We start from the raw sequence: 1,153,433 nt of genomic DNA, 5'->3' as shown, positions 1-1,153,433 counted from the left end.
TTTTTCTTTATTTATCTGACAGAGATCACAAGTAGGCAGAGAGGCAGGCAGAGAGAGAGGAGGAAGCAGGCTACCTGCAGAGCAGAAAGCCCGATGTGGGACTCGATCCCAGGACCCTGGGATCATGACCTGAGCCGAAGACAGAGGCTTAACCCACTGAGCCACCCAGGTGCCCCTGGATTAAGATTTTGCTTCACAACTTTTATATTCCAGCCAGCCCTGCCTTATTCAGATTTTTTTCAGGCTTTCCATTTCTTCTGTTTTTACTTTTTTTTTCCTTGACCCCATGGTTTTTTTTTTTTTTTTTCATAATTTCAACTTTCTACTTAGACATTTCTCAATGCAAGAATATTGATTTTCTTACAATGTCTTTATAATTTCATTTTGTTTTTAAATCTTTCAGTTATTGATAATCAATTTTGTATGGTATGAGGAAGGATGTACACTTTTTCCTAAATTGTCTTAAATGAATAATTATTGATTTCTGTTACATATTCTTAATCTTTTGTACATTCAACCATCTCCAGAAAGAATGGAGGGGAAAAAAATGCTGAGAGATAACTTATTTTTATGAGCTGAGGATAACATTGTACGGAAGTGATTGCATCTATTATTGTGTTATTGAGATGTTGAGAAAGTTGGTTGATACCACCTCTGGCTCTAATTTGTCTATATAAAGTAGCATAATTAACTCTGTATTGCTGACTTTTTTTTTTTTTACTAATTAATTATTTCTATAACTAACTCATGCTCAATGCAAATATTCAAGGAAGTCTAAATGCTTTAATGCCCAGTCAGGTTGCACTAGTAAGAGTTAACTTTCTGTTACCCAGTTTTCTGTCTTAGGTCATATTGTGAAATCCCAAGAATAAAGACCTTATTATAAGGTTTCCTAACTTGAGTTTGGTTGATTAGAAATGACACTGGAAATTGATCTGTGTGGGAGTATAGAAAAATCTATCACAGAATAAAAATAGTAATGGTGAAGGAACAAAAAAATCAAACCACAGACCATCATCAGGTTTTCAACATCATTAGTTATATAGTCTGGGTTTAGAATGAGATTTTGGTTCAATTTCAGGATATTTTGATACTGAATTCACTTTGAATTTGGCTTCTTTTTCTGATATCTTAAGAGGGGATTATCATTCAATATTTCAATAATAGTTTTGTGTGCTAATGAGAGTTTTATACTATATTAGAAAGAAAAAGATTCAATTCTGAATCTAGCAGGAATAAGCAAGTTGGGATTGACTTTTCCTTTTTCAGGGTATTTGTGAAGACTGAACATCAGCAAATAGGGCAAATAAAGACTTTACAGAGTTGAAAGGTATTCAGATATATGCTCTTCAAATATTTTGCAGCTGATGATGGGAAGGGAAGTAAATATCTTTTTTATATATCTTAATCTGTGATCCTATTTCATATAATATGTGGAATCGATTGATTATAATTTATGGGAAATTTAATACTGTGTAAATGTTTACTATTTTTAAAATTTGGAATTTTTGAAAAAGAAAGTCAAAATATGAGATGTTAATTTTTTTAAACAAGGTAACAGAATATTCTAGAATATAATTTTGGGATTCATAACTTTACTTTTCTTTCTTCATGTAGCGAACAGCATTAGATAGTATTAACAATAGACCATGTGTGCATGTAAATCCTCATCAACAATGTTCTCATGGACAATTGTGTGTGTATTTTTTATTTTGTATATGTGTGTATATACAAAATAAAATATACACAAATATATATACACACACATATATATACAAAATAAAAAATATACATATATATATTGCAACCATCACCATCATTATCTCAAGAATTTTCCATCTTCTCAAAGTGCAACTCTCTAATCATTAAACAGTAACTCCTCATTCATCCCCAGCCCTGGTAACCATTATTCTACTTTCTGTCTCCAATAATTTGACTATTCCAGGCATTGCACATAAGTAGGATCATATAATATTTGTCCTTTTGTGTCTGGTTTATTTTATATAGCATGATGGCCTCAAGGCTCATCCACATTGTAGCATGTTTCCCAATTGAATGGATTTGGTATCCTGACTGAAGATCATTTGACCATATATGCATGGGTTTCTCTCTGGGATTTAAATTCCATTGAACTACCATTTGTTTTTAGGGCATTATGATTCCCATCTGATCACTGCAGATTTGTAGTAAGTTTGAAATCATGAAGCATGAGACTTCCAACTTGTTCATTTTTTAAGATTGTTTAAGCTAGTGATATAGAATCCTTTGAGATTCTGTATGAATTTAGGCTAGATTTTTCTAATTTGGGGGGGGGGATTTTGATAGGGATTACATTAAACCTGTGGATCACTTTGGGTGGTATTGATGTCTTTAAAATTTTCAGCCTTCCAATCCATGAACAAGGCATGTCTTTCTAGTTGTTTATGTCCTTGACTTCTTTCAGCAACATTTTATAGACTTCAAAATATAAGCCTTTCATCTTCTTAGTTATATTTATATTCTGAGTATTTTATTCTTTATGATGCTATTATAAATAAGACTTCTTTCTTTTTAAGATCTACTTACTTATTTGAGAGAATGGGGAAGGGGCAGAGGGAGAGAATCTTTCAAGCAGACTTCCCACTGAATGTGGAGCTGAACATGGGGCTCAATCTCAGGACCCTGAGAACATGACTTGAGCCAAAAACAAGAGTAAGATGCTCAACTGACTGAGCCATCTAGGCACCATTCATAAATAAGTTTTCTTAACATCTTTTTTAGATTATTTATTGTTAATATATAGAAACTCTACTGATATTTGTGTGCTGATTTTGTATCTTACAACTTTGTTGAATTCACTTATTCTAACAGTTTCTTTGTGGAATTTCCAAGGTTTTCTATGTGTATAAGGTCATGTGATCTGCAGACAGAACAAAAATTTACCTCTTCCTTTACAATTTTGATACCCTCATTATTATTATTATTTTCTTATTTAGTGCTCTGGCTAGGACTCCAAGCACCTATGTTGAACAGAATACCATTTCTTTTCTTTTCTTTTCTTCTTCTTCTTCTTCTTCTTCTTTTTTTTTTTTTTTTATAAAGGCCTGAGTCAGTGTGGCCAAAGGAACTGGAGGCTACAGTAGAATTTTAAAAGTACCTGACAAGTGTTATACAAGAAAAGTGTTACATATAAGGACAGATTTTCAACACTGATGAGACCAGCTTGTTTCACAAGGACCTTGGCAAACAAACCTATGTAACACATATTGTGTTTCAGTTGATGAAAATGTTTTGACCAGAGACTCACAGAAACTTAACCCTATATTCTGTGACCCACACCACAAAGTAATAGCTCAGTGTTCCCTAATTCAGTGCTCACAAGTTTAAAGTATATAACTACCATGAATAGTGAGAATTTATTATGCTCTCCAATATTATTGCCTTAGGGTCTCCATTTCCACTGCACTATTTGCGGTTGCCTGTAAATGCTTTTCCTGGTGTTCTTGCCCTCTCCTCTTCATCTAAACACCTAGATTCAACCATTAAACCTAGGCAACATATGAAATAATAGAAAATATATATATTGGCCTCTGGCCCTGGTTACTGGCAGAGAGTTCCTGAAACCGTTATAATTTCCCAAGAGATAGGAGCTTTATCTAGGAGCATTTGTTCTAATATCTGGTCTTTGACACTGGTTCCTTACACAGAGCTCCTAAATCCTTTGGAATTTTCTAGCTCCTGGATGACAACTGGTTGCCAGGAATATGCTTGGAACTTTTAGCCCAAGCCCCAACCCCAAGGAACAGAAGAGGGGCTAGAAATTGAGTTAACAATTAATCATACCTATGTGATGAAGTCTCGATAAAAATCCCAAAGGTATGGGATTCAGGGAGCTTCCAGGTTGGTGTACACAACCACATGTTGGGAGAGTACTCAACTCCACAGGGATAGAAGCTCCTGTGCTTAGGACCATGCCAGACCTTGTCTTATGGAGCTCTTCATCTGGTTCCTCATCTACATCCTTAATCATATACTGTATTTATAATAAACACAATAAATGCAAGTAAGAGTTTTCTTGAGTTTAGTGAGTTTTTCTAGGAAATAATTGAATTCAGGGGGGGAGGGGAAATCATGGGAACCTCTGATTTGTAGCTAAGTTATGGGTAACCTGGGGACCTATTACTTGCAATTGACAAGTTGAAGTTGGGTGCAGTCTTGTGGAACTGAGCTCTTAACTTGTGGGGTCTGCATTAATTCCAACTAGTATTAAAATTGAACTAAGCTTTAGAATACCCAACAGGCATTGCAGAGAATTGCTTGGTTTGGGAAACACACACACACACACACACACACACATACTCACACACATCTGGTATCAGAAGTGCTGTTAGTACATTAGTAGAGTAATGAGAGAGAAGCAGCACACAGAAGGAGTGTTGTTTTATTCTCCACACTCTGTAATGGCCAGGGAGTCTCTCTCTCTGGACACCCAACCCTAGTGTACCTGAGGTATTCTTCTTCTTGTTAACACACCGTGTGTACACCTCTCTCTCAGCATTTATCACAGCAATCTATTTGTTGATTTGTCTGTTTTCCCCATCCATTTTTAAGCTGTTAGATGCAAGTTCCATATATATGTCTCTCTATATATCAGATAAAATAGTTTTATCTGATATATTTATTTATTTATAAAATAGTTTCTGATATATATATATAAGGTAAAATAGGTTTAACATATTAAATTAAGTATTTCTCCTTAAATATTTTAATAATTCCTCTACCCCTCTTTCTTTTTAATTTGAGCTATCTATAATAAAATTTTGCTGAACATAAATAAACTGCAGCTTAATCCAAATGGAATAATTAGAAATTTGGAACAAGCTATCTGAAATAATGTGTTTCTACTGTTCTCAGAATAATTCTAGAATATTAGAGCCAGAAGGAATCCTAACTTAGTTACACACTTGCTAATTAGCTCTTCCAGGTTATCTAAGAAGATAGGAAGGATAAAGATCTGAAACAGCTATCTGGGGCCGGAAAGGAAGGTCATGTGAGGAGAGTGCCATGTCCAGCCTCTGACAGTAGCTCTGTGATTAAACAACTCCTAGCTGTCTTCTCATGAACAGGCATACACTGCTGCCAGAGCTGGAACTACTGTTATAGAGCCACTGCTCTAGGGGCTACCTATTCCCAGCTTGTCGTAAGTCATTATTTCTATCACTACTCTCTCTGCCTACTTTATGCTCCTGTCTAGAAGTGCAAGTGTTGATGTTCTCTACAAGCCTAAAACTCAAACCAAACAAAATTTCACAGGATCAGGTTTCTTTAGATAGCTACTCTCCTTCCTGCTGCATGGAGATCTTGTGCATGCCCACCTACTAAGATGCTGGTCACCCTATAAATTAGTTGCCTTTTGGACAAGCACTTCCTTGATGAGTTATAATGATGAGAAGGTATGATCCAGCTTCTTAGAAATCCTAAGAGTGTGAAATGACCACAAGTTACACCACTGGGAGCTCCTCCTCCTTCATTGAACAGAGGCAGAAAGTGAAACCTAAAAAGGTAGTGGATCAGTGCAAGAAGGGTTCCATTCAAAGCCTTCCCTGAAGTACATCATCTCCTCATAATAAGAAACTGTCTCTTTGGCTCAGTCATTTTGACCTATTCCAAATGTTTGGGTTAAGCCCACAAGGGCTGAATTAACAGACACATCAGGTTTATGGAATGTGTAAACATATTGTCAATGTATGTTTTATTAGAATTATTTAGGCTTAAAAATTAAGGGTGTTTATGGTTTCTGGATTGGTATGTAAGGACATTAGAGGGTCACCACTTTATCTTAACAACAGATACAAAACTGAACAAACTGAAAAATCAACAGTTTTTTGGTTTTTGGTTTTTCTGTTTTGTTTTGTTCTTTTTTTTTTTTTTTTTTTTTTCCTTTAAGAGGATTAAGGTCTTAGGGCAAACTGTTTCCAACAAAATTGGACAGATAGAGAATTACAATATATTGGAGTAGAAACCTCCCCAGGAACCAGTTATAGGGTCAGAAAATCTGAGTGTATTGGTAAATTGCTGGAGGCTAGGCCTGTACAAATCTGAGAATTAAAGGCTTTAGGGGAAACGAGTCATAGGGGACGACCACACTTTTGTGACCTTACTGTCAGGAGCTTGACTGGTGCTCACAGGAAATATCACAGTGAATTCCCTTCATGTTTCTGGCAGGGAGAGGGAAAAGGAGTCATTTGGAAATATGCCAGAACACTCTACTCTTCTTAACATGGTCTATCTTTGGGAAAAACTAGTTAATCAGAGCCTAACCTGCTGGGATTTTCTCTGAGCCTATCTGGCCTAAGGAGGAAAATACCCAATTTCAGCCTTTGTGGAGTTAAAAAATAAAATAAAAAATAAAAAACAGAATCAGTTGTGAAGCTCACAGTCCAGAGGCACAAGCACACTAAAAGACTGAGACCTAACCACTGCACTAGAGAATGCTTCCCTCTCACTAGAACTACAACTACATTACCAAAGGCCTACTTACTATTGTTCATTTCCCCTAACACATCATATCCAGTAATCAAGAGAAAATTACAAGGCATATTAAAGGCAATAAACACAGTTTGAAGAGAAAGAGCAAGCACCAGAACTGGACACGACAGGGATGTTGGAATTTTCAGACAGGGAACTTAAAACAACGAGGATTGGACATCAGGAAAGAGAGCAGAGTAGGAAGTTCTTAACCTAACCCTTCATCCCCTGGACACAACTAGAAAACACCAACATCAGTGTAAATAATCCATAAAATGACCTGAAGACTAGCAAAAGCTAGTCCCCACAGCTAAATGTAGAGATGAGCCCACATTCAAGACAATAGGAAGGCCAGAGACATAGTTGGAAGCCAAATGGAACTGTGAGACTGTCTGCAGGAGGGAGGGATGTTGTGGGCTCAGTGGGGGAGAGGAACAGACCCCACACCAGGCATCCCAGGCATGGGAGATCCAGACTGGGCAAACAAATCAGCAGAATATTTGGCTTTGAAAACCAGAGTGGGCAAACAATCAGTTCGACCTGGAACTTTAAAAATCAGCAGCTTGGTTCTAGGAGAGCCATAGATAGCACAACAAACACTGCTCCTGAGACACAGCACAGAAGTAGCAGTTTGAAAAATGCCTAGAGTACACAGGAAGATTGATTGATTGGCTGATTTCTTAATCTCAGAGTATGTGCTGGAGGGCAAGGATTTTTGGGAGACTTCACCAAGAAAAAAAAACTGGCAGGTACCATTTTGCTCCCCTGCACCCCAGCCTAAATACAGGGACACCTGAGGGAACTAGCACAGCATTAATACTCTAAACCTAGCTTGCAAACAGTATGACTTGTCCACACACAATTCTGTGAAACCATACCTTCCATCCCAACCTGACTCCCCAGTTTTCCCAGGAAGCTGCAGGTCCTGTCCCGCAGCAAGCCAGCTCTAACCTTGCTGGCACCATGTGTCCTGCCCCCACATTCTGCAGACATGCTTCTACCAATACACCCTTGGCTGGAGACCATCAAAAGCAGTGTTACAAGCCGAGCTGTGTGCAAGGAGCCCAACAAGCAGCCAGCACCTCTCTAAAGTGATTCCTCCCCTGGGAAGAGGAGAAGATAACCACACACACCAGTTACACTCTGGACCCAGCAATGAGGTAAGGGCAGACATCTGGTATGACTGCAGGCCCCATCCACCAATGAAAACTTCTCAGGGAAAAACACAGGCAAAGCACCCTGCAGTTTGGTGTTACTGCATCTTTAGCAAATGCCTGGTCTGAAAACATGATTTTAAGGTGATTCCCCACTAGCCCACTAACAGAGGGACCACTCACTGCACACAACAGGCAAAGAGAACCATTACAAAAAACTGGACTGAAGGCAAACATGGCTCAGCCACATCAAAAGGGTACATACAACACACATAGGAGAAAATCCTAAAGTGCTAGTTTTTGGTGAATAAGGAACAGAGCACTACAGGACATGACAGGACCTCTTCTTCATAAGGCCACTACTTTCAAGAGCAAGAGATGTAGCTGACTTTTGTAATACCTGGAAACAGACACAGAGAGTTAGACAAAATGAAGAAACAGGAAAAAAAATGTTCCAAATGAAAAAACATGACAAAATCACAGAAAGAGAGCTAAACAAAGTGGAGATTAGTAATACACCTGATACAGAATTTAAAGTAATGGTCATAAAAAGAGAAAAGAATGGAGGACCTCAAGGAGGTCCTTGAAAAAGAAATAGAATGCATAAAAAAGAAGAAGTAAGAGATGAGCATCTTAAGTAAAGTTAAAAATATGCTAGGGAATAAATAGTACACTAGAGGAAGTAGAAGAATGGATCAGTGATCTAGAGGGCAAAATAATAGAAAGGAATGAAGCTGAAAAGGAGAGAGAAAAAAGAATTATAATAAATGAAAATAGACGAAGGGAAATAAGTGACACCATCAAGTGTAATAGCATTAGCATTACAGAAGTTCCGGAAGGAGAAGAGAGAGAAAAGAGAGCAGAAAGTTTATCTGAAGAAATAATAGCTCAAAGCTTCCTGAATATGGGGAAGGAAATAGATATCCAGATCATGGAGGCACAGAGGGCCACCAACATAATCAACCCAAGGAGGTCTACACCAAGACACATAGTAATTGAAATAATAAAAAGTAGTAACAAAGAGAGAATTTTTAAAGCAGTGAGAGAAAAGAGTTATGGACAAGAAAATCCCATAAGACTATCAGCTGATTGTTCAGCAGAAATTTTATAGACCAGAAGAAAGTGGCATCATATATTCAAAGTGCTGATGGGGAAAAAACCTGCAATCAAAAATACTTTATCCAGAAGATGGCGGAGAAGAAGCAGGCTGAGACTACTTCAACTAGCCGGAGATCAGCTAGATAGCTTATCTAAAGATTGCAAACACCTGAAAATCCATCGGCAGATCAAAGAGAAGAAGAACAGCAATTCTGGAAACAGAAAAACAACCACTTTCTGAAAGGTAGGACCGGCAGAGAAGTGAATCCAAAGCCATGGGAAGATAGACCCCGGGGGGAGGGGCCGGCTCCCGGCAAGCAGCGGAGCAAAAGAGCACAAAATGAGGACTTTTAAAAGTCTGTTCCGCTAAGGGACATCGCTCCAGAGGCTACCCGGGGCGAAGCCCACGCGGGGTCAGCGTGGCCTCAGATCCCGCAGGGTCACAGAAGGATCGGGGGTGTCTGAGTGTTGCAGAGCTTGCGGGTATTGGAACGGGAAAGACGGCTACAGAGACAGAGCCAACAGTAAGCTCACAGCTCGGATTTACCTTGAACCGGTCCCAGGCTCGGTGAGCTCGGAGCGCGGCTGGAGGTCAGGCAGACGGGAGTAACTGGGCGCTGTTCTCTGAGGGCGCACTGAGGAGTGGGGCCCTGGGCTCTCGGCTCCTCCGGGCAGGAGACCAGGAGGCCGCCATTTGTATTCCGGTCCTCCGGAACTCTACGGAAAGCACTCAGGGAACAAAAGCTCCTGAAAGCAAACCGGAGCAGATTACTCACGCCGGCCCCTGGTAAGGGCGGTGCAATTCCGCCTGGGGCAAAGACACTTGAGAATCACTACACCAGGCCCCTCCCCCATAAGATCAACAAGAAATCCAGCCGAGACCAAGTTCACCTACCAAGGAGAGCAGCAGAATTCCAGAGGAGGAGAAAGCAACGCACGGAACTCATGGCTTTTCCCTGTGATTTTTTTCAGTCTTGCAGTTAACTTAATTTTTTTCTTTTTCATTTTTTGTTTTTTTTCTCGCCTTCTGGTAAATTTTTTTTTAACTTTTACCTTTTTCTTTTTTAACGTTTTTTAACTAGTTTATCCAATATATATTTTTTTCCTTTTTATATTTTTCTTATTTCTTTTCTTTTTCTTAATTCTTTTCTTTTCTTTTTGTTCTTTCTTTCTTCCTTTTTGAACCTCTTTTTATCCCCTTTCTCACACCTCACGATTTGGGATCTCTTCTAATTTGGTTAAAGCATATTTTCCTGGGGTTGTTGCCACCTTTTAGTTTTTTACTTGCTCCTTCATATACTCTTATCTGGACAAAATGACAAGACAGAAAAATTCAACACACAAAAAAAGAACAAGAGGCAGTACCGAAGGCTAGGGAACTAATCAATACAGACATTGGTAATATGTCAGATCTAGGGTTCAGAATGACAATTCTCAAGGTTCTAGCTAGGCTCGAAAAAGGCATGGAAGATATTAGAGAAACCCTCTCGGGAGATATAAAAGCCCTTTCTGGAGAAATAAAAGAACTAAAATCTAACCAAGTTGAAATCAAAAAAGCTATTAATGAGGTGCAATCAAAAATGGAGGCTCTCACTGCTAGGGTAAATGAGGCAGAAGAAAGAATTAGTGATATACAAGACCAAATGACAGAGAATAAAGAAGCTGAGCAAAAGAGGGACAAACAGCTAGTGGACCATGAGGGGAGAATTTGAGAGATAAGTGACACCATAAGACAAAACATTAGAATAATTGGGATTCCAGAAGAAGAAGAAAGAGAGAGGGGAGCAGAAGGTATACTGGAGAGAATTATTGGGGAGAATTTCCCCAATATGGCAAAGGGAACGAGCATCAAAATTCAGGAGGTTCAGAGGACGCCCCTCAAAATCAATAAGAATAGGCCCACACCAGGTCACCTAATAGTAAAATTTACAATTCTCAGTGACAAAGAGAAAATCCTGAAAGCAGCCCAGGAAAAGAAGTCTGTAACATACAATGGTAAAAATATTAGATTGGCAGCTGACTTATCCACAGAGACCTAGCAAGCCAGAAAGAGCTGGCATGATATTTTCAGAGCACTAAATGAAAAAAACATGCAGCCAAGAATACTATATCCAGCTAGGCTATCATTGAAAATAGATGGAGAGATTAAAAGTTTCCAGGACAAACAAAAACTGAAAGAATTTGCAAACACCAAACGAGCTCTATAGGAAATATTGAAAGGGGTCCTCTAAGCAAAGAGAGAGCCTACAAGTGGTAGATCAGAAAGGAACAGAGACCATATATAGTAACAGTCACCTTACAGGCAATACAATGGCACTAAATTCATATCACTCAATAGTTACCCTGAATGTGAATGGGCTAAATGCCCCTGTCAAAAGACACAGGGTATCAGAATGGATAAAAAAACAAAACCCATCTATATGTTGCCTCCAAGAAACTCATTTTAAGCCCGAAGACACCTCCAGATTTAAAGTGAGGGGATGGAAAAGAATTTACCATGCTAATGGACATCAGAAGAAAGCAGGAGTGGCAATCCTTATATCAGATCAATTAGATTTTAAGCCAAAGACCATAATAAGAGATGACGAAGGACACTATATCATACTCAAAGGGTCTGTCCAACAAGAAGATTTAACAATTTTAAATATCAATGCCCCCAACGTGGGAGCAGCCAACTATATAAAACAATTAATAACAAAATCAAAGAAACACATCAACAATAATACAATAATAGTAGGGGACTTTAACACTCCCCTCACTGAAATGGACAGATCATCCAAGCAAAAGATCAGCAAGGAAATAAAGGCCTTAAACGACACACTGGACCAGATGGACATCACAGATATATTCAGAACATTTCATCCCAAAGCAACAGAATACACATTCTTCTCTAGTGCACATGGAACATTCTCCAGAATAGATCACATCCTCGGTCCTAAATCAGGACTCAACCGGTATCCAAAAGATTGGGATCATTCCCTGCATATTTTCAGACCACAATGCTGTAAAGCTAGAACTCAACCAAAAAAGGAAGTTTGAAAAGAACCCAAATACATGGAGACTAAACAGCATCCTTCTAAAGAATGAATGGGTCAACCGGGAAATTAAAGAAGAATTGAAAAAAATCATGGAAACAAATGATAATGAAAATACAACGGTTCAAAATCTGTGGGACACAACAAAGGCAGTCCTGAGAGGAAAATATATAGCGGTACAAGCCTTTCTCAAGAAACAAGAAAGGTCTCAGGTACACAACCTAACCCTACACCTAAAGGAGCTGGAGAAAGAACAAGAAAGAAACCCTTAGCCCAGCAGGAGAAGAGAAATCATAAGGATCAGAGCAGAAATCAATGAAATAGAAACAGAAAAAACAATAGAACAAATCAATGAAACTAGGAGCTGGTTCTTTGAAAGAATTAATAAAATTGATAACCCCTGGCCCAACTTATCAAAAAGAAAGGGAAAGGACCCAAATAAATAAAATCATGAATGAAAGAGGAGAGATCACAAGTAACACCAAAGAAATACAAACTATTAAAAGAACATACTATGAGCGACTCTATGCCAACAAATTTGACAATCTGGAAGAAATGGATGCATTCCTAGAAACATATAAACTACCACAACTGAACCAGGAAGAAACAGAAAGCCGGAACAGACCCATAACCAGTAAGGAGATTGAAACAGTCATTAAAAATCTCCAAACAAACAAAAGCCCAGGGCCAGACAGCTTCCCGGGGGAATTCTACCAAACATTTAAAGAAGAACTAATTCCTATTCTCCTGAAACTGTTCCAAAAAATAGAAAAGGAAGGAAAACTTCCAAACTCATTTTATGAGGCCAGCATCACCTTGATCCCAAAACCAGACAAGGATCCCATCAAAAAAGAGAGCTATAGACCAATAACCTTGATGAACACAGATGCAAAAATTCTCAACAAAATACTAGCCAATAGGATTCAACAGTACATTGAAAGGATTATTCACCACGACCAAGTGGGATTTATTCCAGGGCTGCAAGGTTGGTTCAACATCCGCAAATCAGTCAATGTGATACAACACATCAATAAAAGAAAGAACAAGAACCATATGATACCTCAATAGATGCTGAAAAAGCATTTGACAAAGTACAGCATCCCTTCCTGATCAAAACTCTTCAAAGTGTAGGGATAGAGGGCACATACCTCAATATCATCAAAGCCATCTATGAAAAACCCACCGCAAATATCATTCTCAATGGAGAAAAACTGAAAGCTTTTCCGCTAAGGTCAGGAACACGGCAGGGATGTCCATTATCACCACTGCTATTCAACATAGTACTAGAGGTCCTAGCCTCAGCAATCAGACAACAAAAGGAAATTAAAGGCATCCAAATCGGCAAAGAAGAAGTCAAATTATCACTCTTCGCAGATGATATGATACTATATGTGGAAAACCCAAAAGACTCCACTCAAAAACTGCTAGAACTTATACAGGAATTCAGGAAAGTGTCAGGATATAAAATCAATGCACAGAAATCAGTTGCATTTCTCTACACCAACAGCAAGACAGAAGAAAGAGAAATTAAGGAGTTAATCCCGTTTACAATTGCACCCCAAAACATAAGATATCTAGGAATAGATATCTATATCTATACTCAGAAACCTATAAAGTACTCATGAAAGAAATTGAGGAAGACACAAAGAAATGGAAAGATGTTCCATGCTCCTGGATTGGAAGAATAAATATTGTTAAAATGTCTATGCTACCTAAAGTAATCTACACATATAATGCAATTCCTATCAAAGTACCATTCATCTTTTTCAAAGAAATGGAACAAATAATCCTAAAATTTATATGGAACCAGAAAAGACCTCGAATAGCCAAAGGGATATTGAAAAAGCAAGCCAAAGTTGGTGGCATCACAATTCCAGACTTCAAGCTTTATTACAAAGCTGTCATCATCAAGACAGCATGGTACTGGCACAAAAACAGACACATAGATCAATGGAACAGAATAGAGAGCTCAGAAATAGACCTTCAACTCTATGGTCAACTAATCTTCGACAAAGCAGGAAAGAAAGTCCAATGGAAAAAAGACAGCCTCTTCAACAAATGGTGTTGGGAAAATTGGACAGCCACATGCAGAAAACTGAAATTGGACCATTTCCTTACACCACACATGAAAATAGACTCAAAATGGATGAAGGACCTCAATGTGCGAAAGGGATCCATCAAAATCCTTGAGAACACAGGCAGCAGCCTCTTTGACCTCAGCCGCAGAACATCTTCCTAGGTCATCGCCAAAGGCAAGGGAAGCAAGGGCAAAAATGAACTATTGGGATTTCATCAAGATCAAAAGCTTTTGCACAGCAAAGGAAATAGTTAACAAAACAAAGGACAACTAACAGAATGGGAGAAGATATTTGCAAACGACATATCAGATAAAGGACTAGTGTCCAAAATCTATAAAGAACTTAGCAAACTCAACACCCAAAGAACAAATAATCCAATCAAGAAATGGGCAGAGGACATGAACAGACATTTCTGCAAAGAAGACATCCAGATGGCCAACAGATACATGAAAAAGTGCTCCGTATCACTCGGCATCAGGGAAATACAAATCAAAACCACAATGAGATATCACCTCACACCAGTCAGAATGGCTAAAATCAACAAGTCAGGAAATGACAGATGCTGGCGAGGATGTGGAGAAAGGGGAACCCTCCTACACTGTTGGTGGGAATGCAAGCTGGTGCGACCTCTCTGGAAAACAGCATGGAGGTTCCTCAAAATGTTGAAAATGGAAAAATAGTATATAAGGCCAAAATTTATGAGGCAAAAACTGGTAGAAGTGCTAAGAGATATAGATGAATACATTATTATATTTGGAGACTTCAGCACCTCTTTATCAGAAATGGATAGATCTAGCAGGCAGAAAATCAGTAATGACCCAAATGAAATCAACATAGCTATTGATCACTTGGCTGTAATGGATATCCATGGACTATTTCATCTAACAGCAGATAAACATTCTTCTCAAGTTCATATGGAACATTAATCCATATAGACCACATGCTGGACCAAATACAAACTATGACCAAATGGGATTTATCACAGGTATGCAAGGTTGGTTTACCATCTGAAAATCAATTAATGTAATAGTTCACAGCAACAGGCTAAATAAAATCACATGATCATATCAAATCATATCAATAGATGCAAAAAAAAAGTATTTGACAAAATCCAATACCCATTCATGAATACCCATTCATGATAATCTAACTCCCTGTAAACTAGGAATAGAGGGGAATTTCCTTAACCTGATAAAGAATATCTATTAAAAAAAACTCTATAGTTAACATTATACTTAATGATGAGAAACTAGATGCTTTCCCACTAGGATTAGGAATAAGGCAGGGATATCCCCTCTCACCATTCTTTTTCAATACTGCACTAGAAGTATTAGCTAATGCAGTATAATAATGAAAGGAAATTAAAAGTATATAGACAGGGAAGGAAGAAATAAAAATGTCTTGTTTGGCATTATTATGTAAAAAATCCAAATGAATCTGTAAAAATATTCTGGAATTAATAAATGATTATTGTAAGGTTTTAAGATATAATATTGATGTACACAAGTCAATAGCTTTCCTATATATCAGCAGCAATCAACAGGTGAAATTTGAAACTGAAAATACAACATCATTTACATTACAAACCTCAAAAATGAAATATTTAGATATAAGTATATAAAAAGTACAAAATCTACATGAAGAAACAAAAAAATTCTGATGAAAGGAATCAAAGATGAAATAAAATTAATTTCTGGTCTATCTATGGAAGAGATTTTTGAGAGAATAAAAAAAGAAACTATACATTAAGAGAAAATATTTATAAAAGATAAACCTGATAAAGAGCTATTATTCAAAATATATAAAGAACTCTTTTTTAAAAAGTCTTAAAAATGAAGAGAATAATAAGTAAAAAAAAAAAAAAAAAAAAAAGGCACCGGGTGGCTCAGTGGGTTAAGCCTCTGCCTTCGGCTCAGGTCATGATCTCAGGGTCTTGTAATCAAGTCCCACATCAGGCCCTCTGCGTAGCAGGGAGCCTGCTTCCTCCTCTCTCTCTCTGCTTGCCTCTTGGCCTACTTGTGATCTCTCTCTGTAAAATGAATAAATAAAATCTTTAAAAAAAAAAAAAAAAGAGAGAGAGAGACTGAAAATAGACCAATGACCCCAGACACCTCACCAAAGAAAAGATATAAATGGCAAATAAACATGAAAAAAATGTTGCACATAATATGTCATCATAAAATGTGTATTATAACAATAAGATACCACTATACACCTATTAGAAAGGTCAAAATTTGGACCATTGACAACAGCAAAGGCTGGCAAGGCTGTGGAGCAACAGGAATTCTTTATTCTGGTGGGAATACAAAACAGTGGATTCACTTTGAATGACTATTGGTGTTTGTTTTTTGTTTTTTTTTTCAACTGAACATACTCTTACCACACAACCTAGTCATTACATTACTTGATATTTACTCAAAGCATTTGGAAACTTATACTCCCACAACCCTGTACTTAAATGTTTATAGCAACATTATTCATAATTACCAAAACTTAGAAGCAATCGAAATGTTCTTCAGTGGGTGAATGGATAAACTATGACACATCCTAACCATGGAATATTGTTCAGCACTAAAAAGAAATGAGCTATCAAGCTATGAAAGTCACAGAGGAAATTTAAACGCATATTACTAAGTGAAAAAAGCCAATATGAAAAAACTATACACTGTATGATTGTAAAGATATTCTGGATAAAGCAAAATTATGGAGACAGTAAAAAAGATCAGTGGTTGCCAGGAGTTGGGGGACAGATGAATACGTGAATTACCAGGATTTTAGGGTAGTGAAACAATGGTGTATGATACTACAGTGGTAAATACATGTCATTATACATTTGTCCAAACCCCCAGAATATACACCATGAGTGAACCCTGATGTAAACTGTGGACTTTGAGTGGTAATGATCTGGGGTCCTCAGTCCTCAGTTGTAACGAATGTACTAATCTGGGTGGGGGTATGTTGATAATGTGGGGAGGGCAAGGGGTAGAAGGGAAATCTCTGTACCTTTCTCTCATATTTGCTTTAAACCTAAAACTGCTCTAAAAATGGTCTTAAAGAAAATAAGAATGGCTGATATAATTGAAACACTGACTAAATGGGTCTATAACACATTATTTTCATTTGTCATTTCATTTGTTTTCATTAACTTTAATCTAAATAAATGAATTGGTGCCTAAAAATAAATGTCACACCACAAGGAAAACTGGTGTGAAACTTACCAGAACTGCCGTTATGTAAAGCTCTTAGTATTTCATTTAGAAGTTGGAAGCAAGGTAATATGGAAGGTAGAAATTCATTTAATTGATATTTATTGAGAACTAAGTATGTGTTGGACACTGTACTAAGCTTTGAAATCAGCAGTGAATAAGGAAGATACAGTCCCTGCTCTCATGTATCATAAATAATATATATTCAATAGACCCATTTTCCCTTTTTTTAGAATGAGGAATAGGGCAAATGATGGAATGAGGGTTTAAAACTAAGTCATACAGAGTACTCTAACACAATTTTCTAATTAAAGTATAAATGAATAACCTTAAGCAACCAAAATAGAAATCTGAACATTAAAAGTGACAATTTGTCTCCAATTTTAACCAAAATTGTGAGTCAGAATAATCCCATAGTTTGTTTTCAAAATTAATGACTCTGATGCTCATTAGGGTTTCTTCCTTTTCCTTCTCACTCTACTATCATTTCCCCTGATTAAAAAGAAAGTAAAACAAAACCAAAAATCTCTCAACAAATATTAGTAGTCAACATCTTAATTATTGGCTTGATTTTAAGCTTTCAAAACCTAGTGATGTAGAATTATAAATCTCAGACCTGGTAGCCTTGAGCAGTTACCAGTTTGCATCACTAAAGACTCATTATTTCCTCAGCGAGTGTCCATCCAAGTCATTCAGCACCAGGCCAATGGTAAAGAAGCTGTCTTAATTCCAGCTCTGATTTCCAGGAGATTCATTACTGCTCACAAAGAAGTTTCCTGAAACCCATTAAAACCCCAGAAGTATAGGCTCATGCATGGAGTGCTCCTTCCTGCTGTTAATCTCAGTACCAGAAAAGCCATGTTGCCAGCAGTGGAATATCAAGCAGAAGATTTCTGGAGAATAAGTCCAATATTCCTCCATGTTTACTCCTTCCCTGGAATTGAAAATGTCTGGATTCCTGGGGGAAGACACTGTTACTCAGAACTGTGAAACTCAGGTCAGGGTCAACAGATATGGACTACATCATTCCCCAAACAAAAGAATATTAGGCCCTAAAATCAAATCTCATACTGTGCTCATATTTAATATCACTTCACTTAAATTGGAGCACAAATATACATCTTTGAGCTGTCTCCCAACTCCATTTCGTATTCTTATATAGTTTGAATACTCTGCTTCCTCAACCAAAGACTCTCCCCATGCTTGGCCCCCCAACTATTACTCTATGTAATTAGTAGATATACCCTTGCCCTCCACTTCCACCTTAAATGCTCCCAATTTAGATGGTATTGCAATCCCAAAGAGCAAATGTGAGCACCCTGAGATATTGGGCCACAGAGTAGTTTCACTGGGAGAAGGACACTTCTGATCCCCTGTACTCCTGGAAAATGAAGCAGCAGTTAGATTCACCTGGAAGACACACAAGCTCAACTGCCTGCTAGACACTTCAATCTTGCACACTGACCGACTCACAGGAATACTTAAGTGTCTGGGCAGATTATGCCTGTTTCGGTAGAATGATTGTTGGATTCAGTTTCAGGATAACACATTTATTATGAAATGAAATGGAAATCTTGTCATATTAGTGAATTTATAAAACTAGGATAGATTTTTCTAAGGTCATATTCACTTTTATTATAATAATCTATCCTCATATTTAAAAATAATGTCAATTATTATTAAAATATGATGTGCTTCCATAGCTTATTGGTGCAGAAAAGTAAGCCCTCAGACAACTTAAAGCCCTCAGACAATAGTCATTTCAAGTCAACCAGGTGAGCTGAAGCTTACAGGTTTCTGTGACTCTTGAAATTAATTCATCAAGAAATTTGTTTCATTCTCTGGGTTTCCTTATGGTAATTTTGTGCATATAGATAAAACAATTTGGTTATCAAAACAAAGGCCATCTAGAAGGTCCAGAATATGCTGATCTCAATTTTTTGAGATGATTATCTAAACAAAACATTTAAAAACCTTTTTGAGACTTCTGGACTCATTGAAAATATAAGTATAGATCCTTGCAAATTTTGAGAATCTTTCCATAGTTTATTTCTGCACAAAAAATCAAGAGCTCCATCTGTCCTTGCCAGGATTGAGAGATTCCCATAAGATGTTGGAATGATCCACAATCTTGATTGGATGCATATGCTTACAAATCTTGCAATTACCAGCTATAAACTTTACAGAAACGTCTTTCTTCTGGCAGAATATGCTAATATTTAAAATATTACATAAAATACGGCCCCCTCTTTCTGATATTTAGCAATCCTACTCCCACCATCTATGTTAATCTATGTTACATTATAATTATAATTAAAATATAATAAAATCCAGTCATAAATTAACACTAAATAAATCAAAATCCCAGCAAGGTTTTCAAAAGGGAAGTTGATAATCTGACTATAAAATTTGTATGATATGCAAAAGGCCAAGAAATGACATTCTTAAAGAAGAATTAAATAAAAGAAAGAAGTATTATACAGATACCAAAACTTAATGTAAAGCTTTAAGAAGACAGTAAGAGTGAAACAAGAATAGAAAATAAACCAATAGAAAAGATGTGTCCAAAAACAGACCCATGCTTAAGAGGACACATCATCTATGACAAAAGAAGTACTAAAGATTAGTGATAAAAATTAGTGATGGTGCTAGGTCAATTGCACAACCATATGTAAAGGTAAATCTTGAGATCTGTCTTATACCACCTACAAAAATCTATTCCTGAAAGAATTAGCTTGGAATTGTAAAAAGTAAATGTTTCATAAGATAAATTATTTTTATGACCTTGAGGTAGGAGAGGTAGGAAATGATTTCTCCTTTTTTTTTTCTTTTTTAAGATTTATCTACTTATTTGAAAAAAGGGAGGGGCAGAGGGTGAGTAGACTTCCTATTAAGCATGTGGAACCCACACAGGGCTCAATCCCATGACCCCGAGATCATGACCTGAGCCAAAACCCAGCGTTGGATGCTTTTTTAAAAAAGATTTTATTTATTTTGAGAGAGAGAGAGAGAAAGAGAGGCATGAGGTGAGGAGGGGCAGAAGGAGAGAGAGAATTTCAAGCAGATCTAAAGTCTGAGTGCTGAGTGCAGAGTCCAATGCAGGGCTTGATCTTACAACCCTGAGACCATGACATAAACTGAATTCACGAGTTGGATACTTAAATAATTTAACCATCCAAGCACCCTACAAATGACTTCGTGAACAGATTATAAAAAGCAATAACTATAAAAGAGGAGATTGATAGATTAAACTACATTCAAATCAAGGATATTTTAATCAAAAAGACCATGGTGAGAGTGATGAGGCAAGTAACAGTGTGAGTAAATATATGCAACACATATACTGACAAAGGTCTCACATTCAGAATATGTAAAAACCTCCTAAAACTTAATAAGAAAAAGTCAAATGATCTAAGAGAAAAATGAATAGAACTGAGAGGGTAACTTACAAAAGAAAGTATGTAAGTGGAATTTACTTTCATTAATAAATATATCAGAGCAAATGAAAATTACCATAATGAGGCACCACCACAAATACGGCACTAGCTAAAATTGAAGAGATTGACAGGGAGACAAACCATAAGTGACTCTTAATCTCACAAAACAAACTAAGGGTTGCTGGGGGGAGGGGGTTTGGGAGAAGGGGGTGGGATTATGGACATTGGGGAGGGTATGTGCTTTGGTGAGTGCTGTGAAGTGTGTAAACCTGGTGATTCACAGACCTGTACCCCTGAGGATAAAAATATATGTTTATAAAAAATAAAAATTAAAAAAAATTGAAGAAATTGACAACCCCTCAGTATTTACATGGATGCAGAGCAACAACTCATTTGTGACAGGAGGAAGTGCACTGAGTTTGGTGGTGTATACTAGATCTAAAAATTAGCATACCCTGGGATAGCTGGGAAGATGACAAGTGTAGGAGGACCCTAAGCACACCTAAACCCATAGAAAATACTAAATAACAATGTAAATAGCCCAGAAAATGACTCTAAGACTGGCAAAACAAACCCCACTAAACTAAGTGTAGAAAAGAGGCCACGGGGTAGAGCATAGGAAGGGCAGAGACATAGTTCCTAAACAGTCCCTTGGGATTATCCACAGCTAAAAAGGATGTCACGGGTAAAGAGAGGAGAGAGAAACATGCCCTCACACTGGGGAACCTGAAAGGGCAAGACAAATCACCATAATATTTGGCTTTGAAAACCAGAGGGGCCAAATTTTATAAGTACTTATAATCAGTGGGACTTTAACATGGGATTTTAAAAAATCAGTGGGCTTGGCTCTGGGAGAGGTGGGAGGTCCATAGTAAAGAATCCCTACCCTTAAAGAGACAACACAACAAATAGTCCCACAAGATACAGTATAGAAATAGCAGCGTGAAAAACGTGTGAGGCATATGGGTGAGAGAGTTGTTTAGTCATCTTGGAGCATGTCCTAGAGGGATTAGGTCACTGGCAGAATCCTGCAGGAACAAAGGAAATGGCAGGCACCATTTCAGTCCCCATGTCTCCCAGCATAAACACACAGTCACCTCACTACCTAACTTGATTAACAATGTGTCCCACTCCCTCCATCCAGGTGGCCCTCTGTGCCAGCACTGCAGATACCCTCCCCTAGAAGACAAGTGTGAAGGCCTTGCAAATCAGCATGCATCCTGCTTCTGTGCACACTGCAGATCCATCTCCTCCAAAACGCTCTTGACTACAGACGAACCAAAGCAGTATCACAAAACTGGCAATGTGCAAGCAGCCTTGACAAGAGCCAGCACCACTCCATACTGAGTCTTGCCCAAGGGAGAGTGAAAGATAACTACACACAACAGTAAGACCACCCAACCCAGAAGTGGGCTGATAGCAAACAGCTGGTCTGAATGTAGCCCCACCCACCAGTGAAAGCTTCTCAGGGGAAAACACTCTGCAATTTCATGCTATTACTTCTCTGACAAACAACTGGGCTGACTCAACTTCAGCCCAAGGTGGTCCCAGACTAGCCTACTAACACCACAGGGACTGAAACCTGCCCACAACAAGCAAAGAGAGCTATTACAGATAACTGGACTAAAGGAAAAATGGACCAGCCATAACATCAAGGTACATGCAACACACATAGGAAACAAGACTGAAGTGCCAGGTTCTGGTGAACAAGGGACGGGACACTGCAGAGCATCATAGGGCCTCTTTTTCATAAGGACACTACTTTCAAGAGAAAGAGACATAGCTAACTTTCTTTCTTTCTTTCTTTCTTTCTTTCTTTCTTATGAACATATATTTTTATCCCCAGGGGTACAGGTCTGTGAATCGCCAGGTTTACACACTTCACAGCACTCACCAAAGCACATACCCTCCGCAATGTCCATAATCCCACCCCCTTCCCCAATCCCCCTCCCCCCAGCAACCCTCAGTTTGTTTGTGAGATTAAGAGTCACTTATGGTTTGTCTCCTTCCCAATCCCATCTTGTTTCATTTATTCTTCTCCTACCCACTTAAGCCCCCATGTTGCATCACCACTTCCTCATATCAGGGAGATCATATAATAGTTGTCTTTCACTGCTTCACTTATTTTGCTAAGCATGATACGCTCTAGTTCCATCCACATTGTCGCAAATGGCAAGATTTCATTTCTTTTGATGGCTGCATAGTATTCCATTGTGTATATATACCACTTCTTCTTGATCCATTCATCTGTTGATGGACATCTAGGTTCTTTCCATAGTTTGGCTATTGTGGACATTGTTGAATAAACATTCGGGTGCACGTGCCCCTTTGGATAACTACATTTGTATCTTTAGAGTAAATACCCAATAGTGTAATTGCTGGGTCATAAGGCAGTTCTATTTTCAACATTTTGAGGAACCTCCATGCTGTTTTCCAGAGTGGCTGCACCAGCTTGCATTCCCACCAACAGTGTAGGAGGGTGCCCCTTTCTCCACATCCTCGCCAGCATCCGTCATTTCCTGACTTGTTGATTTTAGTCATTCTGACTGATGTGAGGTGATATCTCATTGTGTTTTTGATTTGTATTTCCCTGATGCCGAGTGATATGGAGCATTTTTTCATGTGTCTGTTGGCCATCTGGATGTCTTCTTTGCAGAAATGTCTGTTCATGTCCTCTGCCCATTTCTTTATTGGATTATTTGTTCTTTGGGTGTTGAGTTTGCTAAGTTCTTTATAGACACTAGTCCTTTATCTGATATGTCGTTTGCAAAAATATTCTCCCATTCTGTCAGTTGTCTTTTGATTTTTGTGAACTGTTTCCTTTGCTGTGCAAAAGCTTTTGATCTTGATGAAATCCCAATAGTTCATTTTTGCCCTTGCTTCCCTTGCCTTTGGCGTTGTTCCTAGGAAGATGTTGCTGCGGCTGAGGTCGAAGAGGTTGCTGCCTGTGTTCTCCTCAAGGATTTTGATGGATTCCTTTCTCACATTGAGGTCCTTCATCCATTTTGAGTCTATTTTCATGTGTGGTGTAAGGAAATGGTCCAATTTCATTTTTCTGCATGTGGCTGTCGAATTTTCCCAGCACCATTTATTGAAGAGGCTGTCTTTTTTCCATTGGACATTCTTTACTGCTTGGTCGAAGATTAGTTGACCATAGAGTTGAGGGTCTATTTCTGAGCTCTCTATTCTGTTCCATTGATCTATGTGTCTGTTTTTGTGCCAGTACCATGCTGTCTTGATGATGACAGCTTTGTAATAGAGCTTGAAGTCCGGAATTGTGATGCCACTAACGTTGGCCTTCTTTTTCAATATACCTTTGGCTATTCGAGGTCTTTTCTGGTTCCATATAAATTTTAGAATTATTTGTTCCATTTCTTTGAAAAAGATGGATGGTACTTTGATAGGAATTGCATTAAATGTGTAGATTACTTTAGGTAGCATAGACATTTTCACAATATTTATTCTTCCAATCCAGGAGCATGGAACATTTTTCCATTTCTTTGTGTCTTCCTCAATTTCTTTCATGAGTACTTTATAGGTTTCTGAGTATAGATTCTGTGCCTCTTTGGTTAGGTTTATTCCTAGGTATCTCATGGTTTTGGGTGCAATTGTAAACGGGATGGACTCCTTAATTTCTCTTTCTTCTGTCTTGCTGTTGGTGTAGAGAAATGCAACTGATTTCTGTGCATTGATTTTATATCCTGACACTTTCCTGAATTCCTGTATAAGTTCTAGCAGTTTTTGAGTGGAGTCTTTTGGGTTTTCCACATATAGTATCATATCATCTGCGAAGAGTGATAATTTGACTTCTTCTTTGCCGATTTGGATGCCTTTAATTTCCTTTTGTTGTCTGATTGCTGAGGCTAGGACCTCTAGTACTATGTTGAATAGCAGTGGTGATAATGGACATCCCTGCCGTGTTCCTGACCTTAGCGGAAAAGCTTTCAGTTTTTCTCCATTGAGAATGATATTTGCGGTGGGTTTTTCATAGATGGCTTTGATGATATTGAGGTATGTGCCCTCTATCCCTACACTTTGAAGAGTTTTGATCAGGAAGAGATGCTGTACTTTGTCAAATGCTTTTTCAGCATCTATTGAGGTATCATATGGTTCTTGTTCTTTCTTTTATTGATGTGTTGTATCACATTGACTGATTTGCGGATGTTGAACCAACCTTGCAGCCCTGGAATAAATCCCACTTGGTCGTGGTGAATAATCCTTTCAATGTACTGTTGAATCCTATTGGCTAGTATTTTGTTGAGAATTTTTGCATCTGTGTTCATCAAGGTTATTGGTCTATAGCTCTCTTTTTTGATGGGATCCTTGTCTGGTTTTGGGATCAAGGTGATGCTGGCCTCATAAAATGAGTTTGGAAGTTTTCCTTCCTTTTCTATTTTTTGGAACAGTTTCAGGAGAATAGGAATTAGTTCTTCTTTAAATGTTTGGTAGAATTCCCCCGGGAAGCTGTCTGGCCCTGGGCTTTTGTTTGTTTGGAGATTTTTAATGACTGTTTCAATCTCCTTACTGGTTATGGGTCTGTTCCGGCTTTCTGTTTCTTCCTGGTTCAGTTGTGGTAGTTTATATGTTTCTAGGAATGCATCCATTTCTTCCAGATTGTCAAATTTGTTGGCATAGAGTCGCTCATAGTATGTTCTTTTAATAGTTTGTATTTCTTTGGTGTTACTTGTGATCTCTCCTCTTTCATTCATGATTTTATTTATTTGGGTCCTTTCCCTTTCTTTTTGATAAGTTGGGCCAGGGGTTATCAATTTTATTAATTCTTTCAAAGAACCAGCTCCTAGTTTCATTGATTTGTTCTATTGTTTTTTCTGTTTCTATTTCATTGATTTCTGCTCTGATCCTTATGATTTCTCTTCTCCTGCTGGGCTAAGGGTTTCTTTCTTGTTCTTTCTCCAGCTCCTTTAGGTGTAGGGTTAGGTTGTGTACCTGAGACCTTTCTTGTTTCTTGAGAAAGGCTTGTACCGCTATATATTTTCCTCTCAGGACTGCCTTTGTTGTGTCCCACAGATTTTGAACCGTTGTATTTTCATTATCATTTGTTTCCATGATTTTTTTCAATTCTTCTTTAATTTCCCGGTTGACCCATTCATTCTTTAGAAGGATGCTGTTTAGTCTCCATGTATTTGGGTTCTTTTCAAACTTCCTTTTTTGGTTGAGTTCTAGCTTTACAGCATTGTGGTCTGAAAATATGCAGGGAATGATCCCAATCTTTTGGATACCGGTTGAGTCCTGATTTAGGACCGAGGATGTGATCTATTCTGGAGAATGTTCCATGTGCACTAGAGAAGAATGTGTATTCTGTTGCTTTGGGATGAAATGTTCTGAATATATCTGTGATGTCCATCTGGTCCAGTGTGTCGTTTAAGGCCTTTATTTCCTTGCTGATCTTTTGCTTGGATGATCTGTCCATTTCAGTGAGGGGAGTGTTAAAGTCCCCTACTATTATTGTATTATTGTTGATGTGTTTCTTTGATTTTGTTATTAATTGTTTTATATAGTTGGCTGCTCCCACGTTGGGGGCATTGATATTTAAAATTGTTAAATCTTCTTGTTGGACAGACCCTTTGAGTATGATATAGTGTCCTTCGTCATCTCTTATTATGGTCTTTGGCTTAAAATCTAATTGATCTGATATAAGGATTGCCACTCCTGCTTTCTTCTGATGTCCATTAGCATGGTAAATTCTTTTCCATCCCCTCACTTTAAATCTGGAGGTGTCTTCGGGCTTAAAATGAGTTTCTTGGAGGCAACATATAGATGGGTTTTGTTTTTTTATCCATTCTGATACCCTGTGTCTTTTGACAGGGGCATTTAGCCCATTCACATTCAGGGTAACTATTGAGTGATATGAATTTAGTGCCATTGTATTGCCTGTAAGGTGACTGTTACTATATATGGTCTCTGTTCCTTTCTGATCTACCACTTGTAGGCTCTCTCTTTGCTTAGAGGACCCCTTTCAATATTTCCTATAGAGCTCGTTTGGTGTTTGCAAATTCTTTCAGTTTTTGTTTGTCCTGGAAACTTTTAATCTCTCCATCTATTTTCAATGATAGCCTAGCTGGATATAGTATTCTTGGCTGCATGTTTTTTTCATTTAGTGCTCTGAAAATATCATGCCAGCTCTTTCTGGCTTGCTAGGTCTCTGTGGATAAGTCAGCTGCCAATCTAATATTTTTACCATTGTATGTTACAGACTTCTTTTCCTGGGCTGCTTTCAGGATTTTCTCTTTGTCACTGAGAATTGTAAATTTTACTATTAGGTGACCTGGTGTGGGCCTATTCTTATTGATTTTGAGGGGCGTCCTCTGAACCTCCTGAATTTTGATGCTCGTTCCCTTTGCCATATTGGGGAAATTCTCCCCAATAATTCTCTCCAGTATACCTTCTGCTCCCCTCTCTCTTTCTTCTTCTTCTGGAATCCCAATTATTCTAATGTTGTTTCATCTTATGGTGTCACTTATCTCTCAAATTCTCCCCTGGTGGTTCAGTAGCTGTTTGTCCCTCTTTTGCTCAGCTTCTTTATTCTCTGTCATTTGGTCTTGTATATCACTAATTCTTTCTTCTGCCTCATTTACCCTAGCAGTGAGAGCCTCCATTTTTGATTGCACCTCATTAATAGCTTTTTTGATTTCAACTTGGTTAGATTTTAGTTCTTTTATTTCTCCAGAAAGGGCTTTTATATCTCCCAGGAGTGTCTCTCTAATATCTTCCATGCCTTTTTCGAGCCCGGCTAGAACCTTGAGAATTGTCATTCTGAACTCTAGATCTGACATATTACCAATGTCTGTATTGATTAGGTCCCTAGCCTTCGGTACTGCCTCTTGTTCTTTTTTTTTTTTGTGGTGAATTTTTCCGTCTTGTCATTTTGTTCAGATAGGAGTATATGAAGGAGCAAGTAAAATACTAAAAGGGTGGCAACAACCCCAGGAAAATATGCTTTAACTAAATCAAAAGAGATTCCAATCATGAGGGGAAGAAAGGGGATAAAAAGAGGTTCAAAAAGAAAGAAAGAAAAAAATTAAAAAAAAAAGAAAAGAATTTTAAAAAGGAAAACAAATAAAGAAATATATAAAAAAGAAAAATATATATATTAGATAAACTAGTTAAAAAACGTTAAAAAAGAAAAGAGTAAAAGTTAAAAAAAATTTTAGACGAAGAAGAGAAAAAAAATGAAAAAAAAATTTAAATTAAATGCAAGACTAAAAAAATTACAGGGAGAAAGCCATGAGTTCCGTGCTTTGCTTTCTTCTCCTCTGGAATTCTTTTGCTCTCCTTGGTATTGAAACCGCACTCCTTTGTAGTTGAACTTAGTCGTGGCTTGATTTCTTGTTGATCTTCTGGGGGAGGGGCCTGGTGTAGTGATTCTCAAGTGTTTTTGCCCCAGGCGGAATTGCACCGCCCTTACCAGGGGCTGAGTAATCTGCTCTGGTTTGCTTTCAGGGGCTTTTGTTCCCTGAGTGCTTTCTGTAGAGTTCCGGAGGACCGGAATACAAATGGCGGCCTCCTGGTCTCCGGCCCAGAGTAGCCTAGAACTCGGTGCCCCACTCCTCAGTGTGTCCTTAGAGAACAGTGCCCAGTTACTCCCATCTGCCTGACCTCCAGCCACGCTCTGAACTCACTGATCCTGCAACCGGTTCAAGGTAACCCCGAGCTGTGATCTTACTGTTGGCTCTGTCTCTGTAGCCGGTTTTCCTGTTCCAATACCTGCAAGCTCTGCGACACTTAGACACCCCCGATCCTTCTGTGACCCTGCGGGACCTGAGGCCACGCTGACCCAGGGTGGGCTTCACCCTGGTTTAGCCTCTGGAGCGATGTCCCTCAGCGGAACAGACTTTTAAAAATCCTGATTTTGTGCTCTGTTGCTCCGCTGCTTGCCGGGAGCCGGCCCCTCCCCCCGGGGTCTATCTTCCCATGGCTTTGGATTCACTTCTCTGCCAGCTCTACCTTTCAGAAAGTGGTTGTTTTTCTGTTTCCAGAATTGCTGTTCTTCTTCTCTTTGATCTGCCGATGGATTTGCAGGTGTTTGCAGTCTTTTGATAAGCTATCTAGCTGATCTCCGGCTAGCTGAATTAGTCTCAGCCTGCTACTTCTCCGCCATCTTGACTCCTCCCATAGCTAACTTTCTTAATACCTAGAAACATACAAAGAGAGTTAGACAAAATGTGGAGACAGAAAAAATACCAAGAAGAGGACAAAATCACAGCAAGAAAGCTAAAAACACCAAGAAGAGGACAAAATCACAGCAAGAGAGCTAAATGAAATAGGGATGAGTAATATGCCTGATAGAGAATTTAAAGTATTGATCGTGAAGATACTGGGTTTGAGAAAAGAGTGGAGGACATCAGTGAGACCCTCACCAAACAGATAAAGAAGAACCAATCAGAGATGAAGAGTACAATAAATGGAGTTCAAAGTACACTAGACAGGATAAATACCAGACTAGAGGAAGCAGAAGAATGAATTAATGGCCTCAGGACAGAGTGAGGAAAATAAGCAAACTGAGCAGGTGAAGAAAAAAAAAAAAAAAGAAATTAGGCAAAGTGAGAATAGAATTAGGGAATCCAGTGACACCTTGAAGCATAATGACATTGACATTATAGAGATCCCAAAAGGAGAAGAAAAAGAAAAAGGAGCAGAAGATTTATTTGAGGAAATAATAGCTGAAAACTTCCTGAATATGGGGAAGGAAATAGAAATCCAGACTGAGAAGGCACAGAGATGGCTCAATAAAATCAACCAAAAGAGGTCCACACCAAGACACACAGTAATTAAAACTGCTAAAAGGTGGTAGTAAAGAGAATTTTTTAAAGCAATGAGAGGAAACAGTCCCATACAATGGAAACCCTGTTATGTTGTCAGCCTGATTATTTTTAAAGAATTTATTTATTTATTTGAGAGAGATACATATAGTGAGAGGGAGTAGGAGTGGGGAGGGGAGAGAGAGAGAGAGAGATGTGGGCTCCCTGCTGAGCACGGAAACCAATGCAGGATTCCATCCCAGGACCCTGGGATCATGAACTTAGCTGAAGGCAGATGCTTAATGAATGACCCACCCAGGTGACCCTGTAAGCCTGATTTTTCAGCAGAAAATTTGCAAGCCAGAAATGAGTGGCATGATATATTCAAAATGCTGAAAAAAAAAAAAAAGCCACCTTGCAATTTAAAATAGTGTATCCAGCAAAGCTTTCATTCAGAATAAAAGGAGAAATAAAGAATTTCCCAGATAAAAATTGAATGAATTTATGACACTGAAACAATCCAACAAGAAATGTTGAAGGCGACTCTTCTAGTGGGAAGGAAAGGTCATAAGTTAAGAAAAGCAGGAAGCACAAAAGCAGTAAAAGTAAGCATATTTGTAAAAATTAATCAAAGGACTCACACACACACACAAAAAGGATGTAAAGTATGGCATTAAATACTTAAAACATGACAGGAAGATGAGGCAAAAATGAGTTCAAACTTATGCAAACATCAACTTAATATAGACTGCTATATGAAGATGTTATATACAAACCTCTTGGTAATGCAAAATCAAAGAACAGTAATAGATATACAAAAAGTAAGAAGAGAAAAATCCAAGTAAATCACTAAAGAGAGGCAAATTATTGTGATAGAAGAGAACAAGGAAGAAAGGAACAAAGATCTATAAAACCAACCATAAAACAAGCAACAAAATGGCAGTAATTACATACCTGCAAATAATTATTTTGAATGTAAATAAACTAAATGCATCAATCAAAAGACATAGAATGATGGAATGGATAACAAAGAAAAAAACACCTACATGCTGCCTACAAGAGACTCATTTCATATACCTAAAGATACACACCTATTGAAAGTAAAGGATGGACAAATATTCATCATGCAAATAAGTGTGAAAAGAAAGCAACAGTAGAGAATCTTACATTGAATGAAACAGACTTTAAAACAAAGATGATGGGGCGCCTGGGTGGCTCAGTGGGTTAAAGCCTCTGCCTTCGGCTCAGGTCATGATCCCAGAGTCCTGGGATCGAGCCCCGCATGGAGCTCTCTGCTCGGCAGGGAGCCTGCTTCCTCCTCTCTTTCTGCCTGCCTCTCTACCTATTTGTGATCTCTGTCTGTCAAATAAATAAATAAAATCTTTTTAAAAAATTAAAAAATAAAACAATGATGATAATAAAAGACAAAATAGGGCACTACTTGATAATATAGATGAAAACCCAATAAGAAGGTATAGCAGGGCGCCTGGGTGGCTCAGTGGGTTAAGCCCCTGCCTTCGGCTCAGGTCATGATCTCAGGGTCCTAGGATCGAGTCCCGCATCGGGCTCTCTGCTCGACAGGGAGCCTGCTTCCTTCCCTTCCTCTCTCTCTGCCTGCCTCTCTGCCTACTTGTGATCTCTCACTGTCAAATAAATAAAATCTTTAAAAAAAAAAGAAGGTATAGCAAATGAAAATATTTATGCACTCAACACAAGAATAAACAAATGCATAATATGATTAATAACAAACATAAAGGTAGTAATCAATAATAAAACGATTACAGTAGAGGGATTTAACACCCCACTTACATCACTGGAGAGGCCATCCAAACAGAAATTCAACATGGAAACAGGGAACTGAATCCCACATTGGACTGGTGGATTTAACAGATACACTCAGAACATTTCATGCTAAAACAGCAGAATATACATTCTTTTCAAGTGCACATAGAATATTCTCCAGAATATATCACATATTAGCCCACAAAATAAGTCTCAACAAATTCAAAAATATCCGTCATACCATGCATATTTCCTGACCATAATGCTATGAAACTAGAAATCAACCATTAGAAAAAAATCTAGAAAAAGCACAGACATATCAAGGTTAAATAACATGCTATGAAACAATGAATGAATCAACCAAGAAATCAAAGAGGAAATAAAAAATTACATGGAGACAAAGAAAATAAAAACACAGTGGTCCAAAATCTTTAGGATGCAGCAAAAGATGTTCTGAGAAGGAAGTTTATAGCAATACAAGCATACTTCAAGAAGCAAGAAAAATCTCAAATAAACAACCTAATTTTACAATCTAGAAAAAGAAGAACAAAATTGAAAACAAGTAGAAGAAAGGAAACTGTCAAGATTAGAACAGAAATCAACAAAATAGAACCTGAAAACAAACAAAACAATAGCAGAGATAAATGAAACCAGGAGCTGGTTCTTTGAAAAGTTCAACAAAATTGATAAAACTTTAGCCAGATTCATCACAAAAAAAAAAAAAAAAAAGAAAAAAGAAAGAAAGAAAGAGGGAGAGACAGAGACACAGAGAGATGAGAAAGAGAGAGAGTGAAAATCAGAATGAAAGAGAAGAAATAACAACCAACACAACAGAAATACAAAGGATTATAAGAGAATATTATGAAAAATTACATGCCTGGACATTGGACAACCTAGAAGAAGTGGGTAAATTTCTAGAAACATACAACCTCCTTAAACTGAATCAGGAAGAGATAGAAAATTGGAATAGATCAATTTCCAGCAATGAAAGAATAAGTAATTTAAAAACTTCCAACAAACAAAAGTTCAGAAGGGATTCATAAGTGAATTCATAAGTGAATTCAAATTTTTCAATACTTGCAAATCAAACAACATGATACATCACATCAATAAGAGAAAGAACACAAATCATATGATCAATTTAATAGATGCAGAAAAAAATTTGAAAAAATACATCCAATTATGATAGAAAGCTTGTAGGTTTAGAGGAAACATAATTAGAATGGTATAAAAGTCTTTAGGCAATAGTAAATTGTAATTTGTTGATGTTAATACTATTGCTATAAAAGCAGCTCAAGAAAATGATGGCCAGTGTTCTGTAAGACAAATGCAAATGAGAACTAATTCAAAACTTAAAAGCAACTCAGAAAATAAGATAGCAAATGCTTCCCTATTAAATACTTTTATTGCATTTATTTCTATAGAACCATCTCCCCTTTCCCATAAACATGGAAGAGAAAGGAAGAATAGGTGAAGGGAGAAGTACCTTGGGAAAAATAGTCCATTGTCTGAAGTTTCACCCAGCCTGTGGTAAATGACTGACTTGCAGCTAGGAATGGCTGGTGTTTTGTATCCCAATAGGCTCCTGTCAATTCTTTAAACTTAAGTTGAGCAGTTCTTTTAGATACAATGCTTTTGAATTCCATGAGTTGCTGGATACCTTAATTTGAGCTCCATGGAGAGAAGGCAACAATTTGCACACCTCCATCCTCTACTGCTCAAATTATGGGAGAGGGGAGATGGTTCTACAGAAATAAGTGTTTGAAGACTTCTATACCATTCCAATTAATTTTAGCCACAAATGACCATTTTTCAGACTGGGAAATAAATGCTTAGGGAAACTGAGGACCTTTTTGCAAATCACACAGCTGGCGAGTGACTGAGCTTATTCTGTGTAATTGTTCTCTCAACCTCAGTGCTATATGGTTTTCCTCGACTCAGTTCTGGAGGCCTCTAGAGTTCTGTTTTAAGGTTAATTATTATTGTGTCTCTCAAATGGACATTTCAAAGTCACATGAGAGATGAAACAATCAAATTGCCGTGTGTAGCAATTTTTAGTGTTCTTTGTGAATTAATTTGCCTGCAGTCCCCTAGGTTGTCCTCTGCACAGGCCAGACACAGTACAAATTCTACTTTGAAAATGTGGAAGAAAAATGCAGCTGTCCAGAGTGCTGGAAATGCTTACAGCATATAGAACTCCACACGGTTTAGCTTTAGAGTCCCTTTGGCACACAGGTTGGCCTTCTTGGTATTATAGCTTTAGCAGAAGCCTAATCCAGAACTAAAGCAGAGGACAGTGGCTAGAAAAATGGTCTCCTTCCTCCTCTCCTACTTCATAACAAAAATTTCTGTTGAACTAATTATCAAAAGTGGAATAATGTCAGGAGGATGAACATTTCATATTTTCTCAAATTCACTTATTATACTGGAAGATTCACCTTTCCCTATCCCAATTCTTTTCTATTAATATATAAATTAATTTATCCAGAAAATTAATATTTTGACTCTTGTGCAGATTTGAGGAGCTGGATATGTATAGAATATACACAAAAAGTATTTTTGTAAGTAATATATTTATTGGATAGCTACTATCTTCTTGCATGGTGTTAGAATAAGAAATATGAGTAAAATATTACTTGTCCTTCAAGAGCAAATATATTAGTTGGAGATTTATTCCCAAGCATTTGTTGAATTACCTTCAACTTCTAAGCACCAAGCAATAATAAAGAAGTATCTATTTACCTTTATTTGCTGAATGGTGGAGATAAGTGTGGATGAGGGACACTTGATCCATCCTGGGGGAGGAGAGAGTTTAGGGCTGGTGGGAAGTAGAGAAGGTGAGACATCCTACAGGACCCAAAAGAAGTGATGACTGAATGGTCTTCAAAGATGAGTGGAAGTTAGCTGGCTAAGGAAAGAGGGTAAGGCAGACCTTCAGAGTGCTGGCACTGAGAAAGACAACAGAGTATACATTTCAGGGGTATATTTCAGCAGTGAACACTGTGTATATGGTAAAAACAGCACTCCTTTCATTCAGAAAGGTAGAGCAGAAGAAATAAATTCTAAGCCATTGGAGCTTATAAATTCAGAAAGTCTACCTCACCACTTTGTGGGGTTACCTAAAACATAGACATTAATAAGAAGATTTCAAATGCATAAACTAAACTCTTTCCAGAAGATGTTCTGTAGAATATAAGATGTTTGGTATAGTAATAAAAACCACTTAATAAATAGGTCCCAAGGTCAAACCAGTTGGGAAAATGTAAATATTCATTGTGAATCTTAAGAAGGGACAAAGTGTACAGTTTTCCAGAAAGTTTGGATAATTTTTCACCTGAGCATATTGAGAAATTTGTTCTCACAATACACACTGAGAAATGACATGCCAGCACATGGATGCTACATGTGCTAGACCTAACTAGTCTAATAGATCCCGTTTGTCCTGAAGACAAGCTGACTCTCTGAGATCATTCAAGCTAGAAACAGGGTGGAGGGAGGCAGCTATAGATACAGTAATTATAGGAAGACCCCAAAATGCAGAGTGAAAGTTGTCTAGATAACTGGCTTTTTAATTTTTTAAGTGTATATTTATTTATTTATTTTAATTTATTTTCAGATTCAGTGTTTTTTGCACCACCCCAAGTGCTCTATGCAATCCGTGTCCTCTCCAATACCCACCACCTGGTTCCCCCAACCTCCCACCTCCCCCATCCCTTCAAAACCCTCAGACTGTTTTTCAAAGTCTATAGTCTCTCATGGTTCACCTCCCCTTCCAATTTCCCTCAAATCCCTTCTCCTCTCCATCTCCCCATGTCCTCCATGCTATTTGTTATGCTCTACAAATAAGTGAAACCATAGATAACTGGCTTTTGACTTAACTCACTGCTCCTCTGCTGTGTGCTATATATTAGGTCCTTCAGCTCTCCAAAGTGCCAGCTTTCTGGTATGGCCAAGAAACATTTCCTCTTGTCTTCTCTCACTTCTTTGTATTTTTCTGACCTCTTTAGGCGGTACAGTGACTCACATGGATATTAGAGTTAACACTTGTTTTTATAGCTAACCTATTAGTTGAGAGAAAGTAGGAATTCTAGGTAAGGATAGGAAAGGTTGATTGGGAAATAATTTGATCTATTTTGGTCCCTAGACACTTGAGAAAATTGTGCCCCCCCAAAAGTCCAGTTTTCAGAGTCAAAAGAAGGTAGCTAAAATTCTAAATGAAAGCTATGTAAGAGTTAGCACTCATCTATATTGGAGACATCAGGGTAATTGGCAAGGGCTGGTCACTTAGAGAGGATCTGACCTACTTTTGGACATCAAAGGGGAAAAAATAATAAATTTGTTCTGATTCCACAGAGCCTTTAGTTTTATATCACTTGCATAAAATAATTGCTCCATTTACTCTCCTGATGTCAGTATCTCCCAAGATACTCCCAAGTGTTAATTTCAATAGGCTATTCATATTTTTATTATGTTTATATATGTGTAAAATCCTATCTTTAAAAAGATCTTTACAGGTCACAGAGGATAGTGCACTCAGTTTGTATTCTTCTATTTCTTGTAGAGGCAGACTTTATTGTGCATCTATTAGGATGCAGAGGATCTACATATAAGAGGAGGAAATGGTAGAGATGGAGGCACTTGGGATATATTGAGGGGAGTAGTTCTTGTGTTTGCCTTTCTCTCATGATTGAACATGAACTCTGTGCCTTGTGGGACATGAGGTTAGGACAGTGCAGCAGTGATAGAGTGAGAACATTCACACAGGAAAATGTATAGAGAGCAAAATTTTATGTTAATTATGTTATGTCTACTTCACAACATTTGTGCTAGATGTCAGCTATGTCTAGCTTATACCGTTAGCATCATTTTTCATCCATATAGAAATTTATCATATAAATGCTTAACTTTTGAAAGTTCCATTGTGGGAGAGGAGACAAAGATCACAGAGTAGGGGACCCTAATTCAACCTGTCCCCTGAATTGAGCTGGATATCTGCCAGCCCACTCTGAAAACCCATAGAATCAGCCTGAGATGTAAGAAGATATATCCAGATCTCTATAAACAGAATACCTCTGGTGGTTGGTTTTGAGGTATAAAGCAGGGAGCCATGATTATGAGCTCAAATATTGTAAGATAAATGGAAGGGATAAGGAACCTCCAGGATCCAGCACCTCTGGAGCACGAAAGCCTCCCCTCCGGGGACCAGGCAGAAAGACCCATTAGCTAGTGGTGGGGAAAGGACTTTAGGGCAGCCCCCAGACTGAAACCTGGAGCTGTGGGGGCACACGTGCAAACAGGGGATGGCTGGCAGTTTTAGAAGCACAAAGGGCAGAGACTTGTCTGGACTTGGAAGTGAGCACTGGGAGTTGTGATATGGAGTGCACAACCCAGGATGTTGCCCCTTCTAGCAGCACAGACAAAAACAGAAACAGTGTGGCCTGGAGAGCTCACTGGAGAATAGAATGCAATTTCTCTGTTTTGAGACAGAAGTTTGGATATGGTCACTTCTGCTCTGACTCTTGGAAACATGCAGAAATTTGCCAGGGAAAACTGGCAGAGAAAAAAAGCCCTCCCAAGCCAGTATTCACTGAGCCTGTTCAACTCTGCCCAAACAGGGTTGCCTGAGTAATGGATTTCCTAGTTTCAGTCCCAGAAGAAGAGGCCTACAACCATAAAGTCCTTATAAAACAGGTGCATGTTGTTCAGGTTGTGGTCAATAATTTCAACTCTGTACATTAAACCTAACCCATGCATGAGAAGGGAAATAATTAAGATTAGAGCATAAATCAGTGAATTAGAAACCAGAAACACAGCAGAACACATCAATGAAACCAGAAACTGGTTCTTTGAAAGAATTAATAAGTTCAATAAACTACTGGTCAGACTTATATCCAAAAGAAAAGAGAAAGGACCCAAATTAATAAAATTATGAATGAAAGGGGAGAGATCATGACTAACACCAAAGAAATAGAAACTATTATCAAGAGGAAGAGTCAAGATGGCAGAGAAGTAGCAGGCTAAGACTACATCAGATAGCAGGAGATCAGCTAGATAGTTTATCAATCCATTGCGAACACGTACAAATCCAACAGGAGACTGAAGAAAAGAAGAGCAACAATTCTAGAAACAGAAATTTGACAACTTTCTGAAAGGTAGGACAGCGGAGAAGTGAATCCAAAGTGACAGTAAGGTAGACCACGAGGAGTAGGGGCCAGCTCCCAGAAAGAGGCAGAGCAACGGAGCACAAAATCAGGACTTTTAAAAGACTGTTCCATGGAGGGACATTGCTCCAGAGGCTAAACTGGGGTGAAGCCCTCATGGGGTCAACATGGCCCCAGGTACCATGGGGTCACAGAAGGATCGGGGGTGTCTGAATGCTGCAGAGCTTGCAGGTATTAGAGCGGAGAAGCCAGCTACAGAGTCAGAGCTGAGGAGTGAGCTCTCAGCTTGGGGTTACCTTGAACTGTTAGGCTGGGTGAGCTCAGAGTGCAGCCAGAGGCCAGGGAGATGGGAGTGATTGAGCACCTTTCTCTGAGGGTGCACTGAGGAGTGGGGCCCCGAACTCTTGGCTCCTCTGTGCTGGAGATTGGGAGGCCACCATTTTCATTCCCATCCTATGTAACTCTATGGAAAGCATTCAGGGAACAAAAGCTCTCAAAGGTGAACCCTAGCAGATTACTTAGCCCGGCCCCTGGTAAGGGTGGTGCAATTCCACCTCGGGCAAAGACATTTGAGAATCACTACAACAGGCCCCTCCCCCAGAAGATCAGCAAGAAATTCAGCCAAGAAAGACCAAGTTCACTTGCCAAGGAGAACAGTGGAAATCCAGAGGAGGGGAAAGCAAAGCATGGAATTCATGGCTTTCTCCCCATGATTGTTTCCTCTTGCAGTTAATTCATTTTTTAAATTTTTTTCCTTCTAAATTTTTTTTAACTTTTACCCTTTCTTCTTTTAACACTTTTAAACTAGTTTATCTTAAAAATACCTTTTCATTACAAAAAATAATATTTTTTGAACCTTTGTTATTATAGTCATATTTTATCCTTCATTCTATCTAACTTTATTTTTTGTGAAAATTTTATTTTTTGTATACACATGGGTTTTTTCCTTCTAAAAAGTTTGGGGTACAAGTTCTTCTAATAGATCAAAATATACCCTAAATCTAGCTCCAGGCTTGTTCTAGTCTCCAGCCCGAGCAAAATCTCTCCACTTCCTTTTTCCTTATTCTTCCAACTAATGTACTTTATCAACTCCTTTTGTAGAAATTAAAAAAAATTTTTTTCATCTTTATAGCCATGTTCCATCCCTTCATTGTGTTTACCCTTATATATGTTTTTCATTCTTTAAAATTTTGGGAGGTAGTTTCTTCTAAGAGACCAAAATACTCCCAAAATTAAGAGGGTTACCCTCTTCTAGTCACCTGTCTAATATATATATATATATTTTTTTTTCTTTTTATATTTTTAAAATTTGCTTTCTTTTTTTTTTTTAAATGTTTTTCCTGAACTTCTTTTTATCCCGTTCCTCTACACCCCATGATTTGGGGTCTCTTCTGACTTGGTTAAAGCACATTTTCCTAGGGTCTTTGCCACACTTTTAGTATTTTATTTACTCCTTCATATATTCTTATCTGAACAAAATGACAAGGCAGAAAAATTCACCCCAATAAAAAAGAACAAGAGGCAATAACAAAAGCTAGGGACCTAATCAATACAGACATTGGTAATATATCAGATCTAGAGTTCAGAATGACAATTCTCAAGGTTCTAGCCAGGCTCGAAAAAGGAGTGGAAGATATTAGAGAAACCCTCTCTGGAAAGATAAAAGCCCTTTCTGGAGAAATAAAAGAACTAAAATCTAACCAAGTTGAAATTTAAAAAGCTATTAATGAGGTGCAGTAAAAAATGGAGGCTCTTACTGTTAGGATAAATGAGGCAGAAGAAAGAATTAGTGATATAGAAGACCAAATGATAGAGAATAAAGAAGCTGGGCAACAGAGAGACAAACAAATACTGGATTACGAGGGGAGAATTCAAGAGATAAGTGACACCATAAGATGAAACATAAGAATAATTGGGATTCCAGAAGAAGAAGAAAGAGAGGGGGAGTAGAAGGTATATTGGAGAGAATTACTGTAGAGAATTTCCCTAATATGGCAAAGGGAATAAGCATCAAAATCCATGGAGTGCAGAGAACCCCCCTCAAAATCAATAAGAATAGGTTCACACCCCATCACCTATGAGTAAAATTTACAAGTCATAGCGACAAAGAGAAAATCCTGAAAGCAGTCCGGGAAAAGAAGTGTGTAACATACAAAGGCAAAAATACTAGTTTGGCAGCAGACTTATCCACAGAGACCTGGCAGGCCAGAAAGAACTGGCCTGATATATTCAGACCACTAAATGAGAAAAACATGCAGCCAAGAATACTATATCCAGCTAGGCAATCATTGAAAATAGAAGGAGAGATAAAAAGCTTCCAGGATAAACAAAAACTGAAAAAGAATTTGCAAATACCAAACCAGCTCTACAGGAAATATTGAAAGGGGACCTCTATGCAAAGAGGGACCCTAAAAGTAGTAGATCAGAAAGGAACAGAGACAATATACAGTAACACTCACCTTACAGGCCATACAATGGCACTAAATTCATATCTCTCAATAGTTACCCTGAATGTTAATGGGCTAAATGCCCCAATCAAAAGACACAGGGGATCAGAATGGATTAAAAAACAAAACCCATCTATATGTTGCCTCCAAGAAACTCATTTTAAGCCCGAAGACACCTCCAGATTTAAAGTGAGGGGGTGGAAAAGAATTTACCATGCTAATGGACATCAGAAGAAAGCAGGAGTGGCAATCCTTATATTAGATCAATTAAATTTTAAGCCAAAGACTATAATAAGAGATGAGAAAGGACACTATATCATACTCAAAGGGTCTGTCCAACAGAAAGATCTAACAATTTTAAATATCTATGCCCCCAATGTGGAAGTAGCCAACTATATAAACCAATTAATAACAAAATCAAAGAAACACATTGACAATAATACAATAATTGTAGGGGAATTTAATACTCTCCTCACTGAAATGGACAGATCATCCAAGCAAAAGATCAACAAGGAAATAAAGGCCTTAAATGAGACACTGGACCAGATGGACATCACAGATATATTCAGAACATTTCAACTCAAAGCAACAGAATACACATTCTTCTCTAGTGCACATCGAACATTCTCCAGAATAGATCACATCCTCGGTCATAAATCAGGTCTCAACTGATATCAAAAGATTGGGATCATTCCCTACATATTTTCAGACCACAATGCTCTGAAGCTGGAACTCAATTGCAAGAGGAAATTTGGAAAGAACCCAAATACATGGAGACTGAACAGCATCCTCCTAAAGAATGAATGGGTCAAAAAGAAATTAAAGAAGAATTGAAAAACTTCATGGAAACAAATGATAAACAAACACAACAGTTCAAAATCTGTGGGACATAGCAAAGGCAGTCCTCAGAGGAAAATATATAGCTATACAAACCTTTCTCAAGAAACAAGAAAGGTCTCAAATACACAACCTAACCCTACACCTAAAGGAGCTAGAAAAAGAACAAAGAAAACCTAAACCCAGCAGGAGAAGAGAAATCTTAAAGATCAGAGCAGAAATCAATGAAATAGAAACAAACAAAACAACAACAACAACAACAACAACAAAACCAAAAACAAACAACAATTAAAAAAATAGAACAATCAGTGAAACTAGGAGGTGGTTCTTTGAAAGAATTAATAAGATTGACAAACCCTGGCCAGACTTATCAAAAAGAAAAGAGAAAGGACCCAAATAAATAAAATCATGAATGAAAGAGGAGAGATCACAACCAATACCAAAGAAATACCAAACAATTATAAGAACATATTATGCCAACAAATTTGACAATCTGGAAGAAATGGATGCATTCCTAGAGACATATAAACTACAATAACTAAAACAGGAAGAAATAGAAAACCTGAACAGACCTATAACAAGTATGGAGATTGAAACAGTCATCAAAATTCTCCAAACAAACAAAAGACCAGGGTCAAATGGCTCCCCAGGGGAATTCTACCAAACATTTAAAGAAGAATTAATGCCTATTCTCCTGACACTGTTCCAAAAAGTAGAAATGGAAGGAAAACTTCAAAACTCGTTTTATGAAGTCAGCATCACCTTGATCCCAAAACCAGACAAGGCTCCCGTCGAAAAAGAGAATTAGAGACCAATATCCTTGAAGAACACAGATGCGAAAATTCTCACCAAAATACTAGCCAATAGGATCTAATATTACATTAAAAGGATTATTCACCACGACCACGTGGGATTTATTCCAGGGCTGCAAGATTGGTTCAACATCCACAAATCAATCAATGTGATACAACACATTAATAAAAAAAAGAAAAAGAACCATATGATACTCTCAACAGATGCTGAAAAAGCATTTGACAAAGTACAGCATCCCTTCCTGATCAAAACGATTCAAAGTGTAGAGATAGAGGGAACATACCTCAATACCATCAAAGCCATCTATGAAAAACCCACCGCAAATATTGAAAGACCCTTGATCCGCACCCAAGAAGCAGACACCAAGCCTCCACTGGATGCAAGTTGCAAGAGGTTTATTGGTTACACCGGCGCCTGCGGACGCATCAGCCCTTGTGGGCTGAGCGCGCCGGACTAAGTTGGGGAGCAGATTATATAGGGCAAGGTTGGGGTGGCGGGAAGCGAGCTTACAGAAGCAGATGCTTGGTTACAGGGATCTGATTGGTTAACTTAAATCAAGCATTGTCAGGCGCTGGGTTTAAGGCAAGGACACAATGGTTTGTTCTGGTGGGCCTTGGCTCAGCACTCTGGAAAGTCCCAGCTACACTCTATTCCTCATTTGTCTTTTCTCTTGACAGACTGGGTGATCACAGACAATAGACATCATGGTATGTGTTGCCATCGGCTATGGGAACAATCAAGCCTTCAGCAAGGGGATAGGGGGTGCTTTGGGGACATCAGGTTACTTAAACAAGCCTTTAGCAAGGGGAGAGGGGTCTTTCAATATCATTCTCAATAGAGAAAAACTGAGAGCTTTTCTGCTAAGGTCAGGAACATGGCAGGCATGTCCATTATCACGACTGCTATTCAACATAGTACTAGAAGTCCTAGCCTCAGCAATCAGACAACAAAAGGAAATTAAAGGCATCCAAATCAGCAAAGAAGTCAAATGATGACTCTTTGTAGATGATATGATGCTATATGTGGAAAACCCAAAAGGATCCACCCCAAAACTGCTAGAACTTGTACACGAATTCAGTAAAGTGTCAGGATATAAAATCAATGCACAGAAATCAGTTGCATTTCTTTACACCAACAACAAGACAGAAGAAAGAGAAATTAAGGAGTCAATCCCATTTACAATTGCACCCAAAACCATAAGATACCTAGGAATAAACCTAACCAAAGAGGCACAGAATCTATACTCAGAAAACTATAAAGAACTCATGAAAGAAATTGAGGAAGACACAAAGAAGTGGAAAAATGTTCCATGCTCCTGGATTGGAAGAATAAATATTGTGAAAATGTCTATGCTACCTAAAGCAATCTACACATTTAATGCAATTCCTATCAGAATACCAACCATTTTTTTCAAAGAAATGGAACAAATAATCCTAAAATTTATATGGAACCAGAAAAGACCTCGAATAGCCAAAGGGATATTGAAAAAGAAAGCCAAAGTTGGTGGCATCACAATTCTGGACTTTAAGCTCTATTACAAACCTGTCATCATCAAGACAGTATGGTACTGGCACAAAAACGGACACATAAATCAATGGAACAGAAGAGAGAGCCCAGAAATAGACCCTCAATTCTATGGTCAACTAATCTTCGACAAAGCAGGAGAGAATGTCCAATGGAAAAAAGACAGCCTCTTCAACAATTGGTGTTGGGAAAATTGGACAGCCACATGCAGAAAACTGAAATTGGACCATTTCCTTACACCACACATGAAAATAGACTCAAAATGGATGAAGGACCTCAATGTGAGAAAGGAATCCATCAAAATCCTTGAAGAGAACACAGGCAGCAACCTCTTCGACTTCAGCCGCAGCAACTTTTTCCTGGGAACATCGCCAAAGGCAAGGGAAGCAAGGGCAAAAATGAACTATTGGGATTTCATCAAGATCAAAAGCTTTTGCACAGCAAAGCAAACAGTTAACAAAATCAAAAGACAACTGACAGAATGGGAGAAGATATTTGCCAACGACATATCAGATAAAGGACTAGTGTCCAGAATCTATAAAGAACTTAGCAAACTCAACACCCAAAGAACAAAGAATCCAATCAAGAAATGGGCAGAGGACATGAACAGACATTTCTGCAAAGAAGACATCCAGATGGCCAACAGACACATGAAAAAGTGCTCCATATCACTCGGCATCAGGGAAATACAAATCAAAACCACAATGAGATATCACCTCACACTAGTCAGAATGGCTAAAATCAACAAGTCAGGAAATGACAGATGCTGGCGAGGATGCGGAGAAAGGGGAACACTCCTACACTGTTGGTGGGAATGCAAGCTGGTGCAACCTCTCTGGAAAACAGCATGGAGGTTCCTCAAAATGTTGAAAATAGAACTGCCCTATGACCCAGCAATTACACTATTGGGTATTTACCCTAAAGATACAAACGTAGTGATCCAAAGGGGCACGTGTACTCGAATGTTTATAGCAGCAATGTCCACAATAGCCAAACTATGGAAAGAACCTAGATGTCCATCAACAGATGAATGGATCAAGAAGATGTGGTATATATACACAATGGAATACTATGCAGCCATCAAAAGAAATGAAATCTTGCCATTTGCGACAACATGGATGGAACTAGAGCGTATCATGCTTAGCAAAATAAGTCAAGCGGAGAAAGACAACTATCATATGATCTCCCTGATATGAGGAAGTGGTGATGCAACATGGGGGCTTAAGTGGGTACGAGAAGAATCAATGAAACAAGATGGGATTGGGAGGGAGACAAACCATAAGTGACTCTTAATCTCACAAAACAAACTGAGGGTTGCTGGGGGGAGGGTGTTTGAGAGAAGGGGGTGGTATTATGGACATTGGGGAGGGTATGTGTTTTGGTGAGTGCTATGAAGTGTGTAAATCTGGTGATTCACAGACCTTTACCCCTGGGGATAAAAATATATGTTTATAAAAAATAAAAAATTACATTAAAAAAAAAAAAAGGACGACAAGAGAACAACAACAACAACAAAAAAAAAAACCCTACAGGAGAACATAAGCAGTAATCTCTTTGACATAGGCCACAGCATCTTTATTCGACACATCTCCAAAGGCAAGGGAAACAAAAGTGAAAATGAACTTTTGGGTCTTCATCAAGTTAAAAAAGCTTCTGCACAGCAAAGGAAACAGTCAACAAAACAAAATGCAACCTGTGGAATGAGAGAATATATTTACAAATGACACTACAAAGGACTGATATCCAAGTTCTATAAAGAACTTCTCAGACTCAACACCCAAAAAACAAATAATCAAGTTAGAAAATGAGCAGAAGACATGAACAGACACTTCTCCAAAGAAGACATATGGATAGCTAACAGACACATGAAAAAATGTTATTGGCAGAGATCTGGGAAATTCAAATCAAAACCGCATTAAGATACCACCTTACAGCAGTTAGAATGGCAAAAATTAACAAAAGAAGAAACAATAAATGTTGGCAAGGATGTGGAGAATGGGGAACCCCTTCCACTGTTGGTGGGAATGTAAGTTGTTAAAGCCACCTTGGAAAACAGTGTGGAAGTTCCTGAAAATATTACCCTATGGCCCAGTAATTGCACCAATGGTTATTTATCCCAAAGATATAGATGTAGTGAAAAGAAGGGCCATGTGCACCTCAATGTTCATAGCAGCAATGTCCACAATAACCAGACTGTAGAAAGAGATGAGATGCCCTTCAATAGAAGAATGGATAAAGAAGATGTGGTCCATATATACAATGGAATTTTACTCAGCCATCAGAAAGGATGAAGACCCAACTTTTGCATCAACATGTATGGGACTGGAGGAGACTATGCTAAGTGAAATAAGTCAAGCAGAGAAAGTAAATTATCATATGGTTTCACTTATTTGTGGAACCTAAGGAATAGCATGGAGGACATTAGGAGAAGGAAAGGAAAAATGAAGGGAAATCAGAGGGGGAGAAAAACCATGATAAATTATGGACTCCAGGAAACAAACTGCGGGTTTTGGAGGGGAAGAGGTGGGGGGATGGGTTAGCCTGGTGATGGGTATTAAGGCGGGCACATATTGCATGGACACTGGGTGTTATATGCAAATGATGAATTGTTGAACACTACATCAAAAACAAATGATGGGGGTGCCTGGGTGGCTCAGTGGGTTAAACCTCTGCCTTTGGCTCAGGTCATGATCCCAGGGTCCTGGGTTGGAGCCCCACATCAGGCTCTCTGCTCAGCAGGGAGCCTGCTTCCTCCTCTCTCTCTGCCTGCCTCTCTGCCTACTTGTGATCTCTGTCTCTCAAATAAATAAAATCTTTTAAAACAAACAAACAAAAAAGGAAAGATGTACTGTATGGTAATCAACATAACAAAATAATTAAAAAATGAAATTTACATTGTCTTGAAAACGAAATCTGGATGAATGTTGAAACCTTCAACTACCAACCCTTCCTCCCTTATCCCCTAAAATCTCTCATATATATTGAACTATCCTTGCGAATTGAAGTAATATTGTCCTGGAATTGGTAGTAAAGATTAATTAGATACTTCCTTGGTTGCGGAGATATGTGTATTAAGACACAAAAAAATAGAGCTACTCATCATTTATTGTGTAAAGAAATGTCTTGCATTACTTTTAAGTAACTTAGTGTTGAAGCATTGCAGTTTTTGGTGTCTCCCAGATGTGAAATAAAAGATCTGAAATATTCATTAGTTTTAATTGTGTCATTTACAGGGGAAGAACGTAGAGACTGCACTTAAGAGCGTGATAATTTACACATGTATTTCTGGCTTGTAATTTGAGGGGATGGAAATAATGTTTTTATTTAGGGCATGTATTTCTAAGAATAAGTACAATATGTTAACAAGGCAAGACAATCAGAATACTACGTTTTCCCTTTTCTCCAGAATAGGCTAATGACATCATTTAGGGCTACCTCCTTTGCATTATCCCCTCTTTGATAATCAGAGCCCCTCTTTGGTAGAGTAATAAAGATGTCACTTGAGTGCATCCACTCCTGAGATGCTGGCTCACATTCCCCATACAGGGTTCAGACACTGCAGTCGACCCCCTGAGCTCTGGTGTGTGCCAGGCTTCTGTCCTCTCAGATAGTCCCAGGTGGAGGGCACAGAGATTTCATTTAGCTTGAGACTTTTGAGCTTTTTCAAAAGTAGGACTGTTGATGAGGTCACTGAATAGTCTTGGAAGGGTCCTTGGCTGAAAATTTTGTGGTATGCTTTCTTTCTGCATGTGCTCTAGAACAAGGTGCAACCCTTTTGACATGGACTTTCCTCTCAAATATTTCTAATAGAGTGCCTGACATGTAATAAAGCTCAAGAAATAGTATTTTTTCCTCTTTTCCCTGCACAAAACTTATTAAAAAAAAAAAAAAAAAGAACTACAGAGAATTTTTAGGAAAGGGAGAGTCCGTGTCTACCTGAGGTGGGGATGAGAAATGTTTTGTGGATGAGGCTGATTTGAGCCAAGAACTGAAGAACAGGTTCACTTATTCATTTGACAGACATGAGAGCCTACTTATTACATTTCAAATGAGAATATGATGGTAACCAAAAACAAACACAAGAGATCAAAGTCTGAGGAGGGAAATAAACATTCATCAACTCAGCATATAGATAAACATGAATTTATATGGCAAGTGACCTAAATGCCCAAACTAATGCTGCAATCTAAATGTCAACCTAAATGGTGAAATAAATTATGTTCGACTTCATCTATGAAACCACGAAATTGTTTCAAATAATGTAAAATGATTACAATACACTGGATATTTAAAAATGGGACATAACTGGTACCAGGGTGACTCAGTCAGTTAAGCATCTGTCTTTGGCTCAGGTCATGATCCTGGTGTCCTGGGATCAAGCCCCGAGTTGGGCTCCCCGCTCATCAGGAAGTCTGCTTCTCTCTCCCTGCTCTTGTGCTCTTGCTATCTCTCTCGCCCACTCGCTCTCTCAAATCAAATCTTTAAAAATTTAAAGTGGGACATAAAAGTATAGAATACAATCCCTATTTTATAAAACAAATGCATGTTTGCCCATGCATAGGAAAGTTGATTTATACCACATGGAGATTTTGAAGCACAGAAGATGTTCTCATTGAAGAGTAATGTTTTGGAGCGCCTGGGTGGCTCAGACAGTTAAGCAGCTACCTTTGGCTCAGGTCATGATCTCGGGGTCCTGGGATTAAGCCCCACATCAGACTCCCTGCTGAGTGGAAGCCTGCTTTTCCCTCTGTTTGCTGCTGCCCCTGCTTGTACTTTCTTTCTCTCTGTGTCAAATGAATAAATTAAATATTTAAAAAACAAATAAAGAAAGAATAATGTTTTTTGCCAGGAGACAAGTAGACTTGGTTTTCCATTGTTTGAATTTGCATTTAGAGCCTTTGCATGCTTCAATGAGGAACTAAAGTTTTAACATATATTCTTTCTCTTTTGGTTGCTTCTTTTTGGTTTTGATGGGGTAGGGAGTAAGGTGAAGGTCCTTGAGAGAACAAACATTAAAGTTGTAAGTACAAATTCAAAGGAGTACATGCACCCCAATGTTTATAGCGGCATTATCAACAATATCCAGAAAGACGGGCAGATGCTCCCTAAGGAAGCCCAGTCCCTCAGTTGGTCATTTCCGAGCCTAAAACACAAGACATTGAGTGGGTCTGGAGATTGGGATTGTAGGTTTAAAAAAAAAAAAAAAAAAGGCTTCCAGGTTCTCAAATTTTGATAAAGAAGCAGCTAGTTTGTTGGTGTAACGTAGCTGACATTTGCCTTTTCCAGAGGGCTTGGGGGCCTTTTTCTCTGGTTGCCTCGTTCAGTTGGCTCATCGACTGGCACGTGGAAATGTAAGAATATCAAGGAGAGGGCAGGAAAAACCATGGATTAACAGAGCCATAGCCCAGAGCTCTTAAAAATGTTCCCTTTAGCTCTGACTTTCCAAACGCCCTCACAACACCTGGGGTCACTAAGTCCGCGTCCCTCCCACCCTGCTTGCTGCCTGGGGCCCCCAGATTCGCTGGCTGCTCCTGAATGTGTTACTTCAAGAGGTTTCTGCTTTTATCTTTGCCAAACTTCTGAGCCCCCGAGGGACTAGGAACTTCAACAGCTTTGCCCTGAACCAAACAAAACCAGGAAAAAACTCACGTCTGAGCCACATGACAGGCGTGTTCTAAGGAGTCTGGGCATGATTTTGGATCCATCCTCACTCTGGCGGGGTCAGTCTCCACGTGAGCACCTGAGCTACTTGAAGACACCACCCCCTTGGCCGTGGTCCCTAGAACAACAGCACAACCCTGAGTCATGGTCAGAAGGGGCAGGACAGTGCCAGGACTCGGGATCTCTGTGCTGTGTGACACAAGGCGATAAGTGACAATCTTCCAGTCCTGACCTCCACAACCTTAGAAAGTGTAGTGGTAATTTGTGTGCAAAGATTTGACATTTTAAAATTACCAAGTTCCTGAAATTCAATAAAATATGTTTACTAATTTAAAAAAATAGCCAATTTGTGGAAAGAAACCAAATGTCCATCTACTGATGGACAAGTCAATAAAAGGAGATGCAGCATATATATATATATATATATATATGTATATATATATATATATATATATATATGGAATATTACTCAGCCATCAAAAAGAATGAAATCTTGACATTTGTAATGATGTGGATGGAGCTAGAGTGTATTACACTAAGTGGAATATGTCAGTCAGAAGAAGATAAATACCACATGATCTCACTCACTTGTGGAATTTAAGAAAGAAAACAGATGAATACATGGGAAGGGGGAAAAGAAAAAATAGACAGGGACACCTGGGTGGATCAGTCAGTTAAGCATTTGCCTTTGGCTCAGATCATGATCCCAGGATCCTGGGATTGAGCTCTGCATTAGGCTCCCTGATTGGCAGGAGTCTGCTTCTCCCTTTTCTCCCCTCTCATGCTCTCTCTCACTATCTCTGTTTGTCTCTCTCTCTCTCAAATAAATAAATAAAATCTTTTTTTAAAAAAAAGAAAGAAATAAAAAATGGAGAGAGGAAAACAAGCCATAAATGACTCATAAGGACAGAAAACAAACTGAGGGTTGCTGGAGGGATGTGGGCAGGAGATGGGATAAATGGGTGATGGGTACTAAAGAGGGCACTTATTGTGAGGAGCACTTGGTGTTCTATATAAGTGATGAATCACTGAATTCTCCTCCAGAAACCAATATTTCACAGCATGTTAACTAACAAAATTTATATTAAAATAAATAAATAAAAAGAATTAATTAACAAATTTAATAAACTTGCAGGATACGAAATCAAGATTCAGACAAAAAAATCCTAAAAAATTTAAAAAATGAATTGTAAATAAAACATGCTTTCAGTGGTCTTATTTGTGTACTAATGAATTAATACATTATTACCTGGAATTTTGTCTGAGAAAACCAAGGAATGTCAGATTTTATCTTTGGAAGAAATCCAGCTTCAAGGAAATTCTATTGTGGTGAATTTTTCCTTGAACCTTGAATGGATATGACAGATACTACAAAGTTCTGGTTCCATTCTTCTTCTGGAGCACACTCAGGGGAACTGTTCTTTCCTGACTGCTTATAGTTAGGTGTGCCCCTGGGCCTAGTTCTGCCCAATGCTGAGGATCCTTTCTGATTAAGATTGTACAAAATGCCAGTAGGAAGCCCACCCACTCTGCTCATCCTTGTGAGGCAAATGTAGAAATATGTGCTGACATAAGGTTCCTTCGAGTGACTACTGAGCAGAGACTCTTCAACCCCTTCTACTGCCCCCACCTAACACCACCCCAGGACCATGTTGGACATTTTAACATAAGTGAAAAATACACCTTTGTTGTTTAAGCCACTGAGATTTGGAGCGTTCAGGGTTACCACAGTTAGCCTATCCTGAATGACAGGGACAGCAACTTGAACTCCTTACTGACACTGGCTTACCCAAAGATCAAAAGAGCCTTCTAAATATCCAAGTTTTCTATTATGACAGATTTCCATGATGTGGCCATTTTCAGTGGCTAGTGGAACTTTCTTTTAGAACAGTACACAATATTGTAGTAGAGAAGATTACATGAAAATGCCTGGAGAATGATTTCCTTCTGTGATTTCTAAAGAGCGTGTGTATTTAGTGCCAAATGCAAAATTGCCAGACAACAAATGAAAAACTCAATCAAACATCTATGTGTTCTCAAATAGTATCTGGATCCTTCATATCAGACAAAACATCTGGTTGACTGCTGAACTGGAACATTTTGCAGTGGATATTTAGCATTGTCCATAAATAGGACTAAAGTCAATAATGCAGTCCGAGTTTGGGCATAGAAATCCTCTGTTTGGTGAAGTGAACAAGAAATAGACATAAGCACAAGCATTAGATGTTTTGTTAAATGCTTTGTAGCTCTAGAAGTTGGGAGATTTGTTCTCCTGATAAAAGATATCTTTTAAAAAGTCCACTGTCAATAATAGACTAGTTTCTTTTTTTTTAAATAGATATTTTCTCTCTCTTAAAATGCAAATATGACAGAGGTGGTCACAACAATTTGTCAAATATACATGCAAAGGGGCGCCTGGGAGGCTCAGTGGGTTAAAGCCCCTGCGCTCGGCTCAGGTCAAGATCCCAGGGTCCTGGGATCAAACCCCACACTGGGCTCTCAGCTCAGCAGGGAGCCTGCTTCTCCCTCTCCCTCTAGCTGCTGCTTCCCCTGCTTGTGCTCTCTCTCCTCCATTCTCTGTGTCAAATAAATAAATAAAATTTTTAAAATACATACATGCAAATCATGGAAGGAAAATTGTCTGGATGTTTAGGCTAGAGTAAGCTGTAAACTAGGAAATGGGTAATTAGAGAAAAATATGAATAGGGAAAGCAATTTCAGGAAGTAAGCAAGAGCTCTTCAAATTAAGTGACACAGAAATTTCTCAAAGTTCTGTTTTTCCTACACAGACAAACACTTAATCTTTTTTCTCCTAAAATGAGATTTTCATATAAAATGTGCAAATGGATTCTGGAATTCCTGAGAGAGGCAGACACACACATAGATGCACGAAGACAGAGACAGAGACAAAGAGAGGAGAATTTTTTTCATAATTAAAGACACAGCATGTATGCTATGAACAAGAAAGTTGATAAACAGTACTTTTGGGGGGGAAAAAAAGCATTGATTTTCATATGTTTATTTGGGCCACTTTTCTACAATTAACTGTGTCTTAGTGCTAGCCAATGATTTCTACCTTTTAATGTACTGTTTTCCATAAATTGATACAGTTTAGAGAGGCAAGGAGTCCTGTTCTGCTTCATGACTGTGAGCCTTGTGTCTGCCTGATGTCAGTTACATTTGTTCTGGGAAATTTGCTGCTTCATTGCTGTTGGCCTCACAACAGGATCACAAAATACTTCAAGGTCATGTACAGTGTCCTCTGGAATGAAGTGGAGGAAACCCTATTTCCTGCTAGAATCAGTTGAGCTTCTGGTACAAAAGGTCACTATTGGCTACAACCTCTTGTGTGGCTCTGGAACTCTCTGAGGGAACTGGTCCAACCAGACATGGGTGTGGAGCAGGAATTGGCCTGTCGTTAATTTACTTGGCCTCATGCTGATGAATAATAATGACTTATATGTCATAGATTTTTATCTGATGGGAGCATAAAAGGTTTTAAATCCCCATACTCCCATCAACTCTTTTGCAACTAACTGAAACTTAAAACACTGGCATTTTTCCTCCCTATTGTTGCTTAAGATAGCTATTTAATAGAAAATACGTAGAAATGTCTGGATGGAGATAACACTTCAACTGACTTGATAATAATCAGATTCCTGCATCCCTTCCTTCAAATCACTGAGGACAATTGTTCAGATTGATAGTTTTACATTGTATGTCTCCGTGTAGTTAACCCAATCTCATCATTGTTATTAAGTATAAAAACTCCCCAAGACCCATTTCTCCACCTCCTCCTCTTCTCGCTTTGTTTTTCCTTGTGAGAAACCCACTGCTGCCTATAGACTTAATCGGGTAATAAATGTGTTGTTATAGCCAATAATCTTTTTTTTTTTTTTAAATATCCAGTGTCAGTATCAATTCCCCACCTTAGGTCATGAGTGTCCTATTACTTCTGACCTCCAAACTTCAGTGTGTTATCACCTATATTGATCATTTGGTTTTTTGCCTATGGGAGATAGTCTTATTTGAGTTTCTACATGTCTTAATGGTGAGCCAAGACTGCAAGTCTCTATTACCCAGGCCATCTCTGATGTTTGTTTATGCAGCTGGGAAGCTGCGAGATGAGGTAATATTTGGGCATAGAGCATAGTAGCTTGCTTCTTGCTAAAAAAGAAATGGATTCCTCAAGCTCCACTGATGCTTGCTGTGTTGCAAATAACAAAGTCATTTGTTTCTGACCGAAGATCTTGTGTCTTCTGCTAAGCACCTGGAAAACTGCTATAGGCTAAATTTATAGCCTATACATGGAATAAAACCAAATCCATATCCGCAGTCTATACCACCTTGATTGCTTTTATGTATGTGCTTTTGCCCCCAAATAGTAAGCCCTTCAAGATCAAGAGTCTGAGTCCTCTTTGCACTGCCTTTCATAAACTTCAATAAACATTCAGGAAGTGTTCAGTGGCTATGGTGATATCAACTTATATCATGAGGGGATGGAATTTTGATATCAACACAACAAGGATATCATTGTGGCAACTTGTAATGCCATAAGAGGATGCCACTCCTTGCTTTCCCCTTACTCACCCTAACTCATGGAGTAGATGATACCATATTGTGGAGAGATTTTTCTGCAGGAAACAGATGTGAGGAACTAGACTGTAATGGAAAGATGCTGGGAATATCACAGACAGGGTTACTCCACCCTTCTGTCCCCACCCTAGTAACAGAAAGCTTCAGCAGAACAGTCATTTGCCATGAAGAAGAAAAGCTCACTTCAGGAAAAAAACAAGACACAAAAAGAAAACAAAAAAGAAGAAGGAGGAGGAGGACAGGGAATGGAGCTGCTTCTTCTCTATATTAGTACAATAGCAAATCTTTGTCTCTCTCTGTACTGTTTACTGAGGAGGAACTGACAGCTTTCCTTGAACTGAAAACCATCATATGGCTTCCAAAGGAGTCCAGTAGGTGCGAAGATTCTCTGAGTAATAAGTTCCTTTATCTTTTTGAGGTGCAAAGTACTCATTTCCCTGTCAAGTAAATATATAAATTTCCTTCTCATTTAACCAGACATACTTGTTTATCTTTTTATTTTTTAAAGATTTTATTTACTTCTTTGACAAAGAGAAATAAGGAGAGAGGGAATATAAGCAGGGGGAGTGGGAGAGGGAGAATCAGGCTTCCCATTGAGCAGGGAGCCCCATGCAAAGCTTCATCCCAGAACCTTGGAATCACAACCTGAGCCAAAGGCAGACACGTAATGACTGAGTCACTCAGGTCCCCTGAACAGACATATTTGTAATGCTAAATGATGCACCGGTAAATGTGCTGTACTGATTCTATGCCTTGGAAGGTGTTCCCAGGAGAGTGGACTCTTTGGTGTGACCACCATAAGAATCCGTGTCTCATAACTCCCATGGCAGGAAGCATCACTGACCTAAAGCCCAGCCACCTTGCTTTGAAATCCATTTCTCCGTTTGTACAAAGCTCATGCTTCTCAGGCCTTGTTCTTGGACACTGAGTGTGGCAGGAATATTATAGCAGGCCCATTCCTTGGATGTGTGCTACTATTCTGATGGGTGACTTCTGTTCAAGATGTCCCAGCAACCTTGTGGAACTCCCCTTACAAGTGAACTTCTACATGACAGTCTTTCCTTGTTTCTGTTCTCTTGAGGTCAGACTTGCACCACAGTCTAATACCTCTCCTACCTTCCCCCAGCTCCCTCCATATTTTCTCCTTAGGGGCATTAGCCCTAATAAATTTCTAGCATGTTCAATCCTGTCTTGGTATTGGCCTCTCAAAAGATGGACTAACTAATGTGCCTTAGAAATTAACAATGCTATTTGTTGAAAGCATGGAGATTCTTACAGCGGTTTGAGATGAACATAATGTAATCTGAAATTATGAATATTGGGCTCATTTATAACAATAAAACTCTGAGAGTTCCAGGAATTTTGGAGGAAATTATAATAAAATACTATTTATGCTGTGTACTTAGTATTTCAGCAGTTATAAATTTTTTATTCTAACGTGGGTTATATTTATCAGGATAATGGTCTCTCAAATGCATCCTTGGTTTCTCAGACCATTCCTTTGGCTACAGAGGTTGTGTGCCCCAAATCCACTTGCTTTCTCTCCCTACAGTCTTCAACCCTTATTGTCTTATTTATCCTTTAAAATTGGTTCCGACTGTCTGTGAAGCCTTTGCAGCCTCTTCCCAAGCAGAGTGTTTCTCTGTGTTTTCCTTGCTTACAAAGGACTTTTATTTAGTATGTTATTGATTATAGTCACTACCTGTCATATTTGTTACATTACCATGAGATCCTTATGTTATCTCTCATGGTGGAAGTGTCTTTTGAGTGGGTTGCATTTTATGAATATGTGGGTCCCTCTCCTTTCAAGGGGAAAGATCAGGACACATTCTGTGCACACTTACAGATCTGAGTGTAACTACTATCTCAGTCATGGCTATTTAATAGGGAAGCACTTGAAAGTTTTGCAATTTAGATCCCACCACTGGGGACTGCTTTCATCTTTTTTGCCTGACTCTTGACTGCTGAAAAATAATGTTAATTATAAAGTTACATAATGTTCTGTACTGATAATTTTTAAAAAGACAATAATGATTTAAGACCAGTCCATCGAATCTTTTAATTTGAAATTATAACTACTTTCTACGAGCCGGCCAGATCTCACTTTTGACTTTTCTCTCTAATTGCTTCCAAAATGAATGCTCAACTCCATATTCTGTTATCCTCTTCAATATGTTGCAGCATTTTGGGGGGCACCTGGGTGGCTTAGTAAAGTGTCTAACTTAGGTCATGATCTCAGGGTCCTGAAATCAAGCTCTGAGTCCGACTCCCCAGCTCAGTGGGGAGTTTGTTTCAGTACTCTTTTTCTCTCTTCCTCTGTCTCTTTCTCTATCTCAAATAAATACATCTTTTTGAAAAATGGTACAGCAGGGGCGCCTGGGTGGCTCAGTGGGTTAAAGCCTCTGCCTTCAGCTCAGGTCATGATCCCAGGGTCCTGGGATCAAGCCCGGCATTGGGCTCTCTGCTCAGCAGGGATCCTGCTTCCTCCTCTCTCTTCCAGCTTCTCTGCCTACTTGTGATCTCTGTCTGTCAAATAAATAAATAAAATCTTTTTTAAAAAATGGTATAGCACTTTCTATATTATCTCAATATATTGCCCCTCATACTGGAGTTGTTAGGAGCCATCAGAATGATTTGTGTTTCTGTGGAGAAAATCACCTTCCTCCCCTGGGATTCTCATCAGTTTTCATGAGCCTTCTGCTAAAGGCCTGAGACTGTTAAAGATTTAACATCTGGATCCCTTTGAAGTCAGAACAGAGATCAGGTCCCATCCTTTCATCTGGACATCTATAAAGCTGGGATGTGAAGAGAGAGACTTCTGACTGTTGCCAAATTTTTGTTACTCTCCAGTCTCTTCCCTCTTTCCTACATCTGCCTGTAAAATTGCACTGGATACAGAAGATTAGAGAATTTATTTGCATATAACAGTCTCAAATGACCATTTTGTTTTATGGCTTTGTAAAAACATCACATGAAAATATTGGTGTTCTTTTAAAATATAATGATTTAACCCCCAGAGAGTGCATTCAATGGTATTTGGTTGGCAGCTATTGTAAAATAATTCAAATTGGGCTAATCTTCCAAATTAGAGAATGGTGAAATTTGGGAAGAAACTTTCAGCCATAAAGTGAAGCAAAGCAAAAAGAAACTTCACCTGTGTCTTCTCTATTCCCCAAAAATGCAATAGCTCTCTGTTGAATGTATAGAATTTTATTAGACATAATTGAATATGTTTTGAGCTTGATTTTTAAAATTCATTCATTGTAATAGAAACTCTATATTTTTAGGGTGATTTACAATGTTTCATGTAAGTAATTCAGCAGTAACCCAGGCACTGTGTAAGGGAGGTTCAGCAAATATTTCTGAAGTTCTCTGGCCCATATGTCTGTATATATATATGATAACCTATATAGTCATCTACTCTACTATTTTTCAGCATGAGAATGCATGAAACTTTCAGTGGATTCTGTAGTTATCATGAGTAGAAAGGGAGCAAGCATAATACTCATCCCTCTTATTTCAGACCCCCAAAATATAGAATTCTATCTCAATCTTGTTAGAAATTAGCCTGGAGGTGAGCATAGATTTCCTTTTTCTGAGACCCTTCATGATCTAAAATCTCATTAATCTCCCTACTCTATTGAGCTAGAAGCATTTTATCAAGTACAGGGAAATGGTGTACTATAGATGACAGGGAATGTAAGCTTTACCCAACTGAAACTTGCAATATTTTTTTCTTCTTTTTCATCTGAAACTAGTCTTCTGCACTACATAGTCAGAATTATTGCTTTCTTCCCTGTTTCCTTTATTACTCTTCCCAATTTAGAGCAATTATTAGTAGTCACTGAGCAGAGATGACTATGTGTCTTGGGGGAGTTCCTATAATAATCCACATGTCACCTTGCCTATGTTAAGATATAATCTTCAAAAATAAACAGGTAACTCATACCATGTGCAATTAATTCAAAACGAATCAACAACATAAATATAAGGGCTAAAACCATGAAAGTCTTAGAAGAAAATACAGTGTTAAATCTTCATGACCTTAGATTTTGACAATGGATTCTTAGATCTGATACCAAAAGCAATAAGAGAACAGTAAAAGGAAAAAATATGTAAATTGGATTTCATTGAAATTTTAAAAATTGTGCATGAAAATATATTATCAAAAAAGTGAAAAGATAACCTACAGAATGGGAGAAAATATTTACAAATAATTTATCTGGTAAGAGTTTAATATCCAGTGTATATAAAGAATTCCCAAAACTCAAGAGAAAAGAAAAAAATGATTAAAAATTGGCAAAGACTTGAATAGACATTTCTCCAAAGAATATTTACAAATGGGTAATAAACACATGAACAGATACTCAACATCACTAATCATTAGGGAAATACAAATCTTAATGAGATACCACACCACCTTACTAGGATATACTACCATAACTTCAAGAAAATGGAAAAAGAACAAGTGTTGGGGAAATTGTTGTTGATGATAATGTAAAATAGTGCAGCTTTCTGTGAAAAAGTCTAATACCTCCTCCAAAAGCTAGATACAGAATTATAAGACCCAGGAGTTATGCTCCTATGTATATACCTCACAATATTAAAACAGGGGCTCAAACAGATATTTGTATGCCAATGTCCATTGGAACATTATTCATGATAACTGAGTGGTAGAAACTATTCAAGTGTCCTATTAACAGATGAAAGGATAAACAAAATACAGTACATACCTATGATGAAATACTATTAAGCCATAAAAATGAATGAAGTTCTGATATATGCTACAGCATGGATGAACCTTAAAAATATTATGCTTAGTGACAAAAAGCAGATGGAGAAGGACAACTATTATATGACTCCACTTAACATGAAATATTGAGAATAAGCAAATTCATATACAGAAATTGGTCTAGGGTTTACCAGGATGTAGAAGGACAGGACACAGGGGAGTTATAACCTGATTATATAATCTCTATTTGGGGTGATGAAAAGGTTTTGGAAATAGACGATGGTGATAGTTGTGTAATATTGTGAATGTAACTAACACTGCTACATCATACACTTAAAAATGACTAAAATGGCAGCAAATAAATAAATACATGGCTTTGTTACCCTATACCAAGTAGACAAGCCAAATTTGGAAGATGAGTTTAAATATTAGTTTAAGGCTACTGAAAATTGATATTTATTCCCAGAAAGATAATTTAGAGTAGAAACAGCAGTGTTTCATAAGAACCATGAGAAAAAATAAGTATTTCACCCTTTGTTCAGAAGGTTTTCTGTTTGTGGAAGAGAATTCTCTGAAAGAGGGACAGAAGTTTCCTTAAACCTTGTTGTCATTGACATTTGATTAAGACAACCCACATTAGAGGCTATTTGGTTGGTGGAGTTTTCCATTAACTTCGTGTGAGTTTTAAATAATATTTTAAATAATAATTTTAAATAATATTTTTCCTTTAAAATTCTTATATATGCTTGTCTTAGTTACTAAATCTTGTAGTCTGTTACTATCAACAAAACATAAGAGCTCTCACTAAGGCAAGTCTTTAGTCAACTTGTCTTTCTTCTTATTTTTTTCCTGTATGAAATTAGTAATAGGATTTACTAATACTTTTAAATAATTACTTTATTTCTGCTTGGATGACCACCTGGATTAGGACTAAAACTTTCTAACTGCATAACACCTTTCTTCAGGGAAATCTTAAATCCTTGGACTTATTTCCATTCTAATTTGTTTTGTAACCTTAACCTTTTTGGAGGGTAAGAAAGATGGCAAGAAGTGAAGAGAAATAGTAAGAAGCAGCCAATACCTAACTTTTTATCCTCTTACATGGCAACTAACAACACATTAAAAAAAATTCCAAAATTGTGCTTCTTGATGCCAACATACCCTTAGTTTGGATTTGCAAAAAAATTTTTGCTGGAAGTCAAAAATTATTTGTAAGCTCAAGTTTGGGTAATCACATAAAAATATAATATAAATATAATATAAAGTGGTATCTAGAGATAAAAACACACATACAGAAACAAATATAGACACATCACAATCCCAGATTTTCTGGGATATGATAAGTCCCTGAGGGAAAGAGAGGGAGGGGGATATATTTTTAAACATAAAGAATACTTAACTAACTTAAGGATAAAGGATTTATGATGTCAGAAACTGGGTAGGATAAGTAGAATTCAGTGACATAAGGGGATATGATAAGGGCCTGAGGGGAAGAAAGGGAGGGGGAGATATATGTTAAACATGAAGGATACTTAAGTAACTTAAGGATAAAGTATTTATGATGTCAGAAATTGGGTAGGATAAACAGGGTTCAGTGACTTTGATTAATCCTAGAAAGAAAACAGCTATAGTGAGCAGAAAAGAAGGACGGATAAAGAAAGATGAGTCCAAAAAAAAAATGGGATTCTTGAAAGAAGTACATAAAATAAGTGGGAGTGGGGACACTGGTGACTTTCTCATTCACTTTCAAGGATGTTGCAGTGTTAGATTACCTGGGTCTTTTGCTTTTCAAGACTGTTTCTTCACTTTGTTACCCCCACATATTCGGGGGGTATAGGTGTTCATGTTTGTGTCCCTCTAGTTTCTGCTGTAAAATTGTTGAAAACCAGAATGAGGACTATATTCTAAGTGAAAAATTCCTCAGATACCTGGGGATACATAGCGTCTGTAGCAACTTAAACATTTCAGAAAAGATTTTAACTGTTACAATCAAAACAACTTCTCCATCAGAAGCAAATGACCAATTTGACCATTGCTTTATATGATCTTCTAATAAGACTGTTATGGGAATAGTGTTTTGTCATTGACTCATTCCTTGATTGATGCTACCATGCTGCTATACCTCACCTTATGAGTGCTTAACTAGTGCCTTTTTTTTTTTTTTTAAGTAGGCTCCACATTGAGTATGGAGTTCAATATGGGGCCCAAAGTCACAACCCTAAGATCAAAACCCAAGCTGAGATCAAGAGTCAGATGCTTGACTGACTGAGCCACCCAAGCATACCTAGTTAGTGACTTTTTGACATATCTTGGAAAGTTATACTACTTTTCAAACAAGGACCTTTTCCCCCCAGAATAGCACAATTTTCACCATGAAGCACACTGGATAAACATGCTCTTAAGAAGTGGTATTTGGGGGCACCTGGGTGGCTCAGTGGGTTAAAACCTCTGCCTTCGGCTCAGGTCATGATCCCAAGTCCTGGGATCAAGTTCCGCATTGGGTACTTTGCTTGACAGGGAGCCTGCTTCCCCCTCTCTCTCTCTCTGCCTGCCTCTCTGCCTACTTGAGATCTCTGTCTGTCAAATAAATAAAATCTTTAAAAAAAAAAGTGGTATTTTAACGTTGTGATTTCAGACAAAGACATGCTTATCAATTCATTCAAAACAAGTTTTTAGACAGAGTACAACATGTGGAACAAATTTAAATTGCACACTGTGAACGATGCACCCAAAATATTTTCCTCTGTGTACACAAGACAAGTGAAAGAGATGAGAACACAGCATCTTCAGCTAGTTACTCACATGGGTTATTTTGAAGTGTTCTGAAGTATTCTCATGGTTATTTAGTTTTTATTTTGCCCTAAAGGTATATTTCTGGGCTATAACTTTGAGTGTAGATTTGTGTGCTAGACAATGATGTACCTAAGAATGATTAAAAAATTGGCAAAGTGAATGATGAAGAACAGACCCTCCAAAGAATATGTTTCCTATACCCCTCCTCTAAAACCCACCACCCACTATGGTCTTTTATTACATTTTAAGTATAAACTATATTTACTTTAAGCTAGTTATTAATTACAATAAATTATTTTCTTATAATTCAATTCATATATTTTTCTAAGAAGATTGTTTGGGTATTTTTCCTTTGGTATTGATAAAGAACATCATAAATTTCCTTGTTAAATTTAATGTATTTTTATTGAATGGTCAAGTTGCTTCACTTCTCTGAGCCTTCCTTTCTTCATCAAAAAGAGGGTTAATACAGCCGCAGCAACATCTTCCTAGGAACATTGCCAAAGGCAAGGGAAGCAAGGAAAAAAATGAACTATTGGGATTTTATCAAGATCAAAAGCTTTTGCACAGCAAAGGAAATAGTTAACAAAACAAAAGACAACTGACAGAATGGGAGAAGATATTTGCAAATGACATATCAGATAAAGGACTAGTGTCCAAAATCTATAAAGAACTTAGCAAACTCAACACCCAAAGAACAAATAATCCAATCAAGAAATGGGCAGAGGACATGAACAGACATTTCTGCAAAGAAGACATCCAGATGGCCAACAGACACATGAAAAAATGCTCCATATCACTCGGCATCAGGGAAATACAAATCAAAACCACAATGCGATATCACCTAACACCAGTCAGAATGGCTAAAATTAACAAGTCAGGAAATGACAGATGCTGGCGAGGATGTGGAGAAAGGGGAACCCTCCTACACTGTTGGTGGGAATGCAAGCTGGTGCAACCACTCTTGAAAACAGCATGGAGGTTCCTCAAAATGTTGAAAATAGAACTGCCCTATGACCCAGCAATTGCACTACTGGGTATTTACCCTAAAGATACAGACGTAGTGATCTGAAGGGGCACGTGCACCCGAATGTTTATAGCAAAAATGTCCACAATAGCCAAACTATGGAAAGAACCTAGATGTCCATCAACAGATGAATGGATCAAGAAGAAGTGGTATATATACACAATGGAATACTATGCAGCCATCAAAAGAAATGAAATCTTGCCATTTGCGACAATGTGGATGGAACTAGAGCGTATCATGCTTAATGAAATAAGTCAAGTGGAGAGAGACAACTATCATATGATCTCCCTGATATGAGGAAGTGGTGATGCAACATGGGGGCTTAAGTGGGTAGGAGAAGAATCAATGAAACAAGATGGGATTGGGAGGGAGACAAACCATAAGTGACTCTTAATCTCACATAACAAACTGAGGGTTGCTTGCTGGAGGGGGGTTGGGAGAAGGGGGTGGGGTTATGGACATTGGGGAGGGTATGTGCTTTGGTGAGTGCTGTGAAGTGTGTAAACCTGGTGATTCACAGACCTGTACCCCTGGGGATAAAAATATATTATATGTTTATAAAAAATAAAAAATAAAAAAAAAAGACGGTTAATAAAACTGGTGCTAAGAGTGCTGTTGGGTTTTAAAATAAATAATTAATTAATTGGTTTTTTGAAATGTCATGAATAAATAGTTTCAAGCACTTTTGCAGCATTTATTTATTTACTGGTAAATGTTGTGCTACTAATAAATCACTCCTGGGGCATCTGGATGGCTCAGTCAGTTAGGCATCTGACTCTTGGTTTCAGCTCAGGTCATAATCTCATGGGTCATGGGATCGAGCTCCACATGGGGCTCTGTGACCAGTGGGGAGTCTGCTTGAGGATACTCTCCCTCTGCCCCTCCCCCTTAAAATAAATACATAAATCTTAAATAATAACAATAATAATAAATCACACTTATTTACACATTAAAATGTTATTAAGTACATGAGATATTCAAACTACATTCTTTGAAAATTAAAAAAGAAAAATTTAATGGATTTCTTTTTCATTTAATGGTTCTTCACATGGTGGCAGCATTTCACAAATGAAGTAAAATCATTAAGCAAGGGAATACACTGATGGAATAAAAGAGCTGAGTAAGTTATAGCCTCAGCCTTGAAGGAACTTGCACGTTTTTAGAGAAGATGAATAGATCTGTACTTAAGAATGTGCAAAATATAAAAGTTTATGTAAGTTATAAAGAAATAGGACCACATTTTTAAAAACAAATAAGCATATCTGAGTTTATACACCAAAACTACAGTTATCTCCTTTAAAAAGTTCCCCTGGAAAGTATACACTGTCATTTTTCTAAAACTTATTTGATTGAAAGATAAGTTATGATGATAAAGTAATGGGAATGGCATCACAGAGAAGCATTAGGATATAAAATGCCCAGAACATAGATAAGTGATTTTTCTAAAGGGGTGACTATTCTTAAGGATCTTTCCATGATCTATTCTCCTTTCAACATTTTCTTTTTTTTTTTTTTTTTTAAATACCACTGGCATTTTTCTTTTTTTTTAAGATTTTATTTATTTATTTGGCAGAGGGAAATCACAAGTAGATGGAGAGGCAGGCAGAGAGAGAGAGAGAGAAGCAGGCTCTCTGCCGAGCAGAGAGCCCGATGCGGGACCCGATCCCAGGACCCTGAGATCATGACCTGAGCCGAAGGCAGCGGCTTAAACCACTGAGCCACCCAGGCGCCCCAACATTTTCTTTATCTATCTATCTATCTATCTATCTATCTATCTATCTATCTATATTCTTAATATATATTATTTTTATATATATATATATATTTCTTAATTTTTTTTTAAGTAGACTCCATGCCCAACATGGGGCTTGAACTCATGACCCTGAGATCAAGAGTCACATGCTCTGCTGACTAAGCCAGCCAGGTGCCCCTCAACATTTTCTACATAAGACCATAACAAGGTTCAGAAGTGCTGATCGAAAGGAACATTCAATTGTTAAATTCCCATTCAGGAAAGTAGGTCAAGCTCGGATCCAACAGTGTGGACATTTTTGCAATGGGAGACAACCAACCACAAAAGGAACTGACTTTGAATACCAAGTGAATAGACTCATTCTAGAAGATACTCTTTTCCCTACTTAAAACTGTTGTCAGGAGGCAATGGTGGGAGTAAGTCGTAGTCTCATACCTTCCTATACAGCAGAAACAAGCATTTTCAGAGGATATTCGTGGACATACAAAAATATTCTAAAGGAGTTTATATGGCAAGAGAAATAAGGCTAGGGGCCCCTGGCAGGCTCAGTCAGTTAAGTCGCTGTCTTAGCTCAGGTCATGATCTCAGGATCCTGAGATCAAGCCCTAGGTCAGACTCCCTGCTCAGTGGGAAGTCTGCTTCTCACTCTCCCTCTGCTGCTCCCCCTGCTTATGTTCTCTCACTCTCATTCTCTCTCTCTCTGTCAAACAAATAAATAAAATCTTAAGGAAAAATAAGAGAGAAGTAAGGTTAATGAACTTTGTGTGTCTGAGAGGGGTCTGCAATATCAAACATAAGCATTGGTACATGTCAATGGGTACCCCATATGAAACAGGTCAAGATTCTAATTAAGTGAGATCAAGAATATCACTGAATCAGGACACAAAGGAGTTCCTGAAAGTCATTTTAAAAGCTTCTGACCAGGCTCTTCAGTGTGCCCTATGATAATGCTTCGGTAATAGCGTCATTGCCATCAAACCCACTTGTATATTTTGGTATGTTTATTCCATAATGTGGGTTCATTTGTGTTCAACCAATTCTTTTTTATCCCAAGTTTAAAAAAAAAAAAAAAGGTTTTATTAAGGGGGATTCTGAAACTGAAAGGACATTGTGTTTCTGATCCAAATGGACACTGTATACTCTTTACACCCTGATTTGCTCACAAGTAGATAGAGTAACAGTCCCATTATATAGTAAGCAGGGCCATTTGGTAAACATCCTTACATTAACCAAGGATTGTATGTGGTTAGTGTTTAAATTTGTTTCCCTCAAAATAGACATACAGAGGTTTCTTTAGTACTATACTGACATATACCTCTATGTCAACATTATCATCATTCCTAAATGGGTCACAGTGGAAGAACTCAGACTTTGTAAGGTCCCCACTGAGGCTGGTTATTCTGTGTGTGAGCCTCTTGTGATGAAGTTTTTGCTCTTCCCCATCCTGCTCCATGCCCCAAGAAGCTAACCTGGAAGTCTGCACTGTCCAGACTCATCTGCCCTCTGTCATTTAGTTAAGTTTGACAAATGCAATGCAGGAGATTAGAGAGGAAGAGGAGGAAGAGGTCAGGGATTTATTCCTGCTGCTCTCTGCCTGGTTCAGGAGCACCTGTGTTCCTTTACAGATGGCTTCAGTGCTCGTTGGGTGGCTTTCCTCCAAGGATTACAGCCCTTACCATGCTCCAGTAGTGCTCTCTTTTGGGACTTCCTGCTGTCTCCTCAACATCCTCTGTTCGTTCCTTGACAATCAGTCCCTACATCAAACCCTCTTTGATTTCCCCATTGGAATGGCTTCCTGCCTGAAACATATATCTTCCATGTATTATTTTCTTGTATATTATTTTTTCTCATTAACACAAATATTTATTAACACTATTTATACACCAAAAATAGGTTGAGTGTGAAGTTTGGATAACTTGAAGTCACCATTTGCTTTGCACAAAGGCATTTTCTTATTTATTGATGAACATTTTTCTTTGCCATCCTTAGTTTTTGTCCAGATATTGGCATCTGTCAAATATTTTAAAATTAGCTTAGTTTCTATTAAACAAAACTAAAAGTGATTCTGTGACAGTGACTATATGGTAACCAAATACAGCTGATGTCAAATATCATTTAAAATGTTTCTTGGGGGGGCGCCTGGGTGGCTCAGTGGGTTAAGCCGCTGCCTTCGGCTCAGGTCATGATCTCAGGGTCCTGGGATCGAGTCCCACATCGGGCTCTCTGCTCAGCGGGGAGCCTGCTTCCTCCTCTCTCTCTCTCTGCCTGCCTCTCTGCCTGCTTGTGATTTCTCTCTGTCAAATAAATAAATAAAATCTTTAAAAAAAAAATGTTTCTTGGGATGCCTGGATATCTCAGTCTGTTAAGCATCTGCCTTTGACCCATGCCATGATCTCAGGGTCTTGGGATCCAGTTCTGCATCAGGCTCCCTGGAGCCTGCTTCTCCCTCTGCCTGCCACTCCCCCTGCTTGTGCTTTCTTTTTCTGACAGATAAATAAATAAAATCTAAAAAAACACACACTCAAAAAGAAAACAAACAAAACAAAAAAACCAACTTAAAAAAACCCCACCAAAATTTAATAAACAAAAGATAAACCAACAGAAATGGAAAAAAAAACCCTGTTTCTTGATCATCTCTGTCAGTTTGTGCTACTTATGACAGAGAGGGATGGAATTTTATAAATTCCAAGCCTTATCTGAACAGTGTGCATATAAAAGTTGTCTTTTAGTTTAGTGAAGGGGTATCCATGAAGCTGTGGACCTCTGCATTTTTGCCCCTACTCGTCAATAACAGCCATCCTTCCAATTGTCCTCTTTCAGGCGACCACAGGTTGTAGGATCTGGCAAGGGTCCATGAATAGGTTGTGCAAGTTTACTGTGAGGCACTGGTAAACCCCCAGGAGAAGGGGAAGTGGGTATCTTCAAGCCACTTCTCACTGCGGTTGTTCCTGCAGATCTGGTTGAAGTAGGGCTATTGATATTGTTGGGAAGATTTGCTGGGACTGTGTACTCTGAGCCATGGGAGGGCCCGGCTGGGTAGGTGATTGGTATGAGGTGTTGTTTCTTTGGTACCTGGAGAACGAGAGCCATGGTTTCTTTTGGTACCTGGAGAACTAGAGCCATGGTTGCTAAGTGCTTTTACTGGTTGCTGGAAAGCCAAAGGGGAAGATACTGCAGGGAAGCAGAATTTGCCTGGAGAGGTATGACTGAAGCCTGAGGTTGCATATGAGGTATTTCTCCATTTGACACGTGAGAATTTAAGTCACTTCTGCTGCTTTTCACTGAGTCAACTTGCATGTTCGATGTTTAGGACTCTCATTCATTACTTAATATAATTTCCACAATGCCCCTGTTAGAAGTATCACTCTGAAGACCACCAAAACAGAATCACACTTACCACAAAGTTGTAACTTAGAAGTAAATCTACATTTGGCCAACTCTGAGCCTTTCTCCCTCCACTTCATACAGTTTCCTTCTAGAAGGTTTGCTAATACTTACTTAGCAAATCATCCGTAAATATGCTATTATTATTCCCATTTTGCAAATGGAAACTAAGAATCAAAACCATCTACTCATTCCACCTCACAAACATACTTGACTATTCACATTATCGTGATTTTACTTTGCCACTCTCTTTATCACAATGTCTTAACTATTGCAGGAAATTTTTGTCCAGAGAGATAAAAGTTAAAAATAACTTCAATGTTCCTTTCAGGAACTTCCTGAAAAAATCCATTTTTAATGAACATAAGATTGTTTGGCTTTTCAATAGATAGCATCAAATAATTCTTTGCTTTCTGATTTTTCCATACCTTTAGCTCAAAGCCCTCATTTTGCTGTACCCACAAATCCTAAAGCATTCTGCTGTGATCTTTACCCCATCCTAATTAAAAGCCATCCCTTGCCTTGAAAGACTTGCCTTAAACCAAATACCGAAACTTCATATTACAACTTTGCTCTCTTCCTTCCAAGATGCTACTAATTCATGGTCAAAGCAGTGTTCTCCCTTACTGAGGTAAGCAATAAATTCAGATGTATCTTTTCAACAGGTTATTTTGATGGAATTTTTGAGGATCCAGCATTTGGCAACACTAACACTTTAGGGACTTAAATAATCACCCAAGTTCAGCTAGATAGGAAGACATGGAGCTGAGATTCAAACTGAGGCCTTATGACCCTGGAGCCCTCCCATAAATAGCACACATTTTTGCCTCTAATAAGTTATATTATTAAAAGAAAATGTGACAAATCACTTAGCATAAATGTTACTAATTGGTCACTAGAATGTTTAACACAGTCCCTGATGGCTTTGTATAAGAGCACTATCTTTTCAGGTATTCAGAAAAATTTATTAAAAATTGGTCTTTTTTTTTATCATCTCCCAAAGCTTAACTTTTTAAGAATTTTGTTACTTAGGGGCGCCTGGGTGGCTCAGTGGATTAAGAATTTTGTTACTTAGATTCACAAATATATCAAGGTAATTAGCAAAAGTAATAGTATTTCTTTATATATCAACTTGTCATATGAAAATGTTGAGCTGTGTTTTATCACTACTTAAAAGTAAAAATGGGACTTGCCTTTACATGGCATTATGCATCAAAGTACTGATTTCTGAATTGTCTTCACTGTACAGCACTGATTATTTTATCATCTGAATGAAATAGAGCAGAATTTTACTTGTTCTAAAAAAGTAGTTATTACAATAAAAGTAGGCATTTCAATAAAACAGCATATAATTTTATTCTTGAGATACCAAAGGCAATAACTCAGAGAGACTTGAGTAAGAATTATCATTTTTAGATTACATATTTGAAAGCAATTATGAAAATAGGAACCAATGAATAAACCAAAGGAGTCAAGAAAATTCCTAGAAAATTCTGGAAATAGATTATCTCCCTCTTGTTTATTTTATTTTTCTGGTGACCTATGTCCTTTAGGAACTCTCAAGTAAATCTGATGCAAACAGAAGTTAATGTTTAATGTCATTTTAGTCTGATGATATGGGGAGCGACTCACTAAGGCTTCCACTGAGGGGACTCTCAGGATTAACAGACTCTCTACCCTCTCTCTGTGAATTATACTGGCTGATTCCCACAGCAAACTGACCCTCAGCACTGCCATACTAGCCCCCATTCTATCCTTGTACCTGTGCTCCCATCAGCTGAGTTGTATGCTTCCCTAGACTCAATTGTGTTTGATTTGAAACCTTGTCATTGTAATACTATAACAACTACATGTTAATACTTGACAACTACATACTACCCAAGATGACAGGTTGTAAAAGAAAAATGTTGCTGCTGTGAAAACTAAATTAAATACTTCAGAAAGCAAATTGCTTTTAAAAATGAGATTAAATCAAATAATTATAAAGAATTAGGGGAAAAAAAACTTTTAAGGCCTAGAAAAATTTTGCTTTTAGCTTTAAGATCTTGAAACACACTAGGAAATGTAGATGAATTATGTAGATGTATATGAAAATGTAGATGAATTATGAGTATAGTTTTGTGAAAAAGACTATCTGGAACACCAGTTACCAGATACATTAATTTAAAAAAAAAAAAAAAAAAAGCTTTGGGTCTACTATAAAAGGAAGGTAGGTAAGTAATATGTATTTATATGTTTGATGTAAAATTCAAAGTTCCAGTTTAATATGTATCTATTTTATGACTGTCTAATATGACTGACATTTCTTGATTAACCAATTGTGATGGTTAATTTTACATGTCAATTTGACTAGGCAATGATGTGCTCAGATATCTGGTCAAACACTATTCTGACTTTGTGAGGGTGTTTTTCGATGAGATTAATATCTGATTAGGTAAACTGCGTAAAGAGACTGCCCTTCCTAATGTGGGTGGACCTTATCAAGTTAGTTGAAGGCCTAAAGAGAACAAAATTCTGACTCTCCCATTAGTAAGAGGAAATTCCTCCTGCCTACTTGAGCTGGAATATCAGTTTTTTCCAAGCTTCGCACTCAAACTAAAACATCAAACTTCATTGTGTCTCAAGACTACCAGCTTTCAGACTAGAACTTACACCATCAGCTTTCCTGGACTCACATTGGAACTGTACCATAGACTCTTCTGGGTCTCCATCTTGTTTACTACAGATCTAGTGACTTGTACTTGAACATTTAAAGGTGATGGCAAAAAGAGGAAGAGCAAACGAGGAAGACTGAGGACCAGGTAAGGAAGTAAAAGGAAACCAGGAGAATGTGGGATCATTCAGCCCCTAAAAGAATTTCAAGGAGTAACCAGTTGTATTAAAGGCCAAAATATCAAGGAATATGAGGTCAAGGCAATCCCCAATGTATATAGCAATATAGTACAGTTTGTTGTGACCTTTATGGAAGAAATTTCACTGAAATGATAGGAATGAAGTCAGATTATAAGGACTGCAGAGAAAATTATAACTTTAGTTAATGAGGTCTATCAGACACAAGTGGTTACTTCTGTCCATTTTATAACACCATTGAAAAGATAGCAAAAGAAGTTTTTTCTAAAGAGTGATAAACCCAGAAAAATAATGATGAAATTCCAACAAGCTTTTGAAAGATGAGAAATGGACAGACTGTGGTTATGATGTAGCAATCTAGAAAAGGTAAATTGAAAGGATGAGGGGCAAGCAGACAAGGAACAAGATGATTCATGTCTCAGAACCCTGGAAGAACTTGGTAACTTTAAGTCTTAGGGATCTCTGAAAATCAGTTGGCAATTTGTTTATGAAACAGCTTTTCACATCTTCACCAGTCTTTAGCCAATTGGTACCCTGTCCTCATACTACAGAAGACTGGAACTTCCCTATCTATGAATATTGAAATCTTTCCCCAAACAATATGAAAATTCTCCCAGCTTCACTTGTACATAACCAGGTGGGAGAATAGAGAATCACTGTCAGGGAAAAATCTGCCAGTGGTGAAGAAAAAAAAAAAAACAAAAAACAAAAAACAGAGAAATGCTGATATTTGTGTGCCCTTCAATGAAAAATTCAGCTTATTGTTAAGTGATGTTCACCAGTGACTGATTCTGTTCATGCAAATAGAACTCTGAACATGAAATATAACAAGAAAAAAAATGCAAACAAACTATTTTTTTAAAAAATAGAAAATGTAGGGGCACGTGGGTGGATCAGTTGCATCTGTCTTCAGCTCAGGTCATGATCCCAGGGTCCTGGGATCAAGAGCCTTCTGCTGCTTCCCCTGCTTGTGCTCTCTGTCAAATAAATAAATAAAATCTTTAAAATAAAATAAATAAAATAGAAAACACAAGGAGGATCAAGAAACTTCAAAAGATATTTTAATAGGATCTTCACAGAAGTACAAGATGATATTGCATCCACAAACAAAAATAGAATGTTATTAAAAGGAATTACTAAGCCTAAGAATGGGCTTTGGACACCAAAAATATATGAGAACTAGAAGAATCAATAGGAGGTGTGAAAGGTTAAGTCAGGAAAATGTTTCTGAAAATGGATAAAAAGGAAATGGACAATAGATGAAAATTAAAACAAATTTAAAGATCTGTGCAGGAGGTCCAATATTTGAATGATATGAGTTCCAGAAAGAAATACAGAGGAAAGTATGAAAATGCCTTAAATCAGAAAAATTTCTAGAACTGAGGGACACAGTTTTCCAGATTAAAATGACTCACTAGGGGTGCCTAGGTGACTCAGTCAGTTACACATCTGACTCTTGATTTCTGCTCAAGTCATAATCTCAGGGTTGTGAGACTGAGCCCACATTAGGCTCTGCACTGGCCATCAAGTCTGCTTGAAATTCTCTCTCTTCCTGTCCCTCTGGCCCTCCCTTCCTCTCTCCACCACCCCCTCCCCCAAAAAAGAAAAGGAACAGTTAAAAGACCCGTTGAATTTGCAGCCATATGAATAAAGAAAGGCAAATAAGAACAAAAAAGAATCTTAAAAATATGAGAAAGAAAAAAAAAATCAAGTCCTATACAAAAGATAGATTCTGAATGTCATTCATAGGAATTCTGAGCAGCATCGAGAAGCCTTGTGATTTAAGGAAGAGCACATCCAATATAGAATTTCTAGATGACAGGGAAATCCCTTCATGGAGGCCATATAATAAGGAAAGAAAGGATGTGAAATGTGTCAGGAGTGTGTGTGTGTGTGTGTGTGTGTGTGTGTGTGTGTGAGGAGTCTTGATTGCTGTGAAACCTGAGGTATGCAGGATTAAAAGGCATGAAGAACTCATGACCGGCAATAGAATGGGCAATCAGCCTGGTCCTGATATAGCCCTTTGTATGGCGGGGCCTTGGCCAGCTGTTGTTTGTTCCTGTATCTCTACTGAGGCAGACAGAGGGGGACTCTGTGCTAATGAAAGTGCAAGCTCCAGCTATCCAGTGGAAATTATCCCCACCGGGAAATACAATCCTCTCTCGAGTCTTATTTTTGAAAGCTTTCTAATATGTGATTGCCAATGCCACCAAGAATTTCTTAAGGTGGAAAAATTCCCTCATAGGAACTATCTATTCCACAACTGCCTTTAGTCTCCATAATTACAGGTTACATGGATATTATACCTTATATGACATGGGATTTTCAAGCAATTGGTTATTTTCCTTTGTGACAAAGGCACACTTTTGAAGTCCTAGTGGAATTTATGTATTGGGCTTATTTTCTTAACAATTGGCACCAGTATGCCATTTGGGGAGGAAACTACCTTTGAGGAAATGACTTGATTAGCCACTGGGTATAAGGCGGGACCCTGTGGTGTGTGGTGTTCAGCAAAATGAAAGCCACAAAAGAGTCTGGTCAAATTGCTCTTAGGAGAATTATAGAGGAATTTCTTTTGTTTCTGAGAGGGAGAGGTGGGGAAGATAGGGAAGCAAAGAAGGGAGGGAGGAGAGCAGAGAGTAGAAAGAGGAAATTGTGATATGTGCTGCAGAATAGGAAGTAAAACAGCCAGTGGAAAAATTAAAGTGCCTGAAGGATTTTCTATGAAGACATATATTGAAGACTCAACATAAACTATCTGCATTTCTACACTAAAGACATTCCTTGGCTTGCCCATGCCACACTGTCTTAAGGCAAACACTCACAAATGGACTGACCAATTGGCTTGACGATAGAGATGATTTTTTTTCTTTTTTTAATAATTTTTTATTTTTTATAAACATATATTTTTATCCCCAGGGGTACAGGTCTGTGAATCACCAGGTTTACACACTTCACAGCACTCACCAAAGCACATACCCTCCCCAATGTCCATAATCCCACCACCTTCTCCCAAACCCCCTCCCCCCAGCAACCCTCAGTTTGTTTTGTGAGATTAAGAGTCACTTATGGTTTGTCTCCCTCCCAGTCCCATCTTGTGATAGAGATGATTTTTATGCCTCAGTCAACCTGATGTTAGAGACAGCAGATCCAGAAACAGATTTGACCTCCAGGAATGGGAAAACTTTGGATTTCCACACTGTGCAAAATGAGAGTTCAAGTCTAGACCTCTTTAGCTCCTAAGAGTAGAAGACTCCCGCTGATACGTAGATTATGTTCCTAGTAATGCCTCACTAACATGACAAAGTCTTAAATGTGACTTTCTTCTCTATAATGGCTGATTTCCTCTCATGTTATTTTGACCTAATGCATATTCAGTGCAAGCCACAGCTCGGTTTTCATTTAGTTACTTTCAGAAAACCCTGCGTGAAGTTAATTACATCTCATGAACGGTATGGGTGTGTGTGTGTGTGTGTGTGTGTGTCCTATGCTTTAAAAAAGGAGGCCAGGGGCGCCTGGGTGGCTCAGTGGGTTGAGCCGCTGCCTTCGGCTCGGGTCATGATCTCGGGGTCCTGGGGTCGAGTCCCGCGTCGGGCTCTCTGCTCAGCGGGGAGCCTGCTTCCTCCTCTCTCTCTCTCTGCCTGCCTCTCTGCCTGCTTGTGATCTCTCTCTGTCAAATAAATAAAATCTTTAAAAAAAAAAAAAAAAGGAGGCCAGTTTCTTATTAAATAAGGTTTTTGTGAAAAATCATTTCATTATTCACAGTTGTCCATTGTTTCCCTTATTTTGTGATGCTTAGTATTACTTTAAAAACCCTGTTACTATATTGCACTGATTTGTTCCACTGTCTGTCCCTTTCCCCCTCTCTGCATAGATGGATAGATAGAATTTTTTCCCCCTTTACCTGTGCATTATCCAGTTTCTCATCTTTGTAGCTAGGAATTTTGCCTCTTGGCATCTTGCCCTCATTAACAGAAGCGAAAGAAGAGCTTAACAGATCTTCCATTTCCTTTTCCTACTTGCTGTTCACTGTCATTTTTTTCTAACCAGATTAATTTTCTTTTTGCTGACCCTCACAAATTAATTTAAAAGGCTCCTCTGTGTTAGTTCAAAGATTTTTCATAGTTAACATTGCTCCCCTGTGCTTCTTATTAAATTGGTCTCCGTAATGAAACTCATCTCTGTTATAATTAGCTGATTTTTAAAGCTACCAGAGGTATTGTTTTATTTTCCTTTATCTCCAATATCAGGACACGTTCTTTTAACAAGTTGATACTTACTGCACTTACCAGAACATGCCTCTGATAAAAGACCTCATTTCTTCTAACCCACAATTTATTTGGAAGATACTTTTTTGAAAGCTAAACACACTGAATCCATTCCTAGAGTGTGATGTCAAGCATAATTTATAACCTGCTATTTCAAGGTTTAGTTCATTTGTAAATCAGGACACAAAAATCCTATCAGACCATCACCAGATTGTGTTGTTAAATAGTTAATTATTAGAATATGTGCATCATGGGGGTAATCGATGAGAAAGGATCAGGAAAAAGAATACTGCTACTTTTCTAGTTCTTGCATTGTCAACAATACCCATACTCTCTGTTTTCCTTTAAAAAATTGGAGCCACCAAAAGAAATACCCTCATTTTCCGACATGACCAGGCCTCTTCACTTGTCCTCTTCTCCTTGTTCCCAGATGCATTTCTTTCTTCAAGGTGTTTCCAGGTGTACCTGATATTCCATCCTGTCTCACTTTCTAAAAAAAATCTACTCTACTAGTTAGTTCCTCATCCTACGTTTTCTGGTTTGACCTATCTCATCAGCATTTAAATATGTCCTAACCTTTCCTATCTTAAAAAAAAAAAAATACAATTCTGCACTCTATTCCCACAACCATTTTAGCAGGTTTTTTCTCCTTTTTACAGCCAAACTTATCAAAAACGTTCTCTATGTTCACTGCCTCTGCTTTATCACATCCCCTTTGTCCCTCCACACTTTCCATCTGGCTTCCATTCCCCATGAGTCCAACCAAAATGACTCTAAAATCTCCAGAGACATTTTCTATTAAGATAAACTCACGGTCTGCTGCTTTCCTTCCACCTGGCTTCTTATTTGACACAGATTACCATGTTTTCTTCTGTATAACATGACACCTGGGGATTCCATCACTACCCACTCCTCTGATTTTCTACTTCTCTGGCCATTACTTCTCAACCTCCTTCTCTGGGTTTTTTTTTTTTTTTTTTCCTTCTCTTTCTTCTTCTTCTTCTTCTTCTTTTTTTTTTTTAAAATTTAAACTAGTCATGGCAGCTGCCCAGGGCTTGGTCCAATTACTTCCTCTCTTTTTAAAAATTTTTAAAAAGATCTTTATTTATTTATTTGAGAGAGAAAGAGAATACACACAAGTGGGAGGAGGGGCAGGGAGGGACAGAGGAGCAGGCTCTCTACTAAGCAGGGAGCCCGATGTGGGGCTCAATCCCAGGAGCCTGAGATCATGACCTGAGCTGAAGTCTAACACTCAACCCATTAAGCCACCCAGGCGCCCCACTTCTTCCTCTCCTAATCCTACACTCTTCCTCATGCATTCATATATTGGCAAAGGTTTTGCTTCCCATCTTTTCTCAAAAGATTAATTTAAATGCCAGTGAATAAAAGTAAGATTCTGGTGATTGCTATTTCTGGAAAGCCTTTCTCTTTCAAGTCAGGGAAACATTCACAGGAATGGGTATGTGCAGTAGCTGACATTTTGCAATCCCCACATTGACAAATAATCAACATAGGGATTTCTTCAACAGATCATGGGCTCTTTGGAGAATTTTGATAGATCCATCATTTTGTTTTTCCTCAGGTCTCAGTGTGATCACTCAGAGGATCACACTCAGAGGATCTTCGTTTTTAAAGTTCTTATTTTAGCTTCAAAAGACTATTTCTTACATTGGATCATTGCTAATTTCCACCCAAGGAGAGCACATTTTCCTAGGCTTTTGATAAAATGACCTATTTTTATTATCAGGATACTTGATAATCATCTTAGTTTTCTCAGACATAATCAAGGTTAGCTCTCTGTTGGAAGAACTATTTAAAACATTTACTGTAGAAAAATACCTTAAAACTTTTTTAGTGCAATGTAATATTTTGTAGCTGAATGGACTAAGTGGCATGGTTACTTCAATTAATTCAGAAAACTTTACCTAACTGGAAACTTTGTTTAAAATCCTGTGTATTTGAGTATTGAGAAATGCCAGCACAGTGAAAGAGTCCTTCTCTGTGGGAAATATTTGTTGCTGAATCTATCAGACTGAAAGTCCTAGTTTTATGATATGCTAACTATATATCTCATTTGATCCTTGGTGGGCAATTTCTTCAAGGAATATTGACTTCTTCAATTAACCAGTTTAAAATCTTTCATTATAACCAGCAATTATGTAGAATAGCAGAAAGGTGTGTACATTGGCACTAAGGCAGCCTAGGTTCAAATGCTGACTCAGCCACACATTACCTATAATATTTACTAGGAGATGATTTAACTTTCCTGATTCTCATTTTATTATCTATAAATTAGTTTAAGAACAGTTTTCAGAACTGTTTTACATTTACAACAAAACAAGGGAAGGTATGGAGATTTCCCATAAACAGTTTTTTCAGAACAGTTTTACATTTTTTTCAGAACAGTTTTACATTTACAACAAAACAAAGGAAGGTATGGAGATTTCCCATAAACAGTTTTTTCAGAACAGTTTTACATTTTTTTCAGAACAGTTTTACATTTACAACAAAACAAGGGAAGGTATGGAGATTTCCCATAAACCTCCTCCCCCTACACAAGCCTAGTGTCCCCCATTATTAACACCATTCATCAGAATGGTACATTTTGCCAAGGATGAACCTACATTGACACACCATAATAACCCAAAGCTCATAGTTTACTTTAAGGTTTCTTCCTGGTGTTATACATTCTGTGAATTTGGTCAAGTATATTACATATATAATATGATTACATATATCCATCATTACAATATCATATAGAGTATTTTTTTGCCCTAACAACCCTCTGTGCTTTGCCTATTCATTCTCTGTCTCTCTTCTGCCTCTACTCCTGGCAACCATTGATCCTTTTATTATCTCTATTGTTTTGTTTTTTCTAGAACATCATGTAGTTGAAATCAAAGAGTATGCATGAAACCTGTTCAGACTGGCTTCTTTCACTTAGTAATATGCATTTAAAGTTCTTCCATGTTTTTTCATGGCTTGATACCTATTTCTTTTTAGTGCTGAATAATATTTCACTGTTAATATTTCACAGATATATTACTATTTATCCATTCACCTACTGAAGATCAGCTGGGTTGTTTCCCAGTTTTGCCAACTATGAACAAAGCTGCTAGAATCAGCCATTGTACATTTGTATGTGTGTTTTCAATTCCTTTGGATAAATACCAAGGAATGTGATCACTGATCACACAGTAAGAATATGTTTAGTGTTGTGAGATGTTGCCAAACTCTCTAAAAAGTGCCATTCTGCACTCCCAGCAGCAATGTAAGAGAGCTCCTGTTACACCACCCCTTTGTCAGCCTTTGGTGTTGTCAGTGTTCTGGATTTTGGCCACTTTAATAAGTATAGAGTGATATCTCATTGTTGTTTTAATTTGCATTTCCCTGATGACATATGATGTGGAGCATCTTTTCATAAACTTATTTGCCATTTGTATATCATCTTTGGTGAAGTGTCTTTTAAGGACTTTGGCCCATTTTTAAATTAGGTAGTTTGTTCTTTTCCTCTTGAATTTTAAGGGTTCTTTCCCTACTTTATATAACAATCCTTTATCATATGTGTCTTTTGCAAAAATTTCCTTGCAGTAGGTAACTGTCTTCTAATTCTCTGAAAATTGTCTTTCATAGAGTAGAAGCTTTTGATTTTAATAAAGTCCAGCTTATCAATTATTTCTTTCATGGATTATGTCTTTGCTGCTATATCTAAAAACACATTAAAGTCATCTAGGTTTTCTCCTATGTTGTCTTCTAGAAACTTCATAATTTTTAATTTTATGGTTAGGTCTATGATTTATTTTGAGATAATGTTTGTGAAGGGTATAAAGGTTTGTGTCTAAGTAAATTTCTTTGTATGTAGATGTTCAGTTGTTCCAGCTTCATTTGTTAAAGAAACTTTCTCCATTGTATTGCCTTTGCTCCTTTGTCAAAGACAAGCTGATTTTATATTGGTGTATTTCTGGGATCTCTATTCTCTTCCATTGATGTATTTGCTTATTGTTTCACTAATACCAGATTGTCTTGATTATCAAAGCTTTAGAGTACCTATTGAAGTTGGGTAGCATCAGTCCTCCAAATATATTTTTATTTCCTTCAGTATTTGTGTTGGCTATTCTTGATCTTTTGCCTCTCCTTATAAACTTTAGATCATCAGTTTGTTGATGTCCATAAAGTAACTTGATAGGATTTTGAATGAGATTGCATTGAATCTGCAGATCAAGTTGGGTAGAACAAGCATTTTGTCAATGTTGAGTGTCTCCATTTATGAACATGAAATATCTCTGCATTTATTTAGCTTTTCTTTGATTGCTTTAATCAGAGTTTTATCATTTCCCTATACAGACATTGTACCTATTTAGTTAGTTTGGTACTAAAGTATTTCATTTTCTCAATAGTCAATATACATGGTGTTTTTAATTTCAAATTCTACTTGTTCATTTTTGGTATATAAGAATTCAGTTGAGCTTTGTATATTAACCTGGTATCCTACATCATGGCTTTAATAGTTTATTAGTTCCAGGAAAGTTTCATCAATTCTTTCAGATTTTCAACATATGACAATCATGTCATTTGTGGGCAACAATAGTTTTATGTCTTCCTTCCCAATCTATGTATGTTTTATTTCCTTTTCCTGCCTTATTATTTTAGTAAGAATTTTCAGTCTGAAGTTGAAAAGCAGTGATAAGAAGGGACATCCTTGCTTTGTAGCTGATATTAATTGGAAATCTAACTTCTCACCATTAAGTATAATGTTAGGTTTTGTGTAGATAGTCTTTGACAAGTTGAGAAAGTTCCTCTTTATTCCTAATTTACTGCGAGATTTTCAGGGTTTTTGTTGTTGTTTTTCTTTTTTATTTTTTTTCAGTCACTTAAGCATCTGACTCTTTTTTCTTTAAATTTTATCTTATTTTATTTTATTTTCAGTGTTCCAAAATTCATTGTTCATGCACCACACGCAGTGCTCCATGCAATATGTGCCTTCCATAATACCCATCACCAGGCTCACCCAACTCCTCAAACCCCTCCCCTCCAAAACCCTCAGTTTGTTTTTCAGAGTCCACAGTCTCTCATGGTTTATCTCACCCCCTGATTTCCCCCAAATCACATCTCCCCCATATTCTCCATGTTATTCCTTATGGTCCACAAGGAAGTAAAACCATACGACACTTGACTCTCTCTGCTTGACTTATTTCACTCAGCATAATCTCTTCTAGTCCCACCCATGTTGATATAAAAGTTGGGTCTTCATCATTTCTGATGGAGGCATAATATTCCATTGTATATATGGACCATATCTTCTTTATCCACTCGCTGGTTGAAGGGCTTCTTGGTTCTTTCCAGTTTGGCCACTATGGCCATTGCTGCTATGAACACAGGGGGTAGAGATGCCTCTTCTTTTCACTACATCTGTATCTTTGGGGTAAATACACAGTAGTGCAATTGCAGGGTCATAGGGTAGCTCTATGTTTAATTTCCTAAGGAATCTCCACACTGTTTTCCAAAGTGGCTATACCAACATGCATTCTCACCAACAGTGTAAGAGCACGCCCCTTGCTCCACAACCTCTCCAACACCTGTTGTTTACTGTCTTGTTAGTTTTGACCACTCTAACTGGAGTAAGGTGGTGTATCTTAATGTGGTTTTGATTTGAATCTCCCTGATGGCTAATGATAATGAACATTTTTTCATGTGTCTGTTAGCCATTTGTATGTCTTATTTGGAGAAGTGTCTGTTCATGTCTTCTGCCCAATTTTTTATATGATTATCTGTTTTGTGTGTGTTGAGTTTGAGGAGTTCTTTATAGATCTTGGATATCAGCCCTTTGTCTGTAGTGTCATTTGCGAATATCTTCTCACATTCTGTGGGTTGCTTCTTTGTTTTGCTGACTGATTCCTTTGCTCTGCAGGAGTTTTTGATCTTGATGAAGTCCCAAAAGTTCATTTTCACTTTTGTTTCCTTTGCCTTTGGAGACATGTCTTGAAAGAAGTTGCTGTGGCCAATGTCGAATATACATAGGCCAATACTGCCTATGTTCTCCTCTAGGATTCTGAGAGATTCCTGCCTCACATTGAGGTCCTTTATCCATTTTAAGTTTATCTTTATGTGTGGTATAAGAGAATGGTTGAGTTTCATTCTTCTACACACAGCTGTCCAATTTTCCCAACAACATTTATTGAAGAGACTGTCTTTTTTTCACTGTATATTTTTTCCTGCTTTGTTGAAGATTATTTGACCATATAGTTGAGAGTCCATATCTGGGCTCTCTACTCTATTCCACTGATCTATGTGTCTGCTTTTGTGCCAATACCATGCTGTCTTGGTGATCACAGATTTGTAGTCAAGCTTGAAATCAGGCAACATAATACTCCCAGTTTTTTTTTTTTTTTTTTTTCCTTTTTCAACATTTCCTTAGCAATTTGGGTCTCTTCTGGTTCCATACAAATTTTAGGACTGTTTGTTCCAGCTCTTTGAAAAATGCCAGTGGAATTTTGATCAGGATTGGCATTGAAAGTATAGATGGCTCTCGGCAGTATAGACATTTGAACAGTATTTATTCTTCTGATCCATGAGCATGGAATGTTCTTCCATCTTTTTTTGTCTTCTTCAGTTCCTTTCAAGAGTGTTCTGTAGTTCTTCCTGGTGAATATGGATGCCAAGATTCTCAAAAAGATCCTAGCTAATAGGATCCATCACTATTAAAAAGATTATCCACCATGACCAGATGGGATTTATCCATGAGATTCAAGGTTGGTTCAACACTTGCAAATCAATCAATGTGATAGAACAAATCAATAAGAACAGAGAGAAGAACAACATGTTCCTCTCAATTGAAGCAGAAAAAGCATTCGACAAGGCACAGCATCTGTTCCTGATTAAAATGATTAAAAGTATAGGGACAGAGGGAACATAACTCAATTTCATAAAATCTATCTATGAAAAACCCACAGTGAATATCATCCTCAATGGGGAAAAGCTGATAGCCTTCCCTTTGAGATCAGGAACATGACAAGGATGTCCACTCTCGCCACTGTTATTCAACATAGTACTAGAAGTCCTAGCAACAGCAGACAACAAAAAGAAATAAAAGGTATTCAGATTGGCAGAGAAGAAGTCAAACTCTCTCTCTTCACAGATGACATGATACTTTATATGGAGAACACAAAAGACTCCACCCCCAAACTACCAGAACTCATACAGTAATTCAGTAATGTGGCAGGATACAAAATCAGTGTACAGAAATCAGTTGCTTTTTTATACACTAAGAATGAAAATACAAATAGGGAAATGACAGAATTGATTCCATTTACTATAGCACCAAGAACCATAAGATACCTGGGAATAAACCTACCCCAAGAGGTAAAGGATCTGTACTCAAAGAACAACAGAAAACTCATTTTAATTGTTTTTAAAAATCATGAATGGGTACTGGGTTTTGTTAAATGCTTTTTCTGCATCTATTGATATGATCATGTGATTTTTCTTATTTAGTCCACTGATGTGGATTGCATTAATTGATTTTCAAATATTCAACCAGCCTTCCATATCTAGGATAAATTCCACTTTGTCATGGTATATAATTGTTTTCACATTTTTTTAGATTTCATTTGTTAATTTTTTTTAGGGATTTGTATATATGTTTACGAGAGCTTAGATCTGTAGTTTTCTATTGTACAATTTTGGTATTAAGGTAAGAGGCTGGGGGCGCCTAGGTGGCTCAGTGGGTTAAAGCCTCTGCCTTTGGTTCAGGTCATGATCCCAGGGTCCTGGGATTGACCCCTGCATCGGGCTCCTGCTTGGCAGGGAGCACGCTTACCCTCGCAACACCCACATGCCTCTATGCCTGCTTGTGATCTCTGTCAAATAAATAAATAAAATCTTAAAAAAAAAAAAGGTAAGAGGCTGGCTTCATAGCACGAGTCAGGAAAAATTCCCTCTGCCTCTACCTTCTGAAAGAGATTGTAGAGAATTGGTAAAATTTTTTCTTAACTGTTTAGTATATAATCCATTAGTGAAACTGTCTGGTCCTGATGGTTTCTGTTTTGGATAAATTGGCTTCAATTATGTTTATGCCATAGGGTTATTGTAACCATTAGATGAAATGATGTATGGAAAATAACTGGCAGTAATAATAATTATACTCCTAATAATTAAGTCCCCAGTCAGGATCGAAAGTTTCCTCTAGATATCTATGTGTTCCTGAAATGGACATATTTCCAGTTAGACATAATAATAATTAAAAGATGGACAAGATTTTGTGACTTTGTACATATATTATATAGTTTTATTCCTTAAAATAACCACCTGTTTGATGGACTTATCCCTATTTTGGATGAGGAGGTAGATTGTGGGAATTGCTAGATACTTTCTTCATAATTCTCTTCTTAGGTTAGTGCCAGAGGCAGGTGGTAAAATCATAGTCTCTCATTACCTTACAGTGTATTGACAGGGCTAGACTTCTGTAGACTGAAGTTAATTAATCTTAGAGAAAGTGTAATAATATTCAGCATGATGTGTTACACATAGTAAATGATTGTCAAATGAGTCCACCTAGAAATACTACAATGTGAGGCAGAAACCTAATACTTCTTTTACTTTTTTATTTATGATAGTCAAAATAATTAAATATTAAGCCTATTTGCAATACAAACTGAAGGAAAGCTGGAAGATAGAGTGTTAAATTATTTTTTTTAGAGTTGGTAATAAGTTATTTTAAGATAACCAAGAGTTTTATATTATGTCCCATGTGATGACTGTTTCAACCTAACTTTGCCTTTCTGACAACTCAGATGGAGGGTTTTAGAATTTTAATCATTGCAATATGCCAATTTCACATCCTACTCCTATGTTCTTACGTTAGTGTTTTTATTATTATTTTTTTTACTATTTTATTTATTTACTTGAGAGGAAGAGAGAGAGAGAGAGAGAGAGAGAGAGAGGAGGAATGGGGGAGAGACAGAGAGATTGGAAGAAGCAGACTCTCCCACTGAGCAGGAAGCCCCATGAAGGGCTCGATGCCAGGACCTGGGATCATGACTTGAGCCAAAGGAAGACACTTAACCACCTGAGCCAGCCAGGCACCCCCCTATTTTAGTGTTTTTAATACCAAGTGTGTAATCAATTTCTTAATTTTTACCCCCAGCAGGTGCACATATACACACACACACACACACAGACTTTAATTTCTCATTAACTACTTAGTGGAGCTTTAAACTTTTTGTTTAGTGCATAGTAAATGAGAACATAACTGAAATTAAAAGCTTTTTTTCACAAATTAATTACACTATTTTTAACTACTATTATAGTGTGATGAAAATAACACAAGTAGGAAAATTATTGGGTTCAGTTACTGTAATTTGGAATCACAGTTGTATAGTTGTGTTACAGAATATTTTTTTAAAGTGAAATCATGCTTTTCATAGAAATATAAAATGATTATAGGCCAAAGATTTTCTTATTAATTAAATGAGGAAAAAAAAAGATGTTACAACTAGTTTAAACATCAAAAAGCAGAGACAGTTAGGGATCAGGAATACTGAGTAACTGCAAATGGATGCAACACAGCCTTCCTCCCACTGCCCCCCACCCCACCCCACCCCTGCCCCTCTCTCATCTGGGAGTGGGGGTATGAGGGTGGGCCTTCCCTCCACTGGACAGAATTTCTTCCTATATTAATCACCACACTCTTATTAGTGTTTTATAATACAAAGTTGTAAAGTACCCTAAAGACAATGAAGGCCAAAGAGTGTCTATGGCCTCAGTCAGTTAACCCTGAAGATTGTGCTCTGAAGCCTTAAACTGTGCATAGTTTTCTGTTGAAGCATATGTTTTCCCTATTCTTAGAAAATGGTGATAGGACTTCCCACCTTATGAAACACTGCAGTCAGGTTTGAATAGTCTCTGTTTTAGTGTAGCTTACCTTGGGACAGAAATACTTGTTTACTTCTTAGAGCAAACCTGAGCATCAAAAGAATTCATGAGATTTCATATCAGCATGAGAGAATGGGCACAGGGTAACTTCTATGCTTCTGTTTTGACAAAGCCTCTGAAGAGTTAAATAAGCCATTTAGACCTTTGGACAACTTTTATGGTCTCTTCCAAATCTGTAATTCTAAGAATTTGTAGCAAAGAAATAATTTATTTGCCCCTCAACCCAGCCCAAATATACTGAATCAGTTTTTGCAAGATTAGTGAGAAGTTTCTAGAATTGGGCATTTTTCCAGCCCTCAAAGAGGAAGTGAGGTCCTAAAAAGTGTGTTCTAATTTGCACATTGCTCCCCGTTGTTCATAAATTTGATACAGAATCTCATCTTGAAACTCAGCAAGAGAACATGGCTTTGATTTTTAACAAGCTTAAGTGATTGGACCTGGTAATGCAGTGACCAGAGGTGTTCCAACATCAGGAACTGCTCACTGTTGGTGTAAAAATCCTCCTTAGCAGCCTTGTTTGCAACTGTGAGCCAGGGGGAAGGAAAACAAACATAAAAGGGAGAAGAAAAGGAAAATGGAGATTTGCTACTTTTTGGAATGTCTGTTATTTGAGGAATGTTGGTTCTTCATTTTTGAGAGCTTTCAAAATTGTTGAGTTTCTCACTGTGATCAATGTGCTTGAATAACGTAGTTTACACCATTTGATGGAGTTTGTATTTTTCTTTTAATGAGAATGAAGTTCTCCTTAGCATTAATGACAATTTCACATTGTTCTTGTGCCAATTTGCCAACTACCTTATTTCTTTTGGAAAATGGATATTTTCTTTCCATCACTCCTAAAACTTCTCTAGCCTTAAATATTTAGGCAGGTCTATTTATTTATTTATTTATTTATAACGGTTTTATTTATTTATTTATTTATTTGAGAGCGAGAGCATGAGATGGGGGAGGCGTGGTCAGAGGCAGGGTCAGAGGGAGAAACAGACTCCCTGCTAAGCAGGGAACCAGATGGGGGACTCAGTCCTGGGACTCCAGGATCATGGCTAGCCAAAGATAGTAGTAGCTTAACCCAATGAGCCACCCAGGCACCCTAATATTTAGGTGGATTTAAAGTGTGTTTCAAAGCCCATTCTTCTATAACTTCCAAATATTTGCAAGTTACATCTTCATGCAACTTAGTGAGCATATCATGGTAAATAAGTGATGGAAAGAAGTATTAAAATAAAAGTTTAATTTCTTTAGTGGGATGTTTAACACATTCTTCATTAAGAAAGAAATACACAGGGGTGCCTGAGTGGCTCAGTGGGTTGAACCTCTCCCTTCAGCTTGGGTCATGATCTCAGGGTCCTGGGATCAAGCCCTACATCCGGCTCTCTGCTCAGCAGGGAGTCTGCTTCCCCTCTCTCTGTCTCTGCCTGCCTCTCTGCCTACTTGTGATCTTTGTCTGTCAAATAAATAAATAAAATCTTTAAAAAAAAAAAGAAAGAAATACACATTTGCAACAAACTCCGTTTGTGTGTGTCTCTGTGTGTGCGCGCACATTTGTTTTCCTGCATCTGTTGTAGACTCCCAAGATTATTTTAGTATAAACTGTAATTGTCCATTTTTGGAAATCAATACAGTGTAATGAGGCATATTTCCTCTAGATAATAGTAATTCTTTAAATGGAAAGTACCTTTGGCCATTGTTTCATTTTTTAGAGGCTCAGATTATTTTAGTATGATTAATGAGAGCAGCGGTTCCCTGACATTCTTCATAACTGTATCCTGTTAGTTTAAGACCTCACTTTGCCCAATTTATGATTAAATGCTCCAATTATACTTGTAACACAAACAGTTCTTGTGTTTGACTATGGCAGAATTTGGAAACTATAGCTTTGATCAAACCAGTATCCTCATGGATATTAGAGAATATAAATAATTACTGTGGTCACCTTATTATCTTGCTGGTGCTTCAGCTTTATTGACTAATATGGAGTAATTTTCCAGTTTAGTTGAAACTCAAAGCCTACCATATAAATCAGTAATTGATGGAATCTCAAAATGTCCTAATAATACTGATTTCCTTAAAGACAATACCTCCCAAGGTCTTACTCCTGTGATCCTTGGTATTCTGAACATGGCAAACCCTTCTGAGGAGGAATAAAAAGAACCTGTTTGGTTCATAGCCAGGACCTTTGTGCTCTCTGTCCTTACTTGTCTCTGTGATTCTTATATTTGTGGAACCTTAGTTTGGTGATGCATTTAGAGTCACCTCTCTGGCCTTCTGGACTCAGCTTTGATTGTAGTTCTTCCCAAATTTCAAATAAGAAATTCTCTGTATTCCTGCAATGACATACATCTTGCCCCTGAATTATTGTGAAGACCAAAAGTAATCTTCAGTCTTGCAGTTCTCCATTATTTTCAATGAATCCAGAATAATCTTTCTTAAAACTCAAATTGCAGCCTATCATTCTCTGCCTTAGAGTCTTTAGTGATACTTCTTTCCCCTCAGCTCCTTTGGGAAGGAAAAGAAGCCAAATTTATGGCTCCAGTCATTGCTCATGCCTTGACTCACCACACACATTATGTTCTAGTCAAGGTATTTTTAGAATGGGATGCTCTGGCCAGTAGCACAGCACTACCTGGGAACTTGTCAGATAAGCAGATTCCTCAGGTTTCTACCCCACACCCACAGAATCAGAAACACTGGGATGGAGCCCAGTGATTAGTGTGTTAATTAAGCCCTCTAGGGGATTCTGAAGCAGGCTCAAGTTTGAGAACTACTGTTTTCATCCCAAACACTTGCAATTTTAAAGCACGATTTCTCTTTCACCTTTCCAGAATTAATTATCTGCCTCCCAACCCCCAAACTCAGTTCCCACTGCTCTACCCACCTCATCATTCATTCACTCTTCTATTTGTTCTTCAGTACAAGACAAAAACTGATCTGAGTGCTCTGTATCTTCCATACTAGGTCCCACATCCCTTCTTTGTGTCCCCATGCAAACTCTGCGCTATCTTTATGCAAGTCCTTGTCAGCTAATAGCCTGATATTTTGCCATCATGCTCCCTTCTCCTCTCAAGATCATAATTACTACAAAAGTAGGGCAGTAAGCTGATGGTTCATGAAATTTCTTTTTTCTCAGGTGAGTATAATGCCTGAAGCAAAATAGATCAGTAAGTATGAAACAAATGTTTACTGGATGAATATGTTAAAGCTCTTTGCTTTATATTAGCTTCTAATTGTCATTTAAAACGACTGATACCATGTCATACATATATATGAAATGTGTATGTTTCCTTAGTTTGATTTTAAGATTGAAAAAAATCCGCAAGTGTACAGGTCACTCTTTTGGTATGTCCTCCTTTTCTTTCATCAATACTAAAGCAATACCATCTGTACATGGAATTTTATTTCAAAGCATTACCTAAAATGGCATACCAGTAAATGCTTAAAATCACTGACTCTTGTCAGGAGGAGGATGAATGTGTAGCCAGGAAGATGTCTGTACCAGGACTAATTTTGAATGAGTCCTCATTATTCTTTTTTGTTCATGCATGTTCATGTATGTTGATTCACAGTATGGCAAAGTCTTCCGGAGTTTTCTTGGAATACTAGACTTATATATCTGGATTTTGAAAGTATGTTCTCCTATTGCCAAGCCTATAGTTTTTCATATAAATAATAACATTTATTCCAGAAAAAAGGCTGACAGATAATCAAGAGATAGTGAATTCCCTAAAATCACTGAATGACTTCTGCCGAGAAGTTCTATCTCAACTAGTACTTCCATGGGTAAGTAAAGGAGTAAACAGAGATATCGCTAAGGTATATCCTAATAATTTCCAGGTTCATCCTTAATAAAATCAGTGGATGAGTTGAGTCAGGGTCCCATCTTATGGAATAGCTTCTGAAATTCTACTCTACAAATGGTTAGTGAAGATAATTTAAAAAGTAATTCAAATATGGAATTGCTTGTAATGCCAACGCTGTCAAATATCACTAATCACTTAACTTGTATCTTAAAACAAATGAGAACTGAATATTGAATCATATTTCCTTATGTGATCCAGTGTCAGTCCCTGGAATACGGTGTTCAATGTATGAGAATAAACTTCTAAGAATATGGGTATTTTATTTTATTTTATTTTTTTTAAAGATTTTATTTATTTATTTGACAGAGAGAGATCACAAGCAGGCAGAGAGGCAGGCAGAGAGAGAGGAGGAAGCAGGCTCCCTGCTGAGCATAGAGCCCGATGTGGGACTCGATCCCAGCACCCTGAGATCATGACCTGAGCCGAAGGCAGCGGCTTAACCCACTGAGCCACCCAGGCGCCCAAGAATATGGGTATTTTAAAAGGATTAAAGGGTTTTACTCTCTTCTTTCTGGAAAGAATTATCTCCTTGCTAACATTTATAAACTACTTTTGAAGTTCATATGGTGTAAGATAAAGCTAACTTATTAAGATACTTCCTGGGAAGACACGTGCCCTGACTATTTCTAATTGGAAATATAGACTTTGTTGTATGGGTCAGATAATTAGCTATTCATTTTTAAGAATGGATTGTTTCTAAGTTTTTGTTCTTTTTTTTTAAAGATTATATTTATTTATTTGTAAAAGATATGGTGGGAGAGAGAGAGAGAGAGGAGAGGGAGGAGGATCAGAGGGAGAAGCAGTCTCTGGTCAGCAGGTCTCTATCCTAGGACTCTGAGATTATGATCTGAGTGAAAGGCAGAGGCTTAACTGACTGAGACACCCAGGAGCCCCTAAATTTTGTATAGATTCAGAAAGTCCCAAAGATGAGATGACTAAACCTCAGGATCATGAAATTGAACCATGGTCCTTCATACTTAAAATGAGAGTGTAGGACATCATGATCTCTAAGGATCCTTGATAGTTTTCTAAACAGGAGGATTGTCTAGTTAGAAAAGAGAGGCTTTGTGGTCAGGCAACCCTAAAGCTACCATCTGCTGGCTGTGATCCTAAAAAGTTTTTCGGTCTCTATGAGTCCCACTTTGTAGACCTGCAAACTGAGAACAATATGCCTATATCACAGAATTAAAGCACAATTTCATTCATGGTTAGTGAACCCAAAGTACACAGGACTGCACCTGGCATGGTGAAGATGCTCCTTCAGGAGACGTTATTAAGCAGGTATGCTTCCACCACAGTTAGCAATTATGTGTGTAACTTTAGGAAAGCCACTTAAACTCAAATTGCCACCATCAGCCAAACCTGGACTCTGAGGTCTAATAGGAACTGCAGTTGTGAGTCTCTCACATCTACAAAGAATCCTTGGGTGAGAATATCAACCATTTTCAGGCTGACCTATTCTCATGGGAAAAATATCCCATGGTTATTATTATTTTTGGGTGATTTACTGTTTAAAAATAGATTGCCTTGGGGTGGTGGGAGAAGTGGTGAAAGGATGCATTTTCACAAAATTTGAAAAACAGTTTCATGGCTCTACACACACCCCCTAAAGCAGTTTCTAAAAATGGTGCTTGGTGTTGTATTCCTTGGCACAGAACCTCTCATTCACTATGGGCACACTGAAAATAATACAGGAAATACTTTATTCGAGAGAAGTTAATTTATCCTTTCTTCAGACAGCCTCATCTGTGCCAGATCTAAACCACTCTTAAAGGTCTACATATGAAGCTGTACTGGTTGTGTTTTAAGTGAAAAGGAATATATTCCTTTGTTGCTGGGTTCTAAGATGCAAATGTATGCAGTTGAGTCAACAGTGCAACTAAAGTCCAAGCATGCCATCCCACTACTCAAAACCACCCAACAGCCTCCCAAACACGCAAATCCTCACTCTAGTGGACATAACCCAGCACAACTGGCCCTCTTTTCCCTGGGACCTCACCTACTGCCATTCTCTGCAATCACCAGCTCCAGCCACATCAGCCTTCCCCGATTTTCCTGCCTCAGGGCCTTGACACTTACTCCATCTCTGCTCAGAAGGCTTTTTGCCCAGATACTTACCTACCTTCCTTCTTTTCCCTCACACTTTCTTAAGGCTTTTACTGATGCTGTCATCCTCTCACTGTGGACTTCTCTGGCTACCCTGTTATTGCAACCCTATCATTTATGTATTTCTCCTTAGTAACTCTAAGTAATATTCTATACACTGTATTTATTTATCTTGCTAATTGCTTTCTCCACTACCTATGGGTTATAGTAAATTATAATGAGTTATGAGTTATAATAAGAGAACAGTTTTTTCCCCTCTATTCACTACTTATAAAGTATTTAAAATAGGACCTGGCCCAGGTTCCTAATACATTCTTATTGAATGAATGAGTAAATGAATGTTGGTAGCCTCACTGAGGAGAGATCATTCATCAGGACAAACCATCAGAGATCTTATGGCATAAACTCTCAAAGGAAAAAACTAAGTTTTGCTAATTGTCTGCTTCCTGAGAGCTTTGCGAAGCTCAGGCGTATGGTGAGAATACAATAAGTATTTATTTATGAATTAATTAACTTATTAATTAATGATGTAAGCCTAATTATCATCACAGAGTATTCTGAAATAAAACATCATGCTATGAGTAACTGGTTTCATATCATAATTTGGCTATCAATTTTGTTTTAGAAACAAGTAGATTCCTAATATTTTTGAGACTCAAAGTTCATATTTTTGGGAACAGTATCAATTTTTAGTGGAAGTATCTAAGAATTAGAATAGCTAGACTCTATACAATGTCTTATAGATAGTTATAAACACTATATATTATTTTTCTTTTAAAAAAATCACTGTAGCTCAAAGGTGATTCCTATGATACAATTTACATTTACATTGCTCTCTTTGAGAAAGAATTTAATATCTCAGCAACAACACAATCAACTGTAATAATAAAACAAATTGTAGATTCATATTCTCTTAAGTTCCTCCCTAAATTTCAAGTTACACCTGTACAGGAAGTATTATAGCACATAAACAAAGTCTTATTCATTGATTACCATAAAAAAAGCGGCGGCGGGGGGGGGGGGGGGGGGGGGGAAGGATCTACATCCACAGGAAATTCCAAGCACAAATTCTCACAGCTGCCTCTGTTCACTTGTTGTTACTGCTTTGACCATTGTTTTAACTAAGGCTCAAAAAGAGTGGTACTTTTACTGCTTAAAATAAAATACTATTATTACTCTCCAGCCTTGATGGTTGTAATACCTGCACTTATCAGCCAGCTGAATTAAGCTAGGCAAACTAGGAAGTGAAAGATTAAATTCTGGAAGTTAAATTTAGAGTGTAAAAATTTTTTATTCCATGTGCCATAAAGTGTGTATATAGTTCCTTCAATTGTAGCCCCAGAAATCAGTCTCTGTTGGAAGGCACACTTTATTAGCTTTCAGCTTCATAGGACTGGGGCTGACAAGAACATCATCTTATAAAATTAATAGTATTATGGTTATAATTTTCTTCTTATCATCAGGAGTAGAAAATTTATAAGAATAATTGTTTTAAGGGAAACTTGATAAGGGAACTAATATTATACTGCAGAGAGATTTCTAAATTTATCCCAATTGTGAACTTGCCCTATTTATCTAAATTCCTGGAATTTATTTTTGTTTTGTGCTGACCAGTCTTTGACTCATTCATCTCATTAGTCCTTCTTTGTTAAACTTTAAGCTCAAAGAGAGGCTATGGTTAGAAAACAGCACTGATTGCATGTGGTATAATTTATTGTCTGAGTTGGAAAAATTATCGGTTTTGACAATTTTGGGTCATTTTCTGACTTTTCAGAGTGGTTAAAACTTTAAACAAATATTTTTAAAAGTAAATCAGGCAAGTTAACAATTGGAATAAGTGTGGAAATTTTTTAGATATTATACATTTTGGGGGTAATTTGCTTGGAATATTAATAATATCTTAATATGATCTATAAAGATTGGCTTTGAAAGATTCTTAAATTCAAAGAGAAAGGCTCTCAGTTCCACCCAAATTAATTTTGAACTTAATGTTGGCTACTTTATATTGATTGCATGCTTTGGTCAAGACAATACATGGATTCTCCATCTCTATACAGATTATTATTTTTTTTTAAGATTTTATTTTTTTATTTGACAGACAGAGATCACAAGTAGGCAGAGAGAAAGAGGAGGAAGCAGGCTTCCCCACTGAGCAGAGAGCCCTATGCGGGGCTCGATCCCAGGACTCTGGGATCATGACCTGAGCCGAAGGCAGAGGCTTTAACCCACTAAGCCACCCAGGTGCCCCTCTATACAGATTCTTGATCCTCTTTTAGATGCAGTAGCGAAAACAACAGTTTTCACTCACTAGATTCTCTGGGTTGATTTTTTTTCCCCTCTGAATAGTCCTCTGGCTAACCAATGCTTTTAGAAGGAGGAAGATGTGATATTTAGAGGCTTATGGTTGAGGTAACATGTCTAATATTTTCATTTTTTTATACTACAAATATTTACTGAACATGGCTTTATTACCTATTGCTAAATAACAAACCACTTCAAAATAACAATAGCTCAAAAGAACAATCTCATTATTTTGTAATGATTATGTGTATTGGCTAGTGCTCAGCTAAGTAGTTATTTTGCTGATCTTGCTTGGGGTCTCACACATAAGCTTGCAGGGGTTGTATTACCAAGATGGATTCTTCACTCACTGGTTGGGAACCTTGGTGTTCTAACATGTGGCCTTTCTCTCCAGTGGGGCTGGCTAGATTTCTTACACAATGGCTCATGATTTTAAGAGGTAGTTAGTGGAAGCTTTCACACTCCTATAACCTGATCTCAAAGTCCAAGGATGTTACTTCCACTATGTTCTATTGGTCAATGCCAATCACAAGATAAAGCCATTTTCAAATGACTTTTAAAGGAGGGAAATGAGTCCTTCAGCTCAGATTAGAAAGCTGATAAAACATCTCTCCAAATTCCATGATAGGAAGAAAGGACAAACTACATACTACTGAAATTTTGTGAGCCCTTCTAAGAATTAAGGTCACTGGACGAAAACTACTTAAAATCTAGAGAGAGAGGCATGTGCAGGGTGAAATAAAATTTGGGCATTTGCTTACCTTGGACAGACCCCACCAAACACCATGTAAGCTGGTCTGAATATTCAGCTAGCAATGAATTGCTAAAGACCAAGTATGAACTTGAAGGAGAAAATGAAGCCCCTGGAGGCTACAGACATGCAGCAGGTGTTGGGAGGGGTGAGTGTTTCATCCTCTTGCAGCTTTTCCTTGCAAGAGCTCTTTCAGGTACTGACAGGGAAGACCAAAGATAATCCTCAGAAAACTTCCCTAAAGTACTGGTTTGGGCAGAGAGTAGCAGCCACAGCCACAGCTTTGTCCAGATTTATCTCCCTTATCTCCTTTATGGAACAAAAGTCTTAATCCATTAGGAAAAGGGCAACAAAAACTATAGCTCGAGGGTAGTGGTAGTAGCCCACTGTAGCTGGGAGAGGCAAATAAGAAAACAAAACAAAACAAAACACTTTTACCCCTGGTGGAGGGAAGGAATATGTGCTAGGTCCAACTTTACATATAAAGAAGATGCAGGAACATTGTGAAGGGCATATTCTCCTGCACTTGCATTCCATTGAGGCTTATTCAGAACACCAGAAAACAAGCCCTTTTCCCCACCATCACATTAACAACTGTTGAATACAATTAAAAGTGGAAGGTACAATGGGAAACCAATACAAAGGAAAGACCTTAGGCCAACCAGGGAGAAGGTTTTGAGAAACCCACTGGCAAATTAACCCTTACCCTAAACATAAGATATCATTAGAAGAATTTGGATCATTAGTGCACTGAGGGTAATCACAGCAACAACAAACTTAAAATCCTGCCTATCTCTGGCGATATTAACATAAAACTCCAGTTTATAAGCCTTACAGAAAAAAGAGGCATGCTTAACATTAAACTTAAAAAAAACTTACTTACTTCATTATCTAGTATTTTGTACAACATGACCAGATTCCAACAATAAAAAGTATGAGGTTTGCAAAAAGGCAAAGAAAACAAAGTCTGAAAAAATAAAGCAGTTCTCAGAACCAGACTCAGAATATGACAAAGATAATGGAATTATCAGATGGAGAAATTAGAATAACTATGATTAATTTGTTAAAGGCTCTAATAGAAAAGAAATATGCAAAATAAGACAGGCAATTGCAGCAGAGTGGGAAATTATAAGATAGAATCAAATGGAAATGCCAGAGGTAAAAAACATAGTAGCAGATATAAAGAGTGACTCTGATAAAGTGATTTTGACTTCATTGGTGGCCTTGACATAGCCTAGAAAAGAATCAGTGAACTGGAAGATAGGTCAATAGAAATTACTCAAGTTGAAAAACAAAAAGGAAAAACTAAAAAAAAAAAAAAAAATCAAAGATTACCCAATAGCTTGTGGAATAATATCAAATGGTATAACACATGCATAATTGGAATCTCAGAAGGAGAAGGAAAAGAGAATGGTACAAAAGAGGAATATTTTCAAAATATTGGAATATTTTCAAAATTAGTGTCAGACATCAAACCATAGATCTCAGAACCTCAGAAAACACAAAGAAGGGGCACCTGGGTGGCTCAGTGAGTTAAGCCTCTGTCTTTGGCTCAGGTCATGATCTTAGGGTCCTGGGATTGAGCCCCACATTGGGCTTTCTACTCAGCGGGGAGCCTGCCTCTCTCCCTACTTGTGATCTCTCTCTGTCAAGTAATTAAATAAAATCTTAAAAAAAAAAAAAAAACAAGAAGTAAAAACAAGCCTAGGTGCACATCCTATTCAAACTACTGGAAACTGAAAACCAAAAGAAAATTATAAGATCAGTCTTAAGAATACTCAGTGGGTTAAACCTTTGCCTTCGACCCAGGTCATGATCCTGGGGACCTTTGATTGATCCCCACATTGGGCAAATTGTTGGTGGAGAGCCTGCTTCCCCCTCTCTCTCTGCCTGCCTCTCTGTCTACTTGTGATCTCTCTCCCTCTGTCAAATATATAAATAAAATAAGTTAAAAAAAAAAGAATACTTACTTACAAAGGAACAGTAATAAGAGTTAACAAATTTCTTGTCAGAAACAATGTAAGAAAGATGAAAGTTGAGGACATCATTCAAATGTTAAAGGAAAATTCTATATCCAGTGAAAGCAGTCTTCAAAAGTGAAAGAAAAATAATGTCTTCCTTAAACAAAGGGAGAGGAGATAATTTCCACTCTTGATATAAAAAGCATCCTGTGCATATTAGGGAGAGAAGAAATTGGAGGATACCTTTGGAGATTAGCTATAGGCATCTACTGCATGCAAGTTAAGTTTATGCTTTTGGGCAAAGTCCATGTTAACTCATTAGAATTAGTTTTTCCTATCTATAAATTGCTGGTATTGATCTCTATGATTTCCATGATTTTTAAAAATTTTACTATTTATTTTTTCATGGTAGTTGTACATTGTTTTTCATTCTTTTATCGGTCTGGACATAGGCATTTTTGTGTGTAATATATAAAAATAGTCTATTTCAAAATTCATTAACATATCTAAAAAATTGTAGAATGATTGGCTACATATAGTAGCTATGACTGATTATAATCAATGTTTAGAAACAACTCTCTATACATAAGCTGAAGTCTACATGCTAATGATAATAACTGTATCAATCAGGAGTCAAATTGATTAACAATGGTCAGCAAAGATAATTTCAATTTTAGAATTATTTTTTATTAACATTATCTTTGACATTTCTCTTTTATCTTACGTTAATAAAGAAAGGCCCTGGATATTATAATTCAGTTTTGACAAATACAGATAGAGTCAATCTCTTCACTTTTTAAAAAAGATTTATCTACTTGTTTTAGAGAGAGAGTGTGTCAACATGAGCAGAAAGGACATAGGAAGAGGGAGAAAAATCTCAAAGAGACCCGGCATTGAGAGCAGAGCCTAATTCGGAGCTCAATCTCAGGACCCTGAAATCATGACCCGAGTCAAGACCAAGAATTGGATGCCCAAGTGACTGCACCACTCAGGTGCCCCAATCTCTTCACATTTAAAATACTAATAAAATTATTGGAATCAGTTATAGATTTGATACTCTTAAAATTATTTTACTGCCACTTAAAAGGATATTTGTGACATGATGTAAACTATGACTTAACACTACAACTTCCAGATAGTCTAAAGCTTAATACATTTGTGTATATTTGTTAATAAAAATATAATTAATGAGGCTTTTTAAGATAGTGAGGTAGACTTTATTCAGGACATTGTGATAGGTGTAGAGACCACTATAATGGGATTGCACAAGGTGGGAGAAAGAAGAGGCTCAATTCCAAATACAGCATGGGCATATGAGAATTTATAGCCAAAGAGCAGGGGGGTGGATCAGTGGATGGAAAATCACTAAGAGGAAACACCAGAAGTAAGGGGGTGGGGGTTGGGTAAATGAACCTAACAGGACTCTTGTTAAAGAGAGGCCAGAGTGATCAAACATCAACTGAGGGATGGAGAAAGAGGAGGAATCTGATCCTATATTGAAGATGATGGAGATATCAAAGATATAGGGTGTGGGTTAAGCCATTTGGCAGGGTTCTTACTAAAACTGGATTTTATATGGAAGTGCACAGATGAACCTAGGAGAAGTTTCAAGAACCTCACTAAAGTTTAGCCAAGCAAAGAATATTTGTCATAATATAACAATCATTATATGATAATATATATTAAAAGGTAGCACTGAATAAAGCAGTGATTCTCAAGTTTGAACAGGCATCAGAAGTACCAGGAAGGCTGGCTTAAAAAACAAAAACAAAAACAAAAAACAAAAAACAGATCGCTGAGCCCTATCTTTATAGCTGAATCAGTAGACCCTGAATAGGGCCTGGGAATCTGCATTTATAACAAGATTCTGGATAATGCTATTGTCTTTGATCAGAGAAGCACCCTTTGAAAACTCCTTGCATAGATGAACAAATTTATTTTCAGATCAGACACACTGGAATAAAACCAAGATTTGCTACCAATTCACTCTGAGAACTTGGGCACAACCTTAATGTTTTAATCTATAAAATGTAATACTGGGGTGCTTTAGTGGGTCAGTTGGTTAAGTGTCCAGCTCTGGATTTCAGCTCAGGTGATGATCTCAGGGTTGTGAGATCAAGCCCCATGCTGGGCTCCATGCTCAGCATGTGTCTGATCCTCTCCCTCTGCTCTTCTTCCCACTTGCTCTATCTCTGAAACAAACAAGCAAGTAGATAAAATGGAGTATTAATAGCTACTGTGTGTTTATTTCTAGAATCCCATGAAGTGTTTGCCACAGTGTCTAAATCACAGGATAAATCTAATACATTGAAGCTGTGAAACTATTTTGAGTGTTTGATAATGAAGGCATCATTGAAAGAGTATTATTGGCAATGAAGAAGTCAAACTCTCTCTCTTTGCAGATGACATAATACTTTATATGGAAAATCCAAAGACTCCACCCCCAAACTACTAGAACTCATATAGCAATTCAGTAATGTGGCAGGATACAAAATCAATGTACAGAAACCAGTTGCTTTCTTATACAATAACAATAAAAATATATAAAGGGAAATTAGTGAATCGATTCCATTTACTATAGCAGCAAGAACCATAAGATACCCTGGAATAAACCTAACCAAAGAGGTAAAGGATCTGTACTCGAGGAACTCTAGAACCCTCATGAAAGAAATTGAAGAAGACATAAAAGGACGGAAGAGCATTCCATGCTCATGGATCAGAAGAATAAACATTGTTAAAATGTCTATACTGCCAAGAGCTATCTATACTTTCAGTGTTAATCCTGATCAAAATTCCACTGGCATTTTTCAAAGAGCTGGAACAAACAATTTTAAAATTTGTATGGAACCAGAAGAGACCCGAAATTGCTAAGGAAATATTGAAAAAGAAAAACAAAACTGGGGGGAATCCCGTTGCCTGGTTTCAAGCTTGACTACAAAGCTGTGATCACTAAGACAGCATAGTACTGGCATAAAAACATATATATAGACCGATGGAACAGAGTAAAGAGTCCAGATATGCAACCTCAAGTCCATGGTCAAAAAGTCTTCAACAAAGCAGGAAAAAACATACAGTACAAAAAAGACAGACTCTTCAATAAATAGTGCTGGGCAAATTGGTCAGCTATGTGTAGAAGAATGAAACTTGACCATTCTCTTACACCATACACAAAGATAAACTCGAAATGGATCAAAGACTTCAACATGAGGCAGGAATCCATCAGAATCATAGAGGAGAACATAGGCAGTCATCTTCGACATTGACCACAGCAATGTCTTTTAAGACATGTCTCCAAAGGCAAAGGAAACAAAAATGAAAATGAACTTTTGGGACTTCATCAAGATCAAAAGCTTCTGCACAAGCAAAGGAAACAGTGAACAAAACAAAGAGACAACCCACAGAATGGGAGAAGATATTTGCAAATGACACCACAGACAAAGGATTGATATCCACGATCTGTAAAGAACTCCTTAAACTTAACACACAAACAATGGATAATCACATCAGAAAATGGGCAGAAGACATGAACAGACAATTCTCCAAAGAAGACACAGAAATGGCTAACAGACACATGAAAAAATGTTCATCAAAATTAGCCATCAGGGAGATTCAACTCAAAACCACATTGAGATACCACCTTACACCAGTTAGAATGGCCAAATTTAACAAGACAGTAAACAACAAACATGTGTTGGAGAGGGTGTGGAGAAAGGGGAGCGCTCTTACACTGTTGGTGGGAATGCAAGTTGGTACGGCCACTTTGGGAAACAGTGTGGAAATTCCTCAAAAAATAAAAAATAGAGCTACCTATGACCTGCAATAGCACTACTGCATATTTACCCCAAAGATATAGATGTAGTGGAAAGAAGAGCCATCTCTACCCCAACGTTCATAGCAGCAATGACCATTGTGGCCAAACCTTGGAAAGAACAAAGATGTCCTTCAACCAGTAAATGGATACTGAAGATATGGTCCATATATACAATGGAGTATGATGCCACCATAGGAGGCATAAAAGATAGGATGAAGACCTATATTTTATATCAACATGGATGGGACTAGAAGAGATTATGCTGAGTGAAATAAGTCAAGCAGAGAGAGTCAAGTATCATATGGTTTCACTTATATGTGGAGCATAAGAAATTACACAGAGGACACTGGGAAATGGAGAGGAAAAGTGAAATGCAGGAAATTGGAGGGGGAGACAAACCATGAGAGACTGTGGACACTGAGAAACAAACTGAGGGTCTTGGAGGGGAGGGGTTAGGGGGTTGGGTGAGCCTATAGGTGGGTATTATGAAAGGCACATATTGCATGGAGCACTGGGTGTGATGCATAAACAATTCATTTTGAAACACTGAAAAGAAATAAAATAAAATAAAATGGAAAAAAAAAGAGTGTTATGCTTTTCTCAATACATATATTTAATTCATATAGCAGAAACATTGAGCAAATTAAGTAAATAGATTGAATATTTTGATCCTGATAACATTAATAGGAAAACTACCTTTTGAATTAGAGGTGACTATTTCAATGCCATTTCTCAAGAGAGATTCCTGTTTTGCAAAAAAAAATTGATCAGTCAACCAATAATTACTGAGGACCTTTGTTCTCAGACAAAATACACTCTTTCACAGACATACTCATATATGCATATAAATTTTAAAGTGAATACAAATTGACTATTTTATTTTTCTTCTCTTCTCTTATGATATTGTCTATGGAATTGGTGCCTCTGTTTGTTGGTGGCATTCCTTTGCTTTGTGCCACCTCCCCCAAGCTTCAACAGACACATCTTGCATCAATTGAGTACCTACAGCAAAAGTGGCAAACAGATGTGTGGGCTCTGTTGTATTTGAGTATTGTAATTTCCTATTACTGGAAAAAAAAAAAATGAGAAGTGTCACCAAGGAATCCAGGGGCATTTCCTGACTAGCAATGCCTTTGAAGTTGAAGAATATTTTACAAGAGAGGGTTTAATTGTAAAGAATCTTAATCATGTAGAAAAAATATGCCTTTGAAATATTTTCCTTTGAACAGCACATTTACCAGTTCAGGAAGCTCATTTCTATGAAATGATATTTTAATTTTAATACACTTACTTTCCTTACATTGCATGTATCCATAAACCCACAATTTTATTCTTAGTCTTATTTACTACATTACAATGAAAATTAGGCTACTTGCCTTTAGCTATTCTGTATAAAAATTTTTATTCCCCAAACCCATTATTTTGGAGATGTAATTTTACCTTTAATTGAAGAAAACAGTATAAAGTGGCACAACTGAGATTTTCTGGGTTTATATCCCTGCCATTTCTGCAGGGGACTATTCTCCACTTGAAAAGTCTAAGCATTCCTACTAATGTTAATTCTGGTTATAAACTCATCAATGTGAAAGAAAAGAGATTTTATTTCTGATCCAACTTCCCTAACAAAGGTAATTTGCTTGAAATTTGACTAGACTAGACTTACCTTGACATAGAGATTTGATCATGCAAAAGCTGACACAAGGGGAATGAAAAGCTTATCATTTGTTTAAGATAGGAGATTGACTCTGTTCAGTTTATGTCAAAAACACATATTACCATAAATATTTCATTATTTCTTCCAATTAGAAGGTAAGATTATTTGCTTGTATTCCTATGTAGCATATATATCATGTAGTATATATATCATGATCAGGAACATATTTCATGTCTTGTCATAATAACACACACACACACACACACACCCAGGACCATTGAAATCCAAATGAGATGTCATTCATTAGGAAACCACACTGTTCTGAATTAACTGCGCTTCTGAAATGAAATAAATATTTTCAGTTCCTTTACTTAAAACACAGTCACTAATTACAAATGGATGTATTTATATCATCAACCTAGTCTGAATAAAATATCTACCATATTTGTAAATATACTAATAATTAGTATGTATGTATGTATATTAATATATCTTTTGCCCCAGTATCTCTCAAGATTTGGGTTGCAAATTTGATTTCTAGGTTGCTTGTTTTGTCTAGTTTTTGTCTTTAGTGGCGTCAGTATTGCCATTAATAAACTTGATTTTGACTTGAGGGAAGACCTACTATTATCTTCTTTTATCTTTTCCACAAATACTTATCAAGTTAAAACCTGTGGCTAACCAATAATATTTTCTCATAACAGAGGAAATGTAAGGCAAGGAAGACTATGCCAGGTAATGCAAGTCAGGTGAGGTCTCTTCAGAAGACCCTAGCAGCAGCCTTAAATTTGTGTAAAGGAAAGCTTATAGAAGATGAATCGAATAGGGAGTGAAAAGCTTGGGGAACCACCTAGAAGCTGAAATTAGACTGCACGTTTCACAAAGCTGAGGAAAAGTCAATGGAAAGTCACAAAGAATGGGGGTGGGGAACAGAACGTGTGGGGTAAGGTGGGGCTGGTGATAGGATGATGGAGATTATAGTTACAGTAAAGGTAATATAGAAAGAGGGTAAGAGGTATAAAAAGATTGGCAAATTTAAGTGTCAAGAACATTATTTTCTTCTTAACTAGGAGACTTCTGTGCTGAGCTAGTCAGTTTTTGAAAAATAAGAATTGTCTGGACTTCCCAAATATGCTTTCATCTCTGCTTTAGTGAGAAACCCAGAAAAAGACCTAAAGCAGTTTCATAAGACATCATTTTTGGCTAAAAACAAACAAGTACATTTTTAAAATCCCACATTCATCCATCTAAAAGTTTTCTTAGAGTCTAATAAAAATAGTGTTTCTTCTAAAATGAGCATTTAAAAAACCTTTCCTTCCCACAACATGAGCAATAACTCCTGGGAATACTGGTATACTGGAAATTTCTGATCAAAATCAAGGGCAAATTTTCCAGGGCATTTAATTTGACTACATTTTCCCTAAATTTTTTCTTAAAAAAGAAAAGCTTGCATTAGCTATTCTTCAAACATCTCAAAAGAAATTATCAGATATATTCTCCAATGCCTTTAAATTTTCAAAGACCATGTCAATCATAACAAAAATAGTGCTTTCTGTTTTAGCAGGTTATTTTGAATTCTAGAAAAGAAATATAAAGTGAAAAATACTTTGCTCTGTTCATAAAGATTAGGGATTAAGGTCAACATTAATAAGTAAATATCTTTCCTGTGGCAACAGTTAAGGCATAGTTTTAATTTAAAACACTATAAAAACATTTTACTTATAAATAGGCCAAATTTTGATCTTAAGATCTGAGGGAGGCCTGTGAGCATGAGCCCCACTGCTGCAGACCTTCTCAGCAGACAAAAGGGCTTCCAAGAACTGTTATGAACTAGAAGGTGTTATGCAGGATGTTATAGCTGACCGCAGATAGACCACCGGGACATGGGGTACATGCTACAAGCAACATCAACAGCAGCAGACGAGCAGCCTCACACGTACAGCAGACTGCAGATTAACCGCAAGCGCCCTTGACGCAGTGACTGAACTGGCATATAAGCAACACTGGCCCTCTGCTTGTCAGAGTGTGCTCTTGGGACACTCTCGCTCAGATCATCCTCCCGGTCGATGCATCCAAAAGGTGTGCTCCAGGGAGGGCATCGGTCACCTTCTCCGTCGATGCACCCAAACGGTGTGCTCCAGAGAAGGGGATCGGGCGGGAGTACCCTGGGTCCTCTCCCTAGCCCATGCGGCTAGAGTTGTCTGTCTTGTATTAGCTATTGTGTGGTATGCGCTAATAAACAGCTTTCGCTTTCAGTTATTGTGTGTGACCCGTTTGCTCCCACCATCGAACCGGCTCACTCCCCTGGGAGCTCCGTGAGCGGCAGAGAGCTCCCAAGATCTATGGTTGCAGACATAAGGTCTATGATTCTGACACCAATTCCAGTGTACATGTCTTTTCCCTCATCACCAAGTAAGTCTTGGGTACCAGCTCAATGTCCTACAATTCAACTCATTCTGATACTATCTAATTGAAGACAGTGTCTGGTCCCAGAGGTTAATTGCTCAGTCTTACAAGAACCCCCCAACCCCCACCTCAAGTCTAATCACAAGTCTAGGTTGTCTCCTGTGATTCTGACCTACAATAAATCGGAGCTTCCAAGGCCCTTCCTTCTCCTTGGGTTTCATTACTTTGCTAGAGCAGCTCACAGAACTCAGAGAAAGTTTTAGTGACTATATTATTCGTTTATTATAAAAGGATATAACTCAGAACAGCCAGATGGAAGTAATATACAGTGTAAGGTCCAGAGAAGGGGCACAACTTCTATGCTATCTCCAAGCATGCCACTCTCCCAGCGCTTCCAAGTGTTCAGCAACCCAGAAGCTGTCTGAACCCCACCTTTTGGGTTTTTATGGAGGCTTCATTATATAAGCACGTTTGATTTAATCATTAGCCATTGGCAAGACATTCAACTTCTAGACACTTTACCCTTCCAGGAAGGTCAGGAGGGTGGGATTGAAAGTTCTAGCCCTCCAATCACATGGCTGGTTCCCCTGGCAACCAGTCCTTTTTCTCAGGAGCTTTTCAAAAGTCACCTCATAAATATAAACTCAGGTGTGGTTGAAAAGGGTTCATTATGAATATCAAGACACCTTCATTGCACTTATCAATTAGGGAAACCATAAGATAGATTTAATGGAGCTCTCAAGTTTGCTTATCATTCTTTTTTTTTTTTTAAGATTTTATTTATTTATTGACAGAGAGAGACAGTGAGAGAGGGAACACAAGTAGGAGGAATGGGAGAGGGAGAAGCACGTTTCCCACAGAGCAGGGAGCCTGATGTGTGGCTCGATCCCAGGACCCTGGGATCATGACCTGAGCCAAAGGTAGACACTTAACAACTGAGCCACCCAGGCACCCTTTTGCTTATCATTCTTAATAAAAATCAAATCCCTGGAAATACCATAGAATTTTCAGATTCTCAACAAATCTTAAGTGTAGGGTAGCCATTTTTATTCATAACTGTTTCAGAGTCCAAACCATCTAGATTTATCCAATTTCAAGTACTCTATTTGTTGTGCCCTTATTTGTCTCAGAATTTCTGATTTTCTAATACAAAAAACAAAATTTCTTTATCTACTGACCTGAATGCTTTCTGATTCTGCTTCTCAGAAAATTTAAAATAAGAGTAGAAATAAGCCTCAGCTTATAAGGTCAATTAATCTACAGCAAAAAAGGCAAGAATATACAATCAGGAAAAGACAGTCTGTTCAATAAATGGTGCTTGGAAAACTGGACAGCTACATGCAAAAGAATGAAACTGGACCACCATACACAAAAATAAACTCAAAATAGACTATAGACCTAAATGAGACATGAAACCATAAAACTCCTAAAAGGAAATAGAGGCAGTAATCTCTTGGATATCAGCCTTAGCAATATTTTTCTGTAACTGTCTCCTCAGGCAAGGGAAATAAAAGCAAAAATAGAGCTTTTGCACAACAAAGGAAGTGGGTCCTCACCAGAATCTAACCATCCTGAACTTCCAGGCTCCAGAACAGTGTGAAAGAAGTTAAATCCAGTCCCTATTATTCCATAATGGCCAGAAGCAGACCCTAATTTTCCTATTACATTCTTTTTCAATTCACAAGTTTTTATTTAAATTCCAGTTTGAATACTGCCTATGTCAGATATTGAATTTCTACATATATTATATCTATTGACTATTCTCTGTTAAAGTAGCCTATTCATGTGCTAATATCATTCTTTTGATTATGGTGGCTTTATGTTAAGTTGTAATATTTGCAAGGCAAATCTCTCCCCTACTTTTCATACATCTTTTATTTACTGCTCCCAGATATTTTTTAATGATAGAAAGACTTTCCCTTTTTAGACTTTGTTATATGACCTCAAATAACTTCTAATTATATTCAACTAATTGGCACTTTATCCTTACTGTTAGAAATAAATCGAAGGTTTTTAACCACATTATAAATGGAACATATTTCATATTTCTGTTTATTGTTTATTATTCCCAATACAGAATATAGCTACTAATTGTTGCATGTTTATCTTTTAAAAAGGAATCAAACCTTCCTGTTAATAATACCATAAATCATTTAGCAAAAAGATAATCTCTTCTTTCAATATTTACCAATACAGACTTTACCATATTTAAGCCATTTATTTCAATGCTTTCTTAGAGTTTTTATTACAATTTTGGCTGCCTTTTATCAAGTGCTATTTCAGAATGTATTGAAATGATGAAAACAGTTTCTTCTTTAATGTGTTAATTAGGGAATTATGTTAATTGGGATATTCTGATGTTGAATTCCCTTCCATTCCTAAAATAAATCCTACTTGATAATTTTGATACAGTTATTATTATTAAAATTCTAAATATTATTAAATTCTATTATTAAATAGAATTCTATTATTAAAAGTCAGACACTATTAGATTGGATTGAAGAAAAGCCTAGAAATAGGTTGATTTCAAGAATTATTCTTAAAGCCAATAATAAAAAATACTGCATAGTGCAAAAGGGTGCAAGAACATAAAAATATAATTAATTATAGTGGGAATTTTGATATAGCTCTTTCAGAATCTGATAAAATGAGAAAACAAAAATTAATTAAAGATATCATGCAATTAAATAATCCATAAAATCTTAATTTTATGTATATATAATATAACACTCTATATTGAGAATAAGCTTTTTTTCCCACATGATCAGTGCACGACTTTTATAAAAAGTTTTATCACAAATAAGTTTGCCATAAATAAATACTGAGTGTAGGGACACCTTGGTGGCTCAGTTGGTTAAGCTGCTGCCTTTGGCTCAGGTCATGATCCCAGGGTCCTGGGATCAAGTATCCCATTGGGCTCCTTGCTCTGCAGGGAGCCTGCTTCTCTCCCTACCTCTGCCTGCTGTGTGTACTATTTCTCTCTCTGGCAAATAAATAAAATCAAGAAAAAAAATACTGAAGGTATTTTTTAAAGATTTATTTTTATTTATTTATTTTTTATCTGACAGAGATCACAAGTCGGCAGAGAGGCAGGCAGAAAGAGAGAGGAGGAAACAGGCTCCCTGCTGAGCAGAGAACCCCAATGTAGGGCATGATCCCAGGACCCTGGGATCTGAGCCTAAGGCAGAGGCTTTAACCCACTGAGCCACCCAGGCACCCTGAATGTATTTTTCAAAAGCAGAGATCACTAATTATCATTTTTTAAGAGTTAAAAATAAAGGGGCACCTGGGTGGCTCAGTGGGTTAAAGCCTTTGCCTTAGACTCAGGTCATGATCCCAGGGTCCTGGGATGGAGCCCCACATCTGACTCTCTGCTCAGCAGGGAGTCTGCTTCCTCCTCTCTCTCTGCCTGCCTCTCTGCCTACTTGTGATCTCTGTCTGTCAAATAAATAAATAAAATCTTAAAAAAAATATAAAATATATGATCCAAACTAGTGACTTGAAAATTAAAAAACACACTCCTAAATCACTTGGATCAAAGAAGAACTCAAAATAGAAATTACAAACTGCTAAGGAAGCAAGGTAAAGAAGAGGGTTAAAATTACTGAGATGTCAAAATCAAAACAAAACAAAACAAACAAACAAAAAAACTGTGCATAGGAAGATGTATAGCCTTAAATAGCTTCACCATTAAAGAAAAATTATCGATTGTATAGGATCTTAGTAATTATCTTAGGGAATGAGAAAAACAGCAGCAAGACAAATGTGAAGAAAATAAGAAAATAAAATTAATAAAGAGGTAAAAATAATTAAAGAGGAAAAAAATGTATAAAGAGTAGAAATTCCAAAAGCTAGATCAATTTACAGACCAGTAAAACAGAAAACCTCCTCACAAACCTGGTTAAGAAGAAAAGGACACAAAACAAATATATAAACTATTAGAAATAGGGGCACCTGGGTGGCTCAGTGGGTTAAAGCCTCTGCCTTAGGCTCAGGTCATGATCTCAAGGGTCCTGGGATGGAGCCCCACATGGGGCTCTCTGCTTAGTGGGGAGCCTGCTCCCCACCCCCTCTCTCTCTGCCTGCCTCTCTGCCTACTTGTGACCTCTGTCTGTCAAATAAATAAAATCTTTTAAAAATAAATAAATAAAATAAAATATAAGGAATAAAAAAGACACAACATTGATATAGAAGAGATTAAAATATGGCATTTTTGTATTCAATTATATGGCAATGAAATGAAAAGCTGGGGAGTAATAAAGATTATTGTGCAATGGGTCACCTGGGTGGCTCAGTGGGTTAAAGCCTCTGCCTTCAACTCAGGTCATGGTCCTGGGGTCTTGGGATAGAGCCCCGCATCGGGCTTTCTGCTCAGCAGGGAACCTGTTTCCTCTTTTCTCTCTGCCTGCCTCTTGCCTATTTGTGATCTCTGTCTGTCAAATAAATAAATAAAATCTTAAAAAAAAAAAGATTATTGTGCAAAATGTAAACTACCAAATTTTTTCACAAGAGACTATAAATAAATGTTGCAAGTTAGGTTAATCACTACTATTTAAATAGGGACTATAATTAGATGGGTTGACTTCCAGGCTCACATGTTTAATCCAGATAATTTCGATGTTATTTAAACTATTCCAGACCACAGATTTTTCTAGATGATTTCTCATTTATGGTAAGAATTCAGGTTAACTTTAATAATAAAACTTGTTAAGGAGAGCACAAAAAAAGAAAACTAGGCATCCAATGCTTTTATGAATATGGATGCACATATTGATGATCAAGTAGAACCCATTAAGTTGGCACCACATTTTAAAAAATAAAATATGATTCAAATGCATACAAATGTGAGAGGACAGAATGTAAGAGTTGAGAGAAATCTGCCTGGGATATGCATATTCCTTTCCAGCTTTTTCTTTTTCACTCTCCCCTCATTCCACAGACTACACATGTCAACCTGACCTCGGGTGCAGCTGCAGAGCACTTTCAAAGCAGCAGCCAAACATAAGAAGTGGGAATACACAGAACCTCCTAGGGCTTCGCAGTTGTTAAAGTGAGAAAATCCTCTCTGGCAGCTGTTGAGGGAATGTATGAATGAGATCCTGGAGCAATGAGACACTCTTCAGGGATCCAGATGTTTGACTTCCAAGAGAGGCCCACAGATCATTCTGGGTGGCAGCTGTGGCGAGTGTCCTAGAACTCAGAGTACTTCCTAAAATTCTGGCTCCTCCACTGGACATTGACTTTTCTCTCTTTTATAGATGATTTTGCAGTTGAAGCTGTTCTTGTCACCTCAAAGCTACTGTGCTTCTAATGGCAGGGATACATAGCCTTTTCCAGACCATCTGTGAATTCTGTGCCTTTGCAATCAAGGTGGGGCCAGATACTCTCCTCTTCTTCCCCATTTGTCCTTTATTTCTGCCTCATGTCTTCTGTCTTTCCAACTTTACCTTCTTGGTAAGACTTTCTCTATACCCTGTTCTCAGCTCAGTTTAGGTTGGAACGCAGTCCAGCACTTTGACAGTAGCTGCAGCTCACGCTGAAAGTCATGATTACTGAAGCTATGAAGTAGTTTCATAATGTTAGCAGCAATGGCTTGAAGTAATGGCAGCAGTGATTAGGTAGACTCAAAGGTGACGATTCTAATAGTTGCAAGTTGGGCAAAGGTGCCAGCAGTTTCCATAGTGATAATGTTGGTTTCAAGAGAAGCAACAATGAGTAATGGTCATGAACAGAAACTTTTCCAAGGTGAGTTACTAGCCTCCTCCCACCTGTCCTAAACATTGTAATTGCCTCTGTAGCATCCCCTTTACTCCTACTCCATTGGTTTTCATGAGATTGAACTCACCCTCAGTGCTAGGGATGACCTGGTTTGACCTAAGCCACTCATGACAACTTCTTGCTACACTAACTAGTTCAAGGAAAAGCAAAAATTCAGACCTAAGCCAATCAGTATACAGAATTCCTTCAGTCACATTAATTGCTGAAGAAATGAATCTGTACCATTAAAATGGCCCAATAAGAGGGTCACTTTGGTGGCTCAATTGGTGAAACATTGAACTCTTGATTTTGGCTCAGGTCATGATCTCAGGGTTGTAAGACAGAGCCCCATGTCATGTTGGGTGTGAGCCTGCTTAAGATTCTTTCTCTCCCTTTCCCTCTGCCCCTCCCCCACCCCTAAAAAATGTTCAATTAGACACAAAGTTCAGAACTTCTGTTAGAGGTTGTTTTTAAAAATCCATTGCTCAAGAAAAAAAAATACATTCCAAAACTTAGTGAATTAAAACATCAATATTTATTATTTTTCTTAATTTTGTGAGTAGACCACGTGAGTGTTTCTTCTTTTGGTCTTGCCTGAGCTCATTCATATGGTTGCAGTCATGTGACAGCTCACTTGCAACTAGAGTCCCAGATGGTATCACTCTCATGTCTTACAACTGATGATGACTGTTGGTTAAGGTACTTTGGCTCTTCTCCACGTGGCTTCCAATCCTATAGTAGGTTAATCTGGGCTTTTGTCTAGATGATGATCTCAGGTTTTCAAGATGGCAAAAATGGAAGTTACAAGTTCTTCCAAAGGCTTAATCTCTGGAACTTATAGATCATCACTTCTATCACATTCTTTTGGAAAAGGCAATTCACGACGTCAGTTAAGATTTAAGGTAGTGGGAAAAAAAGACTCTATCCCTTATGGGAGCAACCAAATTGTGAAATTACTAAATGATGTGGATATAGGGAATTCATTAAGGGGCATTAGGTACCTACAATGGTTGAATGAGGTCAGTTATGCTGTAAAATACCACATGTTGTGTAACCCACTATCTAGTATTATCTTTAAAAACTTATGTAGGGGTGCCTGGGTGTCTCAGTGAGTTAAAGCCACTGCCCTTGGCTCAGGTCATGATCTCAGGGTCCTGGGTTTGAGCCCTGCGTCAGGCTTTCTGCTACTTCCCCCTCTCTCTCTGCTTGCCTCTCTGCCTACTTGTGATCTCTCACTCTGTCAAACAAATAAACGAGATCTTAAAACAAAGAGCCACTTACTATTTTTAAAAAATTATATAAGCTCTTCCATCTAGTGTATTTCAGTTCCATAACTTTCCTCTTAGAACTGGTTATTTGTTCTACCACATCTTGTGTGTGTACACTTATTTAAGTGTATGTATACATGTCGTTAATCAAGATATGAAGTCACCACTAGTTTTCTCTTTTTGGTAATACAGACTTTTTTATTTAAATGTTCCACTGGTAGCAGTGTTACATAGAATTTGAAATTTGTATTTATAGATGGTACAAGATAATGGACAGAGGGTGTGTGTTTTTCCTTAATCCCTTCAACCCCCCTACCAACGTTCAGTAAGAGTAAAAGAAAACACCCATTGCCGCAAAGGGAATAAAATAGAAACATGAGCAGGAGAGAGATTTCAACACATTTATGAAAGGTAAAAAGAGGATGGAAGATTTTCAACAAAGAAAAAGAGAGTGAGGCAGGTGTAGAGCAGAAAATAGGAGAAGGTTGACCTAGAGGAAAGTTGGAGTGGGTAAAGGTGACAAGAGTGAGAAGGGTGGCATATCTGAGAAGGCTATTTGCACAGCAGCTTCATGTTTTCTCCCTGACATGCTCATTTCTTTGCTTCCCTTCTCTGTGTAAAAATCAAGCATCAGTCTCAGACTAAAAACACCTAAGGATTCTTCTCTAATAAGATGCAAGCATCGATATAGGCAGAATTGGAACTTTTGGTGCCAGCACCCCAGAATAAAGTTCTCCCATTTTGGCAGTTGGGACCTCCACAGCTAAAGACCTGTTACCTGCCTGTACCCATTAAATAATTCATCTCATTTAGACAAGTCCTAGACACCTACATAAAGGTCTCAGTAAATGTCTATTAATGAGAGAAACCAAGTAGAAAAACAAACCCACATAAATAGAGGAAACACATCCCTGCTACAGAGAGAAACAACCCCATTCCCTTTTCTTAATTGGAATGAATATACTGTCAACATCACAAAAGGACTGGATAAAAGAAAGACAAGACAAAAAAAAAAAAAAAAAAAAAAGAAAAAGAAAAAGAAAAAACCCCAAAAAGCAACAACAGAAAAATTGTTGCTAGAAGAAACAAAGAAATTTCAGAGAAAGATTTGAGAAGGTAGTACCCCCAAGTACAAGAGCAGAATGCTACAAGAAAGAACAGTCAAGGAACAAATTGGAACATTCATTATATATTTAATTATATGCCAAATGAAATATTTAAAGAAGGGTTAGAATATAATGTGAGTAGTTCTCGCACAACATAAAGAGAAAAACAAAGAGATTGAATGAGACAGAGGCAAAAACAACAAAACAAGGAGATTGAACACTTGAAATAGATAAGATATTCAGAGTATAATTCTAAGAGATCCAACTCAACTAACAGAATTTCCAGAAAAATGGGCATACATTAACAAAGGTAAAGAAATTTTAATTTTAATTTTAAATTTTAATTTTAAAAATTTCTATGCCTAGCATGGAGCTCAATGGGTTTGAACTCACAACCCTGAGATCAAGATCTGAGTTGAGATTAAGAGTCAGACATTTAACCAACTGAGCCACCCAGGTGCCCCACTAAGAGAAAGAAATTTTAAAGAAATACTACAAAAAAACTTTCCCAGAGGTCAGAAAACACTATTCTGTTTGAGCCTATCAAGTTTCTTGTAAATTAAGAGAAAATCCACATGTAAACGTATGCCTGAAATCTTTCTGTCAGAACACAAAAGAAAGAGAATTCCAAAAAACTTTCACATAGATAAAATAGGTCATCTACAAAGAATAGAGAGTCAAAGTCACACTGGACTTCTAATCACCAACACAACTGGTAAGAGAAAAATGAGCAATGGTATTTACAGTTCTAATGGATAATAATTCTGAAGCAAATGCATCATGGCAAAATAACTACATTTTAGATATCCTAGGACTCAGAAAATTTATATCTCATGTACTCTTCTAAAGGAAGTCATTTGAGATATAATCCAGTAAAATGGATGTAGATATCAAGTGTTGTCAGTTGAATTGTATGCCCCCAAAAGATTTTGTCATTCTAGTCCCCAGTACCTATGAATGTGACCTTCTTTGGAACAAAGTTTTTCAGATCAATTTAAGATGAGGTCATTAGGAGAGACCACAATCCAATATGACTGTGTCCTTCTAAAAAGGGAATAAAGACATGCACAGAAGAAAAACAGTGTGAGGACATGGAGAGAACACACCTACAAGCTAAGGAGTATCTAAGAATACCCAACAATAGGAGAGAGGGATGACCAGATTCTCCCTCACGGACCTTAGAAGAAATCAACCTTTTTAACCTCTTGATCTTATACTTTCAGCTTCCAGTACTGTGAGATGTTAAAACTTAGTTATGGTAGCCATAGAAAATGAATATACTAAGAGAAAAGACTCTGAAAAGAGAGATTGTGGAATTCACCTGAAGGCCTTGGAAGACCAATCCCAGGATGACTGTTTTTGATCAGGTACTTAATCAATCAGTCCAGTGTGGGAATGAAATCAAGGACTCCAAGAAGAATGAACAGAATAAAAACAAAACAGAGCAACAGATAGTACCTAAGGGGCTGGAGAATATTAATGATATAAAGGATATACTTCTTCTTTTCACAGAAAATTAGAATCTCTACCAAAAATAGAAAATAAAACCCAAACCTAACAGACTGTGTAATAAAGTCATGGTTCAGATATGAAAGAAACCGAATGTCATGTAGGTCTTTCAGCAATCGATAGTGTGTTATGAAACAGAATCCATTTAACCTAGAAGAGGTCCCTGAGTGTTATGAATTTGGACCTAAAGAGAAGGAAGTACAATTTTATTGTACTACTTATTTATGCAATGAGCATTATTTAAGTAGTCATATAATATATACACTGTTAATTGATTTTAAACTTTTAAAAAGAAACGTGGGTGTCTTAAATGTAGTTACAGAATACAAGATAAATATTATCAATCCTGACAGTACAAAACTAAAGATACTGATTAAAAGGTAAAGGTGGTAGGTGGTGAGTCAAAGAAAGAAAGGCAGAATTGTTAATAGTCTCATGTAATACAGTGGGTAGTCAGGAGACATTGCATAACTTTTCTGTAATAGGAAGGAGTATTTTAAGTGTGCTGCTTATTTACAGATGTTGCCAATATAAGAATTAAAACAACTATCAAAAATGGGCATACCCTCTCTCAACTTGATAAAGAACATCCTTGAAAACCTACAACTAATATCATACTTAATGATGAGCAACTAGATGCTTTCCCACTAAGATCAAGAATACGGCAAGGATACGTGCTCTCACCCTTCTATTTTATATTGTATTAAATCATAGCTAATGCAATAAAATAAGAAAAGAAAATTAAAAGTATACAGATTAGGAAGGAAGAAATAAAACTGTCCTTGCTGTAGGATGACATGACTGTCTATGTGGAAATCCAAAACAATAACAATACAAACCTCCTGTTACTAGTAAGTGATTAAAACAAGCTAGAAGGATACTAGGCTAAAATAAAAATCTAATTGCTTTCTTCTATACTAACAATGAATAATTAAAATTTGAAATAAAAAACACAAGACCATTTACTGGTAAACCTCATGTCCACACAAAAACCTGCACACTAAAGTTTATAGCAGCTTTGTTCTTATTTTTAGTACCAAAAATTATACTTAGGTATAATGTTAACAAAGTATATGTAATATCTATATAAGAAACATAATGAAACTCTGATGAAAGAAATCAATGAAGATCCAAATAAATGAAGAGATATTCTATGTTCATGGGTAGAAATATTCCATATTGTAAGTATGTCAGTTCTTTCTAACTTGATATATAGATTCAACATAATTCCAAACAAAATCTCAGCAAGCTAACTTGTGAATATTGAAAAAACTATTCTAAAGTTGATATGGAAAGGCAAAAGACCCAGAATAGTCAATTCGATATGACAAAGAACAAAGTCAGAGGAGTAACTTTAAGCCATAGTATAAATCTAGAGTAATCAATACAGTGTGGTACTGGGGAAAGAATAGACAAATAGATCAAGGAAAGAGAATAAAGAGTCCAGAAAAAGACCCACACAAACATTATCAATTGATCTTTGATAAAGGAGCAAAGGCAATTTAATAGAGAAAGGATAATCTTTTTATCAAATCATGCAGGAACAACTGGACAACCAATGCAAAAAAACAAACCAAAAAACCCCCACAAATCTAGACAAAGACCTTACACCCCTCAAAAATATTAACTCATGGATCATGGGTCTGAATGTAAAATGCAAAGCTAAACATCTGAGAAGACAACCTAAGAGAAAATCTGAGCGACTTTGGGTGTGACAATGATAAATCCAAACATATTTCGGATAGAGTGCCAAAAATGTGATCTATGAAAGAAAAACTTGATAAGTTGGACTTCATTAAAATCAAGATCTTCTCTGCCAAAAGACAACGTCAAAAGAATAAAAAGACGAGCCACAAACTGGGAGACATTATTTGCAAAAGACACATCTGATAAAAGGACTATTGTACAAGATATACAAATAGCTCTTATAGCTCAATAAAAAGAAAACAACCTAATTAAAAATGGACCAAAGACCTTAACAGACAGATTATGAAAGAGAATATACAGAAGACAAGTAAGCATATGAAAAGATATTCAGTCTTGTATGGCACTAGGGAATAAAACAACAATAGGATGCAACTACATACCAATTAGAATGGCCAAAATCCAAAATCCTGATACCGCCAAAGGGTGGTGAGGATGTGGAACAACAGGAATATTCGTTCACAGCTGATGGGAATAAAAAATGATACAGTCTCTTCAGAACAGTTTGGCAGAAATACACTTTCATCTTGTGATCCAGCAGTCATACTCCTTGGTATTTACTTGAAGGAGTTGAAATGTTCTATCTGTATAAAACCTGCCCAATAATGTTCATAGTAGCTTTCTTCCTAATTGCCAAAACTTGGAAACATTCAAGATGTCCTTCTACAGGTAAGTTGATAAGCTAGTACATCCTGATAATGGAATTTTATTCAGTGATAAAAAGAAATGAGCTATCAAGCCATGAAGAGAGATGGAGGAAACTTAAATGCAGATTGCTAAGTGGAAGAAGCTTGTCTGAAAATGTACATAATGTATGATTCCAACTATATGTCACTCTGTAAGAGACAAAACTACAGAGACAGTAAAAAGATCAGTAATTGCCAGGATGGGGGAACAGAGAGAGAAGCAAATACGTAGAGAGCAGGGCACTTTTAGAAATTATTTTCTGACCTGTAATGGTGGATATATGTCATCCATTTTTTTAAAAAAAGATTTGCTTATTTATTGAAGAGAAAGAGAGCAAAAGAGCATGGTGGAAGAGGCAGAGAGAGAGAGAGGCAGAGAAGCAGACTCCCCTCTTAGCACAGAGCCTGATGCAGGGCTCAATCTCTGGATCCTGAGATCATGACCTGAGCCAAAATCAAGTTAGACGCTTAACAGACTAAGCCACCCAGGCGCCCCTATATCATACATCTGTTAAAACACACAGAATGTGCAACACAAGGAGTGTATTCTAATGTAAACTATAGATTTTCATTAATAATAATTTATACATATTGTCTGATTAATTGTAGCAAGCGTGCCACACTAATGCAAGATGTTCACAATAAGAAAATCTGTGTTGGGAAGGTGGAATATAAGGGGGTTTACAGGAATTCTCTAGCCTAATACATTATATATCTGTTTTCAGTAAACTTGCTTTTCTGCTTTGGTAATGTGATTTCTTTCCTGAATTTATTATCATGTATTTCTTTCAGTTTTCCATGTTTGGTTTAGGAATAGTGTTTATTGATTTTAATTATGTGATTGCCACATTTCAGGGGAAATGAATGATACTTCTTTGAGAATATAAGAAATTTAATATTTGTAGTTTCTTCTTGTTCCTTAAACAGGCTCATAATTCACAGTGACAGTTATTTACATATACACCATTTTTCTCTGAGAAAATAAAAGGGTATCTATCTTGCCTTCTCCTGAAGAATGTTAGAGGAGAAGCAAAAAGCCAAGTCTAAACAAAGACCATTTATGTTTAGAGAGAATGATTAAAGAGTTCCAGTGCAATTCATTCATTCATTCATTTGACCAACAAATATATATTTAACAAGACTGTATGCCAGATTCTGGAGAAGCTGTGGTGACACTGTCTTTTCCTTGAAGATATTGTGGTCCGCTAAAGAATTCCATCAAGTGATCTGGCAATTATAATGAACGTAATGGATGCTATGATAAGGAAAAAGGACTGTGCTATGGATCTTGGCATTTAAGAATTCTGAAAGTACTCCTTCATGGCTGGGGTTCCTTTGCCAAGGTGGGAGTGGCATGAAATAAACCCTGAAAGGCTGGGTCATAAATGACATTTGCCTTTATCTTGAGGTATTTGAAGCAGATTCAAACCCTTCTTGTATTCCAGGAAAAACTCTCTTGACCTCTTCTCTTATTCTTGATGACCATGGATGCAGTTCCTCAAATGCTCTCACCAACTTCATACAGGAAGAATCTAAGAGTGCCTCACTCTTCTTGCTTCCTGACTCCAGTCTTATCTGTGCAAACCTCTAAGCATTCACGCAAGGGCACCATGCAAGTATAAAGTCCTATGAATGCCTTATGAGCAATCCTTGACCACCTGGGAATAGGAAATAATGAATAAATTCTTCCCTCTTTCTTCCCCCAGGATAGTTCTGAGATTATTTCATAAGACTACTCAGAAGGTCCTGTAGAAGAGAGCATCTAGTTTCCCACTGGAATGGTCAACTCTATTTTGTATTCTTGTATTGGTTTTCCCTTTTTCTCTGTTTCACTCTTTCTTCCCTAGAATCACATTACCATATATATTATCTTCATGTTAGCTATTGTCTCCTCTCTGCTTTCTAAGAAAACCAGGATAAGACACACAGGCAATGACATGAAAGACATATATTTTTTATAAATTACATATATATATTGATAATAATAAAATATTACATATATTATATACTTCATGTACATTTATATATATTAGAATGAAAACCTTGGAGGACACAGGAGAGGGTGTTAATAGAGGCAACAAGACAACCGGGTAGAAGTTTTTATGGGGAGGAGGGAAATAACGTATAGCTTGCAGTTTATGAGGTTGGAGAGGATTTTTAAAGGGAGCTAAGCAGGCAGATGGTACAATGTAAGAACGGTATTCTTCTGAGATTAACCATAGACAAAAACTGGCTGTTTATTTTGCAGGCATGGTTGTATAAGGACCTATTTAGCCAGAGTGGCTCCACCTTGGTAGAACAGCCATTTTGTTTTTTATGCAGTAAACTTAAACAGACCCAACCCCCACCCCCCTCAAGGGGAACTTACTTAAAAGGAAGTCCTGGGAACCAGTAAAATATGGTCAACCAGTTCCTGATAACAGAGCCCAAATACAAGGGCGGGTCAGGTCAGGTGGAGATAACAGAGCTTGAATGCAGGCATGAGTCGGGTCAAGTGGAGACATCCAATCAGTGGAGTACGTATGTTGTCTCCTAGCTACCAAGGAGTGTGGGCCCCACCTTTTGGGTGCCTTTTGGGTGCCGATTCTGACCAAGGAGATAGACTAGTTCAAATAGCTACTATGGGGTGAATTGTAATACAATTGGCCACCTGTGTGTGACCTAGCATGACTGTGCAGCTTTCTCTGTGTGTTGCAATCTCATTGGCCACCTGTGTGTGGCCACACTCAACCACATAGCCTTTGCTCTATAAAAGTTAGTCTGTGAGGCTGGGGGAGGCCGCCCTCTCTTTAAGAGGTGGCCCTGAACGATCGGTTTGATTCTCGATGCTTGGCGCGAAAAAAAGCTTTGTATGACTTTCTCTTTGTATCAGTCATGCTCCTTTGATTATGAACCTAACAGTTGTTTAAGTTTCCATAATGAGGAAAGTGATTATCCATTACATGTTAGATTATGGCTGTGAGGATGATTTAGGGTTGATCAAGCTAGTGTAGAAAGGACCACACTTTTAAGAACTTGAGAGTCTTGGGGGTCCTGGGTGGCTCAGTGGGTTGAGGCCTCTGCCTTCGGCTCGGGTCATGATCCCAGGGTCCTGGGATCGAGCCCCGCATAGGGCTCTCTGCTCAGCGGGGAGCCTGCTTCTTCCTCCCTCTTTCTTCTGCCTCTCTGCCTACTTGTGGTCTCTCTGTCAAATAAATGGATAAAATCTTAAAAAAAAAAAAAAAAAGAACTTGAGAATCTTCCTAAAGAAATTATATTCAAACATTTATTTAGTTTGCTATGCCATGAACATTGTATCTAAAATTAAAATATGGCTGTGAAACTATATTTGTTCTTTTAGGTAATACACATTCTAAAATCCTAAAGTAATAAGTATTTTTAGAATTATTTCTTGTCCAAGACTCTTCATTATGCTTTATACAGCTCCAACATACCTTTATTTTTGTACGAGTATAGTCTAGAATCATCTATCATAGGCTGGAGTAGTAAGGGAAATGCCAGAATCAATTTTACTTGTAAATAAAAAAGTCTAACTCCTAGAATTCTCTGTTTAGCAAGATGGCCGTGCAAAGAAGTGATCTTTCTTTCTTTTTTTTAGCCAGTGCTATTGTCTTTTAATGACTTCCACATCAATCTGATTTATTACTTCACCTGGGCAAACACTAGTACCAGAATGGCAGGCAAGCTAAAATGATCTCTATCATAAATAGAAGTTGGGAACTTTTTTTTTTTTTTTTTTAAAGAGACCATCTTGTATTCTTCTGTCCAGGAGTTGTTCTTCTCTAAGTCTGACCAAAGAAAACCTACTGTGCATTGTACTTTGGCTCTTTGAACCTCATAATAATAGATTCTAAACCAAACAGTACATGCATATGAAATAAACCTAATGGCTGGGCTAGTTTACCACTTAGCCTTTTCTCACTATCTTCTTTTTCCCCATCCCTTTTTTATTGGATGCTTCAACCTCATTAGTATTTCAGGAAAAAACTGGATCCTGTCCATCATTTTTGTTGTTGCTTTCCTTTTCCTGGCAGACAGAGCTTAAAGTTTCAATAAAGGAAGTGGGGAGGGATACAACACATTCAGAGTTTATGAAAGACTTTATTTACCATCAAAGTGAAGGTTTCCAGATACTCTGACCCTGTTTTCTTATGCTCTTAAGTCTTTGATAAGGAATTAAGAACTCCTGCCAGGGCTACAGAAGACACTGAGAGGTGCCTGGCAGAAGGCACTAACTACATGGTGTTCTGAAGCTATTCATTAATTATAAATGGTGTTGAGGAATAATACACCAAGGAACAGAAGAATGGGGAGAAACTGTTAATATCATAATAATTTCTACATGGGCACTTCTGAGAGACAATTGGATGTCTTCGATATTTTTCTGTTAACGTCCTTGCACTTTTTTTTTTTTCAAAGCATGCCTTGCAGCTTCTTTTTAACAGAATTACTTATATTTATAGCACTTTCCTACTCAATTACAATTCCTTAGGATGGTGGCTCTTAAATAGTAGTGGGGCTAAGAAAAATATGAAAACCCGTCAAAAGAGTTTAGGGTTTGCATCTCTGAGATTCTCATTCAATACATTTAGGATGAGGCCCAGAAATGTTTAACAAGACCTCCGTGTAATGGTCTGTGAAATACCTTCAGAAATATTTGCCTAGACATCAAGTCGCTGTGGTCCTCAGGCCATAGGTCTATGCAATGCACATAGAAGTACTCAATACATGTTTGTAGATTCAAGGCAAATGGTTTGGATAGGTAAAACCCCACTGGAGATTTAAGCTCAATATATTACTCTCAGAGATGAGGCTGAAGCTCTAGTGGGTTGTATATAAACTATTTTTGATAGAAGGATAATGGCATAAACAGCTCTCAAACTTGGGGGGAGTAATTGGTTAGAAATATATATATGTATTTATCTGTAAGAGTGCCTGAATGGAAAACGTGATTTGTTTAATTAATTTTTACATTGGAGAAGGGTAGATGTAAGAAGGAGGAAAAGCATTCATTCCTAGCTGCTTGTGGTACATTGTGAAAAAGCTAAACCATGTTTGATTTTCCCATTCATTGTTGGATGTGTATTTCCTTTGTCCTCCCCTTGTTTCTTTTGTTTATTGTTTACTAGGGGTTATGAGATCTGCTCTTTAAGGTTCCTCCTTTTTTGTGCTTCTGTCACAAGGTGTGAAGCCATTTGCTTATTTGTCCTTTGCTCAGAGCTACCTGTAGATAGGCATGCACAAAACAAAGGAAAATCATATCTTGTCCATCAGCTCCTCACACATTCAAAAGCTGTGCCCTTAATAAAAGAAGAATATTTCACTCCCTCTTTGCTCTTTGAGGGACGTAGGGATTCATCATGCTCTGAAAAGATATCTCTGATAATTATTTTAATGTAAGCAATGTGGAAAATATCTTTTATTTTTAGAGTTTTGCTAATGCTTTCCACTATTGGAAAAAATTAACATGCTACTTTCTTTCATCAAAACCATTCACTCTTCAATTTATTTAAATGTCATTAGTGTGGAGTGCTTCAAGTTCTAAGTAGGAAAAAAATGACACTGAAAAATCAATGTGGATAACATAAAGACAAAAGTATATATGGATTATTCTGCTTGGAATTGTAAATGTTCAGTGCTCATTAGCTTCTGATTCTGTATCCAAGTGAGAAAAGGCAATAAATATACACATTCCAATCAGGACATGCTCTGTGTTTCTCTCCTTTTTCAAATCCTAAGAATATATCTGTATTTATATACCTTTATGTGTATCTACATATCTTTTGATAACCACTCAATAAGAGCTTTAGACAAAGCTGCTCATTTAGTGACACTGTTAAATCATAGCAACTCTTAGAAACGAAATTGGCACAAGTATTTTTGCCTGTGATTGAATTTCATATTATCTTGCTATTGGAAAAAAGTCATAGGCATGCAAAGCATCCCTCCAAAACAGCACAGTGCAATGGGGATGCTCATTCTATCTGGAGTCTGTTGTTTGGGCCAGGGCTGTCACTTTCCCATAGTGTCTTCATTTATTATGCTAATTGACTTTCCAAGCGCAGGCGGGAGGGTATCTGCCTGGTGAATTATTCTCGGTTGGGGGTCTTTTAAAAGCAAACCTATTTTGTGCCCAAACAAAACCAAAAATCAATGTGTTTCGTTTCAAAGATGGGAGGGTCAATACCATGGTTGTTTTGTTCCCATCCAGTTATGTAATCGTGGGGACTTGTGTCTTTGCTTTCAGGATTTGTACAAAACACATTAAAGTTAAACAATAGGCGGGAGTCATAGAAGCAACCCTCGAGCTGTGTCTTGGAGTACGTCCTCCTAGGTTTGGGAATCTCCAATTAGTTCCAACTCAAGTGCTGACTCCGTGTGTGTGTGTGTGTGTGTGTGTTTAGTTAGCTGGCATGCAACACACTTCCCCAGGGTTGTTTCCTTTTTCCTGAGATTTGGCGAAGGGTAAAGGGTCGGAGTCACATGGATACAAAGCATTTGATTAATGTCCAAGTCACCGCTGTGGCTGTCGGAGCTGCCTCCCCGCCAGCCCCGGCCGCGTGAGGCCGCAGCCGCGGGGCTCGGCGTGCAGATCCCGGACCGGGGCCGCCTCTCCCGGGAGTTGTCTGCCCAGAGCCTCGCGCCTCCCGCGCCGGAGTTCCAGCGAGCGCCCTCTCCTCTCCCACCAACCCAGCCTCTCCCCAGCATGTAAAGTCGCCCGTACCTCCTCGGGCTTCTCGGAGGCAACAACTTTCCCCTCTGGCCAGCGCGGGGCCGGACACCGGTTGGCGCGCGGGATAGCGCGCAGCACAGCAGCCCTGCGTCCCGCCGCCCACCATGACCGACGAGAGCCGCGGGGACTGCAGAGCCGAGAGCGCCAAGGACCTGGAGAAACAGCTTCGCCTGCGCGTGTGCGTGCTCAGCGAGCTCCAGAAGACCGAGCGGGACTATGTGGGCACGCTGGAGTTCCTGGTGTCGGTGAGTGTGTCCCCGCGCGGCGACGCAGGGTGTGGCGGGCGGCGCGGGGCGCGGATCCCCGAGCGGCCGCGGGCGCGTGGCATTGTCTGCGGGGGGACGGGGCACCGCTCGGGGCACCGCTCCCGGCATCGCGGGACCATGAACCCGCGCACGGACACTCTGCTCGCCCGCGCGTGGACCCCGGGCGGGACTGTTTCACGCCTGGACACGGAATAAGTTTGCCAGGGCCTTGGACACATGCGGGCTTGAAAAGTTAGGTCCAATGGGAGAAGACTCTTGTCCCGGGAATCCCTGCGTACCGTACCCACCTTTCCTCACTCTTTCCCCCGTCCCCGGCTGCCTTGTGTAATTTTTTTTACCCTGTTCTCCTCTTCCCCTGGGATTTTAAGACTTTGGCTTGGTGATTAAACTCAGTCTACTACATTCAGGTACATTTAGTTAAAAGAAAAAAAAATCCTTGATTGTTTTGGAGCTTGAGTTCATTATTCAGATTAGATGGCAGCGAAGTCCCTTTAGTTATAATAATCTTTAAAACACAGGATTCTGGCGGCGGGTAGAGAACGAGCAGTGGGGTTATGATCTCTAGCAGCTGTTGGATATTAAAGCCACCTGTGGTGCTCACCCTGTTCTAGCCCTGCAGTCTCCTACCCCCCATCCTCCATCCCTGGTTTAAATTTGCCCCCCGCTCAGCTTCTGGATTCTCTGTTCACACTGAGCCCAGGAGAGCAGTATAATAAAACTAGTGTCAAAAAAACTTCAAGATTTCATAGAAAGAACTGGCAGGAACTTTGTTTCAAAGTTTCAGCTTGACGTATTGGAAGCCTGCTCTGGAAACGTTTCATTCATTTTAGAGCCAGAAGGGGCAAAGCTGAGTGAAAGAAACTTCTGAGACATCACTCAGAAATTGAATTTTTTTTCTATTCATTGTTGCAAAGACAAAAGAGTTTGAGCATTGGCTGCTTTCCACCCAGATGCCTGGGAGAGCATAGGACTGAGGAGCTCTTAGCCTTTGCAATCTAACTCACATCTTCAAACCTTCTGCTCCTTCCACCTCCGTGTTGCATGCCCTCCTGGTCCAAAGGGAAATGTTTCAAAGGCCAAAACTTCCAGCTCAGTGTTCTGTAAGATGTAAACTTTCTGCTTATAATTATGGTAGAGGAATTCACTTCCTCGCTGTGTCAAGAAGGAGAGAACAATGTTTCAACACAGACTGACTTCTGGTTGACTTCTCAAATTAAAATCAGTATACTCAGGTATACTGAGTGTACCTGGGGCCACATTCTTTGGAAATATTTAGATATTTGAGAATATATGGGTAATTGATGATAAATTGGATTGTTGTACACTTCCATGCAGCAATGTCAAAAAAGCATGGTTTTAAGATTTGACTTTTTTTTTTTTTACAAAGTTATTACAGTGTTATAGACTATATTCCCTATGTTGTATGTTTCTATGACTTATTTTATAATCAGAAGTGTGTACCTCTTAATCCTCTTCATCTGTTTCACTTATCCCCCCACCACCCTCCCTGCTGGCAACTACTTGTTTGTTCTCTGTATTTATGAATCTGTTTCTTTTTTTGTTATATGTTTGCTTGTTTTGTTTTTTAGATTCCACTGTAAATGAAATTATATGGTGTCTTTCTGTCTGACTTACTTCACTTGGCATAATACTGTCAATCTGTGTTGTCACAAATGGTCAGATTTAATGCTTTTTAATGGCTGAGTAATATTCCATTGTGAATTTCATATTCTATTCCATACTACATCTTCTAGATCAATTGATCTATAGATGGACGCTTAAGTTGCTTACATACTGTAAATAATGCTGCAACAAACATAGGTGTACATATATCTTTTTGAATTGGTGTTTTCATTTTCCTCAGACAAACGCCCAGAACTGGAGTTACGGATCATATGACACTTCTATTTTTAGTTATTTGAGGAACTTCCGTACTATTTTCCATAAGGGCCCCACAAATTTGCATTACCACCAACAGTGCATGAGGGTTTCCTTTCCTCCATGTCTTTATCAACACTTGTTATTTTTTGTTTTTATTTTTGGTTTTTTTTTGATACTAGCCATTCTGACTGATGTGAGGTGGAGATTTGACTTTTAATAGCTTCAGATTTGCCTTTCATGAAACTTCATTGGTAACAAAGTCCTTTGACTTTTGAAAAATCTGAGCCACTACTTAAACTGTATTAGTTACTTCTTTCTAGAGGTATTTGAAAAAAGTACTGTGCAGAGTCCTGAATTGTAGAAATAGCTAACCTAATCTACATCAAAAACCAATTTGTTGATCTTTATTTAATATATGAGTTGATTATTAAAATTTATTTAATATATGACTTGATTATTAAAGTTGAAAACTTATTGATAGAGTTGGGTAAAAAATTGTGGGAGGGGACACATGAGTGGCTCAGTTGGTTAAGCATCTGTCTTTGGTTCTGGTCATGATCCCAGGGTCCTGGGATTGTGCCCCACATTGGAGTCTTTGCTGAGCAGGGAGCCTGCTTCTCTCTCTGCCTGCTGCTTCTCCTGCTTGTGATCTTTCTCTCTGACAAATAAACAAATAAAATCTTAAAAAAAAAGAAAAAAAAAGAAATTGTGGGAGGTTAAAATAAATTATATGTACCTATTTACAAGTAGTTCATTTAATGATTTCATTCTTCTTATTTCATTCAGAAATTATGGACTCTTCCACTTTTATTTTTCTTTGCCCATTATTTTGTGCACATACGTCCCATACTTATGCACAAACTGTTCACACACACACAAACACACTAATTGGCCTGTCATCCTAAACAAAAGTTTACCCTGACTTCTTTTTATTTATTTATTTATTTATTTTTTAAATATTTTATTTATTTATTTGAGAGAGAGAGACAGTGAGAGAGAGCATGAGCGAGGAGAAGGTCCGAGGGAGAAGCAGACTCCCCATGCAGCTGGGAGCCCGATGCGGGACTCGATCCCAGGACTCCGGGATCATGACCTGAGCAGAAGGCAGTCGTCCAACCAACTGAGCCACCCAGGCGTCCCACCCTGACTTCTTTTTAATCATAATCATTGAAAGCCTCAGATCTACTTGTAATACACGTTTAGATTTTCTTTTCTGAGTATTTATTTTTTCATTATTATTTATAGTAACACTGAATACGCATGTATTATTACTTGGTCACCTTCTGTTGATGTAGTCAATCTAGTCCTAACTCTAGCATAAGCTAATAATATACCAAGCTTTAAAAATATTCAAACTCTTTGGCCTGGCAGTTCTTTTTCTAGGAGTCCCATCTTGAAGGACTGATAAGAAATGTAGACAAACCATAAAAGTGATTTTTAAAAAAAGTTAACACAAGTATTAAATAAGGGGCACATTTGTTGTAAAAAATCTGATAGTGCATTTCTAAGTCAAATATAAATATTTGTTAGATTAATCATTGTTTTAGAGTTCTGTCATTGTTTCAGCCATTAACACACATGAAGGGTAACTCTTATCTTTATTATGAAGAGATATAAAATGTATTTTTAGTTTTATCAAGAACATATTTTTTACTTCAAGCCCATAAATAATCAAACAAAATGGTATTTTTTCTCTTGATTAAATGATCATATGACCTGAAGGGAAAAACTTTTCATACTAAGATCTTTTATACTTCTTTTTCTTTTAAAGATTTTTAAAAATTTTATTTGAGAGAGAAAGAAAAAGATCACATGATCATGAACCAGGGGAGAGACAGAGGGAGGAGGAAAAGGAGAAGCAGACTCCCTGCTAGGGGGAGCCTGACTGGGGTTCGATTTTAGGACTCTGAGACTAAGACCTGAGCATTTAAGTCAGATGCTTAACTGACAGAGTCACCCAGGTACCCCTAAGATCTTTTCTACTTCTAATTCCTTTTTGTTCTCATTTCCAACCCTTTCATTTTTTAAAGCGAGAACAACTTTCCCCACTCCCACCCCACGGAGAGCTGGTATATAGAGTGATTCTCTCTTCCCATGGGATCTCTGGCTTCTTTTGTTTCTTGCTAGCCCTTCTATCCTTTTGTATTCTCACTGGGCTTTCAGGGCTCCGTTCCTTCAGGAAACTTCATAATCCTGTCCTCTCTGCTGCCCCCCCACCCCATCACAGTCAACAGTGCTCACTGCTTTGTAGTTTCTTCTTCCCTGCACCAAAGGAGGCTTATACATGTATGTGTTTACTTTGGTCTCATTCTATTAGAATGTAAGCTTCTTCAAGACAGGCCCATATTTTACTTGTCTGTTTTTCCCCAGAATTTTGTGCAGTGCTTGTGAAATCATAAGCCATACCAAGATCAGGATGTCTTCCCAGACCCATCTGAGTGAACAGAAGAAAAGCAGAGCAGGGCCAGCTTCATGGGTGTGCATGCTCTGCACTTTGCTCTGGGCTTCATGCTCAGAAGGACCTGGGACTTGGTTTAGAGCTCTGCTAGCACTGTCTTGAAATTTGTGCTCGTTTTATCTTTGAACTTGTGTTTTTACAAGTGAAGTCCATTAGGACAGTAGAGTGTGAGTAGAGCTAATATATGAAAGAAAGAGAAAAGCTTTATATTTCAGTACCTCTTTTATTTTTTTAAAGATTTTATTTATTTGACAGAGAGAGACAACGAGAGAGGGAACACAAGCATGAGGAGAGGGAGAGGGAGAAGCGGGCTTCCTGCTGAGCAGGGAGCCTGATGCGGGGCTCAATTCCCTGACCCTGGGATCATGATGTGAGCTGAAGGCAGAGGCTTAACCAACTGAGTCACCCAGGTGCCCCTATTTCGGTACCTTTAATAACACATTTCCCCCTGGTTTTTGAGCAAAAGGCCTCACACTTTTATTTTGCACTAGGCCTGGAAAATCTTGTAGACACATTTCACTATGGCATTGTGGCTGGATGGCTCTGAACATTTTTGTCTAAAATGGGACACTTCTGAGAGTGAAAGGGAGTGCTGTTAATAATTACACTGGAAAACAGATGTAACCCTGGGGTGTTCCTGGCAAATCAGAATGTGCTGTTCCTCCATGTTGCGGGCACATGAAGACAAAGACTTTGAGTTACATGTCTTGTCATAAACAAAAGATGTTGAAATTTGTTACCTGTCTAGGCATTGACCTCAGATAGCCCAGAATCTGAGTGCTGTTTCTAATATACTAGTTAACTTTGGACACATTCCTAAACTTTTCCAGCCCCATTTTCTTCATCTGTAAAATGGGGAAACAATAGCATTTCTCAAGGTTGCTATAAGGATGAGATGATGGATGCTTTGGGCTCTGCCCAGTCCCTGACTTACAGGAGTGCCCTATATATGGTTACTATTATTTCTTCTGATACTACCGTTGCTACACAGAGGTACCCATACTGGTCAGCCTTAGTGTCTAATTTTTGCACGTGTGATATTCCTCTTTACACTTTCTATCTCTGAGTCTCTTCTTTACTTCTTCCCCCGGTTTTTCCCTTTCTTTTCATGCAGTCCTTCTTCCCAAGATATTCTTATTTTTTAAAAGATTTTATTTATTTACTTGTCAGAGAGAGAGAGAGAGCGCGCAAATACACACACGAGCAGGGGGAACGGTAGGCAGAGGGAGAAGCAGACTCCCCGTGGAGCAGGGAACCCAGTGTGGGACTTGAACCCTGGAATCATGACCTGAGCCAAAGGCAGACGCTTAACCAATTGAGCCACCCAGGTGTGCCCTGTGATATTCTTATACATGCTCAGTTGACTTAAGACTGCGAGAACACTTTGCAGTCTACAAAACAACAACAATAGTTAGTATGCTATTTTACAGTTTACAGTAAACAATTGCATATTTATTATCTGATTTGGGTTAATATATGTGCCCCTTACTCTTTCAAATGGTGCTCTCTAGGGTTCCAGGGTTCTGTGGTTTGGCTTCAGGGTTCTGTGGTTTGTCCCTCATAGAGGGTGAGCAGGAACTGAATTGGATGGCTTCAGGCTTTCCACTGAACCTCTCCTAGCATAGCCCCACCTTCTTCTGATTTGTGCCTTTGCTAAAGCAGTTAGAAAAGCCTCTTACCTAGATAATAAACTCCAAGAGAACAGGAGTGGTGCATTTTTCTCTTAGGTACAATTTTCTTGGCCTAAATATAGTGGTGTGTAAATAGGTGCACAGGGAAACAAACAAATCAAACAAAAGCAAACACACAGTTTGAATGATTCCAAAAACAACTTCCTTCAGTCACGATCTAACTTTTTCCAGGCAAGGATAAACTAATTCAACACATTATGTTTAGGTTTGTGCGATTCTGGCTGAACTGTGTGACCGTCAAATTCATATACTGCCATCCTAACCCTCAATGCCATGTGGGCGAGGCAATGATAGAGTAATAAACAAAGTTGCATGGAGACATTAAGCGTCCCCTTCAGTGCGGGGTCAAGGGAAGCTTTGGGAAAAGCTTCCCTTTGGGAGGACTGGGAAGACAGCTAACTATCCACCCGGAAAGAGCAGTGTGTTCCGTGTGACCTTTATATGACATTTTGGGGCTGCTGGCATCACGTTGTGTAGGCGATGTTGACAATTCTCTGTTGATGGGAATTGATAGGTTCTATATCCTCTTTGGATACTTTTGGGTATTGGTAAGAGATGAAGTAAGTTCAGTCTAGTTTGAGAAGGATTGTATGTTTAAGAATTCTTTCTCCCTTTCTTTCTTTCTCTCTATTTTTATTATTCATTTGAGAGAGAGAATGAGAGGAGGAGAGAGAGAATGAGGAGGGGAGAAGCAGACTCCCTGCTGAGCAGAAGCCCGATGCTGGACTCAATCCTGGGACTCCATAATCATGACCTGAGCTGAAGACAGTTACTTAACAAGCTGAGCCACCCAGATGCCCCAAGAATTCTTTTTTTTTTTTTAATTTTTTTTTATTTTTAAAGATTTTTTTAATCTATGTAAAAGAGAGAGTGGGGGAGAGAACATGAGCAGGGGGAGGGACAGAGGGAGAAACAGACTCTCCACTGAGCATGACCTGAGCCAAAGGCAGACACTTAACTGAGTCACCCAGGCATCCCTATTTGAAGAATCCTGACTTGTGAGGGGACACCTACTGTCCTGTTAGTAATAAACAAATTTGAGACCGCCAAAGTTGGCACTAGAAAGGGATGTCTTGTGGGATAAAGTTACTAGGCCAACATTTCCTGAATCACTGTCTCTGAATTTCACCTGATTCCTTCTCTTCATTCCCTATGTCTACGACCTCTCTGGTCATCAGCAATCCACATAAGCATATGGAGAAGACCTTTCCTTGCTTCTCTTAATCTGGGACATGTTATAATCTTCAAAACATTATTCTTGAGTAGGGAAGAACAGAGGCCGGTAATCCTAGAAACAGCATGAAACACAAACATAATCCAACTTGTATAATACAGATTCCTGCTCCGAACAAAGTGATCTTTTAGGTCCCAGAGACTCAGACCTATTTTTATCCTAAGCCCCAAGGTAGTTACTCCTGGGCTGACTTGGGGGAGTGCTTTGTTTTCTAAACATTAACTTGAACATGTATGTATGAGGATGGCCTCAGGACTCTGCCCTTAGGATGTCTTGAGTCTCATAGTGAATACACCTTAGTTCATTCATAATTCAGATATTTGGAATATTAATCATTATGGCCAGAGCCTACTCCCTATACAGAGGAATGTATCTTTTGTCTTATGGTCTCATCTGCATAGCTGTACCTTATTATAATGCCATTAATATAAGAATAGTATCTACTGAGATAAGCTTTGTTTCTCAGCAAGAGAGTTCTGTCAGTAGGATTGAGGAATGAAGACTGGAGTCTGGTTACCCATTGGGAGCTTCTGCCATTGCATTGGTCCAGGTAAGAAATGTGGAATGTCTGATTTAAGACAGAAGCAATGAAGAAGATAAACAAATCAAAACAGAATAAAAACCAAACCAAACCACAAACAGGCAAACAAACACCCACCAACTAGGAGACATCCTTGGGTGGAACTTTTGGTATGTGTGTTCCTTCAGAAGTGGAAGTTTCTATAGAAGGGAGAACATTGTGTGGAACTTGAGCCTGTAGTTTGAAAACAAGACGGATACAAGGGGCAGAAGAGCATTGGGAGGAGGAAAAAGGTGAATTTGGTTTTGGACCTGCTGGGCTGCAAATTCTGCTGCTTTTTGAAGATATGTATATGAAAGTTAAGAAAGAATTTGGGGCAAAAATTAGAGTTATAGAAATTAACTTATATTTTTTGAAGTCATTAGGTGGATGAGATGCCCTAAGGGGAAGAACTTGAGGAAAAAAGCCATATAGACAGAGGGTAGGTTGTTGGAAAGCCAGCATTTGAAGGATAGAGAAAGAAATAGACTGCGCTGGTGACTCAGACTGAGCCATCAAGGGTTGAAACAAAGAACCAGGAGAGAGTGATCTCTTGAAATCCAAGGAAGGACCTACTACCCAGAAGAGAGTCTTCCTTAGAACTTTTGAGAAGTAGGTGTTGGGAAGACTGGAAAGGCCCCTGGATTTGTCAATTAAATGCCTGTCATTGGGCTTTAGTTCAGGAGTATGTGTGAGCAGAAGACTGACAGAGAATGAGCTGAGACCCCGTGGAAGCTGAGGGATGAAGACCAGTGGAAAAACTCTCCTGAGTCTTTGTCAGTAAATGCAAGGGGAGAAGTAGGTTAGTAACAGAAGCAGGTGATTTTTGTCCAGGGATGTTTGAGGAACTGCCATGTCACCAGGAGATAAAGAAGATCCTTGGCAAGATTCAATGCCACGAAACACCCACAACAACACATCGTTGCAGACTGTAACGCCAAGAGTGAGCCGGCTATCTTGGATACTTTTAAATTTCTGCTGCTTCTTTAGTGTAGCATGTGAGGAACTGCTGGGATGGCCCTTGTGCCTCCTTTTGCACACTCACCAGCGGCCCTGCTGGGACAGTAGGGTGCGGTGCATGGTACAGAGCATGGGTTTAGGGAATCTGAGGACCTGGGTTAAAGTTCTGGCACTGATACTTACAAACTGTGTGTAACTTGGGGCAAATTACATAGCCTCTTTATTCTTGGTTTCATATTTGGAAAACACATTTAATAATATCTCACAGGCTGGCGTCAAGTTCAAATCAGCTTCTGTAGGTAGGTACAGTCCTGATAGTAGTAAGGCTTTCCTCTTTTTCCTTTCTCTTCCTGCCTCACAGATAGAGTCTGGTGGTTGTTGAGGCCACCTAGCCTGCTTCTGTGCCCTTTCTCTTCCAGCCTGGAAGCATACTGGAGGTTTTAATAGATAAGTTTTAATAGAAAGGTCCTGAGGAGGCTGGAGGGGCCTTCAGGAATGCAGGGGAGGTGTGGTCTTAGAGGAGGAGAGGGAGTGGTAAGGGTGTGGGAGATGTGGTTGGGGGTATGTGTGCTGTGGAAGGTGCAGAGTAGTTTGCCTCTGGGAGGAACAAAGGATGCAATGCCCAGAGTTATTTTAGAGGAGAGGGGGATGGAGGTTTCTGCCCGATGACCTTTACTTTTCTATGAAATTGAACTATTGTTTTCTTTGTGTTCTGTTTTGTTTGTTTTTGCTGAGAGTAAGGCCTATGAAGACAATGATAAAGATTTGAAACATATACTTTCAAGAACAGTAAGGGGAACTGAACTCAGGTATCTGATGTTGGATGTCTGTCTTTGTGTAATCATTCTTTTATTTATTTTTATTATTATTTTAAAAGATTTTATTTATTTATTTATTTGAAAGCGTGGGGGAGAGAGAGCATGAGCAGAGTGGGGAGAGATAGATGGAGAGGGAGAAGTAGATTCTTCTACTAAGCAGGGAACTCAACGAGGTACAGGGGGGAATGACTCAATCCTAGGACCCTAGGATCATGGGATCATGACCTGAGCCAGAGCCGAAGGCAGAAGCTTTTAACTGAATGAACCACCCAAGCGCCCCATACGTATTCTTTTAAATGTGACTTTCTTAATGCAACATATCAATTTAGAAATCAAAATAGAGAAATGCCTTCACCTGATTTCTTATATTATGACTAGGTTCAAATCTTGGAAATAATGACATAATCATTTTTTTAAACCATGACACAAATTGTGTAGAACATCTATACTATTACATTTAAGGCACACAGCAATTACTGTGCATACTCTTTGAAAAGAAACATTGATTTATCTGACAACATTTTGATAACATTACATTTTTTCTCAGTACTGTCTTTTAGCATTGTTCTGTTGAGTGTTCTCTTATTATATTCCTGGTTTATCCTTTAATTCCAAATAAAATTGTTATGTTTGAGTTTTGAGTAAAATTAGTTTGACCTAAAAATAGTTGTTTCTGTTTACATGAATTCTTTAAAATTCTTATCTATAATACTTACTTTTCATAATAGATGAATTTTTATTCTCAGTGTATTATAATTGCATTAGCTATATTAAAACCAAGATTTCTTTGACTTATTATATTATTGCCTCAAACAATAACAAATTCAAAATCACCCCTTAATAAGTGTTTCTTTGCTTAAAACTATGGTTGGGTCACTTTTCAAATGGTGTTGAGATATTCATTCAAATCCTGAGACATCTTATAAAAACTTTTTTTCAATTTTTCCCATTCTCATGAATAATCATTGAATTTTATTCACAACCATTGAATTCAATGATTGTAATTTTAAGAAAATTGATATGTTAAGTTGAGGTTATGGTTTTTAAACATCTCTAGTTAGTATAGATGACTTCAGACTTTGATTCCATGCATAAATTTGTAGTAGTTTAGCCTTACCATATAGCTAAGCATACTGTATGGAAAAGGACCTGTGTTTTTAGAGAATAGCTAAGCCAAGGACATTATGTTCTGTCATCAATGTGAAATGAGTATTTTCCATTAAAAGACAACCCCTTCATTTGGAAAGGTTAAATGGTGTAATACTTAGAAATGACGGCATCTGGTTAAATTTAGAATACTGACATAAAAATATTCTCTGGGTTAATAGCAAAAATGCAGTAATATAGAATATGAATGAGTAAACATTTTTATTTATTAAAAAAATTTTTTTTAAATTTATTTGACAGAGATCACAAGTAGGCAGAGAGGCAGGAAAGCAGGCTCCCTGCTGAGCAGAGAGCCTGATGTGGGGCTCGTTCCCAGGACCCTGGGATCATGACCTGAGCCGAAAGCAGAGGCTTTAACCCACTGAGCCACCCAGGTGCCCCCATTTTTATTTATTTTAAAACTTTGTTTCTTTGAGAGAGTCGCCTAAGAGTTGATATCTGTGTTTGACTTTGCTTTGCTACTTTTGTTCTTTTAATTATCTATTTAAGTTGTCTTCTTGACAGTAGAAGAGGTTTTATAGAAGGTGACACATTTTCAGTGATTGTGCAAGAAATGCGGATGTTTTCCTTTGATGCCTTGTAATGGTTCACCTTGCCTCGTTCTCATGTTCCTTTGGTTTCTAGTTTTTTTCTTGTTTGAGACTATTGCCCCAAAGAAAGAAATCTTAGGATTCCAGAAATAACATCTCCCATTCCAAAGTTTTTTTTTCTGTTAGTAACACTTGGAGGAGAGCTATGGAAAGACATTTTATCACCTAGATGTTAGTCCCATACTTGCAGATTCCAAGATTGCTTTAATAATTCATTATTTCCCCAGAACTAAAATTATGGAAGCAAAGGGAATTTTCATTTTCTACACTGTGTATCTGTGTGTTGGATTTTGTGTGACTTTAATATATTTTTCTATGTTATTTAGGAATATTTTTGTATTCATATATTTATTCTCCTAAAAATTTTTGCATATTCTAAACACTCTATGCCAGGTTTTCTAGTATCTCTTGAATAATGAGATGTCTGGCAGAGATTTCTAATTGCTCCCAATGTCCAATATTCTTTTCTTCCATAGTGATAAAAGTTTTAGCTCAGGACACGATTATCTAACTTAAGATTGCATGTCTCAGCCTCCCTTGCAGTTAAGTGTGGGCCTATGAATATGGTCTGGGCAGTGGGTTGTGAGCAGAAGTGGCATGGGTAACTTCCAAGGTGTACCTTGATAATGGAGGAGTATGCACTCTCTCCCTTCTCCCTGGGTGGTGTGAGGGTGTGATGGTAGGAAATGAAGCAGCCATTTTGGACAATGATTTCATTGACATGGAGTCACATGTTGAGGATAATAGAACAACAAAATAGAAAGAGTCCATTTCTTTATTAAAACAGTCTAACTGGTATCCTGTCAAAAATGAGCCTGTAAAAATAAGTCAGTATTTACTTAACTCTGTCTTAACATCATCTTTTTTGACATTTTTACATTGTGCTTCCAATTTTTCACTGATTTATGCAAATTATTAATGAATTGGCAAACTTTAATATATTTTTCTGCCTTTGTCTTAACTGAGTAATCCTAACGTGTTAAATTTATCTCTAGCTTTTCTTTAATGAAAAGCTCACCAGCGATTTCCCTGGATTACACTAAAACTACACTCTCTTTTGCTCTTGGTAAACTTTCTTTTTTTTTTTTTTTAAAGATTTTATTTATTAATTTAACAGAGAGAAATCACAAGTAGATGGAGAGGCAGCCAGAGAGAGAGAGAGAGGGAAGCAGGCTCTCTGCTGAGCAGAGAGCCCGATGCGGGACTCGATCCCAGAACTCTGAGATCATGACCTGAGCCGAAGGCAGCGGCTTAACCCACTGAGCCACCCAGGCGCCCGGTAAACTTTCTTTTTTTGTTGTTAGAAAAAAAACAGTATTATTTTTAACCTATGCTTCTATATTTTTTTTCCTGAAGACCAGAATTTGTGTGTTCGTTATGTATATTTATAAGAACATTTGTTCAGCTGCTTTCACTGAGGTTAAACAACAGTAGTTTAAACAACACGGATTGTTTGTGACTCTGAAAGCCGTATGTAATCAACATGGCTTTTTTTGTGTGTGTTCTGTCTTGGAGCTCTGGTTATTTAATTTTTCAGTTCGATTGCCTAACAGTATTTCAGAGGAGTAAGCCGCTCGGCTCTATCAGGTCATTGAGTATCCTGTTCCTTCTATCTTATTGCTCCACCATCCCCTAGGACCCATTAAATCAAAATCTATAGGAGAGAGAGCCAGGCATCAGTATTTTATATAGTTTCTCCATGTGGTTCCAATGTGCAGAAGGTTGGAGAACCAATACACGAGGGTCTTCTTGTCCAGATGGTCGAAGCTGGCTTACAGACCCCTTTCTCATTTCAGCTCTAAGGGGACAGAGGCAAATTCCACACATCACTTTCACTCTCATCCCCTTGGCCAGAACGTCATTACATGGCTGAACCAGCTGTAAGGGAGACTGGAAATGTGCTATCTAGTTGGGTAGCCATGTGTACGCCTGAAATTTGGGGAGTTCTGCACTAATATAAAGAAGTAGAAAATAAATATTGAGGAGCAAGGTGTAATTTCTGCCACACTTTAGGCTCCAGTGAAACCTTAGGATTGGTTCTTTTTTTTTTTTTTGAAGACTTTATTTTTTTATTTGACAGAGACCCAGCAAGAGAGGGAGCACAAGCAGGAGGGACAGGACAGGGAGAAGCAGGCTTCCAGCTGAGCAGGGAACCTGATGTGGGGCTCAATCTTAGGACCCTGGGATCATGACCTGAGCCGAAGGCAGATGCTTAATGACTGAGCTACCCAGGTGCCCCTAGACTTGGATCTCAGAAAATCTTTTATATTAATTCTTGGGTTCCTTAACTATAAGAATCAGTTCTACTTAACATATAATTTGGATTATTTCCCCCTAAACTAATATATTCTTGTCCATATAGAAATCTATCTAATATTTATCTATCTTTTCACACATGTTTGTAAGAGCAACGTAAAGGGATTTTGTGTTTTTGTTTTTGTTTTTTGTTTGTTTTTGTTTGGTTTTTGTGTTTTTTATGCCCCCATTGGTTTTCACTACAGGAAGAATGAAAAGAGGGTTTGGAAATTTTGTGTAATTAAACTTTTTTTTTTTTTTCTGAAGTCTCAAACAAATGATAAAACTGTCCCAGGAAAATACGGACATCATTTAATATGTCTTTGTTCTATGTCAGGCACTGGATATTCATGTATAACTCACAACTCCTTTCAAGGCTTGTATCATTGTAACAAATACCTAAGTATACTCTGGTTAGTTCCTCAATGAGAGAGGGGGGATTCTGAGCTGATCCATTGTGCAGCTATTCCAAGAGGTTCTGCTGGTGATTTACTGGCCCAGGCATTTCTAGATTGTGGGAGCACTGTTATTAATCAGGACTCGGAAAACCAAGGCAGATGTTGGGATCAGGGCGCAGAACTTGTTGACTCCGGAAGTACACAGAAGCTAGAAGTCAGGAAGGAACAGTAGTTCATTTCAGGCAAAGGAACAAGAGCAAAGGAGCAACAAGAATCTCATGGTCAATCCAAGACAGGGGTCAGAGCCAGGCAAGCACTCAGGAGCCAACAATTACCCAGAAGTCAAGAGTTTCCAGGACAGAAATGAGGAAATGCAATGAATCATTTAAAAATAGACAACCTTAGTTCTACTGTTAGATATCTGTTAGTGTAGATCATTGCTAAGGGTGATTTCAATGTGGATACTTTTGGATCTCTATGTGCTTAATTACTTTCTACTTACTCTTGGTTTTATGTGTTGAAAGTGGCTCATGTGTGTCCTCTATATGATTAAATCATATGCTATTTGAAGCAGGGATTAAATACACACATGCACACGCACATACACACACATCCTCACTCTTCAAAATGTATGTATTGTTCTGCATTCAGTGGATATTGTATAATTGGCATTGGTAGAAAGCATTAATGTAATTAAAACACAGAGGAAGTGAACTATAATTCAAATGATTGTTATTCCTGGAAGTACTCTATTTGCCAGGACTACTTCTTTTGATAGGATAGACAAGGGAGAGGAACAGGCATTGTAGTAATCCCAGAATGACGTTTGATAAATAAGCCATGTTATATAGGTGGGGCCATTTTTCTTATTTTCTTATTCTAGCAAGGACAGTTAGCACAGCTGTGTAATCTTAGAGTCCAGAAGGGAATCATGCTATTGATAGATGAATATAGCTTTCAAGTAAAATATGAGAAGTTGATGTTTCTCATGTATATTTTGAAATAATAATTCTCACATATAAATTGTACCTTCTCTGTATGGTGAAATTTTCTGAGGATAGCAAATATTCTTTGGGCTTTAGGGCTGTTTTAAAAAAAATTATTTTACATTTAAAATTGACTTAATTATAAGGAATTTAATGAGTTAGGTTATCAGAAAATTTGAAAGTTTAGTTGACAACTTCATTTTAAACATTCACATTTCTATAGTTGAGTATTTGGTTCAGATTCAACTTTAATGGCATCAGAAAAATATACACAAACCTAAATGAGAGGTCCAGGAAGTCAGCCAGGATATTTGAATAAAATCTTAAAAATGAAAAAGTCTGCTAACTAGATTTATTTATTTTTTTATTTTATTTTTTTTTAAAGATTTTATTTATTTATTTGACAGAGAGAGTTCACAGTAGACAGATAGGCAGGCAGAGAGAGAGAGAGGGAAGCAGGCTCCCTGCTGAGCAGAGATCCCGATGCGGGACTCGATCCCAGGATCCTGAGATCATGACCTGAGCCAAAGGCAGCGGCTTAACCCACTGAGCCACCCAGGTGCCCCTGCTAACTAGATTTAAAGAGAAAATTATAGCTTTACTATATTGTATTATATATTCTTTCTACAAACCATTTCTTTTCCAGCTTGTCAGTATTAAAGTTCCAATTATTCTGTGATATTCTAGAATTTTCTTTTCTAGAATTTAATTTTTGCCAAGTGAAATCTGTAGTAATTTTGTAATAAGTAAAGACAGAACTAAGCAATCAGTTAAAACAAACAAACAAACAAACAAACAAAAATTACTACGGAATGGAATTGGAGTGATTTTTAAATTTATTTCAAAACCAACTTACATTTGAAAAACCTTTTAACAGTGCAATTTATGTCTCAGGTCAATTAAAAAAATACCTCTTTTTTATACTAAGCCTTATGATTTAGTCTCTTCAATAATTGTTTTGAAAGCACAAGATTCAGGTATTTTGATTCTTTTTTTTTTTTTTTAAAGATTTTATTTATTTATTTGACAGAGAGAAACACAGCAAAAGAAGGAAGAGAAGCAGGGGGAGTGGGAGAGGAAGAAGCAGGCTTCCCGCTGAGCAGGGAACCCCATGCGTCTCAGGGCAGATGCTTAAGGACTGAGCCACCTAGGCACTCCTGATTCCTTTTTTAAAGACTTATTTATTTATTTGAGAGAGAGAAAGAGAGAATCTTAAGCAGACTCCCCATTGAGCACGGAGCCTGATTCCAGGATCAGTGGAGACCACCCCTGCCGAAATGAAGAGTCAGATGCCTAAGCGACAGAGCCACCCAGGCACCCCCAGATATATTTTTTTAAGATTTTATTTATCCATCTGAGAGCGAGAAAAAGTGAGAGGGAGAGAGCATGAGCGGGGTGAGGAGCAAAGAGAGAAGCAGATTCCCAGCTGAGCAGGGAGCCCCCTGTGGGGCTTGATCCTGGGGCTCCAGAATCATGACCTGAGCTAAAGGCAGACACTTAGCCAACTGAGCCACACAGTTGCACCAGTTTTGATTCTTAATAATATTCATTAAGCACATATTGCATGCCAATCACTGTGCTAGGCTGGGAGGAGGAGTTAAAAATCCCCTGTTTCATGGAGCTCCCTTTCTAAAACAGTAGCTACCAGGTAAACGAGTGAAATGTTTGGTATATTAGCTAGTTTAAATGGCAATGAGAATGAGTGAAGCAGATGGAGAATAAAAATCTGTATATGTTTTTACATTTTATATAGGTTGGAAAGGCAGAAAGTCTCTCCTTTCTGCAAGGCTCTAAGAATATTTAAAAATAACTTTTTTTTTTTTTTTTTTTTTTAAAGATTTTATTTATTTATTTTACAGAGAGAGATCACAGTAGGAGAGAGGAAGGGAAGCAGGCCCCCTGCTGAGCAGAGTGCCCGATGTGGGACTCGATCCCAGGACCCTGAGATCATGACCTGAGCCGAAGGCAGCGGCTTAACCCACTGAGCCACCCAGGCGCCCCAAAAATAACTTTTTTATTTTTATTTTTTTACACTCTAACTCAGGCAGTACCTAAGAGGAAAGTGCTACTCAGGTTTCTTGTTCAGCTCTTTAGTATAATTATAATTTAATGATGAAATTAAACCCAGATATACATTGCTAATGAATTTAATGGAACAGATTAGCAATAGCTTAGTGAGTGTAAGACTTAAGGCTTTAACTTGAGGGTTGCCGGGGGGAGGGGGTTGGGGAGAAGGGGGTGGGATTATGGACATTGGGGAGGGTATGTGATTTGGTGAGTGCTGTGAAGTGTGTAAACCTGGTGATTCACAGACCTGGGGATAAAAATATATGTATATAAAAAATATATGTTTATAAAAAATTAAAAAAAAAAAAAAAAAAAAAAAGACTTAAGGCTTTAACTAGTTAATTCTTTAGCTGTCATTTCTCAGTACCCTGACTTTAATAGAGTAGGCATATGTTTTTTTGGAGGTTCAGCAAACTAACAATATACCTACCTCACCCTGTCACTGTTACATGTTTATGCCTTTGAGAAGCTTATTTTGTAGAGTGTCAATACGGTTTCACATCCTGGCAGCTTTGTGTCTAGTGGGAATTGCAGCCAGGGTTAGAATCCATCACTGGTGGGAACCAGCCAGCTGAGCAGTGCACCACCTCGGGGAGGCTTCTGCTGGAAATGAAGTGTCCTTCAGCTGCGAGTGAACTAAAGCATTAAGCAACGAGGGTGGGGGTGACAGGTTGAGGATCCTGAAGGTGCAGCAGGATCTCAAACCAGTTTTATAACTGTTACCTTAGATAATCCCAGATGAGTTAAAAGGTAAGGTATGGAATGCTTTCTTCCATTTTATCCATTAAGGTCTTCCCCTGAGAGGAAAAAGGAAGGGTAACGAGTGTACCTTGCAACCCCTCCCCATTCCTTGTTCTGATAGAATTAGCTCCCTTATGGCCTTGTAGAAGTGACTCCCTGGAGAAGTGTGGACAGCTGGAGGGTCCCTCTGTGGCCTATAAAGTGTCATTGGGAGCCACAGCCAGAGACTGTGGTGGAGGGAAAGGGTCACTTCAGGACTGTGGAAAACACTCCCTTTTCTCTCAGCATCCTGAGGCCTTGTTTCTTGCGTTATTGTTAATAGAGTCTGGGAGCTTAGATTCTGGTGCTGAAAATTTTTTCCGGGTTAGTTCTATAAATGATATTTTTAAAGCAACCTTTTGTGGAGTTTCATTCTTTAGTTCACTGAATTTGTAGCACAAAGGAATGGAAAGAGATTTATTGCTATCGTCATTACCAACTTCAGAATAGAAATTGGTGAGTAATTATACTTATATTAGACTTTAAAAAAGTATAACTGAGGGAAAGGGACTCAGCTGGCTGTATTTTTTGATAAGGTTCTGTGCTTTCCTCTTCCGTTTCTCTTTAGAGACCATTCTATGGCTAATACATCATAAACATGAAAAGGAAGTGCAAAAACAATTACCACAGAAAGTCGAAATCTCTTCCATTCACTTCTTTATGCTGTTTGTGACTTGTCTGCCTGATTGTTTCAAAGTAAGAAAAAGCTTGGGATTCTTATCTATCATTATCAGTGGTACTGGTTTTGAGTGTGTGGTATGGTTCTGACAAAACTGGGACAAAATCAACCTTCATGCTAGCAGCCATTGTACCAAACTAATCACAAGAATGTGTACAGAATACACACAGTGAGCTTTAAAGGCAAGTACATTTGTCTAATGAGATAATGCAAGATACAATGCAAGGAGGGAGATCAGATACAGAATGAACATTCCGTTAACTCTGTAGCAGAATGTTCAGTGCCATCGGTAGCTCTTCCATGAGGGCTTTGAGATTTTCTGCTCCACTCTGCTCAGTTTCTTAGTCCTCATCCAATCCTGAAGCCCCCAGAGGAGGAGCTGAGGGCTGATGGGGCTCCTTAATCAAGAATAGAGTGAATGTGGGTGAGGTGATCCCTGGGAAACAAGGCTGGGTTTAGAATTTGGTCTAAGATAACATCTGGACATTTCAGAGGTCCCAAAAGGATCTGGGGTCAAGGGTTAACACAGCTGAGGTCTGCAGTCTGTGACACAGAGGCAAGGAGCAGCTCCGGGGGATTTCCACCATCTTTTACACTTGAGAAATGTAGCTTCTACTCCTTAGCCCTTCCTGTGCCCTCTGGTCTAGTCATTCCCTCTCCCCATTCACTTTCAGGTTCCTCTAGCAGTTTTCCTAGACTGACCAGGTAGCTTTGAGTATGGGCTTTAGGCTTATGGTAACTTCTGAGGGATAGATAATCCCATAATGATAAAGATTAGGATCAATATTTGTAATCCAAGATGAGGTCGATTTTGACTGCTTCATTAAACTTATTTCATTAGATGATTAGAATAATCATTTAAACCATTTGGTTCATAGTTACTCCCTTAATGCATTTTTTTTTTTCACCTAGAAAGCTTTACTAATGTTTTATGATTCTTGTATAATTTTGAAGAATATTTATCAGACTTGAAGAACTTCCCTGATAGCTCGAGTCTGGTCTTAGCAACAAACTGTGTCATTTGGAAAAGCTTGAAAACTTTCCTGACCACTTGTTTGAGGTTTGCTGTTTATTTTGATCAACAGGTTCACTTGGCTACTCCTGTGGAAATGTTAGAAGGGTCTTCTTTCAGTTCATTTTTGGTCTCAGGTAGACACAGATGAAGTGAGTTGCTCCAAACAAAAGCAACAGAGTTAGAGAATCTTCCGCCTATCATCTGAGCCAGCCTTGTCTTAACATCTTACAATTCAAGTTTCTATGGCTTGATTTGTTCTAATTCCCAGGACCTGGAATATTTCTTCTCCTTTTTATTTATACCATTGCTATAATTTGTTTAGAAATTCAGGAAGTATGGAAGAAAAATTAAGAGAGAAATCAGTTATCTCCATTTTGGGAAACCAAAGAGCAAAGTGGTTTTGTTTATTAACTTGATGTTGTATGTTTGAGTAACAGTTGTTGAGAGGTTAAGGTCTTTTTCACAGAGTCATAATCTCTGAATTTCACATAAGACAGTATAAGGTCCAGATACAACTTAGTTTTCAAACTGCCACCCCAAACTGAAAACAAAAATGAGTAAAAAAAAACAAAACAAAAAAACCCCAAACCCCAAAACCTCAAATGAGAGCTATTCCTGTTCACATGAAGAAATACTGTAATGATCATCAGCCTTTCAACAACATGGGATTAATTATCCCAGTAAAAAGAACAATACCCCTAATCTGTTTTCACGCTTCTATGTCTCTGATGGAACCAATTTACAAATAAAGGCTGACATTTTACTTTGTAGTTCTCAGCCTTGCCAATCCCTCATGGCCATTGCGCTGGCCTGCCAGTTTGGGAAAATACACTAAAAATAACTCGGAGTTAAGAGTTCTCACACTAGTAGCTATAAACTCATGTTTTCTCGATCAGGAGGTAATCCTCTTTTGATTTCAGAGTAAGAAATGTGAAATGCATCAAGAGAAGACCATTCTCCTCTTCTAAGATTGTGATGCAATTGATGCAAGGATCCTCAGAACCTGCTAGACTAGAGCCTGGAGGGTCAGGACAGAGACCAATGGTTCAGGGTTCCCTTCCTCCACCTGTTGACTTAGTAGAGTTTCCACTGTCTGAAGGATTTATCAGTTATGTTCTTATACTAATTTACCTAATGCAAACAGATTCTCCTTCCTCTATCATGCTAGTGCCAAATAGGAAAGGCCTATGGTTTTTGATTAGATTATACTTTTGATGGAAGTTCCTGGAAAGACTGTCTTATTTTATGGTTTTGTTTTTGTAGAACAGTTATTAAAGTGGTCTGACCAAAGGATTGGTGTAAGGGAGTCGTGGGTGGTCAAGGTAGCCTAGGGTCAGATGGTTGAGTGGCCTTGAATGCCAGATTCATTTAGAGCTATTGGTAGACAGTGGAGAGGTAGGGAGTTTTTTGAGCAGAAGTCACAGAATTGGGCCTTGATTCAAGAAGGGTCATCTGGCAGAAAGTCTTTTAGCAATAGGTTGTAGGAATGGCTTCATTGGGCATAGGTAAGACTGGAAGAGACCAACCGATGAAGCCCAACAAACGTCAAAAGATTAAATGAGTGGAGAATATGCTGAGGCCCCCACTCCAGACCACCTTAATTAGAATCTTGGGATGGGGAGAGAGAGTGGAGAGTCAAGAATTAGTATTTTTAAAAGGCTTCATAGCTGATTTGAATGTGTAGGTAAGGTAGAAAAATAAAAGGAAATGAATAAAATAACATTAACAATATATAACAATCAGGGATTGAGATGAATAATTTATTTTCCAATATGCTGCTAAAAAGTTGATAAGTGTGGTTTAAGTTGTGGGAATGCTTTCTTGAAAAGAGAGAGAGCTCTGAGATGACAGAGGAAAGATGTTGAGTTGAGGACTGGTATGCATTATGGAGTAGTTTAAAAACCATCACCAGAAAGACATTATTGCGTTAGCCAAAATGATCAGAAATGGGGCAGAATGATCATAATCATGACCCAGAACAAGCTTTTTCTGCAGTTGAATTTGTTTAAGAATTTTGTTTCTCCCTTTTCATGCTTTGATCTATTTCTCCAGATACATGAATCTCGGGGGGGGGGGGGTAGTTTTTTGTTTGTTTGTTTTAAGTTTAAAGTACTGTGCAGTGGGATAGTTAAGTGAAATCTGACTTCTGGCCCTTCTGCTACTTATTAGGAAAAGGGAGAAAGTAATTGATGTGTGCCAAATAATTCCCATACAGTGGGAATTTATATACATTATCATTAACCTGCCCAATAGTCCTGTGATGTAGGGATTAACCTCCTAGTTTTACAGGAAATAAAAGGAGGCTCTAGCTTTCAAGAGAGCACACACCTGCTCTTGCTCCCAAGCCTGTGCTATTTCTTATTATCTGTACTGTCTCAGCAGACATGAGAAACAGTGGAGATAAACCATGAGTGCAAAGGTTAGTATTATTATTGTCATTTTCAGGTATTATAGAGATAACCCAGATGGATGGCTCATTCAAGGCTATGTGAAAGTAAATGACAAAGGAGAAGGTGTACGGAGGAAAGCAGAGTTCATGAGCATACCCAAAGAACAGAAGGAAGGTTTAGGCTGAAGAGGCAAGTAAATTCACTTCACTCTCCTCACATTTTCTTTTGAACCCAACCCTATGGGCTTTTATTTCATCACTCCACCAAATATATATTTATCCAAGTCACCAGTGCTATCCACGTTGCTAAATCCAGTGGCCATTGGCCAGTTTCTCAATCCTCTTTTTGCTTGACCTAACGGAATGTTGATCTTCTAATTGAAACACTTCCTTCCAGGACAGACTTTGTTTCTGACTCTGTGCTCCACAATCTCAGTGTCCTTTGCTGGTTGCTCATCTTCTCCATGATATGTAGCTGTTGGAGCCACATGGTATCTATCCTAGAGACACAGGATTCATTGTTCTGACCATTTTTCTTCTCCATGTACATTTATTCCTTTGGTGGTCACCCTGAACTTCAGTCTTGAATGTCTGTGTCTTCCATGAATGTCTAATATGTGTCTTAAACTTAACATGGCCAAAATCAAACTGCTTAACACCTCCCCTCACCTCATTCTACCTTCTCCCAGCCAAACCTCATCTTTCTGAGATCTTACTCTTGTCAGTAAACAACTTAATCTTTTCTCATTGATCACATTTAATAGTGGCAAATCCTTTTAGCTCTATTAAAAAAAAAAAAAGAAAATCCAGACTTTACATATGTTCATGATAAAAACCCTCAACAAAGTAGGCTTAGAGGGAACATACCTCAACATATGTGAAAAACCCACAGTTACCATCATTCTTAATGGGGAAAAACTGAGAGCTTTTCCACTAAGGTCAGGAACAAGACAAGGATGTTCACTTTCACCACTTTTATTCAACACGGTATTGGAAGTCCTAGCCACAGCAATCAGACAACAAAAAGAAATAAAAGACATCCAAATTGGTAAGGAAGAAGTATAACTTTCACTATTTGCAGATGGCACGATATTATATATAGAAAGCCCTCACGACTCCAACAAAAAACTGCTAGAATGAATAAGTGAATTCCATAAAGTTGCAGGATATAAATCAAAGTACAGAAATCTGTTGCATTTCTATAGTGAAGCAACTGAAAGAGAAAGCAAGACAACAATTCCATTTACAACTTCACCAAAAATTATAAGGTATCTAGTAATAAACCTATACTCTAAATACTGTAAAACACTGATGAAAGAAATTGAAGATGACCCAAAGATAGGGAAAGACAGTGCATCCTCATGGATTAGAACAAATACATTAAAATGTCTATGCTACCCAAAGCAATCTACACATTTAATGTAATCCCTATCAAAATACTAACAACATTTTTCAATGTAGAACAAACAATTCTAAAATTTTTATGGAACCACAAGACTTTGAATAGCCCTAGCAATCATGAAAATGTGAAACAATGCTGGAGGTATCATAATTCCAGATTTCAACCTATTTAAAAAGCTTATGTCATCAAAACAGTATGCTACTGGCACAAAAAATGGACACATAGATCAATGAAACAGGATGGAAAGCCCAAAAATTGGTCTATGAAAAAGGAGGCAACAATATGCAATAGGAAAAAGTCTCTACAACAAATGGTATTAGGAAAACTAGACAGCTACATGCAAAGAATAAAATTGGACCACTTTTTTTTTTTTAAGATTTTATTTATTTATTTAACAGAGAGAAACAGAGATCACAGGTAGGCGGAGAGGCAGGCAGAGAGGGAGGGGGAAGCATGTTTCCTGCTGAGCAGAGATCCAGACATGGGGCTTGATCCCAGGACCCTGAGATCATTACCTGAGCTGAAGGGAGAGGCTTAACCCGCTGAGCCACCCAGGTGCCTCTGGACCACTTTTTTATACCATACCCAAAAATCAACTAAAAGTTGAGGAAAGACTTTATTTGTGAGATACAAAACCATAAAAATCCTAGAAGAGAAGACAGGCAATAATTTCTCTGACATTGGCCATAGCAGCTTTTTTCTAGGTATGTCTCCTGAGGTAAGGGAAACAGAAGGAAAAATAAATTAGTGGGACTTACTCAAAATAAAATGCATCTAATTAAAGAGGGCACATATTGCATGGAACACTGGGTGTGGTACATAAACAATGAATCTTGGAACACTGAAAAAAAATAAAAAAGTAAAATCCAAGTACAGAAAAATAAAGGTCCATCACTGCTGTGGGTAATTTTTCAAAATGCAATGGAGAATATAAATGTAACTCCAAAGTAAAAATGATCGAACAATGTGTTAAACTACTATAAAAATCACAAAAATAAGTGTGAAAAGAATAATATTCTTTAAAAGCTTTTAAAAAATAAAATGTATCTGCACAACAAAGAAACCATAAAACTAAAAGACAACATCCTGGATGGAAAGAGATATTTGCAAATGACATATCTGATAAAGTCTTAGTATCCAAAATGTATTAAGAACTATACAACTCAATCCTAAAAACCAAATAATCTGATCAGAAATGGGCAGAAGACAGGAACAGACATTTCTCTAAAGAAGTTATCCACATTACCAACAGACATGAAAAAACGTTCAACATCACTCATCATCAGGGAAGTGCAAATTAAAATCAGAGTGGGATATCACCTCAGACCTTTCAGAATGGCTAAGATCAAAAACAGAAGAAACAGCAGGTGTTGGTGAGGATGTGGACAAAAAGGAAACTTCTTGCACTGTTGCTAGGGATGTAAGTGCTGCAGAGACTGTGGAAAACTGTACAGTGGTTCCTTAGAAAGTTAAAAATAAAACTACCCTATGATTCAGCAATCACACTACTGAGTATTTACCCAAAGAATAGAAAAACACTAATTCAAAAGGGATACACGTACCCCTATGTTTATAGCAGCATTGTTTACCAATGCCAGGATATGGAAGCAGCCCAAGTGTCTATTGGTTGATGAATGGATAAAGAAAAAGTGGTATATGCACACACACACACACACACAACACTGGAATATTAAAAAAAATTAAGTCTTGCCATTTGCAAGGACATGTATGGAGCAGAGAGTATTAATGCTAAACAAAATAAGTCAGGGAAAGGCAAATATTGTATGATTTCACTCACATGTGAAATTTAAGAAACAAATGAGCAAAAGGGCCTAAAAAAGAGAAAGAGAGACAAACCAAGAAATAGACATAACTATGGAGAACAAACTGTTGGTTACCAGAGGGGAAGTGGGGGGGCATCAGTGAAACAGGTGATGGGGATTAAGGAGTACAATTGCTATGATGAGCACTGGGCAGTGTAAGGAAGAGTTTATTTTTTAAAGATTTTATTTATTTATATGACAGAGAGAGCATAAGCAGGGGCAGTGACAGAGGGAGAGAGGGAGAAGTAGCCCCCCACCCCTACCCCACAGAGCAGAGAGCCCAATGCAGGGCTCAATCCCAAGACCCTGGGGTCATGGCCTGAATTGAAAGCAGATGCTTAACCAACTGAGTCACCCAGGCACCCTGACATATGGAAGTGTTGAATCACTTTAGTGGACACCTGAAACTAATATGACACTGTATGTTAACTAACTGGCATTAAAATAAGGACTTTAAAAAATTCACACTTTAACCATTTTTCACTACCTCTGTCCACTGCTGTTATCCTGACACAGCAGCTTCCTGCTTGGTTTCCCTGGATCCCTACAACCAGGGTAGCTGGGTAATTCTTTATGAGCATGTCAAATGATTTCACTCTTTTGGTTTAGGCCCTCCAAATACTTTTCATCTCCTTCAGAGTAAAAGCCATGTCCCTCTAATGGCCTGTGAGACCTTGTGATCTGCAGTCTTCTCTGTTACATCTCAATCTCATTTCCTGCTATTTTTCCAACTTGCCTTCCTCTGATCACAGTCACCCCTTTGCTGATCCTCAATAATGCTGGGCATGCTCCTGCGTCAGGAACTTTGCAGTATTGTTCTCTTGGCTTGGAATGCTCTTCCCCCAGGTACTCTCATGCCCACCCTGACCACTGTGTACCAAGTTGTATCTCTTCCCTTTTCAACCCAACATTCCTCACCCACCTTTACTGCTTTAATTTCTCTAAAGCACCTGCTGACCTACTAAATACCTCGGTTATCTTGTTTGTTCTTTTCCCACTAGGAAGAGAGTTCATTAGGAAAGGAAGGAGATCCATGAGTGCTTGTTTATGGCTATTCGCACAACCTCTAAAACAATGCTTAGCACATAGTAGGTGTTCATAAATGTTTTTTGAATCGATTGGTGTGACTCATACTCAATATCATATAAGACATATATATGTGTATATGTGTATGTGTGTGTATTTAAACCCTTTGTTAAGAAAACTTAAAACATACACAATGCATTGGAAAGGTATTAGAAATCTAGTAAAGGGTTACAAATTTGAGTCTGATCTATAAATTCTAAGAGTTTAACAAAGTAGATATTGATAATAAAATGGATGATGAGAAAGGATATGCTGACAAAATTAACTCATAAAACTAAGAGGCAAGTAAACATTGAAGAAGATGCTAAAGAGAAATGAAATTAGCTAAGGGGCTGCATTTATAAGGAGATGTCATTCAGTGATTACCCAATAATACTTTTTAAAATTACTGAGAAATACTGTAGTGGAGGAGATATTGTTAAACTTTCGATTTGTCTTAGAAAGCAGTCAACTGGGCGCCTGGGTGGCTCAGTGGGTTAAGCCGCTGCCTTCGGCTCAGGTCATGATCTCAGGGTCCTGGGATCGAGTCCCACATCGGGCTCTCTGCTCAGCAGGGAGCCTGCTTCCCTCTCGCTCTCTGCCTACCTCTCTGTGTACTTGTGATCTCTCTCTGTCAAATAAATAAATAAAATCTTTAAAAAAAAAAAAAAAAGAAAGCAGTCAACTAATTATTTTCCATGTCTCTGATCAGTGTAATAAGACAACAGTGATTAGTGGAAAGTACTTTTGGTGTGGGAAAGGAAGTATACTACTTTGGGAAATAAGGATGTTGTAGAAATTAATATTTTAAAGTCTTAAGAGGATTCCCATAGGAGGCTGATGTATTTTCCAAAGTCCTTTGTTGTGATGAAAAATGGAAGGTTATTTTCTAAGTGCCAATTTGTGAACATAAGCATATGTATGCCAAGGGAGATTTGAAATTCAAGAAACTGATTTATATGAAACCACTTGTTTGATGTGATGTCCTTAATGATTTGGTTTTATTTTCATCCAATCCCTATGTCTAAACACACAATTAAAGTTCACCATTGTGAGAGGCTCAGATGTCCTTTCTTTTGGCTGTAATAGTAGAAGTTTGATTTCCAGTTCTAGTAATTCTTATAAATGAAGTCTACTGGTGATCTCCACAGAATGTAGGCTATTACTATATATGAAGAGGCAGAAAAAGTGTAATTTTAGTTTATATCTTTCTATGGAAATACCTTACACTATCAGATTAGGTAGGTCTTTTGTGTTGAAAAATATGAGTGAAACCTCCTGTGGATTCCATTGCTTCTTGCAGCTGCTGTGGAAATTCTCTCGCAATGCTTTCAGACTCCTTTCAGACCACACTGTTGTACGTATTTACTGTTGCACTGACTGCTTTCTTGCCCTGTTTGAGGCCTTTCCCAACCTGGCTTTTTTTTTTTTTTTTAAATTTCACAGACAGAGATCACAAGTAGGCAGAGAGAGAGGAAGGAAAGCAGGCTCCCTGCTTAGTAGAGAGCCCGATGCGGGGCTTGATCCCAGGACCCTGTGACCATGACCCAAGCCAAAAGCAGAGGCTTAAACCCATTGAGCCACCCAGACGCCCCCCAACCTGGCTTCTTGACCCTTCTTTGCAGAAGAAAGACTCCTAACCTTTTCCCCATGACCATCTTTTAACCATATATTTTAACTCTGCCCTAGTAGGATCTCCTTTTGCTTCCCTGTGGCATTTGACATTGCTCATCAGTGTTGCTTTTTTGAAATTTCCTCCTTGGGTAGCATCCCTTGGGTTCACTGATGAAAGTCTATAATATCCCCCTTTGCTTTCAACTCTCGTTCTTGGCTTTTCCTTCCCTTTTTTATATAAATTTTATGTCTTTTTAATAAACTTATCAACTCATCATGGCCTCTACAATTACCTTTACATAAATAAAACTAAAGTCAAATATATCATTCCAGTTAAGATGTTGAGTCCTAAAGTCATGTCTTCTATATATGGGACATTGCACCATATGTTTCACTTTTGCCTCCAATTCTGTCATTATTTTTCCTCTCTTGGGCCCTACTACTTTCTTATAATTGGCATTTTCCAATTTCCTTAGACTGGAAGGCTCAGTGTCTTTTGGTCTTCTTGTTTTTTATCCCCTATTAAACCAGTCCCAATGCCCTATTGATTCCCTCTTCTGATTGTGTTTAGACATTTCTAAATGTGTCCAGGATGCTGCTACTTACATAATGAATTGATCTCCCTTTGTTCAGGGGAGATGTAACAATGACAGAGCGGGCAGAGTGATAACCATCCAACAAACATGCCCAGATTAGTTTTCCTAAAACACTATTTTCATCCATTTATTTATTCATTCATTCATTCATTCATTTATTTATTTAGCCAAAGACAGACCTCACCTCCTTGAGGCTCACACGTCCTAATTTCTCCAGTTGACATTCTAGAACCTTCACAAAAATCTCCTTACTGTATCTGTTCACACTTACCATGGCTACCCCTAACAAATCTCTCCTGTAGGGTTAGTTTGTTTCTTAAGTAATCTAATCAGTTATCTTGCTGACTTATCTGATTGTCTCTGCTCATGCTCTTCTTTCTGTTGGGATAAACTCTTCTCTCTTCTTGGATGTCCATATTCCACTTGCCTTGTAAGACTTGATTCAAATATCACATTTCTATAAAGATATCCCATACCAATCTTGCCTTTCAGCACCTCCCAATGTTTTGTTGTTCATATCACAAATTTCATCATTTCAATGCTGCTTTTCTTGCATCATCATTTGATGACATCATTTGATGATGTCTTGCATCATCATCATCATGTGGCTTCTGTAGTAATTATTTGTTTGGACATCACAGTTTACAAGTCATTATTGTATTTGTGCCTGATAATAAGGCAAATCAGTCATTTTACATTTGGGATCAATAATACTAGTAAGAATTTCAGAGCACACAGATAGTGAGAGTAAAATGTGAAATAGAAGTGCGATGTAAGGATTAATGCTAAATGCAGCACTTTTTCCATCGCTTTCAAAGTTTGTTCTTCCTTCCTTTCCTTTCTTCTCCTTTCTTTCTTCTCTTCTTTCTTTCTTTAAGATTTTATTTACTTATTTGACAGAAAGATACACAGAAAAGGAGGGAAAAAACACAAGCAGGGGAAGTGGGAGAGGAAGAAGCAGGCCTCCCACTGAGCAGAGAGAATGATGTGGGGCTCAATCCCAGGACCCTGGAATGATCTAAGTTCAAAGCAGATGCTTAACTACTGAGCCACCCAGGCGCCCCTCAAAGTGCTTGCACTTATTGTAAAACTTAACCCATTTTTTTCTTTATGCTTTCCACAGAACCTAGCTTATGCTGTTACCTAGTAGATGTTAAGTATCTTACTGGCTGATTGTAATATATGCAATAAGTAATCAAGAAAATGTTTTCTGAGTTCTAAAATTGCACTTAAAAATTTAGCTTTCTGCATTTAGGGAGAAGGAACAATTGGAGAAAAGGTCAAATATTACTAAAATTTGCTTTGCTGTGTTCTGATAAACAGCTTTCTTAAAATAATTCAAATTCTAAGAACCTCGTGTTTGAAAGCTCCTCTCTGAGAGTTGCTTTTGTAATACTACTCTGGACTTACATTGTTGAAATAGAATTTTCCTCATGTCTTGGTTAAGAAGAAAAAGCACGATTATTAGGTTGAAAAAGTAAAAGGTATACATTTTGAAGGTATAAATTTATGAGCATTTTTATGTTATGTTCTAAAAATATATTTAATATATCTCTCTATATAAATATATACACTTTATATTTTAATAAATGTATCTTAGAACATGGCATGAGACCAGTTAGCTTAAATATTACCCAGAAATATTCTATTTTATTAAGGTTTGGAGTTAATTTTCCCAAATAAGGAATAACAAAAGGATGAATGAAAGGGAGTTGATTTTTTAAATAATGTTTTTGTAGTAGGTTAAAATAGTGTGATTGGTCAACTGTGAGGTTGGCAAAATGTTCCCATTATTAATCATGCAAATTCTGAGAATTTGTTTGGGACTGGTTGTACAAAACTAATACAAAGAAGTGACTTAGCTTTACTACAGTGGGTAGTTATGCCTGTTCTAATCAGAGACAATATAATGATGCCATTTTAAAGATAATTGTTTCAAATCCATTTACTGCTTAGGTCTCTTTCAGTTTTACTCCCTGTTCATGTGAGGGTATAAACAATTGGATATTAATTTAGTTGTAGAAACAGGTACAAAAATGGACAGTTTTTGTGTTCAAGCCAGTCTCTATTGTATCCTAATTGCTATGTCTCAGAACCAGCACCTGATTTCTTTGTTCCTGGCTGTTTCTGCCACTCCCTGGTTTCCACGTTTGTTCCTCTTTCTGGAGCTCTCTGAACTGGTTTTTGCTTTTATTATCTCTCAATTTTTCCTTGCTAAGAAATTAAATTTCCTAATGAATGTACGGCTTTTACTTTATTCTTTTCTCTCTAAAAAATGTAAAAGAGCTCAGTGACTTACTGAGAACCAGTCCAAATTCATGGCCTCTTGTGGTTAGAGCCTCCTAGTCTTTTGAACAAATGAACTGGAGCACCTAGGTGGCTCAGTCGTTAAGCATCTGCTTTCAGCTTAGGTCATGATCCCAGGGTCCTGGGATTGAGCCCCACATCAGGCTCCCTGCTCAGCAGGAAGCCTGCTTCTCCCTCTTCCACTCTCCCTGCTTGTGTTCCCTCTCTCGCTATGTTTCCCTCTATCAAATAAATAAATAAAATCTTTAAAAAATAGCAACAACAAATGAACTGATAGATCTGGTCAACGTTATGAGTGCATAGCCTGTGCTTTTCTGTCTCTATGTCCTTTTCATTGTGTTTTCTCTATGTATCTTTAAGCAGAAACTGTGCCTTTCTCCTATTTTTATTTTCTATAATTAGTTCATAATGCACTGCCAATCCTATAGTGAACCTAGAGAATGAATGAATGACCAAATGCATTTAAAGTGAAACAAATAAATGTTAGTATACATCTTTTTAAAAAAATCTCTTACATTTCCAAGTACATGATAGTCTGAATAAACTAAATATAGGAAAAGATGAGGGCAATGGTGTTGAACAAAGTGTTCGATGGAGATTATCATCAATAAGTAGGGCAAGGAAGTAGTGCCTAAGTAAGTATTATATTTTAGCATGTAATTATCTTTTCAACCATATCTTATTCATTTAATGTTCCCAGTATTTATCAGGAATTCAGTAACTGGTTTTTGTGAAATGAATACATGAATTATGTCTCATATATTTTTAAGTATTTGCTTAAATAATAATGCATGGCCGCAGCTGATTTCCAAAGTTGTCTCCCCAAGGAACTTTACCTCCCAGTGGTCACACCTTCGTGGTATCCTTTCTTTGACTCTGAGTTGACCCTGTAAGTTGCTGTTGACCAAAGACTCCTAGATCTAGGTCTTAAGAAGCTGTGCAGCTTGAAGGAAGATTTGCTTTTGTGATGCTTCACCTCAAAGCCAGCCACCATGTAGAAGTATACCTATTCTGAGACTACTGTGCCATGAGAAGCTTGAGCCATGTTAAAATCACACAAAAGAGAAAACACAGTCAGTGTACTATACTGTAAAAATGTACCTGTAAGGAGAACCATGCAGTTAAACTCATGTTAAAGGTAAACTGTTTTGTGTCTCCTATTTTTCACATACTACTGTTAGTGTAATTTACCTGTAGTTTTTTAATTGCTACATTGTATCCCATTCTGTGAGTGTATCACAATTTATCCATTCTATTCTTGATGGACATTGGAGTAGTTTCCTCTTGTTGACTAATATGGATAGTTTTGCTGTTAGCATTCTTATAAATGTCTTTTATAAAAGTAGGTACCCCTTTCTGTTGGGTGGTTTTGAATTGTTTTATGGCTACTTTGCATTGCATTAGTTTTGTGTCTGCAAGTAGCCTATATGCCATTTTAGAGTGTAATGACTAGGGTGTATGTGTTTCTCTTTCTCATCATAATGCCTACCAAGCAGAGTTTATAGTTTAATTATTCAAGAAATATACATTGATTGTTCATTTAGAAATTTTAAAGCACATATGCTTGGCTTTTCAAAAAACGTTCTAAATTAATCATAGAGTTTGTACTCCAGTCTTTAAGGACAAAAAATAGGGAATATCTTTTTAATTAGACATTCCTGTTGAATAAATACAGTTTGTTGGAAAATATTTCATCTGCCCAGAGCTATTGTTTATTGTTTTACAAATAGCATGAGAAAGAAAATCACTTTTCTCATAATGATAAACAAAAGGATAGTAATAAACAACTGAAGTTTCTGTATACTATTATCATACCTTAGGGTTCTAAGCTTCAGTGAATCACTTGTTAGGATAGAGCTTATCAATTATCCATGTGTGTAACTTGAGAACAGTGTTAGAGTACATATTTTCTATTTGATGAGCTATGTTTTAGAGCTGCCTTAAATCATTTACTGTAATATAAATTAATGGGTACTAAAATTACAATATTTTTTCCTTCACAGCTAATCAACTTGAGGAATTTCCTTGTTCTTTGCCTCTTTGCCGTAACATTTGGATTATTTATTTTAAAAACTACAATGATAAAGCTATTCCAAATAGGCCAGGTCTGATTACTTTCCATCCCCAGCAAATTTACTTTAAGTGCCAATACCATATGGAAAAGTTTGACTTTGATATACCAGACTTTTTTTTTTTCTTTTTTGGTAAAGTGTAGCTCTTGAACAACAAAAAAGTGAGTGACATGGAGATTTAAATTAATTTCAGATGGTTCATAGTTTGTGCTTTGTGGTTGTTAACTCTAAAGAATCAGGATATATAAAAAGATTAAAGAATCTTTTCAACTACCAAGCTTAAAATATCCGTGTTTATGAACAAATGCCATGCATTTTCTATCTTAGTTTATCCTTGTTCCTTTCATTCCTATTTTTTTTTTTTTTTGAATACCATGATGTCTTTTGCATCTTCCTATTCATGTATTTATTCAGCAAACATTTACTGAGTGTTTTTCGTGAGGTAAACATTATTGTGGGCCTTCCATTTTCAGAGACTTGGCTCTTCCCTGGAGGAGATCAAGTGTACTGGGAATACCAGCTTTGACAGATACAATATAATATCAGTAAACCTGGGCAAAGTAGTATCAGAGCAACTCGTTCTGCCTAAGGGAGTCCAGGAAGTTGTTCACAGCAGATAACATTGGAAGGGAGATATGAAGAATGTATAGTAATTTGGGCAAAAAAGTGGAAGGAAAGATCTTCTGTGCAGAGAATAGTGTAATACAGAGGCACAGATATGAGAGAGGTTTGGCATGTTCAAGAAACAATAAGTGCCATTTTCTTAGAGCTTAAAGCACACTGGGATAAAGAAGAGGGGGAAGACTTGAGATGAAGAAGGTTACCATTTCCACTGCCAGACATGAAAAGCACAGCCTTCCCCCCAAATGACCCCCTCCTTTTTCTCTTGGAACAGAACAGTAATATGGGAACTGGTAACCCTTTGTACAATTGGCAGGAATTGAATAAAAGTAGGCTTTTGATCAGCAAAGAAAATAGGATTGAGTTTTCTAAAAAAAAGTGTAAAAAGGACAAATGAGAGTAAAACCCCAGCATAGTCTCAGAGCAATAAGTAATCAGTGGTCATTCCCAAAGTAGAGATGCTACAGATAAGAGGGAAGGAAGCCTCCGTTAGAGTGTCATAGAGCACTGTCATAGAGTACTTTATTTCTTCGTCTTCCTTCATCAACCTGGGTGAACCACAGAGGGCAACTGGATGGAATTAGGTAGACAGTAATGTGGTTGATAACAGAAATAGGCAACAGAATGATTATGATAGGGAGATGTGCTGGCCTGAGAGTGAGAAAGTAAAGTTTAAAGGCATAAATCCAAATTTCTGCAATTCTATAATTAGTGGGAAAGAGATGTTCTGTGTTTTAAACAAGCCCCTAAAAGAAGGGAACAGTATTAGAAGACTGTTAGGAAAGTAAATGTGGTCTTACCAGGAAGGTGTTGGTAAAGACAGGTGACACTGGATGGAGGTGTCACCTCCATCAGTGCATTTCCCTTTGTTCTGGAGGCCATATTTTTAGAGATAATTACAGAGAAGAGAATGGCCAGGGGAGGTAAACAGGGTAGCAAATGGTCTGGGAAGAATATTGCAGGCAAAAGAGACAACGGAACTGAAGCTGATCAACCCTCCCATTGAATAAAGGAGACAAGATAGTCAAAAGCAAGAATTGTCTAGAGGGAAGGCAACAACCACTAACTGGAAGTCCGAGGAGTAGATTTAGTTCTATGAAGAAATTTAGTTCTATGATCTTTCTTACGACTTTCATTGACAATAGGGAAATAAACAACTTTGGAATAAATACCTTCAAGATAATGAGTTCTCTGTGTATTGGGGGTGTTCAAGCTGTGATGGGTGCCAACTTGTCAGTAATGTTGTGATTTGTAGGCATTTTGACTAATGACCTTCAGTGTCATTAGAAGATGTCTGAGAATGTAAAATATGACACTCTTGATAGCCGTAAGATGTATGTGAACCAAATGGCCTCAGCTGGATGCATTTAGGAGCCCTGATGCCAGCGAGCCCTGGGCATGCGGTAGGGCTACATGTGAGCTTTCATTGGAGATATGACTGGTGGGAAATGACCTAGTTGCTAAATTGAGATGAAATAACAATTATAGCCATTAGGAAATGAATGCCTGCTAATGCCCAATTCTCAGCTGGGTACTTTATACACACTATCTGACTTAGTCATCACAACAAACTTGGGTGGTGGAGTTTATTATCTATACCTTCTTTTATCAATGAACAAAGAAAGGATTGACTAGAGTGAGTCCAGCTGCAACATTTGTCAGCTGTGTCACTTTGGAGATTTACGTGTCTCCATGCCTCCGTCCCCCCATTGAAAAGTGTGGATAGTAAGAGTGGCTGCCACATAGATGAGGGTTAAATGTGTTCAGTACATAGTAGATGCTTAGTACAGCTTTGCTATCATACTTTAATTTTTACTATGGCTCTAAAGCTCATGCTGTTTTCCCAGAGATGCAGTTGGTTGGGGGAATGTCACAGCTAAAGAAATTTGAAAAAATATTAGAATCTTCATTCTTTACAGGGGGGAAATATATATATATATATATATATCATTCTACTTGGGAGTTTGGGAGAGAGCCAGGTAGCAGTTGATGATTATTACATGAGTAGTCTCGTATATTTATGTATAAGAACGGTGTACAGTATGGGGCTATATATCCTTCTTCAGGTAAACAACCTCTCAACACCAATCCAAAATGCTACTTACGTTATAAAATTTTCCGATCCTCTAACTGGGATGGGATTATGTTTTCCTTTAACCGCCCACCCCTGCACACACACACACACCCACCCCGAATGTTCTTACTTGCTTATTATTCCCTGATTTATATCACGTACTCTCCAAAGAACCTGAAGCTCAGCTTTGGCCTGGCCTTTAGCATCTCCTCTGTGGTATTTCTTGGAATACCTCAGTTCTGGTATGCAGGTACTCCAGTCTTTATTTGAATTGAACCACATTATTAAGTTTTCATTTTTATCTTTTTTTTTTTTTTTTTTTTTACTGACCCCTTTAGACAATACTGAAAGGCATCCACAGAACATTTACTTTCTCTAGACCATAGAGTTTGTTTTTTTAAAGCAGATAGGCTAATTCCTAAAATTTTAAGTTTGTGTACTTTAAAAACAAACATTACTTTAATGAAAACAGATCCTGAATCTGGTATTTGCATACCAATGATTAGGAATCAGTGGGGGAGGAAAGAAACTGTTTCACTCTGGCCCCAAAGGGCTTTCATGCAAAAAGACTAAATGCTCCCTTTAACTGACTCAGTTGCACAGATGTGTGGATGCCTATGTCCCCCTTCAACACCCAGCCATGCTGGTGCAGTGCTGCTCAAATGTGCACACGCTTTGCAATACTTTCCACCTCTCCATCTTCACTGTCACTTCATTTAAATTCTTATACCTGAGTTATTGTACTAGCCTCCTCATTGAGGTGCTTGCCACCATTCTGGACTCAGGTAAGTCCCCACCCTCCATGATCGTGAACATTCTATGCACAGAGCTGACCATGCTCATGGACCTAGAATGCCACAGGAGTTTGAAGCAGTGAAGCTGGCCTCAGGGTCCTTCTGAGATCCCCCTCTCCCCACAACAGATTTCTAGCAGCAGTCTTTCCCTGTCCGTTTCCTTCTGCCAGACCCCTTGGATTTTATGCTTCAGAAATATAGGTAGTTTTTTGTTGTGTTATTCACTCTTTGATAACCCCTTAAATGTTATTGTAGTTATTAGGGATGTGGGCTCTACATTCAAATTTTATTTCCTTCAACTTTCATAACTGTAAGATAGGGATTATGTTAGTGCCTATTGTTATGAGGATTGAGTTAATATGTGTAAAGTAGTACATTAGTGTACCTCTGTGCTCTGTCCTGCTTTGGGAATGTGTGTCATCACGTCTTTATTTCTGTTCCTGCTGTTCTCTCTATTTTTTTTTTTTTTTAAGATTTTATTTACTTATTTGACAGAAAGAGCATACACATGAATGGGGGGGAGGAGGGGCAGAGAGAAGGGGAGAATCAGGCTTTCAACTGAGCAGGGAGCCCAATGCAGGACTTGATCCCAGGACCCTGAGATCATGGCCTGAGCGGAAGGCAGATGCTTAACCAATTTAGCCACTCAAGCACCCCTGCTGTTCCCACTATCTTAAGAGTTCTTCTCTATCTGAAGAATTTCTATCCATTTCTTTAGAACCCTCCTTTAAGACATCAGTCTCTTAGCCTTTTCATGTTACCCTTTATATGCTCAGAAAGATCTGATACTCCATCTACTTCTGAACCTTGAAAATAAATTTGCATGGAACATACTGTAATGCAAATATTTTTATATGTATCAGTTTTCTCTACTGGACCATCAACTCAACTCATGAAATCATTGTTGACTTATCATTGGTTCCTCAGAAGCTAGCTCAGTGTCAAACACATCATTTTTAATAAATAATCTTTGGACTTTTTTTTTTTTTTTTGACTGAACAGAGAAGCATTTTACGACAGAACGTAGTATTGAATTTCAAGATTTTGTTTGGACTTTGGTCCAGAGCATGGTGTTCTTGTGTGATTCTGATAGGTATAGATACATATCTGCATATGTGTACTTTTATTAGTGTATGCCTGATTAAATACAATCATTCCTTCCAGTTTGCATTTATTTAACTACTTCTGGTAGCTTATAAGAAATTAATCTTCTGACTTCCCATGTAAAAATGCAAGCCGGGAGTTGTGGTGATTCCGTGCCAAAGATCTGTTGCTGTTCACCTGGAAGACTGACGCGTCCTCTGGTTCAAGCTGTGCTTTAATAAACAGGAGCTCAAACACTTTGTGATGGGAAGTACAGCTGAGGACTCTTTCAAGTGCACAAGCGGATCATGCTGAATGCTTTTCTAGGTCATGTTCATTTCATAAAAACAGTCAATTCCCAGCCATCCCAGAAGAGGAAATGCTGAAGGTCCCTTGCTGCACTTCGGGGTTAGGAGGAAACCAAGGGCTGCGAGCGGGAGGGGCCCCACCGCCTGGCCTTTCCTTGGCTAGTAACTGGTGGGCATGGAGCCCGGTTGCACAGGTCCCCACACAGCAGCTTTCAGGCTAAATTTGTGCCGCTGTTTCAATGCAGAAGTTTTTTTGTTTGGTTTTGGCCCCCCCCCCCTTTCCTTTTGCAGCCACCACATAGTTCCAGGGACCAGAGCAACATGACACAGAAGCAGAGAAAACACACTAAGTTCTTGCCAGTTGCTAAGCAGAGAAAATGCTTTTGGATGTTTGAAGTATGCTTCCCATGTTGATTTCCTAATCATGACTTGTTTTCAAAGCCAAACACAATAGCATCCTGAATACTCATCAGCATTTGGCCAGCTTTGCCCACAAGCTAATTAACAGATTTTTATTTAGAGGGATGAGAATAAAGGCGATGCTTTTGTTAAAGAAGTACCATCGTGGGAAATTTGATTTTTCTCTTCTGTTCAAGGATTGTTATTTCTAATTTTTGGATATTATGTTGTAAATATTAATTCCACTGGCCATGTTTGCTTTAATTTGAATATACACAGTTTTCAGATTATACTGACCATTGATACTGACACATTTGTGTTGGATATTACCAAGTTATCTTTTTTAAAAGATATTATTTATTCATTTGAGAGAGAAACAGTGAGCAAGAGCATGAGAGAGGAGAAGGTTAGAGGGAGAAGTAGACTCCCTGTGGAGCTGAGAGCCAGATGCTGGACTTGATCCTGGGACTCCAGGATCATGACCTGAGCCAAAGGCAGTTGCTTAACCACTGAGCCATCCAGGCACCACCAAGTTATCTTTTTAAAAACTTGATGAGTTATTGAGAAGGTACCACTTTGGATCTAAATGCCAAGATCAGAGCAGCTGACAAGTAAGTCTACTTGTGTGCTGACAAAACTTATTTTTCCTTATTTTCAGGGATTAGAAAACAACGTTTTAGTCTGGAACAGCAGGCTTCTCACTGCTAAGCCGTGAAGCCCGAGAATCCCAAAACCAGAGGCAGAGAATCCTGTGGAGGGTGCTAAGTGTAGGGGGCTGAAGGGGAATCGGGAAGGAATCTCTCTTCTGTGGCATGACCACACATTTGGAAGGGAGAGGAGCAGCTAGGTCATTGGAGGCAATTTGAGTGCAATGTCCGGACAGGGCATTTGGGCTTGGCTAAGGTCCACAATTTATCTGGGGTGTGGAGCTACTCCAACCTCATACAACCAGTGCTTCCCACCAAAAATATCCAGAATGATGTCTCTTTAATTCTGTTATCAGGACCATGAGGTTTCTTGTAGGGAACAGCTCTGCTGGAGGCTTTCAGGAAGCTTGATGAATAAGAAGACTCATGTAGTGGTGGAAAGATCTCAGGCAGCTGTCACTTGGGAGATGGAAGTTCAAGGTTAATTTCACTTGGTTGGCAAACGTGTATTGAGAAAAAAGTTCATTTTCATAATGCTTCTTTTGGCTGGAGACAGGAGAAATGCAGGAAAGATTAACATTTTTTTGGCTCTCTTTTGGGCTAATCAGGTTATACTAATGACAATATTTTAGTGTGCAATACACAGTGTTAAGTGCAACATGTGTGTAAATTCTTTTAATTCTCACAGTAATCCCATGAGGTAGGTGCTCTTATTCTGCCTTTTTTACAGTTGGGACATTGAGGCACAGAGAGATTAAGTGATTGGCCCGGAATCACCCAGCTGATCAGTGGCACAGCTGGGATTTGAACCATGTCTTAGAGTTGAGCTTCTGCTCTTTGTCAGGACACTGTACTGCCTGAGCATGCAGGGAGCATATAGATACAATAGTTGGATTGGTCTCCGAGCTCTCTGTAACACTTCATGGAGCATTGATTTATCTCACTGGGTTTAAGCCATTGATTTCCATTTATATTACTTCTCTCCTTCCAAAGGCAGGGGTTTGACTTTGCAACCCTGGCACCAGCTTGTGTTCCTGGCACCTTAGGAAGTTTTGGAACATGATGCCAGCAACCTGGGGTCCAAGAAGAACAGCAAGGCTGGGAAATTCAAGTGACCCTATTAGAGATAATGTGTCAGAGTTTAGAAGTCACTGAAACCAAAGTTAAAGATGAATAGAATCACTGATTTGTGATGGGTTTATGTTTGCTCTCCTTTTATTATCAGTATCTTCATCTTTCCAGAACTATGTAAAGCTGGTCAGTGTTCCCCGGAAGGTAAGCTAGTGAGACCGTTAGCTAGCAATGCTAAATAGATCAATTCAGAGCCACTATTGACATTATAAAGCCCGATTCTTTTTCTCTGTCCTGGCTGGGCAACTTTAAGATATTTATTATTTCTTTCCAACCTGCTGTACTTCTGCAGGGATTCTGAGGTTATCTCTGGGGCAAGCTGTGTGCATTGGGAACAAAGATTCAGTTACTGAATGTGTCCAGAATTAAGTCGCAGACTGACAGTTCCTCTCCAGGTTTATTTCAAGTTCATCCGCCGCCTTGTTCCCCCAAGTCTCCATCTCGTGCACTGGACTGACTATTCCCACATAGATCTGGTAGCTGCTGCCCTTGGGTCTGGCCTCAGATTGTTGCCTTTTTGAGATACCCGATACCCCCATTTCTTCCTCTTTTTGGAAACCCTTCTTGGTCTATGATGTTCAAACTCCACTTTTTCTAAGCATCTGTCCAGAATCTCCCCACCTGCATTTGACTTCTTCCTTCCCTATTCTGATCATCCTTCTTTCTAGACTGTTCTTACTAAGACAAGCCTCATATTAGGTATTTGAATGTGTCTGTCTTTTTCATTAGGAATTTTGGAGGTCCAGAAATTGTGTGTGTGTGTGTGTGTGTGTGTGTGTGTGTGTGTGTGTGTACATGTGGTTACTCCCACGCACATAAATATACCCAATGTATTTGCTGTCCCATAAGGCAGAATAGCAGGTACTCAAAGATACTCTTTCCATTTGAATGACCACCCTCCATCTTCCTGTTTACCTTTTGCCTTCACACATCCTGGATGCCTCATTCTGATACCACAGAAAATATTTGAACACTTCTGTTTTCTAGTCATACAGTTTTTGGATTGTTTCTCTTCCCATTCTTTTAATTTCTAAAATGCTACAGAGTCCGCAGCCACCTAGCATCTGCCTGGCCTCAGTTCTAGCCAGGGCTCCTTCACTTCCCCCTGCAGTGGGACAAGGACTGGAATCAGAGCAGTAGGACTGATGATGATAGAGGTTTGGTGAAAGTCAATGCACTCCATAGCAGAATTCTCCTGGCAACCCTTCTGTCATTACTCCAGGAATGTTGCCTCCAAGGAGGAAACTGAAGCTCACGGAGATGGTGGAGTACAGCTGGGATTCAAAGCCAGATTTTGCTACCAAATCCAATGTTCTTTCGCCTACTACTCCCTATATCTCCTAAGCCCTGAATGTGCATGACACGGTGCACTCATCACCCTAGTGACTCTTCACTCAGAGAGAAATTGGTAGCCCATTATCCACAGAGGGCAAGCTCCACCCAAGGTCCCATCAATGATAGTGGGAGAGCCCATGATTCAAGCACAGATGTTCCCCACTCTTCTCTTTCCATTGAACCACACCATCTCCTGACACCCCAAAATATATATAGGAAACTTTGTGTGTCTTCTTTATTTCCGAGGCTTGTTGCCTGTCACTTGTTTTTTTGTCTTCCAGGCCCCTACCTTAGTTGTGGAGTCTTGTTCCTGAGTTAGGGGTCTCTTACTTGATTAGTTTATCCTTTTGTTGGAAACTCAGAAGCTTCCAGAGGTAAAGCAGTCAACGCACACATAACAAGCAGGTGGTGATAACTGGGTAGGTGGAGGGAGCCTGTGCCCCATCCAAAGGGGCAGCGATACTCACGTCCAGTCAACTGTTGCTAAAAACTGTGACCCCAATGTTCCAGGAGCCCCTTCTTTTCCAGAATAAGATGGAATTCTGGATTTTTATCTGAGTTTTCCAAATTTTTAAAATGCAGAAGAAGCAAACCAATCATGTGTATGGACCAGATTTCCAGGTTGCTGTTTTGTGGCCTCTGCCTGGGGACCTGACTGCCCGCCACTACTTTGCTGTTTTGTGTGATTTCCCTACCCTGTAGAGATCTGGGTTTGTGATCTTGTTTGGGGGAAAGGAGAAGGAAATTAGTACATGAGATACAGATATGGAAAAAAATTCAAAAAGTGTTAATATTTGATTTAAAAGATTCATGCTTAAATAAGAAGGGCACATTTAAATTTACATTTAAATACACATGGCATCCTAATTTAGTGACTACAAAGAATATTACATTTCCTCAAAATAGAGTTTTCCCCAAATTAGTTATCCCTCTACTTAAATTTTGCCTAAGAATGATCTTTAAATGTATCTTAAAAACATCTAAATCTTAGATATTTTAATAATTAAAATTTCCAGATCTAATTAAAGACTGCTAAAGAATAATACTAATATTTTATTTTCTATACATGTAGTTTGATAAGCATTTAAACTGTTTAGCCAAATTAGCATAGAACTTACATATATATTAGCAACATTTTAATAATGTTGCTCTATATTTCCTGCAAAACTATTGATGATTTTGTTCTTTTTAAGTAGAAAGCTATGACTTCTTTATAAAAATTTAAAGTTGTCTCACTATTAATTACAACTAGCTTTATATGTCAACCTTTAATTACTTAATGTGGTATTGCTAAATTCAGTCATTTTCTGAAGACTCAAAATTATTGTCCCTCAATCTGTGGAATGCACTTAAAACAGGCATTTAAAATCACTTGTGTGGGGATACTTGAAGAAATACCACATTTGTAAACAATGATCTTCCTATTTTTAAAAAATGTAACTCATTTAATCCAAAATGCAGACATGTTTACAAAATGAATATTTTCTGTCAAATGAATCAGTAATTTCTAGATTTTAATGCTTCCTAAGCTGCTCATTTTTTAAAATGTGAACCCCTGTCTTGTATCTTTCGAGAGTCCTAGACATGGCTGGAGAGGGCTGGTGCTCTCTCTGCCATGGAACAGTGGTTCTCAAGCCTGTCTGTACATTAGAATCACCTAGATCTGACTTGCTTGTTTTGGTGTAGGACTTGGGCATTGTTTTCTTTAGTTTTGAGACTCTCCGCAGGTGACTGTAAAGTATAGCTAGGTATAAGAATGGTCCCGGGACTTCGAGGAGAATGCCAGCCATAACTGATACAATGCACTGAGTTTCAACCTGGGTCCACCTCACTCAAGATCCCCAGCAGCCTACCCAGATTGTGCTACCGGGGCTGTGGCCGGTGTTCCCTTGGCCTAAGGCTAACAGCCTCCGAGGTTATAGCTCTATACACCTAATGCAGTGGGGCAAAGGGGGTTTAATCTAGCCCCACTCGTGTGTGTCTGTGTGTTTTCCTTAATAATAAGTACATTTATGGATTCACTGGGCTCTGTACTTGATGTCCAATTGTTATTTTTAATTTCCCCAACAACTTTATAAAGTAGTGAAAATTATTATAACTTTTCAAGGAGAAAACAAAAGATCAGGGAGAGGGAAAAAAGTAATACGCCCAGGGTCATACAACTAGGAAGTGTTGGGATTTAAATCCAGGTAGTCTAACTGCAGAGTTCACACACTTAAACCAAAGGGTTCGAATAAAATGCTCATGAGGTAAGGCAGGGAACAAAAATGGCCAAAGCTGATCAGGGGCAAACACTAGGGAGTGGTGAGGACTGGGGAGCGCAAGGAGGGCAGCACCCCTCTGCTCCAGCCAATTGCTGCCAGGCAGATGTGTGGCCCCAAGTATAGTTAGCACATCTGATGTTTTAAGAGGTACTCTAAAAAATCTAAAATTTTAATTTTTAAATTTTATTTATTTATTTAAAGATTTTATTTATTTATCAGAGAGAGATCACAAGTAGGCAGAGAAGCAGGCAGAGAGAGAGGAAGGGAAGCAGGCTCCCTGCTGAGCAGAGATCCTGATGCAGGGCTCAATCCCAGGACCCTGAGATCATGACGTGAGCCGAGGGCAGAGGCTTTAACCCACTGAGCCACCCAGGCGTCCCCCAAATCTGGAATTTTTAATATGAATCTTCCTCAACTTTTAAACTAGCAAACCTCTGTTATAAATTATGCTGTCTTCACTGTTCTTCATTCTCATTAAGGGACGCCCTAGTCACAGACAGAAATACTGAAAAGACAATATGAGCAATGCATTAAGCTCTGTGAAAAGAAGGCATGTACATTCTTTTGGGGGAGGGACTGGTCTTTCCACATACAGGACCTGCATTGATCTACATAAGCTCTTTGTGTTACTCTTCTGAAACTGGTATATACTGTTCTTTGTGACATTAAACTAAGCTGCAGGTACGGGAATGTCTTATTGATCTGAAGGTCATATCAAGGACATCTCTCCAGTTTCTTTGTCATCTCTGTGCTCTGTGGTTGAGCACAAGTGAGGGTATCATGATATCATAAACACAGGTGTTAAGATATAACCTGCCCCCATCAACTTAATATCCTAATTTTGCTTAATTTTCATGTATAAATTTCTCATTTTTGTGTATGTGCATTAATTAGACTCAGCTGAGAAGTATGATGAACATTTTCTTAGTATTTATTCATTCAACAAACATATAGGCTGAGAAGTATTTATGAACTTGGAAAAATAAAATGTTTTATAATTTAAGGAACATTGCTTTAAATCGGATTTGGTCAGATATTGAGCCTTTCTAAATAATACCTAAGATTAAGGAACATTAATTATAAGCAACTTTTGAGACATAGATTTCTCCTTAGTGTTCTAATATAGCACAGTAGTTCAGACATTCTTAAAACAGTGCAGAGTTTTGCAAGAAATGTTTTGCTAATGGCAGTATAACCATGGGACCAGAATGATAGCACTTTGATTTAGAAACAGTCAAAAGCTTATTTTTCATAGCCTCTATAGCAACGGTTTGGATTCCATTAGTTTGAGTTATTCATCTGAACATAATAGGAACTGTCTTCTTGTTAGAGGAACCAAACTGAGTTCTTTTAGAAGATGTAGGGGGTCATAACTGGTACCTTAGAAAAACAGGGGCAATGCAATTCGTTATTCTTAAGGAAAAACTTCAGATGAATTCATTTCTCTTGGAAAACCTAAGGTTATGAAAAAAATAGCACTGTTTATTTTAAAAAATAAGTTTTGAAGATTATGGATTGTTTATTTCAGAACTTGAACTGCTTAAAATTATCCTTGGCTTAAGTTTGTAAACAGATTTCAAAATATTCTGTTTATTTTTCTTTTAATGATGAGGAAATAATTATTAAAATTTGTTCTAGATTTATAAGTATTTAGAGATATGTGTTCTATTGTTTAAGAATTATGTTTCTTTTAAATTCAGGTAGATCCTCAAATTAATGCCATGCTTCAACTTGACTTTCTAACCATACAGCACATTTTATTGGACTGTGTTCTTTTTCCAGTAACATCCAGTAACATCCATTTGTAATCATATGATTGAAGATGAAATGTTCAATTTGTACATAAAATTCTAGTTTCTTAGAAAGAATACTATGTCTAACTTTTTGAAAATTTAGAATTACTACTTCAGTTTGGTAGCTACTTATTAAGTATTTTATCTAGTAATTCCATGGGTTATCTAATTAAGAAAAATAATATATGGGCCAAAGGATTGGAGGAAATCTTCTGGAAGGAAGTGGGCTTTGATCTAGGCCCTGGAGGATGGATTGAAACCTTCTTTCACCACTGCAATAGTGGCTGCAGTTCCTATCAATGACACTGGTGATTGAAGGGAAATGATTGGAATTAGAGTATGACTTTGAGACGAGGAAAGGCTGAGCAATAATATTTAAAAAGCTAAATGAAGTTCTGTACGAACGATTCATATAATTTTAAACTGATTATTGCTCATCTACTATCATCTGGTCCTGGGTGATTCCACTGGTAAAAGCATATATCTAGTGCAAGCCAGATCATGCTTGCAGCTTTTTCTTCTTCTTCTTCTTCTTTTTTTTTTTAAAGACTTCAGTTATTTGACAGACAGAGATCAGAAGGAGGCAGAGAGGCAGGCTGAGGGGGGATGGGGGGGCAGGCTCCCCGCTGAGCAGAGAGCCCAACGTGGGGCTCCATCCCAGCACCCTGGGATCAAACCTGAACTGAAGGGAGATGCTTTAACCCACTGAGCCACCCAAGTGCCCCTCGTGCTTGCTTCTGTTCCAAGGCTATAGACTACACTTATTATCTCAGAAACCTGCAGCTTGGGTCTTTAAGAAGGTGGCTATTGACAGACAACAGGAAAAAAAAACCTGCATTAGCCAGCCCAGGAATCTTCTCTTTGCCTTTGACAATTATTTGACATGGCATAGATACCAGAACAAAAATTCAGTTGGAGTTGCCTTAATATTGTCACTGAATGCATTATTCTAAGTTTTCTGGTAGAGAAGAGAGCAGATTCTTTCACTGTTTACAGCCCTTTGATGCTAATTGTTTCTCTTAAATCTTGAATGAAATATCTTCCTGTACTTGAAGAAGATAATACAGATAATTATGAGTTATTTACATATAATCATATATTAAGCAGCTGTTGGAAAATTGGAATTCAAAGAAGAACACTAGAGAAATGAAATCGCTATACCCGATGAATTTAACATGTTTTCGTTACTCATCTGTTATGAGTGAGATTCTGGGCTAGATTCTGCGAGAGAATCAGGGAAACAGATTTAATCCTGTCTTTAAGAATTTTATCAGTTACTACCATTGCTAACTCAGTATTCAGGAGCTGCTTCACCATGAAGTCCAGATAATGTGTTAACACATGTGTATGGAGCTTGTGCTACGTGTCAGTCAGTATAAAATCCAGGACACATTAAAAGTAAGAGCTATGCCTGGAGAGGACACAGGGCTTAGACCTTAGAAGACAGTTTATGCAAAGGAGATCTATACAATTTGAATATAATTCGATAGGTGTATAATTCTATCCTAAAACTAAATTTTTAAACATTTTGAGGGGAAGAATTATTTCATCTTTTCTCTTTTCTTTCCTTCTTCCTGTTCCATAGTTTTCTCCCTTCTTTTAGACAGTTTACTTAGTACACTCTTTATGTTGATTGCCCTCCATACATAATGATATATAATAAAGCTTTACAGATAGTGGAAGTATAAGTTTTAGAGTTATTGTAAATCTACCAAATAGAATACCATTCTCATGCTTAGATTCCTTATAATTAGTATAATGCATAACATTTTCTTATTTAGCCTTTTATTATGGTTTTTAATTTTTTTATTTTCACTGCTTATATATTACAGACAGGCTATGATATAAATTGCTCTCCTGAAGATGATTGAGAATTGGCACTTTAACTTATTTTTAGAGTGTCATTTGTAGTCCTAGATAAAACCACATTCTCCCCAACACTTGGTATTGTTAGTCTTTATAATTTTAGTTCCTGGTATTAGTGTATCTTATTTTCATTTTAACTTGATTGTTCCTGATATTGGATTGGATGATCCAAGCTGCTCTTTTAAGTGTTTATCAGCATTTTTGTATCTTCTTTCTGTTCAAATGTTTACCTGTTAAAAGATTGTAAAGTATTTCTTTTTTTATTATTGATTTTAAGTTTTTGTATATTCTACATAAGGAGCCTTTGTCAGGCATACATATTACAGATATTTTCCCCCAGTCTGTGGTTTGCCTATTAATTTCCCTAATTAATGGTGTTTCAATAGGGGCAAAACTTTGATTTAACATCATAAAAGGAACAGTTAGCTTTCTGGAGAATGAGTGCTTAGGATAATTATCATCATTATTAACTCCATTGGTCATCTTCAAAGGAGATTTTATGCTGTTTTGAATTCATTAGTACATTGTTTTGGATGTCTGAAGACTGATTCAGGGTTTCAGGGTTTGGGATGTATCCTATGTCCTAAACCCTTATAAGCTCCTGTATTTCTCTGTGTAGTAGTAATACAATAATTTTGGATGAAAACAATAAGTCTAAGTATCTAAATTCCTCAAATGGTGAAAGGCCATTTCCATTTGTAGGTGAAACTAGTGGGTAGTATGCTAACCAGGCAGACTTTGGTCTGCCCCTGGTAATTGCTGGAATTCGTTAGCTGAAAATAGGTACTCAAATGTATTGTGCTCTTTAATGTGGTCTTAACTTACATGCTATAATTAGGTTAAGAGGACAGGATTTTCAGAGAATTTTCTTCTGTAAGCAATATTCTGTTACAGATATAAGAGCTTACTCAAATTCTGTGCTTTTTATTCATTTCAGGAAAACGTCCCTACAATCAGATCAAGTAGCCTTCAACAGAAGCTTTCTGTGCTCAAAGATATGAGGGAGTGCCATCCTTTTCCAAAGCAGGGCTAGGAATTTTGGAAATCAAATTTAGAAACTGAACACAATTTGGTTTCTGTCTTAGCCTCTGCATGAGGTCTCCTGACTTAACTATTTTAATTTCCCTGTGGGGGAGTGTGGGTCTCATAATTCAGTGAACTATGGGAGAGTTGGTGCTGAGTCAAGCATGAATATAATCCAGGCTCCCTCATATCCTGGCTGCTTGACCTTGGAGAAGTTACTTCACTTCTTTGGGACTTAGTTTCTCCATTGTTAAAATTCAGCTAAGATTATATTCAAATTTACAGGATTATGGAAACATTAGTTGAGTTAATTTATATAACTGGTGAAAAAAAATGGACACTTTATTTATTAAATAATTAATAAATTAAATATTATTGCTCTATATGTGATAGAAATAGTAAGTTTGACCAGTAACCTTAATTATTCTGTACCTGCCTTTCTTTTTCTGTTCATGCGGCCATGGTTAATTATTTTATGTCCCTTTATTCATGTGTGTTTTTATTAATTAATTCTTTAGTGAATAGGCATCAAAGCAGTTATGTCTGTCTTTACTTAGCTAACTGAGAATTCAGAGTTGTTTATATTTCTTGCCACTGAGAAAAGGGCCATGTCAATTTATATGAAATACTCTTATTTTAGATTTTTTAGTTTAGTATTTAGGCAATTTACTTGTTGATTAAAATAATGTTTAATATTTTTCTTAAACAGTCACAATCCATATATGAAAATGTATATAACATTTCTCATTTCTGAACAAATATTTCAGCAAGTGTGGACTTTTGACCCGGGGAGTTCATCATTCATTTTTATCACTTTGGAATGAGAAAAGAACCCAGTATGGCCACATCCCATTTATTCTTAACTTAATGAAGTGATACATAAGAAAGCAATTGTTGACACTATAAGTAATATTTTTTGATGGCTTCCTTATTTCAGTCTACAGAACAGAAGGGAATATTTAAATGAAAAAGAGAAACAGAGAACAGAAGAAACAGCCATGCATCTATTCCTTAACTGGCATTTTAAATGATTTTGAGAAATAAAAAATGGAATTACTTGGCTCAGTGTTTATTAATGGAAATTGTGTATGTGTGTGTGTGCACGTGTGCATGTGTGTGAAAAACATTTGTAATTATGGAGGTACGAACAAAATTCATTTTAGTGAATGAGAGATGCAATAGCTTCATCACTCATCTTCCTGCTTCTGAGCTTGCATCTCATTTTTTATTATCAGAAAGCTACCAGACTCCATCTAAAACATAGGCCAAGTCCTGTCACTACTCAGTTCGAAACCTTCCCCATTGCACTTTGAGTAAAAGTCGAAGTTCTCATAATGGTCAACAAGGTCCTATACTCTCCCCTCTCCTTACCTCTCTGCTCTCATGCTCTACCTCTTTTCTTTCTCTATAAGGTGATACTATTTTTGGCCCCTGCTTACACGTGAAGAAACGGAGACCCAGAGATTTCTTAATCTAGCTTGCATTCAGTCCATTGTTCATTTCTGAAACATTGAATTTCTACTATGTGCAAAACAATGGCCTGCTATTTTGGGTATAAAGGCGGTTAAAATACTGTGTTAATCCCCATAAGCTTCAAGCTAGAGGGGGAGAGGGGTACATAAATTTAATGCAATCAAATAGTGCACAAGGTACAATCATGAGAAAGTGCACAGGGCATTCTGGAAGCCAGAAGAGCAGAACCAACTCCAACCTAGAGAATTAACGCAAGGCTACCTACAGAAGAGGACCCTGAACCACTGTTAGGGAGGAGTAGAAGCTGACTAAATTTGGAGTGGAGGAGGGCATTCCAGGGAGAGGGCATGGTGAGGACACAGGCACAGAGTACGAAACAAGGTGATAAATGGACACTGGGAGATGGCGGGTGTTTCAGGACCATAAACTTAACACAAAGCAACAAGCGATAAACAGACTGCATCACCTCTTCCACCCTGGGAAGCAGGATCTGGAATTAGTTTTACTGTCTCAGGTCCAGGGAACTGGACCTAATCCCTCAGTTTCAAGCTGATAACCCACCTCTACAGTGTGACTCGGCACTATAAAGTCACATGCTACTTCATTTCTGAATTTTATTCCAGTTCTTTATCAGCTTTAGGGTCCAAATCTAAATCCTATTGCATTTGGAAGAGGCCATGACAATAAAAATTATTCCCCGGTAGGTGCCATTTTCCCTTCCTCCCACCTCCTCTTCTCCCCACTCCACGTCAAGGAGCATCTGTATATTCGTATAACTTTCAGACCAATGACAGCGGGACACATGCTCCCATCTCCCTGAATATTATCATTGCTGCCTGAAGTCTTCTTGCTGGGGGCACTTAGGACTTCTAGACAAACCCCCAAATATTGGGTGTAGTTCTGATTAGATTTTAGTTTACTGTTTAGTTTGTTCTTTTTTTTTTTTTTTTTTTTTTTAAAGATTTTATTTATTTATTTGACAGAGAGAAATCACAAGTAGATGGAGAGGCAGGCAGAGAGAGAGGGAAGCAGGCTCCCGGCTGAGCAGAGAGCCCGATGCGGGACTCGATCCCAGGACCCTGAGATCATGACCTGAGCCGAAGGCAGCGGCTTAACCCACTGAGCCACCCAGGCACCCTAGTTTGTTCTTTATATTGTTTGCATTTCCAAGCTCTAAGCTCTGCAAATAATTGCCCTAACCCGTGTTAGTAATGTGCACTCAGCCTAGGGACAATTTCATCTACATCCTATTAAGGCTGCTTCTTGAGGATCTAGGATGATTTAAGTGTTCTGAAATAAAGAAAGTACTGGTATTAGAGGGTATTTGCTATTTTGGAGCTGTAAGCAAATCTGTTGCATCTTTGTGGTTATATAACAAAATTCATAAAGTTTTGAACGGACATTAGCTTTTTCTTTGTTATTTTACATAACCCAGGTCAGGAAAAAATACATAAATTTTTGTTGTTGTTATAATTGCTGTTTTTCCTGTAAGGGCAGTTTTCTCATTTACCTGCATCCAACTTGCTTCATGAATATTCAGCTGTTGATGGAGCTGCAAGCTAATATCTATGGAAATGAACACATTAATAGTATTTTCCTGGCTCCTACTTGGTTCATGAAGTATACAGACTATTTATGATACTCTCTATTTCATTTTCCTCTTGGCTTTTGAAACATAGTGGGATTGTTGATAATAATTGTTATCCCAGATTTTAAGTTACTTTTTCTCATATTTCTTGAGTGCATAAGCAAAATCTTTCAGATATTTGCCTTTTTAAAGATTGTTAATGTATTTTTACAAAGCAAATTATGAATAAAAATTATAAATGGCTTAAAGACAAAATAAAGATATTTTAGATATTTATACATATATGATGCTAATCCTGTTGTTAATGCATTGATTATCACATGTTGTATAAAAGACTGATTCTTCTTGAAGGTCTTCAGAGATTAAATGTACTGTCATTTAATGAGAATAACATCTGGCAAGTATATTTGGTGATATAAAATAAAATAGGAAAAAATAGTAGTTATAGCTAACAGTGATATAGTGGTTTTTGATGTAATTTTTGCTTCACAAATATTAATTTATTTAACCTTTGCCTGAAGGCTATAAGAAGAAATATCATATTATTCTCATTTTACAGATGTTGGGACTGCATCAGGGAGGTAAATTTACTGCTGAGATGTCTTCTATCTAGCATTTGGTAGACCTGGGGTTTGAATCCAGGCAGACTGGCTCCAGAATTCAAACTTTAAACCACTTCATGTTCTTTTCTTTTATGTTGACAAAGTCTGCAAACTGGACTGTTGTTTCAACACCTGTGCATTCCTTCCCCACTGATTTAAAGTACCACGTGCTTCACGGGGCATCTGGGTGGGTCAGTTGGTTAAGCCTCAGACTCTTGATTTTGGCTCAGGTCATGATCTCAAGGTTGTAAGATTGGGCTCCACGTGGGGCTGTGGGCCAGCATGGAGTCAACTTGAGGATTCTCGCTCTCCTCCTCCCTCTGCCCCTCTCTCCTCTCCCCTATGCATGCTTGCAAGTGCTCTCTTTCTCTATAATAAATAAATTAATTAAAAAAATAAAGTGCCACTGGTTTCAAATACGAAATTTCCTTCTACTCAGTGTTTTCTGGACTCTCTTCTGTTCCACTGATCTGTATTAGCCCCAAACTAACTGTTAACATTACTATACATTAGTTCCTTTTAGAAATAGAGTTCAGATAGAATGAAAATGGAAAGGAAACAGAACTACAGACTGCGAAGTGGATGGTATCGTGAATATCTAGACAGGAAGAAAGGAGAGAAGGGGGTATGGTAAGTCAGAAGGGCAAAAGGATGTTGGTAGAAAAGTCATATGTATCTTAAGGATAGGAATGGACAATTTTAGGAGTTCTGAAGAAAAGGTAAAATAGATACAGAAATTTCTAAATAAAAAAAAAGTTCTTTAAATTAGTTCAAGCATACATGTATCATGAAGCAAATTTAAAAAACCTTTCTTCTCTACCTTGTGGGATTCTGTGAGCTAGAACAGAGTGTGGAAAAAAAAAATAAAAAAAAAAAGAGATCTGCATGCCAGGCAGAGACAAATCCTCCTGTTGGGATCCTCAGTCATTTCTCTGGGTTGTTTTCCAGCATTAAATACTTTTCCTTCCCTCGCTGCTACATTTCCTTTTCATGGGAACTGAATTCTCAAATAACGACTTAAACAGGAATAGTGTTCTGCACTTTAAATTGGGGAAATGACCAGTTTCCTGTGCCAGAGAAAAATTTGTGCTTGAGAATATTATCTATATAGTGTGCTTTGTACTTCCTGCTTAGCCTTTTCTTTCATTGTGCTGTTTTTTAAGTTATCTGATATCACTGTGAATTCCTGAGCAGCACAATATGAAGTATTATATTAGAGCCACAATAGTCTCCTGGCATCTCTGAATAAATATTTGTGCAATATTAAAAATAAGTTAATTGAGCTGGCATTTTATTGAGAAAAAATTTTCACAAGTATGTTCGTATAAACTTATGAACGGCCCTTGGAAATTCATTTTATCCCATATCGATCACCAACACCAGAAACATACTTTTATCTTATTAAATGCCACCCAAAATTCTGAGATATTTGAAATGCCCCTTTTTGTTATTAATTCAGAATGTAATGAAATGTTCATTATTTCATCTGACTTTGAGCTCTTTTACAAATATTATGACTTGTAATACATAAAGGAATAGATTTTAATTTTTATTTTATAATCTCACCTAATGCACCATGTTTGTTTAATGCTTCTCTTGGTGCTATAAAGAGTTGATAGTATTCAGAAGAGCTAAGGCAACTCCAAGAATATTAGTCTTCTTTTCTGTACCTGACTTTTCTCTAGAACTTTTTTCAGATTGGCCTGTCATTTTACTTTATTTTAAACTATTAAATATTTTCTTAATAAAGTGACTTTTTGGCAATAAATTTTTCTTGGCTTATATATTCCAAGTATCATTTGATTCATGATGATCTTGTGTTCCTTGTATTGTTTTGGGTGATTGATGTCTTTTTCCAGAATGGTCAGTGAGACACCAAACTTCAGGAAAAAACCAACTAAATAAATAAGATTAAGAAGTGCCCAATGTGTATAGTCTGCTTTTGTAACCCCTCAGAGCTAATCCTCCTCAACACACCTATAAACACCTACCACACACCTACACAGATACAGGATGTGTCATAGGCCGGGAATGCAGCCAAAGCTCTGAGCCTTGGTTTCCTCACACATTAAATTAGGTTAAAAATATTAGTACTTTTTGATGTTTGGGTGGCTTAGTTGGCTGAGTCTCCGGCTTTTTCTTTTTTTTTTTTTTTATTTTTTTTTTATTTTTTTATTTTTTATTTTTTATAAACATATATTTTTTATATACATATATTTTTATCCCCAGGTCTGTGAATCACCAGGTTTACACACTTCTGGCTTTTTCTTTTGACTCGAGTCACTATCTCAGGATCCTGGGGTAAGCCCCACATCCAGCTCTGCACTCAGCAAGGAATCTGTTTGATATTCTCTCTCTCTCTCTCTGCCCCTACCCCTGCTTATGGGTGCATGCTCTTTGGCTTTCTCTCTTTCTCTGTCTCGTTCTTGCTCTCTCTCAAATAAATAAATCTTTTTAAAAGAGTAATAGTACCTACCTCACAGAGAGGTGAAAAGAATTCACAGAGTAATTTTTGTCGACACTTTGCACAGTGTCAGTGCATAATCAGGGCCAAATAAATGCTAACTGGTATTTCTGCCACTACTGCTGCAAGCACAGCATCTACTGTGGTAGATCTATTACATCTACTGTGGTTTTATTTATTCCTAACACTAGAGAAAAAAAAAAATCAAAGAGTAAACCCCCACCTCCCATTTTTGCTCCTCTCTTAATAGTAAATCAAGCCAACTAATGCTAACTTCAAGACAATTCCTTGGTTTCGAAACAAATAACTCAAGGTATTTGTGGGGGGGGTTGCTATTGTTTGTTAAAATATATGTATATTCCATATTGTCATATAATATTGGATCTTTTCTGCTCAGAATTCCAGGTTTGCCCTCAAATGTGGTTTATGTCAATCAATCTCTTCAGTCGTATTTTCTACACATTTCAGAAATTTAAAAACTAACAAATGCAAAGAATGTAGAAAAAATTAATTCAAGATCAAACTCTAAGATGTTTATAGAGACTGCAGCCCATCTATAATCCTTGAGAGGACTTAGAGCACAAAGTACTAATAAAAGTTGAACAGTGTATGTGGAGTAAGGCCACACTATGGCTTTGATTTCAGTGATCTGCTACATGATCTTGGTATGAACAGAACTCACACAGGATGATAAAGTAAAATGACATGCCCATCTGAAAAAAAAATGTAAACTTTATGTTAGAATTAACATCTAATGTAATTGTTAATGCCTTGAAAAAACAGATGTTGAGTAAATAGGCTTTAATTTTCTTCGTGCTTTTTCTTCAAGCTTTTTCTCTTCTCATCTGGGGACTTTTTCACTCTAATACTTTAAGACCAAGTGCCATTTTAAAACTTAGAACTCTGGGAGCTCAGTCAGGGAACCATGCAACTTGATCTCAGGGTGCTGAGTTCAAGCCCCACGTTGGGTGTAGAGATTACTAAAAGTAAGCAAACTTTGAAAATAAAATCACATAGAAGTTAGAAGTGTGATATGATTACTATTAAAGAAAGCTTTATAAAAGCCAACAAGGCCTTGGCAAAACCTCAAGATTATGTGCTGAAAATTTAAAGAGCCACAGAGATTTCTAAGTCACAAAAATCAGTAAAATGAATTTTATGTAAATTACATACCCATTTTTTTTTTAAAAGATTTTATTTATTTATTTGACAGAGAGAAATTACAAGTACACTGAGAGGCAGGCAGAGAGAGAGAGAGAGAGAGAGAAGGAAGCAGGCTCCCTGCTGAGCAGAGAGCCCGATGCGGGACTCGATCCCAGGACCCTGAGACCATGACCCGAGCCGAAGGCAGCGGCTTAACCCACTAGTGTTGAAAATAAAAAAAACAATTGCCATTTAGTTTTGGTCTGGGGGTAACAGGGAATAGTGATGACTGCAGGGAGTGAAGGGAACTTGTGGTTGCTTTTGCTCCAGGCTATTGCTACCATTCAGGAATGTGGAACCTGGGTTGATTTTTTCTCCTAGTGTTTGAAGAGGGACTGTAATGATTGATTTTATATAAATGTTCTTATTTCCTTAAATGGTAGCAGTTGAAATAATATTTTAAACAATTGTGTTATGTTCAAAAATACCTCTATTGCTTTCAATCCACTTTAGACTTAACTCATTGCCCTAAGTCAATGGAAGTTAAATATCCAAGAAAGATGGCTATTAACAGATTATTAACAGATTAATATCTGTTTTTATGGGCTGAGTGGTGAGGATGAGATGGTAGGAATTGAAATCGCAAAAACATACAAGAGAAAAACAAAAACAACAAAATAACAAAAATTGACAAAAAACATACTTCAGAAAAGTTTGTTTTTATTTTGGTATGTTATTGAAATCACTTAATAAATTTTCTGATTTTTACTCTTTTCAATTTTATGCATCTCCGAGATTCCATTGATCATGGTTTTGGTTTTTCCTTCATCTTCTGTCCATTTTCACTAGTGGCTTTCTAGCCACCTTTTAACCACCCTTAAAATCTTGTGCCTTGTATGTAGTTATAGTACCGATGACATGCTGATCCTTCATGAATTCTTTCCCCTGAGAAGTCCTGAAGAGCACAGTTCTGTCATGCTGCCTTTTAACACATTGAGGTCAAACAGAAGACACTAAATAATGTTTTAATTATCCTCAAGTCCTGGGGAAGTTTCAGCCAAGGAAGTTTAAAAAGTATAGTTGTATGGTGAAAAATTATCTTCGCCTAGATGTTGGTGATGTTAATTTTGAAATAATAGTTGTTTTGAGAAATAATAAAACATCTTTTGCTGGGAAATTGAGTACATATTAACAGGCTCTCAACAAATATGACATAATAAATCCTTTGGGTTCTGAATCATGAAAAAAACACCAACATTCCAAGGTTTTTTTCTCTGGATATTGACATACTGTTTGGTATCACTGTGATCTTTTTAGGCATCTATTTGAGTAACCCAGGGTGGCATATATTTTCCTTTAATGGTTTGTAGAGAGATAGATGTCCAAGAGGGTTAGTCTTCAGTGCTACTGAACGAGTGACAAGTGATTCATTATTCTCTCAGTTTTTGCAGTTTTGTATGGATGGAATATTTTCATGGCAGTCTAGGGACAAACTAATATCTGTTCCAAAAGATGAAAACATGCTGTCCATACATTTTCTATAGCATCATATAGTCTGATGGAGAATAGACATGAAAACTCAAAGTATTTTATAATTGTTGTTCATTGTGTCTGAGTTGAAACTACACAACAAAGGGAGCTTTAAAAAAATCTGCTTTGTTTGAAAGGAACTTTAAATATAAACTCTGCCTGATAATTTTATAAAAATGTGGTGGACTTTTTATTTACAATCTAAGAAAATCATTGAAATAAGAAGATATATGGAGAAATATAGGACATTACTAAAGCCCAGGAAGACAGAAAAAATTACTTATTTTTATAATGTAGCCCAGAGATGTTGATAAAGCAGAAGCTTTTAGTCTCAAATTTGTGAATTTCTTTAACAGTGCTATAGGTATTTTGGGATTGTATATACCAGGGATGCTCAACTGCACCACTGTGGTGGTGCTGAGTCATGGCAACGTGGAGAGACATTTTTGGTTGTTGCAACTGGGATGGTAGTGCAGGCCATGAAACTCTTAAACATCCTACATGTACAGGACAAACCCCACAACCAACATTTTTCTGGCACAAGTGTCCAGAGTGTTAATATTGAGATACCCTCATAGATGATGATGAAAAAGAAAAGGGATTGTATGATATTCTTATATTCTAAGTTGCTGATGATTAGCCGTATTCTAATATCTGGGAAGATAATACAATAGGGGAATTAATACTACACAGTAAGGTGGTCTTTAGAAACAAAGACCCTCTAGTGAAGAAAATATTTTTTACTTATACCACTAAACTTATTGAGTGCTTACCAAGTGCCAGGCATTGTTGGGAGACACTGGGGAAACCCGAGTGAACAAAACAGATAGACTGCCTTCACAGAGCTCTGGTATGAATGTGGGAGACTAGTAAACTAATACATAAAATGGGACATGGAGGAGCAGGTAGTGCCATAGGGTAGATAAAGTAGAGTAATGGGGTAAGTAGGTAATGATGGGGGGTGGGAAAGGGATCACTTAGACTGGATGTCCATGAGAGACCTGAAGCTTAGGAGTGAGTGACAGCAGGAGGCAGCCTGATGAAGTGGGTTTTAGGCAGAGGAAGAAAGTTGTGAAAAGGTCTCAAGGTGGAAAGTAGGTGTGGCTTGCTGGGGAGGCGCAGAGAGGTGGCTGTGAGTGGGCAGTGGTCCAGAATGGGGAAGCTGGGATGAGACAGAATACAAGAGGAGGGAGGGGCCAGATCATGCTCATTTCTTTTTTAGGTTGAGAATATTCCATTGTCTGGATGTATTTATCCATTCACTTACTGAAGGACATCTTGATTGCTTTCAACTTTTGTCAATTATGAATACAGCTGCTATGAACTTCTAGGTGCAGGTTTTGTTATGGATAAATTTTCAGCTCCTTTAGGTAACTTCTAAGGAACACGATTGCTGAATTGGCATGGTAAGAACATTTATGGTAAGAATATAACAAATTGTTTCCCAAAGTGGTTGTATCAGTTTGCATTCCCACCAGCAATGATTGAGAGTTTCTGATTAGTACCCATCCTGCCAGCCTTTGGCACTCTGAGTATTTTGGATTTTGTCCTTTCTGATAGGTGTGTAGTATCTCATTGTTGTTTTAATTTGCAGCTGCCTAATGACAGAAGATTTGAACACCTTTTCATATGCTTATTTGCCATGAGTATATCTCTTCTTTGGTGAGGGGTCTGTTCAGTTCTGCCCATTCTTTAATTTCATTGTTGACTTTCTTATTGTTGAGTTTTACTTTGTACCTTTTGGACAGTGGTTCTTTATCACATGTGTCATATAATTCTTAGGGAAATACTTTCTGGTTTGTGGCTTGTCTTCTCCTCTTATCATTCAGAGGGAAAGTTTTTAATTTTAATGATGTCTGGATTGTGAATTATTTTTTCATGGATAATGCCTTTGGTGTTATATCTAAAAAAGTCATCACCATATGTGGGGTCACCTAGAAATTTCCCCCTATGTTAATTCTAGGCACTTTATGGTTTTGTATTTTTATTTGGGTCTGATCTCTTTTGAGCTTGTTCTTCTGAAGGATGTAATGTCTGTGTCTAGATTATTATTATTATTATTTGTCTTTTTTCATGTGGATGTCCAGTTGTTCCCAGCACTGTTTGTTATAAAGACTGTCTTTTCTCCATTGTATAGCATAGCCTTTGCTCCTTTGTCAAAGCTTAGTTGACTATATTTGTGTGTTTGTTTCTGGGCTCTCTGTTGTATTTCATTTATCTATTTGTTCTTTAACCAAATCCATACTGTTTTGATCATGCTTTATAATAAGCCTTGAAATCAGGTAGTGTCAGTCTTCTTTTTTCTTATTTTTTAGTACTGTTTTGGCTATTCTGAGTCTTTCATTCTCCATATAAACTTATAAATCATTTTGTTGATATCCACAAAAGAACTTGCTAGAATTTTGATTAAAGTTGTGTTAAATCAGGTTGGGAAGAGCTAGCATCTTGACATTACCGAGTCTTCCTATCCATTAATGTGGACTATTTTTCTCCATTTATTTAGTCTTTTTTGGTATATTTTTATCAGAGTTTTGTGGCTTTCCTTCTGTTGTACATATTTTGTTAGATTTATACCTAAGTATTTCATTTTTGGAGGTGCTAATGTAAATGGTATTGTGTTTTTAATTTCAATTCCATTTGTTCACTGCTGGCACAGAGGAAAGTGAGTGAATTTTATATATTAACCACGTATCCTGCAACTTTGCTATAATTGCTTCTAAGTTCCAGGAGGTTTTTTTGTCGATTCTTTTGCATTTCCCACATAGACAATCATATCATTTGGGAACAAAAACAGTTTTATTTTTCCTTTCCAACCTATATGCCTTTTACTTCCCTTTTTGTCTTATTGTATTAGCTAGGAAATAGAGGACAATGCTGAAAAGGATTGGTGACAGGAGACATTCTTGCCTTGGTCCTGATTGTAATGGGAAATTTTCTAGTTTCTCACCATTATATATAATGTTAGCTGTAGGGTTTTTTTAAAAGATTTTTTTTTTTAATAATGTTGAGGACATTCCCTTGTATTCTTAGTTTACTGAGTATTTGTCATGAGTGGGTGTTGGAATTGTCAAATGCTTTTTTCTTCATCTTTTGATCAGATCATAGGATTTTTCTTTTTAGACTGGTAATGTGATGGATTTCATTAGCTGATTATAGAATGTTGAACCAGCTTTGCATACCTATGGTAAATTCCCCTTGGTTGTGGAGTACAATTGTTTTTAGACATTTATGGCTTTTATTTGTGAATATTTTGCTTAGAACTTTTATACTTATATGAGATATTAGTCTGTTATTTTTTTGTGAAGTTTTTGGTTTTGGTATTAGGGTCATGCTGACCTCATAAAACAAGTTAGGAAATGTTTCTTCTACTCCTGTCTTCTGAAAGAGATTGTAGAGACTTGGTATAATTTAAATGTTTGGTAACATTTAATAATTATTATTTTTTTCAATGTGTGTAGATATGTTTTTTTTATTACAGTAAGTTCATTGCTCAGTTTTAGCACCTAGCTTCTATGTTTATTATGTTTATTGCATATTGTCTGCCTCCTCCCGCTAGAATAAGAGCAGAAATTCTTGACTATTTTGTTTATTGATATGTTTTATATGCCTAACACAGTGGTTCTCAATGTGTGCTTTGCAGTTTTTTGGGATTTTGCAAAATCCTTTTGGAGAATATATAAGGTCAAAGCTATTCTCGTGGTAATACTAAGACTTTATTTGCTTTCTTCCCCCCCCCCCCCCCCACTGTGCTGTTGCTTACACTGGTGGGGGAAAATCAGTCATGTGTAAAACTGCTGATGTTTTAGTGTGACTTGAGCAGTGGCACCAAACTCTACTAGTAGCCACTACATACTTCCTGGTCCTCACTCATGAGGGAGTGACAAGGGGATACCAATTTCACTTAAAGCTGTAAAAATTATGAGTTTTATTAAGTCCTGACTCTTGAGCATGTGCCTTTTTAATATTCTGTGTGATGAAATGGGAAGTGTACCTAGTACTTCTGCTGCATACTCAAAAATATGGTTGTCTCCAGGGACTAGAATTTGTGATTGAGTTGCTGTGGAACATTATATTTACTTGAAATAACAACTGTAAGATAAACTATGTTTCAGTTTCAGGGCATTCGGGCATTTGGCAGATAGTTTTTTTTTTTTTTTTTTTTTTTTTTTTTTTTTTTTCAAAAAAAGAATGAAGTAAGCTTGTCACCTCAAGGAAAACAACTGATAGTATTTGTTGATGATGATAAATTCAAGTTTGCAAGTGAATTTCGAGTTTTAGAAAATTTACATCTATGAGCTGGATACTTTCCTTAGTTACAGATTTTCCTAATGAGTTGGATACTGATATTAACTCTTGTGATGGTGGGTTTTCTTTGATATTAAATAACAAAATTTGTTAATATCTTGAAGATATGTTTAACTCCCAGTGAATCATTGCTAAAAAAACTTACAGCATCAAGCATATATAATAGATGCCTTCAAACTGCAGATAGATCAGTTGGTTTTAATGCTACAGAGTGTGGAGAGTTCACTGATATGGTTGGTTTCAGATTAAAAATCATGACTACCTTTTAATAAATGACCACTTACCGAGGTTTGGTGCTGTATTAAAGAAGAATATGCACAACTATCTGAAAATGTTATAGCAATGAACATGTCTGTTTGACTTTTAAGAGTGATCTACTGTGCGTGCCTGAGGGAAAGAGTGGGGAAGAAAAAAAATGAGTTGAAGGAGATAAATTAGTACATCAGAATTATAAAGTAAACTGGTACATTCTGAGAATGAAATTCATCGTGGAGTTTGTCTTACCCTTTCAGCAAACAGTGGCCCAGATGGGCAGACATGGAGGAAGGGAATTGCTGTCTTCTCTCTCCTATGTCCTTAAGAGTTTTCTTCCTTCTTTTACTTTCTTGGTAGCAAATTTGTGACATTTTTAGCTTTCTTAAGCTTTAATTAATAAATGGCATTTACCCCATTTTACCAAATATATAGTAGTAAAAAAACAATATGGAAGAAAATGAAGAGGAGATGAAGAATTCTGTTCTTGGTGTAGGGAAAGAGAAGCCCCTGACTGCAGCGCATCTAGGAATGTGTTGTGTAATCATTGTTAGGGGAATGCTGGCAAACTGAGTTCATGCTGACACACCTGCAAGCTGGAAGGTACAAGAAGGGGCAACTGTGAGCCTCACCCCTTCCAAATGCAACGTAGTCTGTCTTAGCTCACTGGTCTCTGCATCTCCCTAGGATTCAGACATTATTATGCCCCATTTATGCAGCCCATATTTGAGGTTCATGGTTCAAAGGGTATCTTGTGGTGTGATGATCAGGAACATCAAGTGGCAGATCCAGAGGTTATTGTGCATAGAGGGAGCTGACATAGGGTTTGAAAATGAAGAAGTAACTGAACCCATTTTTGCTATTGAGACTCACTTATGTCTTCACAGTCAGTTTCTTTAGTCTTTGGAAGAATAAACTCACAGGAGTGTTCATCACTCCATGATGATGACTCCATGATAGAGACTCCATGTGGTCTCTAGACCAACTACATCAGAATCATCTGGGGAACTTACCCAAAGTGCAAATTTCTGGGTCCTCAACTAGTCTGCTGAGTCAGACCTTCTGGGGTTAGGGCAAACTGCAATTAGAAGAAACTCTCCAAATTTCATGCACAATGAAAAGCTTGAGAACCATTGGCATTACAAGCTTTTCCCAGTACTTATTTTCAACATATTCATATCAAAGTGAAGATGACCTAATTCTGATGAAACTCTGGACCAAAGGGAATTAATGAATGCAGAGATAAAACAGCGTATGAAATCCCTCATGTATTTTTGTATTTAGAGTATTAATGCTTCTGTGACTGATTGGAGAAAAATTAAATGCTCCAATTACAAAGTCTGAAAGGACTTTGTAGATGCTGGTTGTTACAAGAGGATTCTCAAAGCACATTATTTTTCTTTATCTTAAGGAAGGAAGGCTTACATGTTTTGTCAAGAATGTCGGTTTTTGTGATTTTGTGCTCTAGGCAAACTATTTGAAATCTGACTAAACGGTGTGTATAAAATGAAGCTCTTAGGAAGATAAATGCCTCATGAGAAATGTTAACAATTTCCAGGTTTTCTTTCATATACAGTTAAACAAAAAGTTCCATGTTGTCAGAGTCTTAAGAAGATAAAAAGTCAGGTGAAGATACAGTTTACTTTCTTAGTTTGTATGTGCCTTTCTAACTCAATTTTGATTCATTCATACTGTCTCCTTCTTTAATTTATGTAGAGGTGAACTTTCGGTTTTGCTTGCATGAGAGGTTACCTGTTTACTGTGTGGTCAACATGAAATGTAAACTAGGCGACTACACCACCACATTATTTTAAGACTAAGTGGAAAGAACTGATGGAGCCTTTTTGATATGAGCATACAAAACCAAATCTAAAAGTAAAAATGAGACTGATAGTGATTAAAATGGGCAAAGTCAGAAAATTTGGAATTTCTTTTCATGGGCAATTTTACTCAACTGTAGATAATAGTTCAAAAATCATATTACATGTTTCCAAATAAAAAAACAAGGTGACATCCATTACTTTCTTATTAAGTTTATTTAATTCAGCCAAATTATTTCATTCTGTTGAGGCCATTAGTATTGATGTGGCTTTGTAGTTATAGACTGAAACATGAACTAATTGAATCAGGAATAGAGATGAGTTTGAAGCTAATGCTAGGAATGAGGTCCTATGGCTCATTTGTTTTGTTTCTTTTAGTTTTGCTTTTCTTTTTACAGTATGCTCACAGCCAAATATTCTGTGCATAAGGAGGTATACAAAGGTCACTTTAACCACTGTTGCATTTTGATATGTGCTACATATTTTTTCTTAGTATGAATGCACACTGCCATTACACAAGTATATTTATGCCTATAAGCTTGTATGTAATATGTATATGTGTGTACTTATAAGTGTGTACCTATCAGGAAAGCTGTTTGATAAATTTGTTCATGAAACAATATTTTATAGACATCTATCTACACATATTTCTATGAAATTTTTGTCATATTCCATTTATGATTATAGTTCTGCATAGTATTTTGTAATTTGCATGTACCATAATATAAATGATTTCCTTATTAATGGGCATTTAAGTTGTTTCCAATGTTTTCACTTTTGTAATTAATATTTCATCCTGTCTGAAAGTTTTCTTGGGATAAATTCATGGAGGTAAGAATTTCTGGGTTAAAGGGTATGCCCATTTAAAAATTTGAGATATATGGTCAAGTTGTTCCCAGAAATGTTGTGCCATTTTATATCCCCCCTTTATTTAGAGAGGGAGGGGCAGAGGCAGAGGCAGAGGGAGAAAGAGAATCTTAAGTAGGCTTCCCACTCAGCCCAGAGCCTGATGGGGGGCTCTGTCTCACAACTCAGAGATCAGGACCTGAGCTGAAATCAAGAGTTGGATGCTTAACCAACTGAGCCACCGAGGCGCCCCTGTGCCATTTCATATTCTTACTCCAGTGTGCTTGAGGGTGATAACTTTGGAACATTATGAGTAATACTGGGTTTTCTTAATCTCTTAAGTCTTTGTAAATATAGCATGTCAAAAATGGGATTCCTACTTTAATCTTCATTTGTTTGATATAGTATCCAGAGGTTCCCTGGAGACTCTGTGTGCCCTGGGGATTGATGGGCTGTAGTCATACCCCAACTTGGCTGGTAGTGCTTGAATTTCTTAAGACAGACAAGGGAAACAATGATTTCACCTGGTTACTAGGTGGCTAATAAGCAATGTCTTGAAGACACAAGCCAGATTTGCTGGATGGAAAGTCACTTCTCCATTTCCTTCCAAACTTTCTCTTTTAAGACCCAATATAAATAGCTCTTTCTACTCTTTTCTTCCTTTGCAAAAATAATAGCTTACTTGGTCATGGGTCCAAGCTTAATTAATGACTTATTAAGGGGAGTCCAGATCTTTGAAATACTAAGAAACTTTTTTGCCTACCATAGGGCTTTGGAGAGCCCTGACCTGATCCCAGAAATTCAAAATCTGGCTTTCTAAAACTTGGGAGCGGGTAGTTAGGAAGGGAAGGGAAATCGTTTCCTTCCTTCTTGAAGAGTCACTTTCTTTCTCTCTTTCTTTCTCATTCTCTCTTTGACTCCCTACTTCCTTCCTTCAGTCTGTCTCAGTTCCAAAGGATCACCTTGGAATTTCTGACCCCTCCCCTTTTTAAAAATCAGAAATCCCATTTTTCATTAGATTTCGGTGTGCTGTACTTCACAAGACTTTGAAGTTTAGGAAACATTTGACTCCTAAATGTTTACCACAGAACATTGAGATCGTGGTGGATAAATTTAATTCATATATACATGATCACTTTTGGTCTTGCCCCCAAATTCTGAAGGATATAATTCCCAGGGAGAAACCACCGTGAACCAGGGTTTCACCTTTTACAACAAAACTATTATTCTTAGTAGTTATTGGGTTTTTAAACTCTGGTTTCCTATAAAAAATTTAGTTCTAATCAACACCCCATTATTTTATTAACCTAATGTTGCCTTCACAATATCTTTTTTTTTGTTTGTTTCATGCAGGCATTCTTACACCGAATGAACCAGTGTGCTGCATCAAAAATTGATAAAAATGTAACAGAAGAAACAGTGAAGGTGAGGAGGCACAGTTGGCCCTCAACCCTAGAACACATTCCCTTTTAGTTAAAATTTCTTCTGTGGGATGTTACTCTAGGCTTTTCAGCTTCTCCTCAGCTCCACTATAAGTTCTGCACCAGTCACTTGTGTGGGCAACCCTGAGATAAAGGGATAGAGGGTTTGGGAAAAGAAACAGAGAGTGATGAGGATGGTGTAGAAGACATGGAACGATTTTTTGCTGAGGCCTTTAGACAGTTTGAAAACAAACCCACGACCAAGAACCTCAGTGTCTGTGAGCAGTGGGGAGCAGAGCCCTAAGTGGGAGCATTGCCAGAGTTGACTTAGGAAGGCAAGATGTGGACAAATGTGACTTCCAATCTTTGATCACCAAAGAGTAAATGATTTGAGTGGTTTCGTGGTGCAGAAAATGTCTGCATAATGTCCCCAACTCAGAAACACCTGTATAAGCCTTTCCTTTTAGGCATTAGGAAAGGAAAATGATGAAGAGTTTTATAAAGGGGGAGGTAAATGAAAATTAATTGCACTACTGTTATTATTCATTTAAGCTGCCTAAATTATTATTGATGTTTATTTTTGGTGCTGATTTGCTGTTTTATTTTACCAAAAAAAAAAAAAAAAGTTCCCAAGGATTTTTATAGGTTCTTCTGACTATTTTTTCATAAACTAAAAACGAACTTTCAAATTCTCTTACCATGGGAGCATTTTAGGTTGTGTGCTTTAGGTCGCAAGCAAAAGACACTTATTATTCCAATGACTTGAAGATACTTCAGCTCTCGTTTGGGGATTCCAGACAGAAGAGAAGGTTTAGGACCTGTGACTCAGGGAGGTCGATAAGATTGCCAGGTTCTGTCTAGCTCTTCACTTTGCCATCCAGGTTATCCACTTTGCCCCAGGCCTGGCTCCTCTCATCCCTGCAAAATGACCTTGTAGCTGTCCAAGCTATCACTTCCAGACACAGCACCTTCCCAGAGGGGAAGCTGTCCATTCCAGGATGCCGTTCCAGAGACCAAAGAAGCATTTGCTCCCAAAAGCCTGCCAGCAAATCTGCCTGCACTATGTTACCTGCTGCCCATTCTCACTAATGGGTTGGGGACTGGCTTGGATTTAGTCACTTGGGCTTTTCCTGAGAGCCAGGAATGGGTTCCTGGTTCCCAGAGCTGTGTAGGAGTAGAAAGGATGTCCAGACAAAATTGGTCCTCTGTCCTCTGGGTGGGTGGAAAGGATAAGCATGCCCTGAAGTTTTCAGCTTGGAAAGAGAATACCATCCTCTCATGGACTTTCTTTTGACCTGCTTCACTATTATATTTATTTGTAGATGCTGTTCTCAAACATTGAAGATATCCTTGCTGTACATAAGGAATTTTTAAAAGTCGTGGAAGAATGCCTGCATCCAGAACCTAACGCTCAACAAGAAGTGGGAACCTGTTTTCTTCACTTTGTAAGATCAATTTCTGTTTATTTTAGAAGCTCTGCCCCACCCCACCCCCCAGATTTTAAGGGTTAGCTTTTGGCACAGTAGCATGTGAGAACTCTGTGTAGAAGTAAAATGTGACACGGAAAGTTTGGGGTCTTTTAAGGCCAATGAAATCTTCCACTGAGAGCCAGAAAAGGGGTGAGGGCCTCACATCATCCATTTTATTCAGTGAAGAATAAACAGCCTTTTCTTTTTCCCAACAAGTTAGTTCTTCGCATCCTCTGTAGCTTTGAATCCTAATGAATATTCAGGCTGTTCATAATGAATGGATTTTTATGTTTCTCCCAAACATAGAGCATTTCCCTTTTGAGACAGAAAATCCTTACTCTTATAATGGCGTGATGAGCCTTTTGTGAGTCAGAATGTTCCCTTGTTAATCGGCTGGTGACAAGCCTGCAGGTGAACGAGCTGTGTCACTCTAGGTACACAGACGCCGGAGTCTCGGTGTTTCTCAAGGGTAGTTTCTCAGAAGGCTGTACTGAGTGGTGGAGAAGTATAACCAGTCAGTCCTCAGTTGTTTCAAATTACACATCATACTCGTGTAATTATTTCTGTCTCTTCGGACAGGATAGTTGAAATTATTTGTGCAATTGATTTATAAAGTAAAAAGTCACCTATAAAATGAAAATTATTTTCAGAACTGAAGGGCATTCATGGCAAAAAAAAAAAAAATAGTGCTACTATTTATAGCATTCCACTGATGCTAATTTTCAGAACATCCACCTGAATTCCTTTCTGTACCAAAATGCTATATAATTGATGTTTCATTTAAAAATGCATAAGAGTCACAGAAGTCAATTTTTGTTTATTTTTATTTCTATTTAGCCTTTAGAAAGGTAATGGTATATAGTCTCTAGATCTGTAATTCTGTATGGAGTGGGCAGAGCTGCTTATGTTCTTTTTATAATCAGGAAATACTTCATAAAGGTAATTAATATTAAACGGAGAGAGGCTCCTCAGCGTAGGAAGATCAAGCCGTTCTTTCCTTGGGTATGACTAGAAACCATGCATGTTTGTGTCCACTTAATCCAGATTGTTCTTTTTCATGAAGGAATTCACATCTTCTGCCAGCTGGAGCATTTGCTGCCTTAGTCCAGGGCCTCACATGGAAATCTTGCACTCTGACATCCATTTCCTCAGTAACACACTATGAATCTGTCATCCATGAATTTAGCTAAACTATTTCTGAAGCATATTTCATTCTGGGTCATACCATCTCTTGAAATAAGTAACTCAATATATTTTTTGCTGGCTATATAAAATAGCACTCAGTGTTGCTTTCCAAATGTATGTCATGGAAATTCCAGAGGGTGTACTTTGGTTCTAATATTTGATCAATTCATTTTCTGTGTCTTCCTCTTATTGGAGCTGCTTTGGTAGATACTAATCCTAGCCACTGAGAGAAAAATCTAATGACGGAAGGATGCTTAGAGGTCATGATGGTGAAATTACTCCCTTTGTAAAAGCACACCTTCTGTGGCAAATACGAAGGCTATTTATTTTGTTCCTACTTGATCACTTTGAGTGAGAGCTATAAACACTAGAAGATCTTTATGTTAATCCTGAATCTGCCTACCACTTCCCATTATGGATTGCCCTTGTAATTTCCACCCAGTGGTCTTAGTTTTGTGTTTTGGAGCTACACAGTGTTGTAAGTCCCATTACACTGTGACAGCTGTCTGAAAGTAGCTACCATTTCCTTACTTTATTATACTAACAAATCATTCTACTTGAAATGACCTCTCATACGTTGTCACAGAGAGTCTCATATTAGAGTAGAGTCTCCAAAGTCCATCATTACCTTAGTCACTTGTTGCTGACTATTCTCTTGTTTGTCCGTGTCCCTCCTAAACACAGCTGTCCAGATTGGTGCATGTGAACTGCAGGGTACTAGGTCTCTCTATTCCTGCATGATCAGGCACATGCTTTTCCCTGTTCCTAAAATGCTTTCTTCCCTCCCCCTGCCTGGGAATGATGGATTCATCTCTCTGAACCTTCTCAGATACTACTTTTTTTTTTTTTTTTAAGCTGTATCTGAACCCTCTCAGGAAAACTAAGTACTCTCTTCTCTGTAATTTGCTACTATTTGGCTCATTTACTTAGTATTACATATATCATATTGGATTCTAGTTAATATAAACTTTTTTCCTAGATTATTCTTCTTGAATCAGAGAAAATTGATAAAGTGTGCTTAGATACATACATAGAGTAGAGCTCCCAACATATAGTAAACACATTGGACACATAAAGTATGTTCACAAACATCACACAGGTTAATCTTTCCAAATAGCTACTACCATGACTCTCTCTAACTTATCCTTATTCAAATTCACAGAAAGACAAGTTTCGTATATATGATGAATATTGTAGTAACCATGAGAAGGCACAGAAATTGCTTCTCGAACTTAACAAAATAAGAACAATCCGCACATTTCTTTTGGTAAGTATATATATGAGTGTTACCATATGCTGTGATTTGTTGCTAGGCTCTCTAAGGAACCAAGGACTAGCATCAGTGTGGTGTAAAAATTACTCATGGGACAATGCTTTAAATGTGTCCAGGCTTGGAGACTAGAGTCCCAAAAGACTCTAATCTTAAGAAGGGAGAGTTGGCAGAAGCTCATGGATGGGAAAACACTGATAATGCCCTCTCCTGGCTGACTGTGAATTGTTTGTGAGAACCACAGATTCTTAGTAAGAGAAGACATTTATGCCAGAGTTCATCATCGCTTTTATATCCCTCAGCTCCCTAGGGTTTCATTTACTTTTGCTAAGAGAGCTGTAAGTGGGGCAGTCACAGGAAGGAAGCAGATCCTGGGTATGGTAGAAAAGAAATTTAAAGATTGACCTTTCTCCTGCATAAATTCTTTACTAACTTTCCATAGAAAGAATAAGAATCTATGTTTCATTTCTTCAGGATAGCAGGATAGCAGAAATGCATATTTTGGTAGTAATTTGGACAACTTAATTGCCAGTGAGGACCACATTGTAAGTGTACAATTCAATAATATTTAGCCAATTGTGGAGTGGAGGAACCATCCCCACTACCCAGTTATAGAGATTTCTAGCACCCTGAAAAGTCCCTCATGCCTGCTTTTGGCGCATCTCTACAACCCCTGTAAACTTTAGGCAATCATTGATTTATTTTCAATCTCTGTAGTTTGCCTTTTCTGGATAGTTCTTACAAATGGAATCCTTCAATGTAATATTTTACACCTGGTTTCTTTTACTGAGTAAAATGTTTTGAGGTTCATCCCCATTGTGACATGTATCCATATGCCATTCATTTTTATTGCTGGATAGTATTCGTTGTACGGCTATACCATATTTTATTTATCCATTTGCCGATGTATGGACTTTGGTCAGCAAGCAGGTATGATTAATGATGGGCCTTGAAGATCTTTTCAGAGAGAGGTGTTAGTATAGAGAAAGTCAGGAAATGTCCAGTTTGAACTGTTTTATAAACGATGCTGCGATGAACATTCATGTACAAGTCTTTGTGTGGATACTTACATTCTCTTGGATGGATGCTAAGAGTGGAATTGCTAGGTCATAGTAAATGTATATTTAAGTAACTGCCAAAATGACTATGCCATACACACCAGCAATGTACGTTTGCAGTTTCTTTATATCTTTGCAAACACATGGTATTACCAGTTGCAATTATAGCTGGGTTAGTGGATGTGTAGTTTTATCTCAAGATGATTTTTATTTGCATTTCTCTCATGACCATTGATATCAGGCTTGCTTTCAATGATCTTATCAGACATTCATATATCCTGTTGGTGAAATGCTTATTCAAATCTTTTGTTCCATTTTTAAATTGAGATGTTTATCTTATATTGAGCGATAAGTGTTCTTTATTTTTGACACAGCTTCTGTATCTGACATATAATTTGTGAATATTTCCACTTGGTGTGGTTTGTTTAAAAATGTTATCTTTTGGAAATCAAAATTCTTACATTTTGTTGAAGTAGGATTTATTAAATTTTTTCTCTATGAACATATTTTCATTTTATTTAAGAAGTCTGTATTCAGGTTTTATACTGACTTTGTTAATTTTTTTCCCAAATATTTTACTCGTTTTGATGCTGTTGTAATCGGAATGATCTTAATATTATTTTTTGGACTGTTCATTGTTACATATAAACATTTGACTTTTATTTATTTTTGTTTATTGTATATTTTTGTATTGTGTGCTTTAAATTCATGTACTAGTTCTAGCAGTTTTTTGGTAGATTCTTTAGGACACTTTACATATAGAATGAAGTCATCTGCGAGTAAAGACAGTTATATTACTTCCTTTTCAATATAGATGTCTTTTTTTTCCTCCTGGGTTTTGCACTGGTTAGAACCAGTTTACTATTGAATAGAAGTGATAAGAACAGACATGCCTGCCTTGTTCCTGATCTTGGGGGAAATCAATCAGTTTTTCATCATGAAGTGTGATGTTAACTGTAGTCACAGATGTCCTCTTCCAGTTGAAGAAGTTCCACTATATTCATAGTTTGTCAAGAGTTTTAATTGGAGTTTAATTTTTTGCTTTTTCTGACGTGGGTGTTTAAAGCTATGAATTTTGTCCTACACACTGCATTAGTTTTATTCCATAAAATTTTACATGTGTTTTCAGTTTCATTCAGTTATTGAAAAGGTCTAATTTCCTTCATAATATCTATAGTCTATTCTTTAGGGTTTGTCTTGGAAAGCAGTTCTGCATGGGACTGTGTCCCTGCACATTTTCTGAGCGGAGGAACTGACTGCTTTTGTTCTGGCTGATCTTTAAAGGATGTTTATATCATGATATAAAGGATGTTTATATCAGAAGGTAGAGATATTCTCTTCCTCCTAAGCAGTGGGCAGTCACGCCTGCTGCCCTCATGAAAGATGCATGTTTCTTAGCCTCAGGTCTCCTCTCCTGGTGTCCATGTGCATGGGCCACCTGGTCTTCCTTGTGTTGCGATTTGGGAACTGAGTCTTGGCAAACTGGCCCCCAAATAATGATACTCTGGCTACTGCTATTGCTCTCAGGGAAAAAAAGTCCTGTAGCTCTGGCCTAGGAGTTTCACGTGTTCTTCCAGCATCCAGAAATCTCTGGCCAGTTGACTTTTGAGCTTGTCGGTAGGGTAAAATCTTAGAATCATCAGTTTTAACATTCCGTTATTTTATTCCCCAATGTTGGAATTTTCCAGATTTCATCCTGAAGTTGACTCTTTAAATTTAATTCCATTTTGGTCAAAGAACATAATTAAATCATTTAAATCTTTTTAAATTCATTAGGACATTTTTATGGTTTAGCATATGGTCTGTTCTGGAGGGTTTTTTTTGTTTTTGTTTTTTGTTTTTTTGTTTTTTCCCCCTCTCTGTATGCTTCATGTGTGCTTTAAAACTATGCATATTCTGTAGCTGTTGGGTGGAATGTTCTATAAATGTTAGGTCAGTTTTGTTCATAGTGTTGTTCTTCTCTTGTCTTTTCCTCTAGGTGTTCTGTCAGTTATTGAGGATAGGATATTGAAATCTATAGGTATAATTGTTAAATTGTCTGTCTTGCCTTTCAATTATGTCAGTTTTGTTTTATATGTATTGGGGCTCTGTTGTTAAATATATACCTATTGAAAGTGCTTGTATTTGTATTTCTATTGATCATAAAATGTTTTTCTTTGTCCCTAGGGATATTTCTTTTCTTAAAGTCTGTTTTGGCTGATATTATAGCTATGACACTTCTTGTACTGTTTGTTTATCTTTTTCCAGTATTTTACTTACAAACTATTTAGGTCTTTGAATCTAAAACATGTCCCTGGGAGACAGTATATAGTTGGATCTTGCCTTTTTAAAAATATTTTTATTTAAATTCAATTAGCCAACTATAATACATCATTATGGATCTTGCTTTTTTATCCAGCCTGATCATCTCTGACTTTTGATTTTGAATTACTGATATTGTTGTATTGACAGATACCATTTTACTGTTTTTTATATATGTGTTTTTGTTGTTGTCCCTCTGTTCCTCCTTTACCTTCCCTAGTGTACTGTTTTATTTCCTCTGTTGATGTCTTTGAACTATTTTTTTGGGGGGGGGTGATTGCTCTAAGAACAATATTCATCTTAATTTATCAAGTCTATTTCCTGAAGGTGATTGTTGGATTTTGTTTGTGGGTGTTTTGTTTTGTTTTGTTTTTGTAACTTTCCTGGACTTGATTTAAGAACCTGTGGCTCTTGTATGTACAGCTGCTATCTCTACTCAATTTTTTGTTTTATAATTTAGCCCCTCTTTTTAGGGGGTCACTCCAGTAACTGCTTAACTAGTTCTGTTGGCGATTTGTCAGAGGTGACCAAACATTGTTAATCATCTTGTCTATGAATCTATGTGTTACTTTGGGGGGAGTTGGGGAGACATTCAAAGGGTAGGCAGTTTTCAAGTCAGATCTAGGTTTTTCTTTCCATGGGGACACCCTTTCCCCCTTGGGTCTTTTCTGCAGATGCACAGCCTGATATCTGCTTCAAAAAGGGCTGTAATCTCAGGCTAACAGAATTGTGGGCATTCTCCATTTTTCTTTTTCTTTTCTTTTCTTTTTTTTTTTTTTAAAGATTATTTATTTATTTATTTGACAGACAGAGATTAGAAGTAGACAGAGAGGCAGGCAGAGAGAGAGGAGTAAGCAGGCCCCCTGCTGAGCAGAGAGCCGTATGCGGGGCTCTATTCCAGGAGCCTGGGATCATGACCTGAGCCGAAGGCAGAGGCTTTAACCCACTGAGCCACCCAGGCGCCCCTCTCTGTTTTTCTTATAGAGTGTGCTAACTTTATGGACAAGGCCCTCAGGAATGAGACATTTACCCTCTGCAGTCCCACATGAAAGCAGGTTTTCAGGGTCTATCACTATGTCAGGGCCCCTATGTTGGGGCTATTGCAGCAGAGCCACTGTAGAAGAACCATTTTGATAGGGCCACTGTGCAGGGTGAGCTGAGGAGGGTTGGGGCACGAGGAGGCAGGAGGAAGGTGGGAGAAGCTCTTGTAAGAATGCTATAGACTCCCACCTTTCTTACCTGAAATTTCAGCAGTTTTTCATGAATAAACACTTCTCGTTTTTTGTTTGTTTGTTTGTTTAACTTTAGTTGATTTCCAGAGCCCTGAAGTTGATATTTTTGACAATTTTGCTGAGGTTACAGTTGTTTTTTTTTTTTTTTTAGGAAAAGGATTTACTGATCCCTTTTCTCTGCCACAGCCAGAAGAGGCTTCTATGCCACTAAAATTTTAGGGCTTTTTAGGAGGTGTTAGAGCTTCATTGTCTCAGTGAATCCGGTCTGTTCTCAGCACAGTTGACTCTTTGATCCCCTTGATCTAGTTTATTGACTGAATTGTGTCAAGCCATGCCAGTAAAGTCCGACGAGTGCTGGTTTTTAGATGATCCTGCAGCATAGTCCAGTAGGAAACCTGGCTTTTATAATTCCTGCTCTGGTACTAAGTGACCTCTAATTACCTGAATGACTTTAAGAAATTCATTATATCGCTGGTGTCATTTTCCATCTCCATAAAATGATGGATAATAACAGTCACCCTTGGGAAGACAGGTAAGAGTTTACAAATTTGGTGATGGTATTATTTGGGTACTTGGATATGCTGCCACCAATTTCATCATCAGGGAGCTCTCTGGGAGCTCATTTAGAAGATATTCTTTCTGGACGCATGGAGAGAGAGTTGGCTTTCATAAGCCAGTCTAAAGTGACAACCCACCTCTGCTATTATGAAGACAGTTCATGATCTGTACAGTTCTATTAGACAAGGAAATTACAGTGTTTTAAGCAGTCATGAATTTCTTAGGGTACTTCAACCCAGGGCTAGGGAAAGCGGTGACTGTGTTTATAAGGAGTGCTAATGTATGTAGGGATGCTGAAACATCACTGGAAATACAGTGAGATGTACATAGTTGTGTTTCATACAGTTCCTCTGGGGACAATACCGTACAGGGTTGGAAAAAATATTTTGAAAAACTGATTGCAATGGGGGATGAAGCCCTCAAAGAGCATGCTTGAGTCAGAACACTTCTTTGCTCCCCTGTCTTCTAAAATGTCTGGGTGAAGTTAAAGGCATGAGGTTAGTTTTGCTGACTCGAATACACTAAGTATATTCGAATAGTGAATACACTTAGTGACTCGAATACACTTGGCTAAAGCCAAGTTGCTCACGACAGTCGGGGGTGGGGGGCATATACTGTTACCCCCAGTCTTTTCTTTTTCATCCTTTCCTGCTCAGCTCTTGGTCTCGCTTCTCAATGTATGTAGGACAGTAGTCTCAACCCTTGTAAAATGCTGGTATAAAGGTTGCTAAATTATCAGTATGATATTTGAGGAGCCCTTTTCTCCGTTTATTACATATTTATCGACTACTTTCTTTTTGCCAGCCACTCTGATAGGCATTGTAGGAAAAGGATTTGGCACAAGTTTCTAATCTTTTTCTTTTTTAAATTGATGCTTAAACTATAAAATAAAGACCAGACGCTTCAGAGGCTATAGGCTTTTTTTTTTTTTTTTTTTTTAAATCAGAGCTGATTCTCTCTTCTATTTCATCTTATTCTGATCGCTGCTTTTGAGATTTCTCCATTCATCTTGCTTCTCTGATGAACATACCTGACCTCCTTCTCAGAGACTGGCTGGCCATTGTCACTGGTGGGGTATTACAGCTAAAAGTGACTTAGCAATCACTTGATTAAAACATGACAGTTTCACAGGCAGGAAAACTAGCATTCTGAAATCAACCCAAAGTTACATCACTAGTTACATCACTAGTCAGTGGTGAGGATGTATAGAACCCAGTTGTCTCCAGACCCTGCTCTTTACAACACAGCACAGCACCACAAATCAGCTACAATACAACTCCCTTTATAAGCAGGATTGATCTGTGTATCTTTGTGTCTATTATTTATTTATTCAACAGTCCATTCATCCACCCATCTGTCCATCCATCCATCCATCCATCCACCTACCCATCATTTATTCCTCCATCTCTATCCTATTTCTTTTTCCTCAGATTTCTGAGGATAGTACATAAAAATTAATTTTAAAGGTATGTGTTTAAAACATATTTTGATTTCTATAACTAACATGATATGAAAATACTTCTCTTTGTCATCTGTAAATATTCTTTGTGATTTCACAGGCTCATCTGAGAGAAAGAAGGTATAAAGACAGGCTTTCACAAGTTTTTAGCAGAAAATGTTATTATAGAAGAAAATTTCATGGCTTCAGCTTTAAAATATTGTGATTAATTATTTTTATTTCCACTGCAGAACTGCATGCTACTTGGAGGACGGAAGAATACAGATGTTCCCCTGGAAGGATATTTAGTAACACCAATACAAAGAATTTGCAAATACCCTCTCCTTTTGAAGGTATTTTATGTGTTTATTTCACTGCAGTATCTTCCTTGTATCTGCATATTTTGTGCATATTTTGCTTTAAAAATTTTTTCTTTTAAATAATCTGATTTTCTGGGACGCCTGGGTGGCTCAGTTGGTTGGACGACTGCCTTCGGCTCAGGTCATGATCCTGGAGTCCCGGGATCGAGTCCCGCATCAGACTCCCAGCTCCATGGGGAGTCTGCTTCTCTCTCTGACCTTCTCCTCGTTCATGTTCTCTCTCACTGTCTCTCTCTCAAGTAAATAAATAAAATATTAAAAAAATAAATAAATAAATAAATAATCTGATTTTCTGAAGAAAGAGCAGATCATAGTTACTAGGGAAAATAGCTATTTCATCACATCTATATGGATTAGGAAACAAATCTTTTAGGAAAAGAGGCTTTTAGTGCTCTTTGTAGAAAACTTATCAATTTGAGTTTTATTTTGAGTAAATTCATTAGTTTTAAGATAGATCCCATTAAATACCTTATGACAAGTTTATATTGCATATTATTTACAGGGTTCATTATCTTAAGTAAATCTACTATTGTTATATTTTTTGACTTCCCCTTACACTGGTGTCTTCTTGATGCTAATGAACTTAAAGTGAAAGTTACATAATTTCACAGTTTGGTATTTGAATCAGTATTACAAGGAATGTTGTGGGTCACATGGGACAATAAATGGTAGGATGTAGAACGACCATGCTAAGCAAGTACTGCCTCTGGACACATTAATGGTCTTAGGCCATTGCCTCATTACAATGACTAAAAGTGTCATTGTGAAAAACGTATTTTAATGTGCTAATTATGCTTGTACTGTAAGAATATGTGAATAGATTAGAATAGCAATTCTGGAAATGGTGCTTCTTGGAACTACAACAGCAGTTTGGGTTGGTGGTTGAGCACGGGAGCTCTGAGTTCAGATCCTAAGTATTCTGCTTACTAGCTATGTGACTGAACACATAATCTAACTTCTTAAAGCGTTGGGTTTTTATTAATAAAGCAGAAATAATGATGATGAAATTGTAGCATATGTCTGCAAGGATGTGTATAATGGATGTGTATGTCTGTGTATGTGTGTATATACATACATATATATATACACATAAGGAAAATGTATTACATAAAAATAGTAATTAAACTGTTATGCAAATCATTTAGCACAGTATGTACTCCATATATGTTAGCTATTATTATTCATATATATTTGATTCTGATTTATCTTAATAGTTTAACTACTTCTTTAAATTTTTAAAAATTTAAAATATTTCAATATGTTATGCACATATTAACTGATGTTCTTATTGATTTACTTTTTGAGAAACAAATGTAAGGAATTTGAACTTAAAATACAAATTTTTTAACTACAACTTCCATGAGTTGCATAACTGGGTTTTATGTAAAATTTCTTTGAAAACAATTTCTCCTTATTAAAAAACAAGTTAAAATTGCTTGCTTAAGCCACAGAGGGAAGCTAACATGGTCAGTTCTGCAGACCTTTAATAGGGTCTTTAGTACAGGAAGGTTGGGGCAAACATGACTCTTGTCTTTCTGAGAGTCCTTTCAGACTCTTGACTTGGTGACTCAGATCACATCAGCTATTCCTGGACCTGATTTAGGAATCCCAGGCATTTGTTTGTTTTAAGAGTCAGAAGGGATAGTGATATTAAGAGAAGGATATCACGCTAAGTAGTTGTTCTAAATCACTTCTGGATGGGGATGACCACCAGATAGGGTTGGCTGATCTGACCTCTCAAAAGATAGAATAATGGACACCCCCTTGCTTAGGAAGAAAACGATCAACTCAGAGCTCCTTCGAGAAAGGGAAAGATGCCATCTTTCCCCTTCTTTGGATGATTATCTTCACAAAGAAAGATGAAGAAACTATTTACTTGTGTAGTAGATATGTTGGTGTTGATAATTTTTTTGTTGTTGTACCATTGTGCTGATAGTCTCTGATTTTGGTCGATTTTATTTATTCAGAGAAAAACATTAGGGGTTAGGCTGTGTGTTAAACAATCTATTGCTCATATTTGTGGGACTTGAAATTATTGGTGTGGCCACCCAGTACAGCGTTCATAGAAAGTAACTGACAAAAGATTATTACTAGTTATTTTTCTTGCTATTTCACATTGTCTACATTCATGTCTCAATTTCATGGATACCCACTGGGCACAATTCCATAGGACCTCAAATCACAGTCTGCAGACTGACTTGACCACTTCACATAATTTACAAATACTTCTGCACTTTAGAATTTTTAGAGAAGCCAGCATATCTCTTTTATGGATTTGTGATCCAACATGAGTTTTTAAATCTTGTCTTGGGAGTGATGTAATGTGTATTCTTCTGGTGCTAGCTCTGCCGAATGGAGTGTGAACATACTGAATGCAGGGTCAAAGTTTATGGCAGAAGTTTCAACAGTAACAGACCTCAAGAGAGTATAACAACTGCATAGTTTCCCACTGGATGTTAAGAATTAAGAAAATTATTTTAAAGACTTGCCACAGGATTTCTGTAATTGTGTTAGTTACGTGATGATGGCAACTGTAGTAAAGAAACAAATGACTAATTAAAAAGCAATGCGGTCACAACTGTCTAGACAGTGGGTGAAGATGTTTAATTTTGTGCTTTTAAACAACAAACAAAACCTTTTAATATATTTAAAAGATTAAAGATCATGCTTGCTCTGATATCCTGAATGGAAAAAACATAAAATGCCAAAAAAAAAAAACCCAAATCAAAACAACAACAACAAAAAAAACTATTGAGGGGCATATGGCAATTCATTCATTGAAGAAAGTGAAGCTGAGCTATTGGTGAAAATAGCATAAATTGTTCTGTTAGTGACGGAGTATCATGGAACTTGTAAATTATTTATTTTTCTAGAGTATAAAACGTTATTTAAAATTTTTGCTTTATTTATGGCATGTTTTTGTAGTTTCTCAAAAGTGTGTTAGGAAATAAGGCATTGAAATTATTTTTGAAATTATGGGACATATTTATTTAAAGACTTACTGTTCTACTAAGAGTTAAGACATACAGAGTTCTATTTCTGTTGGAGCAAAGGTCAATCTTAGAAACAAATTACATGCTGCAGGTGAGATATTTGACAATTCAAAAGGAGAAATCTAATTTAGTTTTTAAAACAAAATAATTTAAGGCAAAAAAAAATTAAAGGAGCTGCAAAATGTGTGTCAGGGTAACGTATATTCATTGATTCAATGTTTCATTTTTTGATCTGAATTTTAGTGGAGTTTGTGATGTCCCTTCTGAAAGTGGCTCTCACAATCTCTGCAGTTCTCATTTCCTGGACATTCTGAACCTGCTGTACCAGAAAGCTGAAGATCAAAGGGCGATTTGTTTTTTTGTGTATAAACAGGAGTTACTGAAGCGGACTCCAAGGAAACACAGTGACTACGCAGCAGTAATGGAAGCCCTCCAAGCCATGAAAGCTGTCTGTTCCAACATAAACGAGGCCAAGAGGCAGATGGAGAAGTTAGAAGTTTTAGAGGAATGGCAGTCTCACATTGAAGGCTGGGAGGTACATTCACTCTACTCAACAATGGAGCTTAAAATAGTTTTGTTATGTCTTATGCTACGTGTAGAATTGTTGACATTGGATGGAGCCATAAATGGTCATTTTCCCAGTTAATGCCAGAGGGCTGTAACCATTTCTGCAAAGTGCTGTCATTATTATTTTAAAATATCTTTAGAGTGACAGTTAATCGACTTAATATCAACCTGAAAGCTTTGTCATAGAGCCATCTAATATTGTGTGGGTTATGAGCTTTGGTATTTTAGTATTTGTGCATCTTGATTATCCTTTTCCCTGCCCTCCTTTGGTCAGTAAGTACATAGCCTAAAACCTGGAGAGAGTAAGGAAGGGGAGTAACGTTCTGTATGTGTTCTATGTTACTGTTATTTTCAGATTTTAAATTAGGTGTTTGATGATGAATTTCATTTTAAGGCCACTTAATCTCTTAAATTGTATTTCATTGCAATTATTTCATCATTTCTAAATGAAGAAACGTCTGTGATGTGGTTTTTAAGGTCCATTCAAGATGAAAAGTCTTATGGATTTATGACTCATTAGAGAAAGAATTTTTTTAATGATTAAAAAAAGCAAACAAAGAGTGATATCAGACTCTATGTTTTCATCCATGGTAACTTTGAATCCCTATTAGTTCATGGGGTTGGAGCCCTATGTTATTTTAGTGCTATATAAAGCATAAACTAAAATTTTGTCTTTAAACTGACTTAACTGAGATGAGATGAGCTTTCAACTGGGATCATTTATTTTTATAAAGTAAAGCAATTAAGACATTTTTTAAAGGTATTGAGAAGATTTAAAATGTTTCCAACCAAATAATGTATCACACAAATTCAAGTGGATTGCTTTTTATCTTTAGGACCTTATAATTAACTGATTTGTTTCGTATCTTCAATATGTTGGTTTCCATTTAGATCTAAAATTATATCCACTCAGATTTGCAAAGAAACCTCAAATGTTGACCTCTGGGAATTCCCCAGTTTATCCACTCTTCACCATGAAACTTTTCAAATCCAACTGGGATCGAAGTTTTCTCTTCGTCTATATTCTTTCATTTCAAGTGTCCAGGGTGACCTTGCATTTCAGCATGAATGCTACTTATTTTAGTCAGTTAAAATGGTTGTGTGTTTTACAGTTGATTCATGATGATAATTCCTTTCCTGGGGAGCGGTTGTCCTGCTGGGTTGAGAAAAATGGACTGAAGTTTGTTTTTGTCGTTCTGTTGTCACTCGAGCATTGGAAGAAAAACTGGACGTGCTTTAAATTGCAGGGTTTCTCATTGATATCTGCCAGGCCTTTTCCCAAAACAAAACCTCACAGATTCTACTCAGTACTCTAGGGGAATGGAATCTGTCATAATTTTGTTCCTCCTCATGTATATTCTAAAAAAATTGTATCTACTGCAGAATTAAGAGATTCTTTAAAAAGTTGATATTTCTTGCTCTGGGCATGCCAATTACTCAAAGGAAGAATGTGTGTGGATCATGTTCCATTACTTACAGCCCCTAACAGGGGGTGCCTCAATCTCACCAGCTCTCTGTGTTTACAACAAACAGTTGAAGTGCAAGAGGAAAATGCAGCCTCAGGACAGAGGAAACTGTCTGCAGGAAATCAGATATGACTACAGTTCCAACAGGCACAGAGGAGATCACTAGTGTCAGGTCCTAAAAAGGGGCAGCAATGTAGATTCTATCTGAGTAGGATTTGAATATAATTGCATAAGACACAGCCAGGCTGCTTTGGGGGGTTTTGGGACGTTGAGGGAACGCAGCTTGGAGGAAGGCCCAGCTAACTGCTTGGCAACTTTTGATAAGAACAGGATTCCTCATCTCAGTCCACCAGCTTGGAGAGAGGGGGAAAGCTCTTATAATACTCACACCTGATCTGTTCCTGGAAGCTTTGGAGAAACTGCTGATAGGACTCCGATTTGTCCAGGAGAAAGGGTAGACTTATAGGATGAATGCAGGCCCTGGGAGGGAAGGGGGATAGTTACAGAGCTTTCTTCGAATTGCAAACAAAGATTACTGCTCAGCTTGCAGACAGCTTTGTTCTGTGTTTAGAGTAGCTCTAGTGGGTTTAGGACATGGCCAAGGGCAGATGTCGGGTGGCATGCGGGCCAAGATCGGAGAGTTCCCTAAAAAGCCTTTAAGGTGAGAAGTCTTGAGCTAAGAAGGCTGGGAAACAACTCCATGTCTAGTTCTTTCCCCAAGCTCCTGCAGACCCTTGAGGACCACCTGAGGGATGACACACCTGTTCCAGTAATTAAAATTTCTTGAATGGGATCTGAATCTGATATACCATGAATTAGCATTATTTTCACCTTAGGTGGATTATTTATTTCAAGTAAGTCACTTAATTATCCAGTCTTATTTTCCCATAAATGAAATAAAGGCTTTTTATAGTGAAATTTGTCCGGTATCTTGCCTGTCTAATATTCTGTGCTATAAATTATCATTACATTCCTTTATGTTGAATTTAGGTAAACAAGTGATTGAAATCTATGGTCCCAAATTAGATGACAGAGAGCTGAAGCCTGATTTTCAAGCCGACTTCATCTCTAGTCTGGACTCTAACCCTTACTATGGGGATGATGCATCAGACCTCTCCCACATACTATGTGGGTTATTACAGGAGTGAAACGAAATAAGTGGAAGTGCTTTGAATACTGTAAAATCCTATGCAAATGAGTAGTATTTTAAAGTTCTGGTTCAATGGTAGGATTTTGCCCTTGAGAAATTCCTATTTGTCTAATACATTCTCCTGACTACTGAAGGTGTTATATCACTTCAGTTCAGGTTAGATAGTTCCAAGTCACAGAAACTAAAAGAAAAATTAATTTAAAAAGATATGGGTAGCTCACAGAATCAGTAGAAAAGCTACTAGGGTATCTAGGCAGCCAGCACTGGTCAAGTAGGTTCATCAGTGCCCTGACTAAAATGAAAAGACTCTAATAATTTTTTTTTTTACCATTCTATTACATCACTCAAGATTCAAGATCAAAATCTAAGATTCCTGTAGTCTTGCCTAGGGGAGGACAGAGGTCCTTGTTGGCAGTTAGCCACTTTCCTTTTGAGGAAAGGCTGATCTTCCATTGTATGCAATCTTGGTGAACCCTTAACAGTTTGCTGAGGTATTATAATCCCCATTACACAGATTTAAAAAATGAAGGCCACATGATTTACCCCAAGTGCTTACAGCTAATGGATGGCAGAGTCTAAACCTATATTCCTTGTCACCATGTAATATTGTATCTTCTCAGAAAAAAATTAAGCTAATTCTTTAGATTAAGTTGATTGCTTGCCATTTAGAAGTAAATTGACTTTGGAAATTAGGTTTTTGTCATCATTTACATAGTGACTGCCATTACAGAAGATCTGTAGTTTAATTGCTTATATTTGAAGTTCTGCCTTTTATTAGTATAATTTATATTTCAGTTTTATGTCTTATCCAACATTCAGAGCATTGCACAGGATATTGTGCCAAAGGTAATTGGAGGGCAATGATCAGTGTGCTTGGAAAGGTAGTTCATTAGTTGTTTAATCAGAATCACTGATTCATTTCATAGAACAGGACCAGTCGCCACCTTGGTCTGCTTTTTGGCTGATTGATAGCGTTGTAATGGTAACTCTAATCTTTGGAATCATAATGAACTCTATCAACAAGGGAGTATCAAAAAGCATTATATCACTTGGTAATTCAGCTTTATACCCATATTAGCATTGTTTGGAATAGATCTCTCAAATCTGAAAAAAATCATATTAAAAGATAAGAGGGAGAATTATTAATATATGAAGGTGCTGGAAAAAATAAGATCAAAATAGTTACTGCATTTTACGAAATAGAAAGAAACAGAATAGAAATTTGACACCTCTTGGCTTTCTACATGGAGAAATATAATGGCACAAAACAATTTTAACATCCATTTCCTGCTTTACATATGATTAAGTTTGTGTCTGACAATATATTGACTTCAAGTCATGTTCTCTTACTTTATGGGTGTGAGTCTAACAGAGGTTGTGATGAGAATTTTTTTTTTCTTTTCTACAAGGTGATTTGGTGGATACAAATTTGTCTACTGCCTTGAGACAGAATTGATTTATAGATGGCCCTTGTTACTTCAGGATAGGTGGTTTGGGAAGAAGGCCATTGAAAGTCAATCTGTGTAGAAAGGGAGCAGAATTTCCTAAGTGAGAGGAGGCGAAGCTTGATTGGGACTTCATTTCAGTAAAACGAACATTAATGTTGTTAGTTTTTATCTAATATATGACAGAATCTAGGTTAAACATCAGTTAATAAATTGAATCTCAAAAAGAGTGAACCAAATGCTGAATCTTGCTGGGCGGCATACATTTTATGACATTATATGATAAAATGACGTGATATTCTTCATTTCATGTTTAACTTTTCTAGTAGTTTTAAAAGATTTTTTGAAAAATATTCAAATGCTTCATTCATTTTCTCGAGACACTCCTTTGATATTGAAACCATTCTCTTATGAGACGCCCACCTAGTTGTCATTCTTGTCAATTTTCTTTTCTTCCACAGTGAGTGTGTCTAGCTCTTGTTAGATCGTCATCTGTCAGTGCTTTGTATATGATTGGGGGAAGTTTCAGAGCCTCCTGTCATCCTTCTTCTTTGCCAAGATTATGCCTTCTCTCTGCAGTCTGCGTTTTTCTGGTATTGACATTCAACATTTAGTTGACAAGATGAATGGGGTAGACTCTGGTGTTAAGCAAGGAGTGCTGACAATGGGGTCAGATAATTAGTGACTAGTTTCCTATTATAGTGATTTTTTGCCTCCTCATAGCTACAAAGAATCATAATGAACCCTTACATAACATAGTAAGAGAACTTAACATAAAAAGATTTAATCTTTCAAATAATCCAGATGTGGTTTAGCAATATTATTTTCTTTGGGTCTTTTTCAGAGGTGGGGCTTTGTTCTATTGTTGCAGTGTTTCATAAATCATTTTAATGATTGAAGACACACTGGAAATTAGAAAAGGAGCCATAAAATAAATACACATGCTCCTGACTGTCTTTTCTGGGTGTTGTCATTTTCTGAAAGCATACTTTGGCATCTAACTAGTATTCATCTATAGAAATTCATTATATTCCGCATTAAATTAAATTAAATTACATTAAATTCTGTAATGATGCTTTGAATTTACTAGTCTTTCATGTATGCTTACTGTGTAATTTATACCTGATTATACCTCAAATTATAGAATCAAAATTATTCAGCTTCTTAACAAATTAGATTCTGAATTGTCACCATTTTCTGACTGGATCTTGACCATGAGACACCCACAGTGGGAAGGGGAGACATTGGCGAGGAGTGTTGCCAACATGGACTGCCTCTGGGTCCTGGCTTTAGTGACTGAAGTCATGGTTTGCTCCATCCATTTCAGACTGATCTTTTCACCCTATAGGAAGGTGATACTGAAATGGTGTACTTTGTACGTCTGACAAAGAAAATCCCTAAAGAATGATTGAAACCTGAAATCACGGCATGGAATAAACTATATAGTTAATGATAAACAAATAATCATACACCCACAGCTATCTCTAATAGTGTTAATTCATGCCAGCTCTCATTTTGTTGATACTCTGCTACTACAGTGATCATGCTGCATTTAATTCTATGCTTTCATATGTATTTCTTCCACTAGTATCGGTAACAGGGGGCATGTCCTAAGCCTTTGCACCTGCTGGGACCAAGGTGAAGGAGGAGGGATGACATAGGTTTCCACAGACTGGACTAGAAAGAGAAGCTTTTGGAAGGAGAGGCACTGGATGAATAGATTCTCACCTATGGTGCAGTTATTAGTGGATGGTTACTTCTCCTCTTGAACTGCCACTCAGCCTACCTTTCCTGATTTAATAAAAGTGGTCAGGATTAGAACCATCCATGGAACTTCCTTGCTGGGGCTTTGCTGTATTTAGTTCTATATATATAATTCATCACAGGTGTGATTTTACATGATGAATGTTGCTTCTTAAAGGGAAATGCATGTTAAAAAGGATAAATCATCTAGATAAAAAAAGTACATTATTTTGGTCATTTATTTTTTAAGAGACTGTTGAGACAACAAAACTCTGAATCATATGGGTAAACACATTATTTAAAAATATCTGTTTTGGGGCACCTGGGTGGCTCATTGGATTAAAGCCTCTGCCTTCGGCTCAGGTCATGGTCTCAGGGTCCTGGGATTGAGGAGCCCCACATCAGGCTCTGCTCAGCAGGGAGCCTGCTTCCCCTCTCTCTCTCTGCTTGCCTCTCTGCCTGCTTGTGATATCTCTCTCTCTCTCTCTCTCTCTGTGTCAAATAAATAAATAAAATCTTAAAAAGAAAATCTGTATTGAATATGTACATATACATATTATATTATGGGTAATAGCTTTAGGATAGTTCAAAATTAATGATTTATACAAGCCCTTTTACTTTTTAAAAGTAATTGTTTTATACCTTGCCTCTTAAATGTTGGTTTATGACTCTGATCTATCACTGTACTGTTAAAATAGCTTATTTTCATGGACAATTTTTTTTCACAAACACATGAAATTCCATCTTTGTAAAAGTATTTCTATAGGTTTGATTTTTTCCCATAGTGAAATAATCTGCCGCCTTCAACATCTACTTGGTGACCCATGAAAGACTGTACAAAACTGATCTAACCAAACATCTTTCCCTTTCTTTTATCTTCCTTCCTCCTGTCCTCTCTCCATCTTTCTTTCCTTCTTCCTTCCTTTCTTCCTTCCTCCCCCCTCCCTTCTTTTCTCCCTCCCTCCCATCTCCCTCTGTCTCTCTGTCCCTCTCTCCCTCTTGCTTCCTAAAACTTTACAAACAGAGAAGCCAAATTGTTAGAGATTTATAACAGGAAAAAATGTTTAACACATTGTCTGGCATGTTATAAAATGTTAAAACCCTGACTTTGGTATTCATCTAGAGAAAAGTGTTTATCATACATGATTGTTCAGTGACTAAATATGGAATTGCCAAAGAACAGATTTCTAGATTTAAAAATTAGCATCAATTTTCAAAATGAAGATAAAACACTAACTAGGTTATGTAATATTATTATTACATATATATTATATATTATTATTATGTAATATTATTTAGTAAGTGAATATTCACCAGTGATGAAATGTACCAGAGGTGACCATGTGGTATATTTGCGACCATGGTAACACGATCAACGCGTATCTGCCCTGGGGCTAGGAAGCAGTCAAGACTACCTCAGGCAGAGACCTGTGCTCACCTCTCTCTCCCTGTCAGCAGGGTTGCCATACAATGCACTTGAGCACCTGGATTCAGGTACCCAAAGCCTCCAAGGCAATTTTACTTAGAGTGTTCCACATGCATCAGCATTTACTGGAATGACCTGGGGAATCTTCCCTTAAGGTCCTACCTTACCTCCTACAGAGGTAGGACCTTAAGGGAACCTGGGAATTTCAAGAAGCGTATCAGGTGTGTCTCCCAAACTCTAAACTTTGAGAACCATTACCCTACAGGCTTTGCTCTCTTCTGATGATCTGCCTGGCTTGTTTTACTGCTTCCACATTTTTAATATTCTAGTTCACTTGCCTGATGTTGTCATTTTGATAGACTTTAGTGCTCCTGACTCTTACCTAGAAATCTGATGTTCATAGCCATACTTTATTTCAATTTCTTCTGTAAATTGTGTACCTTGACTTCTTTATTCCTAACGCCAGGGGATTTCTAGGTAAATGAAAAAAAATGCATGTAATTTCAAAATATCATAAATTTCATCTACTTTAAAGATAAAGTTGTGAGGTTTTTGCTTTGTTTTCTTTTGTTTTAGCTACAGAGAAAGGTAGATTTATCATGTAAGCAAGGGGGAAATAACCACAACATTATTTAAAAAGTGACACTTATTAAGTGTCTACTTGTACATGGGATGGATTTGAAGTGAGAGGCATATCATGACTATACAGAAGACTGTATATATACTTGGTCAAATTTTTAATATTTGTAACATTGTACAAGATTCTTAATGATTTCTACTTGCCATTGTCTTAGTAATAATGCGCAGATTCAGTCATGGTAAATCAAGAGCACAATGGTTCTTCTTTACCACTTACAGCTTATACACATGGTATAAAGAAAAATGCTATAGGCCATTCATATAGAAGGAGTTTTTTAGACAAATGTGTATGTTCAACACAGATTCCTTTAAGTGTATAAGCAATTCTCTGGGAATTATTTAATGGAGATTTCATATGATAATAGTAGATTACTATTATCTATTACTATATTACTATTCTACTATGGTAGAAGATGGTAAAGGTACCTACTGTTCTGATTCTTTTTTTTTTTTTTTAAGATTTTATTTATTTATCAGAGAGAGAGAGGGGAGAGAGTGAGCACAGGCAGACAGAATGGCAGGCAGAGGCAGAGGGAGAAGCAGGCTCCCCGCCGAGCAAGGAGCCCCATGTGGGACTCTATCCCAGGACGCTGGGATCATGACCTGAGCCAAAGGCAGCTGCTTAACCAACTGAGCCACCCAGGCGTCCCTACTGTTCTAATTCTTAAAGCTTGCTGTTAAATATTAAAGACATATCACTTCAGTGATAGAAATGTCTCAGTAGGATTTAGTAAAATATAATATGAGTGATGTTATGTTTATAGTGTGAGATATACTTTAAAACATAACAAGATTGTTGGGCTTGATGTCATTACCCCACAAAGTTTCATTAATAGATTATTAAACAGATGCTTTGGGCTGTTTTTGAAAAGAAGTGTTTTACCTCACAGAGTTCAATTAATATTATTCTGATTTTTGATCAGGAGCTAGGAGCTAATGGGAACTTATGGTAATGACTTAAACATAATGTAGCTTTAAAGATTTAAAAAAAAATTTATTTATTTGACAGAAAGAGAGAGCACAAGTGGGGGGCAGGGAGAGGGAGAGGCAGGCTACCTGCTGAGCAGGGAGACTGACACAGGGCTCCATTCGAGGACCTTGGGATCATGACCTGAGCTGAAAACAGACAGTTAACCAACAAAGCCACCCAGGTGCCCCCAAACATAATGTATTTGTATATTAGTACGGGGTTTGAGAGTTTGCTATGATACCAATCTAGATTAAATCAAAAGTTGAACTATCTAGGGGCACCTGGGTGGCTCAGTGGGTTAAAGCCTCTGCCTTCTGCTCGGTCGTGATCCTAGGGTCCTGGGATCGAGCCCCGCTTCGGGCTTTCTGCTCAGCAGGGAACCTGCTTCCCCTACTATCTCTCTGCCTACTGTGATCCCTGTCTGTCAAATGAATAAATAAAATCTTGAAAAAAAAAAGTTAAACTATTTAAGCATACAATAGAGGAAAATCATCTAGAGGCATTGTTGACTAATGGAGCATTTTGAATTAGTTGTCAGATGGGATTGCCATAGATGTGTTAATACAATCTTATAGAATCAAGATATATATTGTAGGGGACTGAAGAAATACTGATATCACTACATGATTTATTCTCCAGCTTGCATCTGAGTGGTAGTGTTCACTTCTAGAGATGTTCCATATTAAGGGAGACCCTCACAAACTGGAGAAGGTTCAGAAGAGATCTTCAGGGATCTTGCAGACCTTTTCATAGTCCATACTGTGGACATTACTGCTATAAATATTTGGGTGCATGTACCCCTTCAGGTCACTACATTTGTATTGTTAGGGTAAATACCCAGTAGTGAGAGTGCTGGGTCATAGGGTAGCTCTATTTTAAACTTTTTGAGGAACCTCTATACTGTTTTCCAGAGTGGCTGCACTAGCTTGCATTCCTACCAGCAGTGTAGGAGGGTTTCCCTTTCTCTGCATCCTCTCCAACATCTGTTGTTTCTTGACTTGTTAATTTTAGCCATTCTCATTGGTATGGGGTGGTATCTTACTGTGGTTTTGATTTGTATGTCCCTGATACCAAGAGATGTTGAACACTTTTTCATGTGTCTGATGGCCATTTGGATGTCTTATTTGCAGAAATGTCTGTTCATGTCTCCTGCCCATTTCTTGATTGGATTATTTGTTCTTTGGGTGTTGAGTTTGATAAGTTCTTTATAGATTATGGGTACTAGTCCTTTATCAGATATGTCATTTGCAGATATCTTCTCCCATTCTGTCAGTTGTCTTCTGGTTTTGTTGACTGTTTCCTTTGCTGTGCAAAAGGTTTTGATCTTGATGAAATCCCAAGAGTTCTTTTTTGCCCTCGCTTGCCTTGCCTTTGGTGATGTTTCTAGGAAGAAGTTGCTGCAGCTGAGGTTGAAGAGGTTTTGCTGCCTGTGTTCTTCTCAAGGATTTTGATGGATTTCTGTCTCACATTGAGGTATTCCATCCATTTTGAGTCAATTTTTTTGGTGTGGTGTAAGGAAATGGTCCAGTTTCATTCTTCTGCATGTGGCTGTCCAATTTTCCCAACACCATTTGTTGAAGAGACTGTCTTTTTTCCACTGGACATTCTTTCCTGCTTTGTCAAAGATTAGTTGACCATAGAGTTGAGAATCAATTTCTGGGCTCTCTATTCTGTTCCATTGGCCTATGTGTCTATTTTTGTGCCAGTCCCATACTGTCTTGATGATTATAGCTTTGTAATAGAGCTTCAAGTCCGGAATTGTGATTCTGTGAACTGTGGTTTTCTTTTCAACATTCCTCTGCCTATTTGGGGGATTTTCTGGTTCCATATAAATTTTAGGATTATTTCTTCCATTTCTTTGGAAAAAAAGGATAGTATTTTAATAGAGATTGCATTAAATGTGTAGATTGCTTTAGGTAGCATAGACATATTCACAAAATTTGTTTTTCCAATCCATGAGCATGGAACACTTTTCCATTTCTTTGTGTCTTCTTCAATTTCTTTCATGAACACATTATAGTTTTCTGAGTACAGATTCCTTGCCTCTTTGGTTAGGTTTATTCCTAGGTGTCTTATGGTTTTAGGTACAATAGTAAATGGGATTGACTCTTTAATTTCTCTTTCTTCTGTTCTGTTGTTGGTGTATAGAAATGTAACTGATTTCTGTGCACTGATTTTATATCCTGACATTTCACTGAATTCCTGTATGAGTTCTAGCAGTTTTGGAGTGGAGCTTCTTGGGTTTTCCACATAAAGTATCATATCTGCAAAGAGTGATAGTTTGACTTCTTCTTTGCTGATTTGGATGCCTTTAATTTCTTTTTCTTCTCTGATTATTGAGGTTAGTACTTCTGGTATTATGTTTAATAGCAATGATAATAGTGGACATCCCTGCTGTGTTCTTGATCTTAGAGAAAAAGTTCTCAGTTTTTTCCTAAGAACAGATATTGAGAATGGATATTTGATGGGAGTTTTTCATAGATGGCTTTGATGATATTGAGGTATGTGCCCTCTATCCCTAACACTGTGAAGAGTTTTGATCAAGAAAGGATGCTGTAATTTGTCAAATGCTTTTTCATCATCTATTAAGAGTATCATATGGTTCATGTTCTTTCTTTTATTAATGTATCACATTAATTGATTTGCAGATATTGAACCAACCTTGCAGCCGAAGAATAAATCCCACTTGGTTATGGTGAATAATCCTTTTAATGTACTATTGGATCCTATTGGCTAGTATTTTGGTTAGATTTTTTGCATCCATGTTCATCAAGGATATCGGTCTGTAATTCTTTTAGATGGGGTCTCTGTCTGGTTTTGGGATCAAGGTAATGCTGGCCTCATAAAATGAGTTTGGAAGTTTTCCTTCCATTTCTATTTTTTGGAACAGTTTCAGGAGAATAGGTGTTAATTCTTCTTTAAATGCTTGGTAGACATCCTTAGAAGCCATCTGGCCCTGGGCTCTTGTTTGTTGGGAGATTTTTTTTTTGTAATGACTGCTTCAATCTCCTTACCAATTATGGGTCTGTTCAGGTTTTCTGTTTCTTTCTGCTTTAGTTGTGGTAGTTTATATGTCTTTAGGAATATATCCATTTCTTCCAGATTGTCAAATTTTCTGGTGTATAGTTTCTCAAAATATGTTCTTATAACTGTTTGTATTTCTTTGGTGTAGGTTGCGATCTCTCCTCTTTCATTCATGTTTGTATTTATTCGGGTCCTTTCTCTTTTCTTTTGATAAGTCTGGCCAGGAGTTTATCAATATTATTAGTTCTTTCAAAGAAACAGCTCCTAGTTTCATTGATTTGTTCTACCTTTTTTTTTTTTTTTTTTTGGTTTCCATTTCATTGATTTCTGCTTTGATCTTTATGATTTCTCTTTTCCTGCTGGGTTTAGGCTTTCTTTACTGTTCTTTCTCCAGCTTCTTTTAGGTTGTGTCCTTGAGACCTTTCTTGTTTCTTGAGACGGGTTGTATTGCTATATACTCTCCTATCAGACTCCCTTTGCTGTTCCCCAAAGATTTTGAACAGTTGTGTTTTCATTTTCATTTGTTTCCATGAATTTTTTTTTTAATTCTTTAATTTCCTGGTTGACCCATTCATTCTTTAGTAGTATGCTCTTTAGCCTCTATGTATTTTAGTTTTTTCCAACTTTCCTCTTGTAGTTGAATTCTTGTTTCAAAGCATTGTGGCCTGAAAATATGTCGGGAATGATCCCAAACTTTTGGTACCAGTTGAGACCTGATTTGTGACCCAGGATGTGATGTATTCTGGAGAACGTTCCATGTGCACTAAGGAAGTATGTGTAATCTGTTATTCTGGGATGGAATGTTCTAAATATATCTGTGATGTCCATCTAGTCCAATGTGTCATTTAAAGCTTCATTTCCTTGTTGATCTTTTCCTTAGATAATTTGTCCATTTCAGTGAGGGGGTTGTTAAAGTCCCCTACTATTATTGTATTATTATCAATATGTTTCTATGATTTTGTTATTAATTGGTTTATATAATTGGCTGCTCCCATGCTAGGGGCATAGATATTTAAAATTGTTAGATCTTCTTGTTGGACAGACCTTGTAAGTATGATATAGTGTCCTTCCTCATCTCTTACTATAGCCTTTGGCTTACAATCTAATATTTTTGATATAGGGATTGCTATGCCAGCTTTCTTTTGATGTCCATTAGCATGGTAACTTGTTTTACACCCCCTGACTTTAAATCTCGAGGTATCTTTAGGTCTTAAATGAGTTTCTTGCAGTCAGCATATCGATGGGTTTTTTCTTTCTTCTTTTTTTTAAAAATCCATTTTGATACCCTGTGTCTTTTGATTGGGGCATTTAGCCTACTTACATTCAGAGTAACTATTGAAAGCTATGCATTTAGTGTCCTTGTATTGCCTGTAAGGTGACTGTTACTGTATATTGTCTTTGTTCCTTTCTGGTCTGTTACTTTTAGGTTCTGTCTTTGATTAGAGGACCCCTTTCAATACTTCCTGTAGGAAATTTGGTGTTTGCAAATTCTTTTAGTCTTTGTCCTGGAAGCTTTTTATCTTTTCTCCTATTTTTAATGACAGCCTAGCTGGATATAGTATTCTTGGTTGCATATTTTTCTCATTTAATGCTCTGATTATATCATGCCAGTCCTTTTGGCCTGGCAGATCTCTGTAGATAGGTCTGCTGCCAGTCTAATATTTTTACTGTTATAGTTTACAGACCTCTTGTCCTGGGATGCTTTCAGGATTTTCTGTTTGTCACTGGGACTTGTAAGTTTTACTATTCGATGACAGGATGTGAACCTATTTTTCTTGATTTTGAGTGGGGTTCTCTGTGCTTCCTGGATTTTGATGCTTGTTCCCTTTGCCCAATTAGGGAAATTCTCTGCTATAATTTGTTCCAATATACCTTCTGCTTCTCTCTTTCTTTCTTCTTCTGGGATCCCAACTATCCTAATATTATTTCATCTTATGGTATCGTTTATCTCTCAAATTCTGCCCTCGTGGTTCAGTAGTTGTTTATCTTTTTCTCAGCTTCTTTATTCTCCATCATTTGGTCTTCTATATCAACAACTCTCTCTTCTGCCTCATTTATCCTAGAAGTAAGAGTCTCCATTTTTTTTATTTCACCACATTAATAGCTTTTTTGATTTCAGCTTCGTTCTTTTATTCCTCCAGAAAGGCATTTTATTTCTCCAGAAAGGGATTCTCTTGGATCCTCCATGCTTTTTTCAAGCCAAGCTAGCACCTTGATAATCATCATTCTGACCTGTAGTTCTGAGGTATTACTAATGTCTGCATTGATTAGGTCCCTAGGCACCGGTACTGCCTCTTGTTTTTTGTTTTGTTTTGTTTGTTTTATTTTATTTTTGTTGTTGTTGTTGTTTTTTGTGGTTAGTTTTTCCACCTTGTCATTTTATCCAGATAAAAAAGATGAATGAGAGAACAAAATACTACAAGGGTGGCAATGACCCCAGAAAATTATATACTAACAAAGTCTGGAGAGACCTGAAACTGGGAGGAAAATAAAGCAGGAAAAAAGAAAAATATATACATATTAGACTGGTGAATAGAACAGACAAAATAAGAGTAAACATCATGAAGGGATGGAATATGACTGTGAAGATGAAAATTAAAAAAGATTCTAAAAAAGGAATTGATAAGATAAGAAGTTCTTTGAAAAAGGAGAGAAAAAAAGAGGAAAGAATGAGATCAGGCTGGAAACTAGAACAAAGACATGTGCTAGATTTAGGGTATATTTTGATCTATTAGAAGAATCTGTGTTCCAAAATTTTAAAGAAAATCTGTATGTATGCAAAAAATAAAGTTAAATACAATGAAGGGATAGAATATGACTATAACAATGAAAATTCAAGAAGATTTTTAAAAAGGTATTGATAAGATAAAATAGTTAAAATGATAAAATAAGAGAGAGGGCAATTTTTTAAAAAATAGAATAAGAAAAAATAAAATTAAAAAAAAAAAATCTAACTTTCCAAGACTAAAGAATCAGTCTTTTTAGTCATGAATTCTATGTGTTGCTTTCCCCTAGCTCTGGAGTTCTGCAGTTCTCATTGAATAGTAAACTTGTTTTTGGCTAGATGTTCTTGCTAATCTCCTGGGGGAGGGGCCTATTGCAGTAATTCTCAAATGTCTTTGACTGAGATGGAATTGCACCACCCTTGCCAGGGCCCAGGCTAAGTCATCTGCTCATGTTTGCTTTCGGGAGCTTTTGTTCCATGAACACTTTCTGTATAGCTTTGGAGGACCAGAATGAAGATGGTGGCCTCTCAATCTCTGGCCCAGGAGGAACTGAGAGCTTGGGGGCTCTACTGCTCAGTGCACCATCAGAGAAAAGCAGTTAATCCCTCTGTCTCCCTGGTCTCTGGTTGCACTCCAACCTCACCCATCCTGTCACTCCCATTTGGAGTCTCCAAACCCAGCTGACTCCAGCTCTGTGCTCCTACACAGCTCCTCTTGGAAGAGGAAGTGGGGGTTCTCCCCTGATCTGCTCCTTTTGGGGTTCCTGCTGGGAGAGTAGTGGCCCACCCATGCCTCGGATCATGGTGCAAGGTAAACCTGAGCTTAGTTCTCCCTCCTTGGCTCTGTCTCTGCAGCTGGCTTCCCTGCTCTGTACCTGGGAGCTTTGCCACAGTCAGACACCCTTGGTCTTTTTTTGACCCTGTGGGTCCTGAAACCATACTATCCCCATGAGTGATTACCACCCCCCCCGCCCCGCTTGCCTCTAAAGTGACATCCCTCAGTGGAGTAGATGTCTTAAAGTTCCTTTTTTTGTCCTCTGCTGCTCTCTCTCTTGCTGGGAGCTGGCCCTTGCCCCACAGTCTGTCTTCCCATATGTCGCCTTGGATTCACTTCTCTGCACGTTCTACCTTCTGGAAAGTGGTCTATTTTCTCTTCTTAGAATTACTGGTCTTTTTCTCTTTGATCTCCTGTTGAGTTTGTAGGCGTTCAGAATGGTTTAATAACTATCTAGCTGAACTCCTGGGACCCGATGATATTTAAGTCTTTTACTCCTCCCCCATCTTGCTCCGCCCTTGCAGCTACCGTTTAATTAGATAACAACTTAGCTTCTTTGCTTTACGTTTTTGGGCTACCATGAGAAATAATCTAAGGTGAAGTATTTTGTACCTTTTGTAAAATTGTTATCAATAAAACCACTTTCATAACTTTGTATATGTCCTTGTGCAAGAATCAATGTGATGTTTCCTTATTTCCATTTTTAATAGTATTCTATCATAGTTTTTTTCTGAGGTAAGGATAGTTCTTAAGTAAGAAATCATTGCCACTGAAATTGGGATTTATATTCATATTTGATGACAGTTTTCACTTAATTATTACATGAGGAAGGATATGAAATTATATAAATTTTTGATAGATCTCTAGTTATATGTCCACCTTTATGATGAAAGACAAAGAAAAGGGAAATGTCTTAAATCTAAAATATTTTGTAACAGATGGTTACCAGAGGGGAGTTGAGTCGGGGGAAGGGTGAAAGAGGTGAGGGGGATTAAGAATACACTTCTTGTGATGAGCACTAAATAAAGTATGAACTTGCTGAGTCACTATATTATACACCTGAAACTAGTATAACACTGTTTGTTAACTCTCCTGGAAATAAAATAAAAAAAAATTAAGTTAAACATAAAAACAAAAAATAAAATATGTGTGGAGGGATGCCTGGGTGCCTCAGTCAGTTAAGCACCTGCCCTTGGCTCAGATCATGATTCTGGGGTCTTGGGACTGAGCCTCCTTCTTTCTCTGCCTGTTTGTGCTCTCTCTGTTTCTCTCTCTCTGACAAATAAATAAATAAAATCTTTAAAAAAATAAAGTTAGTAAAAAATAAATAAATAAAATGTGTTTGTAATGCAGATGCTCAATACAACCACATTCTCCTAACTTCCTAATTGGGGCGTTTCTTACTGACATGTATGAGTTATCACTGTAATTTAAATTTTTATAATCAGAGAAACTGTACCAATTATTTCTGTGGAAATATGAAATTTACAATTCATGATCTGATTTTTAAATATCAAAAACAAAAATAAAAGCATTGAGTTGAAAAAGAATCAGAAATTTATCCCTAGATTTAAAGAGACCAGACATATTGAGAACAGAGCATGCTTATCAGCTATCTACTGAAAACTTTTTTTTGTTGTTTTTTTGTTTTGTATCACTCAGTGCATTAGTTTTGATAGTTTAGGATGTAGAAACAAATACACTGCCACATTTATAATGGCTCAAAGGACAGACTTTTGATCAGCTCACACAACAATCTAATGCTTGTGCTCTGCTTCATTGGGCAGCTTTCCTCTGTTCATGATTCAGGCTCTTTTCATCTGTGGCTCCTCTCAGTGGTTAGTTCTTATGTTAAGACTTAGTTTTGTCACTAGTCATCTGACCTTAGCATGCACTCAGTGAACGCTTATTTAAGGAATGAGTGTGCCTATGCTAACTTTTGACTACTGTTAAAGCTCTATGGAAGGTTGCCCTCTTTAAATAGTTTTTTTTTTTCTTTAATTTCTTCTTTTTGCTTCCCTCCATCCAAGGAGTGGATAAATGAGTTGAAACCCATTGAAAAGTTAGAGAATTTCATGTACTTTGTGATATATCCATGGAACTCTTTTCCCATACCAAGGGAAGAAAGGAGGGGGAGAGAAGTGCTAGACACATGAATTTTATGCATCAGTTTGAAATCATCTCCTTGTAAAAGAGCATAGGTAATGTGGTGTATCATCCATGCTTATATATGCCTACATGTGTAAGAAAGCTAAAAGAAGACCCAGAGTCTCCTAACCACAGTTGTAACTGCTGAGACTGATGAGGAGGAATCTGGGAGGAAAAGAGACCTCCATCCAGTGTATAAATATTTATGGTGTATCAACTTTTATCCTGTCCATATATTGTATCTTGAAATAAAAACAGACTTTTAATGAGAAAAAGAATTACACACAAAAGTTTCTGTTAAGTAATCAGACATTGTCTCTCTCTCTCTTTTTCTTTTTTTTAACCTAGGGATCCAATATCACCGACACCTGCACTGAGATGCTAATGTGTGGCGTCTTGCTGAAAATTTCTTCTGGAAATATTCAAGAACGGGTGTTTTTTCTTTTTGATAATCTTCTGGTGTATTGCAAAAGGAAACACAGGTAAGGTGATAAAAAGGTACTACTTCAGAAATAACTTATTAACCTTGGAAAATATTTTTTAAGAAAAAAGAAATTATTTATCAATCTCACAGTTTCAGCCTTTTCCTCTGTCCTCCTGGGAACTCAGGATCTCCTCAGTAATTCACATACTCTTAGCCTATTTTCTGATTCTTCTCATTACCTTCTTGTAAAACCTGACTGAAATGTGACTATTATTCAATAACACTACCTTCCCAGGAAGCTTTTGGAGGAAAAATAAATATTTCTGTTGCTAATCCACATGCCTCAGGCTCTGTAGTAAAGGTGAATATGTCTTCCGTGTTTCCCAGTGCTGTTTCCCAGTAATCTCCTCCCCGTCCTTGGAAATATTTTCCTTAACTGCCCCATCTAGTATAGCCTCCCGGCAATTTTATATAAATAGCTAGAAAATTCTCGCCAATATTTTCTTCATTCTTTATTTATTTGTTGCCGCCTTTGCTGGATTAGACTGTAAAGTCCATGAGAATATTGGTCTTGCTGCTTATTCTGTGCTATTCCCCAGAGACTGGATCTGCCATGTAATAGACACTCAAGAGGTATTTGTTGAATAAGTGAATAAATGAATGAATAAGTGAATGAATGAAACCCAAGCAAGTTCCTGGTATAGCTTAGTTTTCATTAGTTTAAGTAATTTAATGTAGCAGTGTTATTGATGTATGTAATTTTTTTAAAGTAGGGATATAATTTTTTCTTTAGGAGGTACTTAGAGGATGTTTCCTTGAACTCCTGGTGAAACGTTGTACAGATTGTTTAAACAAAATAATAAAGCTGAATTTAATTGGGAAATTTCCTTTGCCTTTATATACTTCTTCCTAACCATATCCAGGATACATTATTTTCAGTGAAAAGGTACTAAAAGGTTTCATGAAATTTAAAGGTAAAAGAGATGGGTTGAGGATGCAGGGTTTGTACGAGTGTTTATTCTAGAAATGAGGTTCAGTAATGAGGACAATGTAACCAAAGATTTTTAGTAGCATGAGAATGAGAAACTCAAAAACTGACTGATTTCTGAGGCAAGATTAAGGGAACATCATTCTTCACCTCTTGAAATGGGATTTCCTAAGTCAATAAACAAGATGTCAAGAGCAAGTTCTCTGATTTGGCAGCTATGTTGATGACATGGGAGTTCTGCCTCTTAGATTATAGTATCAGAATGCCCTAGCAGGAGACATTAGTGCAAAAATACAGTGATGCTGAGAAAGCATAGAACTACCCATGTGTCTTGCTGAAAGGGAACAGGTTAGGGTTAAAGTCAAATGATAGTTATGGGGTGCCTGGGTGGTGCAGTTGGTTAAGTGTCTAATTCTTGGTTTTGACTCAGGTTATGATCTCAGGTTTGTGAGATTGAGCCCCATATCAGCCTCTGCACTCAAATTGAGTTTCTCTCTCTCTCACTTTGCCCTTTCCCAATCTCACACATGCTCTCTCTCTTTAAATAAAGAAAGAAATAATAAATCTTTCAGAAAAAGATAGTTGTTAATCCCTGCCTTAATGAGATTTATTTTTTTTTAAAAAAAGATGTTTTACCACATATGAAAATGAATTCTTTTTTTTTTTTTTTTTTTTTACTATGCTCTTCTAAACTCTCTGTGTTTTGCAGCAAGATTGGGATTCATAGAAATAGGTTTTAATGCTTTGGTGAGTGCTGTGAAGTGTGTAAACCTGGTGATTCACAGACCTGTACCCCTGGGGATAAAAATATATGTTTATAAAAAATAAAAAATCAAAAAAAATAAAAAAATAATTTTAAGCTGAAAAAAAAAAGAAATAGGTTTTAAGAAGATGTAGAAAAGGCTGTTAATTTTACTTGAATATAACTCATTAAAAAATTATAATGTGCTTCAAGTTGTTTAGGTACAATTTTTTTTCCAGCTTTATTGAGGACTAGTTGACAAATAACATAGTAATATATTTTAATTGTACAACATGATGATTTGATATACATCATGAAAGGATTTTGCCCATGAAGTCAATTAACACATCCACCTAGGTGCAGTTATTAAAGGCATCCATTTGAGAATGAGATCTTTTTTTTTAAATTACAACTGATCTCATACTTATTTATATATATATGCCTGCCTTCTAGTGCAAAGCTTTTGCAAAATTAGCCATGTACAATGATGATATGATTTATGGTCTTACGATTTTCCTTGTTAAATTGGTAAACAACAGAAAAGATTTTGTAAAATTAAAATCCTGAAGGGTTCTTTTTTTTTTTTAAGACTTATTTATTAGGCGCCTGGGTGGCTCAGTGGGTTAAGCCGCTACCTTCGGCTCAGGTCATGATCTCAGGGTCCTGGGATCGAGGCCCGCATCGGGCTCTCTGCTCAGCAGGGAGCCTGCTTCCCTCTCTCTCTCTCTGCCTGCCTCTCCATCTACTTGTGATTTCTCTCTGTCAAATAAATAAATAAAATCTTAAAAAAAAAAAAAAAGACTTATTTATTTATTTTGAGAGAGAGGGAGAGTGAGCAGCAGGAGGGGGAAAGGGAGAAGGAGAGAAGCAGACTCCCTGTTGAAGTGCAGAGCCTGACATGGGGCTTAGTCCCAGGACCCTGAGATCATGACCTGAGCCAACATCAAGAGTTGGACGCCACCTGACTGAACCATCCAGGTGCCCCTACAATCCTAGTTTTTGAACAAATATCCTTAATGGGTATATAATGTGGACAAAATACATAGTGACTAGAAATATAAATACTGCATAAATGTTATTATCCTTCCCTTCCTGAATTGAAATAGGAAGAATATACCATCAAGTCCCTTCATTTTAGTTTACTTCATCCTCTTAACCAAGTCCCTTCATTTTAGTTTACTTCATCCCCTTAACCAAGTACTATTGAAGCTCTAAAGATTGTTTAGTGAGTGTGAGTAAACTGAACCTTTTCCAGATTTCCAAAGTATTTTAATTGCAAAATCTGGGGACTTGATGAATTGAATCCTAGAGTTACATTCACAAAAGCCAAGAGTGCTGATTAGGAATCTCAGCTCTGGAATTTACTAATGCTATTAATCTCAGGAGAAACTAGTATTTAAAAAAATAATATGTTGTATAGTAGTTAATACATAAAGCATAATATGGCTTAGTTTGGTTTGTTAATGAGCTCTTTAAATATTATAATGTATTTTGTTTTCTGCACTTTATATTTTGTATACAATATAGTTTGTAGATTATTTATCCATATGTATAGGAATAGTTTATTCATTTAACTCTTGCTTAATAGTCCATTGGTTGAATATTATCACAATTAAATTGATAACAACTTAATTATTCACTCTCCTATCAGTGGACTTTAGGTTTTTGTTTATTAGTTTGTTTTAATTTTTCTGCCGTTATGAAGATTCCTGCAACATGTATCTGATGACCACTAAAATAATTAATTAGGAGGGAAATCAGGAAATTGGGGTAAAAATTATTCTACATTAAAACATAGAGCAAAATTATTTTCAAAGCAGAAGCTTTTCAGTTGATATACTTTAATAGAACCACCTTTTTTTTATATATAATTTTTTATTTTTTATAAACATATATTTTTATCCCCAGGGGTACAGGTCTGTGAATCACCAGGTTTACACACTTCACAGCACTCACCCAAGCACATACCCTCCCCAATGTCCATAATCCCACCCCCTTCTCCCAAACCCCCTCCCCCCAGCAACCCTCAGTTTGTTTTGTGAGATTAAGAGTCACTTATGGTTTGTCTCCCTCCCAATCCCATCTTGTTTCATTGATTCTTCTCCTACCCACTTAAGCCCCCATGTTGCATCACCACTTCCTCATATCAGGGAGATCATATGATAGTTGTCTTTCTCTGCTTGACTTATTTCGCTAAGCATGATATGCTCTAGTTCCATCCATGTTGTCGCAAATGGCAAGATTTCATTTCTTTTGATGGCTGCATAGTATTCCATTGTGTATATATACCACATCCTCTTTATCCATTCATCTGTTGATGGACATCTAGGTTCTTTCCATAGTTTGGCTATTGTGGACATTGCTGCTATAAACATTCGGGTGCACATGCCCCTTTGGATCACTACGTTTGTATTTTTAGGGTAAATACCCAGTAGTGCAATTGCTGAGTCATAGGGCAGTTCTATTTTCAACATTTTGAGGAACCTCCATGCTGTTTTCCAGAGTGGCTGCACCAGCTTGCATTCCCACCAACAGTGTAGGAGGGTTCCCCTTTCTCCGCATCCTCGCCAGCATCTGTCATTTCCTGACTTGTTGATTTTAGCCATTCTGACTGGTGTGAGGTGATATCGCATTGTGGTTTTGATTTGTATTTCCCTGATGCCGAGTGATATGGAGCACTTTTTCATGTGTCTGTTGGCCATCTGGATGTCTTCTTTGCAGAAATGTCTGTTCATGTCCTCTGCCCATTTCTTGATTGGATTATTTGTTCTTTGGGTGTTGAGTTTACTAAGTTCTTTATAGATTCTGGACACTAGTCCTTTATCTGATATGTCATTTGCAAATATCTTCTCCCATTCTGTCAGTTGTCTTTTGATTTTGTTAACTGTTTCCTTTGTTGTGCAAAAGCTTTTGATCTTGATGAAATCCCAATAGTTCATTTTTGCCCTTGCTTCCCTTGCCTTTGGTGATGTGTCTAGGAAGATGTTGCTGCGGCTGAGGTCGAAGAGGTTGCTGCCTGTGTTCTCCTCAAGGATTTTGATGGATTCCTTTCTCACATTGAGGTCCTTCATCCATTTTGAGTCTATTTTTGTGTGTGGTGTAAGGAAATGGTCCAATTTCATTTTTCTGCATGTGGCTGTCGAATTTTCCCAGCACCATTTATTGAAGAGGCTGTCTTTTTTCCATTGGACATTCTTTCCTGCTTTGTTGAAGATTAGTTGACTGTAGAGTTGAGGGTCTATTTCTGGGCTCTCTATTCTGTTCCATTGATCTATATGTCTGTTTTTGTGCCAGTACCATGCTGTCTTGATGATGACAGCTTTGTATTAGAGCTTGAAGTCCGGAATTGTGATGTCACCAACATTGGCTTTCTTTTTCAATATCCCTTTGGCTATTCGAGGTCTTTTCTGGTTCCATATAAATTTTAGAATTATTTGTTCCATTTCTTTGAAAAAGATGGATGGTACTTTGATAGGAATTGCATTAAATGTGTAGATTGCTTTAGGTAGCATAGACATTTTCACAATATTTATTCTTCCAATCCAGAAGCATGGAACATTTTTCCATTTCTTTGTGTCTTCCTCAATTTCTTTCATGAGTACTTTATAGTTTTCTGAGTATAGATTCTGTGCCTCTTTGGTTAGGTTTATTCCTAGGTATCTTATGGTTTTGGGTGCAATTGTAAATGGGATTAACTCCTTAATTTCTCTTTCTTCTGTCTTGCTGTTGGTGTAGAGAAATGCAACTGATTTCTGTGTATTGATTTTATATCCTGACACTTTCCTGAATTCCTGTATAAGTTCTAGCAGTTTTGGAGTGGAGTCTTTTGGGTTTTCCACATATAGTATCATATCATCTGCGAAGAGTGATAATTTGACTTCTTCTTTGCCGATTTGGATGCCTTTAATTTCCTTTTGTTGTCTGATTGCTGAGGCTAGGACCTCTAGTACTATGCTGAATAGCAGAATAGAACCACCTTCTGAAGGGACTGAAGATCTCTCTTTTTAAGCCAAGTGTTAACAATATTGATCAGACACTTAGTGGAATTTAATACTGATTGTTACCATCTACAGGTCAAGAGAAATTTAAAAGCCTATACAGAACTCACAAGATCACAAAGTAAATTAATGCTTTGGAAGACAGGACCCAGTGATAGATTCCACACCATGATCTTTGCCTGTGAATAAAACTGTTACCATGATGCTTTTCCTGTAAATAAAACTGTTATCTTTGCCTGTGAATAAAACTTTAAAAAAATGATTGAAGTATGATGTATCAACCTACAAGAAACTCTGTTTTGCAAGAGACCACAATAATATGTCCTACCTGGGAGAATATGCAGTTACCTACATACTAAACTTCTTGGCATTCTTTCTATCCTGGCTTTCTATGATGCCAACTTGCTTACTGTATGGCCTGAATCCCTAATTGGTAGCATTTATTTAGGGTTATTAGCAAAGGAGATTTAGAGGTGACTTTCATAATGAACATAGGAGTGCAAGATGGTGAAGGCCTGGGGCTGACAAACCCTAATCAGGTTAACTAATCTATTTAATTAGTTTCTTTTAGTAGGGATGAAGGACTCCTAATTTCTGATGAGGCTTTAGACAGATAAGCTAGGAATATATGTTCTCCTTCAAGGACGGAACTCAGAGTGGGACAGCACCTTGTGACCCCTCCCTGCACCTACTCTTCCTGCTTCAGGGCTGATATCTAACTGCAGGGGTGGGGAAGAGAGGGACACTGAAGTTGGTGAATATTTATGCCTTCACTTTTGCCAGATGTGTCTGTACAACAAATGTAACAAATGAATAATTATTTCAGTATATTAAATTATTCGGTAGACTTTTGTCAATGAGTCAAACGGAATAGTTCAAGTTAATTGAAATCTTTTGAGTGACTAGGTATTCTTGAATCCTTCTGAATCATTTCTTAGAATCTTTCCTTTTTAATTAAAAAAACCTGTTTTTAAAATAATCTCTTTTGAATATTCAGTGATTCAACTACAAACACATTTAGCCACATAATTCATTATTATAAATGTTCATCTATAAACCTGGATATTTTAAGTTTGTGTTACAAACATTTTAAGATTAAAGACCAATATTAGACACACTATACCAAAGTTCTGGATTGTTTTAGACTATTTTAAAAAATAAATAAGACCCTTATAAAGCATTATACATGTATTAAGAGACTTATTCAACAAGTATAGAGGTCTCACATCATAGAAATAATATAGGAGAATTATTTTCAGCTGTGTAACACTGAACTTAAGAATTTCCAGCACAGTTTCTTTGCAGAGGGATCATAAGTACTAACTGAATTTTACCCAAATTTGAATAAGTGGAAATTACCAGTTAGTAACTGAAAAATGAGAAATGAAAGTGAAAGAAATAAAAGGACATTTAAAAATAACCAACTTTTGGGGCGCCTGGGTGGCTCAGTGGTTAAGCCGCTGCCTTCGGCTCAGGTCATGATCTCAGGGTCCTGGGATCGAGTCCCACATCGGGCTCTCTGCTCAGCAGGGAGCCTGCTTCCCTCTCTCTCTCTCTCTGCCTCTCTGACTACTTGTGATCTCTCTCTGTCAAAATAAATAAATAAAATTTAAAAAAAAAAAAAAAGATTTATAAAAAAAAAAAAAAAAATAACCAACTTTTAATGTGTAACAGACTTTGATTTGGTACATTTAATATTTTAAACTGAGCAAAAGCTCCTATTTACCCACCCGACTGTATGTTGTTCTTAGTCTGAAGCTTCCATTTGTTTACAAAAGCTAGGACATAAGCCTACCTTTGTGTGGCCACAAGTAAAAAACACCAAGAGCCTCACAGTTGATATCATTGATGGCATTGGTGTCCTTCCCGGTTTTTTTCTATGGCTAGTTTACATCATATTACTTCAATGCTGTTTTTTATTAAGTTTAGTAACAATGTTTTTGTGATTTCATTGCAAGACGGTTGAAGAATAGTAAGGCATCTACAGATGGACATCGGTACATTTTTCGTGGCCGGATCAATACGGAGGTGATGGAAGTGGAGAATGTGGATGATGGCACAGGTAGGTAATTTGTTTTTTAGAAGGAAAGACCAACAGTAAACTCCTTCATAAGGTAAACTTTTCACCTGAATAATTCATCTGTGGTGCACTAGAGCTTAGAAGTATTTTGTTGGGTAGAACAGTTGGGGGAGAAAGGTAAGATAAAGGAGAAGAAGACTATTGGCAAAGTAGAAAATTATATTTGGCTGAAACACAGTAGCATTCAACACAGAGATACAAAGAAATAGCTGAGTAGGAGTGATGTACACACTCAGTTTCTGGCATTGCCAGCATGAGTGCAGAAAATAAGGGATTCATTTATTTTCTTCAAGTTATACTATGTTTTATATGTATATATGTGATATTTTTCATATAATATGCTCACTGTAGAATATAGAAAACTCTAAATTTGTTTTCGCTATAAAGCCACTATGCATATATACATTTCGATTTGCTTGTAGAAGAAGGGTATTTTGTGTATTTTAAGTGTACATTTTAAGTGCTTTATTACTTAAAGATAGTGCATTTTCACACTGCAGATTTGAAGGTACAGACTTTGAAAAGTAAACTTACCAAATCATGGTTAGTCACAAACATTAAATAAAATGAGGTTAAATAACTTATTTTCTATTTGCAAAAATAAATGGGTCATATTGAGTAATATGATAATATACTAATCTATAATATGAATGGTTAGTAAATTGGATCACATTTTCTCCCCAATGATTTTAATTAGAATTTCAAAGAAATTCTAGAAGAAAAGACAAGATGAAATAAAATATATTAGTTGTTGCTAAGTGACTTTAATTTCCATATGGAGAAATGCCTTAATAATACCCCATTTAAACATGGGATGAGGCACAGGTCAGCTCCCCACTACCACATACCTTTGTTGCCATCTCTCAGTCCCAGAGGGGAGAAAAATGTTTATCATCTGTAGGCGCACAAATTTTCAGATTATCACCTGTGTGCTGTCTCTCTATCCCATTGTTAGCACCCTAAAACATGGTCTAGAACATAAATAGTGAAACATGATTGCTGCAGGTAAGGGGAAAAGAGGTGCAATGAGCAGAACTTCGGTGTACTCTCTTGGGAAGCAAGTCATCTTGTGGCGAGGTTCTTCATGGGCTAAGGGAGGGATGGAGGTGTGGAAATATCTGACCACCTGCACAGCTGAAAATCCCTTTCTGTGCTACAGGCATCAATACAGTTGCAAATACTCACAGGCTAGCATGTGGGACCTAGTAGGCTACCTTTCCATGTTGGGATGCGCATGGTATTTTTTTAGAAGGTGACATTTTAATTCATTTTAATGCTCTGAGAGGACACTAGTGACATTTAGCAGTGTTGTCTGTCTACATGTGGACAGCTGTCTTGCTTCAGTAACCTGACTCCTCAAGAGAATATCCAAAAGCCCCTGTTGTTCTTGAGGTGGGGGGAAGTAAGGCAGAGGAAGGCATACTCAGACCTCCACTCTGTTCCTTCTTGGCCCTATCTCCCCCTGGTGGAACCACCTGTCCCCTGTTGCTTTAGCCTTCTCTTTGTTTTCTCCCCTTTTTATACCTTTCCGTGAACACACAGCTCCTGGGTCTTACTTCCTTCCCTACCCCCATATGGTGTGATCATGCCCATTTGTACCATTTGCACTGGTCATCTAAGTGAATTTTGGTAAATTTTGATGAATTTGACAATGATTCCTATGTTTTGGGAAACGGGGGCACTAAATTAATCTAAGAGGCTAGGGCCTTTGGAGGCATTTGTATAGAATACCGTTTTCAGCATATCTGTGTCTGATGTAGGGGAGTGAGAGCCTATGTGGGGTGATGGAGTCTTAACGCAAATGGACTTTGGATTCAATCCCATGAAAATGTTCTTTTAGTGCTGTTAGGATTGTGTACCTTCAGGACTTTGGTTCCTGGGGGATAGGGATGTTAGGGAAACAAGCCTTCAGACCCTGGTAGATAGGAATTAGTGGGAAAGACAGGACATTTTGGAATATTTAGTTATAAATTATCTGATGACACCTCTTGGCACAAACTTCCAAGGCTCATGTTTCGTTGAAATATGATGAAGAATTTAATTACACTTTGTAGCACACAGTTAAGGCCTTAATTTGCCCTTAAACGTATATACACAGCATGAATCTGACTACAGATAGTTGTTACAAGTTAAAGAAATTTTAGGCTGCAGCTGGATACCTCCCATTTGCTTCCTGCAAAGAAAATTTTGTTTTCTTGTAAGTGTGACCACTAGGTCCTTAGGATAAGTATATATCCTCAGCCAGGACTTGAATTTCAAAAATAGAATTTCTGAAGATGAATAGGATCTTGAATATCAGATGATGGAAATGAAGCCACATTGAAGTCATGTCCAAATTTACCCAGCTCTTTATTATGAAGCTGGGACTGGAGTGAGGTTTCCTTGGTGACCATAGCATGCCTTGAGAAATATGGAGCAGAGGTTCCATATAGATTTTAAATCTATGGGGACCAACTGGAGAGCGGTGAAGAAATAAGGCATCAGTATATAGAGATGAACTTTTGTTGTTTGTTTCTTCTAAGAAATGATCTGTGTGCTATGCCAGCTTTTTCCTTTTTTGTTTTCTTGGTCACTTCCATCACAAAATCTCCATTTCTTTTGATGAGCTCAGGTTTTAAGTGTTCTTACTTTAAACTCTATGAATGGGAGCTCTGATGAGCTAACCAATGTCCATATGCCAAGTCCCTTCCACCCTTGGACCCTGGATAAGTTACATGAAGGATGGCAAACACTCTCAGGCTCATCTGCTCATTGCCAAAACCCAAAACAAACAATGAGTATACCATGTTCTGCTGTAAATAATACAAATTGATTAATCAAGGTATATTTTTAAGCATGCTCAAAACTTTTGATGAAAAGTTTAAATGTTCCCCCATCTATTTGAATATATTATAAAAATACTAGGTATTTTTGCATACTCTAGGTATAAGGAAAATACTTCTCTAAGTAAAGGACTCTAACAGACACTGATTGCATTGATTTAGCTCAAAACTTGCAGAAGAAATAATTGCATTTGGAATGAGACTAAGCTTTTAGCCAGTGTATAACTATTTAAATCTTTTGAAATATAAACTTGATTATACTTTCACTTATAATGTTTTATGAATTGAATTACATCAGTTATATCTCAGAATACAACGGATTAATGCAATAATGATATGACATGTAGAAATGTGAAAATTTGTTTGTTTTCATATATCCATGTTATCCATTACTGCTTATGTTGAAGGAAGATGGTAGCCATAAACTTGAGTTTGTCTCCAAATTTCTGTTCCATCATTCTCTAGACCAAATTCTCATTTTGGTTAATTCTAATGTAATTATTCTTTGAAGATTCTTTCTGAGATATTAGTTTGAACATGATGCATAAAAATATCCAACTTAAGACCTAAGTAGGAAAGCTGTTGAACTTTCTGCAATTAACTTCCTTGGTAATTTTCGTAGTATATGCTTAGAAATTCATTCAGGAAAGTAACAACAGGTCATGTATATTCTCTTTAAGAACTAGTTTATTTGTGTAGTTGGATAGAGGGCAAAATGGTGACCTTTAGAAAATGTGATCTGTAGTAGCAAACCACAAATTTCAATACAATGGTCAAATTTGAATTGATTTGATGGAATTGAATTGAATAAGATGGAAATTTTTTATTCTTTAAGGTCTTCTTTAGTGTGAATTGATTTTTTTAGGGAAATATTTCAGATGTCATTTTCAATATAAATATTTTAGACCATTTAAAGATATTAAACACATTGAGTTTTTTAAATTAAATTTTGCTTATTAGAGAAAATTTGGAAATAACAGAGAAATAAATTGAAAATATTAGATAATTTCATCACCTAAAAAGAAGTAAATGAGAATTTTAAAATATTTCCATTTTCTTTTCATGCTTAGATTTTTAAAATGCTTAAAAACATGAACTCTGTAGTTTTGTATCCTCTTTTCAGTTAAGTAGAATCATTTTTTGAATTGTAGTCATCTTTATCTTCATGTCTTATCATCCATATAACATAAATTTATTGTTACTTAATCAACAAAATAGACAAACCATAATTACCTTAACAACCATACTACTGTAGTATAAGCGCTATTGAATACTTTCCTAATAAAAAAGTAACATAACTTTACAGTGTTGAAAAGACTACCAAGATATATTAGTTCCTTCCTAATACACTTAAATTTTCAATGTTATTAATTTAAAGGAGTGTTCTTGGGAATTGTAAAAAAGGTCAGTGGAGTTACTTCTAGTTTTAAAAGGAAAAATCTGTTACAACCTTTAAAAAAATTTTTTTTTGCCATAAATAATGTCAAATGATTTTGGATGCCAGAAAATCTTCTTATGTTATTTGATAGAATTGAAGATTTATTCCAAAAGTAATTTTTTTCAGCATTAATTATTCATAATGTGAGTAAATTGTGATTTTTAAAATTTCTCTTAGAAATTTATGCATTTACACCATTGATCATTAGGATAAGAGTTAAATACAATGTTTAGATATCAGTTTCTTGATGTTTTGAATAATATTTTTTGGCAGTTTCTTATGTTTCCTAGCTTGAGTATACAGTACTTGGCTAGCTTCCATCTCATTAAAACTCACAATATTGAAAAGATACCAGTATTTCCACTGAGAGTTATAGTAGTATCAGTTTTAGAAAAACCTCATCTCATTATGTAAAACTATGCTGAATTAAAAGTGAGGAATTTGCAAACTGTATAGCTTCAAAGTAATTAGTGAGTTGTTCAGGAATGCCCCTTGGATTTTTCTCTTTTTGGAAAAAACATTGGTGCCTGGAGACTGTTCGGTTTGGATATTCTACACTTAATGAATGACAATTTTAATTCCATTCCTTTTCAACACCTCCTGTAGAATTATATTTTAGATCCATTGAAGTTTGCAAATTCCTGCATTTCGCATTAATAAATTATTCTTTCATTAAAAAATATTTTTAAATTTCTACTAAGGAAAAGCATTGTTGGGCTTTTCCATGTTTTGTTTGTTTGTTTGTTTTAGGATTTCATTTATTAAAGAAAGGGAGAGGGAGAGAGAGAGCATGGAGGAGAGGGTCAGAGGGAGACACAGACTCCCTACTGAGCAGGGAACCTGACGTGGGCTAATGGGGCTGGATCCCAGGACTCGGATCATGACCTGAGCTGAAGGCAGATGCTTAACCGATTGAGCCACCCACACACCCCTTACATGCTCTGTATGTTACTGTTCTTAATAAATAAGTTGAATTCAAATTTATTTTTTAGAATGAAGTTATTAAAGAATGTGCTGTGATTCAAATTATGAAGCAATTTTTATATCACTAATTCTTATTTTGAAATAAGTGGTAATTTGGAAATGGATATCATTGTGATATACATTTTGAGGCCTGTTGTATGTATATATACATTCATGTTTACACATATGTTTAAAATTATTTATGATTTTTAAAATTAGTGAAAGTGGCTAGCACATAAACTTTAAAAAGGAACATTATCCTTTCAATCTATTTATTTATTTATTTATAAAGATTTTATCTATTTGAGAGAGCAAGCGAGAGAGAGAGAGAGAGAGGGAGAGGGAGAGAGAGAAAATGAGCAGGGTGAGTGGCAGAAGGAGAAGCAGACTCCCCTCTGGGCAGGGAGCCTGATGTGGGCTGGATACCAGAACCCCGGGATCATGACGTGAGCTGAAGGCAGACACCTAACCAACTGAGCCCCCCAGGCATCTCCTGTCTTTCCAATTTAAATTATTAGGTGATATAATCTATTCTTTCAAAATATTACATTGGTGCAACAATTAACCTATTACTTGCCTTGGCAGATTGTTAACAGACAGTTAACAGTCTCGCTTTCTGTTCATGAAGCAATGGCCACATGCAATCTCATGCTGAGTTGTCTAATTCTTTTTTTTTTTTTTTTAAGATTTTATTTATTTATTTGACACAGAGAGATCACAAGTAGGCAGAGAGGCAGGCAAAGAGAGAGAGAGGGAAGTGGGCTCCCTGCAGAGCAGAGAGCCTGATGCGGGGCTTGAACCCAGGAACCTGAGATCATGACCTGAGCTGAAGGCAGCGGTTTAACCCACTGCCACCCAGGCAACCTGACTTGTCTAGTTCTGAGTTTAATCATTTATTTTCCAAGGGAAGTCTGAATGCATGGGTTGTAATGGTTAGGCAAGGCTTCATGAAGGATCTGGGTACACTATAAAGGGAAGAAAGAGTTGCTTGAGGCAGAGAGCAGTTGCTGGGTAGCTTGATGGGCGTGTCAGCCTGCAGAACAGGTAAGTATTCACAGGACAAGGAAGAAAGCCACAAAGGGTGGCAGGGCCACAGAATAACGCAGTGAAAAATGGCATTGTTCGATAGGGTGGGGTTAGTTTAAGGAGAAGCACAAAAGCAAGCTTCCATGTTTTCACTTGGTTCAGTGGTGAGCTACCAAAGGCTTTTGAAGTAAGGAATAGCCTGATGAAATATTGAAGGAAGAGTCAGCAGGGTGTGGAGAGAGCAAGGCCAGGATCAATTGTCCAGGGAGGAAGGGAAAGATGGAAGACCCAGCTTACAGGGGTGACTGGCCCAGGACATTCGATATGCAGGGTCAAGAGCATCAGCCTGGCACATGAACTTGTGTTTCCTCAATTATTCTATGGGAAGAATACATTATGTTCATTTTAAAGTAAGTCCAATATTTTATCACTGCACGTTGTGTGTGGTTCTTGTGATTTTCTTTACCTGGAGTAAGATTAAAAGTGGAGTAGCACTAGGGCACCTGGGTGGCTCAGTGGGTTAAGCCACTACCTTCAGCTCAGGTCATGATTTCAGTCAGGGTCCTGGGATCGAGCCCCACATCGGGCTCTCATCTCAGCAGGGAACCTGCTTCCCTTTCTCTCTCTGCCTGCCTCTCTGTCTACTTGTGATCTCTCTCTGTCAAATAAATAAATAAAATCTTAAAAAAAAAAAAAGTGGAGTAGCACTAGTGGGACTGTGGGATCTTTTCAGAAGCAGTGCTAGCTTCACTCAACTAATCTCGGTCTGATTGTGGAAGGGGGATCCCGCGTCTGAAAAACTGATGCTTGTTTGTGATACTAGTCCTGTAAGGTGACACATTTGTGGAGGAGGGTGTGTAGACATGTATAATTTGATCTTTTTTCCCCACCAATTTATCATGATTTCTCACTTAGTGATTTTTTTTGTAGGAGGTAACAAGGCATTAAAGCCATTGATACCTATCTGACATGTATTACTAGGTGCTGCTACTTTGTATAGGATACGAATATGAATTAAATATGTAAGGGTAAGAAGGAAAAGGTAAAAATTCCTTTTAAAAACAGACTGTTAAGACTATACTTTCAGGGATCATTTCTATAGTTTGTTAAAAACAGACTGTTATTTCCTGATGGGGGAAATTTTCTGATAGTTTGATTCCCTATTTTATCAGAAATTGTTATTATTAATGGGATTATGGTGTATGTGTATACATATGTGTGTGCGTGTGTGTGTGTGTATAATAGACTAACATCTAATATCAGTCTATTTTGACTCAGATAATTTGGAATTTTTAAAGACCCCGAACTATACAGAATCATTTGAAAATGTGTTTTTGGAATAGTTAATCTGATCAACGATACTGTATGGTGATTTGGGAGCTAAAAAGATAATGGGGACAAGATTTTGGGAGAATGAGTGCCAACCATGCCTGCCTCTACTTAGAACTCACCAAATAAAATGGGCCATTTGAGAAAACCTAAAGAAACAAAAAATAGCACAGTGCGACCACGTTATTTCTCTAAACCACTCTTACCATTTTGTGGCTCACCTCCTGTCTACCCACCATTACTGTTTAGTGACTCTCCAGGAGATGAATGAAAATTGTCACTTTAAATTGGTACAGGTGCTGACTCGGGTCTTTGTCATATGTTTTTTTCATTCTGGATCTTTGCTTTGCAGGCTGTCAATGCCAGTAAAGGCTGGATACAAGTAACATCACTATTCTCTACCTGTTGTTATTAGATAGAAAACTGCCATAGAGGGGTTCCTGTTGACACTTTCAAATCTAGCATGACAGTATAGCCAAAATTATGGTGAGAACTAGAAAAATACAATGTGAATTCATACTCAAAAAATTTTTTTTTGTTTCTATTCGTGCCAGTTATATGGAATGATGTGGTTTTACAGAGTGTGTATTTTTCAACCATGAGCAATGATAATGGATTGGCATTTGTATCTTTCCCATTTATTGAAGATTAGGTAAATGTACTCTTGGTATGTTCCCTTCATTTGTTCTGATTCTTATTGCAGGGTTCATTAAACAGCTGAGAATTGTTCTGTGGCAGTATTGTTTGCTTTTGAAACCTAAAATAATATTTCAAAGGAATATTAAAAAGACAAAATGAACGTGACACTTTGGATATTTGATTATTGAGATGAAAATTCTTTTAAAAGTTCTTCTTTTATTACTTTAGGGACTTTAACAACATTTTTGGACATAGAGGAAAGGAATGTTAATTAGTTCAGATGTTCGATTTCATGTAATATAATAATGTTATGAGTTAGAATGTTCCATTCCTGAGTACTGATTGCATTTAACATATAAACACATAATTTTTTTGGTTTTTATGTTCTTCATTTACACATATAAAACAAAGATACTTTTAAGAATTCAGTGATCCTGGAACTGTTATGAATTGAATGGTTATATTGATATAATATTATATTTGTTGTTCAACTTTACCCATTAATTTCCAGCTGACTTCCATAGCAGTGGACACATTGTTGTCAATGGATGGAAGATACATAACACAGCAAAAAATAAATGGTTTGTGTGTATGGCAAAAACACCCGAGGAGAAACATGAATGGTTTGAAGCTATTTTGAAAGAAAGAGAACGGCGAAAAGGTGGGTGTATGAATTGGGCACTATTATACTTTATGAAGATTCTAACTTAGCAAGAAAGAAGATAATGGGCAGAAGTTACGAGAAAGGAAAAAAGCATATGATGTTCATTTAGATTTCCCATGTAATGTAAGGCTCATGATAAAATACTTTTTTAAAAGATTTTTATTTATTTAACACAGCAAAAAAGAGAGAAAGCACAAGCAGCAGGAACAGCAGGCAGAGGGAGAGGGAGAAGCAGGCTTTCCACTGAGCAGGGAGCCTGATGCAGGACTCGATCCCAGGACCCTGGGATCATGACCTGAGCCAAAGGCAGATGCTTAACTGACTGAGCCACCCAAGCACCCCTAAAATACATTTTGAATACTTCTTCTTTTTTTTTTTTTTTAAGATTTTATTTATTTATTTGACAGACAGTGATCACAAGTAGGCAGAAAGGCAGGTAGAGAGAGAGGAGGAAGCAGGCTCCCTGCTGAGCAGAGAGCCTGATGCGGGGCTCGATCCCAGGATGCTAAGATCATGACCTGAGCCGAAGGCAGAGGCTTTAACCCACTGAGCCACCCAAGCGCCCCCATTTTGAATACTTCTAATATTATTACTAAAAGAAAATAAAAATGTTGAATAGTTAGTAAAATAATATATTGTGGCCAGCAGTGTCTTTTAAATAGGATCTTAGTCTGTCGAGGCCACTATAACAAATACCCCAGACCAGGTGACTTACAAACAACAGAAATTTGTAGCTCACTCTTCTGGAGGCCAGGAGTCCCAGATTCAGTGTCTCGTGACAGCAATTTCCCAGTTCATAGATGGCCATTTTCTCACTGTGTCCTCATATGGTAGAGGGGCAAGAGATCTCTCTGTGTCTTATTTATAGGGCCTTTAATCCCAATCCCATTCATGAGGACTCTAGCCTCATGACCTAATCACGTCCCACACGCCTTACCTCCTAATACCATCACGTTGAGTGTTAGGTTTCACCATATGAATCTGGGAGGCATGCAAACGTTCAGTCTACACAAATAATTTCATTTGCTTGAAAATTTGTTCAGTTTTCTTTGCACTTTATTCTTGCTATTTCAAAAACATCATTATGTAGTTTTACTGTAAGAGACAGACTTCAGTAGTACAATGCAGTGCTGTAGGGCCTTCAACAGTTATATCTTTAACAGTACATTGAACATTTCTAGACCAAATACGTTAGTATCCTAATTCTAGAATAAAGCACTCTGGATATACATTAACATTTTAAAATTGTTATAATGTCATTGAATATAATGCAGCCCAATAAGGAGTGTGTTCATATGAGGAGGACTGGCTCAAAATTGCTTCACATTTTTAGCAAGATTTGCAAAAGGTACTTGATCTGTCAATATTCAGTTATGTGAAGTTTATCTGCAATTAAGCACATTTCTGCAATTCAGCTAGGAAACAGAAATGCTTTTGTTATTACTAATTTCTTTACCAAATAACTGATAAGACAAAAAGCAGTGTTTATCCCTTTTTCCTAGAGATTTAGGAGCAAAATATCTCATTGCTGATGAAATTTCAGGACACAAAGAACCCTTTCTTCCACCTTCAGAAATTTTCTCTTGAAGAACATGCAAAGCTTCTACTTTTATTAAAATATTCATAGTACACATTTGTTTGAGAATTTCCAAAGCATTTCAAATACTTAACTCCTTTGATTGATCTGGGATGGAGAGCCTGTTAGAAAAGTTTAAAACAAAGATTATGAATACATAGCTGATTCTTTAAGTTTTGTTGAATTGAGCAATCAGTTCAAATAGCATAGCAAATCATTTCAAAGGTAAAATAAATGTTTCATCAAGTTGAACCTTTATTATTTTTCCAGAATAGCTATGCATATAGATAAATCTGAAGTGAAAAAGGAAGGAGGGAAAGAAGGAAGTGAAAAAGGAGGAAAGCAAAGCAAGCAAACAAGCATGTTCTATTAATTTGTTTATGTTAACAGGCTCTATTCTTAATAAATATTATTCTGTTACTGACAAATGGTAATTCCTCCTCCATTGTAAAAAATAAAAATGCTAGTAAAAAATTTTGTAGTTAGAAGACTGAAAATAAAAATCACAGAAATCTTGTGATTTATGTAGGTCTCATGATAAAGGCACCCATTAACTTCCCTTTGACCCCTTCTCCTTCTTTCCCCTATGCTCCAAATTCAGGTTTGTTTTTTTTTTTTTTAAGGTTTCATTTATTTATTTATGTGAGAAAGAGAGAGAGAGAGAACACTAATGCACATGGGGAGGGGCAGAGGGAGAGAGAGAAGCAGACTCCCTGCTAAGCAGGGAGCTTGATTCAGGACTCCATCCCAGGACCCTGAGACCATGACCTGAGCCGAAGGCAGGCACTTAACCGACTGAGCAACCCAGGTGCCCTGTAGTAGAGAGCTCTGTATCTGCAACCCCCTGCCCATGCTTGATGTGCAATAAATTTTGGTTTCATGCAGGCAAGAGTGAGTGAGGAGACTTTTTCAGTTACCTGTCCTTGGTTTCCTTTTTGATAGGTTTAAAATTAGGAATGGAGCAAGACACCTGGGTAATGATCTCCGAACAGGGTGAGAAACTCTACAAGATGATGTGCAAACAAGGGAATCTGATCAAAGACAGAAAAAGAAAACTGACCACATTCCCTAAATGCTTCCTTGGAAGGTAAGGTCCATAGTCTGGTTGCATGGATTTCTTTCATATTTTCACTATGTCATGTATCAACTACCCTTCCTTCAATGATTTGTTTTTCTTAAAAAAAAATTCCTCTGGGCATTTTTGAATATCTTTTTACTGTCAACATTTCCTGGATGATAGTGAGGTGAAGGAATGGACCTAGAGTCCGATATCATGGAAAACTTTAGACATCTATCTGTCCGTCCCTGACGTCAACAATTTCAGATGTATGGTGTTCTGAGAATGAAGCAGACACCGGGTTCAGGCGGGGATGGCAGGCGGCAGGTTCACTGAAGGGGGATGACGTCTAGCAAGGATGTGGTTAAAGGGCCTACAAGTCAGAGAACCAAAGAATGTAACACACAGAGTCTAAATCTGAGACAAATCAGCACTTTGACACCTGGGCTCAGGTTGAAGGACCATCGATGAGGAATCTGAAAAAGAGTGTCCTGCAAGGTCACTGGCGCAGAGCAACAGGCAGAGAGGTTGCCTGGGTTTTGAGCCTAGACCCGCTGTCAGTCCTCTGGGGTCTGCTGGCAGCTGCACGTGGAAATCCCTGCTGGGTGAAGTGTGCAGGACCAAAGGGAAGGGCAGCTGCCTTAAGGCATGCCCTGTGCTGGCTGTTTCCATATATTTCTAATCCTCAGATGCATACTTTGCATTTATAATCTTTATATTTTTTAAGGATTCAGAAACCAGCAGTCAGGGAGTTTACCATGCCCACCTTCCTACAGCCAGTGTCAACTCTGTAGGAGACTGGAGTGGTAGTTCAAAGCCCACACTTCACAGTCAGACTGTCTCCATGCAAATCTGATCCTGCCTCTGGCTAGTTGAGCGATGTGGGATGTTTAAATGTCTTTTTCCTCTCTAAACATGAAGATGATTATAGTGCTTACCTGTAATGCCTACCAGAATGTCTTCTTGATAAGTTATGCAAATACCATAAAACAGCCATAGGCCACACCAGCTCCTAACCCAGTTAGAAGAATATAAGTCAGGAAACCCTGGCCTGCAGGGCAGCATGGGGTCCCTTCTTCAGGGTCTGGGGTCCTCACAGCAGAGCACTCGGCTGCCAGCAAGCTGCTGTTGCTGTTCTTGGTAGGCCCCCAGCCGACGGCTCTTGTGGGAGAGAAAGAGTGGAGGGGAGCCCACCTTGGCTTAGAAACCCCATGTTGCAAAGAAGATCCAATTTTTTGAACCATCTCTGGGGCATAACTTCCAGGGTTCTGAGAGGGACATGGCTGTTTATAGGAGTCACTTCAAGCTATAGCTTCTCACCAAGAATGTATTCATATTCCATTTAGCCATCAGGAGTCATTTTGGCCATGAGCAATGCTGCCTGGTAACCCAGCAGACGCCCTGCCTCCATCAGGTTCCAGGGACACAGAGCTCCAAGGCTGACCCAGGGTCAAGTTTTCCTAATTAAAGGAACAGGAGTCTTGTTAACTAAAGAGTTAACACAGTGGTTGGAGTGTGGAGAGGGTGGCTGGGTGATGGGCACTGGGGAGGGCTTGTGCTGTGATGAGTGCTGTGAAATGTGTAAGCCTGATGATTCACAGATCTGTACCCCTGGGGCAAATAATACATTATATGTTAATAAAAATAATAAATAAAAAAAGAGTTAACACGATCTTACACGGCCAAGTTAGTTAGTTAGTTACAATGATATGTGAGCGTTCTCCACAGTGCCTGATACACAGGAGAGACTTGGTAAATTTTAGTTGTGTACATTGTGGCTTTTTCCATAACAGCACACTAGCTTAGTTACTAGTTACTAATTATAGTTTGAGATTGTTTTTGACTGGATCAGGATCCTGTCACAGAGTGTTAATGGGATCTTGTGATTTCTGTAGGTCCCAGGATAAAGCCACCCAATAACTTCCTTTCTTAATCCTCTCTTTCCTTCCCCTATGCTCCTATTTAATAGCAATACTTACAGTGTGTTCTTTTCCTCATTTTAATTTGGCATATTCAGGAATCTGCTGACATCAGAGTAGAGAATGATGCTTTCGCTATGTACCAACCAGCTCAACCCATTTGTCAACCACTGACGTTTCATAAGTGCTCAAAATGTGCCAGACACTGTGCTGAGCTCCTGACATTCATCAGCTCATTTAATCCTGTGACAGCACTGTGGAGTTGATACACTTTTTTTCCCCCAAGATTTTACTTATTTATTTGAGAGAGAGAGAGAGTGGGGAGCAGAGGGAAAGGGACAAGCAGACTTTTTGCTGAATGCAGAGCCCAATTTGGTGCTTGATCTCAGGACCCTGAGATCATGACCTGAGCCAAAGGCAGATGCTTAACCGACTGAACTATCCAGGCATCCCTGGAGTTGGTGTTATTATTTTTGTGCTATTGAAGAAAAAACTGAAGTTTTACTTCTTTTTTAATTTTCTTTCTTTTGAATAGCTTTAACAACTTCTTCTGCCTTAAAATGTACTTTTTAGACTGGATATCCATTTTTAGAATTTCATGCCCCTCGGTTATTTGATTTTAGCCATAGGTGTTGCTTTTGGTTTTGAAATAAATGGAAAGGTAATTTCCTGACACCTTCTATAGCTTGGCTTCTCTGAGCTCTGCACAATGTTGAAATCGTTCTAAAATGTATCCATTACTTTATGTAAAATTTCAAATGTTATATTTTTATAATATGAGCACAATAAAATATTTTATTGTAAAATGTTTCTCTATTTAGTGTTCTTTTAATGATACCACGTGGCCAGAAAAGCAGTACCAAGCTTGTGCTCTCCTGTGTTATAAAATATCATCCTACTTATCTGTGCTGTGGGGCTCCTCTCCCCACCCCAAAATGGTAAAAGATGTGGTTTGTGCATCCTCCCTGGCCTTTCACAGCCACAGCAGAAGGATGTGGTAGGCAGTTCTGATGGGTGGTTTTGTGCTGGAATATTCCTTTTGGATGACAGTTTATTCTTTCCTAAAGATTTTATTTACTTATTTGAGAGAGAGGGAGAATCAGAGAGAGAGAGCACAACAGGCGGGAGGGACAAAGGTAGAAACAGATGTCCCAATGAGCAGGGAACCCAATGTGAGGCTCGATTCCCAGACTCCAGGAACATGACCTGAGCCAAAGGCAGATGCTTAAGCAACTAAGCCACCCAGGTCCTCCCGCCCCCACCCCTCATTTAAATACAAGAATGGATTTATTAAAAACCTTATTTATTTATTTATAAAGGTTTTATGTATTATCTGAGAGGAGAGAGAGAGAGAGAGCACAAGCATCGGGAAGGGCAGAGGGAGAGGGAGAAGCAGACTCCCTGCCGAGCAGAGAGCTGGAGGTGTGACTGATCCCAGGACCCCGAGATCATGACCTGAGCCAAAACAACCAACTGAGCCAGCCATGTGCCCCACTAAATAACTTCAAAATTTGAAAACACTATAGTAAAACTATTGGTGTGTACTAATTTTATATTGCTGCAGAATAACTAACAACACACCTAGTGCCTTGAAACAACACCTATTCATTAGCTCATAATTCTATACGTCAGAAAGAAGTTGAGGTGAGCAATGCTCGGCTGTCTGCTTAGGGTCTCACAAGGTCAAATTCAAGGCCTAAATCAAGGGCTGAGCTGTGGCTGGCCTTATCTTAAGGGTCTGAGGAAAAATTCACTTGCAAGCACATTCAGGTAGTTGACAGAATTCAGTCCCCCATGATTGTAAGAATAAGTCCTACTTCTGTGCTGGCTGTTGGCCGGGACCACTCAGAATCTGCCTGTGTTCCTTGGTACGTGGCCCCTCTATCTTCAAAGGCAGCAGTGGCTCACTGAATCTTTCTTGTGCTTTTAATTTTTCTCTTACTTTTATGCCACCAGCCTGAGAAAACTCTTTGCTTCAAAGTGTTCAATTGACTGGGTCAAGCTCACTTGAATAATTTACATATTTTGAGGTCAACTGACTTGAATTTTAGTTTCGTATACAAAATCCATTCATACCACTACCTAGATTAGGATTTGGTTACAAAACCAAGGGATGGGATTCTTGATAGTGGGGTAAGAGAACACGTTTAGAATTCCATCTACCATATGGGATGTGCAGATTTTTTGGTTTGCCTTCTTAGAGTTCAAACACACTGTTTTCTTTGCCTGGAAAGCCATATTCCAGACAGTCTATCTCTTATATTAAGTCATTATTATTCTGTCTATTTTGTCTGTTTGCTATCTTTAGGATCTTGCTATATTCTCTTTACAGTTAAAACTACTCTATAATTTTCCCTTTGTGTTTATTAGAGGTCTCAGTAAGCTGAATAGGTATTATATATGGTTTAGGTAAAAATGAATGGGTATGGGTTTTCTAGAATAGGGTAAAGTTTAAATAATTTGGGGCTTTGCATATGTGAAAAAATGCAATCTGAAACTCACTGCAAGTAATTCTTTATATCTGAGACTCCTTCCAAGGCTGCTTGATGAAAGCAAGGTAGAAATAGTCTTCTTGGGGAGGCAGGGGTGGGAAAACCCTTTAACTGTTTCACTGGATTTCTATTGCAGTGAATTTGTGTCATGGCTCTTGGAAATTGGAGAGATTCACAGGCCTGAGGAAGGTGTACACTTGGGACAAGCATTATTAGAAAATGGAATCATCCACCATGGTAATTATTTTATTAATTACTAAGTTATTCTCTTTGGCCACCAGTTGGAAGCATCTTGATTCCGTTAACCAATCTGGCTTATAGTAAATGTCTACATTATAGGATGCTTATGTATTTTTAACATTTCAAATACCTAATATATATAGAACTGCAGTTCTGGGAATTTTGTAGAGTATGGGTTTATGGTGATATATTTGCTAATTTTAATGTGAATGGCTATGAAACAGGCAAAAATTAAAAATACAGGTAGGTATTTACCTGGAATAGTGGAGGAAGACATGGCAAGTTCTAACTGGAGTATTTGGGGCTGCATTATGAGGGAAAGGGCCTCATGTAAGGCATTTAAAATGAGTAGAACTCTGACAGAGCAGAAGGGAAGAAGGACGTCCTTCCCTGAGGCATGGGAGTGGGGTAGCTCATGGCGGCCTCTTAGGAACCAGCACAAACTCTCACGAGGCAAGACAGTCTACTTCATAGATGAATATACTGGAGAGGAAGGGTTTGGTGGGAGAGGTAGGCACATCTGATCCCATAAGATCTTAATTCCCTGGCTGTAATATGTTGGGTTTATTCTGAAGGAGATGAGGAGATGACGGACACTTTTAAGCAAAAAAGTGGCCAGAACATGGCTTTCAGAATGCTTAGGTGCAGCAATGTGGAATGTGGAGTAGAGATGTTGGAGACACTGTGGGTGAGCCCCATCCATCATGCAGCCCCCGTCTTTCCCTGCAGTAGGAGGATGATGGCTATGTACTAGGGCGTGATGACAGTGGCCCATCTGGGAGACTTTGGTGAAGCTGAAGCAGCCTGTTTGAAAACTGTTGGATGTGGGAGATGAGGAGTGAAGAGCAAGATCAGGTTACTGTGAGATTTCTGTCTGGTTGACAGGGATGACTATTCAGGAGAAGGAGCAGGGTGGGAGAGGATAAAGGGGTTTTGTCAGGTTCGTTATAAGACATCCACAGGGGAACACCCAGCAAGAGGTTGAAAATGTATGTGTAAAGCTCAGTGTATACAATCATGGGAATCATTTCAAGAGAGCACCAGTTTCCTGAGGAGATCTGTAAAAAAGAAGGAAGAAAGCAGTGATAATGGGACTGAGAAGTAAAGTGTGAAGAATTTCTAATGCAGAATGTGGGAGAGGAGAAAAAGAGGGAATTATGAATAAACATAGGTATTTGGCTAAGCTACTTCAATGTTCTTTTCTTTTTTTTTTTTCAATTAGAGTGGGATGAAACTGAACTAGATTCTCCCAGTTTTTCCTCACCGTCCTGGGTTCCCTGTGAATTCTTCCATCAAAATAGATCGCTAATCAGACCACTTATGTCACTTCCAGATCCCACCTTCTTCCCAGTTACAACTTCTCCTTCCTTGCTCCTGCTTTTGTCCACCATCCCTATGACACAGCCTCCAGGAAACAGCTGGAGACATTTTAAAACAAATGTAAGATCAAAGCATTCCCCTGCTTATAATCACCTACTGGCATCCCATTACACTTAAAGAAAAGTGTGGAACCTCTTACTTACTATGGTCCAGATCTCTTACCATGGCCCACAAGGCCCCACATAATAGGGCTCCTGACTTCCTCTGTGAGTTGGCAAATAATGTTGTACCCAGCTCATTATTTTGTGGCCCTTGTGGTTTTCTGTCTCTTCCTTAACTCTGGGATAACTCTGCATTTAGGATCTTTGCTCTTGCAATTCTCATTCAACTATTATTTATTAATTCCTAGTATATACCAGGGACCTTTCTATGTGCTGGAGGGACGGCAGTGAATGAAATGACAAGAGTCGCAGTGTTCATGACTCATGTCTTCAGTGACACTCTTTTAGAATCTCATCCTATTACCATAAACTGTGTTTTTAATTTTTGAAATTTTCTTCATGAACTTAGCACTCTCTAAAATTATCATGCTATTTTATTTGTTTATTTATTATTTCTCTCTTTACCTCCCATATTGATTCTGGCGCCCCATCAAAATAGAAGTACTATAGGAACAGGATACTGGAGTGCCCATCACATGTAGGTGCTCAATAAATATTTGCTCAGTGAATGAATAAAGGAGTAATTATATTGTTAGTAAATAAATGATAGTAGTGATAAATTGTAGGTGATTTTGTTCTTGATTCTTTAGCACTGCGAAAACACACCACATAGCATCTAGTGTGTTAAAACACATCATCCAAAAACTCATAAGTAAAAATGAAAAGATGTTGAGTTAGATGACTTTCCACTTGGCTGCTTCTCGTTCCTTTCTTCTAACCCCAAGCCCAGATGAATATTTGGGTCAAGAAGGGAATATGTTGTGTTTTGTCCTGCAGTCTACTGAAGCTCAAGTAGGTGGACTATTGAGAGGTTTTACATACAATCATAGACCTTCAGAAATCAGGTGATTCCTTTCTCATTTAGGCTACATACTTCCAGGAACTGTCTTACCAGTAGAGCAAAGAAGGGAAAATCTATTTATGAACTATTTGTTTATTCCTTTCCTTACTGACTCTCTCCTCCATTCTGTGTGTAAGATATTATGCTACCTAGTGTAAAATTATCATGTTATGGCCTTTATTTCTTATGGCCTAATAGTTTAAACCTATCTTTTTACCTTATTCATCAAACAATCCTGGTGTGGACATACTTCCTTTCAGAAAGGTAGAAATCCACCAGGATGGGATAATTACCTTTTTGTTGGGAACACTGAGAAGGAAAACTGTATTGGTTAACAATAGCTGCTCTAACAGATTTAAACCTCAGTACCGTGGCTTCCATTCTAGAAGCTATTTTTTCACTCAGGTAAAATTCAGTCACTGGTGGAGGACGTTGGAGGCACCAGGCTTTTAGTCCTGGGAGAGGCTCACCTACCTTCAATGCAGGGCTCTTAATGGTCATTTTGAAAGAGTGGTGGTGTTTTTGGTTTGTTTGTTTTAAATGGGCCTGTACACTCCATGTTTTGCCTTACTTTTGTGTGCATGTCGTTAGATGCAACTCAGTTCCGTGGCCACTCCTTATTGCAAGAAAAACTTAGAAATGTAGTGTAGGTTCATGCTCAGGGAAAATAAAAGCTAAACCAATTTGGTAAACAACAATCCAATGTCTGCTACTGAGGTATAGCTCTCAGGTCAATATAAAATCTAGGGAATTATATTAAAGCCAGAGTAATCATTATATAAACTTGTCGATGTTTTATAGTGATATCAGCATATAATAGTCATAAAACTGACTTTTTAAAAAATTTTTTCAATTTATTTATTTTCAGAAAAACAGTATTCATTATTTTTTCACCACACCCAGTGCTCCATGCAATCCGTGTCCTCTATAATACCCACCACCTGGTACCCCAATCTCCCACACCCCCGCCACTTCAAACATAAAACTGACTTTTAACATTTCAGTAGAGGTTTTCCTAACTTCTATTGTTAATTTGAGTGATTTCAAACTATTATGAGTTAGAAATAAAAAAGATTTTAAAGCTGTGAACAATTGATTCTGTTATTTAAATTATTTAAAAGAGTATTTTAAAAATGTGACTTTTGGTACTTGTATGGGATTGCTTACTGTATTTAGAAAGACCTACACGCTAAGTTTGTTATGATATTTTCCTTTTTGATATGAGGTACCTTGTAATAGATAAAAGTTAATTACAAAAATTGTATTTCCAGAGCTGAGAAGAGTCAGGGCGTGGGGAAGGGGATGTCCTTTGAAGGGGATATTAGGTTCTTTTCAAGCCCCACTTCTACTCTTGCTTTTATATTTCATAACAGGTGACCTAAAAATTATATGAGAACTAGTCACTTATTTGCATAGTGCATTGGGATCTGAAAACCAAAAACATAACTATTATGGGTGACATTACACTGACTTACAATGTCAAAACTGTTATGACTTTCCCTGAAATCATGAGTAGCTAGCCAAACATTTACAAGTCAATTGTAAGTTAGTACAAAGCAGAGTTTAAATAATATTTGTTAAGTATCTTCATGAATAGTCTTTTGGTCTGACCTGTTCTTCAGTTTATAACTGCTAAAAGCTTTTGAAGGAATCAGAGAGTTACATGGAGAGAGAACCACCCTTATTTATTGTTAAGATGTTTCTCACTGTATTTTTTAATTGCCTTCCTTTATTTATTATTTTTTAAAAGATCATATTTATTTATTTGACAAAGAGAGAGACAGTGAGAGGGAACACAAACAGGGGCAGTGGGAGAGGGAGAAACAGGCTTCCTGCTTGGGGCTTGATCCAATGAGGGGCTTGATCCCAGGACGCTGAGATCATGACCTGAGCCAAAGACAGATGCTTAACGACTGAGCCACACAGTCACCCCAGTTGTCTTCCTTTAAAAAGAAAAAAAAAAAAAAAAATAAGATTTTTTCGGTAAGGGATATCAGAATGGGAGAGTTTCAGTCCTAATCAACTTATCCTCCAACTTCAGATATCCCTTTTCTCCAATACAATTTTGAAAAGGAAGTAAAGAGATAAATTCTGGATCAAAATTTATTTTGAGGGATGCCTGGGTGGCTCAGTGGGTTAAAGCCTCTGCCTTCGGCTCAGGTCATGATCCCAGGGTCCTGGGATCGAGTCCCTCATCGGGCACTCTGCTCAGCAGGGAGCCTGCTTCCTCCTCTCTCTCTGCCTGCCTCTTTGCCTACTTGTGATCTCTGTCTGTCAAATAAATAAATAAAAATCTTTAAAAAAAATTATTTTGAAATTTCAAATGCAAAAACTTTTTTGATTACTTAACTTATAAGAACTTAAATCTTTTTGAACAATGATATTTATAACCCAATTAACTCCTTTTCTGATAAAGCACTAACTACTCTCTATTAGTATCATTCTATTTGTCAGTTTGATTTTAGTGTCCTGTAGTTTTATTGTTTCAGGATTTGATCAGTTGTAATGTCAGATTTGGGATACAGAATTTTTGTTGCTAAAAGTAATCGCTTCTTTAAGTGCCCAAAATTAACTAGTACAGATTCCCCTGAACTAGGAGTAGGAGAACATATTATGCAATTTCACATTAATAATTTTATTTGAATGTAGAAATATGAGCCAAACATGCTAGTGTTATTGGTATGTGGCTTCAGTTGCATTTAGTGAAAATAGAGTTCCTAAAATAAAGTTGGATGAACCATCTGTTTTAAAGAGAGAAAACTTGAAGAGTTGACTGTTACTGCTGCCATTATTCACATTGCAAATATTGCTGAGAACTTCATAAAAGCAAAGCCTTGCTATACCAGGAATTACTGGGTTGAAACAGCATATGTTTTCGGTATGATATGCTGATACATTTTCTTGTCTGGGTCTACTATTTACATTATAAAGGCTTATGCAATTCAGAGACCTCATTTATTATATCCAGTAGTGTGCTGAAGTTGGCTTATACAAACTTGAGAGAGCTGGTAATTAAATTTCTTATAAATTTGCAAGCTAGTTGTAAGACACAGCTATTATTAAAAAATTATATGAAGAGATAGTACATAAATTATACTATAAGCAAAGTTCATATATTATTAAAACTCATTACTTTCTAATTATTTTACTATATTTTATTGTTCTCCAGGTCCTTAGTGTTAATGTATCACTGCTTGTCTAACTCGGTGTTCAGTGATTTTATTTTGGTAGCTTGAAATTGGCTGGTGTGGGAATATTTAATACCATAGAAATTGGTGAATACTATAGGTCAGCAATCCTACCCCACCATGTAGAAAGCCAGCTGTATCCCTAGTAATATCTCAATATTGCATAGTTGTTTAGAAGACAGCGTTAAGCAACCTTTCTTACATGACCTGTACTCTCAAGAGTTAATAAACCTATTTTTCACATTCAGGAAGTTGCGGCAGTGCATTTGAGTGCAGAGCTATTCACCATTTTTTTCAAGGCAATAGCTAAGAGCTCCAGATTAACCCAAGATGAATTATCAAAGTCTTGTAAGAGTTTGCCCTATAACTAAGCACTCCAATTTAAATGTTGGAGGCCACGGCACGGCTGGAGTCGAGGACCAAACCAGGCCCTGACTTGTGTCTCCTTCAAAGTCTGGACACCTTGACAAGGTTAAGGACCGGAAAGTTGAGTGCACTGAGAAAGGGTCTGTGCTATGTGTCGTGCACTCGCCTATGTGACTTCCCACACACTCTCCCTGCAGTAGGGAACAATGTGGCCAGAGTCCTGAGTTCTTAGTTAATCCTTGTTGTTCTGTACCTCCCATAACCCACTCCCTGGTTGATTGTCTTGCTAATGGATTTAGCCAAAACTACCTGGGCTCATGAGTTTTGCTTGTACTTAATGTAAACTTGTTATAGGAACTTGCGGTCATCTGACTAGGTACTGATGTAATGCCTTATAAATTCTATTCTGGTTTGCCTTATAAATGCTTGTAAGACGTGGAATAAATTTGGCACTGAGGGACATCATCTTCAGTGTCCCTCCTGCCCCCCATCTCTTTGTCTCTTAACTTGTTTTCATCATCCTCTTATCCCCCACGGTTACCCTGGTCGATTCATGCTGGCCACGACATTTGAATAGGGATTTTAAACCACCAATCATTTTATTGTGGCAAGAGACATTTGGGGCCAATGTTTCCTTGAATTTTGAAATATCAAGACAATCATTTATTTCAATGACTCCTAGGGGATAAAAATTAGAATAGGTAGATTGTAGAGAAGAAATAAGTAACTGGTCTCGAAACATGCCATAGGATTGCAAAATATTTCTTGCCATGTTATTTTTCTTTCACACGTGTTTTTTTTCTTTTTGGCTTGATCTGGAAAAAAGGAGATGGCAAAAGGCTGTGTTTTCTATCTTTCTTTGGCAGCCATCCTGTGTCGATCTGATGGCTGCAAGCCATGCATGTGGTTTGAGTAGGTTGGGGTAAAATAGCTGAAACTTCCAATCTGTGTGTGTATGTGTGATAAGTCTTTTGGCTTTCTTCTGGATTCAACAAATGTAGGGTTTTTTTTTTTTTTTTTTTTAAGGTTTTGTCTATTTATGAGAGAGAAAGAGCACACGAGTGAGAGAGTGAGAGAGCACGAGCAGGGGGAAGGGCGTCAGGAGAAGCAGCCTCCCCACTGAGCAGGGAGCCCCATTTGGGGCTCCCTCCCAGGATCATGTATCCATGACTTGAGCTGAAGGTAGACACTCAATGTACTGAGCCTCCTGGACACCCCTCATCAAATGGAGATCATGAAAATTAATTCTGACAACTTTTTCTCCCCCTTCAACATTTTAAATAAAAAGTAAAGGTCAAAGTCTTCTAGTTAATCATGAAAACAGAGCCCATTGCAACAAATTATCTCTTCTGCGAATGTTGCATTTCCTCTAAAGAAAATATTTAAATATAAACTCTTAACGGTTTAATTTGTGGGTTTTTTTCCCCTCCACAAACATCATTTTTTGGTTAAAAGTGTCTGTAACATACTTTTCCTGGAAATCAAAAGAAAATGAGAGGAATTTAAATAGGAGTCTTTATGAATATGAAACTCTTGTCTCAAGGACGAAAGCAAAGGATGACCATTCTCATTTCTACTAAGGGCAAAAAATATTAAGTGACATGTGAGAAAGGCATTTCTCAGTTTCAGAAAGCTGTTGAAATTTTGGAATAAGTTGCATATTGATATTATATAGTCTACTCCAGAGATGTAAACACAGAATAAATGGTCAAGATTGGTGTATGGGTGGTCTTGGCCTGATTTCAGTGGGATAAAACAGATAAATACTAAAATTCACTTCTAGGACTGAGAATTAAATTATAACTCATTAGTTAGATTATCTGCTCTTTGAAGGACACGTTTTGCTCAACTTTGTGGCACTGTGAAGAAATAGAAAACACAACTTTATGTATTTATATAAATAAAATAATACACTGTACATACCCTTGTACTATGCTAACCCAATATTACAATCTCAACTTATTTCTTTAATCATTATATGGAAATCATAAAAGTATTATATAACAAAATCCTAACATGAATCCTATCAGAATACTGAATTAGTATTACTGTGTTAGGGAAGCAAAAGTTTTTTATGTTTATGTATGTATATATATGTATGTGTATATATATATATAACATGTAGTTTTAGCATTTGGGAATATGTATTTTATAAATTTATTTGTTTTTGTTTGCCAACTTTTAGATTGTTGATATTTTAGCATATTGTTTCTGTGTTCTTAGTTACTGATAAACATCAATTCAAGCCAGAGCAGATGTTATATAGATTCCGCTATGATGATGGAACATTTTATCCAAGAAATGAAATGCAGGACGTGATTTCGAAGGTAACAGCCTCTCCCAGAACCTTTTATCAATAGCAGAATTCATGTTGTCATACTGCACCAAGACGAAATGCTGTTGAGAGACTTAAAAAAAAATTCTAGTATAGAAAATGGCATTCATAAGCAAGCCTCTCAGTCTTTTCTTGCTATTTAAAGAATTCTAGGGTTAGATCATTTTTTTCATTCTCTTGTGTAGCTCTCAATGGAACTAATGAAATTGCATCCTCAGATTATATGCACTGAAAAGTATGTCACATGTGGCAACAAGTGGCCATTATACGTGAATACATTTTTAAAAAAGGTATATAAAATGTATGTAACATCAGTTTTCTTTGCACACTTGATGAGATTTATACTGACATAAAATGAACACATAGTATGAAGTGTTGCTGCATAGATTTATTTTCTGCTAATAGTTTGGAATTCTACATTTTAAGAAAAATAATTTTAACTCTTTATATATGTATATGTCATATGTATATGACAAATTCATAGTACAATTTAATCCTGTTTTTAATTATTTAAGTTATTTATTTATTTAGTTAGTTATTTAAGTTATTATTTAAGTTTTTCTAATGTAATGCAGTAGTTGAATAACTTAAATTGGTAGAGATTATATAATGATTCCAGAATGTTGACAGTGGATTTGTCTCAAAATTTCATTGGTCTGAACTTTGAATGATCCTCCTTGTTTTTGACATATCTTTATTTTATAATAGGGAGTGAGATTATATTGCCGTCTTCATAGTCTGTTTACTCCAGTGATAAGGTGAGTCTGGTTTCTAAGTTCTGGGCAACTTACATGGCAATATTTGTATTGCATATTAGGTATTTATTATTCAGCTGAAACCTCTTGGTTTATTTTATTATTTTATTTTATTATTTCACTTATTTTATAAGTGGAAATTTTACTTTTAAAGATTATTTTAAGTAATAATTAACCTGAAAATATTTCTAAATTTTCTGAGACTCTAATTATGCATTTTCCCACTTTTTTATTTTGATTTCTAAAGTTATTAGTCATTAATTCAACTAAATTATAGAGTTGATAATGAAATAATCCACATTTAGTTAATATTTAGTAAATAATAGTTCACTGGGAGAGAATTTGAAAATATTATTTACTATAAATACTACTCTGATTACTGTATGATTTCCTTTCTCAGTAAATTGTGTAATCAATTCTTGGATATGTATTTTTATAATATGTGTAATACTCTTTTATCCAAAGGAAAGATTTTATACTTGAAAATTCAGAATTACTTTGGAGTTAATAAGTAAAACAGTATAATTGTATTCTCTACCAATTTTTCCTTTTGAAAAGATATGCCCTTTTTTTTGAAGTGGAATCATAATTAATTTTCAGTTTACCTCTCTGGAAAGACAGCAGAAAACTGAGTTTTGTGTTATGATAACTAATTGAAGTAATGTATTTTTATAAAATTTATACTGATATACACTGATAGAATGTAGTATGATGTTACACTAATTTCAGATGGCCAGCTATCATTCAGAGTTTATTGACTGAAACTTAATATTCAGGACAAAAAAAAAAATGGATGTACTGTTTCCAAAAGGAATAAAAACCTTTTTTTCATTCATGGCTATAGAATCCAAATGTTTGATGTGCTGTGTTTCTACTTTTCATTCCGGTTTCCAATTTCAAGGAAACTCAGAACTTAGGGGGGAAAAAAAATCCCAAAGTGGCTGTTTAAGTGTATTGGAATGCTCACTAATGTTTTATAGAGAACACAGTGCAGATCCTGGAGGAAGAAAGAAAATTTACCCATCATTCCTGAAATTGCCCTGTCCGCTTTCACAAACAGACTTCCTAAAGTAAAAAGAAGTGCAAATGAAGCTATATTTATAGATTCCCTACTAGATTTCTAGCATAGCCTCCCTGAAAATATTTTGGATAATCTAACACTAAAAGATGGTTACTTCACTCAATAGTAAGTTGGTACTTAAATCTGTTTTTTCTGCTAAACTCATAAAAACGATCATGGTTACAGTTTTCATGTTACCTGTGTATATGTAGATTTCGTATGTGAGAAAATGTGCTCTGAAAATATATTTTAGCTATATGGGATTTCTTATCAAGAACATTACATTCCATAAGAGCTGATAAGAAGGGATTATTCTTTGGCTAGAAATGACAATTGTTTATGAGTTGTTAAGGAAAAATTTATGGGAAAAAAACATAAAACAGATGGAATGTATGATAGTCATGCTTTTAATATGTGTGAACTCAGCTTACAAAATGAAAAATTACTTGGGTGAAGAATTCACTAACCCTCGTGTGTTTTATAATATACTGACTATCCTTTTCCTTCTTATTGGTGCTTATGGAAACCAAGATAATTAACTAATAGTTAATTAATTAATTTTTAAAAATCAATAAAAAAAGAATCTGCTATTGATTACTGGCTAACCTGGTGTATTTATTACTAAAATCTCTTTTAGTAATACCAACTATTTTTCAGGGACTTTTTTTTATGAAGGTGGATAAAAATGATGTCAGTATTAATTGTCAGTTGCTGACAGGGGCTAAAGAACTGTGAGCAGAGCTAGTAATTATTTATCACTTCAAGTTGCTTGCAGTTCCGATCTTTTGACATTTTGAAAAGACTGTCATTTTCTCTTTGATGTAGGCCTGCAAAATGAATGAATTATAGATTTCTGCCCTGGGGGCCCCATTCTGATCAGGAACACTTGTTGGTATCTAACTTAACTTTGAATGATTTCCCAGATCTGGGAAGTCTACTGAAAGGAGAGGCTAATGTAGAGTCAGCTGGTTCCTTTGGTTCCCTGGGGATGAGGTGTCACTTGTCCATGCTCTGATCAGACAAGATGAATGACAGCGTTCTCAGCATGTTTATCTTAGGATGGACCTGCTGTATGCCACTGCAGCTGAGCCAAACAAATAATCCTCCAGTGCTAATCCAGCCTTCCTGGAGAATTCAGGAATAAAAGGGGTTGCTTTATTCTCCACATTTTGAGGAGTTGTTTTTGTTGTTGGTTTTTGTTTTTGTTTTTTAGGCTCTTTCTTGATTTTAAGGGAAGAAATTCTATTTTTATTATTCTTTTATAATGAGATACTGTATTTTTAGCTAAATCATTGTCAGATAATATAGAAGCAATAATTTATTTGTGTATACGAACATGTCAAAGGTGAACTATCCTGTTTTGGTATCATTGTGGCTCTCTTCCAATATAAGCTGATGAAGGAATTTTCTTGTGTTATATATATCTTGTAAACCTCTCTTATTTGCACATAATGTGGATAATAGATTCAGATTATATTTAGTAGACTTTTCTGTTGCACACCGATATTAAATGAAACATTTTCCTGCTCTTACTTATCCTCTCACCGGTTTTGGTTTCTTTTTCCTTATAGAGATAAAGATTACCATCTACGAACCTACAAGTCTGTAGTCATGGCCAACAAGCTGATAGACTGGTTAATTGCACAGGTAAATAGAAAAAGAACTTGCTGAGTTACATTTGCTGCTGCTTTAAGCTTTGAGGTGATTTAGGTACCTTCTTTGGTCACCATGTGCAGAGGAGACACAGGGAAATAGCTTGACTAAGTTCATAAGGTAATACAGAGTTAGGATTTGAATCTGACTTTATGGTATTCAAACTTAATTTTTATGCTATATGGTCTTTTAAGAGCAAGATGTTCCTATTTTTAAAATATCAGCTGAGGGGCACCTGGGTGGCTCAGTGGGTTGGGGCATCTGCCTTTGGCTCAGGTCATGATCTCAGGGTCCTGGGATCGAGCCCATGTCGGGCTCTATGCTCAGCGGGGAGCCTGCTTCCTCCTCTCTCTCTGCCTGCCTCTCTGACTACTTGTACTCTCTAACAAGTAAATAATTAAAATCTTTAAAAAAAATATCAACTGAGATCCAGTGAAAAACTAAGTGTAGGGGCACCTGGGTGGCTCAGTCAGTTAAGCGTCTGACTCTTGATCTCTCCTCACATCTCAATCTCAGGGTCATGAGTTCAAGACCTACATGGGCTTCTGTGCTGGGCATGGTGCCAACTTAAAAAAGAAAAGAAAAGAAAAGAAAACAAAAAAAAACACAAACAAACCCTAAGTGTAATTTGAATATATCACTGAAGAATACATACTCACAGACACTGAAATTTCTGGCATGTTTTGTTCATAATTTGTTTAAAGATATCTGTTTATTAGTCCTAGCAAGTTACTCTAATCTCCCTATGTCTTTCTGTTAGATAGTAATTGTGCTTTGACAATATAAGCTTTACTATTTATCTACATACATTTTAAATAGGAAAGTATGAAATTTATTGTTATTGTTGCTCTGTTTCTCAGAACATGGGAGCTGACAGCAGGTACTGAGAAAACGTTATTTGCAAATTAGGGCATTTACCCCCAATATACTAGAATTCAAATATAAATTTAAATGTTTTATCATTCTAGGTCACCTAATATATAAACAGTGTTTAATACTGGTTACAAAACACTTTGACAGAACTTACTGTTTTGTTAAGGGATATTGCTTGGTTGAAATGTTGTTATGCTTAGGTATTTGAGTCAATTTCATAAAGAGTTTTTACTTTTTTGTAATTAAATAAAGTGGCCTACATTTGATAATCCTAGAATGTTCTTTGCTTCAAATATCAATATTTGAAGCAATTCAATATATGTTTAATTCATATTCAACTCATCTGTGCACATAAATTTTGAGATTTTTATTATTTAATTTTAATTTCTAGACTATCCAAGACTTCCTGCTTTTGTATTTATAGCACTTAAATGTATTCTATTTAGAAGTTAGGATTTTAGATTAAACCAAGCAATTATTTTTAGATAAAAACTAATTCAGGGACGCCTGGGTGGCTCAGTGGGTTAAAGCCTCTGCCTTCGGCTCAGGTCATGATCCCCAAGCCCCACATTGGGCTCTCTGCTCAGCAGGGAGCCTGCTTCCCCTCCTCTCTCTGCCTGCCCCTCTGCCTGCTTGTGATCTCTGTCTGTCAGATAAATAAATAAATAAATCTTAAAAACAAAACCAAAAACTAATTCATACATGCAATGGGTTTACTTGAGTCAGACTTTTATAACATTATGGTCAAATATGTGTCATTGGAATTGGTTCTGTACTTAATATCAGAGTTGGCATTTCACATAGCAATTAAAATCTTACTGAATTCACACTCTCTTATACTATATATTGACCATGTGGGAAAACTGAAGAAAGGTTTTTTGAAGTGAAAGTTGGTGCCTAATAAATATTTAAAGTCCTGACTCAGGAAAGCAGTGAGCACCTTTTTTTTTTTTTTTCCCCTTTTTTGGCATTGTTTTACTTTTCAAATATGAGCATCAAAAAACAGAATAAAAACTGAACCATGTTGCAGTTATTTTTTTCTTCAGATTTTCTTAGTGGTCTGTTACAACAAGGTCTTAGAAATTATATCTTGTAGAAATTAGGGTGATGGAACGGGACTCAGGTAACCTACCATCTCATGATGGTTCTTCTGATAAATAGTTATGCAAAATTGGACAAGTCCCTTCATCTTGACAGATTTTTTTTTCACAACTGTCTACTTCTTACTAGAATTATGATCAAACAGAGAAAACAGCACAGGGACATTAGAATAACTTGCTAGGACTAACAACAGATACTTTAAAACAAGTGGGTGGATAAAACATGTAAAACATGCATTGTAGGTATGAATAATCGATTTTGAGTGAAAGCAAGGACAAAAATAAGCACAGAGTCCAGAGTTCAGGGGAACAACCCGACTAGGAAGAATTAAAATGAGAAAGTACTTCTAAACCATTAAATCTACAACTCTAAGTTTAAACACACCTATGTACATATGCTTGTTCCTTTATATGAGTCCTTAGATGAATAAAATAGAAGTTTCCTGGATAAAAACCTAACAGAAGGTTGCATTGGGCTTTCATATTTGCTTCAGTTATATGATATGATTATTTTTTCTGCAAGAGAGTGAAAGAGAAGCTTGTATTTACAGGCTCAGCTGAACAATTTACTTTTAGAGTCTTATAAATCACCCTGTATTGAGTCTCTTTAGGGGTCCTTAAAGAGCAAGACCATTGGTAGAAGGAATGTGATAGTAGAGATTATGCATAATGATTTTTCATTAACTTTAGTGTGTTTTCAATACATAGGATATTTTCTTGCTGCACAATTGGGATACAAGATTGAAAAAATAAGAGAAAGGGATCACTTGTGGTAGCAATAAATTTTAGTTATTTATAAATTTTCATGTTTAATACAGTATGGTTTTACTCAAGAAATAGATCTTTGTTTTTTCCCTTAATGTCAAAAAAAGATGTTTTAATTGAATGTTTTATAGCAATTAGGTACATCATGAGCTTATGAAAGCAGTGTGTGCCCTAATAAAAGAATGTTTCTGTCAGTGTGGTGCTGGGAATGTCAAATGCAGTGAAGACACAACAAAGCCTTCAGTTGCCTATAAAGTTGTGCCATGTTTTTGTGGTTAACAGGGGGATTGTCGCACCAGAGAAGAGGCAATGATATTTGGTGTCGGACTCTGTGACAATGGATTCATGCACCATGGTAGGTATTTTTAATCCTGAAGCTTACAGATGTATTTTTCTGTTTTGTTTTTGTTAGGGCACTGGGACTATCTCATTGTTTTAGTGAATTCATTTAGAGATGAATCAATAAAACTGTATGGGTCTTGCCATGTGCCCAGACCAGATCATATCTGCATTTTATTTCACCACTGGTGCCATTCCTATGTCATTGCTGTTATCTACCACTTGCCATAACTTCTATTTTCTTTTTCTAGACTGACTCCAGAGGAGCAAAAACTTGAACTAGACGTTTTTTTTAAGTAGCTTTGAAAAAAAACCCTTTGAAATTACTTTCGATCACACTTATGGTTTTTTGAATGCCAGTATGTTAAAATGATTAAGTGAGAGCATATTATGGTTGGATAATCATTGTTCTTTTTAGAAAATAGAAAAATGATTTTAAAATTTCACCAGAGATAAAATTATAAATCTCTGGAAAAAATGTTTCATTTTGGCTACTAATTAAAGATTTTCTTTCTTGTTTGATGAACTTCATTTCACCTAAATTTTAAAAATAATGAGATTTAGTCTTCCCTCTCTATTCATAGCATCTTATAGATTCCACAAACTCATATTTTTCACTGTTTACATATATATAACATATATATGCTTATAAACACATATTGATAACACTTCTACCTATTTGTCAATTACTTTTAGAAGGTTATTACTTAAAAAAAAAGATTTGTATATTTTATAAAGAGAGAGAATGGGGGAGAGTCAAAGAGAGAGGGAGAGAGAGAATCTAGAGCAAACTCCCTTATGAGCGTTGACCCAGCCTGGGCTCAATCCCAAAACCCTGAGAATGACCTAAGCTGAAACCAAGAGTCAATTGCTCAAATGGCTGAGCCACTCAGGTGCCCCAATGTTATCTATCACCGTTCTCTGAAGAAGGCAAAACCTTCAAAAACAAAAACAAAATCAAAACCTTCAGTTGTGTTGAGAGCATCTTTAGTTAGCATACATTCATTTGAGATTCCATTACATCCCACTATCTCTAGAGCACTGTGTGAGATGTGATAGAGAAATATCAGTCCCTGATGAATAAACTATTGAATGGGAGAAACAATATTATTATAAGCAATTAAAACTACAATATCAGGCTGAAAACCTTCAAATATTTTGTTGGTGTTTTTTTTTCTTTTTAAAGTATCAACAAGTAGTCATTTTATCTAAATATTTATGTTAAAATACTGATTTGGGGTGCCTGGAAGGCTTAGTCATTTAAGCAGCCAACTCTTGATTTTGTTTCAAGTCATGATCTCAGGATCATGAAATCAAACCTACATTAGGCTCTTGCTCAATGTGGAGCCTGCTTGAGAGTCTTTCTCTCTGTCTGCCCCTCTTATGCTTGTAGTCATATGCACATGCTCTCTCTCTCTCTCAAAAATATGAATAAATAAATAAAATAACAAAAAATTAAGTATTGAGTTAAAAATATTGAGTTAACAACAAAAGTTTTCACTACAAAAGTGTAAGTCAGAAAAAGTCTAAGCACATCCAATTTGGCCCCTCCCTGGCCATATTGATGTCCTTTCTCACTCTGGTCAAGCAGACTATTTTTTGGAGGAAAATAGCAATAGCAAAACACCATACAAGTTTGGGGGAAGTGCTTGGGTCTTGTAGGTAAGACCTAACTTGATCTCAAATATATTCTCATTTCTATTGTCAGCTGTAACACTTTACTTTTTAATTTGTGCTTGATAGTTTCATTTGTTAACCCAAGTTGCTGGCCAGTCTTCCTTGCAAAGATCATCAATACATGTATCATCCGGTCAACAGTTATTATTTGGAACTCTGTAAAAATAATGAAATAAACTAGTTTTGTATTAGTTTTTATATGCCAAATTAATCACATTTATTACCTCACTTTTAGTTCTGTATGTTATGAAGAAGATTTTATTGCCCCCATTTTCTGATGAGGAAACTACAGTTCAAAGAGTTTAAGTAACTTTCCCAAAGTCACACCCAGCATCAACCCCACACCTGGAGGTCTGTCTCGTCATAAAGCCAGACCTCGTACAGTGCCATGGGACAAGCATCTTCCCTTTGGCTACCCTGCTCAGTGAATTACCCTGTTCCAACAAGTATGCTTCAACCTACCAAGCATACATAAATAGGAATAAGAGAATATTTCTCTTTTAAAATATTTTGACTGATGTCAGGATCTCACTGAATATAAATTCTATCAGTATTTAGCTTTATTTTTAAAAAGGTTAATCTTTGGGACTTTGGGCAAAAATATTAATATTCAGATAAAAGGGGAAAATGACCTTTATTGAAATAAGATTATTTGAGAATAATGTTTTTTTAAAAAAAAACCAACCCAAAGAATTAGTGGAAACTAAAATCACATTTCACCCAGATGATATATTTCTGGTTTGAAGTGTTAGAACACAAGTAGCCACCATGGGAATTGCTCACACACATAAGAGCAACACTTACCCATTTGAATTTTCCCATCATTGTTCAGGATATTAAAAACACACTTCAAATGTTTACTACAAATTCAAAACAATGTAGGCTTCTATGTTTTGGATTACATACATTTTTTGACTCAGTATAATCTTTTATTAAATTTGGGTGAGTACAAAAAAGTCAACATTGAAAAAATACGGCAATAAATTTGACAATCTGGAAGAAATGGATGCATTTCTAGAAACATATAAACTACCACAACTGAACCAGGAAGAAATAGAAAGCCTGAACAGACCCATAACCAGTAAGGAGTTTGAAACAGTCATTAAAAATCTCCAAACAAACAAAGCTCAGGGCCAGACGGCTTCCCGGGGGAATTCTACCAAACATTTAAAGAAGAACTAATTCCTATTCTCCTGAAACTGTTCCAAAAAATAGAAATGGAAGGAAAACTTCCAAACTCATTTTATGAGGCCAGCATCACCTTGATCCCAAAACCAGACAAGAATCCCACCAAAAAAGAGAGCTATAGACCAATATCCTTGATGAACACAGATGCGAAAATACTCAACAAAATACTAGCCAATAGGATTCAACAGTACATTAAAAGGATTATTCACCACGACCAAGTGGGATTTATTCCAGGGCTGCAAGGTTGGTTCAACATCCGCAAATCAGTCAATGTGATACAACACATCAATAAAAGTAAGAACAAGAACCATATGATACTCTCAATAGATGCTGAAAAAGCATTTGACAAAGTACAGCATCCCTTCCTGATCAAAACTCTTCAAAGTGTAGGGATAGAGGGCACATACCTCAGTATCATCAAAGCCATCTATGAAAAACCCACTGCAAATATCATTCTCAATGGAGAAAAACTGAAAGCTTTTCCGCTAAGGTCAGGAATACGGCAGGGATGTCCATTATCACGACTGCTATTCAACATAGTACTAGAGGTCCTAGCCTCAGCAATCAGACAACAAAAGGAAATTAAAGGCATCCAAATCGGCAAAGAAGAAGTCAAATTATCACTCTTCACAGATGATATGATACTATATGTGGAAAACCCAAAAGAATCCACTCCAAAACTGCTAGAACTTATACAGGAATTCAGTAAAGTGTCAGGATATAAAATCAATGCACAGAAATCAGTTGCATTTCTTTACACCAACAACAAGACAGAAGAAAGAGAAATTAAGGAGTCCATCCCATTTACAATTGCACCCAAAACCATAAGATACCTAGGAATAAACCTAACCAAAGAGACACAGAATCTATACTCAGAAAACTATAAAGTACTCATGAAAGAAATTGAGGAAGACACAACGAAATGGAAAAATGTTCCATGCTCCTGGATTGGAAGAATAAATATTGTGAAAATGTCTATGCTACCTAAAGCAATCTACACATTTAATGCAATTCCTATCAAAGTACCATCCATCTTTTTCAAAGAAATGGAACAAATAATGCTAAAATTTATATGGAACCAGAAAAGACCTCGAATAGCCAAAGGGATATTGAAAAAGAAAGCCAACGTTGGTGGCATCACAATTCTGGACTTCAAGCTCTATTACAAAGCTGTCATCATCAAGACAGCATGGTACTGGCACAAAAACAGACACATAGATCAATGGAAAAGAATAGAGAGGCCAGAGGGCGCCTGGGTGGCTCAGTGGGTTAAGCTGCTGCCTTCAGCTCAGGTCATGATCTCAGGGTCCTGGGATCAAGTCCCGCATCGGGCTCTCTGCTCAGCAGGGAGCCTGCTTCACCCTCTCTCTCTCTCTCTGCCTGCCTCTCCATCTACTTGTGATTTCTCTCTGTCAAACAAATAAATAAATAAAATCTTTAAAAAAAAAAAAAAAAAGAATAGAGAGGCCAGAAATAGACCCTCAACTCTACAGTCAACTAATCTTCGACAAAGCAGGAAAGAATGTCCAATGGAAAAAAGACAGCCTCTTCAATAAATGGTGCTGGGAAAATTGGACAGCCACATGCAGAAAAATGAAATTGGACCATTTCCTTACACCACACACAAAAATAGACTGAAAATGGATGAAGGACCTCAATGTGAGAAAGGAATCCATCAAAATCCTTGAGGAGAACACAGGCAGCAACCTCTTCGACCTCTGCCGCAGCAACATCTTCCTTGGAACAACGCAAAAGGCAAGGGAAGCAAGGGCAAAAATGAACTATTTGGATTTCATCAAGATCAAAAGCTTTTGCACAGCAAAGGAAACAGTTAACAAAATCAAAAGACAACTGACAGAATGGGAGAAGATTTTTGCAAACGACATATCAGATAAAGGACTAGTGTCCAGAATCTATAAAGAACTTAGCAAACTCAACACCCAAAGAACAAATAATCCAATCAAGAAATGGGCAGAGGACATGAACAGACATTTCTAAAGCAAAGAAGACATCCAGATGGCCAACAGACACATGAAAAAGTGCTCCATATCACTCGGCATCAGGGAAATACAAATCAAAACCACAATGAGATATCACCTCACACCAGTCAGAATGGCTAAAATCAACAAGTCAGGAAATGACAGATGCTGGCGAGGATGCGGAGAAAGGGGAACCCTCCTACACTGTTGGTGGGAATGCAAGCTGGTGCAGCCACTCTGGAAAACAGCATGGAGGTTCCTCAAAATGTTGAAAATAGAACTGCCCTATGACCCAGCAATTGCACTATTGGGTATTTACCCTAAAGATACAAACGTAGTGATCCAAAGGGGCACGTGCACCCGAATGTTTATAGCAGCAATGTCCACAATAGCCAAACTATGGAAAGAACCTAGATGTCCATCAACAGATGAATGGATCAAGAAGATGTGGTATATATACACAATGGAATACTGTGCAGCCATTAAAAGAAATGAAATCTTGCCATTTGCGACAACATGGATGGAACTAGAGCGTATCATGCTTAGCGAAATAAGTCAAGCAGAGAAAGACAACTATCATATGATCTCCCTGATATGAGGAAGTGGTGATGCAACATGGGGGCTTAAGTGGGTAGGAGAAGAATCAATGAAACAAGATGGGATTGGGAGGGAGACAAACCATAAGTGACTCTTAATCTCACAAAACAAACTGAGGGTTGCTGGGGGGAGGGGGTTTGGGAGAAGGGGGTGGGATTATGGACATTGGGGAGGGTATGTGCTTGGGTGAGTGCTGTGAAGTGTGTAAACCTGGTGATTCACAGACCTGTACCCCTGGGGATAAAAATATATGTTTATAAAAAATAAAAAATTAATAAAAAAAAATTCAAAATTCTTTACTTAATAGTAATTTAGAGGAAATATCAGCTTGAAGCTGTTGAAAGAAATAGAATAATATCATAGGGATATTTGTGAATGAAACTTCTTCTAAGAGTATGACATTGAGGTTATAGGACAGATATTAGTTTATTTAATGTCTATTATTATGGAAAATGGTTTCAGTTTTTGGATTAATTGGAACAATTTGGATCTCTGTTTTTGTAGTCCTTGAAAAAAGTGAATTCAAAGATGAACCCCTGCTTTTCCGCTTTTTTGCGGATGAGGAAATGGAAGGATCAAATATGAAGCATCGACTTATGAAACATGATTTAAAAGTTGTGGAAAATGTTATAGCCAAATCACTATTGGTAAGATCATCAATATGTTATATAAGTTTTCTTCATTTATTCTGTTTGATTTGTACCTTTTTTCATAGTTTCTTTATTAGTAACATTAATATTTTGCATTTCAGATTAAATCCAATGAAGGCAGCTATGGTTTTGGGTTAGAAGACAAAAATAAAGTTCCAATAATAAAGTTGGTAGAAAAGGGGTCTAATGCTGAGGTAATGTAAATCACCATTTTATTTAAATTTGTTGTCCATAACATACAAATATAAGAGTTCTAAACAAATTGAAATCAGCTTTTAAGTATCTCTGTTGAAAATAGTGTTTCTGAATAATCTTATTCTGAGTTGCTACACCACTATTGGAATTTGTGACAGAGTTCATGTACTCAAAGATACATGAACTTGGAGGGAGGTAGTACAAAGATCTATAGTTGTGAACTTCTTGACCTCCTGGGAGGTCACATGGCTCATTCCATGTCCCTGAGACTTCCCTGTTCATTATCGTTCTAGTCTAGAACCCTGTGGAGACTGTGTATAGTGGGACTACATTTTCTATGTCAGATAACTGTTCGTTAAATCAAAGTCTATGTCTTTTATTTTCCTATCACTTCTGACTGTCTTATAAAGATATAATTTTTTTCTATTTCATTTATTTATCTTTTATATAATCAGTAATGTGCATGCTTTGACTTATTTTTTCATTAGGTTAATGTCGTTTGATGTTCTCTCACCTCAGCAGTTTTTTAAACAAAGGAATATCCTGGTTATTCATTCAGAATTATTTATTTAGTACCTATTATATGCCAGGCAGTTTCTAGATTCTGGGAATACAGCAATAAACAAAAGAGACAAAGTCTCCTGCTCTCATGGAGCCTACTGGGAGTGTTATATCCCAAATATGTAAGATTTAAAGTATTCTCACCTTGGTACCTGGCTTGTAAACATGCCTTAATCCTCAAGCAAGCTTCTAAATATGGAAATCTTAAATGAAGACTGTGAGAATAAGTAAAGTATGACTTTTTGCTTTTAACCTATTTAAAGTTAGTAGCAAACTTCTATCCACCCTCCTATCTGCTAATACCCAAGGTCTCCATCTTTTACCAAAACACAAACTCATGCAAGACAGTGTTTTCGGTATAGCACATTAATTTCAAATGAAATAACTCTGGTTAGCTCATACTTTGTTAGTGGGCTGGGCCAACTAATGACTAGTTTTAGTAATTTTCTGCAAGAAGGAAATGTTTCTCCTAGACATTTTCTGTGGGTGTTCTTAGAGCATAGCTTCATCTGATTATGTCACTGATTAAGTGCCCTCTCCCAGGTTTTCATCATTTCTCTGGTAACCAAAACAGCATGTAGTTCAGAGGCAGTGGGATTGGTTAAGAATGGTGGCCTGGGGGCGCCTGGGTGGCTCAGTGGTTTAAGCCTCTGCCTTCGGCTCGGGTCATGATCTCAGGGTCCTGGGATCGAGCCCCACATCGGGCTCTCTGCTCAGCGGGGAGCCTGCTTCCCCCTCTCTCTCTGCCTGCCTCTCTGTCTACTTGTGATCTCTGTCTGTCTATCATATAAATAAATAAAAATCTTTAAAAAAAAAAAAAAAAAAAAAAAAAAAAAAAAAAAAAAAAGAATGGTGGCCTGGTTGTAATGCAGAGATATTGTCTTCTTTGCAATCTTTTCAGCTCCTGACAATCTGTGCTTTTTTGGAGCTCTTTTCCAGGCCATTACTCTCTCCTGCCCTGGAGATGTTTATGCTGTGTCATGTTAGCAATGCATATTCAGTTGTCATTGTTGGCTATAGAGAGGTTGAATCTCTCTGAATTAATTGGATATAAATGGAAAAGAGTAAAAAAAAAATTAATTAATTAATTAATTAATTAAAGGATAAAATAAGAAAAAGAACTATAAGATTCAACCGAAAAGAGGGCTACAGGAGGAGTACAAAATTAAGTCATAAAAGAAGGGGCAGGGAAATTCAGTGCAAATGGGTGATCAAATTTAAAACTAGGTCAAAGAGAATAACTGTGTTATCTCCCCCACAGTTCTGTTGTGTGAAATTATATAAAAAACATTGCAGATGTTTTGAAATGTCAAAAATCTGTAAGTTCTAGGTCTTTTCATTCTTCTAATTCTGTGAAAAAAAAAAAGATTCCTTATTAAAATATAATTTGATTTTTTTTCCCTATTTCTCTCTTAGATGGCTGGCATGGAAGTTGGGAAAAAGATTTTTGCTATTAATGGTGACCTAGTTTTTATGAGACCTTTCAATGAAGTGGATTGCTTCCTGAAATCATGCTTAAACAGCAGAAAGCCTCTAAGAGTTCTTGTGAGCACAAAGCCAAGGGAGTAAGTTGTATTTTATGTGGGATTTTAAAAATTAAACATAGGTGAATAAAATAGAAAAGTTAACTAAGTGCATGTCTAGAATTAAATATCACATTGCTTGGGACATTTAGACCTTACCAAAATCACTAATACTGGTCTTTAATGATGGGAAAAAACTACATTGCTCATGCTGCTAATGCTTGCTCCTTAAATCAGATAGTTTCAGCAGAAATAATACTTCCTACTTGCTGCCCAAATTTTCCTGTTCTGGGTTAGGTTGAGTCTGATTAAAAGTGAAGAAAACTGGTAGAACACTTGATAATAAGGAACGTATTCCCCATGTTCAGCTCTAAGAATTTCAGGTCTATGATTGGGTCAGATATTAGGTTTATAATTAAATGCTTTTAAGAAATGGGAGCACAATTATGTGAAATACACTTGCATGCTTGCTGGTACTTAGTGATATGTCAATACTTTTTAAAAAAATGCCTAGTTATCTACCTACCTATGATTAAGGAAAAAACCTCATGTTTATTATAGCCAATTCAGAGAGTATAGGTTTTCTAAATGAAGATGTGTTTCTTATAATCATATCATCCATAAATAGCCATTACTTTTCTGAAATTCAGTGATAGTTCATTTTTTGAAGTGCTGTACAGATTTACAGAACCATGTATTTATAAAATCATGCATTATAATCTGTTTTTTTAATTATAAGAGATTTTGGATATACTTGGTAGACATTGGCTTTTCTTCTGCAAATCATTGATGGTCTAGTGTTTCTGTGTCACATTTCCATGATTTGTTTAACCAATAAGTTAATTCGTGTAATTTATGTGAAGTACTTCATGTAATGTTTTAATGTACTATGATTATATCAAAATTGCTGTTTAAAATTTAATTTTATCGTTTCTTACTTGTAATAAGCAACTTTATTCACTTTAAGGTAAATGAAGATTACCACTTAAAAACAAAAGGTTTATTTTAACTACTTAGGAAAATATTCTCAGTATATATAGCATAGTATTCTTCCCTGCCTTAATATATATATTCAGCAATAACTAGGTGTACTCTTTAACTTAGTAGTTGAAATGCAGTGTAATAAGCTAGAATATATGTGCTGCCAAAGCAAGCATGCAATGTAATGAGCTAGATTCTATGGCATTAAGTCATCAAGGTCGATGTTAAAATGTACCAGGAAAAGAGTGAGTGTGACTCATTAAAATTACTCATTTAGGAAGACTTTGGTCTAGAGGGCAGAGAGTAGCCATAACAGTGTCTTCTCTCTAAACCTATTGTTCATCTATTACTCCCTATTAACCCAACTCTAAGTAGGGTAAGGCTCACCTAGATGCCTACCTCTGGTCACTTTGAGGACACTTAAAAGGAAAAGGACAGACTGGAAAGGAATAAGGGGGTCATAGCCCAAATCAATCATCAGTCAACAAAACGTCCTCCCCTTGCCTCCAGTGCCCCTGATTTAACCCTGTAACTACTGATTCACTGATCATAGACATTTCAACAGTTGGATCATTCTGAAGTCCTCAACTTTAAGACTAAATAGATAGGGGCAAATCTTCAGTCCAGGAATTAACTACTAGATGAGCAGCATTAGAACCTGTGTCTCCTGACTCTTCCTGCAGTGTTTGTCACACAGTATCTGGAACCCCCTATTTCCTGTTCAGGTTCAAGCTTCTGTTCCACTGCTTGCTTGCTAATTGTGTTGCTTCAACATCTTCATCCATAAAAAAATGGCGATGATGAGTGTCTGTGTTGTGGAGCTGCTAAGAACATTAAATAAATTTAGGTTTTTAAAGAACTTAGTGACTTGTTCAGCACATAGTGTGTGCTCTAGTGATTTTTTCTGTGATGCTTGTCTATTCTCTTATTTCAAGTTTTCATTGCTCCTTTACTATATCAGAAACATTTTATATTGTATTTCAAAACAGTTTTGAGGATAGAGTACTCATTTTTCATCTCTTACTTTTATTTATTTTTTTAAATATATTTTTAAAAGATTTTATTTATTTGATAGAGATCAGAAGTAGGCAAAGAGGCAGGCAGGGAGAGAGGAGGAAGCAGGGTCCCCACTGAGCAGAGAGCCCGATGTGGGGCTCGAACCCAGGACCCTGAGACCATGACCTGAGCCGAAGGCAGAGGTTATAACCCACTGAGCCACCCAGGTGACCCCTCATCTTTTACTTTTAATTTGCTTGAAATCTATAGCCTTTCCTTTATGTCCTTATTCTAATGTATGATTCCTATAAATCATTCTTTCATATTTTCTTACAATACCCACTTATACTTGATGTATTGTCTTGTCTGGGGTTAAGGAGGAAAGCAGAGATATGAGAAGTTAATCCAATAGAAGTTTTCTTTTGAATCTAGCTGTATTTTACACTTGATAGCATCAAAGAATTTTTCAAAAGGCTTTGTAACAGATTATTTAGTGCACTTACATTCTATGAGAATGTTCCTTTTGTATAATTTTAATTCTTCGTTTAATTGATAATATAGTGGTCCCAGCAGGGAAACATGTTTTCCAAAGATCATTTGATGAAGAGGGCCCCAGTATTATTACCAAAATGCACCTCATAGTGTTTGTACAAAATTTATAAATCTATAATAATTTTCTTGAAGATTAGAGTAAGGTCAGCCTTCACTAGCAATATTAGAAGGACAGAAGACCTTGCTCAGAAAGAACCAAGAAGGCTGCTATGAATTCCTCACAATCCACAAAAGCAACAATGGCTCACCATGGCCTGAAAGCTTGAAGTTATTTCAACAAAAGTGAACTCTCATTTGTAATACATAGAAGCATGAGCTACTTCTACTTTTTTGGTTCATGCTCAGAAAATGCATTTATTATTCCCTTTTTCTTTCCCTTAGTTATCTTCCATTTTCAGGTATCTTTTTTTTTTTTTTTTTTTGACAGATAGTAATAACAAGGTGCTATTCAAAGGAAACAAATACAGCCTTATACACCAAAAAGTATGTAATTAAGGATAAAAGATAAATTTGTCCTGTAACCTCTACTCCACCAATATGTAGATCACTTCATAGTGTATAGTCTATAGTGTGTAACCTAATTCATAATATGGCTTTCAAGTTTCCCTAAAACAGATAATTTGTATTTCAATCAAGAAATGCTGGACTCTGATATAAGGATTGCCACTCCTGCTTTCTTCTGATGTCCATTAGCATGGTAAATTCTTTTCCACCCCCTCACTTTAAATCTGGAGGTGTCTTCGGGCTTAAAATGAGTTTCTTGGAGGCAACATATAGATGGGTTTTGTTTTTTTATCCATTCTGATAGCCTGTGTCTTTTGATAGGGGCATTGATGGGATTGGGAGGGAGACAAACCATAAGTGACTCTTAATCTCACAAAACAAACTGAGGGTTGCTGGGGGGAGGGGGTTTGGGAGAAGGGGGTGGGATTATGGACATTGGGGAGGGTATGTGCTTTGGTGAGTGCTGTGAAGTGTGTAAAAACCTGGTGATTCACAGACCTGTACCCCTGGGGATAAAAATATATGTTTATAAAAAATAAAAAATTAAAAAAAAAAGATAATTTAGAAAGATGCTTCCAGAGTTAAAAAAAAAAAAAAAAAGAAATGCTGGACTGCCTGCCTCATGTATATTCCAGATCACAGGACCAGCCGTCTGCCGCCAGACACTAACGCTGTATAGGGCTTTCTCAGGGGTTCTAGGCACAGCGTTGCTCAAATTGCTCTAGCAGCTTTTTTAATATACTCTAAGTAAGTGCTGCTGCACCTAACTTCAAACTCTGTCTAATGTGCCCTTGAAGTGCCGCTGACATATACTTCATGATTAATTCATCATCTTTTGGAGAACACATTTGTTTCTTGGGCATCTAGGGCTATCCATCAAAATTTACTGCATTGTATTCGTTTGTCTTTGTTCTGTACTGCAATTTATGATACTCATTTTTATAGTTGTGATGTTCCGCCTTATCTCATCTTCTCTGCTTTTCATTGTTGCTCTCTGATCTCCGGCTTCCTTCTGTGGAGTGGCTCACTTATTAGTGCCAAACTGGACATCCCTCATGGGTCTGTCATAGCAGCAGCTTACACAGGCTCTCCTTTCCTTCAGCTTCTTTTCCACATGGCTTCATTGAAAATATTTCTTTTCTTATTTAGGTTTTCCCTTTTGATGTAGTATTATTTAAAAAAAAAATTTTTTTTTTTAATTAATTAATTTATTTATTTGACAGAGAGAGATACAGCAAGAGAGGGAACACAAGCAGGGGGACTGAAAGGGAGAAGCAGGATTCCTGCTGAGCGGGGAGCCCGACAAAGGACTCCATTCCAGGACCTTAGGATCATGACCTGAGCCGAAGGCAGATGTTTAACGACTGAGCCACCCAGGCGCCCCTTGATGTATTATTCTTTCCAAGTTTCACTGAATAAATACTGAAGTTAATCACATTCTTAAATTATTTTGGTGTAGTGTTTGGCAGATCTGTTCTTTATTACTAGCTTTTTGTTGTTGTTTTTTGATGAAGTTCCCAACAGCTAGGATGTATTAACTCTATGTTTCTTTTATTAGTTTTCACAAAGAAATTCCACAGTGCACTGTCTTCTTTGCAACAGTAAATTAAGGAGTTGGGTGCCTGAGTGTCTCAGTCTTTTAAGTGGTCAGCTCTTGATTTTGGCTTAGGTCATAAACTCAGGTTGTGAGATGGAGCGCTGAGTCTGAGTCTGGTTCCAAGCTCAACAGGGAATCTGCTTGAGGGTTCTCTCCTTCTCCCTCCCTGCTCATGCACTCACACTTTTTCTCTCTCTCTTTAACATAAATAAATTAATTTTAAAAAATCAACTAAGGAGAGAAGCTTCCATTTTATTGAAGTGCTTACATAATTCATAGCATGATGTAGGGCAGTTGACCAAAGATTCCTTTTTTAATCTCCACTGACACCCTGCAAAGTAAGTTTTAACTTTCTATGGAAAGTCAAGCTCAGAGAAGTTAAGGAGTTCATGGAAGTTATTCAACTATCAAGTGAGTAAATGAGGACTCAAAGCTAGTTTTTCCTGATCCTGGAGCCTGTTCCTTATTCAGCATATACCGTGCACTAGCCGTGCTCCATTGAGGAAGTCTGTCATGCAGGTCTACTGGGTACCTGTGTGAGGGCATGCACCCTATTTGTTTCCTGTTTCTAATTCAGTCAGTGTCTTTTATACAGTAGACTCTCAACACATTTATTTAAAGAATGAATAAAAGTAGACATATTGTATTAACCAACTGTGGCATTTTAACATCATCTTACCCTATTTTCTGACTGATTTTAGGACAGTGAAAATCCCAGATTCAGCTGAGGGACTTGGATTCCAGATACGAGGATATGGCCCATCAGTTGTCCACGCAGTAGGAAGAGGTGAGGAATTCATCCTGCATGGCAGACAGCTTTTCAGCATATTTGGATATTGCCTACTGAATAAGAATATGTTCAAAACGTGCATGGTCATGTTGTCATGTATTTTCTCAAAAGTATTTTTACTTTATTGGCTCAATGGCAGTACATTCCTAAAAATAATCATGGGACGCCAGGTGGCTCAGTTGATTAAGCAGCTACCTTTGGCTCAGATCATGATCCTGGAGTCCCAGAATCGAGTCCTGCATTGGGCTCCCTGCTTAAGCAGGGGAGTCTGCTTCTCCCTCTGACCTCTCCACCCCCCCCCAACTCATTCTCTCAAATAAATAAATAAAATATTTAAAAAAATAAAAACTTTTAAAAATTGTAAGGCATATTTATCACTGTTAGAAACTGATGACATGAATGGAACCAGAGCGTATTATGCTAAGCAAAATAAGTCAGTCAGGGAATGATAAATACCATATAATTTCACTCATATGTGGAATTTAAGAAACAAAACAGATGAACATAGGAGAAGGGAAGGAAAAATAGAATAGGATGAAAACAGGAAGACAAACCATAAGAGACTCTTAACTCTAAAGAAAAAAAATCAAGGGTTGCTGGTGAGTGGAGAAATGGGGTAAGTGGGTAATGGGCATTAAGGAGGGCACATGATGTAATGAGAAATGGACATTATATGCAACTGATGAGTTACTAACTTCTACCTCTGAAACAAATAATATACTATATGTTAATTAAGTTGAATTTAAATAAGAAATTTTAAAAAACTGATGAGAGTATAAGAATGCAACTGATTTCTGTACATTGATTTTGTATCCTGCCACATTACTGAATTGCTGTATGAGTTCTAGTAGTTTGGGGGTGGAGTCTTTTGGGTTCTCCATAGAAAGTATCATGTCATCTGCGAAGAGAGAGAGTTTGACTTCTTCTTTGCCAATTTGAATACCTTTTATTTCTTTTGTTGTCTGCTGTTGCTAGGACTTCTAGTACTATGTTGAACAGCAGTGGCGAGAGTGGACATCCTTATCGTGTTCCTGATCTCAAAGGGAAGGCTGTCAGCTTTTCCCCATTGAGGATGATATTCACTGTGGGTTTTTCATAGATAGATTTTATGAAGTTGAGGAATGTTCCCTCTGTCCCTATACTTTGTATAATTTTAATCAGGAACAGATGCTGTATCTTGTCACAGGCTTTTTCTGCATCAATTATGAGGACCATGTAATTCTTCTCTCTTCTCTTATTGATTATTCTATCACATTGATTGATTTACAAAAGTTGAACCACTCTTGCATCCCATGAAAATATAGAAAGGGAAATTAGAGAATTGATTCCATTTACTATAGCACCAAGACCCATAAGATACCTGGGAATAAACCTAACCAAAGAGGTAAAGGATCTGTACTCGAGGAACTACAGAACATTCATGAAAGAAATTGAAGAAGACACAAAAAGATGGAAGAGCATTCCGTGCTGATGGATTGGAAGAATAAACATTGTTAAAATGTCTATACTGCCTAGAGCCATCTATACTTTCATTGCCAATCCTGATCAAAATTCCACTTTTCAAAGAGCTGCAACAAACAGTCCTAAAATTTGTATGGAACCAGAAGAGACCTGAATTGCTAAGGAAATGTTGAAAAAGAAAAACAAAACTGGGGGCATCATGTTGCCTGATTTCAAGCTTGACTACAAAGCTGTGATCACCAAGACAGTATGGTACTGGCACAAAAACAGACACATAGACCAGTGGAACAGAATAGAGAGCCCAGATATGGACCCTCAAGTCTTGGTCAAATAATCTTCAACAAAGCAGGAAAAAAATATACAGTGGAAAAAAAAGGCAGTCTCTTCAATAAATTGTGCTGGGAAAATTGGACAGCTGTGTGCAAAAGAATAAAATTCGACCATTCTTTTATACCATACACAAAGATAAGCTCAAAATGGGTGAAAGACCTCAACATGAGGCTGGAATCTCTCAAAATCCTGGAGGATAACATAGGCAGTAACCTCTTTGACATTGGCCACAGCAACTTCTTTCAAGATATGTCTCCAAAGGCAAAGGAAACAAAAGTGAAAATGAACTTTTGGGACTTCATTAAGGTCAAAAGCTTCTGCACAGCAGAGGAAACAGTCAACAAAACAAAGAAGCAACCCACAGAATGGGAGAAGATACTTGCAAATGATACTACAGACAAAGGGCTGATATCCAAGATTTATAAAGAACTCCTCACACTCAAGACATGCAAAACAGATAATCATGTCAAAAAATGGGCAGAAGACATGAACAGACACTTCTCCAAAGAAGACATACAAATGGCTAACAGACATTTGAAAAAATGTTCATCATCATTGGCCATTAGGGAGATTCAAATCAAAACCACATTGACACCTTATACCAGTTAGAATGGCCAAAATCAACAGGACAGTAAACAACATATGTTGCAGAGGATGTGGAGAAAGGGGAACCCTCTTACACTGTTGGTGGGAATGCAAGTTGGTGCAGCCACTTTGGAAAACAGTGTGGAGATTCCTCAAAAAATGAAACATAGAGTTACCCTATGACCCTGCAATTGCACTACTGGGTATTTCCCCCAAGATACAGATGTAGTGAAAAGAAGGGCCATCTCTACCTCAATGTTCATAGCAGCAATGACCACAGTTGCCATACTGTGGAAAGAACAAAGATGCCCTTCAAAGGACAAATGGATAAAGAAAATATGGTCCATATATACAGTGGAGTATTATGCCTCCATCAGAAAGCATGAAGACCCAACTTTTGTACCAATATGGATGGGACTGGAAGAAATTATGCTGAGTGAAATAAGTCAAGTAGAGAGAGTTAATTATCATATGGTTTCGCTTGCTTGTGGAGTATAAAGAATAACACAGAGGACATTGGGGAATGGAGAGGAGAAGTGAGTTGGGGGAAATCGGAGGGGGAGACAAACCATGAGAGACTGTGGACTCTGAGGAACAAACTGAGGGTTTTGGAGGGGAGGAGGTTGGGGGGTTGGGTGAGCCTGGTGGTGAGTATTATGAAAGGCATGTATTGCATGGAGCACCGGATGTGGTGCATAAACAATGAATTTTGGAACACTGAAAAAAGTGAAATAAAATAAAACTTAAAAAAAAACAACAACAACAATAACTGATGAAGGAATGATGCCTGCCAATCTCATTTTTCTGCATGTTTCACTTTAGCCAAAGGGTATAACAATTTTAAGGTTGTCTATTTGTATTTTTCTCTGGCGGCAAATAGCTATATTTTTGTCAATAACTCAAAGATGTAAGTTTTCAGGTTTAAGAATGATCTGTGTGCTTTATAACCTGTTGCTCTAAGATTACTTCAGGTGTTTCTATAAATAACATTTATTAAACCATAAAATGCATTTTATATTAAATAATAATGTGTTTATATTTTATTCTTTTTTATTTGATAGGTAAGTAAACCATTGATATCTCTTTTTCTATGTATTTTAAATTTTATAGTATACTAACTAGTAATAGTTAGTATACTATATAAAGTATAGTAACTAGTAATGATTTAAGGGAATGACTTTTAGAGCCCACATAGTGTATAACTTGCTGCTATAGAAAGAAATGTCATTATAAGCAAAGAAGCTATGTGTTCATCTTAACCAGAGACATACATGCTTTTCATTACCAAGAAACATAAAATGTAAAGTATCTTCATGTGATCACCCAAATATTAGTCTGGAAAATTTGGAGAGGGGCATTGCTATCAGAATCAAATTGATCAAGAACATATGAGCTAGACCTTTATTACATTATAAAATTGCCTTTGTTAGTGTATATATGACATAAATGAATCTTATTTCAAAAACTTGTCTTTTCACTCAGGTGTTTAAAACATATAGACTAATAGATATTTAAAACATTTCCAACAACTTATTCTTATTATATAACTGAAATGGGATATATTTAATACTCAAAGGGGATAGTCGATACTTCCAAGATCTTCATTTTCACTGAAGACAAAAGAGTAAGTCACATTATCAGTACTATAAAATAACTGAAAACCTGATTGAATGACGGTGTGCTTCTGTCCTTACTACGGTGTCATTTAAAGAGCCGGATTCTTTCTTTGGAAAGTAGTTGTAGGGTAGGCCCAAATCTGGTTCCTATGCTCTTTGCTTCTGAAGAGTAAAAGAAATGCTTATGTGCTTTTCCTTTCAGATGCATATTAAAGGGAAAGATACTATTCAGTGGTTTCTTTTTGCACAGTAATTTTGCTATAAGAAGGAAAAACTTATTTCCCTTTTTCTTCTTTGGTGCCTTCCCATCTCCACATACTAGAGTATATCTATAACTGAGATTTTACCTTTGGAATCTAAAATTCCAATATGCCAATTTCTTATTGCAATCTCATCACTTTGGTATTCTCAGCTTGTTTTTTATTTTATTTTGTTTTGTTTTGTTTTGAATTCATTTGGGACTTCCAGGCTCTGGATCCTTCTTTTTCCCCTGAAGCCTCCCTTCTTTAGCAGCCTTATCCCATGGCAGGTCACCTCACTTATTCTTGCTAGCATCACCAGGGTCCTCTTGTCCTTATTCTTCAGGTGCACTAAATCACCTCTTTAGCCTTGGATGAACTTAATCATCCTATTTGCTTTTCCTCCTGAGTGGGGAAAAAAACTATCATGGGTGTGGAATTAGCATTATCCCAGTTTGCCGTCTTTTGCTGGGCCTGTCTTACTATTCAGCAACCTCTTCATGTCTCTCATCACTTCCCTCTTTCTCTCCTGTCTCCCAAAATGAACTTCCTTTTTCACCCCACAGACAAATTCAGGGTCCTAAGTATAAAGCCCTCAGAGCCCCACACCTTTTTCTGTACACCCACACCTTTTGCTGGTTCTACCACCATCACCAGCTTCCTCCCACCCTAGAGGAAGAGGTGGTTTTTTTTTTTTTTTTTTTTCTTTTTAGAGTTCAAGGTGAATTTCTCAATAAGTGTTCTAGATCTTATGCCTTCTCTGGAGCGCCATGCTGTCCGGTATTCCCTTCCAAAATTTCAGCCTTTTTTTCTTGGATTATTCTAGTACAGGCTGTGAGCATGCTCAATTCTTTCCCACTAAACTAAACAAACAAAATGATCTTAAACTAGAACAGCAAACACAGAACTTGTCCCTTTTCCTTCTTTTCCCATTTAGATCCACAAGGAATTGGCGTTGCCTGGGACCAGTTAGAAATGCAGAATCTTAGGATCCACCCAGGACATACTGAGCAGAATCTACATTTTAATGAGATCCTCAGATGATCTGTATGCACATCCAAGATTGTTAAGCTCAGCTCTAGAATAGTGCTCTAATAACTTTTTTTTGTCATGACCAAACTTCCTGAAATGCTGTTTGTATTTTCAGCTGCCCTTTTTCTCTTCCTATTTGAGTTTTAGGACAGTGCTATAGACATCCGTCCCCATCTCTCCCCACCCATGTCTCCAGAGCCTGTCTTACAAGAGTTATCATAGTCTTGACTGAAAAATACTACGGACATTGATAACATCTGTATTAATTTGAGCTTTCTGTGGCATTTGATTAAACCGACTACTCCTGTTTGCAGAAAACGTTCATCTCTTGATTTTGAGATGATGCTTTTCAGATATTTCTCCTATCTGTCCTCCGGCCGGTCCCTTCATCTATTGTTGGCTCCCTTTTTTCTTCTCTGCCTTCTTGTTTTCTGTAAGAAATCTTATTGATGCTCTTGCTGGAGATGTTTAAATCTCTGTCTCCACCTCAGACCTCAGCATCTCTCTAAGTGAACTTCCCATCCATTCTCTGAACTTGCTTTGCCTTTTGTATTCTCTTTATTTGAATGACTATCTACTCAGCCACCGAGTCCAAAGGTAGAGGTGTCATCCAGGGGACCATAGCCTCTTCACAAACTCTGTCATCAAATATCAAATACTCGATCTTGATTGCTGTAGATGCCTGTTATGATTTTGATTTTTTACTTAAACTCAGATGATTCATTCCCTGTTTGGGGTGGGGGGAGGGTCATCTCACTGTGCTTAAAATTCTTCAATGCTTTTCCTCATGCATATATAGTAAGGTTAAGGTCTTAGGACTTCACATGGAGTAGGCAAGGACTTTACAATCTGGCTCTGCTTGGCTTTCCAGGGTCTTCACCCACCACTCCCATTTTAAGCTCTCACCAACTGCTCACGTGCTCCCAAATGTCCAGGTTATTTCTTGACTCAGTGCTTTTTTTCAGACTATTCTTTCTATGAGGAATGTCCCATTTCCCTCCAAGACCTACTTCAATCCAGAAAAACCACTTGGAATTTCTGGGCGTGAATTTTAGTGAGAAAAAACATATATATATATATATATGTATATATATATATATAGTCTTCTTGAATGTAAATTATGTTCTCTAAGATATTTCATAATTCTTTCATGAGAGAAATTGCTTACAAAATAAGGCTCTTCTAATATAAGTTTTATAATCACTTATATTAATTATATTCATTGTATCTATTAATGGTGCTATATAAATGTTGACTTGCTCAGAATATCAAATAATAATGACTTGAAAGTTTCTGAAGATCTTAACTCACTGGATATTTCACTTGCTTATTTAAGTCTATATCTGTGCAAATGAATGATAGACAGTTGCTGTCATCTGATTCATTTTATTCTCCACCAATTCTGTGGTTTCTGACCCTTTGAGGATATCCTGAATGCTTATTTTACTTAGCAAATCCAATCTATTTGTGGTTGCTAATTGATTTGATTTTTTTTTCTTAAGAATTTCTTCTGTTTGCATTTTAAAAAATGAAAGTGATTATAGAATTGATGAATCATTATATTGTATACATGAAACTAATATAATGCTGTACATTAATTATACTTTAATTCAAAAAATAAGAAGTAAGACTGAAATTTACAAGCTATTGTAAATTTCAAAAATGTTGCAATAACAGTTACTAAGAAAAACCAATGAAAGTAAATACTAGTTTAATATTTAGATATTTCATAGACTAAAGAAAGATAAGTAAGGCATACATTTCTGGCTTTCCATTTTGCCATTATGTATGCATATGTAGAAAATTAAAACTGACTAGATATACAGACATACAGAGAGTCAGGATGAAGCAGTGATCTATTGGCTGAAAATCTGATGACATGTGACGATGTGAAAGTATAATCTTGAGTTGAGATGGAGTTTCTAAGTAACATGCTACCAGCAAGTTCAACACTGCTATTTTAATGTTTTTGTTCAGTTGATATTTTTAATTTCAAGTTTTATAGTGATAACTGTAAATGATTTGGCTGCTGAATTCTGTTATAATTTTTATTATTTTGTACATTGTATCGTACACATCATTACAAATTAATATGAAAGGGAATGTTACATATCAAAATTTGTGACTTTGAATTCTAATATGTTTAGTCTTCTTGCAGAAATGTTTATTTTTATATTATCTGTGATTTTAATATAGTTTAACTAGATTTCCTTGTGATTAAGTTTCATTGAATGGGGAGTATGGAAACAGTGTTACTTGACATTTTGAGCCTTCTCAGGTTTATCTAAATCAATGGTAGCTTAACAAATTCCAGACCTATTGTACGTAATTGTGTTTTTAATAAAAGGAATGTATATTTCCTTTAAGTTTGCATGCAGGAGAGTGTACAATATCGTGTGCTTGTGTGTGTGTCTAAGCCTGCAGTCAACTTACTATCTGCTATTTATAATACAGCTTTGATATGATCATCAGAATTGTACATACAATAGATAATTAAAACCAAAAATGTCTCAATAAAACTATGAAATGTGAAAAAAAAAGTTGAGAGGGAAAATAACTGATTAGTATTATAAAGGTCACTTTACAATATCCCTTCACATTCATTCTCAGAGAGATGGGAGAATATTCTGTTAATCACAGCTTGAATGGCTAGATGAAAAGTAGAAAAATGTTGAGAGGGCATTGCTATCAGAACCAAATTTATCAAGAACTTACTAGCTAGATCTCTATTATATTTTAAAATTGCTTTCCTTGTTGCCTATGTGATAAAAAGGAATCTCATTCCTCAAATTTTTGGCAATTTTCTCATTTGTATTTGAAGGAACTGTCGCTGCAGCAGCTGGTCTTCACCCTGGACAGTGTATTATCAAAGTAAATGGAATCAATGTCAGCAAAGAGACCCATGCCAGTGTTATTGCACATGTTACAGCCTGCAGGAAATACAGAAGACCAATGAAGGTAAATTGCCCTGCAGTATACCCGGATCTCATTGCAAACTTGGGTAGAAAGCCGAGAGGTCAACACAAGATAGTGCCAGAGATGTCTGTGTTTTCTACCTTTAGGTTCACATTTAAGCACAGCGTTGTAAATCTCTTGATGATTGCTTTATCTGCATAATTATTTATAATCAATTATGCTTAAATGATTGTGTCTTATTGTTAACAGTATTAATCATTGTTTAAAAAGTGCTCTGGGGTATTTTCATTTGCATTGTGATAGGAGTTTCCAAAGACCTAACTGTTGATCAAATTGAAATCCAAAGGTTTGAATTGTTTTCTTGACCCTTGTGAATGCTTTAGGATATATAATGGTCACTGTACATCTTTGTGGGTTTTATAGGGTCTATGATTGAGTTTTGGATATATTTATTTAACTGGATTTAGCTCTTAAAAGAAAATACCAAAATGTACTTATCATTACTTAAAATTCTAAGCATTGTCCTCTGATTAAATTTCAAGAGCTGTAGAAAAATAAAATTAGAATGCTAATTTATAAGCAAAGCTTATCCCATGAGGTACAATTGCATATTGGGCTATAAGAGAAAATTCTCTCAAATTAATCAACTAAATGTAAAAGGAACTTTAGAGGAGAGGCTTTGTATTTTTTTCCTTCATGCATAGCCAGGTACTCTTTTGGACTTGAGAATATGATTTTATGTCCAAACCAGAGAGAGGAGTGGAGTGGTTATTTTCTCATAGGCCAGGACTGACATCCTATAAAATACTGAACCTACAAGAAAATAGCTCATCAATTTTGCTTATTAATAAGGTCAAAAGAGCAAAGCAAATTGGAATTCATGCATAGACTCATAGTTATTCTGGTTGATAATGGTAAAAGGCGAAAGATTTATACAATCTGAAGAGAAAACAGAGTATGATTGGTAATGGTTTAATAAATATTTATTGGACTGTATTATTGAATGCATTTTTTTAAAAAGACACTTTTGAAATTATCAAAACTTTCCCCTTCAATTGGAATTTTGATAAGTGACCAAAGTGATTTGAGTTTGGTTCCTTTTCACTTTCCTTGACTGCCTTCTTAGAGAGGGGGTGGTTAGTGAAATGATTAAGAAAAGCAGTAAATAAGGGTTCCTGGTGGTTCGGTCGGTCACAATTGGCTTTGGCTCAGGTCATAATTGCAGAGTCTTGAGATTGAGTCCTGATCAGCGGGAAGTCTGCTTCTCCTTCTGCCTCCCTCACCCCCAGTCCTGCCACCGTCTGTTCTCTCTCTCTCTCTGCCTCTCTCTCAAATGAATAAATAAAATCTTAAGAACACTTATGAAGATTTTTATTTGGGTGTTATAGGCAACTGATAAATTACTCCCCAAATTTAAAAAAAAAAACAACCTTTTTTTTTTTTAAGAAAAGCAATAATTAGAAAAATTCACTAGGCAAGTCACCTGCTCCATCATGTATCCATTGCCACAAAACAGACTGTCCCAAAACTTACTAGCCTTAAAACAAAAATGATTGATTATTTCCCTTGATTCTGCATCTGCAGATAGATTGAGTGTTGATTCCTATGAAGGTGCTGATGGGCAGAGTTTTGCTGGGAATGTCTGGGCTCTGCATCTCCCCCCTTGAGTTCTCTCACTCCAGAGCTCCTCCCTATGACCTCCCTTTCCAGTCTAGGGAGTTGTCCTATCTGCATGGTGTCTGCCTTTGAAGAGGGCATAAAGCGATCAACTCTATTTAAACCATGCTTGCTAATATCCCTTTGGAAAAATCAGATCCCATGACTAAGCCTTGGCTCAGTGTGAGAAGGAGCTACACAGAGGTGTGGATACCAGAGCATGTGGTTCCTTAGGGGTCACAACAAGTTACCAAGGGGTATTTGAATGATCGATATTAACTAGCCTTTTAATGATGGTTGGCAATATAGTAATGAAACACAACTGTGAAGTTAATATAAGAGAAAAATGGATGATGTAAATGATATCACAGTTATGTAGTGCAATTCAGTTTCATCATCTGACCTAGGAAAGGTATAAACTTTAAAGTAAATAATGCAGACCTGAAAGAATTTGCTTGGTGGCCATTTCCTCTTTCTCATTTATTTAGATGAGCATGCAATTGCTATTTTAATTAAAATATAGGATGATTAATGATATGGAAGGATTAAAAAAGTTACATCACTTGGGAACCCAATGAAATGAAAGATGTTCTTCCAATTTTCTTATTGGTTTGCTTCAAAAAAGCATTAACTGTATTAAATATATGTGTCATGAGAGCATTTAAGTGGTTTGTATAGTGATACATGATTGATTCTTCAGAAAACTGTCCATCTGGCATTTATTTATTTAAAAATGTAATTTATAATTTAAGATATACTTGAGGCATTTAAGTAAGACACTTGGGAAATGCAGCCTATTTAGAAACATCTTTGGAAGATAAAATTTCAAGCCTAAAAAAAAAAATCAATTTGCTAAATAATATACTTGCTGTTGACATTTTATTAGTTTCTGATGTTGATTTTCTTTCTCTTTCAAATTTTATTATCTTTAAATAAACTAGAAGAATAAATAAGATTATCAACTCTCCTAAAGTGGGTTTGTGAAATGGATATACATTTTTAGAAGCACTAATACTCTGAGGTTTCTTTCCCCCTCCTCATTCCAGCAAGATTCCATACAATGGGTGTATAATAGCATTGAGAGCGCTCAAGAAGACCTTCAAAAGTCTAACTCCAAACCTCCTGGAGATGAAGTAGGGGATGCTTTTGACTGCAAAGTAGAAGGTGGGTTCCTTGTTTTTCTCCTAATTTGTCATAGTAGTATTCTTTTTCAGTGTGCCTGTGTCTCATCCCAAGTATTGAATATCTTCTATGTTCAAGCAACTTTCTTAAATCATTATCACCAAATAGATGTTACGTCAAATACATATGTAATAATAGCTAGTCACTAACATGCCATTGTTGTAAAAACTCATCAAAAAAGAAAATCTCTCCATAGTGTTATTGTCATCATCCTTATTTTATGGAAGAAGAAATTAAAGCTTATTAGCTTAAGGGATTTGCCTAAGTCAGTAAATGGTAGAATGAGGATTCAAACCCCAGTTATAACGTGCTTCCTTGTTTTGAGCTTAAATGCTGTGTGGACTTTCCTAATCCAATGTGGTTCACAGACCAGCAGCTGCAGTATCCCCTGGAGAGATGCAGAATCTCAGCCCCTGCCCAGACCTATTGAAACAGAATCTCCATTTTAAGAAGAGCTGATCTGTATGTGCACTAAAATTTGAAGCCTGAGTTTAGAAAGAAAGTCTATAGTCCCTTTGAAAATACTTTCTTGATTCAAGTAACTTTTACTGTATTCTAACATTAATTGTAATGCAAGAGACAATGTAAAAGTGAGAAGAGAGAGATCTTTTGATAAGGACTCATACCATTTCTGTTTCCTCTGTGAAGCAACCAGCAGATTACTGTATTAGTGGCCTCTTCCTCAAGAGTAAAGGGAGAGAGGCAATTAAAGTTATATTTTTGCATTGGACAAATACCTTGAATTATTGTTTCAACATTTTTCCACAGAAGTCCTTGAACCTTCGCTTACCTTTTCCTGGTATCTTTCCGTTCACATTACTAGTAGATAACTCTGGACATCTTTATTGTACTACTAGGTTCTTCCAGACCAGCAGTTACACAATCTCCTACACACACTGATCATAAGGGCGGCACACTCTGCCAAAAGCTGTGTTCCCTCTACTCCTACAAGGCCACTGGGTAGGAGCCACTAAGATCATGGGTGATATTAGAAATATTTCAACCATACTGGAGCTCCAAGGTTGTTATGACATACCAACTTTCTTAATTATTTAAACTAGAACAAATCTCAGGACCTTGTCTTGAGGCCTTTATTCCTCATTTAGAGTTAGCTGTTTTTGCTTATCATCATTAGTGCCACAGTGAAAAGGTTGATGAGTTGCTCTGATAATTTATTTCTAGCTATTCTGGGACTCAATTATTCTAAGATAAACCATTATTCTGCTTTTTCCTATGTTATTTTTGCTGTGCCTGCCATTCTGGGACTTAATTGTTTTTAGTTAACTAATATTCTATTTTTGCTAATTTAATATTTGCTGTTAGGTTTCTCAGGGGTTTTTCTTGCTTCAGCTTTTAGGTGTTTTTATGCCACTAGACTGACCATTGGCCAAAAACCAATAGGAAGATAGTCCAGATGAAAACGTTATTATAGCAAACAATGACATTTTCTCAGTGAGCTATCTACAGAAGATATGCTGTCTGGGGGAAATTCATGCATCCTGTCTGCTGAAAAAAAATTATTATTGGATCTCCTTTCCACTTCTTCAGAATGGCTTTATAATTTTTTCTGCATTGAACAAATATTCATTCAATGTTTGAGGCAATTTTAGGAGCCCTACTTTAAGTCATGCATGGTTCTAATAAAAAAAAATAAAATTGTTTGTGTAACGTTTATAATGGTATAAATAGGCATACATATGGTCCATAGATCAAAATAAATGTGCAAAGACTAGTCATGTTAGAGTGGTGAAATTCGGATCACTCAAACATATGTTTTTTTTTTTTTTTTTAAAGTGTTCTTGTTTTTAAAAAATGGTAACGAGACATCAGATATAGCCATCCTTTAAAGAAATCTTTAAAAATTATTCGGAGAGACTCAAATTTTTTGAAGAGACTAGAAAACCCTTCCTGAATTTGTTGAATTCATAGTGTCTTTGTTCCAGAGGTAATTGACAAGTTTAACACCATGGCCATCATCGATGGGAAGAAGGAGCACGTGAGTCTGACAGTGGATAATGTGCACCTGGAATATGGGGTCGTGTATGAGTACGACAGCACAGCTGGGATAAAGTGCAACGTGGTAGAGAAGATGATTGAGCCCAAAGGTTTCTTCAGCCTCACCGCCAAGGTATGAGTGATCCCGGGAAAACAAGGGATTTTGTTCTAAATAAAGTCCCTGACACCACCCCCACCTCCACTTTAAAATGTGTAAATAGCTGTATGTGCTTCAGCTGTCAGCTCATTCAACTTTCTCTTCTTTTTTTCCCCCATTACTCCATATGCGTACAACCTTCCTTTTTATTGATCTCTTTTGGAGTACAGTGTGATGTTAGATGGGACTCTTGCCCAGGCAAATGTTAGTTGATTTGGCAAAGGCTTCTCTGCATTTAGTTGAGTTTGCTACATCTGTTGATTCAGTATCATGATTACCTTTCAGATGGTTTTTGTGACAGGTGGTGCTTTTTTAAATGTAGATAATCCTCTGAAAAGTATTTGAAGTCTTGAAATGTATTATAAGAAACTTCAAATTCTGCAAGTCTCACGTTTATTCCATAAAATTTCACAAGGCGTAGAGATCCATTTATGAATAGACCCTCAGACATTTATGTAATTCTTAGCTGGGAAGGATATCATCCTTAGTCTTCAGACTAAACCAAGATAGAGCGGGAGGAAGGGAGTTTTCATCAAATGGATGAAATATTTTAAGTGAGAGGTGACCCTGTGCTTGCTTTTCATGACCCCTCCACTAAGTAAATAAGTAAAGCTCCTAGTAGACCTTCCCCAGGCCTAAGCTCTAGTATTTCATTTGCTTTTCTATCACTTGGTAAGGATTCAGGTATTATATATAGCTTCCCTACTTTTATTTTTTCATGTTAACTCTTGTTTCATATATGAGTAGTTGAGATAGACTATGCACTATTTCAAAAATTCTTTTATGTTTTTGTTTTATATTCTAAAAGTCAACCTCAAAAATATTCCATTATTCTGATGCTGTCCTACCACTATATATCTTTTGATATAGAATCTGTGTTTTCAAAATGCAACCACTTACTATTACATTACTAAGGCAATCCATGTAAAAGTTTGGCACCAGGTTATTAGCATTATTTTATCTCCTTTTTCTAGTTATTTCAGATTTTCAAAGTTACATGGGTTATTTTATGTATGAGAACTGTATAAGTCTTGCAGATATTTCTATTTTACACATGAAGAAAAGAAAATAAAAGAAATTAGAAATTTAACCAAGATCACATGGCTAATGATAAAGCGAACTCTATTATTTAGAGAAGCGACTAAACAAAAAGCTTACACTTTATATTCTGTAAGTCAGAGAAGTAGAGGTGGTGAGGGAGCTCAAGTAAACATAGCATCTATATATTGTATCCCTCATCCAATATTATAAAAACGTCAGGTAAGGGTGTAACTGATCCTTGCAATCTTTGAACAGTCATCAGTATGACACGTAATTAACTCAACTCGTTGGAAATTCTCAGCGATCAGTAGTATGCACACACAAATACACACAAGTGCTGTCTTACAATTGATTCAAATAGCCAAAGGGACTTATTAATTGAATATATCATAGGGATGCTTTTATCAGATGGAGCTCAGACCCTGCAACTATCATTGATTTTACTTTAGCCGAACAATTTCTTATTCATTTCATCAGCAAACATTCGTTATATGCATTCTCTGTACTGGCCTCTCAGTAGAAAGTAAGGATGCCATTCTGTTGGTTTTCCTTCATGTTTGTTGTTCTGCTACCAAACTGAGAAAAAAAAAAAAAAAAGTTCTGAGTAACTCCAACTAAAATACAGGCAGTGTGCTACCACATCAGAGCATACTGACTTATCCAGCAGGGAGTCTTTGAAGTCCACTCACTTTCCTCAGGCAACCTTTAACAGCTGGCAGAAGGCAAAGCATGAGGGGCCAAACACACAAGCCCATCACTTCACTGGGATGGTTTTACTGAACACAGAAATCCCAAGCAGCTCAGGGAAGTGTGCCGGGTAGGAAGGGTCACCCTGCATTCTAGACTTGTGAAAATTTTATTTGGCTAATTTTGAAGGTTTTCTTTTCTTGTTCCATGTGCGTGTGTGTTACTCCAGATTCTTGAAGCCCTGGCTAAAAGTGATGATCATTTTGTACAAAACTGTACCAGCCTTAACTCTCTAAATGAAGTGATTCCTACTGACCTTCAGAGTAAATTCAGTGCGATTTGTAGTGAAAAAATAGAGCACATATGTCAGAGAATATCCAGTTATAAAAAGGTAAGAGGTTTATGTATATACTTTGCATGGAATTATTGTTTAAATTATTTAAATGTCCAATTTAGTTCAATTCTTGATATTTTCATTACTTATGTACCAGTTTATTGAAATAGTAACATTTATATAACATTTTAGAGTTTTTAATAGGCCTTTACATCCATTAGTCTTACTTGATCATTATAAATCTGAAAGCTATCATTATTCCACATTTTTCAACTATAATAACTGAAGTCTAAAGAATTAAATTACTAGCAAAAGATAGAGTTGGGATGTAAAGCCAGGCCACTTAATTATGAGTCAGTAGTTCTTTTCCTTTTCTCTTAACAGAGGGACTCAAACTCTCAATCAGAAAGTACATGGAACACCGTCTCCTTGAAATTTATTTGACATATTTATTGAGCACATTTTGTATACCAACCACTATTCTTGGTGCTTAGAATATAGCAGCAAAGGAGAGAAGATCTTCCCTCTCAGGGTACTTACATTTGAGTGGGAAAAGCAAAGAATTAAATAAATCTTTACAAGGGCCCCAAAGCAAAAAGAACAACAACAGCAACAAAAACGGGGTGGTGGGGGAGGGGACCTCAGGGGGGTACAGGTAGTCAGAAGGATGGAGGCTTAGGCAGGGACCAGTGTGAAGAGCTTGGAAACTTTTTACCTTTAGGAACTTTAGAGGGAGTTTGGATTTTCTTCTCACATCAAAGAGAAGCGATCAGAAGCTTATATTTTATTTTATTTTATTTTATTTATTTATTTATTTTATTTTTTATTTTTTATAAACATATATTTTTATCCCCAGGGGTACAGGTCTGTGAATCACCAGGTTTACACACTTCACAGCACTCACCAAAGCACATACCCTCCGCAGTGTCCATAATCCCACCCCCTTCTCCCAAACCGCCTCCCCCCCAGCAACCCTCAGTTTGTTTTGTGAGATTAAGAGTCACTTATGGTTTGTCTCCCTCCCAATCCCATCTTGTTTCATTGATTCTTCTCCTACCCACTTAAGCCCCCATGTTGCATCACCACTTCCTCATATCAGGGAGATCATATGATAGTTGTCTTTCTCTGCTTGACTTATTTCGCTAAGCATGATACGCTCTAGTTCCATCCATGTTGTCGCAAATGGCAAGATTTCATTTCTTTTGATGGCTGCATAGTATTCCATTGTGTATATATACCACATCTTCTTGATCCATTCATCTGTTGATGGACATCTAAGTTCTTTCCATAGTTTGGCTATTGTGGACATTGCTGCTATAAACATTCGGGTGCACGTGCCCCTTTGGATCACTACGTTTGTATCTTTAGGGTAAATACCCAATAGTGCAATTGCTGGGTCATAGGGCAGTTCTATTTTCAACATTTTGAGGAACCTCCATGCTGTTTTCCAGAGTGGCTGCACCAACTTGCATTCCCACCAACAGTGTAGGAGAGCTCCCCTTTCTCCGCATCCTCGCCAGCATCTATCATTTCCTGACTTGTTTATTTTAGCCATTCTGACTGGTGTGAGGTGATATCGCATTGTGGTTTTGATTTGTATTTCCCTGATGCCGAGTGATACGGAGCACTTTTTCATGTGTCTGTTGGCCATCTGGATGTCTTCTTTGCAGAAATGTCTGTTCATGTCCTCTGCCCATTTCTTGATTGGATTATTTGTTCTTTGGGTGTTGAGTTTGCTAAGTTCTTTATAGATTCTGGACACTAGTCCTTTATCTGATATGTCGTTTGCAAAAATCTTCTCCCATTCTGTCAGTTGTCTTTTGATTTTGTTAACTGTTTGCTTTGCTGTGCAAAAGCTTTTGATCTTGATGAAATCCAAATAGTTCATTTTTGCCCTTGCTTCCCTTGCCTTTGGCGTTGTTCCTAGGAAGATGTTGCTGCGGCTGTGGTCGAAGAGGTTGCTGCCTGTGTTCTCCTCAAGGATTTTGATGGATTCCTTTCTCACATTGAGGTCCTTCATCCATTTTGAGGCTATTTTTGTGTGTGGTGTAAGGAAATGGTCCAATTTCATTTTTCTGCATGTGGCTGTCCAATTTTCCCAGCACCATTTATTGAAGAGGCTGTCTTTTTTCCATTGGACATTCTTTCCTGCTTTGTCGAAGATTAGTTAACTGTAGAGTTGAGGGTCTATTTCTGGGCTCTCTATTCTGTTCCATTGATCTATGTGTCTGTTTTTGTGCCAGTACCATGCTGTCTTGATGATGACAGCTTTGTAATAGAGCTTGAAGTCCGGAATTGTGATGCCACCAACGTTGGCTTTCTTTTTCAATATCCCTTTGGCTATTCGAGGTCTTTTCTGGTTCCATATAAATTTTAGCATTATTTGTTCCATTTCTTTGAAAAAGATGGATGGTACTTTGATAGGAATTGCATTAAATGTGTAGATTGCTTTAGGTAGCATAGACATTTTCACAATATTTATTCTTCCAATCCAGGAGCATGGAACATTTTTCCATTTCTTTGTGTCTTCCTCAATTTCTTTCATGAGTACTTTATAGTTTGCTGAGTATAGATTCTGTGTCTCTTTGGTTAGGTTTATTCCTAGGTATCTTATGGTTTTGGGTGCAATTGTAAATGGGATTGACTCCTTAATTTCTTTTTCTTCTGTCTTGCTGTTGGTGTAGAGAAATGCAACTGATTTCTGTGCATTGATTTTATATCCTGACACTTTACTGAATTCCTGTATAAGTTCTAGCAGTTTTGGAGTGGAGTCTTTTGGGTTTTCCACATATAGTATCATATCGTCTGCGAAGAGTGATAGTTTGACTTCTTCTTTGCTGATTTGGATGCCTTTAATTTCCTTTTGTTGTCTGATTGCTGAGGCTAGGACCTCTAGTACGATGTTGAATAGCAGTGGTGATAATGGACATCCCTGCCGTGTTCCTGACCTTAGCGGAAAAGCTTTCAGTTTTTCTCCATTGAGAATGATATTTGCGGTGGGTTTTTCATAGATGGCTTTGATGATATTGAGGTATGTGCCCTCTATCCCTACACTTTGAAGAGTTTTGATCAGGAAGGGATGCTGTACTTTGTCAAATGCTTTTTCAGCATCTATGGAGAGTATCATATGGTTCTTGTTCTTTCTTTTATTGATGTGTTGTATCACATTGACTGATTTGCAGATGTTGAACCAACCTTGCAGCCCTGGAATAAATCCCACTTGGTCGTGGTGAATAATCTTTTTAATGTACTGTTGAATCCTATTGGCTAGTATTTTGTTGAGTATTTTTGCATCTGTGTTCATCAAGGATATTGGTCTATAGCTCTCTTTTTTGGTGGGATCCTTGTCTGGTTTTGGGATCAAGGTGATGCTGGCCTCATAAAATGAGTTTGGAAGTTTTCCTTCCATTTCTATTTTTTGGAACAGTTTCAGGAGAATAGGAATTAGTTCTTCTTTAAATGTTTGGTAGAATTTCCCCGGGAAGCCATCTGGCCCTGGGCTTTTGTTTGTTTGGAGATTTTTAATGACTGTTTCAATCTCCTTACTGGTTATGGGTCTGTTCAGGCTTTCTATTTCTTCCTGGTTCAGTTGTGGTAGTTTATATGTTTCTAGGAATGCATCCATTTCTTCCAGATTGTCAAATTTGTTGGCGTAGAGTTGCTCATAGTATGTTCTTATAATAGTTTGTATTTCTTTGGTGTTAGTTGTGATCTCTCCTCTTTCATTCATGATTTTATTTATTTCGGTCCTTTCTCTTTTCTTTTTGATAAGTCGAGCCAGGGGTTTATCAATTTTATTAATTCTTTCAAAGAACCAGCTCCTACTTTCGTTGATTTGTTCTATTGTTTTTTTGGTTTCTATTTCATTGATTTCTGCTCTGATCTTTATGATTTCTCTTCTCCTGCTGGGCTTAGGGTTTCTTTCTTGTTCTTTCTCCAGCTCCTTTAGGTGTGGGGTTAGGTTGTGTACCTGAGACCTTTCTTGTTTCTTGAGAAAGGCTTGTACCGCTATATATTTTCCTCTCAGGATTGCCTTTGTTGTGTCCCACAGATTTTGAACCGTTGTATTTTCATTATCATTTGTTTCCATGATTTTTTTCAATTCTTCTTTAATTTCCCGGTTGACCCATTCATTTTTAGAAGGATGCTGTTTAGTCTCCATGTATTTGTGTTCTTTTCAAACTTCCTTTTGTGGTTGAGTTCTAGCTTTAGAGCATTGTGGTCTGAAAATATGCAGGGAATGATCCCAATCTTTTGATACCGGTTGAGTCCTGATCAGAAGCTTTTAAACAGGGGAGTGACTTCATCTGATTAAGGTTTTAAGAAGGTGGTGCTGTGTCTTCTGTAGGAATGGATTGCAAGAGGCAAGGATAGAGACATAGAGATGAGGAGAAATTGTTGCAATAGTCCCAGTGAGTGGTGATGATAGCTTGGCCTATGGTGAAGGTGGGGGAGATAAAAAAAAAAGTAGAAGACATAATTTAGAGGTAGAATTAGTATAAATTGATCTCCAAAATATATCCTCTATTAAGTTTTGTTTTTTTTTTCTATTTGTGTCAATAGGAGATTGGCTAATTAAATTATTTCCCCCAAAATGAGTTTTGTTTTTTTTAAAATTTGGTACGGCCATAATAGGAAATATTATTTACCATAGTTTTTATGAATGTGAGTTAAGTGTGTATGTTTTATGCTCCTGGTAAATTAAGTGAGAGATAAGCCCATATGTGTCCAAATATGGCTGTGGGAGAATAGGGAAGTGCAAGAATTAATATTTCAGCATTGGTTGCCTCAGGTGAGATGTGGACAAGGGTAAGAAGAATCACCATGTTTTTCCTTAAGACTTCCTAAAATCTTTAGCTTGGGAGGTTGAATATGTATTGTTGTTTTATTTTTTTATAAGTCCATTTGCATGAAGAAAAATGATTCTCAAGATAACTGCTTAACTCTCTCATCTGTTAATCCTATTTCTGTGATCGCTGAGGTCAGGTCACCTATTTGAGTTTGGGAAAGATGCCATGAATACGCCTTGTTGAAGCTGAAGGACAGAAAATTCTCTTTAGTTCTCCCTTCGGTGTAAGATAGGACAGTGCTTGTACGTAAAATTTAAAAGGTCTAAACAAATGCAAATTAACATTTCCCTTTAAGCACATTTTGAAAAGAGAATCATTCTATTTCAGAAATGGATTTGTGTGAAGTATGACAGGGGTTGGGGCCAATTTTGGTTGTCAAACTTGTCAGTGTGTGTCTCATTTCTTTTTCTTTTTCCATTCATACAAACAACAAAAGCAGTAGAAATAGCTTAAAGAAATACACATGAACAAAAGTAAACTATGTAAGTAAAAACAAAACAGTAGGATGAGGGTATATTATGTAGGGTATTGATTCAGCTGCTGTGAGAGGGACCAAGATAACACAGGCTTAAAACTGAAAGCTTATTTTTCACTCATATGGAAGTTCAACTGGAGTCCAGTGGGGTGCGGATTGATGATATTCTAGGGATCCTTCTCTATTTTTGTTCTCTCCCCTAAGACATCGCCCTTTCCACAAAGTCAAAGTCAGCTCATCAGCACCATGTCTAAGCTATAGTCCCTCAGAAGAGAAAAGATGAAGTAGAAAATAAAGAGCTCCTGTTGAGGGCATGACCAGGAAGCCACTCTCCTATTCACATCTGATTAGTCATTTAGTAGAAGCAAGCTGAGAAATGTCCCCAACAAGGCATTCATGTGCCCAACTAAAACTCACAGAATTGGGTGCCTGGGTGGCTCAGTGGGTTAAGCCTCTGTTTTCGGTTCAGGTCATGATCTCAGGGTCCTGGGATTGAGTCCCGCATTGGGCTTTCTGCTCTACAGGGAGCCTGCTTCCTCCTCGCTCTCTTTCTGCCTGCCTGTCTGCCTACTTGTGATCTCTGTCTGTCAAATAAATAAATAAAATCTTTTAAAATATAAATAAAAAAATTAAAAAAAAACTCACAGAATTTTATTAATAAAAGGAAAAAAGAGAGAATGGATATTAGGGAAAAATTAGCAGGTACATTTATAGGTAAAGTTATAGTACACTGATGATGTATAGACCCATCAGGGGAAAAGGGTGATGAGATCAGCAAGTCCTAAGACTCTAGTTAGTTGCTAATGTGGGATATGATATCTGAACTTCAGTTTCCTGATAACCAAAATAAAAGAAGAAACACAGTCTACTACATATTTATCAGCAATCTTGTGATTTATACATATTTCTCAAGAGAAGCAAATTTTTTCTTAGACTGAGTTCCAAAAGAAATCTCTCACACTGAATTTCAAAGAGATGGCACCAGGAAATGTCAGGGCAGTCCCCGTAAACATGTCCCTGAAAAAGAAATAGCAATTTGTTTTATGTGACAGACATTTTTAATATACTCTTTAATGAAAGCCAGTGGCACAAGTCAAAAACTCAACTTCTCAGAAGCAAATTTGCTGCAGGATGGGGCAGGAAGAAGAGGAAAATATTTACTGAATGTGTATCTATTAGGTTGTCCATAATTACTTGAGGGTAGCTGCCCTACCCCCATGTTTACCATTTGCATCATAAGAAAGGTCAAAATACATGAAGTAAGTAATAATAATACTGACTACTTAACCTACTAGGAGGTCCCACCATAACAAGTGGAATGTGCTCCTTGGAGTTCTGTTGCACACAACAGTTTATAGCAGTCCCCTACAGGGTCTGGCACTGCATTGAGATTTTACATAAGTTTATCAGCACAATCACATGAAACATCATCTATTTTATTGACGAAGTGACCGAAGCTCAGAGAGGTCCAGTAACTTCCCCAAAGGCACGCAGCTGTGGATTTTGAAACTTTTTCCCCTTTATCATAAGTTTGGTTTTTCTTTGCTTATCTGCATTTGACACTACGCTACATAGCATATGTATTGTTCCAATTCCACAGCTAAATCCCACTACACAGCTAAACACTATGGGTCCAACTACGAGGACAATAGCATTTCAATAAAGGAGAAATTATTGTGGATGGAGTAGTCAGCAGTTGCTAGCTGCTGCAAGTTGAAAGATTTGTCAGCGAGAAGAGAAATAGAGAAAGGACTCCAGGAAAGAGAGATCTCGTAAGTGAAGGCAAAGATGTAGAAACGAGGGGCACCTGGGTGGCTCAGTGGGTTAAAGCCTCTGCCTTCGGCTCAGGTCATGATCCCAGGGTCCCATCCTCTGCTAGGCGGAGAGCCTGCTTCTTCCCCTCTCTCTCTGCCTGCCTCTCTGCCTACTTGTAATCTCTGCCTGTCAAATAAATTTAAAAAAAATCTTTAAAAAAAAAAAAAGAAAAGAAAAAGATGTAGAAACGAGACTGATTTTACTGATAAAGAACTGGCATATTGCCTAGACTCGAAAGGAGGGTTCGAGTTGGATACCATTAAGAAGAAAACTGACAAAATCTGTTTTTTCGGGTGATATTTTAGAATGGCATAATAATCAGATTTGTTTGTAAAAGAGTACAAGTCTATGGTGACTTGGTCTCATGTAGAAGCATTAGGGATGGAGAGAAAAGAATCAATTCAAGTGGAGCATAGGAGGTAGGATGCATCTGGTTCTATGATGGATGGGTCATGGTGGATGGAAAATGGTGTTATAGCTTGGTTTCCAACCAAAATCTGGTTTGTGATAAACTGGAGAGTATGTTGGGGGTAGGATTAGAAGCAGAAGGGGCAAGGTTTTTGCCCAAATGTTGGGAATTCTCAAAAACATCATCCTGGGGAGTAAAAAGTATCTTCCATTTTCTCGGAAGTAACTAAGAGCCTAGAAAGCTTTTAAAGCAGAGATGGACAGGTTAATGGGCAGTGATTTTAGATGATAAAAATAATATCACTGAATGTGGAAGGCTCGTGGATGTACATTATTGTTTGAGCCTCGAAACAGCCATATGTACTGAATACTCATACCATCTGCTCTTTTCGCAGGGAGATTAAGAATTTGCTTAAGGTCACTTAGCTGGCAAATAGCATAGCAGACTAGGTATCCATCCTATGGAATGCTGTCTCACTTGTTTTTATTTTTAATTTTAGAAATAAGGAGAATCTTGCAGTCAGCTAGGACGTAAACACTTTGTAAGGTGTTCTTTCGTCATCCCTTATTGACTATGCATATTTAGAATAATTGACTGTCTTTCTCACTAGATAGAGAAACAAGATTAAAAGGAAAATATTTCAGGGATTTTTTTATTCAAACAAAATTCAAACAGCGAAGACAATAATAGCCATACTAGGTTATGTAAGGTTAGCTCCGTTTGTGTAGCAAAGGCATGTCCACAGAAACTATAGCATTTGTGAATATATATTTTTAATTTCCACAAACTTACTTTTAAACTATTATTAGTAACATGTATTTTTTTTCTTCCAGATGAAGGCTTCAAATACCTCTCTTTTTGTAAAACTAAATGTATCCATAGAAACTAAAATCTCACGAAGGCTGGTTTTCCTTTATTTTGACTCTAAAAGTTTTAGGTTTTAAAAATAGGAACAAATTGATTTCTGCCATTTCTATAGCCAGGATGCTGCAATCATAATTGATTTTCTGGCCAGCTGTACAGGGCCACAGATGTTTTTTAACACGTGTATGAGAGAAGTTCAGACCTTATACTGGAAACTTGAATGAATCCTAAGCAAGCTTTTCATCTTCTCTGGGCAGGATGTGTGGGTGATCCAGACATAAAACTATGCACTGTTTGGAGAAACATTCTTACCCTGTGTTGTCCTTAGATCCCTTTTAAATTCTAGATTCATTCCCTGTTGGAGAATAATTCCATAATTGGGTTTATTTTGTGTATTAGGGATACTTCTTCCATATAAATATTTAATGAGCTTTCAAGAGGTACTTCCTCTTTACCCAAAACTATTACAGGTAGGAATCCACAGTCTTACTTGAAATATTCCAAGTACCTTTAATTACCAATGCCATATAATACTCAAGTTAGCCTGTGGATTAGGAAAATTGGAGCCAAAATTTTTCTCCATGTCCCTGTCCCTCAATACAGAATTTTTGTAACTCCATGCCAATGGGGTTTAACACTTAATTGGAATGGGAGACTATCTGTAAAATAGTAGCTTACCTCTGTCTTAGTTTTTATTTTTAGTCAAGTGACTGCAACTGGATATTAATGTGTTGTCATGGTTAATGATTTATGAATTAACTACCAATGCAGTAGAAACCCATAGCTCCATTTCTGAGAATTATTTATTTGTATCAACATACAAATAGGCTTTAATATCACCTAGAGTACAAAATCAGTTATTTCTCTTGAGTCTCATACTTTTCTCTACCTCTTGTTTCATTTCTTGAACTCTGTTCTGAAAAGAGCTCCCTATACTTGCTGTCTAGACTTGCTGTCTCACTCACTTTTCATTCTTAACACACTCAAGATGGGCTCAGGTCCCCTCCATGTAACTGGGGTGGCTCTTTTTAAGATCACTGAAGACCTGCATTTTGCCGAAATTCATTCACCGTCCTCATCCTATTCCTTGTTTTAGTGGCATCTGTGCAGTCAGCCTTGTACTTCTCTTGAGCCTTTTCCCTACCTCTGCCTGGTTTTGTCTTTTCTGGGTGGCTCAGTCACAGTGAGTGTTCTATGCTTTTTCCTTCTTTTTTCTCTGACCTCTTCCTGCTGCAGAGCTCAGCATTTGCTCCCTCCCCTTTTCTCGCTCCATTCTCCATCCCCTGGTGATCACATTCAATCCCTGGGCCATCTGACCTCTCCGTTGGAGTCTAATAGTTATCTCAGACTTCATGTGTCCAAAATAAAGTCCTGTCCCCGCCCCTGCACCGTTTGTCATAGCTGCTGTTTTCTCTACCTGAGAATGACACCCACCCCCCACATAGCTCAGTCTAGAAACCTTGCATGCACTCTTTACTCCTGGCTCTCACATACCATTCTCTGGGTCCCACCTTCACCTTGTGCAGCCTTTTCTCACTGCTTCGATTACTGACTGCCTAGGGTGAGCCGATGTTGTCTCTCCCACAAGTAGTCTTGCTTCCTCCCTTGCTCACAGGCAGTCTGTTCTGAGGGGCTGTGAGTCTCAATCATAGTAAGAGCTAAATCCTTCCAAAGGCCTCTGAGCTCCTAGATGATCTGTGCCTTCCCTCCACCCACGATCTCCCCACTCCTATCTCCTCTTCCTACCCCCTCTCTGTCTGCTCTAGTCACACTGGTCTTCTTGATGTTCATAGAAGCATACCATCCTTGGAACTTTCGCACTGGATGCTCACTCTGCTGGGAAGGCTTCTGTTCCTGTGCCCACATTCCCAGCTCTCCCTTCCTTCAAGATTTTACTTAAATGCCAGCTTCTCAGTGAGGATTGCAATTGGCAATGCGTTCTTCACCTTACCTCTGAAACTCCCAGCCCTCTTTTCCTGTTGATTTTGTTTTCAGCTGCACTTATCATCTTCTAGCCTGATGAAACTGACTTATGTATATTGTTGGCTTCTCCCCTCACTAGAATGTAACCTCCCAGAAGCAGAAATCGGTTTCATTCACTGATGTTTCCCAAGATGCCTAGAACAGGGCATGGTTTAGAGAGCCCTGGATGTGTGATTGTTGGGTAGAGCAATAAAGGTGGAGTAAGTCTGGACTGTGCTATCCAAAATAGCTTTAAAGTGTAGTGTTTCAGCTCACCTTCCCCTATACCCTGTACGTTTCTTTATCACAAAATTGTGATTTTCCTTTACGGGAAAGAGTTGTTTTTTTTGTTTGTTTGGTTGTTTTTTTTTGTTTTGTTTTTTGTTTTGGCTTTTTTTTTTTTTTTTTTTTTTTTTGGTCTTTCCTTGCAAGCTTCTCCAAAGCAGATCAATGAACTCTGTGTTTCATTTGATGTTTCTAAGAAAGACGCCATGTACTACTGGATGGCCTGACCAGAGTATGTTCTCATGCACGTACTACAACTGATACAAGAACTGTACCTACTTCATTTTAGGTTTGCATTACAGAAAGGTGGCATAATTACATATTAGGGCATGCTGTCTAGGAGTAAATTTTTTTTAAAGATTTTATTTATTTATTTATACAAGCAGGGGAGGGGCAGAGGGAGAAGCCCACTGTTGCAGAGCAGGGAGCCCAACTTGGTGCTCAATCTCAGAACCCAGGGATTATGACCTGAGTAGAAGGCAGATACTTAACCACCTGAGCCACCTAAGTGCCCCTAAGAGTACACTTTTGATCCTCAAAATGTATTCAGTAAATTTCCAGGACCCATGACTTTAAGATCCTTCCTTTGTCTCCCCCTTTCCTAGGGACAGCCTAGGATGGAAGAGAGCACTGTTTTCATAAGCCTCTTTCTTCTGCAAGAGAGACTCTTAGCAGAGAAGTTTCCTCTCTGACACTCTTTGAAAGAGTTCACGCACATTTAAGCCTGGTTACACACCCCGTCTGGGTGTATGGGGAGAGGGAACATACATTTGTATTGAGATACATGTTGGAAAGCTATAGGAAAGTGATCACACTCGGAAGGGAATCTTCTCCCTTACCTGATCACTCTGGTAACACCCCATCCCTCTGTTCATTTCCTTCTTAGCACTTACCAAATTACTAATTATCTGGCTGTTATATTTATTATATAATTGTTATATATGCACATAGCTGGTCATATATTTATATACAGACATTACATATACTTGTAATAATATAATTGTTAGATTTAAGAATATTATATTGTTTTTACCTGTGTCCTACTAGACCATGAATTCTGTGAGGGCAAGGGCTGTATCTCGAGCATTTAGTGCAGAGTCTGGAATAGATGCTTCTTTTTATGTTTGAATAAACAGGTAAAAATTTATAATGGCAGAAGGCAGAGTGCCTGGGTGGCTCAATTGGTTAAGCATCTGCCTTCACATTAGGTTGTGACCTCAGGGTCCTGGGATCAAGCCCCAAGTTGGGCTCCCTGCTCAGCAGAGAGTCTGCTTCTCTCCCTCCCTGTGCCCCTGCCCCTGCTCATGCTCTCTCTTACATTTTCTCTCAAATAAATACATAAAGATCTTTAAAGAAAGAAAGAAAGAAAGAAAGAAAGAAAGAAAGAAAGAAAGAAAGAAAAGAAAGTTTGAAAGAAAGCAAAAGAGGCAAACTACCTATTATGGCCAATGCTGTGCCACAACAAAATTAATTTCTGTGCCTTTGCGTGTGCCACGAAGTTTTATCTGAGATTTTTGTCCTGCAACCACAATGAAAAGATCATCTGACTGCAGGTTGAATCTGGCTTTAAATGCTGGGTCTTTCCCAGATAAGTCTTCAAGTCAGTTTCTTTATTAGGTGAAAGCATAGACTAGGAATTCTCTAAATTACTCCCACTCTTTTAGTGTTTTGGATATTTTCCTTATATATTATTATCAAATTTGTTAGTAATTTTGTTGACAATTTCCTGCATTTCAACCCAATCTCATTTTATTTCCTCCTATGTGCTTGACTTTACTGAGATATGTAGCTTCAGACATGTGATTTGAAGGCACAATTTCTTATACAGATAAAATATTTCATATTCTAATGGTGAGCTTACATTTATAACATGTGAGTTTTTTGATATCACATCGTTATTTTTTAATTTAACCTAGAAAACTTACATAGTAACCAATGTTAGTCTGAATTTTTAATCTCTTAGTGCCCAAATTACTTCCCTGCTAGTAAAAACTGTAAGGGTCTGCTTATAGTTTTCAAATAAAAAGAGAACACAGAGATCATTCCATCCATATTCCTTGTTTTACTAAGAATGGTAGAAAGACATGACCTACCCGGAATCACATCAGTTATAACTAAATTAAACACAACTAAAACAAATGTACCTGGTTGCTCTCAGTCTTTTGCTTCTGAAACTATAATCCAGTTCAATTCTATGAGATGGCTGTTTATGGTGCACAAGATAGACATGGGTATTACTGTCATGGAATTTACCATCCACTGAGATAGAGATAAGAAAATCATTCATAATTATAATGAGGGTTACAATGTGCTGCATAGCCAAGGAAATTGGACCTAGATGAAGGCTCACGATACGAATGGTGATGATTTCATAGAAGTTGAAAATGCAAAGGAGTAAATGTGACGATGAGGGAAGAAGAACATTCTAGGCACACCAATAGGCCATGCAAAGACTTAGAATGAGTAGATCGTATGTGACAGGACCTGAGAGAAGGAGAGAAGAAACCCAAGGGGCAAGGAGAGGGGAGCTTAAGATAATAACCTAGGTGCAGATCAGACTTTGGGCAGCCATCTAGACCATGACAAGGATTAGATGGATTTTGATCATAAGGTTCAAAGTAGTAGAGTGGTCATTCTTGAAAGTTGTGCAGACGCCTTGAGTATCAGTTTATTTCCAGTGACATAAAAGCAGAGTCCACACCAGTCTACAGGCTGATCCTGATCCAGATGCTGAGCAGTGATTCATAGGAGGCATGGAAGGTACAGTTGGTTCTGCTTGTTGTCCTGCCCTTCTGGGTCAGCACCACCATGCCATTGCTGCCCAAACTGTTCATAGACTCAGGTTTGGGCTGGCTTTCTGACAGTGTTTGGAATAGTCCCCTCTTTATCTGACAGCTACCCACTTCTGCCACTTGGCCTCACTTGAAATGTTGTGTTCCTATCTCAGTATCTGAGGATGCTAATTGGACTTCTCTGTCAGACTCTCAACTCCTAGCAGCCTGTGGATTTGGGTCTTAGTAATGGTACTGGTCACTTAAATTTATGTCTTTCAGCATCTAACTTGTAATCAGAGTTTCAAAAGAATCCTATGCATTTGCTGCCTTTATTGCTTTTCTTTACTTAGAAAGTGTGGGTTTAAAAATAATGACTTAATTTCCAACAACTTATCATTTATTTCACTTGTGCCAACTGACATAATTAAATTTTTTAATATTTCGTTATGGGTGATGAGAGTGATGAACGCTGTGTGTACAACTGCTCTTTGTTTCTCCTTTAATTTATAGTTTTCACGTGTACTGAAGAATAGAGCCTGGCCCACCTTCAAACAGGCCAAATCTAAAATCTCCCCATTACACAGCAGCGATTTCTGCCCCACCAACTGCCATGTCAACATAATGGAAGTTTCCTATCCCAAAACATCAACCTCCCTTGGGAGTGCATTTGGTGTTCAGCTGGATAGCAGGAAACATAATTCTCATGATAAGGAAAATAAATCTGAGCAAGGTATGTTAGCTTTTGAAACTTCCTCAAATCACGAAACGTAATTTAGGCAATTGTTAACTATTCTAGCATCCCTGAAGTAAGATAGATTTCTGATGTCTGAACAAGTCTGAATTTTATAAAGACAGGATTCCTCTCTATAATCATTTGGATAATTCTACATAAAAGTTTATAGAATAAAAATAGAGTTATGCATTTTTATTATCTTTCCTCTAAGAAGAACAATTGTTCTTGCCTTCCTTACATGTATGACAGGCACAGCTTATCCTGTTGTGAGGGCCGTTAGTCTGAAATGGCCCTGTAACAATGAGAAAAATATAGGAGGAGCAGCTTCAGGGATGGACAGTGCCATTCCATACCATCACAGTAAAGCATGAGATGGAAGGATATTTTAATCACAATTCCCATAAGCTTTAATTCCTGAATTATATTCAGCACTGGATTGGCATTTTATTTAATATAAGCCTGGGTGTCTAGAATGAATTGCACTGGACCATTACTGTGTGTTAAAGGTCATAAATATCATTCTGGAATGATCTTACCTCCTCAGGGAAACTGAGCCCTATGGTGTACATTCAGCACACAATCACGACCATGGCGGCCCCTTCAGGTTTGTCTCTGGGACAGCAGGATGGGCGTGGGCTCCGGTACTTGTTAAAAGAAGAAGACCTGGAAACTCAAGATATTTATCAGAAACTGCTGGGCAAACTTCAGACTGCACTGAAGGAGGTGGAGATGTGTGTTTGTCAAATCGATGAGTAAGTATTTTATTTATTGTAGTTTTCAATGTGCCTAACAAAATAGCTATAGAAAATGTGACTTTTGAACATCCATCATTCTCTCTTTCATTTTTAGAAATGTAAGATTTCACGAGTATGAACCATACAGATCCTCTTCCTTCTAACACCTTAAAAGGGATATAACATGGCAAATATATACATTTATATTTTAAGGAAGCATTTAATGCCAGGGAAGAGAGTGGCAAAATTCTTTCTTATAGAAAACACTAAGAAAGTCTCAATGTGAAACTATTAAACTCAAAAATATGATGGATAGAGTACCAACTAGGTATGCAGATTTCCTGGTATCCTTTATAGAGCAGAACACACCTACACTCAGTAGATATGTATAAAAAATATAAAACAGCAGATCTTTAACATACTTGTTAAATGAGTAAATGCAAAATTATGTATCACTAAGACCAAAGACAATTGAATGAACTTTTTTTTCCCCCCGATGGAATTTATGGTTTACTAAGCAATAACCCAAATAGCTGTGGCAGTCACTTGGAAATTTTTATCAAGAATGGAGAAGAGGAGGAAGTTAATTAAAATTTTTCCAAAGAGGTGGACTCTGATTCTTATTTAAAAAATTGATGGTTGGCCAATTGCCTCTACTCTGTGGCATGCTTTGCCACATCATGGTTGTGATTGTGTGTCACAGACAGTCAAGGCAACTCTGTATAGTCACAAAAACATGGGCTTTGGGGGAGCTTGGTCTCTCACCTATTAAACAGGATGAAGAATAATAGCAAATTACAAGTTTGTGGTGAAAATTATAAAAATCAGTACAAAAAATAGTGCAGTGTCTAACATTATACTTACTTCTCATTCAAGGGATTGAAATTGGTAGATAGAACTGAAGTTGGTAGAATCTGAAAATAGTATAGACACCATTTTCCCTTTTTTGTCATGCTCTCTTTATGAAGTTACACATTTAGATTGCAGTTGGTTCTATATTGTTTAATTCCTGCCCCACACACATCATCCCATACTTCCCTGGAAAATTCAGTTTTGACATAAAATATTTAGGACCTATTTTGGGACTCCTGGGTGGCTCAGTTGGTTAAGCGGCTGCCTTCAGCTCAGGGTATGATCCCAGCGTCCTGGGACCAAGTCCCACATTGGGCTCCTTGCTTGGCAGGGAGCCTTCTTCTCCCTCTGCCTCTGCCTACCGCTCGGTCTGCCTGAGCTCGCTCACTCTCTCACTCTCTCTAACAAATAAATAAAATCTTAAAAAAAAAAAAAAAAAGAACTTATTCTGAGCCTTTTTGGTAATTAGACATTATACAAATAAAATCTTAACTGACAGGATTTCGCTTTTTAAAACTGTGTTTCTTTCTTTCTTTCCTTTTTTTTTTTTTTTAAAAAAACTTATTTATTTATTTATTTATTTGAGAGAGAGACCACGAGGACAAGTGGCACAGAGGGGCAGAGGGGCAGAGGGAGAAGCAAGCTCCCTGCTCAGTAGGGACCCCCAATGTGGGACTTGCTTTCAGATCATGACCTGAGCTGAAGGCAGACCCTTAACTGACTGAGCCACCTAGGCACCCCGACGTGATCTCTTATTTTACATGTCTTTGAAATTTAGTGCTCAAAATCACCATATTAGATGTGCCATATTTCTAAGGTTATCTTTAGATAGTTACTATTTACTATGTTAATTTGTTCTGACATTTTTATCAGTTAATTTGAACTTGAAATTCTGTTTTTATGGGTTCTAATACATTAGTTTAAAAAAAAATGTTTATATTATATCGGTTTACTATATTCTGACTGCCCCATTTACAGATGAATTAAATAGTTTGGGGTTGCTAAAAGAACAGCTGGCTATTTTTAGGCAATTGTATGATACTTTGGATTCTTTGAGAATGACCCTGTGACACATAAGGTAATATCTTAAGGCATAATATTTTGTTTCATTTAATAAATGGAATTTTATTATATGATATGTTCTATTTTAGAAACTAGCTTTTTTTTCTCCCTAAAGTATTTAGGAAGTGCACAGAGTAAGAATCTTTATTAATAAGGCAATAAATAGTGGCACTGAATCATGTATCCTAGCTCTCGGAGGGATTTTAGGAGAACATCTGGACCAATCCCACACTGCCAGTTGGGCCAAGAGTTATTATTCCTGCTTTTCAGATAAGTCCTTTACCAATGGCAGGATTATTGATGTGCCTGAGTGCATAGTACCTCGGAGACCAGGACTCTAATGCATTGACTACTCAGCACTTCCTGGCAGTTGTCCAGATTTGGCTGTCTTTGTTAATTTATTGATTTTTTTTTTTTTAAAGTTCAGCTGATGTAGATATATTTTCGAGAAAATGGTAGAGCCAAAGGGCTCCCTTTATTTGGCTTCAAATGCTTTGTATTTGAAGCCTTCATTGAAGAAAGGTGTTAAGCTATTTTTATTAACCAAAACTACTTAAAATAATTACCTATTTTTACTTAAGAGTTTCCCACTCTGTTATTCTAAAAGTCTTTCCCCTACTGTGCATGTTTATTAGGAAAATGACATGAAATGAGCAAGTGATTTGAGAAACTAACTTGGTCTTCCCTGTGTGCACCATATAATTTAATTCTAAATATAAATATGTTCCACATAATTCAATGTGCAATATATTCCCTTCAAAACAGTGCAGCCGTCCAAGTGCCTGGATTCCCTTTTGCCCCATTCAGAGATACTGCAGTGCAGTCGAGCTTGACGAATTATTTGAAAAGCTAGTTACCAAACAGTTTTCTCACTATGTAGTAATTACTCTTGGTCAGACATAGATATCTCTGCAGAGCAGAGAAGCAGATCTCAGATACTCTGCCAAGTTTTAAGAGAAATTGCTTCACAACGTCTCATGGCTGGCCTTTCTAGAAGTCCTTCATTCCTGGGAAAGGGCCTGGTCCTGAGCTTGTCCGCTTACCCTGCCCCTTGGGAACACTTCTCCTAGAAATAGCATTTCCTTCAACACATAGACATTCCACTAAATGCTTCTACTTCCTTCAGATCCAAAGATGGGACTAGAGACACATTTGTTGTCTATTACCATGAAATAAGGGGATGTTGGGAATTTATTCAACATTCTATGATTCTTATCTCATTGAAGTTAAACACTTTTGTCCTCTGACGGGCTACTTTCTGGATAATGACAGTTAGGTACTAGACATAATTAAAGGACAAAATAATTTGTGGATAATCCAAAACCACTGACAGGACTTTAAAATACAGCATTTGTGTATTCTCTCAGGGAGGAAATGAATAAAGGGTCCTGGGGGCTGGTGAAGATAGGAAAGCTGAGAACAGACCTGTCTCTTATAGGGCCCAGATGCCCCGGACTGAATCATGAGCAAACCTCACTGTGGGACAGACACTTAGTGACTTGGGCTTACGGGTAGAAATGGTAGGGCTGTTGATGGAATTATCTTTGAGCATTTTGCTGGTAAATGTATGAAAAGAGGGCCCAACTTCATAAGCACTAATGTGTATCAGAGGGGTTTATGTGCCAGGCATGATTTTATTAATATAAGCACTGCTTGATTTCATTCCTACAGCCCCTCTGTGATGTGGGTTATGAAACACAGGGACATAACACATTAAATATCAAACTTAAAATTTGTTTCCAAAACTGAATTCTAGATTTCCTTATGCAGAAAGCTACTGTGACTCCTCCCCCATGAACATGTTCCCTCTTCTCAGTCAAGTATTCCCCATCTTTTCAGTTCTGCAAGGCAGACTGTGGGTGTTACCTTTGGCTCTTGTTCCTGTCCCTTCACCTCCAGGACCTTATCAAGTTTAGTCAAGTATACATCAGAATGCATCCTTCCTATCACCTTAGGCTGGGTCACCAGTGTCCCCTCACCAGCTATGCCCCTCCAATGCATTCTACATTCCACTAATGCCAGAAGGATCTGTAAAAGTAAATCATGCTTGTTCCCTGCTTAAAACCATTCCATGGCATTGCAATGCCATTAAAATAATATCAACTACATTACTTTGGCCTGTTTAGCCCTATACACTCTGCCCCTATCATCCTTCCACTCTCATGTCTCTGAGCTCCAGCTGCGCTTGTCTTTTTCTGAACCTGGAACGTGACAAACCTCCGTCTGTCAGTGCTGCTCCTGAGGTCTATGTCTAGCCTTCTAGGCACTCGGTATCAGGCTAATACTGATACTGTGCCTACTTCCCCAGAATAAGGTAGCGACTCCTCTAGCCCAGTCACATACATCATCCTTCTAGGTACCCTACTCTCTATACAGCTGGTTTTTGTTTTATGTTAACAAAACCCTAAAGCCTTACAGACTTGAAACAATAGGCTTTCTCTCTTGCTTGCTCTCCATGCCCACCTGTGTCATAGAGTTTCTGCTCCATGCTGACCTCACTCAGAGTTCAGGCTGACAGACCCCCTGTCAGCTGGAATGTCTCTTGTTGTCCCCTCAGCAAGAGGGAATGATGTAGGCTGCACATTTGCTCAAAGGCTTGCACCTAGAAGGGACTCAGGTAACCTCCACTTATGTCAAACATAAGTGAAAACAAGTTAGAAAACAAGTTAGATGGTCATTCTTAGCCACATGGGGGAAGGGAGGCCACCCAGCAATGTGCCCAGGAGAACTGGGATATGGTGGGTAGCACTAATGACTTCCTTCCTCTCTCCCGAGTATAGAAATGATATGCAGGGAGGGGCTGTTCTGCATCATTTGCAAAGTATATGTATATAAGAGAGTGTCTCACTCGCCCCATCTCCAAAATGAGGATCACCACCATAATAACAGTCATAGCTACTTCCTAAGGAGGCTTTAGGATCAGATGAATTGATTACTTAGCATAGTGACTGGCATAAGAGGTCAACAAATGTTAGGTATGATGAAAATGGTAAAGATGATGACATTTAAGTCTCACTTTAGTAGAAGAACACAGGTTAGATGTAGAATGCTGTGTACAAAAATCTGTATTCATCAAGGGTGTGAGAAGGGGATTGGGCCGCTCAGGGTTTTAACTGAGAATTAGCAGACCTAGAGTAGGTAGCTCAATATTGTACATGAGCAAAAGTGAAGGAAAACTATTTCTGTATGCATAAATATTATAAAGCTAAATTTATGCACTATTACTACTTTTAAGAATCTAGAAATTTTATCCAAAAAACACGATATCAAAAACACTGCTTTTCTATCATTTATTTGTAAGCTTAACACTTATTCCCACAGGGTCAGTGCAAGCCTGATTACAGCTGTTTAAAATGAAAAGCAAGTATGTGACTATAATTCATAGGACTTTAAAAAAAAAAAAAGAAAAAAACAATGAGTATGTTCGTCCCCATGACTTCTAATTTAAAAGATACGTAAAGCACAGAGTACTCCTTGCAAATGAGAACTCCTGCATCTCCTTCCTCTTTGGCATTCAGAGTTCATCTGTCTGTGGAGTATAGAGCTTGGGTAATTGGAGTTAATCTAATGTTTTAAGCTTTTGGGTGGAGGGAGTGAATAAATACATATCTGTCTTCCAAAACATAAAAGTGTCCTTGCAAACAGAAAAACTGCTTAAAATAATTCATAGCTTCATAGGGCCTTGAGCAGCATAACAGCCCCCTGATTTTCACTGGTATCTAAAAGGTATAAAATGCCAAAATATTATTCAAATGTTATCTCACAGTGAGACCTTCCTTGACTATACTGTTCGGAGTCACAGCTCCATCTCCCTTCCCTTCTTTATTTTCCTTCTTAATATTTGTCTCCATGTGATATACTATACAGTTTACTTGTTTGTGGTTTGTTTCCTCTCAGTAGAACGTAAGCTCCAAGAGCACAGGGGCTTACGTTTGTTTTATAAACTTCTGTATGCACAGCAAAGCAGTGCATGGTACAAAAGATGTCTCTAATGAACTAATTAGTGAAATCCCTTAAATATTTACTCAGTGCACAGTATGACATGGTGGGTCTGACATGGTGGGTTACACGTAAGAGGTATAAGACAGTCTCAGAGTCTTGAAATCAAACAAACATGACATTGCACTAGAAAAATGAGTGGGAATATATGTACTTATGTGCTGTGGACTAGGACAGAGTGTCTCCTGTACTTGGTAAATGAGAAGATGATTTTTGGCTGCAGAGGCCATGCAAGAGCCCTTTCTTAAGTTATGGTTTAATTCATTTTGCAAGTTTTACAGCATTTTGTTTGATAGCAAAGACCGATTCCATGTTGGCATAATTTTGAGAGAGTACTAACAGAAACTCTTGACAGCCCAACAGTCAAATCTGGAGTGATGGAATCCATGCTACCCAGAGTCCACACCAAGTGTGACACCAGTTTAGAACTAAAGGTTGTGTTTCAGCCTCAAGTCCAAGTGGAAGAGCTTTCCATTTGGGCAGAATTGCGACATGCCATCGTGACTAGATTGTGGTTGATATAGGCGTGGCCCCTGTTGTCTCCTGTCCTCACATTGTATGCGACTCTCTTTAATGTCTTACTATTGTGATGGTCAGAACACCTGCTTATATGAGCAGTGAGAAAGGACTGCCACATGATATTCTTCCTGTCCAATAAAGACCGCTTGGGAGAAACTCAAGGTGGGGGTAGATGGGTAGATGGGTTTTTTTTTTTTTTTTAAAGATTTTATTTATTTATTTGACATACAGAGATCACAAGTAGGCAGAGAGGCAGGCAGAGAGAGAGAGAGAGAGAGGGAAGCAGGCTTCCTGTGGAGCAGGGAGCCCGATGCGGGGCTCAATCCCAGGACCCTGAGATCATGACCCGAGCCGAAGGCAGCAGCCCAAACCACTGAGCCACCCAGGCGCCCCGGGTAGATGGGTTTTTAATATCTGAGAGTAAGCCAGTGGGGATAGTTAAGCACAGTTAGTGTTTATTTTAATATTTAAGTGGCCCTTTAAAGTTCTCCAAGTATTTTCAGATGGTAGTGATAATGACTAGGGGAGGGAGGTGACAATCTTTATATACTGGAGTATATTCTCATTTCATTGTCACAGAGTCATATGTGCTAGTTATTATTATCCCCATATCCTAGATGCCAAAGAGAATCATCATAGTGTTGCTGTGATGACAAAACCAGTAAGTGGCGGGACAGATTACCAACACAGTTTCCTTGTCTAAATGGGGTACGGTTTCTGTTACTTGTTCTGAGAGGAAAAAGTGAACTTCATACAGCTGTTTTAATGCAATCAAAAATTAATTTTACGTGAAACAAACACCCTAGAAATATTTCTAAGCCTATCATATTCAACGAGTAAGGTAGTTCTCTGTAGCAGCCAGTTTGAAAATGTGCACTTATTTTTTTTTAATATCACATTGCAGCCTTCTGTCTTCCATAACATATTCTCCTAAATTAGAACGTAAGACACCAGAATGCGTAGTACCACCAGAGAGTGACAACGAGAAGGGAGAGAGAAATAGCAAACGGGTCTGTTTTAATATGGCGGGAGACGAGCAGGAAGACTCGGGTCATGACACCATCAGCAACAGAGATTCTTACAGGTAATTCATCAATTCCTTAAGCTCAGTCATCAACACAGTCAAATATGATTCCTTATTTTCCACAGAGGTCTTGAAAAAAAGTTTTGATTATCATTTTTGTTTATCACCCTCACAACATAACCACCAGCTATTACCAACCGCAGATAAAACATCGTGATCCTGTAGAATCTTTCAAATTATTCTTTTTTCATAATCTGAGTAATTGGGAAAAAGCATTTTTTTTTCCCTCCAGGTCTATGGAGCTAATCTGGGGGACTTGTTCCTGTTACAAATTCTGTAACATGTATAGCAAATAAGCAAACTGAGCCTATATTAACATTTTTTTCCAGATATATGTTTCTGATTATTGGACTGTGGGGTGAACAGGAGTTCTTTTTGTGTGTGTGTGTGTGTTTCTCCTCCTTTTTTTCTTATATTCTGTGTTCCAAACAAATTGGACTAATTTTTCCTGCTTACCTCCATGACCAGCCTTCTTTCTTTCCCTCTCTTCCACAATTTCTAAAGATTTATTATTATTATTCATTTGAGAGAGAGTGAGCAGGAGCAGCAGGGAAGGTCAGAGGGAGAGGGAGAAGCATATTCCCCACTGAACAGGGCTCGATTCTGGGACCCTGGGATCACAACTAAGCCAAAGGCAGATGCTTAACCAGTACAGACACCAGGTGCCCCTCTCTTGCACACTTTGTACAATCTTGATTTGATTGCTGTAACAAAGTACCAAGGACTGGGTGGCTTAAACAGCAGATGTTTCTTTATTCATTATCCAACAGTTCTGGGGCCAGAAGTCCATGATCACAGTGTCAGCAGTGCTGTTTTTTTCTGAGGTCTGTGGAGGAAGGATCAGGTCTTGGCCTCTTGCCTTGGTTGTAGATGGCCATCTTATCCCTGTGTCTTCTTGTCCTTTCCCTCTTAAGTGTCTCCCTGTGACCCCATTTCCCCTTCTCAGGAAGTCACCAGCCATACTGAATTTGGGCCCACCATAATGACTTCATTTTAACTTAATTATGTCTGTAAAAGTCCTCATTCCAAACAAGATTGTATTTCTGGGTCATGAGTGTCAGACTTCCACCTGTGGATTTTAGGGGGAGATGCAATCAACCTGTAACAGCTTCCCTCCAAGGTCTGTTATCATCTGCCTACCATCATCCTTCCAACGATAGAAATCTCATGACCCTAAGATCATGACCTGAGCCAAAACCAAGAGTCTAACGCCCAGTGGACTGCACCCCTTGCGTGCCTCCTGCCTTATTTACTTTAATAAAGGGCAAAACCTCTCTTACTCGCTGTTATTTATTATACAGTATTTTACAGTGAGAAAATATTAAATAATTACTATTAAAGTTATTCTCTTCAGAGATGTTTAGCACAAATAGCTAATGTTAAAAACATCTTTACTGGACACACGGGGAAACATGATGATCTCACATAATTCCCAACACAGTCCTATATGGCACATGCTGATATTAACCCCATTTTACATGTGAAGAAATTGAGGCCACAGGAGTTACATAATAGACATGTTAAACCAAGTGGGCCGGCCCACGGTTTCTCTCTTAACCACTGTACTATCCTAATTTCTACATGAAAAGGATTTTAACGAATATATAAGAGTTAATTATTCCTAGAAATTTAATAGTATATAACACAGATTAACCATCTTGACCATTTCCTTTACTTTTAGCTTCAAAGGATACCAGTAGACTATTTAATAGGAACCTGTGGTTTTTCTCCAGTGAGAAATTATAGATCTAAAAATATTTTTCTTACCTCAATTTCTAGTTCTCAGATAATTAAAATTACCTTCCGAGTCTCCCTCTAGGCTAAACTAGAAATTTTAAATATAAATTTAAAGTTAAATAAGTGCTTCTTACTGATTCTGAGGAGGAAAAAATATTCCATCTCTGATACTCTTTCTGAAATTTTGTAATGTGTTCATATTCACACACAAAGCTTTTACTCATTCTTTCCTTCCACTTTGACCATTATCGAGCCCTTACCAGATGTGGCGGTCAGTGCTGAGCTCTGTGGTGGAGACAGGGTGCTGTCCTCTCCCAGGAAGCTCAGAGAGCAGCTGATGAGTCATAATTTAAAGCTACCAGAAAGACTCGAAAGGCAGAGATCACGAAACAGGACCTTGTCTTTATGAGCACGTTAACTCAGACACACCACCTCAAATAGATAATGACAAATTTTAAGTGCACTTGACTCCTAGTTTTCTTTCTTTCTTTCTTTCTTTGACAGACAGAGATCACAAGCAGTCAGAGAGGCAGAGGAGGGGAGCAGGGGAAGCAGGCTCCCTGCTGAGCAGAGAGCCTGATGCGGGACTCAATCCCAGGACCCTGGGATCATGATGACGCTTTAACCCACTGAGCCACCCAGGCACCCTGACTCCTAGTTTTCTAACTTCAGATTTAAAAAAAAAAAAAAGAAAGAAAGAAATTCATTCAGGATCCATCTACAAGGCTTAAGAGATTTTGAAATACAATTGAATTTAAAATTTTTTAGACCATAAGATAAAATGGGAGTCAAACAAAAGTGGTTCTTCTCATAATTTTCTCCAAGACATGTCAATAAGCCTAACTGTGGTGTGAACAGGGAGAGTGGCAGCAAATTCACTCTGAAGGTGACGTGTTGTGTTCCTCCTTCTCCCCAGCGACTGCAACAGCAACAGGAATTCCATCGCCTCCTTCACCAGCATCTGCAGCAGCCAGTGCAGCTCCTACTTCCACAGCGATGAAATGGACTCAGGTGCGTTTGGTGGAGGCATGTGACCTTTTCTGTTGCCTTTCCTCAGGGAGATACCTTTCGGGGATGTCGATCAGTGTATGATCGACATGCGTTTTCACCTTGGATCAGTTGTCCTTGGCCGCCACACGTGCTGGGTGACGTCAGTGTCCCAATCCCGTGGTGAACAGAGTGAATTAAAAAGAGATGAAAGAAACAAATGAAGTCTGATCTTAATATATATTTTAGGATTTTCTGTGGTACTATGAAGGAAGCTAGGTACACAGGAAACAGGTCATCCTAAAACATGGGGTGTTGTTGACTGTGTGAGAAGGTTGGGATGGGCTTTGAACCTGAGGACTTCTGAGATAGTAGATGCACAGGGAGGGGAATGATGAAAACACTGACTGAGAGAAATATCTTACAAATGTCTTATCTGGGGTATGTTAAGAACAGAGACTTTGCACCCAGTTAGGACACTTCTTCATTTTAAAATATGTAGTTTGTTTCAACTATTTAACTGTTAGGAATTGCACTATTTGAAAAAATCATTGACATAGGGTATAGAATGTTTTCTCCTGTGAGGCACTCTGCTCCCACCTCTATTTCAAAAGCAATCATCTGACATCCTAACTGCTATTAAATATTTTGGAATTCTTTATCTGATCATAAGAACATGATGGAATAAGACTGCGTGTTTATTATTTTTTGGTGTATTTATATTAAAATATTTTAGTATGTTAAACAAAGATGGGTGATTTATTTTTTATTTCTAGGTGATGAACTTCCCCTCAGTGTTCGCATTTCTCATGATAAGCAGGACAAGATACATAGCTGTCTTGAGCATCTTTTCAGCCAGGTATGATTGGGACAACTAGAAGTTTCTTTTCCCACACATCAGACTGTTGCGAATCCCTTTTTCAGATATAGTAAAAAAAAATGTTTCTTTTTTTTACTTTGCTTCTCTGTAGGTTTTCAGAATTCTTCATGACATTTCTTGCTTGACTTTATTCCTAATTTCAGGAAGCACAAGATTCTCTTGGTGCTTGTGTTGGTATTTTGCATTTTTAAGAAAATTTATATCAATAACCAAATTCATAGAGTAGAAGATTTTACTGCTTTGAAAAAGATTATGATGTCTTTTAGGGTTTTTAAAAATAACCCTAGAAATCTTCTTTTGTGAAATGAATATGTTGAGCATATTTATATCTTATATTAATATATGGTGGATAATAAAAAATATTGCAAGTGTTGTCAGTGAGTTTATTCCAATATTTTACTTAAAGATGGATTTTGCAAGCATCATGCGGTTTCAAAAATAATTATGGCTTTAAGAAAAAAATATTTTACAAGATTTACTCTTAGAAATACATTTATTATGTATTATGAGAAGTATGTAACTTTCAGAAATCTCTGCTGTTATGGTAGGTGGATTCAATTACCAATCTCCTAAAAGGGCAAGCTGTTATAAGGGCCTTTGAGCAAACCAAGTACCTCACGCCAGGTCAAGGATTACAAGGTAAGGTTTAAAAAGTCACTATAAGAGGGGCACCTGGGTCGCTCAGTGGGTTAAATCCTCTGCCTTAAGCTCAGGTCATGATCCCAGAGTCCTGGGATCAAGCCTCGAATTGGGCTCTCTGTTTGGCAGGGAGCCCGCTTCGCCCCCCCCTCCCACCTACCTCTCTGCCTATTTGTGATTACTTTTTGTCAAATAACTAAATAAAGTCTAAAAAAAAAAAAAAGTTTAAAAAATAAATAATTAATTAATAAAATTTTTTTTTAAAATAAAAAGTCACTATGAGAAACCATTGGGAAACGAAGGTGGGAAATAATACAGTCATGAACTAAAGGCATAGTGTAAGAAGAAAATGGCTACTCATGTTTCATAATCCCCTTCATATTAATTCTATTTTAATAACTTTGGAATATAGATAAAAAGTTAGTATAGGATGTTTTAAATTTATTTGCAAATTTAAAATGTGCAATGCCTATAAGGACTAGAATAAATAGGAATGAGTTAATTGAAGAGATGTATCACATAAGTGTGAAGTGTTGCAGCTTTTGCTGAAATCAGCATGCCTACTTGGTGGTAGCCCATTCATTGGTGGGGGAAGGGGTTTCAGGAATGAACTTTGACAAAAAGAACAGCCCAACAGAATAAGATCTAGAGCTGCCACTTTCTGACATCTAGTTTCAGACATTGAAAAGAGAGTTTTTATCTAACTTTGCCCTTTGTTTAAATGTTTGTAAGAAAATAGCCTTTCTTTTTTCGATTTAACCAATTTTCTCCTGAAATATAATTACAGAAAGTACCACCATGCTAATAAACCAGGACAACAGGAATGAAAGATGATTCTGCAGCCCACAGATTTGTTAACTGTTTGGTAAATGGTTGAAACTTAAAAGAGATTTTCTGTATTTATTTAGAATTTCAGCAGGAAATGGAACCAAAGTTGAGTTGTCCAAAAAGGTTAAGACTTCACATCAAGCAAGACCCTTGGAATCTTCCCAGCAGTGTCCGGAATCTTGCTCAGAACATCAGAAAATTTGTTGAAGGTCAGGACGAAAAGCAAAGAATATTGCATAGCATTAGTAATAATGATTTAAAACCAAAAGTTCAGTAATACCTGATTACTTTTTCACAGTATTTCATATTATGAGGAAAATCAAAGAACTGGAAAGGGTAAGGGAGGGAGGAAGCAAAAGGAGAAATAGGATTATAGAGCCTTATGTTCCAAGGATCTAAACGATGTACACTGTATCACGGAGAATTTTCTCGGTGAATAAAATAAGGGCTCATACTTGGGAGAACATGGAATTTGAAGAGTTTCATATTTTAAAATATGAAACAATATCAGCAAAATTTCTAAAGATTCACCAAAGTCACAAAGCTAAGTTTTATAGGAAGTCTAAAAAGTTAATTGTGAACTTGCAAGAATCGAAATAATAAGATAGGTCATGTCATTGGTTTATAAGTTTCTTTTTCATATTTTCTAAGTTTATTGTTATTAACTCTCATGACATTGTTTACTCAACATCCAGTGACTGATATCTGCAGTTGGAGATAGGACATTTTGGACAGCTCTAGTGCATCTGATTACATGTTGTTTAGGGTCAGGGTGTAGAAAATTCTGAGCGTTTCCAAAACAAGTATGATAGAAAAGATGAAATGAGAAATTTGTTTAACTTTTTTAAAATGCTTAATTTGGTGATTTTCTTCCCAATATCAGACCAGTGTTTGGCGACTTCTGGAGATATTTTCGGTTGTCACCGTTGTGGGGGTGCTCTTGGCATCCAGTGTGTAGAAGCCAGAGATGCTGACAAATGTTCTGCATTATACAGGACAGTCCCTCACGACAAAGAATTATTTGGCCCAAAATGTCAATAGTGCTAAGGTTGAGAAACCTCCACAATAAATACGTATATGCCTATGTTTACATATTTGTTCCTCAGTCTTCGTATGTCAGTTGCATGTGATAAATAACACAGCAGAATTACAGCGTATCCCCTGGTTACTGCTAGAGAGAGTTAGAGAGGGTTGTGTAGAGAAAGTTAGAGAAAGTTACTGACAAAATTCAGCTCTTAAATCTGACGAGTCTGGGCCTGTGGCATAACTCCTTCGGACCTCAGTTTCTTCATTTACCAAATGAAAAAGATGTGTATATGTTCTGTGATTACTAAGTCTACTGCCTAGAAATATACTCAAATATAACAGCTTAGATACTCATTTAGAGTTCAGTGGAGCAAAGGTTTGTACAGATATGGAAAGCTCCAAATAAATCACAGCAGTTCTATTATGCGATAAAATCTTTTGTTTTTGACAGCTGTATTTCTTGGCTACATTTTTATTTTATAGCTACATATAATGGTTATTTGTGACAGATTATAACATCATATTTGATGAAAAGTCTGAATTTAAAACCTCCCAAAGTAATGAGTAGCAGAAATGATAAATACATCTTTTAAAGACTGCTTGGTTTAAGGAATTCAAATGTATTTTACTGAGTAGGTTTTTGGTTTTTTTTTTTCTTTTTGCAGAATAAATGCCAGTATCATAATACTCCTAGAAATTATAATTCATGAATCTAAATGCACTGTTCTCTCTACCCCCTGAAACTAATAATATACTATGTGTTAACTAACTTGAATTTAAATAAAATCTTTAAAAATATTTAATGCATTTGTTCTCATCATCTTTGAGAGTTTTTTTGTTTTTTTTACATTATAGTTGTTTACAGAGTAAATGCAATATCAGTTAAGAACAGAGAAATCTTTAAAACTTTTCTTGTTTTGTTTTTGAGCTTTAAGATATTAACTTTGTCTAATGCAAGATCAAAAGCTTAATTTTAATGGTATTCATTTTAAATATCTTAACATTTTCATCATAAGTCCTGCTTTTATAACCTCAATACCTCACTCATATCACAAGAAGCAGCTATAGGAATGAGAACTATTTACATATATTGATTGATGTGTGTCGTGAATATGGGTGCCAGTCTTGGTCAGGGGAGCTCAACAACTGGTTGAGTATGGTTGGGTGTGCTGACTGTCTTCTAGTGAATGGTGTGGGGAGGGCTCTTTGCAGAATTTAAGTGATATCCCTGATTGCAAGTTTTAGTGAGATGCACTTCTTTGGTTACGTTTTGTGATTGTCACCATGTTAAGTGTCTCTTTAAAGAATGATTAATCACTACTTCAGTCCAATGGGCTGTCAAGAAAGAGGTCAAGCTGTCCTTTCCTGCTCATCTGTTTGTTGTCTGGTCCTGTTATACAGAATGGAAGCAGCAGTATTGAGATTCTTGTAATCAACTGCTTGTTACGTGGAGGTTCTCTGATGTAACCTCACTGATTCATTATGAATTTATTCTACTCAACTTAAAGTACTTCTTATTCTATTTCCCAGTTGTCTTTATATAGGGGATCATTTAATGAAGGGTTAGGTCTTGGCTAGAAATTCAACATAATGTCACCTTACCAGAATTTCATGGTTTATTATACATGGCTTAATATAGTAATTTTACTATATTATAGTAATTTTACTATATTACTATTACTATTACTAATTACTATATTAAGTAATTAAAATTACTTAATAAAGTAATTTTTTCCCCCTTCTACCCTCCTAGGTTCTTTGGCTAGGCCCTATAGATCAGTCAGACAAGACAAATTAACTAGGGAAACACATATAAATGTATTTAATATGTTTTATATGATACAGGAGACTTTGTAAGGAAATGAATTCCAGAAGAAATGGTTAAACCTGAGTGCTTTTACACTAGGTTTGATAAAGAGTAGAAAGCTTTGAAAAAAATGTGATAGGATGAAAGGGTATGCACTAAGGGTAACAAACTGGAGAAACTTAGCAAGGCCTGTTCTTCTGAAATAAGGATGCTCCTTTCCTCTGGGATTGGGAGGGCACTTCTCACAAGAGGGTTTTATGACTAGCTTCAGGGGAGTAGGGGGAGATCAGAGAGTCCTCCATACATCTGCTGTTTATCAAGTTCCTTCAGCTTAAAATTTTCAGTATGCCAAATTGCCGTCTTTTGGGGTAGCATGTTCTGAACCTCCTCATTTGTTCATCTCTGATTTCAAAATATCCTATCAAGTATATATCAGAATATAATAACCTATGATCTTTATCTAGGGAACACTGTTACAGTACCATTCCTAAGCTGCATCACACTGTACCATTCATGTGTTCAAATCATAGTTTGCCAAACTGAGGGCAGAAGAGAGCAGAAAACACAGTGGACTAAGTGGGGGATAGATTAATTTTGTCGTGTCACTAAGCACTAAGGTGATGTCTGCCTCCTGCTTCACCTCTACACTAAATTATGGTCACAGATTATCAGCCAGCTGAACATGTTTTTACATGATTAGCACACAGTGATACTGGGATTTATATAAGAAACATATATTTGGTCTTTGTCCCCTTTCCTTGCTCAGATTTCCCAAAACTCTTGGAATTTCTTATGATGAGAGCTCTAAAGGTGTCTTTTGTTATGCCCGTGAGGTGACTTTTGGAAAATTTCTAAGGATGGGAGCTGATTTGCCAAGGAAGCCAACCATGTGATTAGATAGTTGGAACTTTCAATACCACTCCCAAGTTCAGGGAACAGAGAGGGGTTGGAGATTGACCAATGATTTAATCAGTCATGCCTATGTAATGAAGCCTCCACAAGTTCAGAGAGCTTCAGAAGTTCTAGAAGAGTGGTGCTTTCAGAGAGCATGGAAGTGCTGCACCATTTCCCCATACCTTACCCAGTACCTCTTTTCCATCCAGCTCCTGAGCTATATCCTTTTATAATAAACAGGTGATTTAGTAGGTAAATGTTTCTCAAAGTTCTGTGAGCCACTCTAGCCAATTAATCAAACCCAAAAGAGAGTCACTGAAACCACTAATCTGCAGCCAGTTAGTCAGAAGCATAGGTGGCAGCCAGGATTTGCAGTTGGCACATGAAGTGTGTGTGTGTTGGGGCGGGGGGCAGTCTTGTGGAACTGAGCCCTTACTCTGTGAGATCTGATGCTATCTCCAGGTAGATAATGCCAGAACTGAGTTGAATTGTAGGATACCCAGATAGTATTAGACAAGTGCTTGGTGGTATGGGGGAAAAACACACACTGGAATTTGTGACCCACCATCCCCTTAAAGTCAAATGTTTATTAGTAAACACATTTTCAATTCTTACCCCCTATAAAAGTTGTACTCTTTTTTTCAAAATCTCCCATTGTTTCAGCAACTTATATTATTTTTTTCCCTCTGCTTTTGTCCCAAATATCCTAAAGAACTTCTATTTTTTTTTAAATCAAAAGTCTCCAATTTCCCCCTTTTTCTTCTTACTGCAGTAATTGGAACAGTTTTCTGGATAATCCCTCATCTCTATCTTTTCTGATTTATATATTACTATATACCATATTCAACTTCCTAAAATATTACGTTCATTTTAGAACCCTGCCCAGAACCTTACATGATTTTTGTTAGCTAAGTCTAAACTCATCATTCTGGTGTTGGATCCAATTTTTAAATGTCGCTTTCTAATTGTATCCCAAGCTCAGTCTCTAAATGATATAATAAAATCTTTTCTATGCTAAATTGTTGGATATTTGGTATTCATTTTTTACTATACTCTCCTGCTAACACTCTTTCCCACTTTTAGGATATGAACCTATTCCCTTGACACTGTAACTTTAAAAAATGTTTAAAAACATTTTCAACACACAGAATTCTATACCAAATTTTTAGGTGGATTCAGATTAGAATAATAGCAGTGCTTCACAGATACACAGCATATTAAAGAATTTCCCAAGGCTTTTAATATATATCCCTGTTTATTTTTCCTACACAGACCTATAAAATAGATAAGATAGGTGTTATCATCACTTATAAATGAGCTGAAACTCAAAGTAGGGTTGACCATTGAATAGCATGAAGGTTAGGGGCACTGACTCCCTGCACAGTCAATCTGCATATAGCTTCTGACTCCCGCAAAACCTCACTTCTAATAGCTTACTGCTGACCAGAGCCTAACTGATAGCATAAATAATTAGGTATTACATATTTTGTACATTGCATGTATCATATATTATATTCTTTCAATAAAGAAAGCTAAAGAAAAGAAAATGTTTAAAAATCATGGAAAGAAAAATGCATTTACAGTACTATACTGTATTGACTGAAAAAATTCCACATATGAGTGGACCCATGCAGTTCAAACCTGCGTTGTTCACAAACAAGGGTCAACTATGGTTGAGCCATTTTCTGAAGACCACAAAGATGGTACAGCTATCCCACACTATCCTCTGTTTTACTTTCCTTGGTTTCAGTTACTAGTCAGCCACAATCCAGAAGCAGATGATTCTCTTTTTGACTTAGTCAGCAGGCCAGTCACAGCCTAACTCTACATCTCACATCATCACAAGAAGGAAAAGTATGGTACAATAAGATATTTTGAGAGAGAGAGAGATCAGATTCACATAACTTTAATACAGTGTATTATTATAATTGTTCTATTTTATTATTAGTTCTTGTTGTTAATCTCTTACTGGGCCTAATTTATAAATTAAATTTTGTCATAGGTATGTGGATGTACAGGAAAAACCATAGTATATACTGGGCTTGGTACTACCCATTGTTTTAGGCACCCACTGAGGTGGGGGGAGTCTTGGAATGTCCCTCATAAATAAAGGGGGATGACTGTAGCAGGTGTGTCTTGTGGACTCTTTGTCCAGGATACTTTTCTGCCTCTGAAATTCTCTTGTTCTCATGTTATCACTTTTAAAATGTAATATCCTCTCAAATATCTCCTGTACTTCTTATCAGGTAATTTTGTCACTCTGACTCTATTGTGAACCTGTTTGGAATAGGATGCAACTTAAACCTTTTTTTACTTCCCATAATCTGTGGACATGAAGAAGCTCTGTATGTTTTTATATTTACTTATTGAGAGTAAACTATTTATCAATTAGAAGTAAAGTAATGAGTATGAAGCTAATACACAATAAACAGTTGTGATTGCTCTTGTTTGGAGATGGGCTGGGGAGAACAGTATTTGAAACTATTTAGTATTGTTCTGCCCTTTAGAGCGGTTCTTGACATAGAGATAGGAAAGGAAGTCTAGAGAGAGAGAGATGTTATATATATATATATATATATATATATATATATATATATAATATATGCACTGTATATATTACACATATATACACATGCACACACTCCATAATCTGTAAGTATAATTTGTATAATTACATATAATTTATAATTATTATATGTAATGAATAATATGATATGTATTATTACATATAAAGATTATTAAATGCATATATAATCTTCAAAAGTGTAAGTAACTAAGAAAAAATGCTGTTTGAGAACTTATTGATCAAGACCATAATCCCTATAGGAGTTTAGAGAACACCATGCACACTACAGCAGTTAAGAGTGACTTAACAAAAGTAGCACAATTTGAATGGTGTTGCACAAGCTAATTTAAATCAGAACTGTAAGAAACTGTAACATCTAGAGCAATGGATAGAATTTATATAGGTAGATAGGAAGAACAGCATGTCAAGTAAATGGGATTTTTATTATCTAATATAGTAAGATTGTGCTAGTTTTTACTGCACAGTTAAAATGTGGTGCTAGTGGGAGGAAAAGACTAAACAACTAACTGTTAATTTTTTTTTTTTTTCTGCAGAGGTCAAGTGTAGGATACTCCTGGCTCTTCTTGAATATTCAGGTACTATTTTCATTATTTTAATGATTTGAAATTATTGTGGTCCATGACATTGGAAGTCTCATGATATCAAGGCAGTGCTTTCAACAAATTAGATGGAAATACAATCCCTACTTCCTCTAAAGTCTGGCAAAGATTTAAGAAAATGCTTAATTTTAATAAAAGCATAAAAACATGCTCATCTTCAATTATAGGTACAAAGTGGAAACTTATGTAAGTATATGTTTATACAGAATATAATTAAAAAGGAGAAAGAAAGCAGGTTTGGTAAAGCGAATTGTACATGGGATTTATTGTTAAACTATGTCTAACTTTTGTTTATGATCAAGGATGTAAGTGGGCTCAGATTCAAGGGATAGAAAAGCAGACCTGTACTTTGAAAGGAGGAGTCTTTTATAATCTACCAAACCTGGAAATTTTAAATTAAAAGTGAATGAATAAGTCAAGTTAACCGGGGTTTTTTTGTTTGTTTGTTGTCTGGTTTTTGTTTTAATTAAGGAAGTAGTTGTCTTGTTTTTTGACTGAGTAATAATAATAAACAAAAGTGTCTTACTTTTTTAAGTTTCACTAATAACAAACCAGTTGATAGACTTCATTCATATTTATGTATTTCCTTGGGTCCTCACAATCACTCTATGAGAATATTATTATTTTTCCACAGATTTAAAAATGAAGAAATTAACATTTAGGCCAATTAATAATAATAAGTAGAAATGGTATTCATTCAACACATATTTTTGAGTATCTGGAAGATTAATTAGATGCTTGATTGAGTAAAGGCATAAATAGTGGGTGGCAGATGAAATTCAAACTTAGTTATGCCAATTCCAGAAGCGGTCCTGGAATGCATTGCTTTATTCATTAATTTCAAAGGGCTATTCTTATAGATCTTTATTTTGATTTCAATTTTATTTTTCTATCCTGTCATAAACCTCCTTTTTCTTACTTTGTTTACTCACTTTTTTCCCCCCTCTGTAATATAGGATGGCAAAAGAATGTAGCCAAATTACTCCATATTGTTGGCTGCAGAATTATGCTCGCCACTTGAAAAGGGTGGATTGTGTCTGCTAAATGTATTTTTTAAAGATTTTATTTATTTATCTGACAGAAAGAGAGATCACAAATAGGCAGAGAGAGAAGCAGAGAGAGAGGAGGAAGCAGGCTCCCTGCAGAGCAGAGAGCCCAATGCGGGGCTTGATTCCAGGAACCTGAGATCATGACCTGAGCCGAAGGCAGAGGCTTAACCCACTGAGCCACCCAGGTGCCCCTGCTAAGTATTTTTAACTCACCTTTATTCCTATCCTTCTCTCTCTCTAATCTCTCTTTTATTACTTTGTTGTTATTTTTCTATTATTGTTTTCTTTTCCCTACGGTCTCAGGATAATGACTGTGATTACTTGTGCGCCTAGAAACCATCTCATTCTTTTTAGACCAGCTATGGAATTTGAGCTTTTTAAACCAGGGAGAGAAAATGAAGTATTACTATTTTAAAACATGCTTGTAGAAGGTGAGTTTAAGTAGGTGCTTAAATACTGGGATGAGACAGAAGCCTTTGATAAGTTGAACATCCATTCTTTTGAGTGTATTCCTGCTACAAGAGAATTCTAACTCTGCAAAAACAATGAACAATAAACAAACTGTAACCAAAAAACAGCTCTTCCTGCCTTTATTCTTTTGCTAGAAGCTGAAAGCACCTGTTATTGATCCTGTTGTTGTTTTTATTGATAAAAATGAGGAATGAGAATAGTTTTGAGGAAGGACAGACACTCATGAGTTTCGAACAGCTGTGTAATTAAGACTTGTCAGTTTTTCTTGAGAGTTTGCTTATTTTGGTTTATTTATTCATCCTATGGTTCCTTCCCTGGTCAGCAATAGAACTGAGCCCCACTCAGTGCCAGGTACCCTGCTAGACGCTGGAGAAAAGAAGAATAACAATGCTGTGCAATTTCACTTGCTAAGTGCTTGATCTTTGTATCCCATTTATGTTTATTGCAGGACGAGTAGAAATAACCCATACTCTATAAAAGAATCTGATACCTAGGATTATATGGTTTTAAATGAGCGGAATGAATAGATGAAACAGATTATATGTCTCTAGGTCCATGAGTGCCATTCACATTATATGCCCCTTCCTCTGTCCTTGATGTGCTTATGGTCTCTTGGGGAACCTAAAGATGTAAACAAACTCTCACAATGCTGAGTAATTAGCCATCTAGTAGAGGGAGGTCCCCAGGCCCCTGATGGCAGAGCAGGAAGTCCATGATACCTACGGAAGGAGAGAGGAAATTTTGCAAGGGAAGATAATATTTCAGTAGTTCAGTGGGTTCCCAGTAGTTCTAGGAGTCAACTCTTAAGAACGACTTATTTTATTTTATTATGTTCATTAGTTTTAATGTAGTGTTCAATAATTCATTAGTTGCATATAACACCCTCTGCTCATCACAACATGTGCCCTCCATCACCCTGTTATCGCATCCCTCACCCCTCCTCCCCTCTGAAAACCTCAGTTTGTTTCCTGGGGTCCCCGGTCTCTCATGGTTCATCTTCCTCTCTGATTTCTCTTCCTTCAGTTTTCCCTTCCTTCCTCTATGGTTCCCTATGCTATTGGTTATGTTCCACACAGGAGTGAAACCATATGATAATTATCTTTCTCTGCTTGACTTACTTCACTTAGCATATTCCCATTACAGATAAAGGGCTGATATCCAAGATCTATAAAGAGCTTCTCAAAATCAGCATTCAAAAAACAAATAACGCAGTGAAAAAATAGGCAGAAGACATGAACTTCTCCAAAGAAGACATACAAATGACTAACAGACACATGAAAAAATGCTCAACATCACTAGCCATCAAGGAAATACAAATCAAAACCACAATGACATACCACATTACTCCAGTTAGAATGGCAAAAATTAACAAAACAGGCAACAACAAATGTTGTTAAGGATATGGAGAAGGGGGAACCCTCTTATACTGTTGGTAGGAATGCAGGCTGTTGCAGCCACTCTGGAAAACAGCATGGAGGTTCCACAAGATTTTAAAAATAGAGCTACCCTATGGCCCAGCAATTGCACTACCAGGTATTTACCCCAAAGATACAGATGCAGTGAAAAGAAAGTGCACATGCACCCCAATGTTCATAGCAGCAAGTCCATGATAGCCGAAATGTGGAAGGATGATTTAAAGTTTGTTGGTGGAGAGGATGGGAAAGAGCCCACACATAGCCAGAGGGCCTCCATAGAGACAAAAGTGTGAGCTATAATAGCATTTATAAGGGCATCTAGCATTTGAGGAACCTGAGCAGTGGTGTGCGGCTCCAAGAGGAGAGGTCTATACAGCCAGGATTCTGGCAACTTTCAGATACATTGTTTTATTATATTCTCATAACAAGCCTGGGAAGATCATTGTTGGTGTGGGGGATGAATGAAGGAAGTAATGTATTTATTAGCTGTCAGCATAATTTGAGGAAAGATTGTATAGACCCCTTTCTGCCACTCTGAGTTTTTTACTTTTTTACTCCCTGGGAGGTGATAATGTATACAGAGTTACTTGAAAAACTCAGTATGATGGGTCTATTGAAGTCTATGCAAACAAGTCATTTACTCTGTGGGAAATAGGAAAGTGTAACTGAAAATCACCTCATAAAGTAGTAAGGATTTATAAAGTATTTTTTATTCGAAAATATGTTGGTTTGAAATTTAAATGGCAGTGTGGTCCAGAGCATCTTGTGTATCAAATTCTGTGAGCATACACATGTCCCAAGCCTCAACTTGGATACCTTCAAATCCCCAGTAATTGATGCCATGTGTAATTCCTGTGGTGTATTCAGCGTGAAGGGTTTGAAGAAATAGAGAAATAAAACTTTTGCGTGATCAATTCTGACTTGATAATGAGGTTGAATGAAAATTCTATTGGGCTTATAGATATCTTATCTTAAGATGCATATAGAATATAGTAGTGGAATGTAGAATAAACATTTATGTATTCTTTCTAAGGCTAAAAAAAGGGAAGAAATTTGGGCATTTCTTCTCAAAAGCGATTTGAAAATAATTTATTTCTACTAGTGGCAAAGTTACTAAGCCTTGTGATCTAAAGTGTTTCAGTGGAACTGGATCCTTCCTCCTATAGACATTGGCTTTCCATTTTTGATAGAAGGCATTTCTTTCTTTTTTTTTTTTTTAAAGATTTTATTTATTTATTTGACAGAGAGAAATTACAAGTACACTGAGAGGCAGGCAGAGAGGGAGAGAGAAGGAAGCAGGCTCCCTGCTGAGCAGAGAGCCCGATGCGGGACTCGATCCCAGGACCCTGAGATCATGACCTGAGCTGAAGGCAGCGGCTTAACCCACTGAGCCACCCAGGCGCCTGATAGAAGGCATTTCTTTCCAATTAAGTTTTGGTTATGAAATTATTCGCAGGTTATAAGTGGGAGTATTTCTGTCAAAACTATTGAAGTATTTTTTAAATTTCCCTAGATTTTCTGCTTTGCTATAGAACAACGGAACCCAAAGCAAGACTGTGTAAGAAAGATACAGGACAGTTTTATTTAGTTTCTGTTTGAATCAGCTGAACAGTTGGGTTAACAAGCTATGTGAACTACCCTTTTAGGTCGAACTAAATCCAGACATTTCAAGAAGTCAGAGAATGAGTTCATACATTTTTGTTTCACTTACTTAGTTTGTTAGTTGCTGTACTGGTTCATTATTTTCATTAATTAATTCAAAAAACTGTTATGGAATGTCTACACTTTGTTAGAAATTGTATACAACAAAAAAATCAAAAAAATAGGTGTTTTGCTTTGTTCTTAATTAAGAATTGGGCAAAGATTTTTCCTACTTTAGCTGTTTTACAGTTACCTGTAAAATGCTATTTTCCATCTATTTGAATGAGGCACATGGTATATAATTACTTAAGGGAAATGACTAACACATGTTATTGACTAAATTAATAAGTTGAACCATATGGAGTTGCCATATTTGACCATTTTGACCAAGGAAAGCAACAAGTTCGTATAGATCAATGTAATAAATGAATATTCATTATAAAATTAAATATTTTAAAATTTAATCCTTTTTCTAATAAGATTTTCAGAGTAGCTTTTACTAACAGTGAAACTAGGCAATGCAGCAATTACAGTATGTGTTCACATGCTTTTGATGGTTATTAAAGACATATGTTCATTGTTCTTAGTAAACAACTTAAAAATTATGCCTTTTTATCAATAAAGTAAAAACTTATGACAACATTTATGTCTATGTTATGCAGTAATATTGACAGTGCTTCATTTCAGAAAATTCTGAGCCTTTGAAATATTCAGTACACTTTTGAGAGTATGAACATTTTTGCTTTTGCTGTTTATCTAGTACAAGTGATTTTTCAGTGTACAGAATGTATGGCTTGGCATTTATATAGTTTATAGAGTTTGTATACATCCAAAAACTCAAAGAGGTGAATCTCTCTGATCAGGTTTTCAAAGGCAAGCTTCTTTCCACTTGAAAAATCTGTGGCCAAGGAGTGGCCATTCATAGGGTAAATACATCTTCTGTGTGGGTCAATCAAAAATCCAGCCAATTGCAGAATAAGAACCCACGTGAAAATTGGTGTATGTTAGAACTGTAAATACATTCCTTATTTCAAAGAAATATAAGAATTTATAACCTAGGCATGTTTATAACTCATGAAGTTTAATAGGTAAATCCAAGAAATCCAGATTTGTTTATTGTTATGATCGGACATCAATAATATTTCCCCATGTGCATGTCACTTAATATTCAAATAAGTTTGTTAGGTCATTTTTAAAAAGTTAGTATTAATAATGTAGCTCATCGCCAACAAACTGAAAAATTAGACTTCGAATTTCCTTTGGGAAGTATCATTCAACAAACACAAATTGTATTCCATCAAAAAATACTAATTAAAGCCTTATTTTTTCCCTTGGGTTTTATAAAATAATTTAATGATTGCAAAAAATAAAATCACAATACTAGTTAAGAAAAAGTTAATTTTTTTTACATTTTTTGGTTTTTAGTGTTTTCTATAAAGCATATTTGCTGAAGTGTTTGTGCTCATTAGTGGGGTTCAAATTGACATTTTTCACATGGTTTGAGTTTGGTGAGAGGATGAAATAACAAAAACTATAAATGCTTAATGATCTGGTTTTATTTACCTGTGACATTTTTCAAAGCTGTCTTTATGTCCTCCTGGCTTACAGACAGTGAGACACAGCTCCGAAGAGACATGGTTTTCTGCCAGAGTCTTGTGGCCACCGTGTGTGCCTTCTCTGAGCAACTTATGGCAGCATTAAACCAGATGTTTGACAACAGCAAAGACAATGAGATGGACACGGGGGAAGCCAGCAGAAGGTGGCTGGACCAGATAGCAAATGCGGGTGTTCTATTTCACTTTCAGTCACTCCTGTCGCCAAACCTGGTAAGGAATCCCAGTGCCTCCCACAGGAACATACATTGTAACACATTCCCAAATAAGAAGTGGTTATTCATTATGTGTTAGAAGTCGGTCAGCTACTTGAAAAGAATGTATTTTGCTATGAGCAAATACGGTTGGGTAAGTAGAGGGTATTCCTTCTTTCCTGACTTTTATTTATTCTCCAGCTTCTGAAAGCTGAGAAAACCTCCACCTGTTACTAATTCCTGTATCCCTAAGCACAAACTCAGAAAGATCATCAGAGGGAAGAGGGTCTTTGTGCTGTGGTTCCTTATTTCCAGGCCAGAAGAAACAGCCTGCCGTGAAACCCAACTCCCACTGAAGTTGATGTCAGGAACGTGCTTGATAGACAAGATCGGACAACCTGTCTGCCGTACTGTCTGACAGTCTGTTTAAAATTTGCTATGTTCAACGATTTTATTTCTTTTCTTGGTAGGCATGTTTGTCCTTTTAAATCTAAGAATATCCCGTATTTACATATCCATTTCCCACAGTGCCTATGAAGAAAGTATCTCAAAGTATCTGATAAATAAAAGTTGTCTTTTAAGATATTTTTTCTGTGGTTCTGATAGTTGTCACGATGTTTAAAGGCAAATATGTTCACTCGTGTATAAACTTAAGGTACTCCTTAAATAGAATCATGATTTTAAACATGAGATGCTGTGTCACCCATTAAATTACACATAGAACATGTGGCTACCAAGTAATGGTTGAGTTTTTAAGCAGATGTCTGTGACTTTATATATCAAAATGCTTTTCTGCAAAGGTAAGGAAGTTCACCTCCATGTACTTCAGAGAAATTGCTTTTTAAGGTTTTACTTACTTATTTGACAGAGAAAGAGACAGCGAGAGAGGGAACATAAGCAGGAAGAATGGGAGACAGAGAAGCAGGCCTCCCACTGAGCAGGGAGTCCCATGCGGGGGCTCAATGCAGGGTTTGATCCCAGGACTTTGGGATCATGAACTGAGCTGAAGGTAGACACTTAATGACTGAGCACCCAGGCATCCTGAAACAGATTCTTTTGAAAAGACTCTTATGTATCCCATGTGGGTGATCAGTTTCTTATTTGGCTGCTAATAAAACTACGAAAGGTTTAACTAATAAAACTTTTGAAATAAGGCACTTTGGAAAAAGTTTAAAAATTTTAAAAATATATTAATTAATCATTCCTTACCAAATAGAAATTACATGAGATAGGAAGACCACATAACACATGGTAGCATGAAGTGCCTGTTGAATGAGTGAATGAATGTGGCTTCATTCCTATTCTAGTCCTGCCTTAAAACCTTCATTGTTTAATCAACCGCTGGTAGATTTAAACTTAATTTTGTTTGAAATCCCAAGGAATGGGAGAAAATATTTGTAAGTTATATATCTGATAAGTGACTTATATCCATACTCTCAAAAGAATTCTTAAAACTTCAAACAGTAGAAAGACAATTCAATTAAAAAGACTCCTGGGGCACCTGGATGGCTCAGTGGGTTAGAGCCTCTGCCTTCTGCTCAGGTCATGATCCCAGGATCCTGGGATCGAGCCCCACATTAGGTTCTCTACTCAGCAGGGAGCCTGCTTCCCCCTCTCTATCTGCCTGCCTTTCTTCCTACTTGTGGTCTCTGTCAAATAAATAAATAAAATCTTAAAAAATAAAAGACTCCTACAGAAATAATCAATGGAGTAATTAAAGGGTATACAGATGGGAGACATGAGAACCACTCAATTCAGTCAAGTGCTGAAAACAACATTGTGAAAACAAAAACAAAACAGAAGCGCTTATGAAAAATGGGCAAATAGAATGGAATATTATTTGGCAATAAAAAGGAACGAAGGAATGCTTTAACAGATGGATTAATCTTGAAAACATTCTAAGTGAAAGAAGTCAAATCTGAATGATTCCATTTATATGCAATGTCCACAACAAGGTAATTCAGAGAGACAGGAAGTGGAGTAGCAATTGACTAAGGCTGAGGGGGTTTGGAGGGAAAGGGGAATGGGAATGACTTCCAGTGGATGTAGGGTTTCATTTTTTGGGTGATGAAAATGTTTTAAAATGGAATGTGCGGTGTCTGGGTGACTCAGTTGGTTAAGCAACTGCCTTCGGCTCAGATCACAATCCTGGAGTCCCAGGATTGAGTCCCACATCAGGCTCCCTGCTCAGTGGGGATTCTGCTTCTATCTCTGACCCTCTCTGCTCTCATGCTCTCTCTCTCAAATAATAAATAATAAATAAATAAATATTTATTTATTTATTTATTTAAAGATTTTATTTATTTATTTGACAGAGAGAGATCACAAGTTGGCAGAGAAGCAAGCAGAGAGAGAGAGAGGAGGAAGCAGGCTCCTTGCCAAGCAGAGAGCCTGATGCGGGACTTGATCCCAGGACCCTGAGATCATGACCTGAGCCGAAGACAGAGGCTTAACCCACTGAGCCACCCAAGTGCCCCTAAAATCTTTTCAAAAAGTTAAAAAATAAAATAGAATGTTATGATGATTGCACAACCTTGTGAATATATACCCCTAGCAATGGGATTGTATACTTTGGGTAAATTGCTTGATACGTAAATGACATCTCAATAAAGCTGTTAAGAAATTTAAAAAAGAATGGGCAAACATATTCAGATATCCTTGGAATACTGGAAATGTAGCTGTATGCCCTATGATTGTTCAACTCTGTATTTTAGGATCTAAAAGCTTATAGATAATAAAGTTTATAGACTTATCAATAAACATACAAAATATGGAAAAAAAAGCACACAAAGGATTTGAATAGTATTTCTCCAAAGAAAATATAAAATGGCCACAAAGCACATGTAAAGGTGATCAACATCGTTAGTCCTTGGGGAAATGCAACTTAAAACTTCAATGAGATATATGACACTTGTGAGGGGGATAGCTGTCATCCAAAAGACAATCACAAGTGTTGGTAAGGAGAAATTGTAACCCTTTCATACATTGCAGGTGGGAATGTAAAATAGGGCAGCCATTTCTTAAAATTTCATATATATATTTTTTAATTTGAATATGGTTGACATACAATGTGACGTTAGTTTCAGATATACAACATAGTGATTCAACTTTTCTATATGTTATGCTATGTTCACAAGTGTAGCTACCATCTGTCACCACACAACACCATTACAGTATCATTAATTACGTTCCCTGTGCTGTGCTTTCTATTTATTTATTTTTCCTTATGCTGTGCCTTTTATTCCCATGACTTACTCATTCCACAGCTGGAAGCCTGCATCTCCCACTCCCTTTTATCCATTTTGCCCATCCTTCCCTTTGGCAACTGTCAGTTCATTGTGGTATTTATAAATCTGATTCTGTCTTTTGTTTGTTTAATCATTTGTTTTGTTCTTTAGATTCCACATCAGAGTGAATTCATATGGTATTTGTCTTTCTCATTCTGACTTATTTCACCTAGCATTATACCCTCTAGATCCATCCATGTTGTCACAAATGGCGAGATCTCATCTTTTTTATGGCTGAGTAATATTCGTGTGTGTATGAGTGAAGTAAGCCAGTTGCAAAATACCACATATTATCTGGGTCCATTATTATGTTATGTGTGAAACAGGCAAACTTCAGAGATTAAAAGTAGACTAATGCTGGGGCTAAGGACTGGGGCTTGCCTAAGTCCTTGCCTGGGGCTAAGGACTAGGGAAAAGGATGTGGGGAGTAAATGCTAATGGTATGGAGTTCCTTTGTAGGGTGGTACAAATATTATAAAATTAGATTATGGTGATAGTTGCACAACTCTGTGAATTTACTAAACACTGCTATGCTATGCACTGTAAATAGCGAATCTTATAATATGTGAATTAGATCTCTAGAAACTGTTTTTTTCTTAGTCTTTTGAAACCCATAACTTCATTTAAAGAGTTGATAAAAAATCCAAAGTTTGCTTTAAAAAAAAAAAAAGACAAAGAAACCTGTATTTTTCTTCTGCCTTTGTAACAAGTGCATAAAAGCCTCATACTATTGTGAAGGGTTCTCTGGGAGCTGCAGGCACCAGCAGTGTGTATGTCCCTGAACTCTGACCACAGTGTGTTATCACTTTAGCCACATATGCTGAAGCATCATGGCTTGCACTATAGGAATCAGCGGCCGACCTGTTTGGGTCATTTCTTCCTTGTGTGTATTCCTCTTAACTGGGAAAATGCTGATTCTTCAGTCCTGTCATTCTGATTCTAGATTCATGGCATACTCTTTCTACTTCAAAGGACTTTAAAAAATAAGTTCGCTACACATTTATCCAGCACTTACTGTATACCATACATCACAATAGTACCAAACCAAGGGACAAAGGTGATCATTCTCTAAACTTTTTGGTTTCCATGCTATAGATCTTTGGGATCTGGAGTTGCCTTGCTGATCCATACAATGGATGTTCTTTACTATCTCCTTCACGCTCTGTTCATGCTGCCTGAAAAATATGGCTATAAGCTTACAGCAACTTTTAAAAATGCATATAGAGTGGTGCACCTAGGCACCTCTGTTGGTTAAGCATCCAAGTCTTGATCTCAGTTCAGGTCTTATCTCAGAGTCATGAGTCCAAGCCCTGTATTGGACTCCACACTGGGGTTGGAGTTTTTTTTTTTTTTTTTAAAGTGTATAAATCATGTTAAAAATCATTATTTAAAAGGATCATTGATATTCTTAAGAAAACAAATGTTTAAAAGATAAGCTGTACATGATAAAGCTAATTATTCTTTCATCATGCACATAACTGCTAATAGGAAAACCAGAATATATACTACAAAAATGATATTGTTGAGACATACACTGAACTTGTTACCATATCTGGCCCTTACTTGCCTCAGCTGTAAATAGTATGCTATTAGAATGAAAGCAGTGATTAAAACAAACCAAATTGCATAGTCACAAGATTTTAGATTAAGGCCCTATAAAGGCAAGGAAGATAAAAACGATTCTTGTCCCCAAGACTCTTGGAAGAAAAATCATTGCATACATGCAAATTACTTTTATTATTGTAAAACAGGTTGGCAACTATGTACTGTAACTTTTCAATAAAATGATATTCTTGCTTTTTAGCTCTTACATTTTTTTAAGATTATAGAAGTTTAGAGGCAGATGTTAATTGTGTACACACTTACTAGTAAATGTTAAAAATCAGTATGGTTTGAATATAGCTACAAAATAGACTGAAAAGTTGTATAAACCATTTAGATAATCTAGAAAAGGAAGAATCTAAAACTATAAAAGAGACTTATAACTTGAGGGATTTGTGGATTTCATTTTAGGCAGTAAATTCTTAGGTAAGTGCTGGTAATTTGGGTTGCATGTAAACAAAACACAAGTGAAGCTCCTTAAGTTCTGGTGATGTGATGTGATGTGATGTGATGTTCTATCCTATACAATTCTACCATATCATGTATTATTTCCTTTTCCTTCAGACAGATGAACAAGCCATGCTAGAAGATACACTGGTTGCGCTATTTGATTTGGAAAAAGTTTCTTTTTACTTTAGACCATCAGAAGAGGAACCACTGGTTGCAAGTAAGTAGTTAAATGGTTCACAGGTGTTTCATAGAATATTTTTGGCATTAAACAACAACATATGGTGTAACTTTGATATTAATATATTTGATATATTGTTAAAATTATTTTAAACAAAATATTATATTTTGGGTAAAATAACTAATCACCAATTGGGGGACTGATAGAAAATATATATAATTTAAATCCATAGGTAATAGTAAACTCTATTTTTATCTATTATTTTGGCCTCCAAAAGTTTTCTTGAGTGTGTGCATCAAAATTTTGTGCTAGTCAAGATTTTTTTTCCTAAAATAAAATATATAAATGACAAAGTTTACCATTTAACCAATTTTCAGTGTACAATTTAATGGCATTAATTACCTTCACAATGTTGTACAACCTTTTCCACCACCAATCTCCAAAACTTTTTCATCCTTGAAGAGAAACCCCATACTCATTACAGAATAACTTCCCATTCTTCCTCCACCAGTCCATGGTAACCTCTGTTCTGCCTTCTGTCTCTATGCAGGTGCCTAGAGTACTTTACATAAGAGGGATCATAGAATATTTGTCCTTTGTGCTGCTTTTTTCATGTCAATTTTTTAAAATAAAAGGACTTCCCTAATATTTCTGGCTCTATTATTGGATAAACTCAATGGCTTCCAAGACTTTTATGCAAATATTTAACAATTATATAGCAAAACTGACTGAATTGAGTTTCCTTCCTTATTCCAGTTGATCCTATAGAGAATGTATTAGCAGGAAATGAATACAAGTAGTTAGAGCCAAGGAGAAAGAGAAGAAATATAAGTTATGTTCACATTGTATAAATTTAGATCTAAACCAGCCAAGAAAGACATAATTATTTGATTTGGTCATAATGGATAAAATTAATAATTCAGAAGGTACAAACATATATTCTACATTTTTCCTAGTTTAGCAATGAAAATTATCCATCATTACATCTGAGTGTCAAATTTTAACATGTATAAATACAATTATATTAACTGTCTTGATTCATTTATTCATCGTGTATGGTTTCCAGGATGGCAAAACCATTCCTGTCTTGCTGTCCTATCTCCAGCACCCAGGAGAGTGCCTGGAATGAAAAAGACAATTTTTTTTTCCCAAGGAAATTAATGAACAAATATTAATTAAGTATATACAATCAGTAGGCAAATGGTTTTACAGTTATAAAAATGGAAGGAAAAACAGATGTAAGGGATAAAGGAGAGAATTTCAACAGAACAGAGTTGTAACTAATGTTGCAAAGAAGTTACTTGATGAGTGGAATTGAAGAATTGAAAAGTATCCCTTCAATTTTGCTGTTTGCCATCATTAAGTGTCACAAATGAAATATTTTAGAAGCATATATTCAGAGAAATAACAATACTTAGGCTTTAATCTCTATATCTTCGCTGCAAGTTATCATCATATATCTACCATTTCAACATTATCATGAATAGGTTTAAAATGTATCTATCAATGCAAAAAATCTTGAACAGTTTGTTGTTTTTCTGTTTCTTGTTTTTTCATCGGGGTGAGGGTATATATTACATAAGGTAGAAGATGTGAGTTTCTTCAGGGCTGGGAAAGGTTCTTCTTTATTTTCATATTTCTAATATGAAGAATGATAAATAGGGACCCAATAAACATTTGTTTAAATCATTAAACATTTAATCTGATTTAAGAGCAATAAGCATTGATTCATTCATCAAAAATTTCTTAAATGCCTACTTATGCTCAACCGCTAATCTAGGTGTTAGATAAGTAGAGCACTAAGCAAACATATCCCTTTTGGAGCTGGTATTCAAGTTGGGGGAGATAAATAATAAGCAACATAAGTAAGTTAATCTGATCATAAGCTAGAAGACAATAATATGAATGTATAAGAGGAAATAGAAGAGAACAAAGGATAACAATGCAGGGGCAAGTGGGAGGTTGCAAATATTTAACAAGCTAGGAAAGCCTTACCAAAAAGAACACCCAACTTTTATATCAACGTGGATGGAACTGGAAGAGATTATGCTGAGTGAAATAAGTCAAGCAGGGAGAGGCAATTATCATATGGTTTCACTTACTTGTGGAGCATAACAAATAACACGGAGGACATGGGGAGATGGAGAGGAGAAGTGAGTTGGGGGAAATCAGAGGGGGAGATGAACCATGAGAGACTATGGACTCTGAAAAGCAATCTGAGGGTTTTGAAATGGCGGGGGTAGGAGGTTGGGGGAGCCTGGTGGTGGGTATTATGGAAAGCATGTATTGCATGGAGCATTGGGTGTGGTGCATAAACAATGAATTCTGTTACACTGAAAAGAAATTAAATTAAAAAAAAAATTGGGGTGAGGAGGAGGAGAAGACCTAAAGGGGTGGAAGAGTGTTTGGAAGAGGGGTGTTCCACACTGTGAGGTGGAAACAGGTGTGGTATGCTCTCAGGATAGCAAGGTGTCCTGTGTGACTGGGGAGTTATGGGTGAGGAGAAAGAGTAAGGGATGAGAACAGAGAGGAGGCCAGATCATTGAAAGAACTTGACCTTTATAACTAAGCCACAGAGCAGAGGGATGACCTGATCTGGTGTACATACTGAAGACTGCCTCTGACTGCCGTGTTGACTAGAGCATTGTTGGGGTCAAGGACAGAAGCAGAGCAACCAATTAGGAAGCTACTTCAGTGACCCAGGTTGAAAGATGACAGTGACTTGACCTTGGGGGTAGCTGTGGGGATGGTAAAAGTTCATTCTGTATGTATTAAATTTTGAAGGTAGAGAGAATAGAATTTTATTAGAGTTTCATCTTCACGGATAAATTAGAGAGAATGAGAACATGAATTACAATGTTAAGGATTCAGGTTATATTCAAGGGAGAACTTGGCAAGGGGGACTAATTGATAAGGATAATATTATTTAAACAGGTTATATGGATCTTCTGTGCACATGTATAAAAGAGAACATATTTATATTTACTTTAATAATGTAGGCATAGGGATGCCTGGGTGGCTCAGTTGGTTGGACGACTGCCTTCGGCTCAGGTCATGATCCCGGAATCCCAGGATCGAATCCCACATCGGGCTCCCAGCTCCATGGGGAGTCTGCTTCTCCCTCTGACCTTCTCCTCGCTCATGCTCTCTCTCACTGTCTCTCTCTTTCAAATAAATAAATAAAATCTTTAAAAAAAATAATGTAGGCATAATTTTGCCAAAGGCAGAGAAACTCTATTTTCACAATATAACTTGTCTTTTCTTTTTAATTTTGTTTGAGGAGTCACGAACTCACAGGAGTACTGTTTTCCATTGTCCAAATATGACACTACTGGTGAATGGTCTGTTGAACAAGCAGGCAAGGGATCCACGTTATAAGCTCAAGAAAATAATTTACGTATTGCATAGCTACCATGAGACCTTTAACTTCAGTACATTGAAAAATATAATAAACATTAAAGATAAAATAATTAAGGCCATGTAATTAATATCAATATGTAAATGCGCATGTATCTGTGACTAACATAAAAATTCTTACATATTTTTAAGTATTTCCACAAAGGATAACCTGAAAACAGGATAATCTGAAAACAGATTCCCTAGTGAAAGGTCACTTCCAATGCTACATTATTAGATATTCCAAGCAAGTTACTAATAGTGATGACAGCAGTATAGTTATCCTTTTAAGTTGATTCAGGAAAGAAGAGAATTTTTCAATACCCAAGTGTCATCACATCTTATTTAAGTGGTGGAAGGAAACTAGAGCTTTATTATTAATTGCATGTGATTTGATCTTTCTGTAAGCTTAGAAGCAAAGAAGTCAGATCTGACAAATTTATTAATTCATATCACTGTAGTGAAGATTCCTTTGGCTGTGTGTCTTAGAGGGAAGGACCACAGGCGGAGGCATGAAAATATAAAAAGAACACTGATTTTGAAGATAAGGAACTTGAGTTCCAACTCTGTGCTCTTCTCATCTACAAACATGAGAGTACACGCTTTCCCACACTCATGGGACTTAAATAAGATAATGTATTCAAAAGTCTCCGGCATTATGTGAGGTTTGTGGTAGTATTCAGTAAATACTTGAATCAATCCTCCTTACTTTATTACTCTGTGTTATTTTTCAAAAGCTGTATTTAGCATTTTTCATAGTCATATTTTTGCATTAAAAAATAATGAGATTCTGAAGAAATGCGGCATGCCAAGCAGGTAGAACTTAATTGTCTGGATTTAAGACATTTTATTTTCTGTGAAGAAATAATTACTAAGTACATACACCATACCAAACTAAGTTCTGAAGTTATAGTAGTGACTAAGTAAACACCCTGCTTTTGCAACTTAGAAACTAGTGGAGACACAAAGTGGTCAATGTAACCCTTTACTGTCTAGGGAAAGTAAGATCTTTCCTATGCCATATTATGTGCTTAGGGAAGGCAGAGTGAGCTAAATGATTAGGTTGTATAAAACTAAATATATTTTATGGACAGTCTTCATGTTTTTGGAGAATAATATGATAGCAGACCCCCCCCCCTTTATGGTGATACTGGCAATTTTACTGTAATAACTAAGGGAATTAATATTTTTTGAGCTTCCACTCTTTTCTTATGGGCTAGGCATTGTGCCTGAAACTGCGGATGTCATGGTGAATAGGACAGGCATGTCCCTATCTTCAGGAAGCTCACAACCTACTTGGGAGAAAACAAATGAGGAATCAACGACAAAGGTGATTAGGATTATGCTGACTAAATCCTATGCAGGAAATAAGCAATGCATAATGAATAAGGGTAAGGTGGTGACCTTTTAAGGGGTCCACAAGGAAGGGTTCTCAGCAGAAGTAGCTTTTATGCTGAAATCCAAAGGGTCAGCAAGACCCAACCCTGCGGAGAGTCAAGGAAGAACAATTTAGGTAAAGGGAACTGACTACTTCTTAGAGACCTACCTTCAAACTCATGGGCCCACTCAGTGATGGAGGGCCATGCTTACAGGGATGGGATGTTGAAACTCCTCTGCAGAATGAATCTCTCTGTAAGGTGGAACCAGAGAACTTTTCCTCATGCGATAATGTTTTTGAAGGCTTTAATCTTTACGCAGTCCTAATAATGGAGTTTGTTTTTCATAGCATATGAATTTCCACAAATAAAAGGCAACAATTGTCAGCTCCACGTTATTGTGCGTTTTTATAAGTATGCCAATTACTTTGAGAGAAAGTCTTCATTCTTTCACTCTTAGATTTAACTTCATTTTAAATTTAATATGCTTGATAATGTTGGGTCATTTTCAGTTCCTTAGGTCCTAGTAGACCATCTTTATATGTTCTTTGTTAGTCCTACAATGTGGAACTCCAACTGCTACATTATTATTTTCCTTTCAAAAACATTATCCATTTGATAACAGAGATTGGCCACTTTGGTATCAAAAAGTAAAGAAATGGAATTTTAAAAATTGAAATATAAATGAAAGATATTGCATGAAAAAGGAACTAAAAGATACAAATAGTTATGTACACATCAGGATTTTCTTCAGTGTCCATATCCTTTATCTTTATTATAGAGCCAGGGAAAAATGGGATTTTCCCAATCATTAAAATCCAGTTAATTTCCAACTCTTCAACTGAGAAATGTGTTCTCTTTCCTAAATCCAAATCCTTCATACCTCCCTGACTTGTAGATGTTAATACAATACCTTTGCTATTGACAGACCTAATTAGCTACATTTAATAAGAAACCTGGAATCTCTGCTCATTAATGAGTTTAAATAATCTATCAATCAATAAATAATCAATTATTTAAACTTGAACTCTGCTTTTACAAATAATTTTATTTAAGAAGCAGGTTAGAATTAATAAAAATAGAGTTAAGAACATGTATTAAATGTCTACTATATTTTTGCCTTAATTTTTAACTGGTTAATATAACTATACTAGCTTTTTAAGAAGATTCTGCATTCTTTTTTTTAGTGAACTGGATATTATTTGTCATGGATAAATGACATAAAGTGAAAAGAATTTGTGATAGCACTGTGAAATACTCCTACAGCATTGTAGCTTCTCGGGTTGGTTGCTTCTTGGGGTTTGGGTTTTTTTATTTTTATTTTTTTGGGGTGATTAAATTTAGGATCTTTGTGAAAAGGAATTTCGACAGATAATTTCTAATGACTGCAGAGCATCAACGGAGGTAATACACTTTTGATCTGGTGCTCAGAGAATGGAACTTGGAAAACCCATGTTAATTTTGGTAATGGTTGCTATGTACCCAATTTCTTGTACACTACTTAGAAATCGTACCCCAAGGACTCATTTTGACTAAAATATGAATGAGGCAGATGCCCTGGGAGATTCTGATTCCAAACCATGTGTAACTAAACTTCTCATTTAGTTAAGTGAGACATCTGGAGTGTCAAAGTATAACAAAGTTTCCTATTGTAGAATTTTATATACAGCAAAGTAATAAATCTGTTGCTTTAGCTGATAGGAGTCTGATTTAACACTTTTCCACTGAACAGAAAGTTTGCCTAACCTGAAGGTGACAAACATGGGTACTTTTAATGTATAAGTTTCTAGTGATTTTCAAGATTTTTTAAAAAGTTAGCAAATGTACTTTATAAAATATCCTGATTTTTGGAAGTAATGTAACATTAAATGTCATTTTAGATATTCCTCTTACGTATCAAGTAGAGGGAAGCCGGCAGGCTCTGAAGGTTTACTTCTACATTGATAGTTACCATTTTGAACAACTGCCTCAACGTTTGAAAAATGGAGGAGGGTTTAAAATTCACCCCGTTCTTTTTGCACAAGGTAACCTGTTTTCTTTTTTTATACATGTACTTAAATTATTTTATCTCTTGATTTTTTAAAAATATATGTAATTGTTATCATCGTGGGGATTTTTTTTCCATTAATTCAAAAATTCCTTCATAGTATCTAGGTAATATGTTTAATTCTGAGAATGTTTATTAAGAAAACATTAAGATAAGGTTTAAAGGTTTATTAAGTAGGACTGTAACTGTATTTATAATGGGGAAGCATGACCTGAGTGGTTGAAATAGTAAAGATAAATTAATTTGGCCTGGGGCACCTGGGTGGCTCAGTGGGTTAAAGCCTCTGCCTTCGGCTCAGGTCATGATCCCGGGGTCCTGGGATCGAGCCCCACATCGGGCTCTTTGTTCGGCAGGGAGCCTGCTTCCCTTCCTCTCTCTGCCTGCCTCTTTGCCTACTTGTGATCTATCTGCCAAATAAATAAATAAAATCTTTAAAAAAAAAGATAAATTGGGTCGCCTGGGTGGCTCAGTGGGTTGAGGCCTCTGCTGTCGGCTCGGGTCGTGATCCCGGGGTCCTGGGATCGAGCCCCACATCGGGCTCTCTGCTCAGCAGGGAGCCTGCTTCCTCCTCTCTCTCTGCCTGCCTCTCTGCCTACTTGTGATCTCTGTCAAATAAATAAATAAAATCTTTAAAAAAAAAAGATAAATTAATTTGGCTTAAATAAATTATGGGACAGTCATTAAAATTATGTGGTTAAAGATATTTTACTAGATAGAAAAAATTTGACAATATACACATGCAGGTTACAAGAAAGAATTTCTGTTATAGATAATGCAATCCATTATCTTAAATATACTTAACGTACACAAAGTGTTTTCGGGATCATTGGGTGATTAAATTGATGATTTTTTTATTGTTTGAGTTTTCCTGTATTGTGCCATTTTTGGTTAGTAAAAATAGATTCCTTTTGTAAATAAAAAAATTTTGTTTTGGCAAATGAACAATGAATTTTAATGCAATAGAAGAAATTGAGTTTAACATGGATAGGAAGATTCTTGTGGTGAACTGGTTTCCAAGGGAAGGTCCTGGATCTTTTTTATTTCTGGAGTCACAAAAGCAGCCTCAAGCTGATCAAAAGTCTGGATTATTCTAGTGTAGTTTCTTCTGGTCTATGATTTCTTTCTTTCTTTTTATTTTTTTAACTCATGCTGTGGTCACAAGATTATATCAATTTCTCTGAGCAATTCCATGGAGCATTTCATATTTTTTTCTGTGGAGTTTTCAAGAACTGCATTGGTTTTGCTGTGGAATTTTTATATTCTAATAAAAAAATGAGAAGAGTAGAGGAATAAAATCAATCTCTGTAACTGAAGAACAGACAGGCATATGAAATCCAAATCCACTGCCAAGTGAAAATGCTTATACCATATGCATATTATTATAATTCTAAAAGATAAATTTCCCTTCCTTCGATTGACATGTCTTAAAAACAATGACTACCTCAGATATTTGTAAGAATACATTTTGGGAGAAGAAAATGTCAGGTGCAGAGATCTTAGGAATTATTAGAAATTATTTTCATTTTTCTTTGCAGGACTCTTGTAGGCTCCATATAGGTAATACAAGATTCTATAAAGGAATGGAAAAAAAAAAAAGAAAAAGAAAAGAAAACAGCAAAAATAGACCTTTGGAGCTATGTTAGGAGAAGAGTTTAGCCTAAAATATGTTAAAAGCCATTACACAGAGAGATAGTTTTAGAAGACCAAAAAGGATGCTGGTCTGGAATATTAACTTTTATAGGGTTTAGCCAGAGTTTACGGTTATTAAAGATTCTTCACTTCCTTTCCTTTATTCCCCTTTTTAAAAATTCTGTCTTTGCAATCATGACTGAGATGACAGATGGCATTCTGCATCTTTTCCAAAAAAATTATTACATTTGTGACACATCAGCCATAAATAGCTAAATATTCATACCCAGCAGCAAATGTTCATAGGAAAAGGAAGAGTATTTTCCAAATAACCTCTATGTTATAATTGTGGCTAAAGCTAATTTTAAAAAAATCCCTAACTGTATATTATTTTAATGAATACAGTATCAGTTTATCAATGTAAAGAAAAACTGTTAGATAACATTAGGTTTTAATAGTCACACAGCAATAAAATATGAAAAGGCCACAACAGAAAGATTTTCGCAGTTGAGGTCACAAAGAGGGAAAGATGACTGGGAAACAGCTTGTCTCATTAGCACCATGGCAGTGATAAGGCTGCTTCCATAGAGGGGTTGCGGAAGTTCCTCTGCACTTACCAGACTCCCAGGAGGATTCATTATTACTCACTCTTACTATTCTTCAGATTGAGAGAAGCCCAGAAAAGTGAGCCTTAGCTGGAGTAGAGATTACCATCTGGTAACTGAACATGGTGGTAAATGAAGAGACTCCAAATGGTGTCTATTCTGGAGATGAACATTTACTCAAAGGGTTTCATGACTCTGATAGCTCCCTCCCTGGGGAGATCATCTAGAAGAAGCACGGTAAGGGGGCAAGTCATAGTCTGTGCTGCCACACATCTCCCTTCTTATGTACTTGTTGTAAATCAGCCTTGCTCTCAGCCTGAAACTTCTGGTCTCAGTGGCATGACTAAAACCTACATTCCCAAGGAGCATGATCCCCCTGTTTATTCTGTCCTTCTCAAGACAGGGTTGCTGCTTTGTCCATTTGCCATCAAATTTGGAAAGGGAAGTACCAAGAGGAACCTGAGTGGATTCACTGTGTGTCAAACCTGTTCCTTCCTGCCCTCATAATGTAACAATAGTCCTACTTCCTTATGATGACCAGGGTCCACTATCCTTGCCAAGAAGGTGATGACCCTCCCTAAGTGCCTTGGCACAGGGACCTCCAGTGCCCCCATGGCAACAATAGCTTATGTTCAGAGGGACCCCTGCCTCGTCTCCTAGGGAAAGTGTGCCTCTTCGGTGATCAGTACCTTTTAAACCTGTAGAGCCAGAATTTCAGGGATGGAAAACACACATCCCCAAGTGAGGCACTGGGACTGATATTGTTTTAGGTTCTTAGAGCTGCCATAACAAACTACCACAAACTGGGTGGCTTAAAACAACAGAAATGTATCCTATCATCATTCTGGAGGCTAAAAATCTGAAATCAAGATGCCTAAAGGCTGTGTGCTCCCTTGGAAGGCTCCAAGGATGAATCCTTCCTTACCTTCTAGCTTCTGGTGCTTTTCTGCAGTCCTTGGCATTCCTTGGCTTGTGACAATGTAATTATAGTCTCTGCTTCTGACTTCACATGACCTTCCTCCCGCTGTGTGTCCATCTCTGTATCTCTGTCCAGATTTCCCTCTTTTTAGGATAACAGAAGTCCTTGGATTTGGGCCCACCCTACTCCAGTTTGACCTCATTTTAAGTTGATGTCTCTGCAAAGACCCTGTATAAAACCTAAGTCACATTTGTACCCACCCGAGGTTAGGACATTTGTTAGATCTTTTTGGAGGACACAATTCAGTCCTCAACACAGGTTAAGCAGGGGTCTTTCTGGCCTCCACCCTTGGTTCCTGGACCCATGTATTCTACCCATTAGGGATGTGGCATCATTAAAGGTATTTGATTTTAGTTGTACTGTTTCCTCAAATATGGCATCTCTTCTTTGTCAAGTATTAAGCACCTGTTCCCTGGGTCTCTTATGGTGGTTTTCCTTACACTAACTAGGACGTGCAATGTGGTCCTTTGTCCACAAACACACTTTTGTGTATATTTGTTTTTCAGCACTTATGAAAAAAGCTGGCCCCACAAATGATAAATTCTAACTCTTGTTTTTTTATAAGCTGTCTTTTCATTTTCAGAGAATAATTAAAATTGACCAGGAACTTGAGCATTTTCTCTTCTATTATCTTTTTAATTTTTTTTTTTAAATCCCAGTATAGGGCATTTTCTCTTTTAAACAGAAGGGAACAGTTTGTGATAAACATTGCCATTTTCTAAGGTTCCTTCATTTGAGAAATTATTTTTCATTTTGAGTTTTTGCAAAATTCTATGTTCTTTAAAAGATGAAGCCCTTGGTTTTCCCATGGGGTTTTATACAGTATTTGAAATTAAATAGCTTTTTAAAAAAGAAGGAGCAGTTCCCAGAATTGAGATTTCCTAAATGTTAGCGTCAGTCTACGAACACATGAACCCACCCCTCTTCAAAAGACAGAACCTTTCCCACATACGGGTCATGTTGGGATTGATAAAGCTTGTTTTCATCACAGAAATTATGACCACTTCTGAATTCTGACCAGTCGTGACCAGTGCAGACGTCTTGTTTTATTTAACCATTTAAGTGTCTCCATGCTATCAGTAAAGAGTATTAGTTGATTGAAACTCCTCTTAAAATTATTCTTCAGATATTCTATATTTTTTCTGATCAATCCCTTTCTTGGAAAAACCTTGAAATCAAAACCTTATTTTGATTAAGAGGAAATGCAACTCATTTTCAGTCCTAGAATAATTTAACCTTTACTTTCCTCTAGTAGTCATTGTTTTGTTTTGTTTTGTTTTTTTCACTGACTACCTACATTTGTTGGGGTGATTTATTCCCTCAAATTCAAAATTGGTAGAAAGAAAACAAGCAAAGAAATTCATCGTATTTTCAATATTGCTTTTAATTAAATACTATTAAATATTTATGCAACCAATAATGTCAATACTACTTTTTTTTTTAAAAGATTTTATTTATTTATTTGACAGAGAGAGATCACAAGTAGGTAGAGAGGCAGGCAGAGAGAGAGAGGGAAGCAGGCTCCCTGCTGAGCAGAGAGCCCGATATGGGACTCGATCCCAGGACCCTGAGATCATGACCCTAGCCGAAGGCAGCAGCTTAACCCACTGAGCCACCCAGGTGCCCCTGTCAATACTACTTTTATCTGAATAAAGATATTATCTGGATGATAATATCTATCCTTTGGATGATATTATCTGGATGGGAAATAAGGAAACTAGACAAGAAAATGCCGAGAGCCAAACTTGGAAATTTGGACATTATATATTTTAACTTACTTTAACTCAGTGTAGAAATTGAATTTGGTGGAATATTTTCCCACTTTCTAAGATCAGGAATGTTGTTCTCTTTCCTCTTCTTTGCCACACAGTTTACTTTTAAATATAGAACTCATCTTTCATGTTTTTGTTCATTTCCTCACAGCCCAACACATGTACCATAACATTTTGCTGATTGTTAGATGTTTCCCCATTTAAAAAAATTTCTATGTAATTTGTATTTTAATTGTTGTTAATTTGGAAATATTGTCAAGGAATGTCATAAAAATGTCAGTTTGTTTTTGTATGGCAACAAGCTTTTAGAGCAGGACTGAATATTCTGGCCAAAACTGAGTCAACAAGACTTTTATAAAAATTAGACCCTAGGTGTTTTCCTGTCTGTCCCCACCCCAACCCCCACCCCACCCCTCACCCCGGATTTCCCTGTAGCTCCTTCCTGGTATTTATCTGGTCTTTATGATTTTAAATTACAAACTGAAGTATCTTTGTATGGACCCTCCTCTTTAGTTCCCAGAACTTCCTGTTTGGCTAAGCAGACGTACGCATATTCTTTATCTCCTAGAAATTGAATTAGATAATGCCTGTAGGGCATTGGGCATGTATGAAACACACTCAATAAATGGAAAGAATATCATGGGTCTCTTAATGCTGTTATTTGATTTAATTATTTCCCAAGAATCATAATTAGTAGGTACTCTTATTTTTCATTTCACAAATGAGGAACCTGAAGACCCTGGATTTTAATTAACATGCTTAAGGAGTGGAAGTGGTGGTTTTACTCCAGTGCAAGGACTTTCATTATTAGCTTTACAACTATTAAGAGGAATTCACATTGAAGGATGACTATTGATACACTGTATCCTCTGAATATTTGCCTCTCACAAATAACAGCTCATTAATGGAAGTGAATGTAGCATTTATTTGAGGATTGTTTTATCAGGAAGAATTCCTTTTGTTTCTTGTATGTATTCAGGACCAAAAGCTTGCTAAACCAGTTGCAAATATTCTAATTAATGCAGAAGTCATAAGGAATAAACAAACAATCCTTGAAACAAACCCACAAATTTGATATCATGTACTGAAGTAAATGTAGTAAGCATCTTTCTAATTTTCCATAATGTTTTTCTCAATTATAAGCCAATGCCATTTTTTTATTTCAAATTTGGCAATACTCTAAAAGGTTGTTTGTTTCTTCAGTGCTATAGAAATCTGACTAGTTAAGAAAGCAGCACAACAAATATTAGTAATGAGCTTGCGATAAGCACTGGGTGCTTTTATGTAAGTGATGAATCACCAAATTCTACTCCTGAAACCACTATACGTTAACTAACTGGAATTTAAATAAAAGCTGGAACTAATAAAAAAAAATTAGCAATGACTTTTCTATTTTTGCCCCTAAAGGTAAAGTTTCTGTCAATTTGAAGAAAGTTATTTGTTTAGAAGCTATTGCATTTAGTAGTTTTGAAACAAGATTAATTTTTTTATCAATTTTGAAATAGTCTGCTGAAAATTGATACTTACTAGTGGCAATAATTTCAAGGGGAAATAATTTACATTTCCAAATAGGCTTCATTGCCATTCCTGTTGCTGGCATCCTCTCCATAAGAGATCTTGTATTTCTAAGAACTTCATATAATTCATTTCCTCTCCAAAAGGTTAAAAGTACCATCACCTAAAGTTTGAAGGAAAAAGAAATACTTAACCAAAAATGTTAGTTAAGAAGGAAATCCATTTCAATCAGAAGACATTTAAAATTAATGGGAAGTTATATATATATATATATGTTTACACTTGTTTATTTTCAACTAGATTAAGAATTATAATAAGGGTAATATTCTAAGATTATACTTTAAATTTATTACACTCATATTTCATAATTTAACTGTGGCTACAAGGGAATGTATGTATACATGGAAAGCAGCAATTTCAACTTTTTTATTCTTTTTTATTCTTATGTATGTTGATACACAGTTCTTCCTCCCATACATATGTATGTATATATGTAATATATGTATGTATATGTGTGCATATATACATTAAAAATAGAAGACATTTTATTTTTTATTTTTTTAAAAGATGTTATTTATTTATTTGACAGACAGAGATCACAAGTAGGCAGAGAGGCAGGCAAAGAGAGAGAGAGGAAAGCAGGCTCCCCGCCAAGCAGAGAGCCCTATGCAGGGCTCGATCCCAGGACCCTGGGATCATAACCTGAGCTGAAGGCAGAGGCTTTAACCCACTGAGCCACCCAGGTGCCCCCAAAATAGAAGACAGTTTAAATTAGAAATTACCTTTCCCTACACAGATATAATCACCAAATGTTTTTATTTATTTTGAGAACAGAGGAATGATTTTCATTTATTTCTGGACTGGTGAAAGATTGTTTCTTGCATGTGTGGTCATATTTAGTGTTTTAAATACATTTATTAATAATCAATAAGATTACAGTAAATGTGGAGAAATTGAGTTACAAGACCATGTGAAAGAGAACATTTAATTCTTTACACAGCACTGGAAAGCATGGAAGGATATTATTATAGAGACAATGTTTCAGTGGAAGAATTTCAAGCCCAGATAAATGCAGCCTCATTGGAAAAAGTCAAACAATACAACCAAAAGCTCAGGTATGTAATTGTTCAAATTTTTTAAAAAATAAGCTTTTATATTTTGTCAGGGACAAGATTAATTATGTTTTTGACATATTATTAAATGATGGATGATTTTTTTTGATAGAAAGTCTTTTTATTTAGGGTTTAATATTCAAAATATTCTAATGAGTATACTTTTTAAAAATAAAATAGAAAAAATGTTTGGAAATTTTTGTGCTATTGTCTTAATTGCTGAAGAAGATCAAAAATTAAATATTTATTACACCATCTCCAGGAGTACAGAAAGCATGGATATTTTTTAGGTATCCCCAAGAGGTTACGGTGGATTAAGGATAAATAAAATAGGTTCCTTTATGTGCCATTAAACACCTGGCACCTTGACATAGAGAGAAGAATATGGTTAACACAGAAGATATGACACAGCATGTACTTGGTATTAGAAAAATATCTAATTTCAAATACATACATTAATGCTTGGATTTTGCTGTTTTTTCTCTCTAAAGATAGTGTATTGGCAGAATGATCATGGCAGGGAAAACTAAATACAGTAAGTGAAAGAGAAATGTGTTATAATTCAAAGTTTTAATTTTCAACAAATTATTAACATATACATCTCCCTCTTACCTTATGAATTATTCTGTAAGCAGATCATCTTTTTAAATTACTTACAGTTTATAGTTTCTATTTTTAAAAGAAAAATGTTCTCGTTCTAACTTAAGCCTTAATAATTCAAAATTAACTATTGTGACATTTGTCAGTTTTGCCCACAATATGACTAAACTCTGAGTATAAATTAATTCCTAAAATTCCTGTATATGGGGAGGTGCTGGTTCTCATAGTTATGACCAATAGGCTTTCTTTCACTACAGATGCTTTGTCTTTCTCCTCCGGCCTCACACAAACCTGTCCCTTTTCCTTCATGCTTTATTCTGTTCCACCATTTCATCACTTGTGAAGCTCTCAGGCTGAAAGCCCCCAATATCTTTTTGATTTCCCATTTTATCTTCCTCCTAAAATGTCAGTTAGAGATCCTGATGAATCTGACTAAAATGTCTCTTGGACTATGCCCATTTTATTACCTAGTCCAGATCAGTATTTCCCAAAGGTGTATAATGTACTGACTTCTTTCACAGGGAAAAACAAAAAAGTTAATCTTGAATTTTTAGTGTGTCCACTGACTAAGAAACACTGATTAAAAAAGCTTAAGCCCAGTCTTGTGAAAATCTTCAGTTGAAGACCATCATCACAAAAGACAACCTTGGCTTTTATTAACTGATCAAATACAGTCTTAGACTATCTTTGAAATAAAGACAGAAAATTAAAACATTTGTATAGAACACGTGGGCCCTGAGAACACATTCCCAGAGCCCAGTTTGACCATTGGTCTAAATGGTCAAAAAGCCTAGACCATTGCTGTCACATCCTAACAGTCTCCTGTCGGTACCACCCAGGGTTGTTTTTGGATTTTGCTTCCAGATAATAATTTTATCTCATATCTTACTATGTCACTCTCTGGCTCACAGGATTTGGTGATTTCTTATTGCCCCAAAAGGGTGCTTCTTAGCATGGCAGTCAGAATTTTTCAGGACTTGGGGCCACCTGGCTGGCTCAGTCTGTTAAGCCTCTGATTTTTTATTTTAGTTCAGGTCATGATTTCAGGGTCCTGGGTTGGGAACCCCCCCTCCCGTCCCTCCCTTATCACTCAGTGGGGAGTCTGCTTTCTCCCACTCTCTCTACCCCACCTCTCTCCGCTCACGCTCTCATGTGCATGCCTGCACTCTCTCTGAAACAAATAAATAAACGACTCTTTAAAAAAAAAAAAGATTTTTTCATGACTTGATCTGAGATTTCTTTTCTCCACCTATGCTCCAGCCATGCTGTACTCTCATTTCCAGTCATGCACCATAGTTTCCTTCTCCCATGACTTTTCACTGTCCACCAAGCATCTGTGTCCCTTCTCTCCAGCGGTTTATAAAAGTACTATTCATATTATTCAGTGTCCAGCTCTAGCATAGTCTTCTTCATAAAGTATTTTTCTTTTGCTATTGGGCTGGGATGAGATACAAGAAGCAAAATCTCCCCATATCAAGAATTTTAGGAATTAATTTATCTTCGGAGTTTACCCATACGGTGGACAAACTGAAAAATGTCACAATAGTACTTTTGAATTATTAAAGCTTAGGGTAGAACAAGAACATTTTTCTTTTAAAAATAAAAGCTCTAATCTGTTAGTAATTTTAAAAGAATCCATTAGGTTCTCTAGAAGTCCCCTAGAAGATTCTGATGTGTGGCAAGTATTGCAAATCAATTCCCTAGATCCTGGAGCTCTCAAAGGATGATCCCTAGACTAGCAGGTCAATGCCATCTGCAAACTTCTTTAAAAAGAAAAGAACAGAATTCTGGGGTGAGCCCAGCAGTCTGTATTGTAACAAGCCTTCCAGATGGTTCTCATGCACGCTCAAATTTCAGAGCCACTGCACTAGGCTAAGTGAATGTCCAATCACTCTGACAGTCTCTCATTTTACTTCATTTATGGCTACGACAGAATTTAGCTTTTCTCTCTGCTGATACAGTTATGTGTACCGATTTCTCATTTTCTTTATTCTATGATAAGCTCCTTAAGATAAGGGATATTAAAAAAAAAAAAAAAGATGAGGAATACTTTTACCTTGGTGTTTCCTGTGATATCTATCAAAGTATTTTGCATAAGATGTTCTCTGAAATGTATGATCAGTTGCATCAAATTATTTAGGTGTAACAGAAATGGGGATGTAACCTAGCATTCACACCCCTGGATATTTTTTTAAAACAGAAATATAATAGATACTCATATATAACAGATACCTGATAAGATGTTTAAGATTCATTATTAAGAAAAAACAGCATTATACTAATGCATGCTATCTTCTTCACATAAGAAAACATTTTAATGTATCTTTTCCAGAGAAATATTTCAAAAAGCACATAAACTCCTCAGTAAAAATTAGTATCCTTGTCAGTAATTAGCTGCTCTATATCCTACTTGTTGCATATTTAATTTCCTTTACACAGGAAGACAATTATTTTCCTCTTTACTTCTTCCAGTAATACCTTCTCTTCCTGCTTACTTCTTGAATAAGGGTGTTAATTTCTTCCGTAATTTATCCTGTTACTGTGTAACCACAAATATTCTGCAACTGCTTTTAGGCCATCTGTTCTTGGTTTGAGGGGCTACAGGCCAACAATGACCATTTCTTTAAAGGGCTTTTTACTATCCATTGTAGAAAAATAGCTCTCAGGTGTCTCTAGCTCCTCATAGCCCAGAGGTTTTTTTTTTTTGTTTTTTTTTTTTTTAAACACTTTCACAGAAAACCACTTCATTCTGGATGTTAATTTATTTGCTAATTAGACCTCAGAAAAGGCCTTTTCAGCCTTAAAATGGACTAAAAACATAAATAAATGAACTAGTGTTTTAATAGAAAACATTCTTTAGATTACAAATTTCAGAAACCAAACTCAAAACATATATAACATGTATATCCAGGGGTGTGTCTGCATTAGGCAAAGTTGGATCCGAGGGTATGGATGTCAAGAATCCCTTTCTTTCCCTGTCACTTGGTACTTCTTTCCTCTCGTGGGATTCATTTTTAGGCAAGGTTGTTTCACATTTGAGTAGAGATGGTCAGGGAAGACCAGTGTTGGATTCAAAGAAGAGAAAGTGTCTAACCCATTACCCCTCCATGGAGAGTTCCAGCAAAAGACCCGAGGAGGCACTCATTAGCCTGATCCAAGTCATGCGCCCATTCTTGGGTAGGCTTAGCACCACAGATCAGTGGGCTATCACAAAAAGTGCAAAGTAAGCATGCTGGACAAGAGGGAACAATGGATTCCATTCTAGTTTTAGAGATTTCTCCAGAACAGCAAATAGTTGGAAATAATTTGCTACTTAAAAGATGATGACGGGCGCCTGGGTGGCTCAGTGGATTGGGCCGCTGCCTTCTGCTCAGGTCATGATCTCAGGGTCCTGGGATCGAGTCCCATGTCAGGCGCTCTGCTCAGCGGGGAGCCTGCTTCCCTCTCTCTCTGCCTGCCTCTCTGCCTACTTGTGATCTCTGTCAAATAAATAAATAAAATATTTTTTAAAAATGATGACAGTTATAATATCTATCAGTTTTTAAGAACATATCGAGCCAGTACTAATGCTAGGTGAGTAATCTGGATTAACAAACCAGTGAGTTTCATATTATCATCTCCACTTGAAGGAAAACTTACACAAATTTACCCAGATAATAAGTAGTAAAACCAGGATTTAAATTACAGACTTTTTTCTCTTTAGAGTCTATACTTTTTGTACTATGTTAGGCCATCTTAGTTACTGGAGTGAACATAATATACTGAAAATACATTATCTATTACTAAAGTGTCAGATACTGCCAAGTGCTCCCAATTGCCCTGATTTTAGACTATCAGTTATTCATTGATTCAGTGTGCTCATGAATTCTCCATTTCTATTAAATTAAGCAAAACAGGGAAAAATAAATAAATAAATCTATAAACAAATTATTGTAGATGGTGAAAAGTGCAATGAAGAAAAACTAAAACAAGTTATCATACCAGTAGACTGGTTATTTAGAGGAGGTGGTTAGCAATGACTTAATTATTAAGTGGTATTTGGAGAAAAGACTGAATCAAAAGGAGACAGCCTTGCCAAAATTGGGGGGAAGTTCTTTCCCAAAACAGTGAACTGATGTACATAAATCTCGAGAATAAGCTTATCCTTTTTAAGGAAGATAAAGAAGGCCAATAGGATTCTAGACATTAAGGATAATGCATGTTGAGAGATATTTGTAGACACTTGGTTATATAGGGCTGTAGGCCATTATAGGTAGTATAGATTTTATTGTAAGTACAATGCAGAAGCTATTGGAAAGTTTTTCTTAAATTATTGTTGTCCATTTGTATCTTATACATTGTCCATTTGTATCTTCTACTGCAAATAACATCCAAAATGGCTGAAGTTTTCATTAAGTGAGCTGAGACCAGCTGGCTGGTCTGACAACTCCTCTTCCAGTCTCTATGGAGATACAGACCATGCAGTACACCTGGGGAGTCTTTGCCATATGCATCATAGCTCTGACTCTGGTTGCCTGAAGACACTCTGGTTTAGCTGTTACCCCCAATGAACGAGTTTCAGCCAGCAGAAATGTTTAACAGCTCTGTCTAAAATATACCATCCTATGCCAAATCAGACAAAGTTCTTGATTATTAAGAAATAATACCATGTAAGGGTCTCCCTGATGTCTTCTATGCTTCCTCAAACCCAGCGAGGCAACTGATGAAATGGGAGAAGGTATTTGCAAATGACATATCTGATAAAGTGTTAGTATTAGAACTTAGAAACTCAACACTCCTCCCATCCCCCCCACAAAAAAAATCCAAATAATCCAATCAAGAAATGGGCAGAAGACATGAATAGACATTTCTCCAAAGAAGATATACAGATGGTTAATAGCCACATGAGAAGATGCTCAGCATCAACTTATCATCAGGGAAATACAAATCAAAGCTATAATGAGATATCACCTCTCTCCACTCAGAATGGCTAAAATTAACAACACAGAAAACAAGATATTGGCAAGAATGTGGAGAAAGGGGAACCTCTTACATTATTGGTAGGAATGCAAAACTAGTGCAGCCGCTCTGGAAAAAGGTATGACAGTTCCTCAAAGAGTTAAAAATAGAACTACGTTATGATCCAGTAATTGCATTACTAAGTATTTACCCAAAGGAAACAAAAATATTTATTCAAAGGGATACATGCACTCTAGTGTCTATTGCACCATTATCAACAATAGCCAAATTATGGAAAAAGCCCAAATGCCCATTGACCAATGAATGGAAAAAGATATGGTATATATATTCAATGGAATATTACTCTTGCCATTTGCAATGATGTGGTTGGAGCTAGAGAGTATTATGCTAAGCAAAATAAGTCAGTCAAAAAAGACAACTGCCATATGATTTCACTTACATGTGGAATTTAAGAAACAAAACAAATGAACATAGCAGGGGAAAAAAGAGGCAAACCAAGAAACTGAACTCTGGAGAACAAACTGATGGTTACTGCAAGGAAGGTGGGCAGGGGAATGGATTAAGGTTATGGGCTTTAAGGAGAGCATTTGTGATGAGCACTGGGTATTGCATGTAAATGATGAATCACTAAATTCTATACTTGAAATTAATATTATGCTGTATGTTAAATTAACTGGAACTTAAATAAAAATTTGGAGGAGAAAAAAAAAGTAATAGCTTGTCAAGTGTTTAACTCAGAAATTCTAATCCAGAAATTTAGGAGAAGGGGCATTCTTATTCCCTACACCATTTCCCTTCACCATTCTCATGCAATTTTATTCTCTATCTTCTACCTCAGGCTTTCCTTTTTATTCCCTCTGGGCATGAGCCATCTTTCCCATTAGCATCATTTTTTCCTGCCCTACATGGCTGTAATTTATCATTACCACACCCTTTGATTTTAATGTATCCTGCTTATTGGCAAAAAATAACACTGCATGGTGATCAGTGAGACAAAATGTAATGAAAATGGGAACAGTATCCTGTGTATTAAAATATTCCTTTCAGTTTGAGGTTCTAGATGGTTATTTTTTAAATATTATTTTCAGTATAAAGTCAACAGTAAAGTATAACAGAAAAATTAAAGGAAGCAAGTTGTATATTAGTTATTGAGATCATTTATTATTTTTGTGAAGTGATAACTTCATACTGAATATTTTAGGGTTTATAATTTTGGATATCTAAATATAAATCCATCTAAATATAAATCCATTTTACAGAAATATACCAATAAAATATTAAAAGCATATATTCTCTTAAGGTATACCCTTGTGGATACAGAATTTTCTTTAAAGAAAGTTTTTTAAAAGCCAAAATGTAGTTTATATAACAAGCAGAAGGAAGATGGAAATCTTATCTTTGTTAACAAGAAATGCTATACAGATACCAATCTCAGAGGCATATATTTTGAACGATGTTTTCAACTGAGAAATGTCTGGCCAGAAGTATGCCTGTGTTTGGGTATTCCCATGATAGCACTTCCATGAAATGTGTCAAGTCTTTCTACTTCTGAGGAAGAGAAATGTCAGCGACTATGTTCTCCTGGCATAAGATAGATATCAAGTGTGGCATGGACTCACTGCCATTTTTTGTCTTTAAGTACAGCTATCAAACAGCATGAGAAAATAAAGAACACCAGGACCTGAGCCTTTGCATCTGTCTCCTCTTGTGAGATCATACCCCATTCCCGTTTCTGTCTTCCCTCAGAGTCTTCAGTCTATAAATGTACTCTTTTCTAGTCTTCACTTGGATGGCAAACAGTATGTCCAAGCTTGAAATGGCATATTTTGGTTGTTCTATTGATGAGGAATTGTGAAAGCTACCTTAAATCAATAAGAGTATGGATTTAATGAAATCTGAGAGAGACAATAAGAGAGGGAGAAGGAGATAGAACGAGACAGAGAGAACATTAAATAGAATATAAATAATGTCTTTGTCTTCCAATTGTTTTCTTTATAAAGCTGCAGCTTTTTGAGTTATTAAGTGATACGATTTTTTAAAATTAACTGGAAACATTCCAGATGCATATTTATCTCCTCTATAGCAGTTTTATGTTTGTTTCTCATTCTGTCCTTCAGCTGAGTTTCATTTTTTAAATATTTTAAAATGCATCCATATTTCTGTTTCTGTAAGACAAGTTGTAAACTCAATGTGTATATTCAATCTCTTTCTGTTTTCAAACCAGGAACACAGTTTCCAGGTTGTAAATTTTGTTTTATATTAGAAGTGATTCTTCAATAGCAAGAGAAAAACATCTAAGTCTACAAAAAACTTGAATTCATTTATAAGGCTTAAAAGTTTCTAGAATCCTTTTCTATATATGAATTATATGAAGGATTTAACATTTACAGAATATAAATTATACTTAAGTGCCAAATTCTCACACAGTGTAAATCTAAAGGAACTGCTGGATACTGATATTTATTCACTCTGGGAAACAAACTGAGGGTTTTGGAGGGGAATGAGGGGTAGGTAATACCTACCTGGTGTTAGGTATTATGGAGGGCACGTATTGCATGGAGCACTGGGTGTGATGCATAAACAATGAATCTTGGAACACTGGAAAAATAAAATAAAGTTTAAATAAAAAAGAAAAAGAAGAAAGAAACCCTGCACGCTCACCAGACACCAGGGATCGCGCTTCACATTGGGGCCATTGCAGTACACAAGATGATGCTGTCACACAGGAAAATTTTGCCTGTGGGTTATGATAAATATTAAACAAAATCTTTACTAATAATTTACAGCAATATGTGAAAAATGTATGTAGAGAATGTGTAAGGTACTATATAGGTATATAAGAAGGGAATCAGTCTTCATTGGGGTTGGGATGGGAAGACTGTTGAAGGTTTTGGGAATGAATGCTTTGAGGGAGTGACATTTATGTAGCGATCTGAAGGAGATGGGGTTGCATGGGCTTGCAGTGCTTAAGGGACAGGGAATGGGAGATGAAGGTGTGCAGAAGGAGTATTTCCTAGCAGAGGGAAGAGCATGTGTAAAAATCCTAAAGGGGGAAGGAGAAATTATAAAGTGTGTGTTGACTAGAATTCAAGAGGAAGAGGGAGACAGATGTGTGAACAGAATCACTCCCATACTTCCTTCACTAACAGTTCTTCCTCAATTTCTTTAAGCCAGCTGTCACTCAGGGCATGCTTCAGCTCTTTCCATGTGCTGAAAGAGTATAATTATTTAAGATCCATCTCAAATTTATCTTCCTGCAGGAAGCCTTCAGTTATAGCCTCAGCTAAAACTAATCACTTTCTTTTTTAAGACTTAATAATTTCTTTGATTTCATTTGTTTTACTTGGACTTGAGTGTTATTTACCTGTCTGGCTCAGTACATCTGAGGGCAACCAGACTCTAGTTCTCCACTGTGCTTGTTATGTAGTAAGCACCATAAAAATAGTTGAATTGAATTGGAAATCAGGTTAATTGCAATGTAATGGTTCTTCTATTTTTGTGCTATTAGCATTTTATTGAATTTATTCCAGTATCCAGGCTACTTCTTTTTATATCCAGAAGATTAAGTGCTATTTGAAGGGTACAGATGCTGACTCTGTTGGATACCTCTCTCTCAAGAAAATTATCAGTGTAGCCAAGGTTCATAAATTTCACATGGGACAAGATCTGATAAAGTTGAAATTATAATGACACTTGCAGAACAACATATCTCTTCTTTATTTGAGAAATACTGTAATTCTATTAAATGTTGCCACCATTGCTTTCGGAGACTGAGATGTGGCTGCATATACATTTAAGCATGTAGTCATTAATTTATCTGGACTGTACTTAATCTTGTCTGCATTCAGATGAATTCATTCATTCTTGAGAAGCTGTAATTATGTCTAATATTTATTTTTATGTTACTTTAAGGGAATTTTTAATGCAGGTTTTAAATAAGTACAGCAAATGAGATTCAAGTTAATTATGTGTTTTCACATTTTTGTGATAAATCTTTCATTGTGATAATATTTATCAAGGATGAATAGATATTCTGGCTGACAAGGAGAAGCAGATCATCTTTAAAACAATCTTTTATCTCCCTGATATGAAGAATTTGAGAGGCAGGGTGGGAGGTATTCAGGGTAGGGAAGGAAAAAATGAAACAAGATGGGATCAGGAGGGACACAAACCATAAGAGACTTTTTTTTTTTTTTTAAGATTTATTTATGTATTTATTTATTTATTTGACAAACAGAGATCACAAGTAGGCAGAGAGGAAGGCAGAGAGAGAGGAGGGAAGCAGGCTTCCCACTGAGCCGAGAGCCAGATGTGGGGCCTGATCCCAGGAGCCTGAGATCATGGCCTGAGCAGAAGGCAGTGGTCCCACCCACTGATACATCCGGAAGCCTCTTAATCTCACAAAAGAAACTGAGGGTTTCTGTGGGAGGAATCGGTATGGAGAATGTAGTTGGGTTATGGACATTGGGGAGGATATGTGATATGGTGAGTGCTGTGAAATGTGTAAGTCTGATAATTCACAGACCTGTACCCTTGGGGCAAATAATACATCATATGTTAATAAAAATATTAATAAAAAGAGATGCAGTTTAGTAGTGAAAGCAGAAAGATAAAACAAAATCATCTTTTAAAGAAAAGAAAAAAACCTTTGAAGAAAATTGCCTCTATCTCAAAGTAAAAAAAAAAAAAAAAAGCTATTGTTTTCATCAAAGCAAAGGGAAGATCAAAGTTCTTTTTGCTTAGAATTTCCTTTGGAATAAATGAGAGCTAGAAGTGTCACAAAGTATACACTGAAGAATCAGGGAAATATACTCTGTGAGGAAAAATTGTCAGTGCTTATGGAAGCAAGATCGATTTTTATTTTTAACTCTGCTGACGTTTCTAGCTCATCACAAGGACAGTCTTAAAAAATTATATTCAAATCATCTTAGTCAAGCTCTTCTGTGAATTGTTTCCTATTTCTTTAGTTCATTGCCTTTTTGCTGACATTTTAAACTTCTTTTGTTTGGTAGATGTACCATGGAAACTTTGCCCCGATACCGGTCAGGAAATTTAGCTTGGGTCTAAATGTCTTTTGAATCAAAAGACATAACCATGACTTAAAAGAATTTTAGGTAAATTCACTAAAGATCATTATTTGTGTGAAACACAGAACATTATATTTATAAAATTAGCTGTCTAACAACATGGACCACCCAACTTCAACTGAGGGCAAAGTTCTGTCTTCTATAGATTCAAGTTTGTGTCATTCTGTCAGTCATACAGGAAGAAAATCAAATATATTTTTGCTTGGTTTTTGGTAATTTCAGCCAGAATGACTCTAATTAGCTAAACTGTTTTGGCCATTCTTCTCCATTTTTCCTGGCATACCCCCAAATTTATGCCCCAAGAGGTCTCACCAGCTCCCATAAATTAGTCTTTTTCTTTATATTTCCTTGTACAGCTCTATAACATTTATGACATGATGCATTTTATTCTTTGTAAGTGTTTCTGTTTCTCTTTTTCCCTTGTCTTTTTCTTTTATCATTGCTGTTAAGTTATCTGTTAATAGATGACTAATAAATGTTTGTATGTGTCAAAAGCTGAGGCAACCCAGCTAGGAAACAGAATATAAACAGCAATGGGTTCCTGACCGACACCATGATGACTTCAACATAATATTTGGAGAATGGTATGGACTTGTAATGTCAATGATGAAAGAATCTTCCTAGCCATTCCCATGCTGTTTTGAGTATGTTCTTCATGGTTCAACAATATTTATTGCACCCTTATATGCAAATGCAGGAATGTGATATAGCATGGAAAATACAGAGATGAATCAGGCAGTACATCCTTGAGAATCTGAAAGGAGAGGAAGAGTGAATGTGGTAAACAGGCTATTTCAAAATACCCTACTAACACCATGGTGGAGGTAACAGGATGCCCAGAAACACAGAAGAAGAACACCTAGGGAAGACTGAGCAGCTCAGGATGGGATGCTCTGACACATTATGGCCAGTGGGCCAGAAGAAGAAGGGGAGAGAAGCTATCTCAGGAGGTGGGAACATTATGAGCAAAGACCTGTAGAAACATATAGGGCAATACAGGAGGCAGGGCAAAAAGGAAGCAGGGGGTGGGGCAGGAGGAGGACCACTGTGCTGGGGTAGGGGGAGGGGAGTTTGCATTTTAATTTATCATTTTTTTAAATATTTTATTTATTTGTTTGATAGTGAGAAAGAGAGAGAGAGAGCACACACACAAGTAGGGGGAGCAGCAGGCAGAGGGAGAAGCAGGCCTTCCGCCGAGCAGGGAGCCCGATACGGGGCTTGATCCCAGGACCCTGGAATCATGACCTGAGCCGAAGGCAGACACTTAAAGACTGAGCCACCCAGGCACCCCAGGAGTTTGCATTCTAAACTGAGCACTTTGGTGATACCAGTGGGGACAAATTAGGAGTGAGAACAAGACTAGAGTCAGAGAGACTGGTTAGGAAGCTACTAAGATCATTTTGGCAAGGGGTAATAACCCTGAGAAGACAAAAATGAAGATGGAGAGGAAGACATAGATTTTAGAAATATCTGAGAAAGTCTCCCTCATTGAATTACATATGGAGGGAAAAGGAGACCCACTGGATTGGACACCTGGATCATTGTCTGATATAGTGAGGGAACAAGAGAAGAAGGGCCTTCAAGATGAGGAGTGGCAACATATGGAATTGAACTGGATTTAAGAGGGAGCATTTACATTCAAGAGGCTCTATCCAGTAGGCTGGAGACACTCATATTTACCTCATATAGAGGTAAATAGATGAAACCAAAATCATACATGAGATTTCCCAGGTAATAGTGCCATATATACAGAGAGGTGAAGTGAATTGCTCCAAGTCAGGCAACTGGCAATGAGGGGCAAAGGCTCAAACTTGTTATTTCCAGCTCTAAAATGTATGCTTTTGTTACAGTGTTCCAGTACTTCTCCAAAGTAACAAATGATCCCAGTAATCCTGGGTGTGACTTGGGAAAATGATTTAATGGAATTTTAATTACTTAACTAAGTAATGGAAGAATAGTTACATACAACACAAACACATGAAATCTTCTTTGAAAAAAAGGAGAATTTTGAAGTGTTTTAAGGGAAACAGAAGAATTCTGGTTTGTTTTCTCTGAAAAGGGAGGTTTCCACAGCTGTAGAACTAGAGAAGAAGATCCGACAAAGACCAGAGCAGAAGAAATAGGCAAAAGGGACTAAAATTGTTGAATCTCACTGTTGCTTGAAAACAAAAGAAAGTATCTCTCTAGAGTTTGGCTGTGAATCAAACTCACTAATGTGTTTTTGTCCTTGCAATGAATGCACCGCATCGGATATTACACACTGTCAGAGAAGGAGAAATCATCTGCATACATTTTAAAAGGCATCAAAATGGATTATCAGCCATGTTCTTTGCATCAAATTCCAAAATTAAGTATTGAAATATGTACCATGTAACATTACATATAATACTATATAATTAAAATTATGTAATGATACATTATAATTAAATATTAAATAGGATAATACTCAACTTAGGATAGAATAATACCTAACTTAGAATATTTTCCTTTGCCTATTCAAATATTAATATTTTAGTCATGTAAGATTAAAAGCCCACAGTTCTATTCCATTCATAGCATATTTTATATAATTATGTATACATTCATAAGTTAAAAGCCTCTTAGATGTGCTTCAGTTTGTGAAATCTTTGAACTTCAACCTACTTGAGATATTAGTGAACTCAGATGTAAAATTAGACACATTCAGAAAACACAATGGAAGATAATAGATGAACAAATCCCTTGCTAGTCCTATGGAGAAGCATTTTTAGTAGATCTAATGACATACGCAGCATTTCTTTTGGGCCAAGTGAGTAAAAGCAGAAACATTCTTAATAGACCAGGTGGATTTCGGTCATGGGGAAAAAATTTCAGTTAGTTTGTAAATACGGAATTTCTACAGTAAAATGAATAAGAAGAAACAAAGTGCTATTGATCTGGAATTGCCCGCTTCATTATTACACCAGAGGATGGAGAGTCAGTCAAACCTGGATTCCATTCCCCACTCTTACCTTGACTAGTTGTACAATTTAGGTCAAATTCTTAATAACTCTGAGCCTTGATTTTCTTATTTGTCCACTGGAGCTAGTGATGCTTCATAAGCTGCTGTGAGTATTAGCTGAGAGGAGATGCATACAATCTTCAATATTTGCTTAATGTGAAGAGTAACAAACCATGAAGACTTTTATCTGAAGATGGATTTTCATGGAAGAAAGCATATTGGTTTCTCCAAGGTCTTTGTGTATTGGGACAGCTGACCTCATTGCCCAGTGGCAACGGGGAACTATCTTCCAGTGAGACAGAGAGGGAACTTGCCTAAAAAGCTATGCAAAATGGAGCTAGAAGATCCTTATTTGTCCACAGAAATAATCCTGAGAATAAGCCAGATACTGCGCTTTATTTCATACCAGAAAGCTAAGAGGTTAAGAGATGATGGTGGAAAATTACCCAGAGGATGTATAAACCTCACCGTGCTTCCAGTCCTGGATTTAGCCCAAAGGCAGAAAAGATGGCTGCCCAGCTCCACTATGGATAAGGTGGCAGAACACTTCGAAGCACCTTATTGAGTACTAGGAGCAGTAACTTTTTTATACACTGTGGAAATAAAAGCCAAATGGAACATAATGGCATTCAGCTCTGCTTCACTGCATCATGAATACTACCAGATTCTTTAGGCCATTAATGAAAGATTGTCATTAAAGCCATTCATGTTATTCTTCACTCAAAGATAAAATTTATGAGGGATGACTGGGTGACTCAGGCAGTTAAGCTTCCAACTTTAATTTCAGCTCATGTCCTGATCTCAGGGTTGTGAGATTGAGCCGTGCATCAGGCTCTCTGCTCAGTGGGGAGTCTGCTTGAGATTCTCTCTCTCCTTCTCCTCTTCCCCCCTACTCTCTCTCTAAATAAAATAAGTAAATGTTTTTTAAATAAGTAAATAAATACAAATTATGAGTGAAATTGTGATTCCCCATATTTAATTCTTTATTTATACTTTGAACACTGTGTATACCAATATTCAAAGCTTTTAATAGGAGAAATGAGCTAGTTTCTTGCTTAGTATCTTATCTAGGTTAGGATTTCAGTATAGTTTGCAGGGGGAGATGTACACTTAAACTCTCTCCATGCCTGTTTTAATAACTCATATAATAGAAGAAAACAAATCTTACAGAGATATGTTGATGGGAAGGGAAGGAAAAAATAAAGAGCAATTTCTTAAAAAAAATCCAATGAAATTATATTGTCACCTGTAAATTATGGATAAATATTGTGTATTATGTTTCTAGTTTAGATGATGTTAAACCATCAATTTAAAAAATTCTGATTAATAACTAAAATGACTGTAGAGGTGATGGGTTTTAAATAAAAACAAATTCTTATGTTTGTATTCGATTTTTAAACACTTTTGTTTCATAACTGACCAACTAACCTTCAAATATCACTTAGTGCAGTGGGGCCCTCCTGTGCATGATTGTTTTGTGACTCACAGCACATGTGACTTACTGTACTGTACTGGTCTGTACCTTGTTCAATAAAACAAGTGCTTTTAAATGCTTTGGATGTTGATACCATGTAAATTGTTACACAGTTTCTAACTTTTTGCTGACAAATTATTTACTTAAGTATTCAGACCACATTTTGAGCAGCACTAAGCTAGAAGACATAGGCCGGGATTTCAAATAAATAGTTACTGGTGGGAGATGTAGCTTTGGCCTTTCATATGTTTGTGTGTGCTTCCTAAACAAGGATGAGAACTGAAAAGGGAGCTGAGGGCAGATTCTGAAGGAAGGAGAGTAAACTTGCCTTGTGTCTGGGTGAAGAAATGTTGCTGAAGTCAACACTGGGGCCAGGGTTGGACTATATGAGAGAAGCAGATGTAGGAAGAGCCAGCGTTGAGAGCTTCTGTTTTCCCATAAAGAAGGCCTGCTGTAGTCAGGTTCTTCAGACCCTACCAGGGAAGGAAAGACAAGTTCACACCTCATGTGTACCAGAATGCAAGTTTCTAAAGGAACCTGTTCATGGATCTATCATTAAAACACGGAACACTGCTTTATACCCAAAAAGATGTTCAAAAAATATTTTCAAAGTAACTGAGTGAAAGTACTGACCACACATTCTTATGTATAGAAAACCATAGTATAGGATGAGTTGTTTTGATTTGTTGTTGTTTTACTCTCAAGTCCCTAAATGCCATAAAGTTTTCAGAAGATTTAGGGGAGATTTACAGTAAGTTTATCAACAATAAGGACAAGAGGGAGGTCTTTTAAGTTCCACATCATTTACTTCTTCTCTTTTATTTAATACAACATAGCAGATCCGTGACAAATAAGGGACAGAGCTGTCTCTCTACTCCCTCTCTCTCCTTCCCTTCTCCCTCACACCTACCCTCTCTCCCTTGTCTGTCTTATCTCCTCCTCCTTTCTTTACCCTCTTTTCCTTTTCTTTCTTTTCTATCCTTCCTTTTATTTTCTTTCATTTAGTCATTTAACTACTGCTTATATCTGCTGAGTAATCTCCCAATGGCAGTTGGGAGTTTAGGAAGAAAGACCATTTCTCATGTCTTCCCTTCTCTCCAGAAGATAAGTAGCTTTCTACAGATTTAAAGTCCATAGCCTGAATGGACTATTCTTTTTTTTTACACTCTTAAGGTTCTCCTTATGCTGTAAAGACCCTTCATTCCCTTTGCCTAAGGGCTACTTGTCATAATGTTCACTTTAGCACTCTACTAAACCTTTTTATTTTAGATCACTTATCATGCTGACTGTAATTACCTGTTTATTGTCCTCTCTCAAATGTAGCTTCTTTGCAAGTAAATAATTGTCTTATTTTCATTCTTTTATCCACAAAACGTACCACTATACCCAACTTATTGTTTATTATTAATGTTTATTGAACAAATGAACAAATTATGATTACTGCTTATTGATCAAATGAAGAAACACACAATCTGGAGTTTAGAGATGTGCATATTTGGGTCTCTTGGAGGAAAAAAGAAAAAGACTCAAGAGAGTGTTCAGGGTGAGAATAGTGAGGTAGGACAGAAAACAAGTAAGGAAGACGAGCACATGGAGGGAGGCAGAAAAGGCAAGCTTAAGTGAATGTGTGAAAACCAACAAAGCACAAGGCTAATGTTAAAAGACTTAGTGAATAGAGAATTGAGGGTGACTCCTATATAAGAAGAGATTGAGAAAATAATGTCTGGGATTGGACAGTATAAAGTCATTGTCATTGACATCGTTTGGCAGAATAATTTGTAAAGGGTAAGGGTAGAGGTGAGGTCTGGCTACAATCAACTGAGGGGAGGGGTTGCAGGTTTGGAAGTAGGATTAGCAAATTAGACTTCTTTAGGAGAAATTTAAATGGAAGGGGAAGGAGGTTATCAGACAGTATCTAAAAGATTCATAGTCAGTGCAAATTTATTCTCATTAGTTCATCTAGTTAAGAATGAAGTTGATTGAACTTACTGTTTTTTGTGGGAAGGACTCAGTAGTGCATGAGAGTCCTCCTTGTTAAGCAAAACTGATTCTCATTTGCCCTTAAATTATTGACTTATGCTTCATTCAAAAATATTTACTGAACAACTGCTTTGGGTCAGGCAGTGTTTCAGGTACAAGTCATAAGTAAAATGATGTAGTCCCTGCCCTCATGGAGATTATATTCAATTCCAAATAGTTCTTTAAAACTTACCTTTGATCATTTTGCTCATCTGAGGACTGAAATTAACCAAAAGACAGTCCCAAAGGGAGCTTTAATTAATTAATGCATTTTTCACTTACCATATTCTGCTAATGACGTCTTTCTAATTTCTGTGTATCCGTATTTCTAGTTTTATTACCTTTTCCCTGCCATTCTCTCTGAAGCAGATGTCTACATTCATTTGTAAGAGACTCACCTCTGAATAGTTGTCTGCCTTAATATCTTAGAAGTCAGTATCAGGGGCACCTGGATGGCTCAATGGGTTAAGCCGCTGCCTTCGGCTCAGGTCATGATCTCAGGGTCCTGGGATCGAGTCCCACATCGGGCTCTCTGCTCAGCGGGGGGCCTGCTTCCCTTCCTCTCTCTCTGCCTGCCTCTCTGCCTACTTGTGATCTCTCTCTGTCAAATAAATAAATAAAATCTTTAAAAAAAAAAAAAAAAAAAAAAGAAGAAGCCAGTAACAGTTTCACACTGCCTCAAATGGTTTTAATTATGTACTTTGGAAGTTGAAGATAGGGCGGTCTTTTTCGTACAGTTGTCTTTTTCCTATTATAAGGTTCTTAAACAAAATAGTGAGTATATATATTTTTTGTAATGGAGGAAACTTATGCTTGGCAACTTTTTCTTGACCAGTAGTTACTGGTCATGATAGATGATTTCCAATTCTTTCTGACACAGACTTCCTTTTTCTGAAAGAAGACCCATTTTCTTTGGAAATGATTTAGAGCTGTCACTTATCAATAAATTTAGGAAATTTAATTTAGGTACCTTAGGAAATTTATTTACTGTACTAAAATATATCAAACACTCATAGTTGTGGGTGGTGCTATGCAAGGTAATTGAGTAATAAAGATAAACTGTACATTGGCTCTGTCTTCAAGGTGCTAGTAGTTGGGGGGAAAGAAACATGTAAACAAATCCTCACAGTACACAACAATAGATATCAACATTAGGGAAGATACTAGGTGCTGAAGAAATGGAAGAGCCTTTGACTCTGAAGATACTGAGGAAGTTTGAGAGAGGAGGTGATATTCAACATGGGTCTTAAATAATGAATAATAATGGAAAATGATGCTAGCAAGATGATGGTACAGTAGTTTCCAGTTCCCTCCACTTACAGAAACATTAATTTGAACAAATATCCGTGAACAAAATTACCTTAACAGGAGCAAAAGATACTAGGTGAAGGATTATAGCACCTGAGTGGATCACGGAAATAAGAAAATATGCATTATATTACCCCCATCAGCCCTCCCTTAAACCTGGCTAACCCAGGATAAAGAGATACACATTTCCCATGGAGAAAAAAGAGTGATGTGAGCACCCAACTTCACCATAATCCCAAGAATCAGGCCTACATCAGTGCCAGACCAACCCCCATGACCTCAGGCTCCAAGTGGGCTCCTGTGGAACACTGTGAACCTAAGCACTAGCCCTGCCTGCCTGCCGACCAAGGCATCAGACTTATTCATCCATAGACCCTACCAGATGTCCCCTCTTATCCTAGAATCTCTGGATGGTCTAGCTGGCAAAAAGTTTTCCCTGCTGAAGGCAGTTTGTAAAGACTGGAAGAGTTATCTACTTCTTTAAATGCACAGACACCAAGACCATAAGGGACACCAAACAAGACCATAAGGATCTTGAATAATCAAAGTATGGCACCACAAAAGTAAATTAATAAAGCTCCAATAACTGACCCTAAATAATGGAGATCTATAAACTGTTGGACAGAAAATTCAGAATTCTCTTAAAGAAATTCAGTGAATCACAGTGCAAGCAAATACAGACAACTAAATAAGAAGGCAATACATAAACAAAATAAGATGTTCAAAAAAGAAATAGAAACCATTAAAAAAAAAAAAACCAGAAACCCTAGGGTTAAAGAATGCAATGACTTAACTGGAATTTAATAGAGAGCTTCCACAGCAGATTCAACCAAGCAGGGAAAACAAAAGCAAAAACAGAACAGTGCACTCAAAAACAGGACATTTGAAATTATCCAGTTAGGGGAACAAAAAGAAAACAAAACCAAAAAAAAAAAAAAAAAAAAAGATGCAAAAGAGTGAAGAGAGGAAGAGAGCCAACATGAATTATAGGATACCACTAAGAGAAACTACCTGCACATTACTGGGGTCCCAGAAGGAAAAGAGATGGAGAAAAGTTCAGAAAGCTTATCCAAAGATGTGGTTGCTGAGAACTTCAAGTCCAGGGAGAGATTTGGACATCCATATGAAGCACATAGGCCTTCCAGAAGTTTCAACACAAAAAAGATCTTCTCTAAGACACATTAAAATAAAAATATCTAAAGTCAAAGACAAAGAGGAATTTTAAAACAGTAGAAGAAATAATATTTCTCATGTACAAGATTCCCATGAGTACATTGGATATCTCATCAGAGACCTTGCATGCCAGAAGAGAGTGGGGTGAACCAGAGAACATTATGCAAAGAAAAATAGGTCGAAAAGAATTACGGAAATCTGGAATATATGGAATCTAGAAGGAGAAGAAAACGAAGAAGAAATAATGTGTAGACATGTGTCTGTACTAAATAATACTATGTTGAACAAAGGAAATATGCTTAGTAGAGAGTAAATAGTAAGTTTTAGGCTCATTCATCACTTATTAAAAAAATGGTAACTGAGGAGATGATATGTTAATTACCTTGGTTGTAGTAATTATTTTCCTATATATGTCTATATCAGATCATCATAGTGTATACCATATATATATATATATATATATATATATATATATATAATTTTAAAATTCTGAAGAATGAAAAACAGCTCTATTATGATGTTAGCTAATATTGAGTGACTGGGTCTGTGTTAAGTACTATAGTAAGGGCCTTGAAAAATAAAGGGAAGCACAGCCTTTTTATAGATTCTAGTATAAAAGTATAAAAGCTAAGAATTAGACATTTAAAACTCAATGTAAGTGTGCTTCATCCATATTTATTTTCATCTTTTCTTATTTATAAATGAGCAAGTATTTTGCTGGATCCTTTTTGCTAGTCATTTAGAGGTGAAACAACACTACTGTGTATGAGTCTTGCAAGGGACCCAGTGTATATTTTTCTCTTGAGCATAGCTGTCTCTCACTGAGGATGGATCATTGAAACACCCTTCCTCTCTAATTATAGTTTCCAATGACTGTTAAATGCTTTCCTTTAAGTGTTGCTTTTCAGTGTTCATTGAGATGTAGCCTAATATTTCTAAGCTTAGAAGAATATTTTCTGCAAATAATCCTTCTTAAAATGTGCATAATATCATTTTATCTATAAACTAAGACATTTAATATATTTCTTGGAGCACCTGGGTGGCTCCGTTGGTTAAGTGTCCAGTTTGTGATTTGGGCTCAGGTCATGATCTCATGAATCATGTGAACGAGCCCCATGTCAGACTCCAAATGAAATAGAGTTCAATTTACTTCAATACAATACCAAGTATAGATGCACTGTCTTTGGTTACGGAATGACAAATTTTGTGTGTATGGCAGGCACTATCTTTGGTTATGGGATTACAAGGGTTTTTTTTTTTTTTTTAAGATTTTATTTATTTATTTATTTATTTATTTTGGAGAGTGAGAACAGGAGCAGGGGTAAGGGCAGAGGGAGAGGGACAAACAGATTCCCTGGACACGGGACTTGATCCTGGACCCCAAGATTATGACTGGGGTCTAAGATGCTTAACAGACTGAGCCACCCAGTCACCCCAGGGTGACAAATTTTTAAAAAGTGGTTCTCTGCTCTCTGAGAGTATGTAATTTAGCAAAGATGATAGAATGAGTGTAACCCAGTGCCGTGTAGTGAGATAAATTTTTTTCACTTGGGAAATTTTCAAGAAGATGTCATATTTGAGCAGGGTTTTGAAGATCAACAAAATCTTGCCAAGCAGCAGAGGTGAGAAGAGATTCTAGGCAGATAGTATAATATGAGAAAAGGTGTGGCAGTTTTCCTGTGGGTGGATGGTGTGTTGGGGGAATCAAGTATGAACATGACAGGGCAAAGAGAGAGATGAGAGATAGGAAGGGAAGTCTGTTGGTAGATTGCTAGGGGAGGTCTTGAAGGCCCAAATTGTAGGTTTTGGGTACTGGGTAAATCTGAATGACTTTATGCAAGTTAATAAAATATTCATCTCTGTGCTTTAGAAAGGTAATTTTGAAGACCAGGTAGAGTCAAATAAGGAATACAGAGAAAGATGTGGAGGAGGAGAAGCTGATCTGTCAACTTCATGTCAGTTGAGACTTTTATGACTTTAAACCTAAAAAGACTTATGATTTTAATTCTAAAAATTATCCTTTAATATTGAGGTGCCAAACTTTCTTGAGATGTAACTGTTGTCAAATTAAGTAGACTTAGTTTAAAAATAGAAATGTTACTTGACTCTACTGTTTTTCCTGGTGTAATGAGATGTTTTATTTTTAATATAGTTAAACTTTATTTTTGGAAAGGTTTTCCTTTTTGGAGATTGACTTTTCTGTCCATTTCCACAGAGATTGTATCCTGTAGTAGCAGAGTATGGTGTTACCGTTAGAAAATATGTACACATACAGCATTATAAGTCCCTGGTGATATATGTATGTTGCAGGTGTAAGAAAAAAACATGACCCTTTCAGACTCATGAAAAACAGGGCAAAAATCAGAATGCAGTAGAAGAATGTTTGGAAAATAGACAATTGGATTTTAATTTTTAAAAAATTGGAAGTTTTTCCAGTTTTAAAAATTGGAAGTCAGTGATTGAAGGTGTCAGAGGAAAAGAGGGAAGGAGGGTGTCGGCAGCAGTAAAAAGGAATGCAGCATAGCCCCACTACCTCTGACACCATAATTCTCTGCCCAGGGCACCAATGAAGTCCTTTTTTTTTTTTTTTTTTAATGTGAGAAAGTCGCCCTGTGTGGTCATGAGGATTATTTCGTTAGCCTTCCAGGAATCCTTTTCCCAACACTAAAGTAGAAATGAAGTTGTTTATTGATATGGGAAGTTATATAAGGACTATAACCTTGGGTGCTCCATTTTTGACAAGCCAGAAGACAGATTTATCCAAGCATTCATTATCTGGGACTTCTCTTCGTATTACTTTTAGTAAAACACATTCCAGGGCTAAAGCTTGTGGTCATGGAAGGCAAGTAGGGGTAGGATAGAGATACAAATTAACATTTTCCCACCTACTTATTCATCATGTATTTTTTTTACCCATCCATGGGCACAGATTGAACCTCTCTGGTGATTTTCCTCTTTACAAGAAATAAGCTCTTTCAATAATATTTTCCGTAGATTTTTTTCTGAGTTAAGTGCTATGGTAGGCCAATGCAACTTAACGATAATTCTCATTAGACACCCAGTCACAGCTATAGTCAACTGTCATGCCATTGTAATAATGATATGTCTAACCATACCAATGACTAATACCTGTATCCGAACAAATACTGTTAATAGTTCTTTTTTTGAAATGTAGAGTAATTGCTAAAATCCAAAAGCTAACTTACACAGTTTAGATTTTTGGGATAGGACATGATGTTATAAGGAGTATAGATGAGTCTGCCCAAGTAAGAAATTTTCATAAATTATTATAAATAGTGATCTCATAGGCAATGATCTGGAGAAAAAACAGGAAAATAACAGAGAGCTGAGCTGAATACTGTAGTTGTTCCTCCTTATTTATAAAGCACCAGTGGCTCTTATGTCTTAATCAATCTCTCTTGGATTGGATATCGTCCAACTTGCCCAGAAAAAGCAGGGGGGAAAGGTGCCAGATGAGAAGAATGTGACATTCTTGGTCACTGATTTAAATTCTTAATGACAAAAATAGTAGTTTTAAATATTTTACATTAAGCTGTTGCATTGTCTCTCTTTGTATGAAAACCTGACCCTTTGAAGTACCTGCCAGACTCTATAGAGCTATGATCTTAATTCTTTACCCAGTTGAGAAAACATTTTCCTAATTTTTAAATTAGTATATTAACCTGCATAACTCTACATAAATAATCTCAGTGTTCCCCCAAATTCATTGTTTTGCTCTTGTGGCAAACATCAGTTCCCTGTTTTCATTACCATGATCTTATTTTGAATGCCAAATAATTCTTTCTCTTCTAGGATTTCTTGCAGCTCTGAATTCCCTAAATTTTCAAATCTTATGTGTCACGTATTTCTTTCCATTTATTTTTACCTTTTTAATGATAGCTAAGTGTATACTGTGTTGTGCTTCTCTCCACTGTTTAACAGATAAATTATAATTTTTCAGCTCAGTATTTAATTTCCTCACAGTATGGAACCAGCCTACTTGCACAACATTCTCTTTCTCTACCTTCTATGAACCTGCTCTTCAGCCAGATTGGCTCTACCCACTTCTCTATCTGTTCTTCTGTTCATGGTATTGCCTCCATTTGAAATGCTGCTTTCCTATTTTGACCTGTCCAGAATCTCCTCCATCTGTCAAAGTCCAACGCTTATGGCATATTCTTATTTATATGGGCGGGCTTCTTCCTCATGCGAGTATATCCCAATAACATTTTTCACCTTTAAACTTACCTGTCAGTTAGTTCTACCTTGCATTATAGATACCTGTGTACCTGTCTCCACTATTAGATTCTATGAGATAAATGCCCAAGATTAGTTTCACTGTAGTTATTTGATTTGGGTATATTTATATCACTACATATTATAACTTATGACATTATCACCCCTTTCATTGGAATTTTATTCTATAGGGACTAAATGAAAAAATATTATCATAATGTATCAATTTTATATGGCAGAGTTAATTTCCAAAGGTGACAACCAAGTTTGATGTATGCTAGCCTGAAAGGAAACTGACTGTCCAGCCTCTATGAAGTAGTGGCAGCACTTGCAAAATGGTCTTAATAAGATTTGCTGTATGAGACAAAGGACCATGACTTCATTCTTACTAACCTCAGAAGCATAATAAACTATGGTCAGTTTGGGCATTTTTCCAATTCTGCCATTAACTTGCTCATAAATTTTGATTAGGGGGCATTGTAAGACTTTTATAATTAAGGGGAGTGCATTCGAAATTTATTTTCTGCGAACAGTTTGTCATATTCTGAAAAATACTGAAGTTCTGTGAATACCTGTAAACTTTAGGGATGGTAAAGTAGGTGGCTGAACAGACTTATTTCTGATAGCGAGTACCTAAAATTAGTTGCAACCTCAAGTCTAAATTTTAATTCTAACAAATAATTGGTTGACTTAAAATATATGTTGGCTAGGCAAACTTCTTAAGATTAACAAAGTGGCTGCATTCCATGGTTATCTCCTCTAGACTTCATCAGCACATAGATCTATTTTGTAATGATTTTTTGCTTTCTTTAATCATGGATTAACAAATATTAACTATTTGTACAAGTCTGAATCAGTAAATACATGTAATTCTATATTTGTAGGAGGCATTTATCTTCTAAGAGTGTTTTGAAGGGTGCAGTTATATCATTAGATGCTTTTTCTATTTTAGTTTTGCTATATAGCAACTTGAAAAAGACTAGATTGTTTCAGAATAAGGTTTCACTTGATATGGGCATGTATACATTTTAAATTTATAAAGGTTATTTTTCAACAGGCTCTCTTCATAAAATCTCTTTTTTATTTTTCCTTCAAGGATTTTGCCCCATTGGAAATTTTAAGATTTCTGCAAAGTCAGGTGTTTTTTTTTTTTTTTTAAGATTTTATTTATTTATTTGAGAGAGAGAGAGAGAGCATGAGCAGGGTGAGGGGCAGAGGGAGAAGCAAACACCCCACTGAGTAAGGAGCCCTATGCGAGGCTCAATCCCAGGACTACTGGGATCATGACCTGAGCTGAAGGCAGGTAGATGCTTAACCAACAGAGCCACCCATGGGCCATGACACTCTTCTTTAACCTAAAGAAAGATTCATTTCTTTTTAGAACTGAACCACTGTTTGTGCCCTAATCATGGAATTATGTAGTTTCCAAGTACCTACTTAAATTTTCATTTTTTATGTGTATCAGAAAATATCACAGGTGGCCTTAAGGGAAAGAAGAAACTTTGGGTCTAATTTTTATTCCTTGCTATGCCTTAAAAATGCTCCAGAGGATGCCTCCCACTGTGTGCACTTGAATAGCAGTTATTATTAACTATTGAATGCATCCTATTTGCTTACCACAGTACTGAGTACTTCTCATTTTGATTAATATTTGATATTATGCCATATATATATATATATATATATATATATATATATATATATATCAGGCAATTTTAATATACATTGTAAAAACAAGGTACTTGAAACCCTGGGAGACTAAATAATTTGTCCCTGAACTTGTGCACTTCTTTTACTTGTTTTACTTTTTCTGCCAAGCACACTTGAGGGAAAGGCCTAAAGACATCTCATCAAGGTACCTCTGCGAGTTCTGGCTTTGAAGCACCACCTTCTTTCCAAGCATATAGCACTGCTAGGTAAAATGCAAAGTCAGAAAAAGTCAAAGTCACAGCTGAGCTCATCATGATTTATCATCTCAGTGGCCCACAAATCAAAAGAAAATGCAAGTGATGAGTAGTGAGCTATGCTGAGGCCTCTCAAGGTGGCCAGAAGGGCCGGAATGACTACTTCCAGAGATTGAAGTCCTTCTACACTGAGTGGAGATCCAGAGCTGGCCTTATAGGTTGAAGCCAGGACATAGAGGAGGACTCGTCTGCTTCTGAGCAAGAATGAGAAACCTGCTGCCCACTACTTTGGGCTATATCTTTTGATGCCAAGAATGACCCATATGGCAGGAAGAAGGCAGCACCACCAATAAACTGGGGCTTGAATCCTATCACTCATTGGTTCAGTAATGTTAATTGTAATAGTCCAGATGCCAGCACAATGTAATACTTGAATTACCAATATGAAACTGATTATGTCTAGGTGGTTCTGGGCACCAAATGAGCACAAAATCATTTGTAAGAGAAGGATAATGAGAGAAGGGGGTTGGAGGTATATCAAAAAGCTAAATAAAATTAAATTTTAAAAAATCTCCTGACTTCAAATGAACCTGCAAACAAGAAAAAAAAAAAAATCCAAAGCACATGGGAAAGCTGTACACTAAGAAAGAGCCAATAAAGTCGACCATTGAGAATAGATTTTACTGGAAGAAATTAAAATATTGAAACAGCCTGAGAGAGAATATTTTGGATACTCAAAATATAAACAAAGGATTGGAATCTGTAAAAAGGTAGAAAATCCTGAAATAAAAACAGTCATGATCTAATGCTTTACTTATTTAAAAATAATTTTTAAGGTTATACTGTGGTCCGCACACTCTTATGGGTGCCAGAGATGTAGGAATGAACTCAAGTAAACAAAAACCATACCTACATATCCTCATGGGGAATTTACCTATTGGTGGTGGAAATGAAATAAGAATAGGCAGAAATCTCGGAAGTGAAAGAGAGCCATTGAAATAAAATTCCCAGTAGAAAGTATAAACTCTACATAAGGAATAACATGGAGGACATTGGGAGATGGAGAGGAGAAGTGAGTTGGGGGAAATCGGAAGGGGAGACAAACCATGAGAGACTGTGGGCTCTGAGAAATAAACTGTGGATTTTGGAGGGAAGGGGATGGGGGATTTGATGAGCCTGGTGGTGGGTATTATGGAGGGCATGTACTGCATGGAACACTGGGTGTGCTGCATAAACAGTGAATTTGGGGACACTGAAAATAAAATTAAATTTAAAAAAGAGAAAGTATAAACTCCAGACTTGACAATGACACATTTTTTTTTTAATCATTTGGAAGTTATGACTTAGGAAATCACCTAAAAGGCAGTCACGGGAAAATAAAGACTTTAAAAGTGTACGTGCGAGGAAAGAAAGAGAGAGAATGAGAGAGAGAACTTCAGATTATGGAAAGAAATAATATCTGAGTTTATTTTAGAATTGAAGACAAGACTCCTCGCATTGAAAGGACACTCTGAGAACCTATCTGGATAAACAACAATAAATCAGTGCCTGAACACTTGAGGTAAAACTTCAGAACATTGAGGATAAAAGAAAATCTTTGCCCATCAAAGAAAAAATACAGACTAGCCCCAAAGCAAAGGCAACTAGATTGAGAGCAGACACCAAGAGCATTATTGAAGGGGAAAATGTCCTGTAATTTGGGTTCTAGAATTTAATGCCACCATATACCACTGACACACTGATCAAACATAGTAATAGAATATCCAACTTTTAAAAACCGAATATTTTGAGGAAGCAAGCCTAGAAAAAAAAATGTGTGGCTTAAAAAAAAAATAGTAAAGAGGAACAGCAACTTCTAAATGTCACCAAATTTAACTCTTGCTATAAAAAGTCATAACTAATTTCTATGTAAAGGAAGTTAAGACTACACAATAGAAAAATGCAAAATGCAAGAGAAGAAGAAGAAATATGGCCCACAAATAAATACAAATTGAAAATAAAAAGACCAAAGGTTGAATTTCTCATGACATCAATGGGAACAAGGATGTGGAAGAATGGTCATAGCCGTTTTTTGGTCTGGCAGTCCACATGGGCCAACTGTGTGGGTGACCTTGTAAAGCATGGAAGTGGTAAATGCCAGCTTCTGGGTGGTATTTACCTTAGGATGGGAGAGTTCAGAGCAAAAGTGGGAGTGGAGAAGGGTGAGCAAGAAGAGGCTCACCTGTATCTGTAATGTTTCATTTCTTTAAAGGGTGAAGCAAAAGTGCCAAGTGCCAGGATCTGTTAAAACATGGTGGTGCATACCTGAATTTTCTTACTTCATAGTATTAGCCTAAATGCGTACGTGTGTAACTGAAATGAGAAGACACTTAGAACTTTCAGGAGAACATGAATATTTATGCACAGCAATAAGGTTTAAAAAACTCAAAGTCTTTGTCAGGATCTGTTAGTCCCTGCCTACAGACTCTGCCCCTCTGACCTCTCTCAGTCGCTCATTCATTCTAACCTAACCCCAGCCCCATTACATGTTTTTGTACCTCACGCAAGTCTGGCTCATTTCCTCTTCTCATACCAGCAATCCTGTTGGAGTATTGCTATCTCTTTCTGATACTGGAGAAGATGTCAAAAATTTTAAAATGTCTCAGATGCCTTTGATTTTGCTCTTGGTCCAGTGCTCTTAGTAGATACTGACTCTGCCAGCTGAATGAAATGATGTTTTCTTGGTGTTTGACTGATGTTCCACCTGAGAATAGTTTATGCCACCATAACCTAGTCCTTGCAAGCAGAACTGCCTGGGGTGACTGGAGTCCTCATACTCCTGGCAGCCTTATGTGCTCAGGAGCAACAGGTAGCTGTGGGATTTAGACTGAGGGAATAACTTTCCATGGACTCATGTGCTCCTTTCTACCCTATTGATTTTTCTACCAAGCACACTTGAGGAAAGGCATGGGAACATCTGGTCAAGGTATCTCTGTGAGTTTCAGATTTGAGGCACCACCTTTGTTCCAAGATGGTATGTGGAAATCTTTAGGAGTCCAAATGAATATAAGGAATAATAACCAAACTTTGGATGCAGAACTGCTTTTAAATTTTTGTTCTTGTTTGAGTTTGCATTTGAGAGATAAGCTAATTCTCAGTAAGACTGAGCCTGATTTTCATTTTGGAAGTGACTCCTAAAGTTTTCCTAATTTAAAGTGTAAAAATTGATTAAGCCATGCTACTTTATCTTAAAAAGACAAAAACATTAGGTATAATGCTAATGGGAATAGCCATGTATGTGTGTGCACGTGCACATACGTGCATAGAAGAGGACTCTGGACATAAAGGTCTCTCTCACTGATTTTGCCCACTACTACTCATGCATTTGATAATAATTGGATGGTATTTTGAGGTTCTAAATGGTGCTCCAAAACATCAGTCTAATCAGTTTTATTCTGATAACTTGTCTGACAATCATTCTAATACTGTGGAACTTATTTTGGTACATTGATACTAAGTGTTCACATCTTGAAAATAATTTCACTTCATCAAAAATAAATAGTAGATGAAATTTAACTTAAGTGTATCCTGTCTTCAGGGGTCATTTCCTTACAATTTCAGCTTAGTATTGGGCCAAGAGCTAAGCAAAGCTCAGCAAAATTCTTTGGAAATTGAGTTTAATTATTGCAGGTCACTAAGATTCAATTTCCGGTATTTAAAATACTTGGTGCCGCATTACATCCTGGTGACAAAGAGAAAGAGTATGCTTGAAGAGGGTCTAACTTCCAGTCTGAGCCTAGCTTAGTAAATGAAAGAATTCAACTCAGTACTTGGTTTAAAATTAGTTTTTTGAGTATTACTTTTATAATCTGGCCCAATGAATGAAAACTAGATAATGTTCACCAGTAGTCACAAGAAAATATTATCTCTTCAACTTTTGTGATAATATTAATTATGGAAAATATTAGTGAGCACTTACTCTGTGCTATGTACTATTCTCAAGGTTTTATTTGCATTAACTCATTTAATCTTCTTAGCAGGCTTGTGAAGTAGAAGATAATGTTATCCCCAAATTACAAAAGAGGAAATTGAGGCATACACAAATTAAGTAATGTCTCTGAGACCACACAGCGTGTAATGGAGCTGGTGGTAGCTTTAGTTCTTTTCTTTTGTTTTTTTAATTTTTTAAGATTTATTTGAGAGAGAGCATGTGGGAGGCAAGTGGGTGGGTAGGGGCAGAGGGAGAGGGAGAGAAAGAATCTCAAGCAGACTCCCTGCTGAATTCAGAGCTGGAAGCAGGGGCTCCATCTTACAACCCTGAGACAATGACCTCAGCCAAAATTGAGTCAGACACTCAACTGACTGAGCCACACAGGTGCTTCATTAGGCATTTTCTACTAACAGAAGACTATTGACCGTTTTTGCACTCCCACCAATACTAGCGTGCAACTTGTTTATTCATCTGTCTTCAAAAGGAAATCAGTGAAACTTGCACATCTTTGTGCATTTTAGTGTTTCTAGCAATAAATGACCATCTATTCCTTGGATTCTTACAGGGCCTTCTACTTGGACAAGTCAAACTCACCACCCAACTCCACATCCAAGGCTGCCTATGTAGATAAGGTAAAAAGAGATGACTTCATTTGTTGATGCTTTGCTGTTCACAGAGCTCCCTTATTTATTTTTTTCCACTGTTGTTCTTAGATAATCTGTAGTTCTTAGACAAATATCTGTAGCCTCCAAAGCTGTTACCTCCACAAGGAAGATATTTTAGACTCTTCATTAAACCTTTTAACAATGGTGGACTGTAGCCCATCAACAAGCATTTCTTCCTACGGATGTGTGGAGCTTTATGTTCGTCACTTTTTTTCTGCAGCTAATGAGGCCTCTCAATGCCCTGGATGAACTTTATCGGCTGGTAGCCTCGTTTATCAGATCCAAGCGTACGGCGGCCTGTGCAAACACAGCCTGCAGCGCGTCGGGGGTGGGGCTGCTGTCTGTGTCCTCGGAGCTGTGCTCCCGGCTGGGGGCCTGCCACATCATCATGTGTAACAGCGGCGTGCACAGGTATGTCACCTGCCCTGCCATGTCGGTCTCTCTCGGGCCCGATTTCGTTTGGAGGTTCTTGCTTAAATTTTAGTTACAGGAAATGGTTACTGGAAACATTCAGAGGACTTGGGTGTATTTGGAATGAGATTTGGGAAATCAGATCATGGAGACACCGTGTTTTCTGGCTTCACTTTTATGTTTGGTGGCTGGTGATTCATACAAATGAATGCAATCCCACATTTATATCACTGTAGCTTATCTGCCCAGAATCTTATCACCCTGGCATTTATATTACAAGATATTTATACTTTAGGTACAAACTTGTACATCCATTATCTTCATTGTAGGAACTTGCCAGGCTGGAAAGTAGCTAAACAAAACTTTTTTCACTGTACTTCATGGACCTTCCATCTTCGCTGGTTTGTGTTTCTGTATTCAGTGATTGTGAGGTGGGTGCTGCCTTGAGGATACCACAGCCTTTCTACTTTTGGCAAAATTAGGTCCAGAAGCCCACACAATATGCATTCCTGGAAATGGAAGAGGAAATCTTAGATGGGTCCAGTGCAAGTGGTTTTTCTTAGGCAGCTGTGCTCAGTCTGGGGTGGCCAAGGTAGGCTTAGGAACTCATACGGCTGCATCAGCTACAAAATGGGGGTGTAGGAGCCCGTGTCAGGTCCTTCCCCATGACCACATGCTCCCCCTCTGTCACCTCACCATTTTCACAAGGAAGTGAAACCATAAAGCAGAATGTGGTCCTCATTGCAATCTGAGTAGGCAAATAGTGTCCTGTCACCCACCATAGTCTCTTCCTGGAACTGGGCCAGTTAGATTTTTAGATTGGTGTTATTGTTTAGTCAGATTTACTTGGTACTGGACCTCTGTAAAGGACGGCAGTTGGACTATTAGCTGTGTGACATCACAAAGCAATGATGCTCATGTTAGAGGCATAAATATGGCATGACAGTATGAACAACAAATAACAAAAAAATAAGAAGAAGATATAATAAGATAACAGAATAAGAATAAATAGACCTCCACTGCAAGAAAATGTAAATGACCTCAGAAAGTTACAGCCAAAAACCAAGGTACAGATGGAAAACAGATCTCTGTGATGGGGAAACCTTTCCCTAAAGAAGGTGATGTTTGAACTGGGTTTTGATGAGTCAGGGTGAAGAGGTAAAAAGTGGGAGAAAAATGATCTGAGGCAGCAGGTTCTCATCTGTAAAATTCCATTTCAATTTGGTATGCCTGGATCCCAGTCTTACGCAGCGTGTTCTTGCTTACAAAGTATGGCAAGACCTTATTTCTCTGAAAGGAGTATTATATTCTGTGGTTGAAAAAATATACAGAATTTTCTCCTTTATTTTAATGGCTGTGTATCACTCTGTGCTCTAATGCAAGCTGTAATAAGCTTAATTGAAAATATCGTCTGCAACCAAATGAATAAAATATTATTTCATAATTTGTTTACTAGCTGAGAAGTGATCTCTCCCTTCTGATCAACTCGTGTTCACTCCTTCTGTTCCCACTTATTCATTCACTCATTTATGCATTCATTATTCATTCACTCAATAAATATGCATTGAGCACCAATTACGTGCCAGCCCTGGTCTAGTTGCTAGAGGTACAGGATTGAAAAATTAAAGTCTCTGTTCTCAAACAGAGTTCATCCTGTTGGGGGTAACAGATGATAATGTAAATAAATACATATGTAATGTGGTAAATGGAATAAATAGAAAAAAGAACAGAAGTCAGAGGGGTAGAAGGGGGGGTAGTACCATCCAACAAGGGATTTCATCAGAGACTTGTGTGAAATGAAGGAGTGATATTTATGCAAATATCTCAAAGAAAGAACATTCTATCTTGGGGAGCAGCAGTGCAAATGTGGGAGCTCAAGGAACGGCATCGAGGCCATTGTGGCCTCAGCCAAGTGTCATTTCCTTGAATATTATTGTTCTTATCTCACCCTGGTGCAAGAGCATAGCTGTCTGAGGACTGGATGCACCATGACCACGAAGGGGGCACTTCAGACTTCGAAACTACAAGCATACCCTCTTACCTCAACATTAATTTGCTGAAAGTTAATGCAATTAAATCTGCATTTAATCCTAGAACCATGACAAGGTTGTCCCAGTTATTCTCTCTGCTACCCCATGAGCAGTTTTAGAACCTGACAAATGTTACCTGGGAGAAATAGATTGATGGCCTACAGCTGTTTTATAATTACCATAATCACTGGTTGGTGTGTTGAGACCACAAGGAATGTTGAAATTTCAAAGTAGTTTGATTTTTTCCATTTCTACTGTTCAAAATAAATGTAGCTTTAGTTAGTTCATTTCAGACATTTACTGAGGTATACATAGCCACAAATACTCCATGACAAATGCTGAATTTAAAGTTAACACTAGTTGAAAATGGTACAGATTTATTTTTCTATTATGCAGAATAAAATGGGAGTTTAATATTATCTTTTAATCTCTCAGTAAAGGCTATGCTTACATTTTTCATGACAATAAAATGTGCTAACTTATATTGGATTTAGAAATCTCACCTAAAGACTGTTCTTAAAATAATTCTTCCATAATTATAATTCAGTCAGCTAGAGAGAAACCCAAGTAGATTCACACCTGAACATAGCATTGAGCATGGAGGCTTGCCTTCAGGTTCTGAAAAAGGGGAGAAGTTGACAGTGTGAATCAGAATAAATATTACACATACCACTTTCATAATTTATGTTTAAAATCAATACAAGAAATGGTCAACAATATCGACGTTAGACAATTTCCTGCCTTTTCTGATTTTATTTGCAAAATAAACAGAGAATCTAAAATGTTTTTAGAGTATTGAATGATTCTGCATCTGTTTGATATTAAAGAGAAGAATGTGGTTTTTCAGAATGAAAAGGCAGATTTAATTAGCATTAATGTCTAGATGTTTTAATGCCAACCTGAATTGGATGGCAGAGCTGCATACAGCAGTGAATGCAAGATTAGTAGGAATAGAATTCAGGATGAATTATTAAAATCTTCTCATAGCATTTAGCCTGGCTTTGTTTTTATTAAATTCTTTTCCCTCGGGAAATCCTTTGTGTGTATTACAATTCTACTGATGAACTTCCCAGCCCACACTCTCTTAACTATTCACTTGTATCCCTTATCTTCATTGCTATTGGACCGTGCGAGAATAGGACTGTCTCTTCTTAAAGACAGGTTTTTGCCTTTTGAACAATGTAAACTTGATATTAAAGGTAGCTTAGCAAATGGAACATTTTTATATAATGTCTTCCCCTGACATGACTTCTTTCATGTTCATTTTGTGTCTTTTCTTGCCATGTCCATCAAACAGCGCACATTGGAACCTGGTTTTATTAGTAAATAGAGATCAACAACCTGCTTTATGCTCAAAACAACTGTCTGTATTTCCAAAATGTACACATAAACTTTCTCATTATCATTTTCATTGGTTACATGGTTAATCCAAGCAGTCGCTGTGCTATGGTTTACGAAACGATCACTTTAGTGGTTTATCTTCCTTGTCCATTGCCTGAGAGGCTTGCAAGAGAGGCTGTTTCATTATGTAGCTGTTCAGATTTCCATTTTATTTTCTATTAAGTTAAAAGAAAAACAAAAATATCCTCCAGTTAGAATTACTAGGTCAAGGAGTTTAAACCTTTGTGGTCAATAATATATCTTGTTCAGGTTCTTGAAAGGATTGTCCTCATGGACAACACAACCAGCAGGTTAGATGGCTGTGTAGCATTTTCACCCTTTCCTGGTCTGCAGAGGGTTCTTATCCATTTATCTATGGTGCTTCTCTCCTAGATGTACAATGATACATCACTAGCGCTTTAGTTTATAGTTCTGCGATTAACAAATACAAACATTGGAATTGAATAGTTTTTTTGAATTTCCTTTTCAAAGATTTATGCCATACACTGTCTGGATATATGCTTTATAGACAGAATTGGTTTCTGCCAAACTGAACCTTTTTAAAATATTGAATCGGCCTGTGACTTTTCCAGTTCTCTCTTGTACTCCTGCCAGCTGCTGGTTGCAGGCAATCCAAAAGCATGCAAACAGGGATTCTCAATTTCCCTTTTATTTCACCCCGCAGCATCCTTCCATCCAATGTGGTATTTCATTCCGCCGTAGTTCTTTATTCCCACCCCAGCTTAACAGCCAACTCTTTGTCTTTAACCAGTATACATCAGTATACTGCAAATGTTGCGAAACCTGAGTCTTTCTGTGTCCAAAAACAAAGATGTCGGTTTCTTCCCACCGCATTATCTTCTGCTTCCTTCGCCACCAGGAACAAGTGGGTGGAATTTTCCAGGGGCTACCTGAAAGGGTATGTCAAAGAAACTTCTAGTGAGGGCAGGCAATCTGGGATCACAGGTTTTCCCTCTAAGGACTTGGTCCAAGGAGTTTTTGTCCTCGTACTCTCAGTATCTTTTAGTAGTTGGTTTTCAGTGATGTCAGAACTTGGTACAACCTCACTGGAAGTTGTGTGAGGTGAGCATAGGCCTCGCGTGTAACTCGCCCTGTGATGTCTTTGAGCCCAAACCTTGGAGATCTGTACATATAAATTACACTTTGTCTTCATGCTTTGTTGTGAGGACAGATGTCTTCCAGGAAACAATGGGCTGTGTTTTTAATGTACCTTGTACCTCACGTTCACTCCTCTAGTGGAATTTGAGACCAGCAGCACCAGGAAGGTCATACTGCGTCAGGGATTCTCCATACCCAGCCTTAGTCAGTGTCTTGTCTTCTGATTAGAAACCTGCATGGGGTTGGGGGAGGTGGGCCGCGGGGGAAGAACCCTGCATGGGGGTGAGAAAGAATCAGTCTGTGGCAAGGCCTACCTGTTCTCATTCTTTAAAAACATATTGATAAACATCAAGCTAGCTACTATCTGTGTATCACAGTGTTATACGTCTCTCTCTTTTTTTTTAAATAACTTGTAGAAATTAGTTTTAACATATATAAAGTTTTAGAACGCAAGGGCCACAAAAATGTGAAACTTCTAACTTAAGCGGGGTCTGTTCCCAAGATGCTTTCCTTTGTTGGTTGTGGGGACCTTGAGACGTATTTTCGCACTTGACTGTATTACCAGTGGTGCTTGAATCTTCCCCTTCCCCGACAAGCACTTACATAATCCATCCTGTGATCACAGTCTAGGTCCCAAAGTATGACTATAAGCATTTCTTAGGAAAATGAAATCTTGGAGTTAAAATATAAAAACTGAAGAGAAATGTATTACTAGTTTGGTTCATCCAAGTTTTTATTTCAAATGAAGATGAACATGTAAGCAATTTTTTTTAGAGTTTTTAAATTTATTTGACAGAGACAGAGATCACAAGTAGGCAGAGAGGCAGGCAGAGAGAGAGAGGAAGCAGGCTCCCTGCCGAGCAGAGAGCCTGATGCGGGGCTCAATCCCAGGACCCTGAGATCATGACCTGAGTGAAGGCAGAGGCTTAACCCACTGAGCCACCCAGATACCCCAACCACTTTAAAACAAACAAACAAACAAACTTTTTTTTCAGGTGACTATCAATTAGCAATTTTAGAAACCACTTTTATTTGAACTTTGAAGGACTTTCTTAGCAATGTTTTATTCTGTCATAAACGTGACATCAAAGGACAAATTGACAAATAGGCCCAGCTTCAGGAATGCAGAATCTTACAGAAGTGGGGCACTCAAGGTGACCTGACTTAGGTAATCAGAGTCCTAATAGGGCAGATGATAAAGCTGCATCTTTTTCCATTGGGTGGTGAAAACATCAAGTAAAATGAGTAGATGTATTCTGGGGATTTCATCTGTACCTTATAGTCTAGGTATCAAACAGAAAAAAATTACTGTAATAAACAAATGTTGGTTTCAACCATACCCATTTCTCTTTTGCTCAAAAATTACTTGAGAGATTCAATAACAAGATGAGTAGAAATACTTGAATTTTAAATCTCCAGGAAAAACATTTTTGCTGGCTCATGGTCTCAGGATCATGATCCCAACAAGAAGTTCTAAAATTATGCTCTGTAGGAATCTGAAGCACATTAGTCTAAAACACTACTTTCGTATATAAAGGTAGTAGTAGTAATGACAGAAATGACATTTAAAATTGCCATTAAATATAGCTGCAGTTATTATTTTTAACATTTACAATTTGATTTTATTAATGCAATTGTTCTCATTTGTTTGAAATCTAATAAAATCATTAATGTATCAAAACAAACAAAAAATATAAAATTGTTTAGAAGAGAAAAAATCAGAATCTATTAGGATGGAGCTGTGGGAGAAAGATAAAATATATTATACTCATGATAGGATTTAAGTATAAATCTTTATTACTCTGCCAAACTCATAGGAGCAGAGGATAGAATGGTGGTTAGCGTGGACAGGTAGGAGGAGAAAATGGGGAGATGTTGGTCAAGGGATCCAGAGTTTCAATTATGCAAGAAGAATAAGTTCTGAAGATCTAATATACAACAGTGCGACTATAAGTAAAAACACTGTTTTGTATGTTTGGACATTTGTGAGGAGGGTAGATCTTAAGTGTTTTTACTACCAAAAAAAAAAAAAAAGAGGAAGAAGAATAAATTTTGTGTGTGGTAATTGTGTGGGGTGATCGATATGTTGATCAATTTGTTTGGATGAATATTTCATAATGTATATGCATATGTAAATATATATCTATAAAATCATCAAATTACATATCTTGAACATACACAATTTTTTATTGTCTATTAAACCTCGGTAAAACTGGGGGGGGAAACAAGAAAAAAACAAACCCAAAATTTCAAATTATGCTGATGTATAAAATAGGCAAATATAAATATACCTCCACAGTTTATACAAAATTATCCTAATTTTAAAAACCAGATAAATAATACAGGTACTTTAAGATTTTAAGAAATTCAAGTATTTCAAAAAAAAAAAAAAGAAATTCAAGTATTTCAAAGATGATAGAAGTTTCATTCTTTATCTCTCTTTATCTTTTATAAAAATTCTTTACCTTAGAGGTGGGTCAGGTTTGCATATATTTTTGTTTTGTTACTCTGACTTTTCTTTGTACTTGATATGAACCTTAATAAATTAGTATATTAAATTATTCTGTAATTTTAAAATGCCCATTGTTCTCTTCAAATTAGATTACTGTGAAAGAAGAATAAGACAGTAATTATGAGAGTGACTTACTGCAGTGGTTTCTAGTTTTGACTTCAATTACCACAGGATATTGGCCTGACCAGCCTTAATTTCTGTACATAAAAACGAGAGCTTATACATGATTATCTTCCATCATTAAAACTGGGGAAGACTCGGTAATCTTAATACATTAAACATATCTTGATGAAAATAATCTAGAAGAGTGGATTTTTAAAAAATAAATTTTAATATAAGCTCTACACCCAATGTGGGGCTTGAACTCACAACCCCAAGATCAAGCGTTGTGTGCTCTACCACACACACTACTACCTGAGCCAGCCAAGCACCCTGATAAAAATAATCTAAATATATAATTATTAGTTAAATTTCATCAGTATGTGCCAAACCCAATTTTACTATTCAAGCATATTAGTAAAATTTAAGTATTTGTGTTACTAAATTTTATTTGTATTTAGCTATTTAAAAGTGTTAAATATAAAAATCTACTATACAAATTGTTAAAGAGAGCATGATTCTTCAAAATTTATTTCAAATAAGCTGAAGTTATTATTTTTCCTAAACCTCCAAAATTATATTTAAAGCAAAATAAAATGCCAGTCACTCTCTGGAATGTGTTCCTGAGGGCTTCAAGGTTAGTGATTTTATAACCACTCTATTGTCATAAGTCAAAATTTCTGTCCTCCCGAGGAAGAAATACAGGTATCTCTGTATGAACCGGGAGCAGGTGGCGTGGAGAAAGTTGACAGAAGGAAGTGGCAATTTCTGCCTTTACGATGTGAAACTTAAATCGGTGGTAGGTCACCTAACATCGTCTGGAGGAATACAGAGGCGTGAGATTGAAATCCTGTTAGGCGAGAAGGATGTAAGGTTACACCTGCTGTAGGTTTTAAAGCATGACTCGTGCTTAGCAGGTGAAGGCAATGAAGGAGGATGGCTCAGTGGAAAGGAAAGGGATAAAAATACAGTGCTGAGATGGGTAACGGCGTACCACATGGGGGTGGTCACAGTAAGGAGTTTACTACTTCTGGGCAATGAAGTGAGAAAGGGCATGGTGGGGAGATGAAACCAGAAGAATGGAAGGGCCAGATAGCTAGGTTAAGGATTTGGGACTCCCTCCCTGGGGCCCCAGGAAGCCAATGAAGGGTTTTCAGCAAAATAATATTTGATTAGATTTTTAAAAGATTTTTATCTATTCAGGAATGCCTGGGTGGCTCAAAGGGCTAAGTGTCTGCCTTCAGCTCAGGTCATGATCCTGGGGTCCTGGGATCCAGTCCCACATCTGGCTTCTGGCTCAGCCAGGAGTCTAATTCTTCCTCAGCCTAGCACTCCCCCTGCTTGTGGTCTCTCATTCTTTCTCTAGCAGATAAGTAAATAATCTTTTTTAAAAAGATTTTATCCCCTATTCATTTATAAGTGGGGGTGGGGAGCAGAGGGAGAAGCAGACTCCACACTGAGCTGGGAGTCAGATGCAGGACTCAATCCCAGGATTCTGGGCTCATGATCTGAACCCAAGACAGATGCTTAATATGCTAAGCCACCCAAGCGCCCTAGAGTTTTTTTTTTTTTTTTAAAGATGGCTGTCATGGTCTGTGATGGGACAAGGATGGAGACAGCGAGACAGCTGCAACTTCACAATAGTACAAGCAGAAATGAGGAGGTCGCAAACTGAGGCACTGGCAGAAGGTGGAAGAGAAAGGGGAGATGTGAATAGCATGAAACGCCAAGTAACAGAACTTAGATAATAGGTGAGAAATAGAGGAAAGGGGGAGAGGGAGAGATTTTGATGATTCCCCACATCCAGCTTGGTAAGATGGTGGGGATGGGGGTTGCCACAGGGACAATATGCATTGTTTAGGGGCATGGTGGAGAGGGATGTGGAATTTATCTGTTACATATTGAGTTTAGATGTCCTTGGCATCTCCTATGGGGATGTCCTTTGACAGATAGTCAGCAAGAACTGAAGGTATATATATGCATAAATGGACATAATATAAGTGGGTACACACAAGCACACAGAAAAGAGGCTATGGAAATACAGAGGTGTGTCACCTTCCAGAGGTGGTGGGGATCCTGGTGATTGGAACCAAAATGATGAGGGGACTACTAACTGAGATCAGTAGGTGACTTTATTTCTCACAGTCACTTCTTCTATACTTTACAAGATCTTGTTACAAACAGGATACAGTGATGTATACAAACATGTACTTGTTTATAGGGTGTGAACTGCATGTGAGACGTGAACAACAACGATTATCTCTTAGCTTCAAACGAGGAAAGCAAGTTAATGATTCTTCACACTTATCAGATCCATCTATTCTAAAGGAGGACAGGAAAGCACTCTGGGGATCCTCCCATATCTATTCCCGGCACCTACCCAGGGAGACTTTTGCCCTCCATCTCCTGGAGTTTTCTCACAGAATCTGACAGAACACTAGCCACATGGGTGAGGATCTGGGTTGTGTTCCAACAGTTCCCCATTTTTTGTTTTTTAATTGCAACATCTTAAGAGCCAATTCCAAGCTAGATGCCTGTTGTTTGTTCACTCGTCGTTTGAGGAGACAGTACCCTATAAGTATTTTATATCCTAGAGAAATGTTGAAAGGGGTACCTTCATCATGAGGATGTTTTGGTCCCTCCTGCGTCCAAGGAGAGGGCATATGCATAGAATCATTTGTGTATATTATAGGCGACTTTCCACTCTACTGAACCAAGCATAAGAGTGGTATGAGGTATCCATGCCCAATATATATACTTTCCGCTTACCGTTGATGTACAGGTCAGGAGAGCAACCATAGCCAAAAACAAATTCTCAGGAGTCTGTGCTTCTGATAGATCGTAAAACTGCTTCTCCTTTAGCTGACAGGGCCTTAATCTGACCTCATGTGGGTGGATCAGTCTTACACTGATGTGGTCACCTGTGGTCTCTTCTTCAGAAGGGACAGCACATGCATCTTGTGAGTGACCTCCTTGTCTCTTGTGTCTCCAGATCTTTCTCGGAGATCGAGGGTGCAGTAGTTATCAGCAGGGTCAAGGGTCTTTCGGGGCCTGTTGAGCCAAAGAGGAAGCCATGGTGTTTCGGAGGGTCCATCACTGGAATCTGAGGACGTAAGAGCAGACGCTCGGCCTTTTCTTAATAGGAGGCCAGGGAGCCATTCATTAAAAGATTTGAACCAAATACGAATAGATGCTTCAAGGGATTGCTGTGATTGTGAGAAGTGTTTTTCTGCTGCTGTCTGAACGTGGTCACCTTGGGATAAATTCAAAAAATTAAGAGTAGATAAAAAGAGTGCTAAAACAGCCTTGGAGGTTCCCCCTTTTTGCTTTTTTTTTTTTTTTTTTTTTTTTTTTTTATTTTTTATTTTTTATTTTTTATAAACATATATTTTTTATATACATATATTTTTATCCCCAGGTCTGTGAATCACCAGGTTTACACACTTCACAGCACTCACCAAATCACATACCCTCCCCAATGTCCATAATCCCACCCCCTTCTCCCCAACCCCCTCCCCCCGGCAACCCTCAGTTTGTTTTGTGAGATTAAGAGTCACTTATGGTTTGTCTCCCTCCCAATCCCATCTTGTTTCATTTATTCTTCTACCCTTTAATTGCAGTTTTAGTGTACGATGAGCTCGTTCAACTATACCTTGTCCTTGTGGGTTATAAGGTGTACCTGTAGTATGATGAATCTGCCGATCAGAAAAAAAGGCAATAAATTCATGGCTTGTGTAAGCCAGTGCATGACCAGTTTTTGTGGTAGTAGGGACCCCCATAACACTAAAACATTGCAATAGAGTAGAGTGGACAGCAGTTAAGGACTTGGAGGATTGAGGAACTACCCAAAGAAATTTTAGAAAATGTATCAATAACAACATGTAAATAAGATTGACGAGGGAAGAGATCGAAATGAGTTACATCCATCTGCCATAGTTCGTTGGCTTGTGAGCCATGAGGATTGGCTCCTGAAGGATGTGAGCGACAGGACAGGATTGAACAATGTTCGTTGCCCTTTGAAGTGGAATGCGGTAATGGTTATGCAGCCAATTAGCATTAGTATGTAAAACCAAGTGTTTATCTGCAGTGTTTCATCTGATGTGAAAATAGGACATGTCAGGATATCTGGTTGGCGGTTATCTTCTACCATGGGTCCTGGGAGAGAAGAATGGGCCCTAATATGAGTGACATAGAGAGGATGGGAATGTGATTGTACAAGGGACTGTAGTTTTGTGAGAAGATGTAACTATTTTTGTGTTGTAGGTATCTAAGCTGTTTCAGTGGCGGGAAAGAGACCAACTACATAAGCAGAATCAGAGACAATAATAGGTGCGAAGATATACGAGTTAATAGAGCAGTAAGAATGAATATTTCTGCTTATTGTGCTGATGAATACTCGCTTTGAATTGAGAAGTTATGCCAGGTCCATGTATGCCCCCTTTTTCAGTAGAGGAGCTATCAATATAATACGTGGGAACACCTGGAGTTGGACTAGTTTTACAGACATTAGAAATTATAAATGATGTCTTTTTTAGGAAATCCCATAATATACTAGCAGTGTAATGGTTTCCAGTGATTCTGGAGTATCCTGCTAAACCATTAAGGAGATGATCATTCATAGGGAATAGGGAAGAAAAATGTTTTATAGAAATAGGAAGAATGATAATGTGAGGGTCATATCCTTATATTTGAAGACATCTGGTTTGGGCAAGAATAATGAGATCTGCAAGGAGGTCAACATATGCAGTTAAAACCTTAGGAGCTCGGTGTTTCAAGTAGATCCATTCTAAAGAAGAGTCTTGTTGAGCTGTCACCCCCTAGGTGAATGGGGAGTAGGGAACAGAAGTACCAGTACAGGGAATATAGGATCAAATGGACACAGGAACATTTGATGAAGGCGTTCTTCAAGGAATTGAAGTTCCTGTGGTGTAAAGCTTCGAGGACTATCAAGGTTAATGTCTCCCTCAAGAGTGGCAAATAGATTTGTAAGTTGATGTGTAGGAATACCCAACATTGGACATAACCAATTAATATCTAATGATTTTTGAAAATCATTTAGAGTACTTAAAGTATCTCTATCAATGGAGAACTTTTGAGGACCAATGGTGGTACATTCTATAATACGATCTAATTAGAAGAAGGGTGGAGTAAATTGTACCTTTTCAGGAGCTATTATAAGACCAGCCTATTGTGGGTACTGTTGTATGTTTGAAAACAATTGATGTAAGACCTCTGGAGTTGGGGCTGCTAGTACGATATCATCCATGTAATAGATAATATAACATGTGGGATATAGCTGTCAAGAGGGCTCAAGAATTTTTCCTACAACATATTGGCACATTGTAGGAGAGTTAGTCATGCCTTGAGGGAGAACTTTACATTGAAATCTTTGTAAAGGTCCCTTTTGGTTTACTGTTGGAATTGAAAACGCAAAATGCTCTTTGTCTGAGGGGTGGAGAGGAATAGTGTAAAAGCAGTCTTGTAAATCCAAAACTGCTGAAGGCCATTTATAGACATACAAGAGGGAGCAGGAAGTCCTAGTTGTAATGCACCTATAATTACCATTGCAGCATTAATATTATGGAGATATATTAATAATCTTCATTTGCCTGACCTTTTGTTTATAACAAAAATTGGAGAATTCCAAGGAGAAAAAGAAGGTTCAATATGTACTTTTTCTAATTGTTCTTGAACTAAGCCTTTTAGAGCCTTCATTTTTCTAATGTGAGGGGCCATTGAGGGGTCCAAATAGGCTTGTTACTTTTCCAGGTGATTGGAATTGGTTAAAGGGCTTTATCAACCCCAATGCCCCCTATATAAAACCCAGCCCAGCATAAGTATTATTAAGGTTAAGATCTATAGGTTCAGGCACCTTTGTAAATTTTTACCTAAGCCTTTCCCAGGAATATGCCCCATGTTTTTCATCATGTTTTTTTACAATTGAGGATGTAGGTATGAGAATTTCAGCATCCCATTGTTGTAAAAGATCTCGTCCCCAGAGATTAATGGGTACGAGGGCAATGTATGGTTGAATATGACCTTGTAATCCCTCTGGGCCCCTAAGGGGCAGAGGTCGGCTGCTTTGTCTCAATTGTTGAGTAATTACATAGCCAAGACCTTCAAGGGCATAATCAGCAGGCACTGTAGGCCATTGGCATGGCCAACATTGACAAGAAATGATAGAGATATCTGCTCCAGAATCTAAAAGCCCTTCAAATATTCATCCCTTAATAGAAAGCTTCATTTGAGGTCAACTTCCTTCAAATAGTTTCTTAGAAAAATGAATCTTTTTATTAGTACTGCAGAATCCTCCTTCCCTGAAGTTTGAAGATTAAGTAGGCATAATATAGGGAAGTAACAAAAGTTGGACAACGTGTTCACCCACTGAAAAGGTCCAAGGAACAGTGACAGAAACCATAATTTGAATCTCACCATAGTAATTGGAGTTGATAACTCCAGTATGTAGTGTAACTCCTTTCATAGTTACACTGCTTCATCCAAGCAGGAAACCAACCATATTTAGGAGTATAGGTCCATATAGGTTTGTTGACAATTTATAAGGACATTGAGATGGATTTATTAAACCAGCCTTAGGGAAATATATCAAGAGCAGTGCTCCCCTGTGTAGTAGAGACTAAATCTGTTATTGAGAGTCACTACTGGGTACAGACTGAATAGGACAGTTCCGTGTCCCCACATTTATTGGTTCCTGGGGTTGGCCCCTTAGGGAGTTTCCCTGATGAGGGCTCCCCAAAGGATTTCCATCTTTATAGGTTTTTTACTTACATTCTTTAGCCCAATGTTTGCCTCTTCGACAGCAGGGACCAACAGTAGGGGGTTGAATCTTGGATTTATTCAAGCGATTGGCAGGAGAGGGAGCAACCAAACAGGGAGGGAGGTGGTACTGTTTCTTTATATATCCTGTTTGTCCACAATTAAAACATTTTCTTTGTAATTGTTTTTGAACAGCCATGATTTTTAATGCTGTTATTTGGGCCTGATATTTAAAGAATCCTACATTGCGACAAGCCTTTAAATAATCCAAGACATTGCCAGATTCTCTAAGAGGTCCCATCAGGGCCTGGCGATCTTCATTAGCATGATCATACGCTAGTTGTCTTAAGAGTATTTCCTGAATTTGTTCTCTTACCTGCTTTTCCAATGATTCTTTTAACCTGCCTATAAAATCAACGTATGGCTCTTTAGGCCCTTTTTGTATTTTTGTAACTGGTAATATAATCGGTACCCAAATTAATTTTTTGCCGGGCTGTAGGGCCACTTCAAGTATGTGGGGAAGGGCTTCAGGAGGAATGTTATGAGTTTGATGATTAGAAGTCATCCAAGCTCCTGTTCCCGTGAGCGTATCATAAGTGACAGCTACGACATTCCCTCTCTGACCTAAGTTCCTAACCTTTTCATGTGCCTTCTCAGAAAGCCACATTTTCCATTGTAGAAATTCAGAAGGTTAGTACCATTTTGGCTCTGAGATAAAAATCATAAGGAATCCAGTGGGTGCTATTGCTCCAACTGGATAAATATTCATAACGAGAGGAGAAGTAGGCTGGTACATAGAACATGCCTTTTTAAATTCCCTTACAGTCTCCATCGGCTTCAAGTATTTGGCCCATTAGTATGAAAAGTTACAGGGAAAACTAAGTGCAGCTCATGGGGACCAGACAGTGTAGAAATAGAATTGTGTTTTCTAGGTTTTGTTGGTCTTAACTGTAATGTGCATAAATTCTCATCCAACCCAGTGTCATCTCCCTCATCCCCAAAGAGGTCTGCTGCTATTTCCTCATCCTCATCCTGGGAGGGAATCAGAGGTGCGGTGGCCAAAGGAGAAACATGGCATTTGTCATTTTCACTGAAAAATATTTTTTACTTTCAGGTTGAATTCGTCGGGTTGGTTCATCATCTAACACATACATATGCAGAGAGGCGGCTGTTTCAGCCTTAACATCCTCTTCCTTAACGTTCCCCTCCAAGATTAAAATTACTGTTTCTACCAACACCCATGTAACCCAAAACTCCACCGGAGTTTTTTCACCTTGTCTATAAGCCTTTTCCATATTATGGTGTGTGTGCTCCCAAATTGCCTCTTCCAAGGTTCCTTCACCAGGAAACCAAGGATTACATTCACAGATAGCATCCAAACAAGTTCTTAACTGACATCTGGCTACTCGACTGCCTCCCCGAGATAAAAAGTGTTTTATTAATGCTAGAAAAGGCTGGGCACGACTTTGATTCTGCCCCATCGTTCTCATTTACTCCTTCTGTGAGGGCCTCCGGATCACTGGGCGACAGTTCATCAATTTCAGGTCCCTGTTCAGGTGCCACTCATCACCTTCGTGAGGTGGGGATCCTGGTGACTGGAGTTGAAATGATGAGGGGACTACTGACTGATGATCAGTAGACGACTTTATTTCACTTCGTTTATACTTTACAAGATCCGGTTATAGTGACTTATAGAAAGAAATATGTACTTACTTACAGGATGTGAACTGTGTTTGGGATGTGAGCTACGTGCAGGGTGTGGGCTACAGGCAAGCGAGAGGTGAACAACAACGATTATCTCTTAGCTTCAAACGCTGACAGCAAGTTAATGATTCTTCACACTTATCAGATGGCAGACAGGAAAGCACTCTGGGGATCCTCCCATGTGTCTTCCGGGCGCCAGCCCGGGGAGACTTTTGCCCTGCAGCAACTGGAGTTTTCTTACAGGATCCAACACATGCCCAGTCACACTGGCAAGGATTCAGGTTGTGTTCCAAAAGAGGTGGGGTGACTCTTGAGAATAGGGAGTATGTATGAGTACAGGGAATTGGAGAGGGGGACTATGTCAGAGAAGGCTTCACAGAGAGCAGGTTTAAAACATTACTAAGAATTTTCTGGGAATATACTTCAGGTGTTAGAAACAAGGAAGAGATATTCCAGGAAAAGGGGCAGAGGTGTGAGAAAAAGAATAATTAGCTGCCAACCATGGACATTGAGAAATGATCACCAGGGAACGTGTGTGGCGTGTTAATCTTCTCTGGTTCTCCACTGCCTCATCCTCTGTGAGCCCTGATTAAGAGGAATAACCAAGAAGGAGCCTCAAAATAAAACACTGAAGGAAGGATCCTTTAGAAAGTTATGAAACTTACTGAAACAAAGCTTTATTCAGTGACTCAGGTAACAGATCAAAGAGAAAATAGTTATATAGAGCATCAGAGAATTGGGGAGACAGATGAAAATCACATGCTGGACCCCCTCAAGTGTTGGTGTCATCAAAGGATCTACAGAATGAGGACAAAAGGCAGACAGCAAAGTAGAGGAGATGAGACTAGAGAGGGAGTGTTGGAGAACTTTGGGCAGCTGGGAAAGGTACCCAATCTATGCAGTTAAATCCTTCAAAACGAAACAGAAATGAAATACATTGGTGAAACAGTCCAGGCTGAAACATTTAAAATGCAGAAAAGCAGATTCAAACCTGGTGGCTATGGTAATTAAGGTCCTAACTCATACACAGATGTTTCACATTCACACACATTTTTAGCATAGCAAATACATCCTCATGTGTCTAAGTGCTCATTAGCCATCCGCGTGATCGCCTCTACACTAACCTCAGCAATGGAAAAACCATGTCCGAGAAAAACACACCTTAATGGGCTTGACTGCAAAGGAATGAAGAATGTGGAATATTTTTGCCTGGTAGTTGATTTTTAAGCCTAGGCTTAAAGATATATGCCGAGAACTTTCAGAGAATGTATTGAAAGTTGCAGTAGAAAGTCCCATTATCTTTAATGGGACTTTCATGGCTAATTCCCTGTGCAGTGCTGAAAATGTGCCCCTTAAGCTCGATTGCTTTTTTTGCCTTAAGATATATGGAGTTAGTGGAGTATTCAATTTGGCCGTGCTTCTGCTGCCAGGATCCCGCTCCAGCTGTTGCCCATCTCTTCTGCATTCTGTTCGGTGGTTTTGCACAGTGCCCCTCTCTGCCTGCTGTCCTTTTGCCTTCTTTTCAAATGCTCATGAACACTTTGTCTTTCAACTCTCTCAGGCTGGGATACCTAGGAACCCCGAATGGTTGTGGGAAGATTTCATCAGTACTGCGCATTTGACCAGAGTCAAACAATAAGCTTGAAAGCATCAATAGACATCCAGAGGTTATTTCTAGAAAATCTCCTGGACACTTGGCTGAGCGATTATGGGCTTTTGGATTGCAATACTTGTTAGACTGTCACTCACATTTTCTTATACAGAGAATGTAAATATTTATTATCTTATTAGATGTGTGTGTGTGTGTGTGTGTGTGTGTATCAGATGAGTGAATTTGCTGAAAACAAATTTTTTTCATGTGAACGTATGTACGTGTTTCATTTGAAAAGCGCCTTCTGTTACAGGGGAACAAAGACATAGGCGTTAGGTTTTGGAAACCCCTGTAGACTTGTGGCAGTTTTCTCAAGCTTTCCATTTGTCACAAACACTTGGCTAAAGGTGATCAAGGTAGGAAAGATCAATAGGACAGCAGCGGGCCTTTCCATATTAATTTTGCAGAGACTTTATGAGTGTGGCGAACCATAGCATCCACCTGGGGAATTGAGCAGTATGTAACGTATTGCATCAGCCCTCAGCTATACAATTCTTCCTCGGTATAAGGTAATAAAAGGGAGCCGGGAAAAGAAACAACATTAAACAAATAGTTTCTTCATTCAGGTGCTTCATTCCAGTCGTCAATAGACTTTCCACATTGGCGCTCTGTGCTCAGTACTTAAAAGTAATTAGAAGCCAGAATAAATGAGATCACGGCAGGAATGAACATGCTTTACAGAGAACAGTGCGTTTTATACAGAGAAATGCAAATCTGTAGTAGAGAAGGCATGTAGTCTCCCTTTAATTTATTTTTCCTACTTGATGGCTGTACAAGTGATATACTTGCTTAGCAAGCTTCAAATCTAAATCCTTTTTAATCATGAATGTATTTTCATATTATGGGGTGTACATTCATAGTGAAGCAGTTTGGGCTGGCTGAATTAATCTCTACCAAAACAATGCTTTTAAAGTATAAATGCTGAGACCAAGACTATGATTGTTGAATTATGGATGTGGGGAGCTGGAATTTTCTAAATGCAGTAATCCACATGATGTGTTTTTGGTATGATGGAAAGAGCCCTGAATTTTGAAACAGAAAACTGGTTTTGTTTTGTTTTGTTTTATTTATTTATTTATTTATTTGACAGAGAGAGAGATCACAAGTAGACAGAGAGGCAGGCAGAGAGAAGGGAGAAGCAGGCCCCCCGCTGAGCAGAGAGCCCAGTGTGGGGCTCCGTCCCAGGACCCTGAGATCATGACCTGAGCTGAAGGCAGAGGCTTAACCCACTGAGCCACCCAGGCGCCCCCAGAAAACTGGTTTTGAATCCTGTTACTTGCTGTGTGACTGTGATTACATCACTTGGTCTCTCAGAGACTTTATAATGATTTCTTTCTGAAAAAGATGGCATAAGGAATAAATGAGCAACGTGTGTGAAAGCGTATACTATAAAACACTGAGTTTTTCTTTCTTACTCTGTGTTTCTGATAGTGAATTCATCTTCTCATTATAGAGTTAGATATATGAAATACATCTGTTTAAAGTAATTAGCTCATTCCTACTAATGTAAGGGAGATCTTGTAAGAACTATTTCACAAAGCACAGTAGTTGCAAAGTAGGTCTTAAATGTTCTCACCACAAAAAAGAAGTGGTTAATTTTGTGATGTGATACAGGTATTATCAAACCTTACTGCGGTAATGATTTTGAACATATAACTCTAACAAATGAACCTGTTATGTACCTTAAACTTGCAAAAGCTTATATGTCCATTATATCTCAAGAGAGCTAGATAAAAGTAACAGTAATGAGTCACAATCACATGAAAGAGGAGTATGAGAAATATGAGTTAACTCCTCTGATCTGTAAGAAATAGAATACACAAAACACTGGGCCCTAGTAAAGCTATTTTTAGAATCCTCCTTGGGTAGCTTATAGAAAATCATTCAAGAGCAGTTGAACAGGATCCCCTTAAATTCAAGGACAGGAAGTTTTCTTTCCTGGTGTCAAAAACCAAGAGTATGTGTTAGAATAGAGACAAATATTTAGGAGTTGAAAAGAATCAGGTGCTAGCACTTGTTTCTTCGTTCATTCACTGGGGGAAACCATGGAGCATCACTGTGTGACGTACACTGTGCTGTGCCAAACCAGAGCGATGAGAGCGTCCTTGGGTCACTGCACTTACAGTACAATGTCCAACTGACAGCTCAGTTGGTTAAGTGTCTGCCTTTGGCTCAGGTAATGATCTCAGGATCTTGGGATCGAGTCCCATATTGGGCTGCCTGCTCAGTGAGGTGTCTGTTTCTCTCTCTCTCTCTCTCTCAAATAAATAAATAAAATCTTTTTTTAAAAGTGGGGGGTGTCTTGACAAAGAACCACCTTGGAAACCAGACAGCCATACAATGGAGCATTGCTTCTCTTTAGTGATGACAATAGGAGAAAAATGGTCAGAGGATTGACTTTATATGAAATGACTCAAGTAATAGATTTATAAGTTTCTAAGCACAGTAGAGAGGAAGAATATATAACATTGAGCGTGTGAAAGAACTCATTCTGTTAGGGTTTCAAATGTTTTCTTCTGAACCCAGAAAATATTGATAAATGATAACTGGACAATTTTGATGAAAGTAATTAATAATGAATGAATTTGGGATTCCTGAGTGGCTCAGTCAGTAAAGAGTCTGCTTTTGGCTGGGTTATGATCTCAGGTCCTGGGACTGAGTCCCACATCCAACTCTCTGCTCAGCAGGGAGTCTGCTCCTCCCTCTGCCTGCCGCTCTCCCTGCTTGTGCTCTCTCTCTCTCTGACAAATAAATAAAATCTTTTTAAATTTTTTAAAAAAAAATTAATGAATTAATTTAAGAATAATTAATTGGAAATACTGTGACATATATTTTCCAAGTACTACCAAAACTCATCCAGAGTTGTTAATCAAAAGACATGGTATGAGCTGCGGTTACACCCAGAGAAAGGGAAGGCAAGCCATTTTTCATAGAAAAGCCATATGCTATTTAGAAGCCATAAGGGAATCTGTGATTATGTTTTTACTAATATTTATTGTCCCTATATTACATTTATTACTTCAACAAGTTTATTTGAGCAGTGAACACTTCTTGAACAAACACATACAATACATTGAGCAAATACAAAACATAAAGAAATGAATCTTACCTTTGAGGAATATACTTATAATACCATTGGCACACATTAAGAATTCATGTAATTTTTTTTTCAGTAAGTATGTATGGAACACTTACAGAGTCCTGGGAAGTACGTAGAGTCTAGGAAAGCAACTGTGGGTTTAGATACCAGTTCAGCTCCTGATGGTGGCAGTGGTAGCAGTAGTAATATTAATAAAAATTGGTAACATTTGTTTAAGAATATACTACATGCTATGCCCTATGTTAAGCACTAGATATGGATTATTTCATATAATCCTGGAAACAACACTCTGAGGTGTGTATATCATGAAACTCAACTGAGGAAACAGTTTCAGGAGCTTAAGTAACTCATCCAAGTTCCCACAGTGTTAGCAAATCCAAGCTCCAAATGGGAAGTTTACCTGCAATGCCTATGTTCTTTAGCCCTACACCTTTCCCACAACTATGGTACGGCATGGTGAGAGGAGTGATGGGTGACACAGACCAAGGATTCTGAGATCATGTCCATGAGGGAACAGTGCGTGAGAACTACGGGTGATTTCAGAGAACTGTACATAGTAGAGTGGAAGAATGAAGAAGGAAAACTAGGCACCGTGTTGTGATATTGTGAACATTTTGTATTGCATGTTAAGAAGTGGGAAGCCTTTGAATATTTGCATTCTCATTTGCATTTTTTAAAAGATTTTATTTATTTGATGACTGTGAGAGAGCAGGTGAGCAGGGGTGGGAGGAAGGGCAGGGAGAGAGAGAGAAAAAAATTTCAAGCAGACTCTGAGCTAAGTGCAAAGCCTAAAGCAAGGCTCAATTTCAGGACCCTGAGATCACTACCTGAGCCGAAATCAACAGTGGGATGCTGAGCCACCCAAGAGCCCCTTTCATCTGCATTTTTGTTTGGGGTGGAGGGTTAGCAAAAAGTAGTTTATTAAAGCAAGGGGACAGGACCTGTGGGCAGAAAGAGCTTCACCGGGGTCAAGAGAAGTGGCCCATTATATACCTACAAGTTAGGAGGGGGAGGGAAGGAAAAAGGGAGGTTTCAAAAGAATTTTCATATGCAAAAGAGGACCTACAAGATACCAGAGGCCTTGCCATTGTCAAGTTAAGGTTGTTTTTTCCTCTAGCTTAAGTGATCACCTTTGTGATGGGGTAAAAACACTAAGAAGAGGCAAGACTAGGAGAGTCAGGAGAGATTGTACCAAAATAGGCAAGAGATATTAGTGGTGCTCCTAGAGAGGAGAGATTTATGACACAGAAAGAAATAGGAAATTAAACTAGCATGAAAGGTACTAGACTGGAACTAGTACAACTAGTACAACTAGTTCCACTAGGTGGAACTGTACAAAATATTCATCTCTTATAATGGATGAGTTTAGTGTGACCGCCTGGGGGCTTATAACATTTCTCAGTCTGGAGGTGAAACAGTGGGTAAATCATAAATAACTAGACAGATTTTAGGAAAGCAGTGATTTTAATCTTGACCACACTCAACTCTGGGAAGGTTTTGTAAAAATGGGAACATTGAAGATACTAAAAATATCATTTCACAAGAAAACTTAAAGGAATTAGATAATCTCTACATCTTATTTCTTCTAACTACTTTCTTACGAGGGCCACTGTCAATGGAGAAACTTGGGTGTTTTCCCACAACTGCTTGTTTTATCATAGTTGAGTAAGGCCAGGAGCATGAGAAAAGCACAAAGAAGTAAAGTCACTTGGAAACTGAGCAGAATCATTTATATTTTTCCAACAAGAAGAAATGTAGCTTTAGTTCAAAGATTGTTGAAACTAATCTGCTTTAGGCTACCCAGGACAGAAGTTCAGCTGATGCTCTCGAGTGCATAAAATCAGGCGATCAGCAGAGCCTTCCATCTATCATAAAAAGCTTCTGTGAGTGTGCAAAGAGCAGCAGTAGCTGCTGTATTTCAGTTTACTTCACCTATTCCATTCTCTTGAGATTGAAATAGTCATTATTTCTCTGTGAAATTCGAATGCCCCAGGTAATCAGCTTAGCAGAGTCTCTGGGAGAACCATAGGTGATTAGAGTCCTAATCACTTGTTTGTGACAGTCACTTGCACAAGTATAATGGGTCTGGCTTTTAATTAAAGGAGAAAAAAAGACTTCTGTAGAAAAGGGGGAAATTATTTCGTGTTTTAAAAATGTCAATCTGTAAGACTAGATGTGCACACCTATAACCATAAAAAGACTTACAGCTCAAGTGAAGAATATAATCAAAATAATAGTTTCCTCGGGATGTTCTTCTATAGAGACTTGAGGGATGCATTTGCCCTAGGGGAATGTTCTCCGTCTTGTTCCCATGACTAACTGGCATCATCAGAGTTACAAAGGATGGTGAAAATGAGGTGGTACACTGGGAAGTCCAGAGGTTAAAAAAAAAACACCAAAATCAGAATGTAGAATTCTGCAGCAGAACAAAACTCACTGATTTCAGAATTGTGTGATATTTGCTTCACTTTATATTTTTCTAGTACAAAATCAACTCAAGCTTCATACTGATGCAAAGGTTTCAGATGAGTTTCAGTAGTTAGGCAGTTTCTACAGATGGTTAAGGGTCATGTCTAATGTCGCCATTTGCAAAACTGGTCAAAACTGTAGTTTGACATATGGTCCCTTAAACTCACCCCCATGCATGCCTTTAGATGTGGGTATGTGTTTCCCATATATCCTATTTTTTCAAATAAGAAATTATTATGCTAATTATACTGCAGGAGCACACACAAAAAAGAGAATATACTTCTCCAAGTACCCCAATTCTATTATTTTTGCACTAAACAGTTACAATCGCTACTCAAGAAGCTTTTGAAGTCTCAACACGTATCCCTAAATCCAGTGAATCCAGTGGGTCTTCTTTGGAGGATAGTTTTCCGTTGTAATTAAATATGTAACATTATTGAGGGGTACAATAGAAGTTTTCAAAATAATGTTTAGCCTCAATTTTACAAATATGGGGAAATAAATAGCAAACCATCCCTTGCTAAATGTTGCATTTTCTACTTTAATATTTCTCATTTAATCTTCGACATTGTGTTAATTTATGGCAAATTATTGTGGCAGCAAATTCAGAGCTCTTCATCACACTAGTGTTGTGTCAAATCTGAATGACCCTTCTGCACTAGTAAAAGAAAAGTTTGCGATCACTCCCAAGAAAGAACAATGTAATGATTAGCTACTAAGGAAAACAGCAGAGTCCTGACTGTGAACTAAGAGTCTCAGCAAATAAATCCACTTTCAGAAAACAGAGCTCGAAGCCATAAACCTCACATGGTTCTGGTTTCCCACATCGGTTTCCCTGTGAGTTACTGTGTCACCCTTGTGGTCCAAAAGGGGTGATGTGATACATGTCCCCAAAGGCTCAATTTAATGCATTTCAACCCTTGGGAACTTGGCTTCCTGTTCAATACAATTTGAATCAACATTAAATGAAGCATTAGAGCTCTGAAGGTTTTAAAAGGTAATTGGGGATTTTAAAACCCCCCAATTTTTTTAAACAAGGTAACAGAATACAATTGATGTTTTTGTATGGAATCATGGTAAATGGCCAAATATGTAGACGATTCTTGGGTTTTGAGAATCTTTAATGTAATTTATTATAGAAATGTCATGACTCATCTTAAAGAGAAGGACTAGCATTTTTCTTTGAAAAAAACAACTAAAGTAACTTGCTTCCAGATTTGAAGTCTTACAAGGTGAACTAAATATTATAGTGTAATAGACATGAGTTAATAAATGGTCAAAATACAATATGTTGCATTTAAAGTAATTTAGGAAAATAAGGTTTGTCTCTCCAATGAGACTTAGTTGACAGAGAGGTTTGGATGCTGATCTTTTGTACCCTGCCATCTGGAAATTGGACTGGCCAACAGGAGGCTCTTTCATATACTATCCCTGACCCTTTACTCTACAGTTTGACATGTAAAATAAATTGATACCTGAGGTCTAGAATCAGTTGGGACAACAATATGAAATAAAAATCACAAAGACGCATATTAGACGCATATTGGACGCATATTAGTACCAAATTATAGTCAGGTGAACCTACTTCCACTAAACCCCAGTGTATAAAGGAAATAGTCATAGAAGTGTGTCATTAACTTCATGAACTTATCATAACCATATAACATCATCATTTTGTAAAACTAATAGAATCATAAAATTTTATAAAAATTAATCAAGGTCATTTTAATGAACATCTTTTTCTTTTTAAATAAAAAGCAGAAAGAGCTTCTGTAAATAGTTAAAATACAGCAGGTTTTGGGAAATGGGATTTATGAAAGCCCACATTCCTCTGATTTTCCAAGTAATATGTTGCCCATAATGAGCGCATGTAGGCGGACTTCCAGTGTGAGCTCAGGAGCAAAGAGGGATGGGAACCGCATTACTGCAGGCATGGCTAAGTGATCACACATGCCACTTCTGGTAATTCTTATAGAACTTTATGCAGCCAATATGCCAGTTTTTGTCATTTCATAGATGAGAAAATGAGTCAGAGAGTAGAGGTAACCTGGCCCAAGTCCTACAAGGCATCCTCAAATCCCAGTACCTCTGGTTGGGATATCCATGTTGTCAACTACTATTCTACATTCAGAAAGGTTGTGGTATTTTGAAAGACACTCGAAAAGTGGACAGGCATTCCTTAATTGCAGAAAGATTCATGCAGTGGTACCAAGATGTTGACCACAAGCAGAACGGAGTTCTGGGGAGGGTTGGAATATAGCTGGGGTGCTGGGAAGATGGAATGGAGCATGGGAAACTAGTTGATAGAAATCCTTAAGCATCAGGATGAAAAGTTTGCTCTTGTAAATGCTGCCTGGAAAGCAACTGAAGATGCTTTGAATACAGTATTGATAGCATATTAAGGATTCATGATTAGTAAATTAGTTTGATAACTTGCTTAACAAATTGTTGATTTACATCACATAATGTAAATGTTGAAATTTTTTTCACATCAGCCAAGGAAATAAATGAAGGACTCACTTGGTCCTAAATTCTGACCCCCAAGGCCATACATGTTGGGGCCTAGACTGCTTCTCTAACTTCATCTTCTTCTCCACTCCATGTGCTCCTGCACACTGAGTTCCACACTTGCTCTTCGGCAGACAGAACATGCATTAACCTCAGGGCATTTGCACTTCCTCTCCCTGAAATGGTCTTTCTGATAACAGCATCTCCCTCTGCCATTGCACCCACTTCACTTTCTATTCCCTTAAAATTTTCACAGTTCTGGATAACTTATTGCCACTTGGTATATGTATTTGCTTCTTATTTTCTTTCTTCTTCCCCCTGAAATTTGATCTCCAGATCAAATTTTTTTTCTGTTTGCTGTTGTATCCCCAGTGTATCACACTGGAGTGGATAAAGATTTGGGGATCTGAAGTTAAGTGCCCTTTTCAAGAAAAAGAATAGAAAATTTATGAAACAAAATAGAAGTGAAACTTAATATTTATTTGGAATGCAAAAAAAGTTACAAAGTTTAAAGTGCTAACAAGTACCACAAGTATTATAAAATCTGAAAGGCAAAACACTGTTTTTATTACTTGACTGCTTGACCCACCTCTGCACTTTTTTCCTCCACAGTTTTTGTAACAGATTCTCCAGACTGCCTCTTCAATGTATAATAATCTTGTGATATAATCTTCTATAGAGAGAATGGGAAAACAATTTAGTATTTTTTCTCTAGCATGGCTGATCAAATTTTTTTAAGAAAAATTATTGATTAGTGGGCGCCTGGGTGGCTCAGTGGGTTAAGCCGCTGTCTTCGGCTCAGGTCATGATCTCAGGGTCCAGGAATCGAGTCCCACATCGGGCTCTCTGCTCAGCAGGGAGCCTGCTTCCTCCTCTCTCTCTGCCTGCCTGCCTCTCTGCCTACTTGTGATCTCTCTCTCTGTCAAATAAATAAATAAAATCTTTTTTTTAAAAAAAAGGAAAAAAAAGAAAAATTATTGATTAGAAAAGCCTTTTAGGGGCACCCGGGTGTCTCAATGGGTTAAAGCCTCTGCCTTCAGCTTAGGTCATGATCCCAGGGTCCTGGGATGGAGCCCCACATCAGGCTCTCTGCTCAGCAGGGAGCCTGCCCCCCCCCCCACCGCCTGCCTCTGCCTACTTGTGATCTCTGTCTGTCAAATAAATAAATAAAATCTTTAAAAAAGTAAAGAAAAGGCTTTTAATTTCAACACTGTTGCTAAATCGCTTATAAACTTTTAAATTGTTGTCAAAAATGAGAACCCCTATAAAGTTCTATAGCATATGAACCATGACATTTGGAAGAATAGCAGACTAGCTTCTGGCTCTATACATTTCTAGCCTGGTTTTCCCTCGACCACATATAGCCCTGAGTGTCCCAGGATATGAACACTGCATTACAACCTTGGGTCCTGCTCTTCCTTTTGAACATTAGGGGAGTGAGTTTGCACAATGGGTGGTACGAATACTCTGGACTCCATTTCTGCACCAGGAGTCTATAATAACCTAACTAGAAATGGAAGTAACTGTGAATCACATACATAGGTTCTAGTCAGCCTAGCCTAAGTGCTCCATAATACTACATTCTTTAGCTCAGTTCCAGATAATCCTGGCCATTTGAACACTGCAGAACACGACAGAGGGAAATTGCGGTAGACACGGTAAAGACAGCAGTCAGAACCATTTGCAGTTAAAACATTCTGTTTCTGCAATTTTATAAAAGCATGTGACTCTGTGAACAATGTGCTAGGGATCCATACGAGTGAGGAACACTGATTTCCAATCGTTTTTAGCTTGATAGCCAATCTCCTTCTTCCAGCATCTCATGGCACTTGTAGGTACAAAGAAGACACTCAAAAAATATTGTTCAGTGAATGAATGAACAGAAGTTACTTCTTTGTGACTCTTCCATCCCACAGTTAAATCAAAGTGCCTTTCAAATTAAATCGGACCCCTTGACCACAGGTTACATTTATCATATTAAAAATGTGCTAAATCTCTGATGCAATGTGGGATCTATTCTTAATACACAATATGTCAAGAAGATTTATTCATTATAAGCACAGATATATTGACCCTTTCTTTTTTCTTTCTGTGGGGAAATTCACAGTTTCTGCATAATTTTATAGCCCTGTCAAATACATTTTCTCAGGAGTATACCCTAAGCAGCACTGTCACTCTTACTGCTCAAATTATGGAGCAACTTTCTTCAGTGCATATGTTATATTTGTCTTTTAGAAGGACAAAGTCTACTCTGTGACCTTTATTTTTTCATTTTTGTGACTCCCAGGAAAAAGGTTGTCTAAATTTTAAAAATGACACTATAGCTAGAAGGAGCTGAAGACCGAAGGCCTGCATTTTCCAGGATGGGGCCAAAATATAGATTTCTTTAAATTTTAATTCAACTGCCTAATGTGAAAACAGAGCTAGAAAGGAAATCTGTGAGTCAGATAAGAACTCTTGTACTCAACAGATGTGCCTAGGATTCCCAGCCGTCCTAATGCTCCTTTATTCTCTTGCCCAGAGTCAGCAGAGCTGTCTCAGTGGTAATCACCAAAGTACCTATAAAATGAAATGATCTCTTGTAAAACCTGACTCTGAGTATCCATTTATGCACCATTGAAAAACCATGTGCCACTCTGTGGATCTGGAATCTTTCCGAGAATGCTAGAATCAAAATGCTTCTTGCAAATGCGGAATTTTTCCAGTTGACATTCAGATTGATAAAGCTGAGAGAAGAGAGAAAGCTACGAGGCTTATAGTGATATATTAACAGCAAAGTTGCGGGCTTACTGCTAGGTTTTGTCCCACATGCCTAATCCAGACAAATGGAATCCTGTGATGCCATGAAGGAAAAAGTAGGCCTCAATTGGACAAATTGTGAATCAAACTCGGGCAGTATTTCCCACATTGACCTTGTTGTATCTTTTTAAATACACTTTTTTTTTAAATACACTTTTTTAAAGCTTTTTTTTTTTTTTTTTTTTTTAAATATGTTTGAGAGAGAGAAGTGGAGCGAGTGAGTGAGAAAGAGAGTACGTGTGGGTTGGGGGGCAGAGGGAGAAGAAGCAGACTCTCCTCTGAGCAGGGAGCCCGATGCGGGGCTCCATCTCAAGATCCTGGGATCATGACCGGAACTGAAGGCAGGTGCTCAACCAACTGAGCCGCCTGAGTGCCCCTAAATGTTTCATGTTTTGTAAAATTTTTGAATTAATCTTAGGACCTAATTAAAACATACACAGTGGTTAGTATGGACGGGCAGATATAGCTAGACAAAGCTGTCTGTTTTGGACATGGTAGTGAAAGAAAGCATACATCCATTATAAGGAAGATTTTTCCATTAGGTGATATATGCGTGATTGGTTTTAAAAAATGACACTTTCAGGTACCTTCTCAGAGAGCATGGTGTTGACCACACTGATTGATCAGGAGATTACAGTAAACTCTTCTAAAGTCTCTGGCAGATAATTTGCTACTCTACTGTTGTTTATTACAGCCCGAAGGAGGGAGAAATAAATCCGTTTAAAAAGATTTTAAAAATGGATAAAAATTATGGGCTACTTGTTAAATATTCTTTGTAAGTCAGTGTTACAAGCAGATGAGGGCAAGTCATGTTTTATCTAGAAGAACAGACATATTTCAGTTTGATTAAAAAAAGATAAAGATTAAAAAAAAAAGATAAAGATTTTTTTCCTAGTGTTGTTCAGTCAGTGTAATGAGGGTTATTGATTAAAATGTTAGAATCAATAAAGACCTAAAATTGGAGTAGAGGAGACAGTAAGGAGGAAAAAAAGGTTATGGTCTGTCAAGTAAGCTGACAATTAAATGCTTTGTGAAAAATTGATTTTTTCAGCGTGAACTGTCAACTGTACTCCTTGGCTCTCTCAGGCATGTGAGAGCATGTGAAACGACAAGTATCTATTGTTATCAGACTCAAACAAGTATTATTGTTATCAGACTCAAACGCTAAATATTTGTAAATATCACCTACTACCAAAAGCTAATTGTAACATTCAGCACATCTGACTATGTTTTACTAATGCTTTTTAAGGAGTTTTGTGTCATGTTAATGCTTGTCAGGTCTATGAATAATAGCCAATGAAACTTAACAGGTTTCTCCTTAGATTCCAATGATGCATAATAATACAATTACACATTGTCAGGGTCTTTCCAAAATTTAAGCAGGAATGTTTAAAGCCCCTTACCCTCTTTTTCTTAACTCATCAGTATCAAAATGTGGCAAGCGTGTTGGACTTCTGTAGTCCAACTACCTAACCCAGGATAGGTGAGTTAGCTATTCCTCATGTAGAAGGTCTCCAGACCTTTCGTTTGCAAGAAAAAACTGGACAGACCTGGATAAATTCATGTGTAAAAAAAACACCAAACTACAGGTAGGTAAATGCAGAAACAGGAAAAAAGACAATCAAAATACCCATAAATGGGGGGCTTAAGTGGGTACGAGAAGAATAAATGAAAGAAGATGGGATTGGGAGGGAGACAAACCATAAGTGACTCTTAATCTCACAAGGCAGACTGAGGGTTGCTGGGGGGAGGGGGTTTGGGAGAAGGGGGTGGTATTGTGGACATTGGGGAGGGTGTGTGTTTTGGTGAATGCTGTGAAGTGTGTAAACCTGGTGATTCACAGACCTGTACCCCTGGGGATAAAAATATATGTTTATAAAAAATAAAAAAAATTATATTAAAAAAAATACCCATAAATGGAAAAGTAAAATATAACAAAATCTGCTCATATGAATTTTACACAAAACATCAAAAAGTAATGAACATTTTAGTGAAATGTATGTAAAGGGTCCCTAAAAAGCAATTCAAAGACGAGCACCTGGTAATGTTAGCAAATAAATAGGATCTAAGAACTGCCAAAGAGAAAAAAAAAAAAAAAATGTGGAAGGACATAAAGAAATGCCTTGAAAGGGAAGGCAAAGGATGAAGGCTCACCAATGTGAATTCAGGGGTTGAATTCTGAATTTTCTCAAGGTTGCTCTGGGCATCACATTCCTGTTTTATTAATTAAAAGTTCCTTTTAAAATTTTTACAGTCTTTTAGATTAGGCCCAGGAAGCATTCTTTTTAAAATACCAATTCTTTTTTTTTTTTTTTTAAGATTTTATTTTTTCATTTATTCCTTTGTCAGAGAGAGAGAGAGAAAGAGAGAGAGTGAACACAAGCTGGGGGGGGGGGGGAAGCAGGCAGAAGCAGAGGGAGGAGTAGACTCCCTGCTTATCAAGGAGGCTGATAAGGAACTCCATCCCAGGACCCTGGGATCATGACTTGAGCTGAAGGCAGATGCTTAACCTACTGAGCCACCCAGGTATCCCTTAAAATATCAATTTTGATCATAGTGAATATTAATTTCACTGTTTATTTTTCTAAGTTATTAGGCATAAATGGGTATAGATCTATTAACTATCATTCAGACATGTATGAAAAATATTAAGAAGTCTCTTCTTTTAAATTACATGAAACACCAGTAAAGAATAATATCTGATAATAGATTTTATTATAATTCTGTTTAACTGTATGTATATAAACGTTTTCATAAACATAGTTCATTATAAATTTGTTAGATTTAAATAGTTAATTTAGGACCTCCATCATCGAGCTCTATAAACTCTTTTTAAACAGATGTTCTAGGGACCCCTGAGTGGCTCAGTCAGTTGAACAACCGACTCTTGTACTCAGATCAGGGTCTTGATCTCAGGATCATGAGTTCAAGCCCTACATTGGGCTCCACGCTGAGCGTGGAGCCTGCTTAAAACCAAAACAAAAATAGGTGTTCTGTGTAGAAAAATCTATGGTTCATTGTCTAGCCGCTTCCATTTTGGCTGGCGCTTTTTGATTATGCAGTTAGGGTAGGGGAGGGAAATTAAGTTTCTCTTTATCCTTCTGAGTTCTTAGCTGAAACCCTAATAGTAAAAAAACAGATTAATAAGAGAAAAGCAGAGATTTATTAACATGTAAACTTATGACTACCTGGGGGGGATACCCAAAGAAAAATGAGTAACTCTCTGAGGAAACAGAGTAGGAGGAGTATATTCTATCCCTCTTCATTTAGTAACCCAAACTGTCTTGAAGTGCTTAATGGGAGCCCGAGGCATTTGACTCGCTTTTGCTTTTGCACACAGGTGCACTCTGAGCGTGACCCTGGAGCAGGCCATCATTCTGGCCCGAAGCCACGGGCTGCCTCCCCGCTACATCATGCAGGCCACTGACGTGATGCGGAAGCAGGTAAGTCTCATGCACTGTATAGGGACTGTTTTACAGGACCTGGATTTGAAACTACCTTTTAATCAGGATTTATCAATTTTTGTCAGAATAATCAGCATTTATCAGATGTCTCAAGGGTGCCTGGATTTGAGGGACATTTTTCCAGGCTCAGAGGGTAAGTATGGACAAGAAACACTCCCAGAGATGAAGGCAGTACAGACATCTATATGAAGGTTCTCCAAGAAATGTAGCCAAGCTGCAAAAAGAGATGTCTGAAGAGGTAACCTGAAGGAGGAAAGGGGTTGATCAGGCGTATCGGGCAGGAGTGGATTTGGGGTTTATGTAAAGGATGAAGTCAAGGGATGCATGGCACTTTCGGGGCTTTGCGGGTGATTTACTAAGGCTCTGGAAATACATTGAGGAAGAGGGTGGAGACAAGGAAGAGGAAAGAATTGAGGACCCTGCTTGCTCCTGGAGCTACCAGAGGGAATGCCAAGCCATGCTAAGAAACTTGTGCACTATTCTGAAGATAAAACACATACCTTAGATTTTGCTTTAGAGGATGAATAGCAATTTTAGGAATGTCTTTAGGTCACTGAAGTATTTATAGGTGAGAATATACTCTCTTATCAAGAGAATGAACCTTTGGCCTAATACCCAGTGGTATTTGAGATATGACAGTTTGGTTTTTAACTCATAAAATTCTTTTAAAAGATAAGAAAAATACACTAACCTCCAATGTGTTGATTATTAGGAAAATGTATTTAATCTAATAGAAAAACACAACTTGGTAGAAAAGCAAAAGAAGTCGGAAAAGATCAATTTTATATTTTCTTCTGTCACATTTTTCTCAGGTTACCACAGAAATTAATTTAACAAATCTCTACTTACTCACTTGGTTTGAATTGCCCAGTGATAGTGAGTGACTTTGTTTGTTTGTTTGTTTTTAAAGATTTATTTATTTTCGAGAAGGAGAGAGAGCATGGGCACACATGGGGGGAGGAGCAGAGGGAAAGGAGAGAGAGAGGGAGTCTCGGGCAGACTCCCGGCTGAGCTCAAGCCCAGTTCAACTCAAAGCCCATCCCACAACCCTGAGATCAGGACCTGAGATGAAACCAAGAGATGCTTAACAAACTGTGCCACCCAGGCACCCTATGTAACTTAGTTTTTAAGATATGCTTTTGTAGTTAAAACTGCTTTATTTACTCAGTACTTAGTGTATAACTCTTATACAAACAGATAACTTCCTGTGGGTTTGCTCCCAAGATTATAATACAGAATGGAAAGAAAGAAAGAAAAAGAAATCCATGGAAACAGTCATGAGGCCAGTACCAGTTTAGGGTCTGCAATTCAGAAATAAGGTGCAACAAGTGGAGATACATTGTAGCTTCAGGCTTCAGGTTCCCAGCTGGGAACCCTGAAGCTAGAGACTGAAAACCAAGATCTCACAAGGTCCAAGAGGAATTTGCTAAGTAAATGTTAGATCCACAAGAAGCACAGGACACACGGTGGTTCAGCTGGGAAAGGGCAAATGCAGATACAAAGGCCAGCAGATTTTGGAAGGATTTTTTTGGGTGGATATACAAATTTGATTTTTAAAAAAGTAGATCAAGGTAAACTTGCAATTATCCCTATCAGGTTGGGTTTGGAATGCCAAAAATACATAAAGAGACTAAGCATTGTTTCATTCTATTTCCATTAGAGTAAGTTTACAATAAGACTTGAAGGAACCATCTCAAAAATCATGGTTTATGGCAAGACTAAGAGACTGGTATTAGCCTGTTTTAGAATAATCTAGTACAGGAGTAATGACGGATTGGCTAGATATACATTCATGCTATATAGACTCCAATAATCAAAACCTTTAAGTTCTCACAACTGAAAACAGAGATAGATAAAATAGAGAGGGAAAGTAAAAATCATTTGTAAGCCTTAATGACTTGTTTAACTGGTGCAAACCCTTCTGAGGATACAATGTACATAAGATATTTACATATATTATTCGTATATATTATTATATGTTTATAAAATATAACTTAAGGCAACTGAAAAGTTAGGAAGTTTCTTATCAAATCCTGGTTGATTTCTAAACTTCCCTGATTTTCAGTGTTTATCACTTCTTCCCCCGTCCATATTTTTATAATAAATACATTCAGAATAGATAGCTTCTCTCCTTTGTGACATGTTTCTCTGCTCCAAGTGGCTTGGAGACAAAGAACTGATTTCTGACTTCTTCATGAAGGATCAGAGAGCCCGGGGCCCCTCTCGATGGAGAAACCAGGCTAACCTGGTGCACAGAAAGATTTTTGCAGTGTTCCCTCTGTTGCTCATCTTCTCCCAAGGGTTTAGCTGGTACAGGCAACGGGAATAGCAGTTGGGATCCACTCAGCAAGCCAACTTTTCCCTGCATGTGATCTGAGTAGTTAGAACACTTGTGGGAATCAAAGATCTAACTTTTCTGTTCCCTTTGCCTTTCAGCCATTTAGATATAAATCTCTGGACACTGAATGGTTGGGATATTTTCTAGGTTAATGAATAAGATTCTCTAAGATCTTTAGTTTCCTTTTTAGGAAGAAGAAGCTCTTTAGCATGATTTCTTCTTCTGACTGCAATATTATTTTCATGTACAGATTTTGTATGTGTCCTTTTCATAGATTTATTGAATGCCCTGGTTGAGTTATTGGAAGGAAAGCTAAAAGATAGCAGGCGGGGTCCCATGCCCCTTTTTGATAACGATTGTCATAATCCTAGGCAGCACTTTTACATAACCAACGGATCTCATTAATAAAAGGCTTGAGGGAAAAGTTCTCATTGATATTAGAGACAAAGCTTTCTATCCTAAAAATTATACATTCCAAGTATTATTTGGTGGAAGCCAATCTCAAAAATGTTTTGACCTTTTAAATAAAACTGGAATTTCAAAGAATTCTGTCTCTTTACCTACAATATCAGGGCATTATATTGGGCACCAGTAACAGACTAAGGAAGATGTGATTCTTGCCTTATCTCATGGTGGCCACATGGGGGCAAATCATCATGACACAGGCACCAACAGACAAGTGGAATTCGACTTCAGTGTTTTAGGCCAGAAAACAGGAATAAATGAGTGGCTAGACTGTGAGCCCCTCAATGGCTGGGACACTGAGTATATTTGTTCTGGCGTCACAGGTTTCCTAGAATAGTTCCTAGCAGAGGGTAAATGCAAAATGACATGTGAGCAATGAATTAGTTTTAACTAAGATAATCAGGAAAAAGCCTTCATGCCACAAGTTATAATATGATAGTGGCTTAATAGCATGGAGTCTTGAGTTTAAACAACTTCAGTTTTAGTCCAAGCTCCAGTGTTTACTGTCTATACCGTATGGGACAAGATTCCAAGCCTCGCTCTTACTTAGTTTCCTCATTATTAAAACAAAGATAATAATAGCACTTACATCATAGTGGTGTGAGGATTAAATAAAGCAATACACTCCATGTACTTAGAACAGTACCTGACACAATGAAGAACCAATTAATTACTGCCCAAGATGGTATTTGATTTGAGCCTGCGGGGATGAATGTGATGTGGACAGGTAGGAAACAGGAGAGAGAGGGTATTTAGAAAGAGGGAGCAACATGAGCATGAGCATGGGTGTAAAAGTGAAAGTATCAGGGCACCTAGGTGGTGCAGTCACTTAAGCATCCAACTCTTCATTTCAGCTTAGGTCATGATCTCAGGGTCATGAGATTGAGCCCCGCATCAGGCTTTGTGCTCAGCCTGGTGTCTGCTTAAGTTTCTCTCTCCCTCTCCCTCTATCCCTCTGTGCATGCACCCACTCTCACCACCCCTCTCTTTTTCTGTCAAATAAATAAATAAATCTTTTTTTTTTTTTTTTAAGTGCAAGTATCTGGCATGTTGAGTATATGATGAATTATAGAGTTGAATTCATTTTGGAATATGCCAGTAATTGTTCAGCATGATAAGCATCAATTTATTTGCAACCTTTTAAGAAAGTAAAAGTCTTTCATTAGATTATTTAATGGAATATTATGGAACCAAAGACAAAAGCAATCATATATAAATACTATAGTAAACCTATTTCTCACAAGGATATGATTCAAAAATTCTAAAACTAATTTATAAGTATATTAGGCTCAGATAGATAAGTAAATGTATTGTAAATAATGAGAATAAAATTTCTTACTGTCAGAAAAGAAAGTTACAAAAGGGAAAGGGAGAAGGCTGTAATCCAGAATGAACCCTGTTGCATGGGATTGAATCAGAGGTAGCAGTTTGAACTGATGGACACACACACACACACAGATATACATAGATGTAGAAATAACTATAGACATCTGAGTATGCTTGCCCTAGTCACCTAGCCCTGTCTACTGCAAAGACCTAGAAGCACTTACATGCCAGTAGTAGCAATGAACATACCCAGGGTCCAGATCTTGGGTTCCAAATATAATTCTCCATTAAAAAGAACCAAGGATGCTTGGAGAAGTGGTTAACTTCCAGCTGAGACAGAGAAGATGAGCCTGGAACATCCCGAGGTACCAAAAAATAAGCAAGCATTCAAAAATGATTGTGATTCCTTCAGTAGGACATGAGAAGCCACCTAAAGGAGTTCCTAGTGGTCTATCTGCAACAATTTGAATTTTAAAAAGTATTAATAATAGAAATATTGGATACTAACTCAGAATAAAATAAATATTTATAAATTCATGTTGATTTAAATAAATACTTGAATAAATAGATAATGGCTTTGGGAAGAACAGATGACTCTTATCCATAGAAACATTCCTTCCTAAATGCTACATTATCATTGTTGCAGCAAGATACATCAATGGAGATTAAAGCCAGTGAGCAAAGTTTGAAGAGAAGCTATATATGTGCATAGTCTCATAGTATCTTCTCCAAATTATTAACTACAAAAAGAGAAGTAGAAGATGTACAGTGGAAAAATCTGACATACACCACTTGAACCAAGTGCCAAATTAATGGCACCAATGATAAGAGGTAAAGCCATCCTATAATAGTCAATGTCAGTGATTTCATGCACTGAGAAGGCACCAAATCACTTCTTGCCCAAAGTGCATGTCCTCTAATCATGAGGAAAGATCTGACAAACCCAAATTGAGAAACATCCTACAAAATAATGACCAGTACTCATCAAAAATATTAAGGTCTTGGAAGGCAAAGAGAACCCAAGGAAGTGCTGTAGATCAGAGGACCAAGGAGACAAGAAAACAAAATGCAGTAGGGGATCCTCGATTGAATCCTGGAATAGGAAGGGGACACACGTGTGGGAAATGGTGAAATTTGAATAAGACGCTGCATTGTTCTAACGTTGATTCCCTGGTTTTGGTCTTCATGCTATAGAGTGAAAACTCTTTGTTCTGCTTTTATAACTTTTCTCTAAGTTGAAAAATGCTACAAAATAGTTCATTTTTTTAACATTTGAATTGTGATTCCTAATTTCCTTTCCATTTGTCTTTCTTCCACCCCCACCCCTTTTCCCTTTCTGCTTTTCTTTACTGGGTCCATCTTAAGAAAATAGGTTTTGTTTTGCTTTCTTCCTTTTCTCCTTTTCTTTCTCTCCTTCCCACAGCTCAGAAATTTAGTAGCAGGAGAGAGAGAGTTTCAGAGTTCTTTTTAAACCACTCTCTTTCATCTTTTCTCAGCCCCAAACCCTGGTGTTTGGTTCTATGTAGTAACTGATTCTTGTTAGGAACTGAGTAATGATGATAGCTTCATTCATGAACTTGACAGATTGTGAATCCCATTGTCTTTGAACTTTAAACTTTGAGGCAGAATTCTTACATTTCAGAGACCCATATGCCCATGGCTTGTCCTGAAATTGCTTTAGCACTATGTAAGAAATGTTTTCTTGATAAATACCGTGAAGTTTAAAATAGCTAATTATTCAACTAAGGACAAAACAGGTGCATGAGTGCGATAGAACTGTGATTTCTGTTCCACGAAAGTGGGAACACAGCAGATATTTGTGTCCTGCTCATTTCTTGTCTTCAACCTCTGAAATACTGCTTACTTCTAGGAATAAAGACCTAGCTGAGATAATGAACAGGAAGCTGTGATTAAATATATTTTGAATGATTCGGATGGCTACCGAAATAAGTATCAATCCTTTGGAACAATGTATCAGCATATTTTGATTCCTAAAAGCGTTAGTTATGAAAATATTCAGATGATGATTTCTCTCTTCTGCTTCATCTAGTTTCTCTTGGTGTTAAATATGCTGTGGAAATAAATACTCTAGGGACGCCTGGGTGGCTCAGTTGGTTAAGCAGCTGCCTTCAGCTCAGGTCATGATCCCAGCGTCCTGGGATCGAGTCCCACATCGGGCTCCTTGCTCAGCAGGGAGCCTGCTTCTCCCTCTGCCTCTGCCTGCCATTCTGTCTGCCTGTGCTCGTTTTCTCCCCCTTCTCTCTCTGATAAATAAATAAAATCTTAAAAAAAAAAAAAGAAAAGAAATACTCTAGGCTCAAATGTTAACGGTATGTTAAATAATTACTAATACCATGTAGAGCTAAAAAATTACTTTCCCTGCTTCTTTCAGGGAGCAAGAGTTCAGAACACAGCAAAGAATTTGGGAATCAGAGACCGAACCCCACAATCTGCTCCAAGGTAAGTGACTCCCCAGGTCTGCTCTTTGGCAAAGGGCTGGCCACCATTTCCCAAGCAGCATCACTTACAGCTAACACACCTGTCCCAGCACATTGTCTAGTGCAGTCCCAATTGTAAGCATGCAAAGTGGCCTTGTAAACACTCTGTGGCTAAATGTGACTAGGCCTCGATGATCTCTGAATTCAGAACTTTAAGGGAAGCAAACTTAGAGGTAATAGGTAGAAGTCTTGACATTATTCTGTTTTGCAAATTCCATCATGAATTCAAAGACAGAAGTCCACACAGGTGCTATTGAAATTTGTATTCCAACTGTAGTGAACCAACACAATGCCATTTTTCATTTCTGTTTCTATGCCTGCCCATGCCATTACCTTGGGCATGATTGCTTCTCCCATCTATGTCTGTATGAAAAACTTCTTAAGCACAAAATCCAGCTTAGATGTTCTTTCCTCTTCAACATCTTGGATGAATTTTCTCCCTCTTTGTGCTCTCTTATCATCTGGTATTGGTCTGTTTTAGCCCTTATCATATTGTGTTACAAAATATTGTTCCATGACTCCTTACCCAACGTAAATATGAATTCTTTGGAGGCAGGAAATATGTTTTTTGAGTTTTATTCCCTGTTCATCATAGTGCTATATAGTAGACACTGAATATTTGATTTCAAGAATGTATGAATGAAAAAATGAATGAATGAGCTTTTTCTTTGGGATCATACAAATATTCACAGTTCACATGTCATCAAAAGAAAGGACTCGAATCCACCTTTAGAATAAATGAACATGGGAACAGCCATCATAAAAATGTTAATTTCATTTCCCTGGTGACATTAGGGTAGGCAGCCATCTATCTTGAAGTGGGATAGTATTAAATGATTTCTTTTACATTTGATTGTTTTTATACATTGGCATTTTAACAAAAAGTAGGCTCTTCCAAGCACTGTCTCAGATAAGACATTCTTTGTTTCCATTTACAAAGCAGTTACCAGAGTGAGAATGATGACTGTAGCATTTATGAAGTTACATTTCATTCTAAAAGTTATGTGGGTGGTGGAAGTACTTTGGAAAGGGAAAACATATTTTCCCCCTGAAAATGGATGGAGCACTCATGTTCTAATTGTGTTTATTTTTAGTGCTGACTCCTGACTCTAATCCTCCAGTCTTGTTAATGTTATCTTTCATAGTTGATTAGGTTAGAAAGACTTTATTGCTAAAGAATCATTTCACATAGTCATTCTCTCTCTAACACCTTGAGCATTCATATATATTTGGATAACAGACCCAGTGAAGTGTTGAAATCCCAATAACAAAACAAGAGAACGGTTTAGCAAGGTCTCCTTAGCTAGAGCTTATAAACACTAATAAACAGGGGGGTTAAGATAAGACTTCAGCATCCTGATCAATAAGCCAGTACACAAACTGAATACAAGAAAGGAACCTGATGAACTCACTTTTTTCTTTATTGGGATGTGTTTTAAAATACTTGAACTGAAACACAACAAAATAAGCCAACTGTAAAATTGGCATTTTTTACGAGAGAGTAATAATTCCAAGGCAGAAATCTAGAGTAATTTTTAAATTTCATTCTATTTATTCTTTCTTTCATTCTACAAATATTTATTGAGGACTTGAGAGATGCATAGCACCCTGCTATGCCCTGTGGAGAACATAAACACAAGATAGAAACAGTTCCAACCCTCAAAGATATTTCAGGTAAAGAGATGAGAGGGCAAAACATAACTGGAAGGAAAGGCAGAATGTGAGAAGCACACGATGAGGGGGTGTGGAGAGACTCCTGAGGGCCCAGAGGGCCAGAGATTCCACCCAGCTGGGAACTGGGATTCCTGCCCAAAGATACCAAATTGAAGAACAAATCTGGCTTTCAAGGACAGGCCACCCATAGACAAGTCTGGGGTCATATTTCTGGAAATATCTTCATGGAGGAGATAGAGTTTGCTATCTCTGCCTGAGATAATATTTGGTTCAAATCCCTTACTGATCTCTCCCATAGTTTTCCTTTCCCCATTCACTCCTTAAAATTCACCCAGTCAACAAGATGTTGGATTTTTTTTTTCCATATGTTTGTAGATGTCAGACACTGTGTTAAAAGCTAGAAATAGAGACTTAGTCCCTTCCACAAGTCAGTGGGGTGCAGTAGAGAGACAACTGAATAAAATGAGGACAGTATCCAAAGTACTGTGGCAGACGTAGGCACAGCTTGCCATGAGAAACAGAGAAGGGGCATAAAACTCAGCCTAAAGACAGAGGGGAGGTTGCAGAGGGTTCCTGGCCCAGTCAGCATGGAATAGATGTCCTCCACAGATGCTGCAATCACACCAACGCCTGAAGAGCACATCTTGCTCTGGGAACTACACCCAAATCTCTGTGACTGCTGGTTGAATGTTATTTAAGAATGATGCAAGGTGAGTCTAGAGGCACAGGCAAGGACTGCATCAGGAAGAGATGTGTGTGAGATACTGAAGAGCTCTGATTTCACTTGAAAACAATAGGGAGGCATTAAAATGCAACTTTCCTGTCTGGAAGATTTAAAATTTCAAATGTATCTCTGTCACCATTAAGAAGATCCATCTGAGGGAGCTAGAGCTTATCATGCTTGGCGAAATAAGTCAAGCGGAGAAAGACAACTATCATATGATCTCCCTGATATGAGGAAGTGGTGATGCAACATGGGGGCTTAAGTGGGTAGGAGAAGAATAAATGAAACAAGATGGGATTGGGAGGGAGACAAACCATAAGTGACTCTTAATCTCACAAAACAAACTGAGGGTTGCTGCGGGGAGGGGGGTTGGGAAAAGGGGGGTGGGGTTATGGACATTGGGGAGGGTATGTGCTTTGGTGAGTGCTGTGAAGTGTGTAAACCTGGCAATTCACAGACCTGTACCCCTGGGGATAAAAATATATTATATGTTTATAAAAAAAAAATTTAAAAAAAAAAAGATCCATCTGAGGACAGCTAAGACAAAGCAGGTGCTTGAGAGGAGATGATCATAGTATTAAGGATGAAAAGGAGAGGATGGCTCAAGAGATATTTAGGAGACAAAATTAATAGTCTTTGACACTAATTGGATGAAGGAGGTTAGGAAAAAGGAAGATTCTAGAATGAAAACCAAATCTTTGATTTGGGTGACAAGGGGCAAATGGTTCTATTCACTGAGAAAAAGAAGCAAAGTGTAAGGCAAAGAGGCTGAGCTCATCTCACTAATACTGGGACTGAGGATCAATGGGACACCTACGGGGAGATGCCTCTGTGGGCAGTACTAACCATGTTCTTCCCCGTCACTGTCATGTGTTGCATCTTCAGATGAATAAACTTAATCTTCATCAAAGACCAAATATTACATTTTAGATGTAATGGCACACTGGTCTTATTTTCTATTATGTCACAAAACCTCGAAACTACTGTGCTATGATAGCTTGATTGTCTTTATTTGTTTAATTGTGAAGCAGCATCCTATAGAGGTTACAAGTGAAAAACATAGTTCTGAGTCCCAGCTCCTGTTTGTGACCTTAGTTAGCCCGGTTATTTATTTTCTCTGAGACAGTTTTCTCATCGGTAAGATAGGGAGAATTGCCTTGGGACAGATGATTATTGACACTCTAGCCTTCAAAAGAGGCATTTGCTTTGCAGTCTCCCTTAACACAGCTTTTATTTATGCCGTGTAGAAAGGTAAAGGGCATGATCTATAGATTGAAGTTTGAAAGTTCTACTTCCAGCAGTTGGGGACTGGGCTGGAAATCCAACTCTAAGATGGCACCAGAGCCCAAACAGGAAAAGAAGAAAGTGGAGCCAGGAACAAACCTTTTCATGCAGGGGCCCTGGTGTGCATGAGTGGAATGAGAATAGGACAAGTGTCCTAAAATGTTGGGCAAAACCAGGCCTCCCATTACCTAATGGTATAGCTGCCAGAAAAACAAACGCCTCAGTGCAGGGTTAAAGTCCAGCTCTTAACTATTACATTTTGCTTTCCAACTTCATCTGCCTGTTCTAAATTCCCCAAGCCCCACAATTTCCATTACAAATGTGTCTGAACTCAAATAACCCTGAGTCACTTCCAAGAAACCTCACAGAAGCTGAATCTGCCCAGCTCTACAGTAGCCAGAGCTATTATTTCATTAGGTGATCACAGGGAGTAGCCTTTTTGCCAATTTGCAAGGCAGACATTTCAAAGACTTGTCTACCCAGTGGCATTAGCTCCATTATGTGGAAACGTGCAGTGCAAGGTAATGGAATGTCATGGTGCAGCCCAGAGCTCATGGGGGTAGGACATTCGCTACCCAGCTTACGGTTTCTGTTCTACTTGAGTAAGGCCACTGCCTTTCCACTCATTAGGCAGCGCTGTCAGGGAAATGAAAGGATAGAAATTAAAGAGAAAAAGAACTTTCCGATCATTCTATTATTCCAGTGCTGGGAATGCATTTTGAAGCAACACCATATTTTTCAACTGCAAAGGCAACTTTGAACTATATCAGCCCAATTTAATGTATTCTTTTCTCCGGGAAGGATGAAAAAAGCTCTTCTGATGTGAGATGTCCTTATTTCAGTATTCATTTTCTTCTGTGGAGGTGACGTATAGAGTATTAAGCACCTTTCAGACTTGAAATACATTTTGCAAATCTCCAAAGGCAGTTACTTTTTCTGAGTTGTTTCCAAACATGGACAGTTTATTTTGTTAGCTAGGTTTCTAACTCAATATTTGTCCTTTTTCGGTCTTTTCCCCCCTTTGATTTAGAATTAGCATGGGAGTAAGTGGGGAAGGAAGAGGAAACATAATTTGCTGAGTTTTTCAACAACTCATGTAAATTTTGTCCAATTTAATCTATAAAAGAAGTTTATCACCATAGCTACCCCTGAGTTTGGAGTACTTTTTAAAAGGAGCAAAGTTGACACCTGTACCTGGGACATTTAGATCACAGATGAAGCTCTGAAGCAGGGCCAGCATGCCCACGGAACTGTAGGACTGGACGTGTCTGTAGTCGGACACCCAGCCAGCATAGTCCCCGGATCTTCGCTCAGCCTACACCTTCAATAATGAGTTTACCCCGCCTGGTTACTGGCTGTCCTGTAGCATTTATGTTCCCCTTAATTTCCTTCTGGAGCTATTATACAACCATTCGGAAGAATGGGGAACTCTGGAACTTCTACAGTCCTAGTTCAGTTCCCCCCCCTCTTCTTGCCTTCATGCTCACTGAGATATGAGATGCTAAGAAGGAGCACTTCCAGGCATCTCCACCAGCTCAACTAGATGCCTCGACCCTCTTGAATCTCCACCTGATTCTGCTGACAGATGAAAGGAAGGATGGGCAGAGCTGGGCAAGTATTCCCCAGGAAACACCAGATAATGGTGCCTGGGAGAGTCACTCCTCAGGACTCTGCTACATCAGCCCAACTCACAACTGACTGCACCAAAGACATGGTACAAAATGAAGCAGCTTTTGAAAATGGGTCAGGAAATCAGCAGACCCTTCTGAGCAGGTGCTGCTTTGCTACAAATTAATCATAATAGACACAATGGTAATTATCATAATAATATCGTCTCCTAGAATTGAGAGAATCGATTTTGCTGACAGCAAGGTGAGCAGTCGGGGTTGGCAGCCCTGGACCAGAAGCAGCTGGTGTGGAGAAGGGAGTACTGCTCCATCGCTAGACATCTCGAGCAGCAAAGACACATTGGGGTTTTCTGAATAATAGAACCAAAGTTTGGGAGTTTGCTAATTCATATGTGATCTTTAGTAAAGTAGACAATATGATCATGATTTCTGGGCCAAGAAATCATTTCAGTATCCTTTTCCTCCTGGTAAAAACATATCAGATAATGGTGATAAGCCAGGCCCATGTCACACTCTTCCATGCCTTTTCTAGGCTCTACAAGTTATGCGAGCCACCTCCCCCCATGGGTGAAGAATGAAGAGAATCTCCAAGGAACCAGACAAGCAGAAGCTTCTGCAAACCAGGCAGAGGACATGCTGGCTACATATTCTCCATTAAAGATAAAGAAATAGCTTTTTTTTTTTTTTTCCCCTCTAAATCCTTCACCATGGAGTAACTAACCAGTGTTCGACTTGTACTTGGATATTTGTGCTGGCCACAGATCGGAGGTCATTTGGACAATTTGAAGCTTCACCAACTCATCTCTGTATGTTTTGACACTCACTGTTTATTTTTAGGGTAAAATTCATCCCTCAAATTGATTAAAAAAAAAAAAATCAGAGTTGAACAATGAACCATTGTGCCTCCTTTCCCATTTATTAAAATTATTTGATTGTGTTTATTTCCATCTTCTCTAAATGGGATCGTGTAATCATGGACATTTCCACTTGAAGAAGCCTTTTACTGAAGAAACATGGACACGCTTTCCAAATCCTTATACAGAAATGTTACAGAAAGTGGAGGCTGGGTGCTGTCATAGGGATTCAGTCCCTCACCTGCATCACAGAAAGTAGTTCATGTGTGTGAGGTGAAGAGCATGTTCTACTCTTTCTCCTAAGGGTTTATTTCTCAGTAAAAGAGAGAAGAGCAGATGGAAGCTTTACCAAGACTTTCTTCCAGCCCCTTCTAGGTTTGCTTTGTGCTTGTGGATTTTTCCAGTAGTCTGGTGCTCTCCCTGGTCTCTGTAATGGCATGACTTCCTTGTGCACTGGGGCTGTGCCCCCAATGGCCACGGGTGGGGAGCAGTGGGGACCAGACAAGTTTAGAAGGGTATAGGAGGGGTAAGTAGGGTAAAGGAGGAAACTTAAGCCCATTTAAAAATTCAACCTTTATTTTAGAAAGATACCTAAAATTTCTCACTTTTAGGAAGGCTTTAATATGAGATCTGAGACTCATAATAGAATATACTATGTTGAGAATTCCTCTATCAAGGTATGTGTATAACATATGAAAATAAAGCTTTATTTGTTGAACTTATCAAGGACTATTAGAGACCTTGATAACATGTGGAAGCACAAGGTGTGTTCTATTTTCATTCTAAAGTATGTGTAATGATTATCATCTCTATGTTGATAAAATAACATTGTTTTTTAGCATAAGGAATATGGTCATATTGGTTTTGAATCTATAATTTTCAAAGCAATTAAAATGCCCTTACTGTGATTGTGATAATTATATGGATTTAAACTAATTTAGTATGTGAAATGCTTTTAATAACTAAAGTATATACAGACTATTATTGAATTTTAATTTATGAAATTTGATAATGGTTTCAAATGATCATTAAAAACTTCACTGTTAGAAGTTGTGTATTGAATAACAAAACTCCTGTGTTACATGTTTATGAGGTATTCATATACTGGTCAAGCTGATAAAAATTGTCCTTTGTCACAGAAGCACTTAAGATTTTTGCCTTAAGTCCATATATATAATGAGAAGTAAAGAAACAAACTCCAAAGTTTCCAAAGAAAAAGTTGAACACTTTGCATTTAATGGAAATAGGACCTTAACACAAATATCTAGATTAAGTATATCTTCTAGGGATTTAACATTCTGGATATTATTAACAACTGATCCCAAAGGCCCGTGATATTAGTATCTTGTGATTTTCCCATATTGAAAAATTGATGACATTCAATGCAGGCTAAGGAGGGAGCAAAACCGATCAACTATCAACTGTTGCTCATAATGTCATTACTGTTTTCTAATCACCATCGTGGAAGCCTTATTTCTCAGTAGAACGATGAAGAGGTCACTTAAACACTTTGGCCATACTTTGCTGTTTCATGGGATAAATTATCTGCTATTATGTTATATATAAATTAGCATATCTTTAAGGATCTAATCTTTGTATAATAAGATGTGGTTAATATTTTAAGGGTGCAATGTACCATCTATCAGAGTGCTTGGTACTTACTAAATGCTTGAAAGTTAGTAGTCATTTATATTATCATCAGTCACTGTTATTTTTTTCTTATTATAATAAAAACTATAGCTAACAGTCAAGCAATTACTATGTGCCAGACAATACCTCCAAGTGCTTTACCCCATCTTGTTCTTGCTTCACTAATTGTCACAACGACATCACCCCATTTCACAGTTGAGGAACTAAAGCAAAGAAGAGCCCAGTGACTCTCCCAAGTCAGTCACATGATTGACAAGTGGTAGAAGCAGGATTTAAACCCAGCAAGACTGCCTCCTTCATACATTAAGCTCCTCCTTACTAATAGAAGAATAGTACTAATTAGCTGTTAATAAAGCTGGAGTTAGGTGACACATGTTGCCATTAAGTTACGCACTTTATATTGAGGGAAAAATGGATGGAAACATGAAAGCGGTTTTTAGTATGTGAAAATCATAGGATTTCTTAGACATTTACCATTTTGGATACATGTTTTGAGGATGCTGTTGCAGTCTGAAAAAATAGATTCCTCGTCACTGAAGATAACAGTTTTAGATATGTTTTGAAATTTGGAAAAAGTATATCCTATAAAATTTGCTGTGATTCCAAAACAGTCATAACAATTTAAAAATGTCCAATGAACGAATGAATAAAGACAATTTTTGAATATCATAATGTACCTCCATGCAACATTGGACATTTAACCAGCCTTGAGTTTTTAGAATGGGTTTACCTACATGTTCACATATTCCTCCCCTTAACCACTCACCTACTCCTCTGTAACTCCTTTAAACATTGCTAAAGCCTACTAACAGTTCTTCTGAGTTCTGTGTTTGGATATTTGCCTCTCTTCCCCTAAAAGGGAAGGTCATGCATAGTTATCTAATATTAAATATTACCAAACTTTATATAATGTTAACAGAATGAGTAATTTGAAGAGACTAGAGTTTTATATATATTTCCATTACTGTTTAACAAAAAAGAAAGAAAAAGAATTTCTGTATGACTTCTAATTATATTGGATATAAAAAGTTGAATTTAGAAGGTAAGCTTTATTTTATGAACAAATATCCTAATCTTAGATGTCTCACAATATTTTCTGTCTCTCTAAATCACATTCATTGAGTGGCTTAAATTTCCTAAGCATTCAGTGGTCACTCTTCTTGCCCCAACAATGTTTAATTTTAAAATGGGCTAATTTCTTGTGATAGTATAATATATATGATATTGTAATGATACTGGTTCTGACTCTATCGATTTAAATTTTGTGATAGTTAACTAAGTTCAGTATGAAATGATATTATCCTTGGCACTAGCTGTAAAAGCCAAGACAATGAATAGTTAAAAAAAATCCTGAGTGGATATTAACTAATTTAAGAAAATAAACTCTTTTGGGGTCACCTGGCTAGCTCAGCTTGTAGAGTATTTGACTCTAGACTTCTGGGCTGTGAGTTCAAACCCCACTTTGGGTGTAGAGATTACTTAAAAATAAAACATTTTTAAAAAGAAAGAAAAACTATTTTCAACCCTCTGTGCACATACAACTTTTAGGAAAAAAATAATATTTAGGGATATGAAAGCATTTAGTTAATGTATTTGAAAATGATGTGTTTGTATTTAGTACTAAAGTATTCCCTGATTAGTTCATATGGATCTTTTCTTGCGTAGCATGATTTAGGGCAGATTACAAGGGCATATTTTTATTCATTTGTATTTTAAAAAACCACAATATTGAAGTTTAAAATAAATAACCCTACTCTAAGTCATTTTACTTCACAGGTTATTTTTAAATTTTCTTCACTAGTGGCATTTACTAATATGGAAACTAATGTTTTGTATGTGATTAAATTGCTTCTGAATTTTTAGAAACTATGTTTAATTCTTAAAGACTTATTTTTAAGTGAATTAATATACTAAATTATAGTTTAATTATAATTATAGTTTAATTACTTTCTTACAGCCAATAGTAGTTTTTTCATTAATGTATATATATATATATATATATATATATATAAACACATGTACACATAAAAATATATAATTGCCAGTTTGCTGAATGAGTTGTTAGTTGTTATACTGAAGTATAAAGGCAAAAGCTTTTGAAATGCTTTAGAATTATCTAAAGTTCGATTAAGAAAAATATTCTGTATGCACTCAGATTTTTGAAGTTTTAGTGATAAGCCTCAGAAAATTTTCACCCTACATGAGGCAGAAGAGGTAGGGGAAGTTATGAGAGGAGTCTGAGCCAATAATGGGCTCAGACTAATTCCTTTTACTTATAGTGGCCACAGTCTTCTTAGGTGCTGTAATTTCTGTAATTGTTATCACAGTTAGTCTTTGGTTTAAAATTTTTTTTTTTACTGCTTCAAACCTTTGCTTTTAACATTGATCTCAGCATTCATATCGCCACATTGAAGATATGGAAGATTGTAGAAGTATGGCCTATGCATTCTCTCATTGTTCCATAGACACATGGCCTACTTAACTCAGGATAGCTTGCTTTTCTCATTGAGAAGAGATATCTGAAGTCTACCAAGATAGATAGATATAGAGATACTGTATCTCTGTATATGTTTCTATATACATATATTTGCTAGTTTTTGTTTTTGTGACATACATTATAGAAATTACTTAGATTCTCATGTCTTGTTTTGGTGAAGAGATGAAATATGGGGTTGTTCAATATATGAAATATTTCTTCTATAGACATTAGATTTGTCTAAATTCACAGTCAGCACACCTGGTAGGCCATCTTCTGATCACTGACAGTACTGTCCTACTCAGTCTGGAGCCAATTTACCTACCTTTGCCATCCAAGAAGTAGCTGATGAAGAATAAAGTTACTGAATTTTCAATTGATATTTCTACTAGAAATAGAAAACTTTGGATACTTGCATGCAGATAACAGAAGAAATGTCCTCCATTCATGTATTCACTCCACAAATATGTTCAAGAATTTACTTTGTAAGAGGCACAGCCAGTGGGCCTCGTTGATGCATTGGCTCTGTTTGATTAGAAAGTCGTTGCGGTATCTCTTTTATAGTTAGTGGTTGCTTGTGTCTTTTACTTGAAATGACATGATGTGTAAGGCAAACCTATTCTAATACCTTGTAGTATATATATTGTATGAAATCAAGAATACTAAGTTGGTAAAATGCTTTAGAAGACACATTTAAATTTGAATATCTAATGCCTCAAGCAAATTTATTAGAGTTTCAGAAGAATATATATTTTTGTAACTGCCAAGTAAATGAGTAGATCATAGCTTTTGCTTAAAAAATATTTGTATAAGTATTCAGTTGAGAGTTAGTTCCTTTATGTATTTGAATATAATTTACATTTTACTATTTTAAATAGTAAAGTATTTTACTATAATTTTACTATTTTAAATAGTAAAATATGAAGCTTGTTCTATAAATAATAATTCTCTTGAATATATTCATATTTAACATTGTATAACATCCAAAATGTAATGATAAATTTCACCTGAGTGTGTTATTATAGGAGTCAATTTTTCCTTTGTAAAAGATACATGTAACATAGTTTCAATCATTCAGTATTTTGTGAATGGTTAAAATGGTTGAAGTGTATTATGTATTTTATATCATTTAATTTTGTCTGCATAAAAGACTAGAATAGTAGCATTGTATCATTAATGTCAATAATAATAAAGTGAAATGTAGTAAGACTATACCAGCTACTTTGCTTTTAAATTTATTTAACCAATTTCTATTATGTTCTCACCTGTTTGGGAGACAAAAATCCATGAAACACAGACTTTCCCCCCTTTAAGAGATCACAAGCCTCCATAGGAGAAACTTCATATACATATGAAACAAATCTACAAACATGGGCCAAGGTAAGTTATAAAGACAGTAACTGCTAGGAACGGGACAGGAAAAGAAGTTTAATAAAAGCCACAGCATAGGAAAGCTTCCTGGGGGATATAAGACTTGGGCAGTTTCTAGAATTAACCAGCCAATTGTTCAAGATTTATTCAGTACATATTATGTATAAGCCCAAGTCCTAGTTGTCGAGGGTGTTCTAAACACACATATTTCCCAAACTTTGCAGTTAAAGAACTTGATATCTCTATTTTACAACAATGATAGAGCATCATAGGGGCACCTGGCTGGCTCAGTCAAGTGGAGCACGCAACCATTGACCTCAGGGTCCGGAGTTAGGGGAGTTGAAGCCTCATACTGAGGGTGGAGTTTACTTAAAAAAGAAGGAGGAGGAGAAGGTGGAAGGGGAGGAGAGAGATGGGGAGGGGTGGAGGGGAAGGGGGAGGAGGAGGAAAAGGAGGAGAATTAGGAAATTCCAATGAGGAGTTTGAAAAATGTAGATGTTGTTGATTGTGGGGGCAACTTCAGAAAAGTAAAAAAAAAATAATCATTGAAGGAAACAAAAATCAATAGCTAGATTTTACTTTTTGGAGATTGCTGCTATTCCCTGAGATTGTAGAACTTCATATAGTAATAAGAAAAATATGGAATCAGCAAGCACAGGCAATTTGTTTTAGGACAACATTCCAGACACTGGTATTCTAGAGATGCTATTGAGACATACACAAAGTATTTTGTAGCCAAAATATGCTTAAGACACATGAAATTAAACAGGTGTTTTTATCATGGGATTTCTCTCACCTTTTAATACACTTAAGAAAATCATGGCTTTGGTCGAGAGGGATGCTATGCTATGTTTTCCAAACTTATTAGAGAGTAGGACATATTTTATTAAAGACTTGTTGTGGAGCCTGGGTGGCTCAGTCAGTTGAGATTCTCACTCTTGACTCTTTTCTCTTCCTGGAAAGTATTTTGAAATATACTAAGTTTAGGGTTTCCCAGACTGACATTGATTGGTCATTTGAATATGATCTGAATGTAGTAATACAAATATCTCACTGATTGTTTAAGGTAGGTCTTGATAACATGAGTGTCCAAGTCACCTCAAGATTCCTTGAGATCAGGAATTTTCCAGAGGTAAGTGTGGGCCGCTTCACTATTAATTAAAGAGGATACATAGGAGGAAGTTTAAGCATAAGACTGTCTAGAATGTAGCAAGTCACAGAGTTCTTAGACTCCCTGCCCTTGACTCACTATGTTGTGTTTATTTAGGAGAGATCTGTGAACTCTTTGTCAGAAAAGTGATAAAATATATTATTCCAGGGCTGTGCACTCCAAGAAAAAATGCAGTGGTCACCACATGATATAATAGTGTGTTCTGTTTAGGGCACATTAGTTCAGAAGGTGAAGACAAGTGAGAGTATAAAAGATGGTCAAAGAATGAGTAAGGACGTTTGGGATTGATGGCCAGGAAATATTAGGTCCACAAAAACTGCTGCTGCTCTAATTGTCCACATGTGGATTCACTGTTGAAACTGCCTCAGAGGTTAGACATGAGGATGTTACCTCACTTTAGCGATGGGGGATCTGGAAACTATAACCAAACATAGAGAAAATAAGTTCGATGATGATATGAGAAGAGACTTTTATATGCCCTTTGAAAAACTTATTTGAATTGCATAAAATGTTAGTTGGAAGTTTAGTGAGGATAAGCTTTTTTTTCTCCACTTTTTAAGATTGAAGTGAAATTCACATAGCATCCAATCAACCATCGTGAAGCACACAATTCACAGACATTTAGCATATTCACAGTGTCGTGAAGCAGTCAGTCTAGCTAATTCCAAAACATTCTCATCACCTACAAACAATTTTATTTTATTAAACTTTTATTTCAAGGTAATCATAGATTGACATTTTTTCACAAAATTGCAAAAACAGTTCAATGGAAGAAGGGTAGACTTTTCATCCAGTGGTGCTAGGACAACTGGACAGCATTGGCATAAAAATGATTCTTGAACCCAACATTACACCTCATACAAAAATTAACTCAAAAAAGATCATGGGCTCAAATGTAAAACATAGAATTACAAATATCTTAGAAAAAAAATATAAAAGAAAATTCTCAGGATCTGGGGCTAGATAGAGTTCTGGGTCTTGACACAAAAAGCATGATCCGTAAAAGAAAAAATTGGTAAATGAGACCTTATTGAAATTTAAAACTTTTTTTTCTGTTTTAAGCCCTAGTGAAGACAAAAAAGACAAGTTACAGATTGGGAGAAAATAGTTGCAAACTACATATCAAACAAATTAGTGTCTTAGAACATGTAAAGAATTCTGCAAGCAGCCAGTTGCAAAAGGTTTCATACTGTTATGATTCCATTTACATAGCATTCTTGAAATGGCATAATTATAGATATGGAGAACAGATTAGAGAGCAGGAAGGAAGGAAGTGGGTATGTCTATTCATAGTCAACAAGAGTGATCTTTGTGATGATGGAGGCTTCCCCCACTTGACAATATTAATGTTGATATCCTGGTTGTAAAACTCTATTTTTTTCAAGATACTACTTTTCAAGGAAACAGGATAAATGTGAGATTTCTCTGAATTATTTCTCAGAACTGCATGTGAATCTACAACAATCTCAAAAATTTCTATTAAAAATATAGAATGAGTTTTAGATGACTTTCAAATAGTAGTTGATAGGTAGCCTTATTGGGTGCCCAGGTGGCTCATTTGGTTGAGTGTCCAACTCTTGATTTCAGCTTAGGTCATGATCTCAGGGTCATGAGATCGAGCCCTGCATCATGTTCCACACTGGGCATGGAGCCTGTTTAAGATTCTCTCTCTCCCTCTCCCTCTGCTCACTGGTCCCCACTTGTGTGTGCACACATGCACTCACTCTCTCTCTCTCTCTCTCTCTCTAAATGCTACATTTTCAGCATCGTCTCCATTAATAGTTACTGTCACAATGTGTGTGGTACAGTTTGTCAGACTGTGAGTATGGATCCATACACACAGCTGGAGAACATTCTGCAACATCACCTTTATAGCCAGTTTCTTCCTCAAGCTCCCGAACTAGTATCAGTAAGGAAAATGAAATCACATTTTAAGAAAGTGGCTAATAAACATAGTGATTCCCTTCTTTATTATTCTTCCCTTCCAGCATTCATTCTTTCAGAGAGTCAACTGCTCAGATTGAGCACCCACTCTGTTGCCCTTGAGCAGTGCATATTTTAGATGTGTGGCAAACCCATGGCCAGGTATACAATCTAGTGCTCTGATTTAGAGGCCTACTCCAGCCGTTACTAGCTCTGTAACCATGGACAAGTTACTTCTTTGACCCTCAGACTCCCAGAGCTGTAAAACTGTAGTAACAATACCACTTACTTCACAGGGCAATAGCATGAATTAAATGAAGTAACAGAGGTTAAGAATTTAACACTGAGCTTGACACTTGGAAGCTCTCTAATGTTCACTAGGTAATAGAACATTATTTGTATGAGGTTGAGCTAAGATAAAAGTAGGATGAGGGTCTCCTGGGTGGTTCAGTCGTTAAGCATCTGCCTTCAGCTCAGGTCATGATCATAGGGTCCTGGGATTAAGCCCCACATCAGGCTCCCTGCTCAGCGGGAACCCTGTTTCTCCCTCTCCCACTCCCCTGCTTGTGTTCCTCTCTCTGTGTCAAATACATAAATAAAATCTTTTAAAAAGAAAAAAGACAAAAGTAGGAGGAATGACTACAGAGATGTTTTCTTCAGACAGATGGCTTATTTGGCGAAGAGAGAGATGAGAGTAGAGGGGTTAGCTGCAGTTGGAAAGCATGGTGTTCCCTGTTAAGGAGTTTGTAGTTTATCTTGTGGGCTGTGGTGAGTATTTGGAAATATTCAAGCAGGTAAACAAATAGATGATCAAAAGAGTTAACATATACAGCAGTGCAGTTAGGAGGCTGTTACAATGATAAAAATAGTTTTTCTCAGAGTGGGATTCTCAGGCCATATTCATCAGAATCCCTGGAAGGATTATGCTCAGGGATTTCTTTCTTTTTCTTAATTAATTAATTAATTAGTTAATTAATTAATTTTATTTGAGCGAGAGAGAGAGCACAAGTGAGAGAGCCGAGCAGTGGGAACAGCAGAGGGAGAGCAAGAAGCAGGGTCCCCACTTAGCATGGAGCTCAATGTGGGGCTCCATATGAGGACCCTTAGATCATGACCTGAGCTGAGGCAGACACTTAACCAGCTGAGCTACCCAGGCACCCCAGTGACTTCATTTTTAATAGACTTTATAGGTGATTCTTTTTGCACACTTGGGTTTGAGAATTCTGGTCTAAAGGAGAAAGGATGGAATTCTTAACAAAAGAGTATCAGCAATAACAGAGAAGAGGGGAATTTTGAGAAATATTTGAGGAATAAATTAGCAAGATTTGTTCATCCATACGATGTAGGGAAGTAAATTAAAGAAAAGAATTAAGGATGTTGCCAAAGTTTCTAGCTTGGACAGTTGACTAATGGAGATCTGAGGATAAAATTCTGGAACACTAAAATTTAAGCAAAAGAAAAGATGCTGTGAATTAAATCCAAAAGAAATATTTGAAGTGGTTGGGAGGAGATTCAAGAAATTGGGTGGTCATGGAAGTCATGAAAATAAGAGCTCAAAAAGCGAATTGTCAAATGATTCCAGGATCATGAATATGATAAGAAATGAAAAGGGCATTTTGCCCTTGAATTATTTTTATTTACTTATTTTTTTTTTTTGCATTTCCTTTATCTTTAGTTGCAAACATCTTACAAGCTTTTTTGTAAGATCAAGAAGTATATGTATTTTTTTTTTTAATTATAGTAATTAACAATGACACCAAGAGCACCTAGTGCCTGGCATCATTACCAACATTAGATGATATTTGTGTTAGTCCAGTTCTTTCCATATAAGTAATAGAAACCAAAGTCTGACTGGTTTTAATGCCAAAACAAAACATAAAAAAGGTGAAGCAAAGCTGATAAATGCTGTAGGTGGATCTGTGGGGCAGGACCAATTTCCAGGGTTAAAATAATGTCATCAGAAATTTCTCATTACCTCTCGACTTTGCTTTCCTCTGTTTTAGCTCCTTTCTCAGACCAGCTCTACTTTAATGACCGCAAACTGGTTACCAACATCACTAAGCTTTTATTTCATAGTTTACCAATACCAGCAGAAGAGAACTTACCAAAATTGCTTCAAAACTTCTGCTTGCTTCTGATTGGTCTAGTCAGAGTCATGTGACTTCCCCTAAACTAATCCCTAGAGCCAAGTAGATGCTTCTGTTGTGGGCAAGGATTACATCCTCTGTCTCCTGATTAAGAGTAGGAGTTGTCAAAGGATTCCCAAAAGGAAATCAGAGTGATATTACCGGAAACAGGAATGAATCCTGGGCAGACATAAACAACAGATGGCCACAGAAGTAGTACTAGAATATTCATGTGCCAATTTTAATTACATGCTTTATCTTGTGTTGACGTGTTTATCAGGATATTTCCACTTATGTGAATTTCCTGGTCTTTTAAACCTAAAATAGGAACGTGGTAGTAGTAGTAGTAGTTATCTTTTTTAAAAAGACTTTATTTATTTATTTATGTGACGCAGCGAGAGAGAGAGAGATCACAGGTAGGCAGAGAGGCAGGCAGAGAGAGAGGGGGAAACATGCTTCCTGCTGAGCAGAGAGCCTGATGTGGAGCTCAATCCCAGGACTCTGGGATCATGACCTGAGCTAAAGGCAGAGGCTTTAACCCACTGAGCCAGCCAGGTGCCCCAGTAGTAGTTACCTTTAAAAGAGATACTTGGTTTAGAAGCCAGGTTATAGTAGGTTATGTATGGAGCAGATGTGGAAAACAGTGCAACTATAAATGTTTGTTTTTGTTTTTTTGTTGTTTTTTTTTTTTTTTTTAGTAAAATTCATAGAAAAGAAGGGTACCTGGGTGGTACAGTCAGTTGAGCGTGAGACTCTTGGTTTTGGCTGAGGTCATGATCTCAGGGTGGGGAGATCCAGTTGCTCATAGGGCCCAGGGGTTTCTGAGCTGGAGTCAGCTTGAAACTCTCTCTCCCTCTTCCCCCCAAATAAATAAAATCTTAAAAAAAAAAAATAAAGATAAAAATAAAATTGGTAGAAAAAGAAAGGGAGAGAGCCGGAGCTATAGTTTCAATAAGGGGCTGTGTAGGGGCACCTGGGAGGCTCAGTTAGTTGAGCCTCTGACTTGGTATCTGCTCAAGTCATGCATGATTTCAGGGCTGTGGATCCAGCCTTAGGTTGGGCTCAGGCTCAGTGTGGAGTCTGCTTGTCCCTCTCTCTCTGTTCCTCCCCCTGCTTGTGCTCACACTCTAAATAAATAAATATGGAAATGAAATCTTGGGAAAAAAAGAGATTATGCAAAGTGAGTTTTTTGTTTTTCAGCTTGTAGGCAAGGGATCATTGGACAATTCTCTATTGAGAAAGAAAATGCTTACGTTTTGTTTTGTTGGTTTTTATCCCCCCGCCATGGAGTTATTAGGTAAAATGTTTTTCACAATTAGGGTATGTAAATACACATGTCTTGGACTTCTTTTATTTGGCTTTGACCCTTAGAGATACATTACTCAATTCTAAGTTTCTAGTGTGATGTTAACCTTGGTAGAGATCATGTTTTGTGGGAAAATGGGTACAGGAGTACGAGTAAACATTTGGCAGATTGATGATCTGGACATGACCTCCATGTTTGTATCAGACATCCTCTAAATGTTGAAAATGACAATATGGCAATCTAAATGATGCAGATTAATACATTTAAATGACACACATTTTTGTCTCCAGAATGAAAGCATTCTTTTTTTTTTTTAAAGGTTTTATTTATTTATTTGACAGAGAGAAATCACAAGTAGATGGAGAGGCAGGCAGAGAGAAAGAGAGGGAAGCAGGCTCCCCGCTGAGCAGAGAGCCCGATGCGGGACTCCATCCCAGGACCCTGAGATCATGACCTGAGCCGAAGGCAGCGGCTCAACCCACTGAGCCACCCAGGCGCCCCGAATGAAAGCATTCTTAAAAAGTAAACAGTAAAGAAGGTCTTTGGCACACTATTTTGAATTCAAATCTAAACCGTGGATGGAGTGTGTAATTCTGAACTTATCCTTGACCATTGCTTTTGGAATAGGATAAAAAACCAGTACCTGATGATTATTACCAGGGTAGCAATTCACTGCATAAGTTAAAAAGTAAGAGTGGCCTTGAATTTTAACACCAAAATCCAGAAAGAAATGTATCTTGTGCACTCTGAGTGAAAGAAGATGAAAAGCCATTACACAGTGTTTTCACATCTGACATTATAAATCACAAAAACATGAAAGAGGCATTGCCTGCAGCTTTTCTCAAGCCTCTTGGATACAGTTCAAGCATCTTATGCAGAAACTTTAACCCACTGTCACTTTATTCTTCCACCAAAGGAGAAAAGGGAAAAGACTGTCATCAAGTTTCATTTTTCCCGGGACCATTTCATCAAAGTCTATGAGATCACACAACAGAGTTATCAGCCGCCTGAGCCTAGGGCAGCAGACAACAAATGATGCCTGATTCTTCAAGGCTCAGGCTCAGGCTCAGTGTGGAGTGAGGCTCAGTGTGGAGTCTGCTTGATTCACTTGTAGGGAAGAGGCAGAGTGAAAAGTTACCTGGAATATCTTATATGAGCATTTATATGGACATTAATTAAGGGAATGGTTGAAAAAAATCAGCTGTTTGAAAAAACTGAAAACATGGAAACTTGACGGCAGGCAAACTCTGCCAGTGTTCATAGGAACCATTTGAGATGTTAAAGTTGAACCATGCCTCCATTTCCAAAATCATCATTATTATTATGTTTAAACATAAAGACAATGGAAAATCTCAGAAAGGAGATGTATAAGGAGATTTTCTACATTTAAGGTGGTGCTAATTCTATGATTGACAGAAGGAATGTTGCTGATCCTGGCTGAGTGTGGGGGGCCCAGCAGGCGGTAGTAACCCTGTCTCTTATATCCTGCCTTCTGATGTTTTGATATCTGGGGCCTTAATGGCCCTGGAAGAACTGTAACACACAGCATCTTCACTTCGTGCTGCTGAGTGGGGTTGGGGGTGAAGAGCCAGCAAGGGCTGACTGCTCTGTACTGGGCAAAGCAAACCAGATGGTAGAGAATTTCAAAACACTAAAAATGCATCACAAGTAAGAAACTATCGGGAGTAGTGGCAATACCCCCACAAAAGCCTTTCTTGTCCAAATGATAAAAAAAAAAATTTCATTTCTGAGTCTTTATCAAATACACCCAAGACTCTGCCAAAGGAAGATAAAGACTTTTCTTTCCTTCCTTCTTTCTAGAGACCTTGAAGAGCCCAGAGGAAAAGCTGATTGGGATGAATTTAAATGAAGTCCTTTCTCAAGGCTAGAAGATGGTTACTAACCTACTGCATGATCCTTAGAGTCTTATACTTATAAAATGTGCTCAGTGCCCACTTGTCCTAAACCAATATTTTATATAAAAACTTTAGGCCTTTCAGAGTAAAAATCAAATGAAATAAGGTTGTGTATCTTGTGCATGTTATTTCATGTAATAACTCTTAATTCCCAGATTTTATATTTGCTGTTAGAACCAAATTTCAATTTCCTTTTATGCTTATAAAATAATATAATTTTATGCTTAATAATAGTGTTGGGGTTATAAATCAATAACAAAAACTCACTGTAATTTTTATTTTTGAATTGTGAAATTCTCTCAACTCTCTCTTATCAGGTTAGCTGATGGGCTTGTGTTTGAGTAGTCTGTTATGTAACTGAATGTGTCTCTCCAAAATTCTTATGTTGAAACCTAATCCCCAGTGGGATGGTATGTGGAGGTGGGGGGCTTAGGGAGGTGACTAGGTCATGAGGGTGGAGCCCTCAGGGATGGGATTAGTGCCCTTATCAAAGAGACTCAGAGAGCTTTCTTGCTCCTTCCACCATGTGAGGACAGAGTGAGAAGATAGCCATCTATTAACCAGGAGGCCAACACTTACCAGGAATTGAATTTGTTGCCTCCTTGATCTTGGATGTCTCAGTCTCCAGACCTGTGAGAAGTACATTTCTGCTGGTTCTAAGCCACCCATTCTGTGGTATTTTGTTAAAGCACTCTAAAAAGACTAAGACACAGATCTACTTGGTCAGGGCCAGACACACAGGAAAAGCCTTGCACATTACTACAACAGTTCTCATATTGCCCATATTTGTTGGTCCTTTAGGAAAATAGTCTATTTTGCATCTTCACACAGAAACTGTGGAATAGTGGAAAGAACAAACATACATACATACATTTGATGCGAATTGTTGGCCAGCAGTCTGTACCACCGGCTAATCAGATACTTTGGCCAAATCTCCCTCTTTCACAGTATGATTGTATAAATTGACTAAAATACTTAAAGTCATTCCTGGCACATAGCAGCATTAAATACATACTCCTTTGCTATCATACAACCCTTCTCTCTCTCTCTCTCTCTCTCTCTCTCTCTCTTCCCTCCCCCCACCCCCCAGTGGTACTTTCATTTTTTTGTCAGTTTCTGAAAGAGTAACTTTTATCCTTATTTATTCCTGGGTGAGGGGTGTTTTCAGGAAATACAAACTTTAAGGCTTCTTATTCTAAACTTTCATCCAGTGGCAACTAGTTTCGAACTGCCTGTTTATCAAAAATGTCCAGACTATCAACCCTGCTCATTTTAGAGCTCTAGTTATGCAGTATTAGCAGTATTTTTTTCTATTTTTCCCCATAGTTAAGTTCCAGTACAAGAGGTAACAACAAAAGTAGGTTCTGCCTATCTGAAAATATTTATGCTTATTCATGCTGTTCCCAGTGCAAGGGTTCATTCATCTCCTAGGATGTGGCAGATGGAGCAATTGCTGCTGACTGATTTACGGAGGAATTCTGAGTCAGTCATGAACTTGGCTGGGCCTTGAAAGGTGAGTATGGTTTTGCTAGTTGTGGTTAACAAGGAACAACAGACAGGGTTTATGCTAAGATGTTCAGAAAATATAAGAAAGTATAGCTCTGGTAGAACAATGTTGCATTGACTATGGTCATTATGTTCTCTTCTGTAAGGGCCCCTGAATCAATCTTTGCTAATAATGACATATGAACAACAAGACATGTTAATAAGTAAAACCAAAAATAGAGCAGGCAGCAAGGTAGTAATGGGGACTAGGAAGGCACTGTAGGGGTCATAGAGAAAATATACTTCTACAAAAACTCTCTTCAACCTTTGTTAAATGCTTTCACTGTAAAAGCTGTAGTTTTGTTTGGAAGAAATCGTCTCTTTAGAGATTAATATCACCATGATGGAATCTGCTTTAAACACTCTTTTAAAAAAATCTAGAATCAGCATCCAAATTGCATGACATTGCGCAATGTTCTTCAAATATTATAATCATTAATACAGATGCATTTTGCTGTAAACATTTCTGATATACAAATACCCTAATTTATAAATACACATATATATTTATATTTATATGAGTAAATTTATAGAGAGATAGCTAGAAAGAGAGAGAGAGGGAAACAGAGAGGGAGAAAGCAGAATTAATTTTTTAAAAAAGTTTGGCCACTTTTTAAAAATTCTGAGTATCCCCATTATGATCATTTATATTTACTAGCATATCCATACATCCATCAGGTGAGTTAGAATTCACAGCTGGTAACAGTGAAGTTGACCATGACCTCTGGAAGGCAACATTGTCCAGGGGAAAGAACACAAGAGACTTGACTTGTAGGCTGAGGTCCTCTACTGAGTAGAGTCACCCTGGGAAAGACCCTACATGTTTTAGGGCCCTGTTTTCTCATATGTTGAATCAGAGAGTTGGATCAAATTAAATTTAAGATAGCTTCTGTATAGTTCTAAAACTATATAAAAGAAAGTGATCAAAGTTCAGGAATCCCAAATGGGAAAAGAAGATGAAGAAATGCTTCCTAGAGAAGGTGAGAATAAACAATGAAGGATACACAATGGAAATCAGTCATGTTGAGTTTGCAGTCCTGGAGGAGCCATCCAATCTACAATAAGTCTATAGGTATCAAAGTTGGGAAATGTGGAGACTTTAGAGGAATAAGTGGTCTAGTTTGGTTAGGATAGGAAGAACAGGTAGAGAACAGGTTTGAACATGCAGATTGGAACCATCAGTTTATTTATTCAGCAAGTATATATTAAGCACTTACTAAGTGGCAGACACTATCCTACCATAAGATACAAGGGTGAGTAGGGTAGGCAAGGTTCTTTAGGGAAACTTATAGTCTTTTGGGGGAAGAGAGACTATTTAACAGCTATGCTAAGAAAGCATATGATAAGAACAGCTAATGCAGTCTGGAGTATGAGAGTCTTTGAAGATGTCATATTCAATCTGAAACCTAAAGGTTGAATCAACGTCAGCCAGATACTGCTTGGAAGACTGTTCTAGGCTGCGAATATCTGCCTTCCCTAACCCTTGATGTGTAACTCCTATCATCAAATTGTGGGCCGTATGTCCAGAAACCAGTACAAATGGGTTACTGGCACTCCAAGCAATTGAAATTATCATGCAGAACAAGTTTGTTTACCATCCCTGGTCTAGGAGATATACCAAATAGAGCCTGGCATCTCTTCATTTTCAAATACAAAAGTATACTTACAATTTGAAAGACCTCACAAACAGTATTCGTGAAAATCCACAAATAGAACATCAATTTATTCATTCGAGCTTAGCCAAATTTTAATAAAATAAGATAACTTTTAAAAATACATGCAACGTGTGATTAGACAGCTTCTGATTCTATGTTCAGTGTTTGATGAGAACCCAGAGGGAGGAGGCTATAAATTTATAGCTGTGAGTTTCTTTATCAAGATTAACCTGTTGACGTATATAATGAGAAAGTCTAATGGTTGGATTCATCAAAGGCTACAATTTGACAGGGAAAATAGAATTATTGACAATTGTAACTAAGGGTATAGGCAACATAGAAAAAGACAGAAAGCCAGAAGGTTGCTGACCAGTGGGCGAAAAGGAACTGACAATTTCAGTAAGTTTAAAGAATTCATTGGGAGTGAGGGGAGACAACCAGTGAAGGTTCCTAGGGAGTGGGATACTGAAATGTGAATGTCAGAAAGGGGGATGGAAGCTTTAGGGTGTAGTCATGGGAGTGGGAGCTGAAGGAAACAGGAAAAAGCAAGTGACTGTGAGGCCATAATTTTGATTGAATGCTCCCATCAATATTTAAGTCATCTAGGATTATAATGGGAATAAGAGTCAAATCAAAACTTTAAGCCTTGGGGGAGGAGTCAAGATGGCGGAGAAGTAGCAAGCTGAGACTGCTTCAGCTAGCCGGAGATCAGCTAGATAGCTTATCTAAAGATTGCAAACACCTGAAAATCCATCGGCAGATCGAAGAGAAGAAGAACAGCAATTCTGGAAACAGAAAAACAACCACTTTCTGAAAGGTAGGACCTGCGGAGAAGTGAATCCAAAGCGACGGGAAGATAGACCCCGGGGGGAGGGGCCGGCTCCCGGCAAGCGGCGGAGCAACCGTGCACAAAATCAGGACTTTTAAAAGTCTGTTCCGCTGAGGGACATCGCTCCAGAGGCTAAACCGGGGCGAAGCCCACGCGGGGTCAGCGTGGCCTCAGGTCCCGCAGGGTCACAGAAGGATCGGGGGTGTCTGAGTGTCGCAGAGCTTGCGGGTATTGGAACGGGAAAGCCGGCTACAGAGACAGAGCCGACAGTAAGCTCACAGCTCCGTGTTACCTTGAACCGGTCGCAGGCTCGGTGAGCTCAGAGCGCGGCCGGAGGTCAGGCAGACGGGAGTAACTGGGCGCGGTTCTCTGAGCGCGCACTGAGGAGTGCGGCCCTGGGCTCTCGGCTCCTCCAGGCCGGAGACCAGGAGGCCGCCATTTGTATTCCCGTCCTCCGGAACTCTACGGAAAGCGCTCAGGGAACAAAAGCTCCTGAAAGCAAACCCGAGCGGATTACTCACCCCGGCCCCGGGTAAGGGCGGTGTAATTCCGCCTGGGGCAAAGACACTTGAGAATCACTACAACAGGCCCCTCCCCCAGAAGATCAACAAGAAATCCAGCCAAGACCAAGTTCACCTACCAAGGAGTGCGGTTTCAATACCAAGGAGAGCAGCAGAATCCCAGAGGAGGAGAAAGCCAAGCACGGAACTCATGGCTTTTTTCCTGTGATTTTTTTTAGTCTTGCAGTTAATTTAATCTTTTCTTTTTCATTTTTTTTTTTTCTCGCCTTCGGGTAAAATTTTTTTTAACTGTTACCTTTTTCTTTTTTAACGATTTTATACTAGTTTATCTAATATATATATTTTTTCTTTTTTACATTTTTCTTAGGTGTATTCTTTTTTTAAAAATTCTTTTCTTTTTTTTTTTTCTTTTCTTTCTTTCTTTTTTTTTTTTTTTCTTTCTTCCTTTTTGAACCTCTTTTTATCCCCTTTCTCCCCACTCACGATTTTGGATCTCTTCTAATTTGTTTAAAGCATATTTTCCTGGGGTTGTTGCCACCCTTTTAGTATTTTACTTGCCCCTTCATTTACTCTTATCTGGACAAAATGACAAGACGTAAAAATTCAACACAAAAAAAAGAACAAGAGGCAGTACCGAAGGCTAGGGACCTAATCAATACAGACATCGGTAATATGTCAGATCTAGAGTTCAGAATGACAATTCTCAAGGTTCTAGCCGGGCTCGAAAAAGGCATGGAAGATATTAGAGAAACCCTCTCGAGAGATATAAAAGCCCTTTCTGGAGAAATAAAAGAACTAAAATCTAACCAAGGTGAAATCAAAAAAGCTATTAATGAGGTGCAATCAAAAATGGAGGCTCTAACTGCTAGGATAAATGAGGCAGAAGAAAGAATTAGTGATATAGAAGACCAAATGACAGAGAATAAAGAAGCTGAGCAAAAGAGGGACAAACAGCTACTGGACCACGAGGGGAGAATTCGAGAGATAAGTGACACCATAAGACGAAACAACATTAGAATAATTGGGATTCCAGAAGAAGAAGAAAGTGAGAGGGGAGCAGAAGGTATACTGGAGAGAATTATTGGGGAGAATTTCCCCAATATGGCAAAGGGAACGAGCATCAAAATTCAGGAGGTTCAGAGAACGCCCCTCAAAATCAATAAGAATAGGCCCACACCCCGTCACCTAATAGTAAAATTTACAAGTCTCAATGACAAAGAGAAAATCCTGAAAGCAGCCCGGGAAAAGAAGTCTGTAACATACAATGGTAAAAATATTAGATTGGCAGCTGACTTATCCACAGAGACCTGGCAGGCCAGAAAGAGCTGGCATGATATTTTCAGAGCACTAAACGAGAAAAACATGCAGCCAAGAATACTATATCCAGCTAGGCTATCATTGAAAATAGAAGGAGAGATTAAAAGCTTCCAGGACAAACAACAACTGAAAGAATTTGCAAATACCAAACCAGCTCTACAGGAAATATTGAAAGGGGTCCTCTAAGCAAAGAGAAAGCCTACAAGTGGTAGATCAGAAAGGAACAGAGACCATATACAGTAACAGTCACCTTACAGGCAATACAATGGCACTAAATTCATATCTCTCAATAGTTACCCTGAATGTGAATGGGCTAAATGCCCCTGTCAAAAGACACAGGGTATCAGAATGGATAAAAAAACAAAACCCATCTATATGTTGCCTCCAAGAAACACATTTTAAGCCCGAAGACACCTCCAGATTTAAAGTGAGGGGGTGGAAAAGAATTTACCATGCTAATGGACATCAGAAGAAAGCAGGAGTGGCAATCCTTATATCAGATCAATTAGATTTTAAGCCAAAGACCATAATAAGAGATGAGGAAGGACACTATATCATACTCAAAGGGTCTGTCCAACAAGAAGATTTAACAATTTTAAATATCTATGCCCCCAATGTGGGAGCAGCCAACTATATAAACCAATTAATAACAAAATCAAAGAAACACATGAACAATAATACAATAATAGTAGGGGACTTTAACACTCCCCTCACTGAAATGGACAGGTCATCCAAGCAAAAGATCAGCAAGGAAATAAAGGCCTTAAACGACACACTGGACCAGATGGACATCACAGATATATTCAGAACATTTCATCCCAAAGCAACAGAATACACATTCTTCTCTAGTGCACATGGAACATTCTCCAGAATAGATCACATCCTCGGTCCTAAATCAGGACTCAACCGGTATCAAAAGATTGGGATCATTCCCTGCATATTTTCAGACCACAATGCTCTAAAGCTAGAACTCAACCACAAAAGGAAGTTTGGAAAGAACCCAAATACATGGAGACTAAACAGTATCCTTCTAAAGAATGAATGGGTCAACCGGGAAATTAAAGAAGAATTGAAAAAAATCATGGAAACAAATGATAATGAAAATACAACGGTTCAAAATCTGTGGGACACAACAAAGGCAGTCCTGAGAGGAAAATATATAGCGGTACAAGCCTTTCTCAAGAAACAAGAAAGGTCTCAGGTACACAACCTAACCCTACACCTAAAGGAGCTGGAGAAAGAACAAGAAAGAAACCCTAAGCCCAGCAGGAGAAGAGAAATCATAAAGATCAGAGCAGAAATCAATGAAATAGAAACCAAAAAAACAATAGAACAAATCAACGAAACTAGGAGCTGGTTCTTTGAAAGAATTAATAAAATTGATAAACCCCTGGCCCGACTTATCAAAAAGAAAAGAGAAAGGACCCAAATAAATAAAATCATGAATGAAAGAGGAGAGATCACAACTAACACCAAAGAAATACAAACTATTATAAGAACATACTATGAGCAACTCTACGGCAATAAATTTGACAATCTGGCAGAAATGGATGCATTCCTAGAAACATATAAACTACCACAACTGAGCCAGGAAGAAATAGAAAGCCTGAACAGACACATAACCAGTAAGGAGATTGAAACAGTCATTAAAAATCTCCAAACAAACAAAAGCCCAGGACCAGACGGCTTCCCGGGGGAATTCTACCAAACATTTAAAGAAGAACTAATTCCTATTCTCCTGAAACTGTTCCAAAAAATAGAAATGGAAGGAAAACTTCCAAACTCATTTTATGAGGCCAGCATCACCTTGATCCCAAAACCAGACAAGGATCCCACCAAAAAAGAGAGCTATAGACCGATATCCTTGATGAACACAGATGCGAAAATACTCAACAAAATACTAGCCAATAGGATTCAACAGTACATTAAAAGGATTATTCACCACGACCAAGTGGGATTTATTCCAGGGCTGCAAGGTTGGTTCAACATCCGCAAATCAGTCAATGTGATACAACACATCAATAAAAGAAAGAACAAGAACCATATGATACTCTCAATAGATGCTGAAAAAGCATTTGACAAAGTACAACATCCCTTCCTGATCAAAACTCTTCAAAGTGTAGGGATAGAGGGCACATACCTCAATATCATCAAAGCCATCTATGAAAAACCCACCGCAAATATCATTCTCAATGGAGAAAAACTGAAAGCTTTTCCGCTAAGGTCAGGAACACGGCAGGGATGTCCATTATCACCACTGCTATTCAACATCGTACTAGAGGTCCTAGCCTCAGCAATCAGACAACAAAAGGAAATTAAAGGCATCCAAATCGGCAAAGAAGAAGTCAAATTATCACTCTTCGCAGATGATATGATACTATATGTGGAAAACCCAAAAGACTCCACTCCAAAACTGCTAGAACTTATACAGGAATTCAGTAAAGTGTCAGGATATAAAATCAATGCACAGAAATCAGTTGCATTTCTCTACACCAACAGCAAGACAGAAGAAAGAGATATTAAGGAGTCAATCCCATTTACAATTGCATCCAAAACCATAAGATACCTAGGAATAAACCTAACCAAAGAGACACAGAATCTATACTCAGAAAACTATAAAGTACTCATGAAAGAAATTGAGGAAGACACAAAGAAATGGAAAAATGTTCCGTGCTCCTGGATTGGAAGAATAAATATTGTGAAAATGTCTATGCTACCTAAAGCAATCTACACATTTAATGCAATTCCTATCAAAGTACCATCCATCTTTTTCAAAGAAATGGAACAAATAATGCTAAAATTTATATGGAACCAGAAAAGACCTCGAATAGCCAAAGGGATATTGAAAAAGAAAGCCAACGTTGGTGGCATCACAATTCCGGACTTCAGGCTCTATTACAAAGCTGTCATCATCAAGACAGCATGGTACTGGCACAAAAACAGACTCATAGATCAATGGAACAGAATAGAGAGCCCAGAAATAGACCCTCAAATCTATGGTCAACTAATCTTCGACAAAGCAGGAAAGAATGTCCAATGGAAAAAAGACAGCCTTTTCAATAAATGGTGCTGGGAAAATTGGACAGCCACATGCAGAAAAATGAAATTGGACCATTCCCTTACACCACACACAAAAATAGACTCAAAATGGATGAAGGACCTCAATGTACGAAAGGAATCCATCAAAATCCTTGAGGAAAACACGGGCAGCAACCTCTTCGACCTCTGCCGCAGCAACATCTTCCTAGGAACAACGCAAAAGGCAAGGGAAGCAAGGGAAAAAATGAACTACTGGGATTTCATCAAGATCAAAAGCTTTTGCACAGCAAAGGAAACAGTTAACAAAATCAAAAGACAACTGACAGAATGGGAGAAGATATTTGCAAATGACATATCAGATAAAGGACTAGTGTCCAGAATCTATAAAGAACTTAGCAAACTCAACACCCAAAGAACAAATAATCCAATCAAGAAATGGGCAGAGGACATGAACAGACATTTCTGCAAAGAAGACATCCAGATGGCCAACAGACACATGAAAAAGTGCTCCATATCACTCGGCATCAGGGAAATACAAATCAAAACCACAATGAGATATCACCTCACACCAGTCAGAATGGCTAAAATCAACAAGTCAGGAAATGACAGATGCTGGCGAGGATGCGGAGAAAGGGGAACCCTCCTACACTGTTGGTGGGAATGCAAGCTGGTGCAGCCACTCTGGAAAACAGCATGGAGGTTCCTCAAAATGTTGAAAATAGAACTGCCCTATGACCCAGCAATTGCACTATTGGGTATTTACCCTAAAGATACAAATGTAGTGATCCAAAGGGGCACATGCACCCGAATGTTTATAGCAGCAATGTCCACAATAGCCAAACTATGGAAAGAACCTAGATGTCCATCAACAGATGAATGGATCAAGAAGATGTGGTATATATACACAATGGAATACTATGCAGCCATCAAAAGAAATGAAATCTTGCCATTTGCAACAACATGGATGGAACTAGAGCGTATCATGCTTAGCGAAATAAGTCAAGCAGAGAAAGACAACTATCATATGATCTCCCTGATATGAGGAAGTGGTGATGCAACATGGAGGCTTAAGTGGGTAGAAGAAGAATAAATGAAACAAGATGGGATTGGGAGGGAGACAAACCATAAGTGACTCTTAATCTCACAAAACAAACTGAGGGTTGCCGGGGGGAGGGGGTTTGGGAGAAGGGGGTGGGATTATGGACATTGGGGAGGGTATGTGATTTGGTGAGTGCTGTGAAGTGTGTAAACCTGGTGATTCACAGACCTGTACCCCTGGGGATAAAAATATATGTTTATAAAAAATAAAAAATTAAAAAAAAAAAAAACTTTAAGCCTTAATGCCAACCTTTTTAAAAAACATGGGTAATTTTTACCCATTTGGGAAACAAAAGGGAAGTAAAACCCAATAACAACTGCAATAATCCATCTGAAAGCCTTGGGATGGAGGAGGAATAAGAAAATATTTAGAAGTGATAGTGGCAAGCATAAGGAATAAAACCACCTTCTCCAGGATGACGATGTGTGGAGGAGGAGAGGCAAGGTGAGGCAGTCGGATTGAAGAAGAGTCGGATTATACCATAAGTATGGTGTGAGTCTAAGACAAGGAGGTTTGAGGGTGTAAGGTGGGCACAATGGAAGGAAATGGAAAGACATAGTCAGGGGGTCAAAAGAACAAAGATGGGCTTGGAAACCCAAGGTCTAGGATGACAATTCAGAATTGTGAAGGGGATGGAAAGGCTTGGACCTATCATAGTGGTGAAAGGTGTCAGGGATAAAGGCCTTGGTGTTATCAACTGATCTCAAAACTCTTACTAGAACCTGGTTGAAGAGATGTTTCCCTGTTGATGCAGGCAGGAGCGCTCATTTATACCTGAGTCCAGACAACAGTCTCTGTCCTGGAGCTGAATTCTGACTTAAAAGCTCAGCAGCTTTCGGTGGAGAGGTAGCATCACCTGGGCTGAGCCACCACAGTCTCCCTCAGGGTTTTTCTATGACACACAATAGGCTTATTGGAAAAGGAGTGGCACCTTATTTGAAGATTACCAGGCCCAGGGTCAGGGTTGGCATTAGCTAAATCAGCTAGAGTTCTCAGGTTTATCCCAGTTAGAATTCAGGTCTGGTCTCCATGCTCAGCATGGAGCTGGAGTGGAAGCCAAATTGACCCTGCATGATGGAATGGGAAGTCTGGAGTGTAGAAAGAGAAGCTAAACTGTCCTTCAGCGTGTCCTTCAGGACTTCCTGTAGCCATGGAAAGCCATACATACAGGAACCAGAGCACTGCCATATCTGGCAAGAATTCCTTAAACAATTCCAAGGGTATCTCCTTGTGATAACATGACTGGGTGTGATGAAGCAGGACAAGACCCATCCAATCATGCCTGTGAACACGTTGAGAATGAAGCCACTTGAGTGCAAGCCCTTTGAAGATAATTTGTTAGACAGTATATGAATGTCAGCAGGTATATGGTACCCACCAAAAAGGAGTAAGTCCATCCCTCCTCTGGGAAATGAAGCCTGAGGTGGACACATTTGACCTGTCCTCCTATCTGCTTTCAAGAGCAATCTGAAGAGGTTGTGCTCTTCCATTTTGTAAGCTGGCTAACAGACATCCCCCTACCCCTACCCTTCACCACCTTTAAGATGAGCTTTTCCAAGGACAAACTAGAACATCTTAGTGAGATGAAATAAGGGTCTGGGTCAGGAAAGGTCCTCGACCACCAAATAGGATGGATTTCTGCCTTCCAAAGTTCAATTGTATCCAAAAAAACTTCTGGTAGCCAGAATTCTGACCCCTTTTAAAATATTTCCATTAAATGTGTTAAATACACTTTATATATATAAAGTTAAATACCCTTTATCTCATACAGAAATTTTTCCTGAATTTAATTTATATGCCTCCTTCCACCTATTCTTAATCATTTTGACCTAATTCTTCTAGATGCAGTTAAAGCCTATTTCCTCTACTTTGATAATTAGAAAAATTTCCTCTAGGTAGGTAATTTGAAAAAAGAAAACACTGCCAACATTTCCTTCCTAGACTGCACATCTTTAGTTACCACATCTTTTAATAGTGTGAATGAAAATTCAAATGCAAAACTCAGTAAACATGTAATATTCTTGAGTTAACCTCAGTTTACCTCTGATGCTTTACTCAGTCTCTGTTTTTATAATGTCAGTTAACTTAACAACTTAACAAAAATCAGTTCTAATTTCTATCAACTCTCAGCAAAGTTGATACGTTAAAGCCCATTGGAGTTAGCATTTTGATGACACAAATTCAAATGTCATTGAATCAAGTCATTTGATACTTGACATGAAAATTTATATAATGGGTTTTCCTTTTCCTACTCCCTCTTACAAAGCTATTTATTTTGAAGTCTTTGGGGGTTCTCAGGCATGCGTTTTTTCCAGACTCCAAAGCTAAGAAATGCACTAGGATTGATGTGCTTTTTGGAGACAATTCTTTCCTAAAGTCTGGTTTTATCCAAGAATTATTTGCTCCATGAAGCTGTAATCATGAAATACTTTTTCCAATAAAAGTCCTGCAGTAAGGGGGCGCCTGGGTGGCTCAGTGGGTTAAGCCGCTGCCTTCAGCTCAGGTCATGATCTCAGGGTCCTGGGATCGAGTCCCGCATCGGGCTCTCTGCTCAGCAGGGAGCCTGCTTCCTCCTCTCTCTGCCTGCCTCTCTGCTTACTTGTAATTTCTCTCTGTCAAATAAATAAATAAAATCTTTAAAAAAAAAAAAAAAAAAGTCCTGCAGTAATATATCAGGAGCTTTACAACAGTTTATTACTACAGAAAGAAGTCGTTTAAATCCAATAAAGCACCATCCTCATTTAACCTCTTTTATGAAGAGATGAGCTTAGCTATTATGAAAAATATTTCCAAGTTTGGCCTTAAAAACAATTATGCAAACAAATAAAGATTCAGCATTGGGTAAGAGCATAGGATTTGTATTTAGAAGGTTTAAATCTCTGTTCATTTATTTACTAGGCTGCCTAAACTTGGTAAAATTAACTGTTAACTTCTCCCATCTGAGAAACAGAGGCATATGGGGCACCCAATGGTGCTTGTAAGGAATAAATGGCAAATGTATATAAAACACCCAGTCCTGCAACACTGCAAGTATCTACAGATGGTAACTCTTTGTATCAATTGAGTTATACTAATTTGCAGTTGCAACCTTTTCTCTTTTTTCCATTTCACTCATAAAAATGCCCCATATAATAAAAATATAGCAATGAAAATTGGAAAGGTTACTCACTGAATTTATTTTAAAAATTAAAATATAGAATATTTATTAAATGAATTATTTTATTACATCTACATTATTATGTTATATATTTTACACATACATATTTATATATAATATATTAATGAAATTGTGAATTTTATTATATATTTATATATGTAAAATTATATGCTTCATTTTGCTTACAACAATGTATTAATATTTAATTAACTTTCAAGTGGTTTCTCATAAGTCAAATGACATCATAGTACTTCCAATTCATAATACATATTTTACATGTAAAATTTTCTGGACACAGAGTATCAAAATATAGTAATAATCATATGTGCCCAAGTGTGTACAAATTGCCAATAGGTAAATGTCCAATCATTAATGAAGTTTTGTAGAACAATTGAAATTAATTGCATTTACCTCAAGACTTATTATCCTGATAATAACCTGTGTTTCCCATAATCACATACATGGATTTAAGAGATCAGGGAGCAAACCATAGTAGCTAAAAAGGCAGAACACCTGTGTTGATCACTCTGAAGTTCTCCCACAAGCCCACACCAGTCTTTCTTGCTGAGATAATCTGGGAGCTCTACTAGGGAATGCTGGGAATAAAGCCTGGAAAAACAGAATGTGCAATCAAATCCAAAGAGTGAAGCACAAGCCAAAAAGAGAGACAAAGTCTAGTGAGGGTTAGAACATGGCGATGAGCAAGGTCCCTTTGAATCTAGCAAGTCCAATCTAGCAAGTTCATTTATGACAAATAGACCAAAAATCATTTTGCTTTTTTATTTTTCATTCTTTTCTGTATAAAAATTTTTTACTTGAAAAGTTTTTTGAAGTATAATTGATATACAATGTTAAATTTGTTTCAGGTCTACAACATAGTCGACCTGAACTTCTCCCTACATTATGCTGTGCTCCCTACAAGTGTAGCTACCATCTATCACCATACAACCCTATTATAATACCATTGACTGTACCTTTCAACCCCCATGTCTTACTTATTTATTCAATTATTTTATAACTGGAAGCCTGTTTCACCTTCTCCCCTTACCTATTTTGCCCAACCCCTGCCCCTCCCCTCTGGCAACCATTACTTTATTCTCTGTATTTATGGGTCTATTTCAGCTTATTTTTTTTTAATTGGATACATTGCATGGTGTATCATGAAACCAGTTTGCTTTTAAGATACACATTTTCAGAAATACTCATGTAGCAGTAAGGCCAAGGTTGCTCAGTTAAAAAGCAGTAATTGTGGAGAGAAATAGTCAAAAGCTGACTTGGGGAAATAAGTACAGAAATGGAAAAGAAGGTAAAATAAAGAAACTTACCTTGTAGTAGAACTGGCATACATTGACAACAGGTTATTTATGAGAGATTTCTGATTAATCTATTTTTTCATAATTCTTTTTTTTTAATTTTTTATTTTTTATAAACATATATTTTTATCCCCAGGGGTACAGGTCTGTGAATCGCCAGGTTTACACAATTCACAGCACTCACAAAAGCACATACCCTCCCCAATGTCCATAACCCCACCCCCCTTCTCCCAACCCCCCTCCTCCCAGTAACCCTCAGTTTGTTTTGTGAGATTAAGAGTCACACATGCACCCGAATGTTTATAGCAGCAATGTCCACAACAGCCAAACTATGGAAAGAACCTAGATGTCCATCAACAGATGAATGGATCAAGAAGATGTGGTATATATACACAATGGAATACTATGCAGCCATCAAAAGAAATGAAATCTTGCCATTTGCAACAACATGGATGGAACTAGAGCGTATCATGCTTAGCGAAATAAGTCAAGCAGAGAAAGACAACTATCATATGATCTCCCTGATATGAGGAAGTGGTGATGCAACATGGAGGCTTAAGTGGGTAGAAGAAGAATAAATGAAACAAGATGGGATTGGGAGGGAGACAAACCATAAATGACTCTTAATCTCACAAAACAAACTGAGGGTTGCCGGGGGGAGGGGGTTTGGGAGAAGGGGGTGGGATTATGGACATTGGGGAGGGTATGTGATTTGGTGAGTGCTGTGAAGTGTGTAAACCTGGTGATTCACAGACCTGTACCCCTGGGGATAAAAATATATGTTTATAAAAAAAAAATTAAAATAGAAAATAAATAAATAAATAAATAAATAGTCACTTATGGTTTGTCTCCCTCCCAATTCCATCTTGTTTCATTTATTCTTCCCCTACCCACTTAAGCTCCCATGTTGCATCACCACTTCCTCATATCAGGGAGATCATATGATAGTTGTCTTTCTTTTTTTTTTTTCATAATTCTTAAGAACATATTCAATAATTATGACTATATGAAAGGAAATCTTTTGCCTTTTATATGTTTTACCAAATAATCCCCTTCTTGTTTGGAACCAAGAGCCAAGATTCTAAATTTTGTGATCTTGCACTATGACCTGGTGGTAAGTATGCCCCTTTACACAAGTATCGAATGCCATCGGCATAGAACTCTAGAAAATGTAATCAGCATAATACACAATTTAATACTAACTCAGCAAAGTATATATAGTATTCCCTCAACTTCCCTCTTTCTTTGCTGTTTCATTTATGCATTTGTGATTTGTTTTCACATTATTTGGGGTGTCTGAAGTTTCTATTCCATGTTTATAGCATTTCTGTTTACTGTCCATATCAGAATGGGCTCCAATCCACACCACTCAGAACCATAGTTATGTAGTTTCTAACTGATTTGAATAGTGTCTCTCCAATAGTTTAAGACACCATGTGAATCCCTTGCCAGTTTCTGATGTTTCAATTAAAGTGGCATCCTAGTTTTATTTTCTCATCATTGCTGTCATTACCCCAACTTTCTGCAAAGCTTTTGGCTTTGAGGGATGGAGTATATTCCATTCCCTTTTTGTAGATTTTGCCCCCATTTAAACCCTGAAAGATTTCTGTGCCCCAAAGCTCCATCCCCGTTTCTTTCTTTCTTTCTTTCTTTCTTTCTTTCTTTCTTTTTTTTTTTTAGAATTATTTATTTATTTATTAGAGAGAGAGAGAAAGAAAGCAGGGTGGGAGGAGTGGAGGTTGGGTCAGAAGGAGAGGGAGAGAGAATCACAAGCAGACAACCCCTGACTGTGAGCCCAACACAGGGCTCCATCTCATGATCCTGAGATCATGACCTTAGCTGAAATCAAGAGTTTCACGCTTAATTGACTGAACCCCCCAGGCAGCCCCTCCTCTCCTACTCTTTTCTAGCATATATAATTTCTTACCACACTTAAATGTAATAGTATCAAGCAATAGTATCAAGCATCATTTAGTTTTGGAATTGAAATCAATGGAAAATATTTCCTGCATCATGTGGAAATGGAAACTAAGTTCCAGGTTACTTAAGGGATGTTGTCCAGGGAGCTGGCTATCCCCCAGGAAGACAATGATGCAGGAGGCCAGAGGCAGCTGCCTGTGGTCAGATTGGCACTCCTGTGGATGGTTATGTTTTTCACAGATGGTGCCTTGATAGATGCTTGTTCACTGTGGTGCTGAAAATGTTGTGGGCACTGAACCACAGGCAAGTTTTCATTCCCATTATTTCTGAAGCAACGAGAAAATACTTCCTGTGCCTCAGAACAATGCTGCAGTTCCTCTGAGACAAGTTCGAGAGTGCAACTCAAGCCATTTCAGATTTCCACTCTTAGGAAGTGTAACTACAGGGTTCAAGAGGCCATGTTCTCTCTCCAACCCCCCCCCCCCCCCATTTATTTTGTGAAACCACCATCTAGTTCTATTTTTATTAGAACTTTTGACCTGTGGGATATTTTATGTTTCCCAGGTGAATAGAAAAATGAAAACAAATGCATATATACTTCCATACATAAAGACATCATTAGTAGTAATTGGCTTGGATTGAGCTGTAATTTCTTTGGCCAGGAGCAAATAACCACCTGTCTCAACCAAGTGACACCAAATTCTGCTCTAGCAGAAGCCAGCCAGGGAAGCCTAAATAGGTAGAGTTTTAAAATAGAGCTTGTTTTCTTTGTCCCTTCCCAAGGAGAATGTTTTTAAGGAAGAAAGGGTTGGGCAACAGAGCCCATGTCTTTTTCATTTGAAATACTTTGTGGATGCTATTTTACATAAAATTTCTGTTTCTGGGATTCTTAAAAAAAAAAAAAAATGGCAGCATCGTAGTGAGGTATTGTTTATTTTTGCCTTCAGGAGCCTTGGAGCAGAGTGAAGAAAGGATCAGCAACTACAGAGGCTGCCCCTTTGTCAGTAGCTTTATTGTTTATTTTAGAGAGCGTGGACCAAGCTACCCATAGATTTCCCACTTCTTTCTTCCCTCTCATCAGCATACAGAATGTTCTGTTTCTGCATCCATATTATTTTATTTGTTTATACACATTTGTTTATACACATAAAATCTATCACATCTTGTCCCAGTTATCTGTTTATACAGAAGAGCCTAACTGCTTCCTGCAGCATGGAATTTATAAATCAGAGACTTCTCCATCTTTAATTACAGTGTGCAAACTAATGACAGCAAAAAAACCCACCAATTTTTATTCAAGGTTCAAGTCTAATAATTGGCAACCATCCATTCAAATTTGGCTGTAAAAAGATGTTGGACAATTCACTATTAACATCTATATATGACTTTAAGGTCGTTGTTGTCCCTTTTGTGAAATGAAACATACTACTTGGAATTGCCCCATAATATAGACTTGATATTTATTAAAGAATCTCTATCACAAACAACTGTAATTTTACCTGAAGAATTCTGAAGTGAGTGGAAAAACCTAAATCCCAATCTCATTTTTCTATTTTGTAGCTCTGTAAATGTGGGTGAGTTTTTGAGGCTTTGTTGTCTCAGCTTTAGAAGGAATCACCCATAGGATTAACATAGGGATTACCTGAAAGTTTACAGAAAGTGTTTAAAAACATAAAGCATTATGTAAATATTTGTTTTTAGAGTAGTGGAACAGGCATGGGTCTTTGGCATCATGCTTTGCAAAAAGTATCTAGTTTTTAATCTTCTATGATAAAAAAAGTTAATATTTCAGGAGACTATATCTCAAAAAAATAATTTCTTCACTCAGAAAAAATAGACATAGTACTCAGAAACAGTTAAGGGAATGTCAGCTTTATGAAAACTATTAAGTAATTATAATTCAATGATTTAAGTATTCTACTTGTAATTCTCTACTCAATTTCACATCCGGCTAGATAATTTAGAAAAATTGAAGATGTTTCTGTTTTGTTTTGTTGGTTGGTTTGTTCTTGAGATTTTTAAAAAGTGATTTACTTTCTAAAAATATTACAAATCTGGTTAATCGATTCACAAAAGTTTTTTTTTTAAAAAAACACTATAGTAATTATATTATGTATATAATCTGAATACCAATTTTTTTGTTTTTATTTTTGAAATGTTTTAAAATACATTTGCCAAAGTTAAAATCAAATGGTACCATAACTAAATCTTTCCATAGGCATTCTTGGCTGGAAAAATGGATTTTATTATTGTATATATGCACATGTTAATTTGAGTATGAGTATCATTGTTACTCACACAGTATCTTTGACCCCTGAGTTATAAACAAAAGAAATGCTATTCGGTTTTCACATAAAGATATAATCCAAGAAGAACTTAATTATTTTGAAATTCTGTTTAGTTTAGTTTTGTGTTATTCACAGGATTGGTGTGGAGGGTGTTCTTTTTGTTGGCTCAGCCTGATAGTACTGTCCTTCAGCCTAGTCGATTTGTGGTAACGTGTTGTCTTTCTGTCCTCAGCAAGACAGTGAAAAGCAACCACAAATTGCTCTTATCCAGTTTATAAAATGCTTGGTGTTGCTCTGAGCTGGGAATCAAATTACAAAGAACACCAAGACCTTCAGAAAAGGCTGGGGCACAGAGTTCCACACTGATACAAAATGAAGCCCCACCCCAGATGTGAAGAGAGGTGCTCCTTGATCCCACACCACCTTGGCGATCTGCTGCACCCTCGTCCAAGATGACCACTCCCAGCCTTGATCCTACCAACCGCAGCCTCTCTCAGTTTCCATTGTTCCTGATGTCTGGGACAGGACACTGTGGAACCACCTCTTTTTTGAAATGATTTTGTCAGTAATCTTGCTATGTATACAGCTTCCACTTTTGCCCATGAGAAAACTTCCAGATCAGGCCCTTTGGTCCTAGAAAAAGAGATAGTCTTAAACTAGAGAGTCAAAAATGCGTATAGTTAGTTCAGCAGTGAGACATGGACATAGTACAAATAGTAATTGCTCTATAAACAGCTCCAAATCAAAAGGATAGTCACTAAGTACAAATGCACAAATCAGAAGATGAATTCTATGTACAAACAGGGCTTAGAGCTGTTCTTTTGACTTTGCTGTCAATAGCTGGTTTCAAACACAAAAAAGAAGCAATATGCTTAAATGCTTCAGAGTGAAGGAGTGTTTTATGTCTTTCTGTACGAGGTCAAAAGCCTAGGGTAAGGTCAGATTTTGGTATTAAGGCCACCCTTAACTGATGGTGGATCAGGGTGTCCAGTTGGTAACACACAGTGAATATCCCAGATGCAGATTTGCAATATGCTCTTTTTGTAATCTGTTCCATGTGAAACGTATCTGAGTTCACAGAAGAGAAATGATCTAGTTCTCTAATTTCTTACTTGAACTGAAAAAGGAAACCTTTTTAGAAAACAGACTATTCCCTCCAACCAACATAAAAATCCCTGTAATTGTGATAATTTAATTAATATATGCTCTGTGGATAAATTCTAGCAACTTATTTGTACAAGCTATGAAATTTTTAATGCCCTTAACGGAAAGGTTTTAAAATGCTGTTGGGACTGAAATAGTTTCTGAAATATAATTCAGTTAGCTTTGATTGTTTATATAAGGAAGGATGGGGAACTAATTATCAACCTAGATAATGCTATTATCTCTAAGAAAGCATAAATTCCTTATTATTAAGCAACTGCAAAATCCTTTTACATGTTTAATGATATGGCTGTTACAAAACTAGATTGAGTAAACTGCTGTATGTTTTCTTGTGAGGCAGTTTCATTAAGAACAGTTACATTTAGATGTGTGACAATGTGATCAGAAATGGCTCTCATTTAAGTTAGTTGTAAAATGTTTGAATAACATAGTCAGGGAGCATATTAACTATATTAGTTAGAAGTCCCAGTTTCCAGTCTTGGACTTTTAGCAAAAATATTTTCAGTGTGTCTTAATTTAACTTTGCATCCTTAACTTTTTCTTTATAACAGTATTTTTTAATTGACTTTTTATTGGAGATATGAGTTCTGAAAATCTGTGAGCTTCAAGTTCAAATTGGCCTTCAAGGTTAGATGGAAAGCTCCTATTTTTTTTTTTTTCTACCAAACTCCCTTTCTCATTCCTCAGAGCTATCTTTTTAGAACATCACCATTTCCTCAAGTTCCCTTTCTTGCCCATTCTTGTGCCAACGGTTTGGTGTTTTCTTTTAACCCATTGGTGTCTTTATATTTAGGGTGTATATTTAAAGTGCAAGTTGACTCCTGATTTTGTGTTTTTTTCCAGTATAGTAATTTTTGTCTTTTGAGGGTTTACTCTACTTACAAGTTGAGTGTTGATATAGTTGGTTTAACTCTATTTTCTTGCTGTTTGTTCTCTACTAATCCCATCTGTCCTTTCTTTAATGTCATTTGTTTCTCTTTTCCTAACTTCTTTCAGATTAATCAAATATTTTTTATTATTTCCCTTTTTTCTCCATTGTTAATTTTTAGTACTACTTTTTTGGGCTTTCAGTGGTTGAATATACATTTCCAAATGGATCGTTGTCTTATTGTACTGTACCTCATGTAAATACCTGTACCAATTTCCAAATCTTACAAGAATCTTACAAGTGTTTATTTCATTTGCTTTCTTCCCCCCAAATCAGAACAGCTTTGAAAGTCAAAAGGGTTACCCTTAGTAATTATGTTGCCTGAATTACATAAACTGGTTGGACTAGTTCCATACATAGGAAGATTCTATTTATGTAATCCCTCTCTTCCTGGATCATGTTTCTTTATAAACTGCTGCTGTTTTGAACAAAAGCAACTCTAGGTAATGATTAAGGAGAAGGCTCTGGGGGGGTCATAGATCCTGGCCCAATCCTTGATCTGCCACTTTCCAACTACATAATTTTTGTCTAATTAAACTGTGCTGTCTTAGTCTTTTCACCTGTAAAACAGAGGAAAAATATGATCAACTGAGATCAAACTCATATGGATATCATGAGGATTTAAAAACAAAATCCCAGAGGGCACAAGATGTTGCCCTTCATACAGTAGTTACTCAACAAAAGTTGCAATTATTTTTTCCCACAATCTTTTTTAAAAACACTTGCTTGCCTTTGGCCAAGCTTATACTTTGCATTTTTTGAGAACCCTTGCTGTTGGTTGCAGTAGAATGAGAGCATTATCCCACCAAACTTTGCTGGAATGGCCTCAGTCTGTCTAATCTTTCCAAATGTATATGGAGCATATCTTTCTTCTGCTTGCAAGTCTTGATGGTTGGCTATCCCCCAAGAATAAAGTCCAAACATATTAGCATAGCAAAGATTTTCCCAAGTCCTTCCTTGCTGCTCCCTCAATATAGTCCACATTCTAAAAAATTCAGCTCCTTGTTGTTTCCTGTTCAATACTCAGGCCTTAGGGCCTTTGTTCAGGCTGCCTGGAGAAGGCTCACTTATTCTTCATGAATCATCTCATCTTCATTGTTCAGGTTTCTCTGGTCTTTCACAGTCGGGTTAATTTTTCCCCTTTTTTGTGCTTTGATGTAACTTGGTACACGTTGACAGCTCTGAGAGCAATGAAAATGAGTTAAACTAATATGTGACTTCAGCACAAAATTACTCTAGAGATAAAACTTCCCCAGCCAGAATTATGAAGAAAAGTAACAGTGGTTCTCATTCCCAGAGGACCATTGAAAAAGTTTGTGGGATGTTTTTTGATATAGCAATGATTGAATGTGCAGTCACTTCTGCTATAATACTTGTTTTGAACCTGTGAATTTTTTCCAAGGCAATTAATATATTAGGAAACAAGTTGAGCATAAGGCAAATTTGAGTTTGCTTTTTGCAAAATTTCATCCATAGGAAACACTAAGGTAAATGCAGAGAACTATACCCAGATGAACCCAATTGTGTGGGAAAACAGAAAAAACACACATGCTGGGGAGAGCTGAACACAACACCCCAGAATGTGCCACTTCACACATGGCTTATTTTGAGCTGAAGACTATCAGGGCCCATCAGACTAAGGAAGAGCATTTTACCTCCCCATTAACTGCCTAAAAGAATTGAGACAGGTGGCCTGTTATAGGAAGAGAGCTATTAGCAGAAAGAACGTTTTGTATCCAGAAAGTCTTATCTGCATGGCAAGGAAAACATTTTTAAAACACTTGCTCTTTTCCTTTTCCTGTGAATTATCTTCAACCCTGTTGAAGCCCCAGAACCCTAGCTCCTTCTCCTTATCTCAGGATGGTATATAAATCTCCATTACCTGACTGCTGGGGAGTCTCATGTTTTATTAGGACTCATATACATGTGAAATTTGTTTTTCCTTTGCTCATTTGGCTTATGTCAATTTATTTATCAGACCAGCCGATGAACCTAGAAGGGAAGAAGGGAAAAGTTTCCCACCTCACAGCACTCACGTTCACACACACACACACACACACACTTTCTCTTTCTCCAAACATCTACCACCTATCTCAGTTCATCAGATGTTATTCTATGAAATTATGTTTTCATATTCTTTTGTATTGTGAAATGTCATATATAAAACAAAACAAAAATACTTGTGCAACATCTTAAATCTGTTTAAGAATTCTAGTTCAAAACACCAAGTGGTCCTTGCAAAAGAGAAAGCATGAGAGGATCCCAGTGGAAATCATCAATACTTCTTATGGTCCTTTTGGTGCTAATAGTGTTGGGTTTAGGGGTTTCCCACATCACAGTTTCTGCAGTCTTCAGCTGCCAGGTAAAGCTCCCAATGCAGATGGGAATCCTGGAAAAAAAATTTCCAGCAAGGAAGTAGACATTAATTGACTACTAAGACTAAGATTATACATTGAATCAAAATTTCAATTTTGATGAGCTTGGTGTCTATTATAAGCACATGTTCCAAAAGGTCTACATCTCAAAGGCAAAAAGACTTGCCCCAGGAATGAAGACAGAGAGATCACCGACAGGAGGATGATGAGTTATACCTGTCTACATTTGATATTACAATTTCCCTCCACCCCTCACACTTTCAGAAAACCTTCCTTTCATTACTTCACAATAACTTGAAAGCTGAAGTCCTTCCAACCCCCACTTCCCCAAGAAAACACTAGGACTTCTTGGCAAGGTAAAGTGCCATATTCTCCCTAGAAGTTATAAATTTACTAATGTTGAACAAACATAAAATTTTTGTTAACATTTTTATTAGGTTTTAGGGATTTGCTCTTTTTTTTTAAAATTAACATATAATGTATTATTTGCTTCAGGAGTACAGGTCTATATATCATCAGGCATACACAATTTACAGCACTTATCATAGCACATACCCTCCCCAATGTCCATCACCCATCCTTATCCTTCTCCCTATCTCTCTCCTCCCCACCAGCAACTGTCCGTTTGTTTCCTGAGATTAAGAGTCTCTTACGGTTGTCTCCCTCCCTGGTCCCATCTTGTTTCATTTTTTCCCTCTAGACCCTCCATGACCCCTCACCCTGCATCTCAAACTCCTCATATCAGATATATCATATGATAATTGTCTTTCTCTGGTTGACTTATTTTACTTAGCATAATACCCTCTAGTTCCAACCATGTCATTGCAAATGGCAGGATTTTGAATTTATTGATGGCTGCATAGTATTCCATTATATATATATATATATATATATATCTCATATCTTCTTTATCTATTCATCTGTTGATGGGCATCTAGGTTCTTTCCATAGTTTGACTATTATGGACATTGCTGCTATAAACATTGGGGTGCACGTGCCCCTTCGGATCACCACATTTGTATCTTTAGGGTAAATCCCCAGTAGTGCAATAGCTGGGTCATAGGGTATCTCTATTTTCAAACTTCTGAGGAGTCTCCATACTGTTTTCCAGATTGGCTGCACCAGCTTGCATTCCCACCAACAGTGTAGGAGGGTTCTCCTTTCTCTGCATCCTCACCAACATCTGTCATTTCCTGACTTGTTAATTTTAGCTGTTCTGACTGGTGTGAGGTGGTATCTCACTGTGGTTTTGATTTGTATTTCCCTGATGCTGAATGATATGGAGCCACTTTTTCATGTGTCTGTTGGCCATCTGGATGTCCTCTTTGCAAAAATGTCTGTTCATGTCTCCTGCCCATTTCTTGATACGATTCTTTGTTCTTTGGGTGCAGAGTTTGATAATTTCTTTATGGATTTGGGATACTAGCTCTTTATCTGATATGTCATTTGCAAATATCTTTTCCCATACTTTCAGTTGTCCTTTGGTTTTGTTGACTGTTTCCTTTGCTGTGCAAAAGCTTTTGATCTTGATGAAGTCCCGATAGTTCATTTTTGCCCTTGCTGCCCTTGCCTTTGGTGAAGTTTCTAGGAAGAAGTTGCCACAGCTGAGTTTGAAGAGGTTGCTGTCTGTGTTCTGCTCAAGGATTTTGATGGATTCCTATCTCACATTGAAGTCTTTCATCCATATTGAGTATATTTCTATGTGTGGTGTAAGGAAATGGTCCAGTTTCATTCTTCTGCATGTGGCTGTCCAATTTCCCCAACACCATTTTTTGAAGAGATTGTCTTTTTTTCCACTGTACATTCTTTCCTGCTTTGTCAAAGATTAGTTGACCATAGAGTTGAGAGTCCATTTCTGGGCTCTCTATTCTGTTCCATTGACCTATGCATCGGTTTTTGTGCCAGTCCCATACTGTCTTGATGATTATAGCTTTGTAATAGAGCTTGAAGTCTGCTATTGTGATGCTGCCAACTTTGCTTTTCTTTTTCAACCTCCCTCTGGCTATTCAGGATCTTTTCTGGTTCCATATAAACTTTAAGATTATTTGCTCCATTTCTTTGAAAATAATTGATGGTATTTTGGTAAAGATTGCATTGAAAGTATAGATTGCTTTAGGAAGCATAGACATTTTCACAATATTTATTCTTCCAATCCATGAGCATGGAACACTATTCCATTTCTTTGTGTCTTCCTTAACTTCTTTTATGAATACTTTATAGTTTTCTGAGTACAGATTCTTTGCCTCTTTGGTTAGGTTTATTCCTAGTTATCTTATGGCTTTGTGTGCAATTGTAAATGGGATCAACTCTTTAATTTCTCCCTCTTCTGTCTTGCTGTTGGATATAGAAATGCAACTGATTTAAAAAAAAAAAAAGAAATTCAACGGATTTCTGTACTTGATTTTATATTCTGACACTTTACTAAACTCCTGTATGAGTTCCAGCAGTTTTGGAGTGGAGCCTTTTGGGTTTTCCACATAAAATATCATATAATCTGCAAAAAGTAAGAGTTTGACTTCTTCTTTGCCGATTCTGATGCCTTTTATTTCATTTTGTTGTCTGATTGCTGAGGCTAGGAATAGCCTGAATAGGTGAATAGCAGTGATAATAGTGGACAGCCTTGTCACGTTCCTGAACTTAGGGGAAAAGTTCTCAGTTCTCCCCATTGAGAATGATATTCACTGTGGGTTTTTCATAGATGGCTTTTATGCTATTGAGTGAATCATATGGTTCTTGTTATTTCTTTTATTAATGTATAGTAGCACATTGATTGATTTGCAAATTTTGATTTCCTGCAGCCCAGAAATAAATCCCACTTGGTTGTGGTGAATAATCCTTTTAATGTACTGTTGGATCCTATTGGCTAGTATTTTGGTGAGAATTGTTACATCCGTGTTCATCAAGGATATTGGTCTGTAATTCTCCTTTTTGATGGGGTCTTTGTCTAGCTTTGGGATCAAGGTAATGCTGGTTTCATAAAATGAGTCTGAAAGTTTTCCTTCCATTTCTATTTTTTGGAACAGTTTCAGGAGAATAGATACTAATTCTTCTTTAAATGTTTGGGAGAATTCCCCTAGGAAACCATCGGGCCCTGGACTCTTGTTTGTTGGGAGATTTTTAATGACTGCTTCAATCTCCTTACTGGTTATCAGTCTGTTTATGTTTTTTATTTCTTCCTGGTTCAGTTTTGGTAGTTTATATGTCTCTAGGAATGCATCCATTTCTTCTAGATTGTCAAATTTGGGTGTATAGTTGCTCATAATATGTTCTTATACTTGTTTGTATTTCTTTGGTGTTGGTTGTGATCTCTCCCCTTTCATTCATGATTTTATTAATTTGTGTTTTTTCTCTTTTCTTTTTGATAAGTCTGGCCAAGTGTTCATCAATCTTATTAATTTTTTTAAGGAACCAGCTCCTAGTTTCTTCGATTTGTTTTACTCTTCTTTTGCTTTCTATTTCCTTGATTTCTGCCCTCATCTTTATTATTTCTCTTCTCTTGCTGGGTTTAGACTTTCTTTGTTGTTCTTTCTCCAGCTTCTTTAGGTGTAGAGTTAAGTAGTGTGCTCAAAACCTTTCTTGTTTCTTGAGAAAGGCTTATATTGCTATATACTTTCCTCTCAGGACCGCCTTTGCTGTGTACCAAAGATTTTGAACAGTTGTGTTTTCATTTTCATTTATTCCCATGAATTTTTAAAATTCTTCTTTAATTTCCTGGTTGACCCATTCATTCTTTAGTAGGATGCTCTTTAGCCTCCATATATTTGAGTTCTTTCCAACTTTCCTTTTGTGATTGAGTTCTAGCTTCAGAGCATTGTGGTCTGAAAATATGCAGGGAATGACCCCAGTCTTTTGGTACCAGTTGAGACCTAACTTGTGACCCAAGAGGTGATCTGTTCTGAAGAATGTTCCATGTGCACTAGAGAAGAATGTGTATGCTGTTGTACTGGTATGTGATGTTCTAAATATATCTGTGATGTCCATCTGGTCCAGTGTATCATTTAAAGCCTTTATTTCCTTTTTGATCGTTTGCTTAGATGATCTGTTCAATTCAGTGAGGGGGATGTTAATGTCTCCTACTATTATTGTATTACTGTCAATGTGTTTCTTTGATTTTGTTATTAATTGGTTTATATAATTGGCTGCTCTCATGTTAGGGGCTTAGATATTTAAAATTGTATGATCTTTTTGTTGGACACACCCTCTAAGTATGTTATAGTGTCCTTCCTCATCTCAGATTATAGTCTTTGGCTTAAAATCCAATTTATTGATATAATGATATCCACCCCAGCTTTCTTTTTATGCCCATTAGCATGGTAACTTGTTTTCCACCCACTCTAAATCTGGAGGTGTCTTTGGGTCTAAAATGAATTTCTTACAGACAGCATATCAATTGGTCTTGTTATTATTATTTTTTTTAATCCATTATGATACCCTGTGTCTTTGGATTAGCAAATTGAGCCCATTTACATTCAGGGTAACTACTGAAAGATAGTTACAATGGCCTGTATGGTGACTGTTACTTTCTGGTCTACTACTTTTAGGCTCTGCTTTTGCTTAGAGGACCCCTTTCAATATTTCCTGCAGTGCTGGCTTGGTGTGTACAAATTCTTTTAGTTTTTATTTGTCCTGGAAGCTCTTTATCTCTCCTTCTATTTTCAATGACAGCCTAGCTGGCTATAATATTCTCGGCTGCATATTTTTCCATTTAGTGTTCTGAGTATATCATGCCAGTGATTTCTGGCCTGCCAGGTCTCTGTGGATAGGTCTGCTGCCATATAATATTTCTACCATTGTATGTTATACAACTCTTATCCCTAGCTGCTCTCAGGATTTTCTTTGTCCTGAGACTTGTAAGTTTTACTATTAGATGATGGGGTATGGACCTATTCTTACTGATTTTGAGAGGGGTTCTCTGTGCCTCTTGGATTTTGATGCTTGTTCCCTTCACCAAATTAGGGAAATTCTCTGCTATAATTTGCTGCAATATACCTTCTGCCCCTCTCTCTCTTTCTTCTTCTTCTGGGATCCCAATTATTCTAATATTGTTTCATCTTATGGTATCACTTATCTCTCGAATTCTCCCCTCATTGTCCAGTAGTTGTTTATCTCTCTTTTTCTCAGCATCTTTATTCTCCATCATTTGGTCTTCTATATCACTAATTCTCTCTTCTGCATCACTTATCCTAGCAGTAGGAACCTCCATTTTTTATTGCACTTCTTTAATATCTTTTTTATTTCAAGTTGGTTCGGTTTTAGTTCTTTTATTTCTCCAGAAAGGGATTTTATTTCTCCAGAAAGGGATTCTCTAGTGTCTTCCATGCTTTTTTTGAGCCCAGCTAGCACCCTGATAATTGTCATTCTGAACTCTGGTTCTGACATGTTACTAAAGTCCATATTGATTAGGTCAGTATCCATCAGTACTTCCTCTTGTTTTTTTTTTGTTTGTTTGTTTGAGATGAGTTTTTCCACCTTCATTTTACCCAGATAAGAATAGAAGAATAAGAGGACAAAATACTAAAAGGTCACAACAACTCAAGAAAAATATACACTAACCCAATTGGAAGAGACCTGAAACTGGGGAGAGAAGAAAGGGGAAAAAAAAAAAAAAGATTAGGCTGGTGAATAGAACAGAGTCACCCACTTGATTTTAGGTGTATTTTTGGCTGTTAGAAGAGACTCCCTCCTAAAATTTTAAAGAAAGAAAAACTTATATATATACACGAAAATTAGGATAAACATGATGAAGGGATTGAGTTGACTGTAAAGATGAAAATTTAAAAAAAGATTCTAAAGAAGGAATTGATAAAATAAGAAGCTGGTTGAAAAAAGAAAGAAAAAAAGAAAAAAGAAGAAAAAGAGGAAAGAATGTGATCAGGCTGGAGACTAGAATAAAGCTATGCACTGATTTAGGGTATATTTTGATCTGTTAGAAAAAACTGTATCCCAAAATTTTAAAGAAAGAAAAACCTATATGTATACAAAAATAAGGTTGAATACAATGAAAGGATAGAATATGACTATGACAATGTAAATTTAAAAAGAGTTTTTAAAATGTTATGATGAGATAGAATAGTTAAAAATGGTTAAAACAGGAAAGAGGAAAAATTTTTAAAAATTGAATAAGAAAAAAAAATTTAAAAATTTTTAACTTTGAAAGACTAATGAATCATGTGGAAAAAGCCATGAATTCTATGTGTTGCTTTCCCCTAGCTCTGGAGTTCCAGCATTCTCACTGATGGGTGAACTTTGTCTTGGCTGGATGTTCTTGCTGATCTTCTGGGGGAGGGGCCTATTGCATTGATTCACAAATGTGTTTGCCTGAGGCGGAATCGCGCTGCCCTTGCTAGGGATCAGGCTATTTAATCTGCTTGTGTTTGCTCTTGGGAGCTTGTGTTCCCTGAACGCTTTCCATAAAGCTTTGGAGGACAGGAATGAAGATGGCAGCCTCCCAATCTGCAGTCTCATAGGAGCCGAGAGCTCGGGACCCCACTCCTCAGTGCACTCTCAGAGAAAAGCAGTCAATCCCTCCTGTCTCCCTGGTCTCTGATTGCACTCTGAGCTCATCCAGCCTGTGGCCAAGCATTTCTATCTCTAGTGCATGGCCCCGTTTGGAGTCTCCAATCCCAGAAAATTCCTGCAGTGCACTCCCACACCACTCCTACTGGAGGAAAAAGGAGAGGGCCTCCCCAGATCTGCCATCTGCAGGGTCCCTGCTTGAAGAGCAGTGGCCTAACTGTGCCTCATATAACGGCTTAAGGTAACCCAGAGCTGAGAACCCATTCCTCGGCTCCATCTCTGCAGCTAGCTTCCCTGCTCTGACACCTGGGAGCTCTGTTGTACTCAGATACCCCTGGTCTTTTTGTACCCCAGAGTGATACTGAGCTCACACTGTCCCCTCGAGGGCTTCCCCTCAACTCCCCCCAGTTTAGCCTCTGGAGCTACATCCCTCAGTGAATCAGATTTCTAAAAGTTCTGATTTTGTGCTCCACTGCTCTCTCACTTGCCAGGAGCCTACCCCTCCCCTCACAGTCTATCTTCCCATATATTGCCTTGCATTCAATTCTCTGCACGTCTTACCTTCCAGAAAATGGTTGATTTTCTGTTCCTAGAATTGCCGCTCTTCTTCTCTTCGATCTCCTGTTGAGTTTGTAGGTGTTCAGAATGGTTTAACAGCGATCTACCTGAACTCCTGGGACCTAATGATATTTAGGTCTCCTACTCCTCTGCCATCTTGCTCCTCCCATGTTCTGTTTTGTTTTCAACATGTTGCTGACAAAATGTTTGAGTGTTGTGCCTCTAACTCCATTTTCCCCTACCATAAATCCTGTGGTTTTTTAATTATACAGTTTTGTATGACAAGTGTTTTTAGGAGTCTGTCACATTCTAGCAGAATGGACTGTACCACTATATCTAATGGGCTTGTGCTCAGAATGCTAGTCAATGCCATGTGTGGGAAAAAAAACAATTTTCTTATGTTGGACATCATTTCCTATGTCCCTATTGGCATAAACATATAAGAAGAGCTCTAATTATCTAAGCACAGAGCCTAACTTTATTTTACAAATAGACAAAAAGTGGTTTTGAACAGTTGATTCTTAAATATATACTGAAATTTCAAGAAACATCTCTACTGTACAAGTTGAAGGAGGATTATATTTTTTTCTAAGAGTTGTTCACAGTTTGGGGAACACAATCCTCTGGTTACAATACTAAACAGGATTATTTAATCTCAAAAAGAAAAATAAACCTACACAAAGAAGTAATCAGTGAAAACAACCATCAGCATTAGTCTGCTCTCGTGTCATTCCTGTACTGATTCTATGTATTCATGCAAATATTGGATCCTTCATTATATCTTCCAGTATAGTCATGCCTGAGCATCTGTATACTGAGATACATATTACAGATCAAGTTCCCCTAATAGATTTAGGGTATAATGTGCTATTAATCACATCTTTTCATTTTCCATTTTCTAACATTGTGACATCTGGGGTCTTGTTATACCTATTGGAATTGACCCTTGTAGGATTAACCAATCTCTAGAGGTAGTTTGTCCAAAGTCATGTTTTTCAAATACAAACCAGCCAATCCAGGGGATACACCCCAATCATCTCCTTTATAGGTTCTCACACTTCAGGCCACTATCTACCTGCTCTAATCACTCCAGGGCCAGGTGCCACACAACTAGGGGCAGCCCCTATGTTCTGGAGTCTGTTGAAATTATTCAAACTAGCCATTCCTAAATCTGCTTACTTTGGGTCACCTTCTGTGGAATCTACAGTAAAGACTCTGACCCACAGTTCCCCACCTCCCACTTTTCTCTGCCTCTTGACCAACACCGGTGCTTCCCTGTATGGCTCTCTATGACATTGTATGTCCCCTCCTCTTGGGAACTGTATAACTGAATAACAATCTTCAATCACAATTGTCTCTTGCTCTGTTGGCCTTACCATACCTCAAATTTTCTATAATATACTATATGTTAAAACATGTATTTATTTTAAAATATGGATAAAGTTTGGCTTATTTTCTATGCATTTTATAATCATAAATGGGGTATGACAACTAACTGTTATACAATGGTACCATCACTTCTGATGGGATTGTAGACTACTGAACCAGTTGCTGACTACCTTATGAAGAGTATTAGCATAGTTTTAGAATAACTATTTCAGTTAGAGGTTTGTTAGTCAACTTTAAGGTAAAACAAATGGCACTTTTCGTCTGTGTATCTCAGCATGATAAAGTATTTTGACAATGTCATGGAAGTCTGGCTTTCCTCTATGGAATATAGGATGCATGATATGGAGTATGATCCCACCAAAGACTCAAATCAGAGCAATGACTCTCTGTCCAGGCTTCATGATTAAACTTACAACATTCCATCAATTGGGCCTCAAATATAATGTTTTAACAGAGAGAAAATATGATAATCAGAAATTGAAATTCTTATTTTTTGGCAATTAAAATTTCTATATAAATTAAAGACTATAATTGTGACATACTTCCAGTCCTTGAGAGTTGAGTTAGCATAAATCAGCACCCTAAATTTGACAATCCCGAGACAGTGTCAAGATCAAGCAACCAATCCTGTAATGATCTGACAATCTTTTAGGAGAGACTTGGATCTTGATAAATTTACCAGAAAACCGAAATAAATCACAACTGATACTAGAATTGTAATTCAAGTTCATATGTCTCCTCTTACTCTAAATCACTATTTTCTTTTGTTGGCATGTTTCTAATTCCCATTATATTTGCATAACTACTATCTGTTTTTTTCAACAGCAGATTCTTGAAATTGAGTTGTACCTTCTCTAGATTTAGGAAACATAATGTCTACTGAGTGACTGGCACATAGGGAGTGTTGAATGAATAATATAGATAAAGCTATAAAGTTATCAATCATTATAGCCTCACTACAGTGATGACAAAATAATGTACTCCAAGGCTAGAGGTCTCTGAGGTCAAGACCCAACTTTGCCACCTAAAGCTATATGTCCTTGAGTATACTCTTTAAATTTTAGTTTCAACATCTCTGAGAATTTACATATCACTTACGTTATAAGGTTCATAATTATTTAAACATGTGAAGTGTTTAATTAAAGACAAGTTCCCATAAGCTATTGGTTAAATCTAATTTTCATTACCACTGTTATTTCTGTTTTTATCTTTTTTTTTTTCTTCGATAGAGAGGGTTGGGAGGAGCAGAGGAAGAAGGAGAGAGAGAATCTTAAGCAGACCCCATACCCAGTACAGAGCCTTAGGTGGGACTTGATCTCCTGACCTTGAGATCATTACCTGAGCTGAAATCAAGAGTAAAATGCTTAAGTGACTGAGCCACCTAGGACCCTCTGGTTTGATCATTTTTAGCCCTTATCCTCCATCTCATCAGAACTGATAAACTGAATTGTTTTCACCATCAGAAAAGCTGAACTGCTTTCATCCTTAACTTTGGAATATGTGTAATGCAAAAAGTGAGACTGCATTAATGCAGAATGTGTAATGTGTAATGTAGAAAGTGAACATTTGGTTCTTGAATCTAGGATCTGAAATATTTAAGTACTCCAAATTGCCTCACCTCTGCTCTATCTTCTCAAATCTGATCTTTGGAGAAAATGACTTTTGCCTGGCATGAGACTGTTTTAACTAAAAGAATTTTGTTCACATCGTCTTGATAGTTTTGACTAAAAGGGTTAGTTGTATGGGTAATGAAGGGTAATAATACATTACAATTGATATTAACCTAATTAAATGGGAAAATATCAGGTACGACTTTCAGAGGAAACTTAATGAATAGAAGACTCAAAAGTAAATCACTTAACTCATTTATGCATAAGTGTTTCTACTAGAATTGAGACATTTTTTTTCTTCATTTCTTCCCCTTGGTTCTAAGCATAAAAGCAATCCATGGGAACAAAAACCTCTACAAATTCCCAATTCTAGGATTACTTAGGTAGAACAGAAGCATACAGTTATTTTTGTGTTTGTGTTATTACAGAAAAATATTAAAGACAGGGATAAGTACTTTAAAATTAACAGAAATTCACATATCAGGAACAAAATTTCAACTTTTAGTTTCATATATTCACTGAAAGAGCACCTGTAAACTCACAAATTTTGATTCCTGCTATTGTCTTAAATCACAGGGCCAATTTCCCTCTATTATATTCATTAAAGTTTAATGTAGGTTCAACAAAAAATGTGGAGTTCTCTGCCAGGATTTCCTAGTGGTGCTACAAATCAATTCCAAAAAATAATTGTGTTAGAAACACAATAGTCAACCCAAGCACAATCCAATATTTGCTGGCCATGTTGGCAAGTTTCCACAAAGAAGTACCCTGAGAGAGTGGGGAGAAGTTCATTGCCAAGCAGTCATTGGTCATTTCAGTCATTACCTTTTGAGTACTGTGACATATTGTAGAGATGTCCCCAAGTAAAGTCAGGGTGAATAAGACCTCAAAATATGGAAACAAGTGAAATACCCTTTCTCTATAACCTCCAACAAAATCATGTAAATTTCTGATATACAGTGAGAAGAATCATGGCTGTGTGAGTTCAAAAACAAATGTCAGAATATTTCTAAGCCTTTTGGTTAATATTCCCACAGCTGGTACATTTGTGATTTAAACCCTTTCCCTGGTGCCTTAAATTATCCAGACTCTCAGTTTTTGTTTTTGTTTTTCTAATGGTGTCCATGGGATTCCTCTTCAGGTCAGGGAGGAATGAACCTACATGAGTTGTTCCTTCAGTTGTTAGATCAGGTGTCAGGAAAAACCCAGACCTGGGTCTTTCTTTTGTTAACTGTGGGAATCGACAGCTGTGTTATTCCTCCAGCCCTTGATGTCCCAAACCAGTTCTCCTTCCTCTTGTCGCCTTTCAGAGTTGTCTTTTGGTTGCCTATTGTGTTCTTTCTGGGGTTTATAATCTTAGTAAGTCAGGAAGAGCAGAGAGAAATGAAGTCTATGCCATTTTATCTGGGCTAGAAAATCTACATTGACTAAAGTCATGAATTTTAAAATGTGTGAGTGTTATATTTCAAAATCAGATGGCTTTCTATGTGTGTGTCTGATTTTTGCACCCTATTTTATTTCACAACTATGTTTGGATTAATCAAGTTTGCCTCTGTTTTTCATCAGCACAATTATGCCTCTTCTCACTGCCCTGTTTAAAAAAAAGTTACAGTTTATGTATATTTTTGCTGCTATTGCTCTTGCTTGTCTATATTCAGCTGATATGTTCTTGAACAAATCAAATTGTCACATTGTCTCCAGGCTCATTTTCCCATTTGTAAAAATAGAGAGATTCATTGAAAATATGTCTCTGAAAATCTGTTACCAAATAAATACTGAGGACATGAAAAATGTAAGCCAGCAAATGAGGGAGATGGTTTGGCAGAGACTCTCATGAAAGTCTGAACCAGAGATTTCTTCAAGTTTATCAAATCAACCAGTATTTGCTTGGAATGTTTCACCATGTGACTTTAGGCTTGGTACTTTCTCTCCCTGATAATTTTCCATTCTGTAATTCAACTTAAAAAAAAAAAAAAACAAACATTTTATTTATTCATTTGACACAGAGAAAGAGTGAGAGAAGGAACACAAGCAGGAGTGGAAGGAGGGAGAAGTAGGCTCTCCACTAAGCAGGGAGCCTGATGGAGGAGGGCTCAATCCCAGGACCATAGGATCATGACCCAAGCAGAAGGCAGACAATTAATGACTGAGCCCCCCAGGCACCCCTAACTTTCTATTCTGTAATTCAGCTTTTTAATTTTTTTAATTCTTTTTAATCTCCGAAGATTCTACCAGTTTTCTTTGACTCTGTTTTTCTAAGCTCTATTCTGGACAATATATTCAACACAATGATTGAGACAATCTTAGAAGTGTTTGAAACATAGTTACAGTCATAAGACTTATACCTGTATAACTATAATCACCAAAATATATTAGAATCAGAATGCCATCCAATGTGTGAATGAAAGCTTGCTAGAATAAAAGCTCCATGAGGAGAAACACTGAGCTGATTTTATGCACTGTTTACCCCAGTGTTTAGAGCAGAGGCTCAATGAATATTCATTGAATTAATACCAGGCAGCAGAAGTAAGATGTTAAACGTTAAAAATCGACACGGTATAATTTACAGTGAATAAAAAGCTATAGCTAACCAAATAGAATGGATGCTGGCTGGTGTGTGGCACCAATGTGTACGCACTACTGAGAAGGAGATCTGGGTACAGATCCAGGAGAGAAAGAGAGAGACTCTCTGGTGGCTAAAGGAGATGCCCCTGGAACAGGGATTCAAAGATTTGTATATTTCAAATGGGTTGGGAGGGTGAAGAATGGTGGGGAGGTAACCCGGGAAATGATTTGAATAAAAGTACCCAGGTCAGAGTTCTAGAGAGTGCATTACAACAATGTTAAATGTTCTCAATCAAATGAAACTTATTACTGATATTAAAAAAACTGAAAGAAAAAAGGTGTCTTTTGACCATATTGTTCTTGCTGTCTGTGTGTTTAGATCTTCTCTATAGGGAGAAATAGAAACAACTAGGAAATTTTTCACGTGGCATGAGTAATCAGGAGAGTGGGAGGGTCACCTTATGCATGCATAAATAAATCACATTAAGATTCCTGCATGTGTCTCACAGCCTGCCTTGACCCTGTCCTGATCTGGGAAGCAATAAAGAGAACAGTGAGTCAGAGCCATTATTTAGTTATACAGAAGAAAAGACTAACAAATGTTAAATCCACTATTGGCCTCTCTTCTGTCCTTATATTTTCCCAACACTATTAACCAGGATGCAGACTATCCCCTATCAGAATCTGGAAAAGCGAAAAAGATTTAGTTACTGACTAAAGAGCATATATCTAAAGGAAATATTATTATTACAGAGAAGCAGACAAAAATGCCCATTTTAAAATTTGATTTGAGGGGCCCTTGGGTGGCTCAGTGGGTTAAGCATCTGCCTTCAGTTCAGGTCATGATCTCCGGGTCCTGGGATCAAGCCCCGCTTCTTCGGGATTTCTGCTCAGCGGAGAGCCTGCTTCCCCCACCCTCTCTCTCTCCTTTCCCGTCTGCCTGCTTGTGATCTCTCTGTCAAATAAATAAAATCTTCTAAACATTTTTTGATTTGAACTTTAAATCTCATCGCATACACTGTATATACTGGGGAAGAATGCCTGTAATAATAAGTAAAGTATCAGAATGCCATTCTGGCTTAATCACGGGACAGAAGAGATTCTAAGACCTGAGGGCACTATTGTGTTTACTCCACCCAAAAGCATAAAGGCTACATTCTAGGGAAACAAAAAGATAAAAGGGTGCCTCCAAACAATGAAAATGCCTATGTGAAGTTAAGTCTGTAACAACCTAAATTCCCTTCTCATAAATTGGCAAAACACAATTATGTTATGTGTGACACAACACAAAGCATTGACCTTGAGAGTTGGTTTTACACCTGTAAAATGTTAATTCATCACCTTCTAACTAATTCAGCTTCTCTGAAGGAACATTGCAATTTATTGAAGGAACACACAGAGACATTTAGAAGCCTCCCCTTCATTAACTTTAAAAGTTGCTAATCTCAATGATCTCCATAGGCCAATTTATTAAAAGAAAAATTAGTTTAGTGCTTGATGAGTGGAACCTCAGAGCCTAAATTAATCAGTTCAGCACCAACGTCATTGTGGTGGGCAATCATCTTCCCTTTTAAACCCTTCTCTTTTATCTCCTGTATCTTCCAAAAGCCCTTTAGGACTCCGATTTTTCACTTTTGTTTCATTCTTTCATGCATCCTCACATTCACTACATGATATCTTACATGGCTCTTCGTGTCATTATTATTTTTTAATTTTAATAAGATTTTTATTTAACCAAATAAATCCAAAATCTTGTCATTTTAAAATGCAAGCCACATAAAAATGAGTAATACATTTTATATTCTTGATTTAAAATGAGTGCTCAAATCCAATTATAATTTTACATTTACAACACATCTTGATTTGAAAGTTAAATTTTATCAAATGTATTTCATCTGTACTTAGATGTTATAAGATTCACAGTTGAGAAAGAATATTCATATGCCCAAGTTGTTCCAAACATACCTTAAAATTTTTCAATAACTGAATCAAATATCAGTGTTCTAAGTTCAATTTAACACTAATTAAAATTAAGCCAAATTTTAAAAATCCTTTTCTTTTTAATTGCTATGTAGTATCCTGTTGTATGGATGGCCCACAGTTTGTTTATTGATTCACCCAGTGAAGGATATTCAAGTTGTCTCCAGATTTTGGCAATTGTAATAGAGCTGCTATAAATATTTGCATACAGGTTTGTGTGTTAGCATAATGTTACATTCTTCTAGGGTAAATATCCAAAAGAGGGAATGCTGGCATATGGTTAAGTCTATGTTTAACCTCGTGGAAAACAGTTATTTTCCAGAGTGCTTGTATTATTTTTTCATTCTCACCAACACTATAGGAGTGTTCCAGTTGCTTTGTATCTTAACAGCCTTTGGCTTGGTAAGTAACTTTATTTATTTATTTATAAAATTTATTTATTTGTTTGAGAGAGAGCACAGATGGGGAGGAGGAGAGAGGTAGAGGAAAAGGGAGAAGCAGATTCCCCACTGAGTAGGAACCCCCCAACCCATGGAGCTTGGTCCCAGGACCCCAGGATCATGAACTGATCTGAAGGCAGAGGCTTAACCCACTGAGCCACCTAGACACCCCTATTTATTTATTTTTAAAGACATTTATTTTAGAGAAAGCACAAGCAGGAGAGTCGGAGGGAGAGAGAGATAGAATCTGAATCAGACTCTGCGCTGAGTGTGGAGCCCCATTTGGGGCTCAATCTCACGACCTTGAGATCATCACCCGAGCTAAAACCAGGAGCTGGATGTTTAACTCACTGCACCACCCAGGCCACCCCTGCTGAGTAACGTTAATTTGAGCCATTCCATCATGTCTGCCGTGATGTATTTCCCTTATAGCTAGGGACATTAAACATCACTTTATGTGTTGAATTGCCTCTTACATGTCCTCTTTGGAGAAGTGTCTATTCGAGTACCTACTCAGGTTTCAGAATTGATTATCTGCATCCCTTGGGAAACAACTTTATTAACTAGAGTACAGTGCTTTTGTCAAGGTCCCTTTGCCTTTGGTCCTACAGACTATTAATTTCCAAAGTTATTCAAGTCAGCACTTTTCCCCCAATTCACTTGTTTTATACCTTTCATTCCCCCAGTAAGGTTGTGTCATACATTTTCAGAATGGTTAAACTGAGGCTTATGAATCATTTTTAGAGTTTATTTGAGCAAAATCAGTTGCAATTGGGTAGTACCAAGCCAGAAGTTGTTGGAAGTACTCCACCAACTGGAGCCAGGGGAAAGCATTGTATAGAGGTGAGGCTGAAGCAAAAGAAGGAAATGATTTGACCGGCTATAGCTTAAGCTGTTGCCTTATTGGGAAAACCTAGTTGGCTGTTTGATTTGGTTGTCCTTAGATTTTGATTCCTTAACCTTAAGGCATTTCAGGCTTAGATTCTGGTTTGCTTACATGGGCTGCTAAGGTATTAAAGCCACCTCAGTCTAAGGCCTCCTTGTTAGAGTAATTTAATAATCCAGTCAAGATCCTTCGGTCAGTATCTGCATTTCACTCTGAGATCTCTGAAGTGCCTAAATTATTTTCTAAAATCTGCATATGTTAAGGTTTGTTCTTTGGGCTGTGAAGTTGTAATAGGTTTTGACAAACACATAGCATCATATGCCCGCCATAATATATCACAAAGAATAGCTTCACTGCCTTAAATAAATCTTCTGTGGTTCACTAATTCAACCCTCCCCATCCCCAATCCAAACCCAACCATTAATGTGTTTACTGTCTCTATAGTTGAGACTTTTCCAGAATATCACGTTACATAAACTTTGTACATAAACTATGTAACTTTTTTAAACTGGCTTTTTCATTCAGCAATATGTTATTTAAGATTCATCCAAGTCTTTTTGTTCTTGATAGCACACTGCTTTTTATCATTAAAATAGTATTCAATTGAATGGATTGAAGAATATTTTAATTCCAGTTTTTGGCAATTATGAGTAAAGATGCTATAAATATTTGGACAAAGGGTTTTTGTGTGTGTGGGACATAAATTTTCAAATCCATTGGGTACATACCTAGGGGTGCAATTGTTGGATCATATGGTAAGATTATGGGTAGCTTTGAAAGAAGCTGACAAATGGTCTTCAAAGTGGCTGCATAATTTTTATTCTAAGCAGAAATCAGTTAAGAGTTCCTACTGCTCTGCATCCTTGTCAGCAATTGGTATTGTCTGTTTTTTGGATTTTAGGTTGGAGCCCTACTCTAATGTGACTGCCATATTTCTAAGAAGAGGAAGAGACACTTTGATACATGCACATAGAGAGAAGACCACAGGAAGTCACAGGGACTCCAGAAAGGATTCAGAGTTGGAGAAATCTGAATGCCAACCTAAGCCAATCCTAGCAAACCCTCACTTTCAGCAGACCCCTGGCCTCAAACCCTAATCCATGCCCTAAACTCAGCTTCCCCAGGAAGGAAGCTATATAGCTGGCTGTGAGGGCAGCCATCTGCTACCCAAAGAGAGGCTTCAGGAGAATCCAAACCTATCAATACCTCTTCCTGGACATGCGACTTCCAGAATTGTGAGAAAATAAATTTCTGTCATTTAACCACCCAGTCTGTGGTATTTTATTATGGCTGCCCTAGCAAAATAATCCAGTAGGTTCTATAGGTTTTCTCCTATGTTTTCTTCTAGAAGTTTTTTTTTTTTTTTTTTTTAAATATTTTATTTATTTATTTGACAGAGAGAGATCACAGGTAGGTAGAGAGGCTGGCAGAGAGAGAGAGAGAGAGAGGGAAGCAGGCTCCCCACGGAGCAGAAAGCCTGATGTGGGACTTGATCCCAGGACCCTGAGATCACGACCTGAGCCGAAGGCAGCAGCTTAACCCACTGAGCCACCCAGGCGCCCCATCTTTTAGAAGTTTTATATTTTTAAAATTGATATTATGTCTACAATCCATTTTGAGTAAATTATTGTGACAGGTACAAGCTCTGTGTCTAGGTTATTTTTATTTTTATTTACTTATTTATTTTTTGCATATGGATGTGGAATCATACTTGTACTTGTCATAAAAAGACTATTCTTTTTCCATTGAATTGCTCTTGCCCCTTTGTCAGAAAGCAATTGACTATTTTTTATGTGAGGTTATTATTATTTTGATATTTAAATAAGTGAATTTGAATTAAAAATTAAAACCAGATACTGAAAATAAGGTAATGATCTAATTAGCTCAATATTAACTACAATGCTATAAACAGATCTGTTTAACTTATTGAATCATCTATCCCACCTTGAATTTTTTTTTTCCACAGATGAGGTCAGATTGAGGTATTCCTTAGAAGAGAAGATTTTAATTGAATACCAATTATTTAGATTGGCATTTGCGGGAATCCAGGTTCAAGCCAAAATTTTATATGAGATCTTTCAGGTCCCATCATAGGCTACTGCAGAATCCTTACCTGAGACACTTGATAGAGGAGAGCTGCCCACCTCACACCCAACTCAGCTGTGGACAACCAGTGCATTCCAGTCTCAAGGGGGTTGTAGTCAAGGTCACGGCCGTGGTTAACTTTTCACTCCCAATCCTGCCTCCCAGTAGCCACACTCTTCCCATATCTGCCTTGTGTTCACCAGTACAAAGCATTAGCATGCTATAGTTATATTGATCATGTTTTATCATTTTTTCCTGCTTTTTTTGTTTGTTTGTTTGGTTGGTTGGTTGTTTGGTTTGGTTTCTTTTTTGATTCTTCAGAGTCCATCTGGCTAGGTGAACATTCTCATGGTTTTAAATATTAATTTTCTTCACATCTGGACTGAGGAAATTCATAAAAATTCTCTGTAGATTAGTGATCCACTTATTATCAGAGAAGTATTTCATTTGGCTGTTGTGAACCTGAGGTTCAATATGTTTAAAGCAAAGATAGATTTGTTTGTAATTTCTCTTGCATTTAATTCAAGGATGGCTGAAGTTGTTACTTAATGCAGTCTTACCACATCTGTAAAAGCATTGGTTTCTTTATCGTGTCACATTTCTTACATTTATGAGGTACTGCATCAATTCACAATCCTCAAAAAATTCTGTAGAATTTGAAGCTAAATTTACTTGGAAAATATTTTTTCCTAATGCTTTGTCAGATTCACACAACAGCTGCTGGGGTCTCCTGCAAACAGTTTAGTAACATAAAGATCTGGAAAGAGTACTGTTCAGGGCTCACTCTATACGCTAGGCCTAGGGTTTGTCACTTACAATTGAAACATAAACTTCCACAGATTATTTTATAAGTACTGATTCTATCTCTATTATTGTGTAAAATCTATAACACTTAAAAAGCTGTTTTATATATTTATACAGCTGACACCTGCACACATGAATACACAGTATCTCTAAATGGAAACATATTGCAAATTCACTACAGAAACAACCATCTCTTTTGTGTTAAATTTTGCAGCAGAAATCATAGTATATAAAAGGAGAACAGACTCTGGGCTATGTGTAAGGCATACATTTGAGTTTACAGAATGAGGCTTTCTAAGTAATCATAACTTAGAATTTTAAATACTTGAATATAGAATAACTTTAGTTAATACTCTCTTAAAATACCAATAATAATGACACAAATAGTTATACAAACATGGATACACACACACGTGTGTGTGTGTGTCTGTGTGTGTATTTTTAACGAAGCTATTCCATAATAAAAGTATAAGTTCTCATCTGGGGCAATCTGATTCTTACCACAAGAGAGTACTGATTGTGATTGGTGTGGACCTCTTTAGTCAATAGTGGAGATGCTCTTAGTTGGTAAGAGGTTTCATAAAATCATGTGAGTCCTGACTACATAGAATTCACAAACCAGTAAGGGAGACATAGAAACAAAGTTATTAAAACAGAAATCAGTATTTCAATAGAGGTGATGCATTGCTTCAGGTAAGTATAAAAGGGATGAAGAAGTCAGACTGTGTATGGAAAAGTCAGAGGTGCTCACAGTAGATCATCATGCTGGAAATTGAGGGAAAGAAGAAGTTCTACAGCCAAACAGAAAGAAAAAGAGCATTTTAGGAAGAAAGTGTATTCAGTGTAAAGGTATGAAAGTGTGAAAGAATAATATCTGTTTGACAGAAAATAAATAGTTTTGGATGGCTGTAACATAGAATATATGTGACAAAGGGCCTCTCTTCCTGGGGATGAAATAAAGTCTCAATGAAAATAAGGGGTGATTGGAATATAATGCCATCATCCAGCGCTTAAACCAAACTTTTAAAATTTGAGAGAGTTCTGCTTGTTTTTTTTTTATATTTAAACTGAAATATTTAATCCAGTCAATATGCAAGAATTCACTGAGAAAAGCACAAGAGAGTGCATTATATTTGAAGAAGGGATTGTATTCAAGGTCTATATTATATGTATATATGACTGACAACCACCCAATTAATAGATTTTTGGTATGAAAATGATTTTTAAGGTATTTGACCGTATAACTGACCAGCCCCAAAGAAAAGACATATGCATATGCACATTTGAGGGTCCACAATCAAAATCATGAAAATATCTTGGCAAAGTTAGCTTTAGGGAAAGTCTACCACTCACTAACCATCAGTGTGGATCATCTCATCTGCTTTTGGTGTGTCACTGTTAAAAAAGAAAGTGCAACCAAAGGATTACTTAAGGATAGTTTTAATGTGAAAGAAAGGGACCCAAATGAATAATCTGAGATCTTTAGGAGAAAAGAGAGAACGGAGAAAACTTTAAAAATAAATTACTGGGGGTACCACTTCTTTTCCACAGACAAAATATGAGAAACAACTACCTTGTTAACTAAAACAAGGTAGTGAATAAAAGCAGGCAGATTTTGGAAAGAAGATGGCATTTCGAAGATGGTACTCTCGCTTTTAAAATGGCTTTTAGTCTAAGAGCAGACTAAAGTGGCACCACTTTGGGTGGCTAAGATCATGAAAGAAAACATACTTTTTCAGTCCTGGAGAAATGAGAACAGAGTTTAAGCTACCAGACACACTGGAGAGTCTTGGAGGAAATGCTGAGAAGGTGAGAGAAAGGGAAGGGAATCTTTTAATTCTATGTTTAAGCTTTGCAAAGCTTTGTTCGATCCCTGGTCGGTACTTTTCCACACATTTGTATGACAGAGTCCAAACAGCAGAGTTCAGTAGGAAATCAACCAAGTTAATCAAAACAAAATTCAGTCATTTTGAAGGAATAAAGTGGAATGCAGAGCTTCTAAATTATAGAATTCATGATGTGAGGCTACAGTATGGAATTACTCAGAAAAGAAGAATAGGAAAGTACTACCCACTCTCAAAAAAGAGAGGACAAAGAAACACTGAGCCCCGAAATGACCTAAATGTTGGAAACAGCAGAGAGGATTTAAAAATGGATTTTACAACTATGCTGAATAAAGTAAAGGAAAATATATACTATTTGATTCAATACTCTTTGAAGTTTAAAACTCAGTGAATAGATGTGTAAAATGGAGGTGGCAAAAGAAAACACAAGTAACCTTGAACATAAATCAGTAGAATTTGTCTAATCTGAAGAAGTAGGAAAAAAGGATGAGCACCAAAGGAACTTGTGAGACAATATGAAAATGTCTAATATACAAGTATAATTGAGTCCCCGAAGGAAAATGAGCACAGGAGAGAAAAAAAAAATGTGAAAAATAATGGTTGTGCAGGGCACCTGGGTGGCTTAGTCAGATAAGTGTCCAACTCTTGATTTCGGCTCAGATTATAATCTCAGGGTGGTGAGATCAACTGTTGGTCTCTGCGCTTAGCGGGGAGTCTACTTCTCTCCCTCTGCCCCTCCTCCCACTTGTGATATCTCTCTTTCTCTTTAAAATAAATAAATAGATCTTTTTAAAAAAAAACATATTTAGGAAAAAATGGTTCTGACTTCCACTTCTGGCCAATACAGAGTAACATGGACCACATTTACCCGCTATATAATGCAACAACAAAAAAATTAAACAAGATACATGAAAACAGCAGATTTCAAGATTTTGGCCATCAGACAATAAAGGACAGTGATGCCTAGATATGGGAAATAAGGTTAGTACTATGATTGCTCCTGCTTACTGCCTTAAGAGAGTTTCTAGGTTACACTAAGCGGAAAATGAACCCAGTTGGGCCAAGTCTCTCTGAATTTATGAGACAGAGCTGAGAGTCTCAGAAGAATAAAAGAGTTACAGTTTGTAGTACAGGATATTAAAGAGGGGAGAGTTACAGAGAGACACTCCTGGAGATTTCAGAGAGTCCTCTTTAGAGTGAGCAGAGAACTGATAGGTGTATGCACGTGGTGAAGAGACTACATGAGGCCATAGAAGGAATGATCAGAAAAAATTTAGAGGGAATGGTACCTGATACTCACACAGAGATAGGAATAATGCCTTACCTTTACCATTCTGAGTTATACTCTGAAAAGGAAAAAGATATTACTATGAGAAATTAAGGAAGACTAAACACATGGAAAGATATACTGGGCTCATGGTCATAAGACTCCATTACTGTCAAGATGTCAGTTCTTCCTGAATTCATTACAGACTCAATGCAATCCCAGTCAAAACCCCAGCAGATTATTTTGCCTAAGTTGACAAATTGACTCTAAAATCCATATGGAATGTAAGTACCTAAAACAGCAAAAATAACTGAAAAAAAAACCAAACAAAGTGAGAGGACAAATGCCTCCTGATTTAATACTTATTATAAAGCTATAGTAATCAAGACAGTATGATATTGATAGTGACAAAGAGATCAAAAGAATAGATTGAAGAGTCTAGAAATATACCCATACATAAATGGATAACTTACTTCAACAAAAATGAAAAAGCAATTCAATGGACAAAAGATAAACTTTTAACATGGTAATGGAGCAGGTGGGTATCAACACATAAAAATGAACTTTTACCCATAACTTTCCACCATATTGAAAAATTAACTCAAAATATGTCATAGACCTAAATGTAAAATTGAACACTACAAAACCTCAAGGAAAAATCTGTGAGAAAATCTTTGTAATCTTCAGTTAGGTAAATATTTTTAGATATGACCCCAAAAACATGATTCATGAAAAAAATCAGCAAGTATTATGGTGGTGCCCAGGGGTTAGGGAGGAGGAAATGGGGAGTTGTCAATAAGTATAGATTGCAGTTTTGCAAGATGAAAAAGTTATAGAGATTGATTATACAACAATGAGAATATTTAATAATACTAAATTATACAGTTAAAAGTAGTTAAAAATTTTACATTTCCTGTTATATGTATTTTACCTTACCAGGTTTTTAAAAAAGTAAAAACCTAGAAAGAACCTAAGCATCCCACACTAGATAGCAGACATTAAATTAAGTATGGCATTGCATTTGATGAAAATCTTTATAATCACTAAAATTGATACATTGTAGAAAGATCATCAGAAACTGATGATTCAGTATCAAGAAAAAAAAGTGGATTAGAAAACAGTGTGTGAATCTCATACACTTTTTTTAAAAAAATATCCATTTTTTAAAAACAAGTATATGAGAGGTGCCTGGGTGGCTCACTCAGTTAAGCATCCAACTCTTGATTTTGGCTAGCTCATGACCTCAGGGTTGTAAGATTAAGCCCCCTATTAGGTTCTGTGCTGCGTGTGGAGCCTGTTTAAGATGCTGTTTCTCCCTCCCTCGGCACCTTCTCCCTCTTACTCTCACTCTCTCTCTCCCTCTCTAAAATAAAATAAAATAAAATAAAATAAAATAATAAAATAAAATAAAACAAGTATATGTAAGTATTGAAATAAAGTCTAAACTGTTAACAAGCGTTATGACTAACACAATAACAGATGTTTTTATGTTATTTTTTGCATAGCTCCACATTTTAGAAATTTTTTACAAAACACATTAGCTTTGTAATCAGATTTTAAGTTATTTAAATCAATTTTAATACACACAATTACACTGGTGATAAAATTTTATAGACCTATTAAGTTCTATATTATTAGATTCTTTTTTTTTTTAATTACTAAAATGAGGAAAGATCAACCAAATCAAATGTTGGTAAGGATATGGAGCAAATGGACCTCTCAATCACTCTGGCGAGAATGTGAGATACAAAACCTGTTTGGAAAATACCAATAGTTTAGTAGTTTCTTAAAAAGTTAAACATGCACCTGCCATGTGACCCAGCCATTCTAGTCATAGGTATTTACTGAAGAGAGATGAAAAGATTGTATGTGAATATTCATGGCAGTGTTATTTGTAATGGCACCCAAATGGAAACAATCTAAATGTCCATTAAGAGGTGAATGGATAAACATAATGTGCTGTATCATTATGGTAGATTAGTGCTCAGTAATGAAAATTACTGAACTTTTGATAACACACAATAGCATTTGAATCTCAACATAAGTATGCTGACTAAAAGACTTAGAAAATACAGGGGCACATAGGTGGCTCAGTCAGTTAAGAAGTGTCTGACTCTGATTTTTAGTTCAGGTCATGATCTCAGGGTCATGAGATGGAGCCCCATGTTGGGCTCTGCATTATGCAGGGAGCCTATTTAGGATTATTTTTCTCTCTCTCCCTCTGTCCTGTCCTCATGCCCCCATCCATGTTCTCTCTCTTTCTCTCAAACAAACAAACAAAAAGTATACAGAATTCTAGGAAATACAAAGTAATGTGTAGTATCAGGAAGGAGACTAGTGAGCCTGTGAATGGGATGAAAGGTGGGAGAAATTACTGAGGCAGAAGGAGACCTTCTGGGGGTAACAGACGTGTTCATTATTTTTATTGTGTGATGGTTTCTGTAGTATGTATGTCTGTCAAAATACACCCAAATGTATATTTGTATATGCACTGATTTATTTTAGGTCAATTATACCTCAATAGGCTGCTTTTGAAAAGTAAGGGAATGCCATATGTGAAAAATAAAAACAAAACCAAACTTCAGTTCATCATAATAAAATTACTGAATATTGAATATAAAGAGAAAATCTTGAAAGCATCCAGAGAAAACAATACATTGTATATAGGTGAACAAGATAACAGAACACATATTTAAGAGTTCTGAAAGAACAGAAAAAAATATGACAACTCAAAATTCTATATCCAGCAAAAATGAAGAAGGCTACAGAATAACAATGGTAGCTAAGAAAAAGAATTCATCACCAGTGACATGCCCTTGGAGAGATGCTAATGGGAATTCTTCAGGCTGAAGGCAAATGACACCACATTGAAATTCTGTCTTTGTGAAGGAATTAAGAGCACTGGCAATAAAGAGAGACTTTTCACAATGTCAAGAGAGTCCGGAAGAATCATCAGGAAGCCGTAGTATTCATATATGTTTTTTCCTCTCATAACAGCTTCAAAATTCAGGAGACAATGACAGAATCAAGGGGAGAAATAAACAATTCTATAATCATAGTTGAAGATTTTTTAATATTATTTTTCAGCAATTGATCAAACTAATGAAAATAAATAAAAATATAGATGGATCTGGGGTGGCTGGATGGCTCAGTTGATTAAGGAGCCAGGTCAGGATATGATGTCAAGGTCCTGGGATTGAGCCCCAAGTCTGATTCCACGCTCAGCTTGGAGTCTGCTTGAAAACTTTCTCTTCCTCTCCCCCTGCTCCTCCTTCTGTTCTCTTGTTCTCTCTCTAAAATAAATAAATAAATATTTTTAAAAAGAGAGAGAGATATGGATCTGAACAAATTATCAACATCTTGACCTAAATGATTTCTATAGAACATTACACTGAATAACTAGTTGCATAATACATCTTCTTTTCTAGTGTACCTGGTATGTTCACTGAGATAGATCATATGCTGGACTTTCCAACAAGGCTGAAATACATTTAAAAGGATTGAAAGCATATGTTTTCTGAACATAAAAGACTTAAATTGGAAATCAATAACAACATGACATCTTAGAAAAATCACTGAAATTACAGAAAACCGTTCTCATTTCCTTAGTGATGAAATCATCAAAAAAAATTATAAAATATTTTAAACTGAGTAATAATGAAGCATAAAACCATAAAACTTTCTACAAGGAAACATAAGATAGTATCTTTGTGATTTGTGAAAAGCAGAGTTCTGAACTGTAAAGCAATCATCATAATAGAAAAAATTGATTAGTTCAACTTATCAGAATTAAAAACCACTTTTAAAAAGGCACTATTAAGAAACTGTTAATAAGCCACTGTGTGGCTCAGTCAGTTAAATGTCCCACTCTTGTTTTCAGCAAGTAGGTCATGATCTCAAGGGTCATGATCCCAGAGTCCCAGGCTCTGTGCTCAGTGTCAAATCTTCTTGAGATTCTTTCTCCCTTCCTCTCCCTCCCTTTCTGCTCCTCTCCCTCTGTTCCTCCTCCTGCTTGTGCTCTCTCTCTAAAATAAATGGATGAATGAATAAATAAAATCTTTAAGAATAAATAAATAAATAAATAAAAATACACTGAAGAGACATGCCACAGATTTGAAGAAAATTTGTATTACAAAACACAAGCATGACAGCGGACTGGAATGCAAAGTATATAAAGAACTCCCACAATCCACTAATAAAGACAAAATAGCTTGAATTGAATAGATGCATCAACAGGCTTATGAAGATTTGGTCAATATTATTAGTCAGTTGGGTAATGCAAATTAAGACTACGTATACACACCACTCCACACATGTCAGAATGTATAAAATTAGGAAGATTATCAATACCAAATTTTGGTAAGGATGTACAGCAACTGAAAATCTCATATATTGTTGTTAGGAATGTCAAATGTGACAAGTATTATAGCAAAAGATCTAACATTTCCTTGTAAAATGAAATACACATTAACCAATGCCCCAGTAATTCCATCTCTAGGTGTTTACTTAGGAGAAATAAAAGCACATATACACATAAAAAGACTTGTACAGAAATATTCAAATCACCTTTATTCATGAGAGTTCAAAGTCAAAAATATCTCAGAGATCCTAAAATAGGAGAATGGATAAACAAGACAGGGCATATTCAAAAAATGGAATACTACTCAGCAATAAAAAGAATCAACTACTAATCTCGAAAACATGCTGAGCAAACAAAGTCAAACAAAAATTGTGCATACATATTATTTAATTTTTATGAAGTTTTAAAACAGTCAAAATCAGTCAATGATAGAAGGAAATTTGAACAGTGATTTTCTTGGGGTGGGACTAGTATCAGTAACTGGAAAGGGCATGCAGGAATTTTCTGGGGCGATAGTGATGTTCTATAATGACATATTTTGGGCACTTTTTAAAACTCAGAAAAATTTGTGCATTACATAGTATATAAATTTTACATCAAAAGAAAAAAAACAAATATTGAACTCTGGTTAATGACAAGAAGGCTGAAGTACCTAGGGGGATATACATTCTCTGCAAGTTATTTTAAAATGCATAAAAACATGCAATGTATCGATGTAGGAATAAATATGTGGGAAAAAGCAAGTACAGTAAAATGTTGATGATAGAATCTAGGTGATGGGTATATTGGTGTTCACTCTAAAATTCTTTCAGTTTCACTCTGTTTCAATATTTTGCTAATGAATATTTTGGAAAAGTTCTATATCCAACATCTTGAGAGAGAAGAGAAAGCATAGCATTGGGGTGCACTGGGCCTGTGGGGCTGGAGCTGGAAGGGTCTGTGTTAGCAGTAAAGTTAGGGATCTTGGAAGAACTGACAACATGTCTGATGTTCAAGAAACCACTGACCAACTCTTGGATGTGAACCTTCAGGACAGAAAATAGCCTCAGAAATGAGTCTGAGCATCTCCAGGTCATGAGTGGAGCCACTGCACCTATAGGTTTTGTGCAGATGAAGTGAAAGAGAAATTGCATTCATCATGCAAAATACAGAAATGAAGTGAGATGTGTTTTAACGTTTTGGTGAAAAAGCCTGGCTCAGGTCTCTTGTCTGGAACCAGTTGATAGCTTATTTGTGGTTGTTCAGGAGTTTGGAGATTAGCAGTTCAAGGAAACGGAAGTTCTAAAGGATTTTGAAGAATTTCTGGAAACTCCCATGATCAGACCCTTGAAGAATATGGAAAATTAACACCAGTTTCAAAGACAAAACTGCAAAAAGATAAATGAGAATTCAAGTAAAGGTAAAATTGATAATGGATGAGGAGACAAAAAGAAGACAAAGATGTTAAAAGAGTTTGCTAACACTGGCTTAGATTCACATGTCTTCGACTGATGAAAATCCAGCTATCAAAGAAATACCATGTTAGAAGGTTCTGGCTTGGCATCTTGCAAAGATGAGACTGACGAAAGCTCAAAAGGAGAAATTGATCCTCGAGTGTTAAAGTTTATATTCATAAGCAAAAAGGCAGGAGAGAAACACAGCAGCACCTCAACTCAGGCTGTCAGAAGTTTTAGAGGCGGTGTTCAGGATTAATTTAGGTGGAAAGTTGACATGACCAACTTTGATATGGAGGCTCATTTGAAAATCCCTGATCATCAAATCACTGAGGGCATTGCATTGACAGAAGAGCGTCTCCACCAAAGAAACATCTCACATTTGGACCTATAACTCAGATCTGCTCTTGCCTACAGGACACTGAGTCTCTGTGTTCCTTAACATACCGATAATGATAGTTGATGGCATGTATGGAATGGAGGCAGTACCAAAAGAGAGGGCTACAGAAGTTGGTGATAATAATACACTGGCTGTGAATATGGCAGCAAGTAATATCTCTTCTGGATTGGCCAAGGGCCAAATTAAAGAGGCAAACTGTCCTGGGGTTTGTCCATAGATGATGTTCAATGGAATATCTATCTGCAAGTCACCACTGAGACCTGGCTCTGTAGATATTATTGGAACTGATATGCCATTTGGAAAAAGGATGGCCTCTGAGAAGAAAAACTACAACCTTAATCCAGCTTGCTTACAGAATGAGCTGTATCTGTGAACTGAGACAGGCCAGGCTCTACTACTTACAAGGACCAAAAATGCTCTCCCAGGGCATCACCTCTAATGAGACACATCTGGCACAATGCACCTACTCTCTGGGTGAATACAGAGGGCCTTTCTGCAGCAGTTTGTGTTCTGAAACATCCATTTCAGGGTGTTGATTATCCTTCAGAAGCAGGTGGAGAAAGAGGAACTCTCTGGTAATGCAAAGAATGCAGTATTAGTACTTCCCAATGCTGGAAATGTCAGCACAAAAAAACCGAGAAAACTAACATTAGCAAAAGCGCAGTTTGCACTATTTAAACTGGCCAAAGGCTTTTCACCCTACTTAGCAAAAGATGTGAACCTCATGTGATGGGATTGAAAAAGATCGTATGAGGAAGTAGAGCTTTTCTTTAGATCTGTTCCAAAGAGGTAGCTGACTTGGCATCATGGGCCACTACATGACTGAACATTTAGTACTTTCTTTAAAATGCTTCAAAAATGTCCAGAGAAAAGCCTACTGAAACACTCTGGGATTTGGGTTTAAAACAGTTTGTTTTCAGGTTTGAGAGCAGTTTCTGTTTTCCACTGTGGCAGGTACAAAATTCCCCCAGCCTAAAGGGAAGGCAGAGGACATGAGAGCATCTGAGGCCATGTCCCATTGCCTGTGGAATTTCACTGTTTAGCTACACAACATTTCATTACCTCAACCTTAAAAAACAAAGTCCTGGACAAGGTGAAATCTCATGAGATCTATAGAAAAGTTTGCCATCTGCCTTGAAAATGAAAATAGGCAGCCACTATTCAGATTAATACACAGGACTAAAATAGAGGATTGAATTCATTGATGGAAGTACAAAGATCCTTTACAATTAGTATAGGACATGTCTACCTATAAACAGTAGCAAATACACTGATAGACGAAGCATGGGAGCAATAAGCCAGATTAAAAGCAAATTCATTTTTCTTTCAGTAAAGAAAGAAAGAAAGAAAGAAAACAGCGTTAAATTAAAAAAAAAAAAAAAAGATGTTCTAAACAAAGAGTATTCAGATAGCAACAATCTCTTACATAGTAGATCCTATCTCCTAAATACATACAAAATCAACAGGAGGATAGGTAGTATAGGTTGAGGTAACCTCCCCAAGAGACAAAACGATAGAGAAACAGAAGAACAAAGATGAGAAAATTAAGAGAATTAGGCAACATTAACTAAGTGGTATTCTAGGCAGTGAGAATTGAAAACATGTGACAAAGAAAATTATCAAAGAAAAAGGAGGAGAAGGAGGGGTTAGAAGGAAGGGGAGAAAATAATAGAAAAATATTTCCAACAACACTTTGAAAAGAACATGCTTTCCTCAACTGAATGGCTAAGTGCTTAGCGCAGTGACTAGGGGGGAAAATGACCAATACCAAGAAATTTCAGAATACTAGGGATAAAGATATGAATTGGAAAACTTCCAAGCATAGTGCAGGGGAGGGACTGGCATGTGGGGTGAGCTGAGGAGGACAGCAGAATAGGTTGTCAACAAAGCTGGGGACCACGGTGGCATTTGACTCTTATTTGCAACATTGTTGTCAGAAGATGATGGAATTGTGCTTTCTTAATTCTGAGAGAATTCTTTCCAATCTAGTATTTTATGGTCAAATAATCAAGGGGTGAGATTAGACTAAAACATTTTAAAAGATTCAAAACATTGATCTTCATGCATACTTTCTCAGGAACCTACTGGGTGATGCTCCAGTAAAATGAATTTTTAGAAAAGATAAGGAATTTGGGAAACAGAAAACCCAACTGGAGAGCCAGGTGAAGTTAATTTCTGACATGATGGTAAAGAGAAATCCTAGAATCATGGCAGGGAAGTGGGTCCAGGAAGCAAACTCACCCAGTAAGAGCAGGAACATCAAGGGATTCTGGAAGGATTGTTCTAAGAAACAAAACAGTCACATTCACCTATTGTTTATGAACATGTTCTGGGGAGCTTTAGTCACACTAATGGGAAGGAGTTTAGGCATGAATCTGTGCAAGGTACATAAGAAATGGATTAAACATATAAGAGGCATTGATTTAAGCTAGGGAAATAAAGTTATGTAAGGAAATGCTTCCTTCGTTAATGAGTACATGATTCAGCTGTGATTTTTATATGACAATATTAATGTCAAATTGAATATTAACCTAACATGGTATATAATTACATTAGGTGAATAGAGAAAGAGTATATTAGGAAACTAAATCCTCATCTTTAATAGTATGAAATCAGCAGATATTAGTATTGAGTCAAAAAAACAATATGTGCTATAATTTAGGAATATGATGGTAAATAACAGAAAATGAGTCGAATATCTTTCCTCTGGAAAACATAGATCGGGGGTGAGGAGACCAGAAGATAAATTTTTTCCATTATAAAGTGATTTGACTTTTTAGTAAATAAATAAGAAAATAAAATTTAATATGCAGTGGTGTTAAATTGTATCATTCAGATAATACTATTTTTTGAAAAAATTTATTCCTGTAGCTCAAAAAATATACATACAGGAATATTGTATTTCCAGGTTCTTTTCCTCCCAGCTTTATTGAGGTATAAGTGGCAGATACAATTAGAAGGTATTTAAAATGTAAATTGTGATGCTTTGATATATGTATACAATTGAAAGGATTCCTGCCATCTAGTTCATTAACTAGAACATTATTTTATCTTAAAAATTAAAAATTCTTTTATTTTAGAAATCAACCGTTGGTTAACCTTACATCTCTTTCTGAATTGTGAATGTTATGTGGTAGGCAAGCTATAGAATTAGTTATTGATGTGTCTGCCATATAGATTAATCCTATTTTGGTAAGAGATTTTTTTTTTCTTTTCATGTTTTAAATAAAATAATAACTCCCTACTCCCCTGCAAAAGCATTAAGTGAGGTGGAAAAGTTTAGTCAAAGGCCACTTGGGTGGCTCAGTTGTTTAAGCAGCTGCCTTTGACTCAGGTCATGATCCCAGGGTCGTGGGATTGAGTCCAGCATTGGGCTTCCTGCTCATTTTACCTACTTGTGCTGTCTCTCTCTCTTTATCAAATAAATAAATAAAACCTTTAAAAAAAAAAAAAGTCAAGGAAAATGTGGGATTGCAAACAAACTTGTCCAGTCAGTCTACCAGTTAAGGTGTGAAAAAAGAACACAATGGGGGCGCCTGGGTGGCTCAGTGGGTTAAAGCCTCTGCCTTCGGCTCAGGTCATGATCCCGGAGTCCTGGGATCGAGCCCCACATCGGGCTCTCTGCTTGGCAGAGAGCTTGCTTCCTCCTCTCTCTCTGCCCGCCTCTCTGCCTACTTGTGATCTCTGTCTGTCAAATAAATAAATAAACAAAATCTTTAAAAAAAAAAAAAAAAAAAAAAAAAAAAAAAAAAAAAAAAAAAAGAACACAATGAATTTTATTAGCTGCTTAAGAAATCATCTCTGTATTTCTAACAGAATTCGTACCTTTCCAGGCAGAAGAAAGTCCACAGTAGTTATGCGAAAATCATCTCCCATCACTCCCCTCCAGAAGAGAACTGACTTTGGTCTGCGTTGTGGAGAACGGACACCATATAGAGGAGGGGAGCTCACTGGTTGTCAAGTTTTATGCAAATCCATGTCACTGTGGGACGTTATTACCGGGTCTGTTGTAGGGGCTATATGGTAAGCCTCAATCCAACTTAAAGTGTATTTTGTATCTACTAAGAACACAAGATATTGTGGTGTGTGTATGGCGTAAAAGGACGGTAATAACAACACACTACGTAATAGAGGCATAGGTAGTGCCTCATGGATTCTTTTCCTAAGGTTCCGTTCCAGCACAGGGACAGATCCTTGAGATGCCATTTCTCACAGCCCGAACAACCTCAGGCATGCAGACTGTCTAGACTAAGAGAAAGCTTTTTACCCTGTTTTGCTCAGATCTCCCTCCTCTTTGAACCTAAGCAAGCTGAAGGGCCCACTCGGGAAGCAGGCAAGAAGTTGTGTGTCTGAAGCAGGAAGAGAGTGGGAGGCCAGCAGGGAGGGAAGATGGTCCCTAAGGGAACATCCTGCCGGCACTCTGACCTGGTCCCAGGTTGGGAGGAAGAACGTATCTGTATTACTTTTCTCCTTCTTCTCTTGTTTATTTTCTTCTCCATCATACATCTCTTATCATCCTTACTCCTAACCCATATAACCCCTTGGTTGGGCAGGCAACGTTTTCCCTGTGTCTGGGGCATAACGGACCACAACAATTTTGTTTGTATTCTGGGGCACAGGGATTCTCTTAGGTAAAAGTCATTTAATACTAGAATCATTAAACTTGAAGAGCTATGATGTTGCCAACGTTAGATGGTCCTGCTGGGGATTGAAGGAAAAATCATTACTTGAATATTCATAGGTAATACAAATATGAACTTCTTATATTTATTATTTATTATATTTATTATTCCGTTCTTATTTATCACATGATGACATGATACATGCTGTGTGTCAGATATAGTTCTAAACCTTTTCATAAATATTAACTTATTGGATCCTTACACGAACTCTTCTGGGTAGGTTCTATGATTTACCTTACAGATGAAGAAACCAGGGCCCAGAAAGATGAAATAAATTGCCCCAGGTCACACAGTTAGGGAGCAACAGAGTTGGGAATCAAACTCAGACCATCTATAAAGTCCCTAGTGTTTATTGTCATTCTGCCCTGCGGTGTGGTGACTAGTGAATACAGGCAAAGAGAGAGTTTGATGGCTCATCGTAGCTACTAACTTGATTTCACTTATTTTCTTTATGATGTCCAACATCTGGGCAGCTTAAAGTTTAAAGATTACTCAGGTGCTGAAAAATGTTGTCAGGCATATAAAAGTCTGTTGGTGCAGATAACTTGAAAACCCTCCAGCTACAAACACCAAGAATTGCTCAATAAATTATAACTAACTTCCTTATAAATGCATGGCTGAACTGCCCAGAAAAGCAAGGAAATTGCCTTGGGTCAGAAATGAAGAAGAGACTGGAAATCAGAACAGTGAACTGCGGAGCTGACACAGTGTCTGCCGGGGCAGGGGGCGGGGGGGGCGGGGGCAGTGGGGGGGCGGGGGCAGTGAGGTGTTTATCACATTTGATAACACAGGGGCTTGACGTTAATAGCAGTACGTGGAGAGAGAGAATTGGGACTGAGAGCCCCATCTTTATAGTCCTAGCCCTGCAGGATGAGTGAGGATTCAGGCAAAGGGAAGTCTCAAAAGTCGTGGGAAGAATTATAAATTTATACAACCAATGTGACAATATAGAGCGATGTGACAATATCCCGTGAATTTGAATGTGTGCGTCCCTATGACAGAGCAATTCCTTTGCTAGGTTTATATGTTGGGGAAGCTCTAGGCCATGGGAAAAATCAGATATGGATGAGAGTTTTTTTGCAATGTTGTTTGCATTAGTCAAAACTTGGAACAGGAGAGTGGATCAATGAATTGTGCCGTATTTGTTTAATGGAATGCACAGAGCAGTGAAAATCAATGTACTATAGACATGTATCATCAGGAGTAATTCTCAAAAGCTTCACATTTGTGAAAAAGAAAGACAAGCTGCAGAGTATTTGCAGCATTAAAGCAAAGAGCTGAAATGTAGAGACTCAGAAAGAAATTAAAAAAAAAAAAAAAAACATGTAATTCTTAACCTCAAGACAGAGACCAAAAAGGGCTTCTCTCAAAAATGAAAGCCACACCAGCATTGCAGATGTAACTGGCTTCTATTTGCCCAGTATCTACCTTGCAGACCAGACCTTTAAAACAGGTCCAGGATACGGCAAGAGAGATAGAATGGTGGCTTTATTAAGTAGGAAATATTATCATATTCTCACTTATTTCACCAAAATTCAAATCAACTCACTCCCTCTGTAACTCTGCTTTCTTTCTATGCTACATCTTCTCCTCTGTCTGGCCTCACCAAGTGTCTCCCATTTCCTGAATCCACACATATGCCATGGTTTTAAACTCATGCAAGGTCACTTAACTTCCTTTTGCTTTTAAACTTGTGTTTTTAGCCCGTCATGCTGTCCATCAAATAAAGGCTCCTTTTAACCATCTGTTTATAACGGTGTGTCTGTGTTATAGCAACATTTTTTTCTGTTACAATTAAAAAAACAAAAACGCAGCAGGAGTCTGAGGACTGGGAAGCCAACAAAATTTAATAATTATTGCTATTTCTTAAATAACATCTTTCCTGAATTATAATCCACACACCAAACAATTCACCTATTTAAAGCCTACAGTTGAATGGTCACAAAGTTGTACAACCATCAGCACAATAAATTTTGGGACATTTTCATCACTCCTAAGAGAAACCCCAAGTAGAAGCATAAACTATATGGTGTTTTATGATTGATTTCTTAGAACAATGTTTTCAAGGTTCATCTATGTTGTAGCTTGTATCAGTACTACATTTTTAAATAGATTTTATTTATTTATTTAAGAGCGAGAAAGAGAGCATGAGAGAAGGGAGGGTCAGAGGGAGAAGCAGACTCCCTCCTGAGCAGGGAGCCCAATGCGCTACTCAATCTCAGGACTCCAGGCAGTCGCTTAACCAACTGAGCCACCCAGGTGCCCAGTACTACGTTTATTTTTATCACCACATCATATTATATGGTATGGTCACACCACATTCAATTTAGTCTTTTATTGAATAGTGGATATTTGAGTATTTGGATTATTTTGGCTTTTTGGCTATTTTGAATGTTGCTTTATGGACCTTCATGTATAAGTTTTTGTGTAGTCATATGTTTTCATTTCTCTTGAGTATACACCTAAGCATATAATTACTGGGTAGTATAATTCAGCATTTAAACCTTTAAGACTGTTTTGTAAATTGGCCTTATCATTTAAGTACACAACAGCAACATGTGAGGATTCCAGTTTTTACACATGTTGGCCAACACTTGTTATTATCTATGTTTGTAGTTTTAATTTAGCCATGCTTTTGGGTGTAGTGGCATCTCACTATGGTTTTGATCTATTTTTCTCAAATAATCACGTTAGTTACCTCTTCATTTGCTTATTTCCTTTGTATATCTGCTTTGGAGAAATGTCTGTTTAGCTCCTCTTACCATTTTTTAATTGTTATTTGTTATTTCTCATTTTGGTCATTGAGTTTGTCATTTTTGTCAAACTCAATGTCATTTATATTATTGCCTATTTGTCATTTTTACTATTGAGTTTTAAGAGTTCTTTATATAGTCTAGATACATGTCCCTTATCAGCTATATGACTTGAAAATATTTTTCTCCCATTCCGTGGGTTGTCTTTTAAATTTCTGGGTGGCCTTTGCTTCAAAAAAGTGTTTTTGATGACATATAATTAACCTATTTTTCTTTGTGCTTTTGGTGTCATATCTGAAAAATCATTACTTAATCCAATGTCATGAAGATGAACACCTTTTTTTTCTTATAATTTTTTAAAAATATTTTATTTATTTGAGAAAGAGAAAGTGTGTTCACAAGAGAGTATAAGTGAGAGGAAGGGCAGAGGGGAAGGAGAAACAGACTCCCCTTTGAGCAGGGTGCTGGACTTGGGGCTCAATCCCAGGACCCCGAGATCATGACCTGAGGCTAAGGCAGATACTTAACCAACTGAGTCACCCAAGTGCCACTTCTTATAAGTTTTTAAAAATCAATTTCTTCTTCTTCTTCTACTTCTTCTTCTTCTTCTTCTTTTTTTATTAGAGAGAGAAAGCACAAGTAGAGGGGGAGAGTCTTAAGCAGGCTCCATGCTTAGTATAGAACCCAACATGGGTGTCAACCTCAGATCCTGAGATCAGGACCTGAGCTGAAATCAAGACTTGGATGCTTAACAGACTGAGACACACAGAAGCCCCTTTCACACTGTTTTGACTATTGCAGAGCTTCGTAGTAAGTTTTGAATTCATAAAGTGTACCTTCCCAGGTTGCTCTTCTTTTTTTTTCAAGATTGTTTTTGTTATTCTAGGTTTCTTGCATTTCCATATGAATTTTAGGATCAGCATGCCAATTTTTAAAAAGAAGTCAGTTGGAATACTGATGGGAATTGTCCTAAATCTGTAGATCAGTTGGGGAGGATTACTATTTTAACAGTATTAAGTCTTCTGATTTATGAAGACAAGATATCTTTCATTTTATTTAGGCATCTTTAATTTCTTTGAAAATTTTTTACAATTTTCAGAATATAAGTTTCACACTATTTTTAAATTAAATATATTTATGTTTTACTCTTTTTGATGCTGTTATAGTTGTATTCATTCCCTTTTTGAGTTGTTTATTGAAAATATATGGAAATACAATTGGTTTCTGTTTGTTGAGCCTCAATCTAGCAACCTAGCTGATAATTTATTTATTTCATAGATTTTTTTTAAAGTGGATTCCTTAGGATTCTACATGTATAAGATCTGTCATCTACCAATATAGTTTTTGTTCCTTGTTTTCTGATTAGGATAACTTTTCTCTCATTTTCTTTTCTAATTATGCTGCTAGAACTTCTAATACAATGCTGAAAAGAAGTGGTAAGATGTTATTATTTTTTTTAGGCTGTGTTTCTCTCCGATTTTTTTTTTTTTACACTTTCTTACAACTAGTAGTAAAATAAAAGAGCTTGTTTCTTTTCTTCTTAGAAGCAGTAAGGAAAGAGTGAGTTGGAGGAAATCAAACACTATCCTATAACTACTAACTGGGAGCAACTAAAAGGGAGAAAAGTTAGTTGTGACTATTAGCAATACGAAGGAAAGAGAGCAGATGGGTCTCATGCCTCTTCCAGGAACCAAAAAGAGTATAGAAGACTGGTCTGGGCCTGAAATATGGTCTTGGGAATTAATAGCATGAAAGCTTGTGGAGGTTTCTTGTTAAAATATAAAGCTTATTCTTTTTAGAATATATATCAATTTATATGTAGGATTATCACACAGTCAAGAGTTCATTAACATAGTTGGATCTCAAAGCTTTGGCTGGAGGAAAAACTTTATTTAAAAAAAAACAAACTAAAAAAGAACCCACACTAACTTTCTGTCAGTTGTTTTTATATAATTCACATATAACAAAAATCAAATTCATCAGTGTTGGGTATTAAATGATCTATATACGTTTTATGACACAAGGGAATAGTATATATTGTTTTAAACCAGGGCTAGGCAGTTTATGTTATGTTAATTTTTCTTTGAGTTTGGTAATGAATATGTGTCATCTAGAAAAAATTTAAATATATTAAACTGTCAACAATAGCATCCAAGTTGGGGTTTGTTTTTTTTAATCTGTATTCCTTCCTTTTTGTTTTTAATAGTGACATTTAAAATCTGTTAAAATTTTAAATTCTGACCAATACACATACATCACTTTGAGTCTCTTAATTCTTCATAAGGAGCAGAATGGTGAAATGGGAGATATTAGAGACTAAGACGTAAGATTAATGAGAAAAAAATCAATTTAGTTTTTTTGGTTAGTCATTGCTTACCTCCAAACTGTAAAAAGAAAGAGAGGGAAAATATGAATTATCTCTGAACTATTTCCCAGCATAATCAAGAACAATACAGTTAATATTTACTGAGTACTTACACCTTGGCAAGGCACTGTGCTAAGGGCTTGACATTCTCAGGGAACCTCACAACAACTCTACAATAAAGGTCTATTAGTATTGTTGATTGTATGTCTGAGGCAGATGAGGCTTAAAATCTACTAGAACCAGGATTAAAATCCATGGAAGTCTGTTCTGTGTTCTTTTATGAGATGGTGGGTCGGATGTGGCCACAGGTGCAGACACAGGGGAGGCTCAGGAAAACCAAGATGATTATACACACAAGTCCTCAAGACTGGAGGCAGGCAGACCACACAGGGCCACATGGGGATGGAGGCCTTAGGGTGGAAAGGAGGCAGAAAGGAAGAGCAAAGAAAAAACTAAGGCTAGAATATTTATGGAGGTTTCCAAGGAGAAGTCAAGGCAGGGCCATGTGAACAGTTTAGGATCGGCCAGTTTCAATAATTTCCTTGGGCTCTGAGTTATACTGAGGGTCCTTAGATGACTGGTAGCTGGCCTTTGGATTATTAAGGCAGAGGCATACTGCCTCCTGGGGGTACGTGCCAGACTGAGAAGGTCCAGCTCCCCACTGGTTAGTTTGCATATCAAAAGCAAGCTTCTGCTGAGAGGCTGAGCTCTTTGTTATCTGGAAATGAATGGGCTAGCCCAGAGTTGAGCCGCCCAGCCTGAAAGGTTTTTAAGATGACAAAAATACCATAATATGAAGAAAATTTAAAAAATATAAACAATGCAAAGTCTAACTCTAAGCCCATATTTTTTAAACATTCTCCAATATGGCCTCTTTTATTCTAAAACAGGTAGTGAGAAATTACCAAAAAATTATATTACAATGTTCAAACTCATATTTCTTCCTATTGTTGAGAAATATGAGTTGATCAGTTGCATTACAAATACATTAAAAGATATTTTCCTAAAGATTTTATTTATTTATTTGAGACAGAGAGTGAGAGGGAGTGAGCACAAGTGGGGAGAAGATCAGAGGGAGAGGTAGAATCAGACCCCCTGCTGAGCAGAGAGACTTTATTCAGGGCTCCATCCCAGGACCCTGACATCATGACCTGAGCTGAAAGCAGACACTTATCCAACTGAGCCACCCAAGTGCACTTAATGAATATTCTTCCAGATAGAAATAGTTTTGAAAATAAAAATGCTACAAAAACCAGAGATAATTGAGCTGTTAAAGAGTATTCAAAGCATTACTATAATTGAAACTGATCCTGAGAAATAAAATGAAAGAGCACATGCTTTGGAATAAGATAGACTTAGATTTGAATTTTGACTTTTCCATCAACTAGTATATGTTATCAAACAGCTTTTGGCTTTGGTTTCCTCATATGTAAAATACGTGGTGATGATAGGTGATCAAGGTCACACAGTTGTCAGTACATAGCTGACCCATAGTTTAACCTCAGGTTTGACACCAAAGCCACTTTAACTACCTTTGAGAAATGGGCACTCTGAAGGAAACAAAAAATGTCAAAAGAAACTTAAACTTATACATAGCAAAAACAAGCAAAAAACCCAAACAAAACCACAACAACAAAACCAACCCCCCCCCCCCCAAAAAAAAAAAACTTGTAGGTAGTAACTAAAATACTGAACAAATACAAAGACAGACCATTTACTCTGGGGAGAGATACGAGTCATATTAGAAAATTTAGTCTCGCATATTTTCATTTTATAAGCTGCCTGTCTGTTACTACCTAATTGTAACTTTTTACTGGAGGGAGACTATTTTGAAATGAAGTATCAGTGAAATGTAGAGTTGTTTGACTTATATCTTTGTTGTCTGTTTGAATTCTGAAATATTCTTACTGTCATTGCTTCATTAAGACTCCAAGTTTTTACTATAATGCCATTTCATTAAAGATAATGAAATGAAAAGGAGAAAAATGTTCTTCTTCTGACAATATTTTTTTAAGCAAAACAGATTACATGAATCAGTATATGCTGACAGTAAGGAATAATTTTCCAAAGGTATAGGAAATCTTGGGTTCTCTGGCAGTGGTTTGATAATAAAATATGTCTAGGAATATGACTGTCAGTGGCATGCATTTATAGACAAAGGGATCTGAAAAAATTTAGAAACAGATGTAGCAGAAAACATTTGTCATAAGTTGTAGTCAAGTGGTTTTCCTTCGACCACTGACAGTTGTTTCAGGCCTACACTGGAAGATGAACAACATGCTTTAAGAAGAAAAAAAAGTAAAAGACAAAAGTGAGAAACAAAGACAGTGGCAAATTGAAGAGGAGAGGCTAAAAAATACATAAAGGCATATCAGTGTTGCTATCTGACTGAAACACAATATTTAAGTACTTACAAATAGAATCTTGAACAAAATCAATCAGATGTTATTATGCATGTAAAAAGGGGATTTAAACATAAAGAGATTGAGGACCTGGTTATTAGATATGCTTCATGGTTACCTAATGAATTACCAGCATTTTATTCTTTTATTTATTTATTAAAGATTTTATTTATTTATTTATTTATTTATTTATTTATTTTATTTGTAGTGAGGGAAGAGGGAAAGATGGAGATAGAGAATCCACAAGTAGACTTGCAGTGAACACAGAGCCTGACTTGGATCCCAGGACCCTGAGATCATAGCCTGAGCTGATATCAAGAGTCTGGTGTTTAACTGACTGAGCTATCCAGGTGTCCCTATTCTTCCTTTTTAAAATTCATTTATTCCTTTATTCATTCATTCATTTATTCATTCATTTAGTTTTTAGTTTCCTAATCCTCCCAGGCAAAATTAGTAGGTTTAGCTACTGTTCCTCATGACCTCATCATAAATATTTTGTGTTAGATATCTAGTCAGTCAGTGTGATTCTGTTTGTGGAAGCTTAGCGGTATCCCTAGATATCAAAAAATTCTCTCTCAGGACCAAAACCATCTGGAGGACTGGAGGCGGGGTATTATCTATAGGAAATGGGTCAACATTTGCTTTGGAAGGAGGGTGTTTTTGGAAAAAACATTGTCATCTTTTTTTTTTTTTTTTTCAATTTAAATCCACTCTAGGCAATGGTGGGTCTGTAACCCAAGCTATGTAAATTCACTCCCTGGTGAGTCACGGATAAACCAGGTGGAATTATCACATGAAGTAAACTTTACTCACAAGTAAGGAGATCACAGGGAATGACTTCCATAGCTATGACTCCCTGAGCAAGAGTTAATAGGTTCCTTTTGTTTAGGATAAGGATGAATACTTAGGCAGGGGAGCATTAGGATCAAACATAGAGGTGGGCATAAGGACATACATGCATGCACCTTAAGGAAACATGCCAGGGCACCTGGGTGGCTCAGTCATTAAGTGTCTGCCTTCAGTTCTGGTCATGATCCCAAGGTCCTGGGATAGAGTGGGCTCCTGCTCTATGGGAAGTCTGCTTCTCCCTCTTCCACTCGCCCTGCTGTATTCCCTCTCTTTCTCTCTCACTCTCTCTCTCTCTCTGTCAAATAAATAAATAAAATCTTAAAAAAAAAAAAAAAAAAGAAACATGCCTATGCATACATTCTGTTATGTAAATGAGGCTTGTGCTCCTTCTTTGGCAGATTTTAGTATTAGAATGAGGTAAAGCAGCTGTCATTCTAGAGGTCACTCCATAGTTCCTCTGAGCAGGTACGAGTCAGGGTTCAGGCTCAAACTCATCTGGGTGGTCTGGGACCCTGGAGGTCTTGTTAAGGGCGTCGCTATCACTTGAGGGGTGGTTTTGGTTTTCATTTGCCTGAGTTAGATAGACTAGAAAGAAGAACTTTAGGAAAAATGAGGGACAAATGTTAGTAAATATAAGCAAGTGGGCTGTAAAGGTCAGGTCTTGGGGTCTAGCTGGTGACAGTTTCACTAATTCTGGTAAAATGTACCTTTAACCTTTAGTGCTGGGGTTGTTGAGATAGGCTACATGACTGAGAGTTAGTTGGCATTTCCAGAGATGCATGTTTGAGAACTAGGTCCCATGTTACTTACTCCTTGAAAGCTAGATGGGTGTGATCCTGTCCTAGGGAGAGTGCCTTGTTCCCTAGGGTGCACAAGTTGAATTATTTCTCCTTCCCAAGTCATCTTTTGTTTGCTTAGTTGCTCTTATTTTCTCCTTCTTTTCAATAAATTTAGTATCATGTTATAGTATTCTGTAACATTTTTCATTGTTGAAGTTTTTGTTTTTGTTTTTGTTTTTGTTTTATTTCTAACAAAGACTCTCACTAATTAGGATGAAAAATCAAGACAGCATCGTTTTGGAAATTACAAGCAGAAAGTGTGTCAGAGTTAACAGTTTATTGATGATTAATATGAAAGTTGTCTATACTGTTTGATATCTGTAGATTTCCTTTTAGTGATTCATAATGTAATTCAAATAAACAAGTGATAAAAGATATTGACATAAAGTGTTTCAGATGATAATTGCTCATAAATATGCTGTATACTAAAAATTAAATATTAAAACCTAATATTTAGAAGTGGAGATTAAAGACAGAGAAATGTCATTTGAGAAAGCTCGATGGCCAGGCTTTATAAACTGGCAGCATCACTTGAGTTCTGTAGGTCTGGTTAAGTCATAGTAATTAGTGTGGTTAGAATCAGGCCCAATGTGATTATCATTATTCAAAAACATGAGAGACACATACAAGCCAGTTGGTCAGTATATTCATTTAGTATGCAGCCAGAAAATTACCATTGCTATCTTTTCTTATACTACCTCTTTTTCCATATAAACACACTAGGGAAATAAAATTAGTCATCAAAACACCTCTCGGGCAAGGAGCGCCTGGGTGGCTCAATCAGTTAAGTGTCTGACTCTTGAGTTCAGCTCAAGGGCTAGATTGAAGACCGTGAGACTGAAACCCATGTGGGGCTCCGTGTTCAGTGGGGAGTTGACCTGAGGACTCTCTCTCTCTCCCTCTCCTGCCCCCTCCCTGGCTCGTGAGTACACACGTGTGCACGCACACACATACACACACACACGCACACCCTCAATCTCTCTCTCTCTCTAAAATTTAAAAAAAAAAAAAAGCTTTAAAAAAATGCCTCTTGGCCAAAATGAAGAGGGAAGTGTTATGCCTGGAACTTTGGTACTAGAGGCTTTGGGAGGCAGAATAGTTGTATTTAAATATGGACTCTGCTACTTACTAACTGTGACCTTCTATAAGTTACTTACCCTCTGTGTGCCTTAGTCTCACCTGAAAAAAATGGGAGTAATAGTAGTGTCTACTTTGTGACATTGTTTTGAGAATTAAATGAGTCAGGGCAGTGGATAAAGAGCTTGAAACAGTACCTGGTACACAGTAGGTGCTATATATGTACTCATCATTTGCATTAGTTGTGAGAGGTATTTCAGGCGGAAATGAAGGAAACTCTCTGACCACCATCATTCCCTTAATGGACAGATTACTCATATGTGCTGGGTTTCATAGCTTTCTGTTTTGTAGACAGGCCTGAATAGTCACCCACAACTCCTATTGCTTCCCATTTTGTAGGCTTCGAATTTTTCTTCCCTTATCATAATTGTTTTATGTAAACAATTGAGTAGATCATTTTATATTATAATCTACACTTATCCTACAGCTCTCTTTTTGCATCTAGAATACCTTCTTTTAATTAAGGGGACTATAATACCGTGTTCCACTGCTTTGATTAGCAAGATATCCCTTCTACCTGCGATATCTTCAGGTAATTGTTTCAATATAGTTGATGTGAATGTTGCAAGTCTAAGTCTCAGGGAATTGATAATAATGATGGAGATAATGTTGATGATATGGTGACAATAGTAACAATATTAGCACTACCCTTTATTGAATCTTTACTATGTGTCTGAATTTACATTAAGTGCTTCCTGTGTTATCTCATGTAATCTTCATGATAAACTGATGAACTAAGTACTATTTATCTCCAGTTCAGAAATGAGGATACTGAGGACAGAGAGGCTAAGAAGCTTGTGAAAATTACATGGCCAGTAAATAGCAAAGCCTAAATTCTATCCCATCTTAGAACTCCAAGGTCAGTATTCTCAATGATCATGCTTGATAGGCTCCCGAAAAAGTCCTGCCCTTTCAGCTGAATTTGAACTACTGGCCGAGTAAACAAGAAAACACATTCTAAATTTTCCTGAGGAGCTACTGAAGAGATAATCAAAGTCACGGGACACTTAAATGACCCTTCACAAATACACAGATATGAGGTCTCATGCTAATCACAGATCTAACACTTTGTTGAAATTAGTATCTTCATAACAACATAACTATGCTGAAATTAGTACTTCATAACATTGTATCTTCATATTATATACTATAATATATAATGATAATAAATATTCTTTCATTAGCATTAAAATGTACCCAGCATCATCTGAATCGCTTCCTGAGATATATATATCTTAATATATATAATATATCTTCCTGAGATATATAATATATATATAATATACACATATATATATATATTCAACTGTTACATAGTGGGATACTCTGTATATGTAAATCTTCTCTCTATATATACATATACAGAGTATCCCACTATGTAACAAACATATATATATATATATATAGAGAGAGAGAGAGAGAGAGAGAGAGAAGGTTTACATATACAGAGTGTCCCACTATGTAACAGTTGAATGTGGTTTAAACCATAATTATCATTCATTTTTGGCAATTCAGACTTGGAAATGTAAATACATTTGGAAAGTCTGTCACTTAGGACAATTCCATGTCCCTACTTTTCTGCTTCATCTCTTCTAGAACCTCTTTTATTTCAGTCTTAGAGACAACCTTTCCACCCAATGGCTCAAAAATAAAAGTCCTGGATTCTCTGTGAAGATATTTGTACCTGTTTGTTATAAAGTAGAAAAGTGAAAGAGATACAGGCAAGGGGCACATATGCAACTTGTATAAATTTCTCTGCCTGTTGATTTTGATATTTAATAAACTTCAAGGGATTACATTGCTAATACTTCCTAATTAGGTCAATGGGCTTTCACCATTGTTCTCTTGTCTCATCAAAAATCATTTGTTTAAGGAGTTGTGCAAGGTATCTTACAAACAGAGTTAGACAAGAGCTTTAGTACATTCTACAAACTGGAGTCAGTGTATTTGTAAATTATGCTGACAGGCACTCCTATAACACAATGAGGTCAAAACAATCTCACTGAAAATGGCCTTTTCATGCTGTACTCAAGCCAAAAAAAGGAAAGGGATCATAAAAGCACCATACTATGTGTACAGAAGAAAGTTGTTAAATTCAATCTAAGACAATGGATGCTTTTTGGCTAATCTTAAAGGGACTAACTGAAATAAATTCTTTAAATGTATAGCAACAGGACGCTAATTAAAGATGTATTTATAAAGAACCTACTGTATGAAAATAAAAGTATAAGAGAATTATTAAGATACAGGGGCGCCTGGGTGGCTCAGTGGGTAAAAGCCTCTGCCTTTGGCTCAGGTCATGATCCCAGGGTCCTGGGATCGAGCCCCACTTTAGGCTCTCTGCTAAGTGGGGAGCCTGCTTCCTCCTCTCTCTGCCTGCCTCTCTGCCTACTTGTGATCCCTATCTGTCAAATAAATAAGTAAAATCTTTTTAAAAAAGAGAGAAAGAGAGAATTATTAAGAAACAGTTAATGATTTTAGTGGGTTTGCAACTCAAAAAAGGGATCAGAATATGCATACAATTAAATGGAACAAAACCAAATGTAAATGACATGTGTTTGAGACAAAGTTTAGCCTGAAAGAATATAACTAGATTGACTAGATCTACCAAAACTTAGTTCACTCATTCAGCTGTTATTTATTGAGTGCCTACTAGGTTCTCTTTTCACCTAAGGGACACTGATATCTGCAAACTAAATTCTTAACTACTTTTCAGGGTACAGGACAGAGAATGGAAATAGTGTCTGCTTTGAAGTTAGAAAAACCTGATTCTAAACCCTATCAACTACTCATTGGGTGAGTTGGGCAAGTAATTTATAATCTCTTAGCTTCGTTGCAGAAATTAGAGGATTATCTTTGATTCTCTCTTCCAACTTCATCCTATGTATAGTTAGTTCATCAACAAATTAGTCTTTAAGTATTTCTTGGATACATTCCATTGTCTCGATCCCCACATCCCTAATCCGAAGGTTGGGGTCTCCTGATTGCTTACGGATTCTGCAAACCAAGTTGGCTTTCTATCTCAATATCATTCTTTTTAATCTATCATGCAAGTTGTAACCAGAGCAATCTTCCCAAGATTTATAGCTCACCACAACACTCCTTGGCTCAAAATTCCTTAGTTACTTCTCATTGTGCAGAAGATGCAAGTCTACATGTCTTAAGGCATTTAAGACTTTAATGAGTTGAACTCTGCTTACATTTTAACCTCACACAACAGTCTTCCACCCTACATGTCTTTAACCACCAGCCTGTTTTGTGCTCTGTGTCTTTGCAAATGCTGCTTTTTAATGACAAAGGCTGAAACATTGCCCCCACCCACACTCCACCAATCGCATCTGGAAAACTTAAAAACTTATAGGTATATAAAACTTCCTTTAAGACTTTGCTCAAACACCACCTCCTCTGTGGAGAATTCCTCGAGAATCTTGGTACAGGTAATTTTTCCATCATCAGTATGTACACAACACCTTTTATATACCTATATTAGCACAACGCATTCAAATGTCATATCTGTATATATGCCAATTGCGTCAATAAGACTGAACACCGAAGAGCAAAGACAAGGCTTTTCACCTTCGAATCCTCAGCCCTAATGTAACATCTGCCACGAAGAGACTGTAGAATAAATATTTATTGTAATAATCAAGTCAAGTTTGGGAATCAGTGGAAGGAACCAAGAAATGCTTTGTGAAGGAGGTGGTATGTAAAGTTGGCCTTGAAGAACTTCTGAAATAGTTTCTTAATTTTAAAAATGTAATTTTGGGATGTTCTGTGTTTTAACATGCATAATGTATATATCTTCATGATTCTTTCTTTAATATGTGTGTTTTGTCAGTAAATCTTTGTTTCTTCTATTCAAGGTCCAAGGTGCAGTGGCTCTGAGTTTGATGAAGACTGTGTATGTTAATTATCTGATTTAAAGAAGCACCTTCTTCATGTCTTTTGGAAGAAGATAGCACTCTGATTCTCCTGCACAATGTGGTATCAAAATTACTTGAATTTTTAGTTGGGTCATAGATACACCATACCTTCTAGCAAATAAAAATGTTGATATTCAGTATGTATATTTAATTTCTCCTGAACATCTTTAAAAATATACAACTATGCTTTTGATCCATAATGGAAGATACATGACAACCCTATGCACCTCACTGCTATTCAATTAATTCCCTCTGGGCAGATGACCCACCTCTGATTGTAAAAGTAATAACTGAGAGATCATTTCATCCCAAATCATGTGTAATTCAAGTTGTCAGTGATGGGTAAGCTCTTAGGCATTCTGGCAGATTTCTTATGTTTCCACACAAGTAGATCTGTTTAAGTAGTCCTACGGAAGGAAAAACCAAACCAAAACAAAACATCAATACCAATAAAGAAGTTATGAATTACAGAAATCCAGAACACAGAAAGAAAAATAAACCTATAATGCGGCAGTCTGCTTTAGGTACAACTATTCATTTCATTCTAAACCTTCATATTTACCAATACGTATCTTAATTTTGGTAGCACATCATGGTTAGAAGCCACAGAAATCGTCTTTGGAGACCTCAAGAGCGTTTCTCAAGAGAGCTCTGTGAAGAAACCTCTGCGGTTTGTCGATCTTCAACTCGGGAAATCCCCGCATGGTAAGAAAGGTATTGGCTAAGCTTGAGGATCTCCTGAAGTGTCTAAAGGGAACATTTTTAAGTGTACTAGAGTGGTAGCATCTGGTGTATATCTACAGATATATAAGCACAAAGACATGTGGATTGTAATCTACATAGTTATATGTGAATCACGAATTCCAATTTGGAACCGAGGGCTGGCTCACTATTTCACCCCTTCTTCCTGACAAAAGTTGAAGTACAACCTTTGGGTGTGTACACTTTGGGAGTCTTCAGCTGGGTTCTCAGCTTCTAGTTGCGCGTTGACTTGCTCCAGGCCAACCCAGACATTCTAAAGGAAAGCAACCTCATTTTAGCGGCCAGCCCTCAGACCCACGCGCCTTCTCATAACTCTGCCTTTTCTCGGATTCTGAGCTCGTGGGCGCAGAGCATGAGGTGCCCGAGGACAAGTTCACAGGGGGCGCCGGGGACGACCCTTTTTCCAACAGCATTTGTAGCTGCCAAGAATAGCCAACAAGCACCAGATTTATGAGCACTTTGAAAGAAGCACCTTCACCATTGGCTTTTTGAACGGCGCTGTCGCTAGGGAGCGGCGGGCTGGGCGAGCACAGCCCCGGGAGAAGCCCAGGCTGTTTGTTCCCGTAACCCGGGAGAGGGGACGCACACAGTCGGGCGCGCGGACACACACGCAAGCGCACGCACGCTCGCGGCGAGTTCGAGCCCCGCGGCCCCCTGACCGCCCGAGGGCGTCCCCCGCGCCGCGCCTGGCGGAGCAGCACCCGCCTCCTGGTTCCTGCTGCTGCCGCCCAGAGGAGAGAGGAACCTGCAACCTCTGCCTCGAATTTCCCCCGGCGCGGCGGGCTGCGGAGAGCGGCGGAGGTGGGCGTGGGGAGGGGAACGCGATGAATGAGTTCTCCCCTCGTCTCGGAGTTGACTGAGTTGGCGGCGCCGCGCCCGGGCTTCCGGCTCTCGGCGCCCCAAGCTCTCGCGGCTCCCGGGGCTGTAGCCCACGCCCGCGGCCCGGGCTCTGCCCGCCGCGCCTGGGGAGCCGAGGCTCCCGAGCTCCTGTCCCGGCTCCAGTCCGGGGGAAAAAGGAGGGCTGTCCCCTGGCTGAGGCGCACGGCCGCGCGATTTTCCCTCACTCTCCCCGGCCCCATCTGTGTCTCCATGGCGTCTCATCAGCAATCCCGGATCCAGGCTTACCTGGAGAAGAACAAGATAGGTCCCCTGTTTGAGGTAAGGCGCTGTGGATGAGGGCGGTCCCGTTTGTGTTTGGGGGAAGGGGTTCAGAACACCCAGAGGAAGGAGGGGTAGTGAAAAAATGCGCGGGAGGAGGCGGCCGTGTGGCATTCGCTTTGGCCAGTCCAGGTGTCCTGGAACGCGGCCGAGCGGGTACCTCGCTGGTTACCTGGGCGCAGACAGGTGAGCTGGAGAGGGCCAAGCCTTAGTCTGGCAGGGGAAGTTTGAGCAGTTTGAATGTCCTGCATCTCGCAGCCTCATGCACAGGACCCGGGACAGGCTGAGACGGATAGATGCACACACTTAGGTCTTACACATGCACACTTTCTTCCTGGGATTTACACTGTATTGCGTGTTGGATTTTTTTTTTTTTTTTTTTTTTTTTGAATGTGGTCAGTAGTAGAACCCAGAAAGCTGGAGTTGCTTAGCAATGGGAAGGAATATGGTTAACTGGGAGAAAACTGAACTGGTAAAGAGTAGGCTTCGGTAGGTGCTGGCGCGTTGAATGAAATTGTCAAACTGAGACGCTGACATCGATTGTCTGGATGAAAGGAGTCTTTGCATTGCAGACCCTACTTGTGTTAGGGAGAGAAAGGGGCGGAGAAAGATTCAGGAAAAGCATACACGAATTTATGAGAGAAGACGTGTAGCTCTGAGCTGCTTCCTCTCGCCATCAAAGAATTGATGACAGAAATACAGTAGGAGAAAGGGAGAGCGGGACGACGTGAGGAAAAGGACAGGAGACTGAACCCGGAGCTGGCAAAGCGTCCCGCGGATAGCCAGGGCGCTGGGCAGATGCTGGTGCCCGCGGGGAGGGACGCCCACTCTCCTTTCCCATTCCAGTTCAGCAGTCCAGCTGGGCACTGATAGGAGACGATAGGACGTGGGAGGGTCAAGATCCCCCCTACCCCGCAAAAAAAGCAGTTGTGCTTGTTATTGGGGGGTTATGTGTCCGCGGCGTCGGAATAAGGCTGGAACGCTCAAGGGGCAGAGACAGAGAACCGAGCTGTTTTCCTAGTACTGAAAAGAGGAATAACTGCAGAGAAAAAAAAAATAAGGCGAAATAATGCCGTAGTAGAAAAGGGAGAGGCAAAGAGGGATGTGATCAAAAATGGGAAGGATGGGTTTCAGATAACTAAGATTTGCAAGATATTTGAGTTTTTCTGCCCAACTTTAAGTTAATGTTGTACTATCTAGAGAGATACGGCCATTGTTTCAACTGAAGCTCATTGTTGTATAGAGTCATAAAGTCCAATAATGCATGCTTTGATTCTTCTTTCAGCCCAAAGTGTTACCAGAGGAAGTCTATATATAAAAGCAATGTAGAATTGCTGGCGCGACTAGATTGTTTTCTTTAGTCTAATGATTAGAGACTATACATAATTCTATCTATTAAAAGCTGAAGCATAATAACATTTTGTGACACAGTGTATTCGTTGTGTCAAAAGAAACATTAAAAGAAATACTTTGAGATTATGTCTACTCCCCTAGAATATAAAGTACAATTTACCAGGGAGAACAAGGCAATTCTTTTAATAGATTTATTAACTTATTTTAAAATTCCTGAGACTCCCTTCAAGTGATAATAATAGAATTGGGCATATATGTAAACTTTCTACATAACTAGGAAATAAATCCAACTTGATTTTTATCAAGTGCTCATTTAAAAAAAAACAAAAACTAGCTCACTTGATAATTCTGCATTGATGAATTTTAAATTATGGCAGAATTGTCTTATAAAATCATATGACCTCCTCACCAAAAATCAAACAATGACAAAATTATATGCTGTGTATTTTATTGATTTTTGTAGGGGAAACATATTACTTACATCCCCATGAGCTTGGGTTGCAGTGATGAGTAGTTAATTTTTGAGGATTGAGATGCACTTTAAATAATTGAAGGGAGAAAATAGGTACCTTCTGCTAAAAGCAGGTTCATATACAACAATTTTGATCATAAGAGAGCTAGGTTTTGAATAGAATTCTACATACTTCACAAAATTAGAAAGTATCATTAACTTGTAGCCCCTCTTCCTCATGCTAGAAAACCAGTGAAACTAATGTAAAATGGATATTGTTGTTCTGGCATTCTCCTCAAAGCTCCCAGGACTTTGGTCAATGGTTCTCATAAGAACTACTTTAGGAGATCGATCAAGGAGCATCCCAGAAACATGAATTTAGTAAGAAGTGGCAAAAATGATCATTACATATTTAAATCCTGGACTACATTTTAAGAAACAATATATAAATTAAAATCTCTTACCTATCACAGATTGAAATAGGTAACTCCCAAGTTTTATTATCTGTTCTGTATTGTTATTTTGTGTGTGTGTGAGTGTGCGGGGGCATTGGAGTTGGTGACAGCAGCTTACTTTAGTTTTGAAAATATACAAGACCTGGTAACATGTTCCCTTTACAGATTTTGTAAGGTAGGAAGGTTTTGTGAAAACTTTCTGGAGTAAGGCGCTTTAAAGAGATCACATGAATATTGTTTAAAACAAAAAGTAAAGGTAACATATACTGGTAGAGAATACCTGGATCCTGCTGCTTTTACCTATACAGCTTAATTACTTAATTTAGTTACTTGGTTTATTTCTTAGCTTATTTCCTTTTTTATAACATTTTATCATGTAAGAAGCTTATAAAACTGTACACAGTGCTGTATTTCAAAAACTACTCTAGATGAAAATTTATCTTGTTTCCAGGTGATTTAAGAGTATAAATTTATATTGCTTTTAAGTGATTTAACATACTTTGAGACATTAAAAACCATGCCTAGAAATCATTGCATTAGAGTCTTGGGTAATGATATTTTAATTATATAATATAAAGATGTAACGTGGATAAGGTAATAATGACTTATACTCTACAACCTCTTTGAAATTTTTGTAAAATGGAATACTTTTAGTATTCTCATTGGCTTATTCAGGATGGGTGAGTAGTGAAGAGCCGAGGCATCAATCTATAAGGAATGCTTGGCATCACTTTAATAAATTAGAACTGTAATCCTATTTAATATAGATTTCTACATGTAATGACTTACTTAATTAGCAAGATGTGAAATGGTTTGGCTTCCACCAAAGTACTGTATTTTGTAGCACATATAGGCAAGATTCATGGTGCAAACACAAGACTTATCTCAGCCAACCACTTAATAGTTGAAGGACCTGACAGGCAAAAATTCTTAAACTGAATAATTAACTGCATATATCCATTTATGGGGATCAAGTGATCTATTTTATCTATATTGTAAGCAGTTTAACTTCATTCCCAAGGAATTATATGATGTAGAACACTACAATAAGTTCCTTATTTTCAACATAGAGAAGTATATACTTTTCAGTTTCTCCCATTTCCATGAAAGAAACAGAATAATTATTTGAATAATATTTGTTAGAAGGCTGTTAAGGCAGTCATATATCCTGGTTTAGAAATGATTACATCTACAAGAGAGTGAAATCTTAAACTATTAAAAGGCAGGATAATGGAGTCCCCATTAAATCTCAGAGAGTATTAGATCTCTGTGTATTAGAGATGTGGCAAACCAAATGCACTACATTTCTCCAAATGTAGTCTGACCCACTCCAAGTAGAATGCAACCACTTTATCACCTGTTTACTTCACAGTACCTCTACTCACATGGGCTAAATTCATGTTAACCAGTTTGACATATATGTTACGAGGTGAAATCATGTCAGACAGGTGGTCAACCATCAGCCTGCTTCATTCACACACCGACTACTGCGCAGCTTGTTTTTCTCTGGTACCCTGCCCCACACTTTCTAGCCACATCTGCAACCTTGAATTCCAGTTGGCCTGAAGATTACCAGGGAGTGGCCTGGCAGGATCAGAACATTTGTTACATATGAAATAGGGGGCTATTGAGAGAATAAGTAAATATATTGAAAATAATGCAAGCCAGCTCTCTTGCTATTAAAAATGGGAGTCATAAATATAAAAAGGAAAACATGTAGAATGAACTCTGTGGTGTTCGATTGAAATTGGAGGTTATTGGTGTATCTCATGACTTTATGAATAGAAATAGATATAAATGTAATAGAAATAAGTATAGATTTATAGGTATTAACATATACATAAGTAGATATATGGTTGCCTGGAAATAGCAACACTTCAATAGCAATGAGCACACCTAGTGACCACATTTTACATATCACTCAACATTAGGTAGAGCCAGGTATCCTTGGAGAAATGGTTGATTCTAGACTTGGGTCTGGGAAAGTACAAGATGAACCTGTACCATATTATGTCAAGAACTAAGGAGGTTGTCTAAGAATTATAGGACTATGTCAAAAGCTTGAAGTGGGTCCATTAACTAAATCTGGGACAATTTGAGACTCAAAGTATGAGAGTAACATTTTTGTCTTACTTATAAAATAGGACTATTTTATTACACTACAATATAATGGGATACATGAATATATTCAACTTATGGGGAGAAGAGAAAGCTTTATCTTATAGTAGAATACCAATTAATAAGAGTAGAATGGGAGATGGAATTAGAAAATCACTGTTTGGCAAGTATTTAGCCATAAGTCCAGCAAGAAACATTAATTGTTGCCAAAAATAATAGGTACAAGTTGGAGGAAGAATGAGATGTTTATCTAATCTCTAGTATCTTTCCACATAGTAGTTGTTTATAATTACAAAGGGAAAAGAAAGCTGGTTGACAATACTTAACTCAAATGAAGGGAAAAACCAATAATGTGTGCCTCCAATGGATACAATTAAAACAACATGATTTTGCTTCTTCAATATTTCTGCCAATCATGCATGACTTGAACTGAATAATGAGAAAATATTTGATAAACCTGATAGGGAAATTCTGCTTTTCTCATATTGTCGAAGATGTTAAGGTCTTGGAGGTTAAGGGAAGTTTCAGACTGATGGGACAAGTGCAAAATATAGTCCTAGAACTGATACTTTCACTCAGAAGGACATTCTTGAGAAAGTTTTGCAAAAGATGAATGCGGCCTTTAGGTGAATGAGGGTATGTGGAGTTATTTGTGCTGTTCATACACCTTTTCTGTAAGTTTAACATTATTTCAAAGTAAAAAAAATATTAAAAATAAAAATAAAGAAGAACATCTAGGAAATAAATACATATAGTTCACCCATTGGGTTTTCCTTAGACATCAAACAATGAATTTTGTTAAGAATTATATCAGTGGTTTATACATGAAAATCAATAAAGTAACAACCTATAATTTTGAGGAAAGAAAATTTATAATTCTGGTCAACTAAGCCTATGGATTTTCCTCTTTTTCCTCCAAAATTTCATTGAAATATCCACAAAAATCTTAAAATAAAATAAATGCACAAGAATACTGGAACATAAGGAAGGGTACTGAGGCAGAGAGACAGTTTCTCCTTTTTTATAACAGAATCTCTTTGTTATGAATAGTGATATCTCCTTTGCACCTATATATGGTGAAGTGGCATGGAGTCAATGATAAGTAGTGGAAATGTCTGGAATTCCTTAGACTTATTTAGGACGTGCTCTTCATATGCCCTTCCTCCTTCTTGTTGTCTAGAATGCCCCTTGTAATTCCTCCTTTGTACCTTTCCTTACTCCCTCCAACTCCCCAGGGAACAACTGGTCTCCTTTCTGTCACTATAGAATAGTTTTCTTTTTCTAGAGTTTTGTATAAATGAAACCATACACTATGTACTTTTTTGGGGGACACACCTTCTTTCACTCAACATAATCATTTTACATCCATGTTTATCAGTAGTTTATTTCTTTTAATTGCTGAGTAGTATTCTGTATGGATGTATTTGTTTGTTTTTCTTGGATAAATGCCTGGATTGGCTGGACCACATGGTAAGTGTAGGTTTAATTTTTAGGACATTAGCCACCAATTTTGAAAAGTGTATGAACAACTTTACATTCCTATAAACATTGTATGAGAGTTCCAGTTGTTCCCTGTTCTCACCAAAACTTGGTAGCATCTGTCTTTGTAATAGTAGTCATTCTAATAGATTTGTGTGATCTCTCATTGTGGTTTTATTTTACATTTACACTGTGGCCCCACCATTAACCCTACCATGAGAGACCAGTGTCAGTGGGTACCATCTGGGAAGCCTGGCTTCTCTTACCCCTGGCAATAATGAGATATACCTCTCCTTCCCCACTGGGGCCATGTCAGAGGAGGCCTAGAAAAGGCGCCATTGCTGAATGGTAATGAGGCCACTCCTCCAATGAAATCCATGCTAAGATACATTATAATTAAACTTCTGGAAAAAAAAAAAGACAAGATTTATCTTGAAATCAGCAAGAGAAATGAAATACCATACCTCTACAGGAAAAACAATTTGACAGCAGTTTCTCATCAAACCTGTAGATATCAGGAGGCAGTAGTACAACATTTTTTTAGATGCTAAAATAGGAACCTAGAGTTCTGTACTCAGAGAAAATATCCTTTAGAAAGGGAATATCATAATTTGACTATTGTGGACATTGGTGTACCATAAGAGACAGTGAACTCTAAGAAACAAACGGAAGGTTTTGGAGTTCTGGGAAGTGGGGAGGGGGGTGGGAATGAGGTAATTGGGTGATGGGCATTAAGGAGGGCACTTGATGTAATGAACACTGGGTGTTATATGCAACTGATGAATCACTAAATTCTACCTCTGAGGGAAAAAAAAAAGAAGGAAGATCAAGAGAATTTGTCACCAGCAGGTCTACCCTAAAAGTATGACTAAAGGAGATCTCTTAAACAGAGAGAAAATTATAAAAGAAAAAGTTTAGAACGTTAGGAAGGAAGAAAGAACATGGAAAGAGCAAATATGACTAAATATAACATATTTTTCTTCTCAAATTTTCTAAATTATGTTTGGTGGTTGAAGCAAAAATTATTAACAGTGTCAGATGTGGTTCTGTAGAGGAGTATTTAAGACAGTTGTATTATAAGCAAGAAAGAGGAAAGAGGAAAAAAGGAGGTAAGATTTCTATAGTTCACTTATATTGGTAAAACAGTACCTGTGGATAAGTAGTATATATATAATGTCATACCTAGAGCAATCACTAGAAAAGCTATACAAAAAGATGCTCTCAAAACCTCTAGTAATTTGGGGTGCCTGGGTGGCTCAGAGGGTTAAGCCTCTGCCTTTGTCTCAGGTCATGATCTCAGGCTCTCTGCTCAGCAGGGAGTCTGTTTTCTCCTCTCTCTCTGCCTGCTTCTATGCCTACTTGTGAGCTCTCTCTCCGTGTGTCAAATAAATAAATAAATAAAATCTTTAAAAAAAAAAAAACCTATAGTAATTGGTAGATTTAAAAAAAAAAGATTTTATTTATTTGAGACAGAGAGAGCATGAGCAGGTGGGAGGAGCAGCGGGAGAGGGCAAAGCAGACTCCCTGCTGAGCAGGTAGCCCTACATGGGACTCCATCCCAGGATTCTGGTATCATGACCTGAGCCAAAGACAGATGCTTAACCAGCTGAGCCACAGGTGCCCTCGAAACTGTAGTAATTTAAAATGGAGTTCTGAAATGTGTCCAAATAACTCACAGGAATAGGAAAAAGAAAAACAAAACAAAGAACAGAAAACAAAAAATAACATGGCAGACGTTAGCCCTAATATGTCAAAATGAAATTAAATGCAAAAGGACTAAGTATACCAATTAAAAGACAGAGATTGCCAGAGTGGATAAAAAACATGATTCAACCATATGCTGTGTTTAAGAAACTTACTTAAAATACAAAGATATAAACAGGCTAAAAGGAAAAGTGTAGAAAAAATATGCAAACATCAAAAGAAAGGAGGAGTGGTTATTTTAATACCAGATAAGTAGACTTCAGAGGATAGAAAAATAACAGAGATCAGAACTATCATTATATAGTAATATAAGAGTCAACCCACCAAGAAAAATAGCAGTCCCTAGTGTTAATAAACATTTGTAGACCATTCTATGTAGACTTAGTCAACTGAGTCCTAGTCAACATTTGTAGACCATTCTATGCAAAAACTACAGAATACACGTTTTTTTTCTAAGTGGCATGGAATGTGTACAAAGACAGACCATTCCTTGAACCACAAAGCAAATCTCAGTTGAAATCATACAACGTATCTTTCCATCACAATGGACTAGAACTATAAGTAACAGAAACAGGAAAATTTCTAATACACTGTGAAAATATACATCATACTTCTAAATAATAATGTCAAAGAAGAAATCTCGGCGGCATCTATGGCTCAGTTGGTTAAGCATCTGCCTTCAGCTCAGGTTGTAATCCCAGGGTCCTGAAATTTAGTCTCCCTTCGGGCTCCTTGCTCAGCAGAGAGCCTGCTTCTCCCTCTCCCTATGCTACTCCCCCTGCTTGTACTCTCTCTCGCTTTCTCTCTCTCTGACAAATAAATAAATAAATAAATAAATCTTAAAAGAAGAAATATCAGGAAAATATAAATCCAACAAACAACTAAAAGGAAGATACAATGTATCAAAATTTGTGGAACACAGCTCAAGCAGTGCTGAGAAAGAATTTTATAGGCTAGCATGCCTACATTTAAAAAGTAGACTGATGTGATTGGTTGGAACCAGGAGCTTGCTTTTTCTGTCACTCCTCTGGGTTCTTCCTCTTATAGAGGACAATTTATCCAGCTAGACAGACAGCTCTTCTACAGTGAAGGAGGTGTGAATATCAATAATCTGCTAACAAGAGGTGTTTGTTGTATATCATGTTTGGTATTGAAAGTAGATCTTTAGGAGTGCCTGCGTGGCTCAGTGGGTTAAAGCCTCTGCCTTCAGCTCAGGTCATGATCCCAGAGTCCTGGGATCGAGCCCAGCATCGGGCTCTCTGCTCATCAGGGAGCCTGCTTCCTCCTCTCTCTGCCTACCTCTTTGCCTACTTGTGATCTCTGTCAAATAAATAAATAAAATCTTAAAAAAAAAAAAAAAGGAAGTAGATCTTTAGTTCTTGAAGGTAGGAAATGAGTGTCTTGCCTCATTCTTTATTGTGCATCTACTGTAGTATCTAGTGGAACACAGACTATAACGCAAGGCTTAATTGATATCTGTTGAAATAAACAAAACATTGACTTGTTTATTCTTTTTCCTTCTATGGAGAAAAGTACATTGAAGACATAACCAGCTAGCAAAGAGCATCTTCATATTTATTCCTTTAAGACCTAGAGAAAATATTCCTCATCACATTAATTACCCTTTATATACGGCGAATAACTTAATTATGTACTTAACTACCTAATTCATTTTCAGTCATATTTTTCCCTTTTTAATATCTGCTTTCAAGGGAGGATCTGATAAATTAATTCACACCATCGTGCAAGGCTTAATGCATACCTCTCAAGTGCTTAATGCATACCTCTCAAGTGCATTTGCATGAGGAAGCCACATGACACAGTTAAATGGGATGAAGAAGGTGATCTTTGGAAATATCTCACACTTAGCATTTACTCTCTGCTTGACCCTGAGCCCTTTACTTGCTGATCTCTGTGAACATCAGTATCCTCATCTGCAAAATAATACCCAAGAAGGACTTTATGAGGAATACATAAGATAAAACCGGGTCTAAAGAACCCAGGCGAGTAGCTGGCACTTGATGTACACCTGGTAAATTTTGGCTGCTGTCGTGTTAGATGCTGCTACTTCTCTTTTCTATTAATATTGATAACTCAATGACAGGCCATGTGGAGAGATGCTTTGCTTTTGAAGGATGACTTTCTAGTACCCTGAAATTAGAACTAATTCAAAGTATGCATCTGCGTTTTTATATTGTAGCTCTGGCATCTCTGAAAAAGTATTGTGGCACAGGTAGGAAGGAGAGTAGCACTTGGCCAAACAAAGTGTGTGTGTTTATGTGTGTGTGTTCTTTGCTCAGCAGTGGGGGAAAGTCTTGCTTATTGGCTGTATCACAAAAATATACTTTCACTAAATTTGGAGACATTATATGTAGTTAGAAAACAACTCTGAATATGTATTCTTGTCTCGGACAGGAAAGCTAGGTCACCCTCAATTAAAATAGCACACACAGACCCCGCCTCCCCATCACTCTCTGTAGCATGATTTTCTTTCTTTCTTTCTTTCTTTCTTTCTTTCTTTCTTTCTTTCTTTCTTTCTTTCTTCTTTCTTTCTTTCAATATCCCTTATTGTCATTTGATATTGTTTTATTGGATTATTCCTTTTATTTCAGTTTATATTCTGTGGATCCCACTAGAATATAAGTTTCTTATGGGAAGATATTTTGTCAATCTTTTTAGTTGCTTATATCTTCATGCCTAGAAAATGTCTGGTACATAATAGGTGTTCTACCAAATCATTGTCAAATACATTTATGAGTAAAAAAAAAAAAAAAAAAAATCAGGACCAACCTATTAAATTTGAAAAGTGTGGTTTGGGTGTGAATAATCATTTGCCGCTAGCAGTCTTGGACGATCTCAGCAGTTTATGGGAGATTTCACTTTCTTGAAAATTCATTATGACTTTGTTATCTTTTCAACAGCTATTAAATTCTTTGGTGCATGATGTTTGGAACTTCATTTACATTCATTTGGTCCATTTATTAGGTGCTGTATTATGTACTGAGAAACATAAATTCAAATAAAACATATCTTCAAAAACCTGTCTTCAAAAACCTGTGTATTTAGAAAAGACTGGTAATACTTAGGGGCACTCTCAACTATTATATTCTGGTAATTTTACAAAAGACCCCCTTGGTATTCTGTTTATGTGCTTGGTCCATTTTCATATTCATCAACACATTCCATCATTATACTCATAGAAATAAGAAATTCATATTTGAAATTCATATTTTGAGATTGTTTTTCAAGAAATTTGCCAGAGAATCAAGTATGTAAATTAAATAAGGTAAAAGGTAGAAATGTTAAATAGAGTAGTTTCTGTTGTCTTTGTTCTTAGAAGTTCTTAACAACACTGAGACATCTAAACATGAATTATTAAAAATATCTAAAGGATCTGATGGTTGGGTAATGTTCTACATGAAACACACTGAGTTTAAGATTGTAAGTTGTTCCTTTAACATGAGAAAGAGAACTTTTATTTTTTTTTGAAGTATAGCTTGGAGCATAAAGGAGTGTTTAACTCTGGTTGTTTCTTCACTTTCTGAACATGATCTAAATTCAAAGCGACTAGCTATATTGAACTGAGAATACATTTGATTTGTCTGTACGTCAAAATAATATATCTATTTGTATGAAGTGAATTTTATTGCGTAAAGATTACTTGTAGCTGTGTGCTTTTGAGATATTTTTATTTTTATGCTATTGTACTCCTATGAACTCTCTCCAGAGGATCTGGTATGTTTTGGATATTTCATTTTTTCCTATTGTATTTTTTGTTTACAATGTATAATAATCCTCTTAGTATTATATAAAATGGTAATTAAGACTAGCTATAGTTTATTAAGTGCAGAATATTATTCTATTCTGACTGAAAATAATTATTGAAACATTTCTCATTATCTTTCCTCTTAGTGGTATAGCAACGATATGAAAAACAACACTCTTAAAATATAGAGATGACAGTCTACTACTCACAAAATTGTTTTAAATCTAACCCTTTCCTAACTTTCAGTTAGGATATTGAGGTCTGTGCACAATGGGCAGCATTCATTGCTACAGTCTATGGATTGATAGGGAATCTAAGACAGAGATCAGTAGTCACCAGGTTTATCAATAGTTCAATTCTGAGAAATAATATCTAGTGAATAATTCATGAAGGTCATACACATTAAGCTCTCAAGTTTTTAGCAATCATATTTTTGGATAAAGTTGGTTGAACAGTGACTTGGTCACCCATTCAGCATTAGGATGACCCTCTAAAGAACACTTTTCCCTGAGTTATGCAGTGGAGAGATTTAAGAAGCCTTCATTGAGAGTCCTAAGAACCAAGGCATGAAAATACAATTTTGTTATCTTCTAAAAGATGTTGTGGAGGGGCATGTTCATTGCATTAGGCAGCATCCTTTTATGAGACCTATTGTTCAGTTTCATAATGTCAAAAAGATAGTGTTCGTACCTCACACCTGTCAGAATGGCTAAAATAAAAAAGACAAGAAACAACAAGTATTGGCCAGGATGCTGAGAAAAAGGAACCCTCATGCATTGTTGGTGGGAATGCAAGCTGGTGCAGCCACTGTGGAAAACAGTATGGAGGCTCCTTGAAAAATTAAAAATAAACTGATGGTTACTGGAGGGGAGGTGGGTAGGGAATGGGTGAAATAGGTGAAGAGGATCAAGGGTACACTTACCATGATGAGCACTAACGTACAGAATTGTTGAATCACTATGTCATATACCTGAAACTAATATGACACTGTATGTTAATTATACTGGGATTAAAGTAAAAGATAAATAAATTAAAAAAAAACAAAATCATATACAAATATTTTGAAGTGTTTAATTTTTAGTATTCTTTTCCTTTTTTTTTTTTTTTTTTTTTGCATAGACTTCTGGAAAACTCATACCTAGTGGTAGTCAGAATTTAGTCCATTATCAGGAATGCTTTCCTTCTTTTAAAAAAAAAAATTTATTTATTTATTTGACACAGAGAGAGAGACAGTGAGAGAGGGGATACAAGGGAAGCAGGAGAAGGAGAAGCAGGCTCCTCCCACCGAGCAGGGAGCCTGATGTGGGGTTTGATCCCAGCACCCTGGGATCATGACCTGAGCTGAAGGCAGATGCTTAATGACTGAGTCACCCAGGCACCCCTCATTTTTCCTTCTTTTTATTGAAGTATGATTAACATACAATGTTATATTAGTTTCGTGTGTACATTATAGTGGTTCAACAATTCTATGCACTTTTCAGTGCTCATGAAGATAAGTGTATTGATAATCTCTTTTATCTATTTCACCCCTCCCCAATTTACATTCCCACCCCTAGTATGTGAGGATTCCTTTTTCATGAGCATTTATACCTTCATTCTTTCCCCACATTTTCTACATGTTTTACTTTATCTTTTTCCCTCCACTTTTCATGTATGCTATTTGATCATAATTTATACTTCTTTGGAAAATACTTTTTCTTTCTGAAATAAGGATGAATATAAATATGTCTTATAAATCATTAAATGACCTACTCTTGGTCCAAATAATTTAGGCATATCCTAGGATATATTTGAATCTTCTGTTTCCTGTTGTTACACACGACAGCTGGCTTTCCTTCTAAAAATATTTGTTTGGCTCATTCTGGATTGTTTAGTGAGAATATATTTGCAGAATGATGTCTCTCAGGGTTAGCCTTATGAGTAGCAGAGACAAAACTGCCTAAAAGGCAAGCTTTGAGACTCAGGGCTTTTGCATGGTCTGTTTTCCCTCTCGCCTCACTCACATGGTCAACTCCTCCTGCCATTCAGGGTTAAACATGTTGTCAGAGAGGCCATCACAGACAACCCAGTCTCAATAGCTTCCCATCAGGCTCTACCCATGCCACAGTGTTTCATTCCCCTATAGTACTCATCAGGTGTGGCAGTTTCTTATTTGTTGAGTGTTTGCATTCCTCTCTTAAAAGAAACCTCCACAAGGAAAGGGATTTGGCCAGCCTTGTTCCCTGACTTATTTTCTCAATGCATGGTAGCCCATTTCCTACATTTAGCTATTTGTTCTTACTCTTCTTACTAAACATTATTTTGAAAGATTAAACAAACTTTTCTAGATGGGATATTATGGAACCATTTAAAATGTAGAAAAGATGAATTCAAGATTATATGTATGATATTATTATAACTGTGTGGCATATGCAAAAAGAGAAGAATGGATAAGAATGGGATCCAGCTTTTATAGGGGTACAAAGTTAAAGGGCTGTTTTTGCTCCTACAGCCATTCTGAGTTTTCAAGCTCTCTGTGATACTGTGATACTGTTTTTAGCATTAAGTCATTTGTTTTAGATGATTTCGTCTTCTTGAGGCCCCCTACTAACTCCCACCTGCACGCTGTATTTGCATATTAGTACTGAATTTCTTATAATGAAACCATTAATGGGACCTATTGGCAGACGCTGAGAGGAAATTCCCTCACTGAGCAGACAAATCAGAAGTGATGGTTAGGAGAGGCTAGGAACAGGTAGCTTGGAAATGATTATCAGATGGGTAGAAACGGTGTTGGGCAGGTGGAAGGAATGAGTCAGCATTTTTAAACACAACCCGACTATCATTTTTACCAACGCTTCTTTTTTAAAGTCCTCTTTCAAGAGCTGAAAACATTGAGAATTGCACGCACGCGCGCGCATGCACACACACACACACTCACACACACTATTTCTCCGCTCATTGTGTCCATGCTCCTTAAACAAGAATATGCATTCATGATGACAAATGCTGATAACTGTGGGCAAAATGCAAGAGTCACATAAATTAAAAGATAATCAAACCTCAGAGAATTTTCATGCTTCCAACTTTGTCACTTTTAGCTCTGTGTCAAGACATCTAGGAGAGGGGCGCCTAGGTGGCTCAGTGGGTTAAAGCCTCTGCTTTCGGCTTAGGTCATGGTCTTCAGGGTCCTGGGATCGAGCCCCGCATCGGGCTCTCTGCTCAGCAGAGAGCCTGCTTCCTCCTCTCTCTCTCTTTGCCTGCCTCTCTGCCTACTTGTGATCTCTGTCTGTCAAATAAATAAATAAAATCTTTAAAAAAAAAAAAAAAAAGACATCTAGGAGAAAGAAGTCCTGGGCCACTGAAGATGCAAGAGTTTTGGAACACTGGATTATGGAATGAGTTCCAAATGAGGGTGGCATTCAGAGTCCTCGAAAATCTATTTAACCATACTTTTCACGCCCCACCCCACACTGCCTTCAGTGTGAGCCAATTGGACAAACTATTGTCCAGTTACTCCAGTACGTGTAATGTCAAGTCTTTGCTTGGCATTCTCTCTACATTGAGTATTTTCTTTGTTTTCCAAAATGTCTTAGACTAGGTTCCTTGGGAGACAGACTCTGGGGTGGAGATTTTCATGCAGAGGGTTGATCGTGGAGTGCTCATAGGAGAATCTTGAAGGGAGTGAAGGCTGTGGGTTTGAGTGGAGGAACAAAGTGAACTATGAGGCAGTTATAAGAAAGCCCTCGACTGATCACATAGGAAGGAACCTTCACTAAGAGAGCCTTGTAAGTGGGGAGGCCTTTAAAGGCTGTTCAGTAAAAGCACGGTGCCAGGCTTTTGTACTTCAGTGATTAGAAACACTCTTCCTTCAGAGAGAGGGAGTGTGACCTTGGATGAGGCAGTTGCCTTCTTGGAAGGACAATTCTGGACAAGGCCTTAGGTGAGAGCCTTCAATAGCTAATACTCCTGGCAGCTGGCACAATGAGTTTTTGTTTCTGAACAAAGGATCTGGGCATATTCCCCAGAACCTCCATTTTCCCGTCTGAGTATCAACCACTCATTAAGGGATACTTCATGTTTTGTCTCTTTAATGAAATGTTTTGGACATCTCTGGCTACCCTAGATTTTCTGTTTCTGTGAACTATTGACTTAGGGGCTGTGCCACTCACTTTAAGGGTTAATGACAATGTTACTTAACTACTTTCTGTGTTTGTCTTTATAACTAGACTGTTGGCTTTTCCCCCGTAATATTCCTCCTAAGTACCTAATTTATAATTATCATAAGAATTTAAATACTTGTTGAATGAATAAATGCATAGAAACTGCATGGCTTGCAGAAATGCGAGATAATCTTTGCTTTTTCATAAACCTGGCTAAACCTTTCCACTACTTCTAATTTTCACAAATGAAAAATATGCAAAGACCTCAAAGAAAGCTAAAAGATGATCCACAAAGTAAAAGGCATTAAAATCTCTATAGTACAGGAGTCAGTGGCTCCCCCTTTTTTGTATACGTGTAAGGTGGACTGATTTGGATTTTCTGTTGTTTGTTAAGAGTCTTAAGTTATCCATGTGTGGTTAAAATATTGTGATTTTCATAAAGAAAAAATATAACTATTTTTGTGACTCCATTCAATCTAAGCCAAGCCTAAGAAAGATGCAGCTAAAATAAATGGCATCCCCTTTTGTTTGTTTAATTGATTGCCTTCTCACTCACATGGGGTATACATCTGGGATTCTTAAGTGGAGGGTTTTTTTCTTGCTGGCTCATTTTGACCAAATAATGGTTATTCATTAAAAAAATATATATATAGTTTGTAGAAATTAATTCTGTATTTGATGTTTTCTTTTCACTGATACTGAGATTTTTATTTAATATCCAGCAGAGTTTTCATTTGTAAAAAGTAAATGCCTTGCTGAGGTAAAAATAGGCAAATTGGTCATTTTACTCTTCTCTCGGTTAGTGAAGGTGTTACGGAATCTCTATTAGTTTACTTTCTTTTGTATTTTAATAAAATTAAAAGTGTGATTTTGGAGGATCATCCAGCTTAATGAAGTCCTGCTTCAAAAGGGCTTTAATGCCAGCCTGTGCTGAAAGTGAGGAGGTTTTACCATGGATTATTCTCTGATATTGGACCAGAAAGTGGATTTAATTATAATGAAAGAAGTTTATCACTTTGATTTTAAGTGTACATGGTGAAACATGCAAAATTACCTTATTTATTCTTACTTAGAAGCTATTTGGAATTTTCCTATGTAAAGAGCCATATTGTTTGTGAAAATGACATGTTATTTCTTTCTTTCTTTCCAGTTATCATAACTTTTATTTCCTTTTTTCTCCATATGATGATATGACTGCTGTCATTAGTGAAAAGTAGTAAAAAATGACAGTTTTGTTTCTTTTCTGTCTTGATAGCTTTTATGTCTTTTTAAAAATCAGAGCTAAGAATTTGAATACAATGTTGAGAAGAAGTGGTAATACTTCATAATTTTTGAATGGGTCCTGATTTTAAGAGGAATGATCATAACATTAGTAGGTTTTTAATAGATACTTTATAAAGTTAGGAAGTTTCCTTCTCTTAGTAGCTTGCTAGGATTTTTGAATTAAAAACTGAGTTCACTTGGGGTACCTGGCTGGCTCAGTTGGTAGAACATGTGACTCTAGATCTTGAGGTTGTGAGTTCGAGCTCCACATTGGGCATGGAAATTACTTTAAAAAAATTGATGGGGCCGCCTGCGTGGCTCAGTCAATTGAGTGTGTGACTCTTGATTTCTGCTCAGGTCATGATCTCTGTGCCCTGGGATTGAGCTCCATGTTGAGCTTTGCGCTCTGTGTGGAGTCTGCTTGTCCCTCTGCTCCCATCACCCCCACCCACTTGTGTTTTCCTTCTCTCTCTAAAATAAACAAACAAATCTTTAAAAAATTACTCGGCATCAGGGAAATACAAATCAAAACCACAATGAGATATCACCTCACACCAGTCAGAATGGCTAAAATCAACAAGTCAGGAAATGACAGATGCTGGCGAGGATGCGGAGAAAGGGGAACCCTCCTACACTGTTGGTGGGAATGCAAGCTGGTGCAGCCTCTCTGGAAAACAGCATGGAGGTTCCTCAAAATGTTGAAAATAGAACTGCCCTATGACCCAGCAATTGCACTATTGGGTATTTACCCTAAAGATACAAATGTAGTGATCCAAAGGGACACATGCACCCGAATGTTTATAGCAGCAATGTCCACAATAGCCAAACTATGGAAAGAACCTAGATGTCCATCAACAGATGAATGGATCAAGAAGATGTGGTATATATACACAATGGAATACTATGCAGCCATCAAAAGAAATGAAATCTTGCCATTTGCAACAACGTGGATGGAACTAGAGCGTATCATGCTTAGCGAAATAAGTCAAGCAGAGAAAGACAACTATCATATGATCTCCCTGATATGAGGAAGTGGTGATGCAACATGGAGGCTTAAGTGGGTAGAAGAATAAATGAAACAAGATGGGATTGGGAGGGAGACAAACCATAAGTGACTCTTAATCTCACAAAACAAACTGAGGGTTGCCGGGGGGAGGGGGTTGGGGAGAAGGGGGTGGGATTATGGACATTGGGGAGGGTATGTGATTTGGTGAGTGCTGTGAAGTGTGTAAACCTGGTGATTCACAGACCTGGGGATAAAAATATATGTTTATAAAAAATAAAAAGAAAAAAAAAATTAAGTTCACTTAATATTTAATAGTCTTTCTTTGTCTATCGAGATGATCATATGACTTTTCTCTTTTATTCTATTAATTCGAAGAATTGCTTTATTGGATTTTTAAAATGTTAAGCCAGTTTTGCATTTCTGAAGAAATTGATTCTGATTGAAATGTATAATCCATTTTTTACATTGCTGGGTTTGGATTGCCTATATTATTTAAGACTTTTCCCCTCTACTTTTGGAAGTTTTAAACTTAATTTTGTGTGTGTGTGGTTTTCTCAGAAGTAGTAGGGTGTATGTTGAGTCATATATTTACTTTCCAAGTGAGTAGTGCAGAGACTTTCGAGGCCTGTGCCTCTTGCCACCACTTTCCCCACCTTATATATTGTTGTTCACTATTCCATTTTTTTTTTTTTATTCCAACCAACAAAACAAACAGGTAACAAATACCTTAATCATTTATTCACATTTTAAGTTGTCCTCTCACATACTTAGACATCCTTGAAACCAATCTTCCAATCTTCCAATTCTGTTCTTTTCAGATCTTTGAGCCACACCATTAGCCACTGTCCATAAATCAGTGAATCCTTACTTCTGGCAATAGATCAGTTATGTGGGCAAGTAAGTGTTCTTAAAGCTTTGGAGCCTTTCTCTCTATCTTACTAGAAGACATCTTAGTGGACATAACATGCTTTAACAGTCTACCTTTTTTTTTCCCCCCAGCATAACAGAATTCATTGTTTTTTGCACCAGTGCTCCATGCAATACGTGTCCTCCTTAATATCCACCAATTGGCTCCCCCAACCTCCCACCCCCCACCCCTTCAAAACCCTCAGATTGTTTTTCAGAGTCCATAGTCTCTCATGGTTCACCTCCCCTTCCAATTTCCCTCAACTCCCTTCTCCTCTCCATCTCCCTATGTCCTCCATGATATTTGTTATGCTCCACAAATAAGTGAAACCATATGATAATTGACTCTCTCTGCTTGACTTATTTCACTCAGTGTAATCTCTTCCAGTCCTGTCCATGTTGCTACAAAAGTTGGGTATTCATCCTTTCTGATGGAGGCATAATACTCCATAGTGTATATGGACCACATCTTCCGTATCCATTCGTCCGTTGAAGGGCATCTTGGTTCTTTCCGCAGTTTGGCGACCGTGGCCATTGCTGCTATAAACACTGGGGTACAGATGGCCCTTCTTTTCACTACATCTATACCTCTGGGGTAAATACCCAGTAGTGCAATTGCAGGGTCATAGGGAAGCTCTATTTTTTAATTTCTTGAGGAATCTCCACACTGTTCTCCAAAGTGGCTGCACCAACTTGCATTCCACCAACAGTGTAAGAGGGTTCCCCTTTCTCCACATCCTCTCCAACACATGTTGTTTCCTGTCTTGCTAATTTTGGCCATTCTAAGTGGTGTAAGGTGGTATCTCAATATGGTTTTAATTTGAATCTCCCTGATGGCTAGTGATGATGAACATTTTTTCGTGTGTCTGATAGCCATTTGTATGTCTTCATTGGAGAAGTGTCTGTTCATATCTTCTGCCCATATTTTGATATGATTATCTGTTTTGTGTGTGTTGAGTTTGAGAAGTTCTTTATAGATCCTGGATATCAACCTTTTGTCTGTACAGTCATTTGCAAATATCTTTTCCCATTCCGTGGGTTGCCTCTTTTTAACATTCTACCTTGATCTTTATGCCAGTGTATTATGCAGGTCTGAATCAGTTTCAAATTTTGTTTTGTTTTGGTTTTGTTTGTTTTCCTCTTTTTCCTAGTCATGGGTCATAATGAACTCCCCATAAAGATGTATATACAGATTGAGGGAAAGGAGGCAATGTATCAGAAGTATGTATTTAAGGAGTCTGAGCCATCTGCCAATGTAACTTACCATACTCTGGGTTTCTGCTGTACATATCCAATCTTATGGCTTGGTAGTCCAAAAATACCCAGTTCATAATGGACATTTCAGGTCTCATGGCCAATTCATGTCAAATAGGCAGGTGTTCTTCTGAAACATATCTAGAGGTATATTTCAGAAGGAAACTGGTTGTCTGGAGAAGCACACAGGACTTTACTAAAAATATCTTGGGGCCCGAGTGTATTCTCCTGTGCGGGCTTGCTAGGCACTCAGTGCAGTATCCCACTTGGTCCAGGCACTTGAGTATTCTTGGATCTCCTTCAACATAAGGATTTAGTGCTAGAACGGCATGTACTGTGGCTGGATCTGCTGCAGAGTCTGGCCTTGCTCTGGACCCCAATAAGAAACAGCAGCCCAATGGGCTAATCAGCATATTCAAGTATTCAGGATATCAAAGGCATGCCCCTTTGTTGTGGGTGGTGGTGTGGGCGCAGCAACTTTGGAGGGGTAATCTTGCAGGATTAATGGCCTTCAGAGATTTCACCAATTTGGTACATCCCTAGATTTTTGTGAGGCCAGAGTCTCCATTCTGGTAACTCAAGTCAGGTTTAGCCTACCAGATCTAGTTTGTTTTTTTTTTTTTCTATTTATAAAGATTGAGTAATATTCTGTAGGCTGCCCATCTGTTCTACTTCTAGGGACACCATGATTAATTATTAGGCAATATGAAAGACTACTGCTGGTCAGAACATTTTGTGTAACATTTGGTTCTTGTTGCTCATTGTGATAAATATATCCATCCTGTCTATGGAAGTTAAGCAGTGGTGTCTGACCTTTGTTACTCTGGAAGCCATCATTTCAGTTGAAGGGAGAGCCTGTCTCAGTGGCATTGTTTTCCCTCTCATCCCTGGCCTTCAGAAGACAGTGACCACAGGGCTTTTCAAGGATACACTCTTGCCTTTCTCCCTAATGTGTTTCTTAATGTTTTAATGAAGTGAATTTTGTCATCCCTGTTTAGATTCAAAGGTGAGTGAATGTGCAGTTTTCACATAATAAATTTGCTCCACTGTTCTTATCTTTCTAAACATTTGGATTCTTTCCTTTGTGGCCTGATATACTATGGAATCTCAATGTTATTGAGTGCAGGAATCTGTTGAGGCTCAGTGTCAGTCAACCGACTCAGCAAATTGTTAGAACATGAGAGCTAACACTTCACATAAGGAAACCATAGATTCTTCCATATCAATCAGCCCGGCACAATCCAGTATTTTATTGCATTTGCTCTGATCTAACATCCTTAGAATTCGTTTCTACATATATTTTTGCCAAAATAAATTAGGGACATCTTATGGAGTATAGACTATCTCCTAAATGGTCAGCCTTTTTACCTGTCTTCCAAGAAGAAGCTGATACCTGATTGTGGTTATAAACGGGTGGTTGAGAGAGTCTTAATGAGAAATGTTATCGCATTGCAAGGTAGCTACCCAGGTGAGGTTATTCAGGACCTGAACAAAGTAAGACGAACCTAAACAAAGTAAATTCCTCAATGAAGAATAGCATGACTCCCATGAAATCATATGTATAGCTAAAAGAGATACAAGATTGTTTTACTGCAGCTCGTGGTTCTCTGTGATTTGAGCTAGAGTTTAAAGGTCTGAGCTTGCCATTATTTCTGTAAGCAGTCAGTTGAGTCAGAATCCCCCTTATGATCATTACTTGCAGTCCTTATGTTCACCATTATTATAATCATGGTCAAATGTAGCAGCCATTCAGTTCCCCGAGGCACAGCCTTCTCCAAGCGATTTCTCACAGTCAAGGATAGGTGATAATATTTTAAAGTGTTATGTGTCTACATGTCACATATTGTTAGTATCATAACTCTCATTGGCAAGGAGTTTAACGTTGGGGTTCAAGCATATGACCAAGCTCATCATAATGTTCCATCTCCAAGGGTCTCAATCCTAAGTACTGATGAGGAGCAAGTTGGAAAACAGAAACCACATTTACTATTTCAACAGAGATAATTTATTATGGGGAACTGCAAGAATAGGGGTTGGAGGACTGAAAAAGCAAACAGGGAAAAGCTGGGGTAACGCCAATTCAGTAACTTCAGGAAGCAGCTTCACTGACAGCCTTGGGAACAAAGGGAAGAAACTGTAGTTATCAGAATTTAGAAACTCAGTGGAGGGGGGCCCCTTCTGCTCAGAAAGCAGCTTAACCTAGATGGTACTGGTACCTCTGTGGAGGTACTCCACAATGAGAGTGTCTCCCCAAGTACCAACAGAAGCTAGAGACAGGAACCTAGTGGACAAGGGGTTGTGTTGACAGGAACAGCAAGCAGTCAGGATGGGGTAAGGAAGTGCCTTCTTCTCCCCTCTTCCAATTTTCCTCATGCTCCCTCTGTTGGTATCAAGTTAATAGGGAGCCAGCTGCCAAAAGAAATGAAGTTTTCAGAGCCCTAGCTCCTGAATTATAAAGCAGACTATAGAAGTATGGGTGTGTTGAGAAATAAGGTTTCATAATTGGCACAAATATTACAAATTTTCTCTTGGCTTGGCTTGGGGGAGTGCATCATGGAAGGAGAAGGAAACAATCCAGTTTTCTCTGCATATAGGAATTCCCTTCAAAGAATTTTCCTCTCTAGCTTTATGTTACATTAGCTACTGTAGTTAAAGGTGTTTATACCAGTTTGGTCCCTCTTAACAAGCCCTGGGTGGATGTGTGCAGCATTTCATATTTGTATTAGGGTTCTCCAGAGAAACAGTACACACACACACACACACACACACACACACACACGTAGATTTGTCATAGGAATTGAGTCAGATGGTTGAGACCAAGAAGTCCCATGATCTGTTGTCTTAAAGCTAGAGAACAAGGAAAGTTGGTGGTGTAATTCATTACTAGTTCAAAGGCCCGAGAACCAGGAGAGAACCAGTGTCCAAGGTTGAAAGAAGGTGGATATTCCAATTTTAACAGAGAGAGTAAGTTTCTCCCTTCCTCTGCCTTTTTGTTGTATTCAGGCTCTCAGTGGATTGAATGAGGCCCATCCACTTTGGTCAGGACAGTGTTCTTTACTCATCTACTGAGTCTCAAATGCTAATCTTCCCTGGAGATACTCTCATGGACACACTGAGAAATAATGTTTTTCCAGTTATGTGGGCATCCCTTAGCCCAGCCAATTTCACACATCAAATTAGTCATTATAGTTTTCAATATGGTTTACTTCTAATCCACTGTTCTCTGCTTTAAAGCTTTAGCCAAAATTTCTGAGACAGTTGGAACTACCTCATTCCACATCCTAGCACACTGGTTAATTTACTAATGAGATATATTGCCTTTTTAAAAAAGTCACAGTGTATTTTATTTATAGCAGCATATGGCCAAAAAATTAAAATGTTTTTATATATTCATTTTTATATGAAATACATATTTTGGAGTTTATTTTCTAATTAGTAGTCCTGGTATATGACAGAATTAAAATAAGTACAATCAGAAGAGATTAATAACGACACAAAGTGATGTAATCCTTGTTAAAGGACAGTTATACTTCAAAATTTTTGATTTGAAGATTCTATTAGAAATATATTTGCATGTCTTCTGATGTGTTTTAGATAAATCTACAGCAAATATAGGATGCAAGCTCCTAATTCTTGATACTTAGCTTCTCTTTTTATGAAATCCAACTTAAAATGAAAGTTTTCCCCCATTTCTGACTATAGCACAACAGATGTGAACCTGTTTTATTGTTCATATTAGTTAGGATTTGTTGTAATTCTAAACTGACCAGCCATGGATATAATTTGAGGTCCCAGCTATCCACCAAACACAGATGAAGATATTTGAAATTTCTTGTAATTATTCAGCCTGAGCTTTGAAATTCAGAATGAAGCTTTGAGGTTACCACATAGCTCCTAAACATTAGCTATATGAAGAATCTCTATGTGAAACATACCAATCAACTTAAGGTAGTTATCTTTATTGTTCTCTTTTAAAAAATAAATGATCAAGGCTTAAAGAGTTTAAATAATTTGCCCAAGATCGTGTTTAAGTGCCAAAATTAAGATCTGCCTTAGGGGAAAAATGCTTCGCCCTTGCAATTAAAAATTGTTCAAATACCAGTTTCTCCTTTTACTAGAAGTGTGACATTAGGAAATTACTTAACTTAACTTTCATTTAATCAACCATAAAGTAAAGAAAATATTTCCTACCTTTAGCGGCTTATTGTGAAGATTAAGGATATATGCTTGGATTTAGTGACTAGTATAAAACATGAGTCAATAAATAGTTTTCTCTTCTCCATATAGGAAAAGGTTTTATAGAATCAACATCATTAAGATTCTTTGAGATGTTTTCTAACTCTATCAGAGATAGTTCTGTGATGACTTATCCACTTAGAATTAATTGGACTTAATTTTACACCTTATAGGAAAGACATTTTATTTTTGAGCAATAAGGTCACATAGGAAATTGAATTTTTGACATGGCTTTCCCTATATCATGTTCCAACTGAAATGTTTTATTTGTGCAACCCTATTCATAAAAATCATTTATGTACTGATATTTATATGCATGTGTTAGTTATAGGCATATGTAATAGCATTAATGAATTTTATACATAATAAGCATGGGAACAAAGACCTTTACACAAGACGAGATAAAAATAAATCTAAGTAGAAGTTCTAATATTTTCTTCCCATTCCCTAACATATGGTCATGTACACTCCATTAAGAAACCACTGCTCCAACCATTTAGTGGACATAACAAGGATTGTTACAATAGAAACTCATTATATAGGATATTCCTACGTTCTTTTCTGCTTTTCTTGCTGTTGTCTTTCAAGCCCAGAAAACAGATGGGATGACCTGAGACAACATGCTCTTTCAGTCATGAAAGATTGATTCATGAAGTATTGTTACAGAGCGGGCCCCTAAGAATATTATTTTGCTTAGTAAAACAAAGTACAAACTACTTAAAATACTCACATGTCTTGACCTATTGTCGTCTAGAAATTAGCACCTAGTTAGTGAGTTCTTATTATATACTAACACTGTGCTAGCTGTTCATTTGTTCCAAAAGTATGATTAGACTTGGTGACACTATGTATTACAAATAATATATAGGGATGCCTGGGTGGCTCAGTTGGTTAAGCCGCTGCCTTCAGCTCAGGTCATGATCCCAGCGTCCTGGGATCGAGTCCCACATCGGGCTCCTTGCTCCGCAGGGAGCCTGCTTCTCCCTCTGACTCTGCCTTCCACTCTGTCTGCCTGTGCTCGCTCTCTCGCTCGCTCTCTCTCTGACAAATAAATAAATAAAATATTAAACAAAACAAAACAAAACAAACAAACAAAAAAACAAATAATATATAGATGCATTCAGCAAGATAGCCAAGTGGTTAAGAGGTTGGACTTTAGAATCAGGCACATCTAGTTTTGAATCAAGTCCTGAAACTTGCTTATACCCCTAGTCTCCCTCCATCAATCCAATCATCATCTACCCTTCAAAGTTTATGGCATGCCTGCAACATATCATTGACTGTGCTAGGTGCTGAGCTGCTGAGGACACACAATGTTGCATGAGGAAAGGTCAAGGTCCCTATCCTTTTTCTGTTCATATTTGTATGCCCAAGACCTAGAACAATGCATATTTTTATTGTGGAAAAGAAGGAAGGAAGGAAGGAAGGAAGGAAGGAAGGAAGGAAGGAAGGAAGGAGGGAGTAGGGGAGAGAAGGGAGGAAGTAGGGGAAGGAAGGAGGGAAGGAACGAAGGAAAGAAGGGAGGGAAGACCTTTTGGTATATCGAAAGGCAGACATCAAATTAGAAGACTTAGATAAATAATTATATAATTTTAATTGAATTGAGAAGAGAAAGGGAAAGTACAGCTGTTGTGAGACCTTATAAATGAGAGTACCTCATGAAGCACAGGTAGGCTATGTGAGTATTTCTTCACTTAGTGAAAAGACACATAGATTTAATAGGGTTGATGGATGTAAGTTGAAAGAAAGAGTAGGAGCAAGATTTGGGCAGAGGAATAACATAATAGGATGGGAGAATGCCCTGAGGTAGTGAGGTGCTTGGTTTGATTGACACTGTAATAGGCTGGTGTGCCTTGGAAATAGAGAATGAAGGGAGGAATTGTGCAGAAAATGCTGGAACAGTGATCAGGATTCAGATCCTCCAAAAACCTATAGGGTCATTCCGCTACCTACTTTTTGGTTCCTCTGCCTTTCCTTTTATGTGCTGTGTGTCTTTCTCTTTTCCCCTCAACCATTTCGCTTCACTCTACTCATGCCTGTTTATTTGACTTATTTTTTTTTTTTCTAAAGCTCTTATTTATTTATTTTATAGAGATCACAAGTAGGCAGAGAGGCAGGCAGAGAGAGGAGGAAGCAGGCTACTCGCTAAGCAGAGAGCCCGATGTGGGGCTCCATCCAGGACCCTGAGACCATGACCTGAGCTGAAGGCAGAGACTTAACCTACTGAGCCACCCAGGCACCCCGATTTGACTGTCTTTTAACTAAACAAATAAAAACAAAACTAATGGCAAAAAATCTTTCCTACCATGTTGTACATCCTTTAAAGGAAAGCCATCCTGAGTTCTTGTATGCACCATGAAAATTGAGTCCATAGTACTCAGTGAATTGTTAAGTGCTACTAACTTAGAATCTGATTTAGCTAGCCTATGACATTTCTTTTTTATACAGGAGATTTCTATTTCAGAATTTCTGGTGAAGAGATGTCGATAGGGGGACCATGCTCCTGGTCACAAAGGCTGTAGTAAAAAGTTGTCTGTAACCTAAGGATTTGGATCTCAGAGCTCCAAAGTTCCAAAGGAACTTCTATGGTCTAAATGTTTGTGCCCCCCTGGTATGTTGACATTTTGATGTCCAGTATCATGGTATTAGGAAGTGGGGCCTTTGCAAAGTGCTTAGGTCACGAGGCTGAATCATGAAGTGTTCTTTTAAAAGAGGTTCCACAGAGATCCTTCACCCCTTCCACCATGTGAGGACACAATGAAAAGATAGTCATCCATGAACTGGGAAGTGGGCCCTCACCAGACACCCCATCTTCTAGCACCATGTTCCTGGACTTTCCAAACTCTGAACTTTGAGAAATAAATGGTTTTATTTATAAGCTACCTACTCTGTGATATGCTTTTTGTTTTGTTTTGTTTTATAATACTCCAGATATTCTAAGACAGGAATGTGCTGTTTTGTTTTGCCTTTTTTTTTTTCCCTTGTTTGAAATGTCAGCAACAAAAGCTGAGAACAGGAACCCTGATACAGGTCCAGTTGTGAGAAAGGCAGAAGCAAGAAGCAAAAAGCAAGAGTGATGAGTTGGTAAACCTGTCATTAGAATTAAAAGCAGATGATAGAAGTACAGGTTTCAGTTACAATCTCAGTAAGAATCTTCTAAGATTCTGCTACTCACAATTGTATCTAACGTCATAGTGTGTCATTGGACATTGTGTTATATTAAGTGTGAGTCCTTAGGAAATATTTACATGACTCCCCCTCTCTGGTTCATTTTGTAAAGTTATTTAGTGGGTTTTTTTGTTTGTTTGTTTGTTTGTTTTTAAGCCATACGTGTGAATGTGCTAAGGAAGAGACCTGATAATGTTGATTTGGAGTCATACTATGTAATTTATTTCCTGGATAATTAATTTACTTGCTTTTTCAACAAATACTTACTGAAAACTCTATTTTTTCAGATTCTATGCTTGAATGGTAATAGTCTTTAAAGTAAATTCCTTGTCCCCTAAACTTCTTCATGCCTTGATTTTTTGGGGGTAAGATTAAGTTTCTCCTATAGCAGTGAAGAGCCTTCTTTAGGATGAAGTCCGCAGTATGGATATCAAAGCAGAGAAGCAGAAATGACCAGGTCCTTGCTGGGTCCTTAGTGATGCTAGTGAGCCCTTCAACCAAACAACCTGAAGTCTGTCAAGCTGAGGACTTCTAGCTAAGTAAGCCAATAAATTTTGTTTATTATTTAATGTAGTTAGAATTGGGTTTTCTATTACTTGCAACCCCAAACATCTTAAGCCATACACAGATAAGATGTATAAATTGAGGGATTAAACAATAAAGAGGTTAGGGTGCCTGTGTTGAAAGGAACATTTATTTTTAAAGTTTGAAGCTTGGATCAATATATAAAGACTGATATTAAGAATATCTAACTAAAAATAGAAACCTGATACTACTAATTTCAAAAAAACAAAGGATTATCTTTGAAATGAAAAGGGACAATGACGCATCCAACATTTGTATGAATTCCCTATATATTATTAAATACATTTTAAAGTTGTTATTCAGGGTTCTCAAAAAAGAAGACTTGCTATGCAAACAAAGTAAGCATACTTTAAATGACCTAATTTATTAGTAAAACACATATGTTTGTATAAACAAATAAATTAAATTGAATACTATACTAATTTATAAACAATAGCTTGTACTTAGTGTTTGGAGAGAGAATGAGATGATGGAATGCTTTAGCTGTTGGTGGATATTTGAAAATCAGACTTTGCATCTCTAGGACATTCCATTTTTACTTCAGTTGTCAGTCTCTAGTGCAGCCTGTTCTGGTGACAAGAATCAGACTTTTATGAACATTACTCTAGAAAGCATCTGTTCCCTTTCCCACAAAGGGACAATGTCTACTACAGTTTTCACATTCCTACAGTAGACTAAGCATGAAGTTTATCTCCCTCCGTCTCTCTTTGCCTCACTCCATAGCAGCATTGACTTAGATAAAACTTATTTTATTTTATTTTAAAGACCCATTTACTCACTTATTTGAGAGAGAGAGGGAGGAAGAGTGTAAGTAGAGGGAGAGGCAGAGGGAGAGAATGCCCAAGCAGACTCCACACTGAGCAGGGAGCCTCACCCAGAGCTTGATCGGGAGCTTGATCTCATGACCCATGACATCATGACCTGAGCCAAAACCAAGAGTCAGATGCTTAACTGACTGAACTATCAGGCTCACCCAATATGGAATATTATTTTAACCATTGTTGGTACTTTTGCTTTTCTTTCTGAGTTTGGTCCCAGTCCTGCTGTTACAACTTTATTTGTTCTCTTTTCTTCCATTGCTTGGACCTTCCTTTCATTTCTCTTTGTAGTGTTATCTGATTCCTCCCATAGGTTGTCGATGTTCAAAGAAATAAATAAAATAAATATAATAAATAAAATAAAATAAAACCTGAGCAATGTAGGCTACTTTTTAGAAATTTTTTTGAAAAATCCATACTGTTATTTTGGACACAAATGTGCCAGGATATCCTTCTGTTCCTCCTGGGCACATATGTATCTACCCTTCACCTTTGTCTTGTTATGTTAATCCGAGGCTCCTCTAATTGTTAAAGAAAATATCTTCAGGGTTATTAAGATTTGTACTATGGCTCAATATGCCTTTAGATTTGCTTGATAGATTAAAAAAAATAATAGCTACATTTTCTCTGACAGGAACAAGATGTACTTGAAAGAGAAATTGAGTTCAGCCCAGAAAAATAAGTTGTAGAGAATGAAACTTGAAGAGAAATCCAGCATTTAATTATGTTTAATTGTCACTGTGGAAATTTCTGTTTACAGTATTGTCATTTTTAAAAAGATATTTTTAGAAGTGACATTTTGATTAGGATAATTTCCTGCTTCCAACAAGTGCGTTTTTATCAGTATTTGGCTCCGTGGCTGTCAAACCAGCAAAACTGTTGATAGGTTTTTTAGATTGGATGAATGCAAGCTCCGGATTTCTTGGCTCTAATTGGGGCTTACTGAATGCATTGATATTTTATTGACATAAAAAATCCATTTTATGTAACACTAATTTAATTCAGTTGTATCACTTGCTAAATAGATATACATAAGACACTGATGAGGTCAGCAAATGTTTTATTTGCGCAGACAATTTGGAAAGAAACTCAGGTTGAACCCAACCTTGGAAGAATATATATATTATTTAATACGAGGCAATCAAGATTTACAACACAGACACTTGCTTCAGAAGATTCTTTTGGGAAAACAATAACATTTGTATATGTTGAATTGTGCCTTGAAGCTAAATTTCAATGGAGAGTCCATATTAATAAATTAGATAATAAAATGTAGGCAGAAAGGTGAAAGCTGCTGAGATAAGTTGTCTTAGGAAAAGAAGACTTTTAGGTGGAGGAATTAAAATTAAGAATTTTAGAATAATTATCATGAACTAAAGTAGGAAGGATTTTAGTTATTTAGTAGAAGAGCAGGTTAATGAAAGAATACTTAAATATTTTTTCCTGAATATTTTAAGGATTACAAGAAGAATATACGGGATTGGCTAGTTTGTCACATTACCTGAAAGAGGAAGATTAGCTTATGATTCTCTAAGAAGAAGGGAAAACAGTAAATTTCATGAGTTTGTATTCAGAAGCCCTGCTCTCCATTTAAATCTTCTAAAGGGAAGACTTCTAGGTTAGCTAATCAGACTTTAATTTGTCTACTTAATCCCTGCATTTCATATACAGCCAGTACCATATTTTCCAATTTGTAAATGTTGCTTTTTGAATATCCCATCATCATTGGGAAGACCTCCACCATTTATATCCTATGTTTAAAACACCAAAACATTTATAAGATTTATTAGGTAATTAAAAGAGGCAACTAAATGCGTTGCAAATTATGTGTCTTAAACATGGTATGTGTTCTGTTCCATTTACAAAATATTTAAATAATCATTGCTTAAAAATAGAGATTAAAAATCATCAAAATAAGTTTTATAACATCATGATCAGAAGTAACTGTGATTAAATTTTTAATATATATTTTCCATTCTTTTTTATGCATACATTTTGTTTATTTAACAAAAGTGATTCATACTACAGAAACTGGCAACTTGAAAGTTTCATTTAGAAATATATCCTGTGGGGCGCCTGGGTGGCTCAGTGAGTTAAGCCGCTGCCTTCGGCTCAAGTCATGATCCCAGGGTCCTGGGATCGAGCCCTGCATCGGGCTCTCTGCTCAGCAGGGAGCCTGCTTCCTCCCCTCTCTCTGCCTGCCTCTCTGCCTGCTTGTCATCTCTCTCTGTCAAATAAATAAATAAAAAATCTTTTAAAAAAATTAAAAAAAAAAAGAAATATATCCTGCACAAAACATTATACTGATAACTTAAATTTAATACTACTTCATTGTATAAAGCATCGTAACTTATTTAACCAGTTTCCTATTTTACTGGGCATTTGTTTTTCTATTTTTCCATCTTTGAAACTGTAAACATTATTGTGATGGTACATATATATCTCTGCTTCCTAGAGAAATTCTCATTAATATATTTGTTTTAAAAAGATGTGCTCAGTTTAGGGAATTTTTACATATATTGCCAAACTGCTTTCCAGAGCGATTTTTACAGGTTACAATCTCGGCAGTGTTGTAGGTTTTTTTTTTTTTTTTCCCCTTCATATTTAGCCTTTATTTCCTCATCTATAAAATAAGATAATAATATAATAATAATACAGTTATTTCCCACTTTCTAGGCTTGTTGGGAAAACACATTGTAATGACATGTGAAAATGGTTTCTATAGAGAATTAGAAGATTGATGTTTCCAGGTCCCAATGGAGTTTTCTCCAATACCTGCCATTCTCTGTCTTACTGTGGCTTCCATGAGCCTCTGTGCTTGCTGATTCTCTCTCTCCTGTCATTGAGTTCTTATGTTTTAGATACTGAGCCAATCACTTTACATTCAGTACAAATAAAATAGTCTGAAAAGTTGATATTGTGACCCACTCAATAAATCAGTTATGTAATTGTATCTGTTTATCTGCTTAATCCTTAAACTCCACATGCCTTTATTAGTTGGAAATAGCATGTTTCTGTCCCAACCTACTCTTTGTAAGTCCCAGGAAAACCCAAGGGGTTATATAATCTAAAGAAAAGGGAAGCATCGGTCCATCTCCTTACATACTCTAAATACAAAGGACTTGATATATAGATTTACAAACCCTGCTTTTTCTTCTGTAAGAGCCATTCTCTTTGCTGCTGTGTGATTTACCCTCTGTGAAAGACCCCACACATAGTTCCAAAGAATATTTCCCAGTATCTGTCCATCTAAGGAAGATTATCTTCCATAATTCCATGTGGTCCTCTAGTTTCACATAATTTCTAAAATAGCTTAAAACTTTTCTTACTAAGAAAATACATAATGTAATCTCTGTCAGGGAACCTCTGCCATTAGATGGCAACCATCAGAGAATGTCATTTTAGGAGAGGCCATTGCAATCTGAGCCTTGGCTTGCAAAGTCCATAGACTAGCTCTTGATATCCAGCATTGGTGAGCAAGCCCTGGAAGAAGCAAAACAACACAACACAAAACAAACAAGCAAAAAACAAAAACAAAAACAAAAACAAACAAACAAAAAAAAACCAAAAAACCCCACCTCACTCTTACTAAAATACATACCAGCCAGGGGAGAGCAGCATAATGCCAAGTTTCTCTTAAAAAGAGAGATTGAGGGGCACCTGGGTGGCTCAATGGGTTAAAGCCTCTGCCTTCAGCTCAGGTCATGATCCCAGGGTCCTGGGATTGAGCCCTGCATCGGGCTCTCTGTTCAGCACGGAGCCTGCTTCCCCCTCTCTCTCTGCCTATCTTCTGCCTACTTGTGATCTCTGTCTGTCAAATAAATAAGTGAAATCTTAAAAAAAAAAAAAAAAAGGAAAGAGAGAGATTGATAAATGTATCCTGGACTAGCAATACTGGTGGGCATGACCAGGAGTTTTTCTTGTAGCCAAGCTTTATGAGAAGAAAATTATTTTTCTAATACATTTCATCAATTGTTTTCTGTAAGAAATCTTTGTTATTGGGGTTGAGAATAGGCAGACTATATATATATTTTCCAGGATTTTCTCTCCATGTGAATAGAGGTATGTGAGACTCAGAAGATTCTTTAGGGACATTGATTGGAACAGCTGGAGCTCGATGTGTTGGTATCAGGCTAAGATGTTCCATACATTAGTTGTGTGATTGAAGGTTGAGTTTCTGCAAATAGGTAAATACTTAAAGACTATTTATTAAGATCTTACCACTGGATGGGTCTTGGATGAGCACTGCCATTTTTTTCCTCTTCATTCTACTTTTTATGCTTCTATAGTTGACCACCATCCCTTCCAGTTGACAGATTTCTTTTTTTAGGTTTGTTAAATATAGCCATGTAGGAAGGAAGTCTCTTTTTAGATAATTTTTTTAAAGATTTTATTTATTTATTTGAGAGAGAGAGAGCGTGAAAGGGGAGAGGTCAGAGAGAGAAGCAGACTCCCTGCCTAGCAGGGAGCCCAGTGTGGAGCTTGATCCGGGGATTTAGGATCATGATCTGAGCCGAAGGCAGATTGGTTAACCAACCAAACCAACCTGAGCCATCCAGGTGCCCAGAAAATTTTTTATATCTATGTTTTCACCTCTTGTGTGTTGTTATTTATAGATTTTTGCTTAGTGTTCCAGTTATCTCATTTGTAAGTTTTTTAGAAGTGCCAAATCTATAACCCTCAACACTTAAAACACATGAGTTATTTAATACTTTTATTATTATTTTTATTGTGTCCATTTTGCATATGAAGGATCTTAGCTTTATAGAGATGACATAACTTTTCCAAAATATACAGAGCGCAATTAGAGGAATATGATATGAAGCTGGGATATGTCTGAATCCAAAGTCTATACTTAAACTTTTTTTTAATTTTTAGATTTTTTAGCTTTATGGAGCTATGACTCTTTATAACATTATATAGACTTTATATACATTATAAGTTTAAGATGTACAAAGTGTTAATTTTGTGTACTTATACATTGTAATACGATTACCACCATAGTATTAGTTAACACCTCTATCAGGTCACAAAAATACCTTTTTTCTTTTGTGGTAAGAACATTTGAGATCTGCTCTCTTGGCAATGTTCAGGTAGATCATAGAGATTATTAGCTATAACCACCAAGCTGTACATCAGAATTTATTCCTCTTTTAATTGGAAGTTTATACTCTTTGACCAGCATCTCCTCATTTCTCCCACTCTCCTAACCCAGTAGGAGAGTATGTGTTGGACTTTTTAAGATTCTGGGTGTAAGTGAGATAATACAGTATTTATCTGACTCATGTCACTTAGCATAATGCCCTCAAGTTTTATCCATGTTGTGGTAAATGTTCCTTTTCTCATGGCTCAATAACAGTCCATTGTGTATATACATATTCTTCATTCATTCATCTATTGATGGATACTTAGGTTGTTTCCATATCTTGGCTTTTGTGAGTAATGCTGCATGGATGCTATATGTAATGAACATGGGGGTGCAGATACTTCTTTGAGATCCTGTTTTCATTTATTTTGGATATGTACCTGGGAGTGGAATTGCTGGATCATTTGATAGTTTCTTTTTCTTATCTTCTCTCTCTCTTTTTTTTAAAGATTTATTTGAGAGAGGGAGAGCAGAGAGAGAGAGAGAGACAAGGGAGAGGCAGAGGAAGATGAAGAAACAGGCTCTCCATGGAGCAGGGAGCCTGATGCAGGACTCCATTCCAGGACCCTGAGACCTGGGCTAAGGCAGACATTTAACCAACCAAGCCACCAGGCACCCCATTAGATATTTTCATTTCTAGCATTAAATTTTAATTTTTAAAGGGACCTCCATATTGTTTTCCAGAATGGCTGTATCAATTTACATCTTCACCAACAGTGCACAAAGTTCCTTTTTCTCCACATTCTCACTAACACTTATTTTCTCTAGTCTTTTTGATGACCAAAGGTCATACTTTTAACTCTTAAGCCAGTTTGCCCTGTATCTCCTTAAATTCTCTACTCTGCCCGTGATAGCAGCCACTTGTAGCTATTTAAATTAAATTAAGTTAAATTAAATTAAATTAGAAATCCAGTCCTTTGTCTCATTAGCCATGATCTGAATATTTTGTAACCATGTACCCAGAAGATTATCTTGGCAGTTACTAGGTTACTAGGTACTTTAAAGAGTTCAGCAGTAATATGTGGCTATTGAACACTACAAAAATAGGTTTTGCCGTCATTGCAGAATATTTTATTGGGTGGTGTTGCCTTAGATTCAGAGCTATTTCTATTTTCTGTCATTTCTGGCTTTCCAACTATTTTGCACAGTGAAATGCCATCTTCCTTGGGCCCCAATGATGCCAGTGTTTCTCTTGCTTCTTTAGGCCATTTCTGCTCAGTCTTTTACCTCCACCAACTCTTTAAATGTTGTATATTCTCAGGGCTCAGTCCTAGACCTCATCCGTCTCTTTGGATTCAAATGCTTTCTGTTTGTTGACAAATTTTGAGTTTTATATTTTCACTTCAAATCACGTCTTCTGATACGTCTACTTTATATCCTTATTTCTTACATTAGTTGACAGCTCCATCTTCTTGGGACGGAGGGGGCTCCTTAAACAAGAACTAGAAAATGAGAAGATGATTCTAGTGAGCAGAAAAAGAGTGGACCAAATACTAGATACCTATGAGCTATTCAGTGTAGCAGAGGTGAGTGATGGCATCAGGCCAAGAATTCAGAAATTCACAAGACAGACAAGATATAACCATCATCTTAGGTCCAGTACACTTGAAAGTAAAGTTATCCAACATCATTATCATGACTGTGTTCATATAACTGTTTTCTTACTTCTTAGTCTTAGTAAAATTTTATTGAAAATTCTGAACTTATTTCAACTATATAATATGGAACCCATTAAGGAGAGAATATTTTGCCTGAATTTGGGGAGGTTGTTACACATGAAATTGTGTCCTGCATCCCTCCATCTCTTCATCTTCTACTTCAGACCCATACGATGGTGCCTGTGATCATTCATGAGCTGCTACAGAGATCTGTCTTGCTTGTATGGTTTAGAGATTACCCCATCATAAGATTTTTCCTTCCAGTGTTAACGGTGATGTTTATAGCATATATGCTACTAAAAACACACATTCTTTTCAAACTGTTTACTGAGAGGAAATATATTTGTGTCCAGAATGTTCATTTAATGTTTCAAGTCCAATATGTACATCTACATTTGCAGTGTGAAAATGATCAATATCAATATCAGTTATCACATCTGGATTTATGTTTCAAGTTGTAGGGTATACAACAGTGAACCTTTCAGAAAAAAATACAGGAAAAACTTCCTCACTCAACACTGCAGCCCATCGTAATTCTTTAAAGTGTGGTGAGAATTGCTTATATCCTCTCTATGGTTATTGGTATTTTCATAAATATTTTGTAACCATGTACCCAGAAGATTATCTTGGCAGTTACTAGGTACTGAGATTTGTTGGATTAAAAAAACCCTCCAGGTTTGTGTCATTAAGCAGTCTAAATGAACTTGTACATCTCTCTAGTCAGGGGTGGAAAGAGTATTTTGGTTCCACTAAAAGCAATACACAAGACACTGGCATAGCTATGGGTGTATTTTAAGTAGTCTACCATTCAAATGTGTGTCCTATTTATAAGTTTATAAGTGTTTAACAACACCACCCTTTCTCAGCAGATATATTAAGAAGGAAAGGGTCACCTTTTAAAAATTACTTGAACTAAAGCTATGCTTCAGAGATAGAAATTTGACTTGTTCCAATTATATTTTCTGAAACTACTTTTAAAAAATTTTGTTTGCATCTCAAGTCACTGTCAGTTTAGAGTTCTTAACACTCTTCTTTGAAGTTTTAATAGGTTCTTAATTATAGAGGGAAAAGATCTCAACAGCAAAAACAATGGATCAAAAGAACATGGATTCAAGGACTTTTGCCAGTTTAGTGTTCAAAATACAGATATGTTGCTGTTCGCATCCAAAAAAGATGCTCAGTAGAAGGCAGTATGAATTTACTTTATAAAGGCACAGTTTAGCCTTTGCGGTTGCTGGTTACTATCAGATTAATAGGCTAAAGTTGGTTGTTTAAATACAACCTTTTGACAAGGGAATTGATTTAGTCATTATTTGTAGACATACCTGTTATTACCACTCAGCTAAAGGCATTGTTCTCTCTCTGCATATATTTTGAAAGACTGGAAATGTAGGTTCTAATAATATGATGGAACAAAGCTCATGGTGGGAGCAGATGGTGAAATTTTAACAGATGACATGGAGAAAGTGGAGTAATTAAGCTTTTATTTTGCTAATATATTTTCTATCAAAGAGGATATCTTTAAACACCATAAAACAGGATGTTCTTGATTAAGAGGAAGCTGAAGACCAAGAAATGAGAAAAAAATAATGCAATATTCTTTTTAATGAGCTGAAAGTCTTTTGGCTCAGAGTTATATCCTTGTGACTTCAACAACAATTGAGGTCATAGAACCACAGTGTACCTTTCTTTTATTAATAAGCTGACATCTCACTACAATTATGATGTGCTAGTCACTGTTCTCAGCATAAGGATATTATCTTATTTGATTCTCACAATAGCCCTATGTGATAATTTTATTAGCTTCTTTTTAGTGATAAAGATATTGAGCCATAGAAAAGTTAACTTTACTAGGGTCATGTATCAATCAAGTAGAGGGACTAGGTTTCTAACCCAGGTACTTCAGTACCAGTGTTCATGGATTAAACTCCATGCCATACTTGCCAAGCTGAAACACAGAAGTGCCAAAACACTTAAGGCCAGAAAGGGGGTTTTTAATTTTGAAGATAGAAGACTAGGTATATTCAAGAATCACTACAAAGCAAGATTAATTGATCTAGAGTCAAATTATAGATTGTTCTTGCAGAATAATGTTTTCTTTTTAAATTATTAAAATACAGTTGACACCATGTTACATTAGTTTCAGGTGTATAACATTATGATTTGACAAGTCAATACATTGTGCTCACCACAAGTGTATTTGCCATCTGTCATCATAAAATGCTATTACAATACCATTAATTATATTCCCTATGCTGTACTTTTTATCTCTGTGAATCACTCATTCTGTAACTGGAAGCCTGTACCTCCCTCTTCTCTTCAATACTTTTCATCCATCTACCACCTTCTCCCCTAGGCAACCATCAGTTTGTTATCTGTATTTATGGATCTGTTTCTGCTTTTTGTTTGTTTCTTTGTTTCTTTTTTCTTTCTTGTAGATTCCACATGTGGTTTATTTTTTAATTTCGCAGAAGAGTGAAACCATATGGTATTTGTGTTTTTCTGACTTATTTCACTTAGCATAATTAATACTCTCTAGGTCTATCCATGTTGTTGTAAAAGAATGCAAGATCTCATTCTTTTTTTTTTCTTTTTTTTGGGGGGGGTTCAGCAGTACTCCATTGTGTATACATCACACACACACACACACACACACACACACACATACACACACACACACCACATCATTTTTATTCATTTATCTGCTGATGGAGGCTTGGATTATTTCCATATCTTGGTTATTGCAAATAATTGCTGCAACAAACATTAGGGTGCATTTCTGTTTTTGAATTGGTGTTTTTGTTTTCTTTGGGTGAATACCCAGTAGTGGAATTACTAGATCATATGGTAGTTTTATTTTTTATTTTTTGAGGAACCTCTATACTGTTTTCCACAGTGGCTATACCATTTTACATTCTCACCCCCAGTGTACAAAGTTTCCATTTTCTCCACATCCTTGTCAACACTTGTTACTTTTTTCTTTTTTTTTATTCTAGCCATTCTAACAAGTGTTAAGATAATATTTCATTGTGTTTTTGATTTGCATTTCCTTGATGAGTAGTGCTGTTGAGCATTCCTTCATATATCTGTTGGCCATCTGTATGCCTTCTTTGGAAAAAAAGTCCATTCATGCCCTCTGTTCTTTTTCTAGCTCTGTTAGGTGTAAGGTTAGGTTGTTTATTTGACATTTTTCTTTCTTTTTGAGGTGTGCCAGTGTTGCTATAAACTTTCTTCTTAGAATAGCTTTTGTTCTAAGCTTTGTATCCCAAAGGTTTTGGACCATTGTGTTTTTATTTTCATTTGTCTCCATGTGTTCTTTTTATTTCCTCTTTGATTTCTTGGTTGACCCATTCATTGTTTAGTAGCACATTATTTAACCTCCATGTTTTTGAGTTCTTTCCAGATTTTTTTCTTGTGCTTGATTTCTAGTTTCATAGCATAGTGGTTGGAAGAGCTATATGGTATGACTTCACTCTTCTTGAATTTGTGGAGACTTGTTTTGTGGCCTAATATCTCATCTGTTCTGGAGAACCTTCCATTTGCACTTGAGCACAATATTTATTCTGCTGTTTTAGAATGAAATGTTCTGAATATATCTGTTAGATCCCTCTGGTTAAATGTGTAATTCAAAGCCACTGTTTCCTTTTTGATTATCTGTTTGGATATCTCTTGATTGATGGAAGTGGGATGTTAAGGTCCTCCACTGTTATTGTATTACTTACTGATTATTTCCTTTATGTTTGTTAATAGCTACTTTACATATTTGGGTGTTCCCATGTTGAGTGAATAAATATTTACAATTGTTATCTTCTTATTGGATTGTTCTCTTTATGAATATAAAGTGTCCTTTTTCTGATTCTTGTTATACTTTGTTTTAAAGTCTTTCCATTCCACAGGTTTTCTATTACTTCACTTTCAGTATGCATGTCTTTAGGTCTGAAATGAGCCCCTTGTAGGCACCATATATATTGGTCTTGTGTTTTTCCTCATTCTGTCACCCTGTATCTTTTGATTAGAGTGTTGAGTCCATTTACATTCAAAGTAATTATTGATTGGTATGCATTATTGCCATTTTGTTATTTGTTTTACGTAACATTTTTGTAGTTCTCTTTTCTAGTCTTGCTTTCTCATGGTTTGCTGACTTTCATTAGTAATATACTTAGATTCTTTTCTCTCTCTCTTTCTCTTTCTCTTTTTGCTTATCTGTTGCTGTTTTTTGATTTGTGGTTACCATTAGGTTTATGTATAACATCTTGTGCATATAGTGGTCTCTATTAAGTTCATGGTTACTTAAGTTTGAACCCATTCTAAATGCACTAAATTTTTACTCACCTCCCTTTAAGTATACTGTGTCATAATTTACATGCCTTTATTTTGTGAATCCCTTCACTGATTTTTACAGATATACTTTTATTGCTTTTGAGCTTCCTACTTTTCTTACTCCTGGTTATGGTCTTTCCTTTCCACTCGAAGAGTTTCCTCTAAAATTATTTTGTAAGTTTGGTTTAGTTGTGATGAATTCCTTTAACTTTTGTTTGTCTAGGAAACTGCTTATCTCTTCTTCTATTCTGAATGATAGCCTTGCTGGGTAGAGTGCTTGGTTGCAAGATTTTTTGTGTTTTGTTTTTGTTTGTTTGTTTGCTTTGGTTTGGTTTGGTTTTTCCTTTCAGCACTTGGAATATATCTTGCCACTCTCTTCTGATGTGCAAAGTTTCTGCTGAAAAATCAGCTGAAAGTCTTATGGGATTTCCCTTGTATATAACTGTTTTCTTTTCTCTGCTTCTTTTAAAATTCTTTCTTAAATCTCTACATTTTTAATTACTTTGTGTCTTTTGATTACTATGTGCCTTTTAATTACTTTGTGCCTTTTTAATTACTATGTGTCTTGGTGTGGACTTCCTTAAGTTGATTTTGTTAGAAACTACCAGTGTTTTCTGGATTTGGATTCCTGTTTTCTTCCTCAGATTTGGGAAGTTTCCAGCTATTATATCTTCAACTAAATTTTCTGCTTCCTTTTCTCTCTCTTTTTTGGAATCTCTATATTGTAAATATTACCATGCTTGATCTTATTGCTGAGTTCCCTAAGTCTATTTTCTTCTCTTTTCTTTTCTTTTTTTTTTTCTTTCTTCCTCTCTCCTGGTTTAGTTTGATTGTTTTCCATTACTTTTTCACGTTACTCAATTCTACTATTTATTCCACTTAGTTTATCTTTAATTTATATATTGAGTTCTTCATTTCTGATTGGTTCTTTTTCAAGTTTTCTTTTTTTTTTCTCTTTGTGAAGTTCTCACTGAGATCCTCCACTCTTCTCTAATCCAGTGAATATCTTCATTACCACTATTTAAGTTCTGTACTAGCCATGTGATTTATTTTTATTTCATTTAGGAAGCTTGCTGTGATTTTGTCCTATTTCTTCATTTGGGATGTATTCCCCTGTCTTTTCATTTTGCTTAACTCTGTGTCTGTTTCTATATGTTAGTAAATTCAGCTACATCTGCTGTTGAAAGTAGTGACCTTATTAAGAAGTGGTCCTGTACCCTACTATGGAATATCTCCTGTTCACCAGAACCTCACACTTCAGGGGTGTCTCCGATGTGTGTTGCCTGCACCCCACTATTGTGGCTGAGCTGTGTTTGCTTTCAGTGTGGTTGCCTGTAATGACTGTCTTTGTCTATTATTGGCAGTGTTTGTTTCCTGTGTTTTTAGTGGGCCAAACTGTGGCTGTGTTGGGCTTAAGTTGAGTAAGACTAGACATTTACCAGAGATGCAGTAGCCTTACATTGCAGAAGAATGCAGGGTGAGAGCACAGGGTACCAGCAAGGACCACATCAGTAGGGGACCTACAGCTGCTGGGACTGAGGTATGGGAGGTTGTAGGAGTGTGGAGTGTGGATCCATGGAGGTGTACAGTGATGGGAGGTGTGGTATTAGCACAGGTTGTTCAGGTAGTTGTTGGAAGAGATCTGGAGCTGAGAACTAACTTGAACAAGAGTGTCTACAGGAGAATGCAGGTTGGGATGCACTGTTAGTGAGTTAGATAATGAATGTTGGGGCAGTGCTCATTCCCCCAGGTGTCTATGTGTTTATGCTGGGGCCTGGCAGAGGGAAATAGCACCTACCAGTAAGGAGCTACTTTTTTTATTAACACCAATTGTATATTTCTCAGTAGTGTTTCACAGGGAATACTTGGTTGCCTCCTATTGTTGATGGTTATTTTCCACTGATCATTTTTAATAATGAATTCCATGAAGATTTCTTCTGATTTTTGTCTTCAAGACCAATGTTGTTTTTTTCAGTAAAGAGACATTCAGTTTAATGTTGTTGTTGTTGTTGTTTTTTCTCTCTCTTACTCATTATTGCATGGAGAAAAATCTTTACAAAGCTTGCATAAAGAATTTGGGGATTAAATGCGATTGCTTATATTTTTTATATAGCCACTTTATTCTTTAAGTTTGCTATCCTCATTGTTTTTCATTCCAGAGAGCCACTGGAGTCTAACATAGTTTTCTTCCTCTGCAGAGTGCACAAAAAGGCTTATCTGATCACCTTAACTACTCAGCTAGCTGGAACCCACCCCTCCTCTGAGGTATGAATTACCTCTAACCACTTATTACCCGAGTCATTATGATAGGCATTTTTTAAAAAAATTAATTTCTTTTCAGTGTAACAGAATTCATTGTTTATGCACCACACCCAGTGCTCCATGCAATACATGCCCTCTGTAATACCCACCACCAGGCTCCCCCAACATATTTTTCCTTTTCTCTCAAATTTAAGCTTCTTGGGACTAGGGGCTTATATTCCTTTCCCTCCCATCTCCCTTGACTACAGGCACTTTAGCAGACTGAAGTGCTGTGGTGTTATCATACTGAATCTACTGAGCCAGAAACAAATGGGTACTTACTTTTTTTTTTTTTTTTTTTTTAGCTTATTCTTTCTTGACGCAGGTCAGAAGCTTGATGCCAGAACACAATGCAGACAAAGCAATGTTATGGAAGGCCAAAATAACATGCCTTTTGGTATAGAGAAGTAGAAAGACCTCATAGCCTTCAAACTATCTAACATGGATGCTGTTTCACTGGTCTAGTCTAGTTTTGTCTTTCTCAGAAAGTATTATATATTAAAGTAATCTGGAGGGTTTGTTACAGCACATATTGGTAGGTCCCATTGTCAGAACTTTTGGTTCAGTAGATATGGAGTGAGACCCAAGAATTTGGCTTTCTAATTTCCAAGCATTCAGATGTGGCTGGTCCAGGAATCCCACTTTGAGAACCAGTGCTTTGTACTGGCTTTAGATGAATGTTATACATTCCATGATAGCCTTTTCTGATTAGGATCTGTACTGTAACCCCTTTTGTGTATTATCAATTGATAAAGAATACATGTGAAATACCTATTACAAGATGTGCCACCCAGCAGATATTCAGTGAATTGAAGCTTTATCATTGCTGGTAAGATCTGGCATCCAGATTTTAGTATGCATTTATTGCACAGAGATTTATTAATTCCCACCCCTCTCCTGTAGGTAGATTAATTAATGAATTATTGCCCTCATGGAATCTGTAGTGTATTGAGGAAAAAGAAGAACAAGTAGGCAATTATAAAATTTAAGACATGGTTTTCTTCTCAGTGATCGAGCATGATCTATAATCTTAGGCATACTCCTCAGTTTTTATATCTGTGATGTAGTGATGATGATAAAACTCACATAACTTCCGTGAATTAAGTGAGGTATTATAAGTTTCTTGTATACTATCAAGTGCTACTTAGATGTGAGGTACAAACAAAAAAAAGAATGTATATATATGAGAGACCATGATAAATAGAAAGAAAAAGATTCTCGTAAGGCATTGTAGTGACTTAGAGGCACATTTCGAGCACACCCAGGACCTAAGTTTACTTGTTACTCAAGTTGTTGTACACAGCACATGATCCTCCCCCTTTAAAGGCAAGAATTTGTTTTGTAAATATTGTATTATAAAGGGCATGGGTGACAGTCTTTTTTTTTTTTAACTGTAGCTTAGGAACTCAGAATTATCAGGCACTTGGAGACTTATTCATTCAAGGGGCTATATATTGAAAATCTGAAGGTGAGACTGAATAAAAGAAATAAAGTGATTTTTTGATAAATGGAAGAGATGATTGGACATTTTTTTTCTATTTATTTTCTAAAAGGCTTGGTGAATGTGTGTGGAGAGAAATGTATTTACTTTTCACATAAGAAGCAAAATCTGGTTCAAGGACAGTTTCTTTAGAGGGAAATTGTTTTTAAGCTTATATAATCCTAATGATGACCACTTTTCTTTTAACCTCTTTCTAAGGTGCTTATGTGTTGAGGCATGTGAGTAAGCATTTTGGTGAGCTACAGTTACTGTTGAAGTTATCTCCATCACCATTACTATTAATGAATAAGTTGCACTGTCATTGCCCTGGGTTTATGTATTCTATTTCAAATTTGAGTTTCTTTTGTCTTTTTCCTCACTATTGTTATATATTTTTTTCCCCTTTTTGGTATGGCATCTTTTGCCATCGAAGGGACTAAAAAGAAGCAGGATGCAATGAGCATACACTTGATTGAGGATAAAGGATGGGAGTTCTGCCTCTGAGTCTGCCAGTCTGTTTCCTGGACCAGTCTTTGAAAATTTTAGCACATTGGGCTCCATGTCCATGAATATGGGACCATGAACTAAATTTATTCTCCCTGGAAAAGCAAAGTAGAGGGATAGATGAATGTAACTAATTATATTTATGAATTTTTTTTGAACTAGAAGGCAACAGCTACTTGCTTTCTACATACTCCATAAATGAGTCAAGAAGAAGTAGTTAGCAGTAAGATAATATATACAAAGGCAAATGCTCTGGTGGTGGAAGTTAATACAAATCAGAGAGGATTTTAAGTGGAGGATGTATCTCATAGATTCTTTAAAACTAAAACAGGCTTTCTTTTTATCCCTATTACATTTGTCCTTTTTCCTTTGGCTATGGGATGTTTATCAAGTTTAAAACTTTAGCCTGAGCATCTCCCCCAGACCATAGGCTTTGGAACCAGGGGATCTGAGTTTGCATTATTGTACTACTTAATAGCTCAGTTTTTTTATCTATAAAATGGAGATGAAGGTTTTTAATGTGTGAGCTTATTTAGAGTATGTATCATTCAGGGTACTCCAGAGAAACAGATCCAATGAAGACTTATTTTAAGGAACTGACTCATGCATTTGTAGAGGCTGGCAAGTCTAAAACCTGTAGGGCAGGACAGCAGGCTGGAAACTCAGGCAGAAGTTGGTGTTGCAAGCTGGAGACAGAATTTGTTTCTTAGGAAACCTCAGTTTTTGCTCTCAGGACTTTCAACTGATTGGATGAGGCCCACCCATATTAATCAAGGGCAATATTTTTTACTTAAAGTCAACTGATTGTAGATATTAACCAAATCTGCCACATATTTTTGTAGCAACTCTTAAATTTAGTTAGACTAAATGACTGACTATTGTGGCCTAGTCACATTGACTCATAAAACTAATCACACAGTTGTCATATTAATAATAGCTAATATATACTTATTCTGAGCTAAATGTTCACATGGATTACTTTATTTGGTTCTGATAAACAGTATAGGAGGAAATTTTACTTTTATCCTTTAGAAAGGATAAAACTTACTACTGTCCCACTGTAGGTTGCACAAGCATGGGAGTCATGTCTGGGTCAACTAGAGTCCTGTCACAAATGTTTTCCAATTCAGATTGGAAAAGGGAATATTTTTCTCACCATCACAATGCTTAGGCTGTACTGACATGTTGGTGACCATGTCCCCCATGCCATGTAACAGGCTGGTTGAGGGGCATGTGACCAACATGCTCAGAGAAGCAATGATGACAATCAGAGAAAGGTAACAACAAATGGTACAAGAGGCACAAATACATCTTCTCTCCTACAATTTGACCTTATTAACAAAATGTTGCTTTTCTTTCCTTAAGCAACTTTCAGTTAGATGTTTGGCAAATGCTATCAGATTCCTGCGTAGTACTGCCACTTTATTATCAAAGTGGCGCATAACAACCAACCATCAGATCATAGTAATTTAAGCCACAAGTTTTATTTCTTGCTCACATTCTGTGCTCGTTTGGGTCCATGGGAAGTTCTGGTCTCTGTCATCTTCACTCAGAAACTTCTGCTTTCTGAAATATGGCTGGCCACCACAGCAGAGGGACAGGAAGATGGCAGATTGTGTACTGGTTCTTAAAAGCCCAGAGTGATATAAATCCCCTTCTCATATTTCATTGTCCAAAGCAAATCACACAGCCACCCCCAAATGCAAGGAACTGGGAAGATGTAATCCTCTCACATCCAGAAAGGCAAAATAAGGAAAACTGATGAATATTCTTAATAAATACCGAATGGAAAAGCAAAAAATACCGAATGCTTTGTACAACTTCAAACTCATGTAAAACACGGTAGATAGTTTTGTTAGTAAAATATCTGAAGGGAATATAAATTCTGATTTCAGAATTATTGATTTTCTTCCTTTTTTTTCTGCCATGAGTTATATTTCTTATCTACAAAATATTTTTCTTCCATGAGGTCATGAAGATCTTCTTTTATATTTTCTTCTAATAGCTTTTTACTTTTTTCATTTAGACATTTAATAGATCTGGAGTTTGTTTTTGTATGGGGTTTGAATTAGGAATCTAGTTTTATTTTATTTATGTATACAAAGTACATTGGTCCATACCCTTAATAAAATAGTCCATTTTTCTTCTTGGATATACAAGGATACCTTTAAAATATATGAATTTCTCATATTTACTTGGGTGCATAGGGGATTTTGATTATTCTCCACAATGTTTTTTTCCCCACAATGTTCTATTTTTATAGTAAAAAAATTACAAACCGGGAAACAAAAATAATGTATGTTAATTTTGAGTTTGATTAAAAGAATGTTTGGTGGGTTAGTCTTTGTAACTTTTTGTATATTTTGTATATAAAAAGGTAATGTTTTGCCAAAACTATATTTTCTTTGTAAAGTTTCTAAGGATATTACAGACAAAATTTCATTATAACATAGCTTTATCAAATGCTTTTTATCCCTGGTTATGCTTTGCTTAAAAAATACTAATGGAGGAATATTCCAATTAAGTATATAAAAACTGATAGCTTCTCAGAATCCATTTTTTAGGAGCTTAACCCTAGTTCATCCTCAATCTGTTCTTGGGTTGAAGAATATGCCTATGTTAGGCACTGCAGTCCTATTTTCTTTTATAGGTTATTATGATTTTGAAAAGTGATAACATCATGTTCTTGGCTTCAGAGAATAAAGACTAAGCTTTGGAAAAAGCCCAAGGATTGAATGTTGACCTTGGAAATGTTTTATAAGGAAATATGTTAGAGAAACATACTACTTTCTTAATTTTGTTTAATCCATTAGCCAGAATTTCATTTCATTTGTAAAACAATGCTGTAATTCTCACTCATGATTTAAACTAATTATTTGGGGCTGGTGAAAGGAGGAAATGCTGAAGACTGAAGTGGATGTAAGTCTATCTATGCAGTAGATTTTCTACAACTAAGTAGTCTCCTGTGAGTAACATGAGTTGAATTCAAGTATAAGTGGTGGTTGGTCAAGCCCAATCTGTCTAAAAGTGAGGGATAATCTCGGTTTCATTCCATATATTACAAAGAATACTGTCTATGTTATATAATGTGATGAAATAAAGAACTGTGGAGATTTGACACTTTGAGCAGAACTGTTCATTGTTGCAGGAAATAAATGGAAGATATCTTGAAACAAAATGTAATTCATAAGTATCTCACATTTTTTGGTAGCACAAGTCATGGGGATGTTAGCAGATCAGTGAAAAGTGGGGAATTTTGTACTGAACCTTCTTTTCCACTGTAATGGAACAGTACCAGGCTGCAGTGACAAATTAGAAACTATATCGCAGCCTAAAAAATCAGGTGAGTTTTTCTTTCACCTGACTTCCTAAGATTGGCATAGGGAAAGAAAACTTAGAACATGGAACAAGTAGAGAAAGGAGAACCTTTAGAAGATACACGGGAAACAAAATATTTCAGTGTAGTGTTGGAGAAGAGAGAAGTGAAAGAGATGAAATTAGAGAATTCTGCAGAAATGAGTTCATGTGGGTCCATATAACCATCTCTGGGAATGAGGGCTTGTTTCTGGAGGGATAACAAGCCATTGAAGAGCTCTGAAACAGGTTAGTTAAATAATTAGATAAAAGCTAAAAGTATACTCAGGCTTCAGGATCCTAGTAATAAGTCAATGTGTCATCAGTGAGACTTAGTATTTGATTACCTGTGGGGCTGAGAGTGAAGGAGTATTTGAGATTAATGGTATAGGTAGTGAAATCAAGTGGGTAGACAGGCTGTTTCTGAGAGAAGAAACACACATCCCTGGCAATTATTGCCTCATTTTTAAGTGCCCAAGTATTATGCAAAGTAATTTTGTTTCAAAATTTGTGATATTTACTACAGCTTTAATGATGAATTCCATCTTGCTTTGGACTCAGGCTTTACAGTAAGCATATTATTTTTCATCTTAAGTGAAGGCAGTTATCTCAATGCATAATTTAGTACTAATAATGATGATGTTTCTGCTGTTGCCATCTAGTGGCTATTATTAGTTATGATACCTTTCATTTAATTTTGTGCTCAAGATTTCATTTCTTGACTTACATTCCTCTGAGAGAAAAAGCAGTAGTATAGTAAATATTAGCTATTCGAGAATCAGCTTCTTTGGAAATTCAGTAGGAATCCCTATAGTTGAATGAATCATATTATATAGAGGGTTAGTGATATGAAGATTCTGTTAAGTTTTATAGCATAAATTCTAGAGTAGGACTTGAAACAACTTATTTTAGCACCTTTAGGGAAAATTTAACAAAACAGTCAGCAGTAGTTCAAATTCCTTCATACCATGTCAAATAATAGAATGCCCTTCAATGGCAAATATGTTGAAAAGATTGGTTTTTGTTGCTGTTATTTGATTTTTTTTTTTTTTTTAGAAAGGGGTTTTTATAACTATCAGGGTATAGATGCCTTCTGAACAATTTTTGTGTGCCCAGAGATTAATGTTGTTGTACTCTGAAGGACACAAAGAACAAAACATAAGGTTTTCCCTGGAAATATAACTTCAGTGGGGGAAGATAACAAAATACACTGTTTGCTTCCAGCCCTCTCTGAATCCAACCACACACACACATGTACAGCCACACACATATATACATATACACATGCCCCACCCAATAATTCAAGATTATGGATATCTGGAATGGGACCTTCTGTTCCTATTGAATATCACCGGTCAAGTACTAATGGTGAAATCCTTGATGTTAAGAACATGTTGTTTTATATTTCTTATGTTTGCCTTACCATGTCAAACACACAAAAATTAAAATAAAAGTTAATAGTCTGACCTAATCAGTATAAATCATTGATATGAACTTTGAGAAATTTAGAAATAGATATGAGCACAGACTTTTTTTTTTTTTTTTTTTTTTTTTTTTTTTTTTAAAGATTGGCTCCATGCCCAGTGTGGAGCCAGATATAGAGCCCAACATGGAGCCCAGTGAAGAGCCCATGCAGGGCTTGAACTCCATGATCAAGATCTGAGTTGAGGTCAAAAGTCAGACACTTAACTGAGCCACCAAAGCACCCTGGCACTCAGGCACCCATATAAGAGCCAGACTTTGGTGGTTTAGAAGTATATAGTCTATTAGGGGAGAGATATGTGGACACTTGTTTTATTAGAACTATGTTGTTAAAACAACTGTATAATGACAGGCAAGAGATGTGGGAGAGGGCTATTAGGAGGGCCAAGTGGGAAACCCATCAGCTTCATTCAGTATCTGTGCTGGAGCTTGGTGTTGTGGGTAGAAGACTAACATTTCTATTTTGTCTGAAGTGTTCAGGCATATAAAACCTACAGATCCTGAAGGCAGGGAAATAGGAAATGTGCATGTTACTTTTTTTTTTTCATTTGATTACCTTTATTTAATTTTTTAATTAATTTTTTATTTTTTATAAACATATATTTTTATCCCCAGGGGTACTTTTAATGGAAATTTACCTGTAATAAAACTGTACACTTTCCATTTATACTTCTTCCTAAGGTGCAGTACCTATAGAAGTTCAGCAACTTTTACACCAAATGGCAACTTTGGGGTCCTAATTTTGTCTCCACTCCTACTCCCCTCACCCTGCCACTAAACAATAAGAGACATGTCTTATTCATTGTAATATTTCTAAGGCTTTAGCACAGAGTATGGCATGTAATTTAAAAAAAAATAAAAGCTCAGTGTCTGTTTACTGAATATATCAGCATGTTTCTATTTTTGTAATATTTATACAAATTTTAATGATGAAATAATAATCATGGTAAGAAATAGATGACTAAGTCCATCACATACAGTATACAGCACAGCACTTAGTGGCTTCATCAGCTTAGGCAAGGCAGCTTACCCTGTGTTCTTCAGGTCCCTCATCTGTGAGAAGGCTCTGCCAGGTTATTTTAAAAGACTCCTCAGGCTCCAACCATGTTAGATGGTCATTCCTGCTCCTCTCACCTTCACACCTTCTTCAATCCTTTACATCGAGACAGTCTCCTTTCTCCAAGCCCCCCAAATATTTCCCCATCCTCCTTTCTTTTTTTTTTTTTCAGAATTCAATTTTTAAAAAAATTTTTAAATTTATTTTCAGCGTAACAGTATTCATTGTTATTGCACCACACCCAGTGCTGCATGCAATCCATGCCCTCTCCAATATCCACCACCTGGTTCCCCCAACCTCCCACCCCCTGCCCCTTCAAACCCCTCAGATTGTTTTTCAGAGTCCATAGTCTCTCCATAGTCTCTCATGGTTCACCTCCCCTTCCAATTTCCCTCAACTCCCTTCTCCTCTCTAACTCCCCTTATCCTCCATGCTATTTGTTATGCTCCACAAATAAGTGAAACCATATTTTAACTGACTCTCTCTGATTGACTTATTTCACTCGGTGTAATCTCTTCCAGTCCTGTCCATGTTGCTACAAAAGTTGGGTATTCATCCTTTCTGATGGAGGCATAATACTCCATGGTGTATATGGACCACATCTTCCTTATCCATTCATCCGTTGAAGGGCATCTTGGTTCTTTGCACAGTTTGGTGACCGTGGCCATTGCTGCTATAAACATTGGGGTACAGATGGCCCTTCTTTTCACTACATCTATATCTTTGGAGTAAATATCCAGTAGTGCAATTGCAGAGTCACTGGGAAGCTCTATTTTTAATTCCTTGAGGAATCTCCACACTGTTCTCCAAAGTGGATGCACCACCTTGTATTCCCACCAACAGTGTAAGAGGGTTCCCCTTTCTCCACATCCTCTCCAACACATGTTGTTTCCTGTCTTGCTAATTTTGGCCATTCTAAGTGGTGTAAGGTGGTATCTCAATGTGGTTTTAATTTGAATCTCCCTGATGGCTAGTGATGATGAACATCACTAGACACATTTCATGTGTCTGATAGCCATTTGTATGTCTTCATTGGAGAAGTGTCTGTTCATATCTTCTGCCCATTTTTTTATCTGATTGTCTGTTTTGTGTGTGTTGAGTTTGAGGAGTTCCCTATCCTCCTTTCAAACCCCTTGTTTTCCTAAATGTTACATTAGTTAGGTTCCCAACTTCCATTTTACTGGATCATTATCTTAATAATCATAAGCTAACTCCTTGTTTGTTTGTTTTTTCATTTAGCAGTTTAACTTGGAGGAAGATGGTATGTGTATAAACTACTTTCTTCTGCTTAATAATTGTAAACTGATCTAAAGTGTGGTGTATAGTAATTTCTTTAGCCAAAATCTTAAGAGACTTTTAGTTGCTTACCATCTTTGTTATTTTAAATAGTGCTTTAAACAAATGTCCTTGTTTATTTGTCCTTTTTGAACTGGGTAGATTAAGAGGCACATTTTTACTTTTGAAATGCCTTGCTATATTTTGCTGCACTGTTGAAGAGCCATTCCTTTTGTCCTGTGAACTGTCTGTGTCTGTTTTTTTACTGGTTCCTTTTAGTCTATTTTTTTTCTTTTGTTTATGACATATGTACCACAAATAATGCAATTTTTAAACCTTTTGAAACACAGATTTTTAGAAACACAAAGATATGAAAATATAGCCTATGATTTTTCTGTAGCCACTTTAATTACTGAAGTCTCTAGGGCCCCTTCATTAATTTAAAAGTCTAAAAGGTATGCTTAAACAAAGCTAATTAAAATTCCCTTGCAGTAATTAATATTTGTGATGACTATCCCATTTATATTAAATGTGTAGTCATAGTTTGATGAGCGTAAGCCTGAAAGACATATGTAATCAAACAATCATTAAGACCAAAACACAGTAAACTAAAATAGTATTTTGAAATTCTAGTAGTATCATCACAAAATAGAGTCATTATTTTGGCACAGAAGAATTCACTTACATAATCCAACATCCCTGAGAAAGAAATGATTTCAAAGCAGTTTGAGAAAGTTTCAAGTACTCTTGAGATATTCATTCTATATTTGAATTGTTTTGCTAAATATGCAGTTTTAGCATTGGGGAAATTTACTGAAAAAGCAGTTTACAGCACAGCAGTATCTGACTCAGCAACTCTTAACTTTCCTTTAAACAGGGCTGGCTTTGAGGGTGCAACCTGTGCCATCACACAGGCTCTGGACTCAGATGTCTCCGCTCTTGGCTTAATGCTCTGCTGTTATTGTCTTGAAATTCTTAATTATTTTTTAATGAGGGGTCCCACATTTTCTTTTTCTACCCTTCGCAGTCATGGAGAACCCCTTGATGAGTTTCCCTACTATTACAGGAGTTTCAAATCCTTGCAGTTCAGTGCTTCCAAGGGCCAATTTACTTCTTGAAGACCCTGATTCTGCAGAGATTCAGCTCTTCCACTTTGTACATTTGTGCCTGTAGGGGAAGCCACTGGCAGGTAGGAGTGCTTGAAGATCAGACATGACTCCTGTAGCTGTCTACACTCCACCTCCTGGACACTTGCTCATTCTCACTACTGGCCATCTTCCACTTAACCTTCAAGGCTCTTCCCCTATCTTTTGGAAGCCTCAGAGTCACCACACATCAATGAGTCAGTTTCTCTTGGACTCTGTACATTTTTGAGGTGATTGGATGATCCTCTGTCCGTCCGATCCTGACATCAATGTTAGCTTAGATGTCACTTACTTACTTTGACATAAGGATCTTATATTGGATCTCACAGGAAGTCTCTAGAGCCCTTAGGGTTACTTAAGATCTAAGGATTTGGTTTACTCTGGGATCCCTGGGTTTACCCAGATCCTGAAATACAATATTCTAAGTCTGTTATCTAACCAGGATCTTCCCTAAAACAGTGTAAATTCAAAGGTGTGGGCCAGTCTGAGCTGAGTCATTGCTTGTTAGGATGGTCCTCACAGATCCCCACAATAGCTCGGTGGTGGATTGAACTAGACTGGCAGAGAATATATAGTAGATGGGTGATAGGTTGTGTGATAGGTTACGCTTTGCATGTCATCTGAAGTCCATCCAGGGAGGGTCCATTACTTCTGAGAGTATTGTAATCATGTCAGACATAGGAAAGAGCTGGCAAAAGAAACACCCAGACAAAATCTGGTTACTTTACTACTGCTAAAAACTAACTCAAAAGAAAATAAACATTTGATTTTTGTTTCCAATCTCACTTCTTCCCATAATTACATGAGAAGTTAAAATAAAGACAAATTAAATTTTTTTAAAATACCAAAGCAAATAAAACAAACTCTTCTAACTTCCTGCTGTAATGAAACTGTTAGGGAGTTTTGTTGTTGTATCCCAACTTTTAGATTTCCTGATTTTCCTGGCTTCTTTTGCCATGAAAAATATCAAAAAGAGCACAAAAAAGTTGGTTACTGGTGGGGAGGAATGAAAGGTATAGGAACATAAAAGCCATGTTACCAAAGGAAAAGCACAGAAGGTTATTTACAGAAATTACTTTAACTTACAGGGTAGAGAATTGAGTATCAGAGGGCAGAGGGAGTGTGGCCCTGAAATGTGAAGTAGTTTGGTCCAGGGGATCTAATCGCAGTGCTAGGAGCCTCGGGGTAACAGAGGAAACAAAGGGAAGAGGTGTGGATAGCATGATAAGTCAGTTTGCTGGTTCTCTAGTGACTTTGGTCTTCGTATAATTTAAATGTGGCTTCAGTCCTCCTTGGGGCATATTATCACAGAGCAATGGAAGGATCCACAATCATAGGAGCTGAAGATAGATTAGATTTGTGACTATACAGAAGACTATAGGTGTGGCATGCTGGGTGGCAAGCTGAGAGGTGGGTGTTTCTGCTGATGACTCCATTGGGAGAATGTGAGGCATGGCAGGTCCTGCTGAAGAGCCTCATGGGTGAAGGAAGGTCATCTGCTCACACGGGATCAGAGTTTCCTGGGCAGCAGTGTTCTCCCTATAGATTCCATGGTGATGGTGTTGTCAGAGGACTGCTTTGTTGGGTGGCCTAGAGCACAGGGAACAAGAGGACATCTTCCTTCTGGTCAACTCATGGTGTGGGCAGCTCAGGGAGAAGAAGGCCAGCCTGGAGCCAGAGGCTGAGGCTGCCCCAGAAGTAGGGTGAGGCAGGAGATGTGGAGGCACTGCATCTGCCTGTGGCTGCAGAGCCTTGTGGGTGGACTGTGCCCACAAAAATCAAAAAGTAACCATGTCTTATTAGAATATTCTCACCCAAAGACTTGACTAAAGATCAAATTCTATATTTAATTTTTTTTTTCTTTCTAGCATTTTACCACATTTCTGTATACCTGGCTGTCTCTGATTTTTATATTCATACTATATTTTTTCTTTTCCTTTTTATCTTTATAGAGTATCTCTTCTTATACATTTTTTCCTACATACGGTGTGAGGGAGATAAGCTCTGAATTTCATGTCTGAAAATGTTCTTATTTCCTTCCCATGTTGTTGATTATAACACTACATGTTCATTTCCCCTCCATAATCTTTATTTTTTAGGTTACTAACATTGCCTTTAATTTATTGAGTTCTTCCATTTATATTTTGATTTAGCCGTAATATTTTAATCTACATGGACTCTGTGTTTTTCTGATTTTTAACTTTAACTTTTCATGGCAGTAAGTTTCTCTTTTATAAATGCCACATTCTTTCCAGCTGAATTTCTTGAAATAACTCTATTTCTTCTTGGCTCAGTTGTGCTCTTTGTTTATACACTTGTACAGTTTTTCCTAAAATTTCTGGTGATTTCTAGTTGTTGATTCATATATATGAAAGAAAATGAGGTTGCTTATTATAGATAGCTTTCTCTGTATTTGACTAGATTTCCCCATCTGACCTCCTCCTTCATTGGGAAGGCTGGGTGAATTGTTTAACAGTTTTGCAATGGCATCTTCATACAATGCGTAGGTGGGACACCCAACTGCCCAAATGAGGAGGGCCTTGCTCTGGGAAGAAGAATGCTTCCATGTAGCTCACTCACAAACATCTGTCCTCACTTTTCATGAGATGTAGAGTGCAGTGTTATCTCAGGTTCTGCTCTGCTACTTCTTGGAGTCTAACACCATTCCTGAAGACTTTCTCAGACAGGTGCCATGGGAAAGAGTTCTCTGACCTCAATGTGTGGGTAAAAGCCCCAACTGTCAGCAGCATCCCTTAGAAAAGGGATCCCAACTAACTCAATTGCTCAGAATGCCATTCATAAAAGTATGCGCAACAGGTTTTTCCCTTGGCTTCCAGTTATGTGCTTTAGCTTGAATGTTCTCCCTAGCTTTCTTGGAAAGAAAAGAACTTACTTCCATGTCTTGGGCTGTAGTGTCTCTCCTGCTCTGATGGAACCATTAGTCTTACCCCACCTGCTTCATTCTTCATGCTTCCAGAGTTTCTGAAACTTTCTGGTCCATTGATGGCACCCTCTTTTGCTTTCTTTTGTGAATATGTCTTTGTTCTTTAAGTAATATCTTTTCTGTTATTTTAATAGGACTTTGGGATATGAGGGAAGGACTAGTCAGCATGAAAATGTGTAAGATCATTCCACTATATTACACGAGAAAGTGATATGTTTTTAACTTATTGCACAAATGTCATAAAACCACATGGCTTACAAATAGTATTTGTGGCCTGGATTTCCTGTTGAAGGGAACATTTTCGGTCAAATAAAAGTATGTAAGTGTACACAGCATATTTTGTATGTAAAGCAGTCCTGAAAACAGCTGGCAAATTTATTCATTGCCTTAGCAGAAAATGGATTTTACTGAATGATTGTGAATCTTTCTAAATCACCTTGTGGTTTACCAGCTGCAGTGAGCTTAGTTGGACTCTGAATGTTTGTTGAAACTGATTGCTGTTTATTGTTTATGAAGGAATTTTAGTCTAAAGCACGTGATATCTGTTTTTATCAAAACATGTAATTCAACAAAACCTTATATAAAGCAATATAAACAGAGCTCAACACATACCTTGTGAATGGGGGTATTAGGTTTTTGTAAATTAGAAATGTGCTACCAGCCATTACTGATGACTTGAATATGCCCTTTTACTTTTCATATACCATAGGGAGTGTATGATTACCAGCATGCTGCTAAATTAATTTATGTAAGAATATCTGTCTATGCCTAATGCCATGACTTTCACTTTAGTGTAGATATAGTATTTAGTACTAAGTGCCTTATTAATTTCTTCTATATTGACTTTTCTACATTGCAGATTAGATATAATATTTATTCTAAAATGAATACATAAATTCAAATATTAATGTGATGTTTTATAACTTTGGATTTAATAGTAGTAGTATAGCTGAGAAAATATTTCTAATAAAAGAAGAAAGATTAGTACTTAATTGTTTTAGACTTACTAGATTTAAGAGATATTTTAAATATAGTCCTGTCTTTCAACTACATGTTATCATATTATATTGCCCATTACCCCTCATTCTTACTTTTATCTACAGACCCTTGGGTGGTTCCCCATATTCCTCCATATTCTTAACTGTCAATCATTACCACTCTTTCTAATACTACACATGTGTTCATTCTTCACAATTTTCATATATGTGTAGATGACCTTTTCTCATTCTAGTATTTTTAATAACCTTCTAACCAATGATTTTTATCTGATTTCCCTCTTCTACCATCCCTATTCTCATTACCAGTAACTGCAGATTCTCTATAGTCTCACTTTCAAGCGTCCTTCTCTCCAACCATCTCCTCCTATCCTTTTAGCTCACTGCCTCTAGTATTCCAACCCCAACATTTCTTTGACCCTACCTAAACATCCAGTCTATGGACCCTACCATGTTTTCATTTTCTGTTACCTCCTTGATATCCTGACTCTGCTTCCCATCTAGCTTAGATTCTGGTGTCATTGGCCAGTCATAATTGCTTCCTGCCTGGACCCTCAAGCACCTTGCCCCTCTCTTTGTTCATCCCATTCAATTAGCAAAACCATAACGTTACCTAAATAGAAACAATTACCTCTTAAAGGTCTATACCTGTGTAGCTGAACATGGCTAGGAGGGAAACATGTAGTGACACTAACTTGGCTTGCTTTCAATTTGTGACTGCAAATATAAAGTAGCCAGGCAGTGATCACATTCATAGTTCCGTCACTCTCATACATCCCTGGGTCACTATTTACGTGTTTCCCTCTCCCCAAAACTCCCAGTCCTCATCTCCCATGCTCTGTTTCTGCTTTTGACCTTCTTTCCTATTTCCTGGGACAATTGGAGCATTCTGATCTAAATAGAAAATCTCCAGACTAACACCACCAGCTACAGAGCACGGGTATCCTTCTCTTCGGTTCACTGACAATGTACAACACACAGTGCCTGGCTTACAGTGAGTGCTTATTAAATATCTGCTGAACAAATAAATAGTATCATTGATATTCTAAAGGACGTGTTAAAATATTAACTTGAAAATTGCTGTAAGCACTATCTAAATCATTTGTCTGGCTACTTCACAGCTCCTTTTTTTATCAAGTTGGAGCTCTTGGTCTTCCGCCCCATCCCTTGTTTGTTGATGAGTTGTCACTCATCATAATGAGTGACACTGGTCTCAGCTCAGTCATTTGAGCTCAACAACTAGAAGATTCATTCCTCTGCTTTTAACAGAGGAAAAGTTGGCTGCTTTTACCAACTCCCTCCCCAGATCAGCTGTACTTATGAAATGTGTATAGAGTGAGGCCATGGGCTTTGCACCTTCTGTTATGCCACCACTGTAGTAGGCTAGTGGTCTCTGAATACTTCTTCTGGATTGCCTTTTTGACCTTTCTCTAGTGGCCAGAGATCACCTTTTAGAAGGGCAAATATGTGTCACTTCCTTCCTGAACAGCCTTCGTTGGCTTTGTACTCTGTACTTTAGATGAGAAGACTCAGCAAGGTCTGGCATCTGCCTACCTCTTCAACTCACATACTGTTCAGTCTCTATGGGCATTCTGACAGCTCTTCAGAATGTGTCATGCTATTCAATGTCCAGGAGACTTTGCATTTACTGTTTTCTCTGCCTAGAATGTCTGGTTTAAGTTTTACCCTCAAGTCTCAGATCAAATATCACCTTCTTAGAGAGGTTTTTTGTTTGTTTGTTTGTTTGTTTTACCACCCTCAGTAATATATCCCACCCCCCATTTTTCTCTAATATATTATTCTGCCTTTTTTTCCATAGAGCTTTTGAGAATTTGTATTTATTTATTGATATGAGTGTTTATTATCTTACTCTTCCAAAGAATGTAAGCTCTCTAAGCCATCTAATTTATTTTGAGACCAGAGACTACTATAAATATGTGATATGAAAGTGAAAGATGTATTGAGGGAACGTTTGCTATCTGTAGAGTCTAGAGCATATTATTGTAAGAGATGAAACGGCAGGTGGGAACAGTTTTACATATTTACGAATGCCATGATAGGAGGTATGTATAGTTGTTTTTGCAGGTAATATGCAGCTACAGAAGATTTTTGGTAAAGCTATTGCCATAATTTATTAATTTACTCATCTTTTTTTGTAGCAAATGTGCCAAGAACTGTTCTTTGATCTTGGGAAACCAAGATGTCTAAGACATGTTTCCTGAACTCTGCAGAGAGCTGCACTGGTAAACACGTGATTTAATACAGTGGGATGAGTGTTGTCTAGAATTGCGTTCATAATGTTATTCACATACTTCTATTGCCTAACCAGCTGTGCTTGGGGCTGATCAGACCTGTTTTGTTTTGTTTTTTAAATTCCAGGTGGTTCTTATTATGATAGTCACTTCTTTGAAGCTGATATCTGTAATATCACTTTCCCACCATTTCCACTTCTAATAAAATGCCATTTTCACCATTGATACAGCTATTAAAAAGGCTATGATATTCTTCATGAGAAACTTTCCAAATGTCCATTCTATCTCTTCTTTAGGAATTTTTATATTTGAAACCCAGAGTGTCAAAGTTCATTTATGTCTTGTTGAGCTGACATGTAGAATCTAAGTTAGGTTGGCTGTGTATGACCATGAAACACCGCTACAGCCACAGAGAACAGTTGGTTCAGAAGTTGCAGGAATGGATTCCCAAAATGTGGAGAAAGCCAGCTACAAAGAAAGGGAAAATAAATGGAGTGAGACATATAATGAGCTTCAAGAGCCTGCCTCCAGTTCCTGAAAGTCAGCATTTTTCATTTCAATTCCTGTAGATTGGTTTGTTCAACTCATTCTGGAATCTGTAAGCCAATAAATATGCATTTTTGCCAAAGCTAGAGTTTTGATGGAACCATACATTTTTGGAGGCAATATTATTTTTTCCAGTTTTATTGAGATATAAATGACATGCAGCACTGTATAAGTTTAAGATGCACAGTATAATACCTGACTTACATATGTTGTGAAATGATGAACACAATTAAGTCTGCTAACATCCATTATCTCACATAATTTCAAAAATTTCTTTTTCTTGGTAATGATAACTTTTAGGATCTATTCTTTTAAAAAATTTCAAATGTACTATACACATGTGTTAACTATAATCATCATATTGTACATTATATCCCCAGGACATGGTTGTCTTATAACTGGAGATTTGTACCTTTTGAACACTTTGACCCAATTCCTCCACCCCCTGGGCTTTTGGTAGTCATCCTACATGAAATAAGCCAGACAGAGAAAGATAATACTTTCTTTATTGAATGATCAATACTTTTATAAATACTGTATGATCTCACATGTGGAATTTATTTATTTATTTTTTAAGATTTTATTTATTTATTTAACAGAGAGAAACCCAGCAATAGAGGGAACATAAGCAGGGGTAGTGGGAGAGGGAGAAGCAGGCCTCCTGCTGAGCAGGGAGCCCAATGCGGGGCTTGGTTCCAGGACCCTGAGATCATGACCTGAGGTGAAGGCAAATGTCTAACACCTGAGTCTCCCAGGCGCCCCTCACATGTGGAATTTAAAACAAAAACAAAAACCTTACAGACAAAGATATCATATTTGTGGTTACCAGAACCATACTTTTAAAAATATTAACCACAGAAAATTCTCCATCTTATCTACTTTTTACTTTATACAGAGGAAGCATCAAATATATGGCTTCATCTATGCTCTTAGCAGTGATGTTAAGGGGAGTTGTTCTTTAGCATATGCTATAGCAAATGGTACCCACAGCTGCCAACTCTGCTCGAAAGGGCTTCTCTATTTGTGCTGTGATATACATATGGAGCCTGGATTATGTTCAAAAGTCTTTTATTTTTTTTTTTTTATTTATATGGGATGGACTTAGCAATTAATTGATATCTTGGGAAAGTCACTTAAAATTTCTGTATCTCAGTTTCCTAATTCTAACATGAGCAAAAGAATATCTGCTTCATGGTTATTGTTGTGAGCATGAAAAGAAAGCATGTCTTCAACACCTAGGACTGTGCCTTGCAGATGAATTTTTTCTTTCTTCATTCTTAGCCGGGCTGTATGACTGGAGGTGGTATTTTAACCTTTGGGTTCTTAGTAGGAAAATAATGTTAAGGTTGCAAATAATCTTTAAACAACATTTTTAAATGTTAAAATGACATTTTTCTGGGTAAAATTTTGAAACCATTCCCAACATGGCAACCTGACCCCTTTCCCTGACTTATTTTTTATCATAATACTCATCACCCATCAATATGTTATATAGTTTGTGTATTTGTTTTATTCATTGTCTTCTCCCTACCACCATAATGTAAATTCCCTGACAACAGAGATTTTTTTGTCTGTTTTGTTCACTTTTATATTCCAAATATCTAAAAAAGGGACTGGCACATATCAGGTGACTAGTAAATATTTATTGAATGAATGCATATTTTAGAATAATGTTATGACTGTTACTTGTGTTGTGTTTATGACAATCAATTTCAAAAGCAGTTATTTATAAACTTTCTTTTGTGTTCCTTAAGTATTATATTATTGCTTTTCTCAGCTGACATCTTAAGACATGGGAGAAGCGAAGGATAGAGGAAAGATTTAGGTAGCAGATGGGAACAGTTCCACTCTTGATAAAAATGGCTCATAGTTTTTAGCAACAGCTATTAAAGCTACTGTTCATATAAAGACTTAGTATACATAGCAATTCCTGAGATCCTTTCAGAGATTCCAACTGCCATTCTTTTAACTAAAATATTCTAATTAGAGTTTTAAAAATTAATAGACTATTAATATGATTTTTATTTTTTGAAAGATTTTATTTATTTATTTGGATGAGAGAGAGAGAGCACAAGCTTGTGTGTGGAAGGGATACTCAGGGAGAAGCTGACTCCCAGCGAAGCAGGAAGCTTGGGGCAGCCTGATGCCAGGACTCCGAGATCATGACCTGAGCTGAAGGCAGATGCTCAACTGACAGAGCCATGCAGGTGCCCTGATCGACTACTGTTTTAAAGTAATAGATTTTATTTTATTAATAGACTAAAAAAGTTCCAGAATTCTCAGAGTGTTTACAGGTTTTTAAAAAATTTTAATGACAAGTACAGAGAGTTCCCATATACTCTTTTTTCAAATTTGAAGTTTACTTTAAGTCTCTTTGGATCTTATTCCATAGCTATATTAGCACACATACAGAATGGACCACATATTGTTGCAGTTTGTCTTAGCAGAACACTGAAATTAACCCTGTGTCTCTCAATAAGACACTGATTAAATAAACTTTGTATACCCAGTGGAATATTATACAGATGATTTTTTCTGTGTGCTGACATGAAAATACCTAAAGGATATGCTATTAAATGAAAGAGTGAGGTATGTAAAATATGTTACTTTTATGTGAGAGGAAGGAATAAGAACATATGTTGTTCTAGAACACATTTTTATAAATAATACTGAAAAAGCTCAGTAATGGTGTACTAGATAATTTGGACCAAGCATTCAAATAAGGAAACCTGGAATAATTGGTCAAAATATAGAAAACATATTTTGAGAGCCTCAAAAAGCTAACAAATTAATGAAAGATGACTGGGCCAAGATCAAGAAGACAACGAAAATTCAGGGTGGTAAGCCATGTGGTTTGGGGTTACTTTTGCCCTGAGAGCCTGGGTCCTTTCTAAGAGGTCACTAAGAGTTGACCAGGAAACCCCAACAGAAACCACTGTACAACTGAGGCACCTGTGTGCATTTCAGTCTGCCAGCAGTGACATTACTAAAGCTCTAGGCCATTCTAGTCCCTTGTACACAATTAGAGAACTAGTGGATCATCTGATGTTCCCACAGTGGAAGCGGCAAAGCCGTAGGCTGACCTAGTCCTCTACGAGTTGGCACATCAGCAGGCAGTTCCATTTACCTGCAGTCCTATTCACCTGTTTTCTACCAAATGACATAAGAACAACAAGGGCTGGAGGCTTCTTGCCTACCCCCGACCATGATCACCTGTTGATACCAATCAGTTCTTAGGAAAGAATTTTAGCTTCTACTGATTGCAACACCAGGATAGACCAGGAGTTCCAGCAGTGCTAGGAGAACAAAGCAGATTAAAATATACATTGCAAGGGCTCCAAAAATTAAGCTGTATTTTAAACAAAAGCCACAAAAGTAGGGCAGAACCCACTTGATAAACCCAGAGAGTGTGACTGTGTGTTAAATGATAGGTTTTCAGTAAATAGGATCAAGAGTTTCCTAACATATCAAACAGAAAAGACATATCTATATCTATCTATCTATCCATCTATCTACCAATCCTGGATATTATATAATAATATAAATGTTGACATACCTCACTGTGTAAGTTTAAGGTAGGCAGCTTGATGGTTCACATAGGCTGTGAAATGGTTACTGCAATAGATTCAGCTAACATCCATTTTCTCATATAGATATAATAATACGAATGGAAAAATATTTTCCTTCTGATGTGAACACATAGGACTTATTTTCCTAACTTATTTTCCTCACTTTTGTATATGTCATGAAGCAGTATTAACTACAACTATCATGTTGTTATGTAGTATCCCTAGGACTTATTTATCTTAGAACTGGAAGTTTGTACCTTTTGACAACCTTCTTACTATTTCCCTTTCCCTTACCCTCTGCCTCTAGTAATCAATCAGATCTCCCTTTCCATAGGTTTTTTTCTTTTGTAAGATCCCACATATAACTGAGATCATACAGTATTTGTCTTTCTATGTCTGACTTGCTTCATTTAGTTTAATGTCTTCAAGGCCCATCCATGTTCTTTCAAATGGTAGGACTTTTATGTTCTATTCTGTATATATACATACCACAACTTGTTTATCCATTCAACAACTGAAGGACACTTAAGTTGTTTCTGTTGTCTTGGCCCTTATAAATAATGCTGCTAGGAGCATGGGGGTGCATATCTTTTCGAGTTCGTGTTTTCAAATCCTTTGGTTGTATACCCAGAAGTGGAATTGTTGGATCATATGGTAATTCCCATTTTTAAGTTTTTGAGGATCCTCCATACTGTTTCCCATAGTAGCTGTACCAATTTACATTCCACCAACAGTGCACAAGGGTTTACTTTTCTCCACATCCATACCAGCATTTGTTATCTCTGTCTTTTTGTTGATGGCCATTCTTTTATTTGAATGGCCATCATTTATTTATTGAAAGGATTTTTCTTTTCTTTTTCAATAAACCAAAGATTTATTGAAAGACTTTTTTATTTTCCACTGAGTATGGCATGAGACCATATCTCATTGTAGTTTTAATTTACATTTCCCTAATGACTGGTGATGATGAGCATCTTTTCCTGTATCTATTATTGCCTTTTGTGTATCTTCTTTGGAGAAATATCTATTCAAGTCCTTTGCCAATTTTTGAATTGAATTATTTGTTTTTTTGCTATTGAGTTGTATAAGCTCTTTATAAATTTTAGATATTAACCCCTTATCAGGTATAGGTTTGCAAATATTTTTTCCCCATTCCTTATGTTTTCTTTTTACTTTATTAGTGATTTCCGATTTCCTTTGCTGTATAGAAGCTTTTTGTTTGTTCCCATTTGTTTATTTTTGATTTGATTACTTGTGCCTTAGGTGTCGTATCCAAACATTGTTTCCAAGACCCATGTCAAGGAGGCTTACTCCTATGTTTTCTTCTATGAGTTTTATGGTCTCAGGTATTACATATAACTCTTTGGTCTATTTTGAGTTAATTTTTGTGAATGGTAAATGTTATAGGTCCAGTTTCATTCTTTCATGTGAATATCCTTATGCCCAGGCAGCAGACTCACCAATCCTGATCCCAACTATAGCCCTACAAATAGCTAGGTACCCTCTGAGTATTCACAACAACCCCATGTGGCCTTAATCCTGTCAACAGTACCATACAACAAGGAACCCAGGAAGAGTTATGCCTACCTATTCATGGGGTACTAAGCATATAGACCTCAGTCTTGGCTGAAATGCTGATGTGGCCCATAAACAAGCTGCAGCTTCTTTCTGATGTGGTCTGGGAGCTCCTGGAGATAAGGCTATTAAATTGGGTCAGCCTATAGATTTTAAGGGCTCTGTAACTGGGCTCCAGTCTATTTCACCTGCATGCTGTGAACAGTCTCTTGGCACAGGGACCCAGCAGGAACTACTTCTGTTTGTGCCCTCCAAGATCCTAGAAAGTCCCTATATTTGGCTCCATCCTCTTCAATATCCTAGCAGTCCAGTTGGCATAAGGATCAGGCAGGACTCACTAATATTTATGCTTCAGGAGATCCTGAAATGGTGCTATACTTAACTCCAGTCCCTGAAGCTGTGGTCAGGGAGCAATCAAGCAGGTCCTGGGACCTGACAGGAGGCATATCTATCTGTTCCTTCAGAACTGGATATGCAGACCTTAGTCTTAACTGTGGAACCTGAAGCAGTCCTGGTGCTTGGTTCTTGTCCCTCACAACCATGATCCAGGGCCATCCTTCTACCTGTGGACCCATCCAGTGACCAAGCGGGAGCTCTGCTGTGAATCTGGTGGGACACAGCAATCTGCATACCTGGTAATAGATCCACTATCTGAAAACCCAACTGAGGAAACTGATCCAGACCTTTTCTACAGCACCATCCTGCTGAGAAAAGTACAGAACGCAGTCTCATTTCACCCAGAGACCAGAGAAGATCCTTGTCCAACTAAGTTCTTGAGAACAAGCCCACCAACATGGACCCCACTACAGTCCCAGAGACAGCTTTAAACCAGGTGTAACCCTTAAATTCTGGAAGCATACCCATAGAGAACTGACAGGAGAAGGTCTTTACCTGCCCACACTAGTCTTTAAAGACGGAAGAGATGTTTGTGTTTTCAGATACAGAGATACCAATACAAGGCTATGTGGATCATGAAGAATTGGGCAGGTATGACCAAACCAAAGAAAACCAACAAAGGTCCAATAACCTATTCCAGTGAAATGGAGATATATGATTTGCCTAAAAATTTCAAAATAATCATCTTAAACTCAAGGAAATATAAGAGAACACACACAAACAACTAAAAAAAAAATCAGGAAAATAATGCATGAACAACACAAGCAGTTTAATAAAAAGGAACCATAAAAAAGAACCAGACAAACATCCTGAAGATGAAAAATATAATGACAGAATTGAAAACAAAAAGAAGAAAGAATGAAAAGGAGTTAAGAAAACCTACATGTGTTATAGGACACCAAAAATTGAATAAATATTCACATGGAGAAAAGGGAAGAAAGCTTATTATCAAGCAATAATAGTGAAAACTTCTCAAATCAAGGGAGAGGTAAGGACACTCAGGCACAGGAAGCTCAAAGGACCCTAAGCAAAATCATTCCAGCAAGATTACTCCAAGACATAATCAAAATGTTAAAAGTCAAACACAAAAGAACTTTGAAGGCTCAGGAGATAAATGACACATCACATATAAGTGAACACCCTTTAGGCTATCAGCAAATTTCTCTACAGAAATTTTGTAGGCCAAGAGAGAAGTAATGATGTATTTGAAGTATCTGAAATGCTGAAAGGGAAAAGGGGAAAAAACAAAACAAAGCAACCACTATTAAAGAATACTATGCCTGACAAAACTATCCTTTAGAATCCTTTAGAATATAGACATTTAAATCCTTTAGATAAAGACATTTCCAGACAACAGCTAAGAGAGTTCATCACTACTAGACCAATGTTAGAAGAAATGTTAAAAATGTTAACAGGAGTTCCTCAAGCTGAAATGAAAGGATGCTAAGTAACAACATGAAAACAAATAAGAGTATAAAACTCATTGGTAAAAATAAATATATAGTCAAATCCGGAATACCCTAAAACTTTAATGGTGGTATGAAAATCAGTTTTATCTCTAGCATTATTATTACAAACAATATTAAAAATAACTATAGCTATAATAATTTGTAAGTGGGCACAGTATAAAAAGGTGTAAAGTGTGACATCAGTAACATAAAATGTGGCAGAAGTGAAGTAAAAGTGTAAACTTTATCTTAAATATTGAGTTTTTTAATGCAATTGAAGGTTGTTGTCAGCTTAACATAGATTGTTATATTTATCTATAGAGAAAGGAATTAAAGTGTATTGCTAGTAAAATAAATCCCAAAGGAAAATGAGAGAAGGAATGAATAAAGGAGCAACAAAAAGAAAACAATTAACAAAATGATAATAATTCATTACCTATCTATAATTATTTCATATTTAAATAAACTAAATACTCCAATCAAAAGACACAGAGTGCCTGAATGGATTAAAAACAAGACCCAACAATATGCTGCCTACCAAAGTATCACTTAAGTCTGAGGAACACATGTAGCCTGAAAGTGAAGGAATGATAAATGACTACATTAAGAAAGTACAGAAATCTCAAACAACTAACTTAAAATACTACAAGAGTTAAGGGGGGGAAAAAAGAACAAACTAAACTCAAAGTTAGCAGAGAAAATAAAAAATATTAGAGCAGAAATAAAATAAATAGAGACTAGAAAGACAACAGGAAAAAATCAATGAAATTAAGAGTTTTATTTATTTATTTTTTAAGATAAACACAATTGTCAGATCTTTAGCTAGATTAACCAAGGGAGGAAAAAGAGAGAGGACTCAATAAAAGAATTATAAATGAAAGAGATGCTGGTGATTTTTAGCAAACATTTAAAGAATGAATGCCAGTCCTTCTCAAACTCTTCCAAAAAACTGAAGAGGAGGGAATGCTCCCAAACTCATTTTATGAGGCTAGAATTACCCTGGTACCAAAGCCAGATAAGGACACTATAAGAAAATAAAATATAAGAAAAGAAAATTACAGGCCAATATCCTTGGTCAATATAGGTGCAAAAATTATCAACAAGTTACTAGCAAGCTCAATTCAACAATACATTGAATAGATTGTAAGCCATGATCAAGTTGTATTTTTCCCTGAGTCGTTAAGAATGGTTTAACATACGCAGATCAATAAAAATCATTCTGTGAATGAAGGAAAAAATCCCGTGATCCTCCCAAAAGAGGCAGGAAAAGCATTTGGCAAAATTCAACACTCTTTCATGATAAAAACTTTCAACAAATTGGGTATAGAAGGTACATATAATAAAGGCCATATATGACAAGTCCACAGGTAACATTATACTCAATGGTGAAAAGCTAAATGCTTTTTCTCTAAAATCACAAGCAAGACAAGTGTGCCTACTCTCATCACTTTTGTTCAACACAGTACTGAAAGTCCTAGCTAGAAGAGTTAGTCAAGAAAAAGAAAGAAAATTCATCCAAATAAGAAAGAAGAAGGAAAATTTTCTCTATTTGCAGTTGACATGGTGTTATATATAGAAAATGAAAATCTTCTATAATTAATAAGTGAATCTTTTATAATTAATCTTTTATAATTAATAAGTGAATTCAGTAAAGTGCCAGGGTACAAATTAATATACAAAAATCAGTTGCATTCCTATACACTAACAATGAACTATCTGAAAAATAAATAAAGAAAACAAAATAATCTCCTTTACAATATATCAAAAGTGAAATGTATATGAATAATTTAATCAAGTGGGTGAAGGATCTGTACACTGAAAACTATAAGATTTCAATGAAAATAGAAGAAGACAAATAAACAGAAATATATCCCAGGTTCATGGGTAGAATAATCAATATATTTTTTAAAGATTTTATTTATTTATTTGAGAGAGAGAGAGACAGTGAGAGAGAGCATGAGCGAGGAGAAGGTCAGAGGGAGAAGCAGACTCTCCATGGAGCTGGGAGCCCGATGTGGGACTCGATCCTAGGACTCCGGGATCATGACCTGAGCCAAAGGCAGTCGTCCAACCAACTGAGCCACCCAGGCGTCCCAGAATAATTAATATTCTTAAAATGACTACACTGCTCAAAGCCTCAATAGATTCAGTACAGTTCCTATCAAAATTCTAATGTCATTTTTCACAGATATAGAAAAAAATATCCTACAATTTGTAAAAAACCATAAGAAACCCCAAATAGATAAATCCATCTTGAGTAAGAAGAATGAAGCTGTAGGTATCACAATTCCTGATTTCATATTTTATACTACAGAGCTATAGAAATCAAAACAGTATTGTAACGGCATGAAAACAGACACATAAATCAATGGAATAGAATTAGAGATCACAGAAATAAACTCATGCATATATGGTTAACAATATTTGATAAAGGGAATCAAGAATACTCTGGAGAAATGATAGTCTTTTCAATAAAGTTTTGGGAAAACTGTTTATTCACATGGAGAAGAATAAAATTGCATCTTTGTCTTCCACCACTCATAAAATTTAGCTTGAAATGGATTAAAAATTTAATTGTAAGGTTTGAAGTTGTAAAAGTCCTAGAAGAAAACGTAAGGGGAAAGCTCCTGAACATTGGTCTTGGCAGCAATTTTTATACATAAAGCCAAAAGCACAAGCAATAAAAGCAAAAGTAAAAAAGTCAAGTATACTTTACACTAAAAAGCTCTGCACAGCAAAAGAAATAATCAACAAAATGAAAAGACAACCAATGGAATGAGAAAAATGTTTGCAAACCATATAGCTGAGAAAGAGTTAATATCCAAAATGTAAGGAGCTCATACAACTCAATAGAAAAAAAAAAAATTAAAATGGAGGGATGACCTGAACAGACATCTTTACAAAAAAAGGATGTACAAATGGAAAAAGGGTACTTGAAAAGATGTTCAGTGTTACTAATCATCAGGGAAATGCAAACGAAAACCACAATGAAATATTACCTCACACCTGCTAGAATGGCTGTTGTCAAAACACAAGAGCGATAATAAGTCTTGATGAGAATGTGAAGAAAAGGGAGCCCTTTTACACTGTCGGTGGGAAGTCAACTGGTACAGCCACTATGCAATTAAAACAACAGTAACGTATCATTATAAAACTACAAGAATGATTAAAATTACTCATTGCTGGTGTGAAAGTAAAATTGAATACTCTAAAAATGGCTTAGCAGTTCCTTTTAAAACTAAGAATGGCCTTAGCATTACAACCCAGCAAATGCATTCTTAGGCATTTATCCCAGAGAGATGAAAACGTATGTTCACACAAAAGAGCACGCATCCATGTTCGTTGTAATATTATTTGTAATACTTAAAATCTGAAACAAACCAAATATCCTTCAATGATTACTGATCGTTATTAATGAGTGGTTAAACATTATAGTACATCCATATCATGGAATAACACTCGGAAATAAAAATTAATAAACTTGTTTATTGTGCATATCAATTCAACTTTAATGGATCTTGAGGAAATTATGCTGAATGTGAAAGTCAATTTCAAAAGAAGATATATTGTATAATCCCTGTTATATGATAACATTGTGAAATAACATAATAGTAGAAATGGAGAGTAGAATAGTGGTTGCCAGTGCTGAGGTATGGAGCAAGGAAGTGGATGGGTCTGACTCTCTAAGGTGATAGCAAGAGGGAGTCTTGTGATAATGGTGCAGTTAAGTATCTACACATGTGTAAGATTATGTAGAGCTACACACACACTGCTTGTGAATTGGTGAATGTAAATAAATTCTACAAACCGTACTAATGTCAATTTCCTAGTTTTGATATTATGCTAACAGTTTTGCATGAGGCAAGCTGGGTAAAGGGTACATGAGTCTTTTTGTATATATCTTTGCAACTTCCTGTGAATTTATAGTTGTTTCAAAATTAAAAAAGTTTCTTTAAAAATGGTAAATAAATAAGAAGTAATAAGGAGAAGATACTTAAAACATCCTTAGAAAAATTCAGATTTAAAAAAAATGTGGCTGTAAAAAATGTGACTAAATTCTCAAAAATAATAATAGAAACAAAAGAAAATGGGAAGAAAGTAATCCCAATACATGATAAGATAGAGTGAAAATATCTTCAGGTCTAAAAAACACACACACACACACACACAAAAACAACAAAAAAAACCCAAAAACTTGATTGCTGTACAAAACAAAACACAGATTTTGTCACTACTAAAATAAAAGGTATTCCGTATGCTGCTGAGTATGATCCCAGATGGATGGTAGGAGATGAAGGAAGAAATAGAGCAGTAAGAATAGTAAATATGTAGCATACATAGAAATGTATGCTAATGCCAGGTGTGATAAGTGGAATTAAAGTATTCTAAGTTCCTTGCAAAATCTGAGACGAGGGAAAAGGACCAATGAATACGTAATGTACATAAGTCAGTATTAATTTTTAATCTCTGAATAACCACTAAAAGAATATTAGAAGTGTGTATGACTTCCAGACTAAGAGGGAAAAGTAGAATAAATTTCAGTTAATGCAAAGAAGCAGGAAAATGAACAGTTTTGACAAAATAAGTAGAAAAGTTGTTGATACAAGATAGGAAGAATTTTTCCACAAGTTATCAGAATTTACTGTATGGCTATAGTCATTAAGATACTGTAACGATGGTGTAAGATTGGCAAATAGGTTAATGAAAGAGAACACAGATTCTAGAAATAGGCCCATGTGTCTATGGCCATTTGATTTTATGACTTCATGGTGCATGCAATCAATAAATACTTACTATGTAGCAGTGTTCACCTATGATAGTCCAATATATCCATCACCAATTTGAAGCTATACTTTCCATAGAGACAGAAATGTGTACATCCTTTCCTTAGTTCATTATTAGTTCTAAGAGAAATGCTGAGCATGCACTATGAAATTTCATTATTCTGTCATGCTGAACACCTTTAGTGTTTTAGTTATTTAGTGTTTAGTTAGTATTTAGTTAACTAGTATTTAGTTGGTGTTTATTTAGTGTTTTATTTATTCTTTACAAATGATAAAAGTCTAAAATTAATTCATATCAAATGAGAGACATCCTTCTTATGGTGATTTCTAGATATATCTGCTACTTTCATCATGGGTTGATTTAATTAATTTCTTTGAGTTTTGAAGTGCTTTACTATTTCTTCTAAGTTTCACCTATATTTTACTCCTACAGTGGTATTTTCAAGTAAGATTCTGGAAATTCCTACTTAATGCCAGATGAGTTGTTTTGATAGACTTTTATGTTGAACAATATCATACCCTAACTGAAAGTACTTTCATAGGGTATGTTAATATTTTCCACTGGGGACCTTGACATTTGCCTGCAAATGTAATTATAAGCTTGTACTTTTATAGGAAGATTTTCTCAAAGTGGCTACTAAATATTCAATAATTTACTCTGAAAAGACATTTCTATATTGGAGGAAAGATTAGTAGGCATTAGATAAATATTATATCACTTGTCATCATTCAGTAGTTCTGCTGGTTCGATTTACCTATTATTTGCCTATATTACTAAAAGCAGGGAAGATTCAGTGTGACTGTGACTTAGATTTAGATTTATACTTAGCTTGAGATTTAGAAACTTTAATTTCAATTATGGTAATTTCATTATTCCTAATTTTCATTATAAAACAACTTAGTTTTTGCTTCCCCTAGATTGTCTAGATTATCCATAATATGCAACAGGGCTAATTAGATGCCTTTTCTCATTATAAATGAGGATTATAATCCTAATTTTATATTAGATTATATTTGAAAAGGGCCAAGAACCTTTCAGAATAGGAGTGCAAATTTTCTTTTCCCTAGGCCTGTATTGTTGCGAGTGGGTGTGTGACTGTGATGGTTTTCATTGATGGGTTGTTGGTGAGGGGCAGGTAATCAGAAGTAAGCAAGGATTTGACAAGCACATACTAGTTGGGTTGTGCATCTTGTATGCAAGCCTACAGTGAATGATTAAATCTAGATCAAATACTTGACAGTGGTGCATATTGGGTTCAATAAATAACATATTTTAATTATTGCTATTCATTTTGCTCTGTTTTCTTTTGAGATCAGTGTTCCAATGAAATCCTCTGTTTTGACTGGGAATGAGGGAAGTGAGTTTAGGGCAGACGTGGGCATGGTTCTGAGGTGGAGGAAGGTTGAACAACCAGCAGATAATTTGAGTTCTTTGAATAAAGGACAGAGAAACATCCAAACAGATGTCTGTCCCCTTCTCACATGTGCATGGAAACCTGGAGAAAAAAGAAAGCATGGGTTCTGGTGTGGGTAGAAACCAAGTGGAATTCAATCAACTGGGAATGGTGACATCAATTCAAAATAATGCTTTTTCAGGGGTTCCTGGGTGACTCAGTTGGTTAAGCATCTGATTCCTAGTTTTAGCTCAGGTCATGATCTCATGGTCCTTAGATCGAGCACCATGTGGGACTCTCTGCTCAGCATGGAGTCTGCTTGTGATTCTTCTTTCCCTCTCCCTCTCCCTCTCCTGCTCTCCTTCTCAAATAAATAAATAAATAAATCATGTTTCAGAAAGAGGTGTTTCTGGGACAACTGAATTTTAAGTAGATTTCTCTCATATGTTTGTTGGTAACCTAATGTCCATTACCTGCCTATTTAGGATACATAGTTGGGTGGTGAGGGTAGAGTGGGCATTCAGAAGGTTGAGATTTCAAATGAGAATTTTTAAGAGACCTAATTAAAAACAGAAAATTGAAACGTGCAGATTTATAATTAATTCAGTGATTCAATTTTAATACAGTTTTGAACTAAAATAACATTCTACAGATGATAATGTGCCATATGCAATTAGTTTTTAAGGTAATTATAGGTGTTGAGTAAAAAATATACCTGATTGACACCACCTGCACTATTGAATGTAATTCTCCTACATGTTTATTGACTTAAAAAAGACTACAAAGTCCTGAGATTTTAGAACTGGCTTTAATTTTGTTTCTTGATAACTTTCTCCTGAGGTTAAAAGGAACAAAAGATATTACTTACCTCTTAGGGTAATGAAGTACAAAGTAGCTTACTCCCAATGAAGTAATTAGGTAATTAATTTGGGGGCAGAATGCCATGCTGTCTGTATGCTGTGGAGCCCAGAACAAGGGTTCTCTACCTGGAAAGTTGGAGAGTCAGGGTCACCCTATTGATGAGTAAATACCAGGAATATTATGTAAAATTTGGTGTTTGTGTGTATACTTGTGATTTTTCTGTTTGTTTTTTTAATTAAGGAGTCCTTTAGCTTTCATTAAATGAAATGACCATTTATTAAAATAATTTCTACTCTTGACTGATTACTCATTCTAGTTTTGATAATGACTCTATGATGAGCTACGTCCTCATGATTTTGCTTTTATGTAGTGGACATTAAAATGTATTTTGAAACACTCATCATTGTTATTTAATTAGTATCCATTCTCCAGCTCATTAATTGTTGCAATGTTACATATAGTACTTGGCTGTCTACTATTAGATATAATAGTCCCAAATTCCAATAGTCTTTACATGTTGTATAATACAAATCTGGATTCAGTAATTACTTAATAGCCCTTTAAATTGTTTTTCAAAAAAATTTTTTAAAGATTTTTATTTATTTATTTATTTGAGAGAGAGACACTGAGAGAGAGCATGAGCGAGGAGAAGGTCAGAGGGAGAAGCAGACTCCCCGTGGAGCTGGGGGCCCGATACGGGACTCGATCCCAGGACTTCGGGATCACGACCGAAGCCAAAGGCAGTCGTCCAACCAACTGAGCCACCCAGGTGTCCCTGTTTTTCAGAATTTTATTAAAGGATGTTATGTTCATATGTGTATTTTTAAAATTAATATATTTGAATTGATACCAGTAACAAAATTGTAATTAACAAGGAAACAGATATTAATGCAGGGGACTATTTCAATATATAGTATGTTCATGAAGATAAAGACTGTAGTTGATAATAAGCTATATTAAGAGGACATCTAATAGTTTTATAACCAGAAAAATAAAGCCAATAAAAAGATGCAGTATGCATATATAGCATCAAAAAATACATGCTATAAAATGTGATAAAAATGGTAATGATAGTAGTAGTAATAATAAATATATACACATTATAAATATAAAATATTATGTAAATAGGTAAAAGTACTAGTAAATGTGAAAATATAAGCTAAAACTTCTTTTGGGTAGTTCATTATGGATTCAGTCAGGAAAAAAAACTACTCTATGTATCTGGGTCATATAGAGTTTAAAACAAACCAGTTTATATGATGGTAAGTTAGAAGGTGGGGCACAGAAGCCAGGGAAATGCTGCTGAAGGTTGTGGGGCTGTCACCAAAGGCAGGAGGAGCTGACCCTTAAGGTCTGTGCCTGGAGCACAGAATGAGTGGCTCTCAGATGATTGTCTGGAAGCTGATGCCCTTCTCCAGTACCTTTGTAGAGCTCCTCCCACAGCTTTGCCAATCTGCACTGCTTTTCACAGATCTGCTGGGAAATTGCAGTGAATTTCTCATCGGCCCTCACATCTGCTTGCAGTTAACTCTGTGGAGAGCTTCTTCTGCCTCTCTCTGCTCTTTCCAAGTCTCTCTGAATTCCTCACACTGGGAAACTCTAACCCAGATCACACAAAGGAAGTTTTGGGAAACATTTCCCAGCCTTAGGAGGAAATGTAGACAACTTATTACAGTAGGCCACATATATCCCAAGGACTTTATGAATGCTTTGCAATCATTTTATTTAATTCTCCTGGCAACTCTATGAAGGTAGTATCATTCACATTTAGTAGATGGAGGTATTGAATATTAAAGAGATTGTTTTGCCCAAAGTCTTAGAGCTAGTAAGTGGAAGATGATTTTAGAAAGTGTCACTCTGATTTTAAAGCTTTGGTGTCTAATCACTACCTTATCCTGATGTCTTCTATTGCATTTCGTTTACATTAGTAATACTATTATTATTAGTTAAGTATGAATTAAATTTTCCATTGGTGCCAGTTGTTAATATATTTTGTTTGTGGGGCACCTGGGTGGGTTAAAACCTCTGCCTTTGGATCAGGTCATGATCCCAGGGTCCTGGGATCGAGCCCCACATCGGGCTCTCTGCTCCGAGGGGAGCCTGCTTTCTCCTCTCTCTCTGCCTGCCTCTCTTCCTGCTTGTGATCTCTGTCAAATAAATAAATAAAATCTTTATATATATATGTATATACATATATACATATATATATTTTTTGTTTGCAACTTTAATGCCCCAAATCTAACTAAGCTTGTAAGTGTAAATCGATCACACTAAAATCAATAACTGCATTTTAAAATTAAAAAAAAAATTTTTATAAACATATAATGTATTTTTATCCCCAGGGGTACAGATCTGTGAATCACCAGGTTTACACACTTCATAGCACTCACCATAGCCCATACCCTCCCCAATGTCCATAACCCCACCTCCCTCCCCCAACCCCTCTCCCCACAGCAACCCCTAGTTTGTTTTGTGAGATTAAGAGTTTCTTATGGCCTGTCTCCCTCCCGATCCCGTCTTGTTTCATTTATTCTTTTCCTTCTCCCAAACCTCCCACGTTGCATCTCCACTTCCTCATTTCAGGGAGATCGTATGATAGTTGTCTTTCTCTGATTGACTTAATTCACATAATAATAATTGAATTAATAAGCATAATACCCTCTAGTTCCATCCATGTCGTCGCAAATGGCAAGATTTCATTTCTTTTGATGGCTGCATAGTATTCCATTGTATATATATACCACATCTTATTTACCCATTCATCTGTTGATGGATGTTGATGGTTCTTTCCATAGTTTGGCTATTGTGGACATTGCTGCTATAAACATTCGGGTGTACGTGCCCCTTCGGATCACTACGTTTGTATCTTTAGGGTAAATACCCAGTAGTGCAATCTCTGGGTCGTAGGGTAGTTCTATTTTCAACATTTTGAGGAACCTCCATGCTGTTTTCCAGACTGGTTGCACCAGCTTGCATTCCCACCAACAGTGTAGGGGGGTTCCCCTTTCTCTGCATCCTCGCCAGCATCTGTCATTTCCTGACTTTTTAATTTTAGCCATTCTGATTGGTGTGAGGTGGTATCTCTTTATGGTTTTGATTTGTATTTCCCTGATGCCGAGTGATATGGAGCATTTTTTCATGTGTCTGTTGGCCATCTGGATGTCTTCTTTGCAGAAGTGTCTGTTCATGTCCTCTGCCCATTTCTTGATTGGATTATTTGTTCTTTGGGTGTTGAGTTTGCTAAGCTCTTTATAGATTTTGGATACTAGCCCTTTATCTGATATGTTGTTTGCAAATATCTTCTCCCATTCTGTCAGTACTGCCTGCATTTTATCAGTCCCTAAGTCCTTAGCCTAAAGTTTCCACCAGTGTTTTTTGTTCCAGGGCAGGAGTGCTATTATCACTCCCATCATTTCAGTTTGTATGTGCCCACAGCCAACATCTCCCAGAGATCCTTGGTTAAAGGAAGACTTAAATGTCACTGAAGCAGCAGATGAGGAGGGTGCCCCCACACTATAGGCCAAATTCCTGGCTGAGAAGGGGGCAGTTAAGGCCATTAGTAGAAGAGGCCAAGGTACGTCCTCTCCAAATCTTGCCCTAGCTCAGGGCAGCCACTGAACTGCTGGCCTGAGTTTTGGGGAGGGCTTTTGTCATTGAGCTGGAAGGCGGGGTCCGGTGCCTGGTCCTCAGAGCTGGGGAACAACTCCACGCGATGGTTCCAGCATCCCCTTTGGGTCTGAGGCTGGAGTCTTGCATGGTAAGTTGGGAGAAGCAGGAATGGGTGTATGGCAAAGCAGAGGACTCCAGAGGCACAGATACACTCCAGAAACCCTGATACACTTCATCTAGCTCCAGGGCCACAGGATTAGGGGGTGTCTTCAGGGTGTGTGCTGGCTCCGGGACTCAGGGGATGTCTACATCCAGGGACAGGTTTCCGCGGAGTCCAATGGGCAGCTTTGGCTGCTCTCCCTCAGGACAATTGCAGAGATCACTGCAACCTGGGTCAGTAAAGGTGTCGTTGCCCAAGGACTCTACTCTCTAGGCGCCTGGGCACTGTTAGGGCTCCCAGGCAGGCGGGTGGGTACTCCCAAGACGCCAGTCGGTCTGGGATCTCCCGCTAGCGCGTGCGCCTCGATTTCCGCCTGCGCGGGCCGGCTATCGCGGCAGAGCGGGAAGGCGCGAGTGTGCACTGGATCCCACCGCTGTCGGCTGTCGCCGCGGTCTCTGCCCAGCACAGCCCCCAGGTGGCCGGTGTAGTGTGGACGGCCAAGCGCACTGTCTCCATCTTGGTCAAGTTCTAGCACCCAGGGAATTTCACTCACAGCTCTTGCTCTGATGGCAAGGACTATAGGTAAGCCCCCTCTCGCTCGCCGGAAGTTCAGCCACCTTACCTGACCCTGGTTGCCTTTCTGGAGTACTTTTTGCCTTTTGTGAAGGATCTTTGTGAAACTTTTCTGCATGGGGTTTCTGTCGCCAACTGATTCTAGCAACATGATTCTTTCTCATTTCCCCAATCTATCTGTCCTTCAGTGTGTCTCTGTGTATATAAATCTGTGGGGTGGGATCATGGTGGTGGAAATCATCCTTTTTATTGCCAGGAGCATTCTGTTTAGTTCAAGTCCTCAAAATTATTCACTTGCTAATGCTATTGGATATACGGATTGGGAGTCAGGGTAATTCCTCTTATAAAGACAATAATCTGAAGGTAGATTGTTGTCCAGTCAAGGTACCCAACATACCCTATAGCAAACGTTAACTATTTTCATTTTATTTATAATTGAGTTTGTCTTCTGTCGTGAATATATATTCATTAATGGAATGTAAGGATATTCAAAATTAGTAACTAGACTAATGATATTTTTAAAATTTACCAGTGTTTACTTGGTTTATCAAGACTGTATGACCCATCATCTAAAGATAATATAGGGACACTTCAGTTTATTTTAAAAGAAAGAAAATACCCACAGAAACTTTCCATTTAATTTGACAGGTAAAAAGAAGTAAACGAGATCTTTGGAGGTTTCAGAATAGAAATTGCTATGGCTTTAAGCCCTTGTTATCTGAACTGATTTTGCTTTATCTGAGTACCCAGGCCTTTTGTGACAAGAGTAATCTAGTTGGTTCTTCTATTTCTTTTTCTTTTCTTCTTTTCTTTTTGATAGTGTACAATGAATTTAAATAGAATATAATACATCTTTTCTACAGAAGCAAATCCAAAATGTTTCAATTGCATTCCACTGATGTATAATTGGGATTTAATTAAACCCTTTATCGCTTTAACCACAGAATGACATTTTTTAGTTATAACTGATAGTTGAAATCTTAAAAAACAGAAATCAAAAAGACCTGTGCCAACCGGTTGTTTGCTTACCTCTTTTTCAGAATATTTAAAACAAGCACATTCGTCCAATAAGTACTTTGCCACACAGTGTTTTTGGGGTAAAATCCTTTGCTCTTTTCAGTTCCCACTCGGTGTTCAGTCTGCACATTTGAGATACCTTGAATTATTTCATCCATGTCTCTAAGATCACCTTGGAATCTTGTCATCTATAAAGTCCATTTAGCCTCTACTCAGATAAATCCATGTGTTTCTAGACTGTTAGAAATGTCAGCAAGTATACCTGAGGTACGACAGCAGTTTTTTTTTTTTTTTTTTAAGATTTTATTTATCTATTTGACCGACAGAGATCACAAGTAGGCAGAGAGACAGACAGGGAGAGAGGGGTAAGCAGACTCCCCGCTGAGCAGAGAGCCCTCTATGGGCCTCCATCCCAGAACCCTGGGATCATGACTTGAGCCGAAGGCAGAGGCTTTAACCTACTAAGCCACCCAGGTGCCCCAACAGCAGTTTCTTATATAGGAATTATGAAGAGTGTTTTTTGCTGGGCTAAGGAATCTATGAATGCTTTAATTGTTGATTAGGGGATTTTAATTACTAATATTTACCTGGGATCTGTAAACCAAGAATGAATTAATGAATTTCATTACTATCTATGAGATATAAAATTTCCAGGCCCTTGGGTGAGAGTTGAGATCAAACCAGGTCAGCCTATGTTCTTAGTGCTGTAGTAGAGGACGAGCAGAGGCACATACAAAAAGATGAGCAGATATTTAGTATATGTGCTGCCGAAGCGAGCACAAGATGAGCAGATATTTAATGAGATGATTCTGAGAATATGGTACTCTGAAGAAATGTTATGATGTTATGAAGAAAATAAGAAAATGAAGTGATAAAGACTTACGAAGATTCATTAGGGTAAACCTCTCTTAAGAAGGTATCATCAGAGACAAATGATGACAAGCCAGCAATCTGAACATCTGAGAGAGGAGCATTCAAGGCAGAAGAAATATGCCACCAACAAAAAAAGACAATGGGATGGGGGAATTTCCAATATTCCTTCTGTTAGCACTCCTAGGAATCTGATTTTTCTGGCCCACTCAAGACCATTTCCTCTCACAGAATCTAAACTTAAAATGATAATTGACAGACTAAAATTCTGGGCTAAAGCTAGCAAGGTGAAATGTGATTGATATGGATGTACAATGGTACATAAAATTTCACAAAGTTAGTTACACAGCACAGAATGATAACCACCTGTCTTGGCAGCTGTTCATATGGGAACAATCTGGGGATTCTAATGGACCACAAATTGGAGCTTGCTCTTTGCTGTTCCTTACTGGAAAAAAACAGCATATAGATATTACCCTCAGGCAGCTTTCCGCCCAATTTAAGGCATCATTATAGCTGTCCAAAAATGGAACAGGCTGCTATAGCAGGTTGGGAAATCTTCATTGTTTAACTCATTAAAAAAAAAGAAGGAGGAGGAGGAGGAGGAGAAAGAGGAGGAGGAGGGGAGGAAAGAGAGGAAGGAGAGGAAGAAGAGGAATAATAATAATAATAATAAAATAATGAATGAATACCCATCAGGACGTTTGGAAAAAGTAAATTCTGTATTGTTTGGAGACTAGTTTAAGTTGAGTTTAATTTTTTGGTTTCTGTGAGTCTGGGGCTTGTTAGTAGTTTCTTTTATGACAATAAACTTTTCTTCATTTTGGGATAGAAGTATATGGTTAAGAAGAAAAAATGACATTGATATGTAAGGTGTATGGTAAAGTTTACCAAAAGTAAACTTTATTAGTTTGTAATGGCATTTCTCAAAAATAGTAATCTGGAGTTTAAAATTCTTGGACTATAGTTTTTAAAACTATAGAATTTAGAATTAGTTCTAGTATTTCTTTCACCAAGTAGAATAATAAAAGTAGATATGAGTAATATAGCTTGGTTTTTCCTGTGTTAGCTGTATAACATAGTTTATGTTTCTGCACTTCACTTTCCTCACAAGGAGGACAGTAACTTGTACCTGCCTTAAAAGATTGTTATTAAGATTTAATTATTTGCTGTATGTAAAGCAATTAGAGCAGTGTCTGGCATTAGTAAATGCTATGTAATTGTTCACTATTGTTATTAAAAATAAATGTATGCTCTATTCTGCCTTCAGGAATTAATGACCAAATTAATAACTGAAACGCCTGACCAGCCAATCCCATTTCTCATTGACCATCTTCAGTCTAAACAAGGAAACCATGGACAACTTCAAAGAACTTTATCTGGATCTGCAGCTCTCTGGGCAGAAAGTGAAACATCAGGTAAGTGAAAAACATTTTATAGTTGATTTTTATATATTTAATGTAAAAATGTACAAAAGTCTTTCTGATTATAATAAAATAAATGTGGATGGTTATCAAGGGTTTCATGTATTCATTTGCAGCTTCATTCATATGCTAAGATTTCATTCATGTGTGAAATTTAAGAGAAAAAGCTAATGAACAAATAAAGAAAAGAAAAAATGACAAAGAAGACTTAAATACAGAGAACACACTGATGGTTACCAGAAGGGAGGGAAAAGGGTGAGGGAATTGGGGTAAAATAGACAAAAGAGATCAAAAGCATACTTAGTTTGGTGAGCACTGAGTAATATATAGAATTGTTGAATCATTATATTGTACACCTGAAATTAATAACAACACTATATGTGAATTACACTTCAAAAAAGAAAAAATTCCAATTTGTCATAAAATACTCTTGATTATGAATATATTGTTGTATAATATGCTATGTATTGTGCTTTAAAATATGGGAATCTGTGTTTGTTCAATTTTAAGATTGAGATTACATGAAAGGTTTCATTTGGTATGAATTCAAATTAATTATTCTAGGGTTATTTCTTTTCTTTACATAAAGAATTTGAATTAAAAGCTCAAAGCTTATCTATAGAAAGAAAGGTAAACAAAAATTTTTAAAAAGTTGCCTTTCACTTTTCCCAAACTGATGATGATTCTCTATTTCCTGTGGTGCCTATTTTTATCTTATGTAGTAAGTTTAACTTTAGAAAGATGTGTTTACTCCGGGCATTGGGGAACCAACCTTACTAAGTCTGCAATAGCCTCGTCTCCCCCAATAAGCACCAGTTAAGATAATTGGGTAGACCTGATGTCAGTCTTTACTTATGAATTTTGTGTCTGACAGATTTTTTATTCTATATACAGATTTATTGGTTTGGCACTTACTTCTAAAACCGATTTCCTGTGCCTGTTATGTCAACAGCAATCTCCTTGCCTAATTCCCCTGGGAATCTGACTGACAGGAGTTCAGATGTGTTCCCAATATCTGCATTTTTCTTATCTTCCTCATGCTTTATGAGATCCCCTGAAAGGATTTTGGTTTTCTTTGGCTATATTCTCATATTAGTACCTTCTTGAGACCATGTCTTAAAGCCACAGTAACGTGGGTAGGGAATAGGGTATCCTCTGAAAGAATGTAGAGCTCTCTGCTGGCAGTTATCCATACAGAAGATACCTGCATTATACAGGAATCTAGCACACAAACTTTTAGCATAGAAAAGAGAGAACACTTACAGTTTCCTGGCTTCACTTTCTTGGGCTTAGATTCTAAGTAGCATGGGTATATAAACATGAACTCTGGTTTGTAGGTGCAAAGATGGCACCCATCATGTAAAGGCAGACCATATGGAGTCTGTGAGCCCAGTGAAGTTCATATGAGCCCATATTTATAAACTATAGTATCTGGAGAGATAGTAGTATGTTCAGCTCTGCAGTTCCTATGTTTAATATCTCATACTTTCCTTGGGTCAGAAGTCTGTAACTAACACAAAAGATCCTCTGTCAGATCTCACAAGGGTGAAAATCAAGGTATTAGCTGGATTGCATTATCATCCGGAGGCTGAACTAAGAAAAAACCTGCTTCTAAACTCATTCAGGTTGTTGGCAACATTAATTTTCTTGCAGTGGTATGACTAAGGTTCCTGTTTTTGTGCTGAGTTTTAGGCTGGGGTTGCTGTCAACTCCAAGAAGCAATCTGCAGTTCCTTGCCACATGACTCTTTCGCATCATGGCAGCTTGGTTCTTTAAAATCAGCAAGGGGATTGCTGTCATTCAGTCTACTTAATATATATAACATAACATAATCATAACATTGACATCCCATCATCTTTACTATATACTGTTGGTTTGAAGCAAGTCAAGGTCCAATCTACTACACTTAAGGTGAGGGAATTATATAAGACATAATGTCACAGGCAGAGATCATGGGGATCATCTTAGAATTCTGAGTAGTACAAGTACTGATGACTTACTGCTTGGAGAGGGAGAAAGAGGGGAGGAGATTATTATGACTCCCAATTCACTGACTTGGTCAATGGCATAAATGCTTATTTAACAAAGCAATGTGGGAACAGAGGAGTAAATTTGTGAACAATAATAAATCCACTTCCTATTGATGACTTTGAGTTTTTGTGAGGCATCATAGTAGATAATTCCAGCAGGAAGTTAGATATGAGTCTAAAACTCTGGGATGGGTCAAGGCAGGAATCACAGTGTGGCATTCAGTATCATACCTCATAATCATTAAAGTTACAAGAGTGAGAGAACGGAAGAAGTTGTGGTCAAATTTTCCAGGAGAGTGGGAGATGAACCAGGGGAAGGCAAGGGTGAAATTTTATCTGATGCCTGAAATTTTGTCTTTTTTATTAAGAAGTGAGGTCGTTTGCTGAGGACAAGAGGGTTGGGATTTAAATTGTGAAAAGTCACCAAGGAAAAGGAGAAAATAGCTGGCAAAAGGAAAACAACAACAAAAAAAATGATGGAGGCAGTTCTGGGACCTCTCAGAAGTTGAAGACACAAATGACTCTTAGAAACCATCAGCACAGTTGTGATTTTCTCCAGCTGAGCCCAGAAGCAGTGGGAAGGGAGCAGAGCCAACAGTTTGAGGGACTGAGTGAGAATTGTGGTTGTGGCATGGCTAGGGTAGAGGTCAGAAGAACAGTTTTGCAGAGCAGTGAGGACATTTCTGAGCCATTTATTCAAGTGATCAAAGCACATGGTCTGGCATGAAAGGGTAGTGAGCAAGGATAGGAAAAGAATTAGGCAAAAAAGCAGATCAGAGAGCTGAAGAAAAAGAACTGTAGAAGGCTGGTGGTGCAGGAGTAGGTGCAATGAAAATCTGAGAGCAATTAGAAGGACAGTAGAAGGTGGTATTTGAGATAAAGATTTCTGAGGTGGGGTGAGTCCAGGTGATGAGGTGGTCCTGTTTGTAGCCTTAGTTGTGGGGTATCTTAATAATCAGGGAAGCGAAGCTTTTCAGAGTTAGGGAGGACAATGAAATATGAAACTTAATGCATGATTAGTCTGAGGATTAAGAAGATGAAATCAGGGGCACTTGGGTGGCTGCTTTCAGCTCAGTTCATGGTCCCAGTCCTGGTCCTAGGATCCAGGCCCTCCTGGAGCTCCGTGCTCAGCAGGATGCCTGCTTCTCCCACTTCCCCTGCTTGTGTTCCCTTTCTTGCTGTGTCTCTGTCAAGTAAATAAAATCTTAAAAAAAAAAAAAAGAAGAAGAAGAAGAAGATGAAACCAGGGTTGCATTCAAGTTGTTGAAAAGTCAAGGGAGACCATGCCAATGTTTTGAGTTCAGCTGTGGAGTAATCAGGAGTAGAGCAGTGACCACACTGAGGAGCAGTGAGTAGTGTAGACAGGCAGCAGTTACCACCAGAGAGGAGGGACTTCCAGCTTAACCCTGCTGGGCCAGAAAACCCAGCCCGTGGCTGGGACCACAGGGGGGAATGAACCCTCCATTCCAGTAAGCTGCAGAGGAGGGAATGTTCTTATGGAAAGAGTGAAGTCTCTTAAAACATGAAAGGAGGGGGTTCTTGAGAATAGAAGAGTGTTTGCTTGCTGTGGAATGTATGTCCCAGGAGGAGAAGGGGCAAAATTTTAGAAAGAAAGAGTGTGACAGGAGAGAAAAGGAAAGTATAGGGTAATTCTTAGATATGAATATAAGTGATGAAGTTATAATTTGGGTGACAGTATTAATGCCCGTTTACAGCTTGACTGCAGTTTAAAATTGTTTCCTCTAGTGCATGTTCTGATTAGCTAGAAATTATCTCAATAGTCAAAGTATTTTGGTATAGTATCTCTTGAAAATATCTAAAGTTGTCCTCTTATTGTCGTCAAATGTATCTAGCAACTCAGGACACATCATCATCTAAAAGTCTGCCATTTAATATTACTGTGCAGAAACGTGAAGTCTTCCTTATTTTTATTTTTTAGATATCTAGTTATTTTTCTTAAATACTTATGGAATTTGTTTTTTCTTTCTGATATTGACAAGTTTACTGGGAATATATCTCGATAATTATCTTTTTTCTTTAGATTTTTTTCTTATATTCAGTGAATCTTTTCAATTAGCAAATCCAGGTCTTCAGCCTAAAACTGTTTTCCTCTTGTGTACTTAGTTGTTGTTTTCATTATATTTGCTTTCTATTTCTTCTTCAGGAAGATCAGCTATGTGTAAATTGAGTTTGCTTTGCTGTTCTTCATTCCTCCCATTTCATTTCACATTATATTTGCCTTTCTTTGTTGACTAACTTCTGGGAAGATTTGTCAAGTGTGCTCTCTGTGTTACTGATATGATTTTCTGCAATATCAGTTTTTTCTCTCTGGCTTTGAAAACAAATTTAAATGTTGGTATTGCATTTTGGTTTACTGTCAGCATTTCCTTATCTTCTTTATTCATTTCTGTTTGTAGTTATATTTTATTGTAGACTAGTTGATTAACCTACCTCCTCTCACATTTCTTTTTGTTCCATAGAATCCATTTTCTTTATTTCTTTATTAAGAAGGCAATTAGCCATATTCTAAAATGTAAAGGTTTTTCAGGGTAAATTTTTCTAAACTATGAATTTTCTTTGTATCTTGAGTGTGGTGTTCTTGCTTTTCATATTGAAAAATTTTTTTTATAATTATTTTTTCCATTTATTCAAATTTAAATGAGGAGTATTCTATCTAGTTTTAGGTTTATCAATTAATAATATAGTTGGACTCTTCTTTGTCCCCTCAGGGTATAGCTCAGGACAATTTGGATCCCTTTCAAACATTTTAGAGAGAAAAAATCATGACTGCTCCTAAAATTCCATTATCAGTTAAATCCTATGGGTCTCTCCAATAATCATGAATAACTTTGTCTCACCTTGTATTTTACCAACTAAATACGAACAGTATCATTGCTAGATTATTTAAGTTAATGTGGATTTTTCTTCTAGCCTATAGTGGAAAAATTAAAAAGCTACAAAATCCAGTATGCTATTCCTCCCTTGTTCTTTTTAGCTGTTTTGTTTGTATCATGAAATGCTTTGTTTTATGATCAGGATTCCTTGTTCCTTTAGCTGTGTTGCATTAGAAGATATTATGGACCTAGGATGGATATAGAAAGACAGACTCTCCTAGAACAACAGAAACAAATGACTTTGATACAGCGGCAAGTGTCAGGGATGCCTAGAATTCTTCCAGTCCTTTTCTTATTTGCCTGTCTTTTGTCTTATTCCTGTCTGTGGAAATATGTCCTGCATTTTGGCAGACCACAGACCGATATTTCTGTTCCTAGAGTTTTAGAATATTTGTACCTCTTTTGGTATTGAATGGCATGTTAGGAGTTCAAAAAATTAGGTAACAGCTAGTTTAGTACAATCTTAAAATAACAATTTGGGGAATCCATATAATGTTTCATGATTTCTATTTGGTATTTACAAGTGGGTGGCTAGAGAAAGATTGGGGAGTCATTCATAAAGCTAGGATGATTTGACAACTTATAAATTTAAACAATAAGGCAGAAGGAAACTCTAAAGTTTAAGGAATGTCACACAGATGAAAGAGGAAGATGAGGAAGCAGTGAATGAGACAGAGAAGGAAGAATCAAATGGTTGATATAGAGATGAGGAGGATGTAGGGCCCTGAGTATAAAAGAAGAAAATATTCCACAAAGATAGGCCTGTCTAAAAATATGAAATGCTTGGCAAAGTTGTTGAGAGGGATGAATTCTTGGAAAGATCATTTAATTTGGAAATTGGTATGACTTTGACCACCTTTGAAGGGGAGCTATAATTGAACGAAGTTGGTTGAATTACCCTTTCTTTAATAGAGAAGTGGAAAAAAATGGGTGATTCTAGGGGAGGAATGTAGGTGACTATCAGTGGTTTAATATGTCTTAGTAAAAAATAGATAAGGTAAAATCAGATGAGTAAAATTTACATAAATGTTTAGTTGTTTTTATTTATTGTATTTATTTATTTATATATATATTTAAAGATTTCTCTATTTACCTTTGAGAGAGAGAGAGAGAGTGAGTATCAGGGGAGGGACAGAGGAAGAGAATCTTCAAGCAGGCTTCCCACTGAGCACAGAGCCCTGCACTTGCCCCATCCCACCGCCCTGAGCTGAAACCTAGGGCGGGTTCTCTGAGGGACTGAGCCACCCAGGAGCCTAGTTGTATTCATTTACATTAGAATACAGTGCTTCATTCCATAATACGCATTTAAAGAATGTTATTTTAAGTAATGGTAATCCATGCCTTAAAGAGCCATACTAAAAGCCTTTCACAGTTTAACATGGTCTTCATCATATTAATATACAAATTGAATCACATCAAATTCAAAACTAAAATCTACAGGAGAAATTAAGCAAGAAATGCTCTTGAATACTTGCATTATTTTTGATGTGAGGTGAACTATAGTTTTTGCCAGGCATATCTAATGACTTCACAGATTTAGTTTTTGATCAATCTTGAAATCATTTATCGTTGAGTTTATATCAATCTTGAAATCATTTATCGTTGAGTTTATATATATATATATATATATATATATATATATAGTTTGTTTGTTTGTTTTAACAGAACATAAAGGAACAAGAAGGGATTTCAGAAGTTATGATAAGCCTTGGCAATTAAGTGCAAAGAAGCCTAAAAAGTCAAAAAGTGACCTTGCTGTGTCTAACATTTCCCCACCATCACCAGAATCCAAATCATGTAAGGAATTTTGTCATTCAAATATTACTTAATGTATGTAAGTATGTATTATTAACGAAATGAAGAAAAGGTAAGAATTGAAGTCAAACTTTTTATGATATTTCTGGCTATTAATCCTAATGAATGTCATGTTCATTTCAGCATTATACACACACTCATATGCTCAAGCATGTTTAATTGATTTAGACCTTCTTGAGTATAATAGTCTTTTAAGAATATAAGCTGCCTGGAGCAGGTTCCTTGCCTGTCATGTTCAGTTGCAGCCTTGTATCACATTCAAGGCAATACTAGACCTACATTTAATAAAGTACATTTAATAAAGCAAATTAAATCTTTTAGAGGGGAAGGAAAGGATATTTATATTAAAAAAATTTAACAAAATTTAAATTTTTAATCCTTTTCTCTTCTTAGCCCCCTCAAATTCTACTTCCTCAGAAATAGTTTGTATATTTTCACATCTTTTGAAATAGTTTGCATCTTTTCACATCCTTTTCTTTGTACAACTAGCATATAAAGTAAGTGTGAGTTGATTTGCCTTATAAAACTGGCTTTAGACTATACACATTCTTCAGCAATTTGTTTTTATTATTTTAGAATGTGTTGTGGGTATATCTTCATGCTAAACTTAGATATAAATTATACTTTTTAAGAAGTGTATACTGTAGTATGCTGTGAATGTGCCATAATCTATTTATTCCCCTGTGGGAGAATGGTTAGATTGATTATAGAGTTTTGCCTCCACAAACTACTACCTGAAATAAATGAATATCTTGCAATTTCTGATAAAATAAACAACATACCACATAAATATAGGTGTTCTCACTTCTTTATGATAATTCACCAGCTGTAAGATTACTGGGTCAGAGGGTCTGTGTATTTTTACTATTTCCTATTTCTTTTTTATAAGTAAATATTTCCAATTACTTTTTTAAAAGGGGCAGAAAAAATATTTTGGTAGTCTGAGATTGCCTTTGGCATAGCATTACCATATAGATATTTAGTTTAATCAAAACAAAAAAATACGGTTTGAAAAGTGAAGTAGTATTATAGGCTTCTAATATAGAGCCACTTTTTAACTCTTTTAGATTTTCCTTTTGGTACACAAATGTACATATCCAAACATACAAGTTGCTTACATAGTTCCCTTTTTTACTTTTTAAATTTGAGGCATCATCTCTTGACCTCCTTCTAAGACATTGTGGTTTCATACCTCAGGCCCATTTTGTCCTCACAGTACAATCATGCAAGTATTTCAAATATTGAATATATACTACACAACGATGTTGTATTAGCCATAATTTCAAAGTAGGACCATAGATATGCAACTATTAATTTGTTTCTAGAACTTATAATTGTCTTGTTTTTCTATTTGCTTTGTTTTCTGTGTACCCCTCGCTAGTGTTTCACCAAACCTTGCCTTAACATATTCAGCACTCAATATGATCAAATAAATCAAGTAATTCTAACTTTGATCTTACTTTATTTTATATTTTATTTCATTAAAAAAATTAGAGACCTTTCTTCTGCAGCCCTTTGTCTTCTTGCTCTATCATGGCTTCTTGGTTTTTAGCATTTTTCTTAGCTGTGTTCTGAGACCATGCTTCACTGCCATCCTGAGGATTCTCTTTTCCTCCTTCTTGTGGAGGACCATCTGTCTCCTGTCTCCACATCTCCTTTCCACTTTTAGGTTTATTTATTCATTTTGATGGCACACCTTCACTACAGGTTTTCTGAACAAGAATGATTGCAAGACAAATATTTGAATCCTTATAAATAACTTGATTAGTTCCTCAGTTGGGTATAAAATTCTAAGTTAGAACTGATTTTCAGTTGGAATTTTGAAGGAATTTCGTCTGTGTCTTCTGGGGCAAGTATGGCTATTAAGAAGTCTGAGGAGAACTTGATTGCTGTTTCTGTCCCTGAAAGCTTTTAGGATCTTTTTCTTTTTTGCCACTGTTGTAAAATTTGGGGATAATATGGTTTGCATTGTTTAGGCCATTTAATGGATCCTTCCAATCTGAGAAATGGGGTTTTATGTCCTTATTGCTTTGGCGTTTGTCCTCCTTGATTGGAGCTTGAGTGTTGAAATGTTATGAAATAGCCACCTTTTTGGGCATCTCTCTCCTCAGGGACTAGATTTCGGTATTCTCTACTTTGCTAGATACAGTTACCATTCCTCAATTTATACTGCTTCTTCAAAAAAAAAAAATGCTATTTCTTGCCTTATAATGTCTTCTCTTCTTGTTTGTGTAATAATTTGACCCAAACAAAATTTAATATACTTTTATTAGGAATGTGGGGGAGGTGAAGGGAGATGTGTTCTGTCTTCTCTTTTATCAGAAGATAGCAAAATGTCTAAAAAATATATACTAATTGCTTATGAAGAAATTAGAAATTTTTAAGCTACTAGATGATGATATAAAATATACTTTGCTTGTATGTTTCCCCTAAGTTACAGAAGTCACTAACAGTAAACAGTGCTTGAATTTTCTTTTTTCTATAAATAGTCACACTTCCCTTTTACGAGTTCAGTTAAAACATTTCTTAAAGTCCAGCTTCATAACTTCCCTCTGTTTGCCCATAAGGAAACTATTTCCAAAACAAACATTTTTATTCTGTACATTGATCTTGATACAGTCTTTCACATAATGATGAATAGTAAATTTTTATCATTATGTAGCATGCTTATGAAGTAATCATTTTTTTTAAAACATAGTGCCAAGGTCAGTAGATCATCCTAAGTGGAACTGGCGAATTAAACCACAAAGCCGTGATTTTGATGAATTGAACCACATCCTTCAAGAGAGCAAGAAGCTGGGAAAAGCCCTTGAGAATCTCTCTCGAAGTAAGTTCATTTACTTGATTATAATTGAAATTCCTAACCATATTAAAGTAGAAACATTTATTACTAATGCCAGGAACCCATTTCCAGCATCCTCATAATTACATGAGAAGTTGTAAGAGAGTGCATGAGATTGGAAATGAGGATTGATCTTGCATTTTCCACATGCTCCTGGGAAGACAGGTATAGAGAGTAGGAGGAGCCATTTGACTCCAGTCTCTCTACCAGTTCTCTGTTATGCAGGTTAGTTGCACACATACAATGGTATCTTACTCACTCTTCTCTTTTGGACCTGATTGTTCTGTGTCATCCTAAAAAGTAAACACACCTATTGCCTCCATGAGTATTTGATGTCTCTAAACTTTTTTAAAAAATTCTTTATTTAAATTTAGTTACATATCATATATTATTAGTTTAAGTGGTAGAGTTAAGTGATTCATCAGTTGCATATAACATCAAGTACTTGATACATCAAGTTCCCTCTTTAATGCCCATCACCCAGTTAACCCATGCCCCACCCACCTCCCCTCTGGTAAACCTCAGTTTTTGTTTTTATTTTAAAGATTTATTCACTTATTTATTTATTTATTTATTTGACGGGGAGAGAGAGAGAGAGAGGGACAGAGGCAGAGGGAGAAGCAGTCTCCCTGTTGAGCAGGGAACCCGATTTGGGACTTTATCCCAGGACCCTGGGATCATGACTTGAGCCAAAGGCAGACACTTAACTGACTGAGCCATCCAGGCACCCCCTCAGTTTGTTTATTACAATTAAGAGTCTCTTACGGTTTTACCCCATTTTTATCTTATTTTATTTTTCTTTCCCTTCCCCTATGTTTATCTGTTTTATTTCTTAAATTCCACACACGAGTCAAGTCGTATGGTATTTTTCTTTCTCTGACTGATTTATTTCACTCAGCATAATACCCTCTAGTTCCATCCATGTCACTGTAAATGGCAAGATTTCATTCTTTTTTATGATTGAATAATATTCCCGTGTGTATGTGTGTGTATGTATACCACATCTTGTTTATCCATTCATCTGTCAGTGGGCATCTGGGCTCTTTCCATAGTTTGGCTATTGTGGACATTGCTGCTATAAATATTGGGGTGCATGTGTCCCTTGGAATCACTATTTTTGTATCCTTTGGATAAATATGTAAGAGTATAATTGCTGGGTCATAGGGTATTTCTGTTTTTAGCCTCTTGAGGCACCTCCATGCTGTTTTCCTGAGTGGCTACACCAGTTTACATTCCCACCAACAGTGTAGGAGGGTTCCCTTTTCTCTGCATCCTTGCCAATATGTTGCTTCCTGATGTGTTAATTTTAGCCATTCAGACTGGTGTGAGTTGATATCTCATTGTGGTTTTGATTTGTATTTCCCTGATATCATTGATATCTCTAAACTTCAAATGGTAGCAACTGGGGCACATTCTTCTTAAGAATCCTTTCAGAACCCAGCAGCATACTTTTCTGTAAAAATAATGATTCTGTAATACAAGGCCTAGGTTATAGGTTTTGCTCTGCCACTTATTAATAACCTTGGGTAAATCATTAAACTTCTAATGAGCCTTGGTCCTCTCATCTCCAGAGAAGGAAAACATAATTCTGTTTCCTTTTTCTGGTAGGTGTGAAAGTTTAAAAGAATATACTTCAAGTAAAAGCTTTTAAATATTACTATCATGAGAGTAGGCTATCGAATACTTGATTTGATAAATGCATTCTATATATGTAGACATACATATATATATCTGTGGTTTTAGTAATGAGTTCAGAGTATTCCTACCTTTCTCTGGTTCTTAAATATATCTCAATTTTAAGATTAGATGCCTTTAGAAGCACATTAATGCCATGGTCTCACTAAAATTTTCTTTTGCTGTCATGAAATATTAAAAATTCTTAAATAGAAAATAGCACACTAGCTTGTTCTAGTGGATTATATTTTAAGAGCTATATGTTTCTTTAGGTAGCACAATTTTACTAGTTTTATGATGTATCAAAGTTAAAAATGCCTGGGGGGATGAAAAAATTGGGTGAAGGTGAGTGGGAAATATAGGCTTCCAGTTACAGAATGAATAAATCATGGGAATAAAAGGCACAGCGTAGGGAAACAAAAAAATAAAAAATTTCCCCTTGGTATATTTTGACAGAAATAGTGTATATATCATATGTGTATATAATATATGTATATTTGTATTTTGTAGTAGGTTATAATTATACATATTTGCACATTATATTTTACTATATTATAATTTTATATATAGAAAAAGGTTGAGTTTTTTCATACATCTTAGTGCAAAACTCACTAGAGCCTTTTTGAACTTTTGTGTGGTGAACCCATGTCACAAGTTAATTTGCCCTATGGTAAGATCTTATAATTTTTCAACTAAGTTTTTAATTTTAATTCCAGTATAGTTAACATATGGTATTATATTAGTTTCAGGTGTACAATATAGTGATACAACAGTTCTATATGTTACTTAGTGCTCATCATATGTGTACTTTTTAATCCCCATCACCTATTCACCCATCTTCCTCCCACCGCCCTCTGGTAACCATCAGCTTGTTCTCTATAATTAAGAGTCTGTTTCTTGGTTTATCTCTCTTTCTTTCTCCTTGTTCATTTGTTTTGTTTCTTAAATTCTGCATGTGAGTGAAATCATATGGTATTTGTCTTTCTCTGACTGACTTATTTCACTTAACATTATATGCTCTAGTTCCATCCATGTTGTTGTAAATGGCAAGATTTCATTCTTTTCTATGGCTGAATAATATTCTATTGTATATATACACCACATCTTCTTTATCCATTCATCTATCAGTGGATACTTAGGCTACTTCTATAGTTTGGCTGTGGCAAATAATGCTGCAGTAAACAGGGATTATGTATCTTTTTGAATTAGTGTTTTCATATTGTTTGGGTAAACTCAGTTGTAGGATTACTAGATCATATGATAATTCTATTTTTAATTTTTTTGAGGGCCTCCCTACTGTTTTCCACAGTGGCCGAGCCAGTTTGCATTCCCAACAGTGTACAAGGGTTTCTTTTTCCTGCACATCCTCACCAACACTTGTTGTTTCTTGTGTTTTTGATTTTAGCCATTCTGACAGGCATGAAGTAATATCTCATTATGGTTTTGACTTGTATTTCCTTGATGATGAGTGATGGTGAGAACATTTCCACATGTCTGTTTGGCCATCTGGATGTCTTCTTTGGGGAAATATCTGTTCCTGTCTTCTGCCCATTTTTAAACTGGATTATTTATTTTTAGGGGGCTGAGTTTTATAAGTTCTTTATAGATTTTGGATACTAACCTTTTGCAAATACTTTTTCCCATTATATGAGTTACCTTTTAGCATTGTTATTTCTTTAGCTGTGCAGAAGCTTTTTATTTTAATGTAGTCCCAATAGTTTATTTTTGCTTTTGTTTCCTTTGTCTCAAGAGACCTTTCTAGAAAAAAGTTGCTACAGCTAATGTCACAGAAGTTACAGCCTGTGCTATCTTCTAGGATTTTTATGTTTTCAGTTTTCATATTTAGGTCTTAATCCATTTTGAGTTTATTTTTGTGTATGGGGTAAGAAAGTGGTCCACTTTCATTCTTTTGCATGAAGCTATCCAGTCTTACCAGCGCCATTTTTGAAGAGATTGTCTTTTTCCCAGTGCATAGGATCTTATAATTTTGCCATTAATAGACATCTTCTGGTTGAGATTCAAGAAGGCCCAGATTTTGGCTAGATTTATTTTTGGAAGAAATAATCATAAATTGAGTACAGCTTATTACTATATTATGTTCATGAAATAAGTCTTACCCTATTAAATGTCAAAGGTTTTTATTAATGTGTATAAATCTTACCCCTTTGGGCAGAGCCTGTGGCTCTTCATAGCCTCTCAATTTATATAAAAACATGAGTTTTAAAATGATTGAGGAATATGCCTAATTATTACACAGATCTACAAATAGCATATTAGTCAATTTTTGTTCTTTGAAATATAACTGCCTTACAGAGACTTGTTATATCATTGTTAATTGGCAAGAAAATATTTGGCCTGTTCCTAAGACTTCTAATGAAGGAGTTGGATTGCCTTTCACTCATCTATTTACCAAGATGTGGAGCAGAAATACCAAGGTTCAAGCAATGGTCTGTCCCAAGAAAACCTAGGGTGTGACCTTGTAGGTGGTACCTAGCAACTTATTCAGACTTAAATTCTCTGTTCCCTCTTTCTTGACAGGATTCAAATAGTAACAGGAAAGACTAGATATTCTCTCCAGTTCACAAACAGGATTTTTGTTTTAGTAGCAATTGTATCATGCTTCTTTTTCCTAGCTTTTTGCAAACCTTTCAATGTAATGCTTTATCTTAAAGTCAGTCAGGAGCTATGTAATTCTTCATGCTATGATTTTCTTAAAAGGTAGATCTGCTAGAAAAACTTGCAGTGGCTTGTAATGCGGCTTGGTCATGATGTGTTGTGCCTGGATCCCTCCCTTTGCAGCATTTTTGAACATTGTTTAAACATGACTTTCTCATTCTAGGAGCCTGGACTCCTGCCCTTTCCTTCAAATGTTTGTTTCCATCTGACTTTCAAGTAGTGAGGAAAACTGCTTCTAAATAGGGAAATTGGGAAGATACAAGACCCTCATATCCCTAAATACTGTAACTCTTCTAGTGGCTGTGATTGAAAGGCCTTAGGGTAGTATCTTTCTCAGTGCATTCTATTAGGGCCCATCATCTTATTACTGGTGTGTTAATCTCAATCAGTTAGTTAAGGTGATGTCTGTCAGGTTTCACCACCATTAATACTTTTCCTTTTCGTAGTTAATAAATATCTTAGGAGAGATACTTGAAAACAAAATATCATGTTTCTTTTTCACACTTTTACCTAGTAATCTCAGCATCCATTGGTAAATCTTGCCTGAAACAGTTATTATAGGGGTTTTCTAAAACATAGTGCTTCTTTCATTCCTTTATTCATTGTAATTCTTCTTTAATGGAGAGAAGGAAAATGGACTTATAATCACCCCCAGAATAACAGTGTCTATTCATCTTTGGTCATGACTGGTCATATTTCTGTAATATTCAGATATGCATTGGATATTAATATGGATACATGTGGATATATGTATATGTAGATATGGGTATAAATGTGAATATAGATATAAGCATTTCTCTTTGGATATTGATGTAAAAGAATAAAATACATATTCCAAAATTAATCCACACTGATTTTTCTTGGTTTTGAATATGCTAAATTTGCCAGGTTAAATTTACTTAATAGCTTTTTCAAGAAACCACGGTCTAAAAGGGACAGATTTGTTAAGAGGTTTTGATATTTCTCTTCTACCTACATTTTCTATGCCTACTCTCTACATGGGTGAAAGACATCTTCTAAAACATAGCAAAGTATCTCCAGGGATTTGTGCTTCAGTAGAAGTATGAGATAGCATTAGTAGTAATTATTGCTTTGCAATGGTCTAGTGTCCATCAAAATAAATAATTTTTCTCCCTAGAATGCCTTGTGGGAATAAGGACAAGTGTATATATAATTAATAATTTTAGGAATCTTTTCCAGAGATGAAAGAAAGAGTAGTGCACTTGTATTATGTCTTGTATTAGATAAATGTCTTGGATTATATATGTATTATGTTATTCTGAATCCTTCTCTGTTGAATAACATCTCATTTAACTATACTTCAGTCACACACATACACACACTTATGTACACATGTGTCTGAGTTTGTAATTAAACTGTAAATTCAGTCATTGTTAGGTACACATTTTTCAAAGTGTTTTTTAAGATATTATAATATTATATACTCTATGCTGTCTGAGTTCTATCCTTTTTTGAGACCACAGTGTATATCACATAGAATAGATGCAGGTGTTGCTGTGGGAAATGTCATGGGTCCTGCACTGCCCTTTACTTGCTTGCAGTTGTGAGTATACCATTTGTCCTCCTTCCTCAAGTTTCCTCTTCATTAAAATGAAGTAATGTATCCCTGATTACCATCAAGAATCTCTCCAGTTTTCACAAGTCTTTATTTTAATGATCAGTAATTTATATTCCAAAGTTAAATTGTGTCCATGACTTATAGCTTGTGGTTCAACTTCCTTGCATTCTTTTTTTTTAATTTTTTTTTTAGATTTTGTTTATTTATTTGAGGAGAGAGAACACATGAGCAGTGGGGAGGGCCAGCAGGAGAGGGAGAAGCAGACTTCCTGTTGAGCGGGGAGCCCAATGTGGGACTCAATCCCAGGACCCTGGGATCATGACCTGAACCAAAGGCAGATGCTTAATGACTGAGCCACCCAGGCACCCAACCCACTTGCAAACTTTCTAGCTCTTTGTTATCCTTACTCTGATCTTCCTGCATTGTGACTTTCAGTATACAGGAATATCTCTGTTGTATTCTCCCCTCATTCTTTTTGATCTTTTTCCCTCACCTCTGCTCTCCCTCTTGCCCTGCCCAGACTGAACTCTGGGCCAGTTTTAATCAGTATCCTCTTTCCAGATTGTTTCCATCCTTCTGTTGTGTCTCCTTGTCAAATTCCCATCTTTGAATAAGTGCTGCCATCTTCAGCTCCACTTCACCAGTAAGGCTGAGAGCTCTAGGGAGGAATGGCAGGGCCCATGAACACTATCCTACAAATTCTTGGTTTTCAACACTGTTACTTATCTTGGTCAGTCCTTCCCTTTTTATCCTCTTCTTGCAACTATGAAAAACCCACACAATAATCTGCACACCTCTATTTATTCCCTGTCTCACTGTTTTAGCAATTAGCTTTCCTCTAACTTTAGAGAAAAGCTTAATTGTGGAATGCGTAGAATGTGTTCTCCTCTACCATCTGCATACGTAATTACGTCCACGTCTATTCTGCCCTTCTTTCATTATCAACAGAGAAGGTGTTTCTCTTGTTTAAGGCTTTCCAAGCTTTCCACCCATGATGCTGATCCCAGTTCCTGCCCAGTATTCTGAGATCTTATTCCATTAGTTGCTTTGTCTTTTCTTTATGTGGAAATCTTTCCAATTCTAGTCCCCCTAATAGTAGTTTTGTGGCCATAGGAAAATTGCTTAACCTCTCTTTGACTCAGTTACCTTTTCTGCAAAATTGCAGTAATAATGGCTCCTATTTCTTAAGGTTTTTGTGAAGATAAAATGAGATGTTGTGTCTCTAAAGAGCTTCACATGGTGCCTGGTATATCATAATTGCTAATTAAAGGTTAGATATTATATTTCTATTACTGTGTAACAAATTACCACAAACTTGTGGCTTTAAAAAATAAAAAGTTACTATCTTATAGTTTCTGTGTCTCAGCAGTACAGGTGTGGGTTAGCTGAATCCTCTGCTCTGGGTCTAGGTAAGCTGAAATTAAGGTGCTGGTTCATGCTGTGATCTCATCTGAGGCTTCATGGTCTCTTTCCCTGCTCATTCAGGTCATTGGCCAAATGTAGTCCTTGCTAGATCCCTGTTTTCTCATTGGCTATTGGCCGGAGATTGCTCTTAAAAACTAGAGGCCATTCTCAGGTTCTTGCCTTGTGATCTTCTCGTAATGGTAGTTCAGTACTACTTTTTTGAGTGTACTGGGGAGCATCTCTCTGAAAGCATCTTTGAGTGTACTGGGGAACATTCTCCCTGAAAGGCTCACCTGACTAAGTCAAGGCCATCCAGGATAATTTCTCTCTGATTTACTCAGTTAACCAGGGAGTAACCAAGTTAGGAGAGTGATATCCTTTCATATTTGATGGTCCCATCATGCAGACTCAAAGAATTACACAGGTGTGTACGTTGGGGGCCATCTTAGAATTCTGGTTACCACATATATTATTAGTATTACTACTGTTTATCCCTAATAGCCTATAACATGCTCCAGCTAAGCATGGCCCAACAGAAATGTAATGTGAGCCACATGTGATTTTATATTTTCAAACAGGCACATTACAAAAAAGCAAAAAGAAGTCTATGAAATTAATTTTAATAAAATATTTTATTTAACCTACTATATCCAAGTTATATATGGTAAAATATTTTATTTAACCTACTATATCCAAGTTATATATGGAATACAAGCTTAACTTGTATTCCATATAATTATTATTGGCTTTTTTTTTTTATACTGAGCCTTCAAAATCAGTTGTGAATTTTAATGTACATCACATCTCAATTTGCGCTAGCCAAATGTTCAGTAGACACGGGATGAGTGGCTACCATATTGGATACCACAGCTCTCATTAATGTTAAAAACAAACTCATAAAAACTCTTCTCTCGAATTTGAGTTACCTCATGACATTATCAGAATTCTTCTTCTTCTTTCATACAAATTTTCAAAAAATAAATAATGAACACTCATTATTTCCACTTGTTCATCTTCCTTTCCTCCCTCAGTGTGGCTGTGTGATTGCACCTATCATTCTGTTGAAACCTTTCTCACTATGGTCACAAACTGAAGCCACATTGTCAAACTGAATGAATACTTTTCCAGTCTTCATCTTACAAAATTGCTCTGGTAGTTTTAACACCATTGATTATTCTGTTCTTTCTTCAGATGCTCATCTTCTACTTTCTGGGACCTGGCTCTTATTTTCTTGATCCTCTTGGATGCCCTTCACACCATTTCTTGTAGGCTTCATTCCAGTGCTCTTCTTTCTTCCTGGCCACTTTAAATGCCGTTCCCACCTGTCGTCTTCTGTTCTTTCAAATGCTGTCTGTTTCCATTGTTATCCTCCCTCATAGTTTTAACTATGACCTCTACACAGCTAAGTCAGATGAATATATTGCCCATCCAGACTGTTTATACTTTATATAAAATGTTCGAAGTGTATCTCCTCTTGGATATCCCACTGCCATCTAAACTCAGTGTATCCAAATAGATCATTCATCTCTCTTAAAACATGACCTCTTTTCTGCATACCATTCTTCAAGTGATGGCACCATTGCTTACCAGTTCACCCAAACTGGAACCCTTAGAGGCTCCTTTCTCTTCCTTGCTGTTCATAAATAATCAGTTGCCAAATTTTGTTCATTTTTCCCTCTATCTTGGGTTTGATTCTATTCATCCCTATTAGTACTCCCAAGTTCACACTCAGCATCACCAACCAGATCATTGGTTTATCCATTCAGCATGTTCTATTTTGTTCCATTTCATTCCTGTCCTGGGACAGAGAACAGATGCAATCCCTGCCCTTACTGAGCTTACTGAGCCCTTATTACCTTGCAATAACCTTATGTAGGGTAGTCTCATGGCCAAAATCTCTGTGGCTTAATACAATACAAGTATTTTCTTACTCAGGAAGTAGCCCGACGATGTGTGCTGGGGATGCAGACTGCTTCCATCCTGCTATTCTGCCATCTTGAGTATGTGACCTCCAAGGGTCCTGCTGAAGGGGGAGATTTCTAATGCCTAGGGGTAGAAGTGTAGTGCATTACATCTGACCACAATGCACAACTAGCTGTAAATAAGGCTGGGAAATGTAATCTAGCTTGTGTGTACAGGTCCTCCATGGAAATGGTTTGAGGAATGAATAACCAGTCTTGCCCACACTCTTGTTTCTCAGTTCCTCCAGTACCTCACTGTGATCATTATGATGGATCTAAAGTGAAAACCTGACACCCACTTCTTGCAGATATTCAGTGTCTCCTTAAAACCTCAGAGAAGATGCCAAGTGATCTGACCCTTAATCCTGTCTCCGGTGTCACTCTCATGACTAGCCATTTATGTACAAGCAACATGGGAGTTTTTCACACTTACTGAAGTTCTTCCCATTTCATATACTTCCTTACCCTGTCCCTGTACCCTCACATGCCACTGTCACTTCTCTCCAGGGCTTCCATTTCCACCAAGTCACTCCTATTCCTCCCTCAGCTCAAATACCACTTCTTTCGAAATTATTTCCTTTTGCTGCCCTTCTATGGACTGGATTTGGTGGCCCCTTTTTGTGCTTCCATATTTTTCTCTGAACACTCTTCTTTGTTGTTATCTGCTTTTCACTCATCTCCACTCTACATCTGCCCTTCCCCAGCACGTAGCACATAACTCAGCTATGATGTGCTGAGTGCCACCTGTGATTCCATTTCTTCCTGATCCCTCTTCTCTGAGACACCTCCCTTACCCTTTCTTCACTGCAGAGTTACTTCCTACTTTTCTATGTGTGGTCCTTTGATATCAGTTGATGGGTTTGGTATTTGTAGATTTGATTTGTTTGCTGAGCTCTTTGGCTTTGACTGTGGCTTATCTATTTAAGGAGTTATGCTTAAAAAATAGATAGATAAGTGAGTAGGTAAATAACAAACTAAAAGTAACAGAGCAGTAGTTCTGTATTATATGACATTGGTCAACAGAATCTTTTTCTTAGAAGAGTTCTGTTTCTAGGGTAGCAGGGCTTCCAGCATTTTCCAAGCCCAAGGCTTTTGCTTCTTTTGGCAGTTTTCTCTTAAGTGAGGCAGCAATAGGATGAATATCTTTAGTCCATCCAGACATCAGTCTACAGATTGCAGTTCATGAGAAACACTGACTGGAACTTTTCCAAGGAAAAGAGCCCAGCTGTTGAAAGGACAGAAGACAGATATTTATGCTTTGTGACTGATAATAGCAATCTGGACTCCGCCAAGAAAAAAATCACAAATGACTTTTTTAGTTTGTCAATCATGAACATACCAAGAGGTCTTGTCTGACAAACAGCCTGAGGAGTTAGAGGATGACAATCTGTGAATGAGAATGGAAGCAGATAAATAGAGAACTGTTTGTCCATTCATTGCCATATAGATTTATCCAGTCTTCATACATTATAAGATGGTTAACATGGGCACTCAGACCTCAAGTTCACCTTTTAGTAGGAGGGATAAGTGTGAAAAGCAGAATTTCACAGCCTTCTAAAGGTCCTTAGGAGGGCCTATGGGAGTGTAAAAGAACCTCCAACAAAGGGGTTTAGGCCCGTTTGATCGAAACTATGTCTGAATGGAGTCTAGAAGGATAGAAAGGTAAAGCTAAGGTAAAAGAAGAATGAAGATGTGTAAAGCTAAGGTAAAAGAAGAATGAAGAGAGAGAAGCATGTATGTAAGAGGAAAATTTTGTACCTTTGTTGCATAAAGGATGAAGTGAGTAAGAAAGGCTATGAAGAAGGAACAAGTGTTTTTATAGTAAGGAGATGGGTAGGGGCCTAATGAAAACCCTGAAAATTTGGAATTATCCTTGAAAGAGTCAATTAATCAAGGATAAAGGCTGGAATGTGTTTCTAGAACAAGACTCCACAAATTCTGAGCAGGGAGCCAAATCTAGCCTGTGGTCTTTGTAGCCCATGAGCTAATAAATATATTTCTTACATTTTTAAAGGTTGTTTTTAAAAAAAGAAGAAATATATGGATATGACACAGACCATATGTAACTTTAAAATCCTGAAGTATTTACTATTTAACTCCTTACAGAAAATTTTTCCCAACTTTTTTCTTTGGTAATGATACTGAAGATAGAATCCCTCACTTTGTACTAGGAACTCCCTTTGCTCTAAGAGCAGTTAGTAACCTATCTAAAGAGTGTTTTAATTGGCAAATGGTCAGGTATAGGTCTGAGGTATCAACAGTGTTCAATTTATTGGTATGTGTAATACTTACATAGGTATTTGCTCTAACACTGTGCAACCCGTGGTAGTATCCTGGGACACTAACTCAAAAAGTAATCCCTAATTTGTAACATTTGTCAATTTCCATGCTGTAAATATGCCTAATGTGGTTTATTTCAGGCTACCAATTAGTACTCAATGAGAAGTTGGGAAGAAATGTGCAGAATTGGTTCTCACAAGCTAGTTTTGGACCAGTTTGGATATCTTCCATAGGGAAACATTTTGGAGAAATAGCTCATTCCATTTCATACAATATGAATTTTCTGACCTACCCTCATGGATTAATTACACTGACTAAGCTGTAAAGACTCTTGAAAATTTTCTCCTTCCATTTCTGTTAGCTACAACTGAATTTTATCTGTAGGGCTAAGTTGATACCTGGGAAGATGCACATTATGGTAAAGCAGATAGCTGTGGTTTTTTTGATAGAGCACAACTCACATTCGGAAATGTGAGAACTGTGTTTTGGCATTAATTTCTGATACCACCGAGACTTGTTTGGGGATTAGAATAAATGGAAATGCCCATAGGCTGAAGGACACAAATGAAATTCATCCAGATGGGCTTGCACTACAGCAGAACCAGGAAGCCACCTCTGATATGCCTGCTGGAGCCCTTGCTTCTTTATCTAGAAGAGAAGCTTAGTTTCTGAGGGAACTCATTTTCCGCAGTTTCTTATGGGCAGCCCACTTTTATAAGGTGGACACCCATTGCCACCCTAAGCCAAGCCTCTTTGGCTACTCTGATAGTAGAGTGTTTCCTGTAAGGTATTGGTGTGACTTTTAGGAAGACCACATTATGCCAGTGTGCATTGAGAGTCCCACAATTAGGTTGCTGGAGGGGGTCTGGGTGAGAGGGATAGGGTGGCTGGCTGATGGATGTTGGGGAGGATATGTGCTATGGTGAGTGCTGTGAATTGTGTAAGACTGATGAATCCTAGACCTGAACCCCTGAAACAAATCATACATTATATGTTAATTAAATATATAAAAGCTGTATTTGTTGAAAAAATAAATAATAAAAATAGAAGGAAATAAAAAATCCCACAATTAAACTCTAGGCTTTCTTTCCTTACAACATATTATAGCAACCCACTATATTTTTTCTTGCATATTTTCCAGGGTATTTTCTCTGTTCCCCACTTCTCAGCTTCTATAAACTGAAAAAATATGACTTAAGATACAGTGGCTCTTAAGAGTTAATGAAATGGCCAAAAATTGTTATTCTTCTCTCAGGGAATATCTGTGAATGCTCTTCTAGGCACTAGGAGAAAAATCCTGGCTCTTCAATGTGAATTGTTCTCATCACGGCTTCATGCTTCTGTAAAGGAGCATTTCTTTAACATTCTTTCAACTGCTTTTAATCAGTTCAAGCTTTGATTAAAAATGAAATAACAAAAAGTGAAAAATTTCCAGGCAATTTGATATAAATAATAAGAAGTGGAAAGAATTATATATATAATAGAGTGGAAATTCATTTAGGTAATTTCTTGGGCAAATTCATCAAAATATGTAAATGTTAGGAAAATATAATAGTAGGTATTTGAACAAAATATGTAAGGCCAAACACCTGGAACAATTAGAGGTATAATTCCTTTCCCAAATGAAGTTTCCTGTTTACCTAGTTTGAGTTTTATTCTGGGACCTGTCACTTCATCATTCTTTAATATCTCTTCATAGCAACCTTCTCTTTATAGCCAGTTTTCACTGGCAAATATTTCTTTGTCTTGCAAAAAAGCTCCTGATGCATGCTAAAATCAAGAGTAATGGACCATGAACAGAGGCTGCAAAGAGTTAGCTCATAAGTGTCGGGTATTCTCACTATTCAAAGGCCTTTTGACTTACTTGCTTGTTCTTGGCTACATTCTAGATAGGTGAAGTATTACTATTATCTTTATGAATAATGGGTTAAATAAATATGAGGGGTAAAAAACTTAAGGATCAACTGAATGCTTTCTAACAATCGAATGAGAAAATTCATTGCAGGGCCAAGGGCATTAATGCAGAAAGTTGAAAAAATCAAGAGAGTTTAAAAAATTCGAGTCACTTGAATCATGCATTATTTAATTCTAAATATCTAAGCTTTATTACTTTGGATGAGAAAAGAGTTTTTTTTTTTTAATATATCTTTGTTCTCTCTTTTTAAAAATAGACTAAGTCTCTTAAATATTTGTTTTTATACCATATGTTCAATTTTAATCTTGAACTCATTGGAAAGGAATGCTTCTTTAGTACTATAATAAATGTAAATACAAGCATTTAAAATATGTATTTGGCTTCTATAAACCAGAATAATGTATTTTAAATCATCCATAGACTATGACATAAACTACTTGATACTCTGAAATTCCTATATTAGCTTGAAATTGGAGTCATCTCTTTTCGCATAGTGACACATAAAAATTCTTAGTTACCAATAACTTTTACCAAAAAATTATTTCATAGAGTACTGTGATGAAGAATGTGTCTCAGATACATTTGTGTTTTAGTTTTATCTACAAGGGGAAGTGTCAGGCAGCTTACCGAAATGAAGTAGGGCATCTTTTTCTACTTTGTGTATAATTGATTTAGTGATTTCAGTGGAGAGCGAAATAATATATAGCAACCAACAAAGTACTGGCATTCTGTACAGACATTCTGCACCTGATAAGGTGAGGGGATTTTTACTCAGACTTATTTTCTTGCTACTGTTTGCAGGTTCTTTTCTCCAACCCAATTCATTCGTTCTTAGGTTTTATTTATAGCCTGCTGAACGTTGGCTACAATCTGTTTTTATTTTCTCTGTGTTTCCTTTGACTTCAAACCTTAGGACTTTCCTTGTCTCTTGGCCCATCCTACACTGGAATTTGACACCAGCTTCCCTTTACCCCATGCCTCAAACCTGAGGGCTAACTGGGCCTGCTCCTGGGCCTGCTCCTATGGCTGCTGTCCAGCTGCAGGCAAACTATTGTTCAAAAAAGAAGTGAGGGGATGTGAGGATGAGGGCTTTCGTCTGACACGTCGCGGTTGAAATGCCCACAGGAATTCAGCGACCAGGTCAGGAAGGTCTATGCTGGGGATAAAGATTCGCTGGTCATCACCATATAGAGAAATAAAAATGTCATTGGTATGAGTTAGATTACCACGGGAAGTATATTAGTGAAAAAGAAAGACAGCTCAGCAAAGAACCCCAGGCATTTCAGGGAAGGACTCCCTACCCCCAAAGAAGAGGACTCCTGTGAAGAAGACAAAGAGAATGAAGAGAGAGGGCAGCATTTCAAGGAGGAGAATGAGGTTAAAAGAGCCTGATATCACAAAGAAACAAGTTAAGGATGAAAACTTTTTATGTTGCTGACTTAGACCAATTTTGGAGGAATAGTAAAGACAGAAATTAGACTGATACACAGTGAGAAATGTGTGGATGATTTGAAGGCAAACTTGTGAGGAGGAGTCAGTCATTCATCCACTGGCTCAAGAAGCTGTCAGCCTAAAGGAATGTGGGGCAAATTCCTTAAGCTTTGTTGTCTGTGTTTTCAGCTATAGAATAAGGGAATTAAAATAAATGATCTCCAACCACTATTCCTCTATAATATTTTATCACTCTAGCAGTCTAAATCAATTCTTCAGAAGGAACAAAATTGTAACATGCTAAGCTGTATTGATTGTCATTATAACATAAAGACAACATCTCTACACTTGTCTTTGCATGTTTGCTCTGCATTTCACAATCTGCAAGCAGTATAGTACTTGTTTTGTTTTTGTTGCACATTTGCACTGTTCAACACTTTGTGCTGTTATAGTTGACTTAAATTCCTAATTTTTTAGTAGAAAGGATATACCACATTATCTTGAAGCGCTACTAAAAGCCAAAAATTGACTGGCAAATGTACTAATTTTACAAATGGAACTTTTACTTTTGTTTCTAACATTGGGTTGTTCAAGACTGCTTCTAAAATTTTTTTTATACATCTCTTTTGAATCCCAGGTATTGCAATTTCAGATGAACTTGATAAGGTAAGTTGAAAAGAAAATATAGAATTTCCATTTTAATTCACTGTCTAAATGAAAGACTTTCTGAAACATAAAAAGTGTTCAAGTATAATTTATTAGTGCTAACTTTTCAAAACTTTCAGTTACATGCTTTGATTCTTTTATGAAAGTTATTGCATGAAGGCTCTATATCACTACTCTTTAGAGTCAGGAGTTTTAGAGTTTGGTTAGAGAAAACTGAATCACTGAATCACTATACTGAAAAAAGGAAAACTAATAATATATTATATAAAGTATATTTTTCTTGTATCTGATGATGAAGGTGAGGATATGGAAGACACTTGTACTTTTTTATAGCTATTCTTTGGAAACCTTACTCAGTTGTTTTGCTTTTAAATTCCAAGATGCGAAGAGAATATGATGGTGCCTTCGCCGGGGTGATAGTTGTGAAGGTGGTGAGAAGTGACATAATTAGGAATATATTTTAACACTTGTGTCAGTAGAACTGGTTAAGTGTATCCGATGTGGGGAGTTGTAGAAGAAATCAGTCAGTGATGATTCATTCCTGGGTTTGGGAGAGGAACAACTAGATAAACTGTAGTGGCGTTTACCCAAATTGGAAAAACTGGGGAAAAGCAGACTAGGCTGATTGCAGTAACATTAAGAATTCTCTTTTGGTTTGTTTATTTTGAGTTGTCTGTTAAGCATATTTATATGCGCTATTACTCATGAGAGATTTGACTTAGTTATACATTTAGGAGTCATTGGGATAGAAGTACTCATTTTTGTTCTGTTTGGTTTTGTCTCGGGACCCCTCTATGCTCTTATGACAGGGACCTCAAGAGCCTTTAGTTAGTGTACATCTATCAGTATTTACCATGTAAGAAATTAAGGCTACTAAAAAATTTACATGTTGTTTATTTTAAAAATAACAGTGATAAAACCATTATATTAACAAAGATAACATTTTTTATGGAAAATACTTTATTTGCCAAAACAATGTATTTGTAAGAATATTACATTATTTACATTTTTTGAAAGTCTCTTTAATGCCTGGCTTAATTGGAAACTTCTGAATTTTCATAACTACTTCTGTACTCATTGTGTTATGATATGTTGTTTCAGCTGAAAAAAAACTGATTTCAGATATGTAATTGGAAAAGGGCAAAGCATCTAGAAATAGCCATGAATATTTGGTGAATATTGACCCAAATATCTCTTGAAACAGAAGATATATTATAGCTGGCTTGATGGCTAGACACATAGAAAGACAATGATAGAAAGTACTGCACAAAAAATGGAATTCTATAAATCATTACATTTTAAAATAATAATCTATAATGTAATAATTGTATTATTTTTACAAATACAATAAAGTCACTACTCTTCTATTCTAAATAGGATTATACCTTTTGAATTTTGTCCCCTAAAAATACATTGCTATTTGACTAAATAAGTTAAATTTATCAATATACTTTTAAGTATTGGGTTAATAAACCATCATATTTAAAAATTAATTTATATATGTACAACTCTGGGCAAAACTAGACTTTGACGAAAATAATAGTAAGTAGAAAAAGTGGCAGATGTGGTCTCTTGGCTTTGTCCTGCTTTTCTAGTCTTCTTCCTCTGCGTGTCCATCATTGACTTTGCCCCAGCTGGTCTCTTTCTTACACCATGACCTTCCTTACAGAAATTTCATACACCCTGCTCCTTCATTTTTATTCTGGTTCACTTAAAGTACAAAGACCTCATCATCTCTATTTCTAGGTTCAGTTGCTCTTTCCAGTATATTCTGCAAAGCCCCGGCTGCCTGATCAATAAATGAGCTTGTATGATTTTGCTTGGCCCTTGTCCTTGCTTTCTTCTGGGTTCTAACTAGCAGTGGAGTTCATGTCTACACCTTTTTGGTGAGCTAAAGAATATAGAAATTGTTCTTTCAACTGAAAATGGATTTCACCCTCACCCTCAGGGGTTGCCATGTTACTTGATCCTCAGGACACATCCATACCGAAACCCTCTCTCTTCCAAGTACTAGCTGAGAGGAGTTTCTATTTAACTACATTGCATACACTGCTGATTTTCATTTACTTACCTGATATTCCTATTTTTGAAGACTTCATGGAAATTGCTGAAATTTATTACAGATTTAGTATTTTTTATTTTTATTGGGAAGATGTCAATAATTGTAATAAGTAAACTTTTATTTAAAAATACTTATTTTGGTGTAAAGAAATTGTTTCCATTCTCATACCTAACTTTTTAAGAGTTCCAGATAATGAAAGGCAAACACAGGCTGCCAGAGCCATAGCCGCTCACTCTTATTTGCCGGCCTGGAAAGCAGCTTTGGTTGAGAAGAGAGGTGGCCCCATGGCGCTCTCTGCTGACCATGGAGCTCAGAGTCCTACATTTTTCTCTGTAAGAAAATGTGAATCTCAGACACTAAAAAAAAAAAAAAAACAAACACCAAACAGAATGATTTATAACTTGCGTTGACCTGATACCTACGTCTCTAATGTAATAATAACTCAGTTAATTTCTTCCTTTTAATCTTCTATTAAAAGATTGGGGGGTTTTCTAAACATCTATTTTTCTTAACTTTTATAAAGTACCAATCTTTATATCCAATTCCAATTATATTCAATGGTCATTTTTTTGAAATTATTTTTTCTTGTGTTTTAAAGTTTGTGAATTCTGATGAACGTAGTAAGAATGATTAATTTTACTTAAAATGGAAACAGTAAGATAAAACAGAGGCTAATGTTAGCTTTAAGGCTTTTATTTTTAATTGTGGGAATTCTATCAATTTCTTATTCATTAGTCTTGTCCTTCCTCTCTATTGGTTTCCTATTGCTGCTGTAAAAAAAAAAAAAAGAATGTTTCTATAGTTCAGAAGTTCAACATGAGTCTCCCTGGGCTTAAATCAATGTATCATAGGGTTGCATTCCTTCCTGAAATTCCAGGGGAAATCTTGCCTTTTCCAGCTCTTGGAGGCTGCTCTATATCTTGGTGCATTGTTATTTTCCTACATCTTCAAAACCAGAAACCTCTCATCTCTTGCTAACTGTAGCAAGGAAAAGCTTCTGCTTTTGTGGGATCATGTGATTATACTGGGGCCACCCGGCTAATTTGTATAATCAAATCTTAACATTTTTAACCTTAATCATGCTAAGTCCCTTTGCCACATTTAATGTAACATATTCCCAGGTTGGGGGTATGGATGTGGATATTCTGGGAAGGCTGTCATTTTGCTTCACATCCACTATTCAGGTTGATAGTATGACCTTTCATATCTGTTTCTAATTCTTCAGGCTGCTACCATTCCAGTTCATCCTTTAAAATGCCATGGCTGGTGCCTGCTTAGTTTCCATTCACGGAGGCAGTGTGACCGACCAGTCCTTCAGTTGTTGTGAGGGTTGGGTGCTTTTGGACTCCTTCTTTTCCTGAGGATTGCTTCAATCCATTGGGAGCCATCCTGCCCAGACATGCCTGGGTTGGCCCTCAGCTAGAGACTGACTGAAATAAGACCCTGACTTGTCATTTACCTTCCAGATCCTTCTGAGATCAGGCTGTGAGTAGACTTTGTCCAAACCCATATATTTGTCTAGTTTCTTCCCCTGTCTTTTCCTTACTTTACTCTCTTACAGGTTCACTTGAGAGACTCTATGAATATATCACTTTTTTAGCCTCTGGTTCTAGGGAAACTTACTTAGAGAATCCTGCTAAAAATTTTCCTTGACTCTCTGCTACTTCAAATTAAGTCCAAATTTATAACACCAGAATAAACAGGCTCCTTTTTGTCACTCAAATCTATATTTAATGCTTTGCTTCTCTCTTTTTCTCTATTCAGAGTCTGTCTTGCACTCAATAAGGAATAGTGTTAGGCAGCTGGACTACAGTCCTTCTAAGTCGTATTTTTTGTTTATTTCTACAATTTTGCTCATTGTCATTCCCACCCCTCTCCCTAACTTTTCCATTTTTCAAGCTCAAGCCTTCCCTGATCACTCTTGCAGAAAGTGATCTCACTCCTCTGACTTCTTAGAGGATATAGCAATCACATCACAAGTGACACTTCTTGTCTCATATTATGGAAATTTTTGTTCACTGTTTGAAGAAATTGCCAGATATTTTGGAAAAATCCATAGGGTAAACCTTGGATTGAACCTTGGCTCCTGTTTTTTACTAATTATGTGGACTTCAGAAAGTTATTTATAGACACTGGGCTTATTTTCCTTCTCTGTAAAATGTTATGGTTTTAGTAACTATTGAAAATAACATCAGTTTCTCTCCCACTCAAAAATGATTTTAGGCAGATTGCTAAACTATCTAAAATATAAAACATTTAAAAGGAATATTTGGGAAAATCATTTCAAAGGGAACAGAGCATAGATATGAGTCCCCTGCACAAAATGCAGTCTTGAAGCTCAATATCATCACTCTAATTGAGCCACAATTGAGCTTTTTTGTCACTTGGTATCATCACCACTCACAGGATCATAGCAAACCAGTTGTTCATGGGAAAACTAACTATTCCTACTACTGAATCTTAAGAAAAATATCTCCCATTTATCCTCATAAGTGGATATATTGAGTAATATTAATATTAATGTATCAAAAATATCCTTAAAAATTTTGTATGCTCCTGTGCACCAAATGATATAATAAACTGAGTGCAAAAATTACTTCCAGATTATGAGGAATATAATCTGGAAGTAATTTTTGCATATATATCTATATAATATATATATTATATATATATATACAAAATAAGAGGTTAATACCCAGAATATATAAAGAACTCCTGAAATTCAACAACAAAATAAATAACCTGATTTTTAAATGGGCAAAGAATTTGAATAAACATTTCTCTAAAGATGATATATAAATGACCAACAAATATATGAAAAGACCCCCATATCACTAATCATTAGAGAGATGTAAATCAAAACTACAATGAGATATCATCTCAAACACTTAGGTTGGCTACTATCAGAAAAATCCCAGAAAATAAGTGTTGATAAGGATGTAGAGAAATTGGAATCTTTGCACATTGTTGATGGGAATGTAAAAGGATGCAATCACTATGGAAGACAGTATGGCAGTTCTTAAAAACTTTAGAGATAAAATTATAAGATGATCCAGCAGTCTTACTTCTAGGTACATATCCAAAAGAATTAAAAACAAGATCTCAAAGATATTTGCACATCCCATGTTCATTGTAGCCTTATTCACAAAAACCGAAAGGTGGAAGCAACCAAGTGTCCACTAATGGATGAATAAATAAATAAAATGTGATATACACATACAATGGAATATCATTCAGCCTTAGACAAGAGGGAAATCTTGTCATATGCTACCACATGGATGAACCTCAAGGACATTATGCAGTGAAAAAAAAAGTCACAGAAGACATATGCTATATGGTTCCAGTTCTACAAGGTATCTAAAATAGTCAAAGCCGTAGAAACAGAAAGTACAATGATAGTTGCTAGAGACTGGGGGAGTGGGACATGGGAGTTATTCAATGGTTATAGGGCTTCAGTTTCACAAGGTGAAAGGTCTGGTCAACGTTTGTTTGGACAGCATCATGAATGTACTTAACATTACTGAACTGTATACTTAAAAATGGTTTAGGAGGTTCATTTGTTCTACATTAGTTTAAAATAATGTATTCTTACAGTAAATAAGACCATTAGTTCCATAAGCATTCTTTGAATGATGTCTGCTGCCCTAGACAGGTATCATAATGCAAAAGCAAAGTTTAGTTGGAACAATTCCACAGGAAGTCTAAATAACCGGGTATAGGAGCAGGGCTCCCTGGTGTTCTGGCTTAAGTAAAAGATACATTTTAGAGTATTTAGGGTTATAGACAGTTTGGATTGCTTTTAGACAACACATCATTTAGACAACTTATTTAACTAACTTTTGTTAACTATTGAATGACAGCTTGAGTTTCTAGTTCTTGAATCTTTAAATAGGTGTAATAATAATAAAAATGGATATAATAATAAACTATTTAGTACACACTATATTCTAGACCTTGAGATAACCATTTCTTATAGATTATGCCATTTTATCCTAATGAAAAAATATTTTACATTTGTTGAGAACTCACTGCATGCCAGGCAATATTCTAAATTATTTACCTGCAGTATCTTATTTAATATTTACCAATATCCTGTGAAACTAGATACTATTATTCCCATCTGACAAATGACAAAATTGGGGTGCAGAGAGGTTAATAAACTTATCAGAAATTATACTAATTGAAAATAGAAGTGGGATACAGACTCAGGAGCATTAACCTCAGAGCATATGCGCTTAGCAATTATATCATGTATATGACATAGTTATTGTTATCAGTCTAATAGATGAAAAATAGGAGCTCTTAGAGTCTCATAATTCTCCTTGGTCCCACAGTAAAAAAAAAAAAAAATAGAACTGGAACTCAAACCTGGACAGTTTATACTCCAGAGTATATGCTCGTAGTCTCTCCAGTGGATTATGCTAGTACAGTTCTTATTACAGGTGCTGGTGCAGAATAACCACTCAATTAATAATTACTTTCTTTATTAGAAACTCTTTCTTCACAGTGCCTACTAAGTCTGCACTAAGTCTTTGGAAAATAATTGTATAATAGCCAGAACTAAATATGTTTCATTTCTCTAATCCAGTTTCACTTTTTGTGGCCTCTTACCATTTTTTTCTACTATAAAGACATTTTCTGGGGCACCTGGGTGGCTCAGTGGGTTAAAGCCTCTACCTGTAGCTCAGGTCATGATCTCAGGGTCCTGAGATGGAGCCCCTCATTGGGCTCTCTGCTCAGTGGGGAGCCTGCCTCTCTCTCACTCTCTCTCTCTGCCTGCCTCTCTGCCTACTTGTGATCTCTGTCTGTCAAATAAATAAATAAAAATCTTAAAAAATAAAAAACATTTTCTTTGAGTTATTATATTTAGAGCTCTAGCTCTAATATGATAGAAATCTAGAAAGGGAGGTAGTCAGTGTGGTGTTCATGCTCACAAATAATGTTTCAGCAAGGAATAAGTATATATGAGACCATGCAAAAGACTAACTAGTTGCATAATAATGGATTATATTTATTAAGCTTATAGTATGGCTGGTACTGTGCCAGGGGTTGTAAGTACACTTTCTTACTAACATTTGCAAAAGCCCTATGACAAACCTGTTATGTCCATTCTATACAAAGGATAGTTGAAGCCCATGGAGATTTGTAACTTGTGTGAATTTACAGATATAGATAATATACTGTAGAACTTAGATTTGAGTGTGAATTAACTCTGAAATCCATTTTCTTAAGTACTATGTTATATTGCCTCACTATGGAGTAAGAAGCTCAAAGAGAGACTATTTTTTATTATTTCAGACTGGCTATATTGTATGAGTAACATGATCTTTACAGACATAATCTGCCATGGGCTTTCTAGCTACCTGATGATTGCCCCCACTAAGCATACCAATGGAAGGACTGAAAACTTAACTCCTTCAAAGATAAGATATTTTTCCACCAGATAGATTTGTTTTGCTGTTGACTTTCCATTTCTATTCATTTCTCCTGAGACGAACAAATCTGGATTGCATTCCGTGTGTGTGTATGTGTGTGCCAGTCTATGTGATTATTTGGAGAATGGTTTTGGGATTTAGGGCATACTTACACTACTGTGATCCTTTGTCTTGTTTCTGTGTTTCAGAATCTCTTGCCCACCCACACATGACCATCTACATGTGTACTCTATATTTTTGGCAGGAGAAGAAAATCCGTAAAACTGCTTAATATCTTGTGTTGGCCATATGTTTGATTTATAACAAGCAATGGTCCTAAGATTAAGTGAGACCACCAGTATAATTATTGTTTATGTTTTATCTTGAAAACCTATATCTCAAAAAATAAAATGTGAGAAGTGACAATCAAGGAAAAATATTTGCAGTTTATATCACAGGCAAAGCTTAATAACCCCAATTATAGGAAATGTCTAAAAATAGAGAATAAATTCCACTAAAAGTGAGCCATATGAATAGATTGTTCACAGAAAAAAAGATGATAATGTTTCTTAATCATATGAAAATATGCTAAGCACCTCATTCAGAATAAGAGAAATGCAAATTAAACACTACTTCTTACCAGTCAGATTTTTAAAAATCCCCAAGTTAGTTAAAATACTCTTCAAAGCAAAACCACATTGAGATACCACCTTACATCAGTTAGAATGGCAAAAATTGACAAGACAAGAAACAGCAAATGTTGGAGAGGATGTGTAGAAAGGGGAACCCTCTTACACTGCTGGTGGGAATGCAAGATGTTGCAGCTGCTTTGGAAAATAGTGTGGAGGTTCCTCAAAAAGTTAAAAATAGAGCTACCCTGTAGTTGTAGTAATTGTACTACTGGATATTTACCCTAAAGATACAGATATAGTGAAAAGAAGAGCCATATGCATCCCAACATTCATAGTAGCAATGTCCACAATAACCAAACTGGAAAGAGCCGAGAAGCTCTTCAGAAGATGAATGGATAAAGAAGATGTGGTCCATATGTATGATGGAATATTACTCAGCCATCAGAAGGGATGAATACCCAATATTTGCATCAATACAGTTGGAACTGGAGGAGATTTTGTTAAGTGAAATAAGTCAAACAGAGAAAGACAATTACCGTATGGTTTCACTTATTTGTGGAACATAAGGAATAGCCTGGAGGACATTAGGAGAAGGAAGGGAAAATAAAAGGAGGAATCAGAAGGGGAAATGAGGGACGCCTGGGTGGCTCTGTTGGTTAAGCAGCTGCCTTCGGCTCAGGTCATGATCCCAGCGTCCGGGGATCGAGTCCCACATCAGGCTCCTTTCTCGGCAGGAGCCTGCTTCTCCCTCTGCCTCTGCCTGCCATTCTGTCTGCCTGTGCTTGCTCTCTCTCCCTCTCTCTCTCTGATAAATAAATAAAATCTTAAAAAAAAAAAGAAGGGGAAATGAACTATGGATTCTCGGAATAGAATTGAGGGTTTGGGGCAGGTGGGTGAGCTGGTGTGAGTATTAAGGAGGTGACGTATTGCGTGGAGCACTGTGTGTTATATGCAGACAATGAATCATGGAACACTACATCAAAAACTAATGAGTAGCAGCAATAGCCACAGTTGCCAAACTGTGGAAAGAACCAAGATGCCCTTCAACAGATGAATGGATAAAGAAGATATGGTCCATATATACAATGGAGTATTATGCCTCCATCAGAAAGAACGAAGACCCAACTTTTGTATCAACATGGACGGGACTGGAAGAGATTATGCTGAGTGAAGTAAGTCAAGCAGAGAGGGTCAAGTATCATATGGTTTCACTTGTGGAGCTTGAGGAATAACACGGAGGACATTGTGAGGTGGAGAGGAGAAGCGAGATGGGGGAAATCGGAGGGGGAAACAAACCATAAGAGACTGTGGACTCTGAGAAACAAACTGAGGGTTTTGGAGGGGAGGAGAGTGGGGAGTTGGGTGAGCCTGGTGGTGTGTATTATGGAGGACATGTATTGCATGGAGCACTGGGTGTGGTGCATAAATAATGAATTTTGGAACACTGAAAAAAAAGAAATAAAATGGAAAACGAAACTAATGATGTGCTGTATGGTGACTAACATAACATAATAAAAATATGTATAATAAAAAATACTCTTCTGGTGAGACTGTGAGGAAATAGGCACTTTCAGACATTAATGGTGAGAATGCAAAATGGTACAAACACTACACAGGGAAAACTTCCAGAATTTTAAAAACCTTATATGCAATACTTTTTGATCAAATGAGCCTAGTTCCTTGAATCTATTCAAAAGACACACTGGAAAAAATATAAAAGAGACTTATGCATAATGTTATACCTTGTCATGCTATTTTAATAGCAAAAATTTAAAACCACTAAGTGTCTATTAAGAGAAAAATACTGGATACATTTTAATACCTGTACACAATAGAATACTATATAGTTGTAAAAATGAAAGATTATCTTTATAGAGACTTCAGAGTAATTCCCAGTATATACTGTTATATGAAAGAAGCAAGAAGAGGAAATGTGTTTATAAGTGTGTTAGCATTTATCTGAATAAGTGTAATGAAAATATAGATAGATATTTGATTATATTAAAACCAAAATAACAAGAGCAAAATCTGTCATACTGTAAAATACACACACACGCGCACACACACACACACACACACACAATTTTTTTAAAAGTTACCTATAGAAATGTGTAGAGAGAGGTTAGGGATAGAGGCTTGGTTTCTTATACCTTTGAATATCTATGCTTTGGGGACCACTTAAATATATAATTTTAAAACAAAATCTTTTTAAAACAATAATTTTTAATAATCAAAACAAAAATGAAACAAATGAGCACAACTGTGTTTCAGGTTGATGGTGTAAAAACACTGAGATGAATTATTCTACATCATTATAAACACAGTGATTTGATTGTGCTCTGTTCCCTAAGGACAGAGGGAACAGCAGTACACTCTTAATCTGTTTTTGGCAATCATATCATTGATGGAGAGTGTTGGCATTATTATAAAGAGATTATTGTCTATGCTTTGTGTGATATGGCAAAGAAGTAATTATGTTGATATCCTTAAGAACCAGAATTTTTGGCATAGGCAAAAAGAAACAAATATTAAGCAAAAAATCCTATAGTCCTGTTTTGAAGAGGAAGTATCATTAAGAACTCACAATTTTTTGATGAATCACTATATTCTACACTCAAAGCATTTTACATTATATGTTAATTAACTGGAATTTAATAAAAACTTGAAAAAATACTTTTTTTTTTCTTTTTTTTTTCTTTTTTTTTTATTTTTTATAAACATATATTTTTATCCCCAGGGGTACAGGTCTGTGAATCACCAGGTTTACACACTTCACAGCACTCACCAAATCACATACCCTCCCCAATGTCCATAATCCCACCCCCTTCTCCCAAACCCCCTCCCCCCGGCAACCCTCAGTTTGTTTCGTGAGATTAAGAGTCACTTATGGTTTGTCTCCCTCCCAATCCCATCTTGTTTCATTTATTCTTCTTCTACCCACTTAAGCCTCCATGTTGTATCACCACTTCCTCATATCAGGGAGATCATATGATAGTTGTCTTTCTCTGCTTGACTTATTTCGCTAAGCATGATACGCTCTAGTTCCATCCATGTTGTTGCAAATGGCAAGATTTCATTTCTTTTGATGGCTGCATAGTATTCCATTGTGTATATATACCACATCTTCTTGATCCATTCATCTGTTGATGGACATCTAGGTTCTTTCCATAGTTTGGCTATTGTGGACATTGCTGCTATAAACATTCGGGTGCATGTGCCCCTTTGGATCACTACATTTGTATCTTTAGGGTAAATACCCAATAGTGCAATTGCTGGGTCATAGGGCAGTTCTATTTTCAACATTTTGAGGAACCTCCATGCTGTTTTCCAGAGTGGCTGCACCAGCTTGCATTCCCACCAACAGTGTAGGAGGGTTCCCCTTTCTCCGCATCCTCGCCAGCATCTGTCATTTCCTGATTTGTTGATTTTAGCCATTCTGACTGGTGTGAGGTGATATCTCATTGTGGTTTTGATTTGTATTTCCCTGATGCCGAGTGATATGGAGCACTTTTTCATGTGTCTGTTCGCCATCTGGATGTCTTCTTTGCAGAAATGTCTGTTCATGTCTTCTGCCCATTTCTTGATTGGATTATTTGTTCTTTGGGTGTTGAGTTTGCTAAATTCTTTATAGATTCTGGACACTAGTCCTTTATCTGATATGTCATTTGCAAATATCTTCTCCCATTCTGTCAGTTGTCTTTTGATTTTGTTAACTGTTTCCTTTGCTGTGCAAAAGCTTTTGATCTTGATGAAATCCCAGTAGTTCATTTTTTCCCTTGCTTCCCTTGCCTTTTGCGTTGTTCCTAGGAAGATGTTGCTGCGGCAGAGGTCGAAGAGGTTGCTGCCCGTGTTCTCCTCAAGGATTTTGATGGATTCCTTTCGTTCATTGAGGTCCTTCATCCATTTTGAGTCTATTTTTGTGTGTGGTGTAAGGAAATGGTCCAATTTCATTTTTCTGCATGTGGCTGTCCAATTTTCCCAGCACCATTTATTGAAAAGGCTGTCTTTTTTCCATTGGACATTCTTTCCTGCTTTGTCGAAGATTAGTTGACCATAGATTTGAGGGTCTATTTCTGGGCTCTCTATTCTGTTCCATTGATCTATGTGTCTGTTTTTGTGCCAGTACCATGCTGTCTTGATGATGACAGCTTTGTAATAGAGCTTGAAGTCCGGAATTGTGATGCCACCAACGTTGGCTTTCTTTTTCAATATCCCTTTGGCTATTCGAGGTCTTTTCTGGTTCCATATAAATTTTAGAATTATTTGTTCCATTTCTTTGAAAAAGATGGATGGTACTTTGATAGGAATTGCATTAAATGTGTAGATTGCTTTAGGTAGCATAGACATTTTCACAATATTTATTCTTCCAATCCAGGAGCATGGAACATTGTTCCATTTCTTTGTGTCTTCCTCAATTTCTTTCATGAGTACTTTATAGTTTTCTGAGTATAGATTCTGTGTCTCTTTGGTTAGGTTTATTCCTAGGTATCTTATGGTTTTGGATGCAATTGTAAATGGGATTGACTCCTTAATATCTCTTTCTTCTGTCTTGCTGTTGGTGTAGAGAAATGCAACTGATTTCTGTGCATTGATTTTATATCCTGACACTTTACTGAATTCCTGTATAAGTTCTAGCAGTTTTGGAGTGGAGTCTTTTGGGTTTTCCACATATAGTATCATATCATCTGCGAAGAGTGATAATTTGACTTCTTCTTTGCCGATTTGGATGCCTTTAATTTCCTTTTGTTGTCTGATTGCTGAGGCTAGGACCTCTAGTACGATGTTGAATAGCAGTGGTGATAATGGACATCCCTGCCGTGTTCCTGACCTTAGCGGAAAAGCTTTCAGTTTTTCTCCATTGAGAATGATATTTGCGGTGGGTTTTTCATAGATGGCTTTGATGATATTGAGGTATGTGCCCTCTATCCCTACACTTTGAAGAGTTTTGATCAGGAAGGGATGTTGTACTTTGTCAAATGCTTTTTCAGCATCTATTGAGAGTATCATATGGTTCTTGTTCTTTCTTTTATTGATGTGTTGTATCACATTGACTGATTTGCGGATGTTGAACCAACCTTGCAGCCCTGGAATAAATCCCACTTGGTCGTGGTGAATAATCTTTTTAATGTACTGTTGAATCCTATTGGCTAGTATTTTGTTGAGTATTTTTGCATCTGTGTTCATCAAGGATATCGGTCTATAGCTCTCTTTTTTGGTGGGATCCTTGTCTGGTTTTGGGATCAAGGTGATGCTGGCCTCATAAAATGAGTTTGGAAGTTTTCCTTCCATTTCTATTTTTTGGAACAGTTTCAGGAGAATAGGAATTAGTTCTTCTTTAAATGTTTGGTAGAATTCCCCCGGGAAGCCGTCTGGCCCTGGGCTTTTGTTTGTTTGGAGATTTTTAATGACTGTTTCAATCTCCTTACTGGTTATGGGTCTGTTCAGGCTTTCTATTTCTTCCTGGTTCAGTTGTGGTAGTTTATATGTTTCTAGGAATGCATCCATTTCTTCCAGATTGTCAAATTTATTGCCGTAGAGTTGCTCATAGTATGTTCTTATAATAGTTTGTATTTCTTTGGTGTTAGTTGTGATCTCTCCTCTTTCATTCATGATTTTATTTATTTGGGTCCTTTCTCTTTTTTTTTTTGATAAGTCGGGCCAGGGGTTTATCAATTTTATTAATTCTTTCAAAGAACCAGCTCCTAGTTTCGTTGATTTGCTCTATTGTCTTTTTGGTTTCTATTTCATTGATTTCTGCTCTGATCTTTATGATTTCTCTTCTCCTGCTGGGCTTAGGGTTTCTTTCTTGTTCTTTCTCCAGCTCCTTTAGGTGTAGGGTTAGGTTGTGTACCTGAGACCTTTCTTGTTTCTTGAGAAAGGCTTGTACCGCTATATATAAAGACTCAGGAGCCTACTTGTAGGAGCTCCTTCTAGGAACTTTTTAGAACCTAAAAATAATGATACTAATATGTTATAATCCCTTGAATGAGATAATCCATATACCCATTCTGATATACCTACATATATTCATACATACATACACATATGGAAGTGAGGGGGAAGCTCTTTCTCACAGGAGAGTACCAATAAATAAAATTTGGAAGGAATGGTGAAATTAGAAAATTGCACATTGGTAGCCATCATGGTAATTGATGTAGGGAAGGGTCAGAAAAGGATGTTAAAATTAGTGAAATTTTGATGAATTATAGGTTCAGAGTTACTCCCCAGAAGATAATAAGAGAGAAGTAACAACTTTACAATGGAGAAACATGAAAGACATCACCTTAACCAAGTGGCCAAGGTTAGTATCACCTGTGATGAGACAAATCAGTATCATATGCATTTTGATATGAAAGGACTATATCACCTCTGTGTCATTCTTGCCCAAAATGCATGACTGACTATAATCATATGAAACATTGGAAAAAAACAAATTGAGGGACCTCCTAAAAAATATAAGTGGCCCATATTTTCAAAAAACATAAAGGTCAGAGATGTCAAATACTGAAAACTATTCTACATTAAAGGAGATTAGGCAACAACAAGAAGAATTTGAAAATTCAATGTCATATATGATGTTGGATTCTTTATTGCCATGAGCAACTTTATTCAAATGAGGAAATTTAAACAAGGTTCATGTATTAGTATTGTATTTGTGTTAACTACTGGTTTTGATAATTATACTGTAGTTACATAAGGAAACATCCTTCTTTTTAGGAAATAACACCCTGAAGTGTTTAGGGATAAAGAGTATCATATCTGTAACTTACCTCCAAAGGGCTCTGGGAAAATTTTATATTAAATCTGAAAAAGAGAGAAGGAAATGATAAAGCCAAATATTAACCAACAATATTAACATTATTCCATTAACATTTGAGCAATTTGGATGAAAAGGTATACAGAATTCTTTTTTTTTTCTTTTCTCAACTTTTTTGTAGTCCTGAATTATGTCAAAATAAAATATTTAAAACATACGTATTTCTTATATCTGTATGCTATTACTGGCCCCAAAATAACAAGTTTGTCCAAGTGTCCAGAATCTAGTCTTAAAATATATTTCTCACTAAAATGAATCTGAGTCTCTTTGAATAATGGCTGATTCTAGGTTAGAAACAAAATGAGCCTAAAATATTCTGTCATGCCAGAAAGGAAGAATGTGTAAAGACCACTTGGCTGTGTCAAAAGAGCTCAGGAGTCAACTTTAAATAGTCTCCCACTGGAAAGATTTGAGAAAATTTGAACATGAATAAGAATAATAACTGCAATGCAGTGAATTACATCTAACATTTTAAAATTTTTATGTTCACCCCAAAATTAATAATCTTAAAAGTATGTTAGGAGGCCAAAGTTACTACTTTCAAAAACTAGTGAAAGTAAAGGGAAAGAATCAAACATTTAATCTACTTTTCCTATACAGATTGTACTTCAGGGTAACCAAATATTTGAGGAACTTTCTCTTGACAAAAGTTTTCCAGCAAATAAATGAATATGATCTTCAAAATTAGTCACCATTTGATATTTAGTGAATGAATGGATCTAAACAATAATTATCAATGCTGCCAATATCAGTCAAGAAGAGTCAACAAGATTTTATGTGCCTCCCGATGGAACAATTGTCAACCTCGCTTAACTGTGGGGGATACATTCCAAACGCCAGTGCAGAGGAGGCCTAAAATCATGGATAGTACTTAAACCCTATATATATATGATATTTTCGCTACATATACATATGTATTACAGAGTTTAATTGATAAATTATGCAGAGAGATTAACAATAAGTAATAAACAGAACAACTATAACAATATATTATAATAAAGGTTATGTGACGGTGGTCTCCTTCAAAATATTATACTGTACTCACCCTTCTTGTGATTATGTGAGATGTTAAAATACATATGTTCTGTGAGAAGTGAGGTGAATGATGGGGGCATTGTAATGTTCTGTGAGGCTGCTATTGACCTTCTAATGATATGTCAGAAGGATCAACTACTTCTGGCCTGTAGTTGACTGCGGGTAACTGAAATTACAGAAAGTAAAACCGCAGATAAGGGGGTAGGAGGACTGATGTATAACCATTCTCTCTGAAGCCATACTTGGAACAACAACAATAACAAACACTTTATCCAAAACTAACTACTAATTTACAGAAATTACAAAGGGTAGAGGGACATTTCAAGCCACATCACAGGGATGTAAAGGGAAAAATCCAGACCATGGAAAACTCACAGGACAAACAATTTGGATTTTTTTAAACAACAACAGCAACAAAAAATTACAGGACAAACAATTACATAGGAGAACCTGTAGATTAAAAGAAACCTAAAAGTAAGTTATACCACATAAAGTCTTGCATAGAGTCTGACTTGTACAAACAATTTCCCTGAGATAACCAAGAAAATTTGAAAACCAATGAAATATTTGTTGATATTAAAGATATTGTTCCTTTATTGTTGAAAATGATAATGGTATTTGTTTATAAAAGCACTCTTCTTAGAGTAATTAATTGACCATTTACAAATGGCATGATGTAATGAATGGGATTTGCTTTGAAACGATCTGGGCAGGGAAGGGGGCTGTGGAAGGGACATAGATGGAGATAGGATGAAGTGAGTTTACCTGTGAGTTGATTATTGATGAAAATATGTGTGACTACAAAGGGGTTTATTTTGCTCTTCTACTTTTTATTAGTAAGAAAATTTCCATAATGAAGAATAAAATGTTTTAAATCCCAGAAGAGAGTGGGGGAAAAGAGGAGGGAGTATGGGGTCCTAGTTAGGGATAGCATGTAGGCTAAGGGCTTTTTGAGGTGTTCATATTGAATTTAATTTTTGGACCAGTCCAATGAAGTGATTGTGTTTTTCCTGTTTTACAGAGAAGGAAACTGAGGCCAGAGTGATTAAGTGATTTGCTGAAGGTCTCAGAATTAGTACTTACATCTGGAGTAAATACTTCCCTCTGGCTTCTGATTGTTCATCTGACTTCAAATCCATGCTTTTCCCTTATACTACATACTGTACTCCACCATGAAAGGGGAAAAGCTAAAATGTCTTTAATGAATTATTTTAATAACTCTATTAAGATAATAATTCATATAATAAAATCTAAACTGGTTTTTATTACATTCAAAGTATATTAGCAGAACCTAAGTTCAGACATTGTCATCACCCCAAAAGAAACTTTGTACTCATTCTTATCCCCCCAGTCCTTCAGCCCTAGACAACTACTAATTTGCCTTTTGTCTCTATAGCTTTGCCTATTCTAGAAATTTCATATAAATGCAGTCAAACAAATGTAGTGTTTTGTGACTGTCTTCTTTCACTTAGCGTAATGTTTTCAAGGGTCAGCAATGCTGTAGCTCCTATCAGTACCTCATTCCTTTTTGTTGGTGAATAATTTTGTTTATTCATTCATCAATTTATGGATATTTGAGTTGTCTCCACTTTTCAACTATTATGAATAGTGTTTCTCTGTATATTCATGTAGAAGTTTTTGTGTGGATGTGTGTTTTCATTTCTCTTGGGCATATCTGTAGGAGATGGGAATGCTGGCTTGTATCTTACTCTGTTAAACTCTTTGAGAGACTGCCAGACTATTTTTCACAGTGACAGCACCATTTTATGTTCGAATCAACAAATGTGAGGGTTCCGATTTCTCCATATCTTTGTTAGTACCTGTCTGAAAAGAGAGGTAACTTATAGTCATCCTCATGGATGTGAAGTAGTATTTCATTGTGGTCTTGATTTACATTTACATATGCCAATAATTGGTAATGTTGACAAAACATTATGAACAATTGAGTCATATGTTACCTAAGTTTTGTCATTTTTTAATTCACTCTACGATTAGAATACCTTCTATATGTCAGAAAAGAAGAAATGACAATTCATCTTTTGTCACTGTAGACAAGAATGCTAATAGCTAGTGAGTTTGTTGATGAAAAGATAAACAAATTCTCTTCTGATTGCTTTCATTTTCCCATTGAAATAAGAAGCAACATAATCAGCTTAGAATTAGGAGAGAGACAGGAAATGTTGAAATTAACTGAAGAATGAAAATGTCTCTGGACTGAAAGAGAAAAACGCAACCAAATGAACTTTGATTAATCTACTCATGTGGCATGTGTATTTTTAACATTACTAGGTAATGCAGAATTTCTAAAGGTTGTATCATTTACACTTCCACCAACAGTTTATAATAATACTTTTTGCTCTTGATCCTTGCTCACACTAGCTGTCATCAAACATTTTAATGAAAAATGGTTTCCTGTAGACTCAATTAATGATTTTATAATTTTCAATAAGATTGAATGCCTGCTTGTCTCTTTTGCCCATTTTTATTGCCCATTTTTTTCCTTTAGATTTGTGAGTTTATTCTATATTCTGGATGTCAACTCTTATTGGCTATATGTTTCTCAAATATGTTCTCTAAGTTTGAGGCTTGTCATCACTTTTAAAATAGTGCTTTCTATTAACAGACATCCTAAACATTAATTTATAATATTATTTTAAGAAATCCTTTCCTACTTGATGTCATGAAAATAATTGTTTTTTTTTATTTTCTCCTAAAAGGTCTGTTTTTCACATTTAGGTCTTTCATTCACTTGAAATTATTTTTTAATATGGTAAGAAGTTGGAACATATTTTACCCATATGGATAATATATTTCCTATAATTGTTTATTGAAAAATTCATCATTTGTCCATCAGTATGCATGCTTCTGTTACTTGTATTATTTCTGGGCCCTTTTTCTTCTATTGACCTATTTGCTATTTCTGTTATTCCATTTGGTTTGAAGTTATATTGTATTTTAGATTGATATGAGAGAATTGACATTGTTACATTTCTGAGTCATTCTATTGTAAACATGGCATATTTCCATTTGATTAAATATTATAATATTACATGACAAAGTCATATAGTTATATTTAATAAAACCATGCAGGTTTTATTTAATTGATTCCTAGATAACTTGTACTTTTGGCTATTATTGTAAATGGAATCTGTTTTATAAATTACCATTTTAAAACTTGCTGGAATGTAGGAATGAAAATTATTTTTCTAATTTTATCTTAAATTCCATAAACTTACCAAACTCATATATTATAAATTGACCTCTGAATTGTCTTGATTTTTCTATATAGGGAAACATAGGTGACTGATAGTTTTTTTTCTTCCTTTCCAATAAGTGGTAAGATTGACCTGAGGTAACCACATTAAATATTCCTAGTAGAAAAGGGAACTAATGAAAAAAAAAAAAAAAGAAGAAAGAAAGAAAAGGGAAATAATGAGAGGTTTATAGAAATTATTGTTTCTTATGGGAACATATCATTAGGTACTCTTATCTAAGAGTTGGAAGTATGACTGATAAGTTTTATTTCTTCCTTTCCATTAAGTGATGAGACTGACATGAGGTAACCACATTAAATATTCCTATTAGAAGAGGGAAATATGAGAGTTTTATAGAAATTATTGGACCTTATGGGCACATATCATTAGGTATTCCTATTCATAGTTTTGGAAGTGTTCCTGAATTGGGCCCAAGGTCTGGTCTGTGAGAATAGGAACTAGGTTCCCTGGGAGTCTCCATCTATCATTTTCTATGGCTTCTGGCTTCTTCCTGTAGGATTTTCTTTTTGTTACTTTTGGCTACTTCTGAAGAGGGCTTTAAAAAAGATACCTTTGAGCAAATTTTCAGGTTCTCTCTCCTAGAAAAATGTCAGCCCCAAGGGGTATTTACATCTCTGTCCTTTTTACTTCAGCTGCTTTTTGCCAATTCAATTGTCTTAAAGAATCTTTGGGTTTCCTTTGTATTTGATTCCTCTCTTCTTCTTGTGCCAAAACCACACCCATAGTTCTTTTCAGGACATGCCTCTCTTTCTAGATTTTATTAATGGCATTTGGGATATTGTTTACATCCTTAATTTCTTCTCTACCCTGAGGCTTTGTCTTTTTGGCAGGGCCATAGATTTAATATTTATACAAGGATTATCTTTATTTTTTAATTAATTTTTTATTTTTTTATCCCCAGGGGTACAGGTCTGTGAATCGCCAGGTTTACACACTTCACAGCACTCACCAAAGCACATACCCTCCCCAATGTTCATAACCCCACCCCCCTTCTCCCATCTCCCCTCCCCCCAGCAACTCTCAGTTTGTTTTGTGAGATTAAGAGTCACTTATGGTTTGTCTCCCTCCCAATCCCATCTTATACAAGTATTATCTTAATTTAAAATTCTTGAGCTGTTGAGAAAGGCTGGATGTAAGAAATTCAACCAGACTCTTAAATATTCTCTAAATTTTACTTGCAAATTGGCAATTTATATTTTGCACTCATCTGTTTCTTGAAGAAGTTTATCATATGTAAATAAAAGGAAGTAGGTAATGTTTACAGATTTTTTTCTTAGAGATCTTCTTGAGCAGTTTTGAAACTTGATTAGATCACTTTCTATCTTAACCAAAGATGATAGTTTTATCAAGCAATTAACACTACAATACACTGGCCTCCATTTTTCCAGTCTCTTATAATAATTTCCTCACTATTTTTACAGCCAACTCCTGCTTCTGCATTCCACAGCCAAAGACATATATTTTAGGTTTTTATTAAGCAGCCAAAGACATATATTTTAGGTTTTTATTAAGCAGCACTCTACTTCTAGGATCAGTTTGTTTCAGTTAGCTATAGCTATGTAATGTTTTAACCCAAAATTCAGAGGCTTGAAACAGTAAAATGTATTTTTCCTCCTTTTCTGGAATTCAGCTGATCTAAGCTGGATCTTGGTTAGATGGGGTCAGCAGATGTCTACTGGAGTTTCTCATGTGACTGGAGGTTGGTTGGCTACTGTCAGCTGACATAAGGTGGGCTGGTTGGGTGTCATTCAGGTCTGTTACAAGTGTTTCTTATCTTCATTTTGGGGCAAGTAGACTTGCATAGGCATATCTTTCTCATGGGGAAGTCAGAAATACAAGAGAGTAAGTAGAAACATGTAAGGTGCCTTAAGGCCTGGGCTTATATCGGGCATACAATAATGTGCCTATTCCATTAGCTAAAACAGGTCACACGTAGAGGGTAAATTTGCCCCACTTTTAAGAGAAACTATAAAGTCACATGCTAAAGGGATTGGATAAAATGAGGTTGAACAATTAGGACCAATAATGCCATCATATGTTACACTAAAGTCGTGATCACTAAACCAAGAGCTCTAGGCTACTAGGGATCTGTCAGAATGTTCAGAATGTATTTCAGTGTTTTCACAGAATGTGATATATAGTTTTTGAGAAAAACTTGTGCTAAGTAAATATATTAAAGACTATAACAAAATAGTTTGAATACTTCCAGTTGCCGAGGTCCTGGCTTTTAGCAGTTTATATTGATTACTTAGGAAGAACAAGGACTACCAAGGTAGCAGAAGAGAGGAAATAATAAAGACAGAGCAGACATAAGTGAAATAAAAAATAGGACAGTAGCAGAAAGATTATTGAAATTGAGAGTTTGTTCTTTGAAAATATAAATAAAACTGATAGATCTTTAGTTTGGCTAACCAAGAGAAAAAGAGAGAGGATTCAAATAAAATTATTAATGAAAGAGGTGATATTACAACTAATGCTATAGAAGTACAGAGGATCATGAGACTTCCATGAACTAGTGCCAACAAACTGGATAATGTAGGGGAAAAGCTGGATAAATTCCTAGAGACATACAACCCACCAAGACGGAATCCAAAGAAATAGGAAATTTGAACAGACCAGTAATAAGTAAGGAGATTTAAACAGAAATCAAAGGCTTTCTAACAAAGAAAAGCCCAGGACCAGATGGTTTCACTGATGAATTCTACTGAACATTTAAGGAACTAACACCAATCTTTCTCAAACTCTTCCAAAGATTGGAAGAGGAGGGAAGACTCTGAAACTCTTTTTATGAGGCCAGCATTACCTTGATACCAAAGCCAGGTAAGGGCACTGCAAGAAAAGAAATCTATAGACAAATATCTCTGATGAATATAGATCAAAAATTCTCAAAACAGAGTCCTAACAAACTGAATTTAACAGCACATTAAAAGGATCAGATAGCAGGATTGCAGTCACATGAGATTTATCTCTGGGATGCATGGATGGTTCAACATATGTAAATCAATAAATATGATGCATCACATTAACAGACTGAAAATTTAAAAATCACATGATCATCTCAATAAATGCAAAAACCCACATTCAACAAAATTTAACATTCTTTCATGATAAGAACTTTTGACAAATTGGGTATAGAGGGGACTAAAACTCAACATAAAAGACATATGTGAAAATCCTCAGCTAACATTGTACTCAACAGTGAAAGTTTGAAAGGGTTTTCTCTAAAATCAAGAACAAGACTAGAGTGCCCATCTCACTACTCCTATTCAACAAAGTACCAGAAATTTTAGCCAGACCAGGGAAGGAATAAGAAATGAATGCATCCAGATTGGACAAGAAGTAAGACTCTGTTTGTAGATGACATGTTCTTATGCAGAGAAAACCCTTAAGACTCAAGCAGTAAACTGTTAGAACTAATACATGAATTTAGTAAAGTTGCAGTATGTAAAACCAACATAGAAAAATCTGTTGCATTTCTATATATTAACAGTGAACTATCCTAAGAAGAAATAAAACAACCCCATTTATAATAGCATAAAAAACAATAAATAGGAATATATTTAATCCAGCAGGTAAAAGATCTATATCCTTTTTTTGATGAAAGACATTGATGAAGACAGATATAGGTGGAAAGATAGCCCATGTTCATGAACTGGAAGAATGAATGTAGTTAAAATGTTTCTGCTACTCAAAGCCATCTGTAGTTCAATGCAGTCCTTATCAAAATTCCAAATGGCATTTCCCACAGAAATAGAAAAAACAATCTTAAAATTTGTATTGAACCACAGATAGACAAAGCAATCTTAAGAACAACAAGGAGGCGTCTATTTCCTGATTTCAAACTATGTTACAAAGCTAGTGTAATTAAAATAGTAGGGTACTGGTATAAAAATAGAAACAGACCAATAGAACAAAATCAAGAACCCAGAAATAAATCATACATACTTGGACAATTAATGTTTAACAAGGGATCCAAGAATACTTTGTGGGGAAAGGATAGTCTTTTTAATAAAATTTGTTGGTAAAAGTAGATAATCCATTGCAAAAGAATGAAATTGTATTTCTGTGGTGTCTGTTATATTGTTTTCTCTTCCTTTTCTCATTTCGCTTCTTTGAGTCTTCTCTCTTTTTTCTTAGTTTATGTAGTTAAAGCATTTGCAATTGAAATTTTTTTTTTTTAATTGGTCATTACTTTCAGTATTAAATTATGGTTTACTCTGGTCCCTATTTTATTTCTGGTCTTTCTTATTTCCTACTTCTACTAAACTTCAGGTACATTTCTTTTTCTATTTTCTTGTGGTGTGATGTTTTTTCTTTAAAGATTTATTTATTTTGGAGAGAGAGCAAGCACAAGCTGGGGGAGGGGCAAAGGGAGAAGCAGATTCACCACTAAGCACGGAACCCAATGCAGAGCTTGATGTGGGGCTCAATCCCAGGACCTGGATATGACCCGAGCCTAAGGCAGATGCTTAACTGACTGAGCCACAGAGACACCCTATTAACTTTGTTTCTTATTATAAGCATTTATAGCATAACAAAATTAAAATTAAAAATAGGATTACAAAAAATGGAAAAGAACTTTGACTCTTATTTCGCACTAGTACAAAAATCAAGTCAGAATGCTTTAAAGACTTAAATGTAAGACTCAAACTATGAAACTCCTAGAAGAAAAATCTCATATACATTGGTATTGACAGTGGTTTAAAAAAAATTTCTTTAGAGGTCTTGGGTGGGTCAGTTGTTAAGCATCTGCCTTCAGCTCAGGTCATGATCCCATAGTCCTGGGATTGAGCCCTGCATTGGGCAACTTGGTCCGTAGGAAGCCTGCTTCTCCTCCCACTCCCCTTGCTTGTATTTCCTCTCTCATTGTGTCTCTCTGTCAAATAAAAAAAATCTTTAATAAAAAAGTTTTTTGACACCAAAAGCACAAAGAACAAGTGGGACTACATCAAACTAAAAAGCTTCTGCACAGAAAAGAAAAAAAAAAAATCAAACTGAAAAGGTAACCTGTAGAATGGGGGAAAAATATTTGTAAATCATATATCTGATAAGGGTTTAGTATCCAAAATACATAAGAAATTCAGATAGCTCAATACTAGAAAAAAAAAATATGGCTTTTCAAAATTAGGCACAAGACCTGAACAGACATTTTTCCTAAGAAGATAGATAAAGGGTCAAGCACATGAAAAGGTGCTCAACATCATTAATTGTCAGGGAAATGCAAATCAAAACCATAAGGAAGTATCACCCCACACCTGATACAATGTCTCTTATCAAAAAGACAGGAGATAGCAAGTGTTGGCAAGAATGTGGAGAAAAGGAGACCCTTGTATACTCTTGGTGGTAATGTAAATACATTTAGCTACTTTGGAAAGCAGCATGTGGGTGCTTAAAAAACATAAAACTGATTCAACCATCCCACTTCTGAGTATGTATCTAAAGGAAATGAAATCACTTTCTCAAAGGAATATCTGAACTTCCATGTTTACTGCAGTATTATTTACAATAGCCAAAACATGAAAATAATCTAAGTGCCTGTTGATAGATGAATAAAGAGAAAGTGATTATTTACATACATATAATCATATATATAATATAGTAAAATATTATTCAGTCATAAAAGGAAGGAAATCCTGTCATTGTTATTGTGACAATGTAGATGAAACGTGAGGGCATTATTTTAGTGAAATAAGCCAGAGAAAGACAAATATTGTCTGATCTCACTAACTTGTGAAATCTAAACAAACCTAACCTATAGTAAGAAAGAGTAGAGTGGTGTTTTCCAGAGGTGAGAATGTGGAGGAAATGGGTGCAAGTGATCAAATGTGGTCTTCCAATTATGAGATGAACAATCTAATGCATAGTGTGGTGAATAAGGTTTACAACACTATATTGTATACTTGAAGGTTGCTAAGAAAGTGGGTCTTAAAAGTTCTCACCACACACACACACACACAAAATGGTGATCATGTGAAGTGATGAGTATGTTAACTAACCTTATTAATCATTTTGCATTTTATATACATATATATATATGTCAAATCATTATGGTATAGTAAAAACTTACATCATGTATGTTAATTATATCTCAAAGCTAGAAAAAAATAGAAGTAGAAGGGGGGGCAGTAGGAAAAAACCTTTTAACTATCTGCTTACATTAATTTCTTTAAACTCTAATGCAACTTCAATTTAACAATGATTATTAAATTAAACATTTAATGAAATTTTGTATTAGATATTTAATTTCCATAATTTTCTGTTTTTTAACTGGTAGGATTAAAATAATTTACTCTAAAGCTTAAGAGTTTATAAGAAATATTTAATGATTTTAAATAGATCACATCTTGTAGACTTTCTTCTGATATGCCTTAAAAATGTATTAATCAGTGTTGTCCATGAACCTTTAATATGATTTTTAGTTAGACATAAAGATACTTCATAACTTACCATATTTGCATTGGTTTTCATTATAGGAATTATTCTTAATTCATTTACACAAGTTTTATGCTTATTTGTGAAATCGTAATTATGCTAGCTATTATGGAGGAAACAGGCATTTAAGATGTGATCTCAGGTTTCCATAAACATCTTGACTTATTACGAAGAGAAAGACTTCTGGGGAAGATGTCAGAGTAGGAGGATCCTAGGCATAGCTCATCCCACAGATATACATAGATAACACCCACATCACTGTAAATAATGCAGAAACAACCCAAGAACTGAAAAACAGACTCTTCACAGTTGGACTTAGAGAAGAGACCACATTCAAAGTGGTGGGAAGGATGGAGACAGGGGTGGAAACGAGTTAACCCCTAAGACTGTCTATGGTGGGGAGAGACAACATAGGCATGGGGAGGAGGAAGGAGCAGAGCCCATACTAGGCACCATGGGCATGGGGGACCTGCACTGGGAAGATAATGCTCATAACATTTGGCTTTGGAAACCAGAAGGGCTTGACTTAGGAGTTCTTAGAGTCAGTGGAACTCAACATGTAGAACTTAAAAAATTCAGTGGGCTTGGTTCTGGGAGAGACAGAGTGTGATAAAAAACTGAGTCCCACTCTAAGAGACAAACAGCCCTACTGAGATACAGTATAGAAGCAGTAACAGTTTGGAAAATACCTGAGATTGACTTGCTAATCTCAGACCTTGTGGTGGAGGGGCAGAGACATTTAGGAGACTTCTCCAGAGCAGGGGAGGTGAAGTCATTCCAGACATAGGAATAAGCTTAACCAAGGAGGTGAAAGAACTGTACTCTGTAAACTATAAAACACTGATGAAAGTAACTGAAGATGACACAAACAAATGGAAAGATAATCTATGCTCATGGATTGCAAGAACAAGTACTGTTAAAATGTTCATACTACCTAAAGTAATCTATAGATTTAATGCAGTCCCTATCAAAATATAAAAGGCATTTTTCATAGAACTATAACATAATCCTAAAATTTTCATGGTTCCACAAAAGAATCCAAATAGCCAAAGCAGTCTTGAAAAAGATTAACAAAACTGGAGGTATTACAGTCTCCAATTTCAAGATATACTACAATGCTCTAATAATCACAACAGTATGGTAAGGGCACATAGATCAATAGAACAGCATAGAGAGCCCAGAAATAAGCCTACTACTACTATATGGTCAATGGATCTTTGATGAAGGAGACAAGAATGTTAAATGAGAAAAAATCCTTTTAAAAAATGGTGTTGGGGGACACCTGGGTGGCTCAGTCAGTTAAGCGTCCGTGTTCGGCTTGGGTCATGATCCCAGGGTCCAGGGAGCCCCAAGTCAGGCTCCCTGCTCAGCGAAGAACCTGTTTCTTCCTCACCCTCTGCCACTCCGCCTGCTTGTCCTCTCTATCTGTCAAATAAATAAATTCTTTAAAAAAAAAATGGTCTTGGGAAAACTGGACAGCAGCAACTTGCAAAAGAATGAAACTGGAGCACTTTGTTATACTACACACAAAAATAAACTCAAATGGATTAAAGACCTAAAAGTGAGACCTGAAATCACAGAAATCTTAGAACACAGCATAGGCGGTAATGTCTCTGACATTGTCTGTAGGAACATTTTTCTAGATATGTCTCCTGAGGAAAGGGAAACAAAAGCAAAAATAAACTACCTGACTACATCAAAATAAAAAAAGCTTCTGCATGCAAAGAAACAGTCATCAAAACTAGAAGAGAGCCTACTGAATGGAAGATATTTGTAAATGATGTAATTGGGTGAGGGATTAGTATCTAAAATATATAAATACTTATGCAACCCAACACCAAAAAAACAGATAATCCAGTTAAAAATGAGCCAAAGATGGGAGCAAACATTTCTTTAAAAACAACTCAGATCATGGGCGCCTGGGTGGCTCAGTTGGTTAGGCAACTGCCTTCAGCTCAGGTCATGATTCCAGAGTCCTAGGATCAGTCCTTCATTGGGCGCCCAGCTCCACAGGGAGTGTGTTTCTCCCTCTGACCTTCTCCCCTCTCATGCTCTCTTTCACTGTCTCTCTCTTAAATAAATAAAATCTTAAAAAAAAAAATAAGAAGAAGATGACATCATATGGCCAAAATAAACATGAAAAATTGCTCAACATCACTCATCATCAAGGAAATGTAAGTGAAAACCACAATGATATCACCTCATGCCTGTCAGAATGGCTGAAATTAAAAATGCAAGAGACAACAAGAGGTGCAGATGTGGAAAAAAAGGAACACTCGTGTACTGTTGGTGAGAATGCAAACTGGTACCACCACTGTGGATAACAGTATGAAGGTTCTTCAAAAGATTCAAAATAGAATTACCATATGACCTAGTAATTCCACTACTGGGTGCTTATCCAAAGAATATGAAAACACTAATTTGAAAAGATATATGCATCCCTATGTTTACTGTAACATTATTTATAATAGCAAAAATATGAAAGCAATGCAAGGGTCCATCAATAGAGGAATGGATAGATAAGATATAGTATATATATACATATATGCAATGTAATACTAGGCATAAAAAATAACAAAATCTTGCCATTTGCAAAAACATGGGTGGATCTAGGGGATATGATGCCAAGTGAAATAAGTCAGTCAGAGAAAGACAAGTACCATTTGTTCTCACTCATGTAGAATTTAAGAAACAAACCAAATAAAGAAAAAAATAGACTTAAATATAGAAAACAAATTGGTGGCCACCAGAGGAGTGGGAGGGATGGGCAAAATAGTTGAAGGGGGTTAAAGTGTACTTATGATAAGCACTGAGTAATATGTAGAATTGTTGAATCACTATATTATACACCTGGAACTAATATAACACTGTATGTTACTTATAGTGGAGTTTAAAAAAAAAAAAGGCAGAATATAATCAAATGTGATAAGGTGGTCAGAGCAGTTGAATTCACTGTGAATTAGCCAGTAGGAGAGTAGGAGCAGGCTGCTTGGAGAGAGTAGGCCTGTTTACTGTAACTGCTTTTAATAGGATAGCATTCTGCTGATCAAAAATACTAAGCTAATCTGGGATCTTTGGTTGAATTTTTGAGCAGAAATGCTATTCTTATTAAATGTAAGCATATTTGCTTAAGAATCTCAACCTCTAGAGACTCTAGTCTTAAGAGGGCAAAGGAATATGTGTTTATATTTTTTTTTAAAAAAATTAGGATTTACATGTTTAGCATTGACACTTTAAATTATTTGTTTACCATGTACTTAGAATATTTTCAAGAAATATTTTCCTTGCTTTTGATGGGCATTTTAAAATTTCTTTTACTATGTACTGACATTTGTGATGCATTGTATATAGTGTTAAGAACTGCTTTCTTCATTGAAATCCTTTCATAAAAATTTATGTTTACTTGGCTTAATCAAATATAAGCAATATATCCAAGGAAATATTTGCTATTTTAATCTATTTCAAGTAATTAAATTATATTCAGTAATTTCTATAGCTATAACATTTTCAAAAAGGCATAAATAGCTTTAATCATTCTGAAAAATAGAAAAAGTAGGGTCCCGTTTTTTGACCTGTAAAATACTCATTTCCTAACTCCTTTAACCCTGGTTGCAGCTCTTCGTATTATTTTGTTCATCAGCTATTTCTCACTGAAATTTCTGCTGCCAGCTAGTGTTAAGCAGGCTGCATATCAAACGATTTATCCTCTCCGTGCTCCACTTTCCAACAGCAGTGGCATCTATCATTTTATTTAATTTCCCAGTAAACAACAAGGGAGTTATTTCTGATTCTCTTCAGCTCTCGACTTTTGATCATACTCAACTCTAAATTCTATTTCACGTTTTTCATTTACAGTGTCCATACCCGCTCCTTCCTGTTGTTACAGTGGTCAGTCTCTTTGTCCTCATTCTTATCTGTTGAGTCTATAATAGGACAAATCTCCAAGCCAAATTCTGCTTTTTTACATAACTGAGATTAATAAATTGAACTAATAATCCAACTTTTAAAATATTCTATAAAATATTTAAAATATTTTCAATATTTAAATATTTAAAAATATTTAAATATTTAAAATATTCTATAAAATGTCTATAAAATAAAACTTCAGAGGTTGAAAATTTGTCCCATCAAGTCTCTGTTCTGTTACTTTGCCCATATCGACAACCAAGGATTTATTTTTACCCAACTTGCACTTCTTTTTTTTTTTTGAGAAAGGTTTATTTTTTTTTAACACACAAGTATGTAATTTATTTATATTTTAACATTATATATCTATGTGAAAGTATAAAATAGATAACATATTTATCTTTAAATTGACATTTACAAATAAGATTTTCCTTTGTATTTCCATTATTTAAATGCTTGAATGTGTCAACTGTTAATTCTAATACTTTAACAAAATAGTTTTTTTTAATTTTTATTTTTTATAAACATATATTTTTATCCCCAGGGATACAGGTCTGTGAATTGCCAGGTTTACACACTTCACAGCACTCACCAAAGCACATACCCTCCCCAATGTTCATAACCCCATCCCCCCTTCTCCCAACCCCCCTCCCCCCAGCAACCCTCAGTTTGTTTTGTGAGATTAAGAGTCACTTATGGTTTGTCCATTCTTGCACTTCTGTTTACCATTTCCCCCCCAGATATATCACACATGTAGAAGTGGCTTTGATATAGTCCACATCCTTAAATAATTGTATCTAGCAAATGTACAGAATTCTGTGGTTTAACTGTGCTGCCTATGAACTCATTTGATACAGTAGGTTTATAATTCCCATCATCACTGTTTTACATTTGGAGAAAGTGAAATTCACAAAATAAATAACACTTCAGATGCAGGCCAAAATTAATCCTGAGGCTATAAATATGTTTATAATTTTTTACAATTTGAAAACATGCCTTTATTTCAGTTTGCTTTTTAAAAACAAATACAGGTTTAAAATCTAACACTATTGCTGTTAATTTTAATTGTTATACTTCAAATGATATTAAATTGTGATAGGTGAATGTGTCTTTCTAGTAATTTCAAGACAATAATTTGATTGCATGATTTCACAGCAGAAAATCATTATAGTGCTTTGATTTCCTGACTATGGGGACATAAATACAGAAAGAATTCAGATTATTTGCTGCTATACAAGCACTGATTACCAACATGTATCTGGTACATTTTCATGTGGGCTAGGAAGTCAGTATTAAGATATCCAACTATTTTCTGTCCTTTGTTATCACTTGGATAAATTCATCAAATATATCCTAATCATATTTCACATGTTGCCTTTGGTATTATATTTGTAAACTAATCAATATTATATTGTACTTACTATTATGCCATATATGCATTGTGTTGTATTTATATAACATTTTGGAGAATTGTAAAGACTCAGAAGACCAGGTCTGAATTTTTAAGAAATTACTCAGAACTCTCATAATACTAAAAACTATGAGGAAGCATAATTTAAGTCAAGCCTATGTTTCTCATCAGGTTATTTTTAAAATGCATTTTTTCTTATTATAAGACAAGTATATATTTATCATAAGTTTACAGAGACATAGAAACACAAAAAGAAGAAACTAAAACTACCTGTAGTCTCTGTTCAGATAAAACCACCAAATTATGGTTTTACTGTTGTTTTTCCCAAAAATAAAGCAGTATCTGCCACACAGTGGGTCTTAATAAATATGAGAAAAATAATAAATGAGTAATTACTGTATGAATGGTGGACTGTAGTTAAACTCTAACAATTGGTTTTTCTTTTTCCTTTTTGTAATCCAAGTGCCCCACTTAAGCCTTGATTGTCAAAGTGTCTACTTCAAAGATGGCTATTTCCAATAAACATACTGTTAGCCACAGTAAACTAGATAAAGGTCCCAGCCACCTCCCCTGGCTGAAGCTTTTTTGTTTTAGAGATCTTGTTTGATTTCAATTACTGACGATTTGGGCCACTTGTTTTTTCTCTCCCCAAGCTTTTAATTCCCAATCTTATTTTTTAAACTGACCATTTTTAAATTGATTTATTTTTAAAATTTTAAAGAGTGAGTCCACTAAACCCTAGGCTTCCACCCTCAACTCCAATAAAAGCAGAACCCCAGCATTGTGATTGCTAGTGCTCTCTCTTTCACTCTCTACCTATGATTTCACTGTGTGACCCCCAGGTGTGCTGTATACTTTACAGGTCTTATAAACAATAAACTTTTTTTTAGAGGATTTTATTTATTTATTTGAGAGAGAGAGAGTGATAGAGAGCATGAGAGTGGAGAAAATCAGAGGGAGAAACAGACTCCCTGTGGAGCTGGGAGCCCAATGCAGAACTCGATCCCGGGACTCTGGGATCATGACCTGAGCCCAAGGCAGTTGCTTAATGAACTGAGCCACTCTGGTGCCCCTAAACAATAAACTTTTAATTTTCCAAAGTCTCCTGATGGCTATTGCTGAAGGGCATCATGCAATCATGAGAACCACAACATTGGTTATTGAGAGGCTGACACCAGCACAAAATATTGATATACACCCATATGAATTTTTAATTTTTTAATTAAAAAATATTTTATTTATTTATTTGAGAGAGATCACAAGTAGGCAGAGAGGCAGGCAGAAAGAGAGGAGGGGAGGGGAAGCAGGTTCCCCGCTGAGCAGAGAGCCTGAGGTGGGGCTTGATTCCAGGACCCTGGGATCACGACCTGAGCCGAAGGCAGAGGCTCTAACCCACTGAGCCACCCAGCCACCTCCCCTATGAATTTTTAAAACAAAACTAAGATCATAGAGTAAACATTGCTTTTAACCTTTTTTCCCACTTACTGAGATATCTCTAGCAATTACACAATTCAGGATTCTAGTACCTTTCAAATTATTAAATGACTTAAGTAGTTTAAGTATCATTTTAAGACCCACATCATATAAAAATCTATGAAAAGAGGTCACTTTAACATTTTTTGAATTAGCACACCATGCCTGTCATTGATACTGCCCTACTTCCAATCTCTACTGGATCCCTACAGGTTCAGACTGCTCCACAATCAGAGGCAATCGAGCATCCTTCCACCATCGTTTCTTGACTTTTTTCTCTGACCTCACACCAGTTTCCTCCTAAGAAACTATTTACCATTTCCCAGCAACTCTGAGCTCTTTCATTGTTAGAGCCTTACCACACACTTTTCCTTCTGTCACAAATGCTAGTCTCAGCTCCTCCTTCCTGAGAATACACACTCAGCCTTCCAAATCCAAATCTAAGATTTCACTCCTGGATCCTTTGTCGCAGTGACCTTCAGGAGTCAGCACAAATTACATAGAGTAAGTCACCTAACAGAAATGGAGAGACCTCACATTTTGAGTCAATTCAGAAAGAAAAAAAGGAAAATTTTGATTTGCAGAGGCAGTCAAAACTCTGGACAAAATAATTGCCCTGTTGTCCCATTAATAAGTATAAGTCATCTGAGTCAAGTACATTCTTTTCTCCTTCTTAGGAAACAGTGACATTTAATTCTTCTCTTCTGAGACCCCGTGTGATTGGAGAATGGATTGGTCGAGAAGAGAATGATGCTGACCCACTGGCTGCTGAAATGCTCCAGCCCCCAGTTCCAAGAAGTAAAAAGGAACAATGGGAAAATGAAGATAATAGCTCTAGCCCCGCAGGAAGGTGAGATGAAATGCCTTCTTAGATTCTGAGTATTGTTGGTTGTTAAAAGCGAATGGGGAAATAAATCCAAGGATGTGATTTTGATGAAATAACTTAACAATTTTATATAGGAAATTATGTTGGGTTCCACATAAGTTGGAAATTAATTTCTCTGTTTTAAAATTAAAATTTTGCAGATTTGCTTTTGGATTTTGGTCTTAATTTTTTCTTTTTATCTAAGAAAATCACCATCTCTTTGCTACTAAAACCAAATAGAGAAATAATTTCAAAGACATAGGCTGTCATTCAAGACCCACTATAATGCTGGGCAGGGAGTAGCTGACTATTAAGAATTGGAGATGAAGGGCTTCTCATTTACCAGAGAGATGCAGCTGATCAACAAGAAGAAAACTATTAAATGTATTATAGACCAAATGAAGCAGAATTAATGGAGAATATGAGAGAAAACCTTGGTTTAGAACCGTTTACATTTAGAGTTGGTAACTATGATTGAACATTATTCTTTTCATATTCTATATTTAATTGTGATTTGTGAATTTGAAAGCCCATATTTCACTTACTCAGTCTTATGATGCTCAAAGAAGTGGTAGGAGATGTTGATAGAAGTGAAGCATATTTGAAATGTCCAGATCATATTTATTAGAAAAAAGTATATTCAGTACAACCTTTTTCTTGTTTTGTAATACCAATTGCAGTAAGTAAAATCCCAAAATGAAAACTTCCACAAGAAGTTGGAGTAAAAAAGCATATGGAAGCATGGCTTACACAAGCCTGAGGAAATAGATTTAAATGCTCGTGAATTGAATGTGAGAGCAACCACAACTTTCGTTGGGTGCTATTAGCTGACCACCACAGAAAAGTTTTTCCTATGCATAGCATAGCCAGAGTAACTTTGTATTTCCTACATTAAATTTAGCAGCAACCAGTAACTATTCTTTCTCAAGGAGAAAATTGTATTTTCTACAATGTAATAGCTTTCAGGGTTTTTTTCTTTTTACTTTGACTTATCACTTGGCTAGAAGGAAGGAAATTCAGAATACTCATTAATGTGCTTCAGGCATATAGAAAATTGATTCTATTTCCATTGAGAAATAACTTTTAAATTATTTAAATAGTTGAAGTGTCCTGTGTAAGGAGAAGAAAACCATTTTAAAAAATCCATTTACCTTCTTTTGTGAAATGCCAGATCAATTTCACCTGTCAATGAGGGTAATTTTATTTTTAATACCAGACTTATGAAACCCACTAGACCTTTATCTTAAGTCATTGCCAGATCTTTAATGTAAAGTAGAGAAATGTCAACTTTCATTTTGCTTTCATTTAGTCATAATAATAATCGGAGCTATTTATTGCAAATGTTAGTGCTTCTATTTTCTTCCTGGCTTCAGTGATCTCTGATTCCCTCCTGAATACCCAATAAAGGGGAATATTTCCTTCAGTGTAAGTCAAATCCCTTTCCCAGAAAACTCAACCTATGAAGATCTCTCTCAAGTATTTGTTATGAAATTTTTTTCTTAATGTTACTGTTCTCTATCTTTAAATGATGAATTGAGGTATTCTCTATGAAATGAAGACAGATGAAATCCCACCCCGATGCCCCATCAAAACAGAAAGAATGCGTGCATACTTGAACTTAGTTTAAAGAATAGCAATAAACTATGGGTTAGAAACTGTATCTCTCCCATCTTCTAATACCAAACAGGATTCTGAATTTATATCAGGAACTCACATAGCAATAGATTTGATTTGGATGAATAAAAATGGATTGGGAGAAATTCTTTAATGACTTTAGACGTTATAACTCGAGCATTAGCTTTTGCCTTTAAATAGTAATGAACTTGTAGTATAGCAATCTTAAACATTAACAGGCTAAGTGGTATTCCAGGCTTCAGAAGGAGAATTCATTTTCAAGGTGACTTCTTCCATTTTTCTCTCCCCTACTGGGCCTGGAACATTGTCATTACCAACAGACATCTGTTATATGAGTGAAGGAGGCACATAGAAGGCTGTGAGTAGACATCTGCTAAATAAAGCTTATTTATAAGAAGGGTTGTTTATAGTCTATCCTAACTTTTTGCCCTTTCCTATCACAATGTTGTTAAATGCTCGAGTCTCATTTGAATGGCTGTTATTAACAACACTCCATCTTTAGTACAGAGCCAACTTTTCTCCTTAGGTCCTGCATATGGAACATTGTATAAAGAGGGTCAGCAACTTTAGAACACAAAGCTGTCACCTGAAGGGTTAAGTGCTAGTTAAAAAGAAAGTGGTTATGAGAGCAATATGGAGAAACTAATAGGATATGAGAAGAGTGACTGACATGGGGTCCTTGACCACTCTGTAGTCTCTGGATGGACCCAAGAGGTCTGTGGATCTCTTGAAATTAATTTATGTGGACAAGGTTCTGTGCACATGGGCATTTTCCCAACACATTCTTCTTAGATTTTCCATAAGGTTCTATTAAGTAAAATTAAAGGATCTAAGCAAGAAAAAGAATGGGGATTTATAAAAGAAAAAGGTGAATACATTGGGGAATGATTGAAGGATTTTTAATAATACCAATTGGCATGAATTGCAATGGCTTATCTAGCCATTTAATGGGAATGGGAAATCTATGTGTTTATTGCACATTTAGAGATATTAAAAATAATCATACATTGATAATGTAAATGTAAATTAAAAATGAGTGTAATAGATCTATATAATTCTGTTTGAAGCCATATTTTTCTATTTTAAGCCATCTTAATTAAAGTTTCCAAAGCTGGGTAATGGATTTCCTAAAATTACTAGCTAAATTCTAATGTGAATTTGTAAATAGGCTTATCAAGCCTTGAAAGCCTAATGAAGCTCCTCTGAGCTTAACTACTTTATTAAAGCAAGAATAATATCAATAAATATTATAGATCTGGTAAATTGGCTTTATTTGTTCAGTGAGCATTGTTATTAGATGGTAAATATGCCATAAAATGAATAGAAAATCTTATAATTTAGAAATATGTATTAAATATTAAAATAAAAGCTAAATTCACTTTCCACTAAGCACTGTTTCTTTTTATTAAAGCTCCTAATTGCTTCTCATGTATCTGTTAACAGAGCCTAGAAATGTTCCCCTTTTTTTAGAGCTTCCTCAATTGGCAGGAAGAGACAAATAATAAACAAGTAAATATGCAAACATATACCATAAATTCAAGTAGTGATTAGTGGCAAGATGGAAAATAAACCAGAATAAAAAGGAAGAAAATTAATAAGGGGCACTATTTTACGTAAGAAGTCCACAAACAACCTTAATATTGTCAGATTTTGGCTATTGTGGACATGATATAAAATATGTAATACATTTCAGAGACTGAATTAAGCTATTTTAGGGATATTCTAACTTGTAAATTTTAAGGAGAGAGAATATTGATTAATCAAAAATTAATCTGTCAAAGGAATAAAAAAAAGAGGCCTTAAAAATATCTAAAACATGCAAAGAATGTACCTTATGACTACACATTTCTTTTTTAGAGCCAAAAAAGTATGTAACTAAATCATGCATTTATTTCAGAAGGTTGATGAGATCATTTTGATATGTTCAAAATTTGTTCTTTCTCATTTATTCATTTATTTCTTTAGGAGATACATATCCTAATTCAAGTTATTTTATGAAAATATTGCTAATTACCTATGGACTTACAGACTCATAGGTGGTTTCTTATGAGACCAGCAACATTTTGAACTTACTGTCTAGGACTCATGGCCTACCACTATCTTCATGACCAAACCATGTATTTTAATGAGATTCAGGAAAATACTTACTGCAAGCTTTATGAAATTATCATGCTCATTGTTGGCTTTTGAATAGGAGTTATGCATCTATAATATACCATTTCTTCCTTATCATCAGTATTCCAATCTACATAGTTTCTCTTTTTTCTTTTTCACTACCAATATATTTTCTCTCAATTTTCATATCTGTCAAGTAAGACTCATATACATATTCTTAAATTAATTCTTACTTTATTTAGTGTGTTTAAAAAATGGAGTTCAGAACGAAAAAGTGAATTTGTGCTAGATACTGGGTGAGACCAATATGAAAAAGAACATCCTAGATTCAAAGAAACTCTTTATAACCTCCCTTCAACAACCTGGGCCTTATTGCAAGGAGAGTCCTTTAATTTCCAAGTAGAGTCGAGAGGAAGGGCACAGATTCTACCTGCTAGGCTGCAGTGGTGAACTAAACAAGCGTAGGAGAAGGATTAAGAGAGAAGAAATTCAGTTTTCCACCAAAAAATGCACCTGGGATCAGATAAAACTAATACTTACCAACCTATATTCAGAAACAAGAATACAGCAGGGCCAGATATCCAGGGAAGAGTGGGGTCCAAAGGAGAGAAGCAGTGGTCAGGATGTATGCCATCAGGAGGGGGAGGAAGGTGCTACCTGGAGAGATAAGCTGAGGGAGAGGAGTGGCCACATTAAAGCATCCTTTTCCATCTGATCTGGTTTAGAATTTATCTTTTTGAACCAAAGTAAAATGACGTCCTAGATTGTATAATTATTACGTTGAAGTATTAATTGCTCTTCTTTCTCATAAGGCACCTAACCTCTCCCCATCCCACTTACCACTCATCTGCAGTAAAAGTCTTGCTTCCCTGAGGCAGGGTGCTATTTTCTCTCTAATGTTGTGTTTTCACTTCTACAATCTATAGGTAATGGAGTTGGAATAGAGGAAGGTGTCATCCTTGCTTGTAGACCTTGCTGTCTCCTTTCTCCCTAATAAAGTATCTTATTGTGAATTTCATGTTTTATCCATGAAAGTCTTCCACCACTTCTTGTAGCAATAATTTGTCAGTTCCCAGGTCATTCCCTTTGTCCTAAATATACAAGCATCTGGCTCAACTGTCACTTTCCCCTGCACCCTTCCTATCTTGATGAAGTTAATAACAATATTAATGATTCCTCCCGACCTAGCGTCTTCTTCCTTTGCCTACTCTTCACTACTGATCTTGAATTCCACCTATTCCCTCTGTTATATCTAGGACTCATTATTATTAACTGCAAACTCTAGTGTCAGTTTCTATGTATTTCACTTTTTGACTACACCTTCTGTCTTTCTAGTTCATTCCCTCTGGTACCCAGCTTTAACTAGGACCCAAATATACTGGTTCTACTGAGTTTTTCTTGCCACTCATATAGTTTTTATTTTTATTTATTTATTTATTTGCTGTCACAGATAGTTTGTTCTTTTTTTTTAATTTATTTTTTCTTTTTAAATTTTTCATTTCTTTTCAGCGTAACAGTATTCATTGTTTTTGCACCCCTCCCAGTGCTCCATGCAATCTGTGCCCTCCCTACTATCCACCACCTGGTTCCCTCAACCTCTGACCCCGCTCCCCTTCAAAACCCTCAGGTTCTTTTTCAGAGTCCATAGTCTTTCATGGTTTACCTCTCCTTCCAATTTCCCTCAGGAGAAGGGAGTTGAGGGAAATTGGAAGGGGAGTAGTTTTTATTTTTGATTCATTATTTTGATCTACTTATTGAATATATCCTGGTTCCCTTACCTCTTTTGTCCTTTGTTTTCCTTGTGTGGTAAAACTACCTTATTTAAATCTAACTCTTTGTCTGTTCTGTGGCTGAACTGGCATGCACTTCTTCCAGTGGAGAACACTTGGCTACACTGACTGGTATCATTGTGAATTCATGACCACCAAGAAAGAGAGGGCACAGAAAGAGTGGGAACATAAGCAGAGGCAGTGGGAGAGGGAGTCAGGCTTCCCACTGAGCAGGGAGCGTGATGTGGGGCTCAATCCCATGACCCTGGGATCATGACCTGAGCCCAAGGCATACGCTTAATGACTGAGTTACCAAGGTGCTCCTATATTATTCTTGAAATGATAAAATTAAAAGAATGGAGAACGGACTAGTGGTTTCCAAGGATTACAGACAGGGACGAAGGCATATGGAGGAAAGCAGGAGTGGTTAGAAAAGAGTCTTGTGGTGTTTGAAATGGTCTGTATCTTGATTCTGATGGTCGGTATATGATACACAAACCTACACAAGTACTAAAGTTATCTAGAACTAAATACACACAGGCATACACATACAAATGAGTACAGTTAAAATGGGAAATCTGAATGAGATCGGAAAATCATATCATTGTCAGGATCCTGGTTATAATATTGTACTCTAGTTTTATAAGATAATGTTATTGATGGAAACAGTGTAAAGAAAGAGTACATAGGATCTCTCTTTATCATTTCTTAGAACTACATGTAAATCTGTAATTATTTCAAAGCCAAAAAAATCAATTAAAAACATTAGTGAACTGTTGAAAAGACCTTGAGATTTTGACAGTCAACTTCCCCCAACAATCTTTCAACAACGAATGTTAGTATCAATTGGTGATTCTAGCCTGAAGAGTTAAACTATGTTGGTGGTTGCAAAATGGTGGTTTTTTGAATCTGTCATTTCTTCTATATTAACCAGCATTAGTGTGGAAAAATAAAAGCTTTTTCTCCATCCCTATTTCCCCTGACCTTCTCTAACATATTCACCCTAATTTGGAGGTGAACAGGGAGGTGGGGCTGATTGATCTTTGCTCACTGGTGACATGCAATGTCATTTTGCTCTTTCCATTCCCTACTTTGACAGGCTGAACCTGGTACTTCTATTAAGACAGCTTGAAATGTTCTGATCTGTGCCGTGAAATTTATCTGGTTGGTTCTTTATTTTTGTTTTTTGTCAAGCTTCCTCAGCATTTTGGCCTGGAGGCAGTGGGGACAATGCATTTAACCTATTTGCCTTATGGTTCTTTACCTTTAGAAAGTGTTATCTTTCCATCCTGCTTGGGGAAGACTTCCTCTACATATCATGTGTTTTTTATTTTATGGGGTGACATTTGGCATTTCCTTTCTTTGGACAATAACAGGAAAAGAAATTGAATTACAGAGAAGAGAAGAACTTAGGGACAGTTTTTGAAACTCTATGTGTTTGCTGTTTGTACTTGTAAGTTATCCGGTCCGACACTGTCTTGAGAATTTGGAGGAGAGGGAACCATGAAAGGCAACATTTACCCAAAGGATCCCAGCTTTATCACCAAGAAACTCTTCCAAATTTACAGACTCTCTAGACTGGAAGAACCTGAGAAACATTTAATTGCCAGTTCTGTATCCATCCTTTCTTTTACCTCATCCTACCCCAAGATCTAGGCAGCATGATAGGACAATGAGGAAATTTACTTTAATCATAGAAATTAAAATTTTTTTGTTGTGTGGGTGGCTCAGTTGTTAAATGGCAGGCTCTTGATTTCAGCTCAGGTCATGATCTTCTGGACGGAGCCCCGAGTCATGCTCCGTGCTCAGCGGGGAATGTGCTTGAGGATTCTCTCTCTGCCTCTCCCCCTACTCGTGCTCTCTCTCTCTCAAACAAATAAATAAATCTTAAAAAAAAAAAAAAAAGAAATTAAAATTGTCATTTAAAATAATCTTGTCTGTGGTGCCTGGGTGGCTCAGTTGGTTAAGTGTCTACCTTTGACTCAAGTCATGATCTTGGTGTCCCGGGATAAACCCCAACATTTGGCTCCCTGCTAAGCAGGAAGTCTGCTTCTCCTTCTTCCTCTGCCCCTCCACGCTGCTGGTGTTCTCTCTCTCTGTCTCTCAAATAAATAAACTTTTAAAAAAATAATCTTGTTATAGTATGTTAAAATAGCTATCCCATTACATTTGTTTGTAAATCAAGGAATTTCATATAAAAATCTGGATTTTCTGCCTCCTCTTTAAAAAAAAATCAGAAAAATTCTTTAACAGTGGGCTCTCATTATGACTTGGTGACAGTTGGTAGGAGCTGAGTAGCACCTCCTCCCTAAAGTGGGGCAGAGTTTCAGTTTGCCATATTTCTTACCTATACTTACTTGTGAGATGGTCAATGAGGTACCAAAGGATGTCTAGGAAGGAAGACCGTCTGTATTTCCCTTATCCTTAGGGAAGATATTGCTAATATGACTATAATTTCACATAGTGAAATTAATCAAATGAAAATTTGGTTTTAGATTATTTCATTTATCAGAGCTAATTAATAGAGTTGTCATCATTGAAAACTAACATTTAAATATTTCTTCAGCTTAAAGGTGGAGCCCAAGACTAAAGGATTAAAACAGCAGCAACAGCAACATAAGAAACTTCTGGCAGCAATGCTCTCTCAAGATTCTTTTGAGTCTCTCCACAGCCCTACCCCATCTGTAACAGAAGAAGATATTGATAATGAAGATGATGCAATGGAATTGCTGGGTAATTTTAAAAATTAATAATTTCTCTTTTTCTTCTTCTCTGGCATTGTAAAAATGTGTAGTGATTAAGAGATTTTAAAGTTTTTGAATAGTTTTGTCTTAGGGGAAAGAAATCATTTAACATATACTCTATACATTAGCCTTTCACAAAGTTGCATGTAAGAACTAACTTGAAATCACCTAAGCATGTGAAGTATTTATTAGACTGTATTTTGTGCTTTGTATATGCAGCACTTTACCTTCTGACTTCTTACTCAACCTTTATTCCATGTGCAATTGTGATAAAAATTCAAGTCTGTCTGCTTTATTCTCTGATTATGGTTGCCTTGATCACATCTTTTGTCTATAAAATATATCCAAAATACGTATTTCAGCCCTCACCCCAAGATGTTCCCCTATTGTTTCAAGGATGTTTTAGAAAAATACAGTAAAATTTAGATGGCAGTTAGTAAATTAGTGTTTTATGTCTTCCATAAGTTAGAGGAGAGTTTGCAAGATTCCAGGGTTTTCATAAGCTTGTTACTTTCATGAAAAACCTGTTGTATATGTGGGGAACCCTTTATATCTTAAGTAAAGTAAATGTGTGTTTTTATTTAACCATAAATCTTTGGGTAGTACTTTTTTTAAAATTGAACTTTCCTTTATTCTAAGTCACTAAAACAATTTCTAAATACTTTTTAATCATGTACTAAATGATATAAGTAATGTAATCATATGAAAGCTGCAAGTAAGTTTAACATAGAATAAGGAGTCCCAGAAAATAAATAATGTAATCATTTGAGAGCTGCAAATAAGTTTAACATAGAATAAGGAGTCCCAGAAATATATAGACATTTAAACTTTTTTTCCTAAACCAGCTTCCTGGGTTATAAGTGTTTATGGAAGTAAAATGTTATCATGATAAAAAATGGTATAGGTCTCCTTGCATAGACCTACAAAGATGTTATTTACTCAGTGATGGCAAGGTCACTGATGTTTCCTGATGTTTTAATACTGGTTTTTTTTTTTTTTTTTTTTAAAGAACAACGAAGTCTGGGTGTTTTTTGTTTTGTTGTTGTTGTTTTTTTTTTAAACGAATCTCATCTCCCCACCTCCAAATCATTGATGTGGGAGATGTGCCTGATGTTGTGGTATCCTCATTCAGCTTCAACTCAGACAGTGTTTACCAAGCACTTACCATGTGCTAAGCACTGAGCTCAGTCCTAGGGACATAAAAAATAAAATAATCATAGATCCTGTTTACAGGAACTTTACATTTCTAGTGTTTGAAATAAAAATGTAAATACATAGTAATTTTTGCTACAGGTGCTAATTTGATTAAGCACACAGTTTAATGTAGGGATAACACCTAATGTGGAGGTAGGGGATGGTGGCCAGGGAATGTTTCATAGAGAAACCAATTGCAGTGGTGGAGGACAAGTAGATGGAGTTACAGCAGGCAGAGTATGGTCATTACCCTTGTAGGTTTGCACTTTGTAAGAATAGCCTCTTTTGCTATTGTGCTCTGTAACAGTGCCTGTAAATTGTTCCTTTGCTTTGGTCAGTAACAGTGAAGGGGGCAAGACTTAAATTGTGACTGTCAATGGAAGGGCCAAGAGGTTGTCCATATAACATCAAGGTTATCTTTTTGGTACATCGACACTGGGTTGTGCCGATAGTATTCTCTCTCTCCTTTCCTTTACATGACAGCTCTTGGTCAGTTGATATCCCCAGGAAGGCAGTTATACTTAACTTGCAAAGATAATCTTTGAAGAAATCCAGGCATGTTCCAAATCACTTTGGATTTCCTAATAGCCTCAGGAGTATCTCGACAGGATGTGGGAAATCATAAACTTCAGTGATACTGAGGAGTCCTTTACAGAAACCCAAGTGTCAGTCAGTGCTGGTACCCTCCAGATCTCAGCTCCTCTGAAGTTTCTAGTCTCCCAAGTTGAAGACCAGACAGGTTTGGGAGACTATTTAATTTGGACAGTTAATAGCTGGTCCTCAGGTTTTTTTGTTTGTTTGTTTTTGGGATTTTTTTTTTTCATTTAGACATTTTAGTCTGTGGTCTGAGCAAATTTAAGAATGAGAGATATTCGAAAGTTTGGACTTTCTCCATGTAACTCTACATTATCTCAGCATAGGCTGCAGTAGTATACTAATGCTGGTCCCTAGATCATGAGATTGCTCTGCCATGACATGGAATGTTCCAAGTCCACAGGGCTATCCTCTAAAATAATGCCATATACAGCCCTGTTGCCTAGTTTTCTCAGTGAACAAAGGTCATATAGAAGAAAATTGTGTCCAAAAGACTGTTTTGCCTAGAAGTTCACTAATTATGTAAAATGGTACTTGAATGTGAAATATATGTCTTTAAGACCCAAGTATTCCTATCCATTCAATTATTTAGAAAATAAATATTTAAAATATAAGCTCAGTTTTTTTCAAAAGTAGTATATATAAATTCATGATTTAAAATTTTACTTATGCTTTTATCTAAGATGATGATTAATCTCTTACATGAAATCAAACAGATTTATGTGAAAAATTTCAGTTAATATAAAAGTCAAAACTTTTTCAGTCAAGATATAGTAATGGATGAATGATTATTATGGATGAGTATGGATATAAAATAAAATGATTATTAAGTTATTCAGTTTTAAGATCTGACATCTTCAGTAGCCATCTATGTCTCTATTAATATTTCAGTAGATTTCAATCCCTAACTAATCAATTGATGTTATATTGCCAAATCAATTTAGAAACTGATGTCTACTTTTCCAGCTCTTTCAATATTAGATTTCAATCATATTGTTTATTTTTAAAGAATTTTAAGTCCAAGTTTTTTGAAGCCTGGTCCCACAGAAACATACATGATTGTACATATTTGAGGAAAATACGAATGCTAAGTTCCTGAAAATTTATTTGAAATCAAATTTTAGTATGTAGAACCATTGTAAAAGATGAGAGACATCTGGTATTTAAAATATCTTTTGCAAATCTGCAACATTGTGTAGAATAAGTTTGCTATAACATATATGTGTTTTCAGTGTATAACTTGTCTGTATGAGGTATAACTGATTGAAAAATTTATTATGTCCAAGGGTAGTCTGTACTCTTTGTGAAGTGATAAATAAATGAGAAGTATAATTATTAATATTAATGTAACAAGGGATTGTTCTTCAGTAAATTGGTTGAAGGAGGAAAATAAGTCTTTTAGTTGAATAAGTAGAAGTAAGTAAAACTTCTTACCTTAATTTTTTTATTAAAGGATCTAGCATTAATAATATGTATTGGTTAAGATTTAATTCTTCAGAGTTGTTTAATTGTATGTTTTTGGATTTCTATTCAAGTGTATTGGGCATGTGAAAATATAGAACATACAGCATCTATAATTTTTAAAGTAGATTAAATATTTACTATAAGATTGTTTTAAATATAACTTTTAAATTCTGAGCACAAAAAATGTGGAATTAATATATAACAGAGAACAAAATATCCAAATTTCTGGAATTTTAAGATATAACAATTTTAAGCACCACTGAAATTGGTGCTCTAATTACAGAAGACATGAATATAGTATCTGCCAGCTTACCTCAAAGTAATTAGTTCTCATCTTCAAATATAAGATACTCTCTAATATTTTAGTAACTATGCTAGAAATACAATGATCACAGTGATTAAATTTGTGTATTTTTAAAAGTTATTAAAATCAATAATTTTTCAAAAGTAGAAAGACAAATTACAGTGGTACAGCAAGGGATTTATAAAAAACCTATCCAAATCTTTTACTTCCTTAACTTTCATAGAAAATTTGAGGAACTTCACTAATTTAATAGATATTTGAGCTTGTAAATGTAAGCTCATTTTCATTACATGCATTTTTATTTTATTTTTTAGTGAAATACTAATTGCAATTATGTGTTTTATTATTTTCTATATAACTTATACTCCCTTGAAAATATCAGAATTTTTTGAAAAGCACAAGTATTTGTCTTACACATTTTAGCGTAAGATATTACTTAAAAAATGTTTTTTGGCTTTCTTGGAGTCGATGATGAGGCAAATATCTAAAAATCACATTCCAGAGATGCTAAAAAAAGAAAAAAACATTTATATTTTCTGGTCTTGGAAAGTATAATCATATAAATAAAATTAAATAATCATGTAAAAATGAAAACTAACATTTTATTACCAAAAGCAAACAAGGTAATAGCACATATATTTTATTTGTTTTAAATATAGTAATTATGAACAGTTTATGAACAGTTATACTGCTATTCTTTGCAGAATACAGTGATTTCTAAATTTCTAAAACCCCAATATCTTACCAGATTATATATAACATAAACTTAAGTTTCAAGAGAAACTCATTGCATTAAGGCAGTCTTACGGCAAATTCTTTTGCATTGTGACCAGTCTTTATAAATTTAAAGTTCACTTTCTGTTCTTTTCTTTTTTTCTCCCAGCTGAAGGCTTCTTAAAACAGAAAGAACCCATATTTACAGAATAAAAACATGTATTTCAATTAGTGAAAAATAGATACTATCATTCAATGATGTTAGAAAAAGAGGGGAGAGGACGCTAAATGTTAAAAAAAAAACTACCTACTTACCTACCTATCTGTATACTTATATTCTAGTGATATTAAGTATGTGAACCAGTCTAAAAACATGTAAACTTTGTTTTCTTTGAGTATTGATCATTGGAAATACCAGGACAATAGAAGAGTTATCACTTTAAAATAAAGATTCTTTGTAGAAAAGCTTCTTTTAAAAAGTCAAGGACTTCACAAAGTTAAATTTATGGATCCTTTAATATTATCTGTAATGTTGCTTTAAATACTGCTTAGAATTTCATTCAGCATAGTACCAAAATAACTTAATATGATACATATTAAGTACATATTAATGAATACATATGAGTAATTTGTACAATGAGTACATATTAGAGGTTAAAATATTACAAATTTGTGGGGTGTTAAAGCATAGCGATTTTAAGGACCATGGAAGTCAGTGAAATCTAGAACATACCGAATAAAATAACACCCAGATCACCTCAATCTAAGTAGCTCTTTTTTTAAAATACAAGATACTTTCAGAAATCCCAGTAATTAAACTGGCAGTTGATGACCACAGTTACCCAAACATTATAAAAAATCTGCACATATATTTTTAAATGTTCACTAAATGAATTAATATATTTGAAAAACTAGGACTTCACACAGATGTGAGTAATAAGTAATAACAATAACAATAAGTAATAACAATAGTTAATACTAAGTAATAAGTATTAACTATTGTTGAGCTGTGTGATATTTGTAATAGAAATTCTGTGAAATGGTCCTGCTATTGGATATGGTCCTGTATTTTTGAATTCTAACTTTAGCTTGCTTTAGAGCCATCAATGTCTGCACAAAGACCAAGTAAGTTCAGGCTAAAGTGTCTTCTAAGTGGAGTTGAATAGCACTGTGTTTGTCTCTCTGGACTACAGTAACAACATTTGAGAAAATCCACCCAGACACATTTTTTCATTTAACACATAACATGTATCTGCTATGTGAGCTGTACTAATTCATATTATTATACAGCACTAGAATATTAATCTTTTATTTTTCTAATTACTTGATCTCTTTGGGCTTTGAGAGAATGTTGCATCTAGTGAACATTGGCATCTGTATAGAACCAGCAATTTATAGATTTTAGCTTCAATTACCAGCTAGCCCATTTATTAATTCATTCATAGGTTTATCAATTTCTCTACTTACAAAGTGACTCTGCACCTTCCTGGGAGTTCAAATTTATACAAATATGAGCATGTTTCATGAAATATTAACTATTCAGAGATGATTCTCAAAATTTCGTTTGCTTAAGAAGCTTATTTTAAATAAAAATTCCAGTCCCCTCTATCCCTAATTTTTGGTTCATTAGATTTGAATACATCCCATGAATCACCATTTCCAACAGGAATGCCCTTCCTCCTGTTCTTTAAGAAATTCTGTTGCAGGTGATCTGTACAGCATACAATGAGAAACATTTTTTTGTTGTTTGATCTAATATATCACAAAGCAAGGGGAATAAAATTATAGAAAGTGTGATTTTTATAATAAAAAGAGCATGGAATAGAGGTTTCTGAGTTAACCAAGCTCTTTTGAAATATTTCCTGTAAGACATGGACAAGTCTTGCTTAGAAGCTTTGGTTACTATAGTTTGTATTACTAATTATTTCTGTCTTCCCTCCCAATATTATATTTTATAGGGCCTCTTGAAAGATGAACTGCTAGAGTACAAAAATTACATAAGTTATAAAATGATTCTAGCATAGACCTGTGGACATGGTTTCATTGAGATTCTATTTTATCAGATTATTATTCTAAACTTTATGTGGGATTCTGACTTTGCTTTTGTTAGATAAGACTGATAGACCCCTTCACAGTCTTCTACAAGTACTCACTTTGTGTTTGGGATTGCATTTGTTATTCATTCTCTTCATTCCTCATTTGTGTTTCTTTTCAACAAAATATTGGAACATTCCCAAATGATAACTGACATTTACATGTAGAGATTGGCTTTTAAATAATACAAACTTGCATGTCACCAAAAACATACGTCATCCTACCTGATAAACTCTTATGGCATTTAATAAGAAATTTTTTTTTTTTCCTAGTGGTAAAAGTAGATCAACATAGCAGAATAAAGTCAAGAGTTTTAAAATAAGATCTAAACCCATAGATATATTATTGACAATTGTCCTTCTTCTCCACTGTAGACCTCTATGAAAATTCCTTTATTTCAGAAATAGCTCTTTTAGTATATTTGTAATTTGTTTAATACATATTTCTCACTTTGAAATAAGTTACAGATTGTTTAACATATAACAGTAATATAAGTTAATATGCTTTTCCATATTTAGGTCATACTTTTCATTGAGTATCTTGCAAAGGTGTGAACCACATTGTGATGTGATTATTGGTCTATGTCCAGAGCACTGAACTAAAAAACTCTAAGACCAGCTCCAGCCCTCATGCTACCTTCTGTTAGTTTTGTCATCTGAGCTACAAGTACCTAATTATAAAATGTTGGTAACAATTTCAATCTTCCTATCATATAGGGATGTTGTAGGAATAAAAATGGGGTGTTCTCTGTCCTATTTATATTATATATAATAATTATTTTCTTTTTGTCATAATAGGAATATTTGGGATAAAAACCTAGAATTTATAGATGGAACTTTGCTTCCAAGTAAATTTATATCCTCCAACCCCATATACATTTTGTCTGGCTATAATCACAGAAAAAATAGCTTCCTGTAGCTTTGGAAATAGCAGCTAACAGTAAAAATTGATGTTTCCCACAAGATAATACAATCAAAGTCTACAAATGTATTTGCAAACCAAAATAACATATCAATATAATGCATTACTTTTTTTAATTTTTAACATGGATATTTAAGAAAGGGCAAACAGTGATGTGGTTTGGTTAAAGATACAGAGCAAATTACTCCACTGTCTTTAATTTTTTTCCATATAAGTATGTAATTTCTAGGAGGAAAAGAAAAATGTTTTGTGCATGCACAAGAGTATCCACTAGCATAAGTGAGCTGGGAACTGAACAGAGGGAGAGACAAAGATGAGATATGTAAAAACTAGAATTTTGTACCAGATATTTACATGCTTTTGTGTAAATAAAACCATAAAAGTGTTGAAAAATCTACAAGCTTTAAAAACTCTTCATTTATATTGATAAGAATGAAAATATTGATACAGCATACTTTTCTGGGTTTACATTAATTCATTGTATAATCAAATCACAAACAATTTGAAAATCAGTGTTAACTATTATTAGGGTTTTGTTGCTTTTGCAATAAACTTTCACATTTCAAATTCATAATAAAATGGTGATGTTATACTTCAAGATGATTTGTTTAGCTGTGGTATTGATTTTCACAGTTTGAATTTAAATTAATTTTGTACTCTATGTAAGAGCCATTTGAAAGTAGTACCAAAATCACTATTTTATTGTATTTTTTGCTTGCTTGAAAATATGCAACAGAATGTTATTAACTTAGCATTGACATTAAAAAGATAGGCATTAAAGAGGTATTAAAACTGTTCTGAATTGTTTAAAACTTCTTGTGTAACAGCAGTAATCTGTTTAGATTTCTACATGTTACAGTATTACTGATATTTAATCATCTCTAAATAGAAAACTAAAATTATTGAGGTTATAATATTGAATATGCAGTAATAGAGGGGTTATAGAACTTGTTAATTATTTTCAATATCTGAAAGCAACAGTTTCTGTAAAGTTTCATTAAAGATTTTTAAAGGTATTTTAAAATACCTTTTTGAAAAGCACAAGTATTTGTCTTACACATTTTAGTGTAAAATATTACTTAAAAATGGTTTTTTGGCTTTCTCAGATTTGATGATAAGGGAAATATCTAAAAATCACTTTTTAAATGTATTTTAAAGATACATTTTTCAAAATCTGAAATATTTAAATGGTTCTATATAGGAATTTCTTTTAGAATGAAAGTATTATGATTTTCTTTTTTTAATAGTCTTATAGTGTGTAATTTCAGAAAATACTCTTAATAATCATGAAAATATTTTTTTAAGTTGCTCTAAAACTTTTAAATAGAAGGGTACTAAGGAACACAATGGGAAAAAAATATGATACTGTTCTAATGGAGGTAAATAAAATTTAGTGATTTTATTTTACTTTTCAACATTTTAGTTTCTTTCTACAAAAGAGATTCAATATCTAATATTAATATAAAATGAATTTATGGAGTATAAATGTAAAATTTAATGTAAAATTTTAGTTTCTTTAAAATTTACTTTTTCAGGAATTGTCAAAAAGGAGCCTATTAGGTCAGCTGCTTCTCATCTTTTAAGCACTATCATATTTACTTTTTAAATTACCAACATTTTTTTGAGTAAAATCTATTTCAGGAGTTTAATGTAGAGTATTATAAATTTGGTAAAACAAACAATATAATTGTGAAAGATAGTATAGCATGATATTAGAAATAACAACAGCTTACATGAGCTTTGTATGAGCTTTGTATTCAGGCAACCTTTGTTCCAAGTTTCACTGTAGCCTCTTACTAATTCTGTGATTTGAGAACACTAACTTTTTTCTTTCTAATATCAGATACATCATCAGAAAAATAGAAACTTTGGCAATACTTATAGGGTTTTGTGAAAATTAATAAATAATTCATATGAGGTAGTCAGTGCATCTGATAAAGGATTAGAGCTAGGAAAAGGATTTGTTACTGTACTTATTATTTATATACCAATTCCTTTCCTATCTCCATTTAGTAGATATGGTTTAGTACATATGAGAAAGAAATTAAGATCCTAGGACTTTGGCCTTGGGGGTTTAAGTTTAGTCTTTATCATAAATGTCTCATATAGATACGTTCCACATATTTAGAAATTATTTCAACAGGTACTCTCCACTTGATATTTAAGTCCTACTTCTAATTTTTTCCCTTACCTTAAAAAAAAAAAAAATCACAGGCTACTTTCTCATAAGAGAATGCCACAGTGTGTCAGAAAGAATCTTGGCTTTTTCTTCCATTGAAAGATAATATCCCCATTAGAAGAGAATATTATAATATTCCATTTTTTTCCTAATAATTTGACTGAAGAAATTATTTTCAGCAATTTTAAATACTAAAACTTTTTAAAAATAGTATCAAAACCTAGGAATTTATATTTGATTTTCTCTTATATGTTTTTGTTTTTGTTACCAGATTTCTGCCTCCCTGATTTACAGTCATTGACATTCATAGGCCTTAACTAGTCTAAGAAAGGTGATATCTGGTTTGTAGAAACATGGAGACTTTTTGGCCCATGCACCCCAACTTACCTTGGGAATAAGAATTGTTACATTCCAAAACTGGCTCAAAGAAGTAATGATTTTCCAAAGCTTGTGCAGGCAATATGCATTTTCATATTAAAACGCATTCTTCTCTTTTTTTTTTTTTCCCAATAATGCTATCTTTTACCTTCTCATGATACAGAAAATCCACATCCAATAATATAAGCAAAAATATCAGGAGAGGAAGAGGGTTTTTTTTTGTTTTTTGTTTTTTTTTTCCGGGCTACAATCTGGTGTTCCTATCTTTTTTTTTTTTTTTTTTTTGTGAACTTCAGTTGTTCATAATCTAAAACTTTCTCAAATAACATTGTTATGATTTTGATACTATCTGATTCCTAACATCTGGGTGGCTGAGTTAAGGACATCTTTTACTGAAAGTAGTAGTTTAAGATAAGAAATGTGTCTCTGCTCATATATAATCTAAACACAAAAGGACCAAGGGCCAAACAAACTCCTAGCCACTCTACTTTGATAAAGAAAATTAACAATGTGAGAGAAGTGGGGTTCTTGGGTGGCTTGGTTGGTTAAGCATCTGACTCTTGATTTTGGTTTAAGCATTATCTCAGGGTTTTGAGATCCAAGCCCCATCTCTGCCGATGCTCGCATGGAGCTTCCTTCAGATTCTCTCTCTCCCTCACACTTCGCTGCTCCCCCGCACCACTCACACTCTTTTCTCTCTTGAAAAAAAGAATGTAAGAGAAGTTATTCTCCAATATAAAAGTTTTTAACTGGAATAAAGACATTTCTAAAACATACATTTAAGAAGATCAAAAAAACCAACATTTTTTTGTGATAAAGTTCAGATTATGTCCTCGCTATTCCACTAATAAACAAACATGGTTGTTCCTTTAGAAATGTTATCTTTGTTTAAAATACAATCTCCAGCCATAAAGAGAAATGCATTTCACATTTATAAGTTTATTTTCTAAATGCTATAATTTCTAAATTGTATCATTGCTTTCTCTAGGAATCAAGTATTTAAGTAGTTCTTGGTTCAAGGGGGGGAAAAGCACGAACAGTCATGTGTTCATTACTGGTCTTATAATGACTTCAGGATTTTGGCATTCTTGGTTCGCTTTTCCACTGAATGTTCAAATGTGCATACTATCAACTTATTTTATTGTTTATTACCTTCCTAATAGGCAAAAAAAAAAAAAAAAAAGGAAACTTGAACAAAGAATAATTTTCTTTAGAAAAATACTGGCAATTTTGACAATATAAGCTAATTTAGGAACTTCTAATAGCAAATATTCTAGAAGTCAACTGTCCTTTAAAGTAATATTTATTTCTTATTATTAAAAGATATATATTCAGTGTAAAGAGTAAAATTATAGAAGTCAAAGTAGATAAATGTTAAATGTTACACAGAAATAATTACTGTTAAAATGTTTTGGTGATATTTTAGATATTTTTTTATATGATGTATGAAGAATATTATTATCATGTACATCTATAATATGCAATAAACTGTGCTAAGTGCTTTCTTTTTTTTTCTTTAAAGATTTTGTTTATTTATTTGACCGACAGAGATCACAAGTAGGCAAACAGGCAGGCAGAGAGAGAGGGGGGAAGCAGGCTTTCTGCCAAGCAGAGAGCCTGATGCAGCTTGATCCCAGGACCCTGAGATCATGACCTGAGCCAAAGGCAGAGGCTTTAACCCACTGAGCCACCCAGGCACCCTGGCTAGGTGCTTTCTATACATTACTTAGTAATTACAATAACCATGGGGTAGGCTGTATTATTATCCTCACACTATAGAAAAGGACACAAATCCTTGCAAAGCAAAATTTACCTAGATTATATAGTTGATGAACTGAAGAATCAGATTCCTAAGCTTTTGAATTAAACACTAACTATGCAACCCACACATTAAAATGCATGTTTAGATTAACTTGTGTATATTTACTTGCCATATATATGCAGTTTTCACATAAAAAACAAAATTTAAAATTTAAGATCAAGGGCTTCTGCTTCAAGTTATGATGGAATAACTGACATGTAGGACACAATGAGAAGGTGGCCATCTGCAACCCAAGGAGAGAGCGCTCACCAGTTATTGCCATGTTGATCTTGGACTTCCCAGACTCCATGACCATGAGAAAATAAATATCTGTTGTTTAAGACACTCAGTCTAAGATATTTTGTATGGCAGCCTAAGCCAACTAAGACACTCATAAACATTATGCTGACCTAAAGAATCCAGACACAAATGATTATATATTACTAATTTAACCATAAGAAATTCAAGAAAGGCAAAACTAATCTATGGTGATAGAAATCAGAACATGGTGGGCCGGGTGAGGGATTAGAATGAAGAAACTTCCTGAGGTGATAGAAATATTTTATATATGACTGGGTTGTTCATTACATGGGGGTACATATACATTTCTCAAAACTCATTACATTGTACACTTAATACCTATGCATTTTACTAAAAATTTGGATTGAAAGATAAAATAGCAATTTTCACAAATAAAAATTGTGGCTGTAAACTTTTACATCATGATAATATTCCAGGAGTTAAAATTAAAGTTGACATTTGTTATTGTTTCTGAAATGAAATAATGGTTGAATTTCATGTAAAAGCACATGAGGTATGAAAAGTAATTTGAGACAATCATATGGGTCCTTGCTACGGAAAAGTCTTATAACCGTGACCTCTGATAAGTTTTGTAAAAATATGTGCCTTTTGTAAGCATGATGTTTGAATAATCCTGAGCAGAAACAGAAATTGTCATTTTAATTTCATAGTAGCACTTCAAAAGTCAGAATTTGATCTTTGATGATAAATTTCCCAGTTTTAAATATAAATACTCTTCCAATGTAGTCACTATGATTTATTTGAAATATTGAAATTTCCTTTCTTACCAGTGTGCCTGTGACTTAAAGAATGAAAGATGTGGTAATTTGACCCTGAAAATGCCCTTACTGTCAACTGAAAATGTATAGTACTATACTGTGAATGTGATTATATTCCTTTTCTAACCATCTTTATTGAGATTACAACATTACATAAAATTCATTCATTTAACATGTACGTTTCAATGGCTTTTGCATAATTCACAGAATTTTGCAAGCATTTCACAATCCAAGAATACTTTCCTTACCCCAAAACAAACACAATTTTAGCAGTCACTACTTGTTTCTCACACCACCCACTCCCTCACCTCTAGGTAATCTTTAATCTATCTACCATACCTACTCTCAGCATTACATATAAATGGAATCATATACCATGTAGTCTTTTGTAAAGGATTTCTTTTGCTTTGAATGACGTTTACAAGATTTATCAATGTTGTAACATTTAAAAAAATAAAGCAGACTTTAGGTATTAGAACATTTTTAGGTTCACAGAGAATTGAATTGAAGATACAGAGAGTTCCCACATACCACCCACTCTCATATACGCATAGCCTCCCCTTCTATTAACACCTCACACCAGATGGATATGTTTGTTATAATAAACTTATATTGACTCTTTACTATCATTCAAAATCTATACTTTACACTTGGGTTCATTTTGATATTGTATATTCTATTAGTTATGAAAATGTATAATACATGTATCCTCCATTTTAACATCAGAGTAGTTTTATTACCCCCCCCCCAAATTCTCTATGCCATATTTTTGCCTCCTTCCCCATAACCCCTGGAAACCACTATTTCCTTTACTTTCCCCTTAGTTTTGTCTCTTCCAGAACATCACACAGTTGGACTTATGCAGTTTATAGGATCCTGAGATTGACTTCCACGCAGTTCTGCACAGTTTATTTATCCCTTCATCTACTTGAAAGACATCTTGGTTGCTTCCAAGTTTTTGTGGTTGTAAATAATGGTGTTGGGCAAGTTTTTGTGTGTACATGAGTTTTTCAGTTAATTTGAGTAAATACCAAAGAACATGATTACTGGATTGTATAGTAAAATTGTGTTTAGTTTGTAAAAAACTGCCAATTGTCTCCTGAGGTGGCTGAACCATTTTGTATTCCCATATACTTCTGCGGCATATCTTCACTAGCATATTGTATTTTAAATTTTTTTGATTCTAGCCATTCTATTAGGTATGAAGAGTTATCTCTTGTTTTAACTTACAATTCCCTAATAATATACGATGTTGAGCACTTTTAATATGCTTATTTGCCATCTACATATGTCTGTTCAGATCTTTGACCTATTTTTTTTATTTATGTTTGTTTTCTTATTGTTAAGTTTTAAGATCTCTTCGTATATTTTGGATAACAGGCCTTTATCAGATGTATCTTTTACAATTATTTTCTCTGTCATTCTTTGGCATTGTCTTTCCCAGAACAGAAGGTTTTAGTTTAATCAATTTCAGCTTACTAATTCTTTATGTTAATTCATTCTCCATGGATCATGCCTTTGGTGTTGTGTCTAAAAAGGTATTAACTTACCCAAGATCACTAAGGTTTTCTGTATGTTATCTTTTAGGAGTTTTATAGCTTTGCCTTTTACATTTAGGTCTGTGATTCATGAGTTAATTTTTGTGAAGGATGAAAGGTCTGTGTCCAAATTAACTTTTTTCTATATGTGAATATCCAGTTATTCCCGTACCGTTAATTGAAAAGACGATATTTTCTCCATTTCATTACCTTTACTCCTTTGTCAAAGATCAGTTAACTATAGTCATGTGGATCTATTTCTAAGCTCTCTATTCTCTTCCACTCATCTGGGTGTCTGTTCTTTAACCAATGCCACACTGCCTTGATTATTTTAGGTATATGATAAAGGTATTTTAGGTATATGAAGTTGGGTCTCTCAGTCCTCCAGTTTTGTTCTTCTGCTTCATCACTGTGTTGGCCTCTTTTGTTTTTTCATATAAACTTGTGAGTAACTTTCCCACAAAATAACTTTCTGGGATTTTAATTGGGACTGTAATTGAATGTATAGATCAAGTTGGGAAGAATTGACATCTGGATAATATTGAGTCTTCCTGTTCCTGAATATGGAATACCTCTCCATTTATTTATTTTTGATTTCATTCATCAGAGTTCTGCAATTTTCCTTTGTTAGACTTAGATAACAGTATTTCACTTTGTAGGGTGCAAATGTAAATGATATTGCACTTTCAATTTCAAATTTCACGTATCTATTGCTAGGTTTTTTTATGCAGTTGATATTTGTATAGTAACCAGTGTCCTGAAATCTTGCTATGATTCCTTGTTTGTCCTAGACGATTTTTTGTCAGCTGTTTCACATATTTTACATAGACAATCATGTCTTCCTTCCCAATTTGTTTACCTTCTATTTTCTTTTCTTATTACATTGGCTAGAACTTGAAATACAGTTTCAAGGATTGATGATAGAGAACATTCCTTCCTTTCACCTAATCTTAGTGGGAAGGCTTTGAGTTTCTCATCAGTTAGTAGTAGGATTTTAGCTGTAAGTTTGTGTAGATTTTCTTTCTCAAGTTGACAAAACTCCCCTTTATTCCTAGTTTATTGAAAGTTTTTGTGAGGAATGGATGTTGGATTTTGTCAGATGCTTTTCTGCATCCTTTGATTTGATCAAGTGATTTTTTTTTTTAGTCCTTTGATGTGATGAATTATGTTGATTGATCATTTTTTGAAAGTTGAGCCAGCCTTGCATACCCAGAATAGACCTAACATGGTCATGGTTAATATTCTTTTGATACATTATTTTATTCAACTTCTAAATATTTTGTTGAGGAATTTTGCAACTTGTATCTATGAGAGGTATTGGACTGTAGTTTTCTTGTAATATCTTCATCTATTTTTGGTATTGAGGTAATGCCCTCCTCAAACAATGAGTTAGGAAGTATTCTCTCTGCTTGTATCTTCTGGAAGAAATTTTAGAGAGCTGGTATAATTTCTATCTTACATGTTTGGTAGAATTCACAAATTAAGTATCTGAGTCTGTTATTGATTCAATTTCTTTAATAAATATAGGCCTGTGCAGATTGTCTATTTCTTATTTGTTTTTATTTGACTTTTGGTAGTATTTGTCCTTCAAGTAATAGGTGCATTTGATTTAGGTACATACCTAAATTTACATTCATAAAGCTGTTCATACTATTGCTTTATCATTGTTTTCATGTTTGTAGTATCTGTAATGTGTTCCCTGTTTCATTTCTGATCTCGGTAATTTGTGTCTTCTCTGTGGTTTTCTTCGTTAGCTTGGTTAGAAACTTACCAATTTAATTCTGCTTTTCAACAACCAGATTTTTGTTTTGTTTATTTTTTTCTATTGATTTCCTGTATGAATTTCTTTGGTTTCTGCTCTCAATTTTGTTAGTATTTTTTTCTTCTCCTCACTTTAGACTTACTTTGCTCTTCTTTTTCTAGTTTCTTAAGGTAGAAGCTTAGATTATTGATTTTAGAGTTTTCTTCTTTTCTAATATGTGTATTCAATGCTATAAATTGACTTCTAAGCACTGCTTTGGCTACATCCACAAATTTTGATGCTTGTTTTCATTTTCATTTAGTTCAACATATTTTTTAATTTGAATTCATCTTTAACTATCTGTTATTAAGAAATATATTGTTTAATATCCAATTATTTTCTGACCTTCCATTGTTTTTCTGTTATTCATTTTAATTTAATCCCAGTGTGGTCTGAAAGTAGACATTTCATTATTTTTATTTTTTACATTTGTTATTTTTTATGGCCGAGAATGTGGCCTGTGTTGGAGACTGTTTCATGTGAGTTTGAGAAGAGCATGTATTCTCCGGTTGTTGATGACATAGTCAATAGACATCAATTATATACAATTGACTGATAGCACTGTTGAGTTCAACTATGTCCTTACTGAATTTTTGCCTGCGGAATCTGTCCATTTCTGATAGTTTCCAGCTATAGCAATGAGTCCATTTATTTCTCCTTGCCATTTTTTCCATCTATTTTGGTGCTTCTTTGTTAGACAAGTACACATTAGGGATTAGTATGTTTTCTAGGAGAATTGGTCTTTGATGGTGTAATGCTCATCTTCATCCATGATAACTTTTCTTGTTCTGAAGTTTGTTCTGGGTTGTTGAGTTTTTTCTCTCAACACTTTATTTCACTTCATTTTATTCTTGCTTGTATGGTATTTGAGAGGTTGGAAGTAATTCATATCTTTTCTCTAGAGATAGTGTGTTCCCCACCCTATCCCTGGCTTCTTTCAAGACTTTTTTTCCTTATCTTTGATTTTCTGCAGTTTGAATACAATATGTCTAAGTGTAGGGTTTTTGTATTCATTTTTGTTTTGCTTTTTAGATATTTATCCTGCTTGATATTCTCTGAGCTTTCTGGATCTGTGGTTTGGTGGCTGACACTAGTTTGGAGGATATTTTCAGCCATTATTGTTTCAAATATTTCTTTTGGCCTTTTCTCTCTTTCTTCTGGTATTCTTATTATCCATATGTTATACTTTTTGTGGTTATTCTGTAGTTTTTGGATATTCTGGAGATTTTTTTTTTCAAGTCTTAGAGAGTCTTTCCTCAGCCATGTCTAGTGTACTAATGAGCCCATTAAAGACACTCTTCATTTCTGTTAGTTTTCATTCTCTAGCATTTCATTTTCATCCTTTCTTAAAATTTCGTCTCTGCTTAAATTGTCCCTCTGTTCTTACATGCTGTCTATATCCATTAAAGCCCTTAACATCTTAGTCATTGTAGTTTTAAATTTTTGGATTGATATTTCCAACATCCTTTCCATATCTCAGACTTAGAGTAAGTCTTCAGTTTCAGCCTTTCAGCTTTGTTCTTCTCCTTTTATATTATGTTGAGTCTGAATCTGATGCTTGTCCTATCACTTGGATTATTTTTTGATTTTTAGTATGTCTTGCATTTTTCCTCTTGATAGCCAACCTTGACATAGTGGGAAAAGAAACTGTGGTAAATAAGCCTTTAGTAATGTAGTTGTAACTTTTGGGAGCAGGAGAAGTGTTCTATAGTCCTATGATTATGTCTCAGTTTTTTAGTGAATCAATGTCTCTGGACTGTGAAATTTGTAAGTATTTTGCATTCTCCTTGCTCCGTCTAACCCCTTAGATGGAGATAGGATAACTACAGGAGGCTGGCATTAAGTATTTCCTTTGTGTTAGGTATCTTACTTCTCCAGGTCAATTAGACTAAAAAATTTAATAGTTTGGGTTCTGGTAAAATAGTTTCTTTCAAAGGCATGCCTTGTTAAGAACAGAATACTCTGGCATATTTCAAGATGTTTAGTTTTCCCCTTTCCCTGCCAGAAGCACAAGGGGGATTTTTCCATGGTATTCACTGTGAGAATGTGGTAAATCTCCTGTAAACTCAGAAATGTATTGGTGCTCCTCCATGACTGAGCCCCCTGAAGTTTTTAACTTTCAGATTTGTCTAACCTATGCCCAAGCAATTCATCAATTACAGATTAGGTATACTTACCAAGGCACTGCATCCCATGAAGGCCTCTATTTATAGGTTTCTTCTCTAGAAATTGTGATTATCTGTCTCTGCCTATCTATCCAATTCTGGGGGCAGTGGTTTGCCATACATGTACACAGATATTTTTTATCATTTTTGTCTAGTGTATGTGTGTATACACACACACTCACACACGTATGTATATATATTGGTTTTGTCTCTTGTTTTTAAAATTCAAGCTCAGAGACTTGTTGCCTACTTGGTAGGTATATTCTATTTACATTTATTTGATCTGAAAGTATTTAAATTTATTTTGCTACCTTGTTTTGTGTTTTATATTTGCTATACTGTTTTTTCTTCTTCTACCTCTTTTTTTCCTAGTTTCTGTTTGTTTTACTACTTTACTTCCTATCCACAGATTTCTATTGGCTTGTCAGTTTTTGTTAAACAATTCAAAAGAGGTATCATGGTCAAGAGAATGGCCTTTGGAGTTAGCATGCCAAGATTTAAGACTCCCAAGTTCACCACTTAGTAATTGTACAACCTTAAGCCAGTTATTTCAACCACTCTCTTCTGCAGTTTTTTTCATTTGCAGAAAGAAGATGACACTCTGAGAATTGTCTTGAGGGCTGAAAGAGTAAATATATGTAAAATAGTACTCAATGCATAGTAATTGTAAGCGCCACATGAGTGTTTGCTATTCTCCACTTCTCCTTTTTTCTTGGCTCCTTTATTCTGGTGATATTCTTGCATTCTCTTTACATTCTTTAAAATTTTTAACATACATTTTTGACATAACAAAGTCTAAGTGTAATCAATATCTCTAGCCTCTTTCTTAGCAAAAATAAAATTTTAGAACATTTGCTATTAATTTTCCACCTCCATGTTCTACTTTATTGTGTTCTATGATTTCAGCTCTATCCTGTGTTTTAATTCCCCAAGAGTTTGTCAGTATTTGCTTTTATAGTCAGTGCTTCTTTAGATTTGCCAGTGTATTTTTCATCATCTTTGCTCAGTTTTGTTTTTTCCTTCTGGATTCAATTTCTCTCTTTCTAAATAAGACTTTTTAATAGTTCTTTTCCTCAGGGTTCTTACAAATGCACACTCATTCTTAAATGATAGTTTAGCTGATATAGACTTCTAGGATAGTGGTCCTTTCTGATCAGGATTTTGAAGATAGTACTTTGAAGAAGTCAGTTTGTCTTTTCTGTATACATATTATGTCCTTCCATTTCAGTGACTCTTGAGATCTTTCTCTTGGTCACAGTCTATCCTTCATGTATCTTAATCTCTGTCAAATATTTTTAAAAATAAAATATAATCATAAAATATTTCAAGAATAGAGGAAATTATGGAAAGTAATCACACATATCTATTGTATTCATCATTATATTTAAGAAATTTCATCATTTTGTCATACTTACTCGAAATACTTTTTAAGGATCAAAAATCACATAGATACAGCCAAGTTCCCTATCCCATTCCCATTGTTTCATTTCTTCCTTCTTCTCCAGGGCTAACTACAATGCAAAAGTTGGTTTGTATTCTTTCATTCCATGGTTTTATATGGTAAAAGATGTGCCCATAATAATATACAATTTTAAACATTTACACCTGTGGCATCATATTGTACATACAATTTGGGTAGTTTCTCTTTTTGAGTAATTTTATGTTTTGGAAAAGTATCCATGTTGATACATGTAGATAAAGTTCAATCAGTATAGCTCCTGTATTCTATTGTATAAATATAACAAAAACTTTTTATCCATTTTTCTACTTATCAGTTTCCAGATTGATACTATTACCTTCAGTGCTGGTATGAATATTCTTATCCTGTCTCCATGGGCACCTGTTCTGGAGTTTCTTTGGGGTTCATACCTGACACTGGTACTTCTGGGTTGTGGGTGTTTGTATATATGCAACAGTTTTGGGATTTTACTTAATTTCTCTCATTTATCTCTTGGTATACCTGGGTTAGTTTCTCTGCAGACTGGGTAATGATTCTCAACTAGGGAGCTGCACCACTTAGGTGCATTTCGGAATGTGTGAAGGCATTTTTACTTGTCATAACATCTGAGGGGCTCCTCTGGCATTTATTGTGCAGGAACAGGAATGTTAAATGTTAAATATCCTGTATTGTGCAAGATTGTCGTGGGTACTGAATAATTCTCCTACTTAAATTGTCAGTGGTACTCCTGTTAAGATATATTTCATTGCTTGAGGGTATATGGCTAGGAATGATATTGCTGTTGTTGCCATATGGTGGAAACATCTTTAAATGTAGCTCAGATTGCCATATTGAACTCCAAAGTTATTGCACCTATTTATTGTCTTAATAGGAATGAATAAGTGTTTTTGGTTTTCTACAATTTTTGACTATACATGATATTGTCAATTAAAAAAATTTTTTTTGACTGTATGGGGTGATGGGTGTATTAATTAATTTGATGTGATAATCATTTCACATTGTATACATATATTAAGTCATGCCCTAAAAAATCATGTTACAGGGGCGCCTGGGTGGCTCAGTGGGTTAAGCCTCTGCCTTCGGCTCAGGTCATGATCCCAGGGTCCTGGGATCGAGCCCCGCATCGGGCTCTCTGCTCAGCGGGAAGCCTGCTTCCTCCTCTCTCTCTGCCTGCCTCTCTGCCTACTGCCTACTTGTGATCTCTCTCTCTGTCAAATAAATAAATAAAATCTTTAAAAAAAAAATCATGTTACATACATATAACTTAAAAAACATTGTCACTTTGATTATGAAATAACTCATTACTTCAAAAATTTTCATTTCTCTGATAACTAATGAAGTTGAATTACAATATTTTCTATTTTCTTAATTATCTCTTTAGGGTTATAGATGATTTCCTTAGATATGTTGTCCCATTCTCTCTGTTTGACTGTAGTTATCTTGTCTTTTAACATATTTACTTCCAATTATTATATTTTTCACACCCAGAATTTTACTTTTTAAAATTAAAATCTGTTTGTTTTTGTTGTCTTCCCCATGTTTACCAGTCTTTCATTATAGTTCCTGAATGTTCATTTTTGTCTTTAACATTGTAAATAAACTTATATTTAGTCTTTGAAGTGAATCTATCATCTTCAGTTCTTGGGGTATCAGTTCTCCCTTTGTTTTCATTTGTTTGTGTTCCCTCTTGATGGTATTCTTTTTTAATGTTATTTATGGCTTTTAATTGTGACCAAGTTTGGTGGAGAGTGCCACCCATTTAGCATGGGCTGTGGAAGCACTCATATAAAGTGTTATTGAATTTCTCTTATACGACAGTAGGAGGATTTCTTAGTTCAGTTTTCATGTTAATTTCTCATCTTGGGCTTTTCTCATCACTTGGACATTGTAAATTGGGATTTTACACTGCCATGTAGTATATGTTTGTGTTTCCATTTCTTTTTTGTTTGTTTGTTTAAATTTTTTATTTTTTATAAACATATATTTTTATCCCCAGGGGTACAGGTCTGTGTTTCCATTTCTAATGGCTTCTCTTCCTACAAGAATCAGTGAATGACAAGCTTCCTTACCACTTCCATGGCTGAGTAGGAGAATTTTTTTTTTCTTTTTCTTTTTTTTTTTTTTTTTTTTTGGTCTCAGTTTCTGGGCACAATTTTATGAAACATACAGCATTTGGAGGTTCTTCACTTTATACAGAAGACTCCATTCTAGCTCCACAATTTATGTGAGCTAAAGGCCTCATCTCTTTACTTCTTAAATTCCTGCCACTAGCCTCATGGCCTACTTATCCAGTCCTAGATCTCTATAGGCTATAGGCTTTACACTAGATGTCTTTGTTCCAGATTTTTTCTTCTTTGTTTCTGCTACATGAAGACTTCCTTTCTTTTAGAACTTTATTTTTTTATACGTTATTTAGCATTTCTTTGTTTGTGATGACAGAAAGCCTTTTGTGACATTCAATTAACCACATTGGTAGAAATTTACATTGTTTAATTTTAATGAAATCAGAATACTAGTTTTTAAATGCAACACATAGGGGTGCCTGGGTGACTCAGTCTGTTAAGCTTCTGTTTTAGGCTATGTTCATAATCTCAGGGTCCTGGGATTGAGCCCCACATCTGGCTCCCTGCTCAGTGGGAAGCCTGCCTGCTTCTCTCTCTCTCTCTCTCTCTCTGCTACTCCCCCTACCTGTGCTCTCTCTCAAACAAAGTTTTTTAAAAATATTAAAAATTAAAAAATAAATGCAAGAAATATATACGGAAGTATATAAAATTTGTTTTTATAAATAAGCAGCAAACATGTAATTTAATTTTTGAAAAGAAAATTGGTCAAAATTTGTATAAATTTATATGAACTATAAATATATAAATTAGCATACATAGATAGATACATAGATAGATAGATACTATCTCTATCTCCATGCATTAAACCAGACTACTATCCATGGTTAACTTAGGGGGAGAACTAAGAAGAGAGGGAATCTTTCATGTTTCTACTTTATATATTTCCTTGTTGTGTGATTTTGTACATAGGCATTTAAACAAGAAAAAGATGTTAAAACTATTAATAACTTTAAGACAAGGCAAAAACCTTGTACACCTAAAAGACAGATTGTGAATTTGTTTCGCTGACTGTTGTGTAATGGGTAAGTCTGGAAATGCAGCCAGCCTCAGAGCAAACTCCAGGATCTGGGTGCAGGAGCAGGTGGTGAAGTGACCGAGAGCAGAACGTGTCTCAAATGCCTGCTGGAGACAAGGACCACGTGAATCAGACTGACTGCAGCCACCCATGGAGGAAATCAGTATCGTTCTGTGTGTTCTCTGTTTTGTCAACCTTATGGCATTTTGAGCTTTTTATAGAGGGCCACAAAGTTCTTGTGGATTTTATTTATTTATTTATTTATTTTTTAAATTTTTTATAAACATATATTTTTATCCCCAGGGGTACAGGTCTGTGAATCACCAGTGTTCTTGTGGATTTTAAAACATTTATAGTAATGCAGGTTGCAGGTATGATAGATACCAGCCACAAATGGCATTTAAAGGTCAATTGAATTTCCCTTTCAGAGCACACTGCCTTCAATTTTGGTAGCCACATACTCCCTTTTTCAATTTTTCATTCTTATTCAACCTTCCACAAATAATATTTGATTTATTATAAAATAAGAAATAACAATGATTCCAATAAATTTTCCTAAACCTAAGTTTCTTAACTCATTTTGACTCTACCTTTAGATCATTTCTGCCACACATACAACCTACATTTATCCACATCAACAGACAAAATTTGTGTTTTATTGGATTTCAATGCATTGATAGAACCAGGGGGAAAAATTCTTGCTTCCTCTACATATTAATTGAATAGTTCTTCAGACTACATTATTTCCCTGCAGGGTAAAATAAAGTTTGTTAGCTTCTGTGTTTTGTAATTAACTCGTTAACCATTTATATTTGGCATCTTACTCAGCACTTAGTTCTAGGCAAATAACTTTACGCTGAAAACTCCATTAACCTTCTCTGTGGGGAATCATTTTCTTGCAAATTAAATTGCCTAATTAGCTGATCCTTTGGAAACTGATTCTGAACTCGATCCCCAAAAGGTTAACCAAAATATTTCTTTTAAAATAAGCTATTTACAGATTACTTTGTGAAGATACCATATTCAAACTACTATTACACTAACAATGAGGCTATTTATCCTACGAATTCAGTGACCCATCAAAATAAAGTTAATATATTTAATCAGTTTGTATTTGCTACGTGTCCACATAGGTTTTGCACATAAATAGAAATCCCCACCTTTCATGTGGATTCTCAGAGGTACTTTGATTTCCTTATAAATGGCCTTACCATAGAACAGCCCATAACAAAAAGTGTGACTATCATATCAGCTTTCTACACCAATAAGGAATAAATACATTTCCTACAGTGTGACAGAGAGACATGGTTACTCAGGGAATATTGTGAATCTCATTATGGCTTATGGCTTCTACTTACTGTTCAATCTGTAATAACAGGGATATATTTTATGTGTAATTTTATTCAGATGGATACGAGTGATGGTGCCTTTCCAGACCAGGTGCTCATAGCATAAACATCAGAATATGGATAGCAGGGTTGTTGGCAGTCAGAGATGAGAAGCTAAGAATTAACAACAGATGTGAGTTAGTAATGAAATGTTTTAGAGTGTTCTCTGCCTCGATTTCTGGCCACTTGAATAAAATGCCCTTATAACTGGAAAAAGAAGTGGAAATTTTCCACTTAAAATATGAATAGATGCGAAAATGCCTGTGGTTCAGAAGGTGCTTCTTCATGAATCTGGTTCTCATCTATTGGTCCTCATTTCTGAGTTGTGAATTTTTCATAAATGAAAATTGTAGAAGAATAGATAAGAATTATACATTAGCCCTCAGTATTTTTATTCTGAGTCAACACACAACAAAATGAAGTCCATTCAGCAACCTAAGTTTGTGCAGACACCTAATTTAAGAGTGGAGTTAGAAACTAATTCTTCTTCACTTTATTTGGGCTTTGAGTCTGATTGTGATGACTAACCTGAAATGTAAAAATCAAAATACTTGCCACTTTTTACATTTTGGAAAACCTGTGTATGTTACGTTGTTGGGTTTTTTTTTAATTAATAAAATGTACCTGTTTTACAATAAATTGTTTTCACCAAGCTGAAAAGAAAATCCCTAACCATGTAGTTTCTCTTTTTCCCTCCTCATAGAATGTAACAATCTGTAGAATTTAATTATTTGAATTTTTTTTTCATAATTGTTAGGAATATAGTGGTAGGGGAAGAATGAGAGAGAAGAGGGGGAGAGGAGGGAGAGAGATCACACAAGTAGAGGAAGGAATTTCAAAAAGGATTTTTCAAAAAGAAATTCTTAAATATAAAAGTAAGCTAATTCTCTTTGTGATTATAGTCGGGCAACACAAGGTTTATGATTGCATTCCCATTTAGCTATTTAGGTCATTGACTATGCCGTGCCCTGTGTTAGGTGCTGAAAATACAGAGCCAGATGAAATACAGTTCCTACTCAAATGTAATATTAGGTAAATAAATAACATAAATAGATAACATTAGATAAATGGCATTAAGATCAATAAACACTGAAATCAATATGTAAATTAGATAAATTAGATAAATATTAGATAAATAGATAACATTAGATGAACATTTAAATAGGTAAGCCATGTGATAGATACATAATATCAGAAATATATACAAGATAAGATGTGATTCAGGAGAAGGGATGGTTTCTGTTAGTGGGAGAATCAGGGAAGGCTTTATAGAAGAGGTGATTAACAGAGTTTCGACTGGTAAAGTTGGGTTTTATTGTGAAGACTGAGTGGCGGAGTTTATATCACTAAGAGTGAACAGTAAGTGCTGATTTAAAAGTATGTGAAACAAGGTAAGATTAGGTTGGCACTTTTGAAGTTATTTTGATGGTTATGGGAATGATTTGATTAAAATTAATTATCACTGCATTTGGAGACCAGAGGTAGGTAACTTTGCAAGAATCCAGATGAGAGGTGGTGATATTATACTTGAGAGGTGAAGAAGATGGAAAAATTTGAAATGATTTCCATATATCTGGCATATGTGAATGTTGGTGTTACCAACCTAGAAAAGGAATATAGGGAAAAAATAATTAACTTTCAGTTTGGGAATGATTTCATGTTAAAACAAGTTTTGAAATTTTTTTGACATTGTCTATAAATTAAAAGGCATGTTGGTAAGTCTATAAATTGGCAGCGAAGTTGATGAAGAAAGAAGGATATGAAATTTAGTTTTGCAGATTAAACTGCTTAGAGAGAGCTCTCAAGTAAAAACAGAAGGGTTACTAATGCAAACTTGAGAAATGACAACATTAGTCATATGGTAAATGCTCATTTTTCCTTAGTTGTTACAGGTGACCTGACTTAATATGGACAAATCATGTATATGAGAAAATCATCTGGATTTGTGTTTGTTCTTACATGTGTCTACAACCATCTCAGCTTTAAAAATTAAGCCTCAGTGTGATTTAGGTATGAAATTAAACACATAGCCAAGAATTTCAAGGAGTTAAGAAGATAATAGGTTAGGTGAACAGTGATCCGTGCTATCATGTAGCAAGAATATGACGCTGTGGGGAACATACAGGTGAGCACCCCGTGAATGGAAGAGGGTAGGGTGTGAAGAGAAGGATTCATGGAGCTGATGATGGCACAGAGTCTCTGAAAATCAAATAGTTACAGAGCAGAAAATTAGGTTTTAAATGAGGACAACAGAGAGCATGGAAGTATGTGTACTGGGCTGCTCACGAGGCGGGAGACAGAACACCGAAAGTGATGAAGCAGACAAATTGGCTGAGATCAGATAACGGAGGGCTTTGTGTTTCACCAATTAAACGGTCTGGATTTTCTTCTGCGCTCATTTTCCAATGACGCTTATTGGAAAATGACAGAATGGTATAAGTAAGGGAATCACATGATCCTATGTGTTTTCATGAAATTGTAATAATGTATCGGAAAAACCTTCTGACCAGAGGTGGGGAAAAATACACTCGGACATATGCATACAGAGAAATACTTCACACATATGCAGTAGGGGAAAGGAACAGGAACTTTCATTCCTGACCTTGTGTTCATTTAGTTTCATGTCAGAAAAAAATGCACGAAATTTTATTGTTGTGCTTTCTGACCATTTTAATTCTAAGTATTTTCCTTTCACTGTCCTGTACTATTTCCCAGTTTGCCCTGAAACTGGGACCGAAATAAGTGACAACAGATTTACCTTCATTTAACTATTTGGTAGGGTGAGGGCATGATTCTAAAATGAAGTTGATATTTGGGAAACACATTCTCTTTTGTGACTTTTATCATGTTTTAGCTGCTCTTCTAAGTCAATATAGGGGTTTGTTCTCACTCAGTGTTCTGTAAATCATTTCTGAAGTCTCACCCTATGGCAGATACTGTGTTAGGCAAAATTTGTCTATCTCTGAGCCTCTGATTATTGGGAAATTGGAAGGAAAATGTGTAAAGTTCCAATACATGCAGTTACTTGAAACAGTGGTGGGGAAAACAGGAGAGATTAAGGAAAAAATAGCCTGATTAATCTTAAAAATACTAGGGTGAAGTTGTGTGTTATTTCTTGTGAAAGGCTTTATTGCATGGAGGTGGAGTAGTCAGGGTCTTTTTTTCTTTTTTAATATTTTATTTATTTATTTGAGAGAGAGAGTGAGCAAGTGAGAGAGAGAGAGCACGAGTAGAGGGAGAGAGAGAAGCAGACACCCGCCAAGCAGAGAGCCTGATGTGGGACTCCATCACAGGACCATGAGATCATGACCTGAGCCAAAGGCAGATGCTTCATGAACAGAGCCACCCAGGCACCCCTGTTTGACCCATTCCGACACCATTAGCCCTTATTAACGCTACCACCGCCACATCCTCCATACTGCCATAATAAATAAGGCTTTAGACAAAGGATCTAACCTGGTTTGATAGTCAGGGAAATGCTTTAATAAATAAGAAACTTAATTAAAATGCTGGTTTCTTACCAAAAGAAGTATGTAAAAATAAAATGTGTCTAAGGCCATAGCTCCCTTTATTTTGAAAAGCCAGTCTTTCAGACTTGATAGTTGTGGCGTCTCTAAATATTCGCAGCTCTATTTAGAGGAGGGATTGAAATTGAGTCAGGGAAATCAAAGCATTAAAGAAAAGCTATGTTTATTGGAAACATAATAAGAAATGGTCACGTGAGTGACCTTAAAAAAGGCCTGTGGAAGTTTAAAATAAAAACACAACTTTTAAAGCATATAAAAAAGATGTTTTCTTTTTCCTCAGTGGGGTGACCTGGGGATCCCAGTGCCACAAGGGAAGAAGGAGAGCTCAGTTAGTTGAAAGCCAACTAGGAGATTTTGGAAGGCTCATGTTTCAGGTTTGAGATTATCCACTTAAGAGAACTAAATTAAAAAAAAAAATAATAAAACAGACATATTAGCACCCTCAACACTCAGTATGTGCCTGATGTTCTATTATGCTGCATTGATACTTAAATAATAAAAGTTTCTGTCCTTAAAACTTTTGTGGATTAGTGAGGAAATGGGTATGTAATTGAATAATTATATTACGTGGTGAGTGATATAACAGAAGCATGTGCAAATATCTATGAGGAACTGGAGAAGGAGTGAATAACATTGTCTAAGAAAAAATCAGATATATAGAAGAAAGGAAAATTATTAAACACAATTTAGTTTCAGAAAATCTGCTGGAACTTTGCCACACAACATTTAGTATTGACTGGATAAGACAGAAGGATATCTGAAAAAGAAGTACGTATAATTTGTTTATTTGAATTTCAAAGTAAAATTGCTATGTTACATAACTGTGGAAATTGCATATCCTTAACTAGGTAATTTTGTTGTTACTAGTTTCTTAGTAAGGGGGCGCCTGGGTGGCTCAGTGGGTTAAAGCCTCTGCCTTTGGCTCAGGTCATGATCTCAGGGTCCCGGGATCGGATACCGCATCGGGTTCTCTGCTCAGTGGAGAACCTACTTCCCCCTCTCTCTCTGCCTGCCTCTCTGTCTACTTGTGATCTCTGTCTGTCAAATAAATAAATAAAATCTTGAAAAAAAAAACAAAAAATAGTTTCTTAGGAAACATCTTTATGCCCTATATTTTGTTACTGTGGTAAAAATGCCATCTATGTATTTTTTTATTTCTGAATTTTTTATTTCTAAAATATTTCTTATTTTACAAATGAACAAAAACTCCAGTTTTCATAAACTTTGCAAACGGCATTTGCAGACACTATCCTTCTCTTTAAAAAAGCAACTGTGTTATTTTAAAAGAATAAAAATTAAATAAAATATAGTTGATTTAGTTATAACCTCAGTCATTTGAAAAAATAATATTTGATTACAAAGATTGTCATCTTTTCTCTCTGAACTGCTACCTTTGAAGTTAGAAAAGATCCCAAAGGCAGGCAAATGTAGAACCTGCTAGAACCTGTTCACTCAAAAGGCATTCTGGGAAGTGTGACATGTTTACATGGTAGGAAACCTATTCTATGGGTTTTGTGTGTGTGTGTTTGAAATGTGGGAGTGGACCTAGATTAGAAATAGAAGAGGAAAGTCCGATGGGCTGACTGAGTGCCCCGCCTTTGACTTGGGTCCCCTTGGCTCCCCTTGACTTTAGGCAACTCATCTCATTCTGTGGGCTCTGGTTTCTTTCTCTGTAGAGTTAGTGAATGGACCAGGGATCCCTAAGCTTCTTTCCTTATAGAGGAGGATATTGTTATCAGAGAAAAAGTGGTACCAAGAAAAGATCACTTAAATTGAAATCACCTAAAATGCTGTGTACAATTTCATAGTTAAAATTGGAGAAACGTTTGACTAGACTATTTCCTTAAAAATTAAATGAATGGTTACCTTTAAAATTATGTTATATTTTGCTTATAAAATTTAGGTTACTGTTCCACTAGGTGCTCATTTTTAGATTAATGAATAAGCTATGTGAACTTTCTGGGCCTGGTACTGTAGGATAACAGTGGTCACTGTATCCTCCATTCACATTTAATTGTTAAGCACTTTCATTTTGCAAAATTATCTGGATAACTTTGATATTTGTAAAATATCATTTTGCTTTTGCAAAATTATCTGGAGGCTCTGATAATTTTTCCAAGGTTCTCTTTCAATCTTTTTATTTCTCAAATACTCCTCAAATACTCTCAAATACTCCTCTTCCAAAGCCCAAAGAGAGAGAGAAGACAAGAGAATAAGGCTGACAGGAATTTTCAAATGTGTATGTAGCCACTTAATTGGCAAGTATTTCTGAGTTACTTATCTTTCTTCAGTGCTGAAATGTGTGGACTGAGATAAATGAAGAGTTAGATGGTGTATCCTTCTCCTATAGCCTTCTTTTACCCTGGTTCTTGTGTGGCTAAATATAGGAGTCCTATCCAGAATCAGACTGCAACTTTTTGGAATACTTCTTTCTTTCTTCTTTTCTCTCTCTTTCTCCCTTCCTTTCTCTCTTTCTTTCTTTCTTTCTTTCTTTCTTTCTTTCTTTCTTTCTTTCTTTCTTTCTTTCTTTCTTTCTTTCTTTCTGTTCCTCCTAAATCAAAACAAGGAACAGATCCAGGTGGCAGCTCCTTCCAACCACCTCCCTTACTTTTCCTCCTGAAGCCTGTTTTTCTCATTGGTCCACCCTCTGGTCTCTGATCTGCAGCCACCAGGACAAAAAGGCAGAGAAGGTGAGAGAGTCAGTTATGGAAGGAGGTAAAGCAGAAGAGCACACAGGTTTGTTGGTGGAAATAAATTCTATAGAAGTTATGAAATATAAGCTGAGTGTTTGGATTTAATGGACTCTACAGGGATGGGTTGTTCTGAAGAAGAGAGAGCAAGTGAGAAAGAAGGAGGAGGTGAGGAGGGAAAGAGGGATACTTAGAGAAAGAGAGACAAAGAAGGAGGCACACTGAGACTTTTAGATTTTAGTTAAGTACACTGAATAACAAATGTGCAAAGGAACTGAAGAGTGTTTGGTTTGCCTACCCACCACTAGAGAAGGAAGCTGATTGCCCTGGCCATGCTCTCAGAGCTGAGGCAAGGGCAGAGTGCCTGGCATTTCTTTCTTTCTTTATTTTTTTTATATATTTTTTTTATTTTTTATTAACATGTAATGTATTATTAGCCCCAGGATACAGGTCTGTGAGTCACCAGGTTTACACATTTCACAGCACTCACCGTAGCACATACCCTCCCCAATGTCCATAATGCAAACACCCTCTCCCTCCCCCTGCAACCCTCAGTTTGTTTTGTGAGATTAAGAGTCTCATGTTTTTTCTCCCTCCTGATCCCATCTGGTTTCATTTTTTCCTTCCCTACCCCCCAGGCCACCCATGTTGCCTCTCAAATTCCTCATATCAGGGAGATCATTGATAATTGTCTCTCTTTGATTGACTTATTTCTCTCAACATAATACCCTCTAGTTCCACTCATATCATTGCAAACAGCAAGATTTCATTTCTCTTGATGGCTGCATGGTATTTCATTATATATATATATATATGTGTATATATATATATATATATATATACCAAATCTTCTTTATCCATTCATCTGTTGATGGATATCTAGGTTTTTCCATAGTTTAGCTATTGTGGACATTGCTTCTATAAACATTCAGGTGCACGTGCCCCTTCAGATCACTATATTTGTATCTTTAGAGTAATACCCAGTAGTGCGATTGCTGGGTTGTAGGCTAGCACTATTTTCAACTTTTTGAGGAAACTCCATGCTGTTTTCCAGAGTGGCTGCACCAGCTTGCATTCCTACCAACAGTGTAGGAGGGTTCCCCTTTCTCCACATCCTCACCAGCATCTGTCGTTTCCTGACTTGTTAATTTTAGCCATTCTGACTGGTGTGAGGTGGTATCTCATTGTGGTTTTGATTTGTGTTTCCCTGATGCCAAGTGATGTGGAGCACTTTGTGTCTGTTGGCCATCTGGATGTCTTCTTTGCAGAAATGTCTGTTCATGTCTCCTGCTCATTTCTTGATACAATTCTTTGTTCTTTGGGTGTTGAGTTTGATAATTTCTTTATGGATTTTGGATACTAGCTCTTTATCTGATACGTCGTTTGCAAATATCTTCCCCCATTCTGTCAGTTGTCTTTTGGGTTTGTTGACTGTTTCCTTTGCTGTGCAAAAGTTTTTGATCTTGATGAAGTCCCAATAGTTCATTTTTACTCTGGCTTCCCTTGCCTTTGGTGATGTTTCTAGGAAGAAGTTGCTGTGGCTGAGATCAAAGAGATTGCTGCCTGTGTTCTCCTCAAGGATTTTGATGGATTCCTTTCTCACACTGAGGTCTTTTATCCATTTGGAGTCTATTTTTGTGTGTGGTATAAGGAAATGGTCCAGTTTCATTTTTTTGCATATGGCTGTCCAATTTTCCCAACATCATTTATTGAAGAGACTGTCTTTTTTCCACTGGACATTCTTTCCTGCTTTTTCAAATATTAGTTGACCATAGAGTTGAGGCTCTATTTCTGGGCTCCCTCTTCTGTTCCATTGATTTATGTGTCTGTTTTTGTGCCAGTACCATACTGTCTTGATGATGACAGCTTTGTAATAGAGCTTGAAGTCTGGAGTTATGATGCCACCAACTTTTCTCAACATCCCTCTGGCTATTTGAGGCCTTTTCTGGTTCCATATAAGTTTTAGGATTATTTGTTCTATTTCTTTGAAAAAAATTGATGGTATTTTGATAAGGATTGCATTAAATGTGTAGATTGTTTTAGGTAGCATAGACATTTTCACAATATTTATTCTTCCAATCCATGAGCATGGAACATTCTTCCATTTCTTTGTGTCTTCCTCAATTTCTTTCATGGGTACTTTATAGTTTTTTGAGTACAGATTCTTTGCCTCTTTGGTTAGGTTTTTTCCTAGGTATCTTATGGTTTTGGGTGCAATTGTAAATGGGATTGACTCCTTAATTTCGGTTTCTTCTTTCTTCTTGTTGGTGTATAGAAATGCAACTGATTTCTGTGCATTGATTTTATATCCTGAAACATTACTGAGTTCCTGTGCAAGTTCTAGCAGAGTGCAAGTTCTAGCAGATTTGGAGTGGAGTCTTTTGGGTTTCCCACATAAAGTATCATATCATCTGCAAAGAGTGATAGTCTGACTTCTTCTTTGCCAATTTGGATGCCTTTAATTTCTTTTTGTTGTCTGATTGCTGAGGCTAGGACTTCTGGTACTATGCTGAGTAACAGTGGTGATAATGGACATCCCTGCTGTGTTCCTGACCTTAGCGGAAAAGCTCTCAGTTTTTCTCCATTGAGAATGATATTCGCGGTGAGTTTTTCATAGATGGCTTTGATGAGGTTGAAGTATGTACTCTCTATCCCTACACTTTGAAGAGTTTTTGATCAAGAAAGAGTTATTGATCGAATTTTTGATCAATACAAAAATTTGCTGTATTTTGTCAAATGCTTTTTCAGCATCTATTGAGAGTATCATATGGTTCTTGTTCTTTCTTTTATTAATGTATCATATAACATTGATTGATTTGTGGATGTTGAACCAAGCTTGCAGCCCTGGAATAAATCCCACTTGGTCATCATGGATAATCCTTTTAATACTGTTGGATCCTATTGGCTAGTATTTTGGTGAGAATTTTTGCATCTGTGTTCATCAAGGATATTGGTCTGTAATTCTCCTTTTTGATGGGGGTCTTTGTGTGGTTTTGGGATCAAGGTAATGCTAGCCTCATAAAATGAGTTTGGAGGTTTTCCTTCCATTTCTATTTTTTGGAACAGTTTCAGGAGAATAAGAATTAATTCTTCTTTAAATGCTTGGTAGAATTCCCCTGGGAAGCCATCTGGCCCTGGGCTCTTGTTTGTTGGGAAATTTTTGATGACTGCTTCAATCTCCTTACTGGTTATGGGTCTGTTCGGGTTTTCTATTTTTTCCTAGTTCAGTTGTGGTAGTTCATTTGTCTCTAGGAATGCATCCATTCCTCCAGATTGTCAAATTTGCTGGTATAAAATTGCTCATAATATGTTCTTATAATTATTTGTATTTCTTTGGTGTTGGTTGTGATCTCTCCTCTTTCATTCATGATTTTATTTATTTGGGTCCTTTCTCTTTTCTTTTTGATAAGTCTGGCCAGGGGTTTATCAATCTAATTCTTTCAAAGAAACAGCTCCAAGTTTCATTGATTTGTTCTCTTGTTTTTTGTTTGCTTGCTTGTTTGTTTGTTTCTATTTCATTGATTGCTGTTCTGATCTTTATTATTTCTCTTCTCCTGCTGAGTTTAGGCTTTTTTTTTTTTTTTTTTTTTGGCTGTTCTTTCTCCAGCTCGTTTAGGTGTAGGGTTAGGTTGTGTATTTGAGACCTTTATTGTTTCTTGAGAAAGGCTTGTATTGCCATATACTTTCCTCTTAGGACTGCCTTTGCTGCATCCCAAAGATTTTGATCAGTTGTATTTTCATTATCATTTGTTTCCATGATTTTTTAAAATTCTTCTTTAATTTCCTGGTTGACCCATTCATTCTTAAGTAGGATGCTCTTTATAGCCTCCATGTATTTGGGTTCTTTCCAAATTTTCTCTTGTAATTGAATTCTAGCTTCAGAGCATTGTGGTCTGAAAATATGCAGGGAATGATCCCAATCTTTTGATACCAGTTGAGACCTGATTTATGACCCAGGATGTGGTCTATTCTGGAGAATGTTCCATGTGCACTAGAGAAGAATGTATATTCTGTTGCTTTGGGATGGAACGTTCTGAATATATCTCTGATGTCCATCTGGTCCAGTGTGTCGTTTAAGGCCTTTATTTCCTGTTGATCTTTTGCTTGGCTGATCTGTCCATTTCAGTGAGGGGGGTGTTAATACTATTATTGTATTATTGTTGAAGTGTTTCTTTGATTTTGTTATTAATTGGTTTATCTAGTTGGCTGCTCCCATGTTAAGGGCATAGATATTTAAAATTGTTAGATCTTCTTATTAGACAACCCTATGAGTATAATATAGTGTCCTTCCTCATCATTTATTATAGTCTTTGGCTTAAAATCTAATTTATCTGATATAAGGATTGCCACCGCAGCTTTCTTTTGATGTCCATTAGCATGGTAAATTGTTTTCCACCCCCTCACTTTAAATCTGGAGTGTCTTTGGGTCTAAAATGAGTTTCTTGTAGACTGCATATTGATGGGTTTTGGTTTTTTATCCATTCTGATACCCTGTGTCTTTTGATTGGGACATTTAGCCCATTTACATTCAGAGTAACAATTGAGAGATATGAATTTAGTGTCATTGTATCGCCTGTAAGGTGACTGTTACTGTATATTGTCTCTGTTCCTTTCTGGTCTAACTTTTAGTATCTCTCTTTGCTTTGAAGACCCCTTTCAATATTTCCTGTAGAGCTGGTTTGGTGTTTACAAATTCTTTTAGTTTTTGTTTATCCTGGAAGCTTTTTACCTCTCCTTCTATTTTCAGTGATAGTCTAGCTGGATATAGTATTCTTGGCTGCATGTTTTTCTCATTTAGTGCTCTGAATATATCATGCCAGTTCTTTCTGGCCTGCCAGGTCTCTGGGAACAAGTCTCCTTCCAATCTAATATTTTTACCATTGTATGTTACAGACTTCACGTCCTGGGCTGCTTTCAGGATTTTCTCTTTGTCACTAAGCCTTGTCAGTTTTATTAGATGACGGGATGTGGACCTATTTTTATTGATTTTGAGGGGGGTTCTCTGTGCCTCCTGGATTTTGATGAGGGAAATTCTCTATAATAATTTGCTCCAATATACCTTCTGCCCCCCTCTCTCTTTCTTCTTCTTCTGGAATCCCAATTATCCTAATATTGTTTCATCTTATGGTATAACTTATCTCTATCTATCCCCTCGTGGTCCAGTAGTTGTTTGTCTCCTTTTTGCTCAGCTTTATTCTCTGTCACCTGGTCTTCTATATCACTGACTCTCTCTTCTGCCTCATTTATCCTAGCAATAAGAGCCTCCATTTTTTATTGCACCTCATTAATAGCTTTTTTGATTTCAGCTTGGTTAGATTTTTAATTCTTTTATTTTTCCAGAAAGGGCTTTTATTTCTTCAGACATGGTTTTTCTAATATCTTCCATGCCTTTTTTGAGCCCAGCTAGCACCTTGAGAATCATCATTCTGAACTCTAGATCTGACGTATTACCAATGTCTGTATTGATTAGGTCCCTAGCCTTTGGTACTGCCTCTTGTTCTTTTTTTTTTGTGGTGAGTTTTTCTGCCTTGTCATTTTATCCAGATAAGAATATATGAAGGACAAAATAAATACTGAAAGGGTGGCAAAGACCCCAGAAAAATGTGCGTTAACCAAATCAGAAGAGACCCCAAATGATGGGGGGAAGAGAGGGGGTAAAAAGAATTTCAAAAAAAAAAAAAAAGAAGAAGAAGAAAGAAAAGAAAAAAAAAAAGAAAACATACATATTATACTGGTGAATAGAACAGAACCACCTACTTAATTTTGAGAGTATTTTGGTCTCTTAGAAGAAACTAGCTCCCAAAATTTTAAAGAAAGAAAAACTTCTATATACATATACAAAAATAAGGGTAAACATGATGAAGGGATGGAATATGACTATTTAAAGAAGAACATTTTTTAAAAAATTCTAAAAAGCAGTTGATAAGTTGGTTGGGCAATGAAAGAAAAGGAAAGTGGAGAGAATTTGCTCAGGCTGGAGACTATAACAAAGCCCCATGCTAGATTTAGCATTTCTATTAGATTTCTATTCTAATTTTCTATTTCTATTTCTATTCTAAATTTCTATTCTAATCATTTCTAATAGATTTCTATTAGAAGAAGTTGTATCCCAAAATTTTTTAGAATAAAAAACCTATATGTATACAAAAAATAAATTAGATACATGGAAGGATAAAATACGACTATAATAATGAAGTTTTGAAAGTTTATTTTTTTAAGAAAGGTATTGTTAAGATAAAGTAGTTAAAAAAATTAGAAGAGGAAAAATTAAAAGTTAAAAATTAGAATAAGAAAAAAATAAAATTTAAAAAATTTAATTAATTTTAATTTAAAAAATTTAATTAATTTTTCAAGACTAAAGAATCATGAGGAGAAAGCCATGAATTCTTTGCTTTCCCCTCCTCTGGAATTCCACTGTTCTCCTTGATCAGTGAGCTTGGTCTTAGCTGGATGTTCTTGTTGATCTTCTGGGGGAGGGGCCTGTTGTAGTGATTTTCAAGTGTCTTTGCCCGAGGTGGAATTGCACCACCTTTGCCAGGAGCTGGGCTAAATAATCTGCTTGGGTTCACTCTCAGGAGCTTTTGTTCCCTGAATGCTTTCTATAGAGCTCTGAAGGATGGGAATGAAAATGGCGTCCTCCCAATCTTCACTCTTTTTTTTTCCTTTTTTTTTGTGGTCAGGAAAGTTTATTTTATCAATGCCTAGTAATAAAGCTGACAATGAATTAGAAAATAAAGGTTTGGTTTTGTTTTTTACTACTAATTTATTTCACATTTATTCTTAAAACTCCTATGTAAAATACTTCCACATCAAATGAACGTATTATGCATACACAATCTAGATAAGCTCATAACCATGATATTGATGCACAGCATGGTAATGTACCTTTGCATATTCTCTCTGCAACTTGAATTTAATAATATCTGTTATGGTTTTAATATCAGCAGGAAGATTCCTTTTTCGTAGCTTTCTGCAAAGGGGTCTGAGATAGGACTCGGTTTGTTTTTGAGTAGCACTGTTTAGTTTGCCCTGCACACTGTGCTTCATGTAATCTTCTCAGGCATTCAATTCTTTAGCTCAAACACCAAGAAGAAACTTAAGGAACTTGGTAATGATGACCATGTCCTTATGATCATCCCCTTTTCCTAAAGACTCTCCCAATGCCTCTAACTCTTCAGTTGTGGTGTTTTCTTCATGAACTTTCAAATCATTCTGTGTCTTCCTCTCCAGACTCCTGACCACCCACAGGCTCATTGAGGTACTGCTGGCGATCTTATCCAAAGCTGCTTTCAGATCATTCCTCAATCTCTTGTTAACTTCTGGTGTGAGAATCTCTATTTTTCTTAAATGTTGAAAAGCATCATACTCAATTTCTCTGAATAGTATGATTGGTTCTCCTCAGGGCCCCATTCCTCAATGTGCCTTCAGAGAAAAGTGCTCAATCACCCCCATCTCCCTGGTCTCTGGCCCCGCTCTGAGCTCACCCTGCCTGTGACTGAGCATTTCTGTTGGTGAACAGCCCCCTTTGGAGTCTCTAAACCCAGCAGATTCCTGCCACTCTGCTCTTCCAGGGGTTTCTCCCCAGATCTGCCACTTGTGGGGTCCCTGTTCAAACATCAGTGACCTGACTGTGCTATGGATCACAACTTAAGGTAACCCTGAACTGAGAGCTCACTCCTTGGCTCCATCTCTGTAGTTGGCTTCCCCGCTCTAACATCTGCGAGCTCTGGTACACCCAGACAACCCTGATCTTTCTGTGACTCCACAGGACCTGAGACCATGTTGTCCCCAAGAGGGCTCCACCCCCACTTGGCAAGTCTCTGCAGCAATATCCCTCAATGGAGCCGACTTTTAAAAGTTCTGATTTTGTGCTTTGCTGCTCCACTGCTTGCCTGGAGCCGTCCCCTACCCCCGCGATCTATCTTTCTGTCGTTTCAGATTAACTTCTCTCCATCTACCTTTCAAAAAGTGATCGATTTTCTGTTTCTAGAATTGCTGCTCTTCTTCTCTTTGATCTCCTGTTGGATTTGTAGGTGTAGAGAATGGTTTGATAACTATCTAACTGAACTCCTGCGACCTGATGTCATCTCAGCCTGCTACTCTGCCATCTTGACTCCTCCTCTCTGTGCCTGGCTTTTCTAATCACAGAACCACTCTTGTCACAAAAACATCATCTTAAGTATCATTTTCTTCCATGTGGCCCAATGGCAACAGGGAGGAATCACAGTTGATTCTTCCTTCATTTTCCTTTTCTTAATTTCTCTTCTTTGCACTTTCAGATATCTTTTTCTCTGTTTTGTTTTGCATCTAATCCCTTTCTATTTTGTCCTTGTCTGTCCATGTGGGCCTCAGTGTTTCTGTGCTTTTGGGTAATTTCTAGCACCATAGTCTCAATGTTTTTTCAGAACTGGATCTCTGCTCTTTTAAAGAATGGGCTTTTGTACAAGGTAGGTCTCCTTCAGATTCAACTCCATTAACTGACACGCTCTACCTTTTAGGAAGCAAATCAATTTCCGAAAGATAAAGTTGCTAGCTCAGTGATTAGAAGTCACTGTGAGCCAGAATGAATCAGTGCCATCATTCCCTATCTAGCCTTGAAACGTACCTTGCAAAACAGGAGTTTCTTCAGCTTGCCTTCCAAAGGATAGAGTAAAGGAAAAAGCAGTGCACAGAGAGGGAAAGGAAGAGAAACAGGGAATAAGCATTTAAAGGGAAAAAATAGAAACACAGGGTACATTTCAAAAGCTAAGTAATGCTGATAACAGAATGGGACCATCAATTGTACCCCAAAGCCAAGAGTTTTCTAATCACAATGAAGATCAGTGATGAACAGCACAAAATGTATCATAAAATTGTTTAAACTGTTATGTTATCTGGCAGCATGGAATAAGATATACTCATATTTTATCTTAACCTTTAAACAGAATGTTTGAAATAGGCCTTGGTTTGTTACATGACAATATTTTAAAAAAATGAAATATACCTATATGGTTACCAAGGGTTTTTTGTGTGTGAAATCTTGGTGTATTCAAAATGGACAGTCATAGTAAGAAACAGGAATAAGTTGGAAGAACATTCAAATTATACATAAACAGGTAAGGAGAAGTGAACTAATAAATAAGAGTCTTACTCAAGATGCTGTTATTAGGGCACCTGGGTGGCTCAGTGGGTTAAGCCGCTGCCTTCGGCTCAGGTCATGATCTCAGGGTCCTGGGATCGAGTCCCGCATCGGGCTCTCTGCTCAGCAGGGAGCCTGCTTCCCTCTCTCTCTCTCTCTCTGCCTGCCTCTCCATCTACTTGTGATTTCTCTCTGTCAAATAAATAAATAAAATCTTATAAAAAAAATAAAAAATAAATTTAAAAAAAATCCATGCTTGTTTAAAAAAAAAGATGCTGTTATTAAACATTATAGCATTTTTATAGGTATTTTAATTATATTTTTGTTTTATCTGTTAAGCATTTCAAAGACATAGCATCATATTATGGTTAGTTATGTATAATATTATGTTTTTAATTTTACTTGTAATTCTATCAACTCCTTCTTATTTTTGCTGTTTTAAAGTATTAGTGAGCTTTAGGCAGTACCAAGACTCCACTAAATAACAAAAATAATGCCAGAGGAGATTTTACTATTAAAAATTAGAATAGAATTTGAGTTTTAATATTGACTCTGTCACTATAGTTGTGTGACCCTAAGAAATCTCATAGGTTCTTTATACTTCTGATTATTAGTCTGTAAAGTGTATTACTGTGTGGAGCAAAGATAATGATGTTTTTATATTTAAGAGTATCTAGCACAAAGTAAATGACTAATGTATGGCAATTTACATTTTAACTACATCTTTATAAAGACCCCAATTAGACATAATTAGATATAATAAAGACATTATAACTACATCTTTATAAAGACCCCAAATTATGAAAATTTGGGGTCTTTATAAAATATACTTATGTATATTTTTTATGTATATTTTCATAATCATTTGTTGAAAGACCTTATATAAGAAAGGATTCCATCTTTAAGGTCAAGAACAGGGGTCAGAAAACTTTTTTCTGAAAACAGTCAGATAATAAATAGTCTAGGTTTTGTAGACCACACCATCTCTCGTTACAGAACTCTGTTGTTACATCACAAAATCAGTCATAAGTAATAAATAAACAAAAGGGCATGACTGTGTCTCAATAAAAGTTTACAAAATCAGGCAGTGGGTCCAGTTTGAGCTACGGGCTTTCATTTGTCAACCTGTGTTTGAGACTGTCTTCTTTCCCTTCCTTTCATCATTTATCTAAAAAACAACACCTGATTTATTGGCTCTCAGAAATAAGGTGCATGCTTCTATGCCAGGACCTTCAGTCTGTACACACTGACCCCTACTAAGAAAAGACAATTGGGATTTAACACTGCATGACTTAGAGTCTGCTAGGAGAAACAAAACAAGTTCTAAGACTGATAAAAAAAAAATAATAATAATAATTTATTGTAGGATTTGACCACATACATGGAGGGAGCTGGTTAAATAGGCTGTGTGAGGCCGTTACTTCTATGTCTGGTGTTGGGCTGATGTTAGCTGCACAGAAAGTGAAGGGGGAAATATAGATATGAAGTAGGAGACAGCAAAGACAAACCAAAGTCATGAGGGCCAACTGAATCCCGTATCAGCTCCTTCCCACCTTGACCTCCAACTTCAGTTATATAGGTGGCTCCCAGAGCTAGTGCTCTTCTCCACAGAGCTTATTAGATGCTCCTGGTCTAGGGGGTCACAGACCCTCAAGGCAGACATTAACTAGGAGCCTAAGTGGCTGTAGGCCCTATGGTTGCACCCAACACATCATTTGAGCTTGTCCCTACCTTCCTGGTTCAACATGGCTGCTGCTTCACCCCCTCTTTGCAAATCTCCTAGACAGTTCTTAACTGTTACCGAGCTATGCTACAAACCTTCTCCCTGAATTCAAGTATCTTTTGCCAAGGAATTCAGAGGACAATGTCAGTCAGTGTCATTAAAGTTTAAACAGACTTCCCGTACGTTGGCTTTTAAAATAGCCTTGCAGATATATATGTTGCTGGCTTTAGTAGTTTAGTTGCCTCTGTGGGGCACCTACATTCCCTCGGTACTTATAACTTATCTCTATGAATAATTGAATAACTTCAAGAAAAGATGAGATGAGGTCATCAACTAAGTTATCAGCACCAAAGCTTCTGTTCAGGATGCACTTTGAATTTCAGCTTTCCCGAGACCCAGTCTTATCTCATTGCTAATTCCCTCTTGTCACCTTCTCTCATATTTTCTGTTATCATCAAAATAATTGGCTGGAAACCCACATATTTCTATATCAAAGGCAATTTTCTCTCCTCAGTCTATCAGAACCATTACCAGAGGGAAAACCTGAATATTACTTAAACATAGATTCACTGGGCAGGAAATACAGTCGTGAAGTTGAATCTAGCTTAAGGACATTTAAACAAATTTAGGGAAGATCTTCCTTGTTGTATTTTCTGGATTCATTGTCTCCAACTCATCCTTAGAAAGCCTCCCACCAAATACATTTTCTAACTGTGTCATCATGAAACTATTTAATGTCCAAATGCCCTCAACCATACAACAGTAACAGGAGACTCAGGTCCTACCTGAATAAAACTAGGCAGTGATGTTGATATTCAGCAACATAGCCTTAAAGCTCTCCTCTAGTGAGGAGGGCAATCCTCATGCTAATAAAAATCAATCAATCAAACAAACAAAAAACCAACCTCATTGTGGATGTTTGCAAAGTATCCATTATTAGCTGCAGCTCCCCTACCCAACTTATAAACATTTTAAAATATACATTTGACTGCTGTCAATAGCAGACTTTTCCTCTGTTAAGTATAAGCCCTGTGAAATAAGTCATTAACCCCTTGTTGCTCAAAGGGTGGGTACCTATGAAAGAGCAGCATAGGCATCACCTGTGAGCTTGCAATGTGGACTCTTAGCCTCAAACCCAGAGCTGCTGAATCATCATGTGTTTTAGCAAAATTCCCTTGTCATATATTTTCACATTGAGATATGAGAAGTGCCAGCTTAATTCTTGGAGTATTCTCATTAAATTGGAAATCATAATATATAAATGGTCAAAAGGATTAAATTAGATTATGTGCTGAGTGTCTGGCACCAAAGCCTGGGGCAAAAGGACTTTCCTCTACTTAAGGGAGGAGAATGGGTGCTTTTGTTTCTCTCTGCTTGATCATGAAGGCTGATGGAAGAAGTTTTTATCCAAGGGAATATTTGGGAAATGGTCCTCTCCCACAGACAAGAGCAGGGTTCTGCAGAAACTTGCCCATTTTTGGGAATTAAGCATTGAGAACAGGTACAAGGTTGACCTCAGCAATCTCAAGAAAGCCATTTCCGTGAGATCCCTCCTCTCTATAGAGGGGAGTGCCATGTATGTTTGGCTAGACCTAGGTTCATTTAGCAACGGGGCCATATTTTTTTGTTGGTATGTCTGCTTCCCACATAATGAGGTTTTTAAATCTCTTTTTTAATTGTGCTTAATATGTTCATAAGTAAATCCCCAGAAGGAAATTACCCCTTGGGAACTTTGTAATCAGTCTTCTATCCCCAAAGTTGAAGACAGTTATAGCAGTACATACAATGTCAAGCCCACCAGAAACTATCCATCATTCTTTTCATTTAAAAATGGGTGTGGAGGGCGCCTGGGTGGCTCAGTGGGTTAAGCCGCTGCCTTCGGCTCAGGTCATGATCTCAGGGTCCTGGGATCGAGTCCCGCATCGGGCTCTCTGCTCAGCGGGGAGCCTGCTTCCTCCTCTCTCTCTCTGCCTGCCTCTCTGCCTACTTGTAATCTCTCTCTGTCAAATAAATAAATAAATCTTTTTAATAAATAAATAAATAAATAAAATAAAAATGGGTGTGGAGCACTCACAATCTGTAAAATGATTTAAAAGTTAACTCTTGATATTGTGCTTATCGTGCTAGGGGTTGAGATTAATGTAGGCAGATGGCCCATATGCCTGTGAATAATGTGAAAAGAGGTAAGGAAAATACTTTTTGTGTGCAAGCTTATTTATTTACTATGACTGATAAATAAATAGCAACTATATCAAAGTAGGAAGAAGCCTAGGAAAATTGTAAACTAGTCTTCTTTTTATATTTTAATGCCAAAGAAAGCTAGGTGTGCACTTGGATTTCTAACAATTGATTTCAGCGTGTGAACATACTGACTGAGCCCTCTAATTGCCATGGAAAGCAAATGTGTGGATTTTTAATACTAACAATAATGATAAATATATACTATGTATATCTGTAGTGTTTCAAACAAATTGTTAAATAGTACTTTAATGAATTTGATCACTGGTTTTTCCCAATGAGATTATTTGTCTGCTTTTAATGTTTTCTAACTGAAGACATCATTAAAACTGTATATAAGCTATGTATTTTGCACTATCCATTTGACGTTTTCACACTATAAATACATAAAATATTTTGGAACAGTGTTGTGGTGTTATTGCAATCATTATTTCCAGATATGTGTGTATGTTTCCAGAATATATATATATACATATATATATTTGATATGATTTCAAGTGTGTATTTAAGTATACATATATAAGTTAATATATATACATATATGTGTATGTATTTGACACTTATTATTCAGAAAAAAATTCCACTTCATTTATCTACATCTTTGATCAATGTGTATGTTTTCATTTCTTACCAGGTTGCAGAAATATTGCACCACTTTAAAGTATTCTTAGAGATTGTGTTTTGCTGATAGGCATTTTACTCTATTTGTTCAGATTTGATTACTACACTTTAGTGCACCATAAACATGTATTTGGGTTTTATGGCTGCTGTCTTGTTTCTGAAAGTGCTAAGCTTAGCAGGATTATACTGCGATGACTGTTGCTTTGAATATGAAAGATTTTATGCGTTTCAGAGAAACATGGGTAATGATAATGCATGACCTGTTTGTTTATAAAGGACTGAAGTTTGCCTTTCTGTTATTTCAATCTCCTGGAGCAACTCTGAATAATTCAGGGCTCTCCTTCATACTCAGCCTTCAGTTGAGTAGAATTACCACGGTTGTGCCAAGTCTTCTTTCCTTCCGCTGAACATCCTCATTTTCTTCGATAGCTCCGTAATACCCTCATTTGTAGAGCTGTTTCTATCTCTGGCATCTTTTCATGATCCACTCTAGTTAAATGTGAGCACATAAATGAGCACATATCTTGGATGTTGTTTAATATTGAATTTGGCTTTTTCTGTGTTCACATTACAACATATTCTTGGCTCATATAGAACTATGGTAGATCTCCCTGTCTTTTACTCATTTCGTTGACCTTTCAACTATAATCTAAATATGTAATTTTGTATTGATCCCTATTAAATTTCAGTTATTTGGCCATTTATATTAGGTTAGGTCATCAAAAGTGCATATCCTGATTTCTATTCTGTGCTACTGATTGGTGTGTTTTGTTTTTACGCTGATATCCTACTGATTTAATTATTGTAGCTTCATAATGTAGTTTGAAATCAGGGAGTGTGATGTCTCCAGCTTTGTTCTTTTTTCTCCTCAGGTTTGGCTATTTATTTTTGGATTTTTTTTGTTTGTTTGTTTCCACACAAATTTTAGGGTTATTTCTTTGAAAAAATACCATTAGAATTTTATTAGGGATTGCATTGAATCTGTATATTGCTTTGGGTAGTATGGACATTTTAATGATTAGTCCTTTTTGTATCTTGACTATATCAAAATAAAATGCTTTTTTTTTTTTTTAATTTAAGTCCTAACCCCATACAATTTTTTTTAAAAGATTTTATTTATTTATTTGACAAACAGAGATCACAAGTAGGCAGAGAGGCAGGCAGAGAGAGAGAAGCAGGCTGCCTGCTGAGCAGAGAGCCCGACGCGGGGCTCAATCCCAGGACCCTGGGATCATGACCTGAGCGGAAGGCAGAGGCTTTCACACACTGAGCCACCCAGGTGCCCCTCAAAATCAAATTCTGATTGTGATATTGTCTTACATTCTTGGAAGATGTTGGGGGAATCTAAATAAAGGGTACAGGGTTGGGAAGGGTTAGTGCCTCTTATGACATGCTAATCCTATGGAATTTTCCTTAAGAAAAAAATGTTTGTGGTCAAATAAATTTGTAAAATTATTTATACTGTGTTTCATATCTTACAGATTTTCAGTCACCATTATTAAATAATCAAAACTTCTGAGAAGTTCTCCAGTTAAGAAACCAATTTAAACTTCATTTACCTAATATTTCCCAAGTTTATTTGACTACTGAATTATTTTCAAGTAATGCTAGTGACATATCATAAAGCTGGTGTTCTGCTTGATACAGTTTGTGAATTGTTAATTTATTCTATTGGCTCTATTTAATTTTGATTTGATTTTCCAATAATATCAGCTGGTATTTCAACGTCTGTGTAATAATGTATTTGATAGAGGTGATCTTTATCTTCATCTAAGCTAATGAGAAAAATGGTGAGAAGTGAGTATTGGGACAATCTACTAGAGATCTTACCTCAGCTTTTATCTGTCCCATGATTATGTGATATTCTCCAATTATCACTGTTCGGTCAGAAAGTGTTTCTCTATCTGACACAGCATCCATCTTATGCTCGTTCATCTTGTTCACACAGTTAGTGTCTTAATACCAGAATATTTCTCTAATTAAAAAAAAAAAAAAAGCAACAACTAGGGTAGAGCAAAGGTCCTCTCTGTTGTGTTGTGCTTTAAAATTTTGTAACTGCAGAATAGACAATACTTATTAGAGATCACATAGAGCTAATTAAGTAGTATGTGACCCATAGAGGAAATCAGAGTAAGAGAACCCCAGTTATCATTTTTCTTACAAGTGATAATGTATTGCATGCATTTGTTTTCCATTGCATATAGACTCAAAACACACATATAAGGAGCTACTATTCTACTTGATGGAAGATATTACTTGAAATTCTATTAGATTTTATAATTTTATTTGTCAAAAATCTGACAGGAGTGGTGGTTTCTTCAGATGTAGAAAATAGACCAACTCAGTCCATCTTGGGAGATTTTATGTGCTTGTTAGAGCTTCCTCAATGAAATATTTCTCCTCCTCCTCTTCCTCCTCCTTCTTCAAAAAAGAAGGAAATAAGGAGATCTGAATTCCTAATGTTGACATATATAGAAATTTGAATGAATATTAACTCCACAGCTGGAAGCTGTTCTAAGTAAAATAATAAGTTTATGCAAAATCTAAACTCTAAATGACACCTCCATATTAATTATACTATGTCTGCAAAGAAAGAAATATGAATATAAACCATTAAAAGTTGGAACTGTCATTAGGAGACCGGCACAGGGGTTTTATAAGTTCCTAATTCTTTGCTTGTAAATATGACTTGTATTTAGCTAATGTGATACATTCGATTTTTGTGAATTATACTAAACTGCCAATACACCTAAGTCAGTATAAACTAAGTATCTATAGCTAAAAATAATTTATCACACTTACTTCTTAATCACTCTTTTCGTCAAACTGTTATTCTTCAGTTTATATTGCTACTTTTGGCACAGTATACTTTCTAATCCCTCATATTGTCACTTACTGAAGTGCATGTATAACTGCCTACTCATATTTTCTATCCCATATGTGTTACAGTGATACATTGGAAGGAGTCTGCAATTGGCATTAGAGATGGATACTGTTTGTTCATTTTATGAAATAATTGAAGTAGGATAAAAATATTTTGTTTTTACAGAGGTGTGCAATCTTTAGAATTGTCCACGATGATGACATGCTAAATCTGTCTCAAGGCCACAAAATGCTCAGATCCTAGCATGAACACTGACCACCCAATATTGGATGATCTTTTAATGGGGTTCTATGTTGAGTGAACAGAGTAATATGATGAGTCTTCCGTATGCTGTATGTCCTAAAGTTTCTACCTATATTAAAGAGCTATAGTTCCTGATCTTCAGGAGCATAGTGTTTTTATTGGGACTTAAGTGTTATCATTGGCTCCAAGTGACAAGGTAAGTCATTTATCTCCTTTTAACTTTGATTACCTAATTTGGATAAGTTGGATGATAATACATGCTTACTATTTTTATGATTGATACATAGGCTATGAAAATTTTCTCCGTTTTCTATTTATTTTTTAATACAATTGTGTTATTTAAACATCAAAAATAACTGTAATTCCCAGTGTTTCCTCGAGGACCTGGGGTTGCTTTTAATCCTATCCCAAGATTCAGACTGTTCAGGCATTTACTTATCTCTAGTTTAGTGTTCTTTACACACACACACACACACACACACACAGCCATCATTCTATATGTTATCTCTCAGCTTTTCTGGAAATACAAATTATTAGAATAATATTGTATGTATATGGAAATATTTTAGAAGAAATAGTAACCTTCCCCTGAGGATTTAAACCTTTCAGTACTTGGTGATAAAGTATAAAACACAAACAGTAAAATGAATTTGGCTAATGTTCAAGTAGTATTTTTTTCCTTCTTCTAAGTATGGTGCTAAATTAGGGATGGAAAGTTATTGAAACCAAGAGTCTTTAAAATAGCTGTTTAATGTCATGGGTAACAGGCTAAAGATCCCTTAGCAGAAGGAATCATCACTACCTAGCTACTTTTGCTTAGTTACAATCCTTTCAGTGTAATTGTCTACAAAATCTACAATAAAGGTATTATACCTGGAGACTTTGAATATTGTATTTGATGGAATGCTATAATAGTAGTTAAAATTTACAAAGTATGTCAAATACAGTGTTAAATGCATTGTTTCATGACATTTGGTGCTGATAAAAGTTCTGGGTCAAAATTAATTCTTCTAATTGATTTTTAACTCAAGCACAGATTTCTTGGAAATCTGACAGAAACATTTAAAAGTAAAATATATATCAAAATAGACTTTTGTTTCCACATACGCAAATCAGAAAGGCATAAAAGAAACCCACAAATACAATTTGGGAATTTTCCAGGCCATCTGGGTAGCTCAGTCAGTTAAGTGTCTGCCTTCAGCTCTAGTCATGATCCTGGAATCCCAGGACTGAGCCTTGCATGAGCTTTGCATCAGCAGGGCGTCTGCTTCTCCCTCTCCCTCTGCTCCTCTCCCTTGCTCATGCTCTCTCTCTCTCACTCTCTCTCTCAGATAAATAAAATCTTGGGACTTTTCTGTAAACTTATTGATGTAAGCTAGTATATTAAAATGTACATAAATACAGTTGGTTTATAGAAGTGTTGCTCTTTTAAAAATGCAATCAGATTCTAAAGGATTATATCTTTATATTGTTTACTTAATTCGTTGTATAAAATATTCCTAAAGATTTGTAAATTCTTTATACAAAAAACTTAAATATTTTACCACCTAATTACTTCTCAAGGTGTGCTGTTTGGACCAACAACATTAGTATCTGCAGGGAGATTAGAAAATGTCAGGCTCCATCTAAACCTATTAAATCAGAATTTGCAGTTTAACCAAAGCCCTGCTGGTTCATACACACATTTGGTAAGTTCTATCTACTTTTAAAAGATACATATAAGTGCCTTTAAAAATGCTATTATTATCATAGGGTCATAGAGAAAAAAGTCACATAAAGTGTTAATATAAATACATAACAAAGTATTAAACTTTTCTTTAAATCAATATTTCTTTTTAACACTTTTAAAAATGATTTATGCTGTGCATTTGCACTTTGAAATGATTATATTATATTTAGAATTACATGTTATGAGATTTTTAAGTTATTTTATGCATTATTAAAAACGGAGTGAAAGAAAAATTGAGGCAAATTTAAGGAAAGCCTTTTCTGAGCTTAAAATTTGTTATACCACAAGGGGGTGCTAATGCTTTTGATTTGCAATTTGAAGATTTACATCTAGATAAAGTAAGTCTTCAAAAAGAGTGACTATGCGTTATATATGTAAGTAAATTCCACACAGAACAAAGTGGTGTAGGTTATTAAAATAGAAACCTGGGTTAAAAATTAAACGTATTTTTACAAGTTTCTTTTATGTACAAAGATTAATTTAGAAAGCTTCATATTTCCATTCTTTTTTGAACATTATGCAAAATTTAGAGAAAATTTTAGCATAAAAACATTGAAGAGAATATGCCAAAATATGAACAGTGGCTACTTCATGAGACTAACATTTACAGGAAACTATTATCTTTTTTATGTGTTTTTGTGTATTTTCCATTTCATCTTCTCACCATGGTCATTGGAGATTACATTTAAAACGGGGGGGGGGGGTTAAGAAGGAAAGGAAGGCAGGAAGGAAGAAAAGATTTAGTAGTCAATTGTCAAGGTATGTTGGGGCTAATACTTGAATTTTGCTTGAAACTTACAAATGATTTAAATGTAAGAAAGACACAAGAAACAAAGAATTTGAAGTCTTGTGAATAGAATTAGATAATACTTGCAATGCTAAGATGCCCCCTGAATTTTCCTTTCTTCATGTCGTATTTACCGAGGCTACAAGGAAGGTAACATAACTTGATTTTGGATTCCTGCTTAAATTAGTGCAACATTAGATATTCTTTCAATAGAAACTTCTTACTGAGACTACACCTAAACTACTACAAATGTGTTCCTCTAGCAGGATATACAAATTCTTTTTAAATCAGGAGGGTAAATTTGATGTGATTGCCTTCCTAAATCTAGAACAAACTTGGTGGCCAATAGAAGTAGCTGTTGTGTGTGGCTTATCCACACAGCAGAGCAGAGCCGTGACACAGATGGACCCAGGAGCGTAGGAGTGAGGGGAGCCTTGGGCTTGATCTCATGGCACGAAATGTCCAGAACCGGCAAACCCGTGCAGCCAAGAGGTGGAGGAGCAGAGGGTGGGTGTGGGGATCGGGGGGACGAGGGGAGTGACGCCAGTGGGTACGGTGTCTCCTTGGGGGCGATGGAATGGGACGTGGCGTAGTACGCTAGATGTTGCTGGGTCGTGCACGTGAAGTGTGGGCTTCATGTCTTGACAGTCGCATCTCATCTCCAAGACGTTCCGAGCGGAGACGGGAGTGGGGAAGCCACCCCGATGTTCCTAGATGACTTCTGTCCTGCTGGGGCTGGCAGGAGCAGAACGCATTCGCCCATGCTGGTGGCAGAGTGGAGTTTGGGGAGTACTAGGCCCGGGTGGGAAGGCGATAGAGGTATGCATAGTGCTGGGGCAGGAGACCCCAAACCAGGATGTACCCCACGGTGGGAGACAGAGGAAGCAGAGTTTGGGTGGGGCGGAGCCGGCTTGGAGGGAGTGCGCAGGTGTGGGGTCTTCGGAAGGGTTGTCCATGGACTTGTGTTTCCGGGGCGAGGCAAGGGCATAGCAGGGGTCGGGTGCGTGAGAAGGTCCCGTGTCTTCCCAGACAGCAGGGTCCCTATCAGGGTTCCGGAGCCGGCCGCAGGCCTCAGGACAGGACAGGACAGGACCAGGGCCGGCCCCAGGGGCGACCTGGTCTCTAGGGATGGCTCCCCGGACCCCTGCGGGCCCCTTGCCCCTCCCCAGGGCCCTGAGCACCACCGAGGTTCTTACTGCTGTTCAAACGAGCGTTTCCGAGAAAACTGCATTACTGACGAGCTAACACGAGTGACGTGACTTGCCTCCGCTGTTCTGAGCATTTGAGAATCAGCCCAAGTAGTTCAGACGTGACCGTGAACGTGAAACGGCGGTGTGACTGCTTTTGGGCCAAGGACTCTGACACGGGACCTATTTTTGGACGGAGAAACGGAATTTTATCCTGCTCTGGTATTTTTAGCGTATTTTGAAACCTACACTGCTTCTTGGCATCGCGAGCTCTTGTGGCGTCTGATACAGTCACAGCAGCACGGGTGGGGGCGGGGGGAATGGACTTGCTGGTGCTGAAGCTGCCCGCGCCTTCAGTCACTGGGACCCTCTGTTTCTTCTTCCGTGAGACAAAGCGGGGGCTGGAAGCATTCTGACGGGAGCAGACGTTCTGAGCCCTGGTCCGTGGACCCATGTATGGAGTTTCTGCAGCAGAGCAAGGAAAAGGGAAGTGGGGGTTTCACAAAGTTGAGTTAATTTCTTATAAAAAACTGTTTTTGTTCAGAGTTCTGTCTTCCAACATTTGTGATGCCAAAATGTGTTATTAGGAAACACTGAAATGATTCACCAGTGGTTAAATTCGGTATCTGGAAAAACAGGAAAGAAAGAGGTCAGGCCTGTGTGACCCCAGAGCGGTTGCTGGCCATTCCGTGGTTGGTGATTTCCTAAAGCCTGAAACCCTGCTGTTGGGGGCTCATGTCCTTCCGTTGTCCAACTCCGAGACCCAGTGCCGACCCCCTCGAATGGGCCCCAGAGGGCCCGGTGGGGAGGGAGAGGGTGGGGGCCCAGCTGTCAGTGTGGCTGGATCGCAGGGGCATTGGGCAGGAGGGGCCCCCAAGGCTGGGCCACTCAAGGATCCATCAAGCTCAGTCCCACTCCGAGCTGGTAGTCAAGGAAGGTCCCTGGGGTGCTGCGGTGGATGCTGTGTGGGAGCAAGGCACCAGACCCTGTGGGAGGCGAGGGGACAGGAGGTGGGGTGCTGGCCTGGGAGGGGGGCTGTCTTCAAGGGTGACTGTGGGTCTGCCACTGATTTGGGAGTCTGTAGTTGGAGCCAGCAGCCAGCGCTGTGGTCCCCAGTGGCATGGTTCACTGTAGATAATATATGTTCTATAAATATGTATCTATTCTCCAATGTTTATTATCTACAGTCTGAAGAAGTTACCAGGGTTGGCTTGGTTTGCCATCATTTTGCCATTAGTATATAAAATACACTTGGATATCACTAATATATTTGTATTTCATGCAGTTGCATATCTAATCCAAATCTGATCTATTACTTTTCTACTCTTGGCAGATATCACTTAGAGAAAAAAAAAATACCATACCATTTAAAAGTTAAAAGCAAACAACTGATCACAATTCCTGAACATGCTTTTACTTTCTTACTTGGAGTACCAACCCTCAGTAAACCAACATAGAAAATAATTAAATCTGTTTCTTTGTTAAGAGATAGAGTTCTTTAGATGTTTATTTATTTATTTATTTATTTAAGATTTTACTATTTACTTGACAGAAAGAGATCACAAGTAGGCAGAGAGGCAGGCAGAAAGAGAGGGAGAAGCAGGCTCCCTGCTGAGCGGAAAGCCTGATATGGGGCTCCATGTGGGGCTTGATCTCAGGACCCTGAGACCATTACCTGCACTGACCGAAGGCAGAGGCTTAACCCACTGAACAACCCAGGCACCCCTCTTTAGATGTTTATAAAGCACAAGCCTACCTCACTAAAAGAACACAGCACAGGTCTTCCAAAATAGCACAGAAAATATATATATATTTTAATGTCCAAATGAGAATTAATGAGGAACACCTATTTAGGTGGCTGGTGTTCCAGAATCTGCCCTTCTGAATTCTTGTCCCCCTAAGGTTCTGAGGTTTTATTTTTTGGGATGATAGTTGTGTACACTGCCTTGCTGCTCCCAGGTACAGAAACTTCTTTGCCTTGATTCTTGACATAAGTGGCAAGGATTCCTAAATAATTTTTATCAAATTTTATGTGAACACAAAATGGAAATAGTTGATGAGAGCAGAATTTAAATTTTTCTTCACTTTTCCAAATCATCTCCATTCCTACAAATGCAATTAGAGGGGTGCCTATGTGGCTCAGTGGGTTAAGCGTCTGATCCCAGTATCCTGGGATCAAGTCTCACATTGGACTCCTTGCTCAGTAGGGACCCTGTGTCTCCCTCTGTATGCCACGTGCCATCGTGCACTTGCTTGCTTTCTCTCTGTCAAATAAATAAAATAAAAAATCTTTTTAAAAAATGCAAGTAGAAAGACTGAACCAGGTATACTTATACCTTAGTATACAAATATAAAGACACGTAATATAAAGACACATTCATTCCAAATGACCGATTAGTTCTTTAAATTCATTCTTCTTGGTTTTGTTCCTTCTCAGAAAATACCAGTCTCTTAGCCAGATCAACTTTGATTACTGTCTTATCCTCTATTGCCTGCAAGAGCTAGTCTGATGGTTTATCTTACCTCTTCAAAAAAAAAAAAAAAAAAAAGTAGCAATCTTTTTGTTTTTCATGCTTTCTCTTCCTTGCCTTGCCAAGTGTTTCCTATAGATCAGCAGCAGCAGCAGCAACAGCACCTGGGAGCTTGTTAGAAAGGCACACATGCATCCCATTACCATTTGTGGTCTGAAGGCTATGCCTAGCTGAGTGCTTATTCTAAGGGCAAGGATGACTGAATAGTGAATTTTAGATGAAGAATGGCAAATATAGGGCCCATGTGCTACTATTTTCCTCTATTCAGACTGCAATAATAACATTCATCATTAAAGGAACATGTCACTCTTTTCCCTTGATCCCAGACTTTGCCTGAGACAGATTCTCAAACCAGCATTCTAAATAGCCCTTAACATAGACTTACATTAAATATATTCATTAAAACTTATCTAAACCTTCTGGACAAAGATTATCAACTTTGCCCCCCCCCTAGAGAAAATAAATGGTTGCATATAAGAGTATTGCAATATAAATTTAGAGTAAGTACAGAAACTAGAACAAATATATAATGAATGAGTAACAAGAGTTGACATGTAGATAGTGAGAGAGGATTATTCATTCCCAGAACTGTAAAGAATATCTTGGACCAAGTCCATGTAGACCAACAACTAATTTTTTCTTAAATAGAGAAACAGTATCAGAGTACTAAAGGATATGAGAAATAACCCTGCCTTTTAAATTTATAAATTTATAAAAGAAAAGAAGAAAGAGAACAGGAGGAGAAAGAGGAAGAAAGGAAGGAAGGGGACCTAAAAGTATGTATTTGACTTGTTAGTAGTTATATTCATTTATACTATATTATATTATATTATATTAATGTATAATCATTAGAATTGGGATTTTTATTTCTTTAGTTGGAAGTAAAAGAGAAATATAATCCTGGTAATGTTATAATAAATGTTATCAGTGATAATATTATACTTATAACCCTGATCGGCTTAATTCAAATAATATGTGTTCTGGCTTTAACAGGTTGCAGAAGAGAACTGAAGTCATGAGGAAGTTACATGGTAAAAAACTTGAGTTATGGGATGCCTGGGTGGCTCAGTCAGCTAAGTGTCTGCCTTCTGCTCAGGTCGCGATCCTGGGCACCTGGGATGGAGCCCCACATCAGGCTCCCTGATCAGTGGGGAATCTGGTTCACTCTCTGCCTGCCACTCCCTCTGCTTGTGTGCTCTCTCTCTGTCTCCCATAAATAAATAATATATTTTTTAAAAAGATTTTTAAAAATTTCTTTATAACAGAGATAACGAGAGAGGAAACACAAGCACAGGGGAGCTGGAGAGGGAGAAGCAGTCTCCCTGCCAATCATGGAGCCCAATATGGGGCTCGATCCCAGGACATTGGGATCATGACCTAAGCCAAAGGCAGATGCTTAACGACTGAGCCACCCGGGTGCCCCAAAATCTTAAAAAAACAAAACAAACAAAAAACTTGAGTTACTATGTCTATCAGCATAATCAGTACCTAATACTAATAAATTATGAGAAGATAGGCCTAATTACTTCTGAGAAAATGAGAAATCAAAGAATTTATATCAAAATTAATAAATAATTTATAACATAACATTTTCCAAAGAAAGCTTTTAATGTGAATAATGAAAAGATATTGATTTTTCTGATGATGGAGTTGCCTACTCCCTAGGCTCACATTGTCGAAAACAGAAATAAAATCTTTTTCTATTCTAACCTTTCCCAGCATTTAGAATGCGTTTAGAACCTAGTCAAGCTTCAGGGCAGAAAAACGTTTAGCTATTTCAAGTGAAGAGTGCTTTAATACAGGGATTAGGTACTAACAAAATTATTTGCAGGGTGAAGGAGCAAAAGTCGGGTTTTCAGTCTTTTACTTCTATTGTTGATCCAAAGTTTCCTGGAGCAAATGCTTCTACCCAGAGATCAGGAAGCTTCATGAAACTGCTGTTAAGTCAGACATGTCCTGCAGTGCCAAAGCTGGTAACTAGCTGTGGAGACCAGTCATGGAAGCCCACCATTGAAAAACAAACAAACAAACAAAAAACCATTTCTATAGTCTCTTTGTCTGGCATCAGCACTGACAGAGAGAAAATGCCCTCTATATCCCTCATCTTCCAGTTTGTCAGTGCATCTCGTGACAGAACCAGATTGCATCCAAAGTTCTAGCTGCAAGAGAATCTGAGGATAGAAATCCTCAGTCTTCTAACTCTAATGGAACTTGGAAAAGCATGTAAAAGGATAGGAAGGGGTGCTGAGCAGAAATACTGCTGAAAAACATATGGAGACAGAGTAATTTGCAGGAAGGAACACAGCACATATATTAGATGGTGTATATGTATGAGAAACTTTTTTTTTTTTTGAATAAGATATTTATTTATTTATTTATTTATTTAAATTTTTTTATTTTTTATAAACATATATTTTTATCCCCAGGGGTACAGGTCTGTGAATCACCAGGTTTACACACTTCACAGCACTCACCAAAGCACATACCCTCCCCAATGTCCATAATCCTACCCCCTTCTCCCAAACCCCCTCCCCCCAGCAACCCTTAGTTTGTTTTGTGAGATTAAGAGTCACTTATGGTTTGTCTCCCTCCCAATCCCATCTTGTTTCATTGATTCTTCTCGTACCCACTTAAGCCCCCATGTTGCATCACAACTTCCTCATATCAGGGAGATCATATGATAGTTGTCTTTCTCTGCTTGACTTATTTCGCTAAGCATGATACGCTCTAGTTCCATCCATGTTGTCACAAATGGCAAGATTTCATTTCTTTTGATGGCTGCATAGTATTCCATTGTGTATATATACCACATCTTCTTGATCCATTCATCTGTTGATGGACATCTAGGTTCTTTCCATAGTTTGGCTATTGTGGACATTGCTGCTATAAACATTCGGGTGCACGTGCCCCTTTGGATCACTACGTTTGTATCTTTAGGGTAAATACCCAATAGTGCAATTGCTGGGTCATAGGGCAGTTCTATTTTCAACATTTTGAGGAACCTCCATGCTGTTTTCCAGAGTGGCTGCACCAGCTTGCATTCCCACCAACAGTGTAGGAGGGTTCCCCTTTCTCCGCATCCTCGCCAGCATCTGTCATTTCCTGATTTGTTGATTTTAGCCATTCTGACTGGTGTGAGGTGATATCTCATTGTGGTTTTGATTTGTATTTCCCTGATGCCGAGTGATATGGAGCACTTTTTCATGTGTCTGTTGGCCATCTGGATGTCTTCTTTGCAGAAATGTCTGTTCATGTCCTCTGCCCATTTCTTGATTGGATTCTTTGTTCTTTGGGTGTTGAGTTTGCTAAGTTCTTTATAGATTCTGGACACTAGTCCTTTATCTGATATGTCGTTGGCAAATATCTTCTCCCATTCTGTCAGTTGTCTTTTGATTTTGTTAACTGTTTCCTTTGCTGTGCAAAAGCTTTTGATCTTGATGAAATCCCAATAGTTCATTTTTGCCCTTGCTTCCCTTGCCTTTGGCGTTGTTCCTAGGAAGATGTTGCTGCGGCTGAGGTCGAAGAGGTTGCTGCCTGTGTTCTCCTCAAGGATTTTGATGGATTCCTTTTGCACATTGAGGTCCTTCATCCATTTTGAGTCTATTTTTGTGTGTGGTGTAAGGAAATGGTCCAATTTCATTTTTCTGCATGTGGCTGTCCAATTTTCCCAGCACCATTTATTGTATGAGAAACTTTAAAGAGCCTTTAAGTTATTTGATGTTCCAAACAACTTTTAAATTATTACTCTATTTATACTGAAGCTTAGAGAATTTAAGTAACTTGGACAAATTCATGTAACTAGTAAATGATAGAGCAAATGTTTAATATTTGAACTCATTTTTCTTGAGTAAAAAATTATTTTCCTATTCATCATATAGTGCTAATCTCAATGGATTCTTCAGATAAATAATGACCCAGATATATTTAAATTATTACTCATTTGCAAATCCCCACAGTGGTATTTTTCAATGTATTGATCCAACTTCATTTTTTTTAAAGTCAATAGGACATATATATAAATGGTTCTCAACAGAAGTATAAAGCTATACTCTTGGGCCATCAATAGCTGTGAAGAATTTTATAATTTTTGTCAAATGATATTGAAAGAACCTAAGATTATACTTGATCTTAGCCAAAAGGTTGAGAAGCAATGAGAATCTAAGATTATAAATGAATCCCTTTTTCAAATTCAAACAAATTCTGAGTTCTTCTAAAATAAGGTCCATTTCCATTCCAGTTTGCATTCTTGAGAGGTAGAGATAAAATGTACATCCAAGAAATGCTATCTAACATTATCTAACCAGTCCCACACTCATTGTGAGTGGCTTTTACTGGTAGTTATGAATCCTAAAGTCTATTACTTATGATTAAGAAAAAAAAGTTAAGTACAGGAACTTTTAAAAAAATTATGAATATATCCATAGGAATATATCATCTGTGTGAATGTGTTCTGTCATATGAAGGCAACCATGGAAAAAATTCACATTGCTAAAGCCTGTTTGTCAGGCATTACCAATAGGGGATTAACAATGGTTGAAAACTGCTGATGTGGAATATTGAGGACAACTTTTCATTAACTGTGGATTCATAGGCAAACACTTAGTGCATTAATTCTTTTTATATTTCAACAAATATTATATGCCTACTGTTTATAATGTATTACATAGATAGAATTTGAAAATCTGCCCTGATTCTTAAATGGTATCTACAGACTGATCTGCTTCAATTTGCCCCCCAAATCCCTTGATATTGTTGCCAAAAACTATCCATCCTCAAAGAATTCTCTAGGAGAAAAAAGTCTGTGGAACCTGATCAAAGAGTGAATGCAAACAAGGAGGGATGAGCAAAACAGAGTACTCATAAGGGTATCTATTTTCCTCAGTGGGGGAGCTATTTTTGTCCCACCAACTGAGATGTATATATTTTTCTGTGTAAATCCTACTTATATGCATATAAATACACATGTCCGTATCTCCAATGTGTAATCTCTTGGGCACCAAATGCACAGAAAAAGCAAATGCAACACAAAGAAAACAGCTGGGAATCATTAGTCATAAGCATGGCCAGGATCAAGGTAAAAACCCTGCAGGTGGAGTGTTCTCTCTGACAAAGTAGTCCAGAAATCTGGAAAGAGAAACATTGTTTAAAACATAGATCTTAAAATAAATCATGACTGTAACTTCCTTTGGTCTTGGTTTTCTTTTCTATTTTTTTTAAGCCTAGTTCTTACTGCTTAAAAATGGAATATTTGGCATGATAAAAATAATAACCATGAATTGGGTTATGATGGGCTCAAAGGATCCCATAAAGGACACAGAGTTAGATATAACCCTTTCTTCCTCTGCCTCTGCAGTTTATTAACTGTCATACCAACATCATTTTTTGTTTTAACGTGGTGATGTAGATATAGGACTAGACGGAGAAGTAGAGTTCCTACAATCTAATGCAGACCTGTCATGTAGGTTACTTACTCTCTGTAGACTTCAAATATAAAGACTTCTGAACTAAGATTCTTTTTAATTGACTACATTAACTAAAATTCTGTCTTTGAGCTTGATGCTCAGTGTTGGCTTCTAGGTAGAAAACTTAAAAGCCAGAGATTTGAATTTAGATTGCTCTTAGGATGCTTATAATTAAATTTATTGAGCAAAATGTAGAGAAAATAGCAGTATGTTGAGTGCATCTGTAGAAGAGAGAGAGAAAGAAAACTTTAATGCTTAATGTAGCTTCTGGGAAGTGCTGGAACCATGATGAAAGCTTCAAAGGGTAGGGAGGAATTTTGTGGGGATAATTTGTGAATGTAGTTTGAAAAGGATGAGGTAAGACATTTTCAGTGTATGGTTAAACAAACAAACAAACAAAACTAGATTCTCATATTGGATGAAAAGCGTATATTGGGTAAAATACTGAGCAGACAGTTATGCAGTAATTTGTATTTTGTTTTACCATGAGTTACAATACTATATTAGTTATCTATCATAACCTAACAAATTGTCCTAAAACCTAGTGGCTTAAAACAATAAACATTTATTATCTCACAGTCTTAAGGGGTCAGGAATTCGGACTCTAAACTGCAGGGTGGTTTTGACTCAGGGTCTCAGGAGGTTACAGTCAGGATGTCTGCCAGGTTTGACATGGACGGGGGCAGTGTAGGTTCACAATCCTCTCAGCAGCTTTCCTGGTATCATCTGAAACTGTCCCCTGTGTGAAGAGGGCAGGAAAAGACTGAAGAGAGAGGCTGGCAACTCCGTATATAGGTGACAATTTTAATAATAGCAAAGTGAACTTATACACGAGACTTGCTTTGGACAGCAGTAAGAAAAATGGATCCCTACACCCACCCGCTAAATCCTAAAAGTTTATAATGAGGGGGCGCCTGGGTGGCTCAGTTGGTTAAGTGTCCAAATCTTGATTTTGGCTCAGGTCATGATTTTAGGGTCCTGAGATCAAGCCCAACATCAGCCTTCACGCTGGGTGTGGAGATTGCTTAAGATTCTCTCTCTCTCTCCTCCTACACCTTTCTGTCACCTCCCCTCTCCACCACTCATGCATGCTATCAATCTTTTTCTCTCAAAAAAAAAGAAAAGAAAAGAAAAGAAAAAGTTTATAAAGAGGCTCAGTCTCATACCATGCAGATGTTTTCAAGATCATATTACCATCTCAAGACTATGTCCTTGGAGCAGCCTCTGGGAGTAGGAAAAGCAAGTGGAACCCACATTTCCATGACAGGGGAGCACGTGAGAAATCTGTGAGGACCTGGATCCAACTCATTGTTAACTAGTTGAGCATATCTTTTTTTTTGTTTTGTTTTACTTTATTTATTTGAGAGAGAGATTGGGGGTTAGTGATAGGAGGGACTGAGGGAGAGGAAGAGAGAGTCTCAAGCAGAATCTGCAAGGAGCACTGAGCCCCACTCTGGGCTGGATCTCATGATCCCAAAATCATGACCTGAGCCCAGAACAAAAGTCAGATGCTTAACCAACCATGCCACACAGTCCTGTCTCTTTTGATCACATTCCCCAGTGGGGGTTGAGGTGCTGGAGAATCTGCTTCCAAAGAGGCTCACTCATGTGGCTGTTGGCAGGAGACCTTGGTTCCTTCTTATATAAACTGCTCCATAAAGCTGCCCAAGTGTCCCCATGACATGGCTCCTAACTAGCATTAGAGTGAGCAATCTAGGAAGGGAGAGAAAGAGTGAGAGAGGCAGATAGACAGAAACGGAAACCATATGTCTTTAATACGCTAGCCTCAGAGGTAAGCCACTATCACTCCTGGCATATCCTAGGAATCACCCAGTTCTCCCCTGACACAGTGTGGGAGAGAACTGAGCATAAATACCAGGAGACAAGATCACTAGGAATCAGTTTGGAGGCTGGCTACCACAAATACTAAAACAATATACAACACTAAGAACTGAAAATGGATGAGATTCTGATTCTAAGTCAGGTATATTCTAGGTATAAAAAGGAGAAGAAAGACTTTACAGAGCTGGATATTTAATATGTCCTTTATTGTGCATTTTACTATTTGCTGAGAAGAATGCAAAATATTACCAAATCAAGTTAATTTATAGTTAAAGAAAAAATCTTAAATGAAATATCACTGAAATGGGTTACATTTCCAGATAAGCTATGTATTTGACAAGTTTAGGCATCGATCTGAAAACTAAGTGCTTTAAATGCTGAGAGATATAAAATACTTCTGAAACACTACAGAAGTCTTTCTAAACCAAGAAGCCTTAAAGTTTCTTTCTTTCCACTTTAGTACATTAATATTTGTTATAGCACATCTATTCTTTTTTTTTTTTAAAGGAGATTGAAGTTCATTGACTATACTGCAAGGGAGGGGTGGGCAGGATGGCAGAGGAGAGGCTGTCTGCCTGGTCTGGCACATCTATTGTCCTAATGATCTTTCTTTTTATTTCCAAAATTTTAATGATGATTTATAGGGCTTAAATACAGTATCGTTTAAGTTTCCATATGAACAACAAATATAAGATGCCCCTATTCACCTTGAGTCAGTGGGCCCCCATGATTTTGCATAGTCGAATTGATAATCCCAGGAATAATTTCTTACTGTATGAGTAATCCTGTATTACTTGCCTCCTTGTCTTTAACTGAAGAGTTAGAGTGTAGGAATGATCAGACTAAGGTTGTATTGTTGCATTAACTTCAGCATTCAGTATGTATTTGGAAGTGCATACTCTTTTCCAGGCACAGTGTGAGGCACTGTGTGGATCACTATGGTCCTTGCCCTAAAGGGCCAAGCACAGTGGTCTCTAGCTATGTTTGATTATGCCCCTCTCTAAAGAAAAAGGGGGTGTGGGTAAGAACATCAATGCATTATATGTGATTATTTTCAAATTGTTTATATGTTCTCTATCATCAGTAATATTTCAATAATAAATATGTACTTATATAAAAAATTTGTACTTATCAGATGTGACTAGACTTTATTTATTTATTTATTTATACTTCTGACTGACACAGATACTATTTGAAAGAGAAAGGCCAGTTTTACCATTTTCTTGTTAATTCCTTACTTTTCATTGTTAGTGTTATCTTTAATCTATAACTTCAATCTACAGACCTGTTAAGCCAATCTCTCTATTTTGTGAGGGGTACTTAAGTAAATTTGGATAATAAAATCTATTAATTTACTTCATCTGGCTAGATAAACTGTAATACCTTTTAACTCACTGAGAGGGAATGAAGAAAGAAAATGTTGACTGCTGAGGTAAAGAGAATCCTATGCTCCTCCAGATACTTCATGTTCTTTCCCTAAAATGTGACCATGAGACATAGAAACAAAGGGCACCAGCATTAACTTATAAGTAAAATAAAGATTAATTTCTTTTATTTTTGAAAAAACAAAACACTATGTAGCATGTTTAATATTTTCTTCTATACTTTATTTAACCTATTTCATAGCTAAAGAGTTTCTCAAATCTGATTTGGCTTTAGGGAATCGGTTAAGAAACAAGACACATGCCATCTAGATCAGAGGTCAGCAAACTGGCCCAAGAGTTAAATCTGACACTTTGCCTGTGGTTGTAAATAAAGTTTTATTGTAACTCAGCCATAGACATTTGGTTACATTTTTCCTGTGGCTACATTAATGCTACAATGGCAGAGCTTGAGCAGTTGTGAAAGAGACTGTATGGCCTACAAAGATGAAAATATTAATTATATAACTCTTTACAAGAAAAGTTTACCAGCCCTTGTTGTAAGGGCTTTAAGTGAGTGTCCAGAGTAAATGAGTGTCAGGTAAATTTGAAGACAGTGTGGTCCAGTGTGGTCTAGTGATTAAAGACACAGACTTTGGTTACTTACATATTCCTAAACCAGCTCTTGCCCTTTTTTGGTCTTATGAGCTTGGACAAGTTACTTAATTTCTTGGAGTCACATTTCTCCTTTAATTTATTATATAATTTTTTTTTTGAAGATGAATGTTTTTGAGGATGACTTAGAGATCATTACTTTTCTTCAAAATCCAGGATAGTGTAACTGTAGGTACCCATCTCTGTTCCATATCTATCTATAAATGCATTCCTCTCTTTCATATTCATTATATGTTGCTTCTGTCCTATTTGACCAGACATATCTTTTTATATGAGGGAGATTAAGACTGATATAGCAGGAATACAGAAAAAGAAGGAAAAGAAAGGAAAGCAGGAAGGAAGAAAAAGAAAAAAAAAAGGATGGTGGAGAAGGAAGGGGGTAAGGCAGGAGGGAGGAAGAAGGGGAGAAGGAGAGAAAGAAAGGAAGAAAAGAAAAAGAGAAAGAAAGGAAGGAAGGAAGGAAGGAAGGAAGGAAGGAAGGAAGGAAGGAAGAAGAAAGAAAGAAAGAGAGAAGAGGGAAAGAAAAAGAAAAAAAGAAGGAAGGAAGAAGGAAGGAGGAAAGGAGATTAAAAAGAAGGGAAGCGAAGGGAGGAAGAAAAGGAAAGAGGTAGGAGGTTGGGAAGAAGGAAAAACCTTTAAAATACAGAACATGACTTCAATTTCTCAGCAATAATTTTATTAAGAAAGAACATTTTCTTATTCCCTTTCATTTTCATTAACCTAAAGAGCCTAGCTTTTGAAGTGGATCATGGAGTTGTACTATAAAGTCAAGGTGTCAAGAACTCAGGCTATTAATTAAAGGAAGTTCCTGTTCACAAAAATAGGAGGAAAATCCATGTGGCGAAGGAGGAAAGAACAGAGAACAAGTAGATGAAAGAGTCCTGATTCTCATTCCCCCTTGAAGCCAACTTCAAGGGATTGAAATTGCTAAATTAATAACATTGGAATCAATGACATCATTAAAACATCCAACTATACCCCTCCACCCCAGGTATTGAGCCTGTGGATCTATAAACAGGATTAAGTTCCAGAACCCCAGGCCTTAGCTCAGAGTTTTACCCAGTATGATGTGGGAGCAAAGGGCTTCACTGGCAGAAGGGAGTGAGTAGTGATGGATGTGAGGCAGTTGCCTTCCCACAGCCAGCAATATTTCCAGGCACCCAGGATGGACCTTACTCCAGCTGAGACAGCCAAGTGGCAGAAACCTTAAGTTAGAATAGAAATGCTGTAATGAGCGGAGCCTCTCACTAGAGTCGGGACACTAGCACAACCTTCTAAAAAACCTAGCTGAGACCTATCCTACTACTAAAGATACCAGAGACGCAAGGCCAGTATCAGACAGTATCAGGAGAAACCCATGACAAAGTACTACAGAGATTTGAGGCCCCTTCTCTATTTCTGCCTCAGAGTCATGTGGTCATGTGAGTCCCTCTGAATACCATGTTACCATCTTGAAACTATCAACAGGAGGGGAGCAAAATCTGATACCTTGAGATATGCGAGATTCATTCAAGAGAAAACTATTGAGCTGAAAATTCTCCAATCACTTTATTTGACAAAATAATGTTATTGATGGTTTCTTTGCTTTTTCCGTTACCCAATAGGATAGAGACCTTAAGAGGACTAGCTAGAAGAGAAAATAAAGAAGCTACATTTTCTTTGGACATTTGGGCAACATCAGGTAAAAAATTTAACTGTCCCACAAGATTAGGATTCTGAAAAAAATATGACACTTCCGCTTTTAGGATAACTGAGATTCACCTCACTGATGGTATGAACGATATTAATTTCGCCACTGTGGTAAGGCAGTGTGGAATACTTAAATATACCTAATATTTCATAATTAGTGGATCCTCCAAAGTTTGGTGTGGAATAGGCTAATTTAACATATTTTCTCCTACACATCATAATTTATTCCCACAGATCATCCAGAGTTTATCCCCCTGGAGAATACAGATAGTACCTATTAAACGTGAGAAAAGGTGCCAGGCACAACCTTAAATGCTTTTACATGTACATATGCTCATGTACTTCCTACAGACTTAAAAAGTACATGTTGTTATTTGCATGTACTTTTATTCGGATGAATAAACTAGGAGTTAGAAAACTGAATTTAAATGAATTGCCTGTGATCAGACTGTTACTTGAGTCTGACCCCAGGAGATCATCTCATGATCTGAGAGTGCTTCAATGAATAAGATTGTTCTTATATTGAAATTCATAAAAATATGCATAGAGTAAGATTACTGTTAAAAAGAATCCCTAAAAAGGGACACCTGGGTGGCTCAGGTAACACTTTGCCTTTTATTCAGGTCATGTTCCCAGGGTCCTGGGTTTGAGTCCCATATGGAGGTCTCTGCTCAGTGGGGAATCTGTTCCTCCCTCTCTCTCTGCCTGTTGCTCCCCCTACTCATACATTCTCTCTCTCACTCTCTCAACTAACTAACTAAATAAATCTTTAAAAAAAAAAAAGAGAGAGAAGATCCATACATGGGGATGATAATTAAGATGTTTTGACCTACTGCTCCCTTTATTTATATATGATTCCACTTTTCCTGTTGAGATGTCTTCCTACATTAAGTTCTCTTATCTTTTAGATTAAACTATTAATATTTTTAATATTAAACTGGGTACTGTAGAATTCATTGTTTATATATTCATGGTTCATTATTTTCATATCTTTATGTTCTGCCTTCCTGTACTTTTTTCTTTTATATTTATAGATTCTAGCCAATATATTTCTAGATCTTTTAAAAAATTCAACCTGAGTGTCTTGGACCTTTGAGCAGTAGACCTAACCCGTGTAACTTCATTGTAATTCCTCTTTGGAAAGGGAATAATTTTGCTATCTTGTCTTAAATTTTCTGTCCTCTTTTCTTTTTTCTTTTTTCACACCTTCAAGAGGATAGATGAATTTTACTTTTGCTGGTTTAAAATTTATATATTCTGGGGTGGCTGGGTGGCTCATGGGTTAAAGCCTCTGCCTTCGGCTTGGGTCATGGTCCCAGGGTTCTGGGATCGTGCCCCACAGTGGGCTCTCTGCTCGGCGGGGAGCCTGCTTCCCCCTCCCCCTCTGCCTGCCTCTCTGCCTACTTGTGATCTCTATCTGTCAAATAAATAAATAAAATCTTTAAAAAAAAAACTTAAAATTTATACATTCTATTTTTACTTTCTGACATTTTCCCTGACTTTAAAATTAATGCACATTTGTATCTTTCCTTAATGATTTTTGAGCTAACACAATTCTGTTTGCTTACTCTCACTTCCTTCTGAGCTTCCAGATCTTCACATTGGCTACTTTCATCTATAGTCCTTTCAGTTCTTGATTTTTACTGTTTCACTTTTTGTTTGTTTACAGTAATAAACTCTTCTAAGTGATTAACTGATACTCACCTCCCAGACACTTTTAGCATCCTCTTTGGTCCTCTTCTCTTTTATAGGATATTTTCTGTAATATCTCTTTCAAAGAATATCTTTGGTTGATAAATTACAAGGACTTGTATATCTGAAAATATTACTTAAATTTTGTTTTGTTCTTCCATTAAATCAGGAATAATATAAAATTCTAGTTTGAAATTTTGTTCTTCAAAAATATGTGAATATTGTTCCTGTTGAAAAGTCTGAGGCTATTGTAATTGTTTCTTGTAAACAATCTATTTCTGTTCTCAAAGCTTTTAGAGTTTTCTTTTTCCTTGAGGTTTTTACATTTCTGTGTAATGTTAATGTGGGGGATGGATTTATTTCCCTTTACCTATTCTTTAGATACGCCCCTTAAAAATCATTTGATTTGGAGGATTTTCATGTTCAAGGAAAATTTCAGGCAATATATCTTCAAATATTGACTTTCTCTATTGTTTTCTCTTTAACTAAGACTTCCATTCTATAGAAATTGACACTTTTGTTTATATTCTCCGCATCTTTTAATTTTTCTTTTTCTTTTCATTTCTTTATCCTTTCCTGAAATTCTGGCAGATATCCTAAAAAGTATTTCCAGAACACTAATTCTTTGTATCTTTACCTATATTGAACAAATTCAACTGTTTATTGTGAATACTGCATCCTTTGATTATATCCAATATCTTCAAATGGTCTTTTTTCTTATAACTACTTGTTTTTGCTATGTGTTTTGAGATCTTCCTTCACCTCTCTGTGAAACTTCATTATGCTCCTTATGAATATTGTTCTTTTTGGTCTCCTAATTCTACTAACTTTGGTATAGATTATCTAGTTTGTGTGTTTCTTTTTATTGCACTCATATGGCCTACAGATTGGCTGCCTCAAGAGTTCTTTCTCTATGACTATATGTTCCCACTCACTAACTTGATTGAGATCTAAGAGAGAGTAGCAGAAGCCCAGTCCCCATCTCCAAGTAAGTTTTAGGGATTTGGGGATAGAAGTAGGATAAAGAATCTTGTGTTGTGCTATGAACTCAATTACCACCCTTGGATAATTGTATTCCTTGGATACTTCATTCCTAAAGCCTCTTTCATCTTTTAAATATCATGGCCTTCTTCTGAACACATTTACTTTTACCCATTCATATATGTATTGTTAAATGTATATGTCAAAAACTATGAAGGGCAGGGCACCTCAGTGGCTCAGTTAGTTGAGCATCTGACTCTTGGTTTCAACTCAGGTCATGATCTCATGGGTGGTGGGATTGAGCCCCAGGTCGAACTCTGTGCTCAGCAAGGAGTCTGCTTGAGATTTCTCTCCCTCAGCCCCCCCCCCCCACTGGCCACTGTGTGCGCGCTCTCTCTCTAAAATGAATAAATAAATCTTAAAAACAAAGAAACAAATAACTGAAGTATTAAGGGCCAGTTATTTTTGCCCAACTTTCTAGCCAATAAGATAATCTACGGTTTCATGAATGCTGGCAGAAGACACAGAACTCCTGCATTAGAGACAATGGTCAGTTCAACACACTCAGCACTAGCAGTAGCCAGGGTATTAGCATTTCCTTATGGTGATTTCTCATACCCCAGTTCCCCCAGGTGGCATCATGAGGCCAGGTGACACCTGCACATGTGTGGATTGTATACAGGAAATTAACCCTAAGCCAGAGCAACTTTTTTTTTTTTTTCATTTCATTTTATTTTATTTCTTTTCACTGTTCCAAAATTCATTGTTTATGCACCATACCCAGTGCTCCGTGCAATACATGCCCTCCATAATACCTACCACCAGGCTCACCCAACCCCTCACCCCCCTCCCCTCCAGAACCTTCAGTTTGTTTCTGAGTCCACAGTCTCTCATGGTTTGTTTCCCCCTCTGATTTCCTCCAACTCACTTCTCCTCTCCATCTCCCAATCTCCATGTTATTCCTTATGCTCCACAAGTAAGTGAAACCATATGATAATTGAGTCTCTCTGCTTGATTTATTTCACTCAGCATAATCTCTTCCAGTCCCCTCCATGTTGATACAAAAATTGGGTATTCATCCTTTCTGATGGAGGCATAATACTCCATTGTATATATGGACCTTATCTTCTTTATCCATTTGTCTTTTGAAGAGCATCTTGGTTCTTTCCACAGTTTGGCGACCGTGGCCATTGCTGCTATAAACATTGGGGTAGAGATGGCCCTTCTTTTCACTACATCTGTATCTTTGGGGGGGAAACCCAGTAGTGCAATTGCAGGTTCATAAGGTAGCTCTATTTTTAATTTCTGAGGGAATCTCCACACTGTTTTCCAAAGTGGCTGCACCCACTTGCATTCCCACCAACATGTAAGAGGGTTCCCCTTTCTCCACATCCTCTCCAACACCTGTTGTTTACTGTTTTGTTAATTTTGGCCATTCTAACTGGTGCAAGGTGGTATCTAAATGTGGTTTTGATTTGAATGATGGCTAATGATGAACATTTTTTCATGTGTCGTTTGCCATTTTTATGTATTCTTTGGAGAAGTGTCTGTTCATGTCTTCTGCCCACTTTTTGACATGATTATCTGTTTTGTATGTGTTGAGTTTGAGGAGTTGTTTATAGATCTTGGATATCAACCCTTTGTCTGTACTGTCATTTGCAAATATCTTCTCTCATTCTGTGGGTTGCCTCCTTGTTTTGCTGACCATTTCCCTTGCTGTGCAGAAGATTTTGATCTTAATGAAGTCCCAAAAGTTCACTTTTGCTTTTGTTTCCTTTGCCTTTGGAGACATATCTTGGGAAAGAAGTTGCTATGGCCGATGTCGAAGATGTTGCTATGGCCGATGTTCTCCTCTAGGATTTTTTGATGCCTCACATCGTCTTTTATCCATTTTGAGTTTATCTTTGTGTATGGTGTAAGAGAATGGTCAAGCTTAATTCTTCTACACATAGCTGTCCAATTTTCCCAGCACCATTTATTGAAGACTTTTTTCTACTGTATATTTTTTCCTGCTTTGTTGAAGATTATTTGACCATAGAGTTATACGTCCATATCTGGGCTCTCTACTCTGTTCCTCTGGTCTGTGTCTGTTTTTGTGCCAGTACCATGCTGTCTTGGTGATCACAGCTTTGTAGGTCTTGTTTTTTTATGATGGGATGCAAAACAAACCTACCCGACTTTTTTCCTGGAGGGAAGTATTAGTGCTGTGCTCTCTATGTCCCAAGCCTGTTTACAATACAAATAGCATTGAAAAGACAGTTCAGAACAAAAGGCTGTCAAGGGATGCAGAAACAGTTATTTCTGAACATGGGTGAGTAAACTATCTTCATAATCAATTCAGATAATTTTCCAAAGTATGTATAATTATGGATCCTCCATGTACATATAGTTTCAATGAGTCATTTCAGCTTTTAAAATATTTTCTATGTTGTAACTGAGGGTTGAAATTTGATTTCTTTATTTTTAATTAAAATAATAATGTTGTGCAGTCATCTTGCTCCATGGAAATATGCACACTTTCAAAGCCACAATTCACACGGAGGTGGAAAGTTTATGATTTTGCTAGGAATTCTTAACTAGGCCATCATATTCCTCAAAAACATACCATATGTCTATAGCATAAAACTCTGAAAAACTTAGCCATTGCTTAAAAGGTCAAAGATGAAGGAAATCTGAATCATGTCAAAGAGGATTTTGCTTTTCAAAAAGTGCAAAAATACAAAGGAAACTCAGAGGGACACTCTCAAATTAGAATCCTGGTGTCAAAACGTCAAAGATGTCAGAAGATATCCCCTGAGAGGATTTTAGGTGAACCTACTCTCATGAGTATGCTCTTGAGATCAGACCACTCCCTATGGTACAAGGAGTGAGGGTCACACAAAGAGAAGCATTGTCGGTCTCAGTCCAATGGCAGGCATCTTGTGTCTCAAATGTGTGAGTCATATGGCCTACAGATTGGCTGACTATATTCTAATGTCTGACAGGTTTTTTTTATATGTATGAAATAATAAGATGTTTATTTTAAAATGATTTATTCGGAATATCTTTATTCTTTAAACAAAGGACCTCATCCATGTGCTTTGGAAGAGTGGTTGAATTATAAGGGCATGAACTTTACATTGAAAACTCATCTGTCTATTTTTCTAAGTACAAATCCTGGGAAATTAGAGGAACTTAAATAAATTCATCCTGCAGTTCAGATAATACATAAGCCAAATCAGTATGTGTATGTGTGTGCATGTGCACTGATAAGGGAAATTTAAATGGATTCTTTCACTCATTATTTTGGTATCCAAGGAAGAACCCCAAAGGGGGTCTCTTTCCTAGAAAATTGATACTGTCAGAGCAATTTTTCTCATGTTTCAGATAATACCTTTAAAACCACTTTAAACCTTAAAGTAATATAACTTCTAGGAAAGAGTAACTTTGTTCCTGTTTCTTGTCATGGTCTGACAGCCAGTAGCACATATGTCTTAGTTTTAACTTTGTTTATACTTATAAAAAAAAAAAAATGAAGGTGGTGAATATTTTAAAACCAAGACTTTTTTCTTCCCACAACTAGTTAGATTTAAGCACTTTTGAATTATGATTGTCCTTTTTATTTCTTTACTATATATATTCAAGAAAATTAACATTTTGGCACAACTGTGATAAGGTAGTTTACAAATTCAAACTAATGTTAATTGTTGCTTTTAAAAATTAAAAACTAGTATTAGGCTAAGAGACTATTTTAACATATTTAAGCAACTTTCTCTTTCATCAAACTCTCCCATAGCAATCAAAATAAACTGTGCATTACAACTGAACAGCCAAGGAAGATGGCCACCAATTCCATAATCCTTGAAGCTAGAAGCTTGAAGCTAGAAATAACGCAGCAGAGATCAAGCTTCATAGATCGGCTTCAACTCTGCTCCTTAGGCAGTATTGCACTGGCCCATTAATATGCCCAAAATGTTTAAAAGGGAGTACAAGATGTACAATATTCTTCTTTTTTAAAAATTTTTTATTTTTTATAAACATATAATATATTTTTGTCCCCAGGAGTACAGGTTTGTGAATCACCAGGTTTACACACTTCACAGCACTCACCATAGTACATACCCTCCCCAATGTCCATAACCCACCCCCCTTCTCCCAACATTTTTTTTTTTAAAGATTTTATTTATGTATTTGACAGACAGAAATCACAAGTAGGCAGAGAGGCAGGCGGAGAGAGAGAGTGGAGGTGGGGAGCAGTCTCCCTGCTGGGCAAAGAGCCTGATGCAGGACTCAATCCCAGGACCCTGGGATCATGACCTGAACCAAAGGCAGAGGCTTTAACCCACTGAGCCACCCAGGTGCCCCAGATGTACAATATTCTAGCAGCATGCCATTTGGGATTACTTTTGCTACTGGAGAGTAAAAATATTGGGTACCAACGGTTCTTGGGGACTCAAGGTTCATAGGATATAAGAGTTAACCTTGGTGTGGCATGAGATTAATTACAGCTAAAAGCACCAATGGGAAGAGTCCATGTCAGAGGTAACTTTGCTGACATGGATAAAGAAATCTGGATCATGGCTTTAGGATATCAACAAACAAAAAGGAGCTAGACTAGTAGAGGAAAAAACTATATAGAAATATAGTGAAGTATTCACTTAGCAAAGTCCAATCACTATGTCTAATCACTATGTTGTCCAATCACTATGTTGTATATCAGAAACTGGTGTTGTATATCAGTTATATCTCAATTTTAAAAAAAGAAATTTTTTTTTTTTTAAAGAAGAAGCTAGAAACCAAATGAAGAGATTCCTGTCCTAGATTACCTACCTGTGACTCCAGCTTTCTCCCAAATTCTAAGATTCTTGGTTCATTGAGTATATTATAGAAGTTTTCTTCTGGAAGACCTTCCTTTTCAGATATGAAAAGTTTCTTATATTAATTAAGTGAAGAATGAAGGAATCTAATGAGAACTTACCAGTTCTCTTTTGGAGAAAATGTCAGATCTGAATAGAAATCTACATAACATTAACTTAAAGAAAAGTGAAAATATTCCAGATCATAAAGAAGAGAGCCTAAAATACAGATGAGCAGGATTTTTCTGTTAATGAACAGAGAAGATTTTCTATAATCTTAAAGATAGGTTAAGTTCAGACATTTGCTTTGTACTCTCAACATTCAGAAAATAAGGTATTTATGAAACAGATTAAAAAGAATATAAAAGGATAACATAGCAAAACTTAAATGCTTAAAAAGAGAAAGAAAATGCTTAAAAAGAGAAAATTAAAATGGAAGTTAAACATGATTAGGTCATTATACAAAGAACAATCTTAGTTCTATATATTAGCAACAAAAAATAGAAACAAACAAACAAACACCAAAATACCCACTTAAGATAGCATTGAAGACATAAAGTACTTAAAAATAAATTTAGTAAAAGTTAAAGAGTCTGCACGAAATGCTAAACATACATTTCTGAGAGATAATAATGAGAACTCAAATAAATGGAAAGATGCATTATGATTGTGGACTGGGTAAATCAATCTTATTAAGATGTCAATATAGTTTTAGTGCAATCACAGTGAAAATCCCAACAGGCTTGCTTATAGAAATTTGACAAACTATTTCTGAAATTTGTATGGAAACACAGTTGTTCCCAGATAGCCAAAAAACAATATTGTAAAAGAAGAACAAATAGGAGGACTCATACTATCTAATATTTGCAAGCTATCAGAAAAAATACAATGTGGTACTATAGGTACCTATATAGGTAAGAAAAGGAAAATAAGGCAATAGAAACAATAGAAAATAGTGAATATAGTGAATTTGTGAATTTGGTTGTGAATTTAGTTGGAAATTTGTGAATATAGTTGGAAAGCAAGTTTTTAAATTAATTATGCTTGATAAAAATAAATTTGGACTCTTCCTTTCTATAATATAAAAATGAATTTAAAAGTAAGTACAAAAGCTAAAACTATAAAACTTCTGTATGAAAACATAGGATAGTATATTCTTGACCTGAGGAAAGCAAGGATTTCTTGGAGGACATGGAAAGGTCAATCATTAAAGTAACAAATAAAGCATCATCAAAATTAAAAAGTTCTTATCAAAAGTCATCTTTAAGAAAATTAAAAAGCAAAAGTAGCATCTATATACACACAAAGATATATATCAAAAGGATATCTAGAGAATTTCAATAGCTTAATAGTAAAAACATAACCCCCAAATGGAGAAAAATTTAGAGATTTTTCTTTTTTTAAAAAAAAAAGATTTATTTGTTTATTTCAGTGAGGGGAAGGGGCAGAGGAAAAGAGAGAGTATCCTCAAGCAGATTCCCCATTGAACACGGAACACAGGGCTCGATTCCAGGACCCTGAGATCACTACCTGAGCCAAAATCAAGACTCAGATGCTCAACCAACTCAGCCACCCAGGCACCCCACACATTTTTCAAAAGATACACTGATGGCCAATAAGGGCATGAAAATATGGTAAATATAATTAAAATATAATTAAGTGATGTTATAATTCTGGTTCAACCACCAAACATGATTTTTAAAACTTGTGATAATGATAGCCTATTATTTTGCCTATTCCAGTGGTCATCTTTCCTTTTTAAAGTTTTAATTCTTCTGTTACTATTTTCTTTCTGTTTAGAGAACTTCCTATAACCATTTTTTAAGGGCATGTTTGCTACCAACACATTCTCTTAGTTTCCTTCAAATGAGAATGTCTATTTCTCCTTCATCCCTAAAGTATATTTCAATTGGCATAAGTTGCAGTTGACAATTCTTTAATAACATCATTTGAAAAATGTTGTCACTTTCTTCTGACACCCATGGTGTCAGGTAGGAAATCCATCATGGAAGTTGATGTTCTCCTCTAAGTGATGTGGCATTTCTCTCCAGATGCTGTTCTCAAGATTTTTGTCTTCGTCTTTAGTTTTCAGAAGTTTAATTATGATCTATCTTAGAATGAGTTTATACCTTCTTGGGATTTGCTCATATTCTGGTTTCTGTAGGTTTATTATTATTATTATTATTATTTTGCCAGATTTGGAATGTTTTCAACCATTATTTCTTCAAATACTATTTCATTCTCTCTCTCTCGTTCTTCCTTCTAAGACTGCAATTAAACACATACTACCTCTTTGTTATTTTGCATGGGCTCATCATGTTCACTCTTTTTCCCCCAGTCTATTTTTTCTCTCTGTTGTTCAGATTAGATAAATTCTATTGATCTGTCCTCACGTTTATTGATTCTATTCTCTGTCATGTCATTCTATTACTGAACCTATCCAGCAAGCTTTTTATTTCAGTTACATTTTTTTTTTTTTTACTTTTATCATTTTTCTTGATCTTTTTTAACTACTATTTCTTGGCTGAGGTTTTCTATTTTTTTTTTCATTTGATTCAAAGGAATTTATAATTGCTGTTGAACCATCTTTATGATGGCTGCTTTAAAATCCTTGTCAGATAATTCCAGCATCTAATTTATCTTCATGTTAAAATCTGTTTATTGTATATCTAGGGTTTTTTAGTTGTAAAAGGAAGGAACTGGGAGGAATGCAGCTACTTCTTCTTGACTGGAACCAGATATTGCATCATTACTTTTGAAAGCATAAAATGGTAAAACCACTTTGGAAAAAAGCTTAATAGTTTCTCCTTAAATTAAACAATTTACCCTATGACCTTAACACTTAAACATACACCTACCACAACAGTTCTTTTTCCAGGTATAGGCCCCAAAGCAAATAAATTATAAGTTCTTTATCATTCATACTCTTTATTATTACCATATTTATAAATTAATTTAATTATTTTGTGTATGTAATAGTCCCAAATGGGAAACAATCCAGATGTCCATTAAAAGAAGAATGAAACACCAAACTGTGGTGTACTCATACAATGGAATGCTACTTAGCAATTAAAAAAAAAAAAGATCCAATTACTGGAACATTCAATAGTATAGATGAATCTCAAAATTATGTTAAGTGAAGTAAACCAGATAAAAAGAAACCATATTATATGATTCTTTTTATGTAAATTTCAACAAAAGGCAAAATTAATTTATAGGGATAGAAAATCAGAATGGGATTGGGGTTAATGGTTGTTGGCTGGAGGAACAAAAAGAAACTTTGCTGGGTGACAAAAAATCTTTGTGCTATGACTGAATCTTTGTGCTGCAGACTAAATTGCCAAAAGGTTGGTTCATTTCACTGCATGTAAATTTTTACTCTGATTTAAAAAAAAATAAGGTGATGATATACATGTTCTAAAATGTATGGGAAAAAAGATTTCTGCATCCTCCTGACTAATAAATTTTAAGGCAGAAAATGAAATAAGGATAGGAAAGAATTTAAGAAAACTAAAGAGTAGACCTACAGAAGTAAAATTTGCTTTAGAAGTAAAGGCAGAAAAATACCACTGAAATTCTAATTATTGCATGGAAGGCACTGTTTAGAAGCTTTTCACAAAATGCAGAGGAAAGAAAAAAAAAAAACTGAGGATGATGAAAGACATCATATATGATGTAGAACTAAAGAAAATGTACCATGAAGAAGATGCCAGAAACAAATGGAAGCAGAGTAGGAATAAAAGACCCAAGAGTAGTATAATAATTTGCAGACCTAGTGGGCTCCCTGTGTACCATGCAACACTGAATGTTTAAAAAGCCAGCATATGGGGGATGCCTGGGTGGCTCAGTTGGTTAAGCAGCTGCCTTCGGCTCAGGCCATGATCCCAGCATCCTGGGATCAAGTCCCACATTGGGCTCCTTGCTCAGCGGGGAGCCTGCTTCTCCCTCTGCCTCTGCCTGCCATTCTGTCTGCCTGTGCTTGCTCTCTCCCCTCTCTCTCTGATAAATAAATAAAATCTTTAAAAAATAAATAAATAAAAAGCCAGCATATGGACAAATTTAATAACATTTTTTAAATTTCAGGAATAAATTATTTTAGTTGACAAAGATAAAGAATCCATAATTATTAACAAATGATAACAAATCATTCTGTTAGAAAATACAAGTAAAAATTAAGTATAGACAAGTTCCAGATTAATGAACTGTAATGTACGGTATTACATAATGTAAACTTATGTCAATAAAAGTAAATCTTTTTAATGACAATTTTGTGGTTTTCAAAATTTGGAATTCCTCATAAAGTCAGGAATAAGATACAAGTATTATATTTTTCTGTAACTGCCAACCAATGGTATATGAAGCATAAGTGATAGAGAAAAACAAAATCCTGATTATTAGGACTTAAATATATTATCCATTGAGAAAAACCTGGCAAACAGATTATTGTAATTAATAAGTAGTTGACAAAGTGACCTGTATTTGGTATAGTATTTGGTAAATTGTTCTATATTAGCATTAGGAAGAAACATAGCTTTAGTAACTGAGTGCAGGAGTAATGTTTTACTCTATTTCATATCCCAGTTCCTGGAATAACATATTCAACAAATATCTGTTGTGTGGAGAAAAGAATCTGTAACATAGTCTGACCAGAGATTGACAAAATCATAAATAAACAAGATATTTGTGGATAAAAGATGGGTCTTTTAGGGAGAAGTAACAAAACAAAGGATTTTACTGTCCACTAGCTCATACTTTAATAATCAGATGTTGGTTGAATTTTAAGAACTTTGATATCATTTATTATCTCAGACTGAAAGCTTTTGAAAGAAGCTAAATTGTATTTATTGGTATTTAATTAGAATCTAGTGAGATTAATGTGATATTGTAAATCTGCAACTAAGCACAGGCAACCTGATATCCTCCCTCCTAATCTTTACAATTATGGGGGAAAATGTGGGAAAGCAATGGTCATGGATTTTTTGTAGGAAGAAGAGGGGCAGTATGGAATTGGTTAAAGGATGGCGTAGTTGAGGATCATGCATCACATTTATTAAACTAAAAATGTTCTGATACCACAGTGTTCAATTAATTCCTGGTACTAGGATAGATTTTTCTGGTTGGATTTTACTTGTTTCTTGTATATTTTGAAATGAAGGTAAACTAGTGGAACTAAATGAAGATCTCCATGTGTTTGCCTCCAAAACACTGCTGGCCAAAGGAGTAAAATTTTGCATAGTAGCATCTCTCAGGAAATATTCACACACAAAGTATGCATCTCTAGATGTTTACCATTTTAAGTATTTGAAAAAATGAAAACTACCATCTGTGGTTTCTTACTTTTAATCAGAGTATATCACCAACACCTGAAGGTATTCCTAAGGCTTTCTCAATCAAAAACAGCAAAGTAGAAAGGCTAATTTTTTTCTTGCCTGCTTCACTGATAGCAAGACACATGTTTCCCTGTGATAAATATTCTTTCTTATAATAAAATATTCAAGATTAATATGTGGTCTACTTTATTAGTTTACTAATTTTGTTAGTTAGTTACATAGTTACTTTTGTTTTGTTACTAATTAGTTTACTAATTTTGCCATAACAAAAATATAGATCAGTGGCTTATAATTATAGAGGCTGAAAGTTCAACGTCCAGGTCCAAGGTACAGAGTTCGTTTCTTCTGAGTCTTCTCACCTTGGTTTATAGTTGACTGTCTTCTCTTGTGTTTTCAAGTCCTCTATTTTTTCTGCCCATATCTTTGTAAAATGTCGTGTTCTTATAAAGACAACAGTCATATTGGATTAAGGCCTTCCCATAGAGTTCAGTTTCACTTAATTACCTCAGAAAGACACTATTTTCAAAAATAGTCATGTTCTAAGCTACTGGCAAGATAAGAATTTGGGCAGATAGGTGCAGATAGGCCTATAAGACCTACTTATTTACACTGAGGCCTGAAAATGCAGGTTTATTGGAAAGTAGGAATCATTCCTGGTGCAGTATAAATGAATCACCAAGTCTGTTGAATACCAAAATCTGCAGAATCTCTTTTCTATTACTTCTCCCTTAAAGTTTTTGGCATCAAAGAGAGTCAGTGAATAGTGCTAAAGGGTAGCACATACACGGAGTCTTGATCATGATTTGGTAAAGTTTATGGTTAAGATATGTTCAAAAGGATATGGTTGAGATGTTCGGTGAGACTCTAATGAATATGAACTGTAAAGCAACTTTGGAAGTCTGGGTGTGGTCAGAATGGTCAATGAAGTTCCTAATGGGGCAGTAAACAGAATTTCTAGTCAAGAAAATAGACAGATGGTAGCAAGTGATACAATACTTTTAATTAATTTAGTCATTCTCTCATTTATTCAACAAACCTCTTCTATTTTGTACTAGGCAGTGAAGTAGATGTTGAGCACAAAAAGAACAATAAAACATGGCCTCCTTACCCAAGTTTTTCACTATGAAGAAGACATACCAAGTAAAAATTATAATACCATGTGGTAAAGAGAGGAGTATAATAGCATAGAAAAGAGTAAGCCAGACTGCACTAGAGCGGGGTTGAATGGGTTAAAAGAGCCTTTAAATTATGGGTAGAATTTCTTCAGTGAAGAGGAAAAAAGGATGAGCAGTTGGAGAAAGCACTGGAAAGCTCAAGGAGCTATATGAAGAAAGGCACACTGCTAAGAAACAGCATTGTCTATGAAAGGAAGCTAGAAGCAGTTGTTTAGTGAAGCTAGATGATAGTCAGAAGCAGGAAAATAAATTGAGAAAAGGACAGGGTCTCTCCTGACACATACAGGGCCTCCTGTGACATTGAGAGAAGTTGAGATATGTTCTGTAGTCAGGGAAGGTCTAGTATGACGTGAGCTGATGTGTGTATTCTCTAGATCATGTGGCAGCTGTTTTGGAAGATAGTTTGAGGGGACAGGGCAAGAAGTAAGGAGAAGAGTTGAAGGCTTTTGCAGTAGTCTAAGTGCTTTAACCCAAGGAATCAGTAGTAAGGATAGAGTGGAACAAGTGAATACAAGACGTATTTGGGAAGTAAAACTGGCAGACCTTGATGGTAGGTTGGAAGATGGGGATTGGGGAGTTGAGGGTGGGAAAGGAGTCAAGATGGATTCCTAATTTCTGTGTTACAAATTCAGGTGCCCTTTGACTATATGGGGCTCAGCAAACTGGAGATGTTCTTGGGAGTTATTAGCATGTCTGTGATATTGAAACCAATGGGACTTAAAGTCCTTTTCTAGAAGAGAAGAGAGAGTAAGAAATGAAAACTAAGCATGTACCTGAGGAATCTCAAAATGAAGGCTGCAAAAGGAAGAATTAACAGAGAACTACAAGAGAAACCAGAAATTGGCATGGTCACAGAAGCCAAGGTGTGAAGAGTTTTAAGAAAACTTGGTGATCACTGGTGTCTAACTAAGATGGAGAATGAGTAGGCTCATTGGGTTGGACATCTGGGAAATCACTGGCTCATTTGAGAACAGTGGTGTGGTGATGCCAGCATCCTGATTGCAATAAATTTAAAAAAATAATTGTGGGTAAGAAAATGGAGAATACTCTCCTGTGTAGTTTGAATGACTCAAGGATCATGTTAAGTTCTTCTTGCACCATTAATATCCTTCTTCAGGTTTGGAGGTCTATGGACCTCAAGGGAGAAGCAGGCCAGATAAATACCAGTTATAGTCCAATCACTAGTTTCCTAGAAGGTGGAAAGTGATGAGATCAAACAACAAAACTGGAGAGGTGGAGCCAGTTTGGGATAAGAATGAAAAGATGTGGGGCACCTGGGTGGCTCAGTTGTTAAGCGTCTGCTTTGGCTCAGGTCATGATCCGGGGTCCTGGGATCGAGTCCCAGTTGGGCTCCCACTCCCTCTGCTTATGTTCCCTCTCTCGCTGTGTCTCTCTCTGTCAAATAAATAAATAAAATCTTTAAAAAAAAAAAAGAATGAAAAGATATAAAGACGGTGAACTAATAAACTAATCAACAGTATCTCCTATTTTACTGGGAATATATGTGATTTCCCAGATTCTTCCAAATACAACTAGGAATAAAGAAAGACTGGAAGCCTGAGCATGGAAGCAAGTCAGCTATGATTATTACACCTTAACACAGGAAAAAGTATGAGAATATAGAATTGAAGATCAATTTCAAGCATGAAATTCTGTATTCAGTATACTTAATGTTTCATATATATGCAATATAAGAGTTTCTAATAAACAGAAATATGTCTCAACATAAATTTTTATAGGAATTATTAATATGAAGTTTAGATACTTTAAGAGTTCTGTAAGAGTGGAGACATGAGAGAGGGAGGGGGACAGGGAGAGAGTAATTCATGAAACCAATTACTTGGGGGAATGCTTTGAAGAATGTTACTATTTGTGGCACTGCATGAACCAAGAGTTTGGTGCTGACCCTTGTATGTAAATGGTGGTCATATTATTTATGTAGTGATTCTCCTTAATGAGGTACTGCCTCAACGTTTTCTGAGTTATTCCTAGGGGATAATCAAATGTGTGTTAGTATGTTATAAATCTGTGTTAAGACCTCAGAAATATATGTGATATTAAGGTCTACTGTAATCATATTTGGACTTAGAGGTCATTAAATTACAAGGCAAATTTTTATATATTCTTGCCTCGATTCACACACTCAGCAAGTCCTCTTAGGTATTTATTAAGCTTTGGGAGATGACTGGCTATTAAGCCAGAGCTATAGGAGGAGGTAGAATATTGTTAGTGTCCCTTTTTCAATTAACTTAGTTGGGTTAGTTTAACTTAGTTTGACTTATTAACTTAATTTTAGGACACCTGAAAACTAAGAAAAAACCTAGGTATTAAAAGTACCCAGTGAGGACATATTAGTGTGATGTACATTTTATTATGTATGCCAACGATGAATAAGAATTTTTTTGGAAAATTTTGGATCAAAGTTTTGCGGTAATAGTAAATCTTTAGTCATGTCTTCAAGGGTGTGATTTATACAGAGAGACATCAGGGAAATAGCATGAACTAAGGCGTGGAGATGGAAACAAATAGCAATGTTTAGGAAGAAATGAGGAAACTGATGAGCTTTTTACAAGAAAGATAGAAACAACTACTTCTGTATTTGTTCTTGTTCTTAGTTGTCAATTCAGTTCAGCTGCATTTATTTTGGTAAAAAGAAATTGAAGAACTCCTAGGTCTAAGGAAAAGTACCTTGGTATCTCAGGAGGTCTCTCATAAGACTGTTAGCTGAGACTGAAAGCAGTGGATGCATTTTACACATAAATATCTTTAAGCCTTTCGAGTCAATTACAGTTTTAAACATAAAGTACTCACAGAAGTCAATATATAGCACTATTTTATGTCAGATTGGAAGAAAAGTTCCTAATTAAATTTCTTAGTCTTTAAAATTAAATCAAAATCTTTTTCTTGTATTTTACCAATATTCATTTTGTAGTATCAGCTAATTTATTGATTACTGTAGATTGTTTTATTGCTTAGTACCCACTGTTATATAGATTTTTGAGTCTGCTAACAATTTTGATTACAGAGGGAACACAAAAATGCATGTTAGTTTTGTCTCTGACTTCAATTGTCTATGTACTCACAAACAACAAATGGTAAGCAGAGGCACCGAGAGTAAAATCACCAACAATATTTTGTACTTCAGTGGGTAAGAAGAGAAAAGCTTTGTTGTCAAATGACATTTGTTAAGTTTAATATTTGTTATATTTTCCTGGAAAAGTTCAGAAAAATCAAACTTGTGAAGGATAGCTTTGTAAATAAAATATGCTAGTCAGTTGTACCTGTGAACTGAATAAGAGGAATGATGGAATGTTCTTTCCCCATAGCTTTAGGGAAATAGAATAATCATCTGGTCCCATTCCCAGCTGTGTCTCCAGTTCAAATCCATTTTTATCTTGAACTAATAATGATGCAAGTACCATTTATTGACAGCTATCTATGCGCCAGACACTGTTTTGCACTTCTCATGTGTTGGCTCATTTAACCAACATAATAATTCTGAGTTAGCCACTGTTTTCTTCATTTTACTTATGGGGCAGCTGAGGCTCTGAGATGTTAAACAGTTTGCGCCAAATCACACAGCTGGTAGCTAGTAGGAAGTGTAATCAGAATTTGAATTTAGTAGTCTGACTCCAGAGATAACACTGACCCACTAAACTATTTTACCTCTCCATGTTCTAAAATACTACAGAAATCATATCGTGCCCTAGCTCAATAAACCTTTTACTTGTCTGATCATTTCAACCTATATTGCTATTCAAGACCTTAATTAATTATCACTTTATTCATCCAATTGTATTTCCCATAAAAATATTTTACTTATGTATACATTCAACAAACATTTATTAAATATATTCCAAGAACTGTGCATGATACTAGGGTAACAAAGATGAATATGCTATGGTTTCTGATTTTCAGGAACTAAAAATTAATGAGGAGCACTGACAAATAAATTAGTTAGTATACTTTTTCTTTCCCTACTTCATTGCTTCTGCTAAGTTCTTTCTCTGTGTGTCTGGACCTTTTGCTACAACAGTTCCTCTTGTGAGCCATATAGATCTGTTTGAATTAATAAGTCAACATCCACAATAAAATGCCCATGCTTAGAAGTCTCAAATTCCTGACTACCTCACAATATGTTGACTATCCCACAATGGACTAACTTTATTTCTAGCACTATTTAATGCTTCATTGACTTGAGTAGGTATTAGTGGTTTTGCAAATGCAAAGTATGGTTATTTTTTCAAATGGGGAAAATTAAAAATATTTATTATATCTTCCAGAAAGTTGTAACTGTGAGCATATAGCCTAGCTATTATAAATGGGATAAAAATTATTGATTGGTTGGATAATTGACTTTGAACCCAGGGATTTCAGAGAGACTGGAGGCAAGTAAGAATGGTGGTTGTTATTGGAATTAACCTCAAAAGGACAATGAGGAGAAAGCTGTAGGAATTCTTGTCCCATGGTCTGAACTTCTTTTGTGAAGAAAATATTTTTTTATGAGTGTTTCCATTTTTATGCCTTTTTAAGTGCTGTTTTCTCATTTGGATCACCTACCCCTTTCTATCTCTCAATTTGATAAAAATCAATCTTCAAAGCTTACTGTAATCTTGTAATCTGAATGTCTCAAACAGGTATTGATTTTCTTAAAATAACTGTGAGGGATGTTTAAAGTCATGTTCTCTTTGCCTTTTTAATAGAATAGCAGGAGTGATGATCAAAATTACACTCCTGAAGTAAATATCTAAGGCCCTTAGTTTCACTATAAAGTTGCAATTCATATACTTGTTAGATTTTTAAAAATCTCTCTTTCATTTTTTTATTTAGATACAATTCTTTACCTCTGCCAAAAGTTGAACATCTGTTACTTCGTTTAAAAGGTCAAAATTATTTGGATGAAATTAAGAAATGTAAAATCAGTTTGCAGCTTGGAGGCTTCCTATGTGAGTGGACATGGTGCGGAAGGGGAAAAAGAGGATCCACATATGTGTCAGTTCTCAAGTACAGATGTATAAGTCAATGAATGAGCAGACAAATATTAAAAATTAGATAAAGATGCAAAGCAAATATATTAAGTTTCAAACACCAGGGGTAATACCTTACTGAAGTTCAATAGAAATAAATCATGACTGTGAACTAGGGTGATGAGAAAGACTGTGTGGAGGAAGTAACATTTGAGCCAAACTGGAAAGAGACTTTTTTATTGCAAGAGAAACCCTGAGAGGCTTTGCATTTGAGATAAAAATTTAAGTGAGAACGTGTAGCCTACGATAAACAAGACATGTGGGAAACAAGGTTTTCATGAAAAATAGCAATAATATTTTGTCATTGAAAGAAATTATTATTTTTTTTTTTTAGAGAAAGAGAGAATGTGAGTGGGGGGAGGGGTAGAGGGAAAGAGGACCTTAAGCAGGTTCCACACTTAGTGCAGAGCCCAACATGGGGATCAATCTCATGACCCTGAGACAATGACCTGAGCCGAAATCAAGAGTCAGATAACTGACTGACCTACCCACGTGCCCCCCAATTTTAAAAATTTTTAAATTATTTTTAAATTTTAAGTTATGCTTCCCTGTTGCCTTTGACCACAGTGTAGCTATCACCTCATGGAAAAAGAGGTACGGCCTGAAAGAAAGGTTAGTTCTGATTAGCTTTACCTTTTAAAGCTAACTTCCTTGAGGGTAAAGGGATGTAGTCATCTTAAAGCAAGACCTATGGAGATAGAAATGTATTTTCCAAAGTCCAAAAGGATCCCTTTGCATCTCTAAAGCAAAGCCCCTCAGGTTTAATCATGGATCATATTCATAGTGGAAAATGAAATGTAAAGAAAGTACCCAGCTGACAGAGAGAAAGAAGAAATCCTGTACAATCCTGGATAGTAAGAAAAGACAGACCAGCTTTGGAGATCAGAGATAGATGTCCTGGTTCATCTCTCAGGATACAAATCCCAGTCATGTAGGGTGTAGAAACATCCAGATGGATTAAGAATGGGGAGGAAGGTGACAAAACCTTTACTCAGAAACCTTAGACTGGTTGATGTAAACTCTGAAAGCTCTTGGGTTGTTGATTTCCCGTCTTTGTTCATGTGGCTAGCAGTGAAGAACAGAAAGGAGAAGAGAGAAGAGGACTAGCAAGATGGCTTCAGAGGACACTTTCAGAGTTCTCCCTGAGCTCCAGGTCAAGAGGAGGAGACCCAGGAGCTCCTGCATACCCTGCGAGGGACATGGAGGAAAGCTGAGAATGTAGAGTTAGGGAGTTGCCACAGTGAGGGCAACTATGATGTCCCAACCTATGCTGAGTCCTGGAGGAGGAAGGAGGTGGGACTCAGAGGATCCCAGAATGGAGGGGGGCTGGATCAGTGGTGGAGGGATGATGGCTAGTCTCCTAACCATGCTGGCTCAGTGTCCAGCCAGGAACCCAGAGGAGGGTATTGGGGGTCCACACACAGTAACTGCCTGCTAGCCATCGTGCTGAGGACACATCCTCTTCGCTCAATAACCAGGTGCCACCTTAATTGGCAAGAGAGAAAAGTGAAACTTGAAAGAAGAAAAAAAGTCCTTTTGGGGAATTTGAACCTAAATTTGACTATATCTAAGCTAAAAAGAGACTACACTTGTGAAAAAGAAAGTTTAAGCCAGAGGAAATGAAAACGCCTTTAAAAAGCAAATTTAAGAGTTTATTATCATTGTTTTATAGTTTTCTTTTATTTGTCCCCTATGCAAAAGGATGGACCAGTTATAGATTACTTATAAAAAATAAAGAATGCTACATTTTTTACCCATCTGACTTATAACTAGTTCTGGAACAGTCTGCATATGTTTTGGACACTGTGAATAAACCAAGCCTCCTGGAGTCGAGTGTTCAATGTTAGGAAATAGTGATCCATAGACTTAGAAATATATAAATATTTGTCTGAATGTGGGAACACCAATACATTGAAGCTGGATCTGGAAATATATTCAATGTGTTTCATATGAAAAAGTGCTTTAATTTCAAAAGTTCCAGAAGATGAAACACAGAAATGTTGGATGAGTTTTCCTCTGGCTCTGGCTTTATCTAAGCTATGGCAATAGTCCATCCTGGAGATTCTGAGTTAGGATAGTGTGACATGATAGGTCATATGATGCTTTAGTCCTCCAGCAGAGTGTGTGTGTGTGTGTGTGTGTGTGTGTGTGTGTGTGTACATAAGTTTATATGTGTGCATTTGTATGTTCATGTGTATATGAGTATGGGTGTGTGTTTCTGTATGCATGTATATGTGTGTCTGTCTGTCTGCATATATGTGTACCATCTATAAAAAGCTGCCACTGGCTGACTCTATTTTTTTGTGAAAATGTAGTTATGAAAACCACATACTGAATCTGAGACTCACAAAGTAGATCATATTTTTCCTACCCAAATGATGTTATAATTTTGGTTTAAATTTAAGATACAGCATCAAATCCTAGTTGTAATAAGAACTGCAACTACAAAGGGAAAATTCAGTTGCTACAAAATTTTATAATAATTTAAAATAACAAAAGTACATCATGATAGTATTAACTATGGATGAAAGTATTATATAAAATATTTATAGGCAGAACTCCAATATACTATGAACTGTATGTAAAATACTCTACATACAACTTAGCTGTATGTATCATAAATTTGAACAAATATTAAATTATGATAGCTATTCAGCTTTAATTCTTAATATTACTAGCCATTTTGAAACTGGGAAAACACTTTAAGGAAATATTTGAATGACCAGGTGTCTTAAAATAAGGTTGGTTGAAATTTTAATTGTTTTATATATATTTTGTTCAACTAATCTTCAACTAATTAGTTCAACTAATCTTCAAGTCAGGTTATTTAATGTAAAATTACCCACTAAAGTAATTCTTTGAGGCTTCAGTAAGAATTTCATTCTAAATAATTTGGAGAAAAGAAAAATCACTTGAATGTTATATTTGTTATCAATAGCTTTATAACCAATTACCATACACGTACAGTCTTAAGACAATACACATTTATTATCTCACAGTTTCTTCAGGTCACATATTGGCCCAGCCCAGTTATTTTGGGGTTTCTTACAAGGTTGTAATCAAGGTGTCAGTCAGAGTTCCTGATGCTCAACTGGGAAAGGATCTCCCTTCAGGCTCAAAGCGTTGTCGGCAGAACTCGGTTTCTCAAGGGTTTCCAACTGAGGACCTCAGTTCCTACTTGGGTGTTGGGGTGAAACCACCTTGCATTTCTTGTCACATGAGCCTCCACAACAGGGTGACTTATTTCATCAAAGTGTGCAAGTCAAAGGAACACAAACAGACAAATAGTAGAGAAAATGTGCTAGCAAGATGAATGTCATGTTTTTTAAAAAAACCTAATCACACAAGTGATATCCAATCAACTTGGTTTCATCCTACTATTTAGAAGATAAGTCATTATATTCAGCCATACTTGGAGGGGAGAGGATTGTACAAAAGGATAAGGAACTAAAAGCAGGGATTATGGAACATCTTAGAGTCATCCTGACACAGATGTGTTCAGCATTATTAACCTTATGTAACTTTTCTTGTTTTCTTTCTCATGTATGGTGCTCCTGAAGGGCGAAGAAATCAATGTTGTGAGTGGAGAAAGGACCAGAACATATGTGCTTTTTGCATTGTTCATCCAGCAGAGTGGTAGGATAATGAATGATACAGCCATAAGATTTGTGCTTTTGTCATACTAAAAGACATTGTAATAAATGGTCATGGCAGAAACAATTTCATAAAGATGATAAATCTCAAGGGGAAATGTTTGCTTTATTAATCATGGTGTTGAGTGGGGACAGAAACTGAGAATAAGTTCAGTTGTACTCTAGAAGGACTGTGGATGAAGCTGTAGTTAGGAAAGGTGGGAGAATTAGAAAAGACGGGATGCAAAATCTGGAGGAGCCTTAGGGAGCAAAAACTGATGCAACACCCAAAACCTTTAAAGGTGGTTGGGGCAAGTTTTGCCGTTCAAAATTCAATTTAGTCAGGATAGATAGTCAAGGGTGCCTGGGTGGCTTAGTAGGGTGAGTATCTGCCTTTGGCTCAGGTCATGATCCCATGGGCCTGGGATCAAGCTCTGTGTTGGGCTCTCTGCTCAGAATGGAACCCACTTCTCTCCCTCTTTCTGCCCCCCCCCCACCTTGTGCTTGCTCTCTCTCTCTCTCTCTCTCTCTCTCAAATAAATAAAATTTTATTCCTTTAAAGCAAAAGATAGTCAAGAGACTCTCTCTTCCATAGTCTTATGAAATTTTCAGGAAAAATATCCATTGGATATCATTTGGAATGAGGGTGTATGATGAGAAATGTTAGTGAGATTGGTGTTACGGTAAAAGCAGAGTAGCTCCTGCAAACTAAGCAATCTTTGTGTAACATAGAATTAATCAGCAATGTAATATGAATAGAGTATCATGCTATGGTTGAGAAAACATCACCTTAATGTTCAAATCCAGGCTGCACAACATATCAGCTGTGTGACCTGATCAAACTAAAGTCTGGCTCAATTGTCAGAATCCATAGGCTTAACTTGGCCTACACTATTGTTTTAACTCCCAAAGCTGCTTAACCTCTTGGCAATATTCAGTTTTCTTATCCCTTCCATTTTATTCATCTAAGGTACCTGTCTGTAATGCAGCTAAGGGAAGAAAAGAAGGCTTAGAGCAGGGGTTCTCAGCTTCAGCACTACTGATATTTTGGACATTATTGACACTCTTGGTGGTGAGAGGCTGGCCTCTACCCACTAGATCCCAGTAGTATCCACGGCTCTCTCCCCCTCAGTTATGACAACAAAAAAAATGACTTCAGACATATTCTGATGTCTCCTTGTAGAGGGAGGTGGGGGGGGATGAATTGCTTGTCGTTGAGAATGATTGCCTTACAGGGTCCTTGTGTAGGGCAAAATAAGGTGTAACATCTGAAAAGCACATAAAAGAGTGATTAAAACATAACTGACACTGAACAAATGATAGTTTTCCTCTCAACTTTTTATATTGGAGAATAGTATTATACATGGAATTAACTTGATATAAATTTATTGAAACACAGAAGGTAAGTAATGCTAGGCTAATAATAATTTATATGAGCACTGATTTGGGAAATCATTTGTTGTAGGCATTAATATGTATATATATAAAAGCTGACCCTCATCCATGAAGTCAAACCAGTCAAGCTTCAGTTACTATCTCTTCCAGTTAATACCCTGTGTCCTGGGGAATTGCTTCACATTTTCCAAGGGACCTTATCTATAATATACCTTATTTATCAATGAAATGGAATAACAATGGCATGGATATGGTTTGGGGATGATTCATTCACCCATTCATTCATCATATACCTATTGAGCATCTATTACATTCCAGGGACTGTACAGGAAATATAAGACAGTTTCTACCCTCCTGGAAATTTATTAGTGGAGAATCAAATGATGAACAAATAAATATAAAATGTACTTACAGAATGTAACAAATGTTCTAGAGATAAGAAAGGATAAAAAGAATAAGCCATGATCAATGATGCTCCGTTAGATAGAATAGTCAAGGGAGTCCCCTACTAAATGTCAGAATTTGAGCACAGCAGTACGGTCATGTCTAGGGAAAGGGCACCCAGTTAGGAAGCACAGTAATTCTAGAGATCCAAAGACATTAACATTCTTGGGTTGTTCAAGGCACAGAAAGAAGCTAGGGTTGTTATAGAAGGAGTACATTGTATAACCAATTTGTATATCTTTTTGGTTTTTATATTTTTTCTTATCTTGAAATATCCATTTTTAGTAAACCCAAACATTTATATAATAGAGGATATGAGATGAGTTCTTGGGTGATACCATGACACATGACATGTTATAAAGAATAGTTCCATAGAGGCAACTATCCAAGAAAATGGAAGAAAGTTGAAAATGGCTTTGTAAAATTTCATTTGGGGTAGCAGTGTTTTGTGGCTTGAAGTGTAAAGGATGAGAACAGAATGTGAATTCCAAGAAAGCAGCATAGAATGGAAAGAGAATTTATAGTGTGTCAGACAGGATGGCAACATCTTGTGGCATGTGGCTCTCATCTCAGTGATGGGAAAGGTATTTCTTGTGTTTGCTTCTTGCCTGTGGCACACCACAAGGGAGAATGAGTTGGCAACCACAGCCAAAATACATCAGTAGCAATTTTAGTATATGGGCAGCCATGATCTTTTTTATTTTCCTAAAATTTGATTCTTTTAAGATTCATTCTGAAGGACTGAGTATAAAACAGAATTAAAGAGAGTGTAGAGGGGACAGGAAGAGGGGTAGCTGTGCTACTTAATGCTATTATTGGATTAACCATATTGAATTTAGAAGTCCAACAAATATGACAAGCATGATGATATACTTCTTTATCTAACTTTGAGAAAGTTCTTAAATGTGCATTTAGTTAGCTAAAATTTGCCCAATTGAGAATAGCCCATGATGAGATGAAAAATCTCAATATCACTAGCATGAAGTTGAAAGAGGGAGTAAAGCAAAGCACAAAGGATTTACGATGGAGCAAAAGAACTCTACAGTGTCAAGGATCTCGTGAAGGAAGAATACGATCAAAGCTGAAGACTTAAAAATGAAGTCTTCTTAAAAATGAAGATAGAATATAAGAAAAGAAAGAGGAAAAGAGGATTGTGGTGGAAGATGTCAATGACCTCAGATAGGTTACAACTGAAATCCAAGAAAAAAGTAAACTAACAATGAAACCTGAGTTTAATCACAGATATCACAGTAATTTACTTCTGTGTATTTGTACCATGTACAGTAAGTAAACTGATTTCAGGTAGAGTCAACTCTACTAAAAATAAGTTTAGAACATGGACACTGAAAATTTAACTGCTAGTCTTAAAACTATAGCAATTAGTGTATAAATTTATCATCCTCTCTCCAAAGGACTTATTCTGAGTTGGTAAATTATATTATCAATGCAGAAACACTCATCAAAATGAGCCTGATTAATAATCATGGTCTGGATCAAAAATCAAAACATTAGGTTGATGGTCAAAGTTCATTAGTAGTCAACAAAGTATTAAAGTGCACATAGGGACTTTTCAACATAGGACCTTATTTATTTAACATAGAACCTGTAAGAACATAAAAATTATTTTTAACAGGGTTAACAATTAGTTTAAAAACAAAAAGAGTAGATGTTTATATGTTGTATCACCCCTAGTGGCTGAAATCATATTTTCTGTAACATAAGGGTGGCTAATACAGCCGACAGTCATTCTATAACCATTGGGATGAGAAATGCCTTCTCACTCTTGAGAGATAATAATTACATGAGTGCTTTAGCCAGAGACACATCTCAGGGAAATTAAAATGGAATAAATACACTTTTAAACAGTAGTAAAAATTATAATCTTTTGTAAGATTTTTGTGGTGATTTATATATTTGAAAAAATTACACTGTTTTACTCATCACCTTATAATAATTGATTTAATCCCAGTCTTTCAGATTAATCAACCTTTCCCTCTGACCTACCTAGATACCATCTCTGCCTTGCCCATGTCTACACCTTTCTCCTGGCTTGCTTCACATTCTGTTTTCCAGTTGTATTCCTGAACACCTCTATTCCTAAGCTTTTTGCTGATCTCCTGTTTGAGCCTCCCCCTCTATCCCCCAAATCCTGTCCCTAATGCTACTCCTCTGATTCAGTCTCTAGTTCTCTGTTGTCCACAGTGTGTCCTCACTTCAATTAGGGCTGTAACTGAGCTTTCACTTCTATCAGGCCATTGTGCTTATATAACTTAACCTGACATGAGTCCACATGCCCGGAATTTCAGTAAGTTTCATGGAAGAGAATTGTTCACAATCTCTATCTGTGAAACCTTCCAAGAGTGAGAAAAATTTCGGGGAAAGCCATTATTTTTTGTTGTTGTTTACACAATATAATCTCTTGATTTGTGGTGGGTGAAAATTAAGAAAAATAAAGATACACTGATACAGAAACCAGACTTTGGGTAGTGTCTGGATTTGAATTTGCTAGAAGCAGTAGTATTTTCTTGCAAACTGGAAAGAGAAAACCACTCCCAGATGTCTTAATTTTTCCGACTAACAGAAAAGCCTTCCCAATTTACAGCATGATGGGTTCAATTAGCACAAGTCTTGTGATTCATTTGCAATCTAAGTGAACAAATTCTAGCCTAAATTTTTACAAATGTTTGTGGTCATGATATGTTTGGCTCTTGAAGGTCAAAGAAATTAAACAGGAACTGGTAGCTAGCAAAGATATCTCAGGAAGTTTCTTACTCTTTTCAGTTAATAGTAGAAGATACAGAAGACATGTAAACTTAAATTTCTATAAACATTTTCCCTAACTTACTGGTCTAATCACTTTCTTTGTTTATTGATCTCATGTGGTCAAGGAGTGTAAATATTCTGCAACCTGCTCTCTCTCATGTTATTAAAGAGGGAAGCCAGGACAGCATTTAAATTCCACAAGAAATTTTTTTTCCAAATGCAATTCTAAGTTAATTTTTTTAAATTAAGGTCATTCTAAAATTTTACAGCCTGTAATTTTTGATATCTTTATTTTTACTATTTATAAATCTGATTAACTTGTACTATTCTGATGTACCAAGAAAGAATGCTGAACTCATATTTCAGGCATGATCTTAGAAAGAGCACCCAAGGAAGCATGGCCTTAACATTTTTCCTATACCTTTCAACCAGAATTTGTCCCAGCAAATGCTCTCCATTTTTTTCTTTCCTTGTTATAAGGAACTATAGCTGTTTCACATAACCAAAAAAAAATTCATAAATATTTTTATTTAAACTTGTCTAATTTCTTATATACTTTCTCAACATTTGTTTTATTTTTAATAATTCACTCAGAATATATAACATCTGCTTAAAATATTTCACCAGATCAACACTATCAACGTAAATCAACAAACCAATTGCAATGCAGGAAAAAACTGCCATATAATTCTTATGTAACCCTTCACTGAATCACTGTGAAGGGACTTATGTTTGGAAAGCTTTTAATTTTCGTTGTAAAGTTCCCAGAAACAGATGTGAAAATTCACTCATATCCCACATTGTCTAGCTTAAGCAGCTGTAAATTATTTCATGGATTACACTTGAATGAAATGAAAGTCTTGAGATTACTGCATCTAGGCAGCTGTTAGTTCCTTAAATTAAATCAAAACAGTTCTTTGCTTGATTAATTCTTGGTTTAGATTGCATAAAGATAAAGTGCTCACAGTCTTTAGTCATAAATTAGTTCATTTTTCTCAATAGTGTCCCTGTGAGTCAAAGGTTGCCACACAATTTTATAGGCTACCTTTAAAAATAAATAGCTTTGTTCTCTATGATGAAAAAAAAACAAACAAACAAAAACCAAGTTTGACACTCTCTTTTACAATACAATATTAATATAATGTATCATTTCATCTGTAGAGAAACTTAAAATAAGAACTGACCCTGCTTGATTTTAACTGCTAGGCTGAGAACTGTATCTGCTTTTCTCCCCAATGTGGTCTCTTGCTTCACTCCACACTCCCTTCCTAGCCCTAGGCTTACACTTCTGTTGTTTGCCAAACATCCGGTTGGATATCTGGAAGACATCTCATCTCAGTACGGGCCAAACCAAAGGTATTCTCTCTTCCTATATGCTCCAAAAAGCTAGTGTGGAAGATACCTGCTAGGATTTCACTTTCAATCACGAACCCAATATATTGAGTCTTGCTCTAACTTGACCTTCTAATACATTTCTCTCCTTTTCCTTGGACTTTCTTGCTCTAGGCCTCAGAAGCTCCTACATTTTCTCCTGATAAGGCTCTCCTTCCTGCCTCATCTCCCTGTTTTCCGTTTTTCTTTTCCAAAAGACTGTTGGCAAGTGCAGCCAATGTATTCAGAAACCGTTTTCGAAAAGCCAATTCCACGTAAAAGATCAATTTGTCAAATAATTAACTGAATTTATCAGATTATGCTGAAGTCTCCCTTGGAGACTGGTGCCTTTAGTAAAGTCTCACAGGAACTCAGGGATATCCTCTAAAAAAAAAACCAAAAAACAAAAAGTCCTATAGTCAGCAAATATCAATGAATACCCTGTGCTAGACACACTACTGAAACACTGAGATTATGATAGGAAATGAGAGAGACTTCATTCCTATCTTGAGGTATCAGAAAAGAAACAATTTTTTAAAAATAAAATTGCAGGGGTGTATGTATGTTGTCTTTTGTGTATATGTGTGTGTGTATCTTCAGGTTATATATATATAGACACTTATAAATATATTTCCATGTAGTGATAAGGGCTATAAGAAAAAAATAAAGCCAAATAGCAGGATAGCAAGTACTGGAAGTAAATAATCTTTTGAATAGAGTCAATGAATATGATTCTGTTATTCACAGAAATATTATTCTTGCATATATTCAGTAACCATTATTTGCATCAATTTAAGGCCTGTTAATTTAGTCTAAAGCTCTAAGGCATAGCATAGTTTAATTTATTTGAAAATATAGCTTTTATTAATATATTCATGAACTATATGTTCTAGAATAGCATTGTCCAATAGAAATACAATGTGAGCCACAAACTGAAGCAACATACATAATTTTCAACTTTCCAGTAGTTACATTAAAAAAATGAAAAAATAGGTAAAATTCATTTTCATAATAAAGTTTATTTAATCCACTAGACCCAAACTATTATTATTTCAACAAATAGTCAACATAAAAGTTATAAATTAGGTATTTTGTATTATTTTCTTTGTACTAAGTCTTCTAAATCCTGTGTTTACTTTACTCTTAACAGCATATTGTAATTCAAACCAGTCATTTAAGTGCTCCATAATGACATGTGGCTAATGACCACTGACTTGGATGGTACAGTTCTATAATATATTGATTATATAAACTATATCAAATACATTCTTTTTTTTTTTAAGATTTTTATTTATTTATTTGACAGACAGATCACAAGTAGGCAGAGAGGCTTTAACCCACTGAGCCACCCAGGCACCCATATCAAATACATTCTTGATATTTATTTACATGTACAATTGTATATTCTTTTTTTTTTTTTTTTAAGATTTTATTTATTTATTTGACAGAGAGAGAGATCACAAGCAGGGAGGGAAGCAGGCAGAGAGAGGAGGAAGCAGGCTCTCCACAGAGCAGAGAGCCCAATGTTGGGCTCCATCCCAGGACGCTGGGATCATGACCTGAGCCGAAGGCAGAGGCTTTAACCCACTGAGCCACCCAGGCGACCCCAACTGTATATTCTTATGTAAGAATATCTTAATGAGAAATGCATTTATAGCTATGAGTAATATATTTATGAACTTATTCACTAAATATGATAGTTCAATGTATTGATTTCAATGAAGAGTATTTTATCAAGATTATATATTGTATTACATATAATATATATCTCTTTATTATAGAGATTGTAGCAAAAAGAATTTTTGTTCAAATTATAGAGATTGTTCAAAAAGAATATTTCTAAAAATTTTTATAACTTTAGAAAATTGTTTATTTTAATAAATATACCTACAGTTATTTTTTTAAGACATAGATTTGATCACTTTATCACCCTTCATTATCTGAGGCTAAGCTCTTTTTCAGTGTTGCATCCTAACATCCCTGCGCATTTCAGGTTATAGTCAAAGAGCTATATAACATTCCCCAAAATACTATGTACTTTTAAATCTGTGTACATTTTCCTGTTCTTCCATCCTTCCAAAAAGTCCTTTACCACTTGTTCTGGCCTATATTTTTTACTCACTTCTTACTTAATTTATTTAGCTTTCTAATAATTCCTTTATCAAAGAGATTTAAGTTAGAAAACTGAAAATATTCTGTATAATTAAAATAGGGGACACCTGGGTGGCTCAGTGGGTTAAAGCCTCTGCCTTCGTCTCAGGTCATGATCCCAGGGTTCTGGAATGGAGCCCCGAATCCCGCATCGAGCTCTCTGCTGGGCTCTCTGCTCTCTGTTCCCCTTTTTTCTCCACCTGACTCTCTGCCTACTTGTGATTTCTATCTCTCGGTCAAATAAATAAATTTTAAAAATCTAAAAAAAAAAAAAGAAGAAGAATCATGAAGTTCTCTGATGAAAAAATGTATTCCTGATTGCTTTAAAGAAATTTCTCATTGCCTAGAGTCTCTCCTTAATAGACTGAATTTGTATCTACTTTCCACAAAGATGGTATATGGTCTATTGACTTCATCTACAACACCGGGCTGCCTATGGTGGGGGGAATATCTTGGAGAATATTTTATTTAGGAAAAAGCCCCTTGGGGCACCTGGGTGGCTCAGTGGGTTAAAGCCTCTGCCTTCCGTTCAGGTCATGATCCCAGAGTCCTGAGATGGAGCTCTGTATCCTGCATAGGGCTCTCTGCTAGCAGAGAGCCTGCTTCCCTTCCTCTCTCTGCTTGCCTCTCTGTCTGCTTATGATCTCTGTCTGTCGAACAAATAAACAAAATCTTTAAAAAAAAAAAAAAAAAAGGCCCAAAGGGAAGAAAGGAAGGACAAAAGAGAAAGAGGAAGGGAGAAAGGAAAAGAATGAGGGAGGCAGAGAAGGAGGGAAGGAAGAAATGAAGAAGGAAACACTGAAAGCATTGATGTTCTTAGATTCTAAGTTTTCTATATTTAGAAAATGTGCTCAGCATTTCTTCCCTTGATTTATCCGGTATTGAAAATTCTTTGGACAGGATCTTTCTTAAATTCTTTAATTTGTTTTTCTCTCTCTCTTTCAATTTGTGTAAACTTTCCAAATTTTTTTTAAGTTTAGGCATTTCTGTTTCCTTCTTTTGATTTATTTAATCCTAGACACCTGCTCCCTATAATAAAGCTGTTAAGGAAATGGAGCTATGGGGATCTAGATTTGTATTTTTTTTTCCTTTGCAAACTAAACATAGATTATTAGTATTCTTTCATGACTAAACAGGATGCCGGATTCTTTCTAGTTCTTCTACCCTTTAAAGCTTGGGGAGTACTCAATAGTTTTTAGGAGCTTACTGATGTTCTGTGGCAGAACTGATATTGGTAAGGAATGAAAGGTTGAGTATTTCTCAGGATAAGGCTTCTCTCAAGATTTCAAAAGCCAATTGCACTGCCGTCATCACAGCTGCATTGGACAGTTCACAGCTGCATTGGACAATTCACAGCCACCACAGCTGCTGAAGTATTTAGCTTACAGCACCCTAAAGTCTCCAATGAACCAGCAAGTAAATTCTAGCAGTCTTCTCACTCTAGGGTTCCCTTTTTATCCCATACTGTGATAGTTATTCTGAGCTAGGAAAAAAAAAAAAAGATGATAACCAGATGTAAATAGGGTAGTTCGGCTATCTTCAAAAGGCCTTATGAAATACCCCTCTTGAATTTGCAAGTAGAAAGAGAATTCTGGCAAGGAGATTCTACCATTTGTCGGGGGAGGAGATGGGGTGGATGGATGGCCTGAGTATGTTTTGATTATAAGTTGTTGGCATGGGGACATGGAGGTAAGCTAACTAGAAGCATTTGGTTTGGAGAGCATATTTGACTTTCTCTGATTGGTTCTGAGTTGGAAATGGAGTTAAAGGAGGAAAGCGGGCCTTTATGAACCAAGTCCTGAATGTTTGGGGGCTAACTGCTGCTGAGGCTTCCGTGGTCGATTCCAACAGAGGTTGTGGATAGTGTTCTAATATCCTATATGATCTTTCCACTATCTCGTATGTTCAGTGTCTAAGTCCTCTCTTTTAGTCATTCTCTCCTTGCGGGAAGTTGGGCAAAAGATCTGTATCTTCAGTGTTTGATGATTGTTCACTTGTCTCCATAATCAATTGTATCAAAGGGTTTCTTAATCTTTTTAATGTTGTATCATCGCGGTGATCATCTGATAAAGAAGTGGCTGATAGAAGCATTTAAAACTTACACTAAGTATTACGTATTAAGCTGGTAAAGTTAAATGAACTGGTATCATGACCACTGTGACATAAACAAGAACTATTAAAAGTCCACTTAAGATGCTTCAGAACCAGAAACCTGAATGTCCAACCAAGGCCAAGACAATAATTCCACAGGTCATAAAGATCCATCTTACAGAGCCATATAGCTTTTCCCCTTAAGATGATATATAGCTTTCTCTAACTTAGGTGTTTCATTGGGCCAAGTATAGCAAGAAGTCTAAGCAATGGCAGAGATACCATCATGACTAAGTGCACAAGAAATTTAAATTGTCTATTACTACTCTTGCCAAGGAATGGAGATTGATCTATATTCCATCTAGATTATAAGGGTATAATTTTATAACTTCTGCCAGAGTTAAAATGACACCTGTCTTATAGTCTTTTGTTTGTATGAATCTTACAATTGGAAACACTGTTTTGATTGTTTGTATAAATTCTGAATTTATAACCTCTTAGGTCATGTGCTTGAATAATGAAGCATAGCCTCATTTTTGGAGCTTGTGACTCAATTATAATTTCCAGATTTGATGATTTATAGAATTAGAGTGTCTGTGTACAGATAAATTCTGTAAAACTATTCTTAATGTGCATGAGATAATTAGTGAGACAAGGAAGACTAGTTATTCCAGCTGCAAAGGAAGTAGTATCTGGTAAGAACACATGGATATCCAGAAAAAAAGGAATTATTCATAACATGAGGTTAGAACAAAGGCCTCACATTGGCTGGCTTATGTATTTGTATTTCTTTTAGTCTAGATGACAAATAATTGACCCCTTGATTTAAGAAGGTCCCTCTCTTTTTCTGTAAGAAAGACACACTAGCAGAATCACAAATTAATCTGTTTAAGGTCATTTGTCCCTGTAGGTACAAGTGAAAACACCATTGGTTGTAATTCCCTTTGATCTCATTTCCATAGATTGGAATTTCCCTTAGATTTTCATCATTAGGGTCTAGTGAGGAATAACATAGTCCAGCAATCAGTAAGCTTGAAGGTTATTGCTAGGATAATCTGAAATTGGTGTTACTATGATTATGTTCTAATCTAATTTTAGTAAGAGGGAAATAAAAGAAAAAGGGCCTTTCGGCATGGCAATAATGAGGGGTCTCTAGAAAATGACAAATGATTATAAGTCAGCAGATAAAAAACAAAATAAGAATTAGGCAGGGGTTTTGATCCAGCAGGAGCTGCCCACTATTTCTAGTGGATTATTCTAAAGTTGAGTCTTGGTCATTGTCTACTGGGAAGATCTGCTGCTTCTAAAGAATCTCTGAGAATCTTTAGATGAGATTCCCTATTAGGCCAGCCTTCCAATCTGGTTGATTCCAGATTGCTTCTTTAGTCATGAAATGTGAACCTAAGGACTTATCAGGGAGTTTTACTTTTATATCTGTTGTTAACACTGTCTAATAGAGTCCTTTCCACTGAGGCTCAAGAGCAGTTTTTCCCCAATATATCTTCCAACAGATGAAATCTCATAGCTGAATATCATGAAAGAGGCTTTAAGAAGACTATTTGAATCTACCCTTAACCTTTAATATTTTGTGATGTCTGTGTACATGAGTATAATATCACAGGTAAAATCCTTAATCATAGGGGCCTTGCAGTTAGTTACCAGTTCACAACAAAGCAAACAATGTATCCCTGGAGGAGCAGACCATACTGCTTTAAGGGTAGGTGGGAGTCCCTTTGACTAAAAGAGCTCAAGGGTTCTGAAATCTTTGTTAGTTTTATTTCAAGGACATCATTGATTCTTTCCAGCTTTTCAGAACTTTGTAGGAGGTAAGAGCAATATGGTTTCTGAATAAGGGGTAATACCTTGCAAAGTTCTTTAATAGTATTTCTTGTGAAAGGTGTGCCTTGGTCACTTGATTAAAAAAAGTTTATATTCCCAAGGTCAGAAAAACACAGAATTGAGCAGATTTTTAGCAACTGTAAAGACCATAGCTTTTCAACAAAGAAATGTTTCAACTCATCCTGAAATTCTATAGACATACAATAACTAAAACATAGAAATCTCATGGAAAGTGGAAGGCATGTAAAATCCATCAGAAGGTGTTCAAAGGACCCTTGAAGCTTTGGTTTCTGGCGAGGTCCCATATTTACAGTTTTCCTAGAATTATGCTGGTGACAAGTCCATATAACTTAAAAAATACCTCACCTGGCTTTTTAAAGTGTACCAGCCTTGCAAATATAAGATAATAACCGATTTATCTGTACTATGATGGGTAGTGTGATGGAGAAATTTAGCTAATATACCTTTGAAATCATCTAGTGCCACCAAGCAGTTGTCTTGAGAGTACCAGAGATTAGGTAAATGAGGCTAGAGCCACATTTTTTCCCATTTTATGTTTTTCAAAATGAGGGACTAAATGGTGATATTTTATAATGGTCTCTTTGAATTCCTTTACGGATTTATCTTTTGAGTTTAGATTGGATCAAAACCTTGGTTAAGGCCATTTGTTTGGCAAAATGATCTGCCAGAGATTATTTCCTTTAGCTCCCATATATACTCTGTGGTCTTTTGTCTAGTTGACAGGCTCACGTAAGTGTAATCATTCTGTCACCTAGACTAATTTTACTTCACGTGGAGGACTGTATTCCAGAGGCAAGTTTAAATTGGCGATAGCATCTTCTGCTACATTTTGAATTTTTGAGGTATGATCTATCAACAAATTTAGGCCAGACTTCTCCATGGGAATCCTCAAAAAAACTGAGTGGGGGTATAGTAAGTTCCCTAACCGAGCTAAGAAAATTGTGAGGTTCTCTTCTTCTGGTTGGGGCAGGAGAGGGGCATATCAATGTGTTGCAGTGGTAAATAGTAATGTGAGGATGAGACACTAACAGAATCTCACAGAAGCCAATTAGCTAGCTGGAAAGTGCCGTGTTCTCAGATAGTGGTAAAGTCTATGTTGTATGAGGGACACAGATCCATAAGATCAAGAGAGAAGGCTATATAACCAGTTTAGCAAAAGCACCAAGTTTTGAAGGGATGGTTATTGCCTTTAAAACAAGGGGAAGAAGCTTTTGCAACCAGGTCAAGGTGGTGAGTTTTTATGACTCCCATGAAACTGAGTTAAAACTCAGTAGGCTTGCCCCAGCTTGCTCATATGCAAGTAGATGAAAAGATTTTAGCTGGTATTGTCTATGGAAGGAGTCTATTGACAAGTCTTCTTCAGATGATAGAAAGCCTATTTAGGACTCACACTAAAAGTTGTCACAATCTCAGGAAAATTTGATACTTGTTTGTTACAATATCCAGTTAAACCAGAAATACTCTTGATTGTTTTGTGAAGGGTCTAAGATGTTTAGATAGTCTATAGCCATGTCAGGAAAGAATGATTTACCTCCTTAACTAGGTTATAACCTCAAATAATGTATTATGTTTTGGCAAGATTATAATTTATTTTTTTGAAACGTCATGTCCCTCTTTTGGTAAGGATAAGAACAAATAAATGGAATCCTTTTTACCAGAGTCCTTGCCTTCAAAATAAAACAGGAGATCACGTACCTATTCTATCAGGACTGCATTGCAAGGGAAACTTAGCCCCACATGAAAACAAAAAGGAAGGGTTAAGAGTGAAAACAGAGAAGGCTTAATAGAGGTTGTTGCATGGGGAAGTGTCAAGGCAAGCTAATTAGAAACAACTGATCTTATATAATTAATTTGGAAGACTATGTGTTCTTTGGTTGGCTCTGAGTTGGAAGCAAAGGCAAAAAATAGAGAAGCTGTCAGTCATTGACCAAGTCCTGGCCATTTGGGGCTAATTACAGCAGAGATTTTGGTGTGGTTTCTCTGAATGCTCACAGAAAGGTGGCCGGTTCGCGTTCCATAGTCATAGATGATGGTCTGCCCATTGTCTAAACGGATTCAGCCTCTCATCATTTTTCGTCTGTAAATCTTTCCTTACATATCCCTCCAGCTACATCTAAAAATGATTTGAAAAATAACTGATACATGATGTAATATTTTTGCAAGGCAGAAGTATAATGGTTTACTTAACTACTAGCAGATACCTGAAAACATGCACTTTTCTTATTAATTCTATTAGGGCTAATTTTTTTTCTGCAATTGTTTATGTTGTTACAGAGGATCTTGATGATTTAAGAATGGAGGGAGTAACTACCCTTGTACCTTCTGGGAGCAAATTTAACCAAGCTCGCGCTACTCACCCTGCTGAACCTCAGGCCAAGGTCACACTGAACATCTGTTCAAGGTGTGCCAGGTAAAACAAATAATAGGTATAGTATACATAAACGTAATCTTAATTTTTAAAATCTACGATTTTGATGCAAAGGGTGTTAACTCCTCTGTGTTAAAAAAAAAAAAAAATCATTTCTTTCAAAAGGTCTTTTGTGCTAACATTGGAGAGGGAGTTAGCCGTGCAGTTTTTCCTCGCGTCCAATGCTACTCAGACCAACAATGAAATCAAAGAGTTTAGCTTGTCCTCACTACACAGTTTGAGGAGTTTTAAGTCTTTCTGTCTGTGAATTTCATTTGCTATCCGCCCTACTGGTTCCCTTTGAAAGGCAGAGTCTAAGGCCTCTGCAGGTTCAAAGCCCCTCTTAAAGCACCTGCATAAAGGCGAGTTTGCCCAGGTATAGTTTAAGATCTGATGTTATTGGCCTCTTAACCTGCTCCGCATCTTGTCCACCTCCTGGAAAGAATTTAATCAGCTTGACACTTTTCAGTTTTGGCAGCTGGAAGCAATCTTTGCATAGACTGTATGTGGCCAAAGAAGTAGCTTAAGTTACTGCCAAGTCAGCTCCCAGTGCTGGTCTAGCAGAAACTCATCAAATAGCTAGAATTCATTCTTTTGTAGGAACTAAATCTCATTTGCAAAGAGGCTTTTAAACCTGTTTAAATGTTAAAACAAGCCTTCTAACCCTTATGTAAATGGTGCAGATTAGCAAGAACAATACACTGGCTGGCCAGTTTTATCTTCTTTTCTTTATGTCTAGCTGTTCTATTGTATTGTTTGAGAGGGGATTAGCTGCTTGGAAATTGGGAGGGAGGGAGTGTAGGAAAATCAAATCAGATTTTTGTAGCTTTTCCTCTTTCCTTTTAGCCTTTGGAAATTTTTATTTTAATTGTCACAGGCTTAGAAAAATAGAACGGATACCTCTTAGAAAAGCAGGGATGTTATTTGAGACTATTAGAATGCCACAGCACAGTGGAAACAGCACATCAATGGAAATACTGCTTCAGACAAGTAATATTTGGGTGATTTGACTTTGATTAGAGCTGCAAATAAAACTTCTACTGTTTCTGTGATGGTATTCAGGCATCTTGAGTGAACAGAGTTATCTATGTGAAGGTTGTGTGGCAGTTTTGAAAAACCTTTGTAGTATGGTTAAATAACAAAAATTCAACTGAGTAAACTTTGAAGATCTAATTGTTTTTATCAAATAATTCCTGAATCAGGCAGCATCCCATGTAGCAAACACAAAAGAGTTCCACTGAGCAACAGGAGAGGAAAGGTTTTCAAAGATACGGAGGAGCACGTACTTCTTAGAGCACTGGGTGTGGTGCATCAACAATGAATTCTGGATCACTGAAAAGAAATAAAATAAAATGGGGGGGGGAAAAAGAAAAAAAGAGGGATGTGGGGGGAATTGTTAGCCAAGAATCCATTGTTTTAGGCTAGGCTGCCCTCCTAGGTGGAACAGAAGTGGTCTGTCAGTAAATTTTGGGCTCCTTGCTCAGTGGGGAGCCTGCTTCTCCCTCTTTCCCTCACCCTGTTCCTGCTTGATCTCTTGTACACACACACACTCTCTCTCTCTCTCAAATAAATAAATAAAATCTTAAAAAAAAAAAAAAACAACCACTGGATTAGTTACCAATTTTACATAAAATATTGAGATTTCTGTCTTCTCTTGAATACCCATTCGGGTCGTGTAACACCGGGCCCACATTCTCAGATGATCACACAGTAGCAGCTTCCCTCCCAGACCCTTAGACCCCACAGCTGTGTGCCAGTTCACGTCCTTAGCTTGTCTGTCCAGCTTCACGCATTTGCACTACCCATCTAAAGTCTAGAGGCCTTCGTAACCTCTGATCTGCAGAAACATAGGAACTTTGATGATAAGCAACAAATCAGGACTGGAGGAAGGCAGGCTGAGGTACCTAGCCAGGCCACTGGGAGAAGATTCTGGTGCCCAGAAAAGGCAGATGATACTGTCTCAGGATATCAGGCTCTGCCCAGGAGATTATGGTAGGCAGGTGGCAGTTTTAGACCAGGTGATCCCTCAGAACTCTGTGAGTCAGAATTCCAGTGCAGCAGACTAGACCAACATGGAGAAAATGGTTGCTTCCTTTAGATAAATGTACCCATTCTTATTGTTCTTCTCGAGTGGGCACTGGTACCCAGCCTGGAAGATAATAAGAGACAATGTGGTCTTTAGAGAGGAAGACTGGACATTAGAATTTTTTTGGACCTTTTGGGATCAGGGTTTAATTTCAAGTCTCACTGGATTGGAGGCAGTATAGTGCTAATGGATGAGAAAGTTTTGGATAATTAATGTTCAGTTGCAGAATATAATTACCGACACTTTTCAAGACTTTATGGCAAAGGTAAAATAGAAAGACAACCTCCTTCAAAGTTTGGCAAAGAGATCTTTATATACCCTAAATTACCTGGTGTATTATTGTGGGAAAAATTATGCAAATATTCAGAAAATCTGGTCCCTCATCTGTGAAATGGAGTTCTTGCAATCCTGGAGATAACCTCTAAAGACTATTGAGAGGTCTGGACAGAAAAATGTATGAAAAGGCAGCTATCAAATTGTTCACAGTGCAAGGCTGTCAAGAAAAAGGGGTAAAGGGGTTTCCTCTTTTTCTCTCACTAGGATAATCACCATGTAAATACTTAAGCAGTTTAAAATGCTTCAGCATTTTCCCCATCTTTTTGAAAGGCTTGCACTGAAGTGCTCAGGTATTGTAGAAAAAAGAGCCTCGTTCTTCTGACATTCTGGAATTTTCTCTTTGGCTTCTAACTAGAGAAAAAAAGGATGTCCATTTTCCAGGATTTCTATGTTTAATAAAGCATGTGTAAGGTAGCAATATTTTTGTCATTTGTTTGCTGTTTTGTCAAGTCTTAAGGTCAAGAAATCACTTTTTCCAAAGTACTGAAGAGGTAAAATGCATAAGTGATCTTAATGGTTTTGTTGTGAAATAATACCATAGTTGCAAGATACTGATAACAAGCTCTGTGGGGCATCAGTGAAACTTAAGTAATGTTGAGAGTTTCTGCAATGAACCCAATCAATGAGCAAGTTAGTATTAAGAGGCAGAGTCTTCTCTATAGATTGCCTTTTTTTCTCAATCTTTTTTTTCAGATACTACACTATGAGCTACTTACGGGATCACATTATCTAGAAGTGAGCTTGCATATGATATGTCCACAACGTTGTTGCTCTTATCAAGTTGAGGGCATTTAGCCAAAGGCCACAGAGCCTTTCTCATTCAGAACCTGATGGGAAGACATAATGTGTAATAGGAATGATATGTTTCTACTGGAATGATTGAGGGATATTAGATACACGTGACCACTGGAGACACTTCTACTTTCTAAGACATCAGGAAAAGAGGAATTCAGCCCACATTAAATTGTTCTGTAAAGCTTTATGTGGGACAAGGTGACTAAAATATCAAGAATGTCAAAAAGTTTATTGATTAGCCTAGTTACAAGAAATAAGATTACAGAATTTTTTCCCCCCCATAAATACTTCACACATGGTTGGGAAGGTGCAGATGAAAGAAAGCTTGTGTTTTCAAGCTGGAAAATTATTCCAGGATAGTGTTACTCCTATAGCTCCTGATGGCTTCGGTCTGATGTGGGCATTGCTGCAATTTGTGTGATTTAAACAAAGAGATGACATCATCTGGCAAGTGGGAAAATGTTGGCTAGTAGAGATCTGACCAACCAAGATATTTTAAGATTCCAACCAGAATATCTCATTTTCCCTCTCAGATCATGAAGTAAAGAAGCCGTTATAAAATAGCAATTTTAAGTAAATAAGAATTTTCTGTGTAGGGTGTAGCGGTATCCTTATAATGGGTGATTTTATTCATTACAAACTAGATTTTTAATATATTCATTGAGTACCTTGCTTTGACTTTTAGAAGAGTCCACCAATATAGCTACAAATCTCAGAATGTATGGGCAAAACAAGTTTCATTTGTTGCCTAGGAATCACACTAAGTAGTATCAATTAAAAAGTAAAGTGTCAGTAGGTCAGTAATGCAATTTATCAGTAATTACCAGCAACACTTCTGTGGTTTTAAAAAACTGTGGTTTGTAAAATTCTGAGTTTCAAATAAAATTTTTTATTAAATGTTCTGAGTTTTTGTTGTAAGATTACAATTAAGATACCAAGAGCAAATGCGGATACGAAGGCACCAAATTACTATTTCAGTGAAGTTTATAAGCCACTTTTCTGGAAAGACCACCCATTAATTCTGTCTACCTACTGCCATTCTGAGGCGTTAAATCTTGTTTTCTTGGACTCCTGCCAGGGCATTCCGGGTGGTAAAATGCTATTTGTTTTTGATGGTGCAAGTGTTTGCCTTCATTCATGCTTAACATCAATAGTGCACACACAAAAAGAACTGAAAGCCATTTTAAAAGAAATTAGATTATAGAGAATGTACAGTGCCACTGGCTCGGAAACTCCAACATGAGAATGCTAGGACAAGTTTGTTTCCAAATAGCCGGCTGAGTTTTAACTGATTTGCTTCATGTCATTGTACTAACACTTGTTCATCATTTCTCCTAAACATCATGACATTAAAATACTGAGTTTGTGCATTGATGTGATAAAGCAGGAGGAGAACGTCCTTGGTGATGAGAAGCCGCGGTCAAGAGGAATGAGAAATATTGTTAAGCGTGAACTAGTTTCAAACTGTCTATATTAGGATTTCCTAGCTGACCTGAGGAAATCTGCATAATTAATCATACATTATATTCTGTTTCACATTCCTAGGCATTTTTTTTCTTTTTTCCCCAACTATTTTTAGAAGGCTTAAATTCAGCAACTTCCCATTGGAAGGAAAGGTGAGCAGAAGGGACATAAAAATGGGTAAAAACAAAATGGGACTGCTATCACTTGTTTAAAGTGAAAAATTTTTGAAAAAAATTGAAATCTCATATTTTATATCATATCTACATATAGCCTTAGCTTTACATTAAATTTAATGCAGAAGTCTAAACCCACATGGTATCAAATGATATTTCCCAAATTCACAGCATGAGGTTCAGCTATGACTGTATCAGTAACTCAAAGTAAAACTCATAATTGCTCTCTTAAAATGAAAGTAAACCCATAAATCACTCAATTTCATTACAAAATAATTTTTTCCTATTATAAATTACAATTGTAAATTGTAATTACATTTTAATTTTAATAATTACTGTGAATTAATTAATTGTAAATTAATACAAATTCCTTGATTTTGACTGGATGGAGGGTAGGGAAAAAAAATGAAAACAAAAACTCCACAACAACAGCAATAAGATGTAAAACCCAATGTTTCTCTGATACGGCAGAGAAAGGTATTCATTCTACTCCCATCTTCTAGAATTTGGGCTTTGGGAGGGTAAACCCCCTAAGCTTTAGACACAGGCCATTTTTTCATTCTTTGCCCGTGAACTTTTTTTTGTTAACCTTAAGTTAAATTGTTCTTTTGGAGCTTAAAACTGCTAAGGGGAAAAATTTAACTCAAAGAGGACCATGTTAAAAGGTCCTGTGCCCAGTGTCTCCTACCTTCCTCAGACCCCTCAAACACAACCACTCAGAGCTGTGAGCTGTGGCCCAGAACTCCACCCATGTTAGCTACTGAATCCACACCCATATACTGCGAGTACTGGTTTCCACACACCTGCAAAGGCTGTGACTAACAGTGGAGGGGAGTGGGCCAACTGTGGGAGCAACTAGAGAAACTCATGTTGGGCACACTCTATAAATAAGCTCTTTCTCTTGGGGAACCTGGGTGGCTCAGTCATTAAGCATCTGCCTTCCACTCAGGTCATGATCCCAGGGTCCTGGGTCCAAGTCCCGCATTGGGGAGCCTGCTTCTCCCTCTGCTTGCCATTCCCCCCTGCTCGTGTTCCCTCTCTCGCTCGTGTCTCTCTCTCTGTCAAATAAATAAATAAAATCTTTTTTTTTTTTTAAAAGAAGAAGTTCCCTCTCTGGAGATAGTACCCAACATAAGTGCACAAAAGCAAAACATACTTGTGGACCTACCTCTTTCCACTCTCGACATCCTGATGCCTGACCTGTGTACAATTTACAAGAGTATCAGGAGCTGATGAGAGGAGAAGATGGAAAGGATTCTAGTGACTTAAAATCTCTTAGCATTGTTTCAGAAGAAGTGCATCCAGAAAAAATAAATATAAAACTATTAGCCTTACAGCAAGAATAATTCCTCAAAATGCTGAGGACACTGGGAGCAACACCAGTGGTCAATTGTATAAGAATTCAAATGATTTCATCTGGTTTCCCCAGCAGTTGATGAGCTTACAGACGCCACTCTTGGTGTTCAGTTCTTTCTTCAGGGAGTCAGTGCTGGGTTTGAAGTGGTGGAAGAATTAGACTCTACCAATAGTCTGCTTGGAACAGCTGGAGATACTTTGTGGAAAATACCTGAATCTCTCGTGTGTTTGAACCAGTAGCGTCTCTGATGAACTTTCACTTGCTGTTGTGGGCTGAACCATCATCAATTCCATGAATTTTTGTCAAAAAAACTGGATATTCTGACTTCCCTTACTGCACATTGGTTTGATGCCCTGTTAGTGATGATGTTTTCTTGCAATTTTTTGAGCTAAAGGGCTGAGATGAAAAATTTTCTGTATGAGAAGAATCACCCTCAACTGCTGTTATTGGATACTGAAAGCTTTGGAAATTAGCTTTTGCTTCGGACTTGATAATGTTCCCTAATGAATTCAACCCAAAATTCCAAAGTAAAATAGTGCTTTTATGAAAACCTCATATTGTATAAAGTCATTTCGATGACAACAAACTTAGTTGGAATTACATCATGTCAAGCTCTTTTACATGCTTGTGTTTTATTGCTTGTGAATTTAGTATTTGGTAGTACCTAGGTATATGAAAGGACACTTTCAAAGGTGAAATACATTAGATCTCATAACAGAATCAGTATTAGCAGATGAAAATTTGCTATCAATTTTGATGAAAGGGGAGCCTTATTTTAAAAAATTATCCTGCTTCCCCCCAAATTTTTCACTAATAGACCTGTATTACAAAAGATTGTAATTGGTTATTATATTTTAAATTTAATCACTAAAAACTTATGGAAAAATCAATTAACATCATTTTTATTTGCAGATATTACAGGTATTCACGCTGTGGCCCCCAAAATACTGTATTCAAACACACTGTTTAAATTCACTTACCAGATTTCATGGTTGTTAACTTTTATATTTTAATTGTTTGTTGTGAGGGCACCTTTCCAAACAGATAATGCTGTAGACACTCACATCTCTGTAATTGCTTTAATAGGATGGCATTCTAATTAATTTGTAACACAGGGATCCGTCTCTGTAAAGAAGGAGCAGTCTTTTACCCTTAGGGTTATTTTAGAATTTCCTGAAAAGTATTCTTCTCCAAGATTTGTGTTTCTTTCCCCTTGACATCCTTTTTTTTTTTTTTCTTTTTAAGATTTTATTTATTTATTTGAGAGGGAGAGGGAGGCAGAGTGAGCACGAGCAGAGAGGAAAGGGAAAACAGGATCCTGCTGAGCAAGGAGCAGGATGTAGGACTCGATCCTAGGACCCAGGGATCATGAATGAGCCAAAGACAGACGCTTAACCAACTGAGCCACTCAGGCGTCCCCACCTCCCCACCTTGAAGTCTTTAATGAGTTTCTGCAATCTTTACTAGATATTTTTTAGAGAGACCATTAAAGAGCTTTGTTGTTGTTGTTTTTTGTTTGTTTGTTTGTTTTTTACAGCCTTATAGATACCATGATTCCTTCTGTCTGAGATAGGAATTGGATACTTCAGGGCATCTTGGTCTGGGATTAAACCAAGGAAATCAAATAAAGGAAAGAAAAGGCCTGTGATACTCTCCTGACCAGAGAATTGAGGAATACATCTAAAAACCTGAGTAGCCAAGGGACAAGAATAGAAAATTCCCGTTTTTGTTTGCCTGTTTTTCCCTGGTGAGAAGAATAACATAGCTACACAAGAGGCACAGAGATTCAGTTTATGATTTCCATCTGAATCAAAAAGTCATTCTTTTTTTTATTTTTTAAATTTAAATTAATTTATATAATGTATTATTAGTTTCAGAGGTAGAGTTCTTAATTCATTAGTCTTATATAATACCCAGCACTCATTATATCATGTGCCTGCATTAATGTCCATCACCCAGTTATACCATCCCCCTGCCCCCTCCCCTCTGGCAACCCTCTGTTTCCTATGATTAAGAGTTTCTTATGGTTTGTCTCCCTCTCTGATTTTGTCTCTTGTTTTATTTTTTCCTCTCTTCCCCTATGATCCTCTGTTTTCTTTCTTAAATTTCACATATGAGTGAGATCATATGATAATTATCTTTATCTGATTGACTTATTTAGTTTACTAAAATACCCTCTAGTTCCATCCAAACAAAGTCTTTTTGGTCTGAAAACTGTCCCAGTATGAATCATAGCCAATCCTTCCTAGAAGTGGAAGAAAGTAGGGAAGACAAGATGAAAATAAGAACCTTGTCCATGTCCTGTAAGCTGCCTGTTGCATTCCTAGGGTGTGCGTTACCCAAATCCTACCCAGAGTATGATACATTTCTTTAAAAAAAAAAAAAAAAAAAGGAGCATGGACTCAGTGTATCTTAAAATATGGCTTATATCATTTCATTAAAATCTGCAGGCAGGAATAACTGAAATGATATACTCACCCAGCTTCTAGGATAAAGATCTTGAGAAAACAACAAGGCATGTGTCTAAATTTCCTAGTCTTAGGGTGATAGCTGTAAAGATGGTGAGAAATTATCAGACTTAGAAATCTTTTGAGGATAAAGCTGACAGGATTTGCCATTAGTTTAAGTGATACATATGAGATAAAGGGAAGAATCACAGATCATTCATTCCAAATATATTTGCCAGAGTAACCGAAATATGGCATTCCATTGATGAGAGAGAAGACAGAAGGAGTTTGTTGAGGATGATGATGAGTTTTTGCACATATTAAATTTGAGATTCTTATTGGACATACATGGTCAAAATCTGTCCACAACAGAACTGGCAGTTAATAGAGTGCAAGATTATATTCTTTTTTAGGAGTATGAAAAAAATTAAACAGTTCACTGTGTCTTTACAGAACAGGTTTTGTGACTGACTGTCCTTGGCATTAGGATTAATCAACTATACCGATCAAAAATCACCTCTTGTCTCACAACTCTTCACCTCTCCCAGCATGGTTGGTTCAAGATCACCATAATCTGCTTAACTTACATTTCCTTTTTAAAGCATTTATCATTCTTTCACTCTCATTAGAATAGTAACTTTATGAGAGCAGAGACCAAATCTGTCTTGGATCACAGATACATCCTCAGTACCTTAAATAATTCTTGACCTACATGAGATAATCAATAAGTACTTGGATAGATAGAAGATTAGAGGAATGTCAACTGGAATCTCTTTAGTTCTATTCCTCTCTCCCTCTGTGTCTCTTTCTATTTGTATCTCCATCTCTCTCTCTAGATTCATCTTTCTTTCTATCAATATCTCTATTTTTACCCCTAGGTTTTACTTTCTGTTGGGCTGCTCCATGTAGATGGTTCTGGTGCCTGGAGGCCCCATATTTAAAATATCCTTATAGCTTATGTCCTTATTCTCCAGGGTTCATATAATGATCTTTAAAAAGGCCCTGCTAAGCTCTCTCCAAGTAACGTGCCTGCCAGAGATTAGGCACTGCACGGAGGTGAGGAGATCTAATTAATTTCCAGTCCTGGGCTTACCTGTATGTTAGGGAAGAAACATCCGTATTTGACAGTTTCAACAGAATCATGAGAAGTTGGGAAGAAGCATCTATCAAAAGAAAGAGATTCAGTACAGAAAAAATAAGAATGGCCATAACAATACAATAAAATCAATAATCTGTTCTATTTCTAGAGAGCTTTAAATTATAAAAATTTTTTGAGAGACATTAATTCATTCAAAACCAATCCTCACAATTTTTATATCAACTGTACAAATGACAAAACTTGATCCAGAGAATTTAAATAACTTCTACACACAGCTAGCAAGTGTCTTTGGTGGGCATGAACCCAGGGCTTTATTGTCTTTATTGTGCTTAAATATTCGATGTTCTTGCAGCTATAGTACACTGCTTCTATAAATCTCTCTGAAACTCGGTCTCATTCCTGATTTTCCATTTTCTACCTTAGGGTTAATAATAGCCTTTGGAATTTTCTTTCCACTAACATTGTTATTACATGAGACCCTCCCTAAGTTTCCTTTTGCAGCCAACACACACTTGAGTCGCTCTCCATAGCTACCTTGGTGATGCTTTCCTTACTCCTCTCTCAAGTGCCCAGTGTCTTTAACTCAACCCACTCCTGTAGATCCCTCTCCCTTCCTGGATCCAGGGTCTACTCCAAATAGCTTTTTCCCCTTAAAACATGAGAATTCTTATATTGTGACTCTAGATTCTCAGAGTACCAAGTCAGCAGGACAAAAGGTTAATAGTTAAGTCCTGAAAAATGGAATCTTCTTTTGGATTTTAGTAAGGAGAGTAAAAGGTAGGTATTAAGAACAGCTTTAAAAAAATAATTTTTGTCTCTATCTTTTTATTTTTTTTATCTTATGCTCTAAGTCCCAGCTAAACTGGGTTTCTCTCTTTCTCCATAAGTGTTTTTTGTGCGTACCCCATAGACATTCTTCTAAAATAAACTCACCTCACTATGCAAGGAAGAATTTTGCCTTACAACCCACAAGCATATCCAAATACTCATTCTTCTTCCAGCACAGCTCCGATTTGCTTCCTTCCCTTTAAAGTTCTCTCAGTACTTTTAAATTAAAAAGCAATTTTGTTGTTCTTATTCTCCTGCTGAACTTTTTGTCTTTACTTCTGCCCATGTTCACTTTCTTACTAGTTGTTATATACTCCTATATTCTTATAGAAGAAAAATGGCAACATATGTGTTGATTCATCTTGTATCCATCCAGTTCAGAGCTCCAGCAGCTTATGGGGGATGTGTTTGGAATGGTTGTCATCCCTGCCACACTGCCTATATGGACAATAAAGGGGAGAGGGTTGGAGCTGCAGTTAAGAGTAGAACTAAATAAGAAATTTGTGATGAAACCTGAAAGTTGGACAGTTTTCCATACTGAGTGGCCTAGTGAGTATAAATTTCTAATTTGATAGTGTGAAATTGTCTTTATCGTGCTCTCATATTTTTATTAATCTGTTGATTTTATTCACCTGCTTCCAGTTGTTTTCTTCTTTAAGAGTAAGCGTGTATTATGTCCCTGTTCTCCAGCCCATATACATTCTCCCCCATAACAACAATATCAAAAATACTTTTCTTTGAATCTCAGTAAGTTTGGGGATTTTCCCATTTTAAAAAAGTCACTTCCTAAAACACATTTTTCCGACAATTTACCTTTCTTCTTGCTGTAAGAAACCATTTAACAGTTTCTTCAGAGACTCTTTGGGTAGTAAGTTTTAGTTTTTGTATCTGAAAATGTCTTGAATGCTTCCTTTTCTTTCAATAATGGTTTATCTAGTGATTAGTGTTTTATTCCACTTACGGTTGTTTCTCCATTGTTTCTCCATATAATGGTTATAGTTGTTATTTCTTCATAGGTAATCCTTCTTTATCTCTGGAAACTCTTAAATTTCTTTTTTTGCTTGATATTTAACTACCATTTAATGTAAGACATCAAAATTAATGTTTTTCGCCTGAAACTCATGGCTCTTCTTGTTTAGTGAGGCGCTCAGTCACTCTGCTTTGACTCTTTCCTCTCCGCTATTCATTCTTTCCTGTCCTTCAGGCACCTATCTAGACCTTTCCAGACTATTCACCACACCTTCTTATGTCTCTTTGATCTCATTTTTCTTGTGTCTTTTAATTTCATTTTTTCTTAGCTCAATTCTCTTTTAATTTCTTGATCTTGCTTTCAAGTAACCAAATTGTCTCTTTATGTCAAGTTTAGGTTAAATATCTCTATATTCTTAGAATTTACTCCTTTTCCCCCCTGCAATATATATTTTTAAAATCTTTTTTTTTCTTTCTTTGAGATTCTTAAATATACTTATTTAAAGTTTTGGGGGGTTTTGTTTTGTTTTTAGGATGGATGTATCCTTACCATTTTATTTTCAGTTGCTTGATGATCTTTCATCATCTTTTATTCCTTTACTTCAAAGTTTTTAAACTTTTAGACTTGCTTCCTCTTCTTTACTCCTGTCTGTTTCCTGGTGTTTCTTCCACCCTTTCCATCATCTACCCCTCTCTGGGGTGCCCAGTATAATACTACTCTAGTAGAATTCAAGATCTTATATTGGAGGCTCAGGGATCCCAGCCAGCAGAAGTCTTGGTTGGGTTTCTTGCTGATGGCTGTTTCTGCTTCCTTGAGTCATTTCCTAGTCTACAGCCCTGCAGTGGTTTTGCTCATTATCAGCCTTGGTTCACTGATAGGGCATCTCATTCAACTTCTTCTCACTCAGTAAGCCTGGTTTCAAGAATAGGATATTTTGCATTCCTTTCCAACCTCTTCTGCCTCTTTCTGATGCTGGGAGCTAGATAGTTCTTAGCTGTTTTGATTTTAGCCTCCTATTACTGTTTTCCATTTAAGTCCATGATTGTGTTTTAACTGGTATTGAGCATGGTTCTATCTTTTAAAATAGTTTTAAAATGTATTTTATCTCTTACTAGTTTGTGTGTGTGTGTGTGTGTATGTGCACATGCACACAAGCAACAGGTTTTTTATATAAATTTACTCAATCATCTTGACTTAAAGTTATCTCATTGATTAAATACTTCACTATCCATACACGCAAGTATTCATAGAAGCAGATGAACGGGGTCATTAGGTAAATATACTGAGAATTAAAACAAAGATTCTCTTGAAGAAAACCTTTATAGGGATAGTAGGGAAGCAACTCAGAATATCTTTAAAATAACCACATGTATAATTACTTTCCTATTGTATTTTTAAGGAAAATATTTTTTTTTGGTCGTGTTAGTCACAAACCTTCATGTTATAAGAATCAGAAATGTTAGTGGGATTTACTTTAGCTAATGGGAGTTTAAGATAAGGATGTTTGAGAAGAAATAACAGAATAGTTCAGTCTCATTGACATCTGGAATATTACTCATGCCTAATTTGCATACATCAGTTTCTCTAGTAGCCCAACAATAGTGATGGGACCAAACAAGATGCCATTCTCCTCTCCTAACTCCTCCAAATCTGGTTCTATGTCAAGGTACTCTTTCAACTTTTTGATTACTCCTGGATTTTAATGCGTCTTGGCTTCTGTTTATGGTCTTCTTATGCCTCTCTATTTCTACTGTTTTGGAATAAATATTTGTCACTCCCACAAAATGCATATGTTGAAATCTTAAACCTCCAGGGATGTTTGGGAAGTTATTAGGTTTAGATGAGGTCACGAGGTAGTACCCTCATGATGGGGTTAATGCCCTTTTAAGAAGAAGAAACAGGAAAGCTCTTTCTAAATGCACACAAAGAAGTCATGTGAGTACACAGTGTGATGGGGGTCGTCTTCAAGCCAGGAAGAGAGCCCTTACCAAGAACCAAATTTGAGGCCACCTTGACCTGGCACCTGGCCTATGGTATTTTGTTATAGCCTGAGATAAGACAACTTTATGATCATATCTTTCATTAAATCTTATCTACAGGTTCCTAGAGAGGAAATCTGATGGAACCCATCAGTTAACATTTGGTATTGTGTCTAAACTTGAAGAACAGAGTTCTTATTCTTCACCATTTTGACATCAGTGCCTCAACTTTGAGTGATCCCTGGTATTATCTCCCAGAACCAGGGGATCTGGAGCCATTTTGTACAAAATGGGGGTATTTATGCTTCAGGGGCCTTACGAGCACCTTGCCCAGGGTTTTAAATTTAGTAACCTAGACTTCTTAGACTTTTTTTTTAACCCAATAAAAGGTATTACATTGTCAATTTTTAAAAAATAATTTGCCATGCATTTGTTAGATTAGTCAGATGTCCCTTCCCTCCTCCTGAAGCTTGCATGCATTAGTGTGCTGTAGTCCATCCTCAGAGAAAGAGCCATGGAATCCATTGTATGCCATGTCTCACTACATGCATGAGAGGATGTGCTGGTGGGCAGAGTAGCTGCTGCCCCAAGAGATTCATATTTCAATACGATTCACAATGCCCATTACCCATAAAGGTATTATAGAATGGGGGTACAATTCGTATTTTAGACCATGGTTAGTTAGAGACTTTCTGATGTAGCTCTTAGCATATCTGATGTGTTTATAATGGAGAGAATGTCTAGAACTTAGACTTATTAAAGAAAAAAAAAAAAAACAAGGGGCGCCCAGGTGGCTCAGTTGGTTAAGCAGCTGCCTAGCTCAGGTCATGATTCCAGGGTCCTGGGATCAAGCCCCACATCTGGCTCCCTGCTCAGCAGAGAGCCTGCTTCTCTCTCTCCCCCTCTCCCTGTTGCTCTGCTTACTTGTGCTCTCTCTCTCTCTGTCAAATAAAAAAAAACAAAAAACAAAAAACAAAAAACCGAAAAACAAACCCATAATCTAATGTGATACTGAAGGAGTAGGCTATGTTGTAAAAGGTAATTCTCTACCATAGATTCAGCCAGGAGAGTGTGGGTTCAATTCAGTAATGCTATAGGTCAGAAGAAAAATCATTGCCAAGATGAAATTCATATTTGTGTAATGAATAGTCCACTCCTTCAAGTGAGCTAATATAGAGGTACTTATGACCTGTCTTAGTAAATCCATTTTTATTTAAAATACACATAGAGATAAGAAAGGCAACTTTCAATTGTGTATACAGGCATTGTGCAGCAGTGAGTATGTTCAATTATCTGAATATTTCAGGAGAGTACCTATTATGGAGTGAGGAAGCATTGCCCTTTGGATCCAATCACTCCATTTTATTATCTTCCCTGAGCGGAATTCATGAGATAATTACTCTACCCCCTGCTCAGAATTCTTTAGCTTTCAGAGAAGCAGGTAGGCTAGAGTGCATGCCACATTCCTTTCTCCACAGCTGTCTCACCTCCACCTGCAACTTTCCTTTACCATTGAATAAAGGCAGCTGGCTAAAAGGTGTTGCAGTGAAGCCTTCCTTCCTACATTTGCCAGAAGCACTCAATCCTGATTACCTGTAAATAGAGTCAGTGCTAGCCCTTTCCACCTTCCTCTCTTAGATCATTTTTACCATTTTCCCCTTGCTCCTGATGGGCAGTCACACTGGCATTTCCTCCAACAGGTGAAGTGCATTTCAGTCTTGCTCTAGGTACTTGCTAGGTCCCCTGACAGATAGGACACCTTGCGTGGTCTACTCTTTCATATTAAATGTCACTTCATCAGAGAGGCCTTTCCTGATCCCAACTCCATCACTCTCTCTCACCCCTTACCTGACTTTTTCCCTCCAAGTTTCACTTATTATTTCTTTCATTGCATGCTTCCTCTGTCTCCCGCTGCTAGAATACCAGCTGCATGAGGCCGAGAATTTTGCCTGTTTTGTTTGCTGTTCTAATTCCAGCCCCAAGAACAGTGGGTGGAACACATATAATCATTGAATGGTTGAATAGGACAGTGGCAAGTGCCTGATGTGCTTTATGCACTTGACACTATCTTATTAGTGTAACTTATGCACTTGCACATTACTTATTAAAATTGGGAATAACTGTTGATTTTTATAAAGTGTGTTCCTTATCAGGTGTTTTTCTAAGTGCTTTACATACTTTAATTCATTTAATTCTGACAGTATCAAAGAGGTTGGGTCATTTGCCCAGTGATACCTAATGTGTACATTTCAGAGCAGGGAATTTAATCAAGAAGTCTTGCTTCAGATTAGGTACTCTTTCTTCCTTTACTGCCAATGATGGGGAGAGGTAGGTGTGGGAGGAGGCTGGGAAGGGAGGGAATGATGTGGCCATGTGGCATGTGCCACCATGGTGAGCTGAATTTTCTATAATAAGTTATCCTGTCATTTTCTCATTAGTATGATAAATAATCAGTAGAAGTGAATTGGCCAGTGTTAGGTGCCTGTTCTGGTCCTACCCCCCTTACAGTGTATGATCTAAACAGATATTACTGTTTAAGCTAGAATAAAGGGATAGTCAGAGTTATCAAAAAGTTTGAAATGTTTCCAACCAAGGATCTTCACTGTAATTCTTTAGAGAGGGATGTGTATGTGAAAAAGAAAATTTAGACTTTAGAGTCACTATGCTGGGCTTTGTGTTGTTAGCAGGGTTTACAAGGCACTGAGTCCACTTCTCATGGGATGACCAGAAAGTCATCACAAACAGACCCAAACTGCATTTGACTCATGTAGATTTGAAATAAAATTTGCTTGTATATGTTCTTAAGTAGGTTTATTTCAAATTGTGTTTTGGCTTGCATACATATAGAAACAAATTTAGAAAAAATAAACAGATTAATGTTTTTCTTGGCTTTAATATAATTTTTGTCTTTTTAAAATGGCTTAAATTTGGAACAGGAAGAGAAAATTTTTAAATTAAGAGGAAAAGAACATTTTTATCTTTACTATTACTTTATTATCTTGCCACGATAAAAATAAAATAATCCTCTAGACAGGCTAACTAAGAAAATGGAGAGAGGACACAACTTATTCCTAAATCAGAAATAAAAGAAGGGATGTCGTTACAGATCAATGGACAATAATGATTGAAAAGGAATACTATGACAGCTCTATGTCTGCAAATTTGATAACCTAGATAAAATGGACCAATTCTTTAAAAGATGCAATTTACCAAAACACACACAAGAATAAATAGATAATATGAATAGGCCTATATTTATTAAAGAAAGGAATCAAAAATTAAGCCTCCAAAACAGAAAGCATCAGATTCAGATAGGATTGCTGGTGAATTTTACTAGTAAAAAATTTAAGGAAGAAACAACTCTCTATAATTTCTTTCAGAGGGCAGAAGCAGAGGGAATACTTCTTAACTCATTCTATGAGACCCAAATTACCCTAATACAAAACCCAGACAAAATGTTGTAAGAGAACTACAGACCAATATTTCTCATGAACGTATATGCAAAAATCCTCAACAATATATTAGTAAGTTGAATCCAACAATGTTTCAAAAGAATTATAAATTATGACCAGATGAGGTCTATCCCATATATGCAAGGTTGGTTTAACATTCAGAAATCAATCAACATAATTCATCACATCAACAGACTAAAAAAAGAAAAATCACATGATCAAATCAGGGGATGCAGAAAAGCATTTGACAAAATCCAACACTCATTCCTCAAAAAACTCTTAGTAAAGTAGGAATGAGAGGAACTTCTACAACTTGAGAAAGAATATCTATGAAAACTTACAGCTAAAATCATGGTATTTAATGATGAGAAACTCAAAGTCTTCCCACTACAAGACACATACAAGGCAAAGATGTTCTCTATCAACAGTCCTTTTCAACTTCAAGTTTTAGCTAATATAATAAGAAAAGGAAATAAAATGTATACAGATTGGGAAGAAAGAAATAAAACTGTCTTTGTTCACAGATGACATGATTGTTTATGTGAAGCAAGTGACAAAACCCAGAGCTAATACGCAATTATAGTAAGGTTACAGGATATTGGTTAGTATACAAATGTCAGTTGCTTTCCTAAAGAACAGTAATAAACTAGTGAAATTTGAAATTCAGGATACAATACCACTTAAATATTCACCCCCCAAAATGAAATACCTAGGTATAAATTTAACAAAATTTGTATAAGATTTGTACGAGGAAATATGCAAAGCTTTGATGAATGAAATCAAAGAACTAAATAAATGGAGGGGTATTCCATGTTCTTGAATGGAAAGACTCAATATTATCAAGATGTCAGTTCTTCCCAATTTAATCTTTAGATTCAATTGTAGTCCCAGTCAGAATCCCATCCATAAGAGTTTATTTTGTGGATATCTGCAAACTGATTCTAAAGTCTATATGGAGAGGCAAAAGACACAGAGTGGCCAAAACAATATTGAAAAAGAAAAATAAAGTTGGAAGGCTGATAGTAATCTACTCTAAGGCCTACTGTAAATCTAAACCAATCACAATAATGTGGCACTGGTAAGAGAACAAACAGATCAGTGGAGCAGAAAGAAAAACCTAGAAATAAGGAATAGACCTATGTGATTGTAGTTAACTGATCTCTGGCAAAGGATTAAAGGTAGTAAAATGAAGTAAACCCAGTCTTCTCCACCATTGGTACTGGAACAACTGGACATCCACACGCAGAAAAACAAATCTAGACACAAAAGACACAAACCTTTGCCCTTCACAGAAATGAACTCAAAGTGCATCACAGACCCAAATGTAACCCCTAGAAGATAACAACGGAGAAAACATAGATGACCTTGGGTAAAATGATGCCTTTTTAGGTACAACACCAAAATATAATCCATGAAAGAAATAACTGATAAGCAGGGCTTTATTAAAATTAAAAACTTCTACTCTGTGGAAGACAATGTCAAGAAACAAAGAAGACAACCCACTGATTGGGAGTAGATATCTACCAAGACATATCTGATAAAGAACTATGACCCAAAGTACACAAAGAATGATTAGATCTTAATAATAAAAACACAAACAACTGAGTTAAAAAATGAATCAAAGACCTTAAAAGACCTCTCACCAAAGAAGATATACAGATGGCAAATAAGCATATGAAAAATGTGCCAGAGCAGATGTTACTGGGGAAAGGCAAATTCAAGCAACAATAAATTAAAGCACCCAAAACTGGAACACTGAACACCAAATACTGACAAGGATATGGAGCAACAGGAGCTCTCATTCATTGCTGTTGAGAATGAAAAATCATACAGAGAGTTGAAAGAAAGTTTGGTGATTTCTTACAAAACTAAACAGTTTTATTGTTTGATCCAGCAGTTGTGCTCCTTGGTATTTACTCAAATGAGTTGAAAATTTATGTTCACACATACACTTGCACGTGGATGTTTATAGGAGCTTTTTTCCTAATTGCCCAAATTTGGAAGCCACCAAGATGTTCTTTAGTAAGTGACTAGATCAATAAACTGTGGTACATCCAGACAATGGAATGTGATTTAGTGTTAAAAAGAAATGAGCTATCAAGCTATCAAAAGGCATGAACAAAACCTAAATACACACTACAAAGTAAAACGAGTCAATCTGAAAGTCTAAACACTATATGGTTCCACCTATGTAACTTTCTGGAGAAGACTAAACTATGGAGACAATAAGATCATCAGTGGTTGCCAGGGGTGGTGTGGACTAAACAGATGAATAGGCAAACCACAAAGGATGTTAACTCAGTGCAAAGCTTTTGTTTGCTACCATAATGATGGATACATCATTCATAGACAATGCCAAGAGTGAACCCGGTGTAAACTATAGACTTTGAATGAATATGACGTGTCCATGCTGGTTCATCAGTCTTAACAAATGTACCACTTTTGTGGGGAATGCTGATCATGGGGGAGGCTGCAGACTTGTGGGAACTGGGATTTATGAGAAATATCCGTACATTCCCCTCAATTTAGCACTGAACTTTAAACTGTTAAAAAAAAACCTAAGTTTTAATAAAATTTTAATGAAGAAAATAAAATAAATCTATTATTTATAGTATGCGTTATTATATCCCTATAATTTATGTTGATTTATTGTTCATTTGTTTGAAGATTTATTTTTGCATGTAGAAAGAATAATTCTACCTGTGAAAAGGAGATTTTACAAAACTCATAGAGATTAGCTATCACAAGATATTCAAAAAAACCTTTAAGAGCCAAAATGTAATTAATTTTCCTTAAAATAAATCAAACAAAAGGATACCTCCTTATTTGTTTACTGCCTTACTAAACAGAATCTATATAATAAAATAACAAATTTAAAAGTTTATAATTCTTTTTGTCCATCAAAATAGGTATATCCCTTAATGTTTACCAAATGATTTTATGCCTTAAAAGGTAAATAAAAAAAAAATTCACCGAGATTTTTTTGTTAACTTTCTCTTTTTAGATGGAATCAAATCAGACAAGAACCAAAGCTGCCCAAATTAGATATCCTCGTCCCTGATTTCCAAATCCTTAATTTCAGTTTTTAGGAAATATTTGTTAAACAGAAGATTAATGTCAACACTTCAGTTATTATCTCAGTGGTCATAGACTTTTTTCTCTTCTGTACCAGATTTTCCTGCTGAGCTAAGTCTGGAAGCAGCTGTTGTTGTTACAGCAACTTGGTTAGATTTAATCAATATTTTTTGAATGCCTACCTTGTGTGAGGAACTGTGGTACTAAGAAAAAAAGGAGACTTCATCTAGATGTAGTCTCATGAGCTGAATGTAATAAACACTTCAATGACAAGGACTCAAAAACTGGCCCAATAGTGTTCATCGTTCTGGATCCAATTTCACTCATTTTTATTATTAATGAAAAACACTTTACACCAAGATTTTAGTCAATTCTCCTAATATGTGAATAGGTGCTTACCAATGAGCCAATTTCCTAGTCACTAAGGGACTTGAAAAGAACAGTATCCAGGGTAAATGTTTCTGCTTTGCATGAAGGAACCCGAATTCTCCCTCTCAACTGATCAGTGAACACACTTTGAAAGAGACTTCATAAAAGATATGGAATCAAATCACTTTCAAACAGCTTTAACTCAGTGAAGTAAAAAGAGAAGAGACCATGAAATGCCCTTATAAAATATTTAAGAACAAAAAGCAGAAATTTTAGGTAAGAGCTACCTAGTAATTTAGAAATAATCGAAGGTTCAGAAATTCTAGAAAATAGGGGCACCTGGGTGGCTTAGTGGGTTAAGCCTCTGCTTTCAGCTCAGGTCATGATCCCAGGGTCTTGGAATGAAGCCCCACATTGAATTCTCTGCTCAGCAGGGAGCCTGCTTCTCTCTCTCTTTGCCTACTTGTGATCTCTGTCTGTCAAATAAATAAATAAAAAATCTTAACAAAAAAAAGAAATTCTAGAAAATAGTCTAGATATTTAATAATCAAGGACGTTCCTTTCATACCTTTATTTTAAAGTATAAATTTATATAAAAGACATTCATTTTTTTTCTACATGTCAGTACAAATCTACTATAGTTAGTCTCAATAATGCCTGATTTTTGGGGTGCCTGGGTGGCTCACTCAGTTAAGCATCTGCCTCCGGCTCAGGTCATGATCCGACAGTCCTGGGATTGAGAGTCCTGCATCAGCTTCCCTCCTCTGCAGGGAGCTGCTGGAGCCTGCTTCTCCCTCTGCCTCTGCCTGCCACTCCCCTTGCTTGTGCTCTCTCTCTATCTCTCTGACAACTAACTAACAAACTAAATAAATAATCTTAAAAAACACTTGATTTTTTTTTTTTTAATTTTGAACCACGATTAAAAATCACCGTTGGATCTAAATACCAAGTTGTCCAATGCAGGAGAATATAAAATTTTCCTCAGCTCAATGGTTCAAGAAAATAGGTGGATTTAGGGAGTTTATATTGGAAAAGAATAAATAGAGCTATGCATATTTGAAAGGCAGTCCCATGGAAGAAAAAACATACTTATTTTTGTCGCTCTGAAAAAGCACTACTGGCACTAACCTAAAGGACACACAGGCTTTACTTCAACTTAAGGACAGTTGGGACAACTGGAGTAGTAGAAAAAGGGAAGGTCTGACTTCCCGCAAATGTGACTGCTTGATTGCTGGAAGTACAAGCAGAAGTTAAATAACTCTTCGGTGCAGCATCCGTGTGGAGTAAGTAAGAGACTGGGCAAGATGACCTGGTAGGCAGAACCTCCAAAACCGTGAGAAGTAAATGTCCAGTCTTCATAAGCTATCAGGTAGTGGTATTTTGTTATAGCAGCCTGAATGGACCAAGGCAATCTTCTATCCGTCTTCTTCAGCTATGGATAGGGCTCCAAACCTGAGCTTGAAGTCACACATCTATCACTTGCTGAGCCAGTTCTTCCAGTCCAACCAGATAGGCACCTTAGTGTATCAGTAGGGGGTTCTAGAGTTCCAAGAAGAGATGCAAACCACTAATTGGAGTGATGGAGCTCTACTTCAAGGTGAATTATCATCTGAGGGGGGCACTGTAACTTCAGGTCCCCTTTACCCACCTTGGGATAGGTTTCTGCTTCCCAAAGGAATTGAGAAAGATGCTTTTCGTTGCTGGGGACAAGTACGATGAGCTTGATAACCCTCCTACCTCTGCTCACTGAGCAGTCCTGCCTCCAGGATAGAGGGTTTGAGCTGACTGCCTTGACACCGTTCATGACTGTGGAACTTCTGGATCGAGGGCGTGCTGTTGTCCTCCCTGGTCAGCACGTCTCTCTTCTATCTTGGCGTCGTAATTTCCTGACCAGGTGAAGTCACCCAATTAGATGAGGTGACGTAGCACTAGGACTTCTTACAAGACTTTAAAAGATTATGACAAATCAATAGTTACTGATAATAACAGCCACTTAGTTATTGGGCTTTTCTCTTCTTTTTAGAAAATGAGCTTCATATAATATTTAGACTGTCATGCTCTCTCATTTATTTTCCAAATAGAGAGCAACATAACCCACATACCATGTGCTTAATAATGTATTGAGGAGCTAAATGGATAACTGGCACCAGTACCTTCCAAAAGTGGAATTGCTGTGTCTAGAGTCATAGCTGGGGCCACGTCTAAAATCATGAGTGATGGTTGAGGGGGGATATCTGACAGCCACTGAAGTTTCCTAGACGAACCTAGGGTTTTTCAAATTACGTTTTATTTTTGGATCCTCACATTTTCTTTAAGAACTAAAGATTAACTCTGTGTTTTCGTTTTAAAGATGAATCAGAAACTATGAGCATTTTCTGGATCATATGGACATATGGATGGCCATCTGATCTCTGAGAACCATCACACGATGTGAGTTCCCACAGGTGAAATTAAAATACACCAGTGCTGTCTAGTTCCAAGTTATTTAGGAGAAGAACAGCTGCAGCTATATTTCCAGGACATATTAGAGCTAAGCAAAGGCCAAAATATGTCTCAGTTTACTCAAGAACTAAATTTCTCAATAGTTCAAGTGGAGAAAGTAGAGGGACATCTGAGGACATGCATAATAGCAGAGGCACGCTACAATTGTCAGCATCACATATACACATATTTAGTTCTTTAAGGACTAAAAATTTTATAAATGTTTTTATAATTTATAAATTTTATAAATTTTTATAATAAAAGAACATGGGTAGAGATCAAAAGGACAAATTTGATCAGTCTGGAAAGAGGTCTTAGTTTCAGAAAGAAAATATATCTCCCAACAATTTTTAAATATTTATTATAGTACAAAATCGGAATCTATACATAATCTTTCCAACAATTAGAAGAAAAAATAGCAGGTAGTTTGACAACAATAAAAAAGAGGTTATACAACTTAGTGTCAGCCAAACCTACATCTCTAATTGAGTTAAATTATTGCTAAAAATGTAAATGATTCTTACTTTATAATTTTGATTTTATTTAACTTGCAATTTAAAAATTTTAAAATTGAGAATTGTCTAAGGAGTTTAGACTTAATAGTATGGATTATTTCTTATTGCATTAACATTTGAAGTTAATTTAAATCGATGCTAGGCTTCCAGAGAATTCTTTCCCTTTAAACAGTTAACTGGGGTTTGAAATTCACCTGGTTAGACTAGTACATTCAGTACGTGGAATCACTGTACTAGAGGTAGTTTAAATGATAAATAAGCAGTGTTGAATTATAACAATTTGCACTGGACGCCTGGGTGGCTCAGTTGGTTAAGCATCTGCCTTCGGTTCAGGTTGTGATCCTGGAATTCCAGGACTGAGCCCTGCATCATTCTCCCTACTCAGTGGGGACTCTGCTTTTCCCTCTGACCCTACCCCGCCTTATCGTGTTCTCTCTCTTTCCAGTAAATACATAAAATCTTTAAAATAAATGAATAAATAAATAAATTTGCACTAAAGTATCAATTGGAAATCTAAAAAGCAAGATGCCGAGCAAAGACATATTCACAGTATTTTCTGGCTAAAGGAATTTTATAGTCGATTCATGAAATTCTTTTTTCAAATCTTGTTTACTTTTTACAAATCAAGAAGCAAACCATTATATTTCCATTGAGTTTTCAGGAGAAAAAAAATATTGTGTGCCACTCTATGTGGAAAGATACTCCTAGAGATTCCACAGTTTATAGACTCATTATAACTGAGTGCCCGCAAGGCAGACTGAATGTTAAGAGTGGCTATGGAGATTTAGCACTGATTTTGGACCCCAAGTTTTTGGAGCACAGTCACATTGAACGGAAAGAAATCTGGTGTTTACAATTGAATTTGACAATAGTGAGAACATGGAAAACTCTGGACTCTCAGACCCATGTCTGAGACATATGTCATTTGGAACATTGTTTGAACAGATGGGTTTTTGCTTAAGAGGATATTTGTAAGATTTAGACAAAATTATGGCTTAGCACTGATCTGTGAATATCGATCTTCCTCACCGTTGAAATTTTAGAAAGGGAACCAGTAGTCAGGCTCCGTTAGATGGTATGGAGCTTAAAATTGATTCCTATGAAGAGGAACAAAGACCCCCATTGTAGCAGGAAGTATTGATCTGTTTCTTTACAAACTACCTGTTCCTCAAAGTGCCTGGGAAAGAGTGTTACAAAGGGGCCATTACACTGTTTTTGCTTTGCCCCTCTTGATACTGAACAGAAAGAGAAACAATAAAACAAAAAACTGTGACATATACAAGTCTAAAATATGGGTAGAGATCAAAAGGACAAATTTGATCAGTCTGGAAAGAGGTCTTAGTTTCAGAAAGAAAATATATCTCCCAACAATTTTTAAATATTTATTATTGTACAAAATCGGAATCTATACATAATCTTTCCAAAAATTAGAAGAAAAAATAGCAGGTAGTTTGATAACAATAAAAAAGAGGTTACAAATGTTAATTTTTCATACCGGGCTTTGAGGAAACTTCACATTCAAATTATGAAAATAATCACAAATATTAGGTGTGGGCAGAGCCACTTGTACAAGCCAGTGAGTGCTGACAGTACCCACAGGCAATGTAACTTGCAGATAGCAGGGGCAGACATGGAGTGGTGCTCTGCTTACCTTCAGGACTATTTTAAAGGTTGGCTAAAGTCTTTATTTTATTATTTTAAAAATGTGTTTAATTTAATTTAATTATTTGAAAGATTGTGTTTATTTGGCAGAGAGTGGGAGAGAGAGAGAGCTAGAGAAAGCACAAGCAGGGGGACAGCAGAGGGAGAGGGAAAAGCAGGCTCCCCACTGAGCAGGGAGCCTGATGAGATGTGGGGAAGTGAGGCTGTATCCCAGGACCCCAGGATCATGACCTGAACTGAAGGCAGACGCTCAAGCAGCTGAACCACATAAGTGACCCTGGCTAATGTCTTGAAATTGACTTTTAAAGCAAGCTAAAAAATATCCCCATAAGAACAGTAAGCACTGTGTGTAACATCTTAAGGAGAGTAAGTTTCCTTATTTCTCTATTTCTTTCATCTGCTTTCTTTCATTGTTTCTACTTCCCTCTTTTTTTCATCATCTGAATGAAGTCCCCTGGGACCAGCCAAACTTTTGTTTATTTTAACATGTTCAATGAGCACATAAATATAGAGTGTGATGGGTTTTTTTTTCTGAGACTCAGTGTGTGTGAGTGTTGGCCCAGGATATGTCTGCTTCATGGCAAAAATAAAACACAAGATTATCGCTTAAGAAGAAAAAGAAATTTGGAGAGGACTTTGATACCTTCTTTATAAAATGGTTCCATATCACAGAAAGACAGTTGTTTTTTTTTTTTTTTTTTAAGATTTTGTTTATTTATTTGACAGACAGAGATCACAAGTAGGCAGAGAGGCAGAGAGAGAGAGAGGGAAGCAGGCTCCCTGCTGAGCAGAGAGCCCAATGTGGGGCTCCATCCCTGGACCCTGAGATCATGACCTGAGCCGAAGGCAGAGGCTTTAACCCACTGAGCCACCCACATGCTTCCAGAAAGACAGTTTTTAATAGGCATAAAGTATACTGATCTAGGGGCCAGTTTGGGTAGATATTGGGATTGCAAAAGAATTCAAGTTGTAAGAAATATTCTTAAATTTTATAGAGGAGTGTATTGCTCTGAGTAAGAAACAGTCATTCGGATAGCAAGCTGTTGTCCTTTCTCCAAAGTCATGAATTGTCATTATATCTTTCTTTATCTTTTAGGCTTGAATAAGTGATATGAATTTAGAATAACTACTGTTTTGTTATATATTGTTTACTTTATTATATGAACTATATATTCTATTAGTATGCAGTAGTTAAAAAGAATGATTATGTAAGTAAATACATAAATTTCAAATATCCTATTTTAATAAATCTCAAAAATTCAGAGATTTCTACCAGTTGTTTTATTAATTTAACCCTTGGAAACTAAGGTACTACATAAGCAACATAGTAAACACTGTTCTGGAAGAAAATGATCTATGATAATGGAAGTGGTTGAAGAGTCCATGAATGAATGCTTTGTATATTTAATGTGTAAACCTATTGTTATCCCAAACTTTCCACTGTATCCTTTGTTTGTTTTTCACAACCAGAGCTCTTCTTCACTATCACTTTCATTATCCTTAACACAAAGACTTCAGAGGCATAAAGAGTTCAGATTAAATTCAAGAAGCCTGTTAAATTCTCAAAGTGCAATGATCAGGAAATAAGTGGGGAGGAAAGGTAAAGATGTAACAATACAGAGTCAGAACTGACACTTACAAAACAACTCAGACTCAAACATCCTATGTCTGTAAAGTGCTAAAATAGATGATCAGTCCATTCAAAATCCCAGTGAATGAATTCAGCCAAATTGACCAATGCAATGGCCTTATACATAATATTGAAATTAAACAGTTCGTTGATGCATGGATTTGGAAATTGCTTCAAAAGCAAGGTAAAAGTATCCCTTGCTCCACAGCATTTTGAAATCATGGTTGATACAAAGTACCTGCTGGTTACCAACCCCCCTGAAGGCATTTGGAAACATCTCTGATGCCCACAGACTTGTCTTCCCAAAGGGTGATTTTTAGCCTTATTCTGCAGATGAGAAATAAAGTTCAAAGGGACTAGGTAAATTGCTTGAGGTCAGAAGGCTAGTAAGGGGCACAGGTGGAATTTGAACTTTGCTCAAATGGACTTGAAATCCCCCAATTCTTGTTACTATGTGGTGCTGCCTCCTTGCTTTAAAGCGCATTTAAAGTTGGTCCTAATTTGGAATTAGGCACATTTTTCAAATGATTAATTGTACTGCCTAATCTATTGTTAGAATAAAAAGCTAATGGGATGGAGTCAGGCATGTTATTTATAAGAAATATTAAAAACTTAATTTGTCAGGCTACAAAGTACAAATAGAGCAAACATTAATTTTTGTCCATGCTATTGGAGATGAAATAACTATCCTATTTTTATAGGTTATGAGCTTTGTGATGTAGACACTGTGTTAGAAATTTAGAATCAAAGTAGTAAGAACTTCAAACTGAGACATCAGTTATTTAAACATCCTTATTCAAGCTACGTTTTAAGATAAACTTATTTAGTTACTACTGAGGAATGAAAACACAATGAACTATGAATTTTATAGATATCTTGATTCTAGTTATTACTGTGCTTATCAGGGATTAGAAGAAGCATTTTTTTCTAGTTCTTAGTGGGTTTATTTGAAGTTCAAATTCTATTTATGCTTCTTTTCATAAATACTAGCTTTTCAAAAGAATATGTAGGTGTTCTAATTAAATGTTTGCATCTCCTCAAAATTCATATGTTGAATCCTAGCTCTCCAGGTGATATAGCAGTGGGATGTGATAATGAAATCATGAAGGTGAAGCCCTTATTTTCAGATTGAATTTATTTATTTTCAGATTGAATTGTTATGATTTGATAATTGATCCATCTCACTGGGTGAGCCAGCAAAACAAGTAGTTAAGGCCTTGAACCTCAGACTCTAACAGTGTCCCAGGTTTGCTACTTCATGGCTGAGCATCCTTGAGCATACACTGCAGTTCCCACACCATTGTTAATGACTCTCAACAGTCATCTAGGAAGGAGGTGAGAATCAGGAAGGGGCACCACAAGAGTAGAAGAATGTTGCAATGTACAAGATGTTATTACGTTCAAATAATCTCCCTCAACACAAGCAATATCCCCAAATAACTCTTGATTTCTTATGGAGATGCCCCTGAAATTCCAATTTTTATAAGGCTTTTTTAAGTGCCTCTAACTAAGGTTTTATTTGTTTGTTTGGTTTTAGGGTTTTTTTTTTTTCTTGTTGTTGTTGTTGTTTTGTTTTTACTGATGTTTCCTAAGGGCTATCCTCTTGGACATAGGAGGGCAATTGTTTCATCAGCAAATTATCTACCTAGATAAAGCATCTACCTTAAAAAAAAAATCTCAGGAAAATAGTAATAGGCCTGAAGTGTGTTTGGCATTTTTTTTTTTCCCTTTTGGAACATTAAAAGAAGATGTTTGATAGAATGACACATGATAAAAACATGTTATTCAAGTGATTTGATAAATGATGACAGTTTGGTTGAAAAAGGATTTTTATTTGAATGCTACCTTTGTAGATAAAATAATCATAGAAATTGCTTTGACAGAAAATCATAGGTTCCTCAGTTTTGTGCATATATATACAACCAAGAATACCAAACATAATGTGACAAGAGTAATTTTTGAAAGTCTGCTAATATATTGTCTTGCTTAAATACCCTTTCTAATACTGTAATAACAATAGCATTTGGACTTATTATTTTGTTGTCATAATATGGGAAGATTGATTGAAATGAATCTTCCTATTTTTCCCCCCATTTTTATTTCCCTACTGGCACAAGATGAGTTATTCTATGTAAGAAACAGGAACAAAAGTGAAAAATTGTATTTCATATCATTATTGGTATCTGAAAACTTATTTATTCACTTGCTTGACATTCGGGACCTCCCTGGTACACTTTGTGGTAAAATTGAAATTGCACTTACTTTCAAGTATTTGTTATGCTAATTACATTTATAATTGGATCACAATTCCTGAATGGCCTATATAAGTCATATCACACATATAATTATATTAATTTTATCTCTGTTAGTGTCTTCTATTAACTGGTTCCAGAATTGCCAAACTGTTAATTAGCTTCATTAATATAAAAGAAATATTTTAGAATCAAACCAGACTGTAAATATTATTACTGTTAAAACAAAGAATACTGTGTCATTAAATTCTGGATTTTCTGATAACATTTCAGAATAAAACCCAAAATTCTTAGAGTATATAATATTTTCATTTATAAACCCTAGTGCTCAAAACAGAGTATGAAAGCCAACGTTGGTGGCATCACAATTCCGGATTTCAAGCTCTATTACAAAGCTGTCATCATCAAGACAGCATGGTACTGGCACAAAAACAGACACATAGATCAATGGAACAGAATAGAGAGCCCAGAAATAGACCCTCAAATCTATGGTCAACTAATCTTCGACAAAGCAGGAAAGAATGTCCAATGGAAAAAAGACAGCCTCTTCAATAAATGGTGATGGGAAAATTGGACAGCCACATGCAGAAAAATGAAATTGGACCATTTCCTTACACCACACACAAAAATAGACTCAAAATGGATGAAGGACCTCAATGTGCGAAAGGAATCCATCAAAATCCTTGAGGAGAACACGGGCAGCAACCTCTTCGACCTCTGCCGCAGCAACATCTTCCTAGGAACAATGCAAAAGGCAAGGGAAGCAAAGGAAAAAATGAACTATTGGGATTTCATCAAGATCAAAAGCTTTTGTACAGCAAAGGAAACAGTTAACAAAATCAAAAGACAACTGACAGAATGGGAGAAGATATTTGCAAATGACATATCAGATAAAGGACTAGTGTCCAGAATCTATAAAGAACTTAGCAAACTCAACACCCAAAGAATAAATAATCCAATCAAGAAGTGGGCAGAGGACATGAACAGACATTTCTGCAAAGAAGACATCCAGATGGCCAACAGACACATGAAAAAGTGCTCCATATCACTCGGCATCAGGGAAATACAAATCAAAACCACAATGAGATATCACCTCACACCAGTCAGAATGGCTAAAATCAACAAGTCAGGAAATGACAGATGCTGGCGAGGATGCGGAGAAAGGGGAACCCTCCTACACTGTTGGTGGGTATGCAAGCTGGTGCAACCACTCTGGAAAACAGCATGGAGGTTCCTCAAAATGTTGAAGATAGAACTGCCCTATGACCCAGCAATTGCACTACTGGGTATTTACCCTAAAGATACAAATGTAGTGATCCAAAGGGGCACATGCACCCGAATGTTTATAGCAGCAATGTCTACAATAGCCAAACTATGGAAAGAACCTAGATGTCCATCAACAGATGAATGGATCAAGAAGATGTGGTATATATACACAATGGAATACTATGCAGCCATCAAAAGAAATGAAATCTTGCCATTTGCGACAACATGGATGGAACTAGAACGTATCATGCTTAGCGAAGTGAGTCAAGCAGAGAAAGACAACTATCATATGATCTCCCTGATATGAGGAAGTGGTGATACAACATGGGGGCTTAAGTGGGTAGGAGAGGAATAAATGAAACAAGATGGGATTGGGAGGGAGACAAACCATAAGTGACTCTTAATCTCACAAAACAAACTGAGGGTTGTTGGGGGGAGGGGGTTAGGGAGAAGGGGGTGGGATTATGGACATTGGGGAGGGTATGTGCTTTGGTGAGTGCTGTGAAGTGTGTAAACCTGGTGATTCACAGACCTGTACCCCTGGGGATAAAAATATATGTTTATAAAAAATAAAAAATTAAAAAAAAAAAAAAGAAAAAAAGAAATTCCCCAAAAGAAAAGCCAACAGTTTTGATATCACTTCCCATGATGTATTATGTTTTAATAAATCTGTGTTTATAGGAAAGTTGTTTAAAGTTTCTAATGAATTTTATTCAGAGTCTTAAATATAATAATCTATTTTCTTACTTGAAATCAGAAATTCTAGAGCATCTAAACCATGCTATATAAAAGTCAGAAAAATAAATAAAACCTGTGGAATACTAACATGATTTCAAATATGATAGTTATACAACAATAAATTAAGAAATACTTAAAACCCCTTGGAAGAAATCTCATGTACAAGCTGGGTCTTGGTACCAATACAAACCATTTTTTATTTCTTAAAGCTGAAGGCACAGAGAAAAAAAATTCCACTATAAAATTCTGTGAACATTTTGAGAGATCAAACAATATGCACATCAGAAAAAATAAATTCTAAACTAAGGTAACTAAAATTTAGCAAAGCAGAATTTATATTCTCTAGTAGGTCACTGAATGTATTTCTTCTTTTAGTATGTTATCCCAAAAGATGAATCATCCTAATATCTTTATGTCTTATTGGCTTTTCTAATTATGCAGATGTTTGTATTCAGGGTTGTCCTTCTTAAGAATTTTAAAGGCATTGTTAAAAGAATAAAAGAATGCCTTTATTTTTTCTATTATAATCTGTTTAGGGGTCCCACATATGTAACATTTTCTAAACCAATCTTGTTTGCCAGATCATCAACTTGCTTATCAGAAATTTTCATTATATTATCCAAATATTAATAAATATGGCAATTTAATAGTGAAGAATTAAAAAAAATTATTATCCAAGGTGCATTTATTACCCAGGTTCATTGCTGAAAACAAATTTAAACAAGCCCAGCTTCCTGTCCCACAAAAAGCTTACAACATAGAAGAGATCTCAAACTTAGAGATAATGCTAAAGACTGATTCACTAAATTAGCAACTGTTTATTGTCTGTTATGGGTACATCAGGACTACATTAAAGCATGGAGGAAAGGGAACTGTGTTTGTATGCTTAAATGTTGTGTATTGTACTGTCCTTTATTGGAACATGGAGAGTTACCCTTATGGTAACTCTGACTTTATAGGAAAGTCAGGTCATAAAATCCCCACCAGAGGAGCCTTTCTGTTTGATGTAGAAGCAAGCTAGCTCACCTTTTTTAGGCTGTAACCTCAGTGCATAGTGGTTTCAGATTTCTAAGGGAATCTTCTCCGATTTTCCCTGTCCTCTATCCACTGTCCCTCCTAAGTAGGTGAAACTTGGTAGGATTTGGTGGGATTTCCTTTATTTACTTCTCCCCAAAATGGACAACTTTATCAAGAAGGGTTGCCATGGGGCTGCCCTTGGTTCATTCCTTCATGTTGGTTCCATACCTAGTAACAATTGCTCAGTGTGTGATACTGCCTATCACTGGCAACATTTTCTCAATCACCATGTGTGAGCAGATAGAACCCTGCTAAAACATAACTTACCTCAGGTATAAAGTAATAGCATCATAATCTGGGAATTTCAGCATACCATAATTCTACTAGTTACCACAACTGAATTCTAATTATTCCAAATTTTGTGAAATAGAGAAAGGAAAAAAAAAGGAACACAAACTGTCTAAGGCAGCAAGATACATTGTCTCTACCAGCACTATAGCATAAAAAAGCCTGACAGGGTTGAGTTTGTTTTTAAGTACTAGAGAGTGGGAGAGACACTGGCTCCTTACAGAAGAACTCAGCAATCTAACAGATGCTTCCAGGGGATACAGGAAAGAGGTATGGTCTTCTGTGAGGTACATATGTGAGGCAGCTTTCTGTTTTGGTACTGTGAGTAAAGTACTCTGATTTGGTACTCTGATTAAAGGAAGGAATGCCTAAAGAAGGAACAAAAGTTTTGGTGGTTTTCCAAAAGGGTGTTTTGGCTCCCCATACAATCTCATTTTTCAACCTGTTAGAAATCGGTTCTTTAAAAAGACCTCTCACAGCTGCTGCTGAGTTAGATGCCTGCTGACCAGGCAATTCTCTGATTTAGGCTAAGTATATAGCATCCTGAGCTCAAGAGGAATCCAACTTGGATTTTTAACTTCTATTATGGAAGAGATGAATATAAGATGGAATCATATATACCTGGGAATAAAATTTAGTGTTCAGCTAAAAAAGTCAATACCCAGCAAGTTAGAGAAAGGAAAATACTAACATCACCTGGTAGATCCTTCTCTATTTTTGGAGTTCCAGTATGGTGCAACGCTAGGACAACCTGAGACTGTTTGTGGGGGCAGGGGAGAGGGGGCATGTCCTTGCATAGCTGTGAAGAATGGAGGCACCGCAGAGAGGTCAGTCCCCTGGCCTTCAGTATCAGCTTCACCTGGGAACTTCACAGAAACAAATGCTTGGGCTGTAGTCCAGACCTTCTGAATCAGAAACTCTATAGGTGGAGCCTAGCAATCTGGGTTTTAATGTTCTCTAGGGAAGTCTACCAGAAACTGAGAACCACAGGTCTACAAAGTCAAATAAGCACCTTAACTGCCTATTTCTGTTTCGATAGATTTTAAAAATGGTTCTCCAATGCCCAGAGCTGCCTCTAGTTCAGACCTTCTGCATTTGGCTGCTTTCTCTAGACATTTCATTAGCTCCAGAGCCATCTGGCAATTTGATTTTAATCCTTTCTCATGGCTGCCTCAGATTTGGGACAAGTTGGAGGGCCTCTGATGCCATCCTTCTTGTGTTTAACAATCTGGCCAAGGTGTGGGAGTCAGTGGCCCACATTCTGGTCACATCTGCCTGGGAACTGTCTAGTAGTCCCAGATTGTCTGAGAATCCATCCTGCTTGGTGCCTGATCTCCTCCAGCTTACTTTGTGTTGACATTTTTACCTTTGAGTTGAGATAAAGCAGAGAAGACTGAAAACAAAGCATCTATTTTCCACACGTGCTTTCCTCAGATTTAGCTTTGAATTCTTAAGCCTCTGCCAGGAGGGTAATTAGAGCCCAGATAAGAGGCCAGCTATGGCAACTACTTGTCTGCAATACACCCATTCCCCCCTCCTCCAACCCCCCCCCCCCCACGCAAGAGAGAGCTCTACATTTGATTAGAGAATTTCTACAGAGAGTTTGCAGACCCATAGCTCATTTCCAGGAGATAGAAAGTTAAAAGGAAAATTTAGCAGGAAAGAGCACGGTTTTTATCTCTGTGTTACCATCAATCATTCTATTTTAGAGGTTCACATTCGGAGGTTCTTGCGAACAAGCGAGAGAATTTACAAAGCCATATTTAAGGGAAGCCCTCTGGTGAAGGAGGATGTTATTCCACTGCCTTCTGCTTTCAGGAAAAAGGTGCTTCATCCTGCTGCATTGTTACTTATCCTCATGTGACCTGAACAGCCAGAGGCAAGAACGAACAAGAGTGCCTTAGATGGATGAGGGAAGATTTTTAAATGACTATGCTAAAATAAGAAGGGAAATCAAGAGACTGCTGGAAGGAGTATTTGGTGGAAGCTCTGGGAGGTCGATCTGTGTTGGGGGTCCAGAGAAGGGTGCTGAGGAGTCATGTCCAAGATGGTGTCTAAGGGCCCAAGTCATAGGAAGCAGACCATTCACCAGAGGGTCAGATTGGAATGGACAGGGCTAAGGGAGAATGCTGGGTTGTGTCCATGGTTTGGAAGGGAATATGGGAGGAAGAATGTCCAGGTAATTCCGTGAAAAACTTAGGGAGGAGGGCAGCAAAGTTCCACAGGGCAGCAGCCAGGGGACAGAAAAGGAATTACGGTTAAGTGTTTAGTGAATTCAGAGACATACCATTCAAATTACGTTGTTATTTGAGGGGGCACAAAGGTAAGGGAATATATTAGGCCCTAATAATGTCAGGAATCTCAGGCCCGATTTCTGACTTCACAAAAGCTTGCAAAGAAATTAGAAAGACCATGCAAATCCATGTAGACCTCCTGCCAGATTGTGGGCTCAGGGCTCAGTGAAGAGCTTGGCCTTTGAAGATCCCCAATAAATTTTTGATGTTGATGACAATTTGGGCTTTTTTAAGAAGTCAAAAGTGAGTGAGTGACAATAAGTCATTAGAATTTTTCTCAAAAAATAATTCTGGAGACACATACTGGAATCTTAAAATGGACTATTAATGTTTAGAAGGAGACTTGGAAATGACTGGTGACTGATTTAACAAAAGAGGTTTTGTGAATTAAAAGCATACTTTGAAGGGGGAAGATGAGTTAATTTTTACCATTTGAAGAAAATGGTTCAAAATTTCTGAAAACTAGAACTGTTTGTTGTGGTTTACTTGCTCTAATTGACATTTATTATGATATATTATCTCAGGATATCATATTCTTCAAAACAGCTGACCTAAATGTAGTGTATTATATTCTGAAGTCCTCTGTAGAGGTTTTAGAATCCAGAAAGGGCAAGCCTCCCTCCACAGCTCCATGCAATCTTTTCAGCATCTCTACATGGACTTCTAGCTGCTGCTCTATACCATTACCTACATGTCCAAAATGTATTTACACTTCCATGTCCCCAGCTTAATCCCCAATAGATCTGCTTTCTCCTCAGTGTTCCTTATCTCAGCAAATGGCAACATGATGATTTCTGTTGCTCGTGACAGAAAAATGACAACATTTTTTTTTTTTTAATTCCTTTCTCTCTCCCCACCCCAAATCTCCTTGATTGGGTATACCATTGGTCTCCACCTACAGAATTTATTCATAATCCATCCACTTGTTACCCTCACCTCCACTGACACCCCTAGGCACGCCATGCTCAGCTCTCAACAAATCAGTGGAATTACCTCCTAAAGAATTTCCCTGCTTCCATGCGTGCCCCCCTGTAGTCTATGCTCAACGCAGCACATGCTTCTCAAAGTGGAAGTCTGATCATGTCCCTCTGCTTCAACCCTCCACTGGCTTCCGTTTTCATCAGGAAGGAAGACTAGGTACTTCAACATCAAATTTCTAGATGACATTATAGAAAGTCCTGCTTCATCTAGCCCCAGCTATACCCTATACCTCTCTCTCTCTCTTTTTTTATTCTTTTGCCTAATCATATTTCAGCTTTATCAAAGCTCAGTTCAAATACCCCTTACTCCCTTAATGCTTCTCCAGTTAATCCAGATTTTGTTTATCATGTCCTCTGAACTATATAGGCTAGAAATGTTAGCTTGGCATTTAATTTCGTGCATACCATAGTATATTCAATTTGGTTCAAGAAAACATTGGAAAAATTCCCATTCTAGTTATAGTTAGATACTACTTTCTTCCAGAAAGATTTCAAGGAAGATTAAAACACATCATGGATAGCATGATAAAATAACAGAAAGATGGCTGCTCACAAGTTTGAATGTCTTCTAGGCCAAAGTGAAAAAGTAAGAATTCACTTATTTGAATCTTCTCTCATCACATCACATAATTCAACTGGATTGACAATACTGGAGATTTAAAGGAAAGGGAACTATTTCTCCCTTTCAAGTTGTTTGGATTTTTTTGAAGTAAATAAGAGAAGAGGCCCTAATCATCTTTATTATCTTTTCTATTCTCCCGCTGCATACAGTATTCAAAACTTCCTGCTCTGAATGGATACCGACCATTTTGGGCTAGGACTGAGCTGTTATTTCACCCTGTTTTTGGTTTCCTTGCTTCTTCATACAGAATGAGACTTTGAGATCAACTGAATCTCAAAATATCTGCAAATAAGCAAAATTTGAACTACTGCTGTAGCTACCAGTCTTCTAAATGAGCGTCAGTCTTCTTTCTCTTGACTGGTCCATCTACCTTAACTCAATTTTATAAGACCCAGAGACTTTTTGATAACATTTACATTACATTACATTTGATTACATTACACTGATCAGTATTCCTATTGATCACATACAGGTGCCTGGTACTACGATAGGCTCTGTGATAGATATTACAACAGTCTCTTAGGGTGCCATCTTTCATTGTTTTTGTCACTACTAAGACTGAGTTAAGCACCTAGGCAGCTCCGTAGGTGTCTGCCTTCGGCTTAGGTCATGGTCTCAGGGTCCTGGGATCTAACCCTGCATCAGATTCCCTGTTCAGCAGGGAGCCTGCTTCTCCCTCTCCCTCTGCCTACTGCTCCCTCTGCTTGTACTCTCTCTTACTCTCTCTCCCTCTCCCTCTCTCTGTGTCATATAAATAAATAAAATCTTAAAAAAAAAAAAACAAAACCCGAGTCAAGGGACAATGATTGTTGACTCAGAAACTTGGAGCTAGAATTTACTAATAGGTATAATAATAGCATTTCCTCTAATCAGGTCTCATTGGTCAATATAAAATTAAATCTGACTGATTAGTTTTAAAGCCAAACACATTTACTGTTGTTATTAGTCCCACTTGTATGTCATCTCAAATACTTATTAGCAACCGTATCTTCACATATTCCTAACTGTAGCAACCAGCTTTGTGCCATTGTAATCTTTAGCATCCCACTTTTGCTAGTATCTTTTGCATCTCATTTCCTGCCCTGGGATGACCAATAAGAATCACTCAATACTACTGTATATACAATTTATAGGGTCAGGTTTATCAGTACTCAAGGACCACACTTGACCAGAAGCCTATGGAAAATTCTTTACACTTTCATTCTTCAAGTGGACACATTTTGTAAGGATCCTCATAATTCTTGTGGGATTGTGTGGCAGCCATCTGTATAAGGGCTGGTTCACTAACACATATTTTATTGGCTTTCTCTCCATTAGTGTTTTACTCCCATGTCCTTCCCTCCTGCCCCCCCGATCATACAAGCACTAGCACATAAGCCTCTGACTCATGTTCTGCATTGAGTCCAACCAGGTTAAGAAGTGCTTAACCTTAAATATCCACCAGATAGTGTTACCTCTTTTCAAGGAAATGAAACTCTATTATTAGAGGATGCTGTAGAAAATTCCTCATATATAGGACATGCCCTGTTTTCTTGTCCTTATCTCCAGGGTGAGCTAATAATTAAAAAATGCCTTAGGAAATCTCTTTCAGAACTTAAAATGTAGCAAGCTCAACCTAAGCTAGGTTTTAGGAACATAAAAACATGAAAAATAAAATTCCTGCCTTCAAGACACTTGGAGTATATGGACAAACAGACATCTAAACAGACAATTAGAATATAGTGAAGCAAGAGAAATGGTAAAGTTTTGCATAGGTGCTAAGACTTCTGGAAGAGAAGATTCTGAAGAGATTCTAGAATGAAAAACTAGGATTAATCCAAATAGTAAAAAGGGGGAAAGTAAGCTATGCCAGAGATAATTATATAATAGTCCAGAGACTTAATAACAAAATATCTGCAAAAAAGTAAAAGAAGTGGAGTTTATGGAGTATGAAGTCAAAGACGATGAATTTGCAGAGACAGGTAGGGGTTGTGCAATAGAGAGACTCAAATGACTTGGTAAGGAAACCATAACTCATCTTGCAGGTGATGAGAAGCCCGCAAAAATGGTAGTTCTTAAACTTTTTTGAGTCAAGGATTATTTTGAAAATCTGGTTGAAGTTACTGTCTCCCTGTCCAAAAAGAGCACATCTGCCAAAAATTTTTCATTCCATTTATTGTGAATTATTGTGATTCCCCTAAAACCTGCCCACAGACTCTCTAAAAATACTCATGTTAAGATCTCTTGCACTAAAATATTTAAATCATAAGAGTAATATGTTTGGATTTGTTCTGAACATTCTGGTAGCCATATGGAAAATGGATTTTTGAGGGGCAAGTTTCTAAGTAAGACCATCAGTGGGGGCACTATGTAATAATCTAGGTGAATAAAAATGAGCAGCAAACTTATAGAGTGTGCAGAGAGGAAGTGATGGATTCAGAAAATTTCCTTAGGAGGTATACTTAACAACACCGGGGTTGATTAGCAAGACAGGGTGTTGATGAAAATGAGTTTGTTTTTGGACATGCTGCCTTTGTGATGCTTTTGGTGTATCCAAGTAAAATGTCCTACAAAACTTTGGCTATACCAATCTTGAGCTGAGGACTCAAGAGAAAGATCTGACAAATGTCAATCTATATGTGATTAAAACCACGAGTAGATGAGTTGATTCAGAGAGACCGTGTAAGAGAGTGGGTAAAGAATATTCATACAAAGTACAGTTAAAAGTGACATAAATATGAGGTATGAAAATTTTCTGTTTTATATGGCAAATAGGTCAGACAGTCATTTCAGAATGGCAGAGACACAGACCAAATTAAAATAGGCTGAAGAATGAGTGAAAACTATGGAAGCAAAGGCAATGAATGAAGACTATTTAGAGAGTTTGGCTCAGAGAAAAATGAGCAAGAAAAAGCAACAGTTAGATGTTTGAGATAATTATGAGAGGGATTTTGTTTTGTGTGTCTATGTGTGTGTGTGTGTGTTTTAAGGCTGAAAGAGAAATGAACTTGCTTCTGCACTGTGGAAAAATGAGCAATGGCAATGAACAGAATGAATGGTAATGGATAAAATAAATTAAGGTCCAAAAGAGATGAGAGGAGGGGATCCAAATCACCAGCCTAAATGGATTGTCTGAACCTTACACTGGAGAGAGGGTCTCACCCCTTGTGAATTGGAAAGGTGGTGAATTGGAAAGGTGGCTGGGTTGAAGATAATTCTGTAGGTGCTATGCGAGGAAGAGTAGCAGATCTTTCTTCCTTAATATATCATTTTTCTAGGGGACCTAAAAAAGAGATAATAGTTTTGTAAAGACTTTGAAAGGAATGGAAGAAAGACAACCAGGAAGCCAAGAAGCCAGAGTTTAATGTTGGAGACCATTGACTTGTACTCACAAATCCTAGAGTGTCCGACTTTCTCCTGCATTGCTCCAGGGGCAAACGTGTAGAAAAATGATGGATTAATATGGAATTAGGGTCTGGTTGGTCAGTAATGACAGGAGGATATAGGTGCATGGGAACTGAGGAGACCACAAGACCCAGCTGAGTAGGGCAGAACTGGAATGAAGGGAGGCGAGGGAGAAAATAGAAATTGGGATCCATATTTGACTAAAGAGAAAATGTTAAGAACAGTGAGTTTGTGAAAGAGCCTAAAGGAGGCGAGTTCTTTGTCAGAGAACAGAACATTGGACTTAAAGATTGCTGACATGGAGGAATTCTGGGTTAACTGCCCTTGGGCAAGGGAAGGTGAGGTAGAAGGGAAGATCTCCAGATCTGGGATCAAGAGACTTTGAAATTAGTGGGTAGATACACAAGGACATGGAAATCATTCAAGGTGATAATGATGCTTGAGGTAAAGAACAAAACTTTGATTCTGAGCAAAGTCTTCACAGGCAGAAAGAAAGAAGGTGAATATTTCTAATCCTGTGTTATCTGAGGTCAAGGGATTAGGCAGCCTCCTTTGGAGAGGAGGAACTCTCATGTTCTCAGAGGAAAAAAAAGGTTGTAATATTCTTAGAAAAGGGTTTCAATGGTGACAAGGCAGAGCAGGAAGCATTTTATTTAGGCATTGAGAATATGAGAGACTTTAAAATGGAAAAGGAGCTTTAGAAAGCAAAGAGAAAAGGTTTGGGAGTATAAGTACAACTCTTGTAGTGTAAGGGGGAAAAAAAATTAACTTTTAGTAAGACTGTATTTCCCGGACTTGCCCACATAACCCTTGTTTGCATAGTGCCTATTAACCTCTTACAGAAGTAGTGCTGTGTGGATTCCAGTTTGGGAAACCTTGGCAGAGCACTCAAGGATGGCAGGGCTGTGAGGCATTCCTTGATGGAGTTGCTGCCAAGTCACGGTAAATCCAACTCTTACGGTATCTGGACGGCAGCGTTTGGATGAAGATGAGCCAGCTTCAAGGCCACCCAATTTGTTGAGTTGCTTTCATGGCTGTTTGTCTTTTTGACTCAGCTAAATTGGGAAGTCTGTGAAATCAGGATCATTTGTAATTTATTTACATCTCTTCAACATTAGGCTTATTACTGAGCATACTAATAAATAAAAAATAAATCTTTCTTATTGTAGCTTGCCATGAGCAAAAACAAATTTACAACTTAGTTTTTATTTTTTGCTTCTTTCCTTCTGCCTTTGTTGGGGATTTAGCTTCCATTTAGGTTTTTAATCTAATTTGAAATATCCAAATGTGTTGGAGTTCTTTGTCAATTTTTTATGATAATTTTTGCTTATACCTTTCAGTATCTCATATTTCTACATACTTTCTTTCTTTGAAAATTTGATGAAATGGTCATAGACAAAGGAAATGTGAAAAGACTATTTGATATTGCAGACTAGTGAAGTATTTATTCTAATTATTAGAAATAAACAAAATAAATGATTAGACAGATTTGAGAAGTATGTATCTAAATCATTTAAAGGCAATATTGTTCTTTCAAAGTAAACTTTTAAAAAATTAATCCAGTGTATAAAATCAATTAAAAAAGTATAAATTGTACATATTTGACCAAAAAGTGTATTATGACTATCAGGAAATTACTCTTGAGAATTCTTTAGTTTGCTTATATAATACAGTAAATATAGTTTTATATATAGAAGGGAATAGGTAACTATTAATATATATGTAAAAAATGTGCAGAATTTAATATTAATATTAATTTAGTATTAGAAGAATAAAGATGAAAACATAATTTATAGTATTTATAGTTACACAAAAGATAAAGAGGCATACATATGTGCTTGAATATATAAAAGCAAAATGCAAATTAGTATGTGATTCTACTGTGGCATATAAAAGCAAAGATGTAAAACAGTTGAAGAGTTTAACTTCTGAGCCTGGTACAGTTATGAATTGTACTTGAGTTTGTATTTTTAAAAATATTAATACTACTTGTTATGCATTTATTAATATTCTCCCATGAGGGCACTTGCCATCAGCTAAATGCAAGAAAAAAATAAGGGTACTTATAGAAACTTCCAATCTCTGGATTATTTGATATATTGTCCTCCAATATTAGCAGAGCTTATTGTTAGGACAGAGTTCCAGCAGTTATTAATAAGCTCTATCTCTCCTGCTAGGGTGATTTTACAATACAAGATAAATCCAGACTGTTTGAATTAGATATCGCTAGTCTCACTATTGCAAGGTGGACACGAACGTTCAGAAATATATTGTCCAGAAAGTACCCATGTCTTCCCTTCTTGAAGACCCAGTGTCTATGAGAACCCTGGGGAATCACATAGATTAGGAATCTTAACTTCCATTGTTGAGACTTACCTTGACCTGTAGGCCTTTAAGCTCAAGTTTGGTTGGAGAACTGTGTTTAATAAACCTCTATGTAACCATGGAAGCCCTCTCATGCTATGGGATCCAGAAGTAAGGAGAGCCCGCTGTGTTAGACTTCTGCTTTTCTTCCACTCACTTCCCCATTACAGTTTTAATGAAAACCTTTGCTTATAAACCTTCCTCTAGTGAGGCTAAGAAGAAAAACAGATTCTGCCTGACTTAATATTCCCAGGTGTATAAAAAGAAGATGAGGAAAGACTCGTTTCCTTAAAGGCTAGAAAAACAAAAACACTCTATGACAAAGGCTTTCGTAAACCTTTATTTCTCCTTTGAAGAAGGATGTCTGATTTTAAGTAAAAGTTCATAGTCACATCCCCAGTAGTATATAGTTCATGTTTCACAATTCCACATTATTCAAGGTTTCAATGACCATTTTTAATTATGTAGGCTTCAAGGAGACAACCTGGCAGAAAGGACAGAGGAGACATCACAAGCACTGCATTCTCCAGATGAAATAGTCCCAGATTCTTTGGGTAAGTTTTAAATCCAACAATATTTACTATATTTGAATGGCATCTGAAGATTAAAAAAGAAAGAGGGGCGCCTGGGTGACTCAGTGGGTTAAAGCCTCTGCCTTCGGCTCAGGTCATGATCCCAGGGTCCTGGGATCAAGCCTCGAATCAGGCTCTCTGCTCAGCAGGGAGCCTGCTTCCCTTCCTCTCTCTCTCTGCCTGCCTCTCTGCCTACTTGTGATCTCTGTCTGTCAAATAAATAAATTAAAAGAAAGAAAGAAAGAAAGAAAGAAAGAAAGAAAGAAAGAAAGAAAGAAAGAAAAACAAAATGAAACCAAACATCTTGCCCTGCTCCAGGTCATGGTAACAGTTAGTCATATATCCACCTCTCCCTTGGGCCGTGTGTCAGAAGGTTAAGGACAAAGGAGAAAAGGAAGCAAGACGTATGGATTCTCAGGTGCAGCCTCGTAATGTCTGTGCCCGATTTAGGTAGAAACAGGTCAACTATATTTTGGCTCTTCCCCAAATTTTGTCACTACTTGCAACTTGTTTTGGTAACTTACATTGCCTACTCCCATTTTCACATTATAGATCCCCTCGACTTTCAGCAGAAATGTCAACACCATATTTGATTTTCCTTCCTCTTTCTCAGCCCTACATTAAATTGGTATCAAATAGTGGCAGTGAATTTCCTCTCCTCTTCATTTTCCCTGACACCACCTCTGTGCTTTTGTCCTTTTTCTCTGCCTACTGGAACAAGCCTGTAAATAGGTATTCCGTGTACTATCTAATCTTTTTAGTTTATTATCTTTCTAAAAATAAAGCTGCTTCTTTTATCCTGTTTTCTGTAGGACACAATTCAAAACCCTTAACACAGCATATTTAAGGAGCACCTGGGTGGCTCAGTGAGTTAAGCATCTGCCTTTGGATCAGCTCATGATCCTGCAGTCCCAAGATTAAGCCCCATGTAGGGCTTCCTGCTCAGTGGGGAGTCTGCTTCTCCCTCTTGCTCGCCTTTCCCTGCTCATACTCTCTCTCTCTCTCTTTCTCTCTCTCTCTCATAAATAAATAAATAAAATCTTAAAAAAAACCCATACATTACATTAATGTCAGGGCACTTCGGAATGTTTCCTATGTAAATAAAAAAGTACATATAATGCCATGACAATGACATCTAAGATTTATCACTGTTTCATCATTGAGTGTTCTGGCCAGATGCAATCAGTACATCCAGTTGGGATAATTAGAAAAGAAGCTATGGAAAAATATTTTCCTTGATTTGGATAGAGAAGGACTTATTAAAAAAGTAAAAAAAAAAATCCTAAAACATAACCAAAAAATTAAGTCAACTATAGAATGTTAAAAACTCCTGTTCATCAAAAGATAAAAAGAATAGGTGAATCAATCAGCCACAAAATAGCAAAATACATTTGCAATATATTTGTTACTGATTAAAGATTAATATTTAGAATACATAATCAATATATAATTTAATAAAGATCAACAAACAATAGAAAAATAAATAACAGATATGAACAGATATTTCACAGAAAAGGAAACACAAATGACAAATGAACATATGAAAAATGCTTGACTACTTTAGTAATCAAAGAAAAGCAAAGGAAGACCATAGGGAGATGCTGTTTTACTACCCTTGTTTCGGTATTAATTAGGAAATCTGGCAAAAGTAAGTCCTGGTGAAGACAGGGAAGAGAGGAAATTCATACACTCTAGGTGGGGCATAAACAATTTTGTAAACAGTTTTCCATTATTTTAAAGTCTTGGATATTCACATAATCTAAAGCTCAGAAACTCTACTTCTGGGGGAACATCTTAGAGGAACAAGTCTCAGGTACCATGAAATGTGAATAACCTTTGTTGACAAGCAGGCGGACAGGAAAATGGATACATTGTGGAATTGTCCCATTGTAGAAAACTGCATTCCAAATACACACAGAGGATGAATGAAATCAGAGGTGTGCTGGCAAATGTTAACAACTCTTTCTTTGAACACAAAAGACCTGATTTGTAAAGATTAATGCTTCCCATGATGTAAATACTACCACTGTGGCTAATTTAAAGCAACTGATCTGAAAATGTCAGTGAGTCTCCCAATCTGATATGAGCGAGTTACAGCTCCCAACTGGATGAATCTTAAAAGCATAATATTGATTAAACAAAAGTAAGTCATAGAACACCGTTTTTATAAAACTCAAAACTAGCAAATGTAACTAATATATTCTTTAGGAAAATATACGTAAGTGATAAAACTATATTTAAAGAAAGGAATGAAAGACTCAAAATGGTGGTTTTCCTAAGGGGTGGGGGAAGCAAGGACATGGGATAAGAAAGGTGCTCGCAGGTATATGCAGGTTATTGGAAATGACTTAATTCTTAAGTTAGAGTTTAAGGATGTTCATCATTATGCTTTGTATAGATGTATATAATATATTGTATATATATATGCATATATATATATGTGTATATATATATATATATATACACACACACAATAGACCCTTGACCAACATAGGGGTTGGTCCTGTGTTGAAAGTCCTTGTATAGGATATATATAGGGTTTATGAAAAATGCCTGCATAGTTTCAAATCCGAGTATAACTTTTGACTCACCAAAAACTGAACTGCTAAAAGCCTACTGTTGACCAGAAGTCTTACCAATAATATAAATAGTTGATTTATATATATATATAAAATATATAACATATTTTATATATGTTATATACTCTATTCTTACAGTAAAGTAAGCTTGAGAAAAGAAAATGTTTCTAAGAAAACCATAAGGAAAATACATTTATAATACTGCACTGTGTTTATAGAAAGAAATCCATGTGTAAGAGGACCCGTGCAGTTGAAACTTGTGTTGCTCGAGGGTCAACTATTTATACTTTTCTTACATGTCAAATATTAACATTAAACATTAAAAAACAAAGTGTTGGGGCACCTGGGTGGCTCAGTCAGTTAAGTGTCTGCCTTCTGCTCAGGTCATGATTTCTGGGTCCTAGGATCAAACCCTGTGTCAGGATTCCCACTCATTAGGGAGTCTACTTGTTCCTCTCCTCCCAGCATGTGCTCTGTCTTGCTATTTCTGTCACTATCTCTGTCTCTCTCTCTCTCTCTCTCTCTCAAATAAATAAATAAAATCTTAAAACAAAAGGAAATGTTGTGGGAACATGAACCAATGATAGTGTAGCACAAGACAAGAAATGATAACAGTTTCTTTATACTCAAGTCTCTTGTAGTACGAATGAGATGGTACACACCCATGGCAGACCTTTAACATTGACAATGAAAGTTGAACCATGTGGCACTAGTGACATGGAGGACCCGGGTTGGCCATTCCTTGACACTCTAGGTTTGGAATCAGACTGGCTTCTTTTCACGGATAGTCTTGCATGTGTACCTTTACTTAAGCCATTCTTCTCTGAGTGAATTCTTTCTCCTCCCCTCTGTCTATTCAGATCCTGTGCTCTAAGATCACATCAATTGTACCTGGTGTCCAGCCCACATCAGTGTTTTCCTCTTCTTTTTCCCTTAATAGTTTTTGAATTACTTCTTGTGTGTTGTTCTTGCTCAATTGGATTATATGCTTCTTGAGGTTTTCTTGTTTTCTGCACCATGCCTGGTATAAAACTAGACAAAAAGCAGATATTATTTCATTATTGGCCCATTAGTGTTTTTTAATTTTATCAAAACCACAGGAATCCACTAATCCACCAAGAAGATATATATCCTTCAGCAATCACATTTGCATAATAACTGAATATTGTAAGGATTTAAATATTTTGGAAAATTTAATAGTGCATCATCACAAATTATACTTAATACACTGATTATACTTAATTGCATCCATTGGGGGGAATATTCATTAGGCTCCTTTCTTGAACTGTTTATATCCTGAATTCCTCGCATTCAAATTTTAGTAAACCTAATCAGCAAATTACAAAATTTAAGTTTCTGATTCAGTACACTCTTTTCTACTTAGTTTAGATCACTAGATTCAGTAATTAAATATTTTTGGTATTATCCAAATTTGCTGATGTTAATTTTAAGTCAACTGTGCATCCACATTGAGCTTGGCTCCATAAACATACATATTTCTACAAATAGGTATAACTTTCTGCATAAAAAAAATCTGTTGTGACATAAACAGCAAAGGTAAAACTAATGAGAGAAACAAGTTGGATAGAGCTAAACATTATGATAAACCCTACACATTTCTAAGTTCTTACCTGAGGATGCCCAATCAATTGCGTTGGCTAAGTTTCTCAGCCCAGTGCTGCCAGATAGTTAGATTTTGACAAAATTACTTTGTTTTTCTGTGTTTTGGTTTCTTGTTCTCTAAAGTGAAAAGAAAAGATAAATTCTAATATTTGAGAAATTTAGATACTTATTTCCCCCTCTATGTGATTGAAAAAAGCTGGGCATCTGGGTGACTCAGTGGGTTAAGGCCTCTGCCTTCGGCTCAGGTCATGATCCCAGGGTCCTGGGATCGAGCCCTGCATTGGGCTCTCTGCTCTGCAGAGAACATGCTTCCTCTTCTCTCTCTGCCTGCTTCTCTGCCTACTTGTGATCTCTGTCTGTCAAATAAATAAATAAAATCTTTAAAAAAAAAAAAAGCTCAAAGAGTTATAATTTAAAATACAAGATTTGCTTGTATTTTGAAAATTATTTATACTTTATATAAGTATGGTAAGTATACTTTTATAAAGAAATTGTTCTGAAATAGAGCAAAATAGTTCACACATATGCCTCCAACAATTATGGTTAATAAGCAATGCATTCAGAATTCTTAAAAAATGCAATGTACTCTTCCAAGCATTAAACACTAAGATTTTATTTTCATGATATCTATTGTCTCTACAGGTATATTAGATTGATATTCTGGCCTAGATTTGGACTATTTAGAAGGGTTCTTTCAATTTAACAGCTTTTAGTATGAATATATAACTTTGCAAATATTCTGGTAGTACTTCACCATTATCTTTCTACATTAAATTGAATGGACCTCACTGGATGGCATCAATAGCCAAGAAGAATTCAACCAAAACAAGAATAGAATAGAATAGAATAGAATAGAATGTAAAACCATAAAATGTCACCACTACCTTCCTTTTATAAAAATGTTCATTTTTCTTAAAAAATTAATACTGTAAAGGTGTTCAAGTATATTCCAAAAGAGAAAGAGTCATAGAAAATTATCTTGCTCAAATTGTTTTGAAAACACCAAGTTAAATGCCTGGCATATGGTATTTATTTATTATTAAATGAATATACAAATACAAAATAAGTGCGTGATGAATTAATTAGTACATACATGCATTAAAAATCAAGCATGACAGGGGTGCCTAGGTGGCTCAGTCATTTAAGCATCTGACTTCAGCACCAGTCATGGTCTCTGGGTCCTGGGATCAAGTACTGGGATTTGAGTCTGCTAGGTGCTAGAGTCTGCTAGGTGCTCAGCGAGGAGTCTGCATCTCCCTCTCCTTCTGCCCCAGCCCCCCCCCCCCAAGTGCTCTTTCTCCCTTAGTCTTTCTCAAACAAATAAATAAAATCTATTGAAAAAGAAAAACCAAGCAGAATGACAGTATTCTTTAAAAATCATCAACTGGGGATGCCTGGGTGGCTCAGTCCTTTAAGCAAGCATATGACCAGCTCAGGTCCTGGGATAGAGCCCTGCTTAGAGCTTCCTGATCATCCGGGAACCTGCCTCAAACTCTCCCTCTGCCTCTTCCTCTCTCCCTACTTGTTTCTCTCAAAGAGGTCAATAAAATCTTTAAAAATAAATAAAATCATTAACTTATTGAGAAAAACATGAGAATAGTAAGTATTTCTAACTTAAAAAATCAACAAATCCACAAGAGGGTTGATTTTGTTTTTCTGTATATGTCATTTGCTTTGTAATGTAGAGTAGAACATTTTAATATTATTTATTAAGTAAATATTCTACTTAATAGTTTTAATACATAAGTGAAACAAAAGATTGTGAGTGAATACTAAAATTAAACTAATATTTCCTCACAGCTATAGAGAATATAATTCAGCCTTACTGGACTTAAATTATGCTAATTTATACACTCTAATTTAAAGAATCGCCGTATTGTCACCCTTACAACTGGGTGTTGGTAGGTAGGGGTTCAAGTACTCTTCATAAATGACTTAATATTTTTGATCCTGGTACAATTCTCATCATCTATCCTGATTTTATCAACAAAAATTTGCTGCTTTTGGATGTCATCATTCTGTTTGGAAGGGTGGTAGGTAACATTGTAAAATTTATCTACATCTCAAGAAAGTATCCATGTCCCAAAGAACATACTTTCTTGAGATGTAGATTTAAAAAAAAAACACTTTTTTTTAGTGTTTTAGGTTTTTTTAAAGTTTTTTTTTAAACTAAAAAAGTTAGCTTTATGTTGGAAAGAATTCTGTGTTCTAAAAAAAAAAATCTACATTTACATCTAGATAAACTATGTGCCCTTGGATTTAGTAATTTTTTTTCTTGAATGTAAAACTCTGAATTATTAGAGACAGAGCTCCATGGTTCAAAAGCTATGATTATAGATTTGCACTAAGCGTTCCACTGTCTCTCTGGTCTTAGGTGACCATTAAGCTTTTGAAGGATTTAATGCTTTGATTTTCTTTCCAGAGTGCACATTTTTATGCAGTGGAAAAAATCTGTCTCCATATGTATGTGAATCTGAAGGAAAGTCTTCTTGAAGGATTCATATGGCTCTTTCAAATATTAATAAATATAAAGAAATAAATTTTAAAAGTTTCCAGTAGTTTAAAATACTTTCCTCTTAACTGATTTTTGAAACCCAATTTTGAAATTTGAATAGAAAGTTATTAAAACACAGACTTTTTCTAATGTTCCATATATCTATCCTTATTGCAGAATTATTATAACCCTTAGAAATCCTTATTGTTATAATTAACATAATTCAGTAGACATATGGAAAGGGCTGCCATCATTTTATTCACGTATTAGAAAGTCAATACTCACCCACTCCTCAAATCTAGTCATGCTAACTAATCATGACTTCTCACTTGATACTTAAAATGGAAAAGCCCACTATCATTTCATGGGATGTATCTTTCCCCAAACTTTTCAGAATTTGCCACCCCATTTAATAGAGAGAACACAAACTGGTGCTTAAATTGTGTAGCCAGAAAAAAAAAAAGAAGGGAAGAAAGGAAGGAAGGAATTAAGAAAGAAAGAAAGAGAGAGAGAGAGACAGTTGAGAGATAAAATAAACATAAAATTATAAGCCAGAAAATGGACATCAATAAAAGTTCCAACAGTAAGCTAAATCATACACTGAAAGCAGGCTTGCTCTGACTAACATAACAGCAGCTGTCATACATTTTTTGTTTCATCGTGTCCTTCTCAATTAGAAGTAATTAACATTTTCATATGTTGTCTTTAAATTAAATAAACAGCATTCTACTGTTTGTTTTAACTCAAAAACACTAAGATTTTCAAGTGCCAATTTGGCCACTTTCATATCCTTCTCATAATATCACAGAGTCAGTAAGCAATATGTGACAACAATTATTCATTCTTTTTGTAAAAATAGATTCTTTACCCGGGACTGAAGAAGCACTAATGGAAGAGGGTGAAGAATTTGAGAAAGCATCTAAATTAGCAAGACATGTAAGTACATTCATTTGCTTACTTTTTTCTCAATTCCTTAAACTAAGGTATATTACCAATAGGAAAATCTAAAAGGAATAGGAAATATATTCTTTAAATTAAAAAATATTTTCAAATGTGAGTCCATGCTGAGTGCTTATATTAGTAGGTGACTAGCTTGTTAACAGGTATAGTGCAAGGCAGGACTAAGCTTTATCAGCAATTGGGGCAGAAGAATTTTTTTTTTTAAAGATTTTACTTATTTCAGACCAAGAGAGAGTGAGAGAGAGCAGGAACAGGGAGAGGGGCAGAGGGAGATGCTGACTCCCCTAAGCAAGGAGCCAGATGCAGGACTCCATCCTAGGACCCTGGGATCATGAAGTGAGTTGAAGGCAGACGCTTAACCGACTGAGCCATCCAGAGGCTCCAGGGGCAGATGATTTGAATGAGTTAGAAAAAGCTACGCTCTGCTATGATTAACTTGATTAATGGCTGGCTTGTGTATATGAATATTCAGAAAGATTATGAGCTGTCATCCTAAACTTCATTAACTATACACATCTTGATAAAAATTAAATATTTTGCATATCCTGAAAGTTTACACATAACTTAAGCTTGCTGTTATTGGTTGTGAAGCCCTTGTGATATTTTTGTTAAACTAGATCTCTTCAGTGGAATATATTGAGAAAAAAACCATTGGGTTAAGATTTTCAATGAAATTTAATGTTAAAAGAATAAACACAAAAAATAAAATCAACATGGGAATACAGAGTGTAAAGTTTATAAAAGGTTTTGAGTTGCTATGAAAATGACTAGGCAATCCTGCATCACCTTAAATTTAATATCTAAACTGGGTTTATATCCTACAGTAGTCTCTGTGTTAGCTTGCTAGACCTGCTGTAACAAAGCATTGTAGATTGGGTGGTTTATATAATAGAAATTTATTTCACACAGTTCTGGAGGCAAAAGTCTGAGATCCAAGTATCAGGATTTCTTTCTTCTGAGGCCTCTCTCCTTCCTTGTAAGTGATCTTCAGATATTAAAAGCTGTTAGCATCTCTCATCCGAGACTTTTGTTCAGCCCAAACAGAATCTGTTCTTTCATCAAATTCTGACATTTTTGTCATTTTTCGAAGACTTCAGTATGTTTGATACTTTCTCTGAGCATATTTTTGTTTGCCAAGTTCCCTTGCAAAGTGTGGGTTCTGCCTCAACCAAGCCCAAGGTTCCGGATAACATTCCCACATCAGAGAGTGTCATGGGGTATGCACTTGATCAAATATTATTTTTGGATTATAATTTGGGATTTTCTTAACTTTTTTAAAGAAACTTTCTGACATTTGTAAAATTCAGTATGTTTTGATAATCTCATGATGATAAAAGCATGTCATCATTCAGGTTGTGACAATGTTTCATTCATTACTTTTTCCAAGCTTTTTTTTTTATTCCTCTGTGAATTTCACCAAAGTTTGTGTATCTCCCTCATATGTAAAAGAATCCTACCAGATTCTTTTCCTAATCACTTTCTAAAATCAAGATAGATCCTGCCCATAGTATTTGACTTGCTTAATAACACATAACAAGCCAAAGAGGGAAAGAAAACTTCTTAGTGATTTCAAGCTGATTGTGAGAGACTTTTACTTACTTTATTCAGTGCTCACATAGTGCTTCTAAAGCAAAAATTTGTTCTAAGCCAATTTTACTTGTTTTTACTTATCATTCAGTAGATTTGGGGTTCTTAAAAATTCTACAATTCTATTTAATGTCAAAATAACTATTTAATTCTTTTTGGAAGCATGCAGAATATAAATGATACATGGAGAAATAAATTATTATCAGGACCCTGAACATAATTTCTACACAACAGCTGCTTTTGTCATAAAGAAAACATGGATTTAAAAAAGAGTCAGATGATATTTTAGATGTTAATTCCCTAAATAATATTTTTTAGGATTGTATTTTTGGTAAATCAAAGAGAAAATTGTGGCCTTATCTAAATATTAATGGAGAAATGGAAGAAAACAGAACTTTTTTCTTTATTACCATAAGAAATGCAAAATACTTCAAAGCAAATTTTGAGTCACATCCTGTAAAAATATAAACATGCCACAAATGTTGAAATCCATCTAGAGCAGTTTCAACACATGCTGTCTTATTTGCTAACTTTCCTAGTTGGGTATTGGATATTAATAAGTAGGTAACAGACTCTTGAAAACTGTTTTCCCCAGTGGCTTAATTCGTGTTTAAAATGTTTCGTGAATATTTTGTGACTATTTGAATGGGGTAAAGGGAACATTAAGATTTACATTTTTATCTTCCCCCAAATAAACAAGCCATTTTTTGAAATATAGAAAAATAGAAATATAGTAATAGTAATATAGAAAAATTAAAAATTAGGCCATTATTGGTAGCCAATGTCAAAGATAAAATTATTCATTAGATTAAGTAGATAATGAAAAAGGAGAAGTTTAAGGTACTGGATTGTGACAGGTAATTTTTAAAAATTATTTTATTTAAATTTTAATTAACATATAGTGTATTATTAGGTTCAGAGGGAGTTCAGTGATTCATGAGTTGTGTGTAACACCCAGTGCTTATTTCATCACACGCTCTCCTTAATGACCATCACCCAGTTACCCCATTCCCACCACTCCCTCCCCTCCAGCAGCCCTCAGTTTGCTTCCTAGAGTAGAGTCTCTTATGGTTTGTCTTCCTTTCAGATTTAGTCTTATTTTTATTTTTTCCTCCCTTCCCCTATGATCTTCTGCTTTATTTCTTAAATTCCTTTGATTCTTAAATTAATGAGTGAGATCATATGATAATGGTCTTTCTGATGGACTTCTTTCACTTAGTATAATGCTCTCTAGTTCCATCCATGTCATTACAAATGGTAAGATTTCATTTTTTTGATGACTGAGTAATATTCTTGTGTGTTTGTGTGTATGTGTGTGTGTGTGTGTGTGTACCACATCTTCCTTATCCATTCATCTACAATAGCTAATTTTTTATGAGAGGAAAGGATCAATAAGTTTGGAACATAAAAGACTAGTCTTGCTTGGGTCCTTAATTTTGAAGGAGTCTGAGAAACCAATGCAGCATGAGAAGAAGGGGGATCTTAAAATTAGGAGGAAGGAAAGGGAAAAGGATAATAAATAACACAGCTTGGAAAAATTCTTCTGACGAACAATTCAAAGTGAAACTCAGGGGATCCTGGAATTTTCAGGATTAGAGGTAAACTTTGATTACTTTTAAGCATGCATAATATTGTGCTTTGTTGATTATTATATAAAAAGTTTTGTTTGGTGATATAGGGACAAGTGGATGGCCTCTCTTTCTCTCTCTCTCCTTCACTAATTCTTTCTACTTTCACTCACAAGTAATAAGGTAGAGACTTGATTGTCTGATGTTGAAATTTCCCACACACGCCACATTTTCCCAATATTCCATGAATATGAAGTTAAAAAAGAGTAGATATGGGTTAGATATAAATACTATTCTCTTTTGATAACAACTGTAATTGGAAGAGACATAAAGATAAAGAAACATTTACTTGCATACTTCCAATAACACAGGCAACTAATGTACAAATTTGGAAAAGAGTTTTGATAGGAAGGACATTGTTCCTAAATGAATTTCTTTTTGATGGAAAAAATTAGGTGAAACAGTTTTTGTTAACTTAAAAAAAATTATTCTGCTAATGAAGTATGTACATCAGGAAAGAGTTCCACCTGTATTTCTATTCCTGGTCTGATCGTTAATTAGTAGTGTGGAATCTTCTTTTAACCAATCCTAAGTGCCCTTAGGAATGATGTTAAAAAAAGAATTCCACTACACACAGGGAGCACTGATTGCTGAGATTTAAGGGAAATTTTGTAATCTGCTGAAATCCCATGATTTTCACAATATATGGGTTGCACAAATGCCTTTTTTATCTCCACTCTATGAATCTACACACTATTTTCAAGCCAAATAGCATGTGTCTCCTTGAAGAGTCATTTCTTTTATCCAATTTCTTCCTTCCAAGATCTTTATTTCTTCTCTTATAAGCCATGCCAAGAAAAAAAAAAAGACATTTATACATTTAAAAGATATAAAAGTACAAAATTATCAAGTTGACTTAACAACAAGCATAAAAAGAGTTGTCACCATCGACTTCCAGGTAAAAACTACAGGTAACAACATTTAGTGGACCTTTAGACCATTTCTTTATGAATTTTGATACTTCTACTTTCTAGTTTACTTTTTTTTTTAAGACTTTATTTATTCATTTGACAGACAGAGATCACAAGTAGGCAGAGAAGCAGGCAGAGAGAGGGGGAAGTAGGCTCCCTGCTGAGCAGAGAGCCTGATGTGAGGCTGCATCCCAGGACCCTGGGATCATGACCTGAGCAGAAGGCAAAGGCTTTAACCCACTGAGCCACCCAGGCGCGCAAAGGTTTTTTTTTTTATTTATTTAACAGAATGAGAGAGAGAGAGAGAGAGAGCATGCAAGTGCGTGAGAGGGAACGCAAGCAGGAGGAGTGGGAGAGGGAGAAGTAGGTTTCCCGCTGAACGGGGAGCCCAATGGAGGGCTTGATCCCAGGACCCTGAGATCATGACCTGAGCTGAAGGCAGACACTTAACAAGTCTGAGCCACTCAGGTGCCTATCTTGTTTCTTACTAGTCTTATTCCACCTTACACACAAGCTTCCTCTTGGAAATTTTGTCTTTTGATCCTTCTCTCAATCTGATGTCTTACATCTTTCCAGTAAAACAGCTTCTAAATTCTTTTTCATACCCAAGTATTGTTTCATGATAAATAAATATTGTTACACAGAGTTTGGAAGGTTTATATTTCTCTGGAAACTGATTTAAAGATCTGGTCAATGGAAGCAATGTTGAATGAATTTGCTAATGAACATGTTACAGTTTTTTTTTGCATTATGTGCCCAGGGTGGAAAAAATAGACACCAACTGGCATTTATGGAATTAAGATGAAACACATCTCAACTTGTACTTTGCAAAGTAAAAAAGAAAAGAGACTAATGTTCCTTATCACCTCACCAAATAGAAGTAATGAATTGGAGTGGATTTCATCTCTTGAAAGATGATGTTGACAAATGGCCGGCCGCTAATTGTAGCAATGAATGGTCTGCTACAGAACAGCAATTAGTGCACATTTTGCTCAACCCTAAAGGTTTTTACCATTTCTTATTCCTTCTAGTCTGTGGAATTTTGCTTGGCTTTTATAACTCACAGATCTAGGACACCAATAAAACTGTTTCCATTTAAGTACTATAGTAGGAAATTTATCTGACCAAGTCTTGAAATTTGTAAGACTTTTCCTTTTGACATTTCAGGTCTGTTGATTTCTAACACATTGAGGATGGAAATATTTGCCTAAACCTATGCAAATATTAGTTTTTTTAAACTTCTATGAATTTTTAAAATGTAACTTCTAAATGTCACATTTGCATCGGAGAAAAATGGCTTAAAAGGATAAAATTATGACATGAGACATGTGAAAACATTGTAACTTTTGTCATTAATCAGTCTCTTTACATAATTTCACTGTTTCCCTGTTAGTAAAATTAGGAAATTATTAGGATCAGTTAAATTCTGCATTTTCATTTTTAAGGTAGTTGGAAGGAAGAGTGCCCTAGTGTGCATCTACATAGAACAAGTTGATTTCTAAACATATAATACTCCAAAAGACATAGGAAAGCATGCTATTAATGTCCTGAGATTCCCAATTCATGATCAGGCCTCTCATTCATATAAACATAGTGGGCAAAAGAGAAGATACATTTCTGACATTTTTAGTATTTTGAAGTTATTGCCAATTCTTTATTAAAATGGTTGCCAGCTACTAGAAATTTCATTTGATTGGTATATAGATAGACTGAAGAGGAAAAAAACAATATAGGTTATGTTTGTATAGTGAGGTAAAACCCCTGTGTATACTCTGATTAGGAACTATGCTGGGTATGTGCTAGAATGGCCTGTTTTGTGTGAAGTACATGAAATTAATATTCAGTCACTAAGTGGTGATGAAAAAACATTAAGATCCTCACGAAAGGTTTTCTTTCATGTGTTCATCTTCTCCTTCAGCTAAGGGACCAATGCAGATTTCCATAAAAATGATTAGAAGCTAAGCTTTCCTAAAGAAACTTAAGCTTGTGAGCTTCCTTTCCCTCTGAACCACAGTGATCTGACCAAGGTCATTTTTTGCCTATTATATAAGAAGCAGTCACACATAAAGTCTGCGTCTCAGGAATGTGCTGACTCAAACTGAAAAAAATATGGTATATTCCTGCTATTAAGTTGACCTAACATGATATGTATTAAAAGACAATTAAGGAAAAAATTGTTTTAGAAATTATGTTTGAAAGGATCTTGACTTTTGGGTCAGATTGGATGACCATCCCTTTTTAAGACAATAAACTCTTTTTGCTTCTTTTCCAAGCATCACAGATTTTTAAAGAGATTTCCAAATGTTAATAAAATACCAAAATTAATATCACATTTAATGTGCAATTTTATTTTTTTTTTAAGATTTTATTTGACAGAGAGAGACTCAGGGAGAAGGCAAACACAAGCAGGGGGAGTAGGAGAGGGAGAAGCAGGCTTCCTGCTGAGCAGGGAGCCTGATGTGGTTTTGATCACCGGAACCCTAAGACCATAACCTGAGCTGAGGGCAGACGCTTAACAACTGAGCCACCCAGGAGCCCCAGTGTGCAAAATATTTTTAAGTTATAATTTGGTTTAACTTTCCAGCATCTCTGTTATACATTTCTTTATTTCAAATTTGTTTATTATAAATATAATACTGTTTATTGTACAAATTTCGGAAAGACTGGCAAAGAATATAATTTAAAATCCAAAACCCATAACATAGAAAGAATTGTCATTTTATTTTTCCAGTATTTTTTAGCATGTGTATCAGTAAATATGTCATATCATATTTTAAATTTTGGACCGTGGCCGACAAGCAACTTTACGTTCCGCATTTCTTTCCATAACATAATGACAATAGTCTCACATAAAATTCTTCATAAAGCTAATTATCACAGCCTTACCTGTTTTAGTATCAGACCAAATATCCTATCTTTTTAAAATTTAAGATTTTAGGAATGCCTGGGTAGCTCAGTCGGTTAAGCATCTGCCTTTGGCTTAGGTCATGACCCTAGGGTCCTGGGACTGAGTCCCACACTGGGCTCTTTCGCTTGGCAGGGAGCCTGCTTTTCTCTCTGCCTGCTACTGCCCTTGTCTGCCAACTTCCCCTGCTTGTGCTTGCTCTCTCTCTCTCTCTGACAAAAAATAAAATATTAAACAAATAAAGTTTAGGACTTTAATTTTCACATCAAAACATAACACAGAGTTGTTATGTTTGATTTCATGTTAGAGTTTTAGGCTGGTTATGACTAACTAATTTGTCCCAGGCTGATGATGCTCATGAATTGGTGACAGATATGTTAGGCTCCAGACATCCTAGTCCTCCTGGTAACTGTTTGGAGTCCCATTCAGCTGTAAGCAGTCTATTCCAGGCCCCACTGTATGTTGTACAAATATGATTTTCCATGTTTGTTTTGAGGTGAAAAGGGCTGGAAATCACCGCTTTGGATTGCTTCTGAGATTCTGGACTGGGGCATATTGCTTTAGAGACCAACCATGCACAAAATCATCAATGTCTCAGTGTTTTCCTTGGGCTAGATTCTAAAAAAGGTCAAAGAGTATAAACTATTTCAAGTTCTTGATACATAACTAGAAAAAATCATTTGCTGTTTTAACAAGAAATCTCCCAAAGTCTTACCAGAGTTAAGTATTCTCTTAGAATGAATGAAATGAAATGAAATGAATGAATACAAAATTTCACAAAATTAATTTATCATACTGATAATGTAAAATGGAACATTTTTGGCCCTTAAAGTTAGACTTCTTCATTTACTAATAAATTTCTTTGATTACTAATGAATAATTTTTACATTTATATGTTGGACTCATGTAATTTCTATTTTTTATGAATTATTTTTCTTTGCCATTGGCCATATTTCTTTTGGGGCATTTGTTTTTCCTATTGAATTGTCAGTGTTTATTAGGCATTAAAAATAATGACTTTATGTTTCTGGCAAATATTTTTAGTAAAACTTTTTGCCTTTTAATGTTGTTTATGATAGTTTTTTTTTTAAATTATACTGAAGCTGTACTTTTTCTGATTTCTTTCATTCTTTTTAGACATAGCTTTCCCTTTCCAATATTTGATAAATATTTACCTAAAAGTTCTTCACATTTTCTCCTGAAATTCTTTTATTAATTTTGAGTTCATTTTAGTGATTATTGTGAAGCTCAGATCTAAATATATTCTTAGAGAAAATTTGCTGTTGTCCTTTGCTTTTGAGAACTTTCCTTTTCTTATTAGCATATATTTTTTTCTTTTCACTTAATTTACTAGGTATAGTAATATCACAATTAATATTTATTTGATTTTAATTTTTGCCAAGTATTTTATAAACATTATCCCTTACTCTTTGCCAATAGGTCTTAATTATTATCCAGCTTATAGATAGGGAGACTAAACTTTAAGATGTGATAACTTGCCTTGGGTTTCTCAGTTTGTCAGCCAGGGAGCCAGTATTGTATTTACCCCAAGTGGTCTGAATCAGACTGTGCTCACTTAACCATTCTACCATCTGGGAAGTGGAGACTCAGCCTCAGTTGGCTTGTATACTATTTTTGTTTTAGTTCTTGTAATTTAATATGGCTTTTTTTAAAAATTTTTTTTTAAGACTTTATTTATTTATTTAGGTAGAAAGGCAGGCGGAGAGAGAGGAGGAAGCAGGCTACCCACTGAGCAGAGAGCCTGATGTGAGGCTGGATCCCAGGACCCTGGGATCATGACCTGAGCCGAAGGCAGAGGCTTAACCCACTGAGCCACCCAGGCGCCCCATGACTTAATATGTTTTAATATAGAAAGATAAAGCCCTCACTTTCATTCTTTTTTTTCCAAAATCAAAGAATTTAGCCATGATACAATAACCAGATGTTTTTTAACTATAGCTCTGAAGCATGCCTTCTTACATATATATTTTTAAATATAGGTTTAAGGTTTTGATCTTTTAAGAGAAGCTTGGTATATCATTTGCCAGAATATAGGAACCTACCTGTCGGTTTCTGCAGAATATTTAATTTGCTTATATAAAAAGCATTTCACCTAGTGATTTTTATTGTTTCTGAAACAAAGCTTCGATAATATTCACAAGAATCTTATAAATTAGAGACAGAACTGATATCTCAACTTCCAGTTATTTTGTTCCATGTATTGGGACATTTTGATTCTGAAATAACACAAGCTTTTTGAGAAAAAGGGAAGTTGAGTAATTTTTAAGTAAATATTTCTCTGTGATGTCACAACTACAAAAAAGTATTTGTATTTCTTAAGAATCATGAGTCAGATGCCTGTATTTGTTTTATTTAAATCTGAATTTCTGGAAATTGGCATTTCCTTTTTATGGGTTTTTTTTTTTTTTTTCCTTTTCAATACTTACTGAAAAAGTATTTGCATTTCAATAGTAAAAAAACCAAGCATGTCATAAAAGAATTTCTAGAAAGATTGCTTAATCAAAGAAGAAATATAAAGGTATTATTGTCTAAGAAGACAAACTTTAAATGAAGTAAAAAAAACATAATCAAGAATTAACAGACATTTTTACTTGGAGACTACAAAAGTTGAGAAATAGCCATGTAGATAGAGTCTACTCTTCAAGAAGGGACAAAAGTATCCTAGCCTGGAGTACCAGCAGCCCTAGGACAATAAAATGAGTCAATAGTACCCAGGTCTTAGATATTCAAGCCATTTATCTCTGCCAGGGATGCCATTCCCTTATAGTTGTCTCCTTCCTGTGGTTCCACCACTTGAGATCATCTTGGGGGAAATTAATAATACTTTGATGGACTTGCCTCACTAGATTGTATTTCTGGTTGATCATAGGATACATGAACACTTCAGGATTCCAATTTGCTTGCAGTCTTTTCCATCCTCAACATAGCTTCCATTTCCAAATCTCTTCTCCTTTCATTTCTGTATTCTGGCCAGCCACCCTCTTAGCAGAAGTGGCTTTCTACAGAATGATACCACTGTGTCTCCCAGTCATCTAACCTAGGAGGCTGGCAACCAACCTAGATCCCTCTGTCTGCTTCAGTCCTGGGTCAGGGAAGTTATACACCGTCTTAACGTCTCTGCACTAAGCTGTTCGAATTTGTCCTCATGGAAGTCCAACCCAGAAATTCTCTTCCAGCAGGTAGTAGACTACAAACCTTCTAGGAGGCCAGATCTCTCTGCTTAAGATTCACTGCTAAGGATATTGACAGATATGCAGAAGGGTTCTTATTTGAGAAAGGCTAGCAACTGTCTTAGAGTATATTTCCCTTGAGAACAGGGACACTTGTAACCATATGAAGTGCTTTAACTTTATTTACATTAGCTTATTTGAAATTGTATAACCACTCTCTGAGGTAAGTTTAATCTAAGTTTATCTCCATTTTTAGATGGAGACACTAAGTCTCAGAGAAGGTAAATAACTATTACTAAAGGTGAAACCACGATTGGAATCTGCTATAGATTAAATGTTAGTGTCCCCTCAAAATTTGTATGTTGAAATCTATTCCTCTAATCCCCTATGTGGTGGTATTTGGAGGTGTGGCCTTAGAAGGTGAGCAGGTCATAGGGGTGGAGGTTTCATGAATGGGATTAGTGACCTTATGAAAGAAACCCCAGAGAGTTCCCTTGCCCGTCTGCCCTGTGAGGATACAACCAGAAGACAGCCATCTGTGAGCCAGGAAACGGGCTCTCACCAGACAACATACAGAATCTGTGTATACTTTGATCTTGGATTTACGAGTCTCCAGAACTATGAGAAGTAAATTTCTGTTGTTTATAAACTGCCCAATTTGTGATATTAAGGCAGTCTGAACAGATTGAGGCAGAACCCAAGTCTGTCATACAGTAGGGTGGGTGACCGTGGCACTGGTAGAATTCAAGTCATTTCTTTTCACCTGTTTGGAGACCAGGCAGCATGTACCTGTGATTTGGGTAGCACCATTCTGTCCTCATTTTCTATCCAGTGAGAGCAGTTCCAGTTTTGTCTATTTTATGCATACGAGGTTTGGGTGTAACATTTCTTTTGAAAATACGAATTGTCCTCCTATAAACAAACTTTGTAAATTATCATTTAGATTATCGAGAAACATGAGTATTTATTTTCTTTTAGAGCATTAACTTAACATAAAGCTGTTTTTTGTTTGTTTGTTTTACATCATGTGAATATTATGTCTTTTTGTTAAACTTTTAAGGACTCAAGGATTGAGAGACTTATAAAAGCTATTTCTTTCCAAGGAAATTTATATTAGAGATTTTGAATGCTTTAAGGTCCTGGAAAATCATGTGAGCATTTTCAAGTAACAAATACATTCACTTATATGAAACAAAAGAATATTAAACTTTATCAGAATTAATAATTAGTTACAATTAGGCAGCTATAATTTCTTATTCTTTAAATTATTTAGAAGTATGTCTGATGAATTCAGCCCTTATAGATTTAATAAAATATGTGACTGCATCTTTGAATTACTCTTCAACTTGAGAGAAAGAAAAATAAAACACATAAATGCAGTAAGTCATGAATATATGAAAATTGTCAGAAATTCATGAGGGAATGTTTTATACTCAGAGATTGACCATAGCCAATCTTATCATTTTTGCTTTTAATGGACATTAAATTTTAACTATTTTACTCCTGACCCAAATTTTTAAAACACCAAATTTCCACTTTCCTCTCTTTTTATGATACTGCTTAATTACTCAAATTCTGTCCTGGGGGGATTTTTCTACAGAATGGAGTTAGTTCATGACCTTCAATTCAACAACAGCTCTGTAGCATTTAGGAAAGCCTCCTTATTCTACTGTTGCCTAGTTTCCAGCTAGACAACAAAATACTGATGTTCTCCACTTCTTAGATGAGTAAATTTTTCATATAGTTGCTGACATAAAAGGAAAGCAAAGACACTTACTAAATCATCTTTCCTATATTGGAGATTCAAGCATAACATATTCATTTTATCTGTGGTTTTTCAGTCTTTGCTCAGCCATGATGTGCAGATGTCAATAAATAGTTGGCTTTTGATGTATATTCACACAGTTGGTAAGAGAGACTGTAACAAGGCAAACTTTGTCTTTATGATTTGTGAAAAGAATCTTAGAGAGAATAGTTGCCTCAAATCACATAGAACTGGAATTTCTTTAGGCTTATTCTGAATGTCTTTTGGAATTTTAGCAAATAGATGGCAGTGTAGCTTGCAAAATCACCCACCAAATTATTTTATCAGTGTTTGACATGAGTCCAGAGATTTCCATCATATGGATTCTGAGATTATCACCGTTATGATATTTTTGCCAATAATATAATAAAGTAAAAGGTAAATTTTCTATTACAACAAATCATATTTATCTAAAGATATTCACTGCTTAGCACAGTGCCAGGAGTAGGAGATGTTCAATGAATGCTTATTGGATTGAATTAAAGGAAGAAAAACTACTCTGTGAATATTTGGGTGTTCTTTTATTCATCAGCCACCTTTTCCAAAGGTCTGATATCCTACGTGGAATATAATGGTGCCCTTAAACATAACATTACAGCTCTTGTAACTGCATGTGAAGCCACAGTTCTCTTCTCTTGGGTACCTCCCAGTTTGCAGAATAATTTCCATTTTCTGGCCTTCAATCTCTTTTCCAATTTCTCCTTTTATCTAAGGTAACAGTACCTCCTAATCAGATGTTTGAATATAATGGGATATTGTTATTGCCATTGTGGTTATTATGTAAGCATAATTCTAAGTAATGGAATTGTGCTCAGGTTGACATTAGAAACCAGGAGGTCCCAGTACCTCTAAGACATGTCTTTTCTTCCAAAACAGGCTTGGAAAACACTCCCCTGCAGAATGTTCTTAAAACTATCTTATTTTTGAACTCTTATGGAAAATCAAATTTCCGGTATCTTCAACCTCTTTACCTCTTGGTGCTTCCATTTGTTGTTCTTAGTGATAACCTAAACTGATGATCCCTAACTTAGAATGATTCAAGCTACAGGATTTTTGTTTTTGATTTTCTTTTTTAATTTTATGATGGTGCAAAAGCAATATGCGTTCAGTAGAAACTGTACTGTAAATATTCAATTTTGATCTTCTCCTGGGCTAGCAGTATATGGTATGATATGGTATGATACAGCGCCTGCAGCTGATGGTCAGCCATGTGATCGCAAAGGTAATCAACTGATATACTTAAAACCATTCTGTACGTATATAACCAATCTGTTTTTTCACTTTCAGTGTAGTGTTCAATAAATTACACGAGATATTCAGGACTTTAAAATACGCTTTGTGTTAGATGAATTTACCCAACTTTAGGCTAAGTGTTGTAAGTGTTGTGGACATGTTTAAGGTAAACTAAGCTAAGCTGAGCTATGGTGTTTGGTAGATTAGGTGTATTAGATGCATTTTTGACTTAGGATATTTTCAACTTATGATAGGCTTACTAGGGCATAATACCACTGTAAGTCAAAGAAGATCTGTACTTTCCCAGACATTTCTTCACTACGCATGCTTTTATACAAATTCTCATTATTTAGTTATACCAGTTATAAGAGACAATATTGTGTTTATCCTAGTTCTTCATTGCAACTTATTGGCCATTTGCTTTCAACTCTAAATAACAATTTTTCTTCCTCTGAGGTTTGTATTATCTGATACGGTGTTAATATACTGGTCACATTCTTCATTGAGGACTTTGATATTTGTCATTACCAATCTATTTAACATGTTATATTCAAGAATATTTTGCATACTATTCCTCAATAACTTCCATCCAATATCTGGATGGATCAGTCTACATTTCATTTAGCCCAGTCCTCTTTGCTAGGTTTAGTCTTCTGTTTGCCTCCCAAATTTTGGTGTTTCCCAATACTACTTGTCTCTGTTGTTTTCTCTTTTCATCTTCCATACTGTCTCCAAGTAATGTCATTCGCACCCATGACTTCTGTTGGCTTTTGGTCTAGATCTCTTCTGGATCTCTCCCTAAGGTTCAGAATTATATATATCAAACCAAACCAATCCAAACCAAACCAAAACACCACCACTACTACAAAGAGAAAAACAACACAGAATCTATTCACTAAAGGACCTATTGGCATTTCAGTCTTAAAACATCAAAGCTGAAATCCTTACACTTAACCTGTTTTTTACTTAATCCAGAGAACTCACAATCTCTCACCCAAGTTATTTTCAAAAATTATCATAATGGCTTCAGTCTTTTACTCAATCAGTCTGCCTACTCAAAACTAAGGATATTTTTCTAAAATAAAAATCTGATCATGTTATTGTTTCTGGTTGGTAGGGTAACATTCAGACTAGTTGTTGGTTTGTCATGCATGATTCTCAATAATCTGGCCCAGCTATCTCTCCATTTTATATCCTACCCTTGGAACCACAGGTGTTGGTTTCAAATATTCATATGTAAATATTCTATTTTCCTGCTTTCTGGAAAACTCTCTTCACCTCTTTTTCACTTCTTGAATCACCTGGAAAATCCCTATCTTCTATTAGTGTTAAGCCTTCCAAAGGGGAGACTTTGGTGACTCCCCTTCCATATTTCCTGTGTTCCAGTTGCTGTTGTGTTCCTGTGCCTCTCTCATTCTCACATGCTACAATTCTTTAAGGAATTTTGTTATTAACCTATTTATCTCAGCCTATTAGATTCTAACCTTCTCAAGTCAGAAGCTGGTATTACTTATCTTTATCCCAGGGTATAATTATGTGGAGGGATGAATGAATGAATGGTTCAACTATGGACCTCTGGAAATAAAAATTTGTTATTTTTCTGTTTGCTAATGATCTGATACAGTGTGTAGCTTCATGTTACAGTTGTTCTCTGGCTGTTGCATCCAAGTACAAACAAACTCAAGAGGATAGTCATTCAGGTAGAACCGGGAAAAAACCAACAATTCCATAATACTCAGCATAAACACAGAAACTCTGTTTTTCCTTAAGGTTTTCTTAAAAAAATAACTAATCAACCAATTAATAATTCCATCAATAAAAAATTGCTTAGTGCTATAGAGAACACACAGACATTAGATATAAATCACATTATCAAATGTATCATCTAGTCATCTGAATTAAGGCATTCATTAGAAATAAGATTACAATTTTATGTAGAAAATAATAAAAATTGTAATAAGAACTGACACTTACTGATTCTTTCAATGTTCCAATAGCTGTGGTAAGTGTTCTCACACATGACATACAATTTTTGCAACAGATTAGTGATAAATTATCTGTTTATAAATGAGTAAATTAATTAAAGGTTATTAGACTTGCTCAAGGACAGATGTGGTCTGGGGGTAACTCAAACCAGGTATTTTGTTTCCTGAGCTTTCTATAGCTCAATAGCATCTGTGTTTAAGGGTACAAATCAAGAAGTAACACAACTGTTACTACAAAGCACTAAAGTAGGCTTAAAACACAATAAAGAACTCTTGAGTGATATAAAACTTGAGGGAAATCTTAAATGTTGGGAAGGTTTCCTATGCACTATGAGAAGGGGTAAAACACATGGGGTGAGAAAGAGATATGAGAAGTCTGTGATATTGTAGCAGATTACTTTTGGTAGCTTTTTTTTTTTTTTTTTTTAAAGATTTTATATATTCATTTGGCAGAGAGAGAGAGAGAGAGCAAACACAAGCAAGGGTAAGCGGCAGAGAGAGAGGGGGAAGCAGTTCCCCTCTGAGCAAGGAGCCCAATATTGGGCCTGATCCCAGGACCCTGGGATCATGACCTGAGTTGAAGGTGGACTCTTAGTTGATTAAGCCACCCAGGGATGCCAGATTATTTGTTTTTGAATAGGAGAAATAATGGTGGATTGTGGGTCCTGAATGCTAGGTTGAGGGCAGTAGGTAGAGATCTTTGGATACCTCTGAGCTTGTTCTTTCTGTTTTGGAATAGTAGAAGGAATTACCTGAGGGTTACTTGCTATGGTTAAATCTGAATGGAGAACATTACAGAGATGACAAGGACACCACATGGAGTCTTTGTAATCTTTGAGTATGATGATAAATTTCTTAACCCAGAATAGCAATGGATAACAAGGAAAAATAGTATGATTTTTGCCATGCATTTTCCTCTGTGGAAGTGTTTTTACTTTAAGAGATATAATTTATGTATTATAAAAATTCAGCCATTTCAAGGATACAGTTCAACGATTTTTATTAAATATTATGAGTTTGCAACCATCCTCATCATTTGGTTTTAGGCGGCACCTGGGTGGCTCTGTTAGTTAAGCATCTGCCTTCAGCTCAGGTTATGATCTCAGGATCCTGGGATCCAGCCCTACATCGAGCTCCCTGCTCAGTGGGGAATTGGCTTTTCCCTCTACCTCTGCCTGTTGCTCTGCCTGCTTATACTCTTTCTTTCTCTCTCTTTGTGTCAAACAAATAAATAAAATCTCTAAAAAAAAATAATTTGTTTTTAGGATATCATCACCCCAATAAGATAACTCATTCTCCATTTATAATTAATCTTCATTTACACTCCTAGTCCTAGGCAACCACTAATCAGTCTACTTTCTGTCTCCATAGATTTGCTTATTGTGGACATTTCATATAAATGGACATATAGCATGTGGTCTTTTGTGTCTGTCTTCTTTCATTAGACATGTTTTTGAGGCTTATCCATGTTACAATATGATCAGTAGGTTCATTCTTTTTTATTAATGAATAGTAGTATTCCATTGCTGGATATACTGTATTTTGATTATCAGTTCATGAGTTGATAGACATTTGAGGTGGTTCCAATACTGGACTATTATTAATATGCTATGAAAATTCACATGAAGATCTTTCTGTGAATATTTTGCATTTCCTGTGGGAGATTCACATGAGTGGAATTGCTGGGCTTATGCTAAGTTTATATATAACTTCTAAAATTTTGCCTTTGCAATTTTTAAAGGCACAAAATGAAAGCTGTGAAACAAAGAATTACCATATGGCCTAGCAGTTCCACTCCTAGGTATATACCCCCCCAAATTAGAAACAGATGCTCTGAGAAAAGCTTTTGTGACTATTTAAGCAGCACTACTCACAATAAAAAAAAGTGGAAAACATCCCAATCTCTGTCAACTAATGAATAGATAAACAAAATGTAGAATAGGATAATATTCATCCTTAAAGTAGTGAAATTTTGATACATGCTACAACATGGAAGAACATTGAAAATGTGCTAAATGAAAGAAAATGGGCACAAAATGTTACATATGGTATGAAATATCCAGAATAGGCAAATTCATAGAAACAGGCAGCAGATTAGGGGGTGTCAAGGGCTGGAAGGAGAGGAGAAAGGGAATTCATTGCTTGATGGGTTTGGTGCTTACCTTTGGGGAGATGAAAAACTTCTATAATTACATAGTGGTGATGGTTGCACAACACTGGGAATGTACTTAGCATACATATACTTTAAAATGGTTAAAATAGTAAATGTTATGCATATTTTGCCACAATAAAAAAGATTAAAGCTTCGTATGATCCAAGGACTGAAAATTTTTAAATCCACATGAATAGAGTAAATTGATTTGCTTTGGTACACTGCTGTTGGAGCGTCAAGATGCCAAGGGAAACTCTTCTTTTTGAGAATCAATTAATCATCATCATTATCATCATAGCACACGTATTCATTGTCTACTGTGTCCATGCATTCGTCTCAGGGCTCTATACACATTATCTCTAATTTTCATAGCTTTCCAAACAGGCAGGCATTATCCCTAATTTTCAAGATTAGGAAATAGAAGCTCTAAGAGATTAATATATCCACAGTCACAGAGTTAGCAAATGCTGGAAGTGTGAATCAAGAGACATCCTCTTTGATTCTAAAGGCTTTGGATTTCATATTATATTTTGTTCTTTTAAAACCGTTTGACCATGTACTAGCTGAGAGGCATAATGCACAAAAGAATAGGAAAACAAAGCATTATTATTGAAGAAGGCAGAAGAACCTGGAAAGGGACTTTATTATTGGAAACCTCAGTGTTTTAGGAAATTCACATTGTGTTTAATGCTAGTGGACCCCTGGGTAAACTGGAACAATGACCATAATTTACCCCACATTGTAGCATGACAGTTCATAGCTCTATAGATGCTTACTATAAGCTGATTTCAAATATTCTGGCTTACTTCCAAGAAGAACACAGAGCTTATAATTTCAATTACATGGCATTTCAAGCAGAACCATGTCCCAATATTGGACTGAGGGATTAGAGTTGACTGCCAGGACAGCAACACAGTTCAGGGAAGAATTATTATTTTCAGATCACTTTGAGGACCAACTGAACCAGCTTACCCTTGTACAAGAAAACGTCACAAGTGCTAAGGGGCTTAATACTTGGTGGACCTTAATAGAAAAAAGTAGGTTATATGAAGTTGTTGTATACAGGATTTCAGTGGAAGGCTAAATGTCTCACAGTCCCTATTTTATGAAGGAGTTAGAGGCTTGACTTACATTCAGCCTCCTAAACTGTGGGTTAGGATTTATTTGACATCAAGATTTAACTGTTAGTTATTAGAAAAATATGAAATTATTTTGAGAAATATTTGGTTATGCTAAACTTGAATAGATAAAATATAGGGATTAGAAGAGATACATGAATTATTTTATTATGACATTGTTTTCTGAAGTTAATAAAACATTACATTGAAGTCTTAAAAATATAAAATATTAATATCTGTGAATTTAAAATATTATTACATTTGTCAAAATGTCTTGTATAAATTTAGAGATATATTCACAATCCATGATCTTCCTTCAAATCACAAGGTGAAAAGTTTAAGATTCCTTATGTTTTAGTTTAATTGTAATCCCATCTTCATTGGCTCAACATGTATGGAGAATCCTAAGAGCAATTCCACTTTCAAACATTAATGTTGAGGCTTTCCAATCTTACCTCAACTTTCCAGGTTAAAGGAAACTAAGACCTCAGGATGAAAAACATATCTCCGTTAAACTTGTTGGAGAGCTCTTTATTATTTAGTGATCAAAATTTGATCCTTTTGACCTCTCACAGATGGTTTGTATTGATATCCCATTAAATTCAATTTCCATCCCTTTGAATTCTATGAAAGAATAACTCCTTGAAAGCTTTCTAACTATTTCTTTGGCAAGGCTTATACCTGTAAGTTCGTTCCTTATCACATAGGACATACTTTTCCTTTGACCAGACTGCTAGCATTCTGAGCAGTGGCTGGAGCTGGCTCACAGTGGTTTCCCAGCTCTGTGCTCAATGACATCTCATTGGTAGCTTGACATCAGTGTTCTGGGAATATTTACATTGCAGAAATCAGCAAGTGCTGCATAATGAGCCTTAGTTTGTTTCCCCTGTAGAACCAGTTGTTAAACTTTGCCATATCTCTGATGTGAAGAATCTAGGTGAAAAGACAGAATAAGTGAAACAAGTCAGTCAGAAAAAGACAAATATCCTGTGATGTCACTCACATGTGGAATTTAAGAAATAAGACATATGAGCAAAGACGAAAAGAGACAAATAAAAGACAGACTCTTAAATATAGAGAACAAACTGGGGGGTAGCCTGAGGGGAAGCAAGTAGGAGTTTAAGTGAAATAAAGGGGTTTAAGAGTATACTTATTTTGATAAGCCTGAGGTAATGCATAGAATTTTTGAGTTACCACATTATACATCTCTAGGGTCATGGCTCTAGGGTCTCACTGGCAAACTTGATTGTGGATGCATAGCTGGTGCTCCAGAGCTTATAGGGACTTATCCTTACAGGGACTACCACAGGGTTGTGTTTATAATTATGATTAGGATTTCCAGATTTAAAAGTGGGGAGATTTTCTCCCATTGTTACATAAAATAGCAGTGTGATGCTGTACTCTACAGATCAAAGACAGAACAGTTGAGTTAGAAAACGTTTCTTAGTTTCAACATTATGTGGTGTATTTAGACCAGCATTTCTCTTTAGTTAAGTTTTAAATTGTGTTTTTTTTTTAATGCTGTGTTTTTTGAATATCAGGAAAGTCCCCATAAATTTGTAGGTAGCTCTTTTTGAGAATAGCATGGATCCAATTTCCTACCAATGCACCAGAGAATGTTGATGTTTTAAAATGATAGTATCTCGTGAAGTTCTCTAGTGCTGCACATTATTTCATTCTTGAAGTAATACTTAAAGGAAAATGACAAATAGCATATTTTACGGCTATAGCACTGAAATATTGGAAACATATTCTCTTAGAGCAAATTATTACTATTTTATGAACAAAAAGCACCTTTGGATCATACCAATATGTTTGTGAATACTAAGTAAAAAATTTAATATACTGTTAGGGCATGCATCCTGTTTTATTAACCAACTGAGATTTATTTATTAATATATTAATATGGCCTTTTCTACTGCACTCATTGCATAAAGCCTCATAGAAGAAAAGTAGAAAGTAAAATAGTTTTAGCTCTAAAGATATTTTCGTTCTTTTAGGAAGATTATCTAAATGCATCTAAATTAAGTAAATTGTAGGATCCGGACTGTATACATATTGTCAGTTTAGAGATAAGAGAACTTTCTACAGGTTGGAAGAGTTAGGTAAGATTTTAACAGAGATTTAAATTTGATCTTTATACCACAGAAGTCATTTTAAATTACCTGTCTTACTATTTGACATAATATCTCTCTGTATCTCTGCAAGTAAAGACAGAAAGAAGATAGAAAACTAGAAACCTCAGGGACATTTTATGTGACCCTCCTTTAGAAATTTGAGGATGTAGTTTACATATGGCTCAATAGACCTCGTCTTACAAATTATACCTCCAAAAAAATTTTTTTAGGAATATGGTTTGTAATACAATCAAGAGGGTTCTGATGTATAAATAAAATGCTCCAGATTATTGAACTAGTAACTGACCTGTCATACAAGGCCTCTACATGATATTGCTTGGTATGTATTCTGTTCCTGGCAAGGGACAGTCATGGTCAGTGGTACCAAGCCCTTTCTGTGGCTGCTGGAGGGGTCAAGTCATGGTCTAGTCTGGAGCCAGAGGTTCTGGAAGGAGCCTCCCACATTCTGTGCAAGTTCCCGTTTCTGTGGTTTTCTAGCATTTGGCTACCATGTTCTTTCAAACAATTCTGTGCATGTATTAAGTTTAAAAAAAAAAAACAAAAACAACAAATACTTAAAAAAAAATGCCAGGAGTGATTTCATTATCCAAACGGCTTAAAAAATATATAGTGCTACATATTAGAGGGAAAAAACCAAACTAATTAATCATACTATAAACTAATAACGCATACTGTTGACCTTAGAAATGGAAAAGTATATCCTGAATGAAAAATATATCCTGGAAGTGTTACTTTTACATTTTTTCCTAAAGCTCTGTTAAATTGCTACCTTAGTTCAAAGTGGGGAAAAGAAGCCAAGACCTGCTACCGGGAGTTAAGTTGACAAGCAGTTCTTTCAAGATTACTTTGTGTTAGGGCATAAAATTCCTTCTCGATGTAAACAGGGCTTTTAAGAATCTGGAAAGAAATGTTAAACGGCAGGTGAAGGGTGGAACCTTGAGGCCAAAGAAGACATTAAGTAAATTTAACCTATCCAATTCACCCTGGAACGTGAATAAATCTAGAGCCTGGAAAAGAATACCTAAGGCTTTTCTGGTCACAGTAAATTAATGTCTGAATTAACTGAAGCTATACTATTTGCACAGAGAACTTCTGGGATTTTTATGGGATTTTTAAGAAAACAGAAATACAAAGACAACTCCAATACCTTTGAAACATGTAAGGGGATATGAACGTCATAGACTATCAATCATAGTAAAAAACACACTTAGAAATGTTTACATAAAATGTCTACATTTACCTAAAAACCAAGGTAAGGCAGATTTCTCAGAGCAAGCACTGTATGTTTCTATGTAATTCAGCTAGCCATAGACTAGACACGTCAAAACTATTTTTTAATGGTTACTTAACTTTTAGCCAATAAATGGTACATTAATATATTTTTCTGCATTCAGAAACTTCTTGGAAATATTTAACCTCGTAGGAAATTCCCGACCTTACAAAAACTAAAAATTCTGTAGCACAAGTGAAGTATATTTTGGCATTGTTTATTCTGGTAAAATAATGTGTGCTATGGCATTATAAGTACTCACATCATTTTGAATGTCCTCCTTCCAACTTGCAGTAAATATTTCTTACCAGGCATGTATAAGAGATATTTCTAGAAGATAAGAGGATCACTGAAGGTCACTGGCTTCAAAAGAGAGCCCAAGTTCAGCTCTGGAAGAACTGTCATGATTTCATTATTGAGGAACGGTTTTATCCCACATTAATGAGGTCTCCTGTTGAAAGTCTTCCTGACACGAAAACAATTAAATCTTCTGTAACTCCCCTCTAGACTCTGACAGAAGGAGCAGGTGTAATGGCCATGTCAGTAATAACAGTAGTAGAATAATAATAGTTCAGCTTCAGGTTAAGAGCTGCCTTTGTATTGAAAATGTATTATTTGCTAGAAACTGTGCAGTCTTCCCAGAAACTATCTTATAAAATCTTCATATGCGACCGGCGTTGTTATATCAGCTTCACAGCTGAAGAAAATGCTGTCAAGAGGGTCACAAACACTCAAGATTTCAAAGCTAGGGAAGAGCAGAACTGGCTTTGACACAGGTCTGTGTGGTTCTGGAGCCGGGCCCCTTACTTATGGTGGTTAAACTGCTGCCTCTCTCTAGATGTCCGGCACCTACAATTGCCCAAGCCACCTGGGTACCCATGGGGAAATACAGCCCCAGCTCTGTAAAAAGTAACCACATGTATATTTGCATCTGTGACTTAAAATTTAGAGTGTCCCCAGTGTAGACAGTGCATATGACAGCAAATGGTAGCTGTGCATTTGCCATTAGACCCTCCGATGTCTCCTGCATTGAGTACAGTATCTGTCAGGACACAGAGTGATGCCTGCTTGAAGGCATGAGGTAGGCAGCCCGGGGTGGGGAGTGGGGAGGACTCTATTTCCCCTACATTCATGGCCTGCAAGAGATAGAAGTACTCAGATGATGTAGACCACTTATATAGAATTAATTCAATTAGGAACTAATTTATTCTATTTTGAAAAGCATAATTTTAGCACATTTCTGGACTACTATTCATGATAAGTGTAGAAAATGCAGCCTTTTTAAAAAAAAATTATAATGAGGGGTGCCTGGGTGGCTCAGTCAGTTGAGTGTCTGCCTTTGGCTCCGGTCATGATCCCAGGGTCCTGGCATCAAGCCCCATATTGGGCTCCCTGCTTGATGCAGAGCCTGCTTCTGCCTCTCCTTTGGACTTGTGCTCTCTGTCATTATATCTGTCTGTCTGTCTCTCTCAAATAAATAAAATCTTTAAAAAATTATAATGAACACTAATTCCTTCATTATCATATCAAATTGATATAGTCATATCAAAATCCCTAAATATTTGCTAAGCACGTATGCTGGGTGTTACTCCCAGTAGAAAGGTACAGGGTACAGTGTTGAGGTGTGGAGTGTGAGGGGGTATGTGAGAGATGTGAGGAGGTGGTAGGGCAATTTTGCTTCTGAATTGAGTCCTTAAGGATGGAGAAAAGTCATCTCTGCTTAAGGTAAAAGAGTTTTAAAAAAGTAAGAAAATGTAAATAACATTTTAGTCAAGGATCCTATACTTTTTTGTTTTTGTTTATTTTTACTGTTCATCAGTGTGTTAATTGGAAGGATAGTAAGGAATGTTAGTCTAAACAGGACAAGTGGGGAAGCAAATATGCATACCACAACACTCCAAAAATTCTATATAAATAAATATCCTGATCAAAATCCTGAATAACTTAAATGGTGTTGATTGATATGATTTTGAACAGGACTAGCTTATTTCACTGAAAATCTGGAGTCTTCACATATGGATATTTCTTCCTATAGATGAAAGAGAATTCTTACTTAGTTAAACACAGTTGACAGAGGGCTTAATAAATGATTTACACACAGGGTGATCAGATGCGTACAAGCATACTAGTCACGAATTGAAACAATTCCTCCTCCATAACATAAAAAAAAGGCATCTTACCCTTACATTTGCAGTTCATCATTAAAATGTGATTGTCAGAGTGGAAATAAACTTGATTCCATTTTAAAGTCTTGCTGTGCAATTGATAAAAGATAAATTTTATTATTATTATTTTGCATTTTTCTTACAACCAAGATCCTTGAAGCTGATTTTAAAAATGGAAGTTAAACCTTGTACCCTCTGTAGGAAAGTTTTGTAATGTCTCTGTCCCTGTACATTTTCTACCATCAGTCTCTGGAGGTGCTGGGACAAGGAGGATGATTAACTAGCTCACTAGCTGATTAGCTCACTTTAAGAAGTTTGCAAACTTAAAAATGTTGCTTGCCTTGAACATAATGCTAAATCTGTGTAGTTTTTCCAAAATTTAAACCTAAACCAGACCAAATCTTGTATGTGTTCAGAGAAATAAAGACAGGGCACAATGGATAGAATGTGGACTCTGGAGTTCTAAAAACCCAAGGTCAAATATAGCATTAGTTGTTTTTAGCTCTAAGATACTGTGCAAGAAATGTGGTTTCTCCGAACTCGGTATTTTCACTCATAAAAGCAACTCTGTACGATTGCATGAAGAATGAACTGAGATCATTTATAGGTAAGGTGCAAAAAATCATAGCTATTGAACTTGGTCACAGTTGTTCTACATTGCCATTGGTTCTTGGATTGAAATAGCCCAACAGGGTATGATTCAGTCAGTCAGCAGACATGGACAGAGTGCCCGCTGGGTGCCAAGCATTCTGAGGGCCCTTAGAACACAATGGTGATGAGGCCCTGCCTTTGTCCTCCAGGAGCTTCCAGTCTCTTCCAGAGATCAGGACAGGCTGTGCACTTCTGCCAACCCAGGGTGGGCGCCACCATGGCAGGAGGGAGAGTCACAGGGATAAGGCTGCTTGTTTTTATTTTTGTTTCTGCTTTTAAATTCTCTTTTTTATATGAACAATAAAACAGACTTGCTTTTCTCCCTCATGCATTTGTTTTTGTGTTGGCTCAGAGGTTTTGGGTCTGCCTACCTTTTGTATTGTAACAGCAGATTCTCAAGCTCACCTAGAGTCAGGACAGGAACACAGGATGACTTCCTCATGAAGCTGAATTCAAGCCATACTTTTTGGCTGGGATTTTCAGGCTGGAACATCCTCTCCTAAAACGAGTGATGAACATACTTGCATTAGATCTGAGAAATCAGGGAGTATAGTATCACTATTAAGAACTATCTATCTTTTCTGCGCTTTGCAGAGTCTGTTAACTTTATTCCAAATTCAGGCAGGAAGAATTATAAGGGATTGTGGCGGCTCGCTGTCTGCGTGGGAACGTGGGGCCTTTCAGAATTACACTTCCTTTCCAAAGCAGAGATGGTGTAGAGCATGCAAATGATTCTTAGACTTATTTTCTTATACTGTTGTTAGGCTCACTCATTTAAATAGTGTATTGTATTTATTAGGTAGGCTTCCTTACTATATGGTCATAATGTTCCTCAAAGGTTGGAATTTGTTCTGAACTCAGTGGTAAAGACTATTGAACATAGAGTTACTTTTCCTGTAACTATTTTTAGCAACATTGCTACAACTATGACAATAATGATAAAGATAAAAAATAATTATTTTAGCTTTAACTATTTTGCATTTCCAAGAAAAGTGCCAGAGCTTTTGAAAGAAGCAATATTTAAAAATTTCTTTTTTAAAAAATTGTTATATTAGACACCATAAAGTACATCATTAGTTTTTGATGTAGTGTTTCATGATTCATTGTCTGCATATAACACCCAGTGCTCCATCCTCCAAACCCCTCCCTTCTAAAACCCCCAGTTTGTTTCCCAGAATTCATAGTCTGTCATGGTTTGTCTCCCACTCCAATATCCCCCCTTCATTTTTCCCTTCCTTCTCTTAATGCCCTCCATGCTACTCCTTATGTTCCACTAATAAGTGAAACCATATGATAATTGACTTTCTCTGCTACACATACACACACACGCACACACAGAGTCTATATTTCTTTAAACCATTCTAATATTTGCACATGCTTAACCAAATTCACTTTTTTTAACCCATTATATACATATTGATCTTATTTAGGGAGGAAAAAACATTAAATTATCAGTCTAAAGTTAACATCTACTACATTTGCAAGAGAATACTTCACTTCCATTCAGATGGAAAAAAAAAAACAATGGAGAATCTGGCCTTCCTCTGTGTGGGAGGAGTGAAAATTAGAAAACCGTAAGTTACAGTTTTTTTGTTTTTCCACACAAGTCCCCTTGTTTCAGAATCATCCCCCTCCAACATCTGGAACCTCAATAACCAGTCTGCCAGAAGTGAGAGTTCTCCCAAGATGAAATTCTTTTTTTTTTTTTTTTAAGATTTTATTTATTTGTCAGAGAGAGAGAGAGAGAGCGAGAGCGAGCACAGGCAGACAGAGTGGAAGGCAGAGGCAGAGGGAGAAGCAGGCTCCCCGCGGAGCAAGGAGCCCGATGTGGGACTCGATCCCAGGACGCTGGGATCATGACCTGAGCCGAAGGCAGCTGCTTAACCAACTGAGCCACCCAGGCGTCCCCCAAGATGAAATTCTTAAAAGACTCCTTGTCTGTGAAATTATGAAAGCATGGATAAGCCCCTTGTTCATATATATTGGGCCTATTGAATTTACACATACATGTAGTAGTAAATAAGTGGTGTCTTTGACTATCAGTAGAAAATACAGATAAACTTAACCTTTGACTTTTCTGGATTCTTTTCAGGTTATCTTGTTGTTATGGTCTGAGGGTTTGCGTCCCTCCAAAATTCCTGTGTTAAAATCCTCATACCCAAAGTGATACCATTAGGAGCTGAGGCCTTTGAGAGGTGGTACCTTTGGGAGATGACTGGCTTTCAACCCATGAGTGAGTTTAATGCTCTTATAAAAGACATCCAAAAGAGCTCCCTTGCTCCTTCCACTATGCAAATATATAATTAGAAGTCTGCAACCCAACAGAAGGTCCTCACTGGCCACGCTGGCACCCTTGGATTTCCAGCCTCCAGAACTATGAGAAATAAATATTTGTAAGAGAAATAAATATTTGTAAGATACAAATAGATATTTGTATCTTATAAATAAAATACCCAGTTTACAGTATTTTGTTATAGCAGCCCAAATGAACTAAAATGCTTGGAAGGGCACATTTGTTTTAAGTCAGCTGAATTCTTACTTAAGATTTTGAGAATATTGACAGATAAAACTATTCTTAGAGAATGATTTAGAGTAACAGTGAAATAATATGCTATCCTGACCTCTGGGCTTAGTGCATCTGTTCTTTCACCAGACGTTCTTTGACCATCTTCTACTGTAAAGTATTCTTTGAGGGACTGGGCATCCAAAAATGAAAGATATACTTCATAGCATTAAAGAGGTGATGGTATGATGGGAAAGGCAGCTGAATGAACAAACTTTGTGAGAGCACAGAAATGCTCTGATATGTAAACACACAGCATGGACATGGGAGGGGGAGCCATTTAATGGAGCCCACAGGGTGAAGACTGATCAAAGACAGCTTCCAGGAGAAGGTGGCCTCTGGGTTGATGGCTAAGTGAGTTTTTCTGGATGTTCACTACCAGAGGGAAAGAAAAGTCTGCCCGGGAGCCCACATGCAGTTAAGCACAGCTGGAGAATGAGAGGACAAAAGGGCAATGGATAGAGCGAAGGCCATGGTCTTGGATTGCTGGCTCTTAATCAAAGTGGGAATGATTTATTGAGGGCCTAGCACCATGCATTATGGATATTTCCCTTAATCTTTCAATTGAAAGCATTCTTATTCTTTTTCTTCTCTCTTCACAACTGAAAAAAGAAAGAGAGACTTGCAGAGTCTAAGGGACTTGACCCAAAGGTCACATGCTGAATGAATGATACACACACACACACACACACACATGCAAAGAGTCAGACCTAATCTTGTCTCCAAAGCCAATACTTTTTCTACTGATTTGGGTGCTTGGCTTCCCAGGAGTATTGAATGACATGTTTATATCCTGAAAGTCTTGAAGAGACACTTAATGATTCTTACATTCGCCCTCATGCGCTACCCCTGGCAGAAATGAAATAATTTATCTGGGCATGAAGTTTTTGCAATATTACTTCATAAATTCTCATAAGAACGTAATGCAAGCTTTGATGATTTACAGTAAGGTTGTTTTTGTTTTTTATTTTTGTTGTTGTTGTTTTTTCCTTAAGTTACTTTACATGTACTTGAATGGGTTCATTGTCCAGAATAAGAATTTACATTCAGGTTTAGTGTAAGTAATTTGTTTGGTTGACCCTAGATTAGCAAAACTAAGGAGTAGAAAATTGTAGATAGAGGAATTGACGGAACTGGATTAAGGGTCCAGGTAGGGACTTAATTCAACCTCAGTCATAGTCTATACATTCAATTTGACTAATGTAATTGATTTCATTCTCTATCTTCTAGAAAGATCATAGGGATCAAGACCATAAAATTCAAAACCTGGCTCTACTTTGGAATTTCCTTAGTCTATTTCTTTGTCTGTAAAATAGAAATTATTAATTGACATGAATATTATGAGGATTGAGCACAGAGCCACATGTGTGGTCTGTAGTAGCTACAAGATAAAGACCATTCTCCCTTCCTTTTTCAGATAATACAGTCAAAAGCAAGGCTAGCTATTGAAGGTTTTTACTTCATTGTCCTGAATTAAATACAATAGGGTTGGGGTGCCTGGGTGGCTCAGTGGGTTAAAGCCTCTGCCTTCGGCTCAGGTCATGATCCCAGAGTCCTGGGATAGAGCCCCGCAGCCCATCGGGCTCTCTGCTCAGCAGGGAGCCTGCTTTCCTCTCTCTCTCTGCCTGCCTCTCTGCCTACTTGTGATCTCTGCCCATCAAATAAATAAATCAAATCTTTAAAAAAATGCAATAGGGTTATAATTGTGGGAAACAAAAGCCAGTCTGATTCTATCCCTTTGCTGCCAATATTCCTCAGTGTAGATGCCCAGGATGGGAACTCTAGGAAGAGATCAGGTTTCCTAAGAGAAGGAAGTATGAAAGCTCAATGTGAGACTATAAGGCAACATCTTCCTCAATGAAGAACTCCTGCTGTAGCTTACTATCTCATTTTGCTCCCAAGATTTCAGGCAACAGCCTTTCCTGAAACTTCTTGCTCCCACCCATATTTTATTACTCTACAACAATGCCTCCTCTTTTGGAGAGAAAAATCTGCCTCCATGAAACATTTATCTATATCCCCTACTTTTGCTCTCTGAAGCAAGAAAGAACTCTGTTTTCCTCTCCATCTTTTAAATCTTCTCTTAGTTAAATATCTCACTCTTTCTTTACGTCTTCTGTCCTTATGATGAAAAGTAAATGACTTCTTTAAATATTCTTTATGTCACATTCTTACTAGATTTTTCTCCACCTTAATCATCTCTCCTTACAACATACCCAGCCAAAGCACAACACTCTAACCAAGTCAGCTGTGTACAATCTATTAACCCGAAGAGCTGATTGTGAGGCAGTGAAATAGCTTTACAGTAGTTTTCATTGCACTGCTATATACTCTAACGTTGTTAGTGAGTTAGTAGTTTAGTTACTTAAAGATTCCCTCCTTTTTCATATGAACTGCCATCTAGCTACCTTTTTATAATGCTATATGTGATCTTTTAAATAATATAGCAGCATATTTAACGATTAGTTTAACTAGGTTAGTTTCATCTTCTTGAAAAACTTGAAAATGTGTTGCTGTGTATTGCTTTATCTCACCTGCCACTGAAGCTTTTCTCCTCCACAAAAGTAGCCAACATTTGTCTCCGTCACCTCCTTGGTTGGAGTATATGTTGCGTGATTGTATGTCATGGTCAGCCCTGAGGCCAGCGCTCAGCCGAGTGAAATGAAAGCTTCTCAGTAATCTAAGGCAAAACTCTATGTGACAAGTACCTTGATTAGCTATATTTGTGTTGTCTCCAAAGGGCATTTGGGAGGAGTAAAGAGAACTGTTTCCCAGGAGATTTGTGATCTTTAAAAATACCAAGCCTGCCTTCTCATGACTCAGCTTTATTAAACTGGTATGTTTAACTAACTGGCAGTAACCATAAGATGAGCTACATTGAACTTCTAACTTGCAGTATTGCTCTGGATATGAGACAGGGCTAAGTAGTTTGGCTTTGAAGTGCATTGTCAGAAAGTACCCAGGATTCCAGGTGTTTATTTCAATTAACGTTGAGAGTATGTAAAATTAGGGTACACATGTTATAAGAATTATTTTTTTCTCTTGAAATTTCTGGCTTTTAGATTCCCAGACCTGGCAGCAAATCTTTTTGGCTTCTCTGCTTCTGATCCTAGCTGTTGTCACAAAATGCAAACACATGCAAAAACATTGTAATAAACCTCAATGTTCAGTCATGTTCAGTAAGACTTCAAAAGATGTTTGCTTTGAACATGGTTCTAAAGATGGGCATACCTTCATGAGAATGGAAGATATCTTCTTACTCTCTGTGATGTGGTTTGGCCCTTTTCAAGGCCCCAAAGTAAGCTTTGTTCTGTAAGGCACATTAAATTTACTTTTTGGACTAAGAATTAACATAGAAATTTCTTCTTATAGAACATCTTGGGGCTCTACTTCCCAAAGGGGCAAGGGTTTTAGACCACAAAGAGAAAACAGTACCGCATCAAAGAGACTTGGAGCATCATTATGAGCTCCAAGTTCTATGCCCTGCCTTAGATTTAATCAAGCATTCAAATTGTGGTTCCCAAGTTTGTGCGTGTTGCTGATCCGCATAAACTCTGGTAGCACTTCATAGTTCACAGAAATGTGAGACAAGGCTGAAGAAGTGTGGTATACCCTACAGTTAGCAGAATCTGATTGCAAGGGTATCTTTGGTAAACAGGCCCTTCCACATCCTTTTCCACTTTGTTTCCTTTTAAAGCTTTATCCAGCTTGCTTGGTGATCACACTGCAAAGCATTCTGCCTATCCTAGAGAGAACTGTGCCTCTGATTTTTCCTCAGATAAGCCATTTTAGATGGTGAGGCTGAAGGTCTGTTTTTTGATAGGGCAATTTCATTGAATCTCTCACTCATTTATTGTTATTCTTATAGTCTATCCTTAGTTTATTTTTGTTTATCTATGTTTTAGAATAATTGTCCACATCAAATACACACACACACACACACACACACACACCCCAGAACCCATTTTTAAAGTATCTTTCTTTAGTTCATATTTGAAACATATTTTCTGTGGACCCTAAAAAGATCTAAAATACGACCTTTCTCCCCATCTCTTGCTATTAGAATCTCCACAATTCTCTCATTTCTAAAATATTCAAGACTTTTACAGTCTTTGTCTTCCTATGTTTCTAACCACATTTTCTAACTATCTTTTGATAACTTGGCACCTTAAATTAAAAATATATGCCTTTTGTAATAATCCTCATTCATTCAAAAAAATACTTTGGAGTGACTCTCAGAAGCCAAGTCCTGCATTAAGTGCTACAGATACTAAAGAGATGGAAGTGTCTACTGTCAGAGAGCTTCCATGGTGTCCTTAGTCTAGCTCCAGGCTGTGCCCCCTGCATGAGATGAGGAGTCCCTCAGTCAAGGGACTATATCTACTTGGAGCCTGACCATATGCTTTGTACAGGATCTTGGAGTCTTCTGCCCAAAAAGAGTGAAACCTACTTCCTGAGACTCCGTGGCTTCTTTCTTTTGTCCATCCCTCCCCAAGAGCTCAGTTGCCAAGCCTGAGGTGTGGACAAGCAGCAGCTATCTGGGAGGGTATAAATGAGCTTGGAGATGCAGGCAGGGACATCTAAACATACATTCACAAAGCCCCTGGTGGTACAGCATGGGGTGGGGGAAAAGAGAGGCAAGAATATGGCCCTAGGGTCAGCACTGCCTTCCTGCTGTCCCTTTTCTGCCCAGTTATGGTGCAGAACTTAAAGGAATATAAGAATTTTGAATTTGAAGCTAGCCTGCCAAAACTGTTTGAAAGTCAGAATATATTTTATTTCATAGCTTGTTGGCATTGTGGACCTCTGCTTGACCTCTTGCCTCAGGCCCGCAAACGTTAAAGGTGTGTCTGTGGAGTTGACAATGTAGTGGACTGACCGAGGCAGTCAGTGTGGTAATTTCTCTAATTTTGGGGAATCATGGGAACACATGGAAAGAGCAACACAAATGTGTGGGTCATTCCTCTTGGAATGAGAAGTACTGCACTTAGCCTTGTCAAGAGTATAATCTTGCTAGGCGACATCAGGGAGTAGGCATGAAATGCACAAAGGAATGGCTTGAGTAGGGAGGAGGGACAGGAGGAAGGACAGAGAGACAAAGAGACAGAGTTGCTGACTGTATAGGGATCTGGAGTTTACTCAGTATGACTGGCTTATTTGGGGACACTCTTTTTTTTTTTTTTTAAGGTTTTGTCTTATTTATTTATTTGAGAGAGAGGGAGTGAGAGAGCCTGCAAGAGCGGGGTGAGGAACAGAGTGAGAAGCAGACTCCCTGCTGAGCAGGGAGCCCGATGTGGTACTTGATCCCAGGACTCCGGGATCATGACCTGAGCTGAAGGCAGCTGCTTAACTGACTGAGCCACCCAGGTGTCCCTATTTGGGGACACTCTTGAGTTGAAGAAGAGATGGTCAAGAATAAAGTCCTATTAAGGATGCTGTCTTATTCCCTTTTCTCAACAATTCTCTTCATTTGTGGCATTTGCTTCTTTCTAATTCTAATGTCCAGTCTTGTAAAAGTCCTCTTTCTCTCACCATCAGCCAACCTTAAGTTACTGCTGAAGATTTATTTGTACATGAAGTCCTTTGGCAATTACCTGTCATTGAAAGTGTAAGATCCTTGTAATTAAAGTGACACCAAAATAAGACTAGAGAAATGAAAAATTAACATGTGATTTCCCCACAGCCGGGTCCCCTTTCCAACTATCTCCTTGAAGAATTAAGCGTATCTCTAATTTTCTTACCTTGCATAGTAGCAGGTTGGATTTCTCAGTCTTTCATTCACTGAAAACCTCCTAATACTAGTACTAACATTTATTATCCTGATTAATAATGATAACAGCTAGGCTTTCAATCTTGTTTTCTGTGCTTTATCAACATTATTTCACATAGTCCTCATGGTAACCCATGAGATGCACATGGTGTTGTCACCATTTACTGAAAAAGAAATTGAGACCCAGGGAAGTTATATAATTTGTCCCATGCACATAGTATATGTGGCAGAACTGGGGTGTGAGCCCATAGTTGCTTGACTCCAAAGCCTGTTCTCGTGCCTCCTGAGGACATCATTTTTTTTTTTAAAGATTTTATTTATTTATTTATTTGACAGAGAGAGACATAGCAAGAGAGGGAACAGAAGCAGGAGGGAGAGAGGGGGAGGCAGGCTCCCTACTGAGCAAGGAGCCGGATGTGGGGCTCGATCCCAGGACCTTAGGATCATGACCTGAGCCGGAGGCAGCCGCTTAACGACTGAGCCACCCAGGCGCCCCCGAGGACATCATTTTTTTTACCACCTTCTGATAGTATGTCAAATCAAGGCCAAGTCTTAGTCCAGTGACCAACACATATTAAACAAGAAATGCTATACATAAACACAGGAGGCAAGTTCAGACATAATAGTGGGAATTGTCTTTTCAATTATCCTAGAGACTATAGGCAAAACTTCAGAGTCAGTAATTGGGATACTTTGAATAAATACCACCTCTATCTTCTCCTCTAAGTCACTTTTCTTATTTATTTGGAGGTCACCTCTTGGAAAATTGATTATGTTCCAACATATTTCCTCCAAGCAAGTCACAACTCTCCTAGTGACACTGTTTATGACATCAGCTGCCAAGTTTGTGACTGGCTAGATAATGTTACTTCATACATTTTATTTATTTGGTTTGAAACTTAATTCTGTAGATTACATTCCCCTTGACTACTTAAGGAATCAATTAAAACATAAGGAAATCAACCTCCTTTAAATAAATGTTTTAAGGAATAAAAATACTTTTAACGCAGTACTTCTGCACTATACTGCCTACATTTGTTTACATTTACAAGTCAGTGAAAAAGAATTTTTCTTATTCCATAGTCCTATGATGTTTTTTAAATAATGTAAGAATGTCTGAAATATGAAACTGGTCTTTCTGTTGCTGAATTAAAAAATCAGAGATAATGTTGGAGGAAACACAAAATTATTTGTGTCCATGATCTGTAAGAGAAATAGGTTTCTTTCAATGTAGAGAAATGCCTAGTATTGTTACTTATCTAAAAAAAAATCAATCACTGTTTTTTTTTTTTTTTTTTTTTTTTTTTTAATTAAGGAAACATGGGCTGAGAACAGGAGAGAAATAAAAGTCTTGGTATTTCATGAGCACTGGGTATCAGTTTTCCTGCCTGCTCCCATTTGAGTCACAGTTCAGGAAGTTGGCCATCTTAGCCATTTAGCCATTTTGCAAAGACACAAGTTAATTTAATTTTAAAAGAATACATTGTATGTTTGGTTTAAATTATGACACTGACATTCATATTTCATTGACCTTAGAGAATTTATACAGGTACTTTACAGATTCCAAAGTGACATGTATTGATTTTTTTAAAAGCTTAATGGAAGAGAATTTAAAGGCATAATTATTTCGAATGGTAAAAATCAAAATTGCCAACTGATTTTTATGAGGTCAGTGTTATAATTAGATTAGCTTAAGATTGAATCAGAACAATAAGAATTTTCTTTAAGTACTTGTCTAGATATATAACCAATAATTACTTCGTTACATACACCTAAAGATTTGGATTAATGAGAAATTAGATATGTGACCATGGAGATGTAGCCAATAGTAAATAGAGCATTATAACATTTCACTCTAATTTTTAAAGAGTTTCCCTTTACATCTGTAACTTTATAGCTTAATATTAGAATTGGCTGCTTTTTAATTTTATATAGCTTTTGTTACAAAATAGAACACAAATATACAGAATCACCTAAATGAAACTTATGGCTTCATGACTTATTATAATGACACTACTACCCACATTAAGAAATAGAATTTTGCTAGACAACTGAGAAATCCCTCTACTGTGCCCTGTCCCAGTCACAACCTCTGCCTCTTCCCGTCACAACCTCTGCCTCTCCCCATAAATAACAACTATCCTAAATTTTATTAGCATCGGTTCCTTCCATTTTAAAAGTAGCTTTATCACTCAAAAATGCACCTATTGACATTACTGTCAACTTTGCCAATTTTTTAAAATCAGGTATGTCTTTAAATCTCTTTTAATCTATGAAATAAGATAAGCATAAGTTAAACATAAGATGTCCCAAGCCTATGTTTTACATATCCTGCACCAAACATGGAATAAACCAATGTTTTTTGAAAAACCCCTCGTTTCCTCTAGTGAGAAACAGTGTTTCTAGATCACAGTCTAGACACTAGGGATGCTCATTGCTACTGGGTTGGTCATTATTTTTAGCCCTTTTGAGTGAGCAGTTAGTTCATATTGACACTTTGAATTCAGATTAGAGAATACCAAGACTTTAATTTAATCTTTTATTATTATATCTTTATCTCTTTCTTTTTCATACCCACAATTTTGATATTCAATGATAAAAGTGATATTAGAATTAATATAGTCCATAATAACTTATTTGTTTTAAAGCATTACACCCAACAGTCTCAGTCCATCTACCAATATGAATACTGAAAACAAAAAAATGCATATGCTTTTTCTATTCTCTCTCATTTTTTTAATAATTGTACAAAATCCACATTGTCAGAGTAGATAGCTAATTCATAATATATTCTCCCCTTTCAAACTGCGATGTGGCCTCAGGACAGGTTAACTCTGTAGTTAATGCTCACCATCCATTCATATGTGTAGGCATTTTGGTTTTTTGAAGCTCATTCTCTACCAGATTCCTGGGCTCACATTTTCTTTCCTTCAGTATCTTCACCTTTCTACTGGCATACATCGCTATTGTTAAAATTTAATGATAATCTAAATTCCCCCATATATCATGTGATCTCTTTTTCTAAATGTCCGAAGGACTTTTTCTTTTTCTTTAGCGCCCAAAGCGAGAATCATCCCAGTAGACCAACGAGCCGCCCCTTCTTTTTCTTTAAAATACAATAAATTTGCTAGAATTTATCTTTTGGTAGTCAGACTGTCTGGCTAACTATTGTCAGATATGCTGTTCAGTATGTAATTTGTTATTATTATTTCAGGGAAATTTTCTGGAATTACAATTTTTGGCATCTATTCTGTTCCCTTGCTTTTGTTTTCTTCTTTAGGGTCTTCTATTATCTGTAGTTGACCCTTGGGCAACATGGGTTCAAACCATGTGTAGAGCGACTTAAATAGGGATTTTTTTCCCCCATAAATATAGTACAGTGCTGTAAGTATATTTTCTCTTCTTTACCGTTTTTTTTTTTTTAAATTATTTATTTGGCAGACAGAGATCACAAGTAAGCAGAGAGGCAGGCAGAGAGAGAGAGGGTGAAGCAGGGTCCCTGCCGAGCAGAGAGCCTGATGCAGGGCTCAATCCCAGGATCCTAAAATCATGACCTGAGCCAAAGGCAGAGGCTTAAACCACTGAGCCCCCCAGGCGCCCCTCTTCCTTACCATCTTCTTAATAACATTTTCTTTTCTCTAGCTTACTTCATTGTAAGAATACAGTACATAATACATATCACATATAAAATATGTGTTAATTGGCTGTTTATATTATGGGCAAGGCTTCTGGTCAACAATGGACTATTAGAACTTAAGTTATGGATGAGACAAAAGTTATACATCTATTTTTGACTGGAACAGAGGGAAGGGGTTAGCACCCTTAACCCCTGCGTCATTCAAGAGTCAACTCTATATCATCTTTTACCTATCTTCAGTATTTATCACTTACCCTAAAATGCTGTTTTAAAAATCCCTTTTTAAATTTCTTTTTGATTAAAAATTTTCCCTATCTTTTTTTTACATTCTGATTCTCCTCAGGCATTATCTGTTGTGTTTGTTTTATCTTGTGTTTCTTCCATTTTAGTCTTTATTTCTCAAAGTTTTTTTTTAATGTGGTTTTTCCTTAATTCTGTATCTCATTATATTTTTAAAAGGTCAATTTTGAATATTTCTATTTTTCATGTTATGAAAATAGTCACCCATAACACTCAGTTATCAAAAAATAATAAAAATATACTTAATGATACCTATTTTTCATATTTCAAGGTAAAAATTCTATTAATAACTACTTATAAATCCTAATTAATCAGAAGCTTCTTCAGTGGGTTTTGTTTTGTTTTTTAACTTTTTAAAAAAGATTTTATTTATTTATTTGTCAGAGAGAGAGAGAGCACAAACAGGGGGATTGGCAGGTAGAGGCAGAGAGAGAAGTACGCTGTCTGCTGAGCAGGGAGCCTGAAGTGGGCCTCAATCCCAGGACCCTGGGATCATTACCTGAGCTGAAGGCTCAGGTGACTGACTTGAGTCACCCAGGTGTCCCTTCAGTGGATTTGTTAAACAAGCATTCAGTAATAATTTCCTCATTTAATCATTTTAAAAAGCAATTTACTTCTTTTATCCCATTATTTATAAATTTTGAATCGTATAGTCTCTGCAGAGATCCAGAGCACATAAGATTTACAGATTGTTTATTTATTCATTCATTCTCCATTTTGTCAGGCCCAGCACCAGGACATAGGAAGCAAAAATTAATAAAAATAATTTTTGCTCTCCATGAACTTAAACAGGAAAGACTGAGCAAATAACCAGTGATTATAATAGAATGTGATACATTTTTTGATAAAGATGTCATGGTATCAAAAGAACACATAGAAATTTGAGTAAAGGGACCAGGGCAAGAACCAGGAAAACCAATAGGTGGGGGATCAATGGAGATACAGACATTTGCGAAATAATAACACTGCACTTGACAGTGGAAATTTCGCATATTCTTACACATTCACTATGTCATATGAAACACTACCCTGTGGTTCTCTGTCTAAGTTTTATCTATGAAGAAACTCTGCTTCAGAAGAAAAGTTGACTCTCCAAGATCTTACAGCTGATAGTTTGCTCGTTTGGCACATTAAACCATTTTATTTTTATTTTAATATTTTTTAAAGATTTTATTTATTTGAGAAAGAGAGAGAGGGAGAGAGAATGGGAGAGGGGCAGAGGAAGAAAGAAAAACAAGCAGACTCCCCACTGAGCATGGAGTTATGTCAGGGACCTGAGGCTTGATCAGCAGCTTAACTGACTGAGCCACTCAGACGTCTCTAAATCATTTTAGAAAGAATGAATGAATACTACTTTCTGCATATGGTAATAGTGAAACAGTATTAATCATTGATATGATAAGTTCATCAACATATCAGAGAAGATATGTATGCCTAGTATAATAATCATTGAAGGTCAAAAGGATTTTCCTAAAATCAATTGACCAATAATGTAATATATATCTCTGTCTGTTCTACAAGTCAGTGCAATTAAATGTCGTTAACACTAGCCATCCATTCTTTTTTTTTTTTTTTAAACATTTTATTTATTTGACAGAGAAAGAAAGAGAGAGGTCACAAGTAGGCAGAGAGGCAGGCAGAGAGAGGAGGAAGCAGGCTCCCCACTGAGCAGAGAGCCCGATGTGGGGCTTGATACCAGGACCCTGAGATCATGACCTGAGCCAAGACAGTAGCCTAACCCACTGAGCCATCCAGGCGCCCCCTAGTCATCCATTCTTATAGCTGCACCCTCTCATCCTGTCCCTTCTCTTGCCCAAAATCTGCTGATAAAAGTTACCACTCTCTCAAACAGGGAGCCTTTCATTACTGGCTTTTCATTTCCCCCTCTTTTGTTTCACATGAGATTAAAGGAAAGAAAAGAATAAAATTTTTTTTCCCTCATTTTTGCAACTGAATTATTACTTTTCAGAAGATAAGAAGGAACACTAAAACACCTTAAATTATTTAAAATTTAACATTATTAGGGTGCCTGGATGGCTCAGTGGGTTAAAGCCTATGCCTTTGGCTCACGTCATGAGCCCAGGGCACGTCACGTCCTGCTTCCCCTTCTCTCTCTCTGCCTGACTCTCTGCCTATTTGTGATCTCTCTCTGTCAAATAAATAAATTAAATTAAATTAAATAAATAATAATTTCCACTTGGAAATTCCTAAATTCCTCTACTTTGTCTTTTTGACCACATGTATGCAATGGCTACAAAAACTTTTAGCACATGAGAATTCTCAATACTTATTAAATAAATGAATTAAATAAGTTCTCAAGCCTTATTAAATAAATGAAAGGCTAGGTGCCCTTTCCTCATTTTTTTTCCTCATAGCACCTTGAGTTCACCTATGTCAAGTAACACTTGCTCTATATTCGAATAACTTGTATATCTGTCTTCTTAAAATATACTTTTTATGGTAGGGATGAGTTCTTGTTCACCTCTTTGTCTCCACACCTAGTGCAGTATGTGGCGTTGGTAGGTGCTTAATAAATACTTTGGAATAAATAATGGGTGACATTTACGAGTCCCTGGAGTTTATATATGCCTTGGCCATTCCTATCAAGCAACCTTTTCTCCTACATGTTCTTCTTAAGAGCATGCTTTCTGTGTTAGGATTATTGTTTAATTTCATTCATAAAAGCTGGAAGAAAGAGCATTCTGGTGAAATTAGGGTTTTCGTGAAAATTTCTTTGGAAGAAATTCATACCAAAGGCCTAACACATAAAACATTTGTGAATAAATATATTCTATGTAAAAGTGGAAGTTTATATGTATTTTATCTAAGGATTTGTAAGAGGTGAGTAGAAAATACTGATTTAAGTAAGAGAAGCATGGGATACTGAAAAATGGTATTGGATTCAGGAGAATGTGAGCCTAGTCTAGCTTAGTATATTCTAGCCTAGTATGTTCTGTGAGCCTAGTCTAGCTAGTATATATTAGCCTAGCCTAGTATATTCTGTTTCACTGAGAATATTTTCTTAAATGGAAAATAAAAAGGAGAGCCTCAAGAGCCTCACCTCTAACAGCCACAATCTCATGCCAAATGGTAAACCGTAATCACACCAGTTTTTCTTTATTTTCTCTCTCTGAGTTTTTCATTTGGGTAATTTTGATTTACTTCTGGATGATTATCAAAATATTATGTTGTTGAATGACTTGATACTTAAAATGCCAGTTTTTTAAAATTTAGAATAGGATGACCTTAGTTGACAACCTTGTGCTTTGAAAGGGATTTTATTTCATTAGCGCCCCCAGCAGGGGAAGGAGGGAAGGTCAGCATCAGCATTTCAACAGTCCCATGTTGGAAATGGGAAACCCCAGACAGTCATACTGAATGGAGCCTCTTGATGGGAGCCACCCTATTCCCACCCTAAGAATTAGAGAGCCTGACATCTTGTTCTTTGTTTCGTTCACTTGGCCCTTTGCCAGATTTGTAATCCTCTCTGCGAAGTGTTTGCTTCCTTAGTATTTTCCTCTCAGAGTCTTTTTACTTTGTGGTCCTCATTCATCAGTGCCACCCAGGTCAGTGATTTCTGAATGGAAGTTACAGCCTAACTCCAGTCTGTGTGGCCTTTGAAACAAATGGTGTTGTGTGGGTTTCTCCTTTTCTGTGATGCAGACACTGAAAAGTACCTGGCACTGTGGGAAGAAACAAGCCTGTCAAGAAGCCCTATAGTGTACACAGTGCCTTGGTTTTATCTGACCAGCAGGGGGTGCAGCAGAGGGAGAAACAGGCTTCCTGCTGAGCAGGGAGCCCAATGTGGGGCTGGACCCCAGGACCCAGGGATCATGACCTGAGCTGAAAGTAGATGCTTAACGACTGAGCCACCCAGGCACCCCTAGCATACGAATTTTTCACCAGTGGAAACCATGATTTGGAAAAAATAATATATATATCTGTGATTTCTAAGCATTTAGGGAAATCTGCACTTTATTTTTAGCTTAATTTTTGGTTTGAAATGAGCATTCTTTTTATTTTTATTTTTGAACCGTCTCAAAATGCTTTGGAATATACATCACAGTTTTTAGAAAATAAAGTACACTTAATTTTTTTTTTTTTTTATGTTTTAAACTTTTCATTTCAGTGAGATAGAGAAGTGTCAGAGTTGAGTCAGGTCCCAGCAGAGCTTTGCCTATACTAAGCCCCTTGAAGTTACACATTTTCCTAAGCCCCTATGGCTTTAGGGTCTTTATATATCAGATTGGCTTGAGGATGTCTTGCCCTTAAGCTGTAGTGAAAAACCAGTCAAGTGAGGTAATATATGGAGAGTCTTTGAAATATAAAAAAAGAATGTCCTTGAAAAATTAGAAACAAATGTAAGCTCCATTCACACTTACTTAGTTATCTTATAAACATATATGTTCTCCTAGAATTTATCTTTTTCTCATATCTCAGAATTTATGGCCAAATATCTCTGGCCGCATATTATAAAAATATAACTTATTCAAACTAATGAGTTGTTTGACCATTTTGACTACCAATGTTTAGATGAATTGGGGATATATATTTAATTTGATGTTGAATTTCTATGATTTAAATCTCAGTGATTACTAGTGCCCAGTGAAGGTCTAGTAAAAAGCACAAATAATGGAGAATTTAGTAATAATGTACAAGCGAGGTGAGAAAGGCTGCATATAAACATTGGGGAAAGGAGAGGTTAATAATGATCTATACTCTCCCCATAAAAATATTTTTAAGTCCATGTGTTAGATCTTCATACAGATTTATAGAATACGGAATGAGTGACCTTTTTCTTAATCTAACTTAAATAACATATTTATAAACTACTAACAGAAAATTTTATCCATTTCTTTTAGTATTCTATCCTAAGATTATTTAGCTCTTCCTAGTGGTTATTCGTTTATGTGACTTAAAATCCACTTAAGAGAAATATTGTTGCCTTGAAAAAATTATTTCCTTCAGAGAAGAAAGTTGCCAAACTGACTACCCCATAAATATCAACTGAGATGGTGGGAAAACAGTAAGGATTTGGTGTTGTTCCCAGGTTTCACTACTCTCCATGATTCATCTCCCATCGTTCTCTTTCTCTTTCCTCTGACTTTTTCAACTTCTCTTCCTCTTTGCCTCTAGGGAGAAGTCTCCAGTGGAGGACAGTCACTGAAAAACTACACGGAAGAAGTGAGTTTTAAGGTAGCTTTGTAACATAGTCTGAAGTCAGTCTGTCGTATAGGACGAATATTCACTTGGTATCTCTCCATCTGCTGAAGGATTTCCAGTCTATAGCAATTCACTGGTCATGCCCACAAAACCAAGATAATGAATAACATGTTATCAAAATGTTTTTTTCCCTCATTGATAGAGGGAAGCCTTATAACAAGTCAGTCATCCTGAAAATGAAGGCAAAACTGCACAAACCTAGGGCTATCATATATTTCCACTCACAAACATTTGTTGATATCCTAATAAATGAGAAACATGTGTACATAATAATAAGATATTATCATTGCTCTTATGGAAAGAACAATCTGTACCAAAATGGCTTTCATTCATGTGATAAATGCTCATCAAGGACATAACTTGTGCAGGCCATTAAGCAAAGTGCTCTCTTGACAAATAAAATATATGGTAGATTTTTGTTAGGAAACCATTTAGATGTCTGGATTTATTTTGGAGATATCCAAGGGTGCTCTGTGTCACAGGATGTGTCTTTGGAGTGTCTGCAAATGGTATTTGGGAACTTACAGATTCTATCTGTGGATAGAATCCATAAAACTCGATCTGAAGCCAAACCACAGCTGTCACTAAATTAGGCATCTGAATCTGTTGTAGGTGAAGGGAACTGGGAAATAGTTTGGTGATGATGTTGTGGAAGTACCAAATATTTGGTTTGAATATTGCTCCTCGGAAATAAAGAATCCAGTTCTCTAAATATTTTAGTCTTGTGTGCATGCATCCATTCCAAACCCAGTTTGAGTGGCTTACTGAATGTGCCACTGAAAATTTATTCAGAACAGTGTACACACACTTAAACTCACACTTGCTTCCAAATACCACTCAGAAAGGAAAATCAGAGTGCCTAGCACCCCTTTAAGTCTCTAACATCTTCCATTTGCATGTTTGGAGGTGGTTCAAGTTTTGACAAAGGCACATGGAGAAGAGAAAATGAAAGGAAATAACCAGGTTGATTTTCTGCGTTCAGGTTAGGAAAATCGAAATATATGGTGTGAAAAAATTGGAGGGTTAGAGCATCAACTTTCAATTTAGTTTAATCAGTTTGATGTGGAGATTGAGTAGAATATATTAAAGCAATTAATGTTGCCAAAGGGAGGCAGACACTGTTTTTAATGTACACAAGCAGAATTTCTCTTTAGGATTCTGTGGTCGCTGAAGCTCCTAGCTCAGCATTTCTCTGCAGGGAGCCTGATGCGGGGCTTGATCTCAGGACCCTGGGATCATGACCTGAGCAGAAAGCAGATCTTTAACTGACTGAATCTCCCAGGTGCCCTGGAACTTTATAAATAAATCTTATTTTAATTTTATAGTTCTTATCCAGGAAGAAGATCCTTATTTTCTCTGTTTTTATGAATGTGCAATCTAAAATACATATTTTACAGAGTTGTGAATGCTTAATGTGAGAACAGGGTTAAGAATTTGTGCTTTTTCATTGGAGGTTCTGGCAGGGCATTGCTGCTCAATGTGGTTCTCTGATAAGGAACATGGACAATATCTGGGGGATTGAAAGAAACGCAAAATCACACCAGATCCAGATAATCTAAATTTGAATTCTAACAAGATCCCTGTGTGATTCAAAGTACCCTGAAGTTCAAGAAGCTCTGCCTTAATGTGTTCTTTCAATGTTAGTTCTAGACAGTGACTACATACATCATGGAAAACCCCCAATTTTTATAATATAGGTAAAGAGGAAAATTCTATTAATACATTTCTTGAGTTTTATTTGTTCATTTACTCTAAAAAGCAAAATTTTTGATTGCTTAGGGGTATAAAATCTCTAACTTAAGAGAATCATCACCTACTTTGAGTTTAAGATTACAAGTATGTGCGAACTGCCCATAAGCATTTTGGGGGGGTTTGGTATCACAGAGGGTTTTTACCTATTATTGGTCGATGTTTAGATTTTTAACCTTTTTTTTTTTTTTTTAATTTTTATTATGCATATATATTTTTTTTTATAAACATATATTTTTATCCCCAGGGGTACAGGTCTGTGAATCACCAGGTTTACACACTTCACAGCACTCACCAAATCACATACCCTCCCCAATGTCCATAATCCCACCCCCTTCTCCCAAACCCCCTCCCCCCGGCAACCCTCAATTTGTTTCGTGAGATTAAGAGTCACTTATGGTTTGTCTCCCTCCCAATCCCATCTTGTTTCATTTATTCTTCTCGTACCCACTTAAGCCCCCATGTTGCATCACAACTTCCTCATATCAGGGAGATCATATGATAGTTGTCTTTCTCTGCTTGACTTATTTCGCTAAGCATGATACGCTCTAGTTCCATCCATGTTGTTGCAAATGGCAAGATTTCATTTCTTTTGATGGCTGCATAGTATTCCATTGTGTATATATACCACATCTTCTTGATCCATTCATCTGTTGATGGACATCTAGGTTCTTTCCATAGTTTGGCTATTGTGGACATTGCTGCTATAAACATTCGGGTGCATGTGCCCCTTTGGATCACTACATTTGTATCTTTAGGGTAAATACCCAATAGTGCAATTGCTGGGTCATAGGGCAGTTCTATTTTCAACATTTTGAGGAACCTCCATGCTGTTTTCCAGAGTGGCTGCACCAGCTTGCATTCCCACCAACAGTGTAGGAGGGTTCCCCTTTCTCCGCATCCTCGCCAGCATCTGTCATTTCCTGATTTGTTGATTTTAGCCATTCTGACTGGTGTGAGGTGATATCTCATTGTGGTTTTGATTTGTATTTCCCTGATGCCGAGTGATATGGAGCACTTTTTCATGTGTCTGTTCGCCATCTGGATGTCTTCTTTGCAGAAATGTCTGTTCATGTCTTCTGCCCATTTCTTGATTGGATTATTTGTTCTTTGGGTGTTGAGTTTGCTAAGTTCTTTATAGATTCTGGACACTAGTCCTTTATCTGATATGTCGTTTGCAAATATCTTCTCCCATTCTGTCAGTTGTCTTTTGATTTTGTTAACTGTTTCCTTTGCTGTGCAAAAGCTTTTGATCTTGATGAAATCCCAGTAGTTCATTTTTTCCCTTGCTTCCCTTGCCTTTTGCGTTGTTCCTAGGAAGATGTTGCTGCGGCAGAGGTCGAAGAGGTTGCTGCCCGTGTTCTCCTCAAGGATTTTGATGGATTCCTTTCGTACATTGAGATCCTTCATCCATTTTGAGTCTATTTTTGTGTGTGGTGTAAGGAAATGGTCCAATTTCATTTTTCTGCATGTGGCTGTCCAATTTTCCCAGCACCATTTATTTTTAAACCAGCAAATGATCATTCTTTACAATAAAGCTATAAATATGACCTTAATTAGTGAACTATTAGCTCATTACTAGTTGGCTTCTTTCTGTAGATATTAATGCATTTGGTCTTTAGGAAATATATGCTCAAATTCTTCTCCATTGAGGACATGTTGAGAATGTGAGCCATAAAATGATAGTTGCTTTTTTCCCCCCACTTGTGCTCTTATTTCAATTTTGCTCTCTTTCTGCATGTTAGTCGAACCAGCAAACAATAAGGAAAAATATTTATAAATGTTAGAAGCATTGAAGTTAAAACAGTGCTAGCAAACATTTGCTTTTATTTAGTATACACTAAAACTCAAATAAACGATAGTGTTTACATTTTTAATATATTTAACATTTCTTCTTAAAGTTTAGGCAACTCTTTGCAGATCAAAGTCTAGGTTTTTTTTTTTTTTTTTAATTTAGTCTTATAATTAGACAGAAGTATAACCACATGACATTAGACAATATTGTTTAGACCTAAATCGAGACTAGAGACAATAGAATTTCCTCTATGAAAACTAAGATGGAATTTCCATTCTATATTTTCTGGGGTTTAATGTATTATTTTTCTAGAATAGAATTTGTATTATTTTAAAGATTTTATTTATTTCTATGAAAGAGAGAGTGAGAGAGAGCATGAGCAGGGTAAGGGGCAGAGGGAGAAGCAGACTCCCTGCTGAGCAGGGAGCCTGACATGGGGGACAGTCCCAGGACCCCAGGATCATGACCTGAGCAGAAGGCAGATTCTTACCAACTGAGTCACCCAGGTGCTTCTAGAATTGGATTTGTATTTTTACCAAATAAAAAATGAGATATTTTCTAATAGTCTACTTTTCCTAATCTTCAAAATCATTCTTACAGTTTAATTTTTTGAAGCAACTATGTTTTTCACTTGAAGGACCTTTGATAACTCAGGTAGGCATAATAATTTCATATTGCATAAATTTCAGTAATGAAATAAAACTAACATTTATTTTTTAAAAAACACATATATTTTAAAGGAACTTATCAAAATCAAGTACCTCCAGACCTTGATTGATTATCACACCTTTTATAGAGAAGCTAATCCATTTAAAATACCACATTTTCAGGTAAATAATTGGAAAGTAGTATACCATACTGGCTAAAAATCCCCTCATCATGGGAAATTTATTAATTTAAATATGTATTTATCAGAAAAATATCATTGGCTTCAATGGTTGAGAAGCTATAAAGAACTGAAGACTCAAGTTAATGATTTTTTGAAACTTTCTAAAGAGTAATTTAGAAGCAGTTCCCCACAACTCAGGAAGTTAGCTGGTGAAGGCCAGAGGCAGCATACATGGGAGTGTGAACTAACTCAAGGTGTCAAGAGGCAGCTTCGCAGTCTCTAAGTGTGTCAGACAGGAAGAAAAGCATGTTAAGCAAGCAGGTCTTTTCCAAATCTGTTGAAGCCGGATTTGCCAGCTGTACCATCTGAACTGGAAAAGGGATGGATTCTAGGCAACAAAATATCTTCAAATCACTTCTCATGCCAGGCTTGGCCCATCTTGTTTCTCCTGTGTTGTACTATTTGCATGCTCACTACTGTTATGAAATTCCTCCCAACCCCACTTTCTATAAAAAATAAGACATAATTAAATTTTTATCATAAACAGAGATTTACTTTTCAAAAATTGATGTTACTATTTAATGATATGGTTTTATTCCCTTAAGAAACAAGGAAACAAGAAATTTTGTCAAGAAAATCCTGTTTTGTCTTTGACATTCCTCAAGAACTAATATAGGCTGTTAAAGGATAAAAATATTTTAAAAATGTATAATCATGGCTCTTATAGAGATATAAAATGAACATGTATCAAATATTTATTGAACCCACTAATAAGTAAAGGAACCAGTGAAGTATTACAACCAGTTCAAGGGAGAATTTAAACTCTCTCTTAAATAAGGAATGCTGAAATGAAGTTATGAAGAGAGGCAAAAACCAGCAAAACTGACCCATATGCGTAGAGTAATAATCAATTACATTCAAATGGATACAATGTAGGACTAGAATCATTTGCACTATCAGTGTCTATGAATTATGTAGTTATTGAACAGTTCAAAGTCAATGCAAGATCCAGAGCCTCCACAGAATCAGGTAGCAGGGAGGATGTCCTGGAAAAAGATACTGTTTTTCATTGTGTATACCCATAATCTTTCATCCATTTCAAAGTTTTACAATTTTATCCCACAATTTCCTTGAGAGAAGTCACCAAATGAAATGAATTAGGACATAAAATGGAGCATGATCCCCGTGCATGATAGAGTATAAAATTTGTCAGATAAATTTATTTTAGCACCTTGCATTTATTTTGTACTATTTTTCACAATCTACCATTTATTTCTAACTTCATTATTGCCTTTTAAAAATTTTTTTTAATTTTTTTTAAATGATTTTTATTTATTTATTTGAAAGATCAGAAGTAGTCAGAGAGGCAGGCAGAGAGAGAGAGAGGAGGAAGCAGGCTCCCTGCTGAGCAGAGAGCCCTATGCGGGGTTCGATCCCAGGACCCTGAGACCATGACCTGAGCCGAAGGCAAAGGCTTTAACCCACTGAGCCACCCAGGCGCCCCTCATTATTGCCTTTTCTCTTGTAAAATTTCCTAAAAAATTATGGATTTCAGTCTGATAATATAAGGAATTTCATTAGCAAATGCAAAAAGAAAGGTATTTTCAAACTTTACAACCATACCTCGGAAATATTGTGACTTTAGTTCCAGAACACTACAATAAAGCAAATATTGCAATAAAGTGGGCCAATGAATATTTTGGTTTCACAGTGCATATAAAAATTATGTGTATACTATATTGTAGTCTATTTAAAATGTGCAATAGCATTGTGCCTAAAAATGTATATGTTTTAATTTAAAAACACCTTATTGCTAAAAAATACTAACCATCATCTGAGCTTTCAGCAACTCATAGTCACTGATCATGGTTCTCCATAACAAATACAATATCATGAAAAAGTTTGAAATACTGAGAGAATTAGCAAAATGTGACACAGAGACATGAAGTGAGCAAGGGCTATTGCTAAAGGCAGGGCTGCCACAAAACTTCAATTTGTAAAACAAAACAACACAAAACAAAACAAAACAAATACAGTGTCTGAAACGTGATAAAATTAAGTATGCTTGTATTGAGTAAGTAAGTTATTATATATGGAGAAATTCATTTTAATGGAAGTATAGGCTTAATTCTTTGTCAGTAGAAGCAGACTATTAAATGTATCTGAAGAAGAGGGTAATTTTGTTTTGCTTTACATTGAACATGCTTCAGGGATTTTTATTTTATAGGGATCCTATGGTTATAGAAGTGAAATGAAAGTGATTAATCTTCTTTGAAAGATTGAAGATTTTGTGCATGATTTTCGTATTGAACCAAAGGGAGAGAAGTATCTGTTGATCAAAATTGAAGTAGCCAATGGTGAAAGTTTAAGCAGGGGAATTTTTTTTTTCTTTAAACACACTGAACTTCCATGACCACAGATGACATAAATTGATTGCATTTAGAGAATCCAAAAATAGGCTGTCCATGTGGAATAACAATACTGCTGAAGTTTATAAAGCACTTATTCAGTTGGCAGATAAAATGATATGTTGATACAGGGCTAGCAACTGTGTTCCATGTGATGCATGTCACTATTTCTCACCACTCCTGGTCCTTGGATGTTTACATACTTACGCTGAAAGTGTTTTAGAAAAAGGATGAATGGCATTTCTTCTAAAAGCAACCCAAGAGCTTACTCGTGGGGCTTTGAAACAGTTTGTACTAGGCTCAGATTTAGTTTAATATTCCTGTAGAAAAATTTTTGAATAAGTTGGCAAAGATGAACATGTCAGCTTTTGTTTTTAAAAAATGTTCAAGATTTCAGCTTCTTGACTTAATCAAAAGGTTTTATAAAAAGCTCAAGTTTGAACATACATTTTATTGCCTGTAGGCATTGATGAAGCAAACAGGTGCATTATATTACTAATTGTATTTAAGGGAAAAATGAAGTAAAGCATTTAAATGATCTATTAAGAGTGATAGTTGTACTATCTCTACAATTCCAACAACTCAGCGTTTTAAAGTTGTTTCCAAACTACATGTTTTACTGAGCTCATATTCCATTTTGTACTTTACATAATTTGCAATAAACAAAAGAATAACTGGATGCTTATTATCTGTTCAGGAGTAAAGCCATTAAAACTGGAAACCAGTCAGTAGGATTGCTTAGTATTCTGAACCATTGTGGGGAAAAAGTAACACAAATGACTTATTAGCTTTATCTTTTCTTATGTAAATAGGTTTTAGTATTTGGGCCCCAAAAGGTAAATAACCAAAATACTTTTTAATTAAAAACATTTTTCATGGTTACTTTAAAATTTTATGTTTTAAATGAATAAAATTTAGTTATTTTGATTTTAACTTACAAAACCAAAAAGGCTATTATTTTTCATAGTTCTTTTTAAAATACCAGAGATCATGTCTTCTATTTTTGAGAGATTGCAGGAAGGTGATTTTCTTCTCTGTTAAACAAAAATTTTTGAAATTATATTTTTGCTGTCTTCTATACTGCTATGGAGTTTTACATCTAAGACTTTTTTTTTTCTTTTTTTATTGCTTTTATGCTGTTTCTTTAGTCATGGCCCTGCAAGACCAAATCCAATAATTGATCAATTTGAGAAAAAAATGTTAAATTCTAAAAATAAACACTGATTTATATGTAAAGTGTATCTTCCAGGATTAACTATCTTTATGTTTTCTTTGCTAACTTTCCTTACAATAGCCCTTCTAGTGTCTCACACATTCTATTGACTGTCTAAAGAATCTAGACCTAGGGCGCCTGGGTGGCTCAGTGGGTTAAGCCGCTGCCTTCGGCTCAGGTCATGATCTCAGGGTCCTGGGATCGAGTCCCGCATCGGGCTCCCTGCTGAGCAGAGAGCCCGCTTCCCTCTCTCTCTCTCTCTCTCTCTCTCTGCCTGCCTCTCCATCTACTTGTGATTTCTCTCTGTCAAATAAATAAATAAAATATTAAAAAAAAAAGAATCTAGACCTAGAAATTTTCCACTTTTGAAATACTAGAGATCATCCTACCCGGTACCTTTACACACTCCATTCCATCACAAGAGAAGTGACATGCCCTAAATTAACCACAGTAAACAACCAAGCAAACAAAAAACAACAGGAAACTGTAACTCTCAACCCCTGATGCAAGGACTTTTCACTGCAAAGCCTATCTGTCATATGACAGAAATATAAGTTTTTGGTGTTGTTTTTTTCTTTTCTAGGGTTATTGAGAAGTAATACATTACTGTGTAAATTTAAGATGGTTTGATTTACATATATTATGAAATGATTATCACAAGAGGTTTTGTTAACATCCATCATCTCATATTGATACGATTAAAAAAAAATGTTCTCCTTGTGATGAAAACTCTTAGTATTTATTCTTTGGAATTTAAGTTTTAATCTGATTAACAGACAATTTTCGAGTTGCTGGTGCTAAAAAAAATGTGCTTTTATTTTAAAATTGCAAGTCACTTAAAAATACTATTTTGATTATTTTAAAACTTTTTAAATAAACCTTTTTATTTTAGAACAATTTTAGGTTTATAGAATTGTTGACAAGGTAGTACAGAGAATTCCTATAGACATCTCATCCAGTTTTAGTTGTCATTAATACCTTAGTATGATATATTTGTCACAATTACTAAACCAATATTGATACATTATTAGTAACTAAATCCATTTTGCATTCAAGCCTCCTCAGATTTTTTTCTAATGTACTTTTTCTCTCCCAAGACCCCATCCAAGTCATCATATTACATTTCATAGTTATATCTTTAGGCTTTTCTTGGTTGTGACAATTTCTCTGACTTCCTTTGTGTTTGATAATGGTAAGAGTTTTGAAGAGTATTGGGTGTCTATTTTGTTGATTGTTCTTCAGGTGAGATTATATGGTATTTTTCTTATAGTTAGACTGGGATGATGTATCTTGAGGAGGAAAACCACAGAGGTCAGATTCCGTTTTCATCATATCCTACCAAGGGCATATATGACCAACATGAATCATTGCTATTGATGTTGACCTTAATCACTTGACTTTTGGTGGGGTTTGTCAGGTTTCTCCGTGGTAAAGTTACTCTTTATTTGCCCTCCCTTTCCATACTGCACTCTGGTAGAAAGTCATTCTACACAGTGTGTACTTAAGGATTGGGAAATTATTCTCCACCTCCTTTGGGGCAGAGTATCTATACAAATTATTTTAAATCCTTTTGTATGGCATATTTATCTGTTCTTACCCATTAATTTATTTAGTCAGTCATTTATTTTTATCAGAATGGACTCACAGGTATTTATTTTATTGCATAGTAACCCAGTGCTATCTCATTTATTTTATTGTATAAATTGTGCTAACCTTGGCCATTGGTAGATTTTTCAGTTGGTTCCTTTAATCTTTTTATATATCCCTCATTATGTTTATGTGAGAGAGAGTTTTCATGTGTGTATATATGTGTGTGCATGCATATGTGAACGTTTTCTTGCTTTCTGGCACTACAAGATGCTTCAGGTTTATCTTGTATCTTTCCTGCCTCAGTCCTAGAATGAGTCATTTCTTCAAGAGCTCTTGTTCTTTCATTGGAGAATGGTGTTAGGAACCAAGATCTGGGTGATAGTTTTGTTCATTGTTATTAGGATGTCTTTGCTTTAAGCCCTCTCAGCTCCCAGAGCAGATAGATGTATGTGTATATAGTAACCTATGTATAATAAATATCCATAACTATTTCTGTATGTAGCCTTCTGTATATTTAGTAAGCTAAATATGGGTTCATACTAATGTCTCCAATTCTAATACATTACACATGAATCACTCTAGCTTTGCTCTCTATTAACTCCCACTTAAACAGTGAAATATTTGGCTCCCAGCATCTGTCATCCATTTATTTCATTGTTCGATTCCAGTATGTAAATATAGTAGTTTCAGAATTATTAACATGTATGTACATAGGGAAAAATATATCAATTAGTATACAGTATTTGTGCACAGTTCTTTTTGGTTTTGCTTTCACAGATGCCACTCATTTTCAAAGTTACTTAGGTTAGAACCTTATTCCCCCACCACCTTCAATTACATTTCATACATCTGCAATGTATCTAGATCACTTTTTAGTATTTTGCCTTCCATCTTGTGATCCCCCAACCTTCTAATTGACTTTTTTCATTTGCATACACTAAGTTTTACACTGTTGTGTGAAGTTCTATAGATTTTGACAAATGCTAGTGTTTTGTATTTACCATTATATAAAATTTTTTCACTGCCTTTAAATATCCCCTCTGGTTCACCTATTCAATCTCCTATTCCCCTCCCAAATAACTGAAAAGTTGTAACTTTTTGAAACTCTGTATTGGAACTAAACATCTCCAGAGGTAACTGTCACAATCAAGGAATAGCAAATAGGATGTTTTTCTCATGCAAGAATCGTTTCAAGCAAAGTGGACATTCAATACTTGGTAATATCATCTTTCTTAGAAAATCAGGAGTTGTGGGCACTTATTTTTATCTTGTTAGTATTTGTCTGAACAAAATGAACAAAATACCTCAAGTTGGAGAAAAAGATTATTGAAAGAGGGGGAAGACAATAGATTTGAGACGTCAAAGGAATACATTGACAGGTCATACTGGATTTATTTGAAAATTTTCAAATTATATTTGAAAAGATTTCCTTATATCATAGCTCAATAAATTTGAAATTTAGAGGTGACAAAAGTTACGCATGCCCTTAGGGATGATCCACATTATTTTTGAAGCAAGAGAATATGAAAGGGCAATTACTATGCAGTAACTATTACGTTGGCATAATAGCCACATAAAGGAATAGAGCAGTAATTCTGTCTTCTGCAAGGAAGGCTTTCAGTAGCGATGACATCTAAACCTTGGGAGAAGTGTGTTCATGTTTGAGACAGATAAATAGATGTAGGCAGGAATTATAGCATGTGAAAACATCTTGGCATGTCAGACAGAATGACCAACTTGTAGCTGGAGTGGAGGTGTTAGCTGAGGAGGATGGAGATGGAAGTGGTGGTGTATCGGGGTAGAGAAGTATGGATCATAAGGAACCTTGAGTTTAGATTTTATCCTGAGAATTATGAAGCCCCTGGAAGATCATGAAATGGTAATAAGTACATTATATGGCATCTAAAAAGCCCACTCTGGCAGGAAACTGGTGGGGAGAATTAGGAAGGAACCTGACGCTAGAGAACATCATAGATGGCTATCACTGCAGTCAGGGTGGGAGAGAATGAGGGTCCGCTTTAGGGCAATGACAGAAAGCATAGAGCAAGAAGGAAGTATGAGAAATATCTTAACAAAAATAAGGAAGTGAGAAGAGGAAGAAGGCAGTAAAATTAGTACTGAGAGGTAAAGTTGAGAATGTTCTGTAAATCCTACTAATCTTTTTTTCTCATTAAAAGGAGTTTGAAACTTTGATAGCAAACAGGCACGTTTTGTGCAATTTTATGTTGAATATTTCATTGTTATATTTCTAGGCATGCTTGCCAATTTCCATAAAAATATTAATTCAGGAAGGAATAGAGTCTAGATATTTCCTCTTATTAAGACATTAAATCTTATTAAAAGGGGAATATAAAAAATGAGTTCAGAGTTTATGGCATGACTTTGACATGAAAATGGATTTAAACTTATAACTCTTCCCTGTTGTGAGGAAATTATTCTTCTTCATTTTTTTTTTTTTGGACATGTAATTCATAGAGACTAAAGTGTTCCCCCATGTTGGTATTCATGCTATCCATCTAGAGTTTAATCCAGAATGAACTCTTTCTTTGGTAGGATGAATCCTTAAAGCAATTGCAAGTAGTTCATCAGCCGTGGATCTTGCCAAGTGACACAGAAAGTGAAGGAGTCGAAGCAGAACAAGATAAACGTGAGTAGACATAGCTATTTATTGACAAATTGCTCTTAGCCAAAGGAAATTCACAACAAAGGTATTTCCCTTTCACAACATTAAACGCCTGCAAAAAATTCAGGCTTGTTTAGACAGACCATGTAAAGATAGGCTCTACTTCAGGTGAAATCTTGATTTAGTCATGTTTTCATTGTGGTGCAAACTGACTTTGGAAAGAAGGTAGGTAGCACCTCAAAAGAAGGAATTATTCTTCCTGAAGACCAGCACAGAATGTCCATTTGGAATATGAATCTGCTATAAATATTGTGGAATAAGATCAGTGATAAGTTTTAAAGCATGTGAGGATCATCTCATAATTTATTATATGTGAAATTATTCCTATTGGTTAAATGAATAAGTGCATGAATATAGAAACTCTTGCAAGCTCACAAAAAAAATTTATATTATAGTATTTGAGAGAAATAGAATATATGGCTCTTGATTTAAGTCTTTAGATTATAATCATAACAAAGGATGGATTACTCTGCTTTGGCATGACACAGTGCATGCTTCCCAGGGGTTTACTGACATTGTCAGATATGTGGGCTCAGCAAACCAGATGACAGGTTGGAGTCTGGACTGTATAGAAATAACAAAGTAACATACCAAAATTTACTTTTTTAAATCAGCAGTAGCCTGCAGAGAGAAATAAAAATTGTAAATGGTAAAGTAGCTCTCATGATAATTGGTGTGAAGTGATTAATTGAAGATTCCCCTAAGCCATAGCTACTAGGAATACCTACTATGTTACACAGCTAACATTATGATTCCTCACCCAGGGGGATCCAGGAAATTGCTGTCCTGGGTTAAAAGGCATTTAAAAATATTCTTATCCCATTTCCATAGCTGTAGGCTTATGTGGTCAAAGCCAACAACCAGGAGAGGGACAAAAGGCAGAGCACTCAGGTAAGAGGAGGCATAGAGCTGATGTGTCACTTGGCTGGCACATTCAGAAAAGGAGAATAACTTGGTGACATTTTACAGATTTTCTTGGAGGGAAACAACTCCTTCTTCAGACAACAGCTGATAAAAGACTCACAACGTGAGCTGTACTTTAAGCAAGTACAAAAATAAAGAGAATATTTTAAAGATGTTCAATGCAAGGGATCCTGAGTAAAATGGTCTAGGAAAAGCATGGGATACAAAGAAGGGACTCCCCCAAGTAAGAAAGAATTAATAATGACCCAAAACTTTTATGAAAACAAATGCAAACTCTCTTATACTCTCTCCTTACTCTCCACACATTTAAATATACATGAACATTCATTCTACACTTTGGATTCAGTCATTTTTACCAAATTCTTTTGAAGCCTTCATAAATTTTGTGTTTAAAAAAAGCCTTCAAAGTAATGTATATGTGTATTCAATAAATACAATTTATATAATTTTGCTCTATCAGAATCAACCCATAGGTACCCAGAGTGAGCAAGTCGAGGTAAACAGCATCCTTATAGGATGCACAGTGTGTTAATTCTGTGAGTGTGCTATAACTTATAATGAACTAAACCTTAAAAGCAAGAAGAGAATAGATCAAAATAGTGTATTTAATCCATGTGCAAATTTAGACTTATTTGATCCCTTAAATCCAATGCCTCTAATAAATATTAAAGTCCAAAAAATAGCTTAATAATGCAAAGGAGATTTAAAAAAATTCCTAACTTTCTTTAACCCTAGTCCTCTAATCATATTACCTTTCTGCATATACTTTCACAAGATTTTGATAAGTTGCAATAATTTCCTCTTCCACTAGGACGCAGTTTTTGAGAGAAGGTATTTGTTTATATATTGACATATACAATAAGACCTCAATAAACATCAGAATAATGAATGAATATATTTTTCTGATTCTTTCTAATTCATTTATCAAGACAGTTGGAAATTTAAACAAATAAAATAAATAATAATTGTGATTAATTGTCATAAAAATTATGTATAGTTTTAAAAATTTTAATATTGTATTTATAGTTTAGCCATGGGTTTTGCCATATGGTCTATCAATCACTCTAAAAGAGGCCATTATTGAACTCTCCTAGCCATAGACCTAGAACCAAAAATATTTGATTTCAGCAATGTTGTACTTGGAGGTGACCCTTGACAATGGTAAACTGTTTGAAATAAAATCAGGTTTTAAAAATAATTAGGTAGTAATAAGAGCCATCTGGAAATGGAATGCTAGCTAGTATTGTAGCCAAGCTCATAACACAGAGATGCAAATATTTTTCAAGAACAGCATCCAACATTCAGGTGCTGGGACAATTGTAAAATGGAGCAAGCCCCTGAGTCACTAGCATCTCTACATATACTTGTACTCAATGCATGTAGTGTGTAAAACAGCTGGCAAGATATGTATAGATCATCTACCTCTTGATTTTCTCAGTGAAAGAAAATTAATGACATAAATAAATGTGAACCCAACATCTGATTTAGAGTCTAGAGGCTCGTATATTAGAAATTTATGAGTGAGGAAAAGGACAAGATTCATCATTCCAACAGTAACACCTGTTTCTTGAGGCAGCTTTCTATAAATTATACCTAGGTAATTTTGAAGAATTTTCTCATTTCTCCTGAGACAAAATTATCATAGCAGAAAGTTTCCAAATAATGTGAGAATCTTTGTAGTAGTGCATATTTCTTATTGCATCACTTTAAAATAAGACAGCTCAAATAAGTTTTATAAAAGACACCTTTTAGGAAAAGATATCTTGAGTCATTAAATGCGAAACTTTAAAAACTTTTATTGTAAATAAGATAAGCAGAGCCCTTAATTAAGTAGATTTTTTTCTTTATTCTGCTTTTGTTTAAAAGTATAAATCACAATTTTTAAAAAGGTCATGTTAGGAGTATGTTTGTTTGTAATCTCTCAGGTTATATTGTGAAGTCATTAAATACTCATATTACGGATATTTCAGTCTCCTGGGATACTGTTTGATGCTTGTATTCCTGGTTTCATTCAGACCTATTGAATCAGAATCTGCATGAGACTCTGAATTCTGCATTTTCAATAAACCCCTCAGGTGAACCTTGATTATTCTAAAGATTGAGAACTACTGGAATGAGAAGGCCAATGAATCAGAGGATTGTGTTTTCAGAATTGTCTCCATAGTGTTATTAGATTTGGGACCCAATTTCTCTAGGCTGCTTTTCCTATCTGTAAGTTAAATTTGGATGCAAAATGTGAGAATGGAGAAAGAAGGCTGAAATTTTAAGGAATAAATGTGGAATGAAATTGAATGTACACTCTCCAGTTAGTAGGTTCAACATATACCTGGACACAAATAGCTGATAAAGCTCTGGGTTTTTCCTGAGCAGATGCATGGTACTATACATATGGGTGGACTTCTAGATCCTCAGGGATTCATCATATCTTTTGAAAACTTCTTTTGGGCATCTCATCCATGAGGTTTTCTTTTATTTTTATTTATTTATTTTTTTGTAAACCTTGTTTGCCCCAATTGGTATCACTGCCTCAGACACCTGCTATGTAAAACTGTTGCCTCTAATTATTTTTGCTAATATTCTCATTGATTTTTAAAGGAACAGATTTTTGGACATCCCTACACCCACATTCCAGAAGTGCTTCTCCTCTCCTATTTTTCCTGATTTCATCAGCCTAGTTTTCTCTTTGTTTGAAGAGGAGTATGATATCTTCATAATGGGCTGTAGAACAAGATAATATCTGTTTCTTAAGTCCTAATTTCATGATAAGTTATTAAAACAATTTTGTAGTAAAATAAGTTTTGGGACTTTATACATATCATTGTATTTGAGAATCTCTTGTAAGATATACTAATGATACAACAACTTTTCAAGAGGAGCAAAAAGAGTTCTACACATTTAAATGAATACATCAAGTGTAATTATCATCTTGGCTTAAAAGGAGAGAAATTATTGTCCATTGTTTACTTGAAAACATGCTATACAGTCTTTTCTAGAAGTCACTGGGTGGTTCTGCAGCAAGATCTGCTGGACTTTATATAGTCCAGCATTTTTTGCCTCTTGAGTTCTTTGTGCAGAATGCTTATTTTCTGTTTTCAGAATGCCTATTAACTGCTAGAGGAACAAATGTTCTAGGAGTTAAGGAAGTGCTAATCTAATCCAATCCTCTCAAACTCAATTCTCTTAATTTAATGAAGCTGATTCTCTAAGAGATTGTAGGCTTGTTCATGTCACCTAGTTAGTAGCAGATGCCAGGAGTAGAATCAAGAGTTCTTGTCTGGGCCCAGTGATGTTTACTCTTAGTGCTTCATTCTTTATTTATGACTTCTCTTTGTTCCCATTACCACAGGGTGACACGGTTTATGTTGTCACTCTTCAGAGCCAAAGTGCTTGGGGCAGTAAATGGGGCTACAGGACTCCCCTGTGCACTCAGGATGTGATGTGCCTTTTGTTTTCCTTAATCTAACCTCACCTTACTTTTTTCCAGGTAGCCTCCCAAATTTGTATTTGAACAATGCTTGAGGCAATGGTGTTACTGTACCACAGCTGATTATTTTACCAAGCCCAAGACAAGGTACTAACACCCTATCAAAGGAGAGAGAAGAAGAGGATGTGTTACAGGCAGTAGCATATAATAACACAAAGACTGAAATGAGTTAATAGCCAATTGCAGATAGGTATCAGGGCTTCATGAGACTTGGAACTCAGAGTTTAATATTAGGGTTGTGGCATCAGAAATAGGGATTAGAAATATATACCTCAGGAACTAAGTGAGACGGGACTTCAGTGTTTTGTTCTTATTTAAAGGTCAACTGGATTATCCTACACAGTATGTATGTTTGTAGAGAAAAGACATACACACTTTGGAAACAACCAAGAATAATTAGTAGTAATAATAATAGTAATATAATAAAAATAGAACAAGAGTAACTACAGAGATGAGCTCTAAATGTAAAAAAGACAAAAACTTCTGGCAACCTGTTTCAGGTTATTTTTGAAGACCAAAAGAAATCTTGATGATTTTTAATCTCACTTTTCATATTAAATCTTCTATGAGTGTTCAGAAAATTCTAAAGATTCTCCTAAAAAATTCAGGGCATCTGAACTCACACCAGGCAATATATCCTATAAATTAAGCATTTGCATGTTTGGTATCTGTTTTCTTCATAAATATTTAAGGATTTATCTTCAATCAATAAATATAAATATAAGTTAATAATTACTGTTAATTATCTGTTGCAAGCAAAACAGACTAATGTCAAAATGTAATTTTCCATTATAATAGTGATTATAGAGAATTATTTTGGCTTTCAACAAGTTTTTGCAATTTCTAAAGGCCAAATGCCTCTGAATTATTCATGTGGCATTCTTATTTTGAAATGTTTCCCATGTCTGTGATAAAACCTGATATTATGAATGGTTCAATTGATTTCTAACCTCCTAGAAAAAAATTAAAGGGTAATATTTAATAACATATAGAACTTAATCTCACCAAATAAACTATTCCTAAGTGTAAATGGTAAAATGTGTCAAATTGCTCTGCAATATATAAAGTTACATGCTTCAGAATAGATAGAAAGCTTACCTGCTTTATTTATTGACATTTCCTCATTATATGCAATAATAGTAGTCAGAATATTTCATAACAAGTACCAGAGAGGGCTGTATTTAAACAATAGAACAGTTCTTTTGTGATGCAGAATTCTTTGGATTAGAATCTTGTATGGAGTTGAATTCTTTAAAACCGAAAATGGAGATACATGGTCCAATTTTTGGTTATTTAAAAAAAATCAAAGTTATAAATGAGTAGCACATGTTTTTAATCCTTTTGCCAAACACTTTTTGTTTGTCTTGGAATATTCTTATATTTGCTCTAGGTATAGCCTGAAATGACAAGATATGATCATGAAAACAAGATGAAGAGAAGTCTAGTTCATTCTCTAACCTTGGTAGATTTAGTTTATAGGCAGTCTTATATTAGATGGGATGTATCTTTCACAAATGAGAAGAATGTATTGACTGGCTCCAGGTAAAACCTATTTGTTCTCCATGAATTTTGTTCTGTATATTTTCAGTAACTGTAAGGACTTCAGCATGTTCACACCGGACAAACTGGTTCCATAATTTTATGTGACTTGTTTTGTGACATTGACCTGATTCACCTTCTCAAATTAAACAGACCTGGACATTTGTGTCCCAAACTAGGACTTTTTTAGTTAAGATTCTCCCATATGTCATATCTCCATAGACCAGTTTACCTCCTTAGAATCTCCTTAGAATCATGTTTATGAATCTTAAAATTCAATACACATTAATGAGAAGCTGCTCTGTGTTGGGCTTTATGGCATGGGGTATACATAAAACAGCAACAACAAAAAGGTTATGATCTCTTTTCCCTAGTAAGTTAAAGACAAGTGCATAAGCATTTGTAGCATAAGGTATACTATTTCTTAAGAGGTAAATAGAATGTTAAGGAAGCCAAAGGAAGGAAATATCACATGAAGTTGGCAGTAGGAACATGTAATTGAAGAGATCTTATGAAGAAATGGTGTTTGAACTAAGAGATGGGTAAGCTTTTGAAGTACAAGGATGGACAAGAATGTCATCTGATTAAGAATAACACATGGGCAAGAATACAAACATAGGAAGAACATTGGTTATGCCCAGGGAACTAACAATTCATACTTTTAGGGAAAAGCACTAGACGCAGGGAGTCAGAGAGAAGTAAGTCTGGAAAGATAAGTCATGATGGAACACAGGGGGTGCAAATTATAAGGATAAAAAATGTGAATTGATAAACAGTAGAGAAATCTTTACATAGGGAGGAACTCTGATGACAACATTCATATTCATAGCTTTGGGGTAACATTAACACAAATGATGAGGAAGACCTAGTGTTTGGCCCTTTACATATTTCTTACCTTGATGAGAGGAAAACTAATTTTAAAACTACCTGTGCTTTAGTGCTATTTCAAACAGAAATCATCATCTCCCTAAGACATGCTATTTTTAAAAGACTTATAAAATAAAGTGATGGTATATGTATGCAATGGAATATAACTCAACCATAAAAAAGAATGAAATCTCACCATTTGCAATGATGTGGATGAAGCTGGAGTATATTATGCTAAGTGAAATAAGTCAGAGAATGGCAAATACTGTCTGATTTTACTCGTATGTGGAATTTAAGAAATGAAACAGATGAACATAGGGAGAAAAACAAGAGAGGAAGCAAGCTAGAAGATAGACTCTGAACTATAGAGAACAAACAGGGTTGCTGGAAGGGAAGTGGGGGAGGGGATGGGTTAAAAGGATGATTGGTATTAAGAAGGACATTTGTAATGAACAATGTATGTTGTAGGTAAGTGATGAATCCTAAATTCTACTCTGAAACTAATATTACACTGTGTATTAACTAACTGGAATTTAAATAAAAACTTGAAGTAAAAAAATAAAAATAAATTAAAATGAGTCTCTTGTAGGTAGTAATTAATAAATAAATAAACAGATAAATAAATAGCTCTTTAGAAGTTATGTTCTTTACTAGGCAAAGAAGTCAAACATGGATCATAATACAGCTGAACTTATAGGAGAAGAAATAAATCATTATTGAAGTGCTTTTTAAAACTTTTGTTATTGGGTATCAATAAATATATGTAGTTCAAGCTTATAATTTTAATTCATTAAAACATAATGAATTTTAGAGGTCTCAAAATATGCATGATTTATGTATTTTTATATTACAACCCTTATCAGAAATATAGTTTGCAAATGTTGTCTCCCAGACTTGAGGTTACTTTTTATATTTTGTTTTTTTTTTTTCCCTCTTGCTGTGCAGAAGCTTTTTAGTTTGATACAGTCCTACTTACTTATTCTTGCTTCTGTTTCCTGAGCTTTTGCCATGTCTAAAACATTGCCAAGACCAATGTCAAACAATTTTCCCTATTATCTTTTCCTTTTTTTTTTAAGATTTTATTTATTTGGCACAGAGAGAGATCACAAGTAGGCAGAGAGGCAGGCTGAGGGGAAGGGTGGGAAGCAGGCTCCCTGCTGAGCAGAGAGCCCAAAGTGGGGCTTGATCCCAGGACCCTGAGACCATGACCCGAACTGAAGGCAGAGGCTGCTGAGCCACCCAGGTGCCCCTCCTCCTGTTTTCTTCTAAGAGTTTTATAGTTTCTAGTCTCACATTTAAGTTTTTAAAACATTTGAGTTGATTTTTGTGTAAATTGTGAGATAAGGATCTAATTTTGGTTTTTTTTGCATGTGGATACACAGTTTTCCCAGAAATGTTTATTGAAGGGAGTGTCCTTTCCTCACCATGTATTCTTAGCACTCTTATTAAAAACTTCTTGACCTAGATATCTTATGGTTTTTGGTGCAATTGTAAATGGGATCTATTGCTTAATTTCTCTTTTTTCTGTCTTCTTGTTGGTGTATAGAAATGCAACTGATTTCTGTGCATTGATTTTATATCCTGATACTTTACTGAATTCCTGTATGAATTCTAGCAGTTTCAGGGTGGAGTCTTTGAGTTTTCCATAGAAATAATCATATCATCTGCAAAGAGTGAGAGTTTGACTTCTTTGTCAATTAGGATGCCTTTTATTTCTTTTTGTTGTCTGATTGCTGAGGCTGGACTTCTAGTACCATGTTGAATAACAGTGGTGATAATGGATATCCCTGCCATGTTCCTGACCTTAGGGTAAAAGCTTTCAGTTTTTTCCCACTGAGAATGATACTGGTTGTGGGCTTTTCATAGATGGCTTTTATGATATTGAATTATGTACCCTCTATCCCTACACTATGAAGAGTTTTGATTAAAAAAGGATGCTGTACTTCATAGAATGCTTTTTGAGCATCTATTGAGAGTATCATATTGTTCTTGTTCTTTATTTTATTTTATTTTTTTAAAGATTTTATTTATTTATTTGACAGATAGAGATCACAAGTAGGCAGAGAGGCAGGCGGGGGGCGGGGAGAAGCAGGCTCCCTGCTAAACAGAGAGCCCAATGCGGGACTCGATCCCAGGACCCTGGGATCATGACCTGAGCTGAAGGCAGTGGCTTAACCCACTGAGCCACCCAGGGACCCCGTGTTCTTTCTTTTATTAATGTGTTGTATCACACTGATTGATTTGCGAATGTTGAACCAACCTTGCAGCCCAGGAGTAAATCCCACTTGGTCATGTTGGATAATACTTTTAATGTACTGTTGGATCCTATTGGCTAGTATTTTGGTGAGAATTTTTGTATCCATGTTTATCAAGGATATTGGTCTGTAATTCTTCTTTTTGATGAGGTTTTTGACTGGTTTTGTGATCAAGGTAATGGTGGTTTCTGTGGTATATATATATATATTATATATTATAAATTACATGTTACATAATAATGGAATATTATGCAGCCATTAAAACTCCCCAAATCTTGCCATTCGCAATGACGTGGATGGAACTAGAGGATATTATGCTAAGCTAAATAAGTCAATAAGAGAAAGACAAATTTCATATGATCTCACTGATATGAGGGGTTTGAGAAACAAGACAGAGGATCATAGGGGAAGGGAGGGAAAAATGAAATAAGATGAAACCAGACAGGGAGACAATGTGTAAGAGACTCTTAATCTCAGGAAACAAATTGAGGGTTGCTGGAGTGGAGGGGAGTGGGGAGGATGGGGTGGCTGGGTGATGGACATTGGGGAGGTGCTACAGGGAGTGCTGTGAATTGTGTAAGATGGATGAATCATAGACCTATATCCATAAAACAAATAATACATTATATGTTAAAACAAAACCAAAAACAACTAGCTGACCCTATATGCTTGGGTTTATTTTTGGACTCCCTATACTATTCTGTTGGTCCCTTTTTGTGTCAGTACTATACTGTTGATTATTATCACTTTGTAATATAATTTGAAATTAAGATCTGTGATGCCTCCAGCTCTATTCTTTCACAGGATTACTTTGGCTATTAGGAGTCTTTTGTGGTTCCACAAGAATTTTAGAATTGTTTTTTATTTCTGTGAAAAATGCCTTTGGAATTTCTATAGAGTTTGCATTGACTCTGTATATCATTTTGTATGACCATTTTAGCAATATTAATTCTTCCAATCCATCAGCATAGGGTATCTGTCCATTTATTTTTGCCTTCTTCAATTTCTTTTATTACTGTTTTATAGTTTTAGTGTACAGATATTTCATCTTCTTAAATTTATTCTTAAGTATTTTATTCCTTTGAGGTATTATAAATGGAATTGTTCTTTTTTTTTAAATTTCCTTTTCAGATAGATCAATTTTAGTATACGGAAGTACCGTTGATTTTTGTATGTTGCTTTTGTATTCTGTAACTTTACTAGATTTATTTATTAGTTGTAACAGGTGTGTGTGTGTGTGTGTGTGTTTGCATGGAGTCTTTAAGGTTTTCTATATATAAGATTATGCTATCTACAAACAATGATGATTGACTCTTTTCTGATTCAGATGCCTTTTATTTCTTTTTCTTATCTGATTCTTTTTGCTAGCACTTCCTGTACTCTTTTGAATAGAAGTGGCAAGAATGGACATACTTGCTTTATACTGTATCTTAAAGGAAAAACCTTCACTTTTCTCCATTGATTATGATACTATCTGTGGGAGTTTCATAAATGACCACAATTTGGTTGAGGAAATTTCCTTTTATTCTTATGGAGAATTTTTGTTAAACCTTATATCTGATACGGGATTTGATAGCCAAAATATATAACAAACACATATAATTCAATAACAAAAACAATAAGAAAACCCAAATAATCCAATTAAAATATGAACAAATAAACTTAATAGACATTTTCCACAGAAGAAATACAAATGGCCAATAGGTACACAAAGATGTGCTCAGCTTCACTAATTATCAGGGAAATACAAACAAAACCATAGTGAGATATAACCTCACACTTTTTAGAATGGCTTTAATCAGAAAGATAAGAGTTTGTGAAGATGTGGAAAAAAAAGAACCCTGTATACTATTGGTAGGAATGTAAATTGGTTTACCCATTATGGAAAACAGTATGACTCAAAAAAGTAAAAATAAGACTTCCATATGCTCCAGCAAGCCCTTTTCTGGATATACGTTCTAAGGAAATGAAAGCATTAGGTCTCATTCCCGACCTAAGAAGGAAAGCTTTCAATTTTGCATCATGATGTATGATATTTGCTATAGGGGTGTGTGTGTGTGTGTGTGTGTGTGTGTACACTTTTTTTAGGTTAAGAAAAATTTCTTCTATTCTGAATCCATTGAGCTTTTTTTTTTTTAAATCATGAATGAATGTCAAAATTTAGCAAACATTTCAATCAATTTTTAAACATTTTCTCACTTATGTTAGTATGATTAATTTCATGAGTTAGGTTTTGAAAATTAAGCTGGTATTATCTTTTGCAATAAATCTAACTTGATAAGGATGTTGGTAAAAGTTTGATTAGGATTTTTATATCTATATTAATAATTCAGTTGGCTTATTTGGGCTTATTTGGGCAAAAGATTTCCCTTTTTATGCATTCTAATCAACATTAGCTAGCATCATAAAATGTGTTGGGGAGTATTTCCTGATGGATTCTCTGGAAGTGTTTGTGTAACACTGAATTACTTTTTTAATGATTAGAGGAATTCAGTAGTGGAGCTATATGACTTCAAAATTTCTTCGTTTGAAGAAATTTTAACTATGAATTTAATTTCTTTAGTAACTCTGTGACTACTCAGATTTTCTATTTTCTCTTATGACAATTTTGGTAAGCTTAATTTTTCCAGAGATTTTCACATTTCATTAGAATTTTTGAATTCATTTTTACAAAGTATTGGAAATATACTCTTATAACGTTTAGAAAAATGTGTTTCAGTTCCTTAGTGATGTCTCTTTTTTTAATTAACTGATTTATTTTGTTGATTATGTTGTCACAGGCTGTAGATTCAAGGTCAAAAGACATGTTCTAGCAAATGATGGGAAAAATGTAAAAGACTTTGGGGATTATGTTTTAAAATTACCATGGCCAGCAATTAACCCATATTGAACATTACAACTGTATGAAAAATATGCCCCACTTCCATTTTCCATTTGTTTGTTTCTGTGTATCATCGTGGATGTTTTATTCTGATCTATGCTCAAGTTAATTATTTCTCTCTTCAGTGCTATCAGATCTGCTGCTTAACACATATGCTTATTTTCAAATTTCAGATACTGTATTTATTTTAACATTTTTATTGATTTATAATTTCTAGTTCTTTCCAAAAACTCTAAATATTGTTTTTCATTTCTTATTATCCATACTTATTTTGAAATCTGGGTTTAAGTCCATTATTTGATTCCTTGTGAGTCTTTCTCCTCTCTGTCATTTTTTTCTTGATTTTTGATCACATGATGCTGTCACCATGTTTATTTATTTTGGATTAGGTATAATTGTATATGAAAAATTGCAAAGATAATTTGTGGCCCAGAATTATGTTATCTTCTTCCAGATAGGATTTTACTTTGTTTCTGGGGTACTGGCAATCTTAGATTATTTGAATTCAACACAAAGTTGAGAAGATTTTAAGTAGGCTTTATTCATTGAAAGGGTGCTTTATTCTGTTTTGCTCTTATTCTTATAGTGTGGCCCTTCAGAGTAGCAACCCCAAACCTAGGAAATTAATCTGCATCATCTTCCTCAGTAATCCTGGATCCCCAGTTTTTGTCCTCCCTCCCTAGGAATCTTTTGCAAGTTGTCAGCCTTTAAGGATTTTCTTCCATAATGGATGGATACCTTTAGAGGAACATATCCCCAAATTCCATGCTCATTTCTGTTTATTTTCTTATTCTCCCCAATATTGACCATTTAATACCTTATTATTTTGATGGATCCCTGATGCTTTAGCTGAATAACTTACCCAACCAAACTTGGATATTAAATTTCTTACTTCAATGTATTTCAGTAAATGTGGGCAAAATCGGAACATTTTCAGATAATTGCATTTAGTTTCCAAAAACTAAGAAAACATTTCTTCTTCATTGCTTTAATTTGTGCCATAGTGCCAGACACATAGTATATGCTTGCTAAATATTAGTAAATTCTAAGTTTTGGCTAAGCATATGTCATATAAAATGGTTTCTCCTTGAGCAGAAAGAAAGAAAGAGGACATTTTATTTTCTAAACCACGGAACTTGTCTCTTGCTTCTTATTAGGTTTTCTACTTACCTTTACTGATTCTTTTTAAAATGACATTATTTGTTCCCAAACACTTGCACGTTCTTACTGTGACTGACTAATGGACTCACTTTTTTATTGTGAGCATACACATGTGTGATTTAATTATCTCAGTGGAAGGCTACTTTTCTCTTTCTAGATGTTATGATGGAGTGGGAAAAAATAAGGAGTTGGAAGACCATAAGGTCTTTCTCCATCCTTGTGCTCCCCAGGCTAGTAAATTGCAGAGAATGGGTTGATACACAGGTTCATCTACAATTGCTTGGTTCTCAGAAATTGACTATCAGAGGTACATTAACTTCTTGGGAATAAAAGAGAATGCTTTCCTTTAAGATTCTGTGCCAGATAATTTTTGCTATTTACTTGCTAAACAGAAATAATCTGTCTTGACTTGTGAAGCTACAGTTCCTTTTTCTGATTTTCTTAATTTTCTATGGCTTTTGTATTCAGCTTGATGCTTCTAAAATGACTTGGCACTAGCAGAGAAGAGAAGGATTTTATAGTCCTACCTTGGGGCCAAAGGAGTAACCTCTCCCGTGGCTGGTTCATGGATGGTATGAATATCTTATGCATTGTTCTTATGTATTCTCCCAGGCTGGAAGATTTCATCTCATTTCTACTCACTGGGGTTCTTGCAGCCATACCATCGTTGATCCCAACCTACCTTATTATTTCACTCTCTTCTTTCCTCTTATTTCAAACTTAAGTTCTTATCTACCTCACACTAAAGGAAAAAAAAAATCAAAGAAGAAACTCTTTCCTCCAGATGATGTTATATTTCCGCTGTCTGAGCTAGACTGAAAGTTGACCGGCATAGTCTTCTAAAAGGTGGAATAAAAGCCGAAATATATTTGTTACTAGGATCTGACAGGAAATCCTGGCCTGAAGATAGGCATTGTAGCTGAAGAAACTAGTTGTGTAGGCATAATAAAGAAGGCATATAAAGATAGAAGAGGAGTTCTAAGCACAGAACCTCAAAAATGTGGCATAATAAATCTTTTCACTGAGACAGTTGGTATATTCTCTAATGGATATATGATTTGATAATGAATTATAAAAATTGTCACATAGGCTAACATAAAATAGAATTATAAAGTCTATTTGAGTAATTAGAATTTTATCATTCTGTTTCTCCTTAAAGCCTACTATGAGTCATTTACATTTTAAGGCTTATATAGAAACACATGTATCTTCAAAAGAAGAGAAAATGGGAGAGAACTTATTAAATTTTTGATGGTATATGCTATGTAGTATTTCGTTTAATCCTAACAACTTAATATATAGATGATATTACTCTGGTTTTATAAACTCAGATCTGTTAAGTATCCTTTCCCAAGGATACACAATTAATAAGTGCAGTCTACATTCTAGCTCAGTCCAAGGCCATATGTTCTACTCTAAGAATGTCATTCCATCTCTATAAGCTAAAAATAGGAGGGGGAGGGAGAATGTGTATATAGATAGTATCAAGAGAGGAATTATTTCACTGAGTGCAGGTTTGTATCATAAAGAAAACACTATAGAGCATGAAAATAAGAAAAAGTGACATATAAAGAAACATGCAGTAATACATTTGGTAGAAAAATCTGCTTTTAATATAAACTTCAACTTGATTTAGTTAAATTTACACTATGTTCCAAATTGTTATCTACATACAAAGTCATCCAGAAAATTAAGGGAGGCATACATGATAAACATTAAAAATTAAAGCTTTGACAGAATAAAATAAATAACATTTAGTAATTACACTAAGCATGTTTTAAATCCCATAGTTAGATATTAAAAATACAACAACTGTTCAAAGCAGGCTGCCAAATTTCTTCAAAATGAGTTGTTATGAAATGTTGACTAAATATACCAAAACTATATATCAACTTCAGTATAATTAAACATTCTTCAGACCAACAACATGGCTTTCCTTATATTCTTAACATATGTTATATGTGACTTTCTCCCTCATATTAGGACAAAAGGATTATCCATTTGTTAACATTTAAAATAATTTTCAGAAAGTTTCTACTAGTCATTCAAGACTTCACAATTCATAAGTTGCTTCCACATATTTAATCTCCAGAATTAACCTATTAGGGAATATTTATTCTTAATGCTCCTGTTTGACATTGTAAGTATTCAACACATTTATTTAATAAATATTTATATATTCACCATTGATTATTTAATAAATATTTACTGAATTAATTGAATGAATGAAGTTCATTTAGTTCATATTGTTTAAGTGACCTTTGAAGGTGACTTGAGAAATGGCCAAGGCTGAGTCTCTACCTTCTGATTATTCAAGGAGGCTACAATGTCTAGAAACATACACATAAATATGTAATAAGTAGTTTATCAGTCTACACAACAAAACATGATATGTTCAATGACATTTCATATGTTCTGGGTGTTCTTCCTCTGTTGTAATGATAATTTAATCAGAGTTGCAATGAACATAGAGCATTAATGCAGCATTTAAATCTATCCCTACATATGCATTTGTGATCACTGCCTCAGGTGATTTGTGTTGCTGTTTTTCACTGAATATATCTGTACCTATAGCATTCAAGAAGAAAGTAAGCAGGTTCTAATCTGCAAACAAAAATATTACCTTTATTTCTAGACTTTATGACTACTCTCTCGTTTGCTTTTTCTTCCCGCAACCAAAGGCACTTCATTTCTTAATCCCCTTAAGTAATAATGGGCCATCCCTAGTGTAAGCAGTCCTGCTTCACAGAGGGAAACAGTGTAAGGCTGGACACGTATATCAGCTGCCACACAAGAGCGAGTATTATGCCAAAGTTCAATTCAGAAACTTGAGATCAGTTAATTTTGTCTTTTATTTCTATTATCTTTGGCCACTTTGCCTTGCCCCACTGACCCTATCAAAATAAAGTCTCTTCATATGTTTGTTTTCTTAAGCACTGTGGCTATATTTCCCAGATCTTTCCACTGTGCCCTATGGAACTGGAATTTTATTTGCAAACTGATTGTCCACCAGTGCTATTCAAAGAACACTCTTCATGCACCCTCCCTTTCTTTTACCTTATTTGAAATGGTTCCTAGAAAATACTGCTACCCTTATAACCTTTAGCAGGAGAAGCTGCTCCTTCTTCCGTTTCCTTTTTTTTTTTTAAGATTTTATTTATTTATTTGTCAGAGAGAGAGAGAGAGAGAGAGCACACAAACTGGGGGCATGACAGGCAGAGGGAGAAGCAGCTTCCCCCATGAGCAAGGAGCCCAATGAGGGGCTGGATCCCAGGACCCTGGAATCATGACCTGAGCCAAAGGCAGATGCCCAACTGACTGAACCACCCAGGCATCCCTGCTCCCTCTTTCAGTTGCCAGATGTCAAGTATCATGAAGTAGCATTAACATTCTACTTGAAATTCTCCTCCTCTTTTGGTTCACCCATTTGTCTGGCTGTCCTGTTTCTTTCCTTGTCATGATAATCTTACTGATCACTCCTAATCTTTTGTGTGGGGTTTTTACATTTGATTCATTGCTTTTGTCTCTGCCCCAATCTTACCATTAGGAAATTGCTACTTGGGAGACTTATCCAGTTGCTCTACTATTACAATTTTTTGGCCCTCTCAAATGTAGTGATCATCTAAGGTAATTTTTTTTTTTTTTTGGTCAAATGTGGAATAGCATCCAATTCTAAAATCTTAGATTACTGTAATACATTCTCTGTAACAAACCTCCTGCCCTTGAGATGACCTATTTCCTACTAAACTTACACTTCCATCTGGTTTTGTACCTAGAAACCTCACTACTTTTTCTTCAAGTATATCCAACCACAGCTGGCCTCATCCTTCACCAAAAGTCCATGTTACACAGAGCAGTGATACACAAAGTGTGGTCTACAAACCAGCCTCACAAGCATTAGCATCAGGATCTCTTTGGAAATGGAAAGAAACACAATTTCCTTGGATCCCTCTCCATAACCGCTAAGTCAGAAACTCTAATAGTGAAGTCTGGGCAACCTGTGTTTTACAAAACCCTCTAGATGATTCTAATACACTTAAAATTTGAGAGCCACTAATGTGGAGCATTAACTCAATTGCTCTCTTGCAAGCATCTTTAATATCTTTGGATAGTAAAAAAACATTTAAATATGAATGCATCATTATTTCATTCAAAACCCTTCCATGTGTAAGATTTCTAAAGGTTTATCAAGTTCTCCATCCATACAATCATCATTCAGTCCAAATTTTTTTGTAGTTCCTATTTATCGAAATTTGAATACTGTAAAATTATCAAATATACTTAATGATTCTTGCAAAGGTGTTTCCCATTTAACCACCCTCTGAGGGGCATACTGAGCAAACTTGTACAGAGTCATGTATATAAGAATGGGTGGAATCAGAATTTGAACTCAGGTCTGAGTACAAAACCCACACTTTTTCAAATTTTGTTGCTGAATTATGTGAAACAGCATTTGCACTGATATGTGTCTTAGACTCTAGTTGAAAAAGAATTTACCAATGGATCACTACAGATTTTTTAAAAATGAGCTATATGAAAATCTAATATCAAATAACTTTGATAAATATTGTTACAGTTTTATTTAGTACATTTATTTAACTTTGATAAATACCAAGTTACATAAGACTTCTAAGAGCCTTTATTTAATATGCTTGTGTGTATGTTGAATCTGCAAAAAGCAGATATAGTGTGTTGCTGTCCAAAATTATTTTTTAAGATTTTATTTATTTATTTATTTGATGGAGAGAGAGAGTGAGAGGGAAAACAAGCAGGGAGAGGAGCAAGGAGCCGGATGCCACACTTGATCCCAGCACCCTTGGATCATGACCTGAGCTGAAGGCAGACACTTAACCAACTGAACCACTCAAGCATCCCTGTCCAAAATTCTTTGACCAAGGAGCCTTTTTTTGTGAATCAATCATATTAACACCATGCAGGACTAGAATGCCTAGATCTGCTTTGGAGGACTTGGACTTAAATCTATTTTCCTTCTCTTCAAGATATGTGGAATTGCTTATCTCCCTTGATCTCTTTAATTCTGCTTTTATCCTCCACTCTACTTTGCCATTCTTTTAACCTAGAATATTGCTGTCTCTTTGTCTCACTGTTCTTCTGCCTCAGGGATGCATTCAGAGGAATTACATTTAGCATGTAATGTTACATGCCAGGCATTATGAATAAAATATCTATGTATTTATATGTACTACTTTTATAGATACCATAATAATTTAGTGATGATGACATGAAATTGCAAATAGGATAGCATCACCATTCTGTGATGTATATATATCCAATCCTGATTAGGTTGTGTTAGGGTAGCCACCTGAACTGTGTTACTTTCTTTCCTAACCCATGCTGGACATAAGAATTATGAATATGATTCATGTGAGGTCTTCTTAAAGTCCACATATATATTCATAACACCAGTTGGAGGGCATTTTGCCTATATTTTATCTAAAATTCAGCAGAGATTTGAATTGAAAATGATTGCAGTATGGATAAGGATATACACACTATTAAGCAGTTAACTTATATGTAATTCCAGCTCACTATATACTCTAAGTGTAGTTTTTTTATATTAATTTCAATTAATCTGCTAAGGTATTATGTTTAATAGATTTCTTTTTTCCTGGTCCAGCATATTATCTCTTTTTCTTTCACTGCGCAGGTTCTGCTGATCTTCTCCTTTGTGTTCCATGCTCTTCTTGTCCTACCCTGGTCTACTCTGGTATGTTTGCTCAGGGCATTTAATATCAATGTCAGGTAATTATGGGTACTATCCACAACTGCTCCAAGTTCAGATTTTTTTAAAGCATAGTTCCCATGATCTCTAGCAAGAAACAGAGTTCCCTCCTATTCTGCATAATGTTTCCTTTCTCTTTTTGTTATGTTCTATGGATCTCAGGTTTCTCATTGAGTCTGTATTCTCCCATGCTGAGGAAGTGGGGTGGGAATTTAAATCCCTTCCCCTTGTCAGGAAAATCACTTTTAGGTAGAACTGAGATGAAGACATATTCCCCCAATGTGTGAAGATCATGGACTTTATGACACCATTAAATGTATCTTAGAGATACAGAATCTCAGAACAATTTTACATCCATGGACATGAGACTAATATAAACTGGATATATAATATAAATAATTCATAGTTTCTTCTCCCAAGTGTGTTACAGAGAGAAGCAAAAGGTTGAGTCTGTCCTTAGCACTCAGAGAATCACAGAATTATCAAAATTAGAAAGAATTTTAGAACCTCTACTTCTCTTCTGATCTAATGTTGATTTCTTCTCTACTGTGCCCCTACAAAATAGACATTCAATCTTACATCAATATCTTGAGTAGTGGAAAATATACTACCTCCTATGGTTGTTCATTAACCTAATAATTCTATATTAACAAATCACCTAAAGAAATAATTTCTGCAATGCCTCTACTGTGTTGTTTCCAGAATATTATGTTCATTGCACATGTTTTATAATAAAACAAAAAAGTTTTATATTAAAACATGGAAAACATGTGAAAAGCTGTAAGCAAGCCAATGACCAATAAAAGAGAATTGATTTAAAAAGTGTAGCATCTATATAATGGAATACTGTACATCTTATGAAGGATGAGATTTATATTCACTGGATAAATACATGTATTTATACTGATAGTAACTGGATCCATCTATCTGTATATCTATAGTCTGATGTGGAAATATTCTAATAATAATGTTACAATAAAAAGTAAGTTATAAAACAGTATATTAAATAAGTTCATTTTTATCATATACAATGCATAAACACACACATGATCATATATTTACATCTTTAGAATACTGTCTGGATGGTTACAAACAAATATGTCTTGAAAAGATATCTGCATCCCCATGTTCTGTGCCCTATGTACAAGATATGGAAAAAACATCAGTGCGCATCAACAGATAAATGGATAAAGAACCATAAAGAATGAACTTTTGCCATTTGCAACTACACGGATGAAACTTGAGGATAGTTTGCTGAATGAAATTAGTCAGAGAAAAACAAATAACATCTTCTCTCACTTATATGTGGAATCTAAACAAAAACAAAAACCAAGCTCATAGGTATGGAAAACAGATTGGTGTTAGCCAGAAGCAGGGATTGGGCAAGTAGGTGAAGGTGATCAAAAAGCACAAACTTCCCATCATGAAATAAATAAGTCATGGGGATGTAACATACAGTATGGTGACAAAAGCAGACAAATAAGCAAACAGTATTGCCCAAGTTGTATAAAATTTTTAAAACCTACTTCAGGTGAGGTTATTCTCTTTTTTTGCCCCCAAATTTGAATCCTTGTAGCTGCCTTCTTTCTGGTTCTTTCTGTATCACGGACAGAAATTTTCTCTCTCTTCCTCTACTATCGTAGAACACACAGATCATGCTGTTCTTTTCTTTAGTCCTTCACGTGTTCTTTGTATAAGATGCACGTATATGGCCCTTCTGTCTAAGAGATCTAAATAAGTAAATCATTCATTTGATGCATATTTAATAAAGACCTATGACTATGCCAGAGAATAACATGTCACTATCATATGTGACATAAGCTTACTAAATGATGAAGTCATACATTTAACATGATTTACATAAAACACTGCAGATTATCCTTATGTAACCAGGGTGAGATAGGTGCATGCAGCAGAGAATTCTACCTTGAATTAGGGTCAAAGAACCTAGAGAAAGTGATATTGATGACTAAGTCCTAAAGGAGTAGGAGTTAGTTAGATAAAGGAGTTAGCTGGGATTGGTTGGGGTAAATAAAGTATTCCAGATAAGGGAAAATACGTGCGACAATAACTGGATTCCCTTCTTTCCTCTTTTTCTCCCTTTCTCCTCTCTCTCTTTCCTACCATACAAAAACTTATTGAGCAAACACCATGTGCAAAATATTTTTTCAGGTCCTATACATAAGTTGGAGATTGATATTTTCCTTTCAAAGTATTCATGGTCTAGTAGATGAATCTGAAATATTAAATATAACAAATTATATTAATATATTAATCAAATATTTAATACAAATATTAAATATAACAAAACAGGAAAAAAACAGATAAAATATTCTAGAAGCATGTATCTTTCCATTTGCCATCATAATCATATTACTCTAGGAAAAAAATAAAGGAATTCTTTTCAATCAAGCAGTATGAGCACATAGTTCCAGTGCTGAAGTAAGGCTATAGCCTGATCTATCTTATGCCACACTAGTTTCCTAAATTCGGTTTTCATAATTCCTTCCAAGATAGTAATTGTATACATGCCTTGCAAATATTTCTCATTGGCTATATTTCTCCCTTGACTCCCTCGTACAGGAAGGGGGGGAAGCAAGTCTTTTTCAACAGTCCAAGGTATCTGTAGAATATCTACTTCTAATTAAATATACAAAAAGCGTTTATACAGATACCAGAAATTGACATCCTGACAGCCAAGTACAGTTGATAGTGGTGGTACCCTAGGGTCAGTGCCATTGTAACAGTTCATACAGAGTACAGGAAAGCATTAAGGTCCCAAACTTTCTTCTTAATATGTTTCATTGTAGATGTATTATTAAGCACATTTTCTTTTGTTTTGTTTCTCCCCTACAGGTCTGTGAAGCAGGCAGAAGTTGCAGGTGGTCCTTAAAGAAATTGCAATTATTCAAATCCTTATGTATAGTTCTAATTTTATTTACTATGTGTAATAATTTAGAGAATGGTTATTTTTATAATATCAATAATAAACAAGTACTCTTATAACCAGGGGGTGCCTAAATGTGTAATCAGAGAACACTAACCTTGGCAAGGATTCTGGGGTGGTCAGGATGTTTGCTGCCTTTTGACATGGTTAGTGTCTTGGGTTTAGATTCCTTTGTACCTAGTTATTAAGATTACTATTTGATACATTAAATATTGCCTGATTCAAATAACTCTGCTTAAAATTTTTCTGTATTTTAACTTGTGTAGGGTTTTCTACTTCTTATATTTTTATAATAATTTCTCATTTTTTAGATGAATAAACATTATACTTACCCACATGTGCCGTGCCATTCAGGTCCCTCTGGGAGTTAGCTGTTTGGTATCATCACCTGCTATGTGTGTTCTGTGCAGCAGCAAGAGACATACTCTCTACCACTGCTCCCTTCTATGATTATCTTCCCTGTTCCTATCAAAACAAATAATTGAAATGTTAATTCAATAAAGCAGATCAATAAGGAATGAAATGCATGCCCAAAGCATATGCAAATGAAAATTGTTTGACCATTTATCCAATTACTGAACCCAATTAAGGTTATCCATTTTGCATTTGATATATGCTCGCTTTTGGAATATATTATGCGTTGATGCTAAGTGAATGGATCTAAGTAAATCTATTGAGTATCTTATTGTCTGTTTTATCTTATTTGTCTTAATCTAAGTTTGTTTACTGGACCTTTAAGGCATATGGTTAAATTATAAAATTGCCTGTATTACTGTCAAAGAAACAATATTAAAGACCAGAACATGGCTAAAGAATAAACAAAGAAATTCTGATTGTATGAATGACATTATACTCCTAAATCAAGTAATACAATAAATTTTCTTACAGTAACAGATTCATGTGTATAGAAATTTGAGACTAATTTTCATAAAATTTATTATTTTTTATGGGTAGAAATAAAGGCTTAGAAAATAGTGTATTTTGGGGTGCCTGGGTGGCTCAGTGGGTTAAGCCTCTACCTTTGGCACAGGTCATGATCTCAGGGTCTGGGATCGAGTCCCAGGTCAATTGAGTCCCACATCAGACTCTGCTTGGCAGGGAGCCTGCTTCCTCCTCTCTCTCTGCCTGTCTGCCTCTCTGTCTACTTGTGATTTCTGTCAAATAAATAAATAAAATAAAAAATAAATAAAAAAAGAGTAAGCTTGTGTGACCAGAACCTTCCTCTATTTAAAAGTTCTTATGATAAAAAAAATCTTCAAAAATATTCAATTGTGGATCCAAATGTTTCCTCTATTAGGAATAGTCTTTCTTTAAAACATGCCATCCCTAATGCTTTCATCTGTACTGTATTTCCTCCAACCTTCACTTGGTCAGTATTTGTCTCTTGCCCACAGACATTTTCCTGGAGATAGTCACTCTTCTAAGTGCCACACCAACCTCAGGAATCAGATCGACCAGGATATCAGAGTGTATGTTGCTGACAATGCTACCAAAGACATACAAATCTAGACACTAATTAAAGTAGTAAGGATAGATTTTAATCAGTAATAAACTATTGCAATAGAGTTTCCAGCATGAACTGAACTCAACTTCAATTTGTGCAGAGGTCACTGCATGTTTCAAAGGAAGAGAGAAGCAGTAAGAATGAGATTTGCCAGAGCTTGAGGAGAGTCAGGGAAATGGAAATTTACAAAAAATAGGAAGGGTGTTCATGTGAAACTCATTTGAGTTTGCTTATTGAAGTCAGACTTCTGTTCTTCCACAGAGACTGGGAGGCAGGGGCTCTATCTTCAGATGTTGGCGGGAACAAACAGTAAATTCTTTTGGCAGCCTTGCACTTTCCTAGGAAGGAACTTAAGTGGGGCTACAACCATCATCCTGGAGATTCTGCTTTGACTATTAGAAAATATGTTTGTGTTTGTTCATATCTTCTAATGTGGGAGTGAGTTGGGGTGGATGCCATAGTTTGGGCTCAGAGTCTGCAGTTTTTGTAGGCCAAGGTTGAGGCCTGGTCAAGAAGAGGGCACAGGGGAGCCAGGCTAGAGTTTGGTCAAGAAGGGAATCTTGATCAATGACAGCCACACACACACACACACACACACACACACGCACGCACACACTACAGTCTCTGCCCTGTCTTCTTTGTCAACTGCTATAATCACTTTTGGAGTCCAAGGACAGAGGCCAAGGCCAATAAGCAGCTAGATCCCAAATCAGGAGATTTTTCCAAGTTGCTTTTCTATCTCCTCTTCTAAATGTCATACATGAACTCTGAATCTCTTGGTACTCACTTTGACTCCCATTACTCATTTTGTCCTGCCCTTCCTTCCTTCTTTCCTTCCTTCCTTCCATCCCTCCTTCCTCTTCTTTCTTTCTTTCTTCTTCTCACAACCCTCCCCCTCTCCTTCCTCTTCCCTCCCTCCTCCCCCCCCTCCTCCTTCTTCTTCTTTTTGTTCTTCTTCTTCCTCTTCTTCATTTGTTTCTTAACACAGCTCCAGAATTATTGCCATGGTATGGCTTGAAATCCCCACACAAAAAGTGCTTCTAGAAAGGATCCTCACATTCCCTACTTTAAGACCATTACTATAGACAGATGGCTTTTGACTCCAACGCATGCCATGACTTCAGAGTGTCCCTTCCTGATAACACCTGCGTCTGGACATGGAAACTAGACCCTTATGCTCAAAGATATCATAGATTAGTGGGAGAAATATACATACATATAGATAATTTAAAGAAAATATGGTAATGCACAATGATGAAAATATCTATAAGCTAGACTACTATGGGAACACAAAAGAGCAGTTGGGAACCCATCTGAGACCTGGACTTGGATGAGAATGAGTTGTCAGGGGAGCAGAAAGTCAAAGAAGATTCTGGGGAGGAGGTAATACCTCAGCTGGATCCTGAAAGATGAGATAAAGTCAACTGAGCAACAAAAGCAAATAAGAGCATTTTGGTGTGAGCAATAGAATGAATCCAGTATAGAAGTCTGAGTGGGCAGAGTGTGCATGGAAATAGCAACAAATGCATACACATACAGTATGATAGATGTGCTAGAGCACGTACAGTAGGATATGATGTGACAGTTGGTGGGGCAGAGAAGTTGGCATGGATGCAGCTAGGAAAAACCACATGTTCCATCCAGGGGTCTTCATGTCTTGTTCTTCATCAGAATCACAGATACTTAATCCTACTCTCTGGGATTAAGATTCACTTGGTTTGAGGTAGACCCCAGTATTTATTGAAAAGCTTTTTATTTGATGCTAATGAATAGCCAAGGGTGAGAGCCATTGCCGAAGAGAGTTACTAAGGATTTTCAGCAGTAGAGAGTAGAGCGACACTGACAGATAGATGTTAGGATAGCTTGCTCTAGCAGCTGTAGAGAACAGCAGAAGTAGGAGACATGAGGAATGGGCAAACCTAGAAATGGTGAAACCAGTTAGAAAGTTGTTGCAGGAATTAAAAAAAAAATAAAGTCTTACTTATATTTATTAAGACAAAAGGAAATTCAGGGTCTTACTGTAGCTGGTATACTCTGGAATCAAGGGAGCAGACAGAATCAAAACCTATTTGAGGACTAGAATTGTCAGCTTTTATGGAATTATTACACATACATAGAAAAGGACAATAAAGTATTGTCAAGAATGCCTCCCAGGTGTATGGCTTAGGTGTGGGGGTGGCTATAAGACAATAAAGGGAGAAATAGGGAGATCAGCTGTTGGAAATGATAGCTACAGGTTAGATAAGTTGAAGAGCAACTGCCTATTTGATCTGAAATGTCCAGAACATATTGAGGCCAAGTGCAAGGCTGAAGAAGCAGATTTGTCATGCATGTGCATATATGAGTTTATAAAAACTATAAAAAATGGGTCACATTGCCTGAGAGGAGCCAATGGATGCCTCTCTAAAAAACACCCAAGTTTAGGGGACAAGCAAAGAGATTGCAGGAAGGAGACAAGAAAGAACTATTGAGAAACATAAGATATTAAAAAAAAAAAAAAAAAAGCAAGGCGTGCCCGTTACCAAGAGAATGGATAACTGTGATTTTCATACTATTTTCATGGTAAGTTTCCCCCATTTAGATTTAAATCTTTCATCTGACATTAGATGCACTATATTACCTCCAAGATATACTTTCTTAACCAATGACTTGTTCTTCCTTTAACTTTTGGAAGGCCAGAAAAATGTTCATCTTGGGTAGAGACTCCAGGGATGAGATAGGCAGGGACTTTGACTATCTTCATGTGATGTCATTACAGAGTATTAAAAGAGACAGAGAAGGGAAATATCATGTGAGTGATTATTTTTCTACCTCCTTTAGAAAAAGGGGCCATCTCCGCAGGCTTTTGAGGTGTTTGAGAATACCTCCCATGCAGCTCCATCTAACACTTACTGAACAATCCTTAATTGTCAAACACCCACTGTGTAATACCAGATTAGACTCTTCAGACTCTGCAGTAGTGGGACAGACTTGTCCTTGCCTTCATGTATCTAGATGGCTACTGTGGGTACAGCACTGACAGATAGTCATTTACAATAGAGCATAAGAGCACAGTACAGGGTGTTAAGACACCAAACCTGAGGAACGTCTAATCTACACCACAGATAAGCAATCTTGGGCTCTGGTTAATCTGGAATCTAAAGGAATAGAGGGCTTATTCAGGTGAAGTTGGGCAAGTGGAAGGGAGTTGGAGATAGTAATGGAGGAAGGGGTTGAAGGCTCTTTTGAGAGAACTGCGTGGGTAAAGATCCAGAGATAAGGAAGAACATGGTGGATCAAGTGAAAACAATTGAGTATGGCTGGAATATAGGGGACACACAATATTGTCAAGTAATGCAGATGATAAATTGCTGCCATACTGTATAGAGCCAAACTATAAAGGGTATTATGAGATACATTACATTCAGTGGGCAATGAGACACATGGAAGAGTTTTGAGCAGGTAAATGGTAAGCTTTGCATTTTAGAAAGGTGGTATTTGACTTCTTATGGGAAAATGGATCCTAAAGGGAAAATACTGAAGGCCAGGAGAATGGTTAGGATGCTGTTGCAGTAGTCAACATGAGAGACAGGAAGTGCATGGATAGAAGAAGAATCTAAATGGGTAATGATTAAAGTCGAGTGGGAAGTGTTACAGGTAATGGTCAGATTTCCAGCCCAAACATCTGGTAGTGAAATATGTTTGGATTGAGGGTAAGATGTTGAGTTCAGTTGGGAACATGTAGAACTTAAAGAGACTGGGACACACCTGAGACTTTGAGCACCATCAACACAAAAATTATTAAAGAGCCCACCGTAGAAATCAGGGCAGTAGATGGCAACAGCCAATGAGAGTGGGTGCAATGAAAATAGAGGAGAGACTCATGAACACACCAGTGCTTAAAGGACTGGAAAAGTGATTTCAAGAGCAAAGATTTTATGTACACTGGACAGAGTGGGTGGCCTACACAATGTTTCTAGGAAGTAGAAGGTCAAAATCAATGCACTTCAAGGTCCCCAGTTCCTGTAAGCACAGCTGGATTTCAGGGGGGAGACAAGCATGGGCTCATTTGTTGAACAACCTTTAGTAGTCTAGTTTAATGAGGCTGTAGAAACTTCCTGTGGGTGGATAGATGGAAAAACAGCTCTGTGTGTGTGTGTGTGTGTGTGTGTGTGTGTAAGGAACATAGAGTTTCCCTTATTTAGAAAGAAAAACTAAGGCATTACCAATTTTCTGTCTCTCTAGTTACTGTGTGGAGACATCAACTTTGAAAATTCCTTTTCCTTTGGTTAATAGTGATTAAGAGACAACTAAAATCTTTAGGAAAAGCTTAAGAATTAGTCCAGCTGCAACATTTTTACCTTCTCCCCCCCGCCAAACTAATCACACATAAGCTTTTGGTTGATTTTAAGGAGGTTAACCACTGCCAGCTGCTGAACTCAGAGTCTTTAAAAGGCACTCCTTTGAGGGAGAGGAGGGAACATCTTTCCTCAGTCCTAGGGACAGAGCTCTTCCCTTGCTGCAAATTGTGGCTTGCTCACACTATAAATATTTGTTGGTTTCTCAACTTGCATTTGGCTCCCTTACCAGTGTTCTATTTTTTTTTTTTAAGGTCTAGGATGGCTTCTTGTCTCTTTCAAGTCTTTGATGTTTATAGAACCCATCTCTGAAAGCCAACATAAGTGGCATTGGCTATGAGTGGAAGCCATGATTTGGCCACTCCCCTCAGTATTAGAATAATTTAAAATGTGCCTGAGAAAATCCCTGAGTGTTCCATGTACAACAACAGTAACCCACTATTTAAAAAATACAGTAGTCACACATCAATTTTCTCCCAGAAAGTGCCTCGCTAATGGCAAGGGGAGTGACTGGATTTGTGGATGTGCAGTGTACATGGCTTCTCTGGGAAAATGACCAATCTATAGTTTAAAAATGGAGTCTTTGAAAGAACTTACAACTCATCAGTTAGACTAGCATTTCCCAGTATAGTACAGTATTGTTGTGTCTGAAAGGCCCTTTATAAATCACAGGCATTTTCCTGAGTGACCAGCCCAAGGGTTACCACCTGGATTCTGAGTCAAAGGGGGAAGTGTTGCGCCAGTGGAAGTTTTATTACTGAATTTTGCAAAACTTTTTAGGTAAAGATAATGAGAATAAACAAGGAATATTCCTTGGAGCATCATCAACATCATACTGTCAGTGACTTAAATTAACCAGTGGAAATTTGTGCTTCATTGTGGAAAACAAATATGTATATATCTTAAGTAAGTTATGAACCGAGATTTTAGCATCTTTTATATACTCATTGTTTGAATTCCTTGCAAAATACCTTTTTTGGGGTCTGTGATAGGGGTCAGTATTATTCAACCTAATGTAGTTCTCCTCTTCCTCCTGGGTACTTGGGAAGATTTCCCAGCCCCCTGCAGCTAGGCAGGGTTATAGGACCAATTCTGACCAATGGGCCATCAATGCAAGTGATGGAACATTAGCAGAGGTTTGAGTTCTCCACACTTCCTTTGGTGTGGTGATCCTATGTGTTATAAACAAAGATGGATTGAGTTGGCCATGTCTAACAATAACCCCCTGAGGTTAGGAGTTTGTTAAGCATAGTCTGGCTTATTTTGAATAACGTTAGATCAAATTCTCTACTTGCAGAAGATGATGGCTCCAAAATTTGCAGTAGATACTGCAGACATTCCTGAGTTTAGAGCAGGTATAACTGATCATGATCCTTGTAAAGAAACTACAAGTTGTACTTTGAGAAAAGGAGATTGCAGCCAGGTGCATTCATAAGACAAATTAAAATGCCCATCTAAAATCAGTCTTACCTTAACTTCTTTTTGTTTGTTTGTAGTATCACAGATTTAACTCTTGTATACTTTAAGATATATGCAAGATAGCCATGTCATTTCATTTAAGATTATAGCTCCATCAGTCTTCCTGGGATTTTGGATTTAGATGACTCAAGAATCTCACGGTAGAATCAAGTTTCAGATGACAAATAAAGGAGTTAGCTTCCCAAGGCTATGAAGTGTATCAAGTACATTATCAAGTACAGAAGGGATATTACTTTTCCATAGGCAGATCCTAGCCACAGACACCAGGGTTTATGAAACAGATTGTACAATTTCATGTGCATTACAGTTACTTCTTTTAGCACTACTTTTTATCTTTGGAGTTTTTTGTACTCAAACTGGAATTGTATGCCTTGGAAAACCCCTGTCACTGATAGTAATAAAAGTCATTGAAAAATTAAGTTTATAGAGGGAGTCTTTGCCAGTGATAGGCAGATTTGAACATAGCCTTCATATTAGAAGAAATATTATTGTGCCAAGTAGACATCTGTTGAAGGAGGAAGGCAAGGACAGTGTATTGTAGTGATAAGATCATGTGGTTTGCTGTTAGGTATGTGTTTGAACACCTCCTGCATTCTTCAGAAGCTGTGAAAATTTAGGGGATATAACTGAACTCTCCCAGGGTCAATACGGTAATAACATTGCTGCTGCTGTGGCTACAGTGCTTCTCAGGGTCTTCTTCTGTGCCTTGTGTGCATTATGTCATTTAACCTTCACCATAGTTCAAAGAAGCTTAGAGTAGTTAAAGACCACACCTCCCCTCTTGTCATTGGTGTGGAGCTTCAGCTCTGTCCTAGTGTCCCTTAGTCCAGTGCTATAATCACTTTGTCAAGGGGCTTATTTATCTACAAAATAGTAGTAGCCACACTTAAATGAGGCAAGGAATTCAAGGTTAACATGCCAATGTGGTCTGGTTTTAGTGAGAGCTCTTTTCCCTGCATGCAGATGACCACCTTTCACCAAGTTTTGTGGAAGAGAGAAAGAGTTCTGGTGTCTTATCTTCTTATAAGGATACTAAGCCCATCATGGCCTTATCAAAACTTAATCACCTTTCAAATGCCCCACCTCCAAATATTATCACATCAAAAGATCAGGCTTCAGCGTATGAATTTGGGGAGTGGGGAACACAAACATTCAGTCCATAACAGATAAAGTGCTAAATAATGGCAGTAATTACTATTTTTTTGATAGACACAATATTACTGCTACTCATCTTTAAGAAATAGCTGTAGAAATGTAGATGTCAGCTATGGAAATCTGGTCTTCGCAGTCTCTGAGGGCCTTGCAATTAGACATGATCAGTGTAAAACATCTGATATCAGAAAACTAGAATTCAGTTTTAGTGCCATGTTTTGCAAAATAACCTACTTGACTGTAACTCCCTTTGTCATCTGTAGCAGCTGAACTACAGAATCAACATAAGATTGGAGCATGCAGGTCCAACTTCACTCAGTAAGGAACAACTTGTACTTGGCATTCTTCTAACCCAAGTCATTCTCAAAACTAACAGTGCCTACTGATTGCTCAGAGAGAGATTTTTAAAAAATCAGGCCTGGGATCCAATCCCAGAGCAATTAATTGGAATACTTACAGGGCGAAGCCAAGGCATGAGAGTTTGTGACTCTTCTCACATGATTCTTATATGCAACTAAGGCTGAGAAATACCACAACCTGAAAGTCTATGAACAATGATGTAGCTTATTAAAGAGATTTGAAGCTTCCATTGCTCTTTAAGCAGAAGTTAAGCATACCTATAATTCCTTCATGAGACAGATTTGTAGTTACACATAAAAAAATTGTTTTTTTACGAATTTTTATTTATAAAAAATACTTCTATAAAAATACTATTTGTTTGTTAGTAATATACGTTGAGGCCTTGTTGCATATCAGCTGCTTCCCTGAGAGTTCCATATATTGTCTCATCTAATCTTCACAGCAACCCTAAAGGTAGCACTATGATTATCCTCATTTTATAGATGAGACAATGGAGATGAAGGGAGATTTGAGTTAACTCATCTGGGATGATGCAGCAGGTTTCAGGGCAGGTCTGTGAACCTCAAGACTCCAAAGGTCAGGCCTTTGCACTGTGCACCACCAGGATGAGGGTGTACGCTTTCCAGACCTATTATAACTTCATGAAGTTTAGTCACAGAAAGACTGTTGACTTGATGATTCTGGAAAACAACCTCTGAGAGTGTGTCATGCTGCTATTTACCTAGGGCATATTTCTAGCATGTTGTGCCTCACCTGAAGTGACATACAGAGATGAGCAGATGGTCTCAGCCACTTGGTTTTAAGAAATTTCTGTAATGATGGTATCTAACTCCTTTCTTAAGTTTGGCTCTTTTTTAAGGAAGCAGTCAAGAGTTTCATCTTCCTGGAAGAGAGGTTACCATATCTTATCACCTTAAAAATCTAACAGCTAGGCTCCAGGCAATGTGCTGATTTTTTATGTCGGAGGAGTTGATGACAAGAACAAATAAAAAAAGATATTAATCGTGATATTAATAGTCTTGGTATTAATTAAAAAGAAATACAATTAAATCAAAGATCCAGAGCTGCAAGGGATACCACTGTTTGTTCATGGGGTAAGCCAACTTTTCTTGGGAGCAGCAAGAAATGAAACAGGTTGTGATGTTAAGAAAATTGTTCCAATGTCCATAAGCAGTTGAGTCTAGCCTGGCATCCTGAAAGATGGACCTCCACTAATTGTAAACACTGTAGCCTAGAGGAATTATGTCTCCAAAATATGTTGGGAGAGGCCTCTTTGTATATATTTAGTAAAAAAGAATAGCTACCCTCTTTTAGTACTTACTATGAGACAAACATGGTACTAAGTGTTTTACATGCACAGCATATTAGTCCATTATTTTCCTCCTCATGTGATGGATGAGGAGAGTGATATTTCATACTCAGAGACTTGGCCTATGCCAAGAAGTGGTGGAGCCAGGATTTGAACCCCAGTTGGCTGACATGTGAAGCCAAGGATATAACTGTCATACTCAGCCTCGTCTTCATTGCTGTGTGTAAGTACATTGCCATGGCTACACAGAGTAAGTGATCAGATGTACAATAAACCAAGATGTGACCTCAGTTTTCCTGCCCCCCTCCTGGAAGAGACTACTACAACACTTTTTCCTTTGATGAGGCTGAATAGCATGGGATTAAAAGTCAAGATTTATGATTGTTCTCTGGTCTTTAGAGAATTCCTGGTCCTCTCCATTTCTTTAATTCAGGGTTTTCAATGACTTCAGATACATGTACATTTCAAGGCAGGCCAAAGTTGTGTAAAGTTGTATTCAAAGGCAAGCTATGGCTGAAAGGTACGGGACGTACCTCCCTGGAGACCAGGAGGCCAAATTCTTTGCCTGCAATCAAAAGCAAAGGATTTCCCATGTGGAGCCACAGCCAGGCAGCTTTGAACTTGGATGGTTCTAAAGAAAGAGATTATGATTAATCCTGGCACATCTCCCAACTTGGTACCTCATTCCCTGACATTTCTGGCTGCCTCTATCTAGGCATTTTTTTTTCCTTGAAAACTGTGGTGAAATACTTAGGAGTTTTTGTTTCTAGGTTAATGCTACATTAGAAAGAACTTGTAAATGGGAAGGAGAGGGAATGACTTTCTGAGTTACTCGTATTATTCTGTTCTGTTTTATGTAACCTGCTCTGAGATGAACATCTTTGGCAAAAGCAGAATGAGCTCATAGAGTTTCCCTTTGATTATTTTTTAAAGTCGCATTTCAACAGAACAGATAATCTTTAGGGAGAAAAGAAATGTCTAGTATGTTCTGATCACAGATGTATGGGAAACACACCAAACTTGCTTTCACTGCAAGTTGAAGGTCTTCATCTGCCAAGTTGATTGGTTCCAAAAGCAGGTTCCCTATTGCCTGCCAGCTTTCCTCTTCTGAGCCGACGGAAGCCAAAGCAACAGATTCATGGCATCAACACTGTATCTCTGCCTTGAAATCTTGCCGAGTGGAATGCGAGGGGATGAAAAGGAACAGAGGGAGCTTGAGTTGGTCTAAACTACATGGAAACCCTTGCCATGAAAATCAAACCAGATCCTTGTTGAGGGCTGAAGTCATTCATCAAATTCTCTTCCTGTTTTCCTTTTCATACTCTTTGTTTTGTTTGCCTGACCCTTTGACTTCATGGTTCTTATGGAATCGGAAGTAAAGCAATACCACAGAAGAAAGTGAGCTGAGCTTTGTGGTGTCCCTCACTGAGCCAAACCCAAGAAACACTGGAAGTATCCATTGCCAATTTGAGCGTGTGAGATTTCCAGCCTGATAGCCAGACCAAAGAGGTTTGGAGTGATGTGTGGGCCTCCTCAATATAAACCATTGCAAGGTTTCTGTTTATTATTTCACTCATCTGTCAGCAACATTGACTTATTGGGTTAACCTTTCTTTCTTTTTTTTTTTTTCAGAGCCATTAAGTAAATATACTTCCAATAATCCAAAAGATATAGCTTTAAAAGTTGTGATATATTATACTAATTCTTCCCCTTCCAAGCAGATATCAGAGTTCAATCATAACCAGTCTGCATGTGTGATACTTCATTTGTTAAAGACCCTAAGGCTGGGGATGTCTGGGTGGCTCAGTTGGTTAAGCCACTGCCTTCAACTCTGGTCATGATCCCAGAGTCCTGGGATTGAGTCCTACATCAAGCTCCTTGCTCGGTGTGGAGCCTGCTTCTCTCGCTGCCTTTGCCTGCCTCTCTGCCTGCTTGTGTGTACTCTCTCTCTCTCTGGCAAATAAATAAAATCTTAAAAGAAAAAAAAAAAAGACCCTAATGCTGATATAAGGGCAGGGGCTAAAGATGTGTTACGGTTGTACTTGGATGGTGTGTTAGGAAATATTTCACAACCTGATCTCCCCTAATAAAAGGCCCTAATTTGTAGTGTATGCCTTCCATATAGTGTACTCTAACTGCACCTGATCCCAAGCTTCAATGTGTTCTCACTGACCATGCAGTAAGAAAGAGATGTTTATAATAGGCCCTTGCCAAGTTCAGTGAACTGACTTCCAGAATACAACTTACACATTGCACCTGGCTTTTTCTTCTATAGCAGATGCATGGGGATGTTAGGCTCTTTGGCCTTCTTGTGGGCAAATTGGGAAGAGAACTGGGGGATGGGGGGAAGGCATGATGACTCCATGTAACCTCCATATTCATTGCCTGTAATATCATATACACACCCTGTGTTTTATGGGTTAACACGTGTAGTTTATGGAAGCTTGAAGGAAAATCAAGACGTATGTTTCTAGTTCTCTTTTTGCATGTCTATTGAAAAGCTAAGGAATGGTTTCTAGTGGGGAAATGAAAGTTGACCATTTGAAGTTAAACTGGGTCTAATTCTAATATCACTGATGAATATGGATGCTAAGATTCTCAACAAGATCCTAGCAAACAGGATCCAACAGCACATTAAAAAGATTATCCACCATGACCAGGTGGGATTCATTCCTGGGCTACAAGGACAGTTCAACATTTGCAAATCAATCAATGTGATAGAACAAATTAATAAGAGAAGAGAGAACAACCACATGGTCCTCTCAATTGATGCAGAAAAAGCACTTGATAAAATCCAGCATTCGTTCCTGATTAAAATGCTTCAAAGTATAGGGAAAGAGGGAACATTCCTGAACTTCATAAAATCTGTCTATGAAAGACCCACAGCAAATATCATCCTCAATGGGAAAAAGCTTACAGCTTCCCGTTGAGATCAGGAACACAAAGATGCCCACTCTTACCACTCTTTTTCAACATAGTATTAGAAGTCCTAGCAACAGCAATCAGACAACAAAGAGAAATAAAAGGTATCCAAATTGGCAATGAAGAAGTCAAACTCTCTCTCTTCGCAGATGACATGATTCTTTATCATGGAAAACCCAAAAGACTCTACTCCCAAACTGCTAGAACTCATACAGCAGTTCAGCAACGTGGCAGGATACAAAGTCAATGTACAGAAATCAGTGGCTTTCTTATACACTAACAATGAAAATACAGAAAGGGAAATTAGAGAATCAATTCCATTTACTATAGCACCAAGAACCATAATATACCTGGGAATAAACCTAACCAAAGAGGAACTACAGAACACTCATGAAAGAAATTAAAGAAGACACAAAAAGATGGAAGACCATTCCATGCTCTTGGATCAGAAGAATAAAGATTGTTAAAATGTCTATACTGCCTAGAGCAATCTATACTTTTAATGCCATTCTGATCAAAATTCCACCGGTATTTTTCAAAGAGCTGGAGCAAATAATCCCAAAATTTGTATGGAATCAGAAGAGACCCCGAATCGCTAAGGAAATGTTGAAAAACAAAAATAAAACTGGGAGCATCACGTTACCTGATTTCAAGCTTTACTACAAAGCTGTGATCACCAAGACAGCATGGTATTGGCATAAAAACAGACATATAGACTAGTGGTCCAGATATGGACCCTCAACTCTATGTTCAAATAATCTTCGACAAAACAGGAAAAAATATACAGTAGAAAAAAGACAGTTTCTTCAATAAATGGTGCTGGGAAAACTGGACAGCTATATGTAGAAGAATGAAACTCGACCATTCTCTTACACCGTACACAAAGATAAACTCAAAATGGATAAAAGACCTCAACGTGAGGCAGGAATCCATCAGAATCCTAGAGGAGAACATAGGCAGTAACCTCTTGGATATCAGCCACAGCAACTTATTTCAAGATATGTCTCCAAAGGCAAAGGAAACAAAGTGAAAATGAACTTTTGGGACTTCATCAAGATCAAAAGCTTCTTCACAGCAAAGGAAACAGTCAAGAAAACAAAGAGGCAACCCACGGAATGGGAGAAGATATTTGTAAATGACAGTACAGACAAAAGGTTGATATCCAGGATCTATAATGAACTCCTGAAACTCAACACACAAAAAACAGACAATCATATAAAAAAATGGGCAGAGGATATGAACAGACACTTCTCCAATGAAGACATACAAATGGCTAACACACACATGAAAAAATGTTCATCATCACTAGCCATCAGGGAGATTCAAATTAAAACCACATTAAGATATCACCTTACACCAGTTAGAATGGCCAAAATTAGCAAGACAGGAAATAACATGTGTTGGAGGGGATGTGGAGAAAGGGGAACCCTCTTACACTGTTGGTGGGAATGCAAGTTGGTGCAGCCGCTTTGGAGAACAGTGTGGAGATTCCTCAAGAAATTAAAAATAGAGCTTCCCTATGACCCTGCAATTGCACTACTAGGTATTTACCCCAAAGATACAGATGTAGTGAAAAGAAGGGCCATCTGTACCCCAATGTTTATAGCAGCAATGGCCACGGTCACCAAACTGTGGAAAGAACCAAGATGCCCTTCAATGGATGAATGGATAAGGAAGATGTGGCCCATTTAAACTATGGAGTATTATGCCTCCATCAGAAAGGATGAATACCCAACTTTTGTAGCAACATAGATGGGACTGGAAGAGATTATACTGAGTGAAATAAGTCAAGCAGAGAGAGTCAATTATCATATGGTTTACTTATTTGTGGAGCATAACAAATAGCATGGAGGACATGGGGAGATAGAGAGGAGAAGGGAGTTGGGGGAAATTGGAAGGGGAGGTGAACCATGAAAGACTATGGACTCTGAAAAACAATCTGAGGGGTTTGAAGGGGCGGGAGGTGGGAGGTTGGGGGAACCAGGTGGTGGGTATTAGAGAGGGCAAGGATTGCATGGAGCACTGGGTATGGTGCAAAAACTATGAATACTGTTAAGCTGAAAAGAAATAATAAAAAAAATAAAATAAAATAAACTGGGTCTGATTTCTGATGTGCTCCCTAGTCCTGAGGGCAGGGGGAGGGGAGCTGACTTAAAATTTCAATTTCATTCACCATGAGTCTGCAATCTTTCTCACCCCCATCTGAGACTACTCAAAGCAGCAGAAAGAATCTCACAGCCCATTTCTGAGTGACAGCACTAGGAGGCAATATTCTAGTTACTGAATGTACATTATCTCTAATCCTCTTTCAAACCCGTAAGGCAAAGATTATCTGCATTTTAGAAGTGAAACTGAACCCAGAGAAATTAAGTTGCCGAAGTTTGCAGTGATAGACATTACAATTTAGTTACAAAGAAATGGTATAAACACTTAAAAGGTTAAAGAGATAAATAATATCAAGGCACTAGAAATCTCATGCAGTAGTCATGATTAGTTTCCAAATAAATGGCTCTGACAGCTGTCATAGGAGCTCAAAGGAAAACAAAAAAAATCAATGAGTGATACATACAGTGTTTCGGGGGAATATATTGAGGAATAATTTGGCAGACTCTAGAAAGAGAAAGACATTGATAAATCAAGGACAACCCAGAATGGATACAAAGGTGCTGTTCTCCCATGATTCATATGTAGAAGCCCTAGGGTGGGACCCTAATCCAATAGAACTCTTCTGCTTATAGAAAAGATACCAGGTTCTCTCTCTCTCATTCTCTCTCTCTCTCTGATGCAATGTGAAAGTAGCAAGTCAGAGTTCTCACCAGAAACTGAACCCCTGTCAGAACCTTAACCTTGGACTTTTTAGCTTCCAGAACTGAGAAAATAGACATCTGTTGTTTAAGGAACACAGTCCAAGGTGTTTTGTTATGGCACCCTGAGCTAAGACAATAGGAATCATGTAAATAAAAAAGAGGAGGAAAGGATGTAGAATTGGGGAGGGTATGTGCTATGGCGAGTGCTGTGAAGTGTGTAAGCCCGATGATTCACAGATATGTACCCCTGGGGCTAATAATACATTATATGTTAATTTTTAAAAAGTTTTGTTTTTTTTTAATTGACATTTTGACTAGTAAGTAGATAACATTGGAGTTTAATGTTTAGAAAACTATAGAGTGAAAAAGATGGAGAATAAACCAGGGTCAGGTTAAAAATGACATTGAATGCCTCTAAGAAATTAAAACTTTATCTTGTAGCAAATATGAATACATCTTAAGTTTCTGAACAGGACACAATATTTGGTAATAAAGCAGCACCTTAACAAGAATGATCCTCTAGGAATGATAAAGATGAATTTTACAGAGCAGAGAGACAGGTATAAGGTTGTTGTAATAATTCTTTCAGAGTTTGGAGCTAGACAAAAAAAACAATTTTCAGTCTTTCTCAAAAGTAAGCTTTCTAACTCATCACATTCCTGGATCTGCCAGGAAACTCAGCAAATGCAACAATTCTGTTTTATTTATTTGTTTTTTTCTCTCTCTCTTTTTTAAAGATTTATTCATTTATTTGGGAGAGTGGTGCACATGAGCACCTGGGGTGGGGGGAGGGCAGATGGAAAGGGAGAGAGAAACCCAAGCCTACTCCACTCCAAGCCTGGAGCCCCGAGATCACAACCTGAGGGGAAACCTAGAGTCAGAGTCAGAGGCTTAACTGATTGCACCACCCAGGTGCCCCTCATTTATGCTTTTCTGACTCCAGTACATCATTTATCTGTTTTTTTTTTTAATAGTTCTACTTATTATTCACAACAAATATGTCACACAAACATGTCTTAAAACGTACTATATGTCAAGCACTCTTCTAGAGGAACAAAACAGCAATACAGAACAAAGATTCCTTGTCCCATGAGCTTGTGTTCTAACAAAGAGAGACAGACAGCAATTATGATACAAAAGGAGGCTATGACATATTTCAGAGGTTATACCATATAGAGTACACATAGTATATGATTCTATTATATGCCTCTGATATATATTAGAGTGCTTTTTCATAAGTTCTCGGGGGGGGGCAGAAATCAGAGCAAAATAAGGGAGATTGGGTAGTATCAGGAAAGTAGATGGCAGTTCAGTGGTCAAGGCAGGCCTTACTGAAAAGGTGACATCTAAGCAAAGACTTGAACCTGCATCTTATATTGTAAATTGATACCTCCTTTTCAAAGGAGAGTTCAAAATAATCCATGAAAGAATAATTTCGGTGGTCAAGCATGCAATGATAAAAGCCTATACCAGTGTTGTGGTGGTAAAAAGAGATCCATGTAAGATATCTCTTACTAACCCCTTTTGCTTTTGCTCTCCATATTTAGAAAGGTGGCTGAGGTTCTAGACTTTGAGGAATGAGAAACTTACAGCTTCATTAACAAAGGTAAGGCTTTCAGTGAATGATGGTAGTGTACTTGTGAAATCTATGAAACCAACCCAAAAGAACAGAAAGAGAGAGAGACAGACAGAGAGAGAGAAGAAGGAAAAGAAAAAAAGAAAAAGAAAAAAGAAATAAAAGAAAATTCTATTAGCAGTGAAGATGAAAAAACTCTACTTCCCTAAACCATATTCTATGAAGAATATATGCCAAACATTCTGAAATTCAGATGAATTGAGGGCTGCTGAAAGCCAAAATAAATGAATATCTTCACATCTTGAATGAAGCATAAAATTCTCTAAAAATAAGTGAGAACCCTAAGGGAGCGTGGGTGGACTGAAGTAATAAACATCCCATAGGATGTAGGTTTCTTTGAAATCTGGGCTCCTATATGAGAGCAGTCTGGATTTGAATTGAAGTCAGGAAGAAATGGAAAATACTAGCTCCTGATCAAAGTCAATAGGGCATAAGTAAAATAAATTCAATAACCTAGCAAAAGATAAATAAGATGTTTTATTTTGAGCCATATCAACCTGCTTGGATAATCTGTTCACTTTGTACATGAACAGATTACGAACAGTACAGACAAATGTACGTCCAAGACATAGCATAAAAAAAAATAATGATAATGAAACACATCTCATTTAAAATTGCTGACAGCTACAGATTACTTCTGCTACTCTGTAAATTATTCCTGAACAAATAGTAAAAATAGAACTATACTCATTCAAAACTGATTAATAGGACTTCTAGCCAATGTGGGATAACAGGGACCAGATTTACCCTCCCAAATGAAAAAAATAAAATAAAATAAAACAGTGAGCAAAATATATGACATACTGGAATTCTATATGTTAGACATCAGGAAATGAAAGATAATGCTCAGAGTTAGGAAACAAATAAGGAAAAGCCTACCATTGTTCCAATTTACTACCTGGAGAATGTTTCCAGTTTCCAGACAATGGCACAGGAAGGGAAAACCCAAGCAAGATTTTCTCATTTCTCTGAATTGAGGTAACAGATCTGTGGAGTGTGGAAGGTTGAGGAAGCTTGAGTTCACAAGGAAGAAGACAGAGACAGAAAATTGGACAGAAAAAATACCAGAGAATTCTAGAGCATTTCCTCCAAATCATCAACTGAGTATGATCACCACATGCATGTGAAAAAACTATACAAAATTAATAAAAGAACTGCTCTAGAGGGTTAGGGGGGACAATACTTGGAGCTCCCACTTGGCTTAGAACATTTTCTGTTACTACCAGAGTACCAAGCCTTATAATTCACTGTATTAGGTAGACAAAAGGACTTTACCTGTATAGTGGGGCAAAATTAACACAAAACTGACTGCACTATTGTCCTGTTCGTTAACGCTTAAAAGCAAGACTTGAAAAGATAAACTTATTTCCCAGTAACTTAATTATGTCCCAGGACAAAGTTTTGGAATATATATAGTGGTACAAATCATATCCAAGTCACATTAAATGCAAATGTCAAAAGAACTGATTTAAAAGTACTAGATTGCAGATTGGACAAAAATTGTACTCCAACTATATGCTCCTTATAAGGGAGCATTTAAAATGTAAAAAGGTTAAAGGTAAAAGTTGGAAAAAGGTCCATCATGTGGACATTAATTTGAAAAATCCTGGTGAGGTTGTATTAATATCAGACAAATTCGCTTCTAGAGGGAATAAAATCACCTGTGATAAAGAAGAACACTTCCTAATGGCAAAGTGGTTAATTTATCTAGGGGACATAATGGTCAGTGTCAATGGACTTAATTAATAACAGCTCCATAATGCATCAAGTAAAAAAAAAAAAAAAAAAAGTGGGGAGTTTTCAGTCAATATTTTTTGACCACTTTTTCCACCCTGCCCACTTTCTCTTCTTCTGGGACTCAGATGATCTGATTGTTAGATTTTTTTTTTTTTTTTTGAATCTTTTGTTATAGTGTTGTTGGTCCTGGAGGCACTGTTCAATAATTTTTCTTTCTATTTTTCTCTGCTTGTTCAGATAGGCTAATTTCTAGTTCATTTTCCAGTTTACAGCTTCTTTCCTTTGTTGTCTCCATCCAGCTTTTGAGCCCACTCACTGATTTTTTTTTTTTTTTTTAACTTTGGCTATGGTATTTTTCAGTTCAAAGCTTTCCATTGGATTGATCCTACAATTATAGAGAGAAGATTACATGTATTTTTGCTACACAGTCACACACATTATTGCAAATAGTTCTGACGTAGTAACTCTCCTGATGTGATCCCAGATTAATGGAGACGGTCTCAGGGGCCTTGCTGGAGAGTCACACTGAAGCCGCACCCCAGACCTATGCGGTCAGGAGTTCGGATGTTGGAACCCAGCTGTCTTGTTTTTAACAAGCCCTCTAGTGATTACCATCTAAGCTAAAGCTTGAGTCCATTCTTCCCAGAACTTGATTTCTAATATTTCCTTCCATACTCCTCCCCACCCATGTGCACATGCGTGCACACGCGCGCGTCCCCACACACAAGCACACATGCACACCATGGCTTCTGCTGGACCTTGAGGGATGTCCACCTTACTGCCAGCCAGAACAACAGGCCTAGGTTGAAGTAGGAAGCTCTTTAATAAACAGTAAAACGGTTTGGCTGACACATAACGAGTAACGACAAATATGAGAGCTTTTATTCCTCACTCACCTACACTACTATTAGTAGTGCTCATAGTTCATGCTACGAACGATACGCTCAGGCTATGAACAATACAGAGATTTTTGAAGGGGCTGAATGAAAATCACCCTTCCTCCTCTGGCTGCTTCCTGCTCCCAAGTTCTGTGTGATTTGAGAAATCTGACAAGAGCATGAGCAGACAAAGTGCCAGAGTCAACTGACAAGAAACCTTGCCCATTGAGAGCAAAAATGCATGTGTTCACACCTACCCTCCTGTATAGACCCAAGTATAAGTTCCAATACACAGAGTGTGCCGGCTTCTCAGAGCTTTTCCTCCCACCGGACCTGATACGGAAGAAAGAGGAAAGAATCCCGGTGTTCTTGCTGGGGATTTTTGCTGGTTCAGTCCCTCCCATGTGAGAAACCTAAGCTATTGCTCACTTCCTTAGCTTTTCACACCACAGATAGGAGTAAAGAGCTGGGTAGGGGGTGAGAACCGGGGGTGGGGGAATCCCAGAATCTTTAGGAAACCAAAATAGCCTGGTAAGAGATACTCCTTGTGGACATTTACTATAGCTTAGTATGAATAAACTACTCCTCTTTGTGGCTTATACACATAACCTTTGGTATACTTCTCTTTTTTTTAACTATCCATTACCTAATGTATTGCTAAACCCATTTTGCAGATGGGGAGACTGACACTAGGAAGTTAGAAATCGGTCCAGCATAGAGATGGAAGTAGAGCTATTAAAGAGAATCCAATAGCTGCTGCTTTTATAGCCAGTTTAGTGTTATAACTCAGCTCACATTAACCAGGGAAAGCAAACGATCAAAATAAGAGTTTCTTATTAAGGGCAGGTGGCAGTTTGAAAAATCTGATGACACTTGATAGGGGCACCTGGGTGGTTCAGATGGTTGGGCATCTGCCTTTGGCTCAGGTCATGATCTCCAGGTCCTGGGATCCAGCCCCATGTCAGGCTCCTGGCTGGCTCAGTGGAGGGCCTGCTTCACCCTCTCCCTCTGCCTCTCCCTTGCTTGTGTGCTCTCTTCTTTCTCTCAAACGAATAAATAAAATCTTAAAAACAACAACAAAAAAACTCAGTAGAAAAAACATTAGCAGCTGGAAACAGAGTCGCATAAGCTTTTATTTTATTTAGAATATCTTATTTCTCTTGGGCATTCTTTCACCCTTCTTCTCCTTACCAAGTTACCTCGGTAGTTACCTATTCTCTAGTTTTGTTTCTGTGGTCAGTCCGCAGGTAACCTGTAAGAAGACTCAGAGCTCTGTGAGAGAGACCTTTTGAATTTCCCTGCTTTTGTATTTCTAGTGTCCAGAATATACTAACTAATGATGTCTTGAGGTGTTAATGTTTTATATGAAAATTAGAGCTTCTTACAGAGTTTCTCTTCATAGGTAACCCCAGAAATAATTGTTTTCTCTGATGAGCCTAACCCAGTCACTGCATACTTAAGATTTCAGCTAGAATCAATATTAAGGCCCTTCTTGTTATAATTAATTGAACACAATGTCTGAGGCCTCAAACTTGCCTAACCTTCAATTCCCTTTATTGCCCTCGCTTTATTGCTTCTAGAACAACTATCTCTATGTGCTCCCCCAGTGGGAGTGCTCTCACATAATTTAGCTCTCTCTTCCCAGAACTCCAAGTGCTGAAAACTGGAAATGATCTTGTCTGGGGCATGTGAATATATGTGCTCATGAGAAATCAACCGAGCTGAGAATATCCACTAAGGCCATAACTTCAAATCCACTGTGTGCTAAGAAAAACAGACTCCATGGTAGGGTGAAGCCTGCATATGCTAACAAAGCCATTGTTTTTCCAAATTTCTGATTCTTATCCAAGCAAACCCACTCTTTTCTAATATATTATGTTGTCATAAGAAATGTGCAGCATTACAATCAGGTTCATCTCTAAGTGTCTGTAGGGTCTTTGTTTCTCTGTCAATTCCTTGGCTTTTTCCTAGAAGTCAGACGGATATAAATACCCAAGGCAGAACTCCTTGGGAAATGCCTCCATGACCAGACTTGTGGGAAAGTTCAGGACCAGATGGTATTAAAGGAATTATGGTAATTGCCCTCAAATGCCCTTTAAACCCGACCAGCCTCCTGGAATACGAGAGGGATGGGATTTGTGTCCTAGCGCTCTTAAAGCCAGGTCTATACCTCGCGTTTTAGAAACACTGTGTGTGTGTGTGTGTGTGTGTGTGTGTGTGTGTGTGTGTGTGTGTGTGTGTTTGTTTCTGGTACTCAGAAAGCACAATTACTTCAGCACAAAATCTCTCCTCTCCTCTTGGCTTCTACCTGCTGTCATCCAATGAAACTTTATATATATATATATATATATATCTTTGTAATTACGTAACTTATCTCTGAAAGGTCCTATGTTGCATTTTTGAAAGCTCTGTTACATAGGGGACTTAAAAGAAACTTTTTTATGGGATGTCTCTGCTACAATGCCAGACTGAAGACTTCTTTTTTAGACAAGTAAGTTTTAAGTATTGCTTGGCTTTGTACACTTCCATTAACCCCTTCAACGACCATGGCAATATTACAATGAAGTTTCTTTTATCCCAGTAGGAACAAGGAAGTGGTGTTTTCTTACCAGAACTTAATCATGGAAGACTTATTCAAAGATGCAAATGGAGCAGATGATGCCTTTTGATCATGCAAAGAAGTTCATCTCAGGTCCCTTAGTGTCTTAGAAAGACAACAAACTTGCTACCCTGTTCAAGTGCAAAGTTTATGTGAACCTCAGGTAAAAAGAAAGGAAATTCGAAAGCGGTTTATGCTTTTACAGATCTACCTAAACAGGTCAGAAGAAAAGATCTACGAATAATCCAAGAAACCTAGGATGTGTTTCTCAGATGAGTGTGTCTTCACCAACTCTTCTGTTCTTCAACAGCTACCCATCTATATACTGTCCCTACTTTCTCCTCTAGTATAGCCAATTGGTTAGAAAATTCTAATTAATTCTTTAATATAGCTTTTCCCTTTGCACTTGACCTACCAACTTAGTCCCTGCCTTCCAATCTATCTTCTGAGGTATTTCCACAGCCTGCTTCCTGTTAGTGCTGATCCAAGTTCTCTTTTCATGGAATTGCTAGTAACTTCTATCAAGCAAAACAATAACAACAACGACAACAACAACAACAGAACAAAACCAAAAAAAGCAAACAAACTAACCATGTTACTTCTGTAAGAAAACTCTTAGAAGCCTGTTGCCAATGTCTGTGGTGCATCTCAAATAAAAAAGCCTGTGTATCCCCAGAAACAAAAGCATGTGCCCAGAAAGTCTGTGACTCAAAGCCTGGGATGTCTTCCTGGAATGTCCGTTCAGCCAAAATTCAGCCCCCATGCATTGCCTACCCCTTGTGCCTCAGACACAATAAATGTTACTCAGTAAATTATAATCTCAAGTTTTTAAATTAAAAACCATAACATAAAGTTTAGAGATAAAACAAATGATTCTAGATAAGTTTGACTTTTTCATTGAGAAACGGAGGGGTACATGCTCAGACTTCCTCGAGCAATGAAGTGCACCTACTTTACTATCAGAAATACTTTGGAAAATCATAAAAACTCCAATTCCTTCACTGGGACCTCAAAGTTGTTCCAAACAAGACGTTACATTACATTTTCACTGCCATCTAGCAGCTTTACACAGCTATGCAGACGTCATACACACCCAAGACAACGTTTGTGCCATAGATATTAAATCTACTTTACATGAACTTCATCTTCCCTTTTACTATCTAACTCAATTTCATTCCTCAATTTTCATGTATCCCTTGCATGGAAACTTATTTTAATTCCTTCAATCAAATCTTCCTTACATTTTTTTCTCACAGGAAAAAAAAAAAAACACAACGTTATCATGATTTTTCTGGAAATTTATGGCAGGAGAAAACAAGACATATCTAGAATGGGGAGGAGGGAAGATCACTGGTATCCTTTACAGTGTTCCTTTCTAGGTTATCTGTGCTTTTCACTGTCTCTGAACTATTTAAGACCAGTTGTAATGTGGGGTGCCTGGGTGGCACAGTTGGTTAAGCATCTGACTCTTGATTTAGGCTCAGGTCATGATCTCAGGAATGTAATCTCAGGGTCATGAGTTCGAACCCCAAGCCAGACTCTATACTCAGCATGGAGTCTGCTGGAGATTCTTTCTTCTTCTCCTTCTGCCCCTCCTGCTCTGCTCTCTCTTTCTCTCTCAAAAAAATTAATTTTTTTAAAAAAGACAAAACATAATGTAAATGATTCTTTTTGAGAAATGCAAATAAATTGGGTCCTAGTAGAATGCAATCGACTATTGTCCTGTGGATAAACCAGTTTGCACTGATTTATAGATTTGTTTTAGCATTTTTTATTGCTTACAGTTGTGTAGTATTTTTTTTTGAAAATTCTGCTCTGAACTGGTTGTAACATCTTACTGACTCCCTCATTAATGAATTTAATAAAATCTTTTACAGGTGTTCATCGTACATTTTTTGAGAGCCATTTGTTTTATCTTTTAAAAAATGTTATCCTTTAGTACGCATATTACCTTAGTATTATAGTTTCCATCTGTTCCACTAAATTACAGTTTCCTGAGGAGTGGGTTGACAAGATAAGAACTCAATAAATGTTAAATAAATACAAAGAATAAATGCCCTATTTTTGTGCTTTTAGATGGGACCTGAAATAAGAAAAGTAGTAGCTCAGCTGTTGGTCACATTTTTAAAAGTATAGGTAGAGTTCTCTTGAGAATCTGTTCAAAGTGTGGAACTTCTTACCAGAAAAATATGCATATGTATAGACAAACATAAAACAATGCATGTCATTTTAGTGGTTTAATGGTATTTCCACCCCCATTCTTCTTCCAAAAACTGGTTTAAATGCTGTGTCTTGCCAGCTTTGCAAAGTGAGCCATATTTTGAAACCCTCATCCTCAGTTGTATCTCTTCATCTAAGAAAAACAGTTCAACAAAAACAAAACAGAAGCTTCTGTCTCACTTTAAAACCAGTATTACAATAGTCATGAAGACAAACACTATTCATGAGTTTACAGCAGAGAAATTTTCAAAAATTCCTATCCTCACCCAGTTCCTCCACAATTGCTTAAGACCAAATGACTAAATATGATTCAAGTGCATGAATAAACATGATACATGCCGAATATAGAGGTCATAAAAATATATGAGTAGCTACAGCTTTTGGAGAGGAATCAAATGACCCAGTGAGAAGAGACATTTGCCCTCTAAAGATGTCTCATTTTTTAAGAAACATGTACACCGTTGTAGGAGATTATATTATCTGTTAAAGAAGAAAACAAGAGCCCAGCTAACTTGGAATACAGGCTCTGTTCACTGTTGTTGCCTCAGTATGATATTGTTGTTTATAAAGATGAACATGTCATATTCTAGGGATAGTGTCAACCAATACAATGGAATAGTTACCAGGAAGTTTAGTTCCTCACTCTTCTGATTGTCAAGGAGAATGTTAGGGGCACCTGGGTGTGCCTCTCTGCCTACTTGTGATCTCTCTCTCTGTCAAATAAATAAAATCTTAAAAAAAAAAAAAAAAGGAGAATGTTAGGTCTTTGGGTATAGTGACATAGATGAGATTCATTTGTTTTGTTGGAAAAGAATTCTATACTGTTAGCTAGGATACAGTGTTACCTTTTATTTCCTTTGATTAAAATAAAATGAACATATAGATTGAACTTCATCCTGAGTGTGCATGGTAATATCATTTTCCTCGTTCATTTTTCTGGATCATTTTCATTATTAACCTGGACTGTATCTGGGAGCTGAATAGAAGCAGTTCAAGGGTATGCTAAATGCTGTGGCTTTGCTTGGGGAAAACGCCCAGGAAACAAACACCATTTTAAAGCATTAGAAGACTATATTCCACTAAGAGTGGTTTCATATACTTGCTGCTATGACCCAATAGCAAAATCGATAGCTTTATTTTTTTTAAATATTTTATGTATTTATTTGACAGAGAGAGCGAGATCACAAGCAGGTAGAGAGGGAAGCAGGCTCCCTGCTGAGCAGAAAGTCCAATTCGGGGCTCCATCTCAGGACACTGGGATTATGACCTGAGCCAAAGGCAAAGGCTTTAACCCACTGAGCCACCCAGGCACCCCCAAAATCAATAGCTTTAGAGCTTATTAAATCACGAGTTTTTCTCAACTGAGTTTGAATCTGTCCAATCTCTTATTGAGTTCTGATTTAAATTGCTGTGCTCATGTCAATGACTATATTCAATGACAGAGTACAGAATTAGAAACCATTCACTTTTCAGTGCCTTTTAATACCTAGGGAGCCAATGAAAGGCTTTCCTTTCCAGATTATTTGCTGAAATTTTATAACCAAAATATAAATGAAGTAGTAGTACTTCTATTTATACACGTAAATGACCTATCAGAAATTTTATTTCTATTTCTCCTTTTCTAACAAAATGCTGATGAGGTCAAGCAAAATCAATGAGAGATTTTCTTTTTTAACCTATGGAGGAAGGTAGAAGGCTGTTGTATGTATGTATATATGTATTTTTCGATGCCTGGGACACCAGAGATAGTCACTTTGACAGTTGACTCTAAGTTTGGATCAGAGGTCAGTTTTTAATAAAAGATCTCATGAAACACATATTCTTATAGTCATTCATTCTTTGTTCTTTTGTACCTCTTATTCCTCATATCCATCCTTTATCCACTTTTGGGGAGGCTGCCTTCCAAGTTAGCCTCTTTCCTCAACACTTTGGGAATTGTTGCAGTGGCCACAGTAATATATTCTTACTAGTTGAGTAACCAACCAACCATTTGCATCACTGACTTGTGTATTTAAGAGTTGAGCGTTTTATCATCATTCTTGCCCCTTTGATCTTGAAGTATTCTTAGATTTCTAATTTCTGGCTTCGTGTTATTTGTTACATGGGATTCCGAAGTATTTTATTAGCCTTTACCTATGTTCCCTTTTATATTTATTTTCTCAGCAACTTCTTCCAATCTTCTGTTTTCAACAAAATACCTTATATTTAGGGATTTCAACAATACCTTAGATTTAGGTGCTTCTCAAAACTACAGTATTGGGGTGCCTGGGTGCCTCAGTTGGTTAAGCAGCTGCCTTCGGCTCAGGTTGTAAGAAACAAAAACAAACAAACAAAAAAACCCTACAGTGTTAAAGACTGAATTGTGTCTCACACCCTCAACCCCAACCTGAAGCCCCAACTCCCAGAACCTGGGAATATAATCATATTTAGAGATAAGGTAGAAGTGATCAAATTGAAATGACCAGAGTATGCCGATACCTTGATCTTGGATTTCTAGCCCCCAGAGCTGTGAGAGGTAAGTTTCTGTCTATACGTCACCTAGTCTATGGCTTTTAGTTGTAGCTGCCTAAACAGACAAAGGCACTGCTAACACTGTGACCTTAACACTCCTTGTCTCCAGGACTGTGAGAAAATAAATTCTTTTTTGTTTAAGCCACCCAGTCAGTGGTATTTTGTTGAAGCAACTCTTAGGAAACCAATACTAATAATAAGCTGTGGCTTTCCCTTTCTAGAAACCTTCTAATTATCTTAAATATTTTGGAGTACAATTCCAGATTATCTATTTTTGCTATTATTTTTATCATTGTCTTCTCAGTGAAGCTTAAGATTTCTGAGCAACCACTGTGTCACTACTTGTTATACTATGTGTAATTCTGACATTAACCACCTGTTTTAACCTGTGTCAGATTCCACAGGTGAAACCACATGGTCTCCAACATGAGTACCCTCACTTCAAACACCAGCTACATTTCAGGGATCCCCAGGTTTCATGAACTTTTTTCCAACCGTTTACAAATTCAGGGGGTCATAAACCTCCTCAGGTTCTATAATTTGCTAGACAGATTCAGAGAATTCAGGAAAGTGCTATACTTGTGATTACACTTTTATTGTAAATTATATAAATCAGGACCAGCCAAATGAAAAGACTCAAAGGGCAAGGTCCAAGAGGGTTGTAAATGCAGAGCCTCTGAGCTGTCTCACGGAATCAGTTTATGTTACTTTCCTGCAACGTGTTCACCAGCCGGGAAGCTCCACTGGGCTTCAGCATCCAGAGTTTTTATTGGGATTTCATTATGTAGGCATGATTGAATCATTGGCTGTGAGTGAACTCAATCTCCAGTCGCAGTTCTCTGTTTACCTGGTTGATCTTTCTGGTGAGTCGTCCAAATGCTGAATCATCTCATCTCTTAGCATAAATTCAAGTGTGATCCCAGAGGCTTACAATCACAGAGATACTCCTATTACTTGGGAAATTCCAAGGATTTAGAGTTTTCCCTTCCAGAAAATAGGGATAAATGCCAATCAAGTTCTTTATTATACAACAGCAACCTCTACTTTATCTTTTTTTTTCCTTTGTGAAACAATAGCCAATTAGTTACTTAATCCAGTAGTTTTTTAAATAACCCAGTAATTCTTAGATAATATTTCTTATTTCCAAGCTAGTTACTGTAATATCTCTTACTTAGATACTGCAATAGTTTCCAAAATAAACAAGAGTCACATTAACTTTAGAGGCAAATTTTCAATTGTTTCACTATACTCCCAAGAATTCTCTTCATTTAAAAAATAAATCTGATTTTTTCAACCAAAACTTTCTTCTATTCGACCCTACTACTCAGTTCCAGCCTTAAATTGGAAGTGAACTACCACTTAATTTCTACAGATAAACCAAACTTACCTACAGGCAACCTGGTATATTGTTACTAAAGTGACTTAAGAATCAGACAGATTGTAATTCAACAAGAAAGATTAAATTTATTTACTAGTTGTTTCACCTTAAGTAACTTACCCTCTCTATGTACTGGTTCTCTATTTTATAAATGGATATAATAACTTCACAGGAACACTTTAGGGATTAAATGTTTAAAATATTTATTAGAACGTCTGGCACCTAGGAAAATGTCAACAACTGGCAGCTACATTTATATTTTATTTTACTCTCCCAGTATATTGTTTCTTTATCCCCACATGGAGGTTTCCTACCCATCTTGCTAGTTGCAGTTCAAAGAGCTCCTCCTTTCTGAAGCTCTTCCTAATTTTCCCCCCAACCAGATGCAGATTCTTTCATTAAAATTGCAAAGTGTTCCCAGTTTCTCTCAGGTAGTTTTCCTGATGTTGTTCTTTATAATGTCTTCATTCTTTGTGCTGTCCTCTCACAACATTGGAACATATGGCCATTGAGGGCAAGACCATTCCGCTGCATCTTGAATTTCTCATGGCACTCAGCACAGACCTCACACTGGAAGATGACTGTTACACTGAGTCATCTGTCATTCAAAATTTGTGAAAGATGCTTCCTATGACATATATTAACTTAAATATTAGAATGAAAAATTCCAGGAGTACCTTATCCTCTTATGGTAGTAACTATTTTTCCTTTTCTTTTTTTTTTTCCTTTAATAGTATAGACAAGTGACAATTTTGTGTGTGTGAGTCTTTTGCTTTAAATGCATATGTACTCATAAAGAAAAGACCTAGTTATTTTTTAAAAACCTAGATAGATGACTTTATCTCTAATTTTCAAAATAGTTATTTAATTTGGAGGCTAGTATGTACACTTACAGATGCAAAAATAAGATTTTGAAAAGTGAACTTTCTTAGGTTGCTCAGTAATTGAGTGGTAGAGCCAGATCTGAAATGCAGCAGGTCCATCTGACCCTAAAACTCGTCCCGTTTTCAACATTCATTATATTGCCTCTTGGTGAAATTCCTACATGCTTTTGTATAACATGTGTTAAGGAAGCAGCCCTTAGGCTAAAGGCTCAGTTAAACCTCTAAAAACAAACCAGTCAGGGGAGTGAGTGACAAAATAAAAACAGAAATGCGGTAATGCTTCCCAGGGCTCACAGTAGTATTGTGCGGACATGAGTGATTAAATACCTGCATCCTATAAGAAAGGTTGAATTCACTGAGGCAACACAGGACTAATGTCTTGGGCATAGCCTTGGCAGAGGGCCAAGATGCAGGAACTCTAACACAATGGATATATTGATTGAAAGCCATTTCTGCATTGGAAGCACTGAGTTCAGTGAGCATGTAGGAGGGAGCTGGCTTTCTTAGGATGGTGATTTGGTAAATATTAGTATTGATAACATTTCAAACAAGGTAGCTGAAGCTTGTGACCAGCTGGGCAGGTTATCACAACTGTGTCTATCTCTCTGGTTATGAGCATGTTGACTCTATGCAATGAAACATCTAGAATTCTTTTGGGTCAGTGTTGGAGAGCCAGTGGGATGTGGCATGTCTACTTCATAATATGGAAACTTTATTTATGGTCATACATGCATGAATGAATACTAGACAGTGAAGTAAAGATACGCTTGTGATGTGCCTTTTCAGAGAGGTGGACGATAACCTTGCCTATGAGCCTTAGGTCCTCCAGGGGGCACCAATAAGCAGCCAGAATTGGTTAAATGTATATCAAAGTCCATCCTGGGACTGCCCATATGTGACTTCTTAAGCAACTGACTCTGAATTCCTTCTGTGATAGCCACAGTCACCTAACAGACATTGAGTTTTCCCTGACACAGCAAATAAAACTCACATCCAATTCTGGTGGTCCTAATTCCAATCCCAGTAACCCCAATGGTACTTTCTCCTGGGGTTATATGAGACATAAAGAAGTTCTCATGCAAAAGACAAACCCATTAGAAACTGCCTCTTCTACTTAACTCAAGTTGAAAAGTTTGTATAGTTAGACAAGTAGTACAGACTGTACCTCTTGACTGTATGTCAAACTGTCCAGAGAATGTGTATTCAACTAATTCTTTCTAGTGAGCAAACAGAAATGTGTTTATATTAGGCACTACGCAGGTGAAGCTGAAACAAACCATTCTTATTCCACTTCACAAATATTATTTTTGCCTTGCAATATTTTCATGCAACATTATTATATACATAATAACTACTTTAATGACACAATTTAAATTTCTGCACAATTGATATTCTGTAAGAATTGAGTTATTTTATACCACTTTTATAGCATTCAATTTATTCTTTTCTGTGCTGTACAGGACTTACTCTGTCTAAATTCCTTCTTAAAATCCTTGGTTAACTCTTTGGTGACTATAGGAAAATATTCATACCTTTTAAAATGTATTTGCTTTTAGAGACATGAAATTATTTTTGGATTTCCACTTTTGAGGATGTGATATATAGACAGTTTTGCCATTTGAATATCTCTTAAAGATTAATCCTAAAACCAAAAGAATGGAAATACACATATGTGCAACAAGAACATAATTTAAAGAAGTTAGGGGAAGGCTAGGACGGTGTATAATTCATTTTATAGCCAGGACTCAATCCATTAATTTAAGAGCTAACAAATCAGGTAACTAAGGTGTGTCTTTTTCATGTCATAAAGCTAAATACTATTCAAGAACCAAGAAAATAACATCAACTATTGTATTGGTAACAATGAGAAGAAAGAAAAGAAGATCTAAAAGGAATTAGGTAGGATATGTTAATTTCTTATGGCCTCACAGTGGAGAGTCAATTGATACTATCAAAATAAATAACATATTAGATATGTTATATTCAGCTATACTTACAGAAGTAACTACTAAATGTTCTAAAAACAGAAAGGCAAACTTCCCAAATTAAAAGGTCATCATCAAGTTCACAAAGCATAAATCGAGGACACACCTAAAACAAAGTGACTAAGAAAAGCAGATGGTAAAAAATAGGAAAAAGTATCTTAGGAAATGAAAACAAAATAAAAAACAACAATAACAAAAAACCAGTGGCCACCATTACTATATCAGGCAAGTAGAATTCAGAGTAAAAATACTGGACAAGACAAATAAAAACACTTATGATAGCAACGGACACAATCTATAAAGATTTTCTGACTTTCATCAATATCTAAGCACCAGTCTTAACTGGATGGTTCAGTCGGTTAAGTGTCTGTCTTCAGCTCAGGTCATGATCTCAAGGTCCTGGAATTGAGGCCTACACCGGGCTCCCTGCTCAGTGGAGGGCCTGCTTCTCCCTCTCCCTCTGCTGGCTGATCACCCTGCTTGTTCTCTCTGTCTGTCAAATAAATAAATAAGATCCTAAATAAATGCAAAATTAATTAATATATATCAATTAATATAATTATTTTTAACATAATTAATATATAAATATACTCATAAACACACAGATACACATAGAGTGAACACATTAAGATATTAAGAAAAGATTTGCTTGTTTTACAAGCCAAATGAAGATGATAGAGATCTAAGTAACATAATAAATTTATGTGTATACTTGTAATTCTATCATCTAAAAACAAAGAATGTACCTTCTTTTCACATTTTCAAGGACCATTAATACACATTGACCAAATACTAGGTCACAGAGGAGATCTCAGTTAATTGGAACGGCTTGGGATACAGACAACATTCTCTGCTTATACTTTGAATTGACTGAGGTCCCACATTAATTAAAATGTAGAAAAAAATATCATACCAATTAAACAGCTCATATCAAAGATATAAACAAAACTGAAATTGCACATATATAGAAAGAAAACATAATGAAAACAAATCAGAACTATGTCTTCTCTATAAAGAAAATTCTTAAATAATCACATTAATAAGGAAGATAAAAAGTCAATGATCAAGAATTGATTAAAGTGGTTTGAAACATGATGAAAAATAAAAACCAAAGAGTATAAAGAAGACATTAAAGAAATAAAGAACACATTAATGAATAAGAAAACAGAAAAATGGCAGGACTAATTCAAATAAGAGTCAATTCTTTGAAAAATAATTAGCCATATAAAGGGAACGTTATTAGCTAATTTAATCAAGGAAAAGTATAAAAATAAATGTAAGAAAAGAAAATAATCATAGATGCAGAAGAATCAAAGGAATTATGAATGACAGCTTTGCTTAACTTGAAGAAAATAAATTTGAAAACCATGATAAAATAGATCATTTTCTAAGAAAATGTTATAGATTAAAACTGACAAAATGACCAGTTTTCCAAAGAGGAAATTGATGTGGGAAACAAAGGCAATAGAGAAAAAAATAAACTTCCTTACTGCTTACAGCCCATTGACAAAAAGTCTGTGAAAGAGGCAGAGTGACATTCCTCTAGGAAATCAGCTGCCTTGATGCTTATGTTTTGCTAAGGGTAAAAGGCAATCAGCTTAACATTATCCTGACTCCCCAAGATCCTGTAAGTCTACTTTAACATAAAAAAATTTCTTTGGAAACTTCCTTTATCTTTGCCCCCTAAGACATATGTCAGCAACCATTTTGTAAGCATATGGCTCACTGATATACGTCTGAAGGGTCTCAAGATTCGAGTTTTATAAGACAGTAATAAATGACATTTTCCTAACAATAGCGAGGCCCCTCGAAGTCCCAGAAACCTTGCTTTCAAAATTCCTTAGGCTTGTGCTATCCCTAACCCTCTCCAAACTTGTAAGTATATAACCAGCCACCTGTCACAACCCTAGTGCAGGTCTTTCTATCCACGGGTCCTATCTCAGTGCTATAATAAAACCCCTTTTTTGCACCAGAGATGTCTCAGGAATTCTTCCTTGTTCCTTGGGTCTGGACCCCAACATTTCTACATCAGAAATAATGTCTGCAAAAAGGTCTTACCCATCTCCCCTAGAGCATCAGAACCATGGTTTGCCAAAAGGACTATATCAAACCTATAAATGACAGAAGAGAAACAGCTATTTAAACTATGACAGCAGATGGACAATGACACCTTTCAATCTTTTTTGTGAAACCAATGTAATGTTGACCATAACATTCAAAAAGGTAGCACATAGAAAAGATTTGTGGATATTAATCTAATAATCTGAAATATTTGCAAGGAGAATAATAATACCTGTCCAAGAGAGGTTCATATACACATTTTACAATGGCTTAATAGGAAGAACTCTATTAATTGGATCATCTCCGTAAATGCCAAAAGGGAATTTTTCTACTTTTGTATTTATACTTGACTTTAAAAAAAGTCTCAAAGTAAAACAGCAATGGAGACAAACTAATATCATGGAATGTATACATTATCTCAACCCAAAGATGTCTTTCCATGATGATTAGGAATAGGACAAGAATTTCACTATCATCACTATGATGTAACATTATTTTGAAAGTAGTATCTGATATAACTCACAAGAAAAAAAAGAGAGGAAAAACTGGAAAGGAGATAAGAACTCTCATTGTTTGCAAATAATGTAGCATGATACCTTCAAAACCGCATATCTAAAACATTATTCAAATTAAAGAATTCAATAGTTTGAGTACAAAATTAACATTTAAATCACTAATTTTCTTATGTATGAGTAATGGACAGTAGAAAAGATAACACAAGAAAAATCTTATATTTTTTTAAATCTTATTCTTAATAGTAGCTCAATATGTGAAATGCCTGGAAAAAGCTTAAGAACAAATAAGGAATATCTGAGTAAATTTAAACCTCTCAAACTCTTCAAGTGTATCCTATTTATACAAAGAAGATTAAATATATAAAGAGATATACTGTTTTCAAACAGGAAGAACCAAAATGACAAAGAAGCTATTTTTTTTCTAAATTAATCTATAAAAGAAATACAGTATCAATGAAAAAATAAAAGGCATTGTGTGTCTATGTGTTTTAAATCCTCCAAAATGATGTTACAGTTCTGTGTGTCTGTTTATCTTTTGTATGAATATATATGTGTGTGTGTATATATAATATATTATATATACACATTTACATGTATTTTTTATAATTTATATATGTTACATATATAAAAATATACATATTTTATACAGAGTGGGAAGACCTCTTCCCTTATGACTTCAAAAACAGAAGGCATAGGGATGCTGGGTGGCTCAGTCAGTGAAGCAGCTGACTTTGGCTCAGGTCATCATCTCTCATCATCTCCAGGGCCTGGGATTGAGCCTGGCATCCAGCTCCCTGCTCAGTGTCTGCTTGTCCTTCTGCTCCTTCCCCATTTATTCCTTCTCTCTCTGTCTCTGTCTCTCTCTCAAATAAATAAAATCTTAAAAAAAAAAAAAAAAAGAAAGAAAAAACAACAGAAGGCATAATCAATAAATTTTGCCCTAAAGTGAAAAATCAAGATACAAATGGCTAAGTCAGAAGAAATATCTGCTACACACAAAGCAGTAAAATGACCACTTTTCATTTATAAACATGCTCTCTGAATCAGTGCTTTAAAAACTAACAAGTGAATGGAAGAAAATGCTGAAGAACAGGAGAAGGTAATGGGGAGACGAGTACGCAAACTTCACTACGATAATAAGTATAAGGCATATAGTAAGTATATAGCGTATACTAAATGACAGGATATTGTAAATATTATATAATTTATGTTACAACCAATACAAGGAAAAAAGCCAGGCAGGGGGTGTTGATTGAAAAATGTTAAGTGTCCCAGGGAAAACTGCAGTATTACAGGTTATTTAAGGAGACTTTCTTTGAAGAGGTAAAATCAGAGAAAAGATTTGCAGAGGGTGAGAATTAGCCAAGCAGATAGCTGGGAGAAGCAGACCAGCCAGAACCAAGTTTATAAAGCATGAGCTCTCCTGGCCAGCATTGAAGATGAGAATAGGCCAGTGTGGTGCAAAGGAGGGAACAGCCGGACCTGAGGCTGACACCAGCGAAAGTACAAGGGCCATGCAGCATAATGGAGGAGGGGCCCAGGAGTAAACCCAGGGAGGTAGCTTTCCCATGAGGAAACCGGGTACTCAAAAGGGAGGTTTGAGGAAGCAGAGTGACCTGGTGGACTCAGGTTTTCATTGGTTTGCTCTGCAGTGAAGATTTCAAATTGACTGTAGGGAGGGAAATGTAGAAGCAGAAAATAAAAATGACTCTAAAACTCAAATTAAGAGAAATATAAATTAAACAATAGTCCTAAACTGTTGGCATTCATTAGATAAGCAGATATAATACATTTTTTTGAATGGTAAATGGCTATGGCCAAGCTGTAGAGAAAAACATTCTTTTTCTGGTGCAAGTTACATTGGTTTGAAAGCATCTGTCAAGAAAAAATAAAAAACTACAATTCCCCATCTATGAATTCATACTATAGGTTTAGCAGAAAATGTCTGAAATTATATATAGTTATATATTTATGTATATTTATATACACATACACATATACATACACAAGGATATTATATGTGTTTAAAAACATTCAAAAAGTCCATGAGTATAAGACTAGTTAAATAAATTTCAAAAATATATCGAATGGGGTATCTTACAGTTTTAAGAAAATATGATTACTGATATATTTGCACTTCTACAAGTTTTGTTTGTTTGCATGCACATTTTACACACTTTTCCTTTGCTGCTGCTGCTTTTTATTTTTTATTTTTTTACCCCGTTTTCCTTTTCTCTATTAGATTAATCTGGTTATCTGATTTTCTTTATTACTTACCCTAGCTCATAAGTTTGGAAGTTATCTATACTTTTATTCTTTCAGTGGTTTCCTTTAAAATCTCATTCAGTCTAATGATCTATAGCCTATCCCTACCCACAAGTATTTGAGAACACACAAAAGTAATCATTATGGCTTCCCCTTTCTTTGGTCGTTAGAATTTCAAAGATATTTATGGACTAAATCAGATTGGCCATTTCTCAGGGCACTAATTTTCCTTTGTTGTATATGTGGACTTGACTTTGTGTTTTCTTGTGTGGTTGTGAATCTCGGTTGTGAGCAAATCTTTTGTCGGTGTTGCTTTGTTCACCTCTGACTATATTCTCAGAGGCAGTGTTTCTTTGGATTCTGCAAGTGCCTCTGTGTTTTACTTGTCTCAGACAGATTTTATGTTCATGTTTGGTCTTAAGGTTCTAGCACCATACAGGTTCACTGCGTTTAAACCACTGTGTTACATATGGAACTGGCTCCGATTCAATTTCATGTTGGTGTCTTTTTCCTTCCTCACTCATGGTCCCAGTTAAATGGCAAGATTCCTTTGCTGCTGTCTTAGGCTGGTGTATGATTTTTTCTGTTCCTGAAATAAAACTAAGGAAATCTTTTGAGGCCCCATCTATATGGAGACTTCCCTGCAGGATACCCTATTCTAAGACTGGTGGGTGAGAGGAGACAAAACTCCAACCACAGCCCATACAATGTATCTCTTCCAATACAGCTCTAGACTGTCAGAATCTCACATGCCCATGCTCACAGACACTTGGATAGTAGTCCTTTGTCTCTGATGTTTAAAAACCTTAATGGTCTGATACTTTGTCAAAAGTCCTTTTTTTTTTCTTTAACAGCTATAATATACCAGTTGTTCCATTATTTTTCCCAACTTTGGGGTTCCCATTTTCCTGTTGTTGCATATGTTGTCTTTTCCTGATGATGGGACAATTCCTTCTGTCACTAATATTTTTTTTTCTTTTTTAAGTAGGCTCCATGCCCAACACAGAGTTTGAACTCGTGACCCTGAGATCAAGAGTCAGATGCTCCACCCGCTGAGCCACACACGCACCCCTAATAACTTTTTTTTTTTAAGTGAACTTATCTTTGGTGTAGTTAATTTATTGTGGGATTGACATGTACGAGTCGCTAAAGCGTTCCTACATACTTTCTGCATTCTTCCTGGGTTCTAAGACCAAACCAGGTACTATTTATTTGGTTCATTTTAGTCTCCTAAGCCCTAGCATAGTATAAATCCACACCTTACTCTTGCATATGTTACTGCCTAATTTCTTTAATTTCCCTCTGTACCTCTGAGCAGTTCCTAAAAATATCAAATTCCGGGGATTCCTTAGGCAGTAGGCAGAATTTTCTAGTCCCACTTTCATGGAAGGTACATTCCTTAAGCTGCCAATTTTCCTCAGGGCACCCTGTGATCTATCCTATCCCCTTTTTTACAGTCGAGACCTATTCTCCTATTCCAGCTTAGGTCCTAAGCCCTACTCCTCAAAGGCTTTTATCCAGGTCTACTTCCTCTGTGGCTATAGCCTTTGGCTTGTAGTAACTCTTCATTTTTGTCATAAAGAGATTTTTCTTTCCTTCTTTTGACCTTGATTATATATTTAAAATTATTTTCTTTTTCTATTTTATCCAACATTTTTGTGTGTTTGGAAGGGGTGCCATATAGATGAAGTCTATCTTCCACAGTATCTAGAAATCAATCACTGAGATTGATCTGGAAGTGTTAACACTTAGTCTTTCTTAAAACAGAAAAGTGAGTATGTTTTCCTGAAATCTGATTTTCATTTTTATTTTTATTAAGATTTTATTTATTTAATTGCAAAAGAGAGAGAGAGAATGAGAGAGAAAGAGCATGAGAGGGGAAGGTTTAGAGAGAGAAGCAGACTCCCCACAGAGCAGGGACCCCCCCCCATGTGGGATTCGAACTTGGGACTCCAGGATCATGACCTGAGCTGAAGGGAGTTGCTTAACCAACTGAACCACCCAGGTGCCCCAGAAATCTGATTTTTAATCACAAAACAAAAAGTGGGAAGAACATTTAAAAGGAAGCAACAAAGGAATAAATATAAACTGAAACAGCCAATGTTCTTGCCTAGATTATAGTGCAAGATAGAATATGAAGTCATTTGTGAATAGTAAAAATGCACTTAGCAAAATGGAAAAATTTATTTAGCACCTACCATATGCCAGTTCCTGTATTAATCCCACTAAGCTCAGAATATTTAAATAACTTTAAAAATGTCATAGATCCAATAGATATTTGTGCTGAAATTCAACACCAGGCATAACTAGTTGTTTATTCTCAAGCGTGGGAGTCCAGAGACGTATTCTGAGAATTCAACAACATATGAATTATAAATACTGACTGTAATAAGAATTCACATCTGAAAGCCATTTCTGTGGAATCCACCTTTTCTTAAGTCAGTGTTTCTGGGGTCTGAGGAGCCTTGATAGTAGAAAAAAATGACCCAGACATGCTCTGGGACAGGGCTGAAATATCTTTCCCTTAAACTGAGTCTCTATTTCATTCAAGTTTTCCAAGATCAAGTCAGTGTGACAAGCTTTTATGGGCTTTTTGTTTTATGTTCCCTCAGATTTTTTTTTTCTTTTTTTAATACTAATCTTGCTGGTGTTGTAGTAGGTTGAAATGGATTTTCTCACATCTTTTTTTGGATAGGAAGGGAGACCAGAGTCCCCAGCAACTGGCTGGCTTATTTTACAGAAACTCTCAGGAAAGTTCCCTGCTTGGTCCAACTCTGGGCCTGTGGGAACTGGGAAGGACAGCCCAAAGGCTGTCCCACCTCAGCTGCCTCTTCATGGAGGACCTTCTTGCTCTGCAAAACATGTCATCCTTGTGTTGTCCTCCCTCTCCCACTAAGATCCAGCACACAGATTTTTTAAGGGTCAGAGACAAGGCCAAATTTGTCAAATACTTAAGTATTTAATCTAATCTTTTATCTAAACTAAATTTTTCCTTTGTAATCTTTCTTTCTGTCTGGTTTCCCTTTCAGGTTATTGCCATTAGTACCATAACTTGCCTCTCCACCCACTTTTTTTCAACCTTGAAGATATTGATAAGACTAGGGGGAGGTATTTAAAAGGAAATAACCAAGATAACTGAGGGTGTGGACTTATTTGTGCAAGAAAACTGATCCCAGAAGGAGTCCCGTCATTTAATACTCTTACAGCCCCTCTGCTCTGAGCTAGAGAAGGGGGGTGCTTAAGTAATTCGAATAAGCAATTTTATTTTCGTAGTTCCTGTTTTTCAGGATTTGTAGATGTTTAGACAGAGATCAAATATCTGTGATTTTTCAAAATGCTGTAACTTACATTTGCAATCCTTTTGTTTCTTTCTGTTAGTTCTTTTTCAAAAATGTGAGCTTTTTTGAAACATGGAAGAAATGGGCCTTCTTGTGAGCCCTGGGACACTTATGCCTGCCAGTAAGTTTATGATAATGAGCATCTGTGTAGGCTGTGGCCAGGAATGGCAGACGCACACAGGTTTGAAGACCTCCTAGCCCACAGTTTTAGTCTGTGGGCCAACTGGACTTTAGCCTCTCCAGCTCTTTTGGAGTGTATAGGGAAAACATGGCACCAGACCCAGATCCCACTGGCTTATCCAAAAGATAATCCAAATGACTCGGCCACATAAGACTCAGAGCTTACAAAATGTCCAAATACAGCTTCGCCTAATTACCACAATTAGGTCATGTAGACTCTCCTATATCACATTGACTCTCATCTAAAGATAGGAAACTGAAACTTCAGGAGGTGAGTGTCTTAGGTCACCATAGAAGTATATAGCAAAACTGAAACCAAACACAGGTCTTCTAAATCCCAAATTCAACTTTCAACTGCAAAGGAAAAGGAAAATGCTGGATTTCCTCTTATCAGAAATTCAGGCTGCTGAAGCTGGTGGTGGAGTATACGCACTGAGCAAAGATTCTTGGTTGAGGAAATAAGTCTTTCTGAAAGTGTAGTCCATGCTCTCCTGTCTGCACCCTGTGCCTTATACTGGCAAAGAGGACTACATCTATCAAAGAAAAGGGTGCCTGTTTCTTCTCAGCATGTGCCCACTGCTCTCCCAGCCATGACCCCAGAGACATCTTTTTCCCAATGGGGTTGTATTATTATTATTTTTTTTTTCTTATCAGAGGAACTGCATAGACTAAAATATACCCTGGTTAAAAAATCCCACCTGAGTGGAAACTTCCAAGGTAGGTAGAGCTGCTGATACATAGCTCATGCCAACTTGTCAGTGATGCGACCATTCTACAGATTGAACTTAATGGCACAAATTCAGTGTGTTTGTTTTTTGTTTCAAGTGAAGGAATATTTCTTAAGGCTGAAGCTGTGTCTAGACAAGGGTTCCCAGATAATGACTCTCCCATCACCCCCCATTTTGCCCTTCTCTTTTCTTTAGTCCATGAGGCTGCTTGGCTCTTTGAATTTTTCCACTGGTCAGAAATTGGGACTTAAATGGGACTTTTTACTCCCTTCTTGATAATCCAAGATCCATATTTTATTTCATTTATTTATTTTTTAAGATTTTATTTTTATTTATTTGGCAGAGAGAGACAGAGATCACAAGCAGGCAGAGAGGCAGGCAGAGAGGGAAGGGGGAAGCAGGCTCCTGGCTGAGCAGAGAGCCTGATGTGGGGCTCAAGCCCAGGACCCTGAGCTCATGACCTGAGCCAAAGGCAGAGGCTTAACCCACTGAGCCACCCAGGCGCTCCAATCCAAGATCCATATTGTCCCATGTACCAGGATCTACTTTCCCAATTTACTAATTATATAGCAAATCCATATAAAGGATCTGTCGTAAGAACCAAGTAAGATGTTATCAGTCCCCTAGTGCCAATTGGATAGTGCCAATTTTGATGTGCCAATTCTTTAAAGTTAAGACTTAAGAAAATGAATCTCTGATGTGGGAAATATTGTTATATATGGGTATCATAGGTAGCTTTCTAAAATAGTTCCCAATAATCCCTGTCTCTGGTATTCTCACCATAGTGTGATCTCCCCTTGAGTGTGGATTGGACCTACTGAGTTAGCTTATAAATGACTGTGGCTTTTCTCTCTTTGGCTCAGCTTGGGTGCTTGTCCTGATGGAAAGGACCACTTGCCAAGGAACAGAGGGCTGCCTCTGGCCAATAATCAGTGAAGCACTGAAACCCTCAGTCCAACATCCGACACAGAACTGAATCCAACCAAGAGCTCATGAGTGAACTTGGAAGCTGATCCCTTCCCCATCAAGCCTTGAGATCAAATACAGATTTGTCCAAGGCCTTGACTATGGCTTTTTGAGGAACCCTAAAGTAGAGGACTTAGCTGGATTTTGATCTAACAAGTTGTGAGATAATAAATACATGTTGCTGCTAAATTTCAGAGTAATTTGTTATATAACAATAAATAACTAATCCAGTGGGTGCATAGAGAACATTCTGATAAGTAGGGTTTTTCTGACATCCCGTCATTTAGAAAGAAACTATCTGAGGGGTGGTCAACCAAGTTCTTCATTCAAATTGGGAAATTTCAGATAGCTTTCTTGAGATATATTTGAAATTGGAACTTAAACTATGGTAGATTCTCAATGATTTTATTAATATTAGTGGGAATAAGACTGTTACTTTAGAATTCCATGTGAGAGTTCAGATTATGCCACAGAGAAGGAAGATAAAATGTATAGAGTGAACAAAGAAGTAACCACATGTTAATGGAAAAATTGCTTACTTTTTAAAAGCTTCAGTTCTCTTATGTCACAAAAGGGAGCAACTGGACTAGACTATCTCTAAGGCTCCTTCTAGGTTTAGATTCTATGGACAAATCTTGACTGCTTCTAGAGTCACTGCCCCACCCTCTGCAAAAGAAAGAAAAAAGAAAAAGAAAAAGAAAAAGAAAAAGAAAGAAAGAAAGAAAGAAAGAAAGAAAGAAAGAAAAAATTAAATTAAACTTATACCAAAGACCTGATTTTCTGTACAGTATTTCCCTATGGATCTTTCATTACCCATGGGAATTCTGAATCTTCCTTGGAATAACTGAATAAAAATATAGAAATCCAGAAATTGGATAAATGATATATTAGATTACCAAAACCAGATCATTCTAAAGAGGAGGTTACTTCTATTTATTTATTTATTTATTTATTTTCAGCATAACAGTATTTATTGTTTTTGCACCACCCAGTGCTCCATGCAATCTGTGCCCTCTCTAATACCCACCACCTGGTTCCCTCAACCTCTCACCCCCACCCCGCTTCAAACCCCTCAGGTTGTTTTTCAGAGTAAGAGGAGGTTACTTCTAACAAGACCCGGAAAAAATTACACATAGGAGAAAATCCTCGTGTTCTTAGAGCCAAAAATGCTTACACAGCATGCATGCTTAGAAGGAGTACTTAAGAAGCTTGGATCAGGGGTGCCTGGGTCGCTCAGTGGGTTAAGCCGCTGCCTTCGGCTTGGGTCATGATCTCAGGGTCCTGGGATTGAGTCCCACATCGGGCTCTGTGCTCAGCAGGGAGCCTGCTTTCTCCTCTCTCTCTCTCTACCTGCCTCTCTGCCTACTTGTGATCTCTCTCTGTCAAATAAATAAATAAAATCTTCTAAAAAAAATTCTAAAAAAGAAGCTTGGATCATAAAACATACATAGGGGCACCTGGGTTGCTCAGTGGGTTAAAGCCTCTGCCTTCATCTCAGGTCATGGTCTCAGAGTCCCGGAATAGAGCCCCGCATTGGGCTCTCTGCTCAGCGGGGAGCCTGCTTCCTCCTCTCTCTCTCTGTCTGCCTCTCTGCCTACTTGTGATTTCGGTCTGTAAAATAAATAAATAAAATCTTTTTTAAAAATACATAAAATTGATAAATTAGACTACTAAAATTTAAAAAACTGGTCTTTGACAGATACTACTCGTAAGAATAAAAGAAAGGTACAGAATGTGAGGGAGATAATATTCACAATATATATTTCTGATAAAGGACTGATCGTCAGCGTATAGAAAGAATTCTTACAACTCAGCTATTAGGAGACTAATAACCCAATAAAAAAAGGTTGGTAAAAGATTTGAACAGTTCTCAAAAGAAGATATATTAATGGCATATAAGCACATGAAAAGATACTTAACAAGTGTAGTCATTGGGGAAATACATATGATATCCACATGAAATGTCATTTCACACTCATTAGAATGTCAAAAATAAAAAGACAAAGGGGTGCTTGGGTGGCTCAGTTGGTTAAACGTCTAGCTCTTGGTTTTAGCTCAGGTCATGATCTCAGGGTTATGAGATCAAGCCTGGCCTCAGGGTCTCTGCTAGGCATGGAGGCTGCTCAAGATTCGCTCTCTCCCTCCTCCCCCCACCCCCTGCTGGGCTCTCTCTCCTTCTCTAAAGTAAATCAATAACTATTTTAAAAAATAGTAAAATTAAATTAATTAAAAAGATTAAGAATACACCAAGTGATGATTAGGATATGGAGCAGATGAAACTCACACGTTGATAGTGGAAATGTAATATTATATGGGAACTTTGGTAATCTTTTGCAGATTTTCAAAAAAGAAAACGTGTATTTATCCCATGAACCAGCAATCTCACTTTCGGGTAGTTAACCAAGAAATATAAAAATGCAATCTCACTTTTAGGTAATCAATAAAAATAAAAATATATCTACACAAACCTTTGTTTCGAATTGTCAAAAGCTAGACATAACTCATAAGTGATCATCCACAAGTGAATGGATGAACAAAAGTAGTATATCCACAGGATACAATACTATCCAGTCATAAAAAAAATAGCAAAGTATGGACAAACACAAAATTAGATGAATCTAAAAACTTTTAAGTTGAAAGAAGTTAGAAACAAAAATGTAGGGGTGTCTGGGTGGCTTAGTAGTTCAGGTCATAATCTCAGGGTCCTGGGATCGAGCCCCGAATCAGGTTCTCTGCTCAGCAGGGAGCCTGCTTATCCCTCTCTCTCTCTGCCTGCCTCTCTGTCTACTTGTGATCTCTGTCTGTCAAATAAATAAATAAAATCTTTAAAAAAAAGAAACAAAAATGTACATATTGTATAGTTCCATTAATATAAAATACTGAAAATGCAGGCAAAAGTGGACAAAAAAAAAAAAAAAAAAGCCCAAGTGCAGGGGCATGAAAAGGATGGATGGCAAAGGAACATGAGAAAACTTTTTGAGTAATGGATACAGGGATTTTGTATTTTGATTGTGGTGTATGTATCCGTCAAAGCTCTTTAAATGGATGTCATTTATTAGATGTAGATTATTCTTCAATGAAGTTTATTTAAAAATGGCCTAGTGGTAGGACAAGAGGAGAAAACAATCATGAGGTGAAAGGTGAATGACTGAGTGGGTTTTTGAATGAAAGTCCTCATCCAACAGGCAGTAAGATTGAAATGGATTTGGTTTTGAGCTTTGGAAAATGCTACTCAGCTTCCAGATTTAAGACAGAGGTTTTTCTTTACCTCTCAAATGTCTTTATGTGTCATTATATTCCACAGGTCTGGGTTATTCTACTACTTTTTTATTGAGAAACTTTCTACATAAGAGCCTACACGAGAGGGGCTCCAGACCGTTCCAGATCTGTAAATGGCTATGGTTTGGGGTTTACTCTTTCTCACATTAACAGTGGGAGACATAATAAAACCATCAGGAAAGAGGGGTAGTTTCCCAAGTACTTACAATCTTTATGTTTGAGACAGGAACACAAATAACCAACCTATCATGAAGGGGAAAGTAAGAGAAACAAGAAATTAATATCGTCTCAGAGAAGTCTTTTGAAACTATCTAGAGGATTGGATCAGTAAGTAGTAAGTGTACAACACTCACCATTGGTCAGGCAGAGTGTTGGGTTCTGAATCTGGAGATGATCCTGACATAGATCATGAGCTAACAGAAGTCTTGTTTGCATCTTTATTATGTGAGGAAACATCAGTTTGCCTTTCAATAATTCAATTCATCTGAACCACAAAAATTGAATATTTTGAACAGAATCAACCCTTAAAGTTTGTTTGGGGCAGGGGTTAAGAGCCTTTGTGCATATTTTAGCATCAGTTTCTGTTTCATTTCACTGCCCTTCTTCCATCTAACATGTCTGGCTTCTTAGAAAATCTACCCCATTTAAAACCTGGTTCAATGTGAATGGTATTTAGACAGAAATAGTCCATTTCAAAATAAGAGCTTTTGTACAAACAGAGCAAGGGGCAGGTAATATTTTATCACTGCTTCTAGTTCACACTCAGTTCATAAAACTACTTGCTGAGAGAGCCAGCTTCTTAAGTCACTGGGATTCAATAGTGCTACTCAGGGCGATCTTGAAAGAGTAGGATTGAATTAACTAGGCAATGGAAAACCTTGCTGGGAATAATGGGGTTCCTATGTGCATTTGAATAGCTTTGATAGGCAGTCCTTACTAGAGAACAGGAGATCCAATGTAAGCCAAGAGGTGCTGTGAGTCCTAGCCATACAAAGCAAGCATGATCAATGCTTTTCTAACCTGGAACTTTGTAAGTTTTAATTGGTCAGTGGTTTAATGAGTTCTGGGTATGTTTTTAGCACTGAGATGCTGACACAGGTGACAAAAGAATTATAAGATATGGTTCTTGCTAGTAATGGTTTTATGTAATTGTAATAGTGTGTAGGAAATATAAGCATCTTAAACCATAAACATACATAAAATTGTCTTCTTAGTTGCCCAGTGAGTGTTAATTAAGCCTGTTAGTGTTCTGAAAGCTGAAAGTTGAGATCATTTAGCTCTTCTTTCTAGGCTAGGAATACAATGATCAAACACTAGTAGAAGTTTGGGGGCCACTAAGAGGTATTCTTTTCACCCTCTTTCCTTTAGACAAAACAGGCCTCCCCTGACCTATATAACATATTTACCTCCAAGTCCCAAGTTCCCTGGTTAGTTATAAAACGTGCTGTCAAGGGGGTTGGAAGAGATGGAGTGGCCGAATGATGGACATGGGGGAGGGTATGTGCTATGGTGAGAAAATAAATAAAAAAAAGAGCCAGAAAAAGTGAAAAAAAAAAAAAAAGTGCTGTCAAAACTGATCGTTCCTCCGACTAAAGAGAGTAAAATGTAGAATACTTTGCATAAATAGACATGGTGTGAAGCTGATCTCTGTGAAAGAAAATACTTAATGGGTAGTAGGTGGATTTGTCAGAAGTGTTCATGACATTTGTAAATAATTTTGACTCCTAACACACATGACATTTGAAAGTTTCAGGATTTTTATGTTGATATTCTCTTCAATATTCTTGTCACAATGTTATTCCTTATGATATCTCAGAAAAAAAATCCAGATTTTGAAAATGTGAGAAGTGTTTTTTCTTCAGGAACTCTAGTTATTACTTGTAGCCTCTTATGTGAGGCTTCTCTGGGAGGTGGAGCTCATACTGTTTTTCTCTTTTTCTCCTTTCCTGAGCCCAGGTGGCCATTCTTATTAAAGAAATGATTCCCTCAACTGGCCTTTCCAGGGCCTTTAAAAAGCACCCACTGTGCTTCTCCTGCCTCTTTGAACCTTCTGTAAGTCTAGGGAAATTTCGTCTCAGAATATTTCCTTGAAAATATAATTTTCACATATTGTCTTTTAAAAGCCATCTTTTTGAAGCTCATGCCATTGGACTCTACTCCCTCTCCCCGTTTCCCCTGTCCGAGGGTTTTTGCCCATGTCTTTGTCTCCACACACTTTGGTCATCCGATGTGACTCAACCTCCACACAGATGACCCACCCCAACACTCAGTCTTTGTCCCTTCACTGCACCACGTTTGCCAAACATTCCCAGTCACACCTCAACATGTAACTGCTTCACAGCAAAACCTTATGTAGAGCTCTTTTGTTTACCTGTCCTGTAACTAATCTTCTATGAGGATATTTAGATCTTTAGCTAAAAAGTCCTCCTTTCTTCCAAATCCTTTAGCCTTCCCACTTCTTCACTTCTTTCTTTCTTCAGGAAAGAACCCATTGTCCATTGACAACTTTTTGACACCGTAGTCCCCCTTATCTGCGGTTTCAGTTACTTGGAGTCAACCACTGTCTGGAAGGAGATGATTCTCTTTCTAACGCTTTGTCAGGTCAGTAGTAGCCTCACACCAGGTCTCAATGCCTAGGTCATTCTCTTCTCTTCATGCCATCGGGCAGGCATTTCATCATCTCACATCATCACAAGAAAGGAGAGTAGAGTACAATAAGATATTTTGAAAGAGAGAGACCACATTTGTTTAATTTTTATTATGGCATATTTTCATAATTGTTCTATTTTTGTTATTATTGTACTGTTGTTACTCTCTTGCCATGCTTTATGTATAAGTTAAACTTGATCATAGGTATGTATGTATAGAAAAAAACATAGTATATATAGATATGGTTTAGTAATGCCTGTTTTGGATATCCACTAGGGGTCTTCAGATGTACCCCCACAGATAAAGGGGGCGTACTCTCCCCTAATTTCTTTGGTCTTCAGGCTTTTGGTCACTGATGTTTAGTTTAAGGTTGGATTGTTGTGAGTATAATTTTGTGATTTCAGTGTGCTGTGCATGAAGGAAATGTTTGGTTGGTAGGACCCTGATATACATTTGTTGACACTATTCTTCTTTTCTTTTTTTTTAAATTTTTTTAAAGAGTTTATTTATTCATTTGACAGACAGAGATCACAAGTAGGCAGAGAGGCAGTCAGAGAGAGAGAGGAAGAAACAGGCTTCCCACTGAGCAGAGAGCCCAATGTGGGGCTTGATCCCAGGACCCTGGGATCATGATCTGAGCCGAAGGCAGAGGCTTTAACCCACTGAGCCACCCAGGCACCCCGACACTATTCTTCTTAACAGCAATGAGAAATCCTCAGGAATCAAACTCCCATATTTTTCAGTTAAATGATCCTCTAACTGAGGTGGCTTTTCACGTTTATGCTATGGATCTCTTTGGCTGGCCTGTGAAACCTACAAGTGTTTTCTCAGAATAAGTTGCTAAATTCCCAAAATAAAATACCTAGGACTACAAAATGAAACAAGTTTCACTGAAATGCAATTATCAAAACATCACCAAGCACCTTTGAGATTTGGTAATCTATGGGCTTTTTATTAACATATTAAATCACAAGAGGTCGTGTGAGGTCAAATAATTCCCAAGTATTTCAAAAAATCTGTAACATTATATTAATAACAACAATGGAAATGATAAAAATAATAACAGCAGCAACAACAACAAACCATTGCTAATAGTCAGAGGTTTGTTGCCTATATTCAAATTCATGAAACCTCCTAATCTTATCCATGGACTTCCAGTCTCTGTACCCCCACCCCCACCCTGTGCTCCCAACTACAAATGCCAAGGACCCAGGTTAAGGGCCATTACTGTAACTAGGGTTCAGTTTGACCCTTCAGATCGTTATCATATCAAAATGATTAAAGTGTAGAAATTAAGAAAGGTCTGCTAACTCAGCCAACTAACAGTCACAGGTTGGCGTGTCCAATGGATCAATGTTGAGACTTAATCAACGTTTCTCCCCCCACCGCAAAGAAAACATATGGTAAGTAGAATGATGAAAGGGGATAGCTGCTGCTGACATGTTCTATAAGGAATTCAGAAGACAGAACTGGAAATCTTAGTAATGTTAGTAGCCCAGATATATGTTATGCTCAGAAAACATTCATCTGAATTAATATATGCTGTGTTTGGGACGATGACCACACTACCTGGAGCTTAGTTACAGCTCAACAGATGTTTATTAAAGGTCAGAAATCTAATAATGAAACTTCTTAATAAAGCGAATGAAAAAGGAAAGTAATGAACAAATAGGCTTATAAGAAAATAAAATCTGACTTCATCTGATTCCCTCCAGCCTTGAAAAGAAGCTTAAAAGAATTGAAAGGAAGAAGAGTAGAAAGCAGTGTCAATGTCTGCTAGACTACAAAGTGCCCTATCGTTATAATCACAGGAATTTTTAAAGATATCTAATGACAGTTATATTTTCAATACCCCCAAAAAACAAGCTGGAAAAGTAGGTGCTTGCATTTAGAACTTGTCATAAAAGGAATCTTTCAAAGTTGCGTTAAAAACTGGTTATGATATTTCAAATAACTGGAGAATATCCAGAGAACCTTTTAGCTAATCTTTTAGCTCATGAAAAGATTTTTGAAGTAAACCCATGGTAAGAAACTTCCAGCTGATTGGCAACAGGTAAAGTACTTTTATATTTACTTCTATCTCAAGGAAAAAAAAATTTCAAAGTCAGATATTTATTTCTATTGAAATCTGAAGGTGACATACAGTTGCTTGATTCCAAAATGATCTGCTACATAAAAGTGCTTCTGATATTTTATCTTCTGAAAGGAGACACCTGTGTAATGCTGCCATCATTTGTAAGTGCCACAAAGACAGAGAATGTAAACACATTTCATTTCTACATTAAAGATACTGCTTTAATGGGAATAAAATGAGATGACTTATCAACAACCATTTCCCTTTTGGTAACAAGATACTAAAGATACTAAAGACCATTCCCCAGACTTCAAATCCAAAATCCAAACTTCAAATCCCAGACTTCAAATCCCATAAAATACTTGCATTTGGTCAAAAATTTTTTAAAAATTAAAAATCGATCAGTCAATAAAAGAGAGTGTCTGTTTCTTATGGTTTCATTCCTGTATCTATTCACTTACTAAAGAACTTTTTTTTACAACTCTAATAGAAAAATACCCAGAGTTACAGCCATTTCTCTTACCTATTTCCTTTACAAATCAAGACAGAGACACTTTACTTCTAGCATAAAACTTATCAAGAAAAAGAAAGCATCAGAGTAATATTTTGTTTATAAAACTTGTTCCAAATTAGTCACCAGTAAAATGACAGCTTCAACAATAGTAAAAAAAAAAATTTTTTTTTGGCATATCTGTAAATGTAGGAAAAGTTATCATTTTTTCTCAAAGTAACAGTTTTATAATTTTATAAAAATTCTATGCTTTAATAATATCCTCTGTGATAATTTAATAAGAACTCTAAGCTTTAATAGTATCCTCAGTGAAGGAAAGCATCATGTAGGCTTGCTAGACTGGTGGGAATTAACAACTTAGAAAATCAAACTGCTTACTTTAGTAGTTAACTGTCACTAAGGTTAATGTGTTTCCATTAGAAAGCCTCCCAGTTAGAGAGCAATGCAATCTCTACACAAGGCAGAAACGTCTTCCTTGCTTTCTTTGCTGCAGTTTCAGAGCCATTTGCTTGGCTCATTCTGGAGGATTTCAGAGCAGCATCACACATAGCCCCTCTGATTTAGTCTCTAGACTAGACTAGACTGTCGTGCAATACGATTTTGAGCATTAGAATGGATTTGGCAATATTGAATGGTTTGCCTTTCTTTCTGAAAGTGTGTGAAACGTTACAAAGAAAAAAAAAAACGAACTTTTTCTCATGGACTAGGAGTACAAATCGAAATCTATGTGTAGTTTTCCAGTATCCTAATGCGTGCTAAAAGATGTTTTCTAGAATACGAAGAACGGTACCATCGAAAGATTTCAATTTGTAATCTGTCTACAAATACTATAAATCTTAACAGTTAGTGGCAGAAATGTCTGTCCATTTTACTTACACTATTTGTTTTTCTTTGAAAGCATGGTGTGTGCAAAGGTATCTGGCTTGGGTTTTGCGGAGTGGAAAAACATAAATGAAACTAGAAAAAGAGCTTGTGGTGGTGAATGTTGTAGAGTGTAAATTAAATCCCTAATGACATAACTTGGTGAGTTTTTCATTTTTTGACAAGTAAGCTTGCATGAGGTAAGCTTGATTCCTGTGGAGACAGTGCATTCAGCAGTTGGCTCGTTTGATCTTACCTCTCAATATCCGAGTGGAGATGAGCTCTTGGATGGGGGTTTCTCTTATGTCAATGTCTACATAAAGTTAGCTCATGCCAGCTGCTAATGAAACCTGGCTTCAGAGGAGCAGGTGTTGTTCTTTTAATAGAAACATACCCTCCATCTGGAGTTCTTGATAGCAATTTCTCCTAATATTATTGTGTGTATAACTATGCCTCTTAGTTTTTTGTTGTGGTTGTTGTTGTCATTTTGTTTTTTATTTTTTGTGTTTTTTTCACAAAGATATTCAACTCTTCTCCTTTTCTCTTTTTGGATCATGTTCTGAGTAATAGTTCTCTGGGCATCAAGAATAACTGGAATAATTCGTGCTGCAGTTTTGCTTGGAGGACCACGGCAGTCTCCATTATGCATTTAATAGACAATCGTGTTTTCAGGTCTAAAATAAATACAAATTATCAAAGGATAAGATGACCTACTGAGTGATTTTACTCATAAATCTTCTTTGATGTGATTCTTAAGGACTTGGAAGTACCAAATTTCAACTGTTCTGTAACTTAAAAAGAAAAAAAAATGTCAAAACTTTTCTAGTTCAAAATCCAGGTTGAGACATTTTATAAGAACTTTGTAAATGTCTATGAAACTATGTTATCCAGGCCATTTTTGTTTTATTTGGAGAAAATGAAGTATCCAAAGCTTGTTTTCTCTAGCACAAAATACAGATACTCTCCTTCTTATCGTCAAACACTCACAGAGCCCCATTCCATTGGTTTGTTTGGATCAGTCAATAACAGATTCTAGTTCAAAGTTTGATCACTCATTGACCTTATGATTCCTACTTTTTGTTGTGTGGTCTGAAATTGTCCCATAACTGGAGGAGGAGTCAAGATGGCGGAGAAGAAGCAGGCTGAGACTACTTCAGCTAGCCAGAGATCAGCTAGATAGCTTATCTAAAGATTGAAAACACCTGAAAATCCATCAGCAGATTAAAGAGAAGAAGAACAGCAATTCTGGAAACAGAAAAACAACCACTTTCTGAAAGGTAGGACCGGTGGAGAAGTGAATCCAAAGCGAGGGGGAGAGAGACCCCGGGGGGAGGGGCCGGCTCCCGAGAAGCGGCAGAGCAACAGCGCACAAAATCATGACTTTTAAAAGTCTGTTCCGCTGAGGGACATCGCTCCAGAGGCTACCCGGGGTGAAGCCCACGCGGGGTCAGTGTGGCCTCAGGTCTCGCAGGGTCACAGAAGAATTGGGGGTGTCTGAGTGTCGCAGAGCTTGCGGGTATTGGAACGGGAAAGCTGGCTACAGAGACAGAGCCGACAGTGAGCTCACAGCTCGGTGTTACCTTGAATGGGTCGCAGGCTCGGTGAGCTCGGAGCGCGGCCGGAGGTCAGGCAGACGGGAGTAACTGGGCGCTGTTCTCTGAGGGCGCACTGAGGAGTGGGGCCCTGGGCTCTCGGCTCCTCCGGGCCGGAGACCAGGAGGCCGCCATTTGTATTCCCGTCCTCCAGAACTCTACGGAAAGCGCTCAGGGAACAAAAGCTCCTGAAAGCAAACCCAAGCGGATTACTCACCCTGGCCCCTGGTAAGGGCGGTGCAATTCCGCCTGGGGCAAAGACACTTGAGAATCACTACAACAGGCCCCTCCCCCAGAAGATCAACAAGAAATCCAGCCAAGACCAAGTTCACCTACCAAGGAGTGCGGTTTCAATACCAAGGAGAGCAGCAGAATTCCAGAGGAGGAGAAAGCCAAGCACGGAACTCATGGCTTTCTCCCTGTGATTTCTTTTAGTCTTGCAGTTAATTTAATTTTTTTCTTTTTCATTTTTTTTTTTTTTTGCTCACCTTCTGGTAAAATTTTTTTTAACTTTTACCTTTTTCTTTTTTAACGTTTTTTTAAACTAGTTTATCTAATATATATATTTTTTCTTTTTTATATTTTTCTTATTTGTTTTCTTTTTCTTAAAATTCTTTTCTTTTCTTTTCTTTTTTCTTTTTTTTTTCTTTCTTCCTTTTTGAACCTCTTTTTATCCCCTTTCTCCCCCCTCGCGATTTGGGATCTCTTCTAATTTGGTTAAAGCATATTTTCCTGGGGTTGTTGCCACCCTTTTAGTATTTTCCTTGCTCCTTCATATACTCTTATCTGGACAAAATGACAAGATGGAAAAATTCAACACAAAAAAAACAAGAGGCAGTACCGAAGGCTAGGGACCTAATCAATACAGACATTGGTAATATGTCAGATCTAGAGTTCAGAATGACAATTCTCAAGGTTCTAGCCAGGCTCAAAAAAGGCATGGAAGATATTAGAGAAACCCTCTCGAGAGATATAAAAGCCCTTTCTGGAGAAATAAAAGAACTAAAATCTAACCAAGTTGAAATCAAAAAAGCTATTAATGAGGTGCAATCAAATTGTCCCATAACTTAGGCAAGTTACATGACAAATGTGTCAAAAAAGAGGGCTTAACATTTAGATCACCACTGCCCAAAGAAATAAATGCAGTACGTATCCACTGATAGGTCAGTGAGTAACTTTCGCTTCACTTACATAGCCTGATAGAACACACACATATTTATTGATATACACACCTTGCTATTCAAAAAATTACTTGAAGATAAGCAGCTTATAGTAAACTTAGAGCTATAATAAGGTCTAATATGTATAAAATCAAAGCTTAATTAATTTTGCCTTCTTTCCACTAATAGAAAAATATATGTTAAGAAAATGATTGCAACTATATATAAAATTTAATTATAAACTTTTTGCAAGCTGAGACCAAACATAAAACTCACAGTGTTGCATGAATTTAATTGTATAGCAAAAGTACAAATGATTTTAATCAATGTTTCTTTAAACAGTACTATGAGCTCATTAACTGTTTAAACAAATTAGTGGCAGAAAAGCTTAAAATATATATGAAAATATGTCCATACGTGAGATAACCTTCCTACCCTTTTTTTTTTCCAAAATAACTTTAAAAACTCATTCCATATAGCCATTCCTAAGGATATCATTCTGAGAAGATGGATGGCTTTTAGATATTTATGTTACATTTATTCTACATGTATCTACTTTTAGAATGATCTTTCAATCTACCACTGAAAATTTTGTACAAAAGTTCTAGTGACTTCAGAGATAATTTAGTCGACTGGTTGTATTACATACATACAGCATGCTTTTAAATTTTTTTCTCAAAAATAAAAATAAAATAAAAGGTTTTTTCTTTCTTTTTTATGATGCCACTTACTATTTCACTTGCTTCTGAGGTCATTTCCCAAAAATAACATAGATTTCTAGAATAGATTATTATTCATGCAGCATTTATAAAATGTATACAGATATGTGTATATGGCAACTTCATAAATAGATTCTCTCTGGACACTCCACCATCCTGACCAGGCTAAAATCACACATCCCCTCAAAGCTGAGCCAGCTTTCTTCTCAGAAAGCCTTCTCTTGTAACTACTTTTAGGCTAGAGGGAATGTAAGCATCCAATGATGTCTTGCCTAATTCCTATTCTTTGATATCTACTCTCTATTCAAGTAATATATTCTGTTGTATTTCTTTTTTACTCTCTAGATATCTTAATCTTATGCGAGCTCCCTAAATCAGCCCACATCAACTATGGGGAACTTACATGGGCAGGACAGCTTTAGTACTTAAGTTAGTCTGCATCTGTTGTTTTCTTTGGAGTCCCAATGGGTGACATTGAACTCTTAGTTGTTCATGTACTCCAGACTCCACACTCATGAGTGATCAAAATGGTACCCTGAGTCAACTCAGCAATGAAAAAAACCTCATGGTCTCTATAGGGTTGAAATAAAATGCCACATATTAATTTATATTCTATTTTATTATAGTGATTTACTCTAACTACAGCAATACTTGAACTAATGTATTAGAAAGAAAAGGTTTGGGATCTAACACAGAACTTTGTTCATAATTACTAATACTTCCTTCTATTGGGCTGTTGCACATGATAATAAAATAATTGATTATGCAGTCATCCTTTTAGTCTTGGCATTTCTGAATATTTTCCATTATCACTAGAAATCATGTCCAAGTCTAGTTTTATCAGCTATGGATTCTAGGCAAGATCCCAATTATCTCTTAATGGCCTTCCTTATAAAAAATGTATGTCTAAAAAGCTAACTTGACAGCTAGCTTGGAGAGGATTATCTGCAGTCCCAAGTAGATTTGGAATATAAAAATCCTGTTAAATGTTTCTGTTTCTCGTTAGTCTACATTATATATCAATGTAGTTTAATAGAACAGTCACTTTTTCTTTGTGGAATACAGACTTTGTTCTTTGTGAGTATTAGGACTGAAGTGTTGGAAACATAAACCAGCATTCTCACTGGGCTGCTTTTGCTCAATTGTGACATTACTCTAAGATTTGCCAAAGAAAAAAGTACAGTAATCATAAGAAAATTGAGAATTTTTGTCTGGTTCCCAGCTATCTAGGGTAAATCTCAGGATGTCTGTGAGACTGCATCTGTATCAAAACAATTTTTTTGCCTGGACAGTCCTTAACTTCCCGCCAGACTGTGCTCCTAATAGGAAGGAGAGACCCAATTATCCTGTATACCCAAACAGCTATATTTAGGATTTGTCGCTGCCTCAAAGGCATCCATCTAACCTGTAAGATTGTTTTTGAGGAATTCTAAGTTCATTTTGAAAACTGAGATATAATTTGAATGGTCGCATAAGTCACACCTCTACCCATATTGGTAGCCTTATAACGGAAGGACCACCATCCTCATCTTGTTACATCACCAACATATCATAAAATTTTCCATTTTTATCCACTCAGTAAACTGCATTTTATTGCTGCACAAATGAGGAAGGTTATTTTGAGTGGAGAAAGAATCTAGTCAGTCTGCTCACTCTTTCACTCAAAAATATTTATTACATGTTTTCTATAGAACAGACTCTATGCCAGACACAATTAGAGTGTTGGATGAAACAAATATGATAATGTCCTTCATGTTGCTTTTCCAGAGGACCCTAAAGAGTTGTACTTAAAATCCAGAGTCTCCCTTTGATCTCCAATGCCAGCCAGAAACACTTATCCTTACTTTCAGTTTGGTTCTGGGCTCTCCTCTGCCCATTGCTCAGACTAGAATATAATCCAGATGTTTGGTGTTGTAAATTTTGAAGGGGAAAATAAAACTTAGCAGAGAATCTGGGAACATTTGTGCTGTACTGTAGAATGCTCTGGAAGCTATTGTGGCAAAATAAGACCTCTGTAAGATGCTGTTTAAAAGTTGCATCATCCTAGCTCCAGTACCAAGGGCAGGGCATGACCAGTTTAGCATGCTTTCAAGTAAGAGTTCAGAGAGCCAACTTCTCAGACACCCCAGCTCTGGCCAATGTCTCCTTTGCACTTATTATTTGGCTCTGAACTATTGACTTCAGAATATCCTGAAATCAAGCTTCATGTATCTTCCTTCTCTGAAAATTATTTATGACCCCCCAATTCAATCGTTGCATCTGGTTTGTGGGCTAAAAATTTAAAAAGGCCATCAGGAACTCGTTAACTTCTCTTTCTCTCTCTCTCTCTCTCTCTTTTTTTTTTTTTTTTTTTGCCACTGGAAACACTGTAAATGCTGTGGGTATTTTATCTGTTAGAAAAGTATCAAGATTTGGTTGAGTTCATTCGTGTTCTCCAGCCTTCCTGTGCTTTCTGTAACTGCTGCTTAACTATCAGCATGCACAATTTGACCAGACACTGCCGATTTCCTCACATCACTTTAATGGAAGTGAAGCTGTGGTGTTTCAGTGCTCAGCTTAGACTACCTAAACAGTACAAAATCGCAGGAGTCAGTAAGTTCCAAAGGCACATTTTCAAACCTTTCAAAATGACATTGTAAATACAAAGATACAAATAATAACAAGATAGACTAAAGTAAGTATTTTTATGTAGAAATTTTAAATCGTCAGAATGAAAAACTTAAACTAGATCTTAAAATTAAGGGCTAATAATAAAGACTGATAGTTACTAAATCCTTAGGGAAAAAATCGTTTTTAAAATGTGAACAAGAAAGAAAATAGGTATAAGAGGAAGGGGCATTTATTAACTCCAACTAAACTGAGTTTGTAAGCTGAGTATGATCACAATCCATCATTGTGAGGAGCCTGGGAAGAAAGGAAAAGAACCAGAATGAAGACATTGATTTTCTTCCTGAAGAGATCACCTGCTGATTACACCATTCTGGAAAAAAATGAGTTAAAAAAATCAATTTTGAGTGAATGTGTTAAGGGTAGGGGAGGAGAACTGTCACTGAGACTGAGAGTGTGAGCAGTACTTTGGGAAGAAAATTTCCTCAAATTACCTCAACTTTTATTATTATCCAAGCCCAAATCAAGACTTTTTTTTTTTTTTTAAATACAAGAGGAAGTACATTAAAAAAAAAAAAGATTTTATTTAATTATTTATTTGGTAGACAGAGATCACAAGCAGGCAGAGAGGCAAACAGAGGAGGTGGGGGAAGAAACCTCCCCGCTGAGCAGAGAGCCCAATATGGGGCTCCATCCCAGGACCCTGAGATCATGACCTGAGCTGAAGGTAGAGGCTTAAACCACTGAGCCACCCAGGCGTCCTGAGGAAGTACATTTCAAATACATTATTTATCCCTCTGCTTCAATTTAATTTATAATTAGCAATTATAAGGATTGTTTTAATCAGGTAACAAAGAATATTTATAAAACACATTAATGCATACATTAAAACAGTAAAATGACTTATTTTAAAGGCAACGTTGACATTTTAGCAAGAAAAAACTAATGCTATTTATTCCAGGGCTCAGTTTAGAGAAAAAATCTTCCTGGGATACTATGAGAGATTATGTTTTGTGATTACTACAGGTGAAACACCATGAAGACAGCACTTCTTTGAAACAATACTGTAAGAAAGCAATGAAGAACAGGGTGATAAAAGCAATGCACTGGGAACTAAAATCTTCGCATTCCTGTTGAGAGAAAAGCCACAGGTTTCTTGTTGACATTATTTGTCATTTAAAAATATGCAAATAGATCACGTGAAAATGATCCATGCAATGAGAAATTGCTACTGTGGGTAAGGGCTCTGAGGCAATGGTCCTAACATAGGATGCCAGACTACCTGGGACTCTTGATGTCTATGGGTTCTTGACTTTTCTGGCTCATACCTTTACCTTCTTCCAAAACTGATGTTCCAGCTCACTACTTCTTCACATATGGTCATGTTTTCCAGTGATAGAGAATTGGGATTAAGCAAGGTATGCAGACAAGAAAGAAAAAAAAATAATAAATGGCATCCTAAGAGAAAAAAAAATTGGTATGAACTGTGGTAAAGGGTAATTTAAGAACTATGTGTAAGTTGGCACCTGTGGACAATTCACTATGTTTCTATGTCTCTTCTATCTATTCCAAACTCTTTGAAAAAATTCTAATTTAAAGAATGTGGAAATAAAGAAGTCAGAAAAAAGCCTTTAGAGTTATTGATTTTTGCCAAGGGTTCAGAGACAAATCAGTAGCAAAAGAATTGTTTTTTGAAGAAATGGTGCTGAGACAATTGAATAACCTTAGGCAAGAAAAAAAAAAAAAAAAGAAAAGAAAAGAAAAAAAGAAAAAGAATAAAGAAAAGCAATTCATTTAGATTTTTACCTCATACCATATATAAATATTAATTCCAAATATATCATAAACCTAAATGTAAGAGCTAAAACTATAAAACTAAAAAAAAAAAAAAAAAGAGAGAGAGAGAGCGAGCGAGAGAGAGAAAACATGATAACCTTAGATTTGGCAAAGATATATCAGTTATGATACCCAAAGCAAATTTCATAAAAGAAAAAAAATGGATATATTAACTTCCATCTGAATGAAAGATCTCAGTTTTCACAAGATATAATTAGGAAAATGAGAAAAGAAGAAATATACTTGGATAAGATATTTATAAATCATATATCTGGTAAGGGACTTATACCCAGAATGCAGAAGAACTCTTACAATTCAATAAGAAGAAAATAATTTTAAAATGGTCAAAATATGTTACTAGATATTCACCAAAGAAAATATAGGAAAAACTAATAATAACCACCTGAGAAAATGCTTAATATCTTTAGTCACTAGCAAAATGTAAATTAAAACTACAGTAAGATGTCACTTTATATTCACTGGAGAGGCTCTACTCCATAACACTGAAAATATCAACAGTTGGTGAGAATATACAGAATCTAGGAACCTTATACATCCTTTCTGGTAGGAAAGCAAAATGATAAAACCTGTTTGGAAAACACTTGGGAAATTTCTTAAAAGTTATACATGTACGCACCATATAACCCAGCAATTCCTGTTCTAGTTACCTACCTGAGAAAACTGAGAACATAGGACTACACAAAGGCATGTATGTGAATGTTCCTAGCAACATAATTTTTAATAGCTCCAATCTGAAACCAGTCTTGATGTTTATCAACCAGTGAATGAATATACAAAGTGTGATATATTCATACAATGGAATTTTATTTTCTAATGAAGAGGAGTGGACTACTTTTACACACAATAACACAGATGAACTTCAAAAACATTACGCTAAGTGAAGGAAGCCAGACACAAAGGAAAAGACAGTGTATAATTCGTTTATATGAAATTTCTAGAAAAGTTAAATTCACAAAGAAAAGAGATCAACAGTTGGCTTGTGTTGGTTGTAGGAGTAGGATTGACAGCAAATGGGCATGAAAGAACCCTTTCAGATGGTGGAAATGTTCTATAATTGTATTGTGATGGCAGTTGCACATTTATATAAATTTAATAAAAATCTCCAACACTTATAATTGGTGAATTTTGTTATTATGCAAATTATACAAATTATTATTCAAATTATATCTTAATAAAGATATTAAAATTTTTAAATCTATGTGAAAGGCAAGTCTCCATGAGCATAACTATTTTTTTCATGTTCTTAAGAATAAGCAAATATGTAGCTTACTAGGAATATAGTGTTTATAGAAAAGATCGAGTGATTTACTTGTGACTGTAAACATTATTTCAAAGTTTAAGGTTGTGATTATGTCCTCAGGGGACTATTTTCACATAAACTATGTCCAAGGAACCTTGTACTTACCTGGTTTTTCTGTAAATACACACAGTAAATCCAGCAACTTAAAAGATGAAGGAGGCTTTTTCCCTTCTTGCCTGGTACCAAGGACTACTTGCATCTGTCAATGTTATTGAAGTGTTACGTGCAAATTATCTGCACATCAGGAGGAGTCAAGATGGTGGAGAAGTAGCAGGCTGAGACTACTTCAGGTAGCAGGAGATCAGCTAGATAGCTTATCTAAAGATTGCAAACACCTACAAATCCAACAGGAGATTGAAGAGAAGAAGAACAGCAATTCTAGAAACAGAAAATCAACCACTTTCTGAAAGGTAGGACTGGTGGAGAAGTGAATCCAAAGCAACGGGAAGATAGACCCCGGGGGGAGGGGCCGGCTCCCGGCAAGCGGCAGAGCAACGGAGCACAAAATCAGGACTTTGAGCACAAAATTAGGACTTTTAAAAGTCTGTTCTGCTGAGGGTCATCACTCCAGAGGCTAAACCAGGGCGAAGCCCACGCGGGGTCAGCGTAGCCTCAGGTCCCGCAGGGTCACAGAAGGATCAGAGGTGTCTGAGTGTTGCAGAGCTTGCAGGTATTAGAATGGGGAAGCCGGCTACAGAGACAAAGCTGGGGAGTGAGCTCACAACTCAGAGTTACCTTGAACTGGTCCCAGGCTTGGTGAGCTCAGGCGCAGCCGGAGTCCAGGGAGACGGGAGTAAATGGGCGCTGTTCTCTGAGGGCGCACTGAGGAGTGGGGCCCTGAGCTCTTGGCTCCTCTGGGCTGGAGACCGGGAGGGCGCCATTTTCATTCCAGTCCTCCAGAACTCTAAGGAAAGCTCTCAGGGAACAAAAGCTTGTGAAAGCAAACCTGAGCAGATTACTCAGCCCTGCCCCCGGTAAGGGTAGTGCAATTCTGCCTGGGGCAAAGACACTTGAGAATCACTACAACAGGCCCCTCCCCCAGAAGATCAACAAGAAATCCAGTCAGAACCAAGTTCACCTACCAAGGAGTGCAGTTTCAATACTAAGGAGAGCAGCAGAATTCCAGAGGAGGAGAAAGCAAAGCACGGAACTCATGGCTTTCTCCCCAGGATTCTTAGTCTTGCAGTTAATTTATTTTATTTTATTTTTCAATTTTTTTTTCTCTTCTTCTGCTAATTTTTTTTAACTTTTACCCTTTTCTTTTTTTAACGTTTTTTTAACTAGTTTATCTAATATATATATATTTTTTTCTTTTTCATATTTTTTCTTTATTCATTTTCATTTTTTAATTGTTTCTTTTTTTTTTTCTTTCTGAACCTCTCTTTATCCCCTTTCTCCCCCCTCACGATATGGGAACTCTTCTGATTTGGTTAAAGCATATTTTCCTGGGGTTGTTGCCACCCTTTTAGTATTTTACTTCTCCTTCATATACTCTTATCTGGACAAAATGACAAGACAGAAAAATTCAACACAAAAAAAAGAACAAGAGGCAGTACCGAAGTTTAGGGACTTAATCAATACAGACATTGGTAATATGTCAGATCTAGAGCTCAGAATGACGATTTTCAAGGTTCTAGCTGGGCTTGAAAAAGGCATGGAATATATTAAAGCCCTTTCTGGAGAAATAAAAGAACTAAAATCTAACCAAGTTGAAATCAAAAAAGCTATTAATCAGGTGCAATAAAAAATGGAGGCTCTCACTGCTAGGATAAATGAGACAGAAGAAAGAATTAGCGATATAGAAGACCAAATGACAGAGAATAAAGAAGCTGAGCAAAAGAGGGACAAACAGCTACTGGACCATGAGGGGAGAATTTGAGAGATAAGTGACACCATAAGATGAAACAACATTAGAATAATTGGGATTCCAGAAGAAGAAGAAAGAGAGAGGGGAGCAGAAGGTATATTGGAGAGAATTATTGGAAAGAATCTTCCCAATATGGCAAAGGGAGCAAGCATCAAAATCCAAGAGGTGCAGAGAACCCCCCCTCAAAATCAATAAGAATAGGTTCACACCCCGTCACCTAATAGTAAAATTTACAAGTCTTAGTGACAAAGAAAATCCTGAAAGCAGCCCGGGAAAAGAAGTCTGTAACATACAATGGTAAAAATATTAGATTGGCAGCAGACTTATCCACAGAGACCTGGTAGGCCAGAAAGAGCTGGCATGATCTATTCAGAGCACTAAACAAGAAAAACATGCAGCCAAGAATACTATATCCAACTAGGCTATAATTGAAAATAAAAGGAGAGATTAAAAACTTCCAGGACAGAGTGCAATAGAGGGAGGAGTCAAGATGGCAGAGAAGTAGCAGGCTGAGACTACTTCAGCTAGCCAGAGATCAGCTAGATAGCTTATCTAAAGATTGCAAACACCTGCAAATCCATCGGCAGATCGAAGAGAAGAAGAACAGCAATTCTGGAAACAGAAAAACAACCACTTTCTGAAAGGCAGGACCGGCGGAGAAGTGAATCCAAAGCGACAGGGAGATAGACCCCGGGGGGAGGGGCCGGCTCCCGGCAAGCAGTGGAGCAACGGAGCACAAAACCAGGACTTTTAAAAGTCTGTTCCGCTGAGGGACATCGCTCCAGAGGCTACCCGGGGTGAAGCCCACGCGGGGTCAGTGTGGCCTCAGGTCTCGCAGGGTCACAGAAGGATCGGGGGTGTCTGAGTGTCGCAGAGCTTGCGGGTATTGGAACGGGAAAGCCGGCTACAGAGACAGAGCCGACAGTGAGCTCACAGCTCGGTGTTACCTTGAATGGGTCGCAGGCTCGGTGAGCTCGGAGCGCGGCCGGAGGTCAGGCAGACGGGAGTAACTGGGCGCTGTTCTCTGAGGGCACACTGAGGAGTGGGGCCCTGGGCTCTCGGCTCCTCTGGGCCGGAGACCAGGAGGCCGCCATTTGTATTCCCGTCCTCCAGAACTCTACGGAAAGCGCTCAGGGAACAAAAGCTCCTGAAAGCAAACCCGAGCGGATTACTCACCCTGGCCCCTGGTAAGGGCGGTGCAATTCCGCCTGGGGCAAAGACACTTGAGAATCACTACAACAGGCCCCTCCCCCAGAAGATCAACAAGAAATCCAGCCAAGACCAAGTTCACCTAACAAGGAGTGCAGTTTCAACACCAAGGAGAGCAGCAGAATTCCAGAGGAGGAGAAAGCCAAGCACGGAACTCATGGCTTTTTCCCTGTGATTTCTTTTAGTCTTGCAGTTAATTTAATTTCTTTTTCATTTTTTGTTTTTTTTCTGGCCTTCTGGTTAAATTTTTTTTTAATTTTTACTTTTTTCTTTTTTAACGTTTTTTAACTAGTTTATCTAATATATATATTTTTCTTTTTTATATTTTTCTCATTTGTTTTCTTTTTTTTTTAAATTCTTTTCTTTTCTTTTTTTTTCTTTTTTCTTTTTTTTTCTTTCTTCCTTTTTTAACCTCTTTTTTTCCCCTTTCTCCCACCTCACGATTTGGGATCTCTTCTAATTTGGTTAAAGCATATTTTCCTGGTGTTGTTGCCACCCTTTTAGTATTTTCCTTGCTCCTTCATATACTCTTATCTGGACAAAATGACAAGACGGAAAAATTCAACACAAAAAAAAGAACCAGAGGCAATACCGAAGGCTAGGGACCTAATCAATACAGACATTGGTAATATGTCAGATCTAGAGTTCAGAATGACAATTCTCAAGGTTCTAGCCGGGCTCGAAAAAGGCATGGAAGATATTAGAGAAACCCTCTCGAGAGATATAAAAGCCCTTTCTGGAGAAATAAAAGAACTAAAATCTAACCAAGTTGAAATCAAAAAAGCTATTAAGAGGTGCAATCAAAATGGAGGCTCTCACTGCTAGGATAAATGAGGCAGAAGAAAGAATTAGTGATATAGAAGACCAAATGACAGAGAATAAAGAAGCTGAGCAAAGGAGGGACAAACAGCTACTGGACCACGAGGGGAGAATTCGAGAGATAAGTGACACCATAAAACGAAACAACATTAGAATAATTGGGATTCTAGAAGAAGAAGAAAGAGAGAGGGGAGCAGAAGGTATACTGGAGAGAATTATTGGGGATTTCCCCAATATGGCAAAATTCAGGAGGTTCAGAGAACACCCCTCAAAATCAATAAGAATAGGCCCACACCCCATCACCTAATAGTAAAATTTACAAGTCTCAGTGACAAAGAGAAAATCCTGAAAGCAGCCCGGGTCCTAGCCTCAGCAATCAGACAACAAAAGGAAATTAAAGGCATCCAAATCGGCAAAGAAGAAGTCAAATTATCACTCTTCGCAGATGATATGATACTATATGTGGAAAACCCAAAAGACTCCACTCCAAAACTGCTAGAACTTTTACAGGAATTCAGTAAAGTGTCAGGATATAAAATCAATGCACAGAAATCAGTTGCATTTCTCTAAACCAACAGTAAGACAGAAGAAAGAGAAATTAAGGAGTCAATCCCATTTACAATTGCACCCAAAACCATAAGATACCTAGGAATAAACCTAACCAAAGAGGCACAGAATCTATACTCAGAAAACTATAAAGTACTCATGAAAGAAATGGAGGAAGACACAAAGAAATGGAAAAATGTTCCATGCTCCTGGATTGGAAGAATAAATATTGTGAAAATGTCTATGCTACCTAAAGCAATCTACACATTTAATGCAATTCCTATCAAAATACCATCCATCTTTTTCAAAGAAATGGAACAAATAATTCTAAAATTTATATGGAACCAGAAAAGACCTCGAATAGCCAAAGGGATATTGAAAAAGAAAGCCAACGTTGGTGGCATCACAATTCCGGACTTCAAGCTCTATTACAAAGCTGTCATCATCAAGACAGCATGGTACTGGCACAAAAACAGACACATAGATCAATGGAACAGAATAGAGAGCCCAGAAATAGACCCTCAACTCTACAGTCAACTAATCTTCGACATAGCAGGAAAGAATGTCCAATGGAAAAAAGACAGCCTTTTCAATAAATGGTGCTGGGGAAAGTGGACAGCCACATGCAGAAAAATGAAATTGGACCATTTCCTTACAGCACACACAAAAATAGACTCAAAATGGATGAAGGACCTCAATGTGTGAAAGGAATCCATCAAAATCCTTGAGGAGAACACAGGCAGCAACCCCTTCGACCTCAGCCACAGCAACATCTTCCTAGCAACATCGCCAAAGGCAAGGGAAGCAAGGGCAAAAATGAACTATTGAGATTTTATCAAGATCAAAAGCTTTTGCACAGCAAAGGAAACAGTTAACAAAATCAAAAGACAACTGACAGAATGGGAGAAGATATTTGCAAATGACATATCAGATAAAGGACTAGTGTCCAGAATCTATAAAGAACTTAGCGAACTCAACACCCAAAGAACAAATAATCCAATCAAGAAATGGGCAGAGGACATGAACAGCCATTTCTGCAAAGAAGACATCCAGATGGCCAACAGACACATGAAAAAGTGCTCCATATCACTCAGCATCAGGGAAATACAAATCAAAACCACAATGAGGTATCACCTCACACCAGTCAGAATGGCTAAAATCAACAAGTCAGGAAATGACAGATGCTGGCGAGGATGTGGAGAAAGGGGAACCCTCCTACACTGTTGGTGGGAATGCAAGCTGGTGCAACCACTCTGGAAAACAGCATGGAGGTTCCTCAAAATGTGAAAAATAGAACTACCCTATGACCCAGCAATTGCACTACTGGGTATTTACCCTAAAGATACAAACGCAGTGATCTGAAGGGGCATGTGCACCTGAATGTTTATAGCAGCAATGTCTACAATAGTCAAACTATGGAAAGAACCTAGATGTCCATCAACAGATGAATGGTTAAAGAAGAGGTGGTATATATACACAATGGAATACTATGCAGCCATCAAAAGAAATGAAATCTTGCATTTGTGATGACGTGGATGGAACTAGAGGGTATCATGCTTAGCAAAATAAGTCAATTGGAGAAAGACAACTATCATATGATCTCCCTGATATGAGGAAGGGGAGATGCAACATGGGGGCTTAAGTGGGTAGGAGAGAATAAATGAAACAAGATGGGATTGGGAGGGAGACAAACCATAAGTGACTCTTAATCTCACAAAACAAACTGAGGGTTGCTGGGGGGAGGAAGTTTGGGAGAAGGGGGGTGGGATTATGGACATTGGGGAGGGTATGTGCTATGGTGAGTGCTGTGAAGTATGTAAACCTGGTGATTCACAGACCTGTACCCCTGGGGATAAAAATATATGTTTATAAAAATAATTATAAAATTAAAAAATAATAATATTTTTTAAAAAATTATCTGCAGATCATCTGTTAAATTATCTTGAATAAAGACTAGAAAAGATTAAAGGTCAAATATCTCTGTTTTAGAAATAAAATAATAAAATAAAATAACATCTTAATAATGTTAATTAATGTTTAAGCACTGAGAGAATTTTTTTCACTCAGATTTATGTTCTTTCTGATTCATTACAATAGAGGAGGTGTAAGAGATGTGAAGTGAGGAGAGGAGAGATGGGGCAACACTTGGGATAATGTTCAACAATAAGGGTTGAAACTTATTTTAATATCCATTATGGATTTCTTGACATGTGCCTTTACTTAGGAGTAAAACAAACTATATTTATTTTCAAATATCAGGTGATTGCTTTGTCACACCCATCATCAAATGATGTTTTCATTATCTTTTATTTAGTTTTAACTAGCCAAGATCCATTGAAATTCAGTTCAACTCTGTGTCAGCAGAGATTTTAAGACAGTGTTTAGAGGGAGAAGATAGGACATTTTATTCTGTGTTTAATGTACATCTTGCGCCGGTTTAAAAAAAAAAAAATGTACTAGCATCAGGAAAGCTTTTGCCAGCATGGATTCCAGTCAAAATGAAACAAAACCAACCAAACAAACAAAAAACAAGGCATAGTTTCCCTGTGAAAATGTTTCAGTTTTGAGATACAACCTGATAGAAGTTGTAGGGTTAAGAGAAATAAAGCAAGGGATCATCATTTCTAGAGTCTCTGTCTAAAGGTTCAGATTAGGTTATGCTCGCATATGAAAGCTGTGTCTTAAATTAGCAGTAGTATTCAAATGCTATGGAAAATACCGACTTTGCCACAGAGTCAGTCCCCAGACTGGAGGAAACTAGGTATTGTTTTCTTGGGAATGTATATAAGCTAAGGTTGAAAGCTAAAAAGTACAATCCTGTGAGGTTTTAAAGTATTTTATTTATTTATTTTTGAGACAGAGAGAATTCACCAGCGAGGGGAGGGGCAGAAGGAGAGGGAGAGAAACAGTTGCTGTGCTGAATATGTAGCTGGACTTGATTTCACAACTCTGAGATCATAACCTGAGCCAAAACCAAGAGTGGGCACCTACCCACCTGAGCCACCCAGGCACCCCAATCCTACAGGGTTTTTAATATTACCAGTTTTTGTTTTTTCACGATGGTGTTTAAAATTGACAGAAGATTTTGTTTGTAAAATTATTCTTTATTTCTCTAGAGACTATTGGAGAAATGATGATCACCTTCATCATTTTCCTTTTGATTATCATTTTCAATGAAAACTTATGTTAGAATATGGACTTATTGAAGTTGTCATCACAATTACATTATTATCACATGGTTAGAAGGGTATGTCTGTGATAAACTGTTTTAAGTAATTAAATCTATTAACTGTTAATAATGACTTTGTCATTTAAATTCCATATTTCTTCTTAGATTCCTAAAATGAGTTGCCTACATCCTAATTTCTCATGTAGCTAAAGAGCATATCATGTGAATCTAAGAGTTTCCAAGTTTTCAAAGACATCTCTATGCCTCTTCTCTTCATTTTTTTACTAAATCCTCTTCATTTTTTTACTAAATCAATTTAATTGATTTTTACTCTTAGCATAGGAAGAATTATATTAAGCATAAAACTTGAGAGAAGCTTTGCCTGGTATTCATAATATGAATAAACTCATTTGTTTTAGATTTTTCCTATTGCATTCTTCTACTTGGTTCTTATAAATCAGCCTGCAAAAGAACATATTACTTACTTACTCTCACATTAACAAATTTAAAGTTACAAATTACAGGTAGGTTAGTCCACGTTGTACAGAAACAATTTTAATTATAATTAAGAAAACATTGTCATTCCTGCAAAAATTTCTCCCAAACATTCCTTGTCAGATTGAAACATTCATGAGGGCTTATGACATCCGAGGAAGAGAAGAGAAGACTCAAAAGAAGCATGAACACAATTTGGGGGAAATTTATTTTGAGAAAATATTGTTCCTTTTATTTTCAAAAGCATCTACTGCGCATTATAGAGGCTTTTGTGACTCATTAGGTTAAGATGCGGTAATTAGGATCAAAGTATATATTTTTATTGAAATTAATTACATTTAAAAAACTGACTTGTGAACAATAATAATATTCTCACATGAAACACAGAAAGGGGTCTGAAAGGTCTGAAACTGAATTTCACTCCACAGCAGTTGGGAAGTCCTTTGGTAAAAGGCAAATGACTAAGGGGTACAGGATATCATAGAGGTTTTCTGGTTCCATGTAAACTTTCTTTTTGGTCTCTAAAATATTAATCAACACAAAGTTACTGTGGCTGAGCTGGGTGTTCTCTTTCAATGTCACCTTCTCTAAGCTGAGCAAAATACTTGGGCAGTTATTCAACATTAGACTCCATTGGTCTTAAGTCCAAGGGAAGTTGGTAATTGCTTTGCAAATATTAAAGATAGAAATGGCATTTTAAAAATTTAGATTTTATTCTTTTTGGTTATGGATTTTGCCCAGAGGTAGATTTTTTAAGAATTACGGAAGCTCTATTTTGTGATTTTGCCAGGTATGTATTTGTGAACGTAAATTGAAAGAGATGGGACAATAAGACTGTGTTTGCATTTTAGGAGAGAATAAATGAAAATATGTGGTGTCTGTTTTCTTCAGGGTGCAATGTGTCATCTAGTGGACAATTTTCAAATATGTTTTGCGATCTATCATCCATTCTCCTAGAAAATAAAATTGTAGTTGGCTATACCCCAGTGATTTTTTTTTTTTAAGATTTTATTTATTTATTTGACAGACAGAGATTACAAGTGGGCAGAGAGGCAGGCAGAGAGAGAGGAGGAAGCAGGCTCCCTGGGATCATGACCCGGGCCAAAGGCAGAGGCTTTAACCCACTGAGCCACCCAGGTGCCCCCCCAGTGATGTTTTAAGCTCACAAATTCACAAAGGATTCTGTCTTCTTGGACTTGACATAGGCAGATGTTGTTCATGAAAAGAAATTAGAAATAGAAGAAAAGGATGGGAGAAATGGATGTTAGAATTGAAAGGAAGGTGTTTTATTTGTATCAGGATGGAGTAGATTACATTTTGGTAATAAAAAACCACCCCCAAATTCTAGCACAACAGACGTTTCTTTCTCATGCACATTATCCACCTAATGTGGGCCAAAGAGAGTTCTACTCATTTTGGTTACTCAGGGACCTAGAATGGCAAAAACTTCAGCCTGACAAAACTTCTCTTGACAGTGGAAAAAGGGATGTTGGCAAACCTCAGTCTGGCTCTTAAAAATGTCTACTTAGATTTCATTGGCCAAAGCAAGTTACTTGGCCAACTCTAACTTCAAAGAAGATAGAGAAGCCCAGTTTTGCTCCATGCCCTGAAAGAGAAGAGCCAGAAATATGCAATGAAGAGCCATACGGAATCAAACAGCATGATAGTTGATATTCAAGGAATGGTTTGTTGGAGACCTGATTGATCATATCTTAGACAATTAGTTTTACTCCTAACAACTTACTTTGGTTTCTTCAACTAGCCTATTTATTGGGCAAATAAGCACTATTTTGAATTGGAGAGTCCCCTGTGGTACATACCATTTCCATTTAGTCTTGTCATCAGGAATTATTTTGATTCCAAATGAAGAGAAGAAAGTGATTCTCAAAAAGCTTGGTCTTGCCCTGAATAATATTTTCATAAAATTCTCTGAAATAGGTCCTATTTCAGTAGGCACCTATTTCAGTAGGCATGAGGAAGCACTTGAATATTTTGCCTTGCACAGATAACTCTTACAGAATATAAATTGTTCTCACTATGTTAGGAGTGGTGACTTGTGGCCAGATCTTGATCCTTGAAACTAAACTAAATTACAATTAATAAAACAATTACACTCTTATCTGTTTATCTGTTTATTAAATATCACATCAAATTCCTATTACGGATCACTGAACACAGGCCATGTTGTATTTTGATGCTAACTAAAGTTACCATATTTTTCACCGCTATTGTTAGAATACTTCTTTTTTTTTTTTTTTTTTTGCGCCACTTCTATGCATAGGAGGTAGTCTACAAAATACAACTTGGGTGTTAAGGACACAGGGGGTACTCAATAGAGACTTGAAAATAAAGGCAAGAAAGTTTAATTTTCTGAAACATTTTCTTTACTGGAGCAAGCTGTACTTGAAAGTATATATGATTATCTCCAAAAGTCCATGACCAATACATATTGCAACATCCATTTTTCAGCATTGCTAGCAAAGTAAATGTAAAATTATTATAGGTTAGTTAAAAAAATATTAATAGGTTAAAATGTAAAAAAAAATTATTAATAGGTTAGTATTGGAAAGAAATCTGAAGTCAATTCTTCCATACCTTTTCACAGTAGTACTCTAGCATCAAGTTAGGATGCCCTAAATAACCTCTGTTGCTTTAATTTAGAAAGTCCTTAAAAATAATGTTTAAAAACCCACAGAAATTGAAGAGAAAAACCATTTCAAATAATTTTTTTTTTAAATCAGAGATCCAGTCAGGAATTAATAAAACATCATTTAATGATATAGGATGGCAGGGTAATTCACCATTTTTATAGTAGCTTTTATAAAATCACAGAGCCCCCTATATTGAACTAGAAGCTGAAAAGGAAACAGAAATTTCTTTTGATTTGGATTGTCAAAGGAGTCCCAAGACTGAGATTTTAAACTCCCCAATAGATTTTTGGTTTTACAGTGGTTGGCAAAGTTATTTCCGTATACTCCCTGAATTAGTAGTAGATGTTTCACTTGAAAAATAGAGAAAAATAAACATTAAATAGAGAGTACAAATCACTCATAAACTATTAAAATTTATGTAGGCTCTGAGGTAAAAGTCCCTTTGTCCTCTTCAATCCTAGTATTTTGTTCTCTGTGCTTATGCATACACACCCACATGGATATGTAACTTTTAAAAAGGGAAAAGAGCATATAACACACATTGACTTCTAAGGTTTGCTTGAATGCAATATATCATGTATGCCTTAAGTTTGTACATCTAAGATTACCTTATTGAGATAACTATTTAGTATATCACTATCCTGTTGTCCTTACTTACCCAGTCATTCTCCTACTGATGGACATTTTTGTGGTTTCTAATTTTATAGTAGTCCAAATAAAGCTAGAATAAGTATTTATATATTGTGAATACTTTTAAAATGTCTTAATTATAAGAATCAAAATGTCTTAACTAAAAGAAAATTTATTAATTACAAGAATCATGGGACCAATAGGAAGAGAACAAAAAGATAAGAGATGGATAACAAAGAAATCTTTGTTGATTAGCAACCAATTGGAGAACTCAGTACAGATTGCTTCTCTGGGAAATCATTTTTAGAATATTCTATATGTGCTATTATTGATGCTTTGTGACATTATGGAGGTAATATCTGTTTAATAATATCTAATACCGAGGTAGCATCATGCCACTGACCCTCTGGATTCCTAAATATGTGTCTTAATTCTAGTTTAAGTGAGCACTTTCAAGTACCACATGATTTGGGAATGACTGTAACAGTGGGAGATGTGGATTAGGTGAGTTTCCCTAATAATAGATAATCAAGGCTACTTTCCCTAATAATAGATAATCAAGGCTACTTGCTACTTCCCACCATAAGATTTCTGTTTGGTTTTAAACCCAATGAAGAAAATAACTCCTGTCCAGAAACTACTTGAGAAAACATACACTTTATATTTTAGTGTCTAACACATAAACCCAGATGATATGCACTTCACTGTTAATGAACCAAGGTTTATATTGGAGAGACTCGGTTAATTTACATGGTATAATTATTTCTATATTTTCAATGAAGTTTTCTTTTCCAATTATTTGCCCCCCCCCAAAAAAAAAGACCAAAACTCAAACTGATATTTTGCTGCAGAGTGGAGAAAACTCTATACATTTAGAGGGATTTCATGATCAAATCTGGAAGAGATTGGGTTATTTTGAAAAATTAACTATGGAGTTAGACTTTGCCAAAATCCACATTTTATTTTAAATGGATTCTGAAACATTTTAAATTATCTCAAGTTCGCCTAGTTTTACTCATGGTGACTGTGATGTGTAGGATAGCTCTAATTTTACCATTTATGGCTTACTTTTACATGTTTCTTCTATCACTAATTTTATTGTTTAGATCAGATTTCAGATTGCTGCGATTTTTTCCAAAATACTCAGCCACTTTACATTTGGAAATAGAGAAATTAGTTTATTTTTAGTTAGCTTTCAAGATCATAGTTGAATTCCTTGCACATGATTATCAGGTAGAAACCATAGGTTATGGAAAGGACTTATTAGCTTCTTAGGCATCAGCTTCATAAATAAGGAATTCTACAAAATCCTCTTTTGAGAATATATGATTTTAGATCATGGAAATATATGTATTATATTAACTTTTAATTTTCATTATTTTTGGCTTTAATTTTATGGCTAAGAGAATACCATTAAGCAAACCCATAGTTTATTGATAGGCTCTTAGAAGTTCATTATTCTCATTCTATTTTTGTCTTCCAGAGGGGCCTGGCTGATGTAGGTCCTCCTAAATTAGGTGAATAAATGAACCAATGCAAATAGTCATAATAAATAATATTGGCCCATATTCACAACCTTTCAACTTATTAGGGTACTAGTGAAGACATGTTAACAAAAATTCAAAGACTTAAGCTATCACAGTCATGTGACTTAATTATTATGTATTACAGACTTACATTTGAAATTCAATCCATGATTCAAAGCATCAATTCACTTGGAGAAAATTACATACTAATCTTATCCAAAATAATTGCAATTGACTGTCTTTAGATTAATCTTATGCTCTCCTGTTTGCAACTGTCACTAACAGTCTCCATTTTTATTTTTAACATAGTCTCTTTCACTTATGTCTGACCCTTGTAAATCCTTTGACTCTGCTATTCATACCTTAAATAATCCTATTATGTTTCATGTGGTATCATACAAGGAAAAATGTCTATGAATTGACTCAATGCTATAGTATTTCCAGTCAGTTTAAAGTGGACATTATAGTTAAAGTTATGATTTTAGGCCACCCAATGTCTGAAGCCCCTTCTCATTTTTGGAGAATGCCCCATCTTGAAAATGCCAGATACTAATTGTCCTCGAATCCTTTGCAGTGAGATACAAGCACATGAACTAAGTTTCCTCTAGCAGACGCACCTGCCTCAGAGACTCTCAGGCAGCAGCAATAATCACAGATGGCCCGAGTACTGGGATATAAGCAGTGATGTTAGGGTTGGACTCCATTGGTCAGTGCTAATGGTATTAGCAGTGCCAGCTGCAATATTTATTTATTTTTTTATTTTTTCAGTATTCCAAGATTCATTGTTTATGCACCACAACCAGTGCTCCATGCAATATGTGCCCTCCTTAATACCCACCACCAGGCTCAGCTCTCCCCCCACCCCCTCCTTTCAAAAACCCTCAGCTTATTTCTCAGAGTCCACAGTTTGTCTCTCCCCGCCGATTTCCCCCAACTGACTTTTCCTTTCCTTCTCCTAATGTCCTCTATGTTATTCCTTGTGCTCCACAAGTAAGTGAAACCATATGATAACTGATGATCTCTGCTTGACTTATTTCACTCAGCATAATCTCCTCCAGATCTGTCCATGTTGATGCAAAAGTTGGGTATTCATCCTTTCTGATGGAGGCATAACATTCCATTGTATATATATGAACCATATCTTCTTTATCTATTTGTCTGTTGAAGGACATCTTGGCTTTTTCAACAATTTGGCAATTGTGGCCATTGCTGCTATGAACATTGGGGGTATGTATGGCCCTTCCTTTCACTGCATCTGTATCTTTGGGGTACATATCCAGTAGTGCAATTGCAGGGTTTTAGGTAACAAGCTGCATTATTTAATGCTAGTGGTGGTAACAGACTTGGTATCCTAACTGGGTCAATTCCAACAAAACTTTTAACATTATTCCTGTGGTGGGCTCTCCAACCCTCCTGCTGAGTGTCTAAGCTACTCAGTAGTCATTAACAATTTCTTTTCTGTTTAAATCAGCAAGAAACTTGAGTAACTTGTCCTGACCTGTAGAAAACATTTGGAGTCGCCGTTCTCTTTGTGACAAAGGTTGACAATTTTTTTCTGTAAAGGGTCATATAGTAAATATTCTTGGTTTTATAGGCTATATGATCTCTATTACAACTACCCAACTCTGCCATTGCAGTGAGAACAATAATAAATGAATAAAAATAATATATAGTAAATAATAATAATAATAAATGAACAATAATAAATGGATAAGTGTGATGATGTTCCAGTAAAACTTTATTTACAAAAATAGACAATGGACTGGATTTGATCTGCAGGTTGTAATTTGTCCACATCTGCTTTACTATTTTAATGACAGATCTTGTAATGGATTGGACTCATTGAATCTGTTGATTGAAACTATGTCATCCGATATATCCATCTCTGACTTCTTCAACAATATTGAGTAACACTTAACAATTTTGTAACTTTTAATATCTTTGCAACTTAGTCCCAATTTGACATTACTAATTATGCATATTCTACTTCTACCTCCCAAAATAAATGTTTAGTTTATGAGTTTAGAGGAAGCAATTTCCATGTCCTATGACAGAGACACATTTTCTAAAATGCCTCTTAAAAATGTAATTCATCTTTGTATAGTAAAGCATAAATGTCAATATATTCTTATTCAAAAAGTTGCTTTGAATTTACTCAGTAATGTAGTGAAAACATAGGTGGCAGTTTTAATTTAATGGGGGATAATATATCTATAAGTATATTGGAAGCATGATGTATAAATGAACACTGAAAACCATGAGAATATGGTATATAAATTTGAGACACAGATTGTTATGTAATTTTAACAGAATCAATTCTGAAATATGGATTAGAATTTCTATTACAAATCTATTGTGCTTAATCAAATTATATGATTGTTGTAGTCTAAGACTTAAAATATTTATTAACATGTTTGCCATACATACTTTTGAAATGTCCTGATTATTGGCCAATGCATTTACAGTGATTTATTGTCTCTGACACCTTGTTAGTGTTCTCTTGTGTTTGGTAACTTAAATTACTTAGCAAATGGAAAGAGGTACTTCTGAAAATACTCCTAAATTATTTTGCATTGCTTTGCATGAGATTTTTTTTTTACGTCAGACTTTGTTCAAATTTGAAAAGAAGACAAATTAGGATAGCATTGTAGGAAGTTTTCTTCTGATGCTCTTTTATACTCATTAGTATCCTTGTCAACCTGCCTTAAATAACAACATTTAAGTGAATAACAGATATATCAACAAGAGAAGTTATTTTCTATTGTTAGGAGACAGTTGTCCATGAGCCTTTCGCATTTCTACACTTCTTACAACCACACTGGAGAACAGTACATGACTGTCTTTGCTCTCAGCAATATTTTCAAGGACATTTGTATAGCAAACAGACTTTGAAGGTTGAGGAAAGGACAGATTTGTTTACTGTTCAATATAATAAAGAAAAATCTTCTCTAAAGGTAAAGATCAGGAAAGCTTGCTGTCCATCATAAAAGATTCAGTGTCCCTAAGCTCAGGGTTCTTGTCCTATAATATGACCCTCTATATGCACAGGCATCACCAGGCCCTCTTAGCATCATCCTGGAAATTGGGACTCAAGGAAACAGAAAATTGTTGATACTCTGGATATTGAAATTGATGTGAATTATAAACTGTCTTTTGAATTTGTCTCAGGAGTCTCATCTCTTTTTTCCAACATCCAAGAAACTGGCAGTCTGTTTTTCAGCTTACAAGAATAGTAAAAAATCTTTGAAACATCAAAACTAAGATTTATTATTTTTTAACATATGATTCATGCTTTATTAAAAAAACCCCTTTAGTTCTTCAATGAATGCATATTATGTTCAACGCTACATGCTAGGTACTATAAATAGAAAGAAAGCTGTTTCTACCCTCAGATAAATGGATATCAGTGGAGAGAAAGACATTGTAATACAAATTTTTAAGTATAAAAAAGAGCTTTGAACCACTGAATGCCTAATTCTGCTTGGGTGAGAAAGTTTCACACAGAAAGTTTCTTAATGAAGAAAAGACAAAGATAAAACAGGGACTCTAGAAATAGATTTTTTTAGAAAGTGACAAGCAGGAAAAATTTCCAGGCATTGAAAACAAAATAAAGACAGAATTTATTTGTATGGCTGAAGCTATCTACAAAGAGAAGTCAGCGAGGTCTGCTTACATTGTATGCCAAGGAAAAGAGTTTTGATTTTATCAGGAAGGCAATGGAGAGTCATTGAAGGATTCTGATAAGCAGAATGACATGCTTAAGTATTGTCTTTGTCAGAACTTGACAAATTATATACTCATTTTATTGTCTACTACCTTAAAATATACATTTCATTAGAGCAAGATCTTCTTGTTATCACCGTTTACAGAGATCTGCAATGTCTAAAATAATGTCCAACAGTTTGTATTCTTTTAGTATTTCTTTAATGAATTAATAGGAGCCACATGGAATATGGATTATAGATGAAGAAGCATGAGATAAGAGGCATGGTACTCATAGTGTTTATTATAATACCCAGATGTGAGATTATAATGGTTTGAACAAAACATTCTTTGTAGTAGGTAGATAGACGCAGGTTTGGAGGAGATAATAAATTTATTTTAGTGCGCATCAAGTTTGAGATACCAGTAAGACATCTGTATGGAGCTATCCAGTAAACAGTTAGATATATGGTGCTTGCACTCTGGTAAGAAATCTTGGCTCAGTGTAAACATTAGAGTCATAAGTAAATAGGTGCTAAGTAAAGCCACGTCCAAGATTAAGATTGGCTACAGAGATGCCAGCTGAGAAGAAAACCAGTTAAGAATGTCTTCCTTTAAAACAAGAACATCTAAAGAGTGGGATGAAAAATAATCTGAGAGTAAGGAACTGGAGAGGTAGAGAAGTACGAGAAAATAATCAGGATTAATAAATAATTGTTTCTTTTTCAGGAATGTATACTTTATACAAGGCAGAGAATATCTAAATAGGTAATCATTCAATTCTGAGGGAAAACCTTCTGGAAAAATTTTTGTGACATATTTTAGCCTTTGAAAGTGAAAAAGAAGAAATCATTCTGTTTTGGATCTTAGGAGAACCTGTGATCTGATCATGTTAGATTAGCTATAGAGGAAGTGTATTTAGAAGACTCAGCTAGAATCCAGACAACCAAATGTCACTTGAAAAAACTTGAGTTCCTATGAGTCAAACTGACAGTGAAGCAATCACTTCGTGAGCCTATTTAAAATCTGAAATAATCTCTTTCAATATGTTAGTAAAATTCTATCTTAGCATTTACTGTGAACTTCTTAAATACTGAAGCTAACAACCATTCTCTTAGCTTTATATTCAGAATAGATTAATCTTGAGAGGATCAGTTCACTCAAGATAGAAGGACTAAGCAAATGAAAATAGAAAGAAGAAGGAGCAGAAATGTTTTGGGTCAGTTGGTCAAATTCAGTTACCAGATCAAAGGATCTAAAGAGTTTCATAGAGATGCCTCGTCAAGGTCAGCCTATATCAGGAGCTCTGAGCAAGCCTCTTCTTGAAGACCCAGAAAAAAGTCATTCCTGTTGAGACTGATAACTGGATACTGTCTTTTTAGAAATTCCTTGAAAATTTTCTGGTGAATGCATGAAATGTCTTACTCACAAAATCCTTTCGTATCAAAGTTGATCTATCAATATTCCTGCTGGCTTTACTTTTATATTTGATTAATATACCATCTACTAATTTGGGACCTAAAATTTTGTTAAAATCCAATTACTTTTGTTCTGTTTTTCTTAGTCTCTCCAGTTCCCCTGTATTTTGTCTATAGTATCTGTTCATTGGCAGTCATCTAAGATTAGACCTCTGTCGAGGTCATTTTGACAAGTGCTTTTCAAAGATAGCTCTACATAAAAAGTGGTAGACATGCAAAATTATTGTTGGCTCTTTGCCATGAGAAAAATATACAGAGTTGTCCACAAATACCAACTCAGACCTCATAATATTTCTGTCAAATGAGGTGTGAAGCAGTCACAGATATACATCAACTAACAGAGAGTGACTTTGAGTATTTTGTTTTACCAGAAACGTAATACTTATGGTTTAAATCATGAAACACTGAATGTTTGAGTCCTTGTATTAACGATGTCCTTTTTACAAATTGCAAAAGAAGTTTCAAGGTTAATAGTGGATCTGTGTTACTAATAAAATAGTAACAGCACAGTAACATTTTTACAACTGGAGTATAATGCTTATAATTTTAGTGTTTTAGAATACAGGAATTGAAAATTGTCCCATTCGTCCTATTCAAGCAAAATAGGCCATTTTTTAAAAAATATACAGCCTAAGTCACCTTTTCTAAAAGCTACAGATGGCAATGTTTTTCTTTTCTTTTGTTTTTTCTTCCCAGCTTTATTGAAGTAAAATTGACCAATGAGATTGCATATATTTAAAGCATACAGCATGATGATTTGATACATGCATACCACAATCAGGTTAATTAACACATCTATCACCTCACATGGTTACCTTTTCTCTTTCTTTCTCCCCCCCCCCCCCAGGTAAGAATGTTCAAGATCTTCTGTCAGCAAATTCCAATTATATAATACAGTATTATTAACTCAAGTCACCATGTGGTACGTTAGATCTCAGAACTTATCCATCTTTATGTAAAGGTTTGTCCCTTTCGACCAGCATCTCCTCATTTCCCCCACCTCTCAGGCCCTGGTAACCATCATTCTATTCTGTTATTATGAGTTTGACTTTTAAAAACATTTTTTTTAAGATTCCATATACAAGTGAGATCCTCTTTCTCACTTATTTTGCCTAGTTTAATTTCCTCCAGATTCATCCGTGGTGCCTCAGTGGCAAGATTTCCTTCTTTCTTGTGGCTGAAAAATATTCCATCTGTTCACTCATATCTTCTTTGTCCACTCATCTGTCTCTGTCGGTGGAAAGTTAGGTGGTTTCCATATATTAGCTATTGTAAAATAGGTTATTTTGAATTGGAAAATATTTAGTAATTTCTGAAGTATGTCATTGGAATTTTTTTTTATTGCTGTAGTACTCTGATTTTTCTCCCTAATTTTCATGCACTTGTCTATAAAAGATTATTAATGATGATGATGATGATTAATGGGTATTTGTGTTTAAACATCTTTTTTTAGATCAGAGATTCTAAATATCTGTGCCATAGATATAATTCATTTGTAATGACTATATCAATATCTGGCATTTACAAAATATGGGCTTGACATGTAATACTTTAAAATTGCTTATTTATATGCTCTGATGATACTAATTTTTAATTATACTCTGGGATGTCCACTCTGGATGCCCTGGATTTTTCTCTCATGTTAGTTGAAGAAGGAACTGAGCATGAAGATTCTTAGAAGATTCTCAGAGACTGAGCCAGCTCTGGAAATCAATCATTCTGGGCTGTGGAAGAATCTTTAACAGCTTCTACATAAAGTTCAGGTAGGTAGGATAAAGCTCATGTTCTCTAAGTAGCCAGTATAAGCTTAGTTCCTGCAGAGGCCCCCATAACCAAGCCAGTGGAGTGGAGACTTTCAGGGCCCTGTAGGGTGCCCTGAGGGGTCAAGGCAACTGTTGGATCACAAAAACTCTGACTCAGTAGTTGTCTCTAGACTTCACATAGGACCATGCTTCCTTATTTTGAATCTCTCAACTGTCTCCCTCTTCCTTACAGATTTCTACTTTTAGACCATGTTTAAAGTCCATTTCAAATGTCATTTTCCTAAGAAACATGAAGAAAATGATTTATCAATACTGTCAAGATTTTGACTTCTACTTCACGTTCACCAGTTTCAGAATATCATTTATGCAGTTTTCCAAAAACACCACATAGATTAAAGAGATGTATTTGAATATTTAGAAAGGTGCAATGAAATATAAATTCTATTCTACTTGATGTATTTCCCAACATCTGCTGTGTGTTGGCCCTGGTTACATTTGTTGAATGAATGTAATGTTGACAATTTAGCTGAATAGGGCAATGAATCCATTATTGAAATGTGATAGGAGGCAAAACTTTGAACTTTAATTTTAATTTTTTTTGAACATTAATTTTTAAGTGCAACAAAGTTTGTACTATATAAAGGCAGGTGAAGTTTAAAGAATATACTTAAAGCCTCATCATTTCGTACAGATCACTGAATCAGTTGTGAGAATGACTATGTCTGCCTCAAAACTAATGAAAGTTACAGAAATTTTTAAAATATTCTATTTTTATCTAAGTATTTTTTTTCTAAAGTCAATAAAGCTTGAGAAATTGAGGAAAGACCACATTAATATACCATGCTATCTTTTTAAATTCAAAGTTCTTAGTAACAATAAATTGCATTATTTACCATTTATGATTTAATAAATGATATCAAAGTTTATCATCAATAAAATGAATTTGAATGCCAAGGAGTGATACCAGGCTACTGTGAACAGTATGGTCAACTCCTTAAATGTTGACTGAATGATGAATATCTTTGGATTGTTATAAGTGCCAGAAATTAACAGCTACTTTAAGGCCCAAATCCAACGAAAGTGTTATTCCTGTACTTTTGCTATGTTCTGAAAAAAGAGAAATGAATGGAATATAGGCACCCAAATTCTACAGAGCATTTAATACTGAGCCCAGGGACAGTTAAGAGTTCAGGCTACTGGCATTTAGGTAAAGATATATCAAAATTTAACAAAGAGACTTAGATTCTTTGTGGATCTGAAACAAATGACCCTAAAAATTCACACATGGACTAATTTAAGCAAAGGTTTGCTTGTTTTGTGTAGAGAGACAGGAATCTGAGAAGAGAGGAAGTTTCAGGTCAAATGGGAAAAGCACTTGGGAGTTTCAAAGCTCCAGGATATTGACAAATATATAATACTTCTCTGAGGGGTCTTGTTGGGGCTCAGGAAGTAAATGTGATGGTTGACATGGTGGTGATAATAAATGCACAAATATACGAGGCAATCTGCTTGATTTTCTGAAGTAGAGACGGTTGGTTATGAAGAAATGCAACCTGAAGTTGAATCTAAACTTTCGCCTATTAGATATGATTGTAGAATTACATCTAAAAGTGTTTGAAGAACAATCATATTTCCTAGAATGAATTAATTTTTTGCAATGAACTTCAGTTTTGAGAGAGACTGATACTATTATCCAGTATACATTTAGGGTACAAAATATATTAAGCTAATTGCAAAGAAGATAAACGCAACTGGCAGCTTTATGTATGTGTGTACTTGATGGAATGAAAATACACTTCAACAGAAGCATGGTGAGACAAAGGGGCACTTGGTCTGCAATTCTAAACCTTTGAGAATTCCTGTAAGTGACAGCTGAGATTTTCATCTCCCTATCCTCACGAGATTAACCCTTTATGAGTGAGACAAGGTGAACTGGATGTCCTGTCTACATGTGACCCATTGCAGTAGATTCTCAGGAAATCCAATGCAGACTCTCCTGCTGGAACTTGGAATAGAAGTAAAAGGTCCCCTTTTCTACCTGCAAATGATATCCTTGGCTTTCTTCTTGTTCTCCAACCAACTTATTTAAAGAAAAATGTTCTTAAATACATATTATGTGATGGAGGATAAGGGATGGTATCCCTTCAAAATCTGATGGAAAAGAAATAAATGCTGTGTAGGAAAGAAACCACTGATGATCACTAAACTTGGAGAAAAGAGTCTAATTCTAGCTTTGAGAGCTGACATGGTACTTTAGAGCCTAACAAATAGGAAATAGAAGATGTTTTAAAATAATTGGTAAGTGACAAATTTTGCGTGTCTATTATTTTTGGTTCTGGTACATAACATATTTACTAATAAGGGTTTTTGTGTTTTTGTTTTTTTTTTTTTAAAGAGATTTATTTATTTTTAGAGAGAGGGAGAGGGAACACAAGTGGGAGGGACAGAGGGAGAGAGAATCTCAAGCAGCCTCTGCGATCAGCATGGAGACCGACATGGGGCTGGGTCTCGTGACCCTGAGGTCACGACCCGAGCCAAAACCAAATGCTTAACTGAGCACAACACACTGAGCACACCACCCAGGCATCCCTATAAGGGGCTTTTGATATGCAAAAAGATGCACATAATTAATGGACAACATTTTGAGCATTTGGAGATAAACTGAAATCATCACCACAATCTATGCCATCAAAACCTATCCTCCAAAAATTTCTTCCCTCCTTCTTATTTTATTACTATTTATTAGTGCTATTTTATTCTGTGGTAAGAATACTTAACATAAGATCTATCATCTTAGCAAATGTTCAGTACTCATAAGCTCTTATAATTAAAAATTTTATCATCGCTGTGATTAAGAACTGGCTTGCAAAATTCCTGAGGGTTGGGCAATCAGCTCTCTGAGGCCACTGAGCGGCAGCTCCAGGATGTCCCCCCACTTCCCTCTCCTCCTGGGGATGTTAGAAAAGTTCGAACTCTGACAGTATGCGGAAAGAACCCAGATTCTGTCTGGAGGAAAAGAATATCTCCAAAGTGGGAACTCGTCAGATCAGTCACGTGAGCCTCAATTTTAAGGGAGTCTGAAATGATTGCTATGACTTCTCCTAGGACCATAGGCAAATGGTGGGTCATAGAAACCACGCTGAAGGAGAAACACTTTGCAAAGTTATGTGAATTGTGGGAACAATACATATGGCTCTCTAAGTTGGTTTGAATTCACTCAAACAAATTATGGAAATGAATAAAAAGTGCTTTTATTTGTGGTAGAAATTATGTTTAAAAATGACAAATTCCTGACTGGTGCCAGATCTAGCTCCTGCATCTGAAAATGAACTCCTATAAATAGCTGAAATCCGAGAACAGAATCAATTTCAGAGTGTTTGTGTATCTGTTATATTTATCTCTGTGTTTCCCTATAATTGTTCAACGTCTAGACACATTTACTTCAGTAAATTAGAATAGAAGTTGACTTCTATTTGTGCAACATATGAAATGATATGAATGAGATGAAAAACGTGTTATCAATTAAAATTTCATTCCTGAAATCCTATACATGTTCATGACATAAATAACTGCTTGTTTTAATTGTCTCAGGCTAACTTAAGTTAAAATGAATCCCAGTAAAACTGAAGCTGTAAAATATTTTATCACGTATTTTATGCCGATACTGGATGCATGCGTTAAAACGAACAGAATTCTAACTCTAAATATTTCTCAGGCAGCATCTGTTACACAGACATTTATATGGATTCTGCATCAATACTGTGCACAGTGTAACTTAAGAGGAAGTTCTTTGATGCTGTCACTGTTGATCTGTGTAATCCCATCTATCCTCCTCTGCCTTTGTTTATTTCTAGTTCACAGAGTTCTCTTTCCTCTTTTTCCTCCAGTTTATTTGCTGAATTCTCCAGAACATCCGTGATACAGTCAAAGATTTTTTAAATATCACCAAATCAAAGTCAGTTTGTTCCAATATCATATCAGATTTTTTTACACTTGACTTCAGTAAAAGTACACTTACTTCTGGAAAAATTTTTAATTAATAATGGCTGAGTCTTTGGCACAAATTCATAAAGTGCTAGCTTTGTGAGGCAGGTTGTTTGCATTTGAGCTAATATCCCACTTAAAGCTGTGGCTTCTCTAAGGGCATTCTCATCAGAAGGTGAGCACTCTTTCTGAAGGTGAACAGATCTTGTGAAGGGCCAAAAAGAGTCAGCTATGGTGGTGAAGTGGCAGGCAATATTGGGGTGATAGGCTTCTATTTTGCTAAAGGGGCCATAGCGAGAACCACTCAAGTGAAACCACATTATAGTCACCTGCTCCTCCTACAAATGAGATCACCCTTGACCAAAACCCAATTCTGTGACCACTAAGCTGAACTGGCTAGAATCCAGTGAAGAGTGATGTTGGGGAGGGATGCAACGAGCCCATCAGCCGAGGCTGGCCTCTGTGTCCTTTTGCATCATCTCTTGACATTGCTCCTTCCAAGTCATGAAGTATTTTTAAATTATTGCTTATTAGTCATCAATATACTTTGAAAATGGTCTATGCTGCAATGACCGTGATTAGAGTTGATTGTGATGTTCTTATGCCTGGTGTTAAAATACAGCTCTGGGAGAATGACGGGACGTGGAGCATTGCTGAGGTCTGACTGAATTCACCCTTTCAGACAATAATCACGATGTACATGCACAAGTACGCATGTCGTGGTCACTGCTCCAGTAATAAAGTTGTGGAGTTTTTTTGGTATGAGTTGCTGTATTTTATATAGGACATGTTTATTTATTCTAGGAGATTTCTGAGATGTCAAGTTCAAAGGATCCTGCAGATATCATCCAAAGTAACATCTCCCCATGAAGACCAAGTGGTGTGGAAGACAGAGCATATTAATGTAGGACAGTTAACTATTTCACTTGCTGCCATGTCAGTGGGGAAGATTTTTCCACCCATTAATGAGCCCCTTGCAATGATGAGAAGCAGTTCATGGCCCCCAGAGTGAAGCCTGCATTGTTGCTCTTCTGAAACAGGTGACATTGGGTTTGTTTGATTCAATTCCAAAGCAGTGAAGCAGCAGTTCTAAGTGCCATCCCCTAACCAGTGGCATCATTATCACCTAACAGCATGTTCAGAATACAAATTTCCTTGGCCCCTCCCCGGACCCATTAAATCAAAGCCTCTGAGGGTGAGATCCTGCCATCTGCGATCTAATAAAGCCTCCGGGTGATTCTCTCATAGATCAGTTTGAGAACAACTGCCCTACAGCACCCCATTCCATCAGGAAGAGGCTAGGAGGCAGTTGATTGGCAGCTGAAGATTGTGGGAGATATGGAGGCTCATTGAGACCACACTGATGCTGGTTTAGACTGTAGATTGAAAGCCATATTAGCTTTAATGGCTCAGACCCGGTGTTTTTCCTCATCCTCTCCATGGCTGTTTCATAAATTGAGAATTTATCATAGCCGAGGCCTCACCCTGCCCTTGAAGACTCCATGCATTGATTTGACCTCTGGTTCCTGCCGTTTTGTCTAGTTCTGTTCCTCGCTTGCAGACATTCTCACCTTGCACGAGCTCTGCTAAAATCCCAGTAAACAAAACTTCAAACTCAATCCCTCTGTAGGTTCCCCCTGCTCTGCTACCACGCGTGCACCATTATTGCTGTATATACGATGTGCAAGGGTAGCTAGTCAACACTTGACTGGAGAATCTAGGAAGACAGGAGCCTTATCAAACCTTTAGTTACCTCTCCATCTGGTGATATGCTAGCAAATGTTTAACAATGGACTCTGAAAAAACAACCCCATGGTGTTGCTGACTGTGGTGATGTCAATACTCCCACTCTAGTTAATTTCAAGTTACCCATATGACCATACTAAACACAGGGTTGGGAAGAGATGAATGTAATTGGATCTCACATGTCATCTGTAGGAGCTGGGTCCTGGACACTGCGGCCTCCATTCCCAGTTCCTACCTGGGTCCCTGGTGCACAGTAGGGGGTCAATAAATAAATATTTAATGAATGAATGAAAATGAGTAGATCATTGCGGCCCTTTCTTCACCACCCCTGGAAAAGCAAGTCAACATGCATGGGCCAAGGGTGACGAAACACGACATCTATACACGTGGGTAGCACATTTCTGGTTATACATTCCTATCCTGCCTCGGAGAACAAACGGGTGATATCAAACTGTATAAACATGTGTCACATAATCAAAAACAGTTATGTTGTTGTAAATAGGTATAACTCGGCTCTTCTAACTCATCCCTAAATAATCCGGACATGTAAATTAATCGGAGTTTATAATTTCAAACCAGAGATTGTCTCTATTTTTAACATGCTTAAGTGTTTGAAATCGTCAATGAAGTGTATTCATTAAATTGGTGAAACTGACATTTGTAGACATGACTTTTCTTTTCCCTTTTAGCTCTTATTAAGGGTATGCAATGTGATACGAAATTCACTATTAAAGCTCTAGTTGCCTTGATTCAACATTACCAAGTACCCTGGAAAAAGAAGTCATATTTCAAATTTCAGTCATATCATTTGATAAGGATTTCCCCCCCGAGCTGTTTATGAAGACAAGAGTATTTGTCAAATGTTTTCAAAATAAATGTCTCTTATTTACTACAAATGTATAACTTTATTGGAAAGAAAAGTTATGCATTTCTTTCTGCAGGAGTAGAGCTGATTTTTGTGACTGCAAAATGTGCATTTTGACTACAAAGCTTTTGTTAGCGTCTCTGCAATTAGATAATAGAAATCACTGTGGTTCTTCAGTTCCCCGCTCTGTTCTGCCCTTTTTAAAGGCTCCCTGTGGGTGTTCATGTTCACTGGTATTTTCTTTCAACAATTCCTGTAAGTTATCCTTTCTTTGTGGATAAGTAAGAGTTTGCAAAACTTTACACCCTTATTCTTCAATTAAATACTGACACGGAGCAGCAGTGTGAAGCATGCTAATCAGCAGGACCTCCCTGTGGGAATCTGTGCTAGAAGACTGGGTCACATTGAAGGCAGACAGCGCTGTTGACACTGGCTGTCAAAAAGGCCTCACGTCTTTGAAAGGAAATCTTAATCTTCTTTATTCATGTGTGAACAGATCCAGGCCCCCATCCCGGGACTCAGAGGCATTGGCTGTTTAAACTCCAGGTTGCTAGGTTTTGGGGTAGAGTCTGTTTGCTGTGTCTAGTTCCCCCGAATGGATGAGGACTGAAAATTAAAATCTGTCTGACACACAAAAAAAAAAAAAAAAAAAAAAAAAAATCTGTCTGACACAGACCATGGTTTCCCGTCTCTGTTTGAAGAGACATGGCAACCTAGGGCGAAATGAAAAGGAATTTTATTGAGCGCAAAACCACTCAATGTTTAAATGTTGGATGGGGAGCCAAATGGTGATTTGGGGCAACCGGTAGATTGTTTATAGACAGTGGGATGGCTGTCACTCAAAGCACAATGGTAAAATTTGTGTCAGGAAAAAAAAAAAGTGCTTTTCTAGCGGCTGAACTCCCATTTCCTGTTGAAATGCTCGGCTCCAAATAAAAAGCTTTTTTTTCCTTAAGTTTCCAAGCACAAAAAATCCAAATAACAGAGATGCTGTTACTGTTAAACATCGTTTGATCTGGGTGGCACAGCACTTATTAAGAGTTTGAAGCTAAGTTATATCCCAAAGATCTCCCATACAGATTCTCCACCGCATCTGAAGTCTTTCCTCTTGGTTTTATCTCTTTTTGCCACATTTTTCACAAATGGGAAACAGAAGAAACAAAGATGTAACCCCCAATTGGAAATCATCAAAGATACTTGGGAACAACACAGACTGTAACATTTTGAAAACCTAATACTAAAGAGACCTTAAGCATAATTTGATTTTATTTTGGGAACCATTTCTTTCTAGAAATCTGAAATTGTCCTGAGTGTTCTTTGAGATCATTTGATACCTTTTTATTGCAGATGGCATTTGGAAAAGCATATATAATAAAGAAAAAAAACCTACCAATTAGCAATGCAAACTAGATTTTCAAAATAAGTTTTGACTCTATGTTTCCACAGAAATCTTAGGGTTTGCGAGTAATACACGTTGCATTTACCTAGTGTGTTAGTCAAATGAGTTTTTTAATTTAATTTTTTTTTAAAAGGCGGGATTTGAGATCTTATTAGATAATAATAGAGCCTCTAATTCTCTGAGTATTTCTTAGATTTCTGTGTATCTATAGAAGGCTAATCCTACATATAATGGGGATAGTAGTGCTGAATCATTGATAAGGAGACACACATCCCTTGGTGCTGTCCTAGGAGGGAGGATAGTTAATTTGCTGTGTTGGGTTGATGACCAGCTCCCCTTTGGATTCATGTCACATATTTATAAAATGACTACTCAGGGACATTGGTCCAGCCTTGACGAAAGAAAGGAGCAGACCTACAGGAAAGAAGGCCAGCATAAATATTCTTTTGTCATTTTTGGTTTGGGGAGTGCTAATTCATCATATTTCCTACTCCCTAACAGCTCTGAACAGCTTTAGAAATAATCACAGGACTATTTATTCCTGCAATTAAAAATTTGGCAAAGCCAAAATAAAGAACATGCTTTATTCCCAAGTCTGAATCAAGCTTGTCACTACTTCCTTTGAGAGCACTTCCCTGAGTAGACTAAAATGTTGGTAAAAGTTTATGCCTTATAGCCCTGAGTTGGTGTCCCAGGCAAGTAAATCAGAGTTCCCCAATTACAAGAAATTTTATGAGATGAAGCCAGGCGGGGTGGGGGAGGAGGGGTGGTGGCGATAGTACATCCTAGGAATGTTTTGGTTGTCCTGACAACCATCAGAATCACTGGAAAATTGAATGGCTATTTATCCAATATGGCCATTTTTGCTGATCATAAAAATAATAGTGGGAGAAAGGGAGCCATGTGTCACAGTCCCAACTCCAAAAGAACCAAACACCCAGATTCTTTGGGTGCCCTTCCCCACCCCCTCAAGCATTTCTATCAGTTATCTGGTGGGAAGAGGTTAGAACACTACCCTGTCTCACCACAAAGCATAGAATTATTGGCCTCCCAACTCAGGCACCGAGACTCTGAAAGTAAAAGTAGATTTTTAAACATAATCTCAGTGTTGATAAGAGTGGCAAGATGTGGCCTATATATACTGTTAGCTCCAAAACAATAAAGGATCGAAAAATCTTTGCAGTTTTCTGTAGTCCCCCCAGACTTCCAGAGTAAAGATATAGTAAAGATATATGTGTATACATATTGCCTCAGGAATTAGGAACAGCAGAGTTATCATACCTTTATGTTGGCCTTCGGGATTATTAGCGCTGGCCAATTTGAAGTTCTTAAATCACCTGGGGCTTCAAGGAGGACAAAAAAAAAAAAAACCCCAAACCATGAATGTAAATAATGTTAATGCAGTAATAATAATGTGGACGCCCTGGGGATTAGGAGGAAATATTTGAAATGCCACAGCACAAAAAGGTTTTTGAAACATACATTTCTCTTTAGGGCGGGGAGGAGTGGGGGTGTTGTTTAACCAAACTGTCTTCTGCCATTTAATCTCCTTGTTCCAAGGCCATCACTATATCCTTCAGGTGTTTTAGCTGCTAGCACTCATTGCTTCCCTGAAATTAAAATTCACTGTCATTACAAAGGACTGAGAGAGGCATACAGTCTTGGACAAGAAAAACACTCTTATCTATTTTCTGGAACTATTTTATCTGTCATTACTGGGCTTGTGTCATCTTCCCCTGCCCTTATGGCATGGAAAATTTTTGAGTGATGCAATAGCTATAATTTCCTGGGCTTTTTCAGATTTCAGCCCTTGATTATAAATCAACCTTAACAAAATTAACCCAACATTTGAAATTGTCTATGACATTACTATTGATTCCACCCCATTTTACAAAGGTTACTTTTCCCCCACTGTAGATACTCCAAAGAGCTTCTGAGTAGCCATATCAGAGACTGAAACGAAAATAAAAATAAACTACCTTAAATTGCAAATGCTAGAAGGGAAAAATTATATTAGGTTTTCCATGTTTCAAATAAAATGCAATAAATTTGTCTTAAAAACAAAAAATGGAAAGGAACTTCTCTCTATTTCAAAACTGTAGGATATGGTAGTAAAATAATGTTAAACGAAATGATGACTTGGAAGTACATACATACATGTATGAGGAAATAATCTTGACCTTCCTTCCCACCCCTGTTCCCAGCACACACACCCCTATCCAGACTTCCCTGAATAGGAAAGGGAGGAACAGAGCATTTTTTTTTTTTTTTAAGTAATCTCTACATCCAACATGGGGCTATAACTCACAACTCTGAGATCAAGAGTCCCATACTCATCCGGCTGAGCCAGCCAGGCATTCCAGCACTTTGTCTTTGACCAACCACCACATTTATTTATTTAGCTAGTTACCTATTTTTTTTTCTTGACCCTTGGTTTCTGGTTTTTTTGTTTTGTTTTGTTTTGTTTTTATCATGACTTCCATCAACATTTTCCCCAGTATCTTGAGGCTTCTCTTGGCTTCTAGTGTCTCTATTTTCTCACTAGGGAATTTCCTTAAAGTTTTATCCAATAATACACTGATTTTGATGCAGCCAAATACCAGGTCCTCATACGGTCAGGTTTGGCTGGCTTTGGTGAGACAATGGCATCATTTCTCAGATTCTACAGATGTCTAGTTAGTTCTTAAGGAACTCCTGTTTAATACTGAACCTCTTTCCTCTGTGTTCACAAGAAAAAGAAATGAATAAGTAACTCTAGTGTAAAGTCTAACGTCCTAGAGATCACCCTCCCCCATAGACAAAATTTCAGAAAGGTCTTCGGCTTTTCTTGCTCCTTTCAGTCTCAGGTTAGTGATTAAGGTCTCATCTTAATGTTGCATTTCAAGTTTTACCTGATGGAAAGTTCCATTCTTCCCCAGTTTGTGGTCACTTTTAGCTTGAAGGCTTGAGGTAAGTGAGGGGGTGGTCAGTAGTCGGCATCCTCTTTCTTCCTGGTTCTGTGCTCTCTACTCCCTGTAGCTGCTCTTGGTTTGGAGTTGGTGGAGTTGAAGGAGTGAGGGAGGGGTTAATAGCTGAAATTTAGGGTGCTGAAATTCACGGGCCATTCTCACGGAAGCACTGGCAATTCATGCAAGGAAATTCTGACTACAGTTCCCTTGTCCCAGCTGTGCTTCCTCAGGCTCTCTTTTCCCTGGTCCTTTAGCATCTAGACTTCTAGATCCTCACGCTCACTCCGACCCAAGGATTCACAACCTCCTAGTTGGGGCCCAGGCATGGAGGGGTTTTCTAAACTCACAGGTGATTCTAACCTGCCATCACACTTGTGATCTATGGATTTATACCGAGCAGACTTTCCTGATCTCTCCCCTTGACCCTCTAATACCACACTCCACAAAGCAAAATCTCACCTCAGTGAAATGGTTCCATATCAACTACATACAATAATTTTCATTACCAAAGAGGACACTAAACATCCTTCTAAAACATTGGCATTCACTTTAATGGTGATCCTCTGCCCCCCACAATAAAGATGTTTTAATTTTTTTTTTCTGAATATTTGACATGAAGGTTTGGGTAACTTTCTCAAAATAAATAAACAGCTATTTTTAGGGAAAGTAAATTGCTTGCAAATATTAACCCCTCTCCCAACTTGCATTCCTCCAGTCCCTGTTGATAAAGTTTTAAAAAATTACGGGATCTGACTTCAGTGAGGGTATTCCAAAACTACTTATGGCTGGTGCTACAATCACCAAAGGAGAACCAAAGTTCTTCTGTCAAGGACACAGAGATGACCCCGCCTCCATTTTGGCTTCTGCCAAGCTACAAAACAAAAGGAAAATCATCAGTTTGATGACTGAAAGTCCCAGAACCTACATATTTGATCATGAAGCAACATCTACATCATTTGCCCTCTAAAAATGAGCAATGTACGAACTATAACTCATTTAAACCATGAAAGTAATTGAGATTAGTTGATTATGAGTGCTAAGGAACCTCAGAAGCTATAATAACCTTTCTGGAAATACCAAATGAGTGAAAACCTTGATTTGTTTAATAGTGTCTTTTAAAAGATACTTTTATTTTCTTTTTAAAGATTTCATTTATCTTTTTTTAAATTTTTAAAAATTTTTTTTTTTAGTGTACCAGAATTCATTGTTTATGTACCACACCCAGTGTTCCATACAATATGTGCCCTCCATAATACCCACCACCAGGCTCACCCGACCTCCCACCCCGCCCCTTCAAAATCCTCAGATTGTTTTTCAGAGTCCATAGTCTCTCATGGTTCATCTCCCCCTTCAATTTCCCCCAACTCCCTTCTCCTCTCCGTCTCCCCATGTCCACTGTGTTATTTCTTTATTTTTCTATTTGAGAGAGAGAGAGAGAAAGCATGAAGAGGGTGAGGGGAAGAGGGAGAAGCAAATCCCACTGAGCAGAGAGCCCCTTGAGGGGTTCAATCCTAGGACGCTGGGATCAATCCCAGGACCTGGGGATTATGACTTGAGCGGAAGTTAGACACTTAACAAACCGAGCCACCCAGATGCCCCAAAGGATGCTTTTTAATGTGAGAATAAGTGCCATGTCAAAGACAGCATCAGTACTGTTTATTTTCCCAAATATGAGTTTGCAGTAAGCATTGAAAGTACCTTAAACAGAGGCAAAAGATAGAATATCCCCAGATACACACATAGCTCTTTCCATATGGTCCTAGGCTAAACATGATTTTAAAAGCATATAAATTGCTGGCAGGCTTTAAAGTGGATTGATCATAAGTTTGTAGACAGCTGAATCGAACTGTTCAAATGCTCTCCCTTTGGTCAAAACTTCAAATGAGAATTCATGATTTGTCAAATTGGGATAATCCTGGAAAAGAAAATACAAGAAGAGATTCACCAAATTCAAACACGAAATGGAAACTGTGGCTGCTGGCAGGGACAGCTCGAGCCGGATGCATTTTATAGAGCAAATCAAGATCTGGCTTCTGGGTAAGATGACATCAACATAAAAAGAATGAATGTAGGTCATGGGATGTCTGGGCAGGAGATATCAAAGGAATGTAGGCCATGGAACCCCGGCCATTTGTTGCATTCGAAGCAGCCAAGTCATATGCCATCTCTTTCCCAAACGTTCCTTCCTCTTCTGTCTTCTCCTAACACTCCCTTCTTTGCCCACAGACATCTGCTGTTATGTGAAATGAAACGGGGTTTTTTTCAGAGTGGTTGGGTTTAAGTCAAAAGTCATGTGGAGCCTGATCCAAGACGCACTTCTCGGCGTGAAGAGATACTTTCCCTGGGCAGGCCAGACTACTCCTTAAATATACAAAGGAGCCAAGGCTCAAAGATTTCAAAACATTTTTTAAAATGCTATACATTCCCAGGTGCTTTTACAGAAACAAGGACCTAGGTAATGAACTAATCTCTGTGAAACCATGAACCTTCAGAGCCAACTTAATCCGTGATGGCAAACCTGTGCCTCTCGGACCAAGGCTAATTTCTCTTCTTTTGGGATCATTATGCATCTTGCTATTTGATATGGTGAGGCTGTCTGATGGCTATCTGTATTATTTGTCTAACTGTAAATACCAGAAATGCCTAGTTCTAAAAGGAAGAGTTGAGTTGTCTCAGATGCCCCACCTCAATTTCAAGAATGGGGGAAAATTTGGTGAATTCCCCTGTAAGGCACTCAAAGGGTCTCCCTGATTTTCCTTTTCAGGCTGTTGAGCAGCATTTTTCATGGATTTTTACAGACACCGTGTTCAGTTCTTCCAGCAACACACAAAGCATTGATTCGTTAAGAAATCACCTCCCTGTTAAGTCATCCAAAACCACTGTAAGGAAAAATGGGAAATTGTTTTGAATTAAAAGAGACATAGATACTAAATAAAGAATAATTCCATGCACTAACACTTACTTTTTGCCAGTGTCAGGCACAATCTTGTAAGTATTTTAATGTATTGTTTCTTTTAATGACTAAAATACCGGTGAGATTGGTACTTCCTTTCCACATGTTAGAGGTGGAAGAGATGAGATATGTAAGAGCGTTAACTCCTCCAAGGTCAGACACTAGGGAGGGGAAGAGTCATGATTTTATTCCAGAGTTGACTTCCATATAAATGATGCCCATATCTGGTTGTTAATTATGGAATGACTCGCGCAGAAAGTTCTATTAGGGTAAGCTTTAGCTTAGTCTTAAAACAAAGGGGAAAAGTGCTTCTGTCATGTGGGTTGGTTGTGAGAAAAGAATAAAATAAAATAAAACAAAACATAATTCCTGGTTTAATAAAGAGTAGATACCAGAATTTTAGAAGAATCAAGACAATTATCTTCACAAAGGGTAAGAAAGACATTTTAGTCTAGATTATTGATATTGGAAAGCTTTGATTCTTCATTTATTTAAAGGTTCATAGTGCTGTAGAGAGTTTGAGCTCTGCAAAGAGGAGTGAAACAGACATACTTTAAGGAAGAGTACAGAGAAGGGAAAACTAAGAAAAGTGTGCATTTAATTAGAAACTAAAGGTGCTTGGAAAGACAAGAATTGGCCGAGGTGAGCATTCTGGTGTTTCTGAGAGTGACACAATTCCTTCTTGGAGCACAGGGCTTCCTCTGTAGGTTCAGCTAGTACAAACTAGCACCTGTTATCTCCATGGGTACCCATGCGTGTGTTTGCCACTTAAAACAGTGATTACAATAAAGCACAAATCATGTTATTATATTTTCCTCCTTACTTAACATGGTTAGGGACCTTTTCATTTGATCTTTCTGTACAGACAAGAGCAAACCTGTGAACCCTGCTTAACCTTCTGATAGTCATACAGTTCAGGTTCTTTCTCCCATTCAATTGTCATTGGCATCTCAGAGATCTTAATCCCTATCAGAAGAAGTTGGAAATTTGCATTTTGAAGCCAAGGGCATATTTGGCTGTCCATTAAAATGTAAAGGTTTTTGAATCTATCATTTTCCCAATATTTCACAGATGATTTTTTTTAGGTCTTCTGATAATCTTTCCTGAATGGGATAACTAACCACATGTAGTGACATATACACTGCTCCTCTAGGTGCTTATATTCTTTTTCTCATTAAATTTAGAAATGAGTTGTAATAACAGATGGTTCATAGGATCTAATAGATGTAGGAAATACACATTAAATCCCCACAATGGACTTTTTACTAAAAGAAAATAAATAGTAGCCTCTGAAAAATTACTCTCCTGGTTTGTTTTTGTTTTTCAAACTCCTCTCGTTAAGTTACAACAAGTAGATTTGATGATATAGTAATTATGTTTTAAACTAGCCAGTATCGGTATCTAGTAAAAGGTCCAATTTTATAATGTATCAGAATGTTTGACTCCCTAGAATACAGTCTCAATACCAAATTAAGAATCAGTGATTGTTCCAGAAATTCTATGCTAACTGAAAGCAGTTCCTTAGGGATTAAAACTGGATGGCAGGGGATCTTGGGACTTTTCCTGAAGCTGTGTTAATAATCACACCGTTTTTAAGTAAATATTTGTCAGGGTATGTCCATAATGGAGATTATGGATGATGGATAATGGAAATTAATAGTAATAGATTAATAAATATAGATAATGGATATTGGAGATTGTGATGAGGAAATTGGAGATTTGGGCTGAATTCACTGTTCAGCCCAAGTAGTCCACAAAACTGCAACTCTCCAAGGCCCAATGTATGGCAGGAACCATAGATGAGAGTTTGCAAAGGATGTGATCACATGCCTCTGATAGCGATATTCTCAGGTGTTGCCTGCATCAGTGAATAATATGGCAGGTTTACGGGGTGGAATGTGCTGCCAGCTCTAGGAAGTTTGTGAAGACAAATCAAAAAATCGGGGCAGAGCTGAAGTCTTGCCAGAAGAACTGAACCTGATATTCTCTGACTTTGCCAGACCTGCCAAGGGTAGTATGTTGGTTTTTTTCAGCAGCAGATCTTTATTTCTTTTTTAGATGAGTTATTCTGAGCTTTCTGTATTTGTTACATGGAAAAGCAAAATGTACTTAAATAAGTGTACCCATGATTGGACAACTGTGTTTGTGATGAACACAGTGCAGTCGAGAATGAGACCACGTGAGAATGAGACCATGTTCTGAGTGTCGCCGCCTGAGGTTGAGTTTATGATTTGGCAGGGCCTCTCTGTGCTGTCAGCAGAGTCTGGTGGCACAGCGGCTGTCACGTTGGACACCCCAATGCTCTGGGGAAAGTTGTTGGATCATGCCAACCTTAGCATGCTCGTCAGTTAAATAGGGTTAACAACATCCAGGGTTGTGATAGAGTCAATTCACACTAACTTTTGAGACTCCCGTGAGTGTTAAATTTTCAGGAATTTTGTGAGCTGGTTGATGTCACTTTGGCAACTCTCGGTGGCAACTCTCCCAACAGTTACATCATAGAAGTCGGCAATACTCAGATCAGGGCTTCCCTCCTCCCCAATCCCACCCAGCACCCCTAGGGTCCGTGGCTAAGGTTTACCTACACAATGCTGGTAAAACCAATCTCATGAGACCACTGTGAGAATTGAATGATATGATGTATGCAAAGCAGTGTCTGATTGTAGGAAGTTCTCCAACAATGACAGTCATTTAATTGGTATTAACATTATTAGTCAACATAAGCTGCATGACAGACTGTTTTAGTTTCCCTAGTTTCTTTTGTTTTCCCAGCTATCCTTTCCTACTGTATTAGTTTCTTAGAGCTGCCATAACAAAGCACCACAAGCTGGGGGACTTAAAATAACAGAAATTTATTGTCTCATAATTATGGAGTCTAGAAGTCCAAAATCATGGTATTGACAGGGGCATTTTCTCTCTGAAACATGTAGGAGAATCTTATCTCTCCTAGCTTTCTGGTACTTTTTAAAAAGATTTTATTTATTTATTGGAGAGAGAGAGAGTGAGCAGGAGGAAGGAGGAGAGAGAGAATCCAGAGCAGACTCCATGCTGAGCACAGAGCCTCACACAGAGCTCGGTCTCAGAACCCTAGGTCATGACCTGTGCCGAAACCAAGAGTCAGACACTTAACTGACTTAGCCATCCAGGATTTCTGTGATTTTGTTGGCAATTTTTGACATCCCTTTGTTTTCAGCTATGTAACTCCCAACTCTGCTACCATTGGCTCATGTTATTTTCCATGTGTGTCTCCATCTTCACATGGCTGTCTTCTAATAAAGGCACCAGTCATCTTGGATTAAGGGTCCACCCTACTCCACTGCAATCTCTATTTTAACTAATTGCATCTGCAACAATCTGATTTTCAAATAAGGTCATATTCTGAAGGCCTAGGGGTAGGACTTTAACATTTTTTTTTGAGAGGACACAATTTAACCCATAACTTCTTTCTTGCATCATTCGAAGTTGTCTTGCCATCTGCCTCACAGCATTACTCAGGTTGTCTCTGCTTGTAGTCAGTCTGTTTCTATTTGCTCTGAGTGTTTATCTGTAACCTGATAAAGTTGTAAGGTGTGTGTTAAAGCAAACATTGCTTTAGGTCACTACTGCAGTGGTTTACATTGAAGAAATAAAATACATTCATAAAGCAGTAAATAGTAGATACTGTTCTGAAGGCACACATTATAGAGAGGCATGAAAGATGGATTGGCCTTCAAGGAGCCACGTAGGGGAAATGGATGTACAAAAAAAAACCCATCTGCCCAATATGCTATGGTAGCCACATTCATGCTCATGGGGCTTGAGCCACATAGACAGAGGGCTTATGGATCCCTGGGCAGGGGGGGTAAAGGAAGGCCAGAAAAGCTTCTCTGGGATGGGGAGGAGCAAAGGTAAGTATTCACGTTCCTTAGCTTCCAACAGATAAACAGATATTTTAAAAGCCATTTTTTAGTGCCTGTTTACATCCACCTTTGGAAGTCATGCTGCCCAAGTAGTAGACACAGGTGGTCATTACCTTTTAACCCAGTGAAAATCAGAGATGATCAAGCTTCTTAATGCATGCTGGCAGTGTGAGTCATGGGTTCATTGAGTTGTCTTCTAAGGAGATTTTTAGGGCTTTCCATGTATTTATCAGATGCATAACCTACAATTAATGGCTCCTTGGTACCACCTCAAGATTGCTAATAATTTTCTGAGTGCATTGAGTTAAATAGCCAAGAATGTCAGAAAAGTTAACAACCAGCTTATTGGAAGCCTATATCCACATCTATGAATGGAAAAAAATAAATTGGATGGCACACATGTAATAGACAATCATGAAAAAGTCAGTAATAATATAATAAAAGAGAAGAGGCCTTAGAGTTGGAGAGAGCAGTTGAATTCTGGCTCTGTGTTTTACGAACTGTGTGACCTTTTAATGATGTTATATCATATGGTTGTTGTAAAAAATCAAATGAAATGACATAGAAAGACAGATTGGGCACTAGAATCTGGTAAAGCTCGGATTTCATTTGCTAAGTTCAGTTTCTATATCAACAAAATGAAGATAAAGTAATAGACATTTTAGAGAATAATGTATGTACTGATATAATCCATTCTCACATGACAACCTAGACTTGATCATGAGATCTCTGTCACAATTCCTCAATTCTGCTGCTGTAGCAAGAAAACAGCATAAACAATATGTTAATAAAACATGTTGATGTGCACATGTCGATGTTCCCCAAAAAACTTTTGAGCATTAAAAATTTAAATTTCATATAATTTCTATGTGTAATGAAACATTCTTTTTTTTTTTCAACCATTTAAAAATGTAAAAAATCTTTCTTACCTATAATTTCCCAAGCTGTGTTCTACACCATTATGGAACAACCCTTGGATCTATGGATATGACTTTTGGTTGGTGTTGGTGAAGGCTGCATGCTGTCGAATTTTTAAGTTACTTTTTAAGTAATTTTCCTGGAGTATTTTCCATGTTTCAGATTCTGTGATAATACCTACATTATCTTATTTAAGGTGTTTTTAAGAACACCAGGAGGTAGGCAGTATTTCTTCTTAGTTGATGAATAAATTAAGGTTGTAATGGTTCAGTAAATATTTATTCACTTCTCTATTCCAGGAAATTCTTGGTAGGGTGGAAAATTTGTCCATATAAACAAGGTTACTGACCTCAAAGAACTTAAAATCTGGGGAGAGGAGAAATATAGTGAAAAAATACAAAAGCAAATTGTAGGGTCCTTGCACATTATAAAAAATTTTAGGTAGGGAATAAGAAGGTAGTATGATAGTGAAAAGTAAAACATCCAGATAAATATTTTAGATAGAATATTCTAGAAAGATCTCTGCAGTGGTGACATTGTTGCAGAGTTCCAGAGACTAAGAATTAACCAGCCATGGGAAGAGTAAAGGCAAGCCCCCTGAGGATGGAATGGCTTGAAAATAACAGGTCATTGCATCAAGAATAGGATGCAGAAAAGGAGTAGGGAGAAGTGAGCTTGGAGAGGTAGGCAGGGTCATTTATGTAGGGTCAGTGAGCCATGCAATTCACTTTGCTTTTTCTTACAAACACAATGGGAAGTTATTAATGTGGTTGTTTATTTAAAACTCCAGCCTGGTACTGCTGGAAGGGTTATCATATTTTAGCAGACAACTTCTGGGAACTCAAAGCATTCGTTCAATAAATGAATGGATAACTAGCTATCTTTATTAAAAAAAAAAAAAATGTGGTTTACAAAGCAAGTGTCTGCTCTGCAATGAATGGTTTCACAGGGTCAAATTTAAGAATTAGGACAGTGAGAAAGCTGTTGTATCCCCAAAGGGAATAGTGGTGATTTCAACAAGGAGGTGAGAACAGAAGCAGAGGAGTAAGTAGATGTAAGGTAGAGTTTGACATAGAACTGATAGGATTTGCTGACAAGAATGACTTTTAGGAAATGAGAAAAGCAGTAAATCAAGGATGAGCCATAGGCTTCTGGTTTACACACTTGGTTGGATTGTGCTATGATTTATTGATATATCAGTAGATCAGATTAGGAAAATCAAGACTTTTATTTCAAAAGTGGCATTAAAGATGTCAATTATATATTTGTGTGGCTATACCAAAACAACACTAGACTGTATGATTCTGGAATTAAAAAAGAGAGGTCAGAACTGGAGATACAAATCTGGGAGTCATCAGCTGATAGGTGATGGTCAAAACCCTTGGATCACATGGTATCAGCCAGAGAAAAGATAAATGGGAAAATCTCAGGACATTTCAAATTAAACTCTTGAGAATGACGATTGGCCAATGTGGTAGCAGCACGTGGTGTCACAGAATCTACAGGCAAAAAGTGCTTCAAAGTGGAAGAATTAGTTATTTAGTTAGTTCTGGTGAGAATCATACCCAATGTAGGTATTTGCAAGAGGCCAGGCTAGGGTTTGCAATCACCACTCCCTCTTACTCTACATCCTATGGCTTTCTACCGTTTTGTGTTTCTAGATTAACAAATTCCCCAGTTCACTGGTGTATGCAAGTTCTGTAATTCAAATTCTAGTATTCCTCTTAAGGCCCATGGTTGCCTCTCAGTAAGTTTACTGATTTTTTTTTTTTTTTATTATTTAAAGAAGATTTTATTTCTTTATTTGAGAGAGAAAGAGAGGGAAAAGCAGACTCATCCTGAGTGTGGAGTCTGTGGGATTCAATCCCAGGATCCGGAGATCATGACCTGAGCTGAAATCAGACACTTAACCGCTTGAGCCTCCAGGTGCCCTAATAATGTTTTATTTTAACTAGAGATTCTAAGTTATGCAGGATACTATTGACTTTAAGTCACCTTTCTGCCTTTGCATTTGGAGCTGATTTATTTAAACTCATATTAATGCATTATCTGATATCATTAACTCAACTATTTCTCTAGTTTTTAAATTTCATGATATAACAAAATATTTTATATGTTTTGCTCCAACTGTGTAGTTTTATTCCACTTAGATATTTAAAACAAGAAACATAGAATTGCTTCTTACTCCTTTGTTACAAGGGAGTAAAATCAAAAGTAATTATAATGATTCTAGGAATACAAGAAAAAAAGAACTTTGATGTTGTCCTTTAAGACTAAGGTATATATTTTACAGTACTCATCTATAATTAAGAATTACGTCTTGGTTTTGTAATTAAACTGACACTGTGATTTATGATTTGTGATGATATGAGTTATGTGAGTTAAATACTGCAATTCAATATAAAGGTTATATACTTATAAAATAGATTCATAATTGGAAAGTAAGGCTAATTGTATATATGACAGGAGAGAAAGAAGAAAATTATGAGATGCTATAAGACTGATTTCATGGGCTATTGTAAATCTAGTAGGACAATGATGTAACACAATGCTTCAGACTTAAAATACCATTATAGGATTCTAGTGATCCAATGCATGAGCAAATAGATTTCAACTACTAGTAAATTACTATTTAGTTTAAAATGGTCTAAAATATATACAAAAATATTAACAATTAAGAATTTAGAAAATTCACAATAAACACGTAAAATAACTAGGTTAAAAGTTTAATACAATTTAAAAAAGGGAATACAAAAAAAAAATTCACACACACACACTACCCACCCAAAGCCCTCTAATTCAAGTTTATTTGTTTAAATTACTAGCACTAATCAACTATGAAAAACACTTAAGATCTCACACTCACCCTCTACCACTTAGGTATCCTTATGTGCGTATATGTGCAAGTTGTATATCTTTGCATGTAGCTTAAGAAACATTTTATTCCACTAAAAATTTAGATCATCCTCTGCAAAAAATAGTTTTCTAGTTAACTGTTTACATTTCCATATTTTACACCTCTATTTTCTATTTTTCTATTTGAGGTTTACCTAATATGTTTTACCCTTTAAATACTTAGCCAGCTTTTTTTAAAAAAAAAAAAAAACAAACACAAATCTTGATAGCATCTTTATTTGTACAGCTTTTCTTTTTTAAAGCCTTATGTTTAAAAAAAAATTTCAGACATATAATTTTTCTTTCAGCTTTACAAAATAATCTCAGGCACCAATAGGGCTTTACAGGGCTAAATTCCAGTAGCAAATAGAATTTGCAGCATTTAATTTCTGCACCTTAAACATATTTGCAAGAGAGGTAAACTTAAGCCGGCCAAAATTTATTTAAGGTCAATCAACATTTATTGACTCTTAACTGTGTATGTAGATATCTATCTCATCCTTGGCATCAAGTTTACACAATCCCGGCATACCGTGGAGACCCATGAAATAGCCTAAGGAACATTTACTGAACAATAAATTAAAAATATTACCTAATAATGTAGCTGGGAATTTGAGCCCACATATGCTGAGGAGCATCGAGCAGAAGAATAAGAGAACACTGATGAAGGTATCCAGGCCTCTGAAACTGTTCGGCCCATATTTCTATGTACATTAAATTACTAATAAATAACAGTAGGGATTTTCTTTTCTTTGCATGTTTAACATTAGAATAGTATGTCTTTGCTGTTAAAGCACATTTGCTATGACATTTGCTGTATCTTAATTTATGTAGACTACTTATTAATTAAATAATGTGTTTAGATTTTTCCCCAAAGATTCCTTATAAATTGAATCTTTTGTCCAAAATTTTCTTAAAAGTGTATTTTTGTTACTTTAGAAAAATTAAGGGAAATCAAGATCAGTAAGTAGTATTTATGGATATAGTGTCACTATACATAAAGTAGTATCTAAGGAATATAATGCAGTTAGTGGTTATGTTCTAGAGAAAGGTACTAAGCAAATGTTGATGTCTTGGGATACTACAGAACTACAGTGTTCAAGGAGAAATTTAGAGATTATAAAACATGATTCTTGTTTTATAGGTGAAAAAACTGAGGCACTCAGAAGTAAGTTGTATGTCAGAATTGGGATTAAAACTGAGAGCCCTGGCCTCCTGTTCTGAGTTTTCACCATATCATGTGATCAGTAATAAATCTCTGGTGAAAAACTGTTAATCAAAACAATGAATGCTTATTTAGTTTGCCAATGAGACTTTTCTAAAATTCTGTATTAAGTTCACAAAGTGTACTTCTATTCCAAAGTGCATATTAATTTTTCTTTAAACTCTACAAATAATGACAGAATTTTGTGAATTTTCATATTTGTTATGTATTAAAAAGCTGTGAATGGGTACAGATCTGTATATACAATAGAGATGGGGCAACAGGGCACCTGGGTGGCTCAGTCGGTTAAGCATCTGCCTTTGGCTCAGGTCATGTTCTTGGGGTCCTGGGATTGAGCCCCACATCAGGGGGGGTCCCTGCTTAGTGGGGAGCCTGCTTCTCCCTCTTCCTCTGGCCCTTCCCAGACTACCTCCCCCACATGCTCTCTCACTCCGTTTTTTAAATAAATAAAATCTTAAAAATTAATTTTAAAAGATGGGGCATGGTCCCTCAGTTCAAGCAATGGTTCGTGGTAAATTTTATTACTTTATATAAAATAAACAGTTCTCCCAGCAATCACACTACTGGGTATTTACTCTAAAGATACAAATGTAGTGATCTGAAGGGGCATGTGCACCTAAATGTTTATAGCAGCAATTCCACAATAACCAAACTATGGAAAGAACCCAAATGTCCATTGACAGATGAATGGGTAAAAAAGATGTGAGATATTCATATATATATATATATATATATGTGTGTGTGTGTATATACATATATATGATATATATATTATACATATAATGGGATACTATGCAGCCATCAAAAAATGAAATCTTGTCATTTGCAATGATGTGGATGGAATTAGAGGGCATTATGTTAAATGAAATAAGTCACCTCAGAGAAAGACAATTATGATATGATCTCTCTGATATGAGGAATTTGAGAGACAGAGTGGGAGTGGGAGGACATGGAGGCTAGGGAGGCAAAAAGGAAACAAGATGGGACCAGGAAGAGAGACAAACCATAAGAGACTCTTAATCTCAGGAAATAAACTGAGGGTTGCTGGGGGCTTGCGGGGAGGGATAGGGTGGCTTGTTATGGACATTGGGGAGAGTATGTGCTATGGTGAGTGCTGTGAATTGTGTAAGACTGATGATTCACAGAACTGTACCCCTGAAGCAAATAATACATTATATGTTAATAAAATGTAAAAATAAAAAAAAATACCAGCTCTTCCTGTAAATCTTGTCAGTATTGGGCAGTTTAATTATCCATTAGGACCACAATATAAGATTAGTTAGTGATGAGCACTCCACATGCGGATTTCTATGAGGCTCTAGGAAAACCCATATGCAGGAAGAGCTGCAAGTTCTTTTTTATAAAAAACCTCACCAAAAAAAAAACAAAAAAAGGCAAAAACAGACAAATCTCACCAGGTAGGATAAAGAGGAGCACTATGACAAAGTTTGGGGTCTTTTTCTCAAAATGTTTCACCATCTTTGTAAGAAAACATCTTTTTCAGAGTTCTGCTATAGTTTGATATCATATTTTTATATCTTTGGTCTTCCTATGCTTGCCAGAGAGATTTAGGGAGGCATATGTCCAAATGTAATTTTGTAACACCAACACATTAACATATTTTACTGAAAATCTACTCAACCTTTACTTTTGAGTGTCTATGGAGATGACATTTTTGTAGCTGAAGGTTCACTCTCCTTTAAAAATAATAAAATATCCAGGAGTAAATTTATTCATGTATGCCTATAATGAAATTGATAATGACTTATCATCCTATTTAAGAGTCACAGGAATTTTAAGATGGTACACTTTTTCCATGTTTAAAAGAAAAGAACAAAAACACATTAAAGGGACTCTAAATAGAAATATGATTTACATCTGATATGTTTGGATGGTCTCCAAACCACAATAGAATTTCTCTTCCTCTGATCAACTTCTGGTGCTGATCTTGCCATCATTTAGTTATTCAATGACTTAAATTCTCTTGTCAAAAGCACATTGATCTATCTCAGAACTGCTCTGTGTAACTCATGGCCATAATTTTAAGTATTTCTTAGACAGCATGTTGCAAGATCCTTTGTGTGGGAAGTAGATGATGAGCATCTCTACTTCTCAGTTGAAAAAAAAAATAGTTATTTTAAAAGACCAAGATATAGCCATGGGAATAAGACCGCATTTCTAAGTACTGCATGACTTAAAGAAGAATTTGCTAATTTAAATGCTGTGTATAGTATGCAAGGGGTGTTCCAGTTTTTAGGGTCAGTAGGGCAGAACTTGACATTTGCTTAATTAGACAATAAGGAAATAGTAAGTTCCAATGCTTGGAGCTTAGACTTTGGGCCAGAAAGTCAATAACTATATTATCTCGAGTATGGATCTTAAACTCTATAAGTCTCAATTTACTTAGTTGTAAAATGGGGGAAATATTACCCAATTCTTAGGGTTATTATGAAGCTTAATGAGAACCTATTTATCAATTGATTAGCAGAATGTCTAAGACAGAGTAAGTATTCAATAAAAGTTAGTTGTTTTATTATTATTATTAATTTGTAGATATCAGCTAGATACTTCTAGATGTAAGAGTGCCAGTTGTTAATTAAACAGGAGAAAAGTTCACTGAAAGGAAATTTTTTTTAATCTGAAAAAAGATGATTAGAAATGTTCTGTCATGTAGCTCCAGCAATCTAGTTTATTGATATAAATTCTAGAATTGTGTAGTGTTCAGAAAACTCAGAACAAGATGTTAGTTTTTGAAATACTGCTATAGGCAAGAGCCCTCAGAAAAGATTTTGACTATAAGAGGGTTTTGAGTCTATGCCTCTGATAACAATTTCTCCACAGGAGGCCATAATTAGCATTCCAGATTATAAGGAAAATAGTTGGTGCCACTTTATCCAGTGTTAACTGGACAGACACTCCTATATATATTAACTGACTAAGCGTTCCTCCTGGAAGAAAACACCTCTGCTAAAATCATATTTCTTGGATGGGGTCTAGCTTCACAAAAGAGGGAAAGAGCATTTTCTCTGTGCAACACATTAAATGCCTAATATTTATAGACCAGTTTGTGTGGGAGTTTAGACATGTCTCTCCCACCATTACCCAAACTTTCTGGGTCTCCAACTCAGGATAAGAGAATGCATTTCTAGTTAAAAAGGGTGAAAGGAGATAGATGCAGCCCAGACGATCAATGTCAGCCCCAGAGAAAGATTTGCTGTCCTTCATTCTGAGGACAGAACCAGAGGGTCAGTGATTCTTCATGCCATCCTCCTAGGAGTTGAAGCCACAAACCCCCATCCTCCCACTCCTAACTTCTACTCCCCTACCAGTTCCCTCAGGCAAAAGCTACTTGGAATTGGTTAAGGGACAGCCTAAGGATGAGTCTGAAAAAAAGAAGAAATGAGCAGGACTTGTGAGGAAGGTAAAATGGTAGAAAGACAGGACTTTAGAAGAGAAGGGGAAAAAAAAATGATGGTAGACTAGTGGGGAAGCCCTTTCTGCCACGAACCTGAGATAGATAGGATAGGGCTTGAAAGGTAGGTTTATATCATTGGGATTCCTTGCAGGTACTTCACTTTCTTTGTAAGCATGTCTCTCCAGTTATTAAGAACATAACTAATGACATTCACTTGTATTGTTATGTTATTCAGCTCAGCTACTATAATATTTACTTCTCACAGAGAATTACAAGATCAAGATGCTGGGATATCTGGTTCTCGGTGAGGGCCCTCTTCCTGGCTTGTAAACAGCCAGTGTTCACATTATGTCCACACACACAGTACTGAGAAAGGGGGGGTGGCGCTCTGATCCCTCCCTCCCTTTATGAGGGCACCAGTCCCAACCGGGGAGCTCCACTCCCATGACTACAAACTCAAAGGCTCCACTTCCAAACATCATCATATTGGGGATTAGTGCTTGGACATGTGAATTTTGTTGGCAGTGGGTGGGGGACAAAGTCAATCCATAGCAGTGTGACTGGCTCAGGAAAAGTGAAAGCTAAAGGGTAGAGGCAGGACTGGGGACAGGGTGCTGTGTGCTAATGTCAGAGGATTGACCTTTCCACTTTCCATCCTTGGTTTCCAGTTTTCCCATTGTTTTTCTATAGTGATGTCATGTACTATATACAAATAATAAATTTAATTATAAAATATGAAACATTATTTCTTCAATAGAGAAATATCAGACAGGAATATTTTATTAAGTCTCATCTTTCTTTCCTGGTTTCCTTCTAGAATGTAATACTTTCTTTTTTTTTTTCACATTTTCAAAGATTATTAGTGTACTTTCTCTTCTCTCTCCATTTCAGAAATTTAGTGATCCCAGAAGCATTGTGTAAGCTGGATAGAGTGTTCAAAACATTGTTCAAAAGTGTTCAAAAACATTGGACAGACCCAGCTTCAAATCCTAGCTTTCTATCTTACTTGTTGGTTTGACCTCATTCAAATTGAGAAAATTGAGTAAGAGAATTTAACACCAAATATGTATGCATTAAATGGCATACAATAAACCCTTACTGGCAGTTTCGGTAGCATTTTCTGCTTTCCCGTATCTGGAAAGATCTAGTATTAAAAATTATAAAAGGATGCCTGGGTGGCTCAGTGGGTTGAGCCTCTGCCTTTGGCTCAGGTCATGATTTCAGGTCATGATCCCAGGGTCCTGGGATCCTCTGCTCAGCAGGGAGCCTGCTTCCCTTCCTCTCTCTCTGCCCATCTCTCTCCCTACTTGTGATCTCTCTCTCTCTGTCAAATAAACAAATAAAATCTTTTAAAAATTATAATAAAATCATAGATTTGTTCTACTGAGATTAAAGCAGTTTAAGTTGAGAAAACTTATAGTCCCCCTGAAAAAGCACCCAAATTCACATAAACACACAAGAGCCCAGAAACCATAATCCACATGTAAAGGTTACCTCTGCGCAATCAAGATGCTTTATTCTTACTCTTAGAATCTACTTCTTAATGATTTCCTGTCTTACTGGATGATACCGTGTTTTCTAAAAATCGTCATTTCTTTCTCTCTTTCCCTCACCCTCTGACAATCAGTCATTGGGTCCTTTTAATTCTATCCTCTGATTATTTTGGAAACCCATTGGCTCTTCTCTATACTCACTGCCCTTGTGCATTTCTTGTCTGGGTCACAGTGACCTCTCAATCGGTTTGTTTGTTTTTTCCACTTGCCTCTCTAATCCATCCTTTGCACCTTGGCATTTTAAAAAAACAAATCTGATCATATTTCTCCACCTAAAACCTACCCGGTGGTTCTCTATGCCTTAAGCAATTCATTAAAAGATTCCCAAGTTGGGCTGCCACAGACCACTGTTGTCTTCTAATTATCCATTTCCCTCTTTTTTTAGGTAATAGAACCCCTCCCTCATTTTTAGGAGGCACACAGCTGTCCTCACTGAAGGTTAAATTCCCCAGCTTCCCTTGTAGTTCATTGTGACCATTTGCCTCAGTTCTGGTCAATGGAATGGAAAAAAGTGTCACATACCATTTCTGCTAAACGTCCTGAAAGTGAGGCAGAGTGTCCTACTTCATCTCTCTCTCTTTCCTGATAAATACATTGTGGTATGACAGTTGGAGCCAGATTCGCTCTTTGAACTTGTGAGGTGGGATGCTAGAGACAGTGGGGCCAGCAAGAGAGAAACTATACTTATTTATTTGAAAGATTTTATTTATTTATTTGACAGACAAAGATCACAAGTAGGCAGAAAGGCAGGCAGAGAGAGAGAGAGAGAGAGAGAGAGGAAGGGAAGCAGGCTCCCTGCTGAGCAGAGAGCCCTATGCCAGACTCAATCCCAGGACCCTGGGATCATGACCTGAGCTGAAGGCAGTGGCTTTAACCCACTGAGCCACCCCGGTGCCCAGAGAAACTATATTTAAAGAATCAGACCTTCCAAACTTACCCTAGACTGGCTTCCTCAGGTAATAACTTATGTATGAGAGAAAGCAACTTCTGTATGTCAATATTATTTTGAATTATAGACACATTTAGGCAAAGTAAATCCTAAAATATATAATATCCACTATCTTTCAGATTTTTTTTTTTACTTTTCATGTTTCATTTTCCATCCCTTTACTGCCAGACATCTTTCTACAATATTGATCTCAGAATGGTTTCAGTCCAACTGTTTTTTTTTTTTCATGTTATACCCTGGAACTTGCAGTTCTAGTTCTCCTTATTTGGATTTTAGAATTCTTACTTGATTTTAAATACCCTCTCCGAACATCATCTCCTGTAAGCAATCACTGACAATCTCTGTTATGCCCTCAAAAAATTTTGCTTTCTCTCTGTGTCTTATATCTTCTTCAGTTGTACAAAATTACATTATTTCACCATTCATATACATTGACAGTTCCTTGTTTTTATGTGTTCTTCCCCGCCCCCGCCCCTGGGGGCAGTGATTCTATTGTATACATTTGCTGGGTCTAGCAGTAACTGGCAATTAGTAAGTAATCAATAAAAATTTGTTGAAGTATGGTTTTGGCTGTATAGGGCATAATTACATTTCTGGAGTTTTTAAATAAAAATAATGTTGCATAGGCACTTTCTCAATTCAAAGGGAAAAATGCACATTTAGTGTTCCATTAAAGCTGTTAAAAATTTTCAATTTTTCTGTTTTATGTTATTAAAAAGACGCATGACTTTATTTCAGATACTATATTCTGTTTTGAAATGCTTCATAATAAAGATTGTGGTCTCAAATCGATGTCAGAACATTAAAGTAACATTTACTTCCAGTGTAATAAAATTGACTAGAATTGTAAAAGCAGAATTTTAGATACATCTATTATCTTTTTAAAACATAACTTTCTAGCAACATTTCTTTCTTGTATAAAATTTTGTACCCAACTTTTGTCCTCCTAAATGTTCAGAACAGTTTCCCATGTTTTTAAGTTGTCCTTAAAACCATTCAAAAATACCTGCATAAGACTCACTTTATGGCTTCTGTACTTTATTTAACTATGCTACTTTCTGTCCTCATGGATTTGCTGGACATTTCATAAAACTGACATCAGGCAATAATTGGTCTTTTGCAACTTTTTTTTTTTCACTTTGCATCAGGCTTTCAAGGCTCATTGGTGTTGTATCAGCATATTGTCTGTACTTCATTCCTTTTATTGCTTAAATATACCTGTCTATACCACATTGGGTTTATCCATTCAACAGCTTACAGATACTTGGAGTGTTTCCATTTTTTGGCTGTTATGTTGGGAACATTCATGGACAAGTTTTTATGTAGACAGATGTTTTCATTTCTCTTGGGTATATACCTACAAATGGGATTGCAGAACCCTATAGTGACTCCATCTCTAGCATCTTGAGGAACCATTAGACTATTTTCCGAAATGGCCGCACCATTTGACATGGCCACCAGCAATGCTTTATGGTTTCAATTGCCCCACATTCTCACCGATGCTTGTTGTTGTCTGGTATTTTGAGGACAGCCATTCAGGTGCATGTGAAGTGGTATCTCATGGTAGTTTTAATTTCTTCTCCCCAGTGACTATGGATGTTAGCCATCATGTGCTGCTTGGTCATTTTTATATTTTCAAAAACTCTTTATTTATTCCTACAACAAATCTCACCGGTCTGTTTTTGTTCATAGAATTTAGTGTGTAACGCTCCAGTGCTAGTGCATTCTGGAGAGAGTCAATGTCACATAGCAAAATGGAGTAGGAAGGGACCTTAAGAGTTTTCAAGTGAATACTCTTAATTCACAGTTAAATGAGTTAATAGCTAGAGAGGTTAAGTGATTGCCAATTGAGGTGAAACAGCCTAGAAATCAAAAGCAATGATTACTTTCAAACAACTGTCGTCTCCTTGCAAATCAGGGAGAAGCGGGGTACTTTGTCAATGATATAAACTCATTTTACACTTGAATGCTTTGGTAGCAAGAGAATTGAATATAACAGATAGTTGAAGAGTATTCTGCTCTACTTTTAGCTACTGAAAGAAACTGGTAATAGTTTGGATCTGTATAATTTATCTCAGTTGATGACCTAGACCTAACAATTCTGTCCATAGTAAAGCACAATATTAATAGGTGGCAAACATATCACTCAAGGAAAGATATTGAGCTTATCTGTTGCTGGATTAGGACCAGGATATTAAATTCTTGGATTTCTGACTCGCTGGGTTGGTAATCTTTTAACTAAACACTACACTGCACCTTCTTTATTGGATCTTTCTAGGAAGCAGGGTTGTCTGCCATCCGTGGTGCAATTACTCTGGGAGTTGTTCATTCTAATAAAATCACACAGGAAATATTAAAATACTTACAACAACAAAAAAAAGGTTGGCTCTATAATTTGCTGTTTGTGCAGATGACGTTCTATAGACTACACAGAATATTGCAATGCAACCCATGACAGTGTATTACTGACTTGTTCTTTCCCAAATGTTAGTGTTCAGAATGTTTAAACCTAAGACATATCTGACACACATAGCAGCAATGTCATTGATATGCGGTGTTATGGTTATCAAAGCCGTTTCACATCCAAGAGGTAGTCATTTGATGAAAAAATGCAAAGTATAAATAATTTTTCAAATTATACTAGTTAATCCAAGGTCACATTCATCTAAGGGTACTAATTTAATTTTTTTGAAGTTTTTATTTAAATTTCAATTAATTAACATACAGTATTGTATTAGTTTTGTATAAGATAGTGATTCAACACTTCCATACAACACCCAGTGCTCATCACAGCCAAGTGCTCTCCTTAATCCCCATCACTCATTTTATGCCCTCAACCTCCCTTCTGGAAATCATCAATTTGTTCTCTATACTTATAAGTCTGCTTCTTGGTTTGCCTCTCTCTTCTTTCCCCTCTGCTCATTTGTTTTGTTTCTTAAATTCCACATATGAGTGAGAGCATATGTTATTTTTCTTTCTCTGACTGATTTATTTTGCTTAGAATAATACTCTCCAGATCCATCCATGTTGTTACAAATGGCAAGATTTCATTCATTTTTATGGCTGAGTAATATTCCATTGTATATACACCACATCTTCTTTATCCACTCCTCATCAGTCAGTGGACACTTGGACTGCTTCCATAATTTGGCTCTTATAGATAATGCTGCTATAGACATCAGGATGGATGTATCTCTTTGCATTAGTATTTTTGTATTCTTTGGGGATATACCTAGTAGTACAATTGCTGGGGTCTTAGGGTAGCTCTGTTTTTAACTTTTCCAGGAAATTCCATACCATTTTCCATAGTGGCTGCACAAGTTTGCATTCCCACCAACAATGCAAGAGCATTCCTTTTTTCTTACACCCTTGCTAGCACCCATTCTTGTACTGTTGATTTTAGCCATTCTGACAGGTATGAAGTGAGATCTCTGAAGTTTTTATTTGTATTTCTCTTATGATCAGTGATACTGAGAGATCTTTTGATGTATCTGCTAGGCATTTGTATGTCTTCTCTGGAAAAATGTCTACTCATGTCCTCTGCTCATTTTTAATTGGATTATTCATTTTGTAGGGGTTAAGTTTTATAAATTTTTTAAAATTTATTTTGGATACTAACCCTTTATCAGATATGTCATTTGCAAATATCTTCTCCCATTCCATAGGTTGCTTTTAGTTTTGTTGATTCTTTCTTTGCTGTGCAAAAGGTTTTTATTTTGATATAGTCCCAATAGTTTATTTTTGCTTTTGTTTCTCTTGCCTCAGGAGACATACCTAAAAAGAGGCTATGACCGATATGAAAGAAGTTACTTCCTGTGTTCTCTGGGATTTTGATGCTTTCCTGTCTCACATACAATTTGAATTTAGTTTTGTGTATGGTGTAACAAAGTGGTCCAGTTTCATTCTTTTGCATATTGTTGTCCAGTTTTCCCAACACCATTTGTTGAATAGTCTTTTTCCTTTGGGATAGTCTTTCTTGCTTTGGTAAAGATTAATTTACCTTATAGTTGTGGGTTCATTTCTGGGTTTTCTATTCTGTTCCATTTATCTATGTATCTTGTTTTGTTTCAGTATCATATTGTTTAGATCACTACAGCTTTGTAATATAACTTGACCTCTGGAATGGTGAGGCCTCCAGCTTTGCTTTTCTTTTTCAAGGTTGTTTTGGTGATTTGGGGTTTCTTTGTGGTTCCAGACAAATTTTAGGATTGTTTGTTCTAGCTCTGTGAAAAATGCCATTGGCATTTTGATAGGGATTGCATTAAATGTATAGAGTGCTTTGGGTAGCATAGACATTTTAACATAATTTATTCTTCCAATTCATGAACTAGCTTTAATGTTAATGGTAGATAACATCTTGTGATTGAGTAGTGAAAGCGGTCTGGGTGTCTTGTTATTATCCATGGCAAAGCCACCTGAGAACTACATATTTTAAAAGGGCAGGTAACTAGGGATTTTTGCCTTTGAATAGAAATAGCTACTGATGGATAATATGTCTCAATGATTATACTTGATATTGGAAAAATTAGTATATTTCTCACACTATATATATTACATATATATAATATATATACACACATATATATGTATAGTAACCTAGAAATCAACCATAAAATGCTAGACTGAAATGAATATAAATTTTGTTATGGAAGAGATGTTCAGGATTTAATTATATTAGTACATCATTTCTTTTTTCTGTATTTTTGCACTATTTTATCTTTTTCTTTTTCTTAACATAGTATAATTTGAGTATAAAGTGAAGAACCATAATTGTCGAGGACATTTGAGACAACTTAATTATTTTTTGTGTGTTTCTCTGAAATCTCTTTAATATTTATTCTAGATCTTTAATGTTATTGAAATAAAACTAGTCACACAATAAAATCTTCTAAATAAATATGTTGAAAAATTTCTAAGCTTGATTCCTTTTGTAGGCCTGCTTTCTCTTTTGTGACCAGTGAGAATTTAAAACAGAAGATTCAATTTCATCCTCCATGCTTTCTTTTATGAACACTTTTTATATTAAAGTCCATGAAATACAGAAATTATTGTTTTTATAAAAAATTTTTGTATATTCTGAATCTAACACTGAAAGATGAAAAAATTCTAAACTTGCATGTACTATTCATAATTACAAGAGAAATACTGATACTGATCACAGATAAAATCCATCATGATCTAAAGATACTCTTTAAAAGTTAAATGAATTACTACCTCTCAGCCACTATGAGGCCATGCCAAATCTATTTCCCTTCTCAAGGGAAATTTCATTTCCAAAATTCCATCATAAATAACTGAAATCTAAGTAATAATTATTTTAAAATATTTAAGGATTGTGCTCTCAGAAATGGTTCTTATTCTTTTCTCTCTATGCTTAATTTTACTTAAGTATAATGAAAGGTAGGTACCAGTTTGAATTTTTTTGTTTCTTTGCTCAATTTTTGTTCTTTTATTCATTTAACATTTATTGACCATTTACGATAACAATAAACTATACTGGGGCACCTGGATGGGTCAGTTGGTTAAACATATGCCTTCAGCTCAGGTCATGATCTCAGGACTCTGTGATTGAGCTCATCAGGGAGCCTGCTTCTCCCTCTCTCTCTGCTTGTGCTCTCTCTCTCAAATAAGTGAATACAACCTTAAAAAAAAATCTGTACTGAAATCTATGCAAGACAGAATTAAATGCCAAATTAACCCTGCTCACAATCAACTTGGATAACTACTTCATGCATAAGTTGAAAACAAGGAAAATAAATACTTTTCTTTCTACTGATCTCTTGTGGCCAAGAAATAGGCAAATCATAAATGAGAAAGATATTAATGTTGTTAGCTAAAATGAGAATTTAATTCTAACTTATTCTGGTGCTAAATACTGTGCTATGATTTAGGGGTGTAATAATTTGTAGAATGTATGCCTCTCTTTTTTTTTTTTAATCTTATTTATTGTTTACTTGTCAGAGAGAGAACAAGCACAAGCAGGAGAGCAGCAGGCAGAGGGGGAAGCAGGCTCCCCGCTGAGTAAGGAGCCTGATGCAGGACTCAATCCCAGGAACCTGGGATCATGACCTAAGCTGAAGGCAGACACTTAACCAGCTAAGCTACCCTGGTGCCCTGTATTCCTTCTTTTAAGTATTTACAGGTCTGTTGTGAAGTCAGATATATGAACAGGTGCTCACTACACAATTTGACAAGTAACTTAATAGTGGAAAATCCAGAGTAATTAGACAACACATAGGAGAGAGACTGCAGTGGCCCAGATGCGTTTACTGGAGGACAGAACTTTTAAGTGTGGCTCTAAAGTTCTGAAGGTAAACATGAATATATATCCAGGTGGGCTGAGAGTGATTGAGGATGGAAAGAACAAGTCAGAAGAATAGACATGGTACTTTTATGTAACTAAATGGATGGAAATGCCCCCTCCAAACCTGGATAAAATATAAAAGCACTGAGGGGTTTTTGTTGTTGTTATCTAGAAATAACATAATGGAAACTCCAGAATAAGCCTATGGAGCAGTTATCACCCTCAATTTTATTTCTTTGTGAATTGCATGAATTTGTAAGTACATATTTTTTTCATGTTAAGGAAATAATTTCTTTTTCCCTCTAATTTATTAGAATTTATTAGTGTTAACCTCTAAGGAAGCACCTTTCATAATAGAGATCCTGACTCAATCATTGCCTATCTGTGAGGGCTGGAGAACTGTAGAAAACTGAGGGGACTGGACAGAGAGAGAAGGAATAAATAATGATAACAAACATCACTGATATATGCCTAACCAAAGAGAACTGTAAGTTAGGAATCCTACAAAAGCAAAAGTGTTGTCAGTTGAACGTGTTCAACATCTGCAGTCACTAGGGAAGTTCAGATTCAAACTACAATTTTTCACTATATGCCACCAGAACATCTAAAATCAAAAAGTCTGACAATAGAACATATTTTATGTGATCCAGGTGGAGATACATAATGAAAAGTTTTTAAAGGTTAATACTTTCCCTATCTGTTTGGCGATTACAAACCTACCCCAATTTTCACCCAGCACACTAAGTTCGACATTTAAAATTACTCACCATACTGCCTTTGATAGATGAACAGAACTATGAAAAATGAAATGCCGATGATATAAGGGATGCATGCCTTCACTCCTCATTTTGGCTTTGTGGTTCCCCCTTTTTATCACTTACCAGGACTATTCAATTACATTACACATGTCAGTAACGATGATGGTAATGAAGCATTGCACAAGTTATTAGATTAGATATGATGAACAAAGCAGTTTTAAAAATATTGATATAAGAATGAATTAATAGAGAAGTAAATTTATATGTATTTCCAGAATAAAAAAAAAAAACAAGAAAACCAATATTATACAGAGAAATATTCAGAATTCATTTAGTTTGTAAACCTAGCTTTTGCCTAGTTTGATCTTAAAGCATAGTTATAAAACATGAAGTAATTATGGTAGAGTAGGATAAAAGCCATTATCTCCATTTTGTGGTGGCCAATGATTTCTCCAAGGAGATGCTGAAAAAGTACATTGAGATTTTATCCACATTAGTATTGATTTTGATATTTCACTAAATTTCTGGGCTTTAACAACTAATTTATGAATCAGATATGACAATTCAGATGTTTTAATTCAATGAGTTTCATATTAGGAATGAATTCCGTTGGAAATCCTTTTTTTTAAATTCTTTAAGGCTATAGAAGAGAACATGTGGCAATGGTTACCACTAAGATTAGTTTCCTTTAAAGAGGAACATGAACACTTTCATGAAACATCAGTCTATGGCATTAAATGTCTTTTACAATACCGGAGCTGATAAGACAGCTTTAGGATCGTGAAACCCATTCACAAATGTCTGTATTAAGGAACGATGGTTTATAAAGAAGAATCTGTAATATGGAAAAATAGTCTTCCGAAGTAAAAAACCTTCCTCTAAAACCAAAGGATCAATGTGTTTAGTGGTAAGAAGAATAAATTCTTTAGGTTTTTGAGTCACCCAAATGTTCTTTTTTTCATAAATTGGGAAAGATCGATTTTTAAGTGACTTTAACATCTACTAAGCAATAAATTTCTGCTAACAATCATAATTGGCACTTCGGTGAGGAAGGAATGTGTTTTTGCCTCATCTTATAGGATATCCAAATCACAGACACTCAGTTGAATAGATTAAATTTCCAAAACTTCTAAAAAAAATGGAACAAGATGCACAGAGATAGGCAGTTCACAACCAGTATTCGTGACTCTGGGATGCCATCAATGACACAGCACCACTCAGCTCTCCATCTGGTACTCTGTGGGGCAACATTTAGATTCATGGCTGTCGCCCCGTATTCTTTGATTGGATTCTCTATATTTAGCATTTTGGGGAGGAAAAAGTAGAATAAAAGTTATGGACAAGCGAATGGATTCTCTTTTAGAAAGCTTTTTTAGAACTCTTAGAAGCGTCCCCTTTCATTTCATTGGCCAGAATGACCACATGGCCACTTGTACCTTCCAAGGAGGCTAAGAGATGTAATTTTGCACCTGGTTACACACTACCTCCATCGAATTCAGGTTATATCACCAGGGGAAGAGAAGAGACATTGAGTCCACAAAGAGAAGCATCTGTCACAGTGGACAGAAGTTCAAGTGAACCATACAAACTTCGCCATCTGTACAACATGATGGGATTTTTTTTTTCAACTTTTTTGAAGAACCAAAGTCTTTTATCCTTAAATTTTAGTCTAAATTATTTCTTGCCAGGGCGAACACTATGCTTCATAGTTTAGCTTTAATAGTCAAATGAATGTATTTGGAAACAGTTTATATACTAGATTTGAAATAAAATAGAAATGCTATGTTTTGGCAACATATGCACCTGGATTAAACCTATGTGTAATATAGATTGTATTTTACCTAATTCTCTCATAATATTGTGTAATTAGTGAATTCTTTCTCAAAAATCAGTTTGATATTCCAAATGGTTTTTATTCGTTAAAAAAAAAAATCTGTCAAATGGCTCTGGTATACTGCTATGATGAGGTATTTCCAAAAGCTCTTGTAACTAAAATCTAGCGCTTATAATTGATCCCTATAAAATGAATTGTACATGTGTGTGTATTTGCATTAAACATAATTAGCTAACCACAGCTCACAGCTTGTCTGTACAGCGTGTGTAATCTGTTTATAGAACAGACCAGATGACATAATGTAGATTTTGGCAAGTAATCACATTCTCCTTCCACAAACAACATCTGAAATGATAAAAAAAAAAAAAAAAAAAAAAAAAAAAACAGATGAATAGCTCCTAATAGGTAAAACCATTATAACCCACATTTGCCAACACAATTTTAATCCTGTTTTGTTGGTCAAATATTTTGAAAGGAAAGTATATGATTTTAGCATATGGCTCAATATTTCACTTTAACATAAGAGTAACTCACAGGCATCAAGGATGTGGGGCCAGGAAACCCTGCAGTTGGAAAGCTGAGCTGGGGGCTGAGTCATGTGCCTTGGGTTAGCCTTGCTGAAAATGCCAGTGTCATGATCCTACTCACAGTCTTACCCTCATTATGTCCATTTCCTTATCCTTTGAAATGGAGCTCCAACTGTATATACTCCCTCTCTGTCCCCTGATAAAAGAGGAAAAGAAAAAAGAATGTCATCTAAGGACGTGGGGTTCTCCCTTTTGCTCTGCTTCCTACCACGTAAGTGTAGAAATCCCACATCACATGTCAGGCGTGGAAGGACAGGGCTCTCCCTAGCCTTATCCAAAGTGATGAAGATGTTGCTATTAATCACTAATTTTTCAGTATATTCTTCCAGCATCCTGACTAGTCTTAACTGGATTCCTAGTTACTTTCTCATAAAGTTTTCAATTTCCTGATAAACACATGTTTTCCTGATTATAAAAGACTTGTTCTTCACTGTGTTTATTTAGAACATTTACAAAAATAATGAGAAACATATTTTAAGTTATCTAAAATTAAAAGATAAGAATTGTTAACATTCTTAATATTCATCGGCTTTTAAACATATATTTAAATATGTGTGTATATATATGTATATATATATTATTATATGATATATATATTATATGTACATATATATATTAAAAATTCAGTTCCTATCCTCTATACACAACTGAGAATTGAAAAAACATTATAATCTATTTTCCAATGCCATTAAATATTGCTTGGACTATCTGTGGTGTTTTTAGGATCCATGTCATGTTGTAATCACTAATGCTATTTCCACCTTTGGTATTATGATTATCATGGCAATCTTTTTTTTTTTTTTTTATAAACATATAATATATTTTTATCCCCTGGGGTACAGGTATGTAAATCACCAGGTTTACACACTTCACAGCACTCACCATAGCACATACCCTCCCCAATGTCCATAACCCCACCCCCCCTTCTCCCAGTCCCCCTCAACATGGCAATCTTTATACAAAAATCATATCTGTGTTTCTGATTATTCTCTTAAGCTTAATGTATCAGTTGAGATGTTTTCATTGCACAGTAGAACAAGACCAAACTCTGAGTAGATTTTGTTAAAAAAGAATTCTACTATCTCATCTAAAAAAGTCTTACTATTACTGGCTAGCATGTTAAAAAAAAAAAGTTTAAATCCTGGCTTCAGGCAAGTTTCTTTTACAGAAGGAATGTGTAGTGAGATGCGTTCTTCAATCTGGCAAATAGACAGAATTCCATTTCTTTTTAACTGTTTGTTAAGAGGACCCCAGAAAACAATTATAAGGCCAGAAGTTCATTTCCCGTAGGTGCTTATAGGATTCTCCAAGCCCCACAAAGACCTTAGACTGTCTGAGAGGCATTTAATTCATTATCTTATATTCAAAAGAGCTTAGGATGCCAGGATATTTTAAATGATTAGAATAAGAAATACAATGCACAATGAACTGATAGTTTAAGGTGGGATCTCGAAGAAACATTGAGATCCCACCTTAAACTATCAATTCATTGTGCATTGTTTTCCCTGTCCTAATCATTTCAAATTTCCCGGCATCCCACAGTCTTCTGAATCTAGGGTAATGATTTTATATGTCTCTCAGACAGTCTAAGATCTTTGCAGTTAAAACATTTAACCTGATTTGAGCTCTCATTATATATCAGGAGATGACCTAGCTAACAACAATGTAAGGTGTTTGGACATAACCCCCCTTTTTAATAAAAGGCAAAGTAATGCACGCAAAGAGCTCCATGAGCAAATTGCTAACACAATTAGCTTTTCTCCCCCAACCCAAACTTTACTGCTCCTGGTTCCCCTAGGGTCACATTTGTGCTTTGCATGAGGCTTCAGAGAATTTTGGGTGAGGCCCAGAAATAGGCAGTTTTAACCTGTCAGGTGATTCCCACCTGCGGACCATCGGTTGAGAAATACTACTTTCAGTGATCTGGCTACTTTACTTCTGGCTATTTTTATTTCCCCTGTGCTGGTGAAATAAGTAGAAATGGATCAAAAGTATCTTATAGAAAGCATGTTAATGTCTTCAGTTTCCAAAATGGTCTGATCCATGTATCTGATTAATTCCAGAGGCTACAGAAATAATGTTTGTTTGTGTGGCTTTTGTTTTGGGTTTGGGTCACGTCTGTCCCTTATCATACAAAATAGAGTTTATGAGAAGTAAGATTTATCAATTTGGAAGAAAGATGATAAACATGAACTAGTGCATATGCCTAATTGGAAATAAATTTAAAGGCTTTCCTTTGTATTTGGTGAGAGTAACCAATCTAATATTTATCACCAAATTATTGCTTGAGTATATCCAGACTGTACCGCTGGTTTTTAAGACAGACTATTCATATGGGACATTTAAATAAATGTTTCTTTTCTGTAAGTAATACCTTGGAACACGGCAGCATGATTTCCTTAACACACCATATGATGTTTAATTGGCCCTTGCTTGGTTTTCTGGAGGTGGTTTTAAAATACTACAACTTTGGGAACAGTGGTCATTTAATGAACAAATAATAGTTGCATTCCAATTAATATATAAAGAGTATAACAATATCCCCTCTTTTATACTCAAACAAGTAAAAATTTTGAATCAAATCTTCAATTTTGTTTTACATTAATGTATTAAAAAGATAAAATTTAAAAAGGACCTGGTTCTTTAATAAGGACTTTTCAAAGTTTAAACTAAGAACTAATAGGTTATATAGTTTGTACTTCTGGTCAAGTTGTATCTGTTATCCTTAGATCCTGAAAATCTTACTGTAAGATTCATCATTACAAAATAAACCGCTACACTAGAAAGCATCTTTTACCTAGCATTGTTTTATTATTATTATAACTAATTCTTGAGCAATAGTACATATCTCTAAAGAAACATCTATTATGTTCCAGACATGATCCTTTGGATTATGACAAGAAAAATGACAAGATACAACTCTCTTCAAATAGTGAGGCATTTTCTTTTCCTTTTTTTTAATGTTTCTTTTTAATTTTTTTTATTTATTTTTTATTTATTTTCGGTATAACAGTATTCATTATTTTTTCACCACACCCAGTGCTCCATGCAATCCGAGGCATTTTCTTTATTTTAAAAAGTGTGATTATTTCTAACACATGCTTCCATAGTATTTTTAAATGATACCAGGTATAAACCCTCTCCCTACCACTTCACTCATGTTATCTTGTAAAATCTATAAAGCAAAAATGCTATCCCACTTTGAAATGAGACCTGGGGTCCAATGCAGGGCAAGAAAGAAGACCTTTAAGTCTTAAGCCCACATTTACTATAAGATAACGTAGCTATTATTTCATATTACTCTGCTTTTAAGATGAGGAAAAGGGGATACAATTAGGTAAGAACCTTGCCTAATGTTACAATGTAGGCAATCAGAGCATCTCAGGAACCAAACAAGAGCAACTGAACTATGCTTCACTCAGTAATCTCCTTTGTCAGGATTTTAGAGAAACATAACACATGCGTATCTCAAAATCATGCCAAATAATATCTCTTACCACTGGAATGTGTATTAGTGAGTGAAAGGGCTGTGCTGAGGGGTTCCATATTTGCCTCCTTAACTGAGTTGGTTCTAGCACAGTGGGTAGGGGCTTGGAGGAAAGCAGACTACATTCACATCCAGCTCTACCATTTCCTTGCTGTATGACCTTGACCAAGTTAGTTAACTTTTCTAAACCTCAGTTTACTCCTATGTAAAATGGAACAAGTATTAGAATTAACTTATAAAGTATATGTAAAAATAAAATAACAATTGTACAATGTTCTAGACCCAGAGATCTGGCATGGAGTGAGAGTCATTCTTCATTGTCACCCTAGATAGGATTATTATTATTTTTAGTTCACAGGAGAGGAAACTGAGGAACATCAGTTAAGGCACCAACCAACTATCTGAAACCATGTAACTAAAAAGTGATAAATTTGAGATTGACACCTAGGCTGAATTAATCCAGATAAACAGGATGCTTAATATTTAACCACTGGGCTAAATGGTCATCAGGCAACTGCATTTGGATTCCTCTATCTAAAACACATTTCCCACCCTATCCCCCCTTCAGGAAAATCAACTTCTTCTGGGCATTTAGGATGATATGAAACATAATGCCAAAGAACCTTCTACAACTAAATGGAAGGTTAATGGGAGTGGCTCTTGCCAATTCTCATATGGCACCGTCCTTGGGTTATTGCTGCACTGATGCAGATCTCCATTGCTTTCTGTTTACTTGTTTGAGGTTCTGAAAGAGAGATATATATTAGAAATGATAATAGCCACCTTATCCTGTTTCTAGGACTCTTCCTGCATCTATTCCTGCTGACAACACAGTACTGGGGAAGATGATACTCCCCAGAATGCAGCAGTCCTCCATCAGCCTCTTCCATTCTTCTTTCCATCTTGAACATTTCCTAGAATTGCAGGCTCTGAATTAGTATAGAAAGAAAAGCTTAAGGAACTAAACAATTTCACTTTGGCCACCTCCAAAAGTAGCCCTTGGGTACAAATGAGATAACAGCTTGATTTTCTACAGGGCACTGAGCCCTCTGACTTGGGGAAAAGAGATTTTCTGACCCTTTTTCAGGTGGATAAGATACTCTAGTTTCCTAAGACACAAATTATTGCCTTCATACTTGGTCTGTGGCTGTGCATGTGCCTTTGAACAATGCTGGGAAGTATTGAGGGGGTTTCCTGGGCACAAAGAACCCTCTCTTTAAGGGAGAACAGTCACCTCCACCAATAATAAGAGTCTAGAGCAATGAGTGCTATAATAAATGACATGAAGGAACACAGAAGAAAAGTAAATAGCTCCATTGCTTGGACAGGGGAAGGGGGGAAAGCAAAAACAGGTTGCCAGAAGGTGGCTTCTCTGTCCATATTGCAGGCATTGATGCAAGACCCAAGTTGGGATTATAGACATGAATATAATCCCAAGAAGGAAAACAAGATGATACTCAACCATGAAACATTTTGTAGAGAGTAAAAAAGAATAACTTTAGGCAATTAATATAAAAAGAAGATGGAAAAGTAAATTTTAACCTACAGCACATAGAAATGTGAGGACCCAGTTAAGAGTCTTAGGATGTGTGTTCTCATCCTTGTTCTCTTCCTACTCAGTATATGTGGCAAGTTAAATCCAATCTATGGGCCTCATTCCTCAGCCATAAAGCAAGATGGGTAGACAAGATGGACTCTGAAGACCATTCCAGCTCTGGTGTTTTCTGACTCTGTGTCTTAGTCCTGAAAAGCAATAACAATAGGCGACTCCGGTGAAACTCTCACAGTCAGAGAAGGCAGAGTAGTGCTTACTGCTACAATTCAGAAGTAAGGTAGCACCCCCGAACAATGTCAGGCCCGAAAAGGAAGCATAGCCAGTGGGCATAGTACAGATGTTGAAGATTTAGAAATAATAGCTATGGAGTATATTTAAGTATATTATATCAGACTCAAATCATACCAAAAATAAACTAATTGTTCCTGAATTTTTTTAAAAAAAGAAAAATCCCAGAAATGAGAAGAATGAATTTGCAAATAGAATGAGAGTAAATAGAATAAAATGAGCAGGGATGATAGTTTTCAGTAGTCACATGTTTGCAAGTCAGCTGTTTGTAATAAGCTTAAACTTTAACTTGAAGAATTATTTTATTGTTCTGTCTGTTCTTTGGAAAATAGTCACATCAAATAGTTTGGAAATGGATCCAGATGTAGATCTTCTTTGGCATTATTGGGCATATATGTGCAAATGGAAGATCGATGATTTGATTAAAAATAACTAAAACCTCATCTTATGTTAGAAATACCTGAAATAGTTTAAGTGCTAAAAGGATTATATACTGTATGGTGACTAACATAACACAATTTTTAAAAAAAGTCTAATATGTAGGGGTGCCTGCGTGGCTCAGTCAGTTAAGCATCCAGCTCCTGATTTCAGCCCAGGTCATGATCTCAGGTTTGTGAGATCAAATCCTGCATTGGACTCTACACTTGGCATGGATTTGTTTAACATTCTCTCTTTCCTTCTCCCTCTGTCACATCTCCTGACCTCCATTCATGCTTTCTCTATCTCTCTAAAAAAAAAAAAATGTAATATGTAAACTTAAAAAACATTTAGGCTATCTGTAATAGTGAAGGAATATGTTGGTATTATTGCTAATTATTGAAGATTAGTGTATCTATGTAGAAATTCATCTTCAAAGAGTTATTGGTTATATCTTCTTTCTTAAAAGGAATAGAGGGGGAAGAAAAAAATTTAAAGTAAAAGAGAATGGAAATTTGTAAAATTATTATGAATAGCTAACTCTCATAAGGATGTTACAATAGGTCTTTGTTTATAGAGGCAAAAAGATTACGAGACTTTTCAGTAATTGGAGAGAGCATTTATTTAATTATAGATATTTTCACTATAATTTTAGAGGAAATACCACACAATTACATAAACACTGAATATAATATCTTTTTAATTTGCATAGTGTGTGGTTAAATCTATACTCTAAAATAAAGAGAGCCATAATTATATATACTTTTGAAGTTAATGCCTAATCTTTTTACCAAATACAATTCTCTATTATTTTATTTGTAAATATGTTAGCATATCAACACTTTTAGCCACTAATATATGGTGATTTCTTGACAATAATTATTTATATTCTCTTTCTCTTTTGAAATTATCTGTATCATTTCACCTGGTTAATATTTTCGAAGAATATGATTGGGAACATTTTTAAAATTCCATGTTTAAAATTGTATTTAAAGTTCTTTGTAGAATATATTGCTTATTGTTTGCAATCTGTAAGGCTTTATGTCAAAATTTTTTTCTTTTCACTTTGAACCATAATTACTATGTTTATGCTATTTAACAATTTTATGTACACTGAAGTGGTTTTTTTTGGTTCAATGTACATTGCCAGTATAGTTTTACAATGTTTTCAACAATGCACATTTTTATAACTGCTATATGAAAGAATTGATCTATTTATCTGAACCTTTCACAATATAGAGCAGATCTTTGGAAAAAAGAAATAATTTTTAGCCTAAATAAAAGAGTTTCTGGTGATTACAGTGTATTTCATTTAAAAAACACTTAATTCTCTTAGTAAATCTTCATTGCTCATTTTCTATGATCAGGGCTTAGGAATTCACACAGGAGCTGGCATGAACATTGCCCTTAGAGAGTTTACCAACTCTGAGGGGAGATAGGACACATACACCAACAAATCAAATAGAAATGAGATAGAAAATCAAAGTTTTAGAGGCACCTGGGTGGCTCAGTTGGTAGCATCCAACACTTGATTCCAGCCCAGGTCATGATCTCATGAGACGGAGACCCAGGACAGGCTCCCACTGAGCCTGTGTCCTGCTTAGGATTTTCTCTCTCTCCCTCTGCCCCTCTCTGCTCTCCCTATACTTTACTCACTCTCCTCTCTTTAAAAACAAACAAACAAACAAAAACAAAAACAAAAAAACAAGGTTTTATAACAGACAAAAGAACAAATTTGGAAAAAAAGAAACTGTAAAACTGTTGACAGATAATAGACAAAGGAGTATAGGCCTCTTATTCCTTCCCATTACTCCTCATTCTCCACGAAATGCTACCGGGCTTCCTCTTCACTGAGAAAAATGAAGTAATCAGAAGAGAGCATCCATGCAGGGGTGTGGACAGACACCTCTTCTGTCCACATCCCTGCACTCCTCTCTCCCCAGTCTCTGTGGATGACCTATACCTCTCTCCAGGCCAGTCCCTCCATTTTCTCTCTAGACCTTATTTTTTCTTTCCTTACGTGGATGCTTCTCCAGCTGTTCTCCCTTCTGCCTCCTGCATCATTAGGTTTTTTTTCTTTTTGGATTATATTGATTAGCACACCAACATTCTGTGATTTCTTTTATTAAAAAAAAAAAAGCAAGGGGCGCCTGGGTGGCTCAGTGGGTTAAAGCCTCTGCCTTCAACTCAGGTCATGATTTCAGGGTCCTGGGATCAAGCCCCGCATCGGGCTCTCTGCTCAGCAGGGAACATACTTCCTCCTCTCTCTCTGCCTGCCTCTGCCTACTTCTGATCTCTGTCTGTCAAATAAATAAATAAAAATAGAAATAAAAAAAAAAAAAGCAAACCTCTTGACTTCATTTTCATCTCCAGGGAATGATGTCATCATATTCCTTTTCTTCACTTTATAAAACTCCTTGAAATAATTATCCCTATTTGCAATCTCCAAAAGAAATCTGAGCACATGTTTAATCAGCACTTCCCATGTTCAGTCCAGCAAGAACTGCTTTTGTCATTAAGGATGTCTTCCTTGATTCATCCCTTCTCAGTCCTCACCTTCATCAACCTTCACCTATCAGCAACTAAGGATGCAAGCAATCCTTCCTGCTTGCAACCTTTGCTTTGTTTAGGCCTACTGTCTACACTTCTCTGGTTTCCCACCTAACTTTCTGCCCCCTTCCTGGCATTCTTTACTATTTCTCCTCATCACCTGACCTGACCTGACCTCTACCCGGAATGTCAGGACCCCACCCTTGGATCAATTTCACTGCTGTCCAAACTTACTCCTTTGATGATTTCATTCAATCGCATGACTTCAAAGATGGTTTTTACGTTGATCACGGCAGCCTCTGACCTCTTACTCACTATTCAACTGCCCACTTGATAGGATTGCCGGACTCATCAAATAAAAATGGAGGGCATCTGGTAAAATTAGAATTTTTGACAAGCGAAGTATACTTTTTTTAGTATTAAGTATATACCATGAAATTACCTGTTTTGTATTTATCTAAAAGAAGTTTTGGGGTTTATTGGAAATTGTAATTTAACTGGGCATCCTGTGCTTTATCTGACAGTGCTACTACCCAATACGTCCATGGCTCCACTTTGATGTCCAAGAGGCATCTCCATATAAAATATCCAAACCTAAGCTCCTGACATTCCCTCCCACACCAGTCGCCCATATAGTCTTCATCTTAGAGCAAGGCAAGTCCATTCTTCTAATTACTCAAACCCAAAACCTGTGGTTGTCTTGACGCATGTCCTTTCTGACATTCCAGCTGAATTATTCATCATATAAACTAGGTCTAAGCTCAAATTCAATTATCCAGAATTTGACCTTTCACCTGCTCCAGTGAAAGGACAATTGTCTTCTCTCTTCTCCCAACAGGTGTCTCTGCATCTATCTTTATCCCCCTTTCATCTGCCCTCTGAACAGCAACCAGAATTCAAATAAGAATGCACAGCATTGGTGTCTACATAAAGTAGGTGGCTGCTTTAAAAAAATACCACCAACCTTGGATTTTTTAAAAAAATGCCTTTAGAATTAAAAAAGTACAGGCTTGAATCTTGTCCAGATTGTTTTTAAATATTTTTTTATAAGTAAAACTTTGTGGCTCACTGAAGATTTTTCTTCCAAGGTTTAGAGGAAAATAAGCTGCCATTATGTAGGGTATTTGCATCCCTGAAGTTATGTCATACTGCAGGGAAAGTGCCAGAAAGTCCTGTCAACGTAGCTGAAGGCTGAACCTTTAAAAAGTTTTGAGAAATTTCAGAGATCAACAATTCAAATAACCATGAGGTGTTGGTTTTCTCCTTCTATTTTCTACAAAATAATAATAGATGACATTTATTGATGAATTACTGTGTGTCAGAACCTGTTTTAAGTATTTTATATGAACCTCTACTACTCTATACTCATGTACATATGAAGAGCAGAAAGGTTAAGGGACTTGGCTGGGGCCAGCACGAGAGATACAGAGTTCAGCATGCTGCATGTGGCTAAGTACATCAGGGGATCCTTCACCTGAGCTCTTCAGAGTCTTTCTTTTCCCCTTTCTGGAAGCTAGAGTTACAGTGAACATGTCCATGCTTTATTTAGTTGGAGTTCATATTTCCTTTAAAAATTCCCTTTGCAATACTTTCCTTCCAACCTTATATCATCAGAGAAAAAGATGTCAATAACCCTGAAAATATAAACTGGCTATTGAAATTCATACAGTCACACACACATACATTCCCAGAGTTTGAAAAGACTATTATGTTTACATCTACAGTCCCGACCTGCAGAGATATGTTTGAAAGATTAGAACTTAGTAATTATGCTTTTCTGTGACTCCTTGAAATTATGTTGGTTAAACAACGCAATTGTATTCTGAAGCCCAACGATTATTACTGATGAGTTAAATACTATGGCTTAGTATTATTAGGGGGTCTCTCATGTGATGCTTAGGAGGATTATGCAGCTGTCCTGTGTCTCTTTTGGAATCCCACAGACCCTAGAAGAAGGTTGGCAGAAACCTGTAATGGGACCCATCTACCAAAGACCACTGCATTCCTCACAGCCTTTATTGGCCACACAGGAAAAAATTTTCCAACCCAAACAAAGACATTAAGTAAAAGTTCCAATCAGCAATGATGTATCAGCAATTCTGGGGTTTAACCCTGAATGTGCTCATCATCCGGCAATAGGAAGTTAGTCTTCATGTCGAAACCCCGTAACTCACGGAATTATTTATGGAACATGTCACATGGCGACAATAGACAGTGGCAGTGTCACTGTGGGCATTTGGCCCCACGGTTAGTTGGGCTTTGTTTATTATTAATGAAACAAACTAGGTTAAATAGAGCCATTTCCCTTGAATGATATCTCACCCTAGAGAAATAAGAAAGTGTATATTTGATGCCAAAATATCGCACTGATTCACTTAAAAGACACAAATCGTCAAATTGACCTTTTGTGTTTTATAATGGCAAAACAACTGACTGGTAGTCTGATTTTTGTTCACTTTTTAATTGATTGAGCAATATATATTTTGGGGGAGAGGAAACAGAGGATGACTATCATATTGATTGGACTTAATCAACTCTCTTGGATTTTTTAACTGAAATGAACACATACTCTTTTTTTTTTTTTAATGCTAAAGTAAAACCAGTAGTTGAGAAATGAAATCATAAAAAAATCAGAGAGTTATTCTCAACATTTTTGTTTTTAGTAAAAGAGGTTTTGGCAGTATTCATGAGGATATTAAAAAATCAAAATGATACTAAACAAGTCAGCATATTTAGAAAGATCTTCCTGCTACATCATAACATAGCCTACGGTTAGTTGCAGTAGTCACTTGCTTACCATTCAGCATTGTTGCTGTTTAGAAAGATGACTGTTGCTTTAACCACACTCACAAAAGAACCCATAAGGTAAAGTTCTTGCTGAGTTTTTTTGCAACATTTATTAAATGTTTCCTGTAGCAAAATGAACACTTCTCTAGACTGCAGAAAAATTTTACTAAGTTGTGTTTATGATGATAGACATTGCTGTAAAAACTTATACTCAGTTAAAGCAAAATGCTTTATGTGTAATGTGATGAAAGATGCATTCTAGCATGAGAATTTCTTTTAAGAAGTATAATGCTATTCAAAAAAAAAAGTATAATGCTATTCAAATATTTCTACAATTCTTTTTCCTTTCAAGACTTTATTCAAATTCAAGTTAGTTCATGCATAGTGTATTATTAGTTTCAGAGGGAGAAGTCAGTGATTCACCAGTTGCCTATAACACCCAGTGTTCATTACATCAGATGCCCACCTTAGTGCCCATCACTTACCTCATCCTCCCACTCACCAGCCCTCCACCAACCCTCACTTTGTTCCCAAATTTAAGAGTTTCTTATTGTTTGCCTCCCTCTCCATCTTTATCTTATTTTTTCTCCTTCCCTTCCCCTATGTTCATCTGTTTTGTTTCTTAAATTCCACATATGAATGAAATCATATGGTTTTTGTCTTTCTCTAACAAATACTTAGCATACTACACTCTAGTTCAATCCATCTCTACAAATTCTTTGATACTTCTTCCTTTGAATCTCCATTCCTTGCAACTGGGCTATATACATAGTGACTTGCTTCTGACAAACAGAATATTGCAACATTGGGGCACTGGGTGGCTTAGTTAGTTAAGTATCTGCCTTCATTTCAGGTCATGATCTAAGAGTCCTGTCTTGAGACACACCAGCTGGAATAGGACAATAAGGTTTGTCATCATATTTTAAAGACTCTTTCTTTTTTTCTTTCTTTCTTCTTTCTTTCTTTCTTTTTTCTTTCCCTTCCTTCCTTCTTTCCTTCCTTCCTTCCTTCCTTCCCTCCTTCCTTCCTTCCTTCCTTCCTTCTTTCCTTCCTTTCTTTCTTTTGAAGAAAACATGGAGTGGATTCACATTCAGCATGGAGTCCAACACAGGGTTTGAACAATGGCCTTGTGGGACCAAGAGTCAGACACAGTCACCCACTCACCCCAGTTTTTCTTAATGTTATTCCATAATGCCCGAGGAATAAAACCTAAACTGATAGGTCATTTGATTGGACAAGGTCTGTTATCTTCTTATTTACCTATCTCTCCCTACATTCACTCTCTTTCTAACCCTTATAATCTCTAAATAACTTTCTCTCCAGATGTCCATTCTGCATCTCATTGAGGTAGAGCACTGTGTTATTATTCTAGAAATACCATGGCCTTTGGAGTCAGACAGTTCTGGGTTCAACCCCAAATTCACATTTTACCTGTAAGCTGCTGTTATAGCATCCTACAAAATCTTCTTAACCCCTTTCAGCCTCACGTTTCTTTCATGTGATATGGGATTTATAATACTTACAACCTAAGGGTCTTGTAAAGATTAAGTGAATATAACATACAGAGAAACTTTACTCTGGGCTGAGCCAAAATTGGCAACTCCCATATTGGAGAGAATGGTTGTTCTTGTCATTATGATTATAACTTAAGACTTGCTCTTGGCTGTCTCCCCTTAATAAAATGCAAGCTGTTAAAAGGTAAGTTCTACTTTTCTATATTACACCTAAAAAGAAACAAGAGAATTGTCTGGTGAATTATTCTGGAATCTCAGGTTACCCGCCAATGAGCCCTTTGAGATCTGGGTTTTGCCTCCCTTAGGTCAGGGGAGAGGGCTTTTCAAGCTCAGTAAAAGAGGCTGCCTCTGAATGTAACCACTGAGCTTAACTTTCCATGAGAATGGCAGAAAGAGGCTTCCTTTTCCCTTAGCCTGAAGCCTCTTCTTATAAGATCATCAGGCACTAACACTTGGTGCCATCAGAAACTTCCCCTACTAAGGCTTTTTTGTTGCCAGAGCCCTATTAACTAATAGGCATACACAAGGTTATTCTCACTATAAAAGACATGACAAAGGACCAGACTTCATCCTTTGGAGCACAGCTCTATGCTATCCAGAAGTATCTCAAATGCCTCTCTGTGACACTCAGAAAATGAGGTGTGCTTCCTCTTAATGATCTTGGGCTTTCACAGGTCCAAAGTGAAGTCTGATTTTTTCATCCATAGTCCATGACATTGTTCTGCTATCACGTACCTTGCCTGTGTTGAGCCAAACAGATAAAAATCTTTGCCCTGAGGTGTATATTCCATTGAGAAAAAGAAAGACAGGAACAGAAAATAATGAAAATGAATTCATAAAATACATCACATGGACAGGTAAAATACATACATATGTAAAAGATATATATGTATGTGAAGAATATGTAGTAGAGAAGGTAAGTGCTTTGAAGGTAAGTGCTTTGTTAAGCAGACAATATGGAGTGTTGGGGAAACACATATCTTATGATCTGTTCATTTACCAACAGTTGGATGTACCTACTCAATATATGTTCTAGGAGACATACACAGTGATGCTTATTATGGTAATGTTTAAAGTTTTTTTTTTTTTTTTTTTAAAGGAGGAAAGTTAGATGTCCCTTAAAGAGAGGTCACCTGTTAATGAGCTTCTGAGAGAAAGATCACAGTAGTCAACTATAGCTGATGGAAGGCAGGGAGGTAAGACTGGCAGCATAAAGAAAACTTGGTAAAAGATCATGGAGGTAGATTAGAGGAAAATAATCATAACAAGTAATATTTTTGGTGGCTTTCCCTATGCTGGGTGATATTCCAAAAAGTTAGTAAAGCCCTTTTAATCCTCACAACAACTCTATGTAGTAGATATTATTGTCTTTTAGAGAAAGAGAGAGCTTAAGGGATCTTTGCAAGATCACACCTTCGTGGTAAAGACAGGGCTCAAACCAGACAGTCTGAGTTCAGAATTACCATTTCAACTGTGATTAACTGTTCTACATGCCATATGTTCTCAGTAACCATAAGAGCAGAGAAAGCATGAAGAATTTCCACAGGAGAATTTTTCTAGGAAAAATTATATTTCCTTCTACCTAGTTACCAACATTTATGTTCTGTGATTCCTGGACAAAAGTGTTATATGGAGAATAATTTATATAAAAGGAATCTAATAATAATGTTTGAGATTATTGTGTTTTGCAGTCCCACATCTAGTTGACAGAACAAAGTTTTCATCTTCATCAAAATCTGCTTAGAGCAATTTGTCTGCTCTCCTAGTTAGGTTTAAAAATATTTGAAGAAAAAGTATAAGAGTTTTGTATATATCATAAAAATATAATTGTCTCCCATCTGCTCTAGAGAGAAATTTCATTAAGTGCTAACTTACGAGGCCTAAAATTATATCAAAGGTATTTTTCATTTGTATTGTCTCATGTATGTGTTTTTGTGTTATTGTTACTAGCCTTTGATTTAATGCCAGATTTTTTTTAGTTATTCCATTATCATTTGCAGTGTGAATCATAAATCTAACATTTTAATGAGATGGCAATAGCTTAAAATCAGACACCAAATGTTCCAAATTATAGTGGGCCTAGATTTTTTTTTTTTTATTGCAACCATCCTTTTCCCTCAACTGTGACATCAAGTGTGTGCTATACAATAGGGTTTGTAGCTCTAAGATTTATAAATACTTATAAAACAGCCTCTCTTATACCAAAAATATCAGAAATAATGTTGTACAATGTCTACAGCAAGAACATTGATAATTTTGAACATGGTGAGCTTCTTCTTTAAAAGTTTATTATCTTCTTTTAATGCATTTATCTTTAGGTAGAGTTCATTTTATTGTTTAGCCATAAAAAGAAAATAAAGTAACATTTTAGACAGATTATTGGGTTTATTGGCCTAAGCAAATCCACTTTAGAATAATAAGAACCTCATTGAGTCATTAAAGACTGAAATAAGGTATATTTGTTTCTATAACTTGAGCTCATGTGCTTCATGCTACATTGAGATATTTAGAACTTAGTAACTTTTTTACCTTGAGATAAATATGTTGTCGACTATCAAATATAGTTTTCCTTCTTCCCAGAAGTCTCAAGGATGTCAATAACTTTAAAATCCTGTGACATTTTTCTTTTTTGTAAGCAGGAAATAACCATAATTCAAGTGTATTCTCAATCCAGCCTAGTCTTTGGGAAAATTGAGAAACTTACTCTTCTATGAAGAATAAATGCCAAAATCTCCATGGGCTATAGAAAATCACTAAGACTAATTTCTACTGTTTCTGTATAGTCAGATGAAAGGAAGAATAGACATTAGTAACAAAGATTTGGGTTCAAGCTTCACTTCTGCCCCATATTCTGTGATCTTGGAAGAGTCTTGTTTTCCTTTTTTAACTTTAGTTAGGCTCAATTTCCTCGATCACATTTGTAAATATGAGATAAAAGTAGTGCTTACCTTGGATAGCTGTGATGCAGGTTAAATAAAACAAAGGTTCAGTTTGGTGCTTAGAATACACTCAGAGCCCCATAAATGGCAGATCTTGTCATTATTTCTGCTTCCTTATTTCATTAAAGCCTTCATGATATCCTGGAGTACAGTTTGTCAGGCATGCATGATAAAATTGAGAGACTATGGTCTCTCCAAATGGTAACACTACTTGAATGTTCCAGGAAGCCAGATGCTGGGCAAAGAAAGTGTAAGTTTTTTATTTAAGATAGACACCCTAAGATAGCATGACCAACTTATCAATATAACCCATGATTCAATAATGCAGACATTGCACAAAGTGGATTTTAGCATGGGTCACATCATAAATTAACCCTGCTTACAGAAATAAAAAGGATCATAAGATAATACTATGAGCAAAATTTGTATGTCAACCAATTGGGTAATCTAGATAAAATAGGCAAATTTCTGGAAACATGAATTATCAAAAGTGGCATAAGAAGAAATAGGAAATCTGAATAGATACATAACAAGTAATGAGACTGACTTAGTAATCAAGAACCATGAAACACAGGAAAGTCCAGGACTAATTGGTTTCATTGTTGAGTTCTACCAAACATTTAAAGAATTACCACCAACTTCTCTCAAGCAATTCCAAAATTAAAAGAAAAGGGAACAACTCTTAACTCAGTTTTCAAGGTCTGCATTACACTGATACCACAGCCAAGAAAAAACAGCACAAGAAAAGAAAACTGCAGGCCAACAACCCTTATGAATATAGATGTAAAAATCCTTTGGAAAATACTAGTAAATGGAATCCAACAGCAGAGTAAAAGGATTATAGACCAGGTTCAAGTGGGATTTTTTTTTTTTTTTAAGTTTTATCCCAAGAATGCAAGGGTGTTTGAAATACTGAAATCAACCAGTGTAATGTATCACAGAATAATACTTCAGTAGAATAAGGGGAGAAACCACATGATCACCTCAACTGATGCAGAAAAGCATTTGGCAAATGTCATGATTAAAAACACTCAACAAACTAGGAATAGTAGGACACTTCATTAACATGACAAAAGACATTTGTCAAAAACCTGCAGCTAACATCATACTTGCTATGGACTGAATTGTGTTCCCTCAAAATTCATATGTTGAATCCCAAACCCCAATGTTACTATATTTGGAACCAGGGTCTATATTGAAATAATTAGGATTAAATTATGTCATGTGGAAAAAGGAGAATAAAGTTGGAGGGCTCACACCTCTTAAAACTTACTACCATTTGATAGTAATCTAATCATTATGGTACCAATATAAGAATAAAAATATAGACCAATAGAGTAGCATTAAAAGTCCATAAATAAACCCATACTTCTATGATCAAGTGATTATAGACAAGGATGCCAAGACCTATCAATGGGGAAACAATAGTCTTTTCAACAAATGGTGTTGGAACAAGCAGATAGCCACATGCAAAGGAATGAAGTTGGGGGCGTCTGGGTGGCTCAGTGGGTTATGCCTCTGCCTTCGGCTCAGGTCATGAGCTCATGGTCCTGGGATTGAGCCCCCTCCCACCCCCCCACCCCACCCACCTGCCTCTTTGCCTCCTTGTGATCTCTCTCTATGTCAAATAAATAAAGTCTTTTAGAAAAAAGAAAAAGAATGAAGTTGGACCATTACTTCACAACATACACAAAAATTACTCAAATGGAGCAACCACTTAAATGTGCGAGTTAAAACTACGAAGTTCTTAGGAAAAAAATAGGGAAAAATATTCATGACCTTGGATTTGGCGAAAGATCTTAGATATGACACTACCGATACAACTACCAAAAGAAAAACAAATAGATAAATGGGACTTCATAAAGATTTAAAACTTCTTATGCAACAGAGGGCATTATCAACAAAATGAAAAGAGAACCTACAGTATGTGAGAAAACATTTGCAAATCATATATCTTATAAGGGTCCAGCATACAGAATTATAATGAACTCTTACAATGCAACAACAAAAGACACACGACCCAGTAAAAAATGGACAAAGAACTTGAGTGGGCAGTCCCTCAAAAAACATATTCAAATAGCCAACAAGCACAAGAAGACATGGTCAACATCTTTAACCATTAGGGAAATGCAAATCCAAAGTACAATAAGACTTCACTTTACAGCCATTAGGATAGATGTCATTTTTCAAAAAGGAAAGGAAAAGAACAGTGAGTCTTGGCAAGGAGGTGGAGAAATTGGAACCCTCAGACATTGTAACCCAGCAAGTCCATTCCTGGGTATAAACCAGGCATAATGAGAACAAGCGTTCAGACAAAAACTTATATACAGATATTCCTAGCAGCACCATTCACAATAGCCAAAATGTGGAAATCACCCAAATGCCCATCAATGGATGAATGGATAAACAAATTTGTAAATACATACAATGAAATACTATTCAGCAATAAAACAGAATGAACTACTGATAGCAGGCTACAGTATACCTGAATCTTGAAAACATTATGTTAAATGAAAGAAGCTAGGCACAAAAGGTTGCATGTTGTATTCTTCCGTTTATATCAAATATCCAGGAGAGACAAATTTACAGAGACTGAAAACAGATTGGTGGTTGCTAGGGGCAAGGGGAGAGGCATCGAAAGTGACTTCTTAATGGGCATGAGAGTTTCCTTGGAGGTGATAAAAATGTTTTATTAGATAGAGGCAGAGATTTTAGAACACTGTGAATGTACCCACTGAATTGTGCATTTTAAAGTGATTAATTTTATGTCGTGTGAATCTCCCTTCAGTTTTTAGGAAGGAAGGGAGGGAGGGAGAGAGAGAGAGAGAGAAAGAAAGAAAGAAAGAGAGAGAAGATGGAAGAAAGGAATCCCTAGAATACCACAACATCCAATGGCATTTTCTAGAATCAAAAACCCTGTAAGGGTGTGCCTGGGTGGCTCAGTGGGTTAAGCCTCTGCCTTCAGCTCAGGTCATGATCTCAGGGTCCTGGGATCGAGCCTCACATCAGGCTCTCTGCTGAGTAGGGAGTCTGCTTCCCGCACCTCCCCTGCCTATGTGCCTATTTGTGATCTCTCTCTCTCTTTCTGTCAAATAAATAAATAGAATCTTGAAAAAAAAAAAAAAAACCTGTAAGAATCAGCTCCGCATATCCAAAGGCAAACTCCCATCACTACAACTAAGTGTAGGATTACTTCTTGACTATTTTTCAGGTTTCTGGGCTCTGGGCTTTATCAGGCAGGGTAGTCCTAAACTCCCTTGAGTTAGGTAACTTTCCCTGACTCCTCATTTCTTCTGTTGCATGTGTCCTCCTAATCCCCACCACCATCAATCCCTACCATAAAAGAGTTTAGTCATGTATTTCATTCTGGCTCTCAATGTAAATACTCTCCAGTATTAAAACAGAAGCCCAAATAAAAATACACTATTCTGGATCACCTTTACCCATATCTACCTATCACATATCCCCCCGACTGCCCAGGATTCCCTCCACAGTCTAGCCAGATAAGCTTAAATACCCTTTTATTGCTAAAGCTACACTTACTCAACTAAACTATGTGACTTTACAGCTCTACTCATAAGTATTAATTCTTTTTGAGACGAAATACATTCATTAGTATTATTTAAAGCTTGCTTGGCTTAAGTTAATTTCTGATCCTCTTTTATGAGCTTCTGGCCTTGGGCTTTAATTAATCTATGCTGAGAATGGTGAACTCCATCCTTGTCATCCATCATCCCTTATTTTAATAAGCTTAAAAATGCTAACACACACTCAGCCTCTCCAATCCATAGCATTATGTCCGCATGCAAATATTTGGTTTGGAGGATAAGACAAAGGGCTGCATAAAGGCCAGGAAAGGTCTTGAACTTCAGGAAGGAAAGGAAAAAAAGGTGACTTTCGAAAGATGTAAAAATTTTGGTTCAGAAATGTTGGACCAATAGCTTGCAAAGTAATTAAGCAGAAAGGTTTAAGAACCCTTCAGTCGCCAAGTAGTAAACATCTCCACCCTCACAGAGGCCTTTAATTTAGGAAGTCCTGAAGCACTAGAAAAGCAGATGAAGTCAAATCATACAAGAGATCTTGCACATTTCCAGCTTCGCTTTTCAAAGACTTTGTACTTGATCTTAACCCATTTAAACATGCCATTCCTAGGACTCACAAACTTCCAAAAGATCATTACTTCTGTAGTAATAGCTAGCATTTATGTGATTACAAAGCAATTTTAAACACACTGTCTCATTTGACAGAATGGAAAAAAATAACTGTTATCACCCTCATTTTAGAGATGAGCGGCCTAAAAATTAAAGCATTTAAATAACTGATAAGCCACAGAGCTGGAAGCCAAACCCAGATCCTTTGATACTCACACTCTCCAAACTCATTATGCTATTTCTCGAATCACACATTATGCCTGACTGTGATGAATATCTTTTTGTCTCTATTTTTTTTGTCTCTACTTTTTCTGGTAGGATTTTAGGTACATATAAATGGATATCCTGTATGTGATAATTTTTAATTCAAGCAGATATTCTTTTTTATTATTAGCTAATCTGTAGAAAACTTTGCATAAGACAAGTTGGAAGATTACAACCAAAATAAACGAATAAGACATTGAAATGAATCTACTGAGTGATAAGATTTACACAAATGGCTAAAATGCACAACAGTGTTAGCCCAGGTTCCCCTACAATACAATCCCCCTAGGCACACTTAGTAAGCCTATAGCATCCTACAGGCCTCACCTGAAAATTGTGGTTTCATGTTGATGTGTTACCAAGTATTATGGGGATTCTTATGATGAGAAACACCAGATTATAGAAAGTTGGTGGTAATAATAGGAATAACTTAAGTACTAAGGCATCTCAAAGAACATACAGGTTACCTCCAGTTGTGGAATTCTACAAAGGCCACATGGATAAAATGATATTTAAATCATTAGAGCTGGTTAGGGTTCTAATAGCAGAAGAAACTCACAAAGTACCATAAGTACGCAGAATACATTTTGGAATGGAAATTATTTCAGCATAACTAATGCTTATGACAGGTATAAGGAAAGATGAGGCCATCTTAAAAGGAGTTTTTGACCATTTATGCTAGAGAATTTAAATTAATTCCGTGTGTTATAAGGAGCAATGATATGCTTAGGGTTTTTAGAAACAGAACCAATGGATTGTCTAAAGTTCTCTATTGTTTTTTACTGACTCCAAAGTGAACTAAAAGTGACCTCTTATTTTCATTACTAAAAGCAAAAGCAGTTTTTTTTTTTTTTTAGAAAAAGAAGAAGAGCAGTTTATGTACTTTGCTATGCAAGTGAATCAATCATTTATATAAATACAAGATTACATGTGCCAATATAATAGATAATTATTATACTTTGTGTATATTCATAGATTATTTATAAATCTTTCCTGGTAGACTTAAACTAAATTTACCACAGTGATCTTTGTACACCAATTTTTTTATATGTATCTATTGATTTCCCTCTTGCATCCTAGTATAATTATTTCTCTAGCATCCAGCTAAAAAGCTTTATTAAAGTACCTTGACTTGGGGAAGTATTTTGGATCCCAAATTTATTTGTCCCTTATGATTGGGAGATTCAGTCATGGGGTGGGTAATAATCCTACCAAGCAATCATTAAGTCATCCAAATATTTATCAATTTAGACTAAGCACCAAGTTTAAGAAGGCACAATCCTGCCAAAGAGGAGCTTACATTCCAATAGAGAGAGACACAGGAACTAATAAATTAAAGCAATGATTCACTACAGTGCTGTGATAGAGGAAAGAGATGGTAAAAGTGTAGAGAAGTGTGTTCAGTTCTGGGGATGAAAATAAATGAGGGAAAAGACTGGACCAGAGGTAGAAAAGCTTCTACTTACCCAAGGGCATTCAAACCAGATTCACCGTATTGCACAAATCATGACCTGCAGATACACAAGAGAAATTTTGCTTGTGTTTTTGAAGCACTCACACTGGGTCCCCAAAGCGAGTTTTTCATTTCTAATCATTTATATACATTTATGTCTTGAAGCCATGCCATTTCGAAAACACTCTCTAAATATAGTGAGATGTAGAGATGCTTTGTTATATATAATGGCAAAAATAGGAATAAACTATTAAAAATTTAATGTGTTAGATGCCAGTTAAACAGTAAAGAAGGACTGGAAAGTTAGCATTTATGATACATGTGTATCAACAATAATAATAGGTCATAAAATTTCACAAAGTACTCACTGTTTGCAGTAAAAAACAAACACCACCACCAACAAAAAAATGTAGTTTGGCCAGTGCTGTGTGTGGAAGCTTCGTCTGGCATGGCATGAGTGGAACAAGAAGAGGGGACCTGGGTGACTATTCAGGGGACTGTTGCCAGAGTCTAGGCAAGGGCTAGAGAACTGGAAATAGTTAAGGTTAAGGCTTCCAAATAATATGATGTGAGGAGACAGGAAAGGAGAATTCAACATTACTCTGAGGTCTGAGGTCTGAGGTCGGAGCAAGTGAAAAATGAGGGGTGTCATTTACATAAGCCAAGAGAAAAGCTGGCCTTGAGGGAGGGGTGGATCAATTCTAGTTTGACTTCAAAATATGACAGCAAGTGATTGTGGGTAACGCTTGGTTCATTGAGCCGTGCGGACTGCTATCACTTGTAACAATAGCCTAACAGGCAGGATCAATAACACATTCTGTTGGAAACAGGGAAATGTTATTATGGTTTTTCATCAGCATATCCAAGTGATGAGTGAATTCTATCCCCAGACAACCACCCTTCCTGTGAGAGGTACGTGGATAGAGATTAATATTAGGGAAAGAAACATCTACTGGGATTTTGGCTCCAAAGTGAAACTTTAAACCTATGCAGAGCAAGGCTAGATTGTAGAAAGACTTAAAGATTGCTTTTGCCTAAGTGGTCTCTTTTCTCCTAGATTTCTCTCTGGTGGTTTCTTGGTTTAGAGTTAAGTGCTGGGGGTGTAGGTGTGAATGTGTACTTGTTGGAGTATTGGTGTGGGTTTGTGTGTGTATCTAGGACATTTACCTCCAAACTGGAGGAATTTCTGAATCTTAATTGCCTCCAGTTTGGTGATAGATAGTAATAGCAGTATTTAGCATTACTTCGATTATTTAAGTGTAACACAGGAATGAATTATTTAATTCTTATAGAAACCATGTATTACTAGCTCCATTTGACAAAGGGGAAAACTAGGACAAAGAGAAGTTAAGTAAGTTAACTGAAGTTGTAGAGTTAGTAAGTGGCAGAATCAAGATTCTAATCCAAGCAGACTGTCACACTGCTTCTTAGTAGAATCCTTTTTAGTAAATTTCAAATTAAGTAACTAACCAGCTAGACTAGTGTTCTCCATCAACTATGTAAGGTCTAATGATGGCCCACTGCTCTGCATCCCCTCTCTCAGATCCAATGACCATAATGTAGTCCCATTATATATTCTTCCCTCCATTGTCAAAGATTAATTGACCATATAATTGTGGATTTATTTGTGGGTTCTCTATTCTGTTCTATGATTGTGTGTCTATTACTGTGCCAGTAGCATATGTATTGATACTACAGTTTTATATATCATACCTTCCAATCTGGGATTGTGATGCTTCAATTTTTTTTTTTTTTCAAGGTTGCTTTGGCTATTTGGGGACTTTTTTGGTGTCACATACAAATTTTAGGATTATTTGTTCTAGTTCTGTGAAAATTGTTATTTTAATAGACATTGCATTAAACTGATGTAGATTGTTTTGGATAGGGTGAACATTTTAACCATATTTGTTCTCCCAATTCATGAGCATGATATATCTTTCCATTTTTTGGTGTCATCTTCAATTTCTTTCATCAGTGTTTTATGGTTTTCAGAGTACAGGTCTTTTACCTCTTTGGTTGAGTTTATTCCTAGGTATTTATTACTTTTGGTGCAATTGCAAATGGGATTGTTTTGTTAATTTTTCTTTCTGCTGCTTCATTGTTAGTGGCTAGAAATGCAATGGATTTCTGTATATTGATTTTGTGTCCTGTGACTTTACTGAACTCATTTATCTAGCAGTTTCTTTTGGTGCAGTTTTTAGAAATTTCTTTTTTGTTTGTTTGTTTTTTTTTTTAATTTTTTATAAACATGTATTTTTATCCCCAGGGGTACAGGTCTGTGAATCAGCACTCACCAAAGCACATACCCTCCCCAATGTCCATAACCCCACCCCCCCTTCTCCCAACCCCCCTCCCCCCAGCAACCCTCAGTTTGTTTTGTAAGATTAAGAGTCACTTATGGTTTGTCTCCCTCCCAATCCCATAGAAATTTCTATATTTAGTATTATTTCATCAGCCAATGGTAAAAATTTTACTTTTTTTTTTTTTTTTTTTTTTACCAATTTAGATGGCTTTTCTTTTTCTTGTTTGATTGTTGAGGGTAGGGCTCCCAATACTCTGTTAAATAAAAGTGATAAGAGAGGATATCCTTATCTTGTTCCTGATCTTAGGAGAAAAGCTCTGGTTTTTGCCATTGAGTATGATGTTAGCTCTAGGTTTTTCATATATAATCTTTATTACATATGCTGCACTTAAACCTAATTTAACCTAAACCTACTTTATGGAGGGTTTTATTATGAATGAATGTTGTACTTTGCCAAATGCTTTTTCTGCATCTATTCAAATTACCATATGGTTTTGATCCTTTCTCTTATTGATGTGATATATCACACTGATTTACAAATATTGAATCACCCTTGCATCCCAGGAATAAATACCATTTTATTGTGGTGAATGTTAACATATTATTGGATTTGGTTTGCTAATTTTGCTGAGAATTTTTGCATCTATGTTTATCAGGGGTATTGACCTGCAGTTCTCTTTATTTGTGCTACATCTGCTTTTGGTATCAGGGAAATGTTGGACTCACAGAATGAGTCTGGAAGCATTCCTTCACTTCTATTTTTTTTGGAATAGTTAAGAACAATAGATATTAACTCTTATTTAAATATTTAATAGAATTCCCCTCTGTAGCCATCTGGCTCTAAGTTTTGTTTTGTGGAGTTTTGGGTTACAGATTCAATTTCATTGCTGATAATTGGTCTGTTCATATTTTCTATTTCTTTCTGATTAATTTTGGAAAGTTATATGTTTCTAGAAATTTATCTTTTTTTCTAGGTTGTCAAATTTGTTGCATATAATTTTTCATAATATTCCCTTATAATCCTTTGTACAACTGGTGTGCACTTATTTCCTCTCATTCATTTCTGATTTTGCTTATTTGAGTTCTCTCTACTTTTTTTTTTTTAATCAATGTGGCCAAAGATTTATCAATTCTGTTGATCTTTTCAAAGAACCAGCTCCTGGTTTTATCAATCTGTTCTTTTTGCCATTTTAATTGCTATGTTTTTATGTGGACCACCTTGGGTTGATTTTGTTGGGAATGCTCTGTGCCTCCTGGATCTGGATGTCTATTTCTTTCCCAGGATTTGGGGAATTTTCAGCTATTATTTCTTCAAGTAATTTTTCCTATTCCTTTTTCTCTCTTTTCTTCTGGAATCCCTATAATGTGAAGATTATTAAGCTTGATGGCTTTGCTGAGTTCCCTTAATCTAGTTTCCTTTGCATTCCTCCCATCTCCAGTTCACTGTTCCATTCTTCTGCTACCTCTGGTCTACTATTTATTTCCTCTAGTGTACTTTTAATTTTAGTTATTGAATTTTTCATATCTGATTGGGTCTTAGTTTTCCATCTCTTTGTTGGTCTCACTGAGGTCCTCCATTCTCTCCTCAAGTCCAGTGAGTAACTCCATGACCATTACTTGAAATTCTCTATCAGGGATATTACTTATTTCCATTTCATTTACTTCTCTTGCTGTGATTTCTCCCTGTCCTTTCATTAGTGACATATTCCTCTGTCCTCTCATTTTTTCTAACTCTCTGTGTCTCTTTCTGTGTTAAGAAAGTCAGTCAAAACCATTTCCTGGTTTTGAAAGTAGTAACCTTATGAAGAAGAGTTCCTATAGTGCCCTGTAGTGCAAAGTCTAGAACCTGTGGCTTCAGGAGTGTCTCCTGTGTGTATTGCATGCACCCTGCTATTGTGGCTGAGCTGCATTTATCTTCAGTCCAATTGTCTGCAATGGTTTTCTTTGCCTATTATGGGCAGAATTTTGTCCCTGTGTTGTTAGTGGGCTGGTATAGGGCTGCTTTGGGTTTGAGTTGGTTCAGACCAGGCATTTTACACGCTATTGGGTTTCCCTGTGCTGTCCCCTGAGACCTTCATTGGTGGGTGGGGCCTGCAGTCAGTCCAGATGTCCACCTCTAGCCCACTACTGGGGCTGCAGTTGAACTGTGTGTGTGTGTGGGGGGGGGTTCTTTCCTCCTCGCCAGGGTAGGGGTCACTTTGGAGTGACACTGACCCCTGTTGGGGCTGCTTGCATACTGCCACACTTGTTGCCTTGCTTTAGATGGAGTTCTGATGAGGGTGTGTTGGATAGGGTAGGTCCACAGGAGAACGTAGTGGTGGGACATGAGCTGTTAACAAACTATGTGGAGAGTGTTCTTACTACACTGGTTCCTGTAGGTGTCCATGTGTCTAGACTGGGGGGCCATGGTGGGAAATGGTGTCTGCCTGTTATTTTATCTTGGAGAAGTCTCCTAAAGATTCCTGCCCCTCCAGGATACTTGCTGAGATTGGTAAATAAGTCTCTTTCTTTATACCCCAGGCATTTTTCAAACTGTTGCGTCTATGCTGTATCTCAGTGGGGCTTTTTGTTATACTGTGTCTTTAAAAGCATAGACTCAGTTTCCTATCACCCTCCAGCAATCTCAGAGCCCAGCCTGCTAATTTTTAAAGTTCCAGGTGTTAAGCCCCACTGATTGTTAAAAACCACAAAGTTAATTCCCTCTGGTGTTCATAGTTAAATATTGTAGGGATTCATCTTCCTGGTGTGGGTACCTAATGCCTGGGGTGTCTGGTGTGGGATCTGTTTTCCTCTCTCCACACCTCCTGTGATCTTCCTTCCCTGTGATAGTTCTGTGTGGTTCAGTATGACTCCCCACTGGGTTTCTATGCTTCCTACCATTTTTTATGTGGCCTCTTCTCTATGATTAGTTGTGGAGAGTCTGTTCTGCCAGTCTTCAGGTTGTTTCCTGGATTATTTACACATATGGATATTCTCTAGGTATTCCCATAGAACAAAGTAAACTTATAATCCTTCCACTCTGCCATCTTCTTCAGAAACCAAATAACTACTGATATTATCATTTTTCTCCAGTTTAAGAGATTTTTAAGTCTATTTAACAGATGCTTAAGGATTTATTATTTTTTTATTTGAGTGTAGTTGACACACAATATTATATTAGGTTGGGGGTTCAACAAGGTGATTCAACATCCCTATACATTTTTCTATGCTCACCACAAAAGTAACTGCCATCTGTCAACATACAATACTGTTACAATGTCATTGATTATATTCCCTGTGCTGTGCCTTTTATTCCCATTACTTATTCATCCCATAACTGATAACTTGTACTTCCCACTCTCCTTCACTCATTTTGCCCATTACCTCACCTCTCCCCCTTTTAGGAGTCATCAGTTTGTTCTTTGTATTTATAGGTCTGATTCTTCTTTTTGCATGTTTATTCATTTGTTTTGTTTTTTGGATCCCACATATAAGTAAAATCATATGGTATTTGTCTTTCTATGTCTGACTTATTTCACTTAGCATAATACCTGTTAGGTCCATCTGTGTTTTGCAAATGGCAAGATCAAAGGCTTAATCTGGGAAAAGATACTAGAAGAGTCCGCAAACTCTGCTACCTTTTGGAGCCAATCTAAATAAGTATTAAAAGCAGGTATTTGTTGCAGAACTCAGAGTTTTACTTTTATCATGATATCATGCTGTTGGGGTATCCATTTTCCCTTATTTGTTCATAAATACGACTTATATTTCATTCACAGGAATCTCAAGAGTTTGCAAATGAAAGGCATTGAAGGTAAAGGTTAAGGTACTTTTTGTCATTGCCTGTGTTGCCTCTATCAACAATGTAAAGAATGTTTAGAATGTTTCTGTGTGTGGCCTAGACACTCTGGCTCTATTGTGATGTTTCTGTAAAAAAACAAAGAATCACCAAACTACAATAACCCACAAAAAAATAAAGATTGAAAGCTAAGGTTCAGGTTTTACCCTTCCAAAGAATTTATTCTCAGATGGATATCACATTTGAATTTAGCACAAACAAGTGGATGCAGAAACTTTGGAAGAGATCCCATAGATTTTTTTTCTGGTTGTTTTGTAACTGCCATTCAGGAGCATAAAGTTTTCTTCTCTTCTGAGTAGTGATCTTGCATTTTAGGTATCAAATTATAAATCTTTTCAGAGTCACACTCAGCTGATGCTGAATTGATTTCTGTTGGAAATAGGTTCAGGAAACCATCAGATCATCTCATGAGAATCAGAATATAATAAAAATATTAAAGTCATTACAACTGAAGATTCTAAAAAAGAAATCCTCACATGTAGGGTAAATAAGATTTAAATGCATGTCTTCTTCACATCAACACACATTCATTCTGTAAAAATACTCTAGAGACTCATAATTGAATGCTTATTTAAAATGAAGTGATAACTGGGTATTTACCCCAAAATATGTATGTATTGATAAATGTAGTGAAAAGAAAGGCCATCTGTACCCCAATGTTCATGGCAGCAATTGCCACAGTCACCAAACTGTGGAAAGAGCCAAGATGCCCTTCAACAGACAGATGGATAAAGAAGATGTGGTTCATATATACTAGGGAATATTATGCCTCCATCAGAAAGGAAGAATACCCAACTTTTCTATCAACATGGTTGGGACTGGAGGAGATTATGCTGAGTGGACTAAGTCAAGCAGAGAGAGTCAAGTATCATATAGTTTCACTTACTTGTGGAGCATAAGGAATAACACAGAGGACATTGAGAGAAGGAGAGGAGAAGTGAGTTGGGGGAAATCAGAAGGGGAGACAAACCATGAGAGACTGTGGACTTTAAGAAACAAACAGGGTTTTGGAGAGGAAGAGAGTGGGGTGTTGAGAGAACCTGGTGGTGGGTATTAAGGAGGGCTCATATCGAGTGGAGCACTGGGTGTGATGCATAAATAATGAATCCTGGAACACTGAAAAAATAAAATAAAATTTATAAAAATAAATAAATAAAATGCAGTGATAGCATTTTCAACAAAGTATACTCTGAATTATGGAAAGAAATGAGAAAACATCTTTTTGTAGGGAATAGGAGGAGCTCATAGATATTCTAATCCCATGATTTGTCTCAGAATAACAGCTTCTTGGTCAGCCACACTACCTTTATAAAAATGTGTTGTCTTCTTATTCCAAGTTTCCAAATGGTGGACTGAATCACACTTTGAAATGTTGCTCTTCTTACCAAACATACTGAACAAATCTTAATAGGTTCCAATGAAGGAGTTAAAAGAAGACTTTTGTGGTAAGAGAATAAAGGTAGTTATTTTAAAGAGTTACAAAATAGGGCACATAAAATTCTCAGTGATTTTTGGATGGGAAATACTTTTCCACCCATTTTCACATAAAAATCTCTACACCACAGTATTATAATACACCAAGGAGGAGAAAATCACGCATATTCTTTTAGAATATATTCACGTGCTCTGGGGATATAATTTTCCACTTTTTTGAAGTCAAATAAGGGAAAAATAGATTATTACTGGATACTTCTTTCCTAAATGATGGCCAAATAATGAATGACAAGCACTGGGATTATCACCATGGTCTTTCCGCATCTTTCCAAGCCAGATCTGGCCCACCAAAATGGAATGTCCCCTTCATGATTTCTTTCTTTTTTCTTTCTTTCTTTCTTCCTTCCTTTCTTCCTCCCTCCCTACCCACCTACCTACCTACCTACCTATTTCTTTCTTTCTTTCTTTCCAAGGGGATTTGTTTCTTCTTTTTGCATTTTCTATTAACATGTAAACAAATGTCTATAAAATTTTGGTTTTAAGGGGTCCATCTTCTATTTTTTTTTAAAGATTTTATTTACTCATTTGACAGAGAGAGATACACTCAGAGAGAGAATGAGCAGAGGGCGAAGCAGGCTCCCCAATGAGCCAGGAGCCTGACATGGGGCTCGATCCCAGGACCCCGGGATCATGACCTGAGCTGAAGGCAGACTTTAATCATCTGAACCACCCAGGTGCCCCTTAAGGGGTCCATCTTCTAAAATGGTATGCCCAGGACTCTTATCGTGCTAAAATTCTTTACTTTATGCACCTTCTTTGCATTCATCTAGAAGTGAAATATTTTTTTTTGAAATTTTAATATAATTTTTTATTTTTTATAAACATATATTTTTATCCCCAGGGGTACAGGTCTGTGAATCACCAGAAGTGAAATATTTAAAAAGAAAATTAAAAGAAACACTGAGGTATAATAGAATAAGAACTCGGTACTTGGTAAACTGAAGACAAAGGAAGAAAGGAAGAAGCAGAGAGGACAGAATTTTCTTTAAATGAATGCATAAGGGGAACTGAAACTGAATTTTTAAAAACTGGTTGCTGTATGTTGTTTTAGTAAGGGGATATATTTGGAATGTCATTGCCACAAGTACAAAGGAATTTTTCTATTTCATTGGAGAGAGAGAGCACATACTATTTCTCTAAGTTGCAAAGCTCTCTTTTAAAGGATAGAGTTCTAATGGATAATCCTTTATCTTTGTACAACAAAAGGATGGAGGTGAAAGTGAGGTGTCAAACATATACTATTAATATAAAAACCAACACATTTTTAAAAAACATTAAGTCTGTAGGCAGTTTAGAATAATCTGGTAAAAGAAATGTTTTAGAAATTCAGCTTCATGTGTAATAGAATATATGCCCCTAAAAGAAATTCTGGGGGGCCCTGAAGAGCTCAGTCAGTTAAGTGTCTGATTCTTGGTTTCAGTTCAAGTCATGATCTCAGGGTCCTGGGATTGAACTCTGTGCTCAGCAGCCAATCTGCTTGTCCCTCTCCACCTGCTCCTCCCCCTGATCTCTCTCTCTCATGAATAAATAAATAAAATCTTTAAAAAAATAAAAAAGAAATTTTTCTGGAAGGTCAGGGGCTTTTTAAAATCAAATAAATAAGGGAGGGCTAACTGCAAAATTGTGTTTATGTACTACGGACCGTCTACGACCTTGAATACAACTGTGACATTTCTATCTCTGGAGTCCTACTATCCAGTGTCACCTCACAACATCAGCAATTCAGTGGGGCCTCCTCTTTCTGTTGTTGATCATAAGAACTGCAGATCTGATTCCAGAAGTCCATGTGGCTCTGACAGAATAAAATTGTGTAAACCAGAAAGAGTCCCCAAAATCTATAGAATTTAAAAACTTACCTCATTTTAGCTAACCAACCACCACTTAACAGAAAATAAAGCTTTTATCATTTTTTGTTTGAGACAGGCAAGAAATGAATATGCCTGGCTAATAATCTGTTATGGTTTATCAACCCATTATCCTTCTATGGTCCTAGCTATATACCAGGAGCAATAGGGCAATGGTCTTCCTCCCTCTCTTGTTGTCTCCTTCCCTCCTTCTCTCTTACTTCTTCTCTTTTTCCTTCTTTCCTCCCTTCCTTCCCTCCTCCCTTCCTTCCTTCCTATTTTTCTTCCTACCTTCTTCCCTTTGAACCTTTTTATACTGGTGTGCCTGGTGGCATAGTTTGTTGAGCATCGGACTCTTGGTTTCAGCTCAGGTCATGATCTCAGGATTGTGGAATTGAGGCCCATACCAGGCTCTGCATTTGGACTGAATTCTGCTTGACATTCTCTCTCCCTTTCCCCTCGGCCCTTCCCCTCCAAGCTCTCTCTCTTTCTCACTGTCTGAAATGAATAGATAAATCCTCATGACTTAAAAAAATAAGTGGTTTTTTTTCTTTTACCAATAGACTATATTTTTTTAATTGTATTTCAAAAAAATTATTAAAATCATATTTCAATAAAGGAAACATAGAACGTGAAGTAGTTTAGGCTGGAGTTTAGAGAGCCCAGACCTTCATTTCCCTTACAAATAACCTTATAAGATATACCAGAAAAAAAAAAAAAAAATGGAAGTCCTACACTAAGAAAGCATACAGGGTAGTCAAAGAAGTACAATGAACATACATACAGCAATTACATGATGTACAACACATAAAATGTGCTAAATTAGTCCATCCAGACTGGGCCATTTGCACAGGAGTGTGTTGGAATCTCTCACCCATGTTGGTATTTTGTCACATCCTTCATGGTAAAGTTGTTTGGGTTACCTACCAACTTAAAGGTGTAAATTTCCAGCAGAACCTTTTGAAATATTTAAGAACTCAGAGGAGGGAGCAACAGCATCTTCCTGGTGACTGAAGAGAAAAACCATGAATATCACTGGGCACAACAGAATATTCTAGCCAAGTAGACACTGCTGGGACTGGAGTTCCCGGGGATAAAGTGGGATGAAAGATATCTGTTGCTTTGAAAATGTTATTTCATGTGAACTAAGGTCTCTTTTACCTTATTTCTTGGAATGCTCTGTTTCATATGACTTATTCAACAAAGAAGTATGACTTCACATTAATTTGATAGTTGAGTTGCTCTTAGATTTCTGGCAGAAAATGTTTGTCCGTTCCTTATAACTTTTTATCTAACTTTTATCAGCAAAGGACCTGAATATCCACATGATTTTGAGAACCAAAGAATAAAAATGATTATTTCTAAGTGCTTTGTACACTTTCACTTAAGAACTTACCAAATTTTTAACATATGCTTGTTTTCCATCACTGTCTTTGACCACATGACTAGGAAAGCAGATAGAGATGTAGAAATTTCATGAACTTAATGAAAATATTTCTTAATGGAAATATTTCTCAATGTTGAGTCTGATTATATTACAGTAATATGACAAATAATCTATTTCCCCAACAATTTGTTCTTGGGCTGAACCCATAAGATTATTTAAAAGTGTCTGTTCATTATAGTCATGGGTACTAGGTACAGATAGTTTCCACCCTCCCTCCATTATTATCTGACATAAGAATCATAGAGGTGTTTCTTCCTCTTCTCTTTCTTGTTATCAGTTGTAAGCTTACAATATTTAATGCAAAGGTGAAACTAACTGGTACCAGTATAAAGTTGGTATTCTAGGATAGTTTTAAGCATATCTCAGATTCCTGGGTTGACCAGCCTTGAGAGAATATTTAGTGATGTTAACTGGTTCTTTCAATGCAACTTTGTAAATATTCTGTCTTCAAAGGAGGAAACTCAAAAAAAAAAAAAAAAGTTTCTTTTGTTCTAAATGATCAGTGCACATGAACAACAGAAATATTTTTTTGAATACTATAAAACTGCTTGATGTCCAAGACTCATTTTTTTAAATGATTTATCTGAGACTGAGGGGGTTAGTTTGCCCAAACAACGGATAAATAGTGGGGCTGGGATTCAAATTCAGGCCTGCCTCCACTATTAATACATGATTTAAACCCTATCTGTCCAAGGGTCTAAAGCCATTTTCTAAACTGCTTTTCTATCATAAAATTTCTGGAGTCAGAATTAGAAATCAAGTTTTTAGGAATATACTTTAACTAAACTTCCAAAATCACTAGCCTAATATTATTCAAAATATTGACTTACTATCCTTTGAAAGTCTTTAGCATCTTAGGTTATATCTATCTACTTTGCCCCCAATATTTGTTGTTGTGCTTTCTCTTTTTTCCTTGGATTGTCTCACCATGAGATTGGCAAGTTTGCTTGTCTTTGTAAGGAATCCACTTTGGGCTTTGTTCATTCTCTCTTTTATGTCTTTTCTCTCTACTTCATGAATGTCTTTTCTACCCATTATTATTTGTTCCTTCTATATTCTTTGGGAATGTTTTGCTATGCTTTTTGTTTGTTTGTTTACCTGCTTGAATTTTATTTTCTCCTATATGCAATTAAGACTGAGTGCATTTCTTTCACATTGTTTCAGCTATATTGGCATAATGGCATATGCTTTCATTAGATCTGGTTTGCTCATTACTGTTCAAATCTTTCTTGATAATTTTTAACTTTTTTTTTTCTTTTTCAACTACTAGAAGAGGAATGTTATATTTCACCACATTGTCTATTCCTCTAAATAGTTCTATTAATTTTTCCTACAGAGGTTTGGAAACCATGTTATTAGAGCCTTAATATATAAATAATAACTCTTCCTGGTATATTTAACTCGTTTTTCTTACGAAGTGATTTCTTTTACTTTATTAATGCCTTTCACATTAATGTTTTCTTGGTCTAATATGCATACTATTCCTCTAGTATACTTCTAATTCATATTTTTGTGGTATATTTTTCCAACACTTTTTAGTCCTCTGAATATGGCTGTGAGACATGTCCCTTATGAACAGCATATAGTCAGATTTTTAAAATATTAGGTTTGTGTTCTTTTACTTTGATTATTTAGCTCATTCACATATATTACATAACAATCGTCCATTAAATATATAATTCTTATACTTAATTTTACCTATTAATATTTTTTCCACTGACGAACTCATTTATTACAGAGTTTCCCAATGGTCAAATGAATGTACTTATCAGAAGTAGAAAGAAATTTATGTGTTTCTGTTAATATGATAATAAGTAAATATGGTCTATTCCTTGCTCCTAGTGTGATGGGATGGGATGAGCAACATAATGGTAACAAGATGATGCCATAATACCACAGAGCAATGTCACCATTTCTAAGTTGCATGTTGTTAAAGAATAATTATGTGCTTTGGTGAGTGCTGTGAAGTGTGTAAACCTGGTGATTCACAGACCTGTACCCCTGGGGATAAAAATATATGTTTATAAAAAATAAAAAATTTAAAAAAAAAGAATAATTAAAAACAGAGGAAATGGAGCCTGCAAGCCAGGACTACACCTTCAAGAATGGCAGTGGGAAAATGGGAAATAATAAGAGAATGGGGCAAATGCTTGGGAAGGAGGTATGTCTGTGAGAAAGACTTTTATTTTTTTTTAAGATGTATTTATTTATCTATTTGACAGAGATCACAAATAGGCAGAGAGGCAGGCAGAGAGAGGAAGGGAAGCAGGCTTCCTGCTGAGCAGAGAGCCCGATGCGGGACTCGATCCCAGGACCCTGGGATCATGACCTGAGCCGAAGGCAGAAGCTGTAATCCACTGAGCCATCCAGGCACCCCGAGAAAGACTTTTATAGGTTGAGAAGGAATAGAGAACCTGAGATCAGTACATCATTAATGATGCAGTTAGGTGCTGGTGGATTTGGGGGCTGGTGAATCAAGTACATAAGTGGAGGGATTTACTTGGGAAAGAAGAGTCATTAACACAGTGACCACATTATGGACAAAGAAAGGGATAATAGACAAAATTTGGAATATTACTGGATTTCTTATTAGGGGTACCTGGGTGGCACCATTGGTTAAGCCTCTGACACTTGCTTTCAGTTCATATCATGATCCCAGGGTCATGAATTGAGCCTCATGTTGCTCTGTGCTCAGAGTCTGCTTGTGATTCTCTCTCTCCCTTTCCATCTTCCTTTCCTGCAGTATTCTCTTTCTCTCAAATGAGTAATTTTTTTAAAGATTTTATTTATTTGTTTGACAGTAGGCAGAGAGGCAGGCAGAGAGAGAGGAAGGGAAGCAGGCTCCCTGCTGAGCAGAAAGCCCAATGCAGGGCTCGACCCCAGGACCCTGAGATCATGACCTGAGCCGAAGGCAGAGGCTTAACCCACTGAGCCACCCAAGCACCCCTCAAAAGAATAAATTTTTTAAAAAGTAAAATACATTATTGGATGTGATGGGATAGTTGCCAGAAGTTGCATATTCTAGTTTTCTTGAATGACAGATAGAAAATATTTTTTCTTTTCCCTCATTCCCTTATTTGACTGATTTTTCTGGGCCACCACAGGTGCCTCTTTCACACCATTACTGCCAACTGGAGTAGAAGTCTAGGTTCTCTATATAACCTCCTCTGACATCTGAAGTGGGTAGGTGGATAGGTTCCTCATTCCCATTTGGGTGGTGAGTATACCTGCTCCCAAATTAGTTTCCATTCACACCACAGTTGGGATTACCATTTTACCATTAAGCAATGTAAAAGGGCCGACTTCTTCACCAGGCTTCCTCTGATACCACTTCAGCAATGAGAGGAGTCTAGGGAGTCTAGGCTCCTCTTGTGGTCTTCACTGACACTGCAGGGTCGGTCAGGGGACATGTGTTACAAGCCAGCAGAGATCAAAGTCCCAGCTCCTTGTGAGTGGTAGTGTGCATCATTACAGTCTTTCAAGGATGGAGTCTAGATTATCCACTTTTTGCTAATGGTGGTGGGGTGGGCTACAATTTTTCTTTCATGTTTCATTGGGGTAACAACATTATTGTCTATAAGTTTTTTGTCTTGTTAGGCTCCTAATGTCCCCCCTTTTCTTCATTTGGATGGAGAGAGCAGAAATTTTTTTTCTTTTTTGGTCTGCACCTGCTGATATTTAATGGGGGTCTGCTTCTTCATCATCAAGTCTGGCATATATAAGGCAAACAAACAAACCACAAAAAAACACTCAGAGAACTCATCATTTGTCATTTCTTGGGTCCTAAGTTTCCTAGATGATCTACCTTCTCTCCATCTTTCAGAATCTTATAATGCTTGTTTTAAATATAACGTATGTGATTTTTAGTCCTATTAGCAAAATAAGGGAAAGTAATTTGATCCATTTTCCCAGAAACATAAGTCTCTAATATTAAGTATTAATATTTTAATTTTAAAAATTATCTTTCATTCTTATTCATATCTACTCCTTCCCTCTTTCCTTCTTCCTCTTTTGCTTCCACCTTTTTTTTCCTTTCTTTCTGACATAATTTCTTGCTCCATAATTTCTAATTTTTCTTTTCCCTCTTAAACAGAGAAAAGATCTTTGTTTTATACTCTTTATTTGATAATTCCAATATTTGAAATTTTTGTGGATTTAGTTTTACAATTTCTCAATAATGTTGCATCAGTCCCTTTAGTTGTTAGCTAACATTCACTATCAACCAGTCATTCTTGGGGAAAATTGTTTGTGGAACACATTTAGGCCTGACATAAAAAAATGTTTTCTTTTAAAGAGAATTCACATTTGTTTCTTCCAAGTACCTTGGGAACACTACCAGTCTAGGTCCACTTTATAGAATATTCACAGTTTGAGGCTTATTGGATCCTTCAGTGATATAACTTTAAGACCCCAATCCACTTAAGAACTGAGTAGTGATGACCCTGTCTCGAAGATGTACTCTTCCTCTCATTCTCTTTCTTTGTCCAATTTGTTTTGCAGTCCTCCAGGAGAGGCAGTCAGAGTGGACTGCTTCTGATTCACTTCATCCTAATGCTGTTGTGCTTTGGGGGTTGGAATTTTGTGGATAGGATGATCACCTGAGATCGGTCCTCAGACCCCTATGCCCTGTGAGTGAATATAACAGCAGCTCCGGTTCTACCAGGCAACAATGCCCTCAGGGCAAAAGTTACCTTGGATACTCATTATCTTTCTGGGTCCAAACCTTCATTTAACTTTTGGAATGATAGTCCTCACAATTTTGTCAGGGCTTCCATGATTTTCAGAAGAGGTGAAAAAAAATTTTAATAATTTTTAACAGCATAGTAGGTCTGAATAGCCTGTATTTTTCTCAGACATGGAAATCTTAAATAAAAGATTAGCAAATTTATTCCAAGACTGAAAAAGTAATACAGCCTATATAATAAGCTATACTTCAGGATGCAAGATCTGTTTAATAATTAGAACCCTAATGATAACATTTAAGCCATTAATAAACTAATATACAAAGACTGAATTATCTGCATAGATAACAAAATGAAGTTTAATAAAACTCAGTAAAAATTTCTGTTAAAATAAAATATATTAAAACCCTCTAAGTAAACCAGGAATGGAAGAATGATTTCCTCATAAGATAAAAAATTTATTTCTAAAATCTTTAGCTAAAATCATAACTTAATAGTATAACACTAAAGTCATTTCTCAATCTCAAAAGTAAAACAAAAATTCCTCTAGGCCATTATTATGCAATTTTTTTCTAGCAATTTTTTTTTTATTTTTTATAAACATATATTTTTATCCCCCGGAGTACAGGTCTGTGATCTAGCAATTTTAAGCAAATCAATCACATAAGAAGTCTTTACTATTAAAAAAGAAGCAAAACTTTTATTATTTACAAGTTTAAGACATTAGATATAATAAAATAAGAAATGTCTATTTATAATAAATATGTAAACATCTGTTTTAATACATGCAGCAGAATCCAGTTAGAAAATACATTAGAAAGAAAAAAATGCCAATCAGAATAATAAGAAATATATAAAATATGTAAGAGTAAGTATAAGAAAAATTGTACAGGACTTATATGATTAAAATAATCAAACTCTTATTAAGGAATATAAGAAAGCATGAATAAATTAGAAGATATATCAACTTTCCAAATAGGAAGACTTAAAATGGTAAAATCAATATTACTCTCCAAATGACATATATATTTAAGTCAATCCTAAACAAAATTTTATTCTGGTTAGCTTAAGACTGTGGCAATATTATTAAATTTTCATCTGAAAAAAACTCATAAAAATAGCAAAAACAATTTATATGCAGGTTATCACTGGCGGCTGAAAGAGACTCTTTTCTGCTCCTTGGAGTCATGATGTTCTATATTATTCAAGGGCCACAGAATGTGACTGTGATGCTGACATCAACACAGGTCAATGGACATAGTCACTAAAGTGTTTAAAATAATTTAGTATGTACAAGAAATGAGCACTTCAGGTCAGTAACAAAAAAATGAATTATTTCACTAATAGTGTTGGAATAATTAATTCATTTTTAGGAAAGAAATAAAGTATTTTTTGTTATCATACAGCAAAACAAATTATAAATGCATGAAGATTTAAATCTAATTTCAACTTCAGTGGTTAAGATTAAATCACAAAAGTGTTGGGAAAGCCAAAGAATATTGATATTATCTTAAACTTAACAAATATAAGTATAAATCCAAAAATAAAACCTTGAAGAAATATTGATAGATTTGAGTACTTAAAAAAAAAAATTAAGAAAAAAATTTAAACACCCTGGAGAAAGCAGGAAATAAAAGGGTTTGTAATACAGTAGTAGATAATTTATTAGTTACTGTATTAGTTATTCTTCAGGCTGCTATAACAAAATAGCACAGACCAAATTGCTTACAAAACAGATACTTATATTCTCACAGTTCTTGAGACTGGAAGTCCAAGATCAAGATGGCGTCAGTTTTGGTTTCTCTCTCTTTTGCTTGTGGATGCCACCTTCTCACTGTGTCCTCCTAAGGCCTGTTCTCTGTGCAATGCATTCCAGCATTCCTAGTATCTTTCCTTCCTGTAAGGATACCAGTCCTTCTGGATTAAGGCCCTAACCTTCTGACCTCATATAACTTTAATTACTTCTTTAGGTCCTCTCTCCAAAAACAGTCCGCTGGAGGGAGGTCTTCAATATATAATTATGGGAGACAAAATTCATTCCGTAAGAGTTGCCATCTATATAAATGATAAGTTCCTCAAATCAATATATGAAAACAATACACAAGTGGACAAAGAGGAAAAAAATGCAGAATCTACTAGAAGAAGTACAAGTGTTCAATTAACTGAGGAAAATGATTCAACTAGCTTGTAATCAAAACATGGCTTACTAAACTGCCAACACAGACCATGTTATTTGCCTGTAAAAATTGGTGAAGATTATAATAAAGTATAAATAGTTATCAATTAGTAAAGCCAGAGGGAAAAGAACTTTTTAGGCTCCATGACTGAACATAAGAATCCGTTAACTCAGAGTCAAAACTATCTCTATATTTTGGAATAAATGTCCAAATAATTAACAAAAATTTTCATTTTAGAGCTAAATATTAAGTATTGAATCGACAGTACATTATATAGTTTACAACCAAATTTGGAATTCAAAATGTCAAACTTGGCTTATATAAACTTAAAAAACATATTTATATGATTAAATATGACTAAAAGATCCAAGATAATTTCTCTTTATTATTCTTTTAAAATTTTATTTATTTGAGAGAGACAGAGAGAACACAAGCAAGGAGGGGCAGATGAAGAGGGAGAAGCAGGCGCCCGGCTGAACAGGGGGTTCAATGTGAGGCTCAATCCCAGGACCCTGGGATTATGACCTAAACCAAAGACAGGTGCTTAACTTACTGAACCTCCCAGGCACTCCAATAATTTATTTTTTTAAAAAGTCTGCTTAAAGTACAGGACACTGAAATGTAGGAGTGCCTTCATCCCATTGTATGAAGGAATTTCATTTGACTTACTTGTAAGTAAGTGAAGAAAATACATGAAATGTTATCTAAAACTTGTTCATAATTCTGATTGTGGTAAAAAGGATGAGACATATGGGGCATGTGGGTGGCTCAGGTCATGATCCCAGGGTCCTGGGATCAAGCCCTGCATCAGGCTCTATGCTCCGTGGAGAGCTTGCTTCCTCCTCCTCTAGCTCTGCCTGCCTCCCTGCCTTCTTGTGATCTCTGTCTGTCAAATAAATAAAATACTCAAGGGTGTATAACAGTCCGTGGAAAACTGAATCAACATAGAGGAACAGTGAAAGTGAAGAAATGATAAGTAACAAATGGTTATGGTGATTTAAACCTAAAAAACATAGGAACTTTTAAGTCCCATAACAAAGAAGCCTGCAATACTTCTAATTTAAGGAATATAATGAACCCATGAATATTGTGCTGAATTAAAAGCTATTGAGTCGAGAGTCAGTGGAACTGCAAAGGATTGTGGCCTACATTCTTCTTGCAAGATGCTGATCTAATCTGACTCCCCTGGACTCCCATTAGGAGAGTTAATTGCTAGGGAATGAAACAATAGTTTCCAAGTATAAATATTTGTATAGAAAATATTAGGGAGTATCATTCTAGTTCTTATCATCCTTTGAGATTAGTTTATTGGCACCATACACTGTGAATGATGCATTCATATTTATGTCATGAAAACCAAAGAACCTGCAAATTTGAGATAAATTGTTCCTTTAAAAGTAAGCTTTTGAGATTACATATTTGATTAATGATATAGTCATCTTTTTAAATGTCCTAAGAAATCATAAAGTGGGTGACTCAAGTTGATCTTTTAGAAATACCCATAGAGAAACAAAATACAGTAATTGGCAGAAATTAATTTCTGTTTTTAGGCAATTGAAAGTATTGAGATGAAATTAGACTGTCATCAGACTGGACATGTGGAGGATCCTTGGAATTCCCAAATAATATCATCTAAATTATAAAGACTTTGTTTGTAACAATAGCTCTTTTTTATATCATTTTATTAGATAGTTAATTATCCAGAGATGCACCTATGATATTTATTGTAAGCCTAGCATATATTCAAATACTTAAACTCTAAAAATGGATTAATGTCCATAGAATAATTGCTCCTAACCAAGTCCTTAATTGGGATAATACTTGCTGTTTGTCAGCTCTAAATCATCTTTTAACTCCAAGCAGCAGGCTCCTTAGTTGATGACAGTCATTATGTAAGAAATAATGTTTTGGAATTTCACAATGTATGCAAGATTCAGATATTTTCATTTTTGCACAGGACTACCTTAGTTAATATCTTTAGAGAAACAGAGTTCTGAAGCAGACAGAATGTTTAATTTAAGTTAATAAGTTATTAATTTTCAGAATAGAACAACAAATAGAGTCCTAATTAATGAATTTGATAATGCAAGGCAATTTGCTATTGAGGACATGACTAACCACATTTATAAAATAGTTGTATAACAGAGAGTTAGCAGTCAAGGACAGAAGACAGCCCCTAACATATATTCATCCGGAAGTCATTTATACTCTTTTATAGAGGAAAGTTAGTGTTTGGCTTCAGATACTGTCTTAATTCAAACTACATTATGTGTAAAGTTGGGTCTCTGCCAAGAAATATACCCTGTGAAATGTGCACATCCTTGTAGAAACTCAAGTGCATATGCCTAATTCATGCATGTGTATAACTGAATAAACTAAAGTCTACTATTCAAAGGAAAAAAAATGTTTACAACTGACATTAAGACATTATCACATGGATTAATTATTTTTCTAAAATTACTTTGCTTTAAGTTTATATATTCATATTATATTAATTTGTCTTACAGGCCTTCCTAGCACCTGCATAAATGACCCAGATAACGATTTTATCAAACCTTCAACCTAAAAAATATTACATTCACCCTCACCATTAGGCATTCATTACTTTGAATTGAGTTTGTGATCCTCATTGAAATGCACACATCTCTGAAGGAAGTTACATATATATGATGTTAATCTCAGTAACATTTCATTATTCATCCTTTAGCAGAGTAGTTCAAGTTCACTGAAAAAAGGTTTTAATGTATCTGAAGGAAGAAGGAAAAATCTGGAGTTTGGAACTAAGATCAGTTCTGGTTGGAGAGGCATAGTTAAATGGAAGACATTCAAAACATTGAGTAAGGGACGAGAGGAAGAGGGTCAGCACAGAGAAAAATAGGATAACATTGAATTTCAGTAACAACATGTCTAATTCATACTCTTAACTTTTCTCCTGGTGAGCTCTGTGCACAAAAATCAGATATTCTACCACGTCCTGGACAAATTTGGATATATGTGGTTCCAATCTTACGAACACACTATCTAAAACTGATTTATGGGTCAGTTATTTAGAATCTAGAAAACACTTTCCTAGAAAAACTGTGCTTTAACTTATGGATAGGATCCTGGTCCAGCCCTGAAATTCTGTTTGAACAATGTAGACACAGAGTAACTGTTAGCTATCTATTGCTTCAGAAATGACCACCCCAAAATTTATTAAGAAAATATGTTTCTTTATTGTTTCTCACAATTCTATGAGTCAGCTGGTTTTTCTTTTCATGTGGTGTTATATTGGGCTACAGGTATCTGGGGGCTAAATTGATGGAAATGTCCAAAGTGGACACTCACATAGCTGGCAATTGATGCTGGCTCTTGGCTGGGAGTTGAGCTGGCTAACAACCAAAGCACTTACATGCCTTCTCATTAGATTTGGCCTTCTTATTACATGGCTATTGGTTCAAAGAGGGAACATCCCAGGAGCAAGAGTGCCAAAAGACAAAAAGGAGAAGCTGCCAGGCCATTATGGGTTACACCCAAAGCTGACAAAGCATCACTTCAGCCATATTCTATCAGGCAAAATAGCCACAGAGCCCACTAAGATTCAAGGGGGTAGAGAAATAAACTCTTATCTTTTGGGAGTAGGGTAAAGTCACATTTCAACAGAGGTTATGGGATTAAAGTCATTTTTGTGGCCATCTTTGAAAGTACAATCTACTAATACCACAATCTACTAATACCACAAAGTGAATTTATCATGGTGTAAGGAGATAGCCATGATGCCTTGTACTGATTGAGGACTTCAAGGCTTCACACCCACCTCTACTTCATCTTTGTAAGTTTTAGTAGCCTCTTCTAAAACACGAGATGTTATAATAATACAAAAACTGCTTATTGAAGTGGTTTCTACTTATTTCTTTATTTAATATAAATGATTGCTCTCTAAAGAAAGGCCTTTTATTTTTCCTATTTTAGGGTTAGAAAACTGAAATTAAAAGAGATTAAAGAACTCTCTCAAAGTTACGAGATGAATCAGTGACAAAACTATGATTCTTCAGTATTCTCACAAGGATTAAATAAGGTAATATATGTAATTGTAGAAAGAATGTTCATATCTTCAACATTACATATAACTATTCATAATGTTGCTTTAAAATGAAACACATTTTAATTATGAGTTATTTCAAACATGCAGAAGACTTTAGGAAGCAATAGAACAGATATAAAGAGAACTACTATATGTATATCGTTTAGTAATTATCTGACACACTAGGGCTCAGTAAACTACAGCTGTCATTGTTACTGTTATAAACAGTCTTCCATTTAAATGAAAATTATGCTGCTTAATATACCACGAAGTTTGAAGTCATTTTTGAATCACAAAAGAAAATTTCCTCCTGGTTTTAGCACCTTTCTCCACCACATTCTCTGAAACTTCACAGTGTGGCAAGAACTTCTATTTTTTACTCTTTGACTGAGAGATGCACTTTCTCCATGATTTAAAATGTCTACCTTGTATGTGTTCGATACTAGAACTATTTTGAAGGGGCACCTGGGTGGCTTAGTACAGTTGAACATCTGACTCTTGATTTCAGCTCAGGTCATGATGTCAGGATGATGTGATCAAACCCTGTGTCAGGCTCTGTTCTGGGAGTGGTCTACTTAAGATTATCACTCTTTCTCTGTGCCACTCCCCTCCATGCTTGCTCTCTCCCTCTCTCTCAAAACAAACACACACCCTGATTTGGAGAATACGGTGAATAAAATTGTTCTTTAGGCAGTCCCAAGAAACAAGAGAAACCCTATTCTAAGTGGGATACATGGGAGACAAAGGAATTAGTGAAGAAATACATTATAGGCTCTCTCACTCTCTGAAAGTAGAGCATTTCTATTAAAACTTTTGTAAACTAAAATGGTGTAAAATGAAAAAGCAATTTCCATTAATTTATATGGAAAAAGCTTTGAGCATTCCCAGACCCCAAAATAACTATTCTTAGGCTTTTATGATACCTTAGACCACATCCTGCTAATGGATTCCAGAGCAAACCAGATAGAGCACAGAGGCTCACAGACACAATTCAAAATCCTGGAGGCTGGATTCTGAGACACTGAGTATAGTTACTGGGGAAGGAGCTTGGCGTGTCCACTCTTACTGCCCAGGGTGCACACTGCCTACATAACCTTGTTGAGCACTATTTTCTCTTTTTCCATAAAAGTGAAAATATTCCTCAGATTTCTTTCAGTTAACAAAAAGGGATACTAATGTAGGCAGGTCTTTTGTAAAAAGGAAGTGATAAAGGTGTACTTTTGAAGGGTGGGGAATACATGTATCCTCAAAATAAATAGACCAAGAGTTTTTAAAACTGGTTCCTTGCTAAGTTGAAGGAGATAAACTTTTGTACAATAATGGGGCTTTTTGTAGTCTCTCTATATTCAGGAGAAGCTAGAATGTACATCCCAGTTCACCAAGAAGAGTGTTATTCATCTTTGAGTATTATTGTACAACTTTTCACTAAAAAATGCCCCAATTTGGACATGAAATTACATGGTCAGCCCATGAAGATTTAGTCAGTGGAATTACAGTTCTTCCATTATCCAGTCAGAAACCTGAGTTTTGTTTATGTTCTCTTGGCTTTCATTCATTCATTCAGCAAGAAAGCAAACAAGCATCTACTCACTGCTTAGAATGTGGTATTCATTGTGCTTGGGACTAAGGATACAAAGATAAATAGAGCATAATTTCTCTTCCCAGGGAGCTAACACACTTGCAGGAAAAACAAGCATACAAATACATTATTAAAAGTAATGTATCATCAATGAAACAATAGACATGCACATATCACACTGTAAAAGAAAAATATGAGGCTATATCAAGGAAATCTTAGAAGAGGTAATTCTTGAATTAAGTCTTAAAAGATCACTGAGCCATGTGAGCTGAAGAAGGTCTATGGAGATCAGTGGAAGGAGCATCCTTAATAGTGGAAAGAACATCCTGGACATTGTATTTTCTATAACTTCATAACAAATTACCACAAACTTAGTACCCTTAAACAGAATACATTAATTCTGTAACAGTTTTCTGTAGATCTCAAGTCTGGGCACAGCATGGCTGCATTCTTTGCTCAGAGGCTGAAATTAAGGTGTTAATCACAGTACAGTTCTACCTGAGGCTTAGGCTCTTCTTTCAAGTTCACTGGTTGTTGGTAGAATTCATGTCCTTGCAGCTGTAAGACCAAGGGTCCCTGTTTTTTCCCAGCTATTGGCCAGAGACCACTCTCAGAAAAAACTAATGGCCAACCTCAAGTTCTTGCCCTGTGGCTGTTCATAGTTACAATGTTGTTTTCTTTCAGGAAAGGAAGTGTATGTCTCTGATTTCCTAGTCTGTGATCCACTGGATAAAATTCTCTGCTTGTAAAGGACTCATGTGATTGGGTCAACCTACCAGATCATCCCCCTATTTTAAGGTCAACTGATTTGAAATCTTAATTACACCCACAAAATCCCTCACAGCAGGAGCTACATTAGTTAGTGTTTGATTTATCACATAGAAGATGTGTGTACATCAGGGTAGGAATCAGAGTGGGTTGGGGGAATTAGAACTCTGGCTACCACAGAGGACACAAGGAACAGACTTAGAGAAATCACAAAGAATGGGTTGTGGGACCTTAGCATTTCAGACTTTCTCAGTGTTTGTCAAAGTGTGGTCTATAGCACTCTTGCTTAAGAATCACTTGCTATGCTTGTTAAAAACACAGATTACAATTTTAAATGTAGACTTCTGAAGAAGATGGCAGAATAGGAGGATCCTAAACTCACCTGTGAGTTTAGGTCCTGTAAATATACCTAGATAGCCTCCACTTCGGTGTAAATAATCTGGAAAACAGCCCAAAGGATAGACTCTTTACAGCTAAACATAGAGATGAGGTCACATCAAAAATGGTAGGAAGGGTGGAGATATGCGTGGGAACCAAGCTGACCCTTGAGACTATCTGCAGGAGGGAGGGCCACTGCAAACACAGAAAAGACATGGGAGACCCTTGCTGGGAAGACAAATACCCATAACATTCAGGTTTGAAAACTAGAAGGACTTAACATCATGAGTTTTTATAATCAGTGGGACTTAACAGCTGGAACATTAAAAATCCCATAGCTCTACTGTGGGAGAGCCAGACGGTGATAGGAGACTGAATCCCTGGCCTTCAAGAGACAGCATAACAAACAGCCCTACCAATATATAGCTTAGAAGCAGCAATTTGAAAAATGTCTGGGGTACATGGGAAGCTTTCTTGACTAATCTTAGAAAATGCACTGGAGGGGCAAGGTTCTCTGGAAGACTTCTTTAATAAAAAAGAGCTGGTGGGGACCATTTCCCTGTCCACCCCCAGCCTAGATACACAGACACCTGCAGGAACCAGTGCAACAGAAACAGTCACTATTTTTTGCTAACAGCACAGCCCACCCCTGGACCCACCCATTCCACCCCACTCTCGACAGATACCCAAAGCAGCACTGGGTCTCCTTCCACAGCTGACAGCACAAACCTTACTAATGCTGCCCCTGTGCATTCTCCTATGGAGTTGCACCCTCTAACCCAGCTGTGGCAGGAGTCCACCCAAAGCAGCACCACAATCATAGCAGTGTGTAAGCAGCCTTCACAGAAGTCAACATCACTCCAAAGTAACTCCTGTTCTGGGTAAAGGAGAAGAGAACCATATACACCAGTTTGAATAGAGCTCCAGCAGTGGGCTGAGGGCAGACACCTGGTCTGACTGTGGGCCCCAACCACCAGTAAAAACTTCTCTGGAGGGGCGCCTGGGTGGCTCAGTGGGTTAAGCCGCTGCCTTCGGCTCAGGTCATGATCTCAGGGTCCTGGGATCGAGTCCCGCATCGGGCTCTCTGCTCGGCAGGGAGCCTGCTTCCCTCTCTCTCTCTCTCTGCCTGCCTCTCCATCTACTTGTGATTTCTCTCTGTCAAATGAATAAATAAAATCTTAAAAAAAAAAAAAAAAACTTCTCTGGAAACGGAACATAGAAAGTGCCCTGCAGCTCAATGCCATCGTAGCTCTGGCAAGCTCCTGGTCTGACCCAACTCAAGCCCATTGCAGTCAGAGATTAGTCAATTAACAATACAGGAACCACATCCTGCCAACAACAGACAAATAGTCATTGTAGATGACTAAACTGAAGGCAAATATGGCTGAGCCATAGTAGTAGGGCCCATACAACACACATAGGAAACACCCTTCAAGTGCCAGGTTCTGTTGAACAGGACACTGCACTGTAGGGCACTATAGGATCCCTTCTTCATAAGGTCACTACTTTCAAGAGCAGAAGATATAGATGACTTTCATAACACATAGAAACAGACAGAGAGAGATAGATAAAATAAAGAGACAGAAGAGTATGTCACAAATGAAAGAATAGGACAAATCACAGCAAGAGAACTAAACAAAATAAAGATAAATAATGTGCCTTATAGAGAATTTAAAGTAATGATCATAAAGATTTCACTGGACTTGAGAAAAGAATGGAGGACTCAGTGAGACCCTCAGCAAAGAGAGAAAAAAAATAAAGACCCTGTCAGAAATAAAGATTTCAATAACGGAAATTTAAAAAACTTAAGAAATAGGTAGCAAACTAGAGTAGGCAAAAAGAATGGATTGGTAACATGAAAGACAGAGCAAGGGAAAGCAGTCAAGCTGAAATGGACAGAGAAGAAAGAATAATGATTTTAAATGACAATAGACTAAGGGAACTCAACAAAACCATCAAGAATAATAACATTTACATGATAGGGATCCCAGAAGGAGAAGAAGGGACAGAAAATGTATTTGAAGAAATAATAGCTGAAAAATTCCCAAATCTGGAGAAAGAAAAAGACATCCAGATTTAGGAAACATAAAAAGTCCCCAACAAAATCAATCCAAGTAGGCCCACACCAAGACTTCATAATTACTGAAGTAATTAAAACAGCAAAAAGTAGTGATAAAGAATTTTAAAAGCAAGAAGAGAAAAGAAAACAGGTACACACAAGGAAAACCTCATAATGTTATCAGCTGGTTTTTCAGCAGAAACTTAGCAAGGCAGAAGAGAGTGGCATGATGTATTCAAAGTACTAAAGAAAAAATCCTGCAACCGGGAATACTCTATCGATCAAGACTACCATCCAGCATAGAAGGTGATATAAATATATAAAATTTAATAATAGAAGGATAAATGAAATTTTCCAGGCAAACAAAAGTTAGAAGAATTCAATAACATGAAACCAGCTTTACAAGAAAAGTTCACTCAAAGTTAACTTTGAGTGGAATGGAAAGACTATAAACAGGAATAAGAAAAATAGGAAGCACAAAGCATTAAAATTAAGTATGTCTATAAAAATCAGTCAAGGGATTCACAAAATAAAAGGATGTAAAGTATGATTCCATGTAGCCAAAATGTGTGGGGGGAGGGGTAAAGAATGGGTTTGCACTTAAGCAACCATCAACTTCATTTAGACTGCTGCTTGAAGAAGAAGGTATATACAAAGCATATGCTAACCATACATCAAAACCAATAAATATGCAAAAAATAAAGAAAAAGGAATCCAAGTTTATCACTAAAGAAAGTCAGCAAACTGACAGAAGAGAACAAGAAAAGAGTGAAACAGAAAAGAACTGCAAAAACAACCATAAAGCAAGTAACAAAGTGATGATAAATATATACCTATCAGTAATTACTAAGTGGGCTAAAGACTTTAATAAAAAAACACGGGGCGGAGGAGTCAAGATGGCGGAGAAGTAGCAAGCTGAGACTGCATCAGCTAGCCGGAGATCAGCTAGATAGCTTATCTAAAGATTGCAAACACCTGAAAATCCATTGGCAGATCGAAGAGAAGAAGAACAGCAATTCTGGAAACAGAAAAACAACCACTTTCTGAAAGGTAGGACCGGCGGAGAAGTGAATCCAAAGCGACGGGAAGATAGACCCCGGGGGGAGGGGCCGGCTCCCGGCAAGCAGCGGAGTAACCGTGCACAAAATCAGGACTTTTAAAAGTCTGTTCTGCTGAGGGACATCGCTCCAGAGGCTAAACCGGGGCGAAACCCACGCGGGGTCAGCGTGGCCTCAGGTCCCGCAGGGTCACAGAAGGATCGGGGGTGTCTGAGTGTCGCAGAGCTTGCGGGTATTGGAACGGGAAAGCCGGCTACAGAGACAGAGCCGACAGTAAGCTCGCAGCTCGGGGTTACCTTGAACCGGTCGCAGGCTCGGTGAGCTCGGAGCGCGGCCGGAGGTCAGGCAGACGGGAGTAACTGGGCGCTGTTCTCTGAGGGCGCACTGAGGAGTGGGGCCCTGGGCTCTCGGCTCCTCCGGGCCGGAGACCAGGAGGCCGCCATTTGTATTCCCGTCCTCCGGAACTCTACGGAAAGCGCTCAGGTAACAAAAGCTCCTGAAAGCAAACCCGAGCGGATTACTCACCCCGGCCCCGGGTAAGGGCGGTGTAATTCCGCCTGGGGCAAAGACACTTGAGAATCACTACACCAGGCCCCTCCCCCAGAAGATAAACAAGAAATCCAGCCGAGACCAAGTTCACCTACCAAGGAGTGCGGTTTCAATACCAAGGAGAGCAGCAGAATTCCAGAGGAGGAGAAAGCCAAACACGGAACTCATGGCTTTTTTCCTGGGATTTTTTTTAGTCTTGCAGTTAATTTGATTTTTTCTTTTTCATTTTTTTTTTTTTTCTCGCCTTCGGGTAAAATTTTTTTTTTTAACTGTTACCTTTTTCTTTTTTAACGATTTTTTACTAGTTTATCTAATATATATATTTTTCTTTTTCACATTTTTCTTAGGTGTTTTCTTTTTTAAAAAATTCTTTTCTTTTCTTTTCTTTTTTTTTTCTATTCTTTTCTTTTTGTTTTTTTTTTCTTTCTTCCTTTTTGAACCTCTTTTTATCCCCTTTCTCCCCACTCACGATTTTGGATCTCTTCTAATTTGGTTAAAGCATATTTTCCTGGGGTTGTTGCCACCCTTTTAGTATTTTACTTGCCCCTTCATTTACTCTTATCTGGACAAAATGACAAGACATAAAAATTCAACACAAAAAAAAGAACAAGAGGCAGTACCGAAGGCTAGGGACCTAATCAATACAGACATCGGTAATATGTCAGATCTAGAGTTCAGAATGACAATTCTCAAGGTTCTAGCCGGGCTCGAAAAAGGCATGGAAGATATTAGAGAAACCCTCTCGAGAGATATAAAAGCCCTTTCTGGAGAAATAAAAGAACTAAAATCTAACCAAGGTGAAATCAAAAAAGCTATTAATGAGGTGCAATCAAAAATGGAGGCTCTCACTGCTAGGATAAATGAGGCAGAAGAAAGAATTAGTGATATAGAAGACCAAATGACAGAGAATAAAGAAGCTGAGCAAAAGAGGGACAAACAGCTACTGGACCACGAGGGGAGAATTCGAGAGATAAGTGACACCATAAGACGAAACAACATTAGAATAATTGGGATTCCAGAAGAAGAAGAAAGTGAGAGGGGAGCAGAAGGTATACTGGAGAGAATTATTGGGGAGAATTTCCCCAATATGGCAAAGGGAACGAGCATCAAAATTCAGGAGGTTCAGAGAACGCCCCTCAAAATCAATAAGAATAGGCCCACACCCCGTCACCTAATAGTAAAATTTACAAGTCTCAATGACAAAGAGAAAATCCTGAAAGCAGCCCGGGAAAAGAAGTCTGTAACATACAATGGAAAAAATATTAGATTGGCAGCTGACTTATCCACAGAGACCTGGCAGGCCAGAAAGAGCTGGCATGATATTTTCAGAGCACTAAACGAGAAAAACATGCAGCCAAGAATACTATATCCAGCTAGGCTATCATTGAAAATAGAAGGAGAGATTAAAAGCTTCCAGGACAAACAACAACTGAAAGAATTTGCAAATACCAAACCAGCTCTACAGGAAATCTTGAAAGGGGTCCTCTAAGCAAAGAGAGAGCCTACAAGTGGTAGATCAGAAAGGAACAGAGACCATATACAGTAACAGTCACCTTACAGGCAATACAATGGCATTAAATTCATATCTCTCAATAGTTACCCTGAATGTGAATGGGCTAAATGCCCCTGTCAAAAGACACAGGGTATCAGAATGGATAAAAAAACAAAGCCCATCTATATGTTGCCTCCAAGAAACACATTTTAAGCCCGAAGACACCTCCAGATTTAAAGTGAGGGGGTGGAAAAGAATTTACCATGCTAATGGACATCAGAAGAAAGCAGGAGTGGCAATCCTTATATCAGATCAATTAGATTTTAAGCCAAAGATTATAATAAGAGATGAGGAAGGACACTATATCATACTCAAAGGGTCTGTCCAACAAGAAGATTTAACAATTTTAAATATCTATGCCCCCAATGTGGGAGCAGCCAACTATATAAACCAATTAATAACAAAATCAAAGAAACACATCAACAATAATACAATAATAGTAGGGGACTTTAACACTCCCCTCACTGAAATGGACAGGTCATCCAAGCAAAAGATCAGCAAGGAAATAAAGGCCTTAAACGACACACTGGACCAGATGGACATCACAGATATATTCAGAACATTTCATCCCAAAGCAACAGAATACACATTCTTCTCTAGTGCACATGGAACATTCTCCAGAATAGATCACATCCTCGGTCCTAAATCAGGACTCAACCGGTATCAAAAGATTGGGATCATTCCCTGCATATTTTCAGACCACAATGCTCTAAAGCTAGAACTCAACCACAAAAGGAAGTTTGGAAAGAACCCAAATACATGGAGACTAAACAGTATCCTTCTAAAGAATGAATGGGTCAACGGGGAAATTAAAGAAGAATTGAAAAAAATCATGGAAACAAATGATAATGAAAATACAACGGTTCAAAATCTGTGGGACACAACAAAGGCAGTCCTGAGAGGAAAATATATAGCGGTACAAGCCTTTCTCAAGAAACAAGAAAGGTCTCAGGTACACAACCTAACCCTACACCTAAAGGAGCTGGAGAAAGAACAAGAAAGAAACCCTAAGCCCAGCAGGAGAAGAGAAATCATAAAGATCAGAGCAGAAATCAATGAAATAGAAACCAAAAAAACAATAGAACAAATCAACGAAACTAGGAGCTGGTTCTTTGAAAGAATTAATAAAATTGATAAACCCCTGGCCCGACTTATCAAAAAGAAAAGAGAAAGGACCCAAATAAATAAAATCATGAATGAAAGAGGAGAGATCACAACTAACACCAAGGAAATACAAACTATTATAAGAACATACTATGAGCAACTCTACGGCAATAAATTTGACAATCTGGAAGAAATGGATGCATTCCTAGAAACATATAAACTACCACAACTGAGCCAGGAAGAAATAGAAAGCCTGAACAGACCCATAACCAGTAAAGAGATTGAAACAGTCATTAAAAATCTCTAAACAAACAAAAGCCCAGGGCCAGACGGCTTCCCGGGGGAATTCTACCAAACATTTAAAGAAGAACTAATTCCTATTCTCCTGAAACTGTTCCAAAAAATAGAAATGGAAGGAAAACTTCCAAACTCATTTTATGAGGCCAGCATCACCTTGATCCCAAAACCAGACAAGGATCCCACCAAAAAAGAGAGCTATAGACCGATATCCTTGATGAACACAGATGCGAAAATACTCAACAAAATACTAGCCAATAGGATTCAACAGTACATTAAAAGGATTATTCACCACGACCAAGTGGGATTTATTCCAGGGCTGCAAGGTTGGTTCAACATCCGCAAATCAGTCAATGTGATACAACACATCAATAAAAGTAAGAACAAGAACCATATGATACTCTCAATAGATGCTGAAAAAGCATTTGACAAAGTACAACATCCCTTCCTGATCAAAACTCTTCAAAGTGTAGGGATAGAGGGCGCATACCTCAATATCATCAAAGCCATCTATGAAAAACCCACCGCAAATATCATTCTCAATGGAGAAAAACTGAAAGCTTTTCCGCTAAGGTCAGGAACACGGCAGGGATGTCCATTATCACCACTGCTATTCAACATCGTACTAGAGGTCCTAGCCTCAGCAATCAGACAACAAAAGGAAATTAAAGGAATCCAAATCGGCAAAGAAGAAGTCAAATTATCACTCTTCGCAGATGATATGATACTATATGTGGAAAACCCAAAAGACTCCACTCCAAAACTGCTAGAACTTATACAGGAATTCAGTAAAGTGTCAGGATATAAAATCAATGCACAGAAATCAGTTGCATTTCTCTACACCAACAGCAAGACAGAAGAAAGAGATATTAAGGAGTCAATCCCATTTACAATTGCATCCAAAACCATAAGATACCTAGGAATAAACCTAACCAAAGAGACACAGAATCTATACTCAGAAAACTATAAAGTACTCATGAAAGAAATTGAGGAAGACACAAAGAAATGGAAAAATGTGCCATGCTCCTGGATTGGAAGAATAAATATTGTGAAAATGTCTATGCTACCTAAAGCAATTTACACATTTAATGCAATTCCTATCAAAGTACCATCCATCTTTTTCAAAGAAATGGAACAAATAATGCTAAAATTTATATGGAACCAGAAAAGACCTCGAATAGCCAAAGGGATATTGAAAAAGAAAGCCAACGTTGGTGGCATCACAATTCCGGACTTCAGGCTCTATTACAAAGCTGTCATCATCAAGACAGCATGGTACTGGCACAAAAACAGACACATAGATCAATGGAACAGAATAGAGAGCCCAGAAATAGACCCTCAAATCTATGGTCAACTAATCTTCGACAAAGCAGGAAAGAATGTCCAATGGAAAAAAGACAGCCTTTTCAATAAATGGTGCTGGGAAAATTGGACAGCCACATGCAGAAAAATGAAATTGGACCATTTCCTTACACCACACACAAAAATAGACTCAAAATGGATGAAGGACCTCAATGAACGAAAGGAATCCATCAAAATCCTTGAGGAGAACACGGGCAGCAACCTCTTCGACCTCTGCCGCAGCAACATCTTCCTAGGAACAACGCAAAAGGCAAGGGAAGCAAGGGAAAAAATGAACTACTGGGATTTCATCAAGATCAAAAGCTTTTGCACAGCAAAGGAAACAGTTAACAAAATCAAAAGACAACTGACAGAATGGGAGAAGATATTTGCAAACGACATATCAGATAAAGGACTAGTGTCCAGAATCTATAAAGAACTTAGCAAACTCAACACCCAAAGAACAAAGAATCCAATCAAGAAATGGGCAGAGGACATGAACAGCCATTTCTGCAAAGAAGACATCCAGATGGCCAACAGACACATGAAAAAGTGCTCCATATCACTCGGCATCAGGGAAATACAAATCAAAACCACAATGAGATATCACCTCACACCAGTCAGAATGGCTAAAATCAACAAGTCAGGAAATGACAGATGCTGGCGAGGATGCGGAGAAAGGGGAACCCTCCTACACTGTTGGTGGGAATGCAAGCTGGTGCAGCCACTCTGGAAAACAGCATGGAGGTTCCTCAAAATGTTGAAAATAGAACTGCCCTATGACCCAGCAATTGCACTATTGGGTATTTACCCTAAAGATACAAATGTAGTGATCCAAAGGGACACATGCACCCGAATGTTTATAGCAGCAATGTCCACAATAGCCAAACTATGGAAAGAACCTAGATGTCCATCAACAGATGAATGGATCAAGAAGATGTGGTATATATACACAATGGAATACTATGCAGCCATCAAAAGAAATGAAATCTTGCCATTTGCGACAACATGGATGGAACTAGAGCGTATCATGCTTAGCGAAATAAGTCAAGCAGAGAAAGACAACTATCATATGATCTCCCTGATATGAGGAAGTGGTGATGCAACATGGAGGCTTAAGTGGGTAGGAGAAGAATCAATGAAACAGGATGGGATTGGGAGGGAGACAAACCATAAGTCACTCTTAATCTCACAAAACAAACTGAGGGTTGCCGAGGGGAGGGGTTTTGGGAGAAGGGGTTGGGATTATGGACATTGGGGAGGGCATGTGATTTGGTGAGTGCTGTGAAATGTGTAAACCTGGTGATTCACAGACCTGTACCCCTGGGGATAAAAATATATGTTTATAAAAAATAAAAAAAGTATTAAAAAAAAAAAAACACGGGGCAACAGAATGGATAAGACCAATTATGGAATGGCAAGACCAATCTATATGCTGCCTACAGGAGATTCCTTTCAAACTGAAGACACATGCAAATTGAAAGTGAAAGTATGGTAAAGCATTTATCATGCAAATGGAAGTGAAAAGAAAGTTGGGGTATCAATGCTAGAGTTCAACAAAACAGAGTTTAAAACAAAGATTGTAACAAGAGATGAAGAAGGACACTACACAATGATGAAGGGAGGAATCCAATAAGAAGTTATAACAATCATAAATATTTCCACACCCAACATGGGAGCATCCAAATACATAAAGCAGATATAAGCAAATATGAAAGAAGAAATCAGTAGTAATATGGTAATGGTAGGTGTCTTTAACACCCTACTTCCATCAATGGAGAGATCATCCAAACAGAAAATCAACAGGAAAATAGTAGCTTTGATTGACACGTTGGACCAGATGGATCTAACACATAACATTTAGAACATTCCATCCTAAAACAGTGGATCACATATTCTTTTCAGGTGCACATGGAACATTTCCTGGAATAGATCATAACAGTAGGTCATAATACAAATCTCAACAAATTCAAAAAGACTGAAATCATATCATATATCTTTCCTAATCACAACACTGAAACTAGAAATCAACCATGAGGAAAAACTCTGGAAAGAACACAAAAATGTGGAGGTTAAATAGCACGTTATTAAACAATGAATGGGCTAACCAGGAAATCAAAGAGGAAGTTAAAAAAAAATACACGGAGACAAATGAAAATAAAATTTTAGATGTGTACTTTTTTATATAATAAAGATTCAAGTTCACAGAATTGAGTTGATTATAGTTCTTAACCCCTATACATTTTATCATCATTTATGAGACAACTCTTTGCTTTTATATTATTCCTCTCCATCCCCATTCCCATTCCTACTTTTGATGCCCACATACAGTATGATGATAGTATATTTAGTATTGTTAATAATCCACCTTCTGCATGTCATTAATATATGTACATACTTGATAAATACACAGTGGGGTTTTTTTTGGGGGGGGGGAGTGTTTTATCAGACTAGTCATATAAGACATTGTGCTATAGACCTCATTCAAGTTCTCTTGCTTTTTTTGTCCCTTTTACTCACTGTCATATTCAGATTCACAATTTGCTCATCCACTAGTCCAGGACTGGAAACTGGATAGCCTCCACCTTTTTGTAATCACATCCTTTGTTCTTTTATGGAGCAGTGTGAGAGTTTCTCAGGGCTACATATCCAGGAATGGAATTGCTGTGTTATAAAGTATATACACACTTGATTTCATTAAGTGCTATCAGATTTTTCTGCAGAAATCTTGCACTAGTTCAACCTTCCATCAGAAGGCCTTGAAGGCTTTTGTTTCTCTGTACATCTCCCTATAGTAGGTATTTTTTAAATCATATTTTTGGCATTCTAGAGGGATTAAAAAGGTGTCTTGTTAATTGAAGCACATGTATCTGATTACCAGTGAGGCTGAATATTTCTTCATGTTCTTTGTTTGGTATTCTTTTGGATATTTTGTCTTTCTCTTGTTTTATAGGAAGTTGTTTTATATTCTAGCTTTTAGATAATGGCCAGTTTTAGAAATTGCAAATACATTATTCTGTCACCTGCTAATTTTGGCTTTGATACCTGTAGTTGGATAGAATCTAGAATTGTGATACTTTCAAATTCCTTATTGTATATATGATGTTTACTAAAAAGCAAAGAGTTATTAGATACTTTATCTTTCTTTGGAGTTATATATATAAGATAGGGATCTAACTTTATCTCTTCTCCATATTGTGAGCTGATTATTCCATATCCTTTGTTGATTTCTGAAACTTATATTTTCTCATCTCTATCAGATTATTATCTATAAAATGACCTGATTCTGAGCTTTCTCTATTCAGTGGGCTTATTGAACAGCTGTTGTGCTAACACAATGGTGTTCTAAGTCTGGTAGTTTTATAGCATGTCGATAACTAATAGGGAAATCCACTTTCTTTGGGGATTTTTTGTTTTGTTTTGTTTTGTTTTTTTCTAAAATTGCCTTTGATGTTCATTCAGATACATTTTAGAATCGGTGTGCAAGTTGTAGGAACAAACAGAGATGTTGAAATATCCTATTAGACTCTAAACATTTTTGTTGTTCTTGCTGGTTTTCGTTTCTTCCTCTTGTGAATTGTATTTGTTTTCTGTTATAACTTCTGCTAGTTTCTTATGTGGACAAAGGTTAATGGCTTTTCTTTGGTCATCTAGTAACATTCCTATATTCTCACTGTAATGATCCACATGTTCATAAGCACAATTAAGGGCAATTCCCAAAAAATTAATACCTAAGGAGACAAAATGTATTAAACTGGTTATACAATGACCTAGATAAAAGATACCCTTGATAGGAAGGAGAGAAAATGTATTACAGATTGCAAAAACCTCTTGCCAAAACTTACTGTACAAATATTGTTTTTAATATCATTACTTTAAGTGTAATTATACAAGTAAAATAATACATTTCTGTAACACAAGATTCTATAACACATTGCATATTTACTTTTTATACCATTACAATATTGTGCAATACTGTATATACTTCTGTTTTTTTACTTACACAGTGAAGGTTTTTACTTTATTGATTCTTTAAAATGTGGTCTGTAAGTCTTTAACCATTTTCTTTTAACTATTACATTTTATTGCATATAATGCATTATATATGTGTGGGTGTGTATATATATATATATACACACATATATATATACACACAGAACAGTGAACAAATCATTATTCTACAGTTTGATAAAGGTTCATGAAGTGAAAACACTGATATAACCAGCAGCCAAACTAAGAAACACACAAAAAAGCATAATTTTGAATGTTCAGGTTGTTTCCAATTTCCCAGCACATAAAACTTTATTTACAATTCTGATTTTACTTCCTTTGGAAAGATTCCTAGAAATTTAGTTAACTAGTTAAATAACAGGAGAATTTTTAAAGTTCTCTCAATATAGTGGCAAATGCCTGTTGGGAAAGATTGAATCATTTCATAGATCCAATAAAGGAGCTCATGGAGGAGCATCTGTGCCTGTAGAGTACTATTGCTTTGTTAATATTTTCCAATTTGATGGGTTAAAAAAAAACAAACTTCATTATTGTTTCAATTTTTACTACTTAAAGAATTGTACTCTTTGCCATCTCTTTCCCTGCAATTCTCTCTCCTTCCTTTAATTTATTTTCATTTATTTTTTCTATCGAAGTTTTACTGATTTTTTAAATTAATTGAAAAACAGTTTGTATATTAAGGGTATTAATGATACAGATAGTCTTCTACTTCTGACTATTTTTCACTTTCTAGATGGTTTAAATTTAGTTTTAATTTTTCAAGTATATACATGTAATTCATTTAGGGATAAGTAATTCTAGAAAGCTTGACCATTCTATTATCTCTTATATAGCTGTCTATCATCTATTTATCTATCATCTTCTCAGTCTATATTTCAATGTCCCACCACAAAATTTTCCTTCTAAGAGGCACTAACATTTTCTTTAGTGCTTTCTTTTGGCATTCATATTTGTATTTCTAAATAGCACATTTCTATTTCTATTTTTTCTTTCTTTTTTTTAATGTCGGTCATTACCTTTTGACTTCCTCTCATGAAAAATGATTTCTCTCTCTTTCATTGCCTCACTACCACACACTATCCACAAACACCTTACCCATCCACCCAATACTAATACAATAATACTATTTTTTAGGTGTCTGCATCATCATGGCTATGCAATCATGTAGCATCACAGCTACACCGTGTACAAATGATAACTTACTTTCAGTCTTCAATACAACTTTTTGTTTCCCCTGGAGTTAATATTTCTTGTTTTCTAAATTGTTGTGTCTACTTCTTCTTTCAAGCACTCTAAATTGTGTTTCTTCCTAATATGTTAAAAATAATGATAGATATTCTATACATTTAATCGTCCAGGAGAGATTTCTTTCTCCTGGAGCCTCTGAGCAGCTGCAGTCTGTACATGCTATTCCCTGGGCTTGCTGTTCAGATGACATCTTAACACGTCTTTCTGCTATCTCCCTCGTATACTTGAACACTGGTTTTCTGGATTTTGTGATTCATTCCTTCTTTGTTTAGTCCTTTGTTTTGATTGAAAACTGCCTTAAAATGTTGCCTATCTGAGATTATTTTCATCCTTCTCTCACACTTTACTGATAGTGTTGCTATATGAAGGTTCTTCAACTCAATGATGAGATATCACCACGCACCCTCATTTTCTGGGCTCAGCTTGCAGAATTCTGGCTACCAGGTTGTACCCTCCAGGCAGATCAGACAATTCTTTTCCATGAAATCTTGACTAGTCCAAAAAAAAAGCTAAAGATAATGCCATCCTGGGCTCCCTAATGAAATAAAAGAAAATTCCCAGATCATAGTCCCACAACCAGCAAATTGCAGTTAGAATTTTCCACACGATTTTGAAAGCACTGTTCCTTTTCATCTAGCTGTGGGGGTTACTGTTGAGGGTATCTTTTCATTCCAAATTTATCCTTTGAATGTAATCTGAATTTTTGTTTTTCTTTCTAGAAGTTTTTGGGATTTTCCTCTCAGTCTTTAGTGCTTCTGAAATTTCATGATATTGTACCTCGATATGCTTCCATCTTAGCCATTTGTAATGAGCATTCAATGTACCCTTTCAAAATGGACACTCTTGTCTTTAAGTTAAGGAAATTTTCTTGATATGTTTTTTATTTATCCTTCTGTGTTCTTTCTTGTTATTTTTTTCTTTAATACCTACTATTTAGATATCAAGCTTTCTGGACTAATACATTGATGTTCTTACATTTTACTTCTTTTTTTTTTTTTTAAAGATTTTTTTGTTTATTTATTTGACAGAGAGAGATCACAAGTAGGCAGAGGGGCAGGCAGAGAGAGAAGGGGAAGCAGGCTCCCTGCTGAGCAGAGAACCTGATGTAAGTCTCGATCCCAGGACCCTGAGATCATGATCAGAGCCGAAGGCAGAGGCTTAACCACTGAGCCACTCAGGTGCCCCTCTTACATTTTACTTCTTAAGTTCCATCTTTTTATCTTTCTTTTCTATGTTCTGCAAGATTTTCCCATGTATAACCTTCTTCCTTTAAAAAAAAATGCTATTATATTTATATATATTTTTTTGTTTCTGGATTAGTCCCCCTTTATTTATTATTTTAAATATTAGTTTATTTGTCCAGTACTCAATCATAAGTATTTTTTTAAGATTTTATTTATTTGTTTGACAGACAGAGAGACTGCGAGAGAAGCAGTGGGAGTGGGAGAGGGAGAAGCCAACTCCCCGCTGAGTAGGGAGCCCAATGAGGGGCTTCAGCCCAGGACCCTGGGATCATGACCTGAGCCTAAGGCAGATACCCTATGGAGTGGTCCCCTTTTAAAAGTAGAATTTTAAAATATAATCCCATTGATGTATCATGGATGCCACATGTCTTTTATTCCTCCGAGAATGTTATAAACTTTCTAAGTTTCTATGTCCTTGTGTTATCTTTGTTGTTTTTGCATAGGTTTTTTTTTCTTTTTATATTTCATGTTTGACTTTTCTTGACATGTCTAGTTTTTACTGGTTTCCTGTTAATGTAAGAGGAAGTGCCAAAACACTGACAACAATCCTTTTGTGCCTTGGGCTATCACCTGTAGGCTTCAATACAAGCTACGGTGCTGGGCGGTTTTTGTCGCTATTGATGTTGTTTCAATGGGGATACCATGATGTAGTTTAGGTTTCTTTGGGGCTGTTCAGTATGCCACAGAAAAGAATCTTCTACTCTTCTGCCTGGAAGGTATAAATCTGGCTGCCGAAACTATGGAGTGACCCCAACAATGGGCAAGGGAGTGGTTTCTTAGCACTCAATCTATATACTTTCCTTTTTCGTAGATTACTTTTACTTGTTAGCAAAACAAGTCTAAAAAACATGTTTTGCTCTCTTCAGAGAGTATGCCTCTGGTTTTCTGCCAGGTAGAAAAGGAGAAATTCCCCCAGCTGCTTTTTGTAGTGACATTAATTAGGGTTGGGGATAACTTTCTAAACAGAACCTTACACCATCCCTTTATTTTTAGCTCCAAACTCACTCTCACTTCTTGAGGTACCTGGTACCGATACCGGCATTTTGGAGGAGTCTGCAGCACAAATCAAGCTGCTTCTCAGCTTTCCTTACTGCTGACAGAATTCTCTCCCCATTTTCTAAATCGGTTGTCAACAATCCTTTTGCTCCATACTTTTGAGTTACATATCTGTGATCTTCTCTTCTCCCTTTTCTTATGAGTTCACTTTTTTTTTTTTCCTTTAGCATCTATGTCATTTTGGTGGATATTGGAAAGAAATAGAGGCAATTTTTCAGTTCACTCTCAACAACCTAATTTGGCTTTGAATATAGAAATATTTCACTTTTATAAAGTGACATTTACTAACCTTTTCCTTGGCAATATTTTATCTGTTTTTATGTTTAGAATTCTTTCTATATTCTAAAATTAAATGTGTTTGCTCATGTTTTCTTCTATATTTTATGATTTCACTTATATTCAATTTCTAAATTCACTAGGATTTATTCGTATGTATATGTTCTTTAAATAGTCAATTGTCCCTTGCCATTTGTTGAATAATTTCTTATTTTGCTATTGTTTGATTAGGCTGTGTTTATGACCATTCAATTCCTATAGTATCTAGGAATGCTTTTTGTATTTTGTGGATGTGTTGGTTTACTATCATGGCTATTCCATAAAACCACATCATGAGAAATCTGAGGGCTATCTTTAAAAAAAAAAGAAAACTTTGTGATTATTCTTCATGGGAAATAAGTAAGATAATTAGGTGCCAAGTGTGTTTAACTCTGTTTTTAGAATGCAAACGTAACTTTTTACTTTATAATCTAGCTAATAATTTTAAGTATAATTTTTAAATTTAAACTCAATAATTTATGCAGATACTTTATCCAGTGGAAGAATACAGAGTTCAAAACAATCAAAAGAAAACTTGTTGCTTAATATCTTAGAATTTATTTAACTTGCATTGTTACATTTTCATCTAGTTAATTCTGGTTCACTGGTTTTAATTCCACTGGCACTTTTTGTCTAATTTCTTTCTGTATTAATCTTGAGTCAAATATTTTTCTGTTTCATGGCAGAAGATACCTGTGGTCCTGACATTCACATTAAAAACTGTGGTGGTAGTTTAGGTAAAGAACAAGTCGGATTGTGTTATGGACTAAATAGTGTGCCCCCCCCCCATTTATATATTGAAGATCTAAACCCCTATGTGACTGCATTTGGAGATACGATCTTTAAAGAGGAAATTGAGGTTAAATGAAGTCGTAAGGCCAGGACCCTAATCCAATAGAATCAGTGGCCTTATAAAAAGATGAGACCCAAAGATGAACGCACACAAGGAAGAAGAAGGCCATGTGGAGACAGAATGAAAAGGCATCTGTCTGTATGCTAAGGAAAGAGACCTCAGGAGAAACCATCCCTGCCAGGGACCTTTCTCTTGGACTCTAGCCTCCAGCACTATGAGAAAATAGATCTGTTATTTAAATTAACCTAATGTGTGGTAATTTATTATGACAGCTTCAACTGACTCATACAGGTAGATAGTTGTAAAAGATCTTTATGTGTGTACCTTCAAGTTCATTGGACATATTTAGGAAAACTGATATCATTGTATTGGCTTTCCTTAAATAGTTCTTATTGCAGGCTATGAAACTAATTTCATGACCCACTAGTGGCTAATTTGAATTTTAAAATGCAGATTTGTCCTACTGCATCATCAGGTCACAGGACAGACAGGAGGGAGAGCATACCCAGTTGTGTAATCATGAGCTATGCTTCCAGAAGAGCAGAGTGCTTAGCTTAGCTGGGTCACTCACATGGATGGGAGAGGCGGCTTAGATGGATTTCCTGTTGCTTAAGACAAGAATGCTACTTCATCACCATGCCAATATTTTTGTGTTTTGTCATACATTTATTTATTTTTTATTTATTTACTTATTTATTTTCAAGATTATTTTATAAGATTTTATTTATTTGAGAAACAGATATTGAGAGAGAGCATGAACTGGGGAAAGAGGCAGTGGAGAGGGACAAGCAGTCTCCCTGCTGAGAACAGAGCTGGACCCGGGACTCCAGAAGGGGGCTCAAACCCAGGACCCTGAGATCATGACCAGAGCTAAAGTCAGACACTTAACCAACTGAGCGATCAAGGTGCCCCTGATCATACCTTTAAATAAAGCTAGTCACTCAGTTGTTCTCTATCCCAGTTTATCGAAAGATAAAAATGGAAATACCTCCCAGCTTAATATCAGACATTATTTGGGCTAAGATAAGTTACACATGAAAAATAGCTGAAAGGTAAATTTTAGAAATAATTGCCAGACCATGATATTTAATGGCTTATAATTTATTTCCCTTTTGTATTTTCCCTTGCCAAAATATGTACAAGGAAGAAATCAGAACAATAAAAATAAATGATTATAAAATAAAACAAAAGTATGAGTCAGTAAATTTGAGGAATTTTTAACAATAAAGTATTCCATTCTTTGATCTTAACTTTTTTTTATCAAAAGATCAATTGGATGTATCATGTTATTTTAAAAAAATTGAACATCTTTTGGTTATGGTCCATAGGCTGATTACATAAAATTTAATTGCATTTTGTTTTCAGTATGATGGCTTACTATTTTGATTTTTGTCTATTTATAAAATAATACAAACATTATATGAATTGAGAGTAATATATAGTAATTTTTATAGTATAGTAATTTTTTTTAGGTTTCTAAAATTACTAAAATTCCACCTCACAGAGATAAAGATTGCTATCATCAGTTTTTGTTCCAAGATAAAATGGAAAAAATATGAAGGAAAAACAAATGGGAATGGAGCCAGAGAGAGGGCAGGCACCATCAATTCTGAGCCTTGGTTTCCAATGCACAACCATTTAGATCTTTAGTAAAGCTCCAAACAGATGTCCTACAAGTTATGCATGGATTTGGGGGGACACTAGTGAATGGACTGTGTTTCTCACAGGAGCTGGGACAGCAGGTAAAGGATATGGAGATGAGGACAGCTAGTCATAGTGCAGCTGATGCCTGGGCTACAAGACTACGTCCTCCCCACATACTGCAAATATTGTCCTCTACTCTCCTTGGCTAGTCATCTCCATGTATATTTTAAGATAAATCAATTGATTTTTTTATCTGCCCTCAACGTAACCACACTTGTCCCTTGAGCCTCTTTCTCTGGAGGCCCCATGGTGCATTCTAGACCAGTCACTTCTTCCCTTGGGGCTTGTGCTTCTTCAACACTGAAATGAAGAGTTTGGAAAAGAGTCTTTAAAATTTCTGTCTCTAGAAACTTCTGCTGTCTCTGTGTAAGATCTCTAAAATATGTTTCATTCCTTGCAAGTAGACTTCTTATTTAATTTCTTCATAGTTTCCATAATGCCTAATATTTCATCTCAGTTCCATACACATTTATTACATCATTAAGTGCCTATCATGATGTTGGCACAGTATGTCAGCTGAATGATAGCCCTAAATAAATAACAAGTCTAATTCTTCTGATAAAGTAATAACTTTAACAAAAGTCTACCTGTTGTAGCTGGTTCTACTAAGTTTCTGTTTGTGTATTTGTTCATTTTTGTTTGCATGACAGAAATGCTACAAATTAAAATGCTCCCAGGGACAGAATAAATAAAACCATAAGTAATGCTTATGAATTATTAGTTTACTAGAACATAGCTGACTTGGTTACTCTAAAACTTGAATAATCTCAGTGAGAAACAAACCTTTGCAAAATCATTTCTATACATATTTAACATGTTTTTCAGCAAAATCAGGATCGTTGCTTAAAATAACATAATGTCATAACATAATGACCAATGAAAGCTTAATACACCTGTGCTTGGGGCCCATAAAAAGAGCAAACTTAACTGAAAGTTAAGCGTGTGTTAAACCTTGACTATATGTTTTTAGAATTAATGGAAATGCAAACTTCATATGGAGCCAAATCTCCAGGTGTGACTCTGCCAAGAAAAATAGATCTTTGAAGGGTAAAAACAGGTGGGAACAAATGTCTTTCTAAAAATCATTCAATCATAACCTACTTAATGAAAGTACTAGTGAAATTCAATTGCTCAAAACCAGCATATCCTCTTATACCAAGGATATGGCCCATTCTAACACATGAGGTTTTATTTCTGACATCCCCATAATAATCTAACTCACCTTATTCACCTGTATTTTAGTCATCTAACAAGTATTTATGTATAAATGCTTTGTCATAAGTGCTAAACCAGAGTGGCTTCAAAGAAGAGTTGATTTTTTCACTAGAATCTTGCAATCTATACTAGCAGTTCACCAGTGAAGACATTAAGAGGAGCTCATTCTCGCCAGAAATTGGGGTCAGCACTGTTGGACTCTTCACGTGACAAGGCCATTCAAATGAGGCCTTGCTTCTTTGCCTATGTTGAGCCATCTCTTCTTGTCCTCTATTTAGTCCAATATCCAATATCCAATCATGCTCAACTCTTAGTTCTTTACTTCCATCAATTGCACATACACTTACTCTGATATTTCCTTGAAAAATACATTCAGTTTTTAAAAATAAATTTAACCATTATTTCTTTGTTGAATCTTATTCCTGCCCACATCCCCAATATAAAACCTCTCCTTCTTTTGTGTCCCCAAGTTCTTCATGTCATCTATTTGTTTACGTGCGAGTCTCCCCTTCTAGTCCCTTTAGTGCAGAGCCTTACTTTTTAATAATCATGGAACCCTGAAGCATAAAACAGTGCCTGAGACAGTGGAAAATCAACAGATACATATTTAATAAGTAGAATCATTTATTTATGGAAAAACTATATCATGTTTGAAGGAGCCCATTCTTTCCTACAATTTGGAAGATTTTTAAATGATTAAAATTAAAACGTGCTGTTAAAACACTTATGTAAAATTAGACTTCCCTAAAGGATTTTAGTCATCAGTAATTGGATCCTATGTCCTCCTTAACATATAACTTACATTTTTCTTAAGTAAAATCTTAAAGAATTTAAAAAGGAATGGTGTGCTGGAACTGAGAATGGAAAGCCAGTGTCTATTCCTTATTCTATATTTAATCTAATATTAAAGACAGTCAGTATCTATTAAAGTGAATAAAAATTAAGCAATTTTTACTCCCTTGAAATTTTGAAATGACTAAAAGACTTCAAGCATTGGTTATGTGATGCCAGATACCTATATAATATCCAAATTATGTAAAATGCTAGCTTGGGGATTGAGATATATATATTATAATGTCAAGGAAGGAATAGCCTTTAATATTTTCCCTGTATCTATGGATTTGATAAGTGGTTTTCCTCAGTAGAACTAATAATATGGTGAATCAGACCGAAGGATTTTCCTAATATTGAACCATACTTGCAATCTTGAAGTAAATACAACTCTTTCTTTAATGTGCTATTGGATTCTGTTTGCTACTTTTATCTTAAAAATTTTATATTGTTATTCATAAGATCAATCTATAGTTTATTTTGTGTACTTTTAACCCAATTTTAGTAACAAAAAAAGTCATTAATTTAAATAGAAAACTGTTTGATATGTGAAAATAAATGAGAGAATGGCCAACAATAAAGATATTTAATACTGGCAAAGATAATGGTGAAATTGAGAATATTTTTCTGAGATTCCTTCAAAATAAGATATTCATTTATCAAAAATAATAATTAACTTTTTTCAAAAAGATTGGACCCTCAAAAAAATTAGAAATAAATAAAAGAAATTTTAAAAAAATCGGATACTTACTGGGAATTCTTTCCATGGATTTTTTTTTAAATCAGCTTTTTGCATATGACATGTTTTATATTCATAATCTACAAAATTAAGTTGCATCATAGGCTAGTTAATGTAAAAAAAAAAAAAGGGCTAAACCCACTAAGGATATAAGTACATTCACAGGCCACAGAATTAGTAAAGCAACCAAAACACTTAAGCACTTTATGATTCTCCTTGTTACTCCTGAAACTCAACATAAAAGTTGAGTTCTCATTTTACTTGGCTCTAATATTAACATTATCATTGTATTGAATTCCATTGTGTGTTGCAAATCTGAACCTCAAGATGTAGGATTATATGGCCATAAATTAGAATTATTTGACATGTGTCAATAAAGTAACATTGCCAAGCACTAAAACGTGTTGGCTTTGTGTCAAGTCTGAGGTCAGGATTTGTAAGAATGACATAGTCCTTTTTCTTGCCTGCTTATTGCTATGGCCCTCAGGCTGTAGCAACCAGATGTCTGGCACTTTGCATTTAAAGGTCTCACAGTTTTAGCAGATAAAGCCTCAATTTTTCTTTCTTTAACTCGAAGTTTTACTGTTTTCATTAAATACACTTCTTTTTATTAATCTTATTTTTTCTATAATCTATCATCTACAATGAAAAAAAGAAAATTGTAATTTATCATGCATTTGAATTACCCTTTCAGCTAAGAACCAAAGAATAAATATATTTAATTTTTCCCTTATGTTGCTTAAATTGTGTTGTGTAAATCATAGATACTGTTTGAAATTTAATCTCCCCATGTATGATAAGTAATTTGATGGCAATTTCTTATCTTCTTCTTCATCTCTGAATCTCCAGTCCTCTATATACTTAAACAGTGTTCAATAAATATGTTGAAAGAATAAATAAATGGATGAGTCTGTAACTAAAATCATTTGAAACAGTGACCTTCTAAGACTACTTCCATATTGTGATTCAAAAACAAAACAATACAAAAGAACTAAAAAAAAAAAAAAGAAGAAGAAGAAGAAGAAGAAACCAACAACAACAAAACTGGGCCGAACTAGTTTTTTAAGATTGTTCGCTAAATCCCTATAGGAGAATTTATAGTCGGATCTACTGTCACAGCTAAAGAGAATTGAATCTCATAGGATCCAAAATGTCCTCTTAGGGATGATAGCAACTTTATCATTAAGTTCCCTTTATTAAATTTTAAAATTAAATTTTATTGTGGTAATTATGACCAACCATCTGGGTTTTATCTGAGTAACTTGAAGACCATAAGGGCTCTGTTGTATCTACAATAATCTTCATTTCAGGGTTAAAAAAAGCCTTTCATAAAATATAGGAAGAGATTGTAAACACTATCTAATGAACAGCTGAATCCCAGACTAGTACTATAAAAATAAGAGTCAAGGAATGCCTGGGTGATACAGTTGGTTGAGCATCCAACTCTTGGTTTTGTCTCAGGTCATCATCTCAGGGTCATGAGTCTGAGCCCTGTATCAGGCTCCACACTGAGCACAGAGCCTACTTTTCTCTCTCTCTCCATCCTTCTCTATGTTTCCCCCCAAACTCTTTCACTCTCTCCAAAATAAGTAAAAAGATCTTTAAAGAAAGGAGAGAAAGAGAGTCAAAAAACAGAGGCCATGAAAGCACCAAGACTGATTTCAGGTCAGCCGCAACAGATACACCAATAAACCTGGGGCATTGAGTCCCATGAGAAATCAAGAAATGTATTATTTAAGGGGATATCAGAAAGACTCAGGAATCAAGTCGAAGAGGCTCCCACTAGCCAAAGATGGAAGCGTTCAAACAACCATAGCAGTGCATTGAAACACATGTTTAAAATCCATAATTTATCACACACGTAGACACATCCACATCCATTATTGCCTTCATAGGTCACCTTTAGAGGATATTGAGCAAAACACCTTAGTATTTTTAGAACTGGTAATAAGGGTAAACAAAGATTTATCCTGCCTTTCCTATATGAACTATATCTCAAAGTAACCCCATAAGTGGATTAAAAGAAGTTTCTAAATATAGAACCATCCCCACTCATATATGAAAAATGAATGGTAGAATAAGACTATTATTTTGCCATTACTTGTGAACTAATAAATCTAAGAAATAATTACTAAATGCAGTTAACACCACAAATACTGAGGTAACCGGACATTCATGCCTGCTGTTGGAAACATACAGCACCACCTAGGAAGCTGTCCTCCCAAAAACTTAATTCTCAATCTGATCGAGGCATTAGAGGACCTTCCAGTTTACATGAAATAGGGGAGACAAGGGAATATGCTACATGACATTCTGAAGATTCAGAAAACAGCATGCAGATGGTGATATACTCTAAAACAGTGCCTCTCAAAATGTGGTCTCCAAAGTGACAGGTTTGGGAATTGTTACAAGTTCATGAGATAAAGAGCTTGTGCCAGAATGTAAATCAATTACATCACTAAGCACACTCTTCAGTTCAGCCCGAGGAAGCTGTGTGTCATTGTCATTCTGAGTCAATCTTCTTATCTCATTCAGACCAGCACTATTGCAAAAATGACCTGGTGTCTTTTCAAATTTATAAAAAACAGAGGAAATAAAACTCACAGATTAAAAGAGATCTAAAAGAAAAATCAACTAATTACAACGTCAAGTGTATTTTTACACTGATTTTAGCAAATTATAATGAAAATATATAAGAAAATTTGTGGACTGGCCAATAATATAAATGAATTGGGGCATTGTGATTATAGTTAATATTTAGAGACACAATTTAGAATATTATGGATAAAATGATATGATGTTTCTTCAAAATAATATGGATGGATGTGTGGAGTGGGTAAGGTATGTTGAAGTATCAGGATCAGACACGTTAAGTTGGATGGTAAATGTATGTACTTTCTTCATGTTATTTTCTCTACTTTTGTATAAGTTAAAATTTTCCAAAATAAAAGATTAAGATCTAAATAAAGAAGAAAGCCTGAATTCCATCTCTGTAAAAATAAATAAATAAGAAAGATAGAATTTGTAGAAAGTGAGAACTAGAATTAGAATTAGGACCAAAATAACACTGAGTAATTTTTATATAGGCAGCAATAGATTATAAACATATAACATGCATGCTGAATGCATACCCACAGTTTTCTTTGTCAAAAAATCTATTTTTCTAACATTGAAATTCAAGCATTGTATAAGGACATATATGGAATGTTCCTATGTCCCACTATTATGAATTGAATTGAGCCCCTCAAAAACATATGTAAAAGCCCTACTCTGGGACTTCTGCATATGACCTTATTTGGAAAGAGTTTTGAAGATGTAATCAAGTGAAGATGAAGTCATTCAGATGGGCCCTAATCCAATATGGCCGGTGTCATTTCAAAGAGAGGGAAATTTGGATACAGGGAATAACAGGTAGAATATTAAATGAAGATGGACACAGAGATTGGAGTGACACATCTATTAACCAGGAACACCAATGACTACTGACAATCACCATGAACCAGGAGAGAGTCATGGAACAGATTCTCCCACAGAGCCCTCAGAAGAAACCAATCCTGTTGACAACTTGCTTTCAGACTCCTGTTCTCTGAAACTGTGAGACAATAATCTTTTATTGTTTTAAGCCACTCAGGTTTGAGTACTTGGTACTTAGCTGGAAAAAGTACTTACAGTACTTAGTAGCCCTAGGGAACTAATAGGGCCAGTGAGCCTGATAAGAGTGGTGGCTACGTATCTGTGTCAGTATGTTTGAGGGCAGCGAGGCAGGGAGAGGGTGGTTCCCCATGTTTTTACAAAGGCCTTTTTATTAAAGATGCTGTCATCATTTAACAGTTGAGTGAGTTGTTGACTTTTTTATTTTCAGATTCGCAGCTCTGTGTTCTCTTTTTAATCACAAAGCTTAAGAATGAATAGCTACAGCACTTACTTATGAAGCAGGAAGGAAAAAGCATCCAAAACTTTTACAAAGCAAGTAGGCATTTTTTCCTGCAAAGTAAACCATGTCTATCCAAAACACACCAAAACAACTGGTCGTTATAAATGAAAATCTGATTTCTTGGTGAATTTTTGAAAATGTGGTCTGCTAATTATATGGGTATCATCTGGGCCAATGTTTTCTAGTCCTGTGCTCCAATAGGCACTTCTAAATGGTCAACTTTTGAAAAACATTATAATGAAATTTGATTTGTTTGTGCACACAGCTCCATGGAACAGGAGATGGTTTTAAAACTACATTCCTTACTACAATTGGGAGGACAAAAGAAAAAAAGGAAGAGAAAGTGGAGTATGGTGCAGGAAAGAAAAAAAAAGACCAAAGGAAAAAACTTACAAACACATGACACCTTTTCTCTGCTTGGCTTCATGTACAGTTAATACTGGTTTGCTTTGTGATGAATAGATTTGATGTCTTATGTCTGCAATATATTCTCTGGAGTGAATAGTGTGTAACTTCTGTGATATAGCAAGGACCTGAGTAAAACAGATCGTTTACAAAATGGTAGTACGAGCAAAACGAAATCAGTCCTAAGAAAATGAGGACTCAGGTTTTCCTAGAAGAGGATCCGGGGAATGAAACTCAACCCAAAAGAAGTTTATCTGCCTTTCACAGTCATAACTTTTGCTGGCAGTTCTTAACTCCTGGCACCATTCAAAGTTTCGTCAGTGGTGAGAAAACTCATTGTTATCCTTTCAACACCTTTTCTGAGTGCAATGTATGGTACTTTCCTGCTGCCTTCTAGCAGCTGCTGTCATGCTCCACAGGAAGTCTTCCAAGTTCTTCAGAGCTGCACCAGGAAAATAAACCTAGAAATGGAAAAACATTGTCACCCCCCTAGGTGCTCCTTAAGCTCTTTAATATCAGAGACTTGATGCTCAATCCAACAGTATTCTGAAGTAGCCTAAGGATAGAGTATCCACCATCACTCATATCTCTCATTGCAAGGCAGATTGGGAATAAGAGGTAAGTATATTTAAGAAAACATATGAAAAAGCATGTTGATTTAGATGATATTATTTCTTAAGAAAATATGAAATATTTCAGCTCAAACAATTTCCAAAATTTCCAGCTCAGGAACAAAATTTGACCCAGCAATATGGTACATGTTTCTGACTCCAGTTTCATGTTTTTCCAAGTCAACATTAAAGAAGAGATCAGATGGTATGAGAAAGAAGGGAATTGAGTGAGCAAGAAAGATAAAGTAGACTGGCAAGAAAGAAATCAAGGGAGGATACACAGAGAGAAGTAGAGAACAAAAGAGAAAAGTATCAGTTGAGTAAGTTCTGAGGTTAAATGTTATTTATTTGGGTTACCTAGAGTTATCCAATCTTTGGAAATGCTAATTAGCTTATTAGTCATTGCTCACAACTTGTACTTCTTCAACTTAAACCTGAGGTTCTCAGTTTTGAGTATAGATTGTAACCACATGGAAGTTCAAAAAAAAAAAAAATCCTTTTTTTCCCCCCTGATTTAGGTACAACCTGTAATTGTACCTTTTTAAAGTTCCTCAGATAAATGCATTGTGTGGCTAAAGTCGACGTCACTTCCATGAAGCTCCCATGACTGACCAAACCAGAGCACCCTCCTCCTCCAAAATAAGGAGTGAATCAACACTCCTAGAGCTGTGGGATCTACCCATATTTTAGACCAGTGGCTGTCAAAACAAGGGATCCATCAAAAGCTCTATGGAACTTTTTATAAGTATCGATTTCTAAGCTCCATATTAGTGATTCTAAGTCAGTAGGTTTTGAGGTTTTCCCTGAGCATTTGTGTTTTGAAAAACCTACATGGATAGCTTTGAAGCAAAACAAGTACATAAAATTACCAACTTAGTTGTTTAAACTTCAATACATTCAGACTTTGAGAGTCGGGAAAGGATCCAAAAACAGAGATGACCTTTACCAAACATAGAAGTTGCTCATGCTACCCTAACAAAGTAACATAACTCAAACAACAGAGATTTTTACTGTCTTCTAGTTCTGGAGGCTGGAAGTCCAAGATCAGGGTGTCAGCCTGATTGGTTTCTACAGAGGGTGGTGAGGGATAATCAATCCCATGCTTCTCCCCTAGTTCTGGTGGTTTGTTGCCAATTTTGGTGTTTCTTGCTTGTAGATCTCTGCCTTCATGTTCTTATGGTGTTCCCCCTGTGTTCATGTCTGTGTCCAAATTTCCTCTTTCTGTAAGGATACCAATTATATTAGATTAGGGCCCATCTCAACGATCTCATTCTATTTAATCACCTCTATAAAGATTCTGTCTCCACATAGTCACATTCTGTGATACCGGTGGTTAGGACTTCAACATGAATTTTGGGAGGACACAATTCAGCTGGTAATATCAGATGTCTCCGTTTTTTTCTCCAAAAGTACTTTGGCATTGGTAATGTCTATTTTGTCAATTCTCAAGGAATTAGAACTCAATAAAATATAAGTAGTTAATTGCCCTGAACCTAACCTAACTCTTGTTTGTAATCTTAAAAACTTTAGAAATTGGATTCTGTAGCTCATCTATCGATCATCTAATCAGATAAAACTGTAGGGAAAACATTTTACAATTGTCTGTTTGCAAAACATCAACAAGGACTTTATCATGTGCTAGACTTGAAGAATGCCTTGGCTTTGAGACATTTTTAAATTAAAATGGTGGTGAGAAAACAGTTGTATCTTATGCTAAAATTATGACGCTTTTCCCTACCAAAAATGTTTCTACCGTCCACAAGTTGTTTTCCAGGCTTGAAATAAATTTTGTAGGGAAAGCTGTACTCCTGAAGATGACAGATATTCTTCTGATTCTTCATTTATCAAGCTCATTTTTGCTCATATTTTTTCTAGCCTCTTCCTTTTTTTTCCTGAAAGTTGAGTATCAGGTCTTTGGCTGTATATGGTTATCTGAGATGATGATATTTAACCTGAAGTCAGCAAACTTTTAATTAAATTGTTCCTATAAGACAAAATGTAGAACATTCTTTCTTCCACTGTACAATTTCTAAATAGAATTTTTATTTTTTGTAAAGAAACAAAAGAAAACCAAACCTGAGAACTTTTTCAAATGGTCTATCAAGCATGAAATCTGAGGTTTTTTTTTTTTTTTTCAAAACCATTCAATGTACTGATGCTTTATGATTTTTCAAAGGAAAAATTGGAAAATAACATCACCTTAGCACAGGCAAGGATCTAGTTCTCACCATTTTTGAATGCAGACAAATCAATTAAATCTCAGAATTCAACACACAAAGAAACACTGAAAATGTTTCTGTTTTATTTTGCATCTGGGAAAGAAGAGCTAGGAAGAAATAATGGGTGAAATTAAGATAAGAACTAGTTTCATGGCAGTTTCACCAAGAACTGTCATCATCTGCTCATGTGAAAAAGGATGTCAGAGCAAGAGACCTTTAAAAAAGAAGAAATAAACAAACTGGAGCCAAAACACAAAGCTGTGGATTTGGGTTAGTTCTGGGTTTTCACAGTTTCTCTTTAGGGACTTTGCTTGAAGATGGAACCCTGTCTTAAGCATTCTGCCTCCCTGAAGGGATTCCATATTTTATAAAATAGAGAACAAGGAGTGTGTGTACGTGTGTGTGCATGTGTATGTGTGTGTGATTTTTGGATTGTGTGAATGTTGCCCTTTCTCTGATATACAAAAGCAGCATAGTTTATATGCACATACTTTCCACCTAGAGAGAAATGAACCCAGAATGGAGGGAACATTTTGGCTGAGAGCCTCAGCTGGGATGTGGAAAGCAAACAGAATAAGGTGAGTTGAAGGTTAAGCTGCGTTGTATTGATGTAGTAATGTTGTCTTTAGAACAAATTAGCTCACTGGGACTTGGTGACACAGTGGTGTATTAAACCCTTCTTTACTAAAAGAACATGTGCAGATTGCTTCTAGCTTGAAAAAGGCCAGTGAAAAATGACACAACGATCAAGCTTGAAAAATGTTTACTTTGCAGAAAATCATTTAAAAATGGAATCTCAATTTTGTTGGCAGCTCGGTTTTTTAAAAGGGCTATTTATTCTAGACTGCTGCAGCATATGGTTTATTACAGTTTATATGGTATATTGGAACTCATGAGCTCGAGCACCTTAGGGAATGTTTGTTTTTATTTTTTTAAAGGTGGTTGGACTGAAATTCAGTATGAATCATATAAGAGAGATTTAGAAGCACGTGAAGATAAATGTTTCCCATGTGACACCAAACAGCACATTTGGAAGGTGAGCCTATGTAAATAAGTACTAGAAAAGACCATAGTTTTAACAAATATCAATAAGGAATAGGATTGTGTCTTCCCTTAGTTTGAGAAGGAAGTACAGTTTTTTATACTAAAAAGAATACTATCATCTCATGTAAATTTCTGGAAGCTCCATTAGTGTGGAACTAGTCTTAACGTTCATTCTTTCATATTGATTCACTGACTCATTTGTTTGTTACTGAGTATCTGCTTATTATAGTATCTGCTATTCTGCTTGGCTCAACAGGTATAAATCTTAGTAAGACACACTTCTGACATTGAAGAAACTGAGAGTAGCCGTTTTTCCTTTAAAAATATTACATTAAAAATTATATTAAATATATTTGCTATATAGTCACATAATTAATGTACAATTATATTGTTAGTCATTAAACACTAGTAAATCATTTGTTTCTAGATACCTCCTTAACTCATTATATCAGTGACCAGAACCCATATCTAGCACTTAGTAGTGGGTACTAAATAACGTTTCTTTTTTAATGAATGAATGGTAGGGTGGGTGAATAAATAACTAAAAAACATGTATGTTTTGCAATTGGAAGTTATTCATTATTTATTACTGATACACTTAAAAATTATAAAAATAAAAACTCTTTAAAATGTTTGACAGAATAAATTTATTGATCTAGAACTTAAAGACAAACATAGAAAAAACTGTATCTCCTGCCTTTCTATGGGCTCTTTTCAATAGCCCTACTTCTTTTTAAAATAATATCAGGGGAAGAAAAGAAAAAAACCACAGCCTTTTAACTAGCTCCCAAGAATAACATTAACAAAATTAGCATAGTGTATGTCTTTAAACAAATAAAATGCAAATGAAAGCCTGTTATAGGTTCTTTTCTATTTGTGTTTATGTTTGAGAATACTACAGAGAGTGAAGCCTTTTACTATAATTTATTTTCTCTTTTTTTTTTTAATTAAAATTATAAGGGCACATGGGTGTCATAGTCGATTAGGTGTCCCATTCGTTTTCTGCTCAGGTCGTGATCTCAGGGTCACGAGATCACCTTGAATGGGACGCCATCCTCAATGGGGTGTCTATTTGAGTCTCTCTCTCTCCCTCTCCTTCTACCTCTCCCTCTGATCTCTCTCTCTCCCAAATAAATAAATCTTTACAAAAATTAAAATTAATAAAGTTAGACTATTATTCTTGACATTTGATAAATAAGCTTATTAAAGGAGACTGTCTTCTCTAACAAGCAGTATCATTCCTTATTTGATAGTACATCATTGTTGTAAGAAGCTTTTCACAAGAAAGAATTCAAATTTTACAACTCCATTAGTGAGGAGAAGCTAGGTTGATTCCTAAAGTGTATTTTGCTGATTTCATCACATACTTCCCAATAAATACACTTTCCCCAGAAGCTTGAGTATAATATAATAATTTAACATATAGTATCTCACTTGATACATTTCTAATTTTTTAATTTGTATTTGTTGACATGGTATTTTGTGTTTTTCCCCGTTTGATCATTAAGGAAATGAGCTACTTTTTCATTATAGTTACATACAAGAAACTTATTGTGACTTTTATGTCTAAAGACTGATTTGAGTTGAATCATTTTAGAGAAGCATTTCTCTAATTAGTTGGGTAATTTATATTGTTCTAATAAACTATAACCATATTTTTGGTTGTCTTCACTGGTCTTGATTTTATTAACTATTGCATGTACTGTTTTTTACAGTACATGTCCCATTTCTTCATTAGTAAAAAGGAGAAGATGAAAATTATCATTTCACAATGTTAGAGAAATAAACACATCCATTTGTGCTTGGGACAGTGTCTAGCACAAAGTAAATAATGCTATTTATTATTATAAATAAAAATTGTCCAATATACTTCAGATTTACAGGTGTCACTAAGATATAGAAAGTAAAGTAAAGGGAATTTTTTGATATTGTATTTACACTGCATGAACACCTGTGCTGGTACATTAAATATATTTATTTACTCTTAACCTCAACCCTTTGAGGTAACTGTATGAGCCTAGATAGGATGGATGTAGCATCCAGCTCACCCAATATCCCAGTGGTTAATTGTAATTCATGTTTCTTTCTCATTCATCTCACAGTTGACCATGGATTCCCCCCCAAGAAACACTACTCCACCTACACATACTGAGAACCAGGCTGTTTCTGTAGAGTGGTTTTATCCCTTTCTAAGGCTTCAGAGTCCCCAAACTGGGTCTCTGTTTCCAGGGAGCAGATAGAGAAGAGAACGCCAGATTAAAGAAAAGATCAAACTTAGGGTCAAGGCTAAAACAATAATTGTATGATGTTATAACCTTGCTCTTTCTTAAACTATACTACTTATTCCTTTCTGTGTTCCTACCATTTCAAATTAAGCATTTGTTTATTGAATTATGCATTCAACAAATTACTCCTTAATGGTTCATACAATGTTAGCTGAATAAATATTGAATTTACTAATATAAGAAATCACTGCTTATAGATATTATCCAGAAAAATATCTCTATCAGAATCAAATCAGAATCTTTATTGGCAACTTCCTCCATATTAGTTTTATTCTATGGTTCTATAAATTTAGTGTCATAATATTATTTAATTGTGCTAGGATTTATTTGTTATTTAAAATTAGGATAACTTTATTTCCAATGAAAGTGAAAATACAACAAAATATTGGGTTATTCTCTATTTTGTGCTTTTCTAACAAAGCATTAAAAAAGCTAGTCTTCATTTAGATTTAAACTTTAAAAACAAATTGTTTCTGATCAGATGTCTCTTCTGACACCGAGGAAAGATTTAAATGACAAGATTTCTGATTCTTAATAGGAACTATGGTATCTAGAAAACTTCTTCCTTAAAAAGAATGAAACTCTTGATAGAGTAGGTTATTAGATAAAAAGTACAGAAGAGAAACTGAACTGCAGGTGAAAAATTGAGGATATAGATTTACAAATTATTTATAAAACCAGGAAATCAGTCTCTGCTAGCCCACAAGTAGGTTTAGAATAAGAAGAATCACCAGAGGGGTGCCTGGGTGGCTCCGTCAGTTAAGCATCTGCTTTTAGCTCAGGTCATGATCTCCCGTCCTGGGATCTAGCCCTGCATCAGGCCTTCTGCTCAGCAGGGAGTCTGCTTCTACGTTTCCCTCTCCCTCTCTGTATGCGCTCTCTCTCTCTCTCTCAAATAAATAAATAAAATCTTTAAAAAAAAAAAAAAAGAATAACTGGGACCCCAGAGAACATCAGTGTTTATTGTGCCAGTAAATCTCTCCTGAATTAACCCTACTTTAAATGAATGCCAACATTTTAAGAATATTTGGAGCCCCTGGTTCTCCTATATATTGAGCTTAATACCCTAAAACTTCTATTAAAGAAAAAAAATTACCTGGATTCTTTCTGCTGTATTTTTCAATTATCAAAGCAAAGTTGTGAGATCTCCAAAATTTCTTTCTTGCTAACTCATTGAGAGTGAGCTAATTTTTCACTGCAGGTAGTTTGATTTTTACATTACTAATAGCCTATTTTATTTTATTTTTTAAGATTTTATTTATTTATTTGACAGAGATCACAAGTAGGCAGAGAGGCAGGCAGAAAGAGAGAGGAGGAAACAAGCTCCCTGCAGTGCAGAGAGCCTGACACAGGGCTCGATCCCAAGACCCCAGGAGCATGACTGAGCTGAAGGCAGAGGCTTTAACCCACTGAGCCACCCAGACACCCCACTAAGAGCATATTTTAAAACTGTTGGTATTTCATTGGCTTTGAGTTGTTCTAAATGGTCTGTGAAACAAAAGCAACACTTGGACTGCTGCATACCCTCATAGGACAAAACTGGATACAAAGTATGAATGACCTTGCTATAGATACTTTGGACCAATTCTGCTTTGGAGAATGCACTCCCATAGAGAATGTGTGTCACTGAATTCAGTTAACAAGAGGAGAGAATTATACAAAGTAGTAGACAAGAAAGTTTAATTATCAAAGTTAACATGAGAATGCTAAAATCACCAAAAACAATAAACAAAATAGCAAGTTTTGTACATTCATTTTTTTAGTTTTTAGTTACAGTTAGTCCTACTGGCTCCAGCAACGCATAGACTAAAATTGGAACCATACAGAGAAGGTTCACGTGGCCCCTGTGTAAGGATGATATGCAAATTCATGAAGCTTTCCATATTTAGTTAGTCATATACTTTTCAAATTATGTATATATGTAGACATTACACATATAATGATTTCTTTTATTTAGATATTGTTTTGAAAAATGCATAGCACATTCAAAAAGGATTTGGCAGAGTATTTGTCACAGAGGAAGAACAGATAAATCTTAATTGTTCTTTGCTAAGTTCTTGGCATGCATTGTCTCATTTCGTACTCACCAACCTATGAGTACATGCTACTAGCGCTTCTATTTTAAGGGAGGAAATGAAAGATTTAAAAACCTAAATAATGTTTTTATTGAAGCACAATTAAAATAAAATTTTCTATTAGTTACAGATGTACTTCATACTTATTCGGCATTTTTACACGTTACAAAATTATTCCCATGATAAGTCTAGTTACCATCTGTCACCATATAAAATTATTATAATACTGTTGACTATATTCCCTATGCTGTACATTACAATCCCATGACTCATTTATTTTATAACTTGAAGTTTGCTCTTTGGTCATATACTCTTGCTAGACCTGAGAATTCCTTTAACGTCTTGTGATGCCATGTGTCTCTTCATTAGCTTATCTCAATCTACTATTACCTTTATCTGTCTCTCTTTCCTCCTGTATAGGGATGACCCATTTGGGGATAAAATTTAATCCTGGGAAAGAATATATATAACTTAAAAAAACAGGTAATCATGGCTGTTTATGGGCCATATATGTGTCTGTTTCAGACATGATTATGTCTCAATAGGAAATTAGAAATGGGCAAGTAATAGGTAAAATAATCAAAATATAGGGTTTCTATTAGTATCCAATAAGTAGAAGGCTCAAAATGTAAATAGGGTTTGTTGGATTCTAATCAATTCTTCTTGAGAAATAATATGTCCCAAGTTTTAATGATCATTCAGATTAAAGGTAGACATTCCCATAATCTTATTTCAGCTAATGATATATGAAATCACTTCCTGCTATAGCAGTCATTTCCATAAATGCCAATATTTATGTTCCCAGTATTTAAAAAAATCACAACCTTCTTAGTCTCAGTATACTCAAATTTAGTACCAGATTGCCAACTGAAACCCTGAAATAGTACCTGGCCACCTACCTTTATTCGTAGACCAATAAAATCTGGAGCCTTAAAAATGCCATCACCTTGTTTGACTGCACTGAACTGTGAAACCTGGAAGGATGTAGAAACCAGAACAGGCTGCTAAAATGAAGTCATCTTGCTAAAGGGACAATTTGTAATGGGGCATTGTGCTGACAGGTCTGCAAGCCTATAGTCTAAAGTCAGTGTGTATGTCTGAGTTCAAAATAGACCTTGTGTGTGACAAAAACAGCATTATTCTCAACAGTTGAGGGAACTTGATGGATATTGCTTCTCCGAACTCTGGGAAATTAAAATTGAGGCCCTGTGGGAAGGTCTATTCATGTAGCATGCTCTTGTTTCTTAAAGAATGATGGTGTATTTAGAAAGAATGGTGTACAAATGCTCACTGAACATGAAGAATTATCTGTCTTTATTTTCCCAATTAAAAAATGACTATCTACATATATAGTCTGACATCATTTTTTGTGTCTTAATCATTAAAAGATTTATCTCAGTTTAATCTTGAAACCATATTTCATAATGCATTGCTTATGGTGAAAAAAATTAAAATGATATTAAATAGCATTGTCCCAAAAGTCTGGGTGGAATTGTTTATCTAGAACCTGATACTTTGTTGACAGAAATACCATAGTATCTGGAGTAGTTTCAGGAGACATAAAAGTTTCTTCTTTTTGTAATGCATATTTTATGCTCTTATGTGTAATCTCTATGATCAACGTAAGCAGATTTTTGCTTTTATTTCTAAAATTTTCAAACAGAAATGTGCATGTGCAAAATAATTTCAATTTCAAATATTTGTCTATCATAGATTTCCAGATGCCTCAAAATTTAACATGTTCCGTGTTAATTTATAGATCAGATAATTCTCCCTTAGTAAAAGCAGAATTTATTTTCCTTGGTGGAAAGGATTTGTCTGACAGTCTTCAGCAGCCATTTTGGTTGGAAGAAAATCAGAGAATGAGAACTGTAGTCCTAGCTTTGCCAAGTTTGTTCATCCCTCTAGATCAGTTTCCCCATCTGAAAGATGAAGGGCTTGAAGTCCATAACAATAGTTCCTATTTACTGAGAACTTGTTTCTGATCAGGTACAAGAGCTCTCCAAGACCACTCCTAATATCAACTGCATTATGCGAATGAGGAACATTAAGACACAGAAAGATGAAGCAACTCTCATGAGTAATTACAGAGAAAGCCAGAATTTGAACCAAGACACTGGCTCCACAGCTCGTGCAAATCTGCAACTCATTCTGCCTTCCCGAAGTGTTTTCTAGCTGTGAATAAAATGAACGATTCTACATCTTGCCTTGTTATGGTTTGCAGTTTAAATCTTTGTGCTTGAATTAAGATTATGTTTTCCCACATTTTTTTATAGTAAACAGTCTATTAAAGCATGGACATGTAAGTAGGATCATATTTAGCACTGTGGTGTCCAATTAAAGACAGCCTCTTTTTCTTTTCTTTAGTTCTTTTGAAAATGAAGAACTGACCTACTTCCTATATTCACAACTAAGCAAAGAGAAAGAACCTAATAGTCATAAAAAAGAAAATAATGTCTGGAAAAAAATGAAAAAATAAGATGGCCCATTTCCACAACCCAGTAACACATCTATTAGAAAATAAATCACTTTCTTTCAACATGCCTAGTCCAGCATTGGGAGATACAGAAGCCAAACAAACTTTCTGATCATTTTCAAAGTTGTATCTAATAGAGGCAAATTCCAGCTGAATATGTATATGGATAGATATAATTAATTGTATAGAAACAAGTCATGTGGAATAGATGAATAGTTAGTAATTTAGATCATTCCGTGAGCTCTGAAGTACCCCAAATCACACACTAAATTAAAAACACTTGTTCAGTTGAAATGGAAACACTGGCTGGACCTAGCTACACCCTAATAAAACCAAATAATTATTCTGAACTCTAATTCTGAAAAGTGAAATTATCAGATGTTATTTAGGTTAAAGAAAAGTTTTAAATTTGACCAAATTAGCATACATTTTTTTCCTGACTTTTGCCAGCTCCAAATGGAGAACCCCAGTCCATTTCATAAGATGTTTAATGTGCTCCCAAATACATCCTATCAAAAAAGAAAATTACAGACCAGTATCCCAAATGAACATAGATGCAAAAATCTTCAGCAAAATATTAGCAAACTTAACTCAACAATACATTTAAAGAATCCTACAGGGATGAAGTGGGATTTATCCCTAAGATTCAAGGATGGTTCAACATCTGCTGATCAATCAATGTCACGGATCACATTAACAAAATGAAAGATAAAAGTCAAGATTATTCGCAGAAAAAGCATTTGACAAAATTCAACATCCATTCATAATAACTCTCTGCAAACTGGGAATAGAGGGAATGTACCTCAACATAAGGAAGACCATACATGATAAATGCACAGCTAACATTATACTCAACAATGAAAAGCTTAGAGCTTTTAAGATCTAACAAGACAAAACAAGACAAGAATGCTCACTCTTACCACTTGTATACACTGCTAGGAGTCCTAGCCAGAGCAATTAGACAGAAAAAGTAAATAAAAGGGATCCTAAATTAGGTATGGAACCACAAAAAAACATGGAATAGCCAAAGCAATCTTGAGAAAGAGGAACAAAGCTGGAGGCATCACACCTCCTGATTCCAAACTATACTATAAAGCTGTATAAGAACAGTATGTACTGGCATACAAAGAGACACAAAAATCAAAAGGACAGGATATAAATCCCAGAAATAAACCCATGCAAACATGGTCAATTAATTCATGACAAGGGAGTCAAGAATGTACAATGGGGAAAGAATTGTCTCCTCAACAAATGGTGCTGGGAAAACTGGACAGGCACATGTCAAAGAATGAAACTGGACAAAAATCAACTCAAAATGGATTAAAGATTTGAATATAAAATCTGAAGCCATAAAGCTCCTAGAAGAAAACATAGGGGTTAAGCTCCTTGACACAAGTCTTAGCAATGGGTTTTTGGATTTGTCACCAAAAGCAAAGACATTAAAACCAAAAATTAACAAGTAAGACTACTTCAAATTAAAATGCTTTTGCACAGCAAAGGAAACCATAAACAAATTCAAAAGACAACCTATAGAATGGGAGAAGATTATTTGCAAATCATGTACCTGGTAAGGCGTTAATATCCAAAATATGTATAGCACTCATATAACTCAATAGTGCAAAAAAAATATTTTTAAATGAACAGAAGAGCTGATAGACACTTTTGCAAAGAAGATATACAAATATATACATATGTATATGTGTGTATAGATATATATAAGTCAGAGAAAAATAAATACTGTATAATCTCACTTATATTATGGAATCTAAAAAAAAATACTGAACTCAAAAACAGAGAACAGTTTGGTGATTGCTAGAGGCAGGCTATGGGAGCTTCGGGTCAAAACATATAAACCACCACTCAAAATAAATAAGTACTGGGCATGTAATATGCAACATGGTGACTATAGTTAACAATATTGTATTTTATATCTGAAAATTGCTAAAAGAGTAGATCTTAAAAGCTTTCATTGCAAGAACTAATTGAAACTATATGAGGTGGTGGGTGTTAACAAAAGTGGGACAATTTTTTCACAGTATACACATATGTCAAATGATTATATTGTACAGCTTAATAATACCTTGTTATATGTCAGTTTTAGCTCAATAAAACTAGAAAAAATAAAATTCCAAAACTATTAATTTAGAAAAAAAAGAGTATGAGCACACCACAAAAATAGAATAGAATAAATCATCCAGACTCCAGATTACAGAGGAAAAGATTAAAGAGATAAGCAGGTAAGAGACAAGTACAATACATGATAGAGAGGCTAACAGTATGAGCAGTTGCAGTCCCAAAAGAAGAGGAAGAATGCAATACAAAAAATATTCAGTAATGAGAACCAGAATTTCCACACCAATGGGGAAATAAAGTCTGACATTCTAAAGCACATTACAATAAGAATTTTTTTTTTTTTAATGAGGAAGGAGCACACCAAATCATAATAGAATAAACAAAAAGAAAAACAGAAGACCAAGGGATGCCTGGGTGGCTCAGTCGGTTAAGCATCTGCCTTTGGCTTAGGTCATGATCCTGGGGTGCTGGGATCCAGTCCAGCTTCTGACTCCTTGCTCAGCAGGGAGTCTCCTTGTCCCTCTATCCCTCCCCCTTCTTGTGCTCGTTCTCTGTCTCATAAATAAATAAAATCTTAAAAAAAAAAAAAGAAATAAAGAAAAGAAACAGAAGACAGAAAAATTCTGAAAGGAGCTTGAGACAAACAGCCCAGTTCTCACAGAAGAGGAATCATTCCTTACCAACTGCTGAAAATCAGTGGTACAGGCATCATTAGAGCTATAAGCCATTATACTGTAGTTTTGTGAATTTCTTCTTACATCTAACAGTTTTGCTTCATAAATTTTATTTATTTATTTATAGAAAGAGCATAAATATGCACAGGAGGGAGAGGCAGAGGGGGAAGGAGAGAGAGAATCTTAAGCAGGTTCCACACCGAGCATGGAGCCTACTTGATCTTACAAAAAATTATGGGTATCATCTGGAAAAAAATATACATAGACACATATTTTTAAACCCAGGAGATGACAAAAGGAATAAGAGAAATTGAGTAATCAAAAACTACCAATAGGAAATAAAATTTATACATAGTAAATATAAAACATGCAGCGAAAGGTCCAGGAAGAGTCAAACATACCAATAAACATAATAAATTGAATGAATTAAATCCTCATATAAAAAGGCACACATTTTAAAAATCCAATTTACAAAATCAGTTACATTTCTTTCATTACTAGATACACATAACAGACAAATTACCCAAAATGAACGGACAAAAATAAACCTGTTAATACCTGCAGTGGTGAGTAATAACTCATTAAATAGGTTTCTGAATGAAAAGCATTCAGCTGGATAGAGCTCGATAGCTCAGTGTTAAAAGATGAAATTTATCAAAAAGGTTTAACAGTCATTTGTGTTAATTCCAAATGATATGGAATTAAAATTTATAAGGGCGCCTGGGTGACTCCTTTGGTTAAGCATTAGACTCTTGCTTTCAGCTCAGGTCGTGATCTCGGGGTCGTGAGATCAACATTATGCATTTGTATAACGTCTCGACCAGTTTGGAAATCTTTTCCCACATTGTATTAAATTTCAGATTTACATTGGCAGAGATTGGTCAGATATCCCTACAGGTTTTCTTTCAATTTGATCACCAAGTCGTCTTATATTGCATGTTCCATGCTTCTTTTCTTCACTTTCTTTTCATAAATTCTACTGTGGAATTATTCTGTGCAGAGACAATAAGTATGTACTTTCTGAGTACCAATACATCTGAAATAGAACTTTATGCATATGTACTATTTTCCCTGAGCACTTTGAAGACTTTCCCTTTATCTTCCTGCATTGTAAGTTTCATAGAAGGCTGATGAGAGTTTCGGTCTCTCTCCACAGTAGAAGTCTTGCTTTTTCATAATTCCTTTTATTCTCATTTCTCAGAAAAATAATAATAATAATAAAGGCACTGCTCCCATCATAAAAGCTTCACCCTCATGATCTGATTTATACTTACTTACTTTCCCAAAGGCCCTGCCTTTTAATATCATTTCTTTGAGGGATTGTATTTCAATGTATAAGCTTGGGAGGGACGCAAACATTCAGTTTATAATAGTCTTCAATAGACATTTTTTAGCCCTTCTATTAAACTTTTAATTTTGGCCATCATATTTCAATATCTAAGAAATAGTTGCCAGGCATTCTTTTTCAAGCAGTCTCCTTGTATGTACAATCCTCTGGTTTTTCCCTAAAAGTACAAGTTAGATTTTTTTTTTTTTTAATTTTTACAATTTTTGTTTTTTGTTTTACCGAGTTCTTGTGCGGTCATTGTTCTAATTTCACTTCTGTTCTTCTTCATATTATTAGCTTTGCAGAGACCCTTCTTCTGGCTCTTTTATTTCTGTGCTCCCTAGTCCTCTTTTCCTTGACCCTTGGCCAATAGCTTCATATTTAATTACTCTGATTGGGACCTCTTTGAAATCGTTGTCTCCAAGCTGAGCATTTTTCTTGGAGTTCTGATAGAAAGCACTAATCTTACCTCATAGCAATTCTCTCTCCCTCTCTCCCCACACTCATAGTTTTTATGTTCATCTGCCTTAATCTCCCAGAGATATCTCAATTTTTTTCAGATGCAGTCATGACAGTTTTATTTTTTCCCATCATGTCATGATTGTAGATAAATTCCTTTACTTAATACATATTTTATTTTCACTTTTTCATAGATTTTTTTCATAGACTTCACTTTTTCATACATTTTTTTCATAGTGGTGAGACAGATACAAACACATGAATTTACTTGGCCAAATTGAACCAGAAGACTCGAATTGCTTTTTCTTAGAAAAGCCTTACCTACATCTCACCATTAGAATAATGACCAAAACTAAAATATAGTTGCTTCACTTCCTGGAAAGAAAGTGTCCCTTTCTTGGCAGTTCTACTGGCAGTTCTTGATAGCCTAAGAAATAAAGCTAGACATGTAGGACATACATCCTCAAGTTTATTTCAGTGACAACTTTTTATAAGAAAACATTGGAAGATTAAAAGCTTGCTACCTCTGAGCTTTTAAGAGAGGAAAAAGTTGTTTTTTTTGTTTGTTTGTTTTCCTTTATGTGAGCAGTTCTTAGCAGAGTATAAATTAATGTGCCCCTTTAGAAACCTGTATCTTTATAATCAATAAATTTTATTTTGAAAAAAATAATCTAGAACTTGAATAGAGAATGCTCCTATTAGAAATAAATAAAAATATGGGGGGATTGGTTTTTTTTTTTTTTTAAGTAAACTTCAGGCACAGCATGGAGCTTAGTGGGGGGTTTGAACTCATGACCCTGAGATCAAGAACTGAGCTAAGATCCAGTCCCACACTTACCCGACTGAGCCACGCAGGCACCCCATAATATGAGGGGTTATTTTTCCTCTTTGTTTGTATTATTCTATTTTCCAAGATTTTTGGTGCAATAAACTCCATTAAGAACATTTTTTTTTAAAGGTTCAAACTTTCTGGAAATACCAAATAAAATTCATGGCACTACACACTGCTGGTGGAAAGCCTGAGCACAGGTGCTGTGGAAATCACCGCCATTCACATCACAACCTTTAAGTAGGAAGACCACCTCAGGATTCATCGATACAGACATAATGATTTAGAAGCCTGGTCGAATTATTTATCATTAGGTTTTGCGCCAGTTGATCAATGAGCACCAGGAAGTCTTTAATAGAAAGTATCAGCAAGGAATCACTATCACTGACATCCATCTCGTGACCACCTCATGTCCCTCCCTCGTTAAGTCCCCTAAGAGCCCTTCCTTACGTGAGAAAGATTACATTATGGGAATGATGCTGCTGCCAGCGCTCACTGATCACTCAGGCAGCACCATTTTGCAATCTGTAGCCTTCTTGAAAGGAAGCTGTGGGACCAGAGTTGCAAGTATGAGGCCCTCAACGAAACCACCGGGGTCTCCGATGGTTCCCCATTCAAGTCTGTGGCCTTTCAGTTTCTTATTGCTTGTCCCTTTTTAGCATTTTCACCTAAAAGAAACAAAAGCATGGTTTTCCTTAAATAAATGTAAGGCTATATCCCTGGTTTAGAATGCTATAAGACTATGAATCATGAGCTAATATTCTTCAGACAAGATGTTTCTAGACTAGTTTCTATGTCCCTAGCTATTTCCAACAGAGTATTAGTCATTGGTCCCGGGATTTTCCCCAGTATTTTCCATGAACTTCCATATGTTCTTCCAGTTACTTAGCTTCTTGTTTTTTCCCCTAGTATTCTGTGTAAGGAAAACTTCTCACAATAGATGATATGCACTCTAGTTTGGCAAGATATCCATCGTGAGTACATGGGTAACTGAAACCCTAAATGCATATTTGCAAGTCCTTGTTTTGGTTTTTGTTTTTGTTCTAATGAAGAGATAAAATGATAAGGATTTATATTTGGAAAGTGTATCTGGAAATTTACAATAAACCAGTAACTAGAGAAATTTCACGTCATGGAAAACTCGTCTTTGTTGTTTTTGGTTTTTACTGTATTTCACTACTTGTCTATCTAAAGAGAACAGACAAAAAAAAAAAAAAAAAGAATTGCCACATTATTATTTGCTTTTCTTAGAGCCTTATTAAGAAGCAAAATGTTTACCCATACTGACTACTGTTCTTTTTATGCTGACAAAAATATAAACTAGATACAGAAAACAAATTTAGATTGGGTGACACATAGAGCCATAAAAGGCCTTAATGATTTTATCATTCAGTATCAGTGTTGCAAGTGATTAAAAACAGAGAGAGACTGGTTCATGGTCTTCTTTTTTTTTTTTTTTTTTAACGGAGAAGTCTACAAAACCTCATCCTGTCAACTAAATATTTGGTTGGAACTTTTGCAACTGATTTGAAATTTAAAGTTTCTGTCCTGTGCTTAATGCTTTTCTTCTTTGCGGTACCTGGAAGGCTTCATAGGTCATGGTTTCTTATTTCCTTTAAGGGAGGAAACTTCTTTCTTTACGTATTGCTTGTGCCTTTCATTTCCATCTGCTAAAAAGAACTCTCCAGGAGAGTAACAGCAAAAAATAAGCACCACCAAAAAAACAGCCCTCGGGTAATAAAATGCATCTAATTTCATATTTATCCAAGCCCAGAGAGCACATTTGAGTTTGCTGGATCTCCAGTTAAATGATTGGAAACCTGAATTCATCAGAGGTGCAGATATATTATCTGTTTTCAGCATTTCTGCCCTGGAAGTATGACTTCAAAAATTACTGGCAATGATGCTTCATTCACTACGACAGCAGGAGAGCTTTGCTCTGAATAGGGAAACTTTATAACAATTAGTGCTGTGAAATAATGAGATGGACTGCCTCCATGATTCATAAATTCTACATCTCCAGGGATGTTCAAGAACCTCTTATTGGGAAAATTCTAGAGTAAAACAAGATAATCATTGTCTTCTAACTGATTTCTATTACACACTCACCATGCCTACAGTGGAAGATAGAGAAGATAGATAAGAAATAGAGACTGAGTCATCTCACTTTATGAACCCAAGGAATTTGCTCTCCCACCTGGTAGACAAGACAAATAGAACAAGAGGTTCTGGGGCGCCTGGGTGGCTCAGTGGGTTGAAGCCTCTGCCTTCGGCTCAGGTCATGATCCCAGGATCCTGGGATCGAGCCCCGCATCGGGCTCCCTGCTCAGCAGGGAGCTTGCTTCCTCCTCTCTCTCTGCCTGCCTCTCTGCCTACTTGTGATCTCTGTCTCTCTGTCAAATAAATAAATAAAATCTTAAAAAAAAAAAAAAAAAAAAAAAACGAACAAGAGGTTCTGATATCACCGGTAGTGACCAGTGTTCTAGGATTTCAGAGGAGACCGGAATGAATAAGAAGTGAAGTAATGGGGCGCCTGGGTGGCTCAGTGGGATAAGCCTCTGCTTTCGGCTCAGGTCATGATCTCAGGGTCCTGGGATCGAGCCCCGCATCGGGCTCTCTGCTCAGCAGGGAGCCTGCTTCCTCCTCTCTCTCTGCCTGCCTCTCTGCCTGCTTGTGATCTCTGTCTGTCCAATAAATAAATCTTTAAAAAAAAAAAAAAAAAAAGAAGTGAAGTAATCTGGTAAGTATTTAAGTAGAAGCTAGAACAATGCCTGGTGCAATCAAAATGGTAGAGATTTGGTGGACAGAATTAAAGAAACCATCTTCCAGGTACAATAAAACAAAAAATAAAGAGGAGGGAACAAGCACTGTGCTCAAGAATACCTTTTGGAGTAAATTGGGAACAGATCCCATAAATTATTTTGCTCTTCCTCTCATTCTCATGTCAGAGCCAATGGAATTGACTGAAACAATTTCTGGAACATTCAGATTTGGGGACTTTCCTAAAATATTGCAGTAGGGCTGACCACCCTTTATATTCTACCCTTCAGCCTCTCCACACCACCCTCCACCCCACATCCTCAGGCTCATGTCGTAAAGATAGAACTACCACCATTCATACGAGTTCATTGATCTCTACGTAGAATTTGTTAAGAAGATTCCAACACCAAACCGCATTGTGCTTTTTATTGTGTATGAAATTGTTGTCAGCATGATTGAACACAAACCAGAAGAAAACAATACATAATTGAGAAATAGGTGGATACAAGGTCTGATTTTACCCTGTTTAGAAAAAGAAGTCTTTGTCCCCAAAGCTACAAATTGCCCTAACTCAATATGATCAAAACACAATAGCAATAATTCCCTATGATTCTTTGTTATTTGAAGAATTAATTGGCTATAAAATGGTACACCGATATTTTAACTACAGGGAAAACACTGCACATCCGATTATGGTTTGTGGTGCTCTTTTCAACTTAAAAAAATAGCTTGTTTTTCTTAAAGTAACTGGCCTTTGAAATCATATTTTGCTGGCCACAAATTGGTGTTAGTTTACATATAAGCCAGACTTCCAATGCTGACTTCAGAGGTTAACTATTGAAGGGTGAGTCAACAGAAGCCTGCGTATAAGAACATTATAATAAAAAGCAAGTCACAGAGATCAGATTCTCATTAGGAAAACCTCCGTCTCTTTATAATTTCTGTGAAACATTGTTTTGAGTAACCTTTGAAATCCTGATGGGGAAAAAACAAACCAGGCTTTGGCTGACATTTACAGCAAAATCGGATCCTTCATCGCAACCGGAGGGTGTAGAATGAGTGGGCGTTTGAGCGTAGACAATGGAGGGAGTTCTTCAAGTCTGTTTTACATCAGCTAATGTTGGCAGGTAATGCCCTTATTGCTGCCACTGTTTTGTTAAGCAGGAAGAATGTGGTGTAAATCCCCTTAAAATTAAAAATAAGGCACCAGCTCTCCCACCCCACAACATGAGTTCATTCCACTAAAATGACTTCTTTTAGAATGGTTAAGGAAAAGTTCAGACCCACACCTTGCTCCACCCAGTTACTGGAAGTCTTTTATTTTTTTTCTCCCCCCCTCTGTGGGCTTCATGGTGACAACCTCAGAGTGGAATGTGAATGCCTTTTCTATAACCTAAGTAATGAATCATACCAGATTTGTGAATAATGCTGAGGCTCAATTTGAGACAGAGGCAAACAAGCCAGAAAAACCAGTGTCAAGAGAACTTGAACTGAATCAGACAAGTCTATTTACTGTCAACATTTGAATCAAAGGCAACCAAAAATCCAAGGTGAAAGCATGCCATCCCTAAAGATTACAGTTAGACACTGAATCAAAACCAATTCCTTGTACTTCTAAATCAATGTAGTTGTTATGCTATCTATTTGACTTTTACAAATGTTTGGCTGGCTTCTATCAGGAGAGCATAAGTTTGCACTGAAAATAGAAGAGATAATAATCAATAGCTTTTGGACTGAGGAATGAAATCCTCTATACAGCAAGCTGCTGCCATTCTAAAACCACCTCCAAAGAATTCCAAGGACACAACAAGAAAAGCAATTGCCTTTCAAAACAAATGCAATAGATGCCACCCCACCAATTTTAAAGAACTAAGAAAGTTTAATAATGGAGAAGGAGGAGGAAGAAGAAGAAATGGAGGAAGAAGAAGAAGATCTCTAAGTAATTCAAATTTTACAAACTTTATGCAAGAATATTTTGGTGCTAAAGCAAATGGTTACTTGTTTTTAGAAATTTATGCAACAATTGTCTTCATTTGCAAAATAGCCTTCAAAAGGCAATTCCATTTAGACATTGAGCACATAAAATTTTTTATAATGATCATAAATGAAAAAGCAAATGTATGGAGGTAATCACTTGTTGACTTCTGGTTTCTAGTTTTTTTCTTCAGATTTTGATGAATTGATAAATTATTGATTTCTCATCATTGCAGGTACCATAAAGAACATACAAAGTGGTCAAGAAGCCAAAGGAAGGAACATTAACCATGCCTTCTGCTTTGCTCTCTGTCCTTGCAGTCATTTTTATTATCCTAAAGTGGGTATTTGTGAGTTAATTTGTCTCAGAGATCCTTGACTCATGCCACTGAAAAGGATGGAAAAGTCCTCTAGAACAACCGTCTCTAACCTAATAATGACTACCGTTTACTGGGTCCTTCATATCCTTAAAACAAAATTTGCATACATGGTTGCATATACCTCACAAGTGTCCTAAGAGGTGGATCTTATTATTATCTGCAGGTGATGAGGAGGAAACAAAATTAAGTAAATTACCCAGAAACAGAAAACAACGTGATGAAATAAGAGACAAAGTTAGGATCCAAACTCAGGCCCGTATACTTGAGGGCCCACAGTTTTAACAATTACACTATTGGCTGTATATTGCTGTAGTATTTTTTTGCTTGGGGTGACCACAAAAATGGTGTATATGAAATGTGTATACTCTAGACACAAGGTATATTTGAGACAGTGAGCATAATCTAATTTGATGAGATTGGAAATAATAGAATATATAGAAGAAAGAGGAAAAAAAGAAAGGGTTTTGATATCTAAGGTAAGAATGATTAAAGTAATGTGTAAGACTATAAAGACCTGACCATGAATCAGCTATCCAATTTTTTCCAACCACAAATAACTGAGTATTTATTAACTACTGTGTGTTGTATGTCACCATGGAAGATATAAGGACAGTTCTAACAAGGTCACTGCCTAACCTTCAAGCACCAGGATGTAGGAGATAATTCGCTAATGCTTCAGAGAGGAGTAGTAAGCGCAATGATAGCAAGAAACCACTTCTGAATGTGAAATGTGATGTGTGTGGCCTCCACTAAACAGACGTTAGGTAAGAAAGAAGAGACTACAAGGAAAGAGAATCAATACAAATAAGACTGATGAATCCAAGCATGAATGGAATGGAGGACCCAGAAACAGTTGCTGGAAAGAGAGTCACATAACGTGGAAGCATGTGTCCAGTACTCAAGTAGTGGGTCTTAGGCATGCCAGAAAAAGATAAAGAAGCAATTGTCATTTAGTCATTCCTATACAGGCTTTATAAAGAACAGCAATCAGAACAGCATAATTTCTGCACTGTTTTGTCTAATTTCCTATTTATGCGAACCAAAGTAAGTAAGGCAATGGATTGGAATTAATTGTTTCAACAAATTCTATTTATTTATTTATTTATTTGTTTGTTTGATGTACAGCAATCAAAAGTAGGCAGAGAGGCAGAAGCAGGCTCCCTGCTGAGCACAGAGCCAGATGTGGGGCTCGATCCCAGGACTTGGAATCATGACCTGAGCCAGAGGCAGAGGCTTTAGCCCACTGAGCCACCCAGGCGCCCCCAACAAACACTTCTTGACTGAGCATATTTCAAGGCACTGTGGGCCACGCTAAAATGAATGCATCATACAACCTAGTATCAAGACTCGAATAGACACAGTCTGTATCTTCAGGAGGTTTCATTCCTGTAAGAAAGATATGACCAAATAATACAAATCATTCTTCAGGGCATAATGGAGAAAGTGCCACAGACAGGTAGGAAGTATAGAGGATGCTCAGAATTATTGGCCAAGACAACCGGAAGGTAACATAAAAGGGCTGATATTTGAGCTATGCTTGAAAGTAAGGGCAAGATTAAAGAGCTAGAGGTGATAAGAGAGATTCCAGGTAGAAAAAAATCAGTAAAGTTATAGAAACACCAGAAGGAACAGATATTTTGAGTGAAACACAATTCTGAGAACATAAAATACATGTTGGGGAAAAGCAGTCCAAGTTGGAAGAGAATGGTAGAAATTGGTTTGGAAGTGCCTTAAATACTACCCAACTTCCTTTGGCAAATAATTGCCTAAAGTCCTTCCTTACCTGATGTGGAAGAGAGAAGTTTAGCAGAGAGTAACAAAATCCAATTTATGCTTGCAAATAATTAACGGAGACATGCTTTTCAACTACAGACGCAATTCTGAATATTTTGATCTGTGGGAATATGGAAATTTTTAAGTGGATCCCAGTTGGTGACAAATAGGTAATGCTAGACAGCAACTAGATTAAGCTTTTAGGAAATTAAAGTGTGAAAAATACAGTTCTGAAAACTGAAGCGTGTTAATTAATACGTGCAATGTAGTGTCATGTCATGTGTAGACTCAGAGAATGATGAAAAAATATTTGGTAAGAGATGGCTCTCCCTCCCTGCCCCCTGAAAAAGGTGAAGAAATTTATTTTCAGTCTAGTTCCAGGAAACTAGAATAGCAGGAATCTCAAAGTAAACACAAGTAAAACTGTAGTCCAAATAGGATTTTCAGTATATAGTGAAGAAACAGCAGGCAGCTATGTTTTAGAAGTATATGGGAGTCTATAGAGGTGTTTCTATGTGTATGAATATACCCTCCCACAGCAGTATTTCTCCATATGCTGAAATTGTTTTATTTTGTACTAACCATCTGACTGTGGATGAATAGCATTGAGAAAATGGAAGCCAGATGTTTACATAAAGTCCAGCCAAGGAAAGATGTCCATAACCAATTCTTTTGACTGCTTATATATAAGAAAATATAAATTGTCTTTTGTAAGATAAGACTTTCGGTTAATTGATTTTTAAAAATTATCTGACCATGTAATCCTAGGAACTAAACAGATAGTTCCCTTTGTGATTGCCTTAACAAAATCATCAGTATTGTAATTTTAAATTTTATGCAAAAGCCATTGTGAGCAAACATTTTAAAGCTATATTCTAGACATAAGATAGTCTTTCAATAACCATTCTGTAAGTTAAGCCTGGGGGTCCTATTATTGAAATTAAACCTGAATTTACCAAACTTCAAATTAGAAGTCTAGATCTTACCAATGCTCAATTGAAAATTAGCTCAATTTTATTTTTCAGGTTTATTTTGAAAGCAAAAGATGACAGTGTGGGTTAATTGACATCAGTAATACTTTTTTCTCTAGAGATATTATACTATCTTCACCATTTTTTTTTGGTCTCCTCAAAAGATTTCATATTCAGCCAAAAAGAAAAACTATTGCATTAGCGTGGGCATACCAAAGCAACAAACACAGGGTATTGTATCATTGCTTTCATTGCTCTATGATGCTGAATAACATTTGTTGATTCAGAAATTGCAATGAATATGTCTTATGGGCAAAAAAGGAGAAAATTTTAATAGCAATGTGTTGGCCCCTTAGTACAGCATATATCCTGTCAGATCTTATTTTAAAAAATCATGCTTTGTACCATATACCAAGTGATGTGTTGGATCACAGCAATAACAACCAAAATTTTTTTAGTTCTTTGTCTCTCTGAACAGCTGACCTACAATATGGATGAAACCAGAGGGCATTACAGTAAGTGAAATAAGACAGTCACAGAGTCAAACACTGAATGATTCTACTTATACAAAGTATCTAACATAGTCAAACTCATAAAAGAAGAGAATAGAATGGTGGTTTCCAGGATCTGGCAGGGAGGGGAAAAAAGGGAATTAAGTCTCAATGGGTATAAAGTTTCAGTTATACAAGATGAATACATTGTAAAGATCTGCTGTACAACAGAGTACTTATAGTTAATAATATGGTATTGTGTACTTTAGAATAATTTAAGAGGATTGATTTCATGTTAAATGTTCTTACCACACGCAAATAAAAGGACACAAGGAAATTTTGGAAGCTGATTGATATGTTTAGTACCTGGATTGTAGTGATGGAATCATGGCTGTTTGCAATATCCAAGCTCATCAAAATATTAAAAATGTGCGATTTTTGTGTATTGATCATACTTCAATAAAACTTCTTAAAAAACAAATTATTTTCTGGATTCTGAGATTTTAGCAAAATTATAGAAAACATAAAATAAAAAATTATTGTTTTCTTGTCAAATACAAACTAAACTTTGCCAATTTATCTGCATATTTGATGGATAGTGTAAATGTAAATTTTGGCCATTTCCATTTAGCCTATAAACTTACTAAAGAGTAAGAAAAAAAGATTTTACTTGCAAATTCCTGCATACCTAGCATGCAACATTGCTGGAAAGAGATGTGAGTTGCTTACTGATGATATTTAAGTTTACATAATGAAAGTTTTGGATCACTTTTCAGTTTCTTCAAAATGTGCAGAAGCAATTTTTTAAAAGATTTTATTTATTTATTTGAGAGAGAGAGAGAGAGCACGAGAAGGGGAGGGACAGAGGGAAAGCAGACTCCCCACAGAGCACAGATCCCAACATGGGGTTTGAGATCTGAGCTCATGACCTGAGGCAAAGGCAGACATGTAACAAACCAAGCCAACCAGGCATCCTTGTACAAAAGCAACTAATAAAATTTTGACTTTACAGAAATGAAAGAAGATACCTTCCTTAGACATATGCCTTCAAGATGGCTCTCACTGCTAGATATAAAAAGGATGTTTAAATGTGGGCCTGCTGTAATATATTTTCAAAATATGGGACAAAAAGTTGTTCTCTAATTTGGAAACATATTGAAAATGAGAATACAGAAAAAGATAATATTAAAACATAATTCAATATGCTGAATCTCCAAAATGTTTGTTGATCTTCGAAGTGGGCATAAGGAGCTTAGAAAAGTATGAACTGATTGCACTTGAGTTGTTCAATATTATCTGGAAGTTGTTAAACTCACACGGCAAAAAAGTTACTTGTTTTGAAGAAAAAAGACTGCTTCAAAATTCAAAAAATAATATAAGCATTGCAGAGCAGTCAAAATAAACAGGAGTTTTTCAACTTCTTTGCTCAAACTCCAACTTCATTTCACAAGTTTAAATTATGTATGTAATATAAATAATAATAAATATTTGCCCTGAGAAAGAAAGTTATAACTTAGGATGACATTCCTGTGCCTCCCAGGATTTAAAAATTATGCACATTTTAGACATTGGGAGCCTACATGATGTATTTGCAAACCCAAAGGCCCCAACTGATAAATGACCGGTCTACCAAAATGAGGTATAGATACAAAGTGGATAGGCATTTTTTGAGATCTAAAAACTAATTTTACACAAGTCTCAAATTACCTGCTGTTGCTATGAAATCAAATGCTAAGTATTCCATGCTCAAATGCTTTTTTTCATTGAGAGATGATTCAACTTGACATCATCATATTGGAAGGACACCAGAAATCAGTGTAATCTGGGATTGATTAGAATAGAAGTGCAAGTCAACAAGCATTTTTTTTTTTACCATGTTCAATTTATCACTACATAAAAGAGAAGAAGAATGTCCTAAAGGTTTCAGGCAATTCAGAGACTATTTTTGGCAGAAGAAATAGAAATAATAGAAATATCCTAATGTATCATGAATATGAAAAAATATTAAAATATTGTTACAGTTTTCACACACATATCACTTTTAATAAGCCCTAATACTAATTACTCCTAATTGCCACTGCTTACCAGTCTTACTATAGCTTTGTTTAAACAATAGCATTTATATAAAGGAAGAGCAAATAAGAAATAATGCTTAGTTTCAAGTAAATGCCAATTGTAATCATACATATATGCTCAATTGTTTATTACACATTATATTATTATGTTCTTTCTTGTTTAATATGACTGTGTTCCAGATAGGCTCTCTAACAAGTTAGTTTCCCTAATGCAATTCTAAAGATTTTATTTGTTTTATTTATTTATTTATTTTTTTGACAGACAGAGATCACAAGTAGGCAGAGAGGCAGGTAGAGAGAGAGAGGGAAGCAGGCTCCTTGCTGAGCAGAGAGCCTGATGTGGGGCTCGATCACAGGACCCTGAGACCATGACCTGAGCCGAAGGCAGAGGCTTAGCCCACTGAGCCACTCAGGCACTCCCTCCCTAATGCAATTCTGAATTCTGGTTTAGCTGTTTCTGAGCAATGTAACCATGGGAAAATCATATAACTTTCCTCATTCAAACATTCTTCATCTTGCAAAATTAATATAAACAGTAATAGCCTTTTAGATGTTGTCAAGATGGTTAGAGATATTAGTTTGTCCATAGTAAGTGATAAATAAATATTAGCTCTTTTTTTCAGTATAATTGTCCCATCTGAAACTATAAATCCATGGGGAGGTCTGCAATCGAGGTTTTGTGTTTTTCCATTATAAAGTTCATCTTTCTTGACTCTGTGGCCTCATGGTCCTCAGCTGGCTTGTCATTCAAGTCCTTCTCCTCTGAGGTCCTGTAATGCTTTCTGTGCAGATTTAAATTTGGACATTTCTTCCTCTGATTCACTTTTTCATCCACTGGCACAGTTTAATTGTCCAAATTGATGTACTTCCTTTTATATTTCTGAGTACCTTCCATTCACATCAGTTCCTTTCAGTAACAAACAAACAAACAAATAAAAAACTATCATCTACTTCTGATTCTATGACTTTGGATACTCAGTTTGCTCTATCCTGTCAACCAAAGTTGGATACAAAGGAGATCTGTACATTATAGGCAGGAAAGCACCAAGTCTGGGAATTACCAAAAGGCTTCTCTTCAGGAAAAGTAGTGATTTGGAGGAATATTTTTTTGAAGCATGGCTTTTGTTACTTAAGTGTGCTTGTAAGAAACATTTCTAAGTGGAGAAACAGGAAAACACCAGAGAGAGATTATCAGTTTGTTTCCTAAAGGGATAATTTTCGAAAGGCTTTGTGCCAGCAACTGTTTTTTCCCATAGTCCTTTCCCACCCCTTGAACACAGTCACAGACTGTGTGTAGGGTCAGTGCAAGCTGTGTCATCACTCAGAGAAGCCAAACTGGAGAGAAATGTGAGGTTCAGCTTGTGGTTCATTTGACCATGAGGCCAGCCTGGTTGGTGGAACCAGGGGCTGCAGTGTGGTGTAATCAGAGGAATACAAGCATGTGACCAATGCAACCATTTATGACTCTCAGGCCAACATGGGGCCTTTAGAAGATGAGACAGTCTGAAACCTCTCTTAAGAGAGGATGCAGATAACATTTTTTTAAAAAAGTAAACTTTGGAGAGATCAAGTCGAGTACACTGCACAATAACAGCATCTCATACAAAAAAATAGAAAGAAAAGAGACCTGAAACAAACAAATATAATTCAAAAAATAGCTAGTAAGAAAAAAAGTACCATATGAATTACTAACCCATGTCCTCTTACAATTTTAAGTATGTACAATGAATGGAAAAATACCCAGGACACAGGGAGAAACTTTAGAATGTTAAGTCACTATTCATTAAGAGAAAGTGGCTCTTCCAGAGGTGTTGCTAGCTTAAGAATTTACAGGGGCTTTGAGGGTGTCCTCCTTTGGGGGTGGGGGTGAGGCAGTGGTTACAATTCTCATTGACCAAAGAATGAGTGTATATTAGATACTATGCTTTTGAAGACTTAAACTCCCAGGCCTTGGAATTTGAATTTGCGGGGGTGGGTACGAAATAAGATAGAGAATCCCAGTCCATGAGAGACTACAGACTTACTGCTCCTCGAGCCAGCTGCTTCCTTGGGTATTTGGCAGGTAGAGGTATAGAAAAGGGTGAATAAAGGGACGTGCATATGTAATTAAAGGGGTTCAACATTGACAGTTGGGATTTAAAGAACCCAAGCATGGGATACCTTCATTAGAAGTTAGTCTGAAAAGAAAGGGATTATACTTGATTTTGAGGAAAGAGAGAGAGAATAAATGAGATCTTGCCTTGGGGATATCAAACCATGGAAGGCCACCATTGTTGCAACATGCAAGGCCAGTTTCTAAAAATGACACCATGTGATGTGACAGCAAGAGGCAGGTGCAATAATAGATTGAGAGACTGTAACACTAACCTGACTTTGATACAGAAACAAATTACTACCTCTTTTTTTGTTTTGAGTTGTGTAATACCCTTTGATTCATAGAAAATCCAAGGAGAGAAGGAACTAGAATTCTTTCTATCAAAGTAAGTATTGAACTCATTGATTACATTGAAAATTAATAGGGATAGGACTATATTCTCATGCCAAGTAGGAGAACATATATTCAGTCTGCAAAAAGTACAAATTGTTTATTTTTAGAGAAATCTACATTTTTTTAAATTTTTTATTTTTTATAAACATATAATATATTTTTATCCCCAGAAGTACAGGTCTGTGAATCACCAGGTTTACACACTTCACAGCACTCACCATAGCACATACCCTCCCCAATGTCCATAACCCCACCCTCCTTCTCCCAAAACTGACAGAATGGGAGAAGATATTTGCAAGCGACATATCAGATAAAGGGCTAGTGTCCAAAATCTATAAAGAACTTAGCAAACTTAACACCCAAAGAACAAATAATCCAATCAAGAAATGGGCAGAAGACATGAACAGACATTTCTGCAAAGAAGACATCCAGATGGCCAACAGACATATGAAAAAGTGCTCCATATCACTCAGCATCAGGGAAATACAAATCAAAACCACAATGCGATATCACCTCACACCAATCAAAATGGCTAAAATTAACAAGTCAGGAAATGACATGCTGGCAAGGATGCAGAGAAAGGGGAACCCTCCTGCACTGTTGGTGGGAATGCAATCTGGTGCAGCCACTCTGGAAAACAACCTGGAGGTTCCTCAAGATGTTGAAACTAGAACTACCCTATGACCCAGCAATAGCAATACTGGATATTTACCCTAAAGATACAAACATAGAAATCTACATTTTTAATGAATTCCCATTACATTTTTAATGAATTTTATGAACATAAGGAATCCAGTGCTATATTTTCAGAACTTGGGAATATAGTAAGCTGTCAATAAATGCTTCTTGTGTAAGTGAATAAAAGTTCTAGTCATTAAAATATCTTGAGCTTCATAAATACTAATTAAATATATAGGTTGCTAAAATGAACAGAGAAAAAATACATACACACTGGTTGATTTTTTTGCATATCAGAGATAATTAAATATTTTAAATTTATTTAGGCTTAAGAAAATAAAATATAACTCAAGTATATACAAACATTTATTGGATATTTATATTCTGCCATATTATTCTAAAATTTAATGGAAAGAGTATGTTCCTATTTTTAAGCAATTTACTGAAGAAGATGTATAATCCAAGGAGACATTGCAAATCACTATAACAGTGGTAATGGACAGTGATTGAATTAAAGCAAGCTGACATGAAAGGGTTTATGACAGGCTCTGTGGAAGTTGTGACTTAGCTAACTTTTAAACAATAGAATAAAGAATAGTCAGCAAAGCCAACGTTGGTGGCATCACAATTCCGGACTTCAAGCGCTATTACAAAGCTGTCATCATCAAGACAGCATGGTACTGGCACAAAAACAGACACATAGATCAATGGAACAGAATAGAGAGCCCAGAAATAGACCCTCAAATCTATGGTCAACTCATCTTCGACAAAGCAGGAAAGAATGTCCAATGGAAAAAAGACAGCCTCTTCAATAAATGGTGCTGGGAAAATTGGACAGCCACATGCAGAAAAATGAAATTGGACCATTTCCTTACACCACACACAAAAATAGACTCAAAATGGATGAAGGACCTCAATGTGTGAAAGGAATCCATCAAAATCCTTGAGGAGAACACAGGCAGCAACCTCTTCGACCTCAGCCGCAGCAACATCTTCCTAGGAACAACGCCAAAGGCAAGGGAAGCAAGGGCAAAAATGAACTATTGGGATTTCATCAAGATCAAAAGCTTTTGCACAGCAAAGGAAACAGTTAACAAAATCAAAAGACAACTGACAGAATGGGAGAAGATATTTGCCAACGACATATCAGATAAAGGACTAGTGTCCAGAATCTATAAAGAACTTAGCAAACTCAACACCCAAAGAACAAAGAATCCAATCAAGAAATGGGCAGAGGACATGAACAGCCATTTCTGCAAAGAAGACATCCAGATGGCGAACAGACACATGAAAAAGTGCTCCATATCACTCGGCATCAGGGAAATACAAATCAAAACCACAATGCGATATCACCTCACACCAGTCAGAATGGCTAAAATGAACAAGGCAGGAAATGACAGATGCTGGCGAGGATGCGGAGAAAGGGGAACCCTTCTACACTGTTGGTGGGAATGCAAGCTGGTGCAACCTCTCTGGAAAACAGCATGGAGGTTCCTCAAAATGTTGAAAATAGAACTGCCCTATGACCCAGCAATTGCACTATTGGGTATTTACCCTAAAGATACAAATGTAGTGATCCAAAGGGGCACGTGCACCCGAATGTTTATAGCAGCAATGTCCACAATAGCCAAACTATGGAAAGAACCTAGATGTCCATCAACAGATGAATGGATCAAGAAGATGTGGTATATATACACAATGGAATACTATGCAGCCATCAAAAGAAATGAAATCTTGCCATTTGCGACAACATGGATGGAACTAGAGCGTATCATGCTTAGCGAAATAAGTCAAGCGGAGAAAGACAACTATCATATGATCTCCCTGATATGAGGAAGTGGTGATGCAACATGGGGGCTTAAGTGGGTAGGAGAAGAATCAATGAAACAAGATGGGATTGGGAGGGAGACAAACCTAAGTGACTCTTAATCTCACAAAACAAACTGAGGGTTGCTGGGGGGAGGGGGTTTGGGAGAAAGGGGTGGGATTATGAACATTGGGGAGGGTATGTGCTTTGGTGAGTGCTGTGAAGTATGTAAACCTAGTGATTCACAGACATGTACCCCTGGGGATAAAAATATATGTTTATAAAAAATAAAAAATTATATAAAAAAAAAAAAAGAATAGTCAGCAAAGAACAGGAAAAGATCCAGGTACAAAGTATGCTCAAACCATGAATAGACAGAGCACCTAGTGTTTTAGGAGAGCTGAGAGTAGTTTGATATAGCAAGAGAAAAGTATGTAAGTGAGGGTGTATCAGTCAGAAGGAGAACCACTAGGAGGTAGGCAGATGATAGATGATGATAGATGGATTGATGATGGCTCGATGGTAGATTAAATAGATAGATGATAAACATTAGATAGATAATAGATAGACAAATGTAAAATTTAATAGTTACTTGACCTAATTCAAGTGTTGGAACTGATCAAACAGCTTCTGCCATGCTGAGGTCTTTACTGACAAAGTTTTCCTCCTGCTTCTGCCACTGGTGTCCCACCATATTAGTTCATCATATCAGTGGACCTTGGTCAGCAGCTGGGTTTTGCCTCAGCTACAGCCACATGTTCTTTCTCTGCTGCTCCTGTCATTGTCTCAACTCTGTGTCTTCCATCCCTTCCTCTTACTGTTCTACTTTTTCAGACTAATATGTTACTGCTTTGAATCTGCTGCTGTTGCGTGGGTGGGTTCTTATCATTCCCAGCTCTTTATTAAGAGTTACAGTGGTTCCTAAGGAATTTGGAATATATTCTGCATGGAACAAAATTTGAAGGAAAACAGGTGAGTACCTCAAAAGCATTTATTCCCACCAATAATTACTAGTGGATTGATACAGACATATGTGTTTCTGGTTTGTCATACAATGGAGGAAATGCCCTTTTGTATTAGGATACTTGTCTCCCCATCTAACACCCACTGTCCACCCCACTCTGCCACCTCCCCTGGCATTGGAGTAACTACCTATTTCTTTGTTGAAGATGCTACTCCCAATACCAAAAGTCTATGATTTATTCTCCCAATCCCTTACAACCTTTTGGTAGGTTCTTTTGGAGTTGTTGGTTCCTGAGGTAAGTAGGTATGCAGATTAGCCCAAGTCTTACCACTCACCACCTGCTACCACCAGGCATTAAATACACAGATATTTCCATTAGCTCCCTAAATCTTTATTCTTCAAACCAGAGCCACAATATGAAAATAAGAATTACTCTTTTATACATAAAACCTCTAAGTTTTGAAACTTCTGTTTTGTACTTTTAGACCTCTCTTTCAGAATTTCAATAAAATAACTAGATTTATCCCCTTCCACCATCTAGCTTGTTTGTCCTCAAAGGCCAACTATACAAGATTAACTTTAAAAAACAAATTAATTGTCCTACTGCTACTCAGTTTTTTGCTGTGGGTTCTTCTTTTTAATTATACTAGCATACTGTGTCATTGTGATAAACGTTATTTTGCAGTATTTTGTGGCAAGTATAACCTAGCCAGGAAACACAATCTGGTATGAGAAATCTCTGGGCAGTATATTTCAATATCCAGACAACTCTAATAAACTTTTGTTCCAATCTTCTTGTAATGTGACTATTTTCTGCAGTCTTTAGGAGACTATATAAAATAACACCTGAGAAACTCTTAAAATGTTAATACACACTGAGATTTTCCTACTATCAGATAAAAAATTGTGATATTTTAATAGGGGAGTCAAAATTTGAGTCCTAATTAAAACAAAAATAAAGAGACAGTTTTATAAATAGTAATACTATCAAGGAATTTTGGATTGAAGGAAATTTCCATGTATTTCGACTATTCACTATGTGAAAATTTTCCTCTGCAGCATAGAAGATGCTCAATTAATGTTTTGGATGAAAAGACTGGATTGAAAGAGATGAATAACTGAACTCTACTTCTAAAACTAATGATACATCATTATGCTAATTAATTGAATTTAAATATAATTTTTAAAAGACTATGTTGAAAGTGACCTGAATTAATTGATTGATATTTATTAATCCAAGTTATTTTTACCCATAAACTCTATTATATTTTATTTCCTGAACAATTTTGTTGAGCCTTATGAGATAAATCAATATGACCAAATACACGCACACACATATGCACACACTTCTAGACTTCCGTGTAATAGATAAAATGGGCCTCTTTTTTCCAATAAGTAATCTGTGTAAGGATAAAATTCTTAAATCTCCTAACTAAAGTTAAATAAAATTTAGACTGATTTTTCAGAAAAGTAAACATAACCCTAATGTAAAAATATTTTAGATTATAGGAATAAACAATTTCTATTTTTAAAAAAGAGCTGGAGCCCTTTAATTTCTTTAAACATAGCATTCCAACTATGATCAAATCCAGGTTTTTACCACAAAGAAAAGATATCCAAAGTATAAAACAAATAACTTTTTATATATTCATAGCCATTTTAACAATCTTCCTTTCAACTTTTCAATATATAATTCTTCTGAAATGTACAGTCAGGAACTCCAAGCCATTTTGACATAAATCCAGGAAGTACTGTATATTCTAGATTAAAATGGAGTCGAAAGCCTTTGATACATCATCAAAGCATTTCAGAATCATACACTTCTTCTGTGAACATTTATGTCAAACTTAAAGTAGCACGAAAATAGCTCTTTTTCTCAGTACTACCTCAAAGTCAACTGCTAACAGAACACATATTAAAGAAAATTTGAGAAATAATTTCACTTTTGTATTTGGATGTTGCATCATTCTTAGTTCACTTTTTGAAGTGTAGTCCTTATATTCCTTCCAGACATCAGTTTCAGCAGACGCTCTAGAATTGTGAGACCCTTGAAAAATTAGCTGCAACTACTTCTCATTTTCAGTAATTAATAGTATCTTAGGTATGCCTGACAGTTTCTCAGAAAGATCTGAAATTACAGGCTTAATTTACTTACTTCTCTCTTTTTTTTCCCATAACTTCCTGTTTTTTTGACAGCTGGAGCCAGAAACATGGGATGCTTTTCTTCAGCTGTTTTTCAAATTGTACAAGTGAAAACATAAAAGACAAAGGAGGTTTAGCCCCATAAACAGCCTCCATTTCAACTTATTCCTTTAAATCCATCTAGTAGATATAGGCACACCAACTGGGCCTTCAAGACTGTATAATTTATTTTATGAGTGCAGGCTTGTGTTTTGGATATGTTAACTTTTGCTCCTGGTAGAACATACCATGCCAACTATGTGCAAAAGTAAGTTTGGATCCTAGTACATTACCAGAAAACATTTGGGAAATTTATTTTTTTTTTCCTTCGGGAAACTCTTTGGGACAGTATCATCACAGTGAGAACTTAGGTGAAGTTTGATTCTATATTGGATCATAATATGGTTAAATCTAATCCTTCTTAGTTGTGCTTACCTATATGGAGATGGATAAAAGTAACAAAATGTTCTTTAAAGCATGAATATTTAACACAACTCCAGTTCTAATCATTTATTTTAAGGACAAAAATATGAATAAGAGTTTTTTCAAGTCAGGTTTGTCATAACATCATTAATCATAAAGAAAATTCTTAGTAATCCAAATATCCAGCAATGGATCACATAAGTGTACTAATGTTTGAGAAGCATGACTCAGGATTCTTAGGAAATCAGGAGGCCCATCTGCTACTGCAGCATTACTAGTCCCAGCATCTTAGTGTTCCATCAGGGAAGAACAGGAAAATTTTGTTCAATCAAGGAGATAAAATTAACCATTATACCAGCCTTCATTTTTATTTTATCAATTCTCCCTCTAGATTTTTACCTTTCCAAATCATGTATCTACTTATGTCAAACTCAATTCTTCTCTATCTTCTGCATCAAGACAAAGGGAAGAAAATTTCGCTTACTGCAGTCTGCATGACCCAAGAGCAGAAAGAATTGTTGATGTTGTTTTTGTTTTACCCAAAAGTCATCAGATGATGCATACAGACATGAATTCTTTTTTGCTGAAACTTTCTGTCCTAGAAACATTCTGCTATCATGAATCTCTTGGTGGGAATGACATTGCTGCACAAAAGGCCATACATGAAGGCTTTGGACACACACAGTTTCAGTCATAGTTTAAGGATTCCTGATGTGGGCGGTTTTACTTGTCCGAGAACACGTGATTTTTACCTAATTTGCTTGCATTCTTCCTTCCCTGTCAATGTCTTCTCAACCCAATGAGAATAGTGACTTTGAGTTGTGAAAGGAGAGAAAAAAACCAACTCTGAGTTCAACTTGTAGCAACCCTAACTTCTGGAACTGAAAAAGATTTGCTCAAAATGCAGAGTCAACTGAAAGATGAATTATTTAATAAATTATTGGAGGAGGGGATTATGTATTTTTTGTTTTTGTACTTGCACAAGAGCTATTGTCATTTAAAGACTGTTCATGTTAAAGACGTTAGGAACTGCAAGGAACCAGTACTGGTGGCCGGCTATAAATTGCTAGCATCTATTTTGATTGGTTGGTACTTGAGCCATTGTGAAATGTTTCAAATCTTACTTTTGCATTTAAACCAAATCCAAATCATATTTAGGATACAGTTTAGCTACATCCTTTATGGGACTTCTCTGGAGCAGTGTTGTGCATTTTTTTCATCCTGAAATATTGCTACCTAAATTTATTACATGTATATTTTGCTAGCCATGTGACAACTTGATAGTTGTAAATCTATTTTGCTTATACTGCCTCACAATTTAGAAATGGCCCTGCTGAGAAACCCTTATTTTAATTGTGTATTACTTGACAGAGTAGCAAAATAAGAGTTTAAGTACCAATTCAAAGGGTAAATCTCAGTTTGCTTTTCTAAATGGCATTTAAGTTTGTCTCCCCCATTATAAGGTCAACAGCAATCATTCCTTTATTTTGAGAAATATCCCAATCTATTTGACCTTCTTACCTCATAATACTGTGGTTGTTATGAAGACATAAATTTGTTGCCTAATCTAATTTTTAAAGGGCTTTTATAAATTATAGCACAATCTGTGCATGTTGTAAAACCATCATACACACACACACACACACACACACACCAGTACTTAATTATATAAATTATAAAGTAAAATCTCCCATTCATTTTTCTGTCCATTATATATTCCCCAGAAGAAGTCACTGCACTAAAAGGAAAATCTGGTAATGCAATGTTTATTAAAAAAAATGCTGCTTTACCTGTATTTTTAGGTGACTTTAAAGGTAACCACACAGGTCATGCAGAAGCTAGTCTTAGCAGGAAGTGTTGTGATTCTCCTGGAACACACGAATATAAGAGGCTTGTGAGGGGCTACCAGGAAGCTGTCTCCCACTCACTCCCTCTCTCCCCTGGGAGGTCGTTAAGAAATTTCTCATTCCATCCCAGGTTTTGAGGGTATAAACTGTTCTTGTCCGCCCGCCCCACCCACTCTGAGCATAGCTGACACTGCTTGGCTCAGTCTAGAATTGGCTCCTCAACCGCAGACTATCTCAACAACTTGTATGGCACTCACCTGGCCCTTTTTGTTTGGGTGTCATCGTTTTGGTTGTCTGGGACAAGGGCCAGGTATGCTGGCACCTTTGGCTACTCTTCCTTTTGCAGTCTATGTTAGTAATAAATGGTCTAAATTTCAAGGTATCTCACTATATCTTTACCAGGTGAATCTATCTGGTCTTGGACTTGACCTTTGTTTTGCCTTTATCTTTTGTGCTTACCATATTAACCCGTTTAATTCTCAAAATAATTTTAGGAAGTAAGTGCTTTTTATGAGGATAAACTGGGGACTATAGACTAAATGTTTCTGTCCTCCCAACCCAAAATTCCCAAAAGGAATTCATATGTAGGAAGTGGGGCCTTTAGTAATTAGGTTTGGATGATGTCATAAGGGTGGTACCTCCATGATGGCATTAGTGTCCTTTTAAGTACTGGAAGGAGAATTAAGAGCTCTCCCTCCCTCTCTCTCTCTCTCTCTTTCTCTGCAAGCAAAAAGTAAGATGGTGACTGTCTGTAATTCAAGAACAAAGCCCCAACTAGAAACCAAATCTGCCAGCACCTTGGTCTTACACTTCCCTCAGGCCTGGGAGAAATAAATGTCTGTTGTTTAAACCACCCAATCTGTGGTATTTTGTTATAGCATCCTGAGTGATCAAAAACACTGTGATATAGAGGTAGCATAGGTCATCCTGGCAATTGGTAGGTTCCCATTCTAAACCAAGATGATTTTGTCATGGAGACTGTACTCTTAACCACTGCACTAAGCTGATTTTTGTATCGTCCAAAATTATAGTTCAAAAAAAAAAAAAAAAAAAAGGAAGAAAGCCAATCAACCAGGATGGCTATAATCAAGGACAAAATTCATAAATATTGATAGGGATGTGGAGGAATTGGAACCCTCATGCGCTGCTGATAGGAATTTTAAATGGTGCAAGCCACTGGGGCACATGGGTGGCTCAGTCTCTTGAGCATCCAGCTCTTGATTTTGGCTCAGGTCATGATCTCAGGGTCCTGGGATTGAGCCCTGCATCAGGCTCCATGCTCGGGAAGCGAGGTGGGGGGTGTCTGCTTGGAGGATTCTCTCCCTCTTCCTTTGTTTCTCCTCTCTCTCTTAAATAAATAAATAAATCTTTTAAAAATTAAATAATAAAATAAAATAAATTAAATTGAAATTGTGCAGCCCCTTTGTAAAACAGACACTTTATCAAAAGGACTTTGCAATTCTACTCATAGGTGTATACCTAAGAGAAATGAAAATATATGTCTTCACAAAAAACTTATACAGGAACATTCATAGCAATACATTATCTTTATCCATTCATCCATTGACAAGACTCAGGTTGTTTCCATACCATGTTTATTGTGAATAATGTTGCAATGAACATGGGAATACAGGTATCTCCTCAAGATAATGATTTATTTTAGTTCTTTTTGGACTCCAATATATCTGTTATTATTTATTTTCATGATCCTCAGATAGTTGCTTTATGTATTCTGCCCTGGTTTTTGCATTGTAATCAGTGGCATAAGTTAAAAAGAATGGACTTACTCCAATTTAGCCAGAACTGGAACTGTTTCTGGCCAATCCCCTCACCCTAAGCAGGGAGGTGAGGTATTCACCTTTATAATATATAAAATAACCTTTAAAATAACTTCTTACATAACTTCTTATCATAAAGGTTACCTTGTAATAAGAATTCTTCAATTTTGTTTTCAGTATACCTGTAGAGTGCCACACATAAAAGGTCACACGGTGACTATAATTTTAATAAGAATCAAGTAATAAGCAGTGAATCCAAGAGAAGAGAGGGAGACATCATTTTTCTTTAGAAGTTAAAAAACACTCAGTAAAATCTGTGGGGAATTAGGGCAAAGCAGCCATGTACAACAGCCAGAGATGGAAAATGAGAAATCAGGCATAGTGACTGTTCTTTTGACATCCAGTAGAAATGAATCAACATTCACTATTGTAACTCAGGCAGAATTGGGGTGGCTTTAGGGATTAAAAGCTTCCTGGAAATCTTTGAAGAGTTGAACCAAGGTTAAGAAAAGAGTAGATTTGGGAAAATAAGCTGGCAATCCAAACCATGTAAATATTTGTATGCTCCTCTAAACTCTGCCCACCTAGTTACAATAATGTTTTCTGCTTTAAAGGTAAGTGACTGAGACGCTGCCTCTATTCCAGACACACCATGGTATGTGTGAGGGGGTCAGACTGGGGGAGGGACAGACTCAGGTTAGGCTACAATACCAGGAAGCAAGTACTCAAAGAGTGGTGGCTACAGAAGGGACCAAAAAGGCAGGGACGCTGGATTTCTTGTACCTGCACCCCTTCCTTCAAAAGCTTATGAAGCAGTAATGGGAGATTCTATAAACACACTGTACTTTCATCTTGCTTTCAATAGATTGCTTCTTGTTTTAGAATTAAAACTCTTTCATATTAACTGGGAGAGGATGACTGTAAAACTGTGTAATTTTGGTTATGGCTGTGTTCAGACCTCTGTGTTTTTCAAATCGTATATTACAAGAAAATAAATGACTACAAATGGGTTACAGGTAAACTTCTATATATAACACTTTATTGACCCTAAGAAGAATGTTTTCCACTTTGCAATAATGTCAGTCAATATTAAGAATTTGAGGTCTTATTAAAAGATTTTCTAAAAATGAAAGCTCTTAGAAATAAATCTGTAGCCACAAAGTAAAGTAGATCATGTGATATGACAGCCATATAATGGGAAATTCACTATAAATTAGCCACATGAAACAGCACAACTAGGATGATACATTATCTTTTACTATCAAAAATGTGCTTTGTTCGGCATTGCAACATAGAGTATCTTATTGGCAGGAAAATAAAAGGCTGTTGGGTTTGTCCCAGCTGTGTACTTAACAAAGCCCCACAGCTGCTTTTTTAGATCTTTTGTGGTAAACCATTTAAGAAGAAAGGGAGTGTGTTTTATCATAAACATCCTTATCCATGTTCTCCCCAATTCTTTCTTCACCTCAGACTTCTTTCAAAATGCAGATCTTGGCCTATTATCAGAAAGTAAAGAAACCAAAGTTTTGCAACTAGAACTTTAATAATTTTTTTTTTTACTTTTAAGTGCATCAGTGAACCAAAGAGTGAACCAGCAGCCAGTGACTGGGAAACAGAGGGAAGTAGTTCTCCTCCGGGACACACACCACATCCCCTAATCAGAAGCTTGGCTGGTAACTGTTGGAGTGGTCACAAGAACCCACCTCCCAGCTCTGGCATTAACTCTAACCATAGTATGGTTACCCAGGTGGATCAAAAGAGCTCAGTCACATGCCATGAGAATTCACCAAATGGCCCCTGTTGCATTCCTACACTCTAGCCTGGCAGAGATACATCAGACTTTCTGGGCTATTCAAGAGTTTTGACCACATAATATCCAAGGAAAAGAGCACAATATACTAAAAGCTTCAAAACTTTGATGGAGAAATCCACAGAACTTTTGGACAATTGCCTTTCACTGAAACTAAGCTGACTCTTTAGGTTTTAGTACAAATCAAAAGCAAGTATTCTCTCAGGGTATTCAAAATGGCACCACCAGTTCTTCTCTATTGACCATACCAGGAAGACTCTTGAAGCAGGCTTCCTGTTGCTGCTCCCCTTTGTTCCTCGATTAAACTGTAAAATACGAGCTCTGTGATTTCTGGTTCATGCTTCTCATTTCATGGTTTTAAATTGAGAGTAAAAATTTCCTGACCCCCTCTTCTTTCATTATTACTCATTTTTCTCAAACCAGGCAGTAGAGTGAGAATGAATAAAATGAATCCTCTGGCAAGCCTGGATCTTAGTTTACCCCCAGAAGACTACACTATCAGCTTTGGGAAGGTGTGCAGGACTTTGGCCTCTGTTTTTTAGGAAAAAAAATTGCTGGTTGTTTCCTGGTTTTCAATCTGTTCTATGGGAAATGTGAGAGAATATATAGCCTTGAATTTAGGATAGGTAGCATATCCTTCCAAGGATTTAGGAACATAAGTAGCGAGATTATGGGATTATAAAGAAATTTAACTGTTTTTCCCTACAGTTTGGTGGTTTCTTCTGGCCTCTGTGGAGTCTTGTGTCACCTCCAGTAGAAGATATCCAAGGTCTTGGAGAGAGGTGCAACAAATCACCCAACCTCCCTCTTTTCACTGCGGCAGGCAGTCCTGTTTGGTCAGTGGTTTGGCAGTGCTGATGGAGCAATGAGAGTGGAGAAAGAGAATAGGAGGTAACGGCTAAAATATATGTTAAGAGTTATTGATGCACTTCTGCCCATCACACCCTTTAACAATCAAGATTTGGTTCTACAATAATTCTCATTAATCCCAACAGCAACTGTAAAATGACTCAAAATAGATTTAAAACATTTGCTTATTTGGAACTAGCTAATTCAGATATCTTACTCTCAGAGACACCCACAGATAAATACCTTTTCAAAAACTCAATATGTGTATATGGGGATTTCTTTTCTTTATTTATATATTTGACAGAGAGACAGCAAGAGAGGGAACACAAGCAAGGGGAGGGGAAGGGGGAGAACCAGGCTTCCCGCTGAACAGAGAGCCTGATGCGGGGCTTGATCCTAGGACCCTGCGATCATGACCTGAGCGGAAGGCAGATTCTTAACAGCTAAGCCCCCCAGGCACTCCATATATGGGGATCTTATCCATGAAATGACACCATAACCAATGACAGGGATAAATGACTTAAAAATAACATTCTAGGGGCGCCTGGGTGGCTCAGTGGGTTAAAGCCTCTGCCTTCAGCTCAGGTCATGGTCTCAGGGTCCTGGAATCAAGCCCCGCATTGGGCTCTCTGCACAGCAGGGAGCCTGCTTCTTCCTCTCTCTCTGCCTGACTCTCTGCCTACTTGTGATCTCTGTCTGTCAAATAAATAAATAAATAAAATCTTAAATAATAATAATAATAATTCTTTGGATGAATTTTCGGAAGACGAAACTTACAAAAATAGAACATCACTTACTTCCTTATTTAGTTTAATGTTTTTTCCTAGTATATGCCTTTATAGGGACAGTTGAAGTGTGTTACCTAATTATCCTTAAAATTATTCCTTAATTTTTCCTTAAAATTATGGAAACAAAATAAAGTGTTCTAAAGTATTTAACAATATATTACACATTTTTTTATCTTCCCAAATATTTCTGTCTTACGAATTTTTTACTTCCTTTGGAAAACTATCTAGTCTTTACATAGACTTTAAATTGAAAATCTAGTATCATGAGAGGTGACACCAATGACTTGTACAATTGATTGACTGAATTGCTTTACTCATAGTTTTTATAACATCGAGTATCCAGAGTTTTAGGAAATCATGGATAAATCAGGCACACATCCTTACTGCAAGAAGTTAAGTGACTAGGAAGGGAGAAAACATCTGTATAAATAACTATGGTTTAAGGAATAAATGGTTACATGCAGTGAAAAATGATACATGTACTGTTATATGTATGTAGTGTTTTTTGCTAGTTTTTTACATATGAGTTTTTAGAAAAAAGCTACTTTAATAGAATTATATAGCTAGAAAAGGTGAACTAGTTATGGTCTTCTGTAGGGAGGTAATTTGAAAGACTACACTTTTTAGTCTACATTAAAAAATCTCAATAATATATGTGTCCACCTAAAATTTTTTTAAACTCATATCTATATTTCATAAATTATTCTAAAATTCATAAATAAAACTTTATAAAAAAGAGTTCTAATAAAATATATCTTTTAAATATCTATAAGAGAAATTCTTACTAATTTTGATAATTAAGTATTATAAGAGGGGAAGATTCTTTGCAAAACTCTGAGTATAAAGAAAGATCTTGGGACACCTGAGTGTCTCAGTTGGTTAAGTGTCTGCCTCCAGCTCAAGTCATGATCCCAGGGTCCTGGGATCAAGTCCCACCTCGGACTTCTTACTCAACAGGGAGCCTGCTTCTCCCTCAGCTTGCCTTTCCCCTTGCTTGTTCTTGCACAGTCTCTCTCCCTTTCTCTCTCTCTCTCTCTCTCTCTCTCATTATGACAAATAAATAAATAAAATCTTAAAAAAAAAATCTCATCCAGGAGGTATAATATGAGCAGGTGGTAAGAAAGGGTAGATTCTAAGCATAAAAAGATAGAGAACAGGTAGTCTGGGGGAGACTACAGAGAGACCAAACACATGGAGTGGGGGAAAGTGGGTGTATCTGTGAATGCTGGGTAGGCTTGCTGGTCTCTGAGAGCAGTTCTGATAAATTCAGTAGGGAGATTGGAATCACAATGTAGTAGAAGGATTGCATTTATTTGGCGTGGCTATTCCTGGATGACAGTGGGAAGACATCAAAGAGAATGAACACATGATATTCAAATTGTTCTTTAGGAAAACTAATTAACTGCCATGCTGTGAGTGCACTGGAATGAGGAAACTTATTAAAATGTTGCTGTAATAGTTCAGGTGAAGACTAAAGATGAAATACTGAGTGACTGAGGGAATGAGGGAATGAAAGGTGTAACAGAAAGAAGGGGATGGTTGCCGATGACCTTGAAAGACCCCTCCCCTAGAAAGACCCCTCCCTTAGTAGACAGATAGGATAACTAACCGTTTGTTTGCTTTTCTGTGAACCGCTGGCTTTTAGGCGTAAATTAGGTTATTAATTGCTTATTAATTGCTCTTTTGCCCTTCTGTAACTGCTTGGCTTATAGAAATAATAGAAGACGCCATGATGGCACTCCTACCTTCCCCCTTCTTGTTCCCCCTCCCTGCCTCTCTCCTCCCGCGCGTGGGCCCTCAGAACCAATCAGCTTGTTCCCCCTTCCCGCCTCTCTCTTCGCGCGCGTGGGTCCCCAAAGCCAATCAGCAAACTCCACTAAGGCCTTTTTCAAAAGTTCTAACTGTCAACCAATCAGTTGCGCCCCACCCAAAACTTGTTTGTACCTGTCTATAAAAACCCGGCACCACCCCAGCCGGGTGTGCTCAGCTAGCAGGAGCTGCTGACCACCCGCAGGCGCGCGCTGACCACCCGCAGGCGCCTGCGTAACAATAAAGAACCTCTTGCTGATTGCATCCAGTGGCAGTGTTGGATTCTTGGGTAAGGGGATCTGCGGGTCTTTCAACCTCATGACAGAATTAATCATACATTAAATGATGTGAAAAACTCTAACTCTCCACTCCGTTGCCCTTGAAATATAAAGATGACCCTTGCTTAGGAAGACTATTGCATAAACACTGAAAAATTTCAAATAATGGCCCAAGTGAATCTTGAAAACAGCTATGGTTAGCATACTACGTCAGTCTGAATTTCTCCTTGTTCTTGCATAAAAAGTTCAGAGTCATGTACTCAGCGTACTTTTCACAGCACTATGCAAGTGTCAAGTTGACTAAAAGCACGTATTTCCATCTGATGTCAAACATACTGCCAAGCTTTAATTTTGCAATGAAGCTGCAGTATGTCAAATAGGAAATCAGAGAACTCTGATCGCCTGACTTTCATTGTACTAGCAAACCTGTGGATGCATATTGTCCTGGTTTGGGAATTGAAGAGAAGTCTCACCAAGGTCATTTGGCTCACAGGGTAAATAAGCCTGTGTATGTGAGCTGGTATTTTTATGTCAGTGATTTACTTGACTGTCTCTTCAAATTAAGCTTCAACTACCCTACCTTTCTTTATGTCAGTTGTTCTTGCTTAAGTCTAAATAAAGGAAATTTAATCCAGTCAAACTATAGACTGAAAATAAACACTGTAGGGGAAAAGTAAGCAGCCTATGTTATTGGAATTCCAAGAGCTCTTTGAGTTCGGCCAATACTACTCTTACTGCGGACACTCCAGTGGGACCCTTGGTAAGTGCATAAACACAAAGCCAAGTACTATCAAATAATTATCTGGCAATATCAGAAGAAAATTTCCATCTTATTTAAGGAAAAAAAAGCACCCTTCGGTGTCAGGGAGCATAACTTAACAGTGAGGAAATCCACACTGGCATGTGATGGCTTTCCCCCATTAAGCCATAAAGGGCAGGCTGAGTTATGTTCATGCCTTGCCAAACAAGTTTTAGCTGAAGGCAGGAAAGTGGAAAATGCCTGGTCATTTCATTGTGCGATGCAGAACACTAGATATATTAAGAGACAAGCAAGAGGTAGCAATTTATTGACTGACAAACACGCTCAAATGGAAATAGGGAGCCAGAGGACTGGCCATTGAATAGAGTTTCCTGTAATAGTTTGCAACTGAAATTTCCTGAAAAAGACCACCCTCCTAGGAAATGGAGAACTGTTCACATGTGCCTGGTACTGGCCATCTGAATGGTTCACATGTTCAAGCCAGACAATTTAGGAAATTATATGACTAGAATTTTAAAATCTGCATTTCTACTTCATATATCCCAAAACACCACCATATTTCTTATCCTATAATCTTTTAAGCTTAAAATTCCACCAGAGAAAAGTTTAATGAAAACTGTTCTCTTCTCACCTTTGAAATCCTTTCTTATTAATTTGAAGTGACTATGCAAATTGTGATTATTGAACAGTCTAGATCATAGAGTGTTTCTGAAGTGGCTTTTATATTGAAGGAGAGAGTGGAGAGAGAGATGAAGAGGAGAGAAAAAAGAAAGAGAAGAAAAAGAGAGGGAAGAGAGAGAAACAGAACATGGGCGAAAGAATATCCCTCATTCGAGGAGAGGAAAGAGAACTAATTTACCTGACTTTTGCACATGTAATTAATTTACTTCTCAGAATAGTCCACTGTGGTTATTTTGAACCTCATTCTATAATTGAAAGAGAAAGTAAGAGATGTTAAATAAGTTGTCCAAAGTCAAACAGGTAGGAGAAATTCAATAGGAAGATTTTTCCCTGTAAACCTCTGGCTGATAAATGGTATAGCCCTGGTGCTCCCTAGAGCTTCCCTGAGCATGCCAAGAGTTGATAAAGAAAGCTCTTTGAGAATTATTTTAATCACTAAAATTTATTTCTATTATATCAGTGGTTTTTATTCAAGGGAAGAATTTTTAAAATGTTTTTCTTTTAAGTGTTTAGGGGCACCTGGGTGGCTCAGTTGGTTGGGCAGCTGCCTTCAGCTCAGGTCATGATTCCAAGGTCCTGGGAACAAGCCCCGCATCAGGCTCCCTGCTCAGCAGAGAGCCTGCTTCTCTCTTTCCCTCTGCCCACCGCTCTGCTTACCTGTGTTCTCTCTTTATCTCTCTATCAAATAAGTAAATAAAATCTTTAAAAGAAAAAGAAAGTGTTCCACAATTCACCTTATCATTCTGGGATAAAGACGTCTTCCCCAGTTCTGCCACAGCTTGGCTGTGTGACCTTAGGCAAGTTACTTACACTCCCTGAGGCTCATTTTTTTTTTCATATGTGAGATAGGAACAATAAAATCACCTTCATAGGTTATTATACTATATGAGATAATCCATGTAAACTTTTAGCACAGCATCTGCCATATAGTGATGATCATACAGTGATAACCAGGTAGATTATGCCGCTTTAACAAACTACCATCAAAATATCAGTGGTTTTAAAGGATTAAAGCTAAATTTTCATTCACTTAAGTGTCAATCCTGGGACAGCTGAGCTCTAAATTAGGCTCACTCGGGGTCTCAGAATGAGGGGAGTTTCATTTCAGTGTGGCACATGCTTCCTTGGTCACTTAACAAGAGCAGTGATGATAGTGACTTGGGCCACGGGTGCTCAAGACCTATCATTTGTGAGTGAAACACAATACTTCTGCTTGTATTTCATTAGTCAAAGAGAGTTTCATGACCCAGCCAAATCCACTGGGTTGGAGTAGGGTTGGGGGTAGGGTAGGATGTGTAACCATATTATGCACCTAGAGCCAATCACAACAACTGTTTAAAATAACTTTTACCATTCATTTACAAAAAGGAATATGAACTGAAATCCTCTTTATCAAAAAGAATTTAATCAAATCATTTCTAATGAAATTTTATTATATTAGCAAATGCAAATTTCCCTCCCTACCCAAATTTATCCATTCCCAAATTTAACTACTGCAAAATTAGAATTAAGGAACATTGGTACCTGGGAACCAAGTGTGACTTCACTAAATGAAGACCTTTTCCTCTTGCATAATTTTCACACAGATATCCCAGCATCCTAACTGTATTTTTCAACATTTGCCTTTTAATTCTCTCTCCTCTCCTCTCTCATTCTATCTCTCAATTTCCTTCCCTTTCCCTCTCTCCCCCCATCTCTCTACTCTGTGTGTGTGTGTGTGTGTGTGTGTGTGTGTGTGTAACCATTTGAGAGAAAGTCACAGACATGATATTCTATTACCTTCAAGTATCTTAATACAGATTTACAACAAAAGGCATGCTCCTATATAATTAGAGTACAATCATAAAAATGAGGAAATTAACATTGATTTAATACTACCCTGCAATCCACATAACCCATTCAGATTTTGTCAATTGCCCCAATGATATCATCTATGAACTCTTTCCCTTGTGGTTCGGAATCCATTCATTTAGTTATCATGTCTCTGGAGACTCCTAAATTAGAGTAGTTCCCCAGAGTTTTATTTTTCCCTCGTATTTCATGATCTTGACTTTTTCTTTTTCTTTCTTTCTTTCTTTCTTTTTCTTTTTTTTTTTTTTTGAGGCATGCAGACCAGTTACTTTGTAAAACAGTCCTTATTGTCTGTTTGCCTGATATTTCCTGGATTTAGAGTATGCATTCTTTTGGTAGAAGTTCCAAAGGAGATGCTATATTCTTCTCAATGTATCATATCAATAAGTACATAATGTTGACTTACCACTCGTTTAACCAAATATCTGTCAGATTTCTCTACTATAAGAATACTTAAGTGAGTGGTGTGAATTGTATAAGACTGATGAATTACAGACCTGTACCACTGAAACAAATGATACATTATATGTTAATAAAGAAAAGAATACTTAATAAAGTTTTTGTATTTGAAATTTTTTAATAAATCATTTAATGGAAAAAATATTTTGTAACAATTTAATTATCATGCTTGTTATCAAATATTCACTCCCCAGTTTCAAAATCTATTGATCATTTTTGTTCGAATTAGTTATTACCAAGAGGTTTTTAAATGTCCACTTTTAAAGTCCATTATTTCTTAGTAGCTGACATGTTGCTCTAAGATAGAGATTTCACTTTTCTCTTATTTATTCATTCATCCCTTAGATTGGCATGCACTGTTAAGTTCCTATTTTATCCAACATGTCATCACACATTACTATCATCCTTCTTTCAATGCTCCAATTTTCCTAGATTTGAAGATTAGAAGTACTGTAAAGCTGGCTTCTGTATTCTCTTGACATTTCCCTCACCATTCTTTGAGCAATTCCTATTTTCTTAGGCAAAAAAAGATATCCAAGGCTCATCGGTATTTTTTCTGCCCTAGTTTTGAAATCAGTCATTTCTGTAAATACCTCTGGTTCTTCTTAGTAGGAAGTGATATTTAGAAAGCAAGATCTTGTCACCCATTGTTTCTGCAATGTCATTGCTTTATGGGCCCTCTCAGAAAGAGGAAATTATGAGTTCATATCAATACCTTCAATTCCAATTCAACTTCATAGGGTTTATTGTGTATCCTTCACCCCAGTCCTTCTGATTTGTTAGAGTCATTGCTCTTGCCCCAGGTTCTTGAGGTGTCTGAGGACCCTATTTTTTTATCATAAAACTATTTAGAAATTACAGTAAGAATTGAAAAGAAAATACTTTTGTATGTGTGTGGTCTCATTTTATTCCCAGCCAAAGTATTTCTGAAATTCCCACAATAAAGGCTGGAGAAGGCAGACTACTTTCAGGTTTGAACAATGTTTTTATGCCCACAAATTTACAAAGTAGGACAATAAATGTTTTGTTTTGTTTGTTTGTTTGTTTTTGTTTGTTTGTTTGTTTGTTTTAGTATATGTACCTGTGCATATAAGAGACAGAGAACAATCTACAGTGGCACTTCTGATTCTAGCCAAAATGGAGTACCCTTGTTCCTCCCAGTTTCTCTCTAAAAAGTTATTAAAAACAAAAACAAAACAACAACAATAAAAACCAAACACAACAAAACCCCGTACATAATACACAGAAAAAAGCAGCTTAGGAAGACTATAAAAAGTGGAAGTAAGACAGACTGTCTTGGAACCTCAGAACTTAAGGAACAACATAGCGGTGAACCCTCTGGGTTTCCCCAATTGCATTTTATATATCCCAGAGAAAGTACTTCTTTGTGTCCTATATATCCCAGAGAAAGTCCTTCAACCCTCAACTGCCCACAAGTGCAGGAAAAAACAAACAAATGAAAAAAATATCAAGAACATCCTATTCCCCCTAGCCAAATGATGGAGAAAGGGAATTCGATCAACAGAAAGCATTTTTCCTACTACAGCTAAATATTAAGAATGAGAGCAAGAAAAAGAAAACCCCATACTCCACTATGGTTTTAGTGAGGCCAAGCAGCAAAGTGTTCTTTCACCCTCCACCCTCCACCCTGTGCATGGGAGCATGGTGTTCTATTTTCTCATTCGGTGGTGTCAATATTTCCAAGCAGCGTACTGAGCCTCCACCCCAACCCAGCATCAACAAGACTAGAAAAGGTGATGAAACGCAGGGCTAGTCAACACTGCTAATGTCAGCTGACCCAGAGAGGAGCTGAATGCCTATACCCACTCAGCAGCAATGAGACTGACTAAAGACGGGCAGCACTGGCCTAAGCTAGTCAGTACTTCATTTTCCCTACGCTGGTGTCAGCAGGGCTCAGTATGGAGCTGAGCTTCCATCCCAGTCTGGCATCAATAAAACAGGAAAAGATGGTAGAGGGCCAGGCTTGTTGGCACTCCACATAACTTCTCTACAACCCCAATGTCACCAGGGCTCGGTGGGGAACTGAACTTCTAACCCAGCTCTGCCGCAGCAAAGCAGTGACACTGAACATAAACACTCTACCTGACTCTCATACCACACATCAACAGGTAACTGCCTCAAAAACAAAACAAAACTAAGGAGATATCAGAGTCTCATAATATAATACCCAGCAGACAATTGTGAATCAGAGGAAATTCTCAACCTGAATGAGAAAAGACAATCAACAGAAATCAACATCCAGAATCATCAGATTGGAATTAAGTGACAAGGATTTTAAAGCAGTCATCAAAATATTTGATTAAGCAATTATGAACATTCTTGACACAACTAAGAAAGAAAATCTTAGCAGAAATTAAGTTATACTAAAAGACCCAAATGGATGATACTAGTTGATAACACTGCATTGTATGATTAAAATGTTTGAAGAGAACAGAACTTCAATGTTCTCATTAAAAAAAAAAAAAAAACTAAAAATATAAGTATGTGAAATGATGGGTGTCTTCATTAACTCAGTGGGGAAATCCTTTCACAATGTATACATATGTCAAATCATCATGTTGTACATTTAAATGTCTCATAATTTTATTTGTATTTAAACCTCAATAAAGTTGGGGGAAAAGAACCAAATGGAAATTTTAGAACTGAGAAATACAATAATTGATGATAAAAACTTGCTGGATGGACTTAGTCATAGAATGGGGATAACAGAGACTAGAATCAGTGAGCTGATATGTAGACTCTCACAGTGAGTGAGATATGTAGAATTTACCCAGTATGAAAAACAGAGAGAAAGTAAACCAATAAAAAGAAAATAGTGTGTCAAGAATCTGTGAAACAGTAATGAGCGCTCTAATATTTATACCAATGGAGTCACATTAGAAAAGGAAAGAAAGAATGGGATTGGAAACTCTCCAAATTCGGTGGAAAACATAAACATCACATTCAAAAAGCTGAGGAGACCTCAAAGAGAATAAATCCAAAGAATACTAAGCCGAGACTTATCATAATTAAATTTGTGAAAACAAAAGGCAAAGAGAAAATTTTGAAAGCAACCAGAGAGAAAAATACCCATTACCTATAGAGAATAACAATTTGAACCTAGCCAGTTTTTCAACTGAAACCACTGGGATTAAAGGGATACAAGAATTCTGTATCAAGAGAAAAATATCCTTCAAGAATGAGAGAAAGTCAAGATATTCTCAGGAGGAAAACTAAAACAATTTCTTGCTAGCATACTTAACCCTAAAAAAAGAAAAAAAAATGGTGAATGGAAGTTCTTTAAACAGACAGGTAATCATAACTGTTGCGGACCACTTCTTCTTTGTTACCCCTGCAAACAGTTTCACTGGAGGAGTGAAATATAGATATTTGGTATTGAACAATGGTGTTATCTGGAAACCCTGCCTAAGATCCCAGGACATTGAGCAATGCCATCTGATACAAGCTGGGAAGTGTGAGGTGTGACCCTGGTTTTCTGTTGGTTTGTGACAGAAATGTGAGTCTCCTTTGAAGCCTTAGCACATCTTTTTGAAGACGGAGAGCCAAAGACAAACGACAGAGCCTTTCAGTATTTGAGTCGAGCCCTGAGCTAACATGGCACCAAGAATGCAACTTTCCCAAACTCCCCCAATGACAGAAGGGACATTGCTTAGAAATACACCTGGGAGTGCTCTTGTAGGAAAAACACCAGTGATAGAGACCTGAAACTCAGCCCAGGACTATTTTCCTGGCAAGAAAAGAAGAGTTGGATTCTTCAATTTTGTTCGAAAAAAGTTAGGGGTGAGGGTTGAGGAATAGTATGAAGGTGTGTTTTAAGGTAAAAAAAAAATAATAATAATAACTTTTCCATTATTCCTCTGCCTGATATCCATAGTCTGGAGCATATCAAAAGCAGTTAAAAATAAAGTGGATTGTTTTGCTAATCTGTCATCCCAGTGTGGTTTCCATATTATTTAAAATAGCAAGCTATCTTTGGGTGACATTTTGCTTCGGTGATGTAAATTGTAATTTTCTTTATGATGTCAGAACTAAGTTATTTAGTAAGTGGGAGGAAAGCTATCTAACAGAATGTACCTTAATAGGAAGAAACTCAGTTGAACTGAATAAACTAGAGTTTACATTCCCTCAGTCTCTATTTTTCAACTAATATTACCCCATGCTACTGGAGTCTCAGCCAAAAATTGAGTTTTATTCTTTCTGGTCCCGTGATTTCCTTTCAGTAAGAAATGTTCAGGCTTAGACACATTAATAAATGCAAATAAATTTAGCTAAAATTTGTTTGGCTGATTCCCAAAGAAGATCAAGAAAGGAAATAGAGAATGCAAATTATAAACCTATTTCAAGGAGCACTTTGAAATTGGCAAGGTGGAAGGAATAGTGTTTTATGGTGGTTCAGATATGTGATATGTTTTATAGAGTGTTCAGAAAAAAAGAAAATGATCAAACCATAGTCTCTTAGACATAGATGGCATGGCAAGGGTTTTATTTGATACCTAGTCAATATTTGAAAATGACTTCAATTCGTTTCAAGCATAGTACTGGATAAGATTTGTTGAAGAAAACATCCTTATAAGGCCCATGGAGGTATTTGGAGTAGATTAGATTTCATTTGTGCTGTAAGGGGAAAATACTCAATATTCCTTTTATATGTGAAGGAGTTATTCAATTACCAGCAGGTAGACTGCCGCTCTCGTCTCTCACAACTGCCAGGCTTGCATTAGGCAGAGTAATTACATGTGCTTTATTAAATGACTTGTTAGTATTAGTCTTCCCCCAAAAAGGATTTGTGGTGAGAAATGAGTAGACTGGAAGACACCAGTCCTGAAACTCTGTGGCTGTTCTTGAGGACTGCATGGGATTGCTTTACAACAAGCACTTTGAGAAAAAAAAAGGAACACATTCAAACTCAATATTTATTAGTGTGCCAAAAATAAAATACAAGCCTCTATCTAAAATGCATGTACTAGAGGGAAGTTTCAGAATGACCAGCATTTTTATTATTTTGTTTATTAATTTGATATGACCTTTTCATTTTATTTTGCTTGGTTTTAATTCCTTAGGTCTTCTGCCAGTCACAATACTGAAGTCCTAAAGAAGCTAACTGGCATGATTTCCACGTTGCCCAAGTAGGAAAATGTGGGATGCTTACTGAATTTGATTAGGGTAGTTTGTTTTCCATATCAAGTAACTTCAGTCAAGGAAACTTCACAAACATGAACTACCAGAATCTTAGAGGAAGTGCGTGCAGCAAACCACTAAATCTCCAGGGTTTGCTTTAACCTCAGAGGTAATTCTATCTTCATAGTTAATCAGTGACATAGCTAAGAATTCAAGAGAAAACATCCTATTTTGCCAGAATTGTCTGTAGATGTTTAAATTCAAATAAGCAAGAAAAGCAAATGACCCAAAGAGAGTAGTCTTCAAGATTCGTTGGAATTCATAAAAATCTGGTGATTCACAGACCTGTACCCCTGGGGATAAAAATATATGTTTATAAAAAATAAAAAATTATAAAAAAAAATCTTGTCTTTAAATAATGCTGTTTTGGACTAGCTGTATTGCCTTAGACATTGAGTTGATGGGGCAATGGTTATTTTAAGGGTTCTCCTGTTTTACTGGAGTCTTTGGGAGCTTATGAACTAGAGGGAAACAGTAGGAGATGATACTGGACCAGAAAGTTTCCTCTTTTCTCTGATTGATGTGATACAACAGGTTTTCAGGGAGAGTGACCTTGAATTTAGATGGCCTAACATCAGGTCAGGTGTTCTCATCTATTCACATCATGACCCTGCATGTTCTTACACCTCTCTGAGCTCATCAACAAAAAGAGGCCTACAGCTTTTCCCCTGTTTACTTCCTGTTTGCAATGAGACCATGATGAATGAACAGATAGGGAACTGCAGTATATAAACCATTATACAAGAAAAATATGTTTTGTTTTCATAACATCAAACTCACTAAATTAAAACCATCCTACTTATCCAAATTGGTTAAATGTGGCCAACACTGATATCTGGTCATGTTTCACACTTACAAATGAGAAACTCATCATTAATATATCAATATCATGACTGAATCAATGGCTCTGAGGTCTTAGAAGCAAATTAGAGATGACAAATTGGCTTGCCCTTGAGATTTAAATAATGTACTCTGTGGAATTAATAATTGTGTGAGAAATATTTGCTGAATGAAACAATGAATGAAGAAGACGTTCCACAGAAATATATCCAACACCATGGATGGATGCCACAGATGCAGGAAAGTTCACTGCCCTTTTTACAGAAAGTGCCATCTAAAAGAGCCTTGAGGGGCACCTGGGTGGCTCAGTCAGTTGAGCGTCTGCCTTCAGCTCAGGTCATGATTGAGTTCCTGTTTCTCCTTCTGCCTGCCATTCCCCTGCTTGTGTTGTCTCCCTCTCAAATAAATACATAAAATCTTAAAAAAAAAAAAGTCTTGAATTTCCATTATTAGACAACTTTATGTTAAGGCATTACCTCCTTAAAAGCCTATAAAAATACGTATTTGATATAAGGTCTTAGTTTATTCCTGATGTTTACTTACTATTTTAATGTCGCAAACAGGAAACACTGAATGAAATCTTGAAAGAGATCAATCATTCCAATGCCTGGATTTTAGTAACTTAGATTGTATGTCCAAGTGTATTTCTTTTTTTTTTTTTTTAAGATTTTATTTATTTTATTTGACAGACAGAGATTACAAGTAGGCAGAGAGGCAGGCAGAGAGAGAGAGAGAGAGGAGGAAGCAGGCTCCCTGCTGAGCAGAGAGCCCGATGCGGGACTCGATCCCAGGACCCTGAGATCATGACCTGAGCCGAAGGCAGCAGCTTAACCCACTGAGCCACCCAGGCGCCCTCCAAGTGTATTTCTGATTGTCATGCAGGAAGAACTACCTGAAACTACCATTTTTTTCTTTTTAAAACCACCATTTTTTCATAAAAATGAATACTTTAAAATACTTAATCATACACCAGTCAAGACTTGTGTACAAAGAATTCAAAATGAATGTAACTATGCTCTGATCTTATCACTCTTACTAATGGTATAATAAGGAAATCTGTTAAGTAGGAAGATTTAGAAAGAGATTTCACAGTATAATAGTTATAGTAAAGTTGGCTTTTTAAATGTGAGTAAACTATTCCCGTAGATGGCTGAAAATAAGAGAAAAGTCTTAGCTGGCGCTCTGTACTGCCAGCTCTGCAGAACAGCACACCATTCTGGCTTGAAATCTTTAAGAAAGAAAGACAAAAGAAAGAAAGAAAAAAAGAACAAAGAAGGAAGTAAGGAAGGAAGAAAGGAGAAAAAGCTGGGTAATTTGTAAAGAATATAAACTTGGGTAAAGTTTTTAAAAGTAAAAATTTAGTAAAATTTAGTTCAAAGTACTTATTTGCTTACTATATCTATCCATATCTAGGCTCAAAGCTCAGTCTTCAACTTCATTGTCAATGTGACAGTAATGAGTTCAGAAAAGTCTTGAGAAAATGTCTGCTGCTGACTTACTATTTCCTCAGTGTATGTCACAAAATCAATTTTTTGATGCCCTTTAATCAGCAATATAATTAAACTGGGCAGTCCATATTTCTCATAATACAGCCTCAGTATCTAAGGTAAGCAACATTCTGGTGATGGTCACTATGCTCCACAAACAAGAACTCTTGGCTGAAAAGAATTCCTTTTTCCTCTCTCTTTGTGACTCAAGATTTTACTTTTCTCCTGGTCCCTGTGCTATGGGGTTTCTCTTCAACATCTCCATTTGGAGCCCTCTCGGCCTCCATGAACAGCCTCTGCTGGTATTTGATATGACTCACAATATTGGTTGACTTGAACACTTCTCTCAGCATGGTTGGAATTATTAAGGGGTTCTTTTCAAACAAATAAAGCAAAATGTGACATCTCTCCTTGTATTAGCCATTGTCTTTGTCTGTCCCCAATGTACCCCTTCTTTTTCTATGATTAGATCTTGGCCTAATTTTAAAGGCAGTCATGTAACTGAGGGTGGAAAAACCATCTCTGTCAGCGGTTAGTTCAGATAGAAGCACAGCTAGACTACATAAATGCTTCCTGGAATTTTATATCTGAAGCTTGTGAGAACACTTTTCATCTCTGGGGGTGGAAATCTTGGAGTGTGAAGCCCATACTGCAATATGGTTATGATCTCCATTCACAGTGAAGAAGGGAAGAAAATCCATCTGTAGAAGGAGAGTATGAAGCCAAATAGAAAATGCATAAAGAGAAAGAGAATTCTAATTTTGTTTGGGGCCCCAGGCCAGCACTTCCACACACTTTTGTGAGCCAATAAATTCCTTCTTTTAACTTAAGTTTGTTAGAGATGATTTCTGTCACCTGTAACCAACAGTATTGACCATTAACCACGCACTCCCTAAAGATTCAGAAAAACAGTGAAATACATAAGACAGTGTTTTAATTGACAATAATGAAAGTTTGCCTATATATTAAATTGAAAACTATATTCACCAGGTTTACAAGTTTTGTTTTGTTTTTGTTTTCTTTTTGCTTTTTAACTTTTCGAAATCACTCAGACTTGGGTGTTTAATTAGACCGCTCAACATTTGGTCCAAAACTAATTTAGTTTGCCACTTTGAGTAGGTGAACAGGGAGATTCCAAGTACTTTGCAGATCTTTCCATTCTTTCATACCTTCACTCATTTATCAAGACCAAAGTCCTAGGCACTATGGTTGCAAATAAGAAGCAGAAGAATAGCTCACTGTAGGAGCTCATAGTGTAGTGAGGGCCTAACATCCATGGATGATTTTGGGAACTCAGAGGAAGATCAGCTAGTACTCTGGATGTGTGGGGAGGCCCATAAAAGCTTGATATAGGAAGTGACATCTGAGCAATGTCCCAAAGAATGCGTGGATGTTCCCCTGCTGTGCCTTACCCTTACTTGTCAATTTCTCACCTTTTTCATTTCTGCATTTAAAAATGGAGAAACTAGAGCATTAAAAATGGCCTCAGTGCCAATAATTGGGAGTTAGGAAAATTTGGGCTTCACGCATACACAAGCAGGTGAGAAAGACTGCAAGGCTCAAAAACAGATTTTATGCTATAAAAATTGGAATCAGATGAAACAACATGGAAAGTAAGATGAATAGAAGAAAGATCTGTTTTGTATTTCTGGGTCGAATTTGAATTTTTTGTTCCAGGTCCACTTTTTAAACATTATTAATAATTCTGAAGGCCCTGCATAGCTCCAGGAACAATGCCAGCATTTCAGAGCATGAAGCTATGAATCTCTTCACCATGGTTTTTTAATCATTTCAGTTCTGAAATTAACTTTCCACAGGTTGTTCATATTAGTTACTAGTAATTCATACTAGTTGATCAGAAAAGGCAAATTTTTGATGATGGTATTGTTTTGAAGTTTTAGCTCTTCCCAAGGAAATAATTGCTCGCATGCTATCAAAATTGAACCAGCTATCAAAATAATACTCTTAACTGTCAGGAGCTTCTGAGCTTGTATTTTCTTATTTCTTCTAAACACAGAAAAATATATCTACATTTTTAAATGAATGGTCTTGCCCTCAATTTTGTTATTGGATTCCACTCTCTTTAGAGCTGAATTTAAATAATTCTTTTGAGTTCATGTACTATCTCTTAGGACTGCATCTTTATAAAATGAAGTCGAGTTTCAAAAGTGACTTGGTTGTCTGTGAATTATTAAGAGTGTTCATATGCTTCAAGATTTTCTTCATTGTCAAAATAGGACAATTACTGTGGCTTGTTGCATGAGCTCCAAGAGAAACTCTTCATGCACACATCATTTTTATGACATCATCCACATTAAGAATGGGAAGGCAGTGATTCAAATGGAACTGAATACTATTCAGACACTGAAGAGGGGGAGGGAACATTGCAAAAGGCTGACCAAAATGAAGTAACAGTAGACAAAATAGATAACAGAAAGAAAGAAACATACATTTGCATTTATATTCAAAAACCTAGGAGCAGGTTTTTTTGTGGGTTTTTTTTTTTTTTTTTTTTTGGAGGAAGGCAAAAGAGATCCAGAGATCATAATTGACTACTTCTAAAATTGAAACACTTTCCAATACCACCAGCAATTTATCAACTTATTTTGTGACACAAGAATGTATTTTAGAAAAGCATTCCAACGTAGTACTGATTTTGTCTGAATTCATTAGAGTCATCTTTTCCTAGGCTGTAAATCACTTAGATATCCCAAAGGAACTGGTGCTAGTGGAATAGATTCCTTTCACAGTCATTTCCCACCCAGTCTCATATTATCTGTCTTCTCTATACTAACTACTTATTTTCTGGAACATTCAGATCATTGCACAAGGTCAAGGGCTCTGCCAGTGAGTGTTAAGGCCAGAATGACCTTGCCCTTTTTCTTCTATCATAGATGACATGTTTGCAGATTGGTAAACTAAATAATGTGACCTATGCATATTTTTCAAACTCTCTACTGTCTGTAGACAAATTACTAAAAATTTAATTTATTGAGTAACTTTCCATCAGGATTAAGCTGAAACAATCTTTAAAAAGTATTATACCCAACTGTAGTTCTGGTAAATCTACCAGTGTTTGTCTCTGCTTGATGATTAGTAGGACCATGATTTTTTTTCTTAGATTAACTATTACTATTTTTTTTTTTAATTTAACAGACTCCGGGCCTAATCTCTTCATATTTTTTAGGGTAAGAGCAGCTTTAAATATTTCAACATAGACTATACTTAGTTATAGTTTCTAATATGAATAAAAATAATGATTTGGTATATATTTGTTTATTGTCTAGGTTTAAGTATTCAAGTGTAGCCACATGAAATTCAAGCTTAATTAAAGCTTCTCAAAGTGTTAGTAAATAAGTGTTTGGTAGCTTACTCTCAACTTTCAATATATTCTTGTGTGAATTAAAAAAATCACTATCCCTGAAGCATACTCATTTTTCCAAAGAACATGAAAATAAATTGGCCAGGAGAGAGGATAAGAGCAAATGAATTTTTTAAAGTTCTATTTACTTTCGAGATTCTGAAGATAGCTGAGAAATTTATTTGGGATTTTTTTTCAGTTTCAACAGGATGTCTTAAGTTATCATAAGATTATCACTTCCACATGTATGGCTAGTTAATTCTGAACTAATATTTTAGGAAGCCTGAAAGAGATTCATTTCAGAAAATGATAGGGATTCTGGGTTAATGAAAGGCTTCAAGTGTCAGAAGTTAGGAAATTATTACTCTTCTCTCCAGCTCTACTATTGACTTGATATGCGACCTCCAGGAATTTTTTTTATCCTTTTCTCTCTTTACTGGTAAAACCAATTGCTTTAAAGATACTGTAAGACCAAATATTGATTTGATGCTACCCAATAAAACAAAATCAGATTGGCAATGCAAAACATCATGTTCTTATATGCAGTTCCCCATTTATTCCATGAGAACAGTTTACATATTGTTACTGGCAATATTTACTGGTAAAGTCATTTTCCCAATTTCTTCAAAACCGTATCTGGAAATGTTGGAATATCAGTTCTTCAGAAAGTAGGTAATTCTTGTCATCGTGCCAATCCAAACTAATGTTATGTGAGAGAAGCATGGCGATTTCCATACTTCTTTCTTTAAAGGGCACATTACCTTATTTTGGTACCTGATATGTTCTGCACAATGAAAATGAATGTCCGATATCTGGACTCCCACCTCTCCGCTCTCAAGAGCTGTAATGTCATTGCTCTTGGCTGCCACAAAGTGGCAGTGTGCCCACTAACTTCTCCATTACTGAAGCCAACGTTGGCCTTCAGAATCAACCAGGGTAAGAGAACTACATCTCAAGTTTAGTGTTGCCAGACAAAATACAGGAAGCCTAGTTAAATTTAAATTTCAGATAAACAACAACATACTTATACTAAAAAATTATTCAGTGTTTATCTGAAATTCAAATTTAACTGAGTGTCCAGTATCTTGATTTGCTAAGTCTGGCAACTCTACTGGATAGATTTGACTCTTGCAATCACATAATCTTTTTAAGTTGAAATATATTTATCTTTAAAGTTTTATGTAGTTTTCTCTCTCTATTGAATTATAGAAACTCTTTAGTTAGGGGTATCTATATTTCACCTCTTCTGCTTGACTTCTTTTATTACCTGGTACTAGACTCATATTTTTACACTCATAAAAATGAATGTGTTTCGGCAGAAAAAAAAAAAAAGAATGTGTTTAAAGGCATATTTGAAGTATATTTTGAATGCTGGCTACATCATTGATATCACATTAAAAAGCATTTATTTATCAGACAATATATTAAAAATGTGCACAAAAGAAGTTAAAAAAGACTATTTAAAAAGGGGGCAGAAATTGACCTGAATCTTGGGGGTGGGAAGGAGGAAGAGAATTAAATGGGGAGAACAGATACAAGAACTTTTCAGATGGGTGGGCAAGCATTTTTCATAGTAAAATAAATGTTTATGAAAATCTTAAATGTTTGGTCCAAGGAACTAGTTAAAATATTGGACCATTAACATGATTTATTCATTCATTCTGGTGTCCAAACAATCCTTGCATATATCATAGGCACTCAATAATGAATTAATTGAATTATTTCAAAAAATAGGAATGGGCTTGACTGCATTAATTTTTCCATCTTGAATTCACTTGAAATTTTCTCCTCTACTTTTGATCAAATCACTTCAAGCTTTATCAAGTTTCAGCAAAACTCAATCTGGCTTTTATTACATTAGCCCTATGTAAATTCTTATGTATAAAATTATGTATATTACTTGTTTACTGCTGTAAACTGGGTTTAAAATAGAATTTCTCTTTCTTTGTCTATAATGTATTCAAAAGTCTATTTAAATTTAAAACTTTCTAATTTAATACAAAGTGTCTCAGAAAACCCTGCCTTCAAACTCACTCTACCAAAGCGTTTGCCTCAAAGATATGGTTTGTGAGTTTTGCCCACCATTTCTCAAAGAGCTGAAATTTACATCCTAGATCGGAATTGCAGTTAAGACTGTGTTCACCTATGCTTCCAAATCTCATCAAGTATGATCTGTGTAAAAGGGCTCCATGTTTTCCTATAAATTTACAAGATTAATAAATGATTTATTTCTTACTACAATGAGGAGATCATGAATAAAAATCTATAAATGTTAAATTTTGCGTAGTAAATCCATAACTGAATCTACCTCAAACTGCACATACTATCTAACACAACCATAAACAAATGTTTTCTGTTATCTATGTTACAGCTGGAAAGTATGTACTTTAGCTATTCAATGGCTTTTTGGAAATTTATGCCATATTTCACCATGTCAACAATCCATATTTAGGTAAGATTTTCTACCTTGAGCAAAGTATTATAGAGAGTTTATTATCAAATCAGCATCTCTCTTTTTGACTATATGAGCCAGATATTCTGCTGAGAGTTATAGCCCCCCAAAAAAGGATTTTTTTATAATTCACTTCTTTCTAAAAAATTGTTAAGTGGCTTTTCAGGTCAAAAGAGGTTATAATTGTTAATATAGTTACAGATATAATGAACTGAAGGTCTTCAATAGCTGCTAAAGGGGATTGATTCACTCTCTAGTGAAGAAAACAAACAGGAAACCTGAATGTTTTCAAGAATGGCGGAGAGGTAGAATTATGTTCTCTAACATGGAACCTAATTTATAAACATTCCAAATTGCCAATTGATGGCAAATTTAAACATTTTGATAATGTAGAAAATAGAATATAAGATTAACATTTTCTTATAGGAATCAAGTATTCTAGGAGTAACAGAGAAATGACAATCCATTTTGGCGTGGAGGAGTATGAGGGCAGAAGACCTAGAACGACGATGTTATATCTCATTCATGAACACTGTAATAGAAAGGCAGGATATTTCAATAGTACAGTAATGGAGAAAGCTTGATAAGAAGCAAATATGTAAATCCAAACAAGAACCGCCAAGTTAAGAAGGGAAAGACTACCGTGTGGTGGGAAAGAGCATATCTATTAAACTATCTGACTCGAAGAAAGCACAAATGTCTTTATTTATGTAGAGGAGTATAGTCATGCTGGGAAAGGTGTTGCAAACAAAATACTGAATACTTCAGAATTTTTAAAAAAATTATTCAATGGCAATGGATCAGCGTTTTATACAGGGCCATGAGTAATTGCTGCTCTTTGTTTATTTTTAGATAAAGATCAGCAGCTAGAGAACACTTCTCCATGACATTTTCACAGAACACACTATCTAAGATTTACACCATTTCATCACTCAAGGTAATTTATTTTTCAAGAATACCATAAAATCTATTTAAGTCATTTCCTGTCTCCCAGTGAAATGAAAGGCATCTCTAAAGGGATTTCAGTGTATCCTTTTGAGTGTGTTTTATATTTCTGCATTTTCCCAGGAAGGAATGGAGACAGTGCCTCAATTAATACCTTATGCTTATTCTCTCATTATTCCATTCTTGGTTTCAGTAATCATTTGAAATAGATGGAGGTTGTTTGTTCAACTCTCTTAGGCTGGTGCTTATTCAGTAAAAGCCCTGGTCTGCCTTGCATTGTTTTTGTAGTCCAGTCATGAATAAATAGAATAGCAGCTCTCATTGCAAGTAACCTTGGGAAATTGCTTCTATTTATAACAGTAAAAAGAAAGAAAAAATCTTTGACAGTGATTAAAAGGTAAAGTTTATGCAGTCTTAATATACTGGTGAAGATCCTTGAGTATTTATTTGTAGTTGAGGGACTGTCAACTCATCAGAGACAATGGATTGGGACTAAGGATTAAGACTCCCTGACTGAATTGTTAAGCATTCTTGACTAAGAATGCAAACAAAATGGGAATTAACACTTCTTGTTTTTGTTGTTGTCCTAGTTGTTGCTAAGGTAATTATGGATCCACATCTAGTTGTAAAAAAATAGTACAAAGCGATCATTTAAGTCCTTTACTCAGTTTCCTCCAATGGTATCATCGTACAGTGCTGCAGCATATCATAACCACTGTACTGATATAATATAATCCATTGACCTTATTCATAGGTCTCCTTTTTTACTGGTACTTGTTTATGTGTGTATGTGTGTACATGTATGTGTATGAGTAGTTATATACAATTCTATCAAATGTTTATATTCATATATCTACATCATAGTCAAATTGCCAGAAATTTCTGTCACCAGAAGGATCCTTCACTTGCTCTTTTATAAACACACCCACCTCTCACACCCCCAGTTATTCCTCGATCCCATCCCTAATCCCTAAGAACCACAAATCTGTTCTCCTTTTTGACAATTTTGTTATCTTAAAATATCATATTAATAGACTCATAGATTATGTAAACTTTAGAGATTAGTTTTTTTTCTCCCTGGAGGGTCAAGCAAGTTGTTGTATATATCAATAGCTTGTTCTTTTTCTTTGCTATGGTTCAGCTGTACCATAGGTTCTATAACCGTTCACCTATTGAAGAACATCTGCACTCTTTTCAGTTTGGGGCAATTATGAATAAAGCTGCTATGAACAATCATGTACCAGTTGTTATGTACACATGTCTTTGTTTATCAGGATAAATGCCCAGGAGTACAATAATTTAATAAGGGATACTGGCATGTTTAATTTTAGAATTATCTTCTGAGATTTTTTTCCATAATAATCTACCATTTCACATTTCCATCAGCAATATATGAGTGATGCAGTATATTCTAATGATTGCCAGCATTTGATGTTATCACTATTTTTTATTTTGGCCATCCTGCTAGGCTGATAGTGATATATCTTTGCAGTTTTAATTTGCATTTACCTGATGGCTAATGAGGCTAACATCTCTTCAAATTTATAAATTTGGATTTGCCATCTGAATATCCTCCTTGATGAAATGACTGTTCATGTCTCCTGACAATTTTCTAATTGGATTTTTCGCCCTCTTACTGTTGATTTTTTAAATTACAGCATAAATTAACATATAATATTATATTGGTTTTAGATGTACAGTATAGTGATTGAACAGTTCTATACATCAAGTGACTCAGAGTTCATCAAGTGACAGTACTCTTAATCCCCTTCACCTGTTTTATCCATTGTCCCACCCACCTCTCCTCTGGTAACCATCAGTTTATTCTCAATAGCTAAGTCTGGGATTTTTTTGTCTCTCTCTCTCTCTTTTTTTTTTTTTTTTCCATTTTTTGGTTTGTTCTTAAATTCCATAGGAGTAAAATCATATGGTATTTTTCTTTCTCTGAATGACTTATTTCCCTTGCCATTATACCCCCTACATTCATCCTTGTTGTTGCAAATGGCAAGATTTCATTCTTTTTTATGGCTGAATAATATTCCATTGTGCATTTATACCATTTCTTTATTCATTTCTATCAGTGCGCACTCAGGTTACTCCTATATTTAGGGTATTGTAAATAATGCTGCAATAAACATAAGGGTGCATATAACCTTTTGAAAAAAGTGTTTTGTATTCCCTGGGTAAATAACCAGTAGTAGAATTACTGGATCATAAGGTAATTTTATTTTTAACCATTTTTAGTATGTTTTTGCATATGATATGAGAAAGAGTCCACTTTCATACTTTTGTATGCAGTTGTCCAGTTTTCCCAACACAATTTGTTAGAGAAACTATCTTTTCCTTTTTGTGTATTCTTGCCTCCCTTGTTGAAAATTAATTGACCATATAACCATAGGTTTATATCTAGACTCTCGATTCTGTTCCATTGATCCAAGCATCTATTTTGTGCCAGTATCATATTGTTTTGATGACTACAGCTCTGTTGTAGATCTTGAAATCTGGGATATAATACTCCAGGTTTGTTTTTATTTTTCAGGATTGGTTTTACTGTTGGGTCATTTATGGTTCCACACAAATTTTAGGATTCTTAATTCTAGAGATACGAAAAACACTGATGGTATTTTAATGGGGATCGCCTTAAATGTGTAGATTGCTTTGGGTAGTATGGACATTTTAGCAATATTTGTTCTTCCAATCCATGAGCATGAAATATCTTTCCATTTGTTTATATCATCTTTAATTTCTTTCATCAGTGTTTTATAGTTTTCAGAGTACAGGTCTTTCACCTCCTTGGTTAAGTTTATTCCTAGTATTTTATTATTGTTGATGCAATTGTAAATAAGATTGTTAATTTCTCTTTCTGCTGCTTCATTATTAGTGCATAGAAATGCAACAGATTTCTGTATATTGATTTTGTATTCTGCAAATGCACTGAATTTATCAGTTCTAGTAGGTTTTTGGGGGGGGTTGGTGGAGTCTTCTGGGTTTTCTATATATAGTACCATGTCATCTGCAAATAGTGAAAATTTTACTTCTTTCTTATCAATTTGGATGTCTTTATTTTTTGTTGTTGTTGTCTGATTGTTGTGTCTAGGACTTTGAATAAATACAGTGAGAGAGAACAACCTTAACTTGTTCCTGATTCAATTTCATTGCTGGTAATTGGTCTGTTCAGATTTTCTATTTCTTCCTAATTCAGTTCAAGTAGACTGTATGTTTCTGGAATTTATAGAAAACCATATTTTCTAGGTTGTCCTTTTTTTTGGAATGTAGGTTTTCATAATATTCTCTTATAATACATTGTATTTCTGTGAGGTCAGTTGTTATTTCTCCTTTTTCACTTCTGGTTTTGTATATTTGAGTCCTTTCTCAGTTTGTTTTTTTGATGAATCTGGCTAAAGGTTGTTGGTTCTGTTGATCTCTTCAAAGAATCACCTCCTGGTTTCATTGATCAAATTTTTCTTTTTTTAGTTTCTATTTTTGTTGTTGTCATTGTTCTTGCTTTATTATTCCTTCATTCTACTGATTTTGAGTTTTGCTTCTTATTCTCTTTTTAGCTCCTTTAGGTGTAAAGTTACATTGTTTATTTGAACATTTTCATGCTTCTTTTTTTTAAAGATTTATTTATTTGAAGAGAGAAAGAGAGTAGGAGGAGAAAAGCAGAGGGAGAGAATCTTTCAAGCAGACTACCCACTGAGTACAGAGTCTGACACAAGGCTCAATGTCATGACCCAAGTGATCATGGTCTGAGGTGAAACTGAGACTCTAAGGCTTAACTGACTGAACTATACAGATGCCTCAAAGATTTTTCTTGCCTCTGAAGGTAGGCCTGTATTGCTATGAACTTCTTAGAACAGTTTTTGTTGTATTCCAAATATGTTGGCCGATTGGGTTTTCATTTACATTTTGATTACTTGGTTGACCCATTCATTGTTTAGTAGCATATTATTTAATATTAACATATTTGTGGTCTTTCCAGATTTTTTTCTTGTGGTTGATTTCTAGTGTTGTGGTCAAAAAAGATGCATAGTAATGCTTCAGTCTTTTTAAAGTTATTGAGACTTGCTTTGTTGCCAACCATGTGACTAATTCTGGAGAACGTTCTGTGTGTACTTGGAACAATGTGTTTTACTGTTAACAGTGTGTTTTGCTGCTTTAAGATGGAATGTTCTGAATATATCTGTTAGACCTATCTGGTCGGATGTGTCATTAAAAGCCACTATCTCGGGACGCCTGGGTGGCTCAGTTGGTTAAGCAGCTGCCTTCGGCTCAGGTCATGATCCCAGCGTCCTGGGATCGAGTCCCACATCGGGCTACTTGCTCCGCAGGGAGCCTGCTTCTCCCTCTGACTCTGCCTTCCACTCTGTCTGCCTGTGCTCGCTCTCACTCTCTCTCTCTCTTACAAATAAATAAATAAAATCTTAAAAAAAAAAAAAAAAAAAAAAAAAAGCCACTATCTCCTTGTTGATTTTCTGTTGGAATGTTCTCTCCATCGATGGAAGAAGGATGTTAAAATCCCCTACTATTATTGTATTACTATCTGTTTCTTCCTTTATGTTTGCTAATAGTTGCTTTATGTGTTCGGGTACTCCCATGTTGAGTGTGTAAATATTTACAATTATTATTTCTTCTTGTTGGATTGATCTCTCTATAGTTATACAATGTCCTTGTCTCTTGCTAGTCTTGTTTTAAACTCTGTTTTGTTCAATATTAAGTATTGTTACCCCAACTTTCTTTTGATATCCGTTTGCATGATAAATGCTTTTCCATCCTTCACTTTCAATCTGCATGTGCCTTAGGTCTGAAATCTGTAGCCAGCATATAGACTGGTCTTGCCTTTTTACCATTCTATCATCCAATGTCTTGACTGGAGCATATAGTCCATTTACATTCAAAGTAATTATTGATAGGTATGCAGTTATTGCCTCTTTGTTACTTGTTCTATGGCTGCTTTCATAGATTTTCTCTGTTCCTTTTTCTCCTACTCTCTTCCCTCCAGGTTTTTCTGGCTTTCCTTAGTGTTAACCTGGATTATTGTTCTTTATATTTTTGCATATTGATTACTGGGTTTTGACTTGTTATTGTTATTAGGTTTACATATAACATCTTATTCATATAGCAGTCTATATAAAGTTGATGGTTTGAACCTTTCTAAAAACATTAAGCATTTACTCTTCCCTCCCATATTTTAGTTATACGGTGTCATATTTTATGTCCTTCTATTTTGTGAATCCCTTGACTGATTTTTATAGGCAAACATAATTTTACTGCTTTTATGTTTCCTACTTTTCTTAGTCTTGTTTATGGTCTTTCCTTTCCACTCACAGAGTTCCCTTTAACTTATCGTGTAAGATTGGTTTAGTGGTGGTGAAGTGGTGAATTCCTTTAACTTTCGCTTGTCTGGAAAATTCAATCTCCGCTTCTATTCTGACTGATAGCCTTGTTGGATAGAGTTTTCTTGGCTGTAGATTTTTTTCCTTTTAGCACTGTGAATTTACCTTGGCCCTCCTTTATGGCCTGCAAAGTTCCTGCTGAAAAATCAGTTGATAGTTTTGTAGGGTTTCCCCTATAAGTAACTATTTTCATTTCTCTTGCTGTTTTTAAAAATTCTTTTTTTATACCTACTTTTTGACATTTTAATTATTATGTGTGTTGGTATGGACCTCCTTGAGTTGATTTTGTTGCAGGCTCTCTGTGCCTCCTCAATCTCGATGTCTTTTTCCTTCTCCAGATTCAGGAAGTTTTCAGCTATTATTCCTTCACATAAATTTTCTGCCCCCTTTTCTCTCTTTTCTTCCACGTAAATGTTATTTCACATGACGGTGTCACTGAGTTCCTTTAATCTAGTCTCACTTTTTATTATTATTTTTTTCTCTCTCCTGTTCAGCTTGATTGCTTTTTATTCATTTGTCCTCCAGGGCACTGATCCATTCTTTTGTTTCCTCTAATGTATTTTTCATTTCATTTATTGAGTTTTTAATCTTTAATTGATTCCTTTTTATGTTTTCTATCTCTTTGTTGAGAGTCTCACTGAGGCCTGCCACTCTTTTCTCAAGTCCAGTGAATATCTTTATGATCATTGCTTTAAATTCTCTGTCAAGCATATTGCTTACCTCCTCTTTGTTCAGCAATATTGCTGTGATTTTATCCTATTCTTTCACTTGGAACATATTATTCTGTCTCCTCATTTTCTCTAACTCTCTACATATTTTTCTATATGTTAGAAAAGTCGACAATATCTCCTGCTCTTGAAAGTAGTGGCCTTATGAAGAAGAGGTTCTGTCATGCCTTGTAGAGCAATGTCCCCTGTTCACCAAAACCTGGCACATTAGGGGTGTCTTCTATGTGTGTTGCATGTACCCTGCTGTTGTGACTAGGGTGTATTTGTCTTCAGTTCAGTTGTCTGCAATGGTTCTTTTTGTCTGTAGCAGGCAGAGTTTGGTCTCTATGTTGTTAATGGGCCAGTTTGGGGCTGCCTTGGGTTTCAGTTGAGATGAGACTAGGCATTTTCCAGAGATGCAGTAGCACCAAACTGTAGGGCACTTTCCCTGCATTGTCTCCTGAGAAGCTTTTGGCAGTGTACAGGGCCTGTAGTCTGACCCTGTGTCTGTCCTCAGCCCACTGCTAGTGATGCAGGTAGACTGATGTGTGGTTATCATCCCATCTCTTTAGGGCAGGAGTCATTTTGGAGTGGTGCTGGCCCCTGTTGAGGTTACTTGTACCCTGCCAGGCTGATGGTACCACTTTGGATGGACTCCTGTCAAAGGCATGTTGGAGGGTGTGCCTGCAAGTGAATACAGTGATACGTCATGGGATGCTAGCAAAGTCCACACTGACCCACTCTCAGAAGGAAACTGCAGCCAGCCTGGATGGGTGGGGCAAGTGTACAGAATAACACAAGGACAGGACACACTTTTGCAAACTAGGTGGAGAGTGTTAGTACTGTGCTCATTCCTGCACATATCAGTTTACTTAGGCTGGAGGTCAAGGGAGAGAAATGCCCACCACCTTTTCAAGAAGTCTCTTACAGATTCCTGTCCCTCCAGCATACACTCTGAGATTATTAAATAAATAAATCTATGATTTATTATTTATTATTTAATTATTATTAAATAAATCTTCTTTCTGTATATCCCAGACATTTTTCAAATTACTGCTTCTATGCTGTATCTCAGTGAAACTATTTGTTGAGCTTCCTCTTTAAAGACAAGGAATCATTTTCCTATCACCTTTGGTTCCCAGAGCCTAACCTCTGATTTTTTAAAGTTCCAGATGTTAAATCCCACTGATTATAAAAACTTTTGAAACCAGGCCTCTCTGGTTTTCAAAGCCAAATGTTATGGGAATTCATTTTCCCAGTGTGGGCCCCTTGTGCCTAAGGTGCCTAGTTTGGGGTCTACTCCCCTCCCCTCTCTGAGCTCACAGTGTCCCTCCATTGCAGACAGTCCCATAGGTCCATTTGGCTCTGAACCATGTCTCTGCCATTCCTATAGTCTTTCGTGTGGCCTCTTCTCTACAGTTAGCTGTGGAGAGTCATCCTGGGTAGTATTTAAGTCATTTTCTGGGTTATTTAGACTAATGTAGGCATTACCTAGTTGTGTCCATGGGATGAGGTGAGCCTAGGGTCTTTCTACTCTGCGACCTCCCCCAGAAGCAACTCTTACTATTGAGTTCTGAGAGTTCTTTGTATTCTCTGGATACTAGCTATTAGTGGAATATGTAAATCAGGTGAACAGACAAACTACAGACTGGAGAAAATATTTGAAAACTACATATCCAACTAAGGATAATATCCATAGACTACAAAGAACTCTCATTGGACTAGGTCCAATTTATGATTTGATCCTGGATCAAGTCTAGGAACTCTGTACCTAGGTCATGGTCCAAAATATTTTTCACTATTTATTTCTGTTAAAGTTTTCTAGTTTTACATTTTACATTTAAGCCCATGGTCCATGTTGAGTTAATTTTTATAAAAATGTGAGCGAGCTTATTCAATGAAAAGGCTATCCTACCTCATTGAATGGCTTTTGCACTCTTGTCAAAATCAGCTGAGCATATTTGTGTGGGTCGATTGCTGGTCCTAGATTCTATTTCATGGTTCTAGGTATTTCTCTCATAATACCATGCTGTCTTGGTTCCTGCAACTACACAGTAAGCCTTCATATCAGGTAGAGTGATACCTCAAAAGTTAGTCTTACTTGTCAAGATTGTTTTTTATCTTTGTTAGGATCTGTTTTCTTTCATATAAATTTTAGAGTAAACATATCTATATCACCACCAACAACAAAAACCCCACAGGGATATTGATAGGAAAGACATTAAAACTATAAATAAATGTAGGCCGAATTGACCTCTTTATATATGTCCATGAACATAGATGTCTCTCTCTTCTTATTTAGATCCTTTTTATTTATTTCATCAGCATTTAGTAATTATCAGCACAAAGATCCTATATATATTTATTAGACTTAAACCCCAGTATTTCCTTTTCTTTGGAGCAATTGTAAGTGATACCATGTTTTTAATTTCAAACTCTACATGTTCATGTAGTATTCAGAAATGCAACTGATTTTGTTATTTTGAGTTTGTACTATCCTTTGACCTTGCTGAACTTACCTTGTAGTTCTAGGAAGGTTTTTTTTTGGTTGATTCCTGGGGATTATCTATGTAAACAATCAGGTCATATGCAAAGAGAAACAATTTTATTTCCTTTTAACCAATCTGTATCCCTTCTATTTCTTTTCCTGCCTTATTACTAGAACTTTCAAGGTCATGTGGAATGAGTTTTTATTTGTTGCCTAAATCCTCCCATTAGAACAAAAGCATCATGAAACCAGAGACCACCTGTTTTGTTCATTTGCTATACCTAGTGTCTATTGGAGTACCTGGCACATAGAGACATATAGAAAGTATTTGTTAAATAAAAGTATTTGGTAAATGTTGGTGGATGAATAAATGAATAAATGACTACATGCATACATGAATGATGTATCAGAAGAAAAAAAATCAGAATATATGACAGATTCTACTATTCACTCTCACCAAAGAACTAGTGATAAAACTTGACCTTGGTGCTGACAATTTGGTCTCTCCCACCTACTCTGTCCTTTACTTTGTTCCAATCATTATCATCCTCCCTTTGGGCACTATTGGAAATCCATATTTCTTTTCAGAACCTTTATTGATAATCACAAAGAGTCTTGACAAATTAATATGCTGAAAGTGATAATTTATTTCCTTCCCCAATTTTATTTCCTTTTAATTTACATGGTTCATTCTGGGCTACCTGCTTGATTTCTTAACAGAAATGCATTTATTCATTTATTATACAAATATTATTGAGAATCTATTATGTGCCAGGCAATGTTTTATGTATTTCTCTCTCTCTTAAGTTGAATGTTCTATACTGTTCTTCCTTGCAACTGTGCTCTCTATATGGCATCAGTATTCAGTGAAATATCAATATTCTCTATATGCTATATGTATGGAAAGCCTTTCAAGAAGGGGAAAAAAAATCACTTCCATCCCTGAGTATATAATGAAAATAGATACTTCATTTTCCAGAAACATTAACAGCCTAACACTTCCTGTGTACACCATTTAAAAAGTTTCTGGAAACATCAAGTGATGTACATCATTGTTTCCTCATATTCAAGAAGACATCAGTTATGGGTATCATTAGGTTTGTATAAGAACAAAAATAAAATTATTAAATAAGTAAAATATTAAGAATGATGGGTTTGGAAATAATGAGAATTAATGAAGAAAACATTGTTTATTGTTAATGTTATTTTTGGAGACAAAAATAAAAACAGGAGCCTTTTCACAATGGTGTCTTGTTCTTCAGTCAGACATCTTAGATCATCAGAGTTCTCTTTTCCTAGTGAGGTAGCCTTCAGGTTACCAAGCTACCATTGATTTCCTGATGCCATAAAATTTCACTACAAAGTAATTTCTGAAGATAAATAGAAAATTTCCCTTACAGGATAAACAGGGATTGTAAATTGGAACTGGTATTCAACTCTACTAACTTGTTGGTCAATAACTAATACACTGTAATTAACTTAACTTTATATGATCAAGATGTATTATGCAATGCTCTTTCCTAGTCTCCTGCAGCAGCAAAAGCTTTTACTTCTTTATCCATATGTTGAGTTCAGGTTTAAGTCTGTGGATGGATGCCTTATAGGATGCTGGAGTGGTTCCTGATATTCTTAGTACATGCAACATTAGTGTTTATTCTGCCTTCCTTGATTCTGGACAAATTTATTTCCCATCTGAAGTATAAACAGATTATATGCTTTATGAATAAACCATAATGATGGAATGTCCTCTACATTTCATGTAAATAGCATAAGGCTTAGAGAAAAAAATGAATTTATTCATTCATTTATTTATTCATTCATCTAAAGGAATAATACTTGATAGACTTCTATATACAATCTAGGGGGTGGAGATGAGATAAAGTCCCCAGCTTCATGCAGCATACATTCCAGAGTTACCAGATCATAAACAAAACAATAAATCAATGAGATACTCATAGACTGTGATGAGTGTCATGAATGAAATAAGAAGGCAAATATATGGAGTGAACAAAGGAGTATATTTTTGCTTGAATGAACAGAGACCTCTCCAGTGGCCTTTACACAGCATCCCAACAAATAGAATTCTCCAGTCAGCAAGAATATGTCCAAACCCTGAGCCATCTATCTGTCACAAAGCAACTCCCCACTTTTAAGCAGTTCTGTCACTTAACTTTAATTTATTAGGTCTTTAATTTAGTGAGAAAAGTGTTATAATTATCAAAAATTATCTGTAAAATGCTAATAGCCAGATTTTCTGTGCCATTTCAAATGATGTATCCTCTCCTTAAAGATTTGTGATCCTTCCTTCATTGTGATATTACATACTCTAGTTTTTTTTAATGGCAATAATATTTAACTCTTTACTTATATAGAATATTATTTTGATGTAATGTAGTGTGTATAATTATCCGCTTTCTGTTGTGCACCTTTTTCTCATACTGTTTGGTGATGCCACCTTTGTCACATCTCAAACTTATGAATAATCTTCCAAGTTCTACGGCAAAAATTTTAATTTTTATACTTAGTCATTAAGTATCTGCCTTCAGCTCAGGTCATGATCCCAGGGTCCTGGGATCAAGCCCCACATCGGGCTCCCTGCTCAGGAGGAAGCCTGCTTCTCCCTCTCCCACTCCCCCTGCTTGTGCTCCCTCTCTCACTATGTCTGTCTCTGCCAAATGAATAAAATCTTTTTTTAAAAAAATGTTTATACTTATAAATAAAGTTGTCTACTTTACTGTTCTGGATTCTCTTTCCACAGTTTTGATGTCAAGTTTCCACCAACTTCATAAAATACTCTGAATAGAACAGACTTCTTTGTTTTTTTAAATCTTGGAATAATTTACACAACAGAGAAATCTTTTCCTTGATATTTAAAAAATAAGTTCATCAAAGTCTAACCAGGTAATTCCCTGAATGAAGTTACTTTACACACACTTGTTTTACTTCTTCTATGATTATCCGTCAATTCAGATCTCTAAAGCCAGTTTTGGCTAATTTATATTTCCGGATATAATGTCCTATTTCTTCAAGATTTTCAAATATATTACCATAGAATAATAGTCACCATAGTCAAATTTCATCTCTTGCTAATCTCATTAAAAAGTTACTCATTTTTTAACAAGATGGGATTGGGAGGGAGACAAACCATAAGTGACTCTTAATCTCACAAAACAAACTGAGGGTTGCTGGGGGGAGTGGGGTTGGGAGAAGGGGGTGGGATTATGGACATTGGGGAGGGTATGTGCTTTGGTGAGTGCTGTGAAGTGTGTAAACCTGGGGATAAAAATATATGTTTATAAAAAAAGGAAGCAAAGATAAGCAAATTAAAATAATTATGTTTAAAAAAAAAAGTTACTCATTTTTTATTGAATTTTTGTCCTTTTGAAATCAGAAGTTTGTCTTATCTGATTGTTTCTACTACATAAGTTCCTGAATATATTTGTAGTTTCTTTCTGTGCTGCTATAACAAATTGTACAAACGTGGTGTCTGAAAACAACACAAATTTATCATTTCATTGTTGTGTAGGACAAAACTGGTGTAGGTCTTCCTGGACTAAAAGTGAGGTGTAGTTATGACTGTTCTCCTATTTGAAGGTGCCGGGGGTGATTCTGTTTCCTTGATTTTGTGGCTTCGAGAGGCCACCTCCATTCCTTGTCTTGCAGCTCCATTTCTCTTCCTGCAATGCTATACACAGGTCTTCCGCATTACATCACTAGCCCTTCTGTAGTCACATCTGCCTCTGATGCTGTCATTTCTTCTGCCTCTCTCTTCAACTGTAAGGACCTTTGTGATTCCATTGAGTCCATCCAGATTAGCCTGGATAACCTCCCTATTTTAAAACCAACTAATGAGTCACCTTAATTCTCTCACAACCCAATTTCCCTTTGCTGTGTAACCTAACATATTTATAGGTTTCAGGGATCAGGGTATGGATATCTGGGAGGGATGGGGAAACATGTTATTCTGCTTACCAATATATCAATTACACTACTGATGTTTTACATCATCTTTCTGCTTTCATTTTTATTGTTTCTTCTTGCTTCCTTGATGTAATTTTACTGCTCTTTAAAATGCTTCAGTAGAGTGGTTAGCTTATTTATTTTCATTTACTAACAAAAGGCCTTAAATCAATGAATTTCCCTTTAAGTACAGCTTTGGCTGCATCCCTGAGGTTTTAAAAATTGTGTCTAGATAGTTTCTAAGTATTAGAAATGGTAGATTTAAATTTATATGTGTTCGTGTTATCTTTAAATAAATTTTATTATTTACTATTATATTTATAAGAAAATGGTTATGGTTAATTCAGTTTTTCTTTGAAGTTTTCTTTGTAACATAATATGAGAGCTATATTTAGGAACATTCCACCCAAATGAGTAGTTTCTACTCATAGCAGACCAAATTTTTCTTACTAATAACAATAATAAGCATTTTTAAGAATTTTAAGAGTTTATCTGGTACTATGCTATGTAACTATAGATACTATCTTATTTAATCTACATAATCATACTGTGACTAGACATTGTTAACATATTCCATTTACAGAGGGAGAAAGGAAGTCACATATCTAGTAAAAAAAAAAAAAACCACTTGAATTTCATTATATGTATTAATCAAATTTAAAGAAATATGTTCCTGCAATATTTTTTCTTTTTTTAAAATCTGTTTTAATTTTTTAAATCTCAGGGCTGAGTAAGGTAGCAAAAATTCTCATAATTCTGTTTTTATTTATTTCTTTGGACTTACATAATTTTTGTTCTATATAGTTTGATATAGAACATAATTTTTGTTCTATATAGTTTGATGTTAGTTTGAGCAGCATGTGCTATCTCAGAATTACATTTTTAATTGTAAGGATAAGGTTTTTTTCCTCTAATTACAAATGATCCCCTTCATTTAATACCTTTTCTACTTTGCCTACAGCTAACATTATACCCATACTTCCTTCACATTCTTTCTTTGTTTTTCACTGATAGTTCTGCCCACTTTTTTTTTTTTTTTTAAGATTTTATTTATTTATTTGACAGAGAGAGAGAGAGAGAAGTCTCAAGGAGAGGCAGGCGGGGAGGAGGGGGAAGCAGGCTCCCTGCTGAGCAGAGAGCCTGGATGTGGGACTTGATTCCAGGACCCGGAGACCATGACCTGAGCTGAAGGCAAAGGCTTAACCCACTGAGCCACCCAGGTGCCCCTGCCCATTTGTTTTTAATATTTTGCTTCACTTTGTTAGATTTATAATGTATACATGATTTTTAGCTGGATTTTGTTTAGTAGCCCAATCCAAGAGGCTTCATTTTTAGAGTTTTAAAATGATTTTTGTTTACTTCCATAACTGATTATTTTTGCTTTGCTTTTATTGACTTATTTTATACATCTGTCATATTTGTTTTGTATTTTCTGCTTTGTGAAATACTACAGAATATGGCTTCTTAGCTTTTGTCTTCTCCAGTGTTTTAAAAAGTACTCAATATATTTTTAACAGTTCTAGTGGTTATCATGATCTTTCAAAGACTTTCTTGAGGCATAATTCTTTAATTATCCAAGTTTTATACAAATATGATATCTTTAGACTGTTATATATGTGAGCTGAGGATTTGATTGGCTTTTACTATTTTCTCTATTCTACTTACCAGTCTTATTTTACAAATCTAAGCAGATTTAATCTCAAATTATTATTAATCATTTTCTATTCTTGCATTTATATATATTATTCTGGGTTAAATGTGAAAATATGGATAATCTTCATACAAGGCTTTCCTTTTTACCACTTTCCTTTCTTAGCTAAAAAATAAGCATTCTGAGAAAACTGAACAGGAGTTAAGGAAAAAAAAAACTAACCATCTGCAGATTTCCCACTTCTTGATTTTTGACTGGATTTCATTCACTAGAGCCTCTTCCCTGGATTTATTCCCAAAGGAACTGTCTGAGGCTTGAGCACCCAGGGCTACACCATTATTTCTCTATGGTTCCACTATCCTGCACCATTTCAGGGTCAGCACATTCTGTATGGAATTCCTTTTCCACCCACCCCATCATTTAGATAACTTTTATTCACTTCATATCTCAGGTTTTAAACAGCTCAAATATAGTGTCCTCAAGGACACTTTCCCCATCTCTTAAATAAGTCAGGTTCAGGTTTGCCTGAGGTTTATAATTATACATTTATTTGTCCATTTGTTCTATATATGCTCCACTAAATTGTAAATTCTGAAGGGGAGCAGAATATACCACCCAAAATATGACTCTTTGGAATAAGATTAATTTGAACTAGTCATTTTAAAAAAGAAGAGGAAGAGGAAAGCAGACAGGAGAATTCTGGAAACCCAGTAGAAATTTCCCCTTTACATTCATAAGGGAAAACTGTTTGTAAATGTGTCTCCTTCCTCCCAGAAAAAGAGGGAAATAACTAAATCTCCAGAAACTCTTATCAATGGAGAAGGCCAAAACTAATATTTGCATAACAACTACACCCTCCTTTACTGTGCTTTGCCTGAAAACCTCCCATAACTGGCTTCTCACCCCTCTATATACTTGTCTTTAGCTGAAGTTGGTATTCAAGGTGATGGCCTGGGACTTTTGGGGGAGTTACTCAGTTTTTCTGGGTATCTCCCATGTATACAGAAGGTATATATAGTATTCAAGTTCTGCTTTTTTTTTTTTCCTGTATATCTTTTTATTACAGGGAAGTCTCAACAAAGAACCCAGAAGGGTCAATTGTTTTTTCTCCCCTGCAGTTCCAGACATACATGGAAGATGTGTATGTTTCTGATCACCATATTCTTAATTCCCAATAGTACAGCACAAAATAGAGACTCAATAAATTTATTCATTTATTCAACACATTATTTTAACATTAACCCCATATCATTCACTATTTTATGTACTCCCGCATTTTAGATGTTGGAGTTCCAGAAATGTTCTCATGGAGCTCATCTTCCAATGAAGAGAGATAGAAAATAAATATAAAAATCAATGGAAGTTAATAAGAGGCCCTATGAAGACAATTAAGATGAGGCAATGCCAACAGCTGGAAACCTGAAAGCTACCAGTGTTGTTCAGGAAAAGTCTAATCGAGGATGTGATATGAAAATGAAACCAAACCAACAATTTTCATGTAAAAAATTGCTACATGAAGATCAGAGGACAACCTGCTCAGGGAGCAGAAAAAGCAAAAGAAAATGTCCTAAGACATAAGTAAACTTTACTTTTCAAAAACCAGGAAGGACAGGGAAGTGACTCTGTAATCCTGGACAAACTGACCACAGATAAAAGATCAGAGTAGGAAATGAGAATGAGCTTGGGAAGCCAAGGAGAGAAAGGGGACTAGAACTGACCTAAGCACAGTGGCACAGAG

At 36.6% G+C, this 1,153,433-nt stretch overlaps 2 protein-coding genes, 1 long non-coding RNA gene and 4 pseudogenes across 16 annotated transcripts; 4 read left to right on the top strand and 3 right to left on the bottom strand.

Annotated features, from left to right (window-relative positions):
• Positions 1 to 66,184: 66,184 nt before the first annotated feature.
• Positions 66,185 to 66,706, bottom strand: LOC131827840 (SLAIN motif-containing protein 2-like; annotated as a pseudogene).
• A 54,279-nt stretch (positions 66,707 to 120,985) lies between these two features.
• PREX2 (phosphatidylinositol-3,4,5-trisphosphate dependent Rac exchange factor 2) lies at positions 120,986 to 477,745 on the top strand. 8 transcript variants are annotated; one of them, XM_059166267.1, is made up of 40 exons: positions 120,986 to 121,687; positions 187,269 to 187,340; positions 188,659 to 188,781; positions 191,153 to 191,257; positions 198,099 to 198,200; positions 201,594 to 201,755; positions 219,647 to 219,780; positions 227,409 to 227,512; positions 236,259 to 236,408; positions 238,930 to 239,074; positions 243,592 to 243,692; positions 251,855 to 251,958; positions 252,675 to 252,724; positions 255,353 to 255,428; positions 258,455 to 258,527; positions 264,457 to 264,599; positions 264,704 to 264,796; positions 266,775 to 266,923; positions 272,213 to 272,298; positions 280,386 to 280,522; positions 283,183 to 283,300; positions 285,262 to 285,446; positions 287,428 to 287,589; positions 301,477 to 301,696; positions 302,244 to 302,451; positions 309,770 to 309,949; positions 312,603 to 312,697; positions 313,450 to 313,532; positions 314,102 to 314,192; positions 315,101 to 315,229; positions 321,868 to 321,909; positions 328,118 to 328,335; positions 333,770 to 333,872; positions 340,486 to 340,629; positions 348,153 to 348,267; positions 378,540 to 378,606; positions 378,860 to 379,050; positions 410,536 to 410,638; positions 417,181 to 417,248; positions 477,385 to 477,745. In XM_059166267.1, the coding sequence occupies exons 1-40, from the start codon at positions 121,547 to 121,549 to the stop codon at positions 477,578 to 477,580; spliced, it is 4,968 nt and encodes a 1,655-aa protein (XP_059022250.1). In that variant the 5' UTR covers positions 120,986 to 121,546; the 3' UTR covers positions 477,581 to 477,745. The 8 variants fall into 8 exon arrangements, with proteins under 8 accessions (XP_059022250.1, XP_059022251.1, XP_059022252.1 ...); XM_059166271.1 differs by lacking the exon at positions 477,385 to 477,745 and adding an exon at positions 423,129 to 428,790 and having other exon boundaries at positions 120,987 to 121,687; XM_059166268.1 differs by lacking the exon at positions 187,269 to 187,340.
• Positions 477,746 to 487,823: 10,078 nt separating this feature from the next.
• LOC131827839 (tRNA (guanine(6)-N2)-methyltransferase THUMP3-like) lies at positions 487,824 to 489,255 on the top strand (annotated as a pseudogene).
• Positions 489,256 to 508,930: 19,675 nt separating this feature from the next.
• On the top strand, positions 508,931 to 885,662 carry C3H8orf34 (chromosome 3 C8orf34 homolog). Of its 2 annotated transcripts, XM_059166266.1 has the most exons (13): positions 508,931 to 509,546; positions 590,236 to 590,383; positions 596,979 to 597,110; positions 615,528 to 615,556; positions 648,691 to 648,863; positions 656,964 to 657,130; positions 758,681 to 758,816; positions 801,265 to 801,350; positions 808,924 to 809,000; positions 851,169 to 851,216; positions 863,393 to 863,486; positions 882,302 to 882,361; positions 885,233 to 885,662. In XM_059166266.1, the coding sequence occupies exons 1-13, from the start codon at positions 509,217 to 509,219 to the stop codon at positions 885,238 to 885,240; spliced, it is 1,488 nt and encodes a 495-aa protein (XP_059022249.1). In that variant the 5' UTR covers positions 508,931 to 509,216; the 3' UTR covers positions 885,241 to 885,662. The 2 variants fall into 2 exon arrangements, with proteins under 2 accessions (XP_059022249.1, XP_059022248.1); XM_059166265.1 differs by lacking the exon at positions 885,233 to 885,662 and having other exon boundaries at positions 882,302 to 882,413.
• On the bottom strand, positions 694,407 to 707,550 carry LOC131827698 (pre-mRNA-splicing factor 18-like; annotated as a pseudogene).
• Positions 878,224 to 1,053,558, bottom strand: LOC131826731 (uncharacterized). 6 transcript variants are annotated; one of them, XR_009351724.1, is made up of 6 exons: positions 1,053,225 to 1,053,558; positions 946,419 to 948,560; positions 919,080 to 919,132; positions 913,622 to 917,514; positions 885,656 to 885,788; positions 878,224 to 884,612 (listed from the first exon to the last, which is right to left on the bottom strand). It is a non-coding gene; the product is annotated as an uncharacterized LOC131826731 (long non-coding RNA). The 6 variants fall into 6 exon arrangements; XR_009351722.1 differs by lacking the exon at positions 1,053,225 to 1,053,558 and having other exon boundaries at positions 913,622 to 913,721; positions 916,202 to 917,514; positions 946,419 to 949,546; XR_009351725.1 differs by lacking the exon at positions 1,053,225 to 1,053,558 and having other exon boundaries at positions 913,622 to 913,721; positions 917,365 to 917,514; positions 946,419 to 949,546.
• Positions 1,053,559 to 1,083,209: 29,651 nt separating this feature from the next.
• LOC131828354 (U6 spliceosomal RNA) lies at positions 1,083,210 to 1,083,310 on the top strand (annotated as a pseudogene).
• Positions 1,083,311 to 1,153,433: the final 70,123 nt, after the last annotated feature.

Source organism: Mustela lutreola, chromosome 3, assembly GCF_030435805.1.
Source record: "Mustela lutreola isolate mMusLut2 chromosome 3, mMusLut2.pri, whole genome shotgun sequence".
Lineage (NCBI taxonomy): Eukaryota > Metazoa > Chordata > Mammalia > Carnivora > Mustelidae > Mustela > Mustela lutreola.
This window is presented reverse-complemented; position numbering and strand designations above follow the sequence as displayed.

What these genes read in the sequence shown, in the direction of transcription:
- C3H8orf34 (XM_059166265.1), top strand. Translation starts at nt 509,217, where the DNA reads ATGAGTTCTCCCCTCGTCTCGGAGTTGACTGAGTTGGCGGCGCCGCGC. An exon ending in TTTCAGATGAACTTGATAAG is followed by an intron (nt 615,557 to 648,690) that starts GTAAGTTGAAAA and finishes TCTCCTTCTTAG; the next exon opens with GAAACAGTGACATTTAATTC. An exon ending in TGAAAAACTACACGGAAGAA is followed by an intron (nt 851,217 to 863,392) that starts GTGAGTTTTAAG and finishes TTTCTTTGGTAG; the next exon opens with GATGAATCCTTAAAGCAATT.
- PREX2 (XM_059166267.1), top strand. Translation starts at nt 121,547, where the DNA reads ATGACCGACGAGAGCCGCGGGGACTGCAGAGCCGAGAGCGCCAAGGAC. An exon ending in AAATGGAATCATCCACCATG is followed by an intron (nt 243,693 to 251,854) that starts GTAATTATTTTA and finishes CTGTGTTCTTAG; the next exon opens with TTACTGATAAACATCAATTC. An exon ending in CCCCGTTCTTTTTGCACAAG is followed by an intron (nt 340,630 to 348,152) that starts GTAACCTGTTTT and finishes TTCTTTACACAG; the next exon opens with CACTGGAAAGCATGGAAGGA.